This window comes from Chelon labrosus (assembly GCF_963514085.1).
Source record: "Chelon labrosus genome assembly, chromosome: 6".
Classification (NCBI taxonomy): Eukaryota; Metazoa; Chordata; class Actinopteri; order Mugiliformes; family Mugilidae; genus Chelon; species Chelon labrosus.
Genome location: NC_140342.1, coordinates 4,119,595 through 5,246,232, shown reverse-complemented (window position 1 = coordinate 5,246,232; position 1,126,638 = coordinate 4,119,595). Strand labels below are relative to the sequence as shown.

The window sequence follows — 1,126,638 nt, the reverse complement described above, 5'->3', positions numbered from 1 at the left end:
TGATGCCTATATATCTGGATGATGCCTATATAGGTTCAGGGTTGCAGTGCATGTGTGAAAACCAATTTTATTTAAACTTTTCCAAGTGCTAGTTTATTCTTTTTGTCCCTAACCGCTCCACCCGCCATGCCTCCATTGATTAGCGTTCTGCTTATTTCATTTTTTCTTTTGCTGACACCATAGTTTGTGTGGGGTCCCTTGCAGGCTTCATTGTGTCAATGGATTTGTTTGCTTTAAACGGTTTCCTTACCAATAACACCATAAGAAAATCACCTTAAGTAGCCATTAAATGTGAGAAATCGACCACTTAAGCAATTATACATGGAGAGGGGGGAAAAGAAAAAAAACAACAACAACACTTTTCCAAAATGAGAGACTGTGCAATGTGTTCTCTTGCTCCGACAGTTTTTATGTCCTAAGCATTTTTTGAACTTTAAAGGGCATTTTGGCTCCCCAAGTTCTCATTAATTTCCAACCCTGTGCAGGCATTTGCTTGCTTGCAGGTTTTCTGTGAGTGGATTTGAGTGAGTATGATGGTGTGTGTGTGTGTTTGTGTGTGTGTACGCGTGCAGTAGAGGAAGTGGCGTCTGGCCAGTGTGGCCCAGCTTTGTCTGGCTTTAATGCCTCTTCATTCACTGTACTCACATCCAGGCAGTGCCCCGACAGCCACTAATCTCCTCTTTATCTTAAAGGTTTGCTCAGCACTTTGGTGTCTCATTCAGGCGGATGCCAACCGAAGATTTCAGGCAGCGACGTGGTGCTCCTAGTTTAGAGTTATAAACTGTTCATTAGTTTCCATTGTGCAGTGGTGTAGTGAGGTTGGAATTGCTCCAAGCCGTAGTAGAATTTTCAGACATAGCCAGACACACAATTGTCATTTCTGCAAGTGGAGGACAGTTCTCCTCTGTCCACTGCAAAAATGACAGGTCAATTGGTCTTCCACTTTGGTCCCGACCTAAATATCTAACAGCTATCGTTGTGGTACTTTAGTTTTTAGTGAAATTACATTCAATTAACACGTGGATTTCCATGACATTTGCTAGAGACATTCATGGCTCCAAAGAGTGCAGTACTACAAGTAATGTGGATTATGTCTTAAAGAAGGTGGACGTTTTCGGAGCCTTTTGTCTGATAAAATACCTGAAGTGATATTAGTTGCATTAGTTGAAACTACGAGTTTGAAATGAGAGTGTCGAGTAGAAAGAGGTGAGCTTTGCAGATCTCTGTAGCCTGCCCCTCATCTCTGCTGGAAGCAAGCTGCCTGAGGCTGGAATTAGTATATACTGTAACTGCAGTCTCTGACTCAACCTTTTGCTGTTTTGTTCTGCTTTGCTCTGGTTATGTAGTCACCTGGATTTGACCAGGAGGAAGAATGGAATAAAAAGTGTGATACAGCTAGTCTTTTCCATTGATATATTAAAACTCAGCCTCAGCTGCTAATTTTCCTACTTGATCCAGTAACATCTAGGAGGCTTTGTTGTAAGCTCTCTGCATTTAGCTGGCACTCTGACTCTCAACAAAGATTTCCAGTAACAGTTCAAATGGACTCTCCTTGTGAACGTGAATCCATTTGTCCATCCATGAGATCACGAGCATGGGGAAAAACGATTCATGTGTGATAAATCTCAGCATGTTAGCATTGTCATTGGGAGTGTGTGAGCTCAACACAATGTCACAGAACTGCTGCCGTGGCTATAGTCTCATGTTCAGATATAAGGTGGTCATTTTTGCCAGTGAAGGGCCATCACTTGTATCCATTATACTGAAAAGATTACACATACAGCCTTTTCTCATCCTGCTACCACAATAGTTGTGGTGTCCTCGAGTTTGCAAACATGCAAGCTTTTGTGCTTGAAGGTAATGTGAGTCATTAGATTTGTTCAGCCACTGCTGTCAATGAATTGCTTCGTGTGTTAGCACTACTCAATCTTTTTATACCCACGATGAGAAAAAAAAATTAATAATTGTGTTTTTTTTTTGTTTTTTTTTCTTCTGGAGATTATTTATTTTATATGGGAAACATTAACAGAGGTAATTAACTGGAAAGGTCTCGTTATGAGATGCTTAGACAGAGACTGAGCAGCACAAATAATGAGGATGTTGTTTCCAGTCACCGCCTGTGAAACTACCCCCCGACTCACAAGGCCACGCCCGCGCTGTTAGTGCTCTGCTCTGGATTTGGGATTAGCTGAATGGAGGGCTGTCATTGATCAGCCTGGCTAGAGATACACACAGAGATGAAATCAATAGAAACCCAGCGCCAACCACCATCTTGTGAATGAACATATGGATGCTTTTCAAAAAATTGTAGGTGGTGTTTTGTCACCCTCATGTTTACCGATGGATGACATGTTTATGTTTAACACTGAGCGCTTGTGCATTTGAATAAAGTTAGTAGAATAAAGATTTGACTGTTTCGTGAGCTCATGTGGTATTATAAGCAGCTTTGATGTCAGAAAGAAAACAGGACGTTTCCTCTTGGGAAATAGATGGAAATGAAAAGGAAATCAGCTTTATTGGTGTGAATCCAATAACGGACACTCCCTGTTGGCTCTGGTGGACATTTTCAGGAGCGTGTTCACCAGACCCACTCGGTCAAACATGGCAGCGGCTGATTGAAAGCGTCACATCCTGACTCCTGGAGCTCAGAATGTGCTTCTGAGCGCAGGAAAATATTTTCTCACAGACCTTTTAAGTTTGACTAATGAGGATTTGTCAGGTTGAGCTGAGCGTCTCACTGATGACTAAGCATTGTGTGATGTGACTGAGAGACGAAGAGACTTTGCAGTTTATTGGCTAAGGGTCAAATCCCTGAGAGATTTTCTCTCAGCTGGTTAACATACTGCTCTCCATGTGCTCAAGTATGCGAGTTAGTGCTGGGAATTCCTTACTACCACTCCTTTCTGTTGCTGTAGTAAAACTGTGTCTTTACTCATCTTAGCCTTCAGGCTAAATTAATGAATCCCATTGATTAGTTGCAGTGAAATAACACTGTGTCCCCAGTTAAGTCTCATTCCTGCTTAATTAATGGAAGACATTGATCAGGCGATGATAAGCTGGATGTGGGTGTTACTGCAGGATTAGACTTTTAATATACTTTACGCCTGCGTATCTATCACTCACGCTTTCCTTTTCCTGTCTCTGATAAAAGTATTACTTTCATTTCATTGTTTGATGATCTTGTATTTCCATATAATTTAGAGTTTTACTGTTTTTGTGGCTTCTTATGTTTTGTATTGCAATATCTTCACTGCATCATTGCCACTTCTTTCATTACTCCATGTTTTTCTGCATCCGGTAATGGAGGATTATGTTGGGAGTAAACGAGGAAGCGAGGTCATATAGTTAGTTCACTGAGAGAGGAGATTGGGCTTTTACACAGAAGACTGCTGTCCATTTCCTTTAACCGTGGCGATTCCATCGTTGTAACCACATGTTTATCAGTCCTCCCATGCATGTGAGTGCATAACCTACTACTGTCTTAATTTAGATTGGATTGAATTATTTCATCCAAACCACATCTGAGCATCTGTGTACATCAAATGGTTGATGCTGATGCAAAACAAAAACCTTAGCTTCACGTTAGAGCTCACTGATTGTCTGTTGCGAGATTATTATTTGATGTAGCAGATGTCTACTCTCTGAAAAGTCCAAACTGTTGCCAGATTTGACTGACCAAAAGGAGTCCAGTCAGAACGTCACATCACTGAAATAATTTAATTGGAAGTACAGGTTGTGTGGAATCCATAATGTCTGTACTTTGGCCTGCCTGGTCAAAAAAAAAAATCTGGGGTTGCTGCAGTTGGTCAGGTCTAGGTTCAACAACATTATGTGCCCAAAGAATGAGGTCAGCTGACTACCTGAATATACTGAATGACCAGGTTATTCCATCAATGGATTTTTTCTTCCCTGATGGCACGGGCATATTCCAAGATGACAATGCCAAGATTAATTGGGCTCACACTGTGAATGAGTGGTTCAGGGAGCATGAGACATCATTTTCACACATGGATTGGCCACCACAGAGTCCAGACCACTGAGAATCATTGGGATGTGCTGGAGAAGGCTTTGTACAGTGGTCAGACTCTCCCATCATCAATACAAGATCTTGGTGAAAAATTAATGCAACACTGGATGGAAATAAATCTGGTGACATTGGAGAAGCTTAACGAAACAATGCCACAGAGAATGCATGCTGTAATAAAAGCTTAAGGTGGTCCTACAAAATATTATAGTGTGTGACCTTTGTTTTTTGGTAGTGACTTTTTTTTTTGGCCAGGCAGTGTATTATCTGTTCTAGTTGTATCTGTGGGTTGCAACTAGAGGAGCACTGTTTTATTTTATGATCATGTAGGGAACACTAACGTTTTTATTTGCAGTTCCAGTTTACTATACTGTAAATGGTTAGATCTTTTTAATTACTTTGGCACTAAAAATGCGCTGATATTTTTTTCCTGTAGTTTATGGATGTTCATTTGTGGTAGACATCAGATAAAGTGATGTCCATGCAAAGAGTAAGTCACACCCGATTAAAAAATAGATGAATCATTTTGTGTTTAGAGTAGACTGAGTTATGACTCAGATTTTGACACAGATTGCGGCAATGAAGCGCTCAGCGTTGAGTGTGGCCCTTCTAAAATGCCCCCTGGTGATCGTGTTGACCACTGAGCACGAACATGCACCTCTCACCTCACAGAGTATTCTCATTTCACGTTTTTATCCTCCCTACTGTTTCTGAAATATGGACAAACTCTGCCCTTATTCTAACGATTCAGCCAAATGAATCCATACCTGCTCAGTTGAACAAAAAGCAGCAGACAATCTGGCAGCAGCACAGCTCTAGTGTTCCTGCTAGCTTTAGTACGGAGCATGCATTTGTGAGTATTGTTGCACAGTGTAACAGAATTAGCATTAAACAGTGTATGTTCTGAATATTCAAATTAACGAGAACAAAATTAAATATACAATATATTGTTTTTCTGTAAACTCACAAGAATGCTTGATACGACTGAACGTATTCCTTTCTACTTGAATTGCCCTACATACGGCCATCGAGTCTCTAGCTACTTGAAACATGTGACTCAGGCTTGCTCTCTTAGGACGATGCATGGAGGGGAAATAGGAGAAGAGAATATTCTACAGCAGTAAGAGGGGTGAAGAAGTGGAAACGAGTGCAGAAGGAGCCAAGAAGAGGCTTTATGTACACGGACATTTTTCACTTGTGACTGTGGGAGCCAGTGACACATGAAATATGAGAGACAGCAGCACTCTCCACTATTTATAGCGACGCAAGAGAGAAAGATAGAGAAAGCGGCCACACCGCATACACTCCAGGGCAGAGTTGGCATCGTTTTTTTCATTTGCTCAAGAGCATAAAGACGAATTGCGCACGATTTTCAGAAAGCACGTATGTTGCTGCGTCGGCTCTGGACAGGCCAGTCCAAAAGTGACCATGAACGCATCATTTCCACATCGAGAAGTGGCCAAATAAGCCTCTGCATCCACTTCCTTTTTTAACTCACCAAGCTAAACAGATGCTCGGTTGCGGCTTTGTGTTGTCTCTTTGTGGCGATTCAAACCCATCTGTAGCTCGGGACTGTTTTGTGCAAACTGCTAAAAATGTATCAGTGCTGCTGAGAATGCAACAGCATGTCCTGTGCTTTTGGAGATAAAAAGCCAAGTGAAAGCTTAGGAAATCATCCCATTTAGGTTATGTCTTGCTTAGATGAAGACTCATGAATAAGAATCAAAAGAGACTGGAATTCATTAATTCCTCGCAGTGGCCAGACGTATGCTTAATATATACAACTAACTGCCGCTAATGCTAAATGAATGGGGTCATAAGGGCAACTGTGACTATGAATGAATGTAGGAATGTTTGGGGAGCACTCCTCATTTGACAACATGTGACCAGTCAGTACTGTCAGGAGGCCAAAGTAGCATCAGGACATCAGATAAAATAAAACAGAATTGGGGAAAGACTTTGTTTGCAATATTCAAGTATTCTTATCTGTCAGAAATAGCCCTGGCCGGCCACAATTGCATTTTTAAAATGACATTTCCAAGTGTTTTTGAACACTCTTTTTCAAGAATGAGTTAGTCTACCTCGCCTTACGCTGTCTTTTGGGTTGTTTGATGCTGCCTCTCTCACGCTTGGACCGGAGCTTTAGCCACGGTCTGAGGAAGAGGCCAAGGGCGGCTGCGCCCCTTTGATGCCTTCCATAAGCTATTTCTTTAGTGATGTCATTTCTTTAGAGAAAAGCCCTTCAAAGTCAGGTTGATGTATTATGCATGACTCTACAGTAGCTAGCCAGTGTGCTAGAGGTGCTCTGGGGTGGTAATGGTGATGCTCGCAATACTGAGAATAGAAATGGAAAGCCTTTGTGCTGAAGGCTTCTTCTGAGTTACTCTAGGCTTGACTATTTTTTTTTCTTCCCTCAAATGTATGTTCTGTTTAAGTTATGCATGAGTGCAATGACTAAAACATTGGTGGGCTTTGGAGAGGTATACAATATACAATATAATATATTTTTTAACAACTAACTTGTACTTTTAGCAAGATATTTAATGCAGTAGGCCATAGAGATGGAGGATGTCAAAATGAAACTGTATTCTGAAAGTATATACATACATTTATTTCATGTATGGGAATATGTCACTCTTAATTTATTTATTTTTTTAGATAAAATCTGAAAAAAAAAGCTTCTCTTTATGGACAAGTACTTATTTTGAGATCTCAACATAATTAGCACTTTTTTCCAGACCAGGATCATTTTCACAGACTGTGTTAAATTACGGACTAATTTGCCATGCCAAGATAACACAAATGAACTGTTAGTACGCATTATTTATTCACTGATTAGCAGAAAAGAAGATGAACTGATCATTTCAATTGACCGTTTTTTGCTTTGGGCTAAAGAGTACTTGCAGAAGTGATAGCTTTCTCCTTTTGCATTACTTTGAGTTTAATCAACCAGATGCAAAGAAACTGGAATGCAGATGTGCAGTCTTTCATAAAATGTTATGGAACTGAATCATCAAGCATTAAATCATTGTCTTATAGTTTACTGGATCTGTGGGGCTTAAACTGAGAAATAGATTTGTCTTTTTTTCAAATAGTTTTTGTGGGAACAAAAATGCTTAATTCTACTGGGTTCCGACAGTGCTCCTATCAATCCCTAAAAGAAACACCTCTCTGTTTGTAGCCATGTCAAAAACACTCTTTACACATATAAACAAACTGGCATGTGTGGATGAATATGCATGATGAGGTCGGCTCACAAGATGCCCCAGATCGAGATCCCTTTGCATGCTAACAATCCACACTAAGCCCGTTAGCAAACGAATAGCATTCCCATCACCTACAGTTGTGCTGAGCTCAAGTGTTGAACTCGTAATCCAGGCAACAGTATGTTACGACAGTGGTGAACATGATCACATCAGCTTTTAACCCAAGTACCACTTGGCCTGAAGACTAGCAGCAAAACAAAAGACTATGGAACTAAATTTAGCCAATTGTAGCTACAATAGGTGAAAAAAATGTCGGTGTTGTGGGCAAAATTGGGCAAAGTTGAGCTCATCTCAAGTTTGAGGAGGTCAGAAGTGGCTATATGACCAATGGGAGCATCTGATGCACAGAGCTCCCCAAACTTTTGTTTGTATCACAAAATTCACCATGCTGGTAGCGAGTTTGGAGGGCGAACCCAAATTGATGGTGACAAAGTATTTTCTTGTCAAACATACTACAAAAAGTGCAACCCGTGTCCATGTACTTATTTTTACAGAGGAAACCAGAGCTTTGAATGTCTACTAGCGTCCAACTGTAAGGTTGCTAATTGATTGGCAACAAGCAAATTGCTTTAATCTGCTAGATGTTAACAATGTTAAATGTTAAATGAATTAATTAGCCTGATGTGTCTAAGGGTTGAAGTATGGTACACGAAAAGAGAAGAGAAATGTAGTGTTTTATAAGCTTATAGTGAGTATTTGCTTATATGTCTGTATACAACATGTAGAATTTTATGATGCATAGACATTGATAGATAATGCCATTTCAAAGTTTAGCATGCCTCTGGCATTGTTGGTAGAATCTAGAGTCTCTGTCTGTTTTATTGCTGGGATGTACTGCCTATCTTGGGAATATCGTACTTGAAACCCAGGAAATGAGCCTGTGTTTTTAGGATTAGAAGACTCCCCTCTACAAATAAACCTCTGCCCCACTTATCTACCCCTCAGGAGTTTAGTTCTAACAAACCTCTGGCAGACTTATTTGACCAGCGTTCCAGTCTCCGTCTGTGAATGAGAGGACTCAGGGAGGAAAGTTACAAACAGTTTTGTCATGGTGCTTTTGTCATTGAACGCTTTAAATTCCTTTTGTGGGTGGAGGAGGGCTAGCGCGAGTTTTAATTTGTCTTTGCGACGTGTTTTTATCACTGCCGCTGTAACCTCTGTAATTATACCATGTGGTGAAGCCACTCGCGAGCATAACTCACCCAGAGGATCTGAGGAAATATGTATAATTCATGACGCTGATCGTATTTTTAGCTGCTCCAGCTTGTTGTTTGGAGACCGAGATGTAGCGTTAAACAAGGGCTACTTTGTAGTTAAGATGAGGATCTACTCCTTCAGTGAAGAGTTTGTTTTCCCCCTTGTGTAACCTTTAGCCACTGGGAGGTGGCGGCGAAAGAGGCAGAGACTTGGGTCATTTTTCTTCTTTTTAATTCATCACCCATCTGTATTTTTTAAATGTTAAGAAAATATCAATATCATTGATTGAGTTAAAATCATTCTTTCTTTGTATTTCTTTCAAGCTAAAACACTGAGCTCTACAGTACATACAAATCAGTACCATCACAGTGAGAGCCACTACACTACATAAAAATATGAATGTCTTAAACTCTGAGTTGCCAGCATTTCCCTGTTTGTTAGAGGGGCATAATTTATATGTGAAACCACGAAGTGTGTTCTTTCATTTTAAATTGGAGATGACTGAGTACATCATGTAAGTCATGAGAAGCAAATCTTTATGATCTTGGATCAGAAATAGGGGGTTAAACAGAGAAAAAATATTGAATGAAACTAAAGTGAATGAATACGACTTATGAAGGTGAAATTGCTACCACGCTGATCTTTATTTCATTAAACTCTACATGGATCCCTTTTAGTTGCTTCCCCCTTCATTGTTAGTGACTGATACGAACTGCAGTCTCGGACAGCGTGACATATTTTTTTCTTGTGAGGGACAGCATGCTCGAAGAAGTTTGTTAACCACTGGATAAAGGTTAGCATTAGGCAAGGAGCAGCTGTGGTTATTGTAATGGTCAATGTACCGTAAGTCATTTTAGTGTCCTCCTGAGTGAGGAAAACATGAGTGTGTGTGTGTGTTTCTGGCTGCGACGCCAACATTTTATTGAACGGGCTGGGAAACTCTCTCCTCTCCTGTGCATGTGTGTTCATCAATAAGAACACATTAGCAGAGTGTGTGTGTGTGTTTTGGTCAAGGTTTTTCTTTGTCTGTCTCTGTCTACAACCCTGGCACCTAGACTCATAAGATGCTCTTTCTACCAGTGCCTCAATCCAGTCTCTCAGACTCTGGCTTTTGTCAGTTTTCCAGTGTCTCGAAATAATTCTGATTGCAGTGATTAGTCCGACAATAATAACAACAGGAAATGTACATTTTGAGGTATTATAGAGTTTTATCACCTAAAAGACACAGGTCTGGGGTCAGAGGAATCGTGGAGCCATGGCAGCTGCTTAGGAATCCAGAAACTAGAACTAGAAGAGATTACCAGATACAGTGGAGGAAAGTTCCCACCTCTGTAACAGAAGTTATCTGTCATCAGTTTCCTCCTCTGAAATCTTTGGCCGTGTTATCGATGATTGATTTTATACTGTATAAACTTCCCCCCTGCTTCCTTTATATGTTTTCTACAGTCTGACAATACCAACCATCTCTCCAGTGCAAAGTCCTCTCCATATGGGGCGTGTTTCAACAAATACAGAGAAATTGGATAGTCCTAGAACCAATCAGAGCAAAGAAGTATGTGACATTCTGGCATTCAACGCATAACCACTTAAAAGTTATTTTTCGGTCAAAATCTTTTACAACAGATGCGACAGCAGACTCTAAACAGGTCGCTTCTCCGATGGCAGGTATTTTGTTGTAAAAAATTCAGAGATACACACATGATGTGTATGGCTACGCCACTGTTCCTCTTCTGTCCATCACCACATAAAAAACTATTTTATTGGCCCTGCAGAACTTTTCCAGAGCATAATCAGTTCATAAATGGTGGTACAACTACCCCAATCTGAGCGTATATCTGAGCAAATATCTGCTCCTGAGGAGACAAGGAAAAAAACACGTTTCTGTTTGCAGCATATGTAAAGACGGAAATACTGATGCTGGCATCTAGAAATATAGTTAGTCAGTAAACTCTAGGACAGGTAGCAAGGCCGAGTGGTCTAAGGTGCTGGATCAAGGCTCCAGTCTCTTCGTGGTACTTTGGGGTCATGGTGTTTAGTGAAACGGCTTTGGGTGACCAAAGGGTCACAGGTTCTCCCAACGTGTCCATGGCTGAGGTGCCTTGAACAAGCACCTAACTCCCAAATTGTTCCCCCACTGCTCCGAGCGTACACGCTACTCGAAGTAGTGAACAAATTTATTTGTCAAATGCAGAGAAAGAATTTCACCATGTGAGATCAATACACTTATCATTACATTCGGAAGTGATCACAATGGTCAGTGTAGTGGTTACTCTAGGAGCAGATGGGGTTGAGCACTGACGCTTGTCTTATAGAGAGTTTTATAATTCAAAAGGTATTGGATTGGATCAGGGCTCAGTTCAGGCCAGTGTGATCATAGTCACATTGAAAAGGAAAATAACTCATTCAAATGTATGTGGTATAAACTATGACCAAGGGTCCTAAGAATAGATCCATCCACATACCTTTGACCCCTTTTCCCTGTTGTTCTATAATCCTTGCTAGTAGGAGTCTCTCATGGCGTCAGCTCGGGAAGACAATCACAATCAAGGCTACCATTAGAGCCCAGCAGACTGCATTATGCTTCATGTGTACTGCGGCTCCATTGTGAATCTATTACAGTTGTAATGGCTAAATGTTGAGTTTGCCATATAGTTTTTAATTTTTGTGTTCTCCTAGCATATTTGAAGGAAACCCAGAGCAATCCTTACGCGACTTCTAAGGAGATAAGGAAAATAAAAAACGTTTTGCTGTAAATATATCAAGACAAAAACAATAATGTGGTGTACTTGACACTCAGAAGTGACTCTAGATGTGAAATTCCCCCACAAAACGCACCCAGCATGTAAAGAAAGTGGAGTGGAGAATTTGGGAGTAGATGGGTTTGAGCTTGCAGGCAGTATTATAATTCATGCCAGAGGTGTTGGATTGGAAAAGGTCTCTGTTCAGGCCAGTGTGGGCAATTTCATTTTGAAGTAAGGGGCCTATGAGTAGGTCCGTCCACAGATCTGATTGTTCTTGCGAGCTCATTTCATTTGTGTCAGTCAGCTCTCAATGATGTGCATCATCCTTCACCATTCAGCAGTGTGATTTGTCTTTCAACTTAATGGGCTCAGTCCAGTCAGTGATGAATAGATACACTGTAGGAGGGTTTCACAGTCGTACAACCTTGTGGCATCAAAGGACTGTAATAAGTAAGTCCTTGAAAGTTAAGTTCTCCACGCTCAAAGGATGACCTTGAGAGAACTTTCCTGAAAAATTACGCTCAGATTCATCAATATGCCTCAGCTCTCTTCGCCCTGGGATCAACACACATCCTGAGGATAAACCGGCGAAGGAGATTTGCATTGATATGGCGGCGGTTTGAGAATGATTTCCTGGGGATTTTTCTTTTCCCTTGACAAGATCAGGAGTAAAAGATGAGGCATGAGTGATCTTAAGTTTTTTACTATTTTTTCATATCTCAACTTCAAATGTGCTGCTTTGAGTCAAAGATTTGAGTAGAATTGCTACTTAAAGGGGAATTACCATTTTTTACAACCTGGTGCTTATGGTTTACTCTCCCATATAACTCTGGTGTCATTTGGAGTCGTTCAGAAGATATTTAGATCTGCGTATATCCATATAGTGGGAGTAACTGGGGCACCAAAACGCAGTCTCTAAATAGCGCATTATCTGCCGCGAAACTCGTTCATTTCACCAATATTTTGTTATGATACGCTAGTGCTATTCCCCGTTGAGTCTGGAGTTACCTCAAAACTGTAAGGACGTTCATCATAAACAAAGTCGTTGTCCACATGAACAAGTTTCGCGGCAGATAATGCGTTATTTAGAGGCTGCGTTTCGGTGCCCCAGTCACTCCCACTATATGGATATACGCTGCACTCGGCTGGATCTAAATATCTTCTGAATGACTCCAAATGACACCAAAGTTATATGGGTGAGTAAACGATCCTATTTGATGCCAGAAATAAGGTAAAAAAAAACAAAGTAATTCCCCTTTAAAAAGATCTTTAAAAGTGGTTAAATCCTTCTGCCCGACAGCTTTGTGAGGGTTAAAACCTGTTAAAACTGTTTTAGGGTAAAAGTTACAATTAGGTTATGGTTGGAGTTAGGGTATCAGGCTAGGGAATACATTTGGTTTGTAGAATGTACACAAAGATAGAAACATGAGTTTGTGTGTGTCTGTGAAAGAGAGCGAGAGACTAAAAGGCATTCATTGGACAAACAAGAAGAAAGGGAAATGACTTGGGGATTTATTTCTGCTTTACTTACTTGTATAAAAAATGAGGAAACAAATAAAACAGTTTCGGTGGGATATAAACAAATCTCAAGGGGCTTGTGGCAACATCTCTATTTGCGAGAAACAGAAAAGAACGAGACAAATAAACAAGACAACGCAGAAACGAGCTAACAGAACTCCATCACGCTCATGCACCGTGACCATTATCAGAACATCTGCTGCCATATATAATAAGTTTTACATCATTTGCATTTAATGTATCGGTGCATACAAATGCGTGCTGTATCTCTCCCCTCCTCTCACTCTCTCAGTCTTTGTATGTTTGCACTCTTTTTTTTTTGTATAGCAAACAGTATTTAAATACTCAAATCACAGTGTAACTCTCATGGGGAAAAGCATATTTACAGTTCATCTTCTGTCATCTCTCAGTTGCTTTGACCTCTGCACCCAGTAGGTTTATTCGGAAAATGACTGACGTCTTACTCCTTATTTTCTATGCAGCTGAATAAATGCTCCCACTCTAAAGCAAATTTTGAGCTGTTTCAGTGTGCATTCAGAATTGAACTGTGCTCATGGGATTTTGTAATAGAAGATGCGCGATTTAAGAATGATTCCAAAAGCAAGTAATATTCAGTTTTAGTCCATCTGCTCATTCTGCAAGGTGTCTATGCACAATAAGCAATGTGTTATACGTGGCCAAATGGTAACATTACTGCAATATTCGTAGAATCTAACAATTTCACAGGAACACAGTTACTCCTTCCCAAGCCCATCAACATTATCTTTTATTATGTAGCACCTTTTTACATTTGTGGTCTACAGAACAGACACACTAACACATTGATGGTAACACATCTACCATGCAAGGTGTTTACCTGCTATCAGGTACACCTTGGTGTGCCTCAGTGTCTTGCCCAAGGACTTGGCATGTGGCATTTGCACAGCTGATGTTGTCCTACTTTCAGGTTTCCCAGCAATACCGATCGAGTTATTATACTGGTTGAGACCAGGTTATATATCTCCACCAGAAAGACTAAGGACTTAGCAATTGCACCAGAAATTAGCGTTGCAACGTCACAACAAAAAAGGCAAGCATCAACATCTACAACATGTCTGTGATGTCTGTGATGACACAGTGAAGAGAAAGACAGGTTGAAGAATAGACCAGCCATGTGGCTCAGCCAAGACAAGGGAAGAATCTGTGACGATGTCGATCAGGCATAACATTATGATCAATAACAGGAAAAGTAAATAACATTGACCATCTTGTGACGATGCAATGTTCTGCTGAGTGTGACATTTGTGTGGATGTTACTTAGACATGTAGCACCCACCTAGACCAGACCAGGCACCCCCACCCCATAGCAGTGACACTCCTTGATGGCAGCAGCCATCCCAGCAGGGGGCAGCCTGACACAGACACACACACAAAAACAGTTTAGGAACAACTCAAAAAACACGAAGAACAGCACAAGGTGTTGACCTGGCCTCCAAATTCACTAGATCCCAAACTGATCAGGTATCTGTGGGATGCACTGGAACAAGCCTGATCCACAGAGGCCCTTGGGAGGCACAAGGGAGACCTACACAATATTCGGAATGTGGTTATAATGCCATTACTGATTGGTGTATGATATCAGTACCAATATCAAACCAATCTGACACACTGACCACCTTGAACAACTATGGGTAACAGGTGTTTAGATTGATTCCCTAAAAACCTCTGTGTCAAGATTGCAATTCTGTCTGCTTCACGGGAGGATCCCTCCCAAAAGATGAAGGCTCAGTTTTACAGCTCAACGGCTCAAAGAAAATTCTTGCCTGGTAGCTTCTCTCTAGCGGACAGTGGAACAAAAATAGTTGTACCCAGGAAAAGAAAAAGAAACCTGTTGATGTGGTGCAGAGGGAAAGGAACAGAGAAAAAATGAGTTTCAATGAATTTAGCTCAGGTACTTAAGGGTTTAAGGGTTTAAAACAAATATATAAGCATCATACCTTAAGTACAGGTCTACTTACTGGCTCTACCGTATTTATGGGATCAGCTCTAGTTCAAATCTGGATTCTTATGCTAGAAAATGGTGTTGACCTTTTTGCCTCCGGTGATGAAGTGCTGTTTGTAGTTGCTCAGCTTTGAAGGAAATGGAATCTGGTCTTTGAGACAGTACCCCACAAAACTGTACCACTCAAAAAAATGCTAGTGGGGAAAAGTTGGAGAGATGTCCGTCTGCGCTTTTAGCATCTTAATTTTTATTTCTAAATGGTTTAAATTATTTTGAAGTCTTGTTGACACTCTGTGCAGCACTGTTTTGGTTTTCACCAACTCCTGATAGAACTCGTTCCATTTAGCTGCTAAAGTCTGCACTGTGTTCATCAGCTTGTTGTAAACTTTGCCTGCCATTTGGTGCTGAGCAAGCTGTGCAACAGTTTAATCAGAGCTTTTTATTTGAAAACAGATGCCTGCTGTGGCTGAGATCAAGGCTGATGAGAGCATAGAGACGGAATCAAAACAATTACGTTGCCGACCATAAAACCAGAACAATGAGCTGTAAGAGTGGGGCTGCAGAGCTTGTCATAGTGACAAAATTGGAGAATGTTACTGTACACGTGCAATCAGCATATGTTCACATGGACATACTGTAGTCACTTGCTCATTGTTGGACCAAATTTTCTGTGATGGTGGCACTGGGGCACTGGGGCTATACACTACAAAAGTTGTTGAGTCAGCAAGATAATATTACTGGAAAACTTTATTAAAAATTAATGGACTCCCTGCAATGTATGGGTGAAGCGGGTGTGTGGGTAAATCCGTTTGTGAATAAACACTAATTGCATTATTTCCTTCCCTGTCTGAGACAAATACAGTGGAGCCTGAAAACAATGTTAAACATGCACAAAGTTGTACAAAAATGTGCACCATAGACATGTAACACTGCTGTATTCAGATCAAGTATGTACTGTTCTGGCAAGATGTTTTCTTCCTTCACTTGATTCAGTCCCCAGCCAACTGAGTCAATATGCTGAGGTGAAGCTTCGTTGGCTGTAATGACACAGTCACTGTCACAGAGCAACATATGGTCCATGTGTGTCCCTAAACTGATATGCATGTTTACAGTTCTCAGCTTAAAAAACTGATATTAGTAGTTAGAGAGCGACAAGTGAGTGTGCGTGTGGAGGAGTTGTCTATGTGTAGGAATGAGTATGCATTTACTGTGTGTACATGTGCCAGTTCTACTGCCAGAAGACTAGATGGCCTTGTTCACACCTGGCATTAACATGTTGGGTGTTGCGCCTTTACTTGAGTGCTCATCCCATCGTGTAACCTGGTTCACATTGCTATAAAAAAAGACGCACCGCTAAAAGAATGTGACCATATGGGGTCTGACCACCTCTGAATGTGGTCTGAGCAATCTGGCCCGTGCGTCATCAGTGTGTCTCAAGTATGCTCACTTAATACCAGGTGTGAACAGGGCCTTTGTTACATCATTATGTAGTATAGATCAGCAACAGAAGTCTGCAAAACTGACTGACTTTAGAAGCTATCATAACTATAATACTGCTGCAGACTTTAATTGTACATTGCAAATAAATAAATGTTATATCCATAAAGGAAGTTTCGTCAAATGCAGAGTGGTCAGTTGTCATAAATATCCAAAGGCTGTTAGAGATTGATCAGAATATATATTTTATATGATTACAATTTAAAGAGGCCCAGTTAAAAAACAAATTCATAAGTAAACCTCCAGAACATAAAAATATATAATGTCTTGAGTTAAGATCCAGTGCCATATACTGTATAGAAGTAGCATATATCAATGTCTGTACTGTATGTAGTCAACAATTGAAAATAAAGAAGTACACAAGAAGTACAGATTTTCTTTAGTAAAATAGGACTGCATTTCTCAATAAAATATGCAGCAAAGAATTGTTTGAGCTAGAGCCAATACTGTGTGGTTATACCAGGGCCGCCCCTGGCCAAACTGGGGCCCTAAGCAGAAATGTCTTTTGGGGCCCCCCCACCAGACACGCGCACACACACGCGCACACACACACACGTGTAAAGATTGGGCTGTTTTTATTGGATTGGGAGGACCAGCGGAGCGCTCGCGCTGGTCTCTCCGCCGCCGGAGCGCTGCGCGTCCTTTGCGCATTTTTAGAAAATGCGTCATCTTGTGCGACATGGGGCCCCCCATGGATCGCGGGGCCCCACGCGCTGCGCGTGTTCTGCGTATAGGGCGGGGCGGCTCTGGGTTATACAGACCAGTCGACTAGTCAGTTTGTCGACTTCACCTCTGTGCCATGACCCTTTAAGCATCGTGTCGACTAGTCTCTGATCACGTGACAATAACAACTAGGTGAGGAGTCCAGTCAGTCATTGCAGCAAGCTAGCAGCGGTTCATCAAGTGTGTGGAAATACTTCACTAAAGATGAAGCTCATTCTACCGTGACACGCAGAATATGTAAGTCTGTCCTGAACTACAACAAAAGTACTACTGTAATGCACTCTCATCTGAAAAGGCATCTGCTAACGCTAGCAGAGGAACGGTCCAAATCGTCTCAGCGGCAGTCAATTAACAACTTCACCAAACACCCTGCGGTAACAGAGAGAAGGAGGCTGCGTGTCAGCAATTTATTGGTGAATTTCATTGTCAAAGTTATTAGAACTTTAGCTGCAGTACACGGAGAAGGCTTCAGAGAAATACTGAAAACGGCTATACCTTCTTACAACACGCTGTGGAGTACCCTGTTTTTGTAAAGGCTACAGACATATGCCTTGCACAGTATGTAGTAAATGAGCTGCCTGTTCTCATCATATGTATTCAGGTCAAGAAAATAGATTTCATTGTTGCAAAGCATTTCTTTCTACTATGTTTTTATTAGTGACGTCATCGGCGACTAGTCGGCGTTGACTGGACTTTCACCGCATATTAGTCGACTTACAAAAGTCTAAAGTTGTGCAACCCCTACTGCCGGGCTTTTCACCCAAGTTATTTTTGTGTTACTGGTGTAAGATAACTGTGTCTGCACTATAGGAACAATCATATGTTTTTACGTTTTTTTTTTAATCTTGTCTGTCGGGGTAAGTACATAAGTGTGTGGTGATTGGTCCAGATGTAAGTGCTCATTGGTCAAACACTTGAATGCAGCACTTGATGTAGCCTTAAAATGGAGCAAAACTTTGAGAAATTGACAGACAGTGAGGTCCAGTGTTGTATGCCGCTGAAGTGATGCTAATACCAAACACTACTGTCTGAAATTTCAGGGATTCTTTGGGTTAGTCCAACAGTTCTAATTTAAGTATACTAATGTGTCAATCTGCAGCCTCAAACACGTTTATTTGTCCATTGTGCTTCAACACTATATGGAACTACAGAAGAAATGTTTTGATTGTTGGACTGGCAACAAAGTGAGACCAAGTTAAGAATAAGAAGTTTTAGTGTCATTGTCTGGTGAAAAACAATGAAATATAGTTTGGCAGCCCTTTGGTTCGGGAGCAATAAAAATAGAAACTATAGCAGCAAAAAGATAAAAAAAACTATACCAGCTATACACAATAAAATGCGATATATACAGTAAAAGCACACAGTGGCACACAAATGAATGTAACTGGTACAGTGAGGGAAAAAAATAGCAGCATTTTAACAGTATTGCAAATGGTATCTATATTAGTGCAAATATGCCTATTGAGTATAGGTGGACTGGGGAATAAATATGGGGGTTATTGCACAGCAGTCTATGAAGGAGAGGTTGAAGGCTTTAGGGTAGAAGCTGTTATGCATTTATGTGACAGAAAGAGAAAGATGTCCAGCAAGAATCTGAGAGAACAATCCACATTGAGGTTTAACTTCCAAATTTAATTAACATTGTGTTTGTTTTGTATTGTCATGTGTAAAAATGACGTAATTTTTTTAAATGTCACCTGCCTAATTTGCCTAATTTTTACAGGGTTTAGGCCTTAAGAAACAAAAAATAACAAAGGCCAAGGAAAGGCCGAAGGAAGCTTAAGTCCCTTGGAAAGTCTAAGGACATTTGTGCCTAGAGCACATTATAGCCTGACATTTTAATGAGCGCTCTGTCCACCTGCTATACATCCACCCTCGACTATTTGCAAACTCAACTTAAAGGGATCATAGCTATGGGTTGGCAACTGCTGCTGTTGGTGTGTGAACAGGTAGCAATGATGAGAGGAGGCGGTTGCCAGCCTCTGGAGAGGTGTGCACCCTGGCACTATCACTGGAATATCTAATTAAAGCGGTTGACTTGGATCACAGAGGAGCTCTGATAATTAAATAATTCCACAGTTGGATGTTTATTTTAGCCTGTGTGAAGTTTAAATTTAGAGCAAATAAACCTGAGTCTTCAACAGCAGAACTGTGAAGTCATACAGTACAACTGTGTAACAGGGCACAGTTTCCCTGCATGTCATACAGTCCAGAAAAATCATAAATGAGTGGGTGTATTATTATTGTTAATGACTTTTCAGGTAGAACAGTCAATATTTTTTTGTATGGGACAGTAAATCTTGTTTTGTGTGGCATTAAAGCCACATTGTATTCTATTATCTGTCTTGTAGTATGTCATGCTGATGCGATCTGACATATGGCAACCTTAAAAAGTGTTTGCTATAAAAAGACTGACTATTTATACACTGAGTGAATCTTTTGACTGAAAGATTTTCTTTCGGTGGCTGTGGCTCAGCAGGTAGAGCGAGTTGTCCCCAAACCAGAAGGTTAGCGGCTCCACTCCCAGCACATGGACCACATGCTGAAGTGTCCTTGAGCAAGACACTGAACCCCGAGCTGCTCCCAGTGCATTGTGGGTCTTCTTGTGTGAACGAGTGGGTAAATGTGACATTTTTACTGTAAAGCACTTTGAGTACCCATGGTAGAAAAGCGCCATATGAGCCATTTACCATTTAGCTTCAGAGAGTCAGTTGAAAGCCTCTGAAATCACAAGTGATCTGATGTCTACGTTTACTGCTTTGGTCTAGGCTGGTTAGCATTTCCTTTAGGTTCACATTGTTGCCCATCATATTTTGCTTGCGGTGCACTGTTTTGACTTATAAAATACTAAAAAAGCGACATGTGAAGGTTCTATCAAATGCGTTTAACTGAGTCATACTAAAGCTTTGGCTTCTTTCATTTAAATCATTCAACAACATTTTAAGATTAACCTCGCTTCTCCCCTATGCTCTTGTGGCAATTAATATCTGTATCATAAATGGGAGTCTGAAGTTGAGCTCAGGGTCACACTAGAATACGTCCAGTAAACTATCTAAGAGAGATAGGGGTTCAGATGTTAACTTAGTCCTGAAAGTGTTACCAGGGAATGCCTGGGAAAGTAACTGGACATGAACATGATCAGCAAACATAATGCTAATTCAGTCACAAGATGTAGGATTTTTGTCTACAAACTTTGTATTTTAGACTGGGTGTGTCATAAGAGAACAGCTCATGGGAGTGAGAAGTTTCATCGGACTCTGTCCAAGTAGTGGTCAAGTATGGGAAATCTCCATTCTCTTTCGGAATCACTCTATGGGGATCAAAAGTGCTCAACAATAAAAGAATTTGTCTCATTTTACGAGAAAATCCTACTGATTGTCAAATGGTCTGCTCTTTTGTTTTAAAGACTGTAGATATGCGTAGAGGCACCTTTTAGAGTTTCAGACAAGGCCTTTCCAAAGTTTCTATAAAGACCCAACATTTTGGTGTTAAAGGGTCAAATAACACCAGTTAAAAAAGTGAAATACTGTGTTTGCTTCCTTGTTGATGTCAGCAGTGCCAAAGGTATAGGGATTTCCTTGGTGGTGTGAATGATACAATAAATACAAGGGTAGTTTCTGATATTTTACATGTCTAAGACTGTGTTTGAAGAGACTTTTCAACAACTTGTATGGCTTCATCAATGTCATCCTCACTTGTTGTTGTTGCATAGCTTGGTAGATGCCTTTGTTATCTTGTTTCCACTTACACAGCTTTAATTGGATGATTATTTTTCCAACTGGGCGAGGGAGCTTCCAATGTGGTCATGTCTACGGCTGCAAAGTTCTCTATGGCTACGGCTGCAAAGTTCAAAAGCTGTATTTTTAAATTAGCATAAGTGTAAATGTCAGTGGGATATTTGAATGAGGTTTTCTTTTCTCTGGAACAGAACCTGGAAGCTGGAATTTCACATTGGCTTTATACAAGCCCCCGTCATGGGTAGATTTATAGATCTTACCTAACTACTAAGATACTAACCTTTCATTTGCAGTTTTCTGCTATATTCCACTTCATTATGCTGTGTGCGTATTGTTCTGAGTTGTGACTACATTAATTATAGTCAAATCGAATTAGTCACTGTGTTTGTGTGGTTTGATGAGCCTGCATGTTCTTCTGTCACCTTCTGTCTAACTGATTTACAGCTTTTAATTGATAGTCACATTGTTTTTTACCTGAGTGATAGCGCAATGTATTGGTTGTTGGCTGTTTTGCTTCTTTTCTTATGGGTAATTAGCAGCATGCGTCTGAAACACGAGTGTGCTTAACACCACAGTTACAACTTGTCCTTGCTAACTTAACTTTATAGGTGTATTCTGATTATCTAATCAGCAATACTTTCTTACAGACACCAGCAAACATCCGTGAGCATCATTTGCATCCATGCCCAAAATAAATATTTGAAATGAAAGCACAATCAGACTGAACTGTAATCCATATTCAGTGAGCCAGGGATCCAGGGAGTAAAATAACAACACAGCATCTGCTCTCAGGAGTGACTTGGCAAGCATTTTCCTTGTCGTGTTTCAGTCTTTCTGCTTTTAATAACACATTTTTATTTAATAACAGATTTTTATTGTGGCCAATTGCCTTGTAATGGGTTGTCATCAGAGCTGCTGTCCTTAAGTGAGATTGTGACGGATACACATTGTATTATAGCAGTGCTGTAAGTACAGTATGAGTCTGTGGGCCCACTCAATATCAGCATCTATTAGCATCTGGACTTTTACCACGGATGGATTTAGTTAATGGGTGATTAACCCTTAATGGTGCTTGGAAAGCCATCTGCCATTGTCTGCCGGCAACAGCTCTGTAGTGAAAAATCTTACTTCATACACAGATAATCAGTGATGCTGTTACAGCCCATTGGAACATTTCTGTCCAGAGAATGATAGCTGTAAAGCGAGGGTCTATGACAGTCCAAGACATTTAACACTGTAGCTGCTGGCTACATGACATTCAAGCAGTGTGTGCAGGGTAGGAGGCAAGTCCTCAAAAGCTCTCTGATCTCCAACTCGGACCAATTTTAGCTGCTGTTGACGAAGTTTGTTGAATATGCCCCAAAAATGATCAAAAAAATTCATCTTTGCTGTCACACCTGCTGCTTCCAAGCGATGTCTCACTGCTTACCCCAGCCTCAAACTTTCAAAACACTGTGGTCTTTTTCCGGCTTGGTAGTAGCATGTATCCTGAGTGATTGGACCACAAGTGGCTAGTTTTAAGCAGGTGTCATTATCTAAAGCTACCATTTGAGAAAACTTACTCTCAAACGTCAATCCTTGACGACCCATGTTTGATTTAGTTTAACCGATCCAGTGTTTTAGACAACAAGGGCTGAAAGAGTGCATGCATCAGAGGACTAGTGGACTAACACAATGAAACACAGACAGTGGCAAATAAATAAAAGTGTTTAAGTGTTGCTAATTTGAAAGCAGTGTCATGGGCACCGGGTCTAGACAAAGGGACCGACTGGTGAAGACAGAAGAAAACACTGCAGCGAGTTATAATGAGGCAGCAGGGGACTGCCTGTCAAACACACAGCAAACACATCTCAGAAGGGACACACAAACAAACTGACATGAGCATGCTTTAGTGCTCTAGATACACACACGTGCAGGAAGAGACACAGGAAGTTGAGTGTGAAAGTACGCAACACACAGTGACCAGTACCACAGGAAAATAACATTTCGACATGGGCATTTAGCTGATGTGCAGCTGATCAGTGATGAATTCCATCTTCACCAAAACATGCCTGTCTCAGACCTGGCTGATGAGCTTAAAGGGTCAAAAGATTAATCTCAGTATTCCCCATGTCAGGCATGTCAATCATAGCGCGGTGAGCTGCATTTACAACGTAACAGCAATATCAGAGATTACCGCTTTGAAATGCAGGGCTAAATACCCCTGCATTACGGTGCTGAAATATAGACCTAAAAATCCAAGATTATACTTCAGTGAAATAAAGCCTTTAGGCCTAATCCATAGTCAAAGTCTTGCCTCTAGCTGGGCTGTGGGCCTCTATAACCTAGTTCTGACGGCTGTTATTGGGGAAAGCTGCTTTGTACTGGTCAGTTGTGTGATGAGGGCTTGGACACGGTCTGTTGAGTTGACCTATATTTGGCGGCCTGCCCTGTCAGAACAGTCAAAAACCGGAGCTTCTCTTGTGTTTTTTTTTTTCCATAGGCAAATTGGGCCGCTGGCCATCTTCCGCTCTCAGATCAAGTTCTCTCGTCAAGTTGAAGCTTGAATGTATTGTCAGCTGAAATAATTTGCGTATATAGACCTTCACGGCCAAAACAGAGAACCTAATTCACATATCACTAAAGAGGAATTAGTGATACTGGTGCAACAATGCATTGCTGTATGGAGTGGTGCTTTGGCTTGAATGCTAATATCAACATGTGGCATGCTAAAAAGCTGATATCTAGCACACATAATGTTGTAGCCCACCATCTAAGTGTGTCAGCATCATGGCATATGCCAATAAGCAGTACAGCCGTAGCTGAAAGAAATTAGGTTTCTTTGATTGTGCTCAATGACCTTAATATTGACCTGACTGTGGTTCAAGGTAAAAAGGTAAAGGGACCACCAAAGTTATGTCATCCACAAATGTCTGGACCTCACTGCCACTGACATCTGGGAATAATGCCTGGGTGTGATGTCATGTCACAAGCATCTTGTAAATGTGAAGTTATCTCAGTTAAAAAAATAGTATTCTGACCTGCTGGTGGTGCTAGATGGAGTCAATGAATCAACCAACGTTTTTACGATTTCTCTTCTGGGGACCGCAAATGTCTACCACACTGTATGGCAATCAGAGCAATTGTTGTTAAAACATTTCTGTTTGGAGTTTTTAGGATCCAGGAATACTATTTTGACCCTCAAACCACAGTAGGCTGCCAGTTTCCACCCAAAGCAGTGCTTTGTATGCTCCAGTACTTTAAAATGTCTCTCTTGTTCCTTAAAGAGGTTAGATGTACTGAATACAATTCGGCTGTGCAGTCACTGAGTGAATACATGAAGAAGGTAGATTAATACATTTACTTGACTGTCAAGTCATTGCTCACATCTGGAACTTAAATGTTAAACAGACTATGCTGAGGAAGATGTTGCTGTTGTCCCTACCTTTAACATTTTTAATTTACAGTCATATTCCTGTTGTTGGCTTATATCTCCCCTGTATCATCCCCGTATATACCGTCATGCTTGTCCCAGTATGGCTATAGGGGAAAACTCAGACTTCTCTCTTGGAAAACTATTCAAGGATTCTGTAATATCTCTGCAACTAAACTCACTTTTATTCAAGTGTTCTGATACAAATTTTCACACGTTGTTCCTTCTATTTTTTATTATGTTGAGTTTTGCTTTCCTTTTTTTTTCCGATGAAGAGATTTTGCAAAAACGAAAGCATCCAGTATTTTTAAGAGAATTATGTGTACCTCTCAGCCATAGCTCTCTGCGAACTTAACTTTTGTGGAGCTCCATAGCAGTCCAACAGTTGAAATGAACTGGATGGTGCAGCCCAGCTATTAAACTATGATAGGTTCCCCATTTTGGACTTTCTGGCATTCTGTATCCTCAAAAGTCTGCAAAGATATGTCTGATTGATCTCAGCCTATGCTGTGTGATATGGCTACAGAAACAGCAAAGACTGAGAGGAAGAGGAAATAGGCAGGTTTGTAAAAGACAGGAAAGTATTGCACATAATAATGCTCGGCTGTTGTGGTGGCACAGTTGGAGGGTAACAAATCCTGAAAAGAGGGCCGGCATGGAGAATGTGAAGCATGTAGGGGTGTCATGGGGCCAGACAGGCATCCTGTTTATAAGGTATAGTGCATGCTCAGAGTAGGGGAGGGACTGGTGCTGAGAGGGCTCAGGTGTATTGTAGCGTTTGGTTCAAATCCAATCCTCAACCTTTTGGGTCTGCTTCCAGCTGCCTATTAAAGCAGAAATGTGCTGAAAAGATGAGGAGGCACTGAAACAGGTCAAGTGAAGAAAAGTGTGTGTGGGGGGGGGCGGGGTTAGGGATGGAGTTAAGGGGCAGAAAGGCAACAAGAAGGGAGAGGAAGCAGTGGAGAGGAGTAGAAATGGATACAGTAAGTACCAAGGTGGGTGGTAATGAAATATTAAAGTTCAGAAATGGTGAGGAGGGAGGAAAAGGGAAACTCTTCAAAATGGAAGACAAGTAAAGCCAGTTCAGCCATATTAGCAGCCTTCAGTGACCAGAAATTGTTGCCTAGCAGCATGCAAGAAATGTTTTTTGTTCTTATTTTCTCTTCTCATGGCTCTTTTCATTTCCTTCCACCTTCCTACTCCTTTTTTCTCCTCATCTATCCTTTTCTACTGCCCTTCTGCGCTGCCTTTCATCCAGCTTCATTTTTCCTTTCACCTTTCCATCTCCTCCCTCCTTGCCATGCCTCCTCTCTGCCCACAGGCTACACTTTTCTTACCTTGTCACGAGGGTTGTGCTACCTCATGCCGGCAGCCAGCTGTGTGCGTGTGTGTGTTTCATGACAGGCCTTTCATCAGTGTTTAAAGCAGGCCGATGCGGTTGTTATAGCAGCTCTATGCTGCATCGGGGTTACATGGCACGTGTGAAGTCTGTGTCCTGATACACTCGGTCAAATGCATTAACAAACCTTACTATTACTGCTAATATAACTTGACCATACTAGCGTTGCAACTTACACTTCAAGTGCTCTCGGAGTGATAGTTTGTACTTCGTCAGATTTCTTATTGTGCACGAAATATGCGTCTCTCAATGCATTTCTCCAAACAATGCTTGTCTTACATTAGATATTTCATATTTTTTGTCAAGAAATCCCTTTAAAACACTCAAAACTCAAAACGAATGAATCCAACAGTTACCACAAGTATGCATGATGTTTGTATATTTTTCTTATATCTGTGTCAACTGTCACCCAAAAACAGTTGAAATAATGTCTCATCAATGGGCCACATTGTTGCACTGGATAACACGTCCCCTTCATTGCTGTGAACACACACAAGCTCCAGTTCATTTTGAGTTAATCCCATAAACATTCTGCCGTAAATACGTGCTAGAACACTGAATGTGTATTAATCCACAGCTTTAAATATTCCGCAACAAATGTAATATTTCCTACTGGTTGGGTGTAGTCTGATAAACCCAACCGTGCCCAGCTGTTTGAGGAGGTTATTTGGTGTTTTTGACCTGCTTTTAAAGATTTACATCTTCAGCAGAAGCCCTTGAGGTTGGAGATGAAAGCAACAGACCAACTAACACGTCGCTTTCGGTCTTTCCAACGACATGCTGACGGCAACCAATGAGATAAGATAAGATAATCCCTGATTTATCCGCCAATGGGGAAATTTGCAGCGGTGCAGCGGCGCACAGTTCAAAGGACAGTGCACACAAAAGATAGAAGCACTAAATAAACACAAAATAGAAAATCAAAAACAATATTATTTGCTACTAACGGCAAATAGCTGATTCTACCATTCGGCCATTGAGAATACTGCTATTTTTGTGAATTTGTGTCCTTTGGAGTTCAGTTCTTATTGTGTTAGCTAGCAAATAACGTTACATATGTACAAGGTCCCTGCTACACATCACTGTATTCACCCTTTTGCATAAAAATATGAAAGCATGCACATCTATTTTAAAAGGGACAGGAAACATCTCAGTTAGTACATGTCCCCTGTCTCAAATCCTTTACCCATTACTGCATTTTACGGCACTGTTTGTTGGTGCCCCCATGTTACAACTACTGCTTACATTTACTATAAAGTAGCACTGCTACTGTGTACACATTCTGTGAAGCTATTATTGCTGGAGAGTCTGCAGTCTTTGTTCTTGCTGGTGTTGGGCCTGGTACTAAGGCACTCAGTATTGGGGTTTGGCTATCATGAATAATTAATAATTATCAAAAATAATTATTTATTATTAAATAATTGGATCTGAATTACTAGATCACCTCGGGGCACCACCCTTCTAGGAAGGGAAAAGATAGCCAATTAATCAAAACAGTCTCATAAATGATACTAAATTGTCAATTTGGAGTTCGGATTAATAATTAACTTAATAACTATAACCAAAATTACCATGTTAACAACTAGTTACAGTTGAAGGAATTTGGAGTTCTTGGCAGTGTAGAGGTTGGCAATATTCATTCTTGTGCAACATTAAACAGACAGGTATGTTTAAAAGACATTTATTAACAAGAATAAAATCAAACATACAAGCTAACTACAGTGTACTCAATACAGGTGTGTGTGTGTGTGTGTGTGTGTGTGAGCCAAAATGGCCGCTGGTTGTGTGTGAGCCAAAATGGCCGCCGGTTGTGGGCGTGTCAAGATGGCCGCCGGTTGTGGGCGTGCCAAGATGGCCGCCGGTTGTGGGCGTGTCAAGATGGCCGCTGGGCCTTGAGGTCTTGAACACAAAGGAAACAAGATGGCTGCTGAGTGGGGACACTCATGTGCCGTGTGCTGGCCAAATGCCTTGGTGGAATGTGATAAGAGGTGCCAGGTTAGAGAAAGGATGGTTAGTTTAGCATGCAAGAGACCCTGAGTCTATGTGTTGCATAATCTAAACTAACATCAAATCACTATACTAAACACTCAATAAAACAAATATCACATCAAATCAAAGTTTAAGTTCTATGCTTTGCTTAGCTTAACTAGGCCCAGGTCATACTACCAGATTTGGTGGAAAGTCAATTTCTGGTGTGTTGCTCCTTTAGCTGGCAGTTCCTGATGGAAAGCCAAACCGGGAAAAGTTGAAGTCCTTGCTGTGTTTTCCTGATGGCAAACGGAGGGAAACTGGCCGCTCCTTGAAGTCCTTTGAAGTGGCTTGTTAGCAGCTCGGTGCTAACTAGCCGTGTGGCTCCTGTCCTTTGAGAGTTTAGCCTGCAAAACCTTTGGTTTGTTGGCTAAAGAGCTGGTGTAGATTCCTCAGCAGGAACTCACTTCGCTGCTGTATGGAGAACAGGCCTGCAAGTAGTTGCTCTTTGTTAGCAGACTACCTGGCGCCCAGCTGCAGCTTAGCAGCTGGGGGTCTCCACCGGGGAGGTGTGGAGTGGAGGAGAAGAGGTAAGAGAATAAGAGAGTAAGAGAATAAGAGCGAGGACAAAGGCCAAACATTGCATTTTATATGACCTGATGACCTCATAGGTCACATGCCACTGTCAGCCAGTGAACTGCTTGGTCAGTTTTTCACACCTGGAGGATTGTGGGATACTGGGGTTTTTCCAGGGCTCCTTTGTTCCCAAGACAAAAGCAGCCATGTGGTTACCTGATTATGCACCACCAGGTTCAGATCCCAACACTGGCCTAAACTTCCCTTTCCAAAGATTTACCGCTGCACTGGTCATCGCTCTTCTCCGAAAGAGCTGGCGCTTATTAGGTACATTATGATATTCATCTTATATTGTAGTGCACATGGAAAATATTAACTGGCTGGTATCAATATTTTTCAAGAAATCTGTGAACAGGCCGGTTTATCAGTTACCTTACACTTTGCTGTGTGCGCGTTCGCGAATGTGTGTGCCTCTTTCCACCCCACTCCATTATCCAGATATGTTTGTATGATGAGTGCAGAAGTGAAGAAGAGTGTAGGTGTGACAACCCAAATGCTGGCATGGCAGGAGTGTCTTTAATAATAGTAAAAGAGTTGCATGTTCTCTTGTTTTCCAGGAGGTATGCCAGTGCCTGAGGTGGCGTCTGACACTGCCAGCGCTGCCACCATGTTGAGCCCCGTCCTCAACGCCTCCAACGGAGACGGCTCCGAGTCTGAAACCACCTCCGCCATCCTGGCCTCCGTCAAGGAACAGGTTAGAAGTCTGCGTGCGTGCATGCAACATACACGGAGGGCTGTCACAGTTAATGACATTTGAATACTAGGTGGTAGTGACGATAATTAATCCAGTAAACACAAACGATGGAATGCCCGTCTGAGCTAACGTGTCACTGATATGTCACGACATTTTGAGGAGAGAGCCGTAGGACACAGCTGCTCAGTGTACTTTTGAAATCACCCTAATGTAGTGGAACGCATCCTTCCTCCATATTTTGCCAAAGTCTAAACAGCTTTGTTGGAGATACTGCGGCAGAGGAACAAGACGAAGTCACCTTGATTCTTTTTTCAGTAAAGCTAAGATCAGGCTTTAGAGCCAGACAGTGTTTGGTCTTCATTATGAATTTATGAAGGTTAGAATATTCATCACACTGCTCAAATGTGTCTGAAAGTGTTCATCTATTCTAACTCTTCTTTCATTACTGGCTCTGTGATACAGCACATAAGTGACACATCCAGATTTTGAATTGGTGCCCGGTAAATGTGTACAATGTGCCTTGTGAGCATATATGGAAAGAGCAGATCACATGTATCGTGTGTTGCATTACCAGGAATCTTAATAGAATTAGAATTTAATTGAAAGTGACAAGTGGTAGACACGCGTTCGTATTTCCTGCTTCGCACTTAAACCTAATGACTGCACTCTTATCGTATATCAGTGGTTTAGTCGTTAGAACTGCACTGATCACTGGTAATGTAGGGAAAATACTACCCATGTATACTATACTCTTTGCAATAAAACAAAACAGTGATGTATTTTCCATTTATGGCATGAAAGCAGCAACTATATGCATCAGTATGGGAATTGCAATCAGAAGGTCAAAAGGAGTTGTGCTTGTTGAATAAATCCCACAAATCCATCATATTAAGAACAATGTTCATACTCTGCTCCTTCTTTGCAAACCATAAGACCACAGCATTATTTTTAGTTACAGCTCAGCTGGACTGTTTTATTTTGCAGAAGATTAAATCCTATATATTAAACACAGTATAAAATCTGCAGCAGGAAAATGTTCAATTGGATGGAAAATGGAAAGACAACTTTCACAAGAGCCGGATAGTTATCTTCAGACGTACCCAATCACAAACTGGATTGTTGAAATTTTGACATGCTGGTGGGGTTTGGGTTTTAACCACTGAAGACCATTAATGTACCAAAATTTCATGTTAATCCAACCGGGCAGTTTTCCAGATATTTTAATCTAGACCAAAATGTTGGACAGATGGACCAATATCGCCACCCCGAGAGACACACTACTCCTGTATGTAAAACAGCTTTCAGCTAGCTTATTCCCCAATAGGATACCAATCCTCGTACACGACAAATCATGAGGGATTAGTACGACGTACGACTGTATTGGTGTGAGAGCTCATATTTAAATTTTTATTTATTTAAACTTAAAGGGGAAGTCTGCCATTTTTACACACGTGAATCTGTTTACAATCTGTGGATGCACTGCTGCATTTGTGTGACATCTTGTGGTGAAATCAACTGAATTTATGTCAGTGGAGTCAGCATCAGTCGCTGTTGAAGACCACACATTTAAGACTATGAAAATCTGAGGGTGTGGAATTAGAAAGGAGTGAGGTTGCCCGACGAGGATAGAGGCTCTAGGCCGCATGTAGGCAATGCTAAGTGAGTGGAATACTCTTCTTTACTGACAGAGGGTAGCAGTGCTATGAAGGTTTACTACGTCTGGAACTGGAGATGTGAGAAAGCTAAAGATAGCAAGTGAGAATGCTGAAAGTGAAAATAATGGATTCTGCATATAGTCACCTCAGACCAGTCTGTGAGTTACTACAATGTTCTGGAAGTCCATTCCAAGTCTAAGTAGGTCATGTACACACACACGCACATGCACACACACAGATGATCTAGGGCATGGTAATGGTGAATGTGTAAAAAGAAAAAAGGCTGAAGAGTTGAAGACAGAAATGGAAGGAGTTTAAGCTATTTGAAGACTAAAAGGCGGCTGGTCACTCACTCCTCTACCTCCATCTAAGCTGGATTTCTGCTCCTGCACCACGGTGAAGTTTTTATTATTTTTTAAGCCAGTCATTTGTCACTCCCTTTCATACTTGTTTTCGCTGTGTGTAATTTTTGTTTGGGCTGTTGCCAGTGTTCACTACCAGGCTCTGAAGCAAACAGGGGTGCATTTTTTTAGGCACTGCGTGCACACGGAAGCGCACACACTTGGTCTGCAGGCACACACGTGCGTGTTCATGCTGTCAGTCAGACTCTTTTCAGTTTGCTGACTCACACCAGGAGATCCCTGCTGCTGTTTCCCTCCTCTTCCTTTTGCCCACATGAGATTGATTAGCCATTCGACGTCGTATTTATCACATCTGTCAGCTTTAGTCCTCGTATCGTTCATCATCTCTGCTGTCGCCACATCTGCTATTGAGGCAGGCACAGTGTGAAGTCTGAAAGAGTTTCATTCCAGTGTGAAACATGCCCATTTGAAAAATCTGACACATAGTCCTACTGAATGACACGTAAAGTGGGAGTGGCACTGGGTATTGATTAGATGTCGTTGGCCTGCAGCTTTGTCACGTTTGACAGTCCAGTTAGTTCTGAATGATCAAGATGTGAAATGCTTGTGTAGAAAAAATACCTTAAGATGGGTTCATGGGAGCTGAAAACAAAACGTTTTCAAGGCTTTGAGCCCATGCAAAATACAGCAGCATGGTGTATCTGGTATAGTGTTTATCTTTTAAGGCACAGAATACAGAAGAGGTAGTGGAAATAGTCACTGCAACTTATTTAATATTGCTTATGGGAATCTGTAGCAGGTGAAATGCGTGTGAAATTTAACTTCTGTAAGACACAGGTGTAAACTCAGAGATGTATAATGTTTCAGATAAGGAGAGCTGTAAAGATAAAGTCCTTATTGAAATCACTTTAATGCCATTGTATATTGAGGTTGTGAGGTAACTGCTCTTTCCAAATGTAAGTACTCTGTACTGTGCTTTTATATTTCATAATCTACAGTTGGAAACTGTCCCTGATGAAGGCACTATTCCTTCTTGTTTGAGTAACACTAGCAAAACATCTGTTATTATGTGATAATTTGCATTTTTATTAGCCATCCTAGCTTTTCCCTCAAGTTTTGTCCTCATCATCACTTGCTTTGTTCACTATTTTGACTTAGCCTTAAATATCTCTAGTACTATTGGAATGATTGCTGTATATTTATATGGATGCCGGTGATTTGATTTTACTGACTTTACTTGTAGCACCACCAGCAGGTCACGTTTTTCACATTTCCAGGTAAATATCTTAAGTATCTACACTATGCATTTGTATAATCGTTTATGCAAGGGTTCCTGTTCCCCAGAATATAACTGTCTTAAAACACACCAATTTTAACGTGCTATAATAAGGTTGACATTTGTCGAGTGAAATATCTCTGTAGGATCAGTTCTCATGTAATACTGGCATTTCATGATCCACTCAGAACTGACTGGTGAGGAAATTGAAATTGAAAAACCTGCAACGCTATTACACTTCCAGCTGTCTCAGGCAAGCTGTGTTTGGTTATAATCAACTAAATACAGCTTCAATACTTTAAACTAAGATCACTGGAAGCATTATACCTGCTACACAGTAGTACATTCTCATTGTGTCATTATGCATGTGTTAATATGGGGATGTTAGCATGTAGCTCAAGGCACCATGGTGCCTGACAGAAGCTACCCTACAAGGCTATAGAGATACACGTCACACTGTTGGTTCTAGTTTTTTTGTGGGTTTTGTTGACAAATAAAAAAAGAATCTACTGTAGATTAACACCAGACTTGACCTTAAATGTTTCTTAAATCACTGCTACTCAGTAAGATTATGGCTAAGTCCAGCCTTGTGAGATGTTTATGAATCTAGTACTACACTCATTTGTTCATTTCCATATGTAATAGTCAAATGTTTCAAAAATTCTGATCGTTATTAAGCTATTTAGCAAACATTTCTGCACATAATGTTCTTGTAGGAAGAATGCACAATTACAGTTCTTAAAATTCTACTGAACCAATATTCTACCTTCAGTTGCACTTTCCAGCATGGCTCTGTCATCAGAAAATATGTAGTGGTTCATGCAAATCAGATGAGCTGCAGATGGGATCATTTACATATGTAGTCCTAGTAATTACCCAACTAAACTGGAAGATAGCTGGGATGCAGAAGTTTGCTCCCTTGATGGTAATTTGCAATAGTTTTGGTGAACATAGTCACTTTTTCATGCTCACTCATCTGAGACCACAGTCATACAAAGCTGACATACAATTAAAATGCCTCAGTAGAAAAGGACAATGAAGCTGTTTCCCTCATTAGGGAAAGCAACCGCTTGTTCCGTTTACACATTATATTACAGCTAAAACCTTCATTTCCATCATACCGGCAATGTGACCTCCTGCTGTGTTTTTACAAGCGACACCAGCGGTGCAGCATGAGCTACAATAGGAAAGATATGTTCTTGTATCGTCTGCCTGATCAGAGGAGAGAACTCGACAATGAATTCAAGGATGCGAAGAGGAAAAGTGGAAATGAGCAAATTCAAGAAGGCAGAAAATTAACCAAGATGCGACGTTAAAAAGCACAAAGAGGAAAATCTATCACGAGGCTTTCTACTGGCGATCAAATCTGATATTTTAGGCAAAATGTGGCGTTTCTGCAGCTTCTCAGCCGCTGGATAATTAATGTTTATCATGGTGCTCAGAGAAATTGTTCACTCTAATTGGCAGCGCAGCCGAAAACAGATTCTGCCAGGTCTGACCCACAACTAATTTGAATCCAAATTAAAGGCAGTTTAGTGCTGAGGTAATTGAAGTTACACCTTTATTTTCTCTCTACGACTAATTAGGCTCATCCCTGTCCTTCTGTCCACATACAGTCACATACTTGTGATTTGGGAAAACCTACTTTTTCTACACATTTTAAGTTTCACAGAGCAAACTATCATTCCATTTATGGCTGGTGTTCAACATAGAAGTTGATTAAAAACAAACAAAAAAAAACAGACTCTCAGTGAATACGGTTCTTTTATTGTTTTGATTTTGTGCAGCAGCCTTACGATAATAACGGACCCTTCCTCCTCCTCTCTTCATTTGCTCATTAAGGATTAATTAAGATTTGTTTAGCATCGGCTAACTCATTAAATTACCAAATGTAGTTCTCTTCAAAGTTCACAACAGAGTTAGATAGTCATAAGAATTGGTTTGAAAGTGGATCAAACGTTCATTTCATTTTACTTCTTATGCAAGGGGGAAAGAAAAAAAAGGAAACTTAAAAGGATGTTTAAAGGATGAGAAGGGAGGGTGTGGATTTTGGGAGGAATGGTATGAGTTAATGATTTGCTTTCTTGGCCTTGGAAGTAACTCTGGGTTATTTGCCACTGCAGGTAACTCTTGTAATATATTTAAGGCAACATGCTTGACAAAGAGAGAGACCCAGGTGAACACACTGTTTAATCCATTTATTAGCTTTAACTCTTGGTTTTGGAGAATATGAAAACAGACTCTTTATTACGGCTCTACTTTAGCGTGTAGAGCATGCTGTTTACAGTAGGTAAGCTTTGATGAACCTTGACTGAGGAGGAATTAGTGCACAGTACAGTAGATAGTGCACATTCTAAGGTATTTTTGCATGTATGTATGTGTGTTTCAGGCTGCCTATTAGTTGTCTGTGGTTTGAAGTGGAGAGCAGTGACAGGGGAGGCTGAGTAATGCATCACAGAAGAGCCCAGGAATGGCCATGGGGCTCTTACATTCAGCAGCTCAGTCTTTCTGCTACCTGCGACAGAAAGAAAAGGAGCATGGCTAGGGACTGACGAGCAAGTGAGACTGAGTTTGTGTGTGTGTGTCCAAAGCTCCAGACTCCACTCGCGTTGTGCTGTAATACACAGAGGGATGAGCATACGGCCGACGCGGCGAAGAAAAAGACACCAAGCTTGCTATCTGATGAGCATAAGTCTAAGCATAAGACCATAGATGCTGATTTTTTTTTTATATATTTAGTTTTTATTACAGGCAAATGAAAAAAGACCTGAAAATGCCTTTACTAGGATTTCAGCTTATGTATAAGATTATCAGTTCTATTTGCTTTCCTACACGTTCCACCCATCCTTCCACACATACAGACCATACAGGTACATTCTTTAAAGTTGTTAATATTTTAAAAGCTTGGACCAGTGAGCTTCCAGACACTTAAGTGAATTGTTGTACTTTTCAAGTTCATTTATTTTTCATCACCTGTATGATGTCTCCTTCCCGTCATTCTTTACAATATATGCAGATTCACTTTTCAATGTCAATTTAATGCATCAGAAAAGTAACGGTGTTGACACGTTAACAAGCGTAGCCTAAATGGTCTAGTATCAAGAAGAAGGAAAACAAAAAGTCATTCTGAGTGTTGAATCATTAATCCAAAGCTGAACTGAACTGGAATCCTCATAGCCGTCTCGAGCAACCAGTCCCAGACAAAAGCAACTCTCCAGGCAGCTAATCGTACGTTGGCTCAGCGGGCCAAGCTACAGCAACAGAATAGAGATTAAATTCGGTTGGTCCACGAGGGGTATGAAACTTTATGTAGAGAAAGAATACAGAATTTCTTCAGAACTAGATCAGCAGGCTGTAGTTGCTCTTGGTCTTCTCTCTGATCCCACACTGTCTGGACTAAAGGCTCAGTTCTGCGTGCATATTAACAACCATCCCTGATCAAAGTGTGTCTTTTGTTGTTCCCTAATTTTTTGATGTAAAAGACATTACGTTCCAGCATGAATACATTTTTATCTTTTTGAGTTTTTTTTGTTTTACATTGTACAGCAGCTTTTTGCGCTAGGTTTGAGCATAATGGACGAATACACAAACGCAGTATACGTGTATGTAAGTTCAGAATGAGAGCAGCTATGAATTATAAAGGTAGTCCCATACGCCCCACACAGTAGAGTAGTTAGTTCTTTGTCAGTACACTGAGATCAAGCTTGACAAGCTGAACACAGGAGCCCAAACTCCTCAACACCAGTATGCGGTTCGCTCCGTTTGCATCTGGGACCACAGCTGAAACACAGCAAAAGTGGGATCTCAGCTCAAACGTCTGCTGCAGTATCCTCATTGTAAAATCACACTGCACAGGATGTTGTAGAACACATTTTCACTTATACTGGTATGTGTTGATTTTATCAGATTTCCGGCTGACTTGTATATACAGTATACATAGAGTTCCCAAACAGACTCAACCTGAGGAAAAAAATATCGAATTGGGCAGGGAAAAAAACTATCGACTGACCAAACTGTCTGACAAATCCCACCCTGAGTTATTATTATTTTTGTGTGTTTTGTGTTGTCCATCTTGAGGGGCTCAACAGATATTCAACTACTGACTCAAAACTGACCAAAATCATTTGTCAAGAAATGGAAAAACAAAAGTTCTCTCAAGTAAGTTTGTAACACATCCATAATAAAACAAGCAGAGCGAGAGTCATTTGGGCTGCCTTTGTATTGGAACATGGGGCATGGGTCGTACAACACACGTACAGACAAGGATGCAGATAGAAGGGCCTTTGTGCCTCACCTTGTTCTTCAATCCCTAGTGAAACCTGGACCAAGCTTTTGTGGGGCAAGGCTCATGCTTCTTCCTTTGAACTTGGAGATACCAAAGGCCAATAGCCAGCAACTATTAGAGTGTCCCAAACTGAAGCGGTTAACAGACTTAATTCTCTACTACAGGTCTTGCTTCCGTAACACGGTATTGCTAATAATGTCAGTGCTGTTTCTTGCTAACATGTGAGAGGCTGTAGCTACTTTAGTTGTAAGAAACGGTCAAACCCTGACAACTGGTTGCGCACTTTGCCATACAATTTCACATGTGCTGCAAAATTCATGAAGTCCATAAAAACGCAACTTTTCTGTGAAGAAGGAAGAGTTGGTCAATGGTCTTGTTGTTTTATGGTGCTTTGAGTACCAGTAGGTAGGAAAGTGCTTAACAGTCACAGTGACACATCGACCCATTCGTCACACAAGCACACACACATTCACACACCGGTGCCAAGCAACGGGAGCAACGGGGGGGGGTTCAGTGTTTTGCTCAAGGACACTTCAGCCTGTGGCATGTTCCGAATTGAACCCCTAACCCTCCGGTTTGTGGACAACCTGCTCTGCCTACTGAGCCACAGGCGCCCCTACCAATATGTGGAAGGCACAGAATGCCTGATTGGCAAACCTCCCAGCAACAGGCAATAAAGTGAGATAAAAATGACGAGGCCACGGGGTGTTCAATATGAAAACTCTGGCGAACTTTTCGATGTTTATCTTGTGTCATGACCTTCGACGTCATTGAGATTTTTTTCCCCCCGCAGTTTGAGTAATCTACGGTACCTTGATGCCATCCATAGTTTGCAGCCCAATAGCATTCTAAATATTTTACAGTTGCTCACAATTTGTGTACCAATCCATGAGCTTAAAACCAGTTACACAAGGGCTGTAAAACAAAATGTTGAGGAGAGGAATCAAACCTGTCGCAGGTATCAGGAAATGAGACAAAACTGTCTGGTTTTGGGATGAACATTTAAGTAGTACCTGGGAGAGCTAAATCTCCTTGACTCTTGTCTCATCTCTGCAGTTTCCCACTTTTTTTTGGCCATTATCTCGCCCCCTGCTCCGTGGGTCTCTGTATGTGTATTACACCACACCTTCTCATGTTGGTTTGTTTCTCTCGGCCTCTGGGATAACTTTGTTACCAACTGGATGTACCTAATCATTTTCGTCACGTATACAATAGCCCCAGACAGCAGCGGCCTTATACAGCCGCCGTGACATTTTTCTCATTGAACATGCCCCCCCAGTCTGAAACCTCCAAATACCAGGCGGACACCACGGGGCACAATTACACCGCTTTGCACGAAAGTGAGAGTGAGAGAGAGGGAGAGAGAGAGAATACCGCGCACAATCCAGCTATGCTGCCTGTGCAGCCCACCACTGTCCTACAGTCATTTATTTTACTTTACTAATTGCTTTAATTGGGTTTTCAGGGGCCAGCGGGGTCCTGAGAGCTAGTGGCTGCACACTTACCTCTGTCTCCATTAAGAAGCTTGGTGTGGAGAAGAATCTTTAGTAATGCAATCAGTTGACAAGCACTTGATTGTCGAACCTGCTCATTAAGCCAAAGTTAATTGTTGTCCTTTTCTCTTAATTGCTTATCAAGCTATGATTACTCACACACACACACACACAGACATGCACACACAGCAATATGTTGCTGTCAGCAGCTACTAAGTGTTTCTTTCCACCAGGGTGATGGCTGTAGTGCTCCATTTATTGTGAGCCTTTAGAGATGTGCTTCTGCTATATTATGAATTTCAGTTTATTGCATTTGTAAAAGGGATAATGTTGCATTAAAGCAAAACTAATAGAAAGGACAACGATCAATCCGGTGCATGGCATGAGTAAGGACAAGAAGAACGTTGTAGATTGTTATATAGCAGTTTTATTATTTCCCACAGACTAAAAACATATCGAGTTGATTGAATAATTACTTGATTATTTTTTGCAAGATGATTGTTGCTTTTTATGTGAATTACTTGATACATGCCAAAATAGAAGCAATTATAGGCCTTAAAACTAGATTTTGAATATAGGTTATTCACATAGTCAAACCATCAGTTGTAACTGCAGTCATTCAGAGCTTCCTGTCAGTTATGTGGCAGCAATGGTTACAAGTCAGAAGCTTCAGTTCATTTTCGCATCACATCATAATGGGGAAAATGTGACTTTGACTTTGGCTTGGTAGCTGCTGACAGACAGGCTGGTTTATGTATTTCTAAATCTGCTGAACTTGTGGGATTTTTCAACAAGACATTCCTGAAAAAAGTTCCGGCAAGTGGCAGTTCTGCACACAGAAACACCTTGTTGGTGAAAGAGGTCAGAGGACAGGAGGGCAGACTGGATGGAGCTGACTGCAGTAATTAAAATAGCCAGGTTTTCCTCATACGCTGAGCAGAAAGGCGTTCCATTGCACAACATGTCTTGTCAGTCTTGAGGTGGATGTGCTGCTCAAAACCACATTGGTTCCATTCCTGTCAACCCAGAATAGACTCGCCACAACTGAAATGGAGAATATTACCTCCCCTGGTAATCTCAGAATTGGGCATCAACAGCATGAATCCATGGATCCAACCCGATACCAATCAGTAATTTTAAAATCTTCTGCTGTATGCCTCCAGCAGGGTAAATGCACCATGTCACGAGACCAAAGTCACCTCTAATTGGTTTCATGAACATGACAGTGAGCTGTCCAGACACCAGAACTGAATCGGTAGAACACATTTTGGATGTGGTAGATCAGGAGATATGCAGCATGAACGTGCGGCTGACAAATCTGCAGAAATGAAGTCAGCAGCATGGAGCAGAATATTGAAGGAAGGGACGTTTCCAATATCTTGTCGGGTCCTTGAAACCAAGAGCAGTTTTGAGAAGAGAGGCCGGACCCAGGATGTGTATGGTGTTCCTAATAAAGTGCTTGGTGAGTGTATAGTGATGAAGATGAAATTCCTTAAATGAAACTGATTGTTCAATTAAGCTTGTATATTAAACTCATGAAGTCATGAAGGTGGAAAGCTGTGACTGTTTCTTAGTATGTTAATAAAACAATTCTACACACTGCATTAAGGGAAATTAAGGTTTCCAACGGCAACATACCTTGGCATTTGCACACTTCAGGCATTTAAAATCTATCTCCCAACCCTGTGGAAGTGAAATAGTAAACAGTCCGTCTTGTGGTGTGGTCTGATTTTCATACTATCTGTATACTGTATATATAGAGAGAGAGGTCAATGTGTGTTTGGAACTCTATGAAAAATCCATGAATCTGATATTCTTTGCCATGCTTTTGAAAATTTTTCGCCAAATTGTTTAACATGATTTGTAGATATATACACACACACAAATATACAAATACCCTATGCATGTTCAGAGGTGCTGTATGTGTCATGGACCCATAAGCTCAGAGCGGAACACTGAAACACCGAAACGACAAACATCAAACCAGTCCATCTAGTTTTAACCAAACACTCGTCTTAGCTCTGCCTGCAGCAAACAGCTGCACAAACTGAGCCAATCCAAATTTGAATAAAGAAATGACTGGAGACTAGAGCTTTGCATGTGAACAATATATTTACTGGGATGTCGTGATTGGTTCAGTTAGTGTCACTGAGAGAGAAGAGAAGTGGACAAGTTGGATAAGGGAAAACAAAGAATAGGGGAGAATTGGAGATATTTTTACAGGGTTTCTTGGCGCATTTGGAAGTAACTGGCACCTGTTGGGAAAACATGGATTCAGATTCTGAGTCAGATTTTGAGCCTGATTGCATCTGGGTAAGAGATGATTGTTCATGCTAGTTTATTATGTGAAGTCTTGTAGCAGTTGTTTTGATGTCATTCAACTTTGAGATAAATAGATCAATTAAGTAAATACCATAACATTTAGTTGGAAACTGGAAGAATGAATAGCAGATGATGTTGCAACACAGTTAATATGATTAACATCCTCCATTATTGACTTTCATTCGCTCTAAGAAAAAGAGTTTTCCTTTGATTTAATATTCAAATTCTCAAACGTGTTCATTGATGTAGTCATATGGACTCCAAGCATGAGTGTGCCCTTAAGCGATGGACACAAAAACATTCCTTTTGTATAATATACTATCAGTAGTAGTGACAGTTGGACACATGCAGCCCCTCACCATCCACGCTGCTTAATAAACTTAATAAACTAAATGTTTTAAGTGAACAAAATAATTACTTTTTATGTTTAAGCAATTTAATGGGATTAAAGCAAAGTTCCGCAGCACAAGATGAGCTGTACTAATTTGTGTCATCCCAGCCATTACATACAGTGGTGGAAAACAGTTTTCGGACACCCTTAAAATTTTACACAATCTCAAATATTATCGTGAAATATTTGTGGAAAAATCTTCTTTGTGTTTTAAAAGGTGTGGCTGCATTAGACAGACTTGTTGTTTACAAGAAAAACTAACCACATCATTAAATTAATATTTAGTAGTCCTGCCTTTAGCACGCAGTAGAGCTCTAATCCTGGCTGGCAAGTTTCCCACAAGCCTTTCACACTGTTGAGGGGTAATCTTCTCCCATTCTTCTTGAATTACTGCTTTTAATTCCTCTAAATTTTTTGGTTTACGCTTTGAAACAGACGTTTTGATAATCTGCCACAGATTTTCAATGGGGCTCATGTCCAAGGATTGAGCTGGCCACTCTAAGACCTGGATACTGTGCTCCTGCAGCCAGGTTCCACTGGCCCTGGATGTGTGGCAAAAGGCATTATCTTGTTGTAACATCTAGTTTTGACCCTTGATGGAACAGTTCACATGCAGAAGGGAGCATGTGGGTTTCAAGAATGGCAGAATGCTTGGCAGAGTTCAGTGCGCCACCATGCTTGACAGTAGGTACTGTATATGCTGGAGATAATGCTTCGCCCGGCTTTCTGCGTACCCTCACATTAGCGGGAGGAAGATAAAGCTGCAAACTGGACTCAGCTGACCACAGAATCTTCTTCCAATTCCTGGCCGTCCAGTTCTTATGTGCCTGGGCCCAACGACGCTGTCTCTCACTGATCAGGGGCTTCTTGACAGCCTTGTAGGACCTTAAGCCATGGTCTACAAGTCGGCCATGTACAGTGCGGGTGGAACACTGGACACCAGTTTGGTTTGACCACTGCTGCTGAAGCTCCAGTGATGTCATTCGGCAGATTTCTCTGCGATTTGTTTAGAATTGTGGCTGTGACTGTACTAAAAGAAATTGCACTTGAAGACCTAAGAGTGATTCTTAATGCAATATTTCATAAATGCATGGGTTGTTCGAAAATGTTTTTTCCACCACTGTATAGTACATGCTAATGCAATAGGATTATGATGATCGATAGTTTTGTTTCCATACATTTATTTACTATATTTAGATCTAGTTGAAGTACAATAGCCTTCTGAGCATTACCATATTAAGTCCTGTAGAAGTTGTCCTTATAGATATTAGATATATATTAGATTCTGTTACAGGGATGGCACATGGAATGCACTGTACACCATTTGGACCTTACATGTACATGAATGCTAAAAGTAACTACCTTCAGCCATTGCAAGCTCCAGATCCAGCAAGTCTAGTCCAGAAGAAGACAGCATGTGAATCAATAACAAGACTGCTGGTATGCCAAGCCAGACAGATGAGACTTATGCGAAAATAGCAAAGAATTGTATTTCAACATTGAGACACACTTGTTTCTATCCTCTACCCCCACCAGTTTCAAAGAAATGTTAGATTATACATAACTTACTAAAATGAAAAATTGACACTTGAACATGCATCAGTATCATATTAACTACCTGAAATGACTGAAACCATCCTTAAAAAACATTATTTGATGTGTATTTTAGTATTTTAGCCCAAGTCCCATCCACTATGGAGGAGGTGGAGCTTATGACCTATACTGCAGCCAGACACCAGGGGGAGCTCTACTTGCTTTGGCTTCACTTTTGAGGAGCTGATCCAGCCTCCATCATTATACGGTCTCATGATTATTTGTACTGCATCCTTTTTGTTGGTCCACATCTCTGTTTCAGAGCTCAGCAAAGTGCAGTTGCTTTAGCTTTGCAATCATCAAAAATAGAAAGATTATTCCTTTGAAATGAACTGATTTCAGTCTTGTATTTTGCTGTTATACTTACTGATCATGGCGGGTCGCTTATAGCACATCACAGAATACCCTGTTATGATGAACCTGAGCAGAGACATGAAATATAAATGTTTTTGGTGCTGGTCTGTGCAGGTAATAGCAGCTAATACTCCAAACTCTAAACTTACTCCAAGTAATGTGCAGTTTTTAGCCTCATACTCTCATTGGATTAGCCCATACAATTTCACTGAGGCAGAACAGTGTGTGTGTGTGTCTATAGGCATGTTTGTGTATAGGAATGAGTCTACTGTTTTGTGTGTGTGTGTGTGTGTGTGTGTGTGCGCCTCCCCCCATCCTGCTCCCCTTCCATCTTCAGTCCCCCTCCTCCTCCTCCTCCTCCTCCTAAAATCTCTCCTTGCTTTTCAGTGATGGTGGATGAGGGAGAGAAGGAGGGAGGGGGTTGCAGATGGCCTGGCCGGAGAGAGACAGAGAGAAAGAGAGTCAGAGCAAGAGAGGCAGAGAGTGACTAGCGAGCGGCGGGGTTTTTTGGCAGGGTTGGCCGGTGGGAGGGCCCATTGTGATGCAACGTTGCATAAATAATGCCACGGGGCTTCTAAATGCTCCGTTGCCATGGGGACCTTTGTGCCTCGGTGAACACCGTGTGTGTGTGTGTGTGTGTGTGTGAGCTTCATGGCCCCTGAGGAGGGAGAGAGAAAGAGACACAAGCATACAGACCACAGAGAGAGAGAGAGGGAGAGGGGGGGGCTGAGTTGCAGTCAGCTCAAGTGACACTTGTGGTCTCTCTCTCTCATTCTCTGTGTCTTTCATTCTGTCTCTCTATCGTTTGCTGTGTCCTGACCCAGGACAGATGAGTGTTTGGAGGAGGCAGAGGGATTGTTTTTGTTGCCACATTTTGAGCAGAAGGCAGCAAAGAAATGTGGGATGCTTTGTGATTTTGGGTCTCTCCATAAAGTATGGTCCATGTGAAGGTACGTGTCCTCACTGCTTGCATTCCTCCCTTTTTCCTTTTTTCCTCCTATATATTAATTCTCTTTCGGTCACTTTATTTTTTTTCTATACCAGCATTTGTTTTCGACTAAATTCCATCATAGTCCCCGCTTCGTCCTCTGCAGTAACAGGTGTCTGCCTGTCAGCCCTGAATTGGAGGGAGCAGAGATCGGAGGAGCAGTGGGGGTTAAAAAAAGGAGGGAGCAATCGCTTTTGTTTGGCTGTTTTTAAGAAGACATGCATCTGAATTCTCACGGCTCGCCATCAAGCTAGTTAGTCAGCCCCTCAGTCTCTCAGTGCACGCTCTCAGCTAAAACAAGCAAACAAAAAAACAAACTTTTTTTTTTTCATATTTTCCTTCATCTGCCACTGGGATGTTGCCGCAAAGTAGGTTTCTGTTTTGTTTTTTTTTTCCTCAGTTTTCCTTCCTTTACATCATCTGATGGGGGTGCTAAGATTGATTTGGCTGCATAAAGAGACAGATCTCACAGGGGAAGCCGTGCAGTTTTCCCTTCATGCAGAGATGTAAATAAGATATGCGGCTTTCTGTAGCCGGTTGCTTGTTTGTATTTGCATCAGAGGATTACAGCTTTTATCTTCAAATTAGCCTTTAAGTGATGAAATCATAAACACTGAGATCAGCCGTGTGCTTCTGGCTGGTGATTGGCTGGCTGCTAGAACTTCAGCATATACTATGATGATTGATTTGCTAGGCTACTACGTGCGCATGGCTTTTTTCCCCCCATCCATTTCAAATGTGATTCACTAAATCACTAAATGTAATCTACTTGGGTGAATGTTTTTTTTATTTATTTTTTTAAATGCCGAGCAGGTTTTACCTTCAGTGCACGGTGAGCATGTATTATCACGTTAAAGGCGCCTGAACAGGGACGTCTGCTCACGTTGCCCTGTCCGTTCAACGGTATGAAAGACTTAACACCAACAGACAGTGCTGCAGTCACAACATTTTCCACAACTGCTCACAGAAGTTAGATGTAGTGTTGACTGCAGAACATATATTACATTTGGCAGGTGCACAAAGCACTTAACTCTGTCATGAAGTCAGTGGGAAGCTTAATAAATAACCCTGGCGCTGATATTGGGTCTATATATCCACTATATATATATATATATATATATATATATAAACACTGCTGCATGTCCTAATTTAACAACATTCGTGTCCTGACATCTGCAGTGCAGAGTCCATGCAGATGTATTTATGTGTATGCCAATGGGTGTTTGTGCACAGACACATTTATACATAATATGTATGTGCAAGCCTGTATATGTGCCCGCTTACCATTAATTAAGCAAATATGGTGCATAATTACAGCGAAATTTGCAGTTTGAGTTGTTAACTTATTACATTAATGATACGTGATTATAATCAAATTGTATCATTATGGTGTCCAGCATGGAGCTGCCTCGGGCATCATGAGTGTTAAAGCTTCCCCCAGACCAGCACTCTGCTCTGCATCGGTATCGGGAATATATACATTGTTTAAATGCTAAAAATAGCTATTATGTTCTGTCTTTTCACTTAATTTTATGAAAAACTTCTGCAGAGCTAGGCTGTTTGCCAGGGTTGTAAAGATATGAAATAGATTATAAGTTATAAGATAGTTCAGTGGGTTTATGGAAGCATCTTATAGCAGATATTATAAGAATGGCAGAGGTTTTACATATCACATCCCCTTGTAATAATTTGGAAACTAACCACACATTTTTGCATATAAATCATAGCTTTGGAACCAGTGCTGCATTATATTAACAGGATTAATTCAGTTATTTTTCCTTCTTTTGTGTGTGATTGTTTATTTGTTTGTTTCTTTTGCGCATATTGGTGAAATCAGTTATGTTTAATCAGTTACAACGATCACAACAGCAGACACAAATACTATAATCAGCTGTTGGTTTGTTTGTGCATCAGTTAATTAGTGGTTATTCATCACACAAAATTATATTAAAACAAGGGCCGCTTCTATTATAAATTCTATCATTCCAACAGATGTCAATGCAGGACACCATATCCAGATGTTGGGTCTTTTCATTCTTGCAGTGTCATTGTCTCTAATTGAGATGTCCTCCCCTCGTCCCTCTGTGTGACACTTTGTGTCCTCTTGACCACCTCCCATTTTGTCGTGAACTTCTCTAGGTTTACGTGATGCATCCTCTGCATATCTCAGAACTAACACTAAGGATATCTGTACTAACCCGATATTTATTTATTCAGTCTTTGAGGGCCTCATATACGGAGAGTGACACTACTATATCTGTTGCATTTTTGTTGAATGGTCTCCAGCAGCAGGATTTGAGCTTCTCAATGAGAAGTTCTTATTTTTTCTTCTCGTTCAGAGATGGTTACGTTAGCCTTCCCATGATGTCACATTTATCGTGTTGAAATAACATCATTTCGTGACATGAAATGAGAAATTTGGGTTGATTTTTATGTCATCTAGAACGTGGAAACAGACTTAATCATGACTTAATCATGAAGCGCAGGAGTTAAACATCCGCTAAAGCTCAAGTTCTACAGCAAAGATCCAGGTTTCTCAAATAAATGCATGAAATAAACATGATGTGTAGATGTCTATCAAACTTTCCAAATTTTTTTTCACTTTCATTATTTGAAGAGTATGTATCCTTGTTGCGTCTGAAGTGGTTGAACGGCACACATCTGGAGAATCCTTTTATTGACGTGTCCATAGTAATGTTGTGGATGGAAATGCACACTAATCTGCATTTCTGATTAAAATATGCCCAAACTTTGGATGGTAATACGCTCATAAGCCCACCTTTGGCCTTTGCCACTGCACACATAACATGTGCTACCTACATGCCACGTTACACATGTGCACGGTTAGATGGCGGGTGGGTTGTTTCAGCATCTTGGACAACTTGCAGCAGACCTTTTGTAGATGTATCCTATCTCCTTGTCTTCTGTTGAGATTAGGACTCTGTAGGGGCGATAACCACCTGCTGCGGGATGTCTTGTTCTTATTGCTAAAGACAGCTTTTTATGCTTGGGGTTGTTGTTATACTGCAGAATTAGATTAGATGTCTCTCTAATAATATTTTGTGATAACCATTTAAAATGCTTAAAGCTGTGGCACAATATTGTATGATATCAGATTTGGGGAATACATTGGAAGCACGAAAGTAGGCAGTTTCTGCAAGCGGCGCTTCACGGTAACTACATATTGAGTCTTTAACTTTGGTGATATCGCTGACAGTCTTTTCTATCACTCCGTTCATATCAAGCGACACATGATAACTGCAGGATACACATCCATGCAGTGATTTGTCAAGCAAGTATTTGACTAAGCCTTTCATCTGAACCCTGACAGTTGATGTCAAAAAATCTTCTCCCGGAAAACCTCAAACCTTCATCTGTTCGGGTGGGTTTTTCGCAGTGGCAGAATAGCAAATATCTCATTTGTGCCGGCTTTAGTTTGGTGTCACAGTTTTGCAACATGTCAAACTCTTTTCTGTGAATATCTGGCAGTGGGAAACTGGCAGACACAGCGTTATCTGGCCTGTTTTCCCACCACAGACTGCAGAGTCCATTTCGCAACAATTAAAAATGTGTCAGAGGCAACGGAGCCAAAATAATGTTCAGGATGGCTGTAAATGTGACAGTAAATAAATAGACAGATTGTTTTGACACATTCTCTCCTCTCTCCCTCCTCGCTCCTCTCTCTCTCTCTCTTTCACTGTCTGTCTTTCCTTTGTCCAGGAGTTGCAGTTTGAACGTCTGACCAGGGAGCTGGAAGCCGAACGACAGATTGTTGCCAGTCAGCTGGAGAGATGCAAGCTTGGCTCTGAGACTGGAAGCATGACTAGCATCAGGTGTGTATGTGTGTGTGTCTGGGTGTGTGTGTGTGTGTGTCTGACACCTGTCACATCCTCTTCTGTACACTCTCCCTGTGTGTATCAGCTGTGCTCTTGCAGGTGACTGGCTTTACAGCTGGTCACATTAGAGGTGCACTTCTTGATTTGTGTCCAAAATCTCTGTGCTGGAAATCGCAGAGTGTGTGTGTTGTTTTGCTGTCGAACTCAGAGAGAGAGTGATGTTCCTGCATTCTTCTAGGGCACCAGATCCAGTTCGTTCTCTTTTTACCCACACTCTTGTGGCGATCTTAGCAAAGCAGAGAAGCCCTTGCGCGTAACCATAATAATCCATTCTATCAGCTCAGTCAAAATGTGCGTTCGGTCAATTGTGCATAATCAAACGTCATGAACATCTATTAAATACTTTGACAAACATGTCTGAGTATTCCAACACCAGAGGAGGACTTAGTAACACTCACTTTCTGCTCATCTTTCTGGCTACCTCATTGACCGAAAAATTGTAATGTGACAGTTTATCTATCCTTACCTAAAGCTGTGTTTCAAAACCAACAAGTCAAGGAATAAGACTTATTACTAATAATAAGTCTTATTATACAGGCATTTCTGTCAGACAGGGCTACTGTACCTTGCTAGTTAGTTACACTCATCTGAACATACTGTCATATTAAAAGAAAAAAAAAATTCTCCTTCACTCAGGAGGAACAAAACAAGCACTATTTTGATCTTCACAACCCCTAATTCATCTGCTAACTACCCCACTGCGTTCATTCAGTCTAGATGTTAACTTTGCTGTTCTGCGCTGTGCACCAGTGGGTTTATTAAAGGTTTGCATGTGCTAAAAATTGCAGACTGCTATGGCTGGAAATTATGTTGACAATGTGTCAAAACTGCATTAAAGCTGCAGACGAAAAAATCTAAACAATAAGCTGAAAGTAGCTAAAGACCTGAGGGAACTTTGCTGTCTGGTGATAGTTCTCTATGTCAGCACCAGTAAACCCTATCATAGTACACTTAATCATATCATCAACTGGTGTTATGGGAATATTTAATAGAGTAGCTTTTAAGTACTTTGTCAAGGTAGCACTAAGACACAAGGTCCTTAACTAGGTTTTTGACCATGAAACCTTAGTGATTCTTCATGAGTGAATAAAAAAGAAGTTGTGCTTTGAGGAGAACACCTTCTTAGCGTCCCACAAGCACAAAATATAATGCAACCAATGATGAATTTTTTGGTCTTCCTGAGCAGCTTTAACTCACAAGAATTATTCAGTACTTGTTATAGTGCTTTAACAATACACAAGGAGTTATTTTTACTTGTCAGGTTTTTACATAACTTCATTGCGGTAATTGTGTTCAATTTAGCTGACCTCATTTTAAGAACGCGTGTTCACTGTTATCTGCTCTACAATAGAGCAGTGTCAAACACATGGAGCAATTAGATTTATATTTAATCCATTTATAAAAGATGCGTTAGCAGATATAATTTTAGGAAAAAGAAAAAAGAATGAATCACACCAAACGTGTGTTGCTTCAAAACCTCGCTGGCAAATGTAACCTTTATGACAGGACGAGACTGCCATTGTGAAGCTTTTAAACTGCACATTAACTACACAGAGCACCTTTAAGCGCTGAGGTCTTAGTGGAAAAGCTCCCATTACCCATGGCAGGATTTGAACTTGAAAGAAATCAAATGCTATATTGACGTTAAATTTAAGGAAGGTAAAGTAGATTTAGTGTGACTATGTGACTTGATTAATGATGAAAGATTGTACACTTTTAGTCCATAATATATTTGCAATCATGTAAGGAAACTCAAACTGCTGGAAATGCAAATAATACACAAAAAATACTTTTTTTGCACCAGAGAAGGCATATTTGAATTATTTTGCAGAATTTTTGTGTCTACTCTGTCAGTTTTGTGTTGATCAAAGCAGCTTATAGTGGTTTGAATACATCTTGGCTCAGGTTTGATGGCACAGAAAATCATTGTTGCCAATGTAACTATATTATTGTCCATTAAAAATAGCAGCTGCTTCGCACAAAACAAATTCAAGCAATGTGCAGCTGTCACTGGACACAATTGTGCTTTTCAAGGCCCTCTTATCTATTGTGATTAAAGGCAGAAAACTGTACACAATGTGAAGCTGCTGTCATATTATTTGCTGCTGCATATTAATTGAGCCTCATCTCTGCTCTGGGCCCGAAAACCACAGTCTACGCATTCCATACCAGTCGCAACGTTAAAACAGCACTCCTGACACAATAGTGGTAATGCACTTAGCCTGCCTCTCAGGACAGTGTAACGCGATTAAAGCCTCTGTCTCCATTTCTCAGTCTCACTCCCTCTCCCATGCACACGCACATAAACAGACGCACACAATCCATCATCTATTCTCCTCTTGGATTCTCTTAAGCGAGCGGGGATTCCGTCCGTCTCAAACTAATTACTTAGTATGGCCAGCATTGTAATTCTTCTTTCAATTTGAGAGGAGGACCAACAAAGAGCAGGAAGATGGACTAAAACCGACTCATTCACAAGTCTAATTAACCGGTGGCACGCATTTAGCTCTTCAACGCTGTCACAGGTCTGCATTGAAAGCTTCAGTTAAAAACCCAGCAGCGACATGGGATGGAAGAGGTGCCAAGTCCAAAAAAACACATCTTCCGCTTCATCACCCAGCTGCGCACAGATGCTGCCATCTTGCTAACTCGATAAGATGGGTTTATTATTTAGTGAGGGGCAGAGCGTCCTGTGGATTACACTGTCTTCTATTGCTTTTTATAGGCCATTCACTTTGTTTGACTTGGAGGTAATTACTAAAAGGACAAATGGTTCGGCAAAACACACCAAGTCCACCAAGGCAATATGCTGGAGGTTTGTACTGCCTAAAGTGTGTAGGATTTATTGTTCAATTACCTCTGAAATGTTATTACTGCTGCTGCCCTGAATAGTTTTATTCATTAAGACTTGTCCTTGTAGAACCGAAGGGCCAACATTTAATAGGTGGCTGGAAAGCATTGGATAGCAATTTATCTCGGTAGCATTTGTGGTGAGACACAAATGTGTGTAAGCTACAAGCTCAAATTTTGCTTCAGTAGTTTGATGGGAGTAAAACTAAATTCAAACTGCTGAATCGTTTCAATTTCTTTTGTTCATTTGTTGTAAAATATATGTACATCTGGCTGTAGATAATACCTGTTTTGTTTGTTTTGGTTATTCACTCAAGTTTAGCTAGGTTAGCGTAAGTATGTTAGCATGATGGTGGTCCATTTTTACTTGTAGAGTATTTATTTCTCATCTTTGTTGCTGTGTAATTATAGCTGTTTTACATGATTTATATATTTAAGGCAGTTGTGGTTTTGATAGGAGTCTTCTATTTTAATGTAAGTGATGTAAGCATTTCTATCTTGACATGTGTCACGTTAGCTAACTAGAGCAGCTGGTTGTGTAGCTTTTATTTGTGTATTCTACGTATTGAGTATTTTATATAAATATCTTCGCAAAAAATATTTCACTTGTGTAATGCAAGCTCAAAAGTTAGCTATTGCAGCACTGTTGTAATTTATTTTCTGCCCAGCTGCATGATTTTCATTTCCATTAACACACATTAATCACAACTTTAACATCTGTTTGGGATATTTTTCAAAGTTTGTATTTCTGTTGTCAACTCAGAAAGCTTCCTGCTCAGTTCATAACTGAGTTCACATTGACAGAAAATGCAGATAACTAAGCTCTTGTCAAAGCCGAGAAGCTGTGAAGCTGAACTTAAGATTCAAAAGACCTGTTTCTTTATCCAGTTCTGGAAACATCTATTTCTGCTTGCTTTCTTCTTCTTTTGGGATTTTGGGCTGTTTTGAGGGTGTAACTGCCCTCTGCAGGTTAAAGTTATTAATGCAACGTCACTTCAGATTCTGCTTGCTCTCCGTGGTTGATTTGAATTATGGGATGGGCATTGGTTATAATAACAGAATTTGCATGCATTAATCATGCATAAAAAATATATATATAATTTACGTTAATATGTAGAGTGGTATAGTATATCTTCTAGTTCCTTATGTGTGAAGTTTCATTCTTGACATTGGTAACAGCAGTTAAAAAAAAAGTGTTTTCTTTTACCAAACAATATATTAGTTATATCTTCTCTTCTCATGATTATCTAACTGGCAACAATGATCAACTCAATTTCCTCTGCCAAAACTATTTAAATTGCATGTTAAATTTATAATTTGAAGGTTTCTCTGTAATATCAAGATGTATTGTCTGAAACCTCTCTAACTCGCTGTGTTCGTGTTTGACAAATCCATCACAATCGTATTATTTCCCAAGGCAGCATCTCCAGTTTCTACGCCCATATGAACCACAAGTTTGTAGACTGAAGCATGGTTAGAGATGATATGTCTGGTGGTGATATGAACAGGGACAATACAATGGCTGTGTGGCATTTTCAGACACCTTTGCTGATGGCTGTGAAAGATAGAAAAAAGCAAAACAACCAAGGCCGGTGTGGCAGTGTTCAGTGTGTGGTTTCATTGGCTTGTTCTGTGTTCATTTCCAATTTGTAAAGTTAAGGAGAGACAAACCGAACCACTGTAAACAAAGATGGGAAGCCGCATGTCAGCTCACACTCGAGTTTTCTCCAGTTGCGTAAGTTGACTGTCTTTGTCTGGATTTTTTAGCTAATGCAGACAAAGAAGTGCCAATGTAATGTAAAGTAAATCTGTTTACAGATAGTCAGGTTAAACAATCAGAATATCGAGTGTTGAGAGTGCCCAGATGGCTGTGGGGTGCTGGTAGTTCAAGAATGTGCTCCTGTTGTGTCATGGAAGATAAAGACTTTCAGAGGTGCTAATGAGTTCTCCAGTTCTGCCTTTTCTTAGGCTTTAATCAGTCATCACGGGTCACAGTGTCTGCCCGGGCATATGCTGCTGCTTTATCACTTCTAAAAGCACGAATTCCAATGTGTGTGTGTGTGGGTGGGTGTGTGTGTGTGTGTGTTGCTCTATCACTCAAACCGAGACAATGTTTTTGTCGGCACAAGGAAAAGTGTGGCATATGTTCCCTCGCCGTCAAAGCACGATTCTGACTTCTTTGTCACTAACCACATCATTGCTTTTGAGTCACAAGCAGTTAATAAAGGCATTACTTGTATAGCTTTAGACTGCATTTATAACCAATTCCGCTCAATATTTCTTGAGATGTGCAACAAGTGTTTTACACACCACAAAACTCAGATGATTCTTTTGTCTTTACTTTTTTTTTTGCCTCAGGGAGTGCCTCCCCCCTTCCTCTTCTGCTCATTTTCTCTTTCCCTCCCATCCACTTTGATATTTTCTTGTCTTATTTTCTCAGTTTATGTTGTCCTTTTGTTTTGTTATTTTAGCCTTGTCCGTCTACTTTTCTCTTGATCTTTATCTGACCTCTTTCCGTGCTGTCAGCTGTCTTTCTGATCTAGACACGGGGGTTGGTTGGCTGTGCAGCACAGTAAAGAATTGTTATTTTCAGCCCTGTAGCTGTTTTCAGTTGGGTTTGGTTGTACAAGGTGAAAATACAGAAACTAGTCAGATATAGACCTTGCTCGGAGCATACTGGTTTGGCATCTCTGAATTGGAAATTTTTAATATATCAAGGGAGGAAGTGCAGGAAATAAGAGTAGCCTCTCCTTGTAGGTATATCTCCCTTGGCATATTGTTTAACAGCTCCCTGGCTGTAGTCTTTTTATCTAATCATCCATGTGACAGCAAGCACACACCCACTACACCCGCCATGGATAGCCACCTCCCAGACCAGGCATTTTTTCTGCCTCTTTTGGCTGTGCCTATTTGTGACATTTGTCTGGTAATCGGATGCACGGGCTTCTCGCTTGTCTGGCTGCTGAGTGGTGAGCGTGTGTATATGTGTGTGTGCGCATAAGCATTGGCTGTAACCCCAGCGCCCGACGAGACCCACCACCGTTTGTCTGGCGGGATAATGCGACCCTTCTAGCGAGCCCAGTGAGGTTCCCATTACCCAGAAGCTGTTAGGGCTCTTGGCTGCCAGCTTAGACTCGTAGCGCTATGGCTCTCCCTTCAGCAGAAATACACCAACAGAGAATGTTTGCACAGAGGCGCTGCTTTGCTGAGAACTAGTGCCTGGTTTTATTAAATTAAAAAACTCCTTTCTGAGAAAGGTCCGTAATAGCCCTGAAGGTAGGTAAAAGACTTTCCCCGCTGAGGCAGTCTGAAGTCAATATCACGCCTGTCTGACAAAGAAATTCCCACACAGATCTCCTTAGTGAGAAAATGTTATTATGACTAATGGAACGAAGGCTGAGTCTATAGAATTAACACCTAGAAATTGCTGGTTGTCCTCAACAGCATCAGCATCAAAACAATCTCTCTATCCTTTGCTTACCTGAGTCACAATTTTACTATGGAATGTAAAATTGTTTTGTTACAGCTACACTGATCTATTAAACCTTTCACCCCATAATAGAATGTCTTTCTCTTGCATCTATACAGCTGCCTGACTCCCACATGAGGTAGACATTAGGTGGATCTGACATCCACATTCAAACAGACGACATCACATACGCCATTTACATATGTCTAAGCTGAGCTAAGGCGTCCCCAAACAACAAGTTCCTGTTTGATTTCTTACACTGTTTCTTTCACCCTCCAGTTGCCACAGCAAACTTCCATGTACTTACATCACCCCTGGCTCATGTTGCAAAAGAAACGTATTTAGTAATTTAGTGTGTTTTGAAAGAGCATCATAAAGATGCATCTTTCCATGATCAAATGGCCTCATCTAGAGATAGCAAAAGGTGGTGGAGTAATACAGCGGAGGCAGAGAGAGATGCCAGGTGCTGCTCAGTGGTAACAGAGCCCCGCACAGTCAGGGGTAGCTTAGGACATGGTTAGATGTTGTAGAGATGACTGATTGGGGTTGGTTTAGGTTCAAGCTCTGCAGACGAGGGCTGTCTGGCCTTCTGGTAAAGGCAAGGGGATGCACAAATCAACTGGCAGACTTTGACACCACACTGGACGGAAGCTTGTTATTCTTTCAAATATGACGTCTATCTGTGTTTCTGCTTTATGTCTGCATGTCTGAATGTAAAGAATTTATGTCACTCAGGAGTTTTCCTGAAAAGAATTTTTGAAGCTCAGTGTGGTGGCTCCAAGTGCACAATCTTGGCAGAGCCTGACTCTGCCTACCTCAGAAATGGTCAAAGAGATGGAGCATGAGAGAGTTCAGGCCGACATGTGACACGTAGGCAGACAGTGAGAAACCTGTGATGGCACCCACCTGTCAATCAAAGCGCTTCAGTTGCCATGATGGACTATTTCTACTTGTACATTTAAGCTGGGGGATTGACTTGCTTTTGGAGCAATCCTTGAGTGGCCGTTTGTGGTAGGGCTGATTTTTGGCACCTGGAACAGAATCCATAGCTTCAACAACAAATATCTAATTATTCCCTTTATCCACATATTAGATTAAATTAGAACTGGCGTCATCTTTAGTGTCAGTGCATAAAGTATGGGTGCTTACACAGTAAAATGCAATTTGGCTTCTAACCAGAAGTGCAAACAGCAGCAAGTGCAATAGAATAACAGGGTATAAATTATGAGTATTTTACAAGTATTTTACAATTATACTATATAATAGTAATACTAAATGAGATTTTGAATATGTTGTACAGACAGTATAGACAGCACAGTATATACTGTACAATATACACACATATACATACACATATACAGTATACGCACATACATACTAATGTATATAGCATTTATCACATACTGTAAATGTGTACATATTTGTCCAATCCCATATGGATAAGAGTACTAAAAACTTGAAAACATATAAATTTAAGGTACATGTACATTTAAGGTTCAGTGAGGATATAATTGGCAGTTGACTTTGGGGTCGTCTGCCTCATCCATGATGGGGAAGATGGAGAATACACAGAACTCATCTGAGACTTTGTAGTCTGGTGCCAGGAAAACTACTTCCAGCTGAATGTGAGTAATCGTCAAGGAGACGGTGGAGTATTTCCACGGAAACAAACACCACACCACACACACACCGGTGAACATTCAGGGAATGGACATAGAGATGGTGGACTCTAATAAGTACCTGGGTTAACTGGACTGAACTGACCATGATAGGGCACTTTATACTGTAAGAAAGAAAGAAAGCAGACTCTACCTGCTAAGAATACTTAGTGTGACTCTGTGGTGGCATCAGCCATCTTCTACGGAGTGGAAGCATCGCAGTGTCAGACAAAGAGAGACTGAACAGACTGGTGAAGAAGGCCGGCTCTGTTCTGGGCTGCCCTCTTGAGCCTGTGGAGGTGGTGGGTGATCAGAGGATGATAGTAAAGCTGTCATCCTCTGATGGAAAACCAGTCCCACCCCCTCCATGGTGCTACAACAACAACTTAAGCAGAAGGAGCGTTAGTGCAGGTCCTTCCTTCCTTCTGCTGTGAGGCTGTACATCCAAGCCTGCTCCCAATAGACCACATACATAGAACTACTATTGTGCCTGATGTTATCTTATACAAAAGAAAGAATCTCAGAATGGCAAGCCTACACTTTGCTACATCAGGCTGATTCATAAAAGGGCGCAGCAAGAAACAGACTTGTTCTTAGTCATAAAGTTCTGCAGGCACTTAAGCTACAATTGAGCTGCAGACTTAAGTACATACTTTGTGATTGCAAATTTGATTGTTGAAGCATTGAAGTGACGATTAGGACAGACAATCAGGAAGAGTGACAAAGAGATGAAAGGGGTGACAGAGCTAAGGGGGAGAGGAAAAAGGAGCGGGTTTGGTGGCTTTGCTGTAGCTGGATGTCTGCTGTGTCAAGAAATTGAAGTTGTAGCTTCATGTCACTGCTGTAATTGTGCAAAGATTATGCCTCATAGCGCTTCCTGGAGAATAGGGGCACTCTTTAACAGCACAATAACTACGCAGTGGCCTATTATATTAGTCTGATACTTCATGACTTAATTTTCCTAATTTTTATACAATTTCTTATGATTTTTGCAAACGATGACAACAAAGGAAAGTATATAAAAGGCAGATGGCTCAATTTAAACAGTGCTTCTATTTAAATTTCTTTAAATTTAACAGAAATAAGCGGGTACAGAAGATGAATGCAACATGCTGCACTTATTACCATTTCAAATGTTCAGTGTAAAAAACCATAGCAGATAGGCAACTGTTACAATAGCAACTTCAGTATGTTTGGTAACACACTCATTATTTGCCTGTGAATGACTTGGCAAAATATATAATATCTCAACAACATAGAAAGACAATATATTTCCTTGTTTAAGGTATGAACAATGATTTATGGTCTTTTCACTGTCACCTTCATTGACGTTTGTGCCCTGTTTTTGGCAAAGGGCAGACTTACATTTTCTACACACTTAGTTTAAATGAAAGAAACAAAAAGCAAGAAGAAAATATATTTAAATAAGGAGCCCAAACAACAACAATAGACGGAGTCTTTATGATAAGATGGCATTTTAACTTAGTGTCTGCAGTGAACCTATTTACTGTTTTTTTTTTTTTTTTTAGCGTTTCTATTTGTTTGTTTGTTTGTTTGTATGGACTTTCTCGATCATGCTCATGAACTGCACCATCAGAAATCACATTACACGCTCCTCTCTAAATGCCAGTGCTCTGAGTGAGTTTGCCGCCAATGAAATGCAGACAGACTTTAAGTTAAAGGTCACTACCTCTCAGCCAGCGTCCCCGAATGATGGGGACAGCTCAGCTGAACTGTCTGGTATTTTGAAAAGTTGAAAAGCCTCTAAAGGTTTTTATTAAATTATACATATAAAAAATAGAAACATTGTAAATTTGGCCAAAAAATAAATAAATCTTGTTACAACAACAGAGTGGAGCACTACTTTGGATTTATTTATTTCTTTTTGGCATCAGAGAGCTTTGAAATTCAGCTGACGTCAATTCTTTATCCCCTTCTTTTTTTCAGTTTGGATTTAAATTTATACCTTAAGTCTTTATCATTATCAGAAATATAGCAATGTATTGACTGCAACAGGGATGATGATGTGAGTAATGAGGATGTTAATATTTAAACCTACATTGATCCAGAGGAGATTGTCATCTTGCTGATGACAGCGGGGGATCCATTCTTGTGTTCTTTCTATTGATCTGAGAGGCTGTGGAAATAGGAAGGAGGGATGCAGGTTACATTTTAAACACCGGCGTTTGGTGTGATCCATACTGAACTCCATGTATTGATCTTATGGCCTGACTGTAGACGGAAGGGCAGGAAGGGGAAGGTCACCATTCTGCGATATTTAGAGGTCTCTCCCAGTTGATAAGGTGAGTGGACAGACAGTGGAGAACAGAGGAAAGCACAGGGAAACACAACATAGTGTTGTTGTTGGTTTCATTTATGTACAGCACCGGCTTCTTGCTTGCTGAAGACTTGATTTCTCATGCTGTGACTAAAGTTGGTTCTAGATAAAGACTGCTTGGTTGGTTTACTATATATTAGAGGCAGATCAGCAGAGCACTCAAAGGACCTCCCTCCAGAACCTCAAAAGGGAATTGAGTTGGTAGTGATCATTTATTTTACTCAATACTTAAACACAAGTATTGAGTAAAACTACTGAAACACAATCTCAACATAATAATAAGGTTCTTAACATGGATCCTTTTATTATGCCTTATCAGCCTGTCTGGTAGAGCAGCCTCATTTGTCACTGCCGTCTGGGTAGGTGAGACCCCACTCGTGAAAAACTACCCCATAATCATTTCTGCAAGCTGTTAAGCAACCTCTTCAAGTCAGTATCAACTCAACAAATGCACCTAGTTTTTTTTTTTTTTGTTCAGTAGAAAGTACTCTCTAGTGGCAAGAGCAAAGGGGGAAGCTGGGTGGTGTAGTTGTATCTATGAAAGATGACACAGTCGGGGCGTGGTTAGATGGGTCAGCTAAACCCATCTAACCACCCCACTCAGCTGACCCATCTGCTGCTGTGCATTTCCTGTGTCAAAATCTGAACACAATCTTTCCCTTTCCCTATTCATTTTCAGTACTGATTGTAACTGCAGTATCTGCTATACCTTGTATTGGTGTGGATTTAAAATGGCAAAGATGCAGCTTTAAGCACGTTAAAGTCAGTGTATTGTTCCATCTACCCCAATCTCATCCTACGTGGACTTTCTTGTTCTACTATCAAATTCACTTTACTTCATCCTTTCTCTCAATTCAGGGCAGAAATAGGTTTCATAATATTCAGATAATCAGACTAAACTACCATTTTATTTCACATCATTCAGTCAGACTAACATCTTGTCCATTTTAGCCACTATCTTATCCATCGATTTGTTTTTCTCTAATTCAGTACAGATCCGTAGTGAGAAAGGAAGCTAGAGTAGTGACAGATCCATCCATCCAGGCAACACTGAAGATGTGGAAGTGGTTGCTAGGAGCAGTTCCTGGCTATTACTTGTTATTTCTGTAAGCCAAGCATATTCCTAGAACAATTTTAACACCAACAAATGAAGCACTTACCAACTCACCAGCAAGCAAGTGGGAGAAGTATGCCCCTAAACTTGATCCTGCCTTTGAAGCTCTGATTGGTCTTTTTTGTCTGTTATGGGTGAGTTATGGTGACTGATCAAATTTTAATGTGAAGCATGTGTTCAGGATTATTATTATTATTATTACTTTCCTAAGGCTGACATGCTTTTATCATGGCGCTATCTGGATTGTTTCCATTTTCCTTTTATATTGTCTATCAATCAAACAAATGACACCATAGAGACGGTTACCAAAAACAAGTCAACATAACAACATTACATTCATTTTAATTGAAGATTTATAACTAAAAAGCATATAATAGTAACAAGATGTGAATAAAGCAAGGCATACTAATGACTTTGAGTGAGTTGAGTGAGTTAAGGCTCTGCGGGACTAGACAGCGTGATCTACGCATGTAGCCTACACCAGTGGGAACCATTTATGCTTGTGTGCTCGCCAGTCTGGCATGCTCTGTAAAAATGCCGCCCAAACACTAGTTGGCGCTGTGTCTTTTTTGCCAGTCGGGTTAATTTTTGTTTCTACATCCTGCTTCACTTTCAATAATGGCGACTGAAACTTTTGCCGAAATTTCACAGACGACGAGTCATACAAATGTTTGTATCTCCAAACCTCCTCGGTTAACCTTTCCTCGATGTGTTCCACCTTTACTGATCCAAAATACGCTACTACCAAGTGGACCAATCACAGCTCTTGTGGTCTGTGTTGCCGTGATGCGTTGTTACATTTCTGGGGTACATGTCAGGGATGTCAGGCTACGGCACTAGGGTTTGCCTAGGCTCTGGGCTGACGCTGTGGCTACAGCGTCAAATTGAAGAATAGAAGTCTAAACCACCTGTCACTCTTTTATGCCAGTTTGTTTTCTCAACAATGGTGTCACCTATTTGGTTACATAGAATTAATATATAAAGAAGTGTTCAATGTTTTACGCATAAGTTCAGGAAAGTGGAACAGAGCTCTCTGCCATTTATCACTTTGTTGTCACTCAGCTTTGTTATACCACAGTTATACAATAAGTCATTCTGAACACAAAAATAACTCCAAAGCTGTCACAAATGTGAAGTTGGATGAAATCCGGCTCTTTAAAACAAAACATCAGCTTGATGCCCGAGGGAAGGATACAGAGGAAAAAGAGGACATGGGGTTGATGAGAGGACGGAGGAGGAAGAGGGGATTCAACATGGATGCAAAGTAAGAGAGGAGGGTGAACGAGAGAGAGAAAACGGAGGTATAAGTTGAGCCAAGAGGCAAGAAAGGAGGGGGGTGGGTGGGAGTTGGTGTTGCTTGTGGGCTGTGTTCTTATGTTAAGCCCTTTTAACCTGCCGCCCTGAAAGCACACGCAAACACACACTGAGCTACAGTGAGTCACTAGGAGACCCAGACACTCTTAATAAGACTAATATCCTCCACCGTCACAGACAGGCTCTGTCTGTCACACATGGCTGTGGGTTTGCGTGTGTGTCTGTGTGTGTGTGTCACAGTCATCTGCGACTATATTATTGATCCTCCAGCAGAACAGAGACAGGACTGTCACAGTTAAGCTCCAATGAAAACCTTCTTAGTCCACAAACGCGTGCACAGTGAGAGGCACACACTGGGAGACTTTTCTCACAGACGCACAAATAAACCCTCAAACACACAAATACATATTCATGCTGATTTGAAAGAACCTTTACAAGCCCCTTTCTTAAAAAAAAAAAATAATAATAATAAAATTACATTTTTCCTTTTTAATTTGGTTCTTAATGTGGTGCATTAAGTGTCTGTAAATCTACTGCAAAAATCTCCCTTTATTTAGGGTTTGATAGTCTTCTCATAAATGCTAATTGCACTAAGCATTATGTCAGAGAGGTGTTAATTAAAATAATTACGGAGAGTGTAGTTTTGGACCTGATTTGCAATCATGATTTTCTGGTGCAAATTGTCTAAGGTGGAAAACATCAAACTCCTTTCTACAGGCACCAAGAGGTCACGGCCATTTCTACCAAATTGAATAGACTACATCCAAAGGGCTTAGGTTGCTATGACAATGTGTGACCTATGGTACACAGTACATGTCTGAAAACACAAGAAATCCATAAACTCATAAGCTGCGCTGTATGTTTTCATACTCTAAACCTGTACGTCACGTTAGAAATTTTGTAGTTTGCACCAATATCTAAATTTCGTAATTATAATATCAAATAAAACAGTTGTCAATCAGATAAATATATTCCAATATAAACTCAAGGCACAACATGAATACAGACTCCAGAGTAATAATAGTGGCCTACTAACAGCTGATGTCATGAGCAATCGCTAGCCTAAAGAAGCTAACAGTGGCTTTTGTCAGCATTGTGTGTGTGGTGCATCACTACAACAGATGTAGCTGTCACATTTGCTCATGCTTATATTCCTGCTCCTATCGTGTTTTTTATTGCGCTGCTGATCTGAGAGTCACTAAACATAATGTCGTTGCATACGTAAAATGGCGAGAAAGAGTTTTGTGCGTCACGCATTTTGCAAACATTTTGACGACATGGTGATCTCACCTTGAATTCTGGGTCGGAACACTTGATCAACGTCCAATAACTCGTTCGATCATCAAATGCAAAATATCACAAGGCCTCCAGTAAGATGGATTGTGTGCAACAGAAAAGCAAGTCATGTTTTCAGAATTTTTAGACAGACTTGGCAGCTAAGCAGCTTTTCATTTGTCAACCCTTGTCTAAACTGGAAGAAACTTTCTGTTCGGTCAGAAATTAAATGTTTTTGTTTTTTTTTGCACGAGATTACATTGTGAACTGAATCAGCCAGTCTAAACCAAAAAGATGTTAAGCTCAATCACTGTTTTGTGACATAGTGATTGGAAGTTAATATCCTCCTTTCCTTCCCATGGGTATTTCTGAGAAAGACCTATAGATGCTGAACGTCACTAGTAAAATTAAAAGGAATTGTCTGTGTCCAGTGTGCCAATCCTTACGGGATTGCAATTTTATTGATTTTTCTTTTTTTTTTCCTTCTTCTTCTTCTTCTATCTAGCAGCTATCCAACTGCGGTTGCAAAGATGTGCACGCAGCTGCTCCATCTTATGTAACGTCTTACCAGTTTTACAGGCCTAAGGCAAAACAAAACAAACAGTTGCAACTACAGTCCTGCTTGGTACAAATTTAGCATCCAGTAAACCCTAAGCCAAAAACCTACAGCAACTTCCAGGTGCCTGAGCAATCTATCTGATTCTATCAGTTGATTCCTACATTCATTCAGCCTGAATATTCCTAGATCAATCTGCCAATTCAAACTCCCCCAGTCACGTAATTTGACAATGGGAGAAAATGAGAAAATCACACACCACTCCACGAGATGAACATGCCGATAGCAAAACTTAATTAACTTAATTCCTTAAATGCAATCGTGATCGCTTCAAAGCCGAACACACGCGGGAGTCAGCTGCGGCAGCACAACGGGACGGAGAACAGATCGTTGGCCATTTTGGCTTCAAACTGATGTTTTCCTTAATTTAGCTTTGGAGGACTGCCATCCACCGAAGTAGCTTGCCTGGACCTGATCGATCCTGATAAGGAGTCCTGGCAGACAGCTTCTTACGGTCTGTGTACAGTAGCGAATGTGAGCGTGCTGCAGGCCAAGTCTAAAGCCAGCAAATTGATTTGACATTTACCTATCTGGAGAGTAGATGGCCACAGCTTTGGCTTGTCAATCTTGTAAGAAAAGAGAACAGAGTAAAGTGCTACTAAAGCTCTAAACCCTGTGTTCTGGCGATTAGATTGGGACCAGGTAGCAGCATCAAGAACACAAATTCCCCATAGGAAGTAAAAAGGTGTGCTTCACTGCAGCTCTGAGAAGCCTTTTCCTCCCTTAAAGTCTCCTTTTTTTGCTTCTGAAACCAGAGCAGATGAGAGAGCTTGTCAGCATGTGTTATGTGAGTGACTTGTAACAAAGCTGAAGTACTCAGTCCATTATAAGACAAAACCTCAATTCCTGCAAGAAGAAGAGCTCTGCTGTCTTTTTAACAAACGGCCTCTGAACAGCTATCCTAAAGGGAGGTTTTTTTGTCTATTGACAGTCGCACTTATTTATAGCTCTTGACAGGCTCAATATTTCGGCCCTTAATAACTTGTTAGCTTGTACTGTATGGTGCTTGGCAGAAAAAGATGACTGATCACAGCAGATGAGCTGCTCTCTGAGGCTCTTTATAGTGGTGCAAAGGATTTTTATTCCACTCGAAGGAAAGTTCAAAGTCTCATACAGTGCTAGGAGATAGATGTATCAAAGACAATTGTTTATGACAAGATACTTGTCAAGAAGTAATTCTAGCTACGTGTCTCTTTATGAGCTGGCACATGGATTATTTATCTGCCAATATAAATACACACTTATACCTCTAAGGGGGTTATCTGTGTCTGGACAATTCACAGAGTGGCTCTGGAAAGAGAGGCTGGTCTCCCACAGAGAACCAACATGTCTTCCTTCTCACTTCTCATTTAACTTCTGGCCCTGAGTCAAAATGGCCGCTTCCCACATTGACAGACTAGGAAGTCAATTTGACCAATTTAGTGGGTCACAGGAGACTTCTGCTTCTCTCTCCATCCTCCTGCTCTCCCTCTCTCTCTCTCTCTCTCTCTCTCTCTCTCTCTGGCCATTTGTTTGCAGCATGTGGACGGGGTAACAGAAATGGCGAGCTGCGCCTCATCCCGCTGTGCTTTAATCACTCGCTTCAAAGGGTCTCGTGTTTCTCCCTCTCTCTCTCTCTTGATGGCAGAGGGGAGGAAAATGAAGCTCTACTCCACCTGCCTGAATACCCTTACATTAGAATCAGACGAGACAGCCATCTCCCCTCACCTTCACTGTCCTAGCTCCGGTTTGGCAGCTCCCGCTGAGCTTTTATATTAAAAGAGAGCAGAATTTCACTAAAAAATATTATCGGCCGCGGCAAGACACAAAGGCTTTCCATGATTGGTGATTGCAATCTGCCACAGCACTGCTGGCATGTGGCATTATTATTATTATTTGCAGCTACACCATTTTTATTGCCTTTTTTCAGCTTCTCTTATACCACAAGCAAGGAAGTCTGACTGGAAGACATTAGGGCTGACACAGACACGAGTTCAGACATCTCACGCCATATGTGTTCCCTTCTTGTCTGAGGATCTAATCTCACCAGGAATTACCCTGCTGTGCTTCTCCTCTGCTTGAAACTAAAGGAGGGGAAATCATATTTCCATGTATTTCCAGCCAAAGTCTGACAGCTTAAATTACTATTACAAAAATGATCTAGGACTGTCGACTGAAACGTCTTAATGTTTATGAGTTTTTTTCACCTGTTGTTGGCAGTGGAAATGGGCTCAACATTTGACATGTGATCTGATAATGTGATACTGTGGCCTTATCGAGCATTTTGCCTCCAGTCAACAAAACTAAAACTTTGTGGTAAAACTGACTGTAATGCTCTGTAAAGCTCCAAGGAGTTGCATATTCTGATGATAATTTCAACTGGTTCGTCACTGCCGGCGACTCCTTTCACATTGTCCTTGTGCTTCTCCAAAGAGGTCAGAGGTTAGCGTGAGTAACAGCACCTTAGAATTCACTGCTTTGTTCAAGGCCCCAGCGACAGGACAAACTCCAGCATACGGCACACAGAGACCATAGGATGAAGGATTTCCGCCCTTCTCATTACGCCATCCTGCCATACATTATGCAGTACACAACCTCTCTCTGAGTCACAGTGCTCAGCGTTCTCCCGAGGCTGTTGACATTTTCAACCCGTTCATTCCTCCCCTCTCTTGAGATATGAGATACAGCACAGTTAGATAGCACCTGGACAAAGCAGCAACAGTTCGCTATTGTTCCAACATAATTCATAATTAGGTAAAAGTCATGTGACCGGGCAAGATAAAGCACGTAGTTACAGAGCACACTGGGGTCCTCCATCTTCCAGCTCAGACTGTAATTAAAGGTCCACAATAGCCGTTCTGGGATGTGCCTGAGCTTTTCCCCTTAGCTGGCTGATGGGTTGTCTCACTGCCCCCCGATGGCAACAAGAAGTTCATGCTATAGAGGTCCTTCCCTGTAATGAGCAGCACCCCTGAACTCTGCATGAATCTTCCTCTGGGGAATGGATGCCTTATCCGTATTTTCTTCAGGTCAACAATATGAAATGTTTGCGGGTGTCTTGTTAGATGTTGTCTGCCAGGTTTAGCCTTAATATCACAGACTCCATACAGAGTCATTTATGTCTCAAAGCTCGTCGGTGCTCTCATTATAACAGTCTGTCTAACTTTCTGTATTATAAAAGGTTCATTGCATTGATTTACTCATTCTAGAAGTGCTTTAGGGCAACAAGCTACCATCCTGAAACTTTGTGTTCTGTATCTTACACCAAGCATCCTCATGCCTCAACTCCATCACCGAGACTACCAGCTGCACCCAGGCATGCAGGCTCCTGCTCCCCACCTTCTCTAATTTCATCTAATAGCTACAGTAATAGGGTGGAATAGGGTGGATTGAATTATTGGATTGGACCTTAAAGTAGAAACAATCAATAATCTTATAAAATAACAATGTCTCAAATGACAGTGTGGAAACAATGTGACAGTGTGAAAGGGATCACTTATAGTGATGAACCAGCCATCTGTCCCACGAACAGGCGAGTCTCCCCCGTGTCTACGGATCTTTAAAGCAAAGCTGGATCCACAGCATTAGGTATTTAATGGACTGGAGCTGTACAAACCAGAAGCTAATGTTATGTAATATAATGCGCACCACTAGCAGTAAAAGGTTTTACACCTAATTTAGTTTAAATTTAACAGAAGTCAGCATTATTCAGATTACTCCGAGAAAGGCCAAAGGTCTACATTCAGGACAGGGATCTAGTGTAATGTAGAAGGGGGAATATTAGTAATATGGCCGTTAACAAAGGAACTTAAGCTAATATCGACTCCGTTACTTAATGCTTGCATGGAAGCGAATTACAGGTGTCTGCTCTAATCCCCATTGTAAGAAAAGAAGTGACATTTACACACGGCTCTCTTTAGCAAACTGGCTTCTTGTTATTTTGCAGTGCTGGGTGTGTATACTAGCACAGAGTAGGTATAACGCCATCTGCTGCCCCAGCAAAGGTCATATTTGCGATCATATCCTGTTCACGGTTGTCCTCTACACATGCAGAAACAGAATACCATAGTTATCACCATAGCAACACCATTCACACAACGGATGTTTTCCATGTCTCAAGATTCCTGCTGTCCTCAGCTACTTAGGTATCATACTCAGGTTACTAATAAATAGGATTTTGGCGTATGTGGGTTATTATAATTGTAGTATCGTATAATAGCTTACTTCACCAATAGGGACGTGGTTTGCTGAATAAGGTGTAGCTTCATGTGTAAATCCACTATTTCATCAGACATGCATCTGTCATTAATTATCCATTCCTAATTTATTTATTTTTTCTGTGGCATGCCACAGTCTGTTTGTACAATAGTACCCCTCAAAATACAACAATTCTTGGTCCTTGGACCTCTCTGTGTTGCGTAGCAAAAGGTACCATACACACAATGTTTAAAGTAGCAGTCAACTGAATCTCCCATCTTATCTCAGACGTAACAGGCGGGTGACAAATTCAACTAGAAACCACCATAATTGCGTCCAACTAGGACTTTTTACCACAGCTTCCATACTGTTTGTCATAGATTGTCCAAGTGATTGATTATAGTTTTAATCTCACCTTTTACCGAGTTTTTTTCACTCATCATCCCTATCTCATTGTGTGGTACAAATTCAAATTATCATCAGTGGGTTATCTGGGGACAGCGTCACTCCCAAAATTCTTCATTATGTGTAAAGCAAAGTCCAGTGGCAGTGATTGATGGCCAAAGGAACGATTAGAATGAATATTGACGAGACTCACGCCAATAACAATCAGGTTTGGGCTTTTCTTCTTGGATGGTTGAAGGAGATACTTTGACACATTTGGATGCTAATCGAACTTGATCGTACGCTTCTCAAAAGCGTGGCGTCGGTAGCTGTGACGTGGTACGTATGAACAAAGCAGGTAATGTCGAAAAGAAATGCAAGCAAATATAATCTGCAAAAGTTGTCTGCTTTGTTTTTATCATAAAAAGCCTTTTAATTGGTGATGTTTTTTTAATTTACTGTTACCAGTGTGGCTTTAGCTTTCTGAATCCAAATTAGCATTGACTCAAGCTGCACTATTGTTTGACGGTTTCCAAGAGCTAAAAAGGCCTTTGCCTGCCTTTATGGGTGGCTCTATTATCTAACAGCTCTGTCTACAAGAGGGGCGGCCATTGTGGTCAGCAGAGATAACAGATAATATGCAAGGCATGAAAATAGATGGATTATATGGACGGCGTTTAGAATGTGTTTATTGGGTGGATAAAATGACAGGATTTCCATTGCTATCTCTGGCATTCGCTCTTTTAAGCCCCCCTCATTGGATTTAGGAGAGCTTTCTCCTCTTTCTCTCTTGCCATCATATTCTGCCTCTCCTCTTCTGTTTCCCTTTTTTTTCTGTCCCTCTCTCTCTCTCTCTTTGTATTGTATCATATTACCCCTTTCATTTCCCACCTCTCTTTGCATCTCTTTTGTTCTATCCCTAGCCGTTTATGGATCATATTCCATCTCTCCATCTCGCTCCAGCTCTCTCTCCTCTCTCCTGTGCTTTCCATTTCTCTGTCTGTTAATGCAGCAATCCAGCCAGTCAGAAAGATGAGGTGGACAGAGAGCATTGGTTTGATTACCTGTTTTTTTTTTTTTGTCTCTCTAGGAATAGCACCAAATGCGCCCTTTAAAGCAGCTGAAAATATGGGGTCATAATGTACAACAGGAGTTGATCATTACTTGAAATTATGGAGCATTACATTTCCCATCTGTTCTTTTATCCAGCTGAAAATAACAAGTGGGGTTTTTAGCTAAGAGTCTCATAGCTGGGCTCAGGTATTGCAGTAGAGAGCTTTTACCTAACGTGCTGTTTGCTTGATTTGAATTACAGCTCAGATTGTCCCCTCACCTCAATGCGTACATGCCCACTTGTTGTAAAGATTTGTATTAGAGTCCAAAAATGGCAGCAGGCAGCGACAGGAGATGTGTCACACAGTCAAACTGACTCAGTTTTTAGCAAAGATGCATTGGACGTGTAGTAGTTATATGAGGTGGGGGTTAGAGAAGCAGCTTTAGGACTGTGAGGTCACTGGTTCAATAACCCCATTGATGCATGAGTTAGGTACCTTGAGAAACACCTACAAACCCCATAAACATCTCCCCAGGCTCCTTGTATAGCTGCCCACTACTACATAAAATGAAGTACAGGGAACATTTAATGCAGAAAACACATTCCTTGAATGTGTGTACATGTATACAGGTCACATAAAGCTGATTCCTAATCCTAACATGTAAATTATGAGAACAACTGTCGGTCTTAAAGCCACTAAGTCAAGAAATTTGCGAGCTCACGAACGTAACGTAACGTAACCGAAAAGCCACACCTCCATATGTCCACCTCAGTTGAACTTCCTCAACTTTGACCGCATTTCTGAAAACGTCAGCGAACACATCAAAACTAGACTGTATCGACTTTTGAGGTAAATACCAGAAGGGGGAGGGAGGGGCATTCGAATGACCCCCGTTTGAGGGCACAATTATTCAAGCAACTAAGTATGACTATAGATATGTTGCTGCATAGCTGGAGGAGGAATGTGACACCTGTGCTCAGGGTTTATCTTGCATGTCCCATGTGTTTGGTTCTCACCTGGGCCTGTACCAGTAATAAAACACAGAGGCAATTTTTCACCCAAGACATTTTGGCTAGTCATAACGGGGGAAGCACAGGTGATACTGATAACATTAGATATTTAGGTCACCTGGATCCAGAGTCCTGGCTTTATGCATGCCAGCTCTGCCACGTCTTACTGGTCCACTACATGTAACTATACCATTATTAATAGAGTTTGCTTCATCTCAACAGTCCCTGCTGTGTATTCCAGAGACTGTTTAGATAAAAGTGACAGTCTGCATTTGTCTTTTTACGCCTTGTATTGGGAAAAGGAGGACCTGTTAATTACTTCTCACTGATCAGTTTATCAGTTCCTATTAAATCACTTCTTTGCCAAGTGTGTTGAAAATGAAGACAGCGCCTCTTTCAGTTTGACTTTCACACTTGAGGGGAGGTTTGTCTAATGTTATCATCCCAATTTACCAAGGTCAGTCTTTCTAGCTCGTAAAACTAGCCAGAGGCATTTTGAGATAATCCCTTATTGTTGCCGAGCGGTTCTGCAGTAAACAACGTTGTACTTTTACTTCAGATTATGTTATTTTGGATTACCTAATATGCTTGTATTTTGTGCAAAAGCAGCAGAGGATGAGTCAGCAATGAACTGAGGTAGCTCTTATGCCACTGATCTAAAGCTACATATACTGTGCAGCAAACTCTTAAGATTGGAGCTTTGCATATTTAGACGTACGCACAAATCCATGCTCTGTCCCGTACACACACAACTGAGCTGCACTCACACCTGCACCCTCTTGCACACAGCATTATATCATTAGTGGTGATGAAGTGCCATGCCGTGGTGTGACCTGCAGCAGGCGAGTTGATGACACTGTCAATTAGTCCTCTCTTGCTCCACTAATTATACTGTCACATTTCATTGATGCACCGAAGAGACTCAATGTGGGAAAAACACTAACTCTCTGTGTTTCCTGGGCTGAGAGGTCAATGGGCTGAATCAGATCGTGAGCACTGATTTGATATACCTGGTGGCCAGGAGGAGAAGCAGGACTGCAGGGTTGGAACTCAAGTCACAGAGCTGATTGGCTATTCTGTGTAAGGTTGCTGGGTCAATCCCAAAACCACCTACTTTAATGAAAGGCCTTCCCTGCCATATTCCCAAGATCCCCAAAGGATTTTTATGTTCAACCTAGCAGTCCACAACCAGTCATATGAAGCTAAAAATTCCCCTACTTCTCTTATTTAATAACTTTAAATAGCAGTGTAGCTTTAGTAATGTCAGTCAGTCAGCTGGTCAGCCCCAACAGCTATTAGATGAACTGCCATAAGACATTAACGTCGACCTCAGGATAAAATGTAGCAGCTTTGGCGAGTTGTTAGCCTTTCTATTAGTGTCGTCAACATGCCAGCTTTTCAGTTTTAATATAACAACACGCTGAACTAAGATGATGAACATAGTTATAATTTTTCCCTTGGATGCATTAAATAAGGGATCACAACATGCTTTCTCATTCATACCCTTTATTCAGCAATCGGAAAAAAAAGGTTTCCCGGTCTTCCTATATGAAGTACCCTTATGTCTTATCTCAGTTTAGGGCCCATATGCATGCTCATTAGGGTCCTTCTCAGTCAAGCCCATAGGCAGCATGCTAGACCAATATTCCCAGCTGACTTCCTGGTGTCTCATACACTGTCCCCTGACTTCTCAATCATTTTTGTGCATCATGCTACTGGCCACCCAGCTCAGTGGGGTTGATTGAACCTGCTACACACAAACCTGTTGGCATTGTCACTGTGAGCATGAGGTTAGTATATACCTCAAAGTTTGCAAAATATAAGATGTAAACTAGCTGTATTGGCCACATGAACCCATCAGTTAGTGCAGACCATAGACTGTATATAAATATGGACAACACGCATCTTGCGAAAGAGTCTGTGCAGTACGGCCCGAGAGTGGAGCCACACAGAGCCGCGATATCGATGACCCGCCCACACTTCTGCCAGACTTACTCTGGATTTCTTTTAATTAATAGTGCACTCTGCTCTACCTTCACCCGTTACAAAGAAATACTGGATTATACACTGTATTTATTTTTTCCTACTCTCACGGTCCTACGAACTGCTTCACATAGCGGTTGGCATGGCGACTTGTAGTAATCATGATGTCACATCCTGTTCCTATAGTGTCAAATAACTAAAATAAAACTTCTCAGAATAATGTGCACTTGAGTATGCATCAGTATTATTTTAACTACATAAAATGACTGAAACCATCCTTGAAAAAATAATTAATTGTATTTTAGTGTTTTAGTTTGGCCCAAGTCCCATCCACTAACATGGAGGGGGTGGAGCTTATGACCTATACTGCAGCCAGTCACCAGGGGGAGCTCTACTTGCTTTGGTTTCCCTTTTGAGGAGCAGTTCCTCCATCCATCATTATACTGTCTATGGTGCAGACAGAGAGTAGTGAGCAGCCATACCAGGCACGTGAAGAGCCGTTATACTGGTCGGCTGCCTTGCTCAAGGACACTTCAGCCATGGATGTTGAGGGGATTTGAACCACTGATCCTACAGTCCCTACTCTATAGCAGCTCAGAAGCATAATTACACATTCATTGAGCTTCAAATGGTAAACTGTAACTCATAATCCTTGCTATATTCTGTAATACCTTAATATTGATTCATTGCCTCAGTTTGTAACACAATAGAGATACAGCAGAAAGGCTGAGCTTAGTTGAGGTACATGAAGAAGAAGAGAAGAAGGGAAATTGAGCCCTTTTCACCCAGTGATCACACCCTGACTCTGATTTATGGTTCTATTCAGCGGTGTTAGATTAAGAATTGTTATACTCTAATATGTAGTCCGGTTGCACCTATTCTCCTGGAAGCTATTCTGTTACATGCTGATCTAATTCTGTCCTCCTGCTTTCCCTTGGCTTCTCTTCTCTGGCCCTGTCTAGTCTATTTCGCTCCCCTTGATAATATGAACAAACTCCTACATTTCGCCCAGCTCTGACAGGAACCTGACACCCTCTAGACTGTTTTATATTCCAGCTTCAGCCCTGTGTCGATGTAACCACTTGATGCTAACACCACTTGGCCTCTTTCCCCTCACTTGGCGGTGGGGTTTTTGTATGTGAGCACTTGGTTCAACCTAGATTACATCCTGGCCGGTTGTTAAATAACACACATTCACCTCGCGCTCGGGCGCTTTCAAGAATGCAGAGGCAACATTTCGACATTAGGTGAATGCAGGAGAAGAATGCAACGACCAGTCTGTCCTACTTTAAGCAAACATTGACTCAGCCTGTGACATCAGTGCTGCCCATCTGAACCCAGACTGGTGATTATAATCTTCATCATCCTGCTCTGTCCAAGGTGCTTGATTGAGACACACTCCATCCTACCAGACGGGCTCAGTCCCTCTTTGCTCCCTTGCCTTGTGTGATGCATTTCTGTGTGCAGAACAGTTATTGTGTGTATGTGGATGTGTGGGGGTGTTGTTTTTTATTTTTTTTTGGTATAATAAAGCCTGATGAATGAGGAGTCTGCTATGCTGACAGAGGGCCCCATTAACATGTACCGCTTGACTCCCCCTCGCGATCCGTCACACACTGCTTACACACACGCAGTATGGATGTAATCAATGGGATGATTTAATAGCATCTGTTCGGTGTTTGCAGGAAGTGAATAGAATTTGTTATCTTGGCTATAGAGGTTCAGGGTTACCGAGGTAGAGAATTTCATACCAAAATGCTATTCATTTTCCATATCCTGCCTGACAATGATAAAAGAAAACCATAGCTGTTTTATTATGCAAAGGGCTTTGACGAACAGTTATAGTTTTTCAGAAATGCACGTTAGCTTTCTGAGTTAGCTCAGAATTTTGCTACCACTCTCACTTCTACATGATAAACAGGAAGTTACAACCATCTGGCTATTTGGGTATGATTAAAATTGAAAGATGAAGGAAGATAGGTGAAGCTTGCAAAGTTTGAACACAACTGGTCAATTTAAAATGTCTGTTTGTTACACAAAGAAAGTAGCCTGGCTGACGCGACTGCACATCTCAATGAGATGCTGGTCTGGAAACTACGTGTTTATTTTCTCGTATTTGAGGCGTGGTTTTACAAATGCCTAGAGCCGTTTATTGGGCGCTACGAATGTCTATCAAATGCGCCTGGTAATTCCCATGCTGCCTTGCGCGCGATTCATAGCCAAAGCCTGTTGGTAAGAGGTGTGCGATACCGCTAGATTTGGTATCGATCCGATACCAAGTAAATACTGGGCCAGTATCGCCGATACCGATACCGATATCGATACTTTTTAAAAATTAAGGTGGACGCACCATCAATCTTAATCAATCTAAATCTGAATTAATTCTCATGACATTTTAAGTGTTTTCGTGATTTGCCTTTTGGATTATTAATCAATTAAAGTTCAGTACAGAATTTGGTTTATAAGTAAATAGAGAATACTTTATCACAATAAAAGTTTTTGTTCAGAAACAACACAAAATGATCACTTGAGGACAAATAAAAACAAATTATTTTTCAGGCAGAGTGTTCAGAAACTACAATAAAAACTAAATCTCTCCCTTCATTTAACTTCTTTCTGGATTTTTTTTTTCTTAAATAAACAAAGTGTAGAAAATTATCACTCCACAACAAATATTATAAATAATGTAAGGAAGTGTTTAGGAAGTACAATACAATACAAAAATAAGACAACATTTCTCCCCTTTCGTGCACTTTTTTTCTTCTCATCAGCATCTGTAGGGGCCAAGTGGGCGGCAATTTTAAAAATTTCTATATGCTTTTACAAGTTTGTTGTGTTACCACTGTATCTTACCACCTTTTTACAAATAACACAACTTGCTATCGTTTCATTTTCGGCCCGAAAATATAACCAAACAGCTCCATTCTTTCTCTCGTTGTGTGTAATGCCTTGCTGCTGGCCGAGCCTGGCTGGTAGCGGTGGGCGGTGTTCGGTCACCTGGCGCTGCGGAGTCACATGACAGTACAACAAACACACGCGAGGGGGAGGGGGAGCGGGAGCAAATGAGCCTGATCTGCTCTGACAGCAGCGGCATCTAGACAAACAGAGTCAGGTCGCTTCTTTAATGAAACGAGAGAAACTGAAACTTAAGTATCGATCTCATTACATTGGTATCGATCAATCTCGATACCAACGTTGGTATCGATATTATCGATATTTGGATCGATCCGCCCACCTCTACTGTTGGTAGCAGAGCAAACACATCCTTCTTGGCAATGAAGTCTTTCAACGCCAAACGTTGCTCTTTTTTTAAAATAAACTTGCGTTCTAAGCTACTTAAAACACTGTCTAAGGCTGCATCGAACGGTAACGTTAGGTCCGCTGCCATGTTGGATTAACACACTACAAGCTTCGGTGTCGCGCATAGACGTCGTCATCGTCTTGCTGCCCCCCCCCCGTTCTGTGATTGGTTCCCTATCTCAGGAGAAAATATGGGCGATGGTTTCCAGACTGCTTTTGCAGCGAGAATGAAATCGCGCGCAAAGCAGTATGGGAACACCCAGGCTACAAAGAAAGTGGAATTTTAATGGTTAAGTGCTAAAAACTGCAGTTCCTCTAATGTCCACTTGAGGCTTGCCCCAGTGCGAGTCAATCCCCACAGACCCCCATCTAAAAATGCTCAGTTTAAAGCAGAAATAAATATGTTTACAGTCTGGTACAAAGATACAATGTTGATTTCCATAGCTAATTTACCTATTTATGACAACTGGGGATGTATTTTCATATTTAAAATGTCCTGTCCTGTGAAGGGTCGCAGGGGGTGCTGGAGCCTATCCCAGCTGTCATCGGGCGAGAAGCGGGGTACACCCTGGACAGGTTTCCAGTCTATCGCAGGGCTAACACAGAGAGACAGACAACCAGTCACACTCACATTCACACCAACGGCCAATTTAGAATCACCAATTAACCTAACAAGCATGTCTTTGGACAGTGGGAGGAAGCTGGAGTACCTGGAGAGAACCCACGCAGACACAGGTAGAACATGGGCTGGATGGCATCACCTGCGTGTCTCAGTTCCATTTAGGCTGCAACCCTTTGCCCTCTTTGTTGGATTGGCCTGAAATTAGATAAATCGAGCACTGGGAAAATGGCCACAGATGATGTTACTGAGGATGCCTCCATCTTGATACTGTATATAATCCATAGTAATTAGCATTTTTTTTGTCTATTTTCATCTTCAAGTCTTTAGGCAAAGCTAATTACCTGCTGCTTCTAGCTTCATATACTTCATACAGCTTATAATTATCTTTTTTTTTTTGTATGAAAATCCCTCTGAATTAACTACCTCATCATGTGGTACATTATAATTATAGCATGTTTATCACATACGCAGAGCTTCACCAGTAGTTTACTTGTAAGGCTTGCAGGCAGAGTAAACAACCTCTTGGTATCTTGGTTGAGGCGGATCTTTATATGAAATATATTCAATGGCCTCTCAAGACTTACAACGGGCCTCAAAAGAGGATTCAGGGAATAAATCTTATGGCTATTCAGAGGAGCACCAAACACAACGATGCTTTTATTCATTCTGTCTCAAGCCATTAATAGTGTCTGATGCATACAGTATATACAGTGTGTAGTCACACTACGCTGACCTGCTCTACTTGTTGGCAGCTAATTATCAGTATTGCATTGTGCCTGCAGCCTACTTATATAATTATATGTCTTGGTTTGTATCAGGGTGGCTAATGGGGTTTGGATTGATCCTCAGTATTGACTCATCTGTGAGTAGCTTCAGCCATTAGCAGCAACTGAAAAGGTAACATGATGGCGCGTGATGAGCTTGGTTACAACAACAGGTGGACAGACATTCAAAAGTATTTGTCTCTTAATCTTGCTGTCATTAACTTATAGCGACCATTTTAGTAGTCTAGCCTGGGTGTTCCCATACTGCTTTGCGCGCGATTTCATTCTCGCTGCAAAAGCAGTCTGGAAACCATCGCCCATATTTTCTCCTGAGATAGGGAACCAATCACAGAACGGGGGGGGGGGGGGGGGGGGGGGGGGGGGGGCAGCAAGACGATGACGACGTCTATGCGCGACACCGAAGCTTGTAGTGTGTTAATCCAACATGGCAGCGGACCTAACGTTACCGTTCGATGCAGCCTTAGACAGTGTTTTAAGTAGCTTAGAACGCAAGTTTATTTTAAAAAAAGAGCAACGTTTGGCGTTGAAAGACTTCATTGCCAAGAAGGATGTGTTTGCTCTGCTACCAACAGGCTTTGGCTATGAATCGCGCGCAAGGCAGCATGGGAATTACCAGGCGCATTTGATAGACATTCGTAGCGCCCAATAAACGGCTCTAGGCATTTGTAAAACCACGCCTCAAATACGAGAAAATAAACACGTAGTTTCCAGACCAGCATCTCATTGAGATGTGCAGGCGCGTCAGCCAGGCTATTAGTAGTCATGAATTAGATAACTTTGAGTCTGTGATACTAGTGTAAGTGTGACTGTGTATTCTGGTCTTTGAGAGTTTCTCATAAATGTGTGTGGAGTTTGTAATCAATGTGGCATTTAGAAACTTGTCAGTGGTTTGTTGTACTAGAAGACTGTATGCTGTGTTTGTTTCATAAATGGTTTCTAAAATTTAAGAGAAATATAAGAGCAATATACAAGAAATACCACCAACTGTGATAGACCTATGACATTTGTGTACAGCGTGTCAGTGCAACATGGCTATTATCTTAAGAAAAAAGTAGACAGCCAGACTATGAATTATATCACATATCGCTGACATTACATCTCACGTCGTGCTCTTAGTTCAGTCATTAGTCCTGGTACTCTAGTTCTCCACTTGGTACTTGCATGTGTAGGATGTAATTTTCAGTGTTGCAAATCAAGCATGGCAAGTTGAACACTTAGCGATATCAGAGACGACCAGATTAACCCAACAATTACACACATGGCTTCTGTCTAGCGACAGCCTGGTGGTGCTTAGTGAAAAGGAAACCCTTTCTGCACCGAGGTGTCGTTCTAATTGCAATGGGATATGATTTGAGGCTCACACTTTAATCAAATTATATATATATATATGTATATATATATATGTATACAGCATTTTAACAGCTCACTGGCCTTTTAGGAATGTTTTTTTCTCTAATTCCTTTGTGCTCACCTTTCTGAAATTCTTCTTATGACAAGATAACTGCGTTGCTTGAAAAAAAATCAATCAATCCTTGTTTCTCCAAAAGAAACATCCAAAAACAATCTTGTTTTCAGCCTGACAAAATTGTGCTTCGGAGTGTGTCTTTATATAATGGTTTTTAGGAGGGTTTCTGTGTCAGAGGTATTGAAGAAATTTCTCAAAGCGCCGTGCTCTGTGGTTTGTCATCCTACAGCCGAAGGTGAAAAACATCACAAATTCACTTCGATACAGCAGTACACAATCATTAAAAATTGTAAAAAAAAAAAAAAAACAACATAGACATATTCCTGTTTTATCTGTTTTGTGGGCTTTTTCTTGGGAATAAAGGTTCTGGGTTCGGACACAAGGTCGGCTTGGGCCTTTCTGTGTGGACTTTGCATGTTCTCCCTGTGTCTGCGTGGGTTCTCTCCGGATATTCCGTCTTCCTCCCACTGTCCAAAGACATGCTCGTTAATAGGTGATTCTAAATTGGCCCTATGTGTTCATGTGACCGTGAATGGTTGTTTGTCTCTTTGTGTCAGCCCTGTGATAGCCTGGTGACAAGCGGTTACGGAAAATGAAAGAATGAATACTGGGGAGTAGAAATGATAGCGCGGGAGGCTGAATGGAATGCCATTAAAGAGCTGAGTCATTCTGCTCTTCCTCAAGCAAACACCTCCCAACAAAAACGTACTGTAAAATCTATTTTGTTCTTGCTCATATTTCTAACAATGTCTTCTTTCTGTTGTTTTCCTCCTGCAGCTCAGCAGACGAGAAGTTTCGCTGGAACAACCAAGGTAATGTTTCCTTTCATAACTTCATGTCTTGTCCTCCGTTGTTTGCATTCCAACACTGCACATTGATGATTGTGCTAATTACACTCGTTGCCATTGTAACACCCTTCCATCATATGCCGGTTACACAATAGACTGATGCAGTCCATTACAAAGGAATATGTGGTGGCTGCTGTAGTTAAATGCTCAAAAGACACATTCTCCATACTTACACTCAAGTGAAAAAAATAGGTCAGGTCTACTCAAACAAAAACAAAAAAAAAACTCTCACAAATTCCCTTACCAGGCTTCACCTCTTTTGACAGCTGAGCAAAGGTCAAACAGCATTTGCAAATAACTCTCAGCATTTAGTTAAACCTGTGCGGAGTGCCAGATGGGAAATGTTTTCCATAAAGGACAACAAGAATCAATGATTGTGAGGGCTTAAGATGATTTGAAAGTCAAATTAAGACACCTCTTTGGGCTTGACAACTTCTTTGACAGCATATTAGCTGAAAAAACACCGCCCAAGCATGACACTTCAGCCTGTCTCTCTGCCTCATTGTCAGTCACTCAGAGATGTATGGGGTGCTTAGATTAGATTGATTATCTGAGTGCAGGATTGGCGACCTCTTTCAACAAAGAGGTGACTAACACAGAAGCCCAGAGGTTTTGCGGTCAAAACATTTCATACTGAAGGCTCGCTGTGTCTGCCGCGGTCTTCATCCGTGCTGCTGTGTTCAAGCTCAACCGCTAGAACTAAATTTACTCTGTCACAAAACAGGAAAACCCTTCCGCACTCAAATCAGACCTTTTGATCTCATCATCACTCACAAATCTTTAAAAACCCATCAGCTCTGGATCAAACAGGTTTAAAAATGACTTTTGGCCGTTGTATATGAGAGCCAGAGTAAATCCAGCGTAATGCTGCAGACGGCACTAGAAATGTTTCACCAACAGCGTCGACATCATCAGTCTGCAAATTGCGTCAGTCAGGGTCAATAAAATCAGCCTCCTAAATCCACCGACTAAGGCCTCTACCATTACCGTTTTTCTCTCCATCTCGATAAGAGATTAATGTTGCTCCTAAGACTCATTTGTAAGCTTTTATCCCACTTGGCAGCTCTCTCTAACCTGAATGCACAGGCCATGTTATCAGCCTGCCTGACAGAATAACAGTACCCAAGGTGGACCTCAATCCCACAAGATTTGTTGCTGCAGTATCAGGTTTTTACCCTTGGCCTGGATTTCACCCTTGCATACTGCTCTGTGGTGAGACATGACTGAGACCATTTCTTTAGTGATTAATCAGCGGCTGAGTGAAAATGAATTTTCATCAATCAATCTGCTCTAAATGTATTTTAATAGGCAAATCTGGGCAGAAGCCTCAAACGCTCCTGGATGTGTTGGAGGCAGTTGTGTTTGGCAGTGATGGAAAGTAACATTTCCATTCCAAGTAACAACTGTAGGATACCTATTTGAAAATATGAAACATGCAATTCAATGATGCAGATTTCTCTAAAAAAAAGAAATAAAGGATAAAGGATGTGTGACCTTTGGGTGGATGGATGGGTCAAGAAAACACTTTTCATTGCAAACCAATAGTGATGTTGTTAACCATGACTAAAACTATTAATTCTAACCTTAACCTTGTCTTTATTACCATAACCCTAACAACAAATGTCCTGTACTACATTTTTAAATGCTATGCGTTATATTCAGAGGGTTTGTACAAACAACCTTTGCGGTTGTTCAGTTACTGCATTTGCAGCTGAAAGGGTTCACGAACAATGACAATAAAGCAAGGGTCAGTGGGACTGCACATATGTGGTCTTGTACGTAGTTTACTGCCACCTATGTCGTGACTGTGGCAGGGGAAACTGTCTTTCTTTCCTCTCATGTTTTTTTTCCTATTTTTCACACACGCGTAGATGGGCAGAAGGACATAGAGGAGGAGCTGACGACAGGCCTGGAGCTGGTGGACTCCTGCATCCGATCCCTACAGGAGTCAGGAATCTTGGACTCGCAAGACACTTCTACAGGAGACAGTAAGATCAATGTTACGTTGAAAAAAAAAAAAAAAAGGTTTTTAAAAGAGAATTAGAAAACCTCCTCTGCATACAGTTTTCTTGGCTGGGGCAGCCAAGAAGAATTGCTTAGAAGAGGACAGGTAAAAATGCAGTCAAATACCAACAAGAATGGACATCCCTGCAGAGCTGTAGAGTCCAGGTTTGGCTCAATAACCTGCAGAATGAGTGTGAATTTGCAAAGACAATGTGGTTCACAAAACCAGCAATAAGGTTTTGGAAGGAGTGTGTTCAGTCCTTCCTTAAATAAATAGGAAAAAAAAATGGATCCTTTTCATGAGATTGCTTTCCACACTCAAGTAGTTGGTCTGATTTCATAACCTATTACAACAGTGAGTCTGGGCAAAATACACTTAATTTAAGCATATAATCCACAAGTTCCATCACTTGAGTGATGTTAGTTGTAAAGTATGTTAGTGGATGATTAAACACCACTGACACATAACAGTCACTGAAGGAAAAGACTTTTAGTTCTGTTGTTTTCGCCACAATTTAATGTTGCTCCCTAGCTAAACTATTAGCTATTTCAAAGAAAAGAACAGTGATTTTAAAAAGACAAAGCTGATAGTTTAAAAAAAAAAAGCTCAGACGCTAAAGCTCTCCAGCTGAGAGGAGCTGAGTGATAATTCATCCCGAACAGCTTCATCACAAAGCGTAATTTGATTGTTGTTAATATAACTGATCAATAGAATTAGACAGAAACGGTTAGCAGACAAAGAGATATTGATAAATGTTTCCCCAAGTATTTTTTTGGCATACATCCAGCATGGAATATATTTGTTAAGATCCTGTTCCTCTCTGCTCTGCTCTCATCTTTTTTACATTCGGATATCTGTGTCTTTTCCATACTCGACCCCATGGGACAGAGGTTGCTGTCAGGAGACATGCAGAGTAGTGCCAGTAGTTTGATATGCTAATCCACCCTCACCGAGGTGTCAGCTGCCCTGCTGTTCACAGTGCAGAGATGGGAGGCTCACACACAAACATGCAACTACTGTACAAACAGGCACATAGGCGTAGACAGGCAAGCGTATACAGTACAACCACACACAGGGGTATGGAGAAAAAAAACACCTGCATGCATTAGCAGCTAATGAGCACATTCAGTCACAGGCACACAAAACTAGAAATTTAGTTTTATATTTATAGTATCTAAATAACTATTATGCAACCAACCACTGACTGTGAAAGAACGGATTAGCAGGCCACACAAAAGAGAGCCGGTGAAGAAAGAAAGCCCAACCAAAAAGTCCTAATCTCACAAAAATATTTTAGCTTTAATTGACCGTTTAGTGCGTCCCATCCTCCTATAAAAGTTACTGGTATCAGCAGCGTTAACTAGTGAAAGCTGGTTGGTTAAGGTTTATTTTGAGGAATGGACCAGTCTTTGTCTGCTCTGGCGCAAGGAACAAGCTTTAACAGGTAAAAATAGCTCACCACAGGAGTAATGTCGCATTCACGCCATATGGGACAGATGGGAACAATTACCATTGTCATGCTTTACAAGTGTAGTCAGGGGTCCACCGTCAGAACGCACAAACCAAGCGCTTGTTTGTGGCCCTGTGAAATGATTGATAAAGGCGGCCTCTGAATAGCTACCTTTTGGCATATTTTACAATGACAACCATAAACCTCCTTGTAGGAGGCCCATTGACTTGATTCCATTAGTTTGGGCTGGAGGAGATGAAAACTTCGTTCTTGCTGGGGGCCCGCCACAACCTTAGATCACACTGCTGCAAATAAAAAGGCATGAATGTTGCTGCATTTCTTTCAAGAAGCTCAGACTACCTGGCAAGCATACCGCTGCTAAGACTGCTACAATACAGAAGTATGATTTGAACAAAGTGCAATAAAGATGAGTGACACTTGTTCGATATTGCACAGTATCTATTAAATTGCAGTGTTGAATTTCTTTCATAGGACAGGCTTCAGCTATTTTGAGACATCCACGTCTCATCCATCTTATTGCCTGACCCTTGCTTACTTTTTATCTGAGCTTTTAGACAAAAGAAACTTTCCCTTTTTCTAAATTCTGACTAGCACTTTGACTTGAATGTTAATGACACTGCATAACCCCACAACACATGCAAGATCAAGGAAGATAGCTTTAAATAACTAACTAGGTAACAGATATCACACTGCAGCTTTGCGTTAGAAAATTGCACACGCAACTAACAACTAACATATCTGCTGTCTAATATCTGACCAGTGTTTGGAGGCTAGTGTGGAAGCCATCGTTGCTAAGGCTAGCTGTTTCTCTTCTGTCCATCACTGCATAAAGCCCACCCAAACAATGTGACTTTAATCAGTTCCCAGCGGAGCGACTCCAGACCAATTTCAGTCGCCGGGGGATTCCACATAAACATGTACAGATACAGATATCTAGATACTTGCAGCATGAAAAGAATATACGTACATACAGTGCAAACGAAGAGATACTGTGTGTATGCACATGTCTGCAGAGCACACACACACACACACACACATGCGTGCTCACACGTAGCCGAATCCATGACTCTACTCAAGCTGCTGAGCAGATTAGTGCGACACAGCAGCAGAGTACATCAAGTGTCTTCATGCTTCATGCTGCTTCATGCTGGCGATGCTTGCCAGTGTGCATGTTAATCTGTGTGTGCGCGACTGTCTTGTACGCAGCTATTTGGGGATGTTCATGCAGTTTTATGTGTGCGTTCCAGACTCAACACGCTTCCGATGGGTGTCTAAAAATAGGCAACTGATGAAACATTCACGCTGGTCACAAAATTAAAGAAAAAAAAATAAATGAAAAAGAATGAGCTCAGGCAAGCTTATCAGCCATCAAGTCATAATGTGCACGACTGCGTTCATGCAGGTATGCAGATGTGACGTGTGTTCATGCATGATATCGCAGCACAGGAGTTAGCTGCGCATGCTGTATGTGTGTGTGTCTGGGTGTGTGTGTGTGTGTGTGTGTGTGTTCACTCAGCTCTGAACGGATATCAAAATGCACAGACAGAGACCTTCTTATGACACCCCATAACTTTCCTCCTAATACACTAATACACCCTATCTCTTCCTCACACGCACATGCACTCACATCAGATGGATGCAGTGGAGCCTTCAGTGTTTGCCATCTGAGCGATAATGTATTTATGAGGCCATTAGCTTCCCCGAGGGCTCCACTACCCATATGAAGCCCACCTAAAGTGGCAAACAAAAACTGTGGAAAACATCCCCTGGCTTTGAACACACACATCTGGTTTCATGTGCTAGAGTGTGCGAGTCCATCGGAAACAACAGGCCTGGAGGACGATCTCCTCTGTTGCATGATGTGTTTGCGTGTGCCCATGTGTGTGACTGTGCACGCATGTACTAACTAGAGATGAGCCTATACTGGACACACGGAGGCCTTGACCTAGTAAACTCCAGCCAACACCCTTAGCTTAATATCACATTTTAAATAATGCAGATTCACCAGCCACACTGCCTACAGGAAACGTTGGCTGTACTTTAAAGTGACTTTTCACTTGAGCTTTGTTTTCTCTCATCCAGAGTGACTCCTTTTTGCCGTTAGCTGCTGACTTTATCTGCCCAGTGCAGCGGATATTGGCCGCTGCCACTGGGATTTCTTTCTTCTTTAATAACCCCAAACAAGCTAAGTTTCTTTATGTCTCCTGTGCTTGGTTTGATTCCTAGACTGCTGGCTAAAAAAAAAAAAAAAAGCAACATCAGTAGAGACTTAAGGGACGGCCGCTGTTGACCGAGGACAGCTCAAGAACACTTTTATGCAGAGATCAGACTGCTGGAGATTTGAGCGGCCCTGTATTCATTCTTCTAAACAATTTGAGGATGTATTAGGCCTGGGAATTGCTCTGAACAGAGGTTAGACTCAGATTATCTTGAAATGTAAAGGCGTTTACAGATCCACTCTTAAACCTCGCTAACTGTTTGCAGACTCATCAGGGGTTAATGTCAAACACGTTTAATACTTTTGGACAGTTTTTCTGAAGAACAGATCCCTGTGACTGTGCTGACTGCGTCTCCCCAAACATTGTTTATTTAACCTTCGGCTCTTGTGTTTCTCTCTATAAAGTACTTCTTCCTCTGTTTCTTTTTTTTTTTTGGTTAGACTGGTGATTTGCAGACCAGCTAACTGGTGCATTGGCGAGTATTTTACATCCAATTCCCTGTGCGACCATGTGTCCAGTTCCCAATGCGATCGTGTGGATTATCATGGTACAGTGAATGCACTTTGATATCAGAGAGAAGAAAATCAGTGAAGATTGAAGTGAAGTGTGTGACGCAACCTGATTTCAAAATTGCGTAGGATTTGACAGCTCCTGTACCCTGAGCGGGGCATGAATAGCGAGTGCTAGGATTTTATTACACTAGTTACCATTTCTAGTGCGGTAAAGCTATTTTTCAGTGCAGTGAATCATTTGTCAGAATGGGAGCAGCAGACGTGGCTCTACTGTGTGTGCATCGTTGCTGAATGCATTCATCACTGCAGCTACTGGAGGACATCATCTTTTAAATAACATATTGGGTGAAAAAAAAAAGTTTCGTTTCTGTAATTAAAGCCGTTTATTAGGCACATCATTGCCATCATCCTTGAAAGGAAATTAATAAAGAGTGTTTCACAAATTAAACAGCACTTTAATAAGAGGGATGGGAGAGTTTTGGCTCACGCAGTGTCTCCCGTCCTCCTGTCTTCCGCGGATTTGTCAATTAATCTACCTTCAGACTTTATGGACCACCGAGGCGTGTTCACGGTTTACAGTCTACAAAACATCCTGTGCTTGTTTCATGTGTGTGTTTGTGCTGTCATCTGCGCATGCCTTTGTTTGCATGTTCACACTAGAACTAGAAACTAGAAACAATCCATGAGCAAGTCACAAAGATTGCTTAAGAGGCTTTGACTCTGTGATGAGCCAGTCATAAACTCCCTGGTGCCCTACGCAAAATCCTGCTAAGGGGCCCTCCTACCTTACCTGTGAGTCATGTAAACCGTTTAGCATCAACTCAGTCACACCTGACACCACAGTGCTCTGACTACTGCCCTCCCTTCTTTAGTATTTACTGGGAGATCTGCATCCATATTCCCAAGTATGCCAAGCTAGTCAATATTAAATTCATTATTTAATCAATGGTTGATCCATTGCATTCCAAAGTTGTGACTATCACTTGACTAAGAGACTAGCGTACTCATGGTCTTGTTTTAAAAGTATAGGGTGCTTTCATGCCCATGCAGTGTATTGTCTGGACTGGTTCCGTAGCGGGTTGCTGCTAGAAGGAGTCAGTTTAATTTTGTGCCCACGCATATGAAGACATGTTCATGTGTAACATGGTTATATTTCTGAGCAGAAGTTCCAACTAAAATAAAATAGAAAGACACTAATAAGTAATAAATCCTTGTATTTTACACTCACTTTTGTTAGGCACACCAAGAGACTGTAACAGCATTCCAGCTAGATTATCAAGATAGACAGAATAAAGACAGATGACTGAAAGCTACCACAGCTTAAGGCTATGTCATTACTGACATCAAACTTGGAGGGGAGAACACAAGTTTACCTGACTGCTGTTCCCACAATCCACTCTGTTCTCTATTACTAGGAGCATAGCTTCACTCTCACTGAAGTTACACACATAATGCCATGCTTTGGCATGAAATGGAGGCGGGGTCCTTTCAGCTATTTATCAAGCAGTATGTTTAAACCATAGGCTGTATAAACATGGATGAATGAACAGCTCTTCAAAAGTGAAGCCTAAGCCAGTAGAGCTCCCCCTGGTGACTGGCTGCAGTATAGGTCATTATCTCCACCTCCTCCATGTTAGTGGATGGGACTTATGCCAAGTTAAAACGTCAAAGAACACGTCAAATATTTTTTTTAAGGGTGATTGCAGTCATTTTATGTAGTTAATATAATACTGGTGCCATCATGAAGACTACAAGACTATGCTAACAACTTTGTGAAACAGCCCCATAGGGCTGTTAGAGTTGTAAAACATAATTAAAGACGCAAGTACAGTGTATAATCCAACATTTCCTTGTAACTGGTGGAGGTAGAGCAGAGCTCAGTATTAAATAAACGAAAACGTGAGTCAGTCTGGCGGAAATGTGGGCAGGTCATCAATATTGCAGCTCTGCGTGGCTCCACTCTCGGACCGCACTGCGCAGACTCTAGCTCCAAAATCGCAAGATGGTGCCGCCCGTATCCCCGGGAAACTAGCGTTAGTTTGGCCAATGCAAGGAAATGGGGATGTGTTGTCCATATTTATATACAGTTTATGGTTTAAACCTGCTGTTAACTTCTACAGCTCTGATCTAATGGGTAAACAAAGCCAGATATTTAGACTGAAGCTTTTTTCATTTTTTTGTTGAGAGCTGATTATGCTCAAATCATTTGGTTGGGCTTTATGCGGTGATATCGACAGCATTTGTTTACAATAGAATAGCTCTGATTGGTTGAAGGACAATCTCTGTATCAGCTGAAACATGCCACATAATGAAACCGCCTCAACCTGCTACTCTGTGTCATTACTGCCTGTTGGTTTTCTGATGGTTTTACAGGAAACTTTTGGATGATTTCCTTCTGGCAAAACCTTATTTATGAATGTATTGAATAAAAGTACAGGGGTCAAAGCTGTTTTCATTTCAGTATGTTAGTTTAGATGTTAGAATTTGAATTGAAGAGGTTAATAATTATATTCAATAATAATTATATATAATAATAATAATAATAGTGACAGCCATTAATTATTATATTAATTTGAGTGTTAATTTACATTTATCACTTTTCTAGTAGTACTGAGCAAAAACATGTCTGCCATATCTTTCAGACATCGGAGTTTCACAGGTTTGAGCTTCTCACAGTGTTTTCAACTACAAAGTGAGACATGAAGATCTGCAGAGTTTCACAACAAACCGATTCAAAGTACTTCTGAAAATAGGTTACATCCGTTTTCACAAATGGACTGCAGGCATGAAACATAATGGGCTATAGAGTTCGTTTGATGTTTGTAAGAGCCTGATTCATAACAGGGCATCTGCAGATCCTTAAAGGGAAAGTTAGAATTAGATTTTCCGAATTTAAGACCGTGATGTTTTTGATCTCGTAAGGTCTAAAATTTTGATATAATGCCTAAACACACAACAGTTAATTGTGTTTATTATCTCATGTATAAAATTATCTTGGCTCTCACTATGGAGCTCGTACAGTATCCGTGTGTTAAACATTTATATATATATATATATATTTATATATTTCTTTAACTTGTGTCTTCCAGCCCTAATGTGCATTTGCTTTGTTCTGGAAAGCCAATTAAGTTGTCTTGGTTAGGGGCAAAAAAATGAGCAGATACCTGGAATAAACTGAAATAAATGACTGACTTGATGACTGAGCTCAGCTAGGAGGTGTTTACCAGCAATGTATCACTGATTCCCACTGATTCGGTTTGTTTGCCACAGTTGACAGACGCCATTACAAGTGTAGATGATGTGTAATGAACCAGGGACTGAGCTGAGCCAATGGTAATATTTCACAAAATGGGGAAAGAAACAGCAAACATATCTACCTTGAAGGGATCTGTTTGGCTTTTGGTGGATTTTTGTGAGACGAACATCAGCGTTATATCTCCAGTGTGGTGTAAAAGTATGCAGACAGATTAGTGTAGTGTAACTTTGCCGCTGGATGTCCAATGCCTGCGAGAAAGAGGAGGGAGAGGGGTTAAATAGTTAATAAAGTTTATCTCCCTTTAATTTGAATCTGCTGTCCCCCTTAAAGGTCACCACTCACAGTTTGCAGTGGACGGGAATTTGCATGTCAAAGTCGCGATGATGAAGTGTTTGACTATGAAAGCTTTGGGCTAATCACTTTTTCCTTCCCAAGAAAATTCACTCATCACAATGCTGCTGTTGGAAGTAATTAATCTTGGTCAGCAATTTCACTGTCAAAAATGTTGCTGTGATTGGGTCCTAATGGATTTGAAGCAGCTCAAAGAAAGAGAAGGACGTCTTTGAATGGAAAACCTTGGGGGAAGGCTTGCTAGAATTGTGACAAACTTAAGGACTGAAGTTCCCCGTAACGTTTATGAGGAGCATTGGTAGACATATTGTTTTAGAAAGTTTGGACCCAGGCACAAGAAACACACAAATGAGACTGGGTGAAATACCATAAATCGGGTTAACAAAGTGGTAACATAAAGCACTGCCATGTAAAATCATGGAATCCAAAAAGTGAGTCCAGTGGAGTGAGTAATCCAATGGAATTTGGTCCAGTGAAATGTGCTCCAGAATACAATCAATCAAAAAATCTAAAAGAAGTCAAATACCAAGAGCCGGAAAACACTAGGACATGCAAAAATGGAACAGCAAGGGAATACCTGCAAAGAAATAGACACAAGGATAAGTGATGACCTAACAAAGGGAGAGGCAGGACGACATATACACCAAGAACTAATAAGGGAAGAAGACACAGTTGGGACCAAGTGGGAGGAGCAACCAGTCACAGAGGTGGGAACACAGACAAAGACAGGAAGTACAACTAACTTAAATATAGAAGGTAAAATAAAACAGGAAACAATGGAAAAAAAAACATAATAACAGAGAAAGTCTAAACCTCAATACCTGAAAGAACAGAAAAGGTTTAAAATGTATTTCTTGAACTTAGAAGTCCCTGCTAACCAAGCTAAGCTAATCTGTGAGCTAATCAACGTTGGCTAACAATGAGCAAGAAAGTGAACACATTCCCAAGCCCTTGGCAGCAGTGGATTGGATTGGATTATCTCACTGCATCCTTGAGGGAGATTGTTGAAGTTTCATTGTTCACTTTCTCTGCTAAATTATACACAGAAATATGGGTCTGGGAAAGAGAGACGCGAGTAAAGGAAGTGATAGAGGCTGAAAGAGTGGGAAAAGAAGTCGGGAAAAAAGAGAGTGTTATAAATCGAGGTCAGGATTTAGGGGCGACAGAGGATGAGAGCGGAGAGAGGCTGGAATAACATAGTAGGTAAAAAGCAAATGGGTGTCTTAATACTGGAGGACAGGGAATTCTATTTAATTCTATTTCAGCTTTCAATTTGCTTTCTTCTTGCCTTTTCTTCTCTTTGTTTCAAGGTCTGTTGCAAACCGACACAGTTATACTTATATTCATGTTCCTGCGGTTTTTCCCATAAAAGTGAAATACATTGTATAATATGTGGAGTGTAAACTGGGTTACAAAACGCCTTCAAGGACACGAACAGAACAAATCTATACACACAGACAGAAGTACGCCGCCTGAAAATTGCTCCTCTCTTACTCCTAACCAACATTCATCTATTCTCCTCACAGAGGAAAAGAAGGATATATTGAATTTAAGAAACCTTTGTCTGATCATGCGTTCCCTCAGTGTAGCAGCTGAGTGATCACATCCCTCCGTGGTTCTCATCAGTCTTTTATGCTTAATTCTTCTTTTTCTTTTTTTCCCCATTAGGACAAGGACTGCTGTCCCAAAGTGCGTTGCAGCTCAACAACCAGGATGCCTACGCTGCGGCTGGTTACCATAGTAACCAGGGGCTGACACTTGGGGAATCGGTCACAGGCCGCTGTGGGCAGGTCGGAGGGGCAGTTCACAGCTACAATCAGGTGCTTGTTTTATTTTATCTTCTCCTACTTCCCTTCTTTCTCCTATCCAGTGTCTTCTCCTTATCTCACGTCTTAATTCACGACTTTTCTCTTGCTCCCCCTCTGCCTGACCCCTTCCCATCTCACGTATCTCCCCCGCTCTCCTCCGACCTCGCTAGGTGACATCCAGCCGTGCAGCTGCACAGCTAGCCGGCACAGACTCCCCCTGTCAGTCCCAGAGAGACTCATTCGCCCAGCAGGCCCTTGGCAGCGCCTTCCACATGCCCACCGATGGCGGATCAGCACCTACTGGACCGCCCATGTATTACTCCTGCGCCACTTTGCCTGCACAGGTAGGAAGCCCTGTAAAGATTATTGTGAGCAGCCAAAGAGATGGGTTTTATGTGTAGATAATATTGACTCTAAAACACTGAATATATTATAGAAGATATACAGTTTCTCTTGAATATCAGTTACTCTCACCTTCAATAGGAAACTGACTTTTTAAAGTCAGTAGTTTAAACTTTTGCTCACTCTACTGCAGTATAGTCCTTTTATTTGGTGGAGAATCATGAAAGTTTCAGCAGGCGCAACAGATATAGTTATTGCTAACTCAAATTATTTTTTTTATCCCTTATTAATCAGCTAATTGTTGGGGTTGAAGCCAAATTACATGTCAATTTCTGCCAAAGATATAAAGAAAAAGCCTTTTGTGCGCAGATTTAAAACTCTGGGAACCACTTAACAAATCCTTCCTCTGACACATCAGTCTCGAGCTGCAGGATTAAACCACACAGATATTTTGTGGTGAACTGGCTTAGTATGAGTTGAATTTTGGGCCAATTTTGTCAGTGTGCAGTTCGGAGGTTTCCAAATTCAGTTCACATTTCAGCTATTGTGGTGGCAAATGAAGAGAAACTCATCCATTGTTGGTATTGTAACTAATAGTTAATAATAGTTATAAAATTAATAGTTCTAATATCATACTGTATTTGCAGTATTAGATCCTTATCTGGGCTGCACCATCAGTACAGCCACAATCCAATAAACATGCATATATGTGTGTGTATGTGTGTGTGTGTATATATAGCCTACATATTTTTTTTTCCTCCTGCAACACGATTAGTCTTTGGGCTCAGAGTTTAGCATTTTATCAACTGTGTAAATCAGATTTATCATATTTGAAGGCCTTTAGAACTTCTGGACCCCATTCATCCATAGTGTTTGGAAATATCCCCGAAGTTCTGCAGCTGCCTTGCAAATACTTCCAAAGCTTATTCCCTCAATTGGCACCAAAGGAAAATGCATGTTTAGAATTTTGAGGGAACTTAATTTGGCGGCCCATTGCTTGCAGCCGCATTTCACGTTCACTTGGTTGTAAAAGTTCAGAGTCATCCCTTCATGTTTGGTCTGATAACCCCCAGCTCTTCATCAGGATGTTACCACAGATTAGAGTTTCTGCTCTGTGATTTCCCAGCTCCGGGGGGAGTTGTTCATCCCTCTGAAAAATAATGATATGAATAAGGAGAGAAGATGAATATTTAAAGTGAGTGACATTCCCGTTTAATGAAGTACAAATCTTGCGTTACAGCGCGTGAGCTCCCCTCTGCAGGCGGTGGGATCTCCTACCAAGCTGCAGCGCCTGGGATCCGCCTCCGCCGACATGCCCAGCTACGCCACTCTGCAGAGGGTGTCCTCGCCCAAACAGTCACCCAGCCGCCTCGCCAAGTCCTACAGGTTGGTTTGGTTTCACTCTAGTTCAATAAAGGCTCACTGTTTGGAGCAGGTTACGTAATCATTTTACTATCCCCTAAGCCCAAAAGAATAGATCTGCAGGAGGTCGATAGGGCTGAGGATCAATACCAGTGGCTCAACAATTACTTCACATGTCTGGCTTTAAAAGACACACTCTGGCCTGTCCCCTGTTACACTGCAAACTTGTTCTGCTTGTATCTGTCATGTAAGACCCCAGTGCTGATGCTTTTGCTCCAGACTTTATTATACCTCAGCCTGGTTTAATTTGTACAGAAACAGGCAAAAAGCAATTTGAGTAGTGCCATGATGAGTGTTCCAGCAGATGTACTGCAGATAACATTTGAATACATGACTAAACTAAAAGCGTGTGGTCTTGGCACAACGTTCTGCCCTCATTTTGCATTTCTAATGACTGAATATGATAATTATTAGGCTTTTTACAAGGATTTCTTCAGAAATAGTCTCTTTCCTGCACCATAAGTTTTTCTCTACCCGTACGGGTCCCATGTATCGATTGGAAGGGTTTAGAGCTCATCTCATCAGCAATAAATCTTTGATGAAAGTCCCGAAGCACGGCTGTTTGCATTGAGAAACGACAAGCCCCCTAATGAAGTAGCAGACTGTTGGTGGGCCAGTCTTAACAAGCTCACGCTGTGTAGCCAAATGTTATTCAAACCCACAGAATGTTATTTTAAATTCAAGCGGCAATCCCAAAGTTGAATAGAATTAGGAAATTAATATTAAAAAGAAAACGCATTTATTTTTATTGATTTGTTTATATAATGACCAGAGATTAGCAATGCACCATGGAATGTATAGAGCCTGTCGAGCTAATGCTTTTTTGGAGTAACTGCGTGTGGCTAAGCTGTTAAATCTGGGTTAAAATAGTCATTTAACAAAAAAACACAAAGTGCATATTAACCAAGGCTCTGTATGATTTTGATGTTTAAGGTTGGGGAATGATCAGGGTTTTGTTTTTTCCTTTATTGGGCACAATTAACAGAGACTCTTACAGGATATCAACAAAACATAGGAGGTTATGTACGGTGTGTGGGTGCAAAGTGAATCTGGAAGGTATATGAATGTAAATGAGGACAAAAGAGATGGGGAAATGAAATAAATAAATGAGTGCATGAAAGAGAGACAAAAAGGAATAACATGTACAGAAATAACATGGCTAATTTATGGTGGATATATTGGTTATGGTATAGTAATAGTATAATAATGTGTGACATGTACGGCATAATACGAAAGCGGTAATTACTACAGTATTAGTGTAATAACCATGAATGATTCTATGAATACAGGTAGGTAATGGATGATGTGGTATGCAAACACACATACACATATATACAAACAAGGAAACAAAAGGGATGAAATTTATATTTTCACATTCACATACAAGGACCATTGGGAGCTCAGAGTGATGCAGCAGGGTTAGGTAGGGAAGGCAGTCTGTTATTTTTTTTTTTTACATATGGGTCTGAGCCGGCCAGGTAATGGCTGATCCATCACCATATCAGTTCCAAAACAGCCCTCAGACCCTGAGGAGCCTGTTCATTAGGGAGCTGTCAGTAGATGTAGGTCATATGGATGTTTGGAAGATTGTCCCAGAACTGGGAGACTTTTAAATGGATTTTGCACAATTGTTTGTTGCAGCACCTCATCGCCCATCAACATGGTGGCATCGGGTGCCGGCGGTTCCTCCTCCCCTCTCCCGATGTCTGCCTCCCCAGGGGGAAACCACACCTCGTCGCCCATCCACCAGCTCAGCTCCGCCATCGGGAGCTACGCCACCCTGTCGCCCACCAAGCGCATGCTGCATCACATCGGGGCAGACAGCTACAAGATTTCCCACGAGCTGTACGCCAACGCAACCCTGCAAAGGCCTGGTAGCCTGGCAGGTAGAGGTTAAGACAATTTAATTACTACTTTTCACGTGTGTTTGTGTGCCATCACGTCATGCCATCAAAGGTGTGAGGAAAAAGACACATTTTAAAATATATCCGATTACACTGGCTTGAGGTTTTATCTAAAATTTATTTCACTGCAAATGTACTTTTCTGAGCAGTTCATGAAAGAGATCATGACTGTTTCTGCTCTGAGGATTAAAAAAAAAAAGGTGCTTTGGTTTGGGCTTTTCAAAGGGTAGAAGGGAGTGTATTTATTATGTAGCTGGATCAAAATAACCTCAATGTGAAAATTTATTGCCATTTATTCATTATCAACTGTTTAAAAATGTACGTCATATTTCTACAGTGAAGACAGCTAAATACACATGAAAGTCTGAAACACAAAACCATTCATATTGTTTTAACAGTTGTTTCAAAGACAATACCGCTGACTAAAGTAGACTACATTTTGTTGTCTAATTAATCATTTGATGGCCCTGATATTCCCAGAGAACATTGTACATCAGACCTTTGGACACTATGTCTACCATCTACCATCATGTGTTCTCCAGGCTCCAGAGGTTCCTACAGCAGCCAGCACAGTCACCTGGGCTCTGAGCTGCGACCCTTGCAGTCCCCTGAACACCACATCGACCCCATCTACGAGGACAGAGTCTACACCAAACCCAACCTTAGAGGACAAGGTGAGCAGAGACGGGGGTATAGAGCCAGAAGTTAAGCGTTCAGATTGTGAAAGCAGTGTCAAAATACAGACTTTATTGAACTGAATCCCACAAGCAGGTGGATTAGACAAGAGGTCTGACGAATAGAGGTGAGCACAAAGCAAACACTTGATAACTCATTAATAAAAATAGCAATATTCTTTTAGTTCAATATTAACAAGATGAATGCTCAAATACAGCAGTTTTTAGGAGCATGGCAGAAGATACAGGCATTTGGCAGAGAGGTAAATTCTAATGAAAGAACTGCATTGTGGGAAATGTAGGTTCCGCCATTTACTGGGAGCTTGGCCCATAAGGAAATTAAACTTTGGCTATCTCTGCTTGTGCTACTTTAATTTAGCCGTTTTATTTTTATTTTTTTAATGATTCTCTTGTGTGTGAAATCACTGCAGTACCTCCAACTTTCTTACAACTAGGCAATTATAAAATTACTTACTAACTGTTAGCCGTATCTCAAAAACCATTTACGAATGTGCCTTATTAGAAGGCAGCAAAGGTGACGGGGCATAGCATGGAGGAGAATCTGAGATAATAGGGAGACTGTTAAGATGACAAGAAAAACGCTTTAAATAGTCCACAATTATAAATAGCTGCAGTGTGTCGTAATTCACCTGCTGAACCCTCTCCATTTAAAAAAAACTGCTAGTAGAAGACATCACATGATACCTTGAAGAAAGCGGCCGATCAAATAAACACGGCGTAGAGAGAGCAGCAGAAAAAGGCTCAGCCTGTCAGAAGGCAGCTGTTTTTTAATGGCGCAGAGGTATATTAAAGGCTGACGTACATAAGAGAATTCTTCGTTCCATCTGATCATGTAGCACTATTTACCAGATCAGGTAGGCAAATCCAATTGGGGTCTCAATAGCAATTTGTCTTTCAGTCACAGTCTGTTAACTAATTAGTTTCAAGGCTGAAAATTAATCTCAATTAATCCCATGGGCGTTAGCTTGGGTGCTTTGAAATCGAAGCAAATCAACCGTGTCCTAAAATGTTGTTGACACACTTGCCGCCGGTTCGGTCGTCTCGGCGACGAACGTTTCTGTGGCGAAAAATACGCGCACACGGAGAGAGGCTTATTATTGCAAAATACGCAGCTTCAGATTCAGACTGATTAAAAGATTCCAGGTCATTTCTGTAATGCTGGCCCTACAGTCCCACCAGCAGTAACGCAGTAACACGACACATGGTCTGTCGGATGCATTATTTTCAGCTGAAGCCTGGCTTTCAAGGTCACTTCAGATAGCTTCAAGGTGACAATCGGAGATGGAAACAAGCAGCAGCCACTTTACACCTGGCTTCACATCAAGGGTGAATTTCCTCAGACTTTATCGAGGTCCCTGTAGTTACCTCGACCCACACACACATGTACATGCATGCAAAGAAATGACCCGGCTCACCTCCCTCACAGCAAGCCAGCGTACTCGTGTTGACTATCACGCCCAAATGGTTCCTGAACTGCTGTTTAACAAGTAGACAATTCCTCTCTCTGTGTGAAGCTTGGAAAATGGCCTTTACTGGTGCTCTGATGGCTATCATAGTGAGTCAACCAACTGGGCGACTGCCCCGAAGCTCTGAACCCTTGCTATGTGGAAATTAGTCAGGGGTAATTTGATAAACTTAAAGTGTGTTCAGTAGTATGCACCACTGAAGCAGAGTAAAACAAATAGCTTATTATTCTGAGAAGTACTTGTTTTCCACACAAAGTGATCGTCTGGAGTCTTCAGTCTGGAAGCCAGCCCGACTTCCCCAGAGCACAACATTTTAGTGACGGAAAGTCCGGTCTGGGGTCACTCTATTTGGAACTGATTATGCTCCAGCAAAAATCTCCCGGGCCAATCAAATTGTTTCGCATCATCTGAGCGCCGTGGGGTTGAATTTGTTTACAACAAAATGTCCCTCATTGGTCACAGGACTGTCTAGTTGCCTGCAGAGGTATTTTTTTTTTCTCTGTAACGGCCGAAACACACCCCAAAATGAAATCCAAATGGAGTGTTACCAGACTCATACTGTTATAAGAATTGCCAGGTGAAAAGCACCAAACTCAGTGTGTACACTGAACATAAAGCAACAAATTAGCACAATTCTGGCAACAGCTGGCTGGCCTGTGTTGGCTCCAATAACAGACTTAACACACTTATTTAATCCATATAAGAACCAAGCTTAAGCTGAGGAGTGTGGGTTTATATCGTACCTTTCCGCCATTATAGTGTTACTCATCTTGCCCTACTGTACAACTGTACTTTCAGGGCAGGTATCTGATGAGGCATGGAACAAGGATGGTAACTCAGACTCGGGGAAAAAATGCCCTGAAAAATACTTCAGTAAAGTACTCAGAACACATTTCCACACTGTTAATATGATCGATCAACGATGAGCACACACAGTGATGTTGAAACAGGAATTGATTGTCATGTGAGCGTCATCTCAGTTGTCAAAATCTTTTTTTTTTTTTTCATTCTTGTTTTCCTTCCTGGTGAGATAATGTTCCAAATAACAGCATGGCCTTTCCAGTCAAAAACCAACAGATAGATTAACCTTGGAAATATGTTGCAGTGATGTCCTCCGTTGCTCCTAATTCAACACGGATATGTTCAAGTTAACTCAATTTTAAAATGTCCAATATTCATATGTTTCTCGTTCAGTTGAATGTTTGTTGAGGCTGAGTTGGGTAGCTTCTTCTATTTTATTCACTACTTCGCACTTGATTTTGAATTCAGTTTATTTTATTTTAGTGCAGTTAATTCACATTTCCAAGGTAGCAACTTAGGATCTTAATTTGACCAGGCTCTAAATGTCTGGTGGAATTAGCCGAAGCGAATTTAGGTAAACTGGGTAATCCTGCTATTCTTTTAAGGCTTTTATTTTATTTTTTTATTTTTTATTTTTTGTCATCACATAAAGTCTTTCTGTGCGATGTTTACTTTTTGCATGTCTGACTTTTCTGCTTCTGCCTCTTTTGTGTTAATACTTTTGGGATTATATTTTTTAACTGAAACATAAGATGGTTTGGTGAGTTCACATTTTCGCCTTCAGTTTCCTCACCTGTTGTGCTTCTTTGTTGCTCTCATTTTTCGTTTCATAAGTTTTGTTCTTATTCTCCCCCTTCCACACATTTTCTTTTGTGCCGTTTTGCTCCACTGGTGCTGCTGTCGTTGTTGCTTTCTTGTGTGTGTGTGTATGTGCATCCTCGTGTTGGGGTTCCCTGCCTCTCCTCGGCTACGTCAAACCCCAGTGGTGAACCAGCTGTACCAAGAGGTCCTCAACTATCTGCTATGTCCCTACGCTCCTCTTCCCACTTTAGCCCCGCCTTCCCCCGGTGTCGATCCAATCCCCTTGCAGCGAACAGGAAGCCAGAGCGCCGCGGGCACCTTCCAGAGAGGCAGCTTCGCCACGGGAGGCGGTGCGGCTGACTATGCCAACCCGTACCGCACCCTGCAGTTCTGCCCGTCCACTGAGTCGCCTTACAGCAAGTCGGGCCCCACCCTCCCTCCTGAGGCCGCCCTGGGCCGGTCCCCATCAGTGGACAGCATACAGAAGGATCCAAGGTGAGAAAAAAAATAAATGAATCTTTTTATTCTGAATCAGCACTGGCTTGTTGATGAAGCCCTTTGTTCTGCTCCCTTTTCCACTTTCACTGAACTTACTGAGGGCCAGATTCACCAAATTAAAAATGATTATGCAAGAAACTGTAAAGATTGAATATGGGAAAAACAAGAGTTCAATTAAAGGCCACAACATTGTGTCAAAGACTGAAGCGTGACATGGTGACGCCAGCATTTTTTAGAACCTCGACAGACATCTGACTGTCAGGATTTGACACTTGAGTGCAGTTAAAAAAAAAAAAAAAAAAGGCTGAATCTGGGCTTTAGTATGAGGCACACATCACGCCACATCGTTCACTGTCCTCTCTAGTTTGCCTTGGGTTTGGGCTTGTTCTAACTGCCGCACAGTGTGAATGCCTGCGCACACCTCTAGGTCCAATTTAAAAGTTTACCATCACTTAAGGAGTGAAGCGCCTCTCTGTCAGTGGCAAACAGCCGCGCTCTGTGCAGTAAGCAGACGAAGATAATGTGGAAAATCTGCCTTTAGAGTAGGAGAGCTCTGTGTATGAGTGTGGGTGTGTGTCAGAGAGAGAGAGAGAGAGAGAGAGAGAGAGAGAGAGAGAGTGAGTGACTGACAGATGAAAAATACTGTAAGAGAGACGCATCCAGAGACGGCGTAATAGCTGTTTTTATGACTCCTTTGTCCTAGTTAAAATCAGGTTTGAAACATTATTCCAATTCTGTCTTGGATTTTCATCTTCTTTCTCACTAATGACTGCACAGACTCGCTGTCAAAGATAGAGGCAGCCTAATTAGAGTCGACGTGTCTCTTTGTGACTCTTCAGCTCAGGTGTAAGCAGCACATATATTTTGTGTTCTAATTTAATAATTCTAAAGAGGATGTCACCTTGCACTGAATTGCTTTTTATAATGTAACATCCGGAAACTAAAAAGTATCTTTCTGTGTCATCAGGACAGGTCACTCTTGTTGTTGTTGTTGTTGTTGGAGTCATTGCTCTTTCCTTCACCCATTGTCCAAGTGTTTTTTTTCTCTGGGCACATTGCACTCGCATCGTCTGTTCACTCTTTTGCTCCGGCACCATTGTTATGTAGCTTCAACACATCTGCACTGCCACATCTGAAGGTCTGACTTGTGATTTGCATGGCATTTTGCTTCACGTTCACGCCATGCCCTCTCAACATCTGCAGCTGTTTGAGCTGCTCGTTGTCCTAGCCGCGCTAAAGGGAGGGTCCCCAAAGATTCTAACCACACAGGAACTTTCTGATCCCACACTTGTCAGGTTTTATAAGCTCGCTGCTCTGCTGCAGTTCCTCGGCTCACAGGGGAAATGTTTGTGAAAGTAAGTTAAAGATTAAGCCTTGTGTTATACTACATCTTTCTTACTGTCAACAAATCCCATTATAAACCATTCATTAGTCGGCCAATATTTCTACCTTCCCTGTCTGCTCTGTGACACGTCAAGCTGCTGAGCACATTAACCTGTAAAAACAAAACACTAAAAGCGATCTGCAGCTTTTAGCAAGCATGTGTGGGAACTGCAAGACAGTTTAGTTGGGACTGAGATAAAGTGCATTCTAGTAATGAAGGAGCATGTCATCCAGTGCGATGGTGCGGCTCACAGATGTGTTTTTAATTTGTAGATCAGCAGTCTGTGGCACACACCAAAAACATATTTAAAGGTTGTGGAGAACACTGCTGTATTTGTCGCTTCGTGGGATTTATTGACAATAAGAGAAAAGTGGAATGTCACAAGCCTTATTCCTTAACATATCCATATTTCTGGCCCTTTGGTCAACGCAGCTTTTGAGTGCTAACACAATCATGCACACAATTCAAGTTAAACTTTTTATGATACTTATAAGTTATTTAGATGTTTGCACTCTAAAAATAAAGCTCAGAATGTTTGACTAAATGTAGACTCTGTATGCTAGATTTGCTAGATTATTACTTTCAATCAAAACTGCTTCAGATGAGCAACCAACCATTCAAAATTTGCCACCAGCTCAGAGAAGAAAAGTACATTAAACAGAAAATGAAATGTCTAAATTTAAATGTAACCAAGTATAACTCATGGCACGCAGATCTACACATAACAGGCTTAGCATAGCTCGTCATTTACTCACTATGTAGCTACTCTGCTACCAGTCCTGCTCTTCTGAGATAAAGTCGGCCAAATACAATCAAACGACTGAAATAGATGGATTTTGTCATCTATTTCAGTTCTATGTCATCACTCACAAGCTAGGTTGACTAACAGGCCTCCTAAACCTTGTTTGATGATATTTGCGCAGCAACCATAAGGTGAATATCAGTGTACGAAAGGAACAAAGACATAACCGGATCGTTCTGACCCTCTCTTTACCTGCCGTCTACTTGCCATCTCCCCACCACCTGCTATAAGTGCATGTCCTCCACCCTGCCCACCTCCTCCGCCATTGCCTGACAACCAAATGTTGAGAGAGAAAGATGAGTGTAGTGGCTACATATTGATTTCTATTTACTAATCACTGAATACTTTGTTGCCAGACAGCCAACATATACCTCTCTCTTGTTTCTCTCTGCCTGTCCCCCCTCGATAGGTACGACCCCGAATTCCTTGTGTGGAATCAAAATCAAGCCGAGCAAAGAATGACAAAGTAATCCAACTATTTATTTATACATATGTGCATTCTGTCTATCTATCTTACCTTTGTCTCATTCACTGAATCTTTCCATTTTCTCTATATGGCTCCGATATCAGACACTGATGTTAATGTTAATGGCAGCATGACGACATTTCACATTTGTACTGTCACCCATTTAGTGCTTTATTAAACGAGGGATCACTTTTATTTTAGCGTTTACTTGGCTACTAAATCGGAGATTAGAGTTTAATTACACCATGGCATAACATCAGAGCTGTGACCTGAAAACATTAAGAAAGAAGCTGTAATCTTATTTGGAAACTGACGACAGATCTGAGTAACTATTGACTGATCCCATTTTTGGTTGATTATTTGCAGTTTGGAGAAATATGGCTAAACAGAGCTTCTGAGTGTCAGTATTCCTCATTCTCTCCTCTGGCTTTTCATCTCTCCATCCATCCATCCATCCGTCTTTCCATCCATACATCCATCCATTTTTCTACTTGTTGGTTTGTTCGGTCATTCATTCGTGTACATTGTCACTCTGTCCAGGTGATCTCCGAACGTGCTTTTTTGTCGGCTGTATTCATGTGGCTTGCTCTGAGTTAATTTTGGCCCTTGAATTTGATTTTGTGGTATTAATCTTCTTATCTCCAGCAGAAAATGAATAAGCTCACTGCCAAAATGTCGTACTGCTTTAAGTGAACATATGGAGGAGTAGTATGTTTGACAGCCGACATTAGTCTTGCACACACAGATGCCATGCTCTTTGGTTTTTTTCACTCGTCTGATTTTCCAGTGGGGTGCTGAATTCAGTTTGTAAATTGTTACTTTTTTACCCAAAGAACAGATTAGATGATTTAACAGTACTCCCAAGATGAATAAAATTAACTAAGAATACTTGCAAAAACATAGCATTAGCTAATAATACTTGCGGACACTATTAGGATTTCATTCAGGGGTGTTTTACAACCGATGCATAATTCACAAATTAATTCACAATATAATATATATTTAGTCTTAAAACCAACCAGAGCCGTTTTGTTGCAAACAAATTTAAAGGGGTACTACAGTTTTTTACAACCTGGACCTTATTTCTGGCATAAAATACGATTGTTTACTCACCCATATAACTTTGGTGTCATTTTTAGTCTTTCGGAAGATATTTTGCTCCAGCGGAGGCAGATGAGTATAATCAGCTCCCAATGGAGTAGTTCAAGACAAAAAAAATCTGTGGGTGAGGAAGTTTGTCCGGTTTACAGGCTAGACCTAAAACTGGCTGCTAATACTTGCAGAGGCATAAAGTTAGCTAGTCACACTTGCAAAAATAATAACGTTAGCTGTTCCTCACAACGTTAGCCTATTATACTAGTCACAGCATTAGATAACAGCACTGGCAGAGCCTGACAAGAAGCTAATAATACTAACAGAGACACAATGCTAGCTGTCATTATCATTAACTCATAATACTAGCAGGTAGAGAGACATAATGTATGCTAACAGTAATGACACAACTATGCTGGCGGAGACATAATGCTAGCTGGTAATTGTGGCACAGTTAACAATACTATTGGAGTCCCTCTGCTGCTCTCTGTTCACAAGAAACCATAGCATAACAAACAGTATGATTGTATTAATAACTGTGTAAGTGGAAAATTTCAAAGATTTCCAGAAACCGTGCAGATTTATAGTATTATACTGTAATTTAGCTATATAGGCCTTGGCTTTCTTCAAAATGTTAGAATATGTTTGAAGAAAATGTTAGGTTGCCCAGTCATTAGCTTGCTAAACTGTTCTAGACAGCAACAGTTGCCTAGCTTCCGACTTGGGCTGATATGTGCCAGACATTTTATGCACACAATTTCCCATATCAGGTCAGATTCACTTGAAGGTTAACCATACAGGCAGTGACAAAACAGTAGCTAACAGTGCCGTCAAAGACAAAACATTAGCCAACCATACAGGCAGAGACAAAACTAGAGACATAATTTTAGATAAGTTCGTCAAAAATAAATACTTTTTGTGTTATATTGGTGTTCAAAACTAACACTGTCCTTGGTTCGGGAGAAAGTAGGACATAAATAAATGAAATCACTTATTGCAACGAAGCTGACTGCATAAGCACAGCTAATAGAAGAGATGTGAGGTCATGCCACCGTCTGCAGCTGGCTCCCTAATGATACCTCTATCCTGTAAAAGCCTCAAACAAATATCATTTAGCTGATTTGTCAAGCCGCACACTGGCACAGTCTGGAAAATCAAGACATGTTACTGTGGAGACAGCCTCTTATATACTCCAACGCATTTCCTCCCTCAGGCTGCCGGTAATTTATGGAAACATTCCCACTAAGACAACGAACGATTTGTGTGCTAGACAGGATCTGACCCAATCATAAAAGTGGCTCATTTTATTTCATGCTCTTAAGCACACTGAGAATCTCTGATCCACATTCAGTCACTTGGTAAGGATGGACTGTGTGTGTGTGTGTGTTAGTGTGTTTCTCAGCTTTGCTTGACATCTCCTGACCTTTCGGTTATCTCTTCCAGCTTCAGTAGGCCACTCAGTCAGCCGTGCCATCACACCCTCAAACAAACACTAACACTGTCTTGGTAACACAAACACTTTATTTTCTTTCTCTGATTTCCTTTATGTTTCAGGGTTTTTTTTCTCTCGTCTATGCATTTTCTCATTTACTCTTCTTTTCTACACTGAAGCTGCAGTGGGAGGTGGGGTCTCTTACATTAAGTCAGTTAAAAAGAGCTGGTTTTATATGTGTTAATAGAGAGTGTGATTTAGCGTTCGTGTATGAGGGTCATTCAGTATATTAAGACATTTCTTCCACTACAACACATTGCAGTGCTTACCTCTCCAAATCTCACTGACAGTCCATGGATACGAAACAGTATTACACCTCTGCTCATTCAAAAAAAACAAAACAATTAAATAGGAAATTATTCTGAAAATGCTCAGTTTGTTATTTAATATTAATTTGCATAGACTGGAAGCCAGACCCTGTTGATCAATCCTACCCCTTGGATATAATTGATAAACATTAGCTGACGTAGAAGAGCATAGCAACTATTGCACTCATGCACCACTTTGATTTTAGCAAGGGATCTCTGGTATCTCCGAACCTCCTCAGTTAACCTTCTCTTGATGTGTTCCATCGTTATTGATACAAAACAATCAGTTCGAAAATTGCATAGATGGAGAAGCAGACGGAAATAGTAAAGTAGAAATATGCTACTACCGGTCAGATCTCTTGTGGTCTCTGTTGCCGTGACTTTTTCGGCTACGCCGTTAGGGTCTGGCTGGGGTCCAGGCATTACTCCACGAATTCCTGTACCCATCAGCTGAACATGTTCTACACAGGTTGCTGTGTTCTGCTGGATAAAGATCAGTTTGTTCTTTAAGGTAAACTGGTACACTGGGTCTGTTCTGTTGTATTCTGTTCTATTTTGCTATAAATACACGGTGATGTTTTGCTGTTAATCAGCCACCTGAAGTTGTTGAATCCCCTGCTGAACTGTGTACACAGTGAATCAGCACCCTTGTCAGTTTTGCCTCAAATGTCTTTTCTTCTTTCCCTTCTTCTACTTCTTCTTCTTCTACTATCAGTTGACTCTGCAGGTTTCCTCTACCTGTCGGTCTCTGTGTCTGCCTGTATTTCTGTCTGTCTTTCTGGGGATGAGTCATAAGGCGCATCTCCATTTCCCCCCGCTGACAGTCCTCAGTAGGAGCACACGCACAAATATGCCCGATGCAAATCGCATAGTTCGCTCCCTGGTTTTTAAATCGCTCAGCTCCTCAAAAACCCTGACTCACAGGAAATCCTTTCAGCCCGATATAACAGTGAGCATCGTCTCCCTGCAGCCGTCACATCACAGAGCCTCGCCCCACGTTCCGGATACATAATTCAGGGATAGTTTATTTATTTGCAGGGCTTAATTGTTGGTTTGCTTGCCGTCTGGCATCTCTTATTGTGGTGTAAATGTTTGACTGTGGGTGACACAATTGCACACAGAAACACATATGCACTCGCTCACATACCTAGACAAGTGGCGATATGAGATAGCCCACCTGGTTGGTAAGGAACAAAGAGTAGACTGACAGTTTGTCAGTATTTGTCCCAGTCCACTGAGTCACCCAGTGAAATGTTATGCTCTCTTGGGGGAGTTTGGTCAGGCACATAGAGGTGTAGACGCACTTCTACACACACATACGCACACACACACATACAGTATATATAAATACCCTCACCCGCCAGTTCATTGGGTGCACTTGTTCAACTGCTCATTAATCGGCCAATCACATGTCAGCAGTGCATTTAGGCTTGCAGACATCTGCTGAAGTTCAAACCGCATCAGAAATTAATAACTAATGACTGTGCATAAATGTATATTTGATTACCGCTAAGCTGTGGAAATATACCAGCAAATACTACCCTTTCTCACATAAAAGCGTGCAGTTCATTGCCTCTTAATTCTGACTTGTTAAATTGGAGCCATCTGCAGGACAAAAGGCTAAAAGGACAAAGTTGCAGCTAAAAACAAACAAACAAAAAAACGACCTCTTTATAGAAGCACAAAAATGTCACGAGAAAAACAGGTGACATTTGAAAAAGCAATTTGTTTCACGGTCCTGAATTGAATATACAGTACCTGCACCTGGGGAGATGATTAAACTTGCTGTAAAAAAAAAAAAACTCGTCATGTGAGCTGCCCTTTTGTGCTTCTGCTTTGGTGAGGCAAGTAACCAGTGTTGAAAACATAATCCTGTTTTTAGCAGACCCACTGTCATGACTGGCAGTTTTTGTAATCTATTTTAACAACCTAAGCTTCATAATAGTTTTAAAACTCCTCATTAAAACTAGTCCAGTGACAAAGCGGACACACAACGCTAAACAATAAAAATGAACGGAATTATACAAGGTGGCTGTAGCACATCAAGTCAAAACTAGACTTGTGCTTGGTATAATTGGTCCAAGCACTCGATGCGAATTAGAACTGAAGGTTCGCTGAATTACTTCAAAGAAAATCTCATTTGATGAAATTGTTCATTCTGTCTATGCGGGTTGCCTTTAATTATCACTGCGTGCTTTGCGAGCATGAGCGATCATCTTGCTTTGTTTGATTTGCCCTTGGTTTTGCCTTTTAGGCTATGCACGGCTCTGCCTTTTGATTTGTGGAGTCTGTCGGTGCGACACTAACCTCGTAACAAGACCAGCAGACACAACTCAGAGCTTGAAGCCGCAACTCATTAAGAGTGAAAAATCCTCTGATTATTTTTGTTGTTTTTTTTTTTTTTTCCTCATCCAATCATATTTTTTTACAGCACAATGCTGAGACTATATAATTTAATTACGGACACAGATGAACATCAGTCAAAGCCAGTAAAACGCAGCTGTCCTTATTATTTCTGTCTCAGTTTTCAGCCACTAAATGCAATGAGGTTAGTGCATTAATAATACAGACGTTTACGCCACATTTTTAATTCTGTCATTAAACCCACAACATCCATAATTTTTTGATGACGATAAGATATTTTTGTCACATGGGGAGATGTAGGTAGTTAGTGGTAAAGGTAAGTTACTTAAAGGCCATGGCATTCTGTACAATCCTTGTACACCAATCATTTTCCAGTTCTACTGCAATGTTTCTGCTCTGCAAATACGTTACATATTCTTTCCCTGACTCCCACATTAAAAGAGTGCAAACATTCCCCGTGTGAACACTTTTGCCCGAAGTTCACAGATGGCTCGGTAGTATTTGCTCATCCTGCTGTGATGTTGTCACACAGTGTTTAGGACTGGGAGCACCATATCCTCCTGTGTTCCCTTTTTAGGGACACACACACGCAGTGAAAGAGAGAGAGAGATGCTGAGTGAAAAGTTGTACAGCTCCGGGCTAGAGTTAGGGAATGAATGAACCGTTATAGTACAGCTTTCTGGGGCAGAACACACACAGGAGAGACGACAGACTGTCTAGCTTCACTTTAACTGTAGGTAAATTCTTTTAGTGTCAGGCTGCTTCAGAACTATTTTAGAACATATTGCACAACATGTTAACAGTCGGTTCTGTGTCCTCAGCCTCTCGTACAGTAGCCCAACAGCGTGCACATGTATGATGGTGATGTACATTTGTCTTTTTTTGTTTTTCTTTATGTGTTTGTGTGTGTGTGTGCCTGCAGAGCATTGCAGCCTTAAGCCTCGGGTTGAGTTTGATCTGCTGTGATGTGCCACTTTCTCTCCAGGGCTGCAACTATTCTCGGCCCTGGCCGTGCCGCTGTGCGCCGCTGTGTGTGTACGCCATGTACCCCTATTTTTTATTCTCTGCATGCTTGTGTTTGTTTCGCACTTAGCTCCTGTCGCTCCATAATGTGTGCGCACTGTAGTGTTATTCCTTGTGCGTGTCATATTCTGGGCTTGAAGTCTGACAACAATTTGACTGTGGTACTTCATTCAAGTGTTAATTGTTAATTCTGTCATAGGCATAAAGTACCACTTGCTTGTGTGCGTCTATGGCAGCATGTGTGTTCCCCCCCAACTTGGACTTTTTAAAAAGGAAGGTAACTTTAGATAAAAAAATAAATAGAAAATGAGAAATGTGTTTTTCTAATCATTATCACAGAGCTGCTAAAGGGGGCTGCTTTGGCCTTCAAGCAGTGTTGGTTCTTTGGCTCTTGATTTGCAGGTATCAAGAGCAGGTATGTGTGCAGCTTTATTGTTGAGCAATAGGGCTGAAAGGCACATTTTCAATCTCATTTCACCACTTTGGTAGACGTAGCCTTTCAAAACAAAGGGAAACAGTGTGAAGGTCATCAGTGTTGTCAGACCTCTCATGTGAAATGCACCTGTTAGATGTTGAATTGTTCTTGTTCTCACAAATATTAAAAGTATATGGGTTGAGTGGACGATGCTTATTAATGCACATCCAGATGGACACGGAGCAAGGAACAGACACAGACTCAGTGTACATATACTGAGATTCAGTGTGACACTTTCCGAGAATATATTATCTGATGTGTCCCTCACAAACAAAATCTCCAGAATTTCTATCGAGTTCTCTATCGATCGCTCTCTGTACAGTCACCACTACAATACAAACAAGATGCTGTTTAATTTGGCATGATTTTAATGATGATAGATTACCAAATTGTCACTTAATGAGGGCTCCGATTGTATCCCACGCCTAATTCATCATCTTTATTGCAACAACACATATTTTTGGGTGTCACAGGTTGCCGTTTGAAAACTTATTTATCCGGCACGACACCACCACAAAAACACTAACCGTTCTGTAAAATCTTTCATCTAGGGCAAGACTTGGCTACCAATACTCACCATGGTAGCCAAGAAAATGACAGACGTTGTTGCAGATGAGAAAAGTTTAACTGGAAATGTTCTGTAAAAAGGCAGCTTATAATAACTATTTAAAAAAACACAGCCTCCGTCTCTGTGTTACCTCAGGACTGCTGTCAAGAGGATATGAACTGTTCCTCTGCTAGCATTAGCGTAAGCGGATGCTTTTTCACATGAGTGTGCATTGCAGTAGTACTTTTGTTGTATTTCAGGACTCTCTTACATATTAGTGAAGTATTTCCACACACCCGACGAACAGCCGCTAGCTTGCCACAACAAACCACTGATCTCCTCACCTGTCTTCTTGGAGACGTCCATGTTGTTATTGTCACGTGATCAGTGACTATTCAACATGATGTTTAAAGAGTCATGGCACAGCAGTGAGGTCGATAAACCAACTAGTCGACTAGTGCGGAGTATTTATTTTTTTTACTACAAATGTTCCACAGTGAGCTACAGTAGCTTTAATGCACTGGTGTTTTTACCGCTTGATCAGTTAAACCTCTAAGATTACATAAGTATCTCTTTCCATAGATATTATCACTGGGGTCATACTTTCTAATCAAAATTACAAAAAAACATTTAAAAGAACACAGGCAACAAGAGACGACACGAGCGCACACACACGCTGCAGCTCGTTCAGCCACAACATGAGATGTCTTATCGGCCAATTAACCCAGAAGGTGACCTATGCAAGGTTAATATCGTCCTTAATCCTTTTTATTGAGACGCATGCTACTTGCTGCTGTATGTGCATAACAGCAGCGTCGTGGTTGTGTGTTTGTGGATGAATGTGGCTGCAGGGAGGAGGGAAAAGAAACACGGAGAGTCAAGAGAGATTTAGAATAGAGACCATTCAAGCAATTCAAAGAGAGAGAAAGAAAAATAACCTTTGAAATAATTCTCCTTCCAATTTCCCCATTTTCCAAACACTGGGTTTATCCCATTGGCCCATTATGAAACTTAGAGACAAAAGCTTTCTAATCCTGGCTCTTCTACATTGCCTTTGATGGTTGGATGTGTATGTAAGTCAGTGAGTGCATATATGTGTGTGTGTGAGTACTATATTAGAGTCGTCAGATGTGTGTGTGTGCGTGTTGACGCTGCTGTGAGCTGCATGCTGTCCTACAGCTCTCTGTGATGTGTTTGTGTGTGTGAACCTGCAAGTGTTTGTGTGTGTTTGCATGTGTTTACGTTAGATTAGACTGAACAGAAATTATCTCCACGGGGACGTTGGGCTGTTGCTGCATCAAGAATAAGATACATCAAAGAGAAACTGGTTCTGCTTAACAGCAGGGCATACAAGGCTTCTGTATGCAGCCCAAACTACTCAGGACTATCAGGAACACTCAAATCACCAGTGTGGATTTAAAAGCAGAAAGTGCTTATGGAGAAGGTATCAAAAGCAGCAGAGCATAGTAATAGAAAAATATGGCAAATTAGTAACCAGGAAGTATCATCTCCTCCCTCCACAATCCAGGAATTTAAAATCACACTGTGGGAATGAAACTGTGCCCCAAACTAAGATCAGGAGCCAGTTTTATTGGGTCCCTAGAAACCATTGCTGTCAAGGAAACGATGTGCTTTTGTTGCCGTTGGCAACAGATAATCTACATTGATAAGCCCCGCCTCATTCTCCACCCTTCATCCCACTCTCTGATCCCTCATCATGACTTTATTCTCTCACATCACATTTTTTCTCACGATAAGCTTTCTCACACACAGACACGCACATACCCATAGTGAGCTCATTGCGGTTGTGTGTGTATATGTGTGTGCCCTACATGCCTAAAGCGTGCCTTTAGGCAAGAGCACTGGTGGATCCCTGGTTACACGCTAAAACCAGAGCAGATGGGGCAATTAGGAACAAGGACTTATCATCACAGCAGGAGGAAGCTGTTACAGTGAATAAAGATCTATTTGTAATTCTCTTCTCCAAAATAGCTGCCGTAGTGGTCTGGAAAAGTCCAAGAATTCATGTTCTATAGTGTTGAAAAAAGGTGTTTCAGAGTTAATGTTAATTTTGATTTACTTATTTAAGCTTCTTTAAGCTTCTTTTGTTAAGATTCCTCAAATAAATGGTGAAATTGTGTTGTTCTGGTCCTCCTACAGCTACATTTGTTTGGGATTTGGTTGTTGGTGATTTGTCACTCACTAAATCTTTAACTGCATGTATTTCTCACTACTAGGCCAGGTTATTGAAGATGACATAAAACATGTATTTACCCAGCACTTTTGGCAGCTACGCAATGCATTATATTCATGCGTTATATTATATGGAGATCTGCTATTGTGTCAACACGCAACAAACAGCTTCTGGTATCAGTCATGTGTTTGCTACACACTTTCTGTGAGCGTGTGGATGGCCACATCAGGGTGACAGCGCTTGACTCAAGAAGGGTTGCTATGGTTACACCCCAAGGCCATGAATATGTAGGCATTAAATGTTAAAGGATGAGAATCGTCATATCCACAAAACTGTTGAGCATCTCATGCAAAAAAAAAAAAAAAAAGACAGCGACTCGCTTTTTTTTTGTCAAATGTCAGTAGTCATTCTGGGATCACTATCCACAACATTTTAAAAAAGAACATGAGTGATGGCGATTGCTGACGTTGTGTGGTCTGGCTCACAGACAGGCTTCCAGTTTGTCTCAATTGTGTCCAGTATGGTTTGAAACAAGGATTTGTGCAGGCGCATTGACATTTGCCCACACTAAACTGGAAAAGACATTTCTTCACGGAACATACTTTGTCTTTGGGATTTGGTCTAACCCTAATTGATGCCACAAAGTTGAAAGTACGCGACTGGCTATCATTGTGCGTGTTTTAGGTTTCTGTGAATTGGAACTAAGGAGGCCTTGCCAAAACCTTAAAAAAATCTGCACAACAAAACTCTACAATCTACATACCCGTCCTCAAATGTCACGCAGTTAGGAACTCGCTGCATAAAAAGAAACGCACACACACAGATATTTAAACTCCTTTATAGAGTGAAAGGTTTTATTTTCCGCTCATATGCCAAGGCTGGATTTGCAGATTACTTATTACTTATCCTGCGCCATGATCAAGACATTCCATTAATTCACGCTTGACATTTAAATAACATAATTTCTTTTCTGCCACATGCCTAACATTGTGTGGTAGCATCAAATAATATGGCAAGAAATCTCAAATGGCATCCACCTAAGGGCAAACAAGTAATGTACAGAATTCTAATGAGATTATTTTTACATGTTTGGGTTGTATAATATCCCTTGAATGAATATTGTTGTTGCAGTTAGTGCAAGCACAACATAAATCTGTGTATTAAATGTGTCTTTCGCTACGGCTCTTTGTCATTCATCTCCAACCTCCATTTCTGCCTGTCTCTCTCTGTCTCTTTCTTTTACTCTGGTGAGCATTTTAAACCAGGGCCACAGCAGGGAGGCAAGCTGCCTAGTAACAGGTTCAGCCGCCACACATACACACAAACACACAAACACATATCTCTGGCTGTTCTCATCAAAACATACTGTTCTTTTTCTGTGTGTGTGTGTGTGTTTGAAGGGAGTTTGGCTGGAGGGATCCAGAGCTGCCAGAGGTGATCCAGATGTTGCAGCATCAGTTCCCATCAGTCCAGTCCAACGCTGCTGCCTACCTCCAGCACCTCTGCTTTGGAGACAACAAGATCAAATCTGAGGTATTGATCTCCGAAGAGAAACCTCCCAAGAGAGATGACTCTCAGACCTAGAGGAATGAAACGTTTTACACCCTGTTGTTACACACACACACACACACGCACACACACACACACACACACACACACATTTGAACAGCTATCTTAGCGAGGACATTCATTGACATAATGCATTCCCTAGCCCCTTACCCTAACCATGTCCACTGAGTGCCTAAACTTAACCTTAACCCTTTACCGTAACAATAACCTAATTGTAACCTTCACCCTAAAGTCTTAACCCTCAAACAGCCTTGTAAAGAAGTGAGGACCGGCCAAAATGTCCTCGCTTTGCACAAATGTCCTCACTCCAATGAGGTAAAGCTCAAACTGGTCCTCAGAAAGACAGCTGTACAAGTGCATACACACACACACACACATTCATACATAGGCATTCTTGGGCCCTGAAGGCTGGTCAGTTTCACCACAGTAAGATTAATCAAAAAACACACAGAAGTGCGTTCCCACTGTTTCCTCTAGTGTGCTGATCGGTATGATGATAGTATTTGATTTATCTGCCAAGTACAATTCCAGGTGAACAAGGTGCTTAATAGAAAGTGAGTGGGTGAGTGCGTGTGCTCGCCTTCGAATAATTTTGATGACCATGAAACAGGCAAATGTAGAAGATATTAGACTGCAAAATCTCTCTCTGGTCACCAATAATAAGATAGTGTCTGTGTTCTTTCCAGCATTGAAAAGTAGAATTACTAACACTAAAGCATGCTAGAGATCCAAATACTTTTTACGGCAGTGGCTCTAAGGTCTCTGTATTTAAAACCCCCAAGGAATCCAAACAGACCTGAACGCTATCAGCTTGGATCATAAGAATCAGTATGTCGTAATCGTCGCGGGGGAAAGCATATGTTTTAAGTGGAAACAAGGCTGTCAGTTAATTAATCTTTGAAGCTCATAAATAAATTATGTTTGACTATTCTTCCTCTTCATTTAATGTATTTCTACGCTTTCTGACTAAGGATACTTGTTAATACACCAAATCAACACAGTTCTGCCAGGGTTTGTGTTTACTCTCTGTTCTGGTCTCTGATTGCATCACGTCTGTTAGACTCAGATCCATTCGGGTTAGGTATGCCCCACTTTTTTGTTAAGAAGAAGAACGTCACCACTGAAATATGCTAAGGGATTACGGAGCATGTGTCTAACACCCAAGAGGTATTCGTCTTGATTCAGAGGAAACTCCGTCCTATGCGTGTTCACCTGTGTGATCTCCACCGTGCTCCGAATGGACGGCATTAACTCCCCATTATGCACACTTAACCCAGCTCGGTTTATAGCCCTGTTCCTGTACCCTCTCTCTCTCTTCCTTCCTGTCCTTTGGAGTCGTCATTGTTAAGAAAAGTGTTCCGTCTGTCTCCTCAATGTCAACTCAATTCAGCTCAATTCTTCTTTATTAAGACCCACGGAGACAATGGGGGCAAACACAGTTCCACAAACAGACAACAGGCATTGAAAATAGAGTGAGCGAGAAAGATAGGAATGATGACTGACGAAGTGTGGTAGCATTTAGAGCAGGGTTGCCAGGACAAATAGGTTTTCACCCTTGAGAGAGATGAAGTGATGATATAATAGATATAATAGACTGAGGCACATTGTCTATGAGCAATGGATACAATCCAAGGACCCTGTTATTCATGTAAAACACAACTAAACTGTTGGCTATACGATGCTTACATTCATAGGGCCATCTGTAAGTGCCTCATATTGGTCACTCATATACCCCCCATTTGTCATGTCTCAATGTTTTGCAGTACCATGCCTCTGTGGTAGTCCTGATCACTCCCATCTGATCCAAATTAATTTAGATTTTAACTGACCAAAACAGCAACGATTTTCTGTCTGGACGCCATCCGTTGGGGTTGAATTAATGCCACGTCCATCATACTTTCTGAACTGCCAATGTTTCGCACATAATCCTTGCGACAAGTCAGAAGCACTGACCCGTCTGATTTTCAATCCAAGGTTTTGTAAATTGTGAAATGTGCGGCAGCTGTGTTTTAGATTATGTTCAGGCGCACACTGTTGCTCGTGTAGTCACTCTCTCATCTCTCACACACGGATTTCTGACTTGTTCAGGCAATTGTCTTTTATCCCTTACCACGTGGAGCCACAACACAAACCAAAACTGAGAAAGCTGCTGTGTTCTATGTTCTGTGTTTTAATTAAGGAAAATACGCTACACTTCTAGCCCAGTGTAGCCAGACTCAGTTCTTATCAGAATTTGAGTTTTGTCAGAATTTAAATTTGGTAAAATGTCATTAGGATTTCATTATGGGATGTTTTTTAACCTGATACAGAGGGGGGAAAAAAACTTACGACTGGATGGTCCTACAACCAATCACAACCAAAATCCATTACTACTAAAGTCCATCCATTACTCTTCAGTCCCTCATCCCTTAAAGCCTGCCCAAACAATTGGATTTTGATGATTTGATCTTCACCGGCCATAAAGAATTCCCAGTGGAGCTACTCCAGACAAGTAGGCGTTGGAACTTCTGCCTGTCTTCCAGGCTACTACACTTCAACTTTAAAATAATCTATAATATAAAGTTAGTATAGATTACACAGTTTAGAATCATTTGAATCATCTTAGTGTATTCAGTTTTTATTGCATGCCTCTCTGTCTCTAAACCTACTACTGAAACTATTAGTCCGTTAAGAAAAATTTGCATACAAACATAATTAACTAAAGATTTGGGTGAGTGTGAAACATTGCAGCTTTCGCAGTGCCCAAAATAAGCTATTGGAAAAAATGAATCCATTTGTACAACATAATTTTAAACAACCTAACTGGATAAAAAAAACGACAAATTAGAAACAGCTTTTGCTTTGGAGAATTCCTGTACATTCATTGCCACTTGTCACTTGCGGTAAAGCTGCAGCTGTTGTTGTTATATGATTCTTTGATTAAATCTAATTATAATTACACAGTGATTTTTTTGACAAAACAATTATTACAAGTCCTTTAGCTTAAGGGGGCTGCATCAGGTTTTGCATCTAGTGGTTAATTTCCTGAACAATCAGTGTCCAGTTTGAGATTTTTAGCCACAGTGCTAATAATCCAAATAATAAGAGGATTCTTGCTGTTTTATCTGGAGGGCCAAAAATTGGCTTGTCGCTGTATCTTGTTCACCGAAATGAGTCTTTTGTTTTCATGGAGAGCCAGTCTGCCCTACATTTTCTCTATGTCTAGACGGAATAAATTAGGGAGGGCTGCAGACCCACATAGGTGGGGTGGGCTGGTGTAAGAGTCGTCGCTTGTTCAGTAAATGCAAATTTATATTTGCATGAAAGTATATAATTGTTTTTTAGGTGAACAGCCTTTAATGTATTCAGTTGCTACAGAGACACTTGTGTTATTTGTAAATGTCCCTCTGATGTCCCTCTTATTCCTTCCTCGCTCCTTTGTCCCCAGATTCGGCGGCAGGGTGGAATCCAGCTGCTGGTGGACTTGTTGGACCACCGGATGACCGATGTGCACCGCAGCGCCTGTGGAGCCCTGAGGAACCTGGTGTACGGCAAAGCCAACGACGATAACAAGATCGCCCTGAAGAACTGCGGAGGCATACCTGCTCTGGTGCGGCTGCTCCGGAAGACCACAGACGTGGAGATCCGGGAGCTGCTCACAGGTAACACGCCTGCAGATATTTGGATGTTGCACAGTAGGGGTGAAAATAGGCCGTGGCAATCTGGTAACAGAACTGGATCAGCAGTAGCTGCCCAGCTGCGTCATGAAATACATTTTAGTATCAAAGTGAACAGGGTGCAAACTCTATAAATGATAACTGTTGGTGGTTTAGTGCTGATCTGTATTCAATGAGTAGGACATCAAGTGTCCGGTACTACCTAAATTAGAAATATTTATTCAAATTTGGGGGATTTAGGAAATTTAACCTTCTATAAATAAAAGCTTTTTGCAGATTTCAGTATTTTAGAGTTCATTTGGCTCCTTTTAAGTCAATAAAGTCCTAGAATACATAAAAAATTTGATATATCTACACCAGATGTTGAAGTTCATGTCTTAAAACTTTTCTGGGAAGCTTCCCGGAAAGTACAGATAACCTGGTACTAATCATGTTTAAAACATTAATGTAGTTAGAGATTTAAACTGCAGTGAGTTCATAAGGGATATGAAAGAGTAACATGTCAGAACTGGAACAAATACTATTTTGTGTTTATCTGCATTTTAATATCTGAAACTGAAGAGAAACCTTGGTACACATATTACCATATACAAATATAATAATGCACAAATGCATTCCTCTAATGTTTAAATGCACTTAAACACACACACATACGTTTTCCCTTTAATGATCAGTACACGTAGATCGACAGAGTTCGGAACAACCCAATAAAAACACTGTACTGTGTTCATACCTGTTTGCACTTGTACACAGATACAGACATTCACACACAAAGACACACGGAGGAGAGAATTGTTTACCACCTGCCTGCTTCCCAGCACTCATCAAGTGCTGTTGACTTGTCACACTGAGCCTCCGTTCAAAAGGCTACACTGCTTCTATCTGCAGCATGTTTGTATTCTCTGTCAGTAAACACATCTATCTTCCGCGTAATAAAAAATGTATCCAGGGCTGATTAATTGGAGGTTGTAAGCCACAGTAAGGTATGGGTTGTAAACTCGGATAGATCAAGGGATTAGCAGCGATGCCTCTGCCTGTGTTTTTCGCAGCTTTTACTGTATATATCCTGGCAATTTCCTTTCTGATTGGCATTGACACGGACCCCCATGGTAAAAGGACTCACCTCTGGAGGGGAATGTAGAGATTACTAATCTAAAAGAAGAATGCCGCTCAATTTCAAACTGATCTACTGCCAGAACCCCCCGGGAGTGGTGGTGGGTGAGCAATTCCAATCCAGCAGCCAAATGAGAAAAAATGGATTTCTCTTACCCGGGCACCCACACTCATGAAGACATCTCTGCTGTGGGTTTGTAAAGATCAGAATGCTTGTCGGGTTATTTCTGCTTACTAGAGAAGCTGTGAACTTGTGATATTTATTTCTGAATTCCAGACCAATTTGCTCAATTTGTGAAGATACAAGAAAGTGGATCAACCATTATAATCTAGTCCTTTTCACAGAATGCATGTTTTGCAGTGTTTTACTCCCCCCATTTGATAGTGGCAAACATTTGACAAATATAGTGATTTTGATGTGGTTTATTGTCTGGTCTGTTTGAGGACAAAGCAGTGAAATCACAGTTTTTATTCGGTTTTCCAAAGAGAAGTATCCATATCGGATTTTCTCAATTGTTCCCAACAAGCATAGCGTAGTGTTTCAGCAACCAGACCTCGGAACCTCAGTTCCAGTTTCAATATTTCTTAAGTTTTCAAGAAGGCGTTAATGTTGTTTGCCTGCTCCAGTTCAGGCAACCAATCACATGGGCAAACCTGTCACCCTTGCAACCAAGGAAACTAAGGAGAAGCGTGTTCTTGGCGTATCCGTCAAAGAAATATTGACGTCTATGCCAGAATCTGGTCCAGTCAAAGGCCGTTGTTTAATTAATTGTAACCCATATTTATTGAACAATGAGTTTTACACAGCAGTTAGTGCATTGGTCTGACCTTTGAGGAGTCGGAAACCTTCAGTCTCTTCCATCCTTGCCACGCGTGTGTTTGGCCTAGCTGTCATTCCCAAACTTACTTTCCCTTTCTGCAAACGGCCCTTAAGCAAACTGACTCTGCATCCCACACAAGCTGCCCTTGAGCCTTTATCCACTCTGCAAATTACCTCCAGCACTACTTCACACATCAGGCTGACGTGAGGTTGCGGTCGGGGACAAACATTTTAAACGCTATTCGTGCTAATGGGGAACAGTCATGAATACTAACGGGGGAATCTTATCAGGGAAGTGAAACAGAGAAGTGTCCTCACACAGCTACCGCATGCAGCCGCATTCGGTGCGGAGCAGAACCCATGTGTGCATTTCCGTGGATGCATATGTGCGTTGTGAGTGTAGAAAAGGGTTTAGGCTTAGCAGAGATGGAAATAAAAGGGTTTTTGTATGCTGCTGGAGTCTTAAAGAAGATTACCATATAAATTAGAGCAGCAATTCAAGGCACGGAGCACAGAAATCCCTCCTGTCACAAATTAATCAGCTGAACGACCGACCGGACGCAGACAGACCAGGCTCTCTCTCTCTCTCTCTCTCTCTCCCTCTCTCTCTCTCTCTCTCTCTGTCTGTTTGTGAGGCTCCCTCACTCACTCTCTTATTCCACTGTGGTTGGGTTTTTCGTAATTGGTCTCTCCTTCTTCTTCTGTCTCTCTTCTCTGTCCTCTTTGCCTTACCCTGTCTTCCCTTTTCCACTCTTTCTCTGTATCGCCTGCCCTCTCTGGCTCTTCTTCTCTCCCTGGTGAGCATTTTGAATCAGGATCACAGTGGGAAGTCAAGCTGCCTGCCTCGCTAGCTACAGACTCAGCTACACACACAAACACGCACAGAGGACTGGTACACACACACACACACACACACACACCCCAACACACACATACACACCCATTCTCTTTCACGTGTACAGCTTGCTTGATGGCATAAAGCAAGCAAGGCTGTTGCCCTCGCTCTGCTCTTCAGTCTCTCTGCACTCTGGTTAAATAATTACTCTTTTCTCTCTTACCTCGTTCAGAACTGATTGAAAACAGCAAATGTTAACGCTGCCTCTTCAGATTACATGCAACATGTGTGTACAATTTGCCTGTTTGCCACTAGCCTGTATCACCTCCAGGTGCTCAACAAAACAATAACAACTCACTTGAACTAAAATTTATCATGCTAAACAAAAATTCCAGGTATTCACATCAACAAATCAATCAGAATACATCATGCCAACCAATGTGATGGAGTGTGTGATGACCTCCCGCCTTGGTGCACTTTTTTCTAAATCTAAATTGTAGTGTTTTGCAATCACCAAACATTCATGGCACAATCTGACATACAGTACTTGACTCAGCAACCAAACAGCAAATTAAAAATCACATAGTTACCATATAAAACAGTATAATTAGGCCGAGGCCAGTGGTAACTGACTGGAAATGCCACCTGGTCTACACATGAGCTTTATTTAGCTATGTTGTGCTATCAGGCTGACTATAAAGCATTGGCTTTAGCAAGGCTTTGATTCAGTATTTTTCCACCATAATGACTCAGTACTTAGTCTTTCTAGAAAGAGGTGGATACTTTCTGAATGGGGTCAGTTGCAGCCAGGGCTTTTTTTGGAGTAAGCATCTAGTGGCCACTGGTAACATTAATGTGCACTCAATGGTACTCCCATAATGGCTTCAGCCTCAAACTGTTGTAGTTGCCACGTGATCTCTACAGAGAAGCATGTCAGACCTGTCTCCTCCGTTCATATTGAACAATTCTGCATTATCAATTTTTATGGAATGTCCTAAGATCTGTGCTAGTGATGGTTATATAATAACTTTCCAGAGAAGCTTTACATAAATTTATGTTGATCATTTTTATCCACCAACAAAATGGAAATGGGAAAGGCTGCTGCTTAAACACTTTTGCTCTGTGCTTGTGGGTCTGGTTGTTCACTGTTTCAGTCTAGAGGAAACAATGTAAAGTTCAGGCTTTTACTCTTCTAGTCTTCTCTGTTATCCTTTTATTTCTACATGAGTCACGTTTGAGTTATCAGGCCAACAGAGTAATTCTTAGAGTAGGATATCTGTCCTGCAGTGTGTGCAGTGCTTTCTTTAACTTCCTCATTCCCTTTTAAAATCTGCACGCTGACAGTAGATGTGGTTCCTCTTGTCATTGCGATGCAACTTTTTCATTCAGTCACAGCAGCACACATCTCTGTAAGCAACAGGTCCGGACTGCTCACATTGGTGTCAGCTCTTCAGGAGCACATGTGAAGTTGTTAGATTGAAACTGTGATGGGAATTGTCCTCAGGAGACGGAGAGTGAAGCATGCTGAGATTAAAAAGGCGGAGCAAAATAAAAATTAAAAGTTGTAAATAAAAAAAAAAATAAATTATAAAAAAATATCAGGCGAAACCAGAACACAAACTGTGACAACATGAACATGAGATGCAAGCTCTTTTACCTATGCTGCACTGCCAGTGGTGTCAAATGTAAGCCTGCCTATGTTCACTAATGACAGTACAAAATCGTACACATAGCTTTTCTAAATTTTCTCTTCTTCTTTTTCTCCTAATGAACTCTGGTTGACCTTAACAGAATCTTCATATACCACTGAGCTACAATGTTTCCAGTCTTTAGTGACAAAATCATTAAAGGGCCAAGCTTAAATATGATTGCTCTTTGGCTGAGGCTCATTAACACACAGCCATAGGCCTGTGGACCAAGTGATTAAATGGTAATCAGTGCTACCCTCATTATGGACACAAGGAGTAAAGTTGACAGCTAGGCCTCTAATCTGAGTATGGCGAATGTGTCGGTGCTGGGCCATTGGAGTATAGAGCCATTGTATTTATGTGGCAGTGGGAGTGGTTGTAGTGCACAGTGCTTCTGCATGTGACTGACATATCTGGTGGACATCTCATCACTTTTATTGTAAAAAGCAGATACACTGAGTTATTACACTAATAATAATATACAACCAGATATATCAAAGAATTATGTTAACTCGAACTATGAAGACACACTGTGAATATACTATACTAGGATGTGATTAATGTAGTCGATTTCCCTGCAGCATATACACATAACAAATACTTAATAACCTGTATTTATTCAGTAAACATCATCAGATTGATTATATAGGCTGATTGCGGTCTCTAAGACATGATGGACATGCAGTGTAATGCAGCTTAATGTAGCTGCTCACCCCTTATAAAAAATCCTATCTGTCCTATATAAGGGATAAAAATGAGCCGGGCCACTTGCAGCTGCTGGCTCAGCGTGTCATCAGTGATCTTGAGAGCTTCCTCGGCTGTAGTCTACATTTTGTTTCAGCCGCAAAATGACAGCAATTAGAAATACTGAGAAGTGATGAGCCCACTGAGTCGTTCAAAGGACAGACACACTCAGAAGGGAAGTGTTGTACACAGTGTCTTCCGTAGGAGGGTGGTCTCTCTTCCAAGAAAGACCCCCTGTTGTTTTTAAGGTCAAACCACCAGTGTGGGTTCTTTGGAGATGCTACATAAATTGTTTGAGAACAAGCCACCCCTGAAGGCGCTTGTACCACTGATTGCTTGTTGTGACATGCAGTAATTGCAGGCCGACTGTCGACATAATCCTGAAGAGGCTGCTACACAGAGGGTTTGTTCTGAGACCCAACAACAGCCATCTTTGTCTTGTTTTCTATTGTCGTGGATTTAAAATGTTGAGGGTTTTTTTTGTCTAGAAGTTGAGGCAGCATATATAATAGTCTATACTGGTATCTGGGCAGATGGTTCAGCAAATTCTACTAATTATTAGGGATGTCGCAATCAAAGTTTTTTTTTGCCCTCCGATCATTTAGTATTTAATATCAACCAAGTCCTGATCTGATCTTAAATAAACAAAACGTCCTCCTCTGATGATTCATAACGGAGTTTCTTAACTTACTTGGATTCTCCTAGATCACGTGCACGGTGCGACTGTATTACCATAAAAAAAAAAGTCACACACTCACACATTTTGTTGGACTGCCTTTATCTTTGATTACAGCACTCATTCTCTGTGGCATTGTTTCAATAAGCTTCTGCAATGTCACCAGATTTATTTCCATCCAGTGTTGCATTCATTTTTCACCAAGATCTTGTATTGATGATGGGAGAGTTTGACCACTGCACAAAGCCTTCTCCAGTACATCCCAAAGATGGGGTTAAGGTCTGGACTCTGTGGTGGACAATGCATGTGTGAAAATGATGTCTCATGCTCCCTGAACCACTCTTTCACAATTTGAGCCCCATGAATCCTGAACAGCATTGTCTCTCTTCTGGAACAGGGTAAATCTGGACTCATCAGATGACATTCTTCCATTGCTCCAGAGTCCAATCTTATGCTCCCTATTAAACTGAAGCCTTTTTTCCAGTTAGCCTCACTGATTAGTGGTTTTCTTAAGGCTACACAGCTGTTCAGTCTCAACCCCTTGAGTTCCCTTCTCATTGTACGTGTGGAAAAGCTCTTACTTTCACTATGAAACATAGCCCTGCGTTCTAATGTTGTTTTTCTTCGATTTGATTTCACTAACCGTTTAAGTGATCACCGATCAGTCAGGATTTTTTTCTGACCACATTTCTTTCTTGAAGACGATGATTCCCCACTATCCTTCCAGTTTTTAATAATGCGTTGGACAGTTCTTAACCTAATTTTAGTAGTTTCTTCAATCTCCTTAGATGTTTTCTTCCTTGATGCATGCCAATGATTTGACCCTTCTCAAACAGACTAACATCTTTTCCACGACCGCAGGATGTGTCTTTAGACATGGTTGTTTAAGAAATGAGAAGCTACTTGTTGCATCAGTTGGGGTTAAACAACTTGTTGCCAGCTGAAAGATAATTGTCCACGCAGTAATTATCCAATAGGAGGCTCGTACATATTGGCTTAGTTAAATCAAGGTGGCCAGACAGTGTGTTTTGTGTGTAAAGAACTATTCAGAAGGATACACTCGGCCAAATGAAAGTACCTTTAAATTTGACTAAAGTACTAACAGTGAGCACAGCAGTACATTTACTGTATTAACAGAATTCCACCAGCCACCCAGCTTGCTTGACATACAGTAGAGGGGTATTTAAAGAACCATAATTCCAACGTTAAGGGGTATACACTAAAGAAGAGACTTGTAGCAATGTGGTGGTCAGTACAAAAAGTTGTATTGATGACATGCAAAAACAACAACTTTTGCAAATATGTGGGTGGGTACCAAGCTGAAATAATCTCAACTTTCAGGCAATGTAATTGAGGCAACATTGATAGGGTTGACTGGCATCATATACTTTAGTTCTACTAACTTCACCGTGCTGATAGTGGGCTTGCAGCATGCCAATTATGACTGTATTTTTTTGATTATCTTTTTTTAAAATAGAGAGGTGACTAGCAAACAGAAGGTTGCTTAGGCAACAAGAGCATGGGATGTCCACTAGTGAGTAACTGTAAGGTGCAAAATGATGGATAACAAATTGGTTGGCTTAACTCATATCTGTTGTTTCAGAGGCGTCAGTACCTTTAGGTGACTACATTCATTACTTAACCCCAAACCTGTACATGTTCCAATTGGGAGAAAACACACACACTCAATACTTTCTCTCTAAATGTCACAAATTCATTGGGTCACACAAGGACACTCAAAACCCATCTGGACAAGTGAGAATCAACATAGGAAACAAAATCAAGACAGAGGAACGAGGCCTAGATTCGAACAAAGAGACACGCAGCAATGTTGCAGAAGAGAGAGAGACGACGAGGGGATGAAAGTATGCTGCAAATGAGAAATGGGAAATGGCTTCAGAGATAAAGGGAGATAGCCAACATATTCATTTCCCTTCCCTCTATATACCACTGCATTCATAACCTCCTGCTGCTCCTCATGATGTAAGGCTGAGGCAATTAACCTCCTTCATGTGTCACACACTCATGGCTCTTTGCACGTGTGTGCACCACTCAGATCTCGGATGCATGTGTCCATGTGTGTTAGCGAAGCACTCTTGTGAGTCAGTGGACATTTAGTTGTAATTAATGCCTGCGTGAGACAGTTTTGCTCACTTTGTGAGTGCGCGTGTGTTTCGGATCAAAGATAAAATCCCACTGCCTTTCACCTCGGAGAGATGATGTCATCTTCTGCACAGCATGTGGTGACGCTGGCGAACAGCTGACTTCACCCAAGATAGTAAGAAATAATTTCTCGTGCAGCTGCAGCATGACATCATGCATTACATACTGACATGCACAATGCTGGAAATGGTTATTCTTACCAAACCAGTGGTTGCACTGATTCAGTGTGAGATTTCACAGATTCTTTTTATGAGAACTGTGCTTGGTAACATAACATACATACAATATACAGCACCTTGCTTAAATCAGCTTAACTCTGGGGAGCACTACGATATGCATGAAAAACGACAAATATAAAAATTAGACTTAGTTACGGGGGATAATGAATAATCTATTCTATGATTGCAAGTAGCATTTTCCATGACATTTGGCTGTTTCAGTGCATGGTCAACTAATTAAAAACATAAGCATGCAAGCTAATTTTTTGATATAACAAGAGACTTGCATGCCATGCTCCAATAATTAAGCCACGGGCCATTAATTGTATTATCCAGGGAATGTATTCCGATTTTAGCAATCCATTAATTTTGTCACAATAAGTGGCTCCTGTTCACGACCAATCCAATTTTTCACTGACATGGGTTGTATCCAGCACTTAACTTAAAAATATTAGCAACGATTCAGGCACGTTGTGGGTTATTAAAATGTTCATTTGTTAAAGCCGTTTAGTGCAGCAGTGGCACACAGGAGCTTGGAAGTCGCGTCCTCGTGAAGGTGCAAGCGTTTGCACTGACTGTTGGGTGTTCTCAAAACAAATAGGACATTTTAGGAGCTGCAGAGTAGTTCGAACCCAGACGTTGTTTATCTGTTTGTGATGCAGCCAACACGCCATGGTTGTTCTTTTAAAGAATGCTAACACTATAGTTCACAGACATGCTTCTACGATGGTCTCATTACCCGAAACAGGTGTTTTCATTGGCTTTTATGGCAGAGTGCAGAAAGAACATGGATGCTACTACAAGAACATGGATGTTCATCGCCTTTATAGCTCTTTGCATGACAATAAGGAGCAAAGGAGTCGTGGTTTTTGTTGGGGTTTTTTTCATGTTGCAGCAACTCCCATCCCAGATTGAGGTTTTCAAACATATGCTCAATCTGTGGAGCTGCATACTACCCATCTGTGGTCCTGGTATCATCAACCTGGCTAGTCTGCAGTTATGGTAGCTAACTCACCTACTGTATACTAGAGCAACTGCTGTCACTAACAGCTACAGTTCTACATGTACACTTTAGTCAGATGTATGTATCTATGACAGATGTATGTTTATCCCATTCCTCCTATCCTCTCTCCTCTCTCTTTGTCTGTCTCTACCTGGCTGGTCTCAAGTAAATGGGTCCCTCCATATGAGCCTCCATATTCTGCTCAAGGTTTTTTTTCCTTGCCACCGTCACCATCGTGCTTGCTCTGGGGGTTTCAGGCAACTTGAGACAGCTTCTGTTGCTATTGATGTTATATAAATAAAACTGAATTCAATTGAGTTTAAAAGTGTAGTATTAGGCTCTTGTGAGAGATGGAAAATGGAGCTTAGATGTGACAAAACTCTAATATTTGACAAGGTTGGGTTATGTTTAGTCACGTCAAGTATATGACGTCAACAGCCCCATAAAGTACCAAACTTTTAGGACCCACACGTTTTTGACTTGTGGGGCGTTCACGTGAATGTGACATCTCGACGAACGCAGCTAGTATTTTTTTATGATATTGTGATAATAACAGTATAAGAAATCTCTTTTCACAAAGAAAACACACAGACATTCACCGACTCACTGATGTCAAGGTCAGCAGGAATAATTACGTTTCGCAGTAAATGGCAAGGTTGTTAAAAAAAAGAAGAAACAGCACGCCTTCTTTGCCCCGTTGAGCAGGCAATAAGATGAAACAGCATGAAGACACTTTCACCTATGTGACAGTCCCAGCTAATTACTGTCATGAGTCCACAAACTAGTCATTTAAACACTCCTTCTGACCACAGACACTGCCCGCCTTAAACACACCAAAAGGCCGATGGGGTTAAGACTGATTCGTTCGAGGCTGCTTAGATGCACACGCACTCATTGGCACACACAAGAGTACACTTATGCAAACCCACAAAGACAGATAACAGAAGCTGTAATTACACAGTCGCTGTTCAGCCGAGGGTGAACAACGCTGCGCTGAAGAGACGCACACATACACACTCAGATCTAAGGATAGGGTGTTTTACCACTACTACGCTATAATTACTAGCATAAAGGAGAGGGGCCGATAAGTGCAGATATGACTAGGGGTGGACACTTTCAAATGCACAAACATATAATTATACGAGTACATAGATTAGGACACAGACACTTTGCAAGACGAAGGTCATCAAGAATTACGATGTGTTGTGCGGCTCTTCAAGGTTATCGCAGTTTGTGTGTATGAGCGTGTTCTAATGTATGTGTAAAAAACACCAAGGACGTCAAGGTGTATTAGGGCTAAATGTAGTGGCTTGCCCCTCACCTCCTTTGTCCTTTTCTTGAAAGGTTCAAACTGTAGGTCCAAATGTCTGTGCGTGTGTGCGGAGAGAGTTTGTCTGGAGAGAGGAAGAGCTTTTCTCAGTGTGTTCGTGTGTTGCAACTGGCAAAAAGAGTGGACAGTAATTGGTTGGCAAGAGAAAACTTGTTTCTTTTGTATACTGAATTCAGGTGAGGATTAAGAACAGAAGAGGGCTACAGTGGAATTGTGTATGAGTGTTTTACTGCCTTCGGTACTATTTTGTTTTAATGTTCTCTGTTAATTATAGCAGCACAGTGATAACCTGAAGCAGTACATTAAAGGTTATGTTCTGAGAAAATAGAAAAACATTGAAGCATGCATCACTTCTGAGTGATTAAAGATGCTTGTTTCTAGTTGATGGACCACACATGCAGTGAAGGCCAGAATAAATCCACTACCACCACAGTGGGAGGTGTTCTGTCTGTGACACAGCTGCTTTTGAAACTTCCATAAAATTATAGTTTTAACAACTTCACGTGTGAGAGGGCTTCCTGCACTGTTCATCCTGCTGAGAATCAACAGTCTGCAGCTTTACTTTTAGCCATATTATTTAAAACTGTGCAGACGTTCAGAGCCCGAAAGAGGACACGAACAAGGTGAGGATGAGGGTGGTTGTACACACTAGAAAACATGATGGTAACCTTCTAGCAGCTAGAAGAAGAGCTGGACAACGTGAAGAGAGAACACTCTGAGCTATCCTGCTTAAAAACAAGAGGAAAGAGGGCATTGAACACAGTGGAATACAATCATCTTGACATACCAGGCACGAAATGAGAGTCCAGTTTAATCTCCCGGCATGTGCACACGGTGTGAACAGTCTGTGCCTTCTCAAATTTTCACCTGCATGCGGATATCCCCAGAGGGGCCAAATTAACAAAATGAGATTGCTGCCACGCTTGGTACCCAAAGGCCGAGCTCCACTGATGAGTGTGAATGTTATGTAGCAGGGCCTGCTGGTCGGGATCCACCTCCCTGCATCCAGGCCAGGTCCACAAATAGTTGATGGTCCGCTCTTCTGCCCAAAGTTCATCACTATTAGCTTGTCAAGGTCATCAGTTGAATCTGAGGCATATTGTGCCTTAATTGTAGTACCCAGGAAGACTCTTGAGGGTACGCTTTCAAAACTGATCACTGGGTTCACTGTGAATTTGTCAGGATAGAGAGGGTATCCTGTATGCACCTCTGGAGCTGAGCAAGCCAGAGCAGCAACTCTGCAGCATACGCTCTACATTGTATAGTAAACAGAACCACTGCAGCCAGGACAGAGTGGATCAGTTTAACTTGAAGAGATTGCTGCTGGAAGGACACAGTCAGTATGGTGTCCTGTTGGTCATTGGTCAGTGCTAACTACACCACTGTACGCCCAAAATGTCTGACAGATATCAAATCTTTAAGACCCTACTTTTCAGGTAAAAGGGAAAGAAAACAGTCTGAGAATGTCTCATGCCTTCAAAAGCACAGCAGGATTTAAAATGTAAATAAATCAGAACATTAATTCAACAGATTTTTTTTTTTACCCTGGCAGTATTTCAAGCCAATATGGCGGAAGAAAAGACATCTAACTCCCAGTCTTCCATAACCATGTACAAAATCAGATCCTTAAGGACTGAGTGTGCCCATTTATTAACCTTTTTCACATACTTCATTCCTTTTGCAGTTCTCCAACCTGCCTATGATTCCTCTTACATTTTCAAACTGTCATGTAACATCATGAGTTTGTATCATAAGATTCCACATGTACGCTTTAGTCAGATACTGTATGTGTATCTATGACAGATGTATGTTTATCTTGCTGCTCTCTTCTCTCTCTTTCTTCTGCCTGTACCCGGCTGGCCTTAGGCAGATGGGTCCCTCCATATGAGCTGGGCTCTGCTCAAGGTTTCTTCCTGTTAAAAGGGAGTTTTTCCTAGCCACCGTCGCCTTCAGGCTTGCTCTGAGGGTTTCAGGCCGTGTTTTGTAAAGCGTCTTGAGACGATTTGTATTGTTATTGACGCTATATAAATAAAATTGAAAAAATTGAATTGAATTTTGGGCACTTCCTTTAAACTCAATGTAATTAAAATAAAAACAGCTTCCTATTTGCACATCCAGCCCACACACAGGAACTGTTTCCTTCGTTGGTAATTCCAACCCAATATGATCCATTTATCAGTCCAGTATTGACTTGTTGGTCTTTTCCTGGTTTAGCTGCCAGATGTTCCACTGTCTTGTGGCTGACTTTGTTGGCTAGCTGTTTGATGCTAGACAGGTGGCGTACAGGGGGTTGTTTTATTGTTTTTATTGTTTTATTTTTGGCATAAAAATTACTTTACTTTTCACCAAATCTCAAATCATTACGCTTTTTTCTGTGTTTTTGTCCCATACCTCACCACAGACCTCATTATGTGAACATAATGAGCATTGGGCCTATGGGGGGCACCAAGTGTTTGTCTGCTTTGCCCACTTGGAAATACAATCTTAGGTTTAATTAATAACTTTAGTAAAGTTGTCTTTAAGTGCCTCACAAAACTATAACAGTGTTCAGTTTCATACTGTTACATGTTGAAATATACTTGTGAAAGGATTCTGTCTTTTCAGGCTGCTGTAAGGCAGTAGCTCGGTGTGTTGCTGTGTTTGCTGGGTCAAGCTGTTCACGAAACATACTAAATATTTCAGTGGTTTCTAGTCTGTGTCTGCATATCTTCCCGTCTACCTCCTCTGTTTTTTGTTTCCTTTTTTCCTGCATTGTTTTTTTCTTCACCTCCCATCTCCCTGCTGTCGTCTCCAGGTGTTTTGTGGAACCTGTCATCGTGTGACGCCCTGAAGATGCCCATCATCCAGGATGCCCTGGCTGTGCTGACCAATGCTGTGATCATCCCGCACTCGGGCTGGGACACGTCCCCGCATACACAAGAGGACAGAAAGCTGCACCTACACTCCTCCCAGGTCCTCCGCAACGCCACAGGCTGTCTCCGGTCAGTGTCAGTTCTTCAGTTTTTTTCTTTTATTAGGGATTCTCAGACATATTTCTTCTCTTCACATAGTTTTTCCTACTTATCACATGGTCTAAATTATTCACACTATTTAAATATCAAATATTATGATGTAACTATTTCAGCACAGAACTCACTTTACTAAACGCTGTTCACACATTTAAATAGAGGAAAAAAGTCTGTCTTACTTCAGAACAGCCTGTTATTTTTAAATTGTACTCAGTATTATTTTTAACACTCTACACACAAAGGAGATAGACTTAGCTGCATTTAAGATGACTCATCATTTGGCATTAAACCGCCGTGGCTTTCCGTTTCCTCACTTGTTGCCTGCTGTACAGGGCAGTCTGGAAGTAGTAAGACTGTGACACATATTTTTTTTCTTGTCGCTTTGGATGGGAATTCCAGCATATTGAAAGGAAAATGGAATAGTGACTATGAAGTTAAAGCATCTGTGTCTTCTTTTTTTGTGGTATATATAGAAATGAACTGTTTTAAATTTGAATTGAAACTTTGCTGGGCCACAGTTATTTATGCAGAGCCAATGTCATTTGCTGTTTTTGTTACTTTCCAATTTTGGGGGGAAATATACTTTTAAATAAATTCGCATTATGGTAAAAAAAGAAAGTTGGACAGCGGAACTGCCCCTCGAAAGTGAAGCCAAAGCAAGTAGAGCTCCCCCTAGTGTCTGGCTGCAGTATAGGTCATAAGCTCCACCCCCTCCATGTTAGTGGATGGGACTTGGGCCAAAATAAAACATTAAAATACACATCAAACTTTTTTTGGTTCTGTCACTGTAGGTGGTTAATATAATGCTGATGCATAGTCAAGTGTCCATTTTTCTGTTTCGTTTTGGTTATAGAAACAGGATGTGACGTCATGATGACTACCAGTTGCCATGCCAACCGCTCCATGAAGCATTCCAGAGTATATAATCCCACATTTCTTTGTAACTGATGGAGGTAGAGCACTGTAGAGTAGAGCAGTAGAGTATTAATTAAACGAAAACACAAGTCTGGAGGAAGTGTGGGCGGTATTGTGGATATTGTGGCTCCGTGTGGCTCCACTCATGGACCGTACTGCACAAACTCTGGCTCCAAAGTCGCAAGATGGCTCCACCCGTATCCCCGGGAAAATAGTGTCTGTTTGGCCAATGCAAGGAAGTGGGGACGCTTTGTCCATATTTATATACAGTCTATGGTATAAAGTTGCAGAAAGCGAGCTGCATATTGTTGTTGATGGCTAAATATGCGCATTGATGCACACTGCAGCTTAACTAGTTATTTAGGTCCATAAAACATGCATCAAAGTACCTTGTGCCTTCTTCTCTAAGACGTATAACTGCACCTATTATTATCTTATTTGTGCTTGTTGGAGGTTGTAATTAACTTGGCTCATTTTGACTAATTATGAATATAAAGTAGAGGATAAGAAACAGGGATAATGAAGTCATGCTTAATAGTGGTGGTATCACACTACCATCGCTAATACATCATCAGCCGCTGTAATTAAACATCATGCGGCGTGTGTGTGTGTGTGGCCTTGTTTTTAATAAGTTATAGGGGCCAGTTTTGTTGGGACATCATGTCGTTGTTGGGCCCTTTTGGCTGGGCCTCACAACTTTTTGAAGGTTAATAGCTGACTTGGTTTTAGGGTAAAGGTTCAGATTAGGTATTTGCAGATAGAAACACGAGTATGAGTTTGAGTGTGTATGTGTGTGCAGTAATAAAAGCACTGGGAATATGTGGAAATACTAGCAATTAAAATATGATTGAGGTCTCAAAGGACCTCAAAGACATCTTGTCTAGTCTTTATTACAAAGTTGATTACGTGTCACATCCTTGTGTGCACTTTTTCTTTTTACCTGTCTATTGTTACATGAATCTGTCAGTGATCATGCACACTGGCAGTTTATATTATACAACAGAACAAATATGATTCTGTTAATTGTGCGATAACTCACTTCATTGATTTTTTTTGGGGGGGGGGGGGAGTTGGAATGAGAGTGCTTCTAAATATTTCCTCTTGAGGCTGAGGCACAAGTACAACACAAGCTGAGTGGGCATGCTGCCATGACTACATTTGCATTTCCTGCTTCCTCTTTGTGTGTGTGTGTGTATGAACATCTCTGTTTGTCTCTCCGTCGAACTTCATGTGTGGGCAATTAATCTCAGCCACAATATGTCTCCTCACCCACTTTACTCCCAGAGAAAATAAGTGACACATACTGGCTGCTATTACTGTATGTGTGTGAAAATACACACATCTGGTACTCTGGCATATGTGTGTTGTTGAATCTGGAGATGTGTGTGTGTGTTGCAGGAGATAGCTTTGTGTGGATCGGCTCCCTAAACTCGAAGGGCTAATTCATCTTTCTCACGCCTCGTTAGGGAATGCTGGGAGTCTGATTAAAGATTGAATATTTCATGGCGGGTTTGGTATATTGCCGGCCACCTGCTCTCACTCTCCCTCTCTCTGTATCCATCTCCCATTATCCTCCTCGATTTCTCATTTTCTCTCCCCTTCTTTTCCCCCTTTAGTCATTCTCTCCTTCCCCGCGTCGTCCCCATCTCATCCCATTACTCCGTTTCTCCTCTCTCTCGATCATATTACCCCGCCTTCATTCCTTTCTCCTTCTGTCTGGGCCCGTCTCTGCCTCGCCGTCTCTCACTTTCGCACACGCTCGCGTTTCCTCCCTCTGCTAACTCGCTGCTTGTTTCGCTGCTCGTGTGCCCATATGCTGCCGTGCCAACTAACAGGAAGAGCCGAAACTTGCGCCGCTAGACAGCTGAATGTGTCCACTGAACTTGCAGATGTCACACTCGGCAGCAACTAGCGAAGAGAAGGTTCATTTGGTTGTTTGATGTCTTAACCATGTTTGTTGGTAGAGGATTCCTTGATATCAAAGGGTCCACATGCAGCCAATGAGTTATCTTCTGTAGCCACATGTTTAGGTGGAAATGCACCCGTCTCTTCAGCACATATACTTACAGGGTCTCAGTTTGCCACCCTATAGTATTCACAGCAGTGACTAAAATAGCTCAAAATGTAATATATCATATCATAAATGTATATTTGACACGACTATTGGCTGCTGCAAGGGCAAATGTTAAAATAAATTCTCCTCTGACACTAGATTTATTTACTTTTTTACTATAAAATGTCTGGATGGTTCCAGGCATTTTACATTATGGTTTGAGGCATAATAAAGTAGAAACTTCAAATACTGTTAGGCAATAGAGATGCTACAGACACCACCTGGTGAAAGCATTTAGATGGTCATCCCCTTGGCAACTGGCATTTTTTCTTTTTTTTTTTGTTTGTTTGTTTTTATGTTTCCTCCTGTTTTTCTGTGTTCAGGTAACCTTGGACCTTGCAAGACTTTATGTGGTGATAGTCTTTGCTCCATTCTGAAAATATTTATTGATCTAGTAAAGAATAGCTTGGAAGCAAGAGCAGATGTTTAAATGGTGAGTGGATCACGGTTAGCCGTATGTAAAGGGCTAATGGAGGGTCCTAGTGCAGAGCTAACGACTGCCAGTCACTCTGGATCATGAATTAAGTGGAATAGTGAACAGTAATGAGTGCTATGAAGCTTGACTGTACACATGGCTTTGATGCCCGTGGTGGGCAAATATGATCTTTCTTGTAGCACATCTACGCTCGGCATCCGCGTGTTAATAAATGGATAGTTACTAGCTTTTTGTCATTAGCATTAATAATGTATGTGCTCTCAACAGACGGCTTCTGGTGCATTACCACCAGCATCTGGACTGGACTGAAATCAGATTTGGGATGTGGCTAGGGGAGAAAGAGTGCTAACACACATCTGGATTTTACACAGATGTTAAAGTCGTAAATGATGAGTACGAATGAGCTCATTTTCTTTACCACAGAGTGTTCTCAACTGCTCTTTCTGCTGTGCTCAAGGTACATTTTGTCATCATGTAGCCCCCAAACAATGCAAATGAGTAGCAGCAAAGAAACACAGTTTTGAACACATGCTGGCTTCTCGCTACTCATTTACATCCAATTTGTGTCCATGCACAACGATGAACCTTTCTACAAGTTACATACGTAGAATGAAAAATGTCTTAATGACCTAGCTTGTACAAAGAATTTAGACTCTACTTCTGTCATGAACGGCAGATCTGTTAATGAACTGGAGCTGGAGTCACTCTTATAACAGTGTGTGAGAGCAGCAGGTGCTTTTCTTGAGAATTACTGGTTTGGGGTTTTTTTTTTTTTTTTTAAGATCCGAATTCAGTTTGACAATCCAAACACACATGCAGAGGCGTCTTTAATTAAAGACTTAAAGACAATTAAAAACAGCCTCTCGGTTGATACTGAAAGACTGACATTTTGTTGATGTACCTTTTTATCTCAGTGGCAGCACACTATGGCTTAATCAAATTGTGTTCTGTTTGAAAATTCCTCCTGTAGACATACAGTGTTCCCTTTTCCTAGATTGTGATTTTTCTCTCTTTCTCACTGAAGGATCATAACGAGAGATAATCTGCAGCCCCGTTGCCACATTAGCCACAATAAAAGAAAGAAGTACAGCACATAGTCTTCTAAAAGTAGTGTTGATGTGTACATACCGACCACTATGGCTTTCAGTTGCTGTGCTTCTGTTCATCATTCCTCCTGTGTGTCTGTTTTCAGGTAGCCCTAAGGATTAAGGCAAACAATAGCCAAGAGACATGACAAGAACACAAAAACGTGTCAACAGCCTGAAATATTCAAGCAGTTATTTGACTGTGAGATTAAAACACGATTCTCATGTGATTCTGTAAAACAGAGACTCCATTGAGGGTCAGAATCAACTTGCCACTATGTTCCCTGACTAAAACAGTTTGTGCTGTTGCATGATAGCAAATGAGACTGAAGACTGAAGAATAAATCCAAAACCAAACCAAGGCTGATTTGCTGGTTGTTCGATAACCGGCATGTGCAACATGTCGAAGTGTCCTTGAGCAAAACGCTGAACCCCCAGTTTCTCCCAGTGTGTGGCGCTGGTGTGTGTGCCTGTTTGAGTGAATGGGTAGATGTGTCTGTGACTGTAAAGCGCTTTGAGTACCAATAGGCAGAGAAGCGCTATATAAAAACAAGGCCATTTACCATTTACCATTTACCAGAGTGAGATGATAATAATTCTCTGTGGGTTCATCATTCTGAACAAACCCTTCCACATTGCACAAAGTCATTTCTGTAAATATAAAACTATAAAGATGTTGAGTCATTTTACTTTTACTGTAGTTGAATATATGTGTCCTGGTTGGACTTTATAGCATTTCCTCATTTACATTTGATGGCCTCTACACTGTTTTTATATCCACCATTTACTATTGTAAGGAATAGTAAGATCTTTAATGCACTAGCCAGATAATCCATCCTCTGCACTGACATCATCCATGCTCGGCGCCATTTTACTGTCACTTTTGATGAAGGGAGAAATAGGATGATCACAACCACAGTCTTGACATCGTTGTTTTGCATTAGTGCAGACTATAGTACTCATGTTTTCTATCTTTCCATTTTACTTTGCTGAAGAAGGTGGCCATGTGGGGTATGTTTCTGAGGCCCAGAACCAGGCTACTGCCGCACTAGAACAGTTTATAGTATGGCGGTTATAACAGTAATATGCAAATGTTTGTTTGGAGAATGGAAGTAGAGTTTTATCTCCTCTAACTCGGCTGATAATTATTTTCTTTCTTTTCTTTTGAATAATCCACAATAATGAACTGGGTGTGGCCAATTTAAACACATTACATTTACGCACATACATGCATGATGACTGTGTTAAGTATCCCTCTTTCTGCTTATTTGTGGGATGGAATAGTCTGGAAGCACAGGCTGACTTAACCCAGCCACAAAATGTTTGCAGCAAAAAGGTGGTCTTGAGTGGCTCAGTTAAGAACTGATTATTCTCAGGCAAAGATCCGTTACTTTTCAACAAAATTGTTCTGATTGGTTGGAGGATCATCAGGATGAACAGTTGTATGCAGATGTTTTTTCTTTATCTGGATCAATTGAAACACACCCCGTAATGAAATCAAAATGCCGCGTTACCCGACTCACTGTGATAAGAATTGTGTCTGGCTATGTCTACTGGGCAGTCCAGTGCGTACAATACTCTGTGCTGCATGTTCAGTTTTCTGTTGGGCTGTTCATTGACGAGCTGTTTGTGTTTGCGTCCGTGTGCAACAGGAACGTGAGTTCTGCTGGTGAGGAAGCCCGGAGAAGGATGAGGGAGTGTGAGGGCCTGACAGACGCTCTGCTTTACGTCATCCAAACCGCTCTTGGGAGCAGTGAGATTGACAGCAAGGTAACACTCAAACACACACACACACACACACACACACACACACCTACATACAAAAACAACTCCCAGGCACACAAACCCTTATAGCCTCCAGTTCCTGCACACACACAATTGCCTGATTAGCCACATGGTTACACATGTACACATGGTTATAGAAAATGAGGATGTTGAAAGGCATTGCGCATGGGTGTTTGCATGCTTGCTTGTGTGTGTGTCACTGTTGAAGAACTCAAAGACAGATATGCAAATGTATATATTATTTTCCCTGTGAACACTACACTATTTAATTTGTGTAAGTTGTTTGCTTGCCTGTGGTTTGTATGTTTACACAAAAAAATCCTGAGCTTGGGAGTCTTGTCATTTTTTGCAGCGTACCATATAATACTCAACCCAGATGGCCAGTGACACAGAAACATCACTAGTGAGCGAGCGAGCGAGAGAGAGTGAGAAAGAGAGAGAGAGAGAGAGTGTGTGTGTGTGTTTGTGTGTGTATGCAATCTTGTGAGCATCCCTGTGTGTGTGTGCAGGTTCTACGTGCATACATGTGTGTTTGATTTGAGTTGTGGGCTTGTGTGTGTGTCTGTTTGTGTGTGTGCGTGAGTTCCTGTGTTGAGTGGAGGCTCGTCACAAGTGAAGTTTTTAATCCGTGGAAATCCTTCATAAGATCAAAGTCTGTGACTGTTGACTGCATAGCTGCTCACAACAATAGGATTAGCCCGCATGTGTGTCTGTCTACATTATGCACATCGCACGTGTGTTTGACTGTGAGTTTATTCACTGTAGACACACTGCACGGCACAGTCTGTTGGTATATGTTTGCCCATAAGCCTGAAAGCACTTGTATGTTTTTTCCTGATTTATCCGTCATTGCTTCATCGCTGCCTCTCTTGTTTTTTTTTCTTACCATCAATCTGCCTATTTTTCCCTTAATTTCTTCCCTCCCTTTCCTCCACCAGACTGTAGAGAACTGTGTGTGCATCCTGAGGAACTTGTCGTACCGTCTGGCTGCAGAGACATCTCACAGCCAGCAAGGAGGTTCGGAGGAGCTGGACGGTTTGTTATGCGACACCGGCGGGAAGGATGCAGAGAGTTCCGGATGTTGGGGCAAGAAGAAGAAGAAAAAGAAGGGGCATGACCAGGTGAGAGTTGGAAGAACTTGGAATTTGCAGCCTTTGCCAAGTAGTCCCCGTAATCCTGCTGATATCGAAGGCTCAGTCTATTTTCTGTCTTAGCAAAGTGTTCAGAAAGTCCTGACAGCCCTTGCAGTTAAGAACATAGAATGTTATGGTGGATTCCTTTTTGGCTCTTATCTCTGAACACTCCTCTTACTGATGTCTAGACGGCTGATGGACTGTGTTTGGTCTACGCTGTAGGCTCCTTTACACTTAATTCCAAAATTCAGCATTTGCACTGAAGTTGATGTTTGGAAAAAAGTGACTGCTGGTTTGCTTGGAGATAATTCAGCCAACTTGACTATGCTTGGCAATCTGAGTGACCCTGCACAAACAGAGGGAAACAGCAGGAAAAAGGGAGAATGTCTGAAGAAACAAACTGCCTTATCTGTGACACATGGACACATACGGTATATACCCAGCATACTCTGCTGGCAGAAATGGACTGCAGCAGTATTTGTGCAAATAAAGCAGAGCAGAAAAGTTTCTCTGCATCCAGTATCAGTGCAACCAAAGTCCCAATTTATACATGCTGAAGAAGCAACAAGATGCCAATAGTTTATATTGAAACAGGCTTTCCATTTCTTGATGATGCATGGGAACAAATCTCTCTGCAAATCAACAATTTCATTGTATTCCAGTATAGTGGTAATCAGGCAAGGCTGAGCATGCAGATTACTGCCTCAATGCTTAAAGCTGGAGTGTGGGACTTGATTAGCGTCCCTTACATCCAAGCATTTGCCAGACACACTATCCTGATTAGGCTAATCTCGCATTTTGCATTATGCGACTTTTAAATGTGTCGTCTCTGTGGCGATATTCCTACATTAACGTGCGGTAGGGACATATTTCACGTCAGCTAGTAATGGCCGGTTTTTCAAGAAGGGAGGAGCTGCAGCAATAGAGATTGAGTAGGCAAGAGGAACTAGAACTATGGCAGAAAATCTCCACATAAACTTGAAGTTGATGTTTAGAGGAAGGATAACAGTCCAAACCTAAACAAAAAAGCCATGGACAGATGAGAAGGGGACTACAGACTGCGGGACACTGTTTCAGTGTAAAATGATAAAACCGAGAGCAATATAAACAAATGGAAAAAGGTCAAAACTAACACAAGCATTGTCAAAATGTAGTTCCCACTCGTCATACTAAGTGTAACTTTTAAAGGGCAATAACAGATTCGGTTGTCTTATTGTTGGGCTCTGCTGTGTTTATGACTGTTGACTCATCTCACAATCACAGGTTCCCCTCGCCCCTTTATCTCTTCCTCTGTCCGCTTTGCTCCTTTCATTTCATAGCAATATCATATACGTATTGTAACGTTTTAATGGCCACATAAAAGTCTTCATTTACTCACCAAGTGCATAATTCATGAGGACTTAGTCACATTTTGTTTGATGCTGGGACCCTGTCATTTGCTATTCCCCAGCAGGGGCACACATCTGGCTAATTAAACCTAAATAACAAGACATCGGCGCAGATTTGTTAACGCCGAAGCTTTTGTTCAACATCATGCATGATTCATCACGCAATCTATAATGTATTTTAGCTGCCGAGACCCTCCTACCAGTATGACTTTTTTATGAATTCGCTATGCGTCTCGCGTACGAGCAGACATCAGCTGTCTTTTTCCAAATGGAGGATTGAGCGTCTCGTTTTAAAACGGAGCTCTGTGCTGGATCTAGTTCAGAAACGTTCGCTCAGTTCATCCTTGGTTCACGCGATCTCCGGTCTCAAATGAATATTTATGAACGCACTACAGCTTTCTTTGATGTGCATGATGTTTGAGGCAGAGTTGTTTTTCCCCTGTCGACTGCTGACTTTCACCTGGATTATTTTGGGTGACATCTGCAGAATAAGATGATGCATAGCTACTGGTATATAAATAGCTTTATTGTAAGACAGTTGTGTTTCTTCTATGGGGCTTTTGCTCCTCTGTACAACATTATTAACATGCTACAAGGTTATTACACAGCAGCATCAGGAGATTGTAGCTGTACCTACAGTGCAGATTACGCCATGGCTGACTGCATGCCCACTACCTGTGCTCAGGCTCAAAAATACCAATTTAGCATTTCTCTCTGGATTTGGGTGTGCCCGTCTGTTGCCAGCAGGCAGAGCTTCATCCTCCGTTTAGTTAAAAAATGAGAGCTCTCTTAGTCGAAGAATTGGCAGAAACCAAACGGCTGCCTTGGAGAAGGCTCTAACCTCTTGTCATGCTAATAAGCAATCAGCATCACATTCTGGTTGAGTGGAAGACGTCTTTTTACCACTTCTCGTGAAGCTGCGGGAATTGAAAACCCGACACTTCCGGTGGCTCAGGGTGGGTGAATTGCTCATTAGCCCTGCATGCTTTTCTTTCTCTTCTCCCTGCCATTTCTAGCAAAGCCAGAGAGAGGACATTTTAACGAATGTTAGCCCTGAGCCAGGCCTTTTATTTGTGTTTGTTCGGCGAACTCTGTGCAAACTCTTTGTGTATCCAGGCAGAGCCGGGGTGATGGGGGATCTTAAACATAACCCTGAGATCAGATTGTAAAGGGACGAATCGCAGCCTCTCCAAACAATAATACTCTCTACCCTCTATCTGCATGTCTCCTCTCCAGTGCAGCTGTGGGTGATTAGCATGAAGTAGCAATTGGGAGCTTGTTGGAGAGAAACTCTATCAACTCTGGAGTAATTAGAGGAGAGGAGAGGAGAGGAAAAGAGAGGAGAGGAAAAGAGAGGAGAAGAGAGGAGAGGAGAGGAGAGGAGAGGAGAGGAGAAGAGAGGAGAGTATGTCGGTCGAGAGGAGCTATAAAAAGAATGTAAGGGAGGTTGGGCTAAAGGGGGTACTAGAAAATACAAAAGGATGAGAGGAGACAGTAAGAGAGGAAGTAGTTGAAAAATAAAGTCAAAGACACACATCAGCAAAGGAAGTCAACATTTTTTGGTCAATGTAGTTTGTTGGCTACATTGCGACAGACTTGATGTCTTCTTGGATTACGTGATTACCCATGGAAGCAGGATGATATAAACTGTGATATTATATAATGTCGTAATGCAATAAGCATACGGGACAAAAGCAACTGAATGAACCGCACACAAAGATGATTTTCCTGCACTAAACAAAAGAAAGAACACTGTGTGTACAGCTATTGTAAATGTACATTGGTGTAGAACGCCGCAAAATGATGCTTTGTTAGATAGATAGATAGATAGATAGATAGATAGATAGTTCATGTTGTCAAAATTCATGGGCAAATAGATGAACGCCACCTTATTTATACACTGCTAATGAATAGTAAATCTACTCCCTCCCTTTCCTGTTCTTGCCTGAGGGGATCATGCTGGCACTGTCACCACTGTCCTCACACAGAATCCCAAATGCTTTTCTTCTCTGAATTGCGTCTCATCTTCCGCAGTGGGACGGCGTCGGCCCATTTCCAGATTTGGCAGAGCCCCCGAAAGGCATCCAGATGTTGTGGCACCCCACCATCGTCAAGCCCTACCTCACACTGCTGTCTGAGTGCTCCAACCCAGACACCCTGGAGGGAGCAGCTGGGGCCCTGCAGAACCTAGCTGCTGGCAGCTGGAAGGTAAGGGCTCTGTACAGTGGCTGTATCATTGTGACACTAAAGGGCATCTGCGAGAGGGGGGTGGAATTCCAGTAGGTGCCAAAAGTGTTCAGAAAGTAATAATAAAGCTCCGCACTCAGCAAAATAACAGGCATAGCCACCCCGATATTCTGCTTACAAGACATAAGAGCCATTTTTGTCATTGTAGATTGTACAATGAAATTATGTGCGGTGACTCTCAGTCAGTTGGAATAGGATGAGGGCAGAGTTTCAGAGGAGTATTTTGTGCTGATGAATGCGAAACCACACTGATTGCACTGACCCTTTAAAATTTCCTCTTGCTTTCTGAAAACAACCTTTAATGTAAGGGCAACTGAAAGAGTCAAATTCAAATTGAAAATCAAAATCTAAAGGTAATGACAATTGCTTTAGATACATAACGTTTATCTACTTATGACTCAACTTAACGTAGGAATGCAGGTGGTCACACTATTGACTGAAAGAATTTGCTGAAAGAAGTCCACTTACTAAGTTCATCTGAATGTCTCAGACTTCTTTGGAGCCAATAGACTAAAACCTTAAAAATGCCTAGTATGTGGGCCTTATGTGAGAACTGTAATGTTTAAAGTGGCAATGTTTCAAAGGGAGGGGAAGACACAACTAATCTCTAAACTCTCTGAGAAGAAAGAATCCTTTACCGGATAATGGTTACAAAAGACTCAACATGGAACATCTTGTGTAGCGGACCACAATACAGGACGATAATAGTGATTAAAAATCTTTCCCTTTCCCCCGGTGCTACCCAGTGGTCCGTCTATATCCGAGCTGCGGTGCGCAAAGAGAAAGGCCTCCCTATCCTGGTGGAGTTGCTGAGGATAGACAACGACCGGGTGGTTTGCGCTGTGGCTACCGCCCTGAGAAACATGGCTCTGGACGTCAGGAACAAGGAGCTCATTGGTGAGTAGTTCAGTCACAGCATACAAAAGAGAAAAAAAACTGAACTGGGTGACAATTGGTTCATTTTCCAAGCAGATCAGCCATCTTTCCGTGAGCCATTTCCTTGATACTGTTGGAGTAATGGGCTTAATTATACTTTAATTCAAGATAATTGCTCTAAAAGCAAGTGTAGTGAGTAATTGCAGAACTACTCACTAGCTTTAATAATATACAGTAGACATGTTTAGCAGTAAATTTATAGCAATGTTAAAAGGTCATTTATGTTGGCTGCTGCCAGGAATATTGGCAAGTCTGCGAATTTGTCTTTAATTTAAAGTAAGAGAGCTCAATATCTTCATAACATTTGTCTTCATGTATGGAGACTTGCAGGCAGTTTGTTTCTTTAAACAGACTGTAGCGTTCTGATCGCTTGACGCCCGAATTGGAGACAGAGTGATGTCTGTAATAAACTGTGCTTTTCAGCCGGTCCCCATAGCAACAACCACATACCTCCTTCCACTCTGTCTGATGCTTGAGGCTTGGGATAAACTGTGCGCCTGTGGGATGTCTGAGCATGTGCATGCAGCCATCTAATGCGTGTTCGTATATGAAGGCTGCTGTCACACTTTTGTATTGTGCCGCCATGGGGCACGCAAGTGCGTTTTGATTAGACATATTGTCCTGCCCTCAGTGTTGTGTTAACATGGTGAAATTACATTAGAGGCTCTTCGTGGCGCGTGGTTGCGCCCTCAGAGCTGTCAGCAGCATACTGTCTGCACTGACAGGTCCGCTGCAAGCCAACTGATGTTTTATTGCTTCAGTGTTGCAAACTTTGTTGAGAGCTTCACTTTCAGTGTTTGCATGTTTGTAATCTTGTGAATATCGCAGATACTGACGGTGAGTAGCAACATTTAAATGAAGCTGTTTGCATGGCTTAATTATGCGTGATACCTTGCTGTGATAAACGGGTTTATATGTAAACTGCTCCGATTAAATGAGGATAATTGTTTTTTTTTAATTGCTAAAACAAGAAAAGTCAAGTAAATTTGGTGCGCTGTGTGTGAATGTTCTATTGTTCTCACATTTATCCATGTTTGGTAACACTGCCGCCTTGTTGCAGACCTTTTCTCTGCAATAGTCAATTAAAGTGCTGACGCTCTGCTAATAATAAAGTGGTGTTGTTTTGTATCCGCCTGTTTCTTTGTGTTATATGCAGCAGTAGGATTTTTACACCAGGGAAACACTTATAGAGAAGATCCGGTACGTCAGTGACTGGGCTATCACCCCGGGGTGCTGACCCAGTCAGAATAGGGGCCAGAGGGCAGAGTGGACACGATTTCCTGACAGCAGTACTCAGGTGTCATGGGAAATGTAGTTGGTCTGTTTCAGATCACGTGGCCGTGTCTCCATCAGCGTTTGAGAGCCACTCAGCCAGGCTGGGATTTGACTTACATTGAGCTTTAGCTTTTTTTTAAAGATTTGTTTAAGAAAAGGAAAAACAGATAGTTGTCTCTTTCCTCCTGCCAAATTTAGATCACCAAAGACAAGCCTAGTTTGTTTTTATGTATATGTTTATATATATGTGTTCTTCTACATTATTTTCTCTGTTATTGTAAAGTGTATTGTATTGTTTTTCTTGAGTGAGCTTAGTTAGAAGTAGTTAATAAAGTGGATTTTTTGTTTTTTGCCACATTCAGCTGCAACTTATGTACAATTTTAAAGAAATCCCCAGATATGTTTAAAAGTCGATATTAAGATATTCAGCTTTGAATAATAATATTGTATCGTTTTTTTCTTTACAAATGACAAAAAATTACAATCCCTCCTTGTCACTTTCTTAGAAATGGGAAATCTGAATATTTATAATAATAATATCATATTTTATATTTGAAAAAATGTATGTTCTTGACCCAAGAACCATTTTGTACATCACTGCAAAGGTCCATTCTCAGTTTCCAGATCACACTGGACCAGGATTGTCTTCCTAGTTATAGAACTTACAAATAAAAATAAAGTGAATGCAACGCTGAAGTCCCAGCCAACCTTCTACCTACATCTTCCACCCTTACACCCACCATGTCCACCTTAACTGACTCCAGGTAAATATGCCATGAGGGACCTGGTGCACCGTTTGCCCGGAGGTAGCAACAACAACAACAGCACCAGCGGAGGAGGCGGAGGAGGAGCCAACGGCAGCGGCCTGGTGGGGAAGACCATGTCGGACGACACCATCACTGCGATCTGTTGCGCTCTGCATGAGGTCATCACCAAGAACATGGAGAACACCAAGGCGCTGAGGGACGCCGGCGGCATCGAGAAGCTCATTGGCGTCGCCCGCAGCAAAGGAGACAAGTAAGCCGAATGTGATTGGATGTTCTGTGATTGGATGTTGGATGGATCCAATCTTATGTATATGCTCCTGTACCTTTCCACATAACAGAATATACAGCAGGACTGGAGACAGTCTGTATTTAAATGCTGCGTTTTAAAATGTTGATTGTGGGATTACACCTCTGCATACCCATACTAATCAGGGAACCTGCTGTTCTAAAAGACGGATAGAGCTGCTTATTTACTCATTAGCAAAGCACATATGCAAACAGGTGGAGCAGGGCACATTTAGGCGTGAAGATAAGGAGGCTGATTGGTGACACAGGCCAAGAGGGGGATGTAAGCAAATTCATCAGTCCGGCAGAAAAGCAGGTGGAATAAGAAAGAGATGGAATATGGATGCAGTGTTGACAGTATGACGCAGGGGGAGTGAAGGTTTACTGAGGCTGCATGCTTGTTTTAGAGCAACTGAGTCACCGGTCTTAGCAGAAAATGAGATCCAAACTGAAGTTTGGCCAGTCCCTGTGCACTTTCTGCACACCTACTGTTTTAGCGTTGGTTTTATTGGACAGCTGGCTGTAGAGATAGAAAGTAAACACGGGAACTGAACAAGAGATGCGATTTTAACTTTAGAAAAAAAAAGATATAGTCCTTGAAGCTTCTGCAGCTGTAATAAATAAACAGACATATGTTTTGGGATACTTTTTCTTTTGTTTGCATCGTTGATATTTGCACTGAAATCAAAGAAATAAATGAATTGAATACGCCTTAAACATATGATTTAAAGGTGTCTTAACCTCATAAAAATGCATTCATTCAACTCAAGTCAGAAGCCTAGCAACAACGTTCAGACACACTCTACATTCACAGATAGCAACTAGGGGACGATCAATAACTACATTTAGTTGTCTTTAACCAAGGCTAGCTGTGACTATCTCAGGAGGTAGCATGAATGTGACACAGCTCTGTTGCTTTAGCTTTTTATTAGCTTTTTATTTTTTTCTAGCTTGCTTTCTTTTAGTTATTATAAATAATGAACCTTCAGAGGTCAAGTGGTTATAGAAAATGAATGAATGAAAACATACTGTATGGTAAGTTTAGGACTTCAGGATTTTTTAGCTGTCTAGTGTCTGTGTTTGGCCTTCATAGAGCAGTAAAGCAGATGACAAATTCACTGTGTCCAAATTTTTGATGAATTTCCTCCAATGCATCATGAATCATCGTGAGCTAAAGCTAATTAGTAATTAATTAATCATTCAACATGTTTTTTTTAGAGAAACTGAAGGTATAAATCTACTATTCTCCTTTACTTCAAATAATACTTTCCTCAGGTTCCCTTCTTTGCATGACTGCAAGGATACGTACCGCCATCCCAGACTCCAAAACAATAACATTTACCAAAATGTCTTGAAGAAATAAAGTTTAATTTCTTAGCCGCTGATAAGGCCATATGAGCCAATTAAACCTGCAGCCATTAGTCAGCCAAGTCAAACCCTGGAGGAAGCAGAATGAAATATTGGCCAATCAATCAATCAGAGAAACAATTGTGCAATTTAGCTTCGGCACAATTTAAGAGCCACATCAGAGATGATAAAGGAGACGTATTCATTGTGCATCTCTGGTGCTTCTTTGAAAGCTGCAGTGAGCTCGTGCTTTAATGCGTCTGCCTTCTTCTTCATTCTGCATTGATGTTTTCCTAGCTGCTACCCGCACAAATCAAAGCTAAGGACGGTCGAGCTTTACACTGTGTGTGTTGTGTTCCTCTCTGCTGAATTCCCAGACATAGTCCTAAAGTGGTGAAAGCGGCATCTCAAGTCCTGAACAGCATGTGGCAATACAGAGATCTACGCAGCCTCTACAAAAAGGTAAAGCCTGTGTACTCCGCTTGTATAAACACTGGTGGTGTCAATCATTGTGCTGCCTTAGTAATTATTACTGACAGACTGGAAGCTGAGCAATTACTGATAACATTGCAAGGCATGTAAATTTCTAAAATTCTCATCTCCTCTCCTCTCCTCTCCTCTTCCTCTCCCTCTAGGATGGCTATTCTCAGTACCATTTTGTTGGCTCCTCCTCAACGATAGAGAGAGACAGACAGCGACCTTACTCTTCCTCTCGTACTCCGTCCATCTCCCCTGTACGGACCTCGCCTAACAATCGATCAGGTTAGAGTTTGCACCTCCCCCCCTCTCCCATCTTCCTTTCCGTCATCCATCACTCTATCCACCAGTAGAGTCCAGTCAAACAAACGCTGCTGCACCAATACAGCTGAACTCTGCTTTAACCTTCACACTACGGCGACTACCAACAAATTACTCTGCTGTCAAGTAAGATCCTTGCACCGTGCCTCCTGGAGAAGTTTCCTGTCCTTGCGTTGTTGAAGTTGGGGTTTGACTAATATGATCCTTCCAAGGCCTCCGGTGCTTCCGGACTGATGGTGACGTTCTCTGGCAATGCTCACCATCTTTAAACATCTTTGAACACGGCCGTCCACTGAAGTTTCAGGAATGTGATTGGTTAAAAGTTCTTGATTCAGACATGACATGACTTATTTAATTAATCAGAGTGTTCTTCTTTCGTGATTTATCACATAACAGAGAATGTCTGCTGCCTGTTTTCTAAAATACACAAGCATTTAATAACGTATTAACATGTTAAATCAAGTGTTTAGCTGTCCCTTCAAAATTACAAATCATGTGATTCATCTATTGAAAATACAAGATGGGAAGGCTGCTTCCCGTTGCATCAACATGGTATTGTGAGATTTCGAGGTTACATATATACATACACAGCTTATTTTGGACAACGCAACCAGTTGTCGTGTTTTCCGTATTCGCAGGTGCGCAGTAGTGGTGTAATATTGTTGTCTCACATTCCAGTGGTCACGCTGATTTCATGGGGGAGCTGAGGTGTAGTGGTTAGAGAAGCGGCTTTGAGAACCAGGGGTCACTGTATGTTTCACTTCCCTGTGTGAAGAATTCTTCAGTGCCATGTTACTGCCGAGTTCAAAGAGAGATGGCTCTTTTACATACAGCACTATTTGCGCTGAACTTGTGTTCAACTAGTCATTAGCAAATTTAATTTAAAAATGCTAAGTTAATTCATCTTAACTCTACAATGTAGTATTTACTTTACACCGTTTCATTAGATTAACTAAAACCATGTTGTTAAGATGAATTGCATATTATTTTTCACATTTAAACAACTTTGTTGTGAATCCAGCATTTCAATTTTTAGAGTTTTCCTCTGTTTCCAACTCATTTCTGCAGGCTGACACTGGCTGAAAAGAATCTCTTCACGTGTTTAACACTTGCTCCTCTACTTGTTGAGGTGGTAATTAAGTGATAAATGTATTATGGCTCTCTCTTGTTTTACTTTTTGCTGCTGTAGTTTTTTTTTAAGTCAGCGTCACAGCACTTAGCTGTTAAAACTGCCCTGATATTTAAAATATGTAAGGGATAAAGAAAGGCAGGAGCATAGTTGCTGTTTCCATATTTCTGTTTTAGGTGTCAGATAGAACCTAAAACGGCAAGACAGATCTCCACGTTGTGTTAACCACTTCTACTTCTGCTACCCCAGTGATTATGTTTTGAAAGTAAAGTAGTCATTTAGAACTGAAGGAGGTACTTAGATGAGTGCTGAAGCGTCTTCAAGAAAACTGAACTAGTACAGTTGCCTGTCTTTTTGGAGATGGCAATGTTATTTAACTAGTCTATACAGCTACCGCTTTGGTTGTCATGGATATGCCTTAATGAGTAAAGAATAGATTGCCAATCATTGCCCTCAGAGAGAAAATTCTAATAATCCAGTTTCCTTTGTTTTAACTTTGTTTATCTGTTTTTGGATATACCCTGACCTGGATGACTGGGAATCTTTATAGATATAACATTGCAATCCATACAGCCAAGCAGCTACAGCATGGCTAAGTTATGCTGATAAATGCACAATTTAAACCAATTAGACATTACTTTAGAGCATTTGAACAGGTTTCACACTCAACAAACAATCACCCTGACTGGATTTATTGTCCCGTTAGCCCGGCAAACTGATAAACACTACAATTTGGGAACAAATTTTATGTTTCTTATTTTGTTTCTTGTTTTTTACAAGCACGCAATCAGTCGCAGATGGTCCATCGAGCCATTTGTTTAATTCCTGTGCTTTTCCACACACAGAGGAAAGTTTCCCTTTGTGGGTAAAAAGCCTTAGGAATGAGCGCATTTCAACCACAGTAGTTTACGTCGGCGGCTGGCAGACGATAAGCTGTTTTGGAGCTGATATTGCACTAGACTGGGCGATATTAGCGGGACATTAATGAGCTCATGGATCCATGCTAACTGCGTTACGACATCCAGAAGAGAGACAAAGAGACAGATGCAGCCACACAAACAGGCTGTCTCGCTGCATCGCGGCCAGCAGCTTCAGTGTAAAAGGCTGTTGATGAAGATTTGTATATTTGAGGAAACCATATGGCGCTGAAGGAACAGCCAGGTTTCCCCAAACATGGCTACCAGATTCAAACCATTGCGACTGATCACGACACACTGCTTTTAGTCTAGCATTGTATTTCCCGACTTTTGGTGTTTATATGTTCTTGGGGAAATATTAAGAGTAAAGCAGATGCAGGGAGGAGGGATGACTCAGTATCTACCTTTTTGAAATAACCTGTGGTCAAGACGTTAAAGATTAGAGAAAAATGGCACACACCCACAGAGACACAATAAAATCTGGACTTTGAACCCCCATTTTAACTCATCCCAGGGCGATGCATGCAGTGAAGCCTCACATTTCTGTTCTTTTCTTGATAGTCAGGCAGGTAGATGCCGCATCAACCTGGTACAATTTTCAAATCTCTCCCCCTTTCTGCTTTGAAAGGACTCCAGAGTGATGTAAATGGCCGTCCTCCCTGATGTAGTCTCCTCCTGATGTGTGCGGATAATGTGTTGATGGACTGAAGGTTAAACATATTCCCTGTGTGCGTTTGTGTGCAGCGAGCGCTCCCGCATCCCCCAGGGAGATGATGGCGCTGAAGGAGAGGAAGGCAGACTACGAGTCGACTGGCAATGCCAGTTACCATGGCAACAAGGGCGAGCACACATCCCGGAAGGACGCCATGATGGGTAGGAATTCCGCACCGCGCGTCTGGCTAGAAGACACATTCCCATGTAAAGCTGTGTTGTGTTTCAGTGGAGGTGGTGGCTTTGGAATAAACGCGAGCGTAGATTTTACAGAGCTATTTCTTTTCTCGCAGAGAGACGGATGAGAAGTAACCTAGCGTGCCAGATGGTTTGTTACATAGAACCATCTGAGAGAAGTTGTCCTTTGAAACTGCTTTCAAAAAAACACTTGGCGAGTGACTGGAGGAACCATCTGTCTATCACAGGATAAACACAACAAGCTGCAGTCTGAGGATCTTTCAAAGCTAGGATCAGTCAGCGTAGCTAGCTATGCAGTTAGCATGTCGCTAGACCATGCTAACTGGATATCTTTGAAGATTTCAGCATAAAAAGTCCTCAAACCCACAACCATTAGGACAGCAGTGGTTCCACACAGGACTCTGATTGGTCCGCACATTTGTGGATCAACCACAAGTGCATAGTTTCAAGCCTGGCGATATAGATTTTTGTGTAATCTGACAAATTTTGCTGCCTTGAAAGATAAGATGAGAAGATCTGTGCAGTACATATTACGCTTTGTGGCCAGGGGAGGGCTATAATTGGTTAGCACAAATACAAATTTATCTGGAGCTCATAAACACACAAATAAAACACTGTATTTTGTTTTGTTTAGTCTGTAGAGAAGCTGAGTTATGTGTTGGACTTGTACAGCAAGTTTGAGTCTCAGCTGGTTGCTTTGGCTTCTGCAGAGATTAATTTAACCAGTATTGAGTTTATTTTGAGCTTTAGAGGTGCTGCTGAGTGGCTTGCATTATTTTTAGAGAGCCGGGCCAGCTATTTCCCTGAATCTTTATGCCACACTAAGCTAACAGGCTGCTGGCCATAGCTTCATATTTAGCATATACACATGAGGGCCTTCCTCACCGTCTCATCTAGCATCTACCGTTTGCAGGCAAACAAGTGTCTGAATTTATGTCAGGCTGTCGGGTAGCCTTGCTCTGCCAAATACATGCCGTCTGAAGTACAGTCTGGAAGAATCCGTTAACTCTCCTACTAATGAGGCAAGATTGTTTCATGTGTTGACACCAACACAGCTTTAATGCTATCATCCTGGGCTCTAGTGAGGGTTTTGTCATTTCACGGTGTTAATCTTTGCAGACATGTTTTTACACCAACAACAGATGTTACGTTCAGAACAATGCATCTCAGGGGGAATCAACATTTGTCATTATTTTGTCATCGTCGCTGCCTGTCACAACAAGGGTCCAGTTGATGACAGCGACGGCCGAGTCACGCTGCTTTTAAAACAAAGTCTGACTAAATGGTTTGGGAGTAACAGTTCTTACCCCTTGTCTCTGCAGGTCAAATCTCTGGTGGGTCGTCAACACTACACAGAGGAGCCTATGTGTCCCCTACTGATGACCTGAAATATAATCAGGTACGATGTGTCCTTTTATTTTGGAAGCATTTTCATAATTATATTGCTTGAACATATGACCAATGACAGAAACACCTCCTTTTATCATTCCTTTTGTTGGATAACTACTAGTAGCTGTCATATACAGTAAAGATGACAGAAGAAGGCGTGGAATAAAATAAGGAAAGATATAAACACATGAGGTTTAAGATGTACCAGGCTCTCTAAGGGAACGTTTGGTAACACAGAGCACTCAACATTTGATGATGTTTCCTTCACTCTCTCTGTGCAACATTAGTGTTTTCAGTGTTGCGTTGCAAGCTCTCTCTAACTCTTAATGACTATTCTCATTGGCTGCAACGCTTGCCAAACTGAATTGCATGTGCTTTAATGAAAATAAAACTAAAAACAGCTCCAAAAGGTCACAATGAAGTAACACACTTTAATATAAACAAGTATAAACACCACATGTAAGAATGATAGCTGTACAGAAGTGGTTTCTGTCGTTATATCAGGGTCTGGCATTTAGTTGTAATTTGTTAAGTTAAAGACTTAGCAGCCTAAAGGATTTCTTCTGCCTGCTAACATTCTGGGACACACACAAGTTATTCCTCACTTCTCACTGAAGTTAACCCTGTGTAGTCTGATCAGAGCTCTGCTAACCTGGCAGTAAGATGGATGTCAGTAATGGACATAATAAAAAACTACAGGGACTGTGTCAGGTTCTGGTCTCATATTTGGTACGACTGGTCAGGTTCAATCCAGGCTGCCTTTTATTCTGACCTGGCTTCCTAACATGCTAACATTAGCCACAAGTCCTGTGCCTACATTCAGGAGTCATGTAGTTTAATGTGTACTGAAGATGTTGTAACTTTCTACAGAGCTGCGTGCAACCACCACGGCTTTGCCAGCACCAGCACATTTTACTCTTGCTGGTGGGGAATGTGAGAAGAGAAACTGATTATCGTTTTCGACACTGATAACTTTCTCAACACCGATTATCCATGAATGCTTGTAATCTCCATGCACAGATCCAGTGAATCCTTTATAAGTATTTTACTCTGTCAGCATGGTCAGCCTAGCAAGTGGACCTAACTTCTTGGTGGTTTGGAGCAAGCCTTCAACCGTTCTCATTAATAATGTATGCTCTTTTCACAGGTTTCTTCTCAAGGCCTGCCCTCAGAGCCCTACCCGCCTTTCCAAAATCCTCCGCCGCCCGAAAGCGTCAATTACGAGGATCAGGCCTTCTACGAGAACCAGGTTCATCCGGGAGGGCGCCCCCCGCAGGGTGACCTCAACATGCACCTACAGGGCCTCAAGTCCACCGGCAACTATGTAGACTTCTACTCAGCATCACGGCCCTACAGCGAGCTCAACTACGAGACCAGCCACTATCCAGCCTCACCAGACTCCTGGGTCTAAGGGGAATTGAGGGTGGAGGAGGAGGAGGAGGGGATGGATGAAGAAAAACTGTTTAAAGGTGGAGCGAGAGATGATGAGAGGACAGTTTCCCTCCCTCCCCATCCTCCCCTCTAGTTCCTGAGTAGCATCTTAGATAGCAGGACGAAAGAGGGGGAGGATGGAGCACAAGAAGGGAGACATGAGGAGAAAGACTCCTTTCAGAGACCTTCAAGGGAGGAGGGAGAGGGGGAAAGGAGGACCAGAAGCAAACGGAGGAGCGGCCACGCATGTGCATGCACACCACCAACCAAACCGACAGACACATTTTCTTTCCGTGTTTAGTTTGTGATCAACAACAGTCAGCGAAGGCTCGGCAGACGGAAAGACCTCCGGCCCCCGAAGGCCTCTGGATCCAGCACGTAAAAAAAAGAGACGGACAAGTCAGGAACATGAGGGAAGAGCGTGAAAGGAAAAGTTGGAAGATGTATCGAGATGGAGAAGGACAATGAAGGAGACAAACGGATCAGTGGACTGGAAGACGGGAGGTGTAAGAGATACCCCAGGACAAACCTGTAAATATGTGGTATAGCAACATGGCTTTTAGTAATGTGAAGCACAAGAGCTGTAGGACACGTAGGACGTCTGTCACACAAACTTTCGTTTCTCTCTATGGCCTCAGTGTGATGTATCCTCCTCTGGTTAAAGAACGCCTCTGGACTTTTCGTCATTTGTAAACGGTTTTACTTTTAGTTTTTTTCTTTGTTGTGTTTCTACTTTTTTAATTCTGGTTGTATAGTATTTGATGTACACTGTACATTTTCGCATTGTGTACTATACATTGCACTATTTTCTGTGTCATGTCAGGCCTTTTCGCCACTGGGTCAGCCTCACTTCCTCACCAACTATCCCGCGCGTAAATAACAGCACTCAGTTTGTCAAATCTCATATCACGGATGTGGACGTGTCGATAATGAGAAACAATGGATATGAACTGCTGGGTCACGGTGCTCCTTTCACTGCCCTACAGATAGACATTACAGCTGCCAGAATAGCTGAACAGTTCAGTCGCCTTGTTTGTTTTCTTTTTTTGCTAGCTTTGGTGATTTGGTGACGACTAACTTTCCACATTAACACCCCAGTTCTCCTCTTTCTGTTCCCATGAGCCCTTCCTTCGAGCGACCTGTGCTCGTTGTGTACATAACCGTGCCAAACAAGGGTTACTCCCTCTCAGCCGAAGAGGGACGCTAAGGGTGCGTTCAAGGGTCCAAGTTGAGCTGGAGGTTTTCAGCTGAACATCCTCGCGGTTCTAACCGTGCCAGTTTGTAAATGCTTTGGTTTTTCTAAATTGTGTTTTACCGGGATGAAAAATGCCTAACTGCACCGAGACTGAGGGTGAGAAAAAACAGAGAGAGAGAGAGAGAGAGAGAGAAAAAAAAAGTAAAACTCACGGAGGGACTGTGTCCAGTCAGAGCCTCACTTCCTCCAAAGCTGTACAAAATTAGTTGATTTCTGTGTTGTAAAATAATCAGTGTTTGAAGTACAAAACAAAAAAAAAACTTTTCTGAGAGATGGGTGGCAATTCTAACTTCATGGTAGACAAAACTGTTAATAGAGTACGGATATATATTATATAAATATAAATATATACTTTTTATGTGCAGATGTGGATGTCACTTATAGCAGCAACATTATGGAAAAAGACTTGTAAAAAAAAAAACGACAAAAAAAAAACAGCTACATGTAGGAATTTTGTTCACATTTTCTTTTCTGGTCAACACACTAAATTGTCGACTTTGTGTAGTAATGTTGTTGCTATGTGGAGTAGAGTAGACCAGGGCCCAGGGATCCACGTTGTCATTGAAGCAGTCCAAAAAAAAAAAAAAAAAGGTGCTACATCCGTGAAGAGTATTTTCCGACATGTCTGTGATTTTAAATGTGCGCAAAGTGTTCGCCCCACTCCCCCTCCCCCCACCGCCCCGCACTGACCACCAACTGAGGATTATCAGTCGGAGTCACGTGACAGAGAACGAGCGGGTCTGCAGCGCATGAACCCCTCCCGCGCCCAGCCCCTTCCTGATCGATCGGCCTCACTGCGCTAAATGACAAACCTGCACCCATGAACGCATGAGTATTTCGTCGTCAAATTAGAAATCAGTTGTTTTTTTTTTTTTTTTCTTTTGTAAGTGAGGAAGGCTAAATTGTTTAAGGTGACAGCAGACCCTGGTTCTCCCTACCCACCTCTGTTTAAAAGTCCTAGAGGTCATCTCAATGCAACTGTCCCCCACAAACACACACACACACTGGATGGAAAACAGACATACTGTATTTGTTAGTAAGCATCTGGAAAACTGACAGCGTTTTGTATGTCCTTGTGATCCTTAGGCAGAAAAAAACATGACTATAAGACCTGTGTGGAGATAATAACGTCGGTGACCTTTTTGTTGCTAGACCAAACGTGTTTTAAAAAGAGAATTGTGAATCTTTCTATTGCCTCAAACAGATTGCAACTGCTCCAAAAAATATAAACGGACCATCGAAAGAACCTCTGATTTTCAGGAGTTGTTTGTTCTGACCTTTAAAAAAATAATTGTTTTTTTAATTGTACTTTCTACAAAATGCTATCTCACCTTGACTCATTCACCATGAGTAAACATCATACAGTAGTTGCTGAGTCAGAATCATCTCAATCATCGCCATTTTTCAAGCGCTCTGGGATATTACACACCTTGAAGTTGCCAGAAAACGTTTTGATGTATACATTCTCATCCAGCAAAAAAAAAAAAAAAAGAAAAACATGAGACAGACATAAACATAACGTTGCACATTTAAAAATCAAATCTTTCAGCCGCTACATCTGCAGGAGCCAAGCGTGCTGAACCCAGAACAAGCAAAAAAAAAGGAATTTGACTGCATACACTCACCCAGCACTTCAGCGAACACCTGCTTATTGACGCATTTATGCAGCCAACTGTGAGGCAGCGGCGCAATGCATCCAGTCCTGCAGATAGAGAGGTCAGGAGGCGCAGATATACCACTGGTATGTGTCATGTATCATGAATGTGCAGCATGATATGATGCAATCAAATGCCAACGTGGAGCAGAATCCAGAAGGAACTTTCCCAGCAGCTTATGGAGTCAATGCCACAGGGCCACAAGTGAGCAAACCCAGGCCCTTACCAGTAGCAGATTGATGATCCTTACAAAAAGGATCGGTGAGCGTACATGTGTTAAAAATGCTGCAAATAACAAAAAAAACAAAAAAAAAAAATCACGAGGAAATTGCGAGGGGACATTGAGTGACACAAACGGTGCTTATCATTCAGACACAGGAACAAATGCAGCTGCAGACTGTGTTTAAAGCTCATTTTAACGAGGGGGCCCAAAGGTGACATGGCAAATGCAGAAAAATCTGAATTAATTAAAAATAATTAATTTGCCAAATAAATAGTAATAAAAAACGGAAATCTGTTTTATATTAATTGGTTTTTCACATTTATGAATTTCCACAAAGGACCCAAACGAAACCAAAAGTTGTAGTTTGGTCTTTTAAACTCCTCGCGTGTTTAAAGTTGGAACACGTGAGCAGCAGTTTGTTGCTTTGTATAATGCTCCAGTGTGGATGCCCTTTAAGGAGATCACCTCTAGCTTTGGGCTGTGTGTGAGCGTCCAGGGGTTTACCTCTGTTTATCTTTAATGGTCCGTGCTGCTTCAGTGTGTTGACCTGCAAAGGGTCATGAGTGCTCTCTGGTGGTCATTAGAGAAACTGCTAAATGGGTCAGGGTGGCGGCCATTTTAGTCTCAGAGGCCCGTTCTGCACGACTCTCTGCGGATGGATCAACGCACCACGGGCAGGCACAGAATGCGTCTGTGGGAGCTGGAGGAGGCGCGCTGCAGACTCTGGAGGCTGCTGCTAAGTTTTACCTCAGACTGGCTCACAGTGTCTCTGAGGTCTGTTCCGTGTTCCGCCTCCAACTCCGGACAGCAATTTCATCATCCTCATGGTTACGGGTAGACCTTTCTAAATGTTTCTGCTGGCAACAAGCAAGGTTTATCTCACATGGGTGACTCCTGTGATGATTCTTAACTCTGCCATTTAACTGTGAGTGTACATTTCACAAAACACACTCAGAATTCTACACATTGTGAACCAGTTCTTCAGGAAAACAGTTCCATATACCAGGTTTTAGCATTTGCGCAGCGTCACTGAATAAGTGTAAATTGATCGTAATACTTGAAATTATTTGCCATTATCATATTTTGGAAAGATGGCTGCATGGTCATTTGCTGTAGTGATATGGAAGTGATTTTTCACATGGGCAATCACCAAGCTTCTCAGACAAGTTTATTGGAGGCAACGGCAATTCAGCTAGTGTGTGTGCAATAAAAAATCACAGACAGACATTACACAGAGAGAGGATGCATTACAACTTTATGTAAAAATGTTACAATTTCTCCCTTAAAAAAAAAAAAAAAGAGGAGATGTAAGCCCTTTAATGCAGCGTTAAATATCTACTGCATGTCAAAAGTACACTCAGTGACACGGAGTCGATGGTAAATGAGGTAAAACAAAATCACAATATCAGAAGCCAGGCTCAGCGTGACATTTACTGTTGTAAAGAAAGTTCAGAGTTTCTCAGTGCCTCCAATTTGAAACTCCGCCATGTTTAAATCAACATGACGCAGGACTATCCCCACTGAAAACGTCTTGTGCGTTGCTACCTATGAGTTGCAGTCTTTGGCAGATATGTAAAGAGATCCTTGGAGGGAAGCCTCAACAGTGTCCAGAACATCTGAGCACAGACCACTGTCAAACCGGTCAGAGAGTACAGAGCTCATTCATCTCTTTGGCGTTCCATGCTTCACCGACTCCACTTTGTATCTTATTAAAGTACACGACAGATTAAATATTAAAAGGGCATTTAGCAGAATTTGTCTTGCCTCAAAGCAGTAGATGAGTGTAATAAATCTGCGCTGAGCAGCTCAAGCCAACACTTAAAAACAGGCTTTATTTAATTCATTTTCTGTCAGCACTAATCTGTTTTTCAAGATCGGGCAATGACAGGCATAACTCAAACTCACCATCCACTTAAAATGTGTTTTTTGATATAACAAGAGACTCGCATGCCACGCTCCAATAATTAAGCCACGGGCCATTAGGGGGCGGGGGCTGAAAGTGTGAACTGTTAGTACATTAGTTGTTTTAGTACATACCATGGTTTGGGCCAAAATATGATCATTTTAAAGCAACAGTGCGATATTTCTTCATTTCCCATCTGGCAACACTGGTTGACACTACCAAAGTAATGCGGTCAAATGCGACCCATACCAACTCCAAATGTGGTCTGAGGTCTCTCAAATGCAACTTCAGTGTGTCTCGGGTGTGTTCACACCTGTTGCCCGGGATGGATCAAGGTCTGAACGGGGCCTGAGGCGGTATGCAGAGAATGTTGAACTGACTGATGATGCCACACAGGCCACAGTCTTCAAGGGAAATGAAGGCAAGGGGAGGGATTTTAACTTGTTCTTTAAGGAAAACTAATTTTAGACACAAATTCCCATTCAGGGGATATTTTCTACCTGTGTATATAGTACTCTCAGAGCAGAAAATACATAAAGCAGCTGACAGCACCTCATTGGAAGTCAACAAGTCACAGTTTAGCACTAAGCTGTTTATTTTTGGCTCTGCCTTTCGGATTCTCCACAAAGCCCTTACAAAGCTTGTGTGAGCTGGCTCCTCAGCTCAGCCGTCAGATACTGCTCATAAGCTCGCCCATTCTTTAGAAATACCTGTTGTACTATGTATCGGCATAAAATGGCTTCTTGGCTTCCTCCTGGGTGCTCAGCGGTCCTTTCCTGCGGCTGTCTGCTTCAGCAGCCAGCCACCAATCTCCATTTGGCCATGCCAGAGCTTTCCTCTCCATCCTGTTAAATCCCTCCAACTGGATGTCACCTTGCTGCCTTTTTCAAGCCCCGTTTCCGCCCAGTCGATATTCTTCCCCATTAAATTTAACAGTCAGATTCCACCGTGCTACACCCTTTACTCATGTGGCTTCTTCTCCTTGGCTCAGCAGGACCTCTCATCATGCTGCTCTCTTGTCTCTTCTGTTCCTTTTTTCCCCCATCAGTCATCTCTAAGCTTTTGTGTATCACCTGATATTCTTCTTCTCTCACCTACCGGGTTTCCGTTACTTTGTCACAGTACTTTGGTGTTATTTGCTCTTATGCCATGCGCCAGAGAAGCTTCATGATACACAATTTAAGCTGCCAACATAGAAAAAAAAATTATATATATTACACTTATTATTTTCCGGGCTCCCGTATCCCCCACACTGTATCACAAAGCACTCCTCACAAAGGAAGTGTGGAATACAAGTAGAAACAAGGCAACAAATCTTTTTTATATCTCAAATATAAAAGAAAATTAGAAGATATATTTACATCAGTGGGGTCAGTTTTTCTAGGACTGCAAGACTGTTCATTTGGAAGTTCACTGGGTGAGGGGTTTTCAAGATGGAGGAGACATCAACCAGAGTGGTGGCACATGCCGCTTAACTCCCGGCAAGTTTAAAAATGGCCAAAGGGGTGGAGCGTGAGCTGAGCTGAGGCCTCAAGTGGTCATTAGAAGAACTGCAATTTTTGGCACTTCCATGATGGCTTCATTTTTCCACCGAAGACTTTACCACTTGGTGCTGCTTTGTCTCGTCCCCGCTTTGCTTTACCTCCTCTTTGTCAGAGGTAGCAGTCTCGCCTCTTGCGCCCTCTCTATTCTCTTCATCTTGTAATCCCACTTGGGGATTTGGAGCTTGTTGTGGTTGCGGCTCCTTTTGAGTTTTTCCGGTACAAACTGTGGAACGGGGGCCTTGCAGAGTCTCACCTTGGGCACCACGATGCCCGGTCGCACGCTGCTTCTCCTTAGCATGTTGAGCGGCAGGAGACTGGCACGTCTCATAGCCCCCGTCGATGCCGCAGCCATGTCGCAGAGCAGCTGAGGCTGGAGGCTCGCCCTCCGGTCCCTCGTCTTGGGAATGAGAAGGATGCGCGAGTTCTGGAAAAATCTCTTGTAGTTGTTCAGTCTGTCCGGACCCAGACGCTTCAGCTCGACCACGCGCTGCCTCCTCAGAATCTCCTGCACCGCGGGGCGACGCTTCCCGAGGCACGGAGGGCTGCCCGGACACACCGTGCGGCAAGATGTGGCAATAAACGGACTGGAGATACTGGTGGTGATCCGGACCATGTGGTCAAGAACGCCATCATCCACAGGGTTTACCTTGTTGTTGATGTAAAACCTATAAGGGCAGCAGGAGAGACAGCTGATAGGACGTCTCCAGCAGGGTTTTGGCTCTTGGGCCTTGGCAACCATTTCCTGAAAGAAATCAAAGATAGCAGTTTCAAGAAATCAGCTTGAAATAGAACATTTCTGGAAACTATACTATTGGGACTGAAATTAAGGGGAAACTACAGTATGAACCTCTAACATAGGCCATTCCAGGGAGAAGGAGTCACAGAACTGCTCAGCACAGGGCCTTGCCATCAGATCATACATCAGGCAGGCCGTCTCGTATCGACCCGTGAAGAGAGCCCACTCCCTGGGTGTCATACGGCGCCCAAAGTCCCGTGCCTGGATATCACCTCCTGGAAACATAAAGACATGTGGAGACAGTCAGGTGTAGAGTTTTCCTGAACTGATCATGTTAGTTTAAGGGCAGCATACACACATCTCTATATGTTTCTGCTTGTGTAGATGTCTGTTTCCTGTCAGACCAAGACTATTCAGTATGTTAAGTTGCACATACCTGCCAGCATAAGAGCTCTGACACACTCAGCCCTGCCCTGCATGGCAGCTTTCATTAAAGCCGTGAAACCGTGACAGTTCCTCCTCTCAATGTCCAGACCAGGGAAGTAGTTCAGCAGGTACTTGGAGATGTTCGCGTTACCTGCGGATGAAAGAGAAAAACAGGACATGTGGTTCTCCACTTCAGCAAAGGTAAACATTCTTTTCTGCACTGAAGCAACCACTCTCTTTGTAAGCATTTGTTCGGTATAAAAATAAACTCACTTTTCTTCCTTGTACTTCTCCCTGCAGTGTAGGATATTTTTATGAAAACCTCTCTCAGATGGATGGACGTGATGATATATGCATTCTGTGAGGTTCAGTGTTACTAAACAAATGCTAACATAAGTTGATGAATGTCCTCTGCATGTTAGCAACCCTTCACAATTAAAACTGCAGACTGCTGAAGCCTGAAATACACTTTAATGACTCTGTTCCTTTAATCAATCATATTTCAAGTTCTTAGGCCTTCTCCGTGGCCTGCGGTAGCACCAGATAGCCGTTCCGTTTAAGCCAAATTAGCGGTTCATGTGTTGCGAGCTGCACAAGCAAATCGACCCCGTTAACGTTTTGATAGCTATTTTTTGAACACACAATTGCGGAAGGAGGAGAGGCTATCGATTTGGTTGCAGATCTTCTTAGAAAATCATTTTCACGGCCGACCTTTAAGGAAGAGCTGGATATTATGAGGAAAAGCCACCCAATCTCGGAGCTAGCTAGCCTGATCCAGCCAGGAAAACTTTTAGGACAGAGACTGTGAGCTCTACCCTTAATTAACAGACTCCGAGGAGAACTCTAAATTGTTTCTTAAGTTCTGCGAGTAAAATTAATTATATATACATCTTTTATGTATATTGTTTCTAATTTATTGGGTCGACATTGATGTTTCTGCTGGATTTGACGTATGTGGCGCTGGTGCACAGCTGGTGCGCAGCTGTAGTGCAACGGTGGCTGCAGTGAGTGAGAGGAGACTTTATGAATTGTTCTGTGTGAGTTTCTTGCTTTAGTAATGGCATTCATCTCGCTATATGTGATACAATGCAACATCCTGTTTCAATGCGTATCCTATGTTGTTGATGGTTTCTATAGCAGTGGCTTCATAACGACTGTATTAACAGGTGCTTTGAATAAGGTTGCAGGACATTGAAGGAATAGGTGGAAAATGCACGGCCCGCCACTGCAAGAGGGTTACCAAAGTTTCTCACTGCTGCCTGTGATCAGTCAAAGGATGAGGCAAGAATTAGTGGTAGGCTTGCAACTTCGTATGTATGGTACTTACTGATTATGGATTAATTCCTGCACTAATGGTACAGAGATAACACAAATTAAACCTGACTTAATAAATTCAAGAAAGTAGCCAAAAACTGGTAATACTGCAGCTACAACTATTCATGTTCAGTTATGTTGTTTTTCATTAAGGTCAGGTTACTGTAATTATGTAATTTTTCCTCCATGCACATTGAATGTTTCAGAAAGACTGTCCAGGTTTTGAGAACAATGCAGAGTTTTAACATCCAATAGAAATTCATTACAGAGATGGAAATCGAAGCATGGATAAGTGGCTGAAAGGATGAGAAGCCTGGTTAATAGTGGTCTTTGGGAAAAGCTCCTCTGATCGTGCAGTCTGTTGCAGTTGTGTGCACTCACAGTGTTGGTCACCTGTTTCAACCCGAGGCGTTGCAGAGTATTTTCTCATGAAAGGGGATCGATACTTCTTTTAATGAAGCAGAAAATGAAGAGCAGCCTGCAGCTATTCATCACAGGCCACAGTGAGCCATTCATCATCGTTAGAAGATGAAAGGCCGGGGCACTATGTCTGATACATGTGGCTGCATCGCTATGAAATTACTTATGATGGTACTTTCTAATGCCAGCAAATAACAGTGATTCTTGCAAACTGGAAGCAGCAGACCTCGTAATATGCCATGAGCTTTAATTTGAACCCATTATAAAAGTCTCAGACTTAGTTTTATGCTGTGGAATGTCTTCCACTGTGAATTACGTGGCAAAAGTAGGCGAAAAATAAAGACAGATCAGATATTAGCTTTCATATTGTAAAAAGGATTAAGCTGTAAATGGTTGAACAAATGCAACATAAATGTAACATTTTCTTTGTGGATGAAATAGGTGTATACAAACCCTTGTGCTTTTATACACTGATCTGGCATAACATTATGACCACTGACAGGAGAATTAAATTCACTGGATCCCAAACTGATCAAGTATCTGTGGGATGATCCACAGAGGACCCAAAGGTCTGACAACATTCTGTTGCCAGACACCACAGGACACCCTCAGAAGGCCCATGTCCATTCTCTGATGAGTCACAACTGTCACAAGGGAGACCTACACAATATTAAGAACTTGGTCTTAATGTTATGCCTGATAGGTGTACATTCAGTCTAGATTTCTCTCTGGCTTACTGACATATGGGACTCTACCAACGCTGCTGAAAGTAAGAGCTTTGAGCCCAAACGCATCCATTTTATGAAGTTAATACTAAAGCTGCAGTGTTGCCGGAGTCGTGACAACTTCATACTTCTGTTTCTCCTCTATGTTCCTTGGAAGGAGGTGAAGTTGCACCAGAAGCATGACTCAACAAAAACAGTAAGTTCTCAAGCTGAAAACAACAGCACAGTAGTGTAAATATAGCACAAGGAAAGAAGAGTCACTAAGTCCAAAGCTAGGTAATGGTAGCTATGCAATCTGCTGTTTTCACCAGTTCCTGCACAGCTGTAACAGTGAAATGTATAAGCAAGACTGACTTATTCCCTAATACATACTTAAAAACTATTAAAAAAAATGGACTAAACACTAGAGTTTTATTGCAGTGTTCGCAGCAATGTAGTTATATCTGGATTACATGAATTCATTGATTAAAACACAAGTTTTCTAGCTTTAATATGGTCGATTAAAATGTATACCTATGTGGGTTCTGAAAACAGCTAAATATTGTGTTGGCCTGGAGACATGTGACGCCTCTCAGCAAGAAGGTTCTGAGTTCAGACCTGCCAGCTGGCTTGAGCCTTGCTGTGTGGGCTTCCTCCCTCAATCCAGAGACATGTTTCTTAGGTTAATTGGTGATCCTAAATTGGTTGTAGATGTATGTGTAAGTGTGAATGGCTGTTTATGTTAGAAACCTCTCTTTGTGCTAAGCTAAATTAGCTTCTGAGGTTAACTAATTTTTAACTGTATGTACAAGAGTCAAATCAATCTATGCGGCTTACTCTTGGCGCTAAAGCATATGATTTAAACTGATGTTAAATTATGTGAAATCATGAAAAGAGGGAGGAATAAAAACATTAGCAATGCCTCCTATAAATCCTCTACACCATATGTGGTGATGACAATACTACTAGATGTTTAGTACATAGGCCTGGGGTGCGTTTACCTGCTTGTGCTGCCGTGATCAGAGCGGTGTTGCCTTCGTTGTCCTGCCAGTTAACGTCCAAATAGGGGCACTGAGAGAGAGCCATGACCACGTCCACGTAGCCATGGTAACAGGCCACAATGAGGCCAGACTGAAACACAAAAACAAGAGGACTTGAGATCTTTCTTCTCTTGCTGTCTGCCATTGATTAAAAACATCCAAATGGGTTCTCCAAGCTACGCCGCTACTTTTGTCCTATATTTCCTCTCTTTTTAAAACCAGTCCATAAAACTGTTTCTTCACAGGAAAAAAATAAAAATAAATAAAACTCTCAGCCTCTGTAGGAGCAAATTAAAAGGCTGCTTCCTTGCAGTGTGTTGTAGACAGCTGGAGATCCAGTGCTAGACTCTTGCCCAAACTAAACCCACTAAACACTAAATTGTCCAGCTGCAGATTCAGACAACTTATTGATCCCGGACAGGACAATTAATTTGACCGCATCCATTAGCTCACATGTCAGCATCACAGGTCACAAACAAGCATACAGAGGTCGGTAAAGTATAGCAAGATAAAAACAAATGAGGTGAGAAGTATTACCTGTGTTCTATGTAAGGGCACAGTCATTAAAAACTTCCTTCAAAAGGATTACTGTCTAAGTTTAGTAACCTGATAGAGGGTTAGCCCCTGGAGTGTTGGCTCTGGGGTACATAATAACAACAGCCTGAAGGCATCACAGTGGCCTAATGTGACAGAACATGGTCAGGCAGACTGATAATTCTCTTTGCCTTCTTTTTTACATGATTCTCCCAGAGGGGACAAAAGTCGTTTACCAGAGGTTAACTATACAAGTTTCTCTGATCTTTGTGTTGAGAAATTAAAGGTATAATCAGTAGCCATGGCTACAGATGCACATGCAGAGCAGAGAGGCCATAATGGACTGATTGAAGCGTGGCCCTCAGCTGCCTTCATGTGCACAAGTCCAGCAATGTGGCAAAATATAAAATAAATCATTTGTAGGACTGCAGCTGGCCCTTCACTTTGTCTGTCATGTGTTTTGCTTATAAAAACAGTCTGTTATAATTGCCCACATCACAAATTGCATCTTTTTTATTGGTTAATGAATCCACCTATTGTTACAGCTCTAAATTATGTTGGTATTTTGTGCTGTCACTACCAAATATTAAAGAAATATCGTGACCAAAAATAACTGGATACATATGCCAAGAATGTGAGCTGTACACAGTGTTACACAACATGTGATGGCATACACTGTAAATAGGACTGTTAAACCAATGGTCAGTTACCATCAGCTGAGCACACAGCTGGTAGAGCTACACCAAGGATGAGATAGGATGTAAGGTAACTGCTGCACAGTGAGGAGCCCTCTATAGTTCTATGATGGCCAATGATGGCTTTAAACATTCATTCATTCATTCATTCATCTTCTGTGAAGATGTCTGTCTATCACAGAGAGACAGACAACCATTCACAGACATAGAATCACTTTGGAGAGTGGGAAGAGGCGAACCAGGAAACTTCTTGCCGTGAGGCATCATTGTGCCGCCCATGGCTTTAAACAGTTTGCACTCAAATACCAATAAAGGATTGTTGTTGTTTGTTGTTTTTTGCTTTATAAAACCGATGTAATGCACACCAAGAGGCGTATCAATGAACTTGAGGTACATTTAAGAGGAAAAGATGTGCCAAACACTCTTTGGCTCCATATGTTGATCTTGAAACATCATCAGAATACAAGAGACATACATACGGAACCAGACTGTACAACACCCTTTTCCTACTTTTTGGGGTGTTACAATGATAACAATGGTAGTGCAATAAAAGCATGACATTTCCTCACAGAGACAGCACAATCCAGAGGTCAGTTGGGGGGATTTTTCATACATACTGTATGCTATCAACACAATCCTGGGTGCACCTAAGGACGAGGCTGTCACAGTACTCCAGGACAATCCTCCTGTGTTCTATCTTTATAAGAATTCAGTATTTTTTACCTAGAGCTAAAGTCAATGTCTTCAGTGAGCCCTTTAAAAGCTGAGCTCTGGTGCCAAGCTGCTTCTTGACATTGTCATTGTGCAGGTTACTTATCCATCTGCCACTGGAGGCTTAACCAACTGCTCTGAACCCTCCTGTAGGATTTGACCCTCACCTTCCAGAAGCCGCACCAGGATCACTCGGCCTGACCGCAAAACCTGATCTGACCTCCGTCGTTGTGGTTTGATAACATTTAGCTGAATGCCCTTCAAATCATCAGACGCTGATCCTTTCAAATGTGCTCATCCAATGCAACTAAAGCTATAAGATGTTTGTTCTGGAATCTACTTATATAATTAGCATTAACCAAGCTAGTTTCAGTGACTTCCACTGCCTGTAGCTCTAACCTGAGATGAGATGAGCAGCAAATCAGGAATGTTGATTAGTGATGATATTGATTGTTCTGGGACAGTGACATGAATCTGGGACATGCTGACACAGTACAGACATGTGCGTGGGGAGCGCAATTAACAGACAAACTAAAGTAGCCCGCTAATGTTACCATCACATTGGTTTCTCCTACTAAACAATAGTAATGACACAACAGATAAGACATATGTAAGCCTCAGACCTAAATGAAACAAAGTATTTTTTGACCAAGAACTGGATCAAAAGCTAACTGCCTTTTGGAAACAAATCCCACTGGCTACTGGGGGGAAACAGAGTCTCTCAGGACAAACTCTATGATGGTGGACAAAGGAACACCTAGACCATGTTGTAAACCAGGCTGTACATCTTTACCTGATTCCATGAGTTTCTTTTACCTGACCAATCATCTGAAGACCAAAATGTTGTATATAAAGTGACTATAAATGATTACTTTTCTGTGACCTAGAATCTCAGCTGACTCAAAACCTGCTTGAGTTGTGTAAGCTGTTACATGAATTGTTGTGTCTGCATGAAGCTTTGCTAGTTTAATTATACTGCAGTTCAGCAGTAACACAGTGCAGACTGTTGAAATTGGTTAGAGCTAAATTACCATGCAATACTTTTTGGTAAATGGATGGAAACCATTAATGCCTGTAAAGTAGTAACCATCTAAAAAAAAAGTGAAACTCTGCACAATTCATTGGTTGAACAATAGAATACATGGTTGGATACATAAACACAGGTTCAGCCAGACTGATATTTGTAGAATATTATAGAGTGTCACCTATTATTACTTTAGAGTGAGAATAGTATGGCGTGTCACCTATTATCATATAGATTTTCCTGTGGAAAAACGTTGGGTCTTTTGGCTTCCATGAGGAAAGTTGAGCTTAAAAACTATATGTAGACTTTCGAGTTAGTGAACCCATAGAGATGTCTGAAAAACCAAACATTTCATCAAAACCCAGTGAACGTGGACACCTACTCTTCTGTTCCTGTCTGTCTCCCTCACTTCCTCTTCAGTCACCCCTTGCCTGATCATAATCTTGACGATGATGGGATTGTTGTTGCAGCAGGCTTTGAAAAAGGAGATGGGCTCAGGGCTGTCTGGGCTTGGCGAGCGGTACATGTGAGAGATGACTGAGCTGTCATGCGGGTAGAAGGAATCGTCCGAGGCGATGCTCCGCGTGTCCGAGCGATCTGGCAAGGCCTCGAAGTCCAGCTCCTCAAATTCTTGGTAGATATCGTCCTCATCCTCCCAGTAGTTTCGTGTGTAGTCAACTTCACTTTCTTCATTATTGTCTTCTTGTGACAACTCACACTCCTCCCCATCTTCATCAGTCTTGGTGATAGACATGGCAGGTGTATCCAAAGCAGCTGTACTAGTTCGTAATTCAATCTTGCCAAGTCCTCTGGCCACTCCATTCTCTTGAACCTTTGAAGTTTCATCTTGTTCCCCTGTTATTGACACCATTTAAATCCTCCCCAGCCCTCACACACTTTTTAAAAGTTTTGTGGGTTGCCAGGACAACTCTAGGAGTACCTAGAGTTTATGTCCACTGGCTCTCTGCAACATGGTATCTCATTTTACCTGCCAGAAGACTGTATCCAGGCAGGCTCTTGGCTTCTATCCGTTTCTGTCTCTGTTAGATTGCCTGAAGGACAAGGGTCATCTGGGAGGCATGTGGTCATCACAACAGCTACCAATCCTCCATCACTGCTGAATAAATATTCCTGTAGAGATTCTGTAGAGGTTAAGATTCCCCAGAACTCCCTAACACAGCGTTACCAAAGGATTGATCATACACATGATCTGCAGCAGTCACTCTGAATGTTGAAGTGACTAAAAGAGCTGTCACATTTTGAAGAAATAAATAATAAATATTGAAAAGTCTAGGTCCAGGAGAATCCATGTGTTTCCCAAAAAACAAACAAACAAAAAAAAAACAACTCCCTTACAAAGTCATTAACAGTCCCATCAGCATGAATTCTCAAATGCCTGATGTCTCAGTTAACTGAAGTCGTCTTCTTGAAAGCATTGGAACAGGCAGTCGTCTTGGTTTGAAGCTCACAGTGCTGAGAGGCTAATCCCGTGTTTCCTTGTGGAACACTGAACTTTGATGACGGCCGGCAATGGGATCAGAGACATTCTGTTGAACCGCCACAAGATAATCCGTTTAGACTCTCTTCATCTAGCTGTTCTGCTGCCTTCCCGTCCCCAGTGACGGCAGTGTGAATGCTTTCTGCTGGAACACAATAAACTGTAGAACTGACTGGTACAAGCAAAGAGGGAATGTTGGAACTTTTGAAAATTTTGTCTCTTAACATCTCTAGATGTTTTACACTGGGACAGTAGAAGGAAATGAGCAGGGGAATCAGTGTTTTATTTTCACAAGATATTAAAAGCAACCAATCTATGCCTACAGAGAGCCCAGTGTTCATTTACTACTTTTGCTCTGACAGAAATAAACGTATTAGTAAATGAATGGCTTTAGTGCGACTGTTTAACTGCCCCCACGGTTTCATCTCCTGTCACACTTAACACTGCTAGCTTAAATTGGATTTCTCACTCATGTGACCTCATTTGTATACAGGGTACAGAGGAACGACTGGGATCACCCTAAATCGAGAGAGTTCAAAATGTCACCTAGAGTCACATCATCACTTCTAAAGCCTGTATCCATTTGGTCCAGTACATCACGTTTGGAATTATTTAAAGCAGACTATATAGTAAGACAGTGGACAGCAAAATAGCACTGCAGAAAGTAAATTAGGCAGAAGGTTTAAAATACTTGCATGCCACTGGACATGAAGTCATAATGGGAAGTTTAAAAGCTCCTGACTACCTGAAGTGAAAGGTACCTACAATTCGAGGAAGTCTAACTTATGTCTACAGACTGGAGACCGGAAGACCACCTGGACAGACCGGGCCATCCCTAGCAACATGTCACTGACCTGATGATGACCAAAAACTCAAACTTGAACATCCAACTCACCAGGGATAAGGATAAGACCTCTGTCCTGTGGTGGAGTCAGCCAGAATGGAATCATGTTTTAGGGGAGATTACATTTTATGTTGTCTGGAAGGGTCAAACTGAGGTCCTGCCAATTTTAGCGAATTGTTGTGGAGCAACTATTGGCTTAGGAAACTCAGGCTGAACCATCAGCATCTGAGTAAAACATATACTAACTTGCTAGTTCATTGGGTACACAAGTGAAAATAAATGCACTCTTTAATATAACTTCCCTGCACTAAATCTTAGCTTCATGACATTTATGGTACTCAGCATTTGTTTTGAATAGCTGAGAGGGCTGTTGATTCAGCATGATTGTACTTCAAATCTGAACTGCAGGAGTTGCCATTGTAAGCAGCAATAACCCACCTTTCCTCCACATAAATGTAGATTATACACCGATCAGGCATAACATTATTACCATCCTAATATTGTGTAGGTCTCCCTTGTGCCTCCAAAACAGTTGTGACTCATCAGAGAATGGACATGGGCCTTCTGAGGGTGTCCTGTGGTGTCTGGCAACAGAATGTTGTTAGTGGGGGCCTTTGGGTCCTATGGGTTGAGGGGAGGGGCCTCTGTGGATCATCCCACAGATACTTGATCAGTGAATTTGGAGGCCAGGTCAACACCTTGTGCTGTTCTTCATGGTCTTTCATGTTGTTCCTAAATGTTTTTTGTGTGTGTGTCAGGCTGCATCCTGCTGGGGATGGCTGCTGCCATCAATGAGTGTCATTGCTATGGGGTGGGAGTGCTTGGTCTGGTCTAGGTGGGTGCTACATGTCTAAGTAACATCCACATGAATGCAAAGTCCAAAAGTTTCCCAGCAGAACATTGAATTGTCACAAGATGGTCAGTTGTTATTCACTTCTCCTGTCAGTGTCCATAATGTTGGGGCTGGTTGGCGTAAATAGACCAGGCAGTTGAAACATACACACACCTCTTGACTAAGTTGAAGATATTTCTGACAAACCTAGGTGGAGGGAAGTCTGTCTCTAAGATAGGTCCAGCAGGTGTTGCAGGATGATGAAGTGCTACTGTATACACACAGGGGATTACATGTGTATAATGTACTTGAAAATCCTATCATTAGATTTACAGGTCTTAGTTTATCTTGATAGCCTGTTCGATGTGTGGTGCTCAGAGAAGGAACATCACCACAACCTTCAGAAGGCCCTACAACACGTTTGAGAAAATCGACTGTTAGTGAAAGTTAAGTCTGGCAACACAGGCCACACATGAAAACATGTGGGAATGGAATTCAGGCTTCAAAGAACAAGAACAATGTATGGCTACCATAATGTCAATCTCAAGTCAGAGGAGCACAGTGATGCAGCTGAACTTTCGGGCTTTCTCTTGCCCAAGACCAGTGACTCAGGAAGTGCCCCGAATTCTGCTCTAGTCTTTCTGCCTTTCAACATTTTGAGATCAGAATTTAACTAACTTCAGTATTTTTTCCCAAGTGATTCCTGTGACTAGTTTGTGAATCAGTCTGCTTTACACGGAGTCAGTCAGATCAGGTATACCATACTGTTAAGGATTAACTCCCTAAGTATGTCACCAGTCCACTGGTGATGCCAAGTATGTCAGACTGCTAAGGTTTGCCAAAAATGATGGCACAGTTCACACTGACCCAACATACAAGGCATAGCATTTATCTGAAATCTTGCCTTTCACTTCCAAGAAGGTAAAATAATTTCCTGTAGATGTAAAACAAACTCATGTGCAAAGTAGCAACCTGTGCCAGAGAAAAGACTTTTTGACAGTAATCTCTCTGGAGCTCCTTAAAAGGCGCTTACTACATGATTTGATCGCCATAAAAAAAGTTGATCCCTTTGTGCTTGTGATAATGGAGCACAGTTTGGAAGAATCAGGTTCAGTTTGACAGGGGAAAATCTTGTTTCCGCTGCATATCCTCCTAATCTGTACTCGGACTAACTGTTAAGACTGTGCATTAGCAGAAAGGTAATTGGCTTTAGCAGGAATAACTCCATGGCCTGTTTGCCAGAGAGGCACTTACAGCTGTACCAGACATGAGCCCAAATTAGATCTGGGATTTTATCAAAAACTATGACTGAACTGGGTGTTTGATGTTGTTTTAAGTGATGTCATATTGATATTGGACATTTTAGATAAACAGACAGGGACGTGTGACACTGTATTCTGTATTTGGTTGTGGAGGTATATTTACCTTGTGATTTACAAGGAAAAAAAGTGAAGATGACATTTATGCATGCGCGCTGTCTGCAGCATGAAGAAGAAACTGCACTCAAGGAATCTTTCCAGCTATTTATTGTCGTTCCATAGGACTGAACCAACATTTAAGAACACACCTTTATGTTACAGTACATGCCAATGCTTTGTTTGCACATATAAAAATAGAAATCATTTGCTTCTAGAAATTGAAATTCAACACCAAAATTCAAAGTGTCCCTGCTCAGTTCACAGATACTAAAAGGTCACTGTATAGCATCATATATAAAGTGAGCGTTCCACTCAGCAGCAGCAGCAGCAGCACTGCGACTGTCGTAATTCACAATCCATTCCAACAAAAAAAGCAGTTTATATTTATTAAACTCCTAATAATTCAGTGTGAAAAAAACAATGCAAACCTTCTTTTAAAAAATACTGACATCTCTCAGTCTCAATGGGGGGGGGGGGGGATTATAAACATACTAATCAAGCTGTGATGACTGTTAACAATGGATTCTGAAATGATTGCAGACTGTGGTATAAAGTGCAGCACATCACAACATTTGCATGAAAAAATAATAAAATAAAAACATGACCATTATTTGAACTTTTCTTATAGGACTGTGGAAGCCATCAGAACATTTTCACTGGCAACAAGAAGTATTTAAAGAACGGCTGGGGCTTGTTTCTCTCAGGAAAAGAACTCCCTTTGAACTTTTTAAATCTTTCATTTCATTAACTGGTTCTAGTACTGGGCCTTCTGACAACTAAATCTTTGAAATGTGAGATGAGGGACTTTTGACATTTTACTACAGTAGCAGAACAGAGGGCACAATGTGGTCACACAAGTGAGACACTGGGAGCACAACACCTGGATTTCACATTCACATGCACACAGTGCTTCTGGGACTACAGGTGTAGTACAAAGTGAAATGGGACATTTTGGGGAAACCTGCTTCTTCACGTTCTTGCTACAAGTTATACGAGTACACTTCCTACAGTCTTGAGGCAGACAGGCAGGCGACGGTCAGTGACCTACTTCCAGTATGTGACCATGTCAGTCTATAAAACAGACGAGATGTAACACGATAATAGTTAGCTTCACAGATGCTGGGAGGTGGTTCATTGGGACAGTCCTTCGAGCTGCTTCCAGTCTTTGCCTCGCTGCATGTTGACCAAACAGACACAATCGTGTCTAAATCACAGCAGCAAAGCAGAGTTTAAGTATTCACAGAAAGTTGAACTACCTCCTTAAACTGTACATTTGTAAACTAAAGTTAAATTGAAACACTAAATGACCGTTAGAGTGATTATTTCTCTATCGTGCTGTGTTTCTACAGGCAGTCCAGTGTTTGCTGGTTTACACCGTGCTCACTTCATGCACATCTATACCGAGCATGCAGAGGTACGACGACTGTTGGTGTACATCAATATTTAGTTTTTCTCTGGTCCCCTGTTGGTCATCAGCCTGATCCTGACATATTTAGTGAATATTCAAGTTATTACTTGAGGACACTGTGCCGAGTCAGTTGGCTCTAAACTCAGAACATCAGCTCAAAGACCTGGCCCAGCAGTGAGAAGGTAGATACTTGATTTTAAAGAGTCTTTTTGAGTCAGTTTCAGCTCAACAGCGCATGAGAAATTGAAATGTTCCTTCCAGGGTAAAGAGCATGTTAATTCATCACGGGTCAAAACTATTCCAGTATCTTTTTCTCCCCGAGTCTAAATTGGTCAAGCTCATGTTAGCGTTGTTATTTCTGTTAGTTATGCAACAGTTTTCCTTCGTACTGGTGAAATTATTGACTAACAACTAACTGATGAACAACTTTGCAGCGCAAACTTGCCGTATACTTTAGTTGGCAAAACTGAAGGAGTATCGAGCCCAACAACTGCCTTAGCTCATCAAGCTGCAGCATCCCATGATGCCCCAACAAAAAGACTATCCTGTCACCTACTTTTCTCGACTCGTACAACAACTACATGTTCGGTGATGATGATGGACAGGACGACAGAGCGTAACTGTGAGGATGGTGAAGTGTTGCGACAATAAAGCAAGCAATAAATTCCACAATTCATTTTGAAGACCGAATCAAACGCAGGACAGTCGGTTTAAAACACACCGCTTCAGATACCATTGTTTGCATAAGTCTGTTCCCGACCCACTGCCATCACGCAGGTGAGAGAGCTATGATTGGTCAGGAAATCGGCATGCAGTTTGTCATTTAACACAAAAGAATGTATGAGCATATCCCCAAATCTGTCCAGTTACTGATAATAAGATGAGACGTGTCACGACATGACTGACAGAGCCAGAGCACCGCAGAGGGTACAAGTAAACATGGAAGCTGGAGGAAATCCAGTATTTATCCCGTAGTCTGTGCTCTCATTACAGGAACAAGCTGGCCCTGGCAGGCAGTTGTTAGTTTAAAAAGGTTTTGGCTTAGTTCACATTGAGAGTCACATTTACCAGCGTAAATCAGTGTTTTGTTGTTTATATAATTTTCTTCAGCCGTTGTTTCCTGAGCATTGAGAATGCAGACAGGTATTGGTGACTACAAGCCGGTTCACAGTCATTTCTTATGTTCAGAATAAATATTTCAAGACATAAGTTAATCTAAAGAGTGTAACACAAGCACATTTTAAAGGGAGGCTGTTAGTCCAATTTGTCCCGTCCACAGTAAACCTGCTAATTCATAAATGGTCTCCCTGGTTTGAACCTCCATCCAGCCTGACTATGCTTTTTGTAGAAGGGTTACTGTATTGCCGATAAAACAAACGGGTGTTTTCTTGAACTAAACCAGTGAGAGGAAGATAAAGGAAAGCACTGAGAAGAGCAGCAATGGTTTGTTGCAGTAGTGTACTGATCATTGGGCATACTGAGAAAAACCCCGGTGGTCCTTCACATCAGTGGCCCAGTGGACTGTCAATAAATCCATATAGTTGTTTTACCAGCACTGTCTCTCTCTTTAATGGCTCTCTCGATGTGAGAGCATTATGTGTGTGTTCTGGGACTTAGCTCACCGTAAATCAGCCTTCTATATGGTCTACAGTACGTGATCAAAATTCTATCCCAGCAAAACCCAGATTTTCTGACATTTTTAAAGTATATACAGCAGGTGAAATAAGTATTGATCACCAAGGTTCTCAGTAAATAAGTTTCTAAAGGTGCTACTGACACGAAATCTTCATCGGATGTCAGTAACAGTGTAACAGCCCATGCAATCCACACATGCAAACCATAGACGCCCATAAGTTATGTATAATAATGTGAAATGACACAGGGGAAAAGTGTTGAACACATGAAGAAAGGGAGATGCAAAAAAGCATGGAAAGAGGCAAGACACTAGCTGAAATCTACCAGTCAGGGCCACGTGTCTAGAGCTTCGGAAAGACCGCGAACTAGCAGGTAGAACTGTTTCAAAGAAAACAATAAGTAACGCACTCAACCGCTGTGGCCTGTATGAACGTTCACGTTTAAAGTTTGGTGTACAACATTTGGACAAGCCTGTGAAATACTGGGAGAATATAGTCTGCTCAGGTGACACACTCTTTGGATGCCATAATGCCCGCCATGTTTGGAGGTCAAATGGCACTGCACATCACCCCAAAACCACCACACCAACAGTGAAGTTTGGAGGTGGGGACATCATGGGGTGGGGCTGTCTTTCAGCATATGGCACGTGCAAACTTCTTATCATTAAAGGAAGGAATAATGGCAAAGTGTACCCAGACATTCTTGATTAAAAATCTGCTGCCATCTACCAGGATGATGAGGATGGAACAAGGGTGGTCATTTCAGCAAGGCCATGATCCTAAACACACAGCCAAGGAAACTCTCAATTGGTTTCTGAGAATCTACGGAAAGAACTAAAGGTCGGAGTTCACAGAAGAGGCCCATGGAGCGTTTAAGATTTGAAGAGTGTTCGTGTGGAAGAATGGGCCAAATGTACACCTGAGCAATGAGACTAGTTTCTCCACGCAGGAGGCATCTTGAAGCGGTCATTACCAATAAAGGCTTTTATACGAAGTGTTAAATACATTTCAGCAAGTTTTTTCAATACTGTGTCATTTCACATTATTATACATAGCTTAATTTATGGACATCTATGGTTTGATTTCTTTGCATGTGTGGATTACTTGGGTTGTTACCAACATACAGTAAAAATGTCATGTCAATAGCACCTTTAGAAATGTATCTACTGAGGACAAAAAGTGATTTGTTCCATATGTATTTTACCCGCTGTAAATAAGCAGTTTAACCTCACAAACAGTTTATCTTCTTTGGCTGGCATGCTTGTGTGTGCTTTGCTGCTCAGTAGGATATTTGCCAGTTTTAGTGTTTTAAGGATAAAGGCATTAGCAAAAACAACTTGAAACGCTGCCGTTTATGCCAAAAAAATATGATTCAAATGTTAAAAAAGACACAGCTGAAACTGACTTTTTGACTTTTTCCAGGTTGAGGACCTCGCCTCGCACGAAAGTGTATTCACTTTGATATAAAACAAGTGGAACCAAAAAAATAAAATAAAAACTCAGGAGGGTAGAACACAGCCCAGTTGTTAAAACTCACAATGAAAAAAAGGAAACCTGTTCTAGGCAGGGGCAAAAAAAATAAAATAAAATAAAAATATCCTCTCCTTCTATTTTCCTACATCTTTAGTTCAAAGGAATCCTCAGAGTACTATCTAGCTCACTCCAGAAATATAACACTAAAAATCAATGAAAACTCCTCTAATAAAAACATCTAAAAAGAAAAAAAAATCTGATTGCTACATCTTCTATGTCCCTCCTTATCACTGACAACCTAAATTTAATTAAAGGTGTCATTTGAGAAAAAAAAAAAAAACAGCAACGAGAACAATAACACAGAGGCCTTCCCATGACTTTCCAAATATCTCCTCCATAGTTCGGAATAGGGTCTGTGAGACCTAGACAGCATTTCACAAAAAACATCCTAAGGGAAGCACAGTCTGAGGTAAAAGCAACGCTCAACTGACTTGACCAAACCGTAGAAAAATAAAGTAAAACATCAGCTGTGTTGGGGATAAAACATGGACACAGTTAACAGGACAGACAGTCAGGGAGTTTCAGCCATGCCGACAGTATTTGCAGGTATTCAAGGTTTAGCAACGTTGTTCAGAGATTCTAATTTTCCCTCTGAGAGTCTTGACTGTTTTTTTGTCTTCACTCTTCTACATATACGTCTCCCAAGCTGTGACTGTGGTAGATGTAGGTGAATAAAAGGACTAGGCTGCAGTAAACAGTTTAAAGGTTGTGTTTGAACCTGACAGCCACAAAGCGAGAAAACTAAAAGGTTTCACCGCAGGGGCCAACGGTGGCTCCTGGTGACGTGCAGGATGAGTCAGCTCCACTGATCCCTCGTCAGCGGTGTCGGCTCTATGAGGGGGTGCTGTAAGAGGAGGTGGGCGTGCTCCTGCCTGTCTTACGTTCGTAGTTCACCAACCTCTGCCCAACCAGGTACCTGGAGGAGGAAAGGAAAACAACATAGTTCACCAATATTGAAGGAACAGAAGTTCATACCACTAAAAGTATGACACCTCACATGCTGATAAGTCTTATTTGTCACTGTGAAGAACGTTCACTTGTACCAGGTGAGTTTTTAAAGCTAAGCTAAGTTCTATTTCCTGAACGGCAAATAGAAGGACATATGTTTGGGGTTACTATTCATTTGGAAGACCCATTTGCTTTAACTTCCTGGCTGACGTCCTGACATGTTGCTTAAGTAAATCAACATAATCTCCCTTCCTCATGATCAGTTGCTCCTGCAGCAACACCACAGTCATTGTACAGTCATTGTAGTCACAGTTCCATATTTGTTGTATGAGACTAGTGGATCTTTGTCCCTTTGTACAGCAGCTTCTGCCTTGCTGGGCAGCCTTTAAAGGTAGGTCAATACAAGACTCATTAGGCTGTGAACAGAATATATTTGTGTGTTTCTTTCAGTGTCTTCACCAGGTCCTTTGCTGCTGTTCTGGGATTGATTTGTACTTTTTGTCTCTAGCAGAGAATACATGTCTCCTGCATGGTCCCATTGTGTTTGTACTTGTAGCGTTTTGTTTGTATAGACAACCTTGGTAACTTCAGGCATTTCAAAATGACTCCCAAGGATGAATGAGACAAGTGGAGGACCAGAGTCTTTTTTTGCTTCTAAGGTTTCCTGTCCGATTTCTTTTGGTTTTACCACGATATCACACAAAGAGGAACTGAGTTTGGAGTTCAATCAGCCTAGAAGAAGCTTTTTAAGACACAACATGCATTTCTGGAATTTTCTAAGCTGTTTAAAGGCATAGTCAACTGAGAGTATGCACACCCTTGACACACTGATATTGTGCAATAGTGAATTATAAGGCAAATAATCAATATTCTAACAAACTTGACTACAGTTAGTTAACATGTAATCTGATGTTAAAAAAAATAACTCCTGCTTTTAATGGTCAGGTCAGTTATAAATATGTTGCACTTGTCATAAGGGATTTTTTATTTCTTATCTTATTTTCTTTTTTATATGGACTGACATTTGGGGTTTCTTTTTAATAAAATGTTGTTACTAAAACTGAACATTAAGTTCCTGGTCTGTTACTACAGGAAGTATGGCCAAAGGAGAGCTTTTGAAAACGTATTTTTCAAATTTGAAAATCTATTTTTCAAAATTAATAAGAATTTCTATCTTTCTGATAGAAATCCTTCAGTAAAGCAATTCTTATAGTCTTTCTACACATTAATAGACATAATACTTTTCTAAAAGCTCATTTTAAGTTACTCAAAATTGCTATCCTCACTCTGGGCTGCAGACAGTGAGTTCTGGCTACTGTGATTGATAACCAGCGAACTTTCAGTGCATATGTTACAGCTAGCACTCAGATCATGTCACAAAAAAAGCTGAACTATGTGGAATTACCTGTAATAATACCCTCATACTCATCCACTGTTGCCAGCTAATAAATAAACTATGCTTTTTAAAAAGGCTTTTATGAAATACTGACCAATACTGACTGACATCAAACCAGTTTTTACATTTTTACCACTGACTGTAATAACTGGTAAACAGGTAGACTGGGGTCAAACAGAACTTGTGGTTTTCATATGAAAGTTCACACTGGAAATGTTCTGGGTCTACTGACTTGTCATTTTTGATGTGTTCGTAGAGACGTTTGAACTGTCGTATCTGAAAGAACAGAATGGCCAGCAGCATGACTACCATCAGCAGAAACGGATAGATTCTCCTGTCCACCAGTATCTGCATCTCTGGCTGCACTCCTGCAAAGAATGAGAGACAAAGAGAAAGTAAGCACAGCAACAGAATCTGCTCTTCATGAGTGCGTTTGTCAGCGATGTCCTGGCCTTAGGAACTGATGAACCCAAGTAGAGAGGGTGACAGCAGATGGGGATAGCAAAAAGCAAATAATTTGGCACGATTCAGGGAAGACAAATACAATCAGCTACACTTTGGTTTCAACAACAGCTCAAATGTTTATTCCCACAAGGGCTTGGAAGTCCTAATTGACTACTTGTTTAAATGCAGCTCTTGTCCAAGTCAACATCAAAAACACTGAATTGGTGCCGTAGGTAGGCTTTGCATAAAAAGCATTTCCCAAATGAGCCCTGTGTCCAAATTAGTGAAGCTCTGCATGCATTCTTATGTTGGCAATTACCAAGAGAAAATAGGTAACAAATAAAAGCTGATGTTTAGTAGCACAAAATTACACATTAAGGATAAATTGTAAATTTTCCTGGTTTACTACTGCTTCAGTTTGGATGATACCATGTAATATTATGTATAAGTTCAGACCTGGCTTATCGTGTTAAAACAACAAAGTTACACAGCTGTAAACCTGCTGCTCTGTAAGGTAAAATGACTGTTTTTCTCAATGGAGTCTGGTGGCTTTTTGAAGCTGACACCGTCCACAGCAGTTCACTGTTTGGCTTCCATACTGGGACTATTGTCGGCTTTGGTGTTTCTAAGAAATACAATGTCTGTCCAGGCAAGGCTGCAAAATTGATTATTTAGTTAATAAATCCTTTTGTTTATTTCCCACTAACCAATGATAGTGTCCATCACAAGACATTATTTTTATGCTGCTTTTATGCAATTGAATTTCAATGGCAATGACGGAAAAGCTTCCGTCTATCATAAACACTTTTCCTCCACTATCTTAAAACCTTATGCTTGTTGTCACATAAATAAGGTCCCAGAAAGTGACCATGCTGAACATAGACGCATTCAAACTTACCCAGCAGTGGTGTAACACCTTTAGAGATGGTGTAGGGCACACAGAGAGACAGCAGCAGGACACAGATGACTGGGGCAGCCAGCCTTCGCACAATGAAATGGAGGTCGATATTTCTGATACCGTTGGCATACACCTGGAGGAGAGAGCGATACTGATATGTCTCCCTTCATTCCTATGCAGCTCAGTTGATATTCTCCTCAATTATAAACTAAATTTGGAAAGCATATGCATCAAGTAACAGTGTTTCTGTTTTGTTCTTGTTGACTGAATTAACTTAAACAGTTTGAGGCTCACCTGCTCAATGACAGTCTTGAGCCACCACTGAGGGCCCATCAGTGTTATAGCAGCAATGATTTTAGCATGAAGAACGCCCAAGGCCCAGTCCTGCGCACACACAGAGCAGTAGTAAAAATACAATCAAATTTCATCTGTCCAGTTTTATAGTGACGTGCACACCTCCTTAAGAAGGCACAAAATTCAGATTTTCTTTTTTTAGATTAGATATTACAAAATATTACAGAAGTTATTTTAATTTAAAGAAATATGCCACTGGTCTCAAGTGGTAAATGTAGCAAGAAAATCAAATAAATAACTGATATTGCTCAGGAAATGTCAACATAAATCAAAAAGATCTGACATGATGGATAGAGTTTAAGTACATGCCATTCCTGAATCTTCACATTAGAAATCTCTCTGCAGTCTCGCAAGACTGGTTTTACATGATAAATCTTGCGAGATTAGCCCATGTAAGTGAGATCTAAAACGTGACGGAAGCTCCAACTCCGAGAGCACTGTCAGGCCTGGAAGCTGATTGGATTTAAAATGTGAAACTAGACGTAAAGTATTGCAGAAATACACCAACCTGTATGTAAATTTGTTTTCGAAACTGAAAAATCTCTAAATGAAGAGATACTGAATCGATTCAGGAAATCAGCAGTGATAGCCAGGCCTAATATGTATAGTTTAATCTCTCATATACACACACAGACCTACCTGCCAGGGGTAGAAGAGAGGCGTCTGGTCCAGGGGGACTCTGAGAGGAGCAACAATGACCAGCTCAAACAGCAGACCCAACAGCAGAGGAATCACCCCAGCTAACATCACAGCTACCACCACGGTCTTAAGGATCTGTTCTCAACAAGACATCACATCCACCCCAAGCAGATACACATTAAAATACAACATATCACACAGGGGGCTATAGTTTTTCCACTGGCTGACCACAATAACATTACCATCAGAGTCCACTCGTTGACTTTGAACATGATGACCGTCCGTCCCTGTGGCATCCAGGAGAGCATCACTGTGGCTGCTCGAATGGCCAGCCAGCAGACATACAGACCACTGGCTGCTGTGTACAGCTCATGAACCATAGCGCTGCCCATCCAGAAGGACATCATCCAACGACCAACACACACTGTGCGACGGGAAGAGGACAGAGTAAGGTGGAGAGACGTAAAAAAAGGGCCACATCTATAACTGAGATAAGGGAAGTGGAAAGGTAAAACGCAGACGATGCCTGCTCGTGGCTTACCTGGCAACGTAAGGCAGATCAGACTAGCTAACAACAGCGTCACACACATCAAGACAATCAGCAGGACGATCTAAAACAAAAAGACACACAAAACGACAATTTTTAATATGATGACAGGCGAAATTGCTGTGGCTCTGATATGATTAACTGTGCAGTTGTCAGTCACCTTCAGAGGGAAGTTGATGGGCCTGTGGTACGGCCGGAATCCAACTGGACCACCCTGCTGTAGGATGGCTTGATGGGCCGCATGAAGCCCCTCCCCTAGACCAGGGATGCGGTTGTTGTTGTTATTGTGGTGACCGGGTGGGTTATTTGGCTGATTGTCATCGTCTTCGTAGTCCCCCAGCAGGTATGAATGAAGGTCACTGTGGGACAGCCATTTGAGCAATTATTTTTCTTTCATTACTCTGTTTATGACTCTGACAAGTAAACCAAATGATAAAGATGAAGACTGCCATAAAAAGAAAGTAAACTAATGTATACATTGTACCTGTTTATTTAAAATAATAAGTGTTTGTTCTATTGTGTGTTTGTGTGTGTGTGCATTTTCAGCCTTACAGGACGTATCCAGCTGTGAATGTCCAGGCGTGGACGAGGCGTTTGAGCCACTGGCGAGTGTGGCCCTGCTCCAGCAACGCCGGCAGAACAACCTGGAGTAACAGCAGCTCCAATGACAGCTCGCTGACCGGGGCATCGCTGCACAAGCAGAATTCACGTTCACTTTATAATATACATGTCAATACAGATAGTAGCTCACTATCACTAGGAGCTTTCTGTTTCGGTTATATCTCACATCATCTTTAGCTTTCCGTGAGTGGATGGTGTTTATTTAGCGTACCTGTAAAGCATGACATTGTAGGGAAGGAAGGTCGGAAAGAGGAGTTTAATGATTCTGATAGGTAGCCAGAGCATCAGCAGGACTATGGAGCCAAACACCACCTGGAAATAAACACAGGCAAAAAAAAACTATCACACACCAACATTAGCTGACTTGCTAAATATCCCTTAAAGAGAAATACAGGGTCAAATTACAAATGACAAACATATGTTGTTAATATAAGTGTTCAGATCAACCGATACAAGAGGATGTCTGACATTACACTGAGAGAAAAATGGTAAATTCTTCCTAGTATCCCTGGTTCTAGCCATCCACAATATTTCTACATGGAAATGTCAGGACTGCTTGTCATGTTTACGCTAAATTAGAGTGTTCAAAACATGCTGTGTACCGTCCCTAAAAGGTGCCTGCAGCGCCACCAACCTGCAACTAATTTAACCAGTTGACATGTGTGCTTGCAGTTGAGTCAGCACAAGTAATCCTAGTTTTAGCAGCTAATACTAGTTCGAAATAGGTCGACTCGTCGACTTTACTGCTGTGCCATGACGCTTAAACAGGAAGTTTATGATAACATTTCAATAGCAACATGGAGAAGAGAGGTGAGTAGCCCAGTGGGTCATTGCAGCAAACTAGCAACGGTTCATCAAGTGTTTGGAATTACTTCACTAAAGATGAAGCTTATTCTAATGTGACATGCAGAACATGTAAGTGAACTGAACTACAACAAATGTACTACTGCAATGCACACTCATCTGAAAAGGCATCTGCTAATGCTAGCAGAGGAACGGTGTGTTGGCTATGGACAACAGTATCCCCTGTTTAAGCTTCAATTACCTTGCAGAAAAGCCTCCGTAGCTTCTTTTGTGTGAGACACTTCAGGTCAAGAATATAGATTTCATTGTTGCAAAGCGTTACTTTCTACTGTGTTTTTATGTGTGACGTCACTGACTAGTTGACTCAACTTTCACCAGATATTAGTCGACTTTAAAAAAAAAATCCGCCGTTCAACCCCTATTAACAACTCCATGTCTTCGGTCAATCAAGAGCTCTACTTTCTTTTAAGAGTGTGAAATGTCAGAATAATAGTAAAGGGAAAGATTTATTTCATTTATTTATTGCTTTTATTTCTTTTATCACAGCCACAGTTAGTATTTGGTCACGCTGCATTTTACCAGTTTAACTTGTGTCAACCACTTTGGGTAACCTTCCAAAGGTTTCTTACAATCAGATGCAGGAATTTTGGTCCATTCTTCCTAACAGAGCTGGATTTGGAGGACCCATTTGCAACCAAGCTTTAAATTCCTGGCTGACGTCTTGACATTTTTCTTAAATAAAGCCACATAACCTCCCTTACTCATGATGCCATCTATTGCCTGAAGTGCACCAGTCCCTCCTGCAGCAAAGCATCACCACCATCTGCCACTTAAGTGCAGTATTTTAGTTGGAAAATACCTGTGCTCTATTGGTAACTAGCCTTTCAGATGGCTTTGGTTTTATTTGTGCGGGCCGTGACATATCTAAGATTTCTGCTTCCACATAAAATTTGAGAAATGAATTAAATTTTATTAAAGGGATCAAAGCCTTTGCATTGGGAACAGATTAAGCAAAAAATAACTCATATCTGTGAAGTCTGAGCACATCACTGTAGTTTAATGAGAACTATTAACAAAAAGTATGCTTGTTTGATTTATGTGCTTAAATCCATTTGTTTTGTTTTTGAAAATGTGTGTATTTCCCTTGACATGACGTGAAAACACCTGTATTTAGTATTAAACAGAAACGTGAGTTTTGTTGTTTCTTTATTCTCAGAGTCTGGCTAAGAATAAAGCAGGAGGATATTTGACTAACCACAGAGAGTATAAACCTCCGGAGGTGTCGGTAGATGGGGAGGTGGATCATCTCCTGGACTGGGTTGAAGTCTGGATCATTCAAGTTCCTCAGGAACCACAGCACACCTGGCCGAAGCACCTTCACACAGACACGATACATCTTAAGACTTTACATACCATGCTTCGTGAGTTTTTTTCTTTTTCCTTTTATTTTACATGAATGTGACTTGATGGTGACCTCTTTGATTTTCATTTACCTCTCTGAGCAGAAGGATGAAGGAGGCGAAGTAAAAGACGTAGACCATACCAACCAGCCAGTGGAGGAACATGGTGGTACCAGGAGCGGTGTCAAAACTCTGCTCCCTGTCCTTCAGTGTTGCATCAAACATCTCCTGTAATAAAGAAAAGGATTTCTTTTTTAATACAAATGGACAAATCACTGTATGTTTTAAGAAATTAGTGCAGTTATTAGTAGCATTTTGTTTCTTGATCAAATTTGCACACACATCATCATCATCATCATCATCACGACTGAATTCTGTTTGGTTAGTCATTACAGGCCAGTATGTGGCCGTGCCAAAGAGATCAACTGACTTCACTCTGCATGTTTGCCTTACCAGTGAACAAATATCGAGCCACCAACCACAAATCAGCGGGAACAAGCCTATCTCCATGACAACCAGCAGGGACACCTGCATCATATAAAAAACGCTTGCAATTTAGTTGCTGTTTTCATGCAATTATAATTTTCCTAATTACTGTTTCCACCGAGCTTTGCTAGTCTGATAAACACAAAATAAGAAGAAATTACTGAGAATACATCAGAGCTGCTTCTCTCTAGCTTACCTTGACGACGATGTAGCAGACACCCAGGAGGCGTCTGGATCGCTGGAACTTCACTAAAGAAGCCAATGCCTAAAGAAGGCACAGTTAAGGACTAATAGGACACATATAATTTGACATAAGCAGGCGAGAGTCCTAGTCAAACTCAGTACCATCAAAAGTAAGATTTATTCTAGATAAAGTACACAGACCTTTTATACGTCACTAATAGGTAATGTAAAACTGCAAGACAAAATCAGATTCATAATAATAGACAAACGTTATATACATTTTAAATATAAACTATACTGTATATAACACATCTGAACACAAATTACATAACTCATTCAACAGCTACACACTATGGCCACAGGGCATCCTTTATAACATGTCATTTGTAATATGTAGAGGATACATGGCAGACAATGAGCGCTCCAGCCAGGAGGATGTACCCCAGGACGGTGGTGATGAGGCCATCAAAGTGTGAAGCTTTGACCTGCATCATCAAATACATTCCATCAATGCAGGCCAAACTTAAATATTGCTGCGGAATTCAAAGAGTACAAGCACTTACATAGTCCTCGAAGCCCAGTCCAACCACTGAGAAATGGCCAATGTGATATGGGCAAAAAGCTAGAGGAACAAAAACAGTCTCATGTTAAAGCTCATAGTATAGTGAAGTTTAAGAGGGACTGTCTCAGACTTTCCATGACAACCATGTTTAAACTGTGTAAGGGCTAACTCTTGGTAGCATAAGACACAGAAAGCCTCAAATCTAATCCATGTAGATTGAGTTTGATTTACCAAAGACCAGGATGAAGAGTGTGTTGAGAGACACCACCCAGAAGACATGCTCCTAGACAAAACACACAACAAGAGCCTCTGTTAATATAAGACATTTGTGGAAATACAGCTGCATTGAAGGTTAGGGGTGTATTATGCCACCTTTTCAAATGAACTATGGAATTAATTTGAAAGCCTAATACTTCTGTAATTTTCCTGAAAAACATTCCAAAACAACATCATTGTACTTCATATCACTCCATGTTAATGTTTCAGTGAGTGATTTCTAAGGGCTTTCTCTTCTGGAGGAATCAGTAAGCAGTCAGGTGAGGTTGTACAAATAATGTGGCACCAACCATTTCCATTGCATTCTGTTGTGTTGCCATTGCCTCACTAGAGTAGCAGGCAGGCAGGTGAATCCTCAGTTATGTTGTAGAATAGGGCAGCTGATTTTTAAAAGGTTTCATCTTTGGTAGTGATTTCACAAGGCAAAATACTTCAAATTGCTTGTTGCAATTGAAGACTGTAACTTCTGATTTCAGACAGGCCATATTTTTTTAACGTCCAAATATAAGTTTTAATGTTGAAAGGAAGGACAAACCATTTTAATTCATAAACTTCTGGTGATTCATATTTGAAACTGTGTAAGGGAGTAGCATCAGAAAGAGAGTGTATATTTACCAGGAAAACTAGAGAACCATCCAGTCCTAGCATCTGCAACACAAATAGAGGGCTATGTTATAATCAACTCTTAAAAAGACATGTGACACCTGCTAATAAAAGGAAGAAAACATTTATTGATTCTACCGCAGGTCAGCTACAAACAGAATCCCTAGAGGCAGGAATTAAGACGACTATGTATGCACACTACACACTTCCTCTCATGTAGGCCTTTAGCCCAGATTTCTCTGCCGTCTGACTGGTACCCTCCTTAAGGTTGAATTATGCTTCCGCGTAGTGATCACGCAATGGTCACGCAATGGCCACGCAATGGCCACGCAGTTGCTTGGACGCAGTGTGAGACCGTGATGGTTCTGCGTGGGGTTTACGTGTCGAAATGCATGCCACACCGGTAGAGGGCGCTATGGTTTTTTGTGACCGACCGACCGACACTCTTGTGACTATCTCGCCTCGTTATTTACCTTCCGGCTTTTGCCGTAGTCACAGTGAACGATGGACACCGAGACAGAGAGACTGGCGTTGGAGCTCCAAATTATTCAAGCAGAGGAAGAAATACTTCTATCGCAAATTAGGACACGACAAAGGAGACAATTATGTTTATGAGTGGAAACCGGAAAAGCGGTCTCCAGCGGATGTAGTTAGCGGACCAATCACAGCCAATGCCGCTGCGTTGCTGCTGCGTTGCTGCTGCGTTGCTGCTGCGTTGCTGTTGCGTCGCCTCGACGCGCGTCGAGGATTTTTGGGAGGTGCGCGTCTGGCCCTTGCGTAGGACGCACGGGGGTCCGCAAGGACGCAATAGGTCCGTAATAGGTCCGTACGCACGGACGCGCTGTGTCAACGCGGAAGCATAATTTCGGCTTTACACTTCACTCTTTTAGCATCATGCCCTAGCTACATCACACCACTTTATAGAGCACAAAGAATAAAAAAATAGAGTTTCCTACCCTTTCCCAGGTCAGCTCTTCCGCTGCACGGTCCCACTCCAGGGCATTCCAGTTCAAATCTTCTGGAAAGCAGACACAACATTGACTGTAAGGAACAACCACTATGTCCTGTGAAAGCATTCTTTCATGGTTCCATTGCTATGTAATGTTGGATTGGAAAAGAAAGTTCACACAAATCTTCACATGTACTCAGTCTTCTTGAAGCAATAATTTACCAGCCACATAAACACAACAATACAACAGCTGTATACCCAAAAAGAAGACTGTCACTTCCCTTCAGTTGAGCTGTGAGTATTTTCTCCTATTTCAAAATGAACCAAACTTCACCACTGTTTTAATGATGACTGACCTTGCCCTGCATTATTGGCATCAATAGCATCTTCTTCCCTGCCTTCCTCATCCTCCTCCTCCTCATCATCATCATCATCCTCCCCATCGTCATCATTTTCATCATCATCCAGTTCAGCCTCCTCTCCGTTGTTGCCGGCTTCATGAGGGTTGGCCGGTGCCAGCCTGTCTGGAGCGACGTCTGCAGGGTTCTGGGCAGCTGCGGCATCTGCAGCAGCCTGTGCGTTGACGGCACCGTTACCACCTGGACCCTGCAGAGCCATGACATAACCAGAATTTATGTGGCGGTAGTATACTTCCACCACTCAAGTTGCATTTTCTATCCAGACTCGTGTACAAAACGTGTACAAACTACTGCCGCCTGCTGGTATGAAGTGTAATTTGCTGGCGAATAACATTGGTGTCAGTAGCCAACAACTTTTATTGCAACCTTTTCATACAAATGCAGTTGAATTGAGGCGACGTCACAGTCAGCCTTCATTGGTGGTCGTTCTCTGATGTCAGTTAGGTGCATTCGTAACTTCAAAAGTTACTATTTTTACAAGAATATAAACGACTGATGTAAAGATTCATTACATTTTGCAGTGACTGTCCTGGTTATTATTCAGGGAGGGGAAGTAGAGAAGGTGGACTCCTAACAGACTTTTGTGTGAAATTCTGTCATAAATTGTGTCATAAATTCTTGAGTAATTGTCAAAAATTGTTGACTGCTAGGTCATAGTGAGCTTGACATTTTGTTTTTATCCGTTTTTATTTGCTCATTAATCACACTTAGTTTTGCTTGGCTTTGTTTTTGGTAGTAACCAAGCACAGCTTGGCGTTTAATTCCTTAAACTTACAACATGAGGAAAAAAATACATCAGTACCCGCTTTGTCATTTGAAAAGATAATTCAGTCCTGAAATGCATTTCTCATTCAAAAAAAGACATGTGAGAACTGATCAAAGCACTTGTCGGTATCTGTAACTGTCTTTCTTCTTTGTCTAACATTACTCACCATTCAAAAAACAACGACTTTTAATCAAACCACTTGTGGTAAAAAAAAATGTCCAGTTTTAAGTAACTTTACTTTAAGAGTAAACAAGCAAACTAAAAAAAAGTGGGAGCATTACGTAATTCTAAACGGCAACCACTGATCCACTCTGCCAACTATGCCAGAGTGGATCAGTGGTAAAATCCAAGGCAAAGTTGATAGGCTTTAGTACATCATTATATGTCCCACTCCAGAAAAAAAAAACAAGAAAAACAAGGGACCTATTTATTCATAAACTGTGCTCACCTCATTTGCAGGTGCAGGGCCGTTGGGTTGGTTGGGAACCAGAGGAGGTTGATTCTGCTCTAACCACTGAGGGGCACCACCATGGACAATTTGTTCTCTGAGCCACACCAGGCTGATGAAGGCACACAGCGTGCACGTGACCACAAAACAGCCCTGGAGGCAGTCAGCAAGCAGGTTTTGCCTGCAAGGAAGAGACATTGTGTTGTTTCCCCGCTGTATTTTAACAACCACTCCAATGATTACAACTTTACAGGCAGCTGAACAAAGAGACAAAAATAACACCTAAATGGAAGGAGTTAATTAGAAAATAACACATTTTGACCTCTAAAGACATTTGAACCACCAACAATTATTTAGACCAGTGAATCCCAACCAGGGGTATTTGCCAGAGGTCACAGTTAAACTAATTTCAGAGTCACTCCTAGACCCTACGTGTTACAGCCGTGTATGAAAACTGGTTAAAATGCGAATCACAGAGTGTAAATAATGATGACACCTCCCCAGAAATATCAAGGTTGCCAATAGACAGACCATTATTATACATTAACTGTGGCAAAAACAATGTAAATGTATAGGTGGTCTCTATGAAAGTGTGATGGAGTTTATCTGACAGGGCTGTGGAGTTATGTCGGATGAACATGTTGGAAACCACTGATTCTAACAACTCAAGTCTACATGACATGAAGTTCACGCTATATGGAAACACACAAAGACAAACAATATAAAGCAATATGACAGGTATGAAAAGGAAGGGCCAAGACCAAGACCAGAGACTTACGTTGATAGCATATCTAATGGCAGGGTAAGGAGAGAGCTCACGGAGCCAGTAAATAAACACTTGTAGATACGACCTGTGAGGAAAGCAGACATAGAAAACTGCATCACTCTCAACACCACGAGAATCGTTTTACCCAACGCATACCAACGCGTGTTATATTGCATATTTATTGCAGAACTAACACATTTATTTTGAGCATGAGTGATAAATTTAACCTTGGACAGAAAACTGACAGGCAGTCAATTCTAAGGACTTGTGGCAAGTCAGGTTATTAGGCAAACCAGCTCTTGATAAGCGAGCGCAGAAATTAAGACACTGTTGCAAGCTGACCTAGAGTGTCCTTGGATGTTTCCCGTTGCTACGTGCCTTAACTGTCAAAAAGGTTTCCAATTATAAGTGTTTGCCAGAAGTGTCAAACTAAGACAGTGCAAGCTTAGTTAAATTATTCAGTCATTTGTGGATGAAAACTGAGGATGACTAATTATTTTTGATTAATCATTTGGTATAGGAAACATCAAAAAGGCTGAGAATCTCACAGTTGCAACTTTGTTAAACCCAAGATGATGGCTTCTGGGTTTTGTCTGATCAAAGGTTTGAAAATCCAATGGTTTTTTGTTTCAGACTGGATTTTTCACTTTTTTTAAAGAAAGTAGAACTTGTAGAACTACTTAAAACATTAAAACATTGTAACTACTGTTTACTGTTTACATTTGCACTTTAGTCACTTTACTTATACAGTGTGTTTACATTCTCCATGGACATCTTGGATAGTCATAACATTTATGGCATGGTAACGTATATATTTTGTATTTTCTATCTTGTTCTATTTCTGTTTTTCTTTTGCTCCTTAAAATGTCTGTACTTGCACGTTAAGCTGCTCACTTGTGCCTTAAATTGCCCCCTGGAGAAAAATAAAGTTTTCTGAATCTGTATGACATACATCTAACATACAATGTGAGAAACATGTCGGGGGTATGTGCGATATGAAGATTACCGATGATTACATTTTGTCTTATTTATTCAATGGAAAGAAAATTCACTGGCAACAGTTACTGTTATCTGTGTGTTTTAATGCCTGTTTCTAAAACTGCCATTCTGTCATCACGGTTCCAGCTTCTTAAATATGAGGATTGCTGCTTCGCTTTGTCATTTTTCTCTCTTTTTTTGAAATATTATTGACCGAATCAAAGACTAATCAAATGACAAAGAAAACAACTGTCAGATTTAGGGATAATAAAAGTAAGTATAAGCTGCAAGATGTGACTTACATGCTGTGAGAGGTACCACACCTAACCAGGCAAATGCCACCAGTGTGTAGTGGAACCAGTATCTGATGGCTGTTCCAATACTGGTGACTAGCCCAGCAAAGATATCCTGCACGGGCAGGCGAGACGGCATGTCTGGAGAGTAGACTGATCAAAAGAGTTATGCGGAAGTTGAGAGAAAGAGACAGCTACAATTAATCACAGGAGCTCAAAACAACTGAATGCACTGCTAATGTAGTGAACTGAGTCACTGGAAAACGAGGGACTTACTTGGTGTAAATGCAAACCGGTGCTTGCATAATTCACAGTATTCTTTTCTGCTGTGTTTTAACCACTGCAGTAAGCTGTAAAAACAATGGCAAACAGGAGGAGTTTACTCTTTATGTACAATGAAACTTGCACTCTGTCTTCTTTCATGACCTTGTGAGCACTTGCTGGCCTCCCGAAAATGTGTGTGTGTGATCTAGGTATACTAAAGACTTAACATTAAAGGCAACAGAAACTGAATCGCAACAATGCTTCAGTCATTGATTTTCTCACTGTTGGACCTACCATTCCTGGTGGATAAATTTGATGCTGCCAGTGCAAACACAAGGGTGGTAGAGCGGTTTGTCCTGGGTCCCCTCTGACCGACATACCCGACAAATGTCCGCTGTAAAAGCAACACACAACAACTTAAGCTGGCCCAGCCTTGGGTCCTGCAACATTCCATATGATTAACCGTGAAATCCATTTCTTCTCTTTTCATTTCTTAATCCACACTTAGTGGCACGTCATAGACATGAATTTAAAAACAATTACAACTGCAAGCAAACGTTCTGCAGAACATTCTTGTGATGAGCCAGGATTTGAGGATCTGATACATTTGTGATGATTTTAGTACTGTAAGTGATTGTAGTGAACAAAACAGGACATGTCGGACTAGGGCAAACTATAATCCTTGGATTACCTGTGTCACTGGAAGATTTAAATAAAGTGACTATACTTAGCCCAGGATGCAGGGGCATGACTCCAGTAAGGAAACCCCGAGTCCTTTTTAGTAACTATATCACTGCCTACTGTTATATGTGTTAGATCTGTGGACAGTAGCTACAACTATCTGATTCGTGCTCAGATCAAATGTATTGGGTAGTTATGTAACATAACATCTGTCCAAGAATAAAGTCAACTCCATTCTTTGTAGAGTATCTTGAATATACGCGCATAAAAGAACCGTATCAGCTCGCAGCGCTGACTGGTCGACATGTAAACGTAGCTTGTTATGATACAATACGTAATGCTGGCATAACGGTTACGTTAGCTATATTTATTACACGCTTCACTTGTAACTTGATAATTAGCTACTGTATGTGTGGCTCAATTTATAAAATATCTTCCTTTACAACGTCTATGATTGCCACCACAATTCGAGTGCTGTTCATAAATGTTTGTGTCAGCAAAACGGCAACTGGTGTTATTTACAACAGCTGATGGCTAACGGGTGTAAGCTAGCTGGCTAGCCAACGCTAATTGGCTAGCGGTTTCTTTAATGCTAGTGAAACTGTTAGTTTGAAAGAAAAACCTGAAATACTTCGTTGCCTCTGTCTGTATTTAATAGTGGCTTACGCTGTGACACATGCAATTGTGTTAAGAGTGGGATTTAACAACCGAACGTTAACAATTAGGGTAATCAAGTTTCAACATTAGCTACCTTCCTCAGCGGTGTCCATCTTGACTGGCTGCTAAAGCAGCCCTGCTCCACAAGAGTCCGGTTAGTCAACAGTATGCAGCGATGACCGCTAGCTATCTATGTGTAAACATTTCAGGTTAGTTTTTACTTCAAGCTGCGATTGTGGTTGACGTCAGCGCACGTATCAAAATGATGTAAAGCTTGTTTTACTTCATGGTTGTCAGCTAGCGGTCAGGACATTCTCATAGCAACAACACGTGATTATGCGCCATTTTCACCACTAGATGTCACCCAAGCGCAATGAGCCGGCTTGATGGCTTTTATTAACACAGTGCAGAAGTTTTTACTAAAATTCAGACAAAATAACGGAGTCAGATTTCTGACTTTTATGAGTACATTTATCAGTCTGTGCCTAAAAAGGTTGGCATGCTGTCACATATTGTATAAACAATGCAATTTGATCAGCATCTTCCACACATAGCCATAGGTTATCCAACCATTAGACTCACACCTATTAGGACTTTAATTTTCTCAAGTCATCATCATTTACATGTTCTTCGATCACTGGTCTGGTGTTGAGCATCACACATCTCAAATATGAACCGTCTTCTGGTCTTCTGCTTAGTTCATTGATATCCAAGTGAAGACTGGGACCAACTGACTTTAACACAAGTGTAGCCAGTAACTTTGTCTTTTTTTCAACCTTAACTCAAGGTTAGACATTGATGAATGCACTTTTCCCAGTAATTTTTAAGAAGCGGTGTGAATACACCTGAAAGTCACCCTCAGATTGTGATGATAACAGCAACATCTGAATGTTTGCATTTATGTGTGTGAATCTGATGTGTCACATTTTTCTGGCATTGCCTCTTTTCTCATTCCATGTTGCAGGTGTGATTTAAATGTCTTGGCATTGTACACCCATACAGTGTCTATGCCCTCTCCAGCGGTATGTTCAGGGACCCAGGTAGGGAAGGGGAAGCGGCAGGCAACCACCTTGGCTGTGCTCGGTAGCTCGCTTGCCAACTTCAGCTCCAGCTGGTCCATCTGCAGATACAGACAGCAACATTTAGAATATGAAGACAAAAACTTTCTGGTTCTGAAACTCAATTGCTAAGTTAAAAGCAAGAGGTACAACAGTTGGTAGAGATAATGTGATTGTACTGTTTTGGTAACTTCTCTCCAATACACTGATCAGCTACAACATTAAAAACCACCAACCAGTGAAGTGAGTAACGCTGATGATCTCATCACGATGTTATGGCAAACATGGAGCCTGGCATTTGTGTGAATGTTACTTTCCCAGGTATCACCACCTTAAACATTGTTACAGACTAAGCACACCCCCATGGCAAAAGCGAAAGAGCGTTCCATCCTCCTGGTCCCAAGCGTTCACCAGTTAAGTGATGCACACATGTATGTGTTAGAAAATGTGGTATATCAGATCAGGCCAGCTTCTCCCATTGCTCTGTGGTTCAGTTCTGATGCTCATGTGACCACTGTAGGAACTTTAAGCAGTGGACAGGAGTCAGCATGGTCAACATGACTAGTCTGAAGCTTTGCAGCCCCATAAAACATGAATTCTGATGCACTGTGTTCTGACACCTTTCTCTCAGAACAAGCATGCACTTTTTAAGCATACTGAGCTACTGCAGATTTTCTGTTTCATTGTTATCCACTTCCCCATTTTCCTGCTTCTAAAATACCAACTAATATATCCCACCAAGTGACATGTGCCATGATAGTGAGATGACCAGTGTTATTGACTTCACTTAACTAATGATTATGACCGATCAGGCATAACATTACAACCACCTTCCTAATATTGTGCAGGTCTCCCTTGTGCCTCCAAAACAGTTGTGACTCATCAGATAATGGACATGGGCCTTCTGATGGTGTCCTGTGGTGTCTGGCAACAGAATGTTGTTAGTGGGGGCCTTTGGATCCTATGGGTTGAGAGAAGGGACGCAGTTTGGGATCTAGTGAATTTGGAGGCATGGTCAACATCTTGTGCTGTTCTTCATGTTTTTTGAGGTGGTACATGTCTAAGTAACATCCACATAAACGCCAGGTCCAAAAGTTTCCCAGCAGAACATTGGATTGTCACAAGATGGTCAATGTTATTTATTTCTCCTGTCAGTGGTCATAATGTTATGCCTGATTACTGAATGAGAAGAATAAAAATAGCCTTTATTGTCATTGCACACCGAACAAATTGAACAATATATATGATCATTATTGCATTCATGAAATTGCTGCTGGACAAACAGCAGAACTCACCATTTGAGGGACACCAAAAATGACGACGTTGGAATACTGTGCAAAACTGACCTAGCAAAAAAAAAATGAGAAAGAAGGGCACCATGTGTTTAAAATAGCCTGCTAAGCTCAATAACACAAGCACAAAAACAAAAAATAACTCATTTTTTGCCAACAGTGACTTCAAGTAATCAAACTGGCATTTAAAGGGTTAAAATCCTCAGAATGATTGCATTTTTGGTAGTTTTTGGTAGTAAGGTGCTGAAGTGGTTTAAGAAATTGTTGTCCTTAATGACTCAAGAGGGTATTGAATTAAACTGATGCCTGACGGTTAATGTTTTCATTCTGTTACACTCGGTGACACCCGATGTCGGTAACAGAAAACAAATTCACCATATGAGGTACACTAATGAGGTACAACTGACCTTCCACAAGTCAGAGATGTGGAAGGAGGTGGAGCGGTGGACTCCCTCTCTCCAGGCCTTGTAGCGAGAATACCACACCAGCCAGGGGTTGAGCTCAAAGCCGGATGCATGAAACCCATGTTTGGCTGCTGCGATCACCTGAGAGAGGAAGAAGGGAAATAGAGCGCCTCAGCAATGTACAAATCTAATCAGATCCTTGTGTTTCTGGAGCAAATATTCAAGACATGTCATGTTAGGCTGGTCAGTAAATGTTTTTCAAGTTTAAATTTGAATAAGTGCTTTTAAAATGAGGATGACATAGATGTGTAAAAAACAAACAATAGGGACAGTTTTGTAATTTGAGGGTTATATATAAACACAAAGCTAAAATATCAGTTTCGTTAAATGTAACGTGTAAACTTCACTGCAGCACCAGTCACTAGCATGTGAGTGACCGTTTGAGGAACAGCACTTACTATCCTTCCATCTCCGCTCCCAATATCCACCAGCGTCCCCGATCGTGCCTGCAGCGCCTTGAGGACGTTCTCCACCTGAGCTGTGGTGGCCGGGACAAACGGGAGGCAGATTCTTCTCAGGGCAGGGGCGACAAACGGAGCAGCCACGGCGTACAGGGCGACGAGCGACCCTCCCACCACCCCGGTGACAACGAGACCGAGGCGACTTCTGGGCTTTTTCTCCTTGAAGTCCCCGCTAGACTGCCCATGAGTAAGGAAGAGCTCCTCCTGAGACATGGTGCTAGCTTAACGGAAATGTTGGGACTTTATAAATATGTAGCCAACGTTAGCTGGACTCCATGAATGACAGTTCAAACTTTGCTGGAGCTAGCAAGCTAGTCTCTATCCAAGGTTAACATGTCGTAAATTAAATTACATATTATTCAGACAAACTGCAAATTATGAAAAAGAGAGAGGAAAAGACAAAAACACAAAGTAAACTGAGCAAAAGAATTAGCTACTGAAAAAGTAGTAGTCTTGTTATTCCCATTGATTCTAAAGCATGATGACCTGTGCAACGGTGTTATCAGCCCGAGTGGATGACAAAGAAAGGCTAACGAAGGTTCCTTTCACAATTCGTTCCCTGCTGTGTGCCGGGCAGCACAGGCACATAAAAATAATTTAAATCTAAATGCAAATAAATACATTCATTAAATCACAATGACAACAAGCAAAGTAAAAGGGAACATTTTCAGTTTAATAAATAAACAGAAATAAATGTGACACAACTGGAATTACATGAAAATACATAACTTGACATCTAACATTTAAAAGATTATTTTTTCTTGGCTTTGGTGGTGCAGAAGTATCCAAACAAATGAGAAACACAACAATGGTTAGGATCCTTCCTTCACTAATAACAAATGTGATACAATCATACATCAGACGTATTCAAACCCAGAGTTGAAACTTCAGCGTAAAGGAAGAACAAAAGGGAAAGTGGGAACGGTGATCCAGTAGAATGAGTGATATTTCACTCAGCATCTGTGCATATAAGCCTTCTTCTTCTTCTTTAACCATTTCTGTCTGATGTTATGGTTTACTCTTGCCACTTCCATTTACATTACATACATTACATTTCCACGTTACATTTCCATAGTTGTAGTATTCAAACCTCCTAAACTCTTTGGCTTGGGGGAATTACTATCAAAACCACAAGTGTGCACTTTAAGGTTTTAGCCTCAGTAGATTAAAAATTAGAATAGAATTTTAATACTTTTCAGTAACAATCAAATTTCCACTAGCCCATCTACTTTTGGCTATATTAATTCTTCCTGTCACTGTCAGTGGGGTGCCATTTGGGTCTTGATTGTTTCCCATTTCCTTTATTTGCTTGTTGCATTAAATCAGAAGTCATTAGACAGTGTACGATCCAGGCCTGGCATGCCATGGTGGATCGTGTGGTGGTGCATGTGGTGACGGCTGGTGGTGGGACCCTCATCCATCATCAGATCATCATCCTCCTCTGCCCTGTACCCCTCAGCCCCATCCTGTGAGTAGCTGTGCTTCATCACCAGGATGCTTCGTCGACCCGCTGGTATGGTGTGGTGTGAGAGGCGTGGCGACTGCTGGCTCACCATCATCGGTGGCAGCGGGGGCACAGGAGGCCCCCCATCGGGCGCCATGGTGTCATCCCTCATGCTGAGGTTGCTGCGGCTACCGTGGACGCTGCCGTGCATGCTCCCGTGCATGCTCCCGTGCATGCTCCCGTGCATGCTCCCATGCATGCTCCCGTGGTGAGAGCCGCAGTGGTGGTCGCGGATGCATTTGCTTTCAGAGCGTCTGAGCTTGTGGAACTTCTCAAAGTCCTCTGCCATGGCGGCATCATTCAGGTCCCCAGATGGGCCACGGCGCAGAGTGCAGAGCTCATAGTGAGGAGGTTCAAAGCCAGGATGGAGGAGGGCAGGGTCAAAGTCATCTCTGTTGATACAAAGAGGAGAAGAGAGCACATGTAGACACATCAACGCATGCACGCACACGGTAAAGGTACAGTGAAAGCACAAAAATATGAGTTGTCAAACTTATAGTTTTTAATATGCCTTGCTACTAATGTGCAATTTAAACCTAAAGACCCATGATTCATAGTTTCTAAATATTTAGAGCTGCTTTGATGGGTTTTGTCAGTTTTTTTCAAGCAGATAACCACAACAACTAGTTAAAAAAAAAGTTAACCTAGTGATGTCCAATAGCTCACCTGGTTGACTGAGTGCACCATAAGCTGAGGAAAGAGTCCTACAGCAGTGCAGGTTCAATTCCAGCCTGTCCCCTTTGCTGTATGTAATACCTCTCTCTTATCCCATGATTTCTTTGCTCTCCTTCTTGGCACTATCAAATAAACCCATAAAAAGTCCCCCAAAAGCTCAGACAAGCCCTTTGTCATTACACATAGCCTTTGCTGACTTACATGAGCTAGGCATAGCATTATAGGGCGCTACTCCTCACCCTGCGGTGAGCCCTCAGGATCAGACCATATGAACACAGCTCACTACACTCTACCCCACGGACATCTACGACGCATCTATCTGCTGCAGGGAGCTCGCTCACACCTGGATGGTCGCGGAGGCTCGGTGAGAATCACATTCTTTGATCCAGCCTTTGTTGCTGGGTGAGAAGCACCCACTATTCCAGGAGACAGTGGGTGTCAGTGCGTCCACTGTCTCCTGGATCACTGACTACCTGACAGACAGGCCACAGTTCTGATGACTCTGCAGTTGTAGGGTGTATAAGCGGTGGACGGGATGAGGAGGAGTATAAAGGGCTGGTGGACAGATTTGTGGGGTGGGCTGGAAGAAATCACCTGCCGCTTAACGTGGACAAGACCAAAGAGATGGTGACCGACTTCGGGAGGAAGGGAACAGCTCCTCTGCCCCTGAGCATCCTTGGTAGAGATGTGGAGGTGGTGGAGGAGTACAAACTCCACACCAACTTTCCACCACAAAAAATTACTAAGCTGGGAAGTTGGTTCGGCTCCCTGGCTAAATTATTGCAGCTTTAAACCTGTACATCCCCTTTTCATCTGAAAGTTTATGACAGTCATGATGAATTATAGTGAGACATGTTCTCACCTGCGGATTATGTATTTTTTGCGAGGCTGCTTGATCTGAATTATGACAGAGATGATGAGCAGGATCACAACCAGACCACAGGTCACTCCGATGATGGTGAGGTTGGTGTTATCCAGCGTATCCAGGATACTAGCTTTCCTCTTCTCTAGTTAAATTGAGAACACAGAGAGAAGAAAATCACAGCCATGTGTTGTGAATACAGCGAGTGGCTGGCCGGAGTTTCTCTGCCTGCGTGTGAACATACCTTTGCAGTGATTCTCGTCCCATGGGTAAACACAGTTCTGGATACCGTTGCAGACCAAAGTGTTGTTGATGCACATGTTGCTATGGCAAAAGAAAGTGTCTCCTTCACACGGAGCTGAAAAACAAAAGGCAGGTGACACCACTCCAACTTTAATTATAGTTACTCTTGAGGTGATATTTTTTGACTCCATTTGCTGCTTTTCATTCTGTAAGAAGCAAAATTGAATTTATTATTTTAATAAATTAAAGTTAAACAAACATTTAGATGTAAATGTCTGTTAGTTCATTATCAATCCCTCAATCAGGTGGTAATCATCTGTGGGTTTCTCACTACAAGCATCTCTTGTCACAAGTCATTCACCATTGTTCTTGATGCAAATATCACAATCTCTTAAAGTGCAGATGTCAGACAGAGAGATTCTCTCACGTTCATGGAAGGTTGTGAAGAGGATCTTGAATTTGCTCTTCCTACTCCCCTCGTCCGCCCACAGCCTCACCACGCCCACAGAGGACACCAGCATGACATCGTTGGCCACCGTGGAGCAGAACTTATTCTTCAGGTGCTCAACTGAACTGCTGCCGTCGTAGATGCCGACAAAGTTCCGCTTGCACTCATTTGAGTTGTGCATCTCATACTCCAGAAAACGCATGTAGATCTGTGGGAGGATGAAACGATGAGGAATATCTTGATATTCTTTACAACACAAGAATTCTTGTCCCAGATATCCTCCAACATTGGTCATTGTCAGCAAAGGCTATGGCATCAGATGCTGGCTAATGGGTCTCCAGACTGTGTTCCCAATGATATCTGGTGGCATTCATCTATCTAGACAGGTAGCTACTCAGATATTTTCTTTGCTTCTAGGCGAATGTAATTCCATTTGTGATGACGAAAGCATTTTTCATATGTTTTTAAAAAGAGATGATTCACAGTATACACACCCTAGCTCTTGGTGGAGCCCTGATGTACCACCTGCAGTCCACAGCATCTGTCTGCTGCGCCCGGGCCTCCCGGGCTATCTGTGCTGATTCTACGAAGCCTTCCGGACCGTTCAGCTCAAACTCACATACTGTGGGGAGAAGTATTTTGTGAATGATTATTTAGTTTGACATATGTTTCCATAAACCAACTTGAATGGTATTTTTACCTCCTCTTGCACCAAAAAAAAGGTGCACAACTAAACCCTGTAAACTCAATGTTTCTATGAGCTTAGAGAAACATCCCACTTTCACAAGAAGAATGTGAAACATCTCTCTAGTGTCAAACTCAACATTCAGTAAAAGAAGTAAGATAAGATAAGATAATCCTTTATTTAATTAACCCACAGTGGGATAAAACATTAGCATTGACTTAGGCCTGGTAATTTCATTATTTACTAAACTTGTAGGAGTGGTATAATTGAATGGGTATTCCTAAACATTATGGAATTCAGGCATCGATAAGATGTGCAAAAATATACATAGTACATGTAGAACAAGGAGTATCCAGCAAGGGCTTACAGTTTTAACAAGCATTTACTTGCCCAGTAAATACAATGAAAGTTTTCTTTGTTCAAAAGAATGTGCAGGAGAATTTAGAATTAATAGGAGCTCCTATCATGCTCTCAGGTGCACACCTTAAACTCAGGGTTCAGGTGAGCTTAGTGAAGCTTTCAGCAGAAGAATCTGAAAAAACTCAACAGAAGTACCACTGACTAAACACACATATTGTGGGGCATCAAGCAGGGGCATTCAGATAAAAAGGTACTAATACATTTGTTTAGAAAGCAAATAAAAGTGAACAGTAAAATGAAAAACATCCATTTCAGCTGATGTCTTTTGTAACCTTTGAATTAGCCGTGCTTAGCAATAGTTATTAGCATTGTTGCTGACATGCTCACTTGTAGTTTTAGACTGGTGACTGGCTAATTCCTCAGCTCATTTTCAGCCTGTAAGCTTGTCTGACTTCCTGTTTGTTACTCTGTTGGTCCAAAGTCATAATTTTCCAACATCGCAGCTACTAAGCTATAGACCTCCTATAAATTGATGTCCTTCCTGTAATATGAATGTTTTATTTAACAGCTTATGCTCCACACTGATGTTCAAGAATATTTTCAATCAACTGCTGCACTGGTTTTTGTAACATCTGCTCAGTCCAGTAGACCTAGCGTGATGTTTGCTCATGATCAGATATGTGGAATACTCACGTGGTAGAGCTGGCAGTGCCCCAAGCTCTTCAAACTCTGGATCTGAAAGTAGAACATAACAATTAATTTTCATGGACTGCACTGTATTTCATAGGTAGCAGGGAAAAGGATTGAAATGTGAAAATTCACTGCAACAATTGTTTGGAGATTAGAGAAAGTAATCTCTGACCTGAGATTGTTTTTGGTTAAGTACAAAGAGAAAATGAATAAAACATTAATAAAGACATATTGCAAAACATCACAAAAACACAACTGGACAAAGCTTACAGCACATGTACCAGCACATTCCCTCTACCCTCATTTAACCCACACTGAAATCCTGATTCCCTTCTTAAAAAAAAGAAAAAGAAAAAAAAAGAAAAAACAGACTTCGAACCAGGAACGGACATTGTATTCTAAACCTTTGCGCTGATGAATCTGTGGCTAGGTGGATTAAAAATCCTGATATACCGGCTTAGTTCAGGACAGATTAGGGTCCGGCTGCAGGGACAACCTGCTCATCAAAATGATATTTTTATTTGTTTCTTTGTCAGTTTCTTTTCAGAATTCCACTGAAAAGCTCCTATTTTGATTTTGAGTTAAAAAAATTGACGCTTACTTTACACTTGTGAGAAAAATAAGAGACAAAGACGTAACCTATAAAGACAACACCAAACCAGGTACTAGAATGAAACCAGTGATACTTTTTTAAATATTTTTCATCATTCTTATTGCAGCACATTGGAAACAGTTTATGATATAAGATGGACAGGTGATGGACCCAGATGAATTAACCCAGATGAGCTAACTCTTATTAATTGTCTCATGTTTCTTACCCATTTCTACTTCAGGCTTGGCCAGATTACTCTTATTCATTCCTATGTGTGTGTGTGTGTGTGTGATTGATGCGCACACGCGATACATTCCCAGAGGATTTACATCCAATACAAGGGGAAAACAATTTTAAGATGAGATGGGGGCCAGATATAGGATGGTTTATGTAAATCCTCTTCTGATATTACTCAGTCTGAATGGGAGGTACGCAAAAGAACGGTGATTTACTTATAGTTGATAAGTTAACTGTTTTTTCCACATTTTCCACTTATTTTCCACGTGTCTGGTGAAGACAAAATCTGAGTAGAGAGTAGGAGATCTGGTAAATTACTTGCACATTCACATCAGTGTAAGAAATGATTTAGTTTAGTTTGATTCAGTTTCATCTAGACTGCACAAACATCAAACACCTGGGACGTAACTAGAGTATAACTCTCCTTATTAGTATGCTTGAAATGAAATGGCATTAATATTTATATATGTTTGCACGCATGCACACACTATGTTGACAAGAGTTATTCAGTATACTGTGTGTATGTGGGCAAACATATTCTCTCCTACCACCAGGGATGGGTGGAATTAGACAGGAGATTAGCATTTGGCATTAAGGACTCATTACATCTGATGTCAACAAACAGAAAACAGCTTATCCCGATCTGCCAACTATTAAAGTATCTTCTCAAATAAGGGGATACTTCACTTTAGCTTCCTAGTTTAATGAATATATTTTTAATATATTTCTTATTTTTAAGTAAGTAAGTCGCGCCCACTTAAAGGTAAAGTCACAATATTGGAAAAAGGCAGCATAATGTAGATATTTTCAGAAAAACAGCACTGAGCCATGACACGGACAACTGGGAGAGAACCGCTGGGCGCAGGCAACTTAAAAACAAGTGTAGCATTAACACACGGCCGGGTAGTCCAGTTCCCCTGAGGAATAACAACACACAATAGCTCAATTATTTTAAGAAAGACAGAAAAAGAAAAGAAATATGGCTAGATGGGTAGATGGACAGAGAGATGCAGATTAATCTTTGCCCCTCGTCAGTGTAGGTGGCCTATAAAATCTGCTCTTAATAAAGCATCTGCCTCAGACTCCCTTAAGCTGCTGCTGCGGCTCAGCGCTGACAAGCTGTATTCCCCTGAAGACAAGCTTTCATTAACTTGTGTGTGTGTGAGACTGGCGGAACAAGTGACTCTGTGTGTGCGTATGTGTGTGTGTGTATGTGTGTGTGTATATGCGTGCGCTCCCGTTCTTGTCAGCTGCAGCTTGTGTGCCTGCACTACAAATGGAAAAGAGAGCACGCTCCCAGCAGCATGCAGACCATGATGAAAGTTGCGATATGCAACTTTCTGACATCACATGCTCAATAAAAATTTAAATACCCCATATTGTACACTGGCCTACATCCTTTGATGCACTTTGTAGCTTCCAGAGTTTCTGTTACATTATGGATCTTATAACATCACAACTTAAATATACGGTATATGACATTATGGCACTGGCAATAAGAGAGAAAAAAAAACAGTCCTCATTGGAGGTTTGATGGGCGTAAATGATGTGGAAAAAAGACAGAAAGGGACTGGCGTGTGGCAGGCAACAATGTCAAATTCTCAGCAGGGAGCTGGATCCGGAGAGAGTGCCAAGGAATGGAGGCAGAGGCTTAGAGCCGTAGTAATACTCTGAATATCTAAACCCTCCCGGCTGTGGCTAGCACAGCGGCAGAACAACAACATAGCAGAAATGCGGAAATATGACGAGAAAAGTGAACGTGGTGTCTGTATTTTCAACTTTTTCGAGGCACTTCCACGAAAAGTGTGAACTAGTGTCAAAGTGTGAAACTGCTGGAACTAAATAACAATTGCATTTGAATCTACAGAGCTCTGTAATCTAGTGTAATACAACAAGCCTGCAAAAAATAGTGCTTGGGTCACACTGTTCAGTTAGGTGTTTATTTACCTTTATGGCAGGCTGCAGTATGTGGTTCTGTTGACCTATACTGTGAGAGATGGAACAGTTTTTATCAATTATCTGTTACCTCTGTCGACTCAAGGGAAAGCGCTACAACTTAAACACCCTCTGCACATGTGTTCCGGAGTGGTTCCAGACCTCTGAATTGACAGTCATACAGTATGTCTATTTGTTTCTCTGATTCACATACATAAACCCAAATTGACATGTTAAATTTTCATTCTTTTGTTTATTCAAAATTTAATAAATTAAAAAAATAGGCAGTGCAACATGATTACTAATGCCAATGGATTACAGATAACTGAACATTAGCATCCTCACTAAATGAAACTTTCTAGAACATAGGATATTCATTTTCTTTTATAGCACATGCAATTTGGCTAGAGAGTTAGAGAGGCACTATTTGTTTTCATACCATAGACTGTATATAAATATGGACAACACGTCCCCACTTTCTTGCATTGGCCAAACTGATGGTATTTTCCCGGGGATACGGGTGGCGCCATCTTGCAACTTTGGAGCAAGAGTCTGTACAATCCTAGAGCAGAGGCGTGTGGAGCCTCGTTATCAATGGCCCACCCACACTTCCACCAGCTCACTGACGTTTTCATTTAATTAATACTGTGCTCTGTTCTACCTACACCAGTGACAATGAAATGTAGGATTATACACTGTCCTCACGGCCCTACGGGACATTTCAGGTTGGCATGAGAACTTGTAGTCTTCATGATGCCACATCCTGTTTATATAGCGTCAAATAAATAACTAAAATGAAACTTCTCAGAACAATGGACACTTGTGTATGCATTAGTATTATATTAACTACATAAAATGATAGAAATCATCCTTAAAAAAAAAATTGACGTGTTTTAATTTTGCCCAAGTTCCATCCACTAACATGGAGGAGGTGGAGCTTATGACCTATACTGCAGCCAGTCACCAGGGGGAGCTCTACTTGATTTGGCTTCACTTTAGAGGAGCAGTTACGCCGAACGTCTTTATATTATATTTAATGTTAACATGTTAGCATATATAAACATTCTTAAAAGGTAGCAGTTAGTTATTAGCTATTATTTATTTGGAGTCAAATATTACCACTAACCTAAGCACTGTTCACCACCATCATCTCCACCCAATGGAAATATGCGGCTCTTAACTACTCAATGCTAAATTACATTCTCTAGCTTTTCTGCCATTTGATGTTGGGCAGGTAGTGTGCAGTGAGTTTGTTTAGGTGCTTTCAGCCTTTCGACCTGCTGCTGCTGGAAGAGTGCGACCAAACCAAATATATTGGACGTAAAACCAACACACTGAGTAGAAAGACGTTCAAATTCTTCCTAAAACTGAAAGAAAAAGCCAGGTGATACCTTTATAGTGTTTTTTTATCAACACAAGTGACCACTTTTCACATTATACATTGAGTATGTGATCTATTTTTAATGTAAAAATATGGATTAGTGCAGCTTTAAGGCCAAGTTCAAAAACTACAGCTCCCTTCTTTCAATGAAAAGAGTTCGCTTACATTTACTTCTTCACGATCAAGACAGGAATTGATCTGAACTTCCACCACTCACCTTGTGTGAAGTTATACCGGGCAGAGAAACCAGTGGCCTCCAGTTCACCATCGGCCACAAACTTGATGTACAGGTACCTCCCACTGGAGCGGACGTATGCGGGGCTTTCTTGGCCGCAGTAGCGACCAATGATGGGCGAGAAACCAAAGGGGCCGTCGCGGACTTCAATGTGGTCAAACTTACACTCCCAGGATGGCTCGATGGAGTAGTTCTCATCAAAGAACAGGTCGATGCACTGTCGGGGAGAGGCTGCAGCAGGAAAAGAGGGTAAGCGACCGTGTGATAGAAAGCAGGAGCTGTGAAAAGTGAGGCAAGAAGAGACAAATCTTACCTTCTATAATGTAGATGCATTCCCTCTCAGGTGGGTATTTCTCAGGGTAGTTGGGTGAGGTGAAGTACCCGCCATCAGGCTCTTTTACCCAGGCACCACACTGCCCAGCCGGTGTCACACCTGAGTTGTTCTTCACTGGAAACAGAAAGTACACATGCTTACCATGGAGCAAAAAAATAGGATTTAGATTTAGATTTAGATAGAAAATCTCAAATCTTTTTGCATAAATGGCATTTAGATCACATTAGAGATAGTACCTTTAACATTCTGGCACGTTATCTTTATTTGTTTTATTGGGAATTGCCGGGAAATGCAATACAATTTAAAATAAACGTTCGCTACCCTCACAGAGATATTAGCTTTCTTTCTAAGAAATTTCTGAATGTCAAACATGCCCAGCAAACATCTTGACGCATTAAACAGAAACAGATTATTATTTTTTACCTAATAATGTTCTTCCACACGAGAGAGCTCTGAAGTGGCATGTTATTAATATCAATATTAAGAACACAACCATTTTCCCATTTGACTTGGGTAAAAGAAATTTAATTGGATATATACTTTGGGTTAGGCAGAATATGCACATATGTTCACATATAAATTAGTACTGTAACTAAGTCACTTAGTCTATTAACTGTGAGACAATGTCAGTGTAACATCTTCAGGAATTAATTTTATGTGGCCAGTAGCCTGGTTTACAAACTATTTCTTTAATGGATTTAGATTTTAAAAAATGCAGTTTTCCATGTGTTTGCTATTTTTGCTTAGCACATGACCTATTTGTGTATCCAGCTAGCTTGATTATGATCAAATGAATCCTGTAATAAACATCAAAATGAGTTTGCAGTGTCTTAATATAGAGCTAAATAAATTCTCTTGAGCCTTTTTCAGCGTTGTGTAGCAGAAAACAACCATATAATGTGAACGGTTAATGGCAGACAGTGAGTAACGTCCGTGGTTGTGGTAGGATACCTTGAGTTTTTGTTTTTGTAGTGGCACCAGACAGCTCAGGTGAGATGAGGCTTGCTGCTAAAGCTGAGATGACAAAAGAAAAAAACCCACAAGATTAAAGGTCGTGGTTTTTGACAGAAAGTTGCTTAAACTTTTTTTAAAATGAATAAGGAAAAATAGCTAGGTTACTTATTATAATAGTTTTATAAGGGAAGGGAAACAGCTTAGAACACACTGGATGCACTGTGGAGTTGTAAACCTATAATGATTGCTGTACATATATGGTATTTGATAGAACTGACTGATGAATCAGATGTAACATGTTCACCGTAGTAAACTTACCGATGGGCAGGAGAAGTTTGTACACCATTTCTGTTCCCTGAAGGAGAGTAGCTCTGTCTCAAATACTGCCATTAAATTGTCTTGACCAAAAGGGGGCAGCTAGTTCCTTCTACTCCTGTACAGGATTTAAAAAAAAAAAAAAAAAAAAGTGTTGTTCAGCCCATCAGCTCCTCGTGAAATGAGCCAAATCCCAGAGCAAAGACTTCGGCATGTCCATCCCTCTCTCTGTCTCCCCGACAGCTCAAAGGATTAGGCTGCACCGCTGTCCGACACAAAACCTTCACAATATTTGCTCCACCTTTAGGCTGCATTAATCCTCTCACAAGATATTCGGTCAGTCACAAAGCTGCACCCGATGCAAAAGAGGGCTTCTGCCTGTGTGTGTGTTTGCGTGTGTGTGTATGTGTGTTCGGGTGTGTGCGTGGGTGTCATAGAGAGATTCACTGACCCTCAATAACATAACCAGTTTCACTTATTTTTTCAATTATTATTTCAATTAATTAAAAAGTATTATTTAGATATACATTCACGTATATTATTTAAATATTTAATTTGATATTTGAATTGTTATATTAAAAAATAAAAAAAGCACCAGTCAACAAAATTTTAATTTAAAGTAAAATAACATCTCATAAATAAATCCGACTGACCTTTTCAAAAAATAAAGATAACAGGAAACAAGGAGCAAATAAGCATTAACATTCCATATTTACTGCAATTCAGTTTGAATCTTGAAATGGTTTCTTGTAAGCGCCTTGAAGCTGTGTGTGTTTTTCTCTCTTCCCTCTCCTTCCCACCAGCTTTTGGTGGAGAGACAGATTGTAGGTTCGGTGAGACTAGATGGGCTTGCTGCCATGCTGCATGTAGAAACAGTATGGATAGGCTCAGTGCTCTATAAAGGGCATAGAGCGTTCAGAAGATCAGTCTACAGATTGTACAGGCAGGAGGACTACACTATAGCATTTGCTTAAAATACAATGTTCCTTGCGGAGAGAAAGGTTCTGTGCAGGTGAAACTAGAGACTGACCTTATCAAAGCAGACAACCTTTCTGAAACCCTGCAGAGATGACCGCAGCTTTAATAAGTTGTAGAGTACAGTGATTGAAACGTGCCATTCATGCATTTCTCCCAGTGTGCAGTCAAAAAGTAAATACATGCCATGGGGACTATATGATAGACTAATCTTCCCGAGAGGACAGCAAAGACACCTTGAGAAAAGAGGTGATGATTCCAATCATTGGACTCATGAAGTATGAAGGGCAAACAGCCTCTAAACCTTTCAAACAATAACTTCTTCTTCTGGTTGAGGTAATGGCTGAGGTATACCTTACAGCTCTGATTCTGAATAATTGAAAAGTGTGATATACCACACAAAAAGACTTTGCCAGACTTTATGGAAAAAAGTCTGGCAAAGACGCTCATCAAGATTTCATGACTGCAACAAAACTATGCGCGCGAGCGATCTTGAAATCTTGTATGTTACAGACCATCTTCTGGAGCTGAAAGACATGGCTGCCCAGATATTAACCTGATGTTTGTCTGTGACTGAGTATTTGCCTGTAGCGCAATCTCAAATATAATGTGCTTGACCTTTGACCTCCACTTTTACACTGGGTCGCATCGTTATTGCTCTTATTGTAATAAAAAGCAGACATGAGAGTGACTCTTTCCATATAATTCCAGCAGGGGGTGCTGTCGGTTCATTTCTTTGATAACACGTAGCTCAAGATCCAGCTCTAGTGAAATATATTTATAGTTTGTAAACAAACAGTAGGAATCTGCAGGGATGTGCACTGTGGAACCGGTTTTGTGCTGGCCGACCTCTGACCTCGCTGTGAAATGTGCATCTGAACGCAAGTATGTGATTTACAACCATGCATAGCTTCTTAAAGAGGTGTTCTGGCTAGATGCACAGTCCCTTGCTGCTTGGCTTAAAAATGCCAAACATTTCCTCATAGCACTGATGTGATACTGTATCACTTGGCCCGTGACTGAACTACTACTGCTTCTCCTTCCTGGACAAAACTGCCATTTTACCCTTCTCAGATGGCTTGAGTGTGAATGCTGAAAAAAAAGTGAAAGCAAGAGAGGTAGAGGTGAAATCAAATCCCTTTAGCAAACAGCAAAAAGGTCAGTGCTGACGCAGACTCGGGAACAGGCCGCCCTCCCTTAAGACTATATTCTTAAGTGGCTATAGATTCTATTTGTAGCGTTTTTACCTGTTTACTGACTCTCCCACTCCAAACCCAGGTAGCTGCACAAATATACTGAAGGGTTTGGACGACCTCTTGTGTCATCACATGGGGGAAACTTTCAACTGACTGTGCTGTGCTCGCAGGCCGCAAAATGCACCATGAAGGGCAATAAAAACCCATGCTAATCAGGTCTGAGATGCAGGAGTACACCTTATAATTACTGGCACGAACACTAAATGAATTGCAGTTTTCATCTAGATGAAGAAAAGGTGTAGCTTTGCGTGACTCAAAAACATTTCCAAGTGATTGTAAAATAAGAAAATGTTCAACATTTTCAGCAAGTAGTTGTTGTTTTTCAGGCAGCAGTTGAAACTTCAGACATCAGTTAAAGCTTACATAGTGACATACTTTAAAAGTGATGAAATACTTTGCTGTAAGAATTGTGAAACTTTGCTGCCCATTTTAACATCCAGGGACATTCCGCTAAATTTATAATTCTATTTGTTAATTTAAAAGTTCTATCATGTTCTGTCTGGTGACATGTGTCTCCGCTGACGCCAGTACATACACAAAACGTATCATAGGTGAAATTTTATCTTGCAATACCTAATGTGAGAAAGTGTTGCATTTTGGGCACAAGGACAAAAGGACAAATCTGTCTTAAGCTAACATAAAGTGTAGAGTTGTGACCTTCACAAACAAACCGACTCTCTTGAGCGGCTCTTCAAAATGAATAATGGGAAGCAGTTGCAAGCTGTTATTTTTTATTTATTTATTCATTTTTTGCAGTGTGTCACACAGACGCACACACAGGGTCCTCCTTTGCTACTCCACTGATGAAGAACAGGTACAAGGGGTGCAGCAGTTTATACGCACGGTGATATGCGTGATGCGCAAATATCACACGACTTCAGGACGCAGCAGTCTCACAAAGGGGAAGGGGAAGATATTTACTGAATTTCCCACGGGGTAAATAAAGTATCTAGCTAGAATCAGTATTTCAAACTCAGATATCATGCCAGTAAAATAGACATTGGTGTCTAAGTTTGAGTGATTTTGATCCAAATTTTACCCTATCATTCATCTCAGTGATAATTTTCATTTCATCAAAATTCACTAGATCCCAAACTGATCAAGTATCTGTGGGATGATCCACAGAGGCCCCTCCCCTCAACCCATAAGACCCAAAGGCCCCCACTAACAACATTGTGTTACCAGCCACCACAGGACACCCTCAGAAGGCCCATGACCATTCTCTGATGAGTCGCAACTGTTTAGGAGGCACAAGGGAGACCTGCGCAATATTGGGAAGGTGGTCATAATGTTATGCCTGATCTGTATTCCATATCGTTACAATGTGTCTTGTAGATGGAAAATTGATTGGTTAGTCACCACTGCACTGTCATGTTGACACGTTACTGCCTTGAACAGGGTCACCCATTGAGGTTTATACATGTACACTAGAATAATACCAGCAATAACAAAAAAGAAATACATTTTTAATACTTGACCTAGTTTAATTTTACATGAAACATTTACAAGAGTAAATATAAAAATTAAACAGACTACCACAGCTACACAACCGCTATGCACAAACACCCTCTGGCCTTCTGACCTCAGAACAACAAGACAGCAGCGCAGTAGTTTGGGCTGTTACAGTGAGTTTCATCTGATTCTCTACTGGTGGTAACAGTTGCTTCCTCCTCAGCTGTATTTCAGAACTCAGTGAACACTTCCTAGAACAGATGCTAATGACTGAAGTAGTAATGCTGGTTTCCAGGGCGTTTGCATTTGCATGCTGCCAACAGCATGCAAATGTATTTGGCCAATAAAACTAAACGGTGGAGGTTTCAGTGTAGCTACATAATCCTTACACCATATTATTTTTAAATGTCACCTTTTCATTAAATAATAAACTGGGTATTTTGGGCCAACCAACATACTGTATAGCAGCATTGAAGATCACATAGTGCCTACTTTGTCCCCATCCCTCATCTTCTTTTTAGGGACGTGCCCACTCACTGTGCATGCAGCAATGCCCAGAACACCCAGTAGTATTTGCATTTGTTTCATCCCACTTTCTCAAAACCGTTCACATACACAGTCAACCCAATAGCGGATTATCTTTCGTCACACTGGGAAAATAAAGCAAAACAGAACAACAAATTAATGAATTTCAAAACGATTAAGGTTCCGAATGTGTAGTCAGCCCGCCGGCAGGAGGGCACCAGGCAAGTAATGCCAGCAGTCGGACTGCTATTTTTGGTAAGAGTGGAAAATTTTGTTTTTGCGTAGGGACCAACAGCAAAGGATCAGGGGGTAAGAGGAAAGTCTGTGAACCTTGTGGGACTGTGGGAAACAGTGACCCACTGCCACACTCTCCTGGCGCTGGAGGTCCGCTTGTGGGTTACCGACAAAACAGGGGGAGAGGGAGAGACGCCAAGCCCATAATTTGAGCTAGGGATCAGTATGTGTGTGTCTTTGGCAGGTGGGAGGTGCAGAGCTCTGGTGAAGCCAGAATTCATTATCCTCAAAATGCTTTCAAGATGCAAAAAAATATAAGTCTAGTATAGTGCAATCTGCAAGGGTGAAATCTAGTCAGGTTTCTTCTTTGTGTCAGCACCTTGAAATAAAACAGACAAGACAGACCACTACTGTAGAAACAAACACTGTGGAGGCAGAGGTCTGTGGGTGGAAATGAGAAATAAGGAGGTTACAGTGTGACTAAAAAGGTGGCCGATAACTAAAACTGACAGCTTAGCAGGAAAAGAATCTGGAATCAGGTATATAAACCTGGTGGGCGAATGGAGGAACTTTAGCACACAAGGGAGTTTAGAGACCAAGGGCAGTTGTAGTTTTAGGCACAAGGAGACTGCGCCAAACATGAGGTAAGATTTAATTCCAGTCACCTGCTTTGAAGTGTGATTCATTACCATACTCTGTCCAAAAGATGTGTTTGTCAAGGAAGTTAAAGAGCAATTGGAATGACTTGTTCACATCCATATGCCACCTGTCATCACCCACTCACTTTCTGGCATAGTGGGCAAAGCATTGGCAGTAATCCTTTCTGGATACAGATTTAGCTTAAATAAAGTGGTGTCTCAGCAGTATGTATATATATATATATATATATATATATATTTATGGAGAGATGAAACGGAACATCCGGAGTAAGAATATATAGTGTATCAGTACTATGAGGGGGCCTTTCTGAGAGTGCCGTGATGTATTACACAGAAGTGAAACATAGTAGGTTAGTGGAAAATACTTTACCTCCTATAGATTGCTACTGAGTTTTGGTAAAAAGCTAGATCAAACATTGTGCGTCCTGAATCCCTACGTTCTGTTATCTGAGGACAGGGAGTACTAAAGAGGCCAACTAGGTGCACGCCCAGGCGGTTAGGGGGTCCTTGGCCAAGACTTAAATCCCTTTTAACATTTGTTAAGAGGTCAATTAAAGGAGCTTATTCATATGAATTGCTACAAAGAGTCACCAAATTTCTACAGAGTTGCAAATTAACTGCAAAGAGATGTGGCACAAACATGCCTTCCGAGAGACGCAAAGAACCAGGCACAAAATACAGTGACAAACAAAAGACATACTGTTTTGCTAGTAGCAGGCAGACTTTTGCATATCTGTTCCTAGGGGCCCATCAATGCATATGTATAGATAGTAGATTTGTTTTGTCAGGTGTGGTTCTGGTTCAAAATGCCTTTTTTTGCTTCGATGCTCCACAGGAAATTGCAAAGGACAGAAATAAAAAGGACCACCATTGTCATTCAGTTATTAATTGCCATGAAATTTTGTGCATTTTATTTTTTTTTTTGGCTGTTTCATTGGATAGTTTTCCACAAAAGTATGGACATGCAAAACTAATTCCCATCTGCCTGTTCCACTTATTGTTGAGTATTAATTTATTAGCAATAATAACATTTTAAACTTAAGAGGAGGGGTGTAGTTAACATTGTATACTTGTTGCTGTGAACACATTTGCATGTTGAAACACATACTATAATTTAAAGCAAACTGGTGCCTAAGTAGCTGCTAACCTGACAGTTTTTAAAATGGATATTTTCACAAAACATTTTATGGTTAATTCTATGTGACAGCAACACAATGCACACCTCGTGGATACGGACAGCATCTGGTTTGTGGATCGCAGGGGTAAACAGCCCATCTTTTTTAACCTCAGACAGAATTAATTACCCCGAACGATTCCATCGGGGCAAACAGACTGACACTAATACTAGCCAAGTACAACCCTGAGAAGCTTCCAGACCTGTGTTGTGTCATGAGAAAGTCGAGTGAAACAGTCCACGGTTATAAATACGACTTAACCGACAGAAAACCCCGTGGCGGGGACATGATTACCGTGTTTCACCACCAAAACACAGCTGCTAACTATGTTAAAATAATAATGATGTCTAAATCTATGAGTGGTGGAGGGCTGAGAGGAGGAAGTCCAACCACACACTCACACACCAGCACACACACAACGTTACTTCTCATCCTGTCCTGCAGTGATTGTTAGCCCACATGCATGGTGTGTGTCCGCCCAGGAGTTAACCGCCAGCGGGAGCCGGCCATAAAGCATGAGAGTGATTGCATGAGTCGCATTTAGAACGTACCTCACTTCTGCACATGCACAACTACACATTGGTCCATGGAGGTGTGTGCTGCATAAACACACGCACACATTTACACACGCAAGCTAGTGTGTTCCGGGTATGACCATATGTGTCCAAATTTCAAACATATCTCAAAAACCCTCATAATTGCTACGTCCAGTTGACGTTTCTGTACTTTACTGACCAACACACACAATCAAAAAGGTTTTATCGCTAAAACTGGCAACACAGGAGTATGTTGTTAGACTTACACAAATACCAGCCAGGACTATTTATTCATTTGCTATGAAAAGACTCATACTTTCCCTTACAGCTAAATGTTATGGATTAAGTGTCCCAGGCCTGTAACTAGCATTATTTAAAGACTCATGAGATGGCAGTTATGACTGCAAGTGCAAGGTATGAAAGCAAAGTGGGGTGACTCGGTTTAGTTTGGTTTGAGGGTGAACATTTAGGAGTCTTTTTCATTTACTGAACCATTCAGTGCATGCAGTGGCTTGCTGAGAAGTGCGGTACATGGAGGGGAGAGTATATCCTTGAACCCTGTGGGGGCCCTTTGAAAAGGGACCAGGTTATTCTCTGCTAAGTTCAACACATCAAGGTTAAGGGGCCCAGAATTCCTAGCTGTGCACCTGGGCCCATTTAAATACTGCAAAGTTTGCTGTGTTTGAAAGAGCACTTAGAAACATCTTGAAAGTGTATATATATGCTGTATTGGCTATTAATGCAACACTATTGATGGTACTACTGAGCTGCACCTGGTCAGGTGATTGCAGTTATCATCATCATCATCCACTCCTTGAAACTGCTGGACCAAGGCTGAACCTTTACCCACAAAGCTATAGCAATGTTTGAGCTATGCTTTTGACTTGAGTGAGCAGATTTGGTCATGTTAATTCAATTTTAATTTCCCTCCACTGTTATACAATTTGTTTAAAAAAGAGATAGTTTTTAAAGCACTTCCTCCACTGGCCTCCTGCTAGATTGATCAGCTTGTACACTTTTTCAAGCCCTCATACACCCTGAGAACTTCAAGCAGCTGCCTCCCGGCTGTCCCTGTTGCCAGACTTAAGACAAAAGAGGCCGTGCTTTGGGGCTCAAAGGCTGTGGAACAACTTGCCTTAAGGATTTGGATCGCTGAGTCTTTTCAAATGTCTTCTTAAAACACTATCTTAACATTTTTCATATGCTGGTTTTAGCGTGGCCTGCTGGTGTCTGTTCTCTATGCTGTGATTTGTCGTCTTACCTGATCTTATTTTTTATAGAGTTGTGTTCTGATTATTAATAGACATTAAGTACCTAATTCACTCAAATTATACTAAAGTATATATCATCCTTCTCCTCGAGAGGTATCTTGCCACAGTTGAGGTGAATGGAACTGTATTCTTATGGGCAAACAGCTCAAGCTGTGTGTTTCTGTAAAGACACAGACACCTTCTCAGAGAGCAAAATTTCCAAAAATCTAGGGTTAGGGTTAGGATTATAACCCTCATGTCACCTCATATGAATCTTGGAATTCACTATAAAACCTTTACCTGACTGACTGACTCCCTAGTCACTCAGCATGGAATGGTTGAGTGCCTGTTTTTTTCTTCTGTGATGGACAGCTTCACCAAGTGGGTGGCTATTTGTCTGCCCAAACAGCTGCCTGTCTAACTGATGGAGTAATGATTCACAAACTTGAATAAGCCTCTAAACGACTGGCATGTTGCCTGACTGACTGACTGACTGACTGACTGGATGGCTGCTTTTAGACTGACAGGCTGGGTAACTGACCAGAGCAGTTCACAAGGATCTCGTGCCAATGGCCGCCTCTACAACAAGGTCCTGTGAATTTTAACAGCGCTGCGTTGCTTTCCATTTCTCTCCAGGAAACCTGGGCCAAACTCAGTTTGCATCTTTAATCTCAGCTCATGGTTTCTTTATGTTTGGAGAGAGCCAATACCCATTTTAGGGAGGGCTCATACAGTATAACACTTTGAATGGTCAGTCTGTGGAATTGTCCTTAGTTTATCCATCTTAGGCAGTGTTTTTTTTGTGTGTGGCTCTTTGTGTGCAAAGATGCGACTGTCAAGGACTTTTCATGCTGAAGGCTCGACACATCTGAGCCAGTCCAGAGGAAGGAGCGGAAATGCATCCCGGGAAGTTGAGCGATTGAGATCAACAACACACAAAGTTGGTCTTTGTCTGTGTAGCCGCTGCACAGTGAGGGAGATGAGATCAAACATTATTCACTCTAAAAACAGAGGTGATAATAAACACTACCATAACCTATATGGAAACTAAACTTTTAACAAACACAGCAGGTCAGGCTGGGGTTATTAAATTGCTTCTTTTCTCCAATGGGCATTGGAACTATGACAAAAACTGTGACTCTTGAATCCAAATCTGCACTTCAGAACTAAGAGTAATTACTCAAGGTATTTAGGCAGACTTAGGTAGGTAGATCCACATTCAATTTTTTCACTTGAAAAATCTTATTGTGTAAGTTTGAGAGGTCGTGAGTAGTTTATCCATGTTTTACTTGGTAAACTATATTCGAAACATGCAAAGCCAAAGTACAGATAAGATCTCCTGCCTGGACCTGAACAAGCAGCTTTCTCTTCCTCTCTGTTCCCCTCAGTTCCTGGAAATACCCCCCGGCTTTCTAGAAAGACGTTTCGCCTGAAAGCTTGGTCCGGAGCTGAATTTGAGACGCTGTTGAAATGTTAATGCCTAGATTCCTCAGGCTATCTGGAAGCTATAGGGACTGATATTAAAATAGTGCGGCCACTCAGCCATATGTCTGTAACCATATGTCCGCAAAAAACTGAAAACAAGTGTAACACAATACAATGTAAACAAAGGAGACGATTCAAGCCTGTAACTTGGGGTTAGCAGGATTTAACCACTGTTTGGGTTGTTGCTGAATCATTATATATTTTCTCAAACTTGAAACGTGGGATAGTGAGCGGGAAAATATAGGTCACTGACTTTATAACACTGCATCTCTAATATGATGACATATAATGCAAAAAAAAATAAAGCAAAATCCATGGAGAAACATATATTTTAAGTATTTTAATAGATTCTGCCATGCACATACCTGGCCAGCCAGGGTCCATTTATATAAATGTATAAACAAAAGCTGAAAAAGCAGCACAAAAAACAAAAAAATATAGATATGTATGGTACACACAAAATATTTACAGACATATGAATATACTGACATGACGGTAGAATTTGTCCTTCATAAAAATAAAAGCCCGAGTTACAAATATATGTTTTGCATGCAGAAGCTTTCGGCATTTAGTAAGTCTTACTGGTTGGATTTGTGCGGCTGGCAAAATGTGTTGGAAATGTAAATGAATAAGGCAACAATGGCAAGCAGTTCAAGATTATTTACAACATCATCATGTACAAAAAAAATACAATTTGCATCGTTGCTATGCTGTATATTACCACTGTAACCAGATGTACAACATATGGAGGCCCTGTAATAAACCCTGGACAGGCTTATTAAGAAGAAAAATAACAACTAAATAATAATGATTCCAATTCCAGTGTTGAGTGTTGCTATAAAAAAAAACGGCATGTTGAAGGAACGGTATTAAATCAATACTGTTATAGTAAAATTGAATAATTCCTCCATAGATAGATAATCAACATGGGTTTTGTACAAGTGTGATGGAAACTGGGTTAAATTGAAGCACAGTGTTTCAATGCGTACCATGACTTATCATCTCACTTTGTTTCCATTGGTGGGACTACACCATTTTTTAACCTTGTGCATCTTAGAAATGATGTATTCTGCATCTTGAATTAGACTTTCACGTTCAAGCTTAAAATTAGAGGAGTCCCTTGGAATGGTGCTAAATCTGGTGCTGTATATTCAGCTTTGAGTGTTAAAATACCTGATGTCATGATGTGATGTCTGCCAAAGATGCATGGCAGCCCCCCGTGTGCTATTAGGGTTAGCACTGTAAGTTTAGGCTGAGTCGACAGCCAAGTTCCTCATTCACCAAACATCCTTTGCTACACTATTACTGGACAGTGATTCACTCATGATCAAAGCTGAAGGCGAAGCCTTGAATAAAGTCATGTTACACTTTTAGTGTCAGGAGCAGGAACATCGGTTTATTTACTGTCGGAATGAACACAATTATAGGTTGTACGTTGATAATGGCTGGATTTGTTGGATGTGAAGTGGTCATGTTTGGTTTTTCAGATGACGGCAAACACTCTGAAGGCTTTTCCTCCTGTGGGGTTGAGTACGCTGGAAGCAGGAGAGAGAAAAGCAACGGTAAGTTTGGATGTAAAAATGGCTTATAAGTAATACACAGTATCTGGTGCTGAAATAAAGCATTTCCAAGTTTCCAGAAAGTGTTACCTCTCAGAGGTGATCCCATTCTGATAACTGCCGCTGTACTGCCTCCGTTTGTCCACTGGCATCACATCAAGGTAGCCTCCTGACTCATTCTGGATCACTCCAGCATGAATGGCTGCTCTGCAGATGCTAGATTTCTACATAGAACAAACCAATGAATGATAATCCCGGATGTGTTAACTACGGCACTCAAAGACAAAATCTCTGGGTTTGTATTTGTGTTGCCTAACCCACTCCACCTGCACATTAGCATTTCCAGATTGATCTCTCCCATTCATTCCTGATAGGCCTGTACATGTTACATCGGGGTGATGTCAGAAAAATAAACTTTTCTAGGCAGGTTTTACAATTATTAAACCCTCCATTGATTAACGATTCGTAACAGGAAGCGTACAAAGAAAAGTAATTTTCAGTTGGAGGTGTCCTACCAGTGTTTGTAGACTCTTTAATAGTTGTGATCTATGGAGAAAAATCTTTTTGGTCTGGAGGGGAAATTCATGTTACCGAACACTGGGAAAAATCTGACAGTAAGGATACCTATATGTGGTAGCACCACATCCAACCCATGGGGGTTACATGAAACCCCAAGAAGACTCTACCCTGTTCTCTAAAGAATTAAAGGTCACTAAATGTGATGAAACAGTGATGAAACAACTTACATCTGAGTAGTATTTTGTCCCAATGACTCGGGCTTCACTGTCACGCAAACAGTTCCTGGGACAATACAATCTAGAAACAAGGTGAGGTCATAGTCTGTTTTCAGCGCATGTTTTTCCATACAGAATTAATCAGGTGAACCAGACAACAATAAATGGTAAAGCAGAAGCCATTTGTAAGGATAGAAACTCCAGTACACACAGCAAACTCCATAGTTAGCTAGATCCAACAGTCCCTAACTAAATTTAAAGCATGTTACCTGGGACAGTGTCGTACAGGTTTCTTGAAGGGGCAGAAAAGCGCCACTGTAGTATCACACCTCACAGCCTTAACTAAGAGAAAATCAGACAAAGCACATAAAAATGACCCTTCAGTATTTCTGTACCCAGACGATGACCAGACAAAGTGAAATGTAATTGTGAAATGGCGTTCTTACCGGGAACCGTCTCGACTTTGAAGGAGTTTGCACTTCTGTTTTTCCTATGAAGTTAAACAAAACTTCATGAAATCATGCTCCATGAAGAAGAGCCATGCACAACAGTTAAACAAACCTCATAATGAAGGTAACTAGCTATCAACTCTCTCTAAACTTTCCCTTTTGATGAAGCTTATAGTTAGGGCTGGACTGAACCATCCCTTAGTTATGCTGCTATAGGCCTAGGCTGCTGGGGGACGATGCACTGAGCGCCTGTCCTCTACTTTCTTCTCTCTCGCGCCAAGCTCCTATCCTCTAATTTCTTATCTAATTTCTTATCTATTACTACTCATGCAATTGTGTGCTACTATTGTATAGCATGTTAACTGTTGTGTGTCCCTCTCTCCCCCCTGTCCCCTGTATGTTGTATGTATGTATCTCTTTCTTCTTCTGTCTCTACCCGGCTGGCCTTAGGCAGATGGGTCCCTCCATATGAGCTGGGTTAAAGCGTCTTGAGACAATTTGTATTGTAATTGATGCTATATAAATAAAATGGAATTGAACTGAATTAAAACTACTTGGTTAATAATTAAACTTAATACAAAGACTGATTCCTACCCGATGGATTGAATACCATTCTTGTATGACTTGGAGAATAGTTGTTTTCTGCCCAGTCTGGTCACGTCCAGCCATCCACCGTCATTATCAATAACACCAGCGTGTAAGCCAGCTCCACACACACTGGATTGCTGGGGGATTCATCAAAGACATAGACAATCTTTTCATACAGTAGATCAGTAAATGCAATAAACCCATTAGTGGCTGTAAACTGGGGATTATTTACCATGTCATAATACGCAGATCCCACTACTTTCCCAGGACTGTCAAGGCAACCAGGTGGACACTCATATCTATGCACAGAAACAACAGTGACGTGAACAACATTATGGTATTGATGCTATGCTGTCAACATAAATGCGTACAGAAATATAATTTTAATAAAACTCATTTGGTTTTAAGTGACTTTTGTGTTTTTACTCCACATGCAATAAACCACAGAGTATGTGTACACAGTGTTATTTGCAGTTTGTCATCCTTTCAATCGGCTTTCACCTGTTGCAGGTTGTTCCCTTGCATTTATCCCTCAACTTGGTCTCACAGTCGACCTGTTGGCCTTAAGTAACAAAAAAAAACTCACTTTAATACTAGTAAAAACACGTAGATGTGATATATTTTAAATGCTTCACTTAGACGTGTACTGTAGTACTTTAGGAATATCCTTACACATCTGCTCTGTGCTGACAACCTGGTTTCTCTCATGGTTGTCATTGGACGGGGGGTTTGGTGACTGGGCCCTGGGTTGAGGCTCTCTATCTCTTACTGGTTCTGGTTCAGGTTCGATGTAGTTGGTCTCCTCGAGCTCAGGAGCTGGACGCCTGTCAACACCACCATCTAAAACAAAAAAAAGGTCATTAGATTTTAGCATCCCTTGTGCAACTTTCCTTGACTTAAGTTGTACTTAAAAGCCATTGTTTATATGGCAATAAGTTTAGAAGTGGAAAAGCTGCACTGTGCCAATGAAAAAAACTGATAAAATCATGGCCAAAAGAAAGGACCACCTTTATAGCAGAGGTTATCCCTGCAGCCCCCTGCGTAGCTTGCTGGACAGGCAGAACAAGGACTTCCATATTTGTATGGAGCGTGACCCCACCAGTTTCCCCTGAAAAAAAGAAAGTCTAGCTGACATATCATCATAAATGAAAACAACAAAATCTTTCAGTTGTGATAAATTGACAAATTCCTTACAGCATGTTTTGTTTTAGCCAAACTCATTCGAAATGTTGTTAGCAAGAGAAGTAAATGTATTGTGATAAAAATTACAGGATGACCGTATCCTTTGTGGCCAATTCTTTTTCTTGAGCCACTGATTCTCATGAATTTGATAATGCAACCATTGATGACAGGCCCTTGGTAAGAGATTTAAATTAGCTATCATTCAGGTCTTCGTCACAGTTTTTCAACATGTTAGTGTCATTGTGAAAACTTACGGCGGAGAGTAGTTGCAGACCAGATAGACCGCTTTGGCCCAGATCATTCCCCAGACATTCATGTTGTAACACACATTGATGGCACAACCAATACGATTACTAGTCGCCCACACCAACTGGAAAAAAAAATCCATTAAAATGGCATAAAAATGGTCCTCACACATTATTTGGAACATGCAGCTGGATTTAAAGTCCTTACCTGAGTGTAGTGTGTACAAACAGGTCCTGAACATCTGAGTGGGCAGTGTGGGTTACACTCCTGGGAGTAGGGATAGCTGTAGTGCCTCACCTCATCATACCAGGCCTGGACGTGGTAGGTTGGTGGTCGGTCCCTAAAGTAGCAGAAAAGGTGTTACCGTGTCAACAAAAATACTGTCAATGTTAAATTGTTAGCAATGTAGCTAAACAGCAGGAGCAGGGCATCTGAAAGAGTGGAAAACTCTGGGAAACTTCCAGGTTCACTATGTTAAACTGAATACTTACCACATAAAACACTGACACATTATCACCTTATAAAGTTTCTGGAAGTGCTAACAAATGCTTGTCTGGCAAACATTTCCATTCATTTGAAGTCAAGTCCAATATTCTCTCTCTTTTTAGGTCTGTTTTAATTTGTTTTAGCAGAAAAAGATCCGCTACAGGAATAGCTTGACACTCTGGAACAAACCCCTGTTCACTCTCAAATGTGTATGTTAAATGTGAGCATTAGCTTAGCATAGTTTAGCTCAAAAATGGCATGGAGGAAACTATCTGACTGTCAAACCTTTAACACCACCAGTACTGGTACGCCACCTGCCACATGTTTGGTTGAGTTGAGCAAAACTAACAAACGGTTGACTGTAGCTTTATGTACAATACAAAGAAATGAGAATGGTTTCAACCCTCTGCTGTGACCCTCCACCACAAGGTGAATAATGGTGTGTTTAGCCCAGCTGTGAAAAACCAACCAGCTACAAGTCATTTTCAGTGTGAGCTTGAGAGTTACCTGGCAAGTGTTTCTGTTACTAAAAAGGATCTAAAGTATTATTGACATACATACATTTTGAGTTGTTTCCAAGTCCGATTTGTGCTAAAATAAATTTGACATTACACTAATGTGGAAAAAGACGGAGGTTTTTATGAGATAACCACTGTCTGACCAACTACCTCACCTCCCTCCACTTCTTTGCACATACCAACCTGCCCCAGTGCGCTCCAAGATTTTGGCCTATTTGTGTCAACATGTGGCTCGGTCCATGTTCCCATCGGCAGGTATGTGCCCAGTGCTCTGCGCTCCTCTCCAACTCATAATCCCATACCTGAGCGAGAAGAACAATACACAGATTCTTGGGTACAATGGTATTTGTGTTTGTAAGGCTGAACTCAGTCAGCATTGAGGGTAAGTATCTAATATTTATTGTTGTAAGTCAGGTAATATTAATTTCCTCCAGGGCAGCAGGATCTCAGACATCCAGTCCAGAGCAGCTTTGCCTTTGACATAAGTTTGCAAACTGGAAAGTCTCGTGATTGAAGTGGTTAACAGTGAGTGACCACTTACCATCACTGCGCCTTTAATTGGTTCTCTTTACAGACATAAAACATCTCGTCATTCTCTTCAAGGTAAATAAACCACCTCGTAAATTCCACCGAAATCCGTCTGAAAGCGACCCTGCACTCGAGGCGACATGAACCGGGCAGATGAACCTGCTCTTTACTTGAAAGCACTGTAGCTGTACGCATGCCTCTCGCAAATTTGACACAGTATAGTCAAAACTAGGCCTCTCCTATTAAACACACACTCTCTTACACACAGACACGTACATGAGAGGCCACCACATCAGCTTGCAGCTGTGTGCTACTGTTCAGTGTGGTTGTTTCGTATCTTGTTTCCAGTAAGTTCTGGTCTCATTAAAACAATCTCAGAGGGAAAGAAAGCAAAAAAAAAAAAAAAAAAAAAATGAACAAATAAAGCTGCACAGAGAGACTCTGTTTGGGGGCTTAATGCCATCTTTACTGTAAAATTCTTAGCAAAAGCATCTGAACTGAAGCCAAAATACCTGAAAACTATTTGCACACACCTCTAGTTCTGAACAAAGCTAAAACGCAGACTATAAGTACAGGGTCGCGCAATTTAAATGTTGCGGCAAAAGTTAATTTACTGGTGACTCTGTTGGGGAGAGAGAAGAATAGGTGCTGTGTGCTCTGCTGTTGGTGTACTGTTTAGCTTCATTACGGCTATCACACGTCAAAACTAATAGGATAATGCTTAAGTGTGGACATGAAACTGCTGTGCTCGACCACCATAATGCGTTCCATATGTTTAGCGTAAGGGTAACACACTGTGCACACTGTTACCCGTTCACTGTGGCGCTGCTTACCGTTCAGGCCTGATTGGAAAAGTGATATTTTGAGTCCTTAGTTCTCAGGCCACAATCCAGCTGTGGCTGATTTACCAACACAGGGTGCTCCTTGATGTTGTCATGTGATACAGTATTTTTCCAGGAATGTTACATTATGTTGTAGATGTTGGGGAGAATTGTCATCATGCCAATTTTCATTGCATTTCTTTAACTTGAGTAGAAAGATTATGTTATCATTAGACAGAGGAAACCCGACACCAGAAAAATGTTCGATCAAAAACTCTAAACAACCGCAACATAAATTCATCACTTGTCAGTTCATGGCATTGGCTTGTTGCTGAAGTGAATGGCGTGATCATGCTAAGGCGATCTTGAGCGGGTGTCAAGCACGATGCTACAAGAACCCTTAACGTGACAAGGGTTTACCAGACAGCAAAAACCAAATTGAGCAGTTTATAATATGCTTGTAACAGTAATGGAAAAATGATATCTTAACTAGAGACGTAGCCAAAACTATTGGTAGCCTTCAACCTAAAAAAGAAACTATTTTCAATCATTTCAAATATAAGATAGATATTGTACGTCAACTGGTACAGTACTTTGGCTCAGGTTTGATGGGTGTTTTAAGTTCCCTCCACGGATGTTCAATTGCATCGTGACATAGACGGCACTCTGTAAAAGGGCTAGTCAGCGTTGTGTCTTTTTTTGCCAGTCACTTTCAACAATGGCAACTGAAACCTTTGGCGAAATTTTGGATGAGTCATACAAATGTTTGTATCTCCAAACCGCCTCAGTTAACCTTTGCTCGGTGTGTTCCATCTTCATCGATCCAAAACAATCAATTTGAACACTGTGGAGATGGAGAAGCAGCCGGAAATACTAAAGCGGAAACACGCTACTACCAAGCGGACCAATCACATCCCTTGCGGTCTGCACTGCCGTGATGCGTAGTTATATTTGTGGGGAGGTGTAAGTCAGGCTACGGCGTTAGGGTCTGCGTAAGGTCTGGGCTGTTGCCGTACGGCATCAAATTGTCGCAGAAGCATAAACGTAACATAAATATAAGCGGCAGGCCTTCAGTCCTTTGTTTCTTTTGCATCCATTCTTGGCATTTTATATGTGTGTTTTTTGGTCATTTGTATTTGTTTAATGTTCCCCTCTTCCTTCTTTTTTTTCTTTTCTTTCTTCTTGTGTTCATCTTTGTAATTTAATAAGAAAAGTACTTTGGCTGTGGCACAGGTTTGCAACAGGTACCCTCTGCCACCAGCTCCCAGAAACCGGTTTGTTTAAAGCGACCCCTTAACCCTACTAACATAGCAATGTGCCCTACCTGAGCAGTCCACGTGTCGCTACTTCTTCTTCTGCTTCTTTGCGTTATAATGGAATTTGAGTTCAGCGCAAAGCTTTCACTGCAAACAATCTACGGCGGGTGCTAATGATCTCAACCAGCTCATTATTCTCCCCAGATTCTTGTTAGTCTTCGCCCTCAATTACCCAGCAGAGGGGAAGATGGACTGCCCGGCAGCCTTCAGAGAAAGGTCATGGTAACAACGGGCAGTCTCCTTTTGCATTCCAAAGGGCATTATGTTTCCAAAATACAGACCTGCTTCTAGTCATTTGCCAGGACCACCTATGCTACAGAGCTGGGTGCAAGTTTTGCATTCTTACAGGAGTCGCTTTAGGATGAGTGCTCAAGGCAAAACAAAGACAAACAAAGAAAACAAGAATCCTTTGTTTTTTGTATTTCAATGCATACAAAACCTTCCCATAAATGCTTGTAATTAAGTCTACAGTATGGAAAATGGTTGTGCTTATGCAAACCTTTAAAGAGGTCTCTGTTTCTAAAGACGGTCTGAAGGCTGAGAAGTGACGTGACTAACCGATGCAAACAGTGCATTTAAAGCATTTGCCGGGTAGTTCTTGTTTGAAATCAAGGAGTCAGCTCTGCAATGGAGGTGCAGCTCCTGTGGCCTCCGTATCCTACAATCTGAAAACCAAACACTCGGCCCTCATCAGTCCCCTGTCTTAACCACATCATTATCATCTGTAATAGTATCCCTCGCTAAAGAAACACTCGATTAGTGTACATAAGTGTACAAGGCCCGCACTTCAAACGACGAGGCCTGACATGTTTGAAATAGATTCACCGCTCTGGCGACCAAAATGAGATGCACGGAGAGTCGGACAAAAAATAACACGGATGGCGAGACGGGAGGCGGAGGAGAGAGAGAATGCGGAGGAGGGTGAAGAAAACCCCAAGGGAAAAGCTTGAAGATCATGCAAGCAAATGAGCAAGGCAGCAAAAAAAAAGAAAAAAAAGAAAAGAAAGAGTCAGCAAGATGAGAAATGGAGTGATAGAGAAAGAAGAAACAAGGCAAGAGGAGAGAGGTGGAGGGGAGGGAGGGCAGGGTGGTTGAGGTAGAGGGCAGGACAACACTGCGGGGTGAAAGCTGGACCTGGTCCAGGGTCAGCAAGGGCAGGCAAGCAGGAGGCAGAAGCTGGAGCGAGCTAGATGGTGGCTTTGGCTTACAGATCTCGTTTTCTCTCTTTCCCTCCTTGATCGCTCTATATAGCTGGCAAAGCTGGATTGCAAGTGTCAGGAAAGTGCTCCCCAATGAGAAGGACTTTATTGCAAACCTCCCGGACTGAACAAGGATCACTAGATATGTGTCTAATTTATTCTGTTCTATCACAGGTACTGGCCTCCTGGTCCAGCAGCAACATGGAACTGACCATCAGTCACAGTCCATACATCTGTTAGGTTTCCGTTCTCGTCCAACACATCCGTTTGGTGAGACCGACCAAGATTTACAACAAAATATAATGAGTCCCTGAGTTCAGACAAATAGATAAATAGAAATTTAATAAAAACACTGATTTCTAGCTGGTGAACACTGATGTTGTCAGTTAAAAATTAGTTTGGTACATATATGATCACAGTGATGTTATCTTGTTGGTAAGTGTTCTTGTTGGATTTTGATTCATTTCTACGTTTTTGGAAAAAAATAAAATCTCCCGATTACAAGATGATGTACAAAGGAGCAAGAAGTATAACGCTTCAGGACCTCCTGAGTCGGTTCACATATCAAAGTAATTAAATGATAGTTGTCAGTACATCCAGCATATGGCACACATATAGGTAACAGCTCATTCTACCCACCTCGTTATAAGACCTCAAAAAGCTTATTGCTTGAAATCTAGCACCATCCCTGAAGTATAATAATAATTTATAACCACCCTAAACTTTTCTTATCATTATTAGATCTTCTGTTTTGAATAATTCAAAGCACAAGTCAACAGGAGCATGTTGTAATTACAGTTATTTACTATGGCCATTACTGTGCCTGAAACCAAATTTAACATGAAGTTTACATGACGTCAGGCTAGCACTAGTCTAGGATTCTTAGTAGTACACTAACATAACCCCATGTGGATGCTATGCATGTTGGTCTTGTCCAACACTTTTAGGATTAGGAACCATGCATACTTCCAACTAAATGCAACATAGAGCACGAGGGAGTTCTCAATGTTAGCCTAAACCTGATACATATATAGCATATACATATAATATGATAACATCCAGCTTGAGGGTCAGCTTCCAAACCAAATCTTTACAATGTGCCATTTGTAAAGTGGCTTTTTTTTTTCATCTGTAACATCACAATAAAATAGCTCAGAGTCAAGTGATTACGGTGCTGCCTGGAAGTAAGGCGGGGTTACTACTGCAGATAGTACTTACCATGTACTCCATGTTGGAGGCGGGAGGGTAGACCTGACCTCGCAGCTTGTTGTGCAGGTCCAGGATGAGATGCATGTCTCCCTCGCTGATGGCCCTCCTCCCTCTTGGCCTGGCCTTCCACCACTCCTCGTCCTTGTTCCTGTACTTGTCCAGGATGGACTCGAGCCGCGTGGAGTTGGTGAGGACCATGGCCAGGGCGGTCTGGGCCAAGCACAGGAACAAGCTTGCAGCTCTAACCCAGCCGGCGACAGGAAGAGGCCTCCTCATGATGGGCAAAATGCGGACGCTATGAGCAGTGCTACTTGTCTGCAGGAGACAGGGAGAGCATCTTGAAGCATGTCAGCTTTACCAGTCGACTTCAGTCTGCTTGCATCCAGTCTAGATGTTATCATTTCTACCAGTGTCCATCAATCATCTGCTGCCTACACTGGAGCATATTTAATCAGAGGAGCCTTGAATCTGTGCCCACTCCGTTTAATAATGCTTTGATTATGGGGGACTTCACTTCAAGCAGAGAGTCTGACCCAGCTTTCAGCAGCCTGGGTGCATCTGTGGGTCACTGCATCAGTACACACAGTAGGACCAGTGTAAACCGAGTTTTCACACGTTACGTTACAAGATTTAGTGCGCATGCTTGAGTCGCTGCACTATGCGTTCTATACATGCCCTCCAGGGACGCGTTTAATTTATGATATGAAAACATAGAGATTACATTACACAAGAGCTCACATACACTGACATATTCACACATTTTAACACAAAACAGTCATTTAATAATAAATTGTAGAAAAATTAGATGCCACAGAAATGAGAGATAAAAATAAGATGAGGAACATAGAATTGCGCATTGAAGACTAGTAAAAGTTTACCTTTAAATTCCGCTTTAGTGATGAAAGTATCTCCCAGGTGAAGCCTGATACTCCGGGTGCCAAACTACAGATCAGCCGAGACTACTGCGGGATGAGAGTTTTCCAATCCAGCCAGCCTTTAAATCCACCCATCACTCAAAGCCAGCTCAGGCAGTGGTCTTTCTCTCAAACTGTCCATCCACGCTGCTCGCAAACGCCTATAGGTACCTGCTGAATTCCTCGCCTCTCCCAGCGCGCTGCGGGCTCCACGGGGGCCGGGGCTCATTTTTTTGCGCTTATATGCCAAACTGGCGCTTAGCAACGCGCAGCGCAGCCGACCACGCCTCTGCACAAAAAAAAAAAAACAAAAAAAACTTTCGCTCGCTCCCCCTCACCTTACACGCACGCCGAGGCTGGCACTTCTCTTGGAGCTTGGACCTGGTCTATTTGAGGAGGCACCTGATCGCCCTAGAAGTGACGCGAAGGTAAACTTGTGGATGTTATGAGAGCAGCCCACTCGCGTTACAAATATTGCACACTTTGCTGTTTGCCGTTTTTTTTTTTTTATTTGACAGTTAGGACAAGGTCTACTCTAGAAATTTACAGATGAAAATAAACTACAGTCTTAAGTAAATGTCCAAGAAGGGCCCCTAATGAGAAAACACAATTAGAATGAATCCAGCAGATTCTCCAGGAAGGCAGATAGAGGTAGTATCTATTCAGTGCTTATGCAAATTAGGCAGAAATAATAAGTCATTAATGAGCTGCACCATTTGCACAAACGTCCGATGCATGATCATGTGTGAGTGGCGTGTTCCTTTTCTTGAGAGCTCCACGTCTGTGAGAATGGCAGCAGCAACAGTGGTCGTAGCAGCCAGCAGGGTGGCCAGTATTCCTGCTGCCAAACGACCACAAAGCCCTGATTCATCTACCTTAACGCACACTAGAACATTTGTGAAAGTTTGTGGGCTGTGTGTGTGTGTGTTTATGTTTTCTCTCTTCCATTTCTTTGCTCCTCTACTCCACCATGCCCTCTTCGGACTGACAAAGAAGAAGAAGACGTATCTTTTTAACTGTTACTAAGTTACAAAGGGAAAATAACTGAAACTGTGCAAAGGATAATAGGGCAAACAAACAAAGGCAGTGAAAGCCATTTAAATAGTCTGATCAGAGTGAGCAGTTATACCTGATTGAAATAACGCTAAATAAAGACATATTGCTAAGACGCTGGGATCACATTTACGTATCATCAGGCCACATCTTCAAACCCCAGAGTATTTTCACACAGCGAGTCAGAACATTAATGCTTACTGGTAGATCCAAAAGCAGGAAGGATGCAACGGTATTATGATTGCTTTACAGTGAGAAAAATCCCACTATGGTATTTCCAAGCCCTGCAGTCTGACACCAGTCTATCTCTATGGTCATTCTGTGACTCAGCTAATTATTTTCTACCTTCTTAGCCACTCAGGCCATGAAAGGTCTGACAAACAATCACAAACCCTAAGGTAGCACAGAAATGCAGCAAATCCTCTGAAGCGAGGACGTGACTTGAAATCAACCAATTTATCAGTTGTGTAAATACCTGACAATTATGTTTCAGTTGATCAGCTGATCGGACCATTAAGGCATCATATTTGCTCTGATCTTAAGTAGTTTTGACTTCAGAGAATGACAGATTCCCAAAAGACTGAAACAAAAGGTCTGTAAACATGACTTACGCTTCAATCATTCACACCAAAAACATCTCCTGAGTGAATGTGTTTGATTAACTTGCTGAAAAGGTTGGCATTAATAATATTTCAGACAGAACAGCACTAATTCCCAAGCAGTATGCTTAGGCCATTATTCAGTATCATTTATTCAGAGGCATTTTCTAATTCAGTGGTATTTTTTTTCTTCTTGCATCTGCTGCCCCCTCTTGGACACAGCAGAACATTCCACTCCTCCCCCCAGAAAATCTTGAAAGAGCTGCATAGCATCAGCTGTACCAGTGATGTTTGAGCTGACCCATGCGAGCCACTAGTCGTGCCCACCACTTTATAACCTTAAATCAGTATTACATATAGCAGCTGATGGAGAAAACTGTGTGGCAGTCATTCTGCAACGGAGCCAAAATCTACTCTGTTTACATTTATAGAGGGGAACAAAATGAATGAGACCAATGAGAACAAAAAATATACTTTTCAATATTGCAGCATTGCATCTTTACAAAAAAGACATGAAAGACAAATTTTCAAAAGGGTTAAGTTAGATGTTTACTTAGCAAGTATATTTTGGTGAATGTAAAATTGTCTACAAAGCAAAAATAATACTGGATTATGTGTTGGTTTGATCCGGACACATGCAGTAATTCATAAATAGGTGACTGCTGGTTCAACATGGAAACACGCACTGCAACTAGTGTACTCCAGTCACAGTGAGGTTGCCAGGCAACCGATGGATGCTGCGCAGTTCATACTGTTTTCACATCTCTGTTTGTGTGCAGATTTAAAACGTGAAGTATGATCAGTTCATTTGTGACAAGACGAACAGACACAGCCGCATGTGATCTAATGACTGGGAGTGCACGCGCATCTGGGAATAGGTCGCTGGATGTAACTTCCAGTAAATTGACCTGGAGTCACACTAAAAGTAAACCAGCATTGTTTGTTGGTCTCAATCACATGCCTCTGTTGGGTAAGCACTGTTGACAAAAGGGAGGCCAAACACATACCTGACCAAAAAGCAGAAGCAGCAGACAGAAAGACAGAAAAGCAGAAAACGAAGATAGAAAAAGGCTATTGTGTGCAAACATCTTCATCAGAATTCAGTTTCTTCTTGAAGTAGTCTATGTGCATGCACTGTATGTATTGGTGTGCAGTAGCCTACCATAAAGAATATATACACAGTAGTGATAAGATAAGATAATTACTATTATGTTACATTGGGATAAGAAGACAGTGGAGAATTCCAAATAGATAAAAATATCTTAAGAAAAAAAGATTATATAAGAGTAAATATTTTGGAGGTACCAAGTATAAGTAACTAACTAACTACAGCTGAAAAACCAACCAAAGTTAAGTAAGCACAGTGAAGTGAAAGAAAAGTTGAATTGGTGGAAGCTGAATATATTCTATGGACATTCGTGAATATCATGAACAATTACCAACTCACTGCTAGGATCACTGCTTCATGTCATGTCATATGTCGATGTAATCTTCAACATGTTCTCAGATAGTGTGTTAGCATGCTAACATTTACTAATATGGACCTAACACAAAGTGCTGCTGAGGCTGATGGGAAAGTTGGACTTAAATGCATTTATTCATAACACAAATTTAGACTTCATGTAGACAAACAGCGTTGCCAGATTGGGCAGTTTTATGGCCAGTTGGACAGTTTTGAATTTTGCTGGTTTGGAAACACTGCAGGTTTGGAAACACTGCAGACAAATGTCGAGTTTATCCTGTTGGAGAATGGAGACAGAGAAACACGCTGCCAGCTTTGTTAAAAATCCACGATGTGGTGAACACATTAGCATTCATTTGGGCTGTTGTTTTAGGTGTGATCAATTAAAAGTCACATACTATTTTCATTTTGTTTGTTTCACTTACAACATCTGACGGTCGTGCTCCGTTTGGTGACCTTCCCAAGCTAGCTGTGAACATGGTCTGTTATTTGGTGTTGGAGCTGTCCGTGTGGTGAGCACTGTCACAATTAAAAGATATAAACTGCATAAAACAAACAAATAAATGAATATTAAAAAATGCAAACAACAAAGTAATACATACCATTTCTATAGTGCACTATATCTATGCTGTAGCACTTGCACACTACTGCACTACACGTTTGTGTGTGGATTAACTGTTCTGTTTTTATTTATTGAATATTTTAGTTAAAAAGTCAAAAACTGTTCACCTTAACTGCCCTTCTATTATTGGTTTTGTCTGCCCTCTTTCACTCAGTTACTCAATGTCAGTATGTTTTGGAAAATAAAGGCAAATCAAACATTGGTAGAAGATAAAGCTGCTGCTCTGGTACTTGGGGTCTGTATGTCAAAATATGAAGTGTTTTAAAATACTTAAAGGCCCTAAGATATGCTACTAAATACTAAAGAATGGAAACCAAGTTAATAAAATGAACATATTAACAGCCAGCAGTTCTAATTGGATTACCCCAGCCTTACACATGCCGGTGTTGATCCACTCCAGATAACATGGAAGTTTAGACACAACAACACACTAATTACTGGAGAGAATGTGTTGTGCTAGCTGGCCCACTCACACATCCATAACTTCTAACTATCCTGTATTTACTGGTTTAATGCAGTGGTTTAAACATTGTTTAATGTCCCACTTCAGGAACCAACCGCCATCAATGATTTACAGTGACAGAGCATGTGACTAATAATGGCTTATCAACCATAAATGTTTACATCTGGACTCAGACAAAAATCGATGTCTTTGGCAAGATGATCACCAGTTCAAACATCAGTGAAAAATACACAGAAATAACAGGTGAATAATTAATGGCAGTTTTTTTTTTTGTTTGTTTTCCACGATTCGGTCATGACTATATCTTTGATGTCCAGGGACACTCTGGCAGACACATCCAGAGTACGCAGCTTTTTACGGAGATCCTAACATTCAATTCACATCAGGATGGGGAACATGCAGTGCCCTAGTAATGATGCATCGCATCTGGCTGCTTATGCTCGAGACTTCTGCCCCTTCCCAACCTACTACCCGAATCCTCATTTTACCAATATGCTGTACACCAACGGTTCAGATAACCTGAAGCAATCCTACATGGCGGTGCAGAACTCCCTGGATCCCAAGCAGCTGAAAGACTTCACCCAGCAACTGAGGACTACGTTTGGCAGGGAGGGCAGGGTCACTCATGGTGGGACCGGGATAGTGGCCCTGTCCCTGGCTTTTCTGTTTGACACTCTTGCCAAACAGGTCAAGGGAGAGTCAGTGCCAGACTCAGGGCCTATTCCAGGTTTATTTCTCAAGGAGCCAAGCGGGTACTACCCAGAGAAGGCCCACACACTCAGCTCATACCTGAGGCTGGTACCCCACATTGCTAACAACCCTACCAGGATGAGAGAGGAGACAGAGAGGTATGGAATGAAATATGGATTTATGTCCATGACTCAGCATGAGTGTGTGTATGTGAGCTTGCATGATTGTGCTGTCTATTTATCTCACCCAGGTACATAAGTCGGTTAGCCGCTGAAACCAAGACTTCAAATGAAACAGTGATGGAAGACGTCAAACTAATCAATGAGATGCTGGCAGAAATCATAGAAAGTAACATGCAGCTACACCTCATACGCCTCAAAAATGGTATGACTGATGACTTGCCCACTGCTGAGCCTGATAAAAGCACTCTAAATATTACCTACAGTCTCAACTGCGTGCCAGAGGAAGCCGACAAAGAATTTTTGGCAAAAGTGCAGCAAGCTGATAACCGTACCAGAGAAGCTTTTAATAGTTGTAAGCCAGACACAGATGATGAACCCGTGATATGGATGCGCCGTGCTGCTGAGTTAGAATGGACAGATGTCATGTTCATCATTCTCTTTCTATATAAAGGTTCTACTAGTGAAGAAATGATCGCCTATAGAGAAGATTTTGACCTGAAAGCCAATTCACTAGTAAAGTGGGCAGAGTAGTCCTCTGGCCAAATATCCAATTTGTGTTTAACTTTTTGTTTGTCTCTGTCCAATTCGAGTGGCAGTCTTACAGTTCTTTTTAATACTTTGTATTACTGTGCTTGGCATCATTTTTTTTTTACTTATATACTTCTGCTGTAATTTTTAAACTGTAACAATACATACATACCTTTAGCTGTGAATGATACTGTATATTTTGTTTTTAATCTGGACTGGAAAAATGTAATTAAATAAATAAAGGAATGAAAAACATAATGTCTGCCTCTGATTTATAATGAAATAAAAAAAAAATACTCGAGTTGTACCATTTTATGTACTTGCTCTTTTTGGCACTTTTACCTGAGTAAGTTAGAAAACATTCCCACTTTACTTGTGTGCAGATGCCTCTAGAGCTGTTAATCAAGTGGCAAATCCAGACGGGGTTTTAGAAGGGTGACATGTGAGGCAATTATGTGGAAATAAATAAGACAGGGTGATGTGCTATAGTTGATATTTTCATTATTATTTTTTTACATTCTGTCCATGCAAGAGTAGACAAAAGCAACAGCAGATAAAAACATGTGCAGCTCTCACTGGCACTGCTCTGATCTGAGTATGTTTTCTTTTTAAAGACAGTTTAAGGTGACAGTTATTGAGCTGTGCAGCTGAACTTTTCACAGATACATCCAATTCTAACGACAGCTGGAGCCACTATGCCATTATTGAGCATAAGTGGTTATTTTAGCAAGCTTACTCTAATATAACAGGGAATGTTGTGCAAATGCAGTCCTGCACAGACACAAGTTGCAAGAAGCCAATACCTTCACAAAGTCATTTTAACCTGATGGGTTATACTTTTAGTATAATAATTTTTTTTGTCTGGTTTATCACACTTATCAATTCTTCAAAATCAAAGCCATAAGGTATACTTCAGCCCCTACCTCAACCCATAGACTGTAAATAAAGATGGACAGCAAAACAGCTCCTGAAGTGAAGCCAAAGCAAGTAGAGCTCCCCCTGGTGGCTGGCCGCAGTATAGGTCATAAGCTCCACCCCCTCCATGTTAGTGGATGGGACTTGGCCCAAACTAAAACACTAAAGTACACATCAGATAGTTTTCAAGGATGGTTTCTCTCATTTTAGGTAGTTTATATAATGCATGTTCAAGTGTCAAAGTTACAGTCTTAGTGCATGTATGCTACAACTACACTGAAAAAAATAAATATCATTTGCTGTGTGACTGGGTTTAAAAAATATAAATAAAAATAAATAAGAGTTTATTTGATTTTCAATTTAAAGCCAAAAGTAAGAACATTTACCTATTGACCTTTAAGATAATGATAGAATAAAACGGAAAGAGAACAAAATGAGAAAACAATCATTATTTAATTCTTATAGATGATGAAGAAGAAGACGATGAAGAAGAAGAAAAAGAAAAACATTTGTGTTGGTCAAAATGAACCACAGACATGACTTTCCTACAATATTCAAATACAATTTTTGACTTTATGACAGAGTATTTCGTCTGTTTTTAACTGAGCCTTTTTTTGAATATGGACAAGCAAGAGTTTCTCAGCAAGAAAGATCCGAAAGGTTTGTGCTGAACATGTCCCTGACTGTTCATCATCTTAACTTCCTTTGATTCTACTGAAAGTTTTAATCTGACAAAAAAACTTTTTAGCATAGGCCTACCTCTAAAAGAAATGATACACAAAAATTGCTAACTGACACACGCTACATGTGTGCAAAATAGATTTGAACTACTTACTTACACACATAAGCCTGCTTACACTAAGACTAATGATTGGGTAAAAGTTCCTGTATAATGATCATTCCCACAACTAAAAACAGTTCATGTTTACTTATGTCCATTGTTATCCAAAGCTCCCTCCTTCTCCCCCACAGACTCTCCATTGTAATCTGATGCCGGTGCTCAGAATACAGAGGAAAGTTAGTGTTCAAGGTTACCAAGGTGTTTCCTTTGCTCCTACAATGTGTGTGTACACGAGAGAGCACGGTGTCACATCTGTGTGAAACAGCAACACTTCACCGCTACCCATAATGCACTGTGGGAAAGGTAACACCCATTTTGCTTACCTGGAGCAATGCAGAGACGGAAGCTATCAGCCTGAAAGGGGTGGGGGGCGAAACTAAAGGAAACAAAACTAAAGGAAGACTTGCAGTTGCTTGCGCTATATTATCCAGGTTTTTCTTTATTGGTGGATTTTATAGACAAGCTGGACGCTTTTGTAGATACTTTGGAGTACGTGTTTCTCCATTTTGGTGTTACAAGAAGAGAGGCAAAGAGGTGGGACAGTCGGAGGGAGGAGCTGCAGGGTTCTCCGTGTATGCTCTCTAACTGTGTTCATATGGTAAACAGTGGGTCACATGGGGCAAAGAGTCTTGGAGCAGAGGGGGAGAAGGGAGGGAAAGGAACAAGGAGAGGGAGTGAAGAGATAGACTGGAGGACTTTGCCCTGCCCCATGTGCAGGAGGTGCTACTTTTAGAGTTTAGAGGACACAGGATTACTCTACGAACAGAAAGGGGAAAAAAAAGCGCCATGTTGTGGTTTAACTGAAGTATTTACTTGCTCGCCAGGCCCTCGATAGGGTCCTATTCTTTTTGTTTTGCTTCCTTTGGATACTTTTTCTCCCCACCTTTCTGGGAGTGAAAGTCCAACAGCTGGTGTCATCCCGTTTTTTTGCCACCGCACACCTCTTCATAGGCTCTTCTGGGTATCGGGGGACCCAAGATGCCCACGAACTTCACTGTAGTGCCAGTGGACGATGTGGAGGACAATGCCGGGGCTGAATCTGACGGGAGCAAACCTGTCAGTCTGGGCAAACTCTTCGGAGACCAAGAAGATGTAAACAGTTTACAAAGATCCCCCTCAGGTAGGACCAACCTGTAAGACAAAAAGATTCTTGGGATTATGTGGTAGGGGTAGCTATCCCAGCATGCATCTGAGAATGGTAGGTGTGCAATTCTGACTCAATGCATGCGTCATTATGAGTTAAAAGCGGACAAACGGAAGCACACTGACACAAACAGATGCGTGTTGTGGCAAGCACATGCTTTGCAATCACACAAACACACAAATTTCAAGCATTCAGCTAGCTACAACTTGCAGGACAGCTTGGTTAGGAAGGAGGGCCTTTGTGTTGTTGTTACTGACGTCTGTGCAACCCCGATTGATGGTTGGGACTGTTTGATGCCTCATGGCTGTGCTGCAAGCTGTGTGTCCATTCTGAAATGTCTAACACTGCAACTGAAGGAGTAGCGAATGCAACCTCACTGGGTCACAAAATTGTTTCAAGATCCCCTGTGTGCCTCTAAAAGATACACATTGTTACATTTACCCCAATAACAACTTAAAAATTAGTTTTACACACGCACAAAATCGTAACATAAAAAGTCAACATATTTGTATTATTTGCACTGGAAACTTGAGAGAAGAAAGGCAAATATTGCCTTATTAACAGTCAAGTAACGTTTATTGACTAGTATGCATGTAGGTACTTCACAATGACAAATTTTGAGATGTGCCCACATTTTCCTTTCTCTTTCCTCAGCCACCAGGCTGGCTATCCCCAACACCAAACTGACGGCAGTTAATGTGTGCATGTTCGATCTAACTGCTTGAATGCGTGGCCCACATACAGAACTTTTGACCCATCTGATGTAATCAGGATGACATACCAACGTCCTCGCCCACAACGTTTTTGTGGCAAAAAGCATGAACAGTTCCCGCCAATCAAATTGTTTGGGTGGGCGCATACGCGACGTATTCATATGCGTCATCTGAGCGTCGTAGAGTTGAATTTGTCTGCAACAAAATGGCTCCGACTGGTTGTAGAATTATCCAGCTGTGTGTAGACGTATTTTTATCAGTTGAAGTATGCCCCAAAATCACATCCAAATGGTGTGCTACCAGACTTAGAAGAACTGAGTATGGCTACGCCAGGCTTTGCCAAATTTTGCAAATGCTGCAAATGCAGTGTGTGTGTGATTATTAATTATTTTTCCTGTTCCCTGTGTTTCAGTCTTTTGCAACGTGTTTATTGCACATCTACACATCCTGAGGATGATAGAAATGAATGTTGACGGTACAGTTTAATTGTCACTGTCACATAAGTTACCACCTCCTCAATCAACTGTCAAAAAACTTTTTTTTTGTGGTTATCCATATATATTTTCACCAAATCTCACATGTTAGTTGGTGACCAGAATAGACTTTTGAATACAAGGGTTGCCAGATTTCTTCACAAATATGGTAAAGATAACAGTGTGAGAAAAACTAAACACTAAACCAGCTAAACATGAGATTGCCAAAACAAACAGACAGAATGCACATAATGCGCTAAACAGGCTTAAATAGGGTGTCTTTTGGGTAACTCCTGTTTTCCATTGGTAAGGGATACCCTGCTGATCCTAGAATATGCTGGATCGAATATACATGTGATGTGGCCTACCAACCTTGGGATCGCCCGAGAAGGCGTTGGTCCATGTTGCAGAGGAGAGGGTTGTTAGGACGACTGTACCTTGCTTTACCTGCTGCCACAACAGCCTGGTTTAGGTTAAACAGTAGAAATGGGTGGAGAGATACTATTCTTGTAGAGAAAAATCTTAAAGAAGCAAATGTCTAGAAAGACATGCTGTTAAATATGTTAATTATTAAACTGTTGCTGATGCTGAATCTACAGTTTTTCTCTGAGACTAGAAGTTGAGGACCGGGAAACCAAGCCACTGAGCGGAACGATTCCATTGAGCAGTAAATGCTGTGTTCAGTGGTAATTATATGTAATTATATGTAATACTTTAAGGCCCTGTCCACACGTAAACGCAAATACGCCAAAACGGAGGTTTTTTTAATCGTTTTGGCCGAGCGTCCAGACGTATCCTGTAAACAGATAGCCCTAAAACGCACTTTTCTGAAAACGGGTCCCAGGGTGGATAAATTTGAAAACGCAGCTCCTGCGTTTCCTTGTGGACACAGAAAAACGAAAACGATGACGTCAGCGTATGCGTCCCCCCCCCCCGAGCAGCCTTACACCTCCCGTGAGCGAGACGTCACATAACAACATCAACAACAATGGCGGACTACATGCTAGTTTTCCTGCTGGAGAAGATATTGAGCCTATTAGGGTTACCAGGGCAAAATATCATGCTCCTGTACCCACCACGCTGAGCAAAAAAGGCGATTTGTAAACAGCGCTCAAGCTTTGTGCGCATGCTCCGCCTCTTCCTCTCCATTTTTGGTGAATTTCTGAAACCGAAACAGCGCCACCTATAGGCCTGGAATAGGAAGTAGCGTTTTCGGTCGAGCAGAAACGGACCCGTGTAGACGCGGATATTTCTTGAAACGATGACGTCGAAAACGGAGAGAAAAAAGATCGTTTTCGTACGTGTGGACAGGGCCTAAAGCTGCACTCACTACAATTTCATTATTTTGCCTGTTACTAAAAATACTGATTACAAAGCAGCTTTAAAGTTAACGAGTGCAGCTTTATAGTTGGAAGTCAAAATGTCTACTATCTTAGCCTGACATGATGAAATGAAATACAAATATCTCAAGGAAATAGGAAAAGGTGTATGATACTGGGCATACACTAATAATGACAGTATGTTCTGTGCCCAGGTAACCTCAGTGTGAGCCTATAACTTGGTTTAGACCCTTGGTTTATGGTAATCATTTGAGACAATGGCACACAAAGTGGACAAAAATGGTCAATCACAGTAGTGTGAGGCTGGCAAGGTAAATTCCTGTTAAAGCAGGAAGCTAGGGTTCATTTAGTTTTGCAACAGCTTTCCTTCAGGTTTCTTGTCAACAGTTCCATTCAGACAAATTTCCTCATACATCTGTCACTTCAGAGTATTGAGGATGCTGTTTCACTGGAACTGAATGATGTTTGTAGAAGCTTGAAATAAAGGGAAAGATTGTGTGTGGTAGTTCCTGGAAATTAAGATATATCACTGAGAATGTTTTGAAAGCACCCAAAAATTCCTCCTACAGCATGCAGTTAATAATTTAGTACGTTTTTCAAGGTTGGAATGCAGCAGCTTTTGCAGGGATGTTAAATGGGCACTCCTTTGGTTTAGTACGGCTCTCCCATAAGGTTTGGAGAAAGTTCAAAATTGTTGCAGAGACATTCTAGTTTTAATCCCTGCTATAACTCAATAGTATGCTTTTGCACCTCCACCCAACAACAAGGTCAATTCCTATTTACAACATAGATAAGTACTGTAAATAACAATAAAAACAATTTAAAAAATGACATCATCAGCGGCCGAGGTTCCTTCCACATTTCATTTTATACCCTTCCTTGTAGAGGCAGAAGTTACAAGTATGCAGTTCTCAGAGGGACAGACACACTGCTGATTAGACCAGATGGTATCTGTATAAACAGTAACATCTCAGTACCATCATTTTCCAAAGCAGTATCCCATGATCAGTGTCAAATTTCATTTTTTCCTCCTTCATGCTTGTGTTATATTCCGAGGCTTTAATCCAAAAGTCCATAAATGTGCATTACATTACTTGGTTTTGTTCTTCACTGCCATTCCTAGAACATCTAACTCTCAGCGGATGTTAATCATTATGTGTTGCACCCTTTCCCATGTGTTAGGCTTGTGAAATGGGCAAACTGCCAAGAGAGGATGCCAACCTGCTATAAACCTCCCCTCGGCAGTGGTTCCAAGGGAAGTTTATTTTCAGATCAATTCTTTGTGACCTTACTTTAGTTGGACTGCCACTCCCTGAATTTTAAAGAGAGTGCCATTCAGTGAGTTAATATATAAGACAGCTGACTGTTTATAGGGTACAGTAGTTCGACTTCTTTCGTCAACTTTGTTCATTTCTGCAACACATCTACTTAGAAATCATGTCAGCTGTCCTCAGTGGAGTGATCATTTTAACCAACCCGACTGGTCTTTTGTTGTTTTTAACAAAGGAACACTATAACTACAATGGAAACCTATGACTCCACCTTTTCTGGATGGAAAGGCTGTTTGACAAAGGTCTTTTATGTGACTGGTCCCTGGCACCAGGACACAGTGGGAGTCTTTGGGTCCTATGGGTTGAGGGGAGGGCATGTTCCATTGCATCCCATAGATGCTTGATCAGTTTGGTATATGGGGATTTTGGAGGCTGGGCGAACATCTTTGGGATATTTTTCTTTTTTTAGCTGCTTTTAAATCGTTTTTGTGGCAAGCTGCATTGTCCTGCTTGGGGTGACTGCTGTAGTTGAGGAGTATCGTTACTGTGAGGTGGGGGTGCCTGGTCAGCAATAAGCTGTGTGTCTAAGTAACATCCACATGAATACCAGGGCCGAAGATTTCCCAGAAAAACATCGCATCGCAACCTTTTACATTTACCTCTCCATCCCTCCTCTCTTCCAAGCATGTAGGAGAATATACAGCATTTTGTTTGTCTCTTCTGGACTACCGTACCAACATGGCAGGGCATCATGGAGGGTTCCATGGCAGAAGATATGACCAATTACAAATTGGTCCTTTAATTCCCTTTATGTAGGCGGCTGGATTTTAATTAGAGGGGATCATTCATTAATAACGTGTGTGAAACATGCCTATGTATTCATTTATGTCTTAATGTTTACCCACCATTGTGAACTGCATTCATGAACTGGGTCTCTAGAACACACTGCTGTTGAGCATAAAGAAACATGGACGTCTGCTGGTTGACATGAGAATTGCCTGGGAAAGTTTTGGATTTTATTTTTGGATTCTTTAAAATCGGTATCCGTGACTGAATTTAATATATTCAAATAAGATGAATTTCTTTCAGTGTAAACATTGAAGTGTGTTCGTGTTTTAACATGCTTTTTCACTGCCTTTTGCACCTTCTTGACAGGATCAGACTGAGACTAAGGTTATTGCAGGGGTTTAGATGAGCATTTGATTTTGTTGATGTAGGACTCAAGACTAGACAGTGACTTAAAGTAAATCTCAGCGTCAGTGAGTAAATGTCCAGTGCTGGTCCACATCATATCTGATTCCAGAGTCCAAAAGACAACTCAGCAGCATTTTTATAAGGGCCAAAGCACTGAACTGTCCTTTACTTCTGCATATTGCTAAAAGGGAAGACACAAAGGTCTTGTGGTAAAACAGACAAAAGACAGAAGAGGAACATAGTAAGTCTGAACAAAAGAGACTGGCAGTTGAACATCAGAAGTCATGTACACAAAAAACAAACAAACAAACAAACAAAAAAAAAACTGTTGGGGGAGGACTATGGGCAGAAAAAACAAAAATGGTGGTGCTTCTGTTGTAGCTTTGGCACCTATGGCTACCAGTGAATGGACTCAGCAGGATGATGAATGCAACGATACACATTGTGTGTGTGCTCAGATTTAGACCATTGCATCCAAAACTCGCTGGACAACATCTCGTCATTCATCAGGATAAACTGCAAAGCCAAAGCAAAGAGCGTTTCAGCGTGAAGAGGTGGAGTCTGATCGGACTGCATTCCACTGCTGAAGAACGAAGAAAAAGCAGAAAGACCAAAAGCTGGGAGGATACCACGCTAGCGGTGACAGGCGATGGATACATTTTCTTTTCTGTCTCTACCCTGCTGGCCTTAGGCAGATGGGTCCCTCCATATGAGCTGGGTTCGCCTTCAGGCTTGCTCTGGGGGTTTCAGACCGGGTTTTGTAAAGCGTCTTGAGACAATTTGTATTGTTATTGACGCTATATAAATAAAATTGAATTTAATTGACTAAATACCTTCTATGACCCCTCTTCAAAGAAACCAAACTCTGCCTTCAACGTACAACATCATTATACGTGCAACTATGCATGTTGATTAACGTACGTGTGTGTGATAGAGAGAGTGACCTTTGGCCTTTGATTCATCTATCTATTCATCTATTAACAGTTTACTGCCATATATTATAATTACTGTGTTACTGTTGCTTTCACACCACATCTTGCTTCCTGGTGGTTTTAGACCACTAAGGTGAACATCTGAAGGTGGTCATTTCTGCCATCTGTAAACATATCAGCAACCATATGAATTAAGGCAAATGTAAATTTTACAATTTTATTACCTGTGTGCCATTAAGTGTTTCGCACAGGAAATACCAGCCCCTTTTAGATATAGGACATGCACCTGACATTTCAACTGCATAATGAATTGCTGGATATTTATTCAGTTCCCAAGCAAAGTAGGATAGGCAATTCAATTTAGAGGAGGATTGATCCAAAGTTGCTCAAGAATGCCGAAAAGCTACAGTGTCTGATTATAGAGCTTACCCTGACTTCAATGCCAGATTTTCCTGAAAGATCCTTTCAGTCTGATAATCGTCACCTTGTCATGTGCATCCACAGTAAACTGTTCTTATGTGATGATATGCCCAATCTAATGGGCTGAGAACAGGATGTGATTAATAAGTGATTAACACAGCAATCAAACAGATCTCAGGCAAAAAATATTTTTGGTTTTATATATTAAAGTATATTTAGATGCTTGTATTAGATTTAGAAATAAACAGCCTTTCTTATGATTATTTATTTCTGACCAAAGTTAGCTGATGATAGCTGGACCATTAAAAAATCAGTTTCAACGAAAATTGCTTCACTGGTTGCACTGATTCACTGTGCTTCATTGTGGGAGACCAGGTTTGGTTTGGTCTGGTTTACTACCAAAGCTGCCTCGCTTCCAACTAGTTTTAATGCTCAGTATGTATCTGGTGCCTGTCATCCAGATTCAAGTGCTGACACTATATGATTTCACTGAAAACTTGTCGTTTTTATAGCCGTTTTGGACTCCCACCCAAAAGAGCTTTGAAGTTTTGACTGTGGTCATCCTCTTTATATAACACCATCTTTGGTTCACAGCAGCCTTCTCAAATTGGAATAATACAGTAAGAATTGTTGTTGTAATCAACAGTACATAAAAAGAATAGCTGTTCTAATGTAATCGCTTCTCTGTATTGTGTGTTTTCTCTTTAAGTCCCAATGGGAGATAGCAGTCAAGGAGAATCCACGCCATTCCTCAGCTCAGACGATGAGGGAGACCATTATGAAGGCAAGAACATGGCCCTCTTTGAGGTAAGACAAAAACACATTTTTCCAATTATTCAAATCAAATAAAGCCAAAGCCATCAAGTATTAAAACTGCCCCTCAAAGAATTTGCAGGTGGGGGAACCTTGGGCTGGTTTCCAAGCTAAAAAATACAGGGATTTACTGTAATACTGCAAAACTTGCAAAACAATGCAATCTCTCTGTCTCTCTGCAGGAGGAAATGGACAGTGCCCCCATGGTATCTTCTCTTCTCAACAAGCTGGCCAACTATACCAACTTGACCCAGGGAGTTCGTGAGCATGAGGAGGCTGAGGATGGGGTCACGAGGGTCGCTGTCACGGTATGTGCCTTTTTTATGAGCCAGTTTTAATGAAGTGAAGTTGGACTGTTTAGAGCCTGGTTGGCTAGAAGCAAAAACAAGAGTTCAGTCTGGACAGTAAGCTCTCCGTCAGTCACATAAATGAGATCCAGCCTCAGAAAACTGTGTCTATTATGTGGGACGTTGTGTTTGAGTGTGAGCCAAAGGTGGGGGCGGTTGAGGTGGTTCTTGGCGCACCTGTTCTCTGTCAGGTTATTTTGTATCAAATATTTAACAGATTCAGAAAGAGAAGGACTTTTTCACCTTTCATCCTACCATTCCATAATCACATGTAGCCTGTTAGTATATACATCCAGTGTAATTTAATCTGAGGGAATACCCTGTCTTTGTATCACCAATGTCAAAGATTTTGGGAATTATTTTGGGTAGATATCTCCTCCTCATATCTGTCTCATATCATATCAAATATCAGAGCTATAGTCAGCAATTAGTTAGCTTATCTTGGAACATAGACGGGAAACACAGATTAAGAACCTGGCCCTGTCCAACGGAAACAAAAGCAGCTAATCAAATACCTTTAAGCTCACTTGTTAAGATGTCCGTTTAATTGTTGAAGAAGGGTTTTAAAAAAAGTTTAAAGTTGAGATTTTTAAGTGGGTTTAAGACCTGTTTTGTAGACAGCCATAATTACTTTCCTCCTTATCATCATGCCAGTAAGGTGCTGGTAAGTGGCATTTCTTATTTTCAGTCAACAGACAAACATATGGGTTAAGTAAATCAGTCTTGTTTTTCTATTGTAGTTTCCATACTATAAAGTAGTTACTTTGACTTTATCCACATTCCTAGTGGCAAAAGTTGTATATGCTGCAGGCAGCAAGGTTTTAAATGAGTCAACTCTCCAAACTGAGATTGAAACCATTGCTCCAGTTCCAACAACACTCGCCTACTCTGAAGTGCAGATGACACAAAGCATCAGGGTTTTTTTGACAGCAGGACCTCAAACTGTCGGTCCACGCGGAAGTATCGATGCTGTTGCACTAAAACTCGCCCCCTGATTGTACACTGAGAGCACTGGAGGAGATCGGAAGCCTGAGACTGAAATGATCACGGCAGACAGTGCAGAGAGAGCGAGGGGGAGAAAACGGAGGAGGGAGAGAAAGAAGGAGTAACGTGAGAGAGAAAATGTGGGAGATGTGGAAATCCACAGCAGGCATTTTGCAGCATTTAGGCAGGCAGTTGAGCGCAATGGAAAAAGCACAGGAGAAAGCACCTGTAAGTCGAAAAATGGTATGTACCGAATATTTTTATGGATACGGAAATAGTAGTGGTTTATTACTACACTATGTTGGTGCTTACATAGTGTGATATTGTGCTTTAATATTTAAAGAAGTTACTTTGCACTTAAGTCTTTTGAATGGATTGGGGACTATATTTTACCTGAATATCCTGCACTATGTTGAGAAGACTAAAATAGCAATTTAGTGTACTTAGATTTAAAAAAGTCTTTAAATTATTTATTATTTTTAGTGGACATATGTACAGTACTGCTAAAGATTTGTAACTTAACCATATAAATAAAAAACAAAATCTATAAATCTAATATAAGTGATATGATGCAAAAGTTTGCTTAAGGACATTTTGTGGCCCCATTGGAAACCTCTCCCCTTCCTTGTTGCCGACTCTCTCCTGTCTGTGTGTGTGTGCCTTTATTCATCCCCAGGTCCCCCAAATGGGAACACTGATCGGAGTGTACCTGCCCTGCATGCAGAACATTCTGGGTGTGATTCTCTTTCTGCGTCTCACCTGGATTGTTGGAACAGCGGGAATCCTGAAGTCTTTGGCCATCGTCTCTATGTGCTGCATTTGCGTGAGTAATCGACAGCTTCCAGTGCTATTGACGCCCTGAAAGAGATGCAGGAAGCAGCTTTCATCGCTGAATGGCCAAATAACCCAAACATATCTTAGTGCCATGGGTGAAAACCCATGCATGAGCGCAGGGGCTGAGCAGGGAGAACAGTTAAACTCCATACAGTAACCCGACTTGAACCACTGTGCTGTTCACTAACATTCTGTATCACCCTGAACATTAATCTCCATACATAATTGGTTATGTCTATGATTGGTTATGAGGAATAATGCATTACTTGCTTAATAAAGTTAGCTGACTATTAGTACTTTATGCAGATACAGCGTCCAGATGGCTCGGCTGTATCTTTCCGCAGTGTCTGCCTTTCTATCCTTAACCACGTTGCTCCTCTCAGATTCAGAAACCAAGTTGAATCCTTCTCCATGGCTCTGCTACACTAAACAAAGAACCTGAATTAACTGAATTAGTAATTCCTGAATTATTTTGTCAGACAGTGCAGAACATCAGTTATAATCAGAGCCCCATATGTCCTCTGCTTTGTTTGTTTATTTAAACGCAGAGCAGTGATATTGAGACAAGTTACATCCATGTCTCTGATTAGCTACTTTGGTCTGAACATAGGCCATGACCTTGATTTACCGCACGGACGCCAGCATATAACTTTGTCCTTTGAAACATGTTGTGCCAGGATTATGTTTTGAAATTGTGCGTGTTCAAAGATGAAATTTTCTGTAATGAATGATAAAAATGGTTTTGCATAAAGGGAAAGTGACAGTAGGAAATAAAACCCTGGCTGTGTGAAATGACCGCATATTGTCTGAAATAGATATATCTGACGTGATCCCCAGTTGAACAAATTAGACAAACAAATATCTTGTATGTTTTTTCTTCCATCTGCAACTGATTATCAATCCCTTTTCTCTCCTCACAGACCTTACTCACTGCCATATCAATGAGTGCCATAGCAACCAATGGAGTCGTCCCAGGTACATGATGGGCTGTTCAATCGGCTTTTATTTTTCATTAGCAGTATTAAGTATCAATGTTTTCTTTTACCACTCATCTGCTTTTAATTTGAAAAGTAATTTGAAAGACCTTCTTAGATATCCTTCTGTAAAATTTGTTTTACTCCATAAATACAGAAAACTGCAAAAGAGAACCTTTGTTGAACAGCAATACACACAGTTTTCATCTGGAAATTATTTGTTTGGTACAGCGCTGTGATAGAACTTACATGAGGCAGTCTGATGAAAAATATTCTCATTGCAGACAACATGTAACCTAAGGCAAGGTGGAAATAGACACACACATTTTACAGGGCCAACATAAAGTTTATCTGAAGCTGTTGATATCCAGATTCAGGATTTAAATGATTCTTTTAAATAACTTCTCGTAATGACTGGAAAACACTGACACACAGTAGATATATAAAAAATATATATTCAAGACTATGTTGTTTTTAATTTTTACCAGACTGTCGGGTGAGTTTAAGTTGCAAGAAGATTGTTTGGAAAAGTTTAACCTTTAGATTGATTTTATTTGGCTGCAGCTGGGGGCTCGTACTACATGATCTCCAGATCTTTGGGTCCAGAGTTTGGAGGAGCAGTGGGTCTCTGTTTCTACCTGGGAACTACCTTCGCTGGATCTTTGTACATACTGGGCACCATAGAGATTCTGCTGGTACGTTACCTCCATGTCGATCAAGAGGACATCAGTAGTCACTTGTGCTGCACGTCAATGACTCATTCCCTCGTTTTGCTGTCTGCTCACCACCAGAGATACATTGTTCCAACGGCGATGGTGTTTGAGCAAATCAACGACGGGCCGATGCCCAACAACATGCGCATCTACGGCACGTGCTGCCTGCTCCTGATGGCGTTGGTAGTGTTTGTAGGGGTGAAGTAAGTATCCACACAAACACAAACACACGTGCGCGCACACATGCAAGTAGGCTCACTTCTGGTCTCTCTGCAGGTATGTGAACAAACTGTCTTTGGTGTTTCTGTCCTGTGTGGTTCTCTCCATCTTGGCCACGTACGCAGGAGTCATCAAGACGGTCATCGAACCTCCCGAGGTTAAGTGAGTGACCCCGGCAGCCACATAACCCATTCTCATTAAGCACTGACATTTTTTCTCAAGGAGTAAACCTGCTAAATTTTAAAATTCTACAATGTTTAATAAGTGACTGTGTAGGTATTTTCCCACTTTAAATCAGTATCTAGTAGGAACACCACTGGGCGTAATGGGAGCCCAGGGATGTTGGGTTTGTGGTGATGTCTCCTCAGGCTAGTCAAGTCCAGCCCAAAGTTGACCTTAGACTCTCTCACACTCTTACATAATTCCTTTTTGCCACTCTCCCATAAAGCTTTTACTGGTGACATACCTGTGTGACAGTTGTTATGTGCGGACATTTCTCACCTCTCAGCTGCTGAGGCTTTTAAGTCCTTCAGGGCAGTGTATGCTTGCTGGCTGTCTAGAGCTGAACGCACTAACAAAGTAGCTCTATATAGACTTTCGCATGTGCTATACCCTCCGCACTTCTTAGGTATGCTGAGTGATTTGTAACCATCCCTTCAATTACTCTTTTCTGCTTGGAACATTCTTTTGTCTTCACGGTGTAATTTTAGCCAGGAATACTGGTTTAGAAGTGACTGGACCTTCCAGGTTTTTATATTCGGCCACTTGAGACACATTCACTGCGCTCAGGTCAACTCTGTTTCACTAATTGTGAGACTACTCTGTCCTTCACAGTATCTGTCTGTTGGGGAATCGCTCTCTGAAGAATGAAAAGTTTGAGACGTGCGCCAAGATGCAAATTGACAAAAATGACACCGTCCCCACTGAGCTCTGGAAGCTCTTCTGTGACAATGAAGACGAGATCTGTGATGAATACTTTGCCTCAAACAACGTGACAGAGATCCAGGCCATACCCGGACTCCTGAGTGGAGTTATCAAAGGTGAGAACGAGACAAGAAAGAATTTCAAGCTTTCCTCTGGCTCCTCCATTGAACTGTCTTGTACACCTCCTAGGTTCAATTATGGTCTTTTCCCTAGAGGATGAATCCTCATCCTACAGCTGATTATGCGTTTCTATGTCTGCTTTTCCGTAAGACAACTTGTGGGGTGAGCATGATATGGACAGGAAGGTGATTGAGAAGAAAAACCTGCCTTCAGTACCAGTCCAAGCCAAGCCTACTGACAAAGATGACAACTTCATCCTCAATGACATTGTCGCCTTCACTCTGCTGGTGGGGATATACTTCCCCTCTGTCACAGGTACATCATTTACTATGACTATTGAGCAAATACTTTCTTTTCCTTTTTTATTTTTAAGGTGAAAAATGTCACAAGTTTTTCAAGTCCAAAGCGTAACATTGAAATATCAGTGCATAGGTGATCAAATCTATTTAATAGCATGCTGTCAATAGGGTGACCAGATGTCCCGCTTTGTGCGGGACAGTCACGCATTTTCATTACTTTTCACACGTCCCGCAAATTGAGACGTTGTCCCGCATTGTTATTGACAGTCAGACTCCAGTTTCGAAATGCATGTTTTACAATCTGGCATTTATCAAATAGCTGTTTGGAGAAAGCAGTGAGGGCTGTCATCAGGGGTTGGGGCGGGCTGTTTGATCATGTCAATCAAACTGGGACGCGGACGCAGGTTAACGGCGCGCCCACCAACAACAAACAATGCGAATCAGATCAGAACGGCATGCAGCGCGAGACATGGAGGGAAGCACAACCCGTACGACTGAGAAGAGGAAATGCAGCTATAATAAAGACTGGGAAACTATCTATCCAATGCAAGGCGAGTCTGGTAAAGTTTGCTGTGAAGTTTGCTTGAGTCATTTTTCCGTTTCACACGGAGGTGAATACGACGTGAAACGGCACAGACAATGCGAGACAAAACGTGTTGCTCACCTTGTGAACTTGGGAAATTTGCATTTAAGCAAGTTTTTATATATATTTATATTGTAAAATATATTTGTTAAGTTTTTATTTGCAGGCTGTTATGTCCTACTGAATCAATCAGATGGCAAAGTAATGCCATAAGCAAAGGGGCAGAATAGAAATGTTTATTTTTTCTCATAGTTCTTTTAGACTACCTTGATGCATTGGTATCTCACATTGTCCCACATTGTCCCACACAAACGTAGTCTTTGTCCCACGTCTGGCGAATTGGGATCTGGTCACCCTAGCTGTCAATGAAAACCATACTTCCATTTTGACGATACGTTAGTAACATTTCTGAATGTGTGTGTGTGTGTGTTTTTGTAACAGGTATAATGGCTGGTTCTAACAGGTCTGGCGATCTCAGAGATGCACAGAGGTCCATCCCAACAGGGACCATACTGGCTATTCTCACCACCTCTTTCATCTGTATCCTCCAGACTCTGAGCGCATGTGTGTGTGTGTGTGTGTGTGTGTGTGTGTGTGTGTGTGTATTACAGATGTGATGCATACCTGTCTGTCTAGGCGTCACCTCCTGCCTCCTTCCATGTTCCGCCTCTTTACTCATTTTTGTTTGTGTGCATCAGACAGGGTTTCTCAGTCAGATTTAAATGTTGCTGTAAAGTGAATATATTTCCATCTTAACCTCATGCTCAGACATCTCATGTGTGATCATGTTTGGAGCCTGTATTGAAGGAGTGGTTCTGAGAGACAAGTAAGTAAGACAACGTTTAAATTGTATCCATTCTAACTTGTCTATAAACTCTTCAAAGGTTTTTATGGGGAAAGTATAATTGATATTGAAAGTGAAACCAAGGTGTTTTAAAATGTCCTGTGTTTGGTTATTACAGTTATTACAACACTGCGTACCCACTAAAACATATGTTTGGGTGGGGGGGGGTTGCAGGTTTGGTTACTCAGTAAAGAACAGGCCAGTAATAGGGGTTCTGGCCTGGCCATCGCCATGGGTGCTTGTGATTGGCTCCTTTTTCTCCTGCTGCGGGGCGGGGCTGCAGAGCCTGACCGGCGCCCCCCGGCTTTTGCAGGCCATTGCTCGGGATGGAATTATCCCGTTCTTGCAGGTTAGTGCTTGACAAATATGCTTACTGCAGAGTAAGGTAGCATCTTCTGATTGCTTGTTCCGTAAGATTTTGTTCTCAAAAATATTCTGTTTGCAACGGCATACAAAAGAATGAAAGAAAATCAGCAATTTTGAACCTAAGGAGGTCCTGTCTTGCAGTCAGTCTTTGGCCTTGTTGATAAAGATTTACTTATACTTATACTAGAAACCTTTCTGTGTCCGTCTTAGGTCTTTGGTCATGGGAAGGCTAATGGTGAGCCCACCTGGGCTCTTTTGCTGACTGTTGGCATCTGTGAGATAGGAATCCTCATCGGTTCTCTGGATGATGTGGCCCCCATCCTCTCCATGTATGTGGCTCAATACAGAAAAACCGCTCCACCTTCTTCCACAGTCTTCATTTACATTTCTTGCTGAATTTGTGCATGTCGTTACATTCTGCATTGACCCTTTGTCTGCTCAGGTTTTTCCTCATGTGCTATCTGTTTGTCAACCTGGCCTGTGCTGTGCAGACTTTGCTCCGTACCCCAAACTGGAGGCCTCGCTTTAAGTTCTATCACTGGTAAGACCAGATCGACAGACAGCTCTCTTTAACGTCTTTACGTGTGGCAGTGATATTAAGTGTGCGTTTGTTCCTTGTAGGACCTTGTCGTTTTTAGGGATGAGTCTTTGTCTCTCCCTCATGTTCGTCTCCTCGTGGTACTACGCCCTCGTCGCCATCGTGATAGCCGGCTGTATCTACAAATACATTGAATACAGAGGGTGAGTCTAGCGGTTGAGCAGCTTAAATGGTAAATAGTAAGTTGTCTTGTGTTTATATAGCATTATCAAAGACACATTTACACACTTACCCACATAAGCACACCCTTCGGCTTCAACACAGGCTTGGGTTTACCCTTTGTTACTTTGCATTGTTACTGATTACATTTACTAATTTACGTTTACTGAAGACTAAGTCTACGGTCGCAGTTAGAGTCCGATTTAATACGCAAGACTGGACAAAATATTTGAACGTTTGGACAGAGAAATGAAACGTTCCTATTTGTCGTTGCAGGGCAGTGAAGGAATGGGGAGACGGCATCAGAGGACTGTCGTTAAATGCAGCTCGCTATGCTCTTATCCGCCTGGAGGAAGCTCCACTGCACACCAAAAACTGGAGGTGAGTGCATTAGCATTTTAAATCAAAATCTTTGATATTTGTATTCTACTAATATTTTTCCCTCTCTATATTCAGACCTCAGCTGTTGGTGTTGTGTAAGCTGACCCCAGACCTGGCAGTGAAACATCCTCGTCTCCTGTCTTTCACTACTCAGCTCAAAGCAGGGAATGGACTGACCATAGTCGCTTCAGTCCTGGAGGGAACCTACATGACCCGGGAGAACGACGCCAAGACAGGAGAACAGGTTTGTCTGCTCTACAGGTTAAGCCCACCAACATATATTTGTTGAACCATTATAACCATCTGATCATTTTAAAGAAATGACCCAGAGAATGAAACGTGTAGTTTTCTTTCGGGTTAGACATACAAATCAGGCTATAAAAGCACTGAGCAAATCAAAACCTCTCATTCAAAGTGTGAAACTGTTCTTTTCCTGCGTGTCCCACCTTTATTTGCCTCACTTGCTCCCTGCAGAACTTAAAAGCAGCCATGACTGAACAACGGACCAAGGGTTTCTCCCATGTGGTGGTGTCGTCCAGCCTGCGAGATGGTTTCTCCATACTAATCCAGTCAGCAGGACTGGGAGGAATGAAGCACAACACTGTCTTGATGGCCTGGCCAGCTGGCTGGACACAAGCCCGTGACTCCTCCGCGAGGAGGAACTTCATAGGTAAACTACCCAGGAGGAAGTGTGTGACTGAACTGAACCAAAGCAGACAACTTTACTTTACTTTAAATGAGGTTCCACTGGTCTGATAAAGCAGGACTAATACAGTCCATATCTTCTTATATGGTGTAGGCTGTAGTGAATAGAATAAATAATTTCTAATGCTGTAAAGATTAGTTATAAGCCATTAATAAGAACAACAATTGGGTTGGTTGTAGACTAACCCACCATCCGACCATGTAATTTCGTTGTATGATGTATAGCATATGTTGTATAATGACAAATAAAGCACTTTACCTTACCTTACCTAAACTGTAGAAAATCCAGCTCTTCACTTTTATTATTCTTTAATTTATTTTGACGTACCTGAGTAGGGATATTTGAATCGTCCCGCCATCACTTCGCCTCATTTTCTGTCTCCCTCCAGAAACCGTGAGAGAGACAACGGCAGCGCACCAGGCCCTGCTGGTCGCTAAGAACATTGACCATTTCCCCGACAACCAGGAGCGCCTGAAGGGGGGAACCATTGACGTGTGGTGGATTGTACATGATGGTGGACTGCTCATGCTGCTACCTTTTCTGCTTAGTCAACACAAGGTGTGTGTGAGTGCTTAGTGGAGAGTATGTTGGCTAAACAATTTTTTCAAGTTACTTTCAAATTATTTAATGGGATTATATGACATATTTGGTGCAACACATGCAAGAAAATAGTCAGTAATAAGAATATAGCTAGTTTTGAATAATTAAAACTTACTATTGATATTTGAAAAATGATTGTGTGAAAGAGGTTTCATTTAAAATATATATATATATATATATATATATATATGTATATATATATTTGTAACATTTTCTCTTAAAATAGGACCCTCTCTTTTAGCCAGACATTTTCTTCACAGATTGTTTAAGGATTTACCATGCTAGGAGTGAGTAGTCGTGGATCTTTTCATTCATGAAATAGGAACACACTGAATGTTGTCTACCTGTAGGTGTGGAGGAAGTGCAAAATGCGAATCTTCACCGTGGCCCAGATGGATGACAACTCCATCCAGATGAAGAAAGATCTCCAGATGTTCCTCTACCAGCTACGCCTGGACGCAGTGGTGGAGGTGGTGGAGCTGGTGAGGCCACAGTTAACAGTTTTTAATGAATGTTTAAATGTAATAACCCTGTGTCCCGTCAATGTTATCAAAGGCCTTTTGTTCAACATAAAAACTGAAACAGCAACAAAATAGTATGACAATCGATGTGGATGTTCAATTTGCAAATGTTTCTTCTCTCCGTTTAGCATGACAGTGACATCTCGGCCTTCACCTATGAGAAGACGCTGGTGATGGAGCAGAGGTCGCAAATGCTCAAACAGATGCAGCTGTCCCGCACTGAGAGGGAGAGAGAGGTATAATGACACTCAATGCATAACCAATTTTCCAAAGCATTCAAAAAACACTACACTATTGTGTATGATTTATTTATCTTTACATTATCTAATGCATTTAAAGTGAAATGATGTTATCTCCACTTGTACAAATATGTAAAACATGAATAGATACAAACGTGTTCCTTTTTAAAATATTCAAGCGTAATCCTCACACTTAAAGAAACACTTCAACAGTACAATAATACCTACGTTAGAGTATTCCACTTACAAAGGTGTAACGTACCTCGTCCTGGTCTGTTCTGCTGTTGTTGACCCTTGAACTCTCCCCCCAATGTTGTGTTGTTATTGGCCGATGGGTTCAGATTCAGAGCATCACTGACATATCACGCGGCTCCATTAAGAGGAAGAAGTGCTCAGGTGCTGACACATCACCTCTCAACCCTCAGTGCATTCCAGAGGATGAGGTAGCCGCGGCAACCAGACAGCTTGTAGCAACCATTCCATCCACTAATCACACCGCCCCTTCATCTCCATCGTAATCCATTCATACCAACTGAGATGTTAAGACAGTGCTTTCAGTGGAGCTCAGCTGCAGATCCTGGTCGGGTCCTGATGTCCTCCTTATCTCTTTACAACTCCACTTGTTAAGTCTGATGTCCATCCATTCATCCATTCAGAGTCCCAGAGACCAAAAGCTGCCACTAGAGGAAGACACATTCCTCACTTTAAACGCCTACCAGAAGTCCCAGCGTTACAGCAGAGGTCTGGTGCTGCAAGAGTACTAACCATTTACTCAGAAAGACTGCAGTGCTTTCCAGCTATGCTTTTGTCTCTAAGTGTGCAAGTTTCACTTGTTTCAGCTAAAGAATTAACAGCACAATTGCTTATATAGTATAAGGTTTTTGTGCACCACTTAGTACGCAGCCCTGGCTAAAATAAATACGTATATTTGTACGTATAAGTATGTATTATTTTGCTTGACTAAAGTGAGACAGTGAGAGTTTCAATGCAGGAAATGTTCCATTATACTATTTGATTGTATTTGAATGGGACAACAGGGTCATCGAAGTTTAACTACTGGATGATTGCGATGTGAAATTAATTAGAACTTAATTTTACTTTTGGATTTGTAGTACGGTTTATGGAATTGATGCCTTCCCCTCACAGTCAGCATTTGCACTCTTTCTTTGTTAGTCTAATTATTTTTTCCCCTACATCAATACATTTTAATTACGTTCATACCAAATCAACAGAAATATTGCAGCCAGACATAAAAAGTAGAGTAAGACATCCATCTGTCCTTGTGTGATTCCACAAAACAGTTCCTGATAAACCTGCATGTACGTTCATCACCATAAACTTGCCTCTCATTTGACTGCTCTCATGACATGCATATACTCTACCCAGCGTCCCTGTTCATATTTTCATGCCTGTTCACAGTGAAGCAATATGTTATATACAGTATCAGATGCCTTAATGACTGGTAAAGATGTCCTACATTGGAGAAACTTGAAGGTGACCTGAAAAAGTCGATCTGACCTGTCTGTTTAGGCCCAGCTGATTCACGACCGGAACACAGCGTCTCATTTTTCAACCAACGAGAAAGCTGCGAGTGCATCGCCAGATGGCGTCCACATGACCTGGACCAAAGAAAAGCTGCTCCATGAGAGGAACAAAAACAGAGAAGGCATGGGGGTCAAAGACATGTTTAATATGAAACCGTAAGTAGATCCAGCTAAGCTGCAAGACAGCATCGAGACACTTTACCTGAAATGGTGTTAATATGTGTAACTACAAAACAATAAGATGTCTTAGGGTTTTATGCTTTAAGTTTGATAACTGCCCTGACTCATTAGAGATTTGCTTTTAATTTGACACACTTGTCCTTAATTTCATTCAACAATTTTGCAGTATGCATGCAAACAGTAGTCGAATATCATCATCATATCTATTAAGATGTCCACTCTAAATGTAATTATGTATTATGTTCTTTGCTCCCTTCCTCTAGTGAATGGGAGAATCTGTAAGTTACTTTCACTTTTTGACTGCACGTGCAGGAACTCTTTGTGCATGTGCATGTGGCTGAAAATCCTCTCTGCTTGCATGATGCTGTTAAAACAGCTCACGAGTTATGTTAGCATGAGCTTGAGGGTGCATGATGAGAAACGAGCCTGTGAATGGAAGCTTCATGCATGTGCATACTGTGCAAGATAATCAGATTCATAATACTTTTTCATTCTGTGCTTTTGCAGCCCCGACTGCTTTGTAATTTCATACTTAAAACATGATATATTTGTCTGCTCTTTACAATGTCTCTGGTTTAACTTAGCAACCAGTCCAACGTGCGGAGGATGCATACGGCTGTGAAGCTGAATGAGGTGGTTGTCAAGAAATCCCGTAATTCACAACTGGTCTTGCTCAACATGCCAGGCCCACCGAAGAACAAGAAGGGGGATGAGAACTGTATCCTTTTTCAATGTGACATCGTTGCTTATCCCCAGAATTGTCAATGATTTTTTCTGCGACTGACACTGATTCATTTACCTGTAAGTCCAGGCATGGCCACTGATATCCAGAATTGATTCTGTTCTGATTTACAAGGTCCCAGTTCAGTTCAATGCCCATTTTTGGATTAGTCAGGTGTTACCCAAAAACAAGTGATGTTGCAGAGAGTTCATCCATCTATACATGCAGTCGCTGTTGTTTACACTAAACAAAGCTGAGCTAAGCTAACTGACTGCTTCTATCACCAATCACTTTGTCAACTCCAGTTAGCGCATTAGGTGTATTCTTCACATTAGGTGTATTCTTCAGTTACCCCATATCCATGCATGGATATGGGGTAACTGTATCAGTTGACAGTATAAATGGCTATATGAGTGGTATTGACAACAAACTGGACTGGATAAACCTGAACATGACGTGTCTGCTGTTTCAATGTGCTGTATGTCCTTAACCTGAACGTGTTTGTCAGATATGGAGTTCCTGGAGGTCTTAATGGAAGGCCTAGACCGCGTCCTGTTGGTTCGTGGAGGAGGTCGGGAGGTCATCACCATCTACTCTTAGCCCAGAGACGTTCTGATTTGTTCTGGAGGGCACTGAGAGGAGACATGTTTGGACGATGGGAAACTAGAGGGCATGTGTGGGGGCTTGACAGAGAATGACGTGGCTTCAGCATGGGACACTGGTGAAAGCACAAATGCCAACACTGTTCCTAGGAAAGAAGTGAGAGGGCCTCTTAACATTTCGGAGTACCGCAGTTGCTGTGAAGGACATGGGACTCTGCCTGCTGCACAGCCTGTTCTCAGGCCCATCTGGGGGTACAGAGGGATCTCTACACTCCATGCTCATGGCGCTCCTTGACTCTGCCACATCTTTATACTGCAACATAACATCCACGTGTCTGCACTGTAATAACATTCCTACCTTGTTGTTTTTTGGAAACACTTGTTGGCGGAGAGAACTACTGATTGCTTTAATGGCTGCCTGTAAGGTCATTTGTTTTGCTTGTCGTTATTTATTTCAGTGCCAGTAATGAAACCTTTCATTAGCATATGACAAAAGCACGACTCTGTAATCACTGTATGAGACAGACAGTTTTTAAGCCAATATATTTAGAGAATCTATTACGTATTGATTACTGAACAAATGCAGAAGAAAGTATTGCTGGTCATCAGCTTTCTTTTAAATGAAAGATAACACTGACAAGCCAAATATGATCAAGAAGGCAGAGACTGAGAACGGGACAGAGGAACTGCGACTCTTATGGTTTCAGCATTTTAGTTATTTTAATTAATTATGTCATTGACTGACTTTTAGTTTATGTGTGTGTGCTCATTTCCAATATGGCAAGCTGAGCAATATATAGTAGTTTGTTCCATTTTATTTTGCTTTAGTCTTGCACTAGTACATTGCTATGTGTTATATGTTGTTTAGGGAAATGTTTTTAGTATTTCAGATACATCCGGCTCTCAGTACAGGGGCTGCCAAGAATCTTGGGAAATGGGTACGAAAAGTACAAATTCAAATGCATCTTTAGATTTTTACACTGCTCACAAGGGGCACACTACTGAAAATGAAATCCATATAAGCCCCTGTAGTATTTCTGCACATCTCTATTTTCCTTTTCATGTAAGTCTTCTACCATTAAAGGTATAAACAGAAATGACTCTTTGTTTTATCTGCTGATTATTTCGACAGTGGAATACACAATCAAATGGGAAAGGAAGGTTAAAGGCCCTTTATTACACAATGAAATATTTTATTGGTGCATAGCCTGTATGAATATTGGTCCTGTTAGCTTTATTTTGATGATGTGATAGTAAATGAATTTTAATCATGGAAGAAAATGTATTAAATGACCTTTTACATTTCTTTCACATATTTGCACCCTTTCATTTGACAGTCATTTTGAGAGCCCGTCTACCCACCAAGAGAAGATTATACACTGATCAGGCATAACATTATGACCACTGACGGGAGAAGTAAATAACATCTTGTGACAATACAGTGTTCTGCTGGGAAACTTTTGGACCTGGCATTCATGATGTTTCTGTAGCACCCACCTAGACCAGACCAGGCACCCCCACCCCATGCAGTAAAGGCACCCTCCCCATCCCAATTCCGTGGACGTGGTCTCAAGGCAGAAGGCTACAATGTGTCTCTGCATGGTTTCAACAGCCTGCAAAACCCTAGTTGTGAAGTTGCGAAGTGGCTGGGAGGAGGAATAACGCCTCCAAGTCATACGCTTGGTTTAAACGCACGTCACCTCTACGCCATAACCTGATGTGCATCTCCCCACAGAGGTAACTACACCTCACAGAGACACGGACTGCACAAATCGGCATTTGTGAAAGGCTGAGTTTTAAGGGCATAACTACAGAACGGTGCCAACACGCCAGAGTAGGAACCAAACTTGAGACCATGGTGCCCTGCCTCCTGCAGGCAGGAGAGGGTTGCAGCCCCAAGTGAAGAATTTGCCCAATTCATGAGAGTAGACGGATTTAGTGGATCTCACACTAGTTGATCTACATTCTTATCCTCACCTATGGTCATGTGATGAAAAGACTGAACTGTGGACATGAGATGAGATGAGATGAGATGAGATGTGGGCAGGAGATCTCAGGCACTACGAGGTAGTTCAGGTTAGTGGTCGAAGGAGCCAGCTAAAGAGGTTCAGGCCTCTTGACAAACACATACAACCTGGATGTGTCCCGTTTGTAGTTAACTCAGGCACGATCAGCTGGGAGGAGACCTCAGGAAAGCCATAAATTATTTTAGAGGGACTGGATATCCACTGTGTCCAAAGAACACTTTGGGGCCGTCCCCTAGAAACAGCTGTAGGACAAAACAAAACAAAACAAATGAAAGTGTCTCATTCATTAACAGATTTACAAGATAAGGTCGGAAAGACTCAATCGTTGACAGGTTAACTCCAGAAACCAGCAAACAACGCTATTGTAAACTGAGACCAGAATCAGACAACATTATACACTGTGGTTCTACAGTTTCTCTAGTCTTGTGTCTACATTCTATGACTCAGAATGAGTTTTTCCACAGTGAGAAATGTTTTGTGAAGACTTGGAAGAACCTCCCACAACAATGACACAAAAAATACATCTAAAGACACGCACAGACAAAAGACAGGAAACGTCAAAGGAGGACGTTGGCATGCAAAGGAAATGGAGCTTGGTGAGTGGTCGGTCAGATATAGACCATTGTGATTTCTCTGATTACATTCCAGTGGCTTTAATGTCACTTTTCTTCCTGTTGTTTTACCCTCATTGAAATGAGAGCCAAGGTCAAGAGTGTTATTGTTTCGTAACGTGTTCTAATATATTCAGTTTGAATTTATAAATATTCAGATCCTGTTGTCATCCCTTTGGTTAAATATTTGATCCATTTGTGCATTAATAAATTCATTTATCTTTGAAAATGACCACTTTTCTCTTGTATCTTCCCTCTAGAAGGTGATATATTCGTGTCAGATGGAATCCGTTCTTGTATGACCCAAATGAGGGCAGTGCTGGGTTGTTGTCATCTCTTACGTAAGTGGCCTGGGCTCTGTTTCCAAAAATCAATTTCATCCTAAATTCATCATTGTCTCTTGGCTCACAAAAGAACAAAAGACAATCTTAGTGCTACAGTAAGAAAGCTGTCGGGAAACTTGGCCCCGGATAAATGGCTTCCTGTTTGTCCCAGAGAGTGGTTAGCTGGGTCAGCACGCACAGAACGACAATAATAACCAAGCCCGTCTGAGGCTCTGATCACTGTCTGAGTTACAACTCTGCTACACTTTCTGCTGCCTGTAACCCTTATTCTTTGCCCAGTTTAAAGCGCTGTCTCTCACTAGGTTTCAGAACAGTTGACCTAATTTGACACTTTATTGTTTCCTCAATAAGAATCTTGTCTGCTGGCCAGGATCCACATAACAAAACTCAGTGACCAAAAGTGTCATTGTGCGAAACAATTCACAAGTCTCATGAAAAATAAAAGGGGAACATTATGGCTTCAGAGAGGCTGCAAATGTGCCAGGTTTTTTTTTGACATCTACAACGTCTTGCTCCTGTATGCAAGTTGCAAAGAAGCAGCCTACAGCACTACTCTCGCATGATGAACTACACATGTATTTTATGTTGTATATCTGCATTACAGAGGGTTTTATTTGGAAAATGAAACTGTGTGACCTGCCATGATCTGTCTTCAGGGGCCTCCAGATATGACATCATCAACACGGGACAAGACTCCTGACCTGCTCCGCACAGAGGCTCTTTGATTAGAGGGCTTCATGAAGCGTTCACTGACGCTCTGCACAAACACACTGAATATATTTCAATTACCAGCCTGAGGTAGGTCATACTGAGTGCTCCACACAGTCAGATGTTACAGAGCTGTCAAAGGAGTGCCACCTCAATGTGATACAGCAGAACCCTAGGTCAGATCAAAGCGATGATTCTCTCCAATTTCAGTGAAAGACTTTAAATCCAAGTCCACTGCAACTAATAATTATTATTATTTATCGATTAATTTATCGGTTAGTTCTTCTGTCTTCTTCTGTCGCTGCAACAAGCTAATGTTTGACATTTTAGCCCCAAAATGATCTAAGAATAAAAGTTGTAGGCTTTCTGCCAGGTGTCACAAAGCAGGCAGACAAGGTTAGCAACTAGCTGGAAGGACTGGCAGAACCTTTAGTTGCTATAAAAAACCTGAGGGTGCATTTGAATGATCTGATCTCTGACCACATTTATGATGATCTGGGATGCATCTGACCGCATTCCTTTGGTAGTGTGAACACACAATGCTTCCTGGGTTACATTAAAGTCCCATTAGTTTTACCTTATTCATTCAGAAAAAAATGGCACCACTGTTATAAATGAGCGCCCGAAAGGGAAAAACACCCTATGTAGTTTCTGTTCATTAGTAATAAGAGCTTTTTAAAATATTTTGACTTTATAGCAGTTAACCAATTAAATAATAGATAATGATTCCTCTGACAAATCAAATAATACATTAATCTAAACAAGAATGGTTGTCTGTCTCTCTGTGTTACCCCTGCGATAGACTGGAGACCTGTCCAGGGTGTACCCCGCCTCTTGCCCAATGACAGCCAGGATAGAGGAAAAGCGGTTAAAGAAGATGAATGAATGAATGACTTAACGTGTGCTTTCAGTGAGTGAGATAGACCACAGCTCGTTCCAAAATCTATGTCATTGTCCCAAGTCTATATGTCACGGTGTAATATAGCACAGTGCTTTCTATTGTTCTGATACAGGAGACTGCAGCTGTTACAATATTCTGCTGTGCCCCAATTTATGTCTGCGTTTATTTGCCTACAGTGAACGGATCTCAAATATATATTTGCTAATGTCACACATTCAAGCAACCAGGTCTTAATAGCCCCAAAGAGAGAAAGTCCGAGTGAAAAGATGAGACAACTAAACACTGAAGTGAGATAAGAGATGCAGTTCAGTCAACACTGGTTTCTCTTAGTAATGACAACAATTGGCCCCAAAAGTAAAATCTTTGTTTTTGCCATATCATCAAACAGATTAATTATTCATCTGTGACCTTTTGATGGAGGAAATGATGTGGAAAATGATAGGGTGATTATCAGCAAACACTCGTCTTAAAGTGTAGTTACACATTGGTCACTAATAAATTAGTCAACTTTGTGTTGTTATTTTGTTGGGCAGCTTGCCCCTGTGCCACCCAGTGGTCATTAAAAATCGCTACAGCGCTAACTGTTTTGTATACGAGATGTCTTTTGTGCGTCATCCATGTTAAAAAATATTGAATGGTTCCTATTTTTCAAAATGTTTAATACTTTCAACAAACTACTAGATCTCAACAGGGTTTCTAAAGACCTCTTCAGCATTATTCTACTGTATATACCATGCTCTTGTTTCATCATACTAGTCCTCTACATCTGCAGTTTCTGTTGTTGGTGAACAACAACATGTTCTCCTTAATTTTCCCACTGATTCCAAAGCTTTTCGACTGCCTATCTGAGAGTTCAATCTGGCAGAGGAGCTAAAGAAGGAAAAAGCACAAGCAGCTTAGGAAGGGAATGTACTCAACTAAGAGGATGCGGAGGGGAAAGGAGGAACCTTTCTTTAGCTCAGAGCTATTGTCATTCCAGCATAAGCTAATACTAGGGTGTTAACAACAACAACATGGATTATTTCATAGATTCCCACTGCCTCTGTGAACCGCAGAAGCTTTGTTTATGTTGCCGTGGAAGAAATTATTATTACTGAATTAAAAATTTCCACTACTTTGAGCCACTTCACTTGGTCAAATATTGCTGCAAGCTTCCATTCTTGTAACAACTGTATGTTCTATTTTCTATCTTCTTCTTCATTCAAAATCTAAAACAGTCTATGCTTTGAACTCATAGAGCCTGAGGCCGCATGAACTAATCTGATAATTGCCTTTTTGTTAGAGGATTGTCTTCACTTCAACATCTGCAGAACGCTGGTTGGACCAGCCAGCACATACGCCTAAGTTTGTATACAATTTTTAGCTAAATTGCGAGTAGCCACTGACAAGCACTCATTCAGATTTTACTGACAAATGACTAAGGTCACAGTGAAAAAGCAGTTATACCATCTACTGTATGTCTTCCATTGTGTGGGAAGGCATACACCGATCAGCCACAGCATTAAAACCACCTTCTTAGTATTGTGTAGGTCTCCCTTGTGCCTCCAAAACAGTTGTGACTCATCAGAGAATGGACATGGGCCTTCTGAGGGTGTCCTGTGGTGTCTGGCAACAGAATGTTGTTAGTGGGGGCCTTTGGGTCCTATGGGTTGAGGGGAGGGGCCTCTGTGGATCATTCCACAGACACTTGATCAGTTTGGGATCTAGTGAATTTGGAGGCCAGGTCAACACCTTGTGCTGTTCTTCATGTTTTTTGAGTTGTTCCTAAACTTGTGTGTGTGTGCCTGCGTCCGGCTGCATCCTGCTGTGGATGGCTGCTGCCATCAAGGAGTGTCATTGCTATGGGGTGGGGGTGCCTGGTCTGGTCTCGGTTGGTGCTACATGTCTAAGTAACATCCACATGAATACCAGGTCCAGATTTTTCCCAGCAGAACATTGAATTGTCATAAGACGGTCAATGTTATTCAGTTCTACTATCAGTGGTTTTAATGTTGTGGATGATTGGTTTATAATATGGTGGTGGGGACAGATGTTTAATCACATCCTCCAGTTTTGAGAAGATAGCAAAAACTTGCTTTCCGAATATGGGATGTGGAGCTCATCATATTGCTTTTTGTTGTTCTTTTCCTTATTTATAGCCTCATTATTTGTGTTACTTATTGCAGAGCAAAATACATTTCACATTTTAAAATGTATTTTTGTTATATATTGGTATAACAACCGAATAGATTCCAGCTGAACATAGGATTAGAACGACATAAAGACAAACAAATCCAGACTCTTATTACCGTAGCCTACATCTTTTTTTCACTTGTAATTTCATTAAATCCCGATTATATATATATATCTAAAAGCAATCATCCTTATGTCTGTTAAGACTGATGGATCATAGGTAATGTTAGCTAATTCCAGCAAATGTTAGTCTTAACTCAATCAGCGTATGGACAAGTATTTTCTTTTCTCCACTTTAACCTGTCTCACATGGAAATTTGAGTGCTTCCATTGTTAAACTTTTTTTTAAAAAAACAAAAAACAAAAAACAAATCATTGACACAATACACACCTCTGCTCACCTTCTAACTAGCACATTTTAGCAAACAGTTATTTACAGTATTTAAACACTTATAAAGCAGTGATTCCCTCCCACCTGGCAAAAATTCAGGTGGAAGGGAACCACTGCTTTTTCCTTCCCTCTTTTAGCTCTGTTTTTGGTCTCCACCAGCTTGAGAGCAAAATATATGTATTTTTAGCTGCTACATGAACCACTATGTTCCCTAACTGTGTCTGTCAGCTGCTTAATGCAGAGCTGGTGTGTAGTTCTACACTGAACAGCTTCTTGTTACCCCCAAAAGCAAAGCTGGCAGAGTTGGAGAATTGTGAGATTGAACCAGAACAGTAACCTCAAGATTTGAAAGATGCTTAACCGCTCCACACAACTGAGGGAACAAAGCATATGTCTATATGAAGAGCGAGACAGGACTTACAAACAGAGCAGACCTATACGTATCTCCCCTGCCATTTGATACTTTATTATAGTAAAAATATAGCATCTTTAATGTAATGTAAAACAATATTACAATATAAGTGGATCACCTTAATCTGTGTAAGGCTGTATGCACATGTCAATAAATGTGATAGTTAAGTTACTGCAAAGAAACTGATGCATACAGTAGAGAACCTGGGTCAGGTTATCTCAGTACAAAGTGTAATAAAAATGCCGTAAATAATCTTTTGTTTGCACTGTGCTTAATAGAAGCTGGATGATTACAGGGTGGGTGCATACATAATGCAAAGGGGATGGGAGACGTCAGTGGGGGGTCAGTTTGAGACTAACAGCAGATCTTTGCCCCAGGGCCACATGACAGGTAAATCCGCCCATGCTACTTGCATTCACTGTTATTTTTAAAATAGATCTGTTCATTACGATATAGAAAATAAATTAACAGGCAGCTCATTTTAACTCTAAATGTTTACCTTTATCTGGGCGTGATATTGGCATTAACGAAAGGAAATCGTCTCAAGCAGGAGATTATGAGAGGGGGTCTTCCGAGGGAGTTTTTTTTTCCTTCGAGGGAGTCAGATTTCCCTAGACCGTGGGTCCTGGGAGTCACTCAGCTCGGGACTGAGAAAGCCTTTGTGCTGAGAGAGAGAGAGAGAGAGAGAGAGAGAGAGAGAGAGAGGCAGACAGAGAGAGCAAGAGCGAGCGAGAGAGAGAGAGAGAGAGAGCAGTGTGACTTCAGGTCTGCTTGGTGAGGCAGAGACCACGGAGTCTGCCTGAGTTTCATCATACACATTTCCTTGGAGTTCACTTCCAAAGCTGGATTTTTATTTATTGTATTGCAAAAATGTTTCAAGGGTAAGAAGTAGTTATATGCGTTACCTCAACATTTCCAGCGTGAAAAGAAGAGGTTTTTTTTTATTGATTTGACAAACTTTTCACATCTTCAGCTACACCTCAGAGCAGACCTCTGCTCCACTTCAGCTTTACATTCAAACACATTTCAGTTACAGTTTAACTTATTCTAACTTAAACTCATGACCTTTTTCGCTATTTTGAATGTTTCGAAGTATATTCACCGCTTCGCTCAATGCATTACATACATTATATGACTGATGTTGCTCCTTAGGTGGTCTCTCGCCCTGCATCTCGCTCTGCTGTGCCGGCTGGCTGCTGCCCTGCAGGTTATAGAAGGTAAGAGTCATGCTTTTATTTATTTATTTTTTTTCCCAATGTTGTCTTTGTAAAGAAATTTACAGCTGGGATGGATCCTACAGGAGAGAAAGCGCTGACCCAACAGATGCTCCATTAAAAGAGCAACATGTAGCCTTTCCTGATGTTTATGTACTTCCACTTATGTACTTCTACGTAAATGGTTGCTATTAAAGGCAAATTTGATTTCAGTAGATCATCACATACTAAGTAATGAACACATACATATAAGTAAGTAACAAGCTAAGATTAGGAATAATTTTCAACCAGACGTAGGTTGAATATAATGGCTAAATTGTTGACTTGTAGTCGCAGATGTGCCTTTAGTTCCTCATTTGACCACAGGTAAAGTCATTCTAAATGCTGTGTTTAGTTTTGTATCATAGCAGAGTCGGAATTTAGGTGAATTTGTCCTCGGATAAAAGATCCAGGTGACAGCTGAGGGAAAAATATTCAAGTTTCAAAATTTAACAGAATCATGTATCTCACACTGAAATGCCTGCATAATATATCTGAATAAGAATACATACTATTCATTATGTATTTCCTTGATTTCAAAATTCAACTACTTAAATATAAAAGCATACAACCTGGGCTTTTTCACTGTTCCACATTGTCTTCACAAGATTTAAGAGATTAGGAATTGTATTCTGATGTTTAAAGAGCAGATTGATGTCTTTTTCCACACGGTAGCTTAAAATGGAGGAGTAAAAGTACAAGCAGTGGCATTATTAGGCTTTAACGTATATGCCAGCAACAGTCACATCATGTCTAACTAACTTGCTAATTATTGTCTTTCATACTTACTTGATTATTTTGAGTCATCTTTACAAGGTACTTTACAGCTTAAATCACATTATCCACAATGGCATCCAAATTCAGTGCAAGTTCATTTCTCAAAATACTTCAAATATGAATTACTGCACATTTCTTTCCACTGATGTTATGTGAACATGCTCTGCGCTAATTCTTCAGCCAGAGAACATTTAAACATTGGTTCAAATCAAATGTGTGCCATGATTTACACACTTGAAAATGTGTGTCGAGGTGAATGGAAATGCACATCGGAACCTGAATATCTGCCATCCAAGCAGCGGCTACAGGCATGACTGAGGTAGACGGGGCTTGCTTTACAAACCCACTGTTTTTGTGTCATCTACACATTATTACTACCACTCAATGACATCTAAATCCTGTCTTGGAGCTATGGACTACCAGAGTGATAGAGTATTGTGCTTTCATAAAAGTGTGCTAATCGTATTTTTAGAGGGTGTAGATTAAAGCAACGGATGTCGAGATCTGCTGACATTTAGCCCCTAGTATGGGCCAAACTAAAATCACAGTGGTCATAATGCATTTTTTCATTGTTATCAGATGCTCCCTGCCTCCAAGCTGTCGGTGTCTTTCAAACCCCACCCCACCAATTTGCAATGCGCTGAGCTTTGACTGGTGCAGTGCACCTTTAGTAGTCAATAGACCATCAATAGACCCTCACCCACAGACCCATTGCGAGACTCCCCCTTCCATTTCCATTTTCACACCTCTGTTGAGGTTTTCGTCCACTGGCTCCCTGCTGTGAGGCTCTTTTAATACAAGGTCTGAACAGGCCCTTATACAGCTCTGCTGGAGAGTGATAGTTTGTTTGCTTGGCCACAGACCAAGCTTCCTCTGCCCTCTTTATCTTCCGAGTGTGTCCGATGAGGGAGCTGGAAGTGGCCGTCAAGTCAAACGCTGCACCAGGGTGAGAAGTGAAGTGTTCAGTTGGTATGGTAATGGTGTGAGGGGTTTCCTCTGCGCAGGATGTTTGTGTATTCAAGATATTTGCGTTAGGAGGAGGGTTCACACCGAGCTTTGAAGTAAGATGTTGAGAACACACTTGGAGCAGTTTAATGTCAGCACCTGTAGGATTAGGGTGGCTTGGGTTACTTTTCGATCATGGATAACAAAAATAATGTCCGTTTTGCCTTTCTTTTACATTTACATGAAGTCAGTAATGTTGTAGATATTCACATGGTTTAATGGAAAGATTTGTGTTGTCTGGCCTGAGTTATACTGTATATTATAACAGATTGCAGTGGACTGCCAAAGGCTTGAGTGTGTCTTGTGACAAGGACAGCCAGATCTACAGCCTGGAGGCCAGAACAACTTCCTTACCCACACATTTTTTTTGTGTGTGGGTAAGGTCTAGAGTCGCTCTGTTGAACTGATTATGCTCCGGCAAAGATCTGCCAGGCCAGTGTAGTCATACAAGTCATCTAAGAGAAGTGGAGTTGAATTGGCTGACTCTGTATTGGTTGAAACATGCCCCATAATGAAACCCAAATGATGTGTTACCAGAAGTGAGTTTGACTAACCCTAACCTGGCTAGGAAATCTGTGTTCATTCAAGGACAAAGAAAATGACTCTTAGAATTACAGTTGGGTATCTGCCTTTTTGCAAATAATTTGAGGCCCCAAACTGCCAAAGTGAAGCTATATCATCAAATATTTTAGAAACTACTAGGGTAATCTTGTCATAGAGCAGTGTTTTATTTATCTTTCAGATCAGCTACATTTTATTGCATATTTAGGTCAGTATCCTATAAAATATATTCACATGGGACAATTCCACACTTCATTATATTAATCTACGTTCAGTCAGGGCACAGGAAGGATCTGGAGGTGAAGGTGATGGACACATCTGACTTTCAGCATTAACCATACAAACAGTAAACTGTTCATTTGCTGTAACTACAGTATTCTAGCTAGGGCAATGTGATAGTTTTAAAAATCTGTTCAGTAGAAAATTATTAGCAGTTCTTCTGTGCATGTTTGCCCCACGGTGGCCAGCGAATTTCCGTAAGGGACAAAAACATGGCTGTAGCTAAACGCCTGAAGCAGAAGTTGTTGGAAACATGAATGAAGCCGGAATCAGTGTGGACAGCAATGCTGAAAACATGGACCCTTCTTGGTTATCTTTTTCTACTGAATGAATGCAATAAAGAATGTTGTCAATAAAGCCAGGGTGATAAAGATCGTCTCCTGTTAGATTTACAGCAGATCTACAGTGGGCAGAAGTATTTCACGATTGTCAGGTTTATGTTTTGGGGCATGTAAACGCATGAATCTTGGATCATTTCATGTAATATCCATCATATGTCATATCTCATCATATGTATCTCATTCCGATTGTCTTTCAGCCAAATGTTATACTTCTGCATCAAACCTGTGCTACTGGTAGGTTGTAGCTGCAAACCCAATGCAGCAGCCCGACCTGAGCCTCCACAGATGTAACTACATGTCATGACTCATGACGCCGCCTCTACCAAGCGTGACTGGTCTGTCTGCTCCATCGCACACACAGCAAAAACTAAGCGGCAGGCTCAAATGTTATAGGCTTTGGGGTAGCCTACATTACCAATTCATGGTTAATTTGAGCTTTGCAATAACCCAATTTCTACAGTGCGTTTAAACACTTTCTCTAGTTACTTGGTTTATGTGGGGGCTTTTGGAATTGTCCAATATCGACGCACTTTTGGTTTGACACTGACTCGTACAACACCCAGCAATCTTGGGCAAAACCAAGTCTTTCTAATGTTTAGCCATTTGAGTGAGAGGTGAGAAAAATTTGGAAACGAACACCTTCGGATTAAGACAGCTTGTAGAGCAACTTCAGATGAGTACATTCTAGACATCTTAGCATTTTCCAGACATCCAACTATGCTCTGCTACCTCCCAACCCTTTCAAAACCCCTCTTATTTTTACATCAAGGACCTTCACTTTCCATTTACCGTTGGTTGAGTTGCTCTGAAAGGATTCCATGTTTAGCCAATATAAATGATTGTAAGGTGAGCCCAGTAGGAGTCTGTTTCTGACGAGTTTCCTCTGTACAGAGTCACATAATCTTGTTGTTGATAATTTCAGTCTTATGTCAGATGCAATTCTTTCTGCTGTCAAAAGCATAGTTTTCACATTCATTTGCCTCCCACCCCAGAAGTTTTGTGTATGAGCCTTTCAATGGCCTGACCTTATTTGCTCTCTGATGTTACTGGAAGAAAACTCCCACCAAGGACCCTTTAGCGTTTTATGGCTCTCTACCTAAACGTCTTCTGTATATTTGAGCACTGAACGCCCTCACTGCAGCGGCGTCCTGTCTGGAATGTGCCCATTCAGCCAGAGTGACTTTGATTTGAACACAGTTGGGCACAATGGGCCAACTGTAAAAGGTGTCATTGCTGTATGTGTGCAACGGTCAGCTCTATGGGGTTTGGGGAGGAAAAAAACTCTCACTGGAAACTTGAAAATAAGAATGGGTGTTTCTTTATGGGGTCTTTTGACTTTCCGTTGAAAAATGGTCTTTCTCTCATAGTTTCCATGATGTGATGCTCAAAGAGGTGATGTAGTTCTCCAGCTTGGGTACCCATTAGCATTTAGAGGAAAACACATGGGTGTACATTGGTTCAAAATGAGAAGGAAAAAAAGGAGCTGTCTTTCTTATAGATGAAATGACACGACTGACAGAAGCTATCATTATATCAACCTGATGTTTACTTATGATAAAAACTCGGAAGAACTCGCGGAACAGCTCTGTCATGGTTTTAGGAAAGCAAACTGGAAATGTCACTGGTTGTCTGTTGTTGTTGTTTGGGTACACGTTTCCATGGTTGCTGCCTAAAAAGTGGGCTATGAATCGCTATCATTGTGCATCTGTTCCATGCTATCTAAGCTTTGGGGCATGAAGAATACAAAGAGGCTTTTACCAGCCGAAGAAAATTTGACTCTTCGTGTAATTTTGGAGAGTTATCTTTCTGTTTATGGCCGCAGTTAATGGCTGAAAACACATTTCGTCTTTTAGAAGTTACCACAGAGTACAACGTTGGCAAAGAATCTGCCAACACTTTTACACTTGCCCCCTCTGGCTCCATGTCTGGCGAAAAGCATCATTTTAGTGTGGGGAAGGTGGACACTAATTTAAGGCTCCAACATGGCTCCAGCAGAGCTTTGCAGATGCTGTCTGTTTGAGCTGTTGTTTGTCCTTCAGCTTGACTGGTGTTGTAGAGGAATGAAGTCAAATTTTCATGTGTTGCCATTATCTGTCCAACTCACTTGTTTCGTTCAGTTAGCATTTCACCGCAATAGCTTGCTGGAGGTGGTCTCCGTATTCTCTGTTTCAGTTGAATCTCTATAATCATTAACTCTGGGTAGAGCTATGCAAACAGACACTGATGCGCAATCATCTCACTTTACCCAGCTTGGGTGGTTATTATCAGTGATGGGAATAACGGCGTTAAAATAAGCGGCGTTACTAACGCATAAGTGATGATGATTGGCTAAGGTAGGGTAAGATTTCATGGTAAGCCAATCAGCGGCAGGGCAGTTTTCAGTTGGGCGGGTGTTGTTTACACACAAACGCGCGCATAGCAGTATCACACAAGCGATCAGAGATAGCTGGGGTACCATGAAGTTTCTTTAAAATACAATGACCCAGCAGTGATTGAAAAGCCCAGAAGATCAAAACATAATCAGCTGGAATCTCCAAATACTCTTCTCACCAGCTGGACAAATAATCTTCTGCCACATGTTAAATATGTGTAAGATACAGTCATAGCTTCGTACTATACAGCTTAGTAGTGTGTCAGCTTACACATATATGCCAGTATGGCAATATGACTCTGTCTGACTGTGATGTAAACACTGCCACATTTATGTATATACATGTAATCAGTGGCGAGCGTCCACTGATGGTTCAGTAAAAGTCTTCAAACGACTGCTGAAAGCCACTGTGCAGAGATGGAAGAGAGTTTGCAGAGCTATTAGCACAGCAAGCCAGTAATTACCGGGCAGACTAACAGTAATAATATGACCTGTGAGTAGGGCTCGGGAGAAACACAAACAGTTTGTTAAAGGACATTTTGTATCGAAATTCTGATTGATTTTAACCTGTTTTAACTAAGCATTGATCTTGATTTAAACGAAGTGCTGAACGCAACGAGACGAGTCTGGGATGCCTGCCTCATAAAGACATACTTGCAACACAAACTTTAAGCGTGACAAGAAGACAAAAGTGAAGTTGTTGACTCTTGTAAACTTCCAGCTCCAATGCAATGCATGATTTTATATACAGTGACCACAAGCTCATAATTACGGACAGATTCTTGTCTGAGTCCTCCTCAGCCTCCATTAAAGACTTCTGACTGGAGTTTTAAGGGAAAGGTGGAACGTACACTGTTCTTCTGTGTGTGTGTTTAAACTCGGGCTGTTGCATATTTGAGTCTGAGCCTGTGGCTACAGAAATTAGACCTGTGCCGCTGTTTGCAGACGGAGAGCATTACATAAACACACACTGACGCTCTCACTCTTTAACTACAAATATATGTAATCCATTTAAAGGACCAGATGGAAGACTACTGTTAATTATCTGTGAAAACTGATTCAGCTCAAGTTTTGATTAGTTTTGTCCAAGTAAAAATCAATAGGATCACTAATATACAGTTACATAACTTATCTTTTTACCTTTTTAGCATGGTACTTAAAGTTAAGGGTTGACTGTATATATACAATTTTGCTTCCTCTAAAAGAAAGCCCTCTGCACACCAGCCCCATTCCGCACCACAGTTTACTGCTTATTATTTACATTTGGATTAGGCATGGCTCAGATAGTTCTCCTACACTTAGGCTTCTTCCATTCCTGGAGGCCGTGTGCATGCTCCTCACTGACTGTCAGTGCCATAGTGAGGAGCGAGTGAGACATATGAACATAAAGGTTAAATCTGGGGAGGGGGGAACATCTACAAATGTGAGCTCATGGCTGTAGTGATCTGAATACTTCTCAGAGCCCATCTTCTCAGTCTTCAAAGAAGGATTTGATCACTTCTGGTTCTGTGCACCACGTGCATGTGGTGAAGAAGCCACATGTAAACTAAGCTGTTAAACTGCGAAGCTCAAATCAGCCTGCAACAGAGGTAACAAAATGATCTGATCACACGTATATCCTCCATCTACACATGTGCAGGTCTCTGCTAACAGATGAGAGAGGAGAACCACCACCCTGTACAGCGTTTTACTCCAGCAGTGCCGAACAATGGGGATTTTTGTGGCTGACATTCAGTGGGTGGAAGGCAATCGATGGTACACTGCCAGGGAGCCACTGGGGCAAACATGAGATAATATTTTCCTGTCACATTTCTCTGAAGGTTGTCTTTCATTCCACACAAGCGTCTGTCACAGTACACAAAACACAAAAAGGAGTGACATAACTGACCAGTAGGGCGTCACCATCACTAAACTCCTCACTGCCTCAGGACTGTATTAGTTTTTTATGTGGGGTCGCCCAGTGGGATTCGCACCTGTGACAACGCCACTCTTCAGGATCTAATGGGCAAAAGAATCCCCCTTTACCGCGCCTCCCTTGTGTTCCATTAACACTGGAGGAGGAGACAAACCCATGCAAAGAGCTCTGAGAACAACATTCGCAGCTGAGCAAACATCCCTACACACACGCTGAGGATCTCACATTCAGTGTCCCCGTGCCTTACACATGCATAAGTGGGACATGAGGGGATGTGAATAATTCAGTGTAGATCTGCTTGTCACTCATTCTCTGTAGTTTGGTTTAAGACTTGCAGTACTGCAGTATAGAAAAAAAAATACTAAAATGTGATCATGAGTGGTACAGGCTGTGGAAAGTGACAAGTGATTTTAACATAGTGGAGGTTCAGATTTTGCTGTTGGCATCAGTTCATGTCTACCTGCTGCTCTCTGTGTCCAGCTGACCCTTTCAACTCAACAGGCATTAGCACATGCAAAAAAATCATCAGTTTCTCTTTCTGTTTCTGCATGGATGTGTGTTTCGGGAGGTGAAGTAAGGGTGAGAGGATGGCAGGGGGTTGTGGGAAGTAAGATGGAGCAATGATTCTGGACACTCGATGTAATGGAAACTGTCCCTCTGCAGATGTCCACCCCTGACCTCATGACAAGTCCAAACAATGCATTCCTCTATCTGAAATATGCTGTAGACCATACAGTGTGCCATTCAGTGGACTTGTGTGTGTGTGTGTGTGTGTGTGTGTGTGTGTGTGTGTGTGTGTGTGTGTGTGCGTATTAGTTCTGTTTGTGCATGTGTGTGTGTTTGAAGTCAGAAGTTCATCTGTGGCATTAGCTGAGTTAGCTGGTTAATAACCTGGGACCCTGCAGGCAGCCTGTAAACCATTAAACCAATCTCACCGCATGCTACAATCACATGCCACTTACCATTAGACCGGTTTACCTTAATTTTACAACTAATACGGAAAAAAGCACTTAGTCAAAAAAAAAAAGCTGCATTAACTCGCATTTTTATGATAAAATAGATCAAAACACTACATGTCATATGAAAGGTTTCTCTCAGAGTGACAGATATTATATAACAGAATATTAGCGTCTTTCAGCTCATTATTTTGGGTAAAATTTGACATTTTATGTATTCCCAACTGTTTACTGTTAGCTCTGGTAAATCCAACATCAAATGATAAACACACCAATAGCAGCTGTTGAACATGGTGGAACTTGTATCGGCTAAAGAGAAGAATATTTTAGAGCTGGAGACCAAAACTGAGGTGATATCGGACCTTGATAACTTCATGCAAATTTATTTGTGGTCTGGAATTGCTCTGTTGCAAACTGATTGTGCTCTGGCAAAGATTTGCCAGGCCAATCAAATTGTTTGGGTAGGCTTTGTGTGGGGATGGGCAGTAGAGTAACAACAACTAAAAATGGCTCGAACTGGTTGTAGGAATATCCAGTTGCATGCAGGGAATGTGAACTTAAAATCTTAAGCACTGAAATGCACTGTGGTCAATACATACGGTTACCAACCTTTATGTAAACATTACTGTATAGCAGCCACAAATGGATCCCTTTTTCATGGTTTAAAGGTGTGGTAATTCATCTGAAGGGTGGGGGTGTTGGGAAAAGCTCTAAACACAACATTAACATGTTAGCACCCTATAAATCTGATATCACAAACAAGCTAGTAAACTGGTCTCTTACAACTCTGGCAAATTGACCACATTATCAAGCCAACATTAAAAGTCTATAAAGCTTCCTTTATAAGACTGCTGCTGTGACAGGAAGGCAAAGAAGGTAAAATCCAAAACAAGTGAGCTTAAAGATGCTAAAATGGTCTGGGAGAGCCGAGAGAAACTGTTGAACCTTTCAGTGTACAGAAAGAGGCTTTTTTTTTTTTTGTAAATCAATTTGATTTAGTAATATCCTTGTGTTTGTCAAATGATATCTGTGAAAGCCAACCTTCAGTCTGATGTCAAAGGTCACACAAACAGGACAAAACCTCAAGCTTATAGGAATTCTGACTGAAGGGCACGCCACCAAGGTGGTTAGTTTACAGCACAGGGCCTTTTACCCTTCAACTCACCTGGTTAAAGTGTCTGTCCATTATTTGAGTTTTAGATCACAGCCTTTGAAGATAACGAAAGTTAAATAAAGGGAATTCACCTGAGACCACATTCCTCTTTAATGTAGTCAGCTGTGTCTCTAACTGAGACAACAGAAGTTATCTTGGCCCTGTGGATGCATGCCCTGGTCATTATCCCAAATGATCTTAATATTACTGATGCTGGCTTTCACCACAGGTTTGAAACTGGAGAGCTGTTTCATGTCGAGAGGATTCCTGATACACTTTATAGTGACCCACCATCTAAAACAGTTGATCCACTGCCAATATTACATGTACAACAAGAGCGAAAAGAGTGGACTGTATAAACATAGTTTCTGTTTCAGAGGCTAATAGTCATCTACTGTATGTCATCAGTGAGCCCTGGCCTGGTTTTTAATTTGCTATTCTGATATGATCAAACAGCAACTTAATTTGTCACTCATCACAGTGCAATCTAGGTTGTACCTACACATGACTCTGAATAGGAGCTCACATTTGCAGCTCACAAATGCACATTTGTATCTTTAAATAAAAGAAAACAACCCGTCGAAACATTTAGTCTATAGCTAGCTTCTATGCCTTTCTTACTCTTTGTGTGTGTTCTGGAGGGGGCAGGTCATGTCTTAGGGTTAATCCTACCCTGGGGTCAGACTCTTCTGATAACCTCACTGGCTCACTGGCTCACTGACTTCCAATTTTCTCCCGTTTTCTTTTCTCCTCTTTTTATCTTTCCTGTTCTCTTTTCTTATCCTCTACTCTAAATGAGCCCTCTTTGTTTCTCTTGGTCCGTCCCTCCCTTTATCTACCCACCCTTTTCCCATAATTTACAATCTTTTGTGACAAATTCATCTAATCAGTTTACTACTTTTAAACCACTCACACACTTATTCATTACGTTTCTCCATTGGTCCTGATGTATTCCTTACTATGTTGTTGAATCCAGTTCAGCTAGTGTTCTACTATTTCTCAAAAAGGCACCTCTTGACCCACCCAATGTCTAAACTTCTCTGTCGCCAAGGCTAGAAGAACACAATTGTTGAGTGGATCATTTATTACCTTAGGGGCAATGGGCCTTTTGATATATTTCAGTTGAGTTTCAGGTCGGGCTGCTGTATTGAGTTCTTAAAGATATTCTTTTATCAGTCGACTGTGGTTAAACATCTACTGTGATTTTAGACCTTACTTAAGCTTTTGATGTAGTTGACCGTGCAATTCTCACTGGACATCTTAAGTAGTGAGTAGATAGGGCAGTGACTTCAAATCTTAATGTTTAATCATTCTTCTTGAATAGAACATTTTTGCGGCTAATGGTAACTGTGATTCTTTTAGTTCGATTATGGAGTGCCTCAAGGCTCAGTCCTCTGGCCTTTGCTATTCTCTAGTTTACCTAATTTACCTATAGGCCTCTTTTGACTTAAACAACAATTGGACAAATAGAACTCTGTATTACAGATGTTCAGAGCATTAAAACACAACATTTTCCCCTAACTTAGGTGCTCTGTTCTCTTAGACCCAGTGCATGAATCTAGGTGTTAATTTTTGAAAACTGTTCAGTGTTACCTCTTGCACCTTTGCAATATTTCAGTAATAGGATTTGTTCTACATGCTTCATTACATCTCACTTGATTAGTGCATGTATTCTGGGCTTACAATGCATCATCACTAAATATTTAACACATGAACCCCAATAACACCAATTTTAGCATTCCTACACTAATTACCAATTGGCTGTTTGAACTCATTCAGAAAAGAACTGATAGAGTCTGATAGATTCAAACCATTCCCAGGCCACACTGCCCCTATGGCCTGCAGTTAGTCCATCTTACACACAAACAGACACACACCAACGTGCTCACACACACACATTCTCGCACTCTTTGAAGCTCGGGCTCAAGTTCCTACCTCATTGTATGTCTGTGCGTGTGCACGTCTGCCGTCGTCTCCCACATTCCACACATTCTTTGTCTCCCACCTGCCGTCCTGGTCATAATAGAGATTCAATCAGACCTGGGGACGCTGTCCCGCTCAGGCAATCACCACTGAACCATAGCTGTGTGCAGGGCCACAGATAGAAAGTGTTGCTGCCTCTCAGTGATGTAGTTGTAAATTGCACATATGTAAAATAAGCTCTCCTGTTGTAGTTTCCATAACTATTACACACAATGGTGAAACCTAACATCAGATAATCTGGGATTTGTATATTCCTTCTATGCCATTCTTCTAAATAGCTGCAAATGTTGAGACGTTGCTAAGGAGAAGCATTTGGATAAAACATGTGTCACTAAATAAGAAAAGTTTTATTTTATTATTTCCTTCTGGGAATCTTCTTTTTCTTCTTTATTTCTTTATTTTTTTTTATCACCAGTCACAGATGACATCCAGATTCACAACTTTCCTGAAGCACTTTGGCGGCTGAATGACATTCATTCTGTCTACAGTTTATTTTTTGGACAGTAAACTGACTTTATTAGGTGTGTTACTGATGTTTGCCCGTGGCTCTAATGGCCCCTGAAAGTGGACAAGAATCTTAATGTGGATGAGGACTAGCCACTCGCGAGGACAGTGTCAGTTTTTAGCCTCAGCCTTTCTTGGCCACGCTTTCATGTCATGTGAGAACTCATACATGTGCCCCGACATTTCCAGACTGAGAACGGCCTAGAAATATGAAATGAAAACACATCGTAGGGGGAGCGGAAGAAGAGGGAGGATGGAGGGAGAAAAAAAAAACACTGCTTTGCAACACAGGCTTCATTGACTGCTCAACTAGTGGCTGCGTTGTGTGCATGTGTCTGTCTGAAATTGTGTATTTGTGGTATATCATTACCTGAGAACAGGTCCTCTCTGTTGACCTTTTCAGCCCGCCCACTGAGCTACCCGCTTTACGATTGGTTGAGAAGATGAGTCAGTCAAATCTGCTGGGGTATAGTAAAACATGGAGGCACGCGCACATATACACAAAACAGCTCATACATGAACAGTTTAATGCTTCTCTGACAGGGAACCAGTTAAAAATGTCAAATAGATAAACATCTAAGTAATGCTATAGTTTCACCATTAAAGGAGTGGAATTTTTTAAGTATATATCCGCATATGTAGTTCCGAGTAAATGAGTTCTTGTGTTGTTCTGGCACAAAATCGCTGCTCCGTGAGCCAGAACCTCTTTCGCTCTAATTGGCAAAGTGCTGGTGCATTCGAACACACAAAACCAAGAACACACACGCACAAGATTTAACATCACACACAAACAGGATGTGTAACAGCAAATTCATTATTTTTTTTTGTCTGACACTATTCATTCAGTTTTCCAGCAGGTCTGCCTTTTAATAGGGAAGTGAAATATTTTCACAAAGGCAAGGGCTGAACTTTAACTTCTCAGTTCTTACGTCCACTAGCAGTATCAAAGTCCTCGCATATTAAAGTTTTACAGCTGTAACACAGAGTAGTTATTACGTATTCATAACCTTAGTAAGGCTATCCATAGCTATATTCCTCATAAACAAAATGATTATTATACCAATGATAACTGTTAGTTACTTTGCAGCATAAAGGGTTGTTTCAGCCAAATAAATATCTTTTACTGACTGCATGGCAGCAGCTCTTCTTCCCTGTAGATTGTGTGCTTTACATAGTTTGGCCACAAGGTGGTAGCAGAGAGTCCATATGTGTGGACAGGGCTATGCTACAGCTGATATTTATGTGTAATCTTTATTATGTTTTCTCATTTGTGTTGATAGTATCATATTTCTTCTTATATGCTCTCTTTATGTAAATACATTTATGGTACAGAAGTGGGAAACATAGACTTTTTTGATGGCATGACAAAACTTAAAACAAAAAATCGTCAATTAAACCAATTAAAACTCCTGCATAATCCATAAAGTTTTAACCCGTGATTTCCATAAGGGCACATGTCTCCTGATCATGTGATTTCCCCCGTCCTTCTCCCGCATCTACTTTACTTATTATTTTGGGGGTTAAATTTATAGCATTCACCATGGGATCGGCTGTGACAGTAAACCAATTAGAGTATATTGTTAGGGTGGTTGCTAGGTAGAGCGGGAAGTGACAGAGGGGTGAAGGGTGAAGGGGTTACTCTTCCTGGAATCCAGAGGCCCTAAATGGGGTCACCATGTATAGAAAAAAAAGAGGGTCTGAAAACACTCATGAGAATGTGGGAGTGTTTTGACCGGACGTTGCACATGAAAGTAACCACTGCCTTTTTGTTACTTGTTGACACGATATGAAAGTCAAGTTAACATTTTCTCACATCCTTGCCTTTGAATAGCTGCTCAAATGCAGCCCTCGCAGTGTAGCAACTTTGTGACCTCTATTTACTTCTTTTCCAATTACAACATAGCAATGCACTAATTACAATTTTTATATTAACAGTGAATGAAACTGATATTATCCCGCAAAGATCCCATAGATCCCAGAGAATTTTCACCTGACGCTGCAGTTCCATGCAGTACCGTGCATTTTAGGATCCTTAAGTCGGTTTTAGCGCTTTCACCGTCTTGGGTTCAGCCTCTTCTCTCTTTTCGACCCTGCTTTCAGCCCCAAAAGACAGTATTTTAACCTATAAAACAACCATAGTGTATGCTGGATGTGTGAATGGTTAGCTTTTATAAACGTTTTTTATCATAACTCTACTGCAGTCAATTTTTACATATAGTTTTAAGACTGGCAACAACAAAAATCAATGAATAACCATTAGCCCGAACACCTCAGTCTATTAGGGTTAAGAGGTTGGGAGTGATTTGATTTAATAGTACGAAACATGTAGATTGTGTGTGTGTGTGTGTGTGTGTGTGTGTGTGTGTGTGTGTGTGTGTGTGTGAGAGAGAGAGAGAGAGTGAGTTTGTGTGTTAGGAGTATATGCCAGGCTTCATTGTGGTAGAGAATCCTCACCTCCAGAGCCTCCACCCCCCCACCAACCCTGACTAATCAGGCTTCTCCCCCTGGGGGGTTTCCTTCTCTACCCTCTCTTTATATCTTAAACCCATCATCTGCTCCATTAGATACCACCCCGCCCGTTTTCTCCCACAACTATTCATGCACCAGTGTGCTCTGAGCCGCATGGCGGTCAGGGTCATGCTCATCAATAGAACACCTGTAACCAACCACCACCAGGTAAAGTAGTCATGAGAGAAGAGAAGAGAAGAGAAGAGAAGAGAAGAGAAGAGAAGTGTGGGAGGTTATATCTTTACGACTAAGAGTAAGGACCAATAACAGCTGGATAGAAAAGAACATTTATTTGTAAGGGCCTCAGTATGTGCTGTGCATCAGAATAGTTTGCGGCATTCCGATTATACACAGCCACGCACAACAAGCCCTGATAATTCTCTGCAGAGCTGAGCCACCAGCGCAACAAAAACAATGAAGCGTTCATCTGAGAAATTCAGGCCACAGCTGATCTTTCCGCCGTGCCCAACCAATCAGATCTACTAACAACCCAGTTACAAAGTCAGCTGCAGTCAGCTTTTTTCTTTCATCTATGTCTCATTTTAATAAGTCATCTATTTTGCCTATACTACGTGCACCTGTGTGCCCATTAATGTGGAATCTGTGGAAAACACTGAATGGCTAGCATAGCATAAAGAGAAAATGAATGGCAACAAGCTCTCAGGCTCTCTGACATTCACAATAATGGCATTTAGAAACTCACATCCAGTACCAGTGCCATAGCCAATCTGGAGGGAGAGGCTTCATACTATCAAAATCTCTCATTTATTTTTGTAATGGCTACTTATGCGAAACAAATTAAACTGGAAAGGCGTGCGCAATATTTGTTTTATTTTGTCATTTAATTGGGTTCTCTATGTGCACTGTCAGGACTTAGGGTTAGGGTTAGGGTTAGTTTTGAGGAATTGTTATGCAGAAATGTAAAAACTGAGTGGTACTTTTAAGCAGCACTGCACATGCCTGTGTCTGATGTTTACTGCTAGTGAATTTTCCCTTTAAAAATGACCCCCCCCCAAAAAAACACAATGGATAAGTCAGGTTTCCATTAAAATGCAGCATTTCACTTCAATTAATGTGTCACTGTTGTGTAAATATTAGGAGCTGGTTCATCAAGATAAAGCTGGCAAGCAATTTCTTCAGTCAGGTTTGACATCACTTAATTAATTTATATTGATTGCATTACATAATTAACCAAAAACGCCAGTAAAAGCTGTGGGACACTATGTGGAAAAACGCAATAGGAATATATTTTTGTGTTCGTTTCTTGAATTGAGGAAGGTAACAGACTCATCAGTCTTATGTTTCCATGCAACTATTGCAACTATTATTTAGTAATGTATCAGCCAAAACAAACACCTCCACCCAGTACCCCCACTTCAGCAGCACTCCAACCCTCATCCCTGGACCTCACATTTAAAATCCTGGACCAAACGTTTAGAGATGCACAGTACAGCAGAACAGGCACCCCTTTGTCATCAGCAACATGGGGCCCCTGTCCCCACTCCATGATCAGTGAGCTGCCGCTGAGAAACCTCCATACTGTATAAATACTTGCATTCAACATTATGCAATTAAAAGAACAATTTTAATTTGTGTCAGGTGATGACGGTAAAGACATTTTCTGATAATTAACTCCCCTCAAAAAGAACATTTAAACATCTTAAAATAAAAGAGCTCTTTGCAAGGAGCACCTGCATATGAACTCATCTTATCCACTTTAAAGTACAAGGGCAAGCAGTAATAAAGCCATCAGGCACTAAATCAATTAAACAATTGACACATGGTGAGGTACATTTAACATGGGAACCATAGTGAGGGGAGTAGAGAAGCTGCTGGTAAGTTGCTAAATAAGCTACCTAGGTAGAGATCCACACAAATGTGGAATTTCAATAATGTACATTCTTAACACCGTAATTCTTCAAGGTTGAATGGTAAGGATTTAGGATGAACTTTCAAGTTATTTAATCTGATTCTGATGATCGAAGCAGTGTTGGGTGCTCCATCGTCACCATATCACTACTGAGCTGTTACTGTTACTGAAGATGGAAAACTAGAAGGGTTATAAAAGACATTTTCAGCACTTTAGGGTTTCTTTTCTTAAGTCTATAAGTATTCTGTAATTTTATTATTATTATTTACAAATAATTGGTGAGAATCTTTAGTTTTAACACAGAGACATACAGTAGATTTCGTCTTCATGGTATACCACTTATTTGGTTGTCTTTTGAAACAGTATTATTCAGTAGGTTCTAATGCAGACCTGAACAACAACAAAAAACCACACTGGTAACAAAGGTATACAAAGTGAAAGTGTGTAATCACGAACTGAGATTACATTGTGTAGACTTGCTTAATTATGCATTACTAATGCACAGGCTTACACAGACTGAAGTACATATATAGATGTGTATCCATATTAATATCTAGTCGCAAAGACGGTTGGATCTTTTTGAGCATGTTATGGTGTGTTTCTTAAGACACTTTTCTACTGAATGTTTGAGGAGAGTCGAGGAGAGGAGGAGAAGGAGGAGGAGGAGTAGGAGAAGGGAGGAGTATTCCGCTAACTAACTCTCTAATCTTCCTGTCTGAGAGAAAAGGGGAGAGAAAATCAAGTCAGCTGTGTTGGAGAGTGCCCCCTTCCAGAGGAAGGGGAGTCAATAATTACACAGGGAAAGAGGAGGGTGGGGGGTGGAGGGTTGGAGACATCAGGGAGTTACAAACAGAGAAAGAGACAGAGGCTGTCGGAGAAAGGGAGGTCATAACGAAGAGGAGAGGAAAAGAACAGAGAGACAACAGGCTGATCTTTGAATATTTCTTTTCCCCCACTGGATCCCTGGATTATTTTAGCTCTCTGTGGGACTGTTCATATGCAAGTAACCTCTCAAACCTGGAAACGTACCATCTGTCCCACCTGTGTGTTTGGATGTGTGTTTTGAAGCTGAAGGAACGGACTGCAGTACATCAGTGTGTGTGAGAGGATGGGAGCCATTCAGATCTCTCTTGCCATCCTCTACCTCCTTTTCTCTTCCATACAAGCCCAGTGGTTGAGTTTTTTGTGGGCAGACCCAAAAACCGAAACCGACACCTCTCTTTCTTCCATTCCTCCTACCGTTACCTCTGGGTCCATCACCTCCCCGGGCCCTTCTGACCCCCCACGGACAGAAACAGTGTGGGTGGGAAATGAAGATGGGGTGATGGAGAAATCTGTGGAGGGTACTCCACCAGAGGGGTCTGTGCTGGCCTCTACTCTACCCAGTTCAGGTTTATCAGTCTCTGGCCAAAGCACTGCTGGACCAGGGGCATTACCTCCAGAGAAGAATACAGTCGAGGACAGCAAAACTAAGTCCCAGTACAAACTTCTAAAGCATTGGAATAGTGGTGAGTGTTAAAGTAAATACCTCTGTCGGGCAGAATTCTAGCTCCAAGTGGGATGCAGACATGAGGACATAAGGATTTCTTGTTGACATCAAAGTTATCCAAGAACCTGAGTGATTAGGTTTAACTAATATCACATCCATAAGGAAATTATGTTCTACAAGTAATTCTGCAAAAGTGAAAGGTTTGCACCTGCACTTAGTTTTATATGTCTCTGTATATGCTGTCATGTTGATTGCTCAGTGGTTCATGTTGTCTTTATACTATATCTGGTATTTTGATTTTCCTAAACTCTTGTCCCACCGCAATCACGAGGTGGGACAGGATCTCTAGTTCTTGTTGTGTGCTGGTATGTGACGCGGCCTTGGCCTGACATGTGCCACGCTAAACCTGTAGACTCAAGAGAGACTAGGCCAAGTAGTGGGATGCTTGTGTGGCATGTGGGTCAAGGGGTTTAAAAGGTTACAAGTGGCAACAGGGAGGGAGTTGGTCATATTCATTTTATAAATCTCCACAAGCTGATCAAGCGTCCATGTGGCCAACATAATGAGGATTAGAATTATGAGGAGGGAATAAGGAGGGAAAAATGTGACACAAAATGACTTGGAGATTAGTTTACTGACATACTTGGTTTGAAGAGAACAATGAATGAAACTGAATCGATTACGTATTATTTGATTGACTTGAATTTTGACTGAGACCTTAGTAACTGCCTGACTGATCTGTGGCTTAGAGAATGAACGAATGAATGATTACTCACTAACGGAGTGTGTCTGTAATGGAAATCCTAAAGTAGTGGAATAAATAGAGATATATTTAACACGAATTTGCGATGTGTGATATGATGGGGATTTTGTCGTGTCTACTGTTTAATCCGGATAACATGATGTCATTAGAACAGGATGTGTCCACAGGAACCATTTGTTTTACTTTTTACACTTACCCATACTTTCTAAGTTCTGGCTAAATACTCTGCCATGTTGGCTAGCTTGTTGCTGTTTGTTTTGGTGCTTGCTGTTAAGTCCTCCTGCTACTTAAGTTTTTTTCTATGGCAAAGAGTGAAGGAAAACATGTAAATATTGCTCCTTTCTTTAAAACTGAAATGTTTAACAGTCTCCAAACCAAGAAATTCAACTCCAGTTAATTGCTCAATCTAGCTTGTGAATCAGGTTTAGATAGCAACAGCTAGCCTTGGCTAAGCTCAAATTGTCTCACTTTACTCCTTTTGCCTTTAGTTGTAATTGTATTGTAATTCTTGGTTATTCACCTTGTTATGCAAAAAAGGGAGTAGCTATATCTAGTCATGGAAAATGAAAATCAAAAAGTAAACAAAAAAGCTAACAAGCTTAGCTTAAGACCGGTGCTAGCAGCAGTTAAGAGTCTAGTGGAATTCACAATCCTGTGCTGTCAAGTGTATTAAATTGAAAAATGATTTTATTATATTGCTTTTGATAGGTAATTATCTACATAATCAGTCTTTAAAATGAGTTTAAATACACTAAACGACTCTATGAGTACATATGAGTGAACCCTTTGGCATTTTATTATTGATATTATTTTCTTTTTTTGATAATGCGATAGAACCAGACTGTAAGAGATCACAATGTTTTGGTTATTTTTGCACTTTCTCACAAATCTGTATCGGAAGCCCCACTTTTTTTACAGTAAGAGCGTGAAAAGGTCCTTGTGTAAGATGCATCTTAAAACAAGGGGTTATACTTGGTAACCACCACCGGGTCTCTGCTGCCAAGTCAGTCTATGAGCCAGTTACAATATGGAGATTGACCCTTATTGTTAACTGTGTGTCCAACAGTGCAGGAATGAAGTTAAACCTCTGCTGCCCACTGTTTAACTATCTCTCAGACTAATTGCCTGTTTCTTTCGCTCATTACAGAGCACTAATGACTGCACATCTGGACTGGGGGAGTGAGCTGTATGTGTGTTTTGTTTGCCCCCTCACAACCTAGGCTTGTGTAATAAACCTGTGAATGTGCAGAAGTCCTCTCGAGTGGTGTGAGCAGTGAACAGAAACCCACCCATACACACTCACACTGACACTGACACTGACTAAACCCTCTAATCAGGTATGTTTCCAGTTGGTCAGGCTGATGAATTAGAGACCCCTGAATGTTGGCCTGTCTGGTCTGGGTTTTGTGTGTGTGTTCATGTGGGAGACGTGTCTATTTGATGTGCGTTTAAGTGCATGCAAATCATTTTTGCAGCAACGAGCGATTGTCGCTACGGGAGACACTCTCCATAGAGGGGGAGAATCACGGGAATGTGAAACCATCTCTTCACATACAGGCTAAATACTCTGACCGCCGGACATTTGTGTGTGCATTTCTGTTTCGGAGGATTATCTCCCAGCGAGGTAGACCAGTGAGGCGTGGGCAGAGTCTGGATCAAATCAAGTCAAATTAAAGCCATGTCAGGATGATTCGCAAGTAGCTCTCCTCACTCTAATGCAATCCAGCAACACACAGGTACCAGACAGATGGGGGTTCAGCCAATAGTTACAATGGCTTCCGTCATTAACATATGGCATCTGTAATCTTGATCATTACCGCCCATACCGTATTGCTGAAAATGGTTTTTAAAAAGGTCTATGTGTTTCTTTTAACCACTGAATTGTGCACATAAAAAATACCTATAAATATAATCATTTCTAAATGTCTCTAACTCTGAAGACGGTTTTGGTGAATGGAACTTTAAAAATGTAATTTTTTTACATTTAAGTATGGAAAGGGGTGTCGCTTCCTGTTGCTCCCTCTAAATCCTCTGTTTTATTTTTGCATCGTCCCTGTCTGTCAGAACGCGGCTCAGGAGGTCATCTGGACCTGACGGAGTTAATTGGCGTCCCACTCCCTCCCTCGGTCTCCTTCGCTCCTGGCCATGAGGGTTTTCCAGCCTACAACTTTGGACCCGAAGCCAACATCGGACGACTCACCAAAACCTTCGTGCCAGCGTCGTTCTACCGGGACTTTGCGATCATTGTCACGGTACAGCGTTGAACCATGTGACCTTTTAAACCACCTTTAAAATGTTTGTTTTTTTTGAAAGAGGTCACCACGTTGGTAATCAAGTCATAGCCAAATTTATGAGTTTAATTTTGATGTGTCACTCTGTCCCCATCTTGTGGAATTATGATGACTGCCTAATGTAATGTACAATTTCCACTTGTACTGAAACATCTGTGGGACTTGGTGCTGGATGCAGCAGTATGTCTTATAGTAAAACAGATATTCAAAGAAACACTTGGAAACCATAAGCTCTACTGACATCTAATGTCTCTTACCTGTCCATCATTCCAGGTGCGTCCAGCCAGCCAGAGAGGAGGAGTTCTCTTTGCCATCACAGATGCCCATCAGAAGGTGGTGGAGCTGGGTTTGGCCCTCACTCCAGTGCGTGGGGGCCTCCAGAGCATCTTACTGTATTACACTGACGGAGAACAGGCTTCTCACAGTCACAAAGCTGCAGCCTTTAGTGTTCCAGACATGACTGACCAGTGGACACGGTTCACGGTGAGCTCCACATGTTAGCTCCACAGAGGATTATAAGTGTCTGTCCAGCTGATACCAGCTGTTTATTGAACATGTGTACACTCACTGGCCACCTTATTAAGTACATCTGTCTAGTACTGGGTTGGACCCTGTTTTTGTCTTCAGAATGGTCTTAATTCTTCGTGACATCGACTCAACAAGGTGTTGAGTCAACATTCCTTAAAGCAGCATCACACAGTTGCTGCACATTTGTCAGTTACACATCCACGATGTGAATGTCCCATTCCACAACATCTCTAAGGTGACCTATTGGACTGAGATCTGGCGACTGTGGAGGCCATTTGAGTGGAGTGTCATGTTCAAGAAACCAGTTTGAGATGATATAGCTTTGTGTGAAGGCGTGGTATCCTGCTGGACATAGCCATCAGAAGATGGGTCCACTGTGGTCATAAACGGATGGATATGGTCAGCATCAATACTCAGGCAGGCTGTAGCATTTAAACAATCCTCGCTGCTGCCCATCATCTTCAAGGTTAGACATGTAAGAAGCATCTATCTGAGTTACTGTCTCCTTTCTATCAGCTCAAACCAGTCCTCATTGTTCTCTGACGTCTGGCATCAACAATTGGCATTTTCATCCAGACAATTGCTTCTCACTGGATATTTTCACTGTAAACCCAAGAGGGGTTGTGTCCGAATATCCCAGTAGATCAGCAGTCTCTGAAATACTCATAGCAGCTTTTCTGGCAATAACAACTGTACCATGTACCAAGTTACTTGTATCAACTTTCTTCCCCATTATGATGCTACATTCAGCGGATCATCTTGACCGTGTCAAAATGCCTAAATGCACTCAGTGGCTGCCTTGTGATTAGCTGATTAGATATTTATATTAAAGGGCAGCTGAACAGATGTATCTAATAATGTGGCCAGAATTGAAATTTAGTATCATACTAAAGCTCAGTGCTGTAAAACAAGTCACTTTCAAAGAGAACCTCAAAATGTGACGTTATTCTGATGGGTTTTCTGCATCTGACAGGTGGTGGTGGAGCATGATGAGGTGCGTCTCTACATGGATTGCGGAGAGGCCGAGAGGACGAACTTTCATCGGAGGCCAGAGAGACTAACCTTCTCACGCAACTCTGGGATTTTTGTAGCTAATGCGGGAAGCACAGGGCTGGACAAGTTTGTGGTAAGCGAGAAATAATTGCTTAATATGCGTGTACGCGTGGTAGTTGTATGTGGAGGAGGACAAGGAGTTTTTTTCTGCAGAAAAGGACGAACAAAGAACTCGAACGAGAAAGACAGACAGCAGTCAGACAATGTTTTAACTCCTTCACATGCTAATGAGAGGCCATAGCACACACAAATCCTGAGAACAGCAGCATACTGATATTGACACAGGCAGCCTGTCAGAATTTCTCTGGAAACTCCCCAGCATTTATGCTAATGAAACAGCAGCTACTTTCACAACTTGTCAAACTTTTGACTACGCCGAGAAAACTATTTTGAGCCTTAGCAACAAGCAGCAAAACTTTAAAATAATAATGAAAAAAATATTGTTGCCTCTGTTATTTATAATTGACAAATGAAAGCCACCAGAAAGAGCAGCATGTGAATGTTTTCACTATGCTCCATTCTTAGGTTTGTGGGGTTGTATGTGATGAAATGCCAGATAAGATAGAGTAAGCACAGATAGAGATAGACATTAAATACACAACTCATGATTTAGGAAAGGTCGTCTCCCTAGTTTTCTTGGCTTTCATTCTTCGTTAGAAGTAAAACAACAGCAAGAAAGACCAGTCAGTTCAACTGAGTCTCTCAGTTCAATGCAAGAACAAGGAGGAGACTACAGACATAGGCTAATGACAATTACTCAACTCAGAGGATGATTCTTCAACTAAAACATACCACTGCAAAATTCATTATGGTAAATGTCATTGTTCAGAAGTCCACATGTGATCCTGCAAAATGAACCAACTAAAATATGACACAAAGCTTTAAAAGGCTAATCTACCGTGGATCTGATCTGGATACAGCCATGGTCAAAATGTCATGTTGACTTCTGGTACTATATCCTGAGCTGGTTCTGTTATACATGTTTTTACGAAGATCAGAGACAGAGAGGAAGTCAGCAGGGGGGAAAGACCACAAGGGGTTAGGAAGGGAGGCAGAGGGGTGAGATACGGAAGGGGAAAACAAACGGGCCAGTAAATTGACAGCAGATGAGGATGTTGGAGATGTCAACGTGGCTTAGTTGTGGTCAGATTAACTCCTGGCTAAAAGTTAAAAGTAAGCTTTACTTGATTAAAGTCATTAGAAGAAATGTGTGGAAAACGTCAACCTAGAATCGGCCACGTGGTATAAATTTATTACAAAACAACAATGTAGTGTAAGCAAGTGTGAGCCCCAGAGAGGCAGTTACAAAAAACTCATCACACTGACGGCACCAAAGAAGTCACTGTCCGTCCTTTTCCAGCTCAACAATGCCTACAAAAGAAAAATACGAGTTGGCAGTCAATCGCTGTTGCCATGGTGAAACAGGGTGGTTATCCTCTCCTCATCCTGCTTTGTTCAGCGTAGCCTGACTTTCTGAGTGGGTTATGTGAAGCATGACGACGGAAAAGCAGCGGTAACGTCCAGTCGTGTTTAACTGGGTCACTGTGTTTCTTTTCCATCAGCATGCGTTTGTGAGCGAATTAATGTTTTTATATGACCAGTTATCTTCTGATTTCTATAAAAACAGCACCACTTCTGTCATACAGTGAGTCTGAGTGTTGTGACTGTGTGTGCGTGTACATCTGGTCTCTATGGTGATATCATTGTGTGTCTGGTGTTACTGTGTTTCCTCTGCTTATAGAAAGATGGAGCTCTTGAGTACAGTGGATGGGAATGTTTTGAAATATTTAAGCTTTCAAAGACCAAATTGAACACAGCAGATCATAAAACACTGACCATCTTGTGACAATACAATGTTCTTCTGGGAAACTTTTGGACCTGGCATTCATGTGGATGTTACTTGTACATGTACCACCCACCTAGACCAGACCAAGCACCCCCACCCCATAGCATTGACACTCCTTGATGGCAGCAGCCATCCCCAGCAGGATGCAGCCTGACACAGACACACACAAAAACAGTTTAGGAACAACAAAAGAAAAACATGAAGAACAACACAAGGTGTTGACCTGGCCTCCAAATTCACTAGATCCCAAACTGATCAAGTATCTGTGGGATGATCCACAGAGGTCCCTCCCCTCAACCCATAGGACCCAAAAGGCCCCCACTAACAACATTCACTCATCTTCTGTAACTGCTTGTCCTGTTAAGGGTCGCGGGGGGCTGGAGCCTATCCCAGCTGTCATCGGGCAAGAGGCGGGGTACACCCTAGACAGGTCTCCAGTCCATCGCAGGGCTAACACAGAGAGACAGACAACCATTCACACTCACATTCACACCTATGGCCAATTTAGAATCACCAATTAACCTAATGAGCATGTCTTTGGATGGTGGGAGGAAGCCGGAGTACCCAGAGAGAACCCACGCAGACACAGGGAGAACATGCAAACTCCACACAGAAAGGCCCAGCCGGCTGGATGGATTCGAACCCGGGACCTTCTCGCTGTGAGGCATCAGTGTTAACCACCTCGCCACTGTGCCGCCCCATGGCGGTCATCAATACATTATATATACTATATGTACAGTAACTATTTATTTTACATGTTAATTTGAAGGGCGGCACAGTGGCGAGGTGGTTAGCACTGATGCCTCACAGCGAGAAGGTCCCGGTTTCAAATCCATGGGCCGACTGGGCCTTTCTGTGTGGAGTTTGCATGTTCCCCCTGTGTCTGCGTGGGTTCTCTCCAAGTACTCCGGCTTCCTCCCACCGTCCAAAGACATGCTCATTAGGTTAATTGGTGATTCTAAATTGACCGTAGGTGTGCGTGTGAGTGTGAATGGCTGTCTGTTTCTCAGTGTTAGCCCTGCGATGGACTGGCCACCTGTTCAGGGTGTACCCCGCCTCTCGCCTGATGACAGCTGGGATAGGCTCCAGATAGACCCCGCGACCCTTAACAGGAATAAGTGGGTACAGAAGATGAATGAATGAATGAATGTGAACAGTATATCAATGCACGTTGTATAAACTGTCTGTAAAACTTTAATTTACCAATTCATTAGTAACTTTAACTGCCAATAAATGCAGTGGAGTAAAAATGACAATAGTTCCCAAGCTTAGAACTGTTAAGTAGCATAACATGGGAATACCCAAGCACCTCAAAACTGTGCTTTAGTGAAATACTTAAATAATGTGTTTGATTACCTTCCACTGTTGCTGATCACTTTGTGTGCGATCAGCTGAAATTATGTAGACATGAGAGACTCCAGTAAAGCAATCAATCCAGCAGTGCTCAGGCAGAACCAAAACCCATTCTTCCTCAAATAATTACATTTATCCATGAACAAGCATAACTCTTCCTCAGCCGACATCACACCTGGCCCAAGCCTTTCTCTGACTATTTACATGCACACACTACTTGTTTGTTGTTTTTGGAGATTTTCCTGATCTATTAAAATAGTCATTATACGTGTAAAGCCTAGTTAAGGTGTTTAGATGACAAATACATCCTTTAAAAATTCTCCTTCTCCCTCTTTGTTTCTCTAGGGTTCTATTCAGCAGCTGGTCATAAAAGATGATCCCAGAGCAGTCGAGGAGCAGTGTGAAGACGACGATCCCTATGTGAGACACTAACATAAACATCTGTTGGTTTAGTTTAGCGTATTCATATAGTGAAGTGGTTTGCTCACAGAAAAGAAATATTAACAGGAGTGTGTGCTGTTTGAAATGCTGTACATTTAACACAAACATCTCAACAGTACCCCCTTGTGGATAAGAGACTTCTGAATCAAAAATGACTATTATTAAAATAAGGGGGGCTTTTACATTTCACGTTGTATGAATTTTCTCATTCTTGCTTGAACATGTAACATTTAAGCACATAATTGTAAGAGAGTCTGCAGTTGATATTAGTAACTGTCTGAAATGAGGCATTATTATAGGTTGACATCATTCCAGCTTGTTTTTCTTCAAACAACCCATAATGTGATGTTTGATAAAGGCCTCAGGGTATGCCAGTGGAGATGACGCTCTGGATGACAGAGAGACTGAGGAAGAAACGATAAAGGACACACAGAGGAGAAAACCTAGCACAGCAGAGGTAGGTTGATAGATGTCTGGATGAAGTACTTTTAACAGGTGCGCCGTTCCATCAAATGAATATATCATAGATGTCATGAGTTTATAAATCCTGGGGACGGCAGGCGAATGTGCAAATGCAAACTAGTCCGACATTAAAAAGTTAATTTTTAATTTCCAAGGTATGAAGAGCAGCCTCTGGACACAGTTGGATAGGATATGGTGAAACGTGTGACGTAGGCCTCTCAATAGTTTTAACTGCTCCTCTTTTCAGTCATTGTATCAAATTCACCCCATAGTAGAGAAATGGCTGTAATTGGCCCACAACATTAAAACCACTGACAGGAGAAGTGAATAACATTGACCATCTTTGCTCCAACTTTTGGACCTGGCATTCATGTGAATGTTACCTAGACATGCACCGCCCACCTAGACCAGCCCAGGCACCCCCACCCCATAGCAATGACACTCCTTGATGGCAGCAGCCATCCCCAGCAGGATGCAGCCTGACACAGACACACACACAAATTCACTAGATCCCAAACTGATCAAGTATCTGTGGGATGATCCACAGATGCCCCTCCACTCAACCCACAGGACCTAGAGGCCCCCACCAACAACATTTTGTTACCAGACACCACAGGACACCCTCAGAAGGCCCATGTCCATTCTCTGATGAGTCACAACTGTTTTGGAGGCACAAGGGAGACCAACACAATATTAGGACATAATGTTTTGCCTGATTGGTGTATATAGTGTGTTTCTACTTATTGGTACTCATAGCACCTTACAGACACAATGACACATCTACCCATTTGGTCACACAGGCACACACATATTTACACATCAGTGCCAAGTACTTGAACTACAGCTCAGGGTTCAGTGTCTTGATCAAGGACACCAGGGCTTGAACTGCTAACCCTCTGGTTTGTGGACAACCTGCTCTACCTGCAGGGTGGAAGTCTGAATAGGAGGGGGCCAAAAAACACTTTTCTTTACAGTCAATGGACATTTTGTGCCAGAGCGGAGAGTGAAAAAATGACAGAAAATAACTAGTCTTTGAGGGTGCAAGTGTTTTCACTTGGGTCTGATGCTGAGTAGGATGCACTCCCGCCTTCTTATCATGAGGGCACCAAAACAACGCTCCTTATGTTGCTTGTATGTGTGAGCGCTTCAAGTGCTTCATTTTAGTTTTGGTACTTTTCCTTCATCCTCCCACAACCTGGAAGTCAGTCTGACACCAAACATTACAAAATCTACACAGACTTTGAAGCTTCAGCGGAAACTGTCCTTCAGAAGCTGAATAGCTGCTACCACATATTAATGTCTTGGTGGATGCTTTCTTGTCTGGTCTGGTCTGGACACATAGAGAAACAGTGCTGACGACATAGTATTATTTGTAGCTTAATTTGTTTCACATTGTGTTTTTCGGTGCACATATGATTTCAGCATTTTCACTTTCACAGTCACTGTGTTCACTCCTACCATTAATATGCAACTAAGGTGATTGGATAACAAGCTAAGTACTGATGTGATCTGATTACTCAAACCACATTTGGAGGTGGACTCAGTGTTTGTGACCACATTCTTTTTGCAGTCTGAGCACACATTGTGTCCTGGCCACACTGATGGACCACCTACACAACCGATCTCCTATGCTTAACTGGAGATTTGACTTGTTCACTTTTTTTAAATACTTTTTGCTTTGGAAAGTATGGGCGTACCTCAAATTATGCTCTGTGGCATGGACCACAGGTTGGGGGTGTTAGCCTGAAGGTCTGTGAGTTTGATTGGTGGACCCACCAAATCAAGACTCCTTGTAACTTTGGTCAAGAAATTTTAGTGAGCCACAAAAAGTCAAGAAAAATAAACATATCCATTAGTTAGGTGTTTTGATTTATTCCTTAAATCTGAATGAAAGAATTTGCTTAAAACTGCTTCATACTGTAACTTTTATCAAAAAAGTTTTAATAACTCTGACATTTAATAAGTCCAGTGATCTCAGGGGAGGATCCATTTTTATTTTGCAGATCAACTGACCTTCACTCTAATCTTTTTCATTTCTTATAGAGAGAGGACAGTGATCCTGTTAGAGCTCCACCTACTGAGGCTCCAGAGATGGAGCTTGAGGAGTATTCTGGTCACATGACTCCAACGGTAGCCACTGAAGGACTGCTAATAAGAGGTCAGATAGAACTGTTGCACTCAATGTCTGCCACAACATTTTTGTTTTTGTATATGTTTCTGGAAGTAAGTACAAATTATGTAAAATTATGCAAAGATGAAGTAATGGTATTACCGTAATACATATAACAAACCAAACCATATGTATGTTGTGTACAGAACCACATCAGACAGAGGAGCCAGGAGAGCGATCACCGGATGTAAGTTCAGACCCATTTCCCATCTCACTTTGTCTTTGCTATGCTGATGTCAGTGTTGGTCCAGTGTTGTCGTCTTAGTTTGTTTGTTTTCAATTAACAATTTCATTTGTACTTACAGGGTCATGTCAGGCCTGGGTCAAAAGGAGAGCGTGGTGATCCCGGACCGCCTGGACCACCCGGACGACCTGGACCTCCAGGTCACCGACTTGTAGATGGGGACACCAAACCGGGACCAATTGGACCACAGGGAACACCAGGAACCCCTGGAGTACCAGGGAAAGAGGGACAGAAGGTCAGTGTGTCAAGAAAAGAGAGCAAGAGAAGGAAAGAGAGTTGATGTTGCCCTGTTGATGAACATATGAGATAGAGGAGATCTTTTTGTGCCACTGACTTTCGTGCTCTCACTCTTTCTGTTCTCAGGGAAGCAAGGGAGATAAAGGAGACATGGTAAGTTAATTATACGTTTGTTGGATTTTTCATTGCTGCACTTTATATCACATGCATTAACATGATTGTCTTTTTTTTTTTTTTTTACCATCAGGGTCAGAGAGGTCCTCAGGGTTTTCCAGGTTTGAATGGAGAAGCTGGAAGTAAAGGAGAAAAGGTACAGATAAAGCACCATGTCAAATAAAAGATTCTTTATTCCAAATGTTGGTTTATACTATGATACCAAATGCACCATGAAATATGAACTTTCTATTCTTACCTCTTTCCTTTGTCTATCCCCTCTCCAGGGAGAACCAGGAGTTGGTTTTCCAGGGCCCCCAGGCCTTCCCGGCCCCCCAGGCCCTCCCAGATCACGCAGTGTACCTGTATGCAACATAGCTTATAGTAACACAATGTGTTTCAATTTTATTTTTGTGATGAAACGGCATGTAGCAAATGCAGATGAGAGTGAAACATGTCTATACCTGTGTTTTAGTATGGACCAGATGCCCTGGGTTCTGGCTTTGAAGACCTGGACAGTGATTCTGAACTTGTCAGGGTATGAGAAAGACTACCGAGACAGATAAACAGCAATAATCTGACATAATTTCATATGTGCAGTGGAAAATAAAATACTCTTTCCATCAGGGTCCTCCTGGTCCTCCAGGGCCTCCAGGACCTCCTGGGCTTCCTGGACCTCACCTGTCATCAACTGACACCAATGGAGAACACTCAGCTAGGTATGCTGGACCACCCGGTGCACCTGGCAGAGACGGACTTCCAGGCAAACATGGAGGACCAGTAAGTTTGCTTTCAGTTTATGCCCAGATACATTTTGACCTGATAACTTGGTGTTTCTTTTTTCATAGTTAACAATGCAACTGTTAACAACAGTGCTAATTCAAAAGAATTAAAAGCACTGAGTACTCATGAGTACTCAAGTGTATTCATGTTGTGTCTAATGTCTTATTTTGCTCACATCTTTAGGGTTTCTGTATTTCTCTCATTATTTCTGTTGTAATTGAGTATAGTTTTTTCTTTTTAAACTTTCTAGCCTCTGTTATAATTTTATATAGCTTCCTTCTTGATCTAGTAAATCTTTTTTTTGTTTATTTTCCAATCAAAATGCACCTTTAGTCTATTGAATCAAATTGTTGTGATTTTTATTTGTGTGTGTCTTAGCCAATGACGTATCTGTCCTTTATCCTCTGTCCTCTGTCCCCTCACGTCACTCCATTTTTGATTTTTACAATTTCCTCCATCTTCCATTCCTTCCATCTCTCCCAAATCTCTGCTCTGTTTCAGATGTTTGAGGATTGGTTTAGTGGTTCTGGGTCTGAGGGTTCAGGTTTGAGCTCAGAGTTATCCTCTGTCCTCAGCTCAGACTTCGGCTCAGACTTCGGATCTGGTTTCAGTTCTGGTTCGGGCTCTGGCTCTGGCTCTGGGCTTGACTTCGGGTCTGCTTGGGGTTCAGGCGAGGTATAGCTGCTGCCCTGGTTTGCCAGGGAAGCCGGCAAAACGATAAAAGGCAGAACTGCAGTCATAAGCCAGAGTATCGAGGCAGCAGTACTGGTCAATGACAAGACAATGTTGTCAAGCATTTGTCCATGATATAAGAGGTACAGCAGAGATAAAGAGCAACCTCAGCTCACTGCCCCAATGCTCTGGCAACGACTGAACATTATCTCCAACCATGTTGTCTTAACTGCAGGCTGCTGTGTCAGGCATCACTGCTTTCTTTGCTTTGATAATCCCTAAGGTTGCTGCTTCTGGTGTGCTTAAAAAATATCAGAGCTTTGGTTTGTTAATTTTCAGTTCAAAATTTGTCACCAACAGTGAAATATTTCAATCCAAACCTTGATCAGAGTAGCTTATTCAGGTCTAAATGACTGGTAGGGAGTTGGGGTTTATATAGAAACATCTGTGGTTGTAGCCCATTTGAAACTCGCATCACTAGTCACTTAGCACCAGTCCCTTAGAACTGAAGGAGCTACTTTGATGAGTGGTGAAACGTCTTCAAGAAACTCTACAAGTCTAGTTGCCCTTGTTTAAGCTTGGGTTTTGGATATGCCATGTCCTGGATAACTGAGAACCTTCACAGACATCTCACCGTGAAGTTGCACTCTACACAATGATAAGTAGCTGAACTGAAAATTACCACAAACTTACTGTGTACCCATTTAACCTCAGCTGCTTCGGGCTTCTTTCATCCAACATGGTACTCTCTGCCTTTTACACGGGTCGGTTTTATTTTCTCTTTTAGTAAATGTTGCTGTATATTGGCTCTTCTCAGTTGATGTACCAAGGCATACTGATGAGCATTTTATGACTTTATGTTGAATGCATATGATCTAAGACTAGAAATATAAGGCCTCCATGGTTCGCAGAGGTATCCAATTTTGTCATTCTGAAAATTAACATTTTTATGTTAGTCTTAAGAGTATCACTAGATAGTCAATAATAATAATAATAATAATAATAATACATTTTATTTTTAGGCGCCTTTGAGGACACTCCAGGTCACCATACAAAATTGTTACAAATAAAATCAATATCAATGAGATTAGCAACCTAGCATCCTAGCTCAACCTAGGATCAAAAATAAAAATTCAGTGGTTGCTTATTAAAAAATTAAAGCAATAAAACATTTTATATTAGTATTAACTACACACTGTTTCATCTGCAACTGACAATTTCCACATGTCCCAAGCAGTTGCTGTATTAAAGGCTTTTGAATGATGGCGCTTCTAAGGCATTAGGATTCATTACATTATGAACGAAATATCCTATATGAGCTGGATGAACAAACATTGTGAGGTCACACCAGTAGTTTCAATAGTCAGCTAGTGCTCTTCTCTAGTGATACATGCATCAGCAGTAAATAATTCAGTGTGCCTTGGAAGTCACTGTTTTGCAGAAACATCATCTCTGGACCCTTACTCTGTTTGAGTTAACACAGAAACAATGCTGCTGGTTTTTTTTCCTGGTACTGCTTGGTTAAAGGAATACATTGAATTTTTCACTAGTTCAGCTTTCTGGTTAAGTGGTGGGACAATGAAATCATCCTCGCCTCTGTGGTTGTTGACACTGCTGCTTCAATCTACATTTAGCTGACAGACCGTAAGCAGCCAGAATGGTCTTGATGTTGGCGCTAAATGAGATATACATGAATTTATTTATATGCAGCAAGTTTTGAGTGACAGAACAACTTAGGCTTGGATGATATTATCACTTAAGGAATCTGACTAATGAGCCAGTTTCCCAAAAATTTGATTATTCCTTTAAAGCGACCGACCAACTGTCACCTTTAGACAGTTGGTCCCTGTTGAAATGACTGAAGTGTCAACAGAACAGTACATTTCCATACTGGCATACCTTCTGTGACTTATCACTTCTTTATTTCTCTACACTTTGCGTGTGTCTGTCTGTATTTGTCCGTCCAGGGTCCGGCAGGAAAAGATGGCACTCCAGGTCTACCTGGAACTGTGGGACAGAAGGTATGATCAAGAGAGACTGTGTCCTGGGCTGAGAGCTCATTAGACTATATCAGAGTGTTATAGACTATCATTTGATGGTGATGTGGTGCAGCGCCAGGGATGATGCTGATGTTCACAGAAAAGAAAGTGATCCTATCTGTAATTATCAGTCTGCTGAACAGTTTTTGATTTACCACATCTGGGCATCACTGGACTAGCCAAGTGACTATGGCTTTTGGCTCCCTAATGTATAATTCTAATTACAAGTGATTTTAAAGTAGATCAACTAGCCTTCTAGAAAAATTCGAGACTAAAAGTATATTATGAACATACAGCAGAAATAATACTTATTTTCATCCTCAGGGTGACCAAGGGATACCTGGATCACCTGGACCAAAGGTAATTTTTACTATTGAAAATGGAGTTAGTTAGTTGCTTCAAGGTGCATCAAGTTCCATCAAGGGCGCATCGTATGCTTTCTCACAAATAAACACATTTCCATTTTAATTTGAAAAACATGATCATAGTTTAGGGGTTTGCTAATAGGACTCTGTTTGTCCCTGCAGGGTGAATGTGGGTCGGGAGGTACATCAGGATCCCAAGGACCTCGTGGACCTAATGGTCGACCAGGAAAGAGAGGCCCAGTAGGTCCCCCAGGACCCCCAGGACCCCCTGGAACTTCGGGAACCAAGTTCTTTGTAGAGGTGAACTTATGACAAACACCTTCCACTTCACTGTTGCAGTGGATAAAGAATGAGAGTAATCACCTTTCTGTGAATGTCTTTGGCCTATATTTCTCACCTGTGGTTCGGGCCCAGTGTTCGTTGGTTAGTCAAGCAGATGGGTGGATTCTGCTCAGGGTTTCTTCCTGTTTAAAGGGATTTTTTTCCTTGCCCCAGTGGCCTTAGTGCTTTCCCTGGGGGTTTCAGGTTCTGGGTTCTATAAAGCATCTTGAGACAATTTAAATTATTTGTGCTCACTACTCAACAACTCCCTGCACCCTCCAGACAATTTCCCCCCACACCTCTAGTGTGTTGAACAATGTAACTCACTCGTGAAGTTTTTCAATGCTAAATTTGAAAATGTCCATCAGCAACTGGTCTCTCACATCTCCTACAATACATTCCTTCCTGTTTCCCCACCCTCTTCCTTTCGACGTTCTCTAATTTCCATTTTCCCTCTGTTGCTGATGTATCAGAACTCATCACAAAAATCTAAACCATCCACCTGTCAACTCGACCCCCTTTCGACACCCCTCCCTGTCTTCTCTGATCACCACCATCATCCACTCCTCCCTCACCTCTGGTTCAGTCCCACCATCTCTCAAATGTGCTGCAGTAACTCAGATTCTTAAGAAACCTGGTTCAGACCGCAGCAATTTCAATAACCTACAGCCTACTTCCTCTCTAAAATCCCAGAAAAAACTGTTGCATCCCAACTTCACTCTCATCTACCCAACAATAACCTTTATGAACAGTTCCAGTCCGGTTTCTGTCCCCATCACAGCACTGAAACAGCTTTACTTATAAAAACCAATAACCTCCTCCTAGCAGCAGACTCTGGACTCTTTATCTATTCTCATCCTCCTTGACCTGACCGCAGCTTTTGCTCCCCAGTCATCTCCCATCTCCTCTGGTGTACCACAAGGTTCTGTCCTCGGTCCAGTCCTCTTTATCACTGTATTTAATACATAAATACAATATTCACTTTCATTGCTATGCAGACGACAAACAGCTCTACCATTCCTCCAACCCCACTGTTACGCCCCTCTGTTTCCTCCATTGGCTGTGCAAGTCTTTGGCTTGTGCTTAATCGTCTTAACCAGCCACACCTGAGAAGACCAAATAAAGGGCCTTGTTGAAGAAGCCTGGGAGGATCACTTCAGCTGCTGAGGCTCGCTATGTCAGACCTGGTGTCTGTGTGTCTTTGTTTTAAATTAAATAAACCCTTATTTTTCTAACTCCGTCATTTGTCTCCACTTTATGTTGCGCCTCTCGAGCCGGGTCGTAACATAAATGGGGGCTCGTCCGGGATAATTTTGGACTTTTTTTTTGTGGAGACTGAATGCCGGAGTTCTTTTTTTCTTAGGGTGAGAATTGGGGTTATTTGAAGCCTCGTTTGCAGTTGATCTTTTTTTCTTGGACTTTAGTAGAAGAGTCAAGCTAATGTTGCCAAGTGAAGTAAATTTAAATGGTTTAGAACTTGCCTGGTGTAGAGAGCCTCCGGGTGTTGGTGTGACCATCACCACTTTATTATTTTTTGGGCGGGAACCCTGGGGTGGCCCCTGGCGTGCCCGGGAAAGCCGACGAAGACTAGCTGAGGTCTAGTTATTTAGAATTTCAGCCTGTTAGGTAGAGAGGAAACCAGGTAAGTTCTAGAACGGGTTAACTGAGAGCAAGAACCTCTAATTTGGTGGCACGTGATAGAATTTGGTGGTCTTCATTTTTATAGTGTTCTTTGTTGGGACGGTGATATTTTGGATGAGCTCATGGGAGGATTTATGTGTGACCATGCCCACTGTATGAACATCAGCAAAAACAGGTGCTTTGTTTTGTGTGTGTGTGACCTTTAGTTCTGTAGGGAAGTCGGCCCAATTTAGGTGGCTACCATTGTGTTGTTACTAGCTGGGTGAAGGCAGTAACTTTGTGTGGTGTGGTGCCACATTCGTTGTGGGTGCGACTTTTCCATGTGTTTGGTCACTTGGATTCATTGACTTCAATTGGTGTGTTTGACCATTAGGCTGTGGTGAGGACAGTTCACTGTGTTGTGATTACTTGTTGCTAACCTTTGTCCAAGGTAGTAACTTGGTTTAAGTAATCATTTGGTTTGTGGCTGTTCTGTTGTGTGGGTCACACGTTTTGTATCTGGTGTCAATGTTGTGTCATGTGTAAAGGCATCAATTTTTGCATGTCTTGGGAGATGGGGCATGATCGCAGAGGGGCTTTGTTCATTTTCAGGGCTCCTGGAGGATCCCTTTTGAGGGTGGAGGTGTTACGCCCCTCTGTTTCCTCCATTGGCTGTGCAAGTCTTTGGCTTGTGCTTAATCGTCTTAACCAGCCACACCTGAGAAGACCAAATAAAGGGCCTTGTTGAAGAAGCCTGGGAGGATCACTTCAGCTGCTGAGGCTCGCTATGTCAGACCTGGTGTCTGTGTGTCTTTGTTTTAAATTAAATAAACCCTTATTTTTCTAACTCCGTCATTTGTCTCCACTTTATGTTGCGCCTCTCGAGCCGGGTCGTAACACCCACCTCAACCCTACCTCCCACCTCTCTCTGTGACTGCCTCCAGGAAATCAAGACTTGGTTCTCCTCCAACTTTCTCAAACTCAACAGTGACAAAACTGAGGTTTTCCTCATTGGTTCCAAAGCCAACAGTTTCACCATCACCATAGACGACTCCTCCGTCTCCGTCTCCCCTCACGTCAAGAGTCTGAGTGTCGTCCTCGACAGCACTCTGTCTTTCCACACTCACATTCATAACGTTACCCGGTCTGCATATTTCTATCAGCGCAATATCACCGCCATCCTGGTCTATTCCCTCATCAGCTCGGACCTAGATTATTGCAACTCACTTGTCACTGGTCTTGCCCTCAAGCTCCTCTGTAAATTACAACTCGTTCAAAATTCTGCAGCCCGGATTATCACCAGGACTCCTCCTTCTCATCACATCACCCCTGTTCTCCAGAAGCTTGGCTCTCTATCACACACCGCATCATCTATAAAATCCTCCTACTAACTTTCAAAGCCCTCCACAACCTCACCCCTCCTTACCCGACTGAACTCCACATCAACACACCCAGACGGACTCTCAGATCATCATCATCGTCCATCAGCTTCATCATCCCTCCAGCCCACATGTCCACTATGGGGTCCAGAGCCTAAAGCCGATCCGCCCCCCGCCTCTGAATTCCCTTCCACCCAACATTCGTAACATTGACACATTGACTATTTTTAAATCCCATCTCAAAACCCATTTGTTCCTGCAAGCCTACCCACCCTTACTGTCACTCTCTCCAGATTTTTTTAACCAAATCTTTTATCTTTTTATCTTATCTTTTCAGTGTCTTATACTTGTATTTTATTTTTTTAATGCTTTTGATGTCTGTTATGCATTTTAAACCCAGTCTTAGTTTGTACGGTGTCCTTGGGTGTTTTGAAAGGTGCCTATAAATAAAATGTATTATTATTATTATTATTATTATATAAATACATTTGTATTGAATACAATTGAATTAAATTGTATTACACATCTCAGTTCAAGGTGTAATTTGTTTTCAGGATATGGAGGGATCTGGAAAGAATGACATGCTTATTGGAACTGGAGTCAGAGGCCCACAGGTCAGTGTGAGAGAGCGTATGTGCTTACATACCCTATATCCTGTATGTAGCAGTAGTATTACATAGTAAATGTTTATTGTTTTGTATCTTCCAGGGTATCCCTGGCCTACCTGGCCCACCGGGACCACGGGTAAGCTATTTCTGAACCTCATTATGTTTGCAGAAAGTGGCTGGAAGTGAGTTTTAACAGCTAACAATACTAGACCCTCATGATTTCTCCTTCTTACTTGGCACTTGTGTGATGTGTAGGGTGAGGATGGAGCCCCTGGACTCTCCGTCAAGGTAAGTTAATTTTGAAAAGACACCACTTTTACTTCTTTGTCATACAAGATATTCTCTTCCCGCATTTTCAGTCCTCAGTGTTTGGAGGCCAACACATATTAAATATAAATATTTCTGTGTTACTTACACCTTCTTGTATTGTATCCCTGTGCTGACATGGTATTGAAATTCCTTGATAAGAACTTCCTACCACTGATGAAAAAATTTAACTCTGAACTGCATAGTTTGTATGCTGGTCCAGGTAACAATGTTACAATGGAATCACCTCCACTCTATTCTACGTCTAACTGCAGGGTGAACCAGGGGACCCAGGACTACCGGGTATACAGGGTCCTGCTGGACTACCAGGTCCCAGGGTAAGTATCAGGTTTGAGATCAGAGAGTGGAGCATTAATCAGGGTTGTCTTCAGTCATTTTACTCGGTGTTAAAACAGCATTTAACCCAAATTCATCACAGTGCTCAAAATAATTGTGGACGGGGGGAATTGGGCTGGCTTCCACGCTAGGTGGAAATTAAAATATAGAGCGAAAAAAGTGTAAAATACTTAATGAAGTGGCCAGAAAGACAACATTAAATGAAAACTTATCACTGTAAGAACTGTCACTGCTGCGTCTGTGACATGTTTTCACTTCTAGAAAGAAGTAGTAGGTTACAATCTAACTAGCTAACTAGAACAGACACCATGTCAAATATGCTAAAATATGAAACTGATATATTAGTACATAATATCTCAAAAAGTTATCATTCAGATCTCTTTCAAGTATGATGGTTTCTAGATAATGATTACTGGTGTACATTCATCACTATTTCATTTCTTTTTACAAACAGGGTGCCAAAGGAGATAAAGGCAGTCCAGGACTCAAGGTAGGGTTGCTAAACAAAACAATCCATATTACTTTCTGTCCCTGCCTCCTATTGCTTCCAGATACTGTGTTTCTGTTCTGATAAAGAACTAAATATTCTGCATTACGTGTCTTGTAGGGTGATCAAGGTGCTGATGGACTCAGTATACCAGGACCACCCGGGCCTCCTGGACTTCCTGGACCTGGCATTAACCTAGAAGATGTACGCACACACACACACACATTCATGCATGATATTCAACTTCATTTTATGAATAATTATAATATAGGTTTGATGCTGACTAGGAAACAAAGTAAGAAACAGATTTTTTTATAGCTGTGCAACATAACACCAACCAATCAAGTCCTTGGTAACACACTATTAAGCGGGACACAGCTGTAATATTGACAGAAGGGTCAGCTGGGTGGAGATTCTGCTTTTTATGAACCTTTAAACATGCCAGCAGTGCTCGGACTTACTCGTTATATGTCCTGATGTTCTGTCTGCAGTTCCTCAATGCCACAGGAGGTTTCCTCAACTTCACAGAGATCCGAGGAGCACCTGGGCCCATGGTGCGTAGCTTTCAGCAGTTAATTTAAAGTGACAAAGGGTGTTTAAAGCTGCTGAAATGTCTTCTGCTGCCTCTCTATATTTCCGCTAATCCCAGGAGGATGACACCTGTGACATACATTTTCAATGAAACGTGCATTTAAGTTACAAAACACAGGATTTGCTTTATAGTATGTGTAGTTTGAAAACAGCATTATTTATTATTTGCTACTAACAGCAAATAGCTGATTCTACCATTCAGCCATTGAGAATACTGCTATTTTGTGAATGTGAATTTTTGTCCTTTGGAGTTCAGTTCTTATTGTGTTAGCTGTTGAATCCTCTGGTCTCCTCCTCCTGGCATACTACAGGACTGCCATTACAGTTTTGAATTGCTGCAGTTGCATGTCGTGTCTCACCTATTGCCTTTGCTTGCATGTGTGCTTATGTCTGTGTCTGCGTGCATGTGTATGCATATATGTGTGTGTGTGTGTTTGTCTGCGCATTGCAGGGCCCTGAAGGCTTGCCTGGCAGAGCTGGATTTCCAGTAAGAGCACTTTGCTACGCCACTTTATGCCTGTGTTATCTGACTGAGAAAATAGAAATCTGGATGTAAATGTGTAACTGAATATTTTGAAATCTTTGAAAGCATTGTAATACTTCTTTTATTTTGATTCTGCTTTCTTTGGGCTAAATGGGGTAGGTACTTAAAAGCATGTGTAGATTACTGCCACCTTTTAGGTTACTTGATAAGAATTTAATAATTCAATTTACAGTTTTATGGCCATTTTTGTCAAACTGTTCAACACTGCCTGAAAGTGTTTCATCCTTCCCTAGGGCCCCAGGGGACCAAAGGGAGAAACAGGCCCTTCAGGCATCCAAGGACCAGGAGGGCTTAAGGTGAGATCAAGTCACAGCTGTACAGTACAACGTGCATGTCAGTAAATATCATGCATATGTCTTTAAAACATTTGTTTTTGTTAGCAAAAATAATTCAGATACATGTTATTAATTTATGTTCATTCATTCTAACAGGGAGAAAAGGGAGAACCAGGGGTGACTATTGCTGCAGATGGATCTCTCTTGCCAGCTCCGAGAGGCCCTCAAGGGCCAAAAGGCATAAAGGTATTGGTTTTGCTGTTCACGTTAGTTTTTTTCTGCTTGGATACTTTTGGACCTGGCATTCATGTGGATGTTACATCCCCAGCAGGATGCAGCCTGACATAGGCGCACACACAAGAACGGTTTAGAAACAACTGAAAAAAACATGAAGAACAGCACAAGGTGTTGACCTGGCCTCCAAATTCACTAGATCCCAAACTGATCAAGTATCTGTGGGATGATCCACAGAGGCCCCTCCCCTCAACCCATAGGACCCAAAGGCCCCCACTAACAACATTCTGTTGCCAGACACGACAGGACACCCTTAGAAGGCCCATGTCCATTCTCTGATGAGTCACAACTGTTTTGGAGTCACAAGGGAGACCTACACAATATTAGGAACGTGGTCATGATGTTATGCCAGATCAGTGTAAGATTCTAGTATGAACCGGTCCTGCCATTAAAGTGGAAAACAAGTGATGCTCGATCAAGCCTATTCTAAAATGGGGAGGTGATTTTGCCAAGACGGTTTGAGTCATTAGCTGGTAATTTCCTACAATAGCCTTACAAACACAGGTGTAAGGTTGTACCTATTAAGATACAACCCCCTCCCTCCCCCCGTGTACTCCACATCCTTGTACATAGGTGTTATCTTAAATTATGACGCCACTGTAGCAGATGTCTTCCATGCTCACTGAGTGACTCCTGTCATTGCAGATTGACAGCACAACTGTTGATATAGAGTGGACGTAAATGTTGAATGAAAGACTGTTCAGAATAAGGTTGAATTGGAGACACAACAGTGATTAGTGATTATATGAGGCTTTGTTAAAATGGGAATAATTCATCTGTTATTCCAGAGAAAAAACAGAAATCCATTGCCTCATCACACATTTTGCTTTACTGCTTTGTATTCTCACAGGGCGACCGTGGTTACACAGGAGCTGCTGGACTGATGGTGAGTTAATATTAAACAGAACAATAATATGTAAAAACATTGCACAAATCTTTTGTTCGCTTCGTAAGGGAAAGTGATTGGGACCTTAATAGCCATTCATATCTCACACTTAACACTGATTTGCACATTGCATAATGTGTGGTTGTCTATTTCAGGGCCCAATAGGACCTCCCGGAGAAAAGGGAGAATGTGGCATCCCAGGGCGTCCGGTGTGTATTATTTTATTTGATCATGCTGTAAATTATACTTTCTTTCGTCTTTCACAGATGTTTGTTTTAGCAACTAGCAAATCTGTTGATTCATTCGCCGCCTTCTTTAAAAGTGACTTATAATTGTCTAAGGTTGTATCACAAACTATGCATCGTATTTTAACAGAGAACAAATACATTTTCCCTTTTTGTAGGGGAGACCTGGTTTGTTTGGGAAGAAAGGTGACAAAGGAGACTCTGTTGGCCTACCGGTAAGAAGAAAGAGGCAAAGGAGGGAACACACAGAGCATCATTCTCCGATAATTAGATAAGATTCATGGTTTGACAATAGGACTGGAGTCTACTATATATAGTTTACAGAATTAAGTGCGTAAAAATACATTACTAACGGAGCAAAAGCTCTCAGAAAATCCTGTGTGACCGCTAGCTGGTGAATACAGCTGCAGATCTACCAACCAGATATCCCCCGGGTGTTGTAGAAAGTAAATAAAAAAATAAATAAACAGTGAATATTCAGCTTATATTTATAAGATGAGCACAAACACAATATGAAATGAATGCTAATGTTTCTCCACATCTGCTGGATGGGTAAATATGATACAGCGCAATAACATGCTCATCAACATATGCCTTTGATTGTGTATTCTCTACATGCTTTCCTCCATAAATGAAACAGAGCACGCTACATTAACCAAGGATTTAGCTTTTCCTGTGCACAATAAATATTCTTACCCACTTTCTTTTTTTCTCTCTCCGTCTCAGGGACCTCCAGGTCCTCCCGGTCCGCCTGGACTTCCAGGAAGAATCCTCGGACTGAACGGAGTAAGTAAAAGTTAGGAATGCGCAATGTACCAGTGGCTGATTTTCTTAGCGGACAAACAACTTATTTCTTGTTAATAAAACTTCTGTCGGTACTTAGCTCCGACAATACAGCACCACTCAAGAGTTGATTCTGAATGATGATTTCTGTGTGTCTGGGCTAGGGCTCTCACAGAGAGTGGACCAGGACTGCAAAGTAGAGAAAATAAAGCAGATTTTAAGTGTTTTACTCCAGTTGATGTCAATAACTAGAACTGATTAGGTACGGAATCCTGGAGTCACTGATTGCTGTTACTTCAACACCATATCCAATCACAACCAGCATTTTCTCTGTCTGAGCCTGTATATGTATGTGAAAGTCCATAATATGTGCCCTGATAAGACCTGTCTATGCATTGTGCTGTGTTAACTGAGTCTAAGCTACAGTAGTTTAGGGCCAATTTATTCCACAATTAACTACACAACCAAAGCGGTGTAGAAATCTGGTCTGTACCTTCAGACCAGATCATCTGCAAATGTGAGGTGTCTTCAGATTTTAACTGCTTGCAGACTCATCCAGTTCTGTCCCCATTAATATGAAACATACTGCTTAGGATTTCAAATTTGGTTGATGACATCTGTACTTTCACAACAGCCAGTTAAAGCCAGTGTTGACCATGTAACACCAAACAGCCTTCTGCTTATGCGCTTTTGCCTTTACTTAAGTTAAAGTACCAATACAACAATATCAGCCCCCTCATTAAACGCTTTACTCGAGTACAGTAGAAAGTACTGGACGAGCTGTAAGTGTGTATGGTGTAGAATTAACAGCATTTGATGAGTCCAGATGAGTAACGGCGATCTAAAGCTCACAAGATGTAGCTGTCTTGGATTACAAACCAATTTAGCAACAGCGTTCACAATTTTCAGTTTACGAACATCTACAGATTTTGACCATGACTCTTTTCAAGTGATCACGCTGCTCTCCTTTGAATCTCAAAGACGGTGTTCCCTGTGCGCCCCAGACCGCACTGCAAAAAGGGACAAGTAAGTCTGAGCGGGACCACCTGACTGGTCCGTTTCAGTTGGGAAGTGGATCATCGGGTGGTTCTGTTGGTGTGTGGGTGTCCCAGCATGGCAGTTCTCTGGTCTGGGCTACAAACAGTACCCATTCCTCCCCCGCCCCCTGTTTTCCCCCCATCTCTCTCTTTGTTCTCCTAATGGTGCTGGCCTCATTTCATCAGGCTTTAACATTTGTCCCGTGTGCAGCATGTGTCCAGTTTACTAGTAGCTGGAAGAAAATCATAGTTCTAACTTATTTCTATCCCACCAGTAATCTAAACATCAATCAGTGCATCTAGGTCCATTTACACCGAGATTTTCTGTGCATTTGTAAGAAACTATCTAACGACTCTGGACAAATGTTGATGCCTGGTGTTATAGGGGGTTGGAGTTTCAATTCTGCTTTCCTCATCTGCTCTTTTCCTCCTCATGGTCTCAAGAAGAAGAAGCTTAGTGTGTGCAGATCAGAGTTGGTTCAAAGTGACGTTTCAGCTCAGTCAGTTTAACAAAGAAAACTGTTTTCACAATATTATTTTTGACATCTCTGATCTGACTAATAAGGCTTCTGTACAGGCCCTTCTTTCCAGGTGCTGGGTGTGTGGGTTCTGTTATTTGAACATGGTGGGCAGAGACACCATGATGACTGCTTGGCTAAGGACCAATAAACCTGTGATTAAGAACAAAAAAGGGATTATGCAGTAACAGTGCATAACGTACTCCAGGGGTTTAGTGTGAGCTTCCACTTCAACTCAAAGTTGTCAAGTTGGGGTGAGATGAGGGGCCTCCAGAAAGCCTATGATGCTAACTTACTCTAAAACATCCCCTGTGCAAAACTAGGAACAGCCTAAAATCACCATAATTTCATTAATCCTTGTATTTCAACCATAATAGCTGGGTGAGGGCTGCACGTGCTGCTGCCTAAAGCATGCATCCGTTGTATTTAACTGTGTTTTTCTTGTGTTTTTATCCTTGACATCATTGTCTTTAATTACCATCCGAGTTTTTACTGTGTTTAATAAGTTTAACAACACATACATCTCTATGCTGAGGCGCATGTTCTGTTAACTGCTCGTTCACGTGTGCACGCCTGCCGTCAGAAAAGTTCCGTTAATTGAGCGTGCATGTGTGTGTGTAGGAGTCACCGAGGAGGAGAGATTCAGTTGGACCCAAAGGAGACAAAGGAGATGAAGGACTACCTGGAGAGCCAGGGACACCTGGTGAGACCCTGAACAACAAGCGTGCCTCATTTACTACCACTCACTTTCTCTCTCACCTAATTCAAGCCTTCGTGTTCAATTTAAATTGACAAAAAAATGAGTTTTATAATGGTAAAAACGCTATCATAATTATTGCAAGTCATTTATGCTGTGACGTTTTGCTTCTCAGCTCCCCGCTTTCCAGACGGAATAGTGGTGAGTATTGATTTTTTTTACACATCGTAAATATATATAAGTTTACAGGTGTAGACTAAAATGGTAATTGAAGAACTGTCAGATCTGCATCAGACGGAGCATCTGAAATCTGAACGAGTACTGGTGATGGTGTGAGGTTTTAGGTTTTCACAATAAAAGGTAGGACCCAAAACAGGAAACATCAGGAAAACCAAACTAGATTAGAGACAATGTTCAAAACTCAACCTTCTCAAAACCGTGACACATACAGATTCAAACCTTGATGTTATACTGCATTCTCACCTCCAGCATCAGCCTAGCAGCAGGCAGGCATTCAGTAGAAAAGCTCTAAGAAACCCTCCCAAGTAACAGACAGACAAAACTGACAACTGGAGTCTGAGCACAGTAGCAGACACAGGCCAGATATTTACTTCACTGGTGGAGAACAAAACTGAGCTAAAAAGGTAGAATGAATATTAGACTTGTTGAGTAACTGGATACATCGATCAGCCACCACAACATTAAAACCACTGACAGGGGAAATAAATAACATTGACCATCTTGTGACAATTCAGTGTTCTGCTGGGAAGCTTCTGGACCTGGCATTCATGTTGATGTTACTTAGGGTGTATTCACACCTGCCTTGTTTAGTTCGATTAAAACGAACTCAAGTTCGTTTCCTTGCTTGGTTCGGACCTTTTTGACTGGTGTGAATACAATCACTCGAACTGTGGTGCGGACCAAACAAGCGGACCGAGACCCAGCTGAGGAGGTGGTCTCGGAGCGGTTCCTACCGAACCCTGGAGCGGTTCCTTTATGGTGTGAAAGCAGCCCGACCTCGATCCGACCCAAGTTGCAAAAATCTACCTTTTTGGATTTGACGAGCTCCCGTAGTTTTCGCGCATCTATCAAGAAGCGTCTGTGTGTCTGTCTGTCTGTGGCACGCATATCTCGCGAACCGTTAGCCCGATTGATTTGAAACTGGGCAGGTGTCTCGCTACGGGCACGAAGATGTGCACTGCTAAGTTTGACGTTGTTTGGATAAGAAATGTAAAATATATCGGTAAAATAGATTTTCTCCGCTCTAATATTTCCAGTTGCCTGATGACAGTTCTAAATTATTGCGCTGGCTCAAACGCTAGATGGTAACCATGGCAACGGAGACTCAACGTTATTTTACAGTTTACAGACAAAACATGAGTGATTTGATCATCTATCTATAAATCAAGAATTTCTTTTAACTTATTTGGTGAGTTTGTGTCTGTCTGTCTGTGGCACGCTGATTTGAAACTGGGCAGGTGTCTTTGTGGGGAGGAGACATGGGTCACGACAATGGTCACAACTGAAAAATCTTCTTCAGCTCCCACTATAGGAATACATACTTCCGACGGGCACTGCACTAGTTATGGGAAATGTAGGATAGCCCAGTGACACACACAACAGAGAGAGACACGTGAAGCAAACAAACGCAGGTAGGTTAGGTAGAGATGAGCCGTGGCTTAACCGAGCTCTGAGGAGACACGCTGCCTCCTAGATATCTGGGCAGATGTCCAGATATCTCAAATGCTGGAGAAAACACATAAAAATGCAGAAGTATATAAGATTTTTAGTAAACAAATGAGAGAGAGGGGATTCCAGCGCTCAGTTTATAAACCATATTGCTAGCATAATAACAAGTAGACCTACAGTACGCAAAGTCTCCATTGTAGCCTATTTACGTGGGACATTTGGCTTCCTTCTTTACCCCGCCTATACGTTTACCAGCCAATGGCTGAACGACCTTAGCACATGTGTTTTTGTTTATAAATTCTGGTCCGGTTGCAATTAATCACAGTGTGAAAGCGAACCGCACTAAAAAAAAAAAAAAAAAAAAAAAAAAAATTGGTCCGGACCAAAGCAAGTGAACTAACGGACCTTCCTGGTGTGAATACGCCCTTAGACATGTACCACCCACCTAGACCAGCCTGATTGGTGTAAAAACTCATTGCTCTATGTAACTTGTCAACTCTTTTAACAACCATCATGGCAGCACTTACAACTTTCCATGGTATCGTGATATACCAGAGGTGGTAAACCAGCTGTAAAAATGTGACTTGCATTCATTTTACAATGAAATGGCCTTGTTTTTCAATAAGAGTCTGGCTGATCCTTCTCTTGGTGGCTCCCTCAGGGTGCTAGAGGTGATCAAGGATACAAAGGTGAGAAGGGAGAAAAGGGTGACGCAGGCCTGCCTGGTTCTCCAGGACTGCCAGGGAGATCAGGACTGGTGGTGAGTTAAGCTACCTCATGTACTCAAAATACAGAATTTGCATGTAATTGTTGATCGTAAGACTATTCTCCTATTGTATGTTGATTGATGAATATTTCTGAGAGTGTTCATGGGTGCACCAGAGAAGAGAAATATGCAAAGTAAATACCTCTTTTTTTAAGACGCAGTATATTCAATTCAGTGTGTTTGTTCCTGTAGGGACCAAAGGGTGAGTCCGTTGTTGGGCCCCAGGGTCCCGTAGGTTCTCCTGGCCAGCCTGGAGCTCCTGGGTATGGACGACCTGGACCCCGTGGCCCGCCCGGCCCTGCTGGACCTCCAGGACTTGTATCTGCATATGGAACAAGTATGTGTTTGTTAGAGAGAGATTAAGGAGTAGTTAGTGGAGTCTGGTACTGTCGGTTGTATCAGTTAAATGTAATTTCTATGTGCTGTCATCAGCTATTCCCGGTCCTCCTGGTCCTCCGGGTCCACCAGGCTCTGCCAACCTGGTAAGAGACTTCCCACAACAAAATGAATGTTCAATCAGATAACTTTTCAAAATATCACGAAGGTTCAGAACTGATGCTGTGATGGTGTGTGTCCAGGTGGCCACGTACAAGACATTTAACGCTCTCACCAGAGATTCACTGCGCACTGCAGAGGGAACCTTGGCCTATGTGTCTGAGAGGGGAGGGGAGCTGTACATCAGAGCACGCAACGGCTGGCGCAAGATCCAGGTGTTTGTATCAGAATCAGATATATATTGTATTTCTGTATTCTCCTCTCTGGGTTTCACCAGTACTATAGCAACTGCCAATTAGTAGATGTCAACATCAACAATAATCCTTTATTTAAATCAAATAAGACCCATATTTGACACCACTTGTCGTGTATGTGTGTTTGTGTATTTTCCAGCTGGGAGAGTTGATCCATCCTGGACCCTCCTCATCGGAGTCATCTCAAGCCCTCAGCAGACCTGGAGACAGGAGTAGACCACACAGGCCCAGCAGCCAGGTTCAAACACACTTACACGCTCAGCAGGAAACTGCGATAGGTCCAAATGGATGTTGGGAAACACATTTATCCCTTTAATTCAGGATTAACTCTTAAAAAAATATAAAGGACCACATTAATTGTAGTTTTTACTGAACAGGAGCTGCAGGACAGCACTAGAGCCTATCAGCCCAGCTATAACTTGCTACCACAGACCTTCAACGGCGTACCTGGGGTGAGTGTAAAAAGCGCACCTGCACCCTTGCACGCATGCATTGTAAACTCTGTACCAGACGGTCGCTAACTTTATGCCTGTGAGGCATGCATGACTTGATGTCAGATGTGTGACGAATCATGTCTCCTGATCTCTGTGTTTTTCTCTCTTTTAGCTCCACCTGGTAGCCCTGAACGCCCCACTCAAAGGAGACATGCGTGGCATCCGTGGAGCGGACTTCCAGTGCTACCAGCAGGCTCGTTCCATGGGGCTCACGACTACCTACAGGGCCTTCCTGTCCTCACACCTCCAGGACCTGGCAACAATTGTGAGGAAGACCGACCGCAACGACATGCCCGTGGTTAACCTGAGGGTGAGGACAGATATACAGTTTTCAGTGTTTTGCATTAGAACGTGTAACTGCCCTGGTTTAAAGATACACTTCATAACTGATGACATGTTTACAGCTGCTTTAATTCTGTCCCTTTCCCCGGGTGTCAGGGTGAGGTGCTGTTCAGCAGCTGGATGTCCATCTTCTCTGGGAATGGAGGCATATACGACACATCCATACCCATCTACTCCTTCGACGGACGGAACGTGATGACAGACTCGGCGTGGTGAGTGGCCTTGAGCAAGTGGGGCAAGATACTTGTGTGCAAGGAAATGAAAGTCAGACCTCCAAAACGAGGATGGTATGAGTTCCACTTGAATTAAACTGTGTATACAACTTTATTGTATACACAGCCCATAAACTCCATGTTCACATGGGCAGTGCTTCTGCAGGTAGTTGTAGCTGGCTCCAAGCTTGCCAAAACATTGTTACAGCCCTGAAAGTATAAAAATCTCTTAAATATAAAGTAGACCCAGGTGATATAAAGCCCATAGAGTCTTTCCTATTTCTGGTCTGGGTTGTGGCAGCTTTGGCATTTCCCAACACTTCAGCAGTTCTTTCTCTCCAAGACTGAACCTAACTTTTCACTTGTGCCATGCAATAGGTACACAGCCCAAGTGAAGAAGGATCCAATAGTCATTGCACTGCACAGCAAGTAATAAATGACATAAAACAAGAATATATAGCTTTGGTTCTTGGGTTCTGAGTTCAAATTTAGTCATGTCATTTGGGCTAACTTAGGTTTTCATACAGCAGGAATGTACCAGGTTGTAGTCTCAGCTTACAGCTATTTGGAGATATACGCGATTTATAGTACAGTGTCAATTTGACAGTGCAGCTACTGTGTCGCCCTGGTCCCTATGCAGGACCCTACACGGCGCGAACTGTAGCATCTGTGATTGGACCGAAATGCATTTACATGTTCACATGACTTAGCACAGCACAGAAAGTTGTTCAGATGTCTTCTCTCTGCTCTGTGCTGCAGTGATTTTAGTGAAACTAACAGTTAATCTACATTAATTTTGAGTCACTCAGTTCCACTTGTCATTGTGTGAAGTGCAGAGTGGAACTCAACACAGCTGGCCAGTCGCTGCCTAGTTTTTCGGTGGTGTAATTACATAACAATACGGACACACTGGCGCACTGGTATAAGCGCTTTCAACGGTGTAACACCCAACGCATGTTGAGTACAGTACTGTAAATCAAGCTTTCAAGTGCTTTCTCAGAGTAGGCCATAGCATATAGCTTGGAAGCCAGACAAACTTCCCCCGATAAATTTTTTTTGTGGCGGTTTTGTCAAAAAACATCGAAGTACGTCAACACTTCCAATGATAATGATAATGTTGTGAGGAAGTATTCTGATTCAGAAAGAAAAGTTAGTTCTAGGACGGGCTTGACTTTAAACTTTTTATCCCAAACTTTTCAGTTTCCATTCTCTCTTTTAAATATCATGTCTCCAGCTCTCCTCTTACCTCTCATTCTCCTTTAGCACTAAGGCGCCCACTAAGTCTCTTCGTCTCTCCCCGCAGGCCAGAGAAGATGGTGTGGCACGGCTCCAGCGTCGTGGGCAGCCGCCTGACCGCCAACTACTGTGAGGCGTGGAGGACGGCCGACATGGCGGTGACGGGCCAGGCCGCCATGCTGCAAACGGGGCGAATGTTAGGACAGCACGCCCGCTCCTGCTCCAGCCACTACGTAGTGCTGTGCATAGAGAACACGTACGTGGGGGAAAGGCATCAAAGGAGGACCTGAGGAGAGACGCGTAATCACACATCATGCAGGCGTGCTGAAAGTAGAAAAAATGTGACACGTGAACGGGAAACACATGCAGGCACATACACATACTGATGATATGTCAGTGATTGTACTACAGCTCTCACATGCAAACATGCTAAAATAAAATACTCACACATTAACATGCACATGCAGGAAGAATGAAGGACACATGAACACGCATTAAAGTTCCTTTCACTTTGTTCTGGTTCCATGTTCAGTTCTCACTTGAATCCAGGTGTGCTTCAACAACTGACCTTGTTATCAAGCACGTTTCAGCTTTAGGCATCTTTAGTCACCATAAACACAGCAGGTCATCACAGAGAACTAACATAACCAGGTTGTTTTTTTTGTTTTGCACCGTGTGCTTGTCACAGTTGTAGATTTTCTTTCTGTTCCAGACAATAGTGGGGATATATACTGTATGCTTAGAAGTAAATGAGTCAAATCTTCACTGGTTTGGTCCAATAAGACACTGTCATTTTTAGTAACACTACTATGTATTTTTTATTTTTGTGGAACAGAATGAATTCCAACCTTAATTCCCATATCACATAAGTGATATAGTTCAGAACCTTGTGCGTAGGGTTGTGTGTACCGTTCACATTTGAGCAGTACGTGGCACCTTTCTCCTGTACTTTACTCTCTGTAATTACAAAAATCTAATAAGCCCAGACTTCATTTGAACAATACTTATGTTACACCTAGCGAATTGAAACCTCTAACTACTTAAATAGAAGTGTCACAGCAGAGCTGGTCACTACTACAGTGCAAGCCTGGAGAAGCCAGTCTTAGTCTGGTAACACACCATTGAGATACCATTATGGGGCGTGTTTCGACAAACAGAGAAAAGAATACCTCTGAATGCAATTGATAGTCCTACAACCAGTCAGACTTAACTCTTAACTCTATGGCATTCAGATGAAATGCATGACTACGTCACCACATAACACCCACCCATACGATTTGACTGGCCTGGCAGAACTTTGCAGCAGCATAATCAGTTTCTAACGGTGGGGTTCCAAACCAGCTTTCCGCCAGAAAATTTGTTCTTTGGCACATTGTAGTTCAGTCGGCACCCTTAAAACGAGTGAATTCGGTCTCCAATCCTTCTTGTGCATCAAGGCTTGCTACTAGGTTATGTCAAATCAAATTATTATATATAAGTGATTTCAGAGATTTTTTTTATGTCAATATTCAGTATTTTTGTCATCATCAACAAATCCAAAAGTGTTAGGTTGTCTATCAATATCCCATCTGTAGCATCCCAGCCATACTGAACAGATGTAGAGCTTTAAATTCAAACCAGGCCACAGATATACAGTATACACATATGTTATGGGGGGAAAAAGTGGGTTAGTGATGTTCCTAAAACAGCACTGTAGTTTCTAGTGAACTTTACTGAAATAGAAGAAAACTATGTTTTTGTTGCGGACTATTTTTCCACAGGTGGATTAATCCACATTTGGTGCTTTGATCATGTGCAGCAGCAGCAGCAGCATGGTGTATGTGGATAGAGAATTAAAGCACAGTGTGTTCATTGGTATGAAAGAATGTGTCACCCGGTGCAAGAGTCTCATTATCTGGTGTGGTTTAGTCATTTTCTGGACATAAATACACACTGTCCACAAGTAACGAGATACTTCCTAGACTTTTTATTTGTGTGACTAGAGCGTCCGTTTCTAACTGAAATATCTTCACCACAACATCACCTACATTTATTTTCCAGCCACTAAAAAGACAAAAAGGCTGTTTACCACTAAGATCTTCTCTCCGATTGTTGTATCCACTCATATTAAACCAATATTGATTGGTATTTTGATAAAATGAAATAAAATAAAAAAGGTTTCCGACATAGCGCAGCTTTCTTAGGCTACAAATAGGCGAGTGCACAGGTAATATTGAAAGCCTAACTCTTAGTCGTGGTTTGGCGCCCCCTGCTGGAAACCACCAGCTTTATATACGTCGTTTATCAAAGATCGTATTTTCAAATTAAAGTTAAATTGAGGATAATACCCTTTTCTTTGCTGAACTTCAATGATCTGAACTACTTTCACCATTAACATGTCTGCATTATAACGTTTATAGTTACAATCAATGTGTGATTTTTTTATTAATTTATACTGTAGCGGGCCCTAGAGTGAAAACATAGTGAGATCACATCCAGATTTGAATGAAGTCAGAACATGTGTATATGTATTTGTGTGTGTTTGTGTGTTGTCATTGTCCAGATGTTTCTGTCTTTTTTTTTTTTTTTACTTGTAGATGTAGGTTTTGTAAGAGGCACACTAAATGACAGAGGTTTTCCTCTCCCACGCTTTGATTGAGATGTAGTTCCACTGCTGCGCCTGTAAAGATGTCCGTTAGTTTCTCCAATGTCTGACGTTTCGGTTCAAAAAAACACTTGAGCTTCTGAACAAAAAGGAGGTTTGTACTGACTCACTGGTGCTCACTGAATAAAATGTCCTATTTTGTGTCTTTTTTTTTTAAAGCGGCGTCTTCTTCAGTGTCTTCCACTGTGAGTTTCACATTCTCAGTAGGAAATTAAACATTAAACAAGGCTGAGGAAAATAGAGTAGGCACAATTATTAAGAATATTTCATCAACTTTTCTACAATAACTCTTCTCAAAGTGACACAAGGTCTGAAATAAGTTGGATGGACACAAGAAATATAAGAAATGACATTTGGATCTTCAAGCTTATCTTTGTACGCAAAGTCTGTTCAGTTTTATATGAGCCACTTTGCTCTTTACAAAGGTTGAGAGTCAACAATATTAGATGTTTGTTTGTTAGTTTCTCTGGTGTCGCACATTAGGACCAGGACCTTAAAAGCATATTTTGCCGATGCTTCTCACATGTAAACCTGAGACGGTGTAAAGAAAAAAAAAAGCAACACATTCTTACTTTTACAATTGAAAAGTTGTACACACGAGCAATAAAAAGCGCATTTGGTCTGTTCAGAGTACTCACAGGTTTCACTGCTACGGCCCCGCTTGATCTTATATGACCACTAGCTTAACTGGCTAGTGGATTTTAGCGAAGATGTTACTGAAGCAGCATACAGATTTGCCCTGCTTGACAACACTGAGGATGAGTGATGAGGATGTCTGGAAGAAATCAAACGTGTGTTGGCCGGCCCCTGGTGGCAAAAAAGTGACTGAGCCTGTGACCCACTGGTGAAATTATACGGAAAACTTTGCATTCACAGGCCAGGACCTTAGAAGAAACCGGTGTCTGTGGAGACATTCCCGCCAAAATGACAAACAAACAAAGTTAGGCCCCCATTCAGACCTTGTATTAACATCCAACCTGAGTGATTGGATCACTACTTTCCAGCGTAAAGTACAGGTGTGAACACACTCGGGACGCACTGAGGATACATTTGAGTGAACTGATCTCAGATCACATTTTAAGGTTATCATTTGAGCGCATTCCTTTGACCCAACGTGTCACGGGTCTCATTAAAGACCGCCGCCCTCAGCAGGGGTGCTCTTGCGTAAGTAGTTTTGCGTCATTCATTAAGAAACAAACAACACAACCTCTAGTATGATCACCTTAAAAGGAAAAAGCATCTAAAGTGATGTCTGTGCATTAGCAATGAGTCTTTTAAAATATTCTGTCGTTGTAGCTGTTAAAAACTAATGAAAATACACTATATTGCCAAAAGTATTCACTCACCCATCCTTCTTCATTCATCTTCTGTAACCGCTTATTCCTGTTAAGGGTCGCGGGGTCTGCTGGAGCCTATCCCAGCTGTCATCAGGCGAGAGGCGGGGTCACTCACCCATCCAAATAATTGAATTCAGGTGTTCCAATCACTTCCATGTCCACAGGTGTATAAAATCATGGAGACTGCTTCTACTAACATTTGTGAAAGAATGGGTTACTCAGGCAGTGTTGGGCATGTTACATTTAAAAGTAATTAGTTATAGTTACTAGTTACTTCTCCCAACAAGTACCTGAATTAGTAACTGAATTACTCCACTATAAAAGTAACTAGTTACCAGGGAAAGTAACTATTGCGTTTCTTTCCATTGTGATAGTTTTAATGCTGAATGAGCAACACCCCTTTGTAATCCACGTTATAAACATTAGCCTCTATAAAATCTGTTGGACATCGTGTTAAAACATGATAAATAAACAAGACATTACACTTGGAAATTCTCACGCTGGATTCTGTACCTGATATAAAGCGATCGCTACACAAGCCAAATCCGTTTCTCGAGGGATCCCACCGCTCCGTTTTGTGAGTTTTATAGCAGTAGGCTAATCCACATCTGCTGTCTTGTGGGATCTTTCCTTTAAAACGATTTCCCCTTTGCTTGTCCCCGACTATTCTGGCATCCTGGGGCACAACAGTTGTAGACCATTTTTGGATGTAACTGGTACAAGGTCAAGTTAGTTAATTGGTCGTAGTTGTCAACCGAGTAGTCATTAGCAAAGTGCCCCTTCCTGCCAATATGGCGGTGTTGTCATTGCTGGAGCAGGGTGACGTCAGCTACCGGAGCTCTATTAGTTGCTTCACCACATTCAAATGTCGGTAACGGTAACGGCGTTGTAACGATGGAAATAGTAATTAGTTAATTACTCGTTACATGAAAAAAAAATAACGCGGTTATTATTCCCATCACTGCTCTCAGGAGCTCAGTAAATTCCGGTGTGGTACTGTGTAGTAGTGTAAAACCCGGATCTTTTGAGGGATTCGGATCAGTCTGAGTCACTCACTTGTATGAGCCGGGTTTTGCGAGTCACTTGAGTCACTTGAGTCACTTGACCCAAAATGGCTCGATTGCGAAAGAAAGTGTTTCCAGTACATTCCCTCAAGACATAATAAAGCATAGTAAACACCTAATAAAGGATTATTACAGTTAGGCCTACCTGTTATTGCCATTTATCAGTTGTGATATGCTCCACTGAAAATCATATCAAGTATCTTACATAAGCCTAAACCTAAAGCTCAAAATTAAGCTGTGCACAAAAAAGAAAAAAAAAAAGAAAAAAAAATAATGAGGACATGGTCATTACTACGAAATAATATTTTATTTTCTTATGGTCTAAATGTATGTGGAGTGGCTGCATCACTCACAACGTTAAGTTTCGTTTCTCTGCCGACCGAGTGAATGGCTGCTGACTCCCTGCTCTCGGGCAGTGACTCATGAGTGGCGAATCCGCAGCGGACTCATGAGTGGCGGATCGGACTCATGAGTGGTGGATCCGCAGCGGATCCATGAGTAGCGAATCTGATCCGCTACTCATGAATCCCTGCTGGCTGAGTGCAGGTGCCACTGCTTGCTAGTGGTCAAGTCGGGTAGTAGCCTACATTTTGTGATCTCACTCGGCAGAGAAGCAAAATGTACGTGTGTAAGATGTTTGAATGGTGCCGTTTATTGATTATATATCAATCAAATGTGGTAGGACTCAACTGAGCCGGTTCAACAGACGTCTAGATGATTCTTGAGTCTTCTTTTGTGTCTGGTTCAATGAGCCGGATCCCGAATCTTTTTTCCACCGCAAGTACTGTGATAGGAAGCCACCTGTGCAACAAGTCCAGTCGTGAAATTTCCTCGCTACTAAATATTCCACAATCAACTGTCAGAGGTATTAGTGGAAGCGATTGGGAATGACAGCAACTCAGCCTCGAAGTGACTGGCCACGTAAAATGACGCACTATGTACCTCAGCGCAGAGGTCGCCAACTTTCTGCAGAGTTAATCACTACAGACCTCCAAACTTCATGAGATTATCTCAAGAACAGTGAGCAGAGAGCTTCATGGAATGGGTTTCCATGGCTGAGCAACTGCATCCAAGCCATACATCACCAAGTGCAATGCAAAGCGTCAGATGCAGTGGTGTAAAGCACGCCATCACTGGACTCTAGAGCAGTGGAGACACGTTCTCTGGAGTGACAAATCACGCTTCTCCATCTGGCAATCGGATGGACGAATCTGGGTTTGGCAGTTGCCAGGAGAACGGTACTTGTCTGACTGCATTGTGCCAAGTGTGAAGTTTGGTGGAGGGGGGATTATGGTGTGGGGTTGTTTTTCAGGAGCTGAGCTTGGCCCCTTAGAATGCTTCAGCATACCGAGAGATTTTGGACAACTCCATGCTCTCAACTTTGTGGGAACAGTTTGTGGAAGGACCCTTCCTGTTCCAACATGACTGCGCACCAGTGCACGAAGCAAGGTCCATAAAGACATGGATGAGCGAGTTTGGTGTGGAAGAACTTGACTGGCCTGCACAGAGTCCTGACCTCAACCTGATAGAACACCTTTTGGATGAATTAGAGCCAAGACTGTGAGCCAGGCCTTCTCGCCCGTGTCTGACCGCACAAATGCGCTTCTGGAAGAATGGTCAATCCCATAAACACACTCCTAAACCTTGTGGAAAGCCTTCCCAGAAGAGTTGAAGCTGTTACAGCTGCAAAGGGTGGGCCAGTGTCATATTAAACCCTATGGGTTAAGCATGGGATGTCACTTACATTCATGTGTGTAAAGGCAGATGAGCGAATACTTTTGGCAATATAGTATATCTTTACCCTCTTTAATGAGTACACTGTGTGTGATTCTGTCATTAAAAAGTTAAGTACAGTATATTTCCTCAATAAATGACCAGAGTCTTTATTTACCTTAAACATTAATGGGAACTACTGGAGCATCCTGGTGGCTTAAATTTTACTTTTGACTCCTAAGCCACAGATGTTTCATTAATGGGAAGTCCATCTCTCAAATGAACTAAGTGGATATTATTCTGCCCAATTAATAAAAACAAAACAGTACCACAATCTTCGAATAAAAAATAAAGAAGATCTGAATAATCAGAGTTTTGACTAGAGCAAAAGAAGAAACTGTGTTGTAACAAAAGATTCATTTTATTAAATGGTTATGTACAGCACATTCCTGAATCAAAACAGCAAGTCCTTATCTTTTCATATTCTGTTTCATTTGCCAAAAAAAAACAAAAAAACAAAACTAAACAACACATATACACCAGGTGTGCTTTAATTTCCGAAGTTTTAAAACCTCCCCTTATTGCACCAGAGCCTTAAAGGCTTCAGTCCCAGGGTTACAATGTCAGCCTTTCAAAAGAAAAACAACAACAAAAAAAAAAAACATACTGTAGGCTGCGTTCCTCAAAGCCATTTCATCTGTTGCTACGGCTGCTGCCGTCACTGCAGCTTCGCCACAAACATTATTGAAACGATAATTAGATTGCTTACAAAAAGACCCCAAGGGCGTCTATAAAAAGGGTGTCCATAAAATTCATAGTTTGAAAAAGAAAGAAAAGCGTCTTTAAAATGAAGAGATTTTATATGTATGCTAGTGTAATGAAGTCCCGATGTGTGGAGGTGGATAATAAAGGCCAGAATTTAAAACAGCTTTAGAAAAGCACCAACGTAGACCTTTCAAAGGATTACTCCCCGTGGTGGGAACGTGTAAGACTGAATTTTTTTGCGATTACGGTCACAATGGGTTGAAAAATAAGTACATCCACATTTCAGTGATCAAGTTGGACAGGAAGCTCATCTGTGATCAGCTGTGTGAGGCTGTCATGGCCCACGGCCCACACGTCTGATGGGTAACTATAAATAATAGTGAAATTCAAATGTTTGGCAAATAGAAAGTATACTCTACGTAACATCAGCCAATAGTCTGACAAATTCCGCATAAATCTCTAAAACTCTAATTGCTGATTGGCATATTTTTTACTTGGCAATGTGAAGAATAAACTATTAATTCTGTGAGTTTCCACGTTCACAAATAAAATCATATCCACCGGTGGAAAACCAACGCTGTTCCGTCACCACACACTCGCTTGTTAAAGTCCAGCTAAAGAGCCAAGGGTTCACTGACCGTAGCTCCAATTTGATTTCTTTTTTTTAGTGTACTTCAATAATAATCATGCTTCTGGATGGAAAGACAAGACATTCACAGTCGTCACCTTGGACTTAATCAATAGAGGAAAACGTCTTCATCGGTCCACTTCACACAAACACTGCGTGGACCGTGGCTGATTTACAACCAGTCAAACATTAGTAGGAGCTGGAATCTGGCAGTGAAAGAGTTCCTGCAGGTCCATCCGAACCAAAAAGAAGATCCGACAGATCAGATTGTTTTCTAAAAATATAAAGGAACTGCTAACCTTAGTGCAGGTGGAGTCCAGGTTATGTGCTGGTGTTAAACAGCTCTGCAGCATAGAACCACATGTTGCATGTGTGTGGGGTCAGAATTCTGCCATATCTGCAGGCAGTGTGCACCCAAGATTAACAAACCATAAAAAGTCTAAAATGCTGCGGGTCTGAAAGAAATAAAACGCCATGGACACCGATCAAAAACCAAACGTTAAAACGGCTCGTCAGTGTAGGCCTGATCAATATCACTGATCCAAACCTGACAGAGCTCATCTGTTCTGATACAAACGGCCATGATAGAAGAGCCTTATTTCTGCTTAATTAATACAACACACACCAACACTTTTCTAAAACACGTACTGTACATCTGAGGACTGGTATAGTTACAAGAGTATGAGGATCAAGACCCAAAATGGATCTGTGGGAGGGTTTTTTTTTTTAATCTACAATGTGTGTGTGTCAAAGTTACCGTGAAGCCTCCTTCAGAGCGAGGACGACAGCAGCATCTGCCCTGCCTCCCTGCTGTAGATATACAAGAACAGACTGACCTGACGTGCTGGGAGGCAAGTCAAAGAAATAACCTATTATATTGTATATATGATGTTTCTGTAAAAACAAAACAAAAAAAATAAATCTGTTCTCAAATTTTCCTCTGGTTGGTTTCAGCATGCTGGTTTCAGTTTAAGGAAGAATTTTAAGGCAGCGTTTCACCCCACTACATCTTCTTCATGACTATGCGTTCTTAGTCGTTGTAAATCAAATTTAGTCAGGCTGTTTCCACATCTACTCGCGTGTGGAAACTAATGTTCGCTGCTCAAGCGAGTTAAAGAAAAATGTCGGTTTACTGCTGCTTGGCTTTTTATTTTTGAAGCTCTGGCCATCGGTTCTATCGGTGAATGCTGAGATCCTGGAACACAGCAACATCCCCGAAACTTAATTTGAGTCGACCAAAGCAGAACTGATAACGGTCCAAACCCCATGAGCACTCCACAGCCGGCAATTTGTGGGGACATGTTCAGATCAGACTGGTTTGACATTTCATATTAGCCGTTTCCAGCTTCTTCATTGTTATGCTTTACCTTATCGTACGCAGCAGTGAGCTCTCTATGTGACTGACATTAAAAAAACCCAAAAACTCATTGTGTTAAATATTCAGTCCAATTCAAAACAACATAATCAATAATGGAGAAATCAATCAAGAGACTTATAAAAAAAAATCTCTATTAGAAACGTCTGACTTGCCTGGGGGTTCAGCCTGTTTCATGGTAGACGTGTGGACTTGTCACAGTAGGGAAAGCACATGTGTATATGTTTCATTCATTTCCACTACTGTGCTACTTGGATGGTCTCTTTTCCGTATGTAGGGAAGTGATTTTTTTTTTTATATTTTGGCGTGTTTGTGTGCCTTGAAGTCAGAATGTGGAAACATGGGTGCTATAAGATTTGTTGTATCCTTTGCTGTAGGTATGTAGACAAAACACTGATAGTGGTTTCCATTATGTGGGTGTACAACATAGAGCAAAGAGGATACTGGCTAGAGCCACCTTGACATGATGCATGTCAAACATCTGCATGTTAATCCTAGAAATGTCTAAATATATCTGCTCATGTGATTGGTGGGCATGCAGCGTTCAAGTGCTGAAAGTGTAACAAGTTTAGGTTACTTACTTCTGCCGTGTTTCTGTGTGCATGACAAGTGCCTGTTTTCATCTCGGGGTCACTCACACCTGGGCTTTCCCTGTTGTGACATCCTCGGCCAAGTCTGAAACATTGCCGCACATAGCTGATAGACTAGCCAGAGCTACAAAGATAAAATGCCGGCTGCAAGTTTCCCTTTACGTTTGCTGTAATGAGCAGTATCATTTAATGAAATAAGACTTCAGTCCACAAATCTAACCTCTTTTAAGAAAAGATGCAAGAAAAAAAAAAAAAAAAGAACTATGGCTGCATCCCAGAGTGCACCCATCTTCCAGAGCAGCCTGTGGGCTCACACTGGCCATAAAAACCATCCCAGAGGGGAATGTTGCCAACAGAAGCTGCTCCCTATTCTAAAATGTAGAAAGAATAGGAACATTCACATTGTGAGGTTTTGATCAGAGATGTTGAGTCAGGCTACACAACAGCAGCTGAAAAACACCACACACCCCTCCTCTCTCCTCACACACGCGCACATACATGCTTATCACTCTGACACCTTAGCCGCCTCAAAGTTGACAGCCAGCTTCCTGTGTTTCTTCTTGGAGGCGGAGCCGGGGGTGTGGCCTGTTGCTGGCACGTTTTGTCGAGGCGGCGTGTGTGGGGCCGCCGTCATGGTGGAAGGTGCTAGGCTGGGGTCGCTCTTGGTAGCGTGTTGGTGTTGCTGGTGGGTTTTACCGCTCTGAGGTTCACTCTGGGCTTGCGACTGGCCAGAGGGCTGGTTATGGGCTCTCTGTGATTGGTTCCTGGCAACGGTGTGAGCAGCGCTGTAAAACTCTCTGGTTTCTTGGTTCTTTTTGTTGGCTGACACTCGCTTCTTAGTCACCTGTCGGGGTCAGAAGAGATGTAGAAAGCTGGCTTACCAGACTGGAATTCATCAATATAAATATAAATATAATCAAAAAGAGGAAAAAAAATACTTTGGTATAATAATTAAAGAAATATGCGTAAGCTTACCTGCAAGGGGATGAACTGGTTGTGTGAGCCGATGGGCAGTGTTGTTGCAGGCTGGGGGCGGGCAGCACCAGGGAAGGTCCCTGGTGCTCCATAGAACGGCTGGTTCTGGTGGTGAGGAGGCAGCGCCATTCCCCACAGAGGTGCAGGGCCGTAACCCTGGGGAGGCAACAGCAAACCACCTGGAGGGAAAACAGCATATTAAGAATGTCTGAAAAGACCTCCGATGACTTTGAGGCAAAGGAGAAACCAACAATTAGGTCTTGTTTGTTGTCCTTTGTTAATTGGCTCTCTGCATTTAAACCATACGCTTGTACACATGGTTGTGAGCCCATTCTGAGCAGACTGACCTTGCTGGTTGAAGACAGAAGCCATGGGTCCCATGTTTGGAGGTCGTATCTGACCCACTCCTGGGTACAGAGGAGGTGGGAGAGGGAAGCCTGACCCCACTGAGTTCTACAAATAAAGAGGAGGGCAGAGACAGTGGCAGGTTAGTGAGAGGTTGGATGAATAACACCTTCAGTGATTCTATCGACTACTTAAAATCATTTTGGATGCAAATGTTCAGTTTGCTAGCTGCTTTTACACAAATCCTCAACTTTGGCGGATCCAGTAGTGATTTATAAAATCCTTGGGACAGAATTATTATTATTATTTTTTTTTTTAAATGTTTTTTTTTTTTTTTTTTTTTTTATTTACACATGCAAACAGATACGTTTTGAAATACATGTCATTTCCTGCATCCATTCATTAGAAATGCCATTGCAGCCTAGAAAGATTGGTTTTTCGCAAGACTAGTCTCGCAAGACTCGCAACGAGATTAGTCTATGTGTGAGGAAGATCCAAAACATGACAGAAGCTACAGCTGTGAGAGCACCTTCAAGCCTGAACGCTGTACTGTGGAAGGATTTGGGATTTCCAAGTATAACAACAGAGAAGTGCTGGACAAAAGCAAAGCCACATGCAAGATGCGCTGACTAGAGGTAAAATATTGTGGAAATACCGCAAACGGATATATCTGTACATGAATCGACCGAATTGATTAAAGAAATCCAGTTTTCATTTTGATATCAACTATGCACCTGTAGCATTTTGTGCTGTGGACATACTGTGCCAGCATAATGCCGAGTACTCAAAAGTGCTTTTGTGTTAATTCCTGCTGCAGTAGGTGTCTCCAATGCCACACTTGAAATGGCATGATGACACACACAGACATACTTATTAGAAAAATAGAACTCATTAGAAAAATGGTCATCTGTGTGTGTGTGTGTGTACCAGTCTTTGGAGGACAAAGAAGGCAGCTTTCTCCTTGGCATCGTTTTCTGACTGGCACTGTGGACCATGAACCATCAACCCATTGGACAGCTTCACCTGACACACCAGAAAACCCTGAGGGGCATAGGATAATGTTACTACAAAGTACAAATAAAGAACAACAAAAAATGGCAGAAAATGTCAAAGATATCAGGTGTTTGCTGTACAAGACAAACATAATATACACTGTTACCTGTCTGTTGCGTATGAAGCTGAACTCTGGTGGTGCCATACCCAGTCCTGCACAAACACATGCCAGCTCTGATACCTTGCTGGTCAGCACAGGGTTAGCAGAGGCAGCTGATGCTGGAGAGGGTGATACAGCTGTGTCACCATGGGGGGAGTTCATCTTTGCAGCTAGAGAGAGAAAACGTGATGAAAAGGAGAAGAAGGCACAAACTGCTTTGAAAATGCAGTTGCACCGATTCTGCCTGTGTTTTTTTTTTTTTTTTGATCAAATTTTTATTTAACAAGAATACAAGTTACAACCAAGAAACATGACTCATCAATGACAATAGAGACAGTACAAAAATTGACTGTAACAACTAAATCAAGTAAAGTAAAAAAAAAAAAAAAAAAATAGACAGAAAAAAAAAGGAAAAGGAAAAGGAAAAGGAAAATGGGCACCACCCACCACCCACCCCCCACCCCAACAGCACACTCACAGTGGTACGCTCTCTAGCACCCTATGGAGTATAGATCTGACGTGACACACACGCAAACAAACCCATTCAGGAAAAACAAGGTTAGAGTCTCATTGAGCTTATCTTATAAGTTCTTTCAGTGCGTCAGCTGCTGCACGCCAGTTGTTTATGGAAGCCTCACTAGCGCCATTAATTCTAGCAGTTGACAGTTCTAGATAAATTACATCTAGGAAAGTAAGTGCCCAGTGTCTGATGGTGAGAGAATGGGGAGGTTTCCATCTTAAGGCTATCAACTTCTTGGCAGCTGTTAAGCCAGCTAGTACAGTGCGCTTTTTAAGTTTAGTAATATTAACTTGTGACAGATCAATTAGCAAAAGGACAGGTATAGTCACTGGTATGGTCACTGATACTAATTCAGAAAGCTTGGCTGCCACCTTGGACCAGAACTGTGAAACCGGAGGGCAGTTCCACATCATATGCAAAAAAGTTCCAGAGGCCTTCATAGAACATAGGCCACACAAGGGATCAGGTATCAACTTCATACAATGGAGTTTGCGAGGGGTCAAATATGTTCTGTGTACATAGTTAAAGTGGATCTGCTGGTGGTCGGGGTTACGGGAAGCCTCTCTAATATTTGCCCAGACCTGTGACCAATCAAAATCAGAGTCCAAATTAGGGCAATCATACCTCCATATTCTGTCAAGTGGTAGTTCATTATAGGAGGCCTCCAGGAAGAAATGATAAAGTGCGGATACTAACCCTCTCTTTTTAATTCGAGTGGCAAGTACTTTGTATAGTGGGTGAATGGGCAATGGTTGTTGTACCGGAGCACCATGCGCCTGTAAAGATGATCTAAGTTGCAGATAGAAGAAGAACGAGTTTGCAGGCAAATTGTGCCTGTCTCTAATATCTTGAAAGGTGCGCAGCCCCGTGTCACTATATACCTTGTCTAAAGTGCGAATATTACTGTTATACCAGGCAGCACAAGAGATCGGTCTCCCTCCGATTAATAGGCCATTGTTTTTAAAGATCGGTGTAAGTGTATGCCACTTACAGGAGATTTTACACTGAAGCTCAGCCGCACGCCATGTCTGAATGAGTTGCGAGACTATTGGACCAAAACGTAATTGGCATTGTTTATTGGATATGTTAGCAAAAAGAACCTCCTGCAAGTTCCAGGGTCTCACACAGTTTTCTTCTAGCCTGCGCCAGGAAACTGAGGCATCAGAGTCACGCCACACAAGTAATGGTCTAAGTACGAATGACCAGAAATAAAACTTAAAGTTTGGTACAGATAAGCCACCACTGGCCACTCCTCTTTGTGTGATGGACAGTTTAAGGCGGGGGCGCTTTCTGTTCCAAATAAATTGAGACACACAAGAATGTATTTTGTTCCAATAATTGACAGGAGGAGAGAGGGGAATCATTGAGCTGGTAAAATTAATCCTGGGTAAAATGTTCATTTTGACTATAGAGACACGGGCTCTAAGAGAGTTAGGGAGATTCATCCACCTATCCAAGTCTGCTTTAACTTTATTAAATGTTTTTGAGTAGTTGTGCGTTACAATACGGTTCAAGGACGGAAAAATTTGTATTCCGAGGTATTTAAAATCCTGGACAACTGGGATGCCAACTGGAAATTGCAACCCTTTAGCCGAATCATTAAGGGGGAGTAACGCAGATTTGGTCCAGTTGATCTTAAAACCTGAGAGACAGCTAAATTCTTCACAAATGGACAGTAAGTTTGGAATAGATTGTAGTGGCTTCTCCATGAAGACCAACACGTCATCAGCATACAATGATACGTGGTGATCTGAATCCCGAACTGAAATAGGATGCACATTGGGGGACTGACGAATCATCTGAGCTAGTGGCTCGAGAGAAAGTGCAAAAAGTGCCGGTGACAGGGGACAGCCCTGTCGGGACGATCTGGTGACAGGGAACAGCACAGAGGATAGTTGCCCGGTGAGTACCAGAGCTGAGGGATTTGAATACAGGACCTTTATCATATGAATAAAGTTATTTCCGAAACCCATTTTTCCTAAGACCGCCCACAAAAAGGACCACTCCAGCCTATCAAAGGCTTTCATAGCGTCAAGGGATAGCACTGCAGCTGGTGCTGTTTTGTCTACTGCTGCATCGACTATATGGAGAAGTCGTCTGACATTGTCTGCAGCTAGCCTAGACTTTATAAATCCAGTCTGATCACAACTGACTAATGTCGGCACGTGATTCTGAATGCGTCTGGCTAGCACCTTTGCATATATTTTAAGATCTGCGTTTAATAAACTGAGAGGTCTATAACTACTGCAGTCTACAGGGTCCTTATCTTTCTTTAAGAGTAAGGATATTAGAGCTATATTGACATCTCGTGAAAAACTTCCTTTGTCTATAGATGTCATGATCATGTCTAGAAGTAGCGGACTCAGCATGTCCCAGAATTCCACATATACCTCTGGAGGTATTCCATCAAACCCTGGAGATTTGTTTCTTTGCATGTCGAGAGCTGCTGCCTTAAGTTCTTCCAGTGATATGGGTGCGTCCAGATGCGTAGAGTCAGCCACTGCCAATTGTGGTAGATCTAGTTGGCCAAGGAAGTTCTGACACTTATCTCTATCCAACTGTATCTCTGATTGGTATAAATTAGAATAATATGTGCGAAAGGTCTCATTCACCTGCTTAGGATCAGTTAGAATTTGGCCTGTTGTTGACCTGACAGAAGGAATGTCAGCAAAGTATTCGTTGGTCCTTATTTTGGAAGCTAAGAGATGGCTGGGTCTAGACCCCTGAAAATAGTAACGCTGTCTAGTCCTATGTATCAGGAATTCTGACTGTTGTTTTAAAATATTATTAATTTCCTTTTTAATGATTTCCCGTTGTAATTCAACCTGTTGGGAATAGTTATTTTGTAAAGTCAATTCTATTCTAGCCAAGTCAGCTTCCAAAGCTTGTAATTTGGCTGTTCTATCCTTACGCAGATTTGAGGCAAAACGGATGGCGTTACTTCGTATAAACCCTTTGACTGCATCCCATAAAATCCTGGGGTCATTGACTGAGCCTAAATTAAAGTCCAAAAATTCCTTTAGATGGGACAAAAACTGAGATTTATAATCATCATTTTTTAACAAAGTGGTATTAAAGCGCCACCTAGCAGCACGTTTGGATAAGCAGCCCAAGGTCGCACAGCAAAATACTCCTTTATGGTCTGATAATGCAATAGGTAGTAAGGCAGCATCATTTACTTTTTGAAAAAGTTGTGGTGAAGTGAAAAGAAAATCTATCCGTGAAAATGATTTATGTCTGGCTGAAAAAAAGGAGTAATCTTTCATGGTTGGATTGAAGGAACGCCATACATCTGTCAGGCCAAGGGTCTTGGCCCATGACTGTAAAGCTGCAGTTGCTAGCTGTTGATCTTTGGAGGCGCTCAAGCTAGATCGATCATCTGTATGCCACACCGCATTCATATCTGCCCCCACAATGAGAGAATATTCAGATAGTTCTAACAACTTCTGTGTAAGCATGTCATAGAAAGTCTTGTCAAATTTGTTTGGAGCGTAAGCAGAAATAACAGCTACCTTCCTCCCATACAATTCCACCTTGGCTACTGCTATCCTTCCTGCGGTGTCCGCCCATACGTCCAACACCTTAATATTTAGATTACGTTTACAAACAATAGCTACTCCTTTACTTTTCGCTTCAGCTGAAGAGGAAGCAATTGTGTGGTAAAATCTGTTGGCCATCCGACCAGAGTCTCTGCTTAACAAGTGCGTCTCCTGTAGGAGAGCCAGGTCAATTTTCCGCCGACGCAAAAGAGTAAGGACGCTGGTCCTCTTGTGTGGTGTATTTAACCCATCACAGTTCCAAACCAAAACGGATAAATCACCCATTACTGCATGCTGAACTCAAAGTTAACGACCATGTACCAGTTGTGGTAAACTGACCCATACTGACAGATAGGCGTACAAAATGTGTGTCGATTCTGCCTGTGTTGCGGTAATGAATTATGTACCTAGCTTCTTGGACGATCGTCTCCTGTTCTGCTGCTGGCCATCAGACGGGGTGGTGTTTGTCATCTCTTGGGAAGATGGACTTCCTGTTCCAGGGCTGTCAATCTTAAGCATCTCCTTCAGCATCAGAGTTCCCTTCTACGGCAACAACCAAAAGACAAACCAGCTTATTATTTTACCTCTATCCTAAAAACATTTTAACTCCTCTACAAAAACCACCACTACTCACCATGGCGAAGGACTGTGGAGACAAGGGGCCATCTGACTGGGTGGTAGGTGGTTGTGGAGGAGCAGGAAGTGGTGGGGTTTGCTGGCTACCCTTGGAGATCTTTAGACTGGCTATGAGGTCCTCAAATTCAGTCATAGCCTAAGAGGCAGGAAAACATGAAGAGAAAGCAGAACTTAAGTGGGCTGACATCTTAATCTCCCTTCATGTTCAAACAAGATTCTGACCAAAGCAAAACCTCTATTAGAAAGCAAGTCAAATAAAAAGGAGAAAATGGGTAAGGGGGGGAAAAGGAGATTAGAAGTTTGACGATGTGTATATACCTTGTTAGGTGTGTCCTGTGAGGGGAAAAGGGTGTTGGGGTCTTCATTTTTCTTCAACAGTCTGATGCTCCCAGCTGGGGTCTGCGGATTACACACACAGGTCAGCACAATTCTAACCACATACTGTATTGTAGGGGTTGAACGACTTCCCATTTTTTAAAGTCGACTCCTACTGTATAGACAAACGCCTACGTGACTTTACCACACATACTGGCTGGCAATTTCGAAAAACATTTAACAAACTAACATACAGTCAAGTAAGTCAGGCTGCATCTAGCTTTAGTGAAATGCTAATATCTAGTCCAACAATAACCTTTTACAAACATACAGATTCCTCCAAACAATAATGTTAGAATAACTGTTTTTCATTTCAGCTGGATGAAAGTGTCAGTCTCATGCCTGTTGTTGTTTTATGCTGTTAGGTTGCTGGAGGAGCAGTTTAGGGTGTATGTACTTACAGCCTTGTTGTCGTGTTGATTGTCTCCCTGTTGGTAATGTCCTTCCTAGAATTGGAAACACACAAAGTTTTTTTTCTTGAAACAACACACACACAGTTTTATTTCACATTTCACTGACACGCTTGACAACTTCATACTGCTTAAAGCTTAAGGAGCCTTAAATGTGGGTGATATAACACAAAGTTCCACTAATCAATAAGAGAACCAGAAAGGTAATACCTAATAATGTCTCTTCTTAAACCTTAGCTTGGAAGCCAGACCAACTTCCCAAGCCCACAACTTTTTTTGCAGCAGAAACCTGGTTTGAAACCAACCTGTTGGGAACTGATCATGCTGGACAAATCAAATAGTTTGGGTGGACTTGCGGTGATGGACGGAACAGTAACAGTGCCACAGTCATACACGTCAATTGTGTGGCTATGCCAAGTGATAGTGAAGCTCAGCACCATCAGTGACACATGTGACTGGTGTCCTCTCTTTCATTAAAAAACTCCTTATCACACACTAAGACTTACATTATTGTGCCAGTGAGCAGGAGGTTTGTTGGGAGGTCCTGTGTTCTGCAAAGACTGCCACACATTACTGTACTCCTCTTTATTCTGGATTGAGATAGAAAACATTGCACACATTTTATTCATTGAGAGTGGTGAACAGTGCTCTATTACCTCGAATGCATCTTTGTGCAGATTGCTTGACATATACTGTACATTTACAACTAAATACAGGTGGTTCTGCATTTACCGTGGCTTGCTGTTTCTGCATGGGACCTTTAGAGGGAGAGTTCCTGTTGCCCTGGGAGGCAGCCTTCACCACACCATGTTTGTTGTTATGCTACAGATAAGGATGAAAGATTAAAGAGTTGCACTGAACCAAAAACTGCTTTCAAAGCGGAAACAAACTACGTAGCTGTATTGCGTGCATCCTCCTCCCTTCTTACCTGTGTCGGCACAAAAGGTGAACGTGGTGAGTGGTTGAGGCCGGACATCTGGCGGTGTGAGTTAAAGTTTGCGCCAGAGGCGGGCTGAGGTTTGACGATAGCGGTGAGTTTGTGGGAGGTGTGATCCACTCGGGATCCGTGGGACAGGTTAATCAGAGCGCAGGGAGGGAGGCGGTAACCACGAGGTGATGTACACCTGAGAACACGCAAAAGAAGGGCAACAGAGCTGTCACATGTCTGCTCAGAATCAGTCGGGTGTAGAGTGAAAAGGTTTCATACAAACAGTGAAATGTGGATAATTCTAGAGAGATATATAAGAAAGCAAAACGAGCCTACTGTTTGATCCAATATTATTAAGTACATCAAATTAGCGCTGCAGCAAACAGTGCAACACAGTATTATAATATAAAGTACCAGGAATCAGAATAAAATCGTGAGGTTGCCAGAGATTCCATCAGGAATTACACCAGCTGCAATGATCAAACAGCACACTCACATACCGTACTGCTTACCTGATGTTGAGGCCTCCAGCAAATTCTTCATCAAACAGCACTTCAAACAGAACCTCTGCCTCACGGTCAGCTGAAGACAAACACAGACCATACAATTAATCGTGCACACATGTTACCCTTGAAATGCGCCGAGTCTGTGGTGGAATCTTTGTAAATGGAAGAAAAAAATCAGCAAATTAAAGGAATAGTCACCTCCTTTAATGCCGATGATTGTCCCTCTGAGTCCCAGTGGAACGGTGAAACCCTCCCTGGTGTTGACGACTCTGTCAAACAGGCGATACTCTGAATCCGGGTCTGGAACGACACCTTGCTGCTGCTCCAAGGGCTACACAGAAACACAGGCGTTTATGCTGATGTTCAGTACATAATGTTTATTGATTACAAATCTGTCAATTATCTTTTAAATGAATCAACTGTTTATGGAGTTAAAAATCATCGATACCACATTAAAGAACCAAGACTGTGGGATAAACATAATACTCACCCTGAAGAGGAGATGAGGCTTGACTGTCACGCGGACTTTCTTAGTGCTTTTCTTCACCTAAAAGACAAACAATGAGAGCGAGACCCAAATAGAGAAGTTAAGAGAGATGCATATGAATGGGATATAGACAGTGTAACAGATGTGGGTAATGTTTAAAGCTGTTGTCAGTCACCTTGGCCTTCTCCACTGCTTCCTCGATCTTCTCCACGATGGCCGAGTCCAACACTTGGAGGTCACACGACGACCTGCTGATGGAGCTGACTGGGTGACTTTTCAACCATGAAGTGATTTCAGCCACCTTCTCTGCCCTGTGGGGTTGTCCAATAACACCATGGTTCATTAATCAATTCAAGTGTTAAAAATAAGCATTCAACAGAGAAAAGTGAAGCTACAGGAAATGCCTTTTTAATCTAGGAAAAGTTCAAGGACATGATACTACTACTGTACATAGCAGTTTAAACCAGCTATGTACTTTATACAGACCTAGAATAAGCTACATGCAGCTAAATCTCCAAATATAAGAAACAAAAACTAAAAACACTGGGACACAGAAGCTGGTGTTTTTTTGCATACTGGTGTGAATGTGTGGTTTTACCCGTTCTGGTCCTCTCCAGGCCAGATGTCATCTTCATAGAAAACATCATCGTGACTGTTTCTGGACACCGTGTTAAATACCTCTGAAAATCTATGAAAACACAAAGACACCATTATTTCTGTGTTCATGTATTCAAAAACAAAGCATGGTATTATTATTAGCAGCAGCCTGATGGCAGATGGTGAGAGAAGGAACGTTTTTTTTTAACCTGTCCAGGTATTCAGATAGCAGCTCCTCCACAGCAGCCGAGTAGAGCCACTCTTTTTCAGTTCTCTTGGTGTATCCAGGGACCTCCTCGTTCTTCTTGCTGAACTTCAGATTCAGGCCAACATTAGATTTTTGCTCCCCACAGGGACTGGACACAAAGAAGAAATTATTAGACCAGAGAAAAAGACTGCAGGAAAACTGTACTTGAATTCAATTTCTTTATAACTAGTGGAACAATATACAAAAACATGTTAACAAAAGCCAAATTGACAAGACAGATATGCGTGACAAAAAAAATGGCAACATAATTTTTATGTACAGTATACAGTATATAACACTGACTTCTTTTTTGAGCCTCTGCCGATGAAGATGCTTCCTGAGAAGCGGGAGACGAGGTAGCTGGTGATGCCGAGTCGAGAGGCCAGAATGTATCCAGGGCTGTACTTCACACTGTATTTCTGCAGAAGTCACACAAATATACACACACATCAGGCACAAATAGGAAGGGACTCAGTCTCAGAATTAAACCTACGTCTTAAATGAATGCTTCCACCAGTGTGTGCCTTACGTGTTGGTTCTGGATTAAAGTATCCAGCTGTGGCTCATGTGGCACGTTGAAGACCACTCTTACTCGACCTTCTTTGATGACATCGCGAGAATCTTGCACCTGTTGGGAAAATTTGAAAATGAGGATGACTTGATTCTCTAAAGGTGATAAAACTTAAAGGCTTGTTCATTTGACTTAGCTGTACAGGGAAGAATTCTTACATCAATCATACCTACATAAAAACTATGTATAAAAACTATGATGCCATGTCACATCCTCACTGTTTATTTGAATTTTTTTTTATGAATGAGCAACTAATATTTGATGCCTCACAGTCAAATGTTTGCATTTCTATCCTCAGATCAACTTTCTTGTCATGCACTATGAGGCTGAGCACTACCTTTTCTTTACAATTATTAACAAATAGAGGGTCACACTGAAAATGTGGGTCCTGCACAGAAGTGTTTTGTATTCTTCTCTCGTGGGCTCCACTGCCTTAAATCCATGCAACTGCTCGACTCATTAAGTTTCATCTGCCATATGCCAGCATTTTACGATATTTGCAGATGAGACACTTTGTGCAGTCTCACTCTCGCTCTCCACAGGCACTTAAAATCAGACCAGGTCTGTTTTTTGCCTTTAAACCATTAACTGAAAACCTGTCTGACAGCATTTAGAATGACATTCTGCCCAAACAGGCTGCAGACAGAAGAAGACGATGATGCTCCAGATGTGCACATTTTTTCTTATTGCGTTTATTGCATACCATGTTTAAAAAGAAAAATGGATGCTGAATTTAACCCTAACCACAATAATGATGGTTCAAATGTTCTGGCTGTCTCCCAACCAAGACAACTTCTGAAGAGACGTCTTTAAAATACTCAGCCTCTACTAAACCTAGTGGTCAGGTATTAACTGCTTTTGTAGATTGTAGGCATCGAGAGTGAAATGTCTTGCCTGGAACTTGACTGGATTTGGTTGGGATAAAAAAAAAAAACTAAAAAAAAAACATACCTCTCCCATGGCACCGTAGTACGGATTTCCCACCATGAAGACGGTTGTTGTCGGTGGAAAGAGTTCTTCTAAGCTCGTAAAGGTGGTCAGAGATGAGTAAAAGGCCTTGATATCCTGAAAGGATGAGGGGAGAATTTATGAGTGTATGAGTGATTATAGGTTGACTTAGCAGGAGTTAGACACATCCGTCATAGGTTATAGTTTAGTGGAAATCAGGAAATAATCTCATTTAAAATGCAGCATCAGTAGTGAGTGTGTGCACTGGCTTAAAGCCCGGCTGGGAAACGCCACGGGCTTGGCACAAAATGGAGGTTTGTGTGTGTGAATGCAAAACTTAACAGCATACTGTATATGCTCCAACACTGACTACAGGTGGCTTTAACTTTTTGTGCGCAGTTACCTTAACCACAGTCTGGTAGGCGAAGGGGAGGACCTGTTTGGCCCACTGTTTCTCCAGTTCCACCACCCCATTGGCTTTGGGGACGTATTTCCTTCCTGTCAGCAGCTGGCCGTACAAAACCACCGCTGTCTCATTAATCACAATGCCTTTTCTCTTCGAAAAACTGAGGATGAAAAGAAAAGACTTAAGAAAGGAATCATAAAAAATAGCTGTGGGTTATGTTTAGGTTTGGAAAGAAGTTTGCGGCTGAACTGTACTGTGAGCCTTACTGTTCTGTGATTCCTATAACATCTTTAACCCATTCTTTCTGCTCCTTGTCAGACAGACAGGTGACTCTGGTGGGAGGAGGAGTGGACGGCCTGTCATAGACTCGTTGGACACCAGGCGGCTCATCTAGACAAAACCTGAAAACGGGGCGCAAAATGTCCTTTAAAACAGCTGATTGATCCTTTACACAGATACAAAGACAAACTGTGGATGAGATTTCACCATCTGGTATTTTACAGCCTTAGGGATCTGTTTTTCCATCCAGTTTTTGTGTGTCTATTTTCATCAACATAAGCTTGTCATTTAATTTCTTTCCAACTGTTAAAGTGGTATCCTCATACACTGGTCTTTAATACACGAGCGAAACTTATTTACAATTTGCAAAACCTGCTGAGTCAGAAGGCAAAGTAGCAATATTTAGCTTCTTGTGAAAATCAGTACAGTATAACTATCACCAGACACATTTAATTCATCATTACTGCCAAAGTCCCCGTGGTCATTCTTACTTGGTGTCTCCATCGGACACTGCAACAATGCGAGCTTCCTCTAGATGGGGCCAGTTGACAAACACGGACTTCCCCAGAACTTGTGAAGCAACGTGATCACATATCTAAAGTTACAGAGGAGGGGGGAAAAAAAGCCAGGGATGAGGGAGACAGACAGTTACACAGGGGCTAGGACAAGTGCAGACACCAATGTTTTTTTTTTTTTTTTTTGTGGTTCATTTTCTATAAATTAGAAACAGCTGATTTGGAAGTAGTCACAGATTTTAAATTTAAAGATACTTACTAATAGATGGCATAATGAGAAGATAAATCTGCTAACAGGTGCAGAACCTCTTTGTCTTAGTCAGTTAAATCAGTTTCAGAGATCCTGTTATTAGCCCTTCATTCATTCCCATAATCTTTAAAAGCTGTGCGTCAGTATCGGCCCATACACAACATCTGCAATGGGCGGCGAGAATAATCCACTAAAGTATGATTCATATAGGTTGCATTACATCATGATGTGCTGCCAATTGCTTCCTGTACATACATCATGCCCCCCAGGCCTCTAAAATGTTTGGCTATGACAAAATAAGATTGGATTATTATTACATTTCAAGTAATAAACTTTGTTAGTAAATAAACACAAACAAATGCTCACCGTTTCTTCCTTGCTGGGGAGGATATCCAGAATCATGTTTTCCGCTCTGCTACTCTGCTGGAATACGACCACCCCGCTCTTCTTCTTATAGAACTGAAGACAGATTGAGAATGTAAGCGTTTAACAAACACGGAGAAAGAGAGAGGGTTATAAAAAGCTCCTGCATACATTTACATTTCTATGCTTGTTATTGTTTCTTTATGCTTAATATAATGATTTGTGCTGTTTTTTAATTTTAATGTTTTTATATTTTTATACTGTGGAGTAGCTGTGACGAACCAAATTTCCCCCCAGGGATGTATAGAGTATTTCTGATTCTGATGCTCGTCTTTTTTTGCTGTTGTTGTTGTTGTTGTATTGTCTTGTCACCCAAACAAACTTTACGTCAAACAAATCAGCTGTTACTGAGGGATTTCAGCAGACTTTAAGTTGTGGCGTTACATTTGGTAACGGTAAATGGCCTTGCTTTTATATAGTGCTTTTCTACCTATTGGTACTCAAAGCGCTTTACAGTCACAGACACATCTACCCATTCGCTCACACAAGCACTCACATATTCACACACCAGTGGTTCAGTGTCTTGCTCAAGGATACTTGGCATGTGGCACATTTCGGGGATCGAACCGCTAACCCACTGGTTCGTGGACAACCCGCTCTACATACTGAGCCACAGCCACCCATTTAAACAGTTTTAAATGGTTTGCTCCAGTATAGGTAGATTTAGGCTAACGTAACCATCATTCATTGGCTTAGAAGTTACAAATGTCATCAGACATCCAACCCAGTCATATTGTGTATTCACGCACACATCTACCTTGTGTTTGATGTGTTGCAAGGTGGGGAAGCCACAGAAGTACAACGATGAGCGGTCAATAGGCCTGCTGACGTGGTCTAATGGCACTTGCCAAGCATCCATGGGGATGTCGGCTTTCCTGTAACAACCAAACACCACAAAACAATAAACCTGCTGGCAACACAAAGCTTCATCTGCACAAAGCAGGCGTAATGGCTCGTTTCCTTTGGTATAGCCCCTCAATATGGCCAAAATAATAATAATAATAATAATGATTTAACATTGTGAATCTACCTGACATGGCAGTGGACGATGTCAGGGAACAGCTGAGGTAGGGTGGAGGTGTATGTGAAGTCTACTTCATTGTCATACATGTAGACTGCACATTCTGTGTGACGATTTCTGGCCTTCTCCTCTTTCGTCAGCTTGTCATTGTTGAGCTCCATGGCTCCTAGTAAGTGCCTCTGTTCAATAAACACACAAGACATAGGTAGAAATAGTCACAAGATTAAAGACTGCAACTTCTGCAACACATCAACACATGCGGTATTATTTTCTATCCGGTTCATACCTCGTCTATGAATGGAATGAGCACCACGGCTTCCCATTCCTGCTGCTTGCCATTCAGGTCAGTTTTGAAGTCAGGGGGGTAGTACTCAATAATGGTCGAGTTTTCACTGGTCATCAGGTGCTGAAACATCAAAAATAGTATATTAACATCGAACATTTATGTCTTAACTCATGTGCAAACCCAGCTCTAATATCACAACTTAGAGCTAGCTCTGGGGGCTATGGGTTCTGTAAAGCATCTTGAAACAATCTGGAAGTTGGATGATTTGTATTTGATGCCATATGAATAAAATTGTAATGAATAAAACTGAACTAAATACTTCTTTCATATGTAAGTAGATTTATGATAGCTGTAGAAGTGCATCTTAGTATTATAGCTTCAAAACAAAAAGGACATATTAGTTTAGTTGTTGACATATGTGTAACAAATTTCTACACTGAAAGGTGTGAGCATAGATACTGTACATGTTCTGTACATGTGTGAGTCTCTTACCCTATAGCACTGAGGCAGGAGTTCCATGCTGGCTGCAGGCAGGACTGCCAACAGCTGCTGGAAGGGCATGAAGGGCTTTCCAAGGTCAAAGGTCAACTTTAACCCAGATATATTTCTGATGTCAGACAGGAAGGGAGCATAGTGGTAGGGGTAATACCTAGAAAAATGCAGACACAGTATTTATGACTGGTTTCAGAAAAATGGAACAAACTGACGTGACCGCATTAAACAACTTATTATTTTCCTCCTCCAGCAATAAATGCATCACTTCACATAGTCAAGAGCGCCAATGACTTATGACAGTCTGCTCTTTTCTGATTTGGTTGGCCAAGGTTAAAAAATACTGTAGTATTCGCAAAACCTGGTCTTGCAGTAGATAATTGTGAGAAACTTCTCTGTGCGCAACTACTCATGTGAAACGGTATCCCTCACTCCCACTATTCAAGAGACTATTAAACTATCTGACTTCTCCCAAAATGAAAAAAAAAAAAAAAAAAAAAAAAAAACAGAGCCGAGAGTAAATGATGTGGAAGAGAGAAGTACTCACCAGCTCCAGGACTGAACTCCGTGGTAATAGTAGTGGAGAATCCACTGGATACCTTCCACATAACACTTGGCTTGCTTGGCTAGGAACTCACTGCCAATGGAAGGAAGAAAACAACGTTTAGGGTCACTAATCGAGTGCAACTTCATATGACAGACAGGAGATGATTTCCGTGGCGTTGCAGGACTTTACTTTCCCGACATTTGCCATTCTGTGCAATACTTTGGTGCTAGGCAGAGGGTATACAGGTAAGAGAAGAGGCACACACAGATTGAGCTGTTGCTATTTTCAGTTGCCATTACAGGATCTCAGGCTATGTACTTAGAATAGATGCCTCCCAACTGCTTCTGTTTCTGGCACAATGTCACTCCACAACTTCGCATGTGACAAATTTATGAATAAATGCTTAAATAAATACTTGTACTTTGTAATCTAAATTCCACTACACCTGCACCTACATGAAATACAACAGAACCCTGTTGCCGAATTAGTCTTGTGTGCGTTTGTGTCTGTAAACTCACTCGGACACGACATCCACGCCCATCTTGGTCATATAGTATGTGCGCTTGTACTGTCTGAACTCCGTTTCAAACATATCGTCCTCCTCTTCCTCATCCTCTGCTCCTTTTCCTTCTCCGACCACACCATCCTCTGACGAGGACAGAGCTTCCAGACAGAGGGCAGAGTCCTACACACATGCCAAATTACAGGAGTTAGTCATTACAGAAAAGACATAAGACATGAAAAATAAAAAGAAATGTTGTTTCGTCTTGTCACGGCTTCCCTACTTCTTTCTTGTTGGCGTCTTTGCTGGCGGCTTCCTTCTCTGCTGCCAGTCCTGCAGCCTCGTTCAGATATTTGTTCCCGACTTTACTCTCAAACCACTTCAGGTCCACAAACACCTCACTAAAATGCTCCCTGTCAAACTGGAGGGAAGCAGGACAAGGAAAGAAGAGACATTAAAGCTTTTATTAATGCCGTATTCTAGAAGTCATTTTAACTTTAAATTATCACTGAAAATATATGTGGTGTCTCACCTCAGCAAGCTTTTCCAGGTATTTCTCAAAGTTTCTGAGGTTTAGGTGGCCATTCTCATTCAGATAGCCTGTGACGGAAAGTTCTGGTTACAATGGTTGACGTGTACAAACCATTTGACCAGGTTGACTATTTCAAAATCATGAGTCGGCAATACTGTGTGTGTGTGTGCGTGTTTTGGAACACCTATGTAAAGGGTTGTTTGAGAGTTAAGATTTGGTTTAAGTTTACAATTAGGCAATTATAAGGAGAAAGGTTATGCTAAGGGGCTATGGAAGGCATAATGTCAACAAATGCCCTCACAAACATGGACCAAGGCTACAGACATATGTGTGTGGCTCACCTCCAATGCTTGGTAGTACGCTGATGTACGTCTTGTACAGTAACGGCAAAGCATCGTGATTGATGTGAAGATTAGGGAGGTGAGGGATGAAATCGTTTCCTACTAGGAAGCCCATCAGGATCCAGTCGTCTATTATTCGCTCCAAGCTATAATTAGCACCCATGTGATCCTGAAGAAACCCAAACATAATGAGAATACAGATTACCCCTGATATATACCAGTAATATTAATTCAAAAACAATAGCACATGTGTGTGACTCACCTTGAGCCCAGAGAACTCATAGTCTATGTACTCCCTCATCAGAGATAAGTGAAGCAAGTGAAAAGTGGTCTCCTCTGGAGCTGTTATCCTGAAGAGAGAGAGAAAAAAAAAAAAAAAAAAAAAGAGTTGACAGGGTTCAGAAAAGAAAATGAAGATGGCAGAACAGAGTGTGTCAGAAAACAGAGTTTAAATGTGAAAAAAACAGGAACATATTTCAAAAAACAAAATGGCAAGAGAACCTTTTCTGGGATTTCTTCCCTCCAAAGCGGACTTCCTCCCGGAGCAGGGAGAAATTTGGCTCATGGCTGGTCAAACCCAGCATAATCTACAACAGAGAGAGGAAGAAAGAGTGTAGAGACGTTTTGACAAATACACATGTAGAACATTAACATCCATATGCAAATCAAAGCCCTACCAGGTCAGCATCCAGACCATACAGGCAGTGTCGGGTGTTCGGGTTGTGACCCGGCTTTGCGTTTTCAGACCGAATAAACTCCATGATCTTATGTTCTCCCTCCCCTGGTGTCTATAAGAAGAGAAACGGAAACTTAATACAAGCAGCTAAGCGGTGGCAAAAAGTACATGCTGCCAGCTGGCTACTTGTTTTACATAAATAGCTGTACAGACACACACATACCTCATGGCCAGAAAGGTAGACTTTGACATTCTGCCATATCTTGTCAGTGGAGAGCTTGTTGTGGACAAAATACTTGAGCTGTTCCTGAAGTCTCGCCATGAAATCAGTGCCTGGAGGAAAAATATGTGATTACAGGAGACGGTGTTAACTTTCTACAGACAGGCATGTTTACATAGGATTTGCTAGCACTGGATGTCCATGTAAAAGAACACTGCTATATTTCTGACAAAAATTGTTACGGCAAAAAAACAAAACAAAACACTGTTGCTATGATTACACTTAAAGTGTGTTCTGGTGGTTTCAGTCCTAAAACCATTGCGATCGGATCATTTGATCTCTGGTGTGTTTGTCTGTTTGGTTTGGAGTAAACTAAATAGCCAGGCCTAGAGCAAACAGACTGCCGAGAAGGATGGACTGAATAAACATTTTCCCCAAGTTAGGATATGTTCAGATATCACATACTCCAATGTTCTCTTGCACAGATTTGAAATCTTTATACCACAGTGCGCTGAGTTTAATTGACAGCTTTCACACCAGCCTAAACAATCAAGACTGAACAAACAAGCGTGCCTGGTTTCACTGCAAGAGTTTAATAATGTGCTCTATAAACAGGTAGAAACTATCCCACATGACAACAGCCATCTAACATAAAGTATTTGGAGCAACCTGGCCGGTAAGACTGAAAAGCAAATAAAGGAAAAATAATGTGTGGTGTTAACTGTGCGTAACATTTTAGGGAGCTTTCAAACCTATATTTTGTTCCAATTCGGGGAGTAATTGACACAATATTGTTACAATATTGCATTTAACCTCGGTTCGGTTCGTGTTCGCAGGTCAACTGAGACAAAGCAATCGAGACAAAGTTCTGACACACGTGAGACGGCGCCCTGCTGCTGCCAGACAACTCTGTCGAGTGCGCACTTTCAAAACATGCATCAGGTAAATTAGTGGTCATGTAATAATAACAAATGCTGTATCAGTCCACAGGCAACGCATGTTCACTCGCTGACGAACCGAACCAAATGGACCGCTGCGGGGAGTGATTTCAAGCCCTTACCAGGCTCAGCTCGGTTGATTTGTTCGGGGTTGGATTGCGATTGCTGTGCTCACACCAACCCAAACAAATCAACCTGGAGGGGAAATGCTCCCGGTTTCCGGAACAACCACCAAGGTGTGAAAGCAACCTTAGACGATCCTTACCAGGCGTGATACAGTTGGAGTCGAAGCGAGCCTCTGTGGGAAGCACCTCTCCTTTATCCAGTGCTTTTTTTATCTTTTCCTCTGCTTCTTTGGCAGACCTAGACACACAGACACCCACGCACGTAGATATAAAAGAGAGCAGGTCAAACTCAGAGTCTGTGTTTTTGCCTGTAGTCTGGTTTATCTCCAGTTTGTTTGGGGCTCATTCTGCCTTAGGAAATGTTTTAGGACTACAAGGACAGCAACTGCACAATAACAATAATTGCAATAACAACGACAACAACATGACAACATGCAGCCAGGCAGACATTTGGCATTAAACGTATCCATCTCTACCTGAATCTGCGCCCTCTCTGCTGGTTCATCTTTGCCCTCGGCGCCACTCCGTCCACAGCCATGAAGAAGACCTTGCGAGGCTTGACGATCCTGAAGAGCACCTCCAGGTAGTGGAAGATGTCGGCAAAAATCTTTTCCTCTGAGATGCGGAAGTGGACATCCTCGTCGTTGGGGTGGGAACACTGGTGGATGATGCCATTCATGTCCAGGTAGAGATTGTCAAATTCTGGAATCTGAGGTGACAAAGAGAGAGAGAGAGAGAGAGAGAGAAACTAAAACATATTCTGGGATATTTCTTTTAAGTGAACAATTTATTTAATTGGTTATTGACCAACTGTCTGGGAGGTAACAGTGAGAAACTTGCCGTGACACACAAAGGTATGAGAAACTCATAACAGCGACACATAGGTTTAATAACATGTTATTATGTGTCTCACGCTGAAGGGCACGCCGCAGTAAAAGTTTCATAAGTGTCTAGCGCACATAGCCACTGTTATGCAGCGTAAACCTACTAGCATAACATAAATCTCATTGCATAAACCCACATGTCAGAGCAGCCTGATGCAATGACACTGACACTGAACAACGTCCAGCTGATGAAACTACTCCTCAAGCTCTGAAATACTAGCTTCCTCACTGCATAGGGAACTAGGTCACTCAATACCCTTCCAGTGCTGTTAAAGTAGACTAAATGACCATGTGGTAGAAGGTTAAGTGATATCAACTGCACGCTGACCACTTACAGCAGTTTAAAAAATAATACACAAACACTGTAAGGCACCGTGGCTGGACACAACCTGGCAACAATAACTATCTGGAGTCCCTATACACCTCTTGTTAGCGTCAAGTTAGTTAGCTAGCTGACTGTGAGGGGTTCATTGTTGTTTAGAATGTTCTTGCCCAACAAAGACCTAAACTAGCCGGTGGAAACACATTTATTTTGTTTACTTTGACCTCCTTAACGTGAAGACATACACGCAGAAGACCAGAATAGCAAGACTAGTAGTGTTGGAATTTGGTAAATAACGTGACGCATGTCGTACGTTTAGCTAAATAATGAAATAAAAGGTGTCTGGAAACAAGAGAGCAGTACGCTCGCCGGGACGGCATTGGTGAGGTACGTGGAATAAAAGTTCCACGGCCCGCTTAGCAAACAGCTAGCTACGCTAACACTGCAGCAACAGCGGAGGGTGAAGCTAACCCCAGTCATCACTGGTTTCCTACCTGATGTTCCTTGACAACTTCACTGAGACAAGGGTAGCGCTCGGAAATCCATCGGTAAAATTTCGGTACTCCCATCGTCAACGCGAAACTTTCAGCCACTGAATTAAAACGGCAAAGAGTAAAAAAAACAGAAATGAGAAGTTGTGCTACGTGTGTAACCGAATACAGCCAGGGTTTAACTGGGTAACATGAGAACTTGACTTGGAGTCCGGTTTTGTTTCCAGCGGCGGCTAACTAGCTAGTTGTCCGTTGTCCGTCCGCTAAAACCTTCCGCCACTTCTCGGGAAACGAAACTCGTTCCATTTTCGTTTTTCTATTGATTGATTCTTCTATCCTCCCAGTTACAGGATTGTTTTCACTGGCAGTAAATATATGGAATTAAATTAATTAAATAGTGTTATTAAATTTATTCATCTTCTGTAACCGTTTGTCCTGTGAAGGATCGCGGGGGGCTTGCGGAGTGCCAGCTATCCCAGCTGCCATTGTTATTAAATTAAATTAATACATATATTTCTTTTATTTATTAATTTGTCTCGTATATTGATTCTGTATATGACTTTATGTGTCAAAATCTAATTTGAGACTTTATTATTCCATCACTGTAAAGCTACATTTATCACCAGAACATCAGGGGTATATTTCTTTAACATGTGATCAATCATAATATAAAACTCCACAAAATATTGCAAAAATAGTTTGTATAATAGTTTTATGAAATCTGAGATAGTTTGAAGACACTGAGTCTGCAATTTAACCTGTCATCCTCTTCCTTTTCATCTCCACATTGTTTCCTCCAGCTACGAAACATTGCAAAAATCAGACATATCCCTTGCTTTTCCTGCCTAGACAACTGCTATTCCCTCTATACTTGACTCAGTCAGATCACCCTGCAGTGCCTACAATTGGTCCAGAATGCAGTTTACACAAGATTTAGTCTCTAATAAAGACTCTTGATTGATTCTTGATTTAGGGTCACATTCAAAATCATGCTGATCACCCTTAATGCACTGCACAACCTTCCCCCCAGTTACATTGGGCTTTTTATCCCATACTCTTCCCACTTAAATTACTAAAAGTGGGTGTACCTTTACTATGGCCCTTACTACATGGAATAAACTTCCTAAAAATATTAGGACTGCTAAGTCTCTTCTAAATGGCTTTTTTTTTTTTTTTGAACAAGGTTAGAACATACCACACCAAAACTGACTTGAAAAATATTTGGTAATAATCGCCATAGCCATCTCAATTCTATATGTTAGTTCCTTAAGGATGCTTGAGCAAAAAGAAAACCAACTCCACAAAACTGTCTCGAAATAATTTATTCAGTTATACAAATACAAAACACCTCTCTCACTCATATCATTATCATAAAATAGGCAGGTCTTGGTGGCATTTCTCCAAATCCTCTCGATGCGTCATCACAGAAACTGACAGCAGTTTGTCTTACGTTACAATGCAGCTCAATTCAGGTGGTACGTATTCAGCCTACATCTTTTGAAGAGTAATTCTGTTGCTACTTTAAAAGAACTAAAACAGATTTTACGGGGTTGTCATTTTTCAACAAGCAACAAATAGCTCACATACATTGAAAAAAAAATATGTATTCCAGTTCCAGGAGGCACTGTAGATCAATGCCTTAAGTTACATGACAACTGATGTGATTACAGACAAAAATGTTGTCTCATTTTGTTCTTAAAGAGGAATAGCACAGAGAGGAGTTTTTCCATAATTCCTTGGTCCTCCTTCACTTGTGTACACAACCTCACATTCGGCACTCTTAAGCCAGACAAGGACTGATACGCTAGACAGAATGAAATTCAAGTCATATTTATTAAAACTGCCTGCTCCCAATTTGAAAAACACAAAAACAACACATAAAGGGGGGGGGGGGGGGGGAGGAAATAGGAGGCTGACGAACAATAGGGTGTATTAAAAGCTTCATGTAAAGACATCATTTTTGCATGTCATTTCTTCTTGTGCTTTGGCCTTTAAAAGAGAAAATGCATTACACTCTTAGCATTTGGCTGGATGTACCATTGAAAGCAACAGCTTAATAAAAAAAAAAAGAAAAACGGAAAAAGAAAAATGGTACAAGTTTTGATTTGACCTAAAACCTTAAAGAGGTGTTCTATTGTAGCTGATATAACTTTACTGAAAAGAAACAAACTGCTTTCAAAAGTCTCTTGTTCCGTTTTGTGCCCAAGCTAGGTCCTTGATTTGCTGCTTTGACATGGCAGCTCATTTCCTCCTGCTATGCTGATGTACTGGTCCAGAGTCTTCGCTGCTGTCCGAAAACTTGGAGCTCATTGAAAATAACATTTTGATTATTTCATCTCTCCCGGTGCTCAGCCGACATGCTGGGATCTCCCAGCATCAGACTGATCCAACCACCAAACAAAGAGAGTCTGACGGTAGTTCGAACGCCCGCTGAAGATACGCCTGGTCTTCAGACGAGCTCAAGTACCTGTACAGAGAGAAGAGATACATGGTACCTGTTAAGAACATTAACACAGTCAATGCTGTGATGCTTTATGGAACAAAGTTGCAATAAAAGCAGTTACCTCCAAACTTTGATAACAGTTACTCCTATTTTAAGCTATGCAATGAAACCATTATAGGTACATTTCACCCAGACCATAAAACTATATTCTTGTAATTTAGATTTTATGTAATGAGGTTTTGAAATCTCATCCACCAAGACATTTCCCATCACACTTGACATTGAAGATGAATGGCATTTCCTAATATGTGCAATATATCTATTATTATATATCTATTATTATATAATTTCTGCATGCTGTTGCAAACTGCAATTTCCCCATTGTTGGACGAATAAAGGTTTTTCTTATCTTATCTTATCTTAAGTTTAAAAAAACAAAACAAAAACAAACCTTGATTGTTCCTTGACTGTTTGCAGCGATGAGTACATTTGACTCCTGAAAAACAAAGTACTTTTCATTAATTATCAATATAACAATACTACAAATATTCCATGACATAACCACCTTTCCATGTAACCATGAAGAATGGAACAGTACAAACTAGTTGATGTATCCACATCAATGACAGAGTTACTGATTATCAAGGTACACTCACTCCATCAGGCAGAGCCCTCCAGCAGACAGCACTGACAAACTCGTTGGTGTCGTCCTCCTTCTTGTCTTTGTCCAGGACACTCTTCACTGTGTCAAACTTGAATGTTAACAGTGTCTTGGAAAGTCCTTTGTAGTACAGATACAGGGAGTTGTTCTCACTGCCTACACACACACACAAAGAAAAAAATGTTTTGTTTAGCTTACATCATTTCCATATTGGTATTTAGAGTCACAGCTAGTCATTTCTACTAATGGAAAATGGAAAAATGTAGTAATACAAACTGCTTACCACAGGCAACGTAGTCTCCATTGGATGCCAGGCCCACAAAGTTCTTCTCATTGATGTGACCCTTGAAGGAGCGCAGGCAGTGAGGCTTGTTGACGTTCCACAGCTTCAGCTGACTGTCTGTTGAACTGCAGATTACAGCATGTTACAACACAGACTGAGCCATGGACTCTATGCCATCATGAAATGTGACATGTTAACCCAGTAAGGTTTCAGATCTCTTAATATATAACAACATTATATGAATTTAGTACCTTAAGATATATTTTGTTTCAGTACAATTTTTAATCAAATACTGTCAGGGACCCTAGTTTACCTCAGCAACATGTAACATACTTTTATTTGAATCAGGCTTGGATTAGAAACCTAATTCCCATCATTTGGTGAGTATAATCGGTCATATTTTCAGCTCCTCTTTAAGTTGCTGCATTATGCTTCCAATACAAACTCAACTCTTCCTGTAATCATTTCAGATTAAGTAGACAGAAGTTTGATTATGGTATTAGTCTTCAAGCCAGGAAGAGTATAGTATGTCCTCTCTGACAGCCAAGATTGGTCCAAGCCTGTAGCTCCTGTGCTTGTATAACACAGTATGTGTGTTGACATACATAAAATATATTCCCTTTTATTTTTTTCTATGCTTTGGTAAGGAAATACTGCAGTATAACCCTTGCCTTGTTCCTACCCCGGGAGCTGGGCACACCAACAGCCATTTTCAGAGACTAAGATTTTAAATTACAACTGGGTATTATATGAAGAAATGAAGTATTTGAAATTTTCTTCACAATAAGACTTTGTAGCTGTGCCTGTTTTCTAAAGCATCCTGTAAAAATCAAAAAGCTTTTGGCAAAACATTCTTTAAAGTTACCCCAGTGCATTTTCTATGAAATCTATTTATTTTCACTTGAAAATTGGTAAAGAAAACAAATCCAATTCTTTATCCATTCCATCATCAATTTTCTGTGTGGGAAAAAAAGTAGTCCTACACGGTTTTCAGCACTAATCCAGCTGTTTCATTTTTAACGGATGTGAACATGTCCAACTCAGACACAACTAAAAAGATCACTTTCACCACAACGTTGCTTAGGTTAATTGAAACGTGTAAAACTATTCAGACTATGGCAGGCTGCCATAGTCTTGCAATTAATGGGAAACAATGTTTGCATGAAATCACAGCCTTGCACTGATTGCAAATGGCACAATTTTCATAATGTTGAGTGAAATGCAGCCACCCGTCAAGATCGCTTCTTCCTTTTCCATGTTTTCTTGATAAAGTGCCTCACTGTTGCAGAGTGCGATGTCATCCTGTGAGCGTTGTTTAAAGGAATCTTTCATTTATACAATTCTAATAGATTGAAAAAACTCGAATCAATTATAAGATCAGAACCAGGGTTGCGCATTAGTTTGTTGGGACACAATTATTAGGACAGAGTACATAGTAAAAAGACAACTCTAATGCTATACATTACTGTGCAATAAACCAAACGTGACTGATGAATTGACTTACGCAGAAACAATCTCCTCTCCGTTGACAAACTTGGCATAGGACACGGCTTTCCTGTGGCCTTTGAACACCATGATTGGCTGCTTAGTGTTGCGTAGATCGTAGTAGTGAACACAGTGGTCTGTGAGCAAGAGGAAAAAAATATAGTAGTTGTGTCAGTGTCAGCCGCACTCTCAGCACTGGCTCTCCCCAGGGCTGCGTGCTGAGCCCACTACTCTACTCCCTCTACACATCCGACTGCAGTCCCGCCCACCCAGAGAACATCATTGTCAAATTTGCTGATGACACAACGGTGGTGGGGCTGATCACAGAGGGAAATGAGGCGGCCTACAGAGATGAAGTCCTGCGACTTGGGGAGTGGTGTGCATCAAACAACTTGGCACTAAACATCACCAAGACCAAGGAACTCATCCTGGACTTCAGGCGGAACAGAGCCAACCCTGCCCCCCTGTACATCAATGGCAAATGTGTGGAGCAAGTTGAGTCATTCAAATACCTTGGCGTCCACCTCTCTGCAGACCTCTCTTGGTCGGTCAACACCACAGCGCTGGTCAAGAAGGCCCAGCAGCGGCTACACTTCCTGAGGGTGCTCAGGAAGGAGCAGCTAAACACCCAGCTGCTAGTGACCTTCTACCGTTCCACCATTGAGAGCATACTGACCTATGCTATAACAGTGTGGCACTCCAGCTGCACAGAGGCCGACAGGAAGAGACTGCAGAGGGTGGCAAACACTGCACAAAAGATCATCGGCTGCCCTCTGCCTTCCCTGTCAACCATCTATAACTCCCGCTCTCTCAGCAGGGCCAGAAACATTTTAAAGGACACCACCCACCCCGGTTTTCACCTTTTTACCCCGTTGCCCTCTGGCAGGCGCTTCAGGTCCATACGGGCCAAGACAAACAGACTCAGGGATAGCTTCTTCCCCAAAGCTGTCACCATACTAAATGCAAACATGCATTAATGTAAATTGCACAGGAACTTTTTGCACTGACACTATTGCACTGAATTCTGTCTGTCTGTTTGTGTCTTTTTTTACTGCGTATTTATATGTTTTTATTGTATGTTTTTGCTGTGTGCACTTTAAGGAGATGCTCTTTAAATCTCATTGTACCGTGTATAACGACAATAAAGGCTTTCAATTCAATTCAAAGCTCTCTTCAGTAACAACCAAGATATGTCACTGTGGTCAAAAGATGGTAAAAACGTCTCGAGTGTTGTCTTGTTCTAACAAGAAATCTCCTCCATCAATTATGTTTTTGAATAAGTGGTACACTGCGCCTGCTTGTTTTAACTCCATTATTCTAGCTTTAACAGCAAACCAGCGATTCAGGTCAAGCAGGGGTTTCTGCTTCCAGGCTTACTCGACTTGTACTTTGGGAACGGGGTAAATGCGTTGGAGAAATTCACTGCGAGGGAACACAGAGTTTCACAGAGAACACTCTAGTTCATCCGATGTTACATGAAGGCTGTTTCTGTGTTTCACTGAATATTTCTTGTAATTCTTATTCCTCCTTTGGGAGAGCAATAAATGAAATTTTCAGAAGTTTGTCTGGACCACCAGAGTCTGTGTGACCGCAGGAGAAATTTAGTACTCTACAAGGAAAAACTGCAGTGGTGCGAGGCGAGCAACAATAACAATACATCACAGTATGAGAAAAACAAGTTAGTTTGCCTGTGATTATGTGGACAGCTGGTTGCACCGACACATTTCTCATCTGATTGTTTTCAATTCAGTTTGGACTTTTAACATCTGAAAGTAATTAAACTGGCTCGAGTCAGAAACCTGCACTAGAGCCTGTAAACTTTCTTTAGATTTCAGGTATACATATGTGGTTATGTGGTTACAGAGAAATATTATCTGCTACTTTTGGACATACTACAATCGATTTGAATAACTACATGCTTGCCTCAGTGTCTATTTTGTTCACTTCAGACAGGACAAAGACGTAGAAATCGAAACGCCAAACTCTATCTTACCTGCACAACCGAAGGCCAGATGATACCTGGAGGTTGGGCTGAACTTAACACAGCAGACATTGGCTTTTGCCTCGATGCTGGCCACTGAGTTGTCAAGATTAGTTGACCACAACTTCACTGAAGAAGAAAAAAAATAACAAAAACATTTGACCACTGGAAAAACAATATAAGATAAAAAAGCCGGAAAGCTGGAAAATAATTTATGTCTATAATCCTTTCAGATATCCTCAGTTACCTTTAGCATCATCAGAACCAGAGGCTAAGAGCTTGGGGTCCATCAGATTGAAGTCGACACTCCAACACCTCTTTTCATGCTCCTGAAAAGAAGCCAGATAAGGCCTTAGAAAGGTTGTTTGACAAATATACAGATAAAGATAGTGATTAACTCCAAGTAACACACCTGGTAGACTTTAGACCTCTGGCCAGTAAATCCATCCCACAGAATGACAGTACCCTCATAGTCGCTGCTGGCCAGAAGGTTCTTGTGGTAACTGCTCCAGCTGATACAGCTACAACAAACAAGTATGGGACCACTTTCGTGTGAAGGTTCAAGTCAATCATTCCTAACAATCAACTGTTTTTAACATAATTGTGCTATAAAGAGTGTTTGAGTTTACAACTCATACCCAAGCCCAGTTACAAGGTTGTATTATTTTTCTTTTAAGGCGCCGCTTATAATTAGTGAACTTTGTGTGATGTCTGGTAATTTTTGTCATACAAAGTGGCTTTGTGTCTTCAGTTGAATGAATGAGCAACAACCTACAATCTTATATTATAGCATTTGGTGATATGGTCCGAGTGCTGAAAGTTGCCGTTACATCCCACTATATGAAGGAGTTCTTTCACTCACCTGATTTTGGAATTGCAGGTCATTTCATTGACAGGGTAGTGGATGTCCACTGCGTCCTGGATCACAGTGCCATACTCAAACACCTTGATTTTCTTTGTGACGCCAGCAATGGCAAAGTAGTCACAGTCACGGTCAAACTCAATACTGAAACACAGGAGAGAACACAGACGGGGAAGGTGAGTGGCCTGATTAAGATTACATGCATAAAAACATGGAGAAAAAAAAGCAAATAAAATGTCACAATATAATAAGACGTAGCTTCCTTGTTTAAGGATGAGACACAATTGTCATTTGTTATAAAAATAAATAAAACATGGAATTTGTATTTGGTCACACAATTCTCTTTACTTGTTTATCAGTCATATGTTGCATATCTAGAGATATGCCCATTTGTTATTACAGATCAGTGTAACAAAAGACCAACATGTGAGTTCGGTCTTTTCACTTTCTTACCTGGAGACAATGCTGGAGCCGTTATAGAGATCACTGGCGTAGGAGAGGGTGGCCAGCGGACGCACAGAGTTGTAACGGGTGAACTTAGACAAACACTCCATGAAATCATCCAACTGGTTCAAGTTTCTGCCCTCGTCTGAAAACACCAGACACACAACATTAATAAACCCATTCTTGTGAACTATATGTTGTGAAAAAAACAAAATGTTACCATACGATTGAAGATTCATGTTGCATTTCAATATAAATTACTTCTTCCACAATACAAGTAAAACAAAGGTCACCCTGTGGTTTTTTTTTTCTGAGGATATCTTTGCAGCACAAAACATCTGATCATTCTTCCAGTGCTATGACTTTAAACTGGAAAAACGAAAGGCACTGAGACAGATCAGTGAAGTTTGTAGGAAATATGTAAATGATAAAAAAAAGTTTGAAATAACACTGTGGTGACAAACTACATCCTGTTTGAAAAATCTTATAAATGCCCTTCTTTCGTGCAACTGCAGCCCAGTTTCTCCAGTGATGTAAACATTGCTGAACTGACAGATATTTGAGCTGTCAGCAACAACCGGTGACGAGTACCTGTGATGCGCGACATTTTGTTGGAGAAGTAGCACTGCTCCAGATCCTCAAAATGAGCCGTCAGCCTCTTTCTTCTTGATGCCAGCGTGCTGTTGTACCAGGTCTGCCGTTTTACCTGAGGAAACAATCCCAACGGTTCAACTGATAGAAGGAAACTCGCTCTGACATCTGTTACTGCAAAGCTGAATTGCAGTTTTAATAAGAATATGACAAACTGATTTTGTGCTAACATAAATATGTACACTACTGCAAACACATTGGGCTCACTAGTGAAAATGAATACATTCTCTAATGTAACAGTCATGATTTAAATACCCCTTCATGACTGTTGAGACAGCGTCAGAAAGGTGATCATTCAACTGCAGGATCATGTTGGAGGATGTAGTTTGTACTGCTGTTAATAAGTGTTTCTGTTATTTAGCCTAGCCCACGGATTAAAATGGGGTTCTCAAAATAATAGAAACATGTCAGTAAACTTGAGTCTGTATGTCTAAACCTGACATGCCCTTCTTCTAACTTTTGCTGTGATCAGTATCTGTAGCAGAACTTTGCACAAAACAGTCAGGATAGTTGATTAACATGATCCTATAGCGCCTCGGCGGTAAAACAAATGGCCTGCATCTAAACTAAACTAAAAGAAAATTCCTAAAAATCGACACGTCAAGTTATATTTCAAGACCATGAAAATATTAGACATGAAGTTCATTAAAGAACAAACAGAAAAGGAGCATTCTTAACAGTCTGTGTGTTGCTGGAACATACCTGGGTTGCTCCAACAAATCCTGGAGGCTGGCTGTAGTCTGAAGACTCAATAATACTACTACAGCTATACAACAAAGACAAACATACATACATATAAGCATATATTAAGGAACAATGAATGGTAATAAAACGGTAATGCTTCATAAAGATAAAGTGGTTATTATGGAGTAAGAGGTAAAACATTGTCATCAATAACAACACATCCGTGTTTGGAATGAGTTTCTATTTAAACAAACAACCAAGCTGAAAATGATTATTCCGTGATGATGAATGCATTTCCTGTACGGATATAATTTACTGAAACAGATAGAAGAGTAGTACCTGGGTGCCGGAGATGGAGCCTCAACATTGGGCACTGTACACTCTGGCTCCATCATTGGAGAGTACAGGCCACTCATTTCCTGGAAAATGACACAGAAATAACATGTCAATCTCAAGCTGTTATGATCATGGGCTCCAGCTGTTCACAGTATAATCATGATTCGCGATTCATAAATCATGCACACATCCCATGAGACCATAATATGAATGCAGGTTTGGTAACCATGGTGGGTGTTGAGAAGTTCTGTTTACCTCGACGCGCTTAATGTCTTCTTCTAGAAAGTTGAGCTCTTTCTGTAGTTGCTCTAGTTGCTGTTGACAAAGCCAAAAACAAAAATAAACATACGGTTATTTTTTCGCTGTACATACTTTTTTTTTTTTTGTCTTTCTCTATTTTTCATCTTGTTTTTGTAAACCTGGCTTCTCTCCATTTCAAATGCCACGCTTTGCACAACATTACAAAAGCTCTGTGTGGCATATCTGTTATATTGTGGAAATGAAAACCGCAGTACCTCTCTCTTGTTTCTCCTGGCCTCTTTAAGAAACTCCATGAGGATCTGTCTCTGAGCTGCTTGGGATTCCTAGCGGAGATACAGACATAATCAAATACAAAACTGAAGCCACAAAATACCAATGCCGATCCACAGAAGAGAGATATTATTTCCTCCCTCAGCAGACCAAGTTATTGAACACCAATATCATTTTTCCTAAAAAAGAAAGAAAGAAATGAAACAATAAAAGTAATTCTAAAGATCGTGACTTAACATTTTATTTGTACGTTCTTGTATTCACATTGATGACCTTTTCCAATTACAGTTTTGCAGGACGAGGAAGCTGCATTTAACGAACGTGTCACTGTAAACAGTAACAAAACCACACACAGACACCTGAAAATACCAAAGTATCCCAAATCTAATGGTTCGTGGGTATTAGAAGTGTGAATGCAAAGTCAGTTTGTGTGAAATATCTCAACACATCACAATGTTCATGTTCATCCTCAATTAAGTCAGCCCATGCTGCCAGGCATGCTGACAATGAAACGTAATAGCCTTAACAAACCTAATAACATGGACACATTATTATTAATTAAACTACCAACCACAGATGCAAAATCACAATGTCTGGGCATCTTAACAGTGAGTTTAGTATGATTCTTGGTTGGTTCTGGAAGACAAAAACTAAAAAAATGCCCAAACACTGCTCGATAGAAGGTCTAACAGCAAGGTAAACCCTCAAAATAAGGGGTTTTAATCTATAAATGTCTAAAAGATAAGCTGATAAAGGAAATTAGTGTGAGGCATCATCAGGAAGAACAGTAAATCTATGGGATAGTGATAGTATAAATGTGTGTAGCTGGTATTATTAAGTCAAGTATTCAAATGTCACTTTTAGACTAATGTATTTCTGGGAGCGAGCAAATTGCATTGGTAAATCAAAACGCTATGTAGTAACATTCTGATTGTAAGTGCTTTAGCTAACTGTCTTGGGAAATGAGAAAGCTATGGAGTAATGTTTTGACTGCAAGTGCCTTAGCTAACTACAGCAGCTCCTTACACAAAGCTGACATTAGCTTCTGGTGTGCTAAATCCAAATCCTTTGCAACAGTTAAATCTATTTCAGCTTGCAACAGGCCTGTTGTTGCATTTCAGACCTCAGCTGCTGTGCTGACGGTTTTCTCCACCATGTTACCCCTCTTTTTATACTGCTGCTGCCATTATATGGTCAAAGGTTGTATGAGGCCCTCGGTTTGCACATCTGGAAAAACATCTACTACATCCTTAATTAGGAAATCGAGTGAAATATCTACAGGCGCTCAAACACTGCTAGTGCAGCATTGATTAATTACAGTGAATGACAGGCAAAACAAATGCATGTCCAATCAGATAAAAACTGTGAAATTAAACATGTCCAGAGGCAATTTATCTGAAGAGAGTGAGAACACACACACGCTCTAATAATGGACGAGTAAGGTGTCCTGTATGGAATAAAAAGCAGCTTCTAAATTCAGCCAGCTGGCAAGATGTACAACTCCATCAGAAAGATTAATTGAAATAACATGAAATTAAAGGAGTGGAGGGTCGGATCAGCAAGGAGTAGTGGTACCAGCAGTCTCACTAGATGGCATTCACAATCAGACATTTGACCAGGTTTTGATATAAATATAGAAATATCTCAGAGTAGAAAACTAGACCGTTATTAGAAGGCACTATGATACAGCTGATAAAAGATCTATTGGCTATTCACAAAATTTAGATTACCAGATTATAGACTACTACAAGAAGACGTAACCTCTCTCATTACAAAGATTCTCTGACAGCACAGCATTTCCGTGTCGACCACCAATTCCAGGAAGCTGACTATCTGAAAGATTTCTCAAGTGTCTCATTTCACATCCTTGAAGTGATGACTATTTCCACGTTGGTGTGATTTTATGATAGTGGTGGTGACAAGTCACTGCCGCTTTAGTGCGGTTTCCTTTAGTGCCAACCTAAGGCAGTCTTGGATACTGGTGACATTTTGGTGCAACTCATAGAGGAAAAGGCAAATAAGGGACAGTTAGGGTTGTGTATTTTTGGACACAGTGGGTATTGTGTTCTTATACCACTGTGCTGTACACAATTTTGGAAAAATGATCAAAATTGGTCTCATCAGACCATAACACATATTTCCACTCACTTCTAGGAGACTGCTTATACTGTAAATGTCAAAGACAGTGTTTCTAATCAGTCTTACAGGGACCATGTCAACTTATAGACACTGTAACTCTGAGAAAGTGCTGATGTGACACACCATATGTCAACAGGACACAGCAGGTTGTGGTTACTACTTCTCTTTTCATGACAAAAACACAAAAAAGGGGATGTGTCAGACTTTTCAGTCAGTGCTGGGAACCATGTTTTTGGGCCTTTACTGTGTGAGACTAACAGAAGCACCATTACTTATCCAATTCTTTATCTATTCCCCTCACCCCCCAGTTTTCTGTGTGGAGAAACGTAGTGGCTACACCATTTTCAGCATCTAGCCAGCCGCTTCATTATCTGTCAGAACACAAACTCGATGCATATGATGAAAATGCAACAAAAATATACCATCTTACTGGATGTGGTAACCTCATTGATTAGTGATTGATTTAAGTTTTACTTTCACCACAACCCAGCCGCACGGTCATTAACGTTAACTTTATGTTAACTTTTAATTATTTTCAAAATGAGACTATGGCAGGCTGTCCTAGTCTAGGCAATTAATGGAAACAATGCGTGCATGAAACCCCAGTCTTGCACTGATTGCAAACGGCACCATTTTCATTTAGTGAAATGCAGTCAAGCCTTAAATTGCTCCTTCCTCACTATGTTTACTTGTTAAGTCAAGGCAGTTACTGAATGTGACTTCATGATGGGAGCATCGTCTAGACTCGGAATCAATAACATCTGAGGCATACAATTCCAAAGGATTGTAAAAATTGGAACATGTTCGAAGTCGGAGCTTGTTTGCGATTCCCACCCCGACTACTTAATAGTTCCATTCATATAAAACAACACCACTTGATTGTTTTCAAAACAGCCTCAGGACACTGTTGAAACTCTGTGGTCAATTTACAACTGTACTGCAATAAAATGTCATTTTAGAATGCATACATTACACTATGACATATTTGCAACAACTGGGATAGGCTTGAAGACAAGAAATATGAATGAATAGATGTTCATAACATTCTTTCCACTCATGCATGGAAAAAGTCTTACAAAACATGGAAAAAGAAACTCAATAGTGTAGGCCAGAAAGTATGGCCGCAATAATAAACATACCTGAATTTGTTTCTGACAATGTTACCAAGAGCTGAGCATATTGAGCTTTGGTATGGTAAGGTTTAGGCCTGGTCTGTTGTATTGGATTGCTTAATATCTTACAGATGCAACCAATAAAATGGCCACTGACTGTCCGTAATATGTTATGACTGATGGAAGATGTTCTCGCCAGATAGGTCAGTGAACATACTGTCCTCTCTCAAACGGGACTAAGTTCACATGAATCTTGATTTGAGTCCTTGCAAAAAAAACAACAACAAAAAAAAAACACAGTATGATGGGCCATAAACCTTTACAAACTGAATTTAGCCATAATATTGCCAACAAAACTACCTAAACAAGACAGAGTGCAACAACGCATTTTGTTTTGTTTGAGTAACCCTCTCTTCAGACTATAAAAATGGTCATACAGTGCTGGCTATCAAGCCAAGAAAACCAAGATAATTAAAGTATTAAATCCATGTCATCTTTTCAGAGCAAAATGCAGATTAGTATTTTTTATAATAATGTGTTTTCATCTGTTACTGTCAAGATAAATGATTATGGTTCAAAAAGTGTCCTATAAAAAGTTACATGGGGAGTGCAAAGTGGATAAATCAAAGGGCTTTCCATCCTCCTGCAGAACAATCCAAAAAGTAGATGCCAAAAGCAAGAAATCAAGTGATCATATTTTTTTTTCTCGCAAAAAACAAAACAAAACAAACAATATGATCACTCTTAGATTGTCACTTACCGCCTCCAGCTGCTTCTTCTTCTGAACCAGGAGCTCCAACATCAGATTGACATTTGCCAGGTCCAAGTTCTCCTGATCAGGACTCAAAACGTCCTGGAAGACTTGCCACCTAGACCCATTCTGGGGGTCGTACACACTTGTCAGTTTCAAGTAAAGTCAAGTGTTTTTCCAAAATGGTCAGAGTTAAATCATTTCACGTGAAGAAAAACAACACAAATCAATTATAATATGTACTATACTTACAGGATGATCTAATTTTAGTCTCTTCTCCTCCGACCGTTGTTTCTGTTTAAGGATCAGTTCATTCACTGGAACATAGTGGGGTGGGGTGCGAAGTGGTATATGAGAAAGGAGGAAAAGCTATGTAAATACATGACAAACATGACCAGAGTGTGACTTAAACAATGAAGCAATGAAACTTTGGCTGAGCCAGGTCAGTTACCAAGAGAATACATTTCTGCAGTTGTATCACCTGTAACCAGTCAAGTTGCAGGTTACATCTATGTCTCTCTAGACACATATACACCCACTTGCCAGTCCATCAGGTACACTAAAGTTCAGTTTATCACCATTTGGCATATTCTGACAGGTTTGTGTTTTACTTTAAGATTAGAGATTTTGCTCTCCTGATGATTATGATTTGTTTTTATTGTGAATGGCTCTCTTCACTGTGTAACAACAACCTTCGAAGTTGCATCCCAGCTGCTTTTCAAAGCCTCTATAATTCTCAAGTGAGAAAGAGGCAGAGGAAACAAAATCAGAGATGCCAGTTCACACTGGACAACTTTCATCACTGGACTTTCTTTGCAAAAAATGGTCAGTAATTTGCAGTGTAATATTTGCTTTACAAATTACGGACATGGCCGATTTGCACAGGATTAAGATCCAAACAAACTCTATAATTGTTACAAATTACCAAAGGTAATACTCGGCCCGCGCAAATAGGGCTTTAGAGACTCATTTTACAGATACGTATGGAGGACTGATAGAGAGCTTTATCACATGGTGCAACAACAACCACACTGAGGAACAATGTCAGCAAAAGCAATTACGGACAGAGGAATGGGAGGACCCCTGCTTGCTATTCAGAGAGAGGGCAGGGTGGAATCCTATTAAATATTTGTTTGACATTTTCTCACAGAGTATAACTTCTTCAGTTATGGCAAAAAGATTTGTGTTTTAAGAGGGTGCGGTATTGCTGACTTTGGAACATGGTTGAAGGAAAGCCCTTCAACACATAATGCCCCTGAGCTCAGCTGTTACCAATGTAGAGTCATAATCAGAGACAGCAATGTTATCTTTACTAGCCTCATTATCATGCTGACTGGGGTAATGTGCGTTCAAAAACTCCTTCAGTGTACTTTTATTGCACTGTAGTTTGTCCTCTTCAGGATGAGAGACCATAAATTGCATTGCAAATGCATAAATATGCATTTTTCACACAAGTCCGTAAAACACAAGAAGTTATTTTTTGCTCAGATTTGGACTTAAATTAAAAATATATATATTATACATATATATTATTCTTTTATTTCATTGTAGTATCAATCTTTGACTAAATGTCAAAAATAAAATAATCAAATAATGTGATTTTAGACTCCTGGTGTATTACAGTGATGAGCTCACTGAAACCATGTCTTTTCATGGTGACCAGAACAGTGCAAACAGCTCAATTTCAGGGTCCCTTCTGATCATCACACTTCAAGCTTCTGCCTCAGAGTACCTACCTAGAAAGTTTGGGAAAAGCTGGTCCACATTATCAACAATATAGTTGCACTTGGGACATCTGTTGCTGTCCTCCAAGCTCTGGCGGATACACTTGAAACTGCAGGAGGGACAAAAACAAAAATGGGCATTCAATAACCGAAACGCTACAGGGAAATACATCAGGACAGTCTAAGTAACCAGTAATCATGCCAAGCGACACCATAGCCGAGTTGCAAATTGCCACTCCAAGCACAGACAAGTCTGACTGCTCAAGTTCTCACGCTTTGTGTGCGCATTCATTAGAAGCTGGTTCATCCTTTACTTGCACCATTTTTTCTTTAAATTATTCCATGCCGTGTATATGGAGCCTAAACTTTCCTTCCCACATATCTAATGGATGCTGCAAAATAATGTGCAAGGGCAAACCCATAGCTTTTGTCAGTGATGCAAGGCAGTATTTGTTTTTAAATGGTTTGCCTAGCCTCAGGGCTACATGTAAAGTATATGATTTTCTTCTCGATAGGATGAGTCACTTTTGACAGTGTCAAAATAGTGTCACATAATATAACAGTCACGGGACTATGCAGATCCTCAACAGGTGTGTCAATGTTGTCCAACCAACTATCCCACTCCATTCCAACGCACTTACCAAAAACTGTGCCCACACTTCGTCATGTGTGCCTCCTCTATCATTTCGAAGCAGATAGGACTAAAACAGACAGAAAACAGAGTCAAATTTCAGCTCTCAAACTTTTGCAACGCTGCCACTGAGCTGCAGCTACCATGCACAGTAAAAGAAAAAATTCTAAAGCAGTTTTTCCTTCCACGTCCACTCCTGAGAAAACTCACCAGACAAAGTCGTTGCTCTTATCTTCGTATGAATTCAAGAGGCCGTTGCATAATGGTGCTTGGTGTAGGGATCTTTTTCTGGTGCCCGAAGACGCAGCGGGTCTGCTCAGGGAAGCTAACCCGCCCCGGGAGGACGGCACGGCGGCCAAAGTTGGCACAGACACGCCGCCGTCGCCTGCTGCTGCCACGGTCCGGGAGGGCACAACATTTCCAGAATTGTTACCATTACTAGTGACGGCGTTGCTCCCACCGCCGCCGTTCGCGTTCCCCGTGCCTCCCGTGCTGTTGCTACTTGTGCTGGGCACTGAACTCGCTCCGCCAGCGCTTTGCTGCGGCCGGTTGTTTGACATCATGCAAGGCCGACCAGAAACTCCCCAAAATCCGCTGCGTTGCTCCTCAAAGCATCCGGGCAGCGCTACTATTTGGCTACTTTAGCAGATTTGCTAGCTAGCTATCTCGCTCAGGTGCTAGCATCCTGGGAGAAAGCAACAGCGGCCAAACATCCAGCGCATTTAAACTTGTCCCTTGGTGTCTGCCTCGCGTTTGCCACCGACGGCGTGTTTCAAAATCACTGGCCTATAAAGGCCAAAAAGACACGGTCACCGAAACGGACAATAAAATAACCACGTCTGCGTTGTCCAGGAGATTAGCCGGCTAGCTACCGTTAGCTACGGATAGAAATCTCTTGAGTTTCCTCGATTACTCAGGTAGCTATTGTCCTTCCGGCTTTCAACTACCGCCCCCTAGCGAGAAGGAGTTTAAGTGGGCGGCTGGAAATACCAGTAGTTTAAAATGCCACAGCTGTTCATTCGTCGAGTCTTTAGAACAGCTTTATTATTATTATTTAAATGTCCTTATTTATTATTTACTAGTGTACTTTTACGTCAATTTTTTGCAGTCAATACATAAAATATAAATTATATAGATGCATTTCGAAGCTACAAATAGGGAAATGTGTATTGTAATGCAAGCAGATCCAATAATGCCATAAAAATACTATGTGTGTGTATATATATATATATATATATATAGTATATAAGCAGAGAGTTGTGTGTAACAAAGTAATCTCTCATATTTTCTACCTATGATGCTGCTAAAACTGCACAAAAAGCAAAGGGACCTTTGAGGAAACACACTGAGACAGTGTGCTTCAATTTACCAACACACACAGCAGCTATACAAAAAAAAAAATAGGTATAAAGGTCTTTTGCACTGCACGTTCCTATTTCTCTGATCTCTCAGTGTCTGAACTTGCAGAGGAACCAATCTGTACCCATTCATTTTCTTTTTATTTGGCTGCATGAGTGATAAATGATCCACAACACGTGCAGTATATGTGATCAAGAAAAGAAAAGAAAAATATCAAATGAAGTTATGTTCATTGGATATGTTCAATGAATATTCAGCCATCAATAAAAGGCCAATGCACTGGCAAACTGATATGAGCAAGACTCAGTGGGATAATGTGCTAATCACGTCTGAATTGCTTTTTGTACTGATCGCAGGAATATTTATTACATCTCAAATATCAAATGTACCTTATTGACACAGGCAAGAATATCTGAAGAATATCAGCCTGTCATAGAAAAACAGTATGTTCTCACGTTTGTCCTTTTTTCTTTTTCCAGATGACATTCCCTTCACGTCAAAAACAAGCAGGTAGGTCGCATCCACAAAGTGCAGCCAGCGACCGGGCCAAGAAAAACAGTGTCGTGTCATTCAGGCATCCACCTGCAGCTTTGCAAATAAAACCTGAGGAGCCCTAACATATTCACGCTCACAGTTTATCCAGCCTGCTACTTGCTTTTCCATTTTTACCTTCCACATGGGCAAACAAGGGATCCTCGCACGACATGGAGTTTTCCCTGTTTTTGTTTGCGGAAGGAATTTATATGTATCATTAAGGAGCCCGGCAAGGATGTGAAGTTAGGTTTTCGCCGAGAGGAAAGTTACTGGATACATCGAAAAGTAAATTAATTTCATTGAAAGAGACCACCGTGTAAAAGGTCTTCATCTTTGCTGCATAGGTGCTCGGCTCAACATTGATGCAAATCTATAAACAACTCTGTTGAATGCATGCAAATTTGGATCATAGCAGATGATTTAGATAAAAACCTACAAACTGGGAAATATGTTTAGATTTCACATATTTTAACCCTGCTTTTAAATCTGCAACTTGCAGACCTAAACATAAGTTTTAGCTGATGATTTGCACACCTCAAATGCTCCACACATTCAACAAGTGACTCTGAATCTATTGAGCAGAACACCTGCACCCATGTATACACACACCGCGTTGCATTTGTCCCCCCCTCCGTTGGTCTCCCTCCCCGCTTTCCATTTCATACCAGTGGTGGTGAAAAGCTTGCCTTCTTTCTTTCTCCCCTTTTCTTCTTTCTTCCCCTCCTCATTTGTCCTGCACATCAGCCTGGATTTTCTCCCATCGGGTCCCCCCTCTTTTGCATGAGGAACCGGGTTGTGTGTGTGCGTAATCGGGGAATGTGTGCGTTCGTGTCGGTGGGGTGGAGAGAAGGGCCAACCGTGTTGGTGTGTTGGAAGTTAGTGAGCAGCAGAGAGGTAAGAGAGAGAGAGAGAGAGAGTGAGTTACACGCAGGTAACAATGGAGGGGTGTGAAGAAACTAATGAGCGAGGGAGTGAGTAAGGAAAAGTGTGTGTGTGTGTGAAAAACAAGAGAGAAGGGAAGACAGAGAGTGGGCCTCAGGGTCGGTGGGGTCAAAACAGACAAGCTCAGATGAAGGATAATCTGTGGAGGTCCCTTACAGTGGGGGGTGAGGCCCCGGTGGGGCACGCCCATTCAGGCGCTCTCTCTCTCTCTCTCTCTCTCTCTCTCTCATACACTCATACCAGAAACTCCTCACTCTCCTATTGCTTTCTTCCTCTCCTTCCCTTTTCTTCATCCTCTCTTTCCCTGCCTTTTTTGTTGCATTCATTCCCATTTCTCTTGTTTCTTTTTTTTTTTTTTTTTTTATCCAGCACGGTTGCAGCTGGATTTCAAAGGGCACTTCCCCAGCAGAAAAAGCTGAATGTTTAGCAGGCAGATCCCTCAGTCAGGCAGGCTGGGATTGTGGAATTCCTGCCTCCCACTCTTTAGGAACCGTTTTTTGCCCCTTAAGGGGCCCCTGCCATAACTGCCAGCGGCCTCCTCCTCCATCTCCATCTCCAGCCTCGAGCGAGGGCCCTGTTTGCAAATTGAGCAAAAAAAAAAAAAAAAAAAAAGAAGTATGGTCTGAGGGAGGAGAAGAAGGGGCAACATTTCTGAAGGTGTGGAGCAACAGCTGCTCAAGGAAGACTTTTATTTAAGATGTATTTAATCACCAATTAGACAGTGAACAATGAGTGAACACATGAAATTGTTCTCATCTCATAATAACAACAACAATTGCACAAACCAGTATCATAACAGTAGTAAAATAACTGAGAGGTAAAACTCTAAGAATATGTTATAGCTACAGTGGTTTACAACCTTTAAGATCAGTATAGATTTTGTTTGTAGCGTCTGGAAACATCACTGACAGTACACCTGTCTTTTGAGTTAGAGGTCCTGCACAAGTTGCCAAAAGCTATTTTTCCATTTGCAAGGTATTTGTAATGAGTAAAAATGTTCATCCATACCCGCGCTTGTGTGAAAAGCTGCAAAAGCACATAGCTAGTTTGGAGGCACAAAAAACAAAAAACAAAATTAGATTGCACTCAAATGCGGGTCTTTTAGCACGCCAAAAAAAATCTGGATAATGCTGGAAGCTGTGCAAAACTAAGCATAACTGAAGGCGCTGACACTGTGCGCTGCAGGCCCGTCTGTATCTGCCAATGAGCAGGAATAATAGAAAAATAAAAAATAAAGTAGTATTTCTCCACTGTTTGACAGAAATCGACGTGACCAGGCTGTTTGGATTTCACAGCATGGATGGAAACACATATGTACACACTCGTAATAGAAAAAAACCAGCATAATATAGATATAGGTATAGATATATAGCCTTTGGAAAGGTAGTTGACGAAAAAATATTTAAAATGTTCTCTCCTTTCTTTTCTTCAGAAATCTGTGGCACAATCTCTGGTGCAGACCTTGGACGAAATAAGGAGAGACGGTCTGAGTTTATGGATATATGCATGTCTGTATGCAAGTTGACATTATGTAGCTGTATGCATGCATATGTGTTTTTTTTTTCATGACAGAAATTACGGCAAAATTAATAAATTAGAACCGAAATGTGTTTGTTGAATTTTCCCTCTCCTATGTGTCATAGTTACTTCTATAACAGGACGCCCCATATCCCCCTTTTTGCTTTCATTTATCCAGCTCACCTGATGCGTTCTCCCACTTTTCAGGGGCCCTTTTCAGCCCTGCCTCGGCCAACGCGAGGGGGAGAGTTCGGCAGGCAGCAGGTAGCATATTTGGTTGATAAAAAAAAAAAAACTGCAAAAACCTTTTTCATGTGCAAGACAGATGTTGTGCCTGTCTGTGTGTTGTACCACCGAAGAGAGAAAGAGAGAGAGAGCCTGAGTGAGAGAGTGAGCGAGGTAGATGAAGGGAACCGGCGGCAAGGAGGGAAGAAAAAGGAAGAGAAAAAGTGAAGAGGGTTGCTCTAACCTCACCCCCTTCACTTGGGAGAAAGTGTGTGTGTGTGAGAGAGAGAGAGAGAGGAAGAAAGAGACTGAGGGGTAGCAAGGGAGAGATCAAACGCACTTGTGCACCAGCATCTCAGCCACCTCCACCGTCGTTCACCCGTTACCACAGTAAAACTTTCCCTTAAGAAGACACGGACAGTGGTGCAAAGGAAGTATATTTACTCAGGCGCCGTGCATGAGTGTTTTGTTCCAATTTCTTCCCCAGCATGTTTAAGAAGCAAACGATACATTAAGGTTTAAATCGAGGCTTTACGCACATCTATGATAATAGGAAAAATGATGCACTCCTATGAATTTAACTGCCAAAAAGAATATCAAGTACCATTAAACAGCTCCACGGTGAGAACTGTAAAATGCCTCTGACACATATCACAGTTGCTATGATATTGTATATCACTCATATGCAGCCACTTCCTGCTTGGAGACTTTTATGCAGGAAGCGGCTGACATTAATAGAATACTTGCGATTTTTGATTTACAGCATTTTGCCAGACGTGGAGATAATGCACAGATTCTTCGCCCGGAGCCCAAGTAGAAATATGCAATAAAGAATTACTCCTGGTTCGAAAGCAAGTGCAAGTCTTTAGTGGGTGGTTGAGAAGGGATCATATGCTGTGTTTTACAAGCTGCATCACATTCAGAGTGAATGGTAGAGTATTTCCCTCTAAAAAATAAATAAATAAAATAAATAAAATAAACTTCTCATGTGCAGTGTGTTTGCTGTTACAATTTCAATACACAACTGCTGCTTGCAACACTCTTGTGCTGGAACCTTCACTCAAAAAAAATATGTGCACTTCTTCCACCGCTGGTGATGGATGGATTTGTGGATGGATGAGGTCAGGACAAGTACAATAAATACATAAATAACATTTACAACCTCTTTCCTGTCTCCACTCGGGATCAGAGGGATGCACAGCAGAGGACTGGGCAAGGGAGAGAGGAGAGAAGAGGATTTCCCTTGTAAAACTCAAGTGTGAGGCGAGGATTGGACGCCTCCCCTTCCACCACCATAACCCACCACCACCACCACTTCCCCTACCGGTGATGTGGTGATGTCAGGGCGGGCAGGGGCTCCCTGATAAAAACCTTTGGACCTGGGAGAATGAGAGAGAGAGAGAGAGAGAGAGAGAGAGAGAGAGAGAGAGAGGAATGGAGGAGGATATTACTACAACTGCATGGACCGGTGCAGAGGAGCAGCAGCAAGTCGCTCTATGAAGCGCACAGGGACGCACAACAAAACCCCAAAAGAGGAGCTGACGCGCAGATGGCGATCTGTGATTTATTGGACTAATATTTTTCTCCTCTCTCAGATAATATAGGACAGCTTCTGCTCCACGAGAAGGGTAGCTATTTTAGGGCTGGCACTGCCTTTGCGCCGCGCTTCACTTTGCCTTTGGAGTTGACTTTATTATTCTGATTCACCTTGCAGTCACATTTTGGACCAGGACGCACTAAATGATGCCGCAATGGTCAGGTAAAAAGAGAAAGGAAGGACTTTAAATTGAGTTATTGGTGGAAATAAATACTGCCACCGCATCCACGTTTTTTTCATCAGTAACAAAATAATTGTGTTTAGGATTAGTTTGACTTTCCAAATCAGCCCGTTGGCGCACTAAAGGTGTTTCTTTACCCCGTGTGTTCACCGATAGGCTTGCAGAACTTCTTTTTTTTTTTTCTTCCTACATGTAAACACAAGCAACGTGTCTGCGGCTACAGATATTTGGCAGGCGGTGAACATGAATGGGAAGGAGGCTAAGAGTATCCTCTAAATGTTCGCACAAAGTGCAGGAGTGTAGGGAGCCACCGCAGCTGCGCCGAGAAAAGGGCTTTTGCTTGGTTCACTTAGCTGAAGATCTGAATGTCTGCTGCGATTCTTCAGCACTATTAAACATCTAGCTACATCATCCAGAATGAACACACCGAGAACCTCAGTACGCAATAAGTCCGTGTGAGAAATTGAATGTGACACGTTCTTTATTAATTTGACCTCTTTTGGAATGCACTGATAGTTTTGATCACTCTCCTAGTTTGTTTTGATTAATTTTAAAATTTAAATATTTTTTAATTCTTAAAAAAAAAAAAAAAAAAACTAAAAAAAGAAAAAAACAGCAGATTCTTTAGAACTGCTGGGGAAATGTGAGCAAATAAATCTAATAACCACAATTTGGCGTGAGACTTCTTGCTGCTGCTGATTTGGAAGTTTTTTTTTTAATTATTATTATTGTGAACAAAACCGAATCCCTTCCCTAACCTGAGAAGATGTTGTTGCTCAGACTACTGGCTATCTTCCTCGTTCTTATTACTAACACGTGGCTGCTCAACCCGGTTCGCTCCGATGCACTCAGCCGGCACAAACGCGCCCTGGCCCGGCGCGCAGACACTGAGCTCTCCAGGCTAGCAGGTGAACCCTGCACCGTCTCCGGCATCTGGAGGTCCCGGCGGCAGCCCCGCTCCATCTCCTTGTCCCAACACCGCCCTCCAGCGGTCCGTCCGAAGTCGCACACGAGCCGGAGAGAGCTGTACACTGTCGAGAGCGCTCCTGCGGTTTGTGCAGGAGGGTGTAGGTTAGACGCCGGGGCGAGACGGGTCGCTCCGGCTGGGGGAGAAAAGGGAGGCTGGGGTGACACCCAAGACGCGGCGGTGAGAGCGAGGGACGGAGATAGTCCGCTGCAAGGGCGCTTCTATGAGAAACTCTCTAGAAACGGCAAGAGGGGCGCAAATGATGTCGGTAAAGACGGCAAACAGCGGCCGCTCCTTAAAGACGCCGGGCAGAAGGTCTCCTCCACGGGACGCACAGAGAACTCTCCACATGACCCCCGCTCCAGGTTCGCCCGCAGCCTCCACGGGAAGCTCCGTTACGAGGAGGAGGGCAACTCCAGCCGGGGGGAAGTTTCTCCGGACAGCTCAACGGATTCCAGGGGGCTCCAGGTCCTCCACGGGCTGCAGCAGGGAGATGGAGACCAGCGGTCCTCGGCGACCGTTACGGACGACTCTTCCGGGGAGGTGGAAGAGGCGGACGCGACCGCGAGGGTGAACGCGGGCGGCTGGGGGAGCCCCGTGCCAAGGGTGCCCCCTTCCTGGATGACCGCGCTGTACTTCAACGGGCGTCGGGAGCAGCTGAAGGTGAAACTGGACGCAGGGCTGGAGCTGCCCAGGGCCACGTTCAGCCTGGAGCTGTGGGTGAAGCCAGAGGGCGGGCAGAGCAACCCTGCGGTCATAGCAGGTGAGTGCAAACGGGTTAGCACTGCACCATGAGCGCGGTTGTAGCATGCATATCAAACATTTCCTCCTAGGAGATACATACAGTCTGGTGTCCACATGCTGAGAATTGACCCTTGCTCTTTCACAGCATACATATGCTATAGTTTTCCTCCCACTCACACAGTGTGTGAAAACTTAGAGCCAGCAAGCTCCAGACTTGAGTCAACCTCTTGTGTTTACCTGTTCATATACTTCAGGATATTTTCAGCATGTATTATGTGTTGACATACACATCAGCTCGTCAGCTCAGTGTCTGCCTGTACCGTCACCTTGTTAAAGCAAAGTCTGACACACAGAGCCATGCAGCTTGTTTCCTGTCTTCCTAACAGCTTTCGGGTTCGCCTGCAGTGCTGTCTGAAATTCTCCCGTTAAACGGTTTCCAAGAAAAAAAAAAAAAAAAAGATACAGGTCTCAGGAGGCCGGTTTTCACACACAAAGGTCACGCCGGGTTTGCGCAGGATTTACTGTGGTCGGTCGGCATGGACGTGGTGACAGCGGTGACAAAGAGCACGGCGATTAGGAATGTTGTGTTATTGTTGTTATGACTGTGTTATGGCGATGACATTTAGTGCTGAAGCCATTAGATGATTAATCGCTTAGTTGACTGACAAAAAGTCATTTAGCACTTCCATGCAAGCCCTGGTGTTGATTTAGATGAGGCTGACAATTATCAAATGCAAGACAGGTGCACCTCCAAGCAGAGCTGGACTGATAAAACTGCTCCTATACAGATGTGAGGTAGCTTTTTTCAGCTATATTTGTAGTTTTGAATATGTTGGAAGAAACTGCATCACAGAAATACCCAACAAGATTTGAGGTAAAGTGGAAACAGCGTCCATTTCCATGTCCATATACACTAAAATTTGAGGTTCATTATTATTTGTTTAAATCGGACCTATAAGAATTAAAAATCAATATAAACAAATATGGATTTGTCACGAATCAAGAATCAGTCCTCTGTGCTTCAGAGTGAACTGGATGCTAAAATGACAGCTTGTGCGCTGAAATATGCACGTTTGAACTCCAAAAAACACACTTCTCTGTGGTTACATAAGTTAATACGTCCCCTGCCGGCCCTGGCAAGACTGCTAAATTTTCTACGGAAAGGAGGAGAATAACATTCTCCTGGTGCTCCGACTGAGGCTTGCTCGCAAAAATGTGACACACCAAGAAATGAAGTGGCAAACGGAGTAGGCTTTAGTGTTGGGAATTCTTTCCAGATTGTATTATATGCCCGTGGACATTACCATTTTCCACTCATGAATGGCAATCTCCTGGAGGTTGTAGACTCTAGTCATGTGACATTCAGATGGGCACCACCCACAGATGTTCCTATTAAAACCCCCACCAGTCTTTTAGAACTGAAGAAGCTACTTGGATGAGTGGTGAAATATCTTCAAGAAACCCTACAAGTCCAGTTGTCCTTCTTTCAGCTTGTTTTTTGGATAATTCCTTACCACGCTTCATATACACCGATCAGGCATAACATTATGACCACCATCCCAATTTTGTCTAGGTCTCCCTTGTACCTCCAAAACAGTTGTGACTCATCAGAGAATGGACATGGTCCTTCTGAGGGTGTCCTGTGGTGTCTGGCAACAGAATGTTGTTAGTGGGGGTCCTTCGGGTCCTATGGGTTGAGGGGAGGGGCCTCTGTGGATCATCCCACAGATACTTGATCAGTTTGGGATCTAGTGAATTTGGAGGCCAGGTCAACACCTTGTGCTGTTCTTCATGTTTTTTGAGTTGTTCCTAAACCGTTTTTGTGTGTGTGTCTGTGTCAGGCTGCATCCTGCTGGGGATGGCTGCTGCCATCAAGGAGTGTCTATGCTATGGGGTGGGGGTGCCTGGTCTGGTCTAGGTGGGTGGTACATGTAACATCCACATGAACGCCAGATCCAAAAGTTTGGAGTCACAAGATGGTCAATGTTATTCACTTCTCCTGTCGGTAGTCATAATGTTGTGGCTGATTGAAATTAATTATACACTCGCAATCAAATAACCAAATTAATGACGTACGCACACACGACCCCCCCCCCCCCCCCCCCCCCCCCCCCCCGTCTAAATTCACACCCCCACTCCACCCATGCATGTTTCAGTGTCTGGTTACACCCTGATGACAACAATAATAGTTATGATGACTGTAATTGGATAATGGCAGCGTCCGTGATGATGTAATTATGATAAGTGTGGCTGGATAATGTTACTGACAATAATGATGAGATTATGATGACAGTGATGATTTCTGCTGATGCTGATGAATATTAGACTAAGGGTTAACATATTAATGGCTGATAGAATAGTGATTGATCACACTGGCCACAGTAATGACTCCTAGAGGCTTAAGATAAAGACATTTACCTGTCTTATTGTTTCACTGTTAATAAAACACAACTCCTTGTAAGACCCAACGCTGTACATCTAAAACAACCATTAACCCAAGAGGTGATTGAAGCCTTAAACCTATTCTTTTTTTTTTCATTCAACACTGAACATCTACAACTTCATAGTTACATAACAGTGGAGAATTCCCAGGGTGTTTCATTCAGTGTCTCTCCTCGTAGTTAGCTTGCCTGTAGGTTTCCACTGATTCCGAGTGGTGGCCGTGGACGATTCAGTCCAAAGCACATGATGTCGAATGGCCAAACATTTTCCAAACGTCAAGAATGTTGCATTTGAAGAGCTGCACATTTGACAGAAGAACACATGCATCAGACAAACTGAAGAGGATAAAAGCACGACGGTGCAGCGCCACAGCTGTCCAGATAGCGAGCGAGACTGCAAACTGTTACGTCCGCTCACATTTACTCTGATCAAAGATCCGACTCCATTACCCAACTTCTTCCCCCTCATTGCTTCCTTATGTGACGGTGGCATTTTGTGGCGTGGGCCTTTCTCTTTGAAGTGTCCTGAAGGAATTTGACGAACACAGTGAAAAACAAACTCCTATTGTTTCTGCTAGACATGACATTGACATTGGTTTGACGTCTAATGTCCACTGATGACCTCATAAATGCATTTGTTTGTGCGTTTCACCTTTTGTTGATACATTACTGTACGGTTGCAGAATGTTGTAAACAGTTCAGTCCAGAGTAGACTGCTAGACTAACAATGTAATGGTGACTCTGTTTCTACATTTCTATAAGTGCCGTATTGCAGTTGGATCCATTATTGAGCTTATTTTAATGCATTTCCCCCAAATGTATGGTAATACTAATTTGCTATCTGATAAAATTGGCTAATGACCAGTAATGGCCATGTATGGTTTGAGTGCACGACAGTACAATGTAAAATGACATGATGAAAATTGAGGCCCTGGACACACTGTCTGCCTACTTAAAACAGGTATTTTTCTTATTTTCATGATTTTACTGTAGTGTCTTTCAATGTGTTTCAATGTGCAATGCTATCAATGCAAACAACATGCCCTATACACTGAACAACTGCAACATTAGAACCACTGACAGGAGAAGTAAATAACATTGACCATCTTGTAACAATCCAGTGTTCTGCTGGGAAACCTTTGGACCTGCCATTCATGTGGATGTTACTTAGACATTTACCACCCACCTAGACCAACCAAAAAAAACCCCCAAAAAACATGAAGAACAGCACAAGGTGTTGACCTGGCCTCCAAATTCACTAGATCCCAAATTGATCAAGTATCTGTGGGATGATCCACAGAGGCCCCTCCCCTCAAACCATAGGACCTAAAGGCCCCCATTAACAACATTCTGTTACCAGACACCACAGGACACCCTCAGAAGGCCCATGTCTATTCTCTGATGAGTCACAAGGGAGACCTACACAATATTAGGAAGATGGACATAATGTTATGTTTGATCGGTGTATTTAAGATCATATCTTTTATTTATCTAGAAATACCCTTCATTCGTTCATAGCTTTTTCAAGTCTTCATATCAAATTTAATACTTGATTGTTTTTATACAATCTTGCAGTCTTGCACTATATGTCACCTATCTGACCAAACTTTGACAAGAAATGATTTTTTAGGTAATCCTCAATGTTATTTATTTTTTAATTCTTTTGTAATTTCCTAGAAAACGATATCAAATTGTTGATGACATTCACTGCACTTAGGGGTGTACACTAATTTGCATCCAATGAAACACCTCTAATTCTCATGTATGGGCGGTGCATGCTGAGGCCATTGGAGCTGTCTAATCAGAGCAGACTAGGCTTTTTTGGGAGGGGTGGGCCTCCCTAGCCAATAAATACGCGGAAACATAATAAACTCTTCTGACCATTGCACAAGTCTTAATAGACAATGAATGCTGGATTTGCCATAGACACAAGTGCCGAGTGAATACTAATATTACTCCCTACCTGCAAAATGTGTCAGTCAATGGTTTGCCACCATGTTTGCCATTACCACATTAAAGGGGAACTACTGTTTTTTACAACCTGGACCTTATTTCTGGCATAAAATATGATCGTTTACTCACCCATATAACTTATAACGTGTTATTTGGAGTTGTTCGTCAGATATTTAGATCTGCGTATATCCATATAGTGGGAGTGACTAGGGCACTGCAACGCAGCCTCTAAATAACGCATTATCTGCCGCGAAACATATTTTTTGTTGTGATACGCTAGTGCTATTCCCCATTGCGTCTGGAGTTACCTGTTATCTATTCGCAGACGTTCAGTGGTTTGTTGTTCTTTGGCCAGCTGTTCCTCTCTCCGCCTCCGCATCCTCCTTTCAACGAGCTCCTCATCCGTATACTCTGGCTCAAAACGGTAAGGACGTCCATCAAAAACAAAGTCGTCGTCCACAACCTCAGAATCGGAAAAATATTCAGCCATGTTGCAAAAAACTAGCAGTAGCAAATTACAGGTAAACAAGCGGAGTGCGCACGGCATTAAGATAAGATAAGATAAGATCAGATAAGATAAGAAAAACCTTTATTTGTCCCACAATGGGGAAATTGCAGTTTGCAACAGCATGCAGAAATGACAGAGGTATAATAAATAATAAATAATAGATATATTGCACATATTAGGAGTGCTCGTTGTGGAGCCTAACAGCAGCAGGAAGGAAAGACCTTCTGTATCTTTCCTTCACACATCGAGGGTGAAGCACTCTGTCACTGAAGCTGCTCCTTAGTCCTGTCAGGTCACCATGGGGTGGGACTCATTGTCCAGCATGAAGGACAGTTTAGCCAAAACTCTCCTGTCACCCACCTCCCTCACTGAGTCCAAGGGGCAGCCCAGGACAGAGCTGGACTTCCTGATGTTCTTATCCAGCTTCTTCCTTTCCCCGTCTGTGATGCCACTGTTCCAGCAGACCACTCCGTACAGGATGGCTGATGCCACTACAGAGTCATAGAAGGTCTTCAGGAGTGCCCCTTTCACTCCAAAAGACCTCAGTCTCCTCAGAAGGTAGATCCTGCTCTGTCCCTTCTTGTAGAGTGCATCAGTGTGGTCAGACCAGTCCAGTTTGGTGTTGAGGTGAACACCCAGGTACTTATAAGAGTCCACTTGTTCAATGTCCATTCCCTGGATGTTCACTGGTGAGGGGAGGGCAGAACGGCGTCTACGAAAATCCACCACCATCTCCTTGGTTTTCCCCGCGTTGATAAGGAGGTGGTTTCGCTGACACCAGTCTGCAAAGTTCCCCGTCAGTCCTCTGTACTCTGCGTCATCATCGTCTCCGGTGAGGCCTACAATCGCAGAGTCATCAGAGAACTTCAGCAGTACACAGCTGTCGGTGTTGTGTCTGAAGTCTGCTGTGTAGAGGGTGAAAAGAAAGGGGGCCAGGACAGTCCCCTGAGGGGCACCCGTGCTGCTGGTGAGCAGGTCAGACACACAGTTCCTGTTTCTCACAAACTGTGGTCAGTCTGTGAGGCAGTCCAAGATCCATGTGGACAGCTGGTGGTCCACACCCATCCTCTCCAGTTTGTCCCTCAGAATCAGCGGCTGGATGGTGTTGAACGCACTGGAGAAATCAAAAAAGGTGATTCTCACAGTGCTGCTGGGCTTTTCCAGGTGAGAGAGAGCTCGGTGTAGCAGGAAGATAACAGCGTCCTCCACTCCAACATTAGGACGGTAGACACACTGTAGTGGGTCCATGGAGGGGCCCACCTTAGAGCGGAGATGTCCCAGTATCAGTCTCTCCAGTGTCTTCATCAGGTGGGACGTTAGAGCCACCGGCTGCTGAGGTCTTTAGGGTGCGATGTTTTGGGCACCGGTACCACGCACGAGGTCTTCCAAATCTGTGGTACCACTCTCAGCTCAAGGCTCAGGTTGAAGACATGCTCCATAACTCCACACAGTTCATCTGCACAGGACTAAGGAGCCTGGAGCTGATACCATCCGGTCCAGCTGATTTCCTCGCTTTCATTTTCCTGAGCTCTTTTCTCACCTGGTCTACTGTGAAGGACAGGGGTGGGGGATGAGTGGCTCCATCTTGGTGAGAAGATGTGAGTACATGGCCTGGTGAGCCAAAGGTGTGAGAGGCTGAGTGAGGAGGGCATAAGCCAGGTGACAGCAAGTGAGGGACCAGCTGCATGGGGGGAGGAGTGGGTGCTTGATCAAACCTATTGAAATATAGATTTAGGTCGTTGACCCACTGTCGATCCCCCTCAACCATGGGGTGTTTTGTAGCCCGAAATGGTTTCCAGGCTTCTCCACACCCCTCTGATGTCCTGCCGCTGCAGCTGCTCCTCCATCTTCCTCCTGTAGCTGGCCTTTCCCTCCCTGATCTTCCTTCTCAGCTCCTTCTGCACAGTCCTCACCTCCTCCTTATTCCCTGATCTGAAGGCTCTCTTCTTCTCCTTCAGCAGAGCTTTAATCTCAGGGTTAATCCACGGCTTGTTATTTGAGAAGCACCGTACCACCCTGGAGGGAACGGTGTTCTCAAAGCAGAAGTTGATGTAGCCTGTAATGCAGTCTGTCATGGCATTGATGTCCTCCCCATGTGGATCACAGAGTTCTGTCCACACAGTGGTGTTGAAGCAGTCCCTGAGAGCTGCCTCACTCTCCGCAGTCCACCTCTTCACCATGCGTGGGACCACAGGCTGCCTGTGTATAGTAGGCTTATACACAGGCTGCAGGTGAACAATGTTGTGGTCAGCTCTTCCTAGGGGAGGTAGGGGGGATGCAGAATATGCCTCCTTGGTGTTGGCATAAAACAAGTCCAGTGTCTTATTGTCTCTTGTGGGGCAGGTGACATACTGAGTGTATGTGGGCAGAACCGATGAGGGAGAAACATGATTGAAGTCCCCAGAGATGAGGAAGAGGGCCTGTGGGTGCTGTGTCTGCAGCTTGCTGGTAACTGAGAGCAGGGCATCAGAAGCTGTGTGTGTCTTAGTAGATGGGGGGACGTACACCGCTATCACAATAGCATGTGAAAACTCCCATGGCAGATAGTATGGCCTCATGCTAACTGCTAACAGTTCAATGTCCTTACTACACAGTTGTACTTTAACCGTGCAGTGTGTAGATTTACACCACCTCTCGTTCACGAACACAGCCAGGCCTCCTCCTTTCCCCTTACCGCTGTCAGCTGTTCTGTCTGCCCGCAGAAGATGAAAATTGTCCAGCATAACAGCTTCTTGCATAGGTCAATCTACAGACCCCAGATGATGATAACAGGTAACTCCGGACTCAACGGGGAATAGCACTAGCGTATCATAACAAAATATTGATGAAATGAACGTGTTTCGCGGCAGATAATGCGTTATTTAGAGGCTGCGTTTCGGTGCCCCAGTCACTCCCACTATATGGATGTACGCGGATCTAAATATCTAATGAACGACTGCAAATAACACTAACGTTATATGGGTGAGTAAATGATCGTATTTTATGCCAGAAATAAGGTCCTGGCTGTAAAAAACAGTAGTTCCCCTTTAAATCGTTGACATTATATCAGTTTCAGCTGCTTCTGCTGTCCCCCAGTGGCCACAATAAAAGCAAAACATCCGCGTCTAATTTAATTGAGTTGCAATCATGTTAAACACACATGATCATGGTAAAGATAGATTGTGGTCTTCAAATGATGTGTGCTGGTGCGAATGCCACAACAACAACAAAAAAAAATCTCGTCATCTAGCTGTGCCATGACACACTAAAAACAACACCTTTCTCTTGCTGTGTGTCATGAAACAATGTACATTATAAAGCAATTAAGCCATGCTTGGTGCAATGTAAAGACTGACTTAATGTTTAAGTGCTATATGTAGCACCTTTAGAAGTGAATTTGTTACACAAGCATAGACTGATATATTTGTGTAATTACATTTGGTAGACCAGTAGCCAACATGCTGTACAATCCAGTAACTTGATAAACCCATAGCCTGCTTAGCTCTGCTTTCTTTAACCTAAATAAACACTTAACCATGAAACTTGCTCCCCTCCATGGGGATATTTTGCTACAGATGCCCACTTTACACCCTAACACGCATATCCACATGTACGCACAGGCACATACAGTGTTGAGGAGGGTGAAGGGGTTCCCTGACCCTTCGCTGTCCCAGTGTTTGACATCTGGGGAGCAGATGTGGGTCCGTGTGTGTCTGTTGCAACAGCAGATGGAAATATCAGGGCCGTGCCTTGGCTTAGGGAAATACCTCTATCCTCCTTCCCCTCTCTGTTCTCTCCTGCTGTCTCTGGCTCTGTGTATTCTCCCTGTCTCTTTCTGTGTTATCTGTGTCAGCGCTCCTCTTTGTCTGAATCCATTTGCAGGAGCATAATCATTTGGAAAGATAGTTTGTTTGTGTGTAATTTGCAGGAGAACATAATCTTTCTCCATCAAAATAATATATTTCACTTTCCCCGCCGCCCTAGGTGTATTTGACAACTGTTCCCATTCTCTAAGTGAGAAGGGCTGGTCGGTAGGCATTCGCACGGTGGAACCTGCAGGCACCAAAGACGCACGCTTCTACTTCACGCTTCGCACAGACCGAGCTGTGAAATCCACCACAGTGTACAGCAACCAGCGGTACCAAGCCAATGTCTGGACTCACCTGATGGCCACTTACAACGGCCACAACATGACCCTGTATGTTGATGGAGCCAAGGTGTGTGGTCTGGTTGAACTTGGTCATTTACCTCTGCGTCACTGTCAGCTTCTCGATCCATGTAAAGCAATGAGACACTTCATAGACTTTTCACTAATATTACTTTAATATCAGAAGAGATGCTTGTGAACACAAGTTGGCTCCAAATTGTGAGAATGCAGCTGCTAAGCTCGGTGTCTAGACGCCAACAAGGCCAACAGTTTACCGAGCTACGAACCAGGTAACCACCGGGTAACCACCGGAAAGGCAAAGGCATAATTAAACAACAAGGCTGTTGGGTATGTCAGCATTTTCCTCAGACACATAGTAACTTGTGAAGAAAAACTCAAAATGACTAAGTTTACAATATATTATCTTACCACTTACTGGAAAATGGCCTCCACCATTTCTAAAAACATCAACAAACACATCACAGAGCATTCAGAATATTTCCGCTTTTTAAGTTGTGAATACCACAAGAGGGGGGCGTTCATATGGACTTGTCTCGTGTTCACTGTCAACACAGTCCCATTTGAAGACACCATATAACAAGAGTTACTTTTGTGGATAACCAGATGGAGAGCTTTTCAAAAACCCAACTGCCACTACACTGTACTGGAGTAAAACCGACTGTAGCTAATGCACTGCTAATGTGTCCTTCTACAGAATGATTAGAACATTGAACATTTACTATTATTTATACCTGTAATGAAACTGAACAGCGATTAATGAAATTAGTTTATGCCCATCTTCTGTTGCTTCCCTTCTTCAGGTGGGAGAAAGCAGCCTCCAGTCAGGGAATCTCTACAGCCCCTTCATGAAGACTTGCAGGACCCTGTTTCTTGGCAGTAACCAATCCGATCAGGGACAAAGCTTCAGGGGCCACATGGGAGGTGTGGTCTTGTGGGGCTATGCCCGCTCCCATGAGGACTTGTTGAAACGGCCGCTGAAAATTGACAAGAGCGAGCCGATCCTAGCGATGTGGGCCGACTTCACTAATGTAACTGGCTCTATTTAATTTCTTTCTTTCACCAATCACCATATATAACGATAGATTCAATGCTATTTTGGTTTTCAACAGCATTCCTCGACGAGGATTTATTGAAATGATGTTCCTGCTTGATTTTGTCTTTAAGGTGGAACAGCTATGGACTCCATTTAAAACTGGCCTTCATCCAGCCATCATCACCACTCCTGTCCCTGAACATGAACATGTCTCCTCTTTCCTTCCACCACCCTGTGGCATGACCCCCTGTGACAACACAGACATCATCTTTGGCTACAACTACAACTGGCAGCTCCGTACCCCAAAGCGAGTTCGCTACAGGATTGTCAACTTATCTGATGATAATGGTGAAAACCCCACGGTGACCGAAGCCCAGATCCAGCTCCAGCACCAGGCTCTGATTGAGGCCTTCCGCCCTTATAACATCACCATGGAACTGAGTGTCCACAGCGTCAAAAACTCCAGTCTGCGCCAGAGGTTTATCCTCAGTAACTGTCGGATTGGCAAGATTGGGAACCGCCAGTGTGACCCCGAGTGCGACCATCCGAGGACAGGTCACGACGGAGGGGACTGCCTGAGGCTGGGGCCCTGCTACAACTGGAAGAGGCAGGACGGGATTTGTAACATGGAGTGCAACAGTATACACTACGACTATGATGATGGAGACTGCTGTGACCCGGATATCACGGACGTCCTCAAGACCTGCTTTGATCCGGAATCTCCTGACAGGTGAGGTCAATGAACAAATGTCATTTACCACTATTGCTCCCAGTGTGTAGTTCCGTCAGACTGTTGTTAGGCTACTGCCAAAATCCTACTTCCTGTGCATTGTTCACTTTAAGTCAAGAACAAAAAGGAACAATCCTGTGACAAGTTAAGTTTTTAGAAGGAAGACGTTGGTCAGTCAATCCACAGCCTGCATAGCAATTTATAATAAGACAGTAAGAGTATTGTACGTAAAATGCTACACTGTTGAAAAGACACAGAAGAGAAAGTACCAGTAAGCCATTGCAGACAATGTATTTTCCTAAGGGAAGAATTCTCCGGGAATAGACGGGCACCAGGAACACTCCCCATGAGGTGAAGGTCTGTGTTAGCATGCTGCAGTACCTCAGCAGGGCTGTGCAATAAACAGCTACATGGACAAATTGGTGCTCTCACTTTCCCTGGTGGTTTTAGAGAAAGGTCTATGAAGTCGGGATGGTGGGTTAAGAGGCCAAAGTACACACTTATTTTTACTAAACAACTCAAGCAGCAGCCTGCTGTCTTCCATTTGGCCTGACAGACAGGCTCATGCAAAGCGCCAAATAGCTTGCATGAAGTCTCGCCATGAGGTCGTCGGCCTGGGTTCTTAAAGACCCGGTCTTTAATCCAAATTGTAACCGCAAGCTTTACACTGCACCGCTGGGACACAAAACATGGATCTGAAGTTATTTTTTTAAAACGAAAGATGTAGTATTTGATGCCTGGAACTGACAGCTTAACACAAGGAGGAATTAATGTTTTTTAAAACAGTAAAATAGTTCGATTTCCATTTATACTTTGATCTAATGGACCTCTAACAACATTTATACCATACAGACGATAGCTAATTAAAGCAAATATACTGGCTATCCACTTCCATATCTCGGAAAGACTGAGTTGGTGCATTAATAAAATATTTCAGTGAAAAGTCATCTCAATAAAACCTGCATATTTATGTAGTAGATTACATGGATTAGAGGCAGGACTATAGTCATTTATTTTAGAAATACTTAGGTAATGAGTCCAGATCTCCCCCTACCACCGCCCTGCCAAAAAACCCTTTTGGAACTGTCTAATTCTAGTCTTGCAAAAACTAATAAATTCATCTCCTCATATTTTTCTTTCCAACACAAAGGTCTAAAAGTAGTTTCAAAGCCTTCTCCACACTGCCAGGAACAGATTTTAGTGTAGAAACAGTTGCAGAGGAATAGTTATTGATATTGATTGAATAAACCACCACATATAAGCGAGTCCAAATACCCTAGATATGATGTCATTTTTCTCATTCCTCAACCTTGAAGATGGCGCTCTTGTGCCGAAATATCAGCTCATGGAATAGTGTCTGTGCTGCAGAGCAGGCCACGAGTGCTTCAGCCTTCAGCCATTGCACATGTTTTTTCTTGTTCGCTACCTGCACCGGTTCGGATTAGTTCTATTAAAAATGTATTAGAGCTTGTCGCTCTCTTGGTGCTCGTGTGAACTTCAGCCATCTCTAATTGCTAGCACCTTTGATTCCTAAAGGACGCCCTGGCTGTTTCTTCTTTCTGCTGAGGTACAACAGTTTCAAGCAGGAACCACGTTTGAAGTAAACGCAAACTGCAGTTCCTTAAATGGCCACTTGAGGCTGGCTCCAAACACGAGTCAATCAATAAATGATAAAATGCCCAACTTTACAGGCACTTGTGCTGTATTGGTAACGTCTTTATATAATGTACTATCTATGGGTATTGTCAACAGCCCCACTTTTAGCTAAATCCGGGTATGGACTGCAAAGGAGTAGCATAGATTTTCCTTACCTGAAACACAGAGCTCCCTTGAGCAAGCGCAGCAATACAAGTGTAACCGGACAGTGCCCAACCGACAGATGGAGAGTGTACGGCGTGGCTCGCAGGTGTACGCCGTGTAAATTTGTACAGCTGTACTTGTGTGAAACAGACTGTTGCTGGAAAAAACATAGTGTTTGGTTTGCTTTCCCTGGAAGACAAAGGTTAAAGTTAGGAAGCAGTAAAAAGAAGAAAAAAAAAAGTTGGCTTGCATGTGTGTGGTCTCAGTGCTTGGCCATGGCCAGGTGTGTCGTAAGTAAATGTTAATTAAAGTTGTCCTGTCATGACCATGTGGGGATAGACACAGGGGAAGAGACACAGTTTTGAGTCTACGTCGGTCATCACCGACACGGCTGGACCATATACACACAATTTTCATCTTCTCCATCACACGGCCATTTGTCCCAGCGCAAACAAGGTAGGAACCATAATGACTGACTTCCAGACTGGGACATATGGAAATAAAGTGCAGGAGCTGATAATATGACATAAAAAACTAAATCCTAGCAAAGTCCTAAAATAATATCGCACAACTTAATACATAAAACTAATTATTACACAAAAAACTACATCCTTAACTATAACTAAGTTTGCAGTTATGGTCAAGCGTTCCCTATCCCGGCCTGAGCTCACTACCCTGCAGAGAGGAGATATGCTCAATACTCACATAAACATATGGTTATTCAGGAATCTTGTGCTTGGCGTAAATTACAGTGTATAAAATGCTCTTTCATTCATTCTAGATTTAATTTGATGGTTATTGTGAAGAATATTTCAAAGAACAAATGGAAAAATCGAAAATATCTAACCCACTTACCTTTTGGGTAAAAAACAGGAATCCGTTTTTGTTTGATATATGACTGAGAACTGGAGAGATCAGCGTAACGTGTTGAATTTGACGTGGACACCGTTTTTATAAATCATGGATTTGATCTTTTGGTGCGGAATACTTTTGCATGAGAAACTTTCATAAATAAGTCTGCTGCTCAGATACTGAACGCAAAAGTCACAGCGTGTGTGTGCGCTTGAAGGCAATGATGAAACTTGGGCAGCGAGTCTTGCCAGAGTTCCTGTCTGTAAGCCCCTGACCCTCGCTAAAAACAACATGAACGGCCAATACGCAGGAGACCGGCGTGTCGTAAAAATTGGGCCCAGTAGTGTTGGTCCTCTGACTCCAACTTGTTTATAATGCTTGTGTGTATGAGTGCTTCAACATGCCGGCCTGCATGTGTGCATGTGTGTCCCTGGATCCCAACAGGAACTTTCTCAGGCAGCGAGAGAATTAATGTGAGGATGACATTTCGTTGGCATTTGTGGAGCATTGAAGCATTTTTATGTTTGGGATCTGGGTTTTTTGATATCCCCCCACCCGTCCTGCTCCCTTCTTCTCTCTGAACTCTTGGCCAGGTATTCAGATTGTGGGACCCTATATGCGTGCAGCTGCTGCTGGCCAGCAAAGGACCAGAGGATCTTGAAGCCAGCTGCTGTCACGACACAAATTTGTTGTCGGGAGCCAGTTCTAGAGCAATGGCCAGGTACGCCGCAGATTCTGGCATTGCAATAAAGAAAAGGGAGAGGGACGGGGAATGATGGCGAGGGAAAGAGAAAGGCGAGGGGGAAGAGTGAGTGATGAAAAGGTGGGGGACATCATGCCCATTTATGCTCAGACACATGTCCAGGCCTTGCTAACATGTTTTAGTTAGTTAATCCCAGACAGCGTGCTTGTATGCAATGGGCTCCAAGCAGCCCCATGGAATGAACTACTTTGTTTGATGCATATGTGAATCTCATACGTTTTATTGTGTACATGTTTTATTCAGTAATAAAAGCATTGTTGCAACATTTCCCAGAACAGTGAGTGCAGCGCTACATTTGACTGAGACTAATTCCGCTCACAACTCATTCACGGATTTGGTCAGCCTGAAAGTACGCCCGCCTTATGCCTTCTAATGAAGTTGCTTGAGCTTTACTAGCTTTACCACATTTAAATGAAATGTCCGTTACGTTTAAGCCCTTCCCAAGCAAGTACATGCAACAGTCATTAGGCCTATCAGACAAGTTTCTGTGTTTTACAGTGTACTGGTGATTTAAATCTGGAGTATGTAGTGACATTCTCACTTTGCTGTAGGAGAAGTTGTATCTCTGTGTCCAAGCAACATTTTTATCTACCAAATAAAAAACAAAAACAAAAAACAGATCAGCATTCAGAAGGATTACAATTTCAATATTGACTAGGTTGGTTCTCAGTTTTAACAGTGTGCTCCTTCACCAAAGCACTCTGCCCTCCATCAACAAAACACGCTTTAAACATGCTATCTGGGAGTGCTAGTATCTTCAGCTCCTGCATTCACTGAGATCTGTGCTTTATTTTCTATTTTTTTTTTTTTACTTCAATAAGTACCTTTTTTTCAAAGGAGAGCTCATCTCACATTAATTTATAAATTAGGGTAATACACTGCCTGGCCAAAAAAAAAGTTGCCACCAAAACAAATGGTCACACACTCTAATATTTCATTAGACTGTCTTTATCTTTGATTACAGCATTCATTCTCTGTGGCATTGTTTCGTTAAGCTTCTGCAATGTCACCAGATTTATTTCCATCCAGTGTTGCATTCATTTTTCACCAAGATCTTGTATTGATGATGGGAGAGTCTGACCACTGCACAAAGCCTTCTCCAGCACATCCCAAAGATTCTCAATGGGGTTAAGGTCTGGACTCTGTGGTGGCCAATCCATGTGTGAAAATGATGTTTCATGCTCCCTGAACCACTCTTTCACAATTTGAGCCCCATGAATCCTGGTATTGTCATCTTGGAATATGCCCTTGTAATCAGGGAAGAAAAAACTCCATTGATGGAATAACCTGGTCATTCAGTATATTCAGGTAGTCAGCTGACCTCATTCTTTGGACACATAATGTTGCTGAACCTAGACCTGACCAACTGCAGCAACCCCAGATCATAGCACTGCCCCCACAGGCTTGTACAGTAGACACTAGGCATGATGGGTGCATCACTTCATCTGCCTCTCTTCTTACCCCGATGCCCCCATCACTCTGGAACAGGGTAAATCTGGACTCATCAGACCACATGACCTTCTTACATTGCTCCAGAGTCCAATCTTTATGCTCCCTGGCAAACTGAAGCCTTTTTTTTGCGGTTAGTGTTGTCCCTTTGCATTGTACGTGTGGAAATGCTCCTACTATTAAACATAGCCCTGGGTTCTACTGTTGTTTTTCTTCGATTTGATTTCACCAAACTTTTAAGTGACCGCCAATCACAATCAATCAGGATTTTTTTCCAACCACATTTCTTCCTAGAAGATGATGGTTCCCCACTATCCTTCCAGTTTTTAATAATGTGTTGGATAGTTCTTAACCCAAATTTAGTAGTTTCTGCAATCTCCTTAGATGTTTTCTTTGCTTGATGCATGCCAATGATTTGACCCTGATCTTTTCCACAACCACAGGATGTGTCTTTAGACATGGTTGTTTAAGAAATGAGAAGCTACTCATTGCATCAGTTGGGGTTAAATAACTTGTTGACAGCTGAAAGATAATCGTCCATGCAGTAATTATCCAATAGGAGGCTCGTACCTATTTGCTGAGTTAAATCCAGTTGGCGACATTTTTATTTTGACCAGGCAGTGTATTTGACTGCCGTTGCTGACTACCCAGAAATCAGCCTGACCCACCCAGCACACAACAAAAGTTGGTTTGGAGTCACTCTGTTGGGAAATGAATATACTCTGGCAAAGATCTACCACACCAATCAAATAATTTAGGCGGGCTATATGTGTTAATTATCAGAAGAGTAACATTGACGGAGCATTCTACGTCATCTGAGCGCAGTGGAATTGACTTTGTTGACAACAAAATGGCTCTGATTGGCTGGAGGACTATCTAATTGTGCCTAGAGGTATTCTTTTCTCTGTACTTGTTGAAACACACTCCATGATACCCAAATTCCTTACCAGACTCATATTCTAATAAGAATTAAGTCTAGCTACATCAGACGAGTTGGTGACTTGTTTATTCAAGTAACGGACTTGTCAACAGTAATATTTCAAATGGGTGCAGATATACAGATTTACATAGAAATGACAGTGCTGGTGCTGACTCTGCTGTCGGTTCACACAGTGTTTGACTTGCCCACAAATTTTGCTAATTCGGGACCAGAGTTTTCACTTCAATCATGTCGAGCCATTTATTTTTGCCAGGTTGGCGGTAGTTTTCCATCGCGGCATCCTCTGAGTCTCCAAATCTTGAAGAGTCAACTCTTTAGCGGTCAACTGTCTGTCAACTGTAATTGCACAGCCTGGGGTGATGGATACTGCACGCAGCCTCGGCTGAACTCGGCCTCACTAATGCAGTGAGAGTGGGGTTTCCCTGAAGCATTTTAAATCCTAAACCCTATTTAGTCAGGCAAAGTGCCTGAGAAAACATATTCTTATTTACCGTACAACACAAGCACTGAGGGAGGGATTGCATTAGGGGGAGGAATACCCACATGCAGAGCTATTGGTTTCTGAGCAACAACTTTGAACCAGTTTAGAGGTGAAGTACCTCACTTAATGGTACATTGACAGTGGTGTATGGTAGGATGGGGATTACTGCTTTCTTACTTCATTCATATAGACTTTCATCCGACATCTTTCAGTCACAATCTCAATATGACCTGTCCATCCTTCAGGCTGTTTTAACAATGACTTGAAACTTGAAAAGAATGATCAATTCTACAAATCATATATCTAATGATAAAAAAATAATGACTTTTAAACCTTTTAAGCATGGTTAGGTAAGCATAGCCCTACAGCAGAGCTTGACTGAAAGCATAAACCTTAACTTCCTTTAAACCAACAGAAAACCAATCATTCAGACACACTTGACTGAGGTAAAGATTCAATTGTGGCTCAGTCATTTTTTTCTACAGCTTAAAGAAATCAATCCCATAAAAGCTTAATACAACAAGAACAATAATCCATTAAGATAATAATAATGAAAAAACACGCAATCCAAAGCTTTGTCGGAGAGAGATGAAAGAGAATGAGACTTTTCAAATAAAACTATGCATGCTTCATATATTTGCCAGGATGTATTTTTATAAAGTGAGGTAATCTGACGTAACGGCGAACTGAAACACCAGGAGAAGACTCCACGTACAGATACACACAGTCCCGTACATATATATATATATATATATATATATATTTTTATCAAGTTGTTGTCGCTCCATAAATTCATAGGAGACTCAGCTAAAAGACCACACTGTCTGGCATGCAAGCACTGTGCGGATGGCGAAAGCCCACTGCACGGCTCTCAGACCCAGTAGAGCCTCGTGGTGATAGGTGCAAAAAGCTTTCCAGCTATGAAAGCAATGGAGAAAAATGACATGTGACATCACCGCAGCCGAGGAAAAACAAACTCAGCCTCACACATCAAAGTGCCCCTGGGTAATTTGTCACAGACAGAGAGAGAAATATGTGGGAATGGTGGGCATTCGAGGGAGGTGGGGGGCAGTGGTTTGAAGTACCCCGACCAATTCAAACAATTATGATTTGAAGTTATGTGTCATCTGCTAAAGAGATGCCCTACACTGACCATGAAGCACAAGTTCCTAAACCTCTTCTCACAAGACTAATTTGCATCAACTCAGGCTTAAAGGAACACTTTCTGTTTCTTTCTTAAGTTCACTTGTCTTGTTTTAATGCAGTAGGGCAGTGGTTCCCAAAGATTTCTGCAAGCCCCGCGTTTTTTAGATAGGAATATTTTTGTGCCCCCCACCCCCAGGTCAACACGGATATACATATTTGACGTACATTATCAGTAAACAGTCTTTGCTAATGTCAGTCGCCTTATCCATCTGTAGAGCAAAACGGAGTTTTTCTCATATCTCGTCATTAACCTGCTCCTCTGTGTCCTTTGACAGATCATAGATGCCCCTCGCAATTGTACTGTTTGATAGCGGAATTGCTTTTAGCTTGCTGTTGCTTAATCAACCATTGTTGAGACCATATCGATAGTAGAGGGAAGTACTCATTCCTCTCCTACGGTGTGTGTTTTTTACACTGAGCAACTCTATAGGCAACTTTATATAATTAGGCAAGTCATCTGAAGAAATCAACTGGCTTGTCCTTAAACTCTTGATGTGTTTGGTTTCAAACTGTCAGAAGCTATTAGTTTTCGACACACAACACACTGTGGTCTCTCCTCATTACCACCATTGTACTGGTGAAACCAAGGGCCTATATGCCTTGCCATATTTTCTTGTCTTTGCTTTTGAAGTTGTATTTTGAGTTGATGAAGGCTCATCCTCTGCTGTACGTTTAGTTAGGAACCTTCTCACAACCCAAATTTCCCAGTTGTCAAATTATTTTTGCTATATCGATAGACCTCACATCACATGAATGCACAATTGTTTTCGGGAAAACAACAAACACTCCAATCAGGTGGGTCATTGCAGCAAACTGGCAGCGGTTCATCAACTGTGTGGAAATACTTCACTAAAGATGAAGCTAATTCTACTGTGACATGTAGAATATGTAAGAGAGTACTGAACTACAATATATATTCAGGTCAAAAATATAGATTTCATTGTTGCACAGCATTACTTTATATTGTGTTTTATGTGTGGCGTCATGGACTACTCGACTTTCACCACATATTAGTCGACTTAAAAGAAATCCAAAGTCATTTAACCCCCTACTATCAACTGGAAGCTAAAGTCCAGGGTGCAACCGTGCAACATTACTTAAATTGCCTTCCATTACTCAGGTATACTGTATGTTCTTTCTGTCCTTTTCCGCAGGGCTTATATGAGTGTTAAAGAGCTAAAGGAGGAACTACACCTGAGCGGTACAGACACACTCAATGTCTTTTTTGCCAGCAACTCTGTGCGTGAAGAGCTGGCAGGATCTGCAACCTGGCCATGGGCAAAGGAGTCTCTTACACACCAAGGTGGGTTGATTCACATCGTACAACTGTTATATCATACAACAGCTACATGTGTTACTTGCCTAGTTTCTTTCACAGTCTTAATGGCATTTCTACAGTTTTCTTCCTGTTTCTCCGCCGCATTTCCAGTTCTGTATCTTTTCCTTTTTAGCCACCCCTTCATATTTTCCTCTACCCTTCATCCTTTGTTGTCTGCTTTGGCTGTATCCAAATTAGATGGGGAGAGCAACTGGAGCTGGCAGATATTTTCCCGGCACATTGCCTCTTTCCTCTTCCAATCATGAGGCCCCTTTCCACCGGAGAGGGATAATCAGCCCAACAACATCCAAACAAACAAACAAGCAGTGCGGCCCCTGCCCTACTGTTGCCACCCATACCTACTTTCCAGCTGTTCTTTATTTATATTTGCACATTTTTTCCTCCATGTGCCAGTACTATGTAGTAAGTGTAACAGTCTAAAAATTGTCCAACCAAGTCATTTTGAAGAACAGTCATTTTTTAAATTTTTTGTTATGCCCTACATCTTGACTCAAGAGGGTATCTCTAAAGATCTGGTCGGACAGAAGGTCCAGAGCATGAATCTTGATTTGTCATTTATCAACCAAAGTCCTAGAACCCTCTCAGCATCTCTATCAGCATCTGTACCTCAAAATGTGCTGCTCACGGCATGAGTTTTTAAACAGCACGGCACAGTGAAAGAAGCTGGTTTCCTCTCTGAGAAGTTGGAGGTGTTCAGTCTCTCAGTTCTTCATCTAACAGCTCACCGTGCCCGCTCCTTCTTTTTCCATTACTTTCTGCAATATTTCAAACTGACCCACTATTGCTTCTGTTTTGTTTTGTAGCATTTTTTTAACAGATAGCTAAGCTCACTGTGCTGTGGCAGCTTCATGATAATAGTCAGTTTGTGTTTTTCCAGTTAAATGTTCATAGTGGGAGGCTGCAGGAGTGGAAAATGTTCAGTTCGTATTAGCAGCAGTCTCTGAATACATCAGCTATCGTCTGATTACAGGTTAACATTTTGAGTTCAGCAGCCATGCCCAGCAGGATGCAGCCTGACACAGACACACACTTAAAGACGGTTTAGGAACAACTCAAAAAACTTTTAACTTAACTGAACATATTTTAGGCTCCCATTTTATAAATATCATACAATAACATAAAATAAAAATGACTGTCAACAGTGACACAGTCAGATTGGCTGGCACACATTTATTACACCTGTCTTCCAAAGATATGCTAAAACATCACATTAAATGCAAAACAACTGACAATTAATAAGTCCACCAAGATTTAGCGGGTGATTTATAAGTAGTCAAAACTGATGAAAGAATGCATATGGACTTTACTTCACAGCCATTTGCCAGTTTCTGTTTTAATGTGAAGTTCTATTCAGGTGTCTACATTTAAAATGTTCTTATTTGTTTGATTTTTAGTTCAAAGGACAAGCTGGGAATATCAGAAAAGAAAGTGTACACTGAACACGCATCTGCCCTCTGCTAGTTTAAGGCTGCCAGAGCTATTGTTCTAAAACATCCACTGAAAAACCATCTGAAAATGTCTTCACGTAGTCATTTTCTGTACATCTGGGAGATTGAGGTAGCTGATAATTGATTTAAAGGGGTCCTAGAACACATTTTTTGACCATTAGGAATTGATCTTTGAGCCTAAATAATGGCATATGTAAATTTGTGGGGCTGAAAACGCCCCAGGAGCACTGCTAGAGAGCCTAATACAAGGTCATAAATAAGCCCTGCAATGAAACAGTTTGTTTTTCCCGCCCACTCAGCAAGTTCATGAATAATGAAATGAGCTGCGTGCTGATTGGCCAGTTTACCCAAAGGCTGATTGGCCCACATATCCTGAAAGCTGATTGGCCTAATCCACCGGGCTGAAGCTAGAGCCAAAGCCGGCTTGATACTTTTTTTTTGTTTTGTTTTTAAATATATATTTTGGGGGCTTTTTGTTGCCTTTATTATAGAGATAGCTGAAGGAAAGGGGGCAGAGAGAGAGGGGATAACACGCAGCAAAAAGCCACAGGTCGGACTCGAACCCTAGGCTGTTGCAACAAGGACTCAGCCTCGGCACATGGGTCGCCAGCTCTACCCACTGAGCTATCCCGGCGACACAGCTGGCTTGATACTGTCCGAGGTTGGAGAAACACTCCGGGGTGAAGTGGGCAGAACAAACTACCAACCTCGGGTTGAAGCTCTGTGGAACGCGGTTGTAAATGGACATCAACCATTCCCGCTGACAGTTGAGTTCTTGGGGAAGTCTGTGTAGAGTCTTGACCTGCCCCAAACATCCTGGAACATTACACGCATAGTCCGACATACCGTATCCCTCTTGACAGAAACTGCGGTTAGCTGTCGCTGGGGCTAGCTAGCTAACGCCTCCGCCCTTACAGTGGGCTGGAACATGCAAATGAGAGAGGGTGTATCCAAAAGGGCTGGGCGCCTATTACGTAATATCGGAGCTCTGTTCAGATTTGCCCATTTCAACACGGCCGTTTCTAGTTTTGAATTTGCATACGAAAGCAGGCTGGAGAAGGCGGTGAAGTTTTTGGTGTGGTCCTTAGACACCACTCGGAGCCTAAATTCAACAGGAACAACGTAAATGTGGTTTTGATTCTAGGACCCCTTTAAATACGTTGTCAGAGTCAGAATTAAACTGTTAAGTTCGGCTCACTAATGGATGTATCCCGCTTGACATTTATTTCAGTTGCGCAGCATCTGTCTCTGTTTAAAAACAAGTTAGCTCATGTCAAGTTGTCTCCAGAGGCCGTGTTGTTTAGTGTCCATGTATTTGGTGTCTTCATTGTTCAGTGTCCTCGCCACCGAGCACACTGTTTCTAATTAGAAAACCAATAAATCATGCCTGTTCTTGATTCAGTGATCATCAACATGCTGCAAAAAACCAAACAAATCTAAAAAAGACCAGTAATGCCTCTTAAAAGCAATTTTCATCATAACCCCCAAACCATAGCTGATTTTAAAATTGCTGTTGTTTGCGTACTTTTTTTTAGTCCTTTCTAATGAAATGTTATTTTTAAGTAGTACAAATCATTTAATGTTTTAAAGTCTACATCTGTATTTGCATTACAATAAACCTAACTCACACAACTTTTATCCAAGGAAGTACTTGAACCGAAATGTTTATTTGTCCCTGTTCAGAGAACATTCAGGAAAATCCCACGTCAGTATCCACACTAAATTAAGCCTTCTCCCAAATATCACTGAAATCAATTGCTAACTGACGGGCAGACCAACAAACAAGACTGAAAACATGTGTTTCTTCCTTGTAAGAGGCAGAGAATGCTAACAGGATTTAAAGACATACAGCAGAGGAGCAGGGTCATTATCATAATGGCTCTGAAACGTTATTGAATGTGTTCACAAAAACATAAATGTGACTTTTTTTTTCTAGTACTATTCCAATTTCATGTTTTTAGAAACAGCCCGAGGCTGAATCTTTTTCTCGTTTTTCACTTCAACACACACAAATCATATCCAGAAAGTGATACTGAGAATTTTATGTCCTGTCCTCAGGTGGGATGGTCCTGAACCCGTCCTACTTTGGTACTGCGGGCCACCACAATACAATGATCCATGAGATGGGACACATATTTGGACTGTACCATGTCTTCAAGGGGGTGAGTGAGCGGGACTCCTGTGATGATCCATGTCAGGTAAGACTTACATATAATGTACCTGTTGTAATGCTGTTTAGTATGGATTTATTCCGGGTTTGAATACCTTATATAAAGCTATATTCACTAAATAGATAATCTCTCATATTTTCTGTCTTTCTATATGTTGTATTGGAAAGGATATTTAAAAAAACATGGATTATGCTCCATGGGAATCTGTTAATATTTTCGTTTCTTCGAATCTGGCATACAGTATAATCAGTAATGAATTAAGATGAGGTTGCCTGGGTACTTCGTCATCTACCCTGACAGAACATTTAACTCTACTGTGTTCAGTTGGTGTCATCCTACATTCATATGACTCCGTCATGTGCATTTGCAGGAGACCACCCCGTCCATGGAAACGGGAGATCTGTGTGCCGACACTGCCCCAACACCCAAATCCAAAGCCTGTCATGACCCCGAAGACTTCAACGATACCTGCAGAGTCACCACCTACCAGGACACCCCTTATAGCAATTACATGAGTTACACAGGTAGAGTGGATGAACACGTTTGTCTTCAGCTAAGGAACAATATGTATGCATTGTTATAGACAGTGACGATAGAGGACATGAAATGGATAGAATCTATGACGAATTAGAAACAGATCTTCATGTTTAAGACAAAATTCAGTAGGAATATGTCTTGGATACAGCTGCCTGCCATTATTCTTTAAATTACGGTACATCACTTGGAAGTGTGCAGATGTGAGGCACATATGGAGAAGTAATGTACGTTTGGTGGTTGCAATACACGACACATGCAAGCAACTACTAGTACAGAACAACTAAATCACTTATCCTACATACTTTGCATAAATACATAACATTTTATGTTGATACTTCGCGGTTTATACTTCTGCATCAATTAGACCCATTAGCTATTGCGACAGTCCAGACCCTATGCAGACCCTAACGCCGCAGCCTGACGTGTCACCATTTGGAGGTGAGGTAGGAGCAGGGTCATCCAAAAACTCAAATACAAAAAAAACTGGTAAGAACTAAAACCAAAACAAACTAAAGAACACGAGGAAACACAGGGGTAACAAGCCGAGCAGGACAGAGGAAACAAAACGGCACAGGGGTAAGCTTACAGGTTACAGTTACTCACGAGAACACGGGAAAGATAACAGTGAACAGGAGTTACTTACAAAATCAAGGGAATGATAACAGACGATGTGACCGAGAGCAAAGTGAAAGGCAGGGCTATATATACATACAAGTGGGCAGAGGGGTGACGAGACACAGGAGAAACTAATGAGGGCGGAGCACACAAAGAGAAACCAATGAAACAATCAAAGAGGATAAAACACAGGAAGGAACACAGGATAACACCAAGGGATCACTTTACAAAAGAAAACAGGAAACAGAAAGAAAACCAAACAGGGTCACAGGAAAAATTAAACTCAGAACCATGACATGACGTGCACCTCCTCAGAAATCTAACTACGCATCACAGCGACGCAGACCGCAAGAGCCGTGATTGTTCCGCTTGGTAGTAGTGTATTTCTGCTTTACTATTTCTGGCTGCTTCTCCATCTCTGCAGTGTTCCAATTGATTGTTTTGGATCAATAAAGATGGAACACATCGAGGAAAGGTTAACTGAGGAGGTTTGGAGATACAAACAGTTGTATGACTCGTCTTTCAGTCGCCATTGTTGAAAGTGAAGCAGAAAGTAGAAAACAAAAGTTAGCCCGACTGGCAAAAAAGACACAGCGCCAACTAGAGTTTAGGTGGCGTTGTTGCAGAGCGAGCCAGACTGACGAGCACACAAGTATAAATGGCTCGTACTGGTGTAGACTATGTGTGTAGGTTGCGGCGTCTGCCTCCCGCAGAGGCATAAACCGCGCTTTAAAGTACAAGTGTGAACACACCCAGGATGCATTGAGGTACAGGTGTGCTCAAACCCAGGACGAATTAGGAACACGTTTGAGAGCTCCCATCTCAGACCACATTTTAAGGTGGTCTGGGACACATTTGACTGCATTCCATTTGGTAGTGTGAACACACAATGTGCCCTGGGTCACATTAAAGACTACCTACTCAGCAGGAGTCCTCTTGCATAAGTAGCATTTTGCTTCATTCATTCAGAAAAACAAATAAAATAAACACGACCTGCATTTTAAATGATTACCAGTAAAGGAAAAAGCACCGTAAGTGATGCCAGTTCATTAGTAATCAGAGCTTTTTAAAATAGTTTCTCCATGTAGCTGTTATCTTACTAAAATCTTAACAAGAATTGAATGAAATTATTAAATATGAGTACACTGTGTGTGACTCTATCATTAAAAACGCGGTAATTATTGATGTGATCATGTTGACGTACAAGGAGCTGCATGGAGTTGAGTTACGTATTTCCTCAATGACTGTAGTCTTTATTTACCTGTACTACCAGAGCTTTTTTCGGTCACTGCTTTAAACAGCACAATAGTTTTGTGCAGGTCTCTAAAATAACTTGCGTCAAGGTGTAGATAAATAAATAAAGAACTACTTAACATGTGTGCTTTTAGTGCGTGAGAAAGACTTCACAGCTTGTTCCAAAATATGTAACAACTCCCCAGTTCCACAGGTACTTCAAGCTGGCCACTTGCAATCAGGTTGCCCAGGCTGGATATTATTACCAGGTCTGATTAGGGCCATAGTTTTCTCATACTATAGTTTCAACTAGGTCAGTGAGACATTAAAACATTTTTGATATGGACAGTCTAAGAATGCAATTGTCATTGGTAAATTGTGTATTTAAATTCATTTGTTATTGTACCTCTACTTCGCAGATGTCTTTAGTACGTTTAATCATTTCCAGCCATATGTGATTAGCTCTGCAGTTATACAACAGTTAGCGCTTGAATGTGGTCCACAAAAATGAACTTCACTTTTCCTTTTCTTGTTCGTCAGATGACAACTGCACAGACCATTTCACTCCGAACCAAATGGCCAGAATGCACTGTTATCTTGACTTGGTCTACCAGAAGTGGCTGATGGACCGCCAACCTGTCCCCATCCCTCTGGCCCCGATAGTGACCGACCAGAGCACAGATTCAGTTTCACTCTATTGGCTTCCACCTATGAGAGGGTCGCTTTACCAAAGGTACGATTGCAATGATTCTTAATGTTACCTCTTTATCTACTCAAGGAACACACCAGTTGGAGTTTTGTCTTCTCGCTCATATCTAGTTTTACCATGATCTTGACCATAACGACTGACAAAGAACTAACAACTACAGTGTTCAAATGCATTTCATATTAGTCTTATACCAATCTGAGCCCGTGCAATATGTTCATCTGGTCATGCGAGTGCTTTGTGAAGGAAACAACACAGAAACCACGAGACCTACTTAGAATTCGCTAATGATTGCATTTGCCGCAAATAACACTGGCAGTAATGTGTTGCATGTGTTGCCTCGGAACCTTTAGAAGTACGGACAAGTGAATGACGGTGTATGTCATAAAATATTGTTGTGTTCCAAGACTAGAGCTCAAACCAGTGTGGACTTGAGCCTGGTGAGTGTAAACGTTTCACTTCTAATGGGAATAAAAAGTGGCGTAGCAGTGTTTCTTAGTGGAATATATGCTGTGTGAATTTTAACACATAGTGTAATGGCAAGATCATATGTAATGGATGCTATTAAAAACATATTCAGGAAGCGGAGGTAATACATGTGGTTGTCCCTTCCAGCAACCTTTTAATTGGTCTTGTTAATGTTTAGTATTTACCAGTGCATCATGACCATGATGTTCATGTATTGTGGTCACGTCATGCTTCTTGACTTTATGAGTTAAAGATGATTAAATGTGTAAATAAATGCCATAGACAACAGGCCAGTGTGCACTGGTAAATGGAATTTTCAACTGATAAAATGTATTTATTTGTTATGTCTTGTTGGCTTACTGTAATGCATTTAGGTGCTACTGAGACTATAGCCTCGATTAACCTCCTTTTTACCTACTCTCTTTCAGATTCATAGGTTGTTTCATCACAAGTAGCAGATTAGCTCAACATTATTGTAGCTCTAGTCGGGACAGCACGTACCCACCTTAATCGGCGGCTCTTTTTCTTTCTGTCCCAGCTCCTCACTCCGGGTCCCTGGCATCAATTGTGGAGACTGTGAAAAAGATGGCATCTTCCACCAGTACGCCTATGAGGCAACCTCACCTCGCATCTGCGATACATCAGGCTATTGGACACCTGAGGAGGCAGTAGGTCAGTCAAGAAAGTGTGCATTTGTATACCCCTATCAGCCACAGCATTAAAACCACTGACAGGAGAAGTAAATAACACTTACCATCTCGTGACAATCCAGTGTTCTGCTGGGAAACTTTTGGACCTGGCATTCATGTGGATGTTACTTAGACATGTAGCACCCACCTAGACCAGACCAGGTACCCCGAAAACGGTTTAGGAACAACTCAAAAAACATGAAAAAGGTGCTGACCTGGCCTCCAAACTCCCTAGATCCTAAACTGAGTATCTGTGGGATGCACTGGAACAAGCCTGATCCACAGAGGCTCTCCCCTCAACCCATAGGACCCAAAGGCCCCCACTAACAACATTCTGTTGCCAGACACCACAGGACACCCTCAGAAGGCCCATGTCCATTCTCTGATGAGTCACAACTGTTTTGGAGGAACAAGGGAGACCTACACAATATTAGGACATAATGTAATGCCTGATCAGTGTATTTTGGATCTAAAAAGGATAAATATTTTTTATTCTATTTGTGTTTCAGAACCATAGCATTCCACTTGCTATAACAACTACAATCCAGAATTAGATACCGCTAATAGCTCTTCTTCAGCTCAGTGTGAATATAAACAAAATGGACATGAAAGATTACTGGAGCTGTGCGTAAAGCCGCAACCAAATGATCTAAATGATAAATTACCTGATCAAACTAGATTACTCCCCCAACCCCAGGCGGAATAACAAACAACAGTGGAACTCAGCAATAAGGCGGTAATGAAGCATGTTGTTGTTTTTACTCATCTTTCCTCCTAATATTTCCAGCTGAGTGCTTCCCCTGATACATTTCTCTTTGTCAATAAGTATTGACAGTGAGGAACGTGGCGGTTTCAGGTCCTTACTTCTGTCTCTTGTTTCCAGCGAGCGGATCAAACCCCTTACACACATATACACACACACACTGAAAAACACACACGTCTCTTCCCTGTAAATTTCAGGTGCGTGCAAGGCTAATGGCTCCTGGAAGAGGAAAAAGCAGAAAATCATTAAATGATAATTGCCCTCAGAAACAGGCCTCTCTCTGTGTCTGTCTTGCTTTAGCCAAAGCAAGAACAAGGATTATTAGGGTAAGCGTCTACTCTGGGTAATGTTTAGGTGCTGTTCAAACGCCGAGCCTCCGTCATAAACCAAAAACAGTGTATCCTGTAGCACTGTACTTCGGAACATTGCTCGTTGCGTAGGCACATGGTCCTTGTTATACCAATCAGAATTTCTGGAGAGGCACAGTTTCTTTTGACATGACATATAAAGTGAAGGGAGAGAAACAAGAAAGTAAAGAGGAACAAAGAGGGCAAACAAACAAGAAAGGAAGGACAAAGAGAGAAGGAAAGAATGAATGTACAAACACAACAACTCAAACACAATTCCTTCTCTCGCTCTTTCTCTCTCTCCCTCTCTCTTTCTCTGGAAACTCTACCCAAATATGTGGAAATCCTCAGCTGGAATTTATGCTTTGAAAACAAGCGATGAGGAGGAACAGGGGGGATTACGGCTCCCTCTTTCGCTGTGGGATCATAATGATGATAAAGAGTCAATTACAGTCTTACTCTAAACAGTGGTATGCACATAGCTGAGGAGACAGCCAGTCTGCTGGCTTCCCTGGCTCACTTTTCACTCTGTCCCACTTCTGAAGACGACGATGCGTGGGTCACTTTGCCAGCCAACAGAGATGGGCGACTTCGGCTTCCTCAGGGAAAGATGAGGGCAAATTGGACAAATTCAATGAGGATATCATAGCTGGCAACCCAAAACATAAGTTTAAAAGCCAAAAAAAAAAAAACCCTTGTTGACTCAAAATGTTAGCAAACTTGTCCACTTGGATCTCCTCGAAACAGTGCCTGTGCCAGCATTGACTGGTTTCAGCTTCAAGTCTGTCTCCAAGCTGAGGGAAAACACCCAGTTGTTTTGAAGCCTGCGCTCCTGTTGTGAGGGATTAAACTGGTTTATGTGCTGTATTCAGATTTAAAGAGGGTTCTATTTTAAAATGAGAAAGTTTAAACTTTTAAAGGTGATTCATGCTGTCAAATGTGGAGAGGGGATGGCAGAGCCAAAGCTCACCTGTGTGTTTTTGGGCAAAGTAGCATGTGAAAACAGACCTGCTTGAATAAAAAAAAGGCAAAACAGTTAACTTCTCTTTTTGACTTTATTGGTGTACACAGAATACAGATAACCTACTCCTTGTGAAGGTTAGGGGATTTCCTCTACATTTAATAAAATTATAAATATTATTCTTATTCTATATTGCATATAGACAGCTTGTGACTTTGTAAATTGCTTTTCTACGTACTTGTCCACATACATTACTTGTTGAAAAGATGTAGAAAAATGTAAGAACAAGATTGGCATTGTTGAGTTATTCAGTGATGTTTATATAAAACAGGCATACACTGATCAGGCATAACATTATGACCACCTTCCTAATTGTGTAGGTGTCCCTTGTGCCTCCAAAACAGTTGTGACTCATCAGAGAATGGACATGGGCCTTCTGAGGGTGTCCTGTGGTGTCTGGCAACAGAATGTTGTTAGTGGGGGCCTCTGGGTCCTATGGGTTGAGGGGAGGGGCCTCTGTGGATCATCCCACAGATACTTGATCAGTTTGGGATCTGGTGAATTTGGAGGCCAGGTCAACACCTTGTGCTGTTCCTCATGTTTTTTGAGTTTTAATGTTTTGGCTGATCGGTGTAGTTCAGCTGTTCTCTTGCATGGAAATTAAAAACGTATTTGACTGTGCCCTGGGAATTTGCTTTTAGTTGCTTAAACAATTTGTCAGCCATACTATTATAACTTTTCTATAGCTGTCATTGTGATCATGTCAGCAAACTGTTGGATAACAAAAGGATTCTCTAACCAGCTCTTGGGATTGCATTTTTTTCCAGGTACTTTCTCAGGTACTGGGTAGAAATTTCTTCAAGTAATTGACTGGCAGTAGTCTTCCTAGTCAGAAATTTCTGTGCAAATACAAGGCAAGGATTGTTGTCATCCCTTTGTACCACATCTAGCCACGTTGTCAGTGTGTCCATGCCCCAAAGGTGGTCTGTCCTTCGACACAATTTGCAAGTGTGCACAGTTGTTGTCCTAACAGCTCATGTCTCACATGACTTCCTGCTACATGTTAGACATACTTAGACATGTACCACCCACCTAGACCAGACCAGGCACCCCCACCCCATAGCATAGACACTCCGTGATGGCAGCAGCCATCCCCAGCAGGATGCAGCCTGACACACACACAAAAACAGTTTAGGAACAACAAAAGAAAAACATGAAGAACAGCACAAGGTGTTGACCTGGCCGCCAAATTCACCAGATCCCAAATTGATCAAGTATCTGTGGGATGCACTGGAACAAGTCTGATCCACAGAGGCTTTTGTGGCTTTACAAGGATGAAATTAAACCAATTTGCTCAGGAATGGTTGCATGGATTGAGATGGCTTTACCCAGACTAAGGCTAAGACTTGTGCTAAAAATGCGTGTTCAGATTGGCAACTGAAATTTTCTTTCAGCAATGGCAACGATTCACATTTGCTAATAATAACGAATAATTTGTACTAAATAAATTTAAATTTGATCTAAAATAAGATTTTAGTACTTCACAGTGGCGATCCACCACACAAGGCTGATCCTAGTTAGTGTGACATATGTAACACCAAAATACGATGCTGATTTTATTTGGCTTTCACCTGGGTCAAAGCTTATAGTAACTCTACTGTAATGTGATTCTATTGTGCTAATCACTAAAACTGTTACAATTAACAACCAATTTTATCTGGTTGCTACTGTGCTTTTGAATGCAAGCCATGTTTAAGCGAGGGGGTTCGACTTCTGAATGTGGAAAGCTGAGCTCTCTGTCACAAACAAGAGTGTTTGCTGCTAGCTGTTAAAAGTGTTGCTGGGAAACGTATTTTCAATCACAATAAAATATAAGTGAACAAGACAAGTTGAGGAAAAGGCAGGATTCCACAAAAATAAAAGTCTAATAATATGTTTACTGTGTTATCGATCAAGACTAAACTAATCAGCTTCATCGGGACAGTGGAGACATGGTTTGATCAGATTTGATTTACAGTGGCAGCTCCCTGGCAACCTCAGGAAACATCCCCGCAACTGTCATCGTATTGAAATGTTGCCGAAGCTTTGGAGATGATCAGATTTACATGGCATTTATGTCCATCTGAGCCCTGCTACTTCAAACTTCATGAAATTACCAATATTGTCCCAAATTGGGTTGAATTAGGTTGTGTATTACCATTGCAGGAAGTAAGAGGTTCATTGAGAATATGCGATTTCAGTAATACCACCTGTATAGAATTTATAATCCACATAAGGTTCTATTCCTAGGTTGAACCTTTTCCTGGATCTTTAAGCAGTGGGTGCGGTTCATATAAGTTTTTAATGATGTCCTGTTTGCCAGACAATAACTCAAGCCTCATTCTGTGTTCACTCTACCAGTGAAGAAGCAACTGGCTACAAGTTGCTTGCAATGGAAACCTGAGATATTAAGCTATAGGTGACAAATCAAAGTTTACTGGCCTTAACTTCTTCCTGCGTTCCAGTGTTGCTGTGAAGAGTCAACCACTGAGGTGTGTTTGTTGCACCAGTTGAGTCTTAAATGGTTGAGAGCGTAACTACATCACTGCAACATATGTGTATGTGGCATTAGGCAACTTCTGAGGACATTGGTTGGAAGTGAGAGTGATTCATGTAATGTTTGAATGAGTGAGAGAAATATCAGTCAGTGCTGATAGTCAACCAGTTAACTCTTCATCGTCATGGCTGATGTAGAATTACACTTTAGTTTGTTTTCAGCTTCAAGGCTGTGGAAAGGATGAAGTCATTTTGTAATACATGTGTGTCTGTGTAATTGCTGACCCCAGGGCCACCCGACGTGGAGCAGCCCTGTGATCCCAGTCTCCAGGCGTGGAGTCCTGAGCTTAGTCTCTATGACACAAATGTGACATCACCGTGTCCCGACACGGAGGGCTGCACCCTCACACTGAGTTTCCTCCACCCCATTGTTCCGCACGCACTTACCCTCTGGGTCACCTACATTTCTTCAAGTAAGTGTCATTCCTTACCATATGTATTTGTCAGTTTGGTATGGGAGAAATGTCTGATGGTGTTAAATACTTCAGGTCCTACAAAGAACAATAGTGGCATTGTACAACACAGGCAGAAATTAACCTGAACAGGTGGCGCATCGGCCTTGAGACATCCAGGTGCTGGCAGAAATATGAGGAACACTTTGTCCATCATCTTACCAACCGAAAATCATTGAAGGGATTAGATTTTACTTTTGATGCAGCAGTGTTTCCCACAATAATGTTTGAGACCCTGGCATATTGCATTTAGCGACAAACAGCAGAAGTCTGTGCAGTTCATCTACATCAATACTAAACAAAATGCTGTTGAGACGTCGCATTCTATGGACAAATATGTGTAAGATTAAATAAAGTATCAGCAAATGAAGCAAATTTATAGTGAACGTCTGAATCGAACTATGCTAGCTAGCGTTGATAAAGTTAAGCTAGTTCATGTTACGTCTGGAGCCGTTTCCTCCGGGTTTTAACCAACTCTCTTTAAATATTTGTAAATCTCCATGGTCTAAAAAATCAAGAGCACAAACGCTGGCTTTGGAGATGAGAGAGCAATAAGAAAAACACAACACACACACAACATTGTTTGAGACGTGCAAAAATATTTCCGATTCGTTATGAGACCATGGTGGAGTAAATTAGACCCTGGCGGGCCGCCATAGTGTTAACAATGTATCGGAAACCCTGTAAAGATTTATTCAACAGTTTGACTGCATAACGTACCCAATTTGGTAGGTGGAGATGCGTTATATTAACTCATCAGTGCAGGAAAAAAATGAAAACAGTTTGAAGTTGGGAATCACATCTCCGCTGAGATGACAAATATGAATGTATCATTGTTACACTTCTGTTCTTCACCATATTTTCCCCTGCAAAACAAATTGTAGGCAGGGAAATTGGTCTGGCTTCCAAGTTAGTACATAGATTCTTAGGAATTTGGTATGGAGAAGATCAAGCAGAAGCACAAAATCTGTCTTATATGGATGAATCCAACGGTTAGATGTTTTGCCAAAATGAATTAATCTTTACTTTTGTATTGACCAGAATGTTTTCAACCACGCACTGTTTGCTGATCATCAAGACATACTGAGACATGAACAGACAGTCATGTAGCACTGTCTCTTAATAAGTTCAGTTTCCTTGCCCCAGATGTACAACGATCAGCCACAACATTAAAACCACTGACGGGAGAAGTAAATAACATCGACCATCTTGTGACAATTCAGTGTTTTGCTGGGAAAATTTTGGACCTGGCATTCATTCATGTGGATGTTACTTACACATGTAGCACCCACCTAGACCAGACCAGACCAGGCACCCCCACCCCATAGCAATGACACTCCTTGATGGCAGCAGCCATCCCCAGCAGGATGCAGCCTGACACACACACACACACAAAAACAGTTTAGGAACAACTCAAAAAACATGAAGAACAGCACAAGGTGTTGACCTGGCCTCCACATTCACTAGATCCCAAACTGATCGAGTATCTGTGGGATGCACTGGAACAAGTCTGATCCATAGAAGCTTTTGTGGCTTTACAAGGATGAAATTAAACTAATTTGCTAAGGAATGGTTGCATGGATTGAGATGGCTTTACCCAGACTAAGGCTAAGACTTGTGCTCGTCCCACAGAGGCCCCTCTCCTCAACTCATAGGACCCAAAACAACATTCTGTTACCTGACACAATGGAGACACAATACTAGGAAGGTGGAGGAGTGTGACTGTTCAGCGTAGCTATCACTCTTCTATTTAAATTAAAAGAAAGCTGCAGATGATACAATACAATACAATATGAATGATGAGACCCATTTACACACTATTTCTAATCTTTCTAGAACTACAGAATTACCAGATGACGTTTCTTCTTTTACACTGTCCCAGAGAACCCAGCCATAGCCAACATCGAGCTGATTACAGACGCGGGGAAAAGCATCAACCTCGGACCGCAGCACGTGTTCTGTGACATGCCCCTCACCATGCGCCTCGACACCCACGACGTTCCCATCGCCGCCATCAAACTCTGCACCTTTGATGAGAAAATGGAGATTGACGCAGCCATGTTGTCTTCGGGCCCTGGAAGCCCTCTGTGCTCCGGCTGTCAGCCTCTGCTCTACCGAATTCAGCGCCAGCCGTCTTTCGCCAGTGAAGCCCCTCCACCTCAGACGCAGCAGACGTTCACTGACAGGTAAAGGCTAAAGGCTGTCAGGTATTGTAGAGGAAAAATTATTTGCTTTCCTTAAGTTAAAGGTTGAAACTGTTGTAACAGAATTTTCAGTGATGACATGGATTACTGGAATTTCATTGATTTATCCTGTCAGTAGTGTAGTAGCGTAATTATGGCATTAACAGGGGCTTTTAAACCCAGGTATGTGAACAGGGTCGGGGTAAGAATTAGTGTCTCATTGACTTAATATGTGCTTTATAGGAATTGATAGGTTAGTTGTTTTTTGCACCCAGTAATACCCTGAACCTCACTTTAGGCAAGTTCCTGAGTTTGACATAGATGAATATCTATATCACGGAAGCAGTGCCAACTATTAATGCCACACATGCAGGATTGTCAGACTTCAACAGCTCAGCGGGTATAAGACGGATGGACGAAAAAAAAGTTCTTTAAGGTTGGCTTGCATTACAAAGCATAGTTCACTATGTATCTGTGTCCTCAGATCTACTAATCCGCAGATATCCGTCTCTTAAGTGTTTGGGTCTGGTTCTTTTTTGAAAAGTTCAGAACGCAAATGCATCCAACATGGGGATGTTGAGTGAGGCTACCGATCCAAATCTGTTTCAACAACCATACACTTAATCAAAAGCTGAAGTTTTGGGTCTAAGCTGAATCGGTTTGTTTCAAGTCTCCCATTGTGGGGTGTCCAAATGATTTCTGGAATCCAAATTCAAAGCCACAAGCCAGATTTTTATCTCAACAAATAGGCAGCTACCCCTAAATGTACCCTAAACTTCTCTACCCTACCGTTTCTCTGACACATAAAAAGCTAATAAGTACCTGCCAGGATGTGACTGCCGTGTCACATGACCGCAAATCATTTGAGACTGATTTCAAATGTAGTGGCACTCTGAGTTTCTGAGAAGCTGTTGTTGTTTTACAGAGGAGGGTGGGTGTTAGGTGGACGCAGCTTCAAAAACAGTTTATTTTTCAGGGAACACGTCTCCTATGTTACACAAGCTGTGTCTAAGTGCAAAGAGATGTAAGAACCAGTGGGAATTGAGTTATGTGGGACTGAGGAGGGCAGAAAGGGGTTGATGTGAGGAGAAGAGAGTGTTTGAGAGCAATGAGTTTGGAAATGAAAGGAAAGGGAGCAAGGGAGGGTGGAATAATGGAGAGTACAGAGGATGAAACCAAAGAGGAGAGAGGCAAAGAGACACAACAACTAATGGAAAAGAGATAGGAGCGTGCAGAGGGACACAGAAGGGGTGTGGACACGACAGAGGTTTGAGTAAAAATGAAACTTAAAGGTAAGGCTAGTGCAGAAATGGAGGCCGAGCAAGGGCGAGAAGAGCAGAAGCAAAGTGAGCTGAGGCAAATTTTATTTTCTTTTTCTCTTTCCAACATGAGCAACACCAAATGTGAGCAACAGAGGCCATAAACACCAGTGACTGCTTGGCCCGGGTCCTCAGTCGTTTCCTCCAGCTGAACTTGCACCATGGTCAGCACACGCGGAGTGAGATCCACACAGCGAGGGGAAGATTAGCGCAAGGGATGACTGCTCAGTTCATCAGGGGAAAAAAAAATTAAAATTAAAACCACGAGCTGAGTTTCCAGTGACGTTTTCAAGTCCTTTTTATTCCCCCCAGTTTTATAACTGGAGAATAACCCAGTGAGTTAAGTTCGCTATATCAATAAAACAACACAAACGCAGAAACAAACGTCATCTGTCAGTGATGTATGCAGTGAGGGTCCGTGTTGTCAGACCACATTTGAAATCAAAGTATGCTTCTCCATGGATATGCTTCTCTGCTTTTCCCCTTACCTTCACGTGTACTCAACCCAAAGCCCAACCTAGTACATCTTGTATCCCCCTCCCCTTAAAGAAATAGGGAGAAACCCTGGCTCCTTTTCCTCCCACACAGCTGGCTAGTGAAAGTGGGTACGAATGATAGGGAAGATACAAAAAATTCAACAAGTGCTTGTCAAATGATCAGCATCTGAAGTCCCCATACCCACATTTTTCTAATTTTGGATTGGGCGGTGGGCTGCTTATATCAGTTCTGATCATTTTTATGCCCATTTAAGCATCTCTGACCAGGTTTATAGAGGATGGATAGGGCGTAGGACCCCTCAAGCCTGCTCTTCTCCCATCACGTTTAGTATGGACTAGCCTGGAGGCCTGACAGCCCCCAAACACACACACATTCTTCTGTGGTCTGGAGTCACTTCATTGCGAACTGATTATGCTACCGCAGATTTACCAGGCCGGTTAAATCATTTGGGCGGGCTCTATATAGTTCATCTAAGTGCCATGGACCTGGTACCTTTTTGCCACTCACACTGAAAGCTTCTATTTTTGATTAGCATATAGATTTAGGAGACGATTTGTTACATGAATGTACAGTTTGTTGTTATCTTTGTGGTCTTTCTGCGCTAAAAAGGAAGAAAACTGATTTTTTTTGTAGTTTTGTTTGTTGTTTAAGAGAGAACAGTACATTGAAGGGGGAAGAAGAAGAGGAAAAGTATCATGTGTATGTTTGGGTAACGAAAGGCATCTGAGTGGAGTTGTGGCAGGAGGATGGATGATGTAGCTGGCTATAGATAGAGTACAGATAAACAGACAACGGGGCAGTTTTTGTTATCCCTCGTCCTTTCCTTCTCTGATCCATAATTAATAAATCAGTCTGGAGAAATTGGACACACCTCAGTAACTTCGGTTGGGTGCTTCTCCCGATTAACTTTGACACCAGGAGGATACAGAGACAGTAGATTTATGCTGGGAAAACATCTTTTTATAGACGCAGCACACCAAAACAGATCAATAGTCCTGCCGCTGGAGCCACGGTATGGTTACACAAGCTTCCTGCAGTGGGCCTTTAAGGTCAAGGGATGCTGCAAGGTTATGGACAGAAGCCACTGTGGCCAGCGTTTGCAGGATCCATCAAGGTTAATATAGAATTAGTTGGGAGCGATAATATTTGCAAGATAATTAACATTCACCTAGCCGGTGCCAGTAACCACAATTTATTGTATATAAAATGTATGTAATATTGAATAAGACACAATAAGCCTTGATTTATGCCACAGATGTATCCCACACTGGGCGGAAATCTGCAGTGTTGCATATAGTTTTAAGGACAGTGCACATAAGAAATGGAAAACATTAAATAGATACAAAAACAGAAAATTAAATACAGCAGTCATGAGATGTGGTCTACTGGGAGCAGGCTTGGTTGTACAGCCTCACAGCAGCTTGTTCAGTCACCAGTCTGTTTAGTCTGTTTTGTCTGCCGTTGTGATGCTGCTGCTCCAGCAGAGCACTCCTTAGTAGATGGCTGATGTGACCACAGAGTCATAAAAGGACCTCAGTAGTGCTCCCTACACTTTGAAGGACCTAAGTGTCCTTAGTAGGTAGAGTCTGCTCTGGCCTATAAAGATTATTAAATCGCTTCGTACCACAAAACAGTGCAAATCTTGCTTTGTGTTCCTTTGAAGAACATAACAACCTTTTATGTTACAATTTCATTAAGCCAAAAAAAATCTCATTTTAAGCACTCATAAAGCTGTCTTTCCTGTCTGTTTATATCCTCTTCAGCTCTGTTAAACAGGGAGTCAAGTACCAGTATACAGTCCAGGTGGAAGCAGACGGCCTCCTCAGTGATCCTTCCCCTCCTCTCCTCTACACACATGGGCAGCCCTACTGTGGCGATGGTCTCATACAAGGGTCTGTGCAGTTTAACGTATTGACTGAACTTGACTGACAACCATGGTGACTAATTACACACTGATGATGGTGGTCTCTCATTAGGACGGAGGAGTGCGACGACAAGAATCTGCTGGACGGTGATGGCTGCTCTAAGAAGTGCCTCAAGGAGACAGGCTTCAATTGTAACGGTGAGTCGCATTCACTCGCTCCGCTGCAGAAAGAAAAAAGTCTCTGGTCCAATTTGAGTTTACACCCAGTTTAATGGTGAAAGCATGTCAAATGGTGGGGGTTCTTTCAAAACAATGGTAACTCTTTTTTTTACCGTCATACATCAAACCGGCCAACTCTGCCCTCTGTCTTACATGTAAAACATGAATACCACATAAACTTTTAGTGTAAAAGAGCAGTCACTAAATAGCCAGAAACCTCTCATTTGTGCACGCAGCAGCATTAAGAAAAAAAAATCAAAAAAAAAATCAACCCAATCAAACTTAATTTACAAGACATAAAAGCTTCTGGCTTGAATGGACTCCACAAACCATTAACGTAACATCACAGCAACATAAGAGAAAACAGATGAGCCTAAGGGTAAAAAGTAAGTTTCTGGTTTGCGAAGTCACAAGTCTTTTTTAGAAAAGCGTTTTGACATCAGGCTGGAAAAGAAACACCCGAAAAACACTTCTCAGCAGCAAAGTACACGGTTTCAGTCTCAAAACACATGTCAAGCATGCTTCTTTATTCATTTAGCTTTGGCCTTTAGAAGACTTTATAAATCAGTACAGGCTTGGGAATACTGATAAATGTTAAAGTTTTTTTATTTTTATCAAGGATCATGTTGTGGTTCTGGATTGAACACTACACAAAAAAATCCGTTTATAATCACAGTCGGTTGCTGCCATTTAAAAATTTGTTCTCCTTTATTTAAAGCAAAGAGTTTTTATTATCAAGTCACATCTCTGCAACAGCTGGCCAGCCCTTTTCAGACATTTGTTGTACAATGATCCCACAGCTAAGTGGTTGGAGGCCACCTTGTAGTTATGACCGCCAGAAGCAAATCATGCAAGGAGGGAAGGGGGTAGCTGGGGGATTCGTTATTTCTCGTCCTTTCTTGGCAACATCTATTTTTTTTTTTAACACGACAAGAAGCTTAGAATTAGGAAAGACCCACTGTGGTTTGGGGCAGGTTAAACTTCAGTGAGGTTTGGGCAAGAATGCACACTTTGTTCTTAGAATAAACAACCAAAGATTTTTGGTAAGATGAGAAACTTTAAGAAACAGTTCATTTGTGGCTCAGTGAGTCACGCCACTTCCAGAAAACAACTCGGTGCGTTGGTGTTAAAGATTTGTTTACTGAAAAATGATTCACCTGTCACCATAAGCCTCTAATACTTCAGGTGCTGGATCGCTGACAGATTCCTGTTGTTGAGGTCTGCAAATCGTGTCCACTGTTCTTCTATATATACAGAATAATGGTGTTCAAAATACCATGGAAGGAATACAGTGTTTCTCATATAAATCCCTTATATAGTTTTAACCCATGAGGCTAGTGCCAAATGTTACTCAGTTCACCCCAGGCCAGGTGGTTAAAAAGCCATTAAATGAACCAAAAACATGCAAAATAACGTGACAAAAGACAACAAAGAAGCCACAGAGAGTGCCCCTACCGTTTGTGATTCCACCACAGGACAACAATACTTTCTGTCTGCACCCTCGCCCAGCCCGAAGCATGCAGACAGGCCACAACAGAAGCCTCACAACACAACATGGAAGGGAGTTTACCAAAAACACTCCATTGTAAGCAGAGCCCTCAGTCAACATGTGTTTTTTGACCCTGATATTAGGTAAACACGCTGGAAACGTGAAAGACTAAAAAGCCAGGCAGGGGACACTGGGAATATGAACCTCATGCATGATTTCATTGTCTCACACAGTCATCGTACATTCACGGTCACACCATGGATATGCGTGCCCTCATATTGCGATTAACGCGTCATAGTGTCTCCAAGTGTCTCTGTTTCTCATTGAAATGGCCGGATGAGACCGCGCATTAGCCTCAGTGACACAAGAAATCAGCTCTTCTGTTGTGGTATGTGGTGTTTCTCCATAGCCTTTAAATTCATCCTCCTCGTAACGGAATGCTCGCCAGAAGCTATGTCGAATGGCTTTAATAACATCCAACTTTTTGGTGGTTTTGTAAATATCCCATAACATAGCTAAGGAGAAGGTGTGACAGGTCAGTGGAGATGAGACAGTATGATAGTTACTTTCTTTTCAGGCCATGCATCGTCTCCACTGGAAGCTGGATAGGAGTTATTTATGTGTGGTGTAAGGCTTTGTGTTACGAGACGTTGTTACAGGCCACCCCCTCCTTGTCTCCCACCAGGGCTTGCCATGCCGTGACTTAAGCTATTACATCTCTTCTTTTACAATAGAAGACATGACGAGGAAGGAAAACAATTTGGCAAAAACAGGTTTTTACAAATTGCAACACTTACGACCAATTATTCAGTTGTACTTGTTAGTCATAGACAGAATATTTGTTTGGGTTTCCTTGCCACATTTGCCTGACCCACTTAACTCCCACTATGCCGGCTTACGGTCTGTTTTGTTTTCTCGAAGCAGTGTACCATAGTTGGGCCGTTACCGCACCAACTGTTTTTATAGCCCCCTCATCACAGACCAGCTATCAGATGCTTTTGTCATGGTTGTTAAAAAGCACCGCTTTTTAATAGGTTTTATGGATTTTTAATTTAATTTTTTAGGCTGCCTGATTAAATAAAGGTTAAATTGCACAATAGGGTTACAGCATGCGGATGTTAAATAACTAACAGATGGTCTTAAATTTAAATCAAAGATTGTCAATCACCCCCTTTATGTGGAGCCTGATAAATGCAAGACTTGGAATTAACATGACTTAATCATTTTCGCAGGTGTCAAAGCAGGGACGGGTTGTTTGTTGAGTTCACATGGTGTTGCTCTGCCAAATGAACTCTGGAAGACAATATCGCGTTGAACTGTCTTGGCCTAATTTGCTTTTTATCACAAACATGTTTCCGTTGTCTAATTGAAGCCACTTGTGGAGCACTGACTGTCTGTCTAACCTCTGCAGCTGTCCAGATATTAATGAGGCCAAACATCTGAAGTGTCAGATGTTTACCGCCCTTTTTATGAAGACCTGCTGCATTAGGAGCCGTTGTTCAGCCTATGCTTCCCATTCTTGTCGTGATACATAACTGCAGCTCATTATATCAGTAACCTCACTGTGTTGCACATGTGTTCATCGCTCATTATCTGCTGTGTTACAGGAAATATAATAGCGTATTCACAATTATATCCATGGTAAAGTCAAAGATTCCCGTACACCTTTCCCCTGAAACACTGCAGGACATGCTGGCCAAGGAGGACATTCCTTTAATCTTTAGAGAAATTACGTTTAATCATAGTCACATTTTATCAGATGTTATTGTGATGGTCTTTTTTAACCAAATATTATCTTTACTTTTCTATCAGCTTATTCCACGACACTAATTGGTCAGACTGAAACCTTTTCTGCTGGATAACTAAATGGTATTTGACTGAACTCAATGCCCTCTGGCAAGCTCTTAACGACCCTTTTGACCTGGCTTCTCAACTTGCTGAACTGTCTCCACCAGTGAAGACCATGAGAAGGGGCAGTAGTAGGCTGAGCTGTTTTGTTCTTTGTGAGGGGGGTTCAGCAATATAAAATCTGTCTTAAAGTCTTGAACATTTGATTCCTGGTTGTTGTAGTCACTTGTGTTATGACCAAATGAAGTTTTAATACCACAGGTCGCAGAATTCTAAGAGCAGCAAAGCAAACTACCATCATAAAGTCAGTACATTCATTCGTTGAGATTGTCACTGGGGGGCTGGAGCCTATCTCAGCTGTCATTTGGCGAGAGGCGGGGTACACCCTGGACAGGTCGCCAGTCTATCACAGGGCCATAAAGTCAGTGAAAGGAGTAAATGACCTCTATTGTTCAGCCTGCAGCTCCGTACTCAACGGGGAATAGCACTAGCGTATCATAACAAAATATTGGTGAAATGAAGGAGTTTCGCGGCAGATAATGCGTTATTTAGAGGCTGCGTTTCGGTGCCCCAGTCACTCCCACTATATGGGTATACGCGGATCTAAATAACGACTCCAAATGACACCACAGTTATATGGGTGAGTAAACGTTTGTATTTTATGCCAGAAATAAGGTCCAGGTTGTAAAAAATGGTAATTCGACTTTAACTAAGGAGGTTCGGAGATACAAACATTTATAAGAATCGTCCTCTGTGAACGTTTCAGTCAGTGAAGCAGGAAGTAGAATAAAAAATTAACACAACTGGCAAAAAAGACACAGCGCCGACTAGCGTTTTTACAGAGCAGGTTAGACTGACGAGTGCTCAGAAACCAGCGTAGGCGTATGTGCGTAGGTCACACTGCCTATGTCCCACAGAGGTATAAACCGCTCTTAAGTCTATTGCTCCCTTCAATACTTCATAGTGATCCTCTGTCAAAAAATGTTGACATTTATAACAGTTGCCTTGTCTTTTAGAACCTTTCCTGATGAGTGATAAGAGCTAAGCTCACCGACAAAACACTTGCATTTCATGGGATCATAATTTAACATTTACACTTTGAGAATAGTTACCAATGCATTGTATGAATCATTCAGCATTCATATTCAAATATCTGATGTTAATGTCACAGATACCCACTTCAATAAATATGTAAACCCTCACCCTTATGTTCTTGCATTCAGTGATAGCTAATGGAAATCACATTATTTATCATGAATAGCCTTAAAGGTTAGCAAAATGGCATGACATTTTAGAACTGATTTAATTTGCTTGAAAAAAGTATTTTTTTCAATATTTTTTCATATCGAAATATCTGATGACATAATTGTTCATCAAGAGCTTAAAAACCATTTGATCAGTGGACCCTAGTTTCCTGTTTTGTGATATTCCCATAAAAACTCTGCTGCTACTTCCAGTCTTCAGTAGAAACTGTTTAAATTTTCCTTTCTTATAGTTTCATAAGAAAGAGTTTTGGAGAGATGATAATGGTTGAGTTCATAAAGAAACAAAATTCAAATTTTGTTCAGAGACACAATAAGAAAAAACAATTCTCTTCCTGTCTGTATTTTAGTTTTCTACTAGACTTGGAACACCTTTTGATCATTGCTTTGACAGTTCTCTGCAGAACAATGCTTTTGGGATCAAACTAAGTAGCCAAGTCACATATTAGGTTTCTTCTTATTAATATCGCAAATTGAATGTGTTCTTTAATAATTAATTGAAGTGAGCGTGCATTTCTTACCGCAATTTACTGTCTGTTGACAGTACAGAGAGTCAGATATGGCTGAGCTGACGTGTCTGATGTTAAAATTGGCCAACAAAAATACAGAATAGATTTGCTCGGATTTGGTTCGCTGACAAATAGACTTGGATGAGAGTGTAACAGTGGGGGATGAGTGTATATCCTGCCAGATTAAGAAACCAGGCTTTATATTCTTTCATAAATCCTCCGCTTTCATTCTCTTCCCTATCTCCCAAGGTGAACCTAGTCAGTGTTATGTCTTTGATGGCGACGGTGTGTGTGAGGAGTTTGAGAGGGGCTCCAGTGTTCAGGACTGCGGTTACTTCACTCCGCTGGGCTACACAGACCAGTGGGCATCGACTGCTGCGGCTTCTCACCAAGACCCCAACCACTGCCCCACCCTTGCTGCCACGGGAGAGCCATCGCTTACTAAGGTATGACATATGATCCATGGGGGACATAAGAGACTTCCAGACGACAATAAACTCAGCGTGGAGGCCATTGTGGATAGCCTCAGCTCAGCTGGCTGAATTTCCGAACAACTTAGTCGTCTGGACATATTTCATCTCTGTGCTATTTCTGTTAGCATAACTTCTCCATCTTAACTGAGATAAATCCTTACTGGCTCAAAGGCAATATCTAGAACTTGAAGTGAGGACAATAAAAATGTCTGTTATTTAAATTTCGCTTATTTTTCTACCAATACAAACATTGAAAAGCTAACTCACCAGGCAAGCAGCACATCATCTGTGCATCAGTTCCGGAGAAGTCATAATAGTTATCAGGTGTGTGATATATATATATATATATATATATATATATATATATATATATATATGTGTACACTCACACACACACACACACACAGTCTGTTACTATCAATTCAACGCACTTAAACATTGAGTGTAGCTGATTTCACTCTCTTTCTGCCTGTGGTTATAGAGACACTTTGTTGACACATAAACAAATATTCTTGCTGATCTTGTCACACTTTCCTCACAAATCATAAATCTGGCTTTCCATTTTGGACTCCGTAAATCTGACATTATCTGGTCCTTTACAAGGTACATAATGTCACAAATGTAACAGATGTTTCATGTCATACTGACCCGAAGAGAAACAAGGCTCTCTGGTGAGGACGAACCTGAAGAGGAAGCACATTGTACATAACTCTGGAGGAGATTTTGGCACTTTTGAAACTTGAACGCATCACAGCTCTCTTTGCTCTTTTTACAACTTCGGCACAAAGAAACATCGATCATTTTTCAACTCTGACATCTCCCATAAAATATCTGCAATCTCCTTTTGGCCGTCGTTGCTGATAAGCCAGATTATGTCACACTTTTATATGAGCACTCACATCAGCTCCTCTCCTCTAGACAGAAGGTCACATACAAGATGCAGCACGGGCAAAAAAAATAATAAAAAAATGGAGAGTGAAGTGAGGTCTGCTTGGCTGGGCAAGAAGAATGATTTAAGCTGCTTTTATCTCGGGAGGATGGTTGGTGTCAGACTCACCGGGTCCGGGCGTCTCAGACCTGGCAAACCTCCTCGGATTTTTTACCCTACAGAGTTTGTATGAGGAGAGGTGCAATAAACAAAGCAAATCAAAGTGTCATGAATAAAGTCAGCATGGCCTGTCAGATGCTTTTCTACAATAGAACTTTCAGCTCAACTCACCAAATTAATAGATTAATAGAACGTAGGATATTCATGGAACATACATGTCTCGGAGGGATTTCATTTATTGTTCTTCTTTGGGTGCACCATCAGGACAGGCAAAACAAACAAATGTTTAGGGCTCTGTGGGAAAGAAAATGAGAAAGGGGACCCAAGATGGCTACCTTTCAGTATATTATGCAATAAGAAACATAAACCCCCTTAAACCAACAAAGGCCATACAGTGCATTGACAAGCCTCCACAAATATCAGGCACCCCTCTATCTACACTACAATAGATTTTGCTAGTTTTACCTGGGTGAATAAGAAGCTGTAAGCTGCAACTTGACTAGTAGACAGTGGCGTACAACGGCAAGGTGTGTATTTGTAGTTATTGTGTATATGCCACATGTCTGTGAAGGTTCTCAGTCACCCAGGTCATGGTATATCCAAAAACGTTTGAAAGGCAACTGGACTGGTAGAGTTACTTGAAGACATTTGGCCACTCATCCGAGTAGCTCCTTCAGTTCTAAAGGGTCACTGGGGAGTTGGGGCGGTGTTCCTATTTAAACCCCATGTATACGCTAAAGTTACAAGTAAGACGATTCTGACCCAGTCCCACAATTTCACGAACTTTAAAGCGGTTGTCTGCTTTGTATCTCTGCACACATCTTCACACGTATTTTTTCTACACATGAGAGATTCTGTTTCAAATACAGCTGTTTCCTACACATGCACATGGTGTGCAGATTCATTTTTACGGGTTTCCTAAAGTTCATTTACAGCTAGAAGGTTGGAATTGTTATTATCTCACTGGCTTCGTTTCCTTCTCTTGTGTGCAGCTCTGCAGGTACCAGCACCTGGAGGTCAGTGACAAGTCGCCCACTGATGCCTGGTTCCCTTGCACAGCCCTGTCGGACGCAAATAATGACCTGGAACATTCGTTTTGGCTAAAGGTACGAGTCTGTTTATTCAGATACCGTATCTGTTTTCTCCTTCCACCGAGTGACTGTGGGTGGCTACTCTGTTTTTAACAGCTTCCAGCACTTTCCAATACTTCTTTAAATGGGGTTGAAGGGCCTCTCAAACAGACGGCTGGCTTAAACCTCCCCACACGCACACATTCCTAACTTTCTAACCATTGCATGATTCATACAATGCTTTGGTAACTATAATGGCTTATTTTCCAGGTCAACTGGGAATTATGAGTCCTAATCATCTGTAGATGATTATAAAATCATGACTAACCCTCTACTTATTCTTTATTTACATTTGATGCTTGTATTTTTTTTATCCAGTGCATACTAATGCTCAAAATCATTTAATAATTATCATTACAAGTGTATTCATAGTGGAAGTGTTGTATAATTAACTCATCATTCATAATTAAATTCTTAAAAGGTTCATGAGTTATTAAAACAATGGCATCTCAAAGAATAATAATATATATGCAATCAAAAGTACATCTCTTAGTCATCATTAGTCACTCGTAATTCATAATTATAGTAATAATTTATTATTAGCATGGCTCCACATAATACAAAGAAACAAAACATTAATAACCCACTTTGGTTTTAATCATTTAAAATGATTCACAAATATATAATTAACTACTTGTTTATTTGTTGGTGACAAAGACGTAGAGAGATTGAAGCATCTAAAGTTAAAATGGTTTGTGTCCAACTGCCCTGCTTATCTTTGAAGCTCCCTAGCCCGCCGTGCTTCACATAGACCTCCTGCTCTGTGTATAGAGCTGTTTTCGGACCTCCAGACCTGTGTCTGGTTCTCATATTTTATATTTTTTGTCGATTATTTAATATTCCCACAGCCACGGTTCCCACCATCAACTCTGCAGGTCCAGACTGAGCGTAGGCTAGCCGTCGATTTGACTGATAGCTTCACAACCTTGTCTGTCATTCTCTGGATTATAGGGTCCTTTGGAGTCATGAGCTTGTCTCTCTCCTTCCTTGCACATATTCCTTCATATTTTTTTTTCTCTCTGTCTCACCGTTTCCACTTCTGTGCTGAATGACTCATCTTTCCATCCTCTGTTTCCTTTATGGACGCCCTCTTTATCAGACACATCTCTGCAACCTCTCAGCAAAGCCGCCTTCTCCCTAAGGACTCTTTCACTGTCTGAAAAGCCTTCATCATAACACCCATATCTGCTAGTTCTCCCTGAAACATCTCTTTTTTTTCTTTGAAGTGTTCTTTCTGTCTCTGAAAGGCGCCCCTCTTCTTAAATATCTGGTCTCGCTCCATCCGGAAAGCGTTCTTCAGCCTCCCTATCATATCCATCTCTAACAGCCCTGGAAAAGGCTCCTGTCTCATTTAACAGTTCTGCATTTGGACGCCCTTACTCACTTCTACAAGGCTTTTAACACTTGAACACTTTGGAGTATGAAACACCCACAGGTGCCTGTAAAATCTTTGTAGTGAGTCCAAAGTCAGCTTGGATCCACAGCAGCTGTTGTGTAGTTGTAACATTTCATTTAATTTCCCCGGCATCATTCACCTCCCTAGTGTCTGTCTTTATGCTCAGAATGTTCTAAACAGTCAGTATTTCAGCAAACTATGAACAGCTCCAACGCTTATCAGTCCTCTGTTGATCTTGCAGTGGTCAGTATGATTTGTCAAACACACATTGTAATTATGCATGACTGCTTTCATTGGCTGCACCACAGTTTAAGATGTTTTCCAATTTGTAGATATGAACTCGGATCTGCACAAAACTACGCTGAGACACCTTTTTGCTGCCTCGGTCATCTGCTTTCTTTGCTATTGTGGGCAGGCCTAACGCAGCTTCTCGCACGCACACAAACGTGCACACACATACGATTAATTAGTCCATGAATTTATGCAGCCTTACTTTCCATCTTGGAGACTGGAGACTCGCCCCATCCCTAGTCAAAGAGACTACCTCCCTGACCCTGACTGTGACCTTAGTATAACCTTAACCTTAAATACTGGCGTACAAATCAAATATTTTCATACCCGCTGTCCCCAGTCCGTAGGTCTTAAGTGTAGCCTGTGTCCCCTAAAGCACCACAAGTCAGACTCACGCACACATCAACAGTGAATAAGGTGAATTAGTACTGATGTAATTATATGATGCAGCTGGGATAGCCCTCTGTGACCCTCTAGAGGACAAGCAGGTACGGAAAATGAATGAATGAATGTACTTGTACATTATTGTTGAGCATTATATTATCATCATCATCGTGGTTCCTGGGACAATATGTTGTACCACAAAAGTAGTTATCGTGAGAGGCCAAGCCTGTTCTGCATGTGTAGCAGGTGGCTGATTGCGTCAGACAACCACTGGAAATACCCTGGGTGAGAAGAGGGGTGGTGATTTGCTAGTCTGGTCAGGGGGCAAGCCTTGATGCACGGCAGCTAACAGTGACCTTAACTATTCACACACGGGCAGAATTTGTACTAAGCTGGCTGGGTAATGTCTGTTTAATGCTCAGTCCAATTTGGGCAACTCTCTCTCTCCCTCTCGGTTTGTGAAACAGGTGGGATTTATCCATTCTGGAGTGGCATCCTCTGTGATGCTGTACTTGGCCTCAGATGGCTCGTGGTCTGGGGAGCAGTGTCGGAGGACCGCCACCATCCTCCTATCTGATACTACTGGCAAGAACCACTCTCTAGGTATGTTTTACTTGTTTTGATTTGTATGTATTTGGGCATTGCTAATATCAGCTACAGCTACAGCTGTTGGAATAGCGGTTGGTATCTAAACGAACATTTGAATCCCTTCCATCCACCTAGGCACACATGACCTCTCGTGCCAGCAAAACCCACTGGTGGTGAACGTGACCCACAACCTCTCTCAGCCCTTCTTCCTCACGTCCTCCGTCATCATTCTCTTCTCCTCCCCCTCGGTGGCAGTGAGCGGGGTGGCTCTGAGGACCTCGTGCCACTTCAGCACCTTCGCCCTGACCGGGTGCGCATCAGAGGGTGGGCTCTCCCACAGCTATCTACTTAACACACTCACACACACACACACATTCGCGCACACACTCACTGCTTGGAAAAAGGATAATAGGGGTCCCATGCAGTATGTAGGGCTAATATCCTCTTCAGTACTCCATAGTAAATCTGCTCCACTGATTTAACATTGCGCTGCTAGGGCATTCTAGAATTACATTAGAGTGGACAGAACTAGATACGATGTACTTTATTCATGCATTGGCTTCTACGTTACCTACAATATCACTAGATTGCTGAACCTTAGTGAGATCTACACATTGCTATTGTCTGGTGAACCTTTATTTTAGGTAAATCCCCAAAATGACACTTCCCCAATACCTTTAGCTAACTATAAATTAGCTGAGGCACAAATAGTGATCAGTTTGTCACTCCTGTTTCTTTGTCTCTCCCTGCCTCTCATCTTTTGATTCTCTCCTCCTCCTCCTCCCTCTCCTCCTCCATCCCTCTAATAGCTGTTTGCGGCAGCCGTGTCAAATGGACAGCTGCAGTCCTCCTCAGTTAGAGCACGCCTCTATCAGGTAGGACCTCTGGAACGTAACACTGAACTACTAGAGAGCTGAAACAACACACAAAAGAACTATCTATATATCAGTGTGTCTCTGTAGGTGTACAGGAGGAGGGGAGACCTCTCGCTGCTCTGTTCAGTGTCACCGTGGTTTCAGTATCACTGTCCTCAACGGCAGGGAGATCCCACCCCACCAGGTAAGTATGGCTTGATGGCTTATTATGTACGTGTTGCAAAACTGAACTAACACTAATTCTTTATTCATGTAGACACAAGATTGTGCTTTGCATGCATTCATGTTTTAAATTGAGCTTTAGGGGAGATGAAAGAACGGCAGCACCAAGGTTTCATGAGAAGTACAATGACAGAAGTAGGGTTTGCTGCTTGGTGCGTGCTGTAATGACAATCATTTGTTTTATTTCTTACTCAACATTTGTGGTTTTTGTCCTATTTTGCTGCCAAAATACTGGGGTAACTCAATTACATCTCGTGTGAATGATAAGGGAAAACAAACAGATTTAATGTCCAGTGTGCTCAGTTTCATTTACGACATTGGGATTCAGCAGGGACTTTATTAGATTAATTCCAAAAGCCCTGGCATGAGAGGACATGAAATATTGCAACTTGGTTTAACAATTTGTTGTAATTTGACCACGCAGAGAAGACGATTGATACTTTCAGTGATACTCAGTATAATTAGTCTGTGATTACCTGCGGTTTTCTGTTTATGAAAGCTTAAAGGTGTTTTACTATACATGGTTTGTTGGTATCCTTAATTTTTTCCTTTATTTTTTGAGTAAAACATGTCTGTTTCCTTTTATGCGACAAAAATCTACATTTTTTAAAAACTTAAACAAGTCATACAGATCCCTCACCATTACTAAATGCTCTCAGGCTTCCCCTTTCCCTTTTCACACGCCACAAACACAACTCACTTACTCTTTTGTCACTACTTCCGCTTCCAGAGACAGACAGAGCTGGAGTGTTATCATGGCTCATGGGATCGCGTAGTCAGCTGTCAGCCCGTAGACTGTGGCCTTCCTGATCAGTCTCATGTCTACCACGCCATATTCAGTTGCCCCTGGGGAACCACTTTTGGCAAACAATGTTCCTTCACCTGTGGATCCCCAGCCATATTACAAGGTAACTTTATGGATTGGTCAAAGGTCATGACGAGAGTTTTAATGAGCACACATTAAAACGACCAACAACTTTGCAGTAAGCTCAGCAAAACCTCACAATACTTATAATATTGTGAGGAGACGCACATTTTATGTCAAGGTAAGTGCAAAAGCAATGCTTTTTCCTTTTCAGGTGATCATTTGACTGAGGCAAAACTCCACTTATGCAGTAGCACGGCTGTTGAGTAGACGTCCTACATATGTCCTGGGTGTGTTCACACCTTTACTTTATGCTGGTCACTTGTAATTGGATCACTCAGGACACATTTTAAAACCCACTGCAAAACCTTTTAATTTCTTCACACAGTTGTGTTTATACATCCATATTACTGCCTGAGAGGGGTCATTAGTTGTGTTGTTCCTAATTGTAATGTCTAAATGAGACCAGACAACAGGGGCTGTCAGAGTTCCCGCTTTGTTTCTGTAATTTCTGAGTTCCTCAATAAAACGCTCCTTTCAGCTGATACCCGGTATTCACTGCAGCTGCTTTATGAGCCACTTTCTGAAGTTACAGCCCAGTCTACAAACAGTAAGATGCTTCCACTAGCTACAGTACATAAAATGAAATGGACATTAAACCAGGACTTGTAAGACAAAATGATGTCTTAAAAGTAGAGGCCAGTTTTACAGGTTAGTAGTTAGTGTCAGTGTTTAGTTAAAGCAAATTAAGACATGGGGAATCTACATGTGATTAAAATCACATTGAAAATGATGTTTTGGGTAATAATTCTCGCTCCTCGTACTGCTTCTCTATGCAGATTTATGGCCTTTACAATTTCATGTAGATTGCTTTTACATGGCATATTCCTGTCTTCTTCACTACTCAGAAATCCACAATGTCTTCTTGCATCATAACCATTCAGAACACACATTGCCCCTGGCATGCATTTATAAGACACACAACAGTAACAACAGTAAAAAAAAAAAAAAACATTACCTCTCTTTAGAAATGGAAGTTACGCAATGCGGTGGATGCTTCTTGAATTGATTAAAAGAAATGAGCGCGATGTCCACACATTATTCGTGGTTGGAAAGCCGCAGTGACATGTCGTAGTAGAGTCAGCAATAATACCCATGTATTCATGATCTAAATGCAGATTGCGCACAAATAATTCTATTTGTGGCTTTATGTTTGAAGGCCATCGTGCACCACTCGGCTTCAAGAGCACCCTGCGTAGCCCGCAAAAATACTGTTTGTTCAGTACACACCAGTCCAGCTGCAATAGATTTTGATAATCACAACACCAGCAGTGTTTAAATAGCTGATTAAAAAAAAATGTGATGTTAAAAATGCATTACATTTTATAGACCCAATAAAAACTGCGAAAGGTATAGGGTGTTATGATTTTCCACACATAGCAACACTCGTGCTTCATGTGGGGCCATATAGGAATATTTGCTCTGGGCGATGGGGAAGTCTGGTTCTGTTTGGAACTATAAAAGAAAGAGCCATGAAACCAAGAGAGATATAAATGAATCCCTAATACTGACATACATGAATTCTTCCATGCACTTTGTGTTACATTGCTGAATGTGCTATAGTCACAACTGAACCATACTCTGACAAGGATTTAGATCGTTTAGGTGTTTCACACAATTATCCTGTCTCATAAACTGAATTACAGAGCCATTCAAAAAACCCTCTGTAAAGGTTTTGCTACGACAGATTAGTTAGCTACTGCTAGAGAGATAATTCGTTCTAACTGAGACTTACCCCTCCTCTCCACTTTGTGTTGTCGGGAGACTTTATGCAGACAGACATTTCAGTTGCGCCGTCGAACAACAAAAACCACAAACTCATCTGGAGACGTTTCCCGCGTGTGACTCCGTTTCGCACACTCTCGGTTAAGCTGCCTTTTAATGACGGCTTTAAGCATGATGTCATTATCCTGTAATCACCACACTCGGTTACAATGGCAGCAGTAAAAGTCTTTAATGTAATAAATGCATCTCACTGTACGAGTGAAATCTGTGAAAGCTCACAGCCTACAGCGTGCCTGGAGATTTTTATTTATTTTTTTTGTGTTTCTAGACATCATTTAACGCAAGTGAGAAATTCTGTTGAGGTCATGCAGCCATATCAATAAAATAAGCACTAAAAACATAACATAGTTAATGGTTTATGCTGGCACGTTTTTCTGCATTGCACAACTGTTGGCCAAGTCCTTCTACCTTCGCTTTACTCTACTACTTCAACAAAAATCCTCCGCGACCGCTCCCTCTCTCCTTCTCAGGTGACAGTGACAGGTTGGTGTGTTTGGAGGATGGGTTGTGGTCTTTCCCAGAGGCCTACTGCAAGATAGAGTGTCCAGAAGTTCCAAACATATCCGATGCCAGGCTGCTTACAGCAGACTGTCTGGCTTCGGGGCACGATGTTGGCTCGGTCTGCCGTTACAAATGCAACCCAGGCTTCTATGTATCAGGGAGCATCAAGAAGAAGAGACCAAGGTAAGTGTTGTGGGACTGTTTGCAGCTGGGTATGGGAACATTTATAGTAAGTATAAATACTGTATACTATGCTGCATAGTGTTCTGACTGACAACTTAAACTACCAGTAATAAAAAATGTGTTATGTCAGGCATTCATGTCTTTTTTATCTACTAGTGGATTGTGCAATGCTTTTAAATATTAATCTGCACAGACCTCAGACCAAAGTAAAATGCAGCGTTTAATAACGCATGCCTCCCTGCGTAATGGAGGAAATTCCTTCTTTTCCTTTATTTTACGAGAGTCCCATTACGCACTGCTTAATAAAATTAGGATCTTTGCTTTAGATATTTTACACAGCAGTATAACAATGCATCACATGAACACCCCGGCCCCAAAGGGCAACGCTTTAAATATCGATGGGTAGAGTTTTAAGATGTATTTTTCAGCCCATCATCAGCGTAACTGTATTCAGCTTTGGAACAAACTCTCATTAGGGTCCAATAAAATATGTACCGCTGCTAACTTGGCCTCGTCATTACTTTGCCGGTTGCATTCACTGACTAACTGCTCATTACTGAACACAATTCAGCGTAATGAGATGAGGGTTCCTCAATGGGAGACGCCCGCGCTCTCTTCACACTTTTCAGTCTGTACTGATCGCAGTAAATTAAATAGCGTTGTTTCCCCACCATAATGTCTATTGTCTATATTGTCTGAATTGCAGTGCATCTTAACAAATAGCTAATCTGACATTTACCACCAAATTAAGTCAGAAGTAAAAGTACACATTCTAAAGATTTCTTTATATTTCCATCTAATGAGATGAAGCACTATTCAGTTTCATTCGTGTCTTTACGAGTAACGCTTTCTCAAACATACGTGTAAACATTTAAAAAACCCCCGATGCTTTATTTGCCCGACGTGTGAAAGTGAACGGCAGCAGCTATTAAAGAGCTCTAAACTGGCTTTTTACTCCTGCCTTTGACACGTACGTTTGACATGTACCCCCATAAATATATATGGTAACACATGCTGTTGCGTTTACACACTACGTGCACAACACAGGAGATCGTTTTTATGGTAGAACGGGCTCAGTGTGTTTTTAGTTATTGGAACAGTAAAAGTAAAATGTTAACGATGGAGAAGGTTAGCAGGGGCGTACTGCATAGTGTGTGACTGGAGTTTGGTTTGATAAACACTTGTGCATTTTTAATGTTGTGTCCTGTATCACGTTCCATTTTAGTTGTCACATCAGTCGCATTTGCAGGTAATTAAAACTGGGGAAATTTGTATGCGAACTAAGATTGCAGAAAGAGATGTATGTTTTTACTCTCGTTGTCTCTAGGAAGTACTTTAAGTTAGAGTGTCTGGAGGGTGGTCAGTGGGAGGAAACCGACTGTGAGCCAATATCATGCCCAGCCCTACCTGACGTCTTCCACGGCATGTACACCTGCACCAACGGACTGTACTACGACTCCGTCTGCACCCTGCAGTGCCCGGACACAAGTGAAAATGTAAAAAAAAAATGCAAAATGCAAAGCAGTAGCATTATCAGTCATGTTATGATCAAGTCAGTTTTAGATCAGTCCTCTGCACTGGATGCTACTAATCTTAGCAATGATGTTGGGGGGAAAAGAACTCGTAAGTGAAGGTAAAGCTTGTGTAACTGAATCTCAGAGTATTAAGCAGTCAGTAAACACATAGACACTGAGGCTCTGTTCTTATTTACATAAATCCTTTGACCAACATTATACAGCCATTTAGCACTACAGGCATTAGAAACTATGGCATTATCGCATTACCCCAGAGATTTGTGGGATAACAAGGCACTCGTCATTCAGGATAAATGAAGCGTGAGGGAACTTCAACAATGGCTGTCATTGTAAATGTATAAAAATGTGCACTTCCACCAAGATTCCAAGTGTGGACAACATCATGGTCAAACCAGTTCTTCATTACAGTCATTTTTATAAAGTCTTCAGAGAGCAATGCTTTGAATTTCTTGGCGCCATTTTTATTTTATTGAAGCCACATTTAAAAAAAACAAAAACATATGAGGCGAAAAACACTGCAAGTGTTTTTGATATGAAGGATGTCGTTAAATGCGTAAACGAATTAATTCATTTCATGGTCCGCTTTGTTGCTGTAGGGAGTTTTAAGTTTTAATCCATGTACATCCAACTACTCAACAATGTAAAACATTAATCTTGTGTTGTGGGAAGGCAGTGCAGCGAGGCCACACATGGTGAATTTTAGTATCTGTGCTTGTTGCCAGAGAGAAATTCGCTGCACTAAGGACGGTAAATGGACAGCAGAGTTCACCATGTGCTTGAGGCTCCAGGGATCTTGCTCAACTCCTCCAGATCTCAACTATGTGGAGTACATCTGTGACCAGGGGATGGATGTCGGTGAGTGTAAATTTCTCGATGCAAGAGTTACCCGTTAAATAAACACTCCTAATTGTATTTTGTTCCTTCTATCAAACACAATAAAGCCACAGACCAATGCCTGCCAGTCTTTGGCTTCACAAACTATCTCACTGAACACACAAAACAATCGTGGCAGAAGAACATCTTGTTTTTCAAGAGTTATATTTCCTTTTATTCCCACTCTCACTATTTGTAATTTACTATTGATAATATTCGATTTAGGTTTGAGTCACTGACTGCATTTACACTATAAAGTACAGAGAAAAACATATGTATGAAAGAAATAAGAATGAAAAAAATGTCCGAAAGGTTGCCAGTGCTAATAAATACTTTTAGAAATGCTGAATATGTTACAGAAACAGTTCTATGACCATCTCAGTCCTCTGTACTGCTCAGTACAGAGGACTGAGATGGTCATAGAATTCACTCAAGTCTTTCCTCCCAAGTGTCAAATTAATGAGTTGACATTAGATAAATATGGAGCACAGGCACCACACATTGATATGTTGTTAATGTTGTGGCTGATCAGTGTAAATGGGCATTTACACAAATGCCTGTCTGTCATGCATAATTCGGTGCAGAATTTAAACCAGTGTTATAGATATACTTGTTAAAATATGAACTTTGGAACTTTTTGCAGAGATACAGTTGAAACCAGATGTTTACATACACTGTGTTAAAAGACACATAAACCTTTTTTCCTCACTGTCTGAAGTTAAATCAGACTAACCCTCTCCTGTTTTAGGTCAGTTAGGATTACTAAAATTTTTTCTATTTGCTAAATGCCACAATAATGAGAGAGAGAATTTCTTAGAGAATTTTTTATTACTTTCTTCAAAGTCAGAAATGTACATACATTTCCTTAGTATTTGGTAGCATTGTCTTTACACTGTATGACTTGGGTCAAACGCTTTGGGTATCCTTCCACAAGCTTCTCGCAATAGTCTGCTGGAATTCTGGTCCATTCCTCCTGACAGAACTTGTGTAACTGAGTCAGAGTTGTAGGCCGCCTCGCTCGCACACGCCTTTTCAGATCTGCCCACAAATTTTCTATGGGATTGAGATCGGGGCTTTGTGATGGCCACTCCAAAACATTGATTTTGTTGTCCTTAACCCACTTTGTAACTACTTTGGCGGTATGCTTAGGGTCATTGTCTATTTGGAAGACCCATTTGCGTCCAAGCTTTAACTTCCTGGCTGATGTCTTGAGATGTTGCTTCAGTATTTCCACATAATGTTCTTTCCTCATGATGCCGTCTATTTTATGAAGTGCACCAGTTCCTCCTGCGGCAAAACAGCCCCACAACATGATGCTACCACCCCCATACTTCACAGTTGGGATGGTGTTCTCAGGCTTACTCGCTTCCCCCTTTTTCCTCCAAATGTAACGATGGTCATTATGGCCAAACAGTTCCACTTTAGTTTCATCAGACCACAGGACATGTCTTCAAAAATTAAGGTATTTGTCCCTGTGTGTATTTGCAAACTGTAATCTGGCTTTTTTATGCTACTTTTGGAGTAATGGCTTCTTCCTCACTGAGTGGCCTTTCAGTCCATGTCGGTACAGGACTTGTTTCACTGTGGAGAATGACACTCTTTTACCAGCTTCATCCATCGTCTTGACAAGGTCTTTAGCTTTTATTTTGGGGTTGATTCGCACGTTTTGGACCAAAACACGTTCATCTCTGGGACATAGAACCCGTCTCCTTCCTGAGCGGTATGATGGCTGGACATTCCCATGGTGTCTATACTTGCGTATAATTGTTTGAACAGATGAACGTGGCACCTTCAAGCATCTGGAAATTGTACCCAAGGATGAACCAGTCTTGTGGAGCACCACAATTCTCTTTCTGATATCTTGGCTGATTTATTTTGATTTTCCCATGATGTCAAACAAGGAAGCAGTGTGTTTGAGGTGTAGCCTTAAAATACATCCACAGGTGTGCCTTCAGTTAACTCAAATGTTGTCTGTTAACCTATCAGAAGCTTCCAAAGCCATGACATCATCATCAGGGCTTTCCTTCATTGTTTAAAGACATAGTAATCTTTGTGTATGTAAACTTCTGACTTTGAAGAAAGTAATAAAAAATTCTCTAAGAAATTCTCTCTCTCATTATTGTGGCATTTAGCAAATAGAAATAATTTTAGTAATCCTAACTGACCTAAAACAGGAGAAGTTTAGTCTGATTTAACTTCAGACAGTGAGGAAAAAATGTTTATGTGTCTTTTAACACAGTGTATGTAAGCATCTGGTTTCAACTGTATACTCTAAATGCTGCAGTAGGTTTGCAGCGGCAAAACAAAAAGATAAATAAAAAGCATAACATGCTGTCTAGCTGCTAAATCATTTATAAAGCAAAGGTTTATAGGGTTATTGTTGAATAACATTAACTTATAACAAAACTTAAATGCCAGAAGGAGATCCCTGAGAGCCCTAACCTACTGGCAAATAGCACACAGTCACGAGCCCTCACACCGTGATGGTTGGCAAGTGTCTGAACCACAGATGACAGATGACAGCGTGGTCTGAATTTATGTAGTCTGTTTTTTCCTCGCTGTTTGCACATGAATAAATTCAACAGATGCTAATTAGTGGTGAGAGGTAAGTGTTATTTGATTTGTGTTATAAGTGTTATTTCTTCCTCTTCCTTGCAGGTGCTGCGTGCTACCCAACGTGCATCGTGGCTCTGGACATGGATCTGCATGACCCGGTGGTTCTGCCTAATGGCACTACAGCCGACTCTTTGAAGCACTGGTTGCTTCCCACCAAAGTCCAGGTGAGAAACCTCAGGATTCTTAATTTTTATTTATTTAATATTAATCATTCCTCAGTGATACTGCCTGGGTTCAGTCAAGGTCACTGTAGTTCTATTCCTAATAAACTCTGAAGTTATAGAGTGCATTTTGTTCTACAAGATATGGATAATTAAAATCGTCTATATAAATATACAGACATTTAACCAAAATGTTTTCTGTAAACTATTCAGTTAGCTTTTATTCAATAAGCAGAACTAAACACTAACAACACATTTCCACTCTACAAACTGAAAAGTAAAAACAGCAGCTGGCCAAGGAGAATGTTTCCTATTACAGTTACACAAGTTATGTTTCCACACATACACAAGCGCAGACAAGAGACACGCACATGCAACAAATCTTCTGGTATCTTCCACGCACTGAAAGTTTACGCTGATGGATGGTTTTCTGGCATACCAAGAAAGTCTTTTTATATCTCAACGTAAATTTTTCTAAAAATGGTATGAACGTTTCTGCAGCCTGCTGTAAAGATTCACGCTAAAATATTTTCAGCATACTTCACATTGCTGTTACATCACATTTTCCAAACCATTCCATAAGTTTCTAGGGTCATCTATGCCGCTTACTTCAACAACTAGCAGCAGACTGTGGAACTGCTCACGCCTTGGCAAAAAAAAGTTGCACTTGAATTTCCATTCTGCACCTCTGTGAGAGGAAACAAGTCTGCATACCAGCAGGGGGCATTAGTCTGACAAAAAGCCAGTCTATTTGTGTATTGTAATGCGGCTGGAGCCTATGTTCAGATGATGTGAAGATGAAAAATGTATGCCTTCTTGACGTGGTCATCTTCTTACCCTTGTCACTTGGGGTTCTCGTCTCATGGACTAGTTCGCTGAACCGGCTGAAAAGCCAGTCAGAGTTACCCAAATTGCTGCAAACACTAGGGCCCCAGACGCTCACCTGGCCACCCAACTCTAGCCAGTAGCTGGTATGTCACGGCCCTAATACTGCCACTGTTTTTACCTTACACTAATGGGTAACTCCAGCTAAAGTTGGGAGACTTGAGAGAGAAAGGTTTACAAAAAAACTGCATATATGAAGAAGTCCAAAACACTGGATCCCTCCCAATATGCACGCAGAAAGAGTCTTTCAGCTCAAGCCTGACTAATTCATCTCCGTAATGCATGTTTTGGTTTGCAGTTTGTGCCTATGCCCAACCTGAGCTTCAATCTAATCTCACTCATTTTATCAGATTTGAAAATTTTTAAAAAGACCTGCTTACAGTGCCTTGAATTACTGTTTTAAAATGTTTCCATGCCATCCTGTTACTCTGTCAGATGACCCTTGGCATTTTAAAATGTACGTTATTTGTTCCGTGTCTGGAAGAAATTCCCATCTGCTAAACAAAGGTTTGATTGAATACCATATAAATACCGTCATATACTTAAATGGCCATTTGATCCCCTTCATTAAAATTTTTGCGGTGAGGGTGGGGTGGGGGTGGGGTGCTGTTCAAATTAGCTTGGAAATCACGTTGCACCTGTCTCCAAGCTGTTTCACATTGTCTGATGAGGCCGGATGTGGTGAAAACAAAAATTAGATCACTTGATTGGTTTCAATAAATGCTACCGAGAAAGAGATTATGGTTTTATTGCCATTTGGAAACTCTTGGCAAGTATTGTAAAACAGTTGTTGTTTTGATCATTGGCAACCATGCGACTAGTCCGGGGCGCCGTGAAAGCTGATCCACTGACAAACAGTGCTGAAGTTTTTACACAAAAACACCCATAAGAATGAATAATGCATCCAAACATCTGGTGTTCTGAACAACAGCGTGCAGTAAACTGAGCCACTGCTCCGGGCTGACTCACCTTTACAGATGAGTACAAAGCTAAGTTCGCTCACAGTTTAAGACATCTAATGTGTGGGGCAGTCAACTTAGAAAAACATAGCGGTGTAGTTAGGATAGTTTTCCTGCCGTACTACTAATTTGCAACGCGGACCATACCTCCTCACTTTGCCAGTTGCTTTTTAGCGTCAGAATTATTATTTGAAATGAATAGATGGAATAGATGCAATAGATGTCAGCACGCAGAGTACCAGCACAGAAACCAAGTAATGAACTGCTGCAGCAAAACCTATTTAAGCCACCTAAAACAATCTCACCTAAAAAAAAATCTGTATCAGTCAAAGTGCACACTATATTTACAATATTACCACTTATTGCTTTACCTTGCTGTCTGACAACCATTTCCAACGGGTAGGCCGTTATATTGATCACTGCTCTCTTCAAAGCCACTGGACTCCAGTGGCAAAGAGGTAAAAGACCTTTTTTTTTTTTTTTTGCAAAATATAATCTATTCCATTCTTCAATAAATGGATTGTAGAGGTCCTTTCATGTTCATGACTACTAAAGTGATCTGCCATGGTGTTTTTACAGTCGACATAAAATCTTCCTTCTTTTATTTTTAATGAATGCCTTCTCATTTTTGCAACCGGTGAATTAAAAATTCAAATCCAGTAACAGAAATACCTAATACCGAATCCCTCTGAAATTGCACCCAAAAAGATTGCAGCTGAGATTTTTCAAATCCATCCTAATATTTGCAAACGTCTCATAGCAGATATCTGATTGATTCATTGGCAAGACGCTATCTTTTAGAGCTTTCTAGAAAAACGCCACTGCGTCGGCTAATTACGCATTGCGCGTACGGAACCGTGTATTCGTTATCTTTCAAGTGTTTGCGTATTACTGGAAATCACGGGCAGAAACCAACGGTAAAGGTTCCAGTTGACGTCAGGCCTTTTAGGAATTACCCACGTCTCTCTCACACGCACTGTATACAAGCCACCGTGAAAAACTTGTAGGAATGTCAGATCTTGCGTCTGAGTTACAGCACCACTGCTTTGCTGTCAAGGTGGGTTGTGTTACCCAATATCATATCTTAGGAATCACTTCTACGTTCATGCTGTTGCAAACACTGCTCTAGTTTCGTCGTACTTTTGGGTGGTCAGCCAGCCAGCCAGCCAGCCAGCCAGCCAGCCAGTTAATCCACCCTTGCCAAGGTCAAATAGTTGGACGGAGGTCTGGTTTCTTACGCCATATCTCTGACACTGCCTTGTGATTCTGAGGCATTGTGTTATCTCGAATACTTCAGAAACAGGTCTCCATTGCTGGGTCAGGCTGCACAGGAAATCACAGGGGAGGATCCTCTTTCTCTGTCCATATTTGTTAGTCAATTGGCAGTCTGCTAACCACCTTGTAAATTCCCAGGGTCAAATAAATGACAGAGGACCACAGCCTCACCCTAATTTCACCACAGAATTTGGAGTTTTGAATCTATTTAAGATGTATGAAACTATTATTTTTCTTTCATCACTAAGTTTTCTTGCACAACAAACACATCAAAGCTTCAAATGGCCATGATGTACTGCAAATGTCCATGAAAACAACAGCATATCTTTGGCTTTCATTCAGAATGAACACAAGATGTAGCTTAATGCCGGTTGCTGGCAAGGAAAAATATCTGTCTGCACTATTAATGATGTAATTCAATGGTTTTGTCATTAAAATGCACACAGACAGGGTTGTAAAAATTCTGTTTTGATCTATTATTACCCATCATTTTCATTTTCAGTCTTGAGAAACATATTTAAAAGCATTTTCAAAAAAGAAATAATAGTTAAGATGAATAATTATAGACTTTTCATGTAGACAGAGAGACTTCATACAGACACCAACTTTACCAGGACTTCTGTCAATAAACTCCAAAGAGCAGAGGTCAGTAAAACATCACAGCCGTGGTGCCTAAACAGGCAAATATGAACTATGGGATAGCTGCAGAGTCAGTTGTCATTATTTTATTCATCTTTTGCCACAGATAGGACTTCTGATGGCCGTTCTAATTTGTTCTGAAGGATAATCCCATACCTCGCTGCCACACAGGAAACTTAAATTACTTTAGGCGAGGCTTTGAAATCAAAGATCCGAAGTTGGTGACACTCTAAGAGACTCTTCCTTTATTGAGAGGAAGTCCTGCAGCATGTGCTCCTCCTGCACCAGTTTCAACTGCACTCCCTCTATGACCTGTAGTGGTCAAAGATGATCTCCATGCCACGAGTCATTCAGTTGCATCCCCAGCATTTGTTAAGAAAGAGGTGTTTCTTCAACCTCCAGATATTTCTATCATTTTTAAAATATTCAGTCAATCGCAAAATATGACTATCAACGTTTCCATGATGTTTCGTGAAATTTCCTCCCTGTATTTAGGCTTTTCTCACACTTTCCTCTTTGAAATAAACATTTAGGAGACACATTAGACACTCTTCCCACAAGTTCCATTAGTAGCTTTTCTGGGGGTCTTTTTGCCTTAAAAGTTGATCCCAAACATTCATCTTTGACCATGGAAACGTATTAGCGAAATTTGGAGACACAAATGATGGAACTTATATCAAAGATTTGTACACTATTGTCTCCAAATGACTTGAAAACCTTGAAAAGCTTTCAATTCATGTCTTACAAAAAAGAGGGCAAACATAATGCCCGCTGGTCCGATTGGTAGCTTGACGTGCCTAGAAATTCAGAAACTCACAGTCGTACCTCTTGAGTGCCGTGATCCCCCATCCACGGCTACTTAAAACATGATCAAAGCAATGTTTTTTACCTCAACTGGTCTACACTTGGTGCCTCAAGCTTCCAAATATTCCAACACAGATGTTTTTGTGACAGAGTGTAATGTCGTTTTCCATGGCAAAAGCAGTGGTTATCCATTTCCTTGTGGCCTCATTGCTTAACTGATGTCTTTATGTGCTTTGTTTCCCAGACCATAGTCTGCACGGGGATGATGAAGTGGTACCCTGACCCTCAACACATCCATTGCATCCAGTCATGTGAGGTAAGCATCAAAACAGCCAAACATCAAACAGCTTCAGTGTACTATTTTCTTGTTCCTCCTGCGTGGATATCTGCTCATGAAGGCTAAAACGGGAGGAAAATACTGTTCTATTCCGATGTGTGCTTACGACTGGTTATGCATGCTATGAAGGCTTCAAGGTCAGGATTTTGGTTTGACTTTCATATCTTAGTGACAGCGAGATAGCGATTACTTAATCCGTAAAACAATCACACCATTTCTGGGTATAACTATATTAAATTCACTATCTCAGCCAGACTTTTCCAGTAATATTAAACATGAAGCAAAACATGCTATATTCCTGTTGTCATCGCTACTCAAGATACCAGCACCAGTGTGCAATGTGCTTCGTATTTCATGATGACAAATCTCAGCCAGAAACTGATATTCTCACACTTTCCAAGAATCCTTTTCAAATCTGTCCAAAGATTTATTTATTTTTTTCCGTGAAACCTTGGCATTGCCAAATTGTGTCATGCCTGCCAAGACTAATGGATTATCTGATAAAGGAAAATAAATTAATCACTGGATTATGTTAGAGTTAGATTAATTATTTTGGCCGATGCAAGGCTTTTAAATCTTACTGCCTTCTTTAAAAACAGTCTACCGAACACTAGTTTTTATGGGAATGTTGAGACTAGGTTATACGCAAAAGTGGAAGGAATTCAGTACAACTTGCGCAGTGTGACAGGCACGTTCCCATTAGCAAATGGATAAATTCAGATTTGACTCAGATTCGTGATCTAAAAGTCATTTAGATTTATATATTTTATCTTCTCAGCTCGACAGCATTACCAGCATTGCGTAGAAGACATCTCTTCTTCATTGTCTCTACATTTTGAGCAAGAATGTGAACGCTGCTTGATCTGGTGCCACGCTGCAAGTAGAAGTTATCTACTTAAGAAGTGTCTTGTGCAGAGGAGCACAAGAGACGCAGTGTAGCGATGGGCCCTGACGTATATTTAGGTTCATGATCAAACTGTCAAATGGAGAAGGTTGCGAGATGGGCTCGGGCTGATAGACGGAGGACTGAGGAATGTGCATCCAATCGCTTTTACAACTTTTCAATTTGCCATCCAAGAAATGGGGCTGGATCTGATTGATGAGATATGTAAGATGCTGTAACATCTATCTCTTGTGTGTCAAGTTCGTAGTGCCTTCACTGTTGAGGGGTCTTCTCTTCTCAGGTGGGACTCTGATGCAGAAGGCCAAACACATCTTAGAGTTAGATAACACAGATCTAACCCTTAATATAGTAACGGTGCTATGGATAACATTATGTGTCTTGAATAGGCCTGTTTGTTGACATGTGACCAGTCTGTGTCATTGATTGCTTCCCATCCATCCATCCATCCATCCATCCATCCATCCATCCATCCATCCATCCATCAGCTAGAAGTGACACCTTATTTTTAGGAGTTTCATCTAACTTGGGTACTGCTTGTCTACTCAATCTGGCCACAGATCATTATGCAGTGAAATATAACTAAATTCTCAAGCGCTTACTTAGTTAAAGCACCATCGTTGTTCAGAATTTCCCCTTCCCCACAACTTTGTTTCATGACAGTGTATTCAAGACTAAAGCTGAGTTTATATTTAATGATGCTCTAGATAGATGCAATATTGATGCTACTTTCTGCTCTAATTATATGCCCCATAATAACATTTATTCCACCTTGTTTCATTACTAAGCAATGGATTCATACTGTAGACAAGCATTTAGTTGCTGTTACAGAGGTACTAAAGAGAGTCTTTAAAATGCCACTCTAGTATGACTTCAGGCTTCTGGGCCTCTATAATACTGTGTGCAATGTGTAGTTTGTAACAAATGAAAGTTAGTTTAATCTTCAATTTAACACGCAACTTAGCACAGTAATATTTGAGCAGTGACCGTGAATCACCTAAAATCATAAAGCCAGACAGTTTTTATTTGGCACTCATCTGCTGGGTTCTGAAAGGGCTGGAACTACCGATGGAACACATAAACTGTTGATGTCTCACGGTATTAAATATTCATCCCACCTGCCAGCTCTACATTTTCCCCTTCCACCTTCCCGTGAATGTTGCTAGGCAAAACAATTGCTTATAACCGACTCCTCCATGACAACACTGTAAATTATACCAGACCACATGTGCTGCATATGCTCTATGCCAGATCTCATCCAGATGCCATTGCTCCCTCTCTTGCCGTGCCTCCGTTTCCATTCTATCTCTGAAAACCAGGTTCAAATAGTAAGTTGGTTTAGACATCTTATCAGCTGCTGCACCACTGACCTAGACTGTGTTCTTTGATTTAGGATTTGCATCACATACAAAATATCCGCTCCACTTCCCCTCACTGCCAGATTCAAATTTCTGGTGGACTAATAAGAAAAACAGGTGGATTAATTATGTGTAACCACAAGTCAGTTAAATGCACTGACTTATGCGTCAGTTCAGATGAAGCACTCACGCAGAGAGGGTAGAATCCATCTAATGTAACAAATAAATGATGATGCCTATCCAATCTGGAACAATTAACAAGTATTAAATAACTGACACTTCACACTGAGGATTGTGTCATTAGGAGTAGTTGTGTCCGTATGACAGTAGGTCTCAGTTGCAAAACTTCACCATTGCTAGAGCAATATTTTATTATTGAAAGTGGTTCAGGACCTTCGCCTGTTGTCCATAACTTGTGTGAGTTTAGTTAGAGTAAGCTAATGTGCCTTTCTCAGCCACACCGCCCTGTAGTATGTTGCGTTGTGTACAGTTGGGACATGTGTGGAAAACATCCACAGGATGTGCTGCTGAGAAGGTAAATCTGGCTCAATCTACCAGCTCTCCTCTTAACATGATTCCTGTATGCCTCGAAGGTGTGAAGGCCTCACTGCCAACTGTTTAAGTATAAACCTATCAACCTATGTTCCTGCTATCCGCAGGGCATGCACTACTTCCTGTGTGTATACAGCAGCAACTGGTATCGAGGGCCCCGACTGTTTCAGAGCAAACCCGCCGTAGTAACACCTAATTGCATAATGTGTATACACTTTCCTGAAAGCAAGGACATACGGTCCTTATGACAACATGGTAAAAAAAAAAGTGGTTTTACAAGTGCTGATGACATGTTATGCTTTAATGTGGAAGTGGAAGCACAAAAATTTGGCGGTCAGCTGGCAGGGAGGTTCTCGAGCGCAGGCACTTTGAAAGTTAGAAATGTGGTAATGTGTACTTGAGTCATCTGTTTTTTCAGAGAATTTGGTTGCAACACAGTTTCTAGAACATGTGAACAAGGCAACTGGTTTGAACAGGTAAGAGTCTGTGTAAGGTCATCAGGCCTGCGCAAAGAAATTATACATAACATTTACGTATAATAAACTTAAACTGTACATTTATAGTTGCAAATATTGTTAGTATTCAATTATAGACTGACTGAATGTAAGATGAGTTTGTAGAGTAATCTATACTAAAGTTTTGCAACTAGTACAGAAACAATATATTTGCCTTTGGTAAAAAATAACCAGTGATTCACCAGTTATGGGGCTCATGTCCCATAAAGCCTATCACACCATGATGGTCTTTGTTTTACAATTACCACTCTCAAACTACATCTACCATCAGCACACACACACTTCCCTTAAAATCCCAAAACTGTGAGGTTTCCCCTTTCCCGAGGACAGAAAAGGGGAAACCTCTCACCACAACAAACTGTTTTCAGAGAGATCTGGACAAAAGGGGGGGTAACAAGATTAAGCTTGAGGGGCAGGCTTGATAAAATGCCTGTTAAAAAATGATGCAGATACTTGGTAAAAGTATTAAGTTAATATTCTTGACAGAATAACGTACACTAGAATTCATATCTGTGTTTTATAATGTTCTGATGAAGACTTTGGCATGACAGCGCAGGCTCCTCTTGAAACAGTCGGCGCTTAGAGGTGGAATATTTATGTAAGCAAGGTGTGGGGCTGGAGCGGCTGCTTTGTACGTCTGTCTCTTTTACACTGATTTGAAGGGAGTTGCCGTTTAAAGATAATACACAAACCAGCTGAACTTTAAATTACCCATGGGGGACATAGGTGTGCAGCCAACTCCTTGCACCTATTCGTACATGTTTGCATTTCTTTTGAAAATGAGACACATGCTGTCTGGAAGACAATGAAATACTTAATAGCCTCAACAAATAACAGGTCAGACTCAGAACCTTACCTCATGTTGGCAAAGTTCAGGTTCAGCAAGTCTGTATTATTCATGATAGCCTTACGTTGTGAAAGTAATTCAGAGATTTACTTACAAGTAGTGATTTGGGTGAAGCATCTGGTGCAATTGCTGGTAAAGTATTTACTCAGAAACAGAACGATTAAATAGATTTATTTATGCCACGGCCATTTAGTCGGGAAAGGCAAGGGGATTCGTCAAGAACGGAGTTCTTTGAAGTGAAGAGAAAACTCCAGAAATCTTCTCAGCAGCTGCTCTCTCCCCCTGCGCAGGTTAGGTAAAAGTCTGAGTCTTTGAAATGTCTCCATCAGCTCATTGGAGAAAGCCAAAAGTATCTTTGGCACGTTGCACTTATTTTCATATTGTTGGCACTTCAGGGAACCCCTCAAGGTTTAGTGGAAAACATTAAAAAGGCTTTCATCATTACGCATTTGAGATTCTGTGTAACTTAAATTCCACAAATTTGCGTGCCACTCCAGAGTTTCTTCAGAAGGACTCCCACACCTGCCAAGGCATCGCAAAAACAGTTGGTTGAGTTATGCTCCATGTTACTTAGAATACCTGTTAATGGCAATCCCTCAGTCATCAAGTGATATCTGTCTACTCTGTTTGGATAGAAAAGTCACATAAGCAAGAGACCACAAAATGAAGAAAAGATTGTGAATAATACTGAATGGATATTTGTACCAATGTATTACATTAATCATCTTTACTCAGTTTCTTTAAAGAGACTCCAAAAGTGGAATCCATTTTTACTTGTGCTGCAGGGCTCAGGACATTTAACAGTGCCTTGAACTTACTGTTTCTATCACCTGTGCCACAATCAATTCCACAGTTTAAACAAACAACATCCCACCATACAAATCACTGCCACTTAATCATAGTTACCAGCATTCAACAGTTTCTGTATCAGGGGCGATCAGAAAAATTAATTACATCGCTACAATAATCAACCACAACTAAAATAAGTTTTAATGGCCACTCACCCTGACCCATCCAGCGAGAGAGAGGGATTCCCACTCAGGGATGGACATTTCATAATCTATATTAAACCTTTAGCACAGGTGATAAGGAAGGATCCAGCACATATTTTTATTGGTGATGTTGAATATAAGACATGCCTGTGCTTTTTCCTAACTTCACACCAGAGTAGAGTTGGCTTCATACAAAACCCCTGTTATTAAATATCTGGGAGTTTGGATTACGGAAAAAAGAAATCTACAAAATAACTATGGACCTGTTATTATTACACTTAGACCTTGACAGATTCACCTTTCAGACTCCAGTAAATGGAACTGGATGTTCTCAAGATTTCCATGGAACACTAAAAGGACCCGTTAAGTGCATGTCTCCACAACTATCAGTAGTTTGGGGCATGCTTTTGCTCCCATAAATGGAGGACTATTTCGTTGTCAACCGGCTAAGACCACTTGGTGTAGTTAGGATCGTTCCACAAAACAGAAATGAATGTAATCCAACACACCACCGTGGTCTATTTTAGGTACTATAATTACATCAGGATCAATAACTGGATAAACTTAAACCATTGAACCAAAGGGTAGACTTGCAAAATGTTTTACCTTGACAAGTATGGAAGTATCCTGAAATGATCCACAGTACACCAGTATGTGGTCAAGATAGGCAGCACAGCCTGCTGCAACAAAAAAATAAAGGCTTTGAATGTTTTTTTTCACTTCCCATGTCAAACACAAATGTGAGAGGGAATCGAGCCCGGAGATGTCTGAGAATGATTGGGATGGTATTTTGGAAGGCCAGGCTAAGACTACCAGCTTGAGATCCTGGCAAGAGTTTTGCTTAAAGTACATATTACAACACTATCTGACTCCAAAACTGAAATTTATACAGCGGGGTTTTCAGGGACAGGGTAGATTTTGACCGTAGTGTGTAAATTAATGGCAGACCATTTTCATATATTTTGGGCTTTCCCTCTAATTCGCCCATTCAGGCCAAGAGATTGTTATTGAACTAAGATACATGTTTGGAATAGAAGATGATTGCTTCTTTGTCACGTTATACCTGGACACTACCCCATACAAACTTGTAGCTCAAGATGAAAATATTTAACAAGGGCTCTTAGTTGTCAGTAAGAAATCCATCACTCAGCCAATGCTGCAGATAACCTCTCTATAAAAGGATAAGCGATCCGGACCTTTTCTTTAAGACTATGCCCTTATCAACATATAAAATACTGGATAATATTGCTTATAGGTTAATTCCAGCAGTGTAGTCCAGAATCCTGATTGCAACATATGACTGACCGATCATTGTAATGTTTTTGAAGCTAGCGTGAAGGATTAAGAGCTGAAACTGTAGCTACAGCGACAGCCCAGACCCTATGCAGACGCTAACGCCGTAGCCTGACGTGCACCTCCCCAGAATTACGTGTCACGGTGACACATACCACAAGAGCTGTGATTGGTCCGCTTGGTATTAGTCCGTATTTAGCATTTCCGGCTGCTTCTCCATCGTCTTTGCCAAAATTGCAGCGACAGTTTGAGTCGTCATTATTGAAAGTGAAGCAGTAAGTAGAAACAAAAAGTTACCTGAATGCCAAAAAAGACACAGAGCCAACAAGTGTTTTTACAGACCAAATAAGACAGACGAGCACACAAGTATAAATGGCTCGCACCGGTGTAGGCTACGTGTGTAGGTTACGCCGTCTATGTCCTGCAAAGGTATAAACCACATTTTAGTCTTATGATCAACCAAACATACAACAAATAATATGAAACACTAAATGTGCACACTCCAGGTTACTATGTCTCCCATACCCCATGTTCTGTGCAAACAATGCAAGTCACAAGAAGTCGTGCATTTAACAACACACATTTATATTCCTTTTTACATTAGCAGCTGCTTGCATAACCTGATTTTAAATGCAATCACTTGTAAGCACAGATTGCTACTTTACATATGCTATGCCTGAGCAATCAGCATAGATGTAGTCTTACATTTACAAGGGGAAGGGCTTTGCTGAATAAATCACACAGCCTTGCTTGTGCGTTGAACTGAAGACCAACTATTAGGTTTTTCAATTTCGAGTATGACTGAACACACAATTTGGTTTGGACTTGGATTGGACTCTGCCTGTTTATATTGATTTCACTGACGTCTGTTCCAAACAGCTAAATTGCATGACAATGTGTGCCACTTACTGAAAATCAGTCTTCTGGGAAGAAGTGGAGTTCTTTTTCTTTTGGTGTACCAGGCCTTTCCTTCTGATCATTTGGAGATGGAATAACACAGTTTCTTGTTTGTAACTTGTGTCTAGCCTTTTGGAGGGGACGGCTGGTGTGACACCATCAACAACAGGGCCTACTGCCAGTATGATGGAGGAGACTGTTGCCCATCCACACTCTCCACCAGAAAGGTACATAAACACACATTTCCAGTGCTACACCTCCTGCCGACCATATTTACACAGGAAAAGAAAGAGTGATTTGTTACTTTTCTACCTTAATGTTACTTTTGTTCTTTTTTAAAGGGTAACATTTGATAAAAATAACTACTTTTTTTTTTTTGTTTAAAAAGCGACTGTTTATTACTTCTTTGGCGTGTCCCCCGCTTGCATCTTGTAATCAAGATGGAGCTTAGGAGCTGAAGTTGGATAAAAAGCCAGGTTCTTCCTGTTTACAGTAGTAGAAATCTGTCTCTTTTGGCATGAGCACGGTGGCGCTATGCAGGAGACTTCTACTAAGCAAACAAACACAGATCACTGCTACTTTCCCCTCTCTCTCCTGTTAACGACTGCGCCTATTTAGTCTCCCTCATCTGTACTTATAACCACAGAGGAGACTTGTGCCCTCTAGCTTTTCCAGTCCAATTGTAAATAAGCAGGCTTTCATCACCCGAGCTGCTACACACTTTCTCACCTTTCATATTAAAGGGGAACTACTGTTTTTTACAACCTGGACCTGAACTTATTTCTAGCATAAAATACGATCATTTACTCACCCATATAACTTTTGTGTCATTTGCACTCGTTCAGGAGTTAATTAGATCAGCATCTATCCATATAGCGGGAGTGACTGGGGCACCGAGACGCAGCCTCTAAATAACAGAGTTACCGGAGTTACATGTTATCGTCATCTGGGGTCTGTAGATTGACCTACAGACCCCAGATGATGTCTTCTGACCTGGCGACATGAACGAGTTTCGCGCCAGGTAATGCGTTATTTAGAGGCTGCGTCTCGGTGCCCCAGTCACTCCCACTATATGGATATACGCTGATCTAATTAGCTCCTAAATGAGTCCAAATGACACAGAAGTTATATGGGTGAGTAAACGATCGTATTTTATGGTACAAATAAGGTCCAGGTTGTAAAAAAACAATAGTTCCCCTTTAAGTCATTGCTACATTGCAGAAGTAACTACTCAGGCTTTGGGACATCGGTATGGGTATGGACAGGTATGGACAGAATATAGCACGAACAACAAATTTAATTTAAAGATTCTTTAATGGAGATTAGAAATGTTTCTGTCTACCGGCCTCGCAGTGTGATGTAGGCCGGCATTCAAACTGCATTTTAAAATCAAGCTTTCTATCGCAGGCCTAATCAATCTGAGGAGTTCGTTGGATGTCTTTGTGTTTATCCATCCTAACATACTCTCTGGGGTGACAGCTTGTTCGTGCTTGCTACGAGATGCAAATGTATCACATTACACTAATTGCTCTAAATGATTGCTGTATATATTGGGTGGCTAGGAGGAATGGTATGAATAATAATGAGAAAGCCCCGGTCAGCCAGTGGTGGAAACCAGGCCACTCATTCCCTCAACTGCTTCTACATAAACACATCTTTTTTTCCTATTTTTCTGTGCTTTCACAAGAACTTCTCTCCCATATGGACATTCGGGAAGTCGCTCACCCTCCCCTCGCTCGCAATATACACTATTTGGCTACTGTACAGCCACATATTCATGACACTCATTCCGGGGGCCCTGCCTATTAATTCCTATGGCTTACAGTTGGCTGAGCCTTTGCTGTCTCCTTCATGTCCGCAGCACGCCATGACTCACTGGCAGCTCCTTCCTAAACGGAGAAGGAGTTCAGCGAGTCTGTAGCTGCCGTCATAATAAATGAGCTGCCAGACTGCCACTAACTGCTCTTTTACCGGGGGAAGGGGGGGCAGGGTAAAAGTGTGGGAGCGGCGAGGTGTCTGACAGTCTGCGGTTCGCTCGGCCACTGTAAAACAGCAGCTCGGCGAGCGGGGGTCGCTTTGAGGAAGTGAACTAAACCGCCGTGAGAGTCAGCATCCTGAGTGCCACCGCGGCTCCAGCAGGGTGATGGAGCAGGGGGAGTAATGAACGATTAGTGGGTTTGTTTACAGAACGCTCTGTTTCTCTGCGGCTCCACTCATGCAGGTGTGGGAAATTACAGGTTTTTTAACACAGCGTGACCCGCGTCACATATTTTCTCTGCTGCCACGAGAGAGAGAAAAAAAGAAAAGCTGTGATTTTTCATGTCAATTTGCCACAGTTTCAATGTTAATCATCTAGAAATACAGATGGTGATGAGTTGGACTGACATGGCTACTTCGCAGATTCAGTCAGACAACTCACCAGCCTTTGAATTCCATCAAATATCCGAATCAATCAGCCCGTATGGGATTTATTTACAACGCTGGTTTCAGCGATGACAAGAGAGGAGAGAGACACGAGAGATGATTCAGGTGGGATTCCATTATTGGCCAACAGGAACAAAAGCTCCAGAAGAAAAGATCGGAGCTGCCACACCATCTATGGAAACACAATTTTCCTTTGATTTGTTTTGCGGAGTCTGGGTTTTAGTCTGACAAAGGGCCAACGTAGTAAAAGCAGCGAAGACAGAACAGAAGGAGGTCAAAGAAGACATGATTTCTTTCTTTTTTCTTTTTTTTTTTTGCTAGACTGTAGGGTTGGTTTTGATTGCATGCAAGTTTGAATTCACCGCCCGGAAACTTTTTTTGTCACATGAATTCTGTTTATGAATATGTTGCAGTAAACAGCAGGAGGTGGCTTTTAAGCCCTCACACACAGCCAAAAGACTTGGCTTGCGTTTCTGTGTATGAAGCAAACAAGTCCTTTCTCTCCTTCCAGAAGCTGTTAGAAGGCATCTAAGGTGGAGTATTCCTTGGCTCGCTCTGTGCCTGCATCAATGAATCAAGATGAAGCTGTTAGGGAAACATTTAATGGCCACGCCAATTCATCTTAAATGGGATTGCTGGCATTTTAAGTGAAGCCTGGCCGTCTGTAGCTCGTTGAGAGCCCTCAGTGAATCTATTACCCTGCCATCAACCTCATCTCCCTCCAAAAGCGGGTGCAATCACAAGTGAAGGTCGACAAGCTGCTACCTCCCACTAGCCTCGCTTGCTGTCATCCTTATTTTCTTTCTTTGCCTCCCACTCTCCTTTCTTTCTCTCACTCTTTCTCTCACTCCTTCTCTCCAGGAGCGAGTGTTTACATTTCTTGCAACAGACTGCTTCGCGGGGCACCAGAGTTTATTTTGCAACCTGTGGTGATGGCTTGCTTCCTAGACAAGAGCTGGCAGCCTCTTGTTGTTGATTCTTAACATGTGTTCATCCGTTCACCTCCACGGCGGAGCCTTCCTCCCTCCTTTCCCCCCCTGAAGACCCTCAAGGTTTTTTCGCCGTTCAAAGGCCACGTTGAACCATTTGACATGCGCTTTATCTGCCTCCGGAGAGCTGTTGGAGCTCTCTTTGAAACTATGAGGAAATGGAACGAGTACTAAGGGCCACTTACCTTTCAGCACAAACACAATGCTGCTTGGTCAGTTCAAGCAAATTTATTTTTTATGATCTCTTATTGCCATTCAAAGCCTTGCTCTTTGTTACAGTTGAAATGTAACAACCCCATCGGGAAGCCTTCTCAGTGACGGGCTTTTACTGAAACTCCTGATGCAATGTTTCCTTTTATTCCACTGTTTTTCATATTTCCTTTCTATGCTTTGGTCCCACTTACACTCAAATAGGATAAGATTTAATCAAATTTCATGAACAACCAGCCTTAAACAAGAACACACACTTTACATTAGAGTGTGTGTGTTTTCTTGGTTTAGTCATCTGTTAAAAATGATATCCGCTGCAGACAGGAGACAGGCCCAAAAAGTCACATTGTGTGTTTTTCTGTGGGTCCAGCCACAGACTGAAAGATCTATAGTGCGTCTGGGAAGCCGAGCGCTGAATGTTGTGTTTATGTACTGACAGGTCATTCAGTTTGGGGCGGACTGCAATCAGGACGAGTGCACTTGCCGTGATCCAGACGCCGAGGAGAACAAGAGCAAAGTCAAGCACTTGGAAGAAGGAGGAGGAGGTGGTGGAGCAGGAGGAGGGAAGCAATAAGACGGAGGAATGAAAGAAGTTGAACTTGTGTTAAACCGAGTCAAACCACAGAATACACACCACAGCAAACAAACAAAAAAATATCCGATTTTTGACATTTTGTAGTACGAGGAATGTGCTTGAAGTCAGACTTCATACAATGAAGGGCCATTTTTATTTGATCACAAGTGATTTTACTGTTAAATCGCATCAAATCTGAGTCATGTTGGTTAAAAACTTTAATTGTGCTCAGTCCAGACAAACAACATCTGCACATGGACACAATGTTGTTTTGTTTTTTATTTTTTTGTCCCTTTCAAAATGTTAAAGGTTATCTTCATTGTTGGATTTGTGTAAGAGCAGAAAATCATAGAAAATTGGAGGCTAACTGAGAAAACGGAGGTGTAGTTGAAATAGGGTTAAACAGTTTATGCTCTACAAATCAAGTCATCATAATTCGATCAAATCGCTTTTGTAAATGGACTCAAGTAGTTCTCTGGACTTCATTAGTCTTGGGGCAGAGAAACCAAAAGAACTGGCTGTGCCTGAAAACTGCAGTACACGCACAGTCCTTACACTAAGGACTACTGAGGGAAAATATTAGGATTACATTGTCCATATTTAAAACCTACCGAGGCCATCACGCTGACTTGTTGGTGTGGATCTGTTTCATAACGAATGCCAAATCAGTTTCTTGAGTCAACTAATGCTACTCGAAACCAAAAAACTAATCAAATCTTAGTCTGCTGGACAAAGGAAATGACATTTCTAATTTCTGTTTTGCTGCACAGAAACATTACCTCAAAGCCCCTTTGTTCTCATGGCAGGTCAAACAAATCTTCCCAGACACTAACTCAGATCGGACATATACTTCTACCAACCCTCAAGTCTGACATGTAGCTATTAGGAACACAAGAGGATATATATCTGTAAAGACTAACAAGTATAGACTAATATATTTGGAGCACCTAACATATCTACTAGATCACATATTAGTCACACAGGTCAGTACTCTATTTATATCACACATCCAGTAATATAAACATGTATCTGTACTATACAGCACAGGGCTTCCCTGGAGAGCCGTGTCTGTAAGTGTGTTCAGCTGTATTTACACTACAAACATGTCACAAATTTATGTCAAATGTTACGAACAGTTGCACCTGAATCTAAATGGAAGGTGTGTGACATCAAAGACACACTTCACAATACCCCCATCACAATATTGTATCTATAAAAGTATACTCATGTTCTTTGTGATATTTTACAGTACTTTATACTCAATGAAATAAACAGCAACTTTATATCAACCTCAGCAATGTGCTTCTTCTGTGGTTTGTGTTCATCTGCGGTGGATGTGTCTTTAGTGGGTTTCTGTACAGGTGCAAATGACATCTCATCTTACGTAAACCAGCTAGCCCAACAGTAAACGCACAGTTGCAGTCGCGTTTTCATCTCTTCAGAGGACAATTAGCAATTTCTAGGAGACTTCCTCTAATTCTAGCATAATCAGTGCCAATGTTACGCCCCAAAATGTAATGAAATATTTTATGGGCACCATAAAGGAAGTTGAGTCCTCACCATGTGACCGTATAAACAAACGTACACTATGCCCCCACGACATGAGCCTTGCCATATGTTTGTTGTTTCTCTGGTTTTATAACAGGCTGACTGATCTAAGCACTATATTCCATACAGTCCTACGGATATTTGCAGCGCATAATGTACTGCGATCAATACTTAAATTGTGAAAGGAAGCTTCTAGCTGTTCCTGTGAGCACTGCTACGTACTGAGTCTTGGGCTCTCAGTGCCTAGCTATGGCTCTGAGTACTATAATAGACACAAAAATGTGCAGCGTTATTATTTGAGATAAATGCTAACCTGACATTTTGCACATGAAGCCAGAATGCTTTTAATAGCTATATGTCAGTTCAAACATTCACATTTTCTACTCAGGCAACAGGGAGTACAATTCATTGTCATAACTATAAACACTGGATTTGCTCATTCAGTTGTCTGATGAGTCTCAATTTCAACTTTCAAACAGGCACTGATTTTTTTATATATTTTTATATCATCTACCATGTTAGAGCGGTTTGTATGTGGTCTGTTTAATGCAGAATAACCGATGTTCACTATCTTCTCTATAAAGAGTTCATTTAAAGTCGGGATGTCCTTTTACTGCACTCATATACTTGTGAAATAGCTCAGACACAACTGCAAGCCAACACCAAATTGTCCTAAGGGTGCTTTCACGTCTACATTTCGTTTTTTCCGAGCCCCTGATACAAGATTGTTACAGTGTTGCTTTTAACTGTGGTTTGGTTCATGTTCCCATGAGAATAGAGACTACGTACTTTCAAACGTACGTACTTTTCAAAAATAGGATTGGGAAATCAGGAAATAATTACAACGCAAATGGAGCATTTACTGCTGGTCGGTGGTTCTGCATATGAACAACTTGGGTTTGGCAAAGTTGAGTTTGATCAAGCATGGTGGCTAAGTGTTGAAAACATTTATGTATATTAAGGTGCACTGGTCCCGCCACACACCTATGACAGGTGCTCATTCTTCCAAAGACACATCACATTAACAACTACCATACATACGAAATGCTCCAGGGAGCGACTGCAACTCCTGGTTTCTGAACGACAACCCGGGTGTGAATGCATCCTAAGTCTGTTTTTACAGAATCTGGGGTTTGAATATGTAACCGGTGCTAGCTGCGCAGCAGGCCGGGATAATGCACCTCAAAATCTGACTGGCAACTGCCAATAAAGACAATACAGAAAAAAAGACTTCATCAAGATATGTGGGCTCACAAGAAGAGCACATACCATTTCTCATGGAGCGGATGCTCTGGGATTATATAGGTCCAAATATGAGCTCCCCACTGCTCATCAGAGGAGACTTCTGGAAAAGGCACTATTTGATCTACCTCCAGTTGAGGAGTACACCAGAAAAGCGAGCTCCTGATTCAAAGAAATACAACAAGACCATGGTATGAGGTGATAAATAATAGCCTAGGTACTTCTAACTGACCCAAGTAGCAAGAAGAGCTTGTAAATTCAGTTCCTAGTGCCTCAGTTACTTGCAGTGTGAGAGTCAAACACCTGTTGAGTAAACTGTAAAAAAAATATCTTTATAGTCCCGTTTCATAATATATTCTTTATTGTTCTTGGAAGTAGCAAAGATCAAAGTGAAAAAGTTGAGTTTATGATGCCACATACAGTATAGACAGTACATCATGCAGATAGTAGATGGCTGGTTTACCAGTATCTGAAATTCATCAGTTTCATCTTGAGTGTTACTTCAGGACAAAGTTCCATCGGACGGTGTGCAGCATCTTTAGATCACAATCAGATCTTGACATTAAAATGGGAATCACTGCATTGATCTGCAAAGACTAAGATACACAGCAGATGTTACAGTACGACAGAGTAGCTACTAAAGCACACGTCAATGTTGTAAAATATCGCCCGTTGTGCATTTATGTACAGAATTAAAACACTGTACCGCGCTATAATGAGATGCATTTATGAAACACTTTGCTGCCTATACAAAAATCTACAAGCGTTCTTTCTTTAGTATTCACATATGACATTTGTTAAAAATCAACGGCTAATGTACATATACATTTCTTTGACATCAATCTGCACTGCACACAGATAAAAGATAAAGAAAAAGAAAAGTCAAATAAATGTTACAAAATGTACCCACAATAAACAAGCTGGAATCGAGATTTCAAAAAAAGATCTTACCAAAGACGTGTTATTGCGTGAAGTTTAAACAGCTGAAAACATTAAGACGGCATTGGGTTTGATGCAGTCACCGGTTAGATGTCATTAGAACTGGATATGATAAATACTGTCAATCATCAGTTTTGTCCGGTTTCACTGAACACGCAGAGATAATAAACAAACCAGTATCTCCGCTTGATTCCTGTTACTTAACACAACTCCTTTACAACGACTTCATTTCTAAATGCAAACTATCAACACTACATTCAGCAGGTTATATCACTAAAACATTATGATAGCGCTATGTACATGGATTCTCCCAGCAGACCATCTCCTTTTATCTACATATTCTACCTCTCTATATTTTGCTTTTCTAGTGAAGCTCCATCTGCTCCATCATGCTACTTCTTTCTTTAGAACACACAGAACTTTGTAAAACACTGTTTTTTTTCGTTTTTTTCCAGCGCCGCTACATAACAATTCCTTTAATATGTTGCGTTTTTTTCAAGATGTCTGAATGACAAAGGAAGGAAAATGGTGTGTAACTACTTGCTTTCCAAAGCTGACTGTAATCAGAATATGTACAAAGAGAAGCGATAGCTGCAAACTCTACCAGAACTGTTCACAACTGAAGAGGTACTTGACGTTTAGTTCACTTGCCGGGAGTGCTGCAGTAATTCATAATAAACATGTACGCCGAGCATCGGAAGCTGTGAAGCAGTAAAACATTTATATCCAACGCTGGTTGCAATGTGCCAGTGAAACTGAAGCTACGATGGGTTTTAACTGGAAAGTCTTTACAAGATTCAGACTCTTGGACACGGAGTCCATTTTTCATGTGAACTTTGAAAGAATCTGTCTTCAGGTTGCAAATCAAGTAAAAGAAGCAACTAACTGTATCTGTTATTTGGCCATCAGGAGTTGCCTTATGCAACTGTTCACCAAGATGCTCGACGATATGACGAAGTTTGGATTTAAACAGGCCCAATGGAGGCCCGTGTAAACATTTATGTCTCGGATCTGACTGAATATGTCAACCCCAAATGAAACCAGGTATCACTTTAAATTAGACTTATGCAGCCGAGTGTAAAAAGGTGTTTTGTTTCTGTATCAAAGGTTTAAAATGGAGGTTGTCAAATCCAACTAAAAAAAGGTGAAATAAAATAATGCATGTTCTCATGTTTAGTCCTTGCCATGATCAAATATTGTGAAAAACAATACATTTTCATTGTCAGGTGGATTTTTGCCACCACATCACACTGAAACTTTAAAATTGGGATAAAGCTGGAAAACCTCGTGGGCAGGAAGCGAACAGACTGGGTTTACATGCTTTTTAAGTGAGTCCACACATACCTTGCAATATTTCACATTAAATTACACAATCTGACACCATCTCACACATGCTTTAGTCAAACAAGAAAAATAGCCTCGGTTGCAAATAAAGCAAACAATTTAGTCTTGTGGCTGCACGTGAAACAAAGGTTTCATGGCCAAAAGGGAAAATCCATTTTAAAGCAATAAATCTTGATTTATGTTGCTTATTTTATGAAGATATGACTGCTTTTGGAGGAAAATTAAGAAATATCGCACTGTCGCTTTAAAATTATCGTATGTACCAAAACAATTTGAAAAAAATCACACGCTACGACAGTGCATTAAAACCAAAGCTATTCTATGTGCATGGAACGGCAATAACCTAAGGAATAGACTCATCTGAATGGCACAACTGCTTTATTCAATGTCAGTCAAATGGCAAACTATCATATATTTGCCCTTTTATATCGCACAGGACCTGAAGTGTATATATACGATAATTATGGTATATCTGGCAACACTGCTTCTGCTGAATGTACCAAGAATAATTCATTTTCACTCACCATTGCAAGGTAGGGCCGCACTTGAACGGATCAAGCAAAGCACGGAAAATAGGTATGGATTAACACTGCTCCAGTTTATTAGATGACTAGACTTCAGACACCATCAGGTACCACATTAAATATATTTGGCTCTGGTGTCAGTAATTCAGGAAAGCTAAATAAAAAGCACTGTATTTGCGTATGAGACATATACTGTATGTGTCAGAAACAAATATAAAATCTCAATTTTCTTCTTTTCTTTGTTGGATTTGACAAATCCCTGTCATCTTCCATAAACCCAGAAGTTTAGAGCTCCTTGGGCTCACCGTAGTCATTATACATGACAGTGAGCGTCTGCTCGTCACAGGCCTTGTGTACGTCCTGGCCCATGTCTGACCAGTTCAGCCCAAAGGCCTTGGTGTCGGTGTAACGGCAGGACAGGAACTTGAGGGACATCCTACGAAGGCCGATCTTTGGCTCCTGAAGGAGGCCCTTACACCACAGAGAGAGTTCATCCAGCTGGGAGAGGATGAGGCCGGCCTTCCTGTTGGAACAAACAATGTAGAGGGTTAAAGGGTTTGTGTATGATTTTGATTTGATAAAATACATGTACACTTCAGTAGAGGTAGTGGACATGTCAGAAACAATTTTCTGCTTACGTGAATTTCTGCAGCTGGTTAACAAAGACTATTCATCAAGTCAGTTTTAGAGGGCAGACAGAGAATAGTGACATTAGGCCTGAAAGAGAGGACATCAACCCCTGCACATTCAGATGTTTGGCCTCTCAAATTCATGGACAAGCATTTCCTAGACACTAAAGAGACAATGAACAGCGTTGTGTTGACACAGTGTTGTGAACAGTGTTGACAAGCTGTTGCTTCACTTGCTCTTGCGAACCTAAGTTTCCCATAAACACACAACGCTGTTCCAGCCAAAGATCAGCAGGAGAGTTGCGAGTATCGCACCGAGCCCATTAACAGAACCAGGGCTGTGCACAAACCCTGGATTTCATTTCAGTACACACAAAAGTCTGGATTAAAATGTCTTGCTCCACCTTTAATCTATGCTACCCATGTGCTGAATAAATGAGAGATGATCTTGATGAAATCAGAACGGCAGATGGAGGACAAGCTGCAATAAGACAAGAGGGTCTCAAATATCTGATCTGATGTTCAGGAGTAGACGAAGAATAGTCGTAATAATGCCACGTTGTCAGGATTAGCCAACTGTTCAGTCCAACCAAGCCTGATGGCTTTTAGACCGCAAATAGATGGCTTGCTTGGGATGGCCTCTGGATAACAAGTTAAGCGTATTTCCACTTTACTATTTGCTGCTGCTTCTCCATCTCCGAAATTTTCAAATTGATTGTTTTGGGGGCTTCTCCCTGTGTCTGTGTGGGTTCTCTCCAGGTACTCCAGCTTCCTCCCACTGTCCAAAGACATTAGGTTAGGTTAATTGGTGATTCTAAATTGGCTGTAGGTGAGAATGTGAGTGTGAATGGCGTCCAATCATCTACCAGCAAATTCTTAACTGTGGGAAACACTTACTGCCAGGCAGCAGAAAGAAGGTTGAATCTCAGTGATCACGCACATTTTCCACGAGATATATTTGAATGTCTGCTCTCAGTAAATCACACCGGGCTCTGCTGTTGCTTTGGAGTGACATCGCTCTATGACAAAGCCGAAAACCAACCCATTCACGGCTGCTTCCTGTCTGAAACAGCTCGACGTCTAAGGTGCACTGTTACTGACACATTCCAGCTTTGACCCAAAGCACACAGTGGCTGCTGAAGGTCTGAGTAAAGCACTGGAAAAATGAATGAATGAAGAAATGAATGGCTGTGGCAAGAAAACAGGCTAACGGACGGCTCTAATACCGCGGAGAGACAGGGGAGAGACTATGAAAAGCTTGAACTTGTCTTTTGGCCAAACCAGGCCAGCTGAAAAATCATCTCCACTAGTAACATGATGCACAGAGTTCACATAAATACATCTCCTAGGGACACGGAGTGTAATAAATAACCATTAAACCCGATAGAGCCCTTTTGGCCCTTCCCGTGATACTTTGTGTTTGTCTAAAGTCAGAAAATGGGAGTGAGAGAGGACTTCATTCATTCCATGCACAGTCTCTCCTCATTCTTCAGTCAAACCAGCACGTCTACAGCACACCGCATGATTACGCCAATGAACAGATGACACTTTAGAGCACCTGGGCTACACAGCCAGTACGCATCGGTTGAAAGTAGTGGAGAGAAATAAGAGCAGTTAAATGTGCTTGCCTGTCTCACCTTGATGTGAAGATCTGATGCTGCGAAGGGGATGATGATGATGATGATGATGATGATGATGATGATGATGATGACATGCATGCAAGGATGAATGGTGATGGAAAACATGAAATGCAAATCAAAATAAGGATGACAAAGATGAAACAATGACAAGGGAGATGATGGCAGAGAAAACAATGGAGTTGATCCTGATGAGAGCACGAGATGATGAAGCTGAATGACCTACCAAAGCTGGATCAGTCTGTTGGAGAATGAGCTCCGCCGCCCCTCTATACATATACATATACTGCACATACATACATATAGTATATATAGATTCACCAGCACAAGCTCGGTTTGTGAGTTTTGTTTCCTGCCCACACCTCAGTGCACTGAAGGTGAGGTGAGTGGATATGACATTTTTTTAATTCTACTTTTGTGTGCTCACTGTGCTGTAAAATCATGTCACCTCACTCATTATTTATCGTCACTGAGGACGGGGAAGGGGTATGTTCTCCAGGCCTCACATATTTTCCACTTAACAATTTATGATATATATCACTGAAGAAAAAAAATATTTGTAATGTTTTTCCTGCTTAAAATGAAAAGTTTGTTGCCTCAACGCAACCATAATGGTTAAATTGGAACACTTGAGCAGGAAGTAGAAATATATATCTTGAATCAAACACTTCAACGAACAGATTTATCTAGTGTTTATATATTACAAATTTCCTATATAATAGGAAATGGCATTTTATGTCCACCTGTGACTTTCAGGCATCATTGTACTACTGTGGAACACAAATTTAACCCCATATAATCAAATGATAATATTGAAACCTTCCGAGTATTGTTGTTTCAAGGTGAAGCAACAAAAAACACCTCAACATCATATTATCCTAATATGCAGCTTATCCGTATGTATGTACCGTGCACACAAACTCATGCACAAGATCTCCTTCCTCCCAAATGCAGCCTGAGTATCCGCATCGTCCTTTTTTACTTTCAACACAAATAGCCCAGTGCATTTTTTCTAATACTGACGTGAACCAGCGCTCGTGGTCGTGCATTCTGAAGTGCCATTAAAATCAGTGTGGATTTATCCCCTACATTAAATCATAACACGTTCAGATATAATATGTTAATTACATATACTTAGAAATGTGTTACAAGACTGTTTTCGTGTCAAACACATGTAGATATGTGTAACTCTTTTTCGAACAAATAAAATACTTCCAAGCTGGTATGCCTAGTATGGCCTCATGTGATTCCATTAGAGTACAATGTTGCCTCTGGGCAGTTTTCTGGAATTTCCTAACATGTCTGATGATATGTCATGTAAGATATTTGAAAATACTACTGTACTTTCCAGTGAAGGTGGCAGATTTTGGGGGATTTTTTTTCTTTTTTTGTGTGTTTTCTTCTTTCAGACATTACCTCTCTTTAAAAGTATAAGCAAATTACATATTAGATGAAGTCATTACTCCAAACTAAAGCCACACAGAGGTAAAACAAGCTCCACAGTCGTGCAGCATTAAGCAGAAATTCCAGTCATTCAACAGCCAGTTACATGCCTAAACTGATTAAGTCATGTAGTTGAGCTCAAGCGGGGCAGCAGCAGAACGAATATATCATTTTCTCTCTCTTTCTTCACTAAATTTGGGAACAATGTTTTTCTAGCGATAACATCTGCATGCCGCTGACTGCACTTCTTGCGGCCGGACCGGAATGAACACACGGAGGGGAACTGATGAAAAGCCTGCAGACACAGACACAACTGTGTGGTCTGCAGTGGTTGCCACATACTGTACATGCATAATGTTGTGTGTATGCGGGTGCATTGATTTATACACACATCACTCAAACGCAACAAAGTCCATCAGTACACAACTTGAGATCTCATCTGCATTTTGTTGCTGTGTCTCTTATTTTGCCACTGTCTGCTCTTTGTGTCGACAAAGACCATACTGGCATGTGGTTATACGATATAGTTTTGCTTTACTTACACTGTGTATGAGTTTAAAGGAGAAATCGCAGAAAATGCATCACTACATAATGTAATAAGTGGCTCATGGTCTGGTTTGTACTGATTTTCAGTTTGATCTGGATACAGACTTTGGTCTGGGGTAAAACCACTTATTAGAAGTAAGCAGGAAAATATTTTTTTCTTTAGTTTTCTTATTTATAACTTGTGTGTTCCAGTCTCTGTGGCAAGCTAATATCCGCCTGTCAAACTCCTATTCAAATTATAAGCCACGAGTTTAGCTTTTTTCTCAACATCTGATTTTGCTGATAAGCTGCAGTTTTTGTTGTTGGAACTGACAGCAATAATACAGACTCCGTGGCCTGTGGATTCCACTCCATTTCATCTCCTGTCTTATACTGACACCGCAATATTGCATTGACATGTAGCACGTCACCACAGTCCCATGTATATTTTTGGAAATAAGTGCATGCTTTGCACCCACGTTCCCGCCAAAACAGCTGATCGCACAGTATATCAGCATTGTTATTATCGTCATTAATTTGCAAATCACTTCTCACTGTCGAGACGCATTAGAAGCAACGTCATCTCCGCAGTGCACTAAGCACACCGATGCCAGTCTCCACAAACAGCCTGTCAGCAGAAAAGAACCCTTGCGTCGTGCTGACAGTCTGCCTCCATACCGTCGTTCAGATCATTTTTCTGAAACCTCTTTATGTTCACAATATTTTGCCACAGAATCCAGCGGTCTGAGGAAATTGAGATATGTACTGTATTTGCTTTAAATAAAGAAATAGAAAGTGCGGTTTGTTATGCTTTCAGGGAGGAATATCTCATAGGTTCCAAATAGCAACAGTTGTCACCATAAATCCCTGTGCATGTATAGGGGAGGAAAATAGTTTCCAAGATACAATGCGAGTGCCCCATCCGAGTGTATGGTTTTGGCTCCGCACAGGCAAGCGTGCATGTGGACATGTGCGTAGTCACTTACAATGATCAAAACATGTTTTGCATGTATAAATATCTACATGTAAGCTCAAAATTGAATTGCAAGGTGCATATAAACACAGTTTTTTTGTGCCTCCTTTAGTATAGTATATCCAACATGTAAGATGCATAAAAGAAGATCTTGGCCCTGCTTGTACAATATCCACTGAGTTTGTTGCCATTTTGCCCTGACAACTTACTGGAATATTGTTGATCTTAGCTATATATTGTTTGATGAAAATGATGAAAATGTAAAAATTAAGAAAGAAAACATTAGAGGGAGGGTTAGCCAACTGTTTCCATATGGAACCATAAAATAGGGTTTTCCCTAAATATATGCTTTTATTGAAAACAAGACTATACAAATTCTACTAATACTTTTTAAAACGTATAGCCCGATGTTCATATGGTCAAATTAAAATTATTAGATTATTATATTGCAGTATGTAATATGTGTCAATAATAACATTGATCGTTGTACTAGAATAATACATTATCTACTAACCATAAGCCTTGATACAATTTAATAATATATTATCTACTGTCTGAAACTTGTCTGAAACTTGTCTGAAATGGCGAAAATTAAATAATATTTTGCCCTCCTTGATGTAATGAATACTTGTGGACATAGTCTCAGATTACATTCCATCAGGCTGAATGCACAGTTCAATTTAGCATTTTACAAAAGTTTATAAAAAAAAAGAAAAGAAAAGAATGGACATTATAATTGGTTAAAATGATAAAACTAACCCCTGGTAATGACTGGTGGTGACATACATCAGGTCCTGTACAGAGTCACATGTCCACGAAAAAGCAAGGATTTCCCAGATATCTAATGTCATCATATATTGTAGTTTCAAAGTAAAATACAAATTTTCACAATTAAACAGTAAAAGCATGGATTTTACATTACTGCCTTTAGTAGAAATTGAAATAAAGTAGCCCAACTGTTGGCATATGGCAACATCATGCAATTCATGGTTAGTGACAGCCACCCATTTTAGTCTCAGGTAATTAATTGTTTATAGGATTATTATTGTTATTATTGTCATTCTCTTACAGGTAGCCTTGTGCAGCCATGTCATGGAAACGATCATATCTCACAAAAGCCGCTTACTCACTTTTATTTGGATTTGAAACGAGCAGCTTAGTCTGACTCGAGACACTTAGGTGTCATGAAGAAAGCTCATGAAGAAAGCTCATGAGAATGACCAATTTCAGATAACAACAAACGTGTTCTCTTGCACGTTCCCAATGATCTCTCGCTAATGTTGCGTCTCCTTTTATTCTGAAAACATTGGCGTATTATACCACATCCTGTTCCTCTCTTTCAGTTTTTGAAGACCAGATGTTGAGCAGTGTATTTGCCATGCAACCCCTGATATAATGTATAGCTGCACGTTGCTAAAAGTACCCTGTCAATTCCAGTAACACTGCATATCACATTGTAGGGGAAGCAGTCAAAATGGCACCCTGGATCTCTTCTGCAACGCAGATGAGGAGCTTTTAATTGTTAAGTAAACTCATAACAATGTGTATTGATAGTGATAATGGGATATTTGTACTGGAAGTTTATATCAGCGCATGCAAATATTTATATGTTTCTGCTCACTCTTCAGTATCATAGAAACGGATAAATCACTGCTAAAAGGCACCCCTGCTTTGACTGTGTGTATTTTTGTCCTTCTCTCGACTATAAAAAGTCAGAGAGCAAAGTAAACAGTCTGCTGTGATTATGATTATGATTTCCTGAGAGAATTTCCAACCATAACAACACGTATTATGGCAAGCACTCCTCTGATTAGAGAGACTGTCAAGTAGAAACAGAAAGAAAAAAGGAAATATTTTTCAGTTCATCAAGGGGCACGGAGTCCAACCGAGGACACGGCCAGGACAGAAATGGCCAGGATCGAAGAGTTTCTTTCAGCCCGGCCAAAACATCTAGCGTTTCTAAGTCAACAGCCAAGCGGCGTGCCTTAAATGATGGGTACTCCCCTGGCGATGACAAGGTCTGGCCCTCTGGAGGAGAAGTGTCAGGGACTGGAGAGACAGCCTTTTGGTAAGTTTATGGTTTGGGTTAAAACGTCACGCGATGTTGCATGAAAAAGGCAATAAAAATGTCCTCTGGAGGATGCCAAGCGGTCTCGTCAGTGAGATCCGATACGTTTCTAAATACAGCAGATCTGAATATCTGCTGCCACAAGAAAGATAAAGCCACATCTGTTCATTCATTTGTTTCCAGATACTGCTTACTTGGCCGATAGGAGTTTACATTGAGTCAGAGCCTGAGCACCGCTCTTGTTATCTATATTTTGACTAGCTAATGAAAATCTAGTTTATTTTGCTCTCATTGTTTGTGACAGGGAAACTGGGGAATTTTCTTCATAAAAAGTTGAGCTGATCTAGGAAGATGAAACTGTGTGTGTGGTGTGTGTGTGTGTGGTTTGTGTTCTGGTACAAGTACAGTATGAAGTCTGTGTGTAGGTTTGTGTCCGCTCTGCTGTTTAATGCCAGCAGTGGCAAAGATCTGTGTTGTTTGGACGAGACAGAGCCGTACATATGTTCTCTCACAAGTGACCAAAAACACCCCACAAACAAACAAGACTAGGTAGAGAACAAGGTCTTTTAGGAAATTACAAGGATTATTTCCAAGAAAGGCCCCCTAACAAATTTGTAATAATTAGAAGTGAATTGGAGTAAGTGAGTTGATCCACTATTTAAAAAGACTTCTATTAATTTGCAGCAAAATACCACTAAATTAACTTAAAGATGGATGAACCCTCCTTGGCATCACCCATAAATGTCCTGAAGAGTGTTTTTAAAACCCAGTGTGGTGACTAGGATGCTTAAGCTAACAGCTAGCAACTTACGAGGGCATCCACTTGTCACGCTAAGCAGCCACACTCTTAATTATGCATAACCGTAAGCCTTGATATTATTTAATAAAGTGGGCTGTGGTGGAGCTGAATTTACACCGATCGGGCATAACATTATGACCAGTTCTTAACGATACAGGCATAAATGTAACTGTGTGATGTAGTAGTGTAGATGAAATGGAATCTGGAGTTCTAAATAAGTGACAAGGGGAATCCATCAACAAGAATATATAGACTTGTTCTCTACTGTTGATGATGTGTATGTATATCAGTTTTGTTTTGACAGTTATACACCGATCAGCCACAACATAAAAACCACTAATAGGAGAAGTAAACATTGACCATCTTGTGACAATTCAATGTTCTGCTGGGAAACTTTTGGACCTGGCATTCATGTGGATGTTACTTAGACATGTACCACCCACTTAGACCAGACCAGACCAGGCACCCCCACCCCATAGCAATGACACTCCTTGATGGCAGCACCCATCCCCAGCAGGATGCAGCCTGACACAGACACACACACAAAAACGGTTTAGGAACAACTCAAAAAAAACATGAAGAACAGCACAAGGTGTTGACCTGGCCTCCAAATTCACTAGATCCCAAACAAATCAAGTATCTGTGGGATGATCCACAGAGGCCCCTCCCCTCAACCCATTGGACCCAAAGGCCCCCACTAACAACGTTCTGTTGCCAGACATCACAGGACACCCTCAGAAGGCCCATGTCCATTCTCTGATGAGTCACAACTGTTTTGGAAGCACAAGGTAGTCCTACACAATATCAGGAAGGTGGTCATAATAATGGAGGACTATCCAGTTCCATTCAGAGGCAGACGTTTTTTTGGTACCAGGCTGTGAACATGTTTTTATTTTACATATTAACATGGAGGTCTATGGGGACTGACTCAGTCAGTCTCAAGTGGTCAGTCAAGAAACTGCACTTTTTGGTATTTAATATTGTGACTTGGGAGGATGCAGCTTGCCAATACCAGCAAACTTCCATGAAAACAAATGAAAAATTTCCAAGACATTACCTAGAAAATACCGTAAGTAAAATTAAAGTATTGGCCAAAATTAAGTCAGTGGTAATCTTCCTCTGGGGGCAAACAATGATTTCAGAAAATGTGTTATCAAGTTAAATAGTTTTTAGATATTTCCATTTGAAATGTTACTTTTGAGCTTTAGTATAAAGAAATACTCGCTTTATACTAAAGACAACATATAAAGTGAGTATTTATATTCTCACATTTATTTAGAAACTAGCCTTACTGTAATATGGAATTAGAATCCCAGTTTAAACTCGTTTCTTGTAGAATTAGGGCTTTGCTTTTAATTAACAACTGAATGTTAGGGGTGCTTGTCGAGAATCACGTACATGACACAGGCTATTGAGGGAACGTGCAAATGTTCATTCATAATGCAGACTATGCCCCGTTGAGAAATTCATGGCATCTTGCCACAGCTATGCCCACAGACTAGAAACTACACACTGGCTCCATCCTAGCCTGCCATCTTTTGTAACTTGACTGTTGTGACTTCAGTGTTCTGCCTCACAGCACCAACAACATTGTATCTTTTGTCCCTTTTTCCAAATCTGAGTAGAGGAGCACTCTGTTCTACCGTACATTTACCGTAACATCAAGGACATCAGACAGGCAAAGAAAGCACAAGTTTACCTCTTTGATCTCCCAGCGAGAGCAATAACATTAAACTCTGCCCAGATTAACCCCACCAAAATTCACATGGAGGAAAAAAAAAAAGAACAAAAATATCAGGGTAGTGCTTTATCCTCTGATTTAAAAAGATATAAACATAAATGCTTTTGATCACTGTGAGTTAACCATGGACCAACTATTACAGCACCGTTGCTTTTCGCTCTTTATGTCGGATTTCACAGGTTCTGATTCTGAACATAACAGCAGACGTCTCAGAGAGCTACATCTGACTTTGAAATTAATAATTCTAGATGCCAGTTTACAGCTGCTATCCAATGACCGGTGTCAAGTCCTCTGATTATTTGACTTTTTTGAATACAGGATTCATGGTTTGCCTGGTCAAATATGCACTGCGCCCTAAAAACGGTGTCAAATAGCCAAAGTGCTGAAAGAAACGTCTGACCTGTTGTCAATGTTAACCAGAGGCGGTACATGGCGAATTATACTGAGGAGTTAAGGAGTTTGTAGACAGATGGTTTTCAAAGAATCCACAAGTGCGGACATAAATGGGAATATTGCAAGTTCATGGAATTTCCGTGAACCCGCATTACGTGAATCAATTTCTATTCAGATTCAGTGAGATTGAAAGAAGAATGTTTCATAATAATAATGATGTATTAGGCTCTTCACTGCTACTTCCGAAGGCATTAAAGCAGAAATATAATCTTTGTCTGAATGTCCATAACAAGTCTAGCCTACGTGTGATTTGTATTCCCCCCACTTTTAGTCAGTTTCGGTTCAGCTCAATGACGATGATCAAGATGATCTCGGGTGAAGACCAAGCCAACGACAATAGTAGCTGCTTGAATGATCATTATTATGGTTCTCTAAAAAACGATATAAGCATTTTATCCTGGCTGAGGTGCAACCATTAATTTGCCGCCTTTGTTTTTCCCAAACGTCAAATAACTTCAGGGAAACAAACTGCTCGACGCCGCGGGGAAGTTGTCAGACACACAGCGGTGGAGCTGTGAAGCCATTAACCTTTCTGCTCGCCTACTCACTTGGTAACAATAGAAGGTATGCAACATTCGCCGTGGAGTCTTTCTTCACACCAAACCAGATACATCGGAAAGCCTAATGTTCATTTGATGACTTGGCTAAACAAAACAAGTTTATACTTCCTTCCCTTATGCTAGGCCTCACCTTGAATGCACTTCTTTGCTGCTTTTCCAGCTCTGAGGTGGCTTTATTAACATTAATCACCCCTCCCTTTGACTAAATTGGGGGGCTGTTAATCTAAGTGTATTTTAATGGAACACTTCAGAAGCAACTCCCTCAATTACATCAACTCTTTCCAACATGGTCCCTATTAAAAACAACCTTTCATTTAGGGCGGGGGAGCCCACAGACACAGAGAGGGAAACACAGGGAATTAAAGAAGCCTAGGCTAATCAGTTTCACCTGCCAAAGTGAAAGCACGTACCACAGACTGCTGTTTATAAGTATATTTTATATCGGACACATGGCTCTGTTTATAAAGCATTAAGCTGCAATTTTACATCGTACTTATCCGTAGTTTGGGGGGAAACATGGGGCCCTCCCTGGTTGCGAGTTTCTAAACCTGGCCCCGGTGATGTCACAGAGGCTAAGCTCCGTCGTCCTCCTAGTCCGTCTGAATGAATTTCCCCCGTTACTCTAATTCACACAAACAACAGCCAGCAATCAAAGAGAGCACTTTAGGGGCTGCGAGGGGAACATCTGCCCACCTTTGAGAATCAAAACAAGACCGGGACACTGCTGAGCTATAATGAGCTGATATCATGGAGACCTGGCCACTGTAGGATGTGTTTGTAATGATGCTGGAACAAATTACAGCTTTAAAAATGCTAAATGTTAAAAGGCAATTCTTTAGATAGATTGGATTATCTTTGTTTTGCTTTTGTTTTGGGCTTCATTTTATAGAAAGTAACTTTTTTTTTTTTCAGCTGTAGAAAACAATATGACAAATGATTTTTAGTATAAAATGTGTTTAGACTGAGTTTTCAGGAAATACACACTGGCCATTGTACAAAAGTCAAGACAAAAAGCTGGTGCTTTTCCAGAGAGCTAATATGTGTTAAGAAGGGTTGAACACAGAAAACAATAGCGACTGGTGCTTTGTCACACGATGCAGCTTGCATGGCATTTTTACCAAACCGCCTACATTGATTTCAGCTTAGCAATGCAGCGCCTTTAGTTTCCAGTAAGACGGGGCCAGCGAAGTTAGCATGCTGTGGACAATGCAACATCACTGTAGCTCAGCTACAGTAAACAACAACATCCAAGTAACAGGGACAAACCGCAGCACAGATGTGTCTCCGTTTGCGTGCAAATAAAGCACAGGATTGGAGTTCTTCGTCTGGATGACCCTCAGTTATTGCTGGATCTCACAGCATTGTGTCATGAAAAGTAGTGCTAACGGACAAGGATGGGGATATTCTGTATTTGTGTGACAGCCAAAGGGCCATTTCTTCTTGTTGAGGACATAGAGCTTTGAAAATCCTTTAAAAGAATAAAAACAAACAGGCATGGACACCAATCCTAGTGCCAATTTGCACATGTAACAGAGTCACAAAGGGACAGCTAAGACGGAGGGAGGTCCAAGGCCACTATGGACAGTTCTGGTACCGAAGTATATCTGTTTAGGAGTTTTTGTCAGCAGAACAGAGTATTTCCAGGTGCAGCAATGCATTTGTGGCATCTACTCAATATAAATTACAGTGCCCATGTTCAGGGCAATGATCTAATATCATATTATATCATTTGTGGAGCTCCATGGCACAAGTATTAAAGATTCATCAGGATTTAGGTACACACCATAGACAGTATGTAAATATGGACCGATGTCCGATGGGCCTGCTTTACAGAGCGGTTCATCATGAGGTCACATCCTGTTTCTATAGTTTTTAGTGCTTGTGTGTGTCAGTTTAATGTTTTAGTGTTTTAGTTCCTCCCAAGTCTCATCCACTAACATGGAGGGGGTGGAGCTTATGACCTATACTGCAGCCAGACACCAGGGGGAGCTCTACTTGCTTTGTCTTCACTTTTTAGGAGCTGATCTATCGTCCATCTTTATTAACAGTCTGTGGTTACTAGTGCATCCTAGTCAAACCATTTCATTGTTGATGTTGTTGTTATTGATAGATGTTTGTAAATTGGTCAGCACACGTAACAGTAAGCAACAGTTGACCTCTAGAAGTAGCTGGATGTTCCTGAGGTCCATAAATCACCATTAGAATAGGAAGAGTTTCACAAGAGCAGTAGGGGGTAAACCAATCACTAATGGAGCGTGTCTATAATTTTAACACGATCCAACTCTACCGTCTGTTTAGTTTTTATCAGCTAAATCAGTGTCAGGGTTTTGCAGCATTGCTGAAATTGTTGGGGACTACTTCCCTTTCGAAAAGACCGTCTACTAGAGTTGCACTTTAATGTGGAGTTCACACAACATTGTGATCCAACGCAGGCTGTTGTCTAGCTTCCACAGTACTTCAATCTTGCAGCCAGGCTGCACTGTTATTGTTCAGAGACGTCAGTGTCAATTGCACAAGTTCACCATGACAGATTGCACTTTGTTGGTGGGAGGGCAACTCGTGAATGGAGCACGCACAACACACACGCACATATCTGCAGTTTCAGAGCCTGATTACAGTGAACGCAGTCTACACATTATTAAGATGGCTCAGTCTTTTGGTATTCTGTAGAAGGCTGACTCAGGACAGACCTACAGGGCTTTGTATATTGTTGGGTTCCTCTGATAAATTGGGAATTGAGTTAAAGTTGATGATCAATTTGCTGGAAGGAATGCATATTTCAGAAGTGAGGTTACACTTCAAACATGTGGGCATTTCTGAAGTTTCAAACTGGGTTCAAGTTGTTTCTGACATTCCCTTATCAACAGCGGTATAAATATGTTGAAACATGTTTTGTGTGTTTTACCTTGATTTAAATAATCGGAGAAACCGACATTTTCTTTTTAAGCGAAGAGAAACGAGAGGAGAGGAGTTTAATGTTTAGATTTACCTGGGTCCTAGCTCGTCCTCACACCTCCAGGTGAATTCTCCAAAGCTCTCGTAGCGCTGGTTGTAGTGGTAAAGCACACGGTGCAGTGTGGGAGCGCCCAGGTCCATCAGAGTGTTGTAGGCCGTCTGCTGCTCCTTCCCACTGGTGTAGCCGTTGAACAGGTTATAGATTTTATCCGCGATTTCTGAAAGGACGCAAATAATCACACTGCTGTTAGGCAGTGCTATCGTACTTGAAAATGGTGCATGAAAAACCTAATCTAGTAAGGGGTCTGTGATCAGTGCAAAACGTATGTGTATGTTTTTCTAATGTGCTGACTGGTGGCACTTGATATCAGTTTGTGTTCAAGTCAAGAAAATGGAAGAAGATTTAATGTTGGTGACTCAGCTGTCTGACTTACTGCTGTTTTGGACATGCCATTAACATTTGGGTGGAGAGCCTACGCCAAATCACCATATGAAGAAACCAGAATATCTGTAAATAAACAGTGTGAAGCTGCTCACATACACCAAACTGTTAGAAGTGGCTCCATCTGTGGAGCCTTTGCTCGCTTTTCCTTGTTTTATTTTGCTCACACCCTCTTTTTCTCACTATTTCCTCTTTCCTCACTCCCAAACTTTGCACAGTAAGACGAAACGTCTTGGATGAGCATCTCGTATCCTGGGACGGGTGTTATCTTAAAAAAAAAAAATAATAATTAATGGGAAAGACTGGAAAATTTGGAATTGGAATGGAAACACTGTCTTTGAAACATATTTTTAGATTATTGAGAATAGACTGAGGCTAAAGTTCACATTTAAATTACACTATGCACACTATAGGACATCATTATGAAAAAGTGAGGTTGAGAAAGTAATGAGTCCAACTCAACAGTAATATGTCAGGATTTAGTCAGTGACTTTCCAGGCATTGTGTTGGTGGGGAATCCCATCAGGACACGTTGGCAGTTGAAGGTCATTGAAAACTTTCTTCACATGCATGATAAATATCTTTCCCCAGGTATATGGGCAGCAAAAGATACAGTACATAGAATTTTCATTAGTGGAGCTGTGATGTTCTTGTTTTCCTTTCTGCTCCACTTTTAGATTAATAAGACAGATGTCATTTTACACGCATATCTTGGTCTCGGAACCATTTTAAAATGAATAAATCATCACCAGCAAAGTGGTTGGAGACTTTTCTTCAACTGGGAAATCAGTTTTTAAATGGACCGTCTGCAGCTCAAAGCAGAGCCAGTACACTGGAAGTATTGCATTTCACACCATTCATGCATTTTCAGACATTTGAAATTTAACAGCATAAGCCCAGTAGTATCACACTTCACTGGATAGTACATTTTCATAATAGCTGGTTCGAGCTGGCGGCAGGAGCCGCAATAACATCTTTGCTACGGAGCCAGTCGTTGGTGCAGAGGTTGACAAATGATTCCGACTCTTTATTTTCTGACACAGAGTAGCACGTTTTTATCGTCAATAACCTCATGGGATCGGAGCACACAGTGTCCATAAACAGTCTTACTCCAGAGAGGAAAACTATCTGCCTGCAACTTTATGACTTGCTCTATGAACTCATCTAACATCTGGTTCGTGAGTTCTTGAAACATAACTGATCACAGAAAGAACAAATCTCTGTCCTGGAAATTAGCTGTACTAAAATTATTTTTTTATTTATTTTTTTTAATTTCAGACCATATCATCATGTTCAAACTTTATTTCATATAACAAGCCACGATGCACATAAATGAGGCGTAGTGTAAATGTTTAGCTTTCCTGATCTCTGTGATCAGAACTGCCTTACGTGCCTGTGTCTTTCCTCACCTTGTGCTTTGACGTCATCCACAGTTGGACATGGGGTTTTGATCGTGACCTCACTTGGACTCGAACGTCGTCCTGTGTTGTCTACTGCCCAAAGCCGGAACCTGTACCCACACACACAAACACATAGCCGCACATAAATGCAAAGAATAGTCTGCACTGTTCTGTTTTTATTGCAGACCCAGTAACGTGAGTTTCCTGCGTGATTATTCTACTGGACCAACATCATATCAGCATCAGCAAACATCTGACAGCTGATGCATTCCCTGCAGCTGTTGATTCAATTCAAGGGCTCCCCGCGCTGAAGACGGGGGCCTGCATTATCAGTACGGAACTTTATGTTGTGCCAGACTGACAATTTGCACTTCTCTGTAGAGTTAATCATCTCTGATTTCACTGAATGAATATCTCCACCTAGTGGCCAAAATGCAGCTTGCAGCCACCTGCAGCAGCCCTGCAAGCATTAACAAGCACAGATAACTGAGGAAAAGAAATTTAGCCTGTATATTTATAGACAGATTTATCCAGATTGACAACAGTTTAAACATATTTGAAGACCACAGACCTCAGTGGAAACAGAGACATTTCAGTTTCCGACGTTTCCTAAAGGCTGAAGGCCTAGAAGTTTGCTTCAGATACAGCTGCACGCTAAGTTTTCTGAATCACACGTTCATAACAGCATACTTCTCCGCACCCAATCTATTCCCCTATAAGGCACCAATCTCAAGCTTTGTATGAGATCAGTCTGTATAGGAAATATAAAGAGCGTGCAGCGCCCTGAAGGGAGAGAGAGACGAGGCCTCAGCTCGGAGAGATGAATGAGCTGTCAGGCGGGATAGAGAGAGCAGGGGTCTTAGTGATGGTGGGATTAAAAGGGCATGTGTAGCCACTCACTCAGCCCACATACATCAAATCTGTTTGAAGGGGGTTCCGTTCGTGGGCCTCTCGCTCTTTTTTTCTCTCCCTGTTTTTTTTCTTTTCCTGTTCTTTCCTCTTTATCTTTTGCATCACTCTTTCTTTTTTTTTCTTTCTGTCTTTCTCCCAAACATTGCCCCTTATTGTCTACCCCTCTTCCTTCTTTTCTTTTCTCTCCAACTTGTTCTTCCTCACCGCAATGTGTGTGTGTGTGTGTGTGCGGCCGTCTGCGAGATAAATCTGAGCGTGCCCGCTGGAGCATCCGAGTGTGCGGTGTGTGTATGTGTGTGTTTCAGTGTGTTTGCTAAGGGACAGAACTACACCGTGGTTGCAACAAGACATCGTTAAACTTCTTTACTCTGCAGACATACACACACACACACACACACACACACAGATATATATATATATATATATATATCACCTAGAATTTTATCTTCTACCTATGTGGGACCAAGAACATATTAGCATATTCTTTTTTTTCTCCTTTTTTTTCAAGAGCAACCTTAACCTAACCTCCAAGGTTTAAGCTGATACAGTTGAGCTACGTAAAGTGCATCGAACTTTATACATAAACGTCAGCAGGCAATACTGATTTATCACTACAGAGCTAGTTAGTATGATAAAAGAAGCAAAAATTTGTTTATTTGCTATTTTAGCAGGAGATTAAGAAGACAAGACGATTGACTTAGACCCAGAGCTGCAGTTTTTATGACAGCTAGCCTCTATAAATGTGACGTGAGTGATGGTTATTCAGAACCATCGAGGAAGTTGTCCTTGAAAACTGTTTGGAAAAGGAAAGGCTCTTTTAAAATAAGAGGATAAATGCAACAAGCTATAGTCTCAGGAGCTGTGAAAGCTAGCATCAGACAGTCAGAGTGGCTAACTATGTAGCTGGCACGTTGGTGGGCCATTCTTGCCGTATTTCTTTGGGACAAAGGCACACTGTGAGACAGTATGGACCTCAACGGGCCCATAGCTGCCTGTAGGTAGACATAGGATGCTGGTGGGTCCAACCACTGTGAATCAGCCACAAGCACACAAGCAGCAGGGCTAAAGGGGTTCATGTGTGATCTTGTGATTTTTGCGAAGGCTCCAGCTGCCTTTCATGATAATCCGTTAACACTGAGTTTTAAATGTTTTACCAAAAATTGTTTTTTTTTTTTGTTTGTTTCCCAGGACATTTCTGGAGCTGTCTCCCCAAAATCACAATTAGTCTAATCTTTTCCAGCTGTCTGTAGCTTCTCCACAATGCACTGTGGGACAACAGTGTACGTTGGCTGTACACTCAAATCTAGTCCCAGCTTTCTCTCTGTCTTAGTGCACAGTGTGGAGTTGGGACAGCTCAGTCATCAGGCACCAGTTTTTAAATAGGCGTGCAGGTGAGCGGGTGAGTCTTTAATTTGCAGTTTGTGGAAATTCGTTTACTTGGCAAGTAGAGAGGGTACTTACATGTATGTGGTGTCGGGCTCCAGGCAGCGAATGATCATGCTGATGGAGGAGGACAGGAGGTTGGGTATGTCCCCTAACATCACACACGGAGACCTGGCCCCGGACAAGATGTCATCCACAAAGCTCAAGAGGGTTTCTGCAGATATGAAAAAAGACAGTGGGACATTTCTTGTGAGAGGGTATAATTAACCCAAAGACTCTAAAGTAATGCACACATTTTGAGAAAATGCCACTAAAGAATATTTTACGAATCAACCAGTGTTGTAATAGATGTTGTTCTCTAAAAATAAAGCTGTTAGATAATTTCCACCCATTTTCTTAATATTTTACTAGTTTTCTTTATGTAACAACAGGTCCTCCAACCTGAAGAAGCATAGGGCTTGCTTGTAGCTATTCTCTGACTACAACAGTACCACTACAGCCCTAGGAAATACAGCACAGGTGTTCACTTCTCTTTGGTTAAGTTAAGGAACAATACAGCTTGGGTAGGTTTGGAGAAACATCATGAACTGGGTTAAAACAGAAGACATTCGCTGTTACAGTGGGAACCAAACAGCAGTCTCCCATGTTAAAATTATATGCTGTGTTGGCCCATCCATCCGCCCCAATCTTCTTCCTTCTCAGATTTTGTGTCTCTGCGACTAACTCACATCACATCCTACCACACTTCTACTTCTAGAGGTCACAACGAAACATGGGCATGAGTCATGAGTTACGACTGGATCAAAGGAAGGCATCAGTTGATGTTATTCATCATCACTCGTTACTAGCTGCTTGCACAAATGAGCTCTGGGACTCTTTTTCATGGAAGGACGGTCTCACTTCGCTGTCATCAAAATTCAAATTCAAATCAGATCATAAACTGTGCACAGTTTAGCGAATTCAGATGTTCACTTTTACACTCCTACGAGGTAAAACGAGGGCAGCCCTGCTACACCTCGCCATGGTTAGATTAAATATACACAGCACAGGAACACGCCTGTTATGTTTATTTTAAAAAAGGACAGACAATGCATCTTGACATTAGCTCACTGCTGCATAGTAAACAGACATCTTCACAAAACATAAAGCAGACGAGCATCACTTTGCTGCACCACAACACGCACTTTAGGTACAATAAGTGTTCGTATGGGCAAGTACTGAAAGGAGACTTCCAGAGTGGTAGTCCGGTTGAAGAAAATTCAATTGACTTTTATTTCTTTTTAAGGGCAAAGAGTCTGTTGCAGTGCCAACCAATCGCAGCATATTCTTTTCTTGAACGAAGAGCAAACATGTGCACCACTGGGATTTTATTAACTGAATGAAATGATAAGAGACAGGCATGTCTGACAGCCGTGATCAGGATATGGATCACACCTGCTTAGAGGGGGGGAAAAAAAGAACAGGGTGTCCTGTACTACACTGATTCATTTCTAGACATGCAGTCCATTCAACGTTCCCGCAGCAGATGGATATTCAAGGGCAGTCTGACATGGGGTGCTGGGGGAGAAGTGTGTTATTCATTCGCAGCTCATCCACTTTCACCCAGCAAATTCAAAACATAAACCTTTTACATGGAGGTTTTCCACGTCAGTCTTCCCCAGCTTTTTGCATAACCCTTACCTGGCCCGTCTAGATGTCCAACTTATAAAAGTAACACATTTAATCCCTCACTTTAAGTGTCAGAAACTAAAGTAATATAAAAAATGTACTATATCATTTGGTATTTATTTGGACAATCAAACATTTGAGCATATTCTCAAGCAAATGACAATAAGACTGACATTTTGTTGACTAATAATAACAGATGACTCATAACGACAAAAATTTGTCCTCCTCTATATTCATCACATATTCAAATGAATTAAATTAAAATCAAGGAATAGCAAAAACAGTGCCAGGGTTTAAAACTGCTGCTGCAGAGCTTTGCAGATGCACATCTACCTGTTGTGGGCCTCTGTTGTCACTTGGTGGCATTGTTTAACGATGTGTCCAACTGCCAATAAACTGTTTTTGTGTGTGTACCTGTGTCAGGCTGCATCCTGCTGGGGATGGCTGCTGCCATCAAGGAGTGTCATTGCTATGGGGTGGGGGTGTCTGGTCTGGTCTAGGTGGGTGCTACATGTCTAAGCAACATCCACATGAATGCCAGGTCCAAAAGTTTCCCAGCAGAACATTGTGTTGTCACAAGATGGTCAATGTTATCTACTTCTCCTGTCAGTGGTCGTAATGTTATGCCTGATCGGTGTATACGCTATTATTGTCCAAGTTTGAGCTATTGTTTGTCCTCTTGTTTTGCCCTTGTAGTGGAAAAGACCAGCACAGAGTGTGGTTGTGGAGCGAAACACCGAGTTTTAATAAGTAGCCATGGCCTGTGCTACTCTCTTGTTCAGATTCTTTTTTTTTCTTCACCCCTCTTTCTTGTGATGCTTCCATCAATAAGCATCTGGACTTTGTATCGTGTCATCACTCATCACTTTTTTGGAATTCCCACAAAGCCTCTATTGAGTAGGTGGAGAACTACACAACCAGACGCCAGTGTAGAACCATAAATTGGCCTTTGGAGAGTGACAGGTGCAGTGTTCTAGTGTTCTCTTGGCTGTTGTGGTGTGTGGTGTTGTCATGCCAATATTTAAAAAGCTCTCAAAGGTCTTCAGATAAAAAAAAAAAAAAGGTTGTAAATGTGTGACTACTTATTTATTTTTATTTATTTTTTTAAATCTCAAAATTATTTGTAATAAATCATTCATCTGTATTAAAAGCAATCATCTACAATTTACGCCGAAGATCCAACTGGCCCGGGTCTGGCCACCCCAGCAGAATGAAGCCAAGATAATTCTCCAAGTACCATAACGTTCCATCACAAGATCCAGAGAAAATATTATCATTAAATGTACAGTAATGTAATTGTCAGCGGGTTACGTCTTAATTAACATGTTCAATGCAAGACTTTATACTCGTGCTTCAGCTGAACTGAATCAGGGATGTATTCACCTGAGCCTCTCAAATGAGAGAGAAACAACCCTGTGACCTCCTCCACCATCACCTCCTCTTCAAGGCTCTTTTCCTGCTTCCCAGGCCGGTGGTGACACACGCAGCTAGTTATGTTTTCCCAGCTGGCAGCGCGTACGTCAAAAGGGCAGTTGGCCACCGGGGTGTGCGTTTCACTGTAAAGAGGAAAAACCTTCTGCTTGGAAAAGCCAAGTCTGTGTGTGTGTGTGTGTGTGTAGAGGTATGTGAATTGATGGGTGCTCTGAGGTGGTCACCTATGACCGTCCTCTGCACAAGCGCTAGCCTGTCTTTGCATATTTATAAAATATGCGGTTGTGATTGACCGTGTGAAGTGATGGACGCCCTGAGGTGCTCACCTGTGCCTTTCTTACACAAGGCCTCCAACTCTCTGTGTGTGTCAGCCTGTGCATGTAAATACCAGTATGTGTGAGTGATGGATGCTCTGAGGTGGTCACCTATGTCTTCCCTGTCAAGCTCCTCTATGTCACCAGCTGGTAAACAAGTGCCATGGAATCATAGCGAGAGAGAGAGAGGGAGAGGGAGAGGGAGAGAGAGCACAAGGAGGAAAAAGCCGTGCAGCAGCTGTCAGAGTGAGGTGTTTACCCAGCAGAGACTCTGACACGCGAGTGAAAGACATAAACATTGCCGGAGATGTAAATGAAAAGTGACATTGTGAGGCTTTGCACCACTTAGCATATTAATTGCAAAGCCGGTCGGAATATCTGTCTAGCGTGTAAGGAGGCCTATAAAAAAAGGAAACATTATTTGAGTCCTGAGTGGAGAACACGGTTTGGAAATATGTTGAGCAATTCCCTCAATACCCGGGCGAGTACGGCTTTTGAATGGGAAATTGCACCCACCATCAATCTTCATATACAGTTACTGTCTGTCTAAACATCACAACATTAGTGATTCAGTTGAGATTTACTACTGTGTAATGCACTGGCCTGGTTCACTGCAGCTGTCTCTTACTGCAGGCCTTCGGAGGGCTAACTGAAGTGTGCTCAAAACTTACAGCAAGCCTCCTTTTCAACCATTCATAGCACAGTCTGAGTTTATTTGCAGAAGGGGAAATAGGAGAAAACAGCATGGGAGCTACCATTTGCTTTTTCCTTCCCTCAGCTTCAGTCAAGTGCAAGAAACCCCCAAGATGGCATAGGTTAAATCATTTCCAGTGCTTGTTTTTCTGTCACATCTCACTGTACGGCCACAAGGTCTAAAGAGTGTACACACTGATGGCTATTTGAACTTTTGAGCACTTTATGACAGTGCTACATGGAAGTTCGTCATCATTGCCATCCGAATGTACCCATATGAATATGGTTGTCTCCACTGCAACAAATTTGTTGCACTGAATCAAATGAAGCTGTAGTAGTTATGACCGGATCAAAGGAAGACATCAGGTAAGGTTATTCATCATCACTCGTTACAAGCTGCTTGCACAAATGAGCTCCGGGACTCTTTTTCATGGAAGGACAGTCCCACTTCACTTTTATTGAAGTTTCTATTTAAATCAGATCATAAATTGTGCACAGTTTAGTGAATGCAGATGTTCACTTTCAAACTCTCGAAGTAAGATGAGAGCAGCTCTGCTACACCTTGCCATTCATCACTGTATTGCGTGGGGAGGAGGTTGTGGTGGATGGATGGTTCCACAGAGCATGGGACTTTTTCCAGACTGTGGTTCATTATGTTTCCAACCCTGAAACATGGGTCTCAGCTCTGATATGGCAGATATTGCCAGCTGTTGACACTACAAAGTTCCACAACACATTTTGTTTCCTGAGTTATGGTAAATGGAGAACTAACCATGACATTCGATGTTGTGCTTGATCGGATGTGATAGGATAAGTCTTCTCTGGGTTATAATTTTTGAATCTCTGGGAAAATGCTAAATCAGGAGTGCCAAATACGTCGATCGTGATGACCGATTGCGGGTAAATTGTGCGCCATTAATAAAAAATGTTTTAGATGTTAGTCTATCATCTATCCTCACTATGGCATTTGGCACTTGGTTGACATAAAATGACCCCGCGAACACTGTGTGACTGGAATATAAACATATACATATCATATATTAATGTAGGTAGATCATTTTGACTGGGTCATTGTAAAAGTACCTTGCAAATTTACAAAGACAGGCCACAAATGTGTTTGCCACCCTTGTGCTTAATGTTGTTTGGAGGTCCCATTCAAGATGAATGGCAGCCTGTCAGTCTTTGAGTTTGGATGTGTGAATGACTGTAAAGTTAACCTAAAGCTGAGGCATCGGCTTTCTATGTTCAAGTTCATATCTTTGTCACTGTCGGGAGAAAACACGAATGGGAATATAGATACCAATTACAATACATTCAATTTAATTTACTATTTCAAGTACGTAATGCGTGTGAGAACAGCATTAGGATAACTAACTCTTTAAGGTTCGGTTTAGTGCAGGTAACTAAACCAAAACAAGGATAAGGCCAAGAAAAGTTTACGACCGTGTTGAAAAGAAACAACCTGTCAGGAAATGAGATGCCAACCTTCCATATCGCTCTTTGAAGTTCTGAGACTCTTTAACAATGTTGTGCTATAAATTTAAAAGTCATAAGAACAAAATAACATCACCTGCTCTTTTTGTTCTTTGCAGCCTCACTGAACTGAATTTATCTGAAAATATCAGACAGGTTGTAAATAACTCGCAGTTATAACCATGCATAGCTTCATCTCTATTGTGGGTTTCCTACTATCATTTAATGTTTTTTTTTTTTTCGTTTTTTTTTTTTTAACTTGAAAATAAGGTGATTTAAATATCCTGGATAGACACACTCTTATTTCTTGATCTTTTGGACTATGCTGAGGGCAAAGATAACCAAAAGAGCCACCAGACCTACAAACATAAGACCCCAAATTCTAATAAACTGGGGTTATCCTTGTCTTTTCAGAAAATCCATTATATTTCTCTCTAGAACCACACTGCATATTTGGCCTCACCTCAATCGCCTGATCTCGGGGTATGTGCTGTATTTTGTGTTTGGCAGTGTCAAATGCACTGTGATTGGAAAATTGTTAGCCAAGTACAGATGGACGATCCAGTCTCACACATCCCTGTCTGCTCTCACTCTAACTCACAAACTGCATGTCTCACACGCAGAAGGCAGCTCCAAACCAATTGTTCATAAATAGATTAAGAAGCCTTTGCCCAAGCAAAGCTCGTGTGCTCAACAAAACACAGCTTCGGGAATGTGAATGTCTGAAAATACGACGGTACCTTAGGAAATATGAATTACTTTAGGACCTAAGGTAATCCAAAGTTCCTAAGACTTAGGCAGTGCTGGACAACGATACACAACATTATTACACTGTGGCTTCAAGTGCTGCCGTCTACTCTTTATCTGTCCAATCTTTCCTGTCAGTCCTATCTTTCCTGCCAGTATCCTCTGTAAACCACCTGACGCAGCAGAACAGCAGAATACAGCCCATTAAAAACAGTTTGAGGCACCCCGCTAAGCACGGTCATTACGAGAGGAATGCCTGATGTGGGTGGCCCTCTGACCGAAGGAGCAGAAAGCGCACCTAATTCGATTAGAACAAGAATCTCCGTCAAAGGAGATCTACAACCCCGCGAACACTGTGTGCTGCCATGGCATTTATGGACATGACTCAACACAAAGAGAATGAAAATGTACACAGAAAGAGAATGTGTCTCTAGTGTGCAGATTTTTGACAGACAGGTTAAAAAAAAAAGAAAGGAAGAAATTGATATTGGAAGTAAATCAGAGCAATACTTGAATACTCCCCTGATGGCTGCTGACTTGGCCAGCATGTGGTGATTACTTTGAACTTGGAAGGTCCTAAGAAAACAGTATGTGAAGAATTCTGAACTTTTGCATTTACATGGTTACCGTCCTGTTATTTAATGTAAAAGCTTGATTCTTTAAGCATGTCATCACTGTGACTTTCTTCCCAGGTTGCACCTGGTCCGCCAAAGAGTTATTATGATTCTACATCCTCTGAATTGTTGCGTAGCTTTTCCCAAGAATGTTACAACTTTAGCAGAGCCTTGATTTACTGTGAGCCGCAGTACATAAAGAAAAGTCATTTTCCATTGTATAACAGCTTCCAACGCCATGGTCAGTCAAATCTTGCAGAGCTCAACGTTTGGTCTCACAAGAATGAAATGAAAGAGACTTACGACTTTAATTTTGTTAATAGATTAAATATTACATCAAAACAATAGCCAAATCATACTTCAAATCAAATAAGCAAAACGATAGAAAGAGTTATGCCATCACAGAAGTAAAAAATGAACTGCTGGCAAAAAACAAAAAACAAAAAAACCCAGTACAATTTGCTGAACTCAGATTTTTTAAAACATACTGAAATGTATTTTTCTCAGTTGGTGCAACAACGTGTGCTTCCCACCATCTCAGGAACATGCTCCAGCAATTCATTTTTAGAGTGCTGGCCAACCGGCTTATCCTAAGATGACATGGATAGACTGTTAAAGGTTCAGTTGGGAAGAGTTGTAAATCTGTCTATTTAGCAAAACCGGTAAATCTGCCTGAGGCAGGAAATTCTGGCCTGACAGTTCCTGAGTAAACAGATTTCAGCAGCCAATATTGGGGAAGGGAATGCTGAATTTTGAAACATATATTACAAATTAATACTGAATAAAAATGTTTTCTACCCACAAACCTAATGAATTAAAACCCAACACACCACAGTCGGACTAAACTTTGACATATTGGAAGTTTTATTGGTTGCTATAGATTTATTTTTAGCTCTGACTGGCTGTGGAAGATGTAGACATGCACATACATGATTTACTATATGTATTTACTGTGTTTGAGTGTCTGACATCCATGTGTAAATGATCGGAATTTATACCATGGTCTGGCTGAATACTTAATTCTGGTACTGGGTGTCCATTGTTCCTGATAGAAGACACTTTACATTTATGTGACTTATTTGGCCAGTTTTAGATCCAGTTTACCCTCATAAATTATTGCTACACTAAGATGGAACTTGTGAGCTCATGATTATGGCATGTAATGTTGTGTAGACACCATGCTTGTTAAGTCATGAGAATGCTGTTGCAAGTTAATTGCCACCGCCTTGAAGCCACAGAGACTAGCAACTTTCCAAGCTAACTAGCAGTTAATGCAGGAAACACTAGTCATAATGAAAAGATGTATTCATATTTTCTTTAGACATCTAATAAAATTACTATAATCACAGATCAGCGGTAACATGATCGGTAAAGTGGTTAGATGGCCAGGTCAGAGCATCTCCATAACTGCAGCTCTTGTGGAATGATCCTAGTCTGCAGTGGTCAGCACCTGTCAAAAGTGGTCCAAGTGAGGACAAGAACCAGAGACAGGGTTATGGACGACCAAGGATCATTGAGAAGGCTGACCCATGTGGTCTAATGTAGCTGAGACTGCTGAAAAAGTTAATGCTGGTTCTGAGCTCTGTAGCTGCAGACCAGTCAGGGTGTCCACGCTGATAATGCAATCCCCAGAACTCTGTCCAATCCAGCATCTGTGGGATGTGCTGGACAAACAAGTCTAATCCATGGAGGACCAACCTCTCAACTTGAATGATCTGCTGCTAATGTCTTGGTGCCAGATACCGCAACACACCTTCAGTCCATACTTTCACATTCGCTGTTCAACTCGCTGCAGAAGGTTGACTCTATACTGACAGCTCATCAAAGTGAAGCCAAAGCATATGGAGCACCCACTGGTGGTTGGCTGCAGTATATGACATATAGTATAGGTCATAAGCTCCACCTCCTCCGTGTTAGTGGATGGGACTTGGGCCAAACTAAAACGTTAAAGTACACGTCAAATAATTTTTGGACGGTTTCTGTCATTTTTGGTAGCTAACATAATACTGTTGTATGTTTTAGTGTCCATTTTTCTGAGAAGTTAAGTTTTAGTTAGTTATTTGACGCTATAAAAGCAGGATATGACATCCCGTATGGTTGCAACCAACAGTGCTTTATTTGTGGAAATCTGGATAGCTAGCCGGTCTTTTTAAGCATTCTGTGCAATCAAATTATGTATTTATTAACTGTCAGCTGTGTGCAATTGGCTTTGAATCTTGCTAGCGTAATGTTGGCTTATGGCTCTAAGCTAAGACAAAAATACTTTATGAGCTGAGTAGACTGGAAAGATTCCTGTTACCAAGTCGCATCTAAGGCTAGTCCTGTTTACTAGACTAGTGAACAACATTTCAGTTGTATTAGAACATTATGAGACGGTAATTATTATTCCAGTTATGAGTTAAACTCTCATATGTTACCAGAGAAACTGAGTTATGGCTTGTGGAAAAACATTCTGATTATGTGAAAATATAAATGAATGGTCCTAATAAGGAGTGGACGCAACCATCTACTTCATCCATTAATGCCTGATAATAGCATTAGCCCTTACACGCCGCCCTTTAAAATTCCACAACAGCAACAAACATTAGTACTGTATATGGTTTGCACACTAGCTTATGTATGTGACTCAACAGCTGTTAGTCATTATGTAAAAATGACGATGAGCCACACAGCGTGAGTTGTCTTTCTTGTTTTCACTATTTGCTTGTTTTGTGACCCAGTCAGTACATTCCCTTGTTTGGTTTGGCGGTACGTGTATAGAGTAGTCCCAGATTGATAAATAACTGCTCAAATACTAATTTACAAGTCACTATTACTTTCCAACAATATGCCTTTCTCACAGCAAACCGATTTCAATAGTCTGTGGCTTCTGTGAACGTTTTGTCACATATCATTTGCTCATTCTGTTTCTTATGCGTTGTCACATTTTATCTGTTTCCCAGCCAAGCATGAAAAGAGCGACATCTCTTGCAGAGACAATAAGAGACCCTGACATCAACTCACGGCTTGGTTAGATAATATTTTATGAACGTTTGGTGTTTTGGAATTTCCACTCAGGTTCAGGCTGGAGGGAATGGAAATGCAGGTCACACCAAATTTGTAAAGCCCAGTTCTAATTACAATAGAAAGCCATGTTTAATGCAGAGCACACACCGCAAGCAAAGGAGGTCTAGTTTTACAGGGGATCAAGCACATCAACTCTGGGGAACTTGTCATTCAGCTGGAGTTGTTTACCCTCAGCGTTCTTAAAGTATGATTGGTTGGAAAAAACAAGGATTGCCAGGGGACTGATGTGAGTTATGGGATGTCTCACCTTTTGAAGTCCTGCCTGCTGTCGTCAGTTCAGATGTGCAGGCCTGGACCCTTGTGTATGTGCATGTGTGTGCTGTTTTTCTCCGCTTCTTAATGGAAATGACAGGTGCTACGGATTATTTATTTTTTTCCTGTGGAATCTAAATGTCTATCACACATTAGGTAGTTGTAAATTGAAATATAAATTGTAAAATAAATGTGTACATTTTTACCACAACCGTGCCACATATTTGTAGCCTACCTAAAGGCTGCATCACTTCCAAAATAAAAACCCTTCTTCGACCAACAACCAATACATAGTTGTTGTCTTTTCAATAATGCTGAATTCCAATTTAAATGTTTTAAATATTGTAAATTGATGGGGAGATGTGAACAAATCAGTTTAATAGGACATGATTAGTCAAAAGTAGCAAAAAGACTGTGGCAGCAGGAAAAAGTTAACAGAACTCAAAGTGACTGGACTGATGTCCACGAATGACGTACCTTGACCGAGTTCATAAAAACTGCTCTCCCAGGCACCTTGGATGGCCGCCCTCTGCTCCCAGTGTGCTCAGTTGGATAGGTTAAATGCAGAGAACATATTCCTTGTATAGCATATAAAGCTGATGTGATAAAGGGAGCTTTATGGGGGAGTGACGCAGTAGAACTTTTCCAGGTTTCTCCACGCTAACTACCTCTAAATGACAGCAATTGATAGGCACTGTCAGGAACAGAATTGGATTTTCAACAGACACAGCGGTGCCAAACTAAGCTACCTTCCAAAAACAGCAAGATTAGATTTTTTTGAGGTGTCTGTAGATGTCTAACCATGTTCTCATTTTATCTCTTTAGAGCTAAGTACACTTTTAGTAATGGGCACACGTGGGAGTGATGTCTTTAAAAAAGTAATGTTGTGTTGTGTGATAACTGCTTAAACAAACTCTGTGGTGTTCCTATTTCAGCCAAACTCCAAGGTTTCCTTATTTCAGACAAACTTCAAAGTTTTCCTGTTTCAGCCTCAAAGCTTCATTCACAAGTCAAAACAGTCAGGTTTAGAGAGGCACATATCCTGAACCCGATGAACCAAGGGGAGAGGGGTGTGAGGAAAATGAGAGGAGAGGAAGGCAAGAGAGAGAGAGGGAAGTTTGCGGTGCTGCACCACACGCACGCACACCCACACACGCACACACACAGATTCTGCCTATAAAGGTAAACACTTCAGCTTAAATGATCTCCTTTCTCCATCCCATAACAAGCTTCACTATGGGCTGCCTGGGAATTCATCCACTTGTGTTAAAGCAGACAGCTTCCTTGTAACTCCCTGTAATTGGGAGCAACACACACGCACACACACACACACACGTACACACAACTGGCAGCAAAAGCCTTAACAAATAACATCTGGATGTGGTACCTTTCCATTGGACAAAAGAAAAAGAGACCAGCAACACAACATCAGATGGACAAACCATTGACTGTTGTTTCTTGGCACTTCACCAGTGGTCACAATCACTACCAGACCATGATGATTGGCCACACTGACAGGATTATTTGTAACCCCTGGAGAATAACATCCCAATGGATATGACGGGTTAATTGTTGAATAGACGAGAGAGAAGGAGGAAGTCGAAACGTGTCATTTTTTGAAAACCGCCGTGCGTGAAAGCGGAGGCACAGCCCTCTGATTTCTGCTCTCTTTCTCACAATTTGTGTTTGATATGTACAATAAAGGGCTGCATTTGCGTCATGCGAAGTAATTCGTATCTTCAGTGGGATGATAAATTGTTTTATAATTTGATAAAAGCGCATCTAACCAAATTGCGGCGCTCTCTCAGTTACCGTGAGAGAGCTTTGCACGGAAAGCATAAATTGGCAAAAATACCTCAATAAAAGAAAGACACACCTTGGACAAAGGCAGATGAAATGAGAAAAAATGCAATGGCATTGCTTGAGAAAAAGATGCACATCTGCCATACCTTGTAAATGCCCACACAGTTGCAAAACTAAAACATGCATGTCCACATAACACTGCTTTATACATGGTTTGCATAGGGATTTTTGGCGCATTTGAATGGTCCCTTTAATTTTCATTTAAGTGCTTCTGGAGTGTTTATGCTGTCTGTCAGGTGTTGGTGTCACGCAGCAGATATGCAGACTGACTTGCTCCAAATGCTTGACTCCTTTGCACGCTTGGATAAACACAATCCCGATAGCGTGTCATTCAAGTCACGCATAATTCCCACTTTCTATGAACTTGTGAATTAAAATTGCAATGATCAGTCAAGGCCCACATTGGGTTTTGTACATAGTAGATTACATACTATACAGCGACACCTGAAAGTATTTGTGCCCCTAAGACTTTCCAACAAAGACAACCCAATGAAACAGATGAAACAGAAATATCATGCAATTATTTATTCAGGAAAAGTAATAATTTATACATGTCTGTGAGTTGTAAAAATATGCGAACCCTTGCTTTCAGTATTTGCCATGAGCCCATTTTGCAGCAATAACAGCAACTAAACATTTTTGGTAACTGCTGATCAGTCATCTACACCAATGGTTAGTGGGTTTCCTCACATGAACTGCTTGCTTCAGGTCCTTCCACAACACTTCTGTTAGATTAAGATCAAGACTTTGACTTTGACTTTCAAAAACATTTATTTTGTTCTTCTTTAACCGTTCTTTTGTAGAACAACTTGAGTGCTTGGGGTCGTTGTCTTGCTGCATGACCCAATTTCTCTTAAGATTGATCTCACGGACAGATGTCCTGACATTTTCTTTTAGAGTTTGCTGGTGTAAATCAGAATTCATTGGTCCACCAATGAACACGACCATTAGCCAATGTGAGAGAGGCCTTTCGTTGCTTAGAAGTTACCCTGGGTTCCTTTGTGACCTCTCAGACTATTATGTGTCCTGCTTTTAGAGTGATCTTTGTTGGTTACCAGTCCCTTAGAGGGTAACAGTTGTCTTAAATTTCCTCCATTTGTACACAGCCTGTCTGAGTGTGGATTTTCGATTCCAAACTTTTGGGAGATTGTTTTATAACCTTTTCCAGCCTGATGGGCAACATCAGCTCTTTTCTGAGGTCCCTCATAGAAGTCTTTTATCCATGCCATTATACACTTACATAAACATGTATTGGGAAGATCAGACTGTGACAAATCCCTAATTTTTTATTTATTTATTTATTTTTTAAAACAAACTGGGGCACTGAGTCTCATTACATTGATTGTAAACACTTCTGAACAGAGGGGCTCTAATTTAGCCTTTAAATTAACTTAACTATTCCTAGAGGTGCAACTCCATTTTTGCAACTCACAGATACGTAATAGTAATATTGGTTTATTTTCCTGGATAAACAAATACAGAAGTATAAGATTTCATTTGTTTTATTGGATTTTCTTTGTTTACTTTCAGGACCATTCATCCACATTGCAGTGTGTGAGTCTCTGATTAGTAGACTACCATGCCTGTCGTGCCCCGTAAGCGGTTTTGGAGATTAGGAGCTTGATTGCTAGTCATGGACATAGTGGGGTTACGAACCTGTGTCCATACGACCCAGATGCTGCTTTTTCAATTTCTAGCTCAGAGCTGCTCCTATAGAAAAAGCACATCATCACTTCCCTCAAACCAGAGACCTTTAGATCTACAGCCTAATCGTCTCCCAAATGAGCTATTTCAGCCTGTATATGGCCATGTATGCATGTATTTTGAAAGCTGCGTAGTGGCATGTATGTCGAAAAATGTATAATTTGCTAATGAGTAGTGAACAAAATACAGCTATGGCATGGAACCAGACAAATGTACACCAAAAAACAAAAAAAAACAAAAGAATGCAGAACATTGTTCCTGCAGCACTGGGTACAGTAAAAGTGCCTGGGTTCTAGAACTCAAGCAGCTTCAGTCTGATGGTAAAGCTGTTACGGCGACCATGGCTGGACAATGACATAGGAATCATTCATAATGTAGTAAAACAACGCTTATGGTAAACTCAGTCAAAGGCCTCACTTATCAGAGCATACAAGCACAGTGCACTCTGCTGTTCATCTGCATGTACTGTATAAAGGTGTTTGTACAAAATCACAAAGAAGGTTGTGGTATTTACAAGAAGAATACCAAATCCACATGGAGAAGCGGAGATGAACCAGACAGTACCTGGACAATATTACCAAAGTTTTTCATTAATTCTGTGACCACATGCCAGAGAGACTGTTTTACCATTTCAGTTTAGCCTCTAACGTATGAAATCATTGTCTTCTTTATGGCCTAAAGAGGCCCATTTGCTTTTTAATAGAAGTTTCAGCAAAAGCACCACTCAGTGGCAAATGTGTCTGATAATACTGATATCTTTTAGGGGGGCCTTCTTTCGATCATGATGGTTATGTTAAAAACAGAAGGAAAGTGTGAATCTGAACAGCCAATGAGCAGAATAATTGAAAAAAATGGGACAAAAAAAAAGGAGTGTATGTGTATGAGGATGTTCCTTCATGTGCATTCCAAATGAGACAATAATGAGATGGCATTTCTCAACAATGACATACCGTTTATATCACCGTAGGGAGACACTAAGCTGTTACAAAATAGACTAGAAATACAATTTGTCTTAAAACACAGAAAAACCAAAATAATGGAGGAAAGAGTTTTTCTTCCTGTATTGCACATATGGTAACGTGGTATGCCTTCATCCAGCATCATACAGTATATAGAAACATTTGCTACTGTATTTATCAAACCCACAAATGTGCTTCCTAATCTGTGATAAAGTCAAGAAACTGTTTCTAGAACAGTCTAAAGATAACACCAGGGAAGCAAGATAAACCTAAAAGATTCTGGAATTTAAGCTCTTTTGATACGTTTGGTGAAGAATTTGGCTAAAGTGGCTACTGAAAACCATCACATTGCTTTTGGGGTAAATGCACGTGTAGTTCTGACTTCCTCCTGTTCTTCTTCTTCTTGGTAGGAGTTTGAATCTCATCATCTCATTCAAAGTGTGGATGTGTACTATACAGTTTCTAAAGCTTTATTACATATCTGTTTATGTGCTTGAACATGAGGTCAGACAACCAAGACTTTTTTGGTTCAAGTTGGAACTGGGCAGAGTTTTTGTAGGGAGGCATCAAGGCTGATGTTGGCAAAGATGAACAAACCTGGGGTGACTTCAAATTTGATCAAATAAAATGTTAAAAGCCAAGGTACTGGCTTGGTAGACCAGCCAACACCATGTTCAATCGTGAAGTTTGACAACTGTACGTGCAACAACGCAGCAGGGCCGTGGGCTGACCGTGAGCATTCTGGTTAACATCAAACTTGAAGCATTCACCTTGAATAGTGCGGAAAAAGACAGAGCTGTCAACTGATGACTACCTGAGGTCAGTTGGATCAAATATTTGGGAAAGCTGTTAGACTTGATAAACTTCAATGTGCAGTGAGGTTAAACTGGGCCCCTGTTCAGAAGATTTAGACTTTTGAGTCTGAGAAGCAAATGTGTCTGTGAAATGAAGAACTACCATCTCCAGGTTTACATGCCGCCCCAATAAGAATGTTTGAGTCTTAATCACAAATGATGGTAAGAGGCTTTCAGAAGATAGACTAGCAGATGTCTGCAATGTCCAGAGTCCTGCAGCTGTTGTATCTGGTTGTCCCTGAAGCGATCTGTCACTTCCTCGCTATCACAACCTTCGGGCTGTGACTACTTAAATAACACTGCAGACACAAACATGACAACTCAGTGTCTGAGCTCACCCTCAGGGCAAGATGGACCCGCCTCGCTGTGGGCGGAGCGGGAGTATCGTACTTATGCACTGAAAGGAGCCACCTGAGGTAGTTAAGGCTTCTGATTAGGATACCTTATGTACACCTTCAGGTGGAAGCATTCTGGATGCAGTCAAATAGGAGGAGACCTGAGGGCTAATCCAGAACATGCATGACGGATTTCCGCTCTGGTCTAACCTTTGAATGCCTCAGGATTTCACAGGTGGAGGTACAACATGTGAAGTAAAATGTAGCTCTGGGCTGCTGCTTTTTCCACAACTTACATGCAGAAAATAATGGAAAAGTGCCATGGGTGGTAGGTAGGGTTAAGTATGTTCCCATGCTTTGAAACTACACTTACCATGCTTGTGATAATAGCATGTACTTCAGACCCAGCTACACAAAAAGAAAGAGACTGACTTTTGATTGCAGAGGATGACAAGGCTGCGCTCAGTGCAGTAGAAAAAAAAAAAAGCATGTGGGAAATGTTAAGCAGTGGCAGCCCGAAGGAAGTGACTGGTGCTAAGAGGAAGCTGGGCCTGGTTTAGGTTTGGGGTAAGGCATACTACCCTGGTTGTCTGTGTGTATGATGTAAATCGGTGACTAATGTGTTTATTGATAGGATTCCGAGTTCCACTGACCCTTGAGCAAACCTTGCCCTCACTGGGTGATCAAAGCTGTTACATCATTGGATTGCTCCCCACTCAGGGGATGTTTGTTTTCACAGCGCGACTGATCCAACCAAGGGGTGCCCTGACTTAAAGCAGACTTCCTCTTTGGGAAGCGTCAACACATCTGCCGGGACCGTGAGTATGCGTGAGTGTATGTGCGCACTTACGCTATGATCTCACCTTGTGTGCCTGAAGCTTGTTAAGGGAGAGGTTACTGCGCAAACAAGCTGTTGTCAGCTCCAGATCTAACCGACTCCTGGACGCTATAATCATCAGCTGTATGGATGTAGGCTCATCGAACGTCACATAAGCACAAACAAGAGCAAAATACACGAATGCAACCGTGCAGCTGTCAATGAGTGTATGCTCTGTGCATAAACAACGCAGCTTTGAGGATGTTTTGAAGAAAACATCTGTTTCTGATGAGCCTTCAGAGAAAGTAAAGGGAAGATATGTGGTCCTTTTTCTGTGTGTGTGTGTGTGTGTGTTTCTTACACAGATGATCAGTAGTGTTTGTTCAGATCTCTTCCCGTAAATGGATGCTCTGTTTTAGACCATCCTTCTGGAATTTATCATACACGAACCATTTGGACATTAACTTCAGGGATGAAATACTATTTCAGATAATAAAGTAGCATACAGATTCCAAGAGCAGTGGCAACCAGTGCGGAAAACAAAAATGATTCATACTGCGCTAACATGCAAATCGTAGAACGAAGAATTGATTAGAAGTTGATGAAAAGATTCTGGCTTTTTTTTTTTTTTTTTTTTCTGTACTCTAACTACTCCTCTACCACCCATCTAAGATGAAGTAGGTGGCGGAGTATCTGGGGAAAGATACACAGAGGTAATCTAAATAAAAAAAATAAAATGCTGTAAAAACAGAAACTCTCCCTTGATGTAAAATAAACAGTATCTGGCAACATCATTTACTTTTATCTGACTTGTTTTTAAGATCAAATTTAGAAAACCTGAAAACCAGGGAGTGAGGAGATAAAAACAGTCAAATTAAAAAACTAGTGAAAAAACAGCAGATTTATCTGTCTCAAAACGCTGCTAGTGTTCATTAAAGCGATACAATGTTAAAAAGCTTATTACATTCACCAGAGCAATTAGCTGGACATACACCAATCAGACATAACATTATGACCACCTTCCTAAAATTGTGTAGGTCTCCCTTGTGCTTCCAAAACAGTTGTGACTCATCAGAGAATGGACATGGTCCTTCTGAGGGTGTCCTGTGGTGTCTGACAACAGAATGTTGTTAGTGGGGGCCTTTGGGTCCTATGGGTTGAGGGGAGGGGCCTCTGTGGATCATCCCACAGATACTTGATCAGTTTGGGATCTAGTGAATTTGGAGGCCAGGTCAACACCTTGTGCTGTTCTTCATGTTGTTATGAGTTGTGGAGTGTCGTTGCTACAGGGTGGGGGTGTCTGGTCTGGTCTAGGTGGGTGGTACATGTCTAAGTAACATCCACATGAAGATTGACAAGATGGTCAATGGTATTTACTTCTCCTATTAGTGGTTTTAATGTTGTGGCTGATCAGTGTATAACTGTCAAAACAAAACTGATATACATACATCATCAACAGTAGAGAACAAGTCTATATATTCTTGTTGATGGATTCCTCTTGTCACTTATTTAGAACTCCAGATTCCATTTCATCTATACTACCACATTACACAGTTACATTTATGCCTGCATCATTAAAAACGCTGCAACGCATCCATCGTCACACCTAATGTATTATGCTGTAAAACCTAATGTCATAAATATGGCCTGCAGCCACCGAGCTGGGTTTTTGTCATTCCTTGAAAAAATGGCTTCGGAGCATGTAGTAACCACTACACAGTATGATGTCAACTAGATATGGCTGCCATAACACCTTTGACTGTAGGTGGTATATTCTGTTTTTTTTTTATCCAACAAATACAGTTTGACCTATGTTTCACTCTGTCTTGATGCCTTTTTGAGAGAACAAAGAGAAAACTATGATAAAACCCCCTAGAAAATGAGGTAAAGAAAGAACACGTGGCGAAAAAGAAAGGTCAGAGAAGGGGCCTCGTCCCTCCTAAAAGAAAATTGCATAGGGAAAAACAAACTTCAGATTAAACGAGAAAAGATATGAATTTCTGGGGGAGAAAAGCAATGGAAGAGGAGGAACGAGAGATGAGAGGAAAGATGAGGGAGCGGTGAAGGAAAAGCACAAAGGGGAGAGGAGGGGCAGCCAAGGCGAGATCTGTGGAGGACTGAACATCAGCTCATGTGAGGTGGATTCTCCGAGATGACAGAAGACTGACAGCTGAAATCAAAACCAACTGTGCGGTGGGCTCTCCAGATCTTTCCGTCTTTTTCTGTCTTTCTGTTCCTTCCTCTCTTTCCATCTCTCCCCTGCTCTCCTCGGTGGTCTTTCTCTTTCTTCCTCCCGCCTTGTCTTGTGACTCAACACGGCGTCCATACCCGGCAACCGTTGCCAGTGCGCTCACATCGGGGTGTGTTCTCCCAAGTAATCAATCATACACTAAAGACAAGATGTTAAGGTGGGAAGCTGTGATAAAACTCTCCTGGATAATATTTGAGCGTGTTTTCTATCATTTCTGTTCTCAATACAGCTGTGCTACACCAACCAGAGCTGGATAGCTTTCACTCAGTGTAATTAGAGCTGCACTGGGCAATTTCACTCATCGGAGGATCCAAATGGCAGCGAGAGGTAGCCGCTAAAGGTTTTGACAGCTTCAATCCCCAGGAAATGTGGAATGTGATCTTAAACTGTGTATCTTCTGACCTACACATTATCTTTTTGGTGTCTGGCAGGTGTGAAGGCTTAAATGTATTAGGGAGTCTACCTTTCTCTGGATGGGCCACTCTTTAGCTCAGTTACTGCGAGGCCTTAATGTGTGGATGGAAATGTTTTGATAGCCCACAGAGAACTTAGATTTTATTAAAAGGGAATTTACTTTTTTCATCTTCTCTGCACCAACCAGCGTGGTTTCCTCTTTTGTCTTGCAGCTATACTGTATTTAAGTTTATTATGCAGATGAGCCCTAACCAGAAATGATATATTTTTAGGAATAAATGGTAAATAGTGTTGTATTTATATAGCGCTTTTCTTCCTGTCGGTACTCACAGCACTTTACAGTCACCATGTTGCATTTACCCACACGTTCAGATGTTCACACACCAGTGCTATGAACGGGAAGCAACTCGCCGTTCAGTGTCTTGCTCAAGGACACTTTGGCATTTGGTCCATGTGCTAGGGATCTAACTACTAACGCACTGACACTAATGTTTAGATTGTCTTTGCAGCTTGTCCTATTGCCCCAAGTGGCATAAAATCAGCTGGTGAAACTTTATGCCATGCACGTTCTTGCTGATCAGAAATCAATTAAACATTTTTGTAGAATTATTTATTTTTTATACTGTGGTCGAACTTGGGAACCAGCGGGGTCTGGCAAAGAGGGGAGGATCTTGACGTCTTCTTTTCTGACACGCGCCTTGCTGTTTACACTTTGTGCACATCCATGGTAACCGCGATCCTTGCCAGAGCTTTGCAGTTGGTCAACAATAAAAGTCTGCTGGTTGGCTCTCAATATTCTGTTTAAAAATCTCTCGGTAATAATGACTCCTTGGAGTGCCAGGTTTTTAAGAATATATTTGCAGCTCATTCCCAGCCTCAGTTCAGTCCAATCAAGCTATTTCTGTCCTTCGTGCTTACTAAGCTGGCTCATGTGTATGCACAGCAACAGATCAAAATAATCACGGATAGGTAATTTGTGTCCACGAATTGGGAAGTCATGCCCACAAAGTAGGATTTTGTGCTCACAAATTAGTATGTTGTGGCCTTAATTTATTTATGTTTTTTTTTTTTTTTTTTTCTGATGTCACTTCCGGGGCTCTTTATGGTTTTAATGGACGATTATGTTTCAAATCCTGCAATTATTATCAACGGTCCAAACCTGTAGCTTGACCGGCATGTTTGTGACAGAAGCCATCTTTCACAAAACTACCAAACTGCAGTGTCTATGCCGAAAGGAGCAGCTTGCGGGAAGACATCAAACCGTTGTTGATTTATGTAGTTAATAAGAGTAATAAGTGCTATCATTTAGATTTGCCAGAGCAGCCTAATTTTGCTTTGATAACAGCTTTGAACACTTCTCTCAACCAGCTTCATGAGGTCATCACCTGGAGCTTTTCCGACCCTTGAAGGAGTTCCTGCATGTGCTGAACACTTGTTGACTACTTTTCCTCCACTCTGCTGTCCATCTCTCCCCAAACCATCAGCTGGATGTTGGTTGGGCGATTGTGGATGCCAGGTCATCTGATGTAGCACAGATGGCAGCTGGAACCACAGATCTCATGTTTGGACTCATCAGACCGGAGTCAAGATTTACAGTGTTCTAATGGCTATTTCTTGCATTTCTTAGTCCAGGCAGTTCTCTTCTTGTTTATGGTCTTCCGTGTTTTATTTTGCCACAGTTCCATCACAGAAGGGAAACTCTTGGTCTTCAGTTCGTCTTGCGCTCCTCCCGAGATCCAGTTTCATCCCAGTGTTTGATGCAAGCATTTTTCCGAGTGCAACTGAAATCCTCTGATTTGCCTGACCTTCATGTCATGAAGTAATGATTGACTACCATTTTTCTTAAAGTGCGTCAGTGAAGTTCAGCCTCATATGTCAGCTTCTTATTTAGTAAAAAGGCTATTGCAGAACCAGGAGTTGTGAATAACCTTTCCGCCCAAATCACTCATCTTTCACGTGTTTTGCCCACGAACAAAAACAACCTTCATCCTGTCTACTATGCCTACTACTTCTGTAGTCAAGGTAGATCCTTTAATTGCATGGTCCCTTTGCCTGATGTCAGTGAATGCTTGGTACTGCTTCTATTGTATTTCAGTGTTGCATCTGAGTCTATGATCAAAGCATTTTCATGTAAATATCGGAAATGTGCTAGGTATCTCAAGGACTGCCTTCCAGTCATTCTTCCTCATACATTTCTAATAGAAAATGTATTATGTCCATTGATGGCTTTACCTCTTTTCAAGCTTTGTCTAGGTATGGTCTGCCACAGGGCTTCACTTAGGACCAATTACCTTCTATCTTCATTACCCTGGGTTTTATTACTACAGTGATGGTACTCTGTTACTGAATATTTGTCCTGCAAACCATCTCAACTGCTTTTCTGTTAGTTTCCCTGTATTACTGCCTGCCTGTGGTTCAAAGTCACACAGGCATATTCTTACAGTTACAGACCTGGAATGAGACTTTCACCAAACTGCTGACCAAGCCTAGAACATTAGCAGCAAACATCCTAAGGTAGACATTAAAGTGCATATTACATATTATATGTACTCTCAAAGACTGCTCAAATAGCAAAACTAGAGTAGTTGTAAACTCAGCTATTTCAGCTGTGCAGTGTCATGCATTTCTGGAGGCTGAACTAAACAAATGCGCCCTTAGGCTACTAACAAGTAAGCCTTATAAATTCGTTTTCTGCTTTGAGTTTTGCAGTGATGGATTACACTGAACCTCGTGGGAAAACGGTTTGTTTGGGAGTTTGTTTTGAAGCAATTAAAGAAGAGACTGGAGTCTGTTATTCCAGTGAGAGTACATCATCATCATATCTATGCCACTTTAGGAGCCCAGAAAGGGCTAATGTTTAGCTATGAAACTGTCTGGAAAAAAACTAAGAAACCATCATTATGTGGAACTAGAGAGTATGAAAGTCATCTCTATTAGTTTTATGAGGATGGGATGACATTACACCATGGAAGTGAGCATTGTGTTGTTTGAGGTTGCAGGAGTTCCTGTTGCGTCACTGAAAGAAAATACATTCTTTTCAATAGATCTGATGTACGCATGTACATTTCTGATTCCGGAAAGATTGTCTCAGTGCCCCCAAGAGGAAGTCTGTTTGAACTTGGAGTCTAAGCAAACGTTGCATCAAGGCACTACCGCCCCAGAATATCCTCCCACCGCAGAACCGGATCCTCGAGCACCCACAGCTTTCATCTTCTCTGTTTATTTCTCTGACAGCACAGATTAGGGGACGGGATGAACATTTGTTTTGTAAGGCTGCGGAACACAGCGGTAATGGTGAGCTGACAGAGACGATTTGTTCAAAGGGCACAGGAAGAAATTATGTTCAGAAAATCCAAAACAGAAACCGAAAGGTCATATTTGCCATTAAAGTGATATTTCATTGCCGCTCGTCAAGATGCTACCCTGCATTAGAGTTCCAGTGGTCCTCCTGCAACCACCATAAATCAGCACCGATGTTGTACTGTCAGTGCCCATTTTCCATTTCTTTATTCTAGTTTTCCAATAAAGGAACGGAAGTATGGAATAAGTATACAGACAGTAAAGTTGGATTAGCAGCCTGACAAAAGCATCTGCCACTTGGCATCAAATCTCTCCTTTAAGGCCCTGAGTTTCATGCAGCAAATGATTTAGACATGTGGATATAATAAACAAATATACTGACAAAGCACACCATTATGTGACAAGAAATGGGTCTGTTGGTGGGCTTTTCCTCCTCTTTTTTGTCCTTCCTTATCTTGAAACGAAATCAAATCAAAAACAGAGAACCAGTCCATAGTCCTGACTGTAAAAAATGTTCTAAATTTCCTGAAAACACAAATTTAACGCTAACAGAATAACTAAATACAGAACACACAACAACGTGGAGCACCTATCAAATCTCCTTCAATCCACAAAAAGCATGTTACTGTACACTGTTCCCTGGACAGTACACTGCATCCTCAGAGACATCATCTATTGAGCTTTACCACTTAGTATGAACTATAGAGGTCTGCATGGTGAAGGAAACCTGAATTCACTGATCTCATTCTGTAACGGTGAGTGTTAATATGCAGCTACAGCCTCCATTCTTCGGGGAAGACTTTTCATATTTGCCTGCTGTGCAAGAACCAATGTGTACAGCAGTCCAATATGTGCATAGTTTTGGCCACTAAAAATGTCTCTGCCACACCTTTGTTGTGGTTGCATGCATCGTGGTGCTGACTTTAATATAAACCAGCAGGAGGCACCCCTGCTCACGCCCTGCTTGGCTCAGGTAAACCCCACAGGGTACTTGTCTGCCGTTCATGTCAGACTGCATTAAGAGTGATCAAGAGTTATTCAAACATGCATACTATGCACTTGGAATGACCCATTTTCACTTCACCGTAGAGATTTGAGTGTTAAATTTTCAGTGAATGGGGGATGGGTGCATTGGCAAAAATGTCCTCAGAGGTCCCGGATTCAGCTCCCAGCTGGTTGGATTTTCTCTACCACAACTATCTAATAAAAATGCTAAATGCCAAAAACAATAAGCTAATCAGTGAATGACCAAAAACACCAAGTATCTGGCATGGAACAGCCACACAATACAGAAGGATAGTGATTACAGAGAACGCTTTTTATTCCTCCAGCATCTTATTCAGTCCAGAAATGTGCACCTCCACAGGCTTTTGTGCTCTCGCAATGCAAGCAATTGCTACTGCATCTGGTGCCTCGTGACTTCAATGTTCTGGAGCAGGCAGCTCCCAACTATCTCAGAGACACACTGCTGATACGGTCCACCAGATCTAGTTTGATCTCTAGCTCCAAAACATTTGAGGAAATGGTTAAGGGTTCAGATGAACTTCCCAAATGCATAAAACAATGCAGGCAAAAGCGAGCTTGACTTTCAGCACATAGAAAAAAACAAACATTCCAGGCTGGCAAACAGCACAGTGGATGCAGGCTCAGGCAAAAATCCAAGGTTGGCATAAAGATGAAAAAAAAAAAAACTACAGAAATGCTGGAAGGCAATGCATAAAGAAGACAGGCCTAGCAAACAGGTAAGAATCTCAGATGAAGAACTCTGACAGCTAAAGGGAAAGACCTTCAGCTGTAAATACAGGAGGGGATATTAACTGACTGAACACAGGCGGAATAGAACAAAAGGTATGAAGAAACCAAGACAGGAAGTACAACAATCACTGTTTAATGACCCAGATGGAATAATCGAACACTGACGTTTAATGAGCAAGAAACAGCTGCACCATCAAATTTGATTAAAAGGCACTGTGAAACACACAAAATGCCCTTTTGATCACGGTTCATAATGATTCAATACCCGATGAAAATTTACAGCACTACGCACTTGCAATATGAAAGAGTGGGAGAGGAGAGACCAACACCTCTCCCTGACCTTATTCATAATGTATAAAGAGTGCATTCAGTAGACTGATGATGTTACACGTTTAGTCTTTCCTTATGGAAATAATTAAAGGAAAATGTTTTTCAGTCTGCAGCAGAAGCCTTGAGATACTGACATACATAAATAAATGGGGCAACTTACAGCAACTTTTTTAAGTAAATACAATCCCTTACATCTAAGATGAGCCATTAGTGCTGAACCTATACAGGTCACATTTACCATAACCATCACTAATAAAGAAAATGCTCCCCTGCTTTCCCCTTTAGAGCCCAGTGTATTGATTAATGGTCCGCACTGTTCTGACAAATACAGTTTATTTTCTCATTAAGCTACAACAAACTTTGGTACTCACAGGGAACTGCAACAGTCTCCATTATGGATTGGGTCATTACTGCTAAAATAAACTGCCCCTGTTTTGCCAGCTTCTACTCATACAGGGCCAGCCAAATAAGCAGTGCTCTCTGTTATGGATGACGGAGCTCGAGAGCACACACTCCCACTGCTCCTGTGGCTCTAAACACAGTTTCCTTCTTTTAGGGAAAACACGAGGGAATAACCAAATCACTTAATCCATATGGGTTAAACAGTGAGAAAATAGAAATCCCTTTAAAAGAATTGATAAAAGCTGGAAAAAAAAGCAAATAACTTTTACTGTAAGCTTAAACTGTGGTCCTAAACAAATGTGTTGACCGGTTACGGTTAGAGGAATGTAATTTAAACAGATTTATCATGCTGTCACCTGGCTAATATGTCATCACCATTATAACAAATTTCAAAACTTCGCATCTGCTACACTAAAAGCAATACACAAAAGGACTGGATAACTATTTGTACAAAATTGTTGTTACAGCCGCAGGACACATCTTAAAAAATCAGTTTGTAGGCACAGGAGATGTCTTCACATATAAATACTTAAGTTGTCTATTATTATTACCAGTGTACACCATCTTCTGGTGGCCTTAAAAATTACAACTGAGTTAAGTCTAACAAATAAACTTTCAGAAAGTTATTGTATCTATGTATGAAAAAAAAAATAGTTTTAGGATATTTATTATTTTCCAGTAGCAGGATTAACCTACTCCTATATTAATCCAAGAAAATTCAGAAACATCAGAGTTTCAAACTGCCTTTTGGTGCAAACTGCGTACAGTTTGATGAAACCCCTTATGTTTCACCTCTGGACTGAGGTTTCGTCCAGGTGGTGGACTACATAAAACAAATCAGGCTTTTGTGGCCACATGGTGCAGACAAATTGGCTGGCTTCTGGTTTGTGCCAGCATACATAATGAATACTGGCCAACATCTGCCCATACGAACCAAGGCCAACTGACTTACTCATTAGCCATTTCAAAGTGGTGCACATCCAAAACATTAACAGACCCTCTTGGCCGTCAAGTTACTATTAGAAACACGGCGAGTAAGCTACGTTTGGAAGAAATAATCTACCTGCACGGGCCAGCAGGTGGATGAAAGAGCTTACAATCCATAAAAGCAGAACTGAGGAGTCGTCTAGCGTTATCCCTGTTGGGATTAGTTTGTTATCAGTGGCCAAACCAGGAGAAGAGAGTTGTGGACAGACATACCTGTTTCAACTTTAGAGTGGTCGGTCCTTTCTGTCACCTTCTCCTGGCTGATGAGGTAATCGACAATTCGCACACCGATTGGCGGCTCGGTGTGGTTCCACTCCATGATGACCAATGAGCTGCTGGGTTCGTAGGTGTAAGACAGTTTCAGCCTGGCAACACAGTGACAGATATGTAAAATCACACCACTGAATGAAAGACGTCAGCAAACTGGACTCATTACTGTAATTGACAGCTAACATTATCCGCCGTGTTCTGCAAAACTGCAGCCCAATAAAAACACATTCTGCAATGTCACATCTGTCAACAGAAAATATAGTCATTCATCCACTAATGTCTGGCTGACTCTGGAATGTTCGTCTGCAGCTATGTGACACTCAGAGCCTTGTGTACAGAGGTTTTCATTCCAACCGATCAATATTCAGCAGCTCATTTAATTAATTAGTACGGCCAATCTGGACAGGAGAAATAAAGCATGGACTGTCTGCAATAAAACACTGTGCACACATGGATCCTGTTGGTGTTTAGACTTGAGAGCACTGTGGGAGGAGATCCATCTGAGAGGGCTGAATTTAGAAAAGGTAATGTGATTTTACTAACAGAGGTTGAGGAAGTGGGGCACAAGTGGGCAGTCCATCCGTGCCAAAGGCGCTGGAATCGCATCGACACCAGTCATCGATAACGTCGCCTTTGCCTGAACACCACAGCATGCTCATCATTGCCTCCTGAAGAGCCTGTGAGGAAACAGAGACAAACACTTCAATCCAAAGGACAACAACATGCAGCAAAGATCCTTGGCCAAATGTGAATCAAGGACATCTCACATTATAGCCGGCACCCTCCTGCAACCCCTGTGCCGTCATGACATTTTCTATTTTCAGAGTGGTCCAGTTCACTTGGGCCAGTGTTGTTGGATGCCGATTCAGCCGAAACTGTTGACTTGCCTTGTTACTTAGCAGCAGCCAGCCAAAGGACTCATAGGATCCATGTTATTAGAGACCTCCTACTCATGATACCCGATTCAGTACGAAGATTCGAATCATTAACCTGGGTGATTCAGGAGGCGACCAGCTCTATATCGCTGTCCACTGTCTGACTAGTTGCGGCTGTTCTTACTGAAGGACAGGATTGATATAGGAGCTGTCTATATACAGTCATGGACGAAAGTATTGGCACCCCTGGAACTTTTCCAGAAAATGCACCATTTCTCCCAGAAAAAGTGTTGCAATTACAAATGTTTTGGTATACACGTTTATTTCCTTTAAGTGCATTGGGACAACACAAAAAAGCAGAAGAAAAAAGCCAAATTTGACATAATTTTACACAAAACTCAAAAATTGACTGGACAAAATCATTGGCACCCTCAACTTAATATTTGGTTGCACACCCTTTGGACAAAATAACTGAAACCAATCGCTTCCTATAACCATCAACAAGTTTCTTACACCTCTCAACTGGAATTTTGGACCACTCTTCTTTTGCAAACTGTTCCAGGTCTCTCAGATTTGAAGGGTGCCTTCTCGCAACAGCAATTTTTAGATCTTTCCATAGGTGTTCTATGGGATTTAGATCCGGACTCATTGCTGGCCACTTCAGAATTCTCCAGCGCTTTGTCTCCAACCATTTCTGGGTGCTTTGTGAGGTGTGTTTTGGATCATTGTCCTGCTGGAACACCCATGACCTCTGATGCAGACCCAGCTTTCTGACACTAGGCCCTACATTACGGGCCAGAATGTTTTGATAGTCTCCAGATTTCATGATTCCTTGCACACAATCAATGCACCCAGTCCCAGAGGCAGAAAAACAACCCCAAAACATCTTTGAACCCCCACCGTATTTGACTGTAGGTACCGTGTTCTTTTCTTTGTAGGCCTCATTCGGTTTTCTGTAAACAGTAGAATGACGTGCTTTGCTAAAAAGCTCTACCTTAGTCTCATCTGTCCACAAAACATTGTCCCAGAAGGATTGAGGCTTACTCAGGTATGTTCTTGCAAACTGCAGTCTTGCTTTTTTATGCCTCTGTGTCAGAAGTGGGGTTCTCCTCGGTCTCCTGCCATAGCGCTTCATCTCATTCAGACGACGACGTATTGTTCGAGCTGACACCGTTGCACCCTGAGTCTGCAAGACAGCCTGAATTTGTGTGGAAGTTGACTGAGGTTGTTTATCCACCATTCGAACAATCCTGCGTTGCATTCTTGCATAAATTCTTCTCTTTCGTCCACGTCCAGGGAGATTTGCCACAGTTCCATGGGTTAAAAACTTCTTGATTATATTGCGCACAGTTGACAAAGGAACTTTAAGATCTCTGGAGATTGACTTGTAACCTTGAGATTGTTGATATTTTTCCACAATTTTGCTTCTTAAGTCCTCAGACAATTCTCGCCTCTTCTTTCTCTTCTCCATGCTTGGTGTGGCATACACAGGCAAACAACACAAAGGTTGAGTCAACTTTTATACATTCCAACTGGCTTCAGTTTTGATTTCTATATTGCCAGCACCTGTTACTTGCCACAGGTGAGTTAAATGAGGATCACATGCTTGAAATGAAATTCTTTACCCACAGTTTTAATAGGGTGCCAATGATTTTGTCCAGTCAATTTTTGAGTTTTGTGTAAAATTATGTCAAATTTGGCCTTTTTCTTCTGCTTTTTTGTGTTGTCCCAATGCACTTAAAGGAAATAAACGTGTATACCAAAACATTTGTAATTTCAACACTTTTTCTGGGAGAAATGGTGCATTTTCTGGAAAAGTTCCAGGGGTGCCAATACTTTCGTCCATGACTGTAGTTAATTGAAATATCCCGCTGGTTTAATGTTCACTCGTGATCTGTTGTGTTTTAAGTTTAATGTTTAAGGAAAATAAATGTTGGCATGCAAATGATGTCAGTGTATTGTTTTTAGAAGAATAAGAAATTGTGTAGATTCAATCATTTATCTGGACTATTGAGTGAGTATAATGAAATCTGAAGTTAATAGTGGATTTAAGAATAGTGTAATTTGTTTTAAGTAGTGGACACTAAATGAAATTAATTAAACAAACTCAAAAAATTCTATGTTAGTTGTACTAAATATTCAAGTACTACTAATTAAGCAGTACTTGAAGGGAACAACTTAGCATTAATTCACCTTGTTACATTTACTTTTTTAAATTTTATTGCTGAAATTAGTTTGTATTTATTATTATTATTATATATATTTTTTTAAAGTAAAGCAGTATCGGTAACACTATCCCATCTTACAACACACTGTGGAGTACTATTAAATGCTATTGATGGTGCTGAGTTGCAGCCTGTTTTTATACAGGCTATACATAGTGCATGAGCTGTCTGTTCTCAGCATATGTGTTCATGTCAAGAATATAAATTTCATTGTTTCAAAGCATTACTTTCTACTGTGATTTTATTAGTGACACCATCAGTGACTAGTGACGTCTCGACTTTCACCACAGTTGACTTTAACAAAACTTGTGCAACCCCTAGAAGGTAGTATAAGCGCTATTAGTGAGGGTCAACAAAAACTTCTTCAAAATGTTGCCTTTGCATTGTGTCTACGCAGGTAATTCCATGGTGAAGCAGTAGCAACCTCAGAACAACCTCTGTCAATAACGGCACCTGTATCTGTCTGACCGAGTTGGAGAATGAAAGCCTGACACCCCATGAGGCTGGACAGCGCTGTATCGACCATTTCTTCCTGCTGCAGGAGTAGAAGCACTATCGACATACAATATTGATGGAGTCCAATAAGTCACAGCACAGTATGGCGGTTTATGGCACAGCATGCTTCCAGCAGAGAAAGGCATGATACCCTGAAAGGGAAAGACTTCCCCGCAAAGTTCTCAGTTTCTGTAACCTTGTTTCATAATGAGGCCATGAGGTTTTGCGGGCTTGATGGATCAGCCACATACCGCCACAAACACACAGAGGGGTTCATTACAAGACACCAAGTAATACACTTACTGTGCTTTAATGATCACCACATTTCAGTTTTTGCTAGCTGGGATGTGAAAATGTAAAAGTTTGTCCAGATCAAAGACAAAATACTTAAATGTTGATCAGACTGGACAGTAAATGTGATCTTTAACCAAATTAAAAGAAAAAAAGTGAGACAGTCCCTTTCAGGAAAATGAGAGTATATGCATCCACTAGTATAGAAATTCAATAATGGTTGCTGTAAGAAAATAAATGTTTTTGGACATCAGTCATACTGTTTATATACAGTATATGGGACCAACATGGAAAACAATGTACATACCTGGTAGGTCTCATTGTTGGATACCAGCTCATAGATTGGAGCTGCCTTAGTGATCTGTAGCAGGACAGGCTCGGACTGCTGACGCCCTTGTGCTGCCCTTGGGCTCATGTGACAGAGGTGGCAGGAGCGTGGGCATTGGCCCTGGCTGGTGCAGTCCATGCGAACGCCGGCTGCCATGCGCTTAGCGCCAGTGTCCAGCAGACTGGCGATGTATGCCGGGTAGGTCAGTGTCCTGGGCTCCTTGTCGCGCTCCTCAGACTCCTCTGAAGGTGAGTTACCTGAATGTACAGATGGAAGAGGAAACGGGTGACCGATTAACTTCCGCTTCACTAGTTAGACCACAAATGCACTATGCAATCGTAAAGCATTTCCACATCTCACACAGCAAAAAAATAGAAACCACAAGATCAAACTACAAAATAACATATAAGTTAGTCTAAGACAATCTTATTTTATTCATATTATTATTAATAATAACAACAGGAATATAAACTAGATAGATGGCAAGGTCACATGTTTCTAGTAATGAGATAAGGGAGTCAGGGAATGAAAAAAGCTGAACTGAGAGAATTTTTTTCTTCTTCTATAGCAGCATGGCAAAACTACAAAGCATTAATGTGTTCCCACATTCCCATATCTCCCTTCGAGAGACTTTTTTAGCGTTTCTGCATCACAGGCAGAATACATGAGCAGAAGTGTAAATATTTGGGCCACAGCTACAGCTACAAGAGCTACGTGCTTCCTCCGGATGAACAGCAATATACAGTTATATCTGTACCGAACAATGAAATGTTTATATTGGATTTGTGTGGTTACTGCTAATAAAAGGTTTTAGTGACATGGATGATTTTCTCTCGGCTCAGGTTATGAACCCCTCAGACTGTAGAGAAAGGTACAGTGTAAACCAAGGCCTTCTTTTTTTCTTTTTTTTTCTACAGAAAAGGATAGATAAAGGTTGGACATGAATTACTTTAGTATAGCAGAAAAAGAAAAGGTTGAACTCTGGCACACAATCAGCACTGAGTTTGATTGAGGCAATGTGTTGGTGCAAGATTAGGTAGTTCATGTCTGACCAAAAGATAAGACATGTTTCATCCAAATATGACACACATTGAGATAAAGAGCTAGTAGACATAGTTAGTTCTCCAATTAAGGGTAATTAAACTAATGTAGAATATGAAGGTGCAACAACATGATGAAATGAAAGAGCTTCAGTCTGACCTCCAACAATAGAAAAGAGTGGGAATACATGAGGTAAACATGAACATTTCTTTTTGTTTTATCTGATCCGTAGAGGAAGGCTACAGTCTCCTCATTGCTCCACATAGAATTGTTATTTTTGTTATTATTATTATTTTTTGTCTCAGAGGAGGTTTGGTGAAAAATATGTCACAATCTGCATCTATGTCAGAATTTGTTTTCTTTAGTCACATTTTTTAAAAATGTATATAACAACTTTTGAAACTTAAAAAAAAAGTCCTGCAACATCATGCTAAAGCGGCCAGATCTGACTGAGGAACTACTTCAAAAAAGAAACGTCAACCCTGGGAGCTGGCTGGCACACAAGCAGTCATATTTATGTCTATGTCCTAAAGCAAATAATTCAATCTTATATTCCACTGAAACATGGTGAAATTCAATAGTGAGGTGAGATTAGACAAGGTGCTGTCTTATTTTGGGAAAATCAGTGAAAGCCTACGAAACAGCAGGCTGTTCTGAGAGTGACTTCAATTCTCCATAATTAAGCACAACATTACATATGCGATAATTATATGGCAATACAGCCTAAATGCCACTGTATTTGTTTGTCACTGGCTATAAAAAATATGAGTTGAATGTATTACTATAGAATGTCATTGCCTCTCAGTGACTCAAAAAAATGAGGACCTAGGATACAGACATGTGGGACACCACAAGGAATTACAACTTTGCTGTGGTACTGAAACCATTTTATAAGTATTTAAATGATCTTTATAGAAGTTCAAGATAAAGATGCAAAACAAAAATCTGGTACTATCTTTTTGGATGTTACTTAAAGCCCAGGCTGCATATCACAGCTTATCAGTTTGAGTGATAGGTGTCAGGCCATCAACTTGATGATAGGAAGAGAGTAAATAACCTCTTGCCTCAAGGTGAAATTTTCCTGATTATACATTGAAATTAATGTTTTGGATTGCTTTTTGCATTTGAAACAATGTTTCAGCAGGGCATAAATTGTGATGATATGCTGTGGCTTATCAATGTACGTTGCAATTGTAATGTTTCTTACTTTTTTTAAACAAACAAACAAAAAAAATAGATACCATTATCTTGCAAGATATGATATACATACATACATATTATGTACATATACAGTACTTTTCTTTTTTTTAAGTGGGGATTTATTAGATTAGAATTTTGGGCGACTGGTTGGATTTGAGCAAACACAAGCAATTTAAAAGCAAAAGGACCAATTAGGGACGAGGTTTGTTGCGCAGGCTCCCTTGGATGGAATGCAGCACCATTTTTCATTGGTTGATGGAGAAAAAGTGTGCACACAAGCTCACTGTAAGTATACTCAAGCAGAGTACATGATATAAATAATTATTGTGTATTGTTTTCCCACTCTTTTATAATAATACTTTCCACAAACAGCATAACTGTTTCCGACTTAGATGATAACACCTTAGCTAAGCAGTCATATACAAAACCTAGCTATAGAGCATCTGTATTTGTGTGTCTGTGTATGGGTGTGTGTGTGTGTGTATGTGTGCGTGTGCACTGCAAGCGTGGGTGATTTGTTATGGAAGAGATTAAGAATGTTAGTGCTACAATAACAGTATTCAGTGTTTGCTTTTGCGTTGGTGTATTGGCAATTATCACCTTGTTGATTACATCTTACCTCCCACAAATCTCTGAAATATAAACACACTTCATTTTGTCTGCCATCATCTGAGTCATTCGGTTTCGTCGAGCTTGTCAATCATGACATTCTTCAGAATACTGTCATGCTTGACAACTTACATTCATTTAAATTCAGGGACATAAAGGCTGATAAAGTTTTGGTGAGTCAAGAAAGAGAAACTTGAGAAGACACAGTATCATTCTTAAGGATTGGTCAAGAGGTTGGAAGTGCATTATACGGTATTTTTGCATTTGTATAACCATATGCGTAAGATGTTGGTGTAAGATGCAAGCAGGTAGAGCATACATGGTATGCCATAACCAAGGTTCTGGCAGAGGGCACAGAAACATCTGTGCAGAGTATGGACCAGAAGCCCTAAGGTCAAACTGGGAGACACCCTTGAAGGTGGTGAGGAAAGACTGAGCCAAGATCCTGTGGGACTTCCAGATACAGAATTACAAGTTGGTGATGGCTAACCAACCGGACATTGTAGAGGTGAACACAATATAGAAGAGGGCCAGTGTTGGGTATAGTTACTTTGGAAAGTAGTTAGTTAGGTTACAACGTTACCATCAATTAAAAGTAATCCATTACGTTACAGCGTTACCTATGAAAAAAACGCGTTAGAGTACTCATGCGTTACCAAAAATTAAAAGCCGTTTGCAGCGCCTCGCACATGCTGCAACTCAGCGACACACAGCCTCCTTTACAGGCACAGAGAAGTCCTGACAATGAATAACGTCCTTCATCCAACCAAATTAACTCTGCAGGATAACAATAACAGGGTGATAGAGTGGTGCTTGGATACAAGATGTTTTTTTAAATTGGAAGTGGAATTTTTTGCGGTCGACAGAAGCTTTTCACCAACGCAGAGTGTGCATTTTACCGTTATGTTGTTCTTGTCCTTTTCGCTGGCGAATTGAAAATAATGTGCGTACTTCCACGATTCAAAAGCTGTCCTCTCTGCCATCTTGCCAGTGGTTCGAAAACACTCACACACACACACACATACAGGTAACGTAGGTCAGCAGGAGTGATTCTTAAAGTAACGGATTACTTTTTTAAAAAAATAACGAAGTTACTGATTACTTAACGCACGAAACTAACGCTTTACGTTACAAGTTACATGAAAAAAGTAATTAGAGTACTCTAACGCGTTACTTTGTAACGCGTTACCCACAACACTGAAGAGGGCCGTAGCGATAGATGTAGCAATCTCGAGTGATAGCTTCGTCTGAAAGAAGGAATATGAGAAACTCAAGAAATACAGAGGGCTGAAAGAGAAACTAGAAACGATGTGGAAGGTGAAGGCAACAGTGTCCCTGTGGTGTCCAGAAGAGTTCAGTTCAGTAGTACAGTAGATACTGGTAGAGGACCCAGGCTTGAAGGAGGAAACAAAGACCACCCTTGCATCAGCTTGCATCTAAGTGATGCAAGTTGAATTCATGTCTTAGTCATATGTACATAATACATAATATCTCCTTTGATATTATCATTGCTTCCTGATCAGAACATTCTATGTCCAATAATGTTATTATTTACAGTTTGCTCACTAGAGTAAATCTGTCTGCACGCATGTGTGCGCATGCCGAATGTTTTTGACCTTGACAACGTTAGTGTGCAGATTTGAGGCCCTGTGACGAAGTCACTCAGACAGATCGACAGATAAGTCTCCACCAATCAGAGGAATGCAAAGGTAAATGAGGTCTGATTGAAGGCCAACTTACATCAGGGGAGAGCAAAAAAACAAACTGCAGGCGTCCGCACATTTTGACCCCAGGCGGGTATGTGTGTCTGGTGTGTGTGTGTGAGAGAGAGAGAGAGAATAAAATGCAGAGGCATTCTGAAAGCTGTGAGCTTACCTGACTAATCAAAGGAAATATAGAAGAAGATCAGGCTTTTGTTTGTAGAGTGTAGAAGTGGGTGGTTAAATCGATGAGAAATCAATGAGAAACACAGAGAGAGGGGGAAAAAAAACAGCCGGTAGTTTGAAGTACAGAGAAGTCCAGAAACCTGTTCTGTGAGCATGTTTACTAAATATTTGCATTCACAGACGTATGTGTGTGAATGCTGCCAAGTATGTCAATGTCCTTGCACTCCTAATCAGCCAAACTTCAATCTATCCCCATCAAACTGACTCACTCCCCACTAATCATCTCTCATCATTCTGTCTTCACTTGCCACTTCCTGGCAGATGGAAATCAAATGTGGCAGTTATATTAGGACAGGCGGGTGCCTTTTAGGGGAAAGAAGATTGGCAATGATTAGTTCAGTTTAGTTTTGGTTTAGTTCAGCAGCGTCCAATGTCAGCTGAGACACAGGGGGATATTAAAATAGATGGCAGCCTGGCCTGAAGACACCTGATGGTCACATCATCACATCATCACACCAAGTCTCTCCACTTTACTACTAGATTACAGATTAGACACTCATTATATACAGTATGTGCATGTAAAAAAGGAACGGAAAGCAGACCTTAAACTGCCAGCCTTCACTCTCCATGCGCACCAGTGAGCCTTGGCCACTCATGCCCCTGTCCCCAGTTCACCACTGTTCTTTCCTTGGACATCTTTTAATAGATACTGACCACTTTAGGCGGGGAACACCCCACGAGAGCCGCAGTTTTGGAGATGCTCTGACCCAGTTGTCTAGCCTTCACTATTCAGCCCTTGTCAAACTCGCTCAAATCCTTATGCGTGCCAATATTTTCTGCTTCTAACACATCAACTGAGAGGACAAAAATGTTCACTTACTGCCTATTATGTCCCGCCCACTAACCGGTGCCGTGATGAAGAGATAATCAGTGTTTTTCATTTTGTTGTTATGCCTGATCGGTGTATGTTGGTGTATATATTCATTGTTCCCAGAGGATGTGTCCTAATGGCTTTGGAAAGCAAGAACAGTGCACAAGTAGGATATTGCTATTCTCCTGCCACTTCTTAACAGTATCCCCCATTGCAACACTAGTTACAATTTATTTTTCTCCACAATGTTGTCCCCTTCAACACAGAAACAAAATGGCACTCCAGAACATTTTATGTAAAGCCTCACTTGGCTGTTTACTGAGCCATTGACCCACATGAAGAGTCACTTTAGACTCAGCCAACAAGCCCCTCTGGTGGAGAGCTGCTGGATAATCAGAGTTTAACTTTTCCCTGACAGGCAGCTTATAGTAGATGCCTTACCTGATGATTGGTCCTTTATGCTGTAGAATGCCTTGCTCTCAACAATCATATCCCAGAAGCTACTATGTGAACCTAATGAACAGGAGAAAACATACACCTGACCTTTAAATGCCCATGTTGGAGAGACATGCACTCATAATCTTGTTGTTCACAAAAGTGCAAAGGTAGGCGTGGTATGTTAAGGAGCACGGGTGCATAATGGTGGAGGAAACTGTGCTTCCCTTTGTATGGATATCTCCATTTGAACTACTGATCTTGGCAGGTTGAGCTATAAGTTGTAAGTGTAAGGAATGCACGTTATTCCATCTGACATTCAAGCTGTATTTTTCTGTCACTAAAGAAGACAGTACTGTTCTTCTCTGAACTTTGCTTAATGTCTTTTTCCTTTTGTCATTCTCACCATTTCTTCGTCTCTCTTTGCCTCTTCTCCCATGTGTGATACCCCTTTCTATCTCTCTTACACAATATAAATTCACAGTCACACATTTTTTTTTGTGGTAGATGTAAGTAAAGCAGTCCTGGATCATCTGGACTATTCCCCACTCTATTCACACAGTTTGAATCAGACATTACTCAGACTTTGTACAAGGTAGGTGGCAGGATAAAGCCTGTTTAACGTCCAGCCCGACTCATTCGGACATTTGCATTTGCACACGCGTCTCCTCCGGGTGATGTCCGGAAAATGTCAGCGCTGCAGTGCATGTGTGAAAGGGGAAGATCATCTTCCCCTTCTTTTCTTCAGGGCAATCTTTAGCTCTCTTGCAGTCTACAAGGTGCGTTCACACACTTTAAGCATCTAAGCATCTAAACTGCTGTCAACCCACACGTGTGAGCACACATACAGTATGCTTTTAGCATCGCTAAGAGAAAATAAATCTCGAGGAGAAATGCACACAAACGTAAATGCATGCAACGCACACTCAAACACTTTCCCTCTCACACACATGCAGAGAGCTCATTAAAAGTAATCCGTGTTTGACTGAGTCAGATGTCTCACAAAAGAAAGTGATGACAAAACAAAATCTAGAAAAAAGCACCTCCACCTCCTCCTACTCTGCTTCGTTCTTCCAGAAATACAATTTTGGATCCAATTTTCGCAGGACACAACCTAATTTGATCTATTTCTGACCACGGGGCTTGAGCACAGTTTGCCTTTATGAGCCTTGGTGTGTCTGTGTGATACTTTTATGCTTGTGTAGACATATTTTGGTTTCAGATGTGCTGAAGTGATTTAGATTTTATTTTACTTTTTCAAAGGGTTTCATGTGTGGTTAGATCTTTGGTTTAGCAGTGACATTAGCTTAAGGTTTACCTGGAGGTTAACACTGCTGTTTATTCGTTCTTGTTGGAGATTGAATTGATCACCTTTGCAGTTTCTCTCAGATTTTTCAGCTTTTTAATCTAACTAGCAAAGCCTGACTGTGTTTTTAGGAATGGAAACACAATTGGTTAGCTGTTGGAGACAGCTGAGAATTTATTACGAGAATTGGTGGAGACCAAATCCAAGATATGGCACATACGGAATTACCACTTCTCGATTGACGAGGCACACGGATCGAAAATTGGTTGCTACAGCCACTTTACTAGGCAATAAATCTGAGTTGTGTGTCTGTCTTTAAATTCTGGTGGTTAGTTCTGGCTAGTTTTGCCATGGCAATTAGAACGGTAAGGGACAACTCCACCAATTGTTTACAGGTCTTCATGACTACCCATCATGATGCTGACAGTAGTAGTTCCAAATCTTACATCCCAAAAAACAAATCTCAAAAAACACGAAAAAGGACATGTTGAAACAAAACAAACTGGACTTGCACACTTTCTTGAAAATGTTTCATCAAATTAGCATCTTCAGTTCTAAAGGACTAGAGGGGAGTTGGGGTTTTAAAGGAACATCTCTGGGTATTGACCATCAGAAACTCGCTTACATGACTCGTGTCTGTTAACGGCCACATACTCACCTGTAGTTGGAGGAAACAGTTTTGATCCTGTTTTCCTTCGCCAATGAATGCTACTCTAATGACCAATCATTGGCCAGAGACTCCAGTCTGAAGGTGAAGCCTTTTGGTTGGCCATAGGTGTGCATGTTAAGAATGTGTTGGTAATTATTGCCAGATTATACAGTATCTTTGTCCCCCATCCCTATTCAGATGGTTTGAACCAGCAGTAAAGTAAGTTTGCCAAATTGGAAAACTCTTTTCTGAACAGGGGAGGTGGAATGAGATATAATGTCCCCAAGAACTTGTCTCTCTGTGTATCTTAATGGGTACCACTCCCTAGGGAAGGAAAACCAGATCAACGGTTTCTTCCAATTACAGGTAAGTATCTGGTCATTAACGGACCCTATTCACGTTATGTTCCTATTACAACCCCATCTCCCCGCAAGTCATTTCGAACCGAAGAACCTACTTAGATGAGTAGTGGAACACCTTCTAGAAAACCCTCCAAGTCCAGTTGCCCTTTTTACAGCTTGTCTTTTGGACATATCATGACCTGGAGGACTGCGACCCTTCAACTCCCTGTGACACTGTGGTGGCGGTGCTGGCCTTTTAACATATTTGTCCAACCAGAAGAGTTAGACATGGCTGGAAAACTTTGATTCTAGCCGAGACTTGAGAGGCTTCACAAACTATAAACACAGGACAAATGTGCGATGGCACACTCGCAGCATGAGCATGTATTAGTGTATGTGTTCATCTGCTGGCTTGCCTGTGTGGGTATGAAGCTGGGGATTTGGGGCTGCTTTGACCCATGCTGTACCAGGCGGAATGACTCATCAGCTCTATAGTACACAACAGATGGAGCTCAGAGCTATTCAGATTCATATAATACCTCTCCATCCACCCCTTCCTCCCACACTGTGGTGAAATATAACTCCGTTCGTCTGCTGCTGACTGACTCAAGTCAGTCCTCCCGTTCACCAAAATGCACCGTCAACTCTATAAATGTTTATTAAAGAAGAAGAGAGTCACGCAGAGATTAAAAGAGATATTTAAATATGTAATCTACAGATGTTGTTTGTGTGAATATATTACAGCAGAGTGAAAGCCTTCATTTCCCGTCTCGTGCAGGCCCATAGATCCTCTCTATTATATTGCCTTTCATCAGACCTCTTTGTAAAAGGATGACTCATTAAATCACCATTCTTCTTGTGATCAAAGCGGCGTGATTTTAGCCCCTGACACCGTCTGCCTCAATTTTTAACACAGGCTTTTAAACTAAATACCGCTCTGGCTCCCAGCTTAAACGGATCTCTCCTCCATCATGTGTGGAATAATACCATTTACTGTGTCTCCACTGGGCTCTGTAACCGTGAAGCATCTCCTTTCAGCCACTAGATGATGCTAGTGGATCGCTCACATGGCCGCACGTTCTGGAAACAGGAGACACTAGTGTGCATGCTCCACTGTTCAGCAGACAAAAAGAGGGCAAATCAGACCTAACCTTTTAAATGTGCTTGGCCGAGATGAACATTACATGGTTATGGAACATAATCATGAGCTCCCGCTGATCTGAGAATGTAGGAAATTAAAGCAGGCAGTAGCTTAGTAAATGGGAAAGCAGTGAGATGGAAAAGTGCATTAAAAAGGGGGAGTTTGGGTGAGATCCCGTCCATTGCATGTAGAGAAGAGAAATGATAAACAGAATTAGAGGCAGCAAAGAGGAAACTGAATGAGACACAGATAAACAATGCTGTGGGTATGCTGTGTGTCGGCCTGTGTGATACATCCTTAACTCCAAACCTGCGAAATGGAATACATCAGAGCGCTTAAACAAATCTGTGTGACGGGCAAATCTTCTCAGATGTGCTGTGCAGTTTTTTTTCTCGGCATGTGCACACAAGACACCTTCCCGGGGACCCACATGCAGCATGGACCTGATAATTCAAGGGAGCATAGCGACACTCAGCCGGCACCCAGCTAAAGCGAATTGTAAATAAAAGGTGTGCAACGTTCCCTCGGCTGCGCGGCCACGCTGAGATCCTGCGTGATTGTTTCTGCGTGGAGGATGCGAGGGAGAAAGGGAGGTGAAAGGGAAGACATTTGTTTGTCAATGCATTTGAACCAAAGGGAGGTAGCTGAGCGGTGTGAATTCGAATGATGTTTTTGTGCAAGTGAGAAAGTGATAAGCTGAAATGACTGACGCCGAGTGGAGTGTGCGCAGCGTGGGTGGACGTGCTTTATCGTGGGTGTGTGTGTGTGGGTGTGTGTGTGTGTGTGTGTGTGTGTGTGTGTGTGCACTTGATCTCCTCTCTGAATGCGTGCCAGCAGCACAATCAGCCACTTCACCACAACAATGAGCAACAACTCAAAAACTCAGAGGAAATACAATATATTATATATAAATGTGCGGTACCTGCCGACGAACGTACCTGTGACACTACCTCGACTTTACCCTTCAAATTCATCTCTTGAAGCGATGCTATATGTGGAAACCGAGCTGTGACAGAAATCATTTGGTGATTAAACGGGTCATTATCAACCTGAAGGCCTGAGTTTGATCCCTTTACGTGGCCACGACCGCTGAACTATCCCCGAGCAAGACGCCGTTAACTGCCTAACCCGCAGCTCAGCCAGCGGGAAAAAAACACATTCCCCTGTTGTATCAATTTACAAATTGCTAATTTACTGCGGTAACAGCTCATTAACCTGGAATTTATCACAAACCTCCCATTAAGGGCTCAGTAATGAGGAAAGAATGAAGCTGAAGAAACAGATTATAGTAATTTGCTTGATCATTTCCTGGTAATTACTGTTTACTGGTGAAGAATGGATGCTTTGACAAATATCTGTTATAATAATCCAGCAGTCTACTAATCTCAATTTGTTCATAATTTGAAAACAACAAAAAAATATTTAAACTGTAAATGTAAATGAGTTGACAGGGGATAAAGTAACATCACAGAAAAGAAAAAAAACTTAACTAAAAATATGATACAACTCCAGGCAGGCTGCGATATAACATCCCCTGTCTAGCTGTTGAGTGTTTTCAATAGGTTCCATCTGGGTTGCTTACAAGGATGCACTGCTCCTGGCAGAGGCTTTATGTGTGAAAGGTGCTGACTGATGCGCTGCACACCATCAGGAGGTCCAATGTGTTCGCTGCAGGCCAGATATGCTAAATGATCTTCTAAGCTCAGTGCTGTGCCACCTGAACTGGTAGTGTAACACTCAAAGAGAGGAATGGTGCTGTTCAGCAGTTCAGGTTTGTGCCGCACACACAGATAAAACCAGCCGTTAAAGGCTGACTGAGACGTTTAAAGGCCCCGAAGAGATGGTTTAATCATTAGTTTCTTACTATGAGCGGTAAGATCCCGCATGAGTATACATATTTTTATTTTTAGAAACAGAACAGTTTAAGATATTGTACATAACTGGGCTGTGTGTGAAAGTAGCTCAGTCGGAAAACAGTGATGTCTTGTAAAGAGAGGTAACGGTTATTTGTCTATTTTTAAAAGCTATTGTCAGTAAATTCTTATGAGGTGTCCCGGTGGCCTAGTGATTGTGACGCATTGGTTTTGTTTCTTCCCAGGGACCTTTGTGCATTTTGTTACAAAACCAAGTTGTCTTTGGCTTTTGGGTAAATCTTCAGCTGATGGATGGTTTAAAGATAATAGTGTATTTACTATGCTACTGTGCAACCAGTGGATTTATGCGAGGTAAGCAGTGCGCCGCAAAATCAGATCCTCCCCAATCCACCTCCGCGTCCCACGATTCACCACTGCAGCTGTTCAAACATGGCTGCTCTGATTGCGGTTTCATATATGGGAATTCTTTATCGAGTCCAGCTTTGTATTTGTGAATACGTTTTTTTTTCAGATTGGCCCTCGCATCTAGTTCCCACACGACAGGGAAATGCTCTGTGTATCTGTCATCATTGGAAAAGGGGTGCCATGTTTTCTAAGCAATGCAGAATTGCGTTCCACCTGTTGGAAGAACATAACACTTCACTGCAAGAAGGTTCAGTCTGTTTATCCTCCCTGTGCCTGCGTGGGTTTTCTCTGGGTGCTCCGTCTTCCTCCCGGAGTCTAAAGACGTGCTTGTTAGGTTAATTGGTGATTCTAAACTGGCCGTAGGTGTGCAGAGGTGTAGAGGACAAGCAGTTTCAGATAATGAATGAATGTTGCAAGAACGGCATAAAGCAAACTACGTAGGATCACTCTCTAGTCAAAAGTCACCTGCTTATATCACTATTTTAATACTATGTACGAAAAACAGCGAATATTTAAAAAAAAATAAAAATTATATCACATTCACACGTTTCCTCGACTTAGGTGGAAAAGTTGGCATATTATCACAGTATGTGATAAAGACTGACAGAAAGGATTTTTCAAATAAATGTGCGTGAAGTGAGATTTTGAGAGCCATTTTGGTATGCATGAGTGAACGGATCACAGAAGAAAGCAAAAAAAAAAAAATAAATAAATAAATAAATCTCTTCTACGCTCAGGCGCGGATCAACGGATAAAGAAGATGGAAAATATCTGGTCTTACGTCATGGTCAGGAAAACAGAGAAAGTAAAGTTCTGCCAAAGTTCTGCATCGCTTTAATGTGTCATCGCTCCCGCAGCATTGCCTTGAACCCGTTTTACCGTTGCAGATATTTTAAAAGCCCCAGCAGGGCAAGGCCCTTCCGCGTGTGCCGAGGCTATCTACAGTAATATGTATGTGTCAAGGCTCACTAAGCCCCGATGTTTGTCTAGGTGCTGATTAGAGCCGCTGACCACGGCCTGACAGGCCGATTAGTGACATCTCTTTTTATGGACGCTGACAGGCCTTGTAATGTTCTCTGTCTGTTAGCATGTTTCCCCACATGTTCCCTGTACATGTTCATCATCTTCATTTTCTCAATCTTTCACTTACCCTGCCTGCCTTCTCCTTCTTCACACATCACTGTCTATGTCTATTTTTTCTCGACAAGGTCTACTGTACATGAATATGCCCTTAAATATCACATTCTCATGAATTCTGTTTACAGTAAGCGTGGAAAATGTCCTTGAGCTGATTCATCTGGCATCACCCAGAGATATAAAACACATTACTGTTGATATTAGCTAAATATTAAACAAAAACCTTCTGGATTAAGCTTTCTGAGATATTAACTGTATTCCTGGCAGCTTGGAAATGCCAACGACAAAAACAGGTTGTCAAAAATGTTTGAGAGACTTGGGACAGCTACATTTATAACAGGAACTGGCAAGCTGAATCATTCTCATGAGCAATAATGTCCACCAGGAAACTGATGTACTGTTGGCGCGGCAAGTTGCAGGATGCAGGGCGGCGCCTGGATAATGTTTGCACGCTGATCACTAAAGAATGCATCGGTCTGACGGGAAATGTCGGTATTCCATCTACAAATTTGACTGACAGGTTAAATCCACTGATAAGTTACGTATTAGTTGCAATGAAGCTGGTATTGTCATTCATTATTTAAAGAGAAGGGGTGGGAGTTTATAAGTTATTCTTCTTCTCACTCCTTTTCGAATATGTATTTCTATGTTTAAATGTTTGCCTTACTTTTATTTTTTATTTTGGTTTGCATATTCGAAATAAACACTTCAGTCAATCAATTATTATCGCGGATTAAATGGATTAGAAGCTGCAACTTTACAGCAATCTACATATTAACAAATTATAGTCCAACAACATCACTCATATGAGTCTGGAATGAGTCATTCAAATATATTAACTGCTTTTCCTTTAAGTGCTATAAGTATATTTCAGTGCTAATTTGAAGTGATGCTCTGATTGCTAAATTCTTTTACCACTTTTTATGTTTTCATGTATTTATTTCTAGTACAATATACTAGGCCTCAGACATGACACTCGTCCACTCTTGAGAAAACTTGACTTCCTTCCCTGAGGATTGACACGCGCGTGCTGGTGATGTACACCGACAAGATGCTACAGCATGGGACGCTGATTTTTATCTGTTGTTAATTCCTGCCCCTTCTTTCTTTTCTCACCCACCCCCCTCTTTTTTGCCTTCAGTACCTCTCCTTATCCACACCATCTGCTGTTCAGCCTACAGCACTGTGGGTTCGAGGAGAGACGTTGGGAGCCAAGAACGATTTATTACTTTCCTCTTGCATGCGTCACCGTCAAACACTACACCACCGGCTCTTTCGTCTCGTAGATCTGTGAATTGTTGGGGGCTTTAACTCTGAGCGGTGTGAAATCGCTCGCTTCTAAAGACTAGAGTAATGTAGTGTGGCGGAATGTTTCTTAGCTGATGGTGGTCTCATGTCTGGTTCTTTTTTTCTACGTCTCTGTATGTAAGCAGCTCTAGGAGGCTTTAATGAACTCGAGATCCTGCAGAGAGACAACGGAATAAGGTGTAATGATGTTAAAAGCTGCCAGTGGTTGAGAGATAACATGAAGCATGACTAGAAAAGGCCAGGCTTGCATTAGCGAAGCCGTGTTGCCTGAGACCTTCCGAGCCTGAGTATCTGTCGCTGAATACAAAAGAACTCTTCTTTGACTGATGGCCTTTTCTTTGCACATACTTTTACACACAGGAAGGAGAATTTCACTCCACGCGCCTTGATGTGTCTTTTTAATTCTGTGACTATATAACATATTCATTCCTTTATTTTGGAACATACTGTATTTTAGATTCGCACACTGAAACTGTGGTGGATCAAACCTTTGAATGATCCCAAGGGCACTTCAGTAATTGTGGAATTGAAGTCGGGAACCACCTTGACTCTTCCCTGAGTAATAATCATTCAAGTGAAACACATCTGTGCCACATGAGAGAAAAGTTACGTTAAACACCCACAAATTAGCAAAGATTTTCCTTAGCTCACACATTAACAATCTAACAACCCGTGAAAGCTGGCAGAGCAATTTCTGTGAAAATTACTGCTGAAATAGTGCTAGACGTTGCATAAAAAGCCCGATATACATTCGAAATCTCACATGTCCAGGTCTAAGAAGGGATTCAAATGCAGAAAGAAATATATATATTTCAATAATTATACACCATTAGATTTCTGTCTGCTAGTCAAACCCATAAATGCCAGAGATCTCTGAAGTGCACACCTTCAGAAACAACAAGATTGTTCTGAAATCAGCAACTACTTCTCAGATGTACTTCTCAGATCACATTAAAAAAAATAAATAAATAAATCTGCATCTGCATTAGTGGAAAGACATTTTCAAGCTCCTCCGTCAGTATGTTTGCATTTACGTTTAAATTACCTTAGGAAGTCTCCAGTGTACCTTCATTACTATCGTGAACACTTTCCTGTCAAACACAACTGAAATGTTGCATTCTCGCTTTACACGAACACGCTGCCAGACTGTTAAATAGCCCCTTAGAAACAATTTACCAAAACAAACAGGAGCTACTTGCGCTGGCAAATGCATAATGTGATGAAGCAGAACTTACAGCAAAGAGAATACCAAAGCCACACACTTAAAAGATCACATAATGACTAGCTTATTTATATAATGGTCGTTTAGAACAGGTAGCCAATCTTTGCAAACCCTCTTAAAGAGACTATTTCAATTTGACTTTTGAATGGTAGTACAGACTAAAGACTCTTCAAGTGATAAGTGAAATAAGAGAAAGGCAATAAACCTGAGAGCTGAAGTAGCTCTTACAGAACAGAACTGATAATGTCAAATAATAATATATGGACATTCCAGTTCACAAATGTACCAGTAAAGTGATATTTTGCCGTTACGTCTTTGTATTTTATCTTATTTACAATGGATCCCACTGATCGACTGCAGCAAAAGCTCCTAAAAAGTGAAGCCAAAGCAAGTAGAGCTCCCCCTGGTGACTGGCTGTAGTACAGGTGATAAGCTCCACCCCCTCCATGTCAGTAGATGGGACTTAGGCCAAACTAAAACACGAACGTACACATGAAATAATAATTTTTCAAGGATGGTTTTAGTTTCAGTTGACGCTATAAAAACAAGATGTGACATCGTGATGATCGACAGTTGCCACTGACAACCGCTTTGTGAAGACGCCAGTGATTCTAGACAAAGTATGGGCAGGTCATCGATAATGTAATATGGCTCCACTCTCAGACAGTACTGTGCAGACTCTGGCTTCAAACTCGCAATGTTCCAGGGATACTAGCGTCAGTGTGGCCAATAGGAGGAAGTGGAGACGCGTCATCTATTTTTTCTACCATCTATGATTCTACCTATGTACAATGTGAAGTAGCTCTACTTGATTAAATAAAAACTAATACAATTCCTGCTTCAGTAAAGCAAAAGAAGCAACAGTGCTTCATTCTCCTTAGTATCCACTGCTTCAGCACCTCTCTGCTTTTTCATAAAAATGACAGACAACATTCTGAGTGCTTATAGAGCTGAGCTGTCAGCAGTCGCTCTAAATCTAAGAGTTCAGCTGGTGGTGAAACAAACAACTCTCCCACTCATCATTATTTCACCAAAATAATTTGACTGTCAACAGACGTACAATTTCTTCTCTTAAAGGGCCGTGGCAACGACAACTTGTTTATGATAATGATGGTGTTTAAAGGGCAGATTAGACCGATTAAGCAGCGGCAGAAAAACAACTGGTCTGATTTTTTTGATTCAAAGAAAAAGAAAAACTCATTCCCTTCCTATCCTAAGTACAAGCTGAGGGATATCACCTTGGACACGCATACTACAGTAACTGCTCCAGAAATTTCTTTCCACTGTTGGTGTGTTTCATAGAGTTTCCACTTGCATGGTGCACACACACACACACACACACACACACGGACACGTTTTTCATGGGAGAAAAAAAAAATCACCAATGAAAGGTGAGGACCATAAAGGTCGACCATGCCGTGGGGGATTTCTTTTTTTTCACACCGATAAAGATCAATTTAAGTGTCTGAGCCTGTTGGTAATAAGATATAAGATGGTTGTAGGGAGACTTGTCTGCCAAAAATCTGTAGCAGCAGCCATCCATTTTACTTTGCCAACTGGGAGGTACAGTGAAGACTCGACAGGCAGCTCGCACACACACACTATAATGAAAGCATTTACACCTGGTTCTACTTTCTGTGGGATCTGCCTGTGTAAAGCTTTGTGCTGGGACATTCTAAACCTTTTTTTTATTTTTTTTTTTTATCATCTACATATCTGCTCTCTCACCGTTATTCTGATGTGGGGGCTGGGCATTTGGGGCTGGGCCCTTATCTCTCCAAAATGAGACTGGCAGCTGGCATTTTCCTCACAAAGAGATTACAGCGGGAGGCGAGGAAGGGAACGTTTTCTTCGCACTACTTTTATCGGACACGCCGCTGACCTTCACAGCAGGGCCTCACACTATTCCAAACACTAAACTCTCGCCTCTTCCAAACAAGCAAAGGGAGAGATTGAAAAAGGGGGAATAAAAGTCGCGTGAAAGGCATCTGAAACTTCTGCATCTTGGTGCCATCTTAAGTCCATCATCACCCGCTATTCACAAACAGAACTAACGCAGATGTCAAACGATTGGAACATTACAAATACAAGATCTCTAAAATAAGAAAAGCTGTTGACAACTGGCAAGAATACAAGTCTGGTTGATGTGATCACAAGTGAACAGCCTTAGAGTATGCTTCTCGATGGACCACCTGTGATCCCATATCAGTTCCGCCCTCTGTACGGAAATAGAAATGTACATCATTTGTACATCACTAATATGTCAGCACAGACATATAGTAGCTCTACATGGCTAATATGAACACATCACCAAGGAACAAATGGCTAATTACCAAACCACACACACATTTTATGACCAAATTACACATAGCCTACTCATAGTCACTTATATCATTTGTTAATTGTTGTTTGTTAATTCAGTTGGAGAACAGCTACAAGGACAAATATATTTGTAACCTCCTCGAACTTTAGGGTGTTATTTGCTTACAGAGTTTTGCCCATTGCCTACGTTGGATGAGTAGGTTGTCCGGCAGCGCAGCCCAGGACACAGTGCTAAAAGTATGTGGCCATATGAAGCCCATGTTCAAATGTGGTCTGAGTGATTCAGCCTCAATCCGCTCACAACGCATCTTGGGCCGTGCATTTACACCTATACACATAGATGACCATGTGTGATTCAGTCACCCAAGATACATGTTAATGCCAGGTGTAAACAGGGCCTAATAGTTAGGTCTGACTTGCTTTCAAACATTTGGTTGGACTCACGTCGGTGATGGATGATTGTTTTTTTGTTTGTTTTTTTAGTTAGTGGGACTATCTAATTGCATGCAGAGTTTTTTCTTTTAATGAAATCATAATGAAATAAAATGATAAAAAGTGTGTCTGGCTGTAACAAGCTAAGGTAAAACAAGAATTCATTGAATCTTATTTGTAGATTTATTGTATCTCTCCTTCCAGTCACCGTGACTTATTCTAAGAAATCGCATTAAGTACAAATTATTCTCAGCGCTGGCAGCCAAATTTAATTTCCAAGAATGCTCATATCTTAAATGTTGTCACTTCTTGCAGTGTCACATGAAATCGGTGACATTAGATAAGTGTGTGTGTGTGTGGGGGGGGAGAAAAGGGTGGTGGTTGAATATATTAAATTATGGAATATGCCATCTCCTGGCTTACACAGAGGAAACTTGTGTAAAGTTCACAGCAGTGAGAGAGGAGAACTGTTCTTATCCAGGGTGTGTTTCAATCCCTTTTCATTACATAGGCTCAGGTGCCGAGGCTTGCTGAAGGTTGTTGACAAGCTATAGGATTTTACATAAAATCTGTTGCTGTGTAGGTAGAATCAAAGCAATGAAAAAACACACCTCCCCGAGGAGCACGCTTCTCTAGCAATTATCCTCCACAGCTCCTGTCACCACACATATTGTACAATGTTAGAATAATGGATCCACTGTCTGCCAGTGTTAATTTGTGGACAGCGTGTGTACAGTGAGTCAAATCAATTATTATAGTTTACGGTCAGACGTAATTTGCGGATTTGACTGTATGCAATAATAATGTATGTGACACGGTTTTAGTTTGTAGAGTTGTCGTCAGAATTTTCTGTCTCCAGAATCCGTTTCCTTGAACACGCAATTAATTATTCTTTAACACAAGAGAGTACATGAGGAGGCCGTGAGAGGATGCACTTCGTAAGTAATTCATTGTGGGTTTTTAGGGCACTTTAGCTATTGATCCAACACATTAAAGGCAGCACAGCGTGATTTCTTTTGCCTAATAAATATTTCACACTTCTCCATGGTCATAGAATCCGTTTCAAGAGACTTTAAATTTTATTCTGAAATCCAGATAGAGCATGTTTGATGTCTGGATTTGAGTCTCTGACCTGAAAACCAGACATCCAAATATATGAGTCACAAACACAGCCCAGGTTTATGAAAATGATGTGAATCATATGTACTACAGCCTTCCCATCAGAGTCACATAAACAGGGACTTTGAACCAGGTCTCCATGGGAACACTGTCGGAATAATGGTTCCTCCAGTTGAGTTCCAAACAGCTTACCAATATATACATGTTTTAGTTAGCATTTTAACCGGGGACATCTGGCACATAGATGGCTTTCACATGAGCATATTGCATGACTGATGTAGAAAAAGCATGAAAAAAAAGGTGTGAAAGGAAAAAATAAACACAATATTAATGAACTCAAGAAAAATACATAGTGTTTCTCTCATAACTAAACTTTGTTGTAATTGCGACACAGTAAGTCATAAATATGTGATAGTAAGTCATAATTGTGAGAACATCTGCATAATTTAAAAATGACAGAGATGGAAGGGAAGTACAAATGAGGGCAGAAGGCATGAGGGAAGGAAAGAAAAAGGAGAGTGGAAGTAGATGGAAAGAACCTGGTTCCATCTAATTGCCTGCACTCATCTTTTTGTCTGTTATGTTATTTTAAAGGTCTAGCGTTATCCTCACTGGCGGCTGATGCCCTGGTTCAAATGAAACAACCAACTACTCAAAAATATGTGTAGCTGTATTTTTGAACGGGTATCTCCCTGCTTCAACTGCTTCTGAAAATGGTTGCCACTGATTCAGCACACAACACTAAACAGAAGAGAAATCCTCCAACCACGCAAGAGACTCTGAACATAACACAAGATTTGCATGAACAATACGTGTGATCAAGGCTAGGAGGGAAGAAGACAGTAGAGGGGATGAAAGAACAAACAGAAAGAGGAAATGGGTATTGATCAGAAACTGACAAGGCTAAGTCTTGGTTCCAATGCAGGAAAATCCAATAAGTCTCTCAGATCAGATATTTTGGACGGACTGTCTGCAGTGTTACTTGCGAGTGATCAGATCAGGATTTCTGTGTCCAGACCAAGGACTGTATAAAGATGGACGGCGGAACAGCTGCTCAAAAGTGAAGCCAAATGAAGTAGAGCTCCCCCTGGTGACTGGCTGCAGTATAGGACATAAGCTCCACCCCCTCCAGTCAAGTCGAGTCACGGCTCCACATGGCTTCACTCTCGGACCGTACTGCGCAGACTCTGGCTCCAAATTCGCAAGATGGCACCGCCCGCATCCCCAGTTTGTCGCTGGTTTGGCCAATGCAAGGAAGTGGGGATGTGTTGTCCATATTTATATACAGTCTATGGTACAGACATTACCAGTATAACTGCATGGGTTATTAGTGGGTAAGTTGCTGTAAATTTCTTTATGCTTCGCCTGTACAGAAGCCTCCACGGAAGTGCCAGCGTTTATTTTGGTGTACATCTATAGATTGTTGCTGTCTATGTTGTCCTTCATGACGATCTGCTGGGAGCTGCATGGATTCTGCCATCTGTCATTCTGGATCTGTTGTTGTTGTTGTTGTTGTGTGTCGCATTGTGAGAGACGCAAGAAATATTTTGAATTTGGATTGGAGAGGCCAGAGCATGTGGACTGAGATCGTCTGTAGAAATGCACTTGGATTTACATTTCAGATCACCTCCATGTGGTTTGGACTGGGTTCGCAAAAACCAGATGTCATGTGTGTGTTTCGCTGTCCAGACTTTCTCAAATCAGTCCTGATAGTCTGGATATGCCAGCTGACTTGGGCTGGCAGTCTGAACATATCCAAAGTTGCCAGAATTTCTCTCTGCATCACTCACTCACTCACACACACACACAGTTACACACATACAAATACACACCTCCGCCACTCTTCTCCAGCACTGACACTGTACTGTACAGTAGCTCTATTCTCTCTGCCTCTATATTTCTGGTTCTCCTCTCTGTCTGTTCAACACATTCTCTACTCTTCCACTCCACCTCATCCACCCTCTACCACTTCCTAGTGATTATAAATAACCTATGGAAGACATTTCAGAGAGTGCAGCTTTGCCGCAGGAGCTGTCCCCACAAATGGAATATAATAACCCACCCTACCCTAGCCCCCTCCCCCCTCCACCTTCCCCGCGTGCTGCAGGTCCAATCGGAGCAGCAGGAAATATCAGTAATTAGGCAGAGAGCACAGTCTCCATGCAATTACTGCCTGATATCTGAGGCATTCGTTAAGCTTGTTAGTGGGGATTGGTAGCTTCATTAGGAGAAGAGTGAGAAGTGAGAAACGGCAATAAAGTTGATTTATAGCCACAGTGCTGGTGACCTTTGTTACACATCATCTTCTGTCCTCTTATTGTCTTACTTCCAGCTCCTCTGTCATCCGATGGAATCGTATAATATAATAAAAAAAAAAAAGAGGTAATACATTTCCTTTTAGTGGAGAATAAGGGGAGTGATAGGAAAGTGTGGTTCATGTGATGATGATAAGATGTAGAGGAATCTTTGGGTGGTGGAATAGTGGGAGGCCATTATCCAGTGACAACAATGTGTCCCAAAATGGAAACTTTTCAAGAGATATGAAAAACTGACTTAATTCGTTTCCATGTCAGTGTTTTTCGATAAAAATCTTTATCTGAAAACCTAACCCAAACATAAATATGCATGGCGTTTGACAGTAACCATACGGGAACAGAAATCTATATTTTCTACAGAATGTATTTTAATATACCTTCAAAAAAGTATTCATCATTTTAGGAGCAATATTTATTGTCAAGGTCTTCTTGCGCCGATTTAATTCTTTCGGTTCAACTCCACCAGTGCAAGAAATCAAAATGCAAGCCAACACGGCTGCAGTTTTCATGGTCCTTGAGAAAACAGGCATGTTCGTGATTTTAGCAAATGCCTAATAATGCAGTGCAAATGATTTTAAGCACTAAAACTGAAGTATACAGTCTTTCAAGGTCTCATTGTGCACAGCGCACACTACACTGGCCCAATTGCGATTTCCATTCTAAGACCTTATCACTAAAGACTTAATAAAGTCATTTTTCAGTCAAGGGACTTTAGGGAGCGACCGCCGATGTGAACCTCTTCCAGGCCTGAGTGGATGAGATATACTGTAGATGTCAAATAATCCACTACTCAATAATAGTAGCTACAGTACTACAAAGCAAAAATGGTTGAAGAATAAACTAGGTGTGTCATATGCCTGTATTCCTCTGATTTTACCTTTTAAAGGACCTTATCACTCTTGTTTATAACAAAAGTGTTGGTTGCTAGTTTGTTTATTGGGACTGGGCAGTTATCACCCTCATAACCCACAAGTTGCTGTAGAAGAAACTGTATTTCTGGCACGACTTCAACTCCTACCAAGGTGCATGGAGGAGGAAAAACGATTGTAGAAAGGTCAAGACTCCAGCAGCACTTGTAGTATATGGAACAACTTCATTGGAGTGATGTGTTTTGGCTCGTGGCCTTCATCAGGAAATACACTGCAAACTATCATTTTAAATAATGTATGTAAGTTATTTTCAATAGAAACAACCAATCACGTACATGCACATATAAATACACACCAATGAGACACCTGCAAGATGGGCTTGGTCATGTGGCATCAGGCCAACTAATCACATACATCCACATACATACAGTATATACAGTCCAGTAAACACCTAAAAGTGTGGGTTGGGCATATTGTCATTTGGTTTCAGGCCTATCATTGGACCAGACTTGCAAAAGAGAGGATTTTTCAGCAATGGTTAAGGGTAAGAACAAGGCCCATAAAAGATACAAATGCGTACTGTATGGATGTATAAGAAAAAAAAAGTAAAAAAATTAAAGTAAAATATAAAATGAAAATGATACAAACACATAAAATTGATCATATAAATGTATATAGAAAACTTCATTTACACAATCTAAAACACCAAGATCATCTAGTAAAAGAATTGTATGAACTCATTAATGGAAACCCACAAGTTGTCCGTTGAAAAGACTGTCATTTATTTACAAGGCTGTGATATACAACACTGCAGTGCTTAATATGTTGCGAGGCCTGAGCCACAGCAGAATATTAAAATATGCAGAATTTATTAGACTGACTGAACCTCAGGGTCTCCATCTCTGCAAATGTTCTTGAGGACTAAGAGTTGGAGAAAATCACACTTTCTTCAGCCATCAAACTCGCTTCTATTTTTACCCCAGTGTTGACAAACCATATGAACACTTTCTAATAAGCTGAGAAACCTTGCTTGAGTCTAACTGCAACATAATGGCAGTGGCTGTCTGTCCTGCTCTGGAGCTCAGACAGTCGATTCATGAGCACAGGCTATTGTGTTTTCCAGGAAAGAAAAATCACCATTACAACAAAGACAACAGCGTACTTTTAAAGCGCTGATTAAGTCTTTGAAGGTTCGCAAAGGAATGCAAATACGGAGTGCATAAATGACAATTAGTTGGAGGTTGCAGATATGAAAGTCCTGCAAAACGTTGCAAAAACTGAGGTGGTGACATTCTTTGTTTTGTTTAGTGTTCTCTCAAGAAGCAAGCAAATATTCAATACACCCACCGCTTTGATTTGTGAAGGTTTTATTGCTTCTAAAAACAGTCTAAGCTTTAGAAAACAACGGATCAAAGATGGCACTGAAATCTGTGTGGAAGAAGACAAGAAAAAGGCATGTGTTTTCCATGGATTGCGCTAATTTGTCTGCAGACCAGACAAAGGAAGAACGAGATGAATTTACTCCTTAGCAATGAATAAATTAAAGCAACACTAAAGAGTTTTTAGTACCTTAAAATAATGTTTCAAAAAATAGTTTCAGTGATTTATCACCTCAAAACTGGGTGAAAGCCAATTCTGTAATCGCTTTGCGGCCCTCTATTGGCTGTAACCGCACTATGTAACTTTGCTTCGTCGGGTAGCGTTTTTGTAGTTCTAAAAAGACTACAAATTTGACCTGCTTTACGGCAACGCGGCTACAAAATCCGGTAGGTTGAGGCTCAAATCAGTGAGAGAGTGAATCAGATCAGTGAGAGAACACTCAGCAGGTGTGTGGAAGATACCAGCTAGATAGTTTTTAAATTTTCGCCATGACAGAGCCTGCAAAGAAAAGGAGGAGTGTACTGTCCGATGAGGCGAAGAAAAGAAAACGAGAGCATGATAAAGAAAGAGCTAAAACGAGAGTGAATATCGGACCGGCTCATACTCGATGGCGACTTGGCTTTGCTGCTGCTGGACTTGTAAGTAATACCGGTAATATTTTTTTCAAACAGTGTGCATCGGTGTACAATACATTGTCAATTATTTTTTCGGCTCATCTTAGCTAAGGCGTTAGCTATTGTGCTAATATAACTATCGCTATGGCTCATGTTAGCTAAGGAGTTCGCTATTGTATGTAACTATCGCTAAGCTAAACATCGCTGTAACTATCACTGCAAGCTAAGACAATAACTGCCAAAATAACCCCAAATGTTTGATCGTTCCCAAAGTTGTTGATTCTTAGTTCACAACGGTCTCTGAAACTTTTTTCAACAACATTCACAAGATTTTCACAGACAATGCAAATGGCTATTACATGCTAAACTGTTAGGCAATACGTTTCTTTATTTTTCATCCTTATGTAAACCTATCTGGCTATTGCTAATCTGCCGTTTCAAATTTACAGTTTCACACAGAAATAAAAATAGCAAGCAATGTCATTATTTTGTTTTACTTCATTCTAATGTTGCAATACATCATACTTTCGTAAAATCATGCAACATACTCTACCTTGTCACTGGACATCCTTCGATATCGTTGATTGTTTCCAAAGCCGGTTCTGCATAAACAAATAACGTGCCTGCGACAGTAGGATGCAGTCGGCTTACTTATTTACGACGGAAGTAATGGACAATTACACTTCCAACCAGTAGGGGGACCGAATAGGAAAACTTCTTTAGTGTTGCTTTAAGTAAACAATAATGAATCTCCCCAAGTTTTTGGAGTAACTTAGAACTGCCAGCTCATGTGGTGCTGCTCACGACAGGACTATCGGGAACATATCTTCCTGTTTCTAAGAGAGTCATGGCTCTGTCTTGCAAATAGCAATGAAAAAGCACACAGTGTTGCCAACGGTGCTGAGACATCTACTGGTGTATAAGCCCACATTCAAGGGCGTGTTTAAAGCAATGGCCTGCACATACACCTGAAGACTTATTTAACTATCTTATCCACAACCACAATAAAGTCAACAAAATGACTCATGTTCAATATGAGCATTTGAGCTTAGAATTAGTGGGCCTCCTTTGTGCTTAAAGACCCAAACTTTGTCGTGATGTGTACAGTATGTAAAAGAGAGCCCTATGTGGTTTTTGACTATTGGTCACTGTCAACCGCTTGCTGCTTCCTTTGTGTTCCGACACTTTGCCAAACAGTGTGTACAGTGACTGCGACAAGAAGCAAACACAGTTTCCAAAGCTTAGAAGACACTTCTCAAATATTTTGCAAGTAAACATTGCTGCAGCACTCTGCATACAAATGCACAAACTAAAATGCGTGCATACACAGTTTCACACTGAGCCAGTTTCTTTGCTTGTTCTCTCTTATACAAGTCATTTGTGTGTGATAATGCACAGATAGAAAATAATATGCAGCCGGTCTATTCTGGCTGCCAGAATAACTCAGTACATACAGATAACCACAGTCACATCAGTATGAAACCCATTCAGATGTACTGTATGCACTGTAATTGAATGGGTTTAGTATAATGCAACGGTCAGAGTCAATCAGAAGGTAAAATAGTACTTTAGATACTGTACTCATGAAGATCTATTCATAAAATAAAATACTCACAAGATTTATCCTGTTGAAGATGTTGTCACTCCAACACATACACTCATTCACCAGTCGATATTTTTATTCAATGGCTATCTTTGTAAGAACTCTTATCTTATACGTAGATCTTTGTCCAGACATAATGGGGTGATGGGGTCCCACCTAGCGCAAAACCAATAATGTAACAGGACAAATTTTTGTATTTATGTATCAGTTCCTTCTTGAACATGAAATAAAGTTGTTGTTGTTGTTGTTTTCCAATCAGAATCAAACATTATTTGAATAAATATATGACAGTTGTATTGAAACCCAAGGTCTAGCTGAAATATCTGAGTGGATAATGCCAGCGACCAGCTAACAACCTTACCAACAAAGGTCAATCAAAGCACAATCGCAGAGTCAACTCCAGCTGTTGCTTACCATTCTTTCTCGTGAATATTAAAGGTTCTGTTAAAATACAACCAAACAGAAATATTGGTTGCTCTTCAGGAAATGGGGAACAGAATCTGCAGTCCTTTTTACCGAACATAAGTTGGCAAAGCTATGTCAAACTTTGAGCTTTATGCCGAAAAGATCTTAAAAAGACAGACTTTTGGAAGATGTCCATCTGATTTGGATAACTCCAGAAGCAAGCTGGAATTCAGGTGTTTTAGAAACAACGAGTCTCCACAACATCCTTGAAAAGTCTGAAAATTGTGGCCATGAAGTGAAGGTTTGTGGAAAAAATGGGTAGCTTTTGTCTCGACACATCTCACCTCACCTCACTAAGCTCAGTTAAAAGCTGCTCTCACTGCTAAGTATAAAAGTAACATAATAATGTAAGCAGCTATATTGACAGCGATGACGACTGCTTTGATTTAACGATTTCCACAGGCCTGGATTTTGTGTCTTCTTCTAAATTTCAAAGAGCCTTAACTTAAACCCAACTCCACTTGAGTGTGACCTCAGATTGGCTCACACTGTAGACTACTTGCTACGCACTATGAATTCTCAATAGCTCTCCATCTATAGCAATGTGAATTATACACCGATCAGGCATAACATTATGACCACCTTCCTAACATTGTGTAGGTCTCCCTTGTGCCTCCAAAAACAATTGTGACTCATCAGAGAATGGACATGGGCCTTCTGAGGGTGTCCTGTGGTGTCTGGCAACAGAATGTTGTCAGTGGGGGCCTTTGGGTCCTATGGGTTGAGGGGAGGGGCCTCTGTGGATCATCCCACAGATACTTGATCAGTTTGGGATCTAGTGAATTTAGAGGCCAGGTCAACACCTTGTGCTGTTCTTCATGTTTTTTTTGAGTTGTTCCTAAATCGTTTTTGTGTGTGTGTCTGTGTCAGGCTGCATCCTGCTGGGGATGGCTGGTGGGTGGTACATGTCTAAGTAACATCCACATGCCAGGTCCAAAGGTTTCCCAACACAACATTGAACTGTCACAAGATGGTCAATCTTATTTACCTGTCAGTGGTCATAATGTTGTGGCTGAATGGTGTATATTATAGTTTTGAATTTGTGTTATATGGATGCATATAGTTCAGAAAGATGCAAATGCTTTTCAACATTTAAAAGCTTTAAATGTGTTTAACATGATGCCACTGAAACCACGATTAAAGAATCTTGGAAAGCAGTAGTTTGTGAAACACTGTGGGCGGTTAATATTCAGAGATGCTGGAATTTTAAACTAATTCCAAAATATCACAAGGCGAGACACAACAAGTTACACTTCTGCCTGAGTACTTGTGTTTCTTTTTGCAGTTTGTTTATTTATTTTTTTTTCTGGCAGTGTCCAGTTTGTATGTGAATATATTTAGCCTCCATCTTCGCGAGCACGTCATTAGCAATTATCACACAGAGGAGGTGCGTCAAGTGCTAAGGTGTAAAATAGCTGGCTTTAATATATTTTTATATAACCCTAATCACACCTTTTCATCCTACACTGATGTGCAATTAGTCTGCCACCCAACCTAAAAATACTGTCATCTTGCAAACCCACAAAAAAACCTGCTTCTCTCACTTAATGTATTATTAAATGCAAATGTCAAAATGTGTTAATTAAAAATAAATATGCAGAAATTATTACATTGCCGCATATTCAATTGAGATGAAATGAGTGTTTCCTCTAGTTATTTGCACAACGTATATTTCCAGTGCGAGGATATGCACTTAAGCATATGTCAAGTTGTTGGTAATCTAATTAAGTAACTTTTAATGTTTTCAGATTTTTCTTTATTCAAGTTGAGCAAACTCCCTACTCCTTCCTTGAAGTTTTTCCAGACCAGTGAAAGAGTGGGCAGATTATTCGAAGAAAACACAATTTAGCTTAGTTTTGTTTTGTGCAGCAACATGGATGTGGTAGCTCAGTGGCTTCCCACACAAAGACGCTGCAAGTTTTTACAGCTTTCGCATTGCCAAGTCAGAGGCACCGCAGGGGAAACTGAATAAGCGATGTTATCACTTTATATAGACATCAACATGTATTATGATATGCAAGGGAGGAAGGCGATTGAAAAGAACAGCTATTAAACTCCTTATGGCCATGTCTTCTTATTGCTTTAAGTGGCCCCATTTGCATCCTGAAACAATGAAGCGATGACTGGCCTTGGTGTCGTTGAAATCTGCATGCACGCATCAATCATCCACTTGCCACCCACTCAAACGAATGAGTGTCTGATTTAGGGATCTCTCCCCAATCACACATTACCATTACTTCACAACAGAGAAATGTTAGGGTGATGATACTGTCACATTAATCAATACATTCTCATTCCTAGGGCGTCAAATGTTGCTGATTTGGCAAAGACTCGGGCATTTCAGAGACATGCACCTGGTGTCCTTTGGCGATGGCAATGTAGTGCACTAGGTTTGCGGTCGACTCCGATGTTAATCCACCCACTGTAATATTAGATGGTAAAAACAAACACTGTGGCGGCATACAGGATAGCAGTGTTGAGGCAGAGTCCTTAGAAAGAGGTTGGCGTGTGGTTTGGGGACCGGTGACGTAGGTTTGTTCCTCATGTGGGTCAATTATTTCTTCCCTGAGTTTTGTTTTAGTCTTAAAATAAAATTTTGAACAGTTTTTCTTTAGTAAAGCAACAAAACTATTTGGTTGGGTTTACAAAGATGTCATGGTTTTGAATTAAAATACACTGTATTATTAGTTAAAACTTTTCAGCATGACAAGGAGTGCTAGTGCAAAGGACAACTTCGCGCATATGGTCTCATGACATCTAATTTTAATGCTGGTGGGTTAACTGGAGTCATTCGCAGACCCAGTGTGTCACAGTACCAACACCAAAGCTGTCAGCTTCGACAAAACAGCTGAATTTCATGACGTAGGAATGAGAGCAGATTCAATTACTCCGAAGTAGTCTGGTTTTAAATAAACATTTATTTAAAGCAAAAAAATTTTTTTTTCTAAAATGAAAATGGCAACCTGTACTTCCACAATAGTATGGAAGTACAGCGCAGACTTGAAAACAATGATGAATGTATGCTGAACTACACCTGATGAAAAAATAAAGCGAATATATTATGTTCACATTTTAGAGAACCTATTTCATATTCATCAGCCCATTAGCTGATAGCCTCGGAGATCTTTGAGGCATCAACAGCTCTTGGTGGCTCGTTGGTTTAGGGGTATGATTCTTGCTTTGGGTACGAGAGGTCCTGGGTTCAAGTCCCAGACAAGCCCATATGTATTCATTTTTGGGGTTCTGGGAGCACTTCCAGGTTCGCCTCCTCCCATGTTCATGGCTGAGGTGCCTTGAGCAAGCACCTTGCCAACTTGCGGTACCCAAGTGGGGGCCCTCTGCTCAGAGCATACACACTAAGGGAGTTATTATTTTCAACAGAGCCACTACAGACCAACTTTCATTCATTCATTCATTCATCTTCTGTAACCACTTGTCCTGTGAAGGGCCCTGGGGGGGCTGGAGCCTATCCCCGGGACCAACTTTCCACTGCAAATAATGTGTGGGAGGCTTCCGGGCTAATGAGGATGCCAGAATCAGACCACAACCTTGTGGGCTTGTTTACACCTTGGCATTGTTCTACCAGAGCCCAAATAAAAAATAATACTCTTACTCCTTGAAGCACATAACTGACTCATCAAAGGCAGAACAAAAAGTAATAAATTAAAATTCAGCTGCTGTTTTTACAATCTCCAGAACACAGTTTTTAAATAGTCTTAGACCCCAAAAGACTCTCGCAACCTCAGCAGGCAGACGCAGGTCATAACAGTCAGTCTGACAGAGTCGCCGACAAATTGGACAGCCCAGTCACAGTTTTAGAAGTGCATCCACATGGGTGACACAAACAGAAGCAGAACGAGCAGAAACAGACATAATGATGGCAAAGAAAACACACACATACACAATATCTGAATATATTTTGTTTCCTAAGAAAATGAAAATACATGGTGTCGAAATGACTGCACTGCGGGCAACGGTGGCAAAGATCAGGAGAAATGACTGAGCCTTGAGATTACACCACATACTAATGGTGAATGTAGTGCACATATATAATAACCAGTTAATGGCAGTCAGATGCAAAACTTTTGGTTGTCACCCAAACTGAGTAAACAAGGCCACTCTCTATGATAAAATAAAAGGGTAAGTGTGATATAGGCTTCTTTCAAATGTTCATACTGGACATCATGTTACACCATTTGAAAGTTGGGCAAATGTTTTAATTAATATCACTTAAATAAGGTGCCCAACAGGTCAAGCGCATAAAAGAAAATTTATGTTGATTAAGGTCGTTAACTTGTGTAATTACACACTAGCCCGCAAGTCCCTCATGTGGCAAAATGGATGTTAGACTTATGATTAGTTGTGGCAATTTTTGGAAGGCACAGCCAACAATATCTTTTCTTATCTGCCAACTGTGGGCAGAAGTGATGGCTTGGCTCTTCCAGGCTTAATTAAGACTTATAGATTTAAGTTGTCCTTGTGCCAACCAAATACTCTTGGCCATTCTGACATGCAGGGAGAGAGGGTGACAGAAAAGAAACAGCTATTAAACTCCTTATGGCAAACTTGCCTCCTCGCTTAACCATTGTCATCGGGATTGTCATGCTGGTGAGTTATTCCATGGCAAGAAATATGATGTGATGAAAATCTAGAACCAGATCAAAACGTCATGGTTTGCATCCTTGACCCCAGTAGGTAGAGGCCCGATCATCACAGCATTTCTGACAAAGCTACACATCGCAGTGTCAAAAATCCAACTTCCATGGATCTCGATTATTTTATTCTCTATTAATGCCTTATTCTGCCCACGCTCTAATTTCTATAATATTATGCTCCAATAATACCTTTTAAACCTTCTTAAAGAGAAGGTGTTGTCAGGTTCACGACAGTTAATATTGCACTTTCATTATATATTCCCAAAGAAAATGTGTTTTATCCTGGAGTTCTATGGCTGCAAGGCAGCTGACTGTCATGCCCAGATTAGGAGCCTATGGGAAAGACTAACACGAGACTGCACAGCTGTGAAACACCAACAAGCTATGCCATATTTTTTTTTGGGCAATATTTGTGAGGGAAGAAAAATCTTTGCTGCCCTTTAGCATGGTCTCTAAACCCAGTTGTACCCTAGTGGAGCTGCCTCAGAGTCCATCAGTGGAATGCTGGGGTTGTAATGAGCAGCTGTCGAGTGCGAGTTGATGAGAGCACCTTGGGACCTGGCAGAAGTTTACTGAGGCTGCACGCTCCTCAATGCCTGATTTGATAAACGCCGGTGTATATGAGAAGTACCTGAATCCATCACGCCACTTGTTAACACAGCTGGAAGGTGGAAGTGCATGCCGAATTTTAGCGGTACGAATTAGGACCCCTTGAGGGAACTTCATGGTAACTCACCTCAATTTGCTCAAGTTTTAAGTGCTCCTGTCCACATGAGTGGGAATGCCTAATTCACTGTATTTCTGTGGCCCGTCCGGTCACATGATAGGAATCCAACTAAGCATCTGTTAGATGAGATAGAAAAGAGGTACTCCAAGTATAGATGTACTAAAAGCCAAGCTAGTTGGAAGAGCAGAATATTTCCTGTAGAAGGCTGCTGCAGGAGTTCGTGCCCTAACTCACAAATGTTGCTTTGCTCGCAAAATAGCATGACGCATTAGACTAGACAGTTTGTGTGGCGTCTACTCACCTTCATATTTCATCACATTCTGTAATCTGTATTTATTTTCTATATTCCCTCCGACTAGCTGTCAAACTTTTATCAAATTCCATAAGTTTCCTCCTCTGCAGTGTATCTGTTTTTCAAAGCGTCCATTTTTGTGATGCGTGAAATTTCCTCGCTGTCGCTATCTGTTGTAAACCGCTGTTGGCCGGGACGGGAGCAAGAGCCTCTGGGGTTATCTTGAGCATGCACACGCACATTTAAACACACATGGTTGGCAGCCAAACCGCGAGTGAGTGACTATAGCTGTTATCTCAGACATATCTCCAGACAGCGGTTATCCAAATCTGTGCACTCGGCTTGGCACAGCACACCACCCCAAGCCTTTTAGACACACTAGTCTGGACAGATGGATAGAGAGGTGGAGGAGCGAGCGAGAGAGAGAGAGAGAGACAGAGAGATGGAGAGTCAATTTTGATGCATTACTAAAGAGAGATGGAGAGAACATACAGTGAAGGGTGAGAGATTGTAACAGAGAGGGGTGATAGGGAGCGAGAGCGGGAGACTCGAACCATTTAGATGCGCCATAATGAAGAGAAACAGAGAGCCCGGAAAAATGAAAGGAAATACACTGATGTGGGTGATGGAGGAGCAGATAGAGAGCAAGCAGAGGGGACAGAAGAGATGATGACCTGTCTGTATTAAGCTGCTCTGTGTCAGGAAATTGGCCACTGACCCGATGCTCGCTGACAAGCCATGAAACCGTCTGTCACAACATAAGCCTTAACAAGATGTTTGGTCGAGAGCTGAGTCTCATACTTTATGTAACACAGGGAAAAGATGGAGACCATTTGCATTAACAAGTACCATTTGTTTCCACTTTCTCTGAGGGTTAGCGGTCAGCGTGTTGAAGTAAAGCAGGCAAGTAAAGACTGACTTATGCGACAAATGAGAATGTTTGAGAGTAAAACATGTTACATAAGCATTGCACAGTGTAACGTAAACCCTTTAAAGTAACGCAATATTTTTTAAGCTCAAATACCAACACTGTGATCCTTTGACAACATATATAATATCCAAACTAAAAAGGGAAACTAGAAGGAAAGTACACAGGCAACATGACAGCATGGCTGACATACAATATATGGTATAATTAATAAAAAATGAGGAGGGTGAATATGCATTCAGACAGATTGCTACGACACAAACAGATTGCACATTAAACATGCCAGTCAATTGTAACTAAGCGCCAAGGAAGCTGATACGATGCTAGCTACAAAGATCAGTCATAGCCTCGAAGAGCTTACCCAATTAAAACATGCTAAGGTAGGCTGTGAAGACACATCTGCCGAAGTGTATGCACAGAATGCGACGCAGGCATTGTATCAATTTAATTTCACGCATTTTAAATGCGCCTCAGCTGTCGGTGCAGATGGGGAACGTGTGGGACCCATTACAAATGGCTCAACCTCTAGCCAAAGCCAACAGGCACGGCTGGTGTGGACAAGGGGTATGAGATAGGAGAGGACAGATGTAGCTGCGGTAACTTCATAGTTTTTATGAGTGTTGGAGCACAGCCAGCCTACCTCACATGTCCTCTGCGTCAAGTTTGCGCGCCCGCTTAAGCATCACCCCTCCCTGTGATTGGTTGCTTATTTGGAGGCTACAATCAATGTGAAACTGGCTAGTTTGAGCAAAATTTTCATGTTCTGCCACTGCGAAGACTGGCAAATAATCAACGATGTAACCCACGTTGATTGCCAGTCCTCACAGACACTTAACCTCTGGTTTGACTCTTCTGTTTTTGTTGTATACATTCGGTTAGGTACACCTATACACCGTAATGCAACAGTTCAGACATTCTGCTTTTAAGTTTGTTTTTTTTACGATTCGTTTTTTGTTGAAGGCCATAGTTAACCCCTTAATATTCCTGTAATGTTTGCCTAAAATGCCTAACAAAGGCACACCCAAAGTAAATTTAAAGCTGTTCTTGAAACATATGGAGAACAGGCAGGATGTTGAAAGATAACACTCTGAATTCTTCTCCCGGATAGTCAGAAGAAAGTCTAAGTGCTACTGAGTTCGCTTACACTGAAAAAGAAGGATTTTATGTCCGCCTAATTTTTTTTTTCAATAATATTTGCCTTCAAAATGACTGTAGTTTGGTGGTGTGGAATGGAAAACACAATGTGACCACAGTTTGAAGTTCCATTTCAAATTTGACAATAATACAACAGAGAATGAATAGCTTACAATGTTTTTTTTTTTTTTTCAAGGATAGCACCAGGCGCGCCAAAAGTGCCAAAAAAGCCTCATACGAAAGAAAGAAGAGCAGGTACCTTTTGTGAACCAGCCACTCGCTGGCTATTGTGCGATGATATACAGTAGTGTCAATCAAAAGTTCAGAGTTCAGAGCTGCTTTGGTGTGACGGTGTGGCTAATACATGCGAGCTAACTGTAGCTATGATCGAGAATATGTGGAAAATGTGCGCTGCTAACGGAGGTTGTGAAAGTTTGCTTGAGCGTACACTGAGCCATTATAGATCAAATACTTGGTGTGGACTGACTACTTGATGATATTTACTGGACCCTTGGCAATGTAACAGGACCATTTTTGTTGGAGTTTTATCTGCTCTAGGAATATTGTGAGGCTCAAAAGATGAGTCGTATACATTTTCGTGTTTGCGGTTCATCTGACATAAGTGTTTACTGAGCCTGCAGTTATGATTGTATGCACAAATGGTATGCATCATTCTAATCTCAAGGAATTAGGCTTTCCAACGATGTATAGCATGTGTTGGCACATAGACATGGGGCTGAGTTAATCCCCGGTTTAGTTGCGAAAACAGCAGACAGCCCGTGGATGGGACGTTGAAGCGGAAAGGGGTTAAAGGTGGTGCTGAATAGCTTTGTCTCCAAATTTACACACATGAAGCAACAGAATATTAGAAGCACCTGTGAACATACTGTGCTACCTAGTACACAATCACCAAATTACAGCCTCAGTGCTTAAAAACCCAATCTAATTAGCGCATCAATTAAGGGTGTCATATTGTCTTCATATCGTGAAGCCTGCTGTGATAAATCTGTGGTTTTGTGTTAAATAAATTAAACTGACTGCGTGGTAAATTATGCATCACAAACCCTCAGCACTCGTCAGATCTAAATGTCATCGTGCCTGGTGAGGGCTGAAACTGAAAATGCTTTCAGTATTAGTGAATCCAAGTACCTCAGCACACAGCGGTCTGATCTTTCCGGTGCTGGTGAAATCATCCGTCCATTTTTTTTTTTTTTTTTTTTTTGCCATTTTCTAGTGAGCTGAAAGCCCCAACTGTCCCTTCACAAGTCTACCAGCCTGCCCTCTCAACAATACAGATCTTTGTGTCTGAATTGCTCCAATCCATTCACGAGCTCACATCTGCAGCCGCCTGGCTACTTTTCTTACATTTTGTCAAACCATAGTCTTTTTATTGTTTTCTCTCTACCATTACCGTGACTCTCTGTCTTCTCGTCTTCACTTTACTCCTCTCTCTTCCTTGTTCCTCGATTGTTTCACAATCTTTCTTTTCCATCTCGCCACCGTTGCCTGGCCTTTCTGTCCTCTTTCTCTTCCACATTTTTTTCCCTCCACAATCAACAAACAATAGTCTCTCTCTCTGTCTGTCTTTTTCTCTCACGTCTGTGCAGAGCGCTTCAGAGCCTTGAGGGCAGAGATCTATAATATATCTGGAGGAGTCGGTCAGAAACTTTCCACTTTGTCAAGGTGAAGCAGATGGACACTGGCATGGTAATAACCACACACACACACGTGAGTAAAGAACATCTTCAAGCCTAGGCGCACACACACACACCTCCCATAGTAGTAATGATGCAGCTGTCATTCTTGTTCACTATGGAAGAAGAAGAAGAGCTATGCTGGTTGACAGACACTCTTCAGAGCCCTGCCGGAAATGGTTGGTCTGACACCTTCAGCTTGAATGTGTGTGCCGGTGTGCGTGTGTGTGTGTGTGTGTGTGTGTGTGTGTGTGTGTGTGAGAGAGAGAGAGAGAGAGAGCATTAGAAACACAAAGAGAAAAGTGAAAAAAGTGAAAAAGAGTGGCAAACACATGAGTTCCCCTGCATACTGTAGCCATAATTGTAAATTCAGGCCCTGTTTATATATCACCTTGCTCATATGCCTTTCAGTACGCATAGGCATGTGTGTGTGTGCATGTGCGCGTGTGCGTATGCTGGCTGACATGCAATACAATGGGCATCCAATACAAGTAATAGAGATCTGATTCACACACAGACACACAGGCACACAAAGACAGAAGCCAGTAGGTAGCATACATGCTTGGACTTCTGAAATCCATTTTCAGTTTTCATCTTCTACTCCTTCCCATCGTCTATCTATCCTGTCTATCCTGTCACCATCACTCACCGAAAATCCACTCACTGATTTACTCCACATTCCCAGAGGAACCGAGCATATGTGTGCCTCGAGTCTGTTTGAGGATGAGAAATGGATTTCTGTGCATGTGTGTGGTTGAATGTCTATGAAATAAAAGAGTCATGCGCTTCCATATAATTACGTGCACCACTAATATGTTTTTGTATGCGTGTTTATCCTCATTTACAGCAGGTCTATACAGTTTAAGTTATTATTATTTTTTTTTGTATCAATGTGTGTGCCTGTCATGGATGCTGATGAAAGGTGAGCGTCACATGCCAGGTGATGACACATCATCATTTCTCCTGCTGTCAGACAGGACGGATGTGGAGTGATGAGACGAAAGTCATTCCGAGTAGTTTAAATAGCTGTCTTCTTTCTTTTCACGCGGAGGAGTGCGCCACGGATCAGGAAGTAGAAAACACGCACATATGTCCGCCCACACGTACGCAAACGCATTCACATTTTTGAATACCTGTTGGAACTTCCATTGGGTAGAAAAGTCTGCCTACAATTTAAGACCTGAACTTAGTTCATTGCTGGTTAAAATGTTATTACTTAGCAAAAGTCTGATTCAACTTAAGTTGCAGTTCACAAAGACATACGCAGGATGAAAGTGTGGAGGAGAAACAAACACAGTAGCTGTCTTTACTCTTCACAAAGATAACTGAGAGCCACTTTTAATTTGTCTAATCTTTTGGCAAATAGCTCTCAACCTTTAAGGCCCTGGCACTTATAGCAGAAGTGCCCTAGAGGCGAATGGGATTCTAGCCTTATTAGACACCTTTATTTTCAATAACAGTCCATGGTTGAAAATAATGATAGCATTATTTTCAACCATGGATTGTTATTGAAAATAAAGTTTTGTAACACTGTAATGGAAACACACAGAATAAGCAGAAAAGTAAGAAAAACTAATGCAGCTCTGTTTTGATGCTTGCTGGCTCGTCACATTTAAAACTGACAACGGTCATAAAATGAACCTGCAGCAAGGTGTCGATTCAAGTCTGCTGCAAACTCTAGCTTGTAAGTGATTAGGTTAAGTATATGTGTTATAGTTTGTACCTGCAGTAATGACATCTCTGTGGCAGTCTGGGACACACTGTACCTCTGGGGCTCAGAGATAAGCTTCTGGGTGTATGAGAGATCATCAGCCTCAAAGGTTAACCACGAGAGTGATAAAAGCTTTGTTATTTGGGTCATGCAGGGAGTTCACCGACCACCTAAGTGCAGGCAGACTGAGAGCTGCAGCAGAATGGCACAAGCTCTCTCTCGGGGTGTGTCCTACTGTTGCCACAGATCCCCTAACAGAGAGTTGGTCTTTAAAATAAAGCACTGTGCAATTGCTCCATCAAATGTGACATGGATAGTGATATTTATGGGGTGTTTTAACTGATATAGAGAAAAAATACCTCTGCAGGTAATTGGATAGTCCTACAACAGATCAGAGCCATTTTGTTAAAAACTGTTGCATAAAGCCCACCCAAAATTTGATTGGCCTGGCAGAAATTTGCTGGAGCGACTCCTGACCAACATTCCACCGTAAAATGTTATGGGTGTGGAAGTTGGTCTGACTCCCAGGCGAGTTGAATTATTTGGACAATCCTTTATGTTGGTATAACGATATTCACGGAAATGACCAATCAGTGACAAAGTATGCCTGGGCAAAGGAAAACACATGAATTATAACAAGCAATTTGTATGAAAACCAGCAATTCATATTATCCAGTTAATTTAGAAAGGAACCCAACATGAAAACACCACCTAACATCAGTAGAAATATATAATTTCACTTCAAAACTCCACTAAACAACAGCAAGCAGTCATTCTTGTTGGTTAAAGAGTAGATCAAATTAAAAACTGGATAAATGCATTAAGTTTTAAGTTTTGTCTGTCCAGCATGTTGTTTTTTTGTTTTTAAAAAACGTGATCCTATCTGATTTCTTCAAGCAATATTTTATAAGTATATTTATTGAAAGTGATGGTGTGCAGAACACTAGGTTCTTACAAACGTTATCAACATGTATTCACTCTAGTCAGATATTGAGAGTTTGGGAAGCTATAGTCCGTATTGACCCACTGACTCACAAATGCATTTTGAGTTAATATGTGCAAATGATTTATCTTTGGGTGTGTGTGAGTGAATATGTGAGGTTGAAACGAGTGTTTTCCCCTCAGCTCTGCATGGAAAGGTTTATTAAATAAATTCTTAGTATTAAACACTAAACACGTGTGATTGCACTCTCCTCCGCCTCAGCATTCACACACATAATCCATCTCCCTCCCTAACCAGTAAAGGTCGCTGCCATCTAACTAAACAACAGTAACGTTCACCAAAGGTCACCTATTTGCCATATACATACCTGCATAATTAAAAGGTCCCTGATTAAAACGTATTAGATTTAGACTTTGTGAAGGAAGAAACCATGGAAGGTTATCACCACAGCAACCCCGTCATTTAGCAAACATGGCTTTTTTGTAAATGCCAGATCTAACTGCTCTGACAGCTTATTTTGGGGGCATTTCCATCAGTGGGAGCGTGTTGGTCTCCTTCAACCCTGCAGTTCACGCTTTTTGTTCCAGACCTTTTGAAGTGTGAAAATTGACTAACACCTAACGGTGTCAAAAAGGATCCCAATGCCACCCACTCGTGTTCTAAATGCTGAACATATTTTTAGAGGACAGGATACTCTGGAAAACTCTTCCGATTTAACCTTTCATCTGCCTGAGGAAGTTTCACTGAGAGCCCATGCTGTTTTTCAGCAGCTCCTCTATTCAAACTTATTCACAGGTGGGAGCGAACAATTATAGCCCCCATCTTGTACCATTGGGTAGAGCCATTGGAAGGTAATTGCCTCGCTCAAAAAGTGAAACAGTGTTTCTAAAGGGAAGGTCATTTTAGCAGTACCACAATTATTTCCAGTTCATATCTAATTCTCTAGCTTCTGCAACAATTAGTGGCTTTAAAGCTGATTTCTCAAGACCTTAAGGATACAATTTCCATCTGAAACCCTGCCATTTCAACCCTTGAAGTGAAATCCAATACGTACCATACCTGCATATTAAGTAAATTATGCAACTTTAGGGTTGTGGGAATCATGCTGCTTTAGAATAAGACTTGAATGGAAATCATTTAAACCTGTCCCAAGGTACAGATGACATTGTGAAAGGTAGTTTTAGTAACTGGTCACTCACTGTCAATTGACAATGACAATTTGTCATTTACCTCAGCACATTTAAAGCCATTTGAAAGCTATTTGAAAAACAAGGCAGTTCATTTCAGTCAAGGTTAAGAGTGACAGAGTCTCAAGGTGTGAAGGTCTTCCATTAAATAGGAGAGAAGTCCAAAGACCTTCATTTCCTGATAACCACCCACTGATCTGTCCAAACAATATTAGCAGCTGGAAAATGTCTTCTGACACCTGTTAGTCTTCAAGGGGTCAGCTCACTCTGACAGTCCTTACACTGCATAGCGGGAGAGTTCACAGAGTGTGTGATTTTCCTTTGGAGGATTTTCATTTTGACTTGACTCCATGAACTGTTATAATTACAATGCACAAGCCCAGGAGGCGCCACGTGCAAGTCCAGTAAAACAAATGAGTAAAAAATGTCTTTGAAGATGCATATTTGTCTGTGACAACTGAGCATATTCCATCTAATTAGCAAAGGTTTGAGAAAGAAAGTAAGCTGAACCTTATTGACCAATCCATCACCACCCCGACCTTACGGTTAATTTAGACTCTTTGTGGGGTATCAAAAAAGTCAAATGTAAATGCAAGTGAGAAGTACTCAAGCCCGAGGCAGTTGGTTTGACACATTCTAGCCTAATCACTAAAATATCTGCAAACAAACTTTATCAAGGGCAACAGTCAGGAAAAAGTCCCTTCTGGAATACTTGTAAGGTGAAAGAATAAAGAGAAGAAAGAGAAATTTGCTACCATCTTTAACGGTTTTCATACGTTTGGCTGCGGAAATCTTTTTTGACAGTGCCAGTGAAGAGTGATTGGAAAAAAGAGAGAGGGTATGACTTGGAACAAATGGCACAGACTGGAATAGAAGCTATGCCACTGTAGTTGAAGGCTATAGCCTCAGTTTATGGTGCACCTGCTCAAAAGAAAGAATAACTCACTTTTCAAAATGCCAATCATTCCCTTTTTAAGGTTTTGGGTAAAGACCAGGACACATAATCACTGATGAGCTTTGGTCTAAAAACATGTTTGGAACTCAAGATACGCAAACTACCGTTGCACATTTCTGAGTGCACATGATTTACATGCCAGAGAGCAGCACTTTTTAAAAGAGCTGCTAAGAATTTTAGTAGACACATCAAAGTAAGATCAGATAAAGCGGGAGCTCTTCATGTTTCAAACTTCCATTTTCCCTCAGTCTGGGCAACAAGGTGCATAATTCACCTCAGGGCGAAGAGAGAAATGAAGCCTGCCACCTCGCGGCATTTCATTCCCTTCCTGATGGCTGTCTTGCGTGCCTAAAGATACTTTATCTATCAAGTGCTATATATCAGAGATGCGCGGATGTGGCTGTGCTTTAATGTGCATTCTGCTGTCAAGGTGGGATGATGGCTGGAATAACAAAATAGGAAGAAAGGCGGAAGAGATTGTGGCGAGAGCACAGGACAGGGTAGGAGGTGGAAAAAAAATTACCACAGTGTGGAAATGAGAGAAGGGAGCATTTGGAAGAAAGAAAGGTCAAGAAGGAAAAGTGTGAAACATTGGTATGACGTGCAAAGGTGAAAATAGGAAAGGGGTGGAAGGTAAAATGAAAATCACAGGGAGCTTTCCAAAATGGAACAAAAAAAAAAAAAAAAAACGAGAAGGATGCCAGAAGTTAATAGGCCGAGGGAGGAAGAAGAGGAGGAGAGCACTCTGAGGGGGAAGAAAGGAGGAGGCGAAGTGAGCGTCTCCCCAAAAACAGGGCAGTGTGTAAGTGTGGCAGACTTAGTTACCCCCAGGCTTCCTTTACTCTCATGCTTCCCCAGAGAAGCAATTAACAAAGAAATTATGGCGGAACAATTCACCCAAAGGCTCTGGGTGTCTCTTGTGCCGTTTAAGTGTGCTAATCACTTTTTCCATTACAGTACAGAAAAGAAGGAGTGGAAAGATGGGGGGAGTGTGTGACAAAAACAACGATAAAGATCGCGATGGAAAGAGACGGATAACATGTACAGATTGTGTATAGTCCTCTGGCATATTTACGATGTGCAGGGTGGAGGAATGTTACATAGATTTAATCCAATCAAATCAGCTTAATTTGCCATGTACATGTGTACACATGTACAAGGAATCTGTCCTCTTCATTTAACCCATCCAAGTGGACCCTCTGAGAGCAGTTTTGTTATGTTTTTTAGGTGATTGCTAAAGGCACCTCAGCCACAGACATAGAGGGGATCAAATCAGTGACTTCAGTCACAAAACTGATTCTCTGACTAATAGAGTACCACACACTGTTTTCAGTAACATTCAGTTTAATAACTTGGTATTAACCAATAATGATATTTTAGGCTACAACTATAATATGACTTCTGACCTGAGATATCCCATAGGTCTCTTTTGGACCTGGCACACGCACAAAAATGGTTTAGGAACAACTCAAAAAACATGAAGAACAGCACAAGGTGTTGACCTGGCCTCCAAATTCACCAGATCCCAAACTGATCAAGTATCTGTGGGATGACCCACAGAGGCCCCTCCCCTCAACCCATAGGACCCAGAGGCCCCCACTAACAACATTCTGTTTCCAGACACCACAGGACACCCTCAGAAGGCCCATGTCCATTCTCTGATGAGTCACAACTGTTTTGGAGGCACAAGGGAGACCTACACAATGTTAGGAAGGTGGTCATAATGCCTGATCTGTGTAAGTTGCCATTCTAATTTTACCTTTAACTTCCTCTCGAACTTCCTGCCTCTTCTCACCTTGTGTATAGGTATACTTGTACCCTATCAACCCTATTGGAGGCACAAGGGAGACCTACAAAATATTAGGAAGGTGGTCATAATGGCACGCGTTCCACCCACACCACCTTTGCGTTCTACCGGTCACAGCGATCAGTGTATTGGGCACCCCTGCCATAGATGATACATAAAATAAGCTGTGTAGGTTGGCCCTTCATCAGAATATCAGCTACTGATACTATAAACCCCTTTCCAGTCAAAGTGTCCTTAACTGGCTTTGTCAGCTTCACATGCCTATCATTCCATATGACTGATTTGAAGGAACATCCACTTTTAAAATTCCTTTGCTGTTTCTACTAATTGTGAGGATCACTTCACAAATGAGTAAAATAATTGCATAAAGCTTTTGAGGGAGCCGGGGGGAACAAAATGTTCTTTTTAATCAACGAAATACAGCTCGCTCTCAGCCGGGAGCACCAACGCTTTCTTCTCTATTTGCATTTATCTTTGGCCTCTAGCAAAGTTCTGCTGTCAGACTGAAAGATTTCTCATACAGTCTAGAAATGAACTTTTACCACACCTTGATAAAGTCTCACAGAGACGTGTTAAAGACCAACTTTTTATTGCTTAAAATGAACGTGCCTCACGGCCAGAGCACTGGGGACAGGCAGCACAGCAGCACACAACGCAGTAACACAAATACCTCCCAGCTGCCGACACAGATTACAACTTCACCGTTCAACCGGAGGAAGCGGCTCCCATCCCTCCAACCCCTTTAACCACACTCCTCTAGAACAAATGTCTGCATTCTAATTAAACCCAATCAAACCAAGCACATCTAACATTTACACTAAACGGGGCTCTATAAATAAAGTGGAGCTCTTCTAATTTAGGCACTCAGGCATGAAAGGCTTTGCAGCAGCGCCTGAACTCTTTTCCACCTTGCTGTTGGAAACAAACAAATTAGCCAACTGATATTAAAGATTGCCTGCTATGCACGACAGGTAGCTATTTTCAGGTGGATTTTTTTCGCCTCTGATCTGAAGCTGAAGACATCTTTCAAAGAAGTCATGCAGTTTTTATTTGACTGTCGGAGACTAATGTTTTTGCTTTAACTCACAAAATGCTTTCAAGAAGTTTTGTTATTAATTTGTTTTGCATTTCTTGGCCAGTCCTCACACAAAATGTAAAACTATATTGTCAAAATGTGTAAGACTGCATGAACAGTCGAAGACAACCTGCTATTCTCCAAATAGAAGAAGCCAGAGAAGGAATAGCAGTGATGTCTATTTGTGTGTAACGGTGGCTGAGGGCACTTATTTTTCAGCTTGAATACAGAACACCACAAAGGAACTACAGGATAATTACCTTACCGCACACAGTTTGAACAACAAAATCCCAGTCTGTCGTGGCATTTATGATAAAATCTCAGATGTGTGTGTGTGTGTGTGGGAGGTATGTTCCCCCTCCCTACCCTCGGGTGACTTGCGGAGTGTGAAATGGCTGAACGCAGCTTGGCAGCCACCACTCCTGAGACGCACGTGAACACCGAGACACAAACAAGTCTGCAGGTGCATCGGCGGAGACATCAGCGTTTTGCCACAGAGTTAGAGGAGTTTAATACAAAGCGAGTGAAATAAACTATGTCCGGGAAAAGTATGAAGGCGCACGAGCAATCTGCAACTGCACTCAGTTGCAACATTATTGGTACAACTGGCTAATTCTAATGCAATCAAATGCAAACCTCTGCAATAAATTCTATTAACACTAAAATTCATATTTTGTCTTTTTATATTAGAATGGCAGGTGGGATAGGCTCCAGACCCCCTGCGACCCTCCAGACCCTCTAATTCCAGTTAAATGGTGCAGGATACAATATTTTACACATTAGTATGCTTCTTCTCTGGTTCTCCCAGATTCCCCTGGAGCAACTTGATTAGCCTGCACAGCATTTAGCACAGTTGGGACAAGCTGAAACATCATCTGTGAAGCCGGTGTGGATCTCACTCAGTGGCGCAAATTCCTGCAAGCTGTTTTGAAAATCAGGTGGAGGACTAAAACCAGAATGGTGTGATTTCCCGCTGTCGGGTTTTTGTGCCGTGTCAAGCTGTCCACATAATTTGGGCCGCATCTTGCAACTCACATGCTCTCTAAATAAATAAATACCACTGTGAATGGGAGATTATCTTCCACATTTGGTGCAAGTGCCATTCTGGCTTTCACTTCTGTTTCGTGAATACAGAGTACTCCAGTACATCTTACTGACTGTCCACAGACTGAAAATTATGGTTTAACAGCTTCCTCTTGCGTTCATTTCTGAACTACTGCATTGCTGCCGCTTTAGAGGTTTCATGCAACATCTATTTGACATTCACTTCACTTTTAGTCTACGTCTTTATCTTCATGCGCATTTATAAATTAAGTTCTAAAAAGCCACATGCTTCATCTTACTTTGCCTCTCAAATAAGGGATTTGGTTTGCTTTGTTTTGTGTAACCCCAGAATTGGAAAACTACTGGGCTCCCTCAAGGGCACGGCTCTCTGGAAACCTTTGAACGCCTCTCTATTGTAAATGTACGACACTTTTCGAGCCTTAATTCTAGCCCCGGCTAGGGATTGAACAGTTAAATCACAAGTCTCTAAACCAAGGCGTCTTCTGATTGAAGCGGGTTGTTTCCAAATGAGAGCGGAGACCGGTTTTCCCTCCGTCCGTCTTGTCCATCCATCCTTGTTACAAAAACCCCTCTTGCCTCCCCGGCGTCCCGCACATCGACATTACTCCACTCCTGAAACCAGCGGGTATTAAGACTGACTCTTCAATCCCAGGCGATCGATGCCGTCACTTACCAACCGAGTCACACCGCTGATTACAGCGTCCCTCAATTTACAGTGCTGCTGGTGGAAGTGGAGGAGGAGAGGGAAGGTGAACTGCTAGATGAGGTGGACTCCCTGCGGGGCTGGTGTGGGCCTACAAGACTCTGTTACCTCAAGGTGTAGATGGTTGTGAGAAAATAACTTGATTATTTACAGTGTATGCTGGGAATGTTTTATATTTAAGCTGTATGCACATGTTTAATCATTTTTATCGAGTCGTATTTTCTTAAAGATGTCACTCCGGGCATTTTCTCTGGTTGCACTTGAAAAAGGAGAAAGCTGGAGCGGTTTAGAGACAAAAGGCAGCCATTTCCTGACAGTGCTCATGTCGGATTACATGGCAGACGCAAGAACTTCAACGGAGCTATACACAGTGCGACTCATTCCGTTCGCTGCCTCACATGCCTTTGTGGGAACATGAAAAACACACGAGAAGAAAAGACATTAAAATGAGAGGATTTCACATCTCTCACTTGTACACGGCCCTGTGTGATGATGTTCTGTACAAATAAGAGACAAAAAACAGAAAGCTGAAAAAGAAAGCTCTCTATCTATCTATCTATCTATCTATCTATCTATCTATCTATCTATCTATACCCTCATGTCTCTTATTGTCCGGGTGCATCTTCATCAACCATCTTAATGAGTTCCATTGGAGCTCATTTGAGGCTGTGATTAGATTCCTGCTAATAAATTATGTGTGTTCTCAGCAGGTTGCTGTCCTCGTGACGGCCACCACACAGTGTTTGTGTGTGTTTGTGTAGTGGAATGGGTCAGGGCTGAGGCAACAGAGCCGAATCAAAACCTGCTTAACTGTCATTTTCACCGCCTAGCTTACCACTTCATGGAAATTGCACGAGAGATTATGAACATGTGGTGTCTTCCTTGTTCAGAAGATAATAATAATAATAATCAGCATTTGGCCATTATATAAAAAAGCAGTACTAAAACATTGAGGTAAAATCCAGTGAATACTATGCATTCTTTCTCTCCTGGCAGCTGATATTGAGTTTAATGTCATCTCATCACCTTGGAACTGTTCTGAACAAAGGGTTATGGAACTCAATGTCCTCAGAAATGACTCCCATATTGGATGATTCCATGCTTTATGACATATATCCAGTGCAGACAGTGCAGTGGTGTGCCCTTTATGTAGTGAGGTAACAAGCAAGGGTACGAAGGCTGGGGTGGTGGATGGTCAAACTGTAGAAACATTAATGCAGAAAACTGAAGGGTGCACACCATCATAAAACTAGAGTTAACATTTACCATTGCATTAATCTTAAAGGTGCGATTTGTAGAACGATTTGTGAAAACTCTCTAGCAGGGGTCGGCGTGAGCTCTGTTAAATGGGAAACTTCATCAAGTGATAAAAGGGAGTAATACTGACTATGTATAAATTAGCAAATATTAACTAACGTCAGGGAAAGAATATATAAAATCTTATGCCGCAGTGCAGCAATAGAACACATCAGCTGCTGTGGGTTCTAAATTCCGCTATTTTTGTTTCCTAGCTTAGCTTCCTTTAATTTCTATGGCACTTGGACATCAGAGCAACCAGTGTTCATGTCTTCTTGTGAAAAACAGAAACCTCTGCGGCGCAAAGATGATCCAACAACCAACCTGCGCAGCCATCTGCTAGATAAGCTACACGACCAGCCCTCGGGCCGGGTCCTCACATAAAGATAGCGACTGGCGTAAGACACGTTCTCAGCTGTGTGTGAGACTAAAACCAAAGTGTTCCTCTGTCAATCTGTTTGACTTCTTCTGTGTGCAGCTGGATAGTCTTGCTACCAATCAGAGTCCATAAGTCCATAAGTGTTTTAGTTGCTTAACCACAACCATACCCTAACTTTAACCATAGAAAGTAAAACTTTCAAATAGGCTGGTTTTGGTTGACACTGTTCCAACATGCTTGTCTGGCAGTGGGATTGTCAGAGAGGTTTTACACACTGGCAGTTACTTTAACATATTGTGCAGAGCCAAGTGGTTGGCAAGTAAAATGTTTGCCAAGAACGATCTTTTCCCCACTACTAAAATGAGATGCTTGATTAACTCGAAAGAGGATATTCACATCTGAAACTGTATCGCCAAACCTTAACACCATATGTATGGTGTTTTAGCATGTGCTGTATGAACAGTGGGAGCACCATGCATAATAAAAAACATGCATAAAAAGAACCTGATGTCCATAAGACTGTTAAACTAAACCGATGCAGTCAGATACTAACCAGCACAACAAACGGAGGTTGAAGGCAGCATCGCAGAAGGAAAGCTACACGACTAAAAGAGCATCATGGGCATTTGTGTCACCTCCTGATTCTTTTCTAAATCATTCAAAGTAATTATGGGCTACATCTGTATAATATAAAGATACCATCTATAAAATGGATTTTGGAAGAAAAAACGGTGAAGGAAGAGGAGGCTGGTCAAAGACAAAATGCAATCAAATTAATTGCAATTAAAACACAAGACATGTGCCAAACGGTCCATTGGTTTCTTATCTTCATATTTTAAAACACACATGAAAGCAAACCTGCTTTCGTTCACTTTCAAAAAGGCTTCAAGAATAAATGTCATCAGACTGAGAATGTGCACAGGAATGCAGGACAGCGATGGGGATGCTCAAGGCTCGGACCCATTTTTATTCAAACATCAAAGACACATTAAAGAAAGAGAGAATGACAAGCCCTCACACACACGCACGCACCCACGCACGCGCACGCACACACACACGTGTCCTGCCGAGTTGCTGAATTCCATCATACCTGACTCAGCTTGAGAATACTTACTTAGCATACAATACCCTGAAAATCAAAACACATGCCAGTGCTGTGTAGCCTGCACTTCTACCTGTTTGATGTACTTTACAGAGAAGAGATTTATGATGCCCACTACAAAATGGTCACTGATCAAAGGAAGTGAAAGGACAGGTATGGAGCAAATGCGGAGCTTTAGTATAATCCTGGACACAGGTTGACAACTGCGGCATGTTTCTACTGGCACTCCTTAGCCGATGAAAAAGCAGAAATACAATTGCAGCCCAATGCTTCAAGGTATTCAACCTGATATTGATGCTGGCACATAGCAAAGTGTTCGCATGGACAGCACCGTGAGCTGCTGGATGACGCTGCATTGCACTGCAGCAGCCAGCTGGTCAGCTGGACTAACCTGAGTTGACAGCCAACACTGCTGCACAGACACAGCGGTCTCATGAAATGCATAAAGCTGCTGGATTTTTGCCTGTCATCTCAGGAACCTGAATGCTTTTGCATCGGCCCTTCACTTCTGTGGCCAAAAGTTCTAATCAGCTCAAGGTCACAATTAAGAGCTGAACAGACTATTCAACTAGTCAGTTTGTCGACTTCACTGCTGTGCCATGTCATGAAACATCAAGTCAGCTAGTCATTGATCACGTGACACTAACAACGTGGAAACCTCTGAGAGGACGGGTGAGAAGCCCTGTGGTTTGTTGAGGCAAACTAGCAGCAGTTCATCAAGTGTGTGGAAATACTCACTAAAGATGAAGCTCATTCTATTGTAACATGTAAAATATGTAAGTCAGTCCTGAAATACAACAAATGTACTACTGTAATGCACACTCATCTGAAAAGGCAAAGTCAATTTATTGGTGAATTTCATTGTCAAAGTTATTAGAACTTTAGCTGCAGTACACGGAGAAGGCTTCAGAGAAATACTGAAAACAGCTAGACTATCCCATCTGCGCTGAGGAGTACAATTAAATGCTTTTGGATTTGTAGTCCGTTTTTATGTAGGCTATACATATCTGCAGCATACAGTATGTAGTACAAGAGCTGTATGTTCTCATCATATGTATTCAGGTCAAGAATAGCATTACTTTTTTCTGTGTTTTTATTAGTCATCAGCGACTAGTCGTGTTGACTTGACTTTTATCACATAATAGTCTGAATCTGAACTAATGCAACCCCTAGTCACAATAAAGAGGCTCAGTGGCCTTGGCATTTCTTGAACGGTTTCTAAGTTGCTATTTGGAGTTTTGCTCTTGAACTGACTTTAAACTTAAGCACAATTTGTTTCTGAACTGTTTCTATTTCTTAGCCCACCATCGCCGATATAAATTGGGTGCGGAAAAAGAATACTCATCAGTATAATGCAATCAAGAGCAGTGCAAACTGCAGCCTAGAAAATGACCGCTGAGTCTCAACCAACATTTATCTAAAACAGTTTCAAATTGAATACATTATCCTCCATTGGACTGCACGGCTGCATACATAATCTGCCGAGTGAGTGTATATCAGAGAGCTACTTGTTAGCCAATCAGTTTTTGTTTTATTGTAATGGTTCCAAGTAATTTACATTTATGTTAGGATAAACTTTCCTGCAATGGGCTACTTTTCATTTTGCACAGCCAATCTCTTGGTTGTCTTAGGGATGGCCCTATGTATGCATTTATTTAGCTTCCTCTTCCCATTCCTCTACATACTACCAGAAGAACGAGGAGGCCATTAAGCATTGTGTTAGATTCATTATTGAATGAATGTATTGGGCTAGAGCTGCAGGGTTATTACTACGTGGAGGGCATGTTTCACAAGTAAATAAATTAATAATAAAAAGGACTCACACTGTTTATTTGCCCAGATTCATATCTCCAAGCGTCCCTTGTAGTGATAAGCATACTGTATTCATGTGCACATCGCCATTATCAATATTTAATACCTACAGAGACCACTGCACAGCTGGTGAGGAAGACCGTAATGTGGCTCTGCAGGGTTTGAGACAGCATGAGTATCATTTCAGTGATTTATTTATTTATTTCACTCAATAGGATTAGAATGTTTTATTTTGTTTTTGATCAGCTTGCGTTACTCTGTTCCCAGCAAGTGATGTAAAACATAAAAGATAGTGCTGCATGCAATATGAATCGTGAGCCATGTTCATATCAGTGGTGTCACTACAGCACAATAAGGCCTATTCTCTGGAGCCACCCAGAAGCCCCACATATTATTTTCAGGCTTCAATACCAGTCCTGATACGGGCTACAGTATATTGGTAGATCGTATATTATTCCTCAATATAACATCTGCAATATGACTGTCTGTCGCGTTTGTTCAGCTGTTCCATTGCAATGAACATATATTTCTTTTTTGCCCTTTTTAATCTGATTCAACACATTACATTGAAATCATGTGCATTGTGTAGAAGTAAACATATTATTTTCCAAATAAGTTAACTGCTGAAACAAATGCATATGACTGGTTGACAGGTCACCGTGTCTTTGGAGTCGTCATTGTGCAACACCCATCACAGAGCAACAGGTGTCAGGCATTAGCTTGACACTTCATATCACCAGCTTCCATCAGTAATAAACAGTATCTTGTTCTCTATTGCAACACGTTGTGCATTATATATTGAAAAGCACAAATCAGTTCTCCAGTTTGTGCATCTGAAACCTCTCTGCGCTACACAATGCTTGATTCAGCGTACAACACTGTCATTGTGTCGCTGGCTCCTCACCTCTAATGACACATTTGCATATGCGCTTTTATATTTCTCTGTCATGCTCTGACTGCTGATACAACCAAAATGAGCAGGGATGAGCGTGAAACTGATTGAGAGCCGCGTCACAGAGGTTGAGAGGATACATACTTTTTATTATCCAGTAAGTCAGAATTCTGACAACCTCAGAACTTCAAAGCAGAGAATTCCTCATGTCTTCACTGCGATTCTTGGCACCCCCCTTGAAGCGGCTCGGACCTTAAGCTGCAGAAAGTTTCTTCCTTCTCAAAACTCTTAAAGAGAATACACAAAACTTTTTTAATTTTTGGCCTGTGTTTCAAGGAATTAATGTTAAACATTCACAGTTTCAATTGAACATTTGGCTAATGATAAATTGTTCATTTTGCACATCTGGTGTTGTTGTCATTGACACTCTAATTTTAACAAGGTAAGCCAGGATCAGCTCTGACATCTATCTTAGGATTGCTCAGCACATTCCTACTTTTCTATCAATTACTATTCATTCTATTATCTATTAAAATGAACATATCCCACAGTTCGTTATTATTACACACCATAGACTATATATAAATATGGATGATGTGTCCCCACTTCCTTGCACTGGTCAAACTGATGCTACGGGCGCCACCATCTTGTGAGTTTGGAGCCAGAGTCTGCGCAGTGCGGTCCAAGAGTGGAGCCACGCGGTGCCACATTATCGATGACCCACCCACACTTCCTCCAGACTCACTCGCTCTTTCGTTTAATTAATACTATGCTCTGCTCTACCTCCACCAGTTACAAAGAAATGTACTGTACTTGTACTTATTTACTTATTTATATTAACTACAGAATGACAGAACCCATCCTTGAAAAAAAAAAGCCAGACACCAGGCAGAGCTCTGCTTGCTTTGGCTTTCTTGTGAGGAGCTATTCCACTGTCCATCTTTATAGTGTCTAGAGTCACTCATGCGTTTGGATGGTATGCTCTCCCATTGGAGGACATAATCAGATCATTTAAAAGTAAATGTTAAAAATGGTACAGAAGTTAAAGTCCTGCCATGACAATGTCAAAGTACTGAGTACTACTGGCAAAATTCACTCTGAACATCACACATCTTATTGCTGTAGCTGTTTGTTAACAATTATGAAGAAAGTACCCCAAATACAAGAGTCAAACTATACTGTACAGCAATGTTTCCTTTACTGGCCCCTGTCCCTCTATCTTTGTTGTACCTGTGACAAATGGTCCTTCTGTTAGGGAGTGTGAAATAGAACATCTCTTTATCAGGATTTGACAATTTAGAGAAAAAAAAAGTGTTCATGTCACTCTGAACTTCTCAGGGAATTTAAACTGTACTCTGAACTTTTGAAAGTGCTCTGTTCTGCCTCGAAATCCCAATGTGCAGCTCTTTTTGAAAGTGATCACCTTCTGTGCCCCCCGTGGCAGCTCTCCATTTATTTTAAGGTACTAAAGGGCAGTTTGGTCAAAGAAAAAGTGAGGACAAGGCAAAAGTTTGATGTTGGTGCCCTGACTACTGCTGTTTTTCTAGTATTATTATTGTGGCAATTTTTATATCCAGTGCCAGATAATGTGCATTGAGGCACCTTGAAACGTATTTAAACAATTAACCAAAATCTATGTGACCTATACCATGTTCCATAAACCATAATGCGTTTCTCAATGCAACCGTTGTGCTCATACATCATAAGCATACACATGCACCAGCATCTGCATACACATAAATCAAACATTTCCTCTCCCCGCTGATTAAGCTGATCACTAACAAATATGTAAACTTGAGCGGAATCCTACAGATGTAACGACAAACAACCTGATCAATGTATGCATGAGCATGTACGTCGACACACGCTCGCACATAGACTGACAGTCTGAAAATTAGCTGTCAAAACCATTAATCATGATGTGCTAATCAGGTCTGTTTGTGTTTGTTCGTGTCTCCTTCTAAGAATCACGCTGTTTCTAACAAATTAATCCCCCCCAATGGGGTGTGTGTGTGTGTGTGTGGGTGTGTGGGTGGGGGTGTGTGGGTGTGTGTGTGTCTGTGTCTGTAAATAACCCAAATGGTCTGTGTTTTGCAAGGTGTTGCTCTGCGTGATTTCTCCACTCTCTTTTGAAATGTGAAAATATGCCAGTGTGTTGCTAATGATTACTAATAGAAAGACAAACAAACAGAGGTTTTCCATTACTGCCTGTTGTTTCTTTCAAAATTCCTCTCACTTACACGTTGTGCTCTGTGTTTCTGCGGTACTGAGTAAGAGAAGAAAAGGAAGTAATGTTCACGGAAATGTCTCTCTTTACTGAGAGGCATCTTCAAGCATTACTAAGAATTCAAATCTTAGACAACTGTAATCACTTTCATTGTTTGGAGATGTCAGATCCCAAAAAATCCTAACCCTCCAAAAGTCCTTTCAAAAAATGTGATTTTTTAATGTTCAATTAGTCATTATTGTCTGGAAATTGTTGCTCCATCATTTGGAATTAAAGAGTCTTAGAGAGTTTTGATGTTTGTCACATTGCCACTGATTGTCAGCTGTGATCGACAGTTTGAACCTCTGATTCTCAGCTCTTGAACTTACACTTCCTTGGACTCCTGCAGATACACAGGGCGTTTATATCGAACATGCACAAGAACTTCTGACTTGTGTGGTTGGTAGTTCAGACTGTGACGAGTTTTACTCTTAAGTAAGTAAGATGCAGTGCAGTCACTCTGTCATTGGAACGGCATTGTACATGATGACACCTGGGAAATGTATTGTGGATTACCTGAGTGACTTAAGTCCTAAAGATGTTACTGTACTTCCTGATGTCCTCAATAAACGGGGCTGAGCAAAAACATGTCAAGGTATTTGTACCGTACTTGATCAGATGCGTCGTTTAGTCACTGCTCAAGTACTGAATTGGAGCAGTACGCAAACTGAGAAATGCCCACAGTTCTATAATACTGTGTATTCAATACATCCAAACATATAAAAGAAATATAGCTATTCTTTCTATAATATGACAAAACAACATAATTGAGCCAATGGTAGCTACTAGTAAGAACCACAGATAGCATAGCTTCCAGAGTGAAACACTCATTCATACAATATAATTAGCAACACATCGTTGTAACTGATTCTTCTATCAATGCCTGCAATTGGTTGCCATTCAATTAGTGTCATATTGTATGGGACAGCTTATATAAATATTGTATAAAATATTTTAATCAGTATTGGACAAAACATCTTACCATACAGAGTTCATCAGTGATCCTCCTTGTATAGTGAAATGTCCATGCACACTATTTGTAATGTCTCTAAGATTGACAACAGTTTTATTGGCGCTGACGAGTGGCACTTGACCACACCATCAGACCCCCATCATTTGCTACTGGATCACCAGCAGCTAATGAAAGGCAGGTGAAGCTTGGAGAAGTCACTTCTTTGTATAGACCATCAGCACTGGTGCTCTCCGGGATGAGTCCTATCCAATGACCCAGCCAGGAAACTCCTGAAGTTTCCGGAGGTTGAACAGCTGGTACCGTGGTGCAGTCAAATCAACCTGGAGCTGACAAGACTGTGGAGGTGACAGTGGACTTTAGGAAAGACTTCTCAACACTGCACTGCCACCCAGTATCAAACAGCCTTGTGCCACATGTGGAGTTCTTCGAGTATCTGGGAACTACCATTTCCCTATACCTGAAGTGGAAGATAACATTAAGGCCATCCTCAAAAAGGCCCTCAGAGGATGTCCTCTCTGGAACAGCTGAGGAAGTATGGTTAGCTAGTTCTACATCACAGTCATCAAATCAGTCCTGTGCATATCCATCAAGGCACACCTCAGAGCACTGACTGGACCGCCACAGAGAGCAGCAAACAGTAAGAACAGCAGAATAAATTACTGGTGCTTCTCTGTCATCTTCAAGAACCAGAAAATGGGCAGGAGAAATCATTACAGATTCCTCACACACTGAACACAATCTTTTTAACTCCTTCCCTCCAGCTGGTCCTACAGCTCTCTGTTTACCAAAACCACCAGACAAAGGAATTTCTTCGCCCATCAGCCTCATAATTAGCTGACCAGTGACAATACTGAATGCTCCCAGCCTCAATCCTACACATGGTTCAGATTATTGCACCTTACATATGCATTTTACACTTCAGCATGTATACCCACGTCTAATGTTGTCTCTGTACAGTCTGTTTATTGTCATACATCTTATTATATGGTCTTAGAATGCGTAGATTGTTTACATATTGCGTATTGCCTGTTAACTAAATGTATATTATCTGTATTGAGAGCCACCGATGACCAAAAAGTTACTGTGTTGCAGTATACTCCAGGTTTAAGTCACATAAGGCCGACCTCCCGTTTTATTTAATTGATATAATACAGCAAACTTGTGCAATACTCACACGAAATCAACTTTGATTTTTAAATGAGATTAGGCTGGTCATCAGGTTTTAATTTATCGCTCTGTGCTGAAGAAAACAGCAGAGTTTGTAGAGTTTTGTTTGATTGTATGCCTGGGAAAGGCAAGTGCTGGATGTAAATGCAAATAACAGAGAACCTTTCTTGAACTTACACTATATTACCAAAAGTATTCGCTCACCCATTCAAATGATCAGAATCAGGTGTTCTAATCACTTGGCCTGGCCCCAGGTGTATAAATTCAAGCACTCAGGCATGCAGACTGTGAAACAAGACATTTGTGAAAGAATGGGCCGCTCTCAGGAGCTCAGTGAATTCCAGCGTGGAACTGTCATAGGATGCCACTTGTGCAACAAATCCAGTCGTGAAATTTCCTCGCTCCTAAATATTCCACAGTCAACTGTCAGCTCTATTATAACAAAATGGAAGCGTTTGGGAAAAACAGCAACTCAGCCACGAAGTGGTAGGCCACGTAAAGTGACGGAGAGGGGTCAGCGGATGCTGAAGCGCATAGTGCAAAGAGGTCGCCGACTTTCTGCACAGTCAATTGCTACAGAGCTACAAACTTCATGTGACCTTCAGATTAGCCCAAGTACAGTACGCAGAGAGCTTCATGGAATGGGTTTCCATGGCCGAGCAGCTGCAGCCAAGCCACACATCACCAAGTGCAATGCAAGGCGTCGGATGCAATGGTGTAAAGCACGCCGCCACTGGCCTCTAGAGCAGTGGAGATGCGTTCTCTGGAGTGATGAATCACGCTTTTCCATCTGGCAATCTGATGGACGAGTCTGGGTTTGGAGGTTGCCAGGAGAACGGTACATTTCAGATTGCATTGTGCCAACTGTGAAATTTGGTGGAGGAGGAATTATGGTATGGGGTTGTTTTTCAGGAGCTGGGCTTGGCCCCTTAGTTCCAGTGAAAGGAACATTGAATGCTTCAGGATACCAAAACATTTTGGACAATTCCATGCTCCCAACCTTGTGGGAACAGTTTGGAGCGGGCCCCTTCCTCTTCCAACATGACTGTGCACCAGTGCACAAAGCAAGGTCCATAAAGACGTGGATGACAGAGTCTGGTGTGGATGAACTTGACTGGCCTGCACAGAGTCCTGACCTGAACCCGATAGAACACCTTTGGGATGAATTAGAGCGGAGACTGAGAGCCAGGCCTTCTCGACCAACATCAGTGTGTGACCTCACCAATGCGCTTTTGGAAGAATGGTCAAAAATTCCTATAAACACTCTCCTCAACCTTGTGGACAGTCTTCCCAGAAGAGTTGAAGCTGTAATAGCTGCAAAAGGTGGACCGACATCATATTGAATTCTATGAGTTAGGAATGGGATGGCACTTCAGTTCATAGAATGAGTAAAGGCAGGTGAGCGAATACTTTTGGTAATATAGTGTATGTGTCTCTTCAACTTGCGTCAGACTCATCTGCACTGCATGCAAGTCTAATTATAATTCAGTTGTCTGCAAATTCTAGGAAAATTCCAAAACCAATAAAGGTTTCGTACAAGATTTCTCTGTCAATATTGTTCCCGTGTTAACCCATTAAGAACCCATCATACTGCACATCTTCATAAGCTATTGACCATGTACTGTTTGTAGGTGTTGTACCAGGAAATAGAAAAGACCAACAAAAGTCTGCATCATGAGATGAAAGGTCGCTGTGAATTAAAACTCTTTAACCCAGAATACTGGATTTTGGTTCCTGATCATGATTTTGTTGAAATACGCCAATTGATCAGATGTTGTTACCATGTCACGATTGACTTTAAAAATGTATTCATTTCCTACTCAAGTTAGTTTGTTTTTGGAGACAATTGTATTGATAGGAAATGACTATATCCTCACAATTAGATATCACCAGACTGTAACCTCCGGAATGACACATATAAGCATTTACTTATCTTATGGAGACGTTTATTGCCACGGTTACAAAAGTTTGTGTTAGTTTAGGGTGTAACAATGGCTAAGGGTAAAAGAAAACCAAGGTGATGGTAGGAAACGGAAAACAGCGTCCTTTCAGGTTGATGTTTAAGATTTATGTCCTCATAAAGAACAATTGAGTTCATGGCTGAGACAGATGGTGGCAGTAGAAGAAAAGTCAGGGGATCACCAGAGTCATTAGGAGACAACCTCTGGGGACCATGAATATATGTACAATATATCATAGCAATCCATCTAAAATTTCACTGATATTTCTGTCTGTACCAGGCTCATCAACCAACTGAGCCAGACTTTCATCAATAGAGCCACCAGCATGGCAAACGCCATGAGTTTCAAACGTTCTGATGATCAGTACTGTTGGGCATGAAATACTTTCAGATTTGGTGCCAGGGGAAAAGGCACTTGGCAATTGTTAGGGTTCCTTAAGCTTTGTCTATTTGTCCTAGATAATAGCCACTAAATGATACATTGAGGTCCACATCAAAAGCAAATTTCAGACATCTGTTTTTATTATACCGGGGGAGTTCCAGAGGTCATAGAAATAAACTGGATTTTAATGGTTCAATTCAGAGCCCGCCCTCCTGAGACAGAATGTTGAGAATTGAGTTATAATTAGGGAAGATTGACAGTGTCTTTGAAGTAATTAAGCCGAAAAGGCTGATGAAACTCCCCCAGGTGCAGGGAGGGAGAAGTGGCGGGAAGGACGCGCTTTGGAGCATGGAATTAAAAATGATTATTGGTTGCATGTGTGGGAGAAGACAGAGCGAGGGAGAAGTGACAAAGGGACAGACGGAGCACAACGCAAGGCCTGTGGGTGCCTCCCCATCTTATTTGTCATGCTTCTTTGCTCCCATGTTAGTGTTGCTTATGCAACCTCAGAGCAGTGCCACCCTCTTCAGCTCAGATATTTTATGATGCTATAACAGTTAGCCATGACAATATGCATCCAATTAACAGGCTTTATGCGATTAGTCAGCCTATCCATTCATCTAATGTGATTCGCATCATTACCGGATGACTTCATAAGGAAGATGATCTGACTGCAGACACACGCACTGACAATGAGGGGAGGGAAGGAGGGAGGGGTGGGTGCAGGAGATGATGAAAGCTCATTTAATCAACGAGCCAATTCCATATGATGAGGGAACCAATGTTTCCTCCTCTCAGCGATAATGATTTGAAAGGACAAAGCCATCTAGACTGATAAAGTTGAACGTAAAATGCCCATTTTAATGTATGGAATATATGATATTGTCAGTTCAGGTGAGAACAGACAGTAAAAACTACTACATAAGAGCGTCTCCAAACAGTAAATGTCAGGACACGGTCGTTTATTTCAACTACAGAGCAGCTTTTAGGATTGACAAAATAAGTAGCAGCCTCAGGATTAGAGGACTGGGATTTCAATTGGTAGCATGAACTGCAAAACTTGCAGAGAAAAAAAAAATAGTCACAAGGGCGGTCATAGCCTGTCTACAATTTCAAAGAGATGATCAAATAGTATGTAAAAAGAAAGTACCTGAATGGTCTGTCAGCACCACTGGATAAATGAAACAAAAGGCTGTTATGTCACGTAAACAGCTCCGTTCAGTAAGTGGCTGCATCTTGCCACACAGAAGGCTGAATGATTCTCAAAAGCCTCTTTAAATTAAACTACAAGGCCTCCTCTAAGAGATAGTCCACAAATGGCAATATCAGTCGACACTTGCTTGCTAGTAGCGATTGCATAGTCCATCACTCTGGTTGAAGATTTTGTACAAACACACTATTCTAAGTCTCCAGATGATGAATCCAAGTAGCTCTGCTGATCAAGGCTTTGCTTGTAATGTGCTAATGTACTGATCATTGGCTTTTAGTAGTACCAGCAGCATATTGAGTTTCAGTTTGTCCAATACTTTAGGTGTCAACAAACTTCATGATACTGACATCATGTTGAGAATCATGGGAAGTTTCTTCAGTGGTGCCATGGACAATACCCCAACAAAGGGAGAAGGAAAGGGAGCTCTATTTTCTACCACATTCAACCAATATATAAGGATAGCAGTCAGTGATTATCACTGTTATAGACTGTCCTTGTGCCTCTGCATATAGTCTAATCAGCGTAAGGCGTAATGTTCTATGGAGCACTGCTGGTCCCCGCTTTTGGTTGGATTGTTCACATGGACTCTCATATTAAGGTTTAATGCAATCTGAATGGATTGCAGGAGGGCTCGCACTAATCTACTTTTGTAACGCGTAACTTTTTTTTTTTGCTAGGGCAGCAAGTTACCCAGCAATCAAGGCATTTCTGCGAAATGTGCACTACACATGCTTTCCGTAAAGAGGGAACTCAGGAAAATGTGTAATGTCTCTGCTTTGAAAGAGAGATAAGCAAGCTTCAATATAAATCAGTAATATAATTTAAATAGTGAGTTATATGACAGCACTCATTGTATCGTAAGTGCAATGGTTGAATTGTGTCTTAAATAACCGCACATTACCAACCCCAGTACTGCAGCTCTTTAGTTTGGATTTGCTGCAACAAAAATGATATGTGATGTACTGAGTCATTAAACTATTACTGAGGTGTAATCATCTCAGATGTTTAAAGGGGAAAATGTGCTAAGTGGAAGTACTAACACATCATAGGTACTGTATCTGAAACATCTCACTGACATTTAATGACGACATTTTTTATTTCCTTTGTTATTCCACAGCATCTTCAACATTATTTTTGTTTTAGATTTCCAAGCGTTGGACACATGCTCAACCCATACGGCGCAACACACATGGAGATATGAGGGAATGCAAGTCAGTGAGACTGAGAGATGGTGGACTTTGGCATATGCCATCATCCACATGGGCTGCGCACACATCCACTGCCAAGTAGAAACTAAATATGCTACAATGAGCTACCAGCAGATGGTAACAATGGCTCCTTAAATCACAGCATCACGTAGCAGACTCTTGCATTGGAGCTATTTTGTATTTAAGTCTTCAGGATCAGCTTAAGTCTTCACTTTACAGTACTTTCTTAGCACACTTGTAAATGCGAAACTTATTTAAATTAATAATGAATTAATTTATCAACTAATCTATCAACTTTCACATAATGTGGAATAATTGTATATTTCTTTAAAGCAGCACAGATTCCCTGATAGTGTAGGTACTGTTATAGCAGGTAGGTTGGTTCTTTTTGCAGTTCTATCTAGTACTGTACAAGTGGTAGCATTCTGTGATCACTCCCAAGAAATACTTTTCAAAGAGTTTGCAGAATATGAACTACAACTTTTTTTCAATTGATAGAGCTGTACTGGGTGCTGGGAACTGCAGGGGATGTCAGGAAGTGGGGGTTGCACAACAATACCATAGGGGATCAAAAGCCAAGATAAGCCAATTTTATTGCCAAATATTAACAAACAAGAAAAAAATATATATATATATATATATATGCGCTCCATTTTCCAACGCTTGAAACACCACTGGCTACCGACAGTTAAATGTAACACAAATATCAGCCTAAGCCAAGATAAATTGCTCACTTTGAACTCTAGCTGCAGCTTTTCTATTGTTTATCTTATCTATTAAAGACACACAGTATAATGCAATATAAAAACGTATATGCAGTTATAATTATAGAAAGTGTAAATTGATAGTAAAGAACTCTGGAGTTAGCACAGTGATGGGGAACTAATTTGTTCTAGTCATCTCGCCATGTGCAGCTGAATCCTGCTAATTAATGCAAGGACACACCCCAGGGACTCAGCTGAGGAACAAAATACAACAAAACATCCCTGGGCAAGGTGAAAGCAAAAAAAAAAAAAAAAACCCTTGCATGCATCGGCGGTGCTACAAGACATTCAGAGCAGTCAAGTCAGTTACAGCCTATATGTTCACCTAGAAGTGTGAGACTAACAGGGTAGAGCCTGTGGATGTGTTAACAGCCGGGCCCTCAGCTCTGTCCTTTCGCTCTGTGTCAGTCACTCTCTCGTCCCTTTTCTGTCTCTATTCCTCTCTGTAGCTCCGTCTCTTTTTTTTTTTTTTTGCTCTCTTTCAGCCTTTGCGTGTGTGCTGTTAGAAGACATTTTTTGATATATATTAATTTACCCCCCCCCCCCCACACACACACACACACATACATACAGCCAGCCCCCATCCCCTCAGCCCACTGTGTCTGTTTGAATGCTAATCAATTTCTCAGAAATCTCCCCTGCCCTACTTGTGGTTTCAGAGCCACTGCTTCCTCATCTAAACTCCTCTACTTGCCTCGTCTGGCCCATGTCCTTTTCCTTTCCTTTTCACTCTCCTCCTCAATTTTCTTTTCCTCTCCTCATCCTACCACTTACACCCCCTCTTCCTATTCTCTCGTCTCCTCATTCTTCTTCTTCTTATCTCTCATTTTCCTTCATACTGTACACCCCTCTTGTCTTGCCTTATCTTCTCAAGCTTCTTTTCCCTTCCTTTCCCCTTTCCAACTGCTTTTATTATTATCTTACCATTCTCTTGTATTTCATCCAGTGTTTGCCCGTTTTCTTGGCTATAGCTCCTTTTTTTGTGTACTCTCCATTTTCCTGTCCTTTCCGTTCTTATTTGCCACATTCTCTGGCCCTCCCCTTGCTACATCTATTCTTCCCTTTACACCGATAGGTGTGTCTCCCCTTTATTTCTTGCGCCATCTATTGTCTACTCTCCCATGAACTTAGACATAATCCTTTACCTTTCTTGTGTTCTCTCTCTCTCCTGATACAGAGACATACAGATGTAATCAGTCAGTGGACAGGAGCAGGTGGGAATAGTGCGAGTTTCTGAGGTTAGAGCAACTCCAAAAACTTCAATGAGAGTTTGGGTGCAACGAAGAAAGGAAGCAAAGGTGAGAGGACATGGGAGTAATGCCTTTGGTGTGATTCAGTGATGTGTAATAGTTTTTTTTTTTTTTTTTCCTTCTTCATGCTGTGAGTAGGAACTGCTTGTAGCATCTCATCATCTTCTCCAGGCTCCAAAGGCCCCAAGATACAGACTCTTGGGGAAATAGAAGCATATGAAGGATGGATACAAAAGGAGAGGAAGTAAGAAAGAGAGGCAGTAAAGGAATTCATTGAGGAGGCAACAAAGGCAAAGAGAGGACAAGACAAAGGTTAAAAAACCCAAGGGATGGAAGGAAGAAAGGAAGGAAGGAAGGAAGGAAGGAAAGCCAGATGCAAGATGGGTTCTCTTTTGAAACATTAACAGTTGACGGTAGGCAAAAAATAAAAGAACATATAGTACCAGGGAAAAGAGCACAGCTATGAAATGACCCAACACACCTGGGATATGCAAATGTGGACACAAGAAGGAGGGGGGAGGTGGGATGGTAATGAACGAGAGGAGGAAGGATCCAGGTTGGAGAAAAGAGGGGAGGGAGGATAAGAGATTAAAGCCTTGGAGGGAATCAACTGTGGTGAGTTGTGTGTAGAGAGAAAAGAGCTCTGTGGGATCCAAGCAGTTGAAAATGATTCTTACCGCTCGATATATATATATATATATAAAGGGTCAATGTGAGGAGGATATGCAAATGGACACGAGTAATGAAGCAGTGGATGGATTTGAGCAGCATGGGATTAACGAGTGAATCTAATGGTTCAGCCTGTGGAAAGGTTTAATAGGCTAGCAGTGAGGCAACGTGTGACAATGATGGCTGCCTGTCCTTGATAGGGTACGATTAAATGTATACAGAAGGTGAGAAGAGACAGGAAGTTCGAAGGGAGTTAAAGGTAAAAGTAAAATGGCAACTTACACCGATCAGGTATAACATTATGAGCACCTTCCTAATATTGTGTAGGTCTCTCTTGTGCCTCCATAACAGTTGTGACTCATCAGAGAATGGACATGGGCCTTCTGAGGGTGTCCTGTGGTGTCTGCCAACAGAATCTCCAATCTAGGCAACACGGTCTCAAGTGACCAACTTTATGTACATGTGTTAAGACCTGGCATTAACAACTACGCAAATGCCAGCAGTTTCCCAGCAGAACACTGAATTGTCACAAGATGATCAATGTTTTTTACTTCTCCTGTCTGGGGCTTCATTGTTGTGATGGATCAGTGTGTTTTGTGATAGCATCTGTTTTTCCACGGTGTGTCCTTAAGTACGACATGAAGTCCTACAAGCAGCAACCTTCCAAGCTGATTATGGAGCCAACATGGAAGCCAAAAAGTACAGAAGAAGACTGGCTCCAAAGTGAGTCAATCCCCATAAACCTCCATGTTCCTCCAACTTTACCGGAGGTGTCTAAAGCTAATGTAGCCATTCATGAAGAGTTTTGCTAAAACTCAGCTGTTTAAAATACAGGCTCAAGGTTTATACTTACAGTGTGCCTATTTAAGAGCAGCTTTGAGTGATAGGTGGTTGCCATCTTAGGTAGCTGGCTGTCTGCCAAGGCGTCACTCCCTCACTCATAGTCCACCTTTTTCCTGATTTTTGAATTGGAAACCAGGAGGTAGGTACAGTCAGGCATTAACAAGACGACAGTGGTTGCAGCCACTGCAGACAGCTTCCAAACCACTCTCCTGGAAACTTAGAGTGACATCACAGAGGGTTTGTCCACATCTAGATATATCTGTGAAGGTTCTCAGTCATCCAGGTAGCGGTTTAACCAAAAACGTTTATCCTAAAGAAAGGCAACTGGACAACTGTCTTTTAGCGACAAGTAAAGCAAGTGTCTGATGGGCTACACCCACAGATGTTCCTGTTTAAACCTCAACTCTCCACCAGAACTGAAGTAGCTACTCGGATGAGTGTAGAAACATCTTCAAGAAACTCTACAAGTTCAGTTGCCTTTCTTTAACGTGTTTGTCCACATCTAGATATACGTTTTTTTTTTTATATAATTATTCTTTAGTGTATAATCACCTGGAAGTTAGAATTGTTATATTTTTATTACCACAGTACCAGCCCTTTATAGAGGGAGCAGGTCATCTTCCATGGAGCCTGCCATGTTGTGCCATGATGTTTATGCTGTTGGGCTCTACTAGGAGCAAATATCACATGGCACCATATGGCAGGATAAGGCTTTAGGAAAAAAATAAAAAATACAAGCCATGGTGGGATTTAGAGTCCATTTTGGACTCCCATTGGTTGATTTCTGGTTCTGTTTTCCTTATCAGGGTTTGTATGTTCCAACAGGCCACAGTAAGGCTTTGTGGCAGCATGCAGGTCTTTCTTCGTCTCCTTCATGAAACACGTGCAGGCCCAACAATAGAGTAGCTCTAGAGAGGGCCTTTTGCATTTGTAGCAGCCACCATAGTTTCTGCTCCAAGCTTGGAAAGTAAATGCATACCAAAGCCAAAAGTGGAGAAGTAAGGGGCAGTAGGGAAGTGTCGTACAGCACTTGAACCACGGTGGCAAAACATTTTTAACAGAGGCAGTTAGGAAAGTGTGAGCATGTGACTGTGGTGTCCTGATGAAGCAAACTAATTTAGTCTTCAGTATTGGAGCAACATAGTTTGGATTATATGATTTCTTCAGGCTTTAGGGTGACACCACTGAACTACTGTGTCAGCTAATCAATGCTAATATTTTCTGACAATACATCTGAACCATCTTCATAAAAAAATAAAATATTAGCTGACAGCCAGCTTTGTCTTATGAGCTAAATATACTATTTCTACACAACATAGGGCACTTTGTATTCAAAAATCTTTGCATGTACTTACCTTGCAAAGGATTTTACACACGGTTTAGAGCTATTTCACTCAACTTAAGGAGAAAAACTAAATATTAGTCTCTGCCCATTTACTTACCTGTTAATTTTGCTTCATTATTCAACAACCAACACCCTTTGCCTCCCTGCATCTTTTACTGCAGACTGTGTTGCCTGCAGCTTTTTCAGGGGTCATTGCACTCACTTGGTCTACCTCCGTTTATTCACAAAAAGTGTATCGCAGTGAACGGTTTTATATCACACTGCACCAAGTAAGAGCAAAGGCAGTAGAAGGTTATTACACGAGCTGGTATTAGAATCTCGAGATATGATATCAACCATGTGTGTTTTAATAAAAAGAAACGGGGGAAAAAAGTAAATAAAGAAGAAAGTGGCTTGGGACTGCAGAACTCAAGGACCAGCCAAGATAAATATTCAGACAGAGTGGGAGAGAATGTCACTGATGCGGTATGTGTATAGGGAAAGTGAAAGGAAAGCGCAAGGATTGCTTCTAATTTAGAAAGAAAAAGGGGCACTGAATTAAGCATGACTTATTCTATATGCACGTCTCCAGGCAATACCAACTCGAGCACATGTTAACAAAACTGTGTACATCACTGCATGGGTGATGTTGTCTTTATATATTTCGTTTTTTTACTCTTGTCCATCTCATTGTTATTCCCTTTCTTTGTAGGTAGGCAGCAAGGCTGGCTGGCACCCCGCTCATTAACATTCCCATCTATCCTCTTCCAGCGTTTGTCCAATCTGTGGCCTTGTGGCTGTGATGTGATTCAGAAGCTGGCACAGTGGTGTGAGAAGGCAATTAATCACACCACTTAATAGGCGAGATGTGGTAGATGAACACAAGGTGTAGGTCTCCATGTTACACCGACAGACGATAAGATAATTCGAGAGTTTGATGTACTGCCTCGTGCTGGGCCGAGATTTGCATCCAAGTTCCCAAAAGAACATTTTTTCTTGAATGTGATGATTTTGAAAAAAAGGGGGAAAAAAATATACTGGATTGTTTTTCTCAAAATGAAGACTGAAAAATTACCTCAGCTGTGGTTCACTAGGAGCAGGTGTTCTCAAGGAAAGTTTACTTTTGGAGTAATAAACAGTGACAACTTAGCCAGAGCGATGAGCTTGCTGCTTTTTCAGACAGTTTCCCTATAAAAAGGAACGAGGTGCCTTTCAGAGGCCGATTCTGGGTGAAAAGGCTGACAGCAACCACCGCTTCAACCGTACACCTACTCTGGGTTTTGTCAAATACAACCTCTTTTAATAAAACTGAATCCGATATGCTGTTGCTAAAAAGGTGTCTTAACGTTTTGACATGAAAGCATGGTAATACAGGCTTATTTTGCCTAATTTTAAGGTTCAAGACTCGATTCAGAATACATGAACAAACTGACCCTTTATCCTATAATTTGTAGTTGGTCTAGACCTTTCTATACTGTTAAGGCAACAGTAAGAAAATGCTGGACTGTATTCCATTGCTTCTATGTATTAATTTTACACTGTACAATAAGACAAGGTGACCCACGCCTCGGAGATCTTCCCAAATACTCAACAAGGGTTCAAAAAGCCAGTATCAGTGAAACAGATTTCCCCCTGGGGTCCAGCATCATCCTGCAAAGTTTGCTTCCAGCCATCTCATATCATCTCATATCATGCCCACTACCTGCAGGCATGTAGTGAGCAGCCCATATGCTACCATACAGTACTGAACGCCTATATATAACGCCTGTTCCTTTGAAGAAGTCAAAGATTTCATTGTGTCAGTAAGACACGGCTGTGTAAATAAAAAAAATAAACCAAAAAACCTTATGAATAAAAAATAAACTGCAAAAATAAACTGGATCCCTTGTGTCTAACTACCTCACACAGAATAGCATAAGGTATCTGCAACTCAGCTCAGTAACTGCGTCGTTACCGATCGTGAACACTGGAAAGAGACACAAGGGCAAAGGTCATGAACAACTGCACAACAGGATTTTAAAAAAGTGTGGAAATAATTCATGTAAAGTGGTGGGGCGTTTCACTTCCAGGTAAAGGCTCTGCTGCAGGTCCAGTAAGGCGTAACACGGGGAAACAAAAAGGAAGACGCACTGTGAGACGGGCAGACTTGCTGAAACGCTACACCCTGACTGATGCCGCAATGCTCGGAAATCCATGTGTGTGACAAACAAGGCTAACAACCATACATCCAAAACAATATTACAGGAAGGAGAAAAAAAATGAGACGTGTCGAAGAATTTAGAGATCGGAATTAACAGTACTTCCAGGGGGGTTTCATTCTTTCATCACGAGTTGATATTTATCTGTCCATTTTTGAGAGCATGGTAGGTTAAATGTTTTCATATTTCTATGTAGTACTTGTCACATGCGTGATCGGTCCGTGCAGACGGGATTCAGACAAAGGTTTATAGAACTGTTAGGAGCAGTTACCATGTTTTCCTTTATGTGCTCAAATGATGACAAAACCCGAATACACTCTGAAACTAAAGCCTCTGCTCATTTTAAGGATTCATTCACTCACATGTGCACCATCTGGATGCTAATGGTGTAATGGAGCCTCATCTTGTGAAAAGAACAACGGAATTTGGTTAATGTACACTAAATGGCCACAAAAACACACACAAGTGCAAATAAATAATTGTTGAAAATTGAAACCTCTCTCAGGTAAAATTAGATTAGAATTAATTTTGACATATAAGATAGCAATGAACTTGTGTCACAAATTTAAAATCTTAAATACTGCCATTTCTCTGTCTGAATTAGGAACACAGCGAGAACAATAAGTGTTGGTGATGTTCTCTGTGTTGCAGGTCTCTACTTCAAAATCTGCTGTTCTTTTTAGAATGCAGTGAAGTCACTTGTTTGAACTACAATCTCTTTCTGCTTGGATTTGTAGTCTCCTCCTCTGGGATTACGGGTGTTGGGTGGGGGAGTGGCGGTGCCTGCTCACAGCCGGCTGCATGCTTTTATTGCAAACTGCATTCCAACAGCAAAAATTGCAACTTTTAATACAAATGCAGAGGATTCCAAAGAAAAGGATATATTATTATGATTTTTTATTTTTACAGTTTGTATTGGCTGGCTCAGATAGACAGACTGGGGTATTTATATTTTCAGCAGAGAATCCAGTGGAGACAGCTTGAGGCTGCAGCTGTATTAGCCTAATAAGAAGATATGACCAGCTGAGACCATCCAGAAACTCAATCATTCTGCTGCCATGAATTTCAGCATATGCTGTTTTTGACACCACAGCCGACTGGATAGATACATTTAAAGTTTATACCTGACTTTATACCTGGTTTATTCAACTTCGTGAAAAAAAAAAAAAAAAAAAAGATTTAGACTCTTAATTAAATCTAAATAAAATCTAAACACCCACTCCTATTACAATAGGCCCTGTAGGATTCTCTAAGCGCATCTGCTATATTGGCTCCTGTATTTGCCGCAGTGCAAACTGTAAAAGATCTGGGTGCAGTTGAACATAAACTGATGGGCATAGTGGCTGATAAATTCCATCACTCTGAAACAACTGTGGTCAAAACAGTGATACATGGTTACAACAGCCCAAACAATGAAAAGAGGTTGGTCTACAGGAAATCAGACATGAAATGTAACTTTTACTTGAGTAGACTGGAAAATACACACTGGATTGATTAGCCACGACATAAACAAGAATAGTCAAAATGTGTCTAGGGTTGAATGGTTTGCTTTGTAGCAGCTTGGTGTCATCTGCACATGATTTAATAAAGTTAAAAACAGTGGCCCGGCTGTGCTCTGTCATATTCATCAATATGTGTCCTGCTGCCTTCAGATGACTGGAGGGAATTAATGAGCAGGAGGAGAGGCTTTTGACACAGGACAAAGCAGCTGTGGACAACAGGTACTGTAAGAAACGCTTATGCTAATTTACAGATCAATGCAGGGTGCTTTGCAGATGTTCCCGCTGCGAACACAATAAAAAAATAAATATATAAACACCTGACGGCTGGCGGATTAATAATTAAAATGGTTTATTTTGATTTTAAGTATAGTTCCAGCATTGCTGTGCTTTTGCTCTTGTTGATAACACCCTTCATTTCCCACCAGTGTAACAGAAATTGGAATGAACCTCCCAGCTTTAAATAGCACAGGTGCATAAAGTGAATTTAAAGATCAGGAAATGGTCAGAGTGCTGGAACACTGTCACACAAATAGGCTCCGCAAATTGACTTCCTATGAGGATATACTGTATCTGTCAGCATGTATCTGCTCATAAATGATGGTCCTTTTATTTGCAGAAATTGCTTGTTCTTTACTATGAGAACAAATCAGCCTGTACTTGTCAGCTATAATAGGTAATTTGGTATACTTTTAATTTATACTCATAATTTTACTAAATATAAATAACCATAAGCTAGGTATAAAACTAACCTACAGCAAAACTTGCTTTGCTCCCTTCAGACCCCTTCATTCTAGCCAGTTTCTCCGGCTGCACTGACTTGGAGAGATTTGAACTGTACAGTGTAACTGAACCACGTGGACCTCCAGCCCTCATTACAATTCCGACGGCATGGAGGAAACGCATGAAATATGTATGCCGCAGTTGTTGATGTTTCACATAAACCCTCGGAAATACGAAACAGTCAGAGTCATACTGTCAAACAAATCTGTGTACTGATACGGGCTATGTTCCTGCAGGCAGGTGTACTCCGCTGCTGTGTGTGTCCACCGAGACGGGTGTTAGGTTCAGATGGAATCATTACATGTGTACAGATTCTACAGATACTACCACATCTCTACACAATGCACAATTCCTAAACCATTAGTCTTTATATGTTTTCACTGTTTAATGAATAGTGTTAGGTTGACTTTCTTTAATATTCTAAATATTTCTACTTAAGGACATGGAACTGTAACACAGGGTTGATAGTATAGGCCTTATTCGCATTGATGCTCTTACCCACTGTTAATAAGAACCAGTGAACTGCAGGCATTTGTTTTTTCTTATGCACATTTTAGTAATCTGTGATTAAACTTTATTAAAATAAGTCTAAACTGGAAAGCGCTGCTCCAACCTGCATGGTAAATATAACAAAGTAGTTTCTCTCCAAAAATTCTAACAGGCAGTTTAGACTTCTGCAGTTGACGCAGAAGCTACGGCAACAGCGCAGGCCCCTACGCACACAGTGCGCAGACCCTAGCGCCGTAACTGACATGCACCTCCCCATAAATGTAACTACGTGCTGCGGTGACGCATACCACAAGAGCTGTGATTGGTCCGCTTGGTAGTAGCGTGTTTCCACTTTAGAATTTCCGGCTGCTTCTCCATTTCCACTATTTTCGAATTGACTGTTTTGGATCAATACAGTTGACATAGGACACTCGATTGAACCACTACACATCGAGGAAAGGTTAAATGAGGAGGTTCGGAGATGCAAACGATAAAAAAGATATGACTTGTCTTCGGCAAAATTTGGCAAAAAGACGCGATTGCTGAAAGTGAAGCAGGAAGTAGAAAGAAAAATTAACCTGTCTGGCAAAAAAAGATTCGGCGCCGACTAGCATTTGAGTGGTGTTGTTACAGAGCTAGCCAGACTGACGAGTGCACAAGTATAAATGGCTCGCAGCGGCGCAGGTAAGTTATGCCATCCAGGACCTGCAGTACTCTAAAAGAGCCTTTACTTCAAGTTCTTTTTTCTTTCATTTTTTTGCCAGAACAGAATATAAAACAAGACTTGGAGCCCGAAGAACAACTTGATTCCTGCTCTAAAAGTTTAGTGCAAAGACGTCTTTCTTTCCAGTTGTTCATATAGCCATCTAACAGATTTAATGAAGGAAAGAAGCACTCATTTTGCTTCATTACAAGAAAACATCTGCAGTATAGATAAATAAAGCTTCAGAGAAATACAAAATCTATGCACAAAAGCCTTGTGCATTTTCTCACAAGGACAGACACAATCACGTTGACAAGAGGAATTTGACTTTGTCAATTCGGGTGCTTCTTTAATCATAGCAACACCACAGACATATTTGTCATAGCTGACAGCAGCTGGTGGAGGTTGGTGTACATGAAAAAACAACATGATTCTCCACAGCTTGATTGAGAACAAAGTCTACCTTTTTATCACTGACAGTCATGCTTGTTGCATCAAATTATCTTCCCCAAGTCCTCTGTGAAAACAACGATAATTCCTTTGTATGAGTTTATTTCTGGCCAAATCCAGCTTCCTGTTCAAACAGCTGCAAGCGGAGGCTTGGCCTCTCTTTTCTTTTGATTATGCTGATCACTGCCACTGAATAGGAGTAGAAGTACCAACCCACAAGTTTGAGTCAATGACAAACTTCAAACTTAATCAAAACACAACTCACACAGCCACGCCGCCATCCCCTACACACACACAAACATACATCTCAGCTGCCATCTCTGTGCTCACAGTTTGAGAATTCTATCCAAGGCCAGACAGCTTGTTGGGATTCAGAAGGAGAACTCTTATCTAAAAGAGATTGAAAGCATGCTGATCGACACCTTGGCTTGGGTAGAAATCATTTTAGCTTTTCCTAAGTCATACAGCCAGGCATACAGTACACAAGCTGCCACACAACCCAGTTCTTCTCAGCGTTTACTAGGAAAAACATGCGAATAAATGCAATATAAGGCTCTGTCTACTGTTTATGTGTGATAAAATGATACCCATTTAAATAATATGAAAAAAAAAATCACAGGCACAGCTGTAGAATGCACGTATGGGAGATTTCTATATAAAATCTGCATATAAGTTCATGTAAAACACCTTGGTTTCATGGGTTATGTAGGCCAAAAAGCATAGGCATGTTGTTTAAAATATTCTTTACTTGTCCAAGGGTGTTCAGATATTTTTTTTAAATCAGTTTTAGAAAGAAAACTACATAGTCTCATGGGTGGACTATGACATAACCGTTCAGTTTCTGTGATGTTCAAAGTGGATACCAGTAAAATAACACCCATGCTCGAGCGTTCATTTCATACCTATCTGTATTTCTCAGTGAGGGAACCATTGCATCAGATCCTGTTATCCGGCAGACACTTTTTACCACACAGTATGTGGTGGGGATCCATTCTCAGTCTGTCGGCTGCACATTCATGGGGTGGTGAATTGCAACAATCTCCTGAGAAAATTTGGGGTACTCATTACCATCTTATGCCCAATATAACAGAGCTGTTACCTTCTTCAGGCAGACACCAAACAGAGCAGAGACGGCAAAGTGAAGGCTTTGTTTCTTGTGTTTATTCCCTTTTCCAACAGATTCACGCAGGCCGTTAACTATATCAAATATCAGCTTGTTGTCATAGGATACTACACCACCTTTCTCTATAAAAGTATGATTTTTTTTTTTTTTCCATTTTCTCTTGCTCATCCCTTGACGCAATCCACTTGAACAAATTGTAGACACATTTAACTGCTTGTTAACATGAAATAAATGATACATTTTTGAAGGAATCCCTCATGATATCTCATAAACTAGCAATAAGAGCACTATTTCAATTGCATTTTGGTCTGGCCTTCCAAGATATTCAAACTATTTATAGTATGCATAAATTGAAAGTATGAGGATGGCGCAAAGATAGACATAAAATGAAAAATGTTAAAAACTGCTAATGCAGGAAGTGGAGTCTGTTTATACAGTAGGTGGACCAGTGTTAATATAGAAATGTGCATATACACCATAAGTGATGGCACTAGATGTTGGTGTTGCAAGTTGGGTCTATTATTTTACCATCTGGTATTCAGTGCCAGTTTAAAAAAATAAAATAAAAATAGCACTGGCAGGAACTTTAGTAGGAGAGATTTATTTATTTGTTGTTTTTTCAGGAGAAAAAAAAATTGTGGTTGTGTGCTGTTGAGCATTTATTCAAACTGTTGGGTACTCTGAAGCTGGGCTCGAAGTAGAGGTTTTTTTTTAAAATCCTGCTCAATTTGAAAATCCGGTTGCATCATAAACTCGAGGAGAAACTTACAAATATTCTTCTCTACACGCTACATGATTTGGAATATTACAGAATATTATTAAGTCATTCCAGATCAGAGAACACTGAACACATGTGCTCTCACTAAAAAGCAAAGAGGTGCAGCAACTTCCACACAGCTCTACAGGTCCAGTAGATGGCGGTAATGCACCTGCAAGCTGGTTTGTAAACTGCCAATCAAACCGAAAGTAGAAGAAGAAGTAGGTGACTGTAGTAACTTCTTTGTACTTTGCAGTGAGAGGGAAAAAGCATAAGGTTAAACAAGTGTGGGTGGAAATATGTTTGGGAGGACTCATTCAACAGGCTGTTTATTTTTCAGAGGGAACTGGAGGGGAGATTTAAACCGAATATCTATCTATCATACAGATAGCATAGTATCAAACTGTAGCATGCTAGATAACATTTGCCTCGAGGGCTAGAACGCTTATCGCAGGCTTGACTACACCGCCGGCAGCTCCGTGTCGATGTGGACTCGTTACCCCCACTGGTTGCTGTGAAAGTCCTGACATATTCATTCAGATATTGAATCCTAAATATCAAACATGTTTGATATTAATCCGAGAGGCTCCAATGATACTGCAAGCAGTTTGTGAGGTTTAAGAGCAGATCTGTAGCAGAATTCCTCACATTACCAGATAATCTGGGCTGAACCTCAGCACTGAGCGAGGTCCGGCCCTGGTGACTGAGCAGATAATGTAGTCTTGGCATGTTCACTGTGTACAGGGCGAGTATTCCCTCACTTGTGCGCATTCAGTATTTCATAGGCTCATGGTGAACCACAATGGGTGGGAGAGTCACTCGCAGTCGAGCAGCACAGTTGAAATGGCGCCAAGTTTATAGTCTAGAAGAGAATATGAGGAACTAGTTTGAGTGGTCACAATGGTTTACGAGACTCCATCTCTCAATGATAATGTATGATAATGAATTCCTGCTAATTCTACTGGGGGGGAACAACCTCCAGCCACAAAAAAATACCTGAATTGCATTACCATTCCCTCTACACCCTGTACATGTCTGTACCTTGTACCTTGTGCTTTGATTAGCGACCTGAGGTGAGAACTAGGGATGTCCCGATCCGATCACGTGATCGGAAATCGGGGCCGATCACGTGGTTTCAGACTCGATCGGAATCGGACGTTACATCCCGATCAGGGATCGAATACATATATATATATATTTATATTTATTCTCATTATTTTTTTTATCAGATCTATAATATTTCAAAACAAATGGGAAAAATAACAGCTTAGTATTTGCTGTTATGTGGTGGTACAGAGTCAGACCGTCTCAACTCCACACAGAAACAACGTATGCGGCATGACGTCACTTTGCTGCGTGCTGTAAAGGAAGCAGAACACGGCAGCAACTTCAAGCTAGTGGCGCGAATATGTCTGCGGTGTGGAGATATTTTAAAGTTGATGAAAGAAATTTCGCGATTGTTGATATCATAGAAGGATAAAATAAAAAATCAGGGATATCCTGGATCTGTTTCTTCGCTGTTCTTCATTTTTTTTAATGTACTGTAGAAGTATCGGATCGGGACTCGGTATCGGCAGATACTCAAAATCAAATGACTCGGACTCGGACTCGGGGGCAAAAAAACCTGATCGGGACATCCCTAGTGAGAACTGACTGTATATGTGAAGCTGAAACTACATTGTACGAGCCCGTCCACAATATCTTGCCATTTTTACAGCTGCAATTCCTGCTTTGTCTCCCCTGATGTTTTTTCTCATTTCTCTTCATTCTCATTTCTCTTCATTCAATTTCAAATAAAGGCAGAAATTAAAGCCAAAATCAAAATCCAAAAACAAAATCCTACATGTAACCTGACCTCATGTGACTTTAATTTTTCAGTTACAACATGCTCAGTGTGATAGTCTCAAATGAGGAAATCACTCTAGTTCACAAATGAAAAGGTGTATGAATTTACTACGGTTGCCTTTCAGCTTGCAGGACACTCCTGTGAATGAAGGGCCTGTTCAGACCTTCCATGAAGATCCGATCTGGGTGATCCGATCACGTGAAAGACAGGTGTGAACATCCCCAGGACGCATCGAAATCGCATTTGAGAGATGCAATCTCTGACCGTGTTTGGAGGTGGACTGGGTCGCATGTGTCCGGATGCACCCGCATTCCTTTGGTAGTGTGAACACAATGCATCCTGAGTCGCATTAAAGAACCCCTACACTCAACAGGCGTGCTCCCGCATCAATGCAGTTTTGCCTCATTGATTGAGAAAAAAAAAACAAACACAAACCACTATTATAGATGATCGCCTGTAAAGGAAAAAGCACCGTTAAGTGATGTCTGTTCAGTAATAATGAGAGTCTTTTAAAATATTCTGTCCTTGTAGCTGTTAACTAACTAATAAATGAATAAATCTATGAATTTACAAATTAAAGTATTTAATATAAGCACATGAGTGTAATTCTGTGTAATTATTGATGGGGTCATGTTTATGTATGAGGAGCCGTGTGTGGTATTTCCTCATTTACTAGTGTCTTTATTTACCTTTATTACCAGAGATTGTGGTGCATATGGAAAACTTCCAGGGCTGGAGTTATAATCTGAGTTTTGTGCAGGTCTAGCTAACGTCAGGGTGGAGATCAATAAATAATAACACACTTGCATAAAACAGCGCTGTTCTCGGTTCTGGAGCAGCGGTAGAGACCCATTGGAGACAACAGCTGTTAAAATATTCTACTGGACCCCAGGTGATGTCGGCGGTGATTTGCATACGGAGCGCGAAACGGATTCAATCTGGGGACGCATGTTAATGCAACGTCTGAACTCAAGTACCTAAGGCTGGTCACTCGCGATCGGATGGCTCAGATCAGATCTTAATGCAAGGTCTGAACAGGCCCTATAACCACCTAGGCACTGGTATTATTTCAGATGACCTTTCTGTGTGCCACTGACAACACACATTTCTTAACAAGACAGAATCAGAAAAGAAAGCAGACAAACAAATAACAAAAGAATGAACCTGCATTTGATTAAGACTTAGACTCTGTGTGCTGCGTGGAAACTGGAGAGCCATAGAAAGTGAAAAGCCCTTTAAATTAGACGAGTGCACCCCCCCCCCCCATCTTAAGACGTAATTAAACAAAAGAATAGAATGGAGTGTTCTACTCTTAGTGCATTCTGCAGGGATAATTAGGCACGAGAATAAACTCATGGAGGAGGGGTAAGGGAAGGTCTCAGGCTGCTACTGTATTTAATACTTCTAATTCCACTGAAACGGATTTTTCTGTCCCTCCGGTTCTGTCACACTACATTTAGTCAAACTGCTGGGACTCACGCTCCTTCTTTCCTTTCTTTTAACTAAAGGTGCGGTGGTGGTTTTGGCCTGTAGGGGGCAATTTAGTAGCATGGCACCACTTGCACTTAAGGGATGTATATCGTTGCGTGTTTGTGTTCCTCGGTGACGTGGGCTTGTGTGATGTTGGGAGCTTCTGTGTTCAGTTCCAAATCAATTCAGCTTAAGTTGATTTCCTGCAAAATCCAGCTGCTGAACAGCATTAGGAAAGAGGAGGCTGATACATTGAACCTAACAAGAAATAATTAAAGACGAATGCTTTTTCATCAACAAATTAATTGCTGCCTCAATTTACATTTGGAAGTGAAATTTAATTTGCCACAGTGTGTGTGTATGTGTAGCTGAGTAAGTGTTTGGGTTGGTTTTATTTAGAGTTTTAATTGAAAGGCCTGTGGAAAACTAAGTGCTCCGTATCCTAATCACACATACTTAACCCGATGATATGGAATTCAGGGCTCAGTGAGGGATGCGTTTGCTTTGATGAAAAAGTTATATGTTACTGTAAGGGAGTGCGGCATCTCAGTGGAAACGCTGGCGCAGCTGCAGGAACAAAGACGCAATGATGAAATATAACTAGTCAAACAGATTTTATCATCATGGTTGCTGTATCTCACTGGGAAGCTATTTTTTCTTTTTTTCTTTTTTCATTCCAATGTGTGGTAAAGATGAACTAGAAGAATTATGAATACGCTTTACCTAGAAAACAAACCCTAAGAGATGGACGTTCAGTTTGCTAAGATATGATAATCAAGATGATTTGCTTCCACATGCTGGCTGAATTAGCTTCCCTCCACACTGTGATGATAAGTGAGAGTGGAGAGAAATGATTTACTGCCGGTTTGAGCTCTCATTTTCTTACAATCATTATTTGCCTGTATCAGTTTTTACCTCGCAATTTCGCGTAGCGCTCGGGTAATTTCTCAATTCAGTTCTCTCGCAGAACTCCCAGTTTTCATCACTTGATAAGTTCCGAAGAGTGGCAAGCTGTGCCTCTCATGGTGATGACTGATTTGTCACGACTTAAAAACAGCAAGCGCGCAAGAAAATGTAATAACAGCCAGGCTCTCAATGTTCAAAACATCTCAAGAATTTTATGAAGCAACATTCTGACACTGTCAAGATTTAGTGAGTGTGGTGTTGATCGCTATAAAGACTGTATTTGCTTGTTCAAACAGATGGTAAAGTGTTCGTATACTTCTGACCACTGTTTCTGGTAAGAATCTTGACAGATAACTTCAGTCTGTTAAAACCTGCATTGTGGAACTGTGTGCAGTTTCCGGGAGGGTTTCTAAAATTTGAAACAACATTCCCATCCTTTAAGAACCTTTCTAATCAATAAAATAGTACTCCTCCACCTGACACACTAGTGTTGTGTGACTATCACTGACCAATATCAGCTGTGGATGTAACACAATGTATGAACATTTGCATATCTTACAGTATGTTAGATTTTCATTGGAATAATTCATTGGGCTGCATCTATCACGTTTGCATTTAAATCTGTGTCTCGCAAGTCAAATTCTTGCCTTTGAAAGGGGGTGTTCCTGTGATAAATACTAGCTACTGCTCAGTCAATAAATTTGTTCACTGACCGAGCAGAAAAATATAAAGTAGTAAAATATGCATAAGCAGACTGCTGTGTCCTAGAACAGATAGCAACAAACTGCCTGGTAGGGATGTCCTGATCGGGATCTGGAGATCAGTATCAGGGCTGATCCATTTTTTTTTTTAAATGATTGGGCTTCAACCAAGCCCAATCATTTGGAGTTATTTATGTTAGCTTTGTCATTAACCAAAACCATGTCAAACATGTGCTGTGTGGAAGAATTTTACTCTGGAAAATGCTTAAAGAGCTGGTAGTAGGAGATTGTCATTCAATACTACTAACTTGACTTGCCACCTAACAAAAAAACAAACTCACTGAGGCGAAGGCTGCACCGAAACAACAGCAAACTTGGAAGGCTGCGCTTGATGCCGTTGGATGACAAACCCATTTCTGGAGTAGAGAAAACTGGTTTTCTGGAACAGAGGTACGAGCTGCCCTCCGACACTACATTAACTTTGACAGCCCTGTTTATTAAATTTAATACAGTCGCACTACACAAGTAAGATAAGAAAAGCCTTTGTAAATTGACTGACCAACACAGAATATTAAAAGATAACGGTATCTGGTCGGGGGGCAGAAATGCTTGATCCGGCCATCCATACCGCCTGGCAAAATCATATTGAAAAACGGGAACATGAAATGAATGTGTCTACTTGTGAATGATCACAAAAAAATATATTTATTTAAGCTTCTCCTTCATTACACTTGATGTATGAGTACCTGTCTTAGACTGACAGCTGCATGGACCAAGAATGCAGAGATCATAAAACCTGTTACCTGTCAACCTCTGGTGGTTTCTCTCACCATATTCTGGGCATGGTGTTAAAATCCACAGATCTGACTTGATTCTTCTTGAACTGTCATAGGATGAGGATATGAGTCAGTTGTGAGTCATCTTACTTATTTATTAGGAGCTGCAAATCTATTGTTTATGCTGTCTGATTCCAACTTTCCAGATGTTTTACCTTTAGCCAGCATGATGGATGATGGTAAAAACTGCCACGGCAGATCCTCTGTTGATTACATACAAAGCAGGCACATGTTCTGCATCTTTAGAAGCTTTACTCTTGGCTAGATGTTACTTCCACACGGAATTGCAGTAAAACACAGGCTAACATTATGAATACATTTGAATACATATATATATAAATGCGCATTTCCAGAATGTGTGCTTTGGGATCACCTCCTCGGTTCCATCTGGTACATAAGCACGCACCTGACGCTCTCATCCTCAGCTTATCTTACAACGCAGCATGGGGCAGGATGAAAGCGGTTGTATGCGAGCGTGCATGTGCGCTCTGAAACTTGTGAAATCTTCCAACTGTCACAGTCATGCAGACGGGCACACATTCAGGCATGTTCTAGCCACATCAGTTTGAAGTGTAGACATACACACACGCACAAAGACACACAGCCCCTAGAGCAGGTAGCTAATTCTTTCACTTTATTTAATAATGCAGGAGGAGACAGATTTTGACCCTTATTTTGTTGAAACAGAAAACCGTCGACTTGCAGCATTGGCAGAAAAGAACTGAACTGAGGCCCAGTTAAAGTAGTGCGGGATAGACGGTGTAACCTACGGATGTAGCTTAAGCATGTAGCCTACATACGTGGCCTACGCTGTTGCGAGCCATTTATACTTGTGCGCTCGTCAGTCTGGCTCGATCTGTAAAAATTTATGATTCTACTTCCTGCTTCGCTTTCAACAATGGCGACTGAAACTTTCACCGAACCTTCACCACTACGACGCTGCTACCAAGCAGCTCTTGTGGTCTGTGTCGCCATGACGCATAGTTACATTTCTGGGGAGGCGCACGTCACACTACGGCGTTAGGGTCTTTGCAGGCTCTGCGTAAGATCTGGGCTGTCGACGTAGCAACACCGTCAAATTGTATTGTAACTGTCCATTAGATGTAGGGCAAGTTTAAATACAGGGCCACAAGATCTCTCCTCAAGTTTGTACAAAGAAAGAAGACAAACCTAGGTGAGAAAAACAACACTCAGAAATGCCAATGTGTTGGAAATGGCCTAAAGCGGCCTCACACACATATACACACACACAATACCTCCTGAGCAGCATTGTCATCACTCTTCATTTACTCAGCGGAACAGCAAAACCAGCCTAATGTAGTGCCGCACACACACCAACACGCAGCTGCAATCACACACATCATCATAATCTACTATCTCATCATATTTCCATGTGACTCATCCATTATGCCGCGTTCTATAACTTCAGCGATTTTTCATCCGTGACCGTCTCAATCTTCAGCAACAAAAACGCTGCTGGAGCGTGAAGCCTTTGCCATATGAGCGGTAATTAAAACACTTAAAGAGCCAATCTGCCGCCCCGCACTTACTTAAAACGCGGGCAAAAAAGGTTTCATTGTGCGTTTAATTAGCGGGCCTCCTAGAACAAAGCTAAAGTTTTGACAGTGCAATACAAGTTTGCAATCTGTTTCCAGAGTCCTCTGACATCTGTAAACATTTTGAGACCTCCGTAAGTGTGAACAACGGAAACGAGGAAATGCATGCGTGTTAGAGTAACACAATGTCTGCCTGCAGGCTGTTTGAGCATGATTCACAACAAGTAACTATTGACTTACAGCTTGCACATTTTCAGTTGTTAATAAAATATATGGGCGTTCTCCTTTGCATATGAGTTGCTGCATATGAGAACAGCGTAGAGAGAAGGTCAAATACTGAAAAACATTTTATTTTTTTTCAGTTTAAGTCTTTTGTATCATTTATTTTGTATGCGTTATTTATAGTATAGTTTAATTTATGGAGGAAATTATAAAGACCTTTAGTAAACGGTTCAGGTGGAGGACAAAGAAGTGTGAGTTGAGCTATGCTCTGTGAAGGGAGAATATAATTTAAAAATCTGCAGCAATATTAGATATCTAAATGTTAAAAGACTGCAGTGCAATCCACACATTTTTCTTTTACTTTCACTCATTCGTGTATGGGGATAGATGCATCTATGATACATGAGACCACGGGACCTCCTGAATAGTGTTCTGTTTTCTTTTCTTCAGTGAGCAATCTCACTGCCTTAACGAATGTCAGGAGTCGACTACAGACAGAAAATCTCATTTTGCAATGAGGTCCTAAGTTTTTTCTAATCAGTATAAGTAACTACATTTTTAGTTAGTAGCTGGAATTTTTGCAGATTTCTACACACTGACAATGACAATGAATAACTGAATTTTCCACAGCACTCAGATGATGTGTATAACAATGTCGGTGTTACTCTTCTGTCCATCACCATATAAAACTCATCCAAATTAGCAGATCTTTGCCAGAGCATAATCAGTTCCCAATGGAGCACCTCCAGACCAACTCCAGACCAGCTTTCGGCCACAAACAATTTGTGGGCAGGGACGCTGGTCTGGCTTCCAGGCTACTGATTACCATTGCTAAGCCAGATTTCATACCCAATAGTTTCTAAAAATATTTCACTCGGAACAAAAGTGGCAGGACAACAGGTTGGACATCATTTTCTTCCATAAAGCCATAGCTGTGGCACAGCCAGTAAAAATACCAAAAGCAGTGATTAATGTCTCATTCACCTTAAATGTAAAAGTGAAGTGTAAAGCCTATTTTAAAAAAAACTTGCTTATTAGGAATAAACATAAAGTTTGTGTTCAGGGTTAATGATCACACAGCCAGAGCAAGAGTATATTTTTTTACTCACACAGCACACCACCTCCACTATAATTATGTTTCGATAGAAAACAAGTTAATCACATTTTCACACACTCCCTTTACTTTACAATGCCTACAGCTACTGACACATAATTTGTAAAACACAAAACTGACCTTCACAAATCCCATTAGCTTTGCAATTAACCACTGTCTTTATGTCCTCCTCTTGTTGTGTTATGCACAGAGTCCTTAGTTAACGGAGGATGCACACATGTGTATCTAATCTGTCTGCAGATGCAGACAAAGTCAGAAATACCAGGCTGTGCTTTAAAACCCAGAACAATCGATATCTTTGATCGATATCTTCACATCGTTGTCACATTTATAGGAATTGGTAAACACCTTGCCAGTGCTTTCAAATGACAAGAGGTCCAACACTGGCACTGACTTTACAAAGCACCCAAAATGATCAACTGTAGAATGTGAGTCAGACACTTCAAGGATGCCACAGGCTGACTTCATTTGTCAACTGTGCTGAAATGAGATGACAGATTGGAGTTTAAGCACACTGCCAGACTATATGTGGTGGAGAATGTGTGCACAGAGCCCTGACTTGGCAAAATAATCAAACACGCCAAGAATGGTGATTATGAGAACAACTGCAAAAAATCTAATTATTTTATGCAAAATAGACTGAAAAGGCTCTGAAATGATGTAATACATTTAAAGCCTGACACATGATGAATCAGCCTAAATAACATACACTCGCATAATAGGTCACAAAGACAATTTTCTCCAAATGTAAGAGCTATATACATAAACACATCCCAGAACTAGCCTTTCCTCCAGCTCCTCTGGTTAATCACCTTGTTCAAACACATTTTGACAGTCGTGTTTACACACACTCATTCCACAGATCTCAAACCAGACAGAGCAGCTTCTGCTGGCAATCTATCTGCCGAGCAGCGCCTCCAATCCCCATGCTCGATGTGAAGCACAGTCTAATTAATTGCAGTTGCCAATTTGTCTGCGTTTCAGCACGTATGTGAGGTGTTATGTCTAAGCAGTGCCGGATTTGAAGCATGAAGTGGGGGATCTTGTCGAACAGCAAGTCGAGTTCCCCATACAAGTGCGGTGCTGAGGAATAGCACCCTGAATACTAATACTGCACCTTTATGGTACATAAAATTCTGTTTCAACGAACCACTGGGAACTCTAGCAAGGCTACTTAGCACATTTAAGAAGATTTCTTCATTCTATGTCAAATGAAATCCTACTGTGTGGTGTGTTGTGATGCTAAAATATTTCAGTCCCCAAAAGTTCTTTGACGAATCCTGTTCAACATTCAATCATCAGACACATTTTAATCGGCAGTATCTACGAAATCCTAATATGAAAGTATAATTTAATGTAAAGGGATTTCATATGCTCTACTCTTAATGATAAATACTGTATATGTAGCCGTGGGTTATTCTTTAAGCTTGTTACATTGTCTGGAGTGAGCTTCACTAGACAGGTGACTATAGAGACTTCAAATCTAAACTCATGTAATTCCACTTTTGCTTGTCGGTATTATGAATGTTTTATTGCACCTTTGACAGGGGAGAAACTGAATTTTCTGTTGTTGAGAAACTACTGCGCAAGCAAACATTGCTTTATTGCTGTTTGCCAAGCATGCATCCAGTCTACGTGCCTTTGAACTGCACACAATGCACTACAGTGTTTGAAGTCAAAATGAAACTAAACTGGTGTCACAGTCTTCACCATGTTTTTTTGCCTGCTCGCTTTGTGAAATGCACTTGCTACAAAATTTGTCACTTGGCATACTCTTAGTGTGAAGAGGGGCATCATACAACGCTGAGTGCTAAAGTCTGTCGGAATTCACAAATAATCATCTGCTTTGCCTTCACAGTTGAGCCATTAGGCAACGAGAAGAGTAAAGGCAAAATGTGCTCGAAACTAGCCTGATGGATAAACATCCCATTTATTACAGTGAATCAAAGTCAGTGCTTATCAGAATATGAGTCTGCTAACATGCCACCGGAATTTCATTTTGGGGAATGAGGGGAAAAAAAAAGAAAAAATACCTCTACACACAACTGGATAGTAATACAACCAATCATACTTAGGTGGGTGGACTAATTAGCTACCTAATAATGATCAAGTGGCCTAACTTGGAACTTTTAAGAACTGCTTGATAATGTTTTTGTTTAAAAGACAGAAAATTAGAAAGAAAGCAAAAATATAGCTAGACATCAGACTAGCAAGAACGCTTACATGTTACAGAGTTAATGTTGTGAGTGATATGTCCAGCTACCGCGAAAGTTAGACCGCTAATACTCAAGACGTAGTAGTAAGTAGTATTTAGGTTGCTGTTAAACCACGTGTTTCATGCTGCGTTTTCTGGCAGCTGTGTTGGCTGCCAGAAAACTTGCCAAACAAGCGACGTCACTGATTTCTGCAAAAAATAAAAAAATAAAAAACTGTTTTAAATGAAATCAACTGATGGACTGTAAGGTTATTTGATCCACACAGACTGCAACTTCATATTGACTGGTGTAATGACAAATGCCACCATCATAAATAATACAAACAAGCAAAATTAAATTAGTAGTAATTACTTTGCAAAGGAGTAGTATACACTGTGTGAAATGCAAATATGGAGTTTATAAGAAATGAAAAGCTATCTAACTGAGTAGTTAAGTATAAAGACTATTACAAATACTAACTGAGAAAAAAAAAATTGATGTCTGCATTAGAAACTAAAAAGTGTTTTAATTTTGCCAACATACGCTACAGAGCTTATGTAACATGAGCCTAGAATATTTATGCTTTTAGATTCCCCTTTTCATTTGTGAACAATGGAAGCCACACTATTCTTTTAACAGTTACAGTTGAACAAAACTGTATGTGATTGTGTATTTGTGGTGGAAGTTGATACAGGATTATCATTACAACGAAAACTAACAGAAAACAATTGAGCTACCAAGGTTTACTTGTGCTGTCAACACACGCACGCATACACACAGACAGTGATGTGCTTTGATAGGAAATTAAAATGGACTCAAGTCAGGAAGAAGATTACAAAGCTGGCAAAGCCGCTGCTTTTAGACATTTGTGAAGACACTTGGGAGTGGTCGTGGATTTACCTCTAAGACGTCCCAGCTGACTTTACAGATATTTCTCTAACTGTCCTTGATATCTTTCTTGCTTTCTCCCACACTCTTTCCCTGCTTCTTGCTTCATGTCTCTCTATGGAGAAGATATTTCTGTCACACGTCCTCATTAAATCATAGACCAGCTAGACTTTGTAAGTTGAGAAAAAGCCTTCAAAGCACCAATATGCTCCCACCCAGTGGCGGCTGGTGAATTTTGTGTTGGGGGGGGCGCAAAGTTTGTAAATCAAACCCCTGTAGGGGGCTCTGGGGGCATCCTCCCCCAGTAGATTTTTGTGATTTTCACGTACAAACTAAGCATTCTGGTGCATTCTGACAAAATAATAAAGACAAAATAGAACATCTCCTTACAAAGACAAATGGGGCCATGGAACTAAGTTTTAACTTAATTTATTTGCCTTGTAAAATCCAGCAAGTTTAAAAGTGCTAATACATCAAACATTTTAATCGCATATAAATATTTGACCTGAGAACAGTTATTTTTTCATATGGATTTTTAGTATACCATTGAATAATGACTGAAATTTCCCATCCAAGGGGCCAACCAAAGCGGTCTCATCAGCTTCTTCGTTCATGTTCACTGTTGTTTGTAGTCTGAAGTAATGACGCTAGTTGGTGCTCCAGTATAATCGGTCCGCCGAACTCATCCAGTGAGAAACGTTCCGCGGTGCAAAAATAAGTGTGATTAAAATGCGTAAAAAATGATTAACCCGTTATTTTTGTGTAATTAATCTTAATTAACAAGTTAAAGTCCCGGCCCTAGTTTTAAGTCCTTCATCCCCGTTGTAGTCCATAACATCTCTGTCCCGGGACTTTGAAACAGCACGCAGGTGAAACAAAAAAAGCCGTTTAGCATACACGTTTGAGGTGAAGCTCCTTGTGTATGTCCTCCCACGATCAGTAGGCTAGCCTGCTGCGAAATGTTTAAGTCCGGACAGTCGGGTCCCAACTCCTTCATCCTTTTCTTCTCCACAGCCGACCTAGTATATACAGTCAATTCAGCCGACCGACGAAAATTGCGCGAATGCTTCCGGATGGACGTGATTGATTGATGAATTGTCCAATCAAGCAGCCATCTCTTTGCTCAGTTACGTATGACTCAAGCGCGTTAGGGCGAGCCCCAAATCCTCATTGAAAATGCATTGAAGGCTCATTTTCCGAAAAAAAAAGTTTTAACATGAGAGTCAATGGGAGAAGCTGGGGCGATTTTCCACGTTGATGAATTCGCCCAGAGAGGCGGGACCATTTGAAACGCGACTTGAACCTGACGATTCTGATGACAGATAATATGTCTAGAACACTGAAAACTACTTTTGCTGTGATAGAATTTGTAAAAAAAAAAAAATCCTCTTTCTCCCAGCTGGTAGGGCGTCGCCCAAATCGCCCCTATACACCATCCGCCCCTGCTCCCACCATTGTAAGTGAACAAGCATACTACCCGGCACAGTACACAGACATGGTTTGCCTAATCCCTACTTAGTGAAAAGAACAAGGCTGGGTCCAACAAACTCCAACAGTTCGCCTGTTTGCACAAATCCACTGTGAAATTAATATTATTTATAGAAAATGCCAATACCATGAGGTGACTCGTACTTATAATCACCATCACTTGAACACATTTGTTATTTAATACTACAAGGAGAAACAGCAAAGCCACAATTAAAATGATAAAGGCTATCTTTACCTGAGAACAGTGAACTTAACTTGGTATAAATGACTTGTTTCCAGATGTTGTTAGACCAATACATTGGGCTAAGCCACCATAGATTTATTTTTTTTCCCTGCTCATTAGAGAAACACAGGATTTTACACTGCAAATTTACACAGCTAAGCACTACGAGACAGGGAGAGGGGTTGATAAATGGAGAAGGAAGTCATAAATACTGCAGTTTGGAGCTCAGTGCAGCAGAGGGGCCATGTTGTGCAGGACAAATGGCCCATTTGCTCATCAGTGTCAGCAAACTAGATTGTCCTAGAGGAAGCTGAGGGTCGAGAAAATTGGGTTAACTTATGGGATGGGGCGTGGTACTGCAGGGTTGAAGGTGGAGGAGGTGGGACTGACAAAGTCTTTAACTCAGTATTGACGTTCACACACCAGTGATTTATTGATTAATATGTAGGACACACTTTTAAGCAAGAACACGCTGAAATGTACTCTGCCACTGAAATGGTATTATCCAGTAAGTGAAAGGCAGAGTTTTGAACGATGTCTCAGAGTTTAGTTTGTGTCAGCTCAGAGGAAGCACAAAAGAAGTGCCTACCGCGTGACACAAAGCACTGCTTCAATGAGGAATCTTAGTCATGGCCACAGACACATTTTTAGTGTTTAGAAGCACTTAACCTAAAGCTGACATACCATAATGTAAACGGTACATTTACCAAAATTGTAAGTCTATTTGTGGTGTACAAACTTTATGAATCTGGTAATACAGTATATTCTGTAACAGGTTTGTTTTATTTAGATTTTTTACAACTTTTTTTTACACAGTTATTGCAGAAATTTGTTGTACACTATAGACTGTGCAAATATGGGTAAGAATCATCATTTGATGCTACCAAATTGTAGCTTGCAATTTTGTTTCCCGTTGCATGTACAGCCTGTGAGCTTGAAGACAATCTGCACGGGGGTCCAGATGGATCATTACGGGTGTGGGCCGAGGACTAAAAGACACCTTCGCAGCCACACGTCTGTGGAAACCATGAACTGGCCTTCACACCTCCCCTAATCACTCTGTGGGGCATGTGGCAGTGCTTGCTTGACATCTTGCTCGTTCAATTTCATCTTGATCATTTTTATTGGCACCTTGAATTTGGAGACCTCATACAGTTTTCCCCTTAGCTCTAAACAAAACAGAATAACTCAAAGACATTTCTCTGTGGTTTGTAGTACTATTTCTTCATTATCTCATCCTCATGTCACTCTTTTAAGAGACAACACTCATAAACCTCAATAGGTGTAGGTCAACCCTATATGCCATTGTTGAATACTGTGCGATATACAGTATATAAAATTCCAGCACGGTATAAAAGCCAGACTATACTTAAATATGAGATAATATATTATAATAAATATAATATAAATACAAAAAAAAAAAAAAGTCGCCACCTGGATTTAACTAAGCAAATACGTAGGTACGAGCCTCCTATTGGATAATTACTGCATGGGTGATTATCTTTCAGCTGGCAACAAGTTATTTAACCCCAACTGATGCAACGAGTAGCTTCTCATTTCTTAAACAACCATGTCGAAAGACACATCTCATGGTCGTGGAAAAGATGTTAGTCTGTTTGAGAGGGGTCAAATCACTGGCATGCATCAAGCAGAGAAAACATCTAAGGAGATTGTAGAAACTACTAAAGATGGTTTAAGAACTGTCCAACGCAGTATTACAAATTGGAAGGATAGTGGAGAACCATCATCTGCGAGGAAGAAATGTGGTCGGAAAAAAATCCTGACTGATTGTGATCGGCGATCGCAAATCGAAGAAAAACAACGGTAGAACTCAGGGCTATGTTTAATAGTGAAAGTAAGAGCTTTTCCACACATACAATGTGAAGGGAACTCAAAGGATTGGGACTGAACAGCTGTGTAGCCTTAAGAAAACCACTAATCAGTGAGGCTAACTGGAAAAAAAGGCTTCAACTTGCTAGGGAGCATAAAGATTGGACTCTGGAGCAATGGAAGAAGGTCATGTGGTCTGATGAGTCCAGATTTACCCTGTTCCAGAGTGATGGGGGCATAAGGGTAAGAAGAAGGCAGATGAAGTGATGCACCCATCATGCCTAGTGCCTACTGTACAAGCCTGTGGGGGCAGTGCTATGATCTGGGGTTGCTGCAGTTGGTCAGGTCTCGGTTCAGCAACATTATGTGTCCAAAGAATGCGGTCAGCTGACTACCTGAATATACTGAATGACCAGGTTATTCCATCAATGGAGTTTTTTCTTCCCTGATGGCACGGACATATTCCAAGATGACAATGCCAGGATTCATGGGGCTCAAATTGTGAAAGAGTGGTTCAGGGAGCATGAGACATCATTTTCACACATGGATTGGCCCCCACAGAGTCCAGACCTTAACCCCATTGAGAATCTTTGGGATGTGCTGGAGAAGGCTTTGTGCAGTGGTCAGACTCTCCCATCATCAATACAAGATCTTGGTGAAAAATGAATGCAACACTGGATGGAAATAAATCTGGTGACATTGCAGAAGCTTATCAAAACAATGCCACAGCGAATGCAAGCTGTAATAAAAGCTAAGGGTGGTCTAATGAAATATTAGAGTGTGTGACTTTGGTGGCAACTTTTTTTTGGCCAGGCAGTGTATATTCATTCATTCATTCATTCATTCATTCATTTTCTGTAACCGCTTGTCCTCTGGAGGGTCATGGGGGGCTGCAGCCTATCCCATGCAGACACAAGGAGAACATGCAAACTTCACACAGAAAGGCCCCAGTCGGCCAATGGATTAGAAATATATCATACTGGTTCGCGGGACTGATTTAATATGTGTTTTCCAAACCATCCAAATTTTGCCATATGTGTCAGAGGAATTTCAGTGCTTCACCCTTTGAATGCAAAAAGCTTTTACTGTATCACTGTTGTTTAATCTGACCATGACCAGTGAAAAGAGAGAGAATAAAGGTAATAAAAGGCACAGGAAGATAGAAAAAAAATAAGGAATGCAAAGAGTGAGAGTTGGTGTACTAACAATAAATAAACACAAAAAATTTCAATTCTTGGTGATGAAAACAAACTAAACCGGCCAAAATGCTCTTTTTCTGGCAAGTACAACATCAGGAATATTAATAAAGATAAGAAGGAAGAGTGATGACGAAGCCGGCCTGGCTGCCCCTCTACTCCCCCATCTCCTCCTCCACATGTTCCCACCAAGGAGAATAAAATGTTTAAATTTCATCTGTGGCTTGACCTTGACTGGTTGAGAATGGAATTAGATTTCTGTTGAGAGGAGTGGATGTTCAAGTGGCTAGACTGAGACAGATCATGTAGGACATGATTACAAAATATTGAAGAAGACTGGAAGGGCTACGATACATAATGGATCCCAACTGGCTTGCAGTGTGCACTTCAGTGAGTAGTGTATTTCAGATTAGAGGTGAAGGTGAAGGGATGTCAGAGGTTGTCTGTACTGCTAATTTCGTTTGAGCTTAGGAAAATGTCCGTGGGTCTGTTTGTGTGCTCATTTCATTGAACACCGCGTATCAACATTGAGAACCACAAAGGGTCAGACATAAACATTGCTGACTTGATTTAAGAACACTATTTTAATGTAACCTGGAAGGGCTATTTCCATTTTTATCTACGCCTCAACTCTTCTGCACATTTTCATCGCCTTCCATTGTGAGTCCGTTATTACACATAAAGGATGTCCTATTAATTTGTTTGTGATACCTTTGAAAACAATACAGAGAGGTAATTGCTCATTAGATTCCCTTCTCAGTTGGATGACCTTGTTGGTCAGTGACTCCCATAAAAGACTGAAACTATCTGATATTTCCAGAGATTTATTCATTTCAGGTACAAGGGGGGAGTTTAGGGAAAGTTTGCTGTTATGGTCGTCATGCTTTGCTTCCTGCCTAATGGTGCGGACACTGAACACGCCTGTTGAGCTGATTATGAATACAATTTGGGAAACTGTTGGGACCCGCTCTTTTCCACTCTGGGTCAGCTGGTATTTACAGATAAAATCATGGACTTTAACGTAAGACTCTAATCTTAAGGCTTCAGAACCAGTCGCTAACATTTGGCTTTTAAAGATTTTTTTGGGCTTGTGACCTCACCAATTTATTATTTCCCTTCTTATCCCTAAGATGGATGATGGACGTATTGGTGTGTGTGTATCCCCCCAGTGTTGCCCTGTTCACCACAAATATCACTGCAGTTAAGGTGCAAACACATGGCTTCCATCCATGTTTGTTCTATTCTGTTAGAAGAACACACATCAATTTGCCATTGCTTGCAGCATTTTCTACTGCCAAAACTTCAATCTTTATAGACAACTGACCCTGTATGTTGTCTTGTGGATAGTATATATATACTCAGTCAGAAGGTCTGTGGTCCTTCTTGACTGTAGCCTGGAAGCCAGAACAACTTCCCAGCAAGCGCATTTTATTTTTTTATTTATTTTTTTTTTGTGGCAGAAAGTTGATCTAGGATCGCTCCATTGGGAACTGATTATGTTCTGTTAAAGATCTGCAGGGCCAATCACACTGTTTGGGCGGGCTTTATATGGTTATTGACAGAGGAATAATAGGCGGTTTATGCTTCTGCGTCAATTTGGCGCTGCAGCTACGTCGACAGCCCAGAACATACACAGACCCTAACGCCGTAGCCTGACGTGCACCTCCTCAGAAATGTAACTATGCGTCATGCAGACCGCAAGGTCACTAATTCAAATTAAACCTATTTAGAAAGGATTAATGTGAGTTTATATAGAACTGTGATAACTACACTCATGACCGCAAAATACTACATTTATAGAAAGCAACTCCAAACTCTTCCACATGGCTCCCTTTCTCCAAACTTAAAATGCCCCAAGTTATCAGACGGTAAGCTGACTCAGACACTATTCATTTCCTGTGATATCTTTGAGGCTTCTACCTTTGATGCAATAAACCTGTCTGAAACGGCTGTTTTGCTGAACAAGGAAAATGACTCACAGCTGTCTCGTAGATAGCAGATTTGAGGCCGTCCGCCCTTCTTTTTCTATATCTGTATGAATGTATCCATGTCCCTGTACACCACAAGAGCAACTATCCATGCATTTCATTTGGATCTGAAGAAAAAAATAGCTTCAAGTCTGACTCAAGACCTTAATTTGATGTTTGGTCAACTCTTTTAAAAACAATGTAGTGCCCGAAGGCTGTGGTGAAACCTTCAAAACTAAAATAGTAGATGGTATTTTTTCTGAATCAACATCAACACAGACAAAGTGCTGCCCCCGGGATTCTGTCACTTCCCCATTTGTGCACACTTTTGCACTTTAGTGAAATCTGCTAGTTTGAGAATGAACACAAACTCGAGACACAGTTTTCTGCAAAATAACCTCTTTGCACACAGTCTTGAGATGGGAGGCACAAATACTAAAGACACCGCAATAATTTCCTTCTTCTTAGCTGTTTTACGCTCTACACGTCCAATAGTAACACAAAGGGGTCTCTCCCTGCTTTAGAATCTGAGGCGTTCTCATTTAGATTTCAGAAAATGAACCACTTGTTAGCCTCTTCATAAATTCAGATGCGTAAAATGCATAAATAAAATTTACCTATAAAGGTTGTATCAGCTCATTATATTATTTATTTTTTAAATTAGTATACAGATGGTGTTGGCACGCTATAGAAAGTCATCACAGCCACTGAAGAGGGAAATCAATGAGATGTTATCTCCTGATCGTGACTGCTGTATCCTTAACTGCTGACATCGCTCTTTCTGTGACATTTTGAATGACGTGATTTGTCTACCAATATCAACATGCTCAGATGCATTCACTTATAAAGCACATATGAGAAATAGCACATGCATTGGTGTTGGAAAGTACATGCCTGGGACATTGTTTCTGAGGGCACTTATAGATCTGTATAGATTTCACATTTATAATTTGAATGAAAACAGTATATTATAAATACTGCACACTGGAGCATATGGTATAGTCTTTTGGTTTCAGCAAATGATTTCAGAACTGCAAACAGACTGCCTTGTTTGCTAAAAAATCTTCAAAAAGCTTTTCTTTTGAATGGTGATTACATATTTAATAATTACAAGTTAAAGATTATCAGCCAGACTCAGTTCTTATCAGAATATGAGTGTGGTAACATGCCATTTGGATTTCATTATGGGGCCAACACTGAAAAAGCACCATGGAGATTTCACTATGGGGGAGGGAAAAAAAAAAATAATTGTCTGCACACAATTGAATAGTCACACAACCAGTCAGATCCATTTTGTTGTAAACCAATTCAAATCCCAGTGTTTAGATGACACACATGACTAGGTCACATAAGGCCTGCCAAAACGCTTTGAGTGGCCTGCCTGATCTTTGCTGGGTCATAATCAGTTCCCAACGGAGTGACTCCAGACCAACTTTCGACCACAACAAAATGTATGGGAGGGGGCAGTCAGATTGGCTTCCAGGTTAAAGGACTGTAGTATTTCTTAGCTATGAGAGAGAACTGGAAACACAAAATATTCAGAGAGGACAAGTCTGAAAAACTTTTTCACCCAACTCTGGCAACTAAAGCATATTTAATATTTTCAAATTATATTCAAGCCAATCAAAGACCGGATTTAACATGACTTTAAAAACTGAAAGAGCAAGTGGTCTCATGTTTAATCAACAATTTGATCGATGGAATGATTATGGATTTCAGTCTTAATATAAAACCATGGTCATTCTACAAACCCAAACTCAGTACTGGAAGAAACACTTGGATCCATTCATTAAGTAACAGTACTTGTTCCACCGTAAAACCAATGAAGACCTGTTGTGGAGAACAGCAACCCAACCCCTGCTGCTGACCTATAGGGCTGGGGAAGGTATCATCTTCTTCCATTCAAATTGTCTCTGCAGGTCAACTTAGTCCTTGAAGGACGTAAATGGATTATTTTAGTATGACTTAATATTTAGTTGTTAGAGCATTTTATTACTGACAGCTTGTTAAATGACTATGCTGCATGCGTGCTTGTTCTCTCTCAATGACCCTCAGTGCACCCATAAAGGCATCATCTGTTTGATCAGCCCTCCACAATATTGGAAAGCATGACATTGTGATTTGATTTTGTCCTTCCAAAAATACTATTAAAATAATATTTACTTTTATTTATGTTTCTTTATATTTCAACACTCACCTACCCCAGGACTCCATAGCGACTCTTAAAGTATGTGTAATGTGATTAGTGATTTCTGAGTTTCTCTGTCTGTCTTTATTTTCAGATAATCCTGCGGTAATGTGATTTGCCTAATCCTGTTGCATGTAAATTGATACACCATTGGCTCTTGCATTTTCTGGTGAGGCGAGTTGTGTACAAATTGTGCTGACAACGCTCAATAACAACCAGTTTTGTGGCGGAGCAGCCGGACAATCTGTTTCTCATCTTCGACTTCAACTTTAGCTGCTGGAGCGGTTCCACTTCGTTAGACTTGTCGAGTTTGGAGGAGACTCCTATTCTAGCCTTCTGCTGCAGAACTGCGCTTTCTCACATACGCGCACACACACAAATTTACACGAGCTTCCAAATGCCAGCATGAGCACAAATGGTGCTTTCAATGAGTGCGCGCGTAAACAAGTGCACGCAGAAACAGATTTACACCAGGCGAAGTTGAGGCGTTTGGAAATGCACGCGAACGCACTCCGGCAGAAAAGACGTTTTTGACTTAGCAGACATCTGCGCCATGTCTGTCTGTAATTGTCTGGTGACTTAACAAGCAGAAGACATTTATCACCCTGCCTCCTCCTCAGAGAGGCAGTTGACATCTCCTCTCACACCTCCACCCACACCTCCTCGGATCTTCTCTGCTGCCTCCGTATCACAGCTGCTCCAGTGCTCACCTCCTCTCCACAGCATCCTCTCTTGTCATATCCATTCTCTGCTCCTTATAATCTGCTCCTCTCACCTCTTCCTATCATTTTTTTTTTTGTTCACCAGCCTCCTACTCCTCCCTTTTTGGGAAGCCTGCACTTTCTTCTTTCATCTCTACTGTCTATCCTTTGTCTAATGACTCCAACATTCCCCTCACCCCTTTCACCTACCTCTCTGCCCTTCCCACTCTGTTCTTTTTTTATTCATCCGAAAGCTGGATTTGCCTCATGTATTACTGTCACTCCTTGACCTCACCTGTTTCTCACAACTGTAGTCGGTTTGACAGGCGATAAAAAAGGGACCATGCAAATATCAAGTCTTCCTGTTGAGTAGAAAGAGGTTGGAAGACCCTAACCTTATCATGTACAGGATATGCAGTCATTTCAACCATTACCCCAGCTACAGTACATCATAACTCAATGTACGTCTTGGCCTTTTCTAAAAGGCCGTTTATCCAACCAATTCTTTTCCCCTTTTAACATCATTCTTAGTATTCCACACACATATTATTACACAACATATTATTTTCTACTTCACAACTCCGAGTCTCCCTTATTATACGACAAATGAGCCCATCGACGCGGCCTCCCACATCTCCTTCATTTATCAGTTCAAGAAGAAAAAGAACTACCACACCGACATTGACTGATTTAATGCTACAGCTCAGCGCTGAAAAGTGTGCAGTGTCCAAACAAGGCCACAAAACTAACACTGCAACAGCATAACAGCACACTATAAGGTGAACACTGGTGTTATCGCGTTGCGCAGCTAAATACGGCAAGCAACAATCTATCTGTGTGTGAAGTATGTGAGTGACTATGTACGACACAACGTGAGACAAAATCAAAGACAGCAGCTAGTTTTATATTATGACAGTAAAAATCAACAGGGCAAAATGGGCACTGTCATTAGCACTGTGAGCACAGGAAGCCACAACAACATGCACCAAAGCAGGAAGTGAAGTTCTGATCCAGGTCTTTTCAATGGCTCTTTGGTATGAATGAAAGGAAGGAGCCCCATGCCTGGTGAGTATGTGCTCCAGGGTCATTATCGATCTCTCATGTATATCTTGTACTTTTTCTCTCTTGATGTGGCCCTCAAACAGATGGGTCCCTCCATATGAGCTGGACTCTTGTTAAGAGTTTTTCCTTGCCACAGTCGCCTTGGTGCTTGCTCTAGGGCTATCAGGCTCTGGGCTCTGCAAAGTGTCTTAAAACAATCTGTATTGTTATTGACGCAACATAAATAACATTTTATGGAACCGAGTTGAGGATATATAAGATTTTGAGCTTTTAAGGTAAGCACACTCCAATCCAACGCCGAAGAGCTACTAGCCACAAAATCAGGTTGTGAATTTGCCTGTGTATGGACCAACAGACTGTAAAGACACTGGCTAGGCGGTACATATGATCCAAAAACTGAAAAAGCTAAAACTGAAGAAGATACTTGCATGAGTAGCAAAACGTCATTTTTAGCTTGGTTTTTGAAAATTCCATGGCCTTGATGAAATAGAATCTAAACAGACAACCAGCTGGTGAAATTCACAATGGGAAGCTGGAAGAGCGACTATTAGTGTAGCTGGGAGGCTGAATCGGCTGGAAAGCTGCCGACAAGGGTGCGACTAGTGCCAAAACTAGGGCAAAGCAGCCCGACACTTGCCAATGACCCACCATCGACTTAATGTGCCACAAAGAAAATTGAATTTATGCTTGTGTAGAACGTTAGCCAACATTTGTGTGCAGAAAGCAGGAAACTACGTGATCCCCTAACTATGATCCCCACTGCCCAGACTAACTTGGTCAGTCTACTCATGTCAAAGTTACAGTTTTTAATGAAAAAACTCCACAGCTATTAACTTGAGAAATATCATAGCCAACTAAAGGTTAAATGCAAACATTACATTTACCACCACTGGTTGTCATGGTCCTGCTGACGCCACACTGTCAAAACAGCGTGATTCTCTGCTCTGAAATGTTTGTCACATATATTTAGTTTTCTTACATCTGACGCAAGTGATATCTACAGTGATGCTGGAATTACAATCCCCTGCTGTTCTTTAGCTATAGATAAATTCTGCCAGAGCCTATCACCACATGGAGTTGTGTAAAATATAATTATCAGCAATTTATTACAGAAAAATACACATATTTCACCTCAGAAGCCTATTGAAATGACTCCTCCCTTCATGGGTCTTCTGTGCTGCAGATACATATATGATTATGATTGCGGGGCTTCACTCTAAGACACCAGGACTAAAATGTTTCAGCAGTATGTCCTTGGAAGACAAGTGCAAGACTCTAACCAACCTTTGGAGACCTAGCTTGAGAGCTGAATACGCAGCATATTTATAGTAAACTTTATAGCCCGAGGCTAAGGGCCCATGAGATGACATTTCACTAGAGCACATTTCAAATTTTCTCACAGTTATTTCTGTCTTGATATGGGAACAGTGTGAGAGAGTGATTTTAAAGAGCAATCATCAAACAGGGTAAGGCGGTAGACTGATGAATGAACTCTCTGGTAATATAACCGTTTGATAATCTGGGGACTAGCGCTGTATGAGGTTCTACATGGCTCGGGCACATTAGCAGGGCGGCAAAGACACCCTGCTAATGTGTATCTCATTTGGGCTGTCTAATCTATAAATTAGGTCTGTCATTTGGTTGTTGCACAGACAAAATGATCCCTTTAGCTGTATTAAAAGCAGTCATTAGTGAAAGGCTATACTGATATAATGTCTTTCTCATTTATCAAAACCCAAATTGAAAACCCAATATCTTACATGTTTACAGTCAAATTCCATATTATTACACGGTAACGTTCAGTCAGCTGAGCATCTTAAGCTTCTTTCTAGTTCCCTGTTGCTGCCCACATCTTAAATTAAACAGTCACTGAAGGCTGTTTCCCCCAGCTGGAAAAAAAAACAAAAAAAAAACAACCCCATCGGAGCGTAGGTGGGATAAAAAAATAGGGACGTCAACTCCCTGTGTCAAAACCTGAAAAACTGCACAACAAAAATGGGTGCAAAAGAATGGATTTTCTAAAAATGCTTTTAAATCTGCTTATTCTATCAACATGACAAACTCTAAGCTTATTGCTCACAGCAGTTCTTCATGTTGCCTTCCACTGAAAAATGATGATTACATGAGTCACTGCACATTGGTCAGGGCAAAATATCCCTGCCTGCAAAGCCCAGGAAACAACTGCCAGGGACACACCGCACCCCGACTAATGAAGTAACTATTACTTGCTAGTGATTTCTATTTCTGTTCCCATTTCTGGTGCCCCCTCCCCCACTCCCCATTTCCAGTTAATAATGCATTTTATTACTGCAGACTTGTGATTTTGTAACATTTTCAGCATGCTGAAACCACAGACAGTATAAAGATGGATGGCAAAACAGCTCCTCAAAAGTGAAGTCAAATCAAGTAGAGCTCCCCCTGGTGACTGGCTGCAGTATAGGTCATAAGCTCCACCTCCTCCATGTTAGCGGGTGGGACTTCGGCCAAACTAAAACACTAAAATACATGTCAAATACATTTTAGGTAGTTAATATAATGTTGATGCATGTTCAAGTGTCAATTTTTTGGATAAGTTTCGTTAAAGAAACAAGATGTGACACAATGGCAACTACCAGTTGCGATGCCAACCGCTCTGTAAAGCAGTTCACGTGGGTCTGTGAGAGTTGTTAAAAAAAAAAGTAGAGTGTTTAATCCAACATTTCATTGTAACTGGTGGAGGTAGAGCAGAGTGTAGTATTAATTAAATGAAAACGCAAGGGGGTCTGCTGGAAGTGAGGTCGGATCATTGATATCGCGGCTCCGTGTAGCTCCACTCTCGGACCATACTGTGCAGACTCTGGCTCCAAACTCACAAGATGTATCCCCTGGAAAATAGCGTCAGTTTGGCCAGTGCAAGGAAGTGGGACGCTTTGTCCATATTTATATACAGTCTATGGTTCAAACCGATACAATACCAATTTTGTCACAATTTTCTTTAAATAACCATGTTTTAAGTCCTGCAACATGCTATTGGACTTTTGTCTCTTTTATTATGGCAAACACAAATTGTTAACTGACTGTATAGTTTCACTACTTCATTTGCTAATGCATGAGAACAGAGGGAAATGGGGAAAAAATATATATGGAGAGACATGTTGTCAGGAATCAACAGTAAGTGTTGAGTAATTCCCCGGTGGTGACCGGGCAGGGCAGGTGGTGCTAATCTATGGTCTGAGTGTTGCGTGAGGGTGTAGCTGGGTCACAGAGGTTAGGGCTAGTTCTTTCTCACCGGTCTCCTCCTCCTCCTCCTCCTCGCACTGCCCTCCTCTCTCTTGGCCCGGAGCGAGACTTTCTCAGCTGCTTCTTTGTTAAACTGACAGACCCTAATAGAATAAATAAGGCACCTATTTTTACCTGGCTTCTGGCAGGGTGATTGCACTTACGCACCACCGCGCAACGCTGCACTGGAGGTTGGCAACAAAGCTGACACCTGACTCGGCGGGGGAGGGCGCTGAGGTTTAGGAAGGAGATCATGGTGAATTAATTGAGAAAGAATATGGAGAAGCAGTCAGAGAGAAAAAAAAGTTAGGTATGTAGAGAAAAAGATGGAGAAAAGACTGATGTTGAAAACAATGGGAAGAAGTTTAATTCTTAGTGACAGTTTGCTGTCTGTTTACTGCAGACGCATAGTTACTTGCATCTTAAATTTCCATCAGCATTCAGTATTTTCAGTTTAATCTGACATTTAACAATTTAACAAGCTCTATACCGTCACCTTCAGGTGTTTTTGAAGCATACTCGATTTTTAATTGCTGCCGCAGTGTTCTGACAGAAATGCAAAGCGTCAAATTATTTTGAAGCTGTTTTCAAGCAAACCAGTCTCCACAGATATTCCGTGTGACAGGTCACTTGACGAACGCGAGAAGAGGCAAACCAAATAAGGCTAATCATATTCACATCCACTCTGTGTTTAGGTAGCGCTGGTACTGTCCTCATTTTCAGAGTTTTTTTTAAAGAAGTTTGGAGGCAGTTCTTGAAATATGTTTGAGCAGCCCACCCAGTATTTGATGACACGAGGGAGATTTTTTCTCGTTAGTGTGAGAGCATATAACCGTTAGAGGCTGGGAGAGAAATCTCCACTAGTTATAAAGTAAAGCTTTTTAATCATTTTTGTCTAAGAACACTTTTTTTTCCACATAAATAACTGAAAATATTATGTGATTAAAAAAAACAGAGACAAACTGATGAAACCATCTGCATCTGTGAAACTTGTCCTTGGAGTTTTAACACAATCCACGTTCCATTAACTTCCGGACTCGACTGCAAGCAACTGCAACAATCCTCAATCAAAACAGTAAAGTGCTCATTCTATTTTTATTGTAGCTCATTCCATTCTATTTTTATTTTTATTTTATTCGATTTTTAGGTATGTATACGTGTAGCATATATGTGTATATGTATATGGGTGTGTATATGTATGTCTATATAGATACATAGATATATATATATATATATATCTTATATTTTTACATTTCATATTTGTACATTTTATGTTTAAGTTGCTGCACCGTAGGAACTTTGAGGAAAGAAATTTCAATCCTGTTATGTGTTGCACATGTCAGTATTGACAATAAAGCTGACTTTGACTTTGACTTTTGACTTAAATGGTTTGGTTGTTGATCTGAATGAGTTCATTGTACCAGCTTTGAAAAAGCATTACCATTAATAGATATAAAATCTTTGGCTGGTTAGCTATTATGTTGACAACATTTTTCTCTTGATACATTCAACAACGGGTGGCACAGTGGTGTGGTGGTTGGCACTGATGCCTCACAGCAAGAAGGTTCTAGGTTCACCTCTACAAAGGAATTTTGGATGTTTTTTTTGGGGTTGAATCCATCGCAACCAAAACCCTGTGATAGAGTCTAGAGCAGGGGGCACCAACCTTTTTGAAACTTCAAGGGTACAGAGTAATACGAAGGGCTACCTTTGATACAAACTTACTGAATAACATAGCCACACAGTTCACCTTAATAATAAGAATAGTTATAATAATAATAACTTATATGTGAGCTGTCTGTTCACATTAGTGGTTGTTGTTATATCATATTGTTGTTAATGAATCCTCACAATAAATATTAGCAATGATTTGCATAGTAGAAACCTATTTATTTAAACATGTAGCATTTTCATTATTTATTTTTGTTCCTATAATTCAATTTCAGCATTTGAGCTATCACATCTCTCTCTGACTCATCTATCTTCCTTGACTGCACTGTATGAAAGAGCACATTTGTAGCACTTTGTTTTATTTTTTGTTCAAATGAACACCTTTGTGACATTTTTGAACAAATTATAAACTGTTTTTCAAGGTTCAGTGTTTGAGTTTAACGCTGCGATGTTTCACTAAAAACATCAGTTCAGCTCTAAATTCGCCGGCCTCATGTAAAAACACTGTCTTTAACTCACAGGCTTTTTCCGCCCATAGTGCGTTGCCAGACGGGGAGTTAGTATGGAAGCTAGTCTGTCACATACTGAACTGAAGTGTCTCTCCACATTGTGCCATTTTGCTGGTGCCATTGCAGCCTCATAAATGAGACATACACATCACCTGCATCTAGCTCCTCAAAGTAGCCGCGGCCGCTTCCATACTTCGGTAAAAAGAAAGATGGCGGTTTGTCTTACACGTGAATTTTATATAAAATAATGCCATGTTCAACTCTACATTAATGCAAGTGTTTCTGATCTAAAAAGAACAGCAACACAATTAAATACAATTTTTAGAGGAGCTCGAGGTGACAAGTGCTATTTTTAGAACATACCCTGCAGGCGACTCACGTGGTCCCTGCAGGTGACCAGGTGCCCACTAGAGGTGGGCGGATCGATCCAAATATCGATAATATCGATACCAACGTTGGTATCGAGATTGATCGATACCAATGTAATGAGATCGATATTTAAGTTTCAGTTTCTCTCGTTTCAAAGAGTCGACCTGACTCTGTTTGTCTAGATGCCGCTGCTGTCACAGAGCAGATCAGGCTCGTTTTGCTCCTCCTCTCCCTCGCGTGTGTTTGTTGTACCATCACGTGACTCCGCGGCGCCAGGTGACCGAACAAGCCCACCGCTACCAGCAGGCTCGGCCAGCAGCAACTCATTACACACAACGAGTGAAAGAGTAGGGCTGTTTGGTTATATTTTCGGGCCGAAAATGAAACGATAGCAAGTTGTGCTATTTGTAAAAAGGTGATAAGATACAGTGGTAACACAGCAAACTTGTAAAAGCATAGCCTATAGAATTTTTTAAAATCTCCGCCCACTTGGCCCCTACAGATCGCTGATACGACGAAAAAAGTGCACCAAAGGGGAGAAATGTTGTCTTATTTTTGTATTGTATTGTTCTTCCTAAACACCTCCTTACATTATTTATAATATTTGTTGTGGAGTGATAATTTTTTACACTTTGTTTCCTTAAGAAAAAAAAAAATCCAGAAAGAAGTTCAATGAAGGGAGAGATTAAGTTTTTATTGTAGTTTCTGAACATGCCTGAAAAATAATTTGTTTTTATTTATCCTCAAGTGATCATTTTGTGTTGTTTCTGAACAAAAACTTTTATTGTGATAAAGTATTTTCTATTTATTTATAAACCAAATTCTGCACTGAACTTTAATTGATTAATAATCCAAAAGGAAAATCACAAAAACACTTAAAATGTCATGAGAATTAATTCAGATTTAGATTGATTCAGATTGATGGCGCATCTACCTTATTTCTTTTAAAAAGTATCGATATCGGTATCGGTATCGGCGATACTGGCCCAGTATTTACTTGGTATCGGATCGATACCAAATCAAGCAGTATCGCACACCTCTAGTGCCCACAGTGGCCCCTGGTCTAGAGTCTATCACCCCGCCTCTCACCCAATGACAGCTGGGATAGGCTCCAAGTGGTTACAGAAAATGAATTAATGAAAGGACATTCAACAGCCACATGGGCACATAATTGGAGTCATGTCTCTGTTCATAGTGAATCTAAGTCTAATATATGTTATCTCCACCTCCATCTACTTGTCTCATTGCTAAACCTTGCTTGCTAGCTAGTGGCAAGCTTTGTCTTTCTTCCATGTGGTGCTAAGCAGGTAGCCCACAATGGGTATCAAGGATTTTTGTTCATTCGTTTCCATTGGGACAACCGAATAGGCCCCAGTCGGTCGATGGATTTGAACCCACAAAAAACATCCACAATTCTCTGTAAAGGTGAGGAAAACTGCAAAGTGAGGGTGATATCTTTTCTCTGGTTTCATCACTATGAGCAACACTTGTTATACTGAACATAGTTTGATTTTATGCACTTCTTAGTGAAGGTTAAAATGCCTAAAAAAGCTGCAAAACCTAATCTATTCACTGGATCTCGATGAAAAGATTTGGTCTGTAAACGAACCTGCTCCAGCAAATATGGGAAGTGTAACCACCCTGCACCAACTGAATTTTGCCATGGTAACAGCTTCCAGCAGACTTTAAAAGCTCCTTAACTTTCCAATCAAATGAATATTTTTGATGTAATAAACGGCTGCAACATGAACAGAGCGTGCAAAGGCTTTCATGAAGTTCATGTCTCATCCCGAGCGTGGTAATTGAGGTCGTGTGTGTGACAATGCGAAACTCACATCACAACCCGGCGCGGGGAAAAATGGGCTATTAATCACCCGGACAAGGCATCACGGTCAAACACACACACAGACACAGACTGACCACGGTTAATGAGCTATGGCAATGTCTCCACAAACATGATAGTCTGGCAATGTGCACATATCCGTGTGCACATTACACCGTGTGCTTTTTTCACCAACTGAGCTGGTTTGTTGAGTTGTAATTCGCAGGTCATTCAAAACTATTACAACATATATCTGGGGATGCTCTTAATTGATTTTATACTGAAGTAAAAGTCCACACTAGATGTTTTGGGGTTTTGCTTTTCAAGCAGCCAACGCAGTCTCTTATTTTCTTAGAAAAATTTGATTTGCTGTAAGTATAAAACCTAATTCATACGGATAAAGAACTCAGATCTACAACAGAGGAACGCTGTTTAAGTATCTGAAGAATAATCTGAAGAACTGACCTTTTTTTTGTAAATGTGCTTACATTTGATGTCATTATTAGCCATATACTGTTCATAACTAAGCCTTAAAACTGCTGGTAGCAGCTGTGACCCAGACAGCTAAGATGCAGAAAATTATCAGCCTGGCTTCTCGCTGAATATGGAGGGAGGCTGCAGTTGGGCCCATCTTGTATTTGGAGCAAAGGGTGAGGACATGGATCATCAAACTCTCCTGTGAGCTCATTACTCCCTCCAAAAGGCCACGACGTTTCCAGGAAGCCAGCAAGAGATTAAGAAAGATGACTCTGATTTCAAGTTTTTGCCAATGGAATCAATTTCGTTTCCAAGAAATGGATGGTCCTGGGCCAGGCAGAAACAGTTACCCATTTCGACTGAATCATTTCAGGTCTTCACAGCCCAACGAAATCACTATGCCCCCATTTCACAGAAAGAGAAACAATTCCGGATAGATTTTGCACAAGTTGAAACAATCAGATATCACATGGATCAAATCAGATGTTTTCATTGTTGCTTTAACATGGATAACGACAGGAAACGTGGCGGAAGTAGTAAATAAATGTAAATTATGCTACTGTGAACAATAGCAACACCATGTTGTCACTTATGGCCCCTAACCCTGACCCTCTAACATGAACATGAATTCATGTAAGCACACTAATCCTATCTGTTTTTTCAAACAACAAATTTAACAAATGTATTTCCTCAGAATTCTCCAAAGATTACAGTTTTAAAATCAGGAAATAATTAGAAACTAGAAGTACATGTGTGCGGCGGCACAGTGGCAGGGTGGTTAGCACTGATGCCTCACAGCAAGAAGGTCACCGGTTCGAATCCATGGGCCGGCTGGCCTTTCTGTGTGGAGTTTGCATGTTCTCCCTGTGTCTGCGTGGGTTCTCTCCGGGTACTCCGGCTTCCTCCCACCGTCCAAAGACATGCTTGTTAGGTTAATTGGTGATTCTAAATTTGCCATAGGTGTGCATGTGATTGTGAATGGTTGTCTGTCTCTGTGTTAGCCCTGCGATGGACTGGCGACCTGTCCAGGGTGTACCCCTGCCTCTTGCCCGATGACAGCTGGGATAGGCTCCAGCAGACCCCCGTGACCCTTAACAGGACCAAACGGGTATAGAAGATGAATGAATGAATGAATGAAGTACATGTGTGCATGCTCATGTTTATACTTATGTTCAGGCCTATCATGCAGTTCAGTCAAAGCAATAAACTCAGTAATAGCTGTATTGTTGATTGACATTTATTGTTTTCCCTGTTCTCATTGATGAGAACCTAGTGTTGCAAGGCCATGTCAAAAACTAATCAATTGCAAAGTGATACAATTGTGTGGCCACGGGAGTAGACAAACTGAAGTAAAAACAATGAGACTTCTCTCAACTCAGATGTTTCTGCCTAAAGTCCCTCAGACTCTTCAAGCAACCAGTAAAGAAGGAGGGTGAGGATTAGTGAGTGTCAGAACCACTCTTCGGGGTGAAATGGGGTGCGTCCATGAATACATCAAGTAATCGTGGAAGACAAAGCTGTTCCATGGGAAATGTTGGCTGATAGAGGAAGTGGCTTACTTCAGGGAATCCTGCTACTGGCTAGAAAAGGGCGGCACAAATGACAGCAGCAAGGCTCTGATCCTGGCAGCACAAGTCCTAAGTACTGGATCCATGAAGGCAAGGGTCTACCAAGACAGTCCAGCACATAGCACCATCGTACAGTGGGAGGTGTAACATCTGTGCATGAGTTAGATGTTTCTAAGTGGGTCACACCACTGAAGATTGTTGAGAACAACGAAGTTAAGACCTTGTGGGGAAACAAGTCCCAGACTGACAAGCAACAATGTGGGGCACTCCCAGCAGGAAGTTGTAACATCAGGAAAAAGGAGCATGAGAAGATCAAGAAGTATCAGGGTCTAAAGGAACAACTGGAATACATGTGGAAGGTGAACTCTGCAGTGGTCCTAGGAATGATAGGAACAGCTAAGAGAAAGAAAGAGCCTTAGCTTGAGCAAGACACACACCGCCACCCCACATGGGGGTGACACAAAATATACTTCTATATAACCTTGAGGTCTGCAGAAAAGTTGATGAAAAGTGCAGGTTCACCGACATCAATCCAAAGAAAATTGCCTTGATCTACCAAGTGGAGGAAAAAACTTAAAGTCAGAGTTTGTTAAAAAGAAACAAGAAGCAGCATAGGATTCTTTGATTGTGTTGAATTGTTTAGCACCATCTGCAACTGGTGTGTGTGTGAGAGAGAGAGAGGGGGCTGAAAATAAAGAGTAATGCACTTTTCGTGGGGGTGGGCCCTCCAAGGGCATGGAGGCAACTGTGAGTGAACTGTGAAACGCAGCAGGGGTGTCCTTGGAAAACATAAGTGAGGGGAATAGTAGTGGCCGAGGCGAACAAAGGAAACGTCTGAAGACAGTTTGGGGTTGCCGAGGTGCAACGGCAGGAAGAGGCGGACTATTATTTATCTCTGCTCCGACTTACTGGAGAAACAAAGAAATGGACTGGCATAAGCTGACATTTTGCGTGATAAAACAAAGAGCAAAGAATTTAGTAGCTTTAAGCTCTTCTGGAGAGTAATTGCACAGGTTAGAGAAAGTGCTTGAGATAGAACGGCGCTGAATATAGGGCAAATCCACACTACGATCTACAACACACACTTCTTCGGTCTGGACGAATCTTACCAGATTACTTTTACCAGATCCTCTGCTACACACAAATGCATATGGGAGCTTATACTTTGAAGCAGGTAATTAAACTACTATTTGCTTTGAGTGTCATAATCCCCCTAAATATATTTGAATTATTTTAGATACAAAACAATTAAGAGCTACTTTGTGCTGCTGTATACTGGTAGACATAAGATTTTTACTTTATGATGAAATACTGCAGTAGGAAAATACAGAATGCATTTTTTTCCTTTTGTGTTAAAATATAGAAGCATGGACAACAAAATGTACTAATTCTTTAATGCGCAATGAGCATCTGAACAACTTTTTTCTACTCTTGTGAAGTTTAAACTGCATAAATGAAGTGTGTATTTTGTATGTAAAACCTCAATGTCTGAAGTAACAAGGAACAAAAATATAAATATCTCCCTCAATAGTGTAATATAAAACGGCTTCACTCAATTAAATTATCATTTAGACACACATAATTAAATTCAGACAAGGTCAAATTTCTCATGTACCATGTAGGGCGTCATGTCATTTTCAGATTTCTCTGCTAGCGGTAATACATTTAGCATGGATACAAAATAATGCATTGCTTTTTCTATTTAACAAACTAATTTTACAAATATTAAATAGAAGACACACACCTTTGTTTAGATAAATCTGCTTTACTGAATAATAAATGTATATTCTATGATTACATGTTATCTGTGTTTTATGAAAAATAATGTATGTGTCTTGTCTTGTATGGGTGATGTATACATAGGATGTTTGCATGAGTGCAAAAATCACTATGGAAGGGTGCTGTGGTTTGAAAGTCTAGTGTATCTAATAATAAAGTAATAAATACAAATGACTGAATTATGATCATCATGTTAAAAAAAATATTCTGAATAAATCAAGCGGAATGGGAGTTTTAGATACTCAGAGCAAATTTCAGCCAATGCCAAAATATGCTGAGGTTCAACGTGAACGAAGAAGAAATGTGTGTTTGGAAGAATTATGGTTTGCTGCAAATGTGCATAACTCAAAAAGAAGGGTAGGGCTTCATTTAAAGAGGTCCCATGAGAAGTTTAAGTGTTTCTCCTGGCATGCATTTAATGGGCAGTTAAAATATGATCAAGACTCCTGCCAGTTCTAAATTTGTACCATAACAATCCAAGTCTACAACCAGTGTTACAAGCCTCGACGCATTTGGGGAATGTTTATAAATCACGTGTCCGCCTTACCTTTTTTGTAGCTCAGGCCAACAGTTGTTGTGAAATGCCATTTAGAACAAACCTCGAACATAATAAACAGACTTTTACATGCTGCGTGTGAGTGTGTGTCCCCTACCTTTGCTGATGTCCTGGTACTCCAGCCACAGCTGTCTCTGGACCTGTTTGTTGGGGTACCAGATGGTACAGGACTCCTGGAAGCCGTACACTGCCTCCTGCACAAAGTGGTTCCCAAACTCCCTGAGGATGGAAACAAAGTCGTTCCGCTGTGTTGCCCCATCCAGAGAATGGATGGCCGAGCTGAAAGCTGAGCAGAGAGAGGGAAATGAAAGTAGGTGAACACTTCCTATTGAAACAAATGTAAGGGAAAGTTTGTGGATCACAGTTAGCACAAAGGAATGCTCCATGTTGCGTCTATCACTCTCCAACTTCTTGGGGACGAGTTGAATATTCACGGCACAGTCAGCTTTGTTAATTGGCTTTAGTAATACGTACAGCAGAGGCTGATGTCCATATTTTTGCACGCATTAGGGAGATGTTGGCCCTGATAATGTGTTATAACTTAATGTTTACAGTGTTCACTATCTAAGCTGGTTATTACCACATTTGCAATAGCAAACTAGTGCTGTTTCTTTGTGGTTGCAGTATTTGGCCATGAATAATACTACAGAACCAGTGAAGCAGAGGACTATTTTTGATCTGATGTCGGTGGAAGGTGAACCATTTGCGAATTACCAGAGTTATTACAATTGATCGTGAGGGTAATTGGAGAGTGTGTACCTGGTTTAATAATTTCATCACAATCAATTCAGAAGTTCTTGAGATAAAGCCATTCCTGCTAGCAGATTGCAGTTTGAGAAGAGAATAAATATCCCAGAATTTTCAGTACAAAGATGTCTTTGTAGAGTTTGAATGAAATCATCAGCATCATAGCCTCGGAACACAATTGATTTTCTGTGCATGGGAATTGGCTTTTCGCACAGCGTTTGCCGTGACAGTGCAGTCCAATACGTGAGAGGCAGACTCGGCCGCAGGAGTTACATATGAGGGCCAGCGCTAATGAGGTTAGCAGTGTAGTGGCATCCTGTTCAGTGTTTCGGACAAGGTAATTAATGTACATCAGATTCTAATATTTAGGACAGACATTAGAATAAGAAAAGTGTGCTTCTAACAACATTTTGGCCACCTTTTTTAATCAAGATTTGTCTCACTTTATTGACTGCACAAGGGTATGTAAAATTGCGCCAGGTAATGTGGGAGTTGTCACCAAGTGACACCAAGAGGGCCTCGCAGACATCGGAGAAAACGACTCAACTTCTATTTATCAAATTTATCATCCAATTCATAGATATGAACAAGCAACGAGCTCACATGAAAAACATTCATTAATTAATAAAAATCTCAACATACACTGACTAAAGTCCTACTGATGCTAAAGTGATGGTGAAAAAGTGATGATTAGAAATCTGTTGAAGTGGGGTTGTATGAGGTACTTATATACAATCTGTTGTAAAGCACGTCTTATGATGTTACCTCACTGTTTATTGTTACAGTCCCATCAGGGAAGTCACAAAAGTAGCAAGGGACGACACCTAGAACCACAGCCCAGACCATGTTGCTTGACCATTGCCTGACTACCACCTGCTTCCATTTTAATGGAGGTTTCCACAGGAAAAGACACAACTGTGTGATCGGGTCACCAGTGTCACCTGTAGTGGCCAGTCTGCTGTATATATGGAAGAGGTAGAGAGCAGAGCCTTGAACTCTTTTACAGGAACCACCCCCAGCTACTGGTACAGTTTGTGGACGACATCTGAGTTGAAATTAAAACACATGAGGTGGAGGCCTTCACGCAGCACATCAATGCAGAGGATGGCAACAACAAGTTCACTCAAGAGGATATCAGTAGAGATACCCTGGCCTTTTTATACTGTACAGTATTTGTTAACAAGGACAGAAGCCTCAACTCTGAAATGTAAAGAAAACTCAGAACACACGGACAAGCATCTATTATTTGATCCCCAAATAACACAAGCTGGGGGTCATCAGAACCCTACAGCATCGAGCACACACTGTACCCACAGGACAGAGGGTAAGGAGAAGGAAGGAAAACACATCAAACAAACACTCAGGACATCCATCCGTCCATGTGCACATCCAAGCTGGGCTTTTGTCAAAAGCACATAAAGATATCCCAGAACGGACAAAGAGGAAGAGAACAACAAGAGGAGGAACATTGCCATCCCCTACATGGCTGAACTATTAGAGAAACTCAGGAGGATTTTCAAAAAACACTGCATTCCCATTGACTTCAAGCCCGGTAACACACTGAGGCAGAAACTTGTTCACCCAAAGACAAAACACCCAGACGAAAATAGAGCAATGTAGTTCATGTAGTTCAGTGCAGTGAGGAATGTACAGACTAGTACATGGGGGAAACAAAACAACTCTGTCACAACCACATGGCTCAACACAGGAGAGCCAGCTCCTCATGTCAGGACTCAGCTGTCCACCTGAAGGACAAAGGACACTCCTCTGAGGACAACAACAGACACATTTTAGCCAGTGAAGACAGGTGGTTTGGAAGAGGATTAAAGGAAGTCATCTATGTCAAATTGGATAACCCTGCTCAGGGGAAAAGGGAAGGTGGATAGTCTGAATTTCTGATGGGCACTGCCCACAGATGTTCCTGTTGAAACATCAGCTCCCCATTGGTTATTTAGAACTAAAGAAGCTACTTGGATGAGTGGTGTAAGTCCAGTTGCCTTTGCTTCAGGTTGTTTTTTTGCCATGGTGAAGACTGAGAACCTTCACAGACATGGTGGTCAGCACATCCCCAGCTTGGAGAAACAAAGAGGAATAATGAACAGCTGTGGATTGGGTCAGCAGCAAAACTTATTTGAGCCACCTAGAAAAAGGCAGACCTAAAAATAATTCAATATTAGGGTATATGTATGCTATATTTAGACTATTATCAGAGCTTTAACTCAACAGCAAGGTTGCAGAGTGCATTTTCTTACAGAGAACTGGAGCAGTTACATCGATCTATGCTCTTTTGAAAGCAGACAGACTCCTCTGACAGAAACAATAATTTCACCTTGTGCTACTAGCCTACCATTGCATCTGTTTGTTTGTGCTATTGTGTGTCTTTGTTGAGTTAATATGTAAGTTCAGATCCAAATTAACGCCACAGCGACAGAAAAGGCAACTCCCACGCTTTGCGAGGCGAAATTGCAGCTTCTGCCAATGGAGTCTGATGATTTTTGAAGAGAGCAATAGAAAGTCTTCAGTTCCCCTTTAGAAAAACACGTCAGCAAAGTATCCCAAAACTAGGGGTGTGCTGCACCACCTACGAAGGTAATACTGTGTATTGATGGTTTACATTTCAAGGGCACCTGAGGAAACCTAATCTGCATACACGCTGCAATGCTGTCGAAACTTCCAGAACTTGCAAGGAATAAGTGAATCTATCAGCTGCTGTCTTCAAGGTCAATAATGAACTGTCCTCACATTTGGAACTCACCGTGTTAACACAAACCAACTGGCATATCAAAAATATGGGGGCTCTTAGGGCCTCTGAGGTACTTAGACCCTGCAGCAGTTTCCCAGGTTGCTGCTTTCATTCAGCCTTGATACTGTATGTCTAATATTACTATCTCACACATCTTTTTATGTATTAACAGTCTGACATTATGTAGACAGTCCATTTGTGTCATGTGTAGCCTTATTTCTAACCATTTCTTTGAGGCATTTCAGGGACATATCACGCCAACACAAAGCCAGTGTTTCCTTCTTTATTTATACTGGTCTAAGTGGCTGTACGAATCTCCATGGGTTAAGTGTTTTCTTTATCACAATTAAGAGAGCAAATTCCCTTTAAGGACTCTGTGTCCCAAGTGGTACCGAAAGTGAAATGACAGAAAAAGGAAGAAAAGGATTTCCACTGAACTTTCTGACCAGACAACAGAAGGCTTTTTATTTTTTTGCAAGGGGAGGTATTATATTGTGACATACACCTTTTAAGACCGCTGTGTTGCCTGGATATGAGTGGGACCGGGTCATCAGATGGCGCCTCATTGTGTTCCTGTCTGATGTTTGGCACTGAAACTTTTCATATTGTATCTTACCTTTAACTCTACAGTAAGGTTTTGGAGTGCATGGTATACCCTTGTTCACGTGTGACAGGATAGAGCCAATCAACCAGGCTCGGTAAGATTGAGAATAATTTTTGTAAGAATAAATGATAAGCTTTGTAGAGACCTTAGCCTTGGTGTAGCTGTGTGTTTTCTGTACTCTTCAACTGCCCTTACTGAAGAAACATGGATCCAAATTGTTACAGAGGGTTGGATAATGTCCAATTTCATGTTTGTTTGATTTTTAAAAAAATAACTTTTAGAGTTAGTGAATGGGTATTCAGAACAAGAAATGAGAATGAGAAAGCATGTTTGATATGTTTGATATGATACATGGACCAAACTACAACAAAACGAGATTCTCTCTCAGCCAATATTGGGAAGGAGATGGGCAAAAGCAGTTTATCATCACGATTTTCAGGAGAAACAGTATTAATATCTCAGCACTCAAGCGCTGCCCGCTCTTACTTCTCCTCTAAAATTAAATTAGGAGGCCGCTGAAGTGAGACACAGAGAGCGCAGTGAGGATGAGCGATGGGGTCTTTGCTATCAGATGTAAAAATCAGTAGCCTCACCCCTCCGGTGGCTGCTGAAATACGATGAGCTAAAGTAGGAAATGGGAGTAAAAAAGACGGAGGCCATCCAGTTGCTGCTAAGAAAATAGAAAATGTATCCTCAGCAGAAGTGGCAGCCACTTCCAAACCACAGCAGCGCCATTGGAAATGCATTAGAGGTGTCATGGCTGCAGTTACAGTAAGGTGGCTGCACTTATCAGAATGGAAACTATTTATGATGGATTTATGAATAATGCATGCACTTGAAACACGACACAAATCCAAATTATTAAATGTCACTCCTCCTAACCAGGCAGAAGGATTCAATAAAATATCTGAACAGATTTTACCCTTAAACACTGACAACAGAACAAACCAAGTGAGGCAATTAAAAAGCAAAAAAATAAAAAATAAAAGTACATTTTCTTTTTTCAAAAAAATTACACATTTAGAAGAGAGAAAGCTGTCAGAAAATATGCAGTATAATCTGTGATATGTCAGTAGCCAAGAGCAGCCTTCAGTGAAGGTATTGCTTGACTAAATGCCTATCCACAGCTATCTTATTCTGTGAAGTTTCCATGGCAGGCGCTGTCAGGATACTTTGGTCTTACTATGGATCCAAAGATTTGTGATATATGACGGGCGATGAGAGAGACAGACTAAAAGACAAGGAGAAGTACATGAAATGTGTATTTCTGCATGCTGGACTCATGCTGGATATCTATCAGTCTATGCAGACAACTACATATCTGTTTCAATAACTGCCATCACATTTATGACATCTCATTTTCATATTAATCATAATGAGATGTTAATCATGTGAGAAAATGGGACAAAAGAACCGTGATGTGTCACGTGTTCACGCTGTGCTTTGATTGTATGCCGTACATGTGTTGTAAACCACTGGTGTCACAATTGGCCAGTTCCACCGTCTATAATAAATGAAAGGTTGCCACTCACATCTCTCAAGGACAAGCAAAATAACAAGCTGGCACGCGCACAGATGGATATTGTACACAACTTGTAGTGCAGGGTAAATAATAGGTGTGCATTTTTCTGTAGTTGTATGTGGGCTTGAAAGTAAAATACCACCACTACTGGTTCACAGGGGAACGACAAAACAAATACACATGCAAATATGAGGACGTCCTTCCTGTGTTATCCCTTCTGATTTAAGTACAATATTAACTCCAGTCAAAAATCATATAATCTTCTGTGTAAACCCAGTTGTCTAATACTTGCACCACAGATGTTGTGATTTGAAAACCAACAAAACATTGGGAAATAGCTCCTCAAAAGGATAATAATGGTAATAGTGTGTGCTGCAGGAATCCTTTGCTTTGTGTGTTTGGCTTCCTGAAAACACATTTGTGTTTATTGCTGGAAATATATGATAATGAAGGCAGCTGGAAAGTGGGTAAAGAGAAAAACAAACCTGTGTATTAGTGGTGAATATATAGAGATATATATAGAGAGCGCTAGGTGCTGGGGGAAACCACTTTAAAGTCATGGATGACAACAGATCTATGAAACAAGGCTCCATCAACTTGAAACTGTTTTTGACACAGGTGATGGCGTGTCCCAACATATCATTCATCAATCATTCATTCATCTCTGACATTCAAACATCTCTTCTATATTATACAATGTACACCGATGAGCCACAACATTACAACCACTGACAGGAGAAGTGAATAACATTACCCGTCTTGTGTCAATTTAATGTTCTGCTGGGAATGTTTTGGATCTGGCCACCCATCTAGTACCACCCACCTAGACCAGACCAGACACCCCCACCCCATAGCAATGACACTCCTTGATGGCAGCAGCCATCCCCAGCAGGATGCAGCCTGACACAGACACACACACAAAAACGCTTTAGGAACAACTCATAAAACATGAAGAACAGGACAAGGTGTTGACCTGGCCTCCAAATTCACTGGATCCCAAACTGAACAGGTATCTGTGGGATGCTCCACAGAGGTCCCTCCCCTCAACCCATAGGACCCATAGTCCTCCACTAACAACATTCTGTTGCCAGACACCACAGGACACCCTCAGAAGGACCATGTCCATTCTCTGATGAGTCACAACTGATTTGGAGGCACAAGGGAGACGTACATAATATTAGGAACGTGGTCATAATGTTATGCCTGATCAATGTATAAAATAGTTTAACACATCCATTACTTCAGGCACTGCCTGTAATGTGTTTTCATGTGCTGTGGCTGTGAGGCAATAAACATTCTTTAAACTTTATGGGTGCTCTGTGGAAAGGCCACCTTTTTATGTGAACTGTTGAAGACCTTCCCCATCCAGATTAGCCTTCTTGTTGTTGTTATTGAGAGAAAATCCTATTTATGCCATTTTGTTTTCATTTATTTCGGACACATGTGTTCTATCTCTGGGTACTATTGAATATTACAAATGATTATATATTATTATGGCCTTAACCAAGGACTTAAGGCCGTAATTACAATAGTCAGCTGACGATGCATCAGAAAGCTTCGTGCCACTTCTTGTTTGCTTGTGGTTGTGGAGCAGCCATAGTTAGCAGCACTTTTAAAGTGACGCTTAACTAATTAGCAATTAAAAACTACTTGACCCGCATCCATTTACTGCCCTTCAGAGTTCTCTCTGAACCATGCAGCTGAACAGCACCACCACCACAATCAGTACTTAATTGACTGTTTCAACAAGGGTTTAATTTCCTGTAATGGACCTAAATTGAACAAGCTTACAATAACATAATAGCGCAGCACCTGGGTGTCAGGTTTAGTGCAGGGCAGCATTGTCTTAACGGATCCCAGAGCATTTTGAAAACGGCAGCTCTGTAAATGAAGTACCTTGTATAGAAAATGGCGTTACCTCTGCTATATTTACCTTTCTACTATAAATAAACACACAAGTATGGTATATGTTACATAAAATATGAAATATAAAACTATTATTCCATATTATGGTTTGTTGAACACTTATCTATCTAGCGCCAAAAATGATAGCACTCGCCAAGGCAGATGAAAGGATGGCAGTCAGCCAGTTAATCACATAGCTGATCAAAATTGAATATTAAAGTTCTCAAGCTGTTAGGATGAGCCGCTAACCTTGATGTGTCATATTAATTACAATGCGGTAAATAATTGATAGCTGATGGCGCTGTTTTTCTCTGTGGAGACTGGAGCAAGGTTTCCTTCAGCATAAATAAACAATCAGTAATAACAAATTACACTGATATGCATAACTGAAAGCCGCCGAGTGATTTACCTTGAGAGAGGACCCACTGATTGAGTTTGACGTGGTAGAGCACCGAGCGAAGACTCCAGTGCTGAACGAGCGGGTAGCCGGTTACTTCACTGTAGTTCACCATACCTGCAAGCATCACAGAGAAAGGGGAAAAAAAGCACATTAATATGGATCAGTCTGTGGTGTTATATGAAAGCATGGCTCAGGGTAGTCCAGCACCACACCTGTAAAACCATATAGGAAAACTGTCATATTAATGTGTTATTTACTCTCAGCAGTCTTCAGTGCTAGATCAAAGGGTGGCCCTACATTGCATTCTTGTTTACTTTACCTGAATAATCAGGAAGGAGATTTTTTTTTAAAATATAAATATTAATACTATATTAGATGACAGGAAAGAGGAGCAAGCAAAGTCTACGGCGCAAGATCAAAGAGGAGCCCGATCTGCAGGTTGCCCTCCAAGAAAACGCAGGAAATGGCAACATTTACGTAAAATCTATCCAGAAATATTGATACAGTGGAAGGCAGGCAGCAGGTCTTCGGTGTTAGATGAAAGTGGAGGCAAATATCTCACTTCAGTATACAGTACATTCACAATAATCATCGTGATTTTCATATCACTCGCGCCACACTGACAACTCTTCCATGGTGGTGCGAAACTCAAAACACATTTTGGCAGTTTCTGAAACGTTTATTTCCGTCTTCCAAAATGTTTCTACATCAAAAATGATCAAACTCAGAGAATCTACTGTATGTGCATGTATGTCTTTGTAAATGTATGCAAAGAAATAGCAGTTTTGCCACAAATTGACTTATCTCTTCGATCTTAATCTGCATGGAGAACCACCATTACGCGGTGATCAAAAAGGGAAACGGTGAAAGTTCATAATAGTTTTTAAATAGACCTTGCACAGAGACAGCAATATTCTGTAATACTGTACATCAAGCTGTAAGCCAGGAGCGAGTGACACATCGACTCACTGATCCACACCACCAGGATCCACAGCAATGACACTGGGATATCATTCAGGCTGGATAACTATGGTCGAACGGTAACAAGAAGAGGAAAGGTTGTCAGGGCAGAAGGGATTGAACTGCCAGAAGACAACATAGCAAATGCTGACAACTGCAAGTACCTACGAATCCCGCAAGCAAATGGAAGCAATCAGGGAAAGCAGCCAGAGCTGAATGTCTACATAGAGTGAGGCAAGTCCTGAGAAGTCATGTGAATTGGAAGGCCAATGTCTGGGCTATGAATACCTAGGCCGTGCCGGTCATCAGATACCCTTCTGGCATAATAAGTTTGCCAAAGGAGGAGACAGAAGTGGCCGATATGCACAAATCCTACCAGTGGCTGAAAAAGGAAGAACTGAAAGAAGGCACAGAGGCACTTATCATTGCAGCAAAGGAACAGGGTCTGACAGAGCCTGCGGGACTTCCAGATACAGACTGACAAAACGGTGATGGCTAACCAACAGAACACAGTAGTGGTGGACAAACAGCAGAAGAGGACTGTAGTGATAGATGTAGCAATCCCAAGCGATGGCAACATCGGGAAGAAGGAACATGAGAAGATTAAGAAATACCAAAGGCTGAAAAAATAACAAGAAAATACGTGGAAGGAACAACATATCAGATCTCTGTCCAGAAGAGTGCAGTACTAGCAATAGTTAAGATCCTGTGCAGGACCATAAAGCTCCCAGGCATCTGGAGGAACTGAGCTTAAAGAGAAAAGGACTGCCCACCCAGAAGAGAGGATTTTTTATTTTATTTATTTTTCTGTTGTATACTACACTGCACTGTTTATACTACAGATGGTCTATCTTCCATTGTACTCTATTATTAGCCACAATCTGCACAACTGGATTTCTTTGTGTATTTATCCATACTACAATATGTATTTCTGGCTTGGCTTCACCTGCTACCAAGGTGCATGGAGGAGGACTCCAGCAGCACCTGTGCATTGCAGCTCTTCAGGGTCAACCCCTGGCCCTTGACCCCGATGAAGGCCACGAGCACGGAGTCTGTACCCAAACTCCATGCACATACAATTAAGCTGAATCACCGTCAAATTCAGAAATCTTGTAAAATCCCAAATAATCTCATAGGGGATTTGATACGCAGACCTAAATTTGAAAAATTCCTCCAACCTCTATGTTGAACAACTAATGAATAGAGAGAACGGTTACATCACTATAAATCATGTGATGCCGTCATATTTTCCATGGCACTTTTACACAGTGTTCCTTTACAGCCTAGTATATTATCCATATTGATTTTGTCTCATTTAGCGATCCTTTCCCTGCTGAAATCAATAATCCCCATCTCTTCTCCCAGAAGAAGTCGCCGGTCTGCGAAGGTTTTTCATTTTGATGCACCGCACGGCCTGTCAAGACGTCACGCGTGCTCGGCGCTCCCGCGACCAATGACCCGCCGTCTTATCTGTGTCTACAAATAGTGGGCGCAGATAAAGCGCCAGCATATAGACATGTAAATGAACATGTAACAGCACACACGAGGCGGAGGAAACATTCATCACAACCCAGTAGTGGGACAGACCTAGCGGTTCAACAGACAAGTGCGTGCGAAAGAAGCCATCAGCCGCTTTCTTTCAACAGATCAATTATAGATTATAGCACAAAGTGAATGAATAATCTTTGTCTCTTCTTATTTAGGGATAGCTGTAAACAACTTTTTTTTTATTTAACCACAGTAAATTAGTGGTCTGCTAATCAGCTGCAAGACCCCCTCATTTTTACATAAGACTCACGGAACAGGTCTTTGACATCACTTATATGAAGCCATAAGCATAGCTGCAGAATATAAATCATGTAGTCTCCCATGGCAACTGACAGCCATGTCATGCGGCAGCTGTGGGATTACAGCCATACATCACTGTGACTGCCCCAACCGTGTTCACAAGCCCATCCAGAACGTATCGGGATAATGCCGGTGACTGGGACACGTACCCCGCGACTACAGACACGGAAGAGGGGAAGAAGAAAAAAGAGAAGGAGGAAAGGAACAGAGGAGAAATGTATGTAGAGATTTTGCTGGGTGTGCATGCGAGAGATGAAATGAGACATTAGAAACAGTAAAAGGAGGGAGATACAAAAGTGGATAGTATATGAAAAAGTGAAAGAATAGTTGAATGAATAGGGAAAAATACGCCTGTCATCTCCAGTGAAGGGTTTGCGATTTGTATGAATGCCACTGAGATGAAGATGTATCAGTGACCAACGTGAAGAATATGTGATGCACATTTTGGAATTGAGACTGGTCCGGACAGTGTCACAAGCTATAAAGGACATGCTTCATATTTCCTTTCAAGGATGTCCAGCTTGAAATCATATTTAATTTCAACATTTGGACAGTTTGGAAATGAATATGTAGTTTTGCAAATTTACCACAACTTGAAAAGAAAAAGCTAAGGGAAGGATGAAGTTCGTCCAAGTTAAATGGGAAAATGTTTCTGTGCTCTATAGAAAAACTAATGGGAGCATTTTCTGATCTGTCATCCAGCAAGACAACATAATTTACTAGTGCCTTCCAGAACAGACAACTGCTTGGACATGATCGCAAATGTTGCTGACAGTGTTTCATAAACGACTGTCACGCACAAATTGCAGATAAGTTCTCAAGTTCTACAATCCTGTCCAACCTCTGGGGCTGAAAGAGAAAGCCAGAGCATTCGTTGAATGGTCACTTGTCAGCAAGGCAATCCTCACAGACCTCCATGTTAAAGTGCAAAGATGAAATAAACATAGTGGCAACCTGGTAAACCTGGTAAAAACAACTCTATCGTTTTCCCATTAATCACAACTGTATGGGGGTTGAATCTTTGCATTATCCAAGAGTCAGGCACTGGTGACAGCAAGAGCCACCGCAATGAGTTTTAAACTCAGAAGAAAGCCCACAGGTGACATCACGCAGGATTCATCCATCTTAATATAAAGTCCATTGTCTCACTATAGTTTTTCTTTTGATGAGTTCAAACGGCCGACATTAAAGCAATACAAGTTGCAGCTTGTGTGAAGCGAATTTCATGATAAAGGTCCCTGGATCATCAAATCAAGTTCAAACTTTCGGTCTTACTAAAGGTTACAGCAGCTCTGCTTGAGAACAGAGGAGAGCTGGAAATAATTAGATTAATTATTCATTTTAAAACTTTATTTATTTATTTATTTATTTTCATTTTCAGTGTTCAAATGGAAAATCACGTTTCTTACTGGTCAAGCCAATCCAGCCATATAAAAGTTCTCTTCAAATTCATATTAGATAGGTAGTCTTTTTTTGTTTTGTTTTCGTGGATAAATGAATGAAAATGCCTCAGGTTTACCCACACGTGCTGTGACTTTCTAAAGAAGGGACTAGGATGCTTATTCAAAATGCAACAGACATTGCATTTATGTAACAAGGGACATGGTCCCCCTCTGAAACTGTGATTAAGAACTTTTTCTAAGAAACAAGTGACTCAGTTGCATACGCTCATAATTACAGGGCAGTTATTTATTATTTATTTAGAGTCAAATCTGAGCCTTGGAACGAGCTATATAATGAGACTGGTAAAATTAGTTCTGGTCTAAATTTAAGGAAGTTGGAACAATAGTATAAAAAATGAATAAGACTGAGGCTAAAGATTGAATGTGACCCTGCGTCTATTTGGAGCACAAACACACAGAAACAAATGATATGAGGGAGGATGAGTGTTGGGGATGCGTGCTAGGCCACTAACAGTTCCTTTACAAGGGTGCTGTGAAAATGTAACATTTGGCAGAGGCCTGACACCACCTATGAACTTGATGAATAAGCCTCTAAATGTGATGCTCCTGCATTGTCCTCACCTTCAGCTACATCCATTTATCCCCTCTTATGGGAAATGGTTCCCCGGGACGATGGATATATTCCCCAGTACCGAGAGAGCGAGAGCCCACCACTACATAACCTCCCCATCCACACCCCCACCCCCACCTCCCTCACTGAAAATGAATAACAAGCCCAAAACATATACAGTAGCACAGCGTATTCTTCTTCTTGCTGAAAGGCCTTGTCTCCCTTTTAGCCCTGGGGTGCTCTGCTCTCATTGTCTGACAGAATGATTAATTTGACTGAACTTCACTTTGCAAACATCCCAAGTTCACAGTCTCTCTCTGTGCAGCCGGTGCCAGAGCCTTTCAGAGGAGCGGCTTCGTCAGGGCCGCGCTGTGTACGACAGCTGATTCCCTTTGTAAAAATACAAGCCGTAAAGATGTCTCTCGTCAAAAACTCACTGGGAAGAAGTTTTAAAAGGCACCAGATAAATAAACTTTGCCTGCTTTGAAGCGGTGTAGCTGCGAGCGGTGCACATATGGCTGTCATTTAACACCGCCCTGGCTGTTATGTTTTCCTGCACAGCTCAGGTCCAAACAGCCATACCTTCAGCTAAGGGCAGAGCAGAGATCAGAGGGGGGAATACATTTACTACTGAAACTAACTAGGCTCTTGGGTAGTCAAACCATAACTGCTGTAACACCACATTCTACGTGGAATCACTGCTGCAGATACGCCTTTTGATTGGCAACATACAACAGCATTCATACAATACTAATGAGCGCTGGACACTACTATAGACTGACATGGGAGTTGGGTGTCACAGGAAGCTACAGAGAACAACCAGGATGACTAGATATTGTAATGTAGTGATTGTGGTTTGCTTATTTATGTTAATGGTTAAGTCCTCCTCAGGCCACCCAGCAGTCTGTTAAGTGTTCAGACAAATGGCATAATTAAAATGCACAATGACCACAAACATGCAAACCTTTGTATGATAAACGGCTGCAGTAAACACAGTACTACCTTAATGGCCAGTTTTTGCTTGGACGACTCATTTAGTTGTTGACTCATCTGAATGTGATGTACTATGTTAGCACTGCTTTATAATTAATGATATTTCTTAAGTGTTAAAGGTTTGTATATTTACACAATGTAGCAGCAAAACATGGGAAGCACCTTAATTGCACATAATATAATGCAATGCAATACAACAAAATCTACCACAGAGCTGCATCAAAACCTGCCTCATTTTGTATTGTATTTAATTTTCTATTTTTTTTCTACTTATTTAATGCTTACTTTTTTATCTCCTGTTTCCTTAAACTGTCTGCTGCTGCAATGCTGCAAATTCCCCCCACTGTGGAATATATCAAGGATTATCTTAACAAGTTGTTCAAACAAGTGTTTGAAAGGATGGAAAAAGCTTGAACAATATGTTCATTGATATTTTGGGGCATGTTAGTGAATATACAATATCTCATAATTTCCTTTTATTTAATGTCCATGTAAACACTTGAAATCTGTTATTAGAATGATTTCAACGTATTGAAGAGACACTGTCCATGTATAAACGTACCGAGTGTCAGGAATCATGGCGTTCATGTGTTTCTTTTGATGACAGCAGTCAATATAACAACTGAACAATTACTTGACGCGCATCTGGGCGGAACTCCGCGACAGAAAGCAGAAGAGAATTATGAATGTGCACTCATGCAGAGAGAGAAATGACATGCTGTCTTGTAAATAAGATAAATAACATAAGGCTATTTATTTGGTTTAATAAAAGAACAATGTATAGACCTGTTCTATATGACAGCAGTCAATATAACAACTGAACAATTATTTGACACGCATCTGGCGGTACTCTGCGACAGAAAGCAGAGAAGAATTGTGAATGCACGATCATGTAGAGACAGCAATGACATGCCGCCGTGTAAATAAGGTAAATAACACAAGGCTTATCAGTGTGTTTAATAAAAGAACAAGGTATAGACGTGTTCTGTAGCAAAGGTAACCTTATATGACTTATGTTGTGTATCTGGTGCTACATAGAAAATAAAATTAAACGTGATTAAAAATTAAAATTAAGCATGCCGTTTGGGATGCACCCCTAATATAATGGTAGGGGAAACATAGAGTAAGTCAGTAATTTAAAGGCATCATATCATACGTCATCAAATACAACTGAGTGATGTCTGAGAAGATATTTTGTCTGTCTAAAATGAAAATTGTAATTGCAAATGAAGGCCTGCCTGACTCCCGTAACACCAAACATGTCTGATTTCCTTTAACGACGTGGAAATATTGTAGATGCAGATTTAGAGCCTGTGCGGTCTTCCAGTGAAAATAAAAAAGAGCTGTCAGTTTGCAAGTGCTAAAGAGGCACGTTTCATGCAATGCTGGCTAACACAGAGAGACAGACAACCATTCACACTCACATGCACACCTACGGCCAATTTAGAATCACCAATTAACCTAACAAGCATGATATCTTTGGACAGTGGGAGGAAGCCGGAGTACCTGGGGAGAACCCACGTAGACACAGGGAGAACATGCAAACTCTACACAGAAAGGCCCCAGTCGACCTGGATTCGGAACTGTGAGGCATCAGTGCTAACCACCACCACGCCACTGTGCCGCCCTTTCTGAAGAGCATCTTACTGAGAATCCGGGAATCCGTAATCCAGTCTATGTACATTGTCGTATAGCTAATTTTGAATAATGAACAGTTCAAGAAAATTGATAAATTATAAACCCCTTACTTACAACTAACCAGTCTAAGTCACTGCATGTACTGCTGTGTCTGCAACAAGACTGCTATCCTTTACATAATTCTGCACTTTAACACCTTAAGAGAATGACAAATGTGGATTTAATATGTGTAAAAAATAGGTATATAAAGTAAGAAAAAACATTATTTTTTGGAGAAAAAAAAATGCACACTGGTCACAATTATACATGTTCTGACTGCAAGCATGATGGAGTGGGTGGCCTACTCATGTAGGACATATAAGTGCACGTTATACTTGAGTAGAAAATGGAACTGAAAGGCAGCGTTATTCCCTTCACTGTGTACTGATAGAGAGCAAACTCGGAGATGGTCATTTGGACACTTGAGAAAGAAAGGAAAAGGAAAAAGCGCAGTGACTTTAAGGAGAGCTACAACTGGGTCGTAGAATCATGCCAAAGATCTTAGAACAGAGATAGAACAGCAAACATGGCTGACGTAGAGAGCAGTAACTAAACCAATACACTACTTGCCAGGTCTTGATCAGGACTTCAAGGTTGGCCACACTAAAATTAGACATCAGGGCCCGAATAATTGTTGAGCATCGCTTGATCGAAAGTAAGTCCTCACAAAGCATGAGCAGCTCTTATTAGTTAGCAGTAGGTGTATGTGGGAAGCACTTGCCGTGGACCCTGCTGTTGCTGTGCAGCCAGCAGAAACCTTTACAGCTGGAAGAAATATTATGTAGCTTCAGGCAGGATGAGAAATACTGGCTATGGTACAGTTTGAACAGCGCTATAGTTTATATTTCAACTGTAAAACCCATGGCATCCTATATCATATGATGACCCAGAGGTCAGTTATTGAAATCACTCACTGCGCCAGGAAGGCTAAGTTGCTGTCAGAGTTATTGTCACGTAAATAAAAATGTGGATCATTCATTAATGTGTTCTGTTGGTTGGCTGACAGCAGGCGGAGTAAATCAATAATTATTAGTGTCCTCAGAGATGACAAGAAAAAATGATTGCAACAAGTTAACGGAAGCTTTCTGTCCGGAAGCTTTCTATTTTAAATTCCTATAAGCGGGACGGTGTTGGACTCTGGGTGCACGGCCGTTACATAAATCAAAATCAAATCAAATCAATATTCCAGCTCTATGAGGGACTGGGCGCAGTCTTCCATTGCAAAATAAACCCTCAAATGAAGCCCGCAATGAGGAGCAAGAGTTCAGTTTGTTGCCGTGTGATTCATCTTTGTTGGCCTGTCTGCTTTTTCCTTGTGCAAACACAATGGAAATGAAACTCCCAAGGTAAGTCGCACGAATGTAAGCTTCTGTCATTCTTTCAGTGCACCTGGATTTTCATGTTTTTCAGCAGAATGACAAAAAACAAACTTTTTTTTTTTTTTGTGTAATCGCCAAACAACGTTTTGTCAAATGTGCTGCATGTACAAACTGAAACTGCCTCTATTGCACATTTGTTTTTTGTTGGTAAGCACGGTATAAATAAGCCTGTCCTGATCTGATTTTGCCGAATGACAGAACCAGCTCCGAGTTTAGGATGACAACTAGAAAACAATGACACACCAGAAAGACTCGGTCTGATCCGCTGTTAACGAGGGGAGGAATTGATGGTGGGAAATCGCATTGTTTACCCATCATATTTAATTCTTGGTCATGGAGACAGCAGTTTGACAGAATAACGTCACTATCAAACGGTCTACTTTACCCAGGGCTTGTGGTGACATTTAACGACATTCATCAGAAGATAGAAGTGGCCTAGCTGTCATGGCAAACAAGCAAACCTTTGGTTGAAACATATCTCCAGAGCAGGGCAGACATTTAGAATGGTCCATGAATAGATGTCTAGTATTTTTAATATGAAGGATCATCCCACTTATAACTGAAGAATGACATCCGCCATTCAGACTCTGGGGAATTTAATGTAATTGTCTGACGTAGTCCAGGCAGTTCATCTCTCTTCAATCCTTTTGTTCTCTGTTTTTCTCCCCTCTTCCTAGTGTTATTGGTCCCTTATTTGTTCTCCACGTGTCTGTCTCCATGTGGCGCAGATTTCTCGCTCCTAGCTCTTTCATCGGCGCACCTGAGGTTCTCCTACTTTTAAATCTCCTGCAGTGTATACATAGCCCGGCTCTTCACGTCATTCCTCAACAGATTGTTCAGTCGACAATGCGGTCTCCAAGAGTCAGCCGTTACTCTTCGAGTTGCCTGATCTTGGAATGATGCTTACCCAGCCACCCCCACACTCCTCTCCTCGAGTCTGCCTGCAATCAGCAACCTGCCTGACCTGTTCTCAGCTGCAACCTGCAGACTTCATCACCAGCTTGCCAGTGTAACATTGTATACAATCCAATCTGCACCTGAGTACAGCTTTTAGGTCCCCTAGAAAGCCATTATAACAGTTTCAGTGATAAAATGCACATTTTTTTTTATTTTTTATATAGGACTCAAGTTAAGTTCAGTCAGGTTCAATTCATTTGTTTCTTAAAGAGTTCAAAGGCAAAATACGGTTAAAACAGACCAACCTGGAGCAGCTGTGGCTCAGAGTGGTTTGTCCACGAATCAGAGGGTTAGATCCCTGCTACATGGACAACATGCTGAAGCGTCCTTGAGCTAGTCAGTGAACTCCCAGTACGTGGCAGAACTGGTGTGTGAATGTGAATGTGCTTGTGTAAACGAGTGGGTAGATGTGTCACTGTGACTGTAAAGAGCTTTGAGCGTTTGCTCCGCAACCACATGGGCCCGAACTGACCCGGAGCAAGATCGCTGTCATGTTCAGCAACATCATGAGTAGTGAAGTCACGCTGATGTGGGTTGACTGAGTGGAGATTGAATAGGTTGGTGTGTAGATTATTGGTAAATGGTCTTGAGTACTGCACCTGCTCTGCCTATATACACTATATTACCAAAAGTATTCGCTCACCCATTCAAATGATCAGAATCAGGTGTTCTAATCACTTGGCCTGGCCCCAGGTGTATAAATTCAAGCACTCAGGCATGCAGACTGTGAAACAAGACATTTGTGAAAGAATGGGCCGCTCTCAGGAGCTCAGTGAATTCCAGCGTGGAACTGTCATAGGATGCCACTTGTGCAACAAATCCAGTCGTGAAATTTCCTCGCTCCTAAATATTCCACAGTCAACTGTCAGCTCTATTATAACAAAATGGAAGCGTTTGGGAAAAACAGCAACTCAGCCACGAAGTGGTAGGCCACGTAAAGTGACGGAGAGGGGTCAGCGGATGCTGAAGCGCATAGTGCAAAGAGGTCGCCGACTTTCTGCACAGTCAATTGCTACAGAGCTACAAACTTCATGTGACCTTCAGATTAGCCCAAGTACAGTACGCAGAGAGCTTCATGGAATGGGTTTCCATGGCCGAGCAGCTGCAGCCAAGCCACACATCACCAAGTGCAATGCAAGGCGTCGGATGCAATGGTGTAAAGCACGCCGCCACTGGCCTCTAGAGCAGTGGAGACGCGTTCTCTGGAGTGATGAATCACGCTTTTCCATCTGGCAATCTGATGGACGAGTCTGGGTTTGGAGGTTGCCAGGAGAACGGTACATTTCAGATTGCATTGTGCCAACTGTGAAATTTGGTGGAGGAGGAATTATGGTATGGGGTTGTTTTTCAGGAGCTGGGCTTGGCCCCTTAGTTCCAGTGAAAGGAACATTGAATGCTTCAGGATACCAAAACATTTTGGACAATTCCATGCTCCCAACCTTGTGGGAACAGTTTGGAGCGGGCCCCTTCCTCTTCCAACATGACTGTGCACCAGTGCACAAAGCAAGGTCCATAAAGACGTGGATGACAGAGTCTGGTGTGGATGAACTTGACTGGCCTGCACAGAGTCCTGACCTGAACCCGATAGAACACCTTTGGGATGAATTAGAGCGGAGACTGAGAGCCAGGCCTTCTCGACCAACATCAGTGTGTGACCTCACCAATGCGCTTTTGGAAGAATGGTCAAAAATTCCTATAAACACTCTCCTCAACCTTGTGGACAGTCTTCCCAGAAGAGTTGAAGCTGTAATAGCTGCAAAAGGTGGACCGACATCATATTGAATTCTATGAGTTAGGAATGGGATGGCACTTCAGTTCATAGAATGAGTAAAGGCAGGTGAGCGAATACTTTTGGTAATATAGTGTATGTAGAGATAGAAAAGCACTACATAAATGCAAGACCAGTTACCAATAACCTACACAAACCTACTTAAATTTCACTTGGTCAACCCATGTCAGTGTGATTGCACCACATACAATGTGGCGGAACATTACATTGATGAGGGTCAGTTTGGGCCCATGTGGTCGCAGACAACTAGCGGTAGCACCAGTGTATTATGACTTTGATAAAGCAGACAACTTGATTCGAAGGTGCTACATCAAATCACACAAGACGCTCAAGTAACGAGACTTACAGATATCAAAACACAGTTTCAACAGATGTTAGTTGTTAACAAATTGCAATTCTGATGAAAAAATAGCAGCAAGAAACACACATGCAAAAAAAGCTGATATCACTTGTGCTTCACCGAGGAAAAGGGAAATGAGCCCCACCGTCTTGTTCCAGCTCCAATTAAGCTGTTTGGGGAATGTAAATTGAGTTCTCTTGTTAACATTTGTGACTCCGTCCCATCGGGAAGCGGAGGATATCAGACAAGCGCAGGGCTTGCTGATGCCTGACAGGGAGAGCGCAGGGATGATGGGAACAGCCCCTCTAAACAGTCCTTCTGTAACTTTGGCTTACGGCGGGAAGACTTGTTATTTTAGTCGCTTCTCTAAAGAAGATTCATAGGAATGAGCTCAGGTAGGAAACTAATCTTATGGCTCATAGAACCCCATTAACTGGCCAGGCCGGTGCTCCATTTCACTCTCGGATAAGCCTGGGAATGAATGATTTAGTGTGGAAAAGAGGGGAAGGAGAGAGTGAAGAGGTAGAAATAAAAATAAATAAATAAAAAAACACTGAGGGGTGAATAGCAGGACTTATCCAGCAGTCCCCTTCTCTAATCTATTCGAAAACCGAATGTACAACAATTCCGATAAGAAAAAAACTAGAACATAATGTTGGCCCTCAACCATGAGCAAACTGAGGGATTCTAGGTTAGAGGCTAGGCCAAATGCTTTCAAGGCACGGAAAGATTATTCCAAAGAATTATCATAATGCAGGCCTTCACCACTTGCGCTCATCTTCTTTCAGGCAGGTATTCTCTATGAAATGCTTACACTAATCCCAACATTACTGCCCACATGGACTATGCTCAACCAGAAAATGTCCTCGGTGGCCTCTGAAGTAACAGTAAGACCATGTCCAAAGCTTCCATTAGTGTTGCTGTGACCTACTGTGGGCACACACACACACACAAAAAAGAAGAGGGTTCAGCTATGTTTCGTGAATCCTCTTAGTCCTCGGGGCAGTGCAGTCTCAGTGAGTTCCCAAGGCTTCTGTCATAAAGCTTTTCTGTAATAATGTAAATGAATGCTATCTGCAGTGATAGCTAGTATTTTCAAATCGATCGTGAGGACTTCTTGACATTCTAGCAATGTTGCTTTAGGGATTGCAACATTAACTAACACTCTCACACTTTCTTTGAGTTTGAAAGGTATTCATTTGGAACAGCATCGCCTTGACTGATGGGCAAAAATAAAAAAAAATCGGATATCAATCTAAGACGAAAGCCACCAATAGGACGACACATTTTGTTCAATGTGAAAGGACGAGACGACAACCATGTGCACTGTCACGATTTGGCATGTTTTGCTATAGATAGATAAACTGCAATAATCCTGGTTATCCTTTAAAAGGATTCAGCTGGAAAAGCCCGTACTACATGCTGCCTGCTGATTAGCACATCTTGCTGGAGTCCATTTATAGGCTGGTTGAGTTGTACCGAATGTCTTCCAGACTGGAGTGGGCTAAGTCACAACATTTAAAATGTCGCTGTAATGGCACACCAGCAGATCTAGCCTGCATGTTTTGGACTTGTCCCAGGTCAAAGGAGTTTTGGTCATCTGTTTGCAAAAACCTGAATGATGCATTTGATACGAAAGTGCAAAACCCTCTCCAGGAATTGCCATCTTTGGAGTGTTAGTTAATGCGATCACAGTGAGCACTAACAAGACAAATGCTGTTGCTTTTGCCTCCCTTTTAGCTCATAGAAGAATAGTTTTAAAGTGGAAATCTCCTGACCCATCAAATGTTTGGCTCTGTAACCTGATGCTATTTCTGAAATTAGAGAAAATAAAGTATTTCACCAGAGGATCATTTAAACATTTCACAAAATATGGGACCCTCTGATTTCTTATTTTGACCGGCTCAACACTCTCTCATAGGACCGTAGGGCCCTGATGGTTTTATCAAACCCGCATGATAACTGACATGTGATTTAAGTAAAATGTGAAGTGAACCCCTTCCCCTCTTCATTTCCCTGTAATTATTATGATTTATTGAATTATTTCATTTATTTACTTGTTTTTCATTCTGTTTTGCTCTGTTCGGCAGAACGTGGGTGTTATGGGCTGGAGGGATTCGATTGATTAAAGTGGGAAAAACAACTCAAGACATTGTACTTGAATTCTTCCTGTAATGTTCTACCTTTCTTGAATAAAAAAGAATTTAAAAAAAAAACGAGGTTGGTGCAGAGAGTGGCAAGGACGGCATGAAACATAACCCCCCAAAATGGAAAGAAACATACAATGTGCAATAAGTGTGCAGAACATTTATAAACTGTTGTGCAATATACATATAGTTTTATTATTAATCGGTTAATAGCTGCTGTTGAGTCGATGGAATACCTAGTAGTACATTTCAACCATTTGTTTTACATCAAAATCATAACAAGGCCATACTTAGTTTTATCTTTCCTCTGAGTTCAACCATCACTCATTCATAATTCTAATTCTTGTTATCATATTATAAGTATTTGTTGCAGTATATGAGAATGATCCTAGGTGGTAAGCAATCTCAAAAGGATCATCAAACATTTAAAAATGGTCAAAAACGGCAAAAAGTAAAAATGTGAAGCACATATTTGGGAGCCAGTTCAAAAGATAAGAGTGAGCCATTCTTCTGACAAATAGAGCTAACCCCTAACAAACCGCGCTGTCAAACACATTATCAATAAGCCTAAAATATGTGGTAATTAGGCTGGCAGATGTTGCCTGTGACATCTCAAGGTGACACGCTTTTCATTTCCGCTGCGCTGAAAGGCGGCTGAAGGGACCGTCGTTGCTAGTGATTCAAAATAAGATGCCGGAAAAGTTCAGCAGATACCTCTGTGCTTGCGTGGTCACAAGGCCATATGCTTCGACTTTAATTATGAGGGACTTGGGGAGAGAGGGACTCTGGGTTGAACTATGAATCACTGCCACTCTGCCTGCCTCCAAAGCCCTGTTCTGCTGGCTTTAAACACTGCCCACACAGGTCTCCCCTTTTCTAAAAATAAAGCCCATTCTGATTCATGCGTTAAACAGACAACTGACAACATTGCACCTTCAATTTTAGCTTTTGTTCCAAGCCTGGTTAAAATCTAAATTCATGGAATGTCTTCCGGTATGAGGAGATGAAAAGACAGGAAATGAAAGTACACAAAGCTGTCAACCATATCAGATCGGGTCATAACCTGTGTCATTTAAAAAGCTTCAGTTGAGGAGGAAGAATAATTGTCAGGATAGGCAACATTTCCAAATGAGTCAATGCTTAATCACCTGATCATCGGATAAAAATAGCACTTAATTTAAAATTTTAATTTCTCTGTGAGGCACCACAGTGATGCAGAGGCTACAACTGTTGCAGCAAGAAGGAGAGTTTGAATCCCCCTGATTGGGTACAGCCTTAATCCTGGCAACTAAGATCAGATTCAGAGGTCTGGAATCAGGTATAGGCACTTGGAGATGTTGAAATATTGAGGTCCAAATATTGAGGTGGAAAGTGGAAACATGTTTAGCTCTAAAACCCTGACGTAAAGGCCTCTGTAGTCCAAGACAAATCCCTAAAATAAAGCACTGTGAGGCTGATTTACATATTTTGTTTGAAAAGAAAGGCACAGCAAGACTTGCCATGATGACTGAAAAGCAAATAAAAAATAAATATATATGTATATCTGCACTGCAAATGCATGAGCCAAAAGAGATCAGGCCTCTCTCAACCAGCTCAGGCTGAGAATCAAGGCTTTATATATATGAGCGTGCGAAGGTGGATGTAGTCTGGTGTCATGAGGAATAAAGGCCAAACTAGAATAAGTGATGGGCTGTAGATGCCCTTCGCCCACCTCTAAAGTCAAACAACTCAAACTCCATGGCCTTTGATAGAGAGGTTTGCTCCGCAGAAGATCACAGGGGTGATTATTTATCTGCCCAGCCTTGCCCTGCTTTGGCACATGTGTGGTCACTGCAGGCGGAGCCTTTTTCGAATATCGGAAACTAGGTCTGAAGACGAACATTTGGACTCAGACCTTGAAGTCTCATTAGGTCTAAAACCTTCTGCTCGCACTGACTGCAGGTGGCTGCGAGGCGGGGAGGTCTGTGTCACCGGGACTCCCAGCCCGCACTCCCCTCTCTGGTAGCACGCTGTGACCCCCAGCTGTATTAATTATCCCATCCAGTGTTGTCAGCTAATTAACTGACTTTTAACACAGGAAATGGCTGGAGCAATTCCATGCAATTAATCAGCGCCGAGGAATAAATTATAAGCCTTCCTAAACGTGATTACCATTGAGGGTCTGCATTGAAAATTGAATTTTAATTGAGCTTCAAATGTTATATTTGGCTCATAGTTGAAAACAGAAGTGGCTGCAGGAACCCCTCGTGTGTGTGTACACCGCAAGGTAATTCTGATAGAATTCCCGCAAATGAAAAGGCCTCCTGACTGGAGATAAGATGCTAAATTGAAAACTGCTGAGGAAACCAATAGAAAATGCAATTATGTTATAAAGGCAGGATATTGTAAAGGGCATCAACTGCATGTACAATGAACATGGAGAAGAATAGTGAAATTGCTGAAACATTAAAAGAACAATAAATCTGACAGGCATTAAAAAGCAGAAGAACCTAATTAATACTTTACGAATAAAGGTTAGCTTTAAGTCAGAGGATTTTCACAGCTCATGTAGGAACTGGACGTAAATAGTTTTTCCTGCATGCTCCCTGTTCACAGAAACATTCCCTGACATGGGTACACGGTGCTGATATACTAGTTTGCGCTCAGACTGCTACAGTACAGCTTCACCTTTGCACGCCTCCTCTCCATCTGCTTGCATCCATTCAAGCATCACAAAAGTTTATTTTTATTTATTCCTGTGTCATGGAAATGCACGTAGGGTGCAAAACTGATCAAGTTTCCGAGAATTTATGTCTAAATTCTACTCTCTTCCTAACATCTTGGATTAGGAACAACCTTAACCCTCACCCCACTGCATTGTACATTGATACTGATTGCTACCTTTTGCGTTGAAGACAGCTTTGCACACTCTTGGTATTCTCTCAATCTGCTTCATGAGGTAGTCATCTGGAATGGTTTTCAGTTATCAGGCATGACTTGACTTGAGTGAATTTGTGGAATTTCTTGCCCCCTTAATGTGACTGACACCATCAGTTGCTCCATGCAGAGGTTGGGATGACACACAAGCTTAGTAAGGGATACTCTTTTTGGTTAAATAGTTAAAATGTCCACAGAGACTGATTTATTTTACTTAAAAGATATGTCTGTGAAGGTTCTCAGTCGTGCAGGTCATTGTAAAAAAAAAAATCGAAAAAAGCTGAAACAAGGGCAAGTGGGTTTGTAGACAACAATTTGATGCCCATGTGCATTTGCTCTTTTTTAAATACACAAAATCTAATTCCTGGATTGATAGCAAAATTATGTGAGAGCATGCACTTGTTGACTTGGCAAAGTGACTTTTAGTTTCCAGTTTAGTCAGTCTGTGGCTATGAAGCCCTGCAAGGCTTTGAACAGAAAAAGGACTTTAATGACTCTATGAAGAATGAACTGATTGTGTGCCATATAAGGAGATTCTTTGAGAATCTAAAGCAAGAAAGGATTTATCTACATACATTTCTATACAGAATATTCATGATAGTATATAAGATAAGGCAATAAGCTCATGAAAATTTAATAAATAGAAAGTTATTATTAGTGCTTTAGACTATAAGAACAGATGCATATTTCCTAAAACATTCCATTACATCCTCTTTTCTCGTGAACTCCATATTAAAGTTTTATGCTTTGTATGCGTTTATGAACATCTAGTCTTGAAGAACTTGAAAGTTGAAAGTCATTTCAATGGAAAACCTCTAACAGAGCCTGGCAGTGGTGGGGGAGGGGAGGGGGCTAGCACTTAGGAAAAGAGACCCATGGAGACTGACTAAGCACAAAACTAGCCCAGCACGGAGAGGGGAGTGACAGGAAGCATCACATGGTTGCAACCCCCTCGGCAGGGGCAGTGCAGCTAAAGTGCGGCAATATTACCGGGTCAAAGCACAGCACAGTCAAGGTGCAATCACTACAGTTTTTTGTTGTGATTTACACGTATGCTTGTGTGGGAAATGGGTGTGAAATAAAGAGTAAGTTTTTGTCATACTGTGCTATATGCAAGTGAGGCTGACGGTTACGACTAAGGAAGACAACAAAGGTACTGAAGCTACTGTGTCAGCATTAACTCTTCATTTTTTCCAGGGGAGGGAGGTGTGGGGACAAGGGACAAGGGAGGGGAAGTGATGACAAAGCCGGTGAAATGATGGGCTGTAGATGCCCTTCACCAACCTCTGAAGATGAACAACTCAGCTGCTGATAAAAAGACCTGTTCTGCACAGGATCATAAAGGTGTTTCACCATTTATCCTCCATCTGCCGTGAATTAGTACTGTCGGTGCCACTGAAGCATACAAACTGCCAGTAGGAACACAAAGTTTACAATTGTATTTGCAATAGGAAATTAAACATTTACTGCCTTATATAAGCAGCCTGAAAGCCACCGTGCCCTGGGCACAAATATTTTGGAGTGGAATATTCCATTCTCCATCGGGGACTGATCACGCTTCTGCCGGGCCAATCAAATCATTTGGGCAAAAATTATGCATTGATGGAAAGGTGAGTAACAGCGGTGTAGTCCTATACATCATCAAAGCTTTTTTCTGTCTCTGTGTCAGTGTTGACCATAGTCTGTATGTAAATATGGACAACACTTCTCCTCTTCCTTGCCTTGGTCAAACGAACGCTAGTTTCCCGGGGATACGGACACCGTCATCTCAAGAGTGGAGCCATGTGGAGCCATGTTATCGATGACCTATCGAGGCGTTTTCAGTTGGTTAATTCTGTTTATTGGTTGGTTGATCTGTAATTTTTTTCCAACTCTCACGGTCCCACAGAACCGCTTCACAGAGCAGTTGGCATGGCAACTTGTAGTCATCATGATGTCACATCCCACCAAAAAATTTAATTGATGTGTACTTTAATGTTTTAGTTTGGCCCAAATCCTATCCTCTAACATGTGGGAGGTGGAGCTTATGACCTATACTGCAGCCAGTCACCAGGGGGAGCTCTACTTGCTTTGGCTTCACTTTTGAGGAACTGTTCTGTCATCCATTTTTTTATACTGTCTATGGTTTACACACTCCATGAAGAAATCCAAAGAATTACCGGACTCATAGTATGATAAGAGGGCGGTACAGTGGTGTGGTGGTTAGCACTGATGCCTCACAGCAAGAAGGTTCTGGGTTCGATAGACTGAGACAAGCAGTTACAGAAAATGAATGAATGAATGAATATTATGATAAGAATTGGTTACTAAATAAGTGGTATGTCTGTGAATAGTGACTACACTATACTGATCTGACAGCTTTGGGTACTTTAACGTTAAAGTGATGTTTACACATGCCAATCAATATAACGTATATGAATCTGAAATTGGATATTCTTCAGTGCGACTAAGTCCCCCTTATCTCCTTCTGGAATGAGTAATAATGTCTACACAGTATTTAAATGTAGAAAGAATAAAGCCTCAGAAAGGCTCCTTTTCCTCTCTGAGGCTGAATTGTGTTTGTTTGATTGACAGTAGCTGGCAGGCTGTGCTTGAGCACGATGAGCATGGAGTAAACAAACTCATGCCATAGCCTATGTGTCACAGGGAGACAGTGCTAACTGTATGATACTGAAAAGGAAGGACCACGCCAGCACAACACGCACCGCAGTTAATTAGCTAATCTAAGGAGACTTTAACGGGAACGTTAATGTGGATCGTCTGTGGCTCTTGTGCATCAGCTGCTATCTGGGTCAATGTGACCGTGTGCCGGAGGTACGAAAAATAAATATAATAAACATATATATATATTCCTCTTCTTATTTTTATTTTATATTTAAAAAAAAATAAATCAATCTAAATGTGTAAAAAAAAAAAAAAAAAAAAAAAAAAAAGAATTGTAAATGAAAAATTAGCCAGCAATTTAATAATAACCATATATTTGGAAAACGAAAAAAAATTAAAGCTGTTTAATTGTGTTTTTTCTTTTTTTTTTGTGACACTGTTTCAGACAAGAGGATGTGGACATAGTCTTTCAGTCTAGAATGGTCAGATTTTGGTGTTTTGGTGCCTGCTGTGACTTTGGTTATTCAGCGAGGTTTTTTTTTTTTTTGTTTTTTTTTTTTAAACAAAGCTGACTGGAACTTGAATTTAACTGTTCGGACTGCGTTTACTTTCGGATCTTCATTTTTTTTTTAATTGCACCAGGATAAGACATTGTTCCAGTTTAATTAAAACACAATAATAAGCTGTTAATGAGTATGAGCTCCTTATTGAATACTGCTGCATATAAATGGATGATTGTAGTCTATTGATCAGACGTGATTAGGGGAGACATTTTCAATTTAAAATTATTATGTGATAAAACCAGAAGAAAGTTAAGTATAAATTTATATCAAGAATGAGGAGACAAAAGACAGGCACAAGTCACTCAATATAACTTACCAGAAGTAAATTAAAATGCAAATATCTTATTATTGTAAATATCTGAAGACCAATGCCAATAAATGTCATTAAACTGATTTAGAATCAAGAGAAGAGGAGGGATGGACAGATGAGGCTTTTGTCCAGTTTCACAAGAAAGAAACTAATGAACTAAGTGGTTGAAGATAAATTGTTGCGATGAGCATGCTCTCTCTACGTCATACAACATCAAACAACACAACGATAAAAAAAATATATCTCTGCTGCTAAGCAATTGATATTTAAATACTAAACTAACAAACTTATATTAAAAAAAAGCATTTAATGGTCTTACGTATATAAAATAGTAGTTTAAATGATCTCGACTGGCTAATCACTTTTACCTCACAATAATTCTTAAAAGAAAGTAGCAGCCACAATACCGACACCAGCCGTCAGTCCCATGAGCCTTGACACTCAAGAATTCAGTCTAGAATCTGTCTCAGCGCTGAATACATTACAGCCCACACATGTTTTTCAAAGCAAATACATGCTGAATAATCGCTGCGCCGCAACGTGCTCCGCGTCTCCGCTCCCCTAAAACAGTGACACTGTACTCACTGCGTTATGCGCCTTATCGTACCCAATTCACATTTTTGACTAGAGGGCTGCTGTTTGAGGATTTCGTCTTGGAAACCAGTGGGGGAAAGACGAGGGCCCCCGAAGGCATGACCTTCCCTCACTGCCACCAATTATATCAAGGCCTTATAAAATATAGATTATGTGCCATCTCGGTGCTGACATATCTAAAGGCTGGTAGCGTGGGGAGTGATCGGAGAGGCCAGACTCGAGGGGAGACCAGGTTGAATATGACAAGATGAGGGGAATACAGTAGCACAAAGGACGACCTTGATGAGCGAAACACGGCCTGCTCTGGCTGAGGCGAGAATAAATAAATAAATAAATAAGGTCTTCATTCCAGAGGATCAATTTAAATCTAATCAAGGCTCTAAATATTAAAATGTACTGATTGCAATGATATTCATTAGCCTAAACTGCAATCCGGACCAATAACCATGTATTATTAATGGATAGGAGCTGAGTTTGGAACAATTGGCATTTAACTTTGTGTCTTAACCTTTCAGCATAAATGTCAAGTCAAATTCTAATAGAAAAAGTTTGAAGTTCACCCAACAGTGATTTCATACATTTCAGCTTGAGCGTCTTTGTGGGCGCATATATATTTAAACCCTGAAATGCGGTGTGAAAGGCGATCAGAGATGAGATTTACAAACTTCGGTGGCAAGATTTCGCATTTCATGGGGACGCGCGATAGAGAAGCATGACAGCTTCACAGGTCTCGCCTCCGCTCTCCCTCAGTCACATGCAAGCACACACAAATGCACGAATACAACAAATGCCGCGAATCAGAGGGAAAGAAAATGTGCCAGAGGCAGGATGCTCGTGTGATGTAATCAGCAGGAGTGCAAGACGATAAATAAATCAATAAAAAAAAACAAAAAAAAAAAACAGCCTTACTTCAAGAAAGTGGTTTTTGCCTTGTGGTTCGAAATAAATACAAGATGTTGCTATCTACATTTAATCTTACGTGGTTCCACATGCTTTTAGGGGAATTTCTGGGGTACATCATATTATCATATTGCATCATACATGCACCAACAATACATTACAACACTGAATGATTGTAAAACTACTAAAAATGAGAGGATGGTGCTGATCAGACATGATTTGAACAAGTTTCTGATACATGCTTTAAAGGTTTATTTTATAGCAACTTGTACAAAAAACTGAATACTGGACAATATTGAGTTAAACAAAAAACAGAACAGGAAGTGAAAAAAAAAAAAAACTATGGTTAAGGAGGGAAATTATTATTATATTATTTGTGTGATATGGTAGTGTTTATGGTGGTAGATCAAATATACTGATTAGGTGGATTTTGGCCTAAATCATGTATATTTTAATTACTATTACTGAATTGAATTACAGACACACACTAGATGGTTTGTCCTGCACCCTCAAAGCAGACTGTCTGGGTTAAAAAAAAAAAAAAAGGTTAAAAGGCTCAAATTGCTTGTGGTTGTAAATGGTTGGTTGTGTCTATGCTCAAATGCAAGAGGTTGAGGTGATTTACTTAACTGTCAGGAATGGAAAATATGGGACTATAAAAAAAAAATAATAATAATTTTTGTCACCCGACTCCTGTGTGATTGAGATTTAATAAACTGAAATGTATCAATTGTTTTGACAATATGGAATAAAATAATAGTCATAGATGGAGAGGATTTTTCTTATCTGGATTAAACAGCAATTTTTAACACTACATGCGATGCTTGTTAGAAAGCAAGCTTGTAATTACTTAACACTTAAAGATGGCAGCTGGCAATTATGGCAAAAACTGAGATTAAATCTTTTTTTTTTTCTCCTGATTCTTGTAGCTCTAAAGCAAGTTAGTGACCTCATGCTAATGCTACCATACTGCCTTTGTGTTATGTCCACAGTGATCATTCGACTGGAAATATTTTTCGTCTTTCTCCTGAGAACAGCAGACTTTTCTTTCCAGTTTGGTTTCCTGTTGTTTTGCCTGGCACCCGGCCATTTTTAGGTGGTCGGAGGAACATTTTAAGCCAAAAACAAGATGATCTTGTTGTTTGAGATCAGAGCTGCTGCACAGCCAGAAACACAGCCTCTGACTGGTCCACAGACTGCAGGAAAGTCCTCAAGGGCGGCTAGCAGATGGCTAAAAACAACGATGATGTTTTCATTACGAAAATAAGGATAAAGACATCAGATCTCTTCTGCAACTGATTCAGTTCCATCGGCCCAAGTGGGCTTGCATGGATGTCAAGTCCTGGATTAACAGGCTCCCAGTGAAAACTGTCAGAGCACCAAACCATCGGTATCAAGACCAAGATACTCCATCTGCTCCAGACATCCTACCACCACAGTTTGCCACTCCCACAGACTGTGGAAGCACCCAGAAGACGCACCACACATCCATAAAAGCTTAGGGGTGGCCGTTCCGTGGGGTTCATTGGTTCCCTTGCAAACTTGAACCCCCTGACGCATATTTAGGATGGGCGTCCATGCCAAACCTAATGATTAAGAAATAAAAAAAATAAAGCTTTCATGGACCTGGTGACCTAATGATTTCAATTTGTTGTGCTTTTGCAGATAACAATTAATCAAAATGCCAAACCTTAATTGTACTGTGCCTCCTTTGTAGGTAAACCAACGTTATTCAATATCACCTTTACCAAACCACACATTATTCTACAACTTCTAAGAAAGACTTCGGTATACTTAACTTTCTTCATGTTTTAAATTATATCTATATATATCCTCAGCAGTACTCTCCTGTCCTGTCTCTCTTCTGAAACTTCACTTCTGAGCAGCTAAACTCTTGTGTCAGCCCTTTCTCCAAACCTATCAGCAGAAATCCATGGCTTTGATGACAGAGGGTCGGCTGTAGTGCAGTGGCGACTCGCGGGGGCGGCAATTTCACCTTTGGTGCTGTTATATCTTTCTGAACATACACATGGATGCATAGACACCCGTTCAAAGACACAGAAGTGATGCATGCGTGTGTTGCTGATAGCAGAGGCAGTGCCATTATATATGGCTGCTAGCAGAGCATGAGAGCAGGTCAAGGCTCCTCTGCTGCCCTTTTAACCTCAACCAATGGCTTCCTTTGTCCCAACTCTGAACTCCACGTGCCTTGAGACTGAAGAGAATAATGGCTGTCATTCATTCAATTGTTGGGTCCTCTGTCTGGTCTTTGTTCTTTGCTTTTTGTCGTTTGTCTTCCAAAATTTCCATGGTCTTTCCAGCCATCTTTCCTACCCTCTAGTGTCTCCTTTTCTCCTCAAATTCCTTTGTCTTTCGTCTCTCTTTTGCTCTGTTATCTTTCAAGTTCCATCTTGGGGGAAATGTGCTTAGCAGTCTTGGGCATACTTGCTTTCCAATTAAATCAAGATGTATTTGCCTTTCAAAAGCCTCTCTTTCCTCACTCTTTCTCCCATCGGAATAATTGATGGAGGTCTCTGGCCTCATGATGAATGGCTTCCAAGCTGAGAGATGAATAGGAAGATGAATGATTTCACCCCTGCGAGGGCCGGAGAGGGCTGGAACAAGGAGTGCTGACATTGTGACAAATACACTGACCATAGCAACCAAACCTGGCCGAATCAGCAAGGGACGGAGGGGTGGCATGCGTTCATCGCAGCGCAACAGACGTTCGTCTCACCGGCGCCGCCTCTGCACGTCTGTCTACCCCACGGACAATTACCTGAGCCTCGCAATTAACTGCAGGCGCAGCGATAATGCTGACGGCCTGCCAGGAGATGAGTGGAAGTGGCGATGAGCCAGATAGCTGGGGCTGGAGAGCTTTGCATTGAACGCCTGTGTTTGTGCACTCAGTGGAAATATGGAGGCCAAGAGAACAGGTGCAGTAAGGTGAGAAGATGCCCCAGGTGACTTCATATGAATGGTGCCACCGCTTTCCCAGCCAAGATTTCTAAGCTGAAACAAGTTTTTCCCTTCCTTTCACACAACTTGTTGTCATAAGGCTGAGAGGAAGCAAATGTTTATCAGAAAGAATTAAATGAGCACAGGACGGGCCATCTGTTTTAAAGGCCCAGTGAGAAAGGTTGTTACTGTCCCATAGGACGTGATCATAATACATCCACATAGGTTGTGACAAGGCTCTTGATCACTACCAATAATGCAATGGCAATGGTGCCAGCTGGAGAGTTTTTGGCTTTAAAAACCTTTCTGGCCTGATCTGTTTTGGGAAATAAACTTCGTTCCTACAGCTACTATTACAGTTACAAGCTTCTGCACGGATCTTACATGGTGCACATAGCACTTGTATCACCTTTTCAGCTACCGTGGATGATATTTATTTGATTCATTCCATATATGAGCCAACCAGCATTGCTGCCGATTCATTACTCATTGCACTACTCAAAACTTATAATTATCTGTCTTCTACTTTGGTCAAATCCAGAGCACTAAAAGCTGAAGGTTGAATGGTCAAACACACGGGATCCAGCTTATATTAATGCGGGTAAAGAATGAAAAGATTGGGTTGAGACTCACTGACCTCAAACCTCCATTTACTGACTTTTTTAGCTGATAGCGGCCAAGGACGATTCAGTCAACAGCCTGTATTACGACATTTTAGGTTTTTATGACGAATTTGTCAGCAAACAGTTGCCTACTTTTTGCCACCCAGCAGACACAGAGGAACATTAGCAAGCTTGTGGCATCTATCAAAACTTGAGAAGAAAAGAAGAATGTGACTTTTAGCTGCTAAATGCTTCACTATGTTAAGCAGCTAGTCACCAAGTCTGTCAGCTGCTGTGTTGTTTGGTGCTAGTGGTAAAGTTGCCATCAATAAAATGAAACCACCAGTTGGAATGCATTAAAATGCCCGTCTCATGGAATCTGGAAAGTTGGATCATAAAACTGGGACATATCCTTTGCCTGGGTAAAGGACATAATGATTCAGTCTAGTGTTGATACTGGAAATGTGGAAAATGTCTTTATGTCTTTAATTTACTAACCACCATGTTGAAATGACATCTCTAACTTTGTATACAAATTAAAGATCATTAAAGAAACTGAAGAAAGTTAAAATAAATAAATAAATAAATAACTTTTAAATTTAATCGCTAAAAACCTTTTAAACTTACTGCAGGCAAATTAACTTAAATGAACTGCAGGTACACATACTGAGTTAATGAACAACATGGTTATTTTCCACTCAACTAATGCAGGTTTCTAGCAGAATAATAATAATGTGACTTTTAAGTTCATATGCCACCCCTTCCTCCAGTCATACCAGGCAAGTGCACATGTGAGTCACACTAAGGCGAACACAAATTATCACCATGAGTCAGATTTAATAGAGGTCTAAAAATAAATATTTTTGTAAACAAGTTTTTATGAGAACTTGGGCCAGGTTTTGCTGCAAGAGTTACTGGCACATCAGCCATCAGCACGGCACAGTTATGTAATGTTTAGAACAGAAAAACAAATACAGTGGTTGCAAAGATTTCGTGTTATGAAATCAATCAGTGCTGACTGAAGCACACTCTCTAACACAAGTACAGCAAAATGGATTCCAGTTACTCTGTTGTGTAGAAATAAGCATGGCCAAACTATGAACTCTGCTATGTAACACATTTGTCCTGCCTGGAGCTCCGCTGAGTGCATTTATGGACCATGAGTGACTGCTTGTCAGCTTTCATGAGGCATTTATACGATACTTGCATCACTTCTGACAAGCCGATGGAACATTGTGTCAGTTTATGGAGAAACATCTTAAATATAAAAGAGCTCGAGGGCTGTGTCTTCTTTCCTCGCTCCATCCAGCACAGTAGTCACAACAGAGTGCTAGAAAACTGTTGCCAGACACTGAATCCTTTATTCGCTTACTAAAGTTGGTAGACATATTGAATCATTCATTACAGGAGTAGTGCTGCCAACAATATGAACATTTTGCTTAATTCTTGATCTCCGAAAGAGTGGTTTGACAAAACAATCACACTGAGGATCTACTGACTGCTCGGAAAAGTTTGCCCTGACGTCTCTGAGATAACTAAGTTGCATGGTGTAGTGCATCATGTGATGGTGAACAAGTTCTATCATGAATAGGAAAATATGAGGACTAATCGTTTGTGTATCTGTGGTCATGTTAGCTACGAGTTGTGTTCAACTCGTATATACCATGAGAACCTTCACAGACATAACCGGCACTATGTGTCTCTTTGGGCATGCTCCTCAGAAAGCCTGCTTGCTAGTTGTAGCCTACCAGTGCCATCTCTACTGCACTGCATTGTGGGACATTTGGGCCGGATTAGAGTCCAGTGGCATACAAAGCAAGCCCAGATGTGCCATCAGGACTTCAGTTTTCCGTATGATAGATTTCCACTTCTTTCTACGTCCCTTTCTTTGGACCGCCACACTGTAATTTCCATGCACCCTCTGGCCTCGACCATCACTTTCCTTCTGTCATTGGTGGGGGAGAGTGGAAATCACTGTGCCCCAGAGTACAGTGTGTGCTTTTATGGAACGCTGCTGGACGCTTTGAAATGATATCTCAATTCACGATATTACTCTTCAATAAAGCCCACGGCGGCTACAGCCAAAGCCCAGCACAGAGGCACTAGAGGAGAAGTGCTACTGAGCTGGGCTCTGTCTTGGGCCGTGTGCACTGGGAACCCAACGGCGACGCAGGGATAAAAAGGTTTGAGCTGTGCAGGCAGAGGGGGGACAGAGAGGGGGATGGGGGCTCAGGGACGTGACAAAAGAAGATCCATTTAGATTAGACGGTTTTAATATCCTCTGAAGTCGCCAATAAACGGCAGTTGGAACCATTGCTGTACTGTTGTCATTTGATTGTCCATCACCTTGCACGTAACCTCCAATGATGCGGTTTTGAATTGCTGTCCTGACTGGCCTTGTATCTCTGCTGTTATATCAGCAGCAAGCGATAAACCCATCCTGCAATCTGCTGCTTTCTACACTGTGAGGCAATTTAGAGGCAGTTACACAGGTGCCTGGAATAAGCTTAGCCAGCAGGCTGCCTGAATGAAGCATGCCTTGCAAATATGCTGAAATATAATTTTTAATTTTACACTCCCTATTGTTGTAAAACATGAAGAAAAAGGTTATTACTTATGCAAGCAGCGCAGGGAGGATATCCTCTCCATTAAAGTTATTTGCTCTCTGTAAAATTCCTGCGTGTTCTACAACTTAAATGTCAGCACTGAGGAATAATGAGAAAAATATTACTGTCAGCTTCTGTCAAAAATGGAGTGGTTCTTTTTAGACAACTTTTGTGTCAAATTAATTTTTTTCTCCTTTTCAATTAAGCAATCAAACACTCATATCTGTAATTGCTCTGCACAATTTAGAACGTAACACTGTAAAACTAAACAAGAAATAAGAGTGAAGTCAAACTTTGTGGATAATGGTCCAGATGGATGATACTAATTCTTGGCCTTCTGGATCCTCTTGATATGCTGCAAGCCATTTTTTATTTTTGTGTTAACAGCAGCTGTTTCACACTGGATGATTGTGTGCTGTACAAACATAGCTGCCATGTGCTGCGTTGCTAATGAAGACAACAGCGAGACAGTGACTTCTGTTGCCACAAAGAATCCCGACTGTGGTGGTACGACCCGGCCACCCACCCCCTCTCCCCTATACACTAAACAGAAGAAAGATTTGTTTGCTACTGTTCTTCCCATTTTCCCTTCATAACTATCACCACTTTTGATTGTGAGCTGAAGCTCATGAGCTCTCTATGGGTTCAGACCTTGTAGTAACATCTGACCTGTCTAGTTTGAAGTACGTGTGTTCACACCTGGCATTAAAATGTGCCTCCACACACGTCTCCAGCCAGCCGTTGTGATCCAAACTCAGTTTCTACACGTATACAAATAAACACCAACAATATTTGCGGCACAGTAGAATACTGTAACAGCCACTTCTAAGATGCGAGATCCAATCTCTAATTGATCACTATACGAACCACGTAGCATGTCCGTTGCATGAGTGTCATGACATGGGGAAATGATTCGTATTTTGGAACAAGCTGTGAGGTCTTTCTCCCTTAGTGAAATCACACACGTTAAGCTCTTTTTAATTGGTTGATTGGTTGAGGTCTCCTCTGGCATTAGACTTGCACAAAGCTCCAACCCCAACCCTGAAAACATCCATACAAACTGTAGTTTCCAGTCATTATTGAGAAATTACATAACTTAACTCTATTTGGCCCCATCAACATGATGGCATCAATAATTAACCACATACCGAAAAAAAATCACACACAGAGTCCTCGTAATAATTTAATTTGTTCATTCTTGTGTAGATTTATCTATTATTTACTTAGTTAACAACTACAAGGACAGAATATCTTCACTAATGAACTGACATCACTTTTATCCTTTACAGGCGAACATTTATAATAGAGGTTGTGTGTGAATGAGAGACGCTGCTTATGCAAGAGCAGCCCTGCTCTGTAGGTCACCTCTAAAAGTGGTCTGACATCGGATCACTGAAACACAGCCCTCAATGCGTCCTGAGTGTGTTCACACCTGTACTTTAAGTGGGCCACTTGTGATCCGATTGCCCAGGACAGATGTTAACGCTAGGTCTGAATGGGGCTTATAAGAAACAGAATCCAGGAGAAAGATTTTATTCATGTCCACTATGTTTTGATTTTGAAAGGCTATACTGTATGTCAGCCATCATTCTCAGGTAAAAGGAAAAACATTACTGGTTTAAACAAGTGATGATGATGATGATGATGGTAATGTAAATGGTATCTCAAGGCTGTCACTTTCATCTACTGTAGACGTTTAAAAATGCCACATGATTCTTGATGACTGAGTTAACCAAGTACAATAAAGCTCAAATAATGTTTTGCACCAGTATATCTGAGGTGTGGGTCATGAGTTCAAGCAAGATTTCAAATTATGAGCCCAAACTGGCCTTGAATGAATGTATGAAAATGCAACCAGCAAGAAAAGCTTCAGAGCCTCGGACCTCTACCAACCTGTAGAAGAGATTACTTAGAAATGTTAAAAAGGGATATGATCCAAAGGGAACCAAATGAACCCTAGCCATAGGTTTCTGTTGTGATGATCATCATGCAGCTTGATCACAGCTCTTATCTTGGGTCTGTTTGGAACCCCTTGGGCATTGGATACGTTAACAAACAGTTGCCACATCCACAGCGGCAGAAACCCACAGAGACACTTTTATACTGAATATAAATCAATCCCATATCCCGCGGGAATAACACACTGGAGATACAGCATCATACAATTTACGCCCAGTGGAGGTCAAGATGGGAAATGGCCCTGTGAGAACACACCTTAACTGTATCCTAACTGAGGTTTAGCTGACAAAATTCTCATATTTCCCAACATTTAACAATGTATAACGCTATAAATTTGGTAGTCAGTGGTACAGAACACCCTGACTGAACATGAATTGCAGTTTCACTGATCTAATGTCGAGATTATTGTCTGGCAATAGGGTTGTATAATTTATGACAGACCCTAACCTAGTAGAGGAGAATGGGAACTGAGTGGACCCATAAGAAATTTTACACTGGAGCCTGTATAATCTAAGTTTCTGGTAGCAGCCGTCTTCTTACTCTTGTCTTTTATGAGTGTCCAAACATTATGACAGCTACAATATCGGGATGTACATGGGAATCTCAAACAGTATGCCAAACTGATTATTAAGCCTTGAGAGGTACGACTTTTTTGAGTAATGAGGGCTTTTAACAGGCCATTGATGAAATGCTATTGCACAGCTGTGAGCTAATAGAGTGAACCATGAAATATGGTTTCATACCCGTGAGGTATTCTGGGTCGGGCACGGGGTCTGACAGCTCCTCGTGGCACTGGACCTCCGTTGGCACCGAAGCCACCACCATGCCATCTGGGAGCTGCTGCTCAATGCCTCGGGCAAAGTTCTTATGCCTGGTGTGAAGAGAAAGAGACGATAGGAGAGGCAGCATTTAGAGACGTGAGTGTTCAGTTGTACAACATGGAGAGAAAACAGAGGAAGGGCACAGGGAGCGAGGTGGGCAAGAGAGATTAAAGGAAACAAGGGAATACAGTGATGCTGGGTGGTAAATGGAGTGTCTTTTCTTGTAGCGGTTTGAAGTCAATAAAGCAGTGAATAAGCCAATGAGGAAAAAGTCACACATATTATCACGGATGTTTGGTAAAATCCTCCAGATTTAAAACCCTACTATTGGGAGATACAGGGTAGCTCTCATGCTCCTTTAAAAAACAATTAAGGGCTTAAACTGTGATTACTGTTTCTGTCTGTTCCAGTCTCATACACATGCAGATGTCATTCATATGTGTCACAAGTATACTTCAAAAACAAGTTCAGGGACATGATCTGTGTAATAATATATTTGTAAAAGTAATCAGCCACTTCCTCTGTTTGTGTATTGACTGACTGTGTGTACATGGTATATAATATATTTGAGTCTATGGGATCATCTGTTACAAACATTTTCTATAATCAGCTCCAGTGTGGAGCTATAACTAAATAACTCATTACCGTTCCGATCATGGTATCATCAGATATCATTACCCGAGGGTTTGCAGTTGCACATGATTAATAATTGACACTAGAGAGACTATAAATAGCCGCTGCCGTGCATAATGGTTGTGTGCAAAGAGGACTTCTTCGGCCTTGCTGCATAACTTCCGTGATGGGTTTCTGCGATTGTGGAAGTAGTTCTACACTATTAAACCATGCTTCTGAACAGCTTTAAGACTGAAAAAAAAGATGGTCTATATACACCGCTCAGGCATAACATTATGACCACCTTCCTAATATTGTGTAGGTCTCCCTTGTGCCTTCAAAACAGTTGTGACTTTTCAGAGAATGGACATGGGCATTCTGAGGGTGTCCTGTGGTGTCTGGCAACAGGATGTTGTCACTGGGGGCCTTTGGGCCCTATGGGTTGAGGGGAGGGGCCTCTGTGGATCATCCCACAGATACTTGATTTGTTTGGGATCTAGTGAATTTGGAGGCCAGGTCAACACCTTGTGCTGTTCTTCATGTTTTTTTAGTTGTTCCTAAACTGTTGTTGTGTGTGTGTCTGTGTCAGGCTGCATCCTGCTGGGGATGGTTGCTGTCATCAAGGAGTGTCATTGCTATGGGGTGGGGGTACATCCACATGCATGCCAGGTCCAAAAGTTTCCCAGCAGAACATTGAATTGTCACAAGATGGTCAATGTTATTTACTTCTCCTGTCAGTGGTTTTAATGTTGTGGCTGATCAATGTGTAGAGACAGGGTATGGACAACCAAAATTCAAAATATGCTTAAAACAAGTGGCTAAATCCTATAAACATCTCTACAGTGATACGTCTTTGGAGAACACCGAGCTCTCTTAATATGACAAAAGAATTAAACAAACTGAATTCATGTGGGCCTAGATATGAGGATAACATCATTTTTTGACATAATAAATTAAATGCAGCGCTAATTGACTAACATTAAGGAGTCAGAAGAAGATAAAGCAAGGTAAGACGTGGACTGGAAGGGTACATCAAAGATAGAGAGATAAAGTGGCAGATTGCATGGCAATACTTTCTGGCAGATCATTAAGGGCAAATCAATACATACTGACAATTATGCAGGAATATGCTGTGTACCGGGGAGACAAAGTGTCACATTAAGCATGCCATTTTTCATTATGCTGATTGTTCTGCTGCAAAGTGACTCATGGCATGCACTCTGAGAGCTGATGTCCTCGTTTGTCTGATGCCGCCAGTGACTCTTGGTTGAACTCACTCATTTTGTCCACTCCATCACTCCTCGCCTCAATGCCACTTAGGTTCTCAACAAGGTTCCAGAACAGAACGCCTTCAATAAATCACTAACTTAGCTCATTCGGGTGTCTATGGATCAGAACTGATTATTTTACTCCTATAGGAATTCATATTGCTGATTATTTCGAATGCGAACACATAACTCGTAATTGTCCCAGGCAACCTTGTGCATCAGTGGTTGTGTTAGTTTACTGAATATTTACACTTCAAGCATTAACTTGATGTTTCTGGTCACATTGGAGCAAAACAGAAAATAATTCCAAGTGCTGAATATAGTATGTCCTTCAAAAGTTGACATGGCAAATGTTGAAAACAAACATGTTTATGCATACAGCATAACTGACCCTAAACTGCAAAATATGACACCATGTCAAACATCTAGGCCCTAACTCAATTTGTGTAGTGATTGGTGCAAGGTATGTGGAGAACATTGGGTTTATTAGGGCTGAGATAGTCTGCCTGTTGACAATTTTTAAAAAGACTTCCTGCATTTACTGTACATGGCAACGAGTATCCTGCTGATAATCAGAGTAATACCCTAACCAGAATCAAAATTCCTCATGTAACTCCAAACCAAATCCAGCCAGACTAGAAGGAATATTTAACTGTAATAAGATGGGATATCTCTGTTTGATAGGAAAATACGTGCGATTAATGAGCATGTAACATGCAAATGTTTCCCTCGCAGTGGAATAAATATATTCATGTTCACACCATGTGGCGTAAACATCATGTGGGTCACAACTTCTTTTATTGAATGAATGCAGTGTCGTCATAAAAATTAGGGGGGGGGGGGACTTCTTCTCCGGTTATATTTCTGGTAGATTCAATCCTTCGCACTGGAGGGTTTAAAGCACAACACTAACACAAGCCGGGTGAAAAAATATCAATACTTTTAAACATAACAGCACAGAGTGGAAAACCAGCATGTCTGGTCTGTGAATAAATAATTAAATAAATACATAAAAAATACTGTTGGACGATAAAAAGCGTTTACCCTCAAAGTCATCTCTAGATGAGTGACTCATTTGCTGCTGTTTTTCTCACTCTCAAATTTCAAATTACCACTTCCTGTAGGCTGAGAATGTTTCCCGCTAGTAACCACATCTGACACCACTGATTAAATTAAGCACATAAGATTCAGACCATCTGATGCAAGAAATGGATGTTCTGCTCAGTTCAGCTCAGCCACTCTTACAACCGCTTGTCCTCTGTTGAGAGGCGGGGTACACCCTGGACAGGTCTCCAGTCTATCTCAAGGCTAACACAGAGAGACAGACAACCATTCACACTCACATGCACACCTACGGCCAATTTAGAATCACCAATGAACCTAACCAGCATGTCTTTGGACGGTGGGAGGAAGCCGGAGTACCTGGAGAGAAAGCAAGCAGGGAAAACATGCAAACTCCACACAGAAATCGATCCAAGAACCTTCTTGCTGTGAGGCATCAGTGCTAACCACCACACCACTGTGCCGCCCCTTTTACAACATTATACAAATTAAAAATAAGACATAATAGCCTTGCTTCCTCACGGTTCTACGTGATGTCAGTATTCCCATTAATAAACACTAGGCATAAAATAGCATTTGATTCATGCAGCAGTCAAGGCCTGAGCGGTGAAAATGAAAAATAAAAGGACGCACAAATATTTACAAATAACAAACGGTTGCCTTTGGGAAAGTCACAGCTTGAGAACAACAGAAGCCACCGGCTGGACTGGAAGCAGCGCTGTAGCGGTTGTATCAGAAACCAGCAAATGACATTTTATTTGCATAGTCATGGTGCAACAATAATTAGGAGGAAACCCGGCACATAAATACAATGGAACAGCTGATGTGGCAGGGCCAAAAGGCTCTACACTAGACTGAGTCTTCTCCATGCAGTTAACAGCGCACGAAAATAATGTGAAATATGTGTTATCACTGCTCATCTGATGAGGCATGTCATATGTATGTTAAGATTTGCAACCAGAGTGTCATATGGGTGGTATTCATTTTTCACCAGACTTTAGTTTCCATACAACTTGAACATAATTACACACCACCATAACTGCTGCCGCCAAATGCCGCTTAAGCAGTCAATGACTGTTTACCTTCAGGGTGGTAAAAATTGTCTGGTAAAAATTGGTTCCTATTTAAAGAAAAACCCATAAATTAGACTGTCACAGCATATATTCAAATATATCTGTATTATGGCTCCATGCAACACAAAGGACGCCCACTTATATCCTGAATCCACAATAAAATATAACAGGTCCTCCAAGATGTCTGGATCAATCTATCTGCTAAAATGTCTGAGAAGCAGATATGCACCGGAAGAACTGGTGATGTTGTAAAGCCAAAGGATGGTCACACCATTTTTTTTTTTTTTTTGTTTTGTTTTTTTAAATATCCTCGCTTCATCTTTAGTGCCTAAAATGCTGTATGGCTTGTCAGCTTGTACCGAAACATATCTTATTATGTGTTGCTACATTCGCAGCCCAGTACTAAACAAACAAGGTTGGTTGGGATTTTATCAACACTGGAGCCTAACATCTGTCATTTTCTGCTGAAAGCAATTATGCATGATTTCAGCTGTCAGTTTAACACAAAACTGGGAATGTAACGACTGAATCTCAGTTGTTTTGCTGAAAACCATTTTTTCCCCCCCTCTCCCTCATAGATGCATGCTAAGTGGGATGTGTGCCTGGTTCCCATCATTGCACTCATGTCTGACTATCTTCACTGTTAATTTTGTTCGAGGATGACATGTAACATTTAACAGCCATCTGGCACTGTAAGAATGTCATAACTCATTTTCTCTCTTGAAGTTCGAGGAACTTTGTTAGACTGCCAAAACTTAGTGAAGGCATTTTTTTTCCTCTCTAGTAGGAGCTCTGGTGAAGCAGCCACCTGTTTGATGAATTATTGAAATGTGAAGTGTGACAAAACACTAGGACACCTTTGATTTATGACAACAATCCTTACAGGGTTTTTTTCCCCCCACAATGATCCCCTTGACTATGTGACTCAATAAGCTCAAAGCTTTCAGTAAGAGACAATCAGAGCCACCAGCAACCCATTCCCACCCCACCGCCTCCATTACTCTGCAGCATTTCATATTTTAATTAACTGAGTCAATGAAGGTATTCCTCTTGAGGGGGTCGTGTTAAGGGTGTGGTACACAATGGATCCAAAAAGTAAGAGAGAGGGGCGAAGAAAAAAATAAAAAGATGCCTCCACAAAGTGGTTGGGAAGGCGGGGCGGGGGTTGTCAGGTGGGAGTGTGGTCTTAATCATTGATCCCAAGCAGGCAGCAGAATGAGAACAAAGGGCACTAAAATATTCATTAAAACCTGCTTGGAGCTTGTCGTCTGAGAGAGGAATAGAGAGTGGGGGGGAGGGTAGTGCAAGGAGTAATGAGAGGAGGTTAGCTTTTTAACATCTCATTACTGGAGTCCACTGACTCCCGCAGAGACAGGAAGATAGAGACCCTGTCACTGAGCTCTGTAATTTGAACCCAGATCATATCGTGCCCGGCGCTCCCGAGATGTCACCGTGATGGGACCTCCTTCCTGGGCAAGGCTCATATCTCATGTTGCTGTGTAACCAAAGTCATCCTGCTCCCCGCCAGCCTGCAGCCAATGAAAGTGATTCGAATGGATTTGCCCTACTAGGAAATCAAATAAATAAACCGTGTGTCTTTGAAATGATAATAACAACCTTCCTACACAGGGAGGGTGGTTTGTATTACCCTTTCCAAAAAACATGAGAAGCGTTTCAGGGCTGGTGAGCTTGAGGGAGCCATGCTGGGTAGACAGAATCAAACCAGCTCTCTTCCTCTGTGTGTGTGTGTGTTCTTGTACAACTACCTTTTTGAGGACCAGTTTGAGCTGTATACTATTTGAGGACATTTGGAAAAGTGAGGACATTTTTGCCAGTTGTCCCTTCTTTAAGGCTGTTTGAGGGTTAAGACTAGATTTTAGGGTAAAGGGTACAATTAAGTTAAGGTTAGGGTTAGGGCTCGGCACTGAGTTAAGATGGTGAGGGTAAGGGAATACATTATGTCAATTAATTTCCTCACAAAGATAGCCATACAAACATGTTTGTGTGTGTGCGCTGATGGTTTTGGGAAATTGAAAAGGCTTGCGTGCATGTGCATATGGCTAAATGTGTGACAGCATGTATTTATGTGCATACCTGAGCACCCTGGCTGTTTGTGAGTGCATGTGTGTGTTATATTACTGGCCAACTGTTCACACCACTTCCTGCTTCCCTTTCATTCCCATTCCTTCTATTACCGCTCCAGCTATTCTAAACAGAAAAAAATAAAAAATAAAAACCATGCAGGATCCACAGAGAAGATCATTCATTAATTTATTCATTTTCTGTAACCACTTGTCCTGTGAAGGGTGGCAAGGGTGCTGGAGTCTATCCCAGCTGTCATTGGGCGAGAGTCGGGATACACCCTGGACAGGTCGCCAGTCTATCTTAAGGCCAACACAGAGAGACAGACAACCATTCACACTCACATGTACACCTACAGCCAATTTAGAATCATAATGAACCTAACCAGCATGTCTTTGGATGGTGGGAGGAAGCTGGAGTACCTGGAGAGAACCCACGAAGACACAGGGAGAACATGCAAACTCCACACAGAAAGGCCCCAGATGGAGTCGAACCACACCACTGTGCCGCCCCAGAGCAGATCAATCTTTCCAGTTTTTTTCCCAAATAAATAAAACATCAGCAGCCAAAATGTTGACCTGGAGGGATTTTATTTTTTTACTTTCTGTGGATGAGAGGGAGATTTTCTGTGAACTACTGAATTATGCTACCGCAGATGGAGAAAAGAAAACTCAAAGGTAAGGCAGATATTTGCTCGGAGTGAGAAAAAAAAAAACAAGCCTCCACTGGTGGTTACACAATATTAAAATCTGACTGCTTCTTTGGACTGAATGATGCTGAGACAGATGCTTTGAGCCCCTCCAGAGCAGTGGGGAAGGAGGTTTTGAAGAAGAGTCAGTGAACAATACAAAAAGGTTTCCTTAATCTGCCTTCCTCTGTGTCTGCTTGTCTTTTCCTCAAGGGCAAACGGTGCGTCTAATAGGGATATATGAGGACACGGGTCACAGAACGGTTTCACTTGCATTTTGGTTACCGCTGATTAAGTCGATGGCTGTTGAGGGCTGCACGTTCCCACTTTGCACTTTTGCAGCCTGAGTTGCTGTTAGAAATAACTGAATGCTTAAAAGCTTTTCTCAGACTGCACGCTCCTCTGCCCTTAGTGTTACTTTCCACCGGGCATGGAGGATGCGGGGGATTTGGAGATTCCTTAAAAGATAAAGTACATCTGAGCCCATGAATTACTCGAAAATCTGTATTTAAGGGTGAAATGACATCATATTTGAAGATAAAATAACCAAAACCTTGAACAACATCTGGATTCTACATTTCCCATAATCAGGGTTAAATTCTCATAGCTGGTTGCATCTACAAGCTAAATGCTAAATATAGCAAATTTAAATCCTGGTTTTGATCTCGTTACACTGCTGGTAATATGCTTTCCATTTGGCAGTGCCAAGTTCACCCGCAGTACAGTTGTAATGAATGGGTAATTTTCTTTGTACCAGTCCGTAAACAAGTTTATTTCAGCTATATTTTAACATGAGGGTCTATAGGGATGGACTTGTTTTTGGAGCCAGCCTCATGCAACCATTTAAGGAAAGTTTTTGGCACGTTCATTGGCTTCATTTTTCAGCCCCAGATTGCCACTTGAAGCTGAAGTCTTATTACTTAACTCTTTTCCAGTCTAAATGTCAGGAGGTGATACATGATATGCTGTAAACTTCAGGCTCAGGTTGTGATTATTAAGACTATCACAGGGAACTGCATTGGCTCATTACTGACGTGAAAAGGAATTTGAATTTTAGAGCTGTCTTTAAATATTTTGTCACTTGTAAATTGTACAGCAATGTATGATCTCAATCTCTTGGTTACTTCATAAATGTCTACACCTGGCTTGGAATCTCGAGGTAAGGTCATGTAATGCTTTGTTTTTGTCTGACCAGCAGCAAACATGCCTATGTTGCCGTTACTCGTCTGTCCATCACTGTATAAACCACGATCAACCAATTTGACTGGCCCAGCAGATCTTTGCCGGAGCATCAGCTCCCAATGAAGCGGTTCCTGACCAGCTTTTTGCCACAAAGAAACTGCAGACTGCTAATGTGGTCTGACTTCCAGGTCAATCTAAACATACAGCAAAAGGGTTTTTGGCGATTTGGATCAAAGTTGCAGGCATGATAAAGTGCTGTTGAACCCCACCATACCCATACTAACAGACACCCATTGCCAGGTAATTGCCCATGTCTGTCAAGGCCAAAGCAACTAACTTCTGAGCCTACTTGTGATTACTCAGTTTTTGTCACTTGAACAACTGAAACTACTCCGAAGCTAGCGTTAGACATTTAACTTTTTCCACATGTCAAGTAGTCCTCTCCTTGACTAGTAAATTGACAATTACTGTTGGCAGAGTGTCCCTTTAACAGTTTTTCTGCTTTACAGCAATATCTAATCTGATACAATAAAAAAAATACAGAACTGCAGTCTTGATGACATTTTCATCCAGATCTACGAGCACCTGATCCTGACCAGCAGCTCGTCATTCTTGCAGTGTAGCATTACATTTTCCAGTCATTTCTTTGGGGACAGATTTACTAAGCTTGTCCCCACAGTAATAGTAGTGGTACAATTTTTCAGTCACGATAGTAAGTGCATATAACATATTCCAGTGTGCATGGGACTCATCACCTGATAACTGAGAAAATACTTGGCAAGTTTGTTGGAGATTAGAGAAGTTTGCCTCTTAACATGGATTTAACATTGTGTGGTCCATTTTATCCCCAAACATGATCTTTTTCTAAAGCTATTGGGTAGCGGTTTAAACTGAAGCAGAAATAATCCAAGATGGGAATTATAATCCCATAAACACTCCACACAGCTGACACATGTACACCAGCATCGTGGGTGAAAGTACGACATTTGATTTACGCCACCATCGTTGGAGTTCGCCCCTCTTCATGCTACTCCAGTTTAATATATGGTTTTGGGAGTTATTGGAAATCGATATATTCTTTGCTTTATGTACTGTGTGGGGATGTGTTGGATCTACTCTGTAGTGCTCTGCATGTAGTTCCAGAGCCTGACCCACACATGCACACTTTACAAACTTGTTTCTACAGTTTTATCAGCATCCCTGGTTTGTTAATAACTCCTCATGTAAGGCGCTCCGCTAATTTAAAATCCCAAGAGCATCGTTGGTGTGCAGTTGTGATGGTCTCTTCCCGTAACTTATGTTCATTTTACATTCAAGCGCTCATCTGGTCCAATTAGATTTAATTTCAGCGCACTGGCTCCAGGTCAGTTTTAATTCATTTGCTGCCATCTCTTATAATTAGGCCTTGCATTAACCATGCCGCCCAATCTCCCAATAGAGTCCTCCTTCTTCTTTCACCACCTCATCTGCAGAGGAAGCGTTTGGATCTCTTCAAAGTCTGCCTCAGACCCCGTTCTCCATTCACAAGCACTTTCAAATGAGATCAGAGCATTTGAGATTTAGATTCTTGATGATGTTAACTTTCCTACCTCACCCGTCCCTGTCTTTCTTCGGCGGTAGCGGTGGATCCCTAAGTGGGCGAGTTGCCTCTGGGTGCGGAATCCATGCACAGCCCAAATTAAATTCCTGGGCCACAGATGACTGTGCTGACCTTATGACTTCCTGAGTTCAGAGGAAATGATTGCAGCATGCGGACAGTCATAATTAACCACCTTTGAAGTACTCTAATATTCACATCAAACCCTCTACAATTTTCGAAAGGGACACGACATCTGTTTGAAACTCTGCAGCTCAAAATATAAGCCTTTCAAAATAGGTGAAGGGAGTTTTTTTTAGTATTTCTTTTCCTCTGAGTATTTGCCCAAGATTAGGAGGAATGACTTGTATTTTATAGAGGACAACCCCTGACAGAGGAAAGTTTTACCATTTTGATTCTCCATTTCATTGGAAGGGAATTGACATAAAATCTTCAATGAAATCCTTGCCCCATCATGAAATAACCTTTACAGATACTGATTCAATCTGACATGCTTTTACAACCTGTGGAGACACATTTACCTCCTTATTATGTAGGAGCTGTTTCCATTTTGCCACTGGGTGATTTGAACCATATTCCACACTGAGAGAATCTGAAAGGTTGATCCATAGCACTTAGGAAAGTAACACCGCTATCAGTACGGCAGAGCTCTATAAATAGTTTCAGCACAATACACTGCCTCATTACCTGTCTGAATGAAGGCGAGGTTAAATTTGAAAAAGCAGCTGTCCTTGTAGAAGACATGTGAACAAATACCTTGTGATGTGACATTTCAATAAATATTAGAAGCAATATGTAATTACATTTCCTACACCTTTGTTTTCTTCCTCTTTGCTGTCATGTTTGGTCAGTGTGGAATATAGAAAGTGCTACTACAAAAATGTGACTAGCAGACATTCTAGAAAGTGGCCATAGATGCAATAAAACAAAGAACATCAACATTAGTTGACTGCTCTATCCAGCATGATATAGAGAACTGAGCATTGTCCTGTGATTTTTGTCTCATTGGAAGAGCTGCACGTACTGCTTTTGAATTGTATTTTTTACATTTATTAGATTATGGGGTAATTTTCAGTACATGATACTCTTTAAAAAGGAAAGAATTTGAACAGAAAACAATCCTCCAGTCAATCCTCCAATAGTGTTTTTTTCCCCCCACTTTTTATATGTTAGTGTGATTTTTATTGCTGTTTATTAGAGGCCTGTGAGCCCATCGACTGTGTAGACCTGAGGTTGTAAATGTGTGCAGTCACAATAAATGAAAATCAGTTTTTAAATAAAGATTATTTTTTTTGTGTTGATGTTACAGCAACTCACATGTTGGATGTACTGTCACGATGGACATCTGTCTGTCTGAATACGTTGGCTTATCTTATGCTCTACAGGTGTGTTTATAAAGGACTTTACTCCGGCAAGAACTAAATATTGCTCTGAGATCTTAGCATTCCATCCTAAAATAAAGCAAACCTTTCGGTCTGTGAGTGGGAGTTTGAACTGGGCCATCCTAAAATAACACAAGATAAGCCTGGTGATTCTCTACATTTTGTTTAAAGCCGACAAATCCCTTGAAAAACAAAGCAATGCATTTGTCCTGCTAACAAGTTTTGTTTGCGCATCCAAAACCTGATTTAGCTTATTTGTCGAAGCTCAGCTGTTGTCCAAAATCCACGAACGACACATCAGCAAGCCTAAAGGCTGCCCTGAGATTACAAGTATTATGGCTACAGCTGATCAGAAACAGCTGAATGGACAGATAATGACACTGATCACTTTCACAATCTGTGGAGAGTAGTTGCTGTGACGCAGAGCCCACTGCATGACACTTGTAAAGTGAACGTAGCTTGTGCTCTAGACTATTATTGTATCCTTTTCGCACTTGCATCAGAAAAGGAAATGTTCCCTACAGATTCTAAGAATGTCCAGACCAAACGATTAACCACTTTTTCCCTTTGAATCCTCTGCTTTGATCCATTTATTTTGACCAGCATAAAGAAAGAGTGTAACACGGGGACATTCATCCTGGTCTCTTCAGTCTTGAACCTCATGTAGCACATGTTTCAGAATGTCCCTTTCACTGCAGCAGCTGCACTCCGTCTTCGTTGGCAGGCTGCTCTGTTCAGGGTGCTAAATGACTCACTATCATTTGATGAGGTAACGTTAGTGTCAATCCTTCTCTCCCGACTGTGAAGTTAGTGTCCTTAATTACTAACGGTTCCTTAATTACCCAGTGATCTTCATCTCATTTTGCTCTTGCGTTCCCTGCCTGGATTCTTTTACCGCAGTTATTCATAATTAATGTGGAGAACAAAACAAGAACGTTGTGACGTTAAAGTTAATTATGTTTGCATTTTTTCTTCCGATCTTAAAACTGTCAAGTTGTCAGTTAAATAGTCGACCAGACGACAGGGAGCTGCTCTCTCCTGATGAGTTTAAAATGACTATGGGGGATCACATGGTCGATAAAAGGATCAATAAGATGCCGACTTTGATCTGCACGGCCAAATGTTACTTGAACACTGGCTCCTGATCAGACCTGTCGACTGCAATGAGAGCGCTCAGACACTGATGTGAATTCTAACATGGCATTTTAACATGGCACAGTCTTGGTGATTGGAGTAACACATGGGAGTTGATGTCTGTCCCTCCCATGTTAAACCTCAAGCAGCACAAGCTTCAGACTATTATGTCATCCTTGGTCTTGCTCTCCCCTCAACCCATAGGACCCAAAGGCCCCCACTACCAACATTCTGTTACCAGACACCACAGGACACCCTCAGAAGGCCCATGTCCATTCTCTGATAAGTCACAACTGTTTTGGAGGCACAAGGGCGACCTACACAATATTAGGAAGGTGGTCATAATGTTATGCCTGAGCGGTGTATATGTGTTCATGTTTTAATAATGTTTGATTTGCCAGCAGCTGACATTTCTTTTGTTGTACAAATCCAGCATAGATTATAAATAATAATATGTGTTTCTACATAAGAAAGTTGTTTGTTTGTTCCTGGTCATGAGATAAATGGATACATGTATCAACAATTCCAGATACAATTTTGCTGAGGCCGAGGTGATATCAGTTTTCTTGTACAATGTCCAATATATACAACTCTACCTACTAAAAGAGTTGAATGTGGATAATGTTCATGTCTGAGAAGCTAGAAATATGGGTTACTCATTTGCTTTAAAGCTATTAATAAACAATCAGAACAGTTATATTGCAGCAGAGACAGAGACTACTATATACCAATGTAAATTAGACACACCAGAAAGAGGAGTGAGAGTAAGAAGAAAGATAAATCTAGTTTTTGGAAAAAATACGTTCAAGTAAAGGAAGAAGAACTGTAACCAAAATCAGCTGGATCTATCAAACTATGCAGGGATAAAGTGAGCACAGGAAATAATCCCTGGAGTTGTTTAAATGAAGCTGGACGACAATCTGACCGACTGGCTTGGATAAAACGGTGGACTTTCCCTACACTGCTGTCATAGAGAAGTTATCTTTCAAACTCTCCAGGCTTCTCATACACTCCTGCCTCCTTGCACTCATCTCAGTCATCTACCTTTCCTCAATGTGAAGGCCCCTCTACTACATTTACACCCATAAACACTGAACTGAAGGGCCTCAGTTGAAAAGGACATACAAACTGTGTGTTTACCTGAATGTGGCCTTGAGGATCTGTCCGGAGGTGCTCTCTTTGGTGTGGTTGTTGTACCCATAGAAAAGGTCTCCAAACACAGTCTGGTTGGCAGGGATGTCCGCTGCTTCCCCACAGTCGATCCCCTCGGTGCAGGGCTCCGACACCGGCAGGCACGACCTCCCATCAGGACCACGCTTGTAGTCGTCAATGCACCTAGAGCAACATTTAAGTCATTTAACTGATTCAATATTTCCTTCTCTCCATCCTTCCTTCCTCTGAACTGCGAAGTTAGTTTTTCTTAATTGCTTACGGTTTCTTAATTGCGCAATCATTTCAGTCTTGTTTTGCTCTGCCTGAATTCTCTTACTGCAGTTATTATGTGGAGAGCAAAGAACATTGTGAGGCTAAAGACAATTATGTTTATACGTCTGCCAATGGTAAAACTGTTAAGCTGTCAGTGAAAAATCAACCAGACGACAGGGAGCTGCTCTGTCTTGATGACTTTAAAATGATTATGGAGGAACACGTAGCTGATAAAAGGATCAATAAGATGCTCGCTGATCCGCACGGCCAAATGTTATTTGGATTCGGCTCCTGATCAGACCCGTCGACTACAATGAGAGTGCTCAGACACTGATGTGAATTCTAACATGGTCCCCTACAGCATGTGCTTAGAGAGGGAGGCTATGGTCTGAACGGAGGCTGAAATGAAAACAAATGACGGCTATCTTTTTATACATTTTAACGTAGTTCTTAGATTTTTGCATTAGCTATTGATTCAAATTTTATTTAATTTATATACCGTCAATAACAACTCAAAGTCTCAGACTCCTCTGAATCCTTTAGAGCAAGCACTGAGGTGACGGTGGGAAAAAGATGGGAAGAAGAGGGAAGATGGAGACCGGGGCGCACAGCTAATAACATGCTACAGTAGTACCAAACAAATGCATGGATACAGAGAGAGAAGAAATTAGAGGATAGGTGCTCAATGCGAGACAGAAGAAAGTGGAGGACAGGCGCTCAGTCCATCATGGGACGTCCCCCAGCAGTCTAGAGCAACAGAAGCATAACTAAGGGATGGTTCAGGGTCAGATGAGCCAGCTCCAACTATAAGCTTTACAAAAAAAATGAAAGTTTTAGGACTAATCTTAAACGAGTGGAGGGTGTCCACCTCCTGAACCCCAAACTGGGAGCTGTTTGCACAGGAGAGGGGCCTAACAAATGGCGGTTTTACCTCCCATTCTATTTCATGAAACCTCTAGGAACTACCAGTAAGCCTACTCTCTGAGAGCAGCCTTCAGCTTTAACGTGGTCACAAGCAGGCCATCAGGAATATGTGACTGAATATTTATTCAGATGTCAAATACTACATTTTTTTATATGGGTTCAAAGTATGTTTAACTCAGTCCTCACAACTCACAATGGAATCCACTAAATCAATTCCACTCAACTGACACAAAATCCTCCATTTCAGAAAAGGGGTTAGAATCCAAACACAGAGTCCTCTCAAGGCTCCTTCATATTGATGATGTTTTGACATGTCGGCGTACAATAGACTCTGTGAAACGTATCAAAGGAGAGAAATAGGGGACGGGGTGGGGTGAAGAGAGAAAGATAATCTGTCAGGGATTTACACTAGGAGAAGCTCTCTCTTGGATGCCAAATGTCGCAAAGCTAATGTCAGCGGAGGATTAGCCACATCTGAACTACGGGAAGAGACAACAACATAATGCTGTTGTTGAGAATGAAATAAGGGAGCAGTTTGTATCAGCAGCTTATGTAAATTTGACATAAAACGCTGTTCCTGCAACGTGATGTTGAATGTAAAGATGACAGCGGCTTGTTATATTTACTTCAGAATCTGCAGTTTGTGGGAACCGGTGTATCACAGGGAAGATAATCAGAAATAATGTTTTGTCTTGTTCACTTACAATTCCTGTCAAACAGAAAGGTGGGCCGAGGCATCTTTGCACATTCAGTGCATAGGCGTACATGCTAGTGATGTCAGTGTATAGTTAGCGAACAGCAGGAGGGGTTTAATTGAAAACACTGGACACACAGACATGCTTCCTTTGAAATGGAACTCCTAAGCGTGTGGTTGCAACATTGGAAGTCCTATAAACCACTAAATTACAATCTATTTTTTTCTTTACTATCCACTCCCACCATTTTTGAAAACGCCAGCGAACGTGTCACAACTCGTGAACCCACACCTTCAGAAAAATGACCTCAGAGGGTTGTGAATATCACAAGACAGGTGCGTTCATATATGGCTTGTGAACATCGCCATTCAAAGGCCGCAATCGTGACAAGAGGAAAGCACAGGTGTAAAAAAAAAACAAAAAAAAACAACAGAACAAAAAAAAAGGTGAATTAGATTGATCTTGATTTCACTTTAGGGTACCAATAAAGCACATGTATCATTGTCACACTGTCAGAGCCGTTGTTAATATTATTAGTATTACTGTGCCACTTCATCTATCTTCTCTACAAATTGTTATGTCTGTAACCATGCGAGTTAAATTTTAATATTCTTCAACACGTTGTATCTTCTTTTCAGAAGTCTGGTAACATGCCCTTTGGATTTCATTATGGGGTGTGTTTCCAGCTGATAGACCAATATAGAATACCTTGCATTTTGCTGTAAACAAATTCAACTCCACTGCACTCAGACAACATGTATGACTATGTCATGTTACTCTTCTGTCCATTAGTGAAAAGGCTCATTTAAAGTACTGTGGGACCTAGATGGCATAACCTACATGCGTAGCCTACGCTGGTGCGAGTCATTTATACTTGTGTGCTTGTCCTTTAAAAATGGCACCCAAATGCTAGTCAGTGCTGTGTCTTTTTTGCCAGTAGGGTTAATTTTTGTTTCTACTGTTTCTACTTCCCATCACTTTCTACTTCCTGCTTCACTTTCAACAATTGCGAATAAAATTTTCGCCGAAGACAAGTCATACAAACGTTTGTATCTCCGAACCTCCTCACTTAACCTTTCTTCGGAGGGTTACATCTTTATTGATCAAAAACATTCAGTTCGAAAATTGTGGAGATGGAGAACCAGCCAGAAATACTGAAGGGGAAATACGCTACTACCAAGCGGACCAATCACAGCTCTTGGACTCTGCATTGCTGCCGTGCGTAGTTATGCTTCTGGGGAGTTGCATGTCAGTTACGGCGTTATGGTCTACGTACGGTATGCATATGCTACGCCGACAAATTGATGAAGAAGCCTAAACCACCAATAAGACCTGCCTGAACAATCTTGTCGGCCCTGCAGGTCTTTGCAGGAGCTTAATCAGCTCCCAGTGGGGGGGGGGGGGGGGGGGGGGGGGGTTAATCACCATGGCTGTGTGATTAATTTAATAGATTCATTGACATTATGACTGTAGGACTGACCAAGCATCACTCAGGGCAATCTGTTGATGAATTAATTATTTATTTAAAATAGGACTTTAGGAAAAAGAAAATTAATAAAAATAAAATACATGAACAATCTTACCTTTTAGTCTTTGATAAATTTGTTGATATTGGGAATTAAATCTAACCCTAACCCTAACCCTGACAAATACTATATATTGCATATATTATCATAAAAAATGAAACTAATACGGAAATGAAAATAGAAAAGTTTAAAACCAAATAAAAATTTAATCTAATGAAAAATAAGAAACAAACTAACAAACTAACAAACAATTATAAATAAACTATAAGTATGTCAGGTAGGAAGTCCACCATTAATGTTCTGGCTCTGCCTAAACTGGCCTCTAACTTCACCAACAAATCAAAGATTGTCTTCCAAACATACACTTGATTGCTGTCAGTGTGGGCTTGTCATCTCTCTGTAGTTTCACACCCACACACACAAATGTTGTTGGCATGCTTTTCCCAAGCTAGCTGCTAGTGTTTCCACAAAATGAAATTCAATTGTTAGGAACAACAAGGTCAGTCCAATCAGCCCAATGTTGAAGAAGTAGAAACAGAAGTAGTTACAGGTGCAGACAAGGAAGAGTGGGCACAGAAAGATGTCAGGAATTTCTGTGGGCAAACTTTGACTACACAGAACGTGAATAAATGAAAATAAAATATAATTTGAAGCACAGACGATTAGTTTTAACATCTTTCACACAATGTACCCACTGTGCCTCAGAGTATGCCAGTGCATGACCAAGAAGAAAACTGCAGAAATTCTCCTGCCTAACCTGGGCAAGTTGACAACGCAGCCATCCATTATACGCTGCTCAGTATGCTGAAACTGAAACTACACATCCTGTGGCAGAGGATGCGATTGCCGATTGTGTTTAGTCTGCCCGTGCACATACTGCAGCAGTAATGGCACCCCAACATTAAAAAAACAAAAAGCCCTTCAGAGACTGTAAGCAGTAACGATGTAAACATTACAATGCCTCACACACAGCCAACACAAATGACCTGCAGTTGTGCGGGGGCAAACTAGCATTTATTTCTTAAAAGACGTCAGTTAAAAATTTCAATCAATATAGTTTTTTTTCTTTTTTACGCTTCTGCACAAAACATTCAGTGTCAATGTCAAGGCCGCCGAAGCATAGACAAAGAAAAGTTTTGAGATGAGTCTTACGAAAACTAACTTTAATTCAGATTTGACACACTGCTGCGACCTTTCTTCATCCGAAAAGAAACTTGGCAGCATCATGCTGCAATGTGTGATATAATAAGTCAATATCGTACTCCGACGGCGTCCTCCATCATGATCTTATTCTCTGCCACATCCTGTTAATCTAAGGGACAGTGTACAATTTGTTGCCACGGTGCAGGGGGACAGACTCGCTGTCAGTTATCCTCCATGAAGGAAATGCCTGATGTGAAGGAAAAAAAAAAACAGCTAGCCCTTCACACCCACTCATCTGTTCCAGAAACTGTCCTCCAAGATATCATACCTGTCACTGTCCCAGATGTCCCCTACTCTCCTAAGGGTGCTTTCTGTCTAATCATCGGTTTGTCGGTGCATTGTTTGTTTGGGTGTATAGTTCCTGTCCAACTTTAGCTGGTTCTGGTCTAACCAAACAAGACTTTTCTATACGGGAAGTATTAGGTAAACTAATTTATTTAATCACAGGTTAAATTATCCTTTAAAATTACTGACTCCAATAGTTTGTGTTAAGACATAAGAATATTAAGAACTGCAATCTACTGCAAAACAATGTATTCCATGCAAATGAGGGAAACAGAGACATTTAACTATCATTATCTACTCAGTAAGCACTAATACTCTTATCTTATTTGAACACTTTATAATCTTTACACGTCTAATAAATTACGCATAGGCAAAGGCCTTGCATGATATTTTTCACCACGGTAGTTGCTGTTACTACAGAGGAGTCACAAACTAAGACAAATGAATCGAGCAGCAAAACAAATACACGTGGCCTCATTTCTATGGAGTGCTTTTAAAATAATTAAGCAAGTAGCATCCTATCATGCTTTATTTCAATGTTGATAAAGATAGCGAGAGAAAATATAAAAGTGACTTTGACAGAGGGTTCAAGGAATGATTTGGAAAAATATGATATCACAACCATCTGCAACACTTTCATATAACGCACGTTTTGTAATTCCAAAAGCGCGAACAAATGGCTAGATGTATCATTGTGACTGTAAAGCGCTCAATAAGTAGAAACAAAGCTATAAACACAAGACCAGACCATTTTCCAAATGTCTTGGCAACTTTTGCAAGAAATTTGCAGCCGTTTAATTTGAAGTGCCAAGTAGTCAGTCCATAAATACTGTCAAAATATAGTCTGGAACCCAGACAAACTTCCCTGTTCATGGTGGGGTTTTTTTGTGGTAGATGTTTGGTCTGGGCTCGCCCTGATGGGATCTGATTGTGCTCAGACAAATATCTGCCGGGCCAATCGAATAATCTGGGTGGCTTTAGCGACATATTCATCTACGTCATCTGAGCACCGTGGATTGAAATTTGTTCACAACAAAATGACTCTGATGGGTCTTAGGACTATCTATTTGCGTCCAGCAGTATTTTCTTCTCTTTATTGGTTGAAACACGTCCCATAATGAAATCCAAATGATGTGTTACCAGACTCATAGTCCGAGTCTCTCTCCATATATAATAATATAGAGATTCATGTAGCGTTGTCTTACGATGTCTGACAGAATATAGTATCAGGACTCAATGTGCCAGTGTTCTGTGATATAATAATTAAAAGTATGAAACCACTGATTTTTTTTTTTTCTTACCCACAGAACATCTGGATGTTGTAGAGAGTTGGGTCTTCCTCTAGAGGGGCCAGCTGCTGGAGACACAGCTGCTCACATCCTCCATTGAAACCATCAGAGCAGTCGATGCCGATGTGGTGATCGTAGCACCCGGTCCCATCCTTCATGGGGCTCAGCCCTGGAGGGCACTGCGGGAGGAACAATAGTTTTTAAATGACTGAAGTAAGCCACGACTAATTTTTACTTCCTCCAGGGAGACTTTTTAGAGCTGTCTAAACTGTGAGAAGCTGCCACATTAACACTAATCCCAGGTGGGACAGGTAAACAGACCCCGTAACATCTGTGCCACAGAAAGCAAACAGTCAGATTTCTGTTCCCATTAGTGCAGCCTGTGTGAGCACTGAGCCTTGTGTGTAAAGCTACACAAGACAAGATATTTCACAGAAAATTATCATATTATCAGCCTAACAGAAGGACAACAACTTGGTGCACAGGAAGAGAAAAAGTGGAACGTATACAAGCCAAAACTTGTTTTTAATTTGCTTTTAGGCTTTACAGCCTAAATAAGGAAATCAGTTATTAAAAAAAAAAAAGAAGAAGAACATGCCTAGGGCTGAGTCCTATGACAAATTGTGCCAAAGAGTGTGTAATCTGTTCAGAGAAAGGGGCAGGTATTAAGGGGCACATCAGCAGCGGTTTATAGAATGTTGTATTCTTTTTAGTTTGTTACATTTTGACATGTGTAGGAACAGACTGGAGGCTGAGTGGGGGATCCGACTCATTATTAGCCACTGATGAAGTATGATGAAGTAATTAAGATCGATCCCTCAAGGTTTGGTTTGTTAGTTTTGAATTGTGAGAACAGCTTGAACAGTGCCAACAACCATAAAAATAAAACCCAATAAAGCCTTAAAGAAAGTGGGAGGAGGAACAATTGTATATTGAATCAGAACAACTTCATAAAGGATGGAGAGCAACAACCAGGAACACAAGGATAAGATCTAACATTAGGCAGAAGAGAGGCCATGATTTCAAATATAACCCACTAAATATTCTAACAAAGACTTTATAGGTCATGTTCTTTCTGAATAAAATGCTACAACAATGCTACAACTAATTATTTATTATTTAATAGACAGCTTCAGATCTACTTTACATCCATCTGCTCCTCCATCTATTATATCTAAAACCAGGTCTTATCATCTAATCATACAAATTGTATTCCGAATGGTTTCCACTTGGCATTCTTCTTTTCACTATTGACTTCCACTCAGTCATAATCAGACAAATGGCAGCCTTGCTTGACATTCCTAGCACTTCCATATTTATACTTGGCATGTTAGAGACTGACTGCACTCGGGCACAGCAGTACTTTCAAGTAAATTGCTAATAATGTCATGCTTATTGTTTGACAAGAGGTTTCCTGCGTTAGCCAAATCAAGAAGAAAAGCATTCTATATTTGACAGCTGAGGCTAATGGGAATGACAGTTTTGCAAGAACTTGATCGCAAATGATTATTGTAAATGTGACTTCATGAGTATGCTAGATAAACAGGAAAGCCACCAGTGAATTGATTACAAGTTGGTTTCCCTGTTGGTATTTGTTTTTCCAAAACTGGGAGCATATATCCTTCAGGTCGGCTTTGGGCTGGTGTGAACACAGCAATCGTACTCTGTTACGGAACAAATAAACCGAGCTGAGACTGGTTAGGGAGGGTCGCAACCACTCCAGAGCGGTTTGTAAACCCATAGTGTTACCCATAGACCAACATAACTACCTTATAATTATATAACCAGCAGTTTACCTGATGCGCCTTTGGAAGATCGCGCACTCAACAGTGGGCACTGATGCATAACCAACAGAGGTGTCAGACAGCAGCAGTACGCCTTTCTATCGTACATACACAGACACTGTACACAGGTACAATGTCAGGTGACATTGTACTCACAGAGTGGATGCTTTATCAAACTTAATATGCTGTTCATATACAGAACACTGGTACATTAGCCTTTATGGGGCAAGGAACCATTTTTGGTAACTTCAGCACACATTTTAAATTGCGTTCCTGTGCTACATAGCGAGGTTGAGAGGCATGTGGTTTTCACCCAGTCAATCAGTAAAGATCAAGGCAACATGCTCAGGTCAAATCAGGGTCAAATGTGGTCTGCAAGGTCCACCTCTACATGAACGCTAGGTACCACGAATAAGTGGCCTAATGTTGTCTATTGTGATAACGTGTATGTTGCCTGAATCAGCACTGTTCTAACGGTCTAGATACATGTTTACATTTGTTAACCACCTAAAGATAGGGAACCATATATGGTAAATTCAGTAATCTTGATTTTCTCCATGAAAATTAAGAATTTTGAAAATTTTCACAAAAGTAAAAAAGTCTTCTTATGCCCTATGATAACACTCTGAGGTTGAAATTTTGAATTTACAAGTATTTCAATGAGTGCCCTATAAAGGGTTAACCCCAGAACAGAAATATATGCCAGTGCCCACACTCACCACTGATGCTCCATTTTCAATGTGATTAATTCCTGATTTCCTGAAATCCAATCCCAAAAATTACACTGAACAGGCATAACATTAAGACCACCTTCCTAATATTGTCTAGGTCTCACAACAGTTTTGGAGGCACGAGGGACTCATCAGAGAATGGACATGGGCCTTCTGAGAGTTTCCTGTGGTGTCTGGCAACAGAATGTTGTTAGTGGGGGCCTTTGGGTCCTATGGGTTGAGGGGAGGGGCCTCTGTGGATCATCCCACAGATACTTGATCAGTTTGGGATCTAGTGAATTTGGAGGCCAGGTCAACACCTTGTGCTGTTCTTCATGTTTTTTGAGTTGTTCCTAAACTGTTTTTGTGTGTGTGTCTGTGTCAGGCTGCATCCTGCTGGGGATGGCTGCTGCCATCAAGGAGCATCATTGCTATAGGGTGGGGGTGCCTGGTCTGGTCTAGGTGGGTGCTACATGTCTAAGTAACATCCATATGAATGCCAGGTCCAAACGTTTTCATCAGTGGTTTTAATGTTGCGGCTGATTGGTGTATAACCAACAACAAAACTGTTTTCTGATGTGTAGTGAAAATACAGTGCACTGAACACTGGCTCAAGTCATTCTACATTCAGCAACATTAGGTACATTCTTGACTTTATAGTCGATGCTAAGCTCTCACATAAGGAGTTTAACTTTCAGCTTGTGTACATTACAAAGAAAATCCTTTGCACAGCACTCCCACTCGTTTATTTACTGTGGTAGGAAATAAGAACAGTGATGAAATGGCAGACAACCAGTGTCATCTATAATGAAAGCCTTTTTAAAGGATTCTTGTTTGTGAGGGAGATGAGGCAATACAAGTGTTTTAAATATCAGTTCAAGCACAGTCCTGAGATGACGGTTTTCATATTTGATCAGTGAAATATGATCGTTTAGTTCAGCGGATAAAATTCAAGAAATTAATCATAAAAAGTCCCAAGCTAAGAAGTTTCTCACAGAGCCACGGACAACTTCTTAATTGAAATGCACTCTGCACTGAGGCGAAATTTACAAAAGAGCTGTGAGACCTGACTTCACCCCGGTATCCTCTCGCTGCAGCCTCGTTCAGTATTTCCCAAGCAATTTTTTCCAGAGACCTGTCAAGTCGAATTCACATTATGTTTTCTGTCAGCTATTACTTCAAAGGAAACTTTGATGGAGTGCATTTTAACAAGACACCCCTGCATTCACTACAGTGACTAGGCAGTTGGTTTCCTCTAAGCGCAGAAGGATCGGCACAGGCTTATTTTATTATGTAGGCCTGCTGTATTCATTACAGGGTCCAGGTGGCTCATTTGGCTAATAAAGCTCGCATGTCTGCTGTGGATTCCGGTGTACTTTACATTTTTGCGGGGGTATAATATATATTTTTCAGTAAACATGTGGCGCACGGCGCAATTAAAAGTAAAAAGAAGCTTTCAGCGACCTTATAACTGCATTTAAGAACTGAACTTTTTGAGATCTCAAAGAACCAACCATGGCATACCACGATCTCTATTTGTTAAAATGGATTAGAGCTGGTGTGTTATGTACAGTGATTGTACAAGAGGGGGTGCAATGTTCAATTTTAAAGCCCAGCTGATGTTTTGTTTTCCTGGATGATTCAAGCTGCACATTCAGTTCAGGCACAGCCCACGGGTAGCACTTGCCTTAGCTGATTTATATCGTCTGCTTCATTCATGCGCCTTTATCACCAGCTTAGTCATCATCTGCTTGGCTACCAGCTCATATACATGCAGGTGTAGAGCATGCATACCCGACACTTGTGACTTTTACAGTTAGGTCCCATCGAGCTTCCATTGTATAAATATTGGCTTTATTTCCACCAATCAAGTTACAGCACGGGGCGGCACAGTGGTTAGCACTGATGCCTCACAGCAAGAAGGCTCAGCTACCGCCCGGCTGGGCCTTTCTGTGTGGAGTTCGCATGTTCTCCCTGTGCGTGTGTGGGTTCTCTCCGGGTACTGCAGCTTCCTCCCACCGTCCAAAGACATGCTTGTTCTAAATTGGCCATAGGTATGAGTGTGAATCGTTGTCCGTGTCTCTGTGTTAGCCCTGTGATAGACTGGAGACATGTCCAGGGTGTACCTTTTAAACTTCAGCCCGTAGTTGCTCCGACACAGGGGCGACTGTGGCTCAGTAGGTAGAGTGGGTTGTCCATAAGGGTTCGAACCCCAGTACATGGGCCACATGCCAAGTGTTCTTGAGTGAGACTTGCTCCCCGTGCTTGGCACTGGTGTGTGAATATGTGTGTGCTTGTGTGAATTATGGGTTGATGTGTCACTCTGATTGTAAAATGCTTTGAGTGTCAATAGGTAGAAAAGTGGCATTTAAATGCAGGACCATTTGGGACAATATTTGGGACAACAAGAGGTTCTTAACATATTATTCCTCCTAAAATCTAGAGAGGTGCAATTCTAGGCAGACGAACTGAGTGCCCAGGCAGACTATGACAAGTAAGCAACACAAACTGCCCAGGTTCTTGGGTCAGAAAGCAGGTATATACTGTATAGGCCTAATTCTAATATGCACACTCACAAACTTAACCTGCACACCATGGTGTCTGCGCCAACTCCATGAGGGCTCGGCCTACCCAACTGTCAAATTGTCAATTTCATGAAGGCTCTCCGGTAGACATTTTGAGTCTTTCATGCACGTCAACCCTGATCTTACAAAAAAACGCATGAAGCCAGAGTAATGCAAGCATCCAACAGAACAATCACAGCCATGTGCTGTCAACAAATTCAAATCCACAGTACTTGTGTATGACTACATAGCTGTTACTCTTCTGTCCATCACCGCATAAAGCCCGCCCAAACAAGGTGGAGCGCAGAGAATAAGCAGTTCCCGTCTGAGTGACCTCTGTTTTCCGCAACAGAAAATTTATAGGTGGAGGAAGTGGGCCTGGATTCCACGGTAGACGATTTGACAAAATGAGTGGAAACTATGAGTCTACCCTTTAATTTCTTATCTAATTTCTTCTCTATTACTATTCATTTGTGTGCTACTACTGTATAGCATGTTAACTGCCGTGCGTCCCTTTCTGTCTCGTGTATTTGTATCACGATTAGATGTTACATGTACGCTTTAGTCAGATATATAAATATCTATGACACATGTATGTTTATCACGTTCCTCCTGCTGCTCTCTTGTCTCTCTTTCTGTCTCTACCTGGCTGGCCTTAGGCAGATAGGTCCCTCCATATGAGCTGGGTTCTGCTCAAGGTTTCTTCCTGTTAAAAGGGAGTTTTCTTGCTTGCTTGCTCTGGGGGTTTCAGGCCGGGTTTTGTAGAGCATCTTGGACAAAGGGGAGTAAATGACAAAATGAAGAACAGGTGGACATGGAGATCAAATGCCTGGATAATGAGGGGACACCTTAAAAGTATCTCATGGTGAAATTGAGCGGGATGAACTGACAATGGGGTTTTAGATAGACAGCTTCTTCAGATTGACTGATAGTGGACTCTTACCACATTAGATTCAAGGTTAACTTGCATACTTGCTTTAAAATGGGACTTTATGCATGGTTTGACAAAGTGGAAATAAAACATACAACTGACTGTTGTGAGCACTGGCAGCTTTCAGCTTGTGCGTAACAATGAACATGCACATCATGTCAAATTGCTACTTTATATTCTGAGTTCTGATATTCTTCTCCACAGTAGCACTGGTTTAGTGGATTATGAAGTCTTGGTATTTCTGTAACACAAAGAAAATGCATACCCCACATACACTATATTACCAAAAGTATTCGCTCACCCATTCAAATGATCAGAATCAGGTGTTCTACTCACTTGGCCTGGCCCCAGGTGTATAAATTCAAGCACTCAGGCATGCAGACTGTGAAACAAGACATTTGTGAAAGAATGGGCCGCTCTCAGGAGCTCAGTGAATTCCAGCGTGGAACTGTCATAGGATGCCACTTGTGCAACAAATCCAGTCGTGAAATTTCCTCGCTCCTAAATATTCCACAGTCAACTGTCAGCTCTATTATAACAAAATGGAAGCGTTTGGGAAAAACAGCAACTCAGCCACGAAGTGGTAGGCAACGTAAAGTGACGGAGAGGGGTCAGCGGATGCTGAAGCGCATAGTGCAAAGAGGTCGCCGACTTTCTGCACAGTCAATTGCTACAGAGCTACAAACTTCATGTGACCTTCAGATTAGCCCAAGTACAGTACGCAGAGAGCTTCATGGAATGGGTTTCCATGGCCGAGCAGCTGCAGCCAAGCCACACATCACCAAGTGCAATGCAAGGCGTCGGATGCAATGGTGTAAAGCACGCCGCCACTGGCCTCTAGAGCAGTGGAGACGCGTTCTCTGGAGTGATGAATCACGCTTTTCCATCTGGCAATCTGATGGACGAGTCTGGGTTTGGAGGTTGCCAGGAGAACGGTACATTTCAGATTGCATTGTGCCAACTGTGAAATTTGGTGGAGGAGGAATTATGGTATGGGGTTGTTTTTCAGGAGCTGGGCTTGGCCCCTTAGTTCCAGTGAAAGGAACATTGAATGCTTCAGGATACCAAAACATTTTGGACAATTCCATGCTCCCAACCTTGTGGGAACAGTTTGGAGCGGGCCCCTTCCTCTTCCAACATGACTGTGCACCAGTGCACAAAGCAAGGTCCATAAAGACGTGGATGACAGAGTCTGGTGTGGATGAACTTGACTGGCCTGCACAGAGTCCTGACCTGAACCCGATAGAACACCTTTGGGATGAATTAGAGCGGAGACTGAGAGCCAGGCCTTCTCGACCAACATCAGTGTGTGACCTCACCAATGCGCTTTTGGAAGAATGGTCAAAAATTCCTATAAACACTCTCCTCAACCTTGTGGACAGTCTTCCCAGAAGAGTTGAAGCTGTAATAGCTGCAAAAGGTGGACCGACATCATATTGAATTCTATGAGTTAGGAATGGGATGGCACTTCAGTTCATAGAATGAGTAAAGGCAGGTGAGCGAATACTTTTGGTAATATAGTGTACCATGATCACTACTTCTAATCCTCAATTTATACAAAGTTGTTTACTTTCATATACAGAACACTGGTACTTTCACTCTTTTTTTAAACATGAAGAATTGTGACTGACATCCATTTGTAGTAGTACATGTACAGACCGGGAACATATGCTGAATGAGTGTTCCCTGGTCTTCCTCCCTGAATAAAGCGATATTGATTTTGTCACCCAGAGAGAGACCATTGTGACAAATGATTTATTACTTGTAATGCACGGAGCATACGAGACATCGAATCTCCTAACACATCCGTGGCGCAGAGTCTTTTAATCACAGAGAGTCACTGCAGTCAGTGGACGTGTGAACATGTGGTGCAGACTGAGAGGAATTTGTATTGATGAGTCGCTGCACTGAAGCTTGCCAACCACAGATAGCTCTGGTTATTGACTGCCATAATAGGCTTCCGACATGCCGGTATAGCGATAACTCTGGGCTGTTGTCCAGCTATCCGAAGGATAATAATCATTAAGAATGCACGCCTGCAGGAGTCTCTGTCTGTGGGTTGTTATCACTTGAGATTTCCACAAATCTGGTCTATAATCCTGGGTAAACCATTGATAATCCTCTGTGTAAAACCACTCCCCATGTGAACAGTCCTCAAATCCTTCAAAATTTTATCAGATTAATAACTTGTCTTAGTTGTTTTCTTCGGAAGGAGTCTGAGGCGACAGAAGATGGACCACTTTTAATGATTAAGCATGACTGGCATAGTAAGGAAATAATCCAGATTAATAGTTCTTAATCAAAGCCTTAAGATCAGAAAGTGTTGTGATTTTTGACATTTGCCTTCTAGGTGATTAACTCATTTAAAAAAGAAGAAATGTAAAGACTGCACATTTTTATCTTGATGTTCTATGTAAATTAATATGACATTTATTATCAAAGGAGACTTGGAATCTCATTTGAAATTTGACATCGAACAACTTTTTCCAACCTTTGAAAAGGTTGACAACCTCACTGCGGATATCATTGATTAAATCCCTCTAGGTTAATAGAAAGATGAGCTTTTAAACCCACCTTCCATTTCACATGATTCCGTATTATTTAAAGCTTTATGTGGCTAAAATAAAGCTACATAAAGGGCCTGGCATTGAGGGCTCTCAGTGTCATTTCAAACTGGAAAGTTTCTATATGGCGGCCTGCTGTGGGTCAAGTGCTACTGTGTATAGTTTCATTCAAGTCTTTCAGGAACTGCTGTAGAGAAGTGCTTTCAGACAGCTGCACAGTCTCAAACATCATCAAGGCTTTGTACGGGGCTCAACTGTGGAATTTTGACCTCAAAATCTCAGTTCAGACGTTCACTATAAAGCTTTTGAGCATATCCGCAAAGGTAAGATGATGGGTGACGTTAGCTACAGTTTTTGTGAGCTACAAAAGTTAAAAATGTGGGCTCCAAGCTGTAGTACTAGCTTAATAAATGATCGCTGTTAGATTAAAAAAAATATTGGAATATTTTTAAAAGGCATTACAACTAAACTAGTAACAACACACCCTGTAATCATGTCATTACAGTTTCCCATCAATGAGCTGCTGACTCGTGACGCTTTCATCAGCTCTCATTTAGCTATTGACGAGTTGATGAGGACACTAACAAATGCAATAATTATTCTTTATTGATGATGGTGTATGTGGGTTCCACGGTCAGATAACTCAGGAGAGGTGCTGGAGCACAATTTATCAGACTGTTGTTTCATCAACAGCCTACGTTAGAGCTGGTACATGAACATTTGTGGTCCAGTCATGTACAGCATAAGTCACTAAGACTTAATGACAGCATCTTAAAACATTACTTCTGACCAGAAATGACAGCAGATGTGGTGGGCTTCAGTAAAACTGGCTGGACAGTGGAAGTAAACTAAACCACGTAGTGACTCCTCCTCAACTGTGTGTGTTCTGGAGCCAACAGTAGATAGTGTACGTTTCCTAAAACTCTGTCAGCCAGTAATGTGTGTTGCTACCTGGTTTCCCTTGGCCATTATCCTCTAGCTGTCAATAAAACTTTCACCAAGTTTTTTTTTAATACTTTTGGTTTCCCCCACTGTACAGCCACATCAAGAAACTATTTCTTTATCTAATATCTTTAAACAGCCGCTGCAATTTTTGGCCGCCACTCTTTCTGTGATTCAAGATGATATGGTGCACTTGAACCATGTTATCAGACGTAAGCGCGTGATACCATCGATCAAATGCACCTTGTGCAAATACTCTCATTCCACCAGAAAGCACTACGATGAAGGTGTCCTTTCGGCCACTTTGCCATCTGTGGCCCAAAGACAACTGAACTTATGCTGGGTCCCAATACGCCTGGCCCTTGGATGGTTTTAACTGAGCAGTCTATATCTAGTGTTTCCTTAAAAACAAATGAGTAGCATCTTGTTTCTCAGTGGAGAGAGCCACTGTCTTGTGCAACCTCATCATCAAGAGTCCTCTCCTCCCATAACAACGCAGAAAACATGTTTGAGGAAAGATACTGAGCAAAGGTTCCGGCCTAATAAACAATTGTTAGTTTTGAAGCTAATTCCTGTCTGTGTTCTTTGCTTGTTTCTTACACGGTAAGGAGTAGAGTATTTCATATTTCTAACTCAAAAAATTGCAGGGAAGCGGGGATTTTGACTTTCTCCACACAAGAAGCACATGTTGTTTAATTCCTCCAAATAGCTGCAATAAAATCAATACAACCTTGGCTAGCTTACAATAGCAAAACCTCCAAACCGTTTAAAGGGTGCATGCCCTACCAACAGAGACCGATGTACCATAATTGGTGGTTTTATGAGAAGTCTACTCACCGCTATGTGTTATATTTCTTCCACAGTCTGCTACATTACATAGTTTCCACACCTGAGAACAGATTAAAGACTCATACAGTATGTTACTGCAGAGACTGACACCAGCTCCTATGGTTTGTGCAAGGATGACATCTGAGGATAGTCTGAGTGTGCCCTCTGAGGGATAACAGTGTTTTACGTTGTCTTTATGTTGTCTTGTCCTCTGCTTTTGTTAATCCTCTTACTTAGCTGTACAATCTTACAGTCCAATTTGTGGGGTGAGTATAAATGTGTATTTTAAAAGTGTCTAGTCTCTTCCCTTCAGGGCTCCTATCCTGCTACTGACCAAACTATTCAAGCTTGATATTAATGCTAGTCATTTTGAAGCCGGTGCTGTACTGTAGCAAGATGGAGAGGGAGATGGGTGCCACCTGGTGTGTTACTTTTCAGTGAAGTTCAAACGTCATCAATTGAACCATTGCCCCCCCTCCCCCGCCTCTGAGAAGGAGACAGTCACCGCGCTGCTCAGCTTGCAACATTTTAAGGTACACTTTTGCTCCAGCTCTTTTTCTAGTGATTGTGTTTATTGATCACAACCTTCTTGTCCCTCTTGGCCAGGTGGATGGCCACAACCTGCCAATGATGTGTTGCATTTTGCTGGTGCAAGATGTTAACATAGAGATCAAGCATAAGAAGGGAACAGACAATCGACAGACAAGGCACCGCCTCCTGGGCGAGATCAGTATTAGTCGGTGACTGTGACCCTCGCTGGCCAACATTTGTACTTTTGTCTTGGTGTTACTTCCTTTCTCTTTTCTCCCATATGCTTTCAGGTGCTGTGCTTTCAGGGGCTGCCCTTTCCATCAGTGCAACAGGTGATTGAGCAATGACGACTTTATCCCATAGCCCATCTCTGGTCATTAAATTTTATGCAGTAACTGCAACACAAGTAACTGAAAAAGACGTATTTCTTCTCCAAATAAACAAGTAACACGACACTAGATACTGACCATTCACTGAAACAAACAAAAAGGCTTTTCAAGGCAAAGTAATCAGCGTTTATCCTAGATCTTTTAATGACCAGACAGCGAGTAAGAGTGCAGCCTACCCTGCTGCAGAAGTAGCTAGCTGTGTAAAGCCCGCTCTGGAAAAAACCCTTGAACCACCGTGCCTTTTAATCCTGTTTCTTAATGGAGATAAATTCCTGCAGTGCTTTTGAGGCTTAAGGGAATCAGCAATGTGCTATTGCCAAACAGCAACAAATCCCTGTGAGAGGAGTTGCACAAGCTATGCACTTTTCAAATTTGTCTGATAGGCAAATCAGTGGGAAAGTACAATGACTGAGGACTTAAACAGCAAAGTAATGAATTCTCCAGAGAAGCGTTAATAAATCTTTCTAGGGCCCTTATCAAGACATTATGAAAGGTCTTCATAAAGGTCTTCTTCTGTCAACATGGGAATTTAATAAACATGGTGATTCTACAATTAGTGCTGGGCTTCCTTTGGTAATATGTCTATGGTACACAAACTCTGTCAGGGCTGACTCTGTAAGACGTTCTTTTTTGGGGGGACTTTAAAACAGTGTATAAATATAACAATATGGAAAAATGTTAGAATCACTATGAATGGTATGGTATTATATCATCCTTTCAATGATTTTATAACTTTGCATTTTTGCCATGTACTGTATATGGTCAGTGAAGAGGTCCTACATAAAAAAGAGTGGATTTCAGTATGGCATTACCTTATTATGTTCCCAAGTTTGAGCCTGTTGTTGCTTTATTTAATTTAGACTGTCCTCGGTAGATGATGCCAGCTCCAACTTGACCTGACAAAGACTTCTCAAGGTCACACGAGGATAGTTGTCTATGAGGATGTAGGATGGCATTATTTCAGATGAGCTTGGTTACAACTTGGGTTGCAAAAATCCTGCCACCTCAACATCCTCCCCCAGCACTCCTTTGTAGTTTCAGCATGCTGAATCACACAAAAGCTTTGTATCACACACATTTTCACGCTGTCTCCCTTTGAACGCATTCACCGCACTCAGTAATACACCTGGACAACTGCCAGGCACTTCATTTGAATCCTACTGACACCCTTAAACAAATACCAAGGTATGCACTAACCAAATAGTATATTCTATGTGTTGTCAGACTGGGGAAAACACCGGTGTCTTTGAATGGGCAAACAGAGAGATTGTCCAATCATTTAAATGCCCCACATGTTCAGGCAGTATTTTCTGGATGGCAAGTTGATTGCTCGCATAGAAAATGACATGAAGTTGAGGGAAGAGAGAAAAATTGTACTGTGTTTCATCCATGGCCAGTGTATTTGTAACATGATTGCCCTTGTCCTTGTCACGAGGAAAGTTGGACAAGCTGTCAGACGCAGCCCGGCAACATTGCTTTCTTTTCACTATAACTGCTGTATTTCCAAGGAGTATCAGTTTCATGTTTTCCACAAAAGCCAGACAATTATTATTTAATTCATAATCAGTAGAGATTTGGGGGGTTTGGAGAGTCATCTCATATGTCGCCATTTAATGACAAAGCTTAAAATGTATAGCCATGACAGACACGGCATGGCTATCTTTACAAAATTGCATGAATTTAAAAAAGTAAATAACATTGACCATCTTGTGACAATCCAATGTTCTGTTGGGAAACTTTTGGACCTGGCATTCATGTGGATGTTACTTAGACATGTAGCACCCACCTAGACCAGACCAGGCACCCCCACCCCATAGCAATGCCACTCCTTGATGGCAGCAGCCATCCCCAGCAGGATGCAGCCTGACACAGACACACACTCAAAAACGGTTTAGGAACAACTAAAAAAAAAAAAAAAAAAAACATGAAGAACAGCACAAGGTGTTGACCTGGCCTCCAAATTCACTAGATCCCAAACTGCTCCAAGTATCTGTGGGATGATCCACAACTGTTTTGGTGGCACAAGGGAGACCTACACTATATATGCTATGGCTGATTGGTACAACAGTCATAACATTACAGGAAGAACTTTATGTAGCATGAAGGGCACTAATATTGTTCTTTTATCATGTTTGTTGTATTTTCTCAAAAGTGGACCAATATACATTTTAAATAGGATCACATTTGAAAAAGTTGGATTTTGCTGTGTGTCTGAGTACATAATTTCTCTGTCAAATTAAAAAGCATATTGACTCTACTAGGATAATATACTTGCCAGAAACTTAAAAGGATTCCCCAGCACTGCAGAGAGGAAAAAAAAAAAAGAGCGTTCACCCAGAGCCTTATCTGTTCTGAGGGCATCTGCTAAAGAAATCACATTTTGTAGCCTAAAATATTATTCCAACATTTCCATTTTCCTTTCTTGTTTCTCATTAGAGGAAGTTGTCTTGAGAGGCTTTCACAGTGTATGATTAGATAAGCAGTGTGTCATAGGTCAACATTTCCCAAAGCACTTGGCTCTTTTTTTTCCTTTTTTTTTTTGAGTCTCCTCTGGATATTACGGCGACCAAGTTTAGTGCTGAAAAACTTGGACATTAGTAACCCCTCTCACCTCCTTCACAGCAAAGTGCAAAAAGCCCAGTATGGAGGGAGATAAGGTCAAATGGACACACTGCATCTGAAGACCTTTCTTTAAAGAGAAAGATCATGTTTTTCGACCCTGGGTGTTTTCGTTTATTGACTGCTGATTGCACTGTCAGTATCACTGAAGCTCACATTTTTCATCTAAAAAACAGTCAGCATTGAACTTTAGTCTCTGGTTACCCACAAAGCCTTTCACGTTTACATTTTACCAACATTAGTAGAAATCGTGTGTGATTTTCAATTAAAAAGGATTCAACTTGATGAATTAGTGGTAAAAAAAAAAAAAAAAAACTTTCTCTGCCAACTTCAAAAGAACTTCGTAACATGAGCAGAATTCCTAACAAAGGGAAGCTATACATTTATTATTTTAAATAGACAAGCATTATTTATACTGTGTTGAAAGTGTCTGCTGAAGTCAGACTTTAAGTTTGAAGTTTCCTAAACTAATGAGATGGTGTTGCTTTTTTTCTGCTGATTTCAGACACTCTCTCATCCATGAAAAAAAGACTTTCCAATGGGATTATCTGAGGTGATAAAGTCAAAGTCAAGTACAGGTTGTGAATTGCTGACACACACCAGCACTGGGCAAGCTCTGAAAAACAATAATCTCACAGCTGCTCGATACATAATTCAGGCAGCAACTTTTATTTATTAAATAATTGTATTGATTCAAATGCCACATAGTTGCACGCTCTGTCAGTTCCACAAGTACACAGTTCAGTAAATGATTAATCTGAGGCTATTTTCAGTTTGCTTTAGAAGACGAAGCTTCAGCCTTGTTAAATTTAGTATTAAGGGCAACATATTAAATTGAGCACACTTTTTCCACTGCAGAACTTTACCATCCTTTTGTCAGGGTTCATATTTGCTACTTGAAAATACTACATCTGTTTGTAAAACTTCACTGTAACGCTTATGGTTTATTGTATTATATTAAACAAAAAATAAATAAATGAAGTGCAGGAAGTGAGGTTGCTTCCTTTGCAAATATGTCATGTCATAATAATAGCCTAAGTATTATTAGCAGTATTACAGAGCTGCACAAAGCACCAAGTATGATTTGCCTCTAGCTACAATGTCACAACAAATGCAGTCTACATTTAAATGCTAATGATTTATTTAGGAATGTGAGAAAGACTGCATTTTAGACACCGTATTTAAGGATTATTTACAATGCGTAGCCAGATATAAAATAAAAGTAATATACTCTAGCATGATAGATTAATTAGAATGTGATATGTAATGGTTTCAATAGGAAATATTTTTTTGCTAAAATGATTGGTAAATTGGTATACTGTATGTACAAGTGATTCGTTTTCATAAATAAATAAATGCACAAGTCTAATGTTTTTGTTTCCTTTCTTTGATTGGGTTCTCTTTGTCTACTTTAATTCATTTTTGTATGCAGAAAATTCTGAGCAGTGCTAATAAGCTGCACTGTATGTCTCTAAATGGTATTGCAAAGTTTACTAGACTACGGCCAAACTTGTAGTGGTTAAAAGTTGAAAATCAAATGAGCTATTTTGGAACAACATAAATCAGTGCTCATTTGACAGTCTTTGTGTATACATCTGGGAGAAAAGGCTGGGAATCACTGCTGCAGCTAACTCCTATCATTTACCTTTCCTTTTTTACTGAAGGAGAAGGATTTACGTCTGTACCTTTACACTTCAGTCACCTTAAATTGGTTCTCTTCGTCTTGATTAGATCAGAAAATGTTTCCTCGTCCTCTTTTACTCAAATAGATTCTAAATTGTTATTTTAGATAAAAGCCACGTTCTGAGTTTTACAAAAAAAAAAAAAAACGCATTCTAATCAACAATTTCACAATATCTATGGACTTTAAAGCTTTTTAGGAAATCCTTTTATCAAGCCTCTAAGTCCAAACACACGCCGCTACATAAATCCAATGACCCGAAGAGAGAAAACATCAGTAGTGGCAATCTAATGTGTTCCTATTCCTCTTTAGGGCTGAGGGTTGGCTCCATCTCTGCCAGATATTGACTCCACTCAACACTGCTTAGTGTCCCAAAATGTGATCCCAGTCAAGATTGGTTTTTGCTGCCTAAGGGGAACTCCGCCAATACAAAGAGAAGAGAAGTGCTTTAGCCAGCAGCATACAGTACTGTCCAGAATTATTATTAAAAAGAACTTGGCTTGTCAGAGAGGTATTAGGAGTAACAGTGGGAGTTGGATTCTATTCTCATTGCATATATTGTGAACTTTGGATTGTGCCGCTTTGTGTGCGTCATGCCGATGGCCTGTGTGGGCTTCGCTGATGGATGACATGATCTTTGTTGACCTGGCATTTCAGTGTATTGAGTGGTAGAAAACAACACTTGATTTGGTTGGTGAGTGAGGCTCTTTTTGTTGTTCAGAGAGAAGTACCAGCAAGGAGTGCCTCTTTGTCACATGCGCACTCTTTTGTGCAGTTGTCTAGAGAGTTTTCTGACACTATAGGCTGTAATTTGTGGGGATAAGTAGATAACTGCCCCAGTTAACTGTCCCAGTTTTTGGAAGAAAAAAAGAAAAAACTTCATAGGAAGATATTAAATTTTTGTTGTTTTGCTGTAGAAGCCACACGATCAGAGAGTTTCTAGCTTCAGCTGAACTATGTTTCACCTTTTGAATCATAAACTTGTCATAACAATAGGATTATGGACGATATTATGACATTCCACAATTTAGCACATAACCACAAAGCATGCTGCTGTCCTTCCATGAAAGCTCACAGATTTTACAAATGAAATTCAGTTTAGGAGTAATCAAAATGTATACTGTAGTTGAAAGACCAATATCTTATTTTCCTCATGGAGATTTACACCGATCAGCCACAACATTGTGACCACTGACAGTGGAAGTAAATAACATTGACCATCTTGTGATTATCCAATGTTCTGCTGGGAAACTTTTGGACCTGGCATTCATGTGGATGTTACTTAGACATGTAGCACCCACCTAGACCAGACCAGGCACCCCCAACCCACACACAAGGTGTTTACCTGGCCTCTAAATTCACTATATCCCAAACTGATCAATTATCTGTGGGATGATGCACAGAGCCCCACCCCTGTCAACCCATAGGACCCAAAGGCCCCCACTAACAACATGCTGTTGCCAGACACCACAGGACACCCTCAGTAGGCCCATGTCCGTTCTCTGATGAGTCACAACTGTTTTGGAGGCACAAGAGAGACCCACACAATATTAGGAAGGTGGTCATAATTTTATGTCTGATTGATGTACATATTTGAAATATATTATTAGAAATTAACAACATCACAGTGCCCAGTATATTATTGGTGGGAAGTAAGTAAACTGAAGCACTGTAAATGTTCCAGTAATGGAATTTTAACCAATACTTACATGGCCGTGGATTACGGATGCCAAGTTAAGGCTTTTTTCTCTCCATATCACTGTTTACACAAGAATGGAGCTCCTACACACACACACACTTGACAAATTGATGACGAAGAAGTGGCCTTGATGACGAAGCTTGTTATCTACTGTACAGTATATTTGTAATAAAATCCTTTGCATGGTAGACAGTGTCAGCAATTAAAGAAAATGCACTTACTTCACAGTTCATTTGTTACACTGGTGAAAACAAATGCATGCAAATATGAGAGTCCTGCACTAAACCTCATCGTCATGAAGGTTATGGTATTCAGCACCAGTTTCAAATATCAGAGAGCTGTTGATTCAACTGTTTTCATTTTGGAGGCTGCGGTTTGTAGTGCTATTGAATTGTATTGTGTTGTACAGAAACATTTCTATTTAGTCAGCGGGCCAGGACAAACAAGTCAACTTCAGTCCAGCTTAACAGCACCATAAACTACATCCTTCACAATGACACTACAGTTGAATTACTACCATATTTATGTTTTAAGATAAATTTGACATTTTAAGAGGAATCTTATATTAGTATACATTAGTTTTCACTAGTGTACCTAATGAACTGGCAAGTGAGTGTAAACTGTAACTAGAATCATGGTTGTATGCCCCCGTCAAACGGTTTGGTTGCAGTTTACTTCCATGTCCATCCAACATACTGTATATAATGAGACTTCATTTGTTTTGCAGAGCTGTGAAGTCACAGTAAAGTTGACCTTTCACCTTTCAGATATGAAAGTGTGTGTCCACTTGTAAGGGAGATGACCCAAGCTACAAGTCTGAGAGCACCGTCAGGCCTGAAAGCTGACGGCATTTAAAAATGTTTGAAGACAGAAAAGCTGCACAAAAGCAAGTCCATATGCAAGATGTGAAACTAGAGGTCAGATATTATGGAAATACCACAAATCTCTGAAACCAATGACAACATTAGTTTCAGTTTTAAGTCAAATTGTTTCGAAACTGAAATATCTCTAAATTAACTGACATTAAATCAAATAGATACGGGAAATCAGTAGCAATGATATATACATTCTGTTATAGTGTATGATATGTCATAATTTGTTGGAATCTTAAAGACGATGGGACTGAGATGAGCCACTCACTTATACAAGGTAGGCCAGTATAAGGTTTGATTGCTTTTAGTAACCATTTATTACTCCAACAGTAACAAAAATCTAAGTGTTTTCATGCTTTTCCTTGAATTTTTACACATTAACAGACAGCACCCATTTACCACCCAAGCCCAGGATTGGTCTCATGATAACTGTGACATAAGAGTTAAACTCAGATTTTAGGTTTTAGCACAGACACCTCCCTTCCTCAGCAGCTGGGCATCCTTGCTTCTTCTGCAGAGGTCAGGTCAAACAGAGAAAAAAACTATTGTTTTTTTTCACTGGACATTTTATAGTCACATATGACAATCATGTATAATTAAGGCTACCTCTTTCCAGTCAACTGAGGCATTTCGTATCAGCTGTCTTGAACCAAAACATCCGCCGTGGCTTTCTGACCTCTCCAAGCTCAGACTAAAACAACGCCACAGCACTTTGTGATTCCTGGGGGCAGAAATACAACACACTGACACACATGCCCACATGCACAATTTCAATGGAGAGTAGGGTCACCTATCCTGACATCAGGGGACAACAGCATGTAATTTATTATAACTTGGAACATACAAATCTATCAGAAGGAGACACACAAGGCTCCGACCGCCACAGACACCACAGACACTGCCCTATTCAGCTGCTTATTTGTACCCTGTGCACACAGCGTCAGCGGCAGCACTGTAAGGCTTTTCTCTCAGTCTGTGGCACATTAAAGAGAATACAAGTGATATCGCACCAGTCCACAAATCCTCTGAAATTCAGTATATTCCCCCGTTGCATACTAAATAGAATCTTCATTGATTTGATCTTATTTTTTATATTTCTGTTTCTGGCTGTAAACTCACAATGGACATATTTTTCTACATAATTCCCATGTATGAATTAATTGTATGCTTTAGTCACATGCCTGACATACACCAGCTGTAAAACACACTGAAACAGCCCCGATGACCAATATTTCTTGCGTTTGTAAGTTGTATATCAAGCGATACACTCCGTCACACACACTACATGAGCTGTTTGGACGGCACCCAGCTAATCTCGACATTCCATCTTGGTGGCAATCTGTTCTGTCAACAACATCCTTGTTTTTCACCATTTTGCTTGGGAGACAAGTGACAAGCCGCAGCTAATTAATCTCACAATCATCTTGTGATTATTACGCTCTCACTTCCACAAGCGCCGCACGCTGCTTCCCCCCCAGGAGTGCAATATATCAGTGAGCCGGAGCGCGTCGGTCAGTGCAGGCCGCCAGCATCAGTCCACTCGCGCACAAGGAAAGATATTAAAACGCAGACAGGACGGCTACTGGCAGCACACGGCTCAGACAAGGTGTTAATTGATTAGGGTGGAATCAGAGCGCTGGGCCCTCGCCAGTTTACCACCCTGATTAGATGGATGAGAGGCTCATTTATAAGCCCGACAGTCACAAGATAATTACTAAAACACACAGTAATGTATGCAATGGCAGCTGAGAGCGGTGCTGCATGATGATGGACAGGAGTGGGATGTGTTGCTGCGTGGGTGAAGATCAATGGATTCAATGGCTTACTTGCGATGATGTTAATAAGCGCTTGTTAGAAAAATGGGATAATAAGGACATGACTCATCTAAACAAACTACCCGTGTCAATTCAGGAATTGTGGTAAAGCTATACTTAAAGAACACAAAATCAAAATAAGTCAAATCAACGAATATTCAACAGCTACAGACAATTCCAAAATAAGCTGCAACCACACACAAAAAAAACTTCTTTTTTTTTTTTTTTTAAACTTACCTGCATCTTATTTCCGTCATGATTGGTAATTGTGTACATTTGGGGCCGGATTTACATAAACGAAAGTGCAGGGCAAATTTGTGCTGCCTCTTTCATTCAATTTGTGCTCGCAATCTGTGTGTAATTAGCATCTGATTTACTAAGGCAGCAGCAGTAGCAGCAGCAGCGGCAGCAGCAGCGCCTGGTACTGACTTCCAGGCAGATTCAGCAAATGAGCTCAGCAGAATGCTGTTCAGCGGGGTGAGATCACTGCGGCTGAAAAAGCATAATGGAGAGCTGCTACATAGAAGCACCCACTAAGGAAGTAATACAATTTCTAAACATTTACTGAGGCCACCCTTCAGCTCCCTGTCATATACTGTACACTGCTTGGTAAACTGCAACACAGTAGGCACTTGTTTACATCGCAAAACAACTGAAGGATCATGTGAATCCACCTTGCCAGGCTTCAAGCTATGAACTTATGGTGGAACCAGAGTGACTCAACCAATTAGTGTTGCCACTACAGGTATTTCTGAGGTGTAATGACAGGTCTATGTAGATGCCAGTGAACTCAACGTGCACAATTTTCTCGCAAAGACCACAAGAAAGGTCCACAGACATTCTAACTACACAGCTCGCTGACGGAATGACTGCTTGCAAGCTCTCCGGATTGCTTACTGCTGTGTTTAGCCCATGATAGATGGCGATAGAGCTGTAGTGGGATGAAGCAGCAGGCCCAGGAGCTCAGAGTGGAGCAAGCATTGCAGATGGGAGTTTAATATCTCCCTAGGATAGAGATGTAACATGAAGAATAATGAGCTTCTTGGTACAAATCTTCAATTTTCCTGCACCTCTCTTTGCTGACAACATAAACATATAGATATTGTGTTACTGATTAGGCTGCATAACAGAGTAACATTTAATTCAAGGTCCAGCCTACACTTTAAATACATGTGATTCTAAATTGGCCGTAGGTGTGCATGTGAGTGTGAATGGTTGTCTGTCTCTCTGTGTTAGCCCTGCAATAGACTGGAGACCTGTCCAGGGTGTACCCCGCTGTGATAGGCTCCAGCACCCCCGCGACCCTCCAGAGGACTAGCAGTTATAGAAAATGAATGAATAAATTCAGCAGAACATGTCATGTGATTTCCCAACATTTGCAACCAACATTTGCAACCTTGTCTCCTAAAAGAATATTTTTATCGTAAATTCAAAAGAGTTTTTTGTGATAGTCACAGCTACACATAGTAATAAAGATTAAAAGTCAAATACTGCTGCAGTCACTGTAACTATTTAACAAGTTTTCCTCATTATGTTTAGAGAAAAAACAGTATTTACGATGGTGCCTCACATGGTGGGAAAACTGTACAAATCATGTTCATGAGCCAATACACCCCCAAGCTTTTTAAAAGCTACCCCACTTCACCCTAAGGTAAAGCTGCACTGTTGGTTTGTGGTGCCTCTGCTGACTTTTGTGTAAATTAACACTTTTCGTATCTTGCTCTAGTTGTTAAATACCAAACAACGTGGTTAGGATTAGGGCTAAGGACTGGGGTAGATGGTCCTTCATTAAGATTACACAGCATGGAATAACATACATGCAACACGACTTGTAACTCATACAGCGTTAGATGATATCAGGCTAGATTCTTAGACATGGAGAGTTGATTTTTTTATTTTTTTGTTTGTTTCCTGCATTTCACCAAATTTAGATAAGGAGTCATATTATAACAAAGGCTGTCAATGCATTTCTCATAAAATTTGATGTTTACATGTTGTCAATAAAAAAAAAGTCTTGTATTTAAGTTACGACTTTTTTGTTCCAAATACAATAGCAAGGATTCTAAGATTCCTCTGAAAAACCCCTCATGGTACTAGCATTTTTCAATTTTGTCTCACATACTGTCCGGTTCCTTCTCACAGGGCTCGACTGAAGTGTGAAACCACAGTTTACTGCTTGGAATGAATTCCGGTTTCAGTTGTGGTTAGTCAACATTAAGAAATGATGGGGGGGTGGGGGGGAATGAAACATTAAGGATGACTACTGGCATTAAGCACAGTCAGTCATCACTTCCTTTTCACAGATTCTAAAATATACTACAGTACAGCATGCTCAGAGGGATGAAAATAAAACAGGACAGTAAATAATTCATGGAATAGTCTCATGACACCTCAAAGTGTTGGAATTTTTTTTCTACGTCTCTCTGGATCCATGTGAGCCTAATGGGAGAAGAATTTTTATTTTTTTCTGATGCTTTTGGCAAGGATTTGCAATACAGTGCAACATGGAGAAGCAGCCGTCCAGATATTGGTGAATACGATGATAAAAAGGAAGGATAGCACAACAAAATATGTGCAGTTTTCTTGTGCATTTTCTACATGACGGGGAGTGCATGAGAATTGACCTCTAATTTGTGTGGGTCACATGTTTTGATTGTAGATATTTGGCCATTTTGGGTATATCTTAACAACTACTTGTGGCATTTAGTTTTGATGAACAGTACTGTGCTGAAGTTTTAGGCAGGTGTGGAAAACTGTAAACTAAGAATGCTTATTCTTAGTAGGACTTGCGCTACAGTGTTATCATGGGATATGTTGGCTTACTATTCTAGTTATGATTGAGCATCAATTCTTCCAGGTACACTTGCACACAGTTTTTTAAGGAACTTGGCTGGTAGGCTGTTCCAAACATCTTTGAGAACTAACCACAGATCTTCTGTGGATGTAGTCTTCCTCAAATCCTTCTGTCTCTTCATGTAATCCCAGACAGACTTGATCATGTTAAGCTCAGGGCTCTGTGCAGCATATCTACCTTGTATCTTTCCACGGCGTATGACCTGTGACATGAAACTGTCTTCCACAACCTCACCTTGGTGGCAGTTTATCTGTTCCTCACCCAGTTTTAAGCCTCCTACAGCAGCTTCTGTTTCAGTCAGTGTTTCAACCTATGTGTGGAATTCAAGATCATTAGCAACTGTTTGGTATAACTGGTTGATAATACCCCTGACTATAATCCATGCAAGTGTGCCAATAAGAACTGATGCTGGTTTGAAGGCAAACAGTAGTTACACCAAATATTAATTTGATTTAGATTTGCTCGCTTGGCATTTTGTAAACTGATAAAAACTAAACAGTTATGAGATGAACACTCATGAGCGAATGCTGCTTGTTGATTTCAGTTCAGCACCATCATTCCCAGGCATCTGGTGAGCAAACTGGCACCCCTGGCTTCAACACCAGCTTGTGCAACTGGATCCTGGATTTCCTCTCTTACAGGCTCCAGTACATGGGTGTGGGGAAGAACACCTCCTCAGTCATCACCCTGAGCACCAGCTCTCCTCATGGCTGCGTCCTGAGTCCGTTTCTCTTCACATTGATGATACATGACTGCGTCGCCAGGTCCCCTACAAACTACATCATAAAGTATGCAGATGATCCTACAGTAGTGGGCCTGATTCGGAACGACTACGACCGGGCCTACAGAGAGGAGGAGCTGCATCTGGCTGACTGGTACAGGTGGAACAATCTTCTCCTGAATGTTGACAAAACAAAATAACTCACTGTTGACTTCAGGAAGAGCCCACCCTGCCACTCTCCTCTAATTATTAACAACACAGCAGTGGAGGTGGTGGAAAGCAAAGTTCCTGGGGTGCACATAACAAACAATCTATCCTGGACCCAGAACACCACATCTCTGATAAAGCAAGCGCAGCAGTGTTTGCACTTCCTTCGCAAGATGAGAAGGCGACACCTGCCTGCCAACATCCTCACTACGTTCTACCGGAGCACCATAGAGAGTATACTGACCAACGGCATCTCTCTATGGTGCGGCAGCTGTTCAGCTGCAGACTGGAAGGGCCTCCAGAGAGTGGTGAGGATGGCAGAGAAGATTATCTAGACTTTTCTTGCCTCCATCAGGGACATCGGTGCCAAATGCTGTCTGTGGCAAGCGAGAAACATCATCAGAGACTACACACATCCACATCACGGACTGTTCTCTCTGCTGGCCTCTGGCAGGAGGTACCACAGCCTGAGGTGCAGAACAGCCATGCTCTGCAACAGCTTCATACCTCAGGCCATAAGACTTTTGAACTCTGTAGTCAGGTTTGAGGATGATGCAATATCCAGTGCAATAATTCAGTACAATAATTCAGTATAACTAAATTACTGTTTACTGTCTGTTTTTTATACTTTTTATTGTTTTGTTTTTAGACACTTTTATTTAAAGTTCTTGTACCTTAAACATTGCTACCTGAGCCATTGCAATGAAATTTCGTTCATGTGTGCACCTGTGCTGTGTATTTTGAATGACAATAAAGATCTATCTATTTATATATTTTTGAAAGCATTCTTAACTTACAGCATTTTTTCACACCTGCCTAAAACGTTTGCACAGTATTTGTTTGTGGCTATTTGGAGTACATCTGGACGTATAGAGGGCGTTGGACACCTCTTGCCTCATTAGGGGTTTGGACATTGTGGCAACAGTCCTCGTTTCAGGCAAATGCCCTGCTTGTTCCCATGGCTTATGCCCTTTATTCTCTATTCTAGGTCTGACGGATTGAAGAAAGAACAAGATCACAGAGTAGCTTTACTCTTTTTTTTTTATTTTTTTTTAAAGGGGGAAGGTGTTATGCCCCTCTGCACTGCCACTGGCCTTGCAGTGGCAGTGCAAGTGTCTTTGGCATGGGCTTAATTACATTAACCCTAACCACCAACCACACCTGACAAGGTGTAGATAAAAGGGCATGGCTGCAAAAGTCTGGGGAGACGCCACATTTCTCACCTGTCACCTTTTATTTAATGAGATAAACGCTTTATTTTTCTAACTCTGTCATCTTGTCTCCGCATTATATTGCAGCCCTAAAGCTGGGTCATAACACTGGGCTGTAAAACTATCATAATGAAATCTAATTGCTCTGCCAGTAAATTTCCTCTTCCTGAGCAGCCGTTTTGTGACATTTCCAGGCCCAGGGGAAATAAACAAGGTGATATTCAAAGCAATTGTTTTTTTTTGTTTTTTTTTAAAGGCACGGCCTTCAGAAAGTTCCGAAGCTTAATTGCACCGGTTAATTACTAAAGGTTGTTGTTGGAGATGATTCTTTGTACCATAGCAGTCTGAGCTTTACTGAATGGCAAAAGGCCAAAAAGGGTATTTGAAGTTTTTAAGAAGAGACACTCTGGAGGCTGAGTCCATACAACTTCTAACTATAGAACAACTTTAAGGAAGGTGTGGAAACACAATGGTCGGTGCTGTTTATCACCAGTTTAGTCCAGCATCTACAAAGGTATTGGAACAGTGGAATCCTTTGAAGAGTGATGCACATGTTTATGATGATATAAAGACTATGAATCCCATCATACTCAGTTATACTTGGTCTTTGTCTAGAGAGAGAGCGAAAGACCAAGAGATACTAATATAGTGGTCATTATACCTGCTTCACGTTTTCTCATCAGAGCTAATATTCAGACGTCATCTTGTTAAAACTGTCATCCTAAGCATGTTACTGAAATTAGCGTTTAACTAAATCCAGTTTTTGAACAAGTACAGCTAACTGCTAACATGGCCACTGTCATAGCGGCCGATTAGAAGTAGCGTCCGGCGAGTAGTTACATTTCACACTGACGCAGAAGCCTACACCGCCTGTAGGACTTGCGCTACAGTGTTATCATGGGATATGTTGGCTTATTCTACTTATGATTGATGTTAATGATGAATGACGAGCATTTTTAAACTACTCATAAACAAAGTCTTACACTTGGTAGGCATTGGACCAATTCACTGCAAAAGAAACAAGCAATACAAATGCAGCTTTGCATGTTGGTCACAAACACGGCAGAAATGGAAAGTTTCTGGTGCTTCAGTAATATTTTGTCATGATAAGAAATGTTTCAGCCCCTGAAATTGTACCTGTAAAAATGGTCTGCGAAAGTAGCAGAGAATGTTACATAGGTTACAAAATTTTGAATGATCTGCCCTCACCATGGTGTTTGACATAGTGAGGGTAGACAGGCGAACAATCTTAACAGACGGACAATCTGAGATCTCCCCATGCATGCACGGTCAAACGTGTGAGATCCTGTAAAACTCTAGGGTGCTAAATACTTAACCTTCCGATTTAGATCGACTAAATGTGGGCTATAATAATCAGAATCAGAATCAGAATAAGCTTTAATGGCCAAGCACGTGCACATACAGGGAATGTGACTCCGGTAACTTTGCTCTCTTGTACATAAGCACACGGAACTTAAATAAGTGAATAAAAATAAAATAAAACAAAATGAAATAAAACAAAATAAAGTAAATCTCAATCTGTACACATAAAATATAGAATAAGAGCAGATATATACACCAAACCAGGGTTTTGTACAGTGACTATATACAATAGTGTAGAGATATTGTTTATTGTTCATGTGAATGGTCTCTGTGACAGCCCGGGGAAAGAAACTGTCCTTGTGGCGGGTGGTTTTGGCATACAGTGCTCTGTAACGCCGGCCTGAGGGGAGGAGTCTAAACAGATTGTGACCAGGGTGTGAGGGGTCTGTGGTGATTTTACTGGCCCGCTTCCTAACCCTGGACCGGTACAGGTCCTGGATGGAGGGAAGGTCGGTACCAATGATCTTCTCTGCAGTCCGTCCCTGTCATGTCTGGTGGCGGATCCAAACCAGACAGTGATGGATGCGGTCAGGACAGACTGGACTATTGCAGTGTAAAAGATGATCAGCAGCTCCTGAGGCAGGATTAACTTCCTGAGCTGACGCAGAAAGTACAGCCTCTGCTGGGCCTTCTTCCTTACAGAGTCTATGTGGGAGGTCCACTTCAGGTCCCGTGGAATTGTGGACCTTAGGAACCTGAATGACTCTACCGTAGGGACTGTCCTGTTGAGGATTGTGAGAGGACAGGTTGATGGGCGTCTCTTCCAGTCCACTGTCATCTCCATAGTTTTGAGCGGGTTTAGCTCCAGGTGGTTTTGACTGCACCAGAGGACCAGCTGTTCCACTTCCCTTCTGTATGCAGACTCGTCGCCGTCCCGGACGAGTCCAATGACGGTGGTGTCATCTGCAAACTTCAGGAGTTTCACAGAAGGGTCCCTTGAGGTGCAGTCAGTAGTGTAAAGGGAGAAGAGCAGTGGGGAGAGAACGCATCCCTGGGGGGCGCCAGTGCTGAGGGACCGGGTGCTGGATGTGAAGTTCCACCTGCTGCCTCCTGTCAGTCAGGAAACTGGTAATCCACTGACAGGTGGAGGGGGGCAGAGTGAGCTGGTACAGTTTTTGGTGGAGGAGCTCTGGGACAATGGTGTTGAACGCAGAGCTGAAGTCCACAAATAGGACCCGTGCGTAGTTCCCTGCAGAGTCTAGGTGGTGCAGGATGTAGTGAAGAGCCATGTTGACTGCATCATCTACTGACCTGTTTGCTCTATAGGCAAACTGCAGGGGGTCTAGCAGGGGATCCGTGATGTCCTTCAGATGGGCCAGCACCAGTCGTTCAAAGGATTTCATGACCACAGATGTCAGGGCGCCTGGTCTGAAGTCATTTAATCCTGTGACAGGAGACTTCTTGGGAACCGGGATGATGGTGGAGCGTTTGAGGCAGGAGGGGACCTCGCACAGCTCCAGGGAGTTGTTGAAGATCTGGGTGAAGATGGGAGCCAGCTGGTCAGCACAGACTTTCAGGCAGGATGGAGACACTCCATCGGGTCCTGGGGCCTTCCTAATCATCTGTCTCTGAAAGAGCTGACGCACATCCTGTTTGTAGATCCTCAAACTCCTGGTTTGGGATGCGGCTAGAGCTAGTCCACGGCGCCATCTTGATAATGACTGGGAGTGCTGGACTATGCAAACCTTGATGACTCCACGCAGTGCATGTTTTCAGAGTCAGTGACCATAAATGTATTGAATCATATTATGCATTTTGTATTGCAGGTAGATCATTTGGACTTCATCAAGTCTTGGTTTGCAAAAAAGTGTGGGCACCCCTGATATACAGTATCAGAGTATACTATATAATAGATGCTGTACAACCAAGTCTCCACAATCTGATGGCAGAAAGAAATAGGTCTCTAGATCAGTTGTGGAGAATTGTCAATGCGCTACATGCAAGCATCATAGGTTTAAGGGGCTTTATAGTTCTTGGTGCCTGATATTCTAAAAGGTAGCTATCTGAGGGGGCACTTATCATTAATTTTATTTTCTCCCATAGGGCCCCAAACAGTTGCTTGGTTAGCTGGTCCTGATGATGCACCCCTGCTGAAAAGAAGATTCACTAAAACTCACTGGTCTCAAGTCTCAGACTTGGTGATTAAAACAAAATGATGAAAGAGCAAAGGAGTCATCAGCACATGCACTCATACTGTCCAAAGAATATTTACTCCTCAGCGCATGTTTACCAGGCACACACATGCATTTATATACGTATATCTTTGAGATGCTTGTCCACACTCTAATCTATAGATGAAGCATTTTCCAATTAAATACATCTCACAAACTGTTCCACTTTCCTCAAGATGCATTAAATAGCATCTTCACAGACCTCCTGAAAAGCTCTACTCAAGTGCATCAAAGTACTTGAAAAGAAATTAAATTGTTAGGGAAGGGGAATGATGCCTGACAGCTTATCAATAGAAAAGGGGGATTTGGGTGAAGCAAAACACTAGCAGACGGTGCTAAGATTTTGCAAATAACAAGAGCGGCATTGCTGGAGTCCCCAACAGATGGAGAAGAAAACAAACCTGGCTGTTACATTTCCTGGTTGCTAAGCACCACCTGGAGGTAATGAATGTGTTGTCGGCCTAAGAGGCATATGAGACAAGAGGCGCAGTCAGACTGTCTACTCTGACACATTAGAGTGCAGGTCTGCTGCTTGTCCTTGATGTTGGTCACTGTGGCCTGCAGATATGTCCATGAATATTTAAACAGGTAGAAGGACTTAAACACTGATGACCAAACCAGGATATTCATAAAACATTAGAAGTAGTAGTAAAGTGGGCAGAGGATTAAAACGGTTTGGATCTCTCCTATTTGCACAGGACTAGTTTTACCTGGGGACGTCATGTGATTCAGAAACGACCCCCCTACGTCTGTGTTTCATGTGGCGGATTCGCACAGGATAAGCAAACTCTGTGTTTTACTCTAATTTACTATGCATATTTATGTCTCTGTTACTTTCCACTTTATTCCACTGCATGTCAGAGGACATTTTACACTTTTTGACAGCTTTAGTTACTTTGCGAATTCTAATTGATAATAAAAAATATATTTTTAAAAATAACCTGGCAGCATTTAAATTGGCCCCACCCTTGTCGATGAACACATTAATGCTTGATTTAATGATTTCATCCATCTGAATGGGTGAATGGGTCAGCGACATCTCGACGTTATACCCTAACATCTGTCCAAACTTGATTTACAGCACATCCTTCATAATTCTTAAGTGACAAGAGGCAGAAAAAAGGTGCGAATCAAACAAAAGTCTTGAAAAACTAAACACGCACTCCAGAATCACAGAGATGCCGATTCACACTGGACTAGTATTATCACAGGACCTCAGTGTTATGAGGAATAGGGTAATTTGCAGTGTAATTTTTACTTTACAAATTACGGACATGGCCGATTTGCACTGGATTAAGATCACAGACGATCTCCGCTGTTATTACAATTTACCGGAGGTCCCCTGGTAAAACTAGTCCCGTGAATAGGGCTTATGTTATGCTTTTATACTGCAACAATTACAAAAGGATGCGTGCAGACCGATTTATATTTACAGTTGAAGAAATTTGAGCGAAAGGCTATTTTAGGCTCCTGACATAGCAGACGTATGGCAGCTTCCAGGCAGAGCTTTATATAGGAAAGGAAAGGTGACTCACCACACAACCGGTGGAATCAAGCTTTCGGTCAGCTATGCAGCGGAAGTTGCGGCTGCAGCCTCCGTTGTCTTTGGTGCAGTCTCTGACGGGTCCAAAAGAGTCCAGGAGAACCTCCAAAGAGTCGAAGGACGAACTGATCATTAACTCCTCTCTGCAAAGACAGGAACAAGAAAGTGTTTGTGTTTAGTCGTATGTGTGTTTGCAAGTTATGATAGGGCTAAATTGAGTTCGATACAAACAAGACTCTGCGTATTACTCAGGCTTGGTGAGTAAATGAGATATTGTCTGCAGAGCTGTGGTCTTCTGAGAACTATTACTAGTTCTGAGAACGTTTCCAGTTCCTACTTCCTCCACCAGTTACAGAAAGTCAGGGCAACAAGATAAAAAGTAAAACCACTGGAGGTCGTAACACGATTTCTAACTGTCAAGTTGTTCTTTAAATCCCCAGCCATCCGTATTAGCTTGGTTAGCTCATGTGGTTGAGAGTAACAGTCAAGAAACCTTGTGATTCTAAATAAAAGTTCAAATTCAATTTGGAATACAGTGAATACAGCAGGCATGCAAACTGGTCAGGGGTCAAAAAGGTGAGAAGAGTGCGCGAAGAGGGAAATGGCCACGACCCCCCCCCCCCCCCCCCCCCCCGCTTGGTAAACAGAGATTTACAAAGACAACAGACTACAAATTCACTAATTTTTACCAAAAAAAACAACTCTTGAGCCATTGAGCCTGAACAGCTCAATGGCTGCCTTTCCTCGGGCCTGAAGGGCATATTTCACTGTCTGAATGGAGTTGAATGTGACAATTTTCATGTTTCCACTTCTTCCGTCAATAATCTCATTCATGAGACTGAACGAGGATTCAACTCTGGGGCCGTGAAAAACAGAGAGATTTCCGGCGTCTGAACGTCTTCTTTTGCTTCTCCCTTGTCGAAGACTGAATTAATGAATTGCTGTAACGTACTGCGGTATTGATCGGTGACGTGCATAGCGCTTGCAAGTGGCGGGTAAAGTCTGTGCATGTTTAATAAACACATAGGGGCTAAGCATGGGGCTCTGACAACACATTTCAATATGTGTTCGCGTCTGTAAATAAAGTCAGCGGTTATATATACCGTATTTCCTCTAATACAGGCCCGGGCCTTTATTTTACTCAAGCACATCGTGGTCCAGGCCTTTATTGGAAGGAGGCCAGAATTAGAGGCAGGCCTTAATTTCTATTTGAGCAAAACGAACTACGAGTAGAATTAATAAAAACAAGATTTTGTGTATATTTGAACCTATAAAATACTAGGTTCATTTATTGAAAAAGTACAGTTACCATAACATGGTATGCATACAGAACATTAACAACAAATGAGCGGCGCGACGCGGTCGGAGCGCACTGAGGACAGTGAGTCCGCTGCCGGTCGGCAGTCGCGCCGGGAGCGAGTGGGACCCGTCCCTCCCCGCAGGGAGAGAGGGCGCAGTGAGCACTGATTCCACGACCCCAGGGAAGCGGTGAAGTGAGATGCGGGGGGTCGCTGTAAAGCTCGCGGCCGGAGCCGTCGAGCCACCTTCGTCCCGAGCACTTACAGGCCGCGCACCGCCACGGAGGAAATGCGCCCGGCGGGGGCCGGCCGACGCCAGGGAGAGGTCCCGCTGAGGGGATCCTCCCACACCGTGCCGCCGAAACCCTGACCCGCCGAGATGGTTCTAATAATAGCCCCGGCCGCTATTAGAGACCGGCCTTTATTTACCTCCGCTGACAGCGAGACCGGCCGCTAATGGAATACAGGCCAATATTAGAGGATTTACGGTATATAGAACATTATATTATTATATTATTAAAATATATTAAAATAAAAGTCAACGAGTAGGCTACCCCCCCCCCCCCCCCCCCCCCAAAATATTTTCTCCTCGGATTTGCACGAATCACATAAGTCACCCAATTTGGATTGAAAACGGCGAATTTCGCCGAAAGGTGAGGAGTTTGCATGCCTGATACAGGAATATGCAATTTATGCTCATTAAAATTCAATAGAATATCCCACTTCTTTTGGGTTACATGTCAATGTGTCCGACGGGCAGCGGCAGTTATTAAAAAACAAACAAAAACAAAAAACTGAAAAAAACTTAATATTCAAGTGCAGCCCAAACAGAAAAATCAACTGAAGAAAAAAAACACAAAACAGCTTTCAATTAAAAAAAAAATGAATTTTCTAAAATTAAATTGTTAGTTTAGACCATGAACTTGGAAAAGTAATAACTTTCATTTCAGTTTCAGGTCCGTGTTAATGTTTGCATTTCCATTTGACTAGACTATCCATCCACCCATAGCTTACATGTGAGGTGTTTAGGTCACATCTCTACATTGTAGATATAGGAACCTGGGTTACACTCTCGTACATATCCTCTGACGTACGGGAGACTTCCTTGACACCCACAAAAATAAAAAGAATGGCTCTCACCAATTATGACTCAATTCCCGTCATTCATACCAAAGAGTCATTGAAAATAGTCTGATGGTCAATATCATGAGTTGCCATCTAGTCACAGCCTCTGCCTGCCTGACAAGACTGTACATGTTGGCTTCCGTGAGTTCACATTGAACTCCCTTCTTAGCAGAAGTGGATTTGTTATGATGTGTAGCAAGGGAAGGAGGGTCCAAGTGCAGGACACACAATCCAGAAAGGCAGGATGAGCAACTCAAAGTAAATTTACTGATGACTTACTAAATAAGGAACAAATGGTGCCTCGTTAGTCAGCAAGGTAAACCCAAAACACAAACTGAAAGACAGGTGAAACACGATCAAAAGAGAAAGCAAAAACCAAGATGTGTGGAACCAGGGAAAACAGGCAAGAACAACTGGACAGAACAAGAGGGCAACACAAAGGACGACTTGACAAGGGACAAGGGGAAAGACGGAGCTATATATACACACACAGGCTGAGACACAAGTAAAACCAATGAGTGGAGGAGCGCCCAGACAAAAGAGACAAGGCGAGAAAGGTGAGTGTAATCACAGGCACGGCAAAAAGACAAAGACAGGAAGTAAAAACTTAAATGAGAAAGTTGATTACAAAAAAAAAAAAAAATGGAAAAACAAACTGGATAATAAAAGGCACCAAAACACAATATCATGAGAGGACTGGGTTAAAGTTTAGCTTGAAACGGCTTAACAATAACAGGAGGCCTTCAGCACCGTGCAGCTACGTGAGCTGCAGGATTGCAGTGGGAATGTGGGAAAGAAAAACAAAAGCACTTGTGGTTTGGGAGTTGGTCCTATTTCCACGGCAGACATTTTTTTGACTCGGCACAATTGGTAAAGCACAGGTGTATCAACAATGGCTCAGTTTCATTAAGAGGCCCGGGAAGACATGACAATGAACCAAGATGCACAAAAGCAGGATCCTCAAGAAGAAGTCAGCCATCATTCTTTGAAAAAGAAAAACACTGCTACTGAAAATAGTCTACGATCGCAGGTTCGCGCTAAGGCAATGAACTACTATCTAAAGTTATTATTTTTCGCGACAATGTTTTTCAGTGTTCAAATGGAAATGTGTCCTTTTTTAGTACAGGCTTTGTTTGTACTGCCACAATATAGTTTCAGTCCCAAAATTAAGTGCCACTGTTCTGGCTTCACAAAAGCGGCGCTTCATCATTTCGCTTCGCAAGACATTCCGTGACACCCTGCTCTCTATTTAACCTAATGAGGAGATATCCATTTTCATGAATTCCAAATACCTGCATGTTTAATTCATCCCGTGTAATCATCATGTGAAAAGCTGTGACTTTTCACAGCACAATTGCTATGCAAAGCAGCAGACTTATGAGATAAAACACATTGTGAATCCAATGCTCTAACCTTGCTCGGAGCAGTCGCTTTACGTTACTGTGATATTTTTTTGTTCCCCGTGATCCTCTTGCAAGGTCAATAAGTGGGTCGTCCAACACAGGGACAATAGCATAAGCACTTGAAAAGCAGACTGGGCCTCGGTGAATCGAAAACACAGAGCTTTTTTCTGCAGAGAAATAGTTCTGCGGATGATAAAAAAGAACATGTGTAATAGCACTGCCATGAACCTTGGCTCGGTAGAGAAAATGATGACCTCTCTGGCACTCACAAAAAAAAAAAATAAAAAAATGTTTTGTTTCTTTCTACCCGGGAGCAAAGACAGCGAGTTTCCTTCCCCTTTCACGGTAAACTTGATGTTATCTTACAAACCAATTTTTCTATTATAATTGCCCATTGCTTTGTTGTCATTTATTCAGAGGGGACCTATTGAACGGAGCCCCAGTAAATGATGAAATTCACCGCAACTATGAATGCTAAATTATTTTGGAATTCTATTATAGTCAGGACACATCCACACACAACGTGCAACACAGTTTACCATCAACTATCCCACATGAAAAAAAGGTTGGTGACTCTTTGAGGCTACTACAACATTTTTTATAGGCAAAATATGAAAATGCAGAGGAAAGTGGTCATTATAATGGCCAGTTGGTGTTCTTAGAACTTTCCCAAAATACCGTGTTTTATGTTCGTCCTGGGGATGGCAATAAAGAAAACTCCATGGGGTCAAAAAAAATGAAATTCTTTCTTCCCTTGGGAGCATTAAGTCTACAAGGAAGTAGTCATTGGAGTAATCCAAACTTGTATGCAAAACTGAGATTTGGACTGAGGGTGGCACAAGAGAAAAGTATGTCAAAAACATTTAAAAGGTGATTTTTCCAGGATCAAGGCTTTTGTGTAGTGTAAATGATGTCTGTATGTTTTAGGTCTGTATGTTTCTGGGAAGTGGTCCAGAAACCAGAAGTAAATACACACACACACACACACACACACACACAAAAAAACAACTCAAAAAACATGAAAAACAGCAGAAGGTGTTGACCTGGCCTCCAAATTCACTAGATCCCAAACTGATCAAGCATCTGTGGGATGATCCACAGAGGCCCCTCCCCTCAACCCATAGGACCCAAAGGCCACTTTGCAGTAAAGATGGACAATGAGAAAGCTAAATAAGTGGAATATCATGCAATAGCCGTGTCAGTCACCTTATCTCAAACTGATCGAGCGTGCATTTCACTTCCTGAAGATAAAACCAAAGACAGAGAGCCCGACAAAACAACAACTGAAGACATCTGAAGCAAAGACCAGGCAAACCATCACAAAGGAGGAAATCTAATTTTTGACAGACCCCCAGTAATAGCCTAAAATTCGATTCTAGATAAATGGTTACAATTCCTTCATGTTTTATATGATATTTTAGTTCCAACCCTCAAATTAAACCAGAGAGTCTATACGTTAAGCTAACACCATTTTATTTCAGTCCAATAACCAGGTAAGCCAACCAGGTCCAGGTGTAATATGGCCGATCTGGTATCCATTTGATTGCAATGTGTTCTAGACATTTGTGTACTGTATATGCTCAAATTGTACCATATCAAATATAGAATGCCATCTGGATGGTTTTAAATCAACGCAGTGATGCAATGCAACTCAATATACCGAGCACATCCATTTGTTCTCTTACCGACAATATTTCCTTTTGTAATATTTGCAACTAAAGCCTGATGTTGCTACATTTAGGCACTCAGGACATTTAGTTAACAGATTAGGCTTTGTGGTTTTGGTTCAACAGGAAACGAAACATCAACTTCAAGCACAAACCACAATATTTCCCAAAATATTAATTTAAGTGCTTTGTAGCCCCAGTCCAACCATACATGTAAATCAACCATTAAATAATGTCAAAGTCCTAAGTCTTATTAGATCACCATCTACCTTGGCAAAATGTAGAAGTGGTGTTGCAAAAAAAATATTAATAAATAAATAAAAACATGCCTGTAAATATACTTTAGGGAGCAATTATGACAGCATATTTAGGCATTTCCCCACAGCCCATGGATATCGGTGTAACAGATATCTTGCCGTGGACCGTGTGTCAGACCGAAAAAAAAAAAAAAATAAAACACTCTCACTGCCGGCTTTAATTGGCAGTGGCTGCTCATCCAGATGTATCTAATTAAAATAACAGAGAAATAAAATGTGTATCTGACTTAACTGATGTCAGAATCAATACGCTGGTATAAAAGCACCTCGTTAAATCATTGGAATGAACCACCTCATTAGAGGTAAAGTAAAATTCTAATTAAAGCAAATAAACAGGAATCTTAAATGGGAAAATTAAACGGATTAATCTCTGCCTTCATAAAATACATCTGCGTTTAAAAAGTAGTTCTGTTTTTTGTCACAGACACATTTGGTTCGACCACATGTACACAATTACGGGCACCATTAACACGGATAGCTAAACAGTGGAGGGGTTAGGAGTGAGTGTGCGTCAATACAAGCAATATACACCAAATAATACTTCACCCCATTTACCTCCGACTCTGAGTAGTATCATCAATGACTTAAATGATGGCCCGTTTTAGAGAGAAAGGAAAATTATCATTAACAATGAACAGGAAATGACTTAGCTAATGGGAATAATTACTGCAGAGTTACTCCTGAAGGTAGTGGTTTTGACGTCTTTGCTATTCAGACTGTAGAACATGTAATATGGTTATGTTTATGTGACGACACCCATCCGGTTTTCATATGACACACACATGAAAGGACGTGAGTTTCTAATGACCCAAACTGTCTTCTGAATATCATCCCGAGGCGTCGCCATAATGCAGCACTAATGAAAACGTTAAGAAAATAAAAACCTCGTCTGATTCTCCTTCCAGTCGTTTTAACTAACATGAAGCCGGCTAATCACGAAACTGACGATCAGGACTCACCGCTGCTTAGGGAGCGAGACAGAGCGACAAACGATTATCAAACACGGGGGAACGTCGCTCAAAAGGAGAGAAAATCAGCGGCTTCGAGAAGGTGTTAACAGCACTTCCTCGTGGGCTCCTGGGAAAGCCGAAGAGAGCGTTCATCAGATCGTAGATCTGAGGGAAATTAGTTATTTACACAGCGTCTCCACGAATGCTGGCAAATGAAATGAAAAAGGAGGGGGAATTGAAGTGTGTAAACATGGAGTGGGGGGGAGAAAATTGCAAAGTTGTGCTCGTAACTGAAGACACTTAGAGTAAACAAGATCTTTGAAAGTACAGCAGTACGTAACAAGGGACACTGCTGTCCTGGGGACAAAGATAATGCTTTGCTGGTATCAAAGTGACCCTGTAAAAACATAGTTTGTGTGTGGTCCCCTCTTGAGCATTTATTATTAACAGTTATTTAAAGGAATAGATGACAATGTGTACAAAATGTTTAACTTGAGATGTAATAAAACCACACAATACTATCTTTCCCTTACACTTAAATAACCTTAGTTCATGTGCAATTTATCATATAGGTAATACCAAAGAAGTGTTCTATACACCAGTGTTTTTTGACGCTCTGGGCTATGGGCTCTATGTGTTTCCAACACAAATGTAATGGACCACAAGATTATGGAAGAAATAAAAAGGTTTAACATTTTCTTGTTGTTTTTCTGGGAATAGTATCACACTTGAGGTGTCAGAGGAGTTGACATGCACAGGAAAGAGACTGAATGAAATGCCAAAAGAGTACCAGCTGAGTAAAAGTCCAAAAGTAGTCCAAACAAAATGAATCCAATAAGAGATGAAACGAAACCTAAAAACCAAAAATCCCACAAACAAAGAGACACTAAGAACACTGGCGAGAAAACATCCACTCGGGGAGGCACGACAGACGGACTGACGAAGGCCAAAAGAAAAACGGAGGATTATGTACACCAAGGCTAAGGAGGCCCAGGCGAGACTAAAGTGGGACGAGCACACAAGGAGAAACCAATCATGAGAACACAAAGGAGGAAAACACAGACAGGAAGTAAAGCAAGACACGAAACACGAGGAATGAAACTTTCACAATAAAAACAGGAAACACAAAGAATCCCAGGGGAGAGAAAACACAAAGGAAACAAAACAGAAACACAGAAGAGTAACTTTACAAATGGAAACAGGGTGTAGTGAAACACAAAAGAAACCTTCACAGTGAAACAGATCAAGAAAGAACACACAATTTACAGAAACAGAAAAGCAAACTCATGCTACCTGTTGTATGAGTCGTCAAAATATCCCTTTTTGCAGCATAGTCGCCATTCACAGTGACTTGTTTTTAAGGTTTTTATGATAATATCAAGGTTTAACCAAATGTGCCATCTTTCCTAACTGCAACCAATGTGTCAACTGATCCTTGCAGTGTTTAGCATTCCAGTTGGAAGAGAGGCATAACTTCTTGTATTTTAAAGGAAGGTGGTTACTTACTTTCAACTGTTCTAATCAGAATATGAGTCTGAAAAAAAAGCATCTCTGAATGCAGTCGGATAGTCCTCCAACTGGAAGAGCAAAATGATTTTTTTTTTCCTTTTGGCTGTTCCTTTCAGGGGTAGCCACAGCGAATCATCTGCCTCCATCTCGCCCTGTCCAGCTCTAACCTCAGCATCCTTCGACCAATATATTCATTGTTCCTCCTCTGAACATGTCTAAACCATCTCAATCTAGCCTCTCTACCTTTATCTCAGCTGTCCCTCTAATGTACTCATTCCTGATCCTATCCATCTTGGTCACGCCCAGAAGAAAACCTCAACATCTTCAGCTCTGCTACCTCCAGCTCTTCCCAAAGCCACTGTCTCTAATACCATACATCCAACCAACCAAAATCGCTGGTCTTACCACTGTCCTGTAAACCTTTCCTTTCTTTCTCGCTGCTATTCTTCTGTCCATCGCTGCATAAAGACCCCAAAATTTTTCACTTTGATTGCCGGAGCATAATCAGTTATAAGTCAACAATCCCTAACAAAATGTTTTTGTGGGTGAGGTAGTTTGAATAGATTAGATTAGATTAGATTGGAAAGTCTTTATTGTCTCAATTTGGGCAATTTGATTTGCAACAGCAGTCAACAGCCAAATTCATACCACAAAACAGTACAATACAATACACAGAAACATAAATAGAAAGAATAATCAGGTGAGTTATCATCACCATATGTGTAGCCTACAGTGCGAGGACATGCCTAAAGCTTAATTAGAAACCCTACCGCTGAGGGAACAAATGATCTGAGATATCTGTTTGATTTGGCCCTCTTCGGGAAGGTATACCTCTTTCCAGGCAGCAAAAGTCGAAACTCAGCATACAGGGGGTGATGTGGGTCAGCTAAGATGACCTTTACCCTCTGAATGCCTCTTGCTTCATAAACACTGTCAAGTTGCCGCAGGCCAGTGCCAGTCATTTTTTGGCAAAGTTTGACAATACTCCCCAGACGATTTTTATTAGTGGTGCTAAGGTTCCCATACCACCAAATAATTGCAAAAGTTAGGACTGACTCAATAAAGGATAAATAAAACATGAAATGAAAGTGGGTTTTGGGACAGGTGCATTTTTTAGAAAATCGATCAGCATTTCTTTTTACTAACAGTTTACCTGTAAGCAGGAATTACTGCACCATTCAGTGAAATTGTCCATCACAGGGCCCTTCTTCCTGGTCCTGCAACAGGCTGACAATAACTGAATCCTCTGCAAACTTTACTTTATTTGTGACAGTCGTTCGTGTACAGCACAAAAAGTATAGGTGACAAGACACATCCTTGGGGTGAGCCTGTAGAGCATGTCATGGCATCAGACAGGGTGCCATTGCACGAGTTCTTCGTTACCTCATTGTCAGGAAGTCGACCAGCCAACATATAGTACCAGAGTCAAAGCCAGGTAGTTTGGACTGTCATCCAGGCTGCTTTTAACTAGCAAGCAATACGTTTTGGTCTCAAAGGACTGAATTTTATTGCTATTTATCCTATTTATTTAAAGGGACAAATATTAAGTACAGCGCTGTGATGAGTCATGAACTGTAGCCTCCTGAAAGTCATCGTGAACTCTACACCCTTACCTCACACCTCCCTCCATGAAAAATATGCTACTTCCTGCTGTCGCACCAAACTCTAGTAATGGACATAAAACACAATGAGTAATATGGATGTAACTGTTCAGCTATGTCTCTTTTTTCTTTTTTTTCACATTATGGTTGTACAGCACTGAATGTCAGTCTTTCTCTTTTCACTGGAACAGTGACACAGACAATCACTTTAACACTGTTGAGACATTTGAAATCAGCATGTTGCCTATGGCTTCTGTATATCACAGGCTAAAAATATGAATCTGTCCACTTTCATTACTGTTGCGAGAGCTCAAGTGGTTTTAACCAGCTGTGTTTTAACCAGCAATTTTAATTAGTCATACACTCAGCTGGAACCTGTAAAAGTGTGTCTTTACATCTCTTTCACCTTTAATTCACCTAAATAAAATAGTGATGTACAATGTGTTCAGAAATAGACACATATATTTTATTTTGACAATGAAGTCTTTCTTCATTTGCTTCCATGTGTCTCATACTCTGTTTTATCAGTTCAGCATAATGGGACAAATAAAATGGCTCTAAAAGTATATTTAAAAAAAAAAAAAAAAAAAACATTGTCTGAAAATTAATCCGTTCTCCCCCACTAATATACTAAGACAAAATAAAGAAAACACTATATGCTGTCTTTTAACTCCAACTGTACAATTCACAAACTGGTGCAGACCTTGATCTCGCACCGTCTGTCAGTCACACGAGTCAGTACGTCCATTTACAAGACGTACAGTACGTTCTTTGCTACAGATCATACCGTTTACAGCAATGCCTTTGTAAGATTATATTGCTAAACTGCAACCTTATTGTGCCTCTCCAATTCATGTATGAGCCAGTATGACATTGAAGGCAACAGCACAGGTTCAACATGCTTTTAATTATGTGCACTATATGTATCTGTATTTTGTATCTAAGCAACCGTGAGTATGTAGGTTGGCTTCTGCACTGATCATTACGTTGCTGCTGCTCCCAACAGGATTACAGTAATCGGCAGTAACAGTACATAAATATTTGATTATAAGATAAGTGTCACACAGTAGATTTTATATTGATCAGCGTGATCAGTTTTAAACATATTACACTACAGACTGAGTAGACATTTTATTTCCCACCAGACATACAATATGTTACATCTGTTATTTGTGTGGATGATACTAAAGTCACAGAACTGACATGATATCATTGTCTCTGACACCTTTGTCCACTTGACAACAGTTGTGAAGAATGCTGGTTGCTACTTTAAATATTACTTAAAAAATATTACTTGAAAGTCCAACTGAAAGAGGATCTGATCATATTAAAACGGTGAAATGTTGTCTTAAAATAACTACCTTAAGGCAGCAGTTATGTTACTGTTACTCCGTCCGATACACCCTGGACAGGTCACCAGTCTATCACAGAGAGACAGACAGCCACACTCACACCTACGGCCAATTTAGAAACACCAATTAACCCAACGTGCATGTCTTTGGACAGTGGGAGAAAACTCACGCGCACACAGGGAGTGTCTGCTTAGGGGAGGAATCAGCACCACACTGTGCCGCCCAAACTCCATACACTATAACTAAAATATATGCACATCAGAAACAAGTCATAGTATGACAGTATAACACATTGAATATTTTCTTTTTTGTAATGAAACATTCTGTATATACTCACAGCACCAGCAAATACAGAAACACGATGCAAGTTGCAACAACAGCAATGGGAGTGTTTCCAGGGGACCCCAGAAAGGGTCTGGAGTCACAACGCTTTCAACTACAAGGGCTTCCTGGCCAGCTGTGGTGCCTTGGAAACATTTCTCTAGCATGTGTTGTCAAATACTTTGTCAAAAGATTTTTTATTTTTTTTTGGCTTTTGGCTTTTGTCAGTTTGCATGTCTTTTCTTACACAGGGTGTCATTGAGTTCTCTCAGTTACTGTACATGTCACTTCAGTTAATCTACATGCCTGCCCTACCAGTCATGCATGTACCTTCCTTCCTGCTGCTGTGCTGCTATACAACCAAGCCTGCTGCCAGTAGACCACAAATGTAGAACTACTGTTCTATTTAAATAGTCATTCTTGTTATTTATTCAATGTTTTTACCTTTCCATATGCTGCAGTAACATGGCACGTATCCCCACTGTGGGATGAATTAAAGGATTATGTTATCTTATATCTGTACAGATATTCATGGTCCTCACCTTACAGGGTGAAGCCTATGGTGTCTTCTGATTTTCTCCACATTGGGTCATCAGGTGGGTATATTCTTTCATAAATGTGCCATCTTTTTTTAAGCCCATTATTTCAGATAGCGACATTGCCAGAGGGCTAAACTGTCAATGCTGTCGACCCAGTGGGTCAATTCTAAAGTGGTAATGCAAAAATTCCTCACACACTTGTAGCATATGATAACCACACTAGACACATTCACGCCATATGAATAGTCTTGCCGACTCAATAATAAGGGGCTGGAGGACATATAATGCCTACAGGGTAAGAAACTTAACACATCGTTTTCAGAAATTACCCTATAACAAATCATATGCATAGTCTGCTGGAGCAATCGGGCACCGAAACTGCTGTTGAACTACTTCACATCTCAGTCATCCAAGTACTTGAAATTAGCCACTAGCTGGGGAAGAAGCTAAACATCTCCTTGACTTTCTACACGCTAATGAGAAGAAATTATGGGAATGTTTGTTTAATTTCACCTGACCTTATCTTCACAGGGCAAATACCCGTCAGTAAATTAGGGCAGCATCCGACACTGTTGTGCACGCTAACTTGTTAACGGTGCATGTTCCAGCGCAACCTAAGAGACAATCTCTTCTCCGCAAACTAACCCCATCCTGGCAGACTTTATCCAGCAACATAATCCTGTCAGACCAGCTGAAGTCACGCCAACTCTCTTGTTGATTCATAATGCTGCAGATGACTGAGCGAAGTAGGTTAAGCAACAAGCTAATTGTACCGGTCTGTCCTTCTGGGATTATGACTTGATGCTAGCTGCAATCTTCAAGTAAGGTCTAGAGGAATATCTGGCCCTCAGTCATCCAGGTCATGGTATACCCAAAAAACATTAAAGAAAGGAAAGGAAACTTGAAGAGACGAGATGTTTGGCCACTCATCCGAGTAGCTTCTTCAGTTCTTAGGGACCGGTGGTGAGTCGAGGTTTAAATAGGAACATCTGTGGGTGTAGCCCATCAGCAACTTGCTTGACTAGTGCCTGTTCACCACCAAATGCTGGCATGACTAGTGTCTGTGATTCAGGTGACCTCATTCTTTGGGCACATAATGTTGCTGAACCTAGACCTGAGCAACTGCAGCAACCCCAGATCACAGCACTACCCCCACAGGCTTGTGCAGTAGGCAATAGGCATGATGGGTGCATCACTTCATCTGCCTCTCTTCTTACCCTGATGTGATGGTTCCCCACTATCCTTCCAGTTTTTAATAATGCGTTGGACAGTTCTTAACCAAATTTTAGTAGTTTCTTCAATCTCCTTAGACGTTTTCTCTGCTTGATGCATGCCAATGATTTGACCCTTCTCAAACAGACTAACATCTTTTCCACGACCACAGGGTGTCTTTAGACGTGGTTGTTTGAGAAATGAGAAGCTACTCATTGCATCAGTTTTGGTTAAATAACTTGTTGCCAGCTGAAAGATAATCTCCTATGCAGTAATTATCCAATAGGAGGCTCATACCAATCTGCTTAGTCCAGGTGGCGACTTTTTTTTGGCCGAGCAGTGTATTTAATCAGATTATTTAATTAAATTTTAGAGAAGTAATTTAGAAATGTCAGCAATATATAGACATGAGAATATAGAAATCATAATTTGATTATTCATGAGTGAAAAGTCTTTTTTGTCTTTGTACTTGCATCATACTTGCATGATTTGCATTACAATTTGCAGCATCTTATTGATGATGACCCTAGTGCAATTAAATACCACACCACTACAGCCGCATTTCACTAGTTATGCTACGCATTTTTAAATGGTTAGCATTTGGGATAAGAATGGTTAACACTACACGAAACAAAACAAAACACCAAAAACACACAAAGCAGAGAAACGACACATGACTTGCTGTACTATCAGGCTGGACGTGATGTTTGCTTGATCAATATGGTCAGTTTTACACCGAAGAAAAATGCGTCCATTGTGTTTCACATGTCATTTAGCTGTCGGAAATCCGTCTGGATCTTGTAAATCAAAACCTGGGGGACAAGAGTGAAGTGGTGTCGATTGATCTGACCTAAGGCGGTTTCAGTTTCGGTAGTTTCAGGGGGAGAGGAGGATCTTGGCTTGGTTTGTTTTATTCATGATATTCATAAATGTCAATATGTATATTCAGCCTCCTTACCACCCCCACCCTCTATTTACACTAGTTGGTTATTTCACCTGCTGGTTAGCTACTTAAAACCTGATGCAATATGCAAATATTTTTTGTACCATGACGTATTTTTTATATAGTTTCTCTTGTCTACCTTATTCTATTTTTTGTGTCTTTCTGTATCTTGCACTGTTATTCCCTGCCGCTGTAACACCCTAATTTCCCCACGGGGATAAATAAAGTCCTATCTTATCTTATCTCATCTTCTCTTCCCTTATCTTATCTGATCTTATCTTAGTGCCCGTTCTTCTCGCTGTGATACAAGCTCTTCTGTGCCATTACAAATACCACTAACTGTATACCTTATCCAATATACCTATTTTACAGTACTTCTTTTTAAACATGAATGAAACAGCAGCAGGTTAATCCAAGAACAGGTTTTTTTTTTTTTCCCATTTGTGTTGCTGGAACTGTTACACAAACTTCTAAAATTAACTTTCATTTCTTTTCTTTCAGCTTTAAGCAACTCTGTCATTTCCTTTGCACTGCATTTTGAGAGAACTTTGTCCATCGAGAACGCTCAAAAATCAACACACAGCATATCTGTAGCGTAACATGGCAAAGGATATCATGTATGAAAGTGACTTAAAATGTCTAATGAGTCTAAACACAAGATACAAACTATTGCAAAAATGAATTGCTTGTGCCCAGCATAAGAGTTTAGTGTTTCACTGCTATGCTACAGATGAAAGATGTACTGAGAGAGCATGCATGAACTCAGAAGAATCCACTGTTCATTTCATTTTCATAATCATCAAGTTTCCGAGTCAAACCTTCGGTTATTATTGACACGCTCTCATTGTTATAGAGCATAGGTTTCACACACACGGTCTAATCTGGCCCTCAGCGTGAATTTGTAAAGTGTTACATACATAGAAGACAGCAAATTTTCAATGAAAATAACGGCTATTCCTAATTTGTCCACTGTTTTAGAAAGCACAACTCTGAGACCCATGACTAAACAGCAGACAGCAATGTGCCCAAATTGCACCTATTTTTCTTCTTTCTTTTAAAGGATAGTTAATTAAATGTAATGTATTGTCCTGATGTTCTTGTTCTTCTTTGCACTAAAACAAATGGAAAAAGTCCGGAGTTGTCGTTACTTTTAGGCAGTGTTGGGCAAGTTACTTTTAAAAAGTAATTAATTATAGTTATTAGTTACTTCTCCCAAAAAGTAACTGAGTTAGTAACTGAATTACTCCACTATAAAAGTAACTAGTTACCAGGGAAAGTAAATATATGTTTAAATACGTCTAAGAATTAGATTTTTTTCTGAGCGTAATGTACACTTCACGTGTACGTCCTTGCCTTTTACCTCAATGAGGTTAAACTAGTGCCTATACTTCACCTTGAAAACAGCAACTTTACCTCTGAATGCACCAATCTCTCAATTGCTGCAGGCTATCTCTGATAGTTTGTGTGATACTGCTATGCGCGCATTTGTGTGTAAACAACACCCGCCCAACTGAACACTGCCCTGCCGCTGACTGGCTTACCATGAAACATTACCCCCCCCAGCCCACCCAGAGGGGAAAAAAAACACCTTCGCAGCTCTTGTGGCTGGATGACGGCGCAACGTAACGCACCACATTTCAGTGTAACGGCGTTGTAACGAAGAAAATAGTAATTAATTTGATTACTCGTTACTGAAAAAAATAACACTGTTAGTAACGCCGTTTATTTTAACGCCGTTATTCCCATCACTGCTTATAGGCTAATATTCTGTTACGTTACTGGTCTGGCCCGTTTGACATCAAATTGGGTTGTAGGTGGCCCCCAAACTAAAATGAGTTGGACACCTCTGTTATACAAATTTGGTTCAAACAACAGCACCAACCTTAAGCCCCACCCTGCTGCTAGCAAAGCAACATGGCTAAACTATTCTGCGGCGTCACCACTGTCAGCCGGGTTCAGTCTAACACTGCAGCATTACTTCGGCTCAGTTACGGCCCTCTCTGCAGCGCAGACCCAAGCACACTCATTGCACACACAGCCGATTGGAGTTATGAACCATTTAACAATCAAAATGCTCCTCATGGCATTGATTTGCCAAGCAATTCTTTTTATTCATTCTTTTTTTTTTTTTTTTTTTTTTTTAACAGTTTTTCTGCTTCTTCATAATTGATTTTTTTTCGGGGGGTAGATCTTACAGCGTTATTACCCTCTGAATCATGACCGCTAAGACCTCTGCATCAGCCTCACGGGGCTGATTAAACCTCGCTGCAACAATGGTAAATGAAAAAGAGCGCATGCTGATTAAGTGAGAATACAGAACAGCGAGAGTCAGAGAGACAACAGCTATGTTCCAGACGATGACGGGTGAAGAAGATGGTCCTGAGAGATAAAGCTTCATCTTAAACAATAAATCAGAGTGGACAAAAAAAGTCCCAGTAACACTTTAACGCAGCAATGACAAGAAACTTTCACAGGTAATGTTTGGTGCAGTGGTCAGCAAAATCCCACCATACTCCGCCGCGTCATGAAACTTTTTATTTCTTAAAGCTAAAAGAATGTCTCTAAGAGCAACACTGAGGAAAAGTGGGGCCAGTAATTGTCTCTTACCTCACATCTACCGCATCCTCCATGACTGTCATGTCCGTCTTGCATTTGGCTGACGGGTTGATGGCGAGCTCCGCAGGGGGGATGACAAAGCTTTTACTCAGAGGCAGCCACATACCTTCTCCTAAGGTGTACGTGAACCTGTACGAGGACGGGAAGACAAGTAAGGTTACAGAGTTGGTCTTTTTGAGAGTGAAAGAGTGTCTGAAAACAAGCTGAAGACATAAGGCAGAACAGATCAAGTACAGATTAAACATTAAGACTGCTTTGTAGAGCTTTTGTCCCCTCCTTTCTGGCGGTGAGAATAACTACACAATAATTGCACTCTTCAGAATTGAAGAAGCCACTTGGATGAATGGTAAAACTTCTTCAAGAAACCTGAAAAAAAGTCCAGTTTCTTATTTTAAGCTTTGGATGACAGAATATTCACGGACACCTCTGATATATGCCTATAGTCTGCAATCACTCTGTCTCTCTGCAGTCAATTGTTTTATTTCAAGTGCATCTTTCTGAATGCCAAATTTCTTTTTTTTTTATCTGAAACATCCAAAACTTTTCTTGGGCACTTTCTTCAATTTCATTCTTCCAGAGATGGTGAAGTCATAGTACCTTAGTTACATGCGTAACCAACGTTTCATTTTTGTTGGTAACATTTTCTACCATCCTTGTGGCTGTAACCAGCTTTATCTCCATCACTCCATCTCATCACTGCAGTTGGTTGGTTGGATTTACCTGGTGCTTATAAGCTTAATCAGGTTTGTGTGAAACTAAATGGGCAACAGCTTGCATAGTTTTGTGATTAATTTCCTTGCTTGTTATATCTCAGGCTTTAGAGTTTGCATTTATGTTTTTATTTGATGGGCTTTATTGTGGTGTTTGGTTTTACGCATTAATGTTCTCAATTTGAGACAATTTTCAACTATGGGAGACATTAAGACAGTAAACTAATCCTGACATTGACTAATGGTCAAACATAAACTATATTGAATGCAGCAGGGTGGAGATGTTGCCTAGTGGTCAGAGGAGTAGACTCAGGACTGCAGATCTCTGGTTTGAATCCCCTGCACATCTTAAATAAGAAAAACTGCTCTCTGGGGTCTCCAGGGTTTGTTGAGAGGATCTCTGTATCAATACTTAGGTTATTATTACTCCATTTGTATTAAGCACAAACAAGCTTTTTATTTAGTTGCATGTCGGGTTGAACTTCAGTTCAGTTCTGGACCAAAGCATATTGTTAAACCAAAATAAATATCTAAAATGAAGGCTCTGCAGGGCTACGGGGAGTTTGTGATTGAAGTTTGATTAAATATCTAAAGGTTAAGTTGAACTGAACGTGCAGCGGAGTACAACCAGATTTTTAGTTCATCTGTGTATAATTAACGCTCTGGAAACCTTGCACCCTGACCTATCCATAATGCAACCTGAAAGTATCTTTCATTAGAGCCTCCCTCTCTTATTAAAGTCTTTCAACTAGCAAATCAAGGTAACCCTTGTAAGATATGAGGGATGCGTTTCCCACATCATCAACACTCAACTTCCATGTATTATCAAAATGGCTACTTTTCAAGGATGATTTGTTTTTTTTCCACTGTCTCACTGAATCCGAATAACGCCATCAAGCCGGTTATTTATTTTACCTTTAAGCAAAGTTATCCTTTTTGCATAACTCTTTCTCAAACAGAAGGACACTGTGTGTTAATGGACGCGATGCATACGGAATGAGGAGCTCTGGCAAGAAAAAGGGCCAACAAGAGATACCCCTGGGATGAAGCATAGCTATAAATCTGGAAAGAACAGATGTCTGGACCAAGGGCTTTAAAACAATTCTTTATTTGTGAGTCAAAGAATATCATCAATCTTATACTCTGCAAATACTTCCAACTTTGAGTTAAACCATGCACACTCATTAGCATCAAATGCACTGATGAATAATGCATGCACACTTGTAATACAAAATAAGGGGACTTATTGTATGGATTAAATAGTTACGCATGTTTTATGCAGACTACAAATATATCCTCATTTATGATGCATTTCATATCTTAGCATACGAAAAAGGCATTGAATTGAGGGAACTGCATGCATTAGCTGTCACTTCCAGAGCAAAGTGATTTAACCACTAAATTGAAACATTCAATGACATCCACCCAATTCACTCCCTTTGTTTCAAAGCCAAATTTGAGTGGATCAAAGTGTTGCATTTACTATAAAACACTGGGTTCCAGGAAGTTATTGTATAGCAGAAGTCCATTAAAATGGTAATATTTTCATATTAGCTCTCAGGGAGCTGTTGCCACCTCTCATTTCACCAGCTCTTTGGGGACTGTGTACAGCAGGAGTGCGGAAATTCCCTGTGATGCAGTGTGACGTATGTGGGTGACCACGGGACAAATTAGCAGCCACTTAACGAGCACAGCTTTATAATGGACAACTGGGGACTTGTGTGCTGCTGTATGACTTATTTGGTTCACCCTAAGAGAAACTGGAGGTGGAAAACACTAAGAGCCCTCATGAGAAAACAGTTGTTCAGTGGAAAACATGTCTGCAGTCCTCTGAGGATCTCCCGACGCTTAATCCTGCATGAATCGTCAACGGCGCGCATGTGAATGCTGACTCTCAGCATTTATCTCCTTCAACAGCACAGAATTTTGCATGCCTCCTCAGAGTTTGCTTAGTTTCATTGTACACTGTGATTTTAATAGCCTCATTTACATCTGTGTTTAATGGTAATAGAGTATCTGCTTAAGCAAACAAGATGATGGCCGCACGGCTCTCTGAGCGCTTGCTGAAATTCAAGGTTTGGGCTTTTTTTTTCAGCGTCTGGAGCGAACAGGGTTGTTTGTTGAGGTTCAAAGGCAGAGACTGAAACGTTTAAATTAGGATGGATGACTGGGTGGAAGCAGTCTGAGGACAACGAGATTTTTAACAGCGTGGCTGTTCAGAAGGAAAGGGCCTTATTGCAGAACACACACTAGCGGGGTAGGCAATGTATCAAAGCAGTTCCTGGAGATACTGGTGTGATTCCAACCTCCTCTATCTGTTCCCAACTTAGTGCCACTACAGATGTCCACATGAGCTGACAGCATGTTGCTAACTTTGTTTGATGGTTGGTGTCCGGAATATACGGTACAGCTTGTTTACCGCTGCATTTTGCAGTATTAAGTAAAAACAGACAACTTATAACGGGAGAAAAACACATTTCCCTGGACCGTGTTTTTATATCAAGGACTGCCAATTTTATTTTTGCTCTTACGGCCCTGATCAGCCTGGTTTTCTGCATCAACGTATACTATTTAGTTAGCAACTAGCTAATGAACATCTGGGAGCATTTGGCAGCTACACATCCAGGTGCTTCCTTCAAGATTTGACACAAACACATTCAAACGGACAATACCGCTGTGCTTCTGGATCTGGGCAAAGGTTTGCCAACACACTTTATGAGGCGAAAATATGTAAATGTCGTCTTTATAGCTTAATGTGATGCTCTCAATTAGCCACAAGATTCATTCTCTTTTGAGATGGGAACTGGAAATATTAATTTAAATAAATGTCTGTTAATTAAATCTGTTAAATTAATCTTTTGTCAAGAGAGATAAAACAAATGAGACTGAGCCTATTTCACAATGATATTACTGTGATATTTATATATTTTAAGTGTTCAGAAACTGTGTGTCTCTGGCATATGTTAATATAATCTCTATGAACAGATATCTAAATATGAACACAGACTTGAATTGTCATCAGTCAATAACTGTGTTCAGGGATTGCTGAAGATGAATGAACTGTATCTGACTCACAAAGAAAGGCCTCAGTCGGCCTGGATTCGAACCCGGAACCTTCTTGCTGTGAGGTATCAGTGCTAACCACCACACCACTGTGCCGCCCCGAATTTAAACTTTTTTTTATTATAATAAAAATATTATAATGCAGAGCTTCAAGTAATTATTGTTAGAAATTAATTGGGCTCCCACGGCCAGCTGAATTATCTTATCCAATTAATTTCACAGACATGCAGTGTTAAGATTATCTTAAAATTGATTCTCAACAGCAGAAGAGGCTGATTGTGTGCCTTGATGAAAATCTAACCTATCACCTTTAAAAATAAGTCTGCGCTACAAAAGCATCCTGCAGCCAGAGCTTACACTCCGCCCATAATCATAAGGGAGAGAGACTATCAAAGCTAGCCAAGCAGAATTCTAACTAGTTATTTGACTGCGGCACCGCGGAAAAAGGTAGTCGGATAAAACAAAGTTTTGTGAAGTTTCCCCTTACCTGAAAATACGATCAGAGGGTTGTTCTCCCATCACAAGATCAAAACCGCGCTGGAAGATGGTGTAAGGCCAGGGACTGCAAAAAAGAATAGATCAGACGAACAGACAAAAAAGAGGAGAGAGAATAAAACTGTGTGTTAAAATCAAAGGCAGAGAAGTGTTAAATTTTTCAGTGCACCCATCCTCCCATAAACCCCCTAGAATCACAAGCCATGTACCGACATACAACTTCGAGTCATTCCCGCCTTCCTGAGGCCTGGAAATCACAAGCAGCATTACAGTGTGTGCTGTGTGTAAACACGCTGATTGAAAAATGTGTTCTCCAACATGCAATGTGACTTTGACTCATATCTATTTGCCAGGGGAGGGGATAAGAGAGGATGACAGGAAGAGACAGAGTGTGAAAAAGAGACACAGAAGGGGGGAGAGGCGGAAGGTGACGGAGAGAGCAGGAGAAAGAGGGACAAAGAGGGAGGAGAGAGAGAGAGAGAGAGAGAGAGAGAGAGAGAGAGAGAGAGAGGAACATTGAGGGGGATGAGACAGATGCCAAGAGGCAGAAGTGAGAGAATGATGGAGATTAATGGGGATTGGCAGCTCGGGGACTAAACAGTCTGCAAAGTGAGAGTGTAAGGAGGGTAAGTGACAGGGGCCCGGTGTCATTCAGAGCCAACTCCTACACTACTGTAAGCAAAAAGAACATTGAGGAAAAAGGGGAGTTGTTTTCATGCCACAGGCTGTGGTCATTAAACATTTAAGACACCCTAGGGTGTCCGCTCTGTTTCACAGTGACAGGGACGCAGGGAGAGCACAGGGGGAATGAGAGACAGAGGTGCACAGCTGGGTTGGCATAGAGGAAATTTCCGATGTTTCATAAAATGTAGACCAAAATGAATTGAGGCCGGCGTGGGATACAGTCCAAATAAAGGTAAAATGGCAGCAAGATGGTAATATTACAGATTAAGAATTTAGCACAAGTTGTTCTTGCTTTTATCACATTCACTCTCACTGTGTGGTAAAAAAGATTTTAAGTGGTAGAGGAACGCAGTGCCAGTCCAGAGCACATAAAAAAGTCAGAGCTGGCTATTCAATTATTCTTAACATTTTTTTTAAAGGTACCCTGTGGAGTTTTCAGCCAGAGGCACTTCTATGGAGCAATGCTTTTTCAAGTGGGTCCTCCCTTTGTGTTGCAATACAGATAGAGGCTCGCAGACCCCTTTTTAAAAGAAAAGAAATGCGCTTTTGTCAGACCTCGTGGAGGAATTAAATGTTTTGTTACAAAACTCACTGTATTGTGCGCTTATGAGAACACTTCACAGGAAACCTGCTGTATAATTGCATTATATGAGCACGACATAAAGCTGTAGAGGATTGACAGTTTTCCTAATAATGGAGGCGTTCAAACAGATTTTAAAACTGTTGTAACTGTTCAAATGACATAAAATAAGTCTATGGAACTAAAGGTGAATCCATTCAAATGTAATACATTGAGTGATGCATGTCAAAAAACCATTAATTTGACTTAAATTGATTGAGTACATTTGAATACAGCAATTACTCAGAAAGTATTGGTGGGAAAATAAATAATAATTTGTACTATATTGATTCTTCAGGGGACGTTTTTTTCCCCATATTTGACCCGTCCATTCGTTAACACAGTAGTGTGTATAGTCAGAGCCGTAGGCTGCTATCTATTTTTAAAAATAAAAAATAAGTCAGGACACAACCTCTGATGAGTGTGCTGTAGTTGCTGCAGTTGTGTTTTGGTGCAGGCCAATCACAGCCTGTACTATTCTAATTATTCTTGTGGCACACCACAGGCTCCTTACAAATGGGTTCTAATTAAACGTTGAAAGGAATTACTGTAGACAAAAACAGCATACCACCAGCAGACTAACATAAGAATGTTCATTACATTAATATTGCTATACAGCCATCGTGCTCATTGATTTGCAGCATTGATCATGATGACCTTCTGCTTCTAACACTTGAATGCTGCCCCAACACCGATGTTGCAGGTAAGTATGCGGTCACAAAGTGTCCTGTAGGTCGACCACTGTCTTTTCTGTTCTGATGTTACTTGCACAATCTGCGATAGCAACACCCCGACACATAACACCCTGCGTGGTCACAGAGTGGCTGGCACTGTGGCAGTGGTGTTAGCCAAATGTGAAGGACTTTTAAAAGAAGCAGATGTGAACCCAATTAAGCGTTTATACGACGTCCTGGGAAGGAGTCTGAGACAGCGATTTTCAAAGCCAAAAGATATCAAGTCATCACTCGGGATCATTACTGAAGAAGTGACCTTGTGTCAAAAGACACACAGCACCCACAAATTTACTAATTCACCACTGGCTTATGAGTGACGTAATGACACGGCTAAAAGTCATACGACTGTCTTTTAAGACCCGTTACTGAAAGTACTTCTGGTTTAGGTGCAACCATCAATTTCACACATAAAGTCCAAATGGCTCTTCATGGGATGTACTTCTCAGTGTGTTAGAACAGGCTCTGAAGAGTCCGCAAGAAATTCCTCCTTCTGGGTATGCTGAGGCTTTACTCCATACCATTACTCGGGGTTCAGTCTACACATTAACATGGTTTCTCAGGGCTAACATGTAAAGTGCTTGGATTTATAAAGGCACATTTATTTCATAACACGCCCAGTACGAGTTTGTGTAACAGCTGAGGTGCTGAAATTGTGCAGTTCAGTTCCACAGGTGAAAGCTGCTGGAAAGAGACCTGAAGGATGTATTCCTGAGGCTGTAACTGATCACTGAGAGCAGACATCAAGAGGAAGTAAGTACTGTATTCTCTGTGGGGGCATTGCTGAGATAATTTCTACAATACTCTAAGTTCTGACCTTACTATGTAAAGTGCATTGAGATTATATATGTTATGGTTTGGCATAAAATAAAATGAAGTGAACTCAAGAAGGAAACTTGAACCATTTTTTTGTCTGTGTGCAACCTCAGATCATCTCTTTCAAAGGGTAGCATTTAGTGATGGGAAGTTCACCTCTTTTCAAAGATTTGTCTCTTTTGGCTCAGCTCCTGCAGAAGTCCTGGCTTTTATGACTCCCAAATGGCTCCTCATTTAGTTTCACTCTGGACCTTTTGTTTTATCCTAATTTAAATTTTTCATTTGCTGTTTTTGTAAAAGCCTTGTTTTTATGCATTTTTTTCTTTACAAAAAAAAACACAATTACTATCTATTGTTTAACATTTTAACTAAAGCTTTAAATGAACAACTGAACTACAATACACAAATCTTAAAGTCTTAACATTATGACACTTCAGATAACTGTTTTAGTGCAGGTTGGCATTCTGAAATACCAGATGCCTCAGCTTTAAAGTCCAGTTTTTTCTAATGGGCTCCCTGGTTCTCTGTCACTCTGTCTATGACTGGCCTCTACCACTACACTCACTGTCTTTGGAGCATCTTGAATTCATTTGCAACAAGATGGCTGTGATGGTTGTAGGACTATCCAATTGCATGCTGACTTTTTATTTTTTTCTTCTTCTTTGTACCGGTTGAAACATGCATAATAAAAGAGAGGTTATTTGGCTACGCCAGGCTAGCATTAAGCAGATAATATGAAATCCCCTAAACAAACAAAGTGACACGACACACACAGATAACACTCCATTGTACTGTTTTTTTGGAGAGGTTTAGATATATGATATATATTGGACAGTTTTTTGGGGGGGTTTTTTTGGACCTGTGCATATCTGCTCCAATGTTTAAGTTGGGGCTGCAACAAAGCGTTGACATAATTGATGTTGAATAGCGTGGAAAATGTCAGTCACTCACAATGTTTAAGTTCATTCTCAGTTATTCTAGAACTGTCACAACCCACTACAAGGTTTGCTGGAAAACCACTAGAAAAGCCCAAACTTGATTGTCAAATGCCAAATCAGTAAGACGTATATGTCATAAAAATAAAAGGCCTTCCACAGCAGCACAAACACTATGCGGGAGCATCTCAACAGAGATTATCCACTGACTGGCCAACCTCAAAACAACGAGGCAGCAGAGTTAATATTTGGACTGCTACAGTATTTTCTTATTCTTCGTGGGTGTTCAGTACCTGGGAGTTGTTGTGTTTGAGAGACCAAAGACCAAAACAGAGCAGATGCTAATGGCTAGTATGGCAATTAAGTTCCTAGTAGCAGTTAGAAAGCTGTTCATGCGCATATATAGCTCTATAAAACTAAACAATGAATGTCTTGAACATTACACTCTAAGTGGTTGTAAGCAACCTTTAGCAGATAAGCAATACAACTGCATTTCCAATTACAATCAGCACAAGCCATTAACGTTAAATCAAACACAACACTATGTGTGCTAATTAATGGTACAATATAGTAAACAACATCTTTTCTTTTTATCTACATTGCATAAATCTTAACTTTAGTGATGAATAGTGTCATTAGATAAAGATTTCAAATGGCTTTTGTTGGTTTTCATTTTAAAATATGGTATTTGGAGACAAAATAATGGAAAAAGTTATGGTTACTATTGAGCGGTAAGTTAGCCAAATGATTATCAACTAATGGGTTCTAACTGCTAGATTAATTGATCAAAAATGTACTTTTTTGTAGCAACCCTATATTTTGTGATTATTTCCAGGGATTCTGTGGAAAGAAACAACTATACACTTAAAATGTTATACTAGCCAATAGCTTCTTCTTTTGGAAAAGTTTTTGCATAGATCTGCACACTGACTGTACTGCAAATTCTTGGTATGTTTTAACTAAGGCGGACTTAGTCTAGTAGTCTTGGTACAATACAGACATCACATTTTGTGTAAACCGCTAATTCATAGCAATGGAATCTGTGTTTTTGCAGGGCTCTTGATTCAGAATATTAATAGGCACCGGCAACATCACAATTTGTTTTTGATTTAACCCGGCAAATGATTAACTTTTGGTTTCATTTGCAGGATGATTCCTTTGTCGCTCCACTGTTTCGCTTGGGCATGATAATGAGCAATCACAAAGCATTACAAGGTGATTATCATAACTTACCCCTGATTGGGCCCCCACTCACTGCGGATGCAGAGGTGCTTGTGGACCGGGTCCTTCATGTAGCCATCTAAGCAAAGGCATTCTCCTGCAAACAGACAGGCGGTGATTCAATCATCTGTTCATTATAGTCAAGCCTTTTTTTAATTTATTGGAAAAATCCCTCGGCTCCTCTCCTTCTATTTTACTCCACCAGAGCTGTTCTAGAGACGACCCTCTTGAGGCCCTAAGAGCACTCTTCGTCATCCCTTATTTTTAATGATGCAGCCATAGTCTTTGAAGCTATTTGAGCCATATTTTTGTTAAAATTTCCCAGAAAAGGCTCACAAAGCTATCCAACAGGAAGCTGCTTAATCAGTTCTTCCAGTACAATGAAGCTGCTCTATAAATGGCAACTAATGGCCAATGGCAAGGCACGGAAGTGACGTACTCCCCACTGTGCATCTTTCTGACACTTTGATAAGGGCACAGTGTGTGAAACACTGGTTCAGTGCAACACTGTAGTGTTAGCACATTGAAACCCTGCTCTATAACTTTGTTTTTCTTGATGTGCACAATGCTCCCTAAGCCTGACACATAATTGGCCTCAAAATATCTTACTTCCTTTGTGAAGTCTGAAGCATCTCATTAAGCAACAAGGGAAGCCAAGCCCTTCCAGTAAATGCTTGTAAAAACCTAAAGCTAATAAAAGCACACACGGTACATATTCTTTGAATTACAATGTAGTTGGTTTGAAACAAATTTAAATTTACAGAACATGAGTCCCCAGCTTCAAAAAACATCTAAACACAAAGTCTGTAGGAATAAAATGTAATGTTGCTTATGGTCAGTTAGCAAGTTAGCTTATTTGGTTTTGATTAATTAGAACTGACATTTTCAGGGCAAGTTAGCATTAGCTGTGGGAGTTTGTCAGCTAAAATTGCAACTTCTTCCATTTTTCGCACATATTTTGGTAGAAAACCAAGAAGCCTTACACTCTGAAAATGCATAAATGCTTTTTCTTAACAGGGACAATTTTATGAAAATTCTCATGAAAACAAACGACATTCCACGACAAACCATTCTGCTGGATTTTAGTTGCATTTCTCAGTCCAAGTGGAGAAATGCAGATCTCAAAATGCAAATGAATGATAAAAATGTTGTTACATCAATGTAGATAGGCAGTTATCCTGAGCTGGAAGGACACAAGACTGGAAGACTGGAAATCAGTCCACCTGAGCGGTCACACAGATTTGTTCTCTGACTATTAGAAGCCAAAGGCATTTCGGGAAAAGACACCGTAGTGAACATCAGTAAAACTGGTTTCTTCTTATGCTGGAGCATAGACTTTATAAATATGGCCAATATTCGCCACTTCCTTATATTTGGCATGGCAACTGGAAGTCATCATGAGACCACATCCTGTTTCTATAGCGTCAAATAACTAAAACAAAACTCATCCAATAAAATGGACACTTAAACATGCATCAACATTGTATTAACTACGTAAAATGACAGAAACCATCCCTGACGCATATTTTAGTGTTCTAGTTTGGCCCAAGTCTCATCCACTAACATGGAGGGGGTGGAGCTTATGACCTATACTACAGCCAGACACCAGGGGGAGCTCTACTTGCTTTGGCTTCATTTTAGAGGAGCTGTTCCGGGGTCCATCTTGCACTGTCTATGTGCTGGAGCAGGAAAGCTACTACATCTGTAGATAACATTAAGATTAAGGCTGAAGTTTTTCTATTGCACCAGAATGTTCAGCCCTAGCTAGTTTGATCCTGGTTAACTTGTTTTAGTTTTCCAGCTAAAAATACAACACGGAATCCAAGCAAATGAGAAAGCTGAAGACAGATGACCAGACTTTGAAAAGTGTGTTAGTTCTCCATTCCGGACTAACTGTTATTTGTCGATGGTATTGAGATCAATTAATGCTTAAATTGAAATTACATTTTGTTTTTTATTGCAATATTTCCCAGCCTTGCTAGAAAATTATCTAGCTCACTTGCTAGAGCAATACAATCAAATAATAACGATAAAATCAAATCAAGTAAATGAAAAAGACAAAAGCTCTCATTTTGAAAATTGCACTCCATTTCTGACTGGCAAGCTAACTGGTATGTACTGATGGTATTGGAATTAATAAATGAGCTCTCATTTAGCCTGGAAGCCAGACAAACTTGCCAAAGTAATCTGGAGTCACTCCGTTGGAACCTGATGATGCTCCAGCAAAGATCTGGCTGACCAAATCGTTTGGGGGAGCTTTATGCAGCGGTGAACAGAGGGGTAACAGTAACATAGTAAGACACATCATCTGAGCGCAGTGGAGCTGAATGTGTTTACAACAAAATGGCTTTGATTGGTTGTAGGACTATCAAATTCCATGCAAAGGTATTTCCTCTTTAATGGGTTAGAACACGCCCCATGATGAAATCCAATTGACGTTGATGATATTATTTTTGAATTGCAATACCATACCAGTGAATAACATTAGTTCAACAGTATACATTCTAATCTTGAAACACTGCAGAAACACAAAAATATCATCGAGCAATTCCTGACTTTTTAGTCCCTGGTGTTCGGTTGCACAATGCAACATACATCCAGACAACCTAAAAGTAAAAGTTAACTTACACCTAGTACACAAAATGTCTAGACTTAATAGACTTATATCAGATTAGGGATTTTCACACTCATTTGACTGGATCCAAATGAGAAGTGAATAGATCAGTGATTAGTCTAATGAACAGACAATTATTAGAGCCATTATTTACTAAAAGCAAAGCTTGTCTTTCCAAAATCAACTTTGTTCTTAAGCAACATTTCAGCTCGACTACTAATAGGATCACACGTAGCACAGTTCATTCGTACTGAGCAACAGATGGAGACACCTATGGTTTTATTTGCAAAAAGGATCCCTCATTAACGGTCTAATAATATTTGTTTCATGGATACAAAAAAAAAATGAGACTCTCTAAAATGTCCACCAACTCACCAGTGGGACTAGAACAATGTGCGTGCTCAATGCTGCCACTTTCCTGATAAGTGGAGCTTGTTAACAAAGAACAGCGAAGCATCAGCTTTATGTTCCGCTGTCAGCTCCTGGGAGAAATGCCGGCCTTGACTTTGCTCACTATGATTGATGAGGCCTCACCTTTGGTTCAGAGGGTTATCCAGGGATAACATGCACAACATGCTCTCCTCATGCTCAATAGGAGGCAAGCGAAGAGCACAGGCCCTGGGCTTTGATACACCACTGCTAATGGAAAAGGTCAACTGTCAGTACCTGCCAGGTTAAAGGAAATCCTATTCACTGATTTTTCCGTTTTTTGGTAGTTGAATGAAAAGGAAATGACTTGGGCAGTTTGTGCTTTTAGGTCCATCTCTATTTAATAGCATGCTTGCATTCAAGACAGTCTCTGTGTGCTCCTGAGATGAGTCAAAGTCAGTTTGGAGACCAGGCCCAGCAATGCTTAGGAACTACTATAAGACTACTAGAGAGAGAGAGAGAGAGAGAGAGAGAGAGAGAGAGAGAGAGAGAGAGAGAGAGAGAGAGAGAGAGAGAGAGAGAGAGAGCAAATAAGTAAGTAATAAATAACCTTCTTCTAAGACTGTACATCCATCAGAAGAAGCTCTATAAACGCTTTTTTGAATAAGGACACAGTCACAGTACTGGTCACCGAGATGGGCTTAAGAACCCCGGAACAATGCTGAACCAGGAAGATGGTCTGTTAGTCCTATCACAGGAATCCTAGAAAAGGAGGTTCAGTTGAAAGAGTTCATAATGTCCAACAGTTAGATAGATCCATTTAAAATCTGTACAGCTTTTCCTCAAATATTAAGATAAAGTATAATTTCTTTACTATTACATATCTACTTCTCCAATGGTTCCTATGGCAGCACTCCAGACAGGCACATCCCATTGCTGAGTGCATCTGCTACTTCGGTGCCTTGGTAAAAGCAAAGTGAAAGAGTTCAAATGTCTGACACTGGAAAGACACTTTTACACGTTGAATGACATCTTAAGCCGCGACCAAAGAAACGCCACAGCCCCAATGAGAGTTGCTGCACACTTGCCGAACAATACTAAACGCCTCATATTGCTTTAATTGCCGTTTCATTGCGCTCTCAGGTCACGGCACTCGGCTCAAACTTGTTTTACACTTGCAAGGTGTTACATCCCCTAATTGCTCAATATGCAGGCACCGAGCCAGATTCCAGGCATCACACTTTATTTTCACAGCATTGTGCCCTGCTATTTGTCGCCTTTTACAACACGTAGTGTGAACTGTATTTAGAGGGACCAGGCTAAGCAAAAAGTAGAAATTGTCCTTAAATAGCCTGGGATTCTTGATCTGAGGGCTGCAACGACTGCACTGGAACAGCCAATGCACAGGAATTATGTTTTTTGTTCATGCACTGTTGTATCACTTGCGTGCAAAATTATTCTGCTTGTCAGGCAGATATCCGCACATTGATCTATTATGAAATGCGTCTCCAGAGGCACAACATGTCCCTTTGTATTTAATAAAAGTCCCACACACACCGCAGCGAACGCAAAGAGCGAACCAAGGCGATGAAAACAGCCTGTAAACATCAGTGCCCAATACACCCAGGTTTAGGGCTCTGCAGGAGGGGAAGCGCCATGCGTTAAAGCATCTGCCGCCTCTTTTAATGTCTTGCAGGAGCAGCACAGACATTGTCGCAGCCCATCTCAGTTTTCATCAGTATTTCCTCCAGCAGAAAGGAGGATTGGATTTAAGCTATCTATAGCACCTTTGCAATCTCTTTGCAGCCCACACACACTTCCGCTCACTCTCATCGGCACACCGTCCCGCTGACGAGCCCACACATAATCACACACATGCACAACAGTTTCATTACGAATGAATCATGTGAAAAATACAACACAAGCGCAGCAGCCTTGCTCCTGGTCCGTGTATCATTTTAAGGAATGGAGGTTGGGGTGTGTGGGTGAGTCTCGGCAATTATTCCAAGAAGAGCAAGCATGAGACACACTGACCCAGCTTTTAGATTCATTTAAAGGTCTCAGAACTTACTCTGCATTGCCCAGGGGAGAGTTAGGCTGCTGAATAATAGATGCAAAACAAGGAAGACACTTCCACTGCTTTAAATGTGAGATTTCTTCCTTTACTTCTAATCTGAGTGACACTGGCACAGCCTTTCTGTGAAATTAAAATGTTGCATTCCGTTCACTTTTTTCTTCATATTTCATTTACGAATGCAAAAAAAAAAAAAAAAAAAAAAGAATCAGTACATTTTTTGATATTAACAGTGGCACATCACAATCATAACAGTTCCTCTACATACATATCATCACCTACTGGAGTCAGCACAAATCAAAATGCACAATCAACTACAATCAGCGTTATCCAAGATCAACATCCATAAATCGCTGCGTAAGGATGTGATTTAGCTCGACACTTTTTTTCCTCCTGTGTGCACTGTATGTGCATGAAAAAGCAGCACAACTTCCCATGACGCAGAACTGCTAACTAAAAACCGAGGAGTTGATCGTCAGTAACCTTTCCTCAGTTTTCATCACCCAGAAGCTCCGAAGCCTTTGCACGTCCCGACGGTAGGCAGGAGCAACAATATTTTTCATAAAGAAACTCATTTAAGGTGTTGTTGTCCCTCAGCCTTTGTTATGCACCGCAGAACTTTATTTCTCAACTCCTAGCCACGGCTATTTTTGTACATGAGAAAATTGTTTTTGTTGCCAAGGCAGAAGTTTATTGTCAACACCTCCGCGGGGACAGAGAACGCATCATATTTAGCGCCTCCCCGCGAAACCAATCGCTGATCAAAACAACAAAAGGAGAAACGTTAAGGACTTGAATATGACAAGCAATCATTTAAACCATCTGATTAGGATCTCTGAATACACTAGAAGAGTGGACTAAAAAAGACTCAACACATTCACACCACGGTGGCTCCTGTTAATAATCCATGCTTACAATTATTCAGGCGTCTATAGAGAGACGCCGTCTTGAAAAAATAAGGACTTTCTCAGACTAAATTGTTTCTAACTTGCTAAAACAACAAGATGTACTATATTATTCTGTTTCACTGGCTTTCGCTTTGTTCATAGTGAATTTGGAAGCTGAGAAGATCAAAATGTATTCTCAGGCAGAGGGAGAGAGTGATAAAGAGCTTGTTAAACAACAAAATGTTCTACTATGCTGTTTTATCAGCGCAATGTTCTCATAATTTGTAATACGAATGCTGTCGGTGGCTTGAATAAAACATGATGTACAGTGGCTGCACATGGGCTTTGTTTCTAGTGTCAGAGAGGAAGCGATAGAGGGCTACAGGATTTAGGCCGGTCATCTTCATCCAGCGTTAGCAATACTAAAATGGAAATAAGTTTATTTGTTATACATCTTTAAATATGTACACCTTAGTAATGATTGTATGAGTGCAACATTATTGTGATCAGCAATTACTATTCGCTTTTTTTTCTTTGTCATAAAGACTGACACAATACCCCATCAATCATAACTTACTGACACACTGTTTTGGCTCCGCGTGGCTCAGCTGTAATTTATCATGTCATTTCAGGCCTATGTCCATCACTCAGACCCACTACTCAGTTATCCATATGAAGAGTGTCATCACGCAGCGGCTTGGGAAAACACATGCAAACTGGCGTGCAAATTAAGGAAACGTCTTCAGCGGCTCGACATCACGAGTGCAGCAATTTCAGATGTAAACACTACCACGTACGGAAATGCTGCTAATAGCGCAAACTACGGCGTCACAGTGTTTCCAGAGAGCTCTAGATGTTACTGAAGTTGGTTAACTAGACAACGAGTAAGCTTTCAGTCTGTGTGTTTAAGCCAGTGACTATATAAAGACGGATGAACCCTCTGTAACATCTTAAGTATTCTACATTTTTCTACCAGGCTGTAATTATGAATTTGGACATCTGACAGACTGACCTTTGGAGCCAGCCTACTGTGGCCATTTCAGGAACTGCTTTACTGTTTTTGGCAATATTGCTATGGCTTTATTTTTCAGCAGCTTTTCTTTCTCTACTGGTATAATTTTTTCTTAATATACATTTGTCTAGTAGCATGCGTTTTCTCAGATTGCAATAAGTTTAGCTCTCAAGGCAACTGTAACTGGAAGCTGACTAATAAAAAAATAAATATTCCATGCCACAGAAGAGTGAAATAGATTACTGCTTTGAGGAGAAAATGAAAAATTATACCAAAAAACCCCCCCAAAAAACAAACATAAAACATCAGATAAGAGTTGCATAAAACACTGCATGTCATGACGTTATGTCATTAAAATTAGCACAAAATCAAGAACAAATATCATATTTCATCTTCAGTAAAAATGTGTATTAGTATTATAAGCACTGTTTCTTTCATCAAATTATAGGCTGACTTTTTGACACAGTGCACAAAGTAGATTTATATCAAATCCCACACAGCGCCACAGTGTCACAATTCATTAATTAGAGTGAAAAGCAACAAGAAGCGGCTTTAACTGATTCCTCATCACATCCATCATGTCTAGCGGGCCCTTACAAAAACAGGTGATTAACAGCATGTGGAAGAGGAGTTGTGTTGGGTGTGAACATGGTAGAGGAATGCAGAAAATACACTTGAGAAGGCAGAGCTTAGGCTATTTTAATATTCATCATACACTACATTGCCAAAGGTATTCTGCCTTTACACGCATATGAACTTAAGTGACATCCCATTCTTAACCCATAGGGTTTAATATGACACTGGCCCACCCTTTGCAGCTGTAACAGCTTCAACTCTTCTGGGAAGGCTTTCCACAAGGTTTAGGAGTGTGTTTATGGGATTGACCATTCTTCCAGAAGCGCATTTGTGAGGTCAGACACGGACCAGAAGGCCTGGCTCACAGTCTTCGCGCTGCACAAAAGGTGTTCTATTGGGTTGAGGTCAGGCCAGTCAAGTTCTTCCACACCAAACTCCCTCATCCATGTCTTTATGGACCTTGCTTTGTGCACTGGTGCGCAGTCATGTTGGAACAGGAAGGGGCCATCCCCAAACTGTTCCCATAAAGTTGAGAGCATGGAGTTGTCCAAAATATCTCGGGATGCTGAAGCATTCAGAGTTCCTTTGACTGGAACTAAGGGGCCAAGCTCAGCTCCTGAAAACCCATTCCATGAGACTCTCTACGCACTGTTCTTGAGCTAATCTGAAGCAGAGCAAGGCCACATGAAGTTTGGAGGTCTGTAGTGATTGAGAGTTGGCGAACTCTGCGCACTGTGCGCCTCAGGATCCGTTGACCCTGCTCTGTCATTTTATGTGGCCCGAGTTGCTGTCATTCCCAATTGCTTCCACTTCGTTATAATACCACTGACAGTTGACTGTGGAATATTTAGTAGCGAGGAAATTTCAGGACTGGACTTGTTGTATAGATGGCATTCTATCACGGTACCACACTGGAATTCACTGGGCTCCTGAGCGCGACCCATTCTTTCACAAATGTTTGTAGAAGCAGTCTACATGGCTAGGTGCTTGATTTTATACACTTGTGGACATGGAAGTGATCGGAACATTCATTCATCTTCCGTAACCGCTTATTCCTGTTAAGGATCGCGGGGTCTGCTGGAGCCTATCCCAGCTGTCAACGGGCGAGAGGCAGGGTACACCCTGGACAGGTCGCCAGTCCATCACTGGGCTAACACAGAGAGACAGACAACCATTCACACTCACATGCACACCTACGGCCAATTTAGAATCACCAATTAACCTAACCAGCATGTCTTTGGACGGTGGGAGGAAGCCGGAGTACCCGGAGAGAACCCACGCAGACACAGGGAGAACATGCAAACTCCACACAGAAAGGCCCAGTCAGCCCATGGATTTGAACCCGGGACCTTCTCGCTGTGAGGCATCAGTGCTAACAACCTCGCCTTTATGCCGCCCATGATTGAATTCAATTATTTGGATGAATACTTCTAGCAATATAGTGTATTGTAATTGTAGAGACAGGTGTTTAGAAAGGCTCTGGTTTATTTTGACAGCAGAAGAAATCGAACTAAAAAAATAATGATAGGGCACCAAGGTGCAAGAGAATATTAGTGTGGGTTTACAATACATGTGAAGTTTGCATAAGAAAATATATCAAAAGCTGGCTTGAGATGAAATACAAGTCTGATGCTTTGAGAGTAATTTTGGTCTTTTATGCAATATTTAAACTTTTAAGTGGTTATGCTGTTTAGACATAATACTTAGGTTCTTTTATCTTGTACCTGCAACTATGTGCAGACTCCTATCATATACAGTATATTATAGTAAGTAGCCGTTTCATTTTCTTCTGAGTGGTTGTTTTCATATTATTTATATGTATTTAGTTCTTCAGACACTAGTTATGGAGCAATGTTTCCCCTACTGTTATATTACCATTAAATTTAATTTTATTTTATTTTATTTTTTACACAGCGCCACATCCCAACAGAAGTAATTTAAAATTACCTTTCCTATAGAACAGGTCTATACCATGTTCTTTTATTAAACAAACTAAATAGCGTCATGTCATTTATCTTATTTACACGATGGCATGTCATTTCTGTCTCTACATGATGGCGCATTTACAATTCTCCTCCCCCCTCAAGCCCACCCCCTCAAAGCTGTAAACCTACGGGAAACACTGCAGCGTAAAGAATAAAGGTTTAAAATAAAACATCTGCTCAAAGCAATCACACTGAATGGCTCAATGATAGAGCTCTGAGAAACAGCTTCACATTTTGTCAAATTACTCCTTAACTTTTCCTTAGCTGTTGAATATTTTCAGTCTCTTGAAACAAATGCATCAGTCTTTTTTTTTTTTTTTTGGAGGGGGGTGGAAATCCATCCACATTAAACAAGATGTTGCATGAGTATAAATAAAGTTGACACAGGAGTCACGCAAACTAATTGATCAGCTCTGCAGCTCCCCTGAAGAAGGAAAAAAAAAAAAAAAACAGGTCGAGCATTTTGGGGAATCTATTTTCAGGCCCTGCAACCTCATGAAGTATAGTCACGGTCGCAACTGTAAACAATTAAGAGGCTGCTGGAGAGACACTGTGACTGCTTGGTCATTTAAACACAAGCGAAGAGCTCAAAGCGAGTGATAAACACAAAAGGTTCTTGAGGCACAGTGGCTCAAACAGTGCATGTCCCTCTTTCCCGTACGACATCACAGTTGCTGCATTTACACAGACACTAGTATTCTAATAATCTAGTTCTAGAATAAAACCCCAGTAACAATGAAAATACTCCATGTAACCACCTTAATTAGAACTAGAACCCCTTTGTGAAGGTCAATGTTCTGATTGATTTTTCATGATTCCTTGTAAACGCATTTATCTTATCAAATTATTTTATTTAGTGTCCATGTAACCAGTATAATGTCAGTCAGGTTGATGAAGTATTGTCCAATGTTACTATCAAGCCAGCTCCGGGCAAGCTGTCTACTCAAATCTATTAAACCTGTTCAGTAGTTATATATAATTTGAAATTTGCAAAATCATATTTGGTGAATAGGTCACAAACGGACAAAATATTTATTTTCTCTCAATCCTGTATTTGTTGACGTTCTTCTCATTAGCAGTACATTTTCCATTATGTGTTAAATTTAACACCAGTACTACCGCATGAGTACGTGGACACCCTGCATCGTGGCTAATACGGGAAAGTTTAGTCCTCATCAGATGACTCTGACTTCATTCTAAAATGACAGGTGTATCATATTGCCACAGCAATTTTTTGCACACAAGTTCATTGGGGTTCCAAAGACATACTAGTCAAAAGATACCATACCCACTTGGCTATGGCATTCAGTTTATATTACTCCCATAAACTTCCCTTAAAGCAACCATTCCATTTTTGACACTATTACATCTTCTTTCAGTTTATTCTGAAGGCAGTTTTTGTTTGTAGAAAAAAGAGAGTGCTAGGGTCCATGGATATGTGTGTAAACACTGTGCAAGGTCATGTTTGTGTACGTGATTTGAGTGATTTATGATGGGGTCAAACTTCACTGTTCATTTTTAATTAAAAAGTTCTGCATTTCAAAGTGTATGTTCTCACTGTAAATGACCCACGCGCCCCCAAAGGATCTGCCAGAGCGCAGTTTGTTCATTAAGGCACTTGGCCAGGTTCCCAGTTGTCACTGCTAAAAACATAGAGGTTTGTTCAGTTCAAGTTAGACCAGCAGATGTAATAGAGTCTATATTCATGTCCTGAATCTGGATTGTGTTGTAGTGCGAGAAATAATCCATGTTTCAAGAAAAATATGAACATATTGGTGTTAATTTTTGTTACCACATCATATTTGCAGGTAAACATCAGCCAGTGTGTCTGTGGTGTTTTGTCAGGCAGTTTGTTTTTTAATGATTGTTTAATTTAAACATAAGAATAAAGACTGACATTTTGTAAAAGTTAATACTGAAATGTGTATCAGTATATCTGCCGATATGTTTACATCTTTTTTAATACTGTTACTTCACTGTATTCTTGTGGAAGTGGGGGTATAGTCAAGTCCATAGACTGTATATAAAGTGGACACCCAACCTCAACTAATGTTGAGCTCCCCCTGGTGGCTGGCTGCAGTATAGGTAATAAGCACCACCTCCTCCATGTTAGTGGATGGGACATAGGCCAAACTAAAACACTAACGTACACGTCAAATACATATTTGTCAAGGATGGTTTCTGTCATTTTATGTAGTTAATATAATGCTGATATGTACATTGTTCTGAGAAATTTAATTTTAATTAGCTATTTGACGCTACAAAGACAGGATGTATCATCATAATGACTGACATTTGCCACTGACAACCACTCCATGAAGTGGTCCCTTAGGATCAAGAGAGTAGGAAAAAAAAAGAAAGAAATTAGTGCAGTACATAAGCAAGATTGTGCCGCCCATATTCCTGGGATACTAGCATCAGTGTGGCCAATGGGAGGAAGTGGAGACGCGCCGTTTATTTTATTTTACAGTCTATGCTCAAACCAGTGAGCTAAGACCTTGTTCAAACCAGCTTATAATTAATAAGGTTTCCATGGTCACACTTTTGACACACAGCAGAAGTATTCTCAGCTTACCTGACTCAGGGTCACACTGGTGCTCGCAGGGATCCAGGAGGCGTCGTCCACACAGCTCGTTGACCCAAGGCCCACTGGCATTCTGCTGGTAGTACAACAAGATCTGGGCCGGGTTGAGCCAGTCCGAAGCATCCAACTGGCTCCCCTGCAGCAAAATGAACCTTGAACCTAACCATGGGAAAGACACAGCGGAGGACAGAAGAGGGAAGACGGAAGAGATTGTCAGGGTCGAGTAGAAGAACGAAGAATATGGACAGGGAGTGGAAACATAGCAGGAAGAAAGATGACAAAGCAGGACAAAAGGAGAAGGAACGTAAAAAGATTAATACTCCACATAAAAACTTGCATTGCATTGAACAATGTGAAACCGAATAACTGCAGCATACATACCTACTTGGTCCGAAAGAGGTTTTCTACAATTTCAAAAGCTTCTTTTAAAATTGTTAAAAAACAGAAGGACACGGGACAAACTCATCATCATAACTCAAATATCTCCAAGCAATTAACGACAAGTTAAACCCAAAGTGTATTGCTCTAAACTGAAAGGGGATGGTTAAGAAGAAACACTTGTTAGAGGACTGCCAAAATAAAATGGTAAATGGATTAAGATGCATTAAATATATATATTAAAAATGCTAGCTATTTTTGCAGTTTATTTTTGCTTCAGTATGAGCTTGAATAATACTCATATACTTTAATTTTATATTCTTTGGTGCAGTGGTTAGCACTATCTCCTTACAGCAACATGCTTCTGAACCCTATGATCTGTGTGGAGTTTGCATGTTCCTACCCCACAGTATCATAGGTGTGCATGCAAGTGCAACGAAACAAAGATAAAACAGTTCTTTGAGATGTTTTCCCACTCATCCAAGTCTTCAGTTCTAAACGACCGGGGGGTTGGTTTATGTTGTTGCTAAGAACATCTGTGGGTGGTACCCCAATGTGAATAGTTGTTTGTGTCAGCCCTGTGCTGGACTTGTGACTTGTTCAGGTGTGCTCCACCTCTCAGCTGAGATAGACTCCACCCTATGTGTAACATTTAAATAAAGCGATACCAATAATAACATGACTAACATTTATGTTGGTTGTTGTTCCCATCAGACATCCAGCTGAGGCAACAGCTCTGCTGCCCTGCAGCCAAACAGATGCACCAGGAGTGAAGTAAACAGAGGCTTGGATTTTGAACACATTTTCCATGGTGTTTAGACAAATAAGTGCTAAGATTAAAATGGTGAATATTCAGACACTGACAAGTGTATTAACATTATATGTTAGTATATACTGGATTGATGAATTTGAGCCTTTGTTTGGGTAAAGGATTATAAAGAAGCCTTGCCTCGTCTCTTTCTCAATAGTGCAGTGGGAAATTGGATTTTCATGTATTTCTTGCTGAGTTAATGACTTAACACACAGCATGTATTTAATTCTGTTATGATCAGGATGATGGAGCTCGCAGATTAAATTGACTACATGTCTGTGGGAATACAATTGCATTGTTACTTGGTTAAAGTCTAAGTATTGTAAGGAAAGTTACTCTGCAGACTCTTCACACAATGTCACCATACATTTGGAACTTTATTACCTGTGGCATCGCCAAATGGCAATCAACGCTTTCCTGTTCAGAGCTGTTTTCGTCTGAACCCCAACACCTTGCTCTTTGCATGTGCCTTATTAGTGGTGCAACTGGCATAAGTAAAGGAATACGTCAAATTTCAGCATTAGATCAATACCGTCAGTGCTGATAAATGTGCAGTATCTCAGCTACACATTTGAGGGCATTATTAATAGCAAACATGTGCTAGAGAAAGGGAGTAAATAGAAAAGTCTGCAGCCATAAATGAGTTGACAACGTTAACAAATGCCACAGCAATGCTGTTTGTTTTCTATGTAAATTTCCGTTTGAGCCTCTGATCGGTGGAAGAAAACTGCTGAGCACCAGGGTAACATTCTGTTGCAGTAATGGAGGATAATGAGGCAGGGACTGCAAGTGTTAGCGTTTCTGTTTAATTTCAAACCTACCTACTTATGCTTTAATTGTCTTGTTGTTGAACGGTGCAGCGCAGAACTTTCCGTTAAAAGGTGTAATCAATTAGTTACACTGAATACACTTATAGGCTGAAGTCTCGCGGGGTTTACAGCTCAGATGCCGTCAACTAAAGGGAGCCAGTCAAAACCGGGTTATTTTGTGAAATGTTTCCTAAGTGACTGTCTGGGAAGAAAAAAAATAAAAATGCAAGAAACCAAACAAGCAGAAGAATACAACACCAATACCAGACAGTCATCGAGAGGCCTGGGGCCATGGAAATCACGGCACAGCAGGTGTCACTAGAACACTTGATAGTGAGAGCTATCTGCTATGTAATCTCTGTAAATTAGCGGCAACACTCACTGACCAAAGCCCTGTCCTAACCCAAGCATATTTAATGACTTCTTGGCAGGCTCTGCGTGCCCTAGTTAGTGCCATCTCCTTTGATGATCCCTTTAGAACTAGAGCACATGCTGCATTTGGCTGGACACATCTACTTAATGGTATAAAGTCATACAATTGGTGGACACCTTTGTTTTGCTACACTGCTTTTTTTTCCTGTCTTTTATGTCCTACCTGATGTGTCCACCAACCATAGGAAGCCTGACAAACATCCCCACCCCACAAATGTTTTGTGGCAGAAAGTTGGCCGGGAGTCACTCCGTTGGGAAGTGCTTATGCTCCGGAAAAGATCTGCCAGGGCAATGGAATAGTTTGGGTTTTATGTGTGACGGACAGGGGAGTAACAGCGACATAGTCATACTGCTCACACATCTGAGCTCCGTGGAGTTGACTTTGTTTACAACAAAACGATTCTTATTGGTGGCACGACAATCAAGTTGCGCGAAGAAATATTTTTCCCTCCGTTTTCTGCCTGTAATATACAGTTGAATGTACTAAATGAATAAGTAAGAACCTGGAGCCAGCTTGATTCAGGATTTCATCATCACATCAAGTGTGACTCTCACAGGAAGCCCTGTATGCCTGAATGGACTTCCAAAGCAGAATCAGTGGAGTGGGAAAGTGGCTTAATACCTGATTTAAAGAACACTGTGCAGCACTTCAGTCCATGTCTGAATAGGTCTGTTTGGCGGAATATCTGTCAGAATATCATTAACAAAGAATAAAAAAAAGTTTCATGACATATCCAAAACTATTTAGAAAAGATTCTTCTGTCATACTATGGTCCTATATCATCGTCTTCTAGTACTCTGACATTCCTCTAAAAGGATATTTTTTTTATTCGATACAGACTTTCTCTTACTTACTTCCCAGTTTTCTCTTAAGACTTATTTGGGGCAGATGTAAAGTACTAAAAATATGATTTAATCTGACCACCAGAAGACAATAAACATGGTAAACCTGCTAAATATCAGCTGTGATATTCTAAGTGTTCTGATGTTTTTCTCAACTAACTCTTTGCTTGTTTGTCATCGGCTAAAAGCTTCATGGATTTATCCATTCCTTTCACTCACTAGCAACTGCCATACCACCTCCAATGATGTTTCTTCAGATTCTATGAGTGAGTCTAAATTGCCCATGTTCTAGTCGGGGAAAAAGACTGAGAGTGACATGAATCAGAGGTCCTTAGCTGCTATCAGTATGAACATGTTCTGCACCAGTAGGCCACAGTGGAGTTTTAGAATTGTCAGCATATCCAGTCAGAGATGACGGACACTGGCCAGTTGGTGACAGAGAAAAGTTTGTTTCCTCATTTGTTATGTATCTTGAATAGCAGTACATATTGTTACACCGTGTAAACAGACAACTTCTTCAAATGATTACTTTCCATGATGTGATAGGCGAGGAGAAAGGTGTGACTCTACATTCCTGAGCCTTTCTTTGCAATGTTTGAAGGCAGACACATGCGCAGCTGTTGGCATTAATAGCTTTTCCCCCAGTGGTGGAATCCAGATTTTCATTTGATTCGCTGTGACATCAAATCAAGTGTGATGAGATTGTGCAGACATTTATGGAAACATTCTAAATCGATCCCAGTTTTGTAATTCAACAGGCAAATTTGCAATCTTTCATCTCTCCTTTCAAAGTTCCCTCCCTGGACGCTTCCCTGGAATTTTAATATCTCCCTGGCAGGCCGGTGTGTACCACCGGAAAACAGCAGTGCTCCGAATCAAATCAGACCTCCGGATGATAGATGAGTGAGCCTAGTCACAGTCTATAATGTATCTGGACTGCCAGCTCACTCCTGTGACAGCTGAAAAATGCCAATGAGCCAGCAGGAGCCAGCGCTTGGAACTGGTGGTGCTTTTTTTTTTTGTTTGTTTTTCTGCAGGTGCCACATTGAAATTCATTAGTGAGGTGGTTGTACAAATAAAAAAAACTAGGAGGGGAATAGGGATGCAGGGTTTGCTGCAGGTGGTCACTACAACCTAGCCTCAATGTGCTCTGATGCTTTGAGGGCACATCTGTTGTGTGGTGTGACATGGGAAGCCCAGGGAGGGGGTGGTCGACCTGGCATTTACCTTTGTCTTTGAGAGAGCAAAGGAAATCAGCAGCTCGACCACAAAGCACACGGACTCGGTATGGGATAAAGCTGAACTCCCCAGAGAGCAGCATAAAAATGCCAGCTCAGCCCCATGGGGCTTTAAGTGTCCAGAGGGGTGCTTGGAAAGGCTGCATTCACAACCTGGGGCTGGTGTAAAGCCTTACCATCAGCGATGAGGTGCTCCGGGACGTGTAAGATTACGCGGACCGAGAGGCTGCAGGAGAGGTGAGAGGAGTAAACCAGGCCGATCACGCAGCTGATGACACTGATCAGAGTCAGGGTGGTCTTATTGATGGGGCTCCGCGGGGAACCTGCTGCTGGGGACAAACAAGCGGGGAGGGAATGGGGGAGGAGGGAACAACAAGTGGTGGAGATATATGAAGCAGTGACCGTGCTTTATTCCCCTGCAACCCCTTCATGCCATACATACAAGCACACATCACATCCCACAACCTGCACATGGAGACATTTTACAAACAAGCCAAAAAAAAGGGCTTAGCGCCCATGAAAAGGACCTTTGGATCAAAAACCTCAAGCCTCCGGGAGGTTCAGACGAGGTATGGCTCGGTGGCACAGGAATAAGGTTTTACCTTTGAAGGGTATTAACATCCACGCTGGGATGTGTGAGGGGGAAAAAAGGAGACACGGGGCTGAATAAAAACAGTTCAGAGGTTGTTTTGCAACCTTCCCTCTTTCCCCTGCCTCTCCCTCTCTGCCAGAGTCTGAACGCTTCCCTTATCTCTTTTGCGCCAGAGTGCGACGCGAAAAAGTGTGAAACGGGACCTCATACCCACAGGGGCATGCATACATGCACACACACAGCACACAGAAAAAAAAAATTCAAACAGTGACCTTGAACATAACCTTCGCGCTTTGTTTAAAGTGGCTATTTTTTCACTTGCAGAATAACTCTAGATTACATTGTCACTTTTAAATTACTCTGGCAGAACTTTCTCATTCAAAAGCTGCCCAAGGCAGTCCTTTAAACAAAAGCCAAAGTAGAAAGATGACCTATCCTATTATGTATGAAGCTAGTTTATTTAATCAGGCGACACACCTAGAAACTGGATGCGGGGCATAATTCCACCTCTAGGACTTCTGTTTCGAAGTTCATTCCCCCCCCCCCCCCCCCCCCCCCATATTACAGAGTTTATTTTCAGAAGACAATTGGCTATTGTATAAAATATTTCAAATCTTCTTATCCTTCTCTCATCATTCCTTCGATGTGAAGAAATACTTTTGGTCGTGCCTCGTGAATCATCCTTGGATCTAAACAACATAGTTAGGACAGTGTTGCAGCCACTTCATTCTATTCTTGAACCTCGCTCTAATTAAAGGTGTTGGCTGCACTTCTGGAGGCATCGCCGTGTTTGTGACACCTGTGCACATGACGGGGGAATAATTGGCTTGGAGGCGTCGTAAAGGCTTGTAACGCCTTCTGACAGCAGCTATTATTTTGAGGGCATTGTGTTTTTATTTATTTATTTATTTTATTTTTTACACACCCCATTACTGTACATCAAAGCTGCAAGGACATGGCATGCTGACAGATACAACGTGCTGCACCACTTCACTTTGACGGCATTTGCACAGAATCCTCCTTGGAAATAATATTTTCGTGTAATATTATTTCAAAAGAATGGTGTTGTTCATGTCGTGAGATGAGGCTAATATCGAAATATCCTGCAAAACCTAAAACCTTTGATCTCGTCATCTTGTTTGATTTCAGTAAACAAGATCGGATATGCAGATGCATTGAGATCAGCTTCACATGCTCACAACCACTGTACGCACGCTTACGTATACAACATATGCACGGATTCTATGTGTTTCCTTCAGGAGTCATACACAACACTAGTACCATCAATCTGCAGTATGCACTGGAAAAGTTACTGGTCATGCGTCGTGGTGAGAGCAATACCATCAGTCGGCGGGGTAAACTGTCTGTAGGTGTTAAGAGTCCTCCTTACCCCCTGAGCCCCACGCGCTGTTGGCGTTACCATTTCTCATACCTCGACTCCGGCGGCGACTGCGGTTTGGATCGGTGTAAAAGGCCAGCTGAGGCTCGCTGTCTGCCTCCGTCCCAGAATCCCCGTCTGGGTTCAAGAAAGTTGAACCCGCTGTTGGATTCACACAAAAAAAATACACCTCCAATGAAAAAAAAAAGGTTCTGGACCTATGATGGGGACTTTCTCCTCTGGTGAGTTGGCAGCCAGAACCTAACATGAACCCAGTGATGGATCAGAGCCTTAAAGTTTTCTTCAATCAGTGTGTAGGCTAGTGCAGATGGAAATGCAACGTATTACGTATCACTGCTTAAAAAACGTATTCCTTCAGCATACTTGGTTTTTGCTGCATGGCCTCCAGGGGAGTGCGGTATAAATGAAGCAGACTTTAAGCCTTGCAGAATGAAACCTTCACAGTGGAGACACTAAACAGATTTAGCCTAAAAAGTACAGGACTAATTTAGAATATTCATTTAGGTGCGGTAGTTTTGGGGTTGTGCTTTCGTACATGCCGGTTCACTGACATGGCTGACTGGGCAATATAATAGAACTGAGCTATTGTCAGTGCCACAGGTGTGGAGTAACCCGTGCATTCCCTGATACGAGTCAAAATGGAAAAGAAGCACTGATATGACAGTTTACAAAATGAAGTTGCAGGTGTGAGTTAGAGCAACTGGGAAATGGTCAGTCATTATGTACTGTACTCTACAGTACAGTACAATACATCTTTTTCTTCTTCTGTAAAACAATCCAGTGATTTGAAGATTTATCTCATCACCTCCTTCATATTTTACTGAAAGAGTGAACTATGTGGCTAAGGACCCAGTCACAACTGCGTGTACTGTATATACTTTTTTGAAGAATTCCTGAAATCAATACAGTAAGGGCACACGGTTTTTCATTTATAAATAAACTTTAATAAATTTGACAAACGGAAATTCCGACTTGGCAGTGTGCAATGGAAACAACCAAAAAACAGCTGATGTTGCTTAGTTTATGCAACAATATGTGATTCATTTCACTGTGCCACTTTGTAGTGGAGCTGAGCTCTCTCTGGCTGTGTGCTAGTTTTTTTTTTGTTGTTGTTTTTTTAGAGGGTATTATTACTTATTTTTGTGTTTTTAGAATAAAATAAAATGCCACCTGTTATAAGAAAAAAAAAATATGTTATTAATGTTATAATATGTTTTCTCACTCCTGCTTGAGTTCATCAGATCTGTGTAAATTTTATGTCTTATTTCTTGTTGCTTCTTCTGTCTGTCTTTGACTTTATCAAAAATAGCCCACAGGCACACAAAGCACACATAAATTACATGAGTTTTTCCTCTTGGTATTGAAAACTATTTAGTAAATTAAGCGAGCAAACCTAAAGTGTGGTGTCTGACAGCTCTTGTTAACACCTTTCCATTTAGAAACAACTGTCTTGACTGAAGAGGTGACGCCTCTAAAGTTTACACAGAAGTGTCAGCTTTGAGTGGGAGCGTTGTATAATCCACTTATTAGATTTAAGACAGATTTGTCATCTTGTTCTTGCTCTGTCAAACTCCTAGCTTCTCTGATTTGTGTTGTCGTGATGTCAAGTTACTGATTCGTCATTCAGTCTAGAGGACGTCAGGAGACAGTGGAAGCTGTCCATCAGTAACACTTAAGAGTCCAAGGTGACCAATAGCCTAAAACCCCAAAATATGAAATATGTGATGTCATAAAATAGAAAATTATGATCGTCCCCACATTTGAAAGGACGGAGCAACAAATATTAGACTTTTTTTTACATTTTTATATTTCCATGCAGAAATCTTACATTTCACATGATGTCAATTTGTTGAACAATGATAACATTTCAAGTGACAACTTCACACAGTTTTGTCTTCAAAACAGGTGGCATTAACTGATTTGATGTTTTGTTGTTTGGCAGCATTTAGAGGAATCTAGATATCATTTCCATCCATATTATTGCACCTTATCATTTATCCTTCTTATGTATATAGTGTATATTTACTTCCTTTTCTATTTCTTGTGGATTTGTACATATGCAAATTTTGTATATATACATATATGTTTTGATTATACTACTGTATTTTATTTATTTCCTTATTATTTTATTTTATTTTATTAAATGTTTTTATTATTATTTTAACTGTCTTACAGTTTTTTATTATTATTTTATGTGCAACAGAGCTACTCTGAACAAGCAATTCCCTTGTGCATCAGTAAAATCTATCCAAGTCTAAGTAGCATTACCTCAAAGTTAACTCTTATAAAAAAAATACATAGATGAAAATGAGACGGCGTGAAATGGAAAACAGGAAACACTGATCGACACAACATATATTTGGATGTGATTCCAACATGACTCCTGCTTTATCCCTCTACTGGTTTTTGTGTTTGTTTTCTCTCTTTTTTTTTTTTTATCTTGTCTTGCACTTAAAGTCCCCATGAAATAAATTGTGAAATGTTTTTATATATGACTGACAAAATAAATAAATAAAAATACTGAATGGTGTTAAGAAGTTTGCCAGTTTCAGCAAAATTATTCAAAATAGGCGATGACTCATCCTGCACTGGGGGGCGTATGCTAACTTTACAACCAATGAAATGGTTTGTCAAAATTGCGACAAGGGCAGGGGATGGATCCCAAGTTTTTTTTTTCTTTCCCCCACAGGAATAAGCGAAAGAAGAAAAGAATGGCAACGCACATTGCAAAACAAATGGGAGAATGCATGGCTTTGTTAAAGAGAGCAATTCCATTCAGTGGTAAAAATCTGTAATGAATGGAACTTGACTGTTTGTTTGTCACTTAAAGCTACTGTCTGGGGATGAGGACTGGTGTTAACAAGTATGTACAAACACTTTGAAAAACAAACTGCTCTTACACTAAAACGTGACTATAATGCAATTGCTGTAGCCAAGGGATTGGCTAAATTTAGAGAACATGTATTGAAGCTTGTCTTACAAGTATTAGCGGATTGCGAATGACAAAGTGAGGGGGAAAAAAATCCATCAAACCGGCCAAGATTTGCTGCCTCAGCGGGATATATGTGAATCGAAATAAAATTCATGCTAACGTTGCTCTGTGACAACAGCTTTCAAAAATCCCCAACCAAGAGGCGGCGTTTGATTAAACTGGAGACGATCCCTTAGAAACAATGGGGGAATGAGAACACAGTTGGCAGCAGTGTCAATGTGACAAACTGAGAAGGACTTTTTCATGACAAGCAGCTTCATCAGCTTTTTGTATTGTTGGTTTTGGAACAATATGCGCTGAAGATATGAATGTGTAGCGTAAATATTATTGGCAGCCATGACTATCTGACAGCACAGATGTTGGCGTTGCCTAACTTCACAAGTGGGAAGCCTTTTTTTTTATTTGATGCCATTGTTTCAACAGCATTTCGCACGACTGATTTAATAATAAAGCAATATTCACTGCACACTTTCCCCCCAGACATCTTTGCTGGCAGGGAATAAAGTCCTCTGGAACGTTATTCATTGTGCTATTAAAACTCTGCAGTGAAGATACTATGAATAAGATCCTCCTTCACTAAAAAGGGGAAGAAGATGGTTCTAGGCAACAGAAAATACTTTCTAGTAACTGCAAAGAAATAAAAAACAAAGGCATCAGCTATAGTCCAAAATTCAACATGCAGGCCGATTTTGATAATATGTGAGACAAAAATATTTGAACAAAAAGAGATGTCTTATAACACCATATTCTAAATTTCATGAAAATTTAATTCCTCTAAAATGACTCAATTGTCTTCTTATGTTTGGTCTTTGGTTATTATATCACAGCCTCAGTATTAACAATCGTTCTGTTGTTAATATTATTCTACTGCTATTGCTAACACTAATTCACAAATAGCAGTAGTTTTGACACTAAAGGACAAGTTTTTATTATGTGATCTACCATTTAGATGAAATAATTTATCTCTATTGTTGGGTTGTTTGTTTCAGATACAATAGAGATAAATTATTTCATCTAAATGGTAGATCACATAATAAAAACTTGTCCTTTAGTGTCAAAACTACTGCTATTTGTGAATATAAATGGCAAAACTGAGAAATGAAATCAAATACAACAGTGGGGAAGTTGAATGAGCCAAAGCCATATCCACTTTATTCCACCATTTGCTCTCTGCAGCTATCATGGAGAACAGATGAAAGTAAACACTGCAATTGAAACAATCTCATATTTAGAAATGAAACAAGCAAACTCATCCGGCTGTGACTGGACGCGTGTTAAATAAGTACCCACGTGCCCTTCCGCCCTTCACAGAGTGAAGAGAGCAGAACACAGCCTCATTGGATATGTCTAGTTTCTACTATATACAGTATAGAGAGAGACACTATATATGGCAGTACTATGCATCAAGTAGATATCAAAACATTAGAGAATCGACAAAGTAATCTGAATTCCCTCTGTGGAAAACATGAATACCTGAACCTAATCTGATGCAAAGCAATCCTTTCAATAGTAGAGACGATGCTAGTGGAAAAGTCAGGGGAATCAGCAAAGACGGTAGCCTTCATTCTGCCACAATATAAAATAAAACAAAGAATAAATCCATATGTATGTAGAAAAGTGTCTTTCCATAAGATTGACAATATATGGAAATGAATGATAATTCATTGCAATTCATTCATACAAATAAGAACCGAGGCCTTTCAGAGATGGTTTCTCTTTGCTGCATATAATATTATGCATGCTTTATATCATGTGTGGTCAGAATATCAGTCCTTCTGGGCCTGGAAGAATAAACCCTAAGCACATGACAACACTGCAAAATACAGTATTTGTTGTATAAAACAGTCATCCACTTCAAAAAGCCTGCAAAACATATAGCCGAGAACAAACAGCAAGTGTGTTAAACCTGCGACTCTTCTGCAAATCATACACTCTGCCTTGTGTTCTCATCAACTACGTACGCTAAAAGGTTCCAAGTTCACCGCTAGCAGTTTGTCCTAAAATGACCAACAGAAAGCTTTTAAATATAAGAGCAATCTCAAGCAAGCACTATATTACCTGAGTTTACTAAGGCCAATCTGAAAAGAAGTGGTGAACAGGATGTGCTCCATATCCCCAAACATTACTTGAATGGACTGAGGGGCAGAAAAGGTCATGTGGGCCAGTTGTGCCTTCCAAGTTCTGACAAAAAGAAGGTCATCGATCCTGGACGCATTTAAATGAGACTTCGGTACAGGGTAGTCTGCTCAAATATGAAGCAATGACATCAAAGAAGGCGGTCCTGATTAGAGATACAGATCATGTGCGAGCATGTCCCTTAGACTGATTGGATCCTGTGAGAGTACAGGCAGCTGACTAAGTTGAAGGAATTAGCAGAGCTGAAGATCGCTGAGGATAAAAATGTCAGAGCAACAAACATGGATACTAAAAATCATCCCGTACTGAGGAACTGTCACATTCAGGCAGGATCGATGAAAGGAGCTGAGAAACACCATCTCTAAAACACTTCTGTGTACTTAACGCAAGAGCTTTAAACTCCCTTAAATCCAAAAAGTTTGCTTGAAAAAAAAGGATGTAGCATTCAAGTAAAACTTCAGTCGGGATTTGGTTCTGGATCGCCGTTTTGGGTCTGTGATTGCCATTTCTTTAATCTGTAGACATTAAGTTTGACTTAATGGGCTTCAAATTAATGAACATATTATTGATTCATTTGTTGAACTGATAATTCAAGAACATACGGAAAGAAGAATAATCAGTTCTGATGGCACGTGGTGATAACCATGACTCAGACTTTATGTCCAGGTGAAAATCAAAGATGTACTCAGAAAAGCAGTTAAAGAGGAATAATTAGCAAGTTCTTGTCACTGTGTAGCCATGCATGATACGATGGGCGGTAACATTGCTCTGCAGGGTTGTCATGACACCACTTGATTCTGGACTGAAATATCTCAAAAACTATTGCAGGCCATATTCCTAGTGACTTTGGTTTAGGAGCAAGCATTAGCATGCTAACACATTTAACTAGGGTGCTTGAAAATTTCACGTATCTCACAATTATACACAGTAAGATACATCCTAGCCACCAGCATGTCACAGTGCACATGTTCCTCATATTTTAGTTCAAAAGCCCGCTGTGCCTAATCATTCTCACAGATGTATTTATGCGCATCCCGACAGTCAGTGTACGTAAGGTGTAAGCGAGCGACTGACTGCATTAATCACGTCTGTTGGAGTGTGCCATTATATCTACGTTCAGCTCAGCCTCGGAACCCACCGGCAACTCTGCTTCTCAATTTGTGCCGCTTCTATTCACAGTTCTTCATTTGCTTTAAGTGCAGTTCTGACGATTCTAAACTTAGTTTCATGTCTCTGTGAATACAGTCAGACCTACTGCTTGACAAATGAGTGGAGTGAATCAGGATTACTGAAACATTTCATGTCAATCAACCGATGTATTCAAGCAAACTTACGAAATGTTACCTAAAGAGAAGAATCACAAATCTCTAACTGTTAACGGATAATTTTATGTATTTATTTTTTGGTAAACACTAGTATTGTACTGAAAATCTGCATCATCAATGAATGATTTCCAGCCTATTCATTACAGAACATTTTAAAATTCCACTCATAATAGTTTAAAGCAAATTTTTAGCACTACTAATAGTCTGAAAAACTCTAATGATGAGGTCAACTCAAGTAGACCACAGGTAACAGTATTTCAGAGAAATTCCATTCACATTTTCATCTTCACAGCTACAAGAAAAGGCTCTTTAAACACCTGAATAGAGCAGAGCTGTCAAGGGCGGCTTTGAGTTTCAAAGAGAAGAGAACATTAACACGGCTACACTGTAATGGATCCACACTAAAATAACCTGGAAGCAGTTCAAAGTGCAACAGCATGTCTTTCTGTGATGAACAAGAGACAGTAAAGAGAAAATGTACCTTACAGCTTCCTCGCTGCATGCTGGCCTATCACAGATATGGAGCTGGGATTTACTAAAAAGACAAATGTTAAAATGAAAAAAATAAAAAAAAGTGATATTAACATATCAAATCTGAGGCGTCACTGAATCAAAGCTTATAAATTCTACAGTCTATGGGGGAGTGTTCTTTTAAATGCTTTCTAAAAAACAAGTCCATGGCATCACAGGGCTCACAGGTTCGGCGCGGTGCTTACAAGTAGTTTTGTTTCATCACTCTCCACGGTTTACTTCAACATCTCTCACCAGGATGGTACTTGAAATGTAACGGTGTGTCCCTTCCTGACTTACAGAGAAGAATTAAAGCGTCTCCTGAGAAATTAAGACTCGGTCACACACAGCAGGCATTTGTCAGTGTTCGCTAAACGGAGGCGCTGTGCTCAGTGTCGCCATGCAGACAGGCCCCTCTGAATGTTCACTGCAGGACGCTCACCTGAAAACCAGCATGCACAGCAGACACGAGTACCTCTTGCAAACCAGAAGAAGTTATTATGTCCTGTGCTTCACAACTCTATAAATATGGAGCTGTGCTAGAGCCGGGGAGAAAGAGGGCAACGGCACCAGAATGACAATCCACACGAGAGGAGGGGAGTGGACATATAAACCAACAGGTCACTCCAACAACAAGAGCATTGATATCAAGAACAGCTTTTATGGAAACAATAATTTGAAACAGGATTAGAATCACTCCCATCCTTATTAAATAAATCAAATAAATACACAAGGAAGAAAAAGCAAGTCAACTCACAGAAGCGCTGATTGCTTTTGATTGTTGTTTTTGTTTTTTGTTGTTTTTTTCAGATATTTTTCCATAGGAAAAAAAAATAAAAGATTTAGCTAATTTTTTGCCTTAAATTAATGTGCTTACAGAAAACTTCTCTCACAATGAGGCTGATGAAGAACATTCTCATCAATAGAAAGTGAAATGAAAATCGCTGCAAATGAGATGCTGATTATTCCTCTGAGTGACTCATAAAATCACAAGAAGAACCATCAGAATGCTGCTAATGTTAAAGGCATTCCTGACAAGCGTCAAGGCAGGCAACTCCTTAAGGCCCCGGGCCAGTAGGCGCCCGCCTGAAACAAGCGTGTGCACGACTCTTTAAAGAAGTCGAGCACGACAAATTTATCACTTTGGGAGTGAAAAAAAAAAAGAAAGGAAGAGGAGAAAAGAAAGCAAGAGGGTGGTAAGTGAAGCAGATAATGATTAATACCACATAACTATCTGAATGCTCCTAATCCAGTCTAAACTAAGGGTTAAAGACAATTTAATAGAATAGCGTCCCCCTTGCATTACATTATTTCAGCAGTGTGACCAGCTCCGTTTACCGTGACCAAGTCTAGTGTGTCCGCAGCAAGAGGAAGATGCATATTTGGATCCTGCTGTAAAAATAAAAAAGCTAACTTGCCATAGTCTAGGCAGCAGCACAATTTTAATCCATCGTACTGCTGGAACATTTCATTGTTCCTATCAAATGAAATGCAAATAAAATATCGAAGTGAACGCTATGTTTGAAGTAGAACATTCAATAGTTAAACTCTATAATGTAAAACTCGCCTTTATTAACATGCTACTATTATAAATTCCATATCATACCATATCACTTGGCTTTTTTTCCCCTTCAGGATTATTGCTGTAGTTTCTGACACCAGCTAAAGACAAAAGAGTGTCCCCTACAAACTAAAAGTCTTGCATTCCACGTTTAATTTATTATGTGCAATGCTCATTCCTTGTGAGAACCATTCAATCTCCAATCTGTCATGACCACGACGATGATACTGCACCAGCACAGGTAGATCCCAAGCCCTTTTAAAGAGTCGATGCTAATATGCGTGAGTTAAAATAATAATTATTAAATAATAGTTGTTAATAATCATTAATAAAAAGCATTTTCACCAGTCACATTACATATAAGATAATGAAGATCAATCAGAGGCCCCCTGAAAAGGTTTGCCTAGGGCCCAGATAGACTTAAGAACCGCTTCTAGACTTAGCTAGCTGTTAGCTTTTTTTTATATTCAAATACCAAAAAGTAAATCAAAAAATGTAACTATCAATACTTCATATCAAACAAAAAAATCATAGCTATGAAAAAACTGAACTAATGAAGTTAGTTCCCACACAGCTGACTTCTAAATATACAAGCATAAATAACCGCTAAGTCATTAGGAAACACAATGGATGTCTGTCCATGTGTCCAAACCGATAAATTAGTATGGTTAAATCACCACTACATACATACTGTACTCAAGAGCTGTGTACAAATGAGCAGTCTTTACCATATGCTGAGGCTATGTCAACAGTAAAACCATGCAGTTTGACTTATGCAAAATCCAGAGTACATCTGTGTCTCTCTGACTAAGAAAGAACAATGATGGATTCAGTCCAAGAGACGGTGCTATGCAAGGTTCATTGCTCAGTAGAATCAGTAACTGTATAAGGAAAAAAGAGAACAAATGCACTGGATGTGATAGCATACAGTATGAATATGAAGGAATGAATTCAGTGTTTGAAGGCACTACAGCACCATGAGACAGTTTCTAGCCTGCGGCCAACGCTCATTTTTGTTTAACCACAGAACCCTGCAACTTTGATTTTGCTGCTACAATAAACTGACAAGGAGTCAGTGTTAGCACTAAAACTGATGTCATTTGCAGCTGTAGTGCAATGTAGCCAATGTTGCTATATAGACCCGGGTGTATGGCACAGCAGACACCAGCACCCAGGTATCCATAGCCAACAATGCTATTTGCACACAGCAGAAAGGCTTTCTAATGCGTGGTTAACAGTGTGGGTTCATTTCAACTATTGAGGCACTATTGAACATTAATGCAAAATAGTGCACAATAAACACTGCCCCGGGCAATAAACAAAAAGTGTTTACAGTACTGTTTAACCAAATGAGCCGAATTCTGACTGCACAGTCGAGCAGAACGCGCAAATCAATAATTTATGTGGGAAGATGATTGTTTTCAGCTCTGGGGTGCTTATTTTTTATTCCCTCCATGACACCATGCCATTTGGTGAATATTGTTTGGTAAAGAAATACAAAGGCTAGTATTAGTAACATTTAAAATCATGGATTTTCCTTTTAGTTTTGGTGTAGCAGAAAATGAGAATCAAATTTACCCCGTCCCCCCTCAAAAAAAACCCTGATGTTCTGTTGTGTCCCTCAAGAGCTTACAATAATGATTTGGCAGCTTCCTACTCTCTTTGTTTTAATTAAATTTACAAAATGTGAGAAGATTCGACAACACAATATGTGACGAGGCGCTTTATTTTTCCAACTGGGGACCAAACAATGAGAACAAGAGGGGCTCCAGAAGGAACAGCAATGTCTTTCTAAGCATTGCCTTCAGATGATTGCTCATATAGCGTGACCCGACTTTATTCGCTCCAATTATCCAAATCACTTTTATGTTTAATTTTTAGACCAAGGCAAAAACAGTCAAAGTAATAATATTTTGGCAGTTGCATGGCAGGCTTATGATTTGAATTCACGAATACAAAATCTAACCAAGAGTGGAAATAAATGGATTGGTGGAATATTTCCATTGTAAAGCCCACAGAAAGAACCTTTATATTATTGGATAACAATTATCTTAATGCATTTCAGTTAGGTCTACCAGGTTCAAATGTCTCTGTTGTTATGCGTGGGTTACTGAAACAGCTGAATACAACAAAGCTGTATTCTTTGTCGGGTAGTCGAGAATACTGATATGCATATCCCTAGGTTTGATGCTAATATATGGCTTTTCTTTCTTTGTGCCCCTGTCTCTTCACTACAGTTCAACAGCTGCTTCAAGACCAGTGCAGCCTTTAAATGAAACCCAGAATGGCAATGATGTCAGTAGCGCAGACTTACAGAACACAGCTCATGGGTGTAGCCAAACCTAGTATAACCAGCACTGACAACAACATAGAACTGAAAATATATAGTTTGTTTTTCCTTTTTCTAGCTTTTCTATGCTATGTCTTGTGAAAGCATGCCAGATTCACCTACCAGCAACAGTCACAGGTGAAATGATTAACATCAATACAGGCTCCTCCAGTTGGCTTATGCTGCCTCACTGATATGGCTTAATGTTAATAATCTTAATAGCCCCACCTGCATGTACTGTCAACAACCTGTAAATATACTTGTCAACCCTTGTTATACACCGATCAGGCATAACATTATGACCACTTCCTAATATTTTGTAGGTCTCCCTTGTGCCTCCAAAACAGTTGTGACTCATCAGAGAATGGACATGGGCCTTCTGAGGGTGTCCTGTGGTGTCTGGCAACAGAATGTTGTTAGTGGGGGCCTTTGGGTCCTATGGGTTGAGGGGAGGGGCCTCTGTGGATCATCCCACAGATACTTGATCAGTTTGGGATCTAGTGAATTTGGAGGCCAGGTCAACACCTTGTGCTGTTCTTCATGTTTTTTGAGTTGTTCCTAAACCGTTTTTATGTGTGTGTCTGTGTCAGGCTGCATCCTGCTGGGGATGGCTGCTGCCATCAATGAGTGTCATTGCTATGGGGTGGGGGTGCCTGGTCTGGTCTAGGTGGGTGGTACATGTCTAAGTAACATCCACATGAATGCCAGGTCCAGAGGTTCCCCAGCAGAACACTGAATTGTCACAAGACGGTCAATGTTATTTACTTCTCCTGTCAGTGGTTCTAATGTTGTGGCTGACCGGTGTATGCATGGGTACAATATTCCCAATGGAGCATTAACCCCATCCAACAATTTAGACAACATTAAATATGTATTTATATATGTGTAGGTAAATTGTCCAGTCCACAACTAATTAGGGACAAATTATGCTCCCCCTCAGCAATAATGATCATTAAATACTGATGGGGGGCCCGCAGGCCTGGACCCGCTCTCTTCACTCCGTCCAACATTGCTTTCGCTCATTTGGCAACTTTGGTACTTTTAGTTGCTTTAGAAATAACTCTGGAGTACATTAAATTTGCTGACATATTGAGTGAAGAGAAGCGCTCGGGCATCTTCAGCAAAAAAAGGAAAGAGTCATTACCTTACCTGCCTCTGCCATGCACAAAAGTTGTCCACTGAGGGCACAATAGCTCTGTCTGTGCATATTTCATGACAAAGATGAAAATAGTTGACTGGAAACACCAACTACAGCGACTCAAAACGGCATGAAGCAGATCTAATTGCCTGCTTAGACAGCCTCATTCCTATGCAGCTGGCTTTGTAGCATACTAATCTGTACCTGGAAGCACTACAATTTCAAAAAAGTGTGTGTGTGTGTGTGTAGTGCATTAGGAAGCAAGTCCCTCTGTTTTCACACACCAAGATGATACTACTGATTGAACAATTATAATGAATGCACAGGGATTTTTCCTTCTCTTACTTCCTTCCTGCATATTCTGTGCTTTTACAGAAAGAATAAACATACTGTAACAAAATTAATTGGGAGGAGACCTTTTCTTGTCCGAGCACGGAGCTATAGAGTCAGTGGGTGCTCAGGGAGAACAAAGCAGACCAAGGCCTTGTCCGAACTCTCAAAGTTGAGAGGAAGGGGAAGCGATGAAGACAAAGAGACAAGAGAAGGACTATTGAAGGAAGATAAGGAAAACCCAGAGGCTCTAGATCACTCTGTAAAGGATTTTGAAGTTGGAGATTGCAACAGATGAGATATTTATGCATTACATGGTGGATGTCACACGTGTCTCGCAAAGATCTTTGACCAACGTGCAGTAACTTCATAGCTTAACGTTTCCACATGACATTTAAATCCTATAATTTCTTCTGACAATTTAGGCTGGTATTCCAATCTCGTCTCCTCCAAATTAAGTTTCTATGATTGCATTTTTATTTTTTTTTTGGTCGTTCATGCAGTATGCCAAGGCATAGCCATTGTGTGTTCAGCATCAGCTTGTTTGCAACTTTATAACCTTACCCCTTTACATTAATCAGGCAGCCGTGGCTCAGGTGGTGGAAAGGGTTGTCGACTAATTGCAGGGTTGGACCCCCCACATGCCAGAATGTCCTTCGGCAAGACACTGTAGCCTACAGAGCTGCTTCTGATGGCAGACCAAACGTCATCTCCACCACTACTGATGAGGGAGTATTAGTGAGAATGAGTAAATTAGAAACATTTGTAAGATGCTTTGTACTGGGTGTAGGAGCAAAATATGTTTCACCTGCATAACAAGGATATTGTCTAAATCATTGTCCATGAAGAAATGACTAAGAGAACCGTTTGTGTGCCCTTTGCTTTTCTTATAAAGATTAAGGTCTCAGTACACAGTTACGTTGTCACGGTCCAGCATGTTTTCAACATTGAGGGCTCAGTCATCTTTTAAGAGTAACCTCCATTATACCTGTCAGTCAACCAAACAGACTAGAGGCTAAGCCATGTTTAGTGAGAGCTCTACATTGTGGCAGCTGGATTACTCTAAAAAGTGGGAGGTGGGAGGTTTAAGTCTCATAGAACTGTTTCGGACTGAGTAGACATATGTCTGCATGCGACAGGGTGAACAGCTGCACGGCCAGCCAGTGACATTTTAGTTATCCTCTCAGTCATGACAGTTCTCCTGGCTAGCTAGCTTGCTAACTTGCCTCCTCAGTTTGAGACTTTTACATCATCTTCCTGTTACATTATTTAACTGTGCCATGTAGAGTATCTGCTATTGATCAAAAGCCCAAATTTGTATTTCCGTTTCTTCAGATGAACTCACCATCAAAGATTTATTTGGCCCTTGCAAGCGACTCAATCACTGGTGACAACTATACAGAAGTTAATTTTGCATAGTTTCATACCAAATCATTCATTCATTCATTCATTCATCTTCTGTACCCGCTTATTCCTGTTAAGGGCCGCGGGAGTCTGCTGGAGCCTATCCCAGCTGTCATCGGGCGAGAGGCGGGGTACACCCTGGACAGGTCACCAGTCCATCGCAGGGCCAACACAGGGAGACAGACAACCAGTCACACTCACATTCACACCTACGGCCAATTTAGAATCACCAGTTAACCTAATGAGCATGTCTTTGGACGGTGGGAGGAAGCCGGAGTACTTGGAGAGAACCCACGCAGACACAGGGAGAACATGCAAAATCCACACAGAAAGGCCCAGTCGGCCCATGGATTCGAACCCGGGACCTTCTCGCTGTGAGGCATCAGTACTAACCACCTTGCCACTGTGCCTCCTCATAGCAAATCAAATCAGCTTTATTGGTCATGTACCCATGTACACACATACAGTCAATTTGTTCTCTGCATTGACCCCCTCCACTGGGTCGCCATGTCAGACGCCAGAGCCAGACGCCAGAGTCAGAGTTTGGCAGGGTGGGGGTTTATGTGCTTGCCCAAGGTACCACAGCCATGGACATAGATGGGGTCGCACCAGTCATGGTCCCAAAGCTGTTTATCTAACCAACAGTCCACACCAGAATGCGCCCTTGCAAATATTTGACAAGCCAACACACACACACACACACACACCTCATGTGTTCTGTCTCCTCTGTGTCAGGACACTAGTTGTCCCACACATTCGCTGCACTGAAAAGAATAAGGAGGCTGTTTTTGAGACAACCGTAATGCCAGCTTGAACATGAGCGTTCAACTCTTTCATCATTGTTATAAGTCTCGCAGACTAGTTGGGAAGGCAAACTCTGTTGTCTGTAGTTCACTGCATCCATGTTAAACAATTTCTGGTCACTGGAGTTTTTATTATTCCAACATCCACATTTGGTGCAACCAGCAGTGCCCTATTCTGCTTTCTGTTGGTTGCATTTTCTTTCTGCTCTCCATTATTGATAGGAGCGTTTGCTTTAATGTTCTTTTCCTAGACTCCAATTGTCTGATTTGAGCTATATTCACCGTTGAGAATAGCCATGGTGGCTGCAGGTGTGCACTGAGAGAGTCAAGGTTAAACAAAGACACTAAGAAAAAGAAAGAAATATGCTTTTTTTTAAAAAAAATAAATAAATAAAACAAGAAATTCCTAAGAGTCATGTTGCCTTTGCAGTAATCATGAATGAAATGCAATGAATGAAAGTGACTGACTGGTAGAACAAATACATGAGTGAAATAACATGCACAGATGAATGTGTACTGTGTTGTGTTCCTGTGTTGCAATTACAATCCTCCTGAACGGTTTGAAAAGGACTGAGTTACTGTGCACCGTGCACTTTTTCTTTTGCTGGAAAAATAAGTTTATTTCTCGAGTTTCTTTGCAGCGCCTAACAACACAGAATTGTTTTTAATTGGGCTGAGAATAAAGCATCCGTGCAGCCGAGTATGGAGGAAAGTGAATTATGGTCTGAGGTCAACGGGAAACTTTCAAAATGACATTTTGAAAATGTCGCTGCCTTCTTTTCCTCTTGTTTATCATTTATGGGATAATGTCTCTCTATTTCATCAACTGTAACCTCTCTCTTTCTCTTCATTTCCACTGGTCCTCAATCTCCTCTCATTCAGCACAACTCCTACATTGTCACAGCTCAGGAAGACAGAGGTGAACGAGGGAAAAGATGGGAGTTTGTGATGATGACGGGTGGGTGTCAATTAGCGACACATAAAATACACATGAGGTTTGATAGCAATGGCAATAAGAAAAGAAAAAGTGTTATATTTATGTTATCTCAATAGACGTAGATGATGTATAGGTTTCACATCCATTCCACATTCACACTAAACATTGTTTTTATTTCTTGTCCAAAGGGCATTCATATCTCAGGATCATACGGGTATATATACATCACTGGATTTATCATTAGTGTTCTGCAAAGACCTCATGTATCCAGATTTGACTTTTACAACGTTGCCTTGTGCTCTTTCCCTGTATGATTGATAACTTTTGTCCCACCAGTTGAAAATGTCTCGGGCGTCCTTGGGAGTTTTCCAAAGGGCATTCATGATGCTGTCAATGATTAAACTTGTGGTGGCATTCAGAGACTTTCTGTGACTTCTTGTCGGCAACAAGTCAACTATGAGCGATAAACATGTTTGAGATAACAGAGATGTGCTGCAGAGCATTGATCGCAAAGTTGTGGCAAGATGAACACAAAATATATCAGGTTTCATTTATAATGAGAAATAGGTATTTTTTATTCCTCCATCAAGAATTCATTTGTGGCAGGACTTTTAAGTTGACTCTGTAAGCATCTAGACTAAGATAATGTAATGTAAAAGTCAAACTGAAATAAAAATACATGTTTTAATATGAAATCAATTTTGAAGTGTGTTAGACAACTCAACTCAAAGATGGCGCCTGCTTACTTGGATTAAATTATCCACCTGGGACATGGGTCAATGCTGGGCTGCCAAGTTGGCAACTGTGCTTTGTGGGTTACAGGATATATTTTGTTGCAATACAGTAACTAATCACTGAGGAACTTTCTTAATTCCACATTTTTCCCCATATGGCACATCTGTATAATTTGACTTTGATCAAACTCACAACTAAACTCTGTCCAAATATATCATATAGTCTTTATCTTAGCCTCACTGTAACTTAAAATCTGAAACAAATTTTTGAAGAGTTGTGGTTGGGTTAAACAAGTATAAAGACCATCATTTTAGTTGATAGCAACTAAAAGCTAGCTTGCAGACGGATGTTGTAAAGGAAGCAGGGTTTACATCGCAGTTATTCTTAATGTTATGTGAAATCACTGACAAAAGCAAAAAAAAACATCTTATATTAACGTTTGCAGGCTGCCCGGTATGACATTATGGGCGCCATGGAAATTGATAGAGCATCTCCTAGCAACAGCAGCTTTTGTTTTTCTGTCTGCAGATGTTATTTGAAACCACTCAGAGCCTCAAGACATTTTGTTCACAATTATGTCCACATTTTCTGTTTGTTTAACTTTTTCCTTTAATGTTCACTTATGACAAAAGTAAGAATTCAAATTTCGGTTTGATTTTAACATCTGCAAGGTCTCGCCATTCTGTCACTACTCTCATAAGAAAACATTTCAAATGGGATTTAGACGTATTTTCTAAAATACAATGGTTCAGTTCCTGTATCCTTGTATACATGTAAAGATACAACTTTGTATCTACATTAGCACTGGTGTTAAATATGAGCTATTTTCTTCTATTTTGTGTCAAACCGGTAGACTGACTCACCACGGGTGTTGCTGGAGAGACGCTTGCGTTGGCTGGTGGAGGTGTTGTGTGGAAGCAGGGTGTTCTGCTGGTGGTTGCTGTCGATGGGACTTGTGGCGATGATGTTGTCCTTGTATTTGTTCATAAGGGCCAACTTGGTGTTGTCACTCACTGCAGAAAAGTAGGATACAATTATAAAAATGGCGAAATGAAAACTAGAAGGAAAAAAAACTACACTATGTTTCTGAAAAAGAGAAAGCGCCCACTTTTTCATGTTGTCTTTGGCTAAATATAGGTTTTAAAAACACAATGTAGGAAGCATGAAGTCAAGTAATTCTAAGAAAACACATCCAGTATGTTGCGTCCCCACTTCCTTGCATTAGCCAAACTGACGCTATTTTCCCCTATGCTATTTTCCAAGGAATACGGCGGCGCCATCTTGCGAGTTTGAAGCCAGAGTCTGTGCAGTGCGGTCCGAGAGTGGAGCCACGTTATCGATGACCCGCCCACACTTCCTCCAGACTCACTTGTGTTCTTCTTTAATTAATACTGCGCCGTGCTCTACCTCCACCAGTTACAAAGAAATGTTGAATTGTATACTGTACTTGTACTTTTTCTTTCTTCCAACTCTCACAGTCCCACAGAACCGCTTCACGGAACGGTTGGCATGGCAACTTGTGGTCATCACACAATGTCACATCCTGCTGCTTTAGCGACAAATAACTAACTAAAACAAATCGTATCAGGAAAAATGGAAACTTGAGCATGCATCAGTATTATATTGACTACCTAAACTGACAGAAACCATCCTTTATTAAAAATTATTTGAAGTGTATTTTTGTTTTTTAGTTTGGCTCAAGTCCCATCCATTAACATGGTGGGTGTGGAGCTTGTGACCTATACTGCAGCCAGACACCAGGGGGAGCTCTACTTGCTTTGGCTTTGGACCCAAAATTATCCTTAAGTATAGGACTAATTTAGCATTTTAATGGACAAAGTTCCATTTATATTGTGTAACATTTAAAGAAGAGATATGTGTTACATCAAAGCAGCAACACTTGTGGATATACTGCAAGCTAACCTCATATCGAAGCAATTTAGATTTCATAAGGGCCAAAAGAGATAACATAATTCTGATATTCACTTGTTTATGTATGAATGACTATTCAGTTATTCTGAGAATAAAGGTCAGGACAGCCAAGATGTATTTACTAAAGTCTGTGTTATTGTAGTCTGAAATCCAGTGCTATTTTCTCAGTGACCTCTCCCATGTTTATATTGCTCAATATTCCATGCATGGCCAGCTGCCTGCATTTTCTATTTCTCTAGTTCATTGTATTACCCATCTTAAATGCATAATGCGCAGGATTACTGCGCTTCCATCAGCGCCGCGGCGGGCCTGTTTGGGTTTTATAGGTACACTGTGCGAGAGCGACATCACCGTAACTGATCTCTTAATGAATTGGAGCGCTGAATCTCCTGTTAATTGAAATTCAGAGGGTATATACGGTACCTGCATCAAAAACTACATTTACTAAAACAAATTTGTGGCAATCGTGCAAGCGTTTTGGTGTGATTTCAAGTATGAAGAATAAACTCGTTGATAGAAAGCCTGCATATTTGACGTTTGTATCCAATGTGCAGTCTACATCCAGAACTAATAGTGTCGCATTGATTATGAAAACAAATGAAAAAGTGGCTTCATTGAGTTACACTGGCTAAACATTCTCAGCATTCATGTTTGTGAAAATCTCCTTATTATCCTCCATCATTCGCTTTATATTCATACCGATTACTTCTTGCCCAGGAAAGAAATAAAACTTGTTATGGGTGTTGAACTAAAGATCCTATGAGTTTTATTTAGATTTGCACTGCAATTACTGAAGCTGCTTTAATATAATTATACTGTCCTCCACTATTAGCAAATGTAACCTTTCTGACATGGTCTATAATAACTTTTTCGAGGGAAGAAAAGAAAAGAACGAAGAAAAATAATTTTACTCATTAGATTCGCATCACCTTCTGCCACATCAAGTAGTAGTTAGTTTACAGTATTAACTTATCAAAGAAAGTTTTATAGCGGAGGAAGTTGTGGCAGTTGTTGTCAGTGCATTGAAGTTTTGTCCTAAGATTTGTCAGAGTAAGCAAGTAATCTTGTTTGGGTTTCTGGATGTTTCCTGTTTTTTGTTTTTTTAAACAATCCCTTACCTTGTTAGCTTCACTTCCTGCCCTTGTCCTTTTGCCTAATGGAAATTATTTATATGTGTTCTGGTTTGTACATCATCAGTCACTGTACTACTGTTCCAATTCGAAGTAGATATCTGACCAGATACAGTCCAAATACCGAATGTGTACTTGTCCTTTCACTGTATTGACGACGCATTGTGAGGTAACTTGTGTGGACTAGGTACAGCCAGGTATCCCAGAATGCATTTCGTATTCAAGTATGCTGCTTCCCATCCTCCAGACGGGAGGCTCATTTTCAAGTCCAAACTACCGAGTAGGCAAATCCGGTGTTCGCATACTGAACGTCCTGTGTGATAGTTTGCTCCCCCCTCATGGGTTTCACCCGTGTTTCATTACCCCCATTAGTTTCATGTGCATATATTGTGCGTTATCTTCCTGGATGTTCCTGTTGTGCGTACCTGAAGTTGGACCTAAAAATGAGTCAATGCACCCTATACTACAAATGTTCTCAGTTGCTGTAGTGGAGACACACAAAAGATGATACTTATTCCAGGAGTTCCAGGAACTGTCAAAAGTTCTCATATTGTGTCTTATGTTAAAAAATACTTTTAAAGCTTCACAACCAGAAGAGACATGGAAATGTTTGCACTAATGTCAAGTCATGTTTCTGCTTTGCTACGGGAATTCAAGGAATTGTCTAATTGTCTTCACAGGGGACCAAAGATATTAATTCGGTAAAAATAAGATACAGGGATATAGTATCATGTAGATCTGATCATGTGCTCTATAAACAGATCAAAAGAATGTCCATACAGCAAATATCACCTTTATGACAATGCACATCAGGTCTTAGGCTGGGCAGAAGTACCAAATCCTGCCTAGCCTAGCTTTAGCATGCTGCCTAGCCTAGCCTTTGCACGCTGCCTAGCCTAGCTTCAGCAGGCAGCCTAGGCTAGCTTAAGCATCAAAGCTGCATTCACTGATCACCAAGTCATGTTAGGACAGGGATTCTAATATGCTGGCTTTGAAAGTAACTGCTAGCCAACAGTTACGACATGTTGTGCAAGACGCAGAGCAGCATTAGCATTCATTTGAAGCGTCTGCTCCTTGGTTGGGCTTTTAATATAAAGTGAATTTCTTTAAGCTTTTTCTCCTGAAAGCTGTTAACTATAAAGTGTAAGAATGGGCCATTCAGTAAACATTCTCCAGAGATCAGAAGCTGAAAAGCTACAGTAAAAAGCAACTCTGCAGCAAATCATCCGAGTTGAGGACTAAAAACTACCCCTTTCACATTATATCTAGTCTGTCCCATCTATTGTTAACAGAAGACATATTTAGTGCAGCTTTAGGGCATTTATTCATGTCTGACCAGGCGGTTTGACCATCAGTCAACTTACCAGGTGTAAGGTCCATATTATTCTTGTCATTACAGCCCTGGAGGGAGTCCAGTGTACGGGTGACTTGGCTGGAAAATTCCTCCCCACCATTCATACACTCCCGCTGCAGATGGTGACGCAGGTCTGTGATGTCGTACTCATACCTGGGGACGAGGTTGAAATCAGTCAGCGTAACATTATCTCAACGTATCTAAATTGGAGTACATGCCACTAAGCGGCTGATTTGCTTGATGAAGCAGAGATTTCCAAGTGTGACAGAATGAAGTGAGAAGGTAAAGACATCTTTAAGCTTATTCCAAACTACAAGCGTGCAGCATGCAATCTGAATTATTGTAAGAGCTTTCTAAACTCGGATAATGTCAAATGTGAAATAACAAACCAAATTCACTCATTATTCATCTCAGTAATACTGTCTGTTTGCTTTCAGCTCATGCAAGTGAATATGTTTTGTATTTAACTATTTCAGACTACATACAACCACTCCCTATATCCACTCAAACACTGCTTGTACCCATCCAGAATTGGTGTCTCTCGGATGCTGAGGGTACCGCTGGAGTTTGGCCCCTGACCCCGGGAATTCCTCAAGCTCTCTCGGGCCTGGCCTCCCATCAGCACTGATGGGATGTAGTGGATCTCATTAGCCGCCTCGGCGCTGGCACTCTTCTGGGGCTGTGGGATGCGGCGGCGCTTACACCAGCGCCTGCGAGTGTATAGGATCAGGACCAGGCACAGGATGGACAGCAGGAGGGCGATCATCCCGCCCTGAGGGGAGGAGGGTGGCGTTTGGGGAAAAAAAAAAGGGAGAGAGGAGAAAGAAGCGGTGAGGGGTAAGCAGAGAGAACAGAGAGTCAAAGGCGAGAACAGAGTCAGAGAATCTTGCCAAGTAGAATATGGATCAAAGTCAAAGTCATGACGCCATCAGCACAATTTGAGAAAGGCTCAGCTACAATTTCACGAATAATGCCTACAGTGTTTTTAAATTACAGTAGCTCTCAAGCTACTGTTCAACCATTTCACCTTGAAAGTAAGTATAAGTTCAGAACATGACTCGTGACGGATGTGTGCTTATGTAAGGCCGTATTAAATGTGTCAGCAGTTACAAAGAAAATCCCCACTTAAATCCCGGAGATCTGTGCCCAGGTCACTACCAAGCAGTTCCCTAAACTTTTAATTAATAGTTTGACTGTTCTGAAAATACACGTGTTCACTTTGTTGCTGACAGACAGGTGAGATGATTAAATACACCAACGTGTTTCAATACTATGTCACAAGCCAGTTGTCGGTTAGCTTAACTTGACACATTCTGCTTAAATAATAATAAACAGATAGCCAGGCTCACTAATTAAAGTGCTACATCTTTCTAGGCCACACTAAAGCCAATGTCTAAATATAAAGAAGTTGTGGTTTCAAGGTTTTCAAGATGTACGCCAAACAGTTTCAATTTTACACACTCCACACTTTTGTTTCTGCATCTGGCTTCATTTTAGAAACGGATGGATATTAGTGAACAGTGCTTAGCAGCCATTATTAAGTTTATCTGTGGTTAATTGCATGAAATGTTTGCTAAAGCCTGCACGCTTAAGTGAACTTAACCATTTTTTTTTTTTTTCACTCTGTGATTTTGTACAGAACTAATTGTACGCCTTGTCTTGTAATTGGGACTTACTACCTCATAATTAACAGATCTCACATTTACAAGACCCAGACTTTGTAAATTATGGGAAAATTTAAATGTGGTTATCAGTCATGCATATATGGCTAATTTTCTGTCACATAAAGAATATGACTTGAGTATCAGTTATGTTACATCATGCATTGAAAGTCTTCACCTCTGTCAACAGTACATTATTTAATGGAAAGAGTCAGACTAAGGTTGCCATGGATATCGTGTATTGCATTGCAAGGTGCAGTATGTAATTATTTGGTATTTACCATTAGATGGACTGACAGTCATCACTGATTTACACCGACGCTGACATTTATTTTAAACCTGATGATTCAGGAACAGTCTGGAAAATTAGGTACACCGATTAATCTTGTTGTTCTATGTATGAGAAAAGCATGCCAGTCTTTTTCAATTTTCGGATTTCATCTGCATTTTGACTCCGGTGATACCTTAAAGAAAAAAAAAAAACTGAACAAAGAGCATCAAAATGTGTTCACCAGGTAAAAAGTCAAGTTCCAATAAACTGGAATCATTATTTATAAGTTGCCACCACCGTTATCTCTTCGGAGCTCGAACAAGCAGCCGTGTGATAAACACGGGTCCATTTTGCATCACAAAAAGAAAGCGTGCTCTGCTGACTGTCTGTGGAAATACAGAAGATAGAAGTCGATTGTGACATTGAATATCATGTCGTCCATGTACTCCAGGAAGCACTGATACCAGATGACTGGGTCAGGTCATATGACTGCTTTCATTTTGTTCCTTTTCTCTGTGATTTTAATGGCGGTCGATGGGGTAAAGGGAAGCCACAGTATCTAGACCGGCGGAGGACTGGGAGAAGGAACAAGATGGACAGATGAAGGACAATCAGTCAGCCCTGAGGACAGGCTAGCAGCGTGGACAGAGACAGAATCAGGCAGAAACTGGGAAGAAAGTGAACCAGTGAGAGGGGGAGAGTTAAAGACGGAGCAGAAGAAGGCGAGAACAGAGTCAGAGAACCCTGCCAAGAAGCAGGTTTGTATCAAAGTCAAGGCAAGTCAAAAGTACACAGGCTGTGGAAACGCAGGAGAATGAGAGAGCGATTGCCGGTTTGAATATCATCCCATATCTCATCTGTAAATAAAGGCAACAAGCAGTTCCATTTCACTTATTCTTCATCTAATGCCATTATTAACATTTTTAAGGTTACTGAAATGATGTTAGAGAGAGGCAGGAAAGACGAGAGACATGGGCGTAATGCACACTTAAACACATAACATTACATGTACAGTTGGTGTGCGCTATTTGCCATTTCACTGTGTCCAATCGGATGCTGGCCAGCTGAGCTCAATCAAATAAATCTAAATCAGGTCCATTATGCAATTTGGAAAATGTCAAAAATAGTTATGGAAATGTCAAGGTGACAGCACGGCGAGAGACAGACAGCAGCAATTTGCCTCCGGAGAGACAAAGAGTGAATCCTTCACGGTCAGAGTATTCATAAATTAGCACAAATAAATTGGATGAGCTCTCCCTCCGGCCGTGTGTGCACACAGGTGTTTCTGTTGTTACTGACTGTACTGCACTGCCATTGACACAAAGTGATCCAAAATGTTATTTATTTTTACTCTTCAGTATGGCCAGTGTGAATCATTTAAATGCATAAACAGGTAGCCGACCATAGTCCGGCCAAAACACTAAAAAACTTGGGTTAAGTGAAAATGTTTGCAAAAGAAAGAAAGAAAAGGAAAAAAAAAAAATAGAATTGAACAGTATCTGCTCAGTCAAACCAGTTGAGTTATGGGAAGATAAGCAAATGTGATGAAATGGAAAAACGGATCATAATCAGTAATTTACATAAAAGAATCCCTTTTCAAACAGGCTGAATAAAAATGGGGTTTCAGTTGCTCATATTAATTTAAACTGGCAAATGTAGAGGCCTATTTGCATAAGTTGTTTGCTTAATCTGCACAGTCAAGGGCATCAACAAATGACACCATGATATGGGCCTCTTATGCAGTAAATCTACATGCACAGTGGTCAGAAAGGAGACCTGCCTGAGCCACTGGCTGTGTAATGATTCCATTTTCAGCACTTTGAAAGTCACTGATGAAGCCCCCTATCCACACTCAAATAAAACAATGACTATGACCTCGGGAAAAGTTCTTTGCCAGCCAGAAAGACACTGACCAAACCGCCTCTTAAGACTCAAGAAGACAGATTTTAGTATGTTGTGAGTCATGCAATGAGACAATACGAAGCCATTCATTTGCATTTGACCAATTTAATGCATTACACGAGTGAACACTTAAAACTCCACTGATAAATATTTTTCCATCAACAAATGGTCATATGACTTTGTGTACTGTGATTCACAGAGACAAACTTTCTGTCAAGAATCGACCAACTCTCCAGTTACACCCTTTGTGTTCTTTAACTCGGTCTTGACACTGTCTCAAGCTGCTCAGCATGTTGGAGCATTTAGCTGCCAGATATCTTTCGCCAGAGTTTGGTGGACGCCAAAACGGAGGCAGAAGGAGAGAGAGCGCTGAAGCAGATTTTGCCTGCAGTGATGCTTCCTCCTGGCTACTGGAGAATCCCTAAAGCGCGTAGTGTGAGCAATTATTTCACGAGAAGCTAATATGACATGAAATCTGATACATTTAGTATGACATTCCCTCTTTGTCGGCCCTTGATCTGACTTTCCCTGCTGAGCTGCAGTGGAAGAACAAGAACGGTAAGAGGGAATTTTGAACTAACACATCCAGCTCCAACTGTTGAAGCCACATTGACTTCAAATAAAATAACCAACATTACTACCTACTCTTTGAAACAGAAAAAAAAGTCAAATATGAACGTAGCAATAATAGCAAGAAAAAACATGTTTCAGTGCTTATGTGTTAAGGCTGGTTTGAAAAGTTGCAAAGCCTAGACTTTTTTCTTGTTGTTTTTGTGCCTTTTTTCCTTCATTAGTCACATAACCTTGTTTGTTAAAAAACTGAATGTTAACATTCTCATCCATCATCGTCTGATCTGTTCCAAATTCCTTCTGCAATTAGCGGAGTACAGTCAGAGAACAGTTCTCGGTGGCTAGAAGGCCACATTGCGACAGAGTGTAAGGCAAGTCCTCCAATAAGCTTGGAACAACCGACCAGTCAAGGCCCCTGAGAAACTGTCCTCAGCCGTACCCAGGTGAATAGCGCGGGGCATCCCAAACAGTGATTCGATTTTTATTTCTGTTTCGGATGAAGTTATACGATAAATAAAATCTATTTGCAGCATTATTTTGAGTGCATGCTCAAATTATTTTTAGTGCCTAAACCCAGGTTCAGACGGTCCAGCTGTTCACAGCAGATGCCCATAACTCTGTGCTTGTCAGCAGGAGATTCAAATCCTCTGCTCTGTGTGGAGCTGAAAGTGATGTCAGGGTTTCACAACATAAAGCTTTTATGTGTTCCTGGATAACAACTGTAAACAAATGTCCTCTTCTGGGGTGCCTAAACTGTGGGGAAATAATACTGGGAAAATTGGCAGGGAAATCAAAGCACTGTGTGTTCACTGCATCTCTTACCATAACGAGATCATTAATATCATACATATTATTTATATAGCTTAATAATAATAGATTATCAGTGTATTTTCTTGGAGAAAATAGACCAGACACTGAAACTACCACTGCAGGTTGGAAGCCATCTGCAGAGGGTCCTGTCTGTAAAGCCTAGTTAGTTAACATGGGTGCTGAAAGAAAGTGGTCTACTCTCTGAACCCGCTGTAAAACATTGCCTGGTGTGGTAGCATGTGAGCCAGACCAACCTCCTCTCCCAAACACTTTTGTGGTGGAAAGCTGGTTGCTCTGCAGTGAACTGATTCTGTTTTGGCAAAGATCTGCCAAGTAAAGCCAGGCGTGGATGGTCTTGATGAGGTGACATTTTCCATGCATGTCATCTAAGCACTGTAGAGTTGAATTTGAAAATGCCTCTGACTGGTTGTTGGACTGTCCAACTGCATGCATATTTTTTTTTCTCTTTATCATTTGAAACATTCCCCATAATGAAATCCAAATGGAGTCAAATCGGAGCTGAAAGTTTTGTTAACTTGAAAAAAAAAAAAATCTAAAATTTCAATCTTGAACTTGATTTGGCGTGGGGGGCGTGGCCTAAACTGAGAGGGGTGTGGAATCATGGGTGGCAGCATGACAAAGACGGCTGAGGACCTTCCTCGATTGCGCTGCCTTCAGGAAACATGGGTATTACGAAACACTTTCTATAAAATCGTATTCACCTGACAAAAGTTGCGTTTAGCCGTACAAAATCAGTGCGGTCGCTGTTGTTCATGCTTTCATTCTCCTGTCAAAATGATGGAAAAGACTCTGACCTTCTCTGGCATTCATCTAAAATTCATACTTCTTAAGTAATATTCAAAGCAGTGTGTGTAAGTGGTATGACCAAGTGTGTATACAGCGTGTTCATATCAATTACAAGTGAGATGAACGACTAAAAAGCATCTATTGTTGACAGCCAGGATAAAGATGTCAGAAGATGTCAGAGTAATGGTCCAACACAGAGGTGAGTGGGTGTCAGTGCTCTTGGGGGTGGAATTTCAGTGGGATGGATTTCAGTTCCTTTTTTGTTGTTGCTGTTGTCTAAATTAGACATCTTTTCTCTCTAAAACAAGCCTGAGCATATTCTCATATTGGCTGTACTTCATTTATGTCATAAAGCAATGTGGTGTGACTAACGTGGTAAAAAAAAGTTAAGGAATTTTTAAATTTAATGATCGAGCACATAAAAATAAAAGTATTAGAATTACCGGTTCAGTGTTACGTAGCCCTATTGTTTCATTCATCCCTGAGTAGTCTATAACAAGATGTCAAATGTCAAGTGCTTCAAATGGTTCTCAATCAAATCTGCCTCAGCGACAAATGTAATTCTAACCCATCAACCTGCATTAGCGCTCATGCGTGGAAGGGGCTAATACAGGCGATATGGGGAAAAAAAAACTGTTTAATGCCAGGCATTACTTGGAATCAAAGTGAGGACTAAGTGGACTGTGTTCTCTTATAGAGCCAATAAAACCAAACCACACATTAAAGCATGCCAGAGCTCCAGTCCCATAATCCACTTACTAACGGATGAGGATGATGTTATAATGGCACCAGTGCTCCTTACGACTTACGCTCCTGTCATGTAAGTCCTGAATGGAAGAGAGAAGACATGGCCTTTCTCAGGCTGACAGAGCAGGCATGGTATTAGGGCTGAGCTATCAATCTGTCACTTAGTCTCTGGATGCGAGGCATTAAGAATCAGGAAGGCGGAAAGATCTTGACTAACTGACAGCTACAAGATAGCAAAAGGAAGTTTCTTGCATGGAATATAATAAACCTTATCTTTGGCAAAAAGGGCCACTGATTGAATTTGATGTCAAGATACAATATTAATGATAGAAACCAACCGTATTCAAACACTGAATTCTTTCATGCATTTGTTTTTACGTTAGCTCCAAGGGTTCCAGGGTTAAAGCAAATGAAATGTAAATTTCAATGAAATGAAATAAATCCTGAATTGGTGGGATTTCTTTTTTCTTTTTTTCTTTTTTTTTTGCATTAAGCTTTATGATCCGGTGCTGATTCTGACATTGAACAAATGTGAAAGTCACAGCCCCATTTCACACACAAGGGTTTCTCCACTGGAAATGAGTATTAATGATACAACTGGCTTATATCATTTAATTCAATTTGGTGAATTTCACAAAAGCTAATATAGCATGAAGACGCTCCATGGGGTGTTGGGGTGTTATTGTAAACTCTATCATGGTTGCAAATGCAGTTGTAATTGTAGAAGTTGCAAATGGTTGAAAAGTGATTTAAGATGAAAAGACTTTAAATCCACCGCATGTGGATGTTATTTTTTTTTTAACGAGATCATGAGGTTAGCTGATGCCATATGTTATTATTCATAGAAACATGAAACAATCAAATAAAAACTGAATCGGCCTATGTGTTGTCTTGAATCAATTTATGTCAAAGCTGGAACAAGTTTCTACTCTGACAAGCAAACATGCCTGTGTGTCATTCGGAGCAATTATCATGTCTGTCATCTGTCAGAGAGGGATGGTAATGTCAATTTGTCAGTCTGTTCAGACATTTTGCTCCTGGCTGGAATATCTCAACAAATAATCATTGGAAATTTGTGCTTCTAAGATGGTTTGTGAGCTTCATGGGAAGCGAGAACAAATGTCACACTATCGCGCTGTGTATTTAATTGGTGGGGTGACGGGTTATCTGTCGTCAAGTAGCTATATTTATAACAATATTAGATCTGATTGATTTAGCTCAGCAGTGGACTGATGGCAATTTACTTTAAAGAAAATAATAGTATCACGTCACTATATGAGGGGGAAAAAGAAAAACATGACTTTTGTACCTGTGTCTTCTGGTTGGTTCTGTGGGTGGTAATTGGAATGTATTTTTGTTCGCAGTCATCTTTTTTTCATACTAAAGTGCCTCTGCAGGACTAGACGCCTTAGCCTACGCACGTAGCCTACGCCGGTGTGAGCCATTTATACTTGCACGCTCGTCAGTATGGCTCGCTCTGTAACAGCGGCACCCAAATACTAGTCAACGCTGTGTCTTTTTTGCCAGACGGGTTAATTTTTGTTCCTAATTCCTGCTTCACTTTCTACTCCCTGCTTCACATTCAACAATACCAACTGAAGCTTTCACAGAAATTTCACCAAAGACGAGCCGTGCAAATGCTTGTACCTTAAAGCTTCCTCAGTCAATCCTTCTTCGGTGTGGTCCACCTTCACTGATCCAAAATAATCAGTTGGAGAATTGTGGAGATGGACAAGCATCTGGAAGTAGTAACACGAAAATACGCTACTACCAAGCGGACCAATCAGGCTACGGCGTTAGGGTCTGCATAGGGTCTGGGCTGTTGCTGTAGCTACGGCGTCAAATTGACGTAGAAGCATAAACAGGTACTAAAGTTACATTTAAAATCGCTTTGACTATAGTAGTCGTGAAAATACATTTGCTAGAATCTCTCAATTCACCCAAACTCCTTTAAAGAAATATAACTGTTTCGCACACTTCACAGTAAAGGTAAAGACATCCAATTATTTAACAAATGTCTTTAATGGGCAGGAGTACGGCTGCCACTTACAGTCTTGCTAGGTCAACAGGAAGTATGAGACAGTAACACTGACAGGATTTACATGCACAGAGTGACCCAGCTATTGGCCATACTGCCATTAAGGTCTTATTGGGGTTAAACTCCTGACGTGCCCCTCTGACACAACGAGATTGAGTGTCCCCGAGACCACTCCAAGTAACATGCGGTATTGTGTCCGCAGACAGAACTGCTCAGCAGCAAACCCGGGGACTAAAATGTTGTCTCCAAGCTGCTTTATCTATTTTTCATTGAGCAAGTCACCTCTAAGAATGGTGGGGCATTTGCTTGTTGGAATGTTTTTTCTAACATCAAAATCTAAGCAGAAAGTCTGCAAGATGGAGTGTGTGTTAGCAGACCATGGAACTTTTCCATAGCACAATAAAGTAGCACAACACAATATTTTATAACAAACCATGCATTTGAGCTAGGTTACTGAGGCAACAATTACTAGTAATCTAGTGACAGAATTAAATGAAATGCATTGGAGGGGAAGACATGGCAAGTGGATACCAACTGGGGAGAATACAATGGTGATCAATGGTGACAACAATAGTTTTAGTGTCTATTCAAGACATTATTGGACTCATTGGTAGTAGGTTTCAGTCGTCTGTGCACCAGGTCCTCAGAGTGCTGTATTAATGGTAACACATAAGTATCCAGGCTGCAAAACATAAAATCTTACTGTTATGTTTGCATGTGTAAATATAAACTAAATGAAAAGATGATGCAAATATATTAGAAACACAGTGTGGCTTCCGCTGGATTCAAACTGAACTTCTACAGTAATGTGGCGTACACTTCTCCTGGATAAATGTGCCCACTAACTGGCATGCACAGCTTTATTTTTACAGTAACCATTAAAACTACCAAAACAGCAATTAAAATTCAGCTAGGTTAAAAGGGATTTGCATAGCATTTCAAATTTGAACCGCTCAACCATTGCTGTAGGAGATAGGAGTCCTGAGGATGCTGCAGCACCCACCCTGTCCAGGTGGCTGATGAGATTAAGACGGCGTCTCCTGCATGAACGACATACTGATGATCATTTTCAGCGGCGCTTTAAAAATGTTGCATTGTCACAGCTTGTTTCTGGTGACAAATGCCCTATTCAGACTGACACAATAACAAGGGATAAAGCCATGTTGGGATCTAATAAGAGTCAATCTAGGTCAGCCGGGCCTGCTTCACGACCCCCCTCTTGACTCGGCTTGAACTGAGCTGAGGGGCTGACAGGGAATGTGGCCGGATATGAATGCTTAGCATAAATAAGCTTAGATCCACATTGCTTGCAATCTTTTTTTTAATTTATAATAATATATCATGAAGGAAGAGCGTTCTTTACCCGCTCAACATATTTGTTTACATTTACAACTACATGCCAATTGCAATAATTTTGTGAAGCAACATGCTAAGCCATCATAACTGCCACAACCATAATAGCATCTACAAGTGGTTTACATATATTCTCCAATATTTCATCTCATAACAGTTAGAAAAGGACTTTCTTTCATGTTGAAGTTTTGCTTTGCACATAGCCTTGCGTTAAACTTCCATTTAATCCTAAACTATATTTTGCAAGTCTCTCTCTATACACTGTGTGTATATATTCATATTCCGAATCTCAAATGTTTTACTAGTTCCATTTATTCTGTACAAATTCAAAACTCATTTTTACACTTGTTCGCGTGTGACTAATTAATTTGGTGGCCGCAAATTAGAGCTAGCGACTCATTGTGTGTCTACAAACACTCTGAAAATTAGAAGTGTACGGCAGAATGCAAGGAAAAGAATAGCACAGGTGTTCTGCACAAAACCTTATGATATTCAATTACTATTAGAATGGGGAACTGTAATGATTACTAAATTCAGATAACACAGAATGTCTTCTTCCAAGGAACAGAATGTCATCCAACCGCAAGAGATAATCACACTTTAAATATATTTTCACTAACTTGAGGACAACAAGTTTTGCCCCCCCCGCACATTCAGACGCTATTATTAGCTCTAGCTTTTCTTAATCACACCATCTTTTAACAACGAGAAACGAAACATCAGCCATTTATTGTTTTGGAAAAATAAAACTGACGACTATTTTTGACAGTGACTACTCTAAATTTGGAAAAAATAATTCATATGGCTTGCGTTTTGTTTTTGAAGCTCACTATGAACCACTTGCTCATTATAGAACCTGAATGCAATAAATGTCAATAAAACACGACAAGGTCGATGCTTTTAATCCTCAAACTGAATCCGAGAGATGTTACTGCACCTCTGATAAATACGTATCAAGGTCTTATTTACATGTATGGATTAAATTAAGGGAGGCGGGAGGAAACGTCTATTTGTAATTCAGTGGCCAGAGTGACCATGAACCAGCCTGAAAATGGGGAATTAAAAAAAATAAAAGCTACCTCTGCATCGAGTATTTTTTCCTGTCTGTATCGGAAATTAAATTGAGGCTTAAAGTCCAAGGTTCATTTTCTTTCAGTATAAAGCCAGTGTGGTGCCCTCTACATTTGCAAAGGGACAATAAACCAGCCAAGCAGCATGTAATGTTTCAGCTCTTATGCAAGTCTGATTTATTAAAAGCATGCTGTCTGCTTTATAAGACACTGGCCCTGGCAGAAATCCCAACAGAGAGCGGAAATTATTTGATGCCGACGCCATATCAAGTTCCACTGACTTTTCCTGTGCGCTCACTGAGGCTAGAGGACACGGGAATGGAGAGGAGAGAGGCACACATTAGGAAAATTAAACTTCATGGTTTGATGTTTAGGTCCCGTCTAATTTGTGCTCTCTGTGAATACTGAAGAAATGCATGCTGGGAGAAATGTGAGAACACTTAGCTCAGCTAACATGAAAGCGCCAATACTTCCAGAGAAAGGAAACGACAGCGTCCAAGTTCAAAGTGCTCACATTTACAGTTAAGGCTTTATGGTTTAAGTTGTAATAATTGGCCACTGTGGGGTTTCAGACCACCATACAAAATTGGAAGGGCAAGCATGTAAGATGCAAATGTATTTACAAAGGAGGCAGGCAAGGAGCAACATGTGCATACATCTAGATTTGAGTTTCCAACCATGTAAGAAATATTGGTTATACTGGTTATGAACAACTTTCACATAACACACAGTCTCGACTATATGAACTATATGAACAGCTTTAATGTAAGAAAACCTGTCATATTTTATTAACAGTGATATTCACTTTGCCCTGTTGTTTTTGTGGATAAACTAACCCATGGTGCTCTGTTGCCTGCATCAGAGATTCAGCAGCACTACAAACAGGCCAAGCATTTGGGCTGTGCGCCTTCCTCAGAGCCCCATAGGGAAGCTATGGATTGGTTTGTCTCGCTCGGCAGGTTTTTCAAAAACACGCCACGCTGTGATGCTCGGAGTGCAGCTCAGGAGGCTGGGATTCAGATGGGGCTACTGCTTTACAAGTGGTCAGGGCCGCATTGATTTAAGGTTTATACGATCAATGCTATCAACGCAGGTTTTAGGAGGGTCACCACATGAATGTCAATGTCCCGACGAGCTCAGCTGTGTCACGAGGACCGTCCCTTCCCATAAACCCTTGGGTGTTGTTGGTGTGCGCCTGAGAGAACACAGGAATTCTTTCTCTCTCATCTTAAAGGGCGAACATTTTAATTTTCTGTGAAATGTGGCACAAGTGCTGCTGCTGTGATTGCTGCCTGGGGACGAGGCAAGCGAAAGATCTCCCATTCACACTGACACATGGCATTAAAAGAAGACATAACAAAAGCAGAATTATTTTATGATAATTCTGACATGTCAGGAGGTTCTGACAATTTAGTTTGAACTCTAATTATATTGAAATTACTTTTATTGAAGATAATTTTGATAGGACACTCCATGGGTCAAATACAGATAAAGACTTTGGAGAAGAAAAAACTAAAAAGCTCTCAATATTTTTACTCAGTGACAGTGACAGTGATTAATCTAAAAGAAAACAAAAATAGATATGGCCCTGGATCATTTTTATTTAACATACTAGTCAGATAGAGATATATAGACTTTTTTAAAGCATATTTAAACACACCTTTATGCATTTAAATATATATTAATAATCTCAGAAATTGTACATTTTTGTTATTCTCAAATGTCCAGACACTGGACACTGAATATTGAACAGCATCATTGGGGCTTTGACACCAGAAACCAAGGTTGAATATCTCCATAGTGTATAGACTGTATGTACCTATGAACAATGCATCCCCATAGTAAGATCAGAAAGTAGCTAAAATATTAAGTAATAAACATACTTCTAGGAGACGGGTTGGACCGTATTAAACCCCATATGTATTTTGGAATTCCGGCACAAAGCAGACTAAAACAAAGGCCCAATCTGGCAGTATCTGCTGCCATTAACGTCAGACACCACACGGCCCCGACAGACTCGACTGCTCCTCGTCTCTTGGGTTGAGTGGGCACAGCGAGTTGTTTTTTCACACTACTGATCCACGGCAAACTTGTACCTCAAGGGCTTCGACACAGCTGAGGTACACAAAATCTGGAGATATTGCTGAAACTGTAAATCATCCAGCAAAATAAACAATGTCAGGAGCCGTGTGTTGCCCAAACTGCACTGTTCTTTCTTTAGGGCTGTGCCAGTACGTATAAAATAAAATGATTTTGTCTTACTTTACCTCTTCATTTAATAAAGTTTTTCCATCGGATTTCTACTTTTTTGTTTGGGTTTCACTGTGATGCCTGCACAAATTAAAAAAGTTGTTTTATGGCCTCTGAGGAAAAAACAACAGCTAAGAGAGGTTCAGAAAGGAGAAAAAAAAAAACATTTAATCTAAACCCTAAGATTGAAAATTTTAGGCTTTCATATAATGTAATTGACTCGGTTTGGTTTGGATGCCTCCATACTGTATGTGATGATTGGATTGATCCGTTGAGGCCCTGTGGCAAAACAGAAGCTGATTAAAATTTGGAAATTAAAAAGGGACAATGTGCATGAAAATGATACACTGGAGTCTAAGAGTCTCAACAGATAAACCTATCATGACACTTTGAAAACACGGTTCATGTTTTAAATATATAGTGTTTTTTATTTGTGTGCATCCCGCCGGAGAGTTGGGATTTGCTTTGTAGCCGTCCGTGACAGTAGGGTTCAAGCTGAAGCCGGGAATGTGCGTTTGAACCACCAGTGTCTCACCTGGTGTTGGTACAGGCGTACAAGGTTAGTCATCTATTATGGATGACCAGCCGCGGCCAGTGGAGGACACCCTGGTCACCTTGTTGGATGTGAATGCTCAGGGAGAAAGCTTTGAACCCAGCATGAGGAAGACTTCAACTTTAGAGCACAACACTTCAAAAACCCGCCAACTGAGCCACTGAAGATCTCCTGTCAAACCTCTTCATGTAAAGCTGCATTTAGAAAAATGACCTAAATTTTCAGGCAAAATTACAGCCTGGCTGTAGAAACAGACAATCATCATCTTTCTGGCTTTAGACACCAACTTTAATGAGATCTAACAGCATTCAAATACGTATATCTATCTGGAAATATAAGTAACAGGACACCTATTTTAATAATTGCTGTTTGTTTGTTTGTTTGTTTTTTGTTTGTTTTTTTAAATAATATTTCACACAAAATGTCAAACATTGTCTGGCTGTAACTTTTTCAGTTTCTGTATTGCAAACTGAATATATATTTTTTTTTTGGATGATAGTCTGGAAAAAAAAAAACAAAAAAAACAAACAACTGGATAAACCACTTTCTTGAAGTGAACTGGGACCACTGAGGAAATAATAACTATAATTAGTTGCAGTTCTATTCTAGCCTTGAAGCCCCACCGACTTCACTGGCTCACACAATTTCTTTCTGTGAAAAGTTACTCTGGGGTCACTCTGTCGGGAACTGATTATGCTCCAGCAAAGATCCGCTGGGCCAATCAAAATTTTGTTTGTGTGGGCTTGATGCAGTGATCAACAGAAGAGGAAAAACACATGTCCTCTAAGCGCCATAGAGTTACATTTGTTTGGAATAATATGGCTCTGATTGGCTGTAGGACTATCCAACTGAGTGCAGAGGTATTTTTTTTTTTCTCTGCATCAGTTGAAACTTGCCCCAAAATAACATCCTAAAGTGTTACCAGAACCATACTCTGATTAGAACCAAGTCTGGTTACACCAGATTAGTTAAATTCATACCATAGGCTACCTGTGGTTCTGAAGGTAGATATATTATCCATTAAATATTTTTTCCAATTCCCATTCCCATTTAATCAATCAATTTAATTGTTCTGCTATTCAGTCTGAACACAGCATTCATTATTACCTCTGGTTCAAGCCCCATTGTTGCACAAATGCAGTTTATCTTTTCCTTTCTCTCTGTGTATTGTGTGAGCACATACTTTGTGTGTTGAATGTGTCCCACTAATCATTGCATAGCAAACTAAAAGTCAGTAACCGATCAAAGTAAACAAAAATATAGCTCTGGCTGCAGTATAGGTCATAAGCTCCACCCCCCTCATGTTAGTGGATGGCACTTGGACCAAACTGAAACACTAACATACACGTCAAATATTTATTTATTTTTTCTTCCAAGGATGGCTTCAGTCATTTTAGGTAGTTAATATAATGCTGATGCATGTTCAAGTGTCCATTTTTCTAATAAGTTTCGTTTTAGTTATTATGGAAACAGGATGTGACATCATGATGACTACAAGTTGCCATGCCAACCACTCCGTGAAGTGGCCCCGTAGGACCGTGAGAGTTGGAAAAAAAATAAGTACAGTATATAATCCAACATCTCTTTGTAACTGGTGGAGGTAAAGCAGAGCGCAGTATTAATTAAACGAAAATGCGAGAGTCTGGAGGAAGTGTGGGCGGCTCATCAATAACGCGACTCTGCATGGTTCCACTCTCAGACCGTACTGCGCAGACTCTGGCTCCAATGCAAGGCAGTGAGAATGCATTGTTCATATTTATATACAGTCTATGGCACACATGTTTAAATGAATACATGGTTGCCATCTGATGCCTCGGCTCTCATATGGATTTTTCTGTTTACATCATTGAGCGACTATTCATTGTGCGTTCATGCCACAATCCGACATGCCTCAAATTGATATTGCACAGTCTGGCAGAGAGTCGTGACAAACATTTCATTAGACCTGTCTCACAAAGCGAGACATGCTGTGAAGTTAACCCCATCACCGTCAGACAGGTTGTCCAGTTGGACTGTTGTGTCGATGTCACCAGACTTTTTAGCTGCGCTCTTAAGTAAAATGTTGTAGGATGAAAAATGATGGACACAGAAAAAATGCATTTGAACTAAACTGTTATTATTCTTGCCGATACTCTTTCAACACTGCTGCTAATTCTTTCTTTTATAAAATTTTGTTGAAAATAACTTAATAATTTAATTTATTGATCCCATCTGGGTAAAACATTTTCTCTGCATTTAACCCATCAATTTTACACACACACACACACAATGTAACAGAGTTAAAATACACGGCTGTGGCTCAGTAGGTAGAGCGGGTTGTCCACGAACCAGAGGGTTAGCGGTTCGATCCCCGGAATGTGCCACATGCCGAAGTGTCCTTGAGCAAGACACTGAACCCCCAGTTGCTCCCAGTGCATGGCACTGGTGTGTGAATGTGTGTGAACGAATGGGTAGATGCGTCCATGACTGTAAAGCGCTTTGAGTGCCAATTGGTAGAAAAGCGCTATATAAAAGCAAGGCCATTTACCATTTACTTAATTGTAACACTTTTCAGTTTGTGAAATTGAATTGTCATTTAACTACGTTGAATGAGCCGAGGTACAGAAAGAGCAATAAGAAGGCTGTTTATGTGTTATGTGTAATAGCTTTGTGCAGGTAAATAAATGCTGGAACGTCATCCTCTGGGTCATGTATTTTTTTACGGTCTTATCACAACCTTTTCATGAGCAGTGAGCTGATACAGCTGCAGTGCCAGAGAAACGGTTTGGGGGTTAGGTGCTTGCTCAAGACACCTCAACCGTGGACATAGTGGGGATTGTAACCAGTGACCTTAGAGATCTCACAGGTTTGCTCTTCTAACCACTAACTCACAGCTGCCCTTCAAGACACTCACAGCTGTGCCTCACTGCTTTGTTCCACACAGATTGCCACTTGTGCCGAGTGCTACTGTCCTGCAGTCTCCTGTGACATCCAGCTGAAAGAGGACCAGTTACCGGTTTGTGTTTGAGCTAAAAAGCCCATAAAGCAGACTTCGCGGGACCTTTCCTGTATCTGCAAGGAGCAAGTGAACAAGTGACACAGCTTTGGATTTATAGGTCGGGGCCTCCAGCCGGGTGTCAAGCTGCAGCGGGGCATGGCCAGCACAGCGGCAACACCGCTTCCATCTGTTGTCATGGTCTGCTCATATCTGCATGCTAATCCTTCTCTCCCCACACCTTCCTGAAAACACCCCAGTGGCAGCACTGCCGCGGCAGCTCTTTCAGGATGAGGAATTAGCAGAGCAGGGAGCACAAAGACACAGACCTGAGCTTGATGGGATGTGAAATGCGGATAGAGCAGGGAGTAAAAATGTGAGATTAGTGGAAAATCAAAGAGGTAAGGAGCAGAACCTGCGCACTGGCTACCTCATTTCCACATAAAAATGTTGTCCCCACTCTAGCCCGAGCGCCTCGTAGATCCACTTGATGTTTGCTAATACATGCAAAACACGCCGAGGATAGTCAAGGTCAGTTATTTGTCATTCTGTGAAGGTCTGAAGGTCGATGGGTGTTGAAGTGTATCTCCCTGCCTCCATTCAGCAGATGTGGCTGCAGGCAAAAGTGTCCTCAAGCTGACTAATCATTTGTGTATGCAGCTATAATATGCTTTCAATGTCTGAAAATACATATCATCCATCAAAGCACGATTGTAATGTCTTTGGGCTGGAAAAGGGCACTGGGAGTAGGTGTGGCATATCTATGATCTAATAAATATACATTTCCTCAGGCAAGAGGAGGGAGCTGCGAGATCTAAGGATTCATTTCCTACTCTGCCGACATAGCAGATAAGGTTTAATACAGCGCATGAAAAATGTGCATTCCGCAGCTGAAATGTAGAACTTTATACATGGATGTTCAGCTGCCATAGTCTGTACAAACCCTCTCCGACATGAAAAAAACAGTAAAAGTTTACATCGCTAGAAAACCCATGGCACTGATGCAGGGGTCCGCCCGGACTCCTCCATGTCTTTACAGTTGTAACACGCCCTCACTCTGTGTCCGACATGTCCATGCCCTACGGCAGACTGCAGAACAGCAGGCTAGAGTGCATGTCACGCACTCAGTGTGTTCAGTATAAATAAATCTGCCAGCCGAGTGACAGTGGCAGAGAGTTTAGCCTGAGATACCATGCATACTGGGACAAAGAGGAGTTGTTACACCATAGAGTGAACTATAAGACACAGAGATGTTTTGTAAATGAAACAGCATTTGCCTCTAAAACAGCCATTGTTCCATGACTGACGCTTGCTGGATTTATCTGCTCCCTAAAACCTTTAGTCGGGAAAAAAAAAATCTCAGCAGTCAGCTGTTTCGTTTGGTATACGCAGGGAAACAAAAACACGGGGACATGTTATCTAGAAGATGATATCTTAGAGGATGTTTCAGCTTCAGGGAAAATAACCCAACCACTCTAAAAGAGCTTTATATATATATATATATCCATCTTAATGAAATACAAAAGTTGAAAACTATTCCATCCTCCAAGCCATTACCATTTTGAAAATCAAAGATCTTGGCCAATTAAAAAGTTATTTTGACTTTGTGTCAAAAGAAAGGAAACTCTGATATTAGATCATTACAGTTTCCATTTTTAGCTCCTTTGTGAAAAAACACAGCCCCAGAACAGAAAGTTTTACCATCACAGAGATGTGCAGGATGCGGAGCTCCTCCTTGGTAGAGTCGTTCGCCGGGTCTTCGGTCGGTTCTGGCAGGTTCAGGCTGCCATCCTGGTGGTGGATGTGGAACAGCAGGGTCCCGTTCTCCAGCCACTGCTGACGCCAGCGCACCAGAGGGATGTCCTCCGAGTTCCCAGAGATCTCTGCCACACACAAAGCCAAACAAAGGGGACTGAATGAGAAGCTTTCTGATTTTGCAGCACAGAATTCTCATACAACACTGATGATTGACTGAAAGTTGAAGCATTTACCAGAAAAGAGACACGTCTCATGTTGTGAGCAGTCAAAGGACAAGCAAGTGCAGGTTTAATTTACAAAAAAAAGTGTTTTATTTTAGCACATAACAGGAAAAGACCCTTAAAACAGACAGAACTAAAGCCTTGAGGCTAGCACAAGATGCTAAGTCAACAAACAAAATGAGGTAAGTTTAAATGGTACTTGTTGGTCAGACCATGACAAACACAGAGGGGGAAATGACAAAGATAATAACTTAAACTCAGTACAAAGAAACACAGATCCCCCTATGATTTGACAGCTCATGGTCTGGTCCACTGCCTGGGCCTCTGCATTTAACCAGGCTCCACCCTAAGCCTCCTCTTTTGCACACCTGATTTTTTAGCCTCTTAGCTCTGCCTCGGTTTTCAAACAATCCATGTGTAAATCTGCAATCACTTGAGATTATACACCATAAAAAGACTGTGGATTTTACAGAAACATAAATATAAAGAAAGGATTCCCAAATATACGCAACAGGATCTGTAGTTGATGTGCCTACCTGCCAGGAGGGATTTAACAACACATCTGATTGTTTGAATGAGTATACTGTTGAGCCGTATGCTGTTTGCTAACTCAAAAATAGTCAGGCTACAGCCATGTGGATACCCATTCAGGTACCACGGGAAATGAAGGAATATCCTCTTTCTTCACACAGAAAATCAACACATGAAAGGCAAGAAATGATCACACAGTTGTGGGGAATGGGGACGATGGAAGACAACATTCAAAGCTTATTGGAATGAGGAGACCTTGTGTGTTATCTTTGCTATGAACAACTGGACTAGAAAGACGGCTTCAAAATGTATGGACACCTGGACAATAAAAATGAAGCAACACTGTGGATGGACGGTTGGCATGGGGAAGAAGAAGCCACAATATCTCCAACCTAGGAAGGAGGATACAAGCAGCAGACATGGTGAGTCAACATCTAAGAGAATTCAATACCGTCAACTTATCTACAGTAACTAAGCAGTATGATAATGATGTAAACCACTATAAATGTGCTGAATCTAAACTACATTAACAGTAAATGTGGTGTGCAAGATAGGTGACCAAAATTAAGGTAACAATATGGTATAATGTGAACATTATGTATGTATGTATTTTACATTTGAATGAGTTTTCGGTATACTGTTAATAGAAATGCTAATATAAATCATATACCTGAGCTTTAACTTCAACGTCCATGTGTTGAAGACACTTTATTCGAACCGGTACAATTTAGCTTTTTCTACTAATTTCCACAGATGGAAATATGTCAATGGCCGCTGCGTGTTGCATTCATGGTCCCTCTGGGATAAACTATGGAATTAGAACGCTGCCATAAATCGTGCGCGCGCAATGAGACTCGCGCGAGCGCAAATCAAACATCCGCGAGCGCAAATCAAACATCCGCGAGCGCAATGAGACTCGCGCGAGCGCAAATCAAACATCCGCGCGCGCATTTCCCCCCCCCCCCGAGCGCTTTTCCAAGCACTCGCGAGCTATTTTGTAGCTCGCGCGCGCGCAGAGTCCGCTCGCAAAACTTTCCCCTGCTCGCTCGCGAAACTCTCCTCTCCTCGCGCGGAAAACTGTCCCCTGCTCGCGCGCGAGTTATTTCTTTTAGTGGGCGTTTTTGTCAGTGAGGGGGACGGGCCTGGGGGCATGCCAATCACCATTGGGGTCCGACACTTTTTCCACAGCGCTCCATTGACTTCAACGCAGGCGTCTCATATTTTCGGTCTCGGCAGACTGTCGGTATATATACAGCATCCAGGGTATGGATAAGCCCAATGATGTGCGCGCAAAACCCTGTGGAGCTAACCAAAACATCACCGTTACAGCTTAAGTTGCATAGTTGTTGATACGCTAGCACACGCTGAAGAAATACAACGTTATACGTGCGTAACGTTAGTCCGTTTGCTTCGTAATAACGATTATAGAAGTGAATAGAGACGTACCCAGCTTTGCATGAACAGTGTTGCTCCTTGATATTGATACCAGAGCCTTATAGATAACCAGAAAACCCGAGCCCAGAAGAGAATGTCGGACGTAGCAACAGTAACTAAGGGGGGCGGGACTTAGCCAAAGGTCAATTGGTTGAGCGTATTGGCCAGTTGAACAGCAGGGTACGGCAACACTACTAGGACAAACGGGACAAACCACACCTATTCACACTCCAGAACAGAAGGTGGCGGTAATGCACCAAAAAGCTGGTTGCCGAACCGCCATTCAGGTAACGTCAAAGACAGTACCCTGCAAACATTTCATCAACCTTGACGGTAGGTCTAAGGGGCGACCTCTAGCGTGAAACGAGTTTAAAATAGGTCTAGGTCGCGCTTCGACCACAAACCAACTTGATGAAAAAAATAAATGTAGGTCTAGGTTGCACCTCGACCACAAACCAACTAGAAGAAAAAATTAAATTATACAACCAATCGGGTGAGAGCCCTTCTAGCCAATCAGAGGCGAAAAGGGCGGGACCTTCTACTCCAAACCTGGCAGCGGAACCCGACTGCAGAGAAGCACGGCACGTACGGAACAGTGTTTTCGGTAAGTTCGTTGACATAAAACATTAGAGACGGTTTATATGTGTTCATATCATAAACTGTAGGTTCATATGCAACTTTCTGTGTTTTAAAAAGTGGCATTGACCGACCGTGCGTTATGTGTTTAACTGTCGAGTGGATTTCAAGCTAGCTGCTCACTCGGCTAACATAAAACAGGGCTCTGCAGTGTGCTTTCTGTCTAATATTCTGATATTTTTGGACTATTGGAGTTTAGAAATCCAGACATAAATCAGTGAAGCACTTATACAGACGAGCTGACATGGAGGTGTCCAGAAAATGCATTTTTTTCCCCAAGATAATTTGAAAATGTTAATTTATCTTCATTAAAAAACAAACAAACAAAAAAAAACAATAGTAGCCTAATCTATTGATTAGCTGTTAAAATGTTAATATTCAGTGGATTGTGAACATAAAAATTTGACTCCCAATGCAATGCCTAATTGTCTGCTTTGTTAATCAACAATGCTTCTTCTATTTAAAATCATGTAATGTTTTTATTTTATCATTATCTGGGACTTTTTGGCCTATGTAAATATAACCAAAAAGCAATTTATGTCTGTTTCATGACTTAACATTCATGTGATGTATGTAGTATGTACGTAGGTGAATTAGATGGTAAAACGGTGTATAATTTTCCAAGATGTGTTTAAGAATTGTTAAGTAATATACTTCAAATGTTTATCCAGCTTCACATGACAGAGTGAGGATCTCCACTCCAGGTGAAGGAGCCATTGATAGGAGGGAGAGGGGTCCAGAGGAGATCGTGATCGCCCACAAAGTGTTTTTCAACTGTGTTGGTGTTTTTATGTTTATTGCACATACAGCTAAAAATAAAGAGACCACTGCTGCGATTAAATTGGGATTATTCCACTAATGTTGATTTCTAAACTCCTCCTAAGTTTGAAAAGTAGTGTTGTGTTCTAAAATGAATATGAACCTGTTTTCTTTGCATTATACAACGTCTGAAAACACCAGAATTGTTTTGTCATTTTGACCTGTTGCCATTTTCTGCAAATATATGTTCTAAATGACAATATTTTTATTTTCAATTTGGGAGAAATTTTGTCAGTAGGTTATAGAATGAAACAAAACTGTTCATTTTACTCAAACACATAGCTATGAATAGTAAAACCAGAGGAACTGATCATTTTGAAGTGGTGTCTTAACTTTTTCCAGAGCTGTATGTGTAAGAATCATGTTGGTCTCATTATTTTTTAGTTTTTCAAGTGTTCTGATTGTTTGTGTAATAAAACTTTAAAGAAATTGCACTTTTGTGTTGTCAAACTTATAATTTCCCCCAAAGCTAGGTTCTGTTAATACATTGTATTTATATAAATGTGTTTATTTATAGCAAAAATATTTTTAATATAATTTATTATTCATTAAATGTATTATCTATATGTAAACACTAATTGTTTTTACAGTTAATCAGTCAATTTGAACAGATAACATTTTGACGTTGAACAAACGTTAAAACGACGTCGAGACCTAGACGCAGCCAGGGGCTTTATAGTGGAGCTGATAAGTGAAAAAATACTTCAGTTTGTGATACAAACATGAAAATTGGCACAAGTGCTCACTATAACCCACTCTTTTGAAAAGTTTGGGTGTCCACGCAAAATTTCAAGATGGCCACCCTTTTTCAAGATGGCCACCAATTGCACCGATTTTAGACCATTTTAGACACTTTCAGTGCCCAATTTTTTATGATATGTGGTTATGATGTTGACACTGACATTAAAAACTAAAAAGTAAATAAATAATAAATAATAAAATAAATAAAAAATAACAAGCGGCCATTCCAGAGGCTACTTACACCTCACATTTGCAGCTGCATAAAGCTGTACATGCCAGCCCAAGCCTGTAGCATTTGCATCTGCCATGGCAGGCAGACTTGCAGCCACATTTAGTGAGTTGTTCACAACTTTTTGCAATGGGAGAGATGGCTGTCCAGAAGACTTTCCATTCCTCACCAACCTTTTCCCAACCCCAGTCAGCAGGACTCTCTGCTTCTGGCTGGCGCAGAATTGCCTGAGCCCATACACCTGCCTGATATGTTGAGCGTTTGGTGTGTTGGAGCAGAGCTGCTCTGGTTGGAGGGATGGCTTCATAAGGTCTCTGTTTTCTGGCAAATAGGTCAAGTCTGGCCTCATCTACACTGTCTAGAGTGCTTGACCTGTCATACATGAGTACCACAAACCTCTCCAGAATCTTCATGTCAGCATCCTCGATGGCTGCTGGGTACTTGCTCAGTTTAGAAAATTTCTGCTAACAGCTTTTCTTTCAACCTTGTTGCATTTACAGTGGGTGACACGATGCCCAATTGTTCTAGGCGCTGCTGGTATAACTGAGATATGTCTGCAAGAGGAAATATTGTAGGACCATCTGAACCCAAACTGGTTTCAACTATGTAGTTCACCAGCTCTGAAAGAACCAGTGGATATACATCTGTTTCTTCACTGTGAGAATGTGCTTTCTCAAGATTTCTAAGATGGGACCTCTCCCTGTTATATAGGCTAGTGAGGCATCTAAGATGGTATTTCAGCTCTTGTGCAATTGCATCACCTGCACCCAGTTTTGCCAAAAGTTTACCATCATTGAGTGTTTGAGCACACTCATGTAGTCTCCTATTGAGATTCATGGTCATTACTTGTCGAAGATCTGATGTAGGTGCTACTTTTTCACAAAAAATGCAACCCGCATTGTCATGGCTCATGCGACGTGGCTTGACTTTCATTTCTTGTGGCTCACTACCTTCAACTTTAGATCTTCGCTTCCTTGCACGATCAAGTTTTGCATTGTTAAACATGACTCTACAGCTCTTGTGGTATTTTGCCATGTTTTGACGTAGTGTTGCCTCTATGCCACTGCCTTCATCCAGCCTTGCTGGGTCAAACATGAGCGGCATTTCACCAATTTCCTTGAACAATGGCACATTGACTGCAATCATTACGTACCCATCATGTTCTGGATTTTGATGTACTGAGGCTGAGGGAGAAGTTAGACCTTCGTTTTTCTTGTCTTCCTGGCAAAGACAACATTTGCTCCAGTCAGTCTTCCTACTGCTTGTGATTGTACTTGCCATTATGAGTTCTTAAATAAGGCCGAGGGGCTATCCTTTTACCACCTTATATGCACATTGATGTATGGGATACAACTAGGTTCAGTCACCCTACACCTAGCCCGATCATTCATCCAGTGCCATTTAAGTCCCGTGTGATCTGTACACCATCCGGGTAAGTACATGAAAAAGCCATGTATAGCCCCACTTACCCTTGGCTCGGCTCTCCCGCGCTGGCACACCCTGTCAATTCAGGTGCGGCTGTCTAACAAATCTACCAATTACTTCCTAAGAGCTAATTGATATGGGGCTATTAGACAGCATTTGGGACACTAAACTAAACTACACGACAACTAGTACTAGTCTACCATTTTGGAGTTAGTAAAGCTAGGTACAGCATTAGTAAAGTAAGATTAGCTGACACTGAACCCCATGCTGAGTTACACAGCAGTGAAGTCACCAGTGTGCCCTGGTTGTGCGCTGACATTCACTCTTTTAAACTAAAACTAACTAAAGCACCACCACCTAAATTGAACTTAGACATGCAAAACTGAACTTAGACATGCAGATTTATAGTAAAAATATTTGTAGTGATGGTGTGGTATGATAAAAGAGAAAAGATTTTTCTATGCTGAACATATTTTTGGACAATATAATTTCATGATTTTGGCTGCCATATTGTACGCCATCTTTGTTTATACATGCCATATGACCTCTTTAACAGAAATACATCATACTTGTGCATATGTACTCTACTTAAAGTATGTTAAACAAAAAAAATGTGATCAAAAGATTACCAAAGGCAAAAACACCCTTCGCTAAGACCTTCCCTGGCGGCCATCTTGAAAAAACAGCCACCATTTTGAAATTTTGAGTGGACACCCAGGATTTTCTTTTAGGTAGGCTATGGAGAAGGTATGTACCAAATTTCATAATTGTATCACTAAGTGAAGTATGGTAGTGAAAAAATGAACTTATCAGCTCCACTATTAAAAGTAATGCTGAAATGAAGGTTGAAAAGACGTCAGATCGCGACGTCAGATCGCAACGTCAACATCTTCTCTACCTGCATTTGTCAACCTCTTTTTAACTCCACTTCACTGCAGAAACAACATCTAAAACTCGACACATAAAGCTGTAAATATATATCAGAATATTTACTGGATCGTTTTTAGAAGGTGAATAATGCGCGCTTAGAAGACATCTGTGTTACAACGGGACGTCGTGGAGACGTTGTTTATGACCGTTAAAAAGACGTCGAGGTTGCAACGCGACGTCGTTTCAATTTGCATTTCAGCATTACTTTTAGACCTCCTGGCGACGTGTACGTTTAGACGTTGTTTCAACGTTTATTAGACGTCGAAATGTTTGCAGGGTTGTGTCTCTTAAAAAGAGTGTCCATGGGCATCTTTGCCTTAATAAGATTTTAATAAGAAATAGCCTACTATATTTTGACACACATCTGCATCTGGACCATACGTCTATATGCTGCTCTCATAAAGAGAGTTGCTGACGCCTATATAAACTACAGGCCTTCTATCTTTTTTATTTATTTTTAGGATTTTTTAACATTACGTTTATAATTTTCAGGGAGAAAGAAGTAGTCTAAATCGAGAATATGAACAAAACAGTTTTACCAAAATAAAAAATGTCGTTGTGCAACAGAATCCAAGTTACAAAAAATGATCAGCATTTTATCAGATTAATGTCGACGATGGAGGGAAGGAAAGACAGCACTCAGTCAAACATACTGAAGTTCATTGCTCTGTGTGACATTTTGCAAACTTTCAAGTCAAGACACCAAATCACAATACATGTCATTCAGGCATTCGGGGCTGTGTGGTTTGTTCCGTTTGTCCTAGTAGTGTTGCCGTACCCTGCTGTTCAACTGGCCAATACGCTCAACCAATTATATTCGGGGATACAATGGTGATTGGCATGCCCCCAGGCCCGTCCCCCTCACTGACAAAAACGCCCACTAAAAGAAATAACTCGCGCGCGAGCAGGGGACAGTTTTCCGCGCGAGGAGAGGAGAGTTTCGCGAGCGAGCAGGGGAAAGTTTTGCGAGCGGACTCTGCGCGCGCGCGAGCTGTTTTTCTCCTCGCAGGCTACAATATTGCTCCAGGGGGCATAGATACAGGATACAAAATAGCTCGCGAGTGCTTGGAAAAGCGCTCGGGGGGGGGGAATGCGCGCGCGCGGATGTTTCATTTGCGCTCGCGCGAGTCTCATTGCGCGCGCACGATTTATGGCAGCGTTCTAATTCCATAGTAAACCCTACTGAATTTTGTGATGCCTCAACTTTTCCTCCAGTGCCTCTCCATAAGCTTGACATAATGTGGTCTTCAGTGATCGAGATTGGCACAGAACTGCTGATCCTTTTTCTGAGAAGATTCTCATTCATCCATTACATAGTATACTTAAAAAAACAAAACAAAGCCAAAGCAAAGGCCACTGGACTTGATTGCTGGAGTTTTATTAAAGATGCTTAACCACTTAAGGACCTTCCTCTGTAATTAACAAACCGTAGCCATGTAAGTTTGAGGTGTGCACCACCTGCAGATGTTCTTCTAAACTGAAGAAGCCACTCGGTTGAGGGGTGAAACACCTTCAGTTAAACTCAACAAGTCATGTTGCCTTGAATTTAGCTGTGTTGTTTGGATAGTACGGTTCTCATTTAGCTCAAAGAACAACTGTCCCTAAGTTCACCCTCACAGAGACTCTATCATGGCTGCAGATTCTTGTGTCCAGTTTGCAGGCTTAACAGATTTCATCAATATACATTGTGAACAAGGACAGGTGTAACCTGATGAGCAATTTCCCATTTTTCAGCCCTAACCGGAGAGATCCAGAGGCCGTTATGACAGCTGTGACAGTTTCTATTACAGCAATTCATTCAGTCAAACTGCAACGTCCAGTAATTACTTGTGTAAAAAGATGGAATGGACATCAGTACCTGTCTCACTCCTCTGCCCTGTTTTAGAGTTTTCATAATCCCTAGTCTATATCTCAAACCACTCTCTCAGCCTCTGCCATTTTATATCCATAATAGGAGAACAAAAAAAAAGATGAACACAAAAAATGATTAAACCCAAAAGATAAAGATGAGTAAACAGTGATTATGTGGAAGCAGTGGAGCATGAGCAACATTGTGCTTCATGTCATACCTCATTTCCCCTGACAATACATTCCACTCCAAGCTGTTTGAAATATTAGTGATGTACGCCAAAACACGCGTGCAGAAATGGAAAACATTATGAATGCATGACGGAGCTTTATGACTGAGTTTCTGTTATGTAAGCGCGAGGAGTAGCAAATACGCATCGGGCTCATAAGTCTTGAGGAATACTGGAGGACATAAATCGAAACAGAGATCACAGAGAGTGCAGAGAGGACTCCAGACTGAACCTTACAACTCAAATAGGTTGCTGCTGGAGATGAATGTGCTTTGCAGTATGTTCTTGGTCTAGGTTTTGCGGTTTCATCAGAGTTACAACAATAACAATCAAGTCAGAGAACACCCGACATGAAACATGGATCATTTGCTTTATAGTAATGGACTCCGGGACATTACACAGTTACATGTCCTGTCTTTCATCTACATATCCTGTTAAGAATCTACCAAACTTCTTCTTAGTTTCCTTATGAAAGTAAAATAAAAAAGTTTTTTTTAATGAGTTCACTAGAGTTCTGTATAGTTTGCAACATGGACACAGCATATATTTTTTTAGCAGTGGTATATGTCGCCACTTCTTCTTTTAATTATTTAGTCTTCCAAATGTTTTGTCTTGGATTTAACTCATTAACATTCATATATATACACACACACGCACACACACACACTAGTACAGGTTCAACAGAAATCCAGTTCTGCCAGATTATAGACAAGACAGGCTTGAGTTTTCTTTTTCTTCTTTTTCCGTTTCAAATTACTGCTTTTGATGAGGTGAATTTATTATCATCGTCAAGCGAATACATGTGGAGAAATTCACTGGATTATCTTCAAATTCCTTTGTCCAAACCGGAATGCAAACCTGTTTAATTAAATCATAAAAAAAGATTTAAATTGCTATCGTGTTTTCTTTACACAATGTATTTTGTACTTTTTGGTTATCGTATTTCAGGCTGGAGCCATTATTCCCTATTAAATTTCCTCTTCAAGTCGTCTTTAATGCCACCATTTAAAGAATGACACACAGTGTGCATCCTTATGCCGCTTATGAATGAATCTGGAAGCCACTCCCAATGAAATAGACTATTACACTAATTGCCAGCTTGACCCAGTGCAGTACACAGCTGTATCATCTACACATATTACACCAGCTCTACTGGTATACAAGCTATCAGATAATTTAAAGCTTGTTTTACACACAGATGTCACAATCAACTTAAAAAAGCAGAGCGCACAAGCACAATGCAGAGCAGAAAGGAATGGTGGCAGTGCACTGGAGGGACACAGGCCATTAGAGAATAGTCCATAATTGATCAAAGTCTGTACGATGTGCTGGTTTATTCGTGAGCCAGGGCACCGATGGCTGCAGGGAGAAATCACGGCCCGTAAATAATAATGAGGATTAGGCCTGATGAAAAGAAAAAGCCGAGAACAGAGTGACTAAAGCAGCAAGTTAAAGCACTTGCGTTAGCATGGGAGATGAGAAGTAGGACGACAACAGAAACGCCTGTGAAGACGGGGGTTGGCTACCGAACAGTGCCGAGGTAAAACATGAAAAAGCTCAAGACACACGGCTCTCGCATAGCAAAACGTTCCTGTCACTGTAAAGCTGGCGTAGATCTATTTATAAAAAAAACGGCAACCCTCACGCTACACGAGACCATTACACATAGTAGCGCCTAAGATGTAGCTGCAAGCAAGATTTTCCTGCTGATCACAGGCTTTTACACACACCGTGTTCCAAACTTCTGTAGCGCGCACCAAGATACACAACCTTTGCATGTGCGCTTTGTTGGTCTCAATTGACTTGAGGCTTAGAATTCAGTTTTGTCGGCTTCATCTGTGCATGTACTTCCTGTTTGACATTGTGAACCAAATCGTTAAGTCTTAAAGGTCAGGCCTGTGTGTACCTTACATGCATACTTAATTAAAGGGGAAGAATCAATTTTACATGTTAAGCCAAGTTAACAGGTCACTGGACCAGTTAACAGTCATAGAATGTCTTCTGTGGCTCGGGAGCAGCTTTGTCAAGTAAGCTTGGCCATAATTAATGTTACTGCTGCAAATGTCTTGTTTGAAATACTTTAATCACAGTCACAAAAAGCTTCATTAAATTATGAGTTGTGATTGATCTGTATTTTTGCAGCTTGTCAGGTTATCGAATCTGAGGTTTTTCCAGATTTGTATCTGTCCCTTTACCATTAACAGTATGCCTTTAGTACTTACACTCACTTGCCAGTTCCTTAGCTACACTACAAACAGTCCTGCACTAAATCCCATTCCATGTAAGTTTAAATGTCCAGTTTATGTTAAAAATAAAAGCAGAAAGAAGGTACTAATTCAACTGTATGATCTTTTTGGAGGAAGGAGGAAGTAGTGTGTAGTGCTGTTAAATTGCCCACTGACTTAAATGTCAGAATAAAAGAAACAATGGCACAAAACAATACTAGTAAATAGTACTACAAACCACAGCCGCCTAAACACAGTTAAATGAACAGCTCTGTTGTTTTAAGCACATGATGAATACCATAACCTTCATAAAAACAATATTTGATATAGGACTGTGATATTAGAATAGATTTGTTTTCAATCGTGTACCTAATAGGGCTTGGACAACTTCTAATTTTTTTTAAAGTCGAAGAATATGTGGTGAAAGTCGAGTCTTTTCAGACATCAAGGACAACAAAACACGCTCTACAACCACAGCAACAATGTCAACTAATAGAACACAACAGAACTGAACATAAACACGACCTTATTTATACTGTGCACCGCATCTTTAACCTATACAAATCGGCACTGATGATAACAGTTAATAGTACTTCACAGCGTGTTGTAAGCAGTGACGTGCGGTGAGGTTCGTGGCTGGTGAGGCACTGATTTACAATTATGAACCCAATGGAATAGCTTAAATTTGCCATTCAATTGGCGGCTTCCACTCTTCATATCTCAAATGAGCACACATATAGGTATAAGGTACATATCTGGCCAAAGGAACAATGTCAAATCTGTAGCAGATTAGAGAGAGAGCGCATTTGCTGTCGCAATTCCACAGATGATTTATACTCGTTCAACGTGAGAGTACCTAGTGAAAAACAAACACAAATATTTGTATTTAAAACCAAATCGTCACCTTAATCAAATATATATAGTAATATAGAGTTGTTAAATCTTCTGATGATTTGATCCATTTCTTTATACAGACAGAACAAAATATCTTGCATCATTTACCACTTCGTGTTTTGACTGAAGGTAGTTTTGACAATGTTTTAAGATCCCAAAAAATGGAACGCTTGTCCAGTTGACTCAGCATAGAAAAAGAGTAACAGCATCAGCCCGTGGCTCACTAGCGCCCTCTTCCATGAGGCAGGAGTACTGGCTGCCTCATCTCGTGCTTTTTCAGTGCGGTTTAATGTCAGATCAGCAAGACTAAATGTGTTACACTCATACATGAAATACATTACGTAGGCTATGGAGAATTAGGACACATGCTAAAAATGTGCACAACCAATATATTGATGACATACAGAGAGTTAGCCACAGGCACGCACCAAGGACACTAGCCTAACTCAGTTTGTGAGAAATTGCGAACTCGAGGTGAGGCTCAGCTCTCTGCTGCCTCACCTCGCGTCGCTCCCTATGGTGGCTCGCTGTATTTACACAGGAAATACGTAAATTCAGCGACTTTGACTGTAAAAATGATCAAAATGATGGGAATCGTACAGAAATTGCATTTATAAATTGCATTTATATCACAGACCAGTGAATGGACAAACAGTATCACCTGCGTCCCCTGACCGCACGTCCCTGGTCACTTCTTGCCTGTTGCCTTTAGAAGTTTGACACTTTTAGGTTCAGAGTGAAATGTCTTGCCAAACATACATGCACTAAATCAGGCTATAAGTAATATTTCAATCTATGAGCTAACACCTGCAAAGCTAATTACTTTTCTACCAGCCTCAAGTGATAATGTAGTATTTGGCATTAATTACCACCAAATGTTAGCACACTAAATCACTAAACTAAATATGATGAATACGCTGCTTCTAATCTCAGTATGTTAACGTTGTTATGAGCATGTTGGCATGCTAGTGTCAGTATGTGGTTCAAAGACTATGTGACTAAGTGCAGAAGGAAAGAGCTGTTAGCAGTGATGTATGCTTTTAATGTTGTTATCCAGCATCCTTTTTATGTTCTCTGATGTCTTCTTAAAATAGCTAGCTAGCTGAAAGGTTTCATATGTAAATGACCAACTCACTCTCTATGCACCATCTATTTAAGCACTTATCTGGCCTAAACTATTCATGGTAAGAGCAAATATCATTAATATTTTGTGCACACAGTGTACATGCATAAGATTACAATACAGCACTTCACCTTGTGTTGTGTGAGCGTACACTTTCTTTGTCAGACAGCCCATTACACTGATTATTGGCAACGGAAGCACTTGCATGCTGAATAACAGCCATAACCCTTATATAGATTATAACCTGTTTACAAACCGAAACACTTAATGCTTTTACTGTGACACAGTGGTGTGTCTGTTTTGTAATTGTGGCAACGTAACAAGGTTTGGGCCTGACAATAACTGATGCCCCCATGCTGCAGCGAAGAGGGAGTTCCCTCTGCCCATAAATAAGATTTAAGACTCCCGACTGGTTTTAACCTAAATGCAAATCATGTGCCAGAGTGTGACAGGGCACTTTTTAAAAAGTGTGCTCGCGCGCTCTCTCCCTCTCTCCCTGAGGACTAGTTTGCCATGAGAGCTGGATTAATGAGACCGCCGCCGTACTGCACGGGACCATATACGGTGCCACCCAGCAGAGAAGCAGCAGGAGAATGAAAGAAGGAAAGAAAGAAAGAGGGGAAACTGCAGAGGAGATGAAGGGAGTGGGTGAAGAGGGAGGAAGAAAAGGAGAAGTGGCCACCTACCAGCATTGAAATGAATCAAAGTAATCTGATTACGTCGCATTATTAGTTTACCTCCTCTGAATGCAGATTTGCTGAAGCATTTAGTTTAAAGGACTTTCAGTACCTTTAGGATTCAATTAAAGTAGCCTCTCTCTTAAGCCTAACCTTTAATCCAAGCTTGAAAGAAATGGACAGTACCACCATGGAGGATTGCGACACACTGCAATATAGCATTCCCTAATTGACTGGCACAACACTTGGACGAGCATAATGTGATTACCAATAAATCATGGCGAGTTCTGTGGCTCCTCCAGGTTTTCTTACATGTGTTTTATTAGCAGGTAGATTGTATTGCATTACATTAGGTAAAATCGAATTCTCCTTCCATGTCACGAGTCTCAAAGACCCCTGCTTATTCAAGCACGACTGATATAATTAGAAAATTCTCACGGGGGATTTAAGGATTCAAAAATGAATTTGATACTTAGTATGGAAAGATTAATGTGACACGATGGAGGCAAACAAAATTCCAGTAAAGCAGGCTGCTGTCTGGTGCAGATTCGGGGGACATGCGGGGGAACAGTTTTTTTGTAGAATTCAGCAATATAACGCTGTCAATTTTTAGCACCCAGTGGGAAGGTTTTGTTCTGTTCCAGGCAATAACATCATAGTGAAGTGTCAGTGGTGGAATACAATCATTCATCTTATTGGAGAACGCTTCTGGATGAGATGAGGGACTGGAGCTTCAGCAGATTCATGGTGGCCCTGCGGGGCCTTTCAGGCTAGAGCTGCTACTAACAATATCGCTGTCTTTGTGGCTGCTGTCGTGACAATGATTTGTTAACTGGTCAGTTCATCGTCAGTTCATTGTAAAAAAAACAGTGATTTGATTTCCTTTTGTTGGTATCTACATATGCACACAGTTTGTCTGTTCAGGTTATAGAGTTTCTGCCTCTGCTCTTTCTATCCAGTGCAATAAAAGTTAAGTTCAGATATCTACAGGCACTGTTCACTAGCTGCTGCAACTCTGTGTAATCTTTCATTGAATAACACACAATCTGTTATAGGTTTATACTCTACATTTACTATTTGATAAATGAATATTTGCTGCTGTTAGAGCTGTTAAAAAAATCCCTCTTGTAGTGGCTGTAAAGTCCAACTCATAAAATCTGTGTTCTAACAAGTTGCTATGCACCACTGAAAAGGACAACCATTTCATTTAATAAAAATATAGATCAAAGCTTTTCTAAAAAAATTTGTTTGTCATGAGAGCTGATACAAAGTCAAAATTCTATAAATATGTAAAAGCTAATGTTATCTTTGCTAAGCCAACTTAATGATGACTCATAGCATGAGCTGGGTGCTGCTCACGATGTCAGTATAGACTGTAATCATTACTGTTCAGTCTCTGTGTTAGCACATTGCATGTGGAGGGTCCAGTTAAAGAACAGTTGATTTGCTCCACAGATTTTATGGCACAATTGTTAAAGAGAAAAGACGACAAAGGTATTGTTTTGGAATCAAACATAAGTTTGAGGCTTGTTTTAGTTCAAGTAGGGAGGGTTTCAATATAAAAGAAATAATCCCCAGAAAAAGTGTTCCACTGGAAAATCATCAAATCTCACTTTTATTAGTTTTCATCTGGACGTTTTCTTAAGACTGTGGTTGCAAGTAAATACAAAATGAACTACTAGGTAAACACTGATTAACTTTGAATAACTGTTTAAATTGCAGCCACAGTAATTAAAAACTAAAATAATAATAATAATAATAAAAAAAAAAAAGATCCCAGATCTCACTATAAAACACAGCCTATGCGTAAGTTAAGTGTATTCCCTGTCTCTGAACTGTGTTCCATGGAGGACAGGATAACAATCGTCATATTGCCCGGTCACCAGAGGGCACGGCGATAAGGTGAAATGACTTTGGAGTTGTTGATTCTGAACTCCCCAAACTAGCAGTAATAAACGACTATTAAAGAGAACACGGCGTTCTCGAGCTAAGAGCCCGGCGGCTGACAGAAGAGGAGTATGAAGGAGAGACAGGGTGCTAATTTCCACATCATTATTCCAATGTGACCACATGGAGGTCGTCCTTCAAGCCTGTCCTCTAACTACACCAAAGTGGAGCTGATTTCTGAGGGGGCTGTGAAGTAGCCACTTTACACAGTAAACACAGCTTTTTAGCCCCGGCAGAGGCTTAGGAGAAGACTTTGACATAACAAAACCTTTACAGTTTTTATATCTTTAGATGATATAACGGTATCTGAATATGTTTTTTGACCTTTGGACAATGTGTTTGTGTGTAATACATTATCTGCAAGTGGCTGGTAAAGTAAATACTGTTGACGGGGGGTTTCATAGGTGCTGAGAAACAGCCTGTGCCTTACTTTTTGAGATGGGTCGTCTGTATGAATGTTCTGTCCCTCTGCTGCATATATCTGTTTGTATGGAATATCAGGGAAACCATGGAAACCAGCCTGAACTGTCACTCAAAATGGTAGGTCACAATATGAGCATATACTGTAATATCAGCACATCTCTGCTTTTATATTTTGGATCCGTCTGAACAGGATATTAGATTATTCAGATTATGGTAATGTAGAGACTCATAAAGTGAAAACTGAAACATTTTCAATATTGCGAAAGGTTGTTGAGGAGGTGAACAGAGGCTGTGTCCCCTTTCAGGTCCACAAACAAACACTATAAAGTACTGTATTTGCAGCTAGTAACAAATTATTGTACTGAAATGATGCATTATATAGGTATAGACATCTTTTTTTTTTTTCTGAGATTTTATGAGCTGTATGAGCTCCTGACAATATTCAACTGACCAGTCACTCCTACCAAACTTCAAGTCCCTAATGATGAGTTCATGTGGCCTACTACCATAAAAAGTGAGGGACACATGCCCACGACATGTATTGGAGAGTTAAATAACTCCACATGAAAATCCTGTATACCCTCTCACATCTGACTCTCCCTTCCTTATCTCTTTCCAACCACTGTTCTGTGTTTCTGTCATATCGACAGGCCTCAAGCAGATGGAACCATACCTGTCAAGTATCCCGTTTTGGCCGGGAAAGTCCCGTATTTTACCCTTCTTTCCCGCCGTCCTCCCGTATTAGTATTTTCCCGTAAATCTCCCGTATTTTAACCTGCGTTATTAAAAAATAATAATACCCCAGGCCAGGCGGAGTGAAAAAAAAAAAAAACCTTCCCAGTCTGAGCTCTGTCACTAGCCTCGCGATAACTGCCACCTGCAGTAGCCTACTACAGGTACTGTGGGTGGCAGTCGTCGCGAGGTTAGTGTGTGACGTCAGATGATGAGTGATAGCGCGAGAAAAAAAAAGAAAAAAACAGAGATGGATGATGGACGCCACGACAGAGAAGGCACTCCTCCTGCCAAAAAACCAAAACCCTCATGTAAATCTGATTAATCCAGGTGTGTCTGATTATCGTTGTCGTGACTACAGAGGTCAGGCACACCTGGATTAATCAATTTGTCCAATAATGGCAGACAGGACAACAATGGAGTTGGCTGAAGTTCAGGAAGTAGTGCAGCTGTGCATAAAGCCAATTGTAGTTTATAAGTGGTTGACAAGTGGTGATTTTAGATTTCTTGTACACCTGTCTTAAAATGTAAGGGATACTGGAGCTTGGTTGGGGTGGTGGGACAGCTCGCGGCGGGCGCCGGAAAATTTCCCTTATTTTCAAATCCAAAACTTGACAGGTATGGATGGAACTCCCATATGAGCTCTGTTCTGCTCAAAGTTTCTTCCTGTTAAAAGATTTTTTATTTTTTTTCTAGCCACTATTGTCTTGCTCTGGGGATTCCAGGCTCCGTTCTCGAACCATTTGTGATTGATATTGACACTATAGAAACAGAACAGGCTTAAAAACTCAATTAAAATAAAATGCAAACATGGCAGTCACCATGACCAAGACTAGTTGTATTACTGCTGTAAAAAACAATTTAAATTTAGACTGTGTAAAGATGGACAACGGAACAGCTTCTCAAAAGTGAAGCTTCCCAAAGCAAGTAGAGCTCCCCCTAGTGACTGGCTGCAGTATAGGTCATAAGCTCCACCCCCTTGGGCCAAACTAAAACTCTAATGTACATGTCAAATAAATCTTTTTCAAGGATAGTTTCTCTCATTTTAGGTAGTTAATATAATGCTGATGCATATTCAAATGTCAGATTTTCTGCTAAGTTTAGTTTTAGTTAAGCTAGCTATTGAAACAGGATGTGACATCATGATGTCTAGCAGTTGACCGCTGTCAACCGCACCATAAAGCGGTCCTGTAGTACAGTGTATCATCCAACATTTCTTGGTGGTTAACTGTTGGAGGTAGAGCAGAGTGCATACTGCGCTAATTAATAGAAAACGCGAGTGAGTCTGGTGGATGTGTGTGCGGGTCATCGATAACGCTGCTCCGCGTGGCTCCACTGTCGGACCATACAGAGCAGATTCTGGCTCCAAACTTGCACAATGACGCCGCCCGTATTCCTGAGAAAGTAGCGTCGGTTTGACCGATGCAAGGGAGTTGGGACGCATTGTCCATATTTATATACAGTCTATGGTTTAAATTCTAAAATGGCCTAAATATTTGCTGAAATGCACGTGCTAGATGTTCAAAAGCAGCAGATATCAACTGATGCACCAACAACACTTTCACACTTTGGAGACAGGAAGTTAAAAGACCAGTTAGTGAATGAGTGTTTCCTGAGTTCACGATCAATATCACTCTCATCTCATATCAATACAATCAAAGTACAGATGTGGCCTCTAAGCACGGCAAGATTAGCTTTGTAAAAAGACAGGAAGCAGGCAGAAACAGACAGCCTGGCTCTCCACAAAGACCACTACCAACACCTCTAAAAGCCACACATTACCATGATGGATCTTTATTTCTGACTGGCTATCTTATATCATGATATCCTCAGAGTTTATACTGTAGGTTTCAGTATTCTACATGTGTCAGTACAGATAGGATGGTACTAAACCTGGCAACCTCAAGAATACTGCACAGTTAGCGTCCAAAAAATGAGATTCACAGTTTGTCTGTGTAACTTTATCAGTAAACGATTTCCTATGTATGTGTGTGGATTGCTTTAATTTTGCAATTTTATCTTGGATGAATATTGTGGATATCTAAAACCTGCGAAGAGCGTAGTATGAAATTGATGCACACAGAGTAATATAGAATATATTAAAGCTTTTTTTTACCCTCTAACTATCTTAGCGAGACTAAGACTGCTGGAGTTGATTTTGAACAGTTAGCTCATACTTCACCGCTAACACAGAGGGCAGATGCATGCGGTGATTTATATGGCTCAAGGTGTCTTATCTTATGCTGAGTCATTACTCAACCCAGCACAACAACCAGTTTCCCCCAGTCTGACAGCACGCTGGTCGGAGCCATAATGCTCTGTGCTGCGAATTTTAATTTGCCTCCATCTGTAATCAGCATGCGGTCTGCTCCGCCGCTTTCAAAAAGATAAATACGCAAAAAACAAATAAAACTTCAAAAACTATTTTTTTTGGAGTCTTTAAAGGGAAAACATGTTGTGTAACTACTGAAGCCGTGGTATTGATTTTCGGAGCTAACTTCACAATGCAGAATGAGACATACACATAGCAGCAGAAGAAGAGAGAATCAAGACCAAATGTTGTCCCTTCATTCTTCTTTTTCTCATTCTTATCAATCAGTCCTCTCAATGTCTGGGTGTACTACGCAGTAGCGGAAGGATTTTTAACAAAGCTTTGTATCAATCCAAACAACACCCAGTGAAGATTTTAGTTGTGATTTAGGTTGGCGCATCTTTCTTCACCTTAGTAGACAGTCGTTTTATAAAGCAAGCTGACATTTAAAAAAAAAAAAAATAGGACACAGAAATTGAAGAGAAATGTGTTCGTAAGAAAGTTGCTCTGGTGTCACTCTGTTGGGAACTGAGTATGCTCTGGCAAAGATCTGCCAAACCAATCAAATAGTTAGGGCTGGATTTATGTTGTGGTGGACAGAAGAGTAACAACCAAGTAGTCACACGTGTCATCTGAGCACCATGGAGGTGAATTTGTTTACAACAGAATGGCTCTGATTGGTTGGAGGACTATCCAGTTTCATGCTGAGGTATGTTTCTTCCTCTGTATCAGTTGGAATATGCCCCGTAATGAAATTCAAATGGAGTGTTACCAGACTGATAAGGACTGAGTCTGAGCTCTATACAGCTTCTTCAACTAGAATTACACCTCTGCTAACGAGGCAACTTTCTTTTTGACTAGTTTTGCCATTTTTTAAAATATGAATTCTTGAGCCAAAATACCCTAAAGGGTTTCAGAAATATCACGTCCACAGATGTACAAACAACAGTCAACCTGGAAGCCTAATGCCCCCAGCCATGGCTGCGACAGAAGCTTACAAAACAATTAAACTCTGTGATTTGAATGTAGCAAGATAAATGTTTTTGAGGTCTCAAATCAATATAACGTCAGAGAAGTCCTAGGGAAAAGACAAAACCACTCAAGAAGTCCTGAATAGAAATCTGTATTAAAATGGAATGCAGTTGCATGACAGTAGGTCGTCCGTGCACAGATGAGATTATCAACTACGTGGTGGCAGTAGCATGTGCAGAAAGACTTGGTGTATTGATATTTTGCTCACATAAAAAAAAAAAAAAACATTTTATGTCACGTAACCATTGGCTACCGAGCGGTGAGACTTGGCTCTGAGGTCTTTGATATTGTACATCTGTGAGGTATTTTATGAATGTGCTTTGGATCTAGAGCTTCACATCTGCTTCTGGAAAGTGACAAATTATCATTTGTAGCTGGGATTGAGAGACAGCTGTTTTGGGGATTATGATTACATTAAGCTACAAAACCCCCAGTAGTTTTAGTGTCTATGTATGTTTATTTATTTTATTTTTGCTTTTACTATCAAGAACAGAATTTCTGAAATCAGTTTATTAAAGCGCTATGTCATGCTTTTTTCTATGCAATGAAAAGCACTGTTTCAGTACTTTCGGGGCTCTTGGCACTATAGTCTACCATATTTTGTTCTGACAAGCATCTCATTGTAGCTAATCTATTATTGTTAGCATAGTTTATAGTGCTGTGTAATTGATGTTTCCTGGATTTCCAACTCTGAACGCGTGCTTTGTTCCACTGTGCCTGAGCATTTATTCTCATTTATGGTGTATATTTCCATCCGCCATAGCTCAGCAAATATCACCTAGCTGCACTTTAAACCGGCCAAACTTTTAGTGCAGATTTAAAGGAAACTTTTTTTTTTCCTTGCCATTTTTCTTATTAAAATAAAAACACCATCTGTACATTACTGTCTGTTGCACTCAGCAAACTAAGTGTGCAAACAGGTCTTTAAAATGGGGCACAAAGAATCCAGTTTAATGCCTCAAAAACCTCAGTGATTTCCTGCTGGGCTTCATAATTGTACCCAAACACTTCCTAGCTAGCCGTAAGTGGTGCATTTGTCGAACTATTTTTGGCGTTGCATTAACTCAAACTTTTTGCAGCAGCAGGATTGCGTGTTTGTAGGATCGGCCTGAATGAAATAAAGTACAGCATCATGTTTATAGGAAGGCCAGCTTTCTGGGATGTTTACTCTTCTCCGTTCTCTTTCCCCTCTTTCGTTCCATTTGTATTTTCCGATTAGTGGATAAAATGCTCAACAGAATGCAATTCCAGCACATAGTCTGAGTGTTGAAAGCATAAGAGTTAGAGGTAATGGATGTTCTAAATTTCTCTATAAAGCCTTGTTTTCCCAATTCGGGGATCTTATTAAAGCGGCATACAACACGTGCTGACGGCAAATACAAGAGGCGAAGACTATAAAGTCCGTATCTGGTTTAATTTTGAGCATGCCCAAACAGCTGGGAGTTTAATGGGAGGATATTGACAGAGGCATTCAGAAGTAATGAGACCGGCAAAAAGATCCGTTTAAGGGACATCAGTGGCTAAACAACGGTCTGAGAGAAATGCTGTGGCCTGTTTACCCAGTGGGAGAGACCATATGGTCGCGAAGCTGTGTGCTTGTACTGGGATTTAACAGCATCGGAGTGAGGTGTGTTAGCGTGTGTGTGGTGGGTAGAGGTGGTGATGGCTGAAGCTATTCTGCTCACATCCTCATGCAGTGTCAGGGGAGGCTGCCCTCTCTTACTTCTCCTCTCGCAGTCGTAGCATGGAGGAAAGGGAAGATAGTAAAAAGGGGTGGGGGAGCATTAAAATCGAAGCTGGTGTAATGGGAAGAGTAGTGCGAGGGTGGTGCAGGAGTGTCTGGATGGGATGAAGACAGATAAAGAGTTGGGTTTTCGATAGGAGGTCTAATCTAAATTCAAACTTCGGGGTACGAACCTACCACCACTGTTCCAAACCCTCCAGCCGCTGCACACACGCAAACACACAAGTACCCAAACTACACAGGCATGCATAAGCAGCAGCCCAAATACTCCTCCAGTCCTTATCAAACACATCCCTAGCAAAACGCACAACGCAGTCGGCAAAGCCGGAGCTGCCAACGTGCAATGCTTCGAGCACATGTGGAAAAACTTCTTTAGCGGTTTCATCAGCATGATGACTCTGGAGAGTAAGCAGCGTGATTAGAGAGAAACCTTGACTTTAGTCTTAAAATGATCCTGAGCTTCAAACATAAAACGCTTTAGTGGGTTAAACAACCGGCCAATAAAAAAAAAAAATAGCCTGAAGAAAGTAAACAGGTGCTTCTCATCACTTCACATCATTTTGTCTTGTACGGACATGGCCGGAATTGTTCATCTCCTGTTTCATCATCTCAGAACCCCTGGCACTGATTGAAAGGAAAAACAAAAGGTATGAGCAGAACAAAAACTGTAAAAGTCATTCACAGACAGACAGACATAAACTCTCCTCTGTCCCCGGAGGAGAGCTTCCGGGCCTCGTTTTAAGGCGTTCGTTGTCTGCCTTGCCAATTTTCTACATGAATGAGAATATGAAACAGAGCGATCAATCAAAGTCGCACCGTTTCCTAACAAGCTACCCAACATGACACTCCACATATTAAGCGAGACAGCCGGGCAAATGGTAATTTGTGGTAGCCTGAGAAGTTCTTCTCTTAAAATTTCATGTCGAATGATTATGTATGGAACACGGAGCATGGAGGACGGGGGGGACGGTCCACTTCAAGGTGAGCTGAGATCACAGGAGCTTTCGCCGTCAGCTGCTGTAAAATACATGGGCCGCTCGGTCTGATGAGATTCAACAAGACTGACCCCGCTTGGTTGTGATTAGAAATTCCACTCGTGGAAAGTCACACTCCCTGCAGAATTTCTGCAAATGCGATCACACAGATGAATTCCATTAAAAGTGAGGCAGAGCAGATGGAACCCATTGTTGCCAAGATAAGAAGCTTCAGAAACTGTTTCGACAGGTTGCTAAGCCGTTTAAATGAGAGGCATTGGGGTGGAATGCATCACTGTATGCAGAGGCAAACAAAATCAAGCCAGGACTGCTAACTCTGCAGCTACAGATTTTTGGTTTGGATCTTTAAAGCTGAATCTACAGAATGGAATAAGTAGCTACTTACCACTGCAAAGATCCAGAAACCACTGATGTGTACAAGTACAGTTAGAGGCGCTTGCTTTGAGAAGATATAATCGGTTATTTCCACCAATGGATAGTTTTAGGAAGAATATTGTCTTTGACTAAAAGACTCTCATTTATTGATGCAAAATGAAAATCGCTCCAAGGCAAACATATTGGTCTGTTATAGTAGAAAAAAAGTTTTACTGTTTTACTTTTTACAAAGTGTCTCTGTGCTATAAATATTCCAACAAGAAGTAGCTTTGTGCCATCGTGAACAGTAACAGTACACTGAAACTGAAGCACCAAAACAGAATTCATCCATTATTTATTCTATTTTTTACACTTCTGCTTTACCTGCTGTCACATGACTGTTGCCACATCCTTCTGATTTTTATTGAAACGTGTTATTCAGCCTTATCTTCAAATAAAATGTGTGTTCGAGCCATGTCAAATATTAACAAATAATTAATTAGCATTTTAAAACATACTTGTTGTTCCTGTGCAGAATATAAATAGTTCTGATGATTCAAGCCGTGCTACCTACCTCTGTATTTTTCAAACCTCTCCTTATTCGCCATAGCACGCCCACATTAAATGTGTTCTGATTAAAATCCGTCTAGCAGATGCAGAACCCCGTCACTTCGAGTGTTTCATGCGCAAATATGTCGCAGTATTGAAGATTATCATGGTCTGACTTTTGTTAAAACGTCTTGTGAACATCCCAAATGAAATTCCACTTTTCCCCATTGTTTTGGAATAAAGACATATATCTCTGAGATTTATAAAATCGATGAACCAACCCTTGAAATCACAAGACAATGCAAAACCATATTCACTCATGTACACACCCTCGCAGTATAAAATACCTGCTAAATTATTTAGATGACAAAAATGAGAACTCTCCACGCCGAGAATGCAGAACAGCCTTATTCTACAAAAAAAGCCCTGCGTCAAACCCCCGGCATAAATTCAATCGTCGCTTCCATGTAGAATGAGATTAACAATGCAGCCGTTCACACAGGGCCGGCGCTCTCCTGTAATTCAGCCGTCTCGTGTCGATGTTGAATTAATTCAACATGCACGTCGCCGGCCCTCGCAAAGGAAGGCACACACTGTGCAATGAACCAAACAAACACCAAAGCCATTTGCTATCCTGAGACGAATAGCAATTACGATTTCTGCTATGTCTCATTGGTTAACCCATTTGTTCTTCTGCAGAGCCGCGGATATGGAAAACAGCTTAATCTCCATGTGTAAAGATGAAAAAGATATGTTGATGGTGGGAAAGATCTTAATCCCCATTTCGCTCGAAACCTGGCTCGATTAGTCTCCATGTATTTCATGCATTGTATTGTTTAGCAGATGTTGCGTTCTTTCTTGGCCTGGCAACCACATATCTGAGATACGTTTAAGTGTGAAATCAAGTCCATCCTTGTATTCTAAATAAGGGAATGAGGGATGTTTTTTGGCACTGCTTGGAAGATTTATAAACCATTTTCATATTTTTCAAGGGCTCACTCTGCCAATTTACCTGTCCTGTTCTCATCAGGTCAAACTACAAGTGCCCTATAGTCCCACTTGAGAAGAAAAAAGTTTAATAGCTGAAAGAAAACAGTTAAAGTGACCTTGCTGCTCAAGTCACCTTGAATGCTTAAATACAGTGTTCTGTGGGGATTGCTTGGCGCTCCCAAAAGGCAATTTAGTATGCCTGCCAAGTGGCACAGGTAGCTCAGCATTGCCTGAATAACTAGTTGTTCTTTATTTTGCAAAGTATACACAGCCTCAGATTCAGCTGTCATTATTCAGTGATGTGGACAGTGCTACGCTCTGTGATATAGAGAACAAACGCATTCCACCCCTGGTTTTCCAACAGCTTTCTGCAAATATGTGGCTTGCCTCGTTCCCAATCCTATGTCAACACTGAAGTTAGAAAACGCTGAAATCCAAGCAAATAGGCTACGACTACACAGCAATTGCCAAACACCTTTATTCCTATTCATTAAAGACTAAAGGCAATCTTTGAGTTGAATCAAGGGAACACAATATCAGTCAGTCTAAAACCATTCATGTTCTGACTAGTTGTTTCAGATGTCTTCTACGTGATCTGAATTATGGTGTACTGGCAGGGACTGAAAATGGCACTGCGTTAAAACAGAGCAGGGGCCTGTGGTAGTGGTGGCCCCCTTTGCTCCAGAATGCAACATGTTCATTGGTTGGTGTAGCTGCTGAAGAATTAAACGGATATATAAATCTTAACGTGAACTTTTATATTACCAAATATAGGCAGACTATGTGTAATCTGGTTATTGGGACTGTATTTGTGTATAGTTGGATGTGTCCAAATAGGAAATGCAAAAGTTAATCTCCTGAAAATCTGTACTCTATCTGTAGCTTAATGCATGAGAGATGCATGACTTGTTCCAACACATTCACAAACATCAGCCCATTTTTTTCCCATGTCATTGCACATGCACGCTATACACAAGTAACGTTGTCCATGTTTCGGAAGCAACAGCTGTAGTGGTGTAGATCCTTTGTTTTGAGCTCTTTGTGCCCCAAGTCATTCTTTCATTCATTCATTCATTATCCGTAACCACTTGTCCTCTAGAGGGTCAAGGGGGTCTGGAGCTTATCCCAGCTATTGTTGGGGAGATGTGGGGTATACCCTGGACAGGTCACCAGTCTATTGCAAGGGTAACACAGAGACAAACAACCACCCATTGACATGCACACTTGGGGACAAGAATCACCAATTAACCTAACAAGCTTTTCTTTGGACGGTGGGAGGAAGCCAGAGTACCAGAAGATCAGTCTGTGTTATCCACTACACCACTGTGCTGCCCGCCATCTGCATGAGCCCCAAATGATGGGGGTGTTTATTTGCATATAGAGCGTGGAATTGAATTCCAATCGCAAGCGGTCACCGGACCCCTGGAGAAGCATCCAAACCCCCTGCTGAGATTAGATGCACTCTGAGAACAGGGCATGTGTTACTTTATGCGGCCATAAAGCCAGTCTGAACAGCAACATGAAATGGCCTTGGTTGATGTAATCTAAATCAAACGCAACGCCACAGAGCAAAATTGTCTGGTTGATATCATAGGTCAGAAGTACGTAAGATTTAAAGAGAAAATAATAACTAAATTAAACATCCTCGGATAGTACTATCACTCTTCATTTGTTCTTTCAAGCACGTTCTAAAAAAGTTGCAAAAGTAAACCAAGTTCTGGTCAGGGCTTTCAATACGTCCAGTGCCGCAACATGAACTTACCATCCGCACTTTGGGACTATTGAGAGCTTACCTAACTATGCTGTATATTGATTATTGCAGTGGGTAAACATAGTAACGGTTGATTGCTCAAGCGGAATGGAGACAGCGTGTGGCTGATAAACCGTAACCTTGAGAAACACGTGAGGCGCAAAGGTGTATCGGTACGAAATGAGTACCACTGTTTCTTTCGCTTTTCATCTCCTGTATGACGCTGGCTTTGATTGGGAAGGATTTCTCTCAGCATGAAATATAAACACATTTATTCAATTTTTTCTCTGAAGGTGTATGATATAGAAAGGAAAATAATGCAGAACGAGTGAGGGTTCTGGTGCTCTGGTTAAAAGGTATTCTGGTGACTTACAACCTGGGTGCTGATTCACCATTTTTACTGGCGATACAGGGAGTTGATTAAAGGTGCAATACTGCAGGGATTTTGGTTTTCGTAATTTTTGGTGACTTTTTTGATCAAGCAGCTTACGGTTATGTAAAAGTACCATGAAAGAATTAAAATGCCTAAATCATGGAGAAAATTACACAACCCCAAAATTGTTCTCCATCCAATATAATAAATATAATAAACTCACCCTACCAGGACCCACTTTCCACACATTGTTGTTCCTTTGACACAGTCATTCAATTGGTTCCTAGCTACAAGACAGAATCAGAATTGCTGGATGCGGCTTACTGTGCTTTCATGTCGCTTTTTTTTTTTTTTGCTCCAGCCCATCCCAAACCCTGGCTTTTTGTCTTCCCTTTACATCAGCTTACTTCTCCCCTACTCTCTGTGCTCGCATATACTGCATTCTAACGCAGCTGTATTCTCAATAAACCTGTTCTCATTTACATCATTTTCTGTTTCTGTTGTCAGACAATGGAGCGTGCATGAAATAGTGACTGAAAAGCTTCCTATTACCAGCAAGCACTTCCAAGCAATTTCTAATTTGCTGCGCCGCACTGTTAAAACCCTGATTTTCGTCTGGTAAAATCACCGTACACATACTGTAAGACAGCGGCTCAGCGGGGGTTTTAGCTATATATGCATCTTCTCTGCCTCTCGCTGAACAGAGAAGACTCAGAAATAGACTTATTTCAAACAGGGTGTGGGCAGTAGGCACAGACGATGAAAGCTTGTTCTAAACAGCTTGTTTAGAATGAGGTTAAAAGCAGGACTACTCATGTATGGCAAACTGAACGTACTGTGCTCTACTTTATCGTTAATAGAGGCGAAGGCAAGGATCAAATGGTGGCAAAACTATCCACTAAGTGGCAGAATTCTGGCAGTGTGCTCTCTTCAGCTTGGAGCTTGACTGCCGGCACTGCATGCTCTGCTTGTGAAACATTTTCTTTTGAGACATCTTAACTCCTAATTGGTTAAGTTTAAGAAATGCCACATTGGGAGTTTATGATGCATTTCCATACGTCTTGCTAACATACCCAGGATAGATTGGAAATGTAGTCAAAGTTGAAGACAGTTTGTGTGTTTTTCACACACACTCAAAATGTAATGGAACTTCTTATAGTTTTACCAGCGGTGAGACACCACTTAGCCATTTAAAACAGTCAGAAAAGAACAAAACCCAGGTTAAGCTGAACAAATTCCCCCAATTACAGGTGACTTTCTGGTTGTTAACAGACCCTGGTCATGTCAGTTTCAGGTCGGAACCTCAGACAGATGTTTCTAATAAAAACCTTAGCTCCCTTCCAGTCTTTTACAACTCAAGAACAGCAGCAAGTCCAGTCCTTAATTTTATTTTCGATTTATATATACCATGACCTGGAATCATCACAGCTATTACAGGCTAACGTTTTATTAGAATAGCAAAGACCAACATCTTTCAATCTCATTGCCCACAATTTTTGTCTTATCTGCTAGATTGTATATTTCCCAAGATGAGATTCTTAAATGTGGTTTATGTCTCTGCAGCACATTTATACTTGTGTGCTTGTCAGTCTGACTCACTCTGCTTCACTTTTTACTTCCTGCTTTACTTTCAACAATGACGACTGAAACTTTTGCCAAAATTCCGCCGAGCACAAGTCATACAAATGTTTGTATCTCCGAACCTCCTCAGTTAACCTTTCCTCAATGTGTTCCACCTTTATCGATCCAAAAGAATCAATTCGAAACAGAAGCTGTCAGAAATACTACAGCGGAAATAGGGTACTAGCAAGCAGACCAATCACAGCTCTTGTGGTCTGCGTTGCCGTGAAGCATAGTTGCATCTGGGGAGATGCACATCAGGCTACTAGGCCTCTAGAGCTACAAGGTTTTGACAGCTTAACTAGTATGTCCCTTTAAATCTACTGTATAATCTTTGTAGAGTGACTATTGAGAGTGACGTGATACACTGCAACATTAGCGGAATGGTACTTCAGGATTCGTTGGGATTTTCCAGCACTGATTGAATGCATTCTCAATGAGATGCTGTACACTTCTGTTCACACTGCGCCACATGCCTGAATCTTTTTCACTGCGAACCTTAACACAAAAGTTTTGGTAAACATTACCTTCCTGAGAGAAGCAGGTAAGGGTTGCTGTTCTTTTTTTTTTAGGTGAAAGTAACACCTGACGCAATATTACATCATGTCAATCTTGTCTGATGCAGTCTGTTAGAAATATTGTTATACATGTAGGTTATTCCAGTGACAATTGTAGATTTAATGGGTAAAGGAGTTTCTTTCGACACCAGTGTTGATAGTTCTCTTGGAAAAATGTCTGACATGTCATAAAAAGTGACTAAGTGCCTCATTTTTATGTACGTGTTGAAATATTGCACAGTATGTTGCAGGAGCTGCCAGATAACATGCAGAAAATTAGAATAAAGCAATACTAACACAGTTGGCTAACCTCATTCTTCTTTATACTTCTTCAGAATACACCGATCAGGCATAACATTATGACCCCCTTCCTAATATTGTGTAGGTCTCCCTTGTGCCTCCAAAACAGTTGTGACTCATCAGAGAATGGACCTGGGCCTTCTGAGGGTGTCTCGTGGTGTCTGGCAACAGAATCTTGTGGCTGATCAGTGTATAACCCATTCAGATAACTAAATGGACTGGTACTGTACTATGGACACGGACTTCAACAAGCCTTACATATGAGATTAGGGGATATACATTGCCACAATTTAATCTGATGGAACTTTAGCATTCCGAAGAGGAGACAGATGTTCTATAAATAAGCCTGCAGTGCAGTCCTGAATAGTTTGTTAAACTTAGTCAAGTACCACTTTTACGTTAGAGCTGTGTTGTCAAAACTGCAAAGTAGTCAGTGCAATAAAATGTCTTAAAATACTTAAACATGGACAGCAGAATTTGGCAGTTCCAGTGAAAAACAACGACTGGATGATAATGTCCTATCATCCAGTCTTCCTTTACAACTTCTATAGGACTTGAAGGATTTGTTAGATCTAGGGCCTCTGCGGATTTGACATCAACATTTTCAAACCCCTTAAGTTCTACACACTAGAAAAGGGAATTTAATATGCAACCTCAACCTCATTGCTAGATGCCCTTAAATCTTCAACACTAGCCCTTTAAGAATTAGTTGTATTTTTTTCAGTGAGAAGGTGCTGAGCTTTTAAAGATGACATGCAACGTATCTGATGGTACATGTATTACCTTTTCATTTGTATTCAGAGATGAGTATCTGAACCCGGAGAAGATAACACCGTGCTGTACACAAGGTTTGAAGAAAAGCTCAAAGCTTTGTACTGCTGCATTGTTCTATCCATTGAGCTAAAGTTTCTCCATCCTGTGTTATGTCACTTCAGTAAAAAAGCAAAGATATATGAAAAGCATTGCGATTTGTGTAATCCGTGGCTCTGGAGTCAGCTGAGCCTCCACACTGCAGTTAGACATGGCCATCCTCTGGAAGGCTGGCTTTAGACAAAACATCAATGCTGTATGGATTGAATAACAATGTAAGCTGCTGAGTGTGGCAGGCTGCACACTCAAAAATAAAGGCCTGACAGTCCTAATACCAGTAAAAAAGAAAGAAATGCAGGCTTTAACACGTATTGATTGCATCATATAAAAGAACATGGTAGTATATTGCATTCACAGTCAAAGTTTGGTCTTTTTCTCACAGAAGGTTCAAATCAATTTTTTCTTCTCATTCATCCAGGAAAGTTGACTTTGTACCGTGCTTTTGTGGTGATAAACTGCTCCTCATACTCTCAACTTCTTGTCAGGAAAAAAGCTAGGTAGAGAGGTATTTCAGTGACATTGTATTATATATATTCTGCTGTTTCTACAAATTCAGAGCGATGCATTTGAAAAAAGAATGGTCAGAATCAATGTGGCTGAGGGTGAGATATCATAACTTAAAGGGGAATTACTGTTTTTTTTTTTTACAACCTGGACCTTATTTCTCACATAAAATACGATCGTTTACTCATCCATATAACTTGGTGTCATTTGGAGTCCTTCAGAAGATATTTAGCTCCAGCGGAGCGCCGCGTATATCCATATAGTGGGAGTGACTGGGGCACCGAAACGCAGGCTCTAAATAACGCATTATCTGCCGTGAAACTCGTTCATTTCACCAATATTTTGTAATGATATGCAAGTGCTATTCCCCATTGAGTCTGGAGTTACCTGTTATCTATTCGCGGACGTGCAGCAGTTTGTTGTTCTTTGGCCAGGTGTTCCTCTCTCTGCCTCGGCGTCCTCCTTTCAGCGAGCTCCTCATCCATATGCTCTGGCTCAAAACGGTAAGGACGTCCATCATAAACAAAGTAGTCATCCACAACCTCAGAATCGGAAATCGGGTAAGAATCGGGTAAGTCCGGACTCAACGGAGAATAGCACTAGCGTATCATAACAAAATATTGGTGAAATGAAAGGGTTTCACGGCAGATAATGCGTTTTTCAGAGGCTCTTTTTCGGTGCCCCAGTCACTCCCACTATATAGATATACACGGTGCTCTGCTGGATCTAAATATTTTCCGAATGACTCCAAATGACACCAAAGTTATATGGGTGAGTAAACGTTTGCATTTTATGCCAGAAATAAGGTCCAGGTTGTAAAAAACAGTAATTCCCCGTTAAAGAACCAGAATACATGTTCTGTCAATTGCATGCCACAAAAAAGCTGAAGCCAGCTCAGCTTTCATGTGGCGTGTCTCAGCCGTCAGTTTGTCGCTTCGTATATAAAACTGAGTTGTGTATCGCCAGCTTCCACTGAAAATGTATTGCAGCTCCCTCGCCGCTAGTGCAATTGCACCATGATGCTACACCACAGCCACAGAACACACACTGCAGTAGTTCTCAAAAGCTGGGTAATAATAACCATGACAACAGCAATGGGTGAAGGGCCCCTTTAAGTGCCTTGCTTAAGTGGGGGCTGCAATGATTGTCACATCCACTCCAGGATCCTAACTGCCAGTTTTCTGGTCGCTGTATAACTTTTACATTTGTGCAAAATACAGTGTGCCATGACCGTCTTTTGAGAATCCTAAGCGGCGTGCGTGTGTGAAACGCGGTAAACTTGTTTGCCTGTGTAATCAGGATGGTAAATTAGCACTAAACACCCTGAGAGGAGGGAATGACAATGTGCTGGAGCGCTGCGGCCTGACCAGCCGTAACCGGCTTGAGCTGGGGCTGCTGCAGCTGCCGCCGCTGCTGCTGCGGCGAGCTCCCGACGTGCTGGGGCTTATCTGGGGCACGCAGGAGGCACAACAATGAACTTATCACCATCCAGCCACTTGGCGGGATGTAGCTGCAACCCCGCTGCGCTGCTCAGACCGCGAGCCGGCTCCGGTTCACTGATCATACACACCAGCAGAACCTAATCTAGGGACAGTGAACCTTTCAAACCGCAGACTCCAGCTCTGGACAGAGAAAAGGTGGGTGGAAAAAAAAGAAAAAAGAAGAGGAGTTTTGCAGGTAATATAAGAAGCTGCTGGAGAAAAAAAAAAAAAACTAAAGAAAGAAGTTCAATAACTTTGCAGGGACCTCCGCACCCTGCATGTCAACTAGCTTCCAGGATTTTGATTGAAGCTCTGCACAAGCCCACAGCAGGGCTTTTCTATTCTTTTTTTATTTTTTTTTTTATCTTCGTTGCTGAATCAGTTACAGTGCCACAAGAATACATAAAAGTTTTAGTAGGAGGGCTCTATTGAGGGTCAGAAAAAAATCCCTTTTTGGGGGGGACAAAACTCTAATACAAACAAACTTGATTCTCAGTGTATTTGTTGGCTGCGAAGCATTGAAAGCAGCAACAAAGATGAGGTGTCAGAGTGAAAATGAAAAAGCACCATTCCATACAGGCAATTTCTAAAGCATGCAATGCGATTTAAGGTGCAGAATAACAACACAAGAGGGTTACCTTAACACCCAGACAGACGCATTACACTCTGACACAGTTACTGTCACTGATATTATATATTTCACGGCCACTGGAGAAAGTACAGAGAAATATGTGATATGGAATTTCAGCAAAATACTATCTCTATCTTCTCTAGCTGTGCCTCCACGATCAATTAAGCTGTGGGAGCGATCCTAGTTTGATGCCCGGCACGCCTGCTTGCATACATGCATCTCCAGTCGTGTTTCATTTTCAAAGATAGCCTTATTATCTAAACCTTTTGTACTTTCTCGCCGACTGATTCTGATTCCGTCACTCCTGACTCCCTTCCGTCCTGTCTGGAGGAAGGATCGGAGTGATCGTCACATCAAACGGGACATCTGGGACTCGCCCCTCGCAATCTCGATATCTGGAGCAAATTGGAGGTGATTTTCAATAACTGCGCTGACGAGCGGCAATAGGCGGATCACAGCCTTTCTCTCCACCTGACAGGCTGTAATAAAAGAGACCGTCTGATGTTCTTTGTGTTTCAAGTGGATCATAGCTCAGTTTACGCTGCCCGCCTGAAGAGCGTTCTACCTGCCAGGACATGATGGAAAAGGCGGTGAATATGTGAAATGTTTTCTGATAGGAGTCTTCAGATACCGCTCCTCTCCGCTGTGAAAGTCGGACTAAATGTAAACCATGGGGAATTTCCGCAAGTGAGAAGAAGACTTTTGGCGCCCACTCACTTCATAAGTTCTGTGATATTTAATTTAACTTCTGACAGCGCAAATTACTGTACAATATGGCTTCTGCTGTGATTCATGACACATTATCCGAAGCAATCATTTTCTCATGACATGCTTTTGATTGGACCATTTCTGTGTGTGTCAATCTGGTGATAAAGTCCCTTCTCCCGTTTGCTTTTAAACTTTTACTATATATATTAAAAAAAATAAATCATAGTGTTTCAGTTCCAGTTTGAGACACTTATGTCACTAAATTAATTCCAAGTAATGCAAGTCTCTTTATTGTTGTCACCAGACTAGAATGACTTACAAAACTGTGTATTTTTACTCCCCTCCAATTAAAACTGTAAATAAATAATGACCGCATTATAATCAATCATTGACACTGATGTTATTGAACCTGTCCTAACAATTCTGCGCCAAATCCTATTCAACAGAGGTGAAGCTTGACCAGCGCCGCTTCCATTTTAGCCACAGGCAGATCACCAGGCAGCCTCTTCAGACAATGTGGCAAAGTGGCAAACCTTCTAAAAAATGGGTCTGGTTGAGTCTTTATAACATACGTCCTGATCCCGGTACATCTAGAGACATCTCGCCCTGCATCTGCATAAATAGGACTGGAGGTTATTAGTCAGCGGGTAGCCAAACTCACTAATGATGCAGTCCCTGAAGCACCAGATCAGCTAATGTGAGCTTGACCCCAGGACTGTGCCACAGTGAGGTTGTATCATGTAGATTTCAAACAATAGGACAATACTCAAACATATAAATAGAAAGTTTTGCATAATTTGGAAGGAAGACGTTTTTAAGTGAACAATAGGGCAGGTGTAGATGGGATAAAGTTTCAGTAATGTGCTTTTGATGACAGTGGTGTTGAAAATGTGTGTTACAGTCACTATTAAAACACATTTAACCTAACACTTATGGTAAACGGTATATGTGTCTTATCTGCTGTCAGTCATCATTGTTTCCTATGACAGGTTTGTCAGAAGGTATTCTAACAAAAACATCTGTCATTTTTGATGATGTATATTAAATATAATCCACTTGATCTATTGAGCATACAAGTTATTCCAAGCCCAGCTTTTAAAGTTAAGTCATATGTCATGATTTTTTTCTGTACGTCAAAAAGTCGCAGGATAAAGAAAAAAAATAACGGCATGAGCCGACAGAGTAAATGAAGCCTTTGGGATACTCAGAACTGTATTTTTCTCTGGAAAATAGTGTTTTACGTTCCCTGCAGACCGACTCACTAGGAGAAAACTGCTTTACAGCAAGTGGTGTAGAGAGAAGTACCTATAAATCTACCAAAATGACACCAGGGCTAAACAAGCTTGGCTCTGAAACAATCTTGGCTTGATAAGAAACAAGAGGTGGCAGAGCATTTCGTCTCCAACTTCATCATCATCATCATCATCTGACTCGCCTACCCTGTGATCTGCTGCCTCTAAAGTCGTTCCGGCTGCCTAATCTAAATCAAACATATGACTAATTCACTCAGTGGTAATCACCGGCCTCATGATAATCTGTGCTGCGGCTCGCATTCAGTACGGACCCACCGTGTCTAAACATATTAAGCAAATAAACTAAATCGCACGCAAAGCTCCATCTCACGACAAATTGCCAACAAGCCCATGTTTGGTGTTTGCCTTCTGTTTTGTGGAAATGGTGTTGGCCAGACTCTCAGCGGTAACAAAGGCTGCGTGGTGGGGTACTGCTACAGTAATACCTTATGAACGGATACCACCCGCTGTGTCAAAGTCACACACTCAACATGCTTAACAGAGATTAGGATGCAAAGCATGTTATTTTCTCAAGAGTCCTGTAGGACACCACCTTTATATGTGTGTGTGTGTGTATATATATATATATATATATATATAATTTGGTTGTGTTGCAATTTGTAGAAATGGCGTCAACAAATCAAGTGTGTCTTTAAAGGCCATTTTACTGAATTTACACATTAAGGTCGGTGTAGCCGTCAGGATATCTACCCATTGTATGTATAGAAAAAAAATAGTGAAAATAAATGGTCTTAAGAGAAGGCCTGAGTTAAAAAAAAAAAAACATCGGTGTGGAGTATAAAAGTTGAGAGAGTTTACCAGGCAGAGATGGGCAAATGAAAGACGCCCTTGAGATGCAACTTGTTGTATTCGCGTTCTTGCTAGCTGGGCTACGTGAAATGTGAACCCTTGAATTCAATTTAATTCAATTCAACTGTTTCAGGATTCTTTCAGCCGCTTTTTTCAACAAATTACTTCAAAATTTTTTCTTCAGTATTCCACTGGCTGTTTGACACTCATCTGGCATATTGCACTGGCCCCTGGAGTCTCTGTAACAGAGAAGGCAGGTGTAGGCCATGTTTTTGTAGTCTTGTAACTAGTAAGAGAATAGCAGCAGCAGCAGTGTGGCGACAAGATACCATGAAATGTCAATGAAATTTAGCAAGTTGTAATGACGACAGGCACAAGCACTAGTTCGTGGTGAACCATAACCTGTGGCATTGGTCTAAAAATGTGTTATAGACCTTTCAGTGAACTGAAAGAAAAATGGATGAATGTAGGCTATCTCTGTCCATTCACTGTCAATACTTTGATGTTCAGATTGTTTCATGAGGTAATGCTTGGGGTGGGAAAATATATAATAATGGTTACTTAGGCAACCAGAGCCTGGAATGTGCACTTGCAAGCAACTGTCAGCAACAAAGCTATGCATATACTTTATATAATGTAATGGGAAAAAGCTAAAATATCAAACAGATATAAACTGACTGTAAGTGCCACTGTTGAACTGCTGTGCTTGTACTAGAAGCACCACTGCTAGGTCAACTTCCTCCATAGATCATGTTCCAGCCCCTGCTACTGCTGCCTTTTTAAAAAAAAATCTATCTCCCAGAGGTCTTCATGAGAATCCATTATTAAAGTGCAAGAGTATTAAGTTCCAAGAAACTTCTGTTCATATGAGGAGGTTATGTGGGTGAATGTATTGTATATATTATACAGCATATGGTTTATACGCACGAGAATATTATCTACATTCTTATGCAGATTTCACTCTTGGACATGGTTTGGAAAAGTTAGTTTTCTTATGCAGATTCCCTCCCTTTACTGGGTACAGGTAGACAGATCTACTTGTAACCAATGATTACCTTAATCCATCCACAGAACAAGCCGCTGATGAATTATGCAAATACTACATCTGTTTCTGCACAAATGAATCCCTGAGGAAAACGACACTGTCGCTGCAGCATAAGATCCATCTTTAGATGACGGCGATGGTCAGATGCTGATGAATAAGAATGGGTGATGCATTCAGTGAGCTCTTGTACATGTGGATATCAACGCCGACTATACAATAATATGCTGTTTATACTGTATATAAACTAGAATTTACATCACAAATGTATTCAGACTCAGACGTAGGCTAAATGTTTTTTTTTTTTTGTTTGTTTTTCACCATCTATTTAGCATTGTTTTGAATCCAGTGCTTTTTAACCCATCACAAATGGCAGTATCAGCTTACTAGTTTGACTGAAAAGGTGAATCTTTGAGACATGTTTATTTCAGAATGGCGTACTACCACGGCACAAGCTACAGTAGTTCTTGCAAACCTTTGAGGTGTGCTCGGCTCATTATTCTGCTGCAGCATGATTCCCTCTCCAAAAATATGCAAACCAAAAAGCTCAAACTGGGATTCATCTGTGAAATGCTGGCATGTCATTGCCCACTCCAAACATTTGGCCTTGTTTCCTCTCTTGAGAAGCGCCTTAGAGACTCATCCTCTGAGAGACTACTCAGACAGCTCTCTTTTGACAGTACTTTGCAGATTGGACTCTTGTGTTCTTTATTTATTAAATTCTTCATCTGCGACAAAGTTTAGTCTCTGTCTCTCTCAGCGAGAAAAGCTTGATGTGTTCATGTTTTAATGGAGTGGTGTGGTAGGTTCAGTCTGATTCAGCTTTAGAAATGTGCAGTGTAGCTATGATGTGATGGCACTGTTTGCTTAGAAAAACTATTTTACTTCTAAGACTTTTACTTTGTTTTGATGCTATGTCTCCCACACAGTGCTACCTAGTAAGAAATGATCATCAGGAACCAGTGGCTACCAGTTGATTTATGTGAACAGGCCTCAAATGAGAAGCTCAAATCTTCCTAGGTGTCATCTGAAAGCTGCTTCCAACCATTCATACAAAGTTGGTGCCCCTGTGGTCTTCATTTCACATTTAAGACCTTCTTATGTATTTAAATGTGTTTTTAAACCTTCAAACGATAAATACTTTAACTTTCGTTCAACCCTTAATGTGCAAATGTGCATATATCTTAATAGGAAAGAAAACTGAATTTGTGGCAACAGAATTACCATTATCTTTGTGGCTGTGTTTAGACCAAGCTATTGGAGTTAGGAGAAGATGGGAACTTAATTACGTGTTAAAAAAAGACTTGAAGAGCTTTTTGTTTTGTTGAAATTTTCACTGTGCTCTTGTATGCACACCACCCCAACCTAACCTTTAGTCAATTAAAAGTTGCACATAAATATAATTTCTGCACATACATTTCTCCTCTTTGAAATATTCACAAAACCAGTTTGTGGACATGAACTTGCTGTCGGCTATGGCCTCATCAGTTCTTCCTCTAGGGCAGTGGTTCCCATAGTTTTGTCTGCGAGCTCCCCCTTCTGTACATGAGAATATTAGAGGAACTGCTTTTAGCCAGCTGTTGCTTCATCAACAATCTCTGAGACCATATCGATAGCAGAGTGAAGTTCATTCATTCAACATTATGACCACCTTCCTAATACTGTGTAGGTCTCCCTTGTTCCTCCAAAACAGTTGTGACTCATCAGATAATGGACATGGGCCTACTGAGGGTGTCCTGTGGTGTCTGGCAGCAGAATATAACAGAATATCGTGGGTGTACAGACATATTTGCACTTAGTCCATGTACATCAACAACTATTGCACATCTCATTTTCACTCATATCCATTTTAAATGTTCAACCATTACTATAATGTGGTTGGCTTGACACAGTTGCCATGCCAAAAGTTGTTTCGTCTCCTCACCCTAAATATCAAGCAGTGGATTAAATGTGGTTGTTTATCCATTCCCTTCTTTGCTTCCCAAAATATCCGTGAATGATCACAGAGCAGTGGACCTTTTAAAAAGCATCCAACAGAAATGATCTTTCATCTAGGATCCCTAAGGGGAATCTAATTTGTCGCCTTTTCATCCTCAGTCAGTTTTCCGATCAGCTACATGCCCGCTGACATCTATTTGCTGGCTGGCCTTGTGCTTTACATCCCAGGCATTAATATTCCTTTGATCTAAATGTCAGGTTCATCTGCACGGGGCCTGACCCTCGCCGAGGGTGAATGTTAATTATTATGGGAACAAATTGACTTTCAAGTTCAGAGGTTGTGTTAATGAAGGGAAATCAAGATGACGTTGCAGAAGAATGCACTGCCCTTCTCACGTTTGGGAGTACAACCATCCATGGTGATCATTAAACAACTTGTATATGTGTGCAGACATCTATGGGGATTGGTTGGTTCACAGGTTAAATGTCTAGACCTTTAAGATTTCAGATGACTGTTCACTTTAATGCAGTATTGCTTACACAGGCAGAGTTCCCATCTTCTGATCTTACATTTTTTAGGGCAACACTTTGAACTAGGCATCTGAAAAGCTGTTGGATGGTTGAAACGCTGACGTGCCCAATATTTTGGTTTATCATCAAATACCATCAAAACTGCTGACGTTCTCACAAGTCTCAGCTGCACTTAGTGTTTGGTGCTAATTCCAAAACGTTGAAATGCAAGCTCACTAATACTGTGAACATGGTAAACGTAAAAACTAAAAGCCTGCGTCTCGGCACAGTCATTGTGATAATACCGCCGTGCTGGTTAAGCTCAAAGTACCATTGTGCTGAAGTGCAGCGTCACAGCAACACTTATTTGTTTGAAGGTGCAACATTTTTAAATATGCTCCCCATTTATCTACTCACTAGCCACATTTCTAGCTACAAGTCCTATGGAAAACAACTCTTGGAGAATAGAGGAGGGGTTTATTTAAAGGAATATATTCAAGGTTTTGGGAAATACACGTACACCGTTTCTGCAAAGAAGCTTACTTAAATAGAAACAATAGAAACAGGGAGAAATAGCTAGTTAAACAGTGTATAGGTAACCAAGTCAGGTTTAAAGATGCTACATGCAGTTGAGGGAATGGATTGATGCAATCTGCATCCTAAGAGTAAATCCTCTCAGCACTGAAACCTGTTTCCCACTTGCAGACTGACACTCTGCTGTATAGGAGTCATCAAAGAGGAGCAGGAATAAAAGTGAAACACTGAAGGAAGCATCTTGCTGCAACAGCACTACTGTAGCTAGAGGCTGACTTCCTGCAGGGACCACCCAGACTAAAATGTTTGTGCTCAGAACACCAAAGCTGTCCGACGCATTTTGAGACTAGTGACAAATGATTGCAATATACAAGTCAGTGTATAAATGGCAATGGGTGCATTAATTCACTCCCCCACTAATTCAATTTAATGATGAGCCAAAACATAATGGCCACACAAAGACGCTTTGATCTGCCAAGGCATGGATACTGCTCGCGGTAACTAGCAGATCCTTTGAGACCTCCAAGTTGCAATATGGGACCACTGTAGATCAGACTTGATCCAGAGCATCTCCAAAAACCTTACTGACACTTTAGATTATGTCTTTCCCAGGTTAGTATAGGTACGTATTCTCCGTTGCAGACAGGGAACACCCCACAAACTTCACAGTTTCAGAAGTGATCCAATCCAGTTATTTGTCCCTTGTCAGAGTCTCTAAGGTCTTTAAACCGGTCCAGTTGTCCCATATCAAACACACTGACCAGAGCTGCTGTCACGGGATAATCAACTGGATCTATGATTGGTCATAATGTTTTGACTCATCTTTGAAACTTCCAGCAAAGAGGTGAGAGATGTTGCATCATATCCTGCATTCTGCCCATAGTTCAATTCACTTTGAAAGTTAGACTTTTTAAAGAAATATGTCATCTCTTAAAGCCTTACTCTTCATATAACCCCGGGGCTGTATTCACAACGAATCTTAAGCACTAGCAAAGTAGCACGTTGCTTCCTTGACATTTGGACAATCTGGTCTTCTTCATGTCATTTTTCCTGCCACATAGCCAGCAATGAGTGAAGTGAACGTGGCTTTTTGTGGATGCATTGGTGATGCAGTTTGGCTCGCTTCGGACATAGCTGAAAAAATCATTTCAAGGTGTTTACTTTGACACCGGCAGAATTTAATCAGTTCCAATAAGAACATAGTGCGTTTGACTTCTCGGTTGGGTTTGTTCGGGCAGGAGTGATTGCACTTGGGTATGCACCACGACAGAATGATGTCTTTGCAAAGTGTGAAGCAGTGTAGTATTTCTTAGGAATTTATTTCATCAATGTGCAGTCAGCTTTCTGCTTGGATATTTTTTCTTGGTATGTTGCCCAGATGATTGCGATTCTGAGCAATTGCCAACTCTGCTATTGTTCCATGTTCAACTACACAGCAACATGTTTGTGCACTAGTCCAGAACAAAGGACCTTCCTGTATTTACATTCTCGCTACATCTCCGCTCCTGACCTGACTGATTACCAGAGTGAACACTGTGACATGATTTGTGGTGATGCATTTTAGTTGTCTTTGTGTGAAAATACACCGAACCAAGGGGAAATCACTTCCAGTTTACAAACTAATCAGCTGATCCGGACAATAGCAACCAACCTTAGGCTTAAACATGTCCTCAAACCAAAGCAGCTCACTGTGTCTGTTGTTTTAATGTAATTCTTCTCAGCAACACATGGTCTTACTGATTCCTTTTGTGTGTAGCCTTGCAGAATGGAAACCTCTCTCACATATCCCACATTCTGAGAGTTTTGGCCATGTAAACTGCCACTCAAGGCATCTCCTGCTTGTTTATAATCGATTCCAAGACTTCAGATCAGTTCAGAGGGCTTTCAGACCTCAACGTGACGCAATGCACTGCTTTGCTGCTTTATTTTCTTTGCTCTCTGACTGTCTGAAATAATTCACTGTCTCACAGCATCCTAGCAAACCTGATGGTTAGTTGAAATATAATAAAACGTTCAACGGAATTAGTTAATAGGCCCACTTCATCACTGTTTCTTCCTATGTATAGTCCATATCTAAAGGAGCTTTGGACTATGTAGAAAGTAAACCGCATAATCTCTTTAAGGGTTGGTTCTTATTTAGGATGATGTATTAAGTTTTTATGTGGATTTAAAGGTCCTTGTTAGTTGATGCTCTGTCATTCCCCAATCAAAATATATGTTGAGTGTTTGAAACGGAATGTATTGCTCATTTCATGCCTGCACACGTTCAATTATTGTACATTTGCAAATGCTAATTACAGATTGGCTAACAGTGCTAATCAGCAAAGTCATTATGATAAACAGAGGATGAGTGAGATACACATGGGCATGTTTTCTGACTGAAAGGGAAAGGGAAAATCTAGTTTATTCAATCAGTAAAGGCTGTCAATAGTTGGCTACTATATCACCTGCAGCAACAGAGAGATTTCAAATGCTGCAGTTTTACTTACTGAATCAGTTTAGAGTGAACTTTCCACATAGAATCTGATTCTGCAATTTGGCACAAGGAGTTTTTATCCCTTGTTCCTGCCTACACATGATACAGTTATATACCTGGAAGCATTAGCCAGTCGTTTCATTTCATTTTGAATGAAAACAACAAGCACAGTCTGTTTGCAGCCCGTCATCTGGTCACAGGCCCTATTTCTGTTGGAGTTGTTACTGGTGTCGCCAATGAGGGATTCTTCCTTTTCAGACTTAAAAATTAAAAATCAACACGTAAGGAAAGTGTGTCTAATGTTTTATGAATAAAAAGAAAGTCTGACAAAATGTGTTTTTATTTCTAATTCGAAGGTCTCAGCAGTTGGAAGTAAACATGTTCAATGTCTGGACTTATTTGGATCCCACGCTGGACTAGAGATGGGGCAAGGGGAATTATTGCACTTCAGATTTCAAGTGTCTTTGATCCACAGAGATGAAGGTTATTCGTTTTACTGACTCATCATAGTCAATCTCTTCTCTTATGATTACATCTTCCAATTTTGGCGGTGAACAAGAATGAAGAGACAACAACAAAGAGGAAACTCTTAACTGTTGAAAGTTAAAGATTTTGAGTTAGCACTTTTCACCCTCAAGGAAACATAATTATATAAAAAGGAAGGAAGGAATTTTAAATATCCCAGACATGGCAGAAGACTGCAGGACAACAGCAACAATAATAGACTGGAAGAGTTATTCAAGATCCCGGCGCTATTCCTCTTTTAAAGTGAGTGAAATTTCGCACTGTCAGAGAGTCGCACATTACATGACTGATTCCCCTGATGTCAAAGCCCAGCACCCTAATTTGCTTTTCTGTTTTCTGCAGGAAAAAGACGAAATAATAACCCTCAGGGTGATGAAGTGTCAAGACCAATTATACTCATAACAAAGGAGCCATGAGTCATCTACTTTAATGAAATTAAACATCTTTCAGCTCTTCGAGCGACGTGTGTGGGATGACTTTTTATTTTACATGCTTTTCTTCACCAATAGAATGTAATTATCTGATTTCTGTTAATAGCCGTCATTTGTAAAAGCGCAATGGAACATCCTATGAGTCAGTGGAATTCCTTTTACCCTTGGAGATTTGTCGGCTTTCTGTGTAACTATGCATTACCCAGAATGTCAACAGTCCTCCGTCTTTCAAAGTTTAATGATGTTTGGCACGTAGGGTAGGATGCAGAAGATATTAGGGCGAATGTTAGATGCTCAGTTTAAAAATGTGTGGAGCTGGAGGTGGATAATTAAGATGACTGTCAGACTTGAACTTCATAAATTTACTGGCAGTTTAACGAGGCGGTCTGAAAAAGACATGTAATAGTTGTTACTCTGTGAGTCACCCAGGCAATCTGCCTGTTGGGAACACAGAGTTACATGAATCTATGCTGAAATGAATATGGAATATGTGTATAAACCCATTGCAGTCTTCATCTGAACTACTTTGAATTAAAGAAAGTACTCATAAAAATATTGAACAGAACCACTTCTGAACAGATGGACTCTAAATTGGCCTTGAAATCAACTTCTGATCCTAGAGGTGCACTTTCTGTTGCACCTCACCTAATATTGGCAAATGTTCTCAAATAAAGAAATACCAGCACAAAGTATAGTATTACTGTTTCTTTTGGTTGATTGGGTTCTTTTGGTAAAAGTTCATTTTTTATGCAGAAATGTAGAAAATTCTGATGGGATTCAAATGTTTTTAAGCAGTGTAATATATGTATAATATATCATTAATAAAGTAGTATGTCATCCACTACATCAGATTAGTAATCTTTATGACCCAACTGGCCTGATTTGCAGGCATGATTGGTCTGTACAAAACAAGTCTGGATGCAGTGAGAAAGCCTCAGCAAAGCCAGCTGTATAATTATATAAAGAAATATATCATTCATTCCTTTGCTATACTTTGTCAGAATGAATGTCAGTGATATGCATATGCAATACGACATACCACAGTCATTACCGAGTCGATGCGGTGCGTCTTCACTGGTAGCTACAGAGTTGTATGAATTTTTTTTTATTTTATTTTTATTTTTTTCTTTTGGATTAAGTCTGTAAGAAAGGTCGTGTAAAAAGAAACACAGGTGGCAGCAGAATAATACTTTATATGTTGTTGTATTTTTTTTTTTTTTCCTGGTCTTTCAACTTTCCATTTCTCTATGTTAAGCTACTGTCAGTGTAGCTAAATTCCTACACACAACTAAAGCCTTCCAATGAATTTTAAAATCTACAAAAAGTCATGATTTTAGTTCCCGATAACTGAATAACCAGAAGATGGCTTCTATATATAATAATTTATTAACTGGATAAAAAGACCAAAAAAAACAACAACACGGTACTCAACTATCAGAGTTCCAGTTTTACTTTAATGGATTTTCCATTTAGTTACGATGCTCCTACATTGGTGCCACGCGAACCACACTTGACACAAGGGTACCACAGTAATAGAGCAGAGATTTAAATGTCCCATCTATCTCTACAAAGCGCATCAGGGATCCATAACTGTCCATTTACTCACAATAAGGTGGCCATTAGGAGTGATAGAATGTACAAGACCACAAATGGCATGTCATATCCAATGAAGCTACAGTACTAAACAGCACTGAGACCTTCATGAATACCCACTGTGCATCCTTGATTTTTTGTTTATTCTAGCTGCCTCACCAGTCCACGTCTGCTGGCCTCTGCTGAGTGACAGGAAGCCAAGCTCGATTCCTCTCAGCAACATAACCCAGTCTCCCCTCGTCTAGTTGAATTAAAGGGAAGCTAATCTTAATTGATGCTAATGAAAGTCAATGACGACCATAAGGAACAAGTGCTAATGTGCTTAAGCAATTAGCCTAATATTTACTGGCTGTTACTCTCGGGAGGTGCTGGCTTATGTCTGTCTACTCGCTCCCTGTGCTCTGACATCACGTGCAAATGCTCTCAGTCACACAAAGGGAAAAAAGAAAAAAAAAAAAAGCAGACTATTAGTGAACAATTAGAATCAGGGTGATGAAAGTGAATCAAGGAGAAAGGTGACGTTAGAAAATATTCAGGTGTCGTGACATGTTTTAAAATTATATATGAAACTGAGATATTAACTAAATCTCCATTAGCACTCTGTGATGAGTAGCACACTTATGATGGCTAGTTTTACAGCGAGGCCCTAGGTGTTATTGACTTAACAAGATATTACAATGCTACCTTTGAAATTATCTTACATGGCAACAATGCATCACATCATTTCTGTAGATTTATCAGCTAAAGCTATTCTTGTGGAATCAAATTCCGGTGACCACTGAACTCATTGTCAAGCTCATGAAAGTATTTTGGGATGACTTTTGCTTTGCGACATGGTGCATTATCCTGCGTAAGCAAGGGATGTTGCTGTTGGTATCGGGAGATCGGTATTGGGACCAGTCCCCTCATCTTTAAAAGGATCGGATTGGTATTGATTGGGCTTCAGCCAGGCTCAATCTTTTGTAGTTATTTATTTTAGATCTGCCATAAACCTAAACCATGTCCCTGTTGCGTCAAACCAGCTTCTTCCTCATCAGTTTTAACAGTGGTGGATGGAATATGTTGTGTACACGCAAAAGCTGCACCAAAATTACAACAACACTGAACGCTGTATTTAAAAGAGGGGAAAAGTTTCCTTGTGACAACGCCAATGCGAGAAATGTTCCAGAGAGGGTTACGGAGTTTATGGTGTTGGATGACTAGCCTGTTACTGTAGCAGAGAACACAGGGTTTCACCGTCTGTTGGAGGTTCTGGAGCCCAAGTACGAGCTACTCTCTTCACACTACATTAACTCTGACAGCTCTATTTACTGTACTTGCTGCATAGTGTAGATGAGATCTTGGAGAATAAGTAAGATAAGAAAAGCCTTTACAAATCTCCAGGAGAGGACATTGTTTATTTAAGATCGGATCGGGATCTGAAATGGCCAATACTGAATATTAAAAAATCGGTATCGGATTGGAGGGCTGAAAAACTTGATCGGGACTTCCCTAGTAAATGGTGGCCTTATAGAGATGCGCATGGTCATCAGCAATACTCTCCTAGTAGTTCTGTGACATTCAGTCCATGATTGATTTGTATTATAGGATTAAATGTAGGGTCAATTCAAACTGACATCAACAAACTACTGCCAACTAAGGCCAACTGTGATGTTGCTTCATGTTGCCTGTGTCTGGACTAAAGAGCTGCACTGAGCACACCACAAAGACTACAGCCTACAGTCAATTGGAACACACTGAATAGGTTAAAAAGCCCCTGACAGGGGTCGGACTAGTAACAACGGTGAGGTACACCTCAATAAATGTAGGGCCAGGGCATTAAACAACGGCCAGACACTGGCTAACATTCAACCTGGTGTGTCCAAGAAGACATTCCCCTCAACGATTACACCACCACCAAGACCAGCGCCGCCAAGCTGATAATTGCCTAATTGTGACTCCACCATCTGCGGCCTCATATTTTGGTTATTGGATAGCAGGAAAGGAATCCAATGTGGTCTTGTGCCCCACCTCAAACGCATTGTGCATCTGCTTTTCTGCTCAGCATACTAGTAAATACTAGTCTATGAACTCACTCATTAACAATGTGTTTGTACTCTGTCTATAGAATTGCTGCTCACTTGGTGTTTTGTGGATTCATGTCATATTAGATGTTTGATGTGAACATCAATTGAAGCTCCTGACTTGAAGCTGCTTACTTTATGATTGACTGGATTACTGCCATTACAGTGATAGTCTATGTAGACAAATATTCTGCTTTCAGATCCATGTAATTGATATTGCAATTTTACTCACGTTTACGAAACCTTTACAGCTGTCCCTTGAGTGCATGTGGATTCATTTCTGGTTTATGAAGAAACAATATCCCTTTTCACTGAACATTCTATTTTCACATCGGAAATGCGTCCTTGGTTTTCACATCTGACAGCACAACGTCAATACTGATTCTATAGGTCATGTATGGCGAGAAACAATGACAGACCCGAAGCACAAATTCAACAGCAGCAGCGCCGTCGTTAAAAATTATTGACACATTAAGTGTAAAAAGAGTATGAGCAAAAAAAGTTGCGACCCTCTTTAATCTCAGTTGTGAACATCTGGGTGAGACAGATGTGAGAGCAGACACGGGTTTAATAATAGCAGCTCTGTGATTTAAAAAAAAAGTATAAAATAAAACAACACAGCGAGAGGCAAAAATCCAGCTTAGACACAGAAATATAAAACAAAGTTAAAGAAAAGTTGAGTCCTGCAAACTGTTCTAAATTGCATAACAAATGCATTTCTCCATCCTTTTAAAATACCTCTATTTAGTGTTGAATTTATGCAAAGTGCTAGTAAATTCTAATGTGCTGCAAATTTTTGAATAGAGGGATAAATTAATTAAATTCCACAGGAACAGTCAATGTAACTGTTATAAATGAAACAGCCTTATGGAAGTGAAAAATAATATATTACATTTAAAACAGCAGCATGCCTGAGCATTACAGGAGGCCTGACAACCACTTTTGCTCCACAGTATTAGTTCTCAAAACAACACAAAGCAAAAAATAAGGCAGAGAGAGGGCTCACATTGAAACACATCTACATTAGAGACCGAACTTTATTCATAATTTGTGTTTTATGAGACATTTTCTCACATTGTGCTTGGATATTTTCCTTGTTTTCTCCCATTTGACTTCTAGTGGAGGATTTTTGTGACTATTACAAAACTCCAACATGTTTTCCCTGTTTGCCTGTTGCCTACATAAATCAGCAAAGCTCCACGCAACTGATTCATCAAAATAAGTCATGTCACTAAAGATCAGAAATGCTGGAGTCCTATTACACTTCTAAGTTGCTGGTTTTGATCTGTGTTAAGTTAGTGTTAATTAAACTCTTGTGCAGAAGCAGAAGTTCAGTGTAATTCAGTTTAATTGATAGGAGGTCAAGTAAAAATCAACAAACAAAATCAGTGTGCAGTGAAAAACTTTCTCCAGAATTTACCATGGATCATCACGCCCCCATTAAATGCTTAAAGCTTGATTAAATGTGAAGTAATGCTTTTCTCTCTGTTCAAGTAATCCACCATGTTTTGACTTCATTCGCTGCCTTCATTTTGTGCCCACATTTCTGGTTTATAGTGTTATCTTAAAAGGAGGTGGCCCCAGCTAAACTCACCACACAATTTTTTTTATTTTATTTAAGCCAATGTTAATGCAATCAAGCAGCTCATGTAAGGACGTTTTGCATTTTAAGTATTTAAAGCTTTGTCGGTACGCTTTAAAATTGCGTTTTTGTTTTTGTCGGAAGCTTAGAAGTGGTGCAGAAAAAGCAGAAGGAACTGACATGATTAGCGAAGGCTGACTTAAAAAGTTGAACTTGACAACATTTGCTCGACACTGCTTAAGAAAAACTCTCTATTCAGCAAACATTCATGCATCCGCTTAATGTAGTACGGCCTTAAGCTATAAAAGCATTTATCAACAGACAATTTAGTCCTGTATAATAGGACTAAATGAAAAAAAAAATTAAAAAAAATAAAACACCTACAACCATGCAAGATTGAATTATGAAATCAAAATCCTTTAGGTTAAGTTGTTTGCACAGACAAAACACCAAATCATTCCAATAAATGGATCCATACATACCATATCTAAACAGTAATATACAGAGATCTCACAGTCATGTTTAAAGTGCCAGATCTCATTTCTGTTCAACTCCTGTGAGAGAGATTAGAATTCAAGTCCACGGCCACACGGCCACGCGTCTTTCCACCATCCTTTTGAGTCTGCAGGTTTGTGTTCCTCATCAAGCCCCCTGGCCTTGACTGCTATGTAACAATGAGGCTTATTCACAGACATGTTTATCTGCAGCAGACGCAAGACACTCAAATACGTCAAATGCTCATTCGTAAGACTTTTTTATCTCAGTAGGGCTTTGGGCAGGCATTGGGAAATGTTGCATTTCCTCTCTGAGGGCTTTGTTTTGAGGCTACACTGTGGATGGTTTCAGCATCAGCAACACCGAGGTCCTCAGTATTATTCAAATATAATCTTTGCATTTAGAAGATTTCAATCTTGCCTAATTAATATACACACTAATGAGCTTTGTGTTTGATATTTAAATTGCATTCTGACAATGATGCTCTTGGTATATAAATGGAAATGCAATAAATACAGTTTCTTTGCTCATTAGTGCTCTGATGTTGATTCTACTACTTGTTTGTGTGTTGACTTGGATATTATGATACAGCTGACATTGACATTACAACTGATATATAATATATATTAAATTATTTTCCAGATATAACTGTATATGAAGTCAAAATTAGGCTCTCTGTGGTTGGTAGAAACTTTAAAATACCACCTGTGTATTAATCAGTAGTCCAGCTTTGTAACTGAATAGTATTTTTGCATTGCATATTGCACTTTACTTCTAACAGTGTTCTTACATTCTGTTTTACTTTTCCCTCCGTTTAAATACATGAATACCTCATCAATAACTGTAGACCCTTGTTTCTCCCTCAATAATTCCCCGTCACTCTCTTGCTGGTACTCTTTGCACTTACATTGATTTCTACTCAGATGTTGCCTTCTTGTTCGTCCAGCAGATCTCACTGGCCTTAATATTTTACCGCTGCACCAAGCAAGCTGCTTCAGCTCAGTGAGGTCCGAATAATATCATTAATGCAGGCAATTACAGTTGTCCACAACGCGATCAGTATGACTAATAGCTCAGTAAGTCATTTAAACTGCTGGCATCTCTGCTCATTAGGATGGATTGACACAGACAACCAACATCAGCTGCTCTTTCTAAAGTAGACGCTTGACTTCAGGCAAAGTTAAACAAATTTTAGTTTCATTAAAATAGACTTGTGCAAATGTGTATATGTGCTCTTCAAAGTGGTCAAATTCCCACACCAAATAACCAAACTGCACATTTGTTCAATTGTCATGACTCAGTGAAAGGGAAACTTTAATTTTCGACTCATTATTTTCTTATAGCACTAGAGATGGTTACTAGGTGTTAATCAAGTCCTCTTATCTTGTCTATCCTGACAGTTATGGCACATGCATGGAGACTATCACACATTCCAGGAGTACCTTTCTCCATAGCTTCCCACAGAACTATACTTATCAAAAAGAGAATACACTATTCAAATAAGCCCACCAGCCAAGCAGGCTACCTGCTAAAGAGCTACTGTGTCAATTTATTGTCATAGCTTGCAAGAGAGTAAGCTATTAATCTAGTTGTTGTCCTTATTGGACACTAAGTTGACTCAAGAGACGTTTTTGTATCAGGTTTTTCACAACGAGAAATTTGAACTCTGCCAGGAGGGTTAGGTGCATTTTTATATTGCAGCACAGAGATTATAAATTACCTGCTTCTGTCTAGGTTTCTGTTTTCTCAAAGATCTGCAATGGTGCAAATTTCACTGAAGCTCAACTCCATTGAAAAGCTGATCTGCTGATCACAGCGATTCCATCTGAAATGAAGTGATCTTTCTTTAGTATTCTGCTCTTTCTGATATTCTGCATACTTTAGCTTTACTGATGCATTTTCCATTTCAACTGCCTGTTTCAACCAGCATCAAATAGTAAAAAGCTTCTTTTCTTATACTCAAATATGTGTATAATATGTCTCGCCATGTGACCAGCGACTGTATTTTATTCATTTATAAGAAATAAATCTTTAACAGAGACAATGGCAGGTGGTGCTACTTTGCAAGGCTTTTTTATAAAACCATGGTGATCACATTAATAGTAAAAACTACATGGCATCAATCCCTCACCCTCTTAAATGCGTTGTCAGTCTGTTAATTGAGATGTTTTATTCCTGGCAGTTCTCTTCAGCACCGTAGAAAATGTAACAATTCCAAATAACATACTTTGTTGGTGCAACAATGCCTAAGCTTCGACAGTCATTACAGAGCCATACATTCACATGTAATCACTCGCTGTGAGTTCCTGGCAGAGCCGAGATACAACAGTGGCACAGTGCCTTTAAGAATGATTTTCGTTTGTTGTAGGGATCTATAACAAACTAAATACGCTGCCATTACAGGTTTTGAATGAAGAAAAAAAAAAATATGCATTAGTATTTTTTCTATTTTTGTTTTTGCATCATGGCGGACCAGGTTAAGACTGTCCTCGTAGCTCAGCCTTTGAAGAAATCCTACCCAGAGGGCCAAAGCACGGCTTGCATCCAAAATGATGATTACCATGCTGTGCGTCTGCTTTCTCCTGTGTGAGAAAGCTTGTCTTGCAGTCGGCCCAAGCTAAACTCACCAGCCATCCATCTCAGTTATGTCTGTTAGTCGTCATATTGCACATATAAATTCTCATTAGTGTAAGGCCTGGCCGGTGTCCGGTCCTAATTGCCACATGCAGCAGCAGCAGCAGCAGCAGCAGCACCACGGCCATTTTTAACAAGTCGCATGATACAAATCATACCAGATGATGGTTTGCTGCTTTTCATGATGTGTTACATTTACAATGATCCTGTCAGAGTGGTGAAGATAACATTTACTGTGATCATACTGTTGTCATGCTATCTAAAGATAAATATGTAGATGGATTTATTATATGTCTCGCTTGAAGTTTCCCTTGAAGAATTAGCCTAATTGATGGAAAAAATAAATACTTTAAGTGTCTGCTCAGTGCTTCTTGGCAAGCTTTAATCAAATGTCAGTTTCAGAGCGCTTGGCCTTGTTGCTCCCCCAGTTTGTGTTTCACAGCTGATTTCTAATTTTACTCCAGTCCTGCCGGATTACCTTCATCTACTTAATGGCTTCCTGATTGCGTGTCGAGTTCTTCTGTTAGCTTTATTAAAATTTCATTTCTGCAGTAATTAAGCAAAGCGGCACTTCTTTTCTTGAGGGGTGCTTGGGCTGTTGAATTGTAGGCACATTAATTAAACGTGATGGTCTTGTAAATAAAGCAAGCTGTGGTTTAATTGCGATGTTGGCATAGTGTCCGGAAAGAATGCAGGGAAACTGTGGCATATTAATAAAGCTCCATGGGGAATTAGAGAAGTGCTTTCTTATGTTTGTTGATAATTTGATCCTTAAAATGAGCAATATTCGACTTGACACTGTACGCCGAGCTCTGCTCTCCATATACTTACAAAGTGGAAGGAGTATCCTTTCTGTAAAAACCTTCAGCCAGCAGTCAGCTTACCACAAAAAAAATAAATAAATAAAATACTTGAAATGTTTCTTCCCCCCCTAAAAACAAGCCTCCTGACAGCAAGGGAGAGTAAGCCATTGCTCTGGTGCCGGCTGGAGTGAAAAGTGTGGCGTGGAATGCAAATGTGAGGGCTGCGAAAAAAAAAAGAGCACGAAAAAAAACCTAAAAGACAAAACAAAAACAATTTCTCAGCTTCAGTTGTGGAGACAGGTCGTCTGTCTTCCTCCTCTGGGCCAAGACGATAACATCTGTTAGCACATATGGCACATCAGAAAAGAGCAGGTTTGTAAATCTAACAGAAACAATGACATGGTGAATGGAGGACAAAAATCACATGCTGATTAGATGCGGGTGTATATTTGTCTTGTGTACTGTCAACGTTCATGTGTGTAGCATGCATCTTTGGAAGCAGCCATCTAACCGACTTGGGGCCCTGCCCTCCATTCAACATGTAATGTCTTCAGTAAAAGCTGCCTGTTAGACATTAAATAAGTCTTACTGAATTAAAGAGGCCTTCTCCTCCTGTATGACGAACCAGTCACGAGAAGAACTGATGCACGTGGCTATGTAAATTAACGTGAGATTAGAATCACAAGGTAGGAACACAGGGACTCTAATACCAATCTATATGAAAACAGCAGCGCCTTGTCTGTCTGGATGTTGATTCAACCACCCCTCCTTCTAGCCCTTTTATGAATTCACTGGACAGGATATGTTATGAGGTCCTGTTAGATAAATAGTAATGGCCTCCACCTGCCACCCTGCACTGGCATTCACACAGCCTAATGGCCATATGTTTTGAGACCAGCAGATGCTCGCTTAACCTTCTACCGATGAGCCACAGATTCGCAACGAAGTCCATCACAGCTAAATACCACATGTTCAGGGACGCACCTTAAACCCACCACAGTATTTACACAAATCTTATGGAAGAGGAAAGGTACAGCGGAGGAGATATTTGGTGCATTTATTATGACTGCTCATGCCATATCTCTTAAAGCTATACAAGGGGGTGCATTTGTCTCTTAAAAGGCAGTTTAAGTTTGTTCCCACTGTGCCCCACAAATTCCTGCCTCTATTCTATTGCTTTTATTGATTTATTTTTTTTTAAACCAGCGTCCCTTTGTCTCAATCAGTTAGTTGTCAGAGGCAAACTGTTGTGCTGATGAATATCATTTTCCAGTTTAATTGTAGTTTGACCTAAAATCTATAATCCCTATGGCCTAAGTATTTGGGCATCCCAAGAAAACACTGTGTGTAGTCCCAGATCTCAAGTCATTCTGCAACTCTACAGGATATTGTACACCATTAGAGACCATTGCACATCCTATGAACCCAGACTAATATGCATCCCTTGAAACCATGGTGCCTAACAACCTGTTTGTGTTCCCAGAACACTTGTCCCCAGACAATACTGTGCGTTTCTCCTACACTTTCTATAATGCAATATTGTTTCTTGCAATCTTTGTACTTTCTCAAACTCTGGATCATGTTACAATAAAAGAAACCATGGTGTAACAAACCCCAGATTATTGTACATCCCTAAAAATCACAGCATATTCAAGAAAAAAACAGATCCAAGATTACGGTGCTTCCCCGGAAACTCCAAACACAGTGTATGCCTAGAGAGCACTGTGAATCCCTGTACCCCATGGATGCTTTCCGTTGTTTCACATTTACTGCTGTCAATAATAAGAGTGTAAAAAAAACCACTGAACATCTGGTCTACACACCTTAAAGCTCCTGTGCACCTCCAGGCATTAGATTACCATGAATCCCCAGATACCACTGTTGGTTCCCAGCAACCACCGTACACCCACCCACACATCACCACTGCACATGTGTAGGGGCTATTTTGCATCCCAATTCTATTCTCTGGTTTTCCAATATTATGTCTGGAGTCAGCATATAGGGGCCAGATAAAGTTATGTTGCACACTAGTCATCATGCAGATAATGGCTATATGCAAATACTGGATACTGATGGGTTTAAAATCCGTGAGCAGTAACATTGATAGGCATATAGATACCAGTGATGTCATCCTTTAGACTCAGTTTAAATAAAGTTTAAATAAAGGTCAGCATAATTTACCCCCTTGTTCACTCTACAACAATAATGTAAAAATAGAAAGTGTGAGGAAAAGCAAGAACTTGAGCTAACAGAGTAGTGTTGCTCCTCTGGCAACATATATGAATTATGTTTGTTATTTTCTTCATAGGGGCGGCACAGTGGCGAGGTGGTTAGCACTGATGCCTCACAGCAAGAAGGTCACCGGTTCGAATCCATGGGCCGGTGGGCCTTTCTGTGTGGAGTTTGCATGTTCTCCCTGTGTCTGCGTGGGTTCTCTCCAGGTACTCCGGCTTCCTCCCACCATCCAAAAACATGCTCATTAGGTTGATTGGTGATTCTAAATTGGCCGTAGGTGTGCATGTGAGTGTGAATGGTTGTCTGTCTCTGTGTGTGGCCCTGCGATGGACTGGCGACCTGTCCAGGGTGTACCCCTGCCTCTCGCCCGATGACAGCTGGGATAGGCTCCAGCAGACCCCCGTGACCCTTAACAGGACTAAAACGGGTATAGAAGATGAATGAATGAATGAATTTTCTTCATATTTATTTGAGAGCAGATCATTTATGACATTTTGGCTTGTGCATAATGCAGTTGAGAATTTTCAAACTCCTGTAATCTGAGCCTGACCTTATTCTTTAGACACGCATAATAGCCTCGTAAATCTTTTGGTTGTTGTTTTTTCCTTTAAGAAATAAATACAGCATTTTTAATTAAAACAGCTCCTATGTATGACAGGGTTGCATGAACTGCAACAAATTGTATAGCCTCACCATAAAAAGTAGAAAAGCATTTCATTTGCATGACATCAGTGGCTGCGCAAGAGGTAATATCTTATTCTGGGTGTGAAGTCGATGTTTGGGAGGTCTCTTTGTTTTACTGCCATGAAAGGTTAGGACAGCAATTCACTGCTGTTCACAGTTAGACCGGGTCATAAAAATTAACAGTCTGATTAACAGGGCTGCGTGTGGCCTACATCGTGAGAAAAATATTGGCTAATTTTATTCTCTAAAATGTAAATTTTTTGTCAGGCGCAAATTAGCAGACATTCATAATTTTAGTTTAATGGGCATTGAAGATGTCAGACTGCATTCTGGTTTTCAATGAAATACCTGCTCTCATTTCATTTTACCTTTAAATAAATGTTTAATTATTTTGTGTTACCATATCATCAAGCTTTTGGTTTCTAGATATGATTATTTTAATTTATTTATTTTTTTACATGCAGATTTGGATATTATAAATCAACAAACTATTAAGAGTTGTGAAATTGTTCCGCTCAGTATACAGTTGAAATTGTCACCTACTGCTTTGCATTGAGCTCAAACTCAGGTATGAGGGGCCATTATATTCCAAGTAGCTGTAAACCAAGTCAGAGGCCTCTCCAGGAAAATGGCGTAGTGCTCCATGCAGGCTAGGATTGAGTTGTTGCCCCAGATGAAGAAGTTTAAGCATCTCGGGGTCTTGGTCATGATTCCGGATGACAGGCAGATCAGTGCCATGGCCATTGTTGTGAGCATGGATTAACCAGATGATCTATGTTCCAACCCCGACCTGTCGTTATGAGCTTTAGGTGGCAAATATGATTACAAGTACAAGTGACTGAAAACAATTTCTTTAGTAGGGAGTCTTTACTCACCCTTAAAGACAAGGTGATGATATGAGACACTCCTTTGAGTGCCAGTTGAGGTGGTTTGGGCATCTGATTAGAATGCCTCTTGGGTGCCTTTGCCTTTCAGTGAAGGTTTTCTGGGTGGGTTCAACTGGTAGGAAACCCCAGGATAGACTAGAAATAATGTACTTCATCTAGCCTGGGAACACCTTGGCATCTCCCAGGGAGGGTTGTAAAATATTGCTGGGAAGAGGGATATTTTGATGCCCTCTGTGAGCCAGCTCCCATAGTTCCTCAACTCAGAATAAGCAATACAACAAGAGAAGGCATATTAATGGGAGGATGGATATTCAAATACACCAAACAACAAATATACTGTAAAAAACTCAAATATATTCCGTTGTATTTTACATCCAAGATCTAATGCCTTGATCGTTATATCATCAAGGCATTTATTTTCCCTCTAAATTGGGCTTTAAGTTGCTTTAAGGTTGACAGTATCATCTCATTCCTCCCTGGCACGACAATGCAGCTGCTCTGCTGTGAAATGATACGATACACATAGCAACCTAGCTAAACTGAAGACACTGTGTTATGCATGTAAGATTCAAGAAAAATGGAATTATTTTAGTTGTGTTGGATTTCTTTGGATATATTTCTCCACAATATCAGGGCTGGCATATTTGCTATATTTGGAAATGCTAGGAAGTCAGGAAGAACAGAACGAAATGTCTGCTGCACAGCATGAAATTGTGTTTAAGTGGAGGGGACATTTTTAAGGTAGAACTGGAAAGTCTTGCTTAATACTGTATAAAAAAAAAAGAAAGAAAAGGGGATAACTATTTCCAGGTCCATCCACCGAGCATACAGCCCAGTCATTTACCCATTAAATAGTACATCATGTCAATTTAAAGAATGTGAAATGCATTAGTATACATTCACTTATACAAGTGTGACCTCCGTGTGCAAATATGTGCAAGGTAGAAACTGTTTATGGATGCATAATGAAACAGTGCACACTCAGCTCGGTTTCACACGGCAGAGCAAGAGCTGAAACACATTACAGGGTTCAATCAGTTGTAAACGTACTGTGTGAAGGTGACATGCAAACTGCATTTGCTCTATTAGATAGAGTTCATTGCTGCTGAAGTGTACATGGTAGAATTCAAAAAGCACTTATACATGTGTTCATCGTGGCGGGTCAGGAGCAAAAACACACGAATTATTTTACTTTAATGGATCAGTTCACCCAAATTACATCAATAGTTGTATCTAGTGGGTGGGTCAGTTTCTACCTTCACCCCAAAGTCCTAAAGAGTCTTGGTGCATGTCGTCCCATCTTTCACCCCAAAGCTTCTTGTTTCTCTCCACTACTACCCATCAAAAAACTTCCATGAGCAAGAAAAGTAAACAACCTTGAAAACTCCTGCCACGGTTGGTGGAAAGCTATATTCCTGGTCAGGCAGAGAACGCCCAGGGAGAACAAATCAAAAGAAAGAGAAACTCAGGAGGTGTGCAGAAACCATTAGAAGAAGGCTACCTCTCTAAGAAGGAAGTAAAAATGCAGGGAGGTCCACCACAAAGCTCTGAAGACTTCCCAGCCTATGACAGCTGGAGAAATATATCATGCCTTTGACGTTTTACGAACCAAAGTTCCTAGTTTGTGTGAAAAATAACTCATTGTTGAGCTTTCTGAGCTTTCTGCATCAAAGGCCCTACTAGCACAGCATGATTAAATGGAACAGGATACAGTGATTTACTTTTCTGTTCAAGGTCGGCACAAACATGGGATAAAAAATACAGTGTCCTGTGTTCCATAGATGTTGGTGGAGCACTTCAGTCAGATGGCATGTTAGAAAGTGCAATAGTGCAGAGGTCAGGATGATTTGTGTAATACTTTGGTCTGGTCTTTCTGCTCATGGACACAGCAGCGGTAAATAAGAGATGTTTCAGCATTTGGATATTGAGAATGACTGCATCTTGAAGTTAATTACATTACCACACACCAAACAAAGCCAAGCTTCATCAGCAGCAGCTCCTGGGCCCAGACTCCCTGGCAATTACTGCCACTTATCTAATAGATTGACTGCCCCATCTCTGTTTGTATTTCAATTTCCTGCCAAATCTTTCCTCCTTCACTAACTTCCTACTGACCCCTACTGACCTCCCCTCTCTTTCCCTTTCCTCTCAGTCTTTCTGCATCACCTCTTCTCGTTCTGCTCACGTCAGCTGTCTTTCACCACCGTGCAACGCTGTCTCCTGCTTCCCTCACCTGTCACCCTCAAGGGGTTTAATCATCAGCTTAATGTCACACCCTATTTACGGAATGCCTGAAAACACACACATACAGCCACATCACATCCCCTCTGGTTAGCGATCCCACATTTCCCAGCCACTTTGTGTTTTTTTTTTTTTTTTTTTTTGCAAGTAGTAAGCAACTTGAAAGCCATGGCAAGCCTCGGCAAGATGGAACCCTCCCACGTGCACGCTGCTCCGCTATGTTTGCATATGCGGGCTCACAGTGGTTATATGCTTGATATAGTATATGATAAATATATCTCTGTGTACACAGCCGAGCTGCCACAATCACTTGGATGAAGATGAGTGACAGGGAAATGCAAAGCTGATGCTTCACTTTTTATTTTGAGACAAAGATGATAGGCACGCCTAGCACTGCTTAGCACAGGAGCTGACAGACTGAAGGAATAGATGGATAGATAGCTCAGAGGACATAAGCGAACGGTAAAGTCATTTGATCATTTCTCAAAAACAGATCTGCCTCGGAGGATAAAAAGAAGTGGACTAAATAGGGGGGAGCCGATGAATTAGCTACAGGGCATTCTTAAATGGTACGTGTGGAAAATAAATCAAATATAAAAAGATGCAGTAAATACCACCATTTATCCATGGCCATGGAAAGATCAGTAGACTTACTAATCTGTAGAAAATGATGAACGTTTTCTAGCAATGATTTGAGTTCACCACATGCTGCTGTCTTGACAGTTAGAAACTCAGCTCAGAATGTACTCATTTTTTTTTCTTTAAGAGCAATCACTGTGACTACAAGCTGTATTTAATGACAAATTGTACATTTATTTAACGTTCACCTCTCAAACATATTTCTAAGTCGTCATCATAAAGTGACTTGACTAAGATTAAATGGAAGGGTATCACAAGCAAACTAAAATGTGTTCTCGCTATATTGTAGATACAAAATCCATGACGTTACCAGTTTCTCCTTTTCAAGAATTTGGCATCGACAGTAAAGTTGCGTGTGCTTGAAAGGATAACATACATAAGAAATTAGAGCTTGCACACCGGAAGAGTGTGAAGAATAGTTAATTCAGAAAAAACAGGTTGTTTCAGAAATGGTTTGATTAAAACAGATGAGATATGAATTAGATCTGTTCTTTCAAGCATGGCATTTTGATGAGGACAGACGTGTGCAGTGTAGCAAACGTTATGAGAAGACAAGGTTGTCATGCTTCACCCATTGCCCTTACATTGCTATCGGTGAACTCACTCTCTCCATGTATGTATCTATGACGGATGTATGTTTATCTCATTCCTCGTCTCTTTTCTTCTCTCTCTTTTCTGTCTCTACCTGGCCGGCCTTTGACCGATAGGTCCCTCCATACGAGCTGGTTTCTGCTCAGTGTTTCTTCCTGTTAAAAGGGAGTTTTCTCCGTGCTTGCTCTGAAGGTTTCAGGCTGGGTTTTGTAAAGCATCTTGAGACAATATGTATTGCTACTGACGCTACATAAATAAAATTGAATTAAAATGGAACTGACTCTCAAAGAGATTTGTCTTTGGTGTCTCATCATTTATAAAATCTCTCTGGTAAATTAAACCTCCTGACTGTCTCTCCCCCAATCAAAAACTGTGTTATTTGGTGGGGAACTGCCAGCAAAAAGTCAACTGACTAATGTGATAGGAGAGACCATAGACAGTATAAAGATGGAGGGCAAAACTGCTCCTCTAAAGTGAAGCCAAAGCAAGTAGAGCTCCTCCTGGTGTCTGGCTGCAGTGTAGGTCATAAGCTCCACCCCCTCCATGTTAGTGGATGGGACTTTGGCCAAACTAAAACACTACTATACAAATAACAAATATCCATCCATATTATTATATAATTATGCCACTTGAAGACTAGGCAGCAGCTGGCCAGCTGTGTTCAGTTTCACTCTGTACTTTACACAATGGCAAGTGAAACTGAGCGACTCATTTTGGAGTTAATAAATGTGGATCAACGTGCTTGACTTATGGCCAAAAATATGTAACTGAGTTCTATACAGCAAAATATTGTAAAGTACTTTTACTGAAGGTCTATATCTCCCATTCAACATCCTAACAACAACCAGTGTTGCTGGTATTTGTTGTTTTAATACTTGCGATAAAACCCCTGAAATATTTATCCACGACATATCCTGTGAGTCAGCGTCGTAGCACAAGAACGCATTTACTGTAAAAAGGTGAATACTAAACTCACAACAGAGCAACAAAGTCCTGTTAAACCTTTGGTCTTCTTCATCCCCAGCGCAATGTGTCATTGTCTATTTCACAATAGGTTCTATTTTTACCACCTGCTTGCCGTATAGGTGATAAGCTCCCCACAAATTTAAAATTCATGACTGTGTAAATATTTCACCAACTTCACCAGCTGCCAGGCATGCCATATTCACAGGCTTCTGGAACAGTCACAGGACCAGCCTCAGGCAGGTAAAAAAAAAATAAATAAAATAAAAAAAATCCCATTAATCCACTTGGTTTTAACTTCCAAATGCTATATCCGCCTTTGACACAGCCAACCGGCTGACTTCATGAGACACTGGAAATTATGCAGGGGGCTGCGCACAGTTAAATGAAGAAGAAAAAAGAAGTTGAGGAAGAAATATAAGACATTCAGCTGCTGCACATTTCTTTAGTTTTCACCTTGCAGTTGCTTAAGTGGATGGAAACGAGGAGAAAGTGGCTTCCTGTGGAAAGTAATCCAGCACTGTATGTCTGATATCTAGTGCAGTATCAAAGTGGGAGGAAGGATGGGAGCTGAAATGGAGTCACTGCTTTGATTCTGTCTCACTCACATTAAAACCAAGCCCTCCAAGAACATCTCAAAACTTTTTCCTTCACTATTGCAAACTTTCCCATCAAATCTGACTGAGTAATGCATTTACTCCGCAACTGCAAGAGCTTAATTAGGACCATCATTTCTTAAATGCAAGCCAGTTTAAAATGTCAAAAATCAGAATGGTTTTACTGAGGCAACAGTCTCTTAACGTTGTGTTTTTATCAACAACTTGTCGGGAACTTAAAGCTATGTTTCCATTTGGCAGCCATGGTGTTTGATCGGCAGCAAGTTTTTAATCTTGTTATCTGGGTGCAGAAGGGAGACAGCTCTTTATCAGAACATTTCTCATGCATCGCTGATAATGTGGTAATTTATTAACGCTGAATATGTACGATAATGCAGTGCCCATCATAATCTGTGTCATTTAGTTGACAATTAGGCTGCAGTTCCAATCAATGCTGCATTACAATGATGATAATGGCTGTGCATCAGTCCTTAAGCCATTTTGTAAAACGAGCTCCTGGCAGTGGCAGAATGCGGGGAAAGCTCTCCATAAAGCTTATTCAGAGACTGACATGGGTTAAATATAAACTATTTGACCCACCCACATTAATCTACACAGCATCCAGACCATAGGGCCTCATTGCTCACATCGCGAGAGAATATTTTGTTGAGTTTTCTTTAACAGAATGAAGCTGCTTTGTGAGCATCAAGGCTTTAGCTAACAGCCTTTGTGATTTCTGGCCTTCTAAAGAGTTGAATAATAAAATAAAGCCAACATCTCAGCTCGACTCTTTTAAAGCTCCACTGTAGTTCAAAGAGCTTGCCTCGCTCAGTGTCGTCAAGGCCACAATGGAAACGATCAGATCAAACTGTTTGTCTTTCACCCTTGACCCAGGCTCTGATGAATATACTCTTACTTTCAGATAACTGTGCTGAGAGCCAAGAGGAGAAAGTTTGTGTCCTATTTCGGGTTCTGACTGATTGATCTTAAGCAACCGCTTTTCCCTCGGTTCAGACTCAGAGACTGACATAACAAGGTCAGGAAATGCCAAAGGGAGACTGAGATGTGCCAGTAGGTAGCTACAAATATCAAGCAAGTAAACTACACACAGGAGAACAAGTCAAAAGTGTCAGACTACTTGCTGGGCCTGTAATATACTGATAACTGAGCTGAGTTTTACAGTTTTTAATGAGGCTCTTGATGAAGACAACTGACATGTACTTGGAGATAACCAATGACGGCGTGATGCAAGTTGTGTTAAATTGAATAAAACAAGGTTAGCCGCTGTTACAGCTGTATGAACTATTGAGGTTTAACATCAAATGGTTTAATGATGAAACTAGGTTCAGCTGGGTAGCAAGCAGAAAATGTTGAGGCTCAATTTGTTTCCTCACCAGTGTTTTCAGCTACGCTAGCAAACAGTCCTATCAATGGCCCCCACTTAGATGCACACACATTCTGGATCAATGGCTCCTCTGGATATAGACCCAAATAATTGATTTAAGTGCGTGTCCATAGGTAGCACAAACTGCCCTGCTTTTAAAATAATGCTCAAGCCATGTTACTACAATATCCATGAAATTATCCACTCTGGTACAAAAAGTATATATTTTTTCATTCATACACAATCATGTGTATGATTGTGTATAAACAGGGAAAAAGAGTGAATTAATGTGTTCCGTTTGGTACGCACCATGTAAGGGGAAGCCAGTGTGGGTTACGGGTACAATCCCAACCGGCTCGACTGGAAAAAGAGCTACTACTGTTCAGGCACCATGGGCCCAAAAAATGAGGAAGCATGAGGAAATAGAAACACGGCAGATATTTTTAAGAGTATGAAACATTTTTTAGAGGAATTCCTATGAAGACAGCTTTAAAGGTTCACAGTTCTCTTTAAGACACCCACGGTGCCAAGAACAAAAAAATCAAGAAAATGTTTAAAAGTTATTAAAGAGTGAAGCTTGTCAACATAAATAAATAAATGTAGTTTTGAATCAGTTTCTATGAAAACCATCTTACCTATTTGTGTGTCCTATTACATTCTGCTTGAATTTGCAATATTTGTATTGACTTGAGGATTACAGTTAAAATGGAAAAAGTAATCTTCTGCAGTTCTACACTGACAATTAAGCTGTTAGTGATATTGGCTATTAGGTCGATATCACATACAGTAGAAGCACAAAAACGGATTGCGTGTTTCTTTTTTTTAGTGGTTTGGCTGACTGAACTGATGATCAAAGTCAGCAACGAAATGGTAATCAATGCATTTCTAACATCAAAGCTCAGTTTGGCCAGACAACAAGAATTGTAAACACCACAAACATTCAAGAACACATGGGGAGAATTTTAAGTGGCTCTGCGGGGTTCAATCAATCGAAAAGTAACCAGACCTCTTAAAAAAAAAAAATGACTGCCGGAATGTCGTATTGCCTTTGAACCAATGTCCTTCTTGTGTGTAACACCTCTCCCCGAGGTTGAGAAACTGACAGATCGAGGCCAGCCTGTGATGACAGTAGCAAATTAAGATGTATTGCTTTTACTGAGGTGATGAAATCAGGACATCAGAGGGGGAAACCAAGAAACTAGTTGGCTGCTCTCAACAGCTCATGCTTCCTGTAACAGGAACTAATCTGAAAACCACGGAAGAGTATAGGCACGTTTATACATGCTTGTGTGTGCACAGGATAACAAGAATCTTCAATCTTTCCATTTATTTGCTTTAAGAACTCCTGAAGTCAACATGTTCATGGGGTGCCATAAATTACTATAGCCTAATCTTAAAACAAGGATGAAAAATATTTCTAGCCAGTGTCTGACTGTTTGTCCAGCTCTTAACCCTCTCCCACTGGCCTCTGTGAGCCTGCATACAGATTACAGTTTCTTTCTGCCTTGATCTCTCCTGGCCTGACAGCCTAATAAAACACATGTGGGCGGCAGTACCATTTTTGAAAACTATATCAACACGCTGCAAGGGAGCTGGCAAAAAAACGGCTAGGTGTTTGAGTGTGCCTTTCCATTGCTGCTGTTCCCTGATTTATATGTTTACCTCCCTTTCTGCCCCCTAAACTTGACTTTCTAGGGAATGAGATTAATAATGAAAACATTTCCTTGTTTTACACATGTGGACCGTTCATTTGTTACTGAGGCTGCTTATCAAATGCCAATGGATTTTGATACAGAATAAATATAGTCATTTATATTCCTAACACTCAAAAACTACACTCACTATCCAGATCATTAGGTACGCTAGTGAAAACGAATGCAGAATGTAACTTGGTGTCCTGCACTAAATTCCCTTCCTTCTTCCTCAAATTCTTCCTCTTTTTTTTATCAGATCATTCCTCTTCTTTTTACACAAACTCTTCTTCTATACCAAAGTCCTCATCATCCTTAAATTCTTATACATCAGTTTCTTCATCATCTTTGATTTTTCTTTATGAAATGCTTCTTCTTCCTCATTTTGTATTGTCCCCACCATGGGATAAATTAAAGGATTGCCTTATTTTATCTTAAATCATTATTCCTGATCATCAAATTATCCTTAACCCTTACATTCTTCTTCTTCATCATCAAATTTGTCACTGTCACTATATTCTTGTTCCTCTTCTTCAAATTATTTGTGGTGCAGTTAAACAGAATCGAATTAAACAGCGTTTCTGTTATTTAGCCTAGCCCACTGACTAAAATGTTGTTTTAAACTAATGCTGATTGTCATAAACTTAAAGAGTTAGTGCAGGAATCCTATACTCACTACTATCACTACTGTACCTAATGGAATGGCAAGTGAGTGTATGTATATATTTTACGCCATTTGTGAGTATGTTGTTTGTCCTTTAACATGGTTAAAGTAGTGAAGTGTGGCTGTTTTAACACAGCTAAGTGCAGTAGTAGAGTAAAAGTACGGTACACATTTTAGCTAACAGTGGTGGCTTTATCTGCATCAAATTTCACATCAAACATTTTATCACCTCTTTCTCTTTATTAGCAAACAGCTGTGGAATGTATTTGTGTGGCAGGGCTCTCGTTTTTAGATGGCACCGACTCCTTTTGCAGTTTAAAATTACAAAACATCACTAGCTTTCTAAAGTTATACCACAATGCTTCAAATCAATCAAATGTCTCGTTAACAGTCTCTCGGAGCGGTCAGCCAATTACACTTCCATGAATATTCTCAGTGTAATAACTTAATAGTTCTGCCACGGTACCTGCATTATTTGGAGCAAGAAGCTTGAGAAAAATGAGCCGTAAAATTAACCAAGCAGCCGGCACATTTAAAGGTCCCCTGTAGAGTTTTTGACCTCCTGTGTCACTCTGGAACAGACTTTTTTTTTTTTTTTTTTTTTTTTTTATTTAACGGGAGAGTCTGCTTCCCTTTCATGTAAAAAAGACCGCATATATTAACATAAATCTGAATTATACATACATGTGGTGCTCAAAAGGCAAACTAGTATGCCAGGAAACATAGCTATGAACAATGCTGGATTTAAAATAAGTATGAAGTGCTTTAGGAGGACAGTTGATTTTAGTGAAACACTGAATGTAAATATAACTCTTTGTCTGTTGAGGAGAAATGTCCACAGGGCAGCTTTAATACGGTGTTTATATAATTGTCAGGTTGTAACTACAAGCCATGTTTCTGTCCCAACTGCCAAGGTGACAATAGATAACTGAGTTTTAGTTATTTATGACTGTAAACACTGAACATGAAACCTAATGAGATAAGGGATCTGAACAGAATTATATTTAAAGTGAAAGTTCCTAGCTGGGCATGGGTTTGTAAAAGCCTCTGAAGCCCTACGGCATGCAGCCTGGACAGTGACTTTAAACTCAGTGCAATCTTTTTAAGTGCCAGTACCTTTTTCAGTACCAGTGTCTTGTGTGTTTCAATGCCAGTGTTTCCTTTTTCATTTCAGGTTTTGGTTTCAGTGCCATATTTAATTGGTTCAATTCTAGAAATGTTATGCTCAATGGTAAAACTGAAAGTTTCTGTCCTGGCTCCGTGCAACTCTGTTATTTTCAAAACAATAAGAAAACATAAGTATAAGAAAGACTACTTATCTGAACAGATAATTCAAATACAAGATTTTGCCAAGATGTGATTTTTATTTGGGAGCCAAATATTTGGATATAAAATATTTATTTGGGATTAAACACATTTCCAATTATCTTATATTTCTAATAAATGTTTAAAAACTAAACCAAAAATAATTCTTGGCTAAACAGATCTATTATTAACAATCAAAAGCCTTAGAAGCAGATGCTCTCCAGTGTTCCTCTGCCTTTTTACTTCTGTGTAAGTGCAGTTGTCTTAATTCTGGCATTACAGGGAGGTGGAGCAGAACAGGAAGGAAGATGATAGGATGTAACTGAGAGTAAGTTGTCCTTGAGCTGGACAACATTTGATGATATGATATTTGATACCTTAATGTTGTTTTATGATCAGAGTTATTCAGACAGTAGCGGTGAGCAGAGTTAAAGGTGCCACCTCTCTGCTTCCTTCCTTCCTGTCTTCTCCTGCTGCGCCGATAAAAACACCACCTTTCTTTAGAACTCCTGTCTAACCTCCCGATCATGTTGCCATGGAAACCATTCACTATCAGCTATATGCTCTCCTATGTGCTCTCCTCCACAGTTCTCGGTCCTTGCCTTGCACAAACACCAAAACAATCCTTGATCTCCGCTTGGTGTTAATCGCAGATTTATCCTCAACAAAGATAGCATGGGGGCAAGAAAGGAAGTGGGGATTTGACTGTGGTGAATCATGGCACTTATGCAGATTTGCCACAAGCATTTTGGGCATGACCAGCAGAGTTTTAGTCAATGTTGGACAAGACGAATTACAAAGGAGACATACACCGTTCAGGCTTAACATTATGACCACCTACCTACACTCTCTTAACAAATGAACAAAACTTTAATCACAGCAAAATGGCTCAGTCGCAGATTCTAACTTCCAAAATGCACAAAGGCTCTCGTTGAAACACAAATTGGCCACAAACAAACACTACAGGCAATCAGACTTTCACAAACAGAGCGGCACAAAGGCGAGCTGTTTACCACAAGACACAGCTGCCCTGAATGGCAAGTTGAATGATCATTTAAGCAGGTGTCCTAATCATGGCTACGGCTCGATTGGTAGCTGACTGTGGGTGCGGGTGAAAGACGGATCACAGGCCACACACGGACAAAACAAACACAGCAATGTAGCATAAACGTGGACATATGAGAAATCCAGGCATAAGCTGTAAGTTTAATTAATTGACCCACGTTGAGCTTCATGTACAGACATGATTCAGATTTTCTGAATACATCACATCCTTGATCTCAGACACGTCTATACTGTATTTTATTTTATTAAATAGTGAACTCCATCAGAGCTTCATACAAACAACTAACACAAACTAACAGTTTCTGGAACTACTGCTTATTTAGTCTTGTTTCAGTGGACATTCTGTGTAAAGTTTGCAGGAATATAACAGGTAAGTAGCAGAGCATCCATAATCCCACTGGCATTTCTGGATGCAGGAAATGCAGAAAGGGAATGGGAATGTGCAGTCCTGGGGGAATCCAAGGATATACACCTGGAAAAGTAACTCTGATTGTTGTGAAGGTCTTAGATGAAGTTTTGTATTCCGCCTCAGCAATGTACCCAGAGGAAGCTATCATCTGTATTGGTTTGGGATGATTTGCTGTACTGTACAAAGGAAGAAGTGGGAAGTGTGTGGAATAGCTTACTCAGTTTCAGACAGGAAGTTGCTTGCTTATTTTACAGGATGAGGATGATTCTGCAGCAGAATCCTTTGTCTATGTAATACAGCAACATTGAAGTTGGCCATGCAAAATAACCAGAATGATTTGCTTATTTTTGACTGGAGTCTTGATGTCTTGGTTTTAAAAGTTGAGACAGTTGAGCCAGTAAAAATCAGTCTCAAGTTCACTTATTATCTGTGTCTTGAACACATCTGCACAGATTGGTCCAGAATTACCACATCTGTGTTAATACTAATGTTTGTCCATATTGTTAACACAGCGCTGGCCCATAATCGTTCAAATAAGTTATTAACAAGCATCTAAGAGGCCGAGCTGACAAGCTGCTGAAATTAATGTTGATTATTTAACTGTACTGGTGAATGTCTGTGGACATTCTCAGCCCCCAGGTCATGGTGTATCCAAAAAAACAAAAACAAAAACAAAAAAAAACTAAAACAAAGGTGTTAAGTATTTGGATGTTAATAGAACGTATTAATGTGAGTTTCAGTTGGTCACCATCCACTCCCCACCAGTCTTTTAGAGCTAAAGAACCTACTTGGATGAGTGGTGAAACATCTTCAGGTCCAGTTCCCTTTGTCCCCACTGAATGTTTTGCTCCCTCATTCCATATGAATATGATAGAAATATCATTAAAAACTGAAAAGGCCTCATCCTGAGGAGGCAAAAGCAATGTGGACCAATGGTATTAACAAAACAGACTGCTTGGAAACCTGAGAAGGGTGGACAGTTTGATCAGTGTGTATCTTTCCAATTAATTAGTTTTGAATATTTGCAGGCATCAACCAGTGCTGCTGAGGCAGCTGATGCAACAAGGGAACGTCAAGAAATAACTGTAGCTAATGAAGAGGGAGATGCAGGAGAGGAGGAGGAGGAGGAGGACGAGGAGGACAACAGGCAACACACCTCTATGGGAGAGCCCTCTGGGCAGAGGAAACAGGTGTGATTGACACGCATACATACCTACTACCCTCACCCCAACACACCCCTTTCAACTACTGCCACTGATAGCCTCTAATTCTACTAAAAAACAGAACAAATTCAGTCCAAGCAAAAAGCTTTTTTAATCTTGTGAGTATGGTGTAAATTAGCTGAATGTATAAAACTCATTAACTATTAAGTACAGTTCAAAGAAGAAATCATAAAATATTAAAATTAAAGCTGAATTAAATTAATTTACCTTTTTCCCATATCCCTTTATCAAGAAAATATGTATCATTTGCACATTTTCATTTATGTTCTGCGAGATTTATCAATTTAGAAGAACACATGATCTTTTGGGGAAAAAAGTAAGTGTCAAGACCTGAGCAGCCCACACTATCCCCAAGGAGGAAAGCAGGATGCAAGTCTGAAAACACCTGAAACAGCCATTTATTCATGGAACAGTTAATTAACACTTCCAAGGCTAAAAGTCTCTGGCTTTGTCGAAAAGCTCACAGTGCGTTCCTTAGTGCCAGCACATTACAGATCCTGCCGACCTGTAAATGTCATGTTGGAAACTGAGAACTTCAACAAAAAGTTAAATGAAGAGACTTTTTTTCAGCAAATTAACAGTTCAAACTTAAAATCTCATTTTCCTTTTGTATAACTAAGCTCTGGGCATTACAATAAGAGTTCAGATCTGATTAGTTTTTTTGCAATAATTCAGAAAAGTTGCTACATTTTCAAACGAACACTAAAAACTGACTCATCCCTCAGTCTCAGTAATAAACTTATAAACTAATAAACCAATGCAAATAATGCCGTCGAATAACACAACGGCTTTAAATCCAGAGTTGGAATTCAAGTGACGACCATTAGTGCTTCTATAGTTGGAAGTAGGTTGGCCATAGTTATGTAAGTCACCTACGCTTAGAAAAGCACTGTACTCAGCGTGAAGATCCAGTTAATAAATGAGTTGTGTGCTCACTAGGCTCAGCAAAGTGTCCCTGACACACTGCATGTACAGTAATTAGATTGTGTCTGTAACATATTCATTATGACGGACTATATGAAAGCAGTTTTAATTGCTCAGAGGGACGCAGCTGTAGCACACTGTTGCATACCGGGGTCTCACTGTATGCTAAAATCCCTCCTCCATCAAAGAAACTAGTGTCATTAAGCTGAGTTGTGGAGCTCATTCCACCAGTTAGAAGATTTTCCAACATATTTCTCCTATAACAGACGTGGTGCAACATAATGTCCGTCTTAAATACTGCTGGGTGCATTTAGAGGGGGGCATTGAAATTATTATTACGTGTTATTAAAATGTAACTGGTCACCATTTTTCTAAAGTTGCTAAGTAAGGCATATTTAAACGAAGAGGCTACCTAGTAGTACTATAACTAAAATGGACTCAGCATTGTAGTTTTCCATCAGATTTGGTGGCGGTGCAGTCCAAAGCTTTGAACAGGTTGTATATCAGTCCCAGGTATCTCTTATCCATACAGCCCAAGGTTTTTCTTTGAGGACTTACAGTTGTGGGGCTGTCACTGACCAAAGTTTGGGATGTTTTATCAAGTGGAAGTTTCAAAAATGGTCAAAGGCTTAAGGAGTTAAGGCAAGTGAAACGAATAAGCCTGGATTACATTACAGCTAGTGACCTATTGTTATATGCAAGAAAGGCTTGAATTCACTTTTTGGCAAGTCAAGGTGATACACGCAGCTGGACAAGGATTAAAATGCATAATGAAAATGGAGGCCCACACAGCGTTTCTGATCCAACTCTTTTTTTCTTTTTGTAATTTTATTCAATTCAGCCAGAGAGCAGCTGGTATTTCAACAGACAGAACTCAGTGTGGGGCTCACATCTCTGATGTTGCTGTACCATGTTATCATGATGACATGTATGTTAATGAAAGTTGAAACACACAATGCTCTTTAATCCATGTTTGATATATATATATATACATCTGTAGCCTTTAATGATAAAACACACTTTACTAGGGCAAGGCCACCTTGTTCTTATGAGAGAACAATTCTGTGATCAAAACAATGTGCTGAAAAATATCCCCTAGTGCTATCCCTCCCATAGCTGTCACAGAAAAGTTTACTGACACAACACATGTTCTGCAGAGGAGGGCTCAGGAAGATGTGACTGTAGCAGCTGAATGTGAAACAAACAACCCAATCTGGCGACACTGGACTGTACAAGTGTTAACACGTGACCTTACACTTTTGCAAGAACAATCAAATGAGTGTTGCTTAATGGCAGTGAGAGCACAAAGAGGCAAGCGACACATCGAGCCCCCCTGGGAAATGTCATTTTGAATCAATAGGAGAGCTGCTTGCAGAAATTCACAGTAATAATAAAACTCTTGGTCGGCCAGAGGGTAAAATTTAGCGCAGGTAATGTGTACCAGAGAGTACGCGCCCAATTAAAACAATGTATGTATGTTCCTGTGTACCATTCTATACCACTTGTACTGTCTTAGTGGAGCCATCTGTAGTTTGCCTATAAAATGACTTCATGTCAACAAAACTGAATTGAAACGAGTTGAATAACAAGGTGAAACCACTTGCAGGTCTCAATGTCTGGTCAGCTTAGTTAACTCTTAAAAAAAAGTATCCATCTTGAGAAAAGCACACTGCTCTCAGGACTCAAAGGTGACATGACTAGTACTACAGTTTAAAGCCCGTTTCAGTGGCACCAATATGAAATTTTCTATGTCATGAACCTGAATTGTACAGGCCAAATTATTGTTCCAGAGGGCTGATTTGAATGGGAGGCCTTTAAGGTCGGACTTCCCTCCAAGTCTTCCGGGCCCGATGTGAAAAATCACTGCCAGAGCAAATACAGCTCGAGTGTCTACCAGAGGGCAACTTTATTACCTCAACTCCTGGACAATTTATGATACAACACCGAAAGGGTAAATTTCTAATAACGTAGCCAGGCTTCTCTGACACTAACGAGTGCATGCAGTCCTGCAGCTACAATTTACTGTCAGTCACAGAATCCTCCCTTTTCAAATTGCTTCTTGGATGCTTCACAGAGAGGCAATTTGGCGAAAAAAGCGTGAGCCACTGTAAAAGGGGGGAAAATGTGGAATTTAAATGGCACTGCACTGTCGCTGCCCCTACACACATCAGCCTGCATTTAAAACCAGGTAAAAGATTCTGTTATTTAAATAAATTGATATGGTAATGAAAATGATTCTTAGCATGCCTCATAAGAAGAATCATTTTTTTCTGTTCCCAAAAGGAGTTATCCTGCTGTAAGGTTTCACCTTTAACTACAACACTGAGGCCAGCCTTTAAAAATGTTCTTATCTGTGTCTCTGAGGTGTTTAAAACCTAATAATTATAGTCAGGTATAATGTGTCCTGATGAGACATGGAAGATTAGGGGGGACTGCAGTTAACAGTAAGACTGGCTGCTGCTGAGAGGGTTGCTGTGTGATAAGCTTCAGAAATCTATGTTAAACTGACTGAAGTGGTCAGGGTCGGGAGTCAAAACCTGAGTGTGTAGAATTTAAAGTGATGCTTTTTACCATCAGAAACATGACTTGAAATGAGGATGAATTTATGTTGTTTTTTAGGTTGGTTATTGTGTGATCCAAAATCAAATTTCTGTCACCCTTCCTGAAGCATAATCTGCACTACCTCTTTCCATATTCAGTTCTATACTGTACCTTTAAAACACTGATCTTTTTTTTTGCCTAAATGGCTGAATACTAGCCTAGAAGCCAGCCTGTACTACCCCCAGCCACAAACTTTTTCTGGCGGAAAGTTAGTCTGAAGTCGCTCCGGGAACTGGGAACTGATTATGTTCTGCCAGGCCAATCAAATCATTTCAGTGGGCCTTATGTGGTGATGGATAGAAGATTAACAGCAACATGGCATCTGAGCACCGTGGAGTTGAAATTTGATGATAACAAAATAGCTCTGATTGGTTGTAAAACTATCAATTTGCGTGAAGTTATTTTGTCTCTGTATCGGTAGAAACATGCCCCATAATGAAATGGAGAATTACCACACTCACATCCTGATAAGAATAGAGCCTAGCTACGCCAGGATAGCTGAATACACTACTGTGTACTGTGACAATAACGGAGTAGTGTCTTCACAACTTCCTTTTTTTGACACCTTTTGGAATTGAAATGCAAACAAAAGTGATAAAGAAGTGTTACAAGATATGGAACTACAAAGCTGAAATGAACATTACAGCAAAGAAGGATTTATGGGTAAATTCCGGGTGGTTTTGTTGTGTCTGACTTTTGTGGAGCAAACTCCACTGGGAGCTCCTAAGCCTGTTTTAGCCTTGCTCCAGTGAGAGACAGAGATGGAAATTCTTCCCAGCATAAACATTCCTTCTCTTGTTTACTACTATTTCTCTGGCATGAATCTATAGTAATCCACAGTCTCACATATTTGCTGGTGGTAGATCACAAAGGTAGTTACATAACATGGGCCATGGTAACTTTGCAATAGTATGTCACGGAACCCACTGCACAATTTTGTCATATTTTAATTTAAAATACACTTACTTGAATAGACTATCAGAATAACTGCCCTTTCTCTTATTCAACATAGCTATTAATGAACTAAAAATGTTTTAAAAGCAACCACTACTGCAGTTTCCATGTTGAGTGAAAAGAAAAATGTTGAATGAACCACTCTATTGAACCGCTACTTATTAATTAGAGCAGACCAAAGAGAAAATAACCTACAATTTACAAAAGAACTACATGATCTCAAACAAAGGGATCTACGTCAGTGGCAGCACCTTGCAACTCTGTATTGTTATATGTCTTTGCCTACTCAGTTAAAAAGGTTTCAATAAGGGTTAACATCTGACACACACCCGTTTTGTGTCAGAAATTTTAGCATTTCACACATTTGCATTTTGATTTTAGGGTGGCATTAGCGGTGAGACATAAAATGAAATTAAAATGTACTTGAAGCATAGGACTGTGCAGCGGTCAATTTGTGCGTGGGCCATATAAGTACTATTACTGGCTTGTTCTAAACAGGGGATAAATACCACCACCAATGCAACCAACAGGGCAAGTTATCAGACTCCCGTTCAGTTTGTCGCCACTAACAAAAATAGCTTGATCCAGTAAGTTCCTAAAGCAAATGTGTCACCAGTAAACATGCACCAAAGTGAAATCAGTTAATCTCTTACATATTCTCACTCCAAAGAAACATGTGCTTCTCTATATTGTTTTTTGTCATCATTGTTGTTTGAGTTGGCCTACAATGCACTGAATGTTTACCCACAGGCTGTGCCTGGCATAATGTCTCACACACCATGGTGAAGGGACATAGAAATCTGCTGAGAGGAACCGTGTAGTGCATTAATCATAATGAGGCTATGGCAGACTCAACAATATAAAGAGGGCTAGTGTGAGACAACAACAACAACTGGATCCCCAGCAGCAGCTAAAAAGACTTTAGAGCTTCTACCCTAACAGCATTCATCAGGCATCCCATCACACTGCTCTAAATGCAATTACTGCTTTTTATCAATACCGCCACACAGCGTTACCTCGGATTGCTTTTGTTTTTCAAGAAGGCGCATGTACAACGAGTGGAAGTTCTGGTTTGTAATTCAAAGCGGACACTCCGTATTGGACAAAGGATGTTTTGTTAAACAGCAAAGGAAATCAAGCAGCAAACAAAAGGAGGACAAAATAAATAAATAAAATGCCGCAGCTGCTCCTGTGTTTATATTTGGGTAGCAGGGATGCTACCCAGAATTGTGTTGGACTCCCCGGTGTGAGATTTCATTAAAAGTTTTCTGTCCCGGGGCAGAGCGCTACGTAAAGGAATGCCAGATACAAATTCAGACTCATTCATATGCAGCAGCAGCCCTGAGAGATCTGCTGTGCTGTGCATTAGTCTTACCTTATTTCCCTGCACCACTTAATGAAATAACTGTTGTTTAAATTGGGCCTTTAAATGAACTATTCAAAGTATTCACCACAGTCTCATGGTGTAAATACTGAATAATTCTGCAAACATCATTTGGGACCTCCATAGAACTATTCCCTGCATCCATATGTCTATTAATTAAAACAAGCATAGAAATTCTAGTGTTTATGTTACAGTGTTTTTTTCTGGAGTACTGATAAATACAAGGAATAGTCAGATTCATAGACAAGGCTTTCCAAAACTCTGCACTACATCAGCTGGATGGAAGTGGAAAAATGAATTTCCTATCCAGTATATGTGTGACAAGTGACCGCCCCCGACCCCAGTCCAATAAAGTAGGAACACTGATATCAAATTCTTCCAGGACCTTATCTGTGGCAGCGGCTCTACTCGCTTCTAAGCCTGAGACACTTTCTCCTATCTAGTGATGGGTATAGAACCTCAAAAATGAAAAGTTTGGGTGCAACTACTCATTCTGATGAGTTCCTAATTTTTACTATTTTCAGCACTGTAGAACAATACTATAGACACTGATACTTTGACATAACACATACTAAAGTATGCCAAATGTGTCAACCAATACCAAAATGTGTTATGTTTCAGATCCCCGGTAGCCACTAGATTAAGATTAAGATTAAGTGTCTATCGGCCAAGTATACTTGTGTATATACAAGGAATTTGGTCTCTGCATTTATCCCATCCGTGAATTAGTGAACACAAAGCACACAGTGAGGTGAAGCACACACTAACCCGGAGCAGTGAGCTGCCATGCTACAGCGGCGCTCGGGGAGCAGTGAGGGGTTAGGTGCCTTGCTCAAGGGCACTTCAGCCGCTTTCTACCGGTCGGGGGTTCGAACCGGCAACCCTCCGGTCACAAGCCCAAAGCGCTAACCAGTAGGCCACGGCTGCCCCGTGGTTAGGTTAAAAAAAATCTGTTTTACGAATCAAAAATTAATCACCATTTGAGAGATCTTAGATCGATTTTTAAATATATACCAGTTCCTGCATCCTCTTGTTAGAAAAATCTCACTGCGGCTTTGCGAGACAAACTTCGTGAGACCAGGCAATGAGATTAGTCCAAGTGTGAGGGAGAGCCAAAACATACAGACAGAACCAGCAAACCTGAGAGCACCATATGTCCTTAAAGCTGATTGGATTTAAAAAGTATGACCAAAGAGAAGAGCTGCACAAAAGCAACACCACATGCAAGATGTGAAACTAGAGGTCTAATCCAGTAGTTCAGTGTCGAAATCTCTTTCATAACCAAGTGAAAACTTTGAAATTTTGATATCTTTACATAACTGCTATTCAACTGAATCCAACCGGGAACCTGTGAATCAGAATCAAAACGATACAGAAAATGTGTAGCAATACCCAGCTCTAGTATACTCACTGTCTGCCAGCTGGTCAACTGGAATAGTTTTCAGTTAATAAAGTCTTTTTGAAAGTAAATTTTCTTGTTCTAGGCTTTCTTGTGCAAAGCTTAGGTTGCTACAGCCCAATTTCACTTTAAACCACAGAGGTCTATCAGTTTATTTTACAATTTCATCAAGCTCAGCTGCAAAACCATTCAAACACTGTGATGAAACTCTCTCACATGAGGACGACACCAGCGAGGGAAGGTCGAGAGTTCCCTCTGATCATAGGAAAAGTTGAGCGGAGTTACCAGGCTTATCAACAATTGGCAGCGGATTAGAGCCCACACCAATGCTTCCTAGAGATCAAGTAGCAGACACATCTCTACATCAGCTGTTTGGAGGAGACTGAAGAAGAAAACACTACTGAGAGCGACCAATAAGAAGAATGGATTTTTTTGGACCAAGAAAACCAAGGAATGGACATTTGTCCAACAGAAATTTGGACTTGTGTGTTGAAAGCAAATTTATAAATTTACTCAGGGTTCAAGGCAAAACTAAACTAAACTAGCACTGCTGCCACGACGTTCTGAAGTGACACACTATCCCATCTGGTTTGAGTTTAGTAGGACCATCATTAGTTCTTCGACAGGAAAAGCAGCCAATGAGTGCACAGCATATGTATGAACTCCTTCAAGACTGCTGGAAAAGCTCCAGGTGATGACCAAATGAAGCTGGTTGAGAGAATGACGAGTGTTAAAAGTTCTTATGGCAGAAAAAGGAGGCTACTTTGTGGTGTGTTTAACCCTTTCTTGTTACAATATATCTTCAGTTTCATACTGCACTACAGTATAAAGAGCTGTGCGACTTTACACTAGTCAGTTCTTAGACAATTACATTCAAAATGTTAAATTTTCGAGTTTAGTTCATTTTTACTTGCATGACAGTGACAGTATCTATCAAAACTAGCTATGTTTAATAATGTCCGAGAGTTGCCCTACCATAAGTTGCAATACATTTTTCAGACAAAAGCAAAAGAGTTTGCTATTTTCAGGAACTCACATGAAAGGACGTGCTTCCTTTCACAGTTTACATTATTATAAAATGACCATCTTTGAAGTTTTGGTTCCATAAAATGAGACCTCATGCTGGGATCTAAGATACCGCAGTAGTTATTTTACCCATTTTCTGACATGTTAGAGACTAAAAGATCAGAGGGTTTGTGGAAAAATAATAAATAAATGAAACAGATTGGTCTGTAGGAGCTGCTCACATGTTTGGTCACGTTCACATTCAGATGTGCTCATTTACAAATCGTCACTCTCATCGTGGCATGCTCTTTAAGCTGAATCAAAAGGATTTTCTACCTGCAGACTACATCACTTCACTACATTTATTTAAAACAGATATTTACTACTTAGACACATTTGGTGAAATAGGAAAGATTGCTATTATCCAAAACTAATCACCAAAAATAGTATTGTGTTGTTGGTACAAACTCAGCAGTGGTGCAGAAACTCCAGACTTTCCATTACTATCTGCTTTTATGAAGAACTCACATCCAGTTATTAACATATTTTAGAGTAAACTGATTTGGTATAGCTTTAGCTTTACATGGCTTGCTTCGACTACAAGAGCTGCTTCATAATGGTTTTCAGATTGACATATGTTGCATTGTATATCCTGGAGAGCTGTCAACAACAGTTAGCTGCTTGAAGACAAGACGCAGTATGGACACCTCTGATTCAGTGTTTCCTCAAAGCAGTCACTTTTTTCTTTGATGACAGCTTTGCGTGCTCATGGCATTCCCTCAAACAGCTTCATGAGGTAGTCTCCTGGAATGGTAGGCCAACAAGGAGGCCTGGAAAGGAGTTCCAGTAGTGTACGCACCTGTTGGCCGCTTTGCCTTCACTCTGTGGTCCAACTCACCCCAAACCATCTTAACTGGGTTTAGGTTGTGGGGGCCAGGTGATCTGACGCAGCACTCTATTACTCTCTTTCATTTGATGGTTTTCGCAACTGCACTTGAGGACACATTCACAGTTCTTGAAATGTTCTAACCTGACTGACCTTCATGTCTTCAAGTCATGATAGACTGTTACTCTTATGAATCCAAAATATAAAGCATATTGTGGGTTGTTTAACTTTTTTTTGGTTTACTTGATGATTCCATATGTGTTCCTTTACAGTTTTGATGTCTTCAGTATTAATCTACAAAGCAAAACCATTGAATGAGAAGGTGTACAAACTTTAGTAGCGGCTGTGGCTCAGTAGGTAGAGCGGGCTGGCTCTTTCTGCTGATCTATCCAATAAAGGAGTAAAAGATAAAAAAAACAAAAACAAAAAACAATCACTTGAGTCAAAAGAGTTTTATAAGAAAGTCTGCTGATCACCCTTGCCACTCATTAAATACAACTACCCTGATATTAAGCTAATAATCAATGTTTATCTTCAGCGCCTGTGTGGATAGTACAGTTTAATGTTTTAGATCATTTTTCAAACTAAAGCCTGTTATTTCCCATCACTCTGTAAACACAGTATATGAGGATATGTCAGTGTAAAAGCAGTGCTAAAATACAATGAGCATGTTGTAATTTGTAAAATGTCCGTATGACAAGTTAGGCAATGGCTATTAAACTTGATAGCAACCACAAAAATAAAAAAATATCACATAAGGTATGTTTAATCGATATCTGCAATGCACTGACCTAAGGCAGCAAGCAACACATGTAACAACACTAAACCCTAACACAAACACAGAAGCACCCATAGCCTCAATTCTCACCGAACTGACCGTATAAATGTGAGACTACAAATCACACACAGTGTGTCTCAGTGCTCGCAGTGGCAGTACGAGCTCTTGACTCCTCACGACAGCAGCAGCAGCAGCTGTAACCTGGCAAGAAGCGCTGCGGAGAAGATTCAGAACCATGGACAGCGGCCAAGCAAACTTCTCACGCTGCAAACTTTGCCGCTCTACGCCAGACTCAGTGTTATTTTAACACGGTTTAATTGTCCGGGCGGTGTGGACTCGTTTGGTTCTAAACTTGGATGAAGCTTGCTTAGTAAAACCAGAAAACTAACAAGAGGGCGTAGACAGTTGTGTTTTAACGAGTTGGGCAACATATAAGACACGGGCAGCGCAGAGTGACCACAAAACCACAGAAATGCACAAGCCTAAAAGTTGCACTTGGGTGACAGCAGTTTGGCTAGTGCGTTGACTAGCAGGTAGCTTCATACACAGGTAGTCCAGCTAAGCAAGGCACATGTGTACGCTAGGGATAAATACTCGTGAATTAATATATATATATTGCTTTAATGCAACTTAACGTACATATTTAATTATTGTTGGCTAAACGTTTTTAGCATTAGGATGCTACGCGGCCTGTTTTTGCAATAAGAAGTGCTAAGTGTTGATTAGCACACCTGTGTGTTATCAATAACAAGCTAGCTAATTAGCCTGTAAACTAATGGCGGACTGATTGTGACATATAAACTACGCGCAGCTATTTGCACTAGCTATACGTTCTGGCTGTTAAATATATATTCATAGCCACTAGTGTTTTCCAAACGAGTGAAAACATGGTATGTAGCCAGGCCTGGGCTAATAGACTGATGCTCCGGTGGAATATGAAGAGAGAGTGGGCTTTAATCCGCTTAATTAACGGCTAATGAACCGCGCACGCCGTCCGGTTTTAAAGACTCACCTAAGACAAAGAAGGGGAGCTCGGTGTTCTCCAGGTCGTCCACCACCACGACGTCCCCGGGAAAATCGTTTCTGACGGAGAACAGCAGCTTGGGCTCGGAGGCCGACGGACTGTGCATGATGCTCAGGTCGTTCTCCCTCAGAAACGGCAGCGCCGACACGGTGACGCTCTTCATCTTGCACTCGGTGTCCTGGTTCTGGTCCTCGTCGCCGTTTAGGCATCGGACGTCGGCGGTCAGGAAGGCCAGGAGGACCCACGCGAGCCCCGGCAGCAGCAGCGGTAGCAGCAGCGTTCTCGGCCCCATGTTGATGCTCGCCATCTCCGTCGCTCCGTTTCCTCTCCCCTCCTCTCTGTTTCCTTTCTCGGGCTGCTTCAGCCTCTCAGTCCAGCGGATGAGAGAGCGGCTGAGTGAGTGAGTGAGGAGGGGTGTGTGTGTGTGTGTGTGTTACACCGCCGGGCTCTCACAGTGTGGGAAACAAACGCCTCTTACTTCTCCCGTATGAGCACTGACAGGATTGTTGTAGATACAGCATTACTGAACATTGACTGCGCGGCTGTGTTTAAATGCTTTTGACCCCTTTACTGTAGTAATTGATCGATAAACTATCCAAATGGCTCTGGAATGGCTAAGCATAGATTACCAGCAGGATATGCACCCAGAGCGCCCTGAGGGTCCCATCACCAAAAGCACCATCATTTGTAATTTAATTGTATGTTTGCCCTCTCACACCAGTTTGCATTTCATCTGCAAGTGACACCACTGAGCATCTTCAGTCGCTTGCCTGACCTCTTTGATTGGGTGGACACTCCACTGGGTGCATGCATAATTTCGTAATTGATGGCTCAGATTCACAAGCTGACTGTTGAAACTCTGTCAGAAGATGCTGTGCTGTTGATACGGGAGAACTTTAAAGGGTGTATTGAAGAGGACAGCTCTAGGCAAGAGTTGCAAATCCTTTGTTTTGCTGGGAATCACAATTTACATTTGTGCACAAATCAACACACAGAATGCATGCAGATTCTTGAGACTGTTTTGTGCAGAAGAGATCCATACTGCATAAGTATGAAATGCATGTAAAAAAAAAGATCAGAGGAGACAAGGAAATGTAACCTCACTCTGTGCACATTCAAACAGATCTGATAAAAGATGTCCAGTCCAACAACATAATCATCGCCTGTATCAGTTTAAAGCGGCAGTCTCAAAGATTTCAATGTAAGTAAATGAACGCTGAGACACTATCATCCCTGAATGGGGAAACAGAATGGGTGACTGAGCCTGTGACCCTAGGATGAAGTTATATGATTGTCCTCTGCATTAACAGTATTAGGAACTGTTTTGAAGTATGACATTGCCAAGATGTGCAAAGATAGTGAAAGGTGCTCCCTCACCTAGCAATCATCTTTCTGCCAGAGAGGGTACGCTGTAATGTTCAACTGAATTACTACATCACAGATGACGGTGTTAAGGTCTCTGGGAAGTCAGGTTCAGAAAGCTGGAATTACATTTGTTCTGTTCGGCGGAAAATAAGCGCTGACATTTCTAAGATGACCCATTTAATATCATCCTTGAAAGCAGAGCAGTTATGAACTTGTTTAGGTCTGAAATGAGAAATTTATATTACTTTTATTGTTTCAGCCATTTTGTAGCCATTGCCATGATGAGATTATTCTATATTTTCAAAATTAAATGTAAATTAAAGATGGGATTTATGGCTCTTTGAAGGAAGCCAGATCTTGTGGATCCGTTCCTTTCAAAGAGCCGTTCAAAAAACTAGCTCATTATGGTATTTCCTTATTTTTCAGATGCCAGTCTGGGTAACTTAGAATGATTCCGGTCCAAATCACAGTGTTTATTTCAAGGATAAAATAACTTAGACATCCCACCAATGCATGCTCTCCTGTTGGAATATCCGAATCTATTTATATCTAAACTATAGTTTAGATATAAATAGATAATCGGGGGTGTCAAACATACGGCCCGCGGGCCAAAACCGGCCCGCCAGAGGATCTAATCTGCCCCGCGGCATGAATTTGCAAAGCGCAAAATGCGGAAATTACAAAGAAGACTACAAGTATTTGGAGAGGTTCATTAAGTATATGGAATGTCCTATGTTCAACGTGGTTCCTGAACGCACCATCGTCTTGTGTTGTAAACGGTATGGACAGGTGTCAATCTTTTTGATTAGCTTAAACGAGTTTCCAGGTGGGTGGGACCGAGAGGAAAGAGACAGAGCGACAACCAAAGTCACGCTAAAACTTAGTTCAGTAAGCTATAGTGTTTTAAGTTTGTGTGATTTAGTTACGTGCCTGCCTGCACGGTTCTGTTTGCTGGAGAGACTGGACGCTAAGTAGGAGCCTTTTTCCGTCGGAAATTCTACTTAAGTGATGCTAAACCGTGACCACACTGTGGACTGTTGCTAGCTAGCTCCTCGTGCTAGCAGTTATGAGAGACTTCTGCTGAGAAGCTGCTGAGAACCTACTGGATGTTTACGAACATGGACGGAGGCTGAGGACGTGTTTCTTCACCACAGTGACGGGACACTGCTGAAGGAGGGGTTTGCCAAATTATATCAAACGGCACTCTGCATCCCAGGAACTGTGAGTACTGTTAAGACACTATGAACTGGATTCAAATGAGCTCCAACATGCGCATGCGCCGATGGTTTGGTACCATAGACTAATTTACTTAATTGATATTAAAATCAGAAGTGGGGACCACCAGGTCAAAAAGAAATGTTATGTATGCTTCTAGAAGTATATTTGTGATAATGTATTTCCTGGTAACGAGTAGGGAACTATGGGGCTACAGTGGTTTTGTTAATATATGGGATGCTGAGCTCTCATGACAGCATAGCTGTATATGATGCTAACCAGGTCTCTCTGCACCCTACAAAGAGTCATACATCCTAATTGCTGGTATACACACATCCCAAATTTAATACTCCAGTAGACCCGTCATCCGTTCACCTACCATGCAAAGTGTGAGTACTCAGAATAGCTTTGACCCTCCTGTAAATGTAAACATTTTCATGATGTACGTGTACGTCCTTGCACTAAAACAAAGGGAAACATTTGGAGTTGTTGTTATTTGTAGATTATTGTACTATAATATTTCTGGTCAGGCCTGCTTTAGATCACATTGAGCTGTATGCAGCCCCTGAACTAAAATGAGTTTGACACCCCTGCTCTAGATAGACGCTGTATTTATCAGGTGAGCAATTCGGTAAACACATTTGTGCTGACTGGGAATCGAACACCGGTCCACTGCTGTGCTCACCACTATACCAGCTCCGTCACCAACACGTCTCAAAACTATAGTGTCAAAACAAAATGACATTTCACAAAACACGGCAACATTACAGAAAACACAACGACATTTAGAATAGAAACAGGAAATGACGTTACACTGTCAGAAACAAGAAGTGTTGTCCCTACCCTTTCTGTTATCTGAAATGTCGTTGTGTTTTGTGAAATGTTGTGTTTTCTGTAATGTCATTGTGTTTTGTGAAATGTCTTTCTGTTTTGACCTCCAGGGCCACCTACAAAACAAAGCAGGAGCTTCTACGTGCGAGAGTGTAAAAAAACAAACAAACAAAAAAAATGACTGGCCACTACCACTCGGCTCCTGTCGTTTGTTTTAAAAGGCCGGTCAATAGATTCAGTTCGTTCGTCACAACTCTAATGTAAAGGGATGGAGACAATACATACAAATAAACATCATTGCTTTGACCTGACTTGTACTGTACACTGCCAATGCAGATGAAATAACCAATATGCACTGTAATCTCTGCAGCAGTTGCACTCATGCAGCAACAGATCCACAAATGAACAAAGCTGGGCTTGACTGCCATGCAGCTTAGTGTTAATAATGACCACAGTAAAGTACCATCCATCAAGACTAGCACTTTTTTTTTTTCTTTCCATGAGCAATCATCTTCCCTGTATTGAAAAGTGCTGGATGGGATTGGTGAGGATGAAGTCAAGTCACATAGTGTGTATAGAGGCACGTTAAGCTGAGGTTTGTAAAGTTGTTTACTGCTCTGCTTCGCTCCTTGTATCCCTGTCATGACACATGTTCCAGTTGGTTTGAGCATCTAAACGCCTAGCGGTAACGCCCACAGCTGGAATCACGCAACGGTCTCATAAATGGAGACAGGGTAACTTCATGTTTCCAAACCTGTCAGATTTCAAGTTGTAAATGCTAATCCTGACCTTGGAGCTTTCTATTACGCACCCATTTCTCAGCGTGATAGAAAAGCACGCATGCCTGAAATTAAATCCTACAGTCTAATGTAGGTGAGAGGTGGACTTTAGAAATCAAGAAATTGATTGAAGTTAAACATAATGTTATTGCTAGTCTGATTTAAAGCATTCATACTTGAATAACTGCTACGTATAGTGCAGTAAGTTCAAAATTAGCCTGAAATGTGACAAATACAGAATTAAAACATCCATATTTTTACACATTTGGATTAAAATATGCATAAATGGAAACAGTTTTCAAAGGCAATGAGGTCATGTCTTGTTTATTTCTTTTAAATAACATATAGCATAGTTATTCTTGAATTATTTTCAGTGATAACTAAGGCTGCCACTTGTGAACCTGGAAGACAAAACTAAAAAGCTCCATAGAACATTTCAACTGCAGGATCAAGTGTCCATTCTCAGTGCTTTCTTCACACATAAATAATAAAACTCTTAATTAGAGAATCTTCAAGGACTTTTGTCAAATGGCAGTACCCAGGTAGAAATAGCACCGGAGCTGTTGACTGGAGTTTTTAATCTTTCATAGTGTATCTTCACAATGAATGACTCCATTGAAATTGCACTGAGACTGAAATTTGCAGAGGGATTTCAGATTCTAAATCCCTCGACTGCTTTGTTGACCACACAATTGCCATTTGGATTTGGATGCAAAGCCGTAAGAAAAGAAGATTGTTTTCTGTGTCACCACTGTCCATCCATTTAATATTTAAGCAGCTCTGTGGTCTCCCGTTAACTGCCATTCCTCTCTGTCTCTTTCTATCCTCATCAGAACTATTTTAAAGTCCAAATTAGGCCGGTGTTTGGGGCCTGGAGCTAAAAATACAAAAAGCAGGGAAGCGGATTGGCCCCGGCCGCCCGCCCACAGTGAATTATTAAAAAGTTTACAGTGATTGAGGAGAATAAGTGGACTAAATTGTGCATTCATTATTAATGGTGGGCTGACAGTTCCGCAAGATTCCCGTGAAATTCTTTAGTATTCTAACTGTATCATTTATAAAGGTTTTACTTCTGCAAGTGTTTGTTGTTGTTTTTTTTAGTTTGAAGCCTTTTCCGCTCTCAGAGAGTCCACAAGAATTACGTAACGGCAAATGTGTGGGCAGAGTGAAACTTTTCTGGTATGTTGCCCTCAGGCCAAAGTAAAACTTTTAAAAGTAAAAGATTCTTACAGACTGTGTCAACAGTAAATTGATTGTTAGTTTTATTTAGTGTATAGAGTATTTTAAAAAGTATTAAAAGCATATAACTGAGCCTTACCGTTCCACTAGGTGCTACGTTCCTATAGTACCATGTCATCATTTAGGATATTGCTGAGCGCTCACATCACTGTAAACTCAAACCTTAACAAAAAAAAAAGCGTGGTTTAAGCCTGTGGTAGTGACTCTACTGTCCTGTCTTCTGTGGTAATAATATTCCACCTAGAGCCTGGTCCGGTACGAGTTGAGATGCAGGCACAGAATGCAGTCCACAAACACTCTATTTGTCTATTTACTAGCAGCAACACGAATTGTTTGTCTTCAAGAAGAACTGAGAGGAAATCTCACACACTGCAGACCACTTTGCTAATGCGACAGGGCTAAACTTGCCTGTTAGGTTTGAAGTTGTGTGCTGGGACAAATGAAAAACACTTGGAAATGCTGTATATTTCCAACAGGCTACTGCATTCTCAATATCTATCTATCTATCTATCTATCTATCTATATATATATTTCTGTACTTGATCAACAACACACAGCTTAAATTATTAGCAATGCTTTCCACTTTTTAGTCATTTGATAAGCCTGCAGTTATCACAAATTGTTACCATATCTGAATGTAGTATGACTAACATTTTATGCCGATCTGTGTTTTTTGTGAACCTGTCTGGCTTACGTGGATTTTATATAAAAGCTGAACAGGACTTGTTTAATACTGAATGGACCACTCTATAATCTCTTTGTGAGAGTGACCCTGAAGTTTGTGCCCTATCTCTCTCTCCAGTGTCTAATTGTTCTTAAGAGGTGTCATCAGCATCATCAGGAATAACAGTGAGATTGTTGCTAATATAGGCCAGAAGGGAGTCCCAAGTTTTGTGGAACGATGTCGGAGATCCCTTCTGCGAGAACCGTAACTTCTCTAACTGTAGACATCGTAAAATTTCACGTATCCAGCTGTTGTGAGTTGGGGGAGAAACATGTTTCCATTTTAAAAGGATGGCACGCCTGGCCAGCAGGGTAGTGAAAGCAACGACACGTTGTGTAGTAATGGGTAGATTTTCAATCACAGGGAGAACCAAACCAAGTTTTAGCTATTCTACAATGATGAGGTTAGGCTTTAACCTTGATATTGTGTATGGATAGAAAGAGAGAGTCTTAAGGAGGCTTGGCACTGGGCGTTAGAAGGACCCTACTTTGCTGTCTTTAGTGTCTTGGAGTGGCATAGAATGGGCAGGGAATCTTTGAGAAAGGCGGTGATACAGTGATTCTTGCCTTGGTCTTCCAGTGACCCTTAATGAAAAATACAGAATTATGCCAGCATTATGTATTGTTTTTATTTGTAACTGACAGTAAAATGTCTCTTTTTGCAACAAAAAAAAAACTGCTGTTCAAGCACAAGATTCACTTTTCAGTTTCACCCTGCTTCTACCCTTCTGCAGAGTCCTTGATTGTAAACCCGTGCTGTTCTGCATCTTACAAGGACCTCTGATCTCTCTGTTAGCGGACGAGCTGCACAGACTTCCTCTGTAGGAATCCAAAAAATACTATTCTCCCCTATTACTATAGAGGCATTTAGCACCCATTTGGCCTTGATGCTGTTTATAGCAACTTACCTGGAAAATCTGTGAAAAAAAAAAGTAATAATAACTCTGCAACACCAAATGGAATTGGAAAAGTGTCTCCCTCATTTATCATACAGTGATAAAAAGAGAAAACGACTGAGCGGCCCTACTCTGGATTGTGCATAGTTCTAGCGTTGGTGATTAAAATGTAGCGGGTAAAAAAAACAAATGTGACCGTGCGCGCGCGGAGAGAGACGCCAGCGAATGTCTGTACTGTAATGTGTGAAGAGATTGTGAGAGTGCGCGCGTAAAAGTGACTGCGAGCGCCGCAGAGATGGAATTCCGATAGATTTGCTCGTATGAGTTCTGGGTCGCTGCTGATAATCAAAAGCAGTGAAAAGGGGTGGATGGTGGTGGAGGGAGGAGGAGGAGGGGGGAGGGGCAGAAGAAAGACAGTCAGTGAACGTTGAGAGGCAGAAAGATAGAGGGGGCGAGGGAGGGAAGGGAAGAAGAGAGCACATACATCAGTGACTGTGACTAGCAGGTGCAGCGATGGCGGGGAGGGAAGACCCAGGGCCTGATCAAGAGAAAGATCTCATTGTTTAATCTTGAGACTCTTCCCCTCCGCCACCCGAGCAAGGCTGCATGGCTTGTTCTGTGATCAGGAGCAAACAGATTCATCTTTTCAGCTCGCTCGCCCCTCGGCCTCTGTTTGGTCTGCGAAGTTGATTAAATCCCAGAGAAGGCCTTTGTCCTCGTGCCGTTGGAGCACCAACAACTGGCTCAAAATCATCGTGCAGCAGTTACAGTTGCAGCCTCTTCAAATGCTCTGCGTGCGATACATGGCGTGCCACTTCAGACAAATGGGGACGGATTATGCAGAGCCTTTTAACCCACTGTTGGAGGATTGGAAATGTCTGGAATTGTTGCTTGCATGATTTTGAGTATGCATGCGTGTGTGTGTGTGCATACCCAGATTTGTTGTCCAGTCACCTCACTATCCCCTGCAATCGTCACACTCCTGTGGGGAAGCAATCTCTCAAAGCTGTAATGTATTTGGTTCACAAATGCGGTGGGCGTTTCCGAGCACACCTGCTTTTTTAGTTCATGTAGGTGCAGCAGGTACGAAGGAATTAAAGGGAAAGATCAAAATGACTGAATGAATGAAGTGGAGTCTAATTACACTTAGTCGATCACATCACTGCTCATAACAATAATAATAATGAAAATAAATCATTCTAAAGAACCGTATTAATTCCCTCTCTGAGAGCAAGGCACTGTCTAATCATGCTTCCTTGACTGTGGTGAACTTGACAAGGTCATACATACATTCATATCATTGCTTCATTACCATTGTAATGTGTTGTATTCAAGCCGCAAAGCAATGTTCCATGCAGTATAATCTTCAAATGCAGCTGCTGGGGCTGATAGACCTATTTATGTAACTGCATCAGCTGCAACTGCACTTTTTGATGTACATCAATCAGCCACAACATTAAAACCACCTTCCTAATATTGTGTAGGTCTCCATTGTGCCTGCAAGTCAGTTGTGGCTCATCAGAGAATGGACATGGTCCTTCTGGGGGTGTCCCGTGGTGTCTGGTAACAGAATGTTGTTAGTGGGGGCCTTTGGTTCCTATGGGTTGAGGGGAGGGGCCTCTGTGGATCATCCCACAGATACTTGATCAGTTTGGGATCTAGTGAATTTGGAGGCCAGGTCAACACCTTGTGCTGTTCTTCATGTTTTTTGAGTTGTTCCTAAACGTTTTTTGTGTGTGTGACTGTGTCAGGCTGCATCCTGCTGGGGATGGCTGCTGCCATCAAGGAGTGTCATTGCTATGGGGTGGGGGTGCCTGGTCTGGTCTAGGTGGGTGCTACATGTCTAAGTAACATCCACATGAATGCCAGGTCCAAAAGTTTCCCAGCAGAACATTGTATTGTCACAAGATGGTCAATGTTATTTACTCCTCCTGTCAGTGACCATAATGTTTTGGCTCATCGGTGTATTTCACATCATAATTTCGTATCATAAAAAGTGTGTGACACAACAATTTTTGTGGCAGATAAAACATGACATGGTACTAGACATAGATGTGATAATCAGACATCTATTTTCAGTCTGAAACACTTTTTTATCCAAGTCTGGGATTTTAACTTTCAGAATTATGAGTTTGTTTTCTACATGGTTTTAGAACTACATACAGTAACCATGGCTACTTTATCAATAACATTTTTGTTATTAGTTTTCCACATTTCCCCATTTACTAACCTGCCCTACAGGGATACTTAATGGAATGGAGCAAGTTTCTATCCAATTCATTTGTTTATAGATCTATAAAAAAATAAAAAAAAATAAAAGACAGAAGAGAAGAAGAGAACACTTATTCCCCACAGGGTGCCAAAAAATATCAAACAACATGCAATGCAATCTGGAGCCCATCATCTGGTACTCCAGAACTACCTAAGCTTCCCCCTCCCCTTCAAGGTGCATACCTGCTAATAAAATGATGAAAAATAAATAAATAAATAAAGCTGCCAGCTTTTTTTTTCTCTCTCTCTTAACAGTGTACTACTGGAATAACACTTTAGTCAGCAGATCTTTCAAAATTAAGTTAAACATGACACTACAGATGGGTAAGTTATTGCTGCGCTCTGCAATTTTGTTAATAAATAAATAAATAAATAAATCACTGACTCTGTGCAGCTGCTTTCTAATAAGACATAGACCTTGATCTGATATATAATAAGGCTGTGTGCTTATGACTAAATGAACGCCTCAGATGAAGAGTACTAACAATGACAAACATGCATTTTCTACCCTTATCTTAAAGTGTAGTAGCTGCTGAGTAATACATTTGCATTCAGTTTGTAATTTACCCAATAAATAAATAAATAAACGCACTGAACAAAATCCAGCAGCATTGCTTCCTCACATTTTCCCCATTTTTACTGACTTCCTTCTGCACATGGACTGGAAGTGATACGCAGCTGATCACTCTTAGCTCAACTTCTCTAACCAGCCAAATGTCTGCAGAGTGAGCCATCGCCATGGTAACCGGGGACTGCTTGACTAGAGACATTACCATAAGAAACAGATACTGTGTAAACCCCTGGCTAGGGAAATATTTGAAGAGCTTTTCTTCACAAAGAGTATTCATGCAGAAAAGCACTTGCAACCTCAGCAACGCCGCCGCTGTCGATCCCGTTTCGGTGTCACAGTGAAGCCTCCTCCGTCGTGAGTTCTGTATTACAATAGCACCACTGAACTCTGTGGCTCTGGGGTGAAAGTAAGCTTGAAAGGTGAAACGCGGGTACGTGGCAGCAGATGCTTTTTAAAAAAAAAAATATATATATTTTTTTTTTTTAAACTTGCCAGCGTGTTCTGGTGAGCCATGCCTGGACCTCAGTGTTATGGCAATAAAGACAGATTACAGTAAAATCATTGTATGCCTCCATGTCTTTGTACAGCAGGACAATTCATTAATCTTCATGAGTAGATCTCAGTTTTTTTTTTCTGTTTTTTTTTAAACTGTACTACCAGTCTTTCATTTTTAACCACATTTTCTGTTGAACTCACAAGAAACATGTCTGTCCATTGTGATATACTAAACTGGGTCTCTTAAGAAGGGTCTTATTTTTCTTTTTAATATCAGGCCAACATTTAACATGTCACAGAGCAGTGAGACATGCTTGATGTGAGTCTTGTTCATGCTGTTCTTTTTTTCTTGATTTTGCAGACATTGTTCTGTTTTCATGTAAATGGTAAGAGATGTTGTTGTCCCATTTTGGTCATATAAAGTAGAAAAGGGAGCCGGAATCACAATGGGTCTCTAGATGTTGTTATGTACCATATGCTTGTTATGTACCATGCAGTATACTGAAGTCTTAACTGAATCAAACGTATGCAGTTGGATGGACTCATCTTATACAGTTCTTTATAGTCTTTTACACATCTATAAACATCCTAAAAGCAAAGTTTATATATGTATATGTAGGATATATTGTTGAGGGAGAAAGCTTATTGTAGTGTATGTGATATCGATGGAGCCTGTCTTACATAACTGTACACTAGACAGCCAGAGTTCAGATTTTAAGTAAGATGTATTTTCATATTGGTCTGTTTTTAGTATAACAAAGAAAATGTTGCTATGTTGCTTCCTGGTTGAATGATTTCTTTCTTCCTTTTTTTTCCCTTTGTGTTGTGTGAATGGCAGATCCGACTTGGACTCAATCAAAACACTGAACTTCATTTTATATTAAAATGTATGGCGACCAGATGTCAGCAGGTCTGTCTACACTGATCAGGCATAACATTATGACCACTTTCCTAATACTTTGTAGGTCTCCCTTGTGCCTCCAAAACAGTTGTGACTCATCAGAGAATGGACATGGGCCTTCTGAGGGTGTCCTGTGGTGTCTGGTAACAGAATGTTGTTAGTGGGGGCCTTTGGGTCCTTTGAGGGGAGGGGCCTCTGTGGATCATCCCACAGATACTTGATCAGTTTGGGATCTAGTGAATTTGGAGGCCAGGTCAACACCTTGTGCTGTTCTTCATGTTTTTTGAGTTGTTCCTAAAGCGTTTTTGTGTGTGTGTCTGTGTCAGGCTGCATCCTGCTGGGGATGGCTGCTGCCATCAAGGAGTGTCATTGCTATGGGGTGGGGGTCCTGGTCTGGTCTAGGTGGGTGCTACATGTCTAAGTAACATCCATATGAATGCCAGGTCCAAAAGTTTCCCAGCACAACATTAAATTGTCACAAGATGGTCAATGTTATTTACTTCTCCTGTCAGTGTTTTCAATGTTGTGGCTGACTGGTGTATGTGCCACAGTTCATTAGTACTGATAATGGTCTTACTTACTCTCCAAAGAACATGAGAAATGTGCACACTCGAGCTTTAGGAGCACATAATCCCATTGGCTGCTGAAAACATCTGGCTCCGACAAGAAAAGGTCACTTGCAAAAAGTTAATTCCATACTTGAAAGGGAGATGCCTTCCATGCAAAGATTTTATCATTAAGGAGACAAAGCAGAGAGAAATGCCCTAAGCATGGCAAACAAAGCTGTTAGAAAGATTAATGGAGATGACATGTGCTCAAAATGGAAGAATTACCATGGGTGCTGAAAAGAGGGAGGTGCTCCTTCTGTCTTCACAGTACAACAAAGGAGTCATTTCAAACTCAGGATCCAGAGCTGGAGAAACAATATGAAGGACATCAAGGCTACAAACCACCCATGGCATCTGCCAGGGCCTGTAAACTCGCTGTCAACAGTTCAGGTTCACTCTCATAGCTAAAATTAGACCCTCGGCTCCTCTGTCAAGCAGTGTGGTTCACCTCCAGGGGCCGCCTGTCATCCTAACTTATGCATCCATGTTGTGCGCAGCTACAGCGATGCAAACATCCTCTATGCTGGTGTTTATCACAGCGGAACCAGACTTCGACAAAGACATGAGCAGGGAGGAGGGCCAACAGCGACTTTAATATCTTCTACACATGCAGAAAAAAATAAAATGTCATTTTTTGTTTGTAGTCACAGACGCAATGTACTTTATTACAGTATTATTGGTAAACCAAATAGGAATAATATAAATTATTTGTACATAAATACACAAAATTTATGAATGAGCACAGAGGGACCAAAGACATCTTTCCTAACTGACTCATGGGGCATTCAAGCATTTGTTTTACCCGTATGTACACATTCAAATCTAAAAACGTAAAGACCCAATAAATAAATAAATAAACACACTGAACAAAATCCAGCAGCATTGCTTCCTCACATTTTCCCCATTTTTACGCCAGACAAATGTTTTCGTGCAGACAATTGGTCTGGAGTCGCTCCGTTGGGAACTGATTATGCTTCAGCAAAGATCTGCCAGGTCAGTCAAATCTTGTCAGACGGCCTTTATGCGGTGATGGACAGAAGAGTAACGGCGTCATAGTCATTTACATCAACATGGCTCTGATTGGTTGGAGGACTATCCGATTGCTTGCAGATGTTGTTTTGTTCTCTGTATCGGTTGAAACACGTTCTTTAATGAAATCCATACGTCAAGTTACATACATACAGCCTCATATTCCGATACAAAGGCTAGTAGTAATGTGCACTGGGTAGTGATGGAAAGAATTTGATTGAGTATGAGCAACAGAAATTAGTTTCATCCGCAGAGTCAAACTGAGCACCTGCACAGAGAGTTTAGACCATATACAGCAGCATGATTCAGGACAATTTGCATTTTATCAGTGATAAAACGGAGTAAGTCGCAGAAAGGCCAGATGAGGTTTTTCTTTGTTGGTAGAAACCTTGGCATTGGGACTCCCATTGTGCATTCATTGTTGAAATAGAGGACGGGGTAATGTATTGTATCACACAATTCTCACGTCACTCTCGACACAGCCTTTTGCATGAACAGGTTGTTCAGGCATCTGTATAGCAGGCTTTGCAGATGCTTCTCTGTGGAAGAATCCAGACAGCATACATTTGGAAAAAGGCCTTGGTTTAGGCACAGAATACACACAGGGTACAAAGGGAACACCTTGGGATTCGTAGGACATGACTTCAATTAAAAATCAAAATAGTTGGGGTAAATTTCTTATCCTGTTCCGGCTGTAGAGATCAGCCAAGTAAATAACATTGACCATGTCAATCCAATGTTCTGCTGGGAAACAGTTGGTCCTGGAATTCATGTGGATGTTACTTAGACACGTAGCACCCACCTAGACCCAGGTTGGGATACTTAATGGAATGGAGCCATTAAGTATCCCATTAAGTATCCCAGTTTGTCAAGTTAGTGAATGGGGAAATGTGGAAAACTAATAACAAATATGTTATTGTTAAAGTAGTCATGGTTACTGTATGTAGTTCTAAAAACATGAAGAAAACAAACTCAGAATTCTGAATTTTAAAATCCCAGACTAGGATAACATTTTCAGAAACATCAACCTTTTTTTTTTTTCTAGATTATATAGGCACATTGTTGACAACTTGTGAACACTTGAAAATATGGAAACATATTTTTGGTTTGTTATTTGAAAATGTGAAAAGTTAAAAGAAATTATTATTATTATTTTTTTTAAGTGTCTTAGACTGAAAATAGATGTCTGATTATCACATCTATGTCTAGTACCACACATGAGTCACAGCTGTTTTGGAGACACAACGGAGACCTATACGCAGTACTCGGAAGATGGTCATAATGTTATGTCTGATCAGTATAAGCTACCACATGTTGTATAACATCAAAATATTGGCACGTACTCTGTTTTTTGTTGTTCTTTCTTCTGCTTTTTTTAAAAAAAAATAAATAAATAAATAAATAAAAATCTGGAGCATCAGAAACCTTTCTTGGTAAATCCATTTTCATTCTTTTCGACCTCCAGTGACTGTGAACTCAAAGAATCTTGGTTATAACAGTAACCCTCTGTTATCCACTACAGGCCCTGCCATACTCCTAGTTGCTGTATGCTTCTCCATCTCCTTCGCTATTGTTCACTACGTCAGCAGTCACGGTTGATGTAAAGTGCATTGCTTCTGATTGGGAATGTCAACATAGACAACAGATTTATGGCTCCGTTTCAATGCGAAGTACACAGAGATTTATATTGTTCTGATTAAGTTAATCAGCACTGAGTAAACTTGTTTGGCCAGGGCTTGAATGTAACAGTCTATTTCAGTCGGGCCTATAGCTTTAAGCTGGTATTCTTGTGTGTCTTGTGTGTTGTATAAACGCAGTGTTTCCTGACTCAAATGTCTGCTTCATTTCTAAAAGAAGAAATCAATATTTGTCAGACATGAGCGCTCTCTTGAATTTGGGTAGACTCAATAGACTTTTTTTGCCGTCGTATCAGGACCTCAATGCCAGATTAACGCGATTAATGCTTTCACCAAAAACATACTTTCTCCTTTCTTCTTTTACACTTCCAGTTAAGCAAAATTTTTCTTCCTGTAATGACTCACAACTGTACTCTAGCCTACAATACACCCTCAATCCATCTTGAATACATCTGTTGTTGTCTTCTGCCTCGTCATGAATTCCTCACGACTCAGTGACTCCAACATGGCCTCCATTTTTTTTTTTAAAGCGTAATTTTAAATCTACACAATTCAAAATGAAAATCCATACATTATGCTATAAAAGTGATTGTTTTTCATCAGGATAAATGAAAAGGAAGATAAATAGGAAGTCTTTTTGGACTTGCTATACGTGGCTAATTGGATTTTCAACCCTGATGACTGTTGTGCAAGCATACCCTCAGTAATCCTGTAAGTAGCATTTGTAAGAAAGATTTGAAAGGCCAATTTAATGTGCTTTGTTTTCCTTTCTGATATCTAAAGTGCATGATCCATTAGGTAAAGCGTTCCTCCTGTTGTTAAGCCATTAGCAAGTATCACTGTTTAAAGAATCATTTATTGGAACGAAGGTTTGTTGCTCTCACAGGCAGTGTAATGAGCAGATATCTTCCACAACATGGTGTGATATCGTAGTCAATACATTTTTTAACCAATTCTGGTGATGGCTAACTTACTAAGGGCATTAATAATTTATCGACATGCATATAATGAGGCCTCCTCATCCAGAATAACGTTACACCACGTGGTGTGGGAGGACTGGTTGTGAGTGTGAGGGGGTAGATGTGAGAACTTAAGAGGCTGAGTGGTGGTAGAACAGTCTCTTCCGGTCCTGTAAAGTCTTTTTCTTTTCCTTTTTTTTTTTTCGTGCCAGGACTTGAAAATGCAAAATGAAGCATGAGGATAGGAAATGAGACACCTGGAGACTCCCTTGAGATTGATGGTGATTGCTGGAGAGATGTGATTATAATTAGCCTCTCATCAAATCTGCTTCTAAGGATCACATTTGGGTTCAGGGTTTCAGGATTCAAATAAATCTTGATTACATCCGATCAACATTATTTTTCAAATCATGTATTATTAATTACCATGGTAGAGTCTAACTATACTTTAATGTTAGGACAGGACATCTTGTACCAACATTGTTTTCAGATAAACAGAAATTACGTCATGTTAAAGAGCAAAAGGGATCAATCAATCAATCAGTCAATCAATCAAATTCGTTGTTGGATGTGTGAATGTTCTGAAAATCAAGCTTTTAGAACGAGCACATAAAGGTTATTTTTAGTCAAAAAGTAACTCAGATAACATCGGTCTTCATTAGCGGCTACATGGCAGAAAAGTCCTGCAAGTTGTGAGGTGAATAGTTAAAAGAATCGTGCACCTGCTCCAGTTTACTTGTCTCCAGATGGATGGCTGGCTCTGGCGGTCTGTAATTAGTCTTGCTCAACAGTCAACGCACATTAAAAATAGGATGTCTCAATCGTATTTTTGCACCCGATTCCTCCCTGCGGTCACTCGCAGTAAGAGTCTGTAAAACTGCTCACAGGAAAACTGAAAACCAGGTTGATTCTGACTCTTTGTATCAATGTTTCATCCTTTAAATTCTTCTGACAAAACTGACTTTTCTTTTCATGATTGCAATTCAAATTGTATGTGTGAAGGGGACGCCCTGGGGCGAGGCCAGTGTAGGGAAACACCAAATCAGAGATGCAGTGAGTTCCACAACTCCTGGAAGGTCATGCCACCATGCACCAGATAAACACCCAATAGCAGTGGATGTGTTTGACCTGGCTGCAACTAAATAACTGTCTTATATGAAATCTAAAAGACATTTTCCAACATGTTTTCTCTTGCCAGGCCACCAAAGACCATCAGGTGCATGATGGGCATCATGAGCTTGCCATTCTATCTCTTATTGTCAGAGCTGTCAAAGTCTCTAATGTTCATTCATTCATTCATCTTAACCGCGAGAGGCAGGGTACACCCTGGACAGGTCGCCAGTCCATCGTAGGGCTAGTCTCTAATGTGTAAGATTAATTTCCGAAAAATAGATTTCCACTCACTTGCCAAATCTTTAGGTACACATGTGAGAACGAATGCAGTCTAACACAACAGTCCTGATCTAAATCCTCCTCCCTGACTGCTCTGAAACAGCGCCTGAAAGGTGCTTATTCAACTGTAGGATCGTTTTGGAGGATGTAGTTTGTCAAAATAATAGAAACCTGTGTCGGTACCTCACATTACAGTTCCATACAAACCACAGCCCCCAAAATCAAAACACAGTTGAATCGACAGCCCTCTGTTATTTGAAACCAATGCTGAATACCAGAACCTTCATGAAGCCAAGATTTAGACTGTTACACAAAGACTTTCACTAGTGTACTTAATAAAAGTGGCAAGTGAGTTTAACCATATACAAATGCAGTTTATTTGTAAGTAACCTTATTTTTCCAAGGTATGTAACAAAGCAATGTTAAGTGGGTCGCTTATTTCACTTCTCTGTCAGCAAAAGCAGCTGAAACAATGCCGTGGGTTGACTTCAGACAAACTTTTATGAGCACACACACAAGCAATCTGTTTGTGCGCTGATTGGAAATCGGCTGCAAGAATGTCTTCGACGTGCTTCTTCGCTAGCAACGACAGCGCCACGACAATTTGAGTTCACAGATTTAACGAGGAGAGAAGGTGATGATGGTGTGAATGATGGAAGAGAGGGTGAGGACGGATGCGGCTCAGGTTGATCCGGGAAGTCTTGGCATATGCCGCTTGGGAGAGGGAGGGTGTCTTTTTTTTTTTTCCAAATCCGACTGGAGAGACCTCACGTGTTAGCTGAAATGAGGAGATAAGAAAAGAAGGGAAGATGGGATGAATGGTATGAGAGTGGAAGGGTGGGGTCAAGAGATCAGAGATAAAAAGCGCTGGATGGTTGGTGAGGTATAAGAAAGTTTGCTAGGCGAATAAAGAGAGGTTGTGGTGAGGCACTGCCTCCCACAATTCAATTTCATTACACAACACTGAGGCAAAACAGCAGTAAAATCTTCTTTTTTACACTTTGCTAAGGGAAGCACAGATGGAATTAATGACAGCTCAAGTGTCCCAGTAAGCAATTACCATGAACCAGCATGTGCAACAGCAACACCTTCACTAAATCCAATGCAGCCACCATTAATTTGCCCACTGTGACAAGTCAAAATGTCTGCTGTGAAAAAGGTCTATTGTTGCCGCAGGAGGACAGAGTACTTGGAGATGGTCTGCTACTGAGAGGTTTCCAGCAGACCACAATTGAACAACTACAGTAGAGGGTGATCAGAGTATGTGAAAATCTGATAGCTATTGCAATTATCTCGTCCATTCATTACTTCAACGAGGACCCATTCTGACTGACACCCAGTTAAAGCCGTTAATCTCTCATGTATCAAACTGGAGGCATATTATATTTTCTAATGTTCCTGACTGACGTATTTTGTACTCTTTGTCTTCTTTACACTTTTTTGCCCTTTGTACAAACTTGCTTACTCCCCAAAGAAACATTTTCCCATCTAACCGAGGTAGGAAGAACAAATAGCTAGGTTGAACTAATTAGTGTAGGAAACCAGCCAAAACATCTCGCTCTCTGTCTGTGCTCTTGCTCTCTCGCACACACGTACTCCCCCACAAACACTCCTTTCCTTGTGTCGACTCTGTCTCGCTCTCTGGCTCTCTGGCTCGCTCTCTCGCTCTCTCGAGGTGTGACTTCAGGAGAGGTTTCTATACGTCAGCTTTGCAAGACGGATGGCCGACATCTGCCACAAAGCCTCGCCGGACACATTACCTGAGACACCAAACAGTAACCTCTACACACACACGCATATACATGAACGCACACAGGAAGCGGAGCCTTGCCTGGCCTTAAGCGGCCTGCCAAGACCTGACCTTCTAGTTATGTCCATGATCACCCCCATGGGCACGGGTGGCATCTGGCTAGGTAATGTGCATGTGTGTGTGCGCCCTGTGTGTGTTCTGCACCATGCGTGCTTGTATGCCTGCCTCGCCACATGCTAGTGCTGGATAGCCAGCGTTTGCATGTGTTTGTCTCCGTGTCCCTGCCTGTGTGTATTGTTGGCATGAAGAGTAATGCCGCAAGGAGCCCGGGCAGCATCAGAAGGGCCGGCGTGCCCCCAGAGTTTGACCATCTGTGCGTTATTGGTTGTCATTAAGGTTTCTAATTCGGAGGTGTCTTGGGGATTAGCCAAACGAGGGCAGAAAATGTCATTACGCCGTTCCTCCCGCTGAGCTGCCGTGACCATATTTACATATTTATACACCTTAATTGTCTTTGCCTTGCTGGCGTGACATTGAAGCAGCCAGAGTTTAGTGTGAGGGGGTAAAAAAAAAAAAAAAAAAAAGAGAGAGAGTGAGGAGGACAGAGTGGAAGACAACGATACACACGGGCAAATCTAATTTAGCTCTGGAGCGGGTTTGAATGAACAAAAAGCAGGAATGCAAAACCGAAAGATAAGTCGCAAACAGCTCTGAAATGAAAAACAAGATATTCTTTCTAATGTTTTACAACATACTTGTTTTGATACCTGCATTTTAAACGTTGCATTCTTCAAATTGTATATTTCTTGTGTTGCAGTATCAAGATATTTTGAGTAAATTGCATCTCCTATGCTCTTTTTAAACAAAGCAGGAATAACAAGGTTTGCATTTCACATGTTTAGACATGATTCAGAGATTTTTCCATTAGCATTTGTGCCAAGAGCTGTTTGATGGAGCAGACGGAAATGACAATGACTGAGTGAATTTTGCATTGTGTAAAAGATTATTTCTAGATCAGAATTAGCTTCAGTGTATAAAGCTACTTTACTAATTGGCTCAGTGTTTTTATGATGAACGTCAAGGAGATCTCCCTGAACAATGCCAGATGTTGCAAGATTATCTTTTGCATATCTGTGACATCATAACTGTTTTATTTTTTAAATACATTGAACTTGAATGTGTACCACGGCTTGTGGATCATCTGCTCAACCAGCTTGATATTTATTATTTTAATACATATATTAAATACACTGCTCGAAACTAAAGGAACACTTTCAGCTGCTTTGGTGTTAATGAAATTAACACAAGGTGCACTAGAGGGTCAACAACGACATGGTCCCCAAAACAGGAATGTTTTACAGGTAGAGATCACTGACCTGTTTTCCACTAGATTTGCATTTGGCTGAGGTCAGTGTCACTACTGGTAGCATGAGGCAATACCTGGACCCCACAGAGGCTGCACAGACAGTCACACTCCTCCAGGATGGTGAGCCTCAAAAGGCTCAAGAGGAGATTCCAGGAGACAGGAGACTCTAGGAGAGCTGGACAGGGCCGTAGAAGGTCCTCAGCCCATCAGCAGGACCGGTATCTACTCCTTTGTGCAAGGAGCAACCGGATGAGCACTGTCTGAGCCCTTCAAAATGATCTCCAGCAAGCCATTAGTGTTAATGTCTCTGACCAAACAATCAGGAACAGACTGAATGAGGGTGGCCTGATGGCCCGATGTCCTCTAGTGGGCCCTGTGCTCACGGTCCAGCACCATGGCGCTTGATTGGCATTTGCTATAGAACTCCAGAATTGGCAGGTCCGCCACTAGAGCCCTGTGCTCTTCACAGATGAGAGCAGGTTCACCCTGAGCACATGTGATAGACATGAAAGGGTCTGGAGAAGCTGTGGAGAATGTCATGCAGCCTGTAACATCATTCAGCATGACTGGTTTGGTGGTTGCTCAGTGATGGTCTGGGGAGGCATATCCTTGAAGGGACACACAGACCTCTACAGGCAAGACAACAGCACCTTGACTGTCATTAGGTATTTGGATGAAATCCTTGGACCCAGTGTCAGACCCTGTGCTGGCGCAGTGGTTCGTGGGTTCCTCCTGGTGCACGACAATACCTGGCCACATGGGGCGAGAGTATGCAGGCAGTTCATTGAGGAAAAAAGAATTGATACTCACCTGATCTAAATAGACTTAAATCCAAAATAACACCTCTGGGACATTATGTTTTGGTCCATCCGACGCCACCAAGTTGCACCTCAGAATGTCCAGGAGCTCAGTGATCCCTTGGTCCAGATCTGGGAGGAGACACCTGAGGACACCATCCATTGTCTCATTAGGAAGATGAATTGCTTCTGCACCTTGCTTAAAGCATACAGAACATCTTGAAAGCACACCAGTAAATGTCAAAAGAGTTCAGTTAGACGCTAAATGCTGTAGATGTGTACGTCTGGTGCAAAAATGGGGGACAGACCCAATCGGAGGACACACACATTCCACATTTTAATGTCACTTACTGTCATGAACGAAAAGCCCTGCAGTCAAGGCAGGCAGTCCAAACAGAGTACAACAAAGGGTAATCCAACATAAACTAGTCCAACAGAAAGACACAGGTACAAGGACAAAGAAGTAAGCAAAACACAAAACAGGAATGAGACTATTAAAAGGAAGAATGTATAACAAAAAAAAAGATATATACCAGACAAGTCCAAACTAGAAAAACAAAGAAAATTTAAAAGTCAAAACGAATTAAACCTTTACTTACAAAACTATAACTTTAATTATCTTCTTGTAAAGTGTACTGAAACTTAAACATACCACTCCTTTCTTACTTGCTCAGCGCCAACAAAGCTCTGTCACTGACTAACGTCAGTGCTCCTGCTGCTGCTGCTGTCAGTCAGACGTGTACAACAGCCAACCCACGCAGAGCTGCGGAGGCTAAAGGAGCATTTCTCTCATAAGTCCCCGAAGACTGCTCCATCTTCCTTTCAGTAATTAGAACCTTAACAAGTTTTTTTTTTTTTCTTTTTTCCAAAAGTGGCTGATGACAGCTCTTTACAGTACGCTGCGTGTTTGTCATTGCCACGGTTACAGGTGCAGAATAAATGTAAGAACAATCAACGCGCTCCAAGATGTGATAATTATTTGGTGCTTATTTTCATTCCTTCTCTCTGCCGGTCCTTTAGATCTTTGCGGACCGCTGCCTTCACAGGGGGAGGGAGAAAAGAGACAAAAGGCAGGTGCGCCATCGCATTCTATTTCTGGTGTAATTAGAAAAGAAATGGCTTCAGTACCTTTATAGGGTACAATCACACTTGTAATGTGTTGACACTCAGAAAGCACCCGACAGAGGTGGCAATGAAAACGAGGCTTTACAGCTGCTCAGCGCTTTAACGCCTTCATTATAGTACACAGGTGATTAGGTGTACGCTCTTGTTTCACGAGGTAGAAGCATCTTGCCTTTCATAACAGCGGCTAATTTTTGCTAGTAAGACATAACACAAAGGATATAATCATCGTCTCTGGTGTTCCTCCGGCCTGAGCCAGCTTCCGCTGTTATTTTTGTGCTTTTTTTTTACTTTTGCTGTAGCATCTACCTGCCAGATGAGAATATGATGCAAGCGGCTGAAGTCAGCCAAGCCAAATTAATGGCACACCTCCCTGTACCTGTGACTGCCAGTCAAAGCTGATAAAATATCAGCCTGTAGACAGTCCAAATAATGAAAGGGAATTAAAGGGCTTAAATCTCCGCCACCTATTAGAACTAATGGAAAACTATGAAATGACAAGGTAGTAAAAGGTTGTAATAATACAAATAAAATGTTTCTTAATAGGAGACTTTGTAATTGTTGAGAAATACTGTGCAGAGAGGTCGACTTACAATTACTGTGTGAGGATGCAAAAATAGAAGAAATTAGTAATGCAACATGATAATTTTGCAAATGAATACTTAGTAATTACTTTTTCAACTCATAAAGAGTAACTGATTACCATCAATTAAATTGCTCAACACTGGTAACACTGGTAATTCAGAAAATAAAGAACTATACAGTATGTCTTGAGTTTATAAAAACTCACTAATTGTGAGAACTATTCCCAAATTTCCATTCATCAACTTTTATTAAAACCACTTCTGTATTTGAACATTCATATACAGAGATCAGACACAACATTATCACCACCTTCCTAATATTGTGTAGGTCTCCCTTGTGCCTCCAAAACAGTTGTGACTCATCAGAGAATGGACATGAGCCTTCTGAGGGTGTCCTGTGGTGTCTGGCAACAGAATGTTGTTAGTGGGGGCCTTTGGATCCTTTGGGTTGAGGGGAGGAGTCTCTGTGGATCATCCCACAGATACTTGATCAGTTTGGGATCTAGTGAATTTGGAGGCCAGGTCAACACCTTGTGTTGTTCTTCATGTTTTTTTTTTTAGTTTTTCCTGAACTGTTTGTGTGTGTGTCTGTGTCAGGCTGCATCCTGCTGGGGATGGCTGCTGCCATCAAGGAGTGTCATTGCTATGGGGTGGGGGTGTCTGGTCTGGTCTAGGTGGGTGGTACATGTCTAAGTAACATCCACATGAATGCCAGGTCCAAAAGTTCCCCAGCAGAACATTGAATTGTTGCAAGATCATTGTTATTTACTTTACCTGTCACTCTGTGGTCCAACTCATCCTAAACCATCTCAGTTGGGTTTAGGTGGGATGATGTGACTGTGTAGGTCTGGACATCTGATGCAGAAGTAATTTCTCTTTTGAAGGAAGCAACCCCATTTGGCTCTCCCTGTCCATTCTCAAAGCTCACCACACTACTGCCTTCCATCTGCAGATTGTCTGTACTCAGCAAATTATTTATCAAACTAAGTTCATCAACTGGAGAACTCCAAATATAACGTGACATATTTTGTCTGCCAAGTTTTAAAAAGCTGGAGGTGGACAGATTGGAATATTACCACGTTGTATTATCCGAAGGTACGCACTAGCGAAAGCGGAGATTTGATATAAAGATGTCATAAACAATTACTTCTTGGTAATTGATAATATAAGTGAACTGCTGGCTTCGGTGAAAATATACACTAAAGCAAAGTTACTATTTTCAGTGAGATTAGTTTCCACATTTCAAGCTTTGAGGTTCTCCGTAAACTCTGACTGAACTCAGTCTTTGACTCTATGCTCAGAACAGCCACACTCTTTCAATGCATACTGCACACAGTCAACACAACAACAACATTATTGACTGTTACCTTGGGTTGAGCATACAGTAGATACTTATTGACTGGGACCTTGTTTTCATGTCCATTGCTCATTCATTCTGTGAACACATTGTTAGTAAAGGAGGAGCAAGATTACGAGATTGGTTAAGTAAAAAAATACCACATTTTATACAGAAAGTCTTTCATTACATTATAATTGCATATCTGTGTTTGTTCTATTGCCTCAAAGTTTTCACAACTGACATAGAGTGAAAATCCTTAACAGCCCCCTGGCCCAGACTGCAAAGGTGACTTCAGAGGTCTTTGCATCTGGAGCCTCAGGGTGAAACGATGAGTTGCCCGAGGCTCAGATTCACAGACTCACCGAACTTTTTTTCAAATTTCAGAAAAGCTGACTTTCTCACTGTGAGCAAACACTATAATTTTAATTTCTGGCGTTGCTCTTTGTTCATTTCTTTCAGTGCCTGTATTTTTTGGAAGTTTGTTATGTTTATATCGTTAAATGACCAAACAATACCGTAGCTTAGTCTGGCAAAAGCTACTGAAAACATCTGAAGGAAACACCACACGGCCTTCCATTCACTGTATCTCCACTGCAATTTCTATCCAACTGTTTTTTTTCTGCTATTCCATAAAACTATTGATTAGGTTCTCAACCAATTCAGAGAGACATACAGCTAATCACCTAACAGAGAACAGAAGCAGAACTTGTTTCAATTAATTTATTCATTTTCTGTAAATTCTTGTCCTATGGAGGGTCGCAGGGGGGGCTGGAGCCTATCCCAGCTGGCATCGGGTAAGAGGCGGGGTACACCCTGGACAGGTCTCCAGTCTGTCACAGGGCTAACACAGAGAGACAGACAACCATTCACACTCACTTTAGAATCACCAATGAACCTAACCAGCATGTCTTTGGACAGTGGGAGGAAGCTGGAGTACACAGGGAGAACATGCAGATCTGATAGAGCTGCTTGGTATAATCTAGCGGCATATGAGTCATAGGCCATGTCTATTTATGTGTTATCACAACACATTTATTGTTCTTGCATTCTATCTTTTGAACTGTGCAATTTAGTTGAAGGACTATCTACCGCGTCCTTACCCATCACCCTAAGCTCCCGTCATTTAATGCAGTAAAATGACACAAGGCGTAGAATGACATGCAAAGGATGTAGCAATGCCATAAAATCATGTATGATAGTATGCTCGCTGTTTCTGCTCGGAGATTATGTAAATCATAGAGAAACAATGATTGCCATCTTTATTGACTTGCATAATGTTATTGACAAGGAGGCACTAGGGACCAGCTACTGGAAAACCAGTGCTTCAAATGATAGTGGTTCTCTTGCATCCTGGAAGGTCTTTTTGCAACACTTCTACCAACAAGACATGATGGGTTGTTTGTCATTCTCTCTACTAGGTGCAATCACAAGGCTTCCAGAGAAAGTCAAAGAGACCAAGATTAAGAATCATTCAACTTGAACAAATAAGAGCAAATCAGAGAGGTGATAGTGGTTAATCAAGAGACTGGATGAAAGACTGAGTGCTGATTATCAGCGCACAGAGACGAGCACTTTCGAGTTTTCAGCTTCCATTTTCCATCTCTGCCTTAAGTTGTCTCCATATTTTCATAAATTCATTCATAAATTCTAATGCAAACAATACATGCAACATGATTACTCTGTACAAACAGCAACAGGATGTGTCTAGCAGTTCTTCAGATGAGTTGAAAATGCATACGGAAACGGCTTAGACTATATCCACACTAAGCCAGGTAAATTGTAAATCTATCCTTTTGGTGCTCCATTCAAACTAAAAGCAATTTTCTGAAAATGGAGTGAGGGCTCTATAGAATGCAAACCAGAGAACCGTAGCTTGGGTTTGAAGCATTTACGGGGAAAAGCTCACTGTCATATTGCTGAAACAACAGTTGTTTTTCCTTTCTGCCCTTTCCTTGAATCAAACTGGGAGGAGGCACGGCGACGACAGCAACAAATCCTTTGCTGGCTAATTCAAAACCACCTCTCACTGAAATTGTTGTCATCCATTTGCGGTGCACGAGTGGACAGGAAGCCGCCGCAGAAGCAGAAATTATGAATACTTTCTTCTTTGGTGGTTTTCTTCTGTGGCTGGCTATCATCCCCAGTACGAGGACCCATCTTGCCATTTTAAATGCGGATGGAGGCATTTGCAGAAAGAAGCTAAAAAGCCAGTTGCCGCATGTTGTTAGAATTTTAAAATTTAGTCAGCTTAACATAGACGCAATTTCGACGCTTACATCCTCTGGTTTAAAGGTTCTTGGAGCTATTTTGTTAAAAAGAGGCCAACATACTTGCAGTATGTTTGGATAAACTGATCCAAAAGGCTCGGTTTGGATTGACTTCTTTTTTATTTTTTTTTATTTTCTGTCTTTGTCCACATTTGGAGACATTCTCAAATTTTGAAAATGCAGTTTTCTGAGACTGTTTTTGATTGTTAGGGGAAGGTCATATGACATAGTAGCCATCGAGGATTGTTTTCTGTGCATTCAGCAGTATTTAACGTTACTGCAAGCAGGATGGAAAAAATGGCAAATAATAAAAAGAGATCAAGCTGAGCTATTGAGTGGGTGTTGTACTTTCTAAGCCCTGTCACAAAAGAAATACATATCCTGTGGATTTCAGTGAGCTGCTGTCATCTTCTTGCTCCTCTCCCATTGCTTTCTTCTGTTCCAGACGACTCTGTTTTAATCCCTCATTTGTTTCAGGGTGGGTGGGTGGGTGGGGAATGCAGGTATGACAAAATCAGGAGTGTGCGATTCCTCACCAAATATCATGATGATGAGGGAAGAAAAAGCAAAGTGCCAAACAAATGTAGTGCTTTTGTACTAGCGATGTTTGTTCTGCCAATAAAATGTTCTCCTATAGCTGTCGGCGCAGGTACAGGCCTTGGCTCCCCTGTGTGTGTTAACTGAGGGGAGAGCTGCATCTTAAAAATTCAGCTTCTGTTTTGGCAGAACACCACAATGTGTCCTCGACAGAGAGTAATAGTACAGTTTCTTTATTTACTGTGTTGTAAATGCCCTTGGTGCAACAACTCGGTCTTTGCATTGTTGTTGTTGTCAAATGTGAATTGAATAAATTCTGCACAAGCACCAGGTGAAGAAGAGTTCATCTAAGTGGATTCAACTTGGTGTTCAGTTAACCATTTCCCAGTTTACGGTTGTGGACCTTGGCCATTTTGGCATATCCTTGAAATGAGTAATCATTCACATTAACAGTGGCACCATTACATTTCATTGTCCCACTTTTGAGACTCTTTTTTATGCTTGCTCGTTTACTGAAATGGCTTGCCAATGTTCTTGACTTGGTCTGGACAAAATGTTTGCATCATCTGCTAGTGTATACAGTTGAACTTACAGTCCTCTAAGTGAAGCCAAAGCAAGTAGAGCTCCCTCTGGTGTCTGGCTGCAGTATAGGTCATAAGCTCCACCCCCTCCATGTTAGTGGATGGGACTTGGGCCAAACTAAAACACTAAAATGCACATGAAATATATCTATATATATCTATCTATATAGATAGATATATATAGAGTTTTTTTATTTATTTTTTTTTATTTTTTTTCCAAGGATGGTTTCAGTCATTTTAGGTAGTTGATATAATACTGATGCATACTCAAATGTCAGTTTTTCTGAGTTTCATTTTAGTTATTTGACTCTATAGAAACAGGATGTGACTACAAGTTGCCATGCCAACAGCTCCATGAAGAGGTCCCGACTGTGAGAGTTGGGGGGGAAAAAAAAAAAGTAGTGTATAATCCAGCATTTCTTTGTAACTGGTGGAGGAAGGGCAGAGCGCAGCATTAATGAAACAACAATGTGAGTGAGTCTGGTGGAAGTCTGGGCGGGTCACCGTTAACGCGGCTCCTTGTGGCTTCACTCTCGGACAGCACAGCCTCTGGGTTCCAAACTCTCAAGATGGTGCTGCCCGTATCCCTGGGAAACAAGCATCAGTTTGGCCAATGTTAAGAAGTGGGGGTGTATTGTCCATATTTATATACAGTCATGGACGAAAGTATTGGCACCTCTGGAACTTTTCCAGAAAATGCACCATTTCTCCCAGAAAAAGTGTTGAAATTACAAATGTTTTGGTATACACGTTTATTTCCTTTAAGTGCATTGGGACAACACAAAAAAGCAGAAGAAAAAAGCCAAATTTGACATAATTTTACACAAAACAAAAAAATTGACTGGACAAAATCATTGGCACCCTCAACTTAATATTTGGTTGCACACCCTTTGGACAAAATAACTGAAACCAATCGCTTCCTATAACCATCAACAAGTTTCTTACACCTCTCAACTGGAATTTTGGACCACTCTTCTTTTGCAAACTGTTCCAGGTCTCTCAGATTTGAAGGGTGCCTTCTCGCAACAGCAATTTTTAGATCTTTCCATAGGTGTTCTATGGGATTTAGATCCGGACTCATTGCTGGCCACTTCAGAATTCTCCAGCGCTTTGTCTCCAACCATTTCTGGGTGCTTTGTGAGGTGTGTTTTGGATCATTGTCCTGCTGGAACACCCATGACCTCTGATGCAGACCCAGCTTTCTGACACTAGGCCCTACATTACGGGCCAGAATGTTTTGATAGTCTCCAGATTTCATGATTCCTTGCACACAATCAATGCACCCAGTCCCAGAGGCAGCAAAACAACCCCAAAACATCTTTGAACCCCCACCGTATTTGACTGTAGGTACCGTGTTCTTTTCTTTGTAGGCCTCATTCGGTTTTCTGTAAACAGTAGAATGACGTGCTTTGCTAAAAAGCTCTACCTTAGTCTCATCTGTCCACAAAACATTGTCCCAGAAGGATTGAGGCTTACTCAGGTATGTTCTTGCAAACTGCAGTCTTGCTTTTTTATGCCTCTGTGTCAGAAGTGGGGTTCTCCTCAGTCTCCTGCCATAGCGCTTCATCTCATTCAGACGACAACGTATTGTTCGAGCTGACACCATTGCACCCTGAGTCTGCAAGACAGCCTGAATTTGTGTGGAAGTTGACTGAGGTTGTTTATCCACCATTCGAACAATCCTGCAATCAACAATCAATTTTTCTCTTTCGTCCACGTCCAGGGAGATTTGCCACAGTTCCATGGGTTAAAAACTTCTTGATTATATTGCGCACAGTTGACAAAGGAACTTTAAGATCTCTGGAGATTGACTTGTAACCTTGAGATTGTTGATATTTTCCCACAATTTTGCTTCTTAAGTCCTCAGACAATTCTCGGCTCTTCTTTCTCTTCTCCATGCTTGGTGTGGCATACACAGGCAAACAACACAAAGGTTGAGTCAACTTTTATACATTCCAACTGGCTTCAGTTTTGATTTCTATATTGCCAGCACCTGTTACTTGCCACAGGTGAGTTTAAATGAGGATCACATGCTTGAAATGAAATTATTTACCCACAGTTTTAATAGGGTGCCAATGATTTTGTCCAGTCAATTTTTGAGTTTTGTGTAAAATTATGTCAAATTTGGCTTTTTTCTTCTGCTTTTTTGTGTTGTCCCAATGCACTTAAAGGAAATAAACGTGTATACCAAAACATTTGTAATTTCAACACTTTTTCTGGGAGAAATGGTGCATTTTCTGGAAAAGTTCCAGGGGTGCCAATACTTTCGTCCATGACTGTACAGTCTATGGTTTGCACTGAAAATGAACTGGAAACTTGTTGAAGTCTCTCCACTGCTCATGATCATCAAGATACAGTATACAAAGTATTTACAGTGTCGCTAAAAGGGTTCAGAAGATTTCTACATGCATGAAACAACTCTAAAGATCAGTGGAGTCCTGAGGGAACTAAAATTAATCATTTGTACATATCTGTGAGTTGATATAGTATGGGAACCCTTGTTTTTAGTATCCGGTATGAACCCTTTTCACAGCATTAACGGCAACTAAACATTTCTGGTAACTGCTGATCCGTTGTCTACATGAATTTAAGCCCATTTCTCAGTACCGAACCGATTCAGTTCTGAAATGTTGGTGAGTTTCCTCACATGAACTGCTTGCTTTAGAGATGGTTTTGTAACCTTTTACAGCCTGATGAGCAACAACAGTTTTTTTTTCTTTTCTGAGCTCCTCAGAAAGCTCCTTTGTCTGTGCCTGCACTGAACAACACCTGAGTCTCATTACATTGATTGGAAACACTTCTGAACAGATGGACTTGAAATAATTAAATCACAGAAGTACACTCTTTTTTGCAATCCACAGATATGTAATATTGGCTAATTTTCCATTAAAAAAAAATACACAGGTATAATAATTCATTAGTTTGATTGGGTTTTCTTTATCTACTTTCAGGACTTTTATAACAATCCGCTGATGTACATGTACATAAAACTAGGGCTACAGTGGAGGCTGGTCGTGCATCCACCAACCATAGTGTATTCCTCAGCTGTTAATGTATGTAAAGCTATATATTGTAGTTTCTCCTATATGTTCTAGGACTGTTAATTTGTTTTCAGCTGCAATAGTGTGGCCTCGTGTCAGGGCCGCTGAAATCCTATTGACATCGAGCAATTACCAACCTACGACTCACTTGTTGTAAGAAGAACGGCTAACAAACGCACCCTTTGTGCTGAAGCTGCCAGACACTGCAGGAGACGCTTTCATGTGGAAGAGACAGTTCTGACATCTTAATCAAAAATAACACACGAAACTAAAGAAAACAGAAAGAAGGACATTAGTTATATTTAACTTTATTGGCTTTAACAGTATGCAAGTTTTGCTTGGTGCAGTAGTTTCTGATTTTTAGAGTTTCAGAGAGTGACTGAAAGGATGCGGAGAGACATAAAAGAAGAGATGTGAGCAACATTAAAATTCACTGACAGTGGAAGTAAATAACATTGACCATCTTGTGACAATTCAGTGTTCTGCTAGACATGTAGCACCCACCTAGACCAGACCAGGCACCCCCACCCCATAGCAATGACACTCCTTGTTGGCAGGAGGCATCCCCAGCAGGATGCAGCCTGACACAGACACACACACAAAAACACTTTAGGAACAACACAAGGTGTTGACCTGGCCTCCAAATTCACTAGATCCCAAACTGATCAAGTATCTGTGGGATGATCCACAGAGGCCCCTCCCCTCAACCCATAGGACCCAAAGGCCCCCACTAACAACATTCTGTTGCCAGACACCACAGGACACCCTCAGAAGGCCCATGTCCATTCTCTGATAAGTCACAACTGTTCTGGAGGAACAAGGGAGACCTACACAATATTAGGAAGGTGGTCATAATGTTATGCCTGATCTGTTTTTTTCCATGTATGTAGTCATGTATATATAACACATTGCTGTATAAAGTCACTGAACAATAATTACCCATCTAAACATAAGTCATGACCGTTTTTAGGTTTTAAATTACATTTTTGCCTGAAAAATCAATGTGCACCATGCACACCCTCTCTCAGACTCTTGAAGGCTGATGAGCGACTTGAAGTAGGTGCAGTCATGTTGTTGATACTTTGATTTGAGCGAGTCTTGGAGATTTATTGATGTGAGCCTTAAAATAGCTGCGAATAGGTAGTTGCTGCTGCCGTGAAGATGTTCCCCAGGTGCCTTTCTAAATAAAATGCTGCCTAGCTTGCGGTGAGCATCTCACTCTTGTATGGCAGCCCGTGATGAATGCTTCATGTGGCTCTGAGTTAACCAAGTTCGTATTGAAACACTCCCCGGAGCCTTGCCATCAATCAAAGCCTCTCCCAGGAGCTGTCAGGTGATTTTGTCTGCCTTTCTCCTGCTACCATGTGCGGTGGTTGAGCCACAACAATATCCGGCCCACCTCATTTGCTCCTATTACAGAGGCGGCTCAGGCTGTTACTTATTTCCCTCCTGAAGCCCCTGGGCAGTGTATTCAACATGCACTTCACTCTCCAGCCTCCCCTCAACCACTTACTTATTCATCACAGACTCGCCGAGGAAGCTGCTTAGCTGACAGACACCAGATTTTATGAAGGGAGGTAGTACCAACAGACAGGCGGACAGACACGAGCGTATGACTGTGCTCAACAATAGGGGACGTTGTCAGTATGAATTCAGTTTTTCCGAAAGCAGATTTGCAGCGGACAAATTTGGCTGAAGCACTGTGAGTGAATTAGAGGGTAAAAAAAAAAAAAAGGTGGGGGGGCATTTTCACTTTCATTAGCCTGCCTGTCCCTTTGGGCTCAAACACATAGCACTCAGTGCATGAACTGCCCTCCTTCCACACACACACACACACACACACAACCTCAGCCTCCTTTATCCTCCTCCCTGGCACAGTCTCACTCCTCTTTCACTTTTTTGCATCCCTCTTTTCTCATCTTCCTCTCCGTCCTCTTCTCTCTCTCCGTTCAGTCTTATTTCCTCAATCCATCCCTCTCTTCTCCTTCTTCTTCTTCTCAGTGCGCATCATCGCAGCCCTCACCTCTTTCCCTCTCTCCCGTCTCTCCAGCGCTCAGCCAATCGCTGCCGAAGGAGGTGTGGTTTCACGACAGGAGGATGGACAGAGCTTGTTGAGGAGAGGGGAGAGTGAGGGAGAGAGAGAGAGAGAGAGGGGAGCGCCGGTGAAAAGAGACGCTTTCCTGAGCTTCCTGGAGAAGCAACACCAGGCTTGACACTGAGTGATGACCGTGGCGCAGAGAGAATCGACAGACCGGGAATAGAAACGCGGAATAAAGCACACACCTAGAAGGGAGGAGGGCGCTGAGTTTGAGGATACCTGCGCGTCTCCGCTCCGGCCGCAGGTGCGCTGCAGCCGCTCTCAGAGGAGTTTTTGGAGGGGTTGAGAAGCAAGTGAGAGAAGACACCCTGCAGGGATTATTTCTCATTTACTTGTCTGGTGTCATCTATTTTTTTTGTTTTTTCCTGATCACTCTGAAAGCAAACTTTCCCAGCTTTTGCGACGCTCGCAGTCGCGTTCCAACTCCGGGTTTGACCCGTGAGCTTCACTCGGAGCCGTTTTCAATTCATGGACAACTCGCTCGGACTCTTACTGAACGCGGATTACACTGAGCAGCATCTCCAGTCCAGAGGAAGAATTCCGACGAACTCCCAACTTGTGTGTTGTGACCCAAAACGGAGTCTTTCCGCCCCGTCTTAAACACGCTAATGAAGAGGACAATGTCTGGATTATTACAGCCGCTGCTCAGCCTGCCCATGGGAAGAGGGGAAGAGTGAGGGAGATAAAAAGAGGCAAAAAGGAGGAAGAGGTGAAGAAGGAGGGAAGTCGGCGGCGTTTGGCTGCCGTCCACTAGTTCCTTAGCGCCTTTGCCGCTCGGGGTCTCCAATCTCTTTTTACTGGATACGCGGACAGACATCAAGAGACGCACGGGGAGGACCTGTGTTCACACCCTGGGTGAGTTTGAGTGCGTCTCCACGGGGGGGGGGGGGGGTAACGTGGGGATGGCAGGGGATCAGAGTATCGCTGCTGCGCGTTTTCGTGCCAGGCGCGTTTTTTTTTTTTGTTTTTTTTTACGCGCGCCGCTCTCCCGGGTTAATACGCACACGACAATGCGGGGGTTCAGGATGGTCAGTGACGCATGATCGATCAGGGAGGGACATGAGAATTTAGACGAACCAGATAGCGGGCGTATTTTGCACCTTCAACATCGTGGCGGCCAGTGGGACTTGGCTGCTTGTTTAGCGTCAATATTTAGAAGAGAAAAAAAATAAATGCTGTGCATAAAGTGTGCGTGAGCAAAGAAATATCTGGGGTCACATGCGGGACTTTCAAACGTCACCCCGCTTTTTGTAAAGTACTCCTAACGTGTATGTGCGCAGTTTCAGCCTTTTCAGCGCATCCCTGCAGTCTCGTCGTGCTTCACAAGTGTGTGCGTTTGGCAGTGCATGGCTGCTACATTGCACTGAATGTGTAGAACTTAGTAGACGCGTGTATTTTGTGTGCAAGTGTGTGCACAGTAATCGACCCCTGTCACGTCTTTTTACCCTTAAAGTGAAGCTCAACCTGACTCGTCCTCCAGCCTCTGCTTTGCTTCATCTCACTGTCGTGTGTGTTCCTGCTGTCTCTCCCAACCAGTGAATACCTTCCTGCCTGCCTCTCTCCTCCCTCCGTGTCTCTCTCACTGTCTGTGTCTGTGTGTGTGTGATATTGTTGCTCCGCCAGTCACCCTGAATGCCCGCAACGCACCACACAATTTCTCACAAATTCTCTGAACCATGTAAGCACAGCGTTTACCTGTCAGCTACTTTGTCGAGACTGCTGTATGTGGCCGTGAGAGATCCTCGGAGAAGAGGAGCTGCTGCCTCATGCCCCTTTCCCTCCAAAAGAGTTCCTGTTAAAACATAAGGGGAGGAAGAAGGGAGGGGGAAGAGTGAAGACCTAACTCTGCAAGTGGGAAACTTAAAGCACTGAAAGATCAGTGGGGAAAAATAAAAACTGTACCAATCCAATCAGCACACACCCACAAGCATAAACACTTCACATTCACTTGGAGAGGACTGTTCTTTCCGCCCTCGGTGAAAGCCTTTAAATGGAAGTGAGACAACACGGTCTGACAACGTGGACATTTCTGTGATATACTGTAGCTCTGAGAGCATATAAATAAAAAGGCTGAGTGCACGACACACACGGACCTAATGACATGTTGTTTAATGGCAGTAAAAGTGTAGGTCTGTACAGACACGAGGACTGGAACGGGAATACTCAACACTCCAGCCAGTGATGAGTGCACTAGGACTCATCCATTAGGGGATGTACTCAGCTGGGGAGTGGAAGAATTTGACAAGGCAAACTGTAAACACGCACAAATGCACAAAACTTATTTTGTGTTAATACTGTAAACTGGGTTTTCCTTTTCGACTAAAGCGGGCTCTCCTAGAGGCTTCCAAATGAAGCGTGCCCAGTACAGTGCTGTGGATATAAATACATAAATTGCACTGAACAGTGGCTGAAATCAATAACACGATACTGAAACGATTGTCATAAAGCTAAGAGCTTTGCAAGAGAGGGATAAAAAAAGAAAACGGATGCAGCAGAGGTTGAGATGTGTGTCAAACTCCAAAAATGCTTTATCATACTTGCGCAGGCTTGTCAGTTGATTTAGTGTCTCAGACGTCGCAAGCCACAAGAGACACGAAACACTCTGTCCTTTTATTGAAATAATTTACAGTTGATCACACTGCGCTGAATACGGAAAAAGCTACATTATAATTACGGAAGGCGCATATTTTCCACTCGGGTGTCAGGTGTCAGTTGCCAGCAACGATATTTGCACCTTTGGTGTAATATTGCTATACACACAAATGCGTAGAGCATGGCAGAGGGAAGAGGCCAGCATTGCTGTTTGTACCTGTAATGTGTAGTTTATGTTCCCCAAACCAAACTGTGACTGATAATAATGACAGTAATAAAAGTCAGAAGTCAACAGTGATTTTCGTCTTCGTAATGGACACAAATCCCAGTGGTCTCAGTGGAAGTCCTGTGTTGTATTGAAAAACTCTTCCTTTAAAATGTCTGTTGGCTTTTTTTTTTTTTTATATTACCTCACCTTACTTGGGAAAGCCTGCCTGCTAGGTGGTGCCGCTCTGTGACTCACGGAGAAAAGAGCTGAAAGCCTGCTGTGTTTTCACCAGGATCCATTTAAATTAAAATGATCATTTGACCATATATGGTCAATGTAACAAAGGTACATGCAACAACCGTCTTTACAAATATATAACAATATTGCAGTAGCATGATTGTTATCACTTTGTCTCGCTGTGGTTCATTATAACACGGAATTATTTGACGATAAAAGATAGCGTTAATCCGCCCCTGTAATTAGACCCCGACTAGAGCAACGTTTCCTCCTGAGTAAGAAAATTACTGAGCCCCTTTCAATAATAGAGCGGTGCATTAACGGATGTGCATCACACTTGAACAGATGCATAAACACATTGCATTAATGGGACAGAGAACAAGAGGAAATTTAAAAATAATATCAGAACGCTGAGACTCAGACCTTACAGACTAGTAACCACCAGCTGCAGTTGCAGGACGACAAAGTATTTTAACAGTTAAAAACATCCACCTTAACTAATACTTTCGAAAAACCTGCAGGAAAGCAAGTTACATACTAGAAAAATGGCATGAACGTTTTATTTAAAATGTGTATATATATATATATATATATATATATATGTATATATTTGAGAGCCTTTGGAACAAGGTTACTGAGGAAATAAATGCAGAAAGTTTTACAGTGAAGAATCCATATTTCACGATTCTCCGCTTTGGCCCGTCTGCCCTCTCAATACAAATGCGTCTCGGAGCACTTACATTATACCCAGCATGCTTATTGAATCAGTGCCTAAAGCCCTGCATTAGCCCGCACATTACACCGCAGTAGATGTGTAGAAGGGAGCTTAGTTTGAGTTGTTTTCTAATGCCACTTTGTTTCTGTTTGTTTCTTTGGTTGAGAATAAAACCACAGCAGGTGGAATTACACCTATAATTCACCTCCTACTGCGTTGCATTCTCTCAGCTAGGTTGAGATTTTTGGCAGTGCAATCGAATGAGAGCGAAATTAAACAACTTCTCATTTTGCTCAGGACCCCTGCGGAATCAATTCAAAGGCCATGAACACCTTGTGCATTTTAGAAACGATGAAGCCGTGCAAAAGTCCTCGTCACAGAAATCAGATCATATCATTATAATGCACAAGAACGAGATGTGCCTACATAAACATTTCATAGCTAAGCACTCCAGATGAGACCTCTCCGTAATGTCGGTCTACTTTCACATCTTTCTGTCAGTATGCTGTTACATATTTCCATTTAAGGCACATTCAGCATCGGCATTGTCATCCTCAAAAAGAAAAACCCTTAAACAACTCTTATTTGCTCTTATTTCTTCCACTTCTCCTCACATCATCCAAGGTGGTGTAATTACTCAGTCTCTGACCTTTGCCCTGCTTCTTGAGTGATCTGAAGATCGGAGCCGGATCTGCTGTTGCTCTCGTTGCAGAAAAGTGCATCAGTTGAATGTGTGTATTTAAATGTAAATGCGTACACTCTTCACGTATGGCCCTCAGAGATTGAATCGTGCATGTGATAAGGCTGCGCCCTTCAGACTGCAAGGACATGGGAGGATATTGAAAATGCAGCATTTTTTTTTTCTTCCAACGACTGATACATAGCATGCTTTCTGTGTAATGCCCTTTTCACCTCAAGTGGTATACAGGGTTTTGAAGTCCATGGCAGGCTGTGAACACGTCTGAAAACGATTATTGACTTGTCCACATCATGTTTTTAAAGTACAGTGTATATGCAGCGGTGCAAAAAATCTTTAAGCAATGTTCTCAAGCTGCGCAGGGAGGCAATGCTGGCCTTGAATAATTGATTATTGGTTGATGAAGGTACAATATCATTCGCTAATATGGCTTGTGGAAGATGCCCATCATGTGACGTGAGTCCTCAGTCCTGGGAGATAGAGACACTAATAGACTGACTAAAGCAGTTGTCGTGATCTTGTCTTGGATGTGTCATGACTTTACGGACACCTACGGTGACTGAGTGGACTTTCTGTCACTGTCAAATACTTCAAACTGAAGGGGAACCGATTTGTTGCATAAAATCTAAAACCTTCCAAAGGAGGACTCTCTAAGGCCAGCAGTCTGCATCGTTTTGATCAAATACAGGGTACGTTAACCTCTACAGTATTATATTTACTACTAAAAAAGCTAATTGTTTTAATTTAAGCCAGCCTGGTATCATCTTGCAGTGTGCAGTGAGTAACACGTCAAGTTTTGTTGTTGTACCGTACGTAATTGTAAGGCCTTACCCTTGTCCCTAGCCCTTACGGTGCGTTCACACTACTCGTGACAAAAGCAACAAATCGGTCAACGTCGCCGGTAATATTGACCCCAATTTGCCACTGGAGTGAAGCGAGTGCATATAATTGGAGGGGCGACAAAAGAAAGTTGAAGCCGGCCCAGCGTTCACGCCGTGCGCCTCGCCCAACACATTGCGGCGGAGAGTTGGATGTCAGCTTGTCCATAACTTTCTCCAGTCTCCATTGCAAATGCACTGTAGCTTGTCGGTTTCTCGCCACCAGTGTGAATGCACCACTGCTCCTCAAGCTTAAAGTGCATTGCTGTGACACAGGGTTTCTGTTTACTCACAACTTGATGATATCAGGTAGGCCTGACAACAGTATAATGGAAGAGATTGATATTTTGTATGTGATGCCCGCAGATCTGAAAAAATCCCATTTGAAAGAAATCACTTTCTATAGGAACAAGAGAAAATAACACTTAGTTTGAAACCTTCAGAGGCCCCATTTCTGAACAATGGACTGTTGAATATATCTCTTGGTTTTTAACATTTGCTGGCGGATTAATATTAACATTGTTCTGCCGGATAGTTTGACTTAGTATTTTACAACAACTCTCACTAGACAACATAAAATAACAGTGCATACACTTTCTAGTGGACTATTTCAGGTTCCCATAGTATGTGTGGGTATCTCTAAATTGCTTAATTAGTCTCAAACATTCCTTTGCCTTAGAAACTTAATTTCCAATCATATAAAGCTGAGAAAGTCTAAATCATTTGAGAACCAGCCTATCCCAATTCTTTGATAGAAAAACTGAAATAGTTCCAATGATAAGCAGCTGTTTTTTTTTGTTTTTTTTGGGGGGGTGGTTGTAGTTGTGACCTATCAATTATTGCTGCCAGCTACAAGAATACTGAGCTCTCTGAACTTCTCTATCCAAGAATGAGATTCTTTGTCTTCCCTGTTTTTCTACCAGTCATTAAAACCAGTGTCTCTTATGGGAAACAAAAAAGAAGATGAAACAATAGCCCTCAGCACCAGAACCATCACCGCCGCTCCAATCTGCAGCGCTCCAATCTGCAGCGCTGACACGCCTCTCGTGTCGGACCCCGGAGAGTCGGCTGGCTTCGGTGGCTTGTTTAAGGGAAAACAGGGGCGCATCAGAGTGACGAGATGGAAGGACATGAAAGACAGTTAAACTCTCGCATTCTCTGCCCCCTTCTCTTTGTACATCAAAGTGCTCGTCTCCTCCTAAGGAGAAGCCACACGCGTCCCACTGCAGCCGTGGTAGGAGGGGATGTGGCGAATAGGCCTGAGTGAGCGGTGTGAAAGCTCCATTGTTTCCCATATGTACATTAATCCTGAACCAGGCTGCAACGTGAACTCCTGAACCCCAAAGCCTAGATGACATTTCAATCTACACAGGGGGCGGGATGAGAGTCAGGGTGCATTTGTGTGCGCGCTGTGCATGTGGGTGGTGTGTTGAATGCTCTTTTTACTACTGCATAGAATAAAAAAAAAAAGAAAAAGAAATGCAGCTTTCTTTTTCATTTAATCCACTGAGGATTTTTTTATAAGCTGCTTCCAAATATTCTTCTCGACTAAGCTGTTGAGTTGTGTAGAAAAATGTCTGTCTCATTAATGAGTTTTTCTTTGGAAAATCAGTTGAGGGATTGGTCCGCCTTTCCCATAAGGTTTAGGGAAATTGTTTTGTGCATTTGTGTTTCAGAAAGGTTAAGTGCAAAACGTGTGCGTAAGGACAACTTCCTCATCACAGCTCTGTCTCTAAATAACTGAACTCTCAGAAGCTAAAAAGAATGTGAGAATGCCTAGAGGACACTGAGGATCTGTCGATCATCTTGAAGCATGGCACAGTTTACCAAAGAGACGCTTACGTGTTTGAAAAATAAATGCATTCATCGTTTACTGCTTTCTTTGCTGACTTTTGGACTTGTCATTTGAAGTGTCTCACATTAAATCCACATTAGGTTTCCATAAACACTTTGCTACGGCTTTGGAGATACAATAACGTACTGTACGTAGGCTGCTTTATCGCAGTTGTCACATCAACATGCATATACCCCGGATTTACAAGTATTCCGAAAAAAATGCTAATCCTAGTTGATGTATCTGCAAAAGACATCCGCTTTTTTTTAGGTGAAACATTGGTAGAACTATCCAATTGCACGCAAAAGTTTTTCATTTTTTACAATATGAAATCCCAATGGCATGTTACCAGACTCATATTCTGATAAGAACTGTGTCTGGCAACTTGTTGAATCATCTAATAACATTTGAAGAGACAGATTAAAAAAAAAAAAAAAAAAAATTTGATTTCATTTGCAACATACTGAGACTGAGAGTTGGATAGAAAACCACCTCCTTCCTTCTCCTATTCTAAATGCAAAGCTTTGTGCGTCTAAAGAGTGGGACTATTACACCTGAAGCAGTTGCTTAGCTACTACAAAATGTAGAGAGGTAAAATCTTCTCTCTGAACAAGGCAAAAGCTGCACCCCTGTGGAATGAGCTAAATGCCACCACAAGAAAATTCTGCCTCTGTAGCTTTTTGTCTCTTACAGTCACTCTGAGAGGTTCTTGGATGTGTTTACCCTTGACTTTTTTTTTTTTTTTAATATCATAAGGCTTTCTGATCCGCTTGAGCTATTTCACGTGCAAACTGGCTCTTTGTCGTACGTAATACTTCTGACAAACCACAACTATAGTGCAGGATTTGTCATTTGTGAATTAGTGTGTGCTCTTAAAAGGCTTTGTTCAGGATGCCCGCACTCGAAGACTAGGGCACGCAGCTTGCTTGTCAGATCTTTTCAATGCCACCGTCTTTCCTCAGAGTTGCACTTGAATGAATGAATGAATGAATGAATGAGTGACTGAGGAAAGGTTCAGGGACACCTTCAAATCATTTTTGAAGTGTTACAAAATGTTTTGCAGCGCCCTGAATACCAATGTCAGATATGTATCAGAGAGGAGAGTATTTCGGGTTCATTGTTTGAATATCCGGCATACGGACCCGTTTATTTTTGAGTGTCCTGATAGATGAGCAAAAACGTGCCCATATAATACGCTGCTGTTCAGTCATGTGCAGACAAAACTGCTCCGATCCACCTAAGCGGGGACCTTGCAATACCCGAGACTTCAGCGGCAGATCCTTTAAGTCCTGCAAGGTTCGCGGTTTGTCCCTTCCTCTGTTCGCTGTACGTTAAACTCTTCCTCACCACGGCTGACTGGAAGCGCCTCACACACTCTGATGCTTTGTCCCAGTGGTCAGGTCAGAGCGACACGGTCTTCCAGGTCTTTACACTTCCTCCACATCCAACAGAACTGAGAACTGACTTTTGACTAAAACTGCGACGTGTCCCGGTCCAGCAACACTATTTGCTTAACTAATTAGTATTTTTGTTTTTGTAAGAGCTCTTTTACTAGTTAAATAATGTTGTTGCTTTCTTGTAATGAGTCAAAATGAATGATAACAGACACACGGTATCATTCGTCTGTGTTTACCAAACCCCCAAACAGGATAGCATTGCTTATTTCTTTCAACCATCTGGGATAGGGACTCTCTCCATGGATATACGCATTAAATATAGTGCATTGTTGCTTTCTATTCATGCATAAGTGATGTGGCGTGTAAAACTTTTCACAGAGCTCCCTGTCAGACGCTGGAAGAAGGAACATTAAGGAACGCCGAAGACTCTTGGGCGCTAAAGCAGTACATTATTTATGAGTTATCCTGCATCTATAGCATCTGATGACTGCGTGATAATCTCTTTCTCCCACCTTCTCCTCGTCTTCCTTCCCTCCAGCCTCTCATCCGCTTCCTGACAATGATTAGGAAGGACATTTAGTGGCGAGAAATACAATGATTATAAGTTGCCGCATCGATCTGCGTATTGAGCTATATCATCCAGATTCATTGGCTCTGACATCCAAACTCCCCCACATTGATTTTTTTCTGTTGCTGTTAAAGGAGATTTAACCCACCCAGTCTTTCTCCTACACACACACACACACACACACACACAGGCGCACACAACCTGATGTAAGCCAAACAGGTTATGCTGCAGAAATGTTCCAATTGTACTTCCCTGACCCACTTTATCAGCATTCCTGTCCGCGGTGCTTGCGCAAGCATTCACTCAGGCCTCTTCAGTAAAGGATGGAGTTTTGATAGTATGAAGACAAAGGAGAGGACTGAGCTGGACGAAGTCAAAGACTATGGTCTCGTACATCTCACAGACTCTATATTCATGCTGTTTTACAACCCTGCATGCTGGGCAGAGAATTTGCCAAAGAAGAAAATCTAAAAATCAGACATCACAACTTCACCTTGTCTCTCACATCAGTAAGATATTCTTTTGCATACATTTTACAGCCAAACATGGGCCTCATTCCCTTCAGATTGAGCGGGCTGCTTCAAAGTGGAACGGAGCAGAACGGTTGGGCGCGCTTATTAACAACCTATCACACAGCTGCATTTGCCCAACTGACTCTGCCAAGAACATCTGGGAAGATGTGATAATAGCCTCCCTGCCTGCTCCGACATGTCCCCGCAGCCCCCACTGGAAGCATGTGTCACTGTGATTACATATGTGAGGAGGTGGAGAGCAGAGATGTGGCACCTGTGGAGAAAATACCAATCACAGCAGAGGAAAAGATATCCTATCGGCTTTAGGTGGTGGGCAGTTGCTAAAACACGACAGTAAGTCGTCAGTGAATGGCAATAATGATCAATTAAATGACCAGTGTGGTCTTGAACTTGAAGTTAGGAGTCATCACAGAAGCATAACCAATACATTACAGTTTTGTGCAATTGCTTTGATTCATTTGTTTTTTATGACACAATCATGGCTTTTTCACACCAGTGACAAGCAGCTGCAATACCCTGTATACGTACCTACATAGCAATAAACAATACACAGAAAAAGGCAGTGACTAGTATGTGAAGATGCTTGAACATTTCATTCTAGCAAGCGTCCCTTCTAGAGGACTATTCCCTTCTGGAGTGGGCAGAAAATGTAACTATAAACCAAACCAAAGATAAAGGCCTGGATCCAGGTCCGGGATAAGTGGCAGTAACTCTGTGAATGAGCCATTGAAGGTTACTTTTATTATGTATTTGCCATGTTGTTGTGGTTTACTTTTCATATTGTGAAATATAAGAATTTGTGCTCTTAAAAGCAAAACAAAGTGCCATTTTAATGGAAAAGTCTCAAAAACCCAGAGAGTAAGCATAAAGGCGATGGTGGCAAGGAAAAACTCCCTTTTAACAGGAAGAAACCTTGAGCAGAACCTAGCTCACATGGAGGGACCCATCCAGGACACACAGCAGTTAAGATGCTATACAGTAGTAACACACAGTTTTCATGAGTGGTAATACAGAAGAAATTAGATAAAACATTAGAAGACAGGAGCTTGGTACGAGAGAAAAGAGATTAGAGGACAGGTGCTCAGTGCATTGTCTCCCAGCTTCTGTTTTGTCTGAATTGAAGAGTAGGCTTTATGTCTTTAAGGCATACTTGGAATTTAACAGCTGATTAGCTTAATTTGGCTTCCTGGATAAATATAGCTGGGTGTCATTTGCATACCAATGTTTACTAATAATATAAGGGAAGCATAATGTGTAGAGTATTGGTCCTAGCACAAAACCCTGAGGAACTCCATAACTTATTTTTGTATAAGTAGAAGAATCATTACAGTGCAATGTATTTTTTTCAACTTCGTATTTTTCTTATCAACATTTAATCTCCGTGCCTAGTTCGTAGCGAAGCTCAGACTGACATTAAATGCAGATAACTTAGTTCGTGTTGAGAGAACCATCTGGCAAGGCTTTACAAGTGAATTTCCTGACCCGTGTCTCTATCCTTCTGCTTTTTTGTTTTGCTTTTGCTTTTGCTTTTGCTTGCTTTCTTCTTCTGCATCTTTTGGGATTTTTGGAAGTTTTGATGCTGCAGGGCGGATTACTGTCCTTGGCAGGGTAAAAGTATTCACTACAATCGCACTTCAGGTTCTGCTTGCTTTCCCAAATTACAGTCGGGCCAAAGTCAGAACAATAGAAAGAGTTAATTGTACGTTAAAAATATGCTCTTAAAAGGAATTTGCATTAATGCCCTATTACTGCATTAACACTGACAGTCCTAATATGAATATTAAAATATTTGATCAGTACCAGTACATCAGCATAAACGCAGTCACCAGTTCATAGTATGCAACGCAGCACAAACTTCTTTTCCACGTGTTGTGGGCATGGAGGTTGTAGAAGGGTGTTGCCATTGTTTTATTAGAAAACTCCTCTTTTGGAAGTTTTCATTTCAATTTAAAAGAGTTGACATTTTGCAGTCACTTTTAATGATAAATCTTCATAAAGTTGAGCTTCATGATAAAAAATTCTGCTACCACAATATTAAAGTAGATATCATTTTGTATATCTGAACAGTCGGGGCCAAGTGCAGGATGAGTGTGCACGTCACAGTGGAGCTTTTGTGTTCATTATAATCCTTGTTGAAAATTGAATGTCAGCAATAGTTCGCCAGCCCTTCTTTTGTTGTTACAGGGAAATGCGATACTTAACTAGCTGAAACTCTTCCAAGAGCAGGCAAGGAAAGGCGTTCCAAATAATTGTGTCTGTAATAATGTTAATTTATGCGTTGAGAAGGCATTTTTCATCTTTTATTGGCTTGGTTTCAGAGAGGTTCAAACTCCAAAAATTGTCTGGCTCAGTTTGCATGCCTGATTACATATTTAATTCATGAGAAGACATTCCAAAATGCTGGCTAATAACCCCCCCCTCCACGCGCACCCACATACTCACCCATACACCCGCCCATCCTTGCCTCCCGTGTTTTGGCTGACTAACCCAACAGGCGGCCTCGGACCTACTCATGCGTGCGGTTTTGAAAAAGCACTCACGTGAATCTGACTTTGCATTTGACAACCCTGAAGGCAGATGGGTTTTCACACGGGGAGGGATATTATGAAATGGAGTGTTGCAAGAAGTGTGTATGTGTCGGTGTGTGAGCTATCTTTAGGGGGTGAACTAAGTAAGAGGTTTGATCTCAGTCACTATATATAAATAATAAAGCAGTTAAGGGTAGAAGTACGGTCTGGTATTTGACATGAGTGGAGTTGAAAGCAGCTGAGAACGGCAGGTTGGTAAATATTAAGGAATAGATAGTCTCCTATCTCATGTGTAATGTACTGTATAAAAAAAAAAAAAAACCTTTGGTACAATGATTGATACGGTTTACATTTACATGGGCTTTATATCACCATTTCCTTTAAGAAAACAAGTATTTTGATCAGCTGTTAATCAAGGACTCACTTTTAATTTTAAAGATTGGGGTATCGCTCTGATTTAATGCGTCCTCTGACTGTACTGCTGCCAGTATTCAGACGAAAGAAAACTCCAGTGGATGAAAAATGGATAGAGATCTCTGTGACATTTTCTGCCCCAGTTTTTGCCTCTCAAGCCTGACAGAAGTTGGAGACTGTAAAGACCTCAGCCGACGTGGTCATTCCGAGTTTAATATTTCATGTAGATGAAGTTCTCTCTGAACATTGGGCTCTTCATCTCATGTTTTTTTTTTTTTTTTTTGCTCCAAGCTTTATACGTCCATCGTTATACTGTCCCAGCTAGAGTTTGCCTGTAACAGCACTAAGGGCTAATACAGGTTCAGTCGAGGGAGACATTGTATTGTTGTGAGTGGACAGTAGATGTATGTGTAATTCTCTGGCAACTAGACGTTAATTGCGAACGGTAAGACCACGCTTTGTATAAGAAACCACCCATTGGGTCTAGACACTGGTGGTGGTGACGAGAGAGGAAGGGAATGCTGGAACTCTGAATGGGATGAGGCATATGGCTATCACAATTTTATATTATTTTATTTTATAGCACACATCTCTTCGTCTTTTTTTAGATAAAGCCTAATGACAAAATTCTAATTATAGTGTTTTCACTTTCCATGATTCAAGTTGTTTATTTTCACTTCCCCAATATGTTAATGAAAACACTCAGCGGTGGGAAATAGTTTTCTTTAAAAATGTACTTCCTCTCCTGAAACAGAACCGTAACTCTTAAATTCATAAAACAAGAAGCACTTAAATTTATCAGTGAGAGAATATGGACATTTCCTTCCTGTTTTATTATTATATCCTCAGTTTTATTCTAACCTAACATATCATTTTATGTGCAGATATTTTCAAATGTTTGAAGATTTCGATCACAGTCTGTGTGTGCCTTTCATAACAGGCAGTAGTAAGTTTTCTATCAAAGCAGATTCTTTTATCTGTGCTTGGCAGGTGTTTGGTGCTTCAAAACCTTGGCAAACAAACTATGTGGTGAAATGTCCTTGAGAAAGTCCCAGAACTCTGAATTACTCCCAATATTTATGCATGGAAAATAAGTAAGTTCCTTTGGATAAAAGCATTTGCCAAATGAATATAAAGTTGCAGATTTTGGGGGGATTTTTTTTTTTTTTGCACTGAGGCTATGATGGGTTTATTTAATGGAATTCAATTATAACATAACAAGGGCAAAAAGGCCTTGAGGCAAACGCAGACTAATCACATTATGTTCTGTGTGCCGCTACTGTATTCATGACATCATGATGGACCCACTACATTGGGAAATCTTTGTTCCCTTGGTTTCCTTCCTCCCTGTATGAGGAGCCGTTCCAAGTTTGAAGCAACGCTTTCAACTTGGCGTCTCGGCTGATCCTGCAGTCAGCCGTGATGTGCCAGCATCCACTGAATAGCTTTAACAGGATTGGACCTTCGCCTCGACAGTGACGCACTAAGCCAGTCAAGGTCACTAACAGCATCACATAAAAGAAGACATCAGTTCCTAATGAAGTCATACATCACATTTAGCATATGGTTCAATTAGAGGCTTCATAGAGATTATTGAGATTATATTATCCCAGTGCATTCATTAGTTAAGCTCCAATAGCCCCCCCATCTGATTAGAAGCTGTGAGGGGATTTGCTGCTATTGACTGGGAGCAATCCAAGCGTGGAGGGAGATGGAGTCACTGCTAATGTAGGGGATGTTCCTTATAAGGTGGGTGGATGCGTTTTTAATTGTTTAAATGTGGCTACTACACTATACAAGCGTTATAGGCTGTAGGCTTTATTGCTTGTAGGCATATACAGGTTTACACCTGTAAACAGCATTCGTGGCAAAATGTCTTCCCAGGTGCTTTTGTGTGTGTGCACCATAGACTGTATATAAATATGGACAACACCTCTCCACTTCCTGGCATTGGCCAAACTGATGCTATTTTCCGTTCTGCCGTCCATCTTTATACAGTCTATGGGGCATGTGTTCATGTGTGTGTGCTTGGGTGAATTCACTGTGATGTCCAGAAAGGTCGTAGCTCTTAGATGAAGTGATGGAAGCAGATGCTGGTTTGCAGTGATCTTGTGGCTGGGTTTGTTTATGTCAGAGAGCACAATGTACTTTTCTCCAAGATTGTCTTCATAAAAGAAGATATTTTTTCCCTGTTGCACTGTTTGCAAGTTTTCTCTATTTAGACAGTATTGCTTTCATTCTATGCATACAGTACCTGCCAAATTCATTCAGTATTCAACTGGCCTGTGCAGAGAGCAGCTGCGTACCCTTGAATTTGGTTGTCAGGTTGCCAGGTTGAGATGAATGATTGAAATTGTATGTAGTGTAGAGATGGTATTTTCTAAACTAAGCATATGGATCTGTGTTTGAGGATTGTTTCTGGAACACTGGGTGGTATTCTGAAGAGGTCTATTTATTTGGTTTATTTTTTACAATTTTCATATATTGTCCACCATCAATGGCTGACAGTCATCACAGCCCATAATTAATACTTATACTCCTCGATGTTGTGATCCATTACAGTCATTCACCGTAGACATCCTCAAACATCGAGTATACACAGAGCCCTAGTGGAATCACGATTGCAAACATTAAGTATCACATTTGTGTAGCGCATTAGAGGAGGTGGCAGAGCAGGAGGTGCTCAGGGCAGATGGCAGGCATACAAAGCACATGGCCATATCATATCATTGGTTAGGTGTTACATCTGGAGTACCATTCGTTACTTGGTTAATGCAACAAAAGTTTTATTCTAAATACGTTTGCTCTTTCACTTCAGTTGCATATAAACTCAACACAAAAGCACATAGAAAGCTGCACAAAGCAGTGATACAACGAAAAGCACCTGTTATTCATAACCACTCTCTAATCCCTCTTTCAAAATTGAAAAATATATGAAAAGGAATCCTGAAACGGTTCCAAACAGACACACTCCGTACACCCTTAGGTTTCACCATATCACCAAGCAGAATGGCTTTGTTTTCTGTAAGCAATGTTTTACTTTAGTCAGTTTTTTTGGTTTTCTTTCAGGCAAGACTCGTTCACAGCTGGGACAAATGTTGAATGATGAATGCAGTAGCAGAATGTAGTTCATTTTACAATCCAGAACAGGAGTAACAGACTGTATTCTTATTCAGGCTTGAAGCTAAGCAATCTGTATAAAACAAATTATAGGAAACATTGAAATAAGCATTTACACAGATCAGCCGCAACACACTGACAGGAGGAGTTAATAACAATGACCATCTTGTGACAATACAATGTTCTGTTTGGAAACTTTTGGACCTGGCATTCATGTGGATGTTACGTAGACATGTAGCACCCACCTAGACCAGACCAGACACCCCCACCACATAGCAATGACACTCCTTGATGGCAGCAGCCATCCCCAGCAGGATGCAGCCTGACACAGACATACACACACAAACGGTTTAGGAACAACTCTAAAAACATGAAGAACAACACAAGGTGTTGACCTGGCCTCCAAATTCACTAGTTGGGGAGCAGAGCCTTCAGTTGCTCTGCTCCCCAACTCTGGAACTCACTCCCACCGGACATCTGTAACACTGACTCTTTCCCTCTTTTCAAATCCAAACTCAAAACACACCTGTTCCAGAAAGCTTATTCACCGTGATTGCACTGTTCCATTTTATTCTGTCTTGTTTTGTGTCTTTTTGTTTTTGTACAGTGTCCTTGTGGGTCTTGAAAGGCGCTTGTAAATAAAATGTATTATTATTATTATTATTATTATTAGATCCCAAACTGATCAATTATCTGTGGGATGATCCACAGAGGCCCCTCCCCTCAACCCATAGGACCCAGAGGCCCCCACTAACAACATTCTGTTGCCAGACACCACAGGACACCCTCAGAAGGCCCATGTCCATTCTCTGATGAGTCACAACTGTTTTGGAGGAACAAGGGAGACCTACACAATATTAGGAAGGTGGTCATAATGTTATGCCTGATCTGTGTTTTTCATGTATATAGTCATGTATATATAAGTCACATTGCCGTATAAAGTCACTGAACAATTATTACCCATCTAAACATAAGTCAAGGCTGTTTTTAGCTTTTAAATTACATTTTTGCCTGAAAAATCAATGTGCACCATGCACACCCTCTCTCAGACTCTTGAAGGCTGATGAGCGACTTGAAGTAGGTGCAGTCATGTTGTTGACACTTTGATTTGAGCAAGTCTTGGAGATTTATTGATGTGAGCCTTAAAATAGCTGCGAATAGAGACCTTGAGACCTACACAATATTAGGACTTATGGTCATAATGTTATGCTAATCATTGTATATGACAAATGTTCTGTGGTTTGATCTGCTCATCATATACATAGTGGCATTTTTCCCCTTTCCGTTCCAGTCGGGGCCCTTCAAAGAACGTTATAATCCTCTTGAAAACTTTGTGCTTGAATTGATCCATTTTTTGCAAACATTCTATGACAAGTATTTTAAGAATTATACCTTACAATTAATCATAATAATATCATCACGGAATGTAGAAATGATTTGCCTCCCCCCATTGAAACACAGGCTGTTACACTCTATGTTATCATTTGATTAGACTTAACGTCATCTTTGTCTGGAGTGTGTCTGGAGCCAAAATCTTGTTTCCTCAAGATTAAAAAAGCAAGACATGATGAAAAATGCAGCGTTATATGGATTTCACATCAAAGGCAGCAGTTCACCTGAATCACACGAAAGGCTTTTTTCTCACTGACCTGTAGTCCTGTCTATACATGGGGAGTTTTAGATTTTAGTAGTGCAGTTTCATCCGTCCAGGTCTCCGTGTTAGAAGGTTTTTCCTTCCTTTATCCTGCTTTTGTCATTAATCCTTTTTTCATAAGGCCATTGTTACATTGTGCAGGTTTGTATCAAATTAAAAAAATTTAAATAAAAGTTGGTCGATAAGGATAATAAATGCCATTGAAAAAGAAAATGATATTAAACACTTCTTTCCTCGGTATAATCCATATGATACATATTTAATGTGTAAACAGAGATTTCTACTTTAGTAAGTATAAATTAGTGACAATGAAAATAAATAAAGCCTAAACTGTCTGGGACTACATGTACGCATGGAGCTTTTTTTTTCAAACAAGACAATGTTTTTTGTCTGTACAAATCTGAGGTTTGCACCTCTTTTCTTTACCTATTCTGTAATAGTCAACTGAATGCCTTTGGGTTTCATGGCCAAATAAAGCAAGCAGTTTGAAGACAAAACCTTGGATCTTCTTCGTGACATTTCATAGATGCATCTAGTTCACTCAAGAGAAGAAGTAGAAGGCCAATGAAACAGAATGAGAAAGGATGCAGATAGATGAAATGTATTATGAACTGGAGCAAGAAAAGATCAACACGGGAAGAGGGTTCTGAATTAAGTGCTCGCTCTTACAATATCCTGTAAGTACAGAATCTCTAGGACTGTTAGCTCAGTGAAAATTTTATTCCGGAAGGCTATCTCCTTGCACTGCACCAGCTTGTTCTTGTCCTCATCTATTCACAAATTGGCGCATGCGCCTTTAGCTAGTCATGTAAGCTGGCAAACTTTGAAAGTATTCTCTCTCTCTGTTGTCACTCAGCCTGTCATTTACGTTCAGTGTTGTCGCCTCCATCTCTACCTGTCCAGATCAGCTCATCTGCTGATGCCTGGCCCTCAACAATCAAACCATCCAATCAGAAGTTTCTCTCGTCCCATCACTGAGCTCCATTGTTCTTCAGTGGTCGTGAAGTTTCCTTCATAAAGAAAGGAAGCCACACTGTAATTCTATTACAGAAGATTACATTTGATTTCAGTATAGCAAAGGTTAGCATGGCTTTAGTAAATACACTGATCAGGCATAACATGGTGATCTAGTGAATTTGGAGGCCAGGTCAACACCTTGTGCTGTTCTTCATGTTTTTTTTTTTTTTTGAGTTGTTCCTAAACCATTTTTGTGTGTCTGTGTCAGGCTGCATCCTGCTGGGGATGGCTGCTGCCATCATGGAGTGTCATTGCTATGGGGTGGGGGTGTCTGGTCTGGTCTAGGTGGGTGCTACATGTCTAAGTAACATCCACATGAATGCCAGGTCCAAAAGTTTCCCAGCAGAACATTGGATTGTCACAAGATGGTCACTGTTATTTACTTCTCCTGTCAGTGGTTTTAATGTTGTGGCTGATCGGAGTAGTTTGGTTATCAATACAATCAACAGTAAACCCTCTGCCCTTATGTTGAGATTAAGGCATGTTTTAAGTTCTTAGTTGTGAAATAAGGCTGTACTTTTTCATTTGACTGCTTCTGATCCCTCTCAGAGGAAAGAGAAGAGGCCAAGGCCTCTGGGAGGACATGACAGGAAGAGAGGGCTCTGCCTGAGCCAGCTGCTCCCTCTGTCGAATCTTAAGACACTATACTTAGCACACCTACAATTGCAATGCTCTCACTGTTGGGCCTGGACGAAATAGAAATCTGGAAATCCCTGAAAAAGCTGTAAAATGACAGCTAATCTCAGTGGCACAGGTGTATCTGGATGTGTAAATCTGTTTTCCTCTGTGTGATTGCGCCGTGCTGTGGGTCTCTCTGTCGCACGCACACATACCATAAATCACATCTGACTCTGCTCGCCAAGCAGCCCAGCCTATCCCCGGGTCATCTCAAAATCACCATTTAATGCTTAACGGCGAAGCTGGCTTTGATATCAGCGGCAGATAAAGTGGAATTTCTTGATTGCCTCGGTCAAAGAGGCTCCGCTCGCTGAGAAAATGATTTATTGGACATGGGGAAGTCGGTGGAGATCAAAGGAGACGGACGAGCCTCTGACTCACACCGCGGGTCCGGTGCAGGCTGGGGCCCGTCCAATCACTCGCACCAGCAGGGTACCTGTCAACGCTGTCGCTGCTTTTTAATTGGCCACCGAGAGAGAGAGAAAAAGAGGCGTGAGGAGCCGGAGAAGAAAGAGAGGACTGAAGGGCCCCGCAGGTCACTAGAGAGCGCTGGCTGGGGCCCATTACTCAGGGAGGAGATAGGAAGGGTCAGCTAGAGTGGAGGGTCAGAGGAACGGTGATTGCGCTGCCGAGAGAGAGTTACCATTGGAGTGAATGGACATTACTCCAGCGCCCTGTCATCTGGGTCGGAAAGAGGGTGAAGAGCTGCAGAGGAAGAGAAGAGAATTAAAAGCGTGAAAAAAAGTATTGATTTTTAACGAGAAAGAAGATTCGCTTCCAAGATTGAGAGCAATATCATATTAAACTCTGTTGCTGGCCAACAATGAGGAAAGAAAGGCTGTGAATCACCCCTCCCCTCCTCTGTTTTTTTTTTTCTTTCTCTTTTCTTTTTTTAATAACTTCCAGCCTGAACTGCTGCACCGGAGAATTACAGCTTGCGAGATAATTGGAAAAGCATCACAATGTGAATCAGTTGGCTGGGGAACACGCATTATTCATCACATGTTGTCCAGGTATTATTACAAAGAGGAACGAGGCCATCGTAAAATGAAAATAAAAGCCGGGGGACACCCGATAACACCCGAGTGTTTAGGGCACAGATCGCATGGGCTCAGATATCATCAGCCGTGAATCCTCCAGTTTGATCCTGTCCAGCTGGGCTTTTACTGCATGATTTTATTACAATTCTCAGAAGTAGCAAAAAACATATGGTAAATGGTTATCTTAAATCCAACCTAATAATTGTTGGATAAACATTAATGCAAAATCCTCAGATTTGCCAGTGTGAAGTGATACTATACTGTTTGAAGTCACTCCAGTAAGTTAATGGCATGACATTCTTGCAGAAAATAAAATAACATATTGTGCAAATATGCTTATAAGAGTTATAAGGTTGGGTTGTCATCTCTCCCAGTTACAGGAAAATATATTTATATTAACTCCAATCTAGACTACAGCTCCTCTAGCAGCTGTGTGATAATAAAGGTAATTCTAACACACTCGTGTTTTAGTGTGCTAGCATTCGCTAATTTGCATGAAAAAAAGTCCAGGTGTCTTGTTCACACCTTAAAAAGTTAAAAGATTACCTTTCTATATGGACGGGGTCACTACACAATTTGAAAACCACTGGTCTAAACTGACATTTCCATTCTAGCAAAAACCTAAACCCAGTCATGGCATAAATACTGGAGCTGTGACACATAGGAGTTACAGGACACATTTAAAATTTGGATGGTATTTTAAGTACAACAGGATGAATGATGGGAATAGATATAAAAAAAAAAAATGTATCTACTAAAACTGTTTGCATTTGCCACTGATTGACCTTGAGTGACTGCTTTTGTCTTTGTTCTGACATACTGTCACGTGTACTGATGGAAGTTCCTTCTGCTGCTCCATTCTTGGACCGCATTAGTTATTTTTTCTCCAGGTAGGAGAAAGAGTAGCAGTGGAGTAGGATTTCTCCTCTTATTCGACTGTTAGTGGTCACCCCTGTCAAAATGCAGGCCACTGCAAACACGATGGTCTGCAAGGATCGATTTACACATGTTTCATCCATTTGTGGCACAACTAGCCACAGCCTCGGCAAGTCACTGTCCCCGTAAGGCAGCCTGTGGGAGCTCTGCGCAGTGTTGCAGGACATTTGGTTGGAAATGGGAAAACACAAACTGCATAAAGTAGGCTATGCTTTGTGTAAATATCTGTGTATGGATCTTTTTTTTAGAATGTTGAATACCCCTATATGACTTCTGTTCTAATTCATATTATGAAACGTCACTCCATTATTACTTTGAAACATAAAGGTCGGTCCATCTGGAAAATTTCAAGAACTCTGAATGTTTTCCCGAGTGCAGTTGCGAAACCCATCAAACGCTATGATGAAACTGGCTCTCAATTAGAGTTACCTCTGCTGCGGAGGATAATTTCATTAGAGTTGAAAAGCCTCAGACACCACAGATTAACTGCACCCCAGCCCACATAAATGCACAGAGTTCAAGTAGCAGACACATCGCAACATCAACTGTTCAAAGGAGGATGAATCAGGTATTCAGGGTCAAATTGCTGCAAAAGCCGCTACTGAGCAAGAACAACCAGATGGGCCAAGAAATATTTGGATATTAAGCCAGTGGAAATCCAGATTTTGGATTTATGAGATTTTTGGTTCCACCCGCCGTGTCTTTGTGAGATGCAGAAAAGGTGAGCAGATGGTACCTACTTGTGTGGTTCCCACCGTGAAGCATAGAGGAGGTGGAGGTGTGATGGTGTGGGGGTGCCTTGCCAGCATGGCTCCCACAGCATTCTGCAGCGACATCCTATCCCTTCTGGTTTGCACTTAGTAGGAACACCATTTGTTTTTCAACAGGACAGTGACCCCAAACACACCTCCGGTCTACTTAAGGACTATTTGACCAAGAAGGACAATGATGGAGTGCTGCGTCCGATCACCTGGCTTCCACAGTTATCTGACCTAAACCCAATTGAGATGGTTTGGGGTGAGTTGGACCACATAGTGAAGGCAAAGCAGCCAACAAGTGCTCAGCACCTCTGGGAACTCCTTCAAGACTGTTGGAAAGCCATTCCAGGTTGACGACTTCATGAAGCTGATTGAGAGAATGCCAAAAGTGGGCAAAGCTGACCATTTGTTGGTTATTATGCTAGGATGTGTGCATATATTTACTTAACTTCCATTGCCGTTGAGATCTTTTTTAGGATATTATACAGTGTGTAGGCTTTACGGTTACATAAAGACTGATTTAATATTAATTTATCTGAGTAATCCCTCAACCATTGCTACTTACATGGGCCATTTAAATGATCAGACACATAAATTGGATCATCCATAATGATTCTGTTCACTTCTTCAGTGGGATAGCTTCGCGTCATTATTATTCTGTCTTATTACAAAGTGAAAAATAATGTAAACCCCTGTTGGGCTGACATTCGCAGCGCAGGCTGGCGTTGACTATTTACTGCAGTAAAACCGCATCACTGGTACTATTAACTTGACATCACGTGTGTGTGTAGTGAAACTAATACAGCAAAAGATTTTGTTTGCATATCCTGCGCATGCTGGTTTTAATGCAGAGCACTGACTGAGCTCACGGAGTGTGAAGAGGGACAGCAGAGAAATGGGGGGAAAAATGGAGATTTATGGCTCAGGCTTAATTAAAATCTCCAAAGCTAATGGTGGGAAAATTGAAATGTTCCTTATAGATGAAATTCCCCGCCACTGCCTGGTTTTACAGAACAGTGAAGCAGACTGTGACCATCTTGTGATCTCTCCCATGTATAATGGAATAGAGCTTCCTACATGTAATTGGAAAGTGGGAGCTGTCCAAAAGCTGTCAGCTCACCATGACAGTGTGAGACTTAAGTCTCCCGGTCCTCATGTAGTGTTTCACTTTTACACTTCAGCTGTGTCAACAACCTCTTACCTGCTAAACACTAGATTTGGGAATTGCTATCTTTCTTATTATTTAAGATTTCTCCTCCAAATTTAATCTGCATTAAAGAAAGGAAAATCTATTAATGGAGCCCACTGGAGCGGTAATATTCAGATTTTCTGTCCTTTTATAAATCCAATTATGGCTGCCCATATAAGAAGGCCAAGGCTGTCATAGGTCTGTGTGAAATTCAAGGGAAAAACGGGGCTGCACAGGTTGGTTAATTAACATTAATACGTGATGGAGCAGTGTATATATCCAGGATCCAGTCTAACAGTAGTGGTGGATGAGTTCACTGAATTTGTGAAGCGACTTGAAGGGACAGGGACATTAACAGTTTTTGACCTCATTGATGACAAACCAAAGTAAAATTTGGAGAAGGATTGTGGGCGCAATTATGAATCTGTCAATTATGTCCAAATCATAATTTTCCACTATCTATTGCAGGGCTAACGCAGAGAGACAACCAACCACACTCACACCTACAGCCAATCACAGGGAGAACATGCAAATTCCACACAAGGGCAGCCGTGGCCTACTGGTTAGCGCTTTGGGCTTGTGACCGGAGGGTTGCCGGTTCGAACCCCCGACCGGTAGAAAGCGGCTGAAGTGCCCTTGAGCAAGGCACCTAACCCCTCACTGCTCCCCGAGCGCCGCTGTAGCATGGCAGCTCACTGCTCCGGGTTAGTGTGTGCTTCACCTCACTGTGTGCTTTGTGTTCACTAATTCACGGATGGGATAAATGCAGAGACCAAATTCCTTGTATACACAAGTATACTTGGCCGATAGACACTTAATCTTAATCTTAATCTTATCAAAAAGGCCCCAGTGTGCCGATGGATTCAAACCCAGAACCTTCTTGCTGTGAGGCATCAGTGCTAACCAGGGCAGGTACAGAGCTGAACTGATCTAAACTTTTAGGCAATCAAGGCCAAGACTAATGGGACCAACAGGTTCAGTTTATTGACTTATGATACAAAGGCTTAGTTACCTAAACATTTGCCGCAAGGAAACACTGTCCACGACTTTGGTTCGTACTACCAAATTCACCATGCTGCTCACAGACTTTGAGCATCTCATGAACCCAGACGGATTTTCTGAGGCCATGACAGTATTTTCTCTCAAATAATGACCGGTGACGGCAAGAACTTCTAGCTCCTCTGTACACTAGTAATAGTTTTATGTTCTGCTTGTTTTACTCAGACACATTTGGGATGGCAGATATACAAAAGGGATCTCTAGGCAACCAGAGCCTGGGAGGTTCAGCAGCAACCAGTTGTCAGCCGCAAACAATGGATGAAGAGCGAACGTATGTGGTTTATATGCGGATGAGACCTTCAGAGAAGAGAACCTTCATTTGAAAAGTGAAATTGAAAAGAAAACTCATAAATTGCTTTAAAGCACAAATTGGTGCACAAAATGGTCCACAGTTTTGGTTGTAATGATGCTGGATTGTTAACACAGATCCATAACATTTTGGACCCAATGCCAAACTAACTTGAGGATAATCAGGCTTACATCTTTGTGTCACTGAGCTGACAAATAACCCCAACATGATGACCCATCAACAAGGACCCACTCTCATTCTCCTGCACTTCACGTTTCACCCTCTCCATCTCGCTTCAGCAGACACATTTTTCTTCTTTGATGACTGTGACACTCTATGTTCAGAGCTGAAAGAGATTATTGGCGTACGGACCCACGACTTCTCAACAGAATGGAACCCCACTCCAAACGAATTAGGCTCAATATTATCACTGCCTGACTTGGACCCCAGGTTGGGTCATGGTTGTGACGTAGTTTCTCTCAAATGTGAAAGAGAAGTTTTCTCTTAAAAATGTCTCTAGTGAAACATAATATTCCATTCATCTCAGTTCTGATTTACTCATCTGTCATTTAGCTTTTTTTCTGGTAATGAACACTTAGGTACTATTACAATCAATGTGACAGTGATGCACTGATCCATTAAAATACGATACATGACACCACTACACTTGCAATCCTACACTGAGAACTTCTAGGAAACGCTGCGAGCACAATGAAAATAGTCTGATAACTGAGAGCAGCTGGTCTGCTCGTCTGAGGAGGTTATGAGCGTTGGAGCAGCAGCTTATAACACACACCAGTTCAGCACATATCACAGAGCCTGGCGGTTGCGTGTCCCCTCATTTGCCCCCTGTTCGTCAAGATGGATGTTTGTCATTATCTGTGTCCGGCTGGGGTCCAGTGACCTTTTCTGGGTCCATTGCCACCAGGGATTACCTATTGATGAAACATTTCAGTGTTGGAAGCGTGTTGAAAATGTTCCGATGTGTGAACATGTCTTCTATATGTGAACAGTACTGCTGGCAGAGTGAGGGGATATAAGTGATTGGGTGAAGGCGTGCGGTTCCCCTTGACCGAAGTAATGCGCATGTCACCTTGAGCAGGTTGATGGGTGTATCAGCTCACAGATGGTATTAACGTTGATGAGGTAGTTTAAAGTGAGCAATATGACCAATGGACTGAACAATGGGCCTCTGAGGACACAAAAAAACACCCACCCACACACTCCTTTTTCTCTCGCTCAGCAGTCGCAAACAAGTGGGGTTTTAATGAGGACACCAAACTTTGATTGATGGGAAATGCATGCCCCATCTCTGATTCATGTACTGCGCCAGGCCGTTACTCTTTTCTCTATATTGAGCTGTAATTTTATCTCTCTGGGGTCAATCATAGGTTGCTCTCCAGCAGGAGAACTCAATATGCTGAATGATGAATGATGAGCTCACTGTGCTGTTTGTCAAGGAGTTAACCAGCAGTGCTGAGGAGATGGGGCTTCAGCACATTTATGTACAAATCTTCCTCTACAACTCTTGATGAAACAGGAAGTATGGACATATATATTTGCCTTAATGACTCACAGTGTGGTGTCATCAGTGTCATGCCGAGACATTGCTTGGCCCGGCGAGTGTTCAGCAGTGGTGCCAGGAATATAGCAGAGCCTTCCAGCACCTGAGGGTCTCTCTCTATTGCTTATTGATGAAGAACAATAGTGATTCAACCTACAGCTTGTGAAAGGTTTTAAACACTCTGCCGCACAGGGGTTGATGCATTAAATGTTTGAGACAGCAGGTTGCTCGGAAATGAGAGGGCTGACGAGAGACGGTACAGTTTTATAACAAAAACTCAAAGAAAGGAATCAAATAGAAGTGATCAGCCGCAATAGCCGCAGTAGTCTGTACAAATATCACCTGGAAATAATGACAAATGAAGGACACTCTCGGATTCATGTTTAGCATTGTCGGATGCGTGTTACATGTCACATCCAGGTGACTGAATATAAAATTACAGCCTTGCAGCTGCCACATTTGCATCGTTTCAATCACTATAGCAGCAAGTTTGCAGGTTTGCAGTGGAGTTGTAGACGTATATTATTAAAAATGAAGACAACATTGTGGGCTCCCTGCCCTAGAATTTGAACCTTGGTGGAGAAAATGTAAGTAGCCTTGGCAGACCAGTCACAGTAGTCTCAGTGTGGTATCTCTGTGGCTGTTGCGGACTGCAAAACCACGCTGTAACCCCTTTGGCACACAACCCCTGCTCTGACTCACTGGATGCACACATTTGAGCCTGTAAATGGATGCGCATTTATTGCGGCACCGTGTTCAAAATCCTCTTTGCAGTGTAAACGACAACAACAACAACCTCCGAGCTTGCAACCTACACACCAACAACATAAGGTTTCAGTGTAGATTTGGACTGTGCAAACAGGCAGGACTTTTCGGTTGTTACGGTGAATCTAAAGAACTACAAAGTACTTGTGCAACTGGGACATTCTTAGGTGTCATTTTCTGCCACGACCGTCGTCTGCTAGAGTTGATTTGTCTCAAGATTTTACTGTTAGTGCCGGTGAAATTGACTTGATCACTGTACTGATCTGTTCCGCTTCACACAAGCTTTAATGAATAACAAATGTATGAGACCAAGCTCCTCCAGAACTGAAGTTTTTTGTGGCTTCACATCTAGGGCACTGATTACCAACTTCCATTTGTGGTTCTTATTTGTAAATGTTGCATCAGTCAGCAAACAGTTTTTGCATTTACTTTTTTGCCTTTTTAATGACGTGTCCATTTGACAACATATGGTCTGCGGCTCGAGGGGAGGGGTGATCATGTAGAGACAAAAATTACGTGCTGTTGTGTAAATTAGATAAATAGCATAAGGCTATGTGTGGGTTCTCTCCGTGAAACAGGCTGCCTCCCACTGTCCAAAGACATGCTCATTAGGTCCACTGGTGATTCTAAATTGGCCGCAGGTGTGCATGTGAGTGTGAATGGTTGTCTGTCTCTCTGTTTTAGCAAGGCGACCTGTCCAGGGTGTACCCCGCCTCTTGCCCGTTGACAGCTGGGATAGGCTCCAGCAGACCCTGCAACCCTTAACAGGAATAAGCGGTACAGAAGATGAATGAATGAATGAATGAATGAAACACTGCTAATTAAACAAGAACTGCAGTTTTCAAGAGTAGTGAGACATGTGGTCCCACAAACACATTCAATACCACAGTTTATTGTGTGAGAAATACTTTTTTACAGTGGGGTTGTTTCAAGACTGGAGAGGGACTGGGCTAATTACCATGCAGTGAAGGAGTTTTTTCTTTTACTCATTTTTTGCACCATTGTGCAGGGATAACACAAAGTTTATGTACATGTGACAAATAAGTTTATATGAAATGATACTCCACACAATTATGCAGAAACACTGTCCAACAGTTTGACTTAATTATGCAGTTCATGCATAATTAATCCGTACAGAATCTGTACATATGTGAAACCTGTCAATCCCCCAGTTGAACTCTATTAATGTATGGCTAAACAATATACAGTATAAACATCACAATGTGTCACAGCTGTGGAAAATACAGACATTTTTCCTCAACATAATCTTCTCAGTTGCTGTTCAGATTCAAACCTAAAAAAAGAAAAAAGGAGCGAATTTGCATCACAGAATGAGAAAACTCTGCTCCATTAATAATGTAATACTGGAGATGCTCAGCTGCAGGGTTTTGTCTGTCTCCGTTTATTCTTCATCTTTGTGGTCACACTCTAATTGATTTTTGCGTTGCTTGAATCTGGCACCATATGAGGCCAATTTCATACTTCCCACTGTTGTTCCTGCTGTAGGCTCGCTCAGCTGAATTGACTGAGAATGTGATAAATTTAAGAGGCTGGTTTGCTTGAATGCTGCAATATTTAAAAGCAGCTGAGCAGCTGACGGGAACTTTTCACGAGGAGCAAAATTAACCTTCTCCCACCCTGCACACGAAGCCGGACTGTGTTGCATCAGTGCAGCCCGGGACCGTGTAATCTCAGTACTCATTTCTGCGTCGGATCTGCTCGATTTATTTATTTATTTATTTAATATTTGGCTCAGGAAAAACCAAATTCCCTTACCGAAGTATTATTCGTTAATACTCTCTGACAACATATATGTTTTTGTACGGTTTTTCCGGCATCGTCCAGTGTTTGTTACTGACGATAATGAGCTTGCCAGCTTCAAAGAGCAGCAGCTTTTATCCCACGGACACTTTTCCTTACTGTGAAAGCTTTGATCTGATGAATGGGAAATACACAATAACTGTTGTCAGCCTAGCTTTTAGCCACTGACTCCCTGCCAGCCTCCAGCTTAACAATGTAACAAAATTGGTAAGAATACCTGGCACTGTCTGGAATTAAATAATAAGAATCTACAATAATATAATAGAATTTAGTTTATAAAAAAAAACCAAAAAAAACAAAAAAGATGGCCCTGCATTGTGTAAAAGTATAAAATAAATCCAATAGATGCTCTTTTAGGTGCATCTTTTATATTTTCAGTTACTTCTAAAATGTTCTTAAAAGGGAAATGAAAAACAAACCTGAAAGGTTACGCTGCACCATTTCTCAGTATTCTTATTCCCTGAGGCGGAATAAAACGTAGCATGCTGCCGAATGAGGCTGTGAAACACCTGCTGCATGATGGAATCGTTGCATTAGGCTCCTTCGCTCTATTCAGGTAAAATATGACGCAGCTATGTGGCGACATCAGAATAAACACACCAGGCGCCTGCCACGGAGCCTACGGTGACAGTTGTCATAATGCACGCTGCATATGCTTTACTGTGCAAATGTGCCGTCGCGAGATTAAAATTATATACATTACATGTTCCTCAGCGGGGTGTCTACGTGATGAATAATCCACCGAGTGCATCCTCCAGTGGAAAGGCCTTGACATGTTGATGAGGTTTATGTTCCTCATAGAATTGCTAAATATTCATCTGCCATCTATAATTATGTAAATGAGCTGCTTCCATGACTGAGCTGAGCTGAGAAAGAGAATGAATAAGAAATCATACCTATCTCTTATTCTATATGAATACGGTATACCTGCCATACCATAAGTATAAACACACTTGAGGTCCCCGTGTTAAGCTTCAGACTTTAAGCTGTATTCATACATATGTATACCGCTTTGCTGGATGTGTCACATTCACTAGAAAATATGATTCAGTGAAATGTTCCATTGGTATTAACTGAAGAGTTTAACAAATCTTTTATTGTGAAGTATTCTGGAAGTGTTGTTGCTGTTGGGCAGAGTTGTGTGTGTGGAGGTCAAGATGGCGGATGCCAGTTTGAGGATGTCGTTCAACTTCAGAAGTGTGCTTTCTTGCATAACTCCTGCACCATTACTAGGCTGTCAGCAAACCGTCTTTCTTTGACGGTGGCTAAGCCCAACATTCACTGAAGGGGCCGACTAGTGCTGTCGTAACAGATGTTCCCTTTGCTGTGCCTCATTTCTCTGTTACCAACTGAGAATTTTTAAAACGGTTTCAATTACATTAGCGTCTCCTGACTAATGGTTATGAGGTTACTCTACTGCTTCTCCTTTGTACACTTGATATATGTCGATGGCCAGAAATAGCCGGTTGTCTGGTGATGGGCAGAGCCTCAGCTTGTCAACTGGTGAGGCAGGCAAGTGCTTGGGGCCCCAGACCCGAGGAAACCAAAGAGGTCCTACAAACTTTATTAAACTGCAGCAGTGGCAATACGATACAGCAGTACTAAAGATGTAACTGAATGCTCCTAGTTTAGCCTTTACTATTAAAGAAAGACATTTGAATGAAATATCTCCCCCTTTATATTAAATTATTTCATTTGTTCTTTCTTTGACAGCTAACCATTAGTTAACTAGCTAGTCAGCTAGCAGAGCTGTGTGTCCAGGTCTGTTGTCTGTGACCTTTTCTACTGTCAGCTGTGCATTTGTATGTCTTAAATCTGCCTAAATGTGAAGTATTGCTCCGAGGATATGAAAGAAGAACATGTGAAAATGTGACATTAGAATGAAACTAAACTGTAGTTAAAAAGCCTGCTGTGAGCCCTGCCAAACATGCAACCTTTAAACTTCGGTGTTTGCCGTAAATTGTTTTTTATGATGTCTTTCAGAAGAATTATCATTTCAATGAAAGGTAATTTTAAATATCAATTTATTGAAATATGGGCTGTCAGCTGATTCCTATATTTAATCGCGATTAATCGCATGATTCTAGAGAATAAAAAGGTTATGCTGTGTCTGCCTTCGGCGACAGGAATGAGGAGGGTTCTCTGCGTCATCTGTCTGCTAGCGGGTGGTGCTCCGGTGGCGGCCCGGTTCACGTCGACAGTGAATGCATGCGGCTTTGTCCTTGTTGGGAGGGCCATCTGGCAGGGCTTTGGGGCTAAGCTCGCCGTTCGCCGACCCTAGTCTTAGGCCGTGTCTGCTCGGGGAGCTTTATTTGTGTTTGGCATCGACCACATTGCTTCCTGGTTTCCCAAACAATGGGTTGGGCTGCGGGACAAATCACTGAATGCGCGTGCCTTAATCACGCGTCAAAAAGAATTGCAGCGTTAAAGGGAGTGTGTGTTAACATGTTATTATCATTTTTAGCAAACTAAACTGCTGGAAGAATCACAGAAAAAAATAAGACAATTGATTATTTAGTTAATGATGATCATGCAGGAGCAATATATGTCAGGCATGTTAAAGCATGGCTGTCATATTTACATGCCATTTTGTAATTGGTGCTTGGCCCTGCACCAAGTCTCATCTCTAATGGGAAAAAGAAACACATGCACCATGTCTCTATGTCATCTTTCACAGCAAACTCCCTGATAGAAACAGATTCCTTGCTTCCTACCTGTCTGCCTGTCTCCCCTTCTTTCAGTCATCTCGACAACACTCGCCACTTTTTCCTCAACCCTCTCACCTCTATCCCAACAATCTCCCCGCGTCTCTCCTCATGGCTTGTGTCTCACAGACGGTGTGTCTGTTTTGACGGCTTTGCGTTCCGCCAGCGGGACGTCAACTTCAGCTTTCCCCCCCGTCCATCACTGCCGCCACTGCCACCGCCGCAACTATACATTAAATATCAAGCTTTGTGGAACGGAGGGAAGAGTTGCAGAATGCGCTCAGTTGGCAGGTCTGAAGGAAATCTCTCCCCGTGTGATGATTAAGCTCAGTTCTCAGTCTGTGTAAGCCGGAACAGTTGGCGAAGCAGGGAGAAGCGTTGGTTATGGAGAAGCTTTTAATATTTCCCTGATGTAAAAGCATCATGGGACCGTTTGAATATTGTATTAAAGCGTGCCGTCTTAAATCACACGCGCACATAGATGCCTTCTGTACTTGCACGCTTGCTTGCAAATGCAGGTCCATGCATTTTCACACACCCACATGGCAATGAGATTAGCATTCTGATGTTCTTGGAAAACTGGAGGAATATGAAAAAAGACAAAAAAAAAAGAAGAAGCAGAGACTCCCATTGGAATTGAGCTGATGCAGCAGTGATGACACACTTTCCATGCAGGGGGAAGTTCTAAACATGTTCGTACACAAACTTATTTTAATTAGCAAACAACAGAGGTGACAAGGAGGCAAGGGCTTTGTTTTCTTGAAACGTAGCCTCCCGTGCATTCCCACGCTTCAGCGGCACTCGCGGAGAGTCTGCTGGAAGTCAGCCTGGCTTGATAATTGTGCTATCAAGTTGAGCTTTGATGTGTGCGCGCGCACGGGCTTATGCAACAGGCAGTTTAACTGTTGACACCTCTGAGAATCTCTCCCCCCGTTGTGCCGTCACCCATAAATATTTTATGAACGCACCGTTTTCTTGTGTCTCCCAAAAAGTCAACTCCTCAACCGCTGACACAAACAGACACTGTGGCATTTTTGACAGTTTTATAATACATATTTAGCAGTTTGGCTCGGTCCCAGGGTCATAAAATAATACCCGAGGGACAATGTCAACTGTCAAAAAGAGTGAGGAGGGAGAAGAAAAATGAAAATACAAGGATTTTATAAAGAGTGTGTCGTATCCTGGCAGCTGGGGTGGGAACTGCGTCTTCCCATAATATGAACAGGTGTCTTTTATGCTCCAGCAGATGTAGCAACCGTGCCATTCCCAAGTTTACAACTTTAATTAAATACAGTGTTACCGCATCATCTTTGAAAACTGTGAAAAATCCATTTTCCTGCATTTTCATGATGTGCCTGTGAGGTGACAGAGACACACGGGAAGGAAAGGAGCTGCTGCAGCTCTAAGCTTCATGGATGCTGCATTGATGCATGATGGGTGACAGCTCCACGGCCGCCTCCGTGCATTAATATTCCTATCCCAAACCATTCTCCATCACCGCGCCATAAGCCATTCAGTCCTAATTAATAAATGAGCTGTGATGTATGTTGTAATGGCATGTTGTTAGGGCATCATAAATAACTGGTGGAAACTGATGGACTCATTATATTAGAAATGCTGCAGAAAGTATAGGAGGACACAGAGCTTTTAGTGTTTATATCTTCACACAGTTTTACTATTGCAGATATATACAGAGTCAGATTCTAACATCTGCATTTAAACGTCCAGTGCTCAGTTGATGCCCTGATAGGGGTGCTAAAAGCCAAGGTGAAAATGTGTTTGAGGGCTCTTGGGATGCTCTGCATCAGTTCTGTAATGTATACAATGAAAGTCACTAATTCTTCAGTTTAATTATCTTAATTTGACTGCCTCTGTGCAGTGGAAACAAAAGAGATAGCGTCTTCCCAAAAGTTTATTTCCTTAATAAAAGTGCAATAAAGTGGCTCCTTCATGTCCTAAAGTTGTGGCCCTACATGATCTTGTAGGGAGCCCTTGTGTCACCTTGGGCATGATAGAAATAGTACTCTATGGCTACAACTAATGATTATTTTCGCATGCAGTTAGTCTGTTTGTTTTCTTTAGCATTTAGCAGTATCACTAATTTATTGTGTAAAATGTTACGAAAACTGAAAAATAAGAGCTGACAGTTCGCCTCTACTGAGCAGGTTTCAATCCTAAACCCAAACACGGGTGTTTATTATCAACAAAGATACAAGAAAATTGCATGAATAAATTTGAATTTGAACATTTTCAAAGCTGAATAATCTCCTGTTGAACGACTAAGTGATTGCTGACCGCTGGCTCGTCTAAACTTTGGTTTCTTGTTGGTTTCAGGGTGAAATGGATTAATCTGGCAATGTAATTTGCACGTTTTCCTCACCAGAGAGAGTGGACAGTGTGTCTACACTGGTCAAAATTTGAAAAACTGTCAGAGTGACTGAGTCCATATAGGTCCTGAACATCCGTTGTGTGTTGGGCTGTAATTTATAGTTCTCAAACACCGTCAGCGGGTTGGACTCTGTATAACAGAAGTTTATGAGTAGCGGAAAAGGACATGACATTGGCAATAAAGTGACAGCAAAATCTGACGCACAAGCATAGCACAAGCTAAGGCTGCAGTGAAAAGATACTCAAGAAGATGATAAAGAAGTGGTAGCAATTGTACAGCACCAAAACAAAAGTAAAGAGGTTGATATATCTGTTCCATAGATGAGAGTCTACTCTAGTAGCAGAGGTGAATGTGTAACAGTTGGTAAAACAACAGTCTTGCTGGATCCTTGTACATTCAGAGACCTCATTGAGAGTATTGATTTGTTTCAGTGTCACTTCGAGTGGATTGATCTACCTAAGACGGAAAACCAATGGGTAAACCAGGAACACTGAGATGAGACTGAGTTTCGGGGAACAGACTTCTTTTTATCGATATTTTATTGTAAGAACACACCGTTTAACATTTTGTTGTGCTATACTTTCGATTTACCTCCTCAGACAACTAAACGGGTTCAGTGTGTGTCATTGCTACTTCATGCTATACAATGAAAAAGAAAATTATATGACCCTGTCGTATTCACTTCAGAGATTGCCTGGTGAGATAGAACAGATCAAGAGCACGTCTGACAGTTCAAGGAGTTCAAATATTTGACACTTTAGTCAAACGTTTTTTTTTTTTTCAGGCCTGTCACAAAGATGTCGCTCTGAAGAGATTTGTCATTCCTTGTCCTTGTCAGACACAGGCTGTGACTGGGCCTGCACTCACGATATGCTTGGTCAGGATGAATGTCTGTCTGTGCTTTTGCTCTAATAAAGTCGACTACCAAGTTGTTTTCCTTAACATTTAGCAGCTCCCCTTGGAAAACAATCTCTTTATAATTGCTGGTTATCTATGATGTTCTTGTAATTGGAAACTAGTATGAAATTGTATTAAGGCCTTAATGGATTTTATTATCATGACATGCTTGGTAGTGATATTAAACCAAGGAAATATCTGTTCCCTGGTGTGACTTGGCTTTAAGCAATTAATGTCACATTAGTTTCTTTCAGATACTTGTGCATTCTCATCCTGTTCAAGAGTTATCTTTTGCTTAGGGAAAATCATATTGTGTGGATTTATCTTTACTGAATTTGGTATGTTCTCTAAACCTTAAAAGCTGCAAGAACTAGTATTTTTAATATCAACAGTGGCTCATATGACTATGTAAACTGTGAAACATGTTGCTTGCAAGACATACTCACAGAGAATTATCACTAGACTGTAGTTTTTGCCATTAATGCAGGTATATAACTTCCCAAGGGTTTTAGATACATGCATATCTTCTTTATGAGGCTGCTCATAAATGCCCCAATGTGCCCGGCGCAGAGCACACTGAGTATGCACTGCTAACTTTATGCAAATGTGGGTCATTATTATTATAATAAATCAAAACAATGACAGATACTGTCCAGAATATTGTTGGCCTGGTGTCTCCGTTGCAATTTATCCAGCTGTTTGATTTGGTGGTAACTTAGTTTACATCGACACTAAATACAGATAAATTCATTCTTGCATTGAGAGCATCTGGCAGGGTTTCCAAGGCTAACTTGCTGTTCAGAGGACCCCTTTCTGTATTCATTTTTTCTCATTTGTCGGTTTCTTTTGGGATTTTCGTCAGTTTAGACACTACGTGGCACATTGCTGCCCTCTGCAGGGTAAAATTATTTACTACAACTGCACTTTAGATTCTGCTTGCTCTCCACATAGTTACTGCAGCTTTGAACACTTAATGATTTCTCAAACTGCCGGGTTGGCTGAGGTCATAATAACAGAACATGTGGGCGTTAATTGCATGTTAGGAAAAATGAACAGCATCGCAGTGAATTTTGACAGCAACTTTTTGCTAACACGTGTGCAGTTTCATTATTTAAAATGCTAAGGCAGTATTGTATATGTTGATTTTGCTTTGAGTGAGTCGGAAATGTAAATGCATTGGTTTCCTGACCTGTTTCCCAGAGGAAAATTTTAACTTTACAATCTGTGAGTGTTGTTGAGATCTTGCCAGTTTTAGGCATACAATTACAAATGTACAAATCATTGAGTTTGGAGGACTTGTTGCCACAAGAATAGACTAGCGAACAGTCAATAAGTCCAAAGGAGTTAGTTTAGGATGTTCTAGGTGTGCAGTCTTACGTGGCAGTCCGGTATAATATATATGCTGTAATAATCCAACTCAAAGCCCTCCGATGATCTGCTACTCAGCATATTCATTACCTCCTATCTCTTTCCTCGCTATGTTTCACCTGTCTCGCACTTTTTCTCTACGTCTTCCTCACCCTCTCTTTCTCTTTTTCTCCTCATCTATCATCTAGCTCTCTCTGCTTTTTCTACCGGGCCTCCTCTCTTCTTATCTCCCCGCCCGCCTGCCCCCTCCCCCATCTCCGTAAGGCTTTGCCACGGCCCCTGGGCCCTTCATTACCCCATACTCATTGTGCAGTGGCCACTCCTTTAGACCCAGCGCCACTCTGGGATTAACGTTATCGCCATCTCTGTCACATGCTTATCTATTTTCTAGACTCTTGAAATAAAGCTCGGCCAGACGTGTGATGTACTTCAGATTACCACGGGCGGGAGACAGGTATGGAAATCCTCCACCGATTAGATGCCCTTCCTCGGTCTGAGGGAGATGTGCGCAGACTGCTGCCAAGCATCTTAGAGATACACTGATACACTCTAAATCCTAAGTCCTGTGAAGGTGAGGGGAAGTTTTTCTTTTCTTTTTTTTTTTTTTGCTACTGTTTATAAAAAGTGCTCCAACTATGTCTATTGTCAACCAAAGCTTCTTTATTTTCTTTGTGAAACGCTATGTTATTTTGAACTAGTGTCTACTGTAAAGGTGCCAGACCAGCCCTGCTTGTCGCTCAACTAGACACATTGTGAATGTCAGCATGCTTTAGGAATCCTAAATTCTGACCGCTGGCATATCACTGACTTTCATGAGGTGGGGTTTTAAACATTATACAGTACTTTCAAGTACCTTTTTGCCCCCAACAAGGGCTCAGAAAGACTTGGATAAGACAGAATATCTAAGTCAGGCATGTTCACAAAGTCACACAGTACTATAGGAAAGTATTTGAACTAACAAACGTGGAGTAAACTGTATACTACAGTATATGATGTAGGGTACTAAAAAGTGAAAAAGATTCCAGGGTTAGATGAAAACAAACAACATCAAAACAAACTAAAGAGCAGATCAACATGCTGGAAGAATTTATCTTTCTCTTTGATTCACTCCGGACTCCCTTGTCTTCTCTGTGTTTTTTTTAAGTCTTCCCTTAATTCTACCAGATCACGCAGTTCCCTGTGCTATGAATTTATTATATAGTTACATAAATGCTCTCAAAAGTTAAATGGAAGCATTTACAGTGTTTTCCATGTAAATGCCATTAACACATTTTGAGAGTATTTTTTTTAACATCTAGAGTGATTTTTTATTTAATCATTGGACTGAAAAGAAACACGTTGATATACACCAAACCATACTGTACTGCTACACTCCTCAAGGTGAAACCTAACATAATCTGGGAACTTGGAATATGGTAGCGGCTTGACTGAATCTAAACAACGACGTTGCAGGCAGAGGAATGGAAATAATGAGCTTAAAGATTCTAAAATGCTCCAGAGCTGCAGGGAGATACTAAGCTGGATGAATGTGGGTTGATCTCTGTTTTATTTGTTTATTTATTTTTGTGTGTGCAATTTTTGTTTGTGTCAGTTCTTCATATGAATGTTTAGAAGAACAGCTTATATTCAGCCTTTTAAACCAAATCAATCAATATATACAGTACATATAAAAACATTATTTAGCTGTGAGGTGGTAGATAAATCGGCGTGTGCTTGTCACTACCAGCAACCATTTTCCCTCTTCTACATATAAATATATTGATCATGTTCTAACAGAGGTTTTAAAATGCCATTCATAGGCTGAAGCAGATACACAATATGGCAAAAGCAGTAAATGTCATGGTTTTCTATGAGGGAGCTGTGTTGAGCTGTGGTTAGAGAAGCGGCTATGGAACCGTAAGGTTGAGCAAGCACATAACAATAAGAAGTAAATAGAACAAGAGCTCTGGATGGGTTTGATGTGTAATATCATAAATTGATGTTTAAAAAAAATCTCGTGTTGGATTTTACCCTATGTCTTTTTGGCAGCTATTCTACCAGAATGACTTTAACTGACCTGCTGGACAGATGATGCCATGAAGGCGTTCGTTTGTCATTAATCAGCAAGGGAAAACAGATAACTGGTAAACAAACGAACTCACAAAATAAAGGCTCTTATCTTTTTTTTTTTCTTTTTTTTTTTAACATCCTTTCTTATTTTTAAAGCTGGTTATTATGGAACACCAACCATGGCTTATTGACAGTGACAATGACACACCCACGCTGTTGCTGTGTCTGCTCCACAGTATTTAACAGTCGACTGGCTGAACACAACTGAGCGGCGGTTCCAGCAATCCCTTCCAGTCCATGTAGCAAACATTCACTGAGCGTATTCACTGTAGTCTGAAGTACACTACCTGTTTACATCCGGGACACAATTACCATTATATGCTGTTTTCATATGTATATACTGGACTATAGAACAAAGCAGTGACTGTCAGGGAGACAGCTTCCCTGACTATGCATGTATTGTTGTGCTGGCCAGCACTATTAAAGAACTGATACACGTTGTTCTCAGTTTTGCAATCATTTAATGTATTCCCTCTTTCATATTGTTGGTAGTTTAATATTTGTGCATTGGACTCACGATCAGCCACAATTGAAAGACATGACTATAGCCTTTGGGAAATTGTATTAGACATTTTAATTCTGAATCAATCAAAGCCAACTTAATCAAAAGACCTGGGGCTCTGGTTTTGGGATACCACTCACTTTGGTATTTTTCACAATCTGACTAAACCACAGAATGATTTTATCCAGGGCTATGCTGCATCTGCATGTGCTGACAGTTCTGTCAATATCACTTTACCTGAGACAGATCTGATGACCAAAATTCATCAAAATTCATGATACAGTAGAGAGTGAATGGGATGATGTTTTTGATCCAGGTACTCTCTCCTAATATCTGTCTTTTGGTTTTGTGTGTGTGTGGCTGTTTTAGCACTTCAGGTGCTTTCATACTCAGTGTATATTGGGGCATACATAGGCGTTAGGATCTTTGACACTGTGCCAAAAAGGCCTTAAAGTAAGGTCTATTTCTGGCGCAAAGTCACTTGTTGGGAAATTTGTCATCAAGGGGCAACTACAACAGTGCAATTATGGAATGATACTAAGTTACAAATGGTTTAAAGGTCCTGTATTTTAGAAAATGTGATTTATTTATTTATTTATCCCTATACTATTTGTTTCCATTATAAAGCAAGTCGATTTTAACCCTTTATGGGGCGAGGAACCATATTTGGTAACTTCCACACACATTTTAAATTGTGTTGTGGTGACCCTGATTGAGGTTGAGAAGCATGTGGTTTTCACCCAGCCAATCAGAGAAGATCAAGGCAACATTCTTGGGTCGAATGTGGTCTGCAAGGTCCGCTCTAGGGTTGAAATTTAGAATTGCTCAGTTTGACAGTTTTGCACACTATGTACTGAGAAATGGTTCCTTGAAACTTGCCATAACTACTTTTGCAAGGTTGCACTGTAGTATAAAGTTACGGCACTGAATTATGCTCCAAGCTCACTCAGACCCACTGTCTTTTTTTGATGTTGTTTTAACTCTGGTAGCATCGCCGAGGAGCATTCTGTCACTGAGCTGGCAGGCTACAAGACAAAAAATGTTGAGGTAATGCTGCACAATAGATGGATGTCAGAGAGCCAATGTACAATACCAGCGCACAGCCTAAAATTGAGAACATTTCATCCATGCCTTACCGTCATGTTCATGTTCTCTTTTTTTGTGTGTTTGTGCGTGCTTCTTGTCATCTTTTGGTTGACATCCAACCTCTCCTGCGCTGTCCTCCGCCCACCAGATCATGCTAACGTATAGTTACATGCGCATCCTCTCTCTGCGAGATTTATGCACCCGGTTTTATGCTGCCAATGATAGCAAGTGAAAGTAGACAAATAAGCCAGACAATGAGATAGAAAAAGACAGAGACGGCACAAAAGAGGGGTAACAGAAGGGTTCAGCGTCTAAATTTAGAGCCTACCATATCCAGCGTTCACTCACACAAACGTTGTGTCTGCGTACATATTTCATGCTGACAAGTGGCGAGAGGAGAGAAGCGTTTCACATGAAAACTGACTCATCCTCTTGTCACCTGAGTTATAGTGTTTTAACTGCTGGAAGAAGATATGTGGCTTTGTGTTTTTATTCCCAGTTTTGTCTTCTGGCTGGCTATATGACTCATCTCTCTCCCCGTCCTCACCTACAGGCACACATCTGCGCGGCCAGGATTAAGCCGAACGGAAGTGCGATTAAATGGCTTTGGCAACTGTCTCCTCATACATCTTAATAGAATTCATAAGTCTATTCGCTCACTCTGTTCGGGGCAAAATCCGGCTCGGGTCTTGGATGTTTTTTTTTCTTCTTTCATTTATCTGAAGTGTGGGGCCTCTTTGAGTCGACAACTAGCTTACTGCGCTCATGGGCAGGGCAGAGCTGATTAGTCAATTAAATGAAGACACGGAGAAAAAAGTGGCTCGGTTTATGCTCATCCTTAAGCCTCTGTTCTGTTGCTCTGAAGGAACCGCTGAGGGAAATCAAATGACCAGATTGTTGGGCAAAAGACAAATGCAGTACACAGACATGCTTGAACAAACTCTCTGTAGTGCCACAAATTGGGAGGAAATAACTTTTTTCCTATTTGTCCAACGAGAGTTCACAAACACCAACTAAAAGAAGCGCAACAAGAAAACATAAAATCGTAGACCATTAAAAATTTAACTCATGGTGACAACCAACAGCAAAACAGTGTGTTGTTGGGGTACAGTTGTCATGTTTCGGATAACTTTGAGTTCTTTGCAGAAGCATTTTCCCTTGAGGCTTTTTTGATTCTTTCATTTTATCAGCTACATCATGAAAAAAGGTTTTCATTAGCTCGCAACCCCCAATTTTACCGTGACCCTTTGAGCTACTAGCCTAGTATAGCCTGACATAATTCTTATCAGAACATTAGTCTGGACACACCATTTGGATTTCATTATGGGGCATGATCCAACAAAACATTATCACTGCATCGGGGTAGTCCTCCAGAACCATTTTGTTAATGTCTACGACTTAGAGACTGTATAAAGGTGGGCACGCTGTCCATACTATATACAGTCTATGGTTTGACTATATTACTGTAACTCTTCTGTCCATCATCACATAAAGCCCAGCCAAACAATCTGATTGGCCCTGCAGATCGTCCAGGGCATAATCAGTTCCAAATGGAGCGACTCTAGAGCAACTGTTCGCCTTAAAAGATTTGCGGGTGGAGGAATTTGGTCTGTCTTCCAGGCTGCCAAGCTAAAGCTAGTAAATGCATACCGCAGTTAAAATAAGTTATTTCTGTACTGGCTATATCTAGACTAGCTAAGCTTTGCCTTCTAATGTCCATATGCCAAGTGGTTAGCATAGAAAAAAGACTAGGTGTTTTTGTGTGTTTCTGATCTGATAACGCTATCTGCAAGGTTAGAGGGGCTCCCATGTCATGGTTATAATGATAAACCTAATTTATTTAAACCAACTTTTTATTAGAAATAGAAATAAAACAATGGCCTGCGTTAACGTCCGACATTTTTATTGTCTGACATTGCCGTATTTATAATGTCACTTACTGTATGTAAAGTTATGTATTTTGAAGAATGAACACTCCTCACAGAGCTCCTCCCAGCGAACACTCCATACCCCCTTTCTTTTGAGCATAATGTTAAAAAATGCAACACTACAATAGAGCTGAAATTGAGTTTGACGCATGATTATTCATCAGCCCAAGTCCTCAATATAGATTATTTACAAATGGGCATAAATTTTGAATCACAATAAGTGGTAAATGAATAATTTTAATACCAGCTTTCCACAAGCAAAGACTGAAAAAAAAAAAAAACAAGAAGCTGAGTAATAATAGAGGAGATAATTACAGCCTTCTTTGGTGCTGGCCAGCCGGACAAAGCAGTATTGTTGCGGCAAAGATCCTTAACTAGCCGCATGTCTGCGTCAGACTTGCTTAAAGGTCAGGCCATTGTGTGAAATTAGCAAAGACAGAAAGGTCATTGAGATTGTTCCCGGCTAATAGATAAGACCTGAGGCCTTAATGGGTTCATGTTTTCCCGTTTTATTGAGAGAGGATAATGCACAAGAGCCGGCCCTTTTGTTTCCTATGGACACGCACACACACACACACACACACGGAGAGGTACATTTATTCACAGAAAAACAGTTGCAAGTAAAGCGTGCAAAACTGGGACGATGAGGTTCTCAGTCTGAGGTTGAGTACGTTAATGAATAAGAGATGAAATATAAATTATTGTACAATGACTCGCGCCTTAACTTTTACCACCGTATTTGTGCCTCTCTGATTACAGTTTCAGAGATTTTAGCAGGGACAGATAAAGAAAGCATGTTCAGGAAGTCATTTTTAATTCACGAAACAGCCAGGGCGCGTGTGAGACTAATGAAAACATGTCTTTTGTAACTTCCCCAGGAAACACAAAGAGGGCAGATTCATTTTAAAATGAATCTGACTGAAATGAAAAGGGGAGAGTGTGAATCTTGCGCTTTTCATCAACCTTCAAGAGAAAACAATCCCAGATCTGGAGAGATGGTTTTGTCAACTTAAATTTTCTTTCACTATCTGCAGCATTTGCTTCAAAAAAAAAAAAAAAAAAGTGCAAAACATGTTTTGTATTCTGCTCATAGTTACTGTGGGACATTCTGTTCCGTTGCTCACTGTGCCCGCGGGTATATTATCCATTGAATGAAAGCTCATCTTGAGACTGAAAAAGAAATGTGAAAATTTTTGTTTCTCTTTTAGGTTGATGCCCAGCGGCAGTAAAAAATAAAATAAAATAAAATAAAAAATGTATTTATCATAATTACTGACATTTGAGCTACCAAGTTGGGAATATGAAATTAAAAGATGTAAAGTAAAAAACTAAGCTATCAAGCTGTCTCTGTGCAAGTAGCAGAAGTAGCTATTCAAGGGAGGACAACAATAAAATGCAGTCTGCATCAGGAATACTGTAGTAAATACTGGAATAGTCATAACTAAATCATCACTGGATTAGCAGAAGTTATTCTTCTTTCTGTCTAAAACAATAAAGGGACCTCTCTTAAATGTGCATATTAAGTCCAGTCGTGGTTTGAGAAGTGGGCCTGGGACTGGAGCAGTTTGAATAACTTGACTGATAGTAAGAAATGTGTCAGGATGGAATGAAAGAACTTCAACTTTCCTTTTGGAATCAAAGTCATTATAATACAAAGCATTGTATGTACTGTCAAGGTATTATTCTATTATTGTAATGCTGGGACAACTACACCGTCAAATCTTCCTAAAAAATAATTCAGCTGAAACTAATGTTCAGTTCCAAGTAGATGCATGCACACATTTACATACAAAACACAACATTCTGCAGTATTGGAAAATTCTGTATTTACATGTACTCCAGCAATAATTTAGTTTTTAATTTTCCTTACAGGATCACTTATTATCTCTTCCATGGACAGATGTGCACACAACAGGACATGGTGGGCTCATGGGGATGTGCAACTGGGGCCTAGTGTTTCAAAGGAGTGGGCCTGGGTCTGGCGGGTCAGTAGTTTTGACAGATAGGTAGAAATGTGTGAGGGTGGAGTGAAAGAACAGCACAATCGGATATTACAATAACAAGTGTGCTGGGTTTCGCACATGCCGAGCCATTCTTCGCAACTACAAACTCGTAAACAGGCAGGAATGTGGGAATAGAGGAGGAGGCCAAACATCCATTTTTTTGGGAATGCCATAAACTACAGCCATTTTGGGATCATGTGCATGCTAAGGATATTTTGGGCTATGCAATACCTAAGGAATGCAGGGTTCTGTATCTAGGATATACAAATGATTGCGTTATTGACAAGGACAGATAATTGACTAATATCTTATTGCTTGCGAGCCAGAAGGCAATAAAAATGAGTATGAGAAGGAACCCCCTACTTTTGAGCAACGGCTAGAAATTATAAGAGAGATTTGTACTATGGAGAAAATGTCTCATCAGCTGAGACTAAGGGGCCATCTACACGGAGACGCTTTTTGGTTTAAACGTAGATGTTTTGCATCGTTTTGGCCGATCGTCCAAACGAATCCTGTAAACGCATTGCCTTAAAACGAACTTTTCTGAAACCTGGTCCCGGGGTGAAAAAATTTGCAAACGCAGCACTTGAGTGTTCGTTTGGATGGCGAAAACGCATACTTGCGTTTCGACGATGTCATCGCCACACCCCTCGAGCTTAGCCTTCCACCTCTACTGCCGATTTGTAAACAGCGCTCAAGCTTTATGCGCATGCTCAGCCTCTTCCTCTCCGTTTTTGGTGAATTTCTGAAACTGAAACAGCGCCACCTATAGGCCTGGAATATGAAGTAGCGTGTTGAGTCGTGTTGAGATGGATCCGTTTGTACACAAATATTCTTGAAACGATGCCAGGGAAAACGGAGTGGGAAAAGATCGTTTTGGTACGTGTGGACTTGGCCTAAAGGGAAATGTTTTTGTTCAAAAATGGAAGAAATGGTTGATTCACAACAGAGTGGAGGGTAACTGTTATGTACCTGCTCATTTCCAAGATACCTAATTTGTATATACCCCTATTACTACAATGGACTTCGAGCCATGGCCATTTGTTTGTTCTAAGGAGAACCCAATAAACACTAAAGTATAAAAAATGAAAGAACAGCGCGATCCCCTCGGCATCAATGACTTATGTGTCTACAGCCAGGGATGATAACATTTATAGTAGAGTAGCAGTTTGTCCAAAAAGGTAATGTAAACGGCTTGACATAAAAAACGGATGCAACCAATGTATAACGTGAAATTTAATGCAAAAGGCATTAAACGTTGCGTTTTCAGTTGTTGTTTACCATGAAATATACTAATCCCTCTGCAGCGTAGCAGCCCAAAACTGCTTCTGTTACCTCTGAGGCCATATGAAGGACCTGACAGTCATATTGAGTAATTTGAAGAAAGTACGTTTGTTTAGTTGTTTGGTTTTCTAGTTATACCGCTGTCACCTATGAATGCAGTTACTGAGCAATTTGTATAAAATAATCAAAAAAACAAGACAGGTAATGGTCTCCTAGTATATCACCTCCAGCCAGCTTGCCTAAGCCTGTAATAGACAGAAAAAGACTGGGATGCTGTTTGGAAAATGGACCCATAACGATTGTCACAGCGGCGGCCGGATCAGACTCTAGCTTTATTCAGCTTTTGGAAAGAAAAAAACTATATTTTACAGTGTGGAAATGACTGTACCATGCAGTTGTGCTATATATATATATATATATATATATATATATAAAAAAGTTCATATAACTTAGTTAAAGAAATGCAGCTGCAGATCAGGGGATGACTTCAGGTTACATTCATATTTATAAGTGAAGGTTATAATTAAATCTGACTTTGTGTTACCCTGTATATATAATTTATATTTATATTCTTCCATTTCTTGTACATTTGTTCATATTCTAATATGATAATTTGTACATTTTGGCTTATACTATTTCTATTTTATGTTACTAGATCTTATTCTACTTATTTTTTATTTCTATTTTATTTAACTTAATCTTTTCTTTTTATCTGAGGTTCTTAAGAGTGTGTTTTTTATGACAACTAAGCTACTGTAACCAAGCAATTTCCCTTGTGGATCAATAAAGTTTATCTAAGTCGAAGTCTAAGTCTAAGTGTGCATGTATGAGAGTTTGTCTGAGCTGACTCTAACTGAAAATACAGTATGTACTGTACATATTCCCCTGCTAATGTAACTCGTATAAACAGACTTTCAGCGTCAAAAACATTAGGAATAAGATTTTGTTTTAACTGGATCAAACCACATATAGTTTCTTGCAGCCCTGGTGTAATTTAAGAATTTCTCTCAGTTTCTGTTTAATCCACTCATCTGAGACGCAGCCTGTAGTGATGAGGTCGGGTAGAGACAAATCCCGGAGCTGCTCCTCAGACACTGAATAATACCACGACTCCTGGGAGACAATGACAGCAGCCCCGGTGATTTGACTGGGATATGGAACAATTTCCAACTCACAGCTAGAAGCCCTACACCCAGATTAAACTCATTTGCATGCAGCATCTCACACACACGTGACGTGCGCTGCTTCAGATATTTATTTATCCAAATGTGAGTAACAGTTGTGGACAATATGCTCTGTGTATCACCTTTAATGTAAAATACGAGACGATAAGAGCCAGTGTCTGATGATTGATGATGTAGAGATCTACAACTCACGTGCTTGATATGGGTCTCAGCTCACTGCCACCAGTGTTTCAGCTCCACTGGCTTTAACAGGATGCAGTTAGCAGCTGAGCAGCTCCTCGGGGTGCCTTCGCCCTCTGCTTTATACAGACAACTCACAGCTGGATGGCTCCAGAAAGTTCCTGGAAAATAAAGGCAAAGTAGTTGGTCCATAGGGAATTATGTAATGCCTGGGTTAAAGTAGGGACACACACGTCAGCTTTGTTTAAGTGCATGCAACCCAAGTACGTGACTACTGGGTTCCAGAAAGCAAACACATAAGCATGAATAATATCACATCTTGTTCAATCAAGAATTACTTTATTTGTTTTTTGTCAGTATTATGATATGAATGCCCCCTTTCAGACTAAACAAGTGGTTTTAGTTTTAAAGCATTGAGGTGTAGGGACCAGAAACACGACTAAACAACCACAGACACTCTACATAATTAGAAGTACAATATGTTACAGTAGGGCCAAGATTTGTATTTGTCACATGCATAGCGTATAAGTACAGCAGCAGTGAAATGTGCACATAGCGACTCTGAGTGCAAAATAGCAGATAGAGGTTAAATGAGTTTTATATCTGGACAAGAGAGGATGTGGGGCTCCTTCATACACTTTTTGAGAAACATAATGAATGTAGCTGAGGAATTGTACAATAGAATGTAGCCCAATGCAATTATCATATAAGATCAGATAATATGAGTTATATTATACAATTCTTGCTTTAACATGATGCCTCAATTTTTATATGTACTGATTAATACAATAATGCTGTTATTATTAGCTGATTTTAATTTAATATCTTATGACAGAGTAAGGATCTGTTTAATATTTGTATATGGACATGGCATGCTTTTTTGGAGGGGGTTATATTTTTTCACTTGCTTTTTTTAGTGCATAAGTGCGTTCACACTGCATAGCAACATGCACTGCAGTAGGACTACCTGGATATTTTCCCCATGTACCCCTCTTGGCAATTTTCTACCTTAAAATAATAGCTGACGAAGATGCAGCTGTTGGAATAGTAAACACCACGTATCACAATAATGTTGTCAGCAGAAGCCATCAGATGATACTGGCCAAGGCCAAAAGAAAAAATAAAAGAATCTGGACCTTTAATGCTTGCATTACGTTCGTGCTTTAATGCAAAGGCTCAGTAAAGAACTGCTGCCATGGCTGGCATGTGGGAATCACTCAATATGAATGCAAAGGAGCAAAGTGTTCAGTACAGGTTCCTTGAATAAGTAATGGTAGACATATGTAAACATGCACCTATCTGCACTTCATCTCCCGCCCCCACCATGCACATTCTGCACACACACATCAATGCACTGGAAGCTGCTCTTCAGCTCTTTTAGCCTTCTTAATTAAACTGACCATCGCTTCTCCAATTTCGCCCCATTAAGGAGCTGTAAATCTAACGAGCAGCTCTGACTAACAGCAATTTACCCACACAATGATGCAACCGGCTTATATTGGCCTTGCAGCCTAATCAGCCTGCATGAATAAATCAGATGGTGGCGGTGGTGGGGGTGATGGTAGTGATGTGTAAGCATGCATGTGGTTGCGAATGTCAGGGCGTGCGTGACACATTCGCTTGTGTGGTTTGTTTGCCCGCTGACGTGCATTCAAGGTGCTGTGGCGTGTTCGCGGAGTCTGCCCGGGCTGAACAGATGGAGAGACAGAGAGTGTGAATGGAGAGAAGTGTCAGACATGGAGGAACTTATTGTTTTTCTCATAGTTTTCCTGCAGTCCTTTTGTCTAGTATCTGTCAGTTTTGGCCAGGAGCAAACTCTGCCATGTGTATTTTACAAGATGGCCTGTTTACCAAAGACAGACCAGAATGCTTGAGAATCTGCTGCAGGACGGGAGACGAGCACTTATGAGTGAGCCTACTGTGTTTCGCCATGCTGGAACCTCATATCTTCGATGCTGTTGCCATCTATGCTGTGTTTTCTGTTGACGTTCTGTTTCATCTGATATGTATTTCTGTATCTTTTGGGCCACTGTCTTACGATGCAGGATGAACATGGGGGCATAGTAGATGCCTGCCTGAAGATATTGCATGATAGAGAAGGATAGAGTTGAAAAAAAAATTGTACAGTACTGTATATATAGTACATACACACAATCTATATATTGAAGCACAGACATCATACACATCAATTGTACTAGTAGCCTAATAATGATAACATACATCAATCTGGCATAACATTGTGACCACCTTCCTAATGATGTGTCGGTCTCTCTTGTGCCATCATAACAGTTGTGACTCATCAGAGAATGGACATGGGCCTTCTGAGGGTGTCCTGTGGTGTCTGGCAACTGAATGTTGTTAGTGGGGGCCTTTGGGTCCTATGGGTTGAGGGGAGGGGCCTCTGTGGATCATCCCACAGATACTTGATCAATTTGGGATCTAGTGAATTTGGAGGCCAGGTCAACACCTTGTGCTGTTCTTCATGTGTTTTTTGTGTGTGTGTCTGTGTCAGGCTGCATCCTGCTGGGGATGGCTGCTGCCATCAAGGAGTGTCATTGCTATGGGGTGGGGGTGTCTGGTCTGGTCTAGGTGGGTGCTACATGTCTAAGTAACACTGTGTAGTGAGTGGCCACCTCTTGCATGTAAATTATGAAATAAACATTTTGTTTTTGCAGTATAAGCCCAAGTGGCAATTATATATAATTTTCAGAATATGAATCATTTATCATACTTTTGCTTGCATGAATATGCCTCATGTTCTTGGGAAAAAGACAGGCTCCATAAGACATTGCAAAGAATGACAAATGTAGAGTGTCAATGAAAAATCTTTTTCTCTCCGTTCTCCAAAAGTTGCCTTTTTTTTTGGCAGAAAACAAAAAAACAACTGCTAATGAAAACAAAATGGGAACACATTTTCTTTCCTGTCAGCTGAAGTGGCAGCAAAGGGACAGCAGCGTTGTGCCTGCAAATCTGCCTCATATCAATTGTTGTTACCCAAACCGTGGCATGGCTGTGAGCTATGTTTTGTTACGTTGCGACTGTAGGGCCTCATCACGCGGCATAAAGTAAAACCATTCATCATGTACCTCTTTGTGCCGTTTTCACCATCAACAAAAACAAGAAAGGTGTGGCCGGTGTCACTGCAGTCATCTGTCACGCTTCCCATCATGCGTCGTGACTGCTGCCATCTATCATATATCCCACGGTGCTCTCTGAGAGTCCCAATATTCCGAGACGTCATGGTTTATGTATGTCCTGCCTGTCAGATATAAGATGTGTATATGTGCGCTGTTTTAACTCGAGATATATTCATGAGGATGTGTGCGTCTGTGAATGTCTGCACAGGAACCACATCTTTTAGAATATCTGCCTTTAAGATGAGACAGAGAGATGTAAGATAACACCTGGAGGCTAAATGTAAAAAGCACCTTTCAGAAATGCATTTAAGATAAGGGAAGGGGTTAGACAGCTTTATAGTGCACCTACACACTCTTCTTTAAATGTGCACCTTTGTGAATTCTGCATATCACTGCATTATTTGTGGCAGAGAAACACTGCCTCAAACCTTGTGAGCCAAGATGAGAGAAGAGATAGTCACATATCTTCCTTAAAACATTGTGCAGTTGCCTAGTGGTAGCGTAACACCCATAATACACTACGCACACTACATTTTATCTTATTAAAACAATGCAGAACCTGGCTGTGTTTAAGCTAATTTATTACTTTTGGCTAAAGCGCAACACTGAGATACTACATAAAAAAATATATGAACATAGGACCACTTTGATTTATTGTGGCACACTGGTCAGCTGACAAAATATTTCAACCTTACAGTAAATCAGAAAACGTTGGCTTTAGTTGAGGATGAAGCTCTTTTATAATCTTAGCCTTGATCTGCTGGCTCCCGTTTGAGTCACTAAGGATATATTTTGGCATTTTTAAAATTACATAACCATCCTGCAACAAAGCTGCTGAAAAGTGACATAAATGGCTCAGGCTAAAGAGACCAAGAGGCCAACTCTGATGATGTAATATGTGATGTAGCATGTGCACACATATGGTATGTATCCATATATTCAACATATTTGCATAAATGCAGATTAAACTGTATATGGTATGTTACTGTCAGTGTGAGGTGAAGGACATCATACAAGAACTTCACATGTAGTTCACTCATAAGGGACATCCTCCCTTAGCAAGTATGTATGATTTATATGAATAATAATAGACTGTATAAACATGGACGGCGGAACAGCTCCTCAAAAGTGAAGTCGAAGCAAATAGAGCTCCCCCTGGTGGCTGGCTGCAGTATAAGTCATAAGCTCCACCACCTCCATGTTAGCGGATGGGACTTGGGCCAAACTAAAACACTAAAGCATGTCATTTTTTATTTTATTTTTTTTTTCAAGGATGGTATCTGTCATTTTTGGAAGCATCCAACATTTCTTTGTATCTGGTGGAGGTAGAGCAAACAAAAATGCAAGTTAGTCTGGTGGAAGTGTGGGCGGGCCATCGGGCTCTGCGCAGACTCTGGCTCCAAACTCGCAAGATGACGCCATCCGTATCCCCGGGAAACTAGTGTCAGTTTGGCCAATGCAAGGAAAGTGGGGACGCATTGTCCATATTTATATACAGTCTATGGATTAAACCAATGAGGTAACCTTCATAGTGAACATATCTACCTCAAACATACTGTCAGTGCAGCCCATTGAAAGTAAGTGTCCACTGTACTAAATTATTCTGATGTGAGATGCTAGATGCTAGATTGTCATGCTTTTTGAAGAGAAGACAATTCATAAATTCATAATTCATAAAGTAAAGATTCAGTTAAATTTGAGTACAGTAAACACAGGGTGACACTAAATTGCAATTCCTTAAGTAACATATTGTTACAGGTGAAAGTCCTGCATTCAAAATCCTAAGTGAGAAAAAGTGAAAGTACTGTAAAATACGTTTAAAGTATTCTAAACAACGTTTGATAATAGCTCTATCAGATAAACAGCTTCTCTTATTTGCTTTAAATTCTATGCACACAGGATCATGTTTGGGTTATTTCTTTATTATTGACTATCTATGTCTACAGAGACAAAGAAATCCCAGCATGCTTAGCTAAACACCAAGCAGCATTAATTATCAACAACTAAGAACCCTTTAGTAACATGTCCTATTTTATGGCTTAAACATGTTTGTTTATATTTAAATACAAGCAATTTCCCTTGTGGATGCATAAAGTCCATCTAAGTATAAATAAATGGAGTAAATGGAATAAATGGAGACGTGTAAAACAGCATCATTGAGAAATACCCAAGTAAAGTATTGAGTAAGTTTCTTAACTAAATATACCATATTTCCATCACCGGTGTCCGGCTGTACAGTATTTGATTTTAACTCATTATTCCCACACAGAAACAAATGTCACATAAAAATGTGTTTTTATGGTGCTGTTGTTACAAGCACAATTTGTTTGTTTCATTTATTATTTCATGTATTTCAATGATCTTAAAGCTGCCAGCACTGCATCGCCCTTTAAAATAATTTGCACATTAGCAGTGTTTTATAATGAGCAGCCAGGGTCGGTTAGTATATTTCACTTGACAGCTAATCAGCTGGCAACTAATGGCTAAGGTTAAAGCCATAATGTTGAGGTTAGAGAAACACTGTGGCCTTGACCATGAATGTGAGACTTAAATTCCAATTTAAGGCTTGGGATTCGATGCGTAGTCTGATTGTCTTTCTCCCTTTCATTTCCTCCATACTCCAACTGTCTAAGATAACCTGTAGGCAATATGACCGTGTTGAGAGAGAGACTGGGTTGAATAGAGCTGATATCCTCAGCACACCTGCTGTGTCATCTTGGCAAAGGTTGTGCCTTTTTGGGGTATGTGCACTTTTTCCAATATCACAGCCAAATGTTTTACTTTTCCTTCACTATGTTCATGTTACAGCTGTTCAGTGAGATTGGAAAAAGCATAAATTTATTTCTATCTCTTGTCAATTTGTATTATTATTACAATATTGTATTTACTGTATGTATTTCATTATTATTAGTTTATGCGTTCAATTGAGCTACTAATTACTACTAAGCTCATTTTCCTTATGGATGAATAAACTCTGGCTCGCAAAAACAGATTTTTTTTTTAATTTTTTTTTTTAATCATGTTTTCTTTCACCTCTTAGAGACAGTTCCCCTCCTGTCTGATCCAATCAAATCTGATGGTGTCAAACAAGTGTTTGAGGATGAGTACTTTTGATTTGAAAGTTGAAATGCAGGGCTTTTACTTGTCATGCAACATTTTTTCTTTCTTTTCCTTTCCATTGACCTATTGGTACTTTTGTTCAGATAAAGGCTGTGACTGCTGGTAACTAATGGCAAATAATTACCACCATAGTAACGGGATGATTATGATTTTCTGGTCATTCTTCAGTGCTGACAAGCATATTTAAATCCACCTACATGTATAAACTACATACAGAGCGGCTGTACAATGGCTGGCATCAGGGATAATAGACAAATCTGAAGATGAAAGCTTTTATTCCTGTTTGAATCACTGTTAGACAAAAGACAGCCTCTAAGATTTCCCTTCCCAGTCCTGCACCATATACACTCTACTGTATGCATGTCTTTAAAATAGCACAAAGATAATCAATAGGGTGCAGTACACTGGTATCCTGAGAGAGATAGCGTCCGGGGGATATGTTCTGCTCATGTTTCTTGTATTGTATTTTCCCTGTTGGGGAGTTTTTGTTATTGAGTTTTGTCTTGTTGGCGGGCAAGAAGCAATATAGGAAACTCTACCTTTACTTACAGTTCGCTGTGAGCCTATTAAAATGTTATGAAACCATGGCAAATAGATAGATCTGGAATTGGTTTCAGGGTCGGTTAGGTTGCGTAGTTTAGCAAAGCAACTTAGAATGTGTTTTCCTTGGAGAATAAAACCCTTTTGTTTGTTTGTAAAGTTGTTTCCACCTTCGTATTCCCGAGGAAAACACTCTCTTTGCAGTGAAGTTGTCCACCCTGACATCTCATAACTCCAAACGAGGGAGCTCAGTGTCAGAATCGTGTTGCCCGAAGCAAAAGTAATCCAGAGTGCTAGCGGTTGCAGAGGACGTTTGGGAAGGATGGGCTACAGTGGCAGCTGCTGCCGTGATGTAGGATGGATGGATAACAGGGGACCTATCAACCCCCACAGTTCTGAGCACCACCGTGAGTACATGTGACAGCTTGAACAAACACTTTTGCGTTTATTTCATCCTGACATCCAGCTCTGCTGCACGTTCCTGCTGGAGATTGTACTTTGATAATGGAGAAGTGGCTGGAATTACAAATTTAGAAATGTGTCCCTGCTGATTATTTAATTTCCACAGCATCATTCATTCATTTTCTATACCCGGTTATTCCTGTTAAGGGTCGCGGGGGTCTGCTGGAGCCTATCCCAGCTGTCATCGGGCGAGAGGCAGGGGTACACCCTGGACAGGTCGCCAGTCCATCACAGGGCTAACACAGAGAGACAGACAACCATTCACACTCACACCTACGTCCAATTTAGAATCACCAATTAACCTAACAAGCATGTCTTTGGATGGTGGTAGGAAGCCGGAGTACCCGGAGAGAACCCACGCAGAGGAGAACATGCAAACTCCACTCAGAAAGGCCAGCCGGCCCATGGATTCGAACCGGTGACCTTCTTGTTGTGAGGCATCAGTGCTAACCACCTCTCCACTGTGCCGCCCCACAGCATCATCCCTACCTTAAATTTAATGCAACACCGTGGGCCAAGACAGTGTTGGCATATATACTGTCTCTACTGCTTCAATTTATCTTAGTCTTTAGTGAAAACTACAAAGTTTATTTGCCTTTTATTCCCTCCACAAATCAATATGGCCATGTCTCTGTCCTCCCCTACATAGGAGCACAGAAAAAAGCCATCAGCGTTGTGGATAGGAGGGAGTTGCAGTTACGTGGTGCTGGGTAGATAGGCATCCTCCCTTGCACTCGTGCATATGCCCTATTCTGTCAACATCCACAGTCTCTGGAGCATCCGCTGGAGCCTCGCTAAGCTATACCAGCAGGTCAACTTAGCGAGGAAGGTAGACACACAAGGGACCTGGATTTTCTGCCACCGCTTTCAAAGTCCTAAAAAAAAATAAAATTCTTATAGATAAGCATGTATAAAATGTGGGCTATACTGATGCTTGTGTGGCAACTACATGGTCTTGTGGTGGAAGATGGAGGTGCTGAGGTGCATCTTTAGTAGTAAAGAAAAGCACCAAGAAATGATTCCAATTACATATCAGTGCTGCGCCTATCTTGAGAATTGGAAGTGAAATGACAGAAGTAAAGTTTATTTGTGCAGGCTTCATAAAATGTATCATCAGGCCACACACCTCCATATCTCTCTGGAAATCAAAGGGACAGTCACATTGTGTTATTCTGAAATGATCTCTGCTCCTGTTGAGTCTACATCGCGAGGCTATTTCTGGTGAAAGCTTCGTCAGCGGCCCTATCCTGAGAATGCTCCCCGATGGGCCAGGTTATTCTGCTGATTCCCATCTTCACTGGAAATGACTAGCCGATGTCATAATTCCGCTGCTTTGCTAAGGGCCACCTGAAATATTAAACATCCTTTTTTTTTTTGGAAATACAATTTCCTTTCAGCTTACGCAGCAGGGAACTGGTTTTATGTGGACATGCAGATACGTCATTTCCGAAACAGAAAGGTGGTCAGGACTCGGGCATGCATTTATGATGAAACTGGATACTGTGTTCCAAAAACTAGCAATCAGTGTCTGTCTGGAACTCGACTGGCTGACACCCTGCACATGAAGTAAACAGATGAATATGTTCGTATGGTGGCTTTTTCATATATTGGACCGAAGAGAAACTGTAATCGATCAAGATTATTACTACTCCATCAAGACTATATGACAAATCAAAGACAAGTGACATTACATGGCCCATCTTGGACTGCTTTAAACCACGACCAGTTCTCTTCCGTGCGCTTGTGCACTGTTTTTCAAGCTCACCGGCGGGTAGGTTTTTCCAAGGATCACGTAAAAGCTTGCCACAGCTCTTCTGTGATTTATACATGCTGCATGCTTGTGTAGCCCAGACAGTGCTTGTTCGCCGGTGCGTGAACGTTGGAGATATTCTGCCAAAACTGTGCCGCTGTGTTGAGGTTCTTTGTATACTTCAAACCGTGGGGACTGGACCTGAGCTGTTGGAGCTAATGAATGTTTAACAACAGTTAAAGAGATTAGACTGCAGTAGCTGGTGTGTACGCGCATTGATCCAATTGAGGCAGAAGGTGGCTCGACCACTGAGGGAAACGGATGAGGAAATGCATTTTAAAAAATCCACTGCATGTGTTGTGCTTTGTGTCGCTGCAGTGTGCAGTAACTTGTCAGGCTACAGCGTGGTACAGAGCCATAGATCCAACAAAGGAAATAAATATTCTGCTTTAGGATATCATTATGTCTGCTGCCTTGACGCTGCGATCGGGACTCAGAGGAGGAGGCACACCTTCAACTGCTTGTTCCTCTTTGGGCCGGACAAGTGATTCTAAACACCTAAAATCCCTAAAAACTTTCCCCAAGACAAATCCCCTTCTGTTTATACACAGGAGATAATACTACAGAAGATAGTGAGCTGAGGCGAAGACAAATCAGGAGAGCCACAGCAGTGATCCAGAGAAACAGGTGGTCCTCATCCTCTGCTCTGTGCCGTTTCTCAGTCTGATTTGTTTGTGAGGACACCTCTTACAAAATAAGGAACTATATACTGTGGTTGTAAATTGGCTTTCCTGGTTTGGTTTCCCACCCCAGAGCCGGTCCATCAAAGCTGAACACCTGCAGCCCTAACTTACTGCTAGTTTATGTGCTATTCCTCTTTCATTAATACATACAGTCTACTCTTATTTATTGCACAGCAAGTATGTTACATCAATCAGTCTATGGGTTATTTCTCCATTTTTAAGATCTCCTGAATTCTCCATCTCACTTTTTCTCCCTATTTCCAATTCATCCCAGCTTTTTAAATAATTTAACATCATTTCATTTTGTTGAATTTAATCAAGGGCTTTCCTCTGTATTTGCACCACAGTTTATTTAGGAAATAATACAGCATTTAGTAAAAGCAGTGACCCCCGGGCAGACAGCCATTTAGTAGGTAGACCATGAACTTCCTGTTAAAAATGATGGCACCAGATGATGTCAATACCTTGTACGCCTCACATGCATCGGAGTTGTGCTTTTTAAAGCAGGATGATAAAAGATGAGATTTATTTTTTGTGATAAAATGCACCTTTATACCGCCTTAATCGTCGCAGTCGAAGGAGTGTCCAAAAATCCAATTTGGAAACAGGTACAGTGTCGAATGAAGCCGCTGTGCTCCTTTGTTCTGTGTGGAAATCCACTTAGAAGAGGGATATTTGTGTGAAAGTGTGATACAATTGGATTGAGAAACAACAGCTGATCACATTTGTTGACCCTCTACCCTACGCTCGGGTCCACAAAGAAAAGGGAAAAGAAGATTATAGAGATAGTATATTTGAACCACAGCAGTAAAAACATGGATTATTATTATTATTTATTTTTTTCAAACTGCTATGATTTAGTTTACATCTTTTTGCAATGCATTTTCCATTGGTTAAAGTTTAGGCTATTGCTTCCACAGCTTTCAGGCTAAGTTAGGAGTTTACTTTTTCACTGTATAGCTTTAATGACCGTCTTCCTGCCTCATCAGTAGCTGCTTTGGTAAATTGCACGCGGCTGACTGACAGTTGGCGGTTGAGATGCACTTGATTAAAACTTTTGTGTGTGTGTGTCACAAAGAGCTCATCAAGAAATAACTGATCACGTTGTTAGTCGAGACCTCATTTCATCAGTGATGACAACCAGGTTGAAACACTGCGTAAGACGCATATTTTATCATGGTGTAATGGGTGGGATGGAAACTGTGTGGTGGCAATGTGTACTTAGTACATAAGTGTGCTGTACCAGGAAAAAAACCACATATTTACACCGCATTTAGTTTGACGGCTTTCGCACACTTAACAGCGAGGTAGTTTATTTGAGCTCAGCCATATAGGTTAGTCTTTAATGTGCCAAATCTAGTCAACTCCACCTCAACAAAGGTTCACTGCTGGAGACAGGACACAGACTGTGGTCACTGGTTTCAAAGTCATGTGTTCTTGTTGCACTCAGCCTCTTGTCAGGACAATCTTAACATGGACTTGTCTGCAAATGTGCAATATATGGACTTCACCACATATCCAAGTAGCTTCTTCAGTTCTAAAAGAATGGTGGGCAGCGGGGTTTAAATTGTTTTTTAAATAGTTTTGCCTTTTTGCTATATGAAAGCGGACGACCCTTTTAACCTCTGCAGGTTAAAGTGGGACCCTCAGGCTGCATTTCCACATATAACACTTAATGCTGGCTCACTGCTGTTGATCGGAAACCGCTGTTTTAAGCTCTTCCTAATACTCCCTACTGGCAAAGCTAAACACACGTATTGCTATCAGAGAGGTGGGAAGGTTAAGAACAGTTTTAGCAAACCAGTCATTACAATAAGCCGCATAAAGACTCGAGCCATACACTAATGTTCAGCCCCTTCAAACATGTAGGCGGCATATTAAATGTCCTCGGCAGAGCTTTTCCACTTTCTCTTGCTGTTTTTTTTTTATGTATTTTCTTTTTTTTTCTTTTCATGGTGATAGAGAGGCAGGCAGATGAAGCCAGAGGGCTGAATAGAAGCCTGAAAATGATGTTGCTCCTCCATTACTGCGAAGCTGAAAGAAGATTCCGAAAATGCCCATGGATATAGATTCGGAGAGCGAGAGGAAAGCGAGTTATGTGAGAAAGAGGGAATGAGGGAGACGGCCGGAGCTAGACAGAATGGAGAGATGAAAAGAGAAAAAGGAATACAAGGAGGGCGAGGGAGAACGAGGCAGCTGACAGATACAGCACTGACGAGACCTAGCCGCCGCCTCCATTATCTTCTGATACATTTTTTATAAACTTTTGAAATTTAGGAAATTAATTTCAAACTTCTACCCCATGGGGGCACACTAAACGGCGCCTTAGTTGTAGAAGAAGGAGTGAGGCTATTCCTCTTCGCTAACATCCATGTCTGACTGTGGGGGGAAAGCAATCACAGTCCCTGCACTGGGGAGCAACCGCTTTCATTAAAGGACAGTTCAATAATAGCGGCTGCCATTAATGCTCAGTCAGCCAAGCTTTTCATTTGCGGAATAAAGTTTTCCACCTTTCAACGCTGCCAGGCTTTCTGTTAAACATTTATACATCATGCAGTTTAGTTTTGCGTCAGAGGAAATTAGTCTTTGTGTTAAAGGAAGAGAGTGCTGTATAACAAATATAGCTTTCTAATGAGTAAAGTTTGCAAAAAGTCTTTGCCTGGCAGATTACTGCTACTGCTGTTCCTGTTGTCGTGGAATTCAAAAGTGGATACCGAGGTGCAGGAAAGCTTTTCACATCCGATTCAAAATGGAAAAACTGTCTCCTGGTTGTGCAGCCTTCTATAGCACATGTGCATTGGGTTCATGCTGTCTTTACATCAGGATATATATTAAAAAAAAAAAAGACTATCACAATCCAATGGCCGAGTGGTCAAGGCACATACCATATGGGCACGTATGCAACAAATTTCAGTTTGATTCCCAACTGGCCGGATCTTTTGCTGGGTATCGTTGCCCTGGCTGTCTCTTTCCTGCCTCTGCCCTTGTCATATCAAGGCAAGTGTTTAACTTTGCTAGTTTAAATACGCTTAATACAAGCTGGTATAATAATATTGGACATTGTTTGTGGTTGGAAGTGTCGTGGCCAAAGCTTCAGAATAGCCTGTATTAAAATGGTGGCATATATAATGTGTTTTAGCCTGTGGGTTTTTTTTTTTTCTTGTTGTTGTTGTTGCAGTTCCACAGATAACCACTGGTATCAACTGGTTGGCATGACTGACTTTCTACATTTCATCCAGCTCTCTTCAGACATCCAAGACTGGTGTCCAGAAAGACCCCCGGCTAACTGAAATGCCAGAACGTTTTCTTTAATTTTGAGTTGAAAGCATCTTGGCAAATCACTGTACTGTCCTATTGACCACAGTTCTATTTCAGGCTGTGCTACTTGTCGGCGAGACATGATTCACAATTTCCCGACAGTTTCCATAACCAAAATTTGGCCACAATAAAAGCTGATAGAAATTAATAATAATAATAATAATAATAATAAAAAAAACATCAACGCAATACTTTAGGCATATCATTATGACCACCTTGTGCCTCGAAACCGTTGTGACTCATCAGAGAATGGACATGGGCCTTTTGTGTATGTGCCTGTGTCCGGCTGCATCCTGCTGGGGATGGCTGGTCCCATCAAGGAGTGTCATTGCTATGGGGTGGGGGTGTCTGGTCTGGTCTAGGTGGGTGCTACATGTCTAAGTAACATCCACATGAATGCCAGGTCCAGAAGTTTCCCAGCAGAACATTGAATTATCACAAGATGGTCAATGTTATTCACTTCACCTGTCAGTGGTTTTAATGTTGTGGCTGATCGGTGTATATAAAATATGTAATATTATGATTTAACTTAAACATACAATGCTCCCTCTGTCACGTGTCACTAAGAAATAACGGGCCAGCAAAACTAATAAGCAAAGGACAATGGGCTTCACTAGAGAACACAGATGTGGTTGCCACGGCTAATAATGAAAAGCCTGACCCATTTTTTTCCTTTTACAGCCCGCAGCCATCAAGCATCGACCTCTAATATTACTTGAATTGATACTCGCTCTTCAGCTGACAAATGCATCAGTATGTTCAAATTTGTTGTTCGGTTTTTCACAAGTGTATCAGTTTCTAAAAAAAACACCTGTATACTGTTGTTGCAAAACATGGACTAAAAAGGTGTCCCTGAAGCTGAGGGGGACCGAAGAGTCAAATGTTAACAAGGTGTGTTGTCACTAGAAGCCCCACACGTTATTAACATTATTTATTGCTTCAATTTCGACTCACTAATCCAGGGAAATTGTTTCATCTCACAGCAACGCCTTTATTTCTGGAGAAGCTTCTATCACTAGCTGATGATATATTCTTTTCACATTTATAGAAATCCTCTGAAAAAGGTGCATCTTTGCAGCCGATTTCACACACAACCGTGCAGCGAACAGGCAGCTCTCTTGACGGTCAAATAAAGTAAGATGCAGCGGCTGCAGCTGCTGTGGGATGGCTGTATCTGTGGCCCGCTTGTGACAGTCAGCAACCAGCAAATCTAGCTCCACTTTTCTATTTGCATTCTCTCTCTATTCCCTTGCCTTTTCCTCCGTCATCTCTCTCCCTCTCCCTCTGTGACCCTCGCTCTCTCTGTGGGCATCACTCATTGAGCATCAAGAACAGAGAGGTGTTTGTTTCTGGTTAGCTGTTGGCTGCATCCTCCCGGGGGATGTGGCTGTTTTGTAGCGATGCAGGACACATGATTGGAGTTGGCATGGCAGTGTTGCCAGGGGCACTGTGCCTGCAGCATCACACCCCCGTTCCTACGCTCAGAAAAGTGACGGTATCCAAAAAAAGCCCACTGTTTTCACCTAAAGTCCCCTGGGCAGTAATTTAAATAATCCCATCTCCTCAGGTCTGTCTAGTTAGCCCATTTCTATATTGTGTACACACCACTGAAGGCGTGTTGTTGGCTTTACCAACTTCGAATCAAGATTTTTAAAATGACTGACAAATATAGAGTGTCCTCTCTTTATTGCCTCTCTCCTTTTACCCTGCGGGCCGAGATCTAGCATGACAGTGCCGCTGTGGCCCCGCTGTGCTCCATGGTCCGCCACCCAACTCACCTGCTCATAATTATTTAACACCACAGTTTGACAAAGCTGGAAATAGTGCATGCCCAAGCTTTAGAAAAAACATCTAAAATGCATTTGTGCTTGTGTGGCTCCAAAATAAATCATGAATGCGCTATGCTTTATGCAACACCGATAAACAGCGGGGACATCCTCCTGCATTCTTTTCTTTATCCTGCCAGGTAAATGTCTCACAGAAAATGAATTATTTCTCAAAAGATGTGTTGATGGCTACCGCCGACAGTAAACCTGCAGAAGATAGTGGTGTGTGTGATAATGAAACCTAAAATATTGGATGCACTGACATTCAGTCAAATCCAGATGGAAAGTGCTCTTAGCTTTCTCAGGCTCAAATATGCATTTAAGCTGTTTTATAATTTCAGACTTGGGTTTGCTAGTGTCTCAGTCTGAACCACTGGAAACTTAACTTCAGACCAGTTCCAGCCATGGCAATGCATGTGCAATCCACTCCAGCCTTGACTGGAGCATGAAAAGTAGACTTTAGTACATGAAGTACATACTGATGAGATAGAGCAGTAGAATAGAGCATCATCTGCATAATGCTTTAGTTTCTGAATGAAACAAATGGCCCATGTTTCAATTCAATAAACTGCCCAAAAGAAAGTTAAATTTAAGAATTCATCCACCTTAAATGATGATGGCTTTCATGTGTGCCCTATAAATTCTGCTCTTTGTGGTCAAAAAAGTGTGATTTATTTTTTCCCTCATGTTGAATTTTGATTGCTACCATTTAGCGTTCTGTAAGGCCAATTCAATGCTCCTCAGATGTTTAACTGTGGTTGATGTGTTGTAAAAACACCTCATACTAGAAAAAGTTGTATCTCACAGCCTTCATCGGTCAGTGTGTCACCTGTAGTAAATATTAGGGAAGGCATGTAACCAGCACCAAAATCACATCTTTTTTATTTATTTATTTATTTTTATTATTATTATTATTATTATTATTTAGTCTGTAAAAAAAGACGTATGTCAATGGACAAGTTCAAATGGACATTATGTACAAGCACTACACAAAGAGGTTTTCATTTTCGGGTACCATTTGGTTTATTATCCGTGAGGAAAATAGAATTCAATCTTGATGCCTAGGTTTGTTCTTAAAATGTAAAAACAGGTAAGTACAGAAAAAAAAAAAAAGGCTACACTTGAATGTGCAATTCACAGGCGAACAACAACACTCTACTCGGAAAATCACTGCGCTTTTCAGACAAAACGTCTCAACAGCTCAATTAAAAATTTTAGCAGTGTTTGAATTCTGTATGGAGAATAAAAACACTACAGGAAGCGGTCAACTGGAGAGACTCTTCAGCTGATTTCCTTTCAGCCCATTTCATTTCAGCAAAGTTACCTTTTGCTATCATTAAGTGCTTTTCAGTGAAATAACCTTGCAAGAAGACACTGGAGTTCGGAAATAATATAATAATATGATGCACTTTTTGCTACTTTTTTTTTTTTTTTACGTCTATTGTTCCAATCCCTGTTTTACTACTGACTTTGAACTCAACTCTTCTGAGGTCTGTTTGTGCTTAACTAGTTTCCCTTTCCCTGGAGCATATGATGAAACCAACCTAAAAAATGCATGTCTAGTGATGCTTTTTTGTTTTTCTTAAATCCAGAGGCAACTGTTCCACCCCTCTCCGTACACTCTGTTTGTTGTGAAACTTATTATTCAGAAACAGCCTGTGCACAAAAACCTCTAAAAAGTCGTAGCCTTCCGTACCCTTGTTGCACACCTGTGCTTTCTCTCCCTTTAGGGGCAAAATGCCAGAAAAGCACCTCCTCTATTGATCTGTCTACCTGAAGAGGTTTTAAATTCTCTAGCCTCCTCCCCGAGAGTTGGAACTGGACTGAAAAAGGGGAGTGGTGTGCTGTCTGAATCCAGCTCCCGAGTGTGTTGTTAACATGAAACAGAGAGGGAGGGATGAGAGGAAGAAGAAATAAAAAGGCATGTTTGAAGAGAGAGGCAAATTAGAGTAAGGGTGAAACAGGGTAGGCTGATTTCCATTTCGGTGAATTTGGATAGTGGTTCCAAAAAGGCATTAGAAACTAGTAAACCCTAAAGGTTTCAGTGCAGTTTGGGCGTTTTGAGTGGTTGTATGAAGAATTTGTTCGTGTCCTTTGTTTCTGAGAAGTCTTTGTGCTTGTCATGGCTCCTTGAAGTGGAGCGCGATTTACTGGGTGAACGCCGTACACAAACAGCTCATACATTCGCAGAAGGCTCCGACGGTAGAAGACAGACGAGTTGCCGGGGCTTCTCGGAGTCTGTTTGTTCTGCGAATTGAAAGAGCGCAGTTTGTTTTTGCTACGCTATCGTGTGAGAAACTTAAAGTGGAGTTTTGATGTCCACTTTTAGGCAGCGCCGGACTTGAAGACGCTGAGCCTCAAGCGAGAAAAGCTTATATGAACCGTTTGCTTTTTGTGTGCTGTGTAGAAGTTATTTCAAAGAACTTGACACGTTGACCCTAAAACACCTTTTCATAAACGTCTCGTCTGCTGTAAAGCACTGCATTCTGCTGCACTCTCAGGTTTTTTGGCATCTGCGTTCACATGGTTTGGACAGGTGTAGAAACATTTCCTCTTTTAGGGGCTCTTTGACATCTCAATAACAGTGATAAATGAAGTCTCTATCTGCTCCGACCTGCTGAGTTCAACATGCAGTAACTACTTTGGTCAAATCTAAGTATGACCTGAAGCTGGCTTTTTGGCTTTTGTTTCATTGTGTGATTGTAAAATGACTCTGAACTGGAAGTGCAAGAGAGCAAAATCAATTAAAAGCTAGCCGTGTGGCCGAGGGTGCACCCCACCTCTCACACACTTTCAGCAGCTCCAGATCGCCGTCTTCTGCAGAGGGCAGCTCCAGTTTCCAGGGCTTTTAGTGTTGCGGTGTGAAATTATTTCTTTCATTCCCGAGTGTTTTGTGAATAAACCTCTGCATAAAACGGAGCAGCCTAAGTAGTCGTTTGGGGACATTGATTTTAATAATAAGTGCACTAATGAAAATCCTGAATATACACCTACTCATGCGCAGGTTGCATTCATCATTTTAACCCCAGCAATGTCCCTGACAGTTTTAGGTTCACAACAGGTTTATTGAATGCACCTTACTCATACGAGCAAGCCTCTAAGGAGGTTTAGACTAACAAGTTCTTGCATTTGGCCGTCTGGTTCTGTTGCTTTTGTAAACCATCAGGAAAATGTGCTTTTGGTTAATCGAGGCTGGAGCGTTGTTTTTTTTTTTTTTTTGGTCCATTAAAGTCCGACTGACCTGATTTTACTTAGTGCCGTGTCCCCCACCCCCTCAGCACTGCATCCATTTTATCTGTGAGGCAATCACTGAGCTCAGGGTGGCCCAATCTATTTTCTTTTCTCTGCTCTCTTCAGGCCAGCTCAGTGTTATTACAGTGGAATGTAAGCCCATGCGCATGGCCACTTTACAACAGTATCACTTGAAGACAATGATTCATCAAATGGCTTAAGGAGCCTGGGGAGATGCTCCAGTGTTAGCATAGTGGGAAGTAAGTAGTTGTAACAACCCCCCAGCCCCCCCAACCTCCCATGAAGCTGCTTAAACGTAAAAGTAGTTCAGGTGATCAATTTCTCCCATCCTCTTGTCCACAGTTTAGAAAAACATCTCCTCACCGATTTCAGATAAGGCCCAGTGAGAAGCCATGCAGTAGTTATTCCTCCTCAATTACGCAGCGAGGAAAAGGTATTTTTCAAAACCTGCTTCTGAAGATAGCAGAGTGTGCACCCTCCGCACTTACGAAACAAAGCGAAGGCTCCAGTCCAATCCTGACAGGCCTTATCGAGCAACTTTTACGGGCCGCTGAAATAAATGGCTCCCCTAAAGAAACATTTCCAGGCTCTAATCTTCACAGTAGGAATCAAGGTGTGTCGCGCAAACTGGTCTGTGTGTAATTAATTCACAACGCCACGCAGAACTACTGTTGCATCGATCCACAAAGTGTGACCCCAGTGGGGAAGCCGATGCGTGTGTTATTGATCCAAAACTAGGCGTGGGACTGTAAGTCTGGCACATAGTGCTCATGCTAAAGAGTAAACGTTGTTAGCAGTTCTCTTCATTCCTTAATGCCAGACAACATTACACAGTGATGGCACTAATTTTAGCTGCAGTGTACTGTATAGTGTATGTGTTCACTTGAACCCATATGTGGACATCTGTGCTTGGATGGCGATGTAGGCAGGAGATGCTGTATCCTGTTTTTTTTTTAATTCCTGGTAGTTGTTAATATGTAGCAGTATCATTGGTTTCACTGGTTTGTAGTAAGGCAGTCAGTTCTGTTAATCTTTTTTTTTAGTATCATTTCTTCTCATTATAAAGAACCTTCAAGTAGCCACTCCCTTTTCTTTTGCTGAAAGTTCCTCAGATGAACCATGCACATGGTGTGTTAGAATGAAGTAAAGGTTAATTAAGATTGGCTTTGTGTCATTTTGCTTAGTAAGACCTCGGGCTTTGTCTGTTGCATTTAAACTCGATTCTCTGAAGTGCAGTATTTCAGTCGATCAGATCTTCATATAGTTGACTGCAATCTGAAGGCTTGCACGGGGGCTAGCGGAAAAACACCATGTTCATGCTGACTAAATGATGTTTTGTTAAGGAGGTTGCGGGGTAAAGGGGGGTTGGACCCAAATGCAGGACAGAGAGGGCTGAGGCAGAAGTTGGCAAAAAGGTATTTAATGAAAAACAAAAACAGATGAAGGCGCTGCTGACTCGGCAGGCAATCCAAACTTAACCTATGAACTTGACAAGACAAAACTTTGAGATAAGAAACAAAAAACTATGACGAGTTACAAGAATCCAGACTAGAACTAAACGAGATGAGGCAAAACCATGGGACAGGTATGACGAGTGACTAGTGCAACAAGACAGAGAACAAAGGGGAAGGCAGGGCTACACAAGGGACAGAGGGGTGACGAGATGCAGGTGAAACAAATCAGGGAACACCACAAGAAGAATCAATGAACTAATCAAAAGTGGGAAAAAACAGGGAGTGACAGAAAACAGGAAACCGAGAACTTAACAAAATAAAACAGGAAACAGAAACCCAGGAAAACTAAGCACCAAATCATGACAGGTTTTTTTTTTTGGTTTTGTTTTTTTTGGTCACACCAACATGGTGGGGAGTCAAGTGAGTTTGTGAACATGATCAAGCAGCACGCCAAGTTAGAGCTTTATTATGCATGTGATTGTAGCCATGCTAGCAGCATAGCTCTTGAACTTAGACTTAGAGAGACTTTATTCATCCACAAGGGAAACTGCTTGGTCACAGTAGCTCAGTCTCACATACACAAACACTCTTGAGAACCACAAGTAAACAGTAAAGCAGATGAAGATTTAAACACCCTGTAAAATGAAATAATATAAGCAAAAAATGTACAAATTTGCATATGAACAAACGTACAAAGTTGGGTCCACAGTGAAATATCAGAATCAGAATACTTTATTAATCCTTCAAGGAAATAGTTTTGTTGCTGTTGCTTCCATAAAGTGTCAGTTGCTAGGTGACAAATGAAATAAAAATAATATAAAAAAGCAATATGAAATAAAAATAAGATGTAAAATGCATAAAAAAACTAAATATTGCACAAGTATTCACAATTTGCCGAGGTAAAATGGTTACACATAAATTATAACAGAGCCTGAAGTGTTAAGAGGGTTCGGAGACATGACCAACAAACTATTTTATTTGGCATGCTGCACACGGACAGCAGCATTACAAGTCAATAAGGTCAATGTAATACTTGCATAAACTAAATAATGTGTAATACATAAAAGCCTCACATTCAGGTACACACTGATTACCTCTAATATAAAAAGCTTCGTCTCCATCCTACCCACAGAGAAACACTACCGTCTTCATCTAAGATATAAATGGACTGAGGCTAAATTAGAGCAATTTGCATCTAATGTGAACCATTAAGGAAATTTCAACATTTTCAAGTCGGACTTTTTCTCTTTGTCCTGGCTGGAATAAAATCAGCAAGAGAGCAGTAATGTGCAAGTAATGTGTTTGACAAATGGGCTTCATTATTCAAGGGGAACACATAATAAAGAGGCACAGAAGTCTTGCGGTAGTGGTGGTGCAAAATGTGCTCGGAACAAAATTGACTTGACCGGTAATTTTATGTGGCTCTCAAAAGGTGTTGATGTTTAAAATGAATGAAATAGTAAAGAGGCAGTATGGACGGAGTTTATGGCAGCAGAGAGAGAGAGAGAAGGAAAAAAAAGGGTCATGCCACTGTTAGAAAAAAAGGCGAAAGAGAACAGGAAATTGAGATCATCAGGAGACAAGTAGACGGTAGAGAATTATGAAATTATATTCTAAGATATGGGAATAAAGGACGCAGTTTAGGTTGAACCCATATCGTCCAGCTATGTCAAGCTACATAAGGGGTGCCCACATCTTTTTGGCTTGCGAGCTACCTGCACACACACACACACACACACACACACGTATATATAAGTTGTTGCACGGCACCTTTACAAAAATAGCGCTGTCCCTTTAAGATAGGCTGTAGTCTCAAGTTGTTGTTGCTGATGTTGTGCCGCTGAAATGTCAACCGTTGGGCACATTCACGAAAACGTCAACCAATTCCTTGAACTCCTTTGTCTACAGAAAACTGCATTCAGAGAGAAAGTTCAACCGTCTTGAACAGAATTACATTTTCATCCACTTTCACTGCAGGAGTCCAGTTTGATCAGTTGTTCACCACGGTATGGGATTTTTAATACCCCCTTCAACTATGGCTGAGGAATGTAAAGGGACAGTAAATACGAGCCTGATATCAATTTGCTTAGGTGAAAATGCTGTTTGATTTAGAGAGAGAGAGAGAAAGAGGGATGTGGGAGGAAAGAGAGAGCGAGAGAGAGAGTGAAACATACAGTTAAAGCTGAACATAAGTCCTTCTTAACATTTCAGAGACATTTGCAGTCCAGATTCAATCTTAAGCACAACAATCAATTCGCGGACCACGCAGAGAATATCAAACATGTTTGATATTTACTGCCACCTACAGGGTCCTGAACCCACCATGTGTTGTTTGAAGCGTTACAGAGACTGCAGATAGCCCGGCGCCTATACGGCCAATAGAGGCTGGCATACATCCAGTGTTGCTCTGATTGATACATTCTGTATGGCAGTGGGTCCAGCAAGATAAGAAGCTATGATGTCGGCAGGATATTTCAAATCAGTTAGTGAATGTTTTACACAGTAACAGCAACAAAAAACAAAGGAAAAAAAAGCAATTTAATTGAGCTTACTGTACTTTCTGTTCTGAAAGCCAGCTAAGGTCAGAGCAAGGCTTTTGCTTATTTTCAACATGCATTTGATAAGAGTACAAGAATAGCTTTGTCAACTGCAACTTGTTCTCAGTACTGATAAAACATGTGTTTGTTACCACTTCAAATGCAGTAAGATCAGCAGTGTCAGAGAATTCTTGTTTGCCAGAAATGGCTGGGGTTTTTCATTGACGACCAGTTATCTTTGAAGGCAATATGTCTCAAAAAAGATGAAGATTTAATTCGGATTTAATTACAGTAACAAGTGTTTTTCTTGGTGGAGTCTACCGATGGTGGTGTGCTGTGCATGAACGCCCCTGCTCCCTGTCTACATATGCTGGGTAGCGTGTATCCTGGGGCTCTGAGATGCATCACAAACTCTTACTCACCATTGGGTCTTATATTCAAAAGTGAACTGGTATGTTTTATGTACACAGCGCTTTGGTCATTGTTATGTTTTGATTTACAAATCCATTCTTGGCATGATTCCTACCTATTTATCTTCTTTCTTACACTTGAAAAGTGGACGATTCAGTCTCCGTTCTAACGGCATACTGCAATGTGTGGGTTCCTAAGGTATGAACTGAATTGGGGGAGACAGCTTTTAGATTTTCTGCTCCTGCTGCATGGAAAAAAACGACAGTCCAATCTTAGACTTTAAAATGTAGTGTCCCTGGACGAGCTTAATAAGATAGTGAGCCCAGTTTATCTGTGTGGAAATGTTTTAATTGAGCTTTTCTTTTTTATGCAGCTTTGTGATTATGTTTTTATGTTATTTCCTGCTGAAACTGCCATTGATATTATTGGTCAGGTCTCCCTTGTAAAAAAGATCTCAATGGGACAAACCAGCTAAAGGCTAAATAATAATAATAATAATAATAATAAAAGTGCAGGGCATTGTGTGTAATGTGGAAGAAAACTGTTGATTATGACTTAATAAGTACCATGTTGAACAATATTAAGGGCAGACTTCATTACATATGTGCTACTGTTTCATTGTAGACAATCACAAAGTCTTTGGTCCTCGGATGGTGTCATCACGAGTTGACAAGTTGTTCTTTTAAGTCAAAATATGCCAACAACATGGCTACTTAAAGATAACTATTTTTTTGGCCTGTTTAAATAACGTATTGAGATCTATTTCCAGTATTTGTGTGACACCAAAGAAGAAAGGAAACCCATTAGGGGAGCCACGACATAATTGCAAGTGACAAAACTGTTATGTCTGCCAAGTTTCTGAGTTTCTGATGTCAACAGCACAGCAACTTGTTGCCAACTTTCCAAGTTGCTACGACTCATGTGGTGTTATCCCCAGTCAGGAACGGGATTTTCTTTTCTATTATTTCTACAGTACATGAACACATATATTTTTTATGGCTCAGTTGAGAGAGACGACCTATTGTGATGTACACTGGTGATTACTCTCTAGAACCAACATTTTTGCAGGCATCATTAGGTACATTAATGTTTCTTGATTAACATATGTGCTCGGGTGTCACAAAGAGCACAAGCGTTACGGTGTTATACTGTGAATCTCCTTCCTCTCTTTTTGACTGGATTCAGTCATGTGTTCTGCAGCAGATTTCAGCTTTCGCGACAACCCCAACACACCACACTCATGGGTCAAATGCACCATACTTCGATATAACCTAATCGGAGAGTTTAGGCGCGAAAGGTCAAAAGACTTAAAACGAGCAGTCGTTGCATCTGATGCTCATTTTCCCTCCAGGCATCCACAGTCAGATGGTTTTGTCCAATTTCTGAAACCATGCAGCCTCGATCCTAGCATTATTTTTTTTTTGCTGGGCTGTGCTGTAAACAAGCTAATTCAGTTTACTTTTGTGATGGAGTCATTGATTAAGGTGTATTTGCTGCCCTCACTGGTTACCACAGGTCATGTCTAATCAACTGGGAATGAAGCGTTATAATCTGTAACCCTAACTGAGGTCAAAACCTTATTCGGAAGTGGAAAAAATAAACCTTTAAACCTCCTTTTTATCACAACTTAAACTTGCCTGGAGTTAGGCGAGCAGAGACAGATGTGAAAAGAACAGACTTCAGAAACATCATCATGGGCAGCAGCAGGAGGAGGATTGAGTGGATGCACATTGTAACCTGAGGCGTCGTAAGGAATAAGACCGTAACAGTTGCGCACACATACACACACACACACCTCTTGTGAACCCGCATCCTAATACATGTAGGGAAAAGAAGCGAGCTTGTCATGCTGAATAGATAAAGCGGGAAGTTGCTTGCATGCCATTTTCTAAAGTGCTTGTAGGAATAAGAGCACAGACTTAAGTGGCAAGATTAAAGGAAATCCAAATCTCATCTCTCTTTTTCTTTTTTTTTTTTTTCTAGTGTTAGATTTTCTTTCTTGAATAGTGTGGTGCAGACTCTGGCATTAAGCACTCATTTCTAGTCTTAGTGGTAAAAAGGTTAGATAAAGTGTGCTTTCACAGATGTCTTCTGTTGACAGTATCTAAGGTTGCTTTAGTGCTAATCTAATCGCTGAGGAAAGTGCTGAGCATTAGCTTAGAGAACCATTTGCCATGCATTCTTTTTAACAAAACTGCCTTGATGTCTCAGATTAACTTCTATGGTAGTTAGAAAAAAAAATATCTGCAACAAAATGGTATTCATTGTTGACTGCAAATGAGTGTCTGTTAATGTCTGTTGCTTTTGGGGCTTTTATTGTGAATCACATTTTGCTGTCTTGCTGCTCTTGAAAGGAGAGATACAAATTTTTTACCAACCAACTTCTTTACTCATGTTTGAATGATGCAATTGTTTTTATATATAATTTGTTGCTCTTTTAGATCATTTAAACTCCTCCAGTTACCCACCCACAAAACTTTTATGCCAGAAAGTTGGTCTGGGGTCTGACCATTGGGAGCTGATTATGCTCCAGCAAAGATCTGCCGCTCCAGTCAAATCGTTTAGTTGTGCTTTATGCAGTGATGGTGAAAAAAGTGAATCGAAAATAGTCATTCACAACATCTGAGCGCCACGTAGTTTAATTTGATTACAAATTGAGATCTGAGATCTTATCCCTCTGTGAGTTCTTCTTCGGTTTAGCTAATTAAATCAAATTTAACTGATGAAAATAATTTCTTCATTATGCGACAAGAAACAGAAGTTATTGGAGGTTATTGCACCTTTGTAACAGGAAATATTTTGGAACATTTATACTTAGGAGAACAATTTCAAGGATATTAGCGATCATGCCGTATTTTATTAGTTCTTCTCCGAGGTAAATTAAGAGAATTGGTAACACAATCGTGTCTGTGTGTTGAGGACAAAGCTGTTGATCATAAGTGTTTAACTCAGCCTGAAAACTGGAAACAGGGTGAAGCTAAGGCGGCAGTTGAGTACCTAAAATGACAGAAACTGTCCTTGAAAAAAAATATTTGACATGTATTTTAGTGTTTTAGTACGGGCCAAGTCCCATCTACTAACATGGAGGGGGTGGAGCTTATGACCTATACTGCAGCCAGACACCAGGGGGAGCTCTACTTTCTTTGTCTTCACTTTTAAGGGGCTGTTCAGCCATCCATCTTTATACTGTCTATGCTTTATACCAAGCGATTGTACCTTCATTTTAACTTTGATTTTACTTGTCTTGTCCAGGAGTCAAACAGCAAAGCGAAAATGTGCTTCTAGCAATGTTATGACCTGAATGCATTTCTTATGGAGCACAACCCTCTGCCTCTTTGGTGGTGTTGCTGGTTGTGTGATGAGGTTGGTGGTCACAGGTGTTATGGGTCTCCCTGCACAGACACAGACTGGCACCACGCCTGCAATCTCACTGTGACAACAAATCTGCTGGATGCCAGGCACAGAACCTGCAGCCCAGCTTTTGTTAGCCAAAAAACAAACCAAACAAAAACCACAAAATAAAATAAAACCAAATAAAATAATGGTTGATTCTCCATTTCTGCATAGATACAAGGACCGCACCGTGTTTAATCAGTGAAATGTTGAGAAATAAATTATTCAAAGATATGCAGTTATTCTTATTCTGTATTTTTATGTTGAAGGGAGGAGAAAATGGAGAGCATCAATTCTTAGTTTATACAGTACATTCTTTTAAAACAAGGACATTTATTGTTTGAGTTTTTTTTCTCATTCTACAGATTAGACTCCTTTTTCTAAGTGTGTATAACACAGTATGCACAAGGCAGTAACTGAGACTTTCAATCACTTGCATGCATTGAGAGGTGAGCATCTCGGCTCGTAAATTGTCCTCCCAAACGTTCCAAGCTCACATTAATAACACTACTGCAAACTGTGGATTCGGCTTAACAAGAGTGCACTTTGTGTTGTCTCTGTGTAATCTAAAGCGTGTGTCAGAGTTTCCACGGACGTGAGAGCTGCTGCACAGACACTTTATGTCTGTGGGATGTCGATGTATTGACTTTGCTAACCCAGATACCGGAGTAATGCTCCATTAAACTAATTGTTTCAGAAGTGGTGGGAACTCTCAGAGGACATGCCACACCAATTAAAAATGCATACACACACACGAGTACTCACCTACATACAAGTAAAAAGCCGATGAGCGCTGTGTCGCATGTGATTTATTATTTTTTTATTTTATTTTTTTTTCAAACAGTGGTTGAAGCGATATGTCAGCAGATGCGTTGCTATTGATCCCCTCTGTTAACCTTTACCACTCAACCACCCATCCTCCCACGTCGCTCCATCTAAATCTCATACACGAGAGCAGTAAAAAGCGGTTCAAAGGGTGCACTCATACATTATGGGACTACATGAGTGAAAATTAGTAACAAGTGTGTGAAGTTGTTGAGCGTCAGTGCAAACTAGCGTTAAAATCCATAATAGAACTTGTAGCTGCAGTCCAACTCTCTAATATCCTCCTCTGTGCACATGCATGAGTTGCAATTTGGTGCAATTTTCTTGTGTCTAACCCTGTTGCTGTCATTCCTGTAATCACAGTAAAGAACACCCCAGTTATCATTACATCTGCCATCGCATTAAAAGTTCCAGGAGACAATCTGAGCCAGTGACTATGTGTTGCATGTGAATAGTGAAATTATGGGGAAAAAACTGCATCGGCAGACGAGGTTGTTTAGAAACATCAGGAAGGGAATATATGATTTAACCTTCATGCAGCACTTGTTTTAAGACTGAACAGATTTTTATGCTTCTTTGGTTATTAAGCACATGGTTCATTAGATTTTAAAGTGTCACAAGTGAAGGACACAAAATAAATCACTTAACTTGATTATTATATTTATTTTTTAAAGTTTCCAGATAGCAGGGTGATTTTGCACCTATCCTGTTGTGGTCCATTTAGTTACTGTCAACTGAACGCAGTTAACCAAGAAAGGATTGTCCACTTACATTTATACTGGATATTAGCATATCCCATAAACAAAATCTGTGGCAAATAGAGTGAATATTGTTGATGCACTCTAGGGCCTTTGTATGTTTAACAGGGTTTGTGGTAGCCATTGCAAATCATGCCGAAAGGTAGCCATCTGGGGGAGTCCTTTCTAATTTCCTTGTCCTGATGGTGTGCCCCTGCCTGCAGTGATTTTAACAGAAATTCAAACAATAACCTGGTAAATCTGCTGGTTGGTGAGAGCCACAGTATCTCCTAAGAGAACTGTTTATGGATATATCCAGATACACCAGCACAATATGCTATGGTATGTTTGGGGAGCTTATTATTAAAAAAACATAGAAATTTTAGTTCAGCCATTTAAATGTGGTTTGATGGATGTTTTGGCCAATTTCAGAAACAGTGATGTGTATGTGAAAACATATCCGCATTTAAACCAAACACTGTCATTTACTCGCTACAGTCAATCACATTTTATTCGTATAACATTTTTCATACAAGTAGAAAGTCCTTCTACATCATAAAACAACCACCCTGACAAGTAATGTACAATGAATGCTATTAAAACAGACGTATATAGGTCCTGAATTTGCTTTTTTTGCTTTTGCATTTTCTGCTGCCCCTCAGGAAGATTGTTCCTGACCACAATAATAAAACAAATCCTTGGGATCAGTTTTAGTCCGGTCTTGGGGGTTTAAGAAAAGGAGACTTGAGGGTCCTTGAAGGTTCACATTATGTAAGTCATTATGTAAACCAGTAAAACTATCTTAAACTCAATTCTGAAACAGCAGAGACTAGTAGATTAGTAGTAACGTGTGCTCATCTTCTGGTCTTACTCTAAAATAGTTTAGATGTATTTATTTATTTTTTGGGGGGGGGGGGGGGACCAGAAAGCAGAGCATTACTATAGTGATTTCTGCAGGTCTGGAAGCCACAGAGACACACAGATTATGCTCCGGCAAAGATCTGCCATACCAATCAAATCGTTTGAGAAGCCTTGTTGCCGTGATAAGGTCGTACAGTCAGAGTTTAATTTGTTGACGAGAAAATGGCTATGATTGTAGGACTATCCAATTGCATGCAGAGGCATATATTTCTCTGTATGCTTGGAAACACGCCCAATAATGACGTCCAAATGGCGTGTTACCAGACACATATTCTGATATAAATTGAAAACCTTTTGTGTGGAGTATGCATGTTCTCCTCTGTGTCTGTGTGGGTTCTCTCTGGGTACTCCAGCTTCCTCCCACCATGCAAAGACAAGCTCGTTAGGTTCATTGTTGATTCTAAATTGGCCGTAGGTGTGCATGCGAGTGTGAATGGTTGTCTGTCTCTCTGTGTTAGCACTGTGACAGACAGAAAATTACAGAAAATGAATGAATGAATAAAGAAGATGCCAACTGAAGTTCTTTTCCTAGTCTCAGGCCAATTTATAACCAGCTGTGAAAGCGACCTACAACAACGCACCAAGTTCCATCTTGCAAATGCAGTTGATACTGCCTTAAAGACAAATGATAAATTGTGTTAATTTTGAACTGATACAGCAATTAACTTTGCTGAAGGTTGTGTTCAGCTCCACATAGTCGGTTGCTTTGCATATTTGCCGGAATTATAGTATGGGCTTGAGATACTGTATCATGAGCTGAGTGCATGAAGTGCGCTATAATCCAATCAGAACTCAGCCCTTGACTTTATATAACACGTAGTCTCAACCAAGCTGCCCACTGGCATACTAATAAATGCTGATAATACACAGAGTTATTAAGTACACTGCCTGGCAAAAAAAAAAATGACAAAAAAAGTCTCCACCTGGATTTAACCGAGCAAATAGGTACGAGCCTCCTATAGGATAATTACTGCATCGTCGATTGTCTTTCAGCTGGGAACAAGTTAATTAACCCCAACTGATGCAATGAGTAGCTTCTCATTTCTTAAAAGAGAAAGACACATCCAGTGGTTGTGGAAAAGATGTTCGTCTGTTTGAGAAGGGTCAAATCATTGGCATACATCAAGCAGAGAAAACATCTAAGGAGATTGAAGAAACTACTAAAATCGGATTAAGAACTGTCCAACACATTATTAAAAACTGGAAGGATAGTGGGGAACCATCGTCTGCAAGGAAGAAATGTCTTTGTTTACATCTTCTTTACCCTGTTCCAGAGTGATTTGGTGCATCAGGGTAAGAAGAGAGGCAGATGAAGTGATGCACCCATCATGCCTAGTGTCTACTGTACAAGCCTGTGGGGGCAGTGCTATGATCTGGGGTTGCTGCAGTTGGTCAGGTCTAGGTTCAGCAACATTATGTGTCCAAAGAATGAGGTCAGCTGACTACCTGAATATACTGAATGACCAGGTTATTCCATCAATGGAGTTTTTCTTCCCTGATGGTACGGGCATATTCCAAGATGACAATGCCAGGATTCATCAGGCTCAGATTGTGAAAGAGTGGTTCAGGGAGCATGAGACATCATTTTCACACATGGATTGGCCACCACAGAGTCCAGACCTTAACCCCATTGAGAATCTTTGGGATGTGGTGGAGAAGGCTTTGCTCAGTGGTCAGACTCTCCCATCATCAATACAAGATCTTGGTGAAAAATGAATGCAACACTTGATGGAAATAAATCTGGTGACATTGAAGAAGCTTAACGAAACAATGCCACAGAGAATGAGTGCTGTAATCAAAGATAAAGGCGGTCCAACAAAATATTAGAGGGTGTGACCTTTTTTTGTTTTGGTGGCGACTTTTTTTTTGGCCAGGCAGTGTACTTGGCCTTTCTATTAAATATTTAGTGAATGCATGGGGCATTGTTTGATACTCTGACGTGTGTTCGCTCTTTTAGCAGACATATCACTTAGCAGCCTAAGTACGCATAAGGAGCCATTGTATAAAAGGCACTGTACCCTTGACAATGTTCTGTGCTCGTCATTATGAGTGCTTTGGTGGTGCATCTGTCTTATACTACTAATCTCAGTTAACAGTGACTAACAGACAGCCCTCAAGGGTATTATCCCTTTTAGTTATGCACATATTGTACAAAAAAATACACCATATTCAGTTTAAAGAACGGCATTACAGATTCCAATAAGATTCATATATCTTGTAGCACATCAATATGCATGATTATTTTATGAGGCAGGGATAGTGGGTGGATGCTTAATATACATCTTTGGCGTTATGTGCTCAGAGTCTGAATGCTCAGGTAGCTTTGTCCTTCTGGAGAGGATCACTGTAATGGACCAGGCCTTCAGAGAGCATTCATTTGTTTCACCACTGAAAAAGGAATATTCATCTGCAGCACTGACTGCTCACTTGAGACAGACTTGAGGCTCGGGAACATTAGCCGCTATGTTTTATTAAAAATATGAATCAGTTTTAAACTGGACATCACCGTGAGTACTTTCACGAAGAACAAAGAAACTCCAGGATTTATGTCCTTGTCTGCGCTAGCTTTAGAAGACGTTTGGTCACAATCACATATAAGGCTGCAATCTGAGGAACGACAATTCTGTAAACTGAATTTGTCAGACTGAATCAGTTAACAGTGGCATATTTGATGGGGGTTAACTCTCTTTTCAGTCGTGCTTTGGCTGAAGACATTAACTCTTAGCTTGAAGTGTTGCTCTTCCCCTGGTGAACGGGGTTCTCCTCGGGGTTCTGTTCTTGTACAGCAAGGGCCGAAACGATCCCTGTCCCAATTTACCCATGCTTGAAGAACAGAACAGTTGTGGTAAATGGTTTACTGTGGGCTCAAACTGAAGATCACAGAAAGATAATGCCCCATATTCTGCAGGGCCAAAACAAATGATTCTATGCAATGTGCGATAATGAACTGCATGACAAATCAGGCTTGGAGATAATCGCTAGGCCGAAAAATGCCATTTCACTATAGAATTGCATGTGTCTATTATTGCTGGTATTGTTAATAATGACCTAACAAGTGTAGTTTTCATTTCTTCTGTAGCTGCTGAAACACTTGACTGACATTTCTGTTCACATTATTTTTGTTTTTTATCGACCCCATTAGATTCGTGAGATTGAGACTGGAAAGGGTAAAGTGACCACAATGCTTCCTGTGGAGGTTAAATACAGCAGACATGCATGATGGGGCGCTTTTATGCTGCCACAGCTACAGTTTCCACTTGGCAAAATTAAGCGTTACTGCTGTGGCCTGGTGAAGCAATTACAAGACCCCTTCTGGCTTTATTGAGGAGCGGCACTGCTAGCTAAATGGTTTTCTATAGGAATCCCAGAGGAAATAATCATTAAGAAATAGCACTCAATCTATCTGTGATGCAGTGGGAGTTATACTCTCTGTGTGTGTGTGTGTGTGTGTGTGTGTGTGTGTGTGTGGTATACATACCCACTAAGACCCAGGAGACTGTAGTACATCTGTTACAGTTGAAGGGACTCCTTAAACACATAATATAAGCTGCTAATACGTTCCTGTAATGAAGGCAGGTTGCTGCTGATGATGTTGGAATGGGAAAAAAAAAGTCTTCAATCATGTCTTTCCTTTCACTGTTGGCCAAGAATGTCTCTGTCTTTTCGAAAAAAAATAAAATGAGAGGGGGTGTGTGTGTGTGGGGGGGGGGGTTCTTCTGTTCCAGAAGGAAGCTCTGATGAATCTTAAATAGATTAGTCCACCCCGTAAAAGTTGCTTCTTTTATTGATTCACCAAAATGCTTATCTCAGAAATTCAAATTCATTTGCTTGTAGCTAACTCCATTCAATTTGCACGGTTATTATACGGTTCAAACAGAAACATATGCTCCCCCGAGAAATTCCCGCGTCTTATTTATTTATTTCGAAAATGGTCCAAGGTTGTAATTTTTTATCTCTGCTCAGCATCCGAGGTGCTCTGGATAAAGCACAAGTGACACATGTGTCAACATTTTCCGCCTGCTGGAGAGATGAGACGGTCGCCTTGCAATTGGCCTTGATTAAGCAACACCACCAGAAGCAATACAGTTGCAATGAGGGACATATTTCTGTGATGACAGGGTCATAACATTCCTGCCCTTTAAATGCACATTCCCCATGGTAATGGAGTAAAAGCACAATGCTTGCCCCCGGTGACAGGCACCGCTCGCACAGAAATAAAACAAATAGAAGACGCTGCCCACACATGTACTAGAATTGTGCCCTATTCTTTTTTAAACTATGTTCTGGGACCTCGAATATTTCCTGGTCTTACCTCTGCTAGAGCTCTTGCATGACACCAGTGGCGATGAATAATGAGGCTGCATGGGACCCAGGGGAGGGGATTACATTTTTCATTTTGGTCTGGAAAAGAAAAAAAAAAGTTTTAGGACCTCTGAATTATGCAACACATCCTACACTGTTTATCAAAAGCCTTCAGATATAGAGGTTATTTTAGAGGATGGAGTGTAGAAGATCACATCAAATCTTTTCATTTAATCGTAAAAGAACTAGGAGGAGTACAACAAACGCCATCAGGCATTCAGGAGCACGATGAAAGGAACAGCCTTTGGTCTGTCCACACGAAACTAGAACAAAGCAAATTAGAGATGCTTTCACAAAATACCAGTGTAATGAAAGCAGGATTTTACGCTTACCAGTGGCGACTGGCCCGGCCCCACAAGCTTAGCAAAAGTACATCAGACGTTGTCTGGACCCAAAAACCATTTGATGTACAAAAAGAGAATGAAGTGAAAGCTAGGAATTTTATCTATGTCCTGGCTTTAAAGGAAGAATGGATAAAAATAATAAGCAATCTGTGATCTTGTGCAACCTTGTCAGTGATTCAGTGACACAACAGTCAGATCGAAGCTTACATCGACAGTACACTGACACAGTAGGCCTAATGTGTACACATACATACATTGACCTCCTGGGAAATTGGCTTAAATTATCTTCATTCACAAAAAAAAAAAAAACACAGCTGTTGGAATGATAAATATACCAAATGATTGACTGATCTGGGTTAGGGCAGTAGAAGGTTTCCGGCTGAAGGTAGAGCTCGTCATCATTTTCTAACTACTATCACTTAAGAGTGAGTGAGCATTCTAATGCACAGTTTATGCTTCTCTATCAATTTGATACTGTAGCTACAGTGACAGCCCAGACCCTACGCAGACCCTAATGCCATAGCCTGATGTGCACCTCCCCAGAAATGTAACTACGCGCCGTGGCGACGCAGACCGCAAGAACTGTGATTGGTCTGCTTGGTCGTAGCGTGTTTCCGTGTTAGTATTTCCAGCTGCTTCTCCATCTCCATCATTGCAATTTTCAAACTGATAGTAAAGGTGGAACACATCAAGGAAAGGTAAACTGGGGAACATTAGTGTGACTCACCTTCGGCAAAATGTTGGCGAAATTTTGGTGAAAGTAAAGCAGGAAGTAGAAACAAAAATTAACTCGGCTGGACAAAAAGACACACCACCGACCAGACTGATGAGTGCACAAGTATAAATGGCTTGCACCGATGTAGGCATCATGCGCAGGTAACACCGTCGATGTAACGCAAAGGCATAAACCACGCTTCACACTCCCAGACACTACCTGGCTTGGAAAAAAATCCTCTCATATAACAGTCCCACTTAAAGCCATGTTTCTTTGGTCCGAGCACATTCTTTCCCAGCAGATTGATAAACCTTTTGAAGCCTGCTGATATGCAGGTAGAGATCGCTGCAGTGTAGACTGCTGGATGAGCTGGTACATAAACCCACGAGGCTCTCACAAAGTGCACAGCTGTCAGTTTCGTGATTGAGAGTCACACTGGCATTAATTTGGGCTTTCCAGCACTTTGATGTTAATGTCAGCTCTGGGACACCTCTTTTTGTCTATTCAGACCACATCCGCTTGTATTTTTGCACTCCATAGAAAATTCTAAGCTGCATTTAATGAGACGGTCTTTGTTCATGCAGTCTAATCAGCTAGCGGGCAGTCAGATAGCGTCAGTGTCAACACTCCCTGCCCCTGCCCTTCATGTGTGCTTTATATAATTTTATTTCCTCCTGGTTTCAGTTTTCCATTGCCTTACAAAGAGTTTGATGAGAAAATCTGTATCAGTTGTGAATTCAGTTTAGCAAATGCCAGAATATTCCTTTGAAGGCTGTGCAGAGACATGGAAGGGAACGGAAATGGGTGAGCCAGAACGGGTTTGTGATGCTTAAAGTCATGTGACTGGACTGAAACGTGGAATGACGCCCATATTGGATTAATCAGCACGTTCTAATATCATGTTCCATTTCGTTAGAGACAGTAACTTATCAAGTAACACGCCAAAACCACAGAATGACTGGTGATAGCTTGGCGTTTTACTCATACACTTGGAAACGGTACCCAAAAAGCTGAAAGTTAAATCCCTGAGATGACCAAAGTATGAAAAACAACAATCAGATGTTCTAAAAGTTTAAAGAAACACAAGACGCAGAAGGCAGGGTTTTGCAGAAGATATGCTGATGTAACAAGGCCAGAAGGAGACTCAGCCATTGGCTTTATCCAGACAAAGTGCTCAATCACTACTGTTAATGAGATACTTTAAATTTCCAACATCCTTTCCTTCCAGTGGTCCCTAGCACTAAAATTTCATTTAGGCAGTCAGAGGGAATCTGCAGCTCCAGAACTCTTCCGACTCATGATGTTATCTTAGTTAAATTGACATGTAATTTCACATAACAAGTGCAGCCTTAAATACATGGCTAATGGAATTAATTAATTACTTTGCAAGGTTATGTGAATAAAGTTCTGATCTGGTTCACCCACTCCCCCATACTTGCTCCGTGGTGCTCTTTAATGCCATAAGTGAGAGCTTATGTAATTTAATGACACGGCACAGCTCCACATTGTTATTATATGTTATTAACCTTCTCCTGATTGAGCATCATTTCATAGGTCAAGCAAAGAAACTTCGGTATGATTAAACTCTGGCCGAGCAGCTGTGTGGGAGAGCGCTGAATGAGCATAAACATGACAGTTTCAGAACGAACACTCTCGCCTCTATGGCTGCCAGACGGCCCGTGGTTCTCCACCTGCCTGCTCACCATTTATTGAAGATGAATGAGCTCTGGGCGGCCATTACTTACCTTGTGAAATGGGCTTAAAAGGGATGGCATAGCCCTTGTCAGTGCAAATGTGACCAAACACCATAAAGCCAGGCTCGTTTAAAAAGAGATCCATTATATGTACAAAGATGGGAACCCATAATGCACTTTTGATCCAGCAGTAAATAAAGAACTGCCTCCCAGCACGCACTAGAGCATTTAAAAATGAATGACCAAGAGTAACGAAGTTAAAACTAAATCAATGAAAAAGTAATGCATAAATACTATACTCAAACGAGACTGAACATTAACACAGTTTTGTTACGGATAATGGGAGTCCCATTGGGTCTGTGGCTAATTGATCATAAAAGTTTATGTTCCAAGGGGATTACAAATTATTTGAGCACATGGATGTCTACTGGCTTCCTCATTTCATGACAATTCGTTTATCAGTTACCAAGACGGTTCACTTCAAGCTAAACAATTTTAAATGGACTGCTACGAAAAAGTCAGTTGTGGGGATGGTTCATTTCTGCACAGATCTTCACGGTGGAACGGCTACGCTTCTGCGCTGTTAGCATGGTTTCCATTTGTTCTGATGATATCAAACAATAACTAAAGAAACCACAATGTAGTTAGCTGTCTGCTCAAGATCCTCTCCCACTAGAGGATTGTGTGATTTTACACGGAATAAATTATCATATTCCCACTCATTTCTTCTTCTGTTGTACTACCTATAAATTATTTCCACTCCTTTTAGCTCTGCCCTTTTGCCCAATCCTTCTGTGGGAGGTCATGTTTTCAATCATAATCCTGTTCTTTGTAATATTTTTTTGAGATTGAGACACACTGGTGATTCTGAAGTTATGGTGCATTAACCTAATTTCCATCCTGTGTTCCTGTATCTTTTCTATTAATGTGGGAGCTGGAGTGGGCACCTACCTACATTGTGTGGTGATTGTTTAATATTGTCAGGTGTGTCTCGGGAGAAGGGTATAGAGATACTTTGGTAAGATAAGATAACATTTACTTATCCCCCGGGGGGGAGGATAAGTAAACCATAGTCATTGGCATATTTTAAATTAGTCCAAAGTGGTGGACTGATCGTCACTGAAGGCTAGAAGTGTCAAAAAATATATAAAACCACTAGAAACTCGTTCATCTTGTTCATGTTTGTGCTTTTTGGTCTTTCAGTAAAAAGCTGAATATTTCCCTGTGAGATGTCGTGCAGCAACAGTAGCAGCAGGAAATGCAAGTAGTTCAGGTTAAGAGCAGTGCTTCAGTGAATATCCAACACTGGATAGTATATTTTATTATGACTCAGGTAGGATGAGTCTTCTTGAACCCCATCCTTTTCAAAGAACACAAATCCATTTAAGCCCAATGAACCGAGGGAAAGTCACGTTCCCTAGAACCATGCAGATCCCACACACTCAGCCCCTAATTTTCATTCAAATCAGGCGTTGGGTGCATGTCTCCAGTGTTTGGCCACAGCACTCTGAAGTCACTGATTTCCATAAAAATGCTGGTAAGGTTATGGAGCACTGACACGGTATGTGTGCTGGAATTACAATTCTTCCACCTGTGTTTCCAGGTTAGTGTTTGTCTGTGTGGGATAGAGCGGTTTGACATGTGGGACCACATATCACTGGACTCATTCTAACTCTGTGGTTCGCCCATTAGTCCACATATGGCCTGTCTGGCGGCGCTCTGATAGGCTGTAAATGCTTAAGCCAGCTCAATTAGCAGCCAACTGCTCCTTTAGAGCGTTCATTTGACATGAACCAACATAACCAGTCCGTAGTACTAGCTATTCTAGTAGCCCCATCAGTGGCAGCATTTGCACAGATTGTGCTACTAGCTTAATGAATTTGATTATGACCAAGGCTTTGGCAGTCTTTTGTCATAGCTGCCTTTAAAAATATTTGCAAATGTGTAACATCCTCCTCTGCTTTGGGTTGTTCATTCTGTCTGTTAGACTGTCAGGAAGCCTCTGATGGCTGTAAGTGACCTATCCAGCTGTAAATGGCCAGCTGTTTGTTTATCTATGGATTTCCGTTTAAATGCTACTGGCCCACATTTATGGCTAATTCTACTCAGTAATGGTCGTATTGTCAACTTAACAGTATTGGCAGAACCTACTGCCCCGCTGATAAATGGGTGCTAGTGGTCAACGCTGTGGCAGCCGCCGCTTGTCACGCGTACCAGTATCCGAGCCAGTTCAAGCTGAAATATTATTAGAGTAAAGCCATTACTGAGGCGTTTACACAATGCAAGGAGATCTATATTAATAGGAATTTGATGCAGCTCCAAAATCCATCAACCTCTAATTAACCTTCACACTGACATGAAATGGGCCATTATCCATCAGCACTGCAAAAACAAAAGCATATAATTGCATGAAACCAATCAGTAAATTCATCAATATAATGTTATACTGCAGGGCAGCCTCAATCGCAGTATTTATATTCCTGCACGCAGCTGCTATGTACAACTACACTATATTACCAAAAGTATTCGCTCACCTGCCTTTACTCATTCTATGAACTGAAGTGCCATCCCATTCCTAACTCATAGAATTCAATATGATGTCGGTCCACCTTTTGCAGCTATTACAGCTTCAACTCTTCTGGGAAGACTGTCCACAAGGTTGAGGAGAGTGTTTATAGGAATTTTTGACCATTCTTCCAAAAGCGCATTGGTGAGGTCACACACTGATGTTGGTCGAGAAGGCCTGGCTCTCAGTCTCCGCTCTAATTCATCCCAAAGGTGTTCTATCGGGTTCAGGTCAGGACTCTGTGCAGGCCAGTCAAGTTCATCCACACCAGACTCTGTCATCCACGTCTTTATGGACCTTGCTTTGTGCACTGGTGCACAGTCATGTTGGAAGAGGAAGGGGCCCGCTCCAAACTGTTCCCACAAGGTTGGGAGCATGGAATTGTCCAAAATGTTTTGGTATCCTGAAGCATTCAATGTTCCTTTCACTGGAACTAAGGGGCCAAGCCCAGCTCCTGAAAAACAACCCCATACCATAATTCCTCCTCCACCAAATTTCACAGTTGGCACAATGCAATCTGAAATGTACCGTTCTCCTGGCAACCTCCAAACCCAGACTCGTCCATCAGATTGGCAGATGGAAAAGCGTGATTCATCACTCCAGAGAACGCGTCTCCACTGCTCTAGAGGCCAGTGGCGGCGTGCTTTACACCATTGCATCCGACGCCTTGCATTGCACTTGGTGATGTGTGGCTTGGCTGCAGCTGCTCGGCCATGGAAACCCATTCCATGAAGCTCTCTGCGTACTGTACTTGGGCTAATCTGAAGGTCACATGAAGTTTGTAGCTCTGTAGCAATTGACTGTGCAGAAAGTCGGCGACCTCTTTGCACTATGCGCTTCAGCATCCGCTGACCCCTCTCCGTCACTTTACGTGGCCTACCACTTCGTGGCTGAGTTGCTGTTTTTCCCAAACGCTTCCATTTTGTTATAATAGAGCTGACAGTTGACTGTGGAATATTTAGGAGCGAGGAAATTTCACGACTGGATTTGTTGCACAAGTGGCATCCTATGACAGTTCCACGCTGGAATTCACTGAGCTCCTGAGAGCGGCCCATTCTTTCACAAATGTCTTGTTTCACAGTCTGCATGCCTGAGTGCTTGAATTTATACACCTGGGGCCAGGCCAAGTGATTAGAACACCTGATTCTGATCATTTGAATGGGTGAGCGAATACTTTTGGTAATATAGTGTATATTCCGTATATTCACTCACTCAAATAGATGTGTATCTGTAAAAGCTGCCATAAGCTCTTTAATGGATGCGTTTGTTTGCCAATGTGGCTTCTAATAGGAATCAGCCTGTGCCTGATAATGTGTGTCAGTCCTGCTATTGTCATATTGTAGCTAGTTAGTGTTTTGGCCAAAGCCGTTTTGTCAGTATAATAGTGGGAATAATCATTACAGCCACATTTAGACCAGTGCTAATTGTGTGGCCGACCTTTTAGCCTACGTGGCCAGACTGGAAAGCATCTGATGGTCCATAAGGGGCCCGATGCTCAATCAGTTATCTTCCAGCTGTTTACGTAAAGATGTATTTTTCAGCAGCCGTGGACATTTCTGCCAAGAGCTTGTTAACATTGTTTGTGAGCCCAGTGTCTCAGACAGCACTGATTATATTTAGCATCAGCTTGGGGGGGTTTAGTAATTAGCAGCTATGATACCGCTGTGTATGTCGTGGCATTTGAGTTGTGCTGTATTATTTCTCCTCCATAAGCCCGTGTACGTTGACAGAAGTTCAGGAATTTACCCCTCAGTTATCCAGGCTCTTTTGAGGGCACTGAGACAACTTCAAGGCAGCTGTAGCTGTACATTTCAAAAAGAGCTTTGGTGTGGCATAAAAACAATATTTCTCCTTAGGTTGTGAAAATACACAAAACTTGGACTTTTCTGAAGTTGCATTAGAATATCTTTGACTACGTGGATCATACACTATATATATCTAAAGGTGGAACAGGCATCATCACGTCCTCCCACTGGACAAATGTGATGCCAATATAAATGTGAGCGAGCGGTGGAGGAGTGTTATTGATGTCCAGCTCACCGTCATAACTCTGCAGAGATGCTCATAAATATATATATATATATATATATATATATATATATAGTTTATGATGTGAATGCAGACATTCAGCCACATAGCATGTCTTGACATATGAAGCATTTAGGAGAAAAGGCACAAACGTATCTATACGTCTTCACCAGCTCCTCAGAAACATATCTTGCTCTTCTTCTGCTGCAATTCTTCATTTTTCCCTTGGTATCCGGCAACTTCAACCATCAACCGCTTGGTTTGGCAGGTAATGCATGGCTGCTGTTAATGCTCCTATATTCCATTATGAGAACTGAGCAATTTTACAACTTAGAGGTCTATTGGGGACCAACGTCCAACCAAATCAAAGAGCTGAATGATGTAGAGCTGTGGAGAGGCATGCTTTGGTTGCGCTCTGGGAGCTTAAAACATCACATTGTGTTCTTATTTTGTTCTTGTTTGTTATTTTCACCCCAGGTAATTTTCCCTAGGACTTCGCCTTAACACTTTTAGGAGATGTGTCATGAGTGAGCAGTGCATCATTACCATCACTGTAGGAAACCAGACTATTCATGCACTGGGATATATATATATATATATATATGTATATTGGCTTAAGTGTATATTCCAAACATTACCTCAGGCATGCCTATATTGCTATAGTGTAGGGTGTAATTTAAGTTTCCAATCCTCCACGGTCCTTTCAATTACCAGAATTTGCTTTCTGCTGCTGCTGACAGAATATCAGCTGAAGCCCAGCTGACTCTGTGTGGACCTATTTGGAAAGGATTAAACCAGCTAGCAACTAATAAAGGAGATGTTGCAGTGTGTATATAGGGACTGTATGTGTCAGCTTGACTCAGTAGTGAGCAGCTTGTGTAATTATCAGTCGTAGATGGATGAAAATGAAGACGGCATGGGGAAAGATGTTTGCAGAGGGGGGAGGAGACCTAATGAGGGAGGGAGAAAATGCTGTCGGAAGGAGGGAATAAAGGATGGATGACATAGATAGAAATGCAGAGGGTGAGGTAGTCTAATACACCATATATGCAGTGATTTATGGAGAGTTGTACAGTTGCATGTTTTTAAAAATTACTTACCCAAATGTATAGTTTAAAGCTTAGGAATTTTAGATCAGAGCACGCACATCTGTAGCTGCCATCTGCAGTCACCCTACTGGAAGGAAATCCTTGCTAAATAAACACATGGTGGAGTAATTCTATCACAGGATGAAAGCAATGAAAGGTTTCTTGCTTTCTTTCTTGCTCTGTGAGAGGCATTCAACCAGGCTTTGAGAAGTATTCAGGAAATAGTAATTAGTGATACATTTTATAATTGGTAATACACCCTTCCCAAAAATGTCAGATATCCTAACCATACATGTGGAAATTGCCACAAAGATTAAGCTCATTTTCAATGCATTATGCCTCAGGATGCATTAAGACCTTTGCACGATCCTTTTTACACCATCATCGATGCATTTTACTTATGGAAATTAGATCTTTTATCCTTAATTCCACTTTTTCGGCAGGTAATCAGTACCTTGCAGCCGATTCCCTTTCCCGTTATTTATTGAACTAGTATCTGTCAGTGGGGGGTTAATGAAGGATGCTGGAATCCTCAAACCACTGGCAGCGTCCTATCTGATAAAAATCATTTTCTTAAATTGCTGTAGCTTTGGGTTCTGACTCATAACAAAAGTGAAACTGCATGTGAATTTAATAGCTGAAGAAGTGCGGGGAAGGTGTTAGATTTGATTTATCCCATTTTCCAGCCACTTGAATGTTTCTGAAATCAGAGTCGTATCAGATTTCAGTTAGCTATCTTTGTTGGACATGACCAGTAGTTGCACTGTTGGTCATAAAACTTGCCCCTGGTGTTAGTAGGACTACCAGTCTATCCAAAAGAAAACTGAAAACAAGGGCTTGTAGAGTTTCTTGAAGACCTTTCTCCACTCCTCCCAGTGGTTTCTTCAGTTTTACATGACTGGTGGAGAGTCGGGGTTTAAATAGGAACATCTGTGGGTGTTGCTCGTCAGAATCTCGTATGACTCGTGTCTGTTAACGACCAGATACTTGCCTGTAGTTGGAGGAAACTAAATAAACTGCATGTCATTTTTCCTCAAGCTGACTGCCAAGTGTTTTCTTGTAGATACACCGAAGATACAATCAACCTTTCATCCACTTAAGCTACAAAATCAACCTAGTTTTTTTTTTTTTTTTTGAGATGTTGAGTTACATAATGACAATTCACCTATTCTCTGTACAATGCAAAAGACAGTTTTTGCATTTTATTACCTGCATACAGTAGCAGGTGATTTTATCAGTGGATTGCTGAAGGTTGTTGCTATTGTCTCAAGGAATGCTGACGTCCTCTTAGAAATTGTGTAAATGTGTATTCCAAAGTTATTGCATACTGCATACTGCGTTGTGCAGCACACCAAAAAATAAATACAGAAATAAATAAAAACATGACCTCCACTTGTAAACATGAGTGGATTTTATAGAGATTTGCACTCGGCGCTAAGCATTACAATTTATTACCCTCTGTTTTTTGTATGAGTCCTTTTGATAAAGGCATTTGGATATCACTTAAAACCAGACTTAATGCAGAATTTGTAGTAAAAAAAAAAAACATAGTTTGCAGTGGTGTTAAGTACAGAGGTTCTTTTCCATTTCATTGTTTGCTGCTTCATTCTTCCATCCATCATATAAAGTATACAATCGAAGCGCTGTGCCCCAATCTTTCTCACCCCTCACCCGTGAGGAAAAAAATAATAATTCTAGTTGGGTCTCCTTGTCACACAGGATATATTTCTGCAGAACCAGCACTTTAACTTTCCACACTTTAAATACTTTTTGCTGATAAGACCGCTCTAGTTTTACTTAAATAAGACAAGGTATTCAATGCAGGACTTAAATAAATTATCTGGACAGATTCTCTGTCAAAATCTGGTTTTAGGTAACGGTGTTCATTATATAGAAAGCTCATATTGGATTCTCCTCTGTTTCGAAGTTGTGTTTCATTAAATTGCTTTAATTATTTTTCTTTGTGTCAAGTAATTAACATAAAAATTACAGTCATTTAACAAGAGGAGAACCCTGAGGCGGTTTTCGCTGGCCAGTAGCTTCAGTGATTTTCATTATCAAGATTTCTGATTGTTATTTTCGTTAATAACAAATAAATTGTTCAGGGTATAATATGTCAGTAGATACAACACCACAGTCCCAGTGATCATTTCAGCTAAAACAAGGGAAAATAATATATTTTTTGAACTAATGAAACCGTCACAGATAGTGGGGGTTGGTTGGGCCCAGCAGAAAATCTTTGCCCTGGGGCCCTCCCAGGACATTAAGCTGGAGGTGGATTACCTAACTGTGTTAAAAGAAGCAATTTAAGCAAAGTGTTAGCCCTAGCAGCATTTGTGACTACTCTAAAGGGTAATTTATAGTACTGCGGCACGTCGACAGTGTATCGGCGTAGGGGGTACACGGTAACATTAATACCTGTGCGCTGGTGTGTACGAACTCTTCTGTAATTATTTCACCGAAATCTAAATACTTCACTTCACACAATGGCAGGTGGAACTGAGCAACTCAGTTGAAGTTGATAAATGTGGATCCACAGTTCGTTTCACAGAAATTATTGCAGCATAAAACATAGAGAAGACAGTGTACAGGAGCCTGAACAAAAAAATGTAGCTATGCGTCGCAGCGACATTTCTGGGGAGGTGCATGTCAAGTCCAGCATTGCCACATATACGATAATTATCAAATTTATATAATAGTTTTAGGACCTATTTGATATACAATTGTTGCTTTAAAGAAAAGGCCAAATATCCGATAGTTTTGGCGTTTCCGTGCACCCACGCAAAAAAACAAAAAAAAAAAAGTTTTACGTGAACACCCACACATCATCAGAAACTGATGCCTGCTCATGCCCGATCAGCTAATACCTGGCTGGCTCCTCCCCAATGCCAATCATATCGGCAGCTTTCAGCTCATGTATTCATAATTGCGTAGATGCACTGGCACTGCAACAGACTTAAAAAATAAGTGAACTTCGGAGAGAGGTTCAGACTCTGAGGAAAAAAGTACTAAAAAAGAAGAGTCCGCAGCATGGACACGGACACTGGTAAGGAAGCAGTTCAGTTCAGTTTCTCCTGTCGAGGCAGTTCTGCGTGCAATGTGTGGTTTCAGTGAGCGGTGGTTGTGCAAAGAGCTGCAAATGTGTGTGTGTTTAAGTGTGACAATGAGTAAAGCTGAATAAAGTTGTAGTTGTTTCATCCAAATGACCCAGCCTCTGTGTCTGTTCCTTAGGTTACTGCAGTTCCTTGCACATAGAATGGCTTTGTTTTTAAATGCACTGTCGTAGTGTGTGATTTTGTTCAAGTTGTTTTAGTACATGACAGTTTTGGCCAAAACACGATCATTTTAAAGAAATAATACCATATTTCTTCATTTCCCATCTGGCAATACTGGTTACAGTGTAGGGTCTGTAGCTACGCGTAGTCAGCGTGCTGCGGTACTGTAATTACGCATTACACTCATCAGTGGGTGGGGTATATGAGGAGCGGTAAAATGACTTTCAGCAGAGCGTGCTGCTGACAGTCTGTTGTTTTCTTAATTATCAGCTGGTAAAGATGTTAACAGAGGTATTGATGGGTCTTAATTGACCATATGGCTGTTTGTTTGTCTGGCTGGAAACTGGCCAAAGAACGTGCTGATAAGACATTCATACGCACACTAACATGGATGTGTTATGTACAGTACACAAAAACAGGAGCTCACACACAGGAAGCCAACCCTGCATATAATTTGTAGGGGTTCTAGTTTCCAACCACAGGCCATCAGAGTGTGTCTCCCCACATTATCAGCGTTACGCTGCACGCTGACATTATTGCTGGCTCTGCTGCTTTGTAATGCAGTTGTGATTGTGTGTGTGGGTTGTGATTTGTGCACGGAGGGGTTTCTACCACCTGCTTGTTCAAAACCAGACTCATCCCGTAGGCGCTGTGAGCCAATTACATCTTTCACTTTTTCTCTTTTCAATCAGATGCCCTTTAATGCCCCCGTTGTTGTTCTCATTTAACTAATCCAGTCACACTTTTTAACCGTGGGTTTGTTTTTCATTCTTAATCATTCTTTTTTCCCCCAGATCATTATCAGGTTTTTGTTAACAAGGAAGGGGGTTTAGTGGGCGGAGCCGAGCCTTCCAAGTCAATCTCGGCAGGTTTTTTAGAAGGCTTCATAAATTATAGACAGCTACATGAAGGGGTTAGCTCTAGCATGGCGATCAACCCTGTCCTGCTTTAATCATGAAGTTTTCTGCTTTTTTTTGGGGGGGGGGGGGGGCTGTCAACAAGCTGGTTTGAAAAGTCTACGCCGGCCCCAGAAATAAAAACATGCTGGAATTAAAGACAGAGATCAATTGAAATAATAAATAATTTGATGCCGACAGATTGCAGAGGTCTGTAAAATAGACGCTGAGTGTCTCTGCTGGCCTTCAGTGAGTGGGAAGACTTGGAGAGATGTTGTTTTCTATCCAACCTTGCCAAGTTGATTTCAGAACATTTAGTAAAATATTCTCCTCACACAGGCACATAATGTTACCGGCTTCAGCATTCTAAATCATGAGACTTCTTTGAATAAATGTATAAGACTATAAGTCTTGTTTTTAATTATTCTCTTTTGACTTCTTGAGCGGCATTACGCAGTTTCTTAAACAAGATTCATGCTTATTCAATAGCATCACTGCATCACAGACAAATAGCCTGCAAAAATGTGAACACCGTGCTCTGGCATTTGTACCGGGCAGTAAACATGTTGATTTCCGCTGTGAGGTTGGGCATTTTAAACATGTGCCTCTGTTGGAATTGACACGCTTTTGCAGCCAGCCTCGAATGGACATTAGAGGAACAGTTGTTTTTGGAACTAGTTTCATTTATCAGGCCCGTTCATGTTCAGTGTGCCACGTCTGTTTGGGCTTTGTCTGGGCAGGTCAACTGACACCCACCTCCACTGACCCGCCTCCAGGCCTTGGGTTGATCATAGTGATGATAATGATTTCTGCATATAAAAGCCGTTTTTTCTTTTGATCTAAATCATGTTGGAACAGTAACAAAAGATGTATACACACGAGCCTGTGGTGGAAACGTGGACTGGAAACTGATTATGCTCTGGGAAGTATCTGATTAAATCATTAGGGTGGGCTTCATGTGGCGATGGACGGAAGAGCAATGTAGTCATACACACCATTGAATTTGTTTACAACAAAATAGCACTGATTGGTTGTAGGACTATCAATTCTGAAATTTTTTATTTTTTTTCCTCTTGATCTGTATAAGTTGAAACACACCCCATAATGAAATCCAAATGACGTGTTGTTAGACTTGTATTCGCCAGGCTAAGGAAGGTCAGAAGTCAATGTAAAATGCTTCTTAGGCCTCACATTTTGTGGTGAGAATCAGTCGTCTAATGTACAGTAGAACAGGTGCTTCGTTTTGCAGAAACATCTAAAAGTTTTCAAGGCTTCTGCAGACGTTTCGATTTTGGTCCATTTTCACTTTCACAGACATAGACGTCACGAAAATACTAATAAAAAGATCTGAGATCTCTTTGAAAAGACATAACAGTCTATCGTCAGATGTCTACCATCTACACAAAACATCTATAGAGTGTAAGTGCATGCATGCAAGTATGCAAATCTGTAATGACGTTATCGCTTCTATAAAATATGTATGTGTGATGTAAACTTAAAAGCAAATAATCACATGAAAAGACAACTGACTGGTGGTGCAGAAAACAAAGTAAAGAGCTGCCTTAGGCACTATTGCTCCAACGAAGAATATCCAACTGCAATCGTAACACTTTGCAATCTTTTCTTCCAAGGCTGCTTCCCAGGCCACTGCTATTAGGTGGGCTTGACCATGGCCTCTATTAAAGTAGTCATGAGAAAAACAAGGAAAAATAGTCTGTAGTTGGATGTAGAGGAGTCTGAATTCTGCAAAACTCCTCCACTGAAATCTCAGTAGATGAAACGTGGAGGGAGGTGATAGACTTCCAGCTTTCTAATGATAGACAGCCTGGTGAAAGTCCAACCGGAGGAATCTGGCATTCACTTTGTACCCTCCAGCCAGCGTTTACTATTCACACCCAAAGCGAGCCCACATCAAAATGTATGTCTTCGTTCCTCTCTGTCCCTGCCATTCTCTCTCTTCCCTTTTTTGTCTCTTCCTCTGTATTCATGTCTCTCTTTCTGCTGCTCCCTCTCCCAACCTCCCCTTGTTGTTTGCCTGTCATCCTGTTTTGTTAGCATCCATCTTCCTACGCTAGTGTTCGTCCAGCTCCCTCGCCCCCACGCTCCCCACCCCCCTCCTCCCAGCCTCAGCGTGCGGTGAGCCTGCGTTACAAGGGGGGTGGGAGCAGGTGCGCGGCTGGTCTGCTATTGCTGCTGACTCGCATAAAGCATGAAAGGTGAATAGTGAGCTGCTGGGGTTGAGGAATACATCTGGCCTCGAATGCTCATGGACCTCCACCTGCTCTAATGTTTGCCAAGGGCCCAGCCAGGTGCTTGGCAGCATATGTATCCACACACACACACACACACACACACAGGAACACACAAAAATGAATAGAAGGATCTGCACGCATACACACATCCGTGGCTACAAACGGAACGTGAAACACGTGTGTGTGTCAGATCCAATAACGATTCCCAGCTGCGGTAATTGCAGCACACAGATAGTGAGCTGATGAATTCTGCTGCACGTTCATGTTCTCCGCTGCGGAGAAAAATGAAGGTTGTAATTTTGTCTGAGTCAGGAAAGAGGAAAGCTAGGACACCGGCTTCCCCACATAATTCTCTGCCCTTCCAACTGGAACATGAATTACTTAAACGAGTCGGGAGGTCAAATCGCTTTTTACCTCAGCCCTCGCCTTGGTCACTTGGCGGCTGGGTGGGAAGTTTAAATATGAATGTGGTGGCGCATTCTTTTAAAGAGCCCTCCTTCCCTGTTCCCCTGTCTGTCAATGTGTCTGTCTTAGTTTTCTCCTCCCTTGTCTTTCCCAGCTTTCCCCACGTTTCTCATTTCCCACCTTTTATCCCGTTTTGTGCAAACGCAGTACAACAGCTCACTCTGTGCTGGCTAAGCCCGGGTAGGCAATGGAGGAAAAACAAATCCAATAAACATAAGGCACGGCTCCCTCTTGACTCGACTGTTGTCTCTGAGATGTTATTTAAACACGACACGTGGTCGATTTTTCCATTCCACCTGGATACCCTCACACCACTCCTCGTCCCCCCTCCTCCCTCTCCCTCCCCTCCAATATGGATTTGAAATGTCCGTGTCTCCTTACCTTACTCCTGCTCCCCCTGGTTGGGTTCAGAGGGAACAGTAAATACAAAAAGGGTGTGTGAATAATGCAAGGCGGACATTAAATGTCAGGCCTAAAAATTCACAATTTCCCTCTATTGTCTCGCTGGCATTCGGGCATGTTTTATGCATTTTATAATTAGCGGGGGAGTCTCGGAGGAGACGGAGGCCTGGCAGTTACAACGCACATTTATTTCTGCTAGAGGTGGCGCTTTAAGAAGTTCCAGAACTTCATTTGAAAGGCAAATCTCTCAGATCCTTGCTGTGGAAAACCATTCTATGAATCAATATCACTTCCAAAATGTATGCATGAGCCACATGCAAACATATGGGTATAAAAAGAGGAAACAACCAACAAACTCAGTGTCAAGTATCGAGATTCGTCTGTTTTAGTTAATTAAAGTAGAACAATAAAGATTAAAAAACTCTTTTGGTAGAATCTTTTCTTTTTAATTGCAGGTTAATTCCACACAGTAATTAGACCACATTTTTGGTTTATTTTCAGTCAACCCATTTACTTTTGTAAGTGAATGGGTTGCATGATTGCTAAATATTTTTAGGATGACAGACACTATTATTTAAATTGTGAAACCTCTTATTTATTTATTTTTTTCATTTTGAACATTCAGTCGGAGCCTTGCATGACACGACAGGCACATACAAAAAAAAAATCTTGACAAAACAAAATAGCAGCACCTAAAACGAAACAAACGTAAAAAAGATCTGGACAGAAAATAAGAGTTGCAACAAGAGAAAATGGGTTAAATAGAATCTTTTCATATTATTTAGTGGGTAATTTTCATCCAGGATTCTAGAGATATCTATTATGTACTATAATTAGTAGGGATGTAACAAATTACCGATATGAATCGGAAATCGGTTTTGATTTAAAAGATGTGAGTGCATCGATACACAAGCCCCTGGACCGATCTAAATGTACCACGAACCGGTCGATGGCCCGATTACAAAGTTATGAATCGGGTTATTACCGTAATATCCAGACTATAAGCCGCACCCAAGCTGCTGGTGTTTTAATGTTTAATTACCGTAAGGGTTTCTTCTACCACGGAGGGGATTGTCGGGACAGAAATGACTGTTTGGAAACGCAAAGCGTCCCATTTATTTACATTTGAGAAACACAATAAATCTTTCAATCAATCAATCGATCAAACTTTCACATCTTTGACATTACAAACAGCATTAGTGCAGTGCACAAATAATACAACGGTGCGCTCCTAGCGCACTTCCTGCAGTCATAGTACCGTAGTAGTGCAGTATAACAAAAAACAAAGCTTACAACGCTTGACGAGGCAATAACGTTAAATGGCTAAATTTTTAAAAGTGCTTGCCTGTAACACGGCAGCAAAAGTGCAGTAACCCGGCTGCTCAACTAAATAACAGCATCTTTTTCTTAAACAGCCAACACAGCAGTAAAGGTGCAGTAACACGGCCGTTTACTGTATCAAAATAACCAGCCTACTATACCAGAAAAGTCAGCCAGATCGATCGCCTTTAACTTAAAAGCAGCTCTCGTACTGCATTTGGACTCACTTGGTTTGTTTTGCTCTCGTTACCTGGCGCAAACTGTCTGTCTTGCTCCTGCGCTTCCATGATAGTGCGCCCCTGGTGACCGTTAGCTGTAAGAATCCATAATTCGTTGTATAAACCGCAGGGTCCAAAGCAATTTGACAAAAGTAGCGGCTTATAGTCCGGAAATTACGGTATATCAGCAATACAGCTGGAAGCCCCGCTTGCTTATTCTCTTTCTCTCTCTCTTTCCCGCAAAAATCTCGCGAGACTCTATTAAACTTATCACTATGAAGGTAAACAATATCACATTTTTGGATTGATTTAGGATCATTCATAATGTAAAATGTCTACTTTAAACAAGGAACTATATCGGATTACTCTCTAGGCAATTGAATCAGGTCAACTGGACTTGGTTTTTGTCTGTGTCTGCGGGCTAGTCAGACTTGCTGCTAGTCTCTCGAACTGATGAAGCCACTTGGACAAGGAGCGAAACATCTTCACAGACAAAAACCAAGTCCAGTTGACCTGATTCAATTGCCTAGAGATGCCTTTGACCTGGACAAATGAGAATTTGCACAGACTCATCGGATTACATCATATTGCACTGAATCGTACCGAATCGGATCGGATCGGATCAAATCCTACCGAATCGAATCGAATCGGTTGTTTTTAAAATGTATCCTTCCTGAATCGTTTCGTACCCCATGTATCTAGATACGTATCGAATCGTCTTATATTGGAGAGATGCACACCCCTAATAATTAGGGATTCCTCCTGGTATGGCATGTTATGGTGCAAGGAGATTTTGTATGCAGTAGGTCAGATTAAGAAAACCAAATAAAATAATGACATTTTTTTTTTTACATATATATGTATTGCAACAATATCTGCTCTTTCAGTGTAATAGAAACTAAATCCATTATTCTATGGGTTGAAGCACTCACCACTTACAGCTAGAAAAGATTGTGGTATGAAATATTAAGTCCATACCTACCTCTCTGGGTAGACCAGGCCTGTCCTTATAAAGTATGCCTATCATTCATCCTGAATATGACCAGCGTGACGTGGGAGAATATGAGTTTCACTTAAATTAGATTTGGTATTGTAAACATTACCACCACAGATTTGAGTGTGTATGCATGAGTTCCCTGGCTGCGAGCATTATTCTTGTTGGGATCATATTTAGGATATGAGCTGTACAATACAGTATACAATATCGCAGACATTTGTCAGTGATATTAGTTACTACATTTGTGTAGACATCAGGTGTGTTTGCAAACACTGTGAACTTTGAAATGATTCTTATTCCACTGTACATGCTGGGAAATCAATTTCCTGTAAAGTTACAATAACAGACTTGAATAGTAAGGTTAAATTAGCACATACATCTATGTAACAAGATCATTACTGCCATTGTTTCCGGGTAAGGGCTTAGCTTGTAAAATTTGTGCTTTCGTTTTTAACATGATACAGTACTACTAAAGCAACTCCAAAAATATAGAGGAAGACATATTTAAACAGGCATGTAGATGTGAATTCTATTGTTATTCCATAACATGTGATTCAGTCTCCTCTCTCAACATAACAAATTGAGAAATAAGACATCCGAAAGTTGTTTTTAATTCACACCGGCGTTACCTCTGGGCCACACAGAACATGAAACGGCATCAGCATAGCATCCCATTTATCAAGTTTGATCCTGCTTTTAGTTGCATAAATACATTCGTTTGACAGATGACTTCGCTAATTGCCTTTTCAAACCGCTGTAATCTCCCGGTGCAGCAGGCGAAAATTAAAAATGCAGCACTCTGAGTATTGTTTTTCCATGTCTGAGCCTGTATTTATCCACCTGAAATTAATTCTCTAATTTATTTGTAAGATAAACAGGGAATACTCAGGATCCCAATCCACTTAAAGCATCTTCTCCGCTGCTTTACATATCCGTTTTAAAATGCTGATTTGTCCCCGAAGGCTCCACCCAGCAACCCTGCTAGTCATTAACAGAGAAATGAAAAGCAAGCCTTGACTGTTATGAAGGGCGCTGTAAAGTCTTTTTCAAAGTGTCACCTTAAAAATTGACTTAATGCGGTGAGTATGTGTGTGGGCTGACTAAAGGAAAACCAGACGATTTTCGGTGTTGGAAGCTGAGAAGTCACACTTGAACTGTGGAATGGGTCGTGCTGCTGACACCTGCTGATCTGTATGGAGGCAGGTGCTGACATGCTTGTCCAAACACACAAATATCAAGAAACTGAAAGCAGTCAGGCATGTCACTGTGGTGCCACTTTGCAGATTCTCCGCTCGCTGTGTTGCTCCTCACAGCAACTCTCAGTCCTTCAGACACTTTTCATATTTGACCTCCCCAAGGTTACCCAGCTGTGATCACCTTCATTTCGAAAGCCATGTCATACTTTTTGACACCTACCCGGCACTCTTTGCAAATTTCAAGTGCTCTGATGACACTGAGAGTGTTTTCTTCCCTATTTCATTCAAAGCTTTAAGTTAGGTGTGAAAAGCGGACTTTAGCTCAATTATTACAGAGCTGTCAAAGTGGCCTACAGCATTTTTAAAGACTTCTGCTAAAATGCCAGAAAAGCAGCTATGGCAAAGCACCTTGCACTTCTGTGTCATGTTTATTATATCTCTAAATGAATGACTAAATACTGCACACTGGGAACAGTACACAAGTGAGGGGCTTCATCTTTGGAGCATGTTTGCAGCAAAAGTCAACCAGTGAACAAAAATAAGTTGTAAGTAGGAAAACATTGCATCCAGCTTCAGGGCTGCAGTTACCTCGGTCATCCGAGCAATACCATATAATCTGGATAATTATATCATCTAATTGGTCGTCAAAGGAGAAAAAATCTTGACTCTGGGTCTAGTTAGAAAAGTTTTCTAGAGCTACAACTTTCAGTGCACCTTAAAGCATACATTTATGGAACATTATCAACTGTAGAGCTGCAGGACAACGCAACGTAACCTGGTTTTGACAAAAAGAGCGAAGGAAACACAAGTTTTACTTTGACAAGACAGTAATCAATAGCTGTCTGGAAATTTGCACTATTCTACTTTGTGTTCAGTAACAATTATTTAATGTCGAACGCCATTGTTTTTAACGTCCTGCCCCTCTCCACACTCTTTCCTCCCGTTTCAGTGAATAAACGGCAGACTTGTTGTTCCCCAGAGTTGTTGCACATAATGTCATGCACAACTTGTGTTGCACATAATGTCATGCACACATTCTCAGTGGTCTGTTTTAGGACACACTGTGATCCACAGTTTCCCAGTATGAAAAAGTGCAACTCTCATTTGTATGAGTAGAGCTTGTCTGGCAGCATAAAGGAGTTCCCAACTGAGGAAGGCTCAGTAGTTCTGATAAGTTATTAAACACAGTTGTGCAATGTTTCGGCTGCACAACTCCGACTTAGCCATGTGAGTGTCAGTGAATTCCCAAGGTGTTAATTAATGGCTGTTCATAGGTAATGACTGTTTTGCCATAGGCACTTAAAGCACTTTGACTAAGGTCAAGAATGAACCTGACCTTGGACAAAAGCTTAAAGAAATAATTTTAGTGAATACTGTTAAAACTCTAAATCACTGGTATGACTATGGGTATTTATTAGTATATCTACTATTTGAGTGTTCATTGTGGCTTGGGCTCAGTAGGTAGGAGTGGGTTGTCCATGAACCAAAAGATTAGTGGTCTGTCCTTGCGCAAGACACTGAGCTGTACATTGGTGAGTGAATCTGTGTGTACCATCAAGTGGATATAGAAAAGGTAGACAAACAAATATAAACGATAAAATCAGTAATGAATTTGACCATTATTTGTAGTGATGAAGTTATTCCACCAGTGAGAAAGCTAATTTGTATTCAAGCCCATGTGTGGACGGCCGCCGACAGTCCACCTGGAAGACATAAATGAGGGTGACCAGAGTTTACAGCTGACGGACAGCACGTGGCCCGCAGTGACAAGGAAACAGTAATGCTTTTATTTAATATTTCACAAGTTATTTCACAAGTAAGCGGGAAATTGAACATAAGTTTATGACCTCTCCTGTCTTGTCTTATTGCAGGCGTAGCTATGCAGATGCTCATGCACATTGTTTGGAGGTTGTGTAGAGGCACTGAAGTAGAGAGACAGTGATTACATCAGGGGAAAAAATAAAAACAAAAAACTGAAATCCAATGAATAACACATTCTGATGCTAAGGCAGCATTGACCTTCTAGTGTTCCCAGGGGCAAAAAGGAGATATGGGCCCCTAATAATGCAGCATGCAAATATAATATCCAATGAAATATTGAAACTCTGAGAAATAGACTGCGATGAGGGTGCCCTCAAAAGCAGCTATCTTAGTAATTACCTTAAAGTACAACCCAGTGCTTTTTGGCCCCCGAGGATCTGGGTCCCATGGGGCACTATCCCGCTTTGTCTAGCTGATAATAAAGCCTGACACAGAAGTAAAAGGCAAATGTGAGGGTTGTAGGTGGATTATTATTTTTTTCCATTTAAAAGCACTTGTGCATCTGGTTGGATTGGATGACTATCTGAACCAAAAAAAAAAATCTAAGTGCATCCAAGAGGCATTAGAGCAGGACTTAAATCAGAGGTTCATTCCAGCCAGATGTTGACAAGGTACAGACCTTTCATCATTATCGGTGAGGAGACATCAAGACGAAAAGGCCTTAGCTGGCTTTAGATGCATTATTATCCATCAAGCTAAACTATTGTTTTTTATGATTGAACTATTATTTTTTCTGGGTATTTGTCAGATGTGTAATCGTCACAACCCTCCGGACTGAAGTTGGGCATGACAGATGCAATCATATTTGTGACCTGGCTGACAGAGACCTACTGTATATGTAAAGTATGTTGCCCAGTGTGTATAAAAAGCAAATCTGGATTTGGTCCACACGTGAGACACATGCACATTTAAATTAGGATTGATTACGTTTGCACAAGAGCTGGCTCCCCGCGTTAATATAGTAGTTTTATGGCAATGAAACTTCTTTGGAGGAACAAAAGTGATACCCTTCGGTTTAATGATTATAATTATGTGTGGCTCAGACAGGCAGAGAATAACTTTCATGAGACTATTCAGAGCAGACGTGAAAACCATTGTGATTGATGGTAACGTGGTAAATAGCACTTTGGTGGACAATATTAACCACAATATGTGGACAGCTTTGCCTATCAGTGACAAGAAAATGATGAATCAATAGAACTTCACCCAAGAAAAGTCATCTTATTGTGAAATTAAAGCCGTGTTTCTGTTTCTCCTTCAGGCCAGCGGGAGGTGACTGTCAGAAGAAATGCCGGTCCCAGGTGCCCTAGTACATCACCACCGGGACCATGGCAACTGCTTGGCCAATGAGAAGAGAGAGATGCTCCCATGGCTCTGTCTGCCTTGCTAGATGGTCGGCGTCCTCCTTGATGCTCCTATGGTTGCCGTGGTTGTTGCTGTGGCTGCCGTGGCCCGCCCGAGCTGAACAAGTGGGCGGCGGGGCGCACGGCGGGAAGACACTCCACAGTTCCCTGTCGTCCCCTTCATCATCGTCCTCTTCGTCCTCGTCCCCTTCCGGCTCCTCGCCATGGGGTTTCAGCACGAGGCAGAGCGGAGGGCAGCTGGACTGGCTGCTGTCAGAGAAGGGACCTTTCCACAGATGTCCAGAGTATACCGAGTTCAGAGACAAGTTCCAGCTGGGATTTTCTACCAGATACAAGATTTACAGGTGAGACGGGTCTATGTGGGTGTGTCCTCTTGTGGTATTTTCAACAAGAGACTACATTTCACTACAAATTCATTTTTAATTTTATTTATTTTCATCACATCTTGCTGTATAGCTGTCTCTGTGAGCCCAGCTTATCTGCACCGTGGATTGCTGCCACAATACTACCTGTGCAATCCAGTCAAACCAGACACCAAAATATTAATTTCAAAACTGTGAATAGTAGAGTAGTAGAGGGGATTCCTTCAGAATGAATTCAAGGATAAAACATCCTTATAGTTGTTGTTACAAGGGGGTACTAGATTACTAAGCGTCAATTTTACGCCATGGACTGGCAACAGTCCACATCCTACGCAGACCCTAACACAGTAGCTTGACGTACACCTCCCCAGAAAAGTAACTACACGTCACAGCAACGCCAACCACAAAAGCTGTGATTGGTCCGCTTGGTAGTATCGTATTTCTACTTTAGTATTTCTGGCTGCTTCTCCATCTCTGCAGTTTTCGAATTGATTGTTTTGGATCAATGAAGATGGAACACATGGAGGAAAGGTTAACTGAGGAGGTTTTGGTACTAGTATTTGTACGACTCATATTCGGTGAAAGTTTCAGTTGCCATTATTGAAAGTGAAGCAGGAAGTAGAAACAAAAATTAACCTGACTGGCATTTTTGACACAGTGCCAACTAGATTTTGGGTGACGTTTTTACAGAGTGAGCCATTAAAGTAACTGCTATCCCTAATTTGTCCACTAGGGTCCTTTGTCGCACTGTTTTGTCAGAGTTGCGGACATAACGCAGCACTGAACTAAACTAAACTGCAGAAAATGGCGTTGTGCAGAAATTGCACTTTTATTAAGAACTTTTTCGTAAAATGTTTAGTAAAAGGATAGTAGTAAAAGTTTAGTAAAAGTTAATTAAATGTAAATATTTTCATAATGTACTTGTATTTCTTTGCACTAAAACAAAGGGAAACACTTGGAGTTATAGGTTATTATGCTGTTATGTTACTGTTCCGGGCCCCCTTGAGATCAAATTGGACTGTATGTGACCCCTGAACTATGAAATGAGTTTGACACCCCTGCTTTAGACCGTACCTACTTATTTCACTCTTCTTGTGTAAACATCACAGTGTCGTGGTTATTAGCCTGAACAGAACAAGACGTCTTACAAACAAATCCATTGTTAAAATTAACAAATAATTAATAAATTTACTAATCTCTGTGAAAATGTAAAATGTCATACTTTTATTTGAAAAAAGAAAAACAATTTTTTGCTCCCTTTTACAGTGAACCAAATTAGTGAATCAAGTCTAATTTGTAATTTTGACTCCTTTGTCATAAGTTGTAATTTTTCAGTGCCCTTGGCAATCACCTTAGTTCACATGTAAACATCTTTCTCTGTAGTATCATAGATTTAGATATTATAACAAAACTGAGAAATTTGGGGAATTTGAAGCTGAGCACTGGTGAACTATGGACAGCAAGAGTTAAAACAAGTTTCACCAATAACCTGTATTACCACAGTGAACAGACCACAAACTTTATTACTAGAAAACATATGTTTTTAAATAATGCAAGAATGTTCTGTATTGCTGTAATTCACAAAATGTGTTATTGCCAAACAGCTTGTTTGTTGGATGGGTAGACATCTAACTCCATTCAAAGATCTAGTTAATGTGACATGAGCCGTTTTTGACACATTGTGTGTTTTTGTATGGGGGCTAAAGTGATTTTACAGTAAGCTCGTGGCGCTGCTGCTGTGACTCATGCAGTCACTGCTAATTTCACTAAATAAAATGTGTTCTGAGCTGGACTCCTTAAAGAGCCACTGAACGCGGATCAGGGGGAATGGTAAATGCATTCCGTCTGGCAGATTAAAGTCAGAGCTTTAAATACTCTCGATGCGGTGTGTGAATAGATAAAAGAGGGACTGTTAATTTTGAGGGACAGGCGCAGAATAGAGAGATGCGGCCTGTGTAGGTTGCGATTCTGTCACAGCATTCCGCAACCTCTCAGACTTTATGCTCATTCTTTCTCTCCTGATTCACCAGCCCTGCAGGGTAAGGGGAGATGTACAGCAGTTCTTCACTGGCTGACATGAAGGAGCTCTTTTCAAGCAGCCATTACAACTTCCAGTATATATAAAAAGATATTTTTTAGTTATTTATTAGCCGTAGAACTTCCAGTTCTCAGTTATCTCAGAGACATTATAGGATTATGTCCTTCCTGACAACTCATAACTCCAAAACCTATGAAACAAGATTTTTAAAATTTTTAAATTTCCCTTTAAAAAAAAAAAATAAAATAAAAAAAGTTAGCTTGTGGAGAACTGGAACACAGGTTTTACTTCCAACCAAGTTAAGCTAAGTTTTCCATGCCATAGTTTGATCATGTAATGCAGGTTTTACTGTAAATCTGTGTGGTGTAGATGCATGTTATATCTCTTTATGAAAGTTGAATTTTCTTCTATGGTTTGTCAGTTTTGACGAGCAGCAGTGTGGATCCAGATCTTTAAAGTTTGCAAGGATTGATCATCATCCTTCTCCAGGTTGCATCACTTGCTTTCTCTTTCATCTGCAGAACAATCTTAACTGTATCATGTAATAGCAATCTCTGTGTGCTGTTTTGGTCATCAAACAACCATGCTGTGCACTTGAACTTCATCATTTCTGCCAAATTTTAATACACCCACTCTGGCATTTTCAGTTGTGTTTTTCTGTTTCTGACAAACTCACGGCAGCATCATTTGAAACACAAATACGATAAATACAACATAAAGATACCCTCAGGCCTGTTTCAAGACATCTGCTTGGAATAATAATTACAGTCAGTCTTCTTCCGTGCTTCCTGTTTACATAAATTTCACTCTGTAGCAGACTCTAGGGATTCAATTCACCACAGTCAGTGGTGTCGTCTGTATTGTGCACATGCAGTTACATTTATGTGCTTTTCTGTTAGGTAGACGCGGCGCCGTTTGGAAAGAATGCGCCTTGCTGTTGTTTGGAGAGACATTGTTGTCACCCGCTTGCCGGTTCTGTGGCGCTGAACAACACACGCTTTGTGTAGTCAAAGAGAGAAACTGTCCGTCTTTTCTTATCCTGCCGTTTCTGAATCATCACGTTTAAACATGCTTGTTACAGTTTTGACAGCTTTTTGTTCCAAGGGAGTTGGATTAAATATGATGGAAGTTTGCTTTCCAGTGCTGTGGAGGACAATTCTAGCAGCTTTGCTGCAGGTCAGGCTCACTGTATCTATCCTGTAAGGTAGCCTGCCACTCTAAACCGCCCTTAACTGCACAGTAATCAGCGTTTTACCGTTTCCTTGTAATGGCATGGGTCTTTACACACAGTGTGAGTTTATACACATCACTTATATGTTTGGGAGATGATCAATAAAGTTTGGAGAAGATATACGCTTTAGCCAAGAATAAATTTATAGATATAGATCAAGTTTCAATCATTCAATCTTGCATTTACAAAGTTTTTTCCCACTCACAGAAGAACACACACATTCTTACATTATTGCATGCACTGGGAGAAATTTAGGATTTAGTGTCTTGCTCAAGGACACTTCGGCATGTGGTCCATGCACCGGCCAGTGTTGTGCAGCGTTTTGTGAACTGTGAACTGAACGCATCATTTTTCCAACTGTGAGCGTAGATTGTGAGTTTCTCTCAATCTGGAGGGAAATAACGACGTTCACCCCCGTTCAGGATAAAAAAAGAAAAAAAGTTTTATGACAGCTGTCAGCTGATTTACTGCATACAGCATGGCTGGTGCAGCTGAAAGAGAAGCCGCCTCCGGCACTGCAGGAGCTACTGATCCACACAAACATTTGACTTATTTCCTAGTATATCCAGTCAATGGTTATTCAAAAAAGCAGAACAGATCCTGGTGGAAAAAAATATGACAGGCTGGGGATGGATGGGCGGGTCATTCAGAGATTCTACTGAACAAGAATAGCTCATTCATTCATTCATTCATTCATCTTCTGTACCCGCTTATTCCTGTTAAGGGTCGCGGGGGTCTGCTGAAACCTATCCCAGCTGTCATCGGGTGAGAGGCGGGGTAAGAATAGCTCAATGCTATTTAAGAAAAAAAAAAAAAAAAGAAGGGAAAAACAAACTGGACGTTCCAAATAAAAACAAAAAAAAAAAAACTGTGAGCTATGAACTTGAACAGAACTTTGAACTAGTTCTTGTTTAGTGTGAACTTGCACAACACTGACACCGCCCAACGAACCGCTAACAATCTGGTTCAAGAAAAACCCGTCCTAGCTGCTGAGCCACAGCCGGCCACCCACCTATTACTTGCAGATACACAGAGGAGAGGAAACAAAACGAGCTAGTATTACTGTGAAATTATTTTCAATCATTGTACGTCCTGTAGAATCTTCCTTTCCCTGCTGCAGAGGACAATGTGTGCCAACCCAGAAGTTTCCTCTGTGTGCACATGCCGTTAGCTCTGTAGTCTATAAATGATGCAGCCCCGCACCAGTACCAGAGTTCATGTCGGCCCCTGTCACCATTATCATTATTCCAAATTTAATAGATAGACATTGTATCCGCTGAGGCTGCAGTTTGAGTTCTATTTCTTCTACTTCAATTACATATACTGTATATTTATATTTTCCTTTTTTCCTTCAGCTTGTGGTTTCCTTGTCTTCCATTCCAGCTCTTTAAGGCTACCTTTACACGGAAACTATCTGAACCAAAAGCGCAAAAGTGGCGTTTCGTTTTCACTTTTAACTCCGCATTTAGACGAGCGTTTCTGAAACAATTCTGTGTTCAAACGGAAACGCAAAAGTGTGTGAAATTTCATACACATAGATGCAGTATACTGCCAGATGGCTAGGTGGCAACACTCCCAAGAGTGCCTGCGTAGAGGTATTTACTTTTCTTCTACTTTTCCACGCTTAGCGCGCGAAATACATTAACCAAAACAACCACTTGGATACAAATTATTGCGGCTAGGGCCTGTTGAACCTCCATCGCGGAGCTCGACATGTTGTTTACTTGTTTTTCCGGTCCTGTCGCATGCTTGTCACGTCATTTCTATTCGACGAGAAACGCAGTTTTGCGTTATTCACCCTTTGCACGGTGACGCGAGGGTGGAGCGTTTTTAAGATTTCCACTCTGGAGGGTGGTTTCACTTTTTTGCGTTTTCAACCCCCAAAAACGCCGTCACCATCTAAACGATATAGGACATCCGATAAAATGTTTTGCGCTTTTCACCTCCAATCGTTTCCGTGTAAAGTGCCCCTAAAACAGATTCTCCTATTCTCCTCCTACCTATGAAAACTGCCACAGCCGTTTGTTCTGTCACCAACGTAGACTTGCCTGAAAATTGTATGTCCTAATTGTCTTTGGCGTTTTTTTTGTTCTTTGACTGTTACCGGAGCTGACTGAGGATGTTTTTTTGTGGATATGGGATATTTTGAAGTGAATTGTACATGCTCTGGCTCGTTTTAGTTTTCTGTCTTTAGCTGGATGCCTTTTGTTAACTGTTCTTGAAAAAAGAAAAAAAAAATCAGCTGCCTGTCTGAAGATATGTGACCAGCTGGTTTCCAGTTCCACAGTCCGTTAAGCTCTCAGCCGGTTCCCGTTTCAGCACTCTGCTGGTCAGTATAGCAGGATGCTAGAAATGTCTCATCTAAAGGCACTTAAGAAAAAGCAGCATCTTCTTTTTAGTGTCTTTCTCAAACATGAACTGTTTTTCTTTAACAGAATACAAAGTGACAGTGTTTTCCTGTCTCCATCCATCGCCCCTCTTCCTCTCTGCTGTCTTCCGTTCCTTTCCATCTTCTTCTGCCTCAACTTGAATGAAATGGAAATGACAGCATCACTTACAGATAAAGGGGAAGTGTAGTGTGACATAAGTGGGACGATTGTCATATGACTCTGCTTTCAGCTGCAGGACACGTCGAGTGATTCTCTTTCTCATAACCTTTCCCGTTTGGAGTTTTGGCTGTGGCTTCTTTTCCCTTTTTTATATTTCCTTGCGGAGATGTGTGTGCAAACAAGTTTGCATTAACACGGACCATTTGCATTTGTGTCATCGAGCTGTTGCTGGAGTTTCTCTGCTTTAGCATTGTAGTGCTCTCTCTCTCCAAAGGCAACCATAGAGTCATTGGGTTCAGATGGCTGCCTTATGTTGTCGTTGCCTTTTGTTTCTTTTGTTGGATTATTAGCTTCTCTTATATTCGCTTAATGCATGCAATCAGGCAGCAACCCCCACATGACAATACTGTACATTAATGTTTGCATTAGACAGGAGAATTACAAAAGTACAGAAAGAACAGCAGAAGGGGATTTATGAGCCTTCCACTACCGGTATTGCCTCAGATGACTGCCTGCTAGAGCTGCTATGTGTCATCATGTGTCCTCCGTCGGGCACTGGTAACTTGCTGCTTTGTAATTCTGCTCTGTTTACTGTTATTTACTCAGCAAGTGAACTCTGGTAGAAGAGTTTCCTTTAGGAATAATAAAGTTTCTTATCCTATTGTACTCACAAATTTTCTTTTTTTCTTACCACTGAAATGAAAACATTTTATCATGTTGTGTTGCACAGCTGTACATTATACACAGTGTAAGAGTAAATTATGAGCATCTGCTTTATACAATATGAACATGGTTCAGCCAGTTAACAGCATGCATGGGCAGAGAAGAGAAGAAGAAGCAGCAGCCAATCACAGAGTGGGAGGACTGTTTTGGTTGTAAGGAGAAAACGAGTGTAATTCTGTTTTAGTCCGAGTCCTTTTCTGATTTGTTAGCAGCATTTTATTTTGACCTTCCCCTTCATTTAGAACAACGGCAACTAAATACTGCCACACTTTGCCCCAAATATCCAACAATGATAATTCAATTTAAATTTTATTTATGTCGTATCAATAACAATACAAGCACGAAAGTGACGGTGGCAAGGAAAAACTCCCTTTTAACAGGAAGAAACCTTGAGCAGAACCCAGCTCATATGGAGGGACCCATCTGACTAAGGCCAGCCGGGTACTGACAGAAGAAGAAAGAGATGAACATACAACATACAGGGGGAGGGGAGAGAAGGACACACGGCAGTTAACATGTTATACAGTAGTAACACACAATTGCATGACTAGTAATAGTGAAGAAATTAGATAAGAAATGAGAGGACAGGAGCTCTGTGTCAGAGAAAAGAAATTAGAGGATAGGAGCTTGGTGTGAGAAAGAAAAGAGTAGAGGACAGGTGCTCAGTGCATCGTCCCCCAGCTGCTTTGGACTATAGCGCCATAACTAAGGGATAAGAATATTGTGTTTCAGCATGGCCCAGCAGAAGTGAAATCAGCCAAAAGAAATAACGAAATGATTCAAAATCAAAGTAAATGGACCGCTATTAGTACTGTCACTGAAATAAAGCCCTACAACGTAGCTGTTTGAATACAGACTGCTGTTTGTCTGCTGCAGTGTATGGCTTGCACTCCTCCTGAACATGTCAGGTGTATGGCTGCATTCCATTTAGGTTGGTTGGCTCTACGTGCTTTCACTGACAGCAAGCAGCAAAAACAATGAGCTGAAACTTCAGGGTCAACTGGAGCTATGGATTTCAGTGATACTTCTCTGCAAGTTAATTACTATGAGTTATGCCGTTTAACACAGGTAAAGTGACCCCTTACCTTAGCCTAAGGCCAATAGTCTGATTATAATTGGCTTAAAACCCCAAGCTGAATTAAAATGCGATATAAACATCTCAGTCAGAGTAATAAGGCCCAAAGTGACTGCAGTGTCACTGGGTTGCAGATGGGTGGTTTAAACATTTTCATAAACCAGTGAAAGGGAAAAATGGTACGACGTGAACAATGTAACCTGATTAATCTCTGAATGCGTTCTCTCTCACTCGTGCCCTCTGTTTTGATTTAAATCTGCAGGGATGCACATTTCCACTTCTAAAACATCTGGCTTCCTTAGAAACCGTTCCGAGCAACACAATAGCGACAGATATCCGTCTCCAGGGACCGGATCAAACATGCGCGACTTAAGAGTTAAGCACTAGAGCAAGAAGAATGCGTGATGCAGCACTTTCGCGCATTTCAAACTGCTATTCACACAGAATTTGTGCACGTAAACACTTTAAAATCACTCCTATTGGAGATTTTGTTTAATCCGGACAAAAGGAAAACATGTGAATAATAAAAGTTGTTGCCATTTAGTGCATTGTTATTATAAAAATAACAATTATAACCACTTTAAAGTTAAGTCGAGTTTTTGGTTGTATCAGATATTCATAAACCGCTGCTGACCTTTTTTTACAGACGGACATTTTGTTGCGAGGCTGGACATTCATGGACGTGTTTTTCATGATATTTTCGATGTTCCCCAGATATTTTAACAGAACACATACTCAGGTCAGCATGGCATATCCTTCACAAAGTATTTCTCTGTTGCAGACTACTTATAGTTAATCATCTCTGGGAGGCTGAATCTGAGTCACTCTGTGTTCTTTGTGCACTTAAACCTTTTAAGATCTTGATCAGTCATATGTAACAGTTTCCTTCAATGTCGGACTCTCTCCCGCTCGCTCTGAGAGTGTCACGGCTGCCCCCTGCGTTTGTGCGCTTTGTGAATGCATTCTGGGATTGTTTTTCTTATTTTTTTGACTTTGCTGCGATTGCTGCAACCTCTGCTCCGCCACAGCAACAAGAAGCACTTGTACATTTCGCCAACGCTTCCTCCTCAAAGAACTCCTCAAGAACACTTCCTTGCAATTTGTATGAAAACACTGACGGTGGCCGTGAAACAAGGGGGCCTAACGGCATCACAGCTTCAAGGAGACAGTGCCAAGCTAAAATGAAACGAGTGACTAAAAATATGCCTATGTTAAGCTTCGGATGCAGATGCTCATTAACTGTGTTAAGTCTTATTTTTCTTTTCAGTCCAGTTGATTTTACAGTTTTTTTTTTTGTTGTTGTTGTTGTTTTTTGGATTAAGTTTAGACACATTATTATTAAGACAATACTTTCCAGAACCAACCCTACCTCTGTGACTTATGATATGAAGTACGAAACGTTTTCAGTGCAGTAATGGAAATGCCAACCCGTGTAATGAGAGTGGAATGAGGAACATCATTTCGTTAACATTTTCCAAAATCAGATCAGCGATGGTTGAGATAATGTACATAATACACACTGGATAGACGAATGAGGAGACCGACAGTCCAGATCAGACGTATAATGGTGCAATTAGACCATAATTATAACTTTATGTGCGGGGGATCGTATTTCATGTCACTGAAAATGCAGTAAGTCACACAATAAGCACTGTAACTCCGTCACATGTAAAACGCACTTGTCTCTTGTTTCTAATTGTACTCCTGTGACCTTACTAATGCTAATATCTGATTATCATTAAGGGAAATAAGCGCTGGCAGGCTTTTCTCTGCATTAACTTTCCATAGAGCAGGAGCAAAATTGTCTGCTCTCATTAGGTTCTAATCAGGGGTAATGGAGATGGGAATACATAGTTTGCCACATTTTCCTGGGCTAACCCTAATCCGTTAAATCTTTTAATCTCATCATTGCACAAGTTACATCAGCTGCCTCGAACAAGCTGGTAACATCACTGGATGTGGTCATGATTTCTGCACTTTTGGTTTGAGAATTCTTCTGAATGTTTGGAGGCTGATACATGCAGTATATCTAATTCTGACATGGGCCAAATGGTTAAAGCCATTTGACCCGGTCAGAGCAAGCGTTGCGGGGTAGTGATCACAGTGAACAGTGGTGAGGAAGGAGACACGGCGATCTGGCCACGGGGTGTTATCTGCAAAGAGTCATACTGTAAATCACAGCTTACAGGAAATAAAGGATCTGCTGCAGTGCTCCATCACAGGTCTTGGCATGCCTTGGCAAGTCGGAGTGGCTCTTTGCACCAGTCAAAGATCTAATTATTTCTTGAGATCCAACAACATAAACGTGGGCTCTGATCAATTAAATTAAATTAAATTTTATTTATGTAGCGGCAATAACAGCTCATATTGTCTCAAGACGCTTTACAGAATCCACCCCGAAACCTCCAGAGCAAACACTAAGGCGATGGTGGCAAGGACAACTCCCTTTTAACAGGAAGAAACCTTGAGCATAACCAAGCTCACATGGAGGGACCCATCTGCCTAAGGCCGGCCAGGTAGAGACAGAAAAGAGAGGATAGGAGGAATGAGATAAACATACATTTGACTAAAGCATTCATGAATCTAATCATGATAGTACAGTATATAGCTGCTGCATGATACATGAGAGATTGATTATGAATATAACTAAAGCTGTTAACAGTAGTTCTATTTGAGGTGACTTGCTGCTATAATGATTGAAGTTTATACCAGCAGGTTGGAGAATTATGCATTCAGGTAGGGAGTGGATAGCTGCAGGCATGCGGCTTGAACTCGAGACATGAAATAAATAACTAATTAAAGACTTAACTCAACGTTAGCGCGATACTTCACTTGGATTGGCCTGACTGTTATTTATTCATTAGAATCAATAAGATATACAGTACTTTGAATCAATAAGGCAGCAGCCAGCCACAATGCAGAAGGCAGAAGACATTTGGCAGTGAACTGTGTGGTCAAATAAAAATGAACGGCAACACACACAGCATAGTTTGCGCATGAATTACGAATAGTTAACTGTGTAGATGTAGTAAGAACAGCACGGCACTTCAAATCATTTTGTGTTTGAACATGAGATGTGAGTAAGGAACTCAGATCTTAAATTAAAGAGTGCTGCAAAGGAAAACCTTTATTATTACAAGCTGTATGAAGACTGCATTATGTCTTGTTTAGGGTTTGATTTACCATGGACAGCCTCAGTTTAAGTGCATGACCGGGCAGAAATGGGGTTGTTGTTGCTCTAAATGACTTTCAGTACTCAGGGATGAGTCTTCTCTGTGAAGTCTGAATGCTTCAAACTTTTGTCACAACATTGCCTGTTCCTTAAATCAAGCAAATGAACCGTTTTCTTTCCTTTAAAGGACAGATGCGTTGCAAATGAGCTCAGTGGAGTCGTGGGCCCATCGGCGCTCTCCGGGGGCGGGGTTCTCTCTGTAATGTCGCAATATATTCAATATACTTCAATTTCTGCTGTACAGCTGAAATGATTAGCTGACAGACAAAAAAGTTTTGCAACAATTCTAATATGAAGTCATTCATTAGCCTCCTATTGAGGTTTTAACTAAAGAGTGCAGCCTTTTCTGCAGTGGTAACTAATCCAGGACCTGAAACATGCGCTGGTTTGAGTTAAAGATCAAAAGAGTTCAATCCCATCATGCAGAATGGATGATAGCATTTTGGTTGTCATCTTAAAAGTCAATCTGATGGAGAAACTGAGTGAACAAAACACTTGAGCGGAGACGTTGTTGTTTATCCATTCAAACTTTCATCATCACCTCAAACTCCGAAAGAAGAGTGAAGAGTCTCATCTGGCTGAATGTGGAAGAACGTAGCACCGCAGGGAATAATCACAACTCAATTTTCATGTGTCTGAAATGACAAAAAAGATCTGTCAAGCAGATCTCATGGAGGGTCAGACAGGAACCCTGCCTAATTTTCACTTCTGCTTTGGTTGGACTTGAGAAAGATTGGTTGCTGATGAGACACTGGGCAGGGGGTGGAGGACGTGTGTGTGAGCATGAGAGCCGGGCGGACGCTTGCTTGCTGCTTTTTCTGTGGTCCAAAACATCAGATATGGAGGGAGCTTAGCGTGCCCAGAGCAGCAGGGCAGAAACAGGCCTGTGGCTCGGTGATGGAAACAGTCAGGAGGACACAGCCTGCGTGGCAGGAAACACTGGCATGTTGTGCACAGCCTGTGTCTGTGTGTGTGACCAGCGTGACTCCCACGAACCAAAATAACACAAATGTGGATCGCACATTGCCCTGCCACACATAAATATACACAAAGGCTGAGGTCTTTTGCTGTCTGATATGTTGACCGGCTGGTTCCTGGTCTTAAACAGCTTCAAACAGACACAGAGGCAGGGAGGCAGAGAGGAAGACAAAGATAGCACAAACAATAACATAAGTGGTATAATAGAGAGATAGAGACACACAAATGGCCTGTGTGGTGCAGTGTGTCCCTCTGTTCCACAATAATAATGCAAGCAATCTGCATACTGGTGTTTTACTAAATTACATACACTGTTGTCAGCAGCGTATGTGAGGCAGCAAACAATCCACTCTCACAAATGTATACAGCGTGTCCTCATCCTGTGGGGAAGGGTTGGTTTTAGGTTCTGGTTGCTTAGTAAAACTTGAAAATAACTGAAACGTACAGATTTATTCAATAATATGACGTCTTCTAGAAGGTCTCGTCACTGATTACATTGATGCATTATGCGTATGTTTTTTCAACTTTCTTTATTGAACACTATTTTTATTTTATTTTTTACATACAAACAATTATCAAAATAGGTTTGCATCCTAACAGTTACACAGCTACATGTCAATAGCCCTCTTGTCCCTTTCCACCATACGAACAAACTCCTTTCAGTTCAGAGTAAAACAGGGACACAAGACAAACAGATACACTCATACAAAGAAAATAAATACAATACATAAATAGAAATAAATAGATAAAATAAAATAAAAATAGTGATAAAAACATGATAGATCGATAGATAGATAGATAGATAGATAGATAGATAGAATAAATATTTGGGGGGACTGCCGTTGTTGTCCCACGGACCAGTTGGCATGCCAACTGGTAGTCGCTGTTATGCCACATCCTATAGCATCTATAGCGTCAAATAACTAACTAAAACGAAACTTATCCAAAAAATTGACACTTGAACATTCATCAACACTATGTTAACCACCTAAAATGACAAAAACCATCCTTGAAAAAAATAAAATTGACTTGTATTTTAGTGTTTTAGTTTGGCTCAAGTCCCATCCACTAACATGGAGGGGGTGTGGCTTATGACCTATACTGCAGCCAGACACCAGGGGGAGCTCTACTTGCTTTGGCTTCACTTTAGAGTTCTGCCGCATATCTTTATACAGTCTATGGTTTTCGCTGAGAAATGAGCTATGATATATGGCCATGGTTTGGATGTCTAAGCAGAACATACGAAAGAGAACACCAAGTTATTAAAATCATCAAAACTGAATTAGCCTCTTTCTCTGTGCACTGCTTTAATTTCATACAGCACAAAAAAAGACACAAACCTCAACAACTGCCGTCCCTGATCATCTGCAGTGTGTGGTGTGCCAGTTCAGTTCTGTCAGACTTTAAATGTGTGGCAGAAAATTAAGGCTACGCCAGGTATTACGGAGATGAATTAACATTTTGTGCTCTTGGGAAAAATGTGTGATTTATTGGCAAAGTCACCAGCAACTTTGTGAATGAAAGTGTCCGCTAAGCAGCAGGTGAACACACAAGAGAACCTTAAAAATTAGAAGTTGGAAGTATAGATGGATGTGATGTCTCTATGCAAGCGAGATTTCCCCTTCACTTTTAATGTGAGCTGTTGTCATCAAAAAGAGGTCTGGCTGTTAAAAATGCAATGCAAAGCTAAATCTGTCAAAACAAAATGCTTTTGAAAGACAGGCCGAGAGAGAGCGAGAGAGAGGGGAGGGGGGGTGACGAGTGTGTGGGTGTCTGCATGTGTGAGTCTGTGTGCCTTTCCATTTGGCCTCTATCCACTTTTAAAATCATACAATAACTGGCAGAGAAAAGGCTACACTCAAATGCCTTTCAGGAGTTCTGCAGCTCCAAAAGTTCACGAGCGACTGCAAATTTAAAGGGATATGCCTCAGAGAAGCTGATGAATATGAAAACCACCCTGCAGGCTTGAAAGGTGAGGCGGCTCTCAAAAGTTTGCGGCATGTATATTCTTCGCAGAAGTCTGATGTAGATTCCCCAGCAGATGTTACCAGTGAAAATAGATTCCACTGGTGACCTTAAGCTCAAACACAAACTTCTCAGAAAACACTCAGCAGCATGGCGAACTTCTTTGCTGTTGACTGTCAGTCTGGTCCAAACACTCTCAATCTGCCTCAAAGTGTCATGTTTCGTGATATGGTGGCAACAACTGATACGAGACTGGAAATGTTAGAAGGCAAACTGATACAATTAGAGGATAGCGTAGGTCAGCAGTTAGCTTAACCCCTTGACGCCTGAATTGATTTTTCAATTATATAAAGAAATTAATTATTTGTGTTTTTGCTTAGCACTCCAACCGGTGCTACGAGAAACTAGTGCTTGCAAAAGGTTCCCTAGGAAATTTTTTGAATGTGCACAAACCAACACTGGAGTATTACAAGCGTTATTTTGCCTGCAGTCTGAGCGGAAACAGCGTGTCGCGAATTCGCGACACTAGGCGTCAAGGGGTTAATACATTCATTTTAATTGTATAAGATGTTGAGCCTTGTCTGTGAAGGTCCTCAGCCATCCAGGTCATGGCATATCCAAAAAAAATACGTTTTAAGAAAGGCAACTGGAGTTTCTTGAAGACATTTGACCACTCATCCGAGTAGCTTCTTCAGTTCTAAGGGACTGGTGGGGAGTTGAGGTTTAAACTAGGGACATGTGTAGGTGTAGCCCATCAGAAACTTGCTTGACTTGTTTCTGTTAACGACCAGAAACTGGCACAACTTGTGTCCATTAAAGGCTATATACTTACCTGTCGTTGAGGGGGGACTGTTGGTCCCTGTCCTCCTCCCTGTGAATGGTGCTCTAACGACCCATCATCAGTCGGATGCTCTAGTCTCAAGGAATTAATGGAGTTGAAACTTCTTAAGGGACAGAAGTTAGGACTGTATTGAACACAAACTGGGGGTCATCAGAACCGAGCACAGACTGTACCCACAAGACTGGATGGTATGGAGAAGGAGCAAAAACACATCAAACAAACACTCAGGATATGTAGATATCTCAACTGGGCCTTTGTCAAAGGAGGAGAATATTAGGCATGTGGTCATAATGTTATGCCTGATGAATGTATCATGCAAATAAATGAGAGAGCTGTGGAAACTGCATTTCCTAGTTCTGATGCATTGATTCCCAGCAGGATCTAGTGAGAAACTTGCGTTATCAAGTCCCTATGAGAACAATCATACACTCACACAGCTATAGGCATGTGTTTGTGTGTATTGTGTGTGTGTGTGCCTGACAGAGACAGAATGTGTGGAGAAACAGACTCGGAGCAACACAGACAATAAAACTTCAAAAAGAGCTTTCTGTCAAAGATTACGTTAGATACTACATTGATGGGATGGAAATCCGGGCAACATTTTCCCCCGTTTTCATCATCAAAAGATTAGGTTTTCAGAATATAACGCCCCTCTGACTCAGATAACCGCAGCGGTACATGCTCCAGTTCTCTTCCCTAGCTTGCAGAACAGGAGATCTGGCCTCGTCCAAGATAGAGTTTGATTAGCAAGTAGCTCAGATTGCCTCATCAATGTGATTTTATTTCCTCCGACTGGGACACATGAAAACATCTAGACACGTGTATAATACGTCTCTTTTTCAGTCTTTACAGATTTATTTTTTTTCTAAGAGATTGGCTCTGACTGGTTATTGTTAATGTTTTCTATTGACACAAATTGAATTCCTGCAGAAAAAAAATGACTTTTGTTCGTTACTGTTTACGGTCCTCAGATGCCCTCGTGAAACGCAGTGATAAGGACAGCTCAGAAACTAGTTCCAGCAACCAAACAGCCTCACAATTTTACAACCCGATTTTCATTAGAAAATCTTTACCATTAGAAACAACTCATCTAAGCTAATGCAATTGAAACCAACAGCTTTTAGTCATCCTCAGCCTTTTATTGTCTTGTCTGCTAGATTTATAAACTTGAATCTGTTTAGTTTATCTAAAGAGCAAAACTGTAACAAGAAGGACACAGGACGAGGTAGAATTTTACATCAAAGTGCCAATAAAGGATGTGGCTCTTAGCATTCTTGTGTAGTTTTTGTTGTGTAAATGTAAATGGTCTTGCAATACTGTACTCAAAGTACTTTACGGTTCGTGGACAACTGGTAAATACTGTCGATAGGTATAGCCTGGAAGCCAGTCTGACTTCCTCACACCCACAACATTTTTGTGGCGGAAAGTTGGTCTGGAGTCGCTCTGTTGGTGGAAGTGATTAATTGCCTGGTAAATGACATAGTCATACATGCCATTTGAGTACTGTGGAGTTGAATTTTTGGCATTTACTGCATCAGTGCCAAGTACACAAGCTGATCCGTTGTCACTGTATTTTTTAAACTCTCAAATATCTATTAGCTTGGTTTGTTTCCCCGGTCATTTAAGAGGGAAAGCTGTTACTTTCATGCACAAAATCCTTGCCAAAATTATGTATTAATGCATCTATGACGTTACTGTACCATCAACAACTCCTCAGTGAGGAGACATTTTTGGAGGACTTTAGAAACTAAAGTGCTTAACAGTCTTGCCTTAGCATTTCAGAACTGAGACCCTAAAAACATGGAGATATTTTTCTTTGGTCACAGTATTTTCAGCAGTGCATGCAGCAGATCGGTCAGTGAGGAGACCAGTTGGCATCAGTTTTAAAATGCTTCCAGATAAGGAAAAAAAAAAACAGTGAAACATATGTTCACTAGATCCAAATGATACTCCTACACATACTTTACACTGCTGTCCCATTTGATGTTCTTTTGCATGCACAGTCAGGATTTAAATTCACTGAATAAAGACCAGAGTGTTCCTTTGGCATGTGAGTAATGTTTACGTCTTATCCTAGACTATTCCCCCTAATGTTCAGTGCAGGGAAATGCATTTCTTCATGGTTGGATGATAGAGAGACTAGCCCTGTGACTCTGGGTGTGGCTACCTGAAACAACTTTACAGAGCACCAAGGACAAAACTTGACGAATTTCCAGTCATTCTGGTTCAATAAATTGAGTGCTAGCTTCTTGCTGGGCAAGCTGCATCATTTCATTACAAATGTTTTTGTGAAAATCTAACAAATGAGTTTAACAAACACATTGGAAACCACTGAGGTTCTTACTGATACTGGATTTTGGCCGGATCTATACGTACGGAGCTGTTAAGAAACAAGGCGATAGTTAGACTTAGTGTGCTCTCTGGTCAATCAGCTTCAGATCAGGACAAAAGCCCTGAATCTGTTACAAGTTGGAAAACACGTTGAAAAGCAGGTGGTGGTGCTGAAATGTTGGCAGCAGTGAAGCCGTGGTCAGCAGAGGATAGCTGCAGCTAACTGGGTTAATAAAGAGCCTGCTGATTAGTGATTGGCACCATGCAGTGTGTGTAAGGGGTTGAAAGGTAGCCTGAACCAGAAGGGAGTTCCCTCATGCATTTTTAAATAAGGGAAGAGAGAAAATATGTAAATGAACAGAAGCCAAGAGGCAGAGCTGAGGTGAAGTAATGATTCTTCCTCTTGCTTGGTCCATCTTATTTAGAAATTTCAAACTCTTGCCAGTGGACATAAAATATATTGTGACAGAATTGCCACATTCTCTCAGTAATTTATGGGATTAATATGTTTCCTGGCCCATACATTAAAATTGCTGACGCGCAGTGTAGTTTTAGGAAATGTCCTGGGATACAAATCTCTTGGCAGTGTTAATCCCGTGGGTGATTAAGTTTTCCTGGTGCTGTGCTGAAATCATCCCGACGAAGACATTTCAGACATTTACACCTATTTTACCTGACCTATTTTATTTGACTGTTGAGGGGCTGTCGAAAAGAGACAGAGGCACACTTCCGCCCAAAGGTGTGTGCCGTTATATCCGTCTGTGGGATTCATTATGTAGAGACTACAAAAACACACAGTAGACACAGCGCTCTTGGACAGAGATCAGGGAGGCAGTGTTTTGCAGCCAGGTGGAAACTTTAATGGTAGTTTTTTGGCCAAGCTTCAACTTTGGCTATTTGTAAACTGTGTAAATGCTTTTGACTTTACACTTAGGTGGATGAGGTCTCATGATAAGGAGGTACACAAGCTACCAGCGAAAAATAGTTTCAGGTCGATCAGAATCATAGCATCAATAAAACCCTGCTACGCAAAAGTTGCTCTTTTCTTTCCATATGCAAGTTGTTCTTTTACCTCCTTTTGCGTTGGTTGTGTTTCTCCCTGAACTTACTACCTCTTGAATGTTTAGTAATAGTTAATGGATTTAGCTGAAAAGGATACTTCATCAGTCAATCTATACATCTTAATAAAAACATGGGACCTTGAATATATTTGCTTCAAGTTCCACACCTAGCTTGGGTAATGGCAGCCGGAGCTGTGACATAACATGACATAATAACACCAGTAAAGGTAGTCACGTTTGTTCAGTCAACTGGAAATGTTTGATCTGAAACTAAAACATCCAGTGAGTAGCTCCCATCCGAGCTGCAAAGCCACAAGACAAAAGCAGAGAATTTTAGCTGCCTGGTTTTCCACTGTCAATCGATAGCACAAGACAGGGCGCTGATGGAGGGAAATTACGGAAGTGTCTGCATTTCGTATCAGGCAAAACACATGGTAGTCATTTACACATCCAAAAAGCAGGTGTTTGTAAAGAAAACAGTCGATTGCAAGTGTGAACCACTGAGCAGCAACTCGGGTAGCATGAACTTCTTTGTACGGAAAAACAAGGAAGAAGGAGGAAGATGTCGGAGAAGATGTTATTTTAAATCGAACAACAGCAGATTTCTGGGCCAGCAGAACCATGCACAGATTATTATAAACAAAAAACGTTCACTTAGAGTGATCTTGTGCGGCTGCATAGAAACAGACAGTGGTAAAAGAGAGCATACTGGGAACCTGCTTTTTGGAACATTTTGACTGTGGATGTTTCTCCACTCACTGCCTAGGAGTGTTGTTTTATTTAACAAAATACCCTTGTGAAATGTGTTGCCTTTTTGTTCTTCTTTGTTGATACTGAATATTACAAATACCATACATTTTTTAATAAAGGAAGTCATTTTTGAATCACGTTTTGTCTACTTTTTATGTAGACAAGAAAAACAATAATTAAATAAAATCTACATTTTATTTTTGCAGCAAAGTGAAATAAAACACACCTAAAGCTTCCAAAACCTAAACCATTCTTTTGTAGAACAACTTGTGTCCTTGCGCTTGTTGTCTTCACATTTTCTTTGAGAATTTGCTGACGTCATTCAGAATTCATTGGTCCATCAATGATGGCAAACTGTCCAGGCCCAGATGCAGCAAAACAGGCCCGAACATTATATAAAGAAATTAATTATTACCACCCCCATGTGTCATGGATTGGAGGAGGTTCAATGCGGTGTTGTTTAGTCTCTAGACGTGATCCTCTCATTTGAACCATATAATTCTACTTTAGTCTCATTTGTCCACAAAACATTTTCCCAATAGTCCTCTGGCTTGTCCTCGTGATGTTAAGAAAACTCCAGACAGACAGATATGTTCTTTTGGAGAGAAGTGGCTTTGTCCTTTACACTCTGCCATGCACATGTTCAGTGACCTCTCAGACTCTTATGCTTTTTCTTTTGTAGAGATCTTTGTTGGTTGACCACTCCTGTCGTCTTAAATCTCCTCCATTTGTTCACAACCTGTCTGATTATGGATTTGTGGATTTCAAACTCTTTAGAGATGGTTTCGTAATGTTTTCCAGCCTGATGAGCAACAACAACTCTTTTTTTCTGGGGTAGTCAGAAAGCTCCTTTATCTGTGCCATCGTGCATTTAACAAACATGTGTTACGAAGATCGGACTGTGACAAATCCCTGATTTTTTAAACACAACTTGGCACTGAGCGCCACCTGAGTCTGAGTACATTTAGTGGAAACCCTTCTGAACAGATGGACTCTAATTTTTCCTTGACATCAACTTCTAATCCCAGGTGCACTTACTTTTGCACCTCCCAGATATATTGTCTCACTTTCCCGACTAAACAAACACAGAAGCACAGTATTTCTGTTTTATTTGTTAATTGGGTTCTCTTTGTCTACTGTCTACAAGTCTGTGGGGTGCAAACACTTTTGTGTTTGTTGTGACTCAATGGGGTAAAATGTCACACAGTCAGATGGAAAAATGTTGATTTATTGTGTGAACCAGGATTGTATTTTATTTGTGTTCCATTATCATGCAACACGGTATCCCCCTGCAGTGACTGCAGCATTATTAAACTGTTTTACAGCTCTGTTTTGTCACTTGCAGCACTTGGGTTAAGGTTTTGAAGAGGCCAGGGTCTGGTCTACATAGACTACAATCCTATTACATGATTATCAACATTTGACCAAAACCTTTAGCCACAGTGCTTTTGATGCCAGCCTCAGGATGCAATCTCCAGTCTCTGGGGCCTGTGCTGTTTAAGCCTACCAGCCAACCATAAATGGTAAATAAATGTGGTACTCAGTTCACTCAAGTAATCCTTGCCTGTGGATATAATCCAGTAAGTGGTTGTGTCTGCCACAACATACCTCTGCAACCTATTTAATAATACAAAAACCTAATTTCTAGCAGACTGTAGTCGTGATCAGATGAAATGCTGCATCCCTGCAGATGCCCATCCCTATCCTATGACCAAGTTTGTTCAAAGACTACTGAAATACCTAATCAGATAGCTTAAAGGCATCTGACAAACAGTTCTCTTACTGTTGGTGGAAAGCTATCACTAGGTTGTCGTCACTGCACTAAGAAGTCTTTTTTTAGAGCTGTCAGAAAGCCCAGAGTGATCTATGGTCAGGGACGACTATCTGTCCTTTGTGCTGTTTCTTATTTGTAGTTGGAGGATCATTACATGTCGAGCCTGGACACATCATTACCGCTAAAGCTATCTTTTCAGATGGTCAGTCGCCAGTTGGAATTTGGCTGCCTCTCATCAAACTCCTTTTTTGTCTGTATTCTGGCAACATTTTTCTCACTTTCTCCGCTCACGCACTTTTGAAAAAATCCACTGCGCATGTTTCAGTGTAATTAGTCTGCAGTGCCCTCAATGCTGCACTGTAGGGCTGAGCACAATTAAAAGGATCTCTTTCTACTTCCCCTCCTTAGAAAAAGAAGTATAATGTTGCCGTTGTTAGTGACATGGCCTTGAGATCAATGTAACCATTGGCAACCAACTCCAGACAAACCCCAGTTGGGTTTTTCACTTTGCTGGCATGTTCGCTGGCATCTGATGCTATTTTAGCTCTGTTACACAACAGGTTGACCGCTTTTAACTCCATGTTGAATCTTGAAGCTGGATGACTCATGATTTGGCAAACCGCAAAATATATAAAGACATGATTTCAGTGATGTTGAGTTTTTACCAAGTTTTGGCAAGTTTAACAACGGAAATTTAATCATGATATATTTTTTTGTTATTGTTGTTTTTTGTCAGGAATGCACTGCTACTTTGGCTCACACACTACTCTATAACACAGTATTTTCTTCCCTGAAAACAAACAGCATACTCTCCTTCACTATCCAGAAAAACAGACATATTTCCCTTCCAGTCTTAAGTTTTTGCTGAAATCATGATGTTGCTGCATAATGTTTGCTTTGTTCTGGCTTATCCTTCGCTGCCATGATCCACAGACAAATCTCTGGGTGGCATGAACTCTCCAGCAGAGATAGCAGAAGCCAAACGGCTTACTTAGCAACTGATTGTGAAAGGGCAGACAAAAGAGTTTCCGAACAGGAAGCCCCAAGGCAACTGAAGGGCTGGATATGTGTGTGCAGATGTTACCTGGGTAAGCTAGAGAGAGATGGGGAGCCAAACAGAGAAGCAAGGTGAAGAGAGACGGGGGGAAGGGGATTGAGAATAAAAAGAAATGCTGGTGAGGATGGGGAGACAGGGAAGGGGCAAAGGATGAGGTAGGCGGGCTTTGCTGTTCCTAGGAAAGGGTAGAAAAGTGTGCATGTGTGTGTTTGTGTGTACATGTTTGTTTTCACTTCAGTGTGAAGGCGGAAGACAAATTGACCATATGGATAAGAGCAGACGGTGGCCAGGTTGTGCTAAGAACCAGTTAGTTCTTCCACATTGTGTTGTTTGGCAGGATGCCTAATGTTTAGCACACTGGGAACTGGCAATAATGGACTCACAAAAACTGCCATCACGCAGACTTTTTAAGGCTTCTAGGACACCGCAAGGTGTGTTTTCTGGCACAGTGTGGCTCACACAAAAAAAAAACCCAGAGCGATGGCTGTATGTAAATGGGGTATGACAACGTATTAACAAGAAAACCCCATGTAGAGATGCCAGTACAGCCCTCGATTAGGGGTGTGTATTGGCAAGAATCTGGCGATACGATACGTATCACGATACAGTGGCAACGATACGATATATTGCGATATATTGCGATACTGTATGAACAACGATATATTGAGTTTCTTTTAAAGATTTAATTGTGAGAAAACTGTCAGCATAGTAAACACACAATGCTGTTACATGCTTAACATAAGCTTACTGAATTCGAACACAGGGATCTGTATTTGTGTTTCACAAGAGAAGAAATACAGGATTTGCAGGATTTTTTGGATAAACAAATGAAAAAAATAAGTTAACAATTTCTTGACTCTGGTAAAAGGTTATCCCTTAACTGTAATAAGCAATAATAATAATAAGGTAAAGTAATAAGGTTCAAATTTCTGAAGTTGAAAAAGAAAATGCAAAGTCACTGCAACATCCGATCTTTATGTGGAGGCTGAAGAAATTAATATCTGCCTTTCAGTAAAAGTCACAAATATTTGCAAATATATGCAGTCCCTGTACAATCTAACATAACAATACTTTTTCCTGCAATATCAACAGTCATTAGCTTAACATGTAGAAAAAAATATGTAAACAATGTTACATGAAGGCTGTAGATATTTTAAGATATCTGCTTAGAGGTTCACAACCAATGAGGAGTTTTTGATTTCAAAGTAACTGTCAAAAGAAAATATGGTCTCGATACCTTCAAACGTCACAACACTTTTTCTGGCTGTTACCACAAAGAAATTAGCATATACTCTTTCTATAATCAAATATGAAAGTGCTTGTAGGATTCTTAATATTAACAAAAAATGTAAACTGTTACTGACAAAATAAAGTACAAAGCCCTGCAACATCCACTTTTTCAGTGTAATCTCAATAAAGGAATTTACCCATCTGCCTAAATAAATAAAAACTTGCAGGACTCAACAAAATTAAATATGGTAAACAGTCTCAGATACTGGATTTTACATGTTGTTCCAGTTTGTATGTCAGTGCTTATTTTTTAATCTCAAGGTTTTTGTGGAGGAATACAAGCTGGTCCACATGCCCAGCTTTCAGGACGCTTCTCTGTGCATTCACAATATCTCCTGCGGAAGAGAAAACTCTCTCTGCAGAGACGCTTGTTCCAGGAATACACAGGAAACATTTTGCTACTCTGAATAGCTGAGGGTACTCCTGTTCATGGTCCCTCCACCAACTCAGAGGATTTCCTGTGAGAGGCAAAGGGGTTTCATCTTTAAACCTCTTCATCTCAGCTGCGGCAGCATCATCTGCTGATTTTGGTGCTGTATTGTCAGCAGTGGCATACGTTGCACCAAGCAAGTCTGCCAATGCACATGAGGTCCTTGGTCTCTTTAGGGGTGGCTGAGGGATGGAAGCAGGGCTGTCCTCAAAAGGTGGGTGATCAGCTTCCTCTGGGACATTCTCCCCTTGTTTGTCGGTGTCCTCTTGCAGCTGAAAAACATCAAATCCAACTAGTATTAATGTCACTGAAAGCCAAAATTCAAATCCAAGATTCATCCTATTCCACACTTATATTTGTATTTAATACATAATTATCCAAGTGCAACTTAACCATATGTCAAATATACTTCATTTACTCAGATTTGCACTTAGTTATAACTGCAGTGTATTTTTTTCAACTGTATTAATTTATTTACTTACATTCTGTTGCTTCTTTATCACAGCCACCACAGCGTTGGTCAGTTTGGAGTAGATCTCACTGGCCTCTGCTTCAGACAGGAAGGGCAGGTCCTTAAACCTGGGATCAACAGCTGATGCCATGTACAGTGTCTCCCTCTCACTGTATCTCTTTCCCAGATATTGTGCTATAGCAGCCTTGATGTCCTTTACAGTCTGTGTGTCATCAGGGTTTTCTTCTGCACCCATTACAAGCTTGGCATGAAGAGGAGCGATGAGGGACAGTGTTGGCATGCTCTCCTCTGACATGACCAGGGTGGCATCCTTCATGGGCTTGAGTGCCCTGAGCACTTCTTCTGCACACGTGATATCAGACTCGCTTAATGTGAAGATATCTTTTTCACTCCTCCTGACCTCTGCTGAAAGCAGAGCTGCGCAGATGGCTGGTTGCTGTTCTAAAAATCGTTCTATCATCTCGTAAGAGCTGTTCCATCTTGTAATAACGTCTGTGATCAACCTATGACTTGGCAGCTGGAGTAGGCGCTGTTTTTGCTTTAACTGTTCACTGGCTAGTGTGCTGCGCCTAAAAAAGGCTGTTACACGTCTGATCCTGCCGAGAAGTCGCGCCACTGACTGTATTTTCAGTGCTCTCTGTGACGCCAGATTAAGGCTGTGTGCAAAACACTGTATGTGCGTCAAGCCTGCGAGTCTCGCCGCGACAGTCATATTCGATGCATTATCTGTAACAACAACGGGATCTTTTCCATCCAATCCCCATTCAGTCACAGCCTCAGTCAGTAACGCTGCTATGTGTTCCCCCGTGTGACTGTCACGCATAGCTCGGGTTTGCAGTACATGGGATTTGAGGTTCCACTGGTCATCTATGTGATGTGCTGTAAGAGTTACATACGATTCAGTGGCCCTCGAAGTCCAAGCGTCGCATGTCAAAGCGACTCTCTCCGCTGAGCTGAGTGAGTCCAGCACCGTCGCTTTGACTTGTCCGTACAACTTCGGGAGAGCGATGTCCGTGATGTGTTGTCGGGAAGGGATGGTGTAACGGGGCTCCAGTGTTGTCAACATATTACGAAATCCCTCGTTCTCCACAACACTCAGAGGGCGCATGTCTTTGCAAATAAAAAAAAGTACTGACTGTGTTATCTTGGTTGCGCGAGTTGAGGTCGCTGGTAGTTTCGAAAAGTTAACTTCTTGAATAGTTCGTTGACCAGGATCCACTCGTTTCACGTTAGCCTGTAATGCTACATTGTCATGGTGTCTCGCCACATGTGATCGCAAATTTGTAGTATTGCCCGAGTACTTGACTCTGGCGTTGCAGAGTTTACAGACCGCATGGCTCTTGTCGAAGTCGCAACTGCCTTCCTTTGTTTTGAAACCAAAATATGCCCAAACATCCGCTTTAAAAGCTGCTGGAGCCGGCTGTATCCGCTCGTCCTCCGTCATCGCCGTGAACTGTGCTAAGTTAGCGGTTAGCATGCAATTTGGCACAGACTGGCGCTCTCGCATAATGACTGCTGCCCATGCTGCCCACCTAGCGGCCGGAGGTTTAATTGCAACACAAAAATGAACAAACGCCGTGAAAATTGCATGTTAATTGTTAATAAAAAAAATCGATACAGTACTGTTGAATATCGATACGGTATCGTGAAAGAAAATATCGCGATATTTAAGTGTATCGATATTTTCTTACACCCCTACCCTCGATGCTTTTGGAGTGAGATCATAGTTGATTTGATGTAATCCAGTGGGATAGGTTTGTGTTTTCATATGCATGATTTAAATGTAACTCCCCCCCAAAAAATGCAATGAAAGTCATCACTGTCCTTTATTACTGAAAGACTCTTAATTGATTTACCACATTAGTTTTATTGACGGTGATTTCACATGGCCTCTGGTTCATAAAACGCTTTGTGTAGGATGTAACAATGTCACAGATGAATTTCAGACTGCTACAGTTTAAAGTATTGTCCCTGGGCTTTAGGGCTTTTGTATTTTCATATTTCTTTCTTTGTATACTTCCTCATTTTTCATCACTGCTTTCCTCATAAATGTATTGCATGACCAATATAGGATGATGCAGGAGGAACATAACTAATGGCTTTAGCTTCTGAACAATTTGGGTTGCGCTGCTATTTTAGGTCAATGGCCAATGCCACCACTGTGAAATAACCATGTACCATTTATGAATTTACATGAAAAAAACACAAAATCAACTGAACTCTGTTGTAAGCCAACATATTTATTTGCTGACGTGATTGCCAAAACCTTATATTGTAAATACATACACATTGTGTTAATGGGTAGTTTCACTGCCCCCAAGTGGCCAAAAATAAATATTTGCAGCTTTAAAACCAACAATCTAAGTTTTAGGTCACCTCATGGATGTAAGTCAATTATCGGGTCTGAGTTTTTGTGCTTCCAAGTACTGTTGCTTCTAAGTTTACAGTTTAATCAGTTTACACTGTACATTCATACAATGCAATATGTTGTCTTCATTAGAGTCTAGTCAAACATATGCTGAGCTTACTCTAAACCTTATTGGTTGCTTTAAAATCTAAATTGCAGCTAGAACTGCGTCCAGTTTCATTGAATATAAGTGCCTCCTATTAGTGGGATGTTATAGCGCTGCCAGTATCAGATTTTAATAACTGTCATATTGCCATAAGTCCTTGGTGTCTCCAGGCAGCCGACAATCTCTGCCCCATACTAGTGCACCAGAATAAGATGGTGATTGGTCCTCTTGCCCACATGCAAGCACATGCCTGCATGCAGTATGTGAATGTGCTGGCAAAATGGCATGTCACCAGGACATGGTCAAATGCAAACTGTGATAATAAGTGCCACCAGATCTTTGAACGCGCACAGATTCAATTATTTCATCCCAGCTGGAAAATAAAAACAAACAAACTCATTCTTCTATATGTGCTGATTTTCTTTTGGGAAAAACCTTCAGGGCAAGACAGTACGAAGCGGAATAACCTGCATTTGTATGCTTGACACTTCCACGCTCTCCCTTTCAATTTAGCAAGAGTCAATTTGAATTATAATTCTGAGGTTCGGTCTCTTTTCAGTAAGTGCACGGTGGGAGTGGGTGGCGATGGAGTCGGATTGGGTGGGGGGCATTGTTGCAGTCTCCAACAATGTCTGATCTCATTTCATTGAAATTGTCCCTATAACAAAATAAGAAAAGCTGACATCTCTCTACTTTGCTTTTTACTGCGGGCTGAATTATTTCATTTTCTAATAAAGCAATTTAGGTTTTCTGACAGGATTTATTTAAGTGGCAAAGTAGAAGACAAAAAAAGAAGATGAAATAGGCACATACCCAGTGGATAGACCAGAGACACAATTATAGACAATATACCATGAGTGTACATGTGTTGTTATCGGAGCACGAACAAACATCACACCAATTCTTCTTGGAGTAATTTCAGTTAATTCAAAACACTTCACCCCCCCCCCCCCCCCCATATTGTGTTATGGGGTCTCGGTGCAGGATAATTCTTGCCATCCACAGATATTCGATACTGAAATCTGACATTGCCAGGAGACAGGAAACTGACAACATGAAGTTAGGAACTGTCCCAGAACTACTTTATTTAATGCTAAAGTCACAGACACTTAAAATTAATGGTACATTCAAATAGGCCACGTCCCACAGAAACTTGAAGTCGTGTGTTCCAGTAGCTCCTTCATCTCAGTGCAAGTTCCCATCCAGCATTCCTCAACGCGGGGTTTGCGTTCCATATTCTTAGATAAATGATCCTCCGCTACAGCACTTATTGGAAATGGAAACAGTCATGATTATAACGATATTATTCCACGGTTTGGGGGAATCTAGGGAGCCTGTGTTGTGTCATTCTCCTCTTTCTTCCTTTGTTTCCTGTTTACTGCTACACTGATGTAATTAAGGCTAAAATAATAAATCAATAATAAAAAAAAAAACAATTATGTTGTGAAGGTCCAGGACTCACAGGAAATTGGGTTCATTAAGCAACAAATACTGGGTTAATTAAAAAACTGAAATATTAAATAAACAGGAATATTAGGCCACATAAAAACAAAAAAAACATTGAAGGCTCTGTTTCCAGGTCCAGGGCCATTATCTTTGTCACAAATGTTAGTGGGGTCACCGTGTCATACACACATGGAAAATCATTCATTTCCTCCTGTTTGATCTTTACTATTTGTTTCCAGACAGAACTTTAATACTTACACGGCTCTTATTTAACATGCTTTGTTATTTTAATCAGTTTCTGACTTTTAATCAATTGCAAACAACCTGATTTCACTTCATCATTGTAGTGTCTTGTGTGTAGCTTGGCCATATATCAATTTAAAGTGAAGGGAATAGGATAGTCCTGGCTGTAGTTACATGAAACATGATTAAAATGTATATGTTGTGTGCCTCTAAACTTACTAAAATATACAGTAGAAAATAAATTAATATATAAAATAAAGACCTTTTAATAACTGCCAACAGCCTTGTACACTTAAGATATCTTTGAATATAGATAATTTTATGCAATTAGCACGAACTGATAGCAGCTTAGTGTTACACACTTAGTGCAGATATGGAAAACTGAAGCAACTCTAGAGACACAAATATGGCGATGAAGAAGTTACTGACAAATACGCTGAGAGCTGCTTCTCAAATAACATCCCACTATTTTACCAGTTCATTGTTAATTTCCATTATTCTATTCTAGTCGCTATTCCTGCACAAATGGGAAAGCAAAGCGCTGTTAATTGAACATCTTCAATGAAAAGATTTGCTGGAACGACATGAGCATGTATTTTCAATCCGCTTATTCATATCAGTCGTATCACCAGACCTTAAAAAACTTTGTAAACTTTGAATTGAGGATACCTATGCACATCAATAAGTAATCTCCCGCATGCAGTGAGAGTTATGAATAATGCAAGTGGCCATATAGCTGTGCCTTTTCAGAAATGTATTACTGGAAAGTGGCAGGAGTACCACACAGAGACAGGCAGAGCGTATCTCGACAAATTAACACTGGCAGGGAACTCTTTTTATGTCAAAGACACCCGAGATATTTAATCTCAGTGTCTTTCAGAACAATTACTCAGCCTGAGAGACAATCAAATTGAAACCTTCTCATTTGAAATGAATTCATTTTAATGCAGGGGGGGTGTTATCTGGTGCTCAAGCGATAGACCTCGTCTCTCTCTTTTGGGGGCTGGAGGGTTGGATACAAATATTAATAAACCCAAAACCTAGTTTAGATTTTTTTCAGTTTTGAAGGGAAATAGGACACATCAGCTTCCTGTCACACACACACAGACACACACAGAGGGAGAGGTCGGCTACAGCACGGCTCTCAAAATAGCGGAGAGAAAATTTACAGGGAAAGTGAGGCGTTCAGCTCCTTGACTCCTCCAATATGATGCTAATACGTGAAGGCAGGTGTGTTGGCAAGCGCGTCACGAATCCTCTGGGTTAACTTGTTTTTTTGTTTTTTTTTAAGTCCTCCTCAAAATGTTTTCAGAGAACCTCTCTTAAGGCAGCACTTAAGTAAGCTTAACGTTAGTGAATCAACACCACGCCGAGCCGCTATTGTTTCATTACGAATCTACGAATGAAGCCATTATAGGGGACCTAAATGTTAGGAGCTAGTCACACAGGTGCTTTCCTTTAGTCTAATTCCTTCACAGTGTAAGAAAAATACAGAACCTGTGCATTCAGCTACTTGAGGGAAATGATTATAGTTCTACTAGTTTATAGGTGAAACATTAATTCCTGTGTATGGATCTTTACAAGGAGAGAGAATGTAAACCAACCTCTACATACTGCTGTGCATAACACCACATACAATATGTATGAGTATACATATTGAATACCTCTGGAAGATGAACCATGCACGCTTTATTTTTAAGTCTTGCTGCATACAAATCTGGATTGTTACTTATATTATTTCCATAATCTGAGAGCAACTTAACATCCCCTTGTGAACCTCTCCACAGTCTTAAAAAATGTGCATTTGGACAAAGCAAAGCAAGCTTTCAGCAAAAGAAGTTGTGAAGACACTCCAGACATATCCCTTTTTTTAAGTTGAAATGTCAAACATAAGTAGGTTTGAAGCAGAACAGTTTTCGGAACTGCATGTCACTTAAAGCTTAATCTTTCAGCTGCTGAATTCTCTGTGTGCAACTCTCTAACTTGTTTATTAGCAGTGACTTTTTAAAATGCGTCCTGCTGAGAAGAGAGTTAGACTCACAATCCTACGGGTTTGTAATCCCATATGTGTTTAGGATTCCTGGTTTTCACTCGGGTGGCCTGGGTTCAACTTTCCGGTATGGGAACAACAGCATTATTGCTGTGGGTTAATAAGGAATGTAAAGTCTCAGATTTTCATCCATGGCTGAGGTGACTTGACCAAGATCCTAAACCCCCAAACTGTTACATACAGGTGGCAGCTCACTACTTTAGAGTCCACATACAGCTGTGGGAACAAATGGATGGGTTGAATGCAAAAAAAAAAAAAAAAGAGAGCAAAGATGAACGCAGAGTTGAAACAGAGGCGATGCTGGAGTTTATTGTGGCCCTAAGCAAAGGCTTCCACATGAGACTTACTCATAGCTAAGTTATCCAATATTGAAGAATAAATAAAGGAAATAATGTGATTCTAGTGGAAGTGGAAGCAGCAATCAGTTAGCTGTTCAGTATTAATTGTCATTATCGCATCCTCTTTCCTTTTCTTTCAATTTCACTCCCAGAAGGATAACATCTCTTCGTTTTGAACTGGGTACCCTTATCATTTTCATGTCCTGTGCATGTCTCTTCAGAGTCAAAGCTGTGTCAGGTGGTGCTGTAGTTCAAAGTTTGTCAGCCCTCAGGGCTCCCCTACTGGTCTAGGCCCCCAAGCAGTTCCCTGCCTTTCTTGTTGACAAGCTACACCTCAACACTGAGCTCTGCGTTCTTAATTCTTAACTACTTTGGACACTTACGGGGGTAAACACATTATGCACAGTGCAGTGTTTTTAGCATAAGAACATTTTGATTGAAGTACTTAGGTATTTTTTTACCTTTCCTAATTTAACCTGTGGCTAGAATCACAGTTAATCATTGTACTAGGTTGTATACCCTAAAGTATCCTAGCAGCTGGTCAACATGGACCTAGTGTTAGGATTTGTAGATTGCCTTGTGTTCATATTGACTATAGAACAACACACCACATGTTGTATGCTCAGTTGACTGACTAATATGCACAACTGGACTTTTTACTTGCCAAGTTCCTTAAAGTTACCGTCGCAAAGCCTCATGTAGTTGCTGTATAAGTTGCACTCTGGCTCTGAACTAAAAATGGCTCCTGCATTTAGCTGCAATTGTGTCAAATCTCAGCAGTGGCATTGACATATATTGTATATATTGCAGTTTCTTAAGCCAACAAGATTCAGCTGAAGCGTGACAAATTTTTAAAATAGCTGACAGAGACACTCAACCTAGATGTGCCAGCCTTGTGAGCAGGTGATGCCTCGTACAGATTTGGGACACACCGTGCAAATTTAACATTACCACATGTTAAATTGGTTTGACTTCCCCCTGCATAAGATCTGGACCGCTGCATGCTTGGAACTTGCTCAACAAACTTTACCGTGGCCCGCCTTACAATTCTGCGAATTCTGTCATGAATTTGTTGCAGCGCAGTAAAAATTTCGTCCACAGATTTATCCGTCCCATCGTGTCACAGCTCCCATTAGCTGTCATAATGGGATAGCCGTTTGGGGTCCCTGGCAGAGGGCTTCCAGTTTAATTCCTTTCAGGAGACTCTGGTGGGAACAACTCAGCCATCATTAAAAAATCATGCAGTGGCTTTCTCCCTCCAGCCTGGGTGGAGGGTCTATTTCTAGTGGGCTCCCAGAAGACAGGAGGGACTTTTAATGAACTCAGATCCTAGGACAAGAGAACAGACTTCGACATTCAGCTCCCTGGCTGAGAAAGTAAAACAGCTCTTATTCTAGACCAGTGACGCTTCATTTATTTATACCATTAGGGAGTAATAACCTTTGGGTCAATCATTTGCCAATATGGTTTGACAAATGTTATGTGGCAACTCAAAGGTTCAGGGGCCATACCAAAGGCTCAGCTCCTAACTGACTCATGTATGAGAAAGTAATGGGTGTGTCAGTCATAATTTTAAACACTCCAAACATTTTTATTTTAGGCCGAGTTATTTGAACTTAGCTCTAAAAGCAGCTACGTTTCATTTAATGTTTTGAGAGTAAATCACACTTGTGTATTCGGCTGTGTAATCGCGTAACCTTCTCCTGGTTAGGTTTTAGGTTTAAAACACATTGACATTGAAAACAAGGTTTATTTTAGCATGTTTGCTTAGTGTCCATGCTGGGTGACTCTCCATAGATGTGACCCTCTGAATGAGTAGTTGTGTCCACACTTGTATCTGGTGCTGCATGATTTAAAGGTTTTGCATTTAAAGTCTTGCCTTGTCTTCATTTTTTTTTTCCTGCGTTCACATTGTACAGCAAGCTATGTGCAACATAAAACTGCATAAATACTGTTACCATCATCATCATCATGCACACCTTGAAATAATCATGAACTTAGAAAAAGAAAATGTAAAGATATAAATGAAAAAAGAAACAATAATAGGAATAACCCTTTGAAGACACATATTTTAGGGTGCCTTCACACCTAGGTTGTTCCATAACCAAGAGCATTTTCCAACAGGTCGGTTCGTTTGGATCAATATGACTCTTGCAATCACAGAAAAAAGTGGTTTGGTGCGCACTCTTCCAAAGATGCATCAGGTAAACAGGTAGACCACCCAGCAGTGACGTCTGGTAGCAGCAGTGCTCATCATATATACACAGACATCATATTCTACATGTAGCCTTGTTGATGGTAGATCAAACTCAACACTGGTATATGAACCACAGAACAGAAATCAATGCCAGTGCCCACACTTGTTGCTGATGCTTTTCATTTCAAATGTTTTAGTTAGTAGTTATTTGATGCTATAGGAACAGGATGTGACATGGTCACGTGAGAGTGAGAGTTTATCTGACTGAAAAGATACTTTTACTAATCTATTTTTTTTAAAGTAGATCAATTCATAGATAATTTTTTGTCAACAAATGTTTTTTATTGAGTTATATTAATTTAGTTAGAATTGTGCACTAAAATTAAACAACAGACTTTGAAACTTGCTGAAGTTGTAGCCAAGACCAAAAAGATGCACAAAAGAGTAATGCACTACACACCGATCAGCCACAACATTAAAACCACTGACAGGAAAAGTAAATAACATTGACCATCTTGTGACAAAACAATGTTCTGCTGGGACACTTTTGGACCTGGCATTCATGTGGATGTTACTTAGACATGTACCAACCACCTAGACCAGACCGTTCACCCCCACCCCATAGCAATGACACAGATACACACACAACAACGCTTAGGAACAACTAAAAAAAAAAAACATGAAGAACAGCACAAGGTGTTGACCTGGCCTCCAAATTCACTCGATCCCAAACTGATCAAGTATCTGTGGGATGACAGGACACCCTCAGAAGGCCCATGTCCATTCTCTGATGAGTCACAACTGTTTTGGAGGCACAAGGGAGACCTACACAATATTAGGAAGGTGGTCATAATGTTATGTCTGATCAGTGTTAAAATACCTTTTACTGATATATATATATGTTGGGGCTAGTTAGCTTAGTTGCTCATTTGACAGTAACTCAGATGACTTATTTAGCAGTGTATACGCTAAATATACACTGATATAGTGTCTATGAAATGTGCATTCTAATTTCTAAACTAAAACATGCACCAATATGGTTTGCAGAATGAGTAACTAAGATGTAATATGACTTCTGGTATTTAACCTGTGAAAACCTATTTGAATGCTACATTCCAGTGTCAGTGTTGCTCTCAGCTGGGCTGTGAATCGAAAATGGAAAACTAAAAACTGAAAAGGGCTGTAAATCTAACATAATTGTACTGTGGGCACAACCATTTCTAAAAACAACTCTGTTCTGTCCTTGTCCCTACCTGCTTATTGTATTTTGTGCCCTCCGCTGCAGTCATCAAAATCACATCACTTCCTGTGGATCAAGGCCTATTTCCACGGATGATTGGTTGTGAGCAGAGTAGTACAATTTTCATGGAAAAACCTGAAGGTTCAGCTCTCCACCAACCACCCACTCCGGAAATAGCCAGAAATCATATGTGGGTCACTTCTTATTAATGGGTGAGACTGTACCTGATTCAGGTGAAACTGCTCATTATAAAGTCTCAGCTCTGTTCACACGCAACACCACAGACCTCTCATCATGAGTCAAAGCTTGGAACAAATAGGCTTGTGGTAAACACCGGAGTGGAGGTGCAGGCAGGCATACAGTGAGCTGAACTTGCAATTTTCTCTCCTACTTTTGTGTTACTCTCACCTTCTCTCCTCCTGTCTTTGCCTGTTGGAGTCGTTTGTGGAATTCTCTACTTTCTTTTACTTTCCTCTAGAAAACATAGTAAATCATTGTTTAAGGATTTCATGTCAGTATGTATCTTTACTTTTTAAATAGTAATCGGATGTCAAAAAAATGTCATCATTTAGATGGCCTGGGAGCAACAGGGAAAGGGCTGCTATCTTGCCACCATGATGCTTACTAGAAGAAACTACTTGGATGTCAGGGATTAATAATTAAGCAGAAAGCAGGCCTAGAGAAACCTGGTGCACTGGTGCACCTACAGTATCTGGAAGTATTAATAGAAGCGGCAAAAACATCTGTAGTACTACGTATCATGCAGGGTCTTTATCTTCCATGATGTGACATATTTCTGAGTGAATCAGAGGTATGTAGGTGGGGCTAAAGAACTACTATGAAGCACAACCGTGCACCCTTAGTTACGTTGTCCTCCATAGCAACTTTCTTGCACCCTCACATGTGTCACGGCGCATCAATAATTCTTAATAATTAAGTAATTCTTACAAATTAGCTGTGCTCACAGCTAAATAGTATTACCACAATTGACATTTTTTTGTGTTGGACATCTAGCTTCCCTCGTCCATAGCATCCTGTAGGGCAATTAGCTTTTAGCCTAGACCGGGGATGCAAACAGACAAACGGCAAACTGCTCCAAAAGCACAAGCATGAACGAAACCATTTGACAGGTGATGACCTACATACGTGCCCATTTGGCCACAGCGGAAGTACACAATGTGTATTCACACAGAAATGAACCAAATACGATTTGAAGATGATCCTGAATGAACGCTGACATGGCCAGCTATTTTTACGTGCGTTGTACAGTGCAGTGAATTTGTGTTCATGTTGAAGTAGCCATTCTTCTCTGTCTTCCAGACGTCACAGGCTATTTCGAGACCTATTGTTCACCACAAGCCTTGATGAGAACGCGTTCATATTCAGGTTTCTTGTAAACCTTGTGCTCCTTTTATTATTTAACCTTTAACCAACCTATTTAACCACAATTACAAAGTGACACATTTAAAACACAGACAAAAGACAAATAAAAGAAGATCAAAATTTACAAGCAGATATAAAAACAAGTGCATATTGTGGAGTTGGCCTCAAGTCCTCAAGTTTCATTTTAAAAGAGCTCAATGAAATTTACTCATTTAGTTTCCAGTCATTCTGCAACATATTCCAGAGAGGAGAAAAGCCCTTTTTCCCAATTCAGCACATGCAAATGGATCAGAAAGCAACCACTGATCTTGTGATCTATCTATCTATATATATATATTTTTTTTATTTAAAATTGTAATTTAAATTTCATACATTATGTACCATGTACGTCAAAACACTTTTGCCTGCTCCTCTGTGGCCTCTCCTCTCAGGGGGTTTTCAGCCCTGACAGCTGTACGGATGTGAAACCCCAGTAAATACAGGCCACATTCACCCTGAGACCTGTCCGGTGCTCTTTCTGTGTCTGATCGCTAATAACATCCAGGTGCCAGGACGCTGCCATGAGAAACTTTCAATGGAAATATATGCATAGGTAGAGATTTTTTTTCCTCTTTTTCTCCCCCCTGTTAAAAACAACAAAATTCCCTCTGCTTCAGTGAAACTGATTGCCAGAGCTGCAGGTGCAATCAGTGCTGTGCTAAAACCTTTTAATTAACACCATCTATCATCATTAGCCAAACGGTCAGCCGGCAGTCTCAATGTTAACTCTTAGAGAGCGAAGCGAGGAGAAAAGTAAATGATGCACTGCGCTTCTTTGCTTTTCGGGCCCCGTTGCAGTTGGCTCCCCTTCGCCGTGCTCAGTCACTGTAGAGCTGCTCTGAAAACACATCAGTCTACATCAGCCACAGTTAATCAGCGTGCACCTACTGGCTGGCATCCTGTGACTTGCTGGACTAAATACTAAGCTAAAACTAATGCCTGCTGATGCATGTGATAGCTGCACACTAATTGTAATGGTGTGCCACATTCAAATGAGACTGACCTTTGGTTTGGTATATTTGTCATGTTACTACTGCTGGAATTGGACTGGCTATATATATCTGAAGCATTATAGATTGTAGTTGAAGTGACTTTGCCGGTTGTGTTTCTCCTCAGCTTGTAAAACCTTTGAAAAGCAGCTTTAGAATGCATTTATTTGTCCTTTTTGCCTAGGTTTTTCAGTGATTCAGGTGGTGCAACCCACCTAATTTTAGGTTGCTAATTTTGGAACTTTCTGGAAGATAAGTGGGACAGTCCCTGAACAATAGACTGAGTAGGTTGTTAGTAAAATAAAATTCCCATCAGTTACTTTCCAAGATTGTTAAAAAATGGTCACTTACAGTGACTTTCAGAATAGTTGTTAAGGATGAAGTCACTCACTGTAAAACAATGAGCCAAAAGTTTGGACACTTACTCATTCAGTGGTTTTTCTATTTTTTTGCTACATATCATTTCACACCGTAGGACTAAAATAACACATTTAGATTAATGCAGTAAACACGAGTAACGAAGAAACAAGATTTGCTTTAATTACAGCTTCGAACACTCTTGATCCTCTCACCCAGCCTTCATGAGGTCTACACCTGAAGCCTGGAGGTGGTAGCCATGCTGGTTAATTGCCTTGAATTCTGGATTAGATTAGAGTCCATAGACATGCGTCACGATAACCATGAATGCTGACAGTTTCTTGATTGTCTTCTGATTACTGGTCTCCCTCAGTAGTGGTTTCTTCTTGAAATGTGTCTGCAGCTTCAGTTCTGGGAAGCATTGATGTGGCCTGTAATGTGAGGTTCATTGTTGATTTGTGAGGCCGGTATCTAATGAACTTCTCCTCTGCAGCAGCGGGAAGGCTTGGTCTTTCTTTCCAGGTGTGATGCTCACGAAAGCCACAAATTCTTAAATTTGTTCGTGCAGCTGCAGTTAAAGAAACTTTCGAAAGACAAAACTCACATTTAATAAGCTTTATGCTTTTCTTTTTCTATTTTAAATTTTATTTCCACGACATTGTTTTGTTATAGGCTGAAATAGACATAGTAATGAGTTTCCTCCTATTGTCTCCAATTATAGACTGTATTTAAATATGGACAATGCGTCCCCACTTCCTTGCATTGTCCAAACTGATGCGCTTTCTTCTGATAAGTTATGCTAAAATGAAACTTATTAGAAAAATGGACCCTTGGGTATGCATTGGTATTATATTAACTACCTAAAATGACAGAAACATCCCTAAAAAAAATGTTAACGTGTATTTTAGTGTTTTAGTTTTGCCCAAGTCCCATCCACTGACATGGAGGGGGTGGAGCTTATGACCTATACTGCAGCCAGTCACCAGGGGGAGCTCTACTTGCTTTGGCTTCACTTTTGAGGAGCAGTTCCACCGTTCATCTTTATACTGTCTATGTCTCCAGTCTGTGTTGGATAGGGATACGGGCAGTTTGAAAAATAAGCTGGTGTGGGATTGCAGCGATCATTGTGAAGCAGAATCGGTGTGGGGTTCAGAAAGCAGATACTGTTTCAAGGTACAGAGCTGCGCTGTGGTGCTACGGTCAAAAGTTATCTGTCCGGATCAAGTGAGATGTCTTGGACTGGCTTTAAGAAGACAGTACACTGAAAATGCTGCAAATAAAATAAAAATAATAATAATAATAAATACTGTGCTGTTTATGGATGGATGGAAGATTTCCATTTCAAATACAGCGGAGGCAAATGTAAATGTTTGTTGGACATTACAATTTGAGTATAAGATAATACAAATAATACAGCCTAATTACATTTTAGCTGGTAATTTAATCCTGTTAAAAGCTCATTCTCCAAGTGTCTGTGTTTTCCGTTTTATCGCTAGACATGCTCGCTCTTAAAATGAGCGGGAGGTTCACCGCGTTGCCTCAGGTGTCGGTGAGAAAAATGAAATATGATCCAGGGAGTTCAGTCTGCCGTACAGATCCAGTGCCTTTTAAGGTTTATCAGACTCTTAAATGCTACACAGAGATTATGATCCGATACAACAGGGTTTCACAACACTGGAAAGTTATCAGTGTCAGTCACCTTATCGCGTGTGACAAAGGCTGCCAGGTAAACAGCAGAATTAAGCTGTTACAAAGCTATCAACCCGGAATAAGACGTGCACAGTATTTTATTTATTTATTTGTATTTGTTGATATTTGAAAGCAAACTGGACTGTGTGTCTGTGGACCATTTTTGCTTGGTCTGCTACAATACTCACCCTGGGGTCCAAAAGTCTGAGTGTCAGTGGATTTCTATTTTCTTTTACTTTTGAGCTTAATACGATATTTTCTGTGACAACTGATGAAATCAGCTCAACAATTACATTAAAATGTGGAATCTCTTCAGTTCTAAAACCATGCTTGGACATTAAAAGTTTGGGTTTTCATGTTATCCCAGCATGACTGACAAATAGCTTCTCCATGTCAGGAAAGTTTGGCTTTAAATAACAGAGGGGTAGAGATCAGGTGAGGGCAGTGGAAAGTTCTCGAAAGTCATCCCTCAACAACATTGCTCACTTGTGACAATCATCACATAGTTAGCCAGGGACGAACACTTCACTTGTTTCTCAAATGGGCACTTTGAGAAAATCCTCATCCACACACGGAGGCAATTATCGTCTTTCCTACTTCATTGCAGCCGCTCGCTTTCGCTGTGGCTTTTTCACACGTATGGCATTTGTGTTGGGATATTTTCTGTTAATGCATCTGTGTTTTGCAGATTTGCGAATGCAGTTTGTTTGACACGTCTCGCGGTGTGATGCCGCAGCTGTAGAAATTTTCTACAAAGAATTAAACACGACCAGTACCACTTATGTTCTTCAGTCTGATTGCTGACCGACAAATACTGAGGGTTCAGAAATAGCTCCTTAACTGCTTGTGTAAATCCTCAGACTTTTGGATTATTCCCAGGTTTACACAGACACATGACAGAGTTGGACCCCATCTTTATAGCAGTGATCCATTTCTAAATAAGCGTGTAGTGTACATTTACTGCACTTCCACTTTGTCATTTATAGTTACTAAAGATATTTATTGTTGCTTAGAGATTCAGATATATTAATGAAATGAAATATGATCCAATACCTCTACACTATAAATCTTGAAATAAATGAAGCATGTAGGACAGCACTGGATGAAACAAACCGGTATTACTAATACCTTATACGCAGACACAGTGTTTACTGCGAAATATGATGTGTATAAACCAACGACTACCCTAAAGGGGAGCAAACAGGGATGCTGCTCCTTTTGATCTTTTCATTTTTTTACATAACACCTCCAAACGGGGCCTTTAGACCCAAGTTTGCCCAAGCTGCCCTCCTTTCATGACACAGCGGTGTGGCCGGAGTTAATGATAGCTTGAACAAATTGCAGTGTGTGACTGCAGCCAGGCTACCGACGTTAATTGGCGCATTATGTGAGAGTGAACCTCCTAATGAAGCGCTAGTTTGACCATATGCTCCCTAGGCCATTCCTTCTGAGGAAAGCTTTGTCATGTTTTTGAGCTAAATGGTTACAAATCTGAGCTCTCCTTTGAAGACTAATATGCGATGCAGCAACTAAAAACTAATTACTGTCCTTTGCTGCCTTTACAATGGTACTATCTGAATGACCCCGGGCATATTTGCTGTGTGTTATTATGGGAATTGGCCTATTGTATGTATCATACTGCAGTTGCAATGCTGTCAACATCATAATTATAGTATTGTGTTGTAGGTAATCGTAAACTTTTGACCGCAGAAGAGGAGTTTAAGAGCGGCCAGTGGGAAATGGAGACAATGATACAGTATGCACCTGCCTCTGTGTGTGTGTGTGTATGAGGGAGGAGGCGCACTCATGGGAAAACACTGTGTCACTGCTGGTATTTTGTTCAGTGCAAATGCATACATAATGTGCTAATATTCAACGGCAGTTTGTTTTGCCAGCAAATGTATGCAGATGAGGTGGATCTGTGCTTTTCTGCCGGCATTTGCATAATCTTCACATACCTCGGGGTTCCGCCGTGGCAGGAGCGAAGTGATGAAATTATTGTTGGCCACTTGAAATGTATGAATTTTCCTGACTCGTCTCTCTCTGTATGTCACTGTGTGTCCTGTTGACCTGTTGTAAGGTCAGCGCCATTGCCTGGTATTTGTCTGGTACCGCTGAAGAACTGACCTCAACAGAGGTCTGGTCATTAAAGTGTCTCTCAGCCTCAAAGGTCGCAAGTTTAGTGTGAACAGGAACATTTAGAAGAGTCGTTAGCTTGATCCTGGTGATATTCTATATTAATTATAATAAATGTGTTATAGTAAGCATAGTGTGTGGTAAACTCTGTCTCCTCTAATGGATGTCATTGCCATATTGAGCCATGTTGCAGTCTCAGTATCGACACCTGAAACATGTAGATTTATTGACCATTTACGAGCAGCGCAGCAGGCAGTAAACAGAACCCGAACACAGTATGTTCTCATTATTTTCACCATTTGAAGCTGTTCTGGAGGATGCATTGACACTGTTACGCAAATCCGCTCAATATTTCTCCTTTTGGCTCAGTTTTAGTCTCTACCCACCAGGAAAATGGCCATTTTATCTGCTTGAGGCTGCTGGAGACAATCGTAAGACCTCTGGGACTGAATCAGTGCAGTAAATCTGCAGGACGCAAAATGGAAACACAGGGCTAGAAGAAACTGAAAAGCTTTGTTGAGCTAAGGGAGAACTTAAGAGTCGGATAATAACAGAGCTTTTTCGCCGCAGACATTTGGGAAATTCGGACGACATGATCACATCAATGACAGCTCAGTTCCATTAACTGCCACAGAACCAGTAACAAGGAAACTTAATAGCATTTTCCATATTTTAAACACGTGCATTTCAAAGCTATGAATATGTCAAAATGTCTACTGAAGAAAATCTGTTCTTTGTGAATTTACTACACTAATAATAGCATAACATTATTCCTAATGTTGTGTAGGTTTCCCTTTTGTTGTCAAGAGTTCATCAGAGAATCATTTTTTTGTTCATGAAGGAGACCGTGTTTAGTATCTAGTGGTGTTTTGTGTTGAAGTTCCTGAACAAAAACACAATTTCAATTAACTGTCAATGAAAACACAGTTATAAATATTGTATTCAAAATGTCTCCTCTAAATCCCACTGGACCTTTAAAGAAATAATTAGAGCTGTTAAGAGGCATAATGCAGAAGACTAATGAAGCATTTTGACATTTATATGGGCACTTTGAAGATTCTACGCCTTTATACCAATTATATCACTGGCATTCAACAGTAATCCTAAAGTATTGTTGCTGGTTTCAGAAAGCCCAGAGTGGTCAAGCCTAATTTGCCTAATGGAGGACAGGTCCCTCATGTAACGTTCTAACATCGTTTAATAATTACCGCATTAATCTAAGAGATTTCATTGAATTAAATGTGAACAAACAAGGCCACAACTGAGAATACTGGCGGCCTCTGCTCTTCCAGATGTTGCATTTAAATGTGGTACCCAAGTGGGCTGCAGGTGCATTACCACTCCACTCTAGACAGCAGTGCAGGTGAACCAGTGTTTCCAACAATTATCATTTTTGTATGTGCAATTAGCAATTCTTAAAATGTCTAAATTTCTCAACTGAAATGTAAGAGTCGATGAAGAAACCATCAGATGTAATATATATTACAGAACCTTTAGCTACCATCAATCATTCAATCACAGTTCTGCTCATCCCATGGCATGGCTACTGTCTCTACGAAAATCTACGTTATTGCATGTCAGGAGATTGGTTGTCAAACTACTGCTTGGTGTGGATATCCTCAAGTTTTCTTTTTAGATTTAGTTTACAAAGTCTCGGTCCAGTGTGTGACATATTCAGCTTTGTATACATTAAAATCAGTCTGGATTTTGAATGTACTTTGATTAGCTTCAATAGGAACCTATACACAGTTATTTGTAAAAAAAACTTCTTTGATATACTGTCTATCAATGTCTGGATTTTAACCACACACCTCGACATTACAAGATTAAAGGCCCATGTATGCCCATCAATGGCACAAATTAACAATATTAGCCCAATAACGGACCAGATGATGCAAGGGCTGAAAGTAGGCGCTGACAAGACAAGGGGTCTTTTAAGGACGTATGTAGCGGTCATAATGTCATAATTTTCATGACTTCAACATTGTGGACTGTGACACTGACCAATAAAAAACCGAACAGAAAATGAACAGCTCCTACTATCTTCTTTAGCCGCCCACAGGAGTCCTCAGTTGTTATTTCATTCTTGTTTTAAGCCTCCCACAACACAAGATTGCCAGTATCATAATGCTTCCTTCCTTTCCCTCAGTTACACCACACCCACTGTAGATGTCTAGTCAGAGACCAGTCATAGTTTGTACTCACACCAGTCATATATCACTCTATAGTCACTTACAAAAACTTATTGTCTTATCTATTTTTTTTTTTTTTTTTCGAGACATTCTATTTGTTATATATCTCAGTCATTATGAAAGTGATTTCCTGGCTATGTAAGGTCTTTAACAACAAGTACCTATGGAACTGAGTGTGTATTCACTTGTTAATGTATTCATAATTGCAGGGAGTTCAGCCACTGGAAGGTGAACAGCCTGGCCACAGAGAAGAGAGATTTCCTTAAAGCTCCGTTGCCCTTAGCGCCAGAGTTCCTACGCAACCTGCGGTTACTAGGGCGACGGCCAACCCTGCAGCAAATCAACGAAAACCTCATCAAGAAGTATGGGACCCACTTCCTAGTTTCTGCTACCCTGGGAGGTAAGGAACGACTGCAGGTGACACACTCGCCTTTTTTTCTCGGGTTAGGAAGTGGCGGGACACACCAAAAATAGAGGAGCTATTCAATTTGGGTCTCAGAGGAGTTGCAGCGTGTAGCGGTGCAGAAGTGTGAGCTTTCTTTCTTTTATCAAAGAAGGTTATCAAGTGAAAAGCAACAATTGCAGCAGTTTCCGCACCTTGCACCTGCAGCATTCAACCAGGGTTGCTTTCCACAGTGCTAATTTTCCACTCATCTTTCCCTCTGATGAACGCTACCTGCAGCTGCAAGAGCCTTACAAAGCAGAAGAATTAAACTGGCCTGTTTCTTAGAATACGTCTCTTGTTATTGGATTTCTTTTCAGCATCGACCCCAGAGGAGAGAAGTAACTCGCTAAAACGGGATCGCCAGCAGTACCGATAGTGTGCCCCCATGTGACGACCTCTTGATATTAATATACCACTGATCCTTGTCATCACACAGCAGAGCCCTGATATATGAGCACATTTCTTTTTTTCTTTTTTTTTACATTTGGTTGTTTTTTTACATGACGTCTTAGAGATATTTATATTCAATATTAGTTTGTCTCTAAGCGTCTGTAAGCAGGATTTAGAGGGCTGGGGTAGTCAGATTAGTCAAGCTTGTAATAAACAGTGAACGTATAATACAGTACAGCATACTTTCTCATTTAAAAAGTGATATAATGGACTTTAAATTATGACAAAACACTATCATTTGATACTGAAATTAGCCATAAATCTTCGACTGGCAGCGTTCCTGCCACCATCCCTCTCGGATACACACTGTTCATAACATACACAAAGTCTTCTGACAGACGCTGTCTCCTGACAACCGCTCTGATATTTCCATCCACAGACACCTTACTTTACTGCCACTTATCATTGGATGAATGCCCCGGAACATCGGCGTGGGAGAGAGAGAAAAAAAACAAAAAAAGATGAATGCAGTGTCACGCTGATAGTTAGACTATATGTAATTAACAGCCTCAACTAAATGGGCAGAGCCGGTCTGCATACTGATGAGCCCGCGGCCGAGTGAATGCACACATGCCAGATATCTATTTTTTGTTCCCTTTTGTTCTGCTGTTTTCACTCCAGTCTCGCCTGCTTTTAATGTCTGGCTCGCCAGCTGTGGTTACGTGCATCTGGGAAGTGCATTTTGCTAAATTACATGAAGTGAATAAATTGACTTAATGAATGTCAAAAGTTAGCTGCGGGGCCTCCAAGTGGTAATTTTTACATCTATAAAATGAGATGCATTATGTTGTGAGAACGACGTTTTTCTTTAGAACAATGTGGAGGATAAAATTACATTTGAAATAAAAAGTAATAATTAAATGCAGGGGCTGAGGTTAAATATAGTGTACTAACATGAATAGGAAGTTATTTAAAAAAAAAAAAAAAAAAACTAAAAAAACACCCTAAGTGTCACAACCCTACTAAACACCCATAAATCTAAATGCAGTGTTACCCTCTCTGTGATTATCTGAAAGGCTTTTAAGCGTCTGGGCTCTGACTGCGAATATAACATGGCTGAAAAATAGTGTGTGCTCCAGGAAAGTGTGATTTTCGTCTGATTTCGGCACAACGTATGCCCAGCAAGACACTTTGGGAGTGACAGTTTTGCTGAATATCACACTCGAGCCCCCCTGAATTCGTGGAGTTGGGTGATAAAGTATTCTCTGTGGTGTGTGGTAATTAAACTCATCATTCTGAATGGGGTTTAAAACAAATGACAGGAAGTGCTCTGTGATTTACTTACTCCAGTTTGGACAGGATTTAACATGTTTTGAAAAGGCGCTGGCCAAATCCTGAACCGAATTTGACACACGTTGGAAAGCACAGTCTCCAACAAGTGTCCAAAAATCAAACAGTGTAGACTATTTAATATACTAACAGCATTACCTTGTAATAACTATAAACCCACAGTTTCATACCTCTTATGTCTATAGGGGCACATTCTTGTTGAATTACATCTGGTTGCACTTAAATTCCAGTAAAGAAATCAGAGAAATTGGGACACTTTCAGATTTTTAACCAACAAATTCCAAGCTAACCTATTGCTGACTGATATAGAGTTTAGAGATAAGACAATAATCCTCATTTCTACCAAGACTAAACAATGCAAAAGCTTAGGTTAGCAAGCCCCACACTGTATGTAGCTCCTCTTCAAACTTAAGGGTAGCAGGACAATGCAGCGTGAGAGCATCACCAAACAAGTAGACATGTTGGAGAATGCTATGACAAGCGACATTGGTTTGCTCCTGTTTATTTGTTTTAAATTAGCTACCTACTCAAAGACTTTTCAGTCTGCACTTGCAAATGCTGCTTTGGAACTAAACCAAGTGAGGAGTGCATGTTGGATGATTCAGGAAGTAGGAGTTTGGATCATTTCCAGTAAATACAGAACCAGAGCCTGAGTGCCAGCTCTGACTTTAAAAAAAAAAAAAAAAAGTTTGAAAGATCGGCAGCCATTTATAAGTACCAGAGGAGTGGCTGGTAGTTTCTACTTTATTTTAACATATAACCTGATGCCTTGTTTTTGCGGGACTTTACTGGTAATAGTTTTATAATTGAGTGATGAAAGAGAGCAAAGCCAAGACAAATCATACATTATCTGCATTACAGCAGACGAACCGCAAAACCACAGCGAGACGGCGAAGGCCTGCCAAGGAAAGCTCAAAACAGAAGATCACTCCAGCTCATCCATGAGTAGTTTCCTCCTCAATGAAAGTGCTTTGTTACAGTGCAATGAGAAATAATAACGGACAGCATGTTGATTGGTTATTGATCCACAGGAGAAGAGTCGTTGACCATTTTCCTGGACAAGCAGAAGCTGAACAAGAAGTCAGAAGGCAACAGCAACAGCTCCGTGGTGTCTCTGGAGCTGCTCCATCAGCTGGCGGCTTCCTACTTCACGGACCGAGAGAGCACCCTAAGGCGACTCCACCACCTCCAGATTGCCACCTCTGCTATTAAGGTACTTCACACGCACTGCAAATCTACTTACTTTCCAGATGTGTAGTCTATGATTTCAAGCTTTGATGGAAAATATCTCTTTCTGTAAACGGCACACATATGCAAATGTACAGTTTATTTGCCATACATACAGCGGACTCACTTTACAGTTAACCGATCTCCTATCGAGACAGACACGCAAACACCCCTATAAAACTGTCCCTCTGGGATACATCGTTCCATTCTGCACCTATAAGAAATAGCTCGAACAAACAATCTGTTTTAAAGATTATTTTTCAAGGTGCGTCGTTGCTCAAATGCTGGCAAGAGACGAAAGAGAGTGCCCGAGACCAACATTTTTTAAAAGGGGCAAGCTGGATTAAAAGCACAGTGGGGGCACTAAAGCATGGCAAATGTCTATTTTGTCTTGTCTAATGGGAAAAGCAGATTTATAGACAGTGTATCCTACTGTATAGCCTTGACCGGGTACAGGATACTGTAGGTTCTCCTGTGGCGTCTGTACAGTGGTATCACACTGAACTGCTCTAATACTCTTTCAAAGCACAGGAGATCATGCTTTTGGTTCTTTTAAATTAGTACACATATGACTCACCTTGACGCAGTTCGTCATATTTTGCCAAATTCCACCACCTGGGTTTTTCTAGCTCATTTCCTCACTAATTGCTAAGAGTCACGATTTTGTTAAAAATCCACTCAAAAACACTGAAAAATAGATCCTATTATCTCCTCCTGCCTGGCTTTACCTTGTCAGAATATTTTTCTTTTTTCTTTTGCCCTGATTGGAGGCTAGGCATAACCAAGCGATACATTTTTTTCCACATCAGAACAGATTTGTTGGCTTTTATGCGATGACAGCAGGTGTGTGGGTGGGTGGACCGCGCATTCATGCTCGAACTTAAATAGCAAATCTGACTGAAATGAGTAATTGCTAAATGTCAAGTTTGCGTGCACTTTGAATAGGGTGGCTCATTTCTGAGTGCGCTTGGTGAAAAGGTAGCATGCCGTGGCACACAGAGTTTTTTTTTACTTAAATTACTTAAAAAGTAAGAAAGAAAAAAAAAAACTATTTAAAAAGAAAGAAAAAACTTTAAAGTATAACTCCGTAAAATCACCCTTTCTGTGCTCCTGTCAGGTTGCGGAGGAAATGGACATAAAAAATCAAGTAATGCTTTAAAAGGCATGAGTAACACCAGCTGTCAGTGCCAAGGACACGCCAATGACTCTTTGAAACTCTTTTAAAGGGTCCAAAGTCCTCTCATCTGGCCGGCTACAGACATTTAAGCTGTTTTGTGATGGGGAAAGCTTTAGTAAAGGCAACATTAAAATGGGGAAAGCTAGATGTAAGAGCCTAACATAAGACAGGAAACCAGGGCTGTGCCAGAGGTATTGTGTCCCTGTGAAGAAAGAAACCAGATAAAAAGAACCAAGGTGAAGAGACTAAAATCAAACAAAATCATTCTCATTCAGTGTATGGACTTACGATAAATCTATAGTGGCATTCCACTTTTTCTAAATTCCATGTGACAGAAACACGTTTTCCCGGATCTCAGTTTCAGCTAAAGCTAATGAGAGAGTAGTGCAGCTAAAGCAATTCATGGACCAAATTTGTCCACTCTCTAATGTGAACAGCTGAGACAAACTATAGGAAGACGCAGGTTGTGCATCAGTATATTTAAAACACGAATTTGGCAATTAGGTGCTGTGGATGTAGATGGAACGTTACTTAACACTGTTCTCCAAAGGAATGAGTAATGACTCATGGCGCACGGAAGATCTAACAATAAAAACCACATGACAAAAAAGGCTAGCAGTTCCCTGACAAGAGCAGGTTTGTTTGGTTAAAGCTATCAAAAATAGGACTTAATCGCATTTTTGCCAAGACTAAAAGTAAATCAAAAGGCCAAAATGAACCCAGTGTAGATTAGATAAAACCAACCATGTGTCATGTACATACAGATTTAGATATATAGAATTCATTCATTTTCTGTAACCGCTTGTCCTGTGAAGGGTCGCGGGGGTGCTGGAGCCTATCCCAGCTGTCATTGGGCGAGAGGCGGGGTACACCCTGGACAGGTCTCCAGTCTATCTCAGGGCAGAGAGACGCAGAGAGACAGACAACCATACACACCACGTGCACAGAAAGGCGACAGATCGAACCTGGAACCTTCTCGCTGTGAGGCGTCAGTGCTAACCACCACGCCACTGTGCCGCTGATATAGAGCATTAATTCAACTGCTTTTAGCAGAATATTTAAAATTAAAATACACAACAAATGCACTTACCGCCTGGTTTACCTGTCCATGAGCACCAAAATATCGGCGGCTAATCAACGAAAACCTGTCAGTCTTCAAGCTTTATTCCTTGAAGACTGACAGGCAGGTAAATAATCCTGTTCCTTAGCCATTACAAATACCTGCTTATTTTGCACACATTCAGGAGTGCACACACTACAAATACACCACAAACTCCCACTTAAAGAAGAGCGTCCTTTCCATGCTTCTCCTAAATGAGTATCTCTGGTATGCAAACCACCTGCTGTGCCACGTTCTGCCGCATCAAGTCATCACCCGAGAGGAAGCGACACTGAGTGGGATGTACTTGACCTGTGTCCATGTACGCCTCTGGGCTCTGTGTCGATGCAGCACCGAGCAGGAGGTGGGAGTGAAATACACTATCTCTGTCTCCGGCAATAAAATGGAAGAACCTCAGTCACACATCCAGTGTAGCCATAGTTATTGTGACAAAAAATTAAAAATAAATAAATCTTCTGCGACGTCTGTGTGAAATCTGCTTGTCTGGAAATGAGAGAAGAACTGGCTCTGTGTGTCTCATTGGAAGGCAAGGTATTTTTACCACAGCGCTGTGGCTCCGAGAGCCAACATCAGCAGGGAAACTGCACAGAGACACTGTACTTGTCTATAAAACTTCATCATGTTGTAGTAAAAAGCTATTTGCACAAATCAACTCATTTTATTGACCAATATAGTAAATATTGCATAAAAAATGGAAATAAAAGCTTTATATTCCTACATACCACATAATCAGAACATTCTCCAGTGCTGTGTGTGCTGGAGGATTTCTTCACCTGATCTAGGAATATTCAAATAAAATGTTTTTGTTTTTGTTGTTGTTGTTATTTTTTTAGGATTATAAGAGAACAGACATAATGATGCGATGTTTGAACAAACACGCTCTTGGGAGTTTAAAATGAAAGCAGAGGTAGGGATGACAACTCTCAAACGGATTATCATTGAAGTACAACGACCCCTAGTGTAACACAGTTAATAGATGATGCATTTATGGTTCCTTAAAGCAAATAGAGTATGTACCAGGCCGAGATTAATCGCTTTATTTCCTTAACGTGCACTAATGCAAATTAATCACACTTTTTATTCATTTGTTTGAAACATACGTGGACAGTAGCAACATCTGCTGAGGAAGCTCCTGCTCAGTTCATATCTAAGTTGACATCGGCAGTAACTGCAAACAACTGCATCCCATCAAGACATGACGTATCACTGCATTCTTTATGGTGAAATTATTTGCTATGACCACACTCTGCATTCTTTCTACAGTCATAATAACAAAAAAGTGTGTGCATTAAAAGGAATTTAGAATTCAAAAGAATTAGAAAGTTAAAAGTGACACATCTTTGTTTCTATTTAAAATTTTGCATTAAGAACAAAAGAGCTTGACAAGCTTTAATAAGATCAGCATCAGCAAGTGTCAGCATGTCTCTTCCATCTGATTTATGTCATGCAGGGCGATCAGGTCTGACGATGAGTTTACCCTAAATGAATATTCCTAATGCACTTAGTAAAATTGCTATTGCAAGCAGATCATATCAGTCTATTTTTTCCTGCTGTGCAGTACAGTTTTAAACCCCCTTTCCCGAAATCCCTACCACAAAGGTGGAGGGAGCATAGTTAGCATGAGCCATAAAGTCACATTAATGGAAATACACCGGGATTGTCCATTAACACCATTTCTGTCATTTTGACAATCTGCTGTTCAGTAGTAAGTTTAACGATTTCCTTGTTAGAGCTGTGACAGTCAGAGGCCAGTTTAACTACTGTTTACAGAGACTTAAAAACCACTGATTCAAAAAAGGAGCCACTTGGGTTACTATACAGTTGGTGTAGTAATGGGTTCATTTTATTACGTAGCTATGGATAGAAAACCACCCAGGATACTGGACTGTTTGGACCCAGTGTCTAGTTGACTGTTGCATTTGCATGTTTATGATTGCAACTCCAAATAAAAAAGTATTTGGAGTTTTGAATATAATTCCATACAACTTCACCATTTTTAGGAGGTTAACTTGAGCTTCATCAAGATAATTCATATCATCATATATTGTATTTCCCTGGATAAATAATGCAACAATAGCATTAAAAATGAATGAATAAATAATAGAGGGTAAAGCATTGGTGCAGAAAACACTTAACCCCATTGATTTTAGCTAAAATTACTATTATTATTTACAGATAGCCATACTACCCCATTTGTTTCCCATTTGTTTTTAGTAATCTAAATGTGTCTCTTTCTATCTTTCTAATTATTTTTTTTTTAGTAATCTAAAAACAAATGACGGTAGGACATGTCTATGGCAGAGAGCAGATATTTTTCCGCCGTTAAACAAAGAAAGCCATGAAGGAGATGCAACAGTTGAGCTTCCTTCCTTCCTTAAAACGGGGATTATCAGTAATTTTAAAACAACTCAAAACGGCCTCTTCCGCCTTCACTAATCTTCCACTGCTGCTCGCCTTCATCTCTCATTAATCTTTAGCTCAATCGCAGCGATGCTTGGCTGTTTTTTTATTTTTTTTAAGATGTTTGAGATGTCTATCTTTTATAGCGTTATAGCGGCTTCAAAGGTAACTCCCTGTGTCTTTTGATAATAGATGCAATCTTAATGCAAAGACAGAGTGTGAAGATGTGGAGGAGGATGGCAAATTTGCACAGCCTGCATCATTTGCCAAATATCCTGATTTAACTCAAGAATGGATTTGCCAGAGGCCATATTCATCTTTTAATGCTGTACCGTTTTGAACACTCACTTGGAATTTTTCCCTTTCTTTGCATCCTGTTCATTTTTTATGATCTTTTTCTTAGTTTCTTTCTTGTGTCTTTCTTCCTCCTGCTCCTTCCCTCTTGTGCTCCTTTGCCCTTCGTCTCTGGGTACTTCACTTTTCTCTGTATTCATTTGCACTCTCCATTCCTCTGCCTGCCTTTTTTTTTTTGGTTTGTCCTCAATTAGCAGTCGTACAGCAATAGCATCTTTCAAGTGGATATTGAAAGATGCGCATAATACTTTACATGACATCCGTTTCAGAGGCACTGATATCCAGGTCAGATGTTTGTGCTGCGATGAATATTTCATTGACCTTTATAATACAACATTTCAGGGACGGTTGACTCAGAAAGTAACCAGCTTTCATTCTTTCTTTTAAGAAAATTTTGTAATTGCTACTCAGACTCAGTTATAGATATAAGTGATGTTCTCTTCCTTGTTGCCTTCACAGAGGCTAAACAAGGTATTAGGGAGTACATGAAAGTGTGATCAGAATAGAACATTGTCGACAAAAATGTAGAGAAAAATGCGGATGTTAAAGAATATGAAGTAGCTGGAGAGGAGTTCTTGCTATTTAGACATTTTTAAATTTTTTTCTGTGTGTGCTCATTTTAAGTAAGACAATAATGAGTCAATGGAAATGGAGATACAAATAGGAAATATTGTGGTGCCTGCTCACATCAATGGCGGGCGGTGCATTTACCACCCAGGCCTTCAATGCCCTCCAACCTCATTCAAAACTCGTCTTAATACGATCGTTATGACGCCACTGCTATAGAAACTATCAACCAACATCATGCGGATACGCAATAAAACGGGATGTTGCATCCTAGATGGGTGTCTCATACAGCGAGATGAATGCCATTACTCACCAGAACTTAAGAAACAATTTAGAGTTCTCCTCATAGCGCTCATAGTTGTTGACCTGGAAGTGGCGGACACACCCTTTCCACAGCTGGGTCAGGCTAGCTAGCTCTGGGACTGGGTGGCCCAGAGCTAGCTAGAACGACTTGGCTGTGCACCTCAGAGATGAGCATGAACCACTAACATGAACCCTCCAATCAGAGGATGTGAAAACTCTGGCACTACCATAGGCAGAGAAGGCCTAAGAATACAAACTTGAAATGTGATTGGTTAAAGGAACAGCGTCAATACGATGTATTCCAAGCTTCAGCCACCTGCAGTTCTAACTGTGAAGGCCCAGGCAGATTTCTTTGACTCCGGCAACACGGGATGGCTGAAATATGATTGGATAAAAGCTCTAATGCAAAGTTGCACTGCCAGAAGCACCACAGCTGAGAGACAGGCAAGCCAGAACATGAAAAGCAGAGGCTAATTGGGAATAATTTAATAAGATTAGTGGGAAAATATTAAAATGTAAATGATTTTGATAAAGTTCTGGCCAGCATAGAAGGCTTTGCTGGCCCTTACGGCCCACCACAGGCTCACATGTATCTAATATCTCAGTTTACTATCTTAACACACCTGCCAGTCTAGTTCATTTCAGAGCAGAAACATGCCAAAACTATCATGCCTTTCTTAAAACATATAATTGCTGAAAAGCATTTGGCTCAATGCAACCTGTGTTTGATTATGCTGCTGCAAAGTTCCTTCACAAACACCTGCACATGCACCTTCCTAACTTTTGTCATCTCTCTCCTTCACTTCCACTGTTCCCTATGAGACAGCTGTGGCTGCAGGTGTGGGGAGGGGAACAAAAAAAAAGAAGATGGCGGTAGTTTTCTCTGCTGTCAGAGGGCTCCGCCACATCCGGTCTTCCACCTGCCTTCACACACACACACTCACACTCACACACTCCACTTGTCACAAGCTTTGTACTTGATTGCCAGAAACATCTGCCTCATTCACTGCTAATGTGGCATTACAACATATAAATGTGCTTATAAGTGAATAGATCTGTCCTTACCCCTGTTTCCTAGGTAACCGAAACAAGGACGGGTCCTCTCGGCTGCAGTAACTATGACAGCTTGGACTCAGTTAGCTCGGTGTTGGTGCACAGCCCGGAAAATAAGATCCACCTAAAGGGTAAGGCCGTATAACACACACACACACACACACCAACACACACACACACACCCCTTCTCACATATATTTATCTTAAATTTCAGCACACACATTCAGTCTTAGCCCCGGAGAAAAGATCCACTTATTTATTTTATTTTATTATTATTTTTTTGCACACACACACACACACACACACACACACACACACACACACACTGCCACCACTTCCATCTGCCACTCTGCCAAGCCTATCACCTCCCGTGTGTAGTGGCTGGCCGGGATGACCCTTTGCTTTACGCTGCAGTAGTTTATATGTCTGTTTCTGCCTGACTGGCTCTCAGTCTCATGGGGAATCTGTTATCTTACCAGAGTGTAGATGGGCTGTGTCTGGCCACATTGACCTCGGCCTAACCCCTCCAACCACACCTGCAACAAAAGTAAAGCTGAAGTAGCAATGCATACACTGGACTTCTTGTTGGCTTCTGCACCTTTTCACCAAATGATTTGGGGGTGGTACCAGTGGGACAAGAATCCTCTCTTTCACATCCAATCATTTTTTTAGCCTGGCTCATTTGGAGCAGTGTAATGCTTGTTGTTACATGCTGGCAAACAAGCCACAAATACAGAAAGTAGCATCAAATAGATTAACCTCCATGCCAAGGGTGGAATCTTCTTTAGACACGGGACGTACTTAAGGAGCTTTTTTTCAGTGAAAAGCTTTATGATGAGTTTATGCCGAGTGCTTTTACCGCGTTACTTTGGACACACTCTGCTTCATCCTACTTTTATTCGTTAATTATGGAATGCAATTACACAACACCCTTTCTGTAGAGACTCTCTCCTGATCCCAAGTTTGCTGTGTCTGATGCTGTTCAGCTTACAGACTCAGCCAAGACAAAATATCCATGCCCTCCACTTTTGTCCTAACTTGGTGAATAAACATCACCACTATGTCAAGTGACAGGTGTGGACTCTTGTCTGAGTTGACACTAATAACACTATAAACTAATAAAACAGATCTATGAAATCGTATGCTTTTCCTGCCCTCTGGTCAGTCATGTCCACAAAAAAATAAGTTGTCAGTGTGAGTGACAGCAGTAGCAGCCCAGACCAGTCGCCATTGTTGAACATGAAGCAGGAAGTAGAAACAAAAGTTAAAAAACAGAAACAAAAACACAGTTGACAAAAAAAAAAGACACAGCGCTGACTAGTGTTTGGGTGGTGTTTGGGTACAGAGCAAGCCAGACTGACAAGCGTGCAAGCATAAATGGCTCGCACCAGCGAAGGCTACGTGTGTAGGTTACATCATCTACTCCCCGCAGTACTTTCAATAAACCTTAAGTCATTAAAATGATTGAATGCCATAATAGAATTTTGGACTAGTACGAAATGGGGTTTTGTCGACTAGTTGACTTTACTCCTGTGCATTGATGCTAAGCAGGAAGTCAACTAGGCGGCCTATCACGTGACAATAACAACACAGACACCTCCTAGAACACAGGTGAGTAGTGGGTCAATGTAGCAAACTAGCAGCGGTTCATCAAGTGTGTGGAAATACTTCACTAAAGATGAAGCCCATTCTACCGTGACATGCAGAATATGTAAGTCAGTCCTGAAATACAACAAATGTACTACTGTAATGCACACTCATCTGAAAAGACATCTGCTAACGCTAGCAGAGGAACGGTCCAAATCCTCTCAGCGGCTGTCAATTGACAACTTCACCTGTGGTAACAGAGAGAAGGAGGCTGCACATCAACAGTTTGATGGTGAATTAAATTGTCTAAAGTTATTAGACCTTTAGCTACTATACATGGAAAAGTCTTACCGCATTTTTATCCTGGCTACATTATATTATCTTACAATATGTGTGAAGTAATATTCAACGCTACTGACAGCGCCGATTTATAACATATCTGCAGCGCACATTATACATAACCATGTTTGTGTTCAGTGTTGTGTTCTGTTGGTTGACATTGTTGCTGTGGTTGTACAGCATGTTTTGGTTTTTTTTCGACTTGACTTTCACCACAGATAGTCGACTTCCCAGGAGTTTGCATCTTCTCCCTGTGTCTGTGTGGGTTCTCTCCAGGTACTCGGGCTTCCTGCCACTGTCCAAAGACATGCTTGTTAGGTGTGCATGTGAGTGTGTATGGTTGTCTGTCTCTCTGACCAGCCCTGTCCAGCCCTCCTGCGACCCTTCACAGGACAAGCGGTTACAGAAGATGAAAGAATGAATGAATGAATGAATGAATGAAAAGAAATCCCAAGCTGTTCAACCCCTAGTACAAAACAAAAGTGGCGTTAGGCACTGTACACGTTATTTAAAGTAATCTCGGCTCTTGGCTCTTCTATATGTACACAACCTGGTGGCACCTGCAATGTCAGTAAGCCGTAAAACTGCCTTTACGTCCAAGTTCAAGTTTAGAAGTAAAAAAACATCAGACACTATTTCTAATGTACAGTATATTCAGCCTTAACTCAAATGACACACTCAGAAAATTATAGGAGGAAAACTAATGACTACAACAACACAGTGTACAACTTCTTCTGCACTTTCATTGTCTGCATTGTGATAATAATAAATAATAATTGTCGCTTCACAGCAGCACAGTTTAGATAAGTAATTTAATTTAGGGCAGTCATGTTGAGGTGAAAGTAGAACAAATATTGGCAGGGTTGAAAAGGCCCTCCCCTGTGCTCACAAACAAACTGGCACAGCTTGACACTGACAACATTTCCGAACATGAAGACAAAATGCTGACACACGAGGAGCCTGAGGAGCTGGTTGAATTTAATGCCTGGAAGCGGGCAACGTAGTTAGATGCCAGTGTCAGTGTTGCTGTATGCCAAATTTATATGAGGGAATCTCTCAGTGAAAGGTCAAACACAGAACACAGGTACATCAAGTAAGCAGAGCAGGTATATCCAGGGTAAGTGAACAGACGAGGGAAGATGAGAAAGACAGGATATATATATATATATAGATATATATATATATATATATAAGAAAGAAAATTGAGGGCCGGAAAAAGACAGAGACAGGAAGTAAAACTAACTAACGAGATTACAAATGACAAAATAAAACAGGAAACATGAGGAAACCAAACTGAGTAACAAAACGTACCAAAACATGATATTCATTCATCTTCTGTAACCGCTTGTTCTGTGAAGGGTAGCTGGGGGGGCTGGAGCCTATCCCAGCTGTCATCGGTGGAGAGGCGGGATACACCCTGTACAGGTCTCCAGTCTATCGCAGGGCTAACACAGAGAGACAGACAACCATTCACACTCACACCTACGTCCAATTTAGAATTACCAATGAACCTAACCACCATGTCGTTGGACAGTGAGAGGAAGCCGGAGTACCCGGAGAGAACTCACGCAGACACAGGGAGAACATGCAAACTCCACACAGAAAGGCCCAGTCGGCCCAGGGATTCGAACCCGGAACCTTCTTGCTGTGAGGCATCAGTGCTAACCACCACATCAAGGTGCCGCCCCAAAACATGATATAAATCAACTTTAAATAAAGGAAATTCAGCATATTGTCTGATATTGTCTGCTGGAAGCTTAAGACACAAGCCATATTCTGAATTACCTCTCCAGTGGGGATAACATCTTCTGTTATCTGTTAACAGGTTGATTTAACTGAACAAGCCTCTGATGAGTCAATTAAATCCACCTAAGTGTCATCTGAACACCACTTCAATCGATGGATATGACAATTAATGCCTCTAATCCAAGGCGTTTGATTATTGACATAGAAATAGTCTGAAATGATATCAGAAAAATGTTTCTCAATGCACAAACCAATCATTTGCATTTTTAAATTAAAATATGACACAAATTGTCCGTTGAGCATAGAGAAAAAAAAAAGTATATTGAAATACCATTATCCTCCCCAGCCACTGCGCCTTGGCATTTTTTTTTAAAGATCTATCAGACAAGGAATAATCACTAGCATTGAACTGTTTGATTCCTCTTGCAAAAAGGAAACAAACAAGACCCAAACTTTTTAGTCGTCTAAGTTTGTCCTCTAGACTGTACCTAATCCCAAGTGTGAGGTATCACACATTTCATTGAGCCACTGCCTCACAGTGGGTACTTCAGATTTCTGTAAAGCTGAAGTATAATTTGCTTTTTCTATTGTAAGGCCAAAGGCGATTGTGTGGTTGGAATGCAGTCGGGGTACACTGTGCTCCTGAAATGATGAGTATTATCAGCATGGGATCTGGCTGCAGTGAGGCATCTAACAAAGCAAAAAGAAATAGCTTGGTGTCAGAGTGGCAGTACTGTCTTACTCCTCACAGTGGATTAGGTCGTGTGAGGTATTTCCGTGTGTGTGCGCTGCCTGTTTAGCTGTTTTTACAGGCCGTGATTCTAATGACATCACGTCCTAGCTGAGCATTTAGCACTGATTTGGAGTTGGAGAGGATCAAAATAGAAAATTGACGAGAATTACCAAATACCCTTAAATGAGCCAATAAACCATCTAATACTGATTTAAACTAAAAAAAAAAAAAAAAAAGCCTTACCTCACCGGGACAATGTGAGTGTAGTTTGATTGGATTTACAGAAAGAAACTGCTTAAGATAATTGGTTTTACACAGCCACAGCGAGTCCTGATCAATAATGACATTTTACTACTATAAATGAGTCTTCTAAGGAAGTTTTACTCCGGGGTACATTAAGACATTGGTTTTAGGTTAACCATATCTTTGCCATTGCATTTCTACGATGCACTATACGAGTCCTATACATTCCCCTTTGACAAAAAGTGATGTCGCTGGTGAAAATGTCCTTTCTATTTACTAATGGCGTACTGTATAATGTGTTTGTTTTGTGTTGATTTTTTAATGGAAATGGAGAAGAGACAAAACCATTACTCTAATTCCAGTCAATTAACTTGATGGATTCCATATCTGGTATCACAGAACTTTTGTCCTGGGAGCTCTGCTGACAAAAACTGGGTCGTGCAAGTTGCTTCTGGCTTGTGTAGTTAAGCCTGTATGTAGGTATCTAGTCTCATAAGGAGTAATTATGGGAGAAATTCTGTATCAGGGTGAATATTTTTAAAGATGCCATCAGTCACCCTAGTAGCGCTATGGAAAGGCTTGTCCAGAATTCCATGTCGTCCTCCTTCCCAGTAGTTCCTGCATACCTCCAATTCCCGCACACCTCCATTATAATAGGAAAAGAAAAATCAAATTGCATATTCTTTCTGTGTTTCAGGCTCTGCACGAAAAATCCCAGAAGAAAATTACTATTAGAGTTATATCACAGGAAAGTGTTGCATTATGTTGTGGCGATAGGGTAGAAATCTAATGGTCTGTGTTGAACATTCTCCAGGCAAGTAGAGTAAAAAAACTCTCTTTGTATTTCCTATTTCTCAAATCCTTCTGCATTCCACTGTTCTTATGCTTTCTGATCTTTGACTCTGATTTCATGCCTGTGGTGTGTGTATGTGTGGCTGTGCCTCTAAAGGCTTTGTCATGGTGTTTGTACATTGAAGAGCACTGCTTTGGATGCCAACAGGCTACCCTTTTCTCATCAGAATTGGTTGATGAAAACAGCCTGACTTTAGCCTTGAGTCACAGCCATGCTTTGAAGTGGAGTTGCAAAATCATTATTTTCTTTATTGAATGTTTTTGCAAGGCTTTTTGCCTTCAAAATTAAACCTCCTAGGTTATTAGTTGTGCGTCTCCATTGTGTAGATGAACGTGTCGGTGTTTGTGTGCAAGCGTGGGTGGTATACTCAAGGATGTGTCCATCAAAAACACATCAAGAGTCCAGCTAAAGAAAGTCTGGTAACAATACACGGGACTGTGCGGGGAGTGACAGGGATTCAAAAGACAGAGACTGGTGGATAAGTCGGCTTAGTCAACCTTTAGCTTACATAATCTCCTGAAGCCGAAGAAAGCAAGGCTGCCCTCAACACAACTCGTTTGAAAAGAAAAACTGACGGGGCTCAAATTCTACCCTGAGCAAAGTTTAACATTGAGTGCAGAATCCATGCCATACATGTGATTCATCCCTGCTGCAAATTAGCACCTGGGCTACTACTGACAGAAGGTTAACAAAAACCTGCAGCGATGTTGTTCTCTGGAAATGTGTTTGGAATAAAGTAAGCAGCTCCCCAAGTCCCCAAGACCATCCTTCAAAAGGTTTCAGTTACCCGTAGACCGAGAACACTGCAAAGATTCGTCACTGTCTGTCCTTTCTAAATTACTATAATTGGCACATTGTCACCATTTCAAAACATGCTATTATATGGAAAGACGTTTAGTTAAAAACACTCACTTGGGTCCCATTTTCCTAGGTTGTGTCATATTTATTTTTTTCCTGTAATGACAAATTTGTCTGGAACTAATGAATCACTGAGGTCTGCAAACAGAGTGAGAGCACTAAAAGGAAGCTTAGGCACTACAAGAAAGACAAGCCGTCAAGTTATAAAAAATAAATGTCCATATTAGCTGATCACATTTGAAAGGGAAAACAAAAGGCAGTGATAAAATTGTCACCCAAAATGCTCTTTGAAAACATCCATGACTCCCTGGCTCATCATACCACTATTATCTTACTAGTGCAGCTATATGTAAAATTGGCCACTTCGGTGTTTGAATGTTCTGGTCAAACGTTTAGCGTGGCTAGGAAGAGACTGACCAAGTAAGTGGCATCTATCCCAGCATAGGTGGAGTACACCTTGAATGAGTTGTCAGTTTGTTGCGGAAATAGAAGAAGGCCAGGGCATGGGGAGGACATTAACACACTGAAAGACCTTGCAAGCAGTAGTCTGGTGTGTTTTGGTTCTTTCTGACTTTTGTCACCTGGAAGTTCCTCCTCAAGTAATGTTTTCTTCAGTCCCAAAGAGCACGTCATTGAGTTTGAATAATATTAGCTGAAATCCTTACCCTCAAATACTTAAATTGGTTCCAGTTATAAAATCCACATGACACTACCAAGAACAGAGTAGGTTCACTTAAACTCCTTCCCACTATGACTGAGTATTGCTAGCCACCTGTGCCACCAACAAATGTACGTACCTCTGAATGTAGAAGCTTGACCTGCAAAATGTTCCCCTTCAGGTCTTTTTGTGGTCCTGCCAGGGTACTTACACTGAGGGTGTATTCACACCTGCCTTGTTTAGTTCGATTAAAACGAACTCAAGTTCGTTTCCTTGCTTGGTTCAGACCTTTTTGACTGGTGTGAATACAATCACTCGAACTCTGGTGCGGACCAAACAAGCGGACCGAGACCCAGCTGAGGAGGTGGTCTCGGAGCGGTTCCTACCGAACCCTGGTGCGGTTCCTTTATGGTGTGAAAGCAGCCCGACCTCGATCCGACCCAAGTTGCAAAAATCTACCTTTTTGGATTTGACGAGCTCCCGTAGTTTTCGCGCATCTATCAAGAAGCGTCTGTGTGTCTGTCTGTCTGTGGCACGCATATGTCGCGAACCGTTGGCCCGATTGATTTGAAACTGGGCAGGTGTCTCGCTACGGGCACGAAGATGTGCACTGCTAAGTTTGACGTTGTTTGGATAAGAAATGTAAAATATATCGGTAAAATAGATTTTCTACGCTCTAATATTTCCAGTTGCCTGATGACAGTTCTAAATTATTGCGCTGGCTCAAACGCTAGATGGTAACCATGGCAACGGAGACTCAACGTTATTTTACAGTTTACAGACAAAACATGAGTGATTTGATCATCTATCTATAAATCAAGAATTTCTTTTAACTTATTTGGTGAGTTTGTGTCTGTCTGTCTGTCTGTGGCACGCTGATTTGAAACTGGGCAGGTGTCTTTGTGGGGAGGAGACATGGGTCACGACAATGGTCACAACTGAAAAATCTTCTTCAGCTCCCACTATAGGAATACATACTTCCGACGGGCACTGCACTAGTTATGGGAAATGTAGGATAGCCCAGTGACACACACAACAGAGAGAGACACGTGAAGCAAACAAACGCAGGTAGGTTAGGTAGAGATGAGCCGTGGCTTAACCGAGCTCTGAGGAGACACGCTGCCTCCTAGATATCTGGGCAGATGTCCAGATATCTCAAATGCTGGAGAAAACACATAAAAATGCAGAAGTATATAAGATTTTTAGTAAACAAATGAGAGAGAGGGGATTCCAGCGCTCAGTTTATAAACCATATTGCTAGCATAATAACAAGTAGACCTACAGTACGCAAAGTCTCCATTGTAGCCTATTTACGTGGGACATTTGGCTTCCTTCTTTACCCCGCCTATACGTTTACCAGCCAATGGCTGAACGACCTTAGCACATGTGTTTTTGTTTATAAATTCTGGTCCGGTTGCAATTAATCACAGTGTGAAAGCGAACCGCACTAAAAAAAAAAAAAGAAAAAAAAAATTGGTCCGGACCAAAGCAAGTGAACTAACGGACCTTCCTGGTGTGAATACGCCCTAAATGAATAGCATTTGAAGCAATCATCCTTAAAGTTGGAAAACCTGTGGAAAACACTTATTATACAATAGAGAATATTCAGCCAAACCCATTGAAGTTATTCACAGTTTGACACAGTGTTTTTAGAAGACAGCAGAAATCGCTACCCTTCATAAAAAGAAGGGTCAACATTTTTTCATACTGGATCCTCAATGGCAAGGTCTTTTCACAATGTCAAGGTCTTTTCACATCCATTTTTCTGGGTGAAGGAAAGATGGTGGCAAACAGACTAATAGTTTGCCACTTATACAAAATGGGTTTAGTAATAGGGATTATGTTTAATAAAAAGGAAACATAGCGGGTTCATGACTGGATGCAATAATCTGCATGACATTCAAATTTGGTTCCTGCCCAGCCAAGACTACCTTACTACCATTTCATCACATTGCTTTGCTTTATGCTGTAGAGTTGGCACTACTTGCTGTAACTGAATGTTAACATTAGATGCAAGTCCAAAGGATACTCGGATGAATAAAAGACCACCTCAAGACATCAAGCGCAAAACACTGTTTTTGGTACAGTTTGGGTTAGAAAGAACGAAGCTCACTTTGTAAGTCCACCAGACCTTAACCTGCCTGCCACTAGCAGGTACACAACTACTACTTGAGTCATCCTTTGACACCTTTAGGAGGTCTTTCGGGGGGGGGGGTCTAACACAAAAGACTGATGCCAGAGACTAAAGGTAGTCAGTTTATTTGCAGCCAGGATTTCACCTTCAGTGGACCTTTGCAACAATCACTACCATCTTATAGCTTGGCCATAACCTTGTCCCCCACCCCCTGACTATCCTGTTTCCACATTCTCCAACAGAAAGCTACAGTGCATTTGGAAAGTTTTCAGACCCTTTGTAAGTTATCCTTGTTTGGTTTCAACCTTATTGTATCGTGGATTCAGCTGTCAGTGTCCTCTTTGTATGCTGCAACTTTATCATTCAAAACTTGTTTTTCACAGCAGGGTAAAATGGAGGGTCATTGAGAGGGTAATTTGGTCAGCTGTTGGACATTGTGTAATGGTTGATTGATGGTTTGTATGATAAATTAAAAAGACAAGCTGGGTAGCAAAACCAAACTGAATATTGGGAATACAGTGATGGTTCTTCTGTGTCAGGAATTGGGAGAATAGTCAGGATAGAGATCCTGATAGATGCATCTGAAAAATATGGGGTAATCCTGAAAAACCTTAGCAAGGTAATCGAGATCTCAGACTGGGGTGGATGTTAACATTTTAACAAGACAGTGATCCAAAATACAGTATACTGCCATTAATCACAGCTAGAGTGTGGACCTGGACCCAATAGTGCATTTCGGTATTCTTCAAAAACCTGTTTTTCATGGTCATTGTCGAATTCCTTTTCTACGACGTGCAAACCTTCCTTTTCTATTTTATTACAGTCTGTTCAGGATGATGGAAATAATAGTTCCTAACAGATGTCCCTGGAGCACAATATTAGCTTGTCCCCTGTGTATCACACCATTAAAGTAGTTTCAGGAGTAGTTCAGCTTGAAAAGGTCATATAATGCAGGCACCATGATGAGTCTGCAGGCCTCGATTTTAGCCTGAAATGATACTATTGCTTGCTGACAACTGGTGGGTGGCCTTCTCAGAGGGACTCCAGGAAAAACTCTTACAGATCCTCGCCCATAGCATCACAAACGGGCCTTCAGAACTCTGTTGGAATCCCATCAATAGAGGGAGCAGGGCCTGGGGACAGATGCTGTACAACACTTGTGAGTTGCTGCAGAGTGAGGGGTCTGTCAAGTGTGTCCCGTTGCTCAGGCCTAAGTCTGGGCAGTCACTGAAACAAATTCTCTGCACACCAGCTGTCGTTGAATAACACGGTATATAAATCATTTGCCAAATTTGTCACTGGTGCCTGCTCTGACATCACAGATCTAAATGGCGGTCTCAAAAGTAAAGCTTGTTTAAAGAGACAGAGAGATATGGAGAGGCAGAGGAAGAAAGCCAGAGGAAACTTTTTTCTTTGAAAAAGTACCTGTGACTCTGGAGGCATTTTGCCCTTTTAACTATAAGACCTGAAGGATCTAACTCTCTCAACACCAAAAAGACCTTACCTGCTCCCGACATGGCTGCTCTTTTCATACATTCAAAATATAGTTGAATCTTTCTGAAAGAGCATGAAGCTATCTTGCAGGAGCACAAAACAACCCAGGAAGCAGAAAATGGGCATTTCATTCTTTGTGACAAGTCCGTAGAAAATTCAAGCGACAGTTACATGGAAACATCACAAGTAAGAAAGGAACAGGAAGGCACAAAAAACATAAGCATGAAGAAAGACAAAAAGAGTGTGAGGTACAGCAGCATCTATACCAGCCTGTGTACTTTACTATATATTGAAGCTGGGCTGACGCCAAAGCCAGAGCCCTGAGAGGAGGATCACAGGCCAAGGGTACCAACACCTCCTATACAGCCAAGAGTGCATTCCAATGGAGTGGACCAAGCACTCACCAAAGCAAAGGCTTGGAAAGAACATACACACTCAAACACTCAGACACATGCTGATAACAGAGGGGTGGTGATCATGGGGGACGCTTAAGAGCTTCAAATTGCCCAAAATGGAAAGTGCGCTCCCTGCAGGGGATTGAGAGATAGAAAGAGAGGAAACTGTGGGCCTGCTATTTCTGGTCTACTAAGGTGATCTAAATCTGCGGCTGGATTGAAACCAAGCCTCATGGGTAATAACCCTAAAAGCACCCATCAAAAAAGACACCCACAGGGTTTTCCTGAAATTCATGGTATCCACTGAAAACAGGTGTGATGAAAGAGATGAAACTGAAGAACACCTGATGAGATTTTCCATCACTCTTACCAGCAAAAAATACACTATTTAAAGGTCAAGTGAAGGCGTATATGGTATATATACAGTATGTAAGTGATATAAACGCACAGTGACGCTTAAAAGTACTTGCACCCCTCTGAATGTTCTGCACTTCTGCATAAAAATGACTTAAAACATCAGAGGATTTTGATGCAAGTAATGAAAGGTAGACAGAGAGAACCCAATCAGGGCAATGAAACTGTCATATTGTGCTTTTTTGTTTGTTTAAGAAAGTGAATTGCATGATATGTCAGGTGCAAAAGAAAGTGAACGCCCCCTTGTGCAGCAATAACAACTAAATATTTCCAGTGACTGCTGATCAGTCATCTACAGTGGCTGGGAGGAATTTTAGCCCGTTCCTCAGTACAGAACTGCTTCAGTTTAGAGATGCTGGTGGGTTTCCTCACATGAACTGCTTGCTTCAGGTCCTACCACATTTCTGTTTGATTAAGGTCTGCACTTTAACTTGGTCGTCCACCACAAGGTCATGCAACACACAAGTCTTCTGTAGAACGGGCTTGTTGTCTTCTTGCATGACCCAGATTCTCTTAAGATTCAGTTCACAGACAGATGTCATGGCATTTATTAAACAAAATGGGCCACTAAATGACACCTGAGTCTCATTACATTTGCTGGAAACACTTCTGAACAGATGGACTGTAATATGACCTTGAAATAAACATGTTTTCCTAGATGTGCACTTACTTTTGTACCTTACTGATTTGCAATATTGGCTTAATTTCCTGAATATACAAATACACAAGTAGAATATTTCAGTTTCATTTGTTTGAGTTCTCTTTGTCTGTTGTCTGGACTTGTGTCAAAATACGCAGATGTTTTGAGTCATTTCTATGTGGAAAATTTCGAGGGGTGCAAATGTTTTTAGGCAGCACTGTATATACAGTTTATACCACTGTGGCCACTGTGATTCACATGCCTATGCCACTATGTCCCACAGTGGAAGCCAGAAGACATATTGTCTACGATTAGTCTTCACCTTCCCCATCTTTTCCTGTTGCATATCTTAACGTTTTTTTGCCACACTACCACAACCAACCATCAGCCAGAGAATGCTGTTAAATGGATATATGTCTTGGACACAGATGTATAGACAGTCAGCTCTGTCCACCCTTGTTTCTGTAGTTTGGTGTAGTCTCTCATTAACTTTTTTTTTTATGAATTATTCCGAAGAACCAGCATCCACTTCAGCACTTGCTAAAGTGGATGCAGAAACTGAAGCCTTCTCCATGATAACAAAGTAAAATCTTATCTCACTGTTTTCATGTATCCCCATCACAGAAGCAACAGAACTATGAAAAGATTTCACACTACTTTGTGTGTTGCTTGACCTTTGCCTGACTACCACCTGCTTCCATTTTAATGGAGGTTTCCACAGGCAAAGACACAACTGTGTGATCGGGTCACCAGTGTCACCTGTAGTGGCCAGTCTGCTGTATATATGGAAGAGGTAGAGAGCAGAGCCTTGAACTCTTTTACAGGAACCACCCCCAGCTACTGGTTCAGTTTGTGGACGACATCTGAGTTGAAATTAAAACACATGAGGTGGAGGCCTTCACGCAACACATCAATGCAGAGGATGGCAACAACAAGTTCACTCAAGAGGATATCAGTAGAGATACCCTGGCCTTTTTATACTGTACAGTATTTGTTAACAAGGACAGAAGCCTCAACTCTGAAATGTATATAAAACCCTGAACACACGGACAAGCATCTATTATTTGATCCCCAAATAACACAAGCTGGGGGTCATCAGAACCCTACAGCATCGAGCACACACTGTACCCACAGGACAGAGGGTAAGGAGAAGGAAGGAAAACACATCAAACAAACACTCAGGACATCCATCCGTCCACGTGCACATCCAAGCTGGGCTTTTGTCAAAAGCACATAAAGATATCCCAGAACGGACAAAGAGGAAGAGAACAACACGAGGAGGAACATTGCCATCCCCTACATGGCTGAACTATTAGAGAAACTCAGGAGGATTTTCAAAAAACACTGCATTCCCATTGACTTCAAGCCCGGTAACACACTGAGGCAGAAACTTGTTCACCCAAAGACAAAACACCCAGACGAAAATAGAGCAATGTAGTTCATGTAGTTCAGTGCAGTGAGGAATGTACAGACTAGTACATGGGGGAAACAAAACAACTCTGTCACAACCACATGGCTCAACACAGGAGAGCCAGCTCCTCATGTCAGGACTCAGCTGTCCACCTGAAGGACAAAGGACACTCCTCTGAGGACAACAACAGACACATTTTAGCCAGAGAAGACAGGTGGTTTGAAAGAGGATTAAAGGAAGTCATCTATGTCAAATTGGATAACCCTGCTCAGGGGAAAAGGGAAGGTGGACTGAGACATAATCGGTCATTCGTTTACAGCACAGTCTTACCCATCCCCAAGAAGTTTCATCCCACCTATACCTTGAGTCTGGAGTCTCTGGTCTACAATGGGTTAGAAGATTACCATTCATTGGGGGAAAATTATTCAAAATATATTCCAACAACACTACTAACCACCAGCCTTGGCGAAACATCTTCAGGAAACCCAGATTCAGTTGCCAGTCCAGTTGTCCAACAGTTTCAGCTTTTTTTTTTTTTTTTTTTTTTTGGCTAAACCATGACCTGGATGACTGAGAACCTTCACATACGAGTGGATAATGCTTTATACATCAAAATATCCTGGTTTTTGAAACCAGAATAAGATATTTACATGAGCAATAACTGGGATGCTTGTATGTAGATGTGCTCAGTGGGGATTTTAAATCTTTCTCATTCTGATAAGTTGGTTTTTTTCAGTTCAACTATCCAGGAAAAAAATAAATAAAAATAAAAATAAGCTCTTTCCTCTTGGCCCCTGAATGTTCTTCTGCAATTTTGAGCCCGTAGAGCATGCACATTAGCGTCCTTTTCAGTCAGGCTGACTTCTCGGTGGCTCCCTACACACATGAAGGGACTGCCAACTGCTACAGTGCACCACAGACAAAATTCCTGCAAAACTGTCCCAAATTTACCGTTAAATACACTATAGCCACACGACTGTTTCCCAAGGTTTTGTAAAGTTGATATGTACTGTGGAAGACTTTCACCCAAGGATACGCTCACTTGATTGACTGGCTGGTGAAAGGGCTTTCATTTTAGCTTCCATTCAAATGGTGGAGGATGTGACTCCTTTCAGTTAATCCTCCTTTCTGAGTTTATGTGTATCTGACAATTCCCAAAGAGTTGCGCTAAAGGCCCCTTTTAACCAAAATAAGTCTGCCATATCATTTTCCCCTCTGTGACATTCACACAGGCTTAATTGCATCGTTATGTGAGTTGTGTGGCTTTAAATGATAGGAAATGCCAAATAGGGGCTAACGTTCAGCCTAGACACATTATGTGACATATTCAAGCGTGCGTTTTATTCATTTTGGATCAGTAAATGTGAGCCGCATGATGAACAAGGTAAGCCTTTGGCTGAATACTAATGGGCCACTGCCATAATGACATGTGTCAAAGGTAAAAAGCAGCAAGGTGAGAGGAGGAGGAGTCACCGACAAGTGCCTGCCTAACAGTCGTCCTGAATAAATTGTGCTCATTTTCGCTCTGCATTTTCAGAATGTTCTGTATGAAAATCAGTGAAGGTAAGATGGACACACAGACCAGATACTCCTTCCAAGTTTTCAAAAGGGAGAAAGATAGCAGGTGTCAGAATTAAAATGTTAATCTGTCAAGTATTGCAATATCAAACATTACTTGTATTATCCTAAGGCAGCATGTCCTTTCATTTGCACCTGTTTTCTGTATTAACTTCACTAAACTGCTATTAAGTCCAAGTGAAACAGTGATTCTAAAGATTCTAAAGATCACTGAGATCCCTCTTTGAAGGGAGTCAGATCTTGTGGATCTCTTGCTTTCAAAGAGCCGCTCAAAAGACTGGCTCATTTTGATATTTATGTATTTTTAAGATGCCAGTCTGGGGATAACTTATTTTATCCTAGAAATAAACACTGTGATCTGGATCAGAAACATTCAAACATCCCACCAATACATACTACAATATAGATGCTAGACAGACAGGTGCTTTATTTATCGTAAACACCTTAATCGAAACTGGGTCCACTGCTGTGCTCACCACTAAACCAGCTCCATCACCAACACGTAGCAAAGCTGGAGCTTCTGTGTGCATTTGTGTGAAACGCAGCACAAATAAATAAATAAAAATCACAGAAAAAGAAAGAAGGGCTCACAACTGCGACTCGGTTTCCATAGTTCGCTTTAAAGAGTCAATATCTGCAATATCATCTGCAACGGATTCACACTGCCTTCTCTATAGATTTTTTCGAACATTCAAATGTCTCAAATTATTTCCATCATGGATATCAGCTTAAAAAAACAACTGTTCTTCAATTACTGAAGGATAATTCAGGTCACTGAGCATTCTTCATTTATGATCACTAATCCTGGTGATTTATGGCTTGTACAACTGTCCACCTAAACACTGTATGTAATATCTAGAATGCATAGCATTTTATAAGAAACAAAAAGTAAAAGATTTATTAATTTTCAATAACCAACCAAATGGTTATCTATACTGTACTAGACAGCCTATACTGTAACTCCAAGATGCTGAGCGCAACTACTGACAGGAAAAGTTAATATCACCATCATACCATCTCGTGACGATTCAGTGTTTTGCTGGGAAACGTTTAGACCTGGCATTCATGTGGATGTTACTTAGACATGTAGCACCCACCTAGACCAGACCAGGCACCCCCACCCCATAGCAATGATGCTCCTTGATGGCAGCAGCCATCCCCAGCAGGATGCAGCCTGACACAGACACACACACAAAAACGGTTTAGGAACAACTCAAAAAAACATGAAGAACAGCACAGCAAGGTGTTGACCTGGCCTCCAAATTCACTAGATCCCAAACTGATCAAATATATGTGGGATGATCCACAGAGGCCCCTCCCCTCAACCCATAGGACCCAAAAGCCTACACAGTTTTTGGTAGGTAGTCATAATGTTATGCCTGATCGGTGTATATTATTAGCCCATATTAGCATTCAACCACATCTGGTGCAAACAGAATTTCGGAATAAATTAAGAGCCACATTTATGAATTGCATCAGGAAGTGATCGGCTGGGCTGCAGGGGTAAAATGTACACCACATGCTAACCATCTGGAGTTCCTTTTATGCTTAGGTCTGAACAACAAAACTACTTTGTTGGGTGCTAGGGTGAGGCTGTGGATTTGTCAAAATTTAATATGAACAAATTCTCAAATCTCAAGAAATTGGCAATTATTTTGTGCACTAAAGCAGTCCCTAAACCTAACCTGACCATAAAAACATAAATAATGCAGTGAGCACTCACTTTTATTATTATCTGTGCCAAATGAAATGAGAGCTCAGTGCTAATGATCTCACTCTGAGCAGCAAGGCTTATTTGGAAAATACTTCTACTACCACTGGTACTACCACTTTCCAACACTGTGACAGTGTCGGGAATAATGACAGACGGGAAACAAAAAGAAGCGCACTAGGGACACAAATAAACAAAAAGCGAGGTGGAGGAGAGACAGAGAAACTGGAATAGTGACTGGTGAGGGGAAGAGTGTTATTTAGCTGTCTCCCAAACCGAAGAAACCCCTGCCAGATTTGGAAAGTCACAAGCACACACATTCCCCCTCTCGCACACACACACAACCATGCAAAAACCTCAAAGCACCTGCCAAAGCATGGAAGGGGAAAAATGTGACTAATTACATCTCTTTCCAAGCCATTGAGAGAGTAAATACCAAAGAAGAGACATGCATATTCATCGCGGGGCACAGCGGGATTGACTCGGCTGTTGAAAACCACCCAGAATGCGAAGGGAAGAGAGGGGGAGCTTTTGACACAACAAATTAATGATCATTAGACAGACAGACAGGGAGACAGACATGGACCACCAGACGGATTCAGAGAAGCAGCGGGGGCAACGCGCAGCAAGTCCTATGAAAGCTTCCTGCTGGTTTTCTAAGAGATGACGATGCACTTTTGAAACAGCACATCAGCTCTGGATTTGGTGTAACAGGCTGGGGCATGGAACATAATTAACATGCCCGCTCTATTTTTAATATGGTTTCAATAATTGAAGCGGGGAAATTAAAAAGTGATGCTACCCTACTGAATGAAGACGGACAGTATTTCCCACAGATGCGTTTATCTGACTCTGTGGGAAGAGTTCTCAATTAGTCCATCGGCAGTTTAACATTAACAAAAATCAGACTCCCAGTAATGATCAAAAGTTGGCCAGCTGTTGAGTTGTGGAACAGTCATTTATCCTTATGATCTTCTGTAAAATGTAGCATATATGCCCTGTAGTGGAAGTTTTATGTGCACTGAATAAGTTTACACACTCTGAATTTGGACAAAATGGCGGAGAGTAAATATAGTACACTGTATAGTAAATATTAGTTTTATACACAGCAACCAGTAAAACCTTCACATCAGACAATGTGGAATTATTAACATCAGGAATGATTGCCATCAGTGATGACTGCTTTTAGTGAATGTGTTAGGTGCTACTGTTGCTTCATATGAAGCACCTGCCATTCATGCAGATGTTACTTAGACATGTACCACCCACCTAGACCAGACCAGACACCCCCACCCCATAGCAATGACACTCCTTGATGGCAGCAGCCATCCCCAGCAGGATGCAGCCTGACACAGACACACACACACAAACACTTTAGGAACAACTAAGAACAGCACAAGGTGTTGACCTGGCCTCCAAATTCATTAGATCCCAAACTGATCGAGTATCTGTGGGATGATCCACAGAGGCCCCTCCCCTCAACCCAAAGGCCCCCACTACACTACAGACCTACACAATATTAGGCAGGTGGTCATAATTATTAGCCCATACTACATTTAATGGAAGTGAGCCATTGTGTTTTTATGCTTTAAAACTTTCTGCCATCAAAATGCTCCATTTTAAGATGCTGAAAGTGAAGCAGCTGCACAATTCACTGCCACTGGTGACTTTATTATTCACACCTGTGCTTTTCCTCCTGCAACGATTAAAAATGTTAGATAGCTGGCTTTGCACGCACAATACCTCTGCGTGTCTGTGAGCCTGTGTGGGACTGTGTGATATTTATATTGAAAAATCCTGTTTCCTTCCAATTTTCCGCCCACTCTGTCATGTTTATGTATGCTCATGATTCACTATCACAGTCTGAGGATTAGCGGAAGCATTTTCAACTTATGCATTTGCAGTACCTTTGCCTCACGTCACCGTCATTAGTCCCCCTGGATATTAAACTGACACATCCACCTGCTACCTTACTGAATCTATGAATATGCAGATATTTTTAAATTCTTAATATTAACTGTTGTCAGTGAATGGACTTCCTCACATTTGTACCAGGGCTTCAAGTACTGTATGTCATTTAGTGCCAAGTGTTGCCAAAAACTGAACATCCAGAAGAAATGAAATATAACATATTCTTAAGTGGATCTGGACTTTTAAAAATACCAAATGTTTTTCTCAATGCGGGAAAATAATTTAATCTAGAAAGACAGAAACTAACACTTAGGTTAATTATCCATGGATCATAAAAATAAGGCGTCACATCTATCGTCTCCATAACTCTGCCACCCTCTATAGAAAAAAATAAAAAATAAACTAACTTCCTTCTCTGCTGAGGATTTGAGGTCCTCCGTTGCACAGCGGGGAGAAGCAATAATGAAAGGCGGAAAGTCGGAAAAAAACCTGCACATGGCAGGTTGGAACAGCAGGTCGTTTGTGGCGACTGCGGACTGGATGACAGTTGCTACTGACTGTTTGCAAAACTGCTAAAATATGCCCCTGGGCAGGTTTCCCAACTTTGTAACTCATATGCACCTACAGTACCTTTTGCACGAGCTGCTGCTGAAAGTTGTGCAAGTACAGAAACAGCTCAGTGTCTTGTCCCTGGGATAAAGCCACTGCACAGATACTTTATGTACAACCAGTGACATCTCTTCACCAATCAGGGGCAAAACAGCGAGCCATTTGAAATATCTGCTTTTCCAGAACCCAATACAATATACACAGCCAGCTGATAAGCTGTTGTCCATTCACATTGCTTCTATTGGCCTCTATGACCTTACATCAGTCCCTCTATGATGTTATACAGGCTGTGCTTATTTACCGTGTATAATGGACCTTCAGTTAAAACTAAAAGAACATTTGTGAAAACGTGTCTTTTAAACAGAAATATTACATATACTGTTGCTTTTAAGGAAACTGAAATTTCAGCATCCTCATCTGTTGAAAATGAATGTTTCTAATCCTGTAAGGAACAGTACAAAATCTATATTAAGGAATTTTCATTTCCCAGTGCTCTCGCATATATCACGCATTTTTTAATTTTCTGTACAAAGGCTAAAAATGCAGCATCACATTCTTCACATTTCTATTTTTACGCTGTACAAAAATAAGGCATGTGGAATCAGCCTGTTAAAGAAGACCATTCTGAAAAGGGAGAGATACCTTACCATGTGTTTTGCTTTTGCTCGCAGGCTTACAAGATGTCCTGCCAGAGTTTCTGCGTGGGCGTTTTGTGGAGGCAGCCCTCAGCTATGTGGCATGCAACTCAGAGGGCGAGCTGCTCTGCCGCAATAATGACTGCTGGTGCCGGTGCTCTCCCCGCTTCCCAGAATGCAACTGTCCCTTTGCTGACATCAAGGTCATGGAGGAGAACCTGGAGAAAAGCAAAGAGGCCTGGAACAGCTTCAACCAAGAGTTCATGGAGTCAGGTAGGCTAACTGTTGACTGTTTAAGTGCCTTATGCGATACCAACAAAAACAAAGCACTTCATATTATATGCACCGGTCAGCCACAACACTAAAACCACTGACAGGAGAAGTAAATAACATTGACCATTTTGTCACAATTCAATGTTCTTTTGGGATAAATTTGGGGCTGGCATTCATGTGGATGTTACTTAGACATGTAGCACCCAACTAGACCAGACCAGACGAGGCACCCCCACCCCATAGCAATGACACTCCTTGACGGCAGCAGGATGCAGCCTGGAGGCACAATATCAGCAAGGTGGTCATATTGTTATGCCCGATCTGTGTATGTTTCTATTGAGTCCATACTTGCCAGCAAGATGCAATTCAGAAACACCAGCATCAGCGCAAACAAGGAAATAAGCTTGATGAAATGGTGGTCCAGCATAGTGTGGACCAAATGAGATGATTCTGAATTATTCTGATACAGCATAGATCCTCCTAAGTTCCAGTCAATACACCAAACAAGGTTTATCACACTTTTAAAACCCCCACAGTTTTTTTTTGAAGGGATAAGTACTAGCCAATATTTTCAGCAAAGCAATAACCTTTAAAATAATCCTCTCTCGACTGAACCCTTTTAATTACCGATTTCACTGCAAAAATGTTCTGCCTGACAAAAATGTTTAATTCCTTTGAGTCAGCTCGAAAAAAAATCGTACATTGAGAATTTAATTTCACATTGCATGCCGCTTTGATGATAAGATACTGCTGTTGGTGCAGTGTTGAGGCCGGCTGTAGGTGTACTCGCCGTGTTATACAGTATATAAATAAGAAAGATGAGCTGTGGGCAGCTGGATAGGGGCCGTGTTGCGTAAGTTTGTTTGGTTCCAGTTCCAGATGCAGCAGGTGGGATGGAGATGATTTACTGCTGCAAGCTGGATGCAGTTTATTCTCAATAACACTTTATACAGCATGTACCTGTGAAGTGTTCCTGTGACTATGTTCATAATTACTCATAACATTTACAGACAGAGATGATGAGTGATCACCCACAGTACCTGATTTACAGCCTCGCTGCTGCATATTTCAAATTTGCAAAAAGACACGTTATAAGACAAGATCATTTTCCACAATGCTGCGTATTACATATTTAAGTTTGTTTCTGAAGGGGCATTTAGTGATGTGTGGAGAAGACTCTACACATCATGGAGAGCTGTTTCTCTAAGTCGGAGGGCAGAGCAATCTTTTTAAAATGAGACACTATGAAGCCATAGATTTACTTCCTCAGTTGCAGCAAAACACTTTCCTACATTCAGAAGCTCCTGTTGTTTCTGAAGTTTTCCAGTCCAACCCTAACCTTAATCCTTCCAAAAAAAGAGCCTAATACCCAGGAAAATAGTTGTCAATTAGATGAAGAAAAGCATGTTATTTTATCTTTTAACGGTTACACAATCCTGATTTAATTGTCCTGATGGGCTGAGACGTGATCTGAGGTTAGTCATACTTTACTGGATGAGAACACTAAAGTGCACTAGCCGGGAAGCCAGCTCAAACTTCCCCCTGCCCACAGTATTTTTGTGGAGCAATTAGGTCTGGAGTTGATCCATTGGGAATTCCTCATGCCTGACAGAGATCTGAATGTCCAATTGAATCATTTGAGCGTGCTTTACGCAGTGACGGACAGAAGAGGTACCCGTCATGCACGTCATCTGAAATCCGTCTACAACAAAATGGTTACCACCGGAGAATGCGGGATGTATAGATTCTGCTAATGTGTAGTAACTTTTAAAGGACAAATAGATAACATCCAATAAGGTATTTGATGAGAAGCATACATCACATAATGTACTGCTCTGATTGACTGTAGGACTACCCAGTTGCATGCAGAGGTATTTTCTTTCTCTCCATCAGTTGAAACACGCCCCATAACGAAATCCAAATGGCATTTTACCAGACTCACATTCCGGAAAGAGCAGAATCAGGCTAAAGTTTTGCTCATTAGCAGTTAAATATGTACAGTGAGAAAGTTTAGTGAGAAACTTTAAGCTGATCATTTGGTTGCTGGACTTCATAGACTTAGAAATCAGTTACAGTTATAAAGAAATTGGTAACAGAACCCCACATACACAGGCACAAAACCCTCTTTACAGTAAAACATTTGGCTTTTGGCAACGCCAGTGGTTGCAAATACACTGGTGATTTTGCACCTTTAAATGTGAGTCAAAGGACCAGTGCATTTGATTTCTTGGCATCTTGAGTTGAGGCCGACAACAACATAGAGGCCTTTGTAAGAGCCAGCTTTTTTTGATTTCTTACATTCATTCATTCATTCACTCATTCATTTTCTGTAACTGCTTGTTCCTGTGAAGAGTCTCGGGGCAGCTGGGAGGAAGCTGGAGTACCTGGAGAGAACCCACGCAGACACAGGGAGAACATGCAAACTCACTTTTCAGATTTCTCACATGACAAACCTTAATCCTGTATGTCCAGGATTTAACAGAACAAAAGCCAACTCGGTTGCTGTTAACTGATAGCAGAACCACTGAATACAAACCCGAAATGAGTAGTAATACTGTTTAAAAGTGCGTGAGGGATATGTAGGAGTGTAAATTGCACTTATTTTGTTTTTAATCACGAAAGTTTTAGAGTTAGACTTCTAAATTTGTGAAGAAAAAGTAACAAAGCATTTCTGCCCCCTTACTAAATAGAAAAGATAACTGCGTGACTCATTTCTGTTGAACTAAGCTGTCTTTGAAAGTGGATAATTAAAAAAAAAGTTATTGTCTCAGCTTATTAATGCTCTAAAAACACAAGACGTTCGGTGCAAAATTGCAGAGTGGAATTCAGCCTGTTATCCGTTTTCGGCTTCCTCGCTGAAGCCGCTGCAGAATTGGACCTAATGTACTCATATGTAAAAAAAAAAAAGTTTTTCAGTCAAGTGAAAATAGTGCCTTAGCATGCGGAGCCACGGCGACAGAGATCCCATCAGGTGTACAATCTCGCTCTTGTTAAATCGATTTTTCAGCGAGCCGGGCCGCTTTATCAAAACTATTCATCATAGACAGTGAGACACAGGTGTGTGATGTAATGGTGGCAATGATGCACGACAAGTTGGGCGTCGCTTCCTAAATTGGCAAAAACAAAAACTAAATAAATGCCTTCGCTGCATCTCAGCCCATCACGGGCTCGCTTCTTAATGACTTGGAAGGTGCAGGCGGGATTTAATTGGAGGCAGGTTTCTGGAAGTTTTCCTTAAAGTTTGAGAGCACGTCGTGCCTCCCCGCGGAGCTCGGGTGACTGTGCTGCCATTTATGCGGAAATTGCTTGCGGAGCGACATTACTGAGGTAAACACTGTATCTGTGCATTCACTTAGCCTCATTTTGACAGCGCCTGACTTGGCAATTTTTTATTTATTTTTTTGCAGCATATTAAATCTTTATAAAGATGCGCCGACACTACGTTGAAAAACGAGGAGGGAGAAGTGTAATTGCAAGGCTTTACTTGTTTCGCTTACGTTAGGTTTTTCTTTTTTGACAGGAGCTCACCTTTGCGCTGTATGTCATAAAAAATAAATAAATAAATAAAAATGAGGCCTTTAGTACTTTAAGCTGTTTGTGTGTTTGAGCAATGAGCTAAAAATACCTCAGAAGGCTCCTTAGCTAGTCACACACCAAGGACACACACTCACACACACAATGGCACAGACAGGCGTATACTGTACCGCCATGGGCACGCCGGTATTCAGGGGGATCATCAAAGTTTTATCTAATTTTAAGGAACACAAAATCCACTTACACGTTCACACACTTGCGGCCGCCTCACAAGAGGAAAGTTGGGATGAAAAATGAATGCAGAACGATGGGTAATCTACATGGCAAATATTGTTTGACTTTCAGAGCTCAGTTTTAGTATTCATTGTCTCGCCTTCCTCTGCGCCCTGTATTCCTATCTCTGCCCTTCTCCTGCATATTCTCAACCAAACACACATGTGCACACAGACACACACACAGTGTTTTAGCTTCTGGGGGCGCCTAGGAAGTTGGGATGAATCTCGTCTTCTGGGATGGGCTGATAAATTTATTGTGGCAAGAGGAAAACAACTAGGAGGACGGGGTGTGTGTGTGATAGATTGTCCATGTGTGTGTCAGATCGACAGAAGGAGGACAAAGGAGAGACTAAATCGTTGTGTGTGACAGGGAAAAGAGGAGAACAGCACCCTCAAACCTCAGCTGCTCGCGATTTCATAACCAAAGTCCCAAAGCCGGCTAGCTTGAGCTACACACGCGTGAGCATGCAAACTAATCGCAAGAGATCTCTGCTTTGTTCTTCTTTTCTTCTTTCTGGATAGATCTCGCATGTTGCGAAGGAAATATGGGGTGGGTAGGTGCGAATAGGATGCGTCCGGAATATCACACATTTGGTTTTGTGAAATTGGAAAACACAGCCAGCTCAGAGGATTAACACTTTATTCTGCTTAGCTCCAGTTATCTGTCATTTATTGATGAGTAATCTCCATAGGTTGTGATAAAAGCTTAAAAAAGAAAAAAACACAACAAAAACACCTGCTAAAATTACCCAAATCCCAAGAAAAGACTAAAACCAACATGTGTTTGTGTGTCTTTCACTGTCCAGTTCGTTCCTACTTAGGCAGAAATTTGTAGAGCAGAATCACAATTCTATAGTTGAATATAGTTGAATAAGTATTCTAGTCACATGAGGAAAGAAGGCATTTGTGGGGCTGCAGATTAGTAAAAAATTGGTTCATCTAGTCAGTCCCCCATTGAGTATTTCTGCAAGGAGAATGTATGTGAAATTGACTCTGAAGAAACTACAGTACGCTACCACAAGAGTTTGGAAGAGTATTTTGTTCTTCTTTTAACTATCTACTAGCTTAGTCTCATTAAATGTAAAAGAAAAGAATTAATTTATGTATTCATTTATTTCTCAGTTTAGCATGAGACTTTACTCTACCAGGCATCATTATGAGCAGTCAGCAGCGTTTCAGTGACCTGTGCTAAGTCCCCCCTCCCCCCCACCTGAGCCTGGAACGCTCGCTTCAAAAGATAATTAACCGAACTGAGCCGACACAGGTGACACAACGCTATGCTGACTCACAGGTTGAAGTGCCAACTTTAAGAGCCAATCTCATAATGGAACTCTGATAAGACTTACAAGTAGCACATCAATAACAAGTTCCACCGAACAGACAGCCAATTATCCGGGATCTTTAGGATTTCACCCGAGCCGACATGGCGAACGTGAGGTCTCGGCCATCATACATGTTGAAGGGAAGGAGGACAGGGTGTACCTCATGAGGCCGCCCATACATGAAACATAAGATGGAACTTTTTGGTTATTAAGATTCAATTCCCAGCTCCAAGGGTGGCTACGGGGCTGTGTTAACTCCCCGCCGAGTGAACAGAGAAGGTAAAAATCCAGAGGAAAACCAGAACACTGACCAGAACACATTTGACATTTGTCCTCCTTCAGATCATTTACTTTCATCCAAATTCAAAAGAAACCAACTCAGTTATATATGCCTGCATTTTATTTACTTTTTGTTTTTGTTTTGTGTATACGCGTACACGAGACCAAGTAGATTTGAGCTTGGTCTCTAGCTAGCAAAGCAAAAAACAAAGCATTGTAGTGTGATTTGGTGGACATGCCTGCTGCACGGAGAGAATGTGAGTAGAAAAGATTCATTTGTTGTTTATTAAACAGAAACGCAAAACTTTTACTGGCAGCGAGAAGTCAGTGATCCATGAGAAGTTGTGCATGGCAAAGGAACTTTTTTTCTTTTGCACATAAACTCCCATAGGAAGCCAAAGACTTGTGAAGAAAGTGTTATGCAGTAGTCACTTAATGTGCAACACTAGGTGTTACGGAGGGTGCAGCCTTACTAGTTTCCTCGATTCAGATGTTGAACAAAATAATAATAAGCTAGTTTCTGCTTAACTGGTTCCTTGAATGAATTGTCTGAGGAGTCATTGGAGAAATTCTTGCTCTTAAGTCCAGTGTACACAGTCAGAGCAATGTTTGATGTGTGAAGTGAAGCTGAAGTAAACAGATGCCTGAGATACTCATGCCACTTAACCCTTTGAAAATTGTGTAAAGGTTAAGAATAGAAGAATTTTGGGAGCTAGCATTAGCTTCATGTTAAAAGGAAAGAACAATACTGAGTGTGATTAGAGTTTGTAATGTGTTTTTTGCATCTTAATACTGATATTATCAGCAGCATATGTTTTCTTGTCTTATAGTGATATTGACATTTTTCCAATCAGTCTAAACCCCTGGCTGCCCTTTTAAAACAAGTGTCTTACCTCCCACTTTGCAGTGCGGTTATTGTTGGAAACCTTTATGCCCACATTCTGGGAAGTTCCCTGCTTTGCACACTTGATCACCATCCCATAGCCGCCTCGTCCCAGGATTTTCAAAAAGGTGTAGTTTTCTGGGACTGTGAACATGTCTTTGACGTATATCTCAAAGAAAGATTGTGATGAACTTGAGGAGTGCATCTTTCCTTTTTGCAGACTGCTGAAAGTGACAAAGAAAACAGATGAGTTTATTCCCTTTAAATGGTGCATCATCTGTGCATCTCCTCTTAAACATATATCAACGAGGTTTGTTTAGGAACATGCACTACTAATACCCCATACCATTGGAATTATGATGGATATATATGTATAGAATATACTACTAAGATCATTCAAGACATCAACTAATTAACAGTAATAACTAACAATAATAAAGCTAGATAAGATTATTGAAGTGTGCTTTTTTCACATCTTGATGATTTGAGCTGTTTCCTAATCCTCTGTCTGCCTCCCAAGCAGCTTGGAGCATAAAAACTAAAACACCAAAAAGCTCTTTGAAATGGCTACAATCACTTCGTGTTACAGGTTGTTTTTTTTGTTATCTAGCCAGCATCAAACGTGTACAATGACAACCAGCCACACAGTTGTGATTTCAATTTGCTGTAAAAAGTTGAATGTACACTTTAACAAATTTTAAGACAACTGTTAAACTGAGTAGTATATTTAATGACTAGTGTGTTTCAGTACACATCTCACAGTACTGTAACAAAATACATGGTTCCTGTTTCCTCTGACCTCATTTGGTTGTCTACCTAAAGCTCCAAAATGGTTGCTACACGAAACAGAACAGTGGAGTTACTTACTTTTCAAAATGAAAAAGCTTGGTCTGTTGGCTTTGGTCTAAAGTTGGATGTCTTTTGTATAGATATCTCAGTTTTGCACTTCGGTCTGTCCAGTTGAGTGAAATGAGCAGATTCCTCCTCTCATGGGTCTGAAGGATTCCAGAACACATCTGTGATGGCACATGTGTCATGTTCTTTTACGGAATGTACAGAATGCCCATTAATTGGTCAAGCCATAGTACACTAACAAGATATGGCAAAAATAATTATGTTTTTATTTGGTGCCAACCTGATTATCCATTAAAGTGTGTTGATGTTCCCCCACTGATAAATACACCACCAGTTCCTGAGTTACCAAGGCCACTGAACTCGGCTACAAAGCATCTCTGCTGCAGACTGAACCAGTCGTATAAAATAGCTGAAGCATATGTTTTAAAACATATCTGGTACACATTTCTACTGTCTGCTTGTCGAAGGTCCACAGTCAGGGTAATGGGCAAGGTCAAGGCAGGGTCCTACCTACTCTTTGCACATCGATTGCTATATGAGCCCAGGGGTTAGAGGGGTCTTACATTTTGTCAGAAAGTATACTTACTTTCAGAAACTATATGGACCCCTATATGGACCTTTTGAATTTTAAATGTGTAACGTTGACATTTTTCCCATCGGTCTACACCCCATAACTCAGAATGACAAAGTGAAAACTAAAGTGTTATGTTTAAATGCGTTCGGTGGTGGTGGTGGAAGCGAGCGAGCCGACACATGATGAATTGTACTAATGCAAGAAAAAGTGCATTACTTTGAACAGCGTTTGTACTCATCCTTGGCCTTATTCTTATCAGCTGATCACACACGCCATTTTATTTATTTTACTTTTTCATGTTGTTCAGGGACAGCTGCAGTGGTTAGCACTGTCACCTGAAGGGTTCTGAATAAAACGTGTCGGTCACCTATAGGGTCTGTCTGTGGGGAGTTTGAATGAATGGGTTTTCTCCAGGCGCCAGATTTTGCAGTCCGGAGATGTGCATGTTAATTTGTCATTCTCAGTTGGATGCGAGCGTAGCTTGTTGTCCGTTTCTGTGTTGCCTGACTGTCTTGGTAAAAAGGGCTACAATTTGTGTGTAACAAACTCAACTCCATCTTGTGGTCTTGTCTTCTCTACAACAAGCCTTACGGAGAGCTGCTAGCTCGACCTAGTCCCTACACATTAGTACACTATTAATGAAACACTGCATATTGTCAATGAGATGAAGAAATAATTCAAATATTTAAATGATGTTACGTATGTAAGGAGCTGTGGCACCTGCTACATCACAGCACCGGTCAGAACCTTAATTGGTTGTGTTGTGCTTGCTGAGCCAATATCAAATGTTAATGTCAAGTGGAGAAACACGTTGGTAATGTGACCATTAGGCCAGCTAGTCAGATCATGAAGTAAAGCACAACAGTGTATAGATTAAACAAACAATGCTAACAGAGACAAATTACACACACATCAAATCTAATCTGACTTTAAGTGTGGCAGAATGAACGTACACCGCAGAGAGCTGCTCTGCTGAAGTATATACACAAGCAGAGGAGTGAGGTTTGCAAGTAAAAACCCAACAGCAAGAGACGCAAGAGATAACTTCTGTAACGGTGCACATGCAACAACAGAGTCTACTGGAAATCATTTACTACAATAATTGCTCTGCGTGGTTACACAAAGTGGCAGCAAAGTGAAAATGAAGGCATTTTAACAACAATTCGTCCTGTGGTGCAAAGACTATTCCTCCTCACAGCTTGATCATCCTCCAAGCAAACACAAACCTGGCTTATTGTCAGATGTTGTCAAAAGAAGTACGCTCGCAAATGGCACAACGGCAAGTGTTTCTGACCTTCGCCTAGGACGTTAGGGTGGTGGCTGGGTCAACAAAGTGTGTGACTGAGACTAGACACTACAGCTAACAGTTAATGTTGGTTTGGTTTAATTATATGACAACCGTCTTCCCCTAATTTTAAATAAAAAATATAGTAGTTTGTGTACTTAAATGTGGCCAAACCTTTACCAGAGTGGTGGCCATTGCAATTTTGCAACAGCCATTTGTTTTTGAAGGTACTGACGAAAAATGTCACACTAGGAAATGCTCAAGGGTGTTGTTTTTTGAGACTTACTGCTTTGCGATTTATAAAAGGAACACTGTTCATCATTTGGTTCTGTACTTGCTTTAAAGTGTCAGTTCACAAAAAAAAAACTAAGCGTATTTTCTCTGTGGCAACTTGTTTTGTTTTTATTTGTCCAGTTTATCTCGTTCTATCTGCCATTGCACTCGACTCAATACCAGTCACATTCACACAATACCATAAGTCGCATGCACAAACAGTGAAGAATGAAAGATTCAAGGTTCATTTAAAGTACTGTTGGACTAGACGCCGTAACCTACACATGTAGCCTACGCCTGTGCGAGCCATTTATACTTGTGCGCTCATCAGTCTGGCTTGCTTTGTAACAACGCCACCCAAACGCTACTCGGCACTGTCTTTTTTGCCAGTCGGGTTAATTTTTGTTTCTACTTCCTGCTTCACTTTAAACAATGGCGACTGAAACTTAAGCTGAAATTTTGCCGAAGACGAGTCATACAAATGTTTGCATCTCCAACCGTCCTCAGTTAACCTTTCCTCGATGTGTTCTATCTGTACTGATCCAAAACATTCAATTCGAAAACTGCAGAGATGGAGATACAGCCGGAAATAATAACGCAGAAATACTCTTCTACCAAGTGAACCAGTCGCATCTCTTGTAGTCTGCGTCGCCGCATCGCGTAGTTACATTTCTGGGGAGGTAGTAGTGCCTGCTTGGGGTCTCCGTATGGTCTAGACTGTCACCGTAGCTACAACGTCAAATTGACGCAGAAGCATAATCCACCTATTAGAGTCACAGAGACACTTTCCAGAAAGCGATCAACAGAACATGCTGTGAGCATTTTACAACTGAACAACTTTGTGACGTAGTAGTAGTTCAAATTAAATTCCAATTCCAGAGTGAAATCTCAGCAACGGCTCCCACCATCCAAAGACATGCTCATTAGGTTAATTGGTGATTCTAAATTGTTCGTAGGTGTGAATGTGAGTGTGAATGGTTGTCTGTCTCTCTGTGTTGGCCCTGCGATGGACTGGCGACCCATCCAGGGTGTACCCCCGCCTCTCGCCCGATGGCAGCTGGGATAGGCTCCAGCAGACCCCCGCGACCCTTAACAGGAATAAGTGGGTACAGAAGATGAATGAATGAATGAATCTCAGCAACGGACATGTCAATACCATAACTATGTTCATTCAGTATCACTTAAATCCAATGACAGCCTTCACTGAGAATTGTGTGTTTGACAATTTTATTGGAGCTATGATTAAATCAGTCGCTTTTTGCTGCTTCATCATTAGATCACTGTGACCACACTAAAATTGTGTGCACATACTTTGAACGCAGCATTATGTTCAGCCTCTTCTGCTTATGTTCCCTTTGCTGGGTGGTGCATTTAAATCAGTTGTCTCACTCCTTTTTCCAAGTACAGCAGCAGCTACACATTACATCATGAATGAATTCATGAACCTAAATGTTTATCACTCTCTCAGTACACCTCTTGTAATGGTTTCTTAACCTTCTCCATCCTGCATCATATTGCTCCTCTTGTAATTTTGCGATGCATTACCGGCAGTCTAATTGTCTCTCTTCCTTCATTATGTTAATGAAAAATCTTCCCTGCAAGCTAACAAGATTCTGTTTGATACTTGGTACCACCTACAAATAGTCCTGGCATGGATTCCACTCAACACTCTCAGGACCCCACTGCGTTGAATCCCTGCCCATTTCTGTCTTTATTGCAGTCATAAAGCATGCTGTCCCACAGTGTAGATGTAGCACCTGCACTTCCTGGATTTGTCGAAACAACAAAACAAGGGGGGATTTTTGTTTGGTTTTAACTCCCAGAGGTGGATTTCTCGGCTGAAGATGTGGTAACATTACCTCTGCTTTCTCATTTCATTTCTCTCATTCATTTCACTCAAGGGATGTGTTTGGCAGAGGCAGTCTTACCTTTCTCATTATTTCTTAATTTTTGTCTTTGGTCTCATAGTCTTTCTTTCCCTTTGTCTGTGTATCCTTCTTTTTCTTTTTGTACAGTAGGGATCTCAAAGCTAATCTGTCTCTGGCCTGCTTTTGTTATACATCGCTGTAGCATCTTTATAGTGAGGGCAAATACCAGCATGTGTTTACACTCTGGATTAGACAATTTGCTAGAGGTCAAGGTGTTCATACTGCCACACGCTTTATCATAGCCATTGTTTGGATACCTGATGTACAAATATACCTTATGTAATTAATATGGTAAGAGTAACAACTCCCACAAAGAATGATTCACCTAGTATCACTGACTTTCTGAAAATGAAAAGAAAAAAAGGCATGTTGCAAAATCATATTGTCTATTTTATTGATTAATTCTACTTTTAAAAAGGAATTCAGGTAGACTGACCGAAAGGACAGAGTTAACTTCATAACATGGGCTACAATGATAAAGCATTTCTATCGAGTACAACATACTTATAATGATAAAACACGAATGTGTGTTTCGAAACTTTGAAATAGCAAGAACTTTAATAAAAGCCTGCTGATGGGGGAAAGGCTTTCAGAGGAGCTTGTTTGGTTTCAAGCCAAATGAAGACAAAAGTAACTACAAAATATATTTTTTTGTGTTGTAATTCTATTATCGAATTCCATACCAAGCATCTACAAATTTCCTTAATCCAGAGATGAGAATAAAACTGCTACTGTACACCAACGCACTGAATTCTGTATCTGCGAAAGCAAAATCTTGTGCTTCTGTTTTTGAGCCAGGAGTATGGCTAATTTAAATATGTGACTCCCTAAATGAAAATTGGGGCTACTGAGAAAGGGCATGTCTTAAAGTGCGTTAATGTTGTAGTGTTAGTCCTTGGTAGTTAAATGAACCTAATGACAAATGACATAGTATATCAAAATACTATATCCTGCATAAAGACATATTGCACTAAAGAGGACACTGGTCAAACTGGGTTTTTGCTCCACACTCTTAATGACCTACAGGAATTCAAATCAGGCTGTTCCTGATGATAAATAGCTGTGGAACCTGTTATGGATCTCCTCCAAAGCCAGCCAAGAATAAATTTAGTAAAAGAAAGATTAAATGTGTTAAATGCTTTGACTCGTTTTATGATTATGAAGGGACAATATTTCCATTCGACACGATTTTCAATGATTTAAAATCTAAGCTGAAAACGGTTCTACGATTGGCCTCAATAATCAAGCTGACACAGATCTAGGATGGAGTGCCTCATGAGGAATGTCTTCAACTGAAAATTCCAGCATGTCTTAGAAGTTTTCTTGTAGTTCGTTGGAGCACTGCAATGCCTGTGCAATCCCTCTTAAAACATGGCAGTCAAACGTCCGTTGAGAGCTGAAGAGTTATTCTTCTGACCTTAGGCTGAACAGCCATCAGACGTAAAAGATGTAAGTGAAGAAATGATGGCTTTATTTACAGGATTTTGCCAAAGAAGGAATTTTTTTGTTCTAAAACTGCAGATCAGCAGTTGCTCCTGATGACCTAAATGCTAAACGTTGGGTTGGGTCCCTGTTCATTTTGTCTCTGTCAAGGCCAAGTAAACTTTTGCTCTTTAAAAGTAGAGAAAGATTGTACCCTAAGAACTGGTTCATGAAAGATCACCTTAGTGTTATGAATATCATTTTGGTACAAATAATATAGAATGGCTTGTTTCTTAAGGTCTTTCTTATCATGCAGGTCATGCAGGGTTAGAGCTATCCTAGCATAGTGGCATGATAGACATTATTAATAAGGGGGTTTGACTTGATAAGATAATCCTTTAAGATAAGATAATCCTTTAATTTAGACTGGGGGGCTTTGAATTTCTGAATATGGAACAAGAACATTTTCTAATTTTTAATTCTGTTCCCAAAGCTCTGAATACGTAGGTCTACTGGAACTGCTGAAGAACACCAATTCAGAAATATGAAACCATAACAGAGGCTCAAGGGTGTTGTTGCACACCATGAACAGTATGATGAAAGCCATGCGACGTTATTACTGCCTGGAACTTAGCCGCCAAGAGGCTGGAATGTACTTTTCATGTATCTGTTTATTCATTTAAACATGTAGCTTCCACATCTGGGTCTTTAGCCACTTCCTGACATGTGAAACGTAGTTTACATGTCGAAGCATAGTTTATTAAAAGTCCTGAAACTTAAGTTGTACCAAGATTCTTCTAGTGTCCAAGCTCAGTCCCAAATGCCTTAGTACACACACACGCACACACACGCACAAACATTTCAAACATTAATTCACTTCTAATGGATTTCATGAAGCCTTCGCTGAATTGGTCACCCTCGCCTCATCAAGATGTTATTCAGCTCCTCATTGGTAAAAGATTAGGTGTCTTCTATTTCCAGGCTTGAGCAACTGAAGAATCACGTCAGAGATCACTAAGGAGTACTGGCTGTTACTGAATGAAAAAATCCTGAAGAGTTAAGAGCTTCTTCATACATAAGTTAGAGGGTGTATTGAACAGTAACTTAATTTACATTCCAGAGGGTTTTTTTTTGTCCATTATTGTAAAAGCCTCATTATAAAAACACAGGCATTTATTTCTTTCCAGCCTGGTGTCATCTAACAGCATATGAGTAACACACCAAGTCATGTCGCATGGTATCAGGGAGCGATTCGGTGACTTACATCACGTCTTGTAATCTTGACGAAGGGGTGCCTGCTCCTGTCCTTCAGCTTAACCCTAACCATCTAGCGTGTCATTTAACTGTGTACAATGAAATGTGAAAATGTTAGAATGTGTTCTTATGACATGCAGCATGTGCCTAAAATGCTCTGCTATTCACACACAATTAGCTGATTTCACATTGTAGGTTTGGTTAAAAGCATTGTCTGCTGGTATTAACAATTGTACTCAAGTGACTTGAAATTACTGGCTTACTAAAGACCGATCAGCCACAACATTATGAGGGGAAGTGAATAACATTGACCATCTTGTGACAATACAGTGTTCTGCTGGGAAACTTCTGGACCTGGCATTCATGTGGATGTTACTTAGGCATGTACCACCCACCTAGACCAGACCAGGCCCCCCCACCCCATAGCAATGACACACTTTGATGGCAGCAGCTATCCCCATGCAGCCTGACACAGGCAAAAACGGTTTAGGAACAACATGAAAGAACATGAAGAACAGCACAAGGTGTTGACCTGGCCTCCAAATTCACTAGATCCCAAACTGATCGAGTATCTGTGGGATGATCCACAGAGGCCCCTCCCCTCAACCCATAGGACCCAAAGGCCCCCACTAACAACACTCTGTTGACAGATGCCATAGGACACCCTCAGGAGGCCCATGTCCATTCTCTGACTAAACTAATGAAGCCTACTGTAAAAAAAAAAAAAAAAAAAAAGTCATATCGATACAACAGTGTATTGCTTTTATGCTTTACCACTATACGAAAAAAAAAAAAAACATGAGACAAGAAACAAGGAATTTTCTGATCCTTTGAACGTGGTCATTGCAGGCAGATATCTGATTGCGGGAGGTTATCTTTTCACCTGACCTGCCACTCTCTCCCCTGCCTCAGTGTCAGGTACTCTGGCAGCCTACTCACTCTGATATTGACAACTGTGGTCAATTAAAGAAATAACACCAAAAAGCAGTATTATTCCACACTGACAAGGAGGATGAGAGGAGCTTATGCTACCTATTGTGCTAATAAAAGTGTGCGTGGTAGATTTAGCGAACTGTTGCAAATGGGTCTTTGTCATCGTTGTCACGTGGCCTACTTTTGGAATTCACTGCTTTTTTGTAGTAGCTGAGCAGAATCTGGGGGTGGATCCGCTTCACCACACCTTATCCCAGTACACCCGTCTTCTGAAGGATGTGTCCAGTGTAGAGTTCAAGGTATAGGGGTGAAAAAAAAGTTCCTGGAGTCAGTGAGCTGTCTGACCATAGGCAGCTGATGCAATGTCAGGACCCAGACCTGTGGAAAGGAGACACAGCTGAGCTCTGAGCTAGAACCACACTGTGTTTTTAGAGGGAAGAGATAAAACAGTTCCCTCCTTCTCACAGGTGTGCTGCCCTCATATGAACTTAGGCATCTATTGACATAGAAGCTTTTTTTGGGCCATTTGGGGGCAACAAAAGCAGCTGAGAACAACATATACACATATCAGGCATAACATTATGACCACCTTCCTAACATTGCGCAGGTTTCCCCTGTGCCTTCAAAAGAGTTGTGACTCATCAGAGAATGGACATGGGCCTTCTGAGGGTGTCCTGTGGTTTCTGGCAACAGAATGTTGTTAGTGGAGGCCTCTGTGGATCATCCCACAGATACTCAATCAGTTTGGGATCTAGTGAATTTGGAGTCAGGGTCATCACCTTGTGCTGTTCTTCATGTTCTTTCATGTTGTTCCTAAACCGTTTTTGCCTGTGTCAGGCTGCATCCTGCTGGGGATGGCTGCTGCCATCAAGGAGTGTCATTGCTATGGGGTGGGAGGTGTCTGGTCTGGTCTAGGTGGGTGCTACATGTCTAAGTAACATCCACATGAATGCCAGGTCCAAAAGTTTCCCAGCAGAACATTGAATTGTCACAAGATGGTCAATGTTATTTACTTCTTGTGTCAGTGGCTTTAATGTTGTGGCTGATTGTTGTATTATGTTGATAGAGCAAGCCTATCAGCAAGTTTTAATTACACATTCAACCACTGCAGAGCATTGCCATTCATCATGGTTGAGTCTTTAGCTAACTGATGAGTGTAAACATTCACTCTCTTATCTCTGATTTTGGTCTCTACCAGACACTTGCTCATAACTCAACTGCTTAAGAGTCAGCTTGTTCACTGCTACTGTGAACTACCGCTGTCAACTGTTATGTGTTGAACAGAAAGTGTACAGTGGTCTTTTATAGAGCTCTTCACGAGAAAAAAGGTGCCTGCTGGGAGTGAAAGCAACGCTATGAGAGTGCTGACAGTGAACCAGAATAGTAAAGATGTGGGCTAGACAGATAGACAGTGAGCTGACACCTACTATGAAGTTCTGTGAAATCAAGGTGGAGTTGAATGGACATTAAGTGTTTTAATGGCTATTCAGACTGCCCAGCTGTTTGGAACAAGATATCCTAAGTCCTACAGGCCAGTAGTATGGTCTATAGAAGATGGCACCAAAACATTTCGTCAGGTCAGAATTTCATTTTAACACTCTGGTATCTTGTCATTCAAAGGCTTCCATGGTATTTGCTGTGGACCTTTGATCACAGGAGGATTCCTAATATTTTCCGTTACTCCTTGACCTTTCTCCTAGCACCACCGCCAGGCCAACATTTACAGTTTGACACCAGAAATAACAAAATCCCAGGGCTGCAGAGAATTGCGGTGGTATTTTCTGAGCACATTTGTTCTCCCTAGAGGCTGAACCCTTTCCATTTCCTTGTTCAAATGACAGTCGCGCATTCTACGTGTGCAGATGCTTCACCCTCTCTTTAAGCGCCTAAAAGCCAGATGCTCTGCTGTTTATCTGCCACAGCTAATTAGACCTGCACGTATAAAACTAGAGCAGAACATAATTGCGGTGTGTTTGTTCTTTTATTTTGTACTGTTCATCTCAGTAACACACACATACACACACCTCATGAGATCCTCCACTTAAATGACCATGTGTTCTTGTTTTTTTTGTTTTTGTTTTGCTAATGACATTCACTTTGATTATTGTGGAAGTGGAGTTTAATCAGAAAAGTGTGATCTCAGTCCAAAACTCATTCAGTTTAGAGAGTAGCTTCTTGTTCCCACACTTACTTCACCCCATCTTGTTTCCCTTTCGTCCTGCAAACAGAAGGCAGCTACTGTTCACTATTGGAGTGTTACAATAGGAACCAGCAGGAGAGTAAAAGCATTTAAAAGGCCTGGTCAACACCGGATTCAAAAGCGTGTGGAGTGTGTGTGTTGTTGATTTTTGTTTTTTGTGGAGTCTAACACACAGTGGCTACCAAATATACATAATTTTCGTACAAATACCAATTACCCTGATGCCACGTAAACTCTAAATCATCATAATCAATTAAAGACACTACTTACATAAGTAGCCATGCACCAGAAAATGTATTAGATGGCAACATGAAAACCTAAAACTTATTTATAGAGTTTATTAATCAAACAAATTGTATCCTATCTCTTTATGTATACTGCATACTCTTTTTGTTGGAAAATGTGTTTATTAAGTCTTAAGTTTATTAAGTTATATGATATTTGTGAGACAGTATCGACATGGAAGTATTCACTGATCAGGCATAACATTATGACCACTGACAGGAGAAGTGAATAACATTGACCATCCTGTGACAATTCAATATTATGCTGGGAAACTGTGGATGTTACTTAGACATGTAGCACCCACCTAGACCAGACCAGGCACCCCCACCCCATAGCAATGACACTCCTTGATGGCAGCAGCCATCCCCAGCAGGATGCAGCCTGACACAGACACACACACAAAAACAGTTTAGGAACAACTCAGATTCACTAGATCCCAAACTGATCAAGTATGTGTGAAATGATCCACAGAAGTCTCCTCAACCCATAGGACCCAGAGGCCCCCACTAACAACATTCTGTTGCCAGACACCACAGGACACCCTCAGAAGGCCCATGTCCATTCTCTGATTCACAACTGTTTTAGAGGCACAAGGGAGACCTACACAATATTAGGAAGGTGGTCATAATGTTATGCCTGATCGGTGTATGCAAATAACATTTATTTTTTTTAATTTTTTTTTTACTGAATAACTTAATTTGATGAGTTAACTAAACAGTCCACTGGACATCTTGTCAAATTAACTGAAGATTTTAAGTTCTGTGATCATTAAATATTTTTTTGAACAACATTTTATCCAGTTTCATTAAAATTATATTTATATAAAAATATATATTTTTACTCAATCTGTATGAGTTTTTTGAAGTAAAAAATCCCCATTTAAAGAACACAGATTAACAGAAGTCCGCCTTGTTTGATCTGCACAACTAAATTTTTTTGCTTCTAGGTGCAGATCATTTTAGTTAGTTATTAATATTAGCAATGTAGCATCAATATCCAAACTTTGTTTTTTGGGGGGGACTTGCCTGTGTTCGCCTTTGTTGTATGTATGTAAATAACTTGCTGAATCTGACAAACAAAACTGTATATTTGCCAGTAGTTTCAAAGGTAAATTAAGCCAAACATTGGTGCTGATGGTTATGATGCAAATACAGTATTAAATGCTACCATGAGTTGGATTTGAAGTGCTTTCAATATAGTGATTAAATATTTATTAAAAGCACAGCTTGTAAGAAGCACAAGAAGAATCATATTCATAATATGCCCTATGTGTCTGATATATTGTATATGATGATGATGATGATGATGATGATGAGATGGTTCAGACAACCCCTTGAAACACAAATGAGAAGAGAAAGGATACACATGACTAAGAACATTTAGCCTCCGAATAAAACAGCAGGCTTAGTGCATTAAGTTAAACTGAACAATGCAAAATTCAAATGGTCAAAATGCAGTAGCTGTTCAGAAAATGACCGGAGGAAAGAAGCACTCTTCGTCTAATACATATTTCACACAGATATCATTAGCATTCAAATCTGTTCATCTCATCTCCAAAAAAAAAAAAAAAAAATGTAATAAAAAAAATCCCAGACCTGCTGGAAATCATTTGGAATTTTTTAGCTTCATTAAAAATGGATCTACTCAGAATATATTTATACTACTCCATCCGCTTCTTCACTCCACATCATGTTTCTGTAATGTTCTTTCTTTTTAAAAGAAAAAAATTTTTTTCCCCCTCTCTGGCTTTGGCGGTCAGTGGTTGACCCTGCCTCATCAGCTTTCTCAACCCGCAGCTTATAAAACTCCTCATTATGGCAGCGCTAATGCAGGCATAGGAGGATGAGGGCTAAAGAGGAAAGAGGAGGAAGACAGAGAGAGTGGGCAGGCTCTTGCTTTATGTGTGTCGTGGCGGAAAAAGGATGATCTCCCTAAAGACTTGACCGCTGGCACCGGCGAACCAGCACAGATGTCTGCGGAGGAGGTTTTGGGAAGAGGGAGTAGAGAGCGGCTGCGGATTGGAGGATTATAGTGGAAGACAGAGGTGGAGAGATTCTCTGGAGTGACAAGTCGACAGACATGCTGCAGATAGGTGCAGTTTGATTTTTGACAGAAACAAAAGAGCCTGGGGCAGAAGAAAAAGGAGACAGAGGCAAGAAAATCCCAAAAGAACGTCAGCTTATCAGTGGAGCTCAATATGCTCTTTTCCTTCCTTACGTGTACCACATCCAGGCCTATAAATAGCCCAAGGGCACGGGCCCCGAGCTGACAAATAGGCAGGCAGCAGCAGTTCATCTCGGGACGTTGCTCCGGGTGAGAGGAGGTGATGCCGTGGCTCCGCGAGGCATAACCTGGTAGCTATTAATCCTTCAACACGTGTAGGGAATAAAAAAAGGATGAGATGGAAAAGAAGAGGTGAGTAAATCAGGGGAGAGAGAGAGTAGGAAAGTGAGGGAAGAGGAGAAGGGAGGACATGAAAGCAGAGTAGAAGAGATTAGAGGAAATAAAGAGGGAGGAACAGACGAGTTGGAGGAGAGGGGAGGACAGGTGATGATATGAAGGGGAGTGTAGGAGAGAAGAAATTAGCGGAGGAGGAGGATTTCCAGTGAAAAAGAAGGAATATAAGGAAGGAAAGTAAGAGGAAATGGAAAGCAAGCAAGGGAAAAATGAGTGGCAGGACACGGTGGTCAAACAGTCAGTGTAGAGAGGAGTCAAGTCAGGTTAGTTCTTTTACTCCCCTGTATCTCAGACGCACCTTGGTAAAGATTTGTGACAGAACCATCATTTCTCATTTGTTTTACCAAGCAGCCTCTGTGAGGTTTTTTTTTTTTTTTTCAAAGCAGAGGATAAAAGAAGACTCCCTACTGTAGAATACACACTCTCACACACGCCATTTTGCTCCTCATTCCAAATCTCTTCTCCTCCCCTAGTCTTGATCAAAAGCCACCCCTTATTCCTGAAGATAGAGATAAGACAAGAAAGAGGAGGTGCAGTCCTTCCCTCCGGGTGGAAGGGCGGTGGGGGGCGTCCATGTAATGAACACTCTCTTATCGCTTCTCCCACCTCACCTCCCGGGGACGACCTCCATGAAGCGTAACTAAGATTGTGGCCTCGAGGCCATGGGGACACATCATTTACCAGGTAACCACCACCGCTGGGGACTGACGATGATGCAGTTTGCCGAAGTCTCTTGTCTGCCACGCTGAAGCATGAATGGCCGAGCCAGGCAGTCAGACGTAGGTTTTAACCCAGGAGAGTCGTCGTGAGGGTATTAATTGGTTAACATGCACTTTGGACTTGACGAGTGAGTGCGTTTCATGTCGCCCGGGGAAAGCGGTGGAGTTAATTGAGGATTTTTCAAAGCATGTGTAGAAGAAAATACAGACAAACAGCAAACATACAGTAGATAACAGGAGACTGTGATTTCTTTGGCTGTAGGACATACATATGAATATGAATAAAACTAGCTACACTTTTTAGCTTAAACATGCGCCTCTGATTTTATATGCTGTATATAACAAATCAGAACAGTGTGTGTGTGAGAACACCAGAGGAGCAAAGCATCAGCCTGGTAGATAAAGCAGTCACCTGAGACTGTAAGACCAACCTTTTGCAAGTCAACGAGTCAGTCGCTCATACATGGACCCCGGAAGGCTTGAAACATCAACAGGACTCTAAGAGCCTTTATCAAGAACCCCAATGGGGCTGTGGAAAACCGTGCTAGAGACACCATCAAGTGCAGCATATGCCAAGGAGACACTCTGTCCCTGCTGCTGTTCTCCATGGGCCTAAACACCCTCAGTTGGATTATTATCAAGAGTGGGTATGGATACCGCCTACAGAATGGTGCAACCATTAGCCACCCCCTCTAAGTGGATGATATCAAGCTGTATGCCAGGAGTATATAACAACAGGGTGTAACAAGCAGGCAAAGTGTATACGGAATGTCATAACCAAGGTACTGGCAGAGAGTACAGAAACATCTGTGCAGAGTAGAGCAGAGTATAAACTGGACGTCTCATGGTCCCTGAAGGTGGTGGAGACTGGATGAGTCAAGATCCTGTGGGACTTCCAGATATAGACTGACAAGCTGGTGATGGCTAACCAACCAGACAGTGGTGGACAAACAGCAGGGGGGGGCAGTAGTGATAGATGCAGCAATCAAGAGAGAATAAGGCTCTAGAAATACCAATGCTCAGTCTGAAAGAGGAACTAGAAAAGATGTGGAAGACAACCAAAGTAGAGCTAAGTGAATGATGGGATTACAGTCAGGAGGTAGCCAGAGATACCAAACTGCCATTTTTTATTTTTTATTTTATTTAACCTTTATTTAACCAGATAAAAGCCCATTGAGATCAAGATCTCTTTCACAAGGGTGACCTGGCCAAAAAGGTCAGCAGCACGAGGCACAACAGCAGCACATGTCAACACAGACCACAAAGAGCAACAGACAGGACAAAACATGCAATCCTAGAGATGTAACAGCAGTCCCAGTCAGAGACGTGGGAGCAGTAGCACAACAAACAAATCGAGATTTGAAACACAGGCACTGTTCAATGAATTTCTGCTGCCTGTCTTTCAGGATAGAGCGGAAGGCTCCAAGTGAAATCAGTTTAGAGAGTTGTAGCTCAGTCTGTATAGTATTCCATGCCAAAGGGGCGGCAAAGCTGAATGCTCTTTTCCCAAATTCGGTCCTTACCCGGGGAGCAGTTAAAACAAGGGTTGAACAGGAACGCAAGGCATAAGAACTGCTTGTTTTCTGCAATAAAACACACAAATAGGAAGGTATCAAGCCTAAGAGAGCCTTATAAATTAAAGTCAGCCAATGTGCATATCTGCGTGCACTCAGAGAAGGCAAGTTCGATTTCAAGTACAATTCACAATGGTGGGTGAGGCGACTACACCCTGTGACGAATCTCAGTGCCGAATGAAAAACGGTGTCCAAAGACTGGAGACATTTGGATGACAGTGAGTGTTGTAACACTCAATGTAACATAGTGATGATGCCCAGAATGATGAATTCATTCAGCTGATGTAAAATATATTTGGTATTTAAGCAGAGGTCATATTAAACTTTGAAGTAAAACAAAATAAAGATGAAAATTACAAGGCACATTTGACATCTCAAAACATCTTTAAAAGGGCTGAGGCTCTGCGAGTTGACCAGTTTAAACTATCAACTAGACTTTGTTTAGATGATGGTCAAGCTTCGCAGATCCCATGAAGCTGATGACATGCTGGGCAGTGCTTTCTTCTGAAAAGCTCATATCTTGTAAAGAGTCTGCCATACCACCTTTTGCTGCTGATGTGGGCTTTTCAGCTTCCGCTTGCCTGACCGGCTGAACCAAGGCTCTCCTGGCTCCCAGTCCCAATGCAGCTCTCTGGAGGCTCAATTAGACACACAGCCTATCAAATGTCATCACAGCATGTCTGTGTGCGCGCGTCCTTTTGTGTTTTTTTTTCATCTCTGTGTTAGTGTGAGACACAGCTGCGTACGACCATGCAGAGGGCCTTCTGGTTAATGAGGTGCTCATTAACGAGCCTCTGCAGCCAAACACGGCTTTTCTTTTTCATTTCAAGGCCCTGTAAAGTTCATCCTTTCTGGAATCAAGTTTCACAAGGTGAAAAGCTTGAGAGTCAGATAGAAAGACAGACGCCAATAGTAATATTTTAAAGTAATTTATTCAGAGACACAGGCTAAGATATATGAATTGTCCTTAAAGGACAGAAGTAGCCTTGTAGTTAGAATAATAGGACGTGAAACACAGGGGCTGTGTGCCCAAGCAAGATTTCCAAGTTGCATATTGAATAATATATCTAACAAAGTTCTGATGTTGATTTGTATGAATGTGTGTTTGTGTTTGATTAGTCTGTAGTCAGTAAACCATAGACTGTATACAAATACGGACAATGTGTCCCCACTTCCTTGCATTGTCTAATACTATTTTCCTGGGGATACGGGTGGCACCATTTTGCGAGTTTGAAGCCAGAGTGTGCACAGTACGGTCAGAGTGGAGCCACAGGGAGCCCCGTTATCGATGACCCGCCCACACTTCCGCCATACTCACGCGTTTTCATTTAATTAATACTGCACTCTGATCTACCTCCACCAGTTACAAAGAAATGTTGGATTATACACTGTACTTATTTATTTATCTATTTTTCCCAGCTCTCTCGGCCCCACGGGACCGCTTCACGGAGTGGTTGGCATGGCAACTGGTAGTCATCATGATGTCAAATGACCAATTAAAATGAAAATGATCAGATAAATGGACACTTGAATATGCATCAGCATTATATTAACTACCTAAAATGACTGAAAAAAATATATGTATTTGACATGTATTTTAGTGGCATCCACTGACATGGAGGGGGTGGAGCTTATGACCTATACTGCAGCTAGATACCAGGGGGAGCTCTACTTGATTTGGATTCACTTTTGAGGAGATGTTCTGTCGTCCATCTTTATACAGTCTATGCAGTAAACACACAGGATGTTAATTCAGGACTAGATGTGACTGCTTTATTAAAACAAAGCAACCTTGCTGGTCGTGACCCCCTGTGAGTTCATTCATTCACTCATTCCTCTTCTGTACGCTTGTCCTGTGAGGGGTCACGGGGGGGCTGGAGCCTATCCCAGCTGTCATCAGGCAGCCACCTTTCATTGCGTGGTCATTTGAACAGCCTCCCTTTTCTTAAACTTCAGCGCTAACTAGTGCAGAACACCAAACCAAACTATGCAAAAACAATGTGTTCATTTGATGCCTGGAACACCTCTAAATCCGGACCGGGCAGTAAGTGTGTTCTCTGGTTGAGCCGCTCTCTTACTTCATCAGACTCAATGGAGATGCTCTTAAATTCAAGTGTGAGCAGCATTTAGGATTAAAATGAATGTAACAATGTTGCGGTTCAATCCTGTTACATCAAATAGTGCAACAGGATTGTAAAAGTTGTGAAGTTTTGGGACAGGTTCAATTACATGAGTCCCGTGGTTGCGATCAAATGTTGAGTTTTTCCCTGAGAGAACCTGAGGGAGCTCATATTAGCAATGTAGCTGTGTAGCTGAGAAAAGTAACAGAAAAGAGATGGTTTTCAAGTGTGCACTGTAGAATGACAAGTAGGCTCTACAACGTGTCTGCTGTCTCCTCCTATCACACTACATTACAATGCAACTAATACCCAGTGCATGTCAGCCTGTAGTGTGTTTGGTTAGTTGTTTCAGTCAGTGCCTCGTGTACACCTAGGCCCGAGAAGCAAACTCTCAAATGTGTAAGCACTGCTCCATCAGCTCGGGCGGTTAACGTCAGTCACTTTGTAAGCTGATTTCATTAATGATGAAGCTTAATGATGTTTGTCTAAGTTTACATCAGCCAGAACCTCAGTCTAGCCAGTCAGCAGACTCAAGTCATTATGATGGATAGATCACCTTTCCTTTCGCACCAAATGACATGGGATGTTGATAGCCCCTCATCAGTCACCTCAGCGGTGACATCCTATTGGTAGAAGACAATTGGGACTAAATTTACCGTTCATTTACCGTTCATGAATTCTCAACAGGCTTTTCATCATTTTTTATTTTAATTATTTTTTGTTCTCTGCAGTAAAGGTTAAGTGTGGGAGGCAGTAATCAAAATCCACCTCACTTCTTGAGCAGACGTTGACCGGTGCTAACAATTGCCGAATCCCTTACAGCGATCTCTATTTCTCTTGTTCTCCCAGCCAATCTCTTTTAATCTGTCTCTCTTCCTCTCGACCCTCCAGCCCCTGCGGGGAACAAAGTAATTCCCGTTGCTACAGCACAGACAGCTCAGTGCAGCCTAAACCTCTCACAAACAGCACCTACATTTACTCGGCCCTGGGCCCCTGACACCTCCGACATCTTACAGAAGGAGCTGAAACACTTCTTTCCTCCTTCATACTGGAACAACAAGAATGTGTAGCTCGCTACAAGCCCCTCGTTGTTGAAGCTCTCACCTGTAATTGCTGACACGTCCACCATAGGACACCATCTGCTAGGCAGTGTCAAGGCTTGCGCTGCGGAAACTTAACGTCACTCAATAGAGGCTAAATCTGGCATCCCAGCAGAACGCAGACAGCACAGCATGCGTAGACCCTCTGTAACAATGTGCATACTCATATTCTGTGAATACCTACAACTCTTTTACAGAGGAAAACTCTGTTCATTTGTGTCTTCAACTTGTTTGAGCATAAGGGTTCAGGAATTCATGTGCTTGAGAGTGGTACATTCCATAAAAACCTCACTGTCTTTCTTTTACCACAGTTTCTAAGAAGCACAAGGTGAATGGTGTTCATATCAGCTTGTAAATTAAATAGTTATACATGAGTAACTGTTATGGACCTTCTTTTTAAGAACAGGACACCGACAGTTATACACATGGTATCATATTTTACGTTGTTTATCTTTCCAAAGGCTTGAGTTCTGACTATTTGAAAAAGTGGCATAGACAACATTTCTGACAAAAGGCCTGGAAGTAGAAAACATAATTATTTCTCTTTCTTCATTACTTCCCTGCTAAAAGGTTTTGTGGAATTACCTGTGACCTTCTACAACAACTCACATGTCAGTATAATGTACATTTCCACAGCACTTGTGTCATCAGAACAACAATGGAGTCATTGTTCACCACACTTATGCTCCCAGTATGCGAAACATATTTTATACTCTAATTAACTCCTATAGTCCTATAAGTTTTTTATTAAAAAACAAAACAAAACAAAACAAAATCTCCAAATTCATTCAGTAATAATGCCACTGCTGCAAGACTAAATTGAACAACCTTGGGCTATACTGATAAAAGACACTTGGGAGGAATTTGAAATAAAGTGTCTTTGTCTTTGATTTGAGAGAAAATGTTAGGTCTGGACAAAGTGTTCCGTCTAACCAAAACTGTGAGTTCTTCATCTAGATTAAACGGCATCAAATAACACTGGGAGGTTGTAATATAACAGTATCATTACAATCCATCAAATGGAGAACGTGAACGGCAAATCTGATCAATCCATCCAACAGTGGGGTAGTCAGAACATTTCACTGTGAACCTTGGACAAGATGAACAACTTACTGTTAGTGCAAAAGCAAATAAACAAACGAACCAAATGGTGATTAGTTGGGTAGGTTGGTAGGTTAGAGTTAAAAGTCACAGGATCAGCAAAGCCTATTGAATTCATCCTTGAATGACAATTTTAGGATATTTTTATCTGGACCAAACTGACAAGCTGACGTTGCAGTCTCTAAAGTATAAAACTCATAGTAGAATTAAACATTACAAACAGGGGAGAATATGTACATGTTCATGTGGGGTTTAAGTTACATTTTATTCAAGTATTTCATATGTAGAAACACATGCTTGGGATTTGTGGCGTTTCAGACAAAAGCATGGATTCAAAGTAGCTCCAGTGTAAATAATTTCAAACTGCTGGCCTTTCTGCGTCACAGATCGGCTGCTTTTAAATTTGGCTCCATAACCTTCACACATAAAAGGAACCCCGTGATAACGCGGAAGGTGTAAAAATATAAACACGGCATTGCCATAACTTGGGATCATTTGCAGCTTGAGCGGGTGCACCGTTAAAAAACATCTGTCTGCAGACAAATGCAGCGCTGGCCCATCTGGGTTCCTTTTACTATCCAGGACCTTGGGAGTATTCAAGGTTAATGTCCCCTTATTAGGAGCAGCCATCAGACCTCACAACGGCTTCCCCTTAATGTATGAGGTCCACATGTTAAAGAATGCCTTACACTGGTTGAGTGGAGATTTGCAATCATGCATATGCCCTCCATTTATCCTTTATTAATAGTGAGGAAGCCGCGGCACGCTTTCTGTACGGCTGACAAGTGGAACCAAATACGGCTAAAATATTTTGGTAGCTTTTTTTTTTTTAAATAATAAAAAATCTGCTTGAGCCAGAATGTAAGTAAAGATGGGATTTCTCAAATCCCTTTGGGGATACACAGCAACAACATAATTGAAAATCACTGATGCACAGTGCATGCAGTAAAAAAAATATTAACTGAGAACTATGGTTGTACGTCTGATCAAATGCAAAGTATTGTTAGCCGGTGGTGGCAGATTGAAAAAGAGAAAATTGCTTTGAAGACCATTAAAGGGCAAACGAAACACATCAAATATGTGAAACAAGTGGCTTGTATCTGATCAGAAATAAAAAGCAATTAAAGTAGTCTCCAGTGGCCACGCTGGAAGACGAGGTGAAAAGCCTGCCATTAAAGAGATGAGGTGATATTTGATTGAATCATTTATGGGGATAACATTTTCATGTCTCCCCAGGAAAGCATTTACTCTATTTGGTTGTTCATACAGAAGGTGGCAGGTTAAGAGAGCTTGAGTGACCCTGTTTGCTAAACCAGATGGTCTCATTTTCTATTCCTACACAAGGATGTTGTGTGTTCCAAACTCAATACATAAAAAAAGTGTATCCGGCCTGTTCTAAACAGCCAAATGTTTTTAGACCAACACAAAGACTACCTTCATCCTAATGGCTGTCTCCTGACCTTTTCAAGACCTCTTTGTACACTTGGATGTCTTTGTAGTTTTGACATAAGGAATTGTAGGAACTGGGATAACAGAAATTCTTATTTTTTTCCTTTCAGCAGTTCCCTTCAGGGGTTACCACAGCAGATTATCTCCTTCCATCCTGCCATGTCCTCTGTATCCTCTTCTCTCACATCATCTACCTTCTCTTTGGTCTCCCTCTAGACCTCCTGCCTGGCAGCTCTAACCTCAGCATCCTTCGACCAATATATTCACTGTCCCTCCTCTGAACATGTCCAAACCATCTCAATCTGGCCTCTCTAACTTTATCTCAGCTGTCCCTCTAATGTACTCATTCCTGATCCTATCCATCCTGGTCACGCCCAGAGAAAACCTCAGCATCTTCATCTTCAGCTCTGCTACCTCAAAGCTCTTCCTCCTGTCTTTTCCAGAGTCCCAGGTTAGTGTGTGCACGGAGCAGAACGGGGAGAGCAGGGAGAGAGTTGAGGGTCTTAGGGCAGGACGCAGTGCAGGTGCCGTACCACACAGTGATGCAGCTGGTCAGGATGCTCTCAATGGTGCCTCTGTAGAAGGTGCACATGGTCGAGGATGGGGCTCTGGCTTTCCTCAGTTTGCGAAGGAAACTGGCTTTGTTTGCCAGCGATGCGGTGTTGGTAGTCCAGGAGAGGTCCTCTGTGACATGCACACCCAGGAACTTGGTGCCGTTCACCCTCTCCACAGCAGCACCGTTGATGGTCAGAGGAGCATGCTGGGTGTGCGCTCTCCTCAAGTCCACAACAATCTCTTTCGTCTTCTCCACATAGAGATAGAGGGATAGAGGGTCTCCGCACCACATAGGCAGTCTAGCCAGTGTAGTTGGTCTCATATCTGTTGCTGATGAGACCCACCACAGTCATGTCGTCTGCAAACTTGTACACAAATGTGATAGTTTTGTAAAAATTAGTTCCACACCCCTTGCCACTGACCGCATAATGTAAAGATGTAGCCTTTTGATCCGGAAATTCTTTTTTTTTTTTCCTATTTCGCAAGTTTGTTGAGTTGGGAAAGTGGAAAAGTATTGCAATTACTTTTTAAAAAAAAAAATAAATTATAAAGTAAACAAGTTTTGTGTTATTTTTTTCCCACCCTTTGGTAAAATACAGCATTGCACAAGCAATATTATTTGCACAAAAAAAAATAACATTCTGTTACTGTATGTACTTGTAAGAAGGATGGTAAGATTTAAATTAAATTTTCTTTGGGAAGCAGATTGATTATGTGCATCAAATATGTCAACCCTGCATACATAAAATACATCTCTTTTACAAATGCTACAGCGTGGTTTAGTAGTGATATTTCACTAGATGCATGATTTTCATTCATTTACATCCGGAAGAATAATAATTTTTCAGCCCCATTCTCGTCTCTACAAACAATCCAGTGCTGATTCCCCACTTCCGTCATCCAAACACCCTTCAATTTATTCCCCCGCAGCATTACTCTGCAGTCCGCAGGAAGTAATACCCTGCACATGTCACATCTCTACACAATATCTCAATCACAGTGGATGGCAGGGGGAAGTGAACCACTAATGTTCTGATGTTCTTTAATGGCTGCTGTTAAAATGTCCTTGAGCAACCTCCAGCTGCTCCACCGGAACAGCTCAGTGGCCGACAAAAAAACACTGCTGTGTAACTGGGCGGCTCCCAGCAGCCGGTCATCCAAGGACCCCGAATGCGTGGAACCGCGCAAGTGTGAAGCAGAACATTGCTGAGAAGACCGTATGTCCTCCGTGGATAAATAGGAAAAAAAATATAAAGATTGAGAGATTTTTTTTCCCCTCAGGTGGAAGCAGCTTGAAAATGTCTCGCTGGATATAACCGTCTGACAAACTCCCCCCATCCCCCCACGCCCTTCCATGTTCAACTAAATCCATTATCCATTTGTTGATCTCTCCGCAGGAGTGCTGGAAGTAGTTCATCCACAAACTGCTCTGCTAAAGGAAAATTGGCCTCTGAGCATGGTTGTTTCAACTAGGGGCAGCTGAATTTGACCTGAAAAAAAATAAAAAAATAAATAAAATAAAATAAATCACTACCACAGTCTGGAGGAAGAGCAGATACTGCGCATGGTGTACTAAGCCTTCAGACCTGGACCAGATCAGGATTTAAAATGGCTGAATTTGTTTCATTCATTAATTCCAGTTGAACCAGATCAGAGCATTCGTACAAGGGGATGAAATAAATCTGTGCAACATGTTCAACTTGAAATCAGGAAATTTGAAATTTGCATCTTTGACCACACTCTCTGGGGACCAGAGTTCAAAGAAGGTGACAAATCCATTGTTCATATTCAGATGTACTGGTCCAGAGTAATGTGCAGCTTAATGCTTCTGCATCAATTTGACGCCGTAGCTACAGCAACAGCCCAGGCCCTACGCAGACCATAATGCTGTAGCCTGATGTGCACCTCCCCACAAACGTAACTACGCGTCGCAACGATGCAGACCGAACTGTGATTGGTCCGCTGGGTACTAGCGTATTTCTCCTTTAGCATTTCTGTCCGCTTCTCCATCTCCACAATTTTCGAATTGATTGTTTTGGATCAATAAAGATGGGACACATCGAGGAAAGGTTAACTGAGGAGGTTCAGAGATACAATGTTGTATGACTCATCTTCTGTGAAATTTCGAAAGTGAAGCAGGAAGTAAAAAACGAAGTGACTAACCTGACAAAAAAAGCCACAGCGCCGACTGGCGTTTTGGAGGCATTTTTACAGCGTAAGCCAAACTGACACACAAGTATAAATGGCTCAGAACAGCACCAGTACTGTCTAAGTACAATAATTTTGATATAATTCATGATAAGTACAAGTCAAGTTAAAATTGTAAAACATGCCTAATAGTCAGTGTAGAGTGATGCTGTGTGTGTAGCACCTTTTTTGGCCATTCCGCAATATCAAGCCTCGTCATCAGTATAATAACGGCTTTACCTGGCTACTGACTCCACCCTTGCCCTTGTATCCAAAGGACTTGGATAATAATACCACTTAGCTTACTGAGTGTGAATGGTGATTTTGTGAGACTCTGTGCTGTACATAAGGAACCCCTCTGTGTGTGTGTGTGTGCGCTGAAATAACATGTACATATACATCAGTCATTCCTCAACAAAGGTAAGCCATAATCAGCTTAACTCAAACCCACAAAAACCAGCATGCTGGCTGGTGCCATTTTTTTCTCTTTGACATTTTTGCATCTCACACAGTCCGTGTTTTTATGAGTCAAGGTGCAGAGGAGGTGTGGACTGGTACACTTCTTCGCCAACCTTGAACAAGAGGGAGAATGGTGCCCCTTGTTGAGATCAATCTTCTTTATGACTTAGCTGAGGCTGAAGGTATGACACTGAAGGTTTTTTTTTTTCCTTCACGTCACAATCACCCACACGAGGCCAATAAGCGCTCACGCTGATGGCATTACTGCCCCGGCTTGTCATGCCTGCGCACTTATTGCTTTTCCAAACAGAAATGATTCTCATTTCTCACTTAGACGATGGGTTGGAGAAGGGACGCCAGGGGATGTGTTTTAGATGTTAAGTGTGAACCTGTCACTTACTGTGTGTTTGGATTTGTGTGTGTAATAGCGTGGCGGAGCTTTTCTGGGACACGCAGCGGTTTCATTCAGCTGATGTGGTGCCAGTGCAAAGTAGGTTGTTTTTAGTGGCTTTTTGTGGCACAAAGTTGAAGTTCCTCAAGAAGGAAAGCCAGACCTCCCCTGCAGCAGCGCCTGCCATGGCGGGAATTGGTCTGTCGTTTGGTCTATTTGCATTCCACAGAAAGCTGGAGCTTAGTGATTCGTGTGAAAAGAGCTGTTAGGACATGGAGTCCTGTCATCGCAGGGGGAGGACAGAACACAGAGAACCTGTAAAGAAATTGTGGAAATCTGACTTTGACTCCTGACTTTAAAGCCTAGTGACTTTGAACAACTTGTCATCCTGCTCTCACTGAAGATGGAACGCGACGCTTCATACTCCACGCATATTAGAAATTACAACAGATAATGGGAATGACATATGCCACACCTTACCATTTTATATAATTCAAATATTTTCATACGACAAACACATTTTGAAAGCATTCAATATTTCTATTAATTTGGTGTACTGTATCAATTTAACTAAACACTGATTAAATTACAACAACTGACAAATGAATACTACTACCAACATAAAGCATGAACATTTCCTCCCACTGCTTTCCTCCAACGGCTCCATCTCCATGTTAATGCACCGACCATATTTTCCATTTGGAACATGATGTTCTAAAAATACTCAAATTTAGGTCATTACTTGATCTAAGACTGAAAAAAAAAAAGGGGGTCAGTCAGGTCACGGTCTGAGGCAACGCTGATGGGGAGGCTGCAAACCTCTCACTGCTGGGATTGAAAATGTAATGTACTGTAAGTTAAAGAAAAAGACTAATTAGCATCTTTTATTTTCTAATTATGTTAGAAATTGTTATGTGAAAAATGCCAACAAAAACCTTTTGTTATATTTGGAAAAAAATCCTTTCATACAACTTTTGTTTAACTCGATGAGTTTCGCGAACAAAAAAAAGAACATGTGTTCTTTTTCTAAAGTACATGGTAAAAGCCCAGCACAACTGTGCCCAATTTAGTGATACTCCTAAAGCCTACCCTTTTATCCGTAGAGATGAATACAACTTTAATTACTGTGTTAATAATAAATTGTTCAATGTATAGTTGCTTATGAATTTATGAGTTCAGCTTAAGTGGAGTACAGAGAGTACTCTTGTCCGCTAGAAGGATTTTCAACTAATTATGGGAGATGTGTCTGGAAAAAAAGAAGTGAGTCTTTAGGGGATTATGAGCTAATCAGAAAACAAAAGGCTTACTTTATTAAGAAGCAAATGTAATTAGTGTGCATCGTAATGAATCACTCACTAAGACCAATTTTCTACTGTTCATCTCTACCTGATCCTTTTTGACTTCATTTATAGATACAAATGGGCAACAGTAGATACCATAAGCATATTATTGCTGGTTATGTATTAGAGATTTAGAGATCTATCAAAATTGTGGGCAGTTAAATGAAGCTTTAACACTCTATAGCATTTACATTTGTGCTGCACGCCTCCATAAGGCCCGCACATACTGAAAATGAGCATTAACCACCCTGGCTCTTTCTCCCTATTCTTCACATCAGTGATAATTTCTGCACTATCCCAAGATAATTACTTGACAATTTACTTTTTCCTTTTTTTAGAACAAAAAATTCCCAATTTACTTTGAGGATTTATATTCTGAGTACGTAAAGTGATTTTGAAAGTATCGAGCCACTGTTCCAAGTGATCAATCTACCCACCGAGCAATGACCGAACTCGCTTAAGAAACCATTTCAAGCCTAGCTTTTAATACAGAGGATCTATAGAGACAGCCAGACATAAAATCCTCCCTGCTAACTATTATGTGAGCAGCAGTGTCAGCGACGTATGATGGATGGCGCCTTTAATGTGTTACAGACACTTTGAAGAGATGGAGATAGCAGCTTTCTCGACAGCTCTGGACCCTCTGTTTTCCGCTCCGTCTCTCCCAACCGGCGTCACTGCTTTGGCAAAAGAGAGAAGAGAGAAAGCGCCGCCGCTTACGCCTGAAGACATCTCAACTCCAACCTTATTGTCTTTGTCGTGTTTGCAATTGAATTAAAAGCACAGAAGAAGAAAGATGATTATTGAAGTTGTTGTTGCGAGAAGTCGTGTGGGATTTAATGAGAGGCTGTCTGCTAAGATGTGACAGACAGACAGGGGTACTGCACAGGAGAGGGAAAAAAAAAAGGCACGTTAAGAGCTGTGAGATGTTCTAGACACCGGTGTTCACCGCTATATATGACAGTTGCAGTTGTAAACCTATCAAGTCTAATCCCAGCTATGACGGAGACACTGTGACAGAGTTTATATGCAGTGGTTTTGGGCTGATTTATGAACAGGCTTTTGACAGACTATTTTAATTGCACGCAGCCTCACAGAATCAGCCAATATGAAGAATGTAAACTGCACATGCTCCATTTATAACTTTCAATCCTTTAAATCCACATTCACTCCACAAATCCTCCGTAACGGACGGACTGATTGTCAGACTAACGATGGACAAAACTGTTACAGACTAATTATTTCATCAGCTTTATTTTTCCATGGTTAAGCCAGTGGCTAGTGGGTGTCCGGATGACAGATAACAGATATCCATGTGAAGTCTCCCCTGTTCCTGTCGTTGTTCCGGCTTGAGAGTTGAAGATGAGATGATGTACATCAGGAGAATTTAAGCATGTTAGCTTACTAACTAGTTATAATAGGTATGCACCTGTGAAGGAAAATCTATGTCAATAGCATCTTAAACATAGAAGTAGGCCTTCTCTTGAGCCAACATTTAGTTTGTCAGTTCTGCATCATTCTAAGATAATGACCAAAAAAAACACACAAGCACACACACATTCACACACCAGTGCCACGCACTAGGAGCAACTGGGGGTTCAGTGACTTGCTCAAGGACACTTAGGCTAACCCCCTGGTTTGTGGACAACCCGCTCTACCTTCTGAGCCACAGCCGCGCCCCTACACAGTGATTTACACTTACAGGCTATTAATGAAAAGATACTTATGAATACTGTATTCCATTTCAAACTTGAAAGCCAGCCCGTACTTGTGGGGGAATATTGATCTGAAGTTGCTCCGTTGGGAGCTGATTATTCCCAGAAAAAGAAAAATGCTACCAGGTCAATCAAATCATATGTACAGGCTTTATACAGGGCTCAACAGAACCAGAACAGCGACGCAGTTATCACACATCATCATCGGAGGTCTGAAGTCTTTTTTTGTCTTGTATAGGTTGAAACACACCCCTGTGATAAAATCCAAATGGCACGTTACCAGACTCATCTTCTGGTTACGACCAGCGATTCCATTTCTGTTAATAGATTTAAATCTTTCCCACTCGTTCTTTAGGTTCAAGACACGGCCTCTTTTGTTTAACTCATTCATCCATTTGATTTCAGTTTAGCTGTTAGTGATGAGGCAGTATGTCATAATACACTTCAAACATTACTATCAAAATGAATTCTTAATCAGAGGAAATCACCAGCCATTGCTTAATAATTATAACATCTGGTAATCATCTCTCTACAAAGCTCTTCTTTGTGGAGACCAATGGGAATGTCATGATTTTGCAGGTCTTTTTCAGCTGCAAAAACTTAAAGTCAGGTATCCAATGAAGGTCCTCCTCTGGGACCCATGGATTGTTGTAAAGATTTACTGGAAATCCATCTGATAGTGTCATTTCCTTTTGGTCTGAAGATCTGGATGTAGTGAACCACAACACTAGGTTGGTTACAACCACGAAACAATCAACACTCTTCATATGGTTGACTTCCCTTAATACTGTAGTGTGTATAGCTGTTTGGGCTCTTCAAAACTCAGCTCTGACTTTTCAATACTCCATGTCCTTGTACGGAGTTAGATGAACGGGCCTCAGCCAGCCAGTCACTTAGCTGTCGTCTCTGCTTGATGATGGCATGAATCACTAACTCAGCCCGGAGATTGAGATTTTGGGGCTGCGCGGTCACCTATTATGGAAAATAACCCCCCCCAGCCTCTTTATCTGATAGATTTTGAGTGAGTGAAATTGTCCATAAATTTGGGACATGGAGTCATAAATGTCAGGAAAGAGGAGGAAAACAGACAGACAAATCCCTCCAGCATGATGGCAGCACTAACGATTACTACTGAGAGAGAAAGAAGGAGGCTTGGGTGGAGTAATGCATGCTGGCACATTGAAAACAAGACTGGAAGATTTGCACGTAGAAAGAAAGGCTAAAGAAATATGATACATGCTGCAGACATTTGTGTTCACGTGTATCATCAGGCTCAAATCTTTTCAGCAGCTGGTTGAACAATCGGCTTTCAATCCATCTAAGATTCTTGGTTGTATTGCCAGACATTTTTTGACAGGCATGGTTGTGGAAATTCCGCCATTAACTATTTTAAACAACTACATTGCCACCCCTCAACAAACCAGTTAGTTATGATGGCTGTTCCAGAGATACTGCAGAACATTTTGCAGTCCTCCAACCTCAGCTACAATACATGAACCGCCGACTCCCATGGAATTTGGCACGCCCTCTTCTTGCCGCCATTTTCTTGCCCTGTACCATGCGGCTGCTGGATGATCAACAGGATCAGTATTAACTACTTGTCATTCAACCTCCACCTCCACTGTATACATATATTTTTTGGTTTATTAATGGTAGCACAGTTGTTTGTCTTTTTGAAGAAGCCTTTAACCCTTTTTGACTTTTTATGGTCGCTATGCATAGCCTACCAATGCAGTACGTGTCTGTTAGGATTCTCAGTCATCCAGGTCATGGTATATCCAAGAAATCAGGCAACTGGACTTGTCGATGTTTTCTTGAAGACTTTCTCATCCAAGTGACCTCTTCAGCTCTAAATGAGTCGTGGGTGGAAAATCTGTGGGAAGAGACTCCATGGAGTTCATTAGGATACCATTCATTTGGTGAAGAAAACAGGATCAAAACAAATTCCTCCAATTACAAGTGAGTATCAGGTCATTGCAGACCCTAGTCATGTGAATTTGAGGTGCTCGCCACCCACAGATGTTCCTAATAAAAAACAAAACGTCTTTGAGAAACCCAACAAGCCCAGTTGCCCTTGTTTCAGTTTTGTTTTATAAAAAAAGAAAATGTGAGCTAAAGATTGTGTTGCATATTTCGGAAGCCCATCTTAATTGCATTTCCAATCAATGATCAATAATTGCTGCTTTGTTCCATTCAATATCTTGCAATTCAACTTTACATCTTGTCCACCGCCGTACACAATGAACTCTTTTCACTCAGCTCAGTGTAGCTTTTAATGCTGTTAACATCAGTTAAGGTGAAATGAAACAGGCGCTTACCAGCTGAGAAATGCAGCCAGCAAATGGTCATAACACAGTTAACGATACCCTACCAATGCAGACTCACTGAGTCAGCATAGAAACAAAAAGAGATGAGGCAGCAGAGTAGAGTAGCAAGAGATACAGAAACAGACAGGAAGACGCAGAGAAAGAAACCTCAATAGAGAGAATGAGACAACCTGGACTCACTAGTCCAGAAGAGAAAGATCACGCAGAGGGAAAGAGGCAGACGTACACAAAGAGAAGGATTGAGGAAGAGAGAAAGAGGGCGAGGGAGAGAGAGAGAGACCATTGTGTCATCTGGGATCACTGAGCGCTGTAATAGGCTTGAGTCTCGTCAGTTGGGCTCAGCTCAGGTCGGCTTGGCTGCAGATTTCTGCACTGTCTCCCTGCCAATAACAACACATGGGAATATGATTTTCCGGCAGACCCAGAACAATCCTAGAAGGTCTCACTTAGCTGGCTCTGGGAGAAAAAGAAATAATAGGTTCAAGTTTCCCAGAGGCTTCACACTGGCATAATATTTGCCCACTGGTTCATAATGGAACTAAAATGATCTTAACACCGGAACGCTCTTGGCAAACCCAGCACAGGGTACAAGCTGTGTCTTCTGTGCCGATGTTATTCTCACTGTAATTTACTCTGACTGTGCCCAATCTTTTTATGTTGGAGATCCTGCAAGCACACACACGCTTAGTGTATATACACATACTGAATCTACTTCCTCAATTTGGCTGGGGTAGTAGCTGCCGATGTGTCTAGTAGAACAACGTAAGTGCTGTTCTGAGTAAGGTGCCTATTTGTTCTTTCTGGCAAACCACGTAGCATTATACACACTCCAACCAATAATGCTCCCACCAGCTATTTCAAGCTTCAGTCTGAAATACAGGGCATCCAACTGTGAAAACAACATCTCAGAAAGTATCAGGAAGCCAGGAGAATTAGTTTAAAAAGACACTGTGTTGTTTCAGTTGAAGAAAGTAACACAACCTTATTTTCTCAAAAGAAAACTATATTCATGAGCAATTAAATAATGGGGGGTAGGGTACACAGCTAGGGTACACAGCTTTAGACAGATCATGCCCACAATCATAAATTTATATTACAAGTGGTGGTTAGCACTGATGCCTCACAGCAAGAAGGTTCCGGGTTCAAATCCATGGGCCGACTGGTCCTTTCTGTGTAGAGTTTGCATGTTCTCTCTGTGTCTGCGTGGGTTTTCTCCAGGTACTCCAGCTTCCTCCCACCGTCCAAAGACATGCTGGTTAGGTTCATTGGTGATTCTAAATTGACCGTAGGTGTGAGTGTGAGTGTGAATGGTTGTCTTCACAGGACAAGCGGTTACAGAAGATGAATGAATGAATGAAAGTCACCATGTGGTTACAGCAGCAGTTCCAATCACAAATGAATGTAGCATAGTCGCATCCCCCAGAAACACTAACTTCTGGTAACATTTAAGAAGCACTATGAAGCTATACTGTATCTCTGTGTCTGTGGTATCCTGCACTCACTCTCGGTCTTTAAGACAATCAGCTCGAGCATACCTAAATACAAGACATTGTCATTATCACGTGATTTCAGAATATGGCCACAGGCGTTAGCTAGGTAGTCTTGTTCATTACTGCCTTTGAACGCTGATAATTAGACAAACAACTTTGGTTTAATGTGAAGTATCACTGAACCACAAATGTAATTTGCTGTACTGTAGTGTATCCTCATTTTAGATCGGTTATATCTGTTGTATTAGTGTTAATATTGGATTTTAATTTGATGTCGCTACATTTGCATAGTTTGTTGACATCTGATAAGACTTTACATTTTAACATGTTTATTTTACATATAGAAAGCGGTTGAAATCATAAATGTATCTGCATTAAACATTGCTTTTTTCGCCATTGGTTTCTTTTGACACATACATGCTGCAGCCGCCTTAAGAAACTGCTGTAAATGACATCCACGGCAGATCTTTGGATGCTTGTATTTCAAATGGAGATGCCACAAAGACATTCGACAATATGCCTGTATCAGTCTATTCCGCTTGCGATTGTGGAGTCTCTTGTTTGAGCTTTTAAAGTAGGAATTACAACATAAACATAATGCCGTCTGAACCTGAAACCATATGTTCAATCATCAGATAACTAGCGTTTCTGAATGACAATGTTGCAAATGATGCTGCTGTGAATATGATGGGTTTCTAATGGTGAAGTGAATGAGTGTAACTGCAGATTGAAGCACAGGTGTTTACTTTTTAATGGCAATTCAATGGAACATAACAGTTGCTGTTTGTTTTTGTTTTTTTATTCTAATGACACATCAAACTCCCCCATCTCCTTAGCCATTATCTATGAATGTCATCAGGGATAAAACAGAATGTGGTGAAGAGGTTTGCAGAGCTATTAAAGGGTATTGCAATAAATTACTCAAGTGAATCTAATTTTGTTTGTTCTCTTTTTCTTCTTACTTCCCCCCTCCTGTTTTTTTTGTTGTTTTTTTTGTTAAATTCTCTGCAGATGAATTCAAAGCTTTCCTGAAACGCTTGCCCACTGACCGGTTCTTGAATGTGTCCACGGTCGCCAAGTTCTGGTCAGCTGACTTGACCCTCCAGAAGCGCTACGTCCAGCTGGAGTCCAGCACTGCCCTGGTCCTGACCAAAGCCCAGAAGATCGTGAGGAAACTGTTCACCCTGAGCAAACGCTGCCCGAAACAACCCCGCATCAGCCTGCCCCGAGAAAGGTAGCCCAAAGGGACACACAGACAGAAAACAAAGGTCTAATTTGTCATTACTGTGAGTTCAGATGGCTGCTTTGTGCTGATTCATTGCAGCTGTAGGCTTTGTGACAGTGCAGTTCAAGTGGGGCACACTGGGAAAACCCAGAGCTCTCACTGTGGAGAGAACTTACAGTAAGTTTTAAGCGAACCCTAGAAAGTAATGCACAGGAGTGTGGGGAAACATAACTGTGGAGTCAACATTTGCTCCCTTTAAATTGATTCTTATCCAAAACATTTGTTGATCTCTGTATTGTGTCGTGATTTTGGGAGTTTTTCTCTGCTGCCAGTAGATCGTACAGTTGTACATACAGTATGCCTTACTGTACAAAAACAGTTTTTGGACAGAATAGCTGCAGCTCCAGGGAGATAGCTGTACACTGCATGTTTCATGTACTCTCCAACTGTACAAAAGTAAAAACAAAATATCCTGGAGACTGGTTGGTGTTACTGCAACTGAATACTTGATAACACAAACCATGCAGTCATCTTAGCATACTGTATTTCAAGAAATATAAGTGAAGTAATAGCTTGGAAGCCAGCTCAACTTCCCCCGGCCACAAACACAACACTTTTCAGTGAACAGTTGGTCTGGAGTCGCCACACTGGGAACTGATTAAGCTCCAACAAGATCTGCTAGGCCAATCAAATTGATTTTGTTTAGCTTTTCTGTATGATTCAATGTATTGCATAACAAGTCCAGTAGCCAAAAGGTTAGATTGTCACGCTGCCATTCTAGCCTCCTTTAATAAAACCACATCCACGCTAGTTTAGCTGTGGTACCATACTAACCATTCAGTAATCTACACACAAATGACTAGTAAAATTCAACATGTAGGCTTTTTTTTGTTTTTGATTTTTAAATGAAGGAGACATCTGGTACATACAGACATACGGGCTGTTTAATTAAAATCACACAAGCTTCCTTGCATGTGATTCATTCGCTGCATGTGTATGTATGAATGAGCTGTTTTTGTCAGCTGCTACGATGTTAGAGAAGAGTGTGACATGAAGCAAAGCCGCTATTGAGACTCATACCTGGAATGTTGCCGTGACATATGTTTATACACATATGTGGGACAATAAACTAGGCTTATACATTGTGTGAAGTAGGAAGGAGATCCGTTAGTAATTAGTAGACTTGATCCACCTAAGTACAGGAAGTATTATGATGTGTAGTAAGGAGGCAGGACCCAGGAAACAAAAGGACTCTGATGAAACTAAACTAACAAACCAGGAGCATACAGCATTGAACTCTCAGGGAATGGAAATCAACAAGTCCAAATAAAAGTAATCAACATGGAAAACATAATAACCCCAAAAAGGGACACAAATGTCCAAACATGAGGAACACTGGAGACATAATACCTGAGGAAATACAGCTTGGAAACACAGAGAAGCAAACACACTAAGGGACAAGGGTCAAAGGAGAAAGACAGGGCTATATAAGTATATGTTTACATTGATCAGCCACAACATTAAAACCACTGACAGAACCTGACATTCATGTGGATGTTTTTTAGACATGAAGCACCCACCTAGACCAGACCAGGCACCCCCACCCCATAGCAATGACAGTCTTTGATGGCAGCAGCGGTTTAGGAACAACATGAAAGGACATGACCTGGCCTCCAAATGAAACCAGAAACCAAACTGGATGGTTAGAGGGGCTCAGTGAAAGTCAGTTTAATAACATCCAGCATTTGAAATCAGAAAGACAAGCCACAACATAAGGACACTGGAGTCACTGCCAGTCATTGGAACATACAGTTGTGGGCTATTTGCATAAATGTATAATATATCTGAGGATTAGCTGACACAATGGGGATATATAAATGGAAAATAAAATAGGACCAAAGAATTGACCACTGCGAACACCACATAAAAGAGGGATTAAGAATAACGGGAATGTTCCCATTACAACAGAAAAAGATCTGTAGGAGCAAAACCTGTCAAGAGCAGAGTCCTTAATACCAGCACAGTATTCAAGGCAATTTGTCAGGATATCGTGGCCAGCCATGTTTAAAGCACAACTCTGATCCAGTAGAATTAGGATTGAGGAAGCTTCAGCATCAGCTGCAAGCAGTAAATCATTTGTAGTCTTGGTGCTGTGCACTTCACTGATAAGCTGAGAATTGTACAGAACAACCCAGTTTGACACAAGCAAAAGGTACAGCAACAGCAGGCTAAATCACTAAAGTTACAATCAAATTTATAGCAACAAATAAAAACCAAATGAAGCCAATAAAAAATTAATTCTTTTACAGGGATGGACAATAGAAAGGCTCCATACTTGTGTTGTCAGTGGCATTAACAGCTCTGTCATCACTATGACCAAAGCTGTGGCCGTTCAGTCGCTAACATTTCTAGCATTAGCAGGGAGCCAGCTGGATATTGTGATCGCTTTCTGTGGGACAGAGGTGATAGGCGGTTTATGCTTCTGTGTCAGTTTGACAGCATAGCTATGGTGACAGCCCAAACCCTACCCAGACCTTAACGCCGTAGCTAAACATTCACCTCCTCGGAAATTTCCACTTTAGTATTTCCGACTGCTACTCCATCGCTGCAATTTTCAAATTGATTGCGTTGGATCAATAAAGATGGACCGCACAGAAGAAAAATTGACTGAGGAGGTTCAGTGGTACAAGCATTTGTATGACTCATCTTCAGTTTCGGCGAATGTTTCAGACGCCATTGTTAAAAGTGAAGCAGGAAGTAGAAACAAAAATTAACTCGACTGGCAAAAAAGACACAGCGCCGACAAGCATTTGGGTGGTGTTTTTACAGAGCAAGCCCTACTGACGAGCATATAAGTATCAATGGCTTGCATAAGTGTAGGCTACAGCATCTAGTCCCGCAGAGGCATAAACCGCACTTAACTCCCTTGGGCATTTTTTTTTGCAGAAACATGCAGGTATTTCAGAAACACACCTTCTGATGAGCAGGTACCAACACTGTAGCCGAAGAGACAAAAACACCACTGTTGTTGAAACAACCAACTCCTAATAATTTGACAGGCTAACTGACTCCCTTTGAGGGAATTCTACAACTGTGGTTGATTTCCGAGCAAAATATCCCTACACGCTTCACTCCTGTCATTGCGTGGCAGTTTTGTCAGGCAGAAATGATGACAGCCCTGTGAAAAGGGAGGGAGGTTGAATAAGAATGACTTGAACAGTCAGAGAAAACGTTCACGAGACATCGGCAGACAGAAAGGTAACGTAGTAAGAAAATGTGGGAAATGGAGGAGAGCTCTAATGATGGAATGGGGTATAAGAGAGAAAGAAAAGGAAAGATATATAAAGGGTCTTGTTACAGGTTGTGAGAAGCCTTTGTGGGGTGAGATACGTGGCGTTGTGACATGCTGTAATCAAGTCCTCCCCTGGACTGACATCTTGGCACTTGTTTACAGAGAACTTTAATTTCCCTGACAGTCGTTTCCCTCCACCGTTCACTTCCTTCCCTACTAGCATTCTGTCTCCGTTCTTGTCTTTATTTCTCTCAGTCACCTTTGCATCGCTTTGCTCTCACCTGTCACTCAGACTCTTAACCTAGTTTGTTGGGGACTGCTACTGCTGAAAAAGCACATGCTTTTTTTTTTTTTTTCTATTTCCTTCCTTTTGTGCACAAGTTCATTTATCATCCTTCATTTTTATATATCTACACAGGCCTGGGGGGGAAGGAATTGCTGGAGCATTTAAGCAATGTTGTGTGTGATTTCTTGAACTTAGCCCGGGGATAGAATCTCTGCAGAGCCAATTTTCAGTCTGAACTTGTAGCTACTGTTAACTCACAAAAGTGGATGATAATTTATGTATGTCTGCATTTTCAAAATTGTCAAATTACCATAAATCACCTTTTGTTAGATTTAGATTTACATGCTTAGAAACAGAACGATGGACCATTGATACTTGCAAGGAAGTATCTGCCTAGGAAGATCCTGCAAAATCTTTTCTAGGTAATTAGCATTCCAGAAAGATAAAAATGGAGAAATATGATTGGTTTGCTTATTGTTTATTAGGGATTTATGGTGGTTTTCACTTATTGAGCTACAATTTGGGCTTTCCAATTAGGTCTGTGAAGTCTTTCAGATGAGCACTCCTTGATTTTGTGGATTTCCCACATTGTGGAGTTTGCTATGTATTTGCAGGATTCTCCCTAGATTTTAGTCAATAGTTACGTACAGTTTCCTGACATGGTTTTCAATCTTTAAAAGAAAGCACTCAGTATGGTAAACAACTTTCAGCCTTCCATCTTAAGCACAGACATTTCTTTTTCAGTTTTCTCTTTGTGTAGTGGGGGGAAGTTTGACAGATCCTTTCATTAATTTGGTCTCTGCACAAATACAGTAAAGTCTATAGGACTCCGATCCATAATGAGAGAGTTTTGTAAAAGCAAGTGTTGTCTATGCAGTTATTGCAAATTTGCTCTTTTGTATAATTATGCCAAGTGTGAGCACGTGCAGTATCAGTTTAATGAGCTAGGCCCTGAAATGACATAAGTACTGAAACTTGAGGTACCCCAAATGTCTTGCTAGTGTATAGGGAGCAGACAATGGACACAATATAGTGCCTGGGCATTTATCAATATGCATTCTTGTCTGTACTTGTGTTCTTGTGGACTTGTGAAACGTCATCACTTGCTGCTAAGGTACCGTTCCAATTCAAAGTACTGTCTGATCATGTACAGTCCAAATACTCGCATGTCTACTTGCTCCGGTTTTATCGAGGATACTTTGGGAGGTAACTTGTGTTGACTTGGTACAGTCTGGTATCCCAGATCATATACACTGCTGTTCCAGTTGCAGAATGAGCCTCCCTTCCTCCAGAGTCTGTACTTCACAATCAGAAGTCCAGAGTTCATATATTTGGTATTAATAAAAAGCCTCTGTTTTGCAGATTGGACCCTTGAATCCACCTAGGACTGTGCCGAAAAACGCTACCCAGTTTACTAGTTTAGTGTGGCACTGAATAGTATCACAATCAGCTGTGAATACTGCTCTCCATGGTCTTACATGGACTATATACTTGTAAACCAATGAGGACATGCCTTGCTTTATGTATTGTACAACTGCATCCGTGTGCTTTCTCTTACTGCTCTGCAGGCCCGTCGGGTTTTGGCTGAACAGGGCTCAGTCTTTGCTCTACTGCAATGAGCATGGAGTGCTGGGCTCCTTCTCTGAGGAGGTAAAGAGCTGTACTTGCCCCACGGAGCAGCCTACCTGCCAGGGAGTTATTCCATGCGTTGTGGGCACTTCCTTCACCTCCTGCTCCCTTTGCGCCACGGACAACGCCACTCGCTGCGGAGCCTGTCACCACGGGAACCTCCTCCATCTTGGCTCCTGCCGACCAAGCATCGCTGCATCTCTGGACCACTATCTAAACTTTGACTTGGACATGCCAGATGCTGAGGTTCTCGCAGCTCCTCAAATATGTATTCCATTGGTTCTCAAAATTCATACAGTACCTATGATTACGTTAATTATCATGACCAAAATCAAAGGGCACATTGATGCTATTTCTGTTAAAATTTTCCACAATTATTCACCTTTGATAAAGTGCTAGAAAGAACAGAAATTCAGACTACTCTAGACTCTTGCAGACTAGAAATTTGTAACAGAGAAGTTTGAGAACCAGTGCATTTGATATGCCTGTGATGGTCTGACTGCTCCAGGTTGCATGGGAACTCACACTTTACTAATCTCTCTTCAGGTGAAGTACCTGCTCCAGCGACTGGACAGCAGGATAGAAGTCCATGCCATCTACATCAGCAATGATGTTCGCCTGGGAAGTTGGTTCAATCCTGCTTGGAGGAAGAGGATGTTGCTGACACTAAAGAGCAACAAGAATAAGTCCAACCTCATCCACATGCTGATGGGCATTTCTTTCCAAATATGCTCAACTAAGAATTCAACATTGGAGCCAGTGCCTGCGGTTTATGTGAATCCTTTTGGGGGAAGTCACTCAGAGAGCTGGTTCATGCCAGTGAACCAGCCTGAGTTCCCTGACTGGGAGAGAACTCGACTGGATGCCTTCGCCACAGCACAGTGCTACAACTGGACTCTGTCTCTGGGCAACAAGTGGAAGTCCTTCTTTGAAACAGTGCACATCTACCTGCGAAGCCGCATAGTGACGGATGATCCCACAGTGAATGAAACCCTCTTCTATGAGCCGTTGGATTTGGACGACCATACCGCCAATCTGGGCTTCATGAAAATCAACACACTGAAAGTCTTTGGATACAGCATGCACTTCGACCCTGAAGGCATCAAGGATCTGATTCTCCAGCTGGATTACCCCTACACGCAGGGTACGCAGGAAGCCGCCTTTCTGATGTTGCTCGAGATGAGAGACCGGATTAACCGTCTGTCTCCACCGGCTCCGCAGCCACTAGACCTTTTCTCTTGTCTGCTGCGCCATCGCCTCAAGCTGTCGGCTGGAGAGGTGGCACGCATTAAGGACTCTCTGCAGATCTTCAACTCCAAGCTGCCCAATGCTTCCCCGGAACCCGAGCTGGCCCAGTTGTGCAGCTAGCTGGCTTAGCACACAAACCACTTTCAGATACAACTCATAGAAAGTGGAGTTGCTGCTTCCGGGACAACCTTAGTGAGATGAACCTCTTGGATCCAAATCGTCTGGATTAACGGAACATCCACTCTGTCTGAAGACATAATGTATGATGGGTGTTTCTTTGGGTCACTCATAACTGGTTTTCTAGTGTCACATTTTTATCTTTGACAAACAGAGTTATGTCCTAGACTTTTGGGAAAGCAGCTGATACGTGGACTCTCTTTCAGAGGCTGCTCTGTATGAGCCTGGAGGCCTACTTTTGCTATTACTGCCCTGCTTTTGGCAAGCTGTGTGACTGGACAAGGCTACGAGGCTCTCTTACACCAACAGTTTTTTTGTGATTTGGAACTTCCGAGAGACGATGTCATTAACTATACCTAAGACCTCTGCCTTGCAAAAATAAAGATGATTTTGATATGTAAGGAGGAACTCGCAAGAGGTCTTCAAAAATGAGTTAGTAGAAGAGTATTTCCCCTTTTCTAACCCTATTTTCTTTGGCTACAGAACAATCTCGGGGAAAGGGAAATGGGATAATATTATATATGTGATGACTGAGTTGTTATGTTATGCTTAACAGTTAAATTTGATAATCCTGAATCCCTGTTACTGTCTTTGAATATTTCTTTTTAATCCCTACCTTCCATCTTATCTGGCATTTGAAAACTTGTAAGTATCTATGCTTAACATCCAAGTGAGAAGCCTGTTAGTGATGTTCTGTCCTTGGTGGCGTGTCTATACCAAAAGAAGGTGAACACATTGGCAAAGTGAATGGCAAAATATTGTAAATGTTGATTTTCTTTTCTTTTTAGCTGAAAACGAAACCTTCTGACATGATAACAAAAAGGTCTGCGGATATAGCGCTGTACATAACGCTCCATCTAACTCCAAGTTGTGGACAAGTGCACATTGCTTTTTAGATAACCAAGTGCAAAGGCAAAAAAGAAAAAGAAAAAAAAAAATACAAAAAAAAATAACTGTTTATAACAAAACAAACTCATGCCTTATATGGAGAGTCAATATTAAGATAAGAAGCACATTTAGTTTCTGTGGTTGGTTTCCCAGCAAAAAGTTGTGTTGCTTTTTATATTTCAATATTTCTACCAAGACAGAACAACAGACACATTCTCCAGAATTCGTGGTAATGTAGCTTTTTGTTTTTCCATGTAAATGCCAGTCACACTTTCAGCAGTTACTTGATTTTGTTTTGGTGTTGTAAAAATTTTGAGTCACTATTCACAGTGCACAGCAGTACTTACTCACTGTAATTGTTCTGCAAAATCCTTCTATCTCCAATTAGACAAATTTGCCGTAATTGATAGAACTTGTTGGATTTTTATTATGGTTTTAAAATGTTTGCAATGGTTTTGTTTAGTCTCAGGTCAATGCAACTATGTTGGTTTTTGTTTTTTTACATTTACAATGTCAGCTGCAGTTACCAAGGCAGTTGGAGTTACAAGGTTTCTGCAGGGCAGTGATGGTGCCCTTGGGAGCTGCAAACTTACCCGAATGATACTTGATATGATTTTACATTTGCTTCACTAATTTCTCACTGAAAGTCAGTAAACCTTGTATGTCATTTTCAGCGGTTCTTCTGTGCTCAGCTTGCTTAAGTAAACACAAAGTGGTTTATCTACTTGGAAGCCTTTTCTTTGTTTCCAAAAATTGCTGCCAACTCAAAGTGTTATAACACATGCACTGAATTAACACACTGATGTATAATACGGGACAGATGGTTTTTGGTGTGTTGACAATTAAAATTTATGCCCTTGAGATATGTTAAGCTTGAGATATATTAAGCTGCCAAATGTTATTGATATATATTCAAAAGGAAGTAGCGTGAAATTTAAAGAAACTGTCATCTTTCTTAATTTTTCTGTATTAAATGATTTAGGTTACTACAACACAGATGGATAAGAGACTTACAAATACCAACATTTATTTAAGATAAATCATATGTTTTGTTTACAGTTAATTTTTCTTACATAATATAGTTTTTATGTGCAACGCTGTATAGGAAATGTCTCATTTTTAAATGGAATATTACTAGAGAACAACAATATGATGATAGGACAAAGTTTTAACACAAAAATGACAAATGTGGTTGTGGTGTTGATGTCACTGGCACATGAAATACTATTTAAAGCAGTGTAGGACTTCTTCTGAACAACTTTCCTTGTCTTTCTTGGGATTATCCTGCCCCGGAATCTCTTTCTGGACTGATCCCCAAGAAGCACCTGAAAAGCACAACATAGAGGACAGACATACAGTCTGTTACTTTGTGATGTGGTCTTCACATCATGATTGTTGATGACAACAACACAACACATACCTTTGAATATACTGTCTGAATCGGTTGCAACTTCTTTTTAATCATTCGGGTAATAATGGGCAAAGGGTAGGAGAAGAAGACAAACCGCCAAACAGGTTAGCTCAGTAAAGCTTTCCACCAGAAATACAGCTAAACAAGCAAAGAACAAGGTCAAGGTCAAGGTCAAGGTCAGGTTTATTTATATAGCACCTTAAACCAAAGTGCTTTACAATTAAAACAATCACAATAGAACATCAGATAAAAACACAACAAAGTAAAATAAACATACAAGCATAAAACAATAAAAAAAAACACTAAAACCAATAAAAACACAATAAAAACTATGATGATAAAACTTTCAGTCATGGGTTAAAAGCCAGGGAGAAGAGGTAGTAGCTACAAGAGTAGTCAATGTGAAATAATCGTAGCTGGTTTTAGAAAATAACAAGCGTTTTTACCTTGGTAACTACTCTGAAACTGCTGTAATCTAGCTAGATATTTACTACTGAACAGACACAGTAAAAAAAGATAATAACAAAAACACATGTCACCAAATAAATACAGTATGTGTCAAAACTTACCATATAATTTTCTCATAAATTGTCGGATCTTAACGGATGATTGCTGATAGAAAGTTGGGTTGTGGCTTTCCAGTGTTGTTCCACATGTCTCCTCATGGACCTCCTTGGGACGCATTGCATACACACTACCATAGACATGCAACCCAGATCACCATCAAATGAGATCTCAGTGCATCCTGGGGGTGTTCATACCTGTCTTTTACATGATCGGATTGCCCAGATCAGATCTTGATGCAAGGTCTGAACAGGATTCAGATTACTAATCCAAGATTTCCTTCTAAAGTGGATAATTATTATGGGGCCCCAAACCCTAAGAGGGCTCTGAAGCAGATGAACTATGATGGGCTATTTTGTGATCCACAGTCCTAACGAGGGACCCCAATTTAAAAGAAACTTCTTACCATTAGAGAAAACCACCAAACTAGTAAGCATCCACAGTTAGTACCATTCAAGATTCAAGATTTAAAGAGTTTATTGTCATGTGCACAGTGTAGAAACATGTTTCCCTGTACAATGGAATTCTTCTTTTGCCATCCACCCAAATGCTTAATATAAAAAAATCGTATAAATAGAATATAAAAGATAAATATAATACAAAAATATAAGAGAACTAGTGCTAATGTCTATGTGTAAATGGGAGTGTAAACAATGAACTGAAAATGTGAACAGTGCATTGTATGGCATGAAGTAGTCCGTGATTTTAGTCTTTGATTCTAGACTCCTGTCAGCTGTTGAGGAGTTTAACGGCAGTGGAAGAGAAGGACTTCTTCGGTCTTGAGGTCCTGCATTTCACACTCCTGTACCTCCGTCCTGAGGGTAGGAGTGTGAACAGTCCGTGTTGGGGGTGGGAGGGGTCCTTAGTGATGGAGGCAGCTCTCCTGCGGACGCTAGGCTTGTAGATGCTCTGCAGAGAGGGGAGTGGAGTCCTCGTGATCCTCTCAGCAGTCTTCACCACTCTCTGCAGGTGTTTTCAGTCCAGTGTTCCATTGTTTAGTCAACTGACCAAATTTTTTCCCAAATCAGTTCTAGAGTGCCCGTTGGTTTCTAAGTGAGGAGAAATGGGGTACACTCACAGGTCACCATAGGTCTATTTTTGTGATTGTTTTGGATCAATAAAGATGGAACACACCGAGGAAAGGTTAACTGAATAGGTTTGGAGATACAAACATTAGTATGATTCATCTTGGGCAAAATGTCAGTGAAATTTCAGCGAAAGTTTCAGTTGCCATTGCTGTAAGTAAAGCAGGAAGGAGAAAGCGAAGCAGGAAGTAGAAATAAAAATGAACCCGCCTGGCAAAAACATTACAGGGCCAACTAGTGTTTGGATGGAGTTTTTACAGAGCGAACCAGACTGACGAGTCTAATAATTTTCTTTATGCATTTTTCCCTTTGTATTTCCCTTCTATTTGTTTCCAAAAATGTATTTACTTTTGACTTAACTTTTTACATTTCTTTTGACATTTCTGCTTTATTATGAGAGGGGCCATCACTGAAATAGTATCACAGGGTCAAAATTCCATCAGGGCCAGGGCAACAACAGAAATTCATTCACGACACAAGAACGTATGCCCCAAAGTCATGTGTTTTGATTTAATGGATACACAAACTTCCAATTACACTCTGCCCCTCATAATAAGACAAATGTCCTCTAATATACGGAATGCAATGTTTTTTTGTAAGATGAAAAGGCAATTTCCTGGGTTGTCAGGGCACGAACAAGAACCAAACGCAAACTGTCACATTACATCAGGCTGCTGGTTTATCTGCTGGAGAAAGCAAGAGAGAGGAACAGAGCGAGAGACAGGAAGAGTGACAGAGGCGGGGAGAGAGAGCGCTACACCGGCCTGCCTTAGCAGCCTGCTCTTTTTTTTTTCTTCCCTCTACCCCATAATGAGGTGGGGAAGGAACCACTCTGCATTGGGTTAATAAACAGTTATTCATCTTCAGCATGGCACCCAGGAAACAGGAGTAGGTTTGCCCTTGGGCTAATCTTCAGGTCCGTGGAAGACAGCCAATCCATCAGAGCACTATTTAGACTGCAAACTGCAAACTTTGTGGACCTCCCAAAGAAGGAAGGGGAGGAGAGAGAAAATGGGAGAGAGTGACTGAAGAGGGGTTAGATGACATAGAGGCAGAGATGGAGGGAAGATAAGGTTGAGAGAAAGTTGGAGCGAAAGAAAAGGTGAGAGGGGTTGGGCCGCGAGTCCTGCAGTGATTTATGATGTTTAGAAAGTCAGACTGTTTGAATTAATGAGGTAGAATTGTCGAAACGGACTGTGACTGTGTGTGTGTGTGTGTGTGTGTGCGTGTGGGGACTCTGTACTCGTGTGTTTGTCATAGTCATCAATAACAGTGCAGATTTGAGGGTTTGAAATTACTTTCAAATTACACTATTACAAATATATCCAGGAAAATGAGAAATGATCCAAAGGAATGATTCATGTGGGGAGACATGAAAAGCGATGACTAAAAAGCAAACATTAAATGCACAGCGAGGGATTGTTTGACCTTGACTGAGAGAAGCTGAGCCAAACCCAGCTGTTTTTATCACAAGGTGGTTGACTGTAACTCTATCAACAGCAATATCTCGGATGACAAATCAGAAATTCTTTATAAGTAAAGCCAATCAGTTTTACATGACAACAAGCAAAACGTCCAAAAAATGATTAATTCCCCCTATGGCTTTCTAAGACTCACCTGGCAAACACGCTCATTACCTCTGATGGCCAACAGGCAAGGTCACATTCACGAATTCACTAGTGTTGCAGAAGGCTCATGCTACGTTCACACTAGACGCAATAGAGCGACAAGCTGTAATGCAGTGGAAGCCAACAAGACGAAGCGACAAACATTCAACTCGGTTTGACACTCCGATAACGAGGTGACCTATCAAACAATCTCATATGTTTGTTTCACCAGATAACTTTTAAGGGCCTGTTCAGACCTTGGATTAAAGGGGAATTACTGTTTTTTACAACCTGGACCTTATTTCTGGCATAAAATACGATCGTTTACTCACCCATATGACTTTGGTGTCATTTGGAGTTGTTCGGACGATATTTAGATCCGTGTATATCCATATAGTGGGAGTGACTGGGGCACCAAAACGCAGCCTCTAAATAACTCTAAATAACACCAAATTTTGTTATCGTACGCTAGTGCTATTCCCTGTTGAGTCTGGAGTTACCTCTTATCATCATCCGGGGTCTGTAGATTGACCTACTAACCTCTGACCTGGATGATAGTTGTTTGCAACATAGCTGAATATTTTTCCGATTCTGTGGTTGTAGGCGACGACTTTGTTTTTGATGGACGTCCTTACCGTTTTGAGCCAGAGTGTACGGATGAGGAGCTTGTTGAAAGGAGGATGCGGAGGCAGAGAGAGGAACAGCTGGCCAAAGAACAAACTGCTGCACGTCCGCGAATAGATAACAGGTAACTCCGGACTCAATGGCCAATAGCACTAGCGTATCTTAACAAAATATTGGTGAAATGAACGAGTTTCGCGGCAGATAATGCGTTATTTAGAGGCTGCATTGCGGTGCCCCAGTCACTCCCACTATATGGATATACACGGAAATAAATATCGTCCAAACGACTCCAAATGACACCAAAGTCATATGGGTGAGTAAACGATCATATTTTATGCCAGAAATAGGGTCCGGGTTGTAAAAAATGGTAATTTCCCTTTAAGATCCGGTCAGGGCGATCTGATCACAAAAAAGACAGGTGTGAACACCCCCAGATGATGTCGGGGTTTATTTGCATACAAGCGGGAAACAGAGATCGGATCTGTAGATGTATTTGGAGACGCATGTGTAATGCCAAGTCACACGCACAAGAACACATGTACCTAAGGCTGGTCACTTGCAATTGGATAGCGCAGGTTGGATCTTAATGCAAGGTCTGAACAGGCCCTAAATGGATGACGCCCCCAACAACGCCAACGCTGCAATAGTGACTCTGCAGTAAAGTAAAACTTCCAATACCACTAATGGCATCATGACATAATGTATAACAATTTTCATAAATAACTAGTCAATACACCTGCTCCACCGTGCCTACACCCACCTGGATAGTTCAGGGGCAAATTTTTCTCGAATATTTCTCAGGTATCCTGGATCATAAGATCATGAGTTTATGGGATCCAGGATACCAGAACCACGTGGGAGACACAGTGTTGAACAATGCTGGAGCTCCACAAGGGATTGTCTCGTCCCCCTTTTTCCCAATCCTGTAACCTGCTACTTAAGCTATGACACAAAGACCTGCCACCCACGGATGGTGTCTGGCAATTCTGCAGTTCTTGCGTACATTTAGGGAAGGATCTGTCAGAGTGTTTGACAGTCTTGTGTACTTGTGGTGAACTACAGGAGATGTAGGGCTACTGCTCCTCCTTCCATTAGGTGAGAGTTGCTGAGGACATACAGCAGTATAAACACCTGGGACTTCCCCTGGACATGCTTCAGTCCTTCAACGTCTGTGGGAACATATTTTACGAGTCAGTGCCATTTTCCATGCTGTGGTCTTCTGGGGAAATAGCCTGAGGTCCCTTCAGCTAAGTGATTCGGAAGGCCAACTCAGTCATGAAGGTGAGGCTAAACAATCTGCATTCAGTCAGAGGATGTTTATAAAAACTCCCTCTCCATCATCATCATCATGATCATTCAGCATTATTAAAAGTTCTGCTGAATTTCACAGGAGGTCCTTCCTACATGTAGCTTTACAGATATAGAGTACATTTCTTCCCGTCACATTACACTTTTCATTCACTTTACATTTGTTCGTGCTGGTTAAATTATACCATAATTATACTATAATGCAAAATTATACTATAATATAACCAAACTATGAAATAAATGTGTTAAGTATTTGCTAGAGATGGAATTTACAGTTCTTTCAAGAGAGCCGGATCTTGAGGATCAGTTCCTTGCAAAGAGCCATTCAAAAGACTGGCTCATCTTGGTATTTATTTATTTTTACGTTTAAAGCCTGGGGGTAACTTCTTTTATTTGGGAAATAATCACTGGGAGGAATGACAGGGGAAGATTTTGGATCAGAATCATTCAAACTTAGACATCCCACCAATACATATTCTATTGGTGGGCTACCTGAGTTTGAATTATTCTGAAACATTGATTCTAGACAGATAAATAGATGCTTTATTTATGCCATGAGAAATTTGGTAAAGACTTTGCGTTGATTGGGAATCAAACCCAGATCAACTGCTTGTAAGACAGCTAAATAAAAGCAAAAGAAAAAAAGACTGACTCGCAACTGCAACTCACTGTTCATTTTAAAGAGCCAGTCAATAGATTCGGTTCGTTCGCGATTGTCACATCCCTTATATTGTGTGCCCTGAGACGTGTCCTCACCATCAGTGTCACTCTGCATCTGAAGACCATCACTGATTTCCGCATTTGACCCTCCCATGACCTCTCATGATTTTCATCCATCCCTCGACTCGTCTCATCCCTCCATCTATTTCACTTATGTCCTATCTGCCAATAAACTGCATCAATTACAGAGGACGATTATTACTTGTGGTTGTCCTCTATTCATTGATTGTGGAATATAATTTTATTTTTTGGCTCTGTAATATCATATCAGTTCATATTTAATCTCTTCCAAATTGTTTTGCAATTTTACTGAAGCAATTTATCTACAAGAATCAATAAGGTTGAATATATGAATTTCAACAGTCAAAACAGATAGTCGGCTGCAAGAGAGAAATCCCACCTTTTTGTCATGGTAATGTACATTCTCCTTATCTAAAAACTGATGTTCAGTCCAGTGGAGCCTTCACAGCTATATTTTAATACAGGGTTTTTTTCATTCAACCAATTCCAAGTGGCATATTTCCTAATGATTTATTCATTTGGTTATACTGTTATGATACCAGTGATCACAGGCAAAGTCATGCATTGACAGTACCTGTCTAATTCATTTCTATAAGCAGAATGGCAGCATTTACAGTTTTTTTTGTGTTCTACTACTTTTGAGCGAGGTGTCTTTAAGAAATTAAGTTCATCATGAGGTGTATGCTGATGTAGAAGTGAGAACTGTGTGGGATTTTAACACTACGCTTGCAAGCACCAGAGACCAAAGTCCCAGAGGGATTCTGCAAAAAGAATCCTCAGCAAAAAGAAAACTTTTTTCTCCATGCTCTACCTTCTTACCTAAATTGCACCTTGTCCTTTGCAGTCCTCCCTTTCACTATGCAAGATGTAGAGCCACTACTCGCCTCTGTGGTTCCAAAGGGATCTTGGTAAAGTCTGGTAAATAGCTGCAAGTCACTTGAGTCAGCGCTAGTAGGAGTGGGGAGAATGAAGCGAGCTAAATTAGCCTCCGCTAGCATGGCACACCTGAATCTGAGGCAGGACTGCTGCTCAAGGAAGATGGTGACAGCTTAGAAACTGCTCACATTAGAATTTTTTTGTTTTTGTTTTTCCAGAAAGTGCACAAGCAGTACAACTGTAAGACTTGTTCTATCAATAGCAGGCAAAGAAATGTAGACGCCAAGTCGTGAAACTTGTTCTAAAAAGTATGACAAATTATTGGCTGCCCCCTCCGAGTTGTAAGGGCAACCCTGACTGGACTCTCATTCTCAGTTCACTGATACCTGGGTTTATTCATTATAGAAGGCTAACTTTTTTTTAAATTAGACCCAGCTAGGTGTCTGTCCCAATCTGTGGATGACTCAGATCACAATGTGCCCATGAAGGAACACGAAGTAATGACACCCACTACTTTTAGAAATGAAAAAAATCAAAATTAGGATATTTTGTCCATTTTGTCTGTCTACTGGACCCTGTGTGCAGCAAACCAGAGATCAGCAGTGGTTACTGGTTTTTCGGATTCCGAGTAAACCTTTACTCCAAATCAAGCAAATGAAAGTGTTACTGGGAGTGTACAATAAATTCACTAACATGTCTGTTAGGATTAGCAGCAAATTGAGTTTAAGTAAACGCATGCAGGATTAAGACCACCGATGTAAAACAGCAGTGCGACATTAGGTCAGCAAATAAGAGGTTCATTAAAGCAAGCTTAGTCTAGATCTACTGCATATCATTATTTTTTACTTAAAGTAAGTGCATAAAAATAAGGGGCCTTGCTGCAACCAACGTATGTTCATCCCTGACGGCAAAATCTAATTTGTATTGCTTATTTAGTATTAAACTGTATTACAGTCTTGATATGTGATCTGATATAAGGTTTTCTTTGAACACTGGAATTGAGAAAGGTTTTTACTCCTTAAAATAATGTTGGGACAAGCTTCAACATGGATGTTTTTCCAACACTAATCTCTTTCTTTCAAATCTGAATGTCTCCTTTGATGGAGGTGCCTGAGAGGTTTAAAGACACTGAATTCAGCTTGTGTACCCAGAGACAGTCACCTTTAGGAAACTAGACCGTTCTTCTCTCCTAAAACTTTAGGAAAAAAGACAGTTGTTGGATTTTCTAACAGTAATATGTATAGTGGCCGGAAAAGACTGGAATGTTTCCTTCTGTCTTCATCCCCCAGATATGTGGGAGGCCTCAAACCTCAACATTTTCTTTTATTTGACCCTTATGACTATCTTAGGAATGAGTTTGACATTAACTCAAGGGCCAGATAGTTTCTAAAAGAAATGGTTTGCAGAAGGTTAACATTCAGCCATTCAGCTGCTAGCTTCTGCCCATTCTCCTTGCATCATCAGAGTGACCTAAAAGCAGGGCCTTGGGAGCTTCAGTCCTGCTCCCCCATTATAGCTTGTACAGTGCACATGTGGATCTTTTGATTGATCCATTTAGAGGCTATAAGGAAAGCAAGCCAGTTTATGAAAAACAAAACAAAAAAAACAATGGAGAATGGTTTCAGATGACTTTCTTGCCATCTTGGGTTGAGCTGGGAGACTAAGCTCACATTACAGACTGATCTTCCTGATGTATTAGCTCCTGGATCTCTGTTATTTGATCATGGATTGTGGCTCTGAGGCTCAGTAGTCCTTGGCCTCCTTCCTTTTGCTTAGTAAGCACTAGATCTGAGGTGAAACCCTCTATGCATTGTGAGGAGACACCTTGTCTTGATATCAGAGCCTCCTCCTTGGCTGGTGGGGAGGATGACATTTCCTTCCAACCCTTACGCCTTGCCGTAGCATTTGTGTTGTACTTCGTCAGCTTCTAGTTAGCAGTTGCCATTTGTTACTATTTTTTCTTCTATGTTTATCTAAATGCTGGGTTTTGAAACGTTTCTTTAAAGGATGTTTTGTGACTTGGGTTGGTCTGTGTGTGCATGTCCACTGTTTTGCCGAATTCCAACCCCATGCAGAAACCAACCTCATTCAGTATTCATCCTTACAGATACTGTATGCAGCAGGAATGTTAACTGTGTGTTTTGCACTTTGTGATGTTTATACAGACTCTCACTAGTCCTTGGCCTCCTTCCTTCCATTAACTGCGTACTGGAGTTGAGGTCAAACTCTCCATGCACTGTGGGGAGCTTCCTTGTCTTGATTTTAGGTGGCCTCCTCCTTGTCTCGTGGGGATGATGATATCTCCCCCCAACTTGATGTCCTGGCTCCACATTTGTGTTGTACGTCATCAGTCTGTACTGATGTAATTTGTTTCAATGTTAGTCTAGATGTTTGGTTTCAAAGTTTCCCACATCTTCTATATATAACCCTCCTCAGTGGGGATGTTCCATCAGTTCTTTGTTCTCATCTATCTTTTATGAACGTCTGAGCCCACTTCTCATCAGGTTGCCTTGGTTCCCCAACACCTGATGTGGACCTTGTTAACCCGGGAGACGTCCAAGCCGGTGTGACACTATTTTCCTCTCTCAGTAATCGCTCTCATGAGAGTAATGAGGTATAGGTGAGATGGTAAGTAGTACTACAGTAGAGTATACTATATATAGAGAAAGAAGGATATTTGAGCCTCACTGCAAAAAAAAATAAAACTGTGGTTATCTGAGATATCTGAGCTTCTGCTGCATTCTTTAATAAATCTGCCTTCAAGCTGCTCAGTCCACCGTTTGGAACCAATCAAGCATGGGATTATTCAAATAAAATGGCAGCATTTTCAGTGATGACAAAAAAAGAGTAAGGCATCATTACTTTGTGCCGTTCCACAGCCAAAATGCCACTTCTGGCTTCAGTGGTTAATTCAGTTTAATTATTGTTCGAATGGACATTCTTCTTATTTGATTTATTTTATACTTGAGAGTAAACCGCTCATCGTCTTTTCCTGACAGTTTGCAGTATCTAAGTGCTTTAACTCAAAGATTTTACTGATGATTGAGTTTTAATTTACTGGTATTTGAGATCCTCGAATCAGACACGGCTTTTTACCAGGAGTGAACAAACATATTAATGATGATAAATGGTCTGCGAAGCAACATCAGCTCGTTCAGTTTGCTCCAACGAACAATGTTTATGATATCAGTTAGCAAAACCAGCTATTTTCTTTATTTCATTTACACCCTGCTCTGTTTAGCTTTGCAGTGGCAGGGCAGCAGCAGCAGCAGCAGCAGCAGCAGCCTGTGGTGCACGGTACATGTCATTAAATGGGATCAGAGGTATTCAGTACAGAATCTATACTTTGTCCCAAGCTGTGTGTAACTCTATCACTTTTGAAATGCTCATATGGATCCTGCTTCTGCATGAAGCTGAAGGTATTTCATAAACTCCTATGAACAGCTGGTACCAGCAAGCCAAATTCAGCTCCTGTTAACATTTTGTAAAAAAACACATATAAAGGATTTTTTTCGTGATTTTGGCGAGGTCTGTGTGTCTGACCTTTTCTGCCAAATTCTGACCCCATGCAGACTCTGTGATGTTTATAGAGCAGCGGTGATGTTGAAACGGTTCAGACTTTGCCGTGCGTGCAGAGGAAGCCAGTTTAAGCTTTCTTTCATGACAGAGGGGCTTTAGGCTTCCTCTTATTAGGAATGCCATTTGTTTGAGCAGCATGAGAGCATGAGACAGAGAAACAAAGCACATGACTCAGAGGAAAAAGCGTTAGAGTTGGCAACCTTGCCATCCCTGGAAAAAATGCTGGCGTTTGAATAGGCATACTGGAAGTGTTTCGACAGTGAAGATTCTCATTTTGTTCAGGAAACCTTAGGACGCCAATGAACACAGTGACAAGAAAGAATAAGTTTGTTTTTCCTATTTTGTTTTTTTACTTTCACCCTTTTTCTCTTTTTCGCAGATCATCCACAGTCTTTCAGGTAGAATAAAAGAGGGAACTAGAAAACAAGTTAATAAGACAATGAAAGGATGGCAAATTGAGACACGGGAAGAGAAGAGGCAGACAGGCTGGCTGACGTGCAAATATTCCCCTGCGGAAGTAGCTGTCCCTTGTGATAGTGATCCTGTCATTTGAGCAAGAGCCTGAACAGAAGAGGGTGGTGTACAAGAGGACAGTTGATCGGGTTGGACACAGTGAGGAGGCTGCTGCCACCACTGAGAAGCAAACAGCCAGATACAGAGACTGAGGGTGTACGTTAGCATTTGTGGCTGCTATCAAACCATTTCATATTTGGAGAAATACAAGATTTCAAGGGGACACTAGATAGTCAGGACCACACATTTTGAACACTGACACATTTCATCTTTTAGCTATTTACCAAAACTATTTAAGTTACAGTTAAATGATGAGTTTAAAGTTTAAAGTGCTGTCTGTCATTGATTTGATGCTTTTTACATCCA

At 41.1% G+C, this 1,126,638-nt stretch overlaps 14 protein-coding genes across 20 annotated transcripts; 5 read left to right on the top strand and 9 right to left on the bottom strand.

Moving 5' to 3' along the window:
* The first annotated feature begins 28,578 nt into the window (after positions 1-28,578).
* ctnnd2b (catenin (cadherin-associated protein), delta 2b) lies at positions 28,579-153,831 on the top strand. 2 transcript variants are annotated; one of them, XM_084545844.1, is made up of 24 exons: positions 28,579-28,793; positions 47,233-47,345; positions 77,600-77,634; positions 79,542-79,658; positions 89,153-89,304; positions 89,463-89,636; positions 90,875-91,020; positions 92,698-92,942; positions 93,503-93,634; positions 96,975-97,218; positions 99,817-99,873; positions 110,769-110,901; positions 114,365-114,578; positions 127,978-128,164; positions 134,393-134,510; positions 135,464-135,646; positions 139,081-139,284; positions 140,040-140,190; positions 142,269-142,521; positions 144,281-144,365; positions 144,539-144,665; positions 147,492-147,620; positions 148,979-149,055; positions 150,193-153,831. In XM_084545844.1, exons 1-24 carry the CDS (start codon positions 28,638-28,640, stop codon positions 150,454-150,456), a joined length of 3,696 nt encoding a protein of 1,231 aa, XP_084401970.1. In that variant the 5' UTR covers positions 28,579-28,637; the 3' UTR covers positions 150,457-153,831. The 2 variants fall into 2 exon arrangements, with proteins under 2 accessions (XP_084401970.1, XP_084401969.1); XM_084545843.1 differs by having other exon boundaries at positions 92,698-92,948; positions 139,081-139,254.
* Positions 153,832-157,150: 3,319 nt separating this feature from the next.
* ankrd33bb (ankyrin repeat domain 33Bb) lies at positions 157,151-165,727 on the bottom strand (the record flags this gene model as incomplete). The annotated part of the gene is made up of 5 exons (XM_084545979.1): positions 165,043-165,727; positions 161,658-161,787; positions 158,229-158,369; positions 157,904-158,067; positions 157,151-157,798 (listed from the first exon to the last, which is right to left on the bottom strand). The coding sequence occupies exons 1-5, from the start codon at positions 165,529-165,531 to the stop codon at positions 157,151-157,153; spliced, it is 1,572 nt and encodes a 523-aa protein (XP_084402105.1). The 5' UTR covers positions 165,532-165,727.
* Positions 165,728-169,244: 3,517 nt separating this feature from the next.
* On the bottom strand, positions 169,245-190,441 carry LOC311489825 (E3 ubiquitin-protein ligase MARCHF6-like). 4 transcript variants are annotated; one of them, XM_084547119.1, is made up of 26 exons: positions 190,304-190,441; positions 189,166-189,265; positions 188,884-188,957; positions 188,617-188,760; positions 187,349-187,421; positions 186,571-186,751; positions 185,294-185,543; positions 184,945-185,006; positions 184,001-184,033; positions 183,341-183,392; positions 183,111-183,169; positions 182,952-183,032; positions 182,561-182,629; positions 182,332-182,406; positions 181,972-182,106; positions 181,734-181,853; positions 179,886-179,986; positions 179,606-179,743; positions 179,214-179,412; positions 179,048-179,117; positions 178,749-178,930; positions 178,507-178,641; positions 177,808-177,897; positions 177,514-177,646; positions 176,404-176,539; positions 169,245-174,743 (listed from the first exon to the last, which is right to left on the bottom strand). In XM_084547119.1, exons 1-26 carry the CDS (start codon positions 190,320-190,322, stop codon positions 174,659-174,661), a joined length of 2,796 nt encoding a protein of 931 aa, XP_084403245.1. In that variant the 5' UTR covers positions 190,323-190,441; the 3' UTR covers positions 169,245-174,658. The 4 variants fall into 4 exon arrangements, with proteins under 4 accessions (XP_084403245.1, XP_084403246.1, XP_084403243.1 ...); XM_084547120.1 differs by having other exon boundaries at positions 181,972-182,103; XM_084547117.1 differs by having other exon boundaries at positions 181,972-182,406.
* A 664-nt stretch (positions 190,442-191,105) lies between these two features.
* LOC311489827 (ATP synthase subunit C lysine N-methyltransferase-like) lies at positions 191,106-193,963 on the bottom strand. Its single transcript, XM_084547122.1, has 4 exons — positions 193,422-193,963; positions 192,967-193,104; positions 192,563-192,613; positions 191,106-191,329 (listed from the first exon to the last, which is right to left on the bottom strand). Exons 1-4 carry the CDS (start codon positions 193,695-193,697, stop codon positions 191,108-191,110), a joined length of 687 nt encoding a protein of 228 aa, XP_084403248.1. The 5' UTR covers positions 193,698-193,963; the 3' UTR covers positions 191,106-191,107.
* An 843-nt stretch (positions 193,964-194,806) lies between these two features.
* On the bottom strand, positions 194,807-204,965 carry LOC311489826 (neuropilin and tolloid-like protein 1; the record flags this gene model as incomplete). Its single annotated transcript, XM_084547121.1, has 10 exons — positions 194,807-195,380; positions 196,526-196,670; positions 196,770-196,883; positions 197,196-197,424; positions 197,711-197,838; positions 198,955-198,996; positions 203,314-203,562; positions 203,645-203,779; positions 204,617-204,679; positions 204,938-204,965. The coding sequence occupies 10 exons, from the start codon at positions 204,963-204,965 to the stop codon at positions 194,807-194,809; spliced, it is 1,707 nt and encodes a 568-aa protein (XP_084403247.1).
* A 10,000-nt stretch (positions 204,966-214,965) lies between these two features.
* LOC311489052 (cysteine-rich secretory protein LCCL domain-containing 1-like) lies at positions 214,966-225,707 on the bottom strand. Its single transcript, XM_084545952.1, has 14 exons — positions 225,326-225,707; positions 220,427-220,545; positions 219,447-219,579; positions 219,248-219,363; positions 218,819-218,919; positions 218,484-218,651; positions 218,313-218,373; positions 218,044-218,110; positions 217,818-217,948; positions 217,221-217,264; positions 217,044-217,116; positions 216,787-216,856; positions 216,131-216,264; positions 214,966-216,016 (listed from the first exon to the last, which is right to left on the bottom strand). Exons 1-14 carry the CDS (start codon positions 225,590-225,592, stop codon positions 215,965-215,967), a joined length of 1,536 nt encoding a protein of 511 aa, XP_084402078.1. The 5' UTR covers positions 225,593-225,707; the 3' UTR covers positions 214,966-215,964.
* An 8,255-nt stretch (positions 225,708-233,962) lies between these two features.
* On the top strand, positions 233,963-256,869 carry LOC311488967 (solute carrier family 12 member 7-like). Of its 3 annotated transcripts, XM_084545839.1 has the most exons (26): positions 233,963-234,705; positions 241,782-241,879; positions 242,068-242,193; positions 243,893-244,039; positions 244,971-245,025; positions 245,589-245,719; positions 245,816-245,940; positions 246,014-246,118; positions 246,791-246,996; positions 247,151-247,315; positions 248,324-248,422; positions 248,651-248,708; positions 248,901-249,075; positions 249,303-249,421; positions 249,535-249,633; positions 249,714-249,833; positions 250,126-250,230; positions 250,306-250,474; positions 250,705-250,900; positions 251,325-251,494; positions 251,887-252,018; positions 252,186-252,293; positions 253,827-253,996; positions 254,284-254,298; positions 254,605-254,738; positions 255,250-256,869. In XM_084545839.1, the coding sequence occupies exons 1-26, from the start codon at positions 234,564-234,566 to the stop codon at positions 255,339-255,341; spliced, it is 3,261 nt and encodes a 1,086-aa protein (XP_084401965.1). In that variant the 5' UTR covers positions 233,963-234,563; the 3' UTR covers positions 255,342-256,869. The 3 variants fall into 3 exon arrangements, with proteins under 3 accessions (XP_084401965.1, XP_084401966.1, XP_084401967.1); XM_084545840.1 differs by lacking the exon at positions 246,014-246,118; XM_084545841.1 differs by lacking the exons at positions 253,827-253,996; positions 254,284-254,298; positions 254,605-254,738; positions 255,250-256,869 and adding an exon at positions 252,638-253,801.
* Positions 256,870-281,347: 24,478 nt separating this feature from the next.
* On the top strand, positions 281,348-315,337 carry col15a1b (collagen, type XV, alpha 1b). The gene is made up of 44 exons (XM_084546703.1): positions 281,348-281,893; positions 284,702-284,889; positions 285,202-285,411; positions 286,430-286,582; positions 290,054-290,128; positions 290,508-290,606; positions 292,655-292,769; positions 292,928-292,968; positions 293,087-293,260; positions 293,389-293,415; positions 293,510-293,572; positions 293,703-293,780; positions 293,891-293,953; positions 294,043-294,195; positions 294,700-294,873; positions 296,838-296,891; positions 297,234-297,269; positions 297,437-297,574; positions 301,149-301,208; positions 301,303-301,338; positions 301,458-301,490; positions 301,784-301,846; positions 302,320-302,355; positions 302,473-302,556; positions 302,844-302,906; positions 303,395-303,430; positions 303,721-303,783; positions 303,919-304,008; positions 304,907-304,942; positions 305,098-305,151; positions 305,346-305,402; positions 305,914-305,973; positions 306,952-306,996; positions 308,147-308,228; positions 308,398-308,423; positions 310,573-310,671; positions 310,870-311,014; positions 311,110-311,159; positions 311,256-311,387; positions 311,566-311,664; positions 311,804-311,878; positions 312,033-312,230; positions 312,359-312,474; positions 313,778-315,337. The coding sequence occupies exons 1-44, from the start codon at positions 281,494-281,496 to the stop codon at positions 313,998-314,000; spliced, it is 4,302 nt and encodes a 1,433-aa protein (XP_084402829.1). The 5' UTR covers positions 281,348-281,493; the 3' UTR covers positions 314,001-315,337.
* Positions 315,338-319,166: 3,829 nt separating this feature from the next.
* xrn1 (5'-3' exoribonuclease 1) lies at positions 319,167-345,562 on the bottom strand. The gene is made up of 41 exons (XM_084546854.1): positions 345,317-345,562; positions 344,093-344,325; positions 343,757-343,854; positions 342,557-342,666; positions 342,335-342,445; positions 342,159-342,244; positions 341,920-342,007; positions 341,658-341,826; positions 341,317-341,384; positions 341,068-341,205; positions 340,801-340,967; positions 340,283-340,372; positions 339,736-339,892; positions 339,244-339,363; positions 338,967-339,136; positions 338,694-338,811; positions 337,880-337,972; positions 337,240-337,343; positions 336,736-336,870; positions 336,467-336,629; positions 336,067-336,180; positions 335,074-335,172; positions 334,848-334,963; positions 334,507-334,653; positions 334,299-334,388; positions 333,876-334,011; positions 333,704-333,760; positions 333,412-333,544; positions 333,220-333,289; positions 332,708-332,903; positions 332,512-332,601; positions 332,286-332,369; positions 331,771-331,815; positions 331,313-331,393; positions 330,993-331,130; positions 330,766-330,901; positions 326,306-326,469; positions 326,074-326,187; positions 325,149-325,254; positions 324,802-324,980; positions 319,167-324,670 (listed from the first exon to the last, which is right to left on the bottom strand). Exons 1-41 carry the CDS (start codon positions 345,389-345,391, stop codon positions 324,332-324,334), a joined length of 5,127 nt encoding a protein of 1,708 aa, XP_084402980.1. The 5' UTR covers positions 345,392-345,562; the 3' UTR covers positions 319,167-324,331.
* Positions 345,563-346,618: 1,056 nt separating this feature from the next.
* Positions 346,619-363,027, bottom strand: cop1 (COP1 E3 ubiquitin ligase). Its single transcript, XM_084546357.1, has 20 exons — positions 362,242-363,027; positions 362,042-362,101; positions 361,413-361,510; positions 359,929-359,993; positions 359,686-359,805; positions 355,659-355,727; positions 355,399-355,458; positions 355,147-355,226; positions 354,826-354,889; positions 354,064-354,178; positions 353,482-353,617; positions 353,029-353,172; positions 352,579-352,687; positions 352,414-352,495; positions 352,179-352,295; positions 350,205-350,322; positions 348,701-348,825; positions 348,413-348,573; positions 348,208-348,252; positions 346,619-347,780 (listed from the first exon to the last, which is right to left on the bottom strand). Exons 1-20 carry the CDS (start codon positions 362,592-362,594, stop codon positions 347,763-347,765), a joined length of 2,139 nt encoding a protein of 712 aa, XP_084402483.1. The 5' UTR covers positions 362,595-363,027; the 3' UTR covers positions 346,619-347,762.
* Positions 363,028-369,115: 6,088 nt separating this feature from the next.
* Positions 369,116-448,246, top strand: pappa2 (pappalysin 2). Its single transcript, XM_084546702.1, has 27 exons — positions 369,116-370,117; positions 378,964-379,196; positions 379,948-380,175; positions 380,312-380,910; positions 389,556-389,704; positions 393,247-393,386; positions 393,730-393,883; positions 396,285-396,477; positions 397,457-397,590; positions 402,504-402,686; positions 404,608-404,911; positions 408,489-408,617; positions 408,702-408,787; positions 414,166-414,362; positions 416,430-416,543; positions 419,106-419,241; positions 419,362-419,536; positions 420,036-420,101; positions 420,189-420,285; positions 421,054-421,231; positions 423,504-423,717; positions 425,045-425,213; positions 425,975-426,107; positions 428,784-428,905; positions 433,709-433,780; positions 441,285-441,383; positions 445,219-448,246. The coding sequence occupies exons 1-27, from the start codon at positions 369,154-369,156 to the stop codon at positions 445,351-445,353; spliced, it is 5,403 nt and encodes a 1,800-aa protein (XP_084402828.1). The 5' UTR covers positions 369,116-369,153; the 3' UTR covers positions 445,354-448,246.
* Positions 448,247-450,460: 2,214 nt separating this feature from the next.
* Positions 450,461-859,713, bottom strand: astn1 (astrotactin 1; the record flags this gene model as incomplete). Its single annotated transcript, XM_084545838.1, has 24 exons — positions 450,461-451,473; positions 464,768-464,951; positions 466,585-466,685; positions 468,949-469,084; positions 495,313-495,464; positions 495,913-496,046; positions 499,563-499,840; positions 606,998-607,186; positions 614,831-614,935; positions 645,680-645,807; positions 658,978-659,172; positions 665,197-665,363; positions 695,195-695,345; positions 712,047-712,184; positions 716,316-716,390; positions 721,342-721,426; positions 733,422-733,589; positions 738,118-738,267; positions 739,924-740,073; positions 756,996-757,145; positions 760,559-760,701; positions 761,070-761,320; positions 779,256-779,437; positions 859,395-859,713. The coding sequence occupies 24 exons, from the start codon at positions 859,711-859,713 to the stop codon at positions 451,236-451,238; spliced, it is 3,969 nt and encodes a 1,322-aa protein (XP_084401964.1). The 3' UTR covers positions 450,461-451,235.
* A 133,590-nt stretch (positions 859,714-993,303) lies between these two features.
* Positions 993,304-1,114,889, top strand: brinp2 (bone morphogenetic protein/retinoic acid inducible neural-specific 2). Its single transcript, XM_084545977.1, has 8 exons — positions 993,304-993,698; positions 1,036,535-1,036,725; positions 1,039,542-1,039,723; positions 1,046,737-1,046,842; positions 1,066,697-1,066,933; positions 1,106,231-1,106,453; positions 1,111,591-1,111,897; positions 1,112,198-1,114,889. Exons 1-8 carry the CDS (start codon positions 993,319-993,321, stop codon positions 1,113,017-1,113,019), a joined length of 2,448 nt encoding a protein of 815 aa, XP_084402103.1. The 5' UTR covers positions 993,304-993,318; the 3' UTR covers positions 1,113,020-1,114,889.
* Positions 1,015,983-1,019,200, bottom strand: LOC311489078 (E3 SUMO-protein ligase ZBED1-like). Its single transcript, XM_084545978.1, has 2 exons — positions 1,017,524-1,019,200; positions 1,015,983-1,017,313 (listed from the first exon to the last, which is right to left on the bottom strand). Exons 1-2 carry the CDS (start codon positions 1,019,018-1,019,020, stop codon positions 1,016,855-1,016,857), a joined length of 1,956 nt encoding a protein of 651 aa, XP_084402104.1. The 5' UTR covers positions 1,019,021-1,019,200; the 3' UTR covers positions 1,015,983-1,016,854.
* Positions 1,114,890-1,126,638: the final 11,749 nt, after the last annotated feature.

Bases quoted from the DNA above. Each gene is read 5' to 3' on its own strand.
- LOC311489827 (XM_084547122.1), bottom strand. From the start codon at position 193,697: ATGTCTCAGGAGGAGCTCTTCCTTACTCATGGGCAGTCTAGCGGGGAC. The intron at 192,614-192,966 runs GTCAGTTGTACC...TTTTTTTGCTAG, and splicing joins ACATCTCTGACTTGTGGAAG to GTCAGTTTTGCACAGTATTC. The intron at 191,330-192,562 runs GTGAGTTCTGCT...CTGTATCTGCAG, and splicing joins TTTTTGGTGTCCCTCAAATG to ATGGACCAGCTGGAGCTGAA.
- LOC311488967 (XM_084545839.1), top strand. From the start codon at position 234,564: ATGCCCACGAACTTCACTGTAGTGCCAGTGGACGATGTGGAGGACAAT. The intron at 249,634-249,713 runs GTAAGACCAGAT...TGTTCCTTGTAG, and splicing joins CGCTTTAAGTTCTATCACTG to GACCTTGTCGTTTTTAGGGA. The intron at 251,495-251,886 runs GTGTGTGTGAGT...GTCTACCTGTAG, and splicing joins TTCTGCTTAGTCAACACAAG to GTGTGGAGGAAGTGCAAAAT.
- brinp2 (XM_084545977.1), top strand. From the start codon at position 993,319: ATGGCAACTGCTTGGCCAATGAGAAGAGAGAGATGCTCCCATGGCTCT. The intron at 1,066,934-1,106,230 runs GTAGGCTAACTG...AATTCTCTGCAG, and splicing joins CCAAGAGTTCATGGAGTCAG to ATGAATTCAAAGCTTTCCTG. The intron at 1,106,454-1,111,590 runs GTAGCCCAAAGG...ACTGCTCTGCAG, and splicing joins ATCAGCCTGCCCCGAGAAAG to GCCCGTCGGGTTTTGGCTGA.
- cop1 (XM_084546357.1), bottom strand. From the start codon at position 362,594: ATGATGTCAAACAACCGGCCGCAGCAAAGCGCTGGCGGAGCGAGTTCA. The intron at 355,227-355,398 runs GTAAACAGAACT...GTCATTTTCCAG, and splicing joins AAGACATTAAGCGCGTCGAG to GAAATGAGTGGCCTGTACTC. The intron at 352,296-352,413 runs GTAACTGAGGAT...TTTCTTCTTCAG, and splicing joins TGGTTCTGATGATGCTAAAG to TGAAGTTGTGGTCAACTAAT.
- LOC311489052 (XM_084545952.1), bottom strand. From the start codon at position 225,592: ATGAGGAGGCCTCTTCCTGTCGCCGGCTGGGTTAGAGCTGCAAGCTTG. The intron at 219,364-219,446 runs GTAAGGACTTTA...TTTTTTTTCCAG, and splicing joins TTTGTACACACTACACTCAG to TTGGTGTGGGCGACTAGTAA. The intron at 218,652-218,818 runs GTGGTCCTTTCT...TTTTTGTTTTAG, and splicing joins GGATAACCTCTGCTATAAAG to ATGGTGGTGTTGACAGGCGT.
- pappa2 (XM_084546702.1), top strand. From the start codon at position 369,154: ATGTTGTTGCTCAGACTACTGGCTATCTTCCTCGTTCTTATTACTAAC. The intron at 416,544-419,105 runs GTACGAGTCTGT...TTTGTGAAACAG, and splicing joins AACATTCGTTTTGGCTAAAG to GTGGGATTTATCCATTCTGG. The intron at 425,214-425,974 runs GTAAAAAAAAAA...GCTTGTTGCCAG, and splicing joins GCCCGGACACAAGTGAAAAT to AGAGAAATTCGCTGCACTAA.
- LOC311489825 (XM_084547117.1), bottom strand. The intron at 188,958-189,165 runs GTAGGTCCAACA...TTGTTTTTACAG, and splicing joins AAATTTATCCACCAGGAATG to CTTACTGCAGTGGTTAAAAC. The intron at 183,393-184,000 runs GTAAATATACAC...TGTTTTGTCTAG, and splicing joins ATGGTTCTCTAGTTTTCCTG to GAGCATGTCTTCTGGGTGGT.
- ctnnd2b (XM_084545844.1), top strand. From the start codon at position 28,638: ATGTTCTCTTGTTTTCCAGGAGGTATGCCAGTGCCTGAGGTGGCGTCT. The intron at 92,943-93,502 runs GTAGAGGTTAAG...TGTGTTCTCCAG, and splicing joins AAGGCCTGGTAGCCTGGCAG to GCTCCAGAGGTTCCTACAGC. The intron at 110,902-114,364 runs GTATTGATCTCC...CTTTGTCCCCAG, and splicing joins ACAACAAGATCAAATCTGAG to ATTCGGCGGCAGGGTGGAAT.
- xrn1 (XM_084546854.1), bottom strand. From the start codon at position 345,391: ATGGGAGTACCGAAATTTTACCGATGGATTTCCGAGCGCTACCCTTGT. The intron at 342,008-342,158 runs GTTCTCTTGCCA...CTCTCTCTTCAG, and splicing joins GGGAAGAAATCCCAGAAAAG to GATAACAGCTCCAGAGGAGA. The intron at 337,973-338,693 runs GTAGATGTGTGC...ATCTGTCTTCAG, and splicing joins TGCAACACATCAAACACAAG to TTCTATAAGAAGAAGAGCGG.
- col15a1b (XM_084546703.1), top strand. From the start codon at position 281,494: ATGGGAGCCATTCAGATCTCTCTTGCCATCCTCTACCTCCTTTTCTCT. The intron at 292,969-293,086 runs GTAAGTTCAGAC...TTGTACTTACAG, and splicing joins CAGGAGAGCGATCACCGGAT to GGTCATGTCAGGCCTGGGTC. The intron at 311,879-312,032 runs GTGAGTGTAAAA...TCTCTCTTTTAG, and splicing joins CCTTCAACGGCGTACCTGGG to CTCCACCTGGTAGCCCTGAA.
- LOC311489078 (XM_084545978.1), bottom strand. From the start codon at position 1,019,020: ATGCGAGAGCGCCAGTCTGTGCCAAATTGCATGCTAACCGCTAACTTA. The intron at 1,017,314-1,017,523 runs GTAAGTAAATAA...GATGTTTTTCAG, and splicing joins TGATAAAGAAGCAACAGAAT to CTGCAAGAGGACACCGACAA.